General features: G+C 37.2%; 6 protein-coding genes, 2 long non-coding RNA genes and 1 other non-coding gene across 37 annotated transcripts; 5 read left to right on the top strand and 4 right to left on the bottom strand.

Annotated features, from left to right (window-relative positions):
• Nucleotides 1-62,856: 62,856 nt before the first annotated feature.
• On the bottom strand, nt 62,857-290,499 carry FTO (FTO alpha-ketoglutarate dependent dioxygenase). Of its 5 annotated transcripts, none has more exons than XM_085234651.1 (10): nt 290,346-290,499; nt 251,397-251,474; nt 245,812-246,472; nt 240,171-240,314; nt 233,095-233,174; nt 231,628-231,771; nt 225,709-225,828; nt 194,309-194,433; nt 70,344-70,485; nt 62,857-65,575 (listed from the first exon to the last, which is right to left on the bottom strand). In XM_085234651.1, exons 1-9 carry the CDS (start codon nt 290,382-290,384, stop codon nt 70,344-70,346), a joined length of 1,533 nt encoding a protein of 510 aa, XP_085090777.1. In that variant the 5' UTR covers nt 290,385-290,499; the 3' UTR covers nt 62,857-65,575. The 5 variants fall into 5 exon arrangements, with proteins under 5 accessions (XP_085090777.1, XP_085090776.1, XP_019475299.2 ...); XM_085234650.1 differs by having other exon boundaries at nt 62,857-67,594; XM_019619754.2 differs by having other exon boundaries at nt 62,857-70,485; nt 245,812-246,469.
• A 67-nt stretch (nt 290,500-290,566) lies between these two features.
• On the top strand, nt 290,567-384,945 carry RPGRIP1L (RPGRIP1 like). 6 transcript variants are annotated; one of them, XR_014886051.1, is made up of 32 exons: nt 290,567-291,034; nt 294,871-294,959; nt 295,732-295,870; nt 298,985-299,283; nt 300,732-300,831; nt 301,598-301,741; nt 307,146-307,251; nt 309,813-309,959; nt 310,587-310,660; nt 313,222-313,487; nt 316,135-316,241; nt 316,444-316,500; nt 317,552-317,731; nt 318,397-318,514; nt 319,417-319,869; nt 320,946-321,097; nt 323,100-323,466; nt 324,827-325,041; nt 325,548-325,631; nt 328,031-328,196; nt 329,292-329,389; nt 337,126-337,309; nt 342,175-342,259; nt 344,853-344,986; nt 362,663-362,782; nt 366,051-366,147; nt 366,665-367,029; nt 367,221-367,323; nt 373,662-373,898; nt 375,758-375,958; nt 381,322-381,638; nt 382,035-384,944. XR_014886051.1 is itself a non-coding variant. In XM_085234649.1 (26 exons), exons 2-25 carry the CDS (start codon nt 294,878-294,880, stop codon nt 345,536-345,538), a joined length of 3,768 nt encoding a protein of 1,255 aa, XP_085090775.1. In that variant the 5' UTR covers nt 290,567-291,034; nt 294,871-294,877; the 3' UTR covers nt 345,539-345,570; nt 348,189-348,449. The 6 variants fall into 6 exon arrangements, 2 of the variants coding, with proteins under 2 accessions (XP_085090775.1, XP_085090774.1); XR_014886052.1 differs by having other exon boundaries at nt 366,665-367,323; nt 382,035-382,236; nt 382,740-384,941; XR_014886050.1 differs by having other exon boundaries at nt 366,665-367,323; nt 382,035-384,945.
• A 1,710-nt stretch (nt 384,946-386,655) lies between these two features.
• AKTIP (AKT interacting protein) lies at nt 386,656-397,770 on the top strand. Of its 3 annotated transcripts, none has more exons than XM_085235024.1 (10): nt 386,656-386,809; nt 389,500-389,612; nt 390,776-390,981; nt 392,729-392,793; nt 392,876-392,976; nt 394,300-394,388; nt 394,460-394,558; nt 394,775-394,882; nt 395,248-395,308; nt 396,842-397,770. In XM_085235024.1, exons 2-10 carry the CDS (start codon nt 389,571-389,573, stop codon nt 396,950-396,952), a joined length of 882 nt encoding a protein of 293 aa, XP_085091150.1. In that variant the 5' UTR covers nt 386,656-386,809; nt 389,500-389,570; the 3' UTR covers nt 396,953-397,770. The 3 variants fall into 3 exon arrangements, with proteins under 3 accessions (XP_085091150.1, XP_085091151.1, XP_019475298.1); XM_085235025.1 differs by having other exon boundaries at nt 396,845-397,770; XM_019619753.2 differs by lacking the exon at nt 386,656-386,809 and adding an exon at nt 386,971-387,297.
• A 3,141-nt stretch (nt 397,771-400,911) lies between these two features.
• On the bottom strand, nt 400,912-421,539 carry RBL2 (RB transcriptional corepressor like 2). Of its 2 annotated transcripts, XM_085235013.1 has the most exons (23): nt 421,218-421,539; nt 420,419-420,549; nt 418,790-418,990; nt 416,829-416,893; nt 414,132-414,260; nt 413,176-413,336; nt 413,018-413,082; nt 412,172-412,358; nt 411,695-411,861; nt 410,951-411,060; nt 410,111-410,214; nt 409,629-409,766; nt 408,965-409,129; nt 408,323-408,434; nt 407,461-407,730; nt 406,941-406,984; nt 406,713-406,832; nt 405,990-406,166; nt 405,773-405,844; nt 405,282-405,399; nt 404,127-404,329; nt 403,535-403,699; nt 400,912-402,798 (listed from the first exon to the last, which is right to left on the bottom strand). In XM_085235013.1, the coding sequence occupies exons 1-23, from the start codon at nt 421,410-421,412 to the stop codon at nt 402,628-402,630; spliced, it is 3,270 nt and encodes a 1,089-aa protein (XP_085091139.1). In that variant the 5' UTR covers nt 421,413-421,539; the 3' UTR covers nt 400,912-402,627. The 2 variants fall into 2 exon arrangements, with proteins under 2 accessions (XP_085091139.1, XP_085091137.1); XM_085235011.1 differs by having other exon boundaries at nt 406,713-406,984; nt 421,218-421,538.
• LOC116217132 (uncharacterized) lies at nt 400,950-411,566 on the top strand. 2 transcript variants are annotated; one of them, XR_004161185.2, is made up of 4 exons: nt 400,950-401,063; nt 402,164-402,264; nt 403,093-403,195; nt 405,318-411,566. It is a non-coding gene; the product is annotated as an uncharacterized LOC116217132 (long non-coding RNA). The 2 variants fall into 2 exon arrangements; XR_014886140.1 differs by lacking the exon at nt 400,950-401,063 and having other exon boundaries at nt 402,152-402,264.
• Nucleotides 421,540-424,714: 3,175 nt separating the features above from the next.
• Nucleotides 424,715-506,523, bottom strand: CHD9 (chromodomain helicase DNA binding protein 9). 8 transcript variants are annotated; one of them, XM_085235008.1, is made up of 41 exons: nt 506,386-506,523; nt 499,591-499,668; nt 497,926-498,014; nt 491,823-493,426; nt 471,260-471,597; nt 463,302-463,413; nt 460,117-460,263; nt 459,393-459,461; nt 459,251-459,306; nt 457,928-458,045; nt 457,378-457,464; nt 455,841-455,978; nt 454,048-454,169; nt 452,928-453,171; nt 451,669-451,845; nt 450,685-450,828; nt 449,998-450,253; nt 449,027-449,237; nt 447,607-447,802; nt 446,941-447,108; nt 446,193-446,372; nt 445,341-445,451; nt 444,417-444,613; nt 443,615-443,814; nt 442,960-443,119; nt 442,133-442,222; nt 440,994-441,097; nt 440,761-440,878; nt 440,095-440,152; nt 439,733-439,775; nt 439,360-439,579; nt 439,061-439,263; nt 437,886-438,794; nt 435,821-435,981; nt 434,883-435,107; nt 433,870-434,038; nt 432,901-433,040; nt 432,200-432,421; nt 431,480-431,608; nt 429,709-429,813; nt 424,715-428,174 (listed from the first exon to the last, which is right to left on the bottom strand). In XM_085235008.1, the coding sequence occupies exons 4-41, from the start codon at nt 493,257-493,259 to the stop codon at nt 427,311-427,313; spliced, it is 8,628 nt and encodes a 2,875-aa protein (XP_085091134.1). In that variant the 5' UTR covers nt 493,260-493,426; nt 497,926-498,014; nt 499,591-499,668; nt 506,386-506,523; the 3' UTR covers nt 424,715-427,310. The 8 variants fall into 8 exon arrangements, with proteins under 8 accessions (XP_085091134.1, XP_085091131.1, XP_085091135.1 ...); XM_085235005.1 differs by having other exon boundaries at nt 434,835-435,107; XM_085235009.1 differs by having other exon boundaries at nt 433,870-434,011; nt 435,821-435,984.
• Nucleotides 506,524-510,144: 3,621 nt separating this feature from the next.
• Nucleotides 510,145-520,519, bottom strand: LOC146543471 (uncharacterized). Its single transcript, XR_014886141.1, has 3 exons — nt 520,400-520,519; nt 516,656-516,766; nt 510,145-511,980 (listed from the first exon to the last, which is right to left on the bottom strand). It is a non-coding gene; the product is annotated as an uncharacterized LOC146543471 (long non-coding RNA).
• Nucleotides 520,520-520,677: 158 nt separating this feature from the next.
• Nucleotides 520,678-748,699, top strand: TOX3 (TOX high mobility group box family member 3). 9 transcript variants are annotated; one of them, XM_085235016.1, is made up of 15 exons: nt 520,678-520,816; nt 529,077-529,143; nt 556,197-556,240; nt 594,431-594,560; nt 603,793-603,910; nt 633,837-633,934; nt 639,842-639,959; nt 664,591-664,843; nt 673,112-673,231; nt 723,579-723,644; nt 727,492-727,746; nt 741,262-741,531; nt 742,836-743,063; nt 744,251-744,331; nt 746,837-748,699. In XM_085235016.1, exons 10-15 carry the CDS (start codon nt 723,600-723,602, stop codon nt 747,575-747,577), a joined length of 1,620 nt encoding a protein of 539 aa, XP_085091142.1. In that variant the 5' UTR covers nt 520,678-520,816; nt 529,077-529,143; nt 556,197-556,240; nt 594,431-594,560; nt 603,793-603,910; nt 633,837-633,934; nt 639,842-639,959; nt 664,591-664,843; nt 673,112-673,231; nt 723,579-723,599; the 3' UTR covers nt 747,578-748,699. The 9 variants fall into 9 exon arrangements, with proteins under 9 accessions (XP_085091142.1, XP_085091144.1, XP_085091145.1 ...); XM_085235018.1 differs by having other exon boundaries at nt 673,112-673,188; XM_085235019.1 differs by lacking the exon at nt 664,591-664,843.
• LOC116217146 (U6 spliceosomal RNA) lies at nt 583,702-583,808 on the top strand. Its single transcript, XR_004161235.2, has one exon. It is a non-coding gene; the product is annotated as a U6 spliceosomal RNA (small nuclear RNA).
• Nucleotides 748,700-1,153,433: the final 404,734 nt, after the last annotated feature.

A 1,153,433-nucleotide genomic window follows, 5' to 3' on the forward strand; every position in this document is an offset into this window, starting at 1 on the left:
CAGCAGGGACAGAAAATGAGGCAAACCTTCCAGGCAGTGTCCTGCCTACCGCAATGCTTCCCTGCCTGTCCATGTTACTGCAGAACTACTGCTGCATCAACACCAGCAGTATTCTTGCAGCAACCAAAGCAGAGCATTGGCCAGAAATGCATGTGCTTTGCCATAGTTAGGATTAGGGAATTAATTTAGATTTTAGAAGGCACTTGTTAGAATACTCAAACAAGTTTTACTTAAATTGCTAGCATAGACAAATGAGGTGTTCCAGGTGACTTGGCACAGCATCAGCTCATGTTGTAAGCATAGGACAGATTCCCAAATGCTGTCAGGTGTCTGAAAGAGCACTAAAATGTCTGCATGCATTCAATAAACAAAATGACTATCTGAACCTTTAGACATTTATTCTGGCACAGAGGGTCTAAATCCCAGTGGCTCTCGATGAGACTCAGACTCTTAAGTGCCTTCATTGCCTCACTGAGAAGGAGTCTAAAGGGCAGATTTTAAAAGCCATCTGCAGCCTTAACTCTAATCTGGCCCTAAGCTACTGGGAAGCTTTGAGGCTTTTACCCACTGCCTCTTCTAACTTGGGTGGAGAAATGGAGAGGACGGTTGCATAGCTGATGATGAAGACCTGGACGGTACTCAGACGGCACAGGACTCTGGAGGAGCGCTTTGGTTATCCAGCACCATGTGGCTGTGCCATGCATGCTGGATGTCCCTGCACTGTCATTCATAAAAACAAATAGCCAAAGTCTTCTTTCATAACATCTCTATGGAAAATTGTTTCTTCAAAACATAAATAGTAAACTCTGCATCAAAACAGGCTCTGTTTATTAAACAACGTTTTTTGGCTTGAGTCACATACTTGATTTTTGCTGTGAATAAATGCTTATGCATAAATTATAATGCTCCAAAAACAGGTGGTTATAGGAAATCAAAGCTCACACAGACCATTAACTGCAGCGACAGAGCGGGGCAGTGCTGACACTCACACACATATCATGTTTATTGACAAGTTGCAGCATTTACCAATTTCTACAGTTCTGAAGTTGGAAAGTCTGTATCGTATATGGAGCCAAAGGCTAAGGGTAATATTTCATCACCGAGGTAACTTTCCTAAACCACGAATTTACCTGGCACTAGATCATCCTAAAATATATCATCTGACAAGCCTCCATCAATGTGCAGTTCTTTCAATCCCCCAGACTGCCATAAGTTACGTGCATTGCACTATGCTGGACGAGGCTGAAAACATTACTACACTGAAGCATCTCACCTTGCTAAAGTAAACACCTGCCTTGTTTTGACTGGGGCAAAGCAATCCACCTAGCTCAGAGCAAACCTTGGCCATTCTCCACTCTGCCCAACACTTAAAAAACTTCAGTGAGTCCATCCTTCCAACGTATTATGGAAATATTAGTATTTGCTGCAATGAAAAATACTTTTTTTGGCATCTTTATTTCCCATCCTTATTCTAAGATAAACACCAACAGCTGACGGTATTCAGGAACGTTGCCATATGTTCCCTTAGAAATGGGATGCTGAAATACGGCTGTTATCCACCAATTGGCATATTTGCTAATTAGCACAATATTGCTCAAATGCACTCATTTCTCCCCTGAGGGAGAACCCTTCTGAGGAATTCTTATCTACCAGATAAGAATCGGCATCAAGATCCCCTACTAACAGCTTATCCACTCTCACAGTTTCTGATTTAATGGTTAACACAAGGAATCAAACAACAATTTGAGGGAGCAAAGTCAAACTGTGTATCTTCCATTGTTATTTTTTCCAGATGAGCAATGCAAACAGCACTCATAGAGTTAATATTTGAATGCCTTTTCTAATAAAACCAGCTTCCAGTTTTTCAGTCTTTTGTGAAAGTTTAATAAAATAAATTTTGAATATCAATGGAGTACATTCTATTTTTCTTGGCATGTCTGTGCCTTGCTGTGTCCTTCTGTTGCAGGAGTCATGCCATAGGGAGAGCACTTTTCCACAGTCCATTGAAGTTGTGCCATAAGGGCTGGAGATGATTTGCTAAAATGCTCCAAAGGTATTCAGATTTCTTTAAAGAAGAAATTCAATTTATGTGCATTTATATTGCAGTGTCTGTCAGGAAGAAAGGTTATAATCACCAGCATATTTTAGATTTACATTTTCTTCTATACATGAGGTAATGGTATTAGAGGTAAACTATGAGGTTTAAAGTTGAATTCGATGTATGGTACTATTTTCACTGCTGCTAAAAGCATGTTTTTGAAGTTCTTGAGGAAAGCATATGTTAGCATATGTTACTGAAATATCAGGAACAGGATGCTGGGTGGCTTAGAGGATAAACTGTTTGTCTTTCTTCTCCACATTCTTACATAAAGTACGGCTGGGTTTCATGAGCAAAATGAATGGAGGATTCTCAGCTCACAAATTAGTTCACATCATAAAGCTGTGACACAGTTTTGTTGAGCAGAGTAGCAGTTAGGCGTGTTCCTGAATTAACATGTGAGCTAAACGTGCCTTTAGTCGTATTGCTGGGGAAGGGAAGAAGAGGGCTTCAGAATTTTGTGATAGTGCTTATGTAAGCTTCACAAGAACAAATAGTCATCAAAAATTAAAAGGAAAGCACGGCACTAGGGGAAGCTCTTCGTCTCATTTTACTCTGAAAATTTACTTCATTTACATTCTCTGTGACTGTATTAAATATTTAGATGTTGATATTTTCACTGAGTAGAAAACATTATCACGATTCTTATCAAGTTGGAATCCTAAGCATATGTTAACGTTATCTGATAATGAAATTGCCACTCTTATCTCATTCAGGATCCCAATAATTATAGTCAAAGTACTTCGGTAGAATATACTGCAGCTGATTTTGGGACTGTAGCTGAATGCCCTCTTTCAGATGAACACTGACAGTTGGTCGGGAGATTTATTTTATAATTTCATTGCTACCCCTGCAGTCTCTGTCAATAAGGAAGCACCAGAGCTATCACGATGGTTTTTGCAAGCTAGCTAATTGTATTTTAAGCCAGCTTCCAAATGAATTCCCTATAGCTGTTCAACTTTGCAAACAACCATTTAAGCAGTGCTCTTTGGGGAACAGCGCGTGCATGCGCACATGCATGCATGCTATTTGCTTCATAAATTCCAACAGATAAAAATCCTGTTTCATTTCTCACAGAGTGTTTATTTTTAATACATTATAACTAGATATTGGCCCAGATAAGGCAACAACAGATGTTTGCTGAGTGGCCCTAGATGAGATAGGACTTCAGTCCTGCAGTGAGCTTCACAGTCTCACACCCTCACACATGACTTTTCTGTGATCAGAAGTACTTGGGGTCAAGAAAGAAATCTCAAGAGAGGGGTTCTTTCATTTGTATAATTGTCCATGGTCTGTGTCTAAGCCTAATTCACTGAATATTCTGATCCTTCCCCTTCCCTCATAAACACCTTCTATCAAAACTGGTAAAATACGTTACTTTAGGATGCCCTTTCTGGATGTCTCTGTGGGAAGATTATGTGTTAATACCAAAGCTTTGTGAAGTGCAGAAATTCCACTTGGAAGCACAAAGACACAAGTCCAATATGGTGAATATCTACTGTTGGGGTCTTCCACTGACATGGCTGGACCATGAAGTTAGCTCACATTTTCACCTTAAAGCCCTTAACCAAGCCTTCATTATGATCATATTCCCACCATCTAAAAAATCCCAACAAACTCATTAACAGGAGAATACAAATAAGCAGGATGCGTTGAGGCTGGCCTGCAGGACAAGTATTGTGGAAAAACACACTAAGGGTACACATTGTGCACTGGACAAAGAATTGCCACAAATTAGCCACCAAGAGCAAGTGAAACCAGTAGAGCCCTATAAAACAGGGTAGAAAACACAGCCATGTTTCTTCCAGTACTTTGCGTGGTCTGAGCTTTGAATGTCTCAGCGTTGTCAGCTTTGGAGGGTTTGTTCTGAACATTTTTCATTTTTTCTAAATGGAAGCAAGAGTTCAGTAGTGCCTTATCACTTATTTAGGATCTGAGGACTTTTTTTCTCTTGTCCATTCCTACTTTCTAGTTATTTTCCAGAACAGCTCAAGTCTGTTTTTTTCCTTTTGTTTCTTCTCTATAGTGAAACCAGCCATCATTAAGCAGGCCAATAAACTGCACCTACCATAAAAGACTTTCATAAAAATAAAGGATAAATTTCCAAAAGAAATCAAAGTTAAAAATCAATCACCAAATTGTTACCAGATTGCTATTTACATTTCTATTCATTCATCTGAAGGCCATTTGTTTAATGTTAGGAAATTAAAATCTTGCACATGATTTACCTGCTCTAGACTAGCCTGGGAACTCTTCCAGCTTGCACTACATTTCAGTGCAAACAACAGTGGCAGGAGTATTAATTCACAGTAGGTAAAAGCATTCTTATGAGGTTGTATTATGAGGGTGATTTTGTGCACTTCCCCCTGTTGTTAACAGTCCCTGGAAGATACTCACCCAAGTAGAACTACTCAAAATGAATCCCTCCATTACAGCAAACTGGGCCTTTGGTGCATGATTCATTCTCCAGCCTGCTAAGTGCAATACCAGTAGTACTTAAAAACCAAAGCTCCTCATGTCTCAGCTGTCCACAGCAGTGCTTATTTCTATGTACAGTTTTCAGAGAACGCAATTGCAAAATAGATTTCCACCAGCAGCAAAGCCATCTTAAGGACTTCCCATCACAACTGAGGTGATTGCTCCCATCCTGAGCAGCAGCTCAATTACAGAATTCATCCACACTTGATGCTGAGACCAATGCTGCATCACTGAAAGGATTTAGGTTAAAAAAACAAGCAAGTATTTCACTATCACAGGAAACATATTGTGACCTAAATGTGAAACATGCTGACACTCTGAACATCTTTGTGACACCGGCAGTGGTGATATCACCAGCTGATCGTCAGCGATGACCAGATGTTCTGCTGAGATCCATGTGGAGGGGCAGAGTTGGCACATACCAGATGTATGATAAGATGGTAAGACGTATGAACACACTTCTGCATAAAGGGGATTCGAAGCAGGAGAGATGGGAAGCTTCAAAAGGCCATATAAAAGAAAAAGAGTACAAATGAAAAAGAAAGCTGAGCACAGATGGAAGGACAGCATATACAGTACAAAGTAATAAATGCCATTTACAAAAACTCCCCTGACCTTTGCTTTTGATTCAGTTTTGAGTAAAATCATACCTTTTTAATTCTCACACTGTATTCACCTGTAATAAAGTTACAGCCAGAACTGTTGTTTTACCAAGTGCTAAATAATGAGTACTAACAGCAGCAATCCCCTAGCAGGATTCTCCACATTCCTTCCAATATGGTGCCTATAACACTTTTAACACTGCAGAAGTTGGGGCTGATGTTCAGCTGGCAGCTCAGAGATGCTCCTGAAATGCCAGAATGGAAGCAGAGGAGCACGAGCCCCAGTATTACATCTGCCTGGGAATTGCCCAGTGAGATCGTTTTCATTAGAATACACCAGCTGGTAGAAAAAGAAACATTCTGTGGAAGCATATTGATTTTAAATTAGGAGACCAAACTTTTGAGATGCAGAGGAGGGAATGCGAAATGCTGGGCTCTTGCTCAGTGCCACGTGCAATGCTCAGGTCTGAAGGATAGCCCTCAGCTGCTTTGGATTCAGGAAGAACTCCCCAAGGGCAGCCAGGAGCTCAGCTTCCTGCAGACACAGGAAGAGATGGGGTGCCTGCAAGCCAAGAGAGCTGAGCAGTCCCATTCATTTTGGGAATGCTGTGTTGATCTTACTTTTTAAAATTTATTTCCAGCAGGAAATATCAGTATCTCTACATTTAATTTCAGCAAGAAATAAAATCCTTAGCATGTTCTTGTTTCCTCCAGCTGTAGCTACTGAAAAAGAAAACCAACAGGAGATGAGATGTACTATTGGGAACGGAAGTTATCAGAGGCTCAGCAGGCTTGTAAAGGCTGGCTCTGCGTTCAGAGTTCTGGGGATGGGAATTTTGTTCCATTTTTATAGTTTTTCCTATTATAGTGTCATTAAACTTTTTCCCTTTCTGATACTAGCATGTGCTCAGCTGAACAGGCATGGCGACGCCATGTGCAGTCACAGCTCACCTCAAAGCAGCCCCGGTGTGGTTTGTGCTCACTGGTGGCATTGTTCCCCTGCTGGTGCAGCTGATGTGCTAGGAGCTCCATGCCTCTCCTGCCTCCATCAGTGAATGCTGGCCTGAGTTCCTCATGCACCAGGAGCCCCCATGAGCCGCAGAATAGGTGGGGAGGGCTTAGAGCAAGAGGGAACCAGGGGACAAGTGAGACACTTTCTGCTGCTTGGTAACGGTACTCCCACCTGTGGGAGCCTGCTGCCATTGCAGAGCTCACAGCATGGCACAGCCCACTGGGTGCCCCAAATGGAGAAGAAAGAGCAAAATAAGTGACGGTAACAAATCTCCGTGTTCATCTGCTGCCCCAATCTGAAACACATTCCAGTTACTGACAGGCTACCTGAAATCAAAGCCGCAGGAAAAAAAAATTAGGAGCCCTGAAGAATTTTCCAAAGGCAAATCAATTAAAAGAAAGGCCCATCTGAAATTCAAAATACTCCTGCACATTTGGATTCATTGAAAAGATATTACACAAGAAATCACAGCCCCAGTCGGCTCAGCGAGTAACACCAACACTTGTCTGCACTGTATTTCACTGCATTCCCACAAATGGTACTTCAAAAAGCATGGTAATTTGCAAAAGCAATTTTGTAAAAGCTTCCATACATCTCCCGTTAAGAACAATTTGGCTAGTATCTGTTGCTAGTCGTGAGCATGCTTTTAGATAATAGATGGATGAGTGCAGACTAGCAGGAGAAAAAACAGTGGATAAATACTTGGCAGTTCTCTAACAACTTTCACTAGAGGATCGCAAAGTGATTTACAAATATCAATTAATTAAGCCTCAAAAAGCCCCAGTGAGATAGGTAAGTATCATTACTCTAATTTCACTAATGTGTAAACTGAGACACTGAGAGAATTAGTCTTTCACCCAAGGTCACGCAGCAAGCATCTGGCATAGCCTGAGACAGAAACCAAGAGCACTGTCTTACCTGGCTCTTCACCTACTGGGTCATTACATCTCTCTTGACACTGCTCTTTAAGATCTCTTATTGCCAAGAGCAAATGCAACGCCCTGCAAACCTGCTGAAGTTCCCTTCTACTTCCAGGAGCACAGGTCAGAGGGACTGCCAATGCAGGGCTGCGCTGCTGCTGGGAACACACGGGGCCTGCTTGCCTCTCAGCTTCTGGTGCTATGGCCCACTTGGGTGTCTTTTGTGCAGCCCCAGGCCAGTAATGGGGCAAGGACTGGAGACTCAATACAAACAAAACAGCCCTCAAGGCTGGAAACGGGATTGGTACCCATGGCTTCCACGTAGCTGCTCAGCCTTGATCAAAATACCACTTGCTGTTAACACAGCTCAGCTGAGGAAGAGAGCTGCTGGTCAGCTGCACAAAGAGCACTCCTCAGGCATGGCAGGCCTGCACACAGATACAGACCTCGCACCGTACAGAATAAAAGGCACAACATTGGTGTCGCTACCACTTGATAACAACATACACTTCAAAAGAGGCACGTGTTTCTATTTTAAATCAGCATTTCTTTTTTAAAAAAGAACTTTTGATGCGTAGGGATACTACTGAGTACATTACCAGGGATCAGTTTACAAGGATTTAGAGCATTATCAAAAAAATCAGAATGGTGTCTAGAAACATATATTTGTGATATATGATGCATGCTCAACATGCACCAGGACACAGATCTTACATATAAAATACTTCAGAAAGCTGAGATAAACTCCCAGCAAACAAACATCTCTGAATAGCTCTGCTTATATGCACACATATATTTATATATGTAGATAACCAACAATGACCCCTCATATGCAAGCAGATGAAGGACAGAAAAGTTGGGCATTACGGCCCAACAATCACCACATTTGTAGGGACCAGTGTGAGCAATGAACACCAAACCTCTGAACTACCCTCACTCAAACAGAAGTGCTAATGTGGCAGTACAGTTGGCTTTTTGGCAGCTGAACAAAGGGAATGCAAAAGCTACTGCTGGCTGAACCACTGGGCTGAGCGTTAACCACCTCTGCTCTGCCTGGCCTGAGGAGAGCACACTGCTCTCTACAGATATCCACGTGCATTTGTTCAGATGTACAAACCTATGTAATCTACATAGGCTTTACAACAGAGGAGATCTCGCCTTGCCCCAGGGTCCCAAATGGGTGACAGGATGTGGACGGAGCACAGCCGACGCTCCTGCTCCACCCACCATGCTCCTGTTTCTGCTCCTCGCTGCCAATGCCACGGTCTAGCTGCAAGCCCAAGTTGTTGGGCTCGCACAGATGGAAGAAGACAAACAGAAGAAAGAATTGAAATGCTGATGGACTGTGTAAGAATGCTTTACGTTTATCTGTTTGTGTGTCAAGCAATAGTAGTAAAGCTTTTTAAAAGCAATTGGCTATTGTACTAATGTGCAAAAAAAGGATATAGGCAGTACCCATAGCTATTGCTATTCTGGTTTGCTCCCAAGGAATTTCAATTTAAACTATTTATTCAAGGTTTCATATTAAATCATACAATAAAATACCATTCCTACACAGAAAATGGATTTATTGCACACAGATGTGCCAAAAGCAAAACATCTGCACATGAAAAATCATCAATGCCATGATATTTTATCTCCTGTGCAGATAAAGCAACTAATTGCTTTCTGAAAAAATTCAGGTCAGAAATTTAATGCCCCAAATTTTTAAGGGTTAAAAAGAAAAGTAGTAATTACAGAATCCTGTATCACTGCCATTTGTACACACCATATTGGATGTGCGCACATGCCATCAGACCTCAAGTAATGCTTTGTAGATTGATGAAGTCTGACTCAAACAATATGTCACAACAGGAGTCTGACAACCAAAAGCACGCTTAATGTAAACTTGTAAAGTTGTAGGAAGGAATGCCAGAGCTTTAGCCAGTTAATGATTTGAGCAGTAGGCTCTTTTTACTGCTACTGAAATTAAATACGTCGGTAAACCTCTCGTCAGTTACAGATGTCCTTCTGCATCAAAATCACGCACCACTGTTTTGCTTCTTTTACAGAATCAGATGAAACAGAGCTGAATCTTTACTTCTTCCCACCCAGCTGCAATGAGCAGACAGGCATTGCTGAAGAAGAACAGCAAATCCCATTCTTCCCTCTCTAACTCGTTTCGCAGTTTTCTGAGTCAAAACACAAGCCAATCACCTTATTGAACAACTCTGTTTACTTCTTTTCCTAGAAAGGCTCAAAACACCTTGTAATCCGTATGCATTCTTTCCTTGTCTGGCTACTAAACAATGAAGTCATTGAGGGCATTTATTAAAATGCATGCAGCTCTTTAGTTTGACGTTAATTTGGAATTTATGTTCCATAGAGCGCCATGTACAACACTGTGGCGACACTTGTTTGGTACTTTATCCACATCCCAAACTGTTGGCTGTAAAGAATTTGAGGAATATAAAGACTGGCTGAGTAGTTTCAAAACAAACAAAAAGAACAGATAAAGGTAAATAGACTGAAGTTTGGGGAAAAGTATTGCTGCTTATTTTTAAATAGACAAAGAGCAAGGACATAGGTGGAGGAATTTGATTATCAAATGTAGTTTTAAGTCTTCTTTTCTTTAGAAACGAAGAATCTAAGATGATTTTTTTTTTTCTGCTGCAAGAAGGAATTTTAAAATTAAAAATCATGCTATACTTTATCCTAAGATGTTGTCTTAAATATTTGATGGCAGGTGCCCAACCCTATAGCTTACATGACACATCTGATCTTCCCAGATAACAATACTGCCATGCTCATTTTTATTTAATAAATCCTCTGTCAAAAAGGAAAGAAAGAAAGAAAGAAAGAATCACAGAATCACAGAATCACAGAATTGTAGGGGTTGGAAGGGACCTCTAGAGATCATCGAGACCAACCCCCCAAGAAAGAAAGAACCGTCTCTGAGTGAGTATAATTTGAAGGAATAGGCAAATTGTGACACTTGGACAGCTGTTACCATATCTAAACAAAACACCATCCCAAAGCTGCAGCTGTCTGTAGGAAGGATGGATACAAAGGTACTAAAATTTGGTTTATGATCAACGTAGAGAAGAAAATGAATACGAGGTCAATACACCAGATGTATCTGGCCCATAGCACCAGCCTTGAAACCAGCCTCCCTGGACAAATTTCCCTCAGGAATAGTCCACACCGCCATCAAAGGCAGGGATTAGGAGAGTTGCTTCTTTCCCACTATTTTTATGAAAGGTATCGCATTTCAAGCCAGTTAAGGGAGGGGGCAGGGGATGGCCTTTCAAATTGGGTCTTGGAACTGTTATTGCAACAACTTGAATTATCATCTCTTTAAGTCTACTTTTCCCACATGTCGAAAATCCATGTGGCCAGACTTAGGTGAAAGGGAAAAAAAAAAAAAAAAGAAAAAAGGAAAGGAAAGCCTTCTAAAAGAGCCTCTCACCAGAAACTGCTAATTTGTCAGCTGTATTATCAGAGGCAGTTTCCACATGCCTCTCCAGGCCTTTGAAACTTCATGGTACATCTATCTCCCTGTAACAACATTTACAGATGCTCTTTTTCTGGCATATGTAAGGTGCCTGGACTTACAGCACCAGCACAGCAAGCTCTGCTTGAAATCCTGCCTGCCCTCTCTGTAAGAGCTCACTTATGGTGAAAAATGAATACTTTCCATCCCCTTTATTTTGCAAACCATTAAATATATTAAGAATCGAATGAATGTGTCAGTACATTTCATATTAAAAATGTATGGTGAAGGCTCTCATGTTAAGAAGCTGGTTAACAAGCAACATCAATATTATATTGTACATAATTCAATAAAACCAAAACCAATACCTAAAGAAATCCCGAATTTTGTTTCACTGCACGGAATCATGAACGCCTCGATGATTTCAAATAAGACACTTTGTCAGTGCTGCTGCTATCTAACAGTACATGTTAGGTTTGGGAAACAGCTTTTATCATAGCTGAAATGAGCTAAGAATCTGGAAGAGTAACAGGCAAAGGTCTTGTTTCTGGATTTGTACGGATGTGCAACGTTCCTGTCAGGATAGTGGGATAAGTGCAGTGCTGCAGGTGAGTAGAAGATGGCTCTAACTGGCAGCTTGCCCAGCACTCTATGATCCAGACTTTGAAATCACAGACCTAGGCAAATTACATGACTTAAACATACAAACTGCCAACACCAGGACTAACGGTGGTACACAGACTTCTCCTCTGATGTCCTCTGGAGCCTTGCTGTGTTCCAGCTTTACCCTCTTGAAAACTGAAGCCCTTTCCTCTGTGGAACTCTTCCAGCTGGAAGGGAGGGCACGTAAGGATGTACTGCCCATGCTCATGATCCACGTATCATTGTAGGGGTTTGTGGATGCACTCCTGAAAACAGTCAAGCAAGCTTTTCCTTTCCTTTCACCCACAATTAGTGCTGCTTATTACACACAAAGCTGGAACATAGCATCTCTGAGTAGGTGCATGCAATGTGGTGCAACAGGACTCTTATCCCAGCTGAGGTATTTGGGTGTTAACCATGAGTTGAGAACATCCCTTGATTAAGTAGCAGGTGAATGCTCTGTATAGTCACACAAGGACCACAACTGGAGTCGTGTAACTCCAGCCATAGCTCTGTGCTGTAAAAACTATTTAGCTGCAAACTATGAAAGCTTCTACTTGTTCTTGTTTTATAAACTGAAAAACATCAGCATTTCAGTCATAAATCATCATCTGTACATCTACACACATGCATATATATAAAGAAGAACAGATAAACCAGTCACTCAAGCATGTACGCACATAGGCAGTAAAGACAGATAGATGTCAGTGAGCCAAACTTGAACAGAAACTAACTGCCAAAATAAAACATTTAACAAAGGCCTGCAGACCAGCTCCTCATTTTTAGCCATGTTCCAGAGATCTTTCCCTAGCAGCCCATTACATGTCTTCCTGGCTTTTTTCTTTTTTTTTCTCCTGCCCGTGTTCTCAAATTTGCTAGATGAAATGTAATGACACTAATTTTATTTAATGTTGTCGATCAGCATTTAAAAAACATTATTCTTTCAAACTTCTCTAGCTCCTATTTCAAGCCTTCTTATGGTTATTACATTTCAATCATTTCAGGAAAATGGATGGAGGTAAAATGGTGAAAACATAAGAAATCGCTACGTTCAGCAGCAGAATTAATGCAGTCACCATTGGCAGCTTGGAAGAAGACAATCAACAATCAATGGCTGGAAGGTGACCTGATATCACAGTTTTCTGCCACAGCAATCGATATTGTTCTTACTGCAGACAGGCTACTCCAGATATGTGATGTTTCATCTCAGTGGCTTTTATTCTTGTCCAAATCCTCAATATCATCACACCCAAAGAACCCAGGACTACTTTAAATTACATTAACATCATGCAAAGGTGAACAAAGTTACTCTTGGAAGAATTTGTCTTTCTGTCCAAAACAAGTACTTTAAAAAGGGAAAAAAACCTTCAATCAAACAAAAAACCCAAATTGAATTTATTTACACACTGTGAGTTTGCATCATGCTGTTTTCACAATACCAGCCATTTTCAATTTGATAGAATCTGGGTTTAGCAAAAAAGCAAATTCCTATAGTTTCCTTTGTTCCTGACAGAAACTTCAGTTACTCACTTGTCATTTTTTTGTAGCAACAACAAAAGTAGTCCCAAATCAAGTACCATTTGTCTAGAACATTATTTTTTTTTTCCAGAAAATACCATAAAATTCTCTTAGAGTTAATATCTGATCTATCATCCTTTTTTTTTTTCTTTTTTTTTCTTTTTTTCTGTTAGGTAAATAGATTGGGAAATTATTGTGCAGTTGCGTGGAGGTAGAAAATAATACAAAATATAGACGAGCACTTGGTTTGGGATGTTGTTGACTGGTAATACAGCTCATCTTTGGACCAGTGAAACCAGGAATGCTTTAGGCAGATCCTTTACAAAGACTGTTATTCAATTTTCTCCATTTTGCAGCACTTGTAACATCTTTTTCATCTCTACACCCAGACCAGATTCTACAGAAGTCGGTGGGTGTCTTTCCATCAGCAAACAAATGCAGAACAATGAGTTCCTTCTAAGAGCTCTCTGTTAATTTGAGACAGGCTAAAAAATTCTCTTGCAACTCTGAAAAAAAGTTTCAGTAAACTAATAACCACATTCATGCCGGGCACAATATTATCCAGATACATCCTGAATAAAAGCATTAAGATAAAATTCTTAGGATAGAATGCATTTGTAAGGAACGGTAACACACTTTAATTAAATGAAATCAAATATTTGAACGGCAGTGCATGACCCCACAATTACTGCTTGAAAACATACTTTTAATTAACTGAACAAATGCATCTTAGTGGATCCTTATGTTATACAGATTGCGAGACAGTTAGGCACCTCTTCAAAGCTCTGAACACAGGGCGACCCTGCTCACGTGGAGATTTGTCCCCAAGGCTGAGCATATCGCGTTAGAGGGTCTGAGAGGAGCGCCTCATTTCTTCCCTATGCGCACAGTATGTGTGGAACTGCAGACATGTGGCATGAGTTGTGGAATTATTTTCAGATTTGTTTTGTGGTGACTGCGTTTGCAGCAAATACTGAAAATGTTATACTAAATGCTGAAAGCATGCCTATGGGCCCCAGGGATAGACAAGTACATTTTATAATCAAATTACCATATGCTTCTGGCCCTTAATTCAAGAAGTTACACCAGTACACATTTGGATGCTTACATAGGGTACATGCTATGCTTAAGGACAGGGCATAAACGCATACTTAAGGATAAGCACAAAATGGGCCTTTTTGTATCATCAGAATCTGGGCTACAAAGAGCAAAACAAAAAATTTGGATGAGGGATATCCTTCGAAGGAGGAAAGCAAATCTCATCCAAGCTAAAGAAAAATGAATAAAAGACATGAAACTTCCAATACTAACCAAATGCCTGTTTCAAATTATGCCGCAGTCCTGCACCAGTGCCTTCAATATCAAAAAGTTTTAGAAAAAAAAAAAAAACAACAGTTAAAACAGAACAGAATAGAAATATTTACTCTTCATAGTAACATTATTTGTCTTACAGTATTTAAAGTAACAAGTATTAAATGTTACATTCCTTTGGCTCAATAAAAAAAGCATTTAAATTGCCTTATGTTAGTGAATGATTATAAAGTATCTATTGAAAGTGCACAACATTCCTGCCTCTGATTAATATATATTTTTTAATTACAGAGGAGATTCATCAGCAAGCCTTCTTGTTGCTACAGTCTATTAAAGAGCCTCAAAGTTGCTGAGCAATGCACTTTTAACAGCCGATAAGCATATGCAAGACTAAGGCCTGGTTTTAAATGCACAGATGCAAGTTATCAAAGCAACCATTCATTTCATGTCAGTTTTAATATTCTCAACTCGATACACTTTTGATGACTAATGACTTGAATTATATTTTAAAAAAGATAGCCTTTGACTCGTGATGCTCAAAGTAAAGGACAGCAAGTAGAGGCCATCGTGTTTCAGTCCATCTCAGCCCATCAAGAGTCTTGCCATCTCTGATTACAGTCCTTACATGTTTAATGTTGGGCAGATGCTTTAGTAAGAAGCTGGGTCGGGCACCAAACCCAGCAAGTATTGTCAAATTTCCTCACATCCCATTATATAGAAATCAAGGCATAACAATTTTTAATGAACATCAGAGAACTGCGTCAGCATTGTTCTTAGGAGAACTACAGATTTGTTCAGTTTAGATATGTTCTAATTTAAAGATTTCCACAATAGGGAATTAAAAAGACCTGAATTATAATTCCTTTAATGGCAGATCACTCGATAACACTGCCATCTCCAGCAGTTCTATATTAAAATGCATGGTTGTGCAGACAAATACTTTTTGAAGGAAAAGTGTTTAACATTATCTTTTAACTTTGTCTAATTAGCTGAATACTGTGTTTTATTTCACCCTGAAGCTCTTAAAAAGCTGATCTAATTTCACAATGAACACTTAATGCCATTATATTTGGAAATATTTGCATTTGCCAACTCTTGTGCAATCACCATTCATCCCTCTGCACTCATCCCTTGCTTCTCTTTCCTTGGGAATGATTCTCTGCTTTCTGCTTAGATAAGCTCCTTCCATTAAAAAACCTGTTTTGCTGATTCAAAAAAAAAAAAAAAAAAAAAAAAAAGCCAAAAAGTTTCTCAGTGGATGTTTTTTTCAAAGGGGAGGACGTTTTGCCTCCTCAACCATGTTCTATCTCTTCTTTACTTAGTAGCTCTTTAGCAGCACTAAAATTCAGTTCAAGAGGAGATTCTGCACTCACCGCCATGTGCTGAACCACAGAATAATCCAGAGCGGGTGTGTTGGAAGGGACCTCTGAAAATCACCTACTCCAACCTCCCACAGGGTCAGCTGGAGCACAATGCCCAAGACTGTGTCCAGTTGAGTTTTGAATATCTCCAAGGACAGAGCGCTCCAAATCTTCTCTGAGCATCCTGTTCCTTTTCTTTCTTTTTTTTTTTTTTGATGATCCTTCTGGTAAAAATAGGTTTTTCTTATATTAAAAAAGAATTTGCTGTATTTCAGCCCCTGTTCCTTGTCTCTTTTTGTTTCATCAGAAACCTCCATGAAGAGTCTGGCCCTTCATTTCTCCCCGTGCCACTAGGTATTTATCCACACATATGAGGCTCCTCACAAGCCTACTTATCAAGACTAACCAATTTGAGCTCTCTCAGCCTCTCTTTGTGTGACGGATGCTCCAATCATATCATCTTCGGTATATTTTCCTAAATTTGTTCCTGTGTGTCCATGTCTCCTCTCCAGGGCAGCCCAGAACTGGACACAATACTCCACTCCCTACATCCTAGGCTGAGTTCAAGCATTTCCTCTCAAATCCAGCTCTATCAGCAGGCAAGTGACTAACACTAGACACCTGTAACTCCTACCTTAGCAGAGGGTACAGCCACTTGATGGAGCTCAGGCAAAAGAGCAGAAGCTGCTCAATGATGTGAGCAGCCTAACGCTACACCAGCCTATGCCAGCCAGCACTCAGCTGACAGAAGCCAAGTCCACAGGCAGCCCACTAAGATCTTCCAGAGGAGGTCTGTCCACAGCTTACCTTGCTAATGGTTCTGAGTAGACTGTCAGAGTAATGGCAAACTTCACCTGATGGTATGCCCTAATTGCTCCAAAACCAGGGGAGCTGATTTGGGCAGTACTGGCAATACTGCTCCACATCTCTGAAAACACAGATGTAATGATGTGCACAACTGGGAATGCCCAAGATCAAATACTAATCTAACTGATCGATCATGACGACTATCAAGCATTTCACAGCTTAGGAGGATAAAAATGTTACACAGAAATAGGAGACACTGCCTCAACCTTCCTTGGACTGTACTGCTGCACAGGGAAAGCAGCTCCTAAGCCTGAGAAAGGGGCCCTTTGGTACCTACCAACAGCTCGAGACATGTCAGCATACATTTTAGACAAACATTTCTTCGAAGCCAGGCAATTGTTGTTTCCTCCATTTTCATTTTCCATTTGCTTGCTCAACCTCTGCAGCCCCTTTGTTGCCTGGTAATAGGTGAGATAGGCAAATATGGGCTCTGGGCTCTGGAACGAAAGGGCCTTTCATGTTGTCGGCACTGCAGAATGAGCAAGTGGTGTAAGCCGCCTTTGCAGTTTACATACTGTAGTGGTCTGCTATAGAAACTATGTAATTTGGTTTGCTTTGTTATTTGATAAATGGCAAGGAAAGCTTTGTAGCATGTTGACTGACTCTACTTGTAAGGTCATAGGCCAGTGCTGGAGTGAGAGGACACAGCCTTCTGCGTGGTCCCAGAATGCCTCCAGATTGCCTAGGAGAAATCAGGCTTTATTAGAGCTACAAAGACCCTGCGATGAAGAGCAGCCGCTCCTAATCAGGAGAAAATATTGGAGGAGGCTTTGATAGAAAGGTACCAAGTAGTCTTAATGTGTAGCACAGCACATAATGCACTGTAAAGAACCGTAAGTCTTATAAATGATGCTGCTTGCTTAGAAATCTACAGTGTAGCCCACAGCGGATTGCCATTTTTTTATAATTCAATCCTATACACTTTTTCACCCTGGACAGCCCGTTTCAAAAGACCTGTAAAACTGAGTCTTTCAAATGCATTTTCTCAAATACAAATGAGTGAAAGACATGTCCACTTTACTAGACTGCTGCTTGTGACAACACCCATGTAGAAATGAATAAACAGTACTGAGAGGATGCAAGTCAGACTGTTCTCATCAGCTTTTACCTACAGGAGCCATCTGTGACACAACAGCACATGTTTGTTAACAGGAAACTATGCCCAGCAGTGGCTCTGAACAAGGAGGACTTCTGGACCCCAATTAGTGGAGACATGTGGAGACGGAAGAGAAAAGGAATTCAGTCAACAATTGCCATCCCTGCTACATCCTCCCCCTGCTCCTGCTCCTCTAACATGTGTGTGGCATCACATGCCAGGATCCTCCTCTTCGTGATGTTTCAGCTACCAAAGGAGAACTTGTATAAGCTATCTGCACTGCTAACAATAACAGTATGTGCTGCTGTACTTTATATATAGTAATTTTTTCCCTCTGGAAGTATCTGGCTTACTATATTTCAAGGCCCTATATTTCAAATGTGCAGGTACACTTGTCTTACCACTGAGAAATCGCTGACAGAAGCAAGGACCTGACCCTGAAGATTGTCTTTGGACATATCAAGTGAGTGGCAGCAGCATAAGAGAAATCTGGCTCTCCACCATGGAGTACACATGGCAAAAATTCATTACATTCAACACATTCTGATATACAATTAACACCCTGAAATGAGTACAGGTTATTGGCTTGCACCATCATCCCAAGCGGTGCAAACTAGGACTTGCTCCGTAAAGAAGGTGTGGGAAATTTCCAGAGACAGTGAAGGTACTGGAAGCCCCAGCCCTGCAGATCCAGCCAGCTGGGAGATGCTGGCTGCAGCTCCAGGAGTGGACTCAGCACTTGAGATGAATCTATTGCCAAATGACTGATGTGTTACAGAGGAATAAAATCAGTGTGTGGGAAGACTAGATGTTAAAGCTGGAATTTACACCTACCATTTTCACAGTAGACACAAAGCAGGTGACATTCAAACTGAAATAACTCCTCTGAATTATTCTGCTTGTTTGTTATTTATTTTACCTTATTCTGAAAGTTAGTTCCATTTTCTGACTCAGGGAGAAGCACTAAGAGGAAATACCTTGCTAGTCATTTGGTCAGAGCTCGACTACAGATGGTCTTGCAAAAAAACCTCTTCTGCATTACTTTTAAAACCAAAACAAGAACTGAGTAAGCCTAGGGAAACTCACCTGGAAGCAAGATGTTACAAAGGGGGCAATGAAGTTTGACAGGCAAGGGATGAGACTTAATTAAAGCTAGAGAGGGGAAGAAGGGAAGAAATTAAATGCTATTTGGGAACACACAAAACATAAATAACTCAAAATATGAAATATTCATTATTTGTAGCTGTGAGAGGTTGCTTGGGAATATTTTATTGCTATTCCTCTGTCCCCAGTGTTTTTTTCTGGGAAGGGAAAAAAAGTGAATACTTCAAAGGATGTGGAAAGCAGGATAACTGGGGGTTAATTCATGTACTTTCTGGTCTTTCTTTCATTCTCTAACTCATCCCATCTGAGCCTTGGATCTTACTCTAGTTGAAAAGCCAAAGCATGTACATTTGGAAGTAACGGGACTATTCTCACTCCAAGTGATGGCTAACTGTCATTATTAGGGCTCTGGATCTGGGCAATGCAGGGCTCTTATCTGGCCTTGAAAACTTCCCTGTTCTGGGCAGCAGGAGGTGAGGCATTACCATTAGGAGGTGAGGATGTACCCTTCTCCCCCTTCGGGGGCCAGGCTGCTCACATCAGAGTTGCAGCTGCAAGTGCTTTGAAAAGGTGCAGTATATATGCATATAAGTGCTCCTTTAGTTACTATGGAAGAGGGATTCAGCCTATTCCTAGCCTCTTTGAGGTGTCAAGCTTACTGAATTATTGAGCTTTTCTGCTCCTTTGAGCATGCTTTCAAAATAGGTACTATCTAGTCTTTAAGTATATGGATTCTATATATTGAGCAACAGTCCTTGCAATATCTGAGTTCTGCTGATTAAGACACCACTATCATCCCTTTAATCATTACCATAAAAATCACAAACTTTCTGAAAAAAAAAAAATTATTTCTAGATTTTATTCCTTTTTCTCTGATGATAACTTTGTCACATCTTTTGTATGTTTTTTTCTTTTTTTTTCCTCCACATCAAGAGAACCAGGCAAGCCTCACATTTCTGTTTGCATTTTTTAAACAAAATCTTTAAGCTGGGGTCCAGAAAAAGTACCAGTTATCACAACACACGGATGACTAGGCCTTTATCCTCAAAGTACATTACAAATGTTCTGTCTCCATTGCAATATCCACCTCAGCAAACAGTACTACTTTCATGCTGTGGGGAAGGGTTAAAGCCATGGAGAGACGTGGGTACTGCTGAGCAGTGCAGTGTCTGACTCCTCCTGACTGCAGTGAGCCCAATGATGCCCTGCAGAGCTGAAGCCAATGCAAATTCAAACCTCAAGTCATCATGCTGATGTGTAACATCACACATACATATTTGCTGAAGTGTTTAACATTTCTCTTATATTAAATACTGTAATTATTACTGCTAACCTGCTTATTCACTAAAAACAACCCTTCTTTAAAGCTCTCTTTCCCTTGAGAACACCAAACACACTTATATGACCAAAACTTCAAGTTAGATAAAGAACTGCAAAAGCCTGCTTTCCAAGGAAAATGCCACACAGACCTAGAGCAATGAGGGAGCTACATTAACAAAACAAGGACAAAAGAGATCAGCTTCAAGCAACACTGGTTTGACAAAACATATTCAAGAGACCCCATCCCTTCTTGAACTTCCTCAAGAACTCCAAAATTCATTTGAAAAAGACAGTTCTCCTTATTACACTCAAAGCAAGCTAATAGTTTTGGTAAGGGCCGCTGTGCCAGGAAGGTCTCCAGCCAAAGATCAGAGGAATTATGTGGTGCCGTAGGAGCTTCTGTAAGTACTCACAGGAAGAAGAAAAGCTACACCTAAAGATATTGAGAGAGAACAAATTTATGAATGTAGCCTGCCAGGAAAGTAAGAGCAGTGGCAATGTCAGGGCTGCAGAGCCAGAAAAGCACATTTAGGCACAGGGTGGGCCCAGCAGCAACGAGCATGGACAAACTGAGGCCTTCAGATATTCACCCAGGTCCCAAAACAAATCAACTCCAGTCCAAAGGGAAGAAAAGTACTCCTCACTCCACAAGGCTACTTACAGATCGCATCAGGGAAGCTCCTCCGCCAGCACCCTCGTGCAGTGTGGCTGCCTGCTGCCATGGCCAGGAGCAAGGGTCATCTTGGTGAGGGCTGCAGCCTCAGTGGCTGCCCTGGCCTTTTCTCCAACAACACACCCAAACCTTTCCTTCTGCAGCCCAAAGGAAGGGCAGTGAGTGGCATGTTCCTGCTGGGAGTGGTTTGTGCCATATGACGACAAGGTTTGTTGCACAGCAAGCATCTCTAAGCCAGGCAATGTGGGCCACGGCCTGGTGTTCAAACCAGAAAATAACTTGAGAAGATAAGTAAGGAATTAGTTCTGGATTAAGGTAGGATATGAATTCAATTTGCTATGATGCTGCAAAGCAACTGAAGTAAGCTCAGCCACACAAAAAGTGCATTTCCAGTGCCTGGGCCCTGGCTGAGGTGGTGTGAGGTGACAGGTGCCTGCACCCTGTGACGCTCACCTCTGCCTATGGCTGCTCCTCGTTGCTCTGTCAAAGCCATTGATGTAAGAAAATACTAAGTGATTAATTTAAACCAGATAATCCTGACAAAATACAACGGAGGAGCATGCACAGTTGTGCCAGGAGGCACGGCAGGCAGCAGCCTTCAGGAAGGTGAGGATCTATGCTGGGGCAGTCCCTGAAACTCCCATCCCCATTAGTGCAGGATAGGGCGATGTGGCTGACTGCTCCGCTGTGCCTGAGTATTGCAGCTTGGCTCCTCTTGTCCCTGGCCAGTTCTACACATGTTGGTATACCCATCAGTGAAGCTGGCCACGTAAGTACCCTTAAATGATTCTTTGAAACACAGATAAACAACCTTTGCAGGAAAAAAAATAGGGTAATATAAGACAGAACATGAATGCTGCTTGTGTTATTTTGTATGTAGAACACTAGGCTGGTATTGAACAATTATGCAAACTTTCTGAGAGAACTGGCCATAAACTAGTTCTTTTACCAGGTGTCAATACCACAGCCAAATAAAATCTTTACACATTATATTGATCTGTATCTATCACATCTTGATCAAAGCTTCCTGCCTTCTGTTAAGGTATTAATGATTTTCTAAGCAAAATCAAACATGGCTACTTCAGCTGTCTGAGCAAGTTAGATGAAGCCTCTTTAATTGCTGACTTTGATGCATCTTTTCTTGCATACCAATTTCAGCTAGGAAAGACGGCAAGCAAGCGTTAAATTATCAAAAAGGTGGTAGCAGAGCCATCTTGCTAAAAGCATCTCACCCATTGTTGCCTAAGCCTCAGTTTTAGGAACCTTCTTCTTGCTCTGTGTTCAGATATCCACAGAACAAGAAGGCTTGCCTCACAACTGATTCTTTGAGGTCCCAATAAATTATAAGATCCCACCGATAGCTGCAATATCGCTAACAAGAGATTGCCTGCTGTATCTGGCAATTTGTTAGACAAAGGTTTGAATAAACAGTGGAGAAACACCACTTGTAAAGTTAGGGGATACTCAAAGCAAGAGAACCATTCCCACAGCTGTCTTACTGGTGACTCTAGCTCATCAGCTTTAAGCGTCCACATCATATCTAAAAATACTAAAAACTCCAGTATTATCATTACAAAAGCTTCATGAGTGTTCAGTCATCAATCCCTGTTATGTATTCTGTAGCTAAATTATCCCTGGTCACTAAAAAGAAGAAGCATATGACAAACCTGCATGTCTAATGCTGATATGCTTCTGTCATCTGTGTCAGAGTTTTTAAAAGCTCAGAGGTGAAATACAAAAATTCACTTTCGCACAATCACACTATTATTAGCTGGTTTCACCTTGTCACCTTTTGTTCAGGTGTACAGGGAAAATACAGGAATGAAATCCAAGCTTGAAGATATAGGGGAAAAAAGTTTTGGAATTTACTGACATTCTGTATCTTCTCCAAAGAGCCACGGCACTTGCTTGCACCCAGATTTCCTAGTGCCTCAGCCCTCGGCAGGATCTCTCTGGCATGGCTTCATCTTTGTTTCTTTAAAATTCCTTATCAAGATGCTTGTGCTTTTTGCGTCTGTCCTTGCAACATGATAAAAAGGAAAAATTAAAGAGAATGGGATTCCCATAGTAATGTATTTGTATTGCTGTTGTTAAATTTGGGTCAAGAGCTTATAACTTGGCCATAGAAAAATCTGTACTTGGAGTAAATCTGGAATGAGAGGCTTTGTTCTTGGTGAAAATTTCAAAAAATAACAACTTAAGAAATATCAGCTGCGTTCTTAAATTACATGAAGTAAATAGTACACATCAGTAGCTTCAAGTATTCTTCTGTAATCAAACAATCTGTATTTAAAACCTGAAATTTGGCAAGGGATTAATTCCTTCTGCAGATCTGTTTTGTACACATTTTTTTTAATTTTTAATAAATGATAAATTGCTGCATAATGTAGTAGGACAGAATTATTTTACTGTAACACGAATGTTCTAGCTTGTGCCTAAACATGTTTTATTTCACTAAACATGTTTGTTGTTGTTCACTTTATAGAATACACCGTAAGTGCTCTTGGAAATTCCTTCTCCAATTTTACAATATGACTTGCAAATTTTATCTCTGACATGTTTGCTTAATTTCTGGACGACTGCCATTGTGTGCACAAATGTAAGCCTTGTATTTTGAAGTGCTGTGCCCCTTAACCATGAATATTTCCTATTGCTTTCAACAGTCATTCAGGCTAGGATATAAAAGTCCTGTGCACTGCGCAGGACAGGACCATTGGATCATATGTGCATCTCAAGGAGCCAAACACCTAAGCTATCACCTGATTCTCATAAATTCTGCTTGTGAACTTTGTATGCCAGTGTTTGCACACATGAAGTCTTTCCCCAGAAAGGAATAAACTCAAGAAGAATGACTTTCAACTCTGGTGGGAGAGCACAATGCTCAGAACATCCACTTCTTCATGTGGCAGATATTCTCAAGTTACTTTTCCTCTTTTCTAGTGCATTCCTGAGCACGACATTTCAAACCTGCATCACAAACTACATGAACTGCTCTCTGTGTGGATGACTAAGAGTTTGTTCATCTACAGACCGAAGTTTTTCTTTAGACCAATTTCTCAGAAAAGGGTGTGCATGGGTTATTGTTTCAGTAAACACGAGTACGTTTGGAGAAGTTCAAATGCACGTACAATTAAAACACTACCCTTCCTGTGCTGTTGTACGATGCTCGTAATGGTCTCAATGAGGTCAAGTTTCCTTCAGTTCTGCCTGACCCTGCTTCCATCTGTCAGGCTGCAGGACAGCATAGCTGTTTCCACAGTTTGAAAGTAACAGAGTGCACTTACCAGGTCAAGTAACACTGCCCACCTGAATGTCTGAGAGCACTCTAAACACATGCATCCTTATTTTCTTACCTTAAACTGCCCTGTGCCGTTGCTGGCACTGCAAGATGTTCTATGTGCCTCTATTTCCAAATCAATGACAGAGATACTGCTCACCAACACAGCCAGCCCACCCCTGTAAGGTGAAGGACTCCAGTAACGAGGTGGATAGTTGCTCAAACTGTGCTTTAGCCAGCCTCATGCAGAGATGCCTTTCTGGTCTTAGGCTCCTAGGGTTAGAGACAGAGACTACTGCCAAGACAGACGTGTTTATACAAAGAAAAGTAACAAATGCAAGCTGCAGGATGTTTCAGCCTCTTGCACAGAGAACTTACAGTGGTCTGTGGGGAATGGTGGAGGAAGGCCTGGTATGTTGATCATGCCTACTGCCTTGGGTTACTTCTCAGACAGGTGAAATCTGATTTAGTAAACTTGCTCATGTGATGGGAGACAGCTCTAATTCAAGCCAATTGTGCATTTGGCCTGCTCAGGGAACACCTGCACAGGGTCACTGAGAACCCCTTGTAGTTCTCCATGCACAGGGATGCACTGGCTGCAGGACAGAAAAACAAAACAAAATCATTTCCTAAGACTTTAAAATCTACTGTTTTCTTCAGCCACACTGTTGTACTCATTATAACCAGCATGTGAAAATGTTAGAATGAATCCTTATAATATTTATTACCAATTACAGAACACATTCTGCCTCAAGTACTGAACACAAGAGTTCTTTCAAAGAGAACTGAACAAGATACCTTTCTATATAGTATGGACCAAATTATGTCCCTCTCTGAAGGGTACACAAGTCTCTTTGGGAGGAATGAATACGTACTTTTCTATTTTAAAATGCTTTGCTATCCTGCTGTATAATCAGGAAGTTCAGAACCTTCATTGTCAGCGTGAATCAAGCTGCATTTTTTGTATGTACTGTAGCCATTGCTACTACCATGCAAGAGGTAAATATTTTGGATTTGTACTTCACTTTATGCTGTAACACTATTAGTTTTACCTTAACAACAAAAGTATTTACAATCTCCAGGTCTGAATGAATGCATTAATTGTTCTTTGAGTTGAGGAGAGGTGCTACATTTGAGGTTGGGAAATATTTCTACTGTAAACATCAGACTAAAGAGCACAAATTCAGCTTTCATTTTTCTCCATAGCAATCTTTGCATGCAACTGACACAAAAGCGAGTCAGTATATAATACAGCAGCAAAAAACATTTCAGTTAGAAGATATTTCATTTAGTGAATGTTTCAGTTGCTTCAACAAACAGAAGATTTGCTGCTATGCCCATGAATGGCTGCTTCAGTTGCAAGGTATAAGGTATGTGTAAGTCTCACAACATAAGTGTTGCCCTTGAACTGAACTGCCCTGAAATAGGAGGGTCATAATGCCTCATCCTGATAAACTGATTTATGTATGACTGAAAACCAGCAAGACTTCAGTTTCAAAGCTGTGAACTCTTACATGTATGTGGATGTATATGCTATGGAGTGGAACTAACAAAAATTAGTGCACCTCTGAAACAAAACCTAGTATGCCTTGCCTTCTTTCTTTTTTCCCTGTATAAAGGACTTAGGATATTCATTAGGCCCTTTAATTACATCTTGCTCTGTGCAATCATACATATACCTCTCTCCTAAAACATTACATGTACAAACAATTCATTCTCTTTTATATAGATATGTGTGTTAAAAACTCAGCAATAGCTAGATAGCAAATAATAGACTTGTTCTCAAGGTCTATTTTCCACTCCAATAAAGGTTCACACAATTCCCAGTTACACTCAGTCTAACCAGTGTGCCCATCTCAGGGCTGCGTGTAACCGAATTCCAACCTGAAGCCCTTAGTGTAGTTCTTCACCTGCCAGATAGTAAGGCACTTTTAAAAAAGGTGCTTTTTGGCTTAAAATCACATTCATGTTGGAGACTCAATGATTATATTTTATACTTTTTTTTTTTTGTTAAATTTGTTAAATTACTGTATTATGTAATTTAAACAATTTTTAAAAAGTCTGATTTGCCTTTATTAAGCTACAGGTCTAAGTCACAGTAAGATTTTTGCTATTAAAGAATCTCCCTAGGCACAGTGCTCTGTCACAGATCTTAACTCAAAATCATTTATTTAACATCTGTTCTGCAATCATTTCTTAAAGATTTACTTCCTTTAAACACAACTGGGACACTTGATCCTCCCTTGTTTCAATCTGCAATATCCTTAAAAATAACAGTAGAAGACGTTGTGAATACAAAACCAAAGCTGACACCAATAAATTTCAGTGACTCATTTCTCATGCATTATTCCTGCTTGGCTGGTTTCTAGGAGGAGATGAACTATAGAGACACTCAGAGGCAATTTAGTGGTATTACAGAAAGACCCATTCATTTTGGATTGCAAAGATCCTCTCAAAACTACAGGAAAACTACTTTTTTTTTTTTTTTTTTTTTTTTTTTTTTTTTTTTTTGCGCAGGGAGGGAAAAGAACAATTTCTTAGTTAAGAAGCCCAATATCACTGCTAGAGCACTATGGCCAGGCATACTGCTCCTTGAGAACAAGTAATATATAAATACAATTGCTCTACATGGTTATTTCTGGTTAAAAAGTTGTTTTTCTTCTAGATATGAAGTTATCATTGCAAAATTCACTTCACTCCCTCCGCCCCCCCTCCCTCCACACAGAAAACTAATTATGTCTGAAAGTATGAACAGATTTACCAGCTGCTAGAAGATCTAATGTCAGGTTATGAGGGCGTTGCCATAGACTTGTCCTCTTTTTTCCACCTGGAAATTTTGCTTGGGCTGAATTTAAGGATTCTGGATATTGTTCCAGGACTTCTGGCAATGCAGCCAGAGCAGAAACTACTGCCAAGCTGATGGTCACCCAGAACTGCAAACCAAAGCCCTCCCAAGCATGTACAGATCAACCATGCAGAACAAGCACCCACCAGCTCTGCAGGACACGTGCTGCAGGTCTCGTGCACCATAAGTTTGTTGCAAATGTATGGACCATCTGTGCTACTCTGGAGCATGTATGTCAGACCAGAAAAATCCTTGTTAAGAAAAAAGTTTTTCACATTAGTACTGTGCAGCTGAGAAAATGTAAATCTTCTAATGATCAGATGCCAAACTATACACTGCAGCAACATGTAGAATAAATAGCTTGCAAATATGACCTTAAGAGAACTGAAAAACATGGGTGTGAAAAAGGAATCCATAATCATTTGTTCCTTGTTAATTATTTTTGAGCCACTCATTACTCAACCCACCAACAGCTTTGAAAGTCCATATCCTGTTGATGAAGTTAAGTTTGATTTCAAGATTAGATTTAAAATGCAGTTTACGTGAGGCTGAAATGTTAATAATAATTGTGGTATAAAAGATTTTCTTTGACAGAGGCTGCAGCAGGCCATTGCAAGCCCTGGTGCTGGATACATTTGTCACAGCAAGTGCCTGGGGTCTGCCTGGGGTCTGCTCCCAAAGGGCTGACAGGGCCATTCCAGCCGCTGCCAGGTCGTTGCTGTGCCAGCCCATTACTGCACTTCAAATGGGGCTGCCTTGGATTGAACTGGTGTGGTCACAGAGCGCAGGTCCCTATAATTCGTGTCAAGTATCAAGAGAGGGGGAGGGAAATACAAATATCAGAAATGAAAGAAAGATCGTAGTACTTTTCTCAGTCCTATAATTTCGTTCAAAGAGTTGTAAGATGTGAAAACTGTATTAATTACCTTAGGATACACACATAACCTTTACTGAAGAGGTGTTTATGGCAGATGTATCGGCATTTAGATTTGTCCCTATTTTTGCCCAGCAGTACAAATGAATCACAGAATCATTCGCAGAATTGTAGAGGTTGGAAGGGTCCTCCACAGATCACTGAGTCCAACCCCCCAAATGAGAAGCAGCTCAGCGAAATTCATGGTGACACACTGCTATGAGAACAGTATGTGTGGGTGGAAAACCCACCATGACCAGAGTAAGAAATTAAGCCTGGTCCTTCCTCAACCACAGCACAGCCACACAGCTCCAACCAAGTTTAAGTGCTTGAGAAGGGAAATGAGACTCCTTGGATAATGAAAAAAGTCTTGTGGGATGCTGTGTATCTCACTGAAATACTCCTTCACTGGTGGTAGTGTGGATGCTGCAAGAGGGCTCTGCCTCCCCCAGCAGCACTCGCCTTGGCACCTACCCCAAGCCATGCTGCTGTGCCCAACAAGTTGCCTTACTAAGAAAAAGTTCCAGATCCTAACAATATGGTGCCTGTGTCTGCAACCGAAAACATCTCAACATCTCAGATGCTATCATGACCAGATGGAATCCTGCTTGCAGCAACTCCCAGCTTCCTGAGATTTCTGGCTGAGCGGGCTTTAATCCTCTGCTATCTCCTGGAGTCGCTGTTTGCCAGACACCAAAGAATAACAAAGCAGAGAGAGGCCAGCCTGGTGTCCTGCTCACAACTGGGAACCCACTGGCAGGATCCACGATGAGCTCCATCATGGAAAGATGGGTGGACTGCATCCCATGGGCTGTGCTTGGAATAAACTATAAACAATCCAGAGTTACTTTTGGTTGCTCAGGACCTAATGGGCAATCACTTTTCTGCTGGATCAGAAGCGAAGGTCTCTTTGAGGATATTTTTCTCCCACTTGTGAGTATCCTAAACTCACAATGAGAACATTTCTCAAAACAGTAAGTATGACAGCAGAGATTCCCTCACACATGGAAATTCACATTTTGACTTAACAGAGTCGACCTTTTTTGCTGGCAAAAGACTGTTTCAAATGTTTGTCAGTGCAAAGGGAATGGTCCCCAGCTCTGCTTTCACTGCCTCTCCCCAGGGTCTGTAACTTCTGTCTCCTATGGAGACTCAAGCACAAGCCCCCTGACATGCTGCTCACTCTCCTTTCCTTACACAAATGCATATACTGGCAGGAATACCACCCCAAGGTCTGTGCAATTCTGGGTACTTCCCCAGCTTCCATGGCAGACCAGATCCCACGTGGCTGATGGCAGAGTGAGGAGCGCTGCCAGAGTCAGCTGAATTTCCTTACATTTTATTTGAATGTTTCAAAGGTGCTGCTTCTGTTTCAGACCTAGTGTGTCCAAATAGGTATCTGTTGTTTCATAATTACGTTTAATGTAACTAACATCTATAACGCCTCTACCTAATAGGAGATACTGAATCTCCCTAAATAGCTTGCTTCACTTCTGTTCTCAGATTATCATGACTGCACCACCACTACGAATATGAGCACTTTACAATCATTAATGGATTAATCTTCACAGCACTATGGTAGAGATGGAAGACAAAAGCGTGGAGATAAAGCAAATAGCTATTAAAGTTGGAGACACAGCAAAAAAAAAAAAAAAAAAAAAAAAAAAAAAAAGGGTGGAGGGGGGGGAAAACAAACCGCCAGAATATCAAGTTCCTGTATGTCCTCATGATGGGATTGTAGTCCAAGGTTTTTGACTTGCTTTTTTAATCCTCCATGTTTTTTCATAGCTTTTTATACATAAGAAATGAAAATCTTGACTCTTATAAATTTTAAATTGCACAGAATACGAAACTTTCACAGAAAATCATGTCACAATCCAAACCAAACTGTTTCAGTCAGCAGTTTCCATGTAACAGTTTTGACTAGTTCTGCTTTTGACAACACTCCCGACAACATTCAACTATCAGAACTAAATATGATTTTGTGAAGACTTTGCTTTAAAAAAGAAGGGCCTCTTCAATAAAATAAACTTTTCAGAAAGCTAGTCACTTATAGACAACAAGTTATTTGCTATTTTATTGTCTTAAAGATAACAAAAATCTTGCAAGCTCTGGATCAGATAGGAGTTCAGGGTGTGGAATCACAGAATGTCCTGAGTTGGAAGAAACTCATAAATATCATAGAATCATAGAATCATAGAAGGGGCTGGGTTGAAAAGGACCTCAAAATTCACCTAGTTTCAACCCCCTTGCTATGTGCAGGGTTGCCAACCACCAGACCAGGCTGCCCAGAGCTGCATCCAGCCTGGATCATGGAATCCAACTCCTTGCTCCACACAAGACACTCGATTTCCTCAGAAATCCCAGCATTCAGTAGTTGAGCTTCTGTATGTTTTTGTTTGTGAATGGGGAAGAGAGTCTGGATTTTCAGAATAGCTCATTTCCACTGGTTACTGGGCTAAACTATTCATGCCTGACTGCCATGAGAGTATATCCACACATATACGCTTCTACTTGTGGGCATACAGCAAAGTTAATGCTGCCTACGTGCTGCTTTTTGTTCCCAGTCAGGCATAAGAAAAAAATGGAATTTATTTATCTTAAAGCTATTGAGAAAAATCACCTCTGCTGGATGTGCTCTAGATTTCCAGTTCCTTCACACTCCTCTATGCACTATTGTGTACAGATGCTTCATTCTTCAATGAGAAAGCCAGAAAATTAAAATCAATAACTTCATTACATTTACAGTGCTTTTCTGTGCACTTGAGTTTTCCCAGTCTTAATGTCTTACTATAACTTAAAAATCACTGCTAGGTTTTTCCAAAATAGTCCATTTCTATTCCTTTCATACAGAGGTTAGAAATATAGAAATGTATATTCTATTTTTTTTATAATGTACATTCTGAAAGGACTAAAGCAGATCTGTTTTCTTTCACAAAATGTCCAACTGAAGGAAATGTAAACAACTATTTTTATAGTATCTTCTGTAGATGGTATAAAATATTATTTTAAAAAATGGAGCAATTTCGGGAACCTTTTAAATTCATATTCTCATTTTCTGACAAGAATCCTTCCCTCACAGTTCTTCTTGTTTTGTGCATATACAAAAAATAAATAATTGACATTTTGTACTATATGAACTTCATGTATTATTAATTTGATGGAAATGAACACATGATGGAGCACCTTCTTTATCTTTGTGATTGTTTTCGCAGATATGTCAGTAACACTGATATTGCATTGTATGATGTGTCCTAGGGACTGTAACGTTTCAACAAAATACCTCTAGAAATGTATGTGCACCCACAATGTCATCTAACAAACTCACCTTTCATTACAGTCACCTGCAGTAAATCCAAACTTACATTTGAAAGGCAAATCTAGAAAGCTACTGAAGGGAAAAAAAGCATTAATGTAGCAATAGAGTCTCAGAGATTACTTTTCTTATAATTCTAATGAGACAATAAAAATAAAAACCCAGGGATTCAGACATGACGGTAATGCGGAACTTCCTTCACAAGAATATTTGGGGTCTTCATTAAATGATATGCTGTGTGCTATTTCTATCTCATCTAAAATTCTGGCATCTCCTGACAATGTGATCCTCCCAGTGATATGCACATGAGTAATCACTCATTTACATTAATGGGATTATGGGTGTTTTGTATCTAGGAGAGAATACTTTTTTTCCTTTCTTTTCCCTCTCTAAGACTGGTTGCTCACTATGCACTTGGCAACTGAGATGTATTAAGGTTTTTCCCTAAACAGGAATTAAGTCTCCCCTGTACAGCATGTCATACTTGCCTGAAAGCAAGAATGCTGCCTACTAAGCAACAGACACCCTAATTAAAGTTGCCCAGCATAATATCAGCCCATTAGTATAAACTAAAGACCAAAGAGAATAATGGAGGTGGTATTAGGATACCACAAAACATAACCTAAGGTCAAACAAAGATTAGTTTGCTTTGGGTAATTTCTTTAAATTTATACATTTTAAACCAATTTCCAAAGCCAAATATAGACAGAACAACGCATGTCAGTTTTCAAGCACCTGCCAAAACAAAAGTGATAACAAATAAAGAGCAATAAAATAATTGTCAATCAGATGCTCCTGCACGAATATTCCACAATAATGAGATGTAATAAATATTCATCAACGCATAATCCATAAAGGCACATAGGAGCATATTTTCTGCCTGCGTGTAACATATTGTGCTGAACAGTTACAGCTGATCACGGAATAGCAGCGGTCTTACAATGCTTTCTTGCACATTACAATTCCTTTATCCTTACACAGTCTGGAAAATTGGAACCCTTAGAAACTGTGGGAGAAGGAAGGGATAAAGATTGCGCGTGTTGCGAAGCGGCCCTTTTTGCCAGGCGTTCCCTCAAGAGGACAGGCCAGCTCTGAAATCAATTGACCTTGCAATTGCAGTGTTCAAAGTTTATGTTTAATCGATAATCAAATATTTAAAAGTGAAATTTTTTATAAATATATTCTTGGTTATCTGTTTCAGGCTGAACAGCATAAAAATAGTTCAGGAACAGAGAAATGCTAGCAGTAATACTGCTGAATGACTCCCTATTAAAATGAGCCTGCTTTCAAAATGATAACAATAATACTAATAAAACCTAGATCCTGACAGCTAGCCAAGCAAAACAAATTATCCAGACTTGTTAAAAACACTTGCATGGCACTCTAACAAACAGGAGTATGTGTCAAAACATAGGGAAGCCCTCCCTAACAGCTGATAAAGGAACCAGCTTGCAGAGCGTGGTTGGTTTCACCATATCCTCCATAGTCATTGAAGTGTTTTGTACACATCTATCATACAGTTCTGTGAGGTGTTTACCACTGGATTCAGGGAAACAAGCACTGGGTGACCTGTGCCTTGTTACTACAGAGCACAAATGCTGCTGTGCTCAGGGCCCTGGAGGACCTCACCACAGGCTCTACCATGGCCCACACCATCTGCAAGGAGGAGAAAGATGTTCGTGTTACAGACTTCTGGGCTAAATTTGTTCTGCATTTCTTCCATGACAATCACGCCCAAAGACCAAATGTAAGGAAACTCATCCACAAGGATGGATTCAAAACCTGAAAGGCAGCAGAGGGTCCCACTGCTTGCTGTGGGGTGTGCCCCGTGGGCATTGCTGTGCAGCTCAAGGTGGGCCAGCATATGGATGTCATACAGATACCAGTTCTCCAGCCCCCCTGTGCCGTGCAAGGCTTCCGTTATCACACTTGGCAGTGGGATTCAAAGGCAGGCTTTAAAGGCTTGAAATGGAGATGACAGAATATCTATAACGGCACCCATTACATGGATGAATCCCTTTGCTCCATGTGATTAAATGCACTCTGCTGGAGTGCATGGGAAGAATGACTTATCTGTACCACAGATGGGAACAGGATCTTGGAAAAGATGGGCTAGACCTCTTATTATGGATTATGATCTTCCTAATCTTACATCATTACAGGATGAGTAGGAGCTGCTAAAATAAGTATGCATCGGGCAATAAATGTAATGTTCAAGCTTGTTTGTAAGGAGAAACTGGAAAAGGTAAGATTAAATCAAAAAAGATGGCAAATAAGTATGAAAGGAATCTGTCTTCTTGCTGCCCCTTCTATGGATACCTCTTTCAGTGTTACTGCAGAGCACAGAGCCCACACTGTTGTCTGATGCTGTGGGGAGCATTCATGGGACACTTTTCTCAGAACAGAGCTGCACAAATGGCCAAGGGGACACCGGCACATCTGAGCCCCGGTCACCACAAGCCCTGCTTGGTCCCATGGGCTTTCAGCATGCTGTGTTTTGCAGCTGGGCCAGCCCCACCGCCTGCTGGATGTGATCATCTCTCGTGTCAGCCAGGTAGCCCTGGGCCACAGCCCAGTAATTGCCAGGGTTTCCCATGTGCCAGGATGGAAAAAAGCTCCCATCAAAACTGAGTGGCTCTGCCAAGTTCAAAAGGTGAAATAAATGAATCTTTACACATTATAAGAACAAAATCAACATTCTTCTGTGGCATAAAGTGCCTGAAAAACTAGCAAGTAAAAGCAGGTGTGATGTGCTCCCTGTCAGCTAACGACACTGATAAGCTTGCCATGGCTGGTTCTGCTTCATTTCAAATAGACTGCTGGAAAAAAGGGGGAAAAGCCAGAGCAGAAATAATTGCTGGAGCTTCGAGTTAGCTGAGAGAGCCTGCAGGCTAAGATCAACGCGACTGATTTCATCCTCTTCCTTTTATTTCTATAACCTTAAACGTTCTGCTATTATAAAAGTCATCATGTCAGCTTTCCCCCAAGCCTTAGCAGCGGCCTATTTTAAAATTGTATCAATTGGTAAAGCTCTTGGCTGGAGTATTTTCATCTTGATTTATGGTTTTTGAGCTTTAAAGATGAAGGAAAACTCCACTGACCCGATCCAAGCATGTATGCACATTGTCGCCTGCATATGTTTATAATCAGGTGCTACAGAACCAAGGCATGCTTAGAAAAGCTTTAAAATTGCAGAGAAAGAAGCAAATTGCATGTGAACACTGCTTATCCCATATTTGTCTCCAAGTAAAAAAAAAAAAAAACAACAACACAGAACGCCTATTTTGATTCTAAATGTTCTTTCTCTGCTTAATATCAGGGATTTAGGACTTCCTGAGGCCATTGATAAGGTAAGGTTTTTAGAATTAAGAAACTCGTAAATCAGTGTAACAAATGTGGACATGTAATGCTGTGGCCTTGTCCTTGCTTCTAGATCAATGTAACTGATAAAAGAAATCTGGGATAGTGAGCATGGGGGCAAAGGGACTCTTTTTTTTTTTTTTTTTTTTTTTTTTTTAAAAGCAGGGCCTGATCAAAAGCAAAGCTATAACTTGTACTATTGCAGCAAAGAAGCAGTCAGCCAGTGCTAACGCACATCACTGCCTTTTAAACACTTGCAGCACGGGCCCCAGAGAATGCATTATTAAAATGTTCAAGAGGATCATATTAGAGTTTCAGAATAAATACTAACTTGCCACAATAATCTTCACACATTTGTCCATGGGGAACGGAGGAATAATGACCCTTTGAATTTGTAATACAAAGGAGAGGCTTTTCTTCTCCCCTCTCCTTGCCAGCAGTGAGGTGGCATTGCACACCAAAGAGCCTGCCGCTAGCAGAAAGGTTAAACTGCTGCAGGAGGGAGGTGGGGAGAAGGAACTTCATCTAGAAAGATGGTGACTAAAGTGGGAACATCGAGGTGAGACTCACTCACATGACAGGGAAATGCATACAGCAGTGCGGATGAGCTGTGAGCCAGGGCACGGAGGGAGTTGCTGTGGGCCTTTGGGTACAGCCAGTGGTGATGCTCCCAGCACACCTGGGCGCCTCTGAAACACCACCCTGAGCCAAAAACCACAGGAAGTAGCAATGAGGTCCTCCAGCTGACGTGTTATTTTGGTGTGAGAGAGAGACCGAGTGACCCCTTCAATAATTTCAAATAAACTATCCATCAAACCCATCGCTCCTTCTGAGGCAGGCAGGAGAAAAGCTCAATCCAAGTCAGAGGAAATTCTCTTTGGATTAAGTGAAACTTGGATCGTCCCCTAAAAATGGCCTCTACCACCTCTAGCAGCAGGTCAGGAAATGCTGCTCTTCCTTCGAGGTGAGCGGGTAGCTGGGGCCCGAAACAACCCCTGCTGCCTGCCTCTGCTTCACTCTTTGAGGAACGGCTCAGCACAGCTCACCTTACCCACGGAGACGCTTGATAGATGGCATGTGGAAAAATCTGATCTCTCCCTTTTCCCAGGACAGACTTGTTCCTGACAATATGCTTCGTATCTGTTATCAAACGAATTAAAACATGCAAATTGGAGAAAGGTCTGCTGAGTTACCCCGGTGCTTTCAAAGAACCTAAAATCACAATTTATTGCAACTGGGAGCCTTTTAAAAACAACGACTGCTTTCGCAGAGCTGGGGGGAAGAAAGGTTGTGCGTGCAGTCAAAGCCATAAACGCAAGCCTTAGCCTGAAAAAAGGTAATTGTGCTGCGAATGCTGACAGATCTGACAGAAAGTATCTTCATTGAGAAATTGCATTTTGAAGTTCTTCCCATTCCTTCAGAAATAAATGGACTAAAGCACCGGGGCTGGCTCTGACAGGAAGCGGGGACTCGGGACTTCAAATACAAACATTATGAAAAACAAGCAACATCTGCAAACAGTAAGTACTTATTTATATTTTATGGAGTGTGTGCTTGGGATTTTGACAGGTTTTTAAACAGAGCCTATATTAGGCCCATACAAAGGCGAGAATGTCCCTTTTTAAAAATACATTATGCTGCTGAAAAGGAGTCTAAATCTGCAGCCCAAGCCTCAGGTGAGCTCTGACCCCTCCTAACCTGGTCTAACAAAACACACATGTGGTGTTTGCAATGGAACAGTTTACTGCTACTTTCTCAAGGTCAGGACAAGACAGACACTTGAGGGTTAGTATTCAGCAAGCTTTTCCCTCAGCTGCCAGAGTGGCTTTGAACTTTTCCCTTTTGAACAAATAGGAAACGAAACTGTGAGGAAACAAGTGCTTGGAATCATAGCGAGGAACACATACCAGAAAGAGAGGGGAAAAATAAACAAACTATAAACAAACCCTTTTCAAGCAAATAATAATAATAAAAAAAATCCAAAAACCAAAACCAGCCTGACATCTAATTTAAGGGTTTAAAATTATTCCGTGTGTAGTTTTGAAATTTGAACACACAGTCCTTTTCACATGCTACCCCTCCGTTTTTCTTCTATAACAAATAATAACCGGTTGGCAGGTATGGTGCACTGTGCACTATAAAATATTTAGTAAGGCAATAACGACTCCCTGGGCAGCATAAGAAAACCACGATTATATTCAGAGAGAAAGCCATGAACAAACAGAGGGGAAAAAAATACAAAGAAAGATAAAGGAAGGCCTTTCATCAGGTCTTCCTGTCCAATAACACACTCAGGCTTGATCCATATGTTTTGAGAAAAATCAAAGTGTCACGACTACCAAAAATGTCAATAGCTCCAGTAAGGAATATTGTCTAACATTTTCTATTACACTGTTGAAGAATTTGCCTCCCAGCGCAATTTGGAAGAAAAGTCTTTTATTTCTAAAACACTAAAAAAACCCGAACAAGGCACGCTTCTGTGCAATGTGTAATACAATAATGCTGTGGGCTTCCAAACTATCCTGGAAACTGATACTTTGATGAAAGTGAGTCCTTCTCCACACCTCTCATACTTTCTGTCCTTTGCACATAGACAGGGCTGCGAGGCACATCCTGGTCAGTTTGATCTAACAGTGCAAAGCACCATTCAGCCTGAAACTGGAGAAGGCCAACTTTCATCAGTCTTAATATTTTTATAATCCTGCATAATGATCCCCAGGATTGGCTGACCCTCCTCCCCAAGAAGGGGGAGTACAGGAAAGGGCATTAACTTTACTTTGCTCAAATATGTGCATCTGTCCGTGTGTTGTTTGCATCTGCGTGCATAGCTTGCTTTAAAGACATCCCATTTCTTCCTGTCATCTGTAAACAAGCAATTTATTGCTGTCTTGGCAAAATGCAAACAAAACTTAGCACCTTGCCCTGGGGAGAGCTGCAGCTAACATATGGTTTGTCTGTACCTTGGTGCACAATTTCTTTTGTGTTTGTCTTTTCCAGCACCCTTCAAGTTCCAGAGGGAAAAAACACATCAGGCTGCTGTGTCTTTATCCCGGGGAATCTAAACTAGAATTGAGCGCGTTGCAGGCAATCAATACTGCTGTGCAAATTAGCCTTTATGACTGAACCACTGTTTGCTCAGAGGAGGAAGAAAAAATCACTGCTCCAAGTACAGTGCTCCTGATGAGCCATGCCCAGAGTGTAGTGCTGCTCAGGCAGTTCAGGGCTCTGCTCACAGGGGTCCCACAGAGCTGCTCAGGAATGGGAAGGACACGATTAGTTCTGAACGTATTGCACGAGCCTGCTCCCTTCCTCTCTAGCAACAGATGAGCAGGAGATTAAGTGGGGGCTTTGGATGAGAGTTAGAAGAAACCTCCCCCCAGGGCCCCAAGTCCAGCCAGGCACGAGGTGTCCAGAGAGGATGTGCACTCATCATCCTTGAACATTTTCAAGAACTAAGGAGAAAAATCCCTCAACAATCTCTTTAGAGCTCACAGTGACCTGCCTTGAGCAGGACTAATGACCTCCAGTGGCTCTTTCCAACCTAAGCTATGCAACAAATCTCTCTTTAAAGCCAAACTATCAACAGTTGCTGAGTTGCTTCAGTAAGACACACCTTCAGTAAGATGCTCAGTAAAGTGTTTCAGAATCTGGTCTTTGGAGTACTATTTGTCACTAATTTTTGTCCCATCCCTGGTGGTGGTAAGGCCAGGCTGGATGGGGGCCTGGGCAGCCTGATCTGATGCTTGATGTAGTGGTTGGCAACCCTGCTCACAGCAGAGGCTTGGAGCTGGGTGATCTTTGAGATCTCTTCCAACACAAGCCATTCCATGTTTCACTGTATTTCCAGTACAGTATTTACACCATCTCCCATGAACATCCCTAATACACACTGCTGCATGCAGAAAATCCAGCAAGGCTGCCCTGTCAATATTTGGTCTCATTGTTCAGCTCAAAGTATATTGTTTTCCACCTCTGCGTTATTAAATGGGAGGGCTAACACAGTAATGGACATCAGTAGACAATAAACTAAGTCATACTCTTAATAGGAAGGTGTCCAAAAGTGAAAACAAACAGAATTGCCTGCCTAAACAAATCAAGACGAGGAAGACGTGTTCTAAGAATTTATTTGGTAGTGAATAAACAGCAGAAAATAACCAGAACTGAGATAGTTGCAATGAACAAGTTATTTAACACTTGTAACTCCTTTCTCTTGTTCACAAATTATCTGCAAACAGACAGCGAGCTTGTGCATCTATTTGCTATTTAGAATTACTCAGCAAATGAGTCATGTCAGCAAGCTGCTGCCAATGCTTTCTTGGTAGGGTGGTTTTTTCATTGTTTGTTTGTTCGTTTGCTTTCCCACCACCATTGCTTTGAGTCTATGCTCTTCATGCACAGCAAAAACTCAGCATTCGTACTGGGCAACCTCCTGACCTAAGCCATGCACTATTTCCCTCTCTCCCATCTGATCCCCACACTGGCATAGCGCACACAGGATGACCATCCACTTCTGGCACCAATAAGATATAGTCATGAGTTCTTTCCGCAGAGAAATGTTTTTTGTGCAAAGAGAAGAGCTCAGAACGTTCCCAGAAAGCAAACAAAGATACAGCAAATACTGTCCAATCAACTTGCATCTTCTGCTTACAATAATACTCGCAAATAATTTTTTCAAGTATTCACACACTGCTAAAAATAACCCCTCTTAACTTTCGTCTCTAACAGTGGGCTATATTCTAAATAATATATTTAAAAGGATCATGGAAAGCATGAAAGCTTCTTGCTTTGTGCACTGGATTGAGGGTGCTTGTGGCTCTCATTCCACCCAGACGCTGGATGAGGTGGGGCTGATAGTGCTGCACAGCCACCCCCCAAAGGCATTCCCAAGTGTGTCCTGTCCCCAGGGCTGGCTGCCACCAAGGGCCACGAGGGCTGGGTGTGTGTCAGCAGTGTTCCCCTTGATGTTGTTTGCTCTTGGCGAGTTGCATTTTGAAAAGAAGTGACTAAGATCTTGAGCATATTATTACCAGAGATATGACACTGTCTTATTCCTTCAGAGGAAATATGGTCCCCTGATGATGAAATTTTCCTCTAGTCGGTGTCAGTAAACAGCAACAGAAATCAAAAGTCACAAGGGTGCAATTGTCATTAGTATGTAAATTTCAAAAACCCAGTCAAAAATATCGATACTTTCCACTTAATTTATTACTTTATAAAGATGGATGATAGTAATGTGAAACATTGATTTTCAATGCCCTTTAAAAAATGGTGATGAAGAAAATACTCAAGGACAACTACTTCAAAATACACACTCAAAATTAATTATTATTCTTATTATTTTTTTATAACTGCTTGTACGGTTCAAGCCGATTTGATTGCTTTTTTTTAATGAAGAAGAGGAATAGACTGTTTATGTAAAGAGCCATTTCAACATTGATTAGATGTAAAGACAGGTTAGCATTTTTACAGTATTGACAGAAAACCATTAAGCAGGCAGCCTATAGACACGGTCACTGAAAGTTAATCGAAGTGCATAGTAATTTGGGAGAGCTCTGCGTGACAGTCATACAAGCCCAGTGCCTCTGCTCACAGGTTGGGGCTGTCGCCGATCTCTGAGGCGCATTGAATTGCCTCTTTTGAATGCAGTGTATAATTACTCTGGGATTATCGTCACTGAGTTTAAACGTTTTTGATAGTGTGTAACTATTGTCACATGCTTGTTTCTAAAATTAACTACAGCACCTTCAACATCGCACACAGACTTGGATTTAAGAGCACTGTAAGCAGTCTCGGGTAATAACTTCCCTTTGATTATTTACTTTTCAGATGACTCAAGTCTACATTGTAAGATAAGGCTAAAGCTAAGAAATTCTTTTAAAGGAAACACTGCTTGTGGGCATTTTAGGTCGATGGTTCTGCAACAATTCTGTGCCACCTGACAAATGCTACCTGCTTGCAGCAAACACGGCCTTAATAGCGCTAAGCTGCCACTAACCAGTTTTTCATGTGGTTCTTGGACACGGAACAACCAGTACAACATCTGAACTACAACGGGCAGCTGAGATAGAAGGCCTGAGAAAGAGGATGTCCAATTTAATAGTGTAGATACTAAATAGCCACATTTCCTTCCACATTTACAATCACACTGCATATTATAAAAGCAAGGCAATTAAAAAAACATATATATGTAGAGTAATCTTTACTTCCTGCAATTAAATCAATGTTACCTTTGTTTCCCATTCTTAGTGTGTTGCTTGAAGTATTGCAGGAACATTTTGATTTTCATTTCATTAAAAATATAGGCAACACCAGCAGCTTCCATCTGCACGTGTCATAGCTGTTCCATTTTGCAGGGAAACCATATCTGAAGCTTGAAGATTCTTTCCAGACTTGAAATACTTAATCAGCTAGCAACCTTGTTGACATCTTCCTGGAAAGCGTTCATTCTAGATAATTAAGTTTGTGATCAAGTTTTACTTCCTAGTATCTGTTATTCCATGAACTTAGCACAGGAAATATAAAAACAGCGTTGAATTTCATTTGCATTTCCCATGTCCTAGCTAGCATGCCCACCTACCTACAAGGTTTAACTAGTGACAGCACTGAGCTGGACAACAACATCCTTGTCAACCTAATTGGTTTCATCATTCATCATTATTCCAATATAAGACCAGAAAACCCAAAAGGATGGAGCATTTTGAAAGACAACCTCCAGAGTGATTACGAGGGAAATCTTGCTTTCCCCCAAGTCCTACAGCAGAAAACTACTGTGTGGATTACAAAGCGTACTGACCACAGCCACCCAGAGGGACCAGTGGCATCACCTTTATCTGGAGACAGATTTTTAGTACAGCAGAAGAAGGACACTTAGCTCTTGTTTTCCACTTGACTGGTAAAGCTGCAGAAAACTATGCAACAATGAGTTCCTGCAGCCACCCCAGAGCTGCCCTGCTAGTCCTCCGAAGAAAAAGATGGAGATCACTTCCCATCACCACTGCAAAGTGCTCCAAATACTCAAATGGGGTTATTTTTGCTGAAGGTCAGCATTTGGACCTTGAGCAGCGCAATATTTGGTAGAACAATGTCAGTAGGGAATTAATAATAACGTCCGCTCAGAGAGAGAAACCAGTAATTAGGACAACCCTTACCCAGCCAATTATGCAGCAGCAAGGGAGATGTAGCTGCCTCTGTGCACCAAAGCCAACAAAAAGAGTCATTTCTCCTGGCTGCCTTCCTTGCACAAAGTGAGAGCTCTGTGCCTCTCAAGGCATTGCAGCTGTAAGTGCATTTTAAAGAGAACAAAATGAGAAGCAGGAGCATGCACCTTGTCAGACTGCAAAGCGGTTCAACCTGAGGCTTGAATACACAGACCTTGCTAAAAGGCTCAGTGTGAAAAGGCTGAAATTGTTTCCTTATTTATCTTGAAAGGAAAACAGGAGAAAAATGCAAAGATGCCAAAAGCTGGAGGCTTGCAAACCTCAGAAACACAAACCAAAGGCTGTCCCAACCTGCAGCTGTTGTACAAAATACGCTCAAAGCCTTCCCCAAGTAAATATCTTCCTTGCCTGACTCTTTATTAGCAAATGCTATGAACCCTGACCCAGCTTAGAAAAATTTAATATTTTCCCCCTAAATACTTTAAAAAACATATTCAAGGGGCCTGGTGGAGTCAGGAAGTCTGGCGAGAGGTAATTTGACATCTGAATTATTTCAAGGCCAATATGGAAAGCTATTCAAAGGCTTATTTGGAGATACGTCAATCAAGAGACCAGTACCACAGAGATGCTGTTGGAAACCTAGATAGCTCTCAGAAAGCTGTGAGATAAAGCAAGGGAACCACGGTGGATGTCACATCTCAATCTAAGACATCTATGATTAAGAAAATTAACTTGGTAATATGCGTATTTCCACACCTGTAAAAGCATTTAAAATTTATTAAAAATGATGAGCGTAAACAAGGAACATGGTGTAACTGCTTCCCTCTGCTAATTTGTTTGCACTGATTAAGATTTTCCGTGATGCTTCTAAATCAGAACGTCAGCCCCACACCTCGCCATGAGGCTCTGCAGCTTGGGGTTCACACAGTGGGCTGGAACACGTGCCCTTCCTGCATGCCGTGCTCAAGGCAGCTGGGGGGAGACAGCCTTCCTTTCATTCTACCTGTGCCATGGGGTATTTAATTATTCACTGTTGCCCATACAACATGGCTTCAAGTGAAATGGCCACGCTTCTGCTATGCCTTCCCTTACGTTATTTCCCCGCATGCACACGCACACACACACACGAAACTAATTAACCGTTATTAAAATTTGAAAAAATTACAATTATGCAAATCTGGAGTCCTTTAGCCAAGAAATGCCCAAGCTGACTCTGAAGCATAATCAGCAGTGGAAAAAGGAAAATAAATAAATGCTCATTTTGGCAAAGTAGGAGTAGCATGTGGCTAACAGCTATTTAGCAGGAAAAAGGGAGGTGCAACAGGTTCTGGGATTGACTGCTTAAGATTTGTCATCCAAAAAAAAACAGAAAAAAAAACCAGAAGCCTTACTTCTGCCATTGGCATTTTCTTAGTACAAGTGCTGTTCTTACCTTCTGTAGATTTCTTTGTTTTCTGGCTCTGGGGCTCAGAATCCAATGTACAGAAACCTTAAGTAATATCAGAAACATCATCCCAATGCAGAGGTGCCCTGAGGGATAAGCCCGTCGTGCAGGAGCAGAGTGTGCTGATAACACCTCCCCACCTTTCTGTTGTCCTGCAGCTTTACTAAGGAGCCCAGTGAAGCAGAGTTGAGGCATGACACCAGTCTCTGCCATCTCCCAAGGACAGATGGACTACTGTTCAAAAGAAATCTGCATGGGCAGCTGTAGAAACAGACAGCTCCATTTGTCAGAGCCCCTCCATGTGCTACCTGTGCACCAAGAGTGGCCTCCCAGCTGCAAACATGGTGTTCCCCAGCTCCTTCTCCCATCCACATTTTATCCATAGCTACCAGACAATGTGAAATAAGAGTGCAGCTATGCCACCTGAGGGTGAGGCCAGATTCAGAATAGCAGAATTTGTCCCTATCCTTAGTGTGGCACTGACTCTCCAGTAATATGCATTTTCCTCTGGTTTTCTCACTTAATTCTTCCCCATAACAAAGGGAAATCAGGGTTTAATAGCCTTGAAAGGAAGTCTCAATCACAAAGAATGCTGGTGAAGGAAAATAACAACTTATCCTTGTTGGAACACACTGAAAAAGAGATGGCTGGGCAGGGTAGCTGGGGCAGCCAAAGCCTTGGAGAAGCCCCTTGCACAGACAGGATCCTACATCGAAGAAAGCAGAAGAGGTATTTGAGGCAAGACTGGCAAGACTTTGAGCATCCTTTCAGAAAAGACCACAAACCATGTCCCTGAAGCACCAAACTATCCAACTCCAAAGACCAAAACCAGTCATTTTCTGACATAAAGTTCCTCAGGCCCTGGTCCGGCAAGCAGTCATGCGACATTTGTGCATCCTCCTGTCACCTGATTGAGGACACTGCAGCCAACTAAAGGTGTGTTATATAGCAAGATAACAAAGGCTCATATTGCCAATGCTAAGAGTCCTTTGGGCTGACACACACTCTGTGCATGCTGCTTGCTGGCCAAGCACAGTGCTCAGTACATCCCTGCTGCTGGTGCTTTGCTGCAGAGCGGTTGGGTGGCACTACGAGCTGTTGAGAAGGCAGATGTCCCACAGGTTGAGGTCTCTGTTCTCCAGTGCAGCCCACTCTACCAATCTGCCTTTCTTCCCACCACTTGCTATCACTGACATTCAGCACAGCAAGAACACGCAGCCTCGGCCCTTCAGTTTCACCGGGCCTCCTATCGGCTGCTGTAGTTCAGCCATGCTGTTATGTCTCACCAACTTTTCATCCACCAGCAAACCTCTTCCTAAAGGCTTGCTAACACAGTGCTGATTGGAGAGATAGCTAATGCCTTGTTGCCAAGTGATTTCTCCTCTAATTGCATTTTAAGTCTCTTTTAATTGGTCCTCTAAAAGTCTCACAATCTCTAAGTGGAATAAAGTTATACTGTCTGTCTGATGAGATTTCTTGCAAAGTATGTTCTGTAGAGGATTTTGCTATGGCATTCTGGCCTTTTTGTTCATTAGTTTTAAGGATAGGATTAGCCCGTGTTTTGGATATTATTGCTTAAATGGTGGCTCTGGAATTGCAAATCTTTTCCTTCCATTAGAATTCTTTACAATTTACGAAGTATGAAATACGGAGGATGGCACCATGCTAATCCTCACTGACAGTTTTTGACCTTCAACTTCAGAAACGTATTTTCCACGTTTTCAGGAACGAACCCCAACACTGTGCTCCACTGCAAGCTGTTTCATCTCTCTGCACACTCTAAGCGAAAACTTTCTGCACAATCTCTTTGCTATTCACAAAGCCCACATATATTAAGGCCATACTTCCATCGACTTTGCCTTTAATATTAAACAGGCAGTACACGATACCCTCAGTATTGACTCTACTAAGTCTATTAATGACCCTTTTGTGGCTTCACTATAATTTACGCTTTGAAGGAAAACTGCTGTATTATGAGTCAGAGGTGAGAGAGAATATTGCTTATATTAAAGATCTGTATAAAAAGAATATCATCTCTGACCTACTGAGGCAAAGTTGAACACTCAAAATCATTCCTACTGTAAGGCACATGAAAAATATTATTATGGAATGCCCAGACTTTCATCTGACAAGGAAGATTTAAGGATTTCATTGTTTATGTACATAAGAGGCAAAGGTCTTTAATTTTTTGTTGCGGATGAGGTGCAATAGAGCCAGTGTTGTCCGAAGTCAGAATATATAGATCTATCTCAAATTCTATATAATTGCTACAGCTTTGAAGGGCCATCTTTTCCAGTTTCCCATTCTGCTAAACTGCTACAGAGTATTAAAAGCATCAGCTGCTGAGTGACATCTAACCCTTACAGGTCACATAAAGACAGAGTTTCAAAACTTCCCGAGCCTTGCTAGTTTAAGTGAAACCCTTAATAATTCAGTATAGCTCTGTATGTGTATACCAAACCCCGTGGTAGAGCTGAGCACGCTGTAATGAGATAGAAGCAGATCTGTCTTGCAGTGAAGGATGACATGGGCTAATGGCTTTGGCTACAGCATAAAGTGTGAGATTTAAATTGACTAAAGTGAAATGCAAGGGTGAGATTTGCTTGAATGCGGTCATCTGAGGCAAATTCCATCAGATTGCCCCAGGGAAGAAACAATTCAGAGAGGACATTCTGGAGTCTGTCAAGAAGACCGTGAGCTCCCCAGCCTGCTCTAAAGGGGCAGCTGCTGGGGATGAACAGAGGAAGTCCTGCGTGCCAGGACTGGGGTTCGCAGCACTATTACCTGCCTGCAGACAGGCATCTACAAGGGAAGGCTGAAGGCTCATGCTGCAAGCCTGAAGGGTGACTGAGACACTAAGCAGCTGCAGCAAAGCAGGTAAAAGACTCACAGCTTATTGCTGCATTAAAAAAAAAAATAATAATAAATAAAAAAAAAAAGAAAAAGGTGGAAAGAATATAAAGGCAGGCGACAGATTCAGAATGCGGTCGGAATCGATCCACTTGTAAGCACACAGACACTGAAGACACCCTGCAAAAAGCTGGCAAGTTGCACAGCGACTACGTGAGAATTTCTAATGCAGGTTTTGCAGTAATAAAGGCTTGTTACTCGGGAAATTGCAGCAAGCCATAAGAACACTGCAAAAGGCTGAGGAACACTGGGAAAACTTTATTTTAAAACCTTCCTCAAATTGCAGCTGGGAAGAAATGAAATGCTAACAGCTGCTGGGCCAGTGCAACTGAACTGTATTGGCTGAAAGCTGTAAGGAGTGCAATTATCTCACTTCTCCTGCAAGTCTGAACAAGTTTCTGTACTATCTCCACCAGCCTAGCTCTGGTTGTTCACTCCATCTTCGAACTGGAGGAAGAGAAGCAACCTTATCTGAAAATGAAGCTACTGGATGCAGTGTATTTGTCTGTAAAGACGAAGAGCTGAGAAAGATGCGTGTGTATTGCATCTGGTGCAGAGTTTCTTTTCATCTGGCCAGCACTCAGAATGGCAATTATATTTAGATAAAAACGTGAAACGTGTATCCTAACATTTTAGAGCAGAAAGAGAGTCCAGGCAGTAAATTCTCAGGCAGCAATCCTCTCCCCCACCCAAACACCCACAGTCATTCTCAAACTAACTTTTAATTTCCATTAACTGAGTCCTACCTGTCAGGAAACCAGACCAATGCTTTTTTAAGGTGAGCAAAGTCTGGAGTCTCTCAAACAGCAAGAACCCAGAAGTCTGCTATAGTTATCCTGACCTTTTTCCAGCTAGCAGCTTCCACAGCCAAAATAAAGCATGGCAAGATGCAGCTGGGCGAATGTTCACATAATATTCAAATTTTTTTTTTTCTTCACATTTGTGAATGCCTTGTAAAAATCTTCAGCTAAAAACCAGATGTGGGAGAAATGTCCCTGCAGCCTGGAAGGAACAAGGCTGCTCGTTAAGGGGCAACACAAGTTGCTGCGGTCTTCTCTGGGATCGCACTACTGACTTGGATGGTTTAGAGGAGAAACAGCTGGGATCAACCCAGCTAGCAAACAACTTGCCTTTCTAAGCCTGAGCTCAGGGGTCAGTGCTTTCTACAGCGAGTGGAGCCAATGGATTGCAGTGGACCAGTGCTTTGCTTGTAAATATTTTAACAGAGGGCTGCATACTTGTAACACCTCACAAAGGAAACTGTTAACTGAATTCCTCTCTGTTTATCTGTATTCTGTAGTCATGTCCTAGTGTGAGAACTACAGCACTGAGCAAGAACGAAGCTGCAGAACAGAGCTGGTACCCAAACCAGGCAGGGCTCCGTGTTTCCCAGGTGAACACCAGCCCTGTGCTCACACCAGCTGGTTCTGCTCGCCTCCAGTACACAACAACAGCAGCTCTGCAAGATTTGAGCATCCCAAGAGGTTCCCACGGAAAGGTGAAGCCCTTTGGCCTGGGGCCCCGGTGCTGTCACCGCACTCCTGGCTCCCCCAGACACCCACAGTGTGGACTTCAGATCATTAGCACTGCCTTTTGCATTGTGGAGCTACTCCAACCGGGCTGCAAGACTTGCTAAAAAAGGTCTTTGGAATGTTTTCTTGATAGATGCCACTGTTTAAAGCAGGGCACCAAGTTCTACAGCTCTTCTATGAATACACAACAACTGCAGTGGGAATTTTTGCTGAATGAAAGACTACAGACTTCAGCCCATTAATTTTACAAATGTCTTGTCTTCAAATGCTACAGTAATTAGCTTAACTCTTTCACACTTTAAGATGCTTTAAAGTGTGCTGCAGGAATGTCTTAGATTTTAGGGCAAAGCTAATTTAAACTTCACTAGCAGGGTGTTCTCTTGGGATACTGCAGGCAATATTGATTTTTATCTGCAAACTCTCTTCTTTTAACTGTTGCCAAGGTTTTAGATTTTATCATAATGTATTCACAAATATTTATGGAGACTATACTCAAATATGCATTGGTTAAAATTAAGCATATTTTATACAAGGTAACATCACTGCCAGTTTATATAAGCAAGAGATTTAGCTACTTCAGCAGGCTTATCTGTCACATTTAGGAAAAGCACCTTTAAATCCTGTCTGTGGCATCTCATGAAAAGAAAGCTAAATCCACAGTTACGGTGCACTTGCTAATGCACCTTTGCAGCATGCAGTGACTATTGCAGAGGTTGGTGTTACTCACTGCACAGCATTGGCATGCTCAAGGAATGACATTAGCAATGAGGTCTATGGCTTGCTCCAAAGGGAAACTGCTTTGCTGCTCAGAGGGCAGCTGGGCAGCTCACGGCCCCATGGTACCCTGCATCTCTGGACCCTGTAGGTTTCTGAGGAATGAAGGTTTTCCCATGATTGATCTGACTATGGGAACACACCAAAATAACACAGGTAAAATAATACTCATTGAAACTTTTTAGAGAAAATAAGGAAATGCAATATGAGAACTCATCAACTTCTGTGTGTTATAGATATGGAACTTGTTCAGTGTAATGAAAGAGTCATGGGAAAAGCAGAAGCAGAGGAAACTAATCAAAGAAGGTACTTAACATTTCCATGGCATATAAACCTAAATTCCGTATTTTAAGTGTGAATATTTACTGTTGGCCCTGCAACCTCAAAAATGCCTTCAACATATGCATGTCATTCATGATTTTCTACAGTTCTAATTCAGCATGCTGCTCAAGTTGTTGGGAGAAAAGTTGAGAGGAGAAAGGGCAACACTGAACAATGGCAAAACTAACCTTGCAGCAACTAAGGCTGGAATCTAACTTGGTTTCAGATAAGCAGAAATAAAAGGATTTATACATTCTTTGCACTGTGAAGCTTGTGTTTGACCCAAATTATGCTAGCTAAGAGTTTACCCCTGAAAGGACAGTCACAGGGAGGAAACCAGTTTTCTGTCCACCTTGACAAGGTAGAGAAGGCCATCCTGCCTGGATTAAAAATGTTGATATCAGAGAATCACAGAGTGGCCAAGGTTAGGAAGGACCTTTAGAAGCCAGTTGGTCCAACTCCTGTTTGGGCTGGGACACTTAGAGCCGGCTGCCCAGCACCGTGCACTGGTCCTTCAGAAGATACTCAGCCAAGGGAAGGATGGACCTACCTCAGCCTGGTTTGGAATGTTTTTCAGACAAGGCAGATACACAGAATACATAGGTTATAACAAGGGCACATCTTATGATGGGCACACACCTCATCTATACATCACAGTAACCACAGCATGTCTATTCTGCTGAAGTCACATGTATGCATGAAATCGATGCAGGCCTTCAGTGAAGAGCCTAATAAGGTGCAGGAGCAGAGCTACAGATCCATAGCTGGATCTGAACATTCAAGAGTGCTGAAGAAAACAGTTTTTACTGTTTTTATCCAACTGCTTTGGACTAGGTCACTGTTCAGTAGAGCTCTTGTGCTATCACAAACACCACTTTGTGTCTATCACCTTTAAAGCCATCACGTGCATTTCTTAATCCACTTGTTCTCTGCTTATTTTCCTGATTGCATTTTTTAAAATTTTCCTCTGAGTCCAGCAGAGAGGAGCATCTGCATGAGCTAAGCCAACAGCTTATATTTTTTTTCCCCATATATAGTATATGACTAACTGGACAGTCCAGTTTTGATCTGCAATTAAGGTCAAATGAAAAACAGGGAAGGAAAAAACTATCAGTATTTGAAACCCTTCCTCCTTTTATATGTTGTCTTCAGTTACATACTACGTTATACAACCCTCTATTATCCAGGCCTTCTTGGGATTCTTTCTCTATTTCCACTCAGTGTGTGATATGACCGCCGCTGGAATTATACTGCAGCCCACCAGGATTGAGAGCCAGGTACTTCTCATAATGGGAGGTCAAACTAAATGAAAGTCAGAGCCCCACCAGTTCTCACAGCTGAATTCCAACACTGGATATGACATGGCCAAGGGGAAAATATTGGATTTATTTTTATGAGTTAGTCATAACCCTAATGCCCTTAAGAGGTACTGCGAGAAGTGAATCCATTCATAAGGCCAACAAGGTCACTTTTAACTTGTAAAAATAAATCCAATATTTTTCACTATGTCTTATTAGGTTTGTACAATGCAGCAACCACAGTGGTTTGTTTTAAAAACGTCACTTCCCTGCTCATATTGCTTTTTAGCATGATTCTCATCTCCCTCGTCCCTCTGCCCCTCAGCTCCTGGGGCCTGCATTGGCTCTCTCTCTTAGTGCTTTGGGACACACCAATGGAACACAGCCCTCTCTGGTTTGTGTTCACCCCTCACAATAACACTACTTTACTGTCACCACTTCACAGCCTTGTATGTTTCACCATTTCTGCAGCCCTAGCCTTCGTTGTACTGTCCTAGTGTCTACTGCTAACTGTGTTGCAACCAACAGAAATTCTAAAGATCATATAATTTGTGGCTTAGCCTGCTCAGATATATAGTCTAATAATTACCCCAAATCTAATCACTTCACGAGCTTTTTCTTTTGCATTCCCCTCAAGGCTTCCACTGAGAGAAGAAAGGCAGGGCTGGGAGCGCTGCCTCAGCCACCACATCCGCCTCTTCAGGCCATGGGAAATCTTGCAGCCCTCAGGACTTTTCTGAGGTTTGGAAAAGCATTTCATTTCACAGACAGCAAGAAACCATTACATGTTTCCTTTACTTTTTCTCACAGATGGCGCCTTAATTTATAAACAAGTAGGAAAAGCAGAGGGTACAGAAAGGCAGCACCTCCAGGGCAGACTGCAACAGCCTTATAAGGGGGGAAGGTAGGCTTCAAGTGACTGTTAACACACGTGGGAGCGGGAAGGTTCGGGATGGCAGGGCTGGTCACACCTTCTTTGTTTGCAGGAGAAGGCAGAGCAGCACTGTGATCACCACAGACTGAAGAGCTGAGCCTCAGAAAGGCCAGGAGATGACAGTGCTATGGCAGAAAGCAAATCAGAGCTGCTGAGAAGCACAGTGAGGTGTTCAGCCTTCAGCACACATGGGGAAGGACACTCTTTCAGGGATGACATGAATATTTGCTGCTAAGAAGCTAAAGGAAAGCAGTGGATTAAAGAGCGCGGACAGAGCAGGAAACTTTGCTCTCCATGTCATTCAAATTTGTTTGCCACCTTCTGCTTTTACAGGCATTAACAAAAATCGAATTAGGAAATAAAATCTTTGTCATGAATCAATAGCTCTCCTCCTATTTGGTTGTAATATCCTAAATTAAAGTCACAAACCCAGCAAAATATACCAAATCAATTAAAAAGGAAGTTTTTATGTCAATCACATTCAATTGCTTCCTTTTAAAAGGCATGAAAGGAAAGGCTGCTCACCACCAAGAAGTCTCCCTAGCAAGTATTTGCTTTTTTCCTAAAGGAGAGTTCAAAAGTTTGACTGCAGTGAAAAACTTCTATTTTCTGTCCTCTTTAAGGCTGTGCAGAACACAAACCAAGCTGTGAACAGGAGTTAAAAAGCTGGCTCTCTTAGTGCTCTTCTCATGTCTCCACCTGAGCGTCCCCATTCACTTAAATGTGATGATCCCGTATTTTTGCTGGTGAGCAAAAATAGAACAGAATTGGGCTTTGACTGATACATAAATCAGACCTCTATCCAACTATGATTCGTTCACTCTTTATCCAAATTCTGAGCTATGTTCCTTTCCAATAATGATTTTCACTCACTTTGTACTAACATAAATGGTTTCATGAGGTGCAGAGAAGATCTTCAGCTGCGTATCTATCTCAGTGAGAAAAGGCTGTCCACGAGCAAACCAGTTCCAACAGCGCACACACATTTTTTTTCTGAAAATGGCAGGGCCACATCTTTATAATTTCCAAGCTCCTGCTCCCTGCTTGAGTAGCAGCTCCAGATCATATAGCGCAATTTAAAATCTTGGCACTTGGCTTTCAATAATTCCCTGTTAGATTACTGTCTGTGGAAGAGCATATAACACAACTGCTACAAATGCTGGGAGCAAAATCTTCAATAACAACTTAGCGCATATGATAACTTTCCCAATTTCCTGCATCTACACCACCTATCTCTTTACTCTGGTCTGTAGCAGCTTGTTTCTTTATTGAACATCTGCCTTGGGATCCCCTGTCATAAAAAGTAATAAACACATCAATCCGAAAGAAAGAGTATTGCATGGCCCAAAACTACTTAACCAATCAAACTGGCAGCTGGTAGTGTGAAACTAAAGGGATAAAACTCAGAGGTGCTTTTTATACTCAGTATTTCTAATGATATTACACACCTGCTGCCATTTTGCACACCTAACTGTCTGGGTGCTTCTAATAAGTTAATTACAGTTTCTAGCACCAATTATGGATTTCAACCTTTGTGGAAATACCAAGCAATGGGATTAATTTGTAAATCTGCTATCTCGCTGATATTTGACAGCTATTGCTTTGATTCTCTTTCCTACAAAATACAGATGGATTGTCTTGGGAAAAAGCATTCTTTAACTAAATAATAATAAAAAAGCTCAATAGAAATGCCTTGTAGCTTATTATCTACAGACCCCACAACTTGTAACTGTGACTGTAATTATAGTTGTTCTAGTTTCCCCTGCAGGTTTTGCTAAACAAACAAATGAAAAAGATCCCCAAAAGGAAAAACAAAAGCAATTTATGCTCTCCAGTTATCATAATATAAATATCCATAGATTACTTGCATAGAGAGCAGATCAGATCTAATCTTTCACTGGAGTTGCTTGTAAATTAGAAATTACATTTACTTCAGGTGTATATTGTTTGCCCTGTTCATAACCAGCTGTAAATTAGAGCAGTTTTGCCTTTTGGGAGAAAAAACTCTCTTTTGAAATGTGTCTTATTGACTGTGTATAAATTACCAGCAGCTGATCCATGAAGCAGATTCGAAGGCAGAAGTGCCTATAGGCAACTTTCTTTATTGATTGTAGATTGATATTCCGTTGATTTTAAAGAAAAGCAAAACAAAACAAGGCTGCAATGTAATTGCTAACTCTTTGTAGGAGTAACACAAACATCATCTCTCATAATACTGTGATTTGACAAGCTATTTGTTCCTCATCCTAGCACTCAGATTAGGATGTCTGTGTCAACTGTCCCTTCCTTGTTCCCCTTCTGTGAGTACAGAGAGGTGACCAGCTTGGGATCCTGCAGCTTAACAGCCCCACAGCAATGGAGACAGCTGGCTTTCCTTCTGGATAATGCTGATCCAGAACATCCACACATACCAGTGAGTAGCCTGCTGCATGTGTTACTTAGCAAGGGCAAAATCACCATTTGAGAATAAAAATTTGGAACAATTATTTTGGATATGGTGTTCATTTACTTTTTTTTTTTTAAGCTTTATCACAATAAAAGGACAAGAAGCTCTCTAGACCATACAATCCATGCATTCTCACTTGCTCTGTGAGAGCTCTCAAGAGCTCTGTCTTGTAACGTAATGCCTCTGTAAGGTACCTGATTTCTGCTAGGACAGAACTCTCAAAACAGCATGTCCTTTCTGGTTCTAATAATGCCTCCTTCCTGCCCTCACTCACAAAACCTGCAGAAACTTACCTCTTCCTTCAGTTAAATTTGGTTTAAGTAGGTCCTTGGATGATTAGGATACATATCTGTGTGTGCAGAGTGTAATTGCAAACATAGAAACATCATACTTGAATTGCAAACATCATACTTCATTAGGAAAGCAGGTTAAGTAATTTATTCTTCAGAAATAACCTTTGCTCTGACAGAAAGTTGAGATGCAAAGCACCAGAGCTGGTCGGTCAGATCAGCTTGGCTGACTTGGGGTGAAAAGCTCAGTACCTATCCCAAATCTGCTCCAAGTGTCACACTATTACATGCACACGTGAGTTGAGAACGTGTGTCCATTGTGCATAACCCTTGAAAGCTTGAAAAACATTAGCTTTTATGCACTTTAAATAATATTACCCTTGATTTATATCTGTAAAACAGAGTTGTTTTCATAGGTTACTAGAAAGAAGCTGTCTTGTGAGCAGCAGAACTAATGAAGCCCAGTTTCCCATGGACTGGAATTCTCCGTCCAAAACTCCTACCAATACCCATCAGCCCAGCTCTCCTCATGTTGGTTAATATTTCCTCTGGGCAAACCAAACTTGCTGTGATTGAACCATCTGCCTGCTGCAGAGGGACAGTGCTGCTCATGTCCTGCTGGCTGCTCCTCAGAGGAGACACTGCCATACATCTGTTTCTTTGCTGCTCTCTACACTCTCCATAGATATTTCTGAACGTTTATCTTTGAGACCTGAATTTCTCTTTCATATTTTATTAAAGTTGGCCATAAGTTCAAAATTCAGCACAATTCAGGGAAGGATAAATGCTGGAAACGCATTCCCAGGGGCTTCTCCACATTTAGCAGCCAGTTAAAGCATGTCAGAGTGAGCCTTCTCAAGCCAAGCTTTGTCTACAGTGGTACCAAAGCTTCATTCCTATAGATGGAACAGTCATCTAGAAAAACGTCCTTGCCTGAATTTGGTTACTCTATTCATCACAGAAAGTAAGTCTTAACTTTTCTTACCAAAAGCATTCCTTTCTGCAAGCACCACAGTAAATTCAGAAGTGTGGAGGAACATTCCCACCTACCTTCCTGCCTCCAAGCACATCCACCCAGTTCTTCCAGCTTTCAGGAGTTCCCTCCTGGCACACTTCCAGCTGCAGCTGAGAAAGTAAATGGAGTTTGTGCATATTAATTTCCTTTTCCTACTCACTCCTTCATTCCCTCTGCCATCTCAGTTACTATAGCTGTGGATGACCACATCCTTCACAGTTCAAGCCCAGAGGGAAGTGGCTTGTACATCAATCAGTTGCCAGTTTCTCCTGCCAAAGAAAGCCATTCTTGGGAATCTTCACTATTAATTTGATTCCCATATAAGCCCACACTTTCATGATAACCACCTTCATGACTTACATGGGTAAATTGAGGACACAAGGAGCCCACTAAAGCAAACACCTACTATTCCCACAAACACCACTATTCCCGTTCAGTGCACATAGCATTGAATTATAACATTTGTGAACTATCTATGGAAGGAAGTACTAAAGCATGCTCACCAGTGCATTACATTTGTAGAGTGCTTAATATGATGAACCACTCCCTACTTATTGGCACATCTCAGTTTTCCTGTAATACAAATATTCAAGTTACACTTTAGAAAACAAACTTCTACAACAGCCAGAGGTTATACACAGACTAACAGCACATGGTTTGTGACACAGTGCTACTCTCACTTTTATTACTGATCAGCTCACCTGATTTTCAGCTTCCACTTAAAAAAAAAAACAAAACAAAACCCAACCGTTGCTCATTAATCCTGATACTTTTTATATAGCTGCACAATGAAGACACCAAAACATACACATTTGGAGAATATGTTAAGGACTTTATATCCAATTTCTAATGAATTTCAGCAGGTAGATAACTTATAATTACATACAGCTGCTTGAATTATTTGGGGGAAATAAATTCTGATGTATGTGGTTGCCTGAATGTTTGAGGAGTTTTCTTCTCTCATTACATTCTCCCTAAAATTGCTGGTAAAGCCACTTGCTTGACAAGAGTGGAAATACAGTGCAGCACTTCATTTTGGGGCACGTTACACAGTGATGGGCAGGCCAAATTACTTCACTGAGTGTTTATCTGCCCTCCTAATGGAGGAAAGGTCTGAAAACCTTTCCCTGTATGACTTTCCTATGCTAAAAGTACATGAGTTCCCTGAGCTATTGAATTTGTCTGCTTTTTAGCACTGGGCATGGCATGAAGATTTATGTTGCTCTGTGTGACCATAGCAATCATCCATCACTATTAGTTACAATAAAATGTTCTCCTTGTTTTTAAAAGCCCTTTGAATTAGATTCCATTATGAAGTTAACGTACCACTGACGGTCAAGTGCTTGTGAATGTAGAGAAGGCAAACATTCTTCAAAAGCGTCGAAGGGAAAGTCAAAGGACTTAGATGACTACAGATGGACTTTCCTTGGCCGCATTTAGCTATCTGAAAGTTAGACACACAAGTTGCCTTAGCTCTCTTAGAGTCAAGGGGATTGGATGGGCTTCTTCAGAGGCAGCTCGTCTTATCCCGAAATAAATATCAAGAACAGCAGGAATGGTTAATCCTCTGGAGCTGCTCTTTGCTTTCTGTTGTTTATGGAAACCCTATTAGAATACGAATGTAACTGTCAGAAGATCTTAACTTAGATAAGACGTATTGAGGGTTTTCCCAGTGGTTCCAAAATTATAACCTTGTATATAAAAAGGAATCATAAAAACATTGGAGGTGAATTCAAAAACATCTGAACACAGTTATGCTATTATGATTCTATTTTAGAAATAAATGTATCATATTCTTCTAATGAAGTTGAAAATTACATGAAGAGCAAACATGGCAAATAGTTTTGTCTCTCACAAAGGACATAGCACAGACTCTCTTTTCTTCATCTGCAGAATTTCCTTTAAGGTATACATATCTATTTGAGAAGACAGCAGTTCATTTATACTCAGAATGAGAAACGCAGAAGGTATTTAAGCCATGCCAAATCCTTCCAATGAGGGGTGCACTTGCACACATGTCGCACTTTAACCACTAATTCCATGCTACTGCCCATTAGCTTCCATTAGATTCATTTTTTTTCAAGCTGCCATGATAAAGCTAGAACCCAGAACAAGTACTACTAAATGCTATTAACTGGGCAGGCCTGCAGCAACAAAGATTATAGCTTTGTTTCTATTATATGTTTTAAATAGGGATCTCTGTATTTGCCACCTAGTGTTTGAGTTTGTAGAGTTCCCTTCAATTCCATTCAGCCGTGAGAGGGAAATCCTGCTATTTACTTCTTACATGAAAGCTAAAGCAATGTTATTACAGAATCACTCATTTCCAGGACTTCAGACTTTAGGTAAAATAGCAAATACCGCATGCCTTTCAACTGACAGCGGAACACTGATGGGATTTGATCAGTGTTACTCCGCATTAAAAGCCCATCTTTTGATATTTTCCTTGTTCTTGGATGCAGAAAATCTGCACAGAAATTAGTCTCAACAGAGCCTCAATCCTCATGGTGGGGACAATAAGTACCACTAAAAAGCACACCACACAGCAAATAGGTTCTCCCATCCATCAGAGCAGACCTGTATTTTCTCCCTGTCTTTAAAGCAGTTTCACCAGTATGTGAATAAACAAGGACAGTGAGGAGCATTTGCTATAGCAGAGGTTTCCAAGGGCTGGGTTTCTGAATGGGCTGGCTCATGTGCAAGCAGGGTGCAGGCAGTTCATACTGACCCAAGGAGGGTGCAGACGGCATTGTCCCTGCTGCCACACATTTGCAGGAACAGGAGGCATTCAATCCACAGTACTTCAGCCACGTCTTAGGCAACAGAAAGACACCAAAATAAGAGTCTAAAGGTGTTATTTTCTTTTAAAAGAATTACTCAGCCCCCTCCCAGTTCCTCCAGTATACTGCCATCCCTTGCTGTCAGTGAGGCGAGAGAGTCAGCATTGCTCAAGGACAGAACCTGGGATGTGCTCGCACAGTGACTCTGTAGCACCAGATTTTTGCTGGGTTTTCTCAGTATTGTACGCCTGTTCTAAGAAGACTGCATTCCACCAGCAAAAAAACACTGCTCCGGCAGTGTGGAAGAGCCCTCCATTGATCTGGCAGTGGCTTAGCCACTGTGTGCCTTCAATTTACGTATGCTACTTAGATCTGCTATGTATTGTTAAGCCATTATCCCCTATGACTCATTTATTTATTTTTAAACCAAATATATGAGGTGTATTAATGTTTCATCAGCTATCTGTGAAGGAGTTAAAATCCTAATTTTTCTACTGTGTGGCACTTTAAAGAGAAACATTTTTATAACAGCCAAATGCTGGGCTTGCACCAACGTAGCTCGGCAGAGCATTTGGCTTTCTCTTCACATCATATTTTAGTGAATGTTGTGTTTTATAAGATAAAATGATAAATGGCCTGACTTAAATGACCGGAGGGTATCTACTTTCCTGCTAGTCTATTTAAAAGGTTTCTGTGAACATTTTACACACCTTATTGTGCGACTGTGGCTGTCTAATAGCAAAGGAAACAATACCCTCTGATGTCCACAAAGGCAGGGCATACCACACAGGTGCCATGTTTTACAACACCACTATATCTTGTCATTCAGAAGTGCTCCCTCAACAAATTGCCTGTCATATTTAAAGATAAAATCTGACAGTGCCAGAGCTGACAACCAGTCCTCAACCCTGACATACAACACGGAGCTGAATTTTGCTAGATTCACTGTAGATGGATTTGTCTTTAGAGATTCACAGCAAAGCCAACTGCTGGCAGAGCAGCAAAAATTATTTCAAAACATTGCTACTAAGTGTCAGACTTTATTAAATGGTTGCTTTAAAAAGGGAAGGAAAGGTTCGGCGGTAGACTTAGAGGAGAAATGTTCAGAAACGTTTTACACATATTTCACTTCTCTGTAAAATAATGATGTACGGTGTTTCTAAATAATAGAAAATCCTGCGCTGCATTTCAGGAAAGGTATTTTCATTACTCCTTGGCACTGTGATATACTTACACTGCAGGAGCCTGTATTCTTTTATCTTTTACCCAGTGAGGCTCTGAAAGGAATGTGCAGTAAATATGAATTAAGGAGGAATGACGCAGCCGGTTCAGTAATTACAGACTCGATGCTCCAGTGGTTACTGATGCAAGCATGGAGGGTTTGCCTTGGATACACCAACACTGGTACATCAGTGCTGTTCCCTGCGGGCAGCACCGAGGGGTGTTTGGTTCTGGCTGGTGAACAAGCACTGCAGTGGCAGGTGTGCAGAAGTAGGGCAGGCACTCAAGAGGTTTGTTACCACTCCATCCAATCACTGCCTCTAAGTCAACCCCCTTCCGAGTTTGGGGTTCTGAGGTTCCCCTGTTCCTGCAGCTCTCTGTAACCATTTTGTGTCTGCGTTAAATCGCTGCACACTTAACTCCTTCCTTGCCACAGAAAGCAAACTTTGGTATGTATAACAAGATTTTTCTCTTCCTGCTTATTATCCACTGAGCTCCTGTGTTCTGCACGTGCCAGGAAGAAACATCTGCTGTCACCAGCAGCAGCACTCAGCACAGGAAGACTTTACCCACACGGAGACACCCCTCACTTTCTCCAACAAAACAGACACCTACCCACGCTTCATTTTCTCTCTCAAATCTGTTCCATAGCACGGATCTCTCTACTAGTCGCCGGAAAAGTCCCTGAGTCATCCTCCTCTTCCTACACAGCATGGCTTTGCCTTTGCAACATTGTTAGCAAAAGCTGTAATTGTCATTCTCCTGGGCTGCATCAAATCTTATCTAAGGACGGATCTTCTCTCAATTTCTCTCAGAGGCACTTTGCCTGGGAGAGAACCAATCCATTACTGGAAGGAGACGCCCTGACCCCATTAGCTGGGCAGACATGTGTTTGAACTGGAGACCTCTGAGCAAACTCAATCCAGGATGAGCAGCTCAGGACACTGCGTCAGGCAGGGCGCATCCTCAGCCATCCTCCAGGTGCTGCTCTGAACCACAGGGCAATGTGCAGCTGAGAGGTTGGTGTGCCCACGATGTGATTAAAATGAGTGAGCACAAAGGTATGCAGATAAATAAAAAAGCCTGGGAAGTGTTATCTGTTTAAAAATCAGCATTGGAAAGGAATTCTGTATGGTCTGTGATTCTCATATTAGCATGTACTAAAAAATTAGCGCCCAACATGGAATTTTTAAAGAAGATTGCTCTGTTCCCAGCCTGTTTTATTTGTGTTTGATTCCAGCCCTCTGAGAATACTGAAGCTGCATAATATGAGAGTTTGTAACCTTTAAAAGTGGAAATGTCATAACTTAGTCTTAGGTAGTTAATTGTGGCCCTGACTGTAATGAAAGTGCTGTTGCCCAACAAGCTTTGCAGTGCATTGATTTTTCTTCTATCAGCTGGGAGTTCTGGTAAAAGAACAATAGATCTAATAACATCAGCAAAGCAAAAGAGAGTAAGAAACAGTCAGCTCTTCAAAATAAGTAGGTCAAGCCACAATCAATTTCCAGATTTGAAATTATGCTTCTAAAATGTATGTTTAATACAGGACCTCGTTCTATGTCTATCAAGTCAGAGCTTGTAAGGTTTAAAGTTCCCAAACAACTGCTTTATCAGGTAGCCCGGAGTTAGGCCCCAGAGGTTAAGCAATAAAAGAGAAACCAAAACACCTTAGCAGTTGGTGCAGGTAGTTGAACCCAGCAACAGCTCCTTATGCAGCTTCTGCATTCCCAGGGCTCGAAATGCCAAAAGGCTACAAATTCCATTGAGAAGCTATGATTTGCCAAGTAGGATTTCACTTCCTCTTCTTATTAGAAGTTATAAATTTATTAGATGTTAGTAAAATCCTTGTGAACAGAAAATATGAAGGCTTATAAAACAGTGCTCAATATTTGCACCCTAATAATTAAGATGTAACTAGGAATAGGATAAAAACAGAAGCCTGATTTACAAGTGCCATTAGTTTCAGAGTGGTAGTGATACTTAAGCAACAAATTTCATACTTACCTGTTGAAATAAAATATAATTGTGTAGAATAGAAGTATTTATGGAGGATATAATATAGATCAGATCAAAACTTGCACGCATGGTCTCTTTAGTTGGAAAGGCCTCAATTACAAACTCACCTGCTGGAAAAGCATGTATCCAGAGCGACATAAACTTTCTCTATTTTTTTTTTTCCTATTTACAAACTCAGTGAAGATTTCTTATTTTGAATTTGTTATTTTTAATTTGAATAATCCTGGAATAAAAAAGCCAACATTGTAAAAAATTTGTAGTAAAAACCACTTCTATTGTCACTGTGTGACAGCAAAGTAAAGACACTGATTGATAAACTGCAGACCTGCAATGCAATATAACTTGAAACTTCTTAGTTCAGGAACTCTTATAACTGAATGGATGGGAGAATATATTTTAGCTATAGGACAGTGTTTACGTGTACATTCTGTGGAACTCTTGTGTGCAGAGTCCTAACTGTATGTACAGGACACTAGAATCTTTACAATGAAAGATAAACAAGTCTCTCTCCCCAAAGAGGACTTAGGTTTGTATGATAGATTTGATACAGAAAGAATACAGGGGCTTCTCCTTGGGAACACCTCCTTCCCACTGAACCAACAAAAAACCATGATGCATTTCAAGTATTTGGAATTAAACTTTTCTATTTTCTTCCTGGCTTTAAATATGCTGAGCTATTTTTTTCACTTTAGGGTCTGGCTTGCATGAGAGGCTTTGTAAGCAAGTGCTTTCCAAAGGCAGGTTTTCACTTTTACTTTTTAGAGGACAGCTATCTCCCACAGTGCAGGAGATTAGCTGGTGCAGGAGCTATTGGGCTGTTTCAACCCGGTTCCAGCATGAGTACCTGGCCCTCGCCAGCCACAGGGCAGGGGAGGCATCCTGATTAGTCTCTGCCTCATTTAAGGCAAGCTGTTCTCAACTGCAGAGACTGAAAGAGTGCCTTACTCTTCCCAGAAGATGCCTATTTTTGAATGAAGAGGAGCAAAGTCTGCTTGTGTTTGCATACACCCCAGAAAGACCCCCTGAGGACCCTTTTTTTTGGCAAGGCCACTAATGCTATGCATTTTGCCCATTTTTATAAAAAGATAAAGAGAGTGAAAATCTAGGTAACCTTAAGCTCTGAGAGAACCAGGAAAAAAAAGGATCAGTTTAAGGAAATCTTGATGCAGGGAAATTCACCTTGGTCTTGCTAGGTAAATGTAACATATATAACAATGAACTGTTAGAAAATGTGTACAAAAAGTTCTGGTTTCCTGAAGTGCCCTTTCATCCAGTTACCCATATACTTACTTTTGGTTAAACGTCTGAAGCCAAGGAAAGAATGTTCTAGGCTAAGAAATCAGATTTCATAGCTCCTGGAATGGATGCTTTGCTGACTCTCAGCTGGAGAGTATGTGAATGGTCCTTTCTGTCAACTCTTTTTGGCTAGAAGACTCCATTCAGTCCTGGCAGGGAATGACCTGGCCATCATTGTTCACACTTGTGTCACCTCCTGGCTGGCACCCAGTAATGCAGAGTAACTAGGCACACAGCCTTTGGTGTTAAGGACACTCCAAGTATCACAGAACACTGCAGTGCATCTTAGCATCATGGGCACACGTACTTCAAATCAGCCTGCTGTGCTCTACAATGGCATTCTTCAGACTACCAAATGAAATCTGCAGGACTGGTCCTTGTCTTCCCCTGAAGCCTGTATCTGGCTTAGCATGGACTTCATGCTTCCATTGAGGTAGTAGAGCTCTGCACAAAGTCTAGAAACAACAGACATCACAAATCTCACCGTTTTTATCCTATGTGCAATACACACTTCTTTGATATTGTCTTATTTAATGTAACTACATGTGTTTTCCATTGCAACTTCTACTGCAAAAACCACTGCACATGCTTATATGCTCAAAAAATGTTGGTGCAGTGCTGGTAGGCACTGCATTACTAGTGCTCACTTAAGGTAAGAGTTTGTACTGAATACGGGAACCGTAAGGTTGCACAGTCAGAAGAACATCTAAATATAGTGGTAGAGCTACACTCTTGTACTGAGGGAAGCACTATTATGGGGTGTGCATGTGGGGAAGGTAGACATGTCCATTTATGGTATGAGTCTTACCAAAGTAAAAGAAATTAATCAGCCTTCCAGACTAGAGGATAAGTGCTATAGTCAGAATTTAATTCAATGAGTTTCAGTGATAATAAAAAAGTTCCCTATTACCTTTTATCCATTTCCAATCAATAAACTGTCAGCAGCATTAACAGATGAGAATACCTATGGCAGCTGACTTGGACTTGCAGAAGAGTTCAGGTAGAGGGAGATGCCCCACTGAAGAGCAGGCTCAGTGTACCTTTGAGTTTGCTGCTTTGAAGAAACTTACTTCCCACTTATCAGCATATAGGAATCTTACACAAAATTAATTTGCTCATGCATCTGAATATTGTGAAAAGTACACTTCTCTTAGTCCTTCTTCTTCCACTCATTGCAACAGTGAAGAACTGATGATAACAGCTAACACACTCTGGAGGACAAACAACAGACAGCAGATTCTTTAAGTAATTTATTTTACAAAAGTGAGTAAAGTAGCAAATATATAATACAAACTTAAATATCACTCTACATTTCTCAGTGTTACATAAATAGTCTTTAATACAAATCAGATGTAGCAATACCAAATAAGCAAAATGAGCAAAAACATCCAAATAAATTGGCTGGAAAATAAATGCATTTGAATGAATGCTATCTGATACTTACTTCAAATGCTTTCTTGCCTTAAAGCCATGTCAGGATAACAAAGAACAGAACTTGCTAATAACAGTACTGTTAATAATGAAACAAATGGGAAAAAAAGGGCATTGGTAGGCAGAAGGGAAAGAACAGCAATGAAACGATCGTGGAATGCTTTGATAATGTTTGAGTAATAAATTACTGGGATGTTCATCAAAATAACTAGGGAAGTAGTGCTCTCAGTAAAGTACTACCAGACTACAAAATAAGTACCAGACAAAAAGTGCTAACAGGTGCATAACAAGCATTCCAGCATGTTCCAGCAATGCATCTTCACCTTGATAAATAGCACCCAAATACCCACAGGGGATTTTCTTAAGAGTTTCCTAGTACAGCAGTTCTATCACCTTGGGGGCTACCCATTGAGCATATTTAAAACACAGCTAAAAGAGTGTGGGTTGTACTTTAATACTCTTGCATATTCTCCATGGAATAACTTAATAGTTCCAGTAAAATTCACTTTTTCCCATTGAGAGCTTGGGGACTTGGAATGTAACTAAAAGATTCACTCAAAAGTTTAATCAAGTATTAGGAAGCCTGAAAGATCTCTGTTACAAGAGATGGATTATCACATGCTATGCCATTAAATAATACGTTAAATGTTGTATGAGGGAGAAGGATTCCAGCTCCACTTTCAAATGTATCTTTGGAGAAAAATAGTTCTATGAGAGCATCCTTAAGCTGTAAGTGGAGCTGATTAACTGGAAGTAACTGAGACATGCCAGCAATGAGGTATTTTGCACACTCTGCTCCAGCACTAGAGCTCATAACATGGCCACACATTTGACTTCTACCTCAGTTTCTCTGTGCAAAGCATCCTGAGATACTAACATCAAAAGTCACTTAAATATATTACTGTAATTAGCTGTTATTTTTTCCAGTGAAACTTTTTGAGCAAAGGACTTTGGTAAATGTCTTCCCATTCCATTTGCATCCTTGATGGGTGCAAGGAAAGGAAACAATCACAGGCATTTCTGAGAACATAAAGGTCATTTCAGTGTGTTCACCTTTTCCTCTTTTACACAGATATTCATGTTCCACAAGAAACCAAGCTTCTCAGGACTTGCTGATAGTAAAAAGCCTTAGTTAACATGCTCAGTTTCAAAGTTGTTACTACTCAAAGAGAGAAATAAATGTATACCGTATTAAAAACAATCATCCCAGCCCTTTAATGATTGGGTAGTTTAGCTTTGAATGCAGTTCAGCCTAATAGAGGTTTTAATGGCTTTTGACAGATTGTTCCACTGATCAAGGGCCATGTATGAAAATAACTGCCTACCAAGCCCTGAGTTGATTTTAAGAAAAGAAAACTGAAGGTTAATGGTAAACAGAAGTTGATTGTTCACATTTTCAATGAAATAACTCTATCTGACCTGTTCTTAGAACCGGTGAAATAAAGGATAATGGGAATCCTATACACCTGACTTTTTACTTTAGCCTCTAATCAAGGAGACTAATCAGACCAAGATGTGTTGGCATGAAAGCAAATATTTGGTGATATAGAGGGGGAGGAGAGCAACTTTTTGTTGCAAATTCAGCACTGTAAAACCAATAGGGTATTAGAGGATGTAGACTGTAGACTAGTACGTCCTGTTCTATCTATCTATCATGTGAATTGAGCGCTATCACCAAAGCAATGAGGAGATGAAACATAATTTTCATGTCATATGTGAAGTACTCACTGCCAAACATCAGCATTTTAATGTGCTCATTTTATCAGTGATCTGATGCCTTCTATTTCACATATTGTTCAGTCAATTCTGTAGCTTAAGTACAGTCTTTTTGCAAATGGATACATTATTTTGTTCAATGAATACCCCAGGTTAAGGTGAATAGGAAAGATGAATGCAGTGACGCCTGGTAACATTAAAGGTGATGGGTTTGAATTTGTTCTAGAAAGACAAGTTGCTATTAAGGATTGCCTCTGTTCTGGTAGTAGAGTGAAGTGATCAGTATAGAGCTGATCTTTTTGGCCTGCTGTGGCCACCCTCAGCAAGTTTGCTGATGATACGAAGTTGGGAGGATTGGCTGACACGCCTGAAGGCTGTGCTGCCATTCAGCGAGACCTGGACAGGCTGGAGAGCTGGGCAGTAAGAAACCGGATGAGGTTCAACGAAAGCAAGTGTAGGGTCTTACACCTAGGGAGGAATAATTGCATGCACCAATACAGGCTGGGGGATGAGCTGCTGGAGAGGAGCTCTGCAGAGAGGGTCCTGGGCGTCCTGGTGGACGACAGGTTGGCCATGAGCCAGCAATGTGCCCTTGTGGCCAAAAAGGCCAATGGCATTCTGGGGTGCATTAAGAAGAGTGTGTCCAGCAGGTCGAGGGAGGTGATCCTCCCCCTCTACTCTGCCCTGGTAAGGCCTCATCTGGAGTACTGTGTCCAGTTCCGGGCTCCCCAGTACAAAAAAGACAGGGATCTCTTGGAAAGAGTCCAGCGGAGGGCCACAAAGATGGTGAAGGGCCTGGAGCATCTCCCCTGTGAAGAAAGGCTAAGTGAACTGGGTCTGTTTAGCCTTGAGAAAAGAAGACTGAGAGGGGACCTGATCCAGGTTTATAAATATCTGGGGTGTGGCGGCCATAGCGGTGAGGCCAGTCTCTTTTCAGTGGTACGTGGAGACAGGACGAGGGGAAACGGACAAAAGCTGCAGCACAGGAAGTTTCGCACGAATGTGCGTAAGAACTTCTTCACGGTGAGGTGACGGAGCACTGGAACAGGCTGCCCAGGGAGGTTGTGGAGTCTCCTTCTCTGGAGATATTCAAGTCTCGCCTGGACGCCTACCTGTGCGACCTGGTGTAGGGAACCTGCTTTGGCGGGGGGGTTGGTCTCAATGATCTCTAGAGGTCCCTTCCAACCCCTACAAATCTGTGATTCTGTGATTCTGTGAATGCAGTGGTCTTTAAGGGGAAAAGGAACTTTCCTGCAGACAGTGCCCTGTTTGTCTGGCCCTTCCCTATGGCAGCTCACCAGCCCAATGGGGCAACACAGATGATGAGTTCCAACAGCTCAAAGCTCAACAGAAATAGATTCGTGGAGGCACTCAATCCACAGAGGTATGGTAGGCCAGAGGTGTGCTAGGACAGGTATGGAGGCTAAGCTTGTTCCTGCAGTATACAAGTGCCCTTCCCAACTCTGTAACCTTGGCAGAAGAAAGCAGTGGTCAGCTCCTGTCGAAGAGATGTGGACCAGCTGCTGGGGGCATGAAGAGGGTTAAGGACTGAACATTAACTGTGCATCAGGTGGTAACAATCAAGGGAGAGGTCATGGCCTGCACTGTACAAGTTAAGGCTGGATGATTCCCATATGAGTTAAGTTAATAAAGTTTTGCTCTTGTGAATGCACATCCCTTGCATCTCATTTCTCTTCTCCTCCTCTCATCCCATCTTTACCATCAGCTAGTTTAATTTCTGATACTCCAACCCAAATTCCACTGTGTGTCACAGGACTAGTGGACCTGCACTGCACCAACCAATAAAGGAGCAGTGTCCTCTGTTAATACACTATAATATTTTAGTATCTTTTGCGTTAATTTTTTAACTAATTTCTCTTTTTTTTGCTGCAATATAGTACTGGAATTCCTTAGCCTGTCCCATAGCAATTAGAAGTCCAGCATGACTTCTAAGTACAACCTGCTAAGTAAATCTACTTCATTATCTGTGAAACTGAAGACTGCATCCGAATGATTGTGAGACAACTGATTTGAGTATTTATTATACTACGAGTTACCTATCCTTGGCAGTTTCTGTTTGGTGAGTACCCATGGCATTCTTATTTTCAATTTAGATAATCAGGATCTTCTGTAAAGTTCAAAGCATAAGCATAATGTCTTTAAAATTTAGTGCACTGGGATTCATATTATTTATTTACTTAACCTTTTAACAACAAGAAAGGACCTACAAGATAAAATATTTTCAGATGTAGAGATATGAATGAAGCATTATTAAAACATTTCTAATTTACATGGCATAACACAGCAGTTTTCTATCAAACACTTATAAATGGCCTTTACCTTTCATCCCCTATATTACAGAAACAATAGAAGTTTTTTATTTTCTGCCAACATTTTCTTTTTACAAGTGCAAACCAACTCTATCACGTTTGTAAAGAAGTCCTTTGCCTTGAGCATTTCATTTGTATTGGTTCCATGTTTAGTCAGTAGCTTTTGTAAAATTGATGAATATTGTTTAAAGGCAAGTGCAGACAGGCAAACTGATCTGTATCTTCTGTAACCTATTTTGCCTGACATGCGTGTGCAAGTGAACTATTTCACCTTAATTCTTTCATGGCTGATGAAAGCCATGAACTTTCCCGTTTTAAAAGAATAGCTGAATCTAACGTTAGAAGCTAATTTATGCTCTCACCTCTTCCCTGAAACAAACTGACCTTGGTCCTTGTGCATCTAGAGCATCCAGACTTGGTAACCAGTTGCTATACACAGAACATCCATTAGAGGCTGTGTGTTTCAGCTCATCCAAAACCGTAATGCATTACCTAATGCTGGAATACAAATGGACTGCTGAAGTATCACTGCAACATGAACTATATTACTATTATTTGTATAAAATAAAGAAAACTTCAAAGTATTTCTCTGCTTCTAGTATATATATATCAAGCATAGCAACAATTCATGCTTGGTCTTTCAGTTTTCTTTTACAGATATTTACCTTTAACCATGTTCTTCTCTTGGGACACCCTTTGGCATTCCTACGTGCTTCAAACAGTTCCATCAACCTTACCCATGTCTTTGCCATCAACTCTTGTGGGCTTTGGAGAGATGAAACCTCCTATACTTCTGCCTTTCAACTGAATTGATGTGAAATGACGTGAGACTTGAACACGGAGCTTTAATTCTCTTTAACCACTTAATTATTGGTATTTTGCCAGTGAATCTTAGGTCTCATCCATTCCAGAATTTTTCAGTTTTTGGTCATTGCCACCCTTGGCTTAAATGAGTGCTATTTGACTGGACTGAGGCTAGAACTAGTTTAGCTAATTCACTAGCTCTAATCCTCAGCATAGACAAAACCTAGACTCACGTAGTTTTAAACACTGTGTTATTGCTGCCAGCACTCTCCCAGTACAGGAAAATAAAACAGTGTTGTTTCACTGCTGCTGGAAATAATTATTTGCCAATGATTTTTTAATAGCTTCCACTTCAGCAACAACATTGCTGTGCCTTCTCTACCCTTTATAGCTGTCAGATTCATTTCAATACTGTGATCCCCATGGTTTCTAGCGGCGCTTAATTAAACACAAAAATAACAGCATAAACAAACAAACAATCCCCTCAAACCCTGTGTTAACAGTGTTACATCATTAGCTCACTTGATTTCATCTTTCTCATTTCCAAAGTAGTAGTTGTTTCTGTGAGAACTGCCTTTTCCATAAGCAGAATTCCCACATCCTCATCTTTTTCTCTAGCTTTTCTCTAGGTGATTTCCAAAGTAAACACTATTTAGTGTGGCATTCATCCAAATATATGCTATCTGCCCACTACTAAAGCCAGCTTTAGCTAGTGTAGGAAAGAAAAACTGTGCCCATAACAGAGTATTTCAAAATTTTAAATTTGTTGAGCGGGAGACAACAGATAAATGTGCAGATCAAGGTTACAATGCAATTAAATCTAATTTAAATAATTTATTCTTCAAAGAGTTTATTTCCTTCTACAGGATGGCTAATAGCTTTAGCAGAAGGCAGGGAACACAACGAAAATGCTTGATCCAGGTCTTCATACTTTCACTGGCACAGCTATGTTAGAGGTGCTAAGAGGTACAACCTCTAGTTGATATAATCGTCCTGGCAAAAGCTGGTAGGTGTGGACAGAGTTTTATACCACTAAAACTGAATTTTTGCTGGCACAGCTTCCTTAGCTGCAGGGAGGTCTGGCGTATGTTGTACTGTCAAATGTACAGTTTTCAGCAGTACAAGCCCCATCCACATGCAGAACACTTTGCCAATAGAGTATACTGGTATGCTTTGGGTAAGCCTGGCCCCAACAGTGATTTTAAGCAGAAGATTAACACAGGAGGCATATTCTGTTTCTTGGTGGTAATGTCAAGCCCTGAGTCTCACTGTTTGTTTGTTTGTTTTTTCTTCAGTAGTGCTAGTATAGTCTGAATGCTGTTTTACTGTAATATAATTTCTAGCTGTTTTTATACAAGGGAAAAGGCATACACAGCTCAAGTCAGAAGAGCAACTTATCCAAATGAAAAATCTCTCTCATTCAGGACATCATCCAACACAGAATTGTTCTTTTTATAGCATGTTATTACAAACTAGATCACAAACAGCTTCATTTCTCATAGGCTTCTGGTTTTGTTCTCATGGATAGATCAACACAGATGTTGCAATGCCTGGCGTCATACAAACTAAAACTATTTTGTCAGGGGATCTGACCCAAAATGGAAACCCTAGGTCCACTGGCTCTGGACAATGCACTGGGAAAGCTGGGCTCAGAAAAGAACTATCAATAGGCAGAAATAATGTAAAGGTTAGGAACTGAATTCTGAGTTCCAGGAAACTGAGGCCATGTAGATACAACATGGGAAATCTCTCCCTGACTTAAGCCCTTCGGTCAGGTGTAAAGGACAGATCATCCCATTCTTCTAAAAGAATGGTAGATGTAATTGTGCATCAGTTAGAGCATGACCGTAGCAATGGGATATTCCAATTTGCCTAAAAGACAACCTGCAAGCTGTCCTGCTGCAACAGTACTGTGCACCCCTTGGGCTGAACCTGAAAGCATTGTCCTTCAAAGGTAATATACCCATGAGGTTCCAGGTAGGAGGTTTCTAGTTTGGAAAGCTTTTTTAAAACTCACTTACCAGGACAAGTGCTGCCAGCTGTTCTCAGTAATATCATATTAGCATGTAAAAATGTGCAGTGCTGAGACTAGCAGGCAAGTCTAACTTGCCCCAATTCTAGACAGTTAAGATGCATGGCAGGGGAACCTGTGGAAACACAATTATCCATGGGCTACACTGTCAATGAAATTAGAGGGGAAGAGGAAAATCATGAAGTTGGTGTTCCAGACTTCAGATGTTAAAAGTTGCTTCTTTCTATAGACTTGGTACCTAGTCTGCTTTGTTGTGACTCAGGAACTAAGGTGGAAACCGATAAAATTTGCATTGAAGCACAAAACAACAAATGACCAAGGAACCATAAAGCAGAAAAGATGAAAGCTGAAAAAAAACTTCAAATGTTGAGTATTATTAATTCTAGGCTGGAAGGTATCCTGATATCCTACCTACTGAACAAGATTTTGTAGATGAACAATTATTTCTTCAAGATCAAATGGCAGAGGCATGTTGCTTTCTTCATTTGTCCAGAAGGGATGGCATTCTGGCTTCTGCTCTTCTGGCAAGCTCTCTGCTGGTTCTGACTGGCATCTGAAACAAAAGGTAAGCAGAAGAACGACTTAAGTAAAGCTAGAGCAAGAAACCGAATACTCAGCAAGGATATGTTTGTGCAGTAACTTAAAGAGAGTGATGAAAAGAAAAAAAGCACATCTTCTGACCAAATGGGTTGTTCATTTACAGTGAAGTTCTCTCCTGTTGTAGGCTTTGTATTTTCTACAGGGATTTCTCAAAAAGCCAATCACAGAGAAAACTCAGTTAGTACACCTTTATATGGTAAATTATTTTTTCATTATCTCGGCTGTTATTTAAAGCATGTGATTAAACCATTATCAGATTTAAATGTTTGCCGGTTTCCAATGTATTACTAGATTATTGAGAAAGATTAAACTGAATTTACTGCATTAAGGTCAGGGGGGATAGATTAAACAATATTAAAGAAGCCGGACTAGCTTTGTAGATTCTGGAGATTTACAAGTGTATCAACCTGCTTAGCTCTGAAAAAGGCAATATAAAAAGAGAAAATTCTATAAAGATAAATGGAAATGGAGGTTAATAACAACTTCCAATGATGAATAGGTGGGCAAAACTTCAATAAAATTAAATTAAGAGGTTAGTGTATGTTAGTCCCCTGAGAAAATGTTTAAATCACAGTGTTTTTTATTAAATGGATTATTCATCAATACTAGTGAAGTCTAATTATAATATTCAGCTGAACTGCAGCCTGCAGAAGAAAGTTTTCGAAGTGGCAACCAATACATCTCTTAAGACGAGGCTGTAATACAACATGCCACCACAAAAAATTGTCACATTTCAATAAGGATTTATCCTCCTCTGTTTTCCCATTCCCTCAAATGATCTACACGTTGATTATTCATTAGTTAACATTTATAGCAGGACAGGGCAAAGAAAAATGCTATGCATTGTTAGAATTTCTGTCTAGACTGCAGGTCGACAGAGTTCTTCAAATGTAAAGAAACAAATCGTAAACTTTTACCTTGTGCAAGACATTTAAAAAAATCATGTTTTATAAAATATTGTTGTGATGATTTAAAAGTTGTTTTAAACATACATATGCATCTTTCATCTCTGTACAATCAACTCTGAAAGTATTGACACATGCAACTTCCTTGTCTACACCGTCAGCCTTCTCGAAGTGACTGTTTCCAAATGGAAGATGTCTTCTTCTCTTGGGAATTATTAATGGCAGTGTAATGCCCATGAGAAAACATACTTCAGCTTTACACCCATGTTGGTGTGTGGTTAATTGCTGCACCAGCATCCTGGGCACTCAATCCATCGTACATTACACTACAAGGACAGTATTAACACATAACATTCCAATATATCTTCAGCTCTCCACATCAGCCCCTGATAATAGCATCTGTTAACATGCACTAAGTACTATTATGTAGCACATCACTTCATAAATAATAAGATTAGCCGACCTCGGGGCCCTGGGAAGAGTAATGTGTTTAAATGTTCTCATTATTTATTTAAAACAAGAATTAAAGGAACAGAAGCTACTTGTGACAATCCTCTTAGCATAAATATTAAACTGTTTGCATTGATAAGCTGCACTGTACAGAATAACAGAGGATTTGTTTTGCAGGCTGCTTTGTAATAGTTGTTAGAGCAAATGCAGTTTAGTGTACGAGTTTTGAGAGGTACTTAACTGATTGTGCCATCATGTTCTGAAGACATTTTCCAAATTATATAAAGGAAGAGGAGAAAATTAATATGCAGGGAAAGCTGAAACTAATTACAGCACAACTCTATGAAGCTTTTAAAATCTCGCTTTATTTTCTGTCTTGGCACACAATAATACGCTCAATTTGCTGGGTAGTATAAGATATTCGAGTCTAAGCGTTTCAATCTAAGAGTGGATAAATTAGCCATGTACAGATTACTGCAGATGACAAATCAAGAAGCTCAGCTGGTAAATACTGCAGGCATATTACGTGGTCTGCAAAACTCCATTTATAACAATAAACATTCTCTCACTCATCTGCTATTAACAAAAGGAATAGCAGATTCCTGCTATTTTCCTGAGAGGAAAAGCATACTGCCTCCTAGCTTCTTCACCATTTAGACCCCTTTTTCCTTTTTACCTTCAGCACTGTTTTTAATCCCTTGCCCTCTCTCACAAACTGCTTGTCCCTCACCTTTGGGTTTTGGACATTTGTGTCTCTGTAAATGTGCCAGAAGTCACCAATGATGCCGAGATGGGGCAGCCTGTGAGCAGCTGTTTCCTGCACAGGTCTGATGACAAACAAATCAGTGTACTGCAGAACTACGAGAAATGGGAACACTGCCTTCATACTCCAAGTTCTGCAAACCACAGCTCCTCTGAAGTATTTCTATTGCTTTGCTTTACATCACTAGCAAGAACAGCAGGGAATGTGATCTGTTTTTACCAAACTTGCAATCCCTGTGCACTTATGACCAGCTGGAGTTAATGCCACTGCAGGTTGCCTATGCTTTTGGGTGCAGGGCTGGCTCCTGATGACCTGGCATGGCACGATCAGCCCATCACAAGCCTGAGTGCACTCCTCCTGGTACATGCTGATCCTCTAGCTCAGAGTTATGATGCGGGAACTGTCCAGATTAATATATTACTATTGATTTTAATAAATTTCTCCTCGACTGTGGGAAAAATTGTTCCCATGATGCTCCTTAGTTTGTATCAGAGTTAAGGACTTTAAGAATCTGCAGAAGGATAACAAAATTTTCAACCAAAGCAAAGCAATCAAATGCACTTGAAATTTGAACACTGCAATTATCAAAGTAAGGTGGTAGTGGGAAAACAATAAGATTGAAAATGTTATACATTAATTCAAACATATATTAATTAAAAACAGGTTGAGTTGTTAATAAAGTCAAACCTCTAAAAGAGAGTAAATTTAATGTCTGAATATTGTCTGAACAAAATGTGTTAAGAGTGGAAATACCATATGCTCTGAAATATGGAAGAAAAGAACTGATGCCAAAATTAAGGGGCCTCATTCAAAGCTCACTTGCAGCAGCAGAAGGAAACAACTACCTGGATATACTTTAGAGCAATTTAGCTCCAACACCTTGATAACATAGGTTTACCAGCACAGAAAAGGATCACTCGTATGCCTAAAGATGTACAGAATGCACAAAGCTCCACGGTCCCTACTTTCTTGCTAAAGAAACAAAACTGGTGCCAGTTTCAAATTAAAAAGCCTGTATTGAAGGAGCAGTGGGCTACAATTGCCATGCACATTCTGACCACTCTGCCATGTAAACTGCTCACTCATATTTACCAATAGGAGAATGCAGATACAAGTCATGGCAAACTCTTGTGTGACAGTGCACAGGTCCTTCCCTTGGAAGGCGGTTGGTTTCACCACAGCAGGTGCACATCCACTGGAACACAGTTGCTTGGTTCTGGTCCCTTGGGCTGCACTGACATTTTGACGATCAGGGTGTCAGCTACATTAGAGGACACTGATCACAATGCTGAAATTAACCAAGCTAGCTAAAGTGTGTGTTAATTATGAGTATGCAAGCAGTCAATAAGAGGTTAATGCAAAAGTCAAAGGATAAATTTATTTCAGTATTGCATCACTCTACCGACTAAATGACTAACATTATGCTTTGTTTTTAATCAATAGATTTTACAGTAATGCGTGAGCCATTGATTTGAAAAACATTCTTTCTAACATCTAAGTTTTGCAACTATTTAGTATCAAGTATCAATATACTTAAAACACTCCTCTTTCAGAGCAGCTACTTTTTGGTTTCAGGGGCAGGAACAGGAAAGCATACAGCGAGAAAGAGGCCTTGGTTTCTGCTGGTGTGTGATTAATGCAAATAAGAATTATTACCTAGGAACTTTAAATAAAGTACTGTGAATTAGAGTCCTGGATTCCACTGCACTGTTTGCTCCGCAGGAGTGTAGTCAAATCAGATCAATAGGGGTCAATCTGTGGCTCAGATTGCAGAGGCATGTTAAGTAAGAGATGATCCGAACAGTCTCATTTCCTAGATGATACTAATTCAGTTACAAAGGAGACCACGTGGAACTACATAAGGTAAGTCAAAGAATGTAGGCCTGCTCATCTTTCCTATGTATGGGTATGGTCAGAAAGGGAGGAATATGTGCCCTGCATGTGCAAAAGCACACATTCTCCCATACAGGCTTACTCCATCGTTTCTGAAGCTGCTGTTGCTATGTTTTATATTTATTTCTCCCTCCATTCTTGCTAGAAATAGGCATTACTGAACTGTTATTCCAAATTCCAAAATATTAAAAAAACAAAGATGGCCCAGGTTAAAAACAGAATCACCCTACTAAGACGAGCATCAGTTGTACACTAACACTGTCTAAAATGGTACAACAATTATGCAAATGTGTTAACTTAGAATTATTATTTTTTTGTTTAATGGTGGATCTCATTCACCTGTATGGAAAATTCACTTGAGCCAAAGTTCAAACTGTAGCAAGAACAAGACCTCAATTGAATGGCATTGTATCAGCTAGTAAAATGTGCACCCAGCAGATGGGATGTCCTGTAACTTCAAAGTTGTCACAGAGGAAAAAGCAATATTCTGGTTTATCAAGCTGAACGTTTCAGTAAAGAATGGAGAAGGTCAAACTGATGCTGTATACACATATTCTCCTTCACCTTTGGACATGGACAGGATATTGAAGTAAAGTCTCTAAATAGGATTGAAAAAGTCACCCCTGTTATTTGAAGAACTGGATTTTCATTTATCTTCATGAAAAATTAAAAGGTGGAAGGACAAATGTCACCCATGGTGAATGGAATGGAGGGATAAATCCAAAAGACAGCTGCTTTCCAGGTGGATGGCCATTACAGCATTAGCAATTTCAGAAATCACAATACACCTTAGTATTTTGTTCTTTCCCAGGCACTGTCTAGTCACAGTAGCTGGTGACAAGTGAAAATTTCCAACTACTGATTTAGGTTTAAGGCCATCAGGTAGTCCGTTGAGAACAATTTTATACCTAGATCCATTTGTCAGCATGTCCCTTACATACCAGGGGTGAGGAATGGGGAATTTTGCTGGCTGACCAGCTAGGAGAGCTGACCTCTGACGTCAGAGGGGCAAGTGAAGCCTCTTTTCTCCTTCCTGCCTGCATGGAAGAATATGGCGGTCAAACATTGAGGGTGATTACATATGGGAGCAAAATGCATGGTAGCCTTTAGGGCAATGGTACCCTGATTCTGCACGGATCCAGTCTCCATCAACTGTATAACAAGGAGAGCACTGCTGGACTCCCTCGTGCATGAGATCTACGTAGGAAATTAAACCATAGTTTAAAAATGTTGATAACTTGACTTCCAGTTTGGCTTAGAGGAAATAGCTTGTACAAAATGAGTATTTCATTTGGAACATCACCAAAATTGAAGGCTGTGTGGAAAATGTGGGCCAGTTAATGCACTAGCATGACACAGGGTTGGCCTGGAATAATTTCTGATTTCTTTAAACCATAATCACACCAATAGCTTACAAATCTTCCCTTTGGTATTAAAATTAACTTCTCATAATTTATACCCTGAAAACTTTTTACTGAAAAAATGAAAGATGGAAAGCACATAAGTATTTTGAAATTCAACAGTATGAAAGATATTTTCTTCATATGGATGTAAATGCTCTCTCTTTATCACCAAGAAAGTTCTCTCTTTTCTTGCCAAAACTGGAATTTAACTGAAAGTTACTGAGTTCAATCTAAACTTTAAATCAAAGATTTTCTTTGCTTTTTTAATTAACCAATCAGAAAGCCATAAACCATGGCAGAGAGTATTTCTTTCTGTTGTTCCATGCTTGTTGTACTGTGACTGTGCACAACTAAAACCTTTTCAGGTTTAATTTGTCTTTTAAGAACAGAACAAATGACATCAATATTTGACTTTGCAAAGCAGATTTCAGAAGTACTGGTCCCAAACAGGCAGTGAAATGAAGTGGCCAGATGGAAAGAGCACAGTGCTTAACTCTTTTGAACATCAAATCCCCAGTGTGTTCCCAAATACTCTGTCCCATTCACATTAAGTCACTCCTGATTTTCTTTGACATGCTGTAACTACTCTCGAGCCCAATCATAAACAATTCCTGGCTGAGAATAGGAACTGCATTTATAGAACAGACAAAATTGATAAAATGACTTTTTTTTTTCCAGAAATGGAGACAAAAATGCCAGATTTAGGAAGGGATGGAGGCACTTCCCATTAAATTTTAGCCCATGGAAAAACTATATATATATATATATATAAAAAATATAAATAAAAAATATAAAATATTATATAAAATCTATAATCTTTCAAAAGCTGATAATGACATGTATAACTTGGCCTTTACTACAGAAACAAAATTTTACCATCATTGACTCAAGAGCTTTATTCCCCCAAAGTCACTAAACTCACTGGAATGAGGACTCTGCTGCAATATTCTAAAGCATCACTGGTGACCTAGTAGGACAGCCTGAAATCTGTCAACATTACCATTGTGTTTACTTCTACAAAGTGAATCCACAGAGGTAGGAGAGAAATAAACGAACCTGACACCACAGGAGTTTAAGTGACAGTAAAATGAACTTAAAAATCACAGTTTCTATCTTAAATTGTAATTCAGATGAATGTGAGAGAAACATAAACTGTAAACAGCCTCCAAATATTGCAATAACAGCAACCAAGGCACTGGTGGAATCCAACTGCATCTCTATTGTGGGTCAATGAATAAACAGAAATCTACCCAGAAGATACTGCTGATGAGATTATTAGTTGTCTTCCTTATCCTGTCCACCAACTCCACCCTACCAAAAGGGAACTCCTAGTACTGCAGGGACAGCAAGGCCACCAAGGACAGCACTGGCTGATGAGGGACGCTAACTTGACCTCCCTAGACAGAACCTCGCCTTTCCTTTGTGCCCTTGGTCCAACAGACCTAAAAACTGCCCATGAGAAAATCACTGTGCCTCCTATTCCCACAAGAGAATAGCTGTGTGAGGCAGTCTCCATTTCACGTTTGTTTGATTTTTTAATTAGGAATCATCACTACTCTCTATAAAGAGTAGGAGGTAGGGAAATACCCAAGAGATACACTGAATAAATAACACAGCATTTGCTGAAAGATGAAGTTTAATCCAATTTAACCTATAGGTCTACAAATTGTTCTCTTTCAGCCCTGCTTCTCAGATGCTTTTGTTTCCCATTTCTAGAATAATACATACAGAAGCAATGCATCCTGACTGAGAAGCATGTTTATGTATATTTATGTACACACCCCTTCATACCGATAGTTGGAAATAATCCCATCAGTCCAAAAGAGACAGCATTTAGGAGGAAATTTTCAGCATCACAGACATAGATTTAGTTATATACTTTCCATTATCAGCAATGGGATTTGAATTATTCCCTCTGCGCTGAGAATATTTGGCTTCAACTTCAAACAACATAGAAATATATAAGCTTCAATATAATTTATTTTTTCAAAAGGAACTTAGAATGCTGTAAGCCTTTGCTGAGGTATCTGATGCTCCAGTCCCCTCTGTTACACAGTACGATCTGCTGTTTTATTTCACCTGCAATCCTTGCTTTCCTGTAATTTTTTCAGACAAAGAAACAAAATGTCTGCTATATACTGAGTATAAACACAGCTGACTTGTTTTCCCCAAAGTATTGATTTTATGCACTTTTAAAATAACTGTTTTCATTCCGTTATGCATAATCACCTGGGACATTGTTCCTCTACATTTGCAGAAACACAGATGGAATTGCTGATTTGGAACCTTTGGAGAGATCTTACACTATTCTCTAGAATCTAAGCTTCTATTAAAATAAGGTTTCTAACTTCTGGTCGTGAAGATAGCCTGGACAATGTAAATTGATGCATGGTTATCTTGTTGAGTCCACAACCAGACAGACAGACACAATAGCACCAAGGGAGCTGTGAACTTCCCCCACTTATTTTATTGGGTGTTTATTTGTGGCCAGATGCTCCCCTCTGTTGTGCAGAATGGCATTAAATGACTGAAAAAGAGAGAGGAAAAGGAAATGGAAATAAAAAACAACAAAGAGGAGAAAATGAAATCTCAGCAGCCTTCTTCCCTGCGGGTTATAGATGCCCTCCTTTGCCAGTATTAGACTGTTGGAAGATTTGGGGCTGAGCCATGCATACAGCATGTTTTTCTAAAGACACCATATTTTCCAAAAGAATGCCACAGGAAAAGTTAATGATGCTTCCAGCATTGTTTACCTTCCCTTTTTGTCTTTTGCACTTTGTTCACGTGGAGGTCATACAGCCAAGGAAAAACATAAATGTAGTGTGGTTTCAGATGTCAGTGCAAGAATACGGGCTTCCACTCAGAGTTCTCTTGTTTAAAATAGGCAGCCCCACTTTTCCAAGATCTCCTGAGTTAGAATAATGCAAACAAACTAAAAACTTTTCCTTGTTGAGGGTGTGTTTCTCCATAAGACAACTTTTCATGTCGTAAGAAATCAACTGCTGTATGACCAATCCATATTTGTTGTATGTGGAAAGGAAAATAAAAAGCAGCATGTCGGAGCACAAGCAACAGTAACCGTAATGCCTGATACCCAAAACAGGCTGGACAGAAATGGTCCACACCTTTTCAGCATCAAAACCTTGCAATCCTTCCAGCCCTAAGTGCTTCCTGCATCACTCCTGCATGCACCTAACAAAATCCCTCTTCAAAATCTCACAGTTTCCATCAAGGTCAAAGCAAAGGTGGACACAGAAGGGGCAGTACTTGGGAGCAAACAGAACAGCAGGCTGTAGATATGTACAGAAAGACTCTGCATACAGAAGAACTCTGCATATGGCTGCACACCAAACAGTTCTTTGCTGATATAAATTTTTTAGGGAGAGTGACACCAAATGGACATCCTGCCCAGGAGCCTTGGTGTCTTAGTGCTCTTAGCCTCACATTAAGATGCAGTTCCCACTAGTTTTGCTTCATTTTTGGAAATTTGCATGTTTATTGACCAGAAGAAAATTATAATAGACAGACAGCAAATACCATATGGGAAAGCCTAACAACCACAGGAGTAGCTTCCCAGTTGCAGAGTGAAATCAAGATCTGTAATATGACATAAATATGCTTGTGTACATCTCTCTCTATATGCATACATACACACATATATGTAAGTACAGCATTTACCACATTTTCATGTCTTCTTTCTACCAAGTGACATGACTTTGAACTCCTATGTGGCTTAGGGAACAACATGAAAAAATGGTTAATTGTGCCAGGGATCTACACTGCCTTCCTCATGTTATGCACCACAGTTGTAGCCTGCAACTTGGATTTTTATAACAAATATTGGAACTGATATGATAAGAGCAATGAGATCCTATGGACTTAACCAGTTTCCTTCAAGTCAACATGATGCCAACCAGAAGCAAAAGGGAAAAAATAGGGAAACGAGGGAAGAGATATAAGAAAGGCAGTCTTGAAAACAGGAGTACAGTTTTAGAATAAAAGAAGCCTCAAGTAACTAATCACATTTGAAGCACTACAGAAATTCTCAATGGCTGCTGCTTTATGCAGTGATATCTTATCATAGAATCACAGCATCATAGAATGGCCTGGGTTGAAAAGGACCACAGTGATCATCTAATTTCACCTCCCTGTTATGTGCAGGGTCACCAACCACCAGACCAGGCTGCCCAGAGCCACATCCAGCCTGGCTTTGAATGCCTCCAGGGATGGGGCATCCACAACCTCTTTGGGCAACCTGTTCCTGTGATTATGGATAAATTACTATCAAATATACCATCAAGAAAATTCCAATCCTGGCAGAGATGACTCACAAAATGTTACAGTACATCCAGAGACAAATAAAAATCATATGGAAACAACAAAGGATAAAAGGAGTCTATTAGTAAAACCTTACCCAAACTTTGTAACTTCTACTGAAATCGATGCAAATGATTAGTAACTAGTGATCATGCAGAAAAATGAGAGCTGTTGCTAACGTGCAAATTATAATCAGTGAAATAACAAGATGCAGAAAAAATAATTAATTCCCAACTCAGCTGAGAGTCTCATTATCACCGAAGTTTGCTGATGGTTTCGTTCTAAGTGGAATGTCAAAGAACTTGGGCGCATTTAGGATGCTTCTCCTTGGAGTGTATTATGAAGTATGAGACAAGTCTATATATTCTTGGTATATGTCTCAGACCTACTTCAGTAGGTTTGTGAGTGTAATAGAAAACAGCAAGGAACTTTTAGGTTATAATCTTACCAATTTGTGAGATGAATTGTATATGGTATTTTACAAACAGTAAAATCTTACCTTTGAACTTTGTTCAGTAGTCATTATACTGACAATATGCACAGTAGTAACAACACCTCTGGATTTTTTCCTGCTTACCCTTTATAACTGAAAACATTATATAGAGGTGTCAAGTATCCTTTCCTACTTTAACTTATAAATGATTATCATTTTCAAAGTGCAAAGTAAATAACGCAATCCAACTGCACTAAAGGAAGACATTCTGTATGAAAGTTCAGCGTCAGAATCTACCTCAAAATTATGCAGTCTTTAGAATTCTGCAGTATTTTTAACACCAACTAAAGTTCCAGTATAGATTGAATGATGACTTAAAGATGTTAAGACTGGAACACACTTTCCTATGTAGTATATGACTGCAGTCAAACCATATGCATCTCATCCTGCCCCATTTTCACAAGCATTACTACCAGGAGTACTTACATAAAAAAGCATAGGATATTGATCCATAACATCCTTTCAGTGGAGCTCAATTCTCTCAGCATCATAAAGACTTCTTCACTCGAGTCCAAATTAGTACTGTGATTCTATGATTAGTATCAGAATGCTAATAGTAGGTAAAATCTAAAATGTCTATTACAACGAATGCATGCAGCTCTTTATACCATTTTTCTACGGTGTAAAGAATCTTTCTGATTGCAATATCAGTGACTTTAAAACACAGACTCAGACTTTAGGCCTTTTGGTGGTGCCAGCTCACTTGTTTTGTATGTTATGATAGTCCTGGCTATGAGCTCTCTCTCACTAACTGATGCTTTTGATGCTTTGTTCTCTTTTTACTTTAGGATAGAAAAAAACAAATAATGCTGAGTTCTCTTGAATTCTTCTGATGTCTGTCTTCAAAACTCTGCTAACATCCAATTTATGTCATTCTATTTCTTTCTTATGCTGTGAATTCAAAATGAAAGAAGGTAACATAATATCATAAGATCTATGGACGATTGAAATGGCCTTCGGAGTAAACTTCAGAGTTATTCTTAAAACTATCTTGCCTGAGTAGAAACTGAAAAATTGCTTTTCAATAGATAATGCAACTACTCTTCAAATTCTCCCTGGATGAATTTATTACCATAGGGAACACTGTAATGGTAATAAAGTGTATGGTGCCAGTGCCCTAAGAGAAGTTCAGATGGGTTTTGTGAGCATTTGCAAGGCACAATTCAAAACTGTCCTCAAACACTTATGTGCTTTCTCTTGATTAATCCTTTATTATAAAATGTTTACAAAAACTGAAGTTTGTTAATGAGCAAAGCTGACATCTGCTATGCCAACTGACCTGCAGGTTTTATTGTGTCACATAATTCCTCTTAAAATGTTGATGAGGATCCGAAGACTTGTTACATTAGTTAATTAAGGATCTGATTCGATCTTCTGAGCAAAATGCATAGAGGTATACTTAAATCTGATTTAGCTCTGTGTAAATTTCAAATTATTTTATTTCAAGTTCAGACCAATCTTGACAGCTTCACTGTGCGGGGTCCCTACAGGTGGTCAAAACATCACTGCTTGATGCACTACCTCATGTACACACATGATTAACTGCAACTTTCTTTAAGAACCTGAGGTAGCCATCCCATGCCTACCCAGCTCCTACGCTTGCATTTCATGTCTCATCTCTGTAATTCATGATGCAATGGGCATGATTTGTCCACATGTTATTTGAAGTGATGCAGGTGATGCAGGTCTACATTATTGTAGATAAAAATAATGTACTAACAGCATTTTTCACAGATTTCTGTCAAGTAACCAGCACAGTAGCCACATTGCCAGGTATGAATTCTGATGATAATTGTATTTTTTGAGCCTGAGTAAAGAGAAATCTTCTCTTGTTAGGTGCCATAAGCTGTCCATTTGCCTGTGCTTTGGGCAGATTCATGGGAAATAAAGACCTACTTAATGAAGAGTGTCCATTTCACTATTCTCATGAGAGACCTACTATTTGGTCTTCCTTCGTTCTGTGCCTGCTAGACAAGTTATTTGAACTTCATGAGAAGTGGATTGTCTTGTCCTTCCTCATGTTCTGTTTTGTCTATGAGCACTGTTTTTCAGACTCCATTTTCCTGGTTTATTGTTTGCCAACTGAACAACATTCATCATTCCCTTCAATGAACTGCTGATGAAATCTTCTCTTCCTGAGTTACACAAAACACTACTCTGAGCATGCAACAGACCTAATATACCTCCTATTTAGTTTGCTTTTTCAAATACTACTGTGATTGTATTAATCTAAAATGCAAAGTATATATTCACTTTTCTTCTTTACTGAAATGCTGTAATTCTATCTTCTCTTAATGCCAAAGAATTAATAATATAATCATTAAGTTTGGAAAAGACTGCTAAGATCATCTACCAATCATCAACCCATCACCACCTTGCCTACTAACTTAAACTTTTGGGGATTCGGCAAAGGTTACACCATCTCCCTTTTTGGTGCAAACCTATATCCTTTATTTCTGCTTCCTTTCTAAAGCACATCTGAGTTGTTATTAATTTGTAGTTTCTATTTCTCAGGTACATGCAGTTTTAGAGGGAAAATTCACACTGTCCTGTTGTAAAAGCATCTAGGGAAAAGCATTTAGCACTAGGAAGAGTCTATTTTCTTGGACCACCTGTTACAGAGTTTATGATTTCCACTTTCATTAGTTTGTCTAGCTTTTCACCAGCGTTGAGCCTCGAGAGCACTGCTGCTTTCCTTTAGTTTCTCCTTGGAAACATCTAAACATAATCTTTTCATACCTACTCTGCACAAACAGTGACAGGTTAGCTATTTTCTTTGCAAAAATATCAATTTGATCACCTTTTCTGAGCCTTAATGACTTTACCAGACTTGGTTTACTCATCTTGGCTTGTCTGACTAGCCAGAGTGAAACACTGGGGAAATCAAACAGTAACCACAAGCTCTTCTTCAGTGCTTGAGACCTGCTCTTGCACTTCTTCCCTCTACCCCTTCAGACGAGACGTTAGAAAATTACTGTTCATTTACATAACTTTAGCCAGGTACTAATCTTCTTAAGATACTTGTGATATAACTGGAAGGATAGAATACTTTGAAGAAGGCAACTCTGTATTATGGACATTTCAGAGGTCAAAATGTCTTGTTTTCCAGTTCTACTCTTCATATCTTTCATCCAGAAACAATAAATTTTTCCCTGCATCTTCAGATTTTAAGAATCAAATAATCTTCCATCAGTGTAAAAAAAAATCTGTTGGTAGAAGTCACCAGGGGTTGTGCTCTGATGCTTTTAGCACAGTTCAGGTCTTTTTTTTTTTCTCAACATGCTCCAAAGCAAAAATAAAGAATATTCATTTTTGCCTAAAGCCAGGCCTCTAAGAGATACTAATGCCCAGCACTGTGCTACATTATTAACTTACAAACAAACTGAAGAACTCTTTGGCCCAATGTTGGGGGCCAACAGAATCCTGGAAATCATGAAGCCTGGTGGAGAGCTACCATAATGACAAAGGTGTGAGCTACCCAGGTACCTACAGGACCTGCAGCAGATAACTGGGCAGTAGAAACATTGTTCTAGGGTTCCTTGGACAGAAAATATGAAGCATGCCAATCATCAGTGTGTTTGTTTTCTAGAAAACAATCTTGTTGCATAAACTATTTAAGACAACAAGTTCACTTACCAGGAGAAACTATGGAGAAATAGCATGAGTTGATTTATTTCAGCTTGTGAATGATCTTTTCATTTTTTCAAGTAGCACTGAACATAGACTACATGAAGTAAGTAATGGTTACCAATTAACTTGATGATAAACATCAACGGCAGATCATTATTGAGTTGTGTCCCTCATAAGGGATTCCTCCAGAGACTGACACAGTGGCCAGTTTTAGTCTCCTTTAATCAGTATTCTCAAAGTAAATGTGAATGATCCAATGCCTGATAATTTCTGCAGATAGCACAGAGACTGACAGAACGGTTATAAAATATGAAGAAAGGACTTAGTGCTGACAAGTTGCCCAGTGATCAGGACTGAAAGCCCTTCAGAACTACAGATACAGACTGAGAGAATATGACTGGAAAATGGATGAGACAATGCTAAAACCACTGCATCTCAAAACAATGCATGTATTCCAGAGTTCAAAATTAATTCCTAGCATCGTACCTAATCATTCTGCCTTTTGCTACATAGACAAAATGACAGTAAAAAGGAATAACCTTGTTTCCAGCTTTTCTGAAGTATGTTGAAGAGAGCACAGAAAAGTGATTGTGGAGATAGGTAGAAAATAGGTGATAGTGATTAACTCAATTTGCTTCACTTATCAGATTTAAAACTGATTGATGGAAGGAAAATACTGTGTGTGAAAAAGCTCTCTAGTCTGGAAGAGGAAGCTGGAATTTGATACAGAACCCAGAGAAATTAAAGTATGTCTGTTTTTTACAATGAGGTCAACCTCACAATGGGACAAGCTATTAAAGAAACAGAATATTCTTCATTTCTGACATCTCCAAATCAAGAAACCATGCAGATACACAGTTAACATAGGGATAAAAAGCTGAAATTTAGTAAGTTGTGATAGATGTCAAAACAGCTGACAGAAAAATCTTAAATACAACGATGCTCGAACTTTTATACATCCATTCTTTAATGCTTTGAAAACTCCTTGTAATTCATCTTGCTGTAAAATTACACACTCTAATTGGAATGGGTATTCCAGCAGAATGAGACATGACTTCTATTGTCAAAGTCCTAAATATCAGTTCAGTCTTTGAACACAATACCTCTACACTGAGACAAACTCTGATGTGGGGAATAGAAACACATACAAACATCCATATTCTCTATTCTCTTATCCCTTTTTCAGATTGATAGAAACTTAACTATTTAATAAAAGAACTATTTTGAAATGCGAATTGGCTGAAAGATACATATAACCATATATTTAACTGAAATTATCACTTGTCATGTAATTTCTCAAAATAATATTAATAAGAAAACATAATTATCATAATTCCACAGTATGTTTATCATTTCATTTACTTTGTTCATCCTACAGTTTCCTGGAATGAAATACAAGGTCAAATCAAATCAAAGGACATCATCTGTTTGTTCAAAATATCATTATGGAAGAATCAGGAAAAAGCAGCTGTATTGCAAGTCACCTTTCCAGATCTCACAAGCAAACTGTTAATGGAGAAAGTCACTCCTTTGCAGTGCATTACAGGACCAAGGTCATTTGGGATACCTTAAGGCCTCAACGGATGCCCTCAAGACAGAAGAACAGCTTGATTAGTCCCAATAACCTCCTGCCCTTGCTAAGGGACTGATGTAAAGACAAGTTTCCCAGCAGGCTGCTAACTTGCTGTTCACACTTTTTAGATGAACAGTTCTGCAGGTTAGAGTGCTTGAGATTGATCTGAAGCACCAACTGATGATTGGAATTATCACAAGCATCATTACAATTACATTGATAATCACAACTTTAAATGCAAAGACTGAGTTTTTGTCAAGAATCATGTCTGCTAAAGAATGTAATTAAAAGTTATTGTGCAAAATTTATCTTGTAGTCCTTGACAGCTGTAAAGAGGTAATAGGAATGTATTGGCAGGAAGTAAGCTGGCTCTCTCTTTAGAGTGCAAACAGACTAAAACCAAGCACACACATCCGTGAATTTTCTCTATACAGTGTCCTCCATGATGCTCCCAAAAGAGAAAGAGGTTTGACCTGTTAAAACATAACCAGCTGACTACAATAAACAAATTACATACATGATATAAAATGTGGGAAACCCAATGTGGCTTCCTTCTATATCTTTACACGTTTGAGAAGTAAGACATTAGAACCCTACAGAACCCTCCACTGTCTCAACTAGAGGTTACATTTATCTTCCAGAGTGAAGGCATCTAAAAAAATACAGTGAAATGGAGAAGGAAAAGAAAAAAATCTCTAGGTTGTGACCCTTTCTTCTACACTGAAGAAGGTTCTGTTTGGTTTCAACTCTTCCTTTCTATCAGGTAACTTTCCTCTATTTGTCAATAACAGATTCTGCACTTTCAAATCAGAATCTAACCCTACAATGGATGCCATAGGTAGATGGAAAGTTCTAGGAAATATAGATTACAGGTGTGCAGAGATGTAATTCTGTGATGAAATGGATTTAAAACATATGGTCCAAGTCTTATACCACTTCTACACTGTCTTAATCAAGTTGATTTAGCTTGAACCTTTCATATCAGTTTTACACTAGCGTAATTAGATTGATTCCAGTGGTAATTCTTATTGACACCTAAATAAGAAATCAAGTCTACAGATTATTTTTCATGACTCTAATACATTATGCAAGGATCCAGTAAGACTTCCAGTTCTGCGTGTTTTTATGTGTATACAGGACACATACAGACGATTTAAATGATTATAAAAGTGACAAGAAGTGATGCCATTTATTTTTTTCACCGTCTTGAAAGGACATTTGGACTGCTTAGTGCAGTCGCATCAGAGTAAAACACGATCTCTACTTGTGAGAAACTTCAATTAGTTATTCTTTTATTTCAGGTACTGTAGCCACTAAAGCAACTTAACTTTAATTCCATCTGACTTCAATTGTGTTCAAATTATAGTAAAAAGGAAGAAGACAACAAGCTGTAAATATGAAAAGAGACAGAAAATCATTGAGAATCATGCCTTTATGAATATTTGATGAAGAAAGGTTAGATCTACTGCTGGTAAATTACAAGAAATTATGTCCATCATGTGACTCTGTCAGCAAAGGTTAATACAAATGGGTTTGGATTTAGTTGAGATGACAACGAGGATTAAAAAAGATTTGTCCTGTCTTCACTGCAATTAGTTTTTCTCCTATTATTATTGTAACAGAGTTTATCGTTAGGATTATGGTAACAGAAATACTGCTCAATGAAATCATTTTGTTTTTCATAATACTGTGGCAGTTTTGCAATAAAATTTTCATCTCTACTAATCTAGCCCTTCATTGTGCATTTGCTGATGTAGAAATACAATCATTAACGCATTTCCTGCTGCAATGCCTCATTTTGTCTGACTGTCACAGAGCTCCCAGGCTGCCCAGCACTGCTCCCATGATGGCACAGGATGATGCTCAGGTGTGATGTCACACGAGGTCTTCTGGACACAATTAATGACATCTGAGCTCATGCATGGTAATGGAAAGTGGGAATATCTCAAAGTTACTGCACATATGTAATAAACACAGCTGTAAAAGGTAGATGTCCTGTAAAATCACACTGTCCCTCTCACATTGTCACTGCTTCAGTAGAAAGCTAAAGTAGATTTAAATCTTGAAAATATCTTCCATTGTAGGAATTTATATGTAAACTAATACCAACATGCCTATGCATAAGAAATAAGGTTATGTGAAGTCAGGTTTTCTTCAATGTGCATTTTAAATTTTAACTTCTAGGTTCAAATGGTACTTCTGCATTTGTGCTGACAAATTATAGATAAATTTGCTATCTTGGAATCCATGTTTTCTTTACCTGCTTTTGAGTTTGAATGCACAATTAAGAGCAGCAGAATTTTAATCCAGGCACTTTTTATTTTCATACCAAGCTGTGTAATCTCATCAGATAAATACACAAGTTAAAACTCCAGAAGCACACAGTGTATTAGCAGGGGTATCCAGATTTGATGAATCGCTAGGAAGTATTAAGAGTGACTGGCAGCTGACTAATTGGAATTGGCACGCGCAGCGCAAGCTGATGGCAAGCAGTCAGACTTTGGAGGTGTCCACTGAGAGTTACTTCTGCAGTTACATATACTTCTTCCACACTTAAAGCCATGTGAAAGAAGGAAATTTAACACATCAGGAAGCTTGCTAGATTATCAGAACATCTAATCAATACCATTGACAATAATTCTGTCTAAAAGCATTGGGGCGACCCTAAGTAATATACGGGAACAGGCGTTCAGGACCTTTGCCAATAGATTACCTTTGACCCAGCATTTCCACTGCATGCCCAAGAGGAAACTTGGTTTCCTTCCCTGCGCTTTTCCACCTAGAGGCTTTCCAGCTGCCTAGTTTAATAAAATGCACCCTTCACTGTAGCTTTGACCCAGCTTTAAAAAAAAAAAAAAAGAAGAAAAACATAAAAGGTAAAAGCCCACCCCCAGAACCCCACCAGTGCCACCGGCGCTGAGGCAAGAGAAGCTCTGCCCTGGGTCACGGCTGCTACCCTGCTGCAGCCATCTTATCAGTTGCAGAGATCGGACTTGTGTAAATCTCAGCACTCTGCTCAGCACCGCAGGACTCAGTGGGATACAAATGGCTTCTTCGTGTACCAGGCTTGCTCACAGAGACTTGAGTTACCTGCGGAGCAACTTTCCCGCTATCTGACATACACCTGGTGGTCCTGAAAGACATCACGACAAATTTCCACTCGCCAGATTTAACGCTCTAAAAAGCACCCAGATTTTATTGCTCAAGTTGAAGCTAACTCTGAAAGACAGAAGACAGGGATGCGTATGTCTCAAAATAACGCAGGTAGCATTAGGGAAATGAAGTGCAATGGAAAAAACATTAAACTCATAGTATATGCAACATATCAAGTGTGACTTTTGTTCCCATGTAACGGTAATGGCCATCTATCTTGAAAAAAATAATAAAAAATCAACCTGTTCTGAAAAGAAACATCCCAGAGCACGAATGCACTACACAGGAGTCACAGATCAGAATACAAACTTTTACACATGCGGCTGCTATAAAAACCATAAAGGAGAACAACAAGGAGAGTCAGAGCTATTAGCTAAAATATGCACATATCCCCTAGAAGAAGAATCACATCTCACAGGGCAAGGAAAATGATTTTGTCATGTTATCACCGACTTGATTGTGTGTTTAGCCACGGGACCAGCCTGCCCGTGAGAATCCTTCTTCTCTGTGCCACTGCAAGGCAATCCACAGAGCACAGGTTATCTTAGGGACGTGAACGTTATTCTACAACCAGTCACTGAATTCTGTGAGTTTAAAATAAAAATGTGAATATTGTTTCACGATCGCCAAAGTGCCTGCTTTTCAAAGACAACCAAATCAGCCCCCAGAGCCACAGCACTTTAAGTTAAAAAACACACTTTTCGCGGTGATATCAAAGTTGAAAAGAAAATTTGAGGCCTTCAGTTTTAAAGACAACATAAAGAGATCAGAGATTTTGCCTGCAAAGAAATTAATTAATGGCTGATCAGTGCAAGTAACCTTAAACAGTAGGCATACTGTCACAAACTATCACAGGTAGGAATCACAGACAGCTTTCATGAAGCTAGAGCACTGTGGCATGCAAGAGAAATCAGAGTTGGACACTGCTTGCAAATTTGATACCGCATTTTTGGAATGACCATGTAAGTAATTTCTGCTGTAAAATCATAGAATCATTACAGATGGAAAGACTACTAAGATCACATAGTCCAACCAGCAACCCACGCCGATGACTGCTCTAGAGCACATCCCTCAGTGTGACACCTGTCCTTCTCTTGGACAACTCCAGGGCGATAATCCCACCACCCCCTGGGCAGCCTCTGCTCCCTGCCTTATTTGAGATGAAACTGTTCCCAGAGTTTCTATGCAGACCCCTGTGCACCCTGTAATAACATCAACAGATTTAATTAAATGTTGGTGGAAAAAAGAACCATAAAGGTCTTTAGCTGCACTTATGATTCGCTCTGCTTTACGTCAGCAGTATCCTTTGCATATTATTGTAATTTGTATTATCTTAGGGGGCTCATTCAGTTATTACTGCTCCCTCTTCTTCGTTGGCATAGGATGAAGCCCTAAAAGAATGAGCTTCCAAAAGGCACTTAGCTGGACTCCCTGACCTTTTGGCTACCTCTTCTGGCCTCTGACCATGCTTGGTTCCATCTTCATTCACTTCCTTCTTTACCAACCTCCCGCAGTTCCTTATTACAGCTTTAGTACACCAGTCACTCTGCTTTGCCCAGAACATGAGCCTTAATATTGTATTCTACAGGATTGCCCAGATTCCTTTACTAAAAGTGCCGAGGCCTCACACACATCTGAAACAACAATTTTTGTGGTTTTGTTTTTCATTAGTTTTGTTTATATTCAGCTTGTTTTACCAAATTGAGACTATAAATTCTCAATTTGAGAGAAAAGTGAGAGGCAGACACTGCTGCTTGTGTTGGGACTTATTTTCTTCTCCTTATGGTGTTATTAGTAATTAATGCTTCTAGGTACAGAAAACACATAGCATGACAAGCATTACACATCAAATTGTTTGTTAGCTTTTCTGGGCACGTATGTTATCTTGTATGATTAAACCAGTTCAGTTGTTACTGATTTGGACAATACTTGCCATTTTTACCTACCTACCTCATCAGCCATCATTTGCCTACCTACAATATTAAGACCAGAACTTGTCCAAAATATGCGGAAGGCATTTATGCCTCCTTTCCCCAAGCTCCAAACTGATAGGAAATAACAAAAAGAATTTATGGTGGAATTTTAAATTTTCTTTTTTTAATAATAGGATTGCTGTTCTTTTCTGCTTAGTAAAAGAGTTTATTTTGAATCTGTTTCATTCAGCACTTTACTCTCACCAAGGAGTACGGATTGGGAACGTGACATACTTTGAGCTTATGCTGATCAGACACCCCGGCTAAATTGATGAAATGACTGAAGAAGTCTTACATGCAAACAGCAATGTCTTGCAAGACACAAAATAGCTGGCAAGCAGATCACTGTCTTGGTAAATCTACTCTCTTTTACAGAGGCTTGATGATAGTAAATGGTAAGTGACACTATGCACTCAGGAGTTAATAGCTTCATAATGATCAGTGAGTGAATTTGCTGTTTGGGAATAAAAGGAAAACATCACAGCACCAACTTCATCAAAATACATGTTGTGCTGAAGAATGGTGTAATTTTAATAAAGAAGTTAAACTGATACGTGAGAGTCTTCCAAAGCAGGATGGTCAAATTAACCCCCACGATGATATTGCTAATACAGAAAAAGAAACAATGTGAAATCACCTGCAGCAAGCTTATTTAAGTGACGTTGTCTAAAATAGCTTTAATAAGATATACAAGATATGCTTGTTTAGAATACTACATATACTCAGGTCGTGAATATTCAAGTGGGACTATGGAGGTGCAGAAAGGGGTTAATTTTGTTCAGATTAACCACACAGTTATTATTTGAAGACACAACTGTAAGCAGATTAACTGCAGTTCAGATGGCTATCATGCAGAAAGGTGGCAACGTGTAGATTTTCCTCAGAAGCTGTACAGAAAAGTTGCCTACACAATTCCTAAAAATGCGTTCAGACTCCTGGTCATGCAGTCTCTTAAAAGCTGTTACTTCTTTTCCTCTTTAAAAGTACTGAAAACACAACTGCAGAAACATTTTTTGATGGAAAGGTGGAGATCAAAATGAAATCAAGACATTTTACCTAGCCATATATTACTATCTTACGTACCGTGAACCTCAATAAGGCTGTTAACTCAACGCCCCCCCAAATTTTTATACTGTTTCTGGCTCAACAAAGTCAATAAATATGCATTCATCTTCAGACACGCCTCTCAACAGAACTACTGGTTCTCTTACAGAGAGATCCATACAGCCTGCATTAGTAGCAATCTGTGGAGTGAAACATATATGTAATATGGGGATGAATGTATACAAAGAATGATTCATGACTTCCCTAGAAAGATGCTAGGAGCTTTAAATCCTGCCTAAAATCAATAAATTTATTCACCACAACAGAAACAGCTAAGAATCTATGTAGGTTATTAGATATGGATTTTTCAGAAATAAAATTAACTCATTTCAATAAGACGAGGTGAGAACAGTGGTTTCAATTGTGTGAAGGAATAGACCAAGTGTTATTCTACAGATCAGCTGGCTTTATCTGTGGCTGTCAGAAGAACTCAAGAGTTTGATAGCATCTGGGGGTTACATTCATCTCTCGGAACTGGTCATGTGTGGCTTTGTATTTGATAAACAAGAAGAAACCAGGCAACCATACATTAGTATTAGTATTTCAAGCACTTCCTCTAAAACCCTCTAATGCCGGATGCATGAGTTTGATACAGCTTGCAATACCATGACATGCTGACAATGAGCTTTTTCTCAGCAATCTTCCATTAGCTTCAGTGCTTAATTTCCTGTGTAAATGTATACTGTGCACTTTGCTAAGAGTATATACTCTTCCCAAATATATATCCAAGTATATACTCTTTGGAAAGAGTATATGCAAGCCACATTATATGAAAATTAGTGAAGGTAATGTAAATAACATGGATAAGCCATATTATACCAGACTTCTTTCACATAACTAATGTTTGGGGAGAAAAAAAAACAACAATTTTTATGACTCATATTAAACAAATCTGTTCAGAACTGAACCTAGCAGATCTCCTATTCTAGGTCCACGGAGCATGGAATCTTGACTGACATAAAGTGTGAACTGGCTGGCTCTTAATAGTGATTATCACATTCATGCTGTAGTCTATGCAGATGTGATATAGAATTACTATTATTTTAATCTTTCAAATATGAAAACTTTAAAGTGCTACTTAAAAATTGGCATGAATATGGCTATACATCACTATTATGCTCCTGTAAGACTAATGATTTAATTGCATATACCTACATTCAACTTACTTAAGACAATGAACAACCAAACGTTCTGTGCAAGATTTGTCTTGGTTACATAGGCACTTACAAACAAGCACTGTAGGAAAAAAGATCATCCCAAGTAGAATGGACACTTAGAAAGATAAAAATCTGTCTGGATGACTGGGCGACCAGTGGGTAGTGGTTAGTGGCTAGTGCTTGCCCTGCATTCCTGCAAACAAGCAAAATACCACAAAATTCTATATTAGGAGTAACCTGGGACAGGCACACTTATCCTTCTTGCGGATGACACCAAACTGGAGGTGAAAAGAGGGAGCTAGTCAATATACTTAAGGGTAGGACAGCCATACAAGAAGGACTGGAGGAATGGGTCAACAGGAACCTCATGGGATTCAATATAGGAAAAGAAGAGCGGGAAGAAATAAAGATGTAGTTGAGGCTGTGGTGTAGTTCTGCTGAAAATGTAGCCAAGCACAGCAGGAGGACAACACAGAAGAGACTAACTGAAAAGAGAGATTCTGACCAGATATAAGAAAATACTCTCTTTCCATGAGGACAGCCAAGTGGAGGAACAGGTTGTTGAGAGAAATTGCGCAGTCTCCGTCCTTGGGGGTTTTTGAACTCTGCCCACTGAAAACCCTGCACGATCTGATCCAACCTCACTGATGACAATGCTTTAAGCAAGAATCTGGCACAGTAAACTCTTGAAGTCCATTCCAATCTCATTTATCCTATAAACCCAAGAAGTGAAGTTTATGAGTTCATATCATTAAATATATGCTTCCATAATAACAGACAACTGGAATTTTCTTATGTTGCACTAAATTTGCTGGCTTAATTCCAACTTCCCAAAGCAGGATGTGCAAGAAAGAAGAAAACCCAAAACCCAAACCTTTATTGACATAAACCAAGACAGAGTGGCTTCAGGTTTCCCAAGTATTAACATTATAATTAGGAAACAAGAGTTTTTGTTCCAGCTCTGGGTTTCTCACAACATCCTGCCTTAACAGGATCTCTTGGAATTTGTGACTACTTTAGGCACAAATTGTTCTTCCAAAGAGATGTTGACTTTTGTGGTCTATTAAGCAAGCAATACAAAATCGTACAGTGACGCAAGTGCTTCAGGCTAAGCTGTACATAAATCAGCTTCTTCACCCAAGGGATTTTGTAAAAGTATAGACGAGATTAAAAGTAAACTTCTGCATTTTAGCAATAAGTGGCCAGGAAACAAAGGAAATTCATACAAGTTTGCTCTTGCTGCATCTTCAGGTGAAAATATATCTGCCCAGCTATAAAGAGATGGCACAATTCTAAGGGGAAAAGTACAGTTAGTCCCATCTTTTGGATAGAATGAAAATCAACATGCATTCTCATGCCTTTGGATCCTTTTTCCAGAGTCTCGATCTGCCATTAATGAAAGGCTACAGGATTAGCTCTTAAAAAGTCGTAAGAAATGTATGCTTCTGGAAAGAAAAGGACAGAACCCCCATGTGTGCATCAGCAACCACAGCAAGGACCATTTTAGCTTGCTATAGCCTCCAAGAAATCCTAGTGGGAAGATACCTGGACTCAGATGGAGCGTAAACAAATGAAATTAAAAAGAATTTTCCACAAGACAATGCTTTACAGAAGAGAAATTCTACAGAGTCTTTTGTTTATTTACTTCTAAATTTACTATTGTGTATGTTTTTCCCTCACTGGTATGGAATGAACTACCACGTTATTTGCACCAAGTTCAGCAGTAATATAAGCAGATGCAAACAAAAGCCTATTCACATCAATAAAAATTCTGACTTAATCCAATTTGAAGAAAAGATTTCTATGTCATTTTTTAGCTAACACATTTGATACAAGGATAGTCAAAGTTGGAAATCAAGGAAACACTGGAAGTCAAGGAATGGGTGGACATGGAATGTTTATTTTAGGATAGTTCCACTCCACTCTGCAGCATTCCACCTGGAAATTAATCTGGAAATTGCTAGTACTGAGAGCAGCCAGGGGCCCAGCATAGGATTACTTCCCAAGTACTTACCCTGGTTCTTAAAATTACTGTGATCCCCATTTATTAAGTTATCTCGTATGTATTTACACTAAATATGCTTAAAAAAAAAGTTCCACGTAGCTTTGGTTTATTTTTTTTCAAACATACATAATGAGACAACTTTCAGCTTGTCCATGAAAGACCAGGACATCTTGCTTAGTGAAATCCTTTAGTATACTCCAGTCAGAAAAGCTGTAAACTGGCAAGATATTATACACAGAAACGTCAACTTCAAAAATAAGTCCTTTCCAGTGGGAGCTCACACTCAGTTTGACAATTTGGGAAATTTTATTTGTAGATTTTAATTGTTCAACTGATCTCTGCCTAAATTCAATAATCAAAATAGTCACCAAGCCTCTGACAACTGCAATGAGATATGAGTAATGTGTGTTGAAGTTAACTCTTGCAGGATTCAAAAGGGAAAGAAGGAATTTCTTTTTACAGTCTTTGACAACTAGAAGTTTTTCTATAGAACAAAAATAACTCTGCTTATAATGTAACTTCCATGTTCCAGCTCCTATTCCTCCCAGCTCAAAGCACTTTATAACACTGGTCCAAATAGTTCATGCTTTATGCTTGGAAGCACTTTCATTAACTATTTATGTAGGTACAGAAAACAAGATTTGGTCCATGATAAATAATAAATCTTCACTAGATTTAGCTGGGATCTTTTCAATGAAACATGTTTTCCCCAGAAAATCCTAATTTATTGAAGCCATAAAAGTTAGTGGAAAAGGTCAGTTTCAACTTATTAAACATTTCAAAGATTTTTTTGGAAAGACATTTCCAAATTTAAAAAAAAAAAAATCATTTTAATATATTCAGAAGAAGTAACATCCATTTGGAAATTTCATCTGAATATATACCAAAAACCCCACAGAACTCCAATATGTTTTGGGAACAGAAGACACATTCACAAGCCTGTGCTCAAGTGTCTTTAGAGCTGGAGATTGCTGTAAGTTTTCAGAGTTTGACTTTTTCTCCTTGATATTTTTCCTGAGACTCACACCTGCCCTTTACATTGACACTGACTACTTCTATTTACGTTTTGTTGCAGAGATATATATGAACTATTTCAGATGACAAAGTAATTGCATTTTAGAAGAGTGAGAAACGAAACCACTCTGTTTTCTGACAATATGCTGAAGCTGCCTTGTTCCTTACTTCCACAAATAAAAGCTAATAAAGTCTAACTCATAATTCAATGCTGCCATGCAGTTCCTATAAGCATCCCTGAGCAAGACACCGAACTGATGTATATAGAATAAGTGCGTGATCTTGCAAAACTGGATCAAAACAAGGTCCTCAGTAATATTCAGCTGCAGTTAATTTAAAGCCATAGAGGGTATGACTATGTAAAGTAAATTTACAGTACTGCATTGTAATTTACAAATATTGAGTTCAATCAGCTCATCTGTAGATGAAGAAAGATGGGCTTTTCTCTCAACATTTCAATTACTGCTAAAGGATTGGACAAAGCCCACTCTGGCTCAGTATTTACTCTGTTCTCTAATCACAGAAAGTGCTTAGAACCAAGAAAAAGGAGTAGACCAAAGCTAAGCAAAAAATCCAAGCTAGAAATGGAACAGAAAGAATACTTCCAGTTGCCAAGACTGCTAATTGAGAAAGTTCTATCAAGCAAAGGAACAACACCCCACCTTGATCTGATGCTAAAAACTTTAGCAGTCTGCTTTCCTAGTCATTCAATCTTCCATGGACCTGTCAGCAAGCATTTATGTTCTGCTATGCTTCCCCACAGAAGACAGAATTCATTCCCAGGCCTATGCTGAGACAAATCCTTCAGGATATTACCAGATTCCCAGACCCAAAGTGAAGAAGCTAATGGAGTTAAACAGATTCACCATTTTGGACCAGAAGGGAGAAAAATGAGATGATTCATGCAACTGTGTAGTCCTGTCTACTCTGTTCCGTACAATTCCAGAATTTGGCAAGTTCTTGAATACAATAAATAACATATTAATGTTAAAAACATTTCGATTACACACACTAACAAGCAGGAGAAGCTATTATTTGCAAATAAATGTAACCTACAAAAAAATAAAAATGCATGAATGCTCTCTGAGGTGGCTTTAAGAACAAGGCCCTAAAGAACTTTGTTATTTAATTTTAGCATTTATGAAGTTAGAAATAACATGAAGCATACAAAACTACCATGCTTAGGTACCTCAAAAGCTGAGTCAGCACTTACTGCTGCCATCAAAGATCCTGAAAAATGATCAGAACACAGCCATTTGTCCTTTAGATGCTGTTTTGGTACTAGCTCGTTTAACAGGGTACAAGGAACCCAACAAAATCAGTTTCTCTGCCAAGGTAAAGCTGAGGGTTTGGCTTAAATTAACAGTGCATGCCAGCAGATATATAAACTTAACTAAACACAAAAGTCTCAGTTGAACTAGAATTTTAAAACAGTCCAAGTGGATTTTTCATATATATATATATATATATATTTATATATAAAAGGGAGAAAAAAGTAGCTATTTTGTCACGGGGGGGGGGGTAGGAGGTGGGCTCTGAGACCTCCCTTCACAATGGCAACAAAGAACCTGCTGGCATTCACCAAGAGACCACCCACAGAACATACAGTACGTTGGAAATGTCAAGAAAGAGCTGTGTGTGAAAATAAAGACTATGCACCCTATTTCCTATGAAACACTTCAATATGGCATGCATAATGTTTTAAATTTTCCACTGACATACTGGCAGTTACTCTGGACCAATCTGGATTGTCACTCAAATGTCAAGACAGATGGAGAAAATACAGGGCTAGGATTTTTCCTTTGCTTTAGACTTACCCATATTTTTACTGTCAGTCCCCACCCTCCCTCTTGCTACTAATAGCAGCCCCTATGATTCTGAGAGGTGGCAGGAGCATTTCTAAGACCACTACTCAGCCTACTCAGATTCCCATTCCCAACATGGGAACTCATTTCTAGAATTCTAAAATAAGGTGCTCCATGCCTCGTTGCCATCACACTGTGTAGGGAAGGGATTCTGCCCTATAAAAAGACAGCAAACAGCTAATAAACAAGACATGCAGGCAGCTACACTTGTGTAGAAAGAGAGCCCAAGTCTTGAGTGGTCTGAATGGTGCCGACTGAATTATTTTCCTGAGAAAAGTCTTCAGAGAGGTCGTGGTGTGATGCTTTTATCAGATACACACATATATTAATACTAGGTCATGCAGCAAACTCCCCTAGGTGAGGCTGCAAGTTACAAATACAACATCATATCAGAGCAAAGTCCTACTCTGCACTATTTTTTCAGGATGGGAAAAACAAAATACAGAAGCGTGGCAATGAAATACACAAGTCACCAGTGTTAATTTTCTGCTCTGACTTCAAGCTTCTCGAAAGTAACATACAAATGCAAAACACCACTTTCTAACATTCCCTGGTAAGCAGCTGCTTTATGAATATCTAGAAGAAAACCTTTATGCTTGGTCACACCACCAGCAGGAGACAACTGGCTTTTCTCATGTAATACAGGGAATTGCAGCCAGTGCTTCATTAAAACACAAGACACTTTGGCAGACATGGATGCTGAACACTGCTTACCGTTCACATCTGTGGGTAAATGACAGCAGCCTGAAACTGTTGCCTTCCACTAAAGAGCAAGTACATGATCCAGTGCAGCTAATCAATAAGATAATGGAATGAATCAATAGCAAAGATTTTTAGGAGGTCTTAATTAAACAAACACTTGCAGATACAAATGATGTCTTCAATCTATTGATGGTAACAGGGTGAAGGGTTAAACACGAACAAAACCATCAAGTTTATTTTACCAGCATGTATTTCTCTAAAGTACCATATAGCTTCTTAGCCTTTGCACTGGTCCATCACTGCATCCCTATTCATTTTTACCACCATGTCGCACAGGCATATTAGCCTATAACAAAGCAAAAAATAAAAACAAAAACAATCCCTGAGGAATTCAAGATGTGATGACAAAGTAGATAAAAGTCACTGCTACCCAATGTTATTTCTTCTCTGTTAAGGGTGCGACTACCTAGACAGAAGTGCTAACAAAGTCACTTTCCAGCTGCAAGGTGTACAATTAGAATAATTAAAGAACACCTAAATTGATGGACCCATTAACGCAGGAGATCTCCAGCAGACCTTCTGCACAAACACAGCAAGTCAATATTTTTGATTCCCCCAATGGTTCTGTGCTAGGCACTGTTTTAAAGAGACATCAATCTATGATGTCAGCATTTATCTAATGAAGCTTCAAAAATCAATGTCAAGATGGCTTGCTACATGCATGCACCCAATTTGTCTGTTCTCCAAGGGACGCTAGATAAAACAAAAGCAGTGAAAACTGACTGTGACCACTCTACCTGACCTTGAAGATGTTAATGACAGGACAGAAACTTCACCTGGCTGATGGCACAACGAAAGGTTTCCAAAGACAACAGGCATTCCGATGCCTATTATGCACGATCATACAAAACAATAGGTACTACAAAAAGAACATTATTTAATGTAAGGCCCTCTGAAAGTGCCTTTGTCAGCCTTACAGTGCAATGACAAAATAAACAGGTGGTTGGTTTTTTAAAAATACAGTAATCAGGATTCTTAAGGATAACAAGATTACCTTAGCTATTAATATAATTCTTTCTCCCTCTGCCAATAGTGTTTGCCTTGGCAGCATTCTCATCTACACCCGACAGCCAGCATGCTCAATCCCTTCCCCAGCTATTAGCGAGAATAGCCACTTAGCTTTGCTGAAGCTGTACATTCTTTTAGCTATTTTCTTGTTAGCATTTAAGACTCAACTCATCCTCACTATTCTGTCCACGAGATTCCCTGGAAGTGATGTTTTGACACCATATCAGACAGAGAGCGGAGGGGCTAAGTTAGCTTCGTTCTCTCTCTCGTGTTTGAATAACAAACTGGTCTCTGGCTGCTCTGAGGTAGGGCTGCCTGGGTTTGTAACTGGAGGTGACAGGTACTCGCTAGCAGATGGGCTGTCTTGTAATCTTTTTCTTTATTCACAGCAACTCTGTCTCTTCCTTCTGTTCAGACTATTTACTCTTGTTGGTAGCATGTAAACAGTTAGGTATGCCTTAGACAGTTCAAAGATGTGTTACGTGGGTGAATTAGTTGATGCAGGATGCCTGTCTGCCTCCATTCAGATGTGTCTCACAGTTCCTAGTGCAGGTTTCTGCCCAATTAGCTGGCGATGCCGGCGCCCAGCCCGAGCTCCTAGCACAGGAGGAAACATCCTCAGAATTCAGGCCTTGTGTCCTTGTGGAGCAGGAAGCTGAGCATCGGTGGGAAGGTGCTGTGCCCCTCACTGCAAACCACAGCATCCCACGCACTGAGCAGACTTGTGAACACTGAGCCTCACTTATCAAAATACGAGGTAGCATAAAGCACGTAAGGTAGCTCCCCATGAGCTTTGTGTCTTAGTGCTACACCAGAGAAATCAATTTTTTTTCCCATATAAAAATTACACAGAAAAATTTCCTTAAATTCATGCATTCGGTAGGAACTAGGACAGCAGTGACATACAGGACAGCTTCTGACAAATAATGATATCTCCCACCAAGTACAGTAATATTTCATACAGGCATTTTTTCCCTGTCTGTTGTCAAAGCACTGCTGATTTGCCTTTACTGCCAGCTAACATTTTCTATCTGATGCAGTCACATGAGGACTGAATTTGATTGCTGATATTTTGGCAAACGTAGATGGGTTTTGTATTTTAATACTAACAACGCTCAATTTGGCTCCTTTTGGGAAAACTAGTTCCCTTTGGACCATAAATGTACGCTCTTGCATGTTTATGAAATATTTTATTATTATTATTATTATTATTTTATTCTCCTTAATGCAAAGTGGAATTTTCAAAATTGCCCAAGCGCTTTTGGAGCAAAGCCTCATTAACCTTCTTAGGGATTCTGTATTTTACTGTATTTTATCTACTGCTTTTTTTTTTTTTTTTAAATGCAACTCACCTTTCAAAAAGTAGCATAATATATAAATTTTAGAAACTATCATTCAGTTCATCCAGGAGATGTTAACCATAGGTATCTAATTCTATAACCATTATGCTAACACAGCATTTGCTGCAGAAAATGCACTAGCAGTCCAATCAATAATAATTCAGCAGCTCACATTTTGGTGGCAAAAGAAGAAATTTTCCTACTCTTTACACCAACTACTTTACTCTAATTTTTCCTAAGGTGATGTGAAATAGTTGCAGAAGGTATTTTGCATTATTCATCCATTTCTAGCAATTGTTCAAGATGAAATTTGCCCCTAAGGCCTCATTTAACAAAAGTATGCAGGCAGCAACATATCAGGATCCTAAACACTGATGTGAACTTCAGCCTGAGCAACTATATATCTTATTAAAAAATAGGTCACCGCTGACAACATAGCATCCCTAATATTGTGCTAGAATATTCATTAATAGCTCAGAACGCCTCCAAAAATAACTAACTAGTCTTTGGGAAGCATTAAGGTACCCCTTCATGATCTCCCAAGAGCTGTCTGGTCTCAGTCGTGCTTGGGACATCTTTGTAAAGCAAATCTGGACTTAAAATATTAAGCTGCTGCAATTTTAATAGGTGTGATTCATATTCTTGTTGTAAGGTTTGAATTGAAACTCCAGCCAGACTCACCATGTCTGCTATGGTCTTCGGAAGCACGTTATAAAGGCAATCTAAAATCAATACCAAGAAACAATTACAGCATCTGAATACCATTTGGGTGAAATAAGCTGATGGTGGTGATGCAACCAGCAGATGTATGTCAATACTTGCAACAAAGTACTGTACAGCACTTGCACAAAGAGGGGTTGAGTAAATATCAATAAAGCAACTCCTATTACAAAGAGCAAAAATGATAAAATCAATATCATAAAATAAAAAAGTTAGCACATGGATGAACTCTGGGGTCTGGACAGTGCTGTGTTTGGAGTGCTCCTACACTCCTGGTCCCTGGGTACCAGTAAGGAAACAGTGGTTGGGTTTGTCCAGTGCTCTGATTCAAAGAAACCAAATGCACAACGTTGCACCACACAACCAAAGCAAATGATACTACAGAAATTGATACAGGAAAAAAAAAAAAAAAAAAAGTGTTTATGCTGTTCAGCAGGGGAAAGCACATATCTACTGCACCTGCTGGTCCTGCACATTGTCAAGGAGACCTCTAATAGTCCAAAATGTGCTGTCTGCTGCCAGCACTGCCTGGTTAATTGGAAGACGCTAAAGGACTTCCCATTTGTCCGTGAAAAAGGATAAATTAAGAAGAAATAATCTTGCCAAAAATTCATATGAAAACATCAAATCTCAGCAAATTCTTAAAAAAACAAAACAAAACCAAACAGCAATTAAATGGGTAAAACTGTGAGTGACAGCCCATCTGCAAGATTCTGTCTGTGGTCCTGACCAGCATTTGAAAATAGGGCTGTTTAGCCTTTCGAGCACCTGAAGTTGGTTCTGCTGTTTGCATTTCATAGAAAATACTTTTGAAAGTAAACAAGAACCTTTAGTGAATTATTTAGCATACAAATAAACCAGCAAAGGAGGCTAAGTAGGCCAGTATGAACTAACTGGATTGAAATATTCATCTGTAAATAACTTTTCAATCTGCTGCTTTCACGTACAAATACTACATGGAACATTAGACACAACTAGCTTCTAGGGATATTTAGGCTCACTGGAGAGCAATTTTTATGTCTACTGGCATCTGTGGGTAGTGATATGGACTGACTGTTAATATAACCAACATAAAATTTATGTGAACACTCACTGCAATAGCAACACACTGTCAGACAGCTGGTGGTTGATGCGTAGCACATGCGGATTTTATATGCACTGTGTAAACTAACCTTTGCAATAAAGATTTAGCAGGTTTATTAGTTTAGGAAATCGCTATAATTAAGGATAATTCATAATGGCCGCTTATCCACACTCTAGCAATAGCTGCCTTAATTTAGACTCTGTTTCTCTGAGCCATAAATAAGTGTGCTGATATCTTCTGCACAGATGTGGCACTCAACCTGTTCAAGTTGGTTGAGTTTCGCTTGTGTTTTCATCAAAAGAATTAGTAGATAAGACCATAAAATGCACTTTCTTGAAATAAATTAGCAAGAAACACAGTTTGGAAGTTCTGAAACTCTGCTGAAAAGCTCATTTTGGGAAGAGAGAATAGAATATGGGAATTTTCCACAGAAAAGGAATGCACTGTATGGTCATAGATACGATCTGAGATAGAATACTGGATTTGCATAATTAACTATAGGAAAAATATACGTGCCTGTGATCTATGCGCGTTATTTACAATCTACTCAGTTTATAATTGACGGTTTGACCTCTGTGAGCCCTGCCGGTAACGCTGTCTTTGCTCCTTTTGTGCACAGCCCAAAGTTCCTTTGCAGAAGAAACTGTATGGTGTCCTGTTACTTCAGCTCCTATTAATAATTCCTGTGAAACAACTATTTATTTGTGCCTGCACAGCAGATTTAGGGGAAAGCTCTCTTCCCAAGCTTTCAGCCACAGGTTGGAAATGCACCCACAGAGTCAGTTTTCCTTCCACTCCCTTCCCCTGGACAGGTTATATAGTGCTGGTTTAGTCATTACATGGACATCCAATATCATCGCTCCTGAAGAACACAGGAATTTTGCCTCACAGAAGGCAAACCAAGAGCACACCAAGGATGAAGGAGATGTGAGGAAGCCAATAGCCAAGCAGACCACTCCTCACCAGGGCTTCACAGGAAAGAGCACAGATATACCATAGCACATTCTGTGTTTCTCATTGGTACAAAGAGTGAGGAGACTTGTCACGGCCTTCTGAGAGCAAACACTCAGCCCTTTGTGACTGAGTGGGAAGAGTCCATTTCCTTCCAGGAATTAATTTAATGAAAGATTATTTCAGGTTTAACCAGGTTTTTCAGCTGGGTGGCCGTCTCCACAGAGAGGAACAATAAAGGCTGTGGAAGACAGCAGTAAAAACACAGGGAAAAGGAGCATAGAAACTGTAAAGTGAGTTGTTGAAGAATGCTGTAGGCTTGAGAGGTGCATAACTGCACAGAAGACCAAGAGAGCCGAAGGCAAGAGGCACTAAAGCTGCACCTGGTTTCCACTACACACAGGATTAACAAAGTAAAACAGATGTTGTGAGAATGCCTTGATAACACGTCTAAGGGTAAGTAGCTCTGCCTACGTTATGCCACCTGCCTGTGATCAGGACCTGGGTAAAGCTGAGCTCTGCCTACATGCTGCCACCCCTCGTCCAGGATTCCCCATTCTTTCCCTCTCCTATGTTACACATTGCTGCCCAATGCTTCTCAAAAAAAATGCCACTTCACCGTCCCATGACAAGGATCAAGTCTCACCCTTCCCTCCCTCTTTCTACCCCAACTGCACCTACATGATTCCAAGAGCAGCAGCCACAACTTGGGTCACAGTCCAGGAAAGAGAACTGTTTATAGTGCATAAGACTGAAGACTTGAAAGAAGAATTTAACTATTAGAGAGGATATTTGAGGGACTAAGTATCATAAACAATATAATAACATAAATAATTGTCCTGCCTTATTTTTTCCTACCCATCTGTTTATGGTCACTTCTGGAGAGAGGTACTCAGCTAGATGGACTCTTACATATCTTCTGCATGTATGTGCATATAAAGATTTATGGAATAAATGTCCAACTAGTGTGAAATTTAATACAGAAACACTTTAACTTGCTGTCATACCAATGCTTAGCTTATTGGTTGAAGTGTCATACCGAAGTACAGTATCATGACAAGGTATGGGCTTTCTCAGTAAAAACTTTCCACAGGTGACTAATCACAAAGTGCTGCAATAGCTGACATGTCACATAAGCTATCATTTTGAATCTATTGATAGCAAATGACCACAGCATTCTGGTCATTTCCAGTCTAAACCGAAGAGGTATTCATTGTGAGATTCATACTCCTAGACTAAACAAAACAATCCAGTAGAAACTAAAACAGTGTTGGATTTCAGACTGCAGAAAGAAGTTTGGTCAGACTATGACTTGCAGTGTAGAACACAGTGTGAAAATATTAATCATTAATTAAGAATGTATTTAATAGCAAAATCTATAAGGTTAACTAAGATCAATTAAAGAGCAAAATGTCTTACTTTTTTTTTTTTCTATTACATCATTCTGCTTTAAGACAACATACAGCTAAAAACATAAATCGTTAATTACTAGCAATGTATTGACTGGGTATCCCATACCTGTTTTATACAGACATGTACTAGACACCTAGCCGGGACAGAACAACATAGCTTTTTTTTTCCAGTTGAAAGATATGGACATGTAAACAGAAAACATTCTGAACACAGACAAAATGAACAGTAATCTAAGTAAATGTGAGGTTTAAAACCAAAAATATCCCACTATCAGTTTTCTAAAATATATTATTACATGCTCCTAATATATTTCTGTAGCTAATATATAAAATAAATAAATGATCACACGATTTTTTTCATGAGTTTATAGAAGAGAGGATAAAAGTATAAAGTATCTTCCAATTCCCTTTGCAAATCCACAAAGCAGTAAAGCACAACTATTGCTTAAGCACCATTTAAGGCACAAGAATTGCAGTACCTTCTGAAAAGCACTATGAACAGAAAAGGGGAAACAAACATTTTCTTTTCTTCATATTGCTAAGAGGTGACAGGAAATAACCGCATTTCCCCTCCCAGACTCAGAGCCAAGATTAGGATAGAAATGGAAGAGATGAGCTCTAGAGCTGGAAGTTTTACTGTCAATGCAAGAGACCTTTTGGCAGTATCCTCTTGCTCTCTGGGTTTTAACTAATATGCTCTGAATGAGATAAAAGCTCCTCCATTAGCATTCAGTTCAACCAACAAGAGCAATTGAGTACAGAAGAGAATTGCTTTGCCAATGGCATATTGCACAGAGCTGAATGAAAACGCAAATCTCTATGCCAGAGGAAAACTTGAGATTTCCACTGCTTTTTTACATATTGCATTTTTTAATCAAATAATGCCCAAACAATTCCAAATTGCAATGTTCACTCTGATTTGTGGAATTGAGTACAAACCCTTGGTGTTCCGTCAGTGAAATACTGAACCACAGAACGGTGTTACTTATGGTGACACACGGCTTAATGGGAACCACGGCAGGTGAGCCTGATGCTCACATTCACACTGCAGTCGACATTCCTCACAGGAGACTGCATCTCCTCTGTTTTTTTCACAGTCATTTAACTCCTACGCGCCGCTGCATGGCTTTATCACACAAAGTCCAAAATGCATCAAAGGTACAGCGCTGCTGCTAAACAGTGCTGTTGCCAAAAAGTTGGACAAGTAGAACAAAACGGGAGACAATTTTTAATCACGTACAATGAAGTGTTTTTGAATAGTCAGAAACTTGAACTACCACATGTCAGATCAAATTCATATAAAATTAACAGATATTTCCCATGAAGAGTTTTAGCTTTGTAAAAAATGCATTTTTTGATGAAAAAAAATGTGACATATTGTGATTAGCTCAAATAACCGTTACTCTGCAAAAATATGATAAAATGGGAAAAGATTTAGACTGTTTTGTTAATTCTTAGAATTTATGTATGTTTCAATTATTTGCTGCACCTTAAGAAATTCCTGGGCTTGGAATAACATATAAATCTTCACCTCAGCCAAATGTGCCACCACCTTACGTAAATCATTCAGAAAATCTGTCTAAGTCAAAGAGGCAAAAAAGGAAACCAGAAGTGCCCAGCAAGGGAGCTGGAGTTGGCCCTTGGGGTTGCCAGAGTGTTGCACCCCAGGCGAGGTGCAGGTACTTGGTGGGGGATCAGTACCTGTTCCGAGCACTGCAGAAGTTGCCCAGATACTGGCAGTGTGAGGGGAATTCTGGGCTTGACAGTGAACTTCCACTTGGGAAGACAAAAATTAAAAACATGGAAAAAAATAACCTTGAGCACACTGGATGTGGGAAAGACTGAGGGCGGCAGTTCTTTTTGCTTGCCAGCCTGGGGATTGAATGAACTACAGAGATTGTCTCAAAAAGGACAGTTTCTTGTAAGCAAAAGCTAAGTTGAAAAAAAAGGGAGAAAGCTGAGTTTGTAAACTAAAAGCAGAACCCCAAACACAACTTCTGCCTGCTCACTTCTTCCCTGAGAAATAAACTTCAGATTATCTAATAAGAGTAACGAAAACAAGGTCACGAAGAGTGACTGAATTCAGAGGTGGCCTTCAAGGTTAGATTACATCTCTTTGTCTTAAACAAACAAAAAAAGCACCAGAACTATCATTTCAAAAGAATATTTTGAAAACGGCTGGTCAGCATTTTCTTCCAAAGGGAAAGGCAGTGCAGTAGGAATTAAAACACTCTTCAACATAATAAACAGGAAAAGGTTGGATACTGAATTTTAGGACTCATGGTTGACATCAACAGCTAAAGTACAATGCTTATAAAAAGCAGAATGTATTTGTGAACAGTCCCAATTTTCTCCATTTGATTTGCAGATGGGGACCTCTATTGGTATAAAACAATTACTAAAAAAAATGACACCTGGAAAAGGATTTATTGGCTCCCACTAAAATCACAGGGGCCAAATTCTTATTTTCATTACGTCAATGTTAACCTACGCTGATTTCAATTAAGATGGCAGGAATCAGCCTACAACCCAGTGTAATTAGTATAAGAATCTTGCCCGATTGTGAAAGACTTCAAATAAGTATTTAAATAAAGAGGCTACAAAGCAGAAGCAGGGCACTTTTTTAACCTCCAAGTTAACCTCATGTACGCCTGCAGCTCTTCTGTGTGTGTGCCCTGTGTGTATTTTTACCCCAGCCCTCGTGTAAGCACGCAGCACGCTGCCTTTGGACTGACATATCTCTGCGCCGGGCAGGATTTTCAATCCTTCATGACTATCTATTTGTCACTGCAGGTGAGTGGTGGCACTCCGGCTGATCCCCAGCCACTTTCACAGTTACTTATCTGTCTTTATGGATTCTTCCTGTGTGTCAAGTTGGTGCATAACGGCATTACTGTCAGGGTGACAAAATTGTCCCCAGAGTGTCACAAATGATTCCCTATCCTTATGGCTGCAAGCAGGTAGTAACACATCGACACTGCCTTTCCAAGCTCATCTTTCTCCAGCCCTGCCAGCTGCCCGTTGCTGTGAACGCACGCGGGCAGAACGCACTGCTGAGCACCGAGCCCCCTCTGATCCCTTCCTTCAGCAGGACCACAAAAAACAGGCACACTTTGTTTCCAGGGGAAATCTTTCTCTCGGGAACGTCTGTTCCTCTGCCCTATTTTTAAATAACAGTTTTTAGGGGAAGAGAACACTGCAAAATTCCTGTTTTCTCAATACAGAAACTGTGACTATAAATTCCGAGTGCTGAGTAAGATAGTGGTATGTACTGCATTTGTAGAATTCTCCATGCCATCAGAGCTCTTTGGTTTCTTGAATTATTCTATCGCACAAAGCCTATTTTTTACCTTCCTGCCTATCATTTTGTTGCACGTCTCTCCTAATTGTATTCTGCATGCGCTAACACCTTTTTTTACAGCAACATTTTCTCCAGTTCAGCGCTGGGTGTAAATCTTTGCTGAATTAAAATCCTCATCAGACAAGTGCTGCTTTAAATATTATTTTCCCATAATGCAAAATCATTCCAAAGAGAAAAAAAAAAAAATAATAGTCCATCAGGTTAAAACAATTTACACAATCGAAGAAGGCTGAGAAGCTTGACGAATATATAAAAAAGAATGCTTTAACAAGACACCCTTGCTTGGCAGCCTGAAAGCCATTCTGTGGTCATGTATAGCAGTGCAGGATTCTGATGGTTTATGTACGTTTTGCTTTAAGTGCACCGTTCTCCAATTACTCCAAACACCTCCAGGACTGACCCTAGGCAGTACCCACTGTGTTCCAGACCTTCTCGCATCTTGCTACAACACCTTGTGCCCCAGTTTCCCTAACTGGAAGCTACAGACTATTATTCCCATCTTGTATACAGATGCTGAGCAAACTGCAGCACAAGTTACCATGACATGCAGCCTGGGACAAGACTAGATGCCTTCAGCAGGGAAGATGAAGCTCCCCCAGATGACCAGAGCACACTGTGGGGTGAAGCCCAGCCTGCTGCCCCAAGCTCGCAGGTAGGGTCAGGAGTGCTCCGGCACTGGAGAAACAAAGCCAGAAGCAATTTAGAAATACCTGCCCACAGAGTCAAAAGGCAAAATATCTGAAGCATCTCCTGGAATCTTTGACCTCAGAGGCTGACATGGTTTGATGGGAAATTTAATGTAATAGTCTGAGAAAGCCAAAAGGCCTATTGTCAGCAATGAAGTCTGAAAGTTAGCAGAATTAATATAACTGTACAATGGAAGTGCCCTCGAGGGACAGGGCTGCAGAACCAGGGCAGAGGGAAAAATGACTTTTGAAGTCATTTCACTATGACATTCTGTCATCGCCGCTAAACGGAAATAAGAAAATCATCTGAATCACCACGCGCTGCCGCGTGTCCTCTCCTTATCTAATAGAAAGCAATAACACGGCAGCTCCGCGCCCCACCTCGCCGGGCAGGGCTCGGGGACAAGGGAGCTCCATTTTGCATTGCTAAAAGCAATAAGAATAAATGCAAGTGGGAGGCTGCTAGCAGAGAGCGATGGCTGGGCCGCAGCCCATCAAAGCCCAATAAATCTCAATGCTTCAACAAGAGATGAAAATGGTTAGCTCATCATTTCAGTGCTGGGGTGAAATTTTCTCAGAGCCGGAGTATTTTTATAGATGATTGATGCCTGTGCAGGGCAGCTGTTTAACAAAATGGCAGATAATGATAAATAGAAAGTAAATAGAAACAGCAGCAAGGGAGTGGTTCTTAGTTGCAGCAGTGGAATAAACAATATACTTACATAAAGTATATGTCACATATAAGTGCCATTATTCTAAATTCCATGAGTTATACGTTACTCGGAACATCATATAACAGATCTGGTAATGGGATTTACAGGATAGGGAATTTAGGATGCACACGAGGCAAATACGTATGAAAATTCTCCTTTCTGTTCCACCTGCGTTAATCCCACTTCACTGAAATTACTCTGGATTTACAGTTGTGTAAAAAGCAATAAGTGTCTCTGTACACTGTATTTTTATTACTGGGTTAAAATGGGAGGGATCCAGGAGATGGACTAATTTTGCTGTCCTTGAAAATTTATTTTTAACAACAGCCACATTCACGGGGTGTACTAAAATACAAAGACACTTACAGAACAGGAAAATACCGATATGTATATTCTCCAGGCATGTTTTTCATTATAACCATCTGAAAATAAAGTGTTTTTATTTATTTTTCAAAGATCTGAGTTCAGATGACATGATAAAACAAATATTCACGGAGTTAATGATGAGAAAAAAAAAACAGTAAAAAAGCAACACAAGGCACCTCTCGGAGTTTTCTGAATTCAAGACACTGTAAACAATGTCAAATTGGAGAGAGAGAGATTTGAGGTCAGGGTGCTCGGGTTGGGTTTCTTTTTCTTATTATGCATTTTTCCTGTGGCTGTACACAAAGGAAAAAAAATCTAATTACAGCTTTAAATGCCCAAAATGCCATGTCCACCAAAAGCCCGATGCTCATTAGTACTAGTAATTAACTTTACAACTGTCAACACAAACACCATGCAGGCTGACAGATAGATAGTAGCTCTGAGGGTGCTAATAAATCCGGAAATAACAACTTGACACGCAGATGCACAAAAGGATGCAGGTGATAAAGAAATGTTGACATCAAATCTAATTATCTTCGAAACGGCCAACTCCTGCCCAATGCACAGTAATGCACTGTTATTGCTAGTGATGAGCCCCACTGGAACGGCTCTTAACCACAGCATACATCCGAGCCTTTACAGCCCTTGTCATATCTAGTGAGGACAATATCAAAAAGGAAATTATGAGTGTCATGACCCCTCCAAGTCAAAAATCTAGTGATGAATATAGGCTCAGCAAGGCATAGCAGATTACCCCCTTACGAGTTTTAAAGCCAGGATGATATATGACATTTTTATCAGGCACTTTCTCAGGAATGTCACCAAGAGGGAAAATAAAGGCCCTGAAAAGAGACGACTAGGTGAATTATGCAACTGTAATTGCCGATCATAACCTGATATGAGCTGAAATTGCTCTGTTTTCATATTGAGATAGCATAAAATTGTCGGGAAATGCAATGGCTCCTTAATGTGGCCTAGATGAGTCTAATATTCTGATCATTTTTCACTCAGCTGCTAGGTAAATAGTGCTTCTTTAACACAACCACCGTGGCCCAGGGCAATCTAGGGGCCCAATTTTACACTTGAATTGAGAAAATATGTGTAAACTACAATTTTTCATATTTTCTGCATACATAAGAAGATGAAACATCTTTATCATGTGTATTGTCTGGCTGAGCTTATACAAAATATTAGTTTATCTCTCCTACTTTGGTTTATTCCATAAGCAAAACACATAGATCTAAAGGACAGGCAATATTCTATATACAAAATAGGTCCATCTTTTATGCGGCTTCATATGACGAATTCTACCATTTTCATTTTGAAAAGCTGGCAATTAGTAAGAGAAGATTTTCCAAAATAAATTAAAATTTTCTAAAATGCTCACACTTCTCTGCAAATCAGAGTGAAAATAACAGAAAAGGTCACAGGAATACTTATCTGTACAACCTGAGATATTACTTTAAGCAATAACCTCTAGAATGAAAGCAAAGTGAAGAGCAGTTCTTTATTACCGTGCTATAAGAGAAAATTATTTCATCAGAAATCTGTTGTACTAAAAGCTTCACAAACCATATTTGCTTAAAAAAAAACCAACAACACGAGTTAAAAACAAAAGAAAACAAAACCCACAAAAAACACCGAAACAAAAAGCATGCTACCACTCATTCTCAGATAATAATCAGCAATAATACCTGGGGCAGAAAGGTCATAAACCATACTTCGAAGAGAGGAATAATTCACTGTACTACTATGTGTTTAAGAATTAGTTTGATAGAGTCACTATCTAGCCCGTGAGATATTGTCTATCAATCTGACCTTCTAAAAATGAGCAGGCAGACTCCTGCTTGGATCAAACCCTCTCTGCTTTTATGATATGCACTGTTGTTTTTTAGAGCAATTTTTAGGAGTAGGCTTATGAGAATAACGCGGCATCATTTGCAAAATACATCAGTGTAAAAGGGAAGCAGTACAATTAGGCATTCCTTTCCAAATTTCTAAACGTATTTTTCCCCCCAAATAAAATCACACTGAAATGCAGCCTCTTTTTGCTCTTCTGCTAAGGTTCGGCTCAGAAATAAACAAGTACAAAGGAGGTCAAAAGGTTTAAATTTCTTTGTCTGCATTAATGTTATCTGTTTTTAATTCCTATATATCCGCCTTATCGGGGTGCTCCAACATTAATTGCAGAGCAGTGCTGCTGAGCAGCAATAACCAGGGCTTGGAAACACCAAGCATGTCGCTGGTTGCTGTAGATAAGAGCCCCTTCACAAAGTTGGTTATATTTACATCAACAGCTTCCTCCCTACTCCTTTTTGCATTTTGTGCTTTCTAAAGGCTCAGATGTTGCAATAAATGACACAGCAAACGGTGACACCTTGCTCATTGGAGAGGCTCAAACACAGAGCATTCCAAGGGATTCAGGGAGTGGGTGCAAGGTGCTGAAAGTACCACTTTGATACTTCAGCAGCCCCTGGAGCCTTTGTTGAAATACAGTGCCTAGCAATTAATACTGCGTGATCCTAAACAGAGTTCTTCAGATCTTGAAAGAATTTAAAATTGTAGACCCATCCATAATTATTCCTTTACCACTAACCCTACTACGAGCAGTCTTTATGGTAATTAACATACCAGCAGGGAATTTAAGAGGTACTTGGCATTAATTTTCAATCCCTATTCTCTGTGAATTTGGTACTCAACTGTAGTGATAAATAGAAGACACATGGCTATGATTATGCATTTTCTGTAACCATTATGTGCAGCAGCAGAAAATACCTCCTAATGTAACACAGGCTCGCAGTTAGCAAGAAAACAGTTTATTTGCATTCTGTTCCCGTAATTCACAAAGCCAAGTGACCACTTTCCGATCCTTCTCCATTTTTGCAAGGACCTTTGGCAGAAGACTATTCTCACAGTCACTGCCCTCAGCAGGAAGATCAGATTCTTGGCTCTGCCAAAGGCACAACACCTCCTGCCCCATTCCACCCTCCCATCTCTCCGTCCTCCTGTCTCTGCATTCCCATTACATCCCCCATTGCATCCTCCCATCTCTGCATCCCCACTCCATCCTCCCGTCTCTGCATCCCCCTTCTGGAGGGTCCGTGAAGAGGCAGTGGCTGTTGCTAAGCGACTGCTGCACAGCACCGCATCCCAGCTGCACGGCACTGCCTCCCTCCAGCCCCACAGATCTGGGGCCAGTGCGACAGCAGCAGGGAGTGGTACCCAGCAGCTGGAAAGTCAGCACAGGGATCGCAAGCATTAGAAAAGGGCTGCTGTAATAGTAGCACGTGTTGTTGCTGTTATTGCTTTTCACTGGTATTTTTAATCAGAACTTCGTGTATCCACTGTGTGTCAGTTTTCAATTTTTGTGATTTCTATAGGACTTTCTGTGCAAGAAAAAACACACAGTATCTGTGCTGCTGAAAGTTACCGTGAGATCTATTAGTAATCAAATTTCAGCCCAGATTTTATGGTTAGTCTAACCGAGTTAATTTCTCTAATGGTAGCAATTCAGGGAAGAGGTCTCTGGTGGCAGCCCAAACCTGGGATCCTCAGCAGCTGTCAGAGGGACTCTGAGGAATTCCTTATTAGCCAGAACGCAACCAGGCAGAAAACTCATTACACAGTGCTAAATATACTTAATCACATCTATTAGAGAAAAATGAACTTGATAATTACAACAAATAACCAAAGAGCAAAAAGTGTTCACAGAAAAACCCACATCAGGGTGGGTAAGGAAAGGGGCCATGCTGCCTGCAGAGCGCTGTGTTGGGCAGAGCAGGCATGCACCTCAACGTGCCAATGATTTAGGTTCCCCTTGAAAGAGAAGCATTTACATTTAACAGCTTACATTAAATTTAATGTTTTAAGTAAATTAATTACTCAAATTTTAAAAATTAATTTGGAAAGCTCTTCTGAGAGTTGAGACAACTGCATCTTCTAACATGCTTTTTGGAGAAAGGAGGTCTGCTGCAGACATTCGACACAATAAATAAAGGTAATTCTGCAATGGCTGCTGTTTTACAACAAAACATGATGCATGGGCTCAGAGCCCTTCCCGGTTGTGCAGCTGTTATTTTCCCTCAAATGGGATTGGGTTGCAGAGTGCCCTGTGGTCCAGATTTTGGGCCAACATGCTATCTGTATTTTAAAACATGGTTGGTGAAACTAAAGGTATCAGACATGGATTTCAGCAGTTATAGGCTAAAACCAAACACAAGCATAACACGCGTTTCCTGTCCTGACCGGCGTACAGACACGCAGGGAACACAGTAGAAGATCAGGCCTCTTACCTTTCAATAAGGCTTAATGCACCAGACTGCCCTCGCATCTTGGGAGAAGCAGTTCATCTTCAGGCAGACCCATGAACTTCGTTTCCAGACTTTTTGAACTCAAAATTTATTTTAAATTCCTACACAATTATATAGATTTTTAATACTAAACCATCTAAATACAGAAACAGAACATACTGAAATCATCAAATAAAACCTGAGATGGGATACTTTGAGGTTTTCATATAATCTTGACTTGGTTGGAAGAGGGCAGCTAAGTAATGTATGAAGCAAGCCATCTGGTTTTTCTTTTGTATCCAGAAGTAGGCCACTTTCACTCTAATTTCTAAGAAATATCATTAAAGGAATAGATGGCATCCAGCAAAAATAGAGGCAGATTACTCTCTGTTGTATCCAAATAAAGACGGTACACAATGGCTACAGAAAGTCCTTATCTACAGATTGTCAAAAATAGGAATGTCGGTGCTTCTGTAAGCCAACTTAGGGACATAGGTATGTCTCATGAAAGAGTTCTAAGCTGCCTCTTCCTCTCCTCACCTCATTGCTTTCTCTCAGCTGTCAGGAAGAGAATTCCATTTCCTACAACTATAACTTAGAGTGGTGGAAATTAGGAAACAGGATTTGATTCATTGTGTGGCCTAACAATAGTGAAAGATCCAACCTCTGCGTGAGGATAAATTAAGAGCAGATGGACACGGCTTTGAACTGATAGAAGAATGCTTCTTTTACTGTTTCCTTGCACTTGCTTTCCTTTGTTTCAGCTGATACATACCCTCTCTGGGTCACTTCTGCCATCTCTGTATCATGTCAGAAACAGTATTTTAAAAATACTAAAAGAATAATAAAAAAGATAGTAGACACAAAGCTCAGGGAGTAACCACTTCTAAGAAGTTCAGTATCACAGATACCATTTTCAAACGTTCCTTTCAATGAGTCACAGAACAAATGTTATTTTAAAGGAATTCATGTAAAAGACATTGTAAAGCAGTCTAAAATTCAAACAATTTTTCCAGTGGAAACCCATCATCCCATACACACAGCACTTTGCTTGGAGGGGCTGTGCTGCAACCTAATGTATTTTTGGGGTGTTAGTAATTCTGAAGATTATTTTTATTTTTTTATATTCCAATGTTTACAGGATGGACAAATGTCCTTATAAAAGGAAGCTATTGAACCTTGAAAAAGTTACTGACTTTATGAAATTCATTACTTATCCTATAAATCTAAACAAAGCATTCCTCTTGTGTGACCAAAGGTACCACAGTGCATACATAATTGACTACTCAGTTCTGAATGTCTATTAACTCATTTGTTTTTATTTGCAGAAACTGAAATTCTAATTCTAGGCTGTCAGTCAGGACTTAGCACGTATATCAGGCCATGCTGGAATCAGAATTAGTACAGGCACTTGTGAATTAAATTACGAGTACATAATTGCAAATGAATTTTTAAGTCATTTTTTACAGTATTCTATTGTATTCTAATAAATTTAACTTCCACTTAGACCAGATCTTCTTTGTACAAATACGCATAAAGGTTGAGATCTGGGAAAAAAGCTCTTGTTTTCCAGTGTCCGCTCTCCTCTTCCTCTAAGCTTTCTAAACTGGGCACTGCTCAGACTGGATTGCTGAATCAGTTTCTATATTTTTATCATAAGATGCTCTTCATTCTAGAAAGTTAGTTGCCAATATAAACGTGGCATTAACTGATAGGAATGTAAAGAAAGTTATGGTAGCAAAGATAAGATAGAAAAACGAAAGCAGCAAGTTTTAAAGGGCATAAAAGGCCGTGATCTTTCTTTGTATGTTCAAAAAAACGGCTACAATTGCATAGGAATTTTGTTCAAAGAGCAGAAGTTGGTATTGAATGCTCATTTTAAAATACCAGCCTTCAATTCTACATTTAAGGATCTGGAAAGAAGGGCAGGTAATACTTCTGTGTACTATAGGATGAACTCCAAGTGGAACAAAACATACATGCATAATTGTGCAGTGCTAGTGGTGACAATAAGGAGGTAGAACAATCACATTCACGAAAACTAAACATGATGAGAGTGTCATCAGAACATCAGAACTCTGGCATTAGTATTATGGGGAAGAAAAGGCACATTGCAATCTCTTCTTTCCTGATGTCAGATAAACAATAGTAACCCCTCTTCCTGTGTAGCAGGAAAATTAATAGAAAAGTTCATTAATTTTACTGAAAATTAAATTAATAGGAATGGAAGGGGTTTTGTAGAATGAGAGCGCTAATAGTACTGTAGATATTTTGCTACTTGATTTAGGCAATTCTCACATATTATTTCTCTATTGAGGAGGGAAGGGATTATAATTTTTTTAGGTAAGGCGTGCAAAAAAATGTACTTTAAATAGGAATTGTTTGTGGAGATGTCAACAGAGCAAGCTTATGTTTCAGAATGAAGAATGGTTTGGAGGTCATCACGGGGTGACGCACAGTGGCAAACAAGAATAGAGGAATCAATTCCTTCTGCGGCCTTCACTGATGGTTCAAGGATTACACGCACAGACTTCTCACAAAAAAGAAATGTCCTCTCTGATAGCAGAAATAATAGAAAAGGAGCTAAGGAAGAGCTTTGGTGGTAAAAAAAAAAATATGGGAAATCTGATAGCTCTACATGTTCCAGTTTGCGTAGTCTGTACCTAGAGCCTCTTCAGATAGAGTAAATTGGTTGTGATGCTTTTCTTAGTTTTCTCCTATTTTCCAACACAGCATTGCATCAATCAACCTTGAAAAATATGGAAGAGTTAGGGACAACAGTGACAAGCAGAGCAAGCAGACACAGCCCAGTGTGCCAGCAGCTGCAGCAGCATAGGGCTGGCAGTAGGACGAACACATGGTTGGCACTTATCAAACAATAGAGACAACCAGGATATACCTAGAACTGGGTATATAGCCATGGGGTTCCACCACAAGGAATGACAAGAAGAACGGTCTCTATGACTTTCTCTAACACTCATAACTCAAAAACTCTGACCTTGATCACTTCAGCAGATGGTTTTGCTCTGCTGAGTTGCAATTAAACAGAGTGTGCCAAAGCGAAGAGCAAATTACCCATGCTATCTATTGCAGCTAAAAAAATCTGCAGTCTTCCAGTATCTAGTGGGACAACATCCAAGATTCTCCAACCACAGCCCATGCTGGATTGCCATTATATTTTATGTCAGTCAGTGCTTCAGAGAGTCTAAGACCCTCGGCATATGTTCTTAGTTAACAAAATGGAAAATTAAACTTTGCAGCAACCCCCTGCCACTCCCAAAATAAAAGAAAAATTCTATCTACATCAATGAGCAGGAAGTCTGATCTTCCTGTGCCAGCCAAAAAGCCTGCAATATAAGGACATTTGGCTGAAGAACAGAATTTAAAACAAACAAACTAGCCCGGTTTCACAGCCCTGCATTTCAGGTACAGAGGTACTCATTCTGAACAAATTTTTTTAAATCACCCCTAATATTGACACACTTAAATTTATGACTTCAAGAACATTTTTATGCTTTTAAGAAGTGAGTTCATTGTTTGAAAACATTACCCTCATGGAAGAGCTGCTCCCGAGTTTCTTCAACATGCTAAAAATACTAACATAAACCCAGTATATATACAACAGAAGTAAAACTAATGATCCTGCAGAAGACTCCATAAACTCGCAGGGACAGAACAAGACAACTTCTAAATATAGAGAACTATCTTTGGTATCAGATCATACCTGTGTCTGGGTAAAAAAGAAACCCAAACAGAGTCTGGCATGCTGGTGCAGAACTGTTATGCAGTAGTTTTTCCAATTAAATGCACAAAAACTGCCATGACAACACTGACAAGACTTACAGAAATGATGATATTGAAGAGTAGCTGTGAATAGGAAGAAGATATGCAGATAAACTACCTTGCTGGCAAACTCATGTTAAGTTTTTACAGTCCAGATGGTAAGGGGTAAATGAAAAAGGGGCATTTTAGTCAGTGCTTGTACAATAGGAACAAGAATGCTGATATGGTTTCTTTTTTATATATAGAGCTGGGTAAAGAGATCAGAGAACACTGGAACGTTAGCCAAAACAAGTTATCCAGCTGCACTGTGTTTCATCACATATCAGTTTTTACTGAAAGAAAACCATACAAATTTAATCAGTTCTTCATATGGTAATATTTAACATTTTTTTCCAAGTTGTTTGATATTATTGTTTTAAAAAGTTCCTTTTCCCCTCCCTCAAATGTGATGTGTGATAGCGGTGAACACAGGAAAAATATCTCTCCCTGGCAAGACTGAAAGTCTAATTTACAGTAGACTCAGTAATAAGTGCACTGGCGTCTGTGTCAATTGACTGTCTCAATGAAGAACAGGTCACGATGGGGAACAGTACAAGCAGCGTCTGCATTTGAACTCCCACGTCCTCATCCCATGCATGTTTGTAGCATCAGTAGAAATTAAATTACCCCAATAAACCTTCCTGCCTCCTGCCCTCCCCAAGAAACAAGTTGGTTTTTTTTTTTTAATCCCAACATCTTAAGCCACATGGGTTTTCCCTCTTTTCTGTAAGGCTATCGTATGGCATTGTATAGCACTTTTAATTATTTGAAAATATATAATGGAGTGGAGACATGGATCCCACTTATATAAATGCCTACTAAAAGGCCATGTATTCTCTCAGTAACCATAAAACATAAAACACCTCTTAAAAGAACATAATTCCTTTGTTTCTAAGCCAAACACATATAATAAGACAGCTTGCTTCTTTTAAGTAAATAAAAATGATTTGTATTAAATAAAATGAAATATTGTATGCACTATATAATTTAACAATAAGACACATCAAAGTTAGGCATTACTGTGAGCTAACTCATGCCTCAGAGGTGTTGCTAGCCAAATACTTTAAATGATCCAAGAAACATGTTGTTACGGAACAGCAAAAACCACAGCGCATCATAAACTATTGGTCAGATGAGATGTAAAACCAAGTTCCTAACCATTTGTGGTCATTAAAATCCCCTGGCACTTACTGTACCATTAGAATGCTGGTTTTGCCCAACTGGAATGCCTTTAATACACAAGTTACATGCCACCTATCTTTTATTCATCAAGAATTTCTTTAGAGAGAACTTCTCCGCCGCCCACCCTATACTGCCAAGCCAACCTCCTGCAACCTTGAGATGCTCTCCCAGAGCAGTGGCTGCAGCTCAGATGGTTTCAAGAAGTGTCTTGTGGGTAAAGGCGTTCACATGGATCTCTGCATGCGCTCTCAGTTACAGCCCATTAAAATGAGTGAAACTAATGGGATTTCTTGGATGTACTTGATAGTGAAATGTGATCCGCAGTTTGTAACACTGTTCGAAATCCCACAACTATAATGCAAGTATCAATAACATGATTATCTTGTATATAACCCTAAATAAAATAATTCCAAAAATGTAATCACTGAAAATACACTACAGCCCTTAATAGAACTCGAAGTATGCTAAAAACACCAAATAAACCATTAGCACAGAAAAGCTTATAGATTGTTTATCCCAGCTTTATATGGATTTAAACTACCACACTGCAGCCAAATTCCTCATTTATGAACTGCTCTGTGGTCCACACTGTTCTATTTTAAAACTTTTTCAGTGGAAACACTGTATGGCCAATCAGATTGCTCACAAAGCTGTTGAGTCAGTACTTTTTATTGAAAAAGAGGAGGTTTCTCTCCAAGGGTGCTAACAAGTACACTGTAGGGTAACCTGTGGTTGTGCCAACCATCTAGGAGCAGGAGAAAAATAATCCCATCTCCAGCAAGAGCAGAAAAATTATTTTAAATGTATCATGCAGCAAGGAAATGTGAAGTAAGCTTATTGATTTATATCATTCATCAGGAGCAAGCAAACGGTAGCACAAAGTGAAACGTGCAGACTAAGGAATTTAAAGAACAGTTTACACAAACTAACACTATTTCATAAAGAAGTCTTCCAAAACCTGACAGAGCCACAAGCCTCTCATTGCACCCCATCTGACAGCACTACTTCTCAAAAACAGCTGTTTGAGTTACACTCTTACGTGCACACGCAGTACTACGGAGCTGCTGTTCCTTAGGTCAGCTGCTGGGACACGTGCCCTGCTCTTGGCTCTGTGCATGCAGCAGAACAGCAGGCAAGTCCACCTCCACCTGGTAGCTGTGCAGGGGGTAGAAACTCTCTGCTTGGCAAAATGGTTGCACAAGGCCCCATCACCACCAACAAAAATATATATTACGATGTTTGAAAAATTCATTTTAGGTAAGAAACCAATTCAAATTGATAAAATGTCAAGCACAGTGGAGTTTTTTCCTAAGTATTTCAAACCATTTTACTTTATTGATCTAAATACACTTGTTAGGCGGGGAGGAAAATCACTGACACTAGCATCACATCTGTTTTATTCCATTTTTATAGAGAGAGCAGAAAATATATTAACGTATTACTTCAACTGTTTTTCTAAAAACATTGATGTTAAATAATAATACTGAGGTGATTACACTTTTTTTTTAAAAAAACCCCACATAATTAATTAATAATATATGAACCTTCATTGCTGTCTTGCAAAAGAACCTGCACCTGCAGTTTCCTGTGACTACAGCCTCAGCCTCCAAAAGCTTTACGGCAGCACAGTAATATTTAATAAACACCTTTTATTAACCTGTCTTGCATCCACAGTGTTATTACAGTCCGTAAATGTTACAGCAGCACTCTTAGGTTGCCTAAAAATTGTTATTAATTTGCATTTGATCAATTCCATGTGTGCTATGAGCCTAATAGTGCTGCCGACTGTTTTTAGCTTGGAGCTGGAGCTCTTCTGAAGCAGATTCACACCTACTGAAAACCCAAAATGTATGTCCATAGAGCAAACAGCAGTCGACCCCCATTTCATTTAGCTGCTCTTGAGGTGCTGGTGAACAACTCACACTGATTGGCACCGTCCAATTTTGAACAAAAGATTTGCTGAAGTGACAGATACTTGTGGAAATAAAATGCCGACAGATTTGCTAAGTTATGTGAGTAATTAAGTACGTGAAGCTACAGATGTTGAACAATAGTGCCTTCCACCAAGATGTATGCCATCATATCGAAAAATAACCTGGCATCTGTTTTCTTTATTTAAGTACCTTTCTTAGGGTTTGAATCTTAATTTTTTACAGTTGACAGCAATGCTATTTGAGCCAGTCGGTGGCATCTGGTTGCTGGGGGGGTGAAAAAAAGCAAAGGAGGAGAAAAAAAAGCTCCATGCACTTTAATTAATTGTGGAGAGATTACATGGTCTTCCAACCGTGTAGTTTGTCATCAGAGCACATTACAGATTTATATTAGATGTTTCTCCACAGTGTCAAGAATAATTAAAAAGGGATAGGAAATGATGCCAGCTAGCAATGCTTTACATCAGCGATGAAAGTTTTATATTTATTACAGCCAAACAATTTTAAAAGAAGATGTCAATTTTGTAGTTATACTGTGCAAGGAATAAATATTAGGTGGGTAAAGCAGCCAATATATTTCAGCTGCTTGAATAACGAGAGGTTCATGTTTAATCTATCAGACCTACCAGAACTGGTGTGACATGTCAGAGTTATTAATGAAGCGGCATCCCCCTTTCTCATAAAAACATTCTCTCAATACAATAACATATGTTTTCCTTTTCTTCCTAAAAGGCTCTCTGCCCAGCTTTTCCTCTGACTGACACAAATACAGGCATGCCGACTGTACACAAACACTTTGGCTCAATTAATTTCAATACCGTTGGTGATGAGCTGTGCTCCCAATTCACTGACCACGAAGGGCCACATCTCTCTGCTCCGACTTCTTAGTGCCAGCCCACAGGAAGCGTGCAGAGCTCCAGGCAGCCTCTAGCCCAAGGAGCAATTGTACCCCAGCACCTCAGGCCTCCCTTCTGTCACAGACCCACTCAGTGCTGGGGCTCCCAGATCCCTTCCATCTATTTATGGCATTTTGCTTCATTTGGTTTCTCTTGTTCTAAACATCCCACAGTAAGAGAAGAGGACAGACAAGGCGTTTCCTTCAGCCGTGAAACACCTTTCAACTGCGGGGCACAGCTGGGTGTGCTCTTGCACGTGTCCATGTTACAAGAGAATTATTAAAGCAAGTGTAAGTAGTTCCCTCTTCCTAGTCCTTCCTGTGTCCAGAATGACAGAGGAACCAGCGTCAGACAGATTACCACATTAAGGCTGATAAAATCACGAGGCCCTTGCAGTTGTTTTTGCCAAGCACAAACCAGGACACAAGCACGATCAAAATGACCAGAAATTGCATTCAGCTCACACCTTTCAGCAAATCACATTCTACGAAAGTAGAAAGAATGCAACAGTGTGCTCTGCAGAGGTACATTACCCCGCACATGCCCAGAGCTGACAAACCCAGATCCGGGCCACAGCTTCCACGGTCCTTCCCGGACTGTCTGCACAGAAGAGACCGTTCACTTCACTTCAGGCACTCAGGCATCCGTGCATCACTATACATGATACCATCCCAATTACAGATGGAGTTCTGTATGTTATTATGGGCAAAGATTTCAAAAAATTTCAAAACAGACTTTTGGTCTTTGAACGCCCTGCTTTCATTTGATATGTTTAACCATGCAACACAACTTTACTGGGTTAAGACATCACAGAACTTTTCTGCTGACTGCTGTTGCTCTGGCACACATCCTATTTATTCCACAGTTTGCAGTGGCCACCACACCACCTGCTTTTGTATGGTTTTGTCTTCTGATGAGTGATTGCTTCATTTCCCATAGAAAACACGGCAATGACAATTCCATAGCGTTCTGTGTATCTAAAACATGTCTATTTGGAAATGGTAGCCAGCACATCATTCGTTTGCTAAATGGTGGTGCTCCAAACACTGCAAAGCTTCACAACATCCATTTGTACTTCTATTGTCTTCTAAGAACATTTTAAAATTCAATTTGTCCTGTAAAATTCCAAAACATTGTGAAAATTACCGAAGTGCCCTTTCTCTCTTCTCCACCTGTCCAGATTAGAAACTGCTCCACCTGGACACGGGAGAAATACCTAAGAGAGGGAACACTGGTTTGTGAGTCAGATCTCTACTTGGAACCAGATCTCTGCCATTTTTTTCTTCACAGGAATTCCCTTCTGTCTAGCAACTGAGGAAGCATTCTGGGCAAAGTCAGGCAAAGGCTGTGGGGAATTCTCCAGAGACTTTCCCCAATTACATTTAGGTTGATAAGGTATTTGATTTGATTAGAAGAGAGGAAAAGCAAAAAACCTATTAGTTTTCTTATCAAATAGGATTAGATTTATTTTAAGATTATATGGAGCACTGAAAGCAAGAAATATTAAATAAAATATGAACTCAAAAAAGGAGAAGCAAACTGTTCACAGCTACATACTGCATTATATACCGCATTTTACTTTGCTGATACCTTGCAGGTGCCATTCAAAACAACAACAAAAAAATCAGCTTTTCCCAGATTTCTACATCTTAGTACATGTGCCATTGACAAGTCAAAGTCCTTTCAGTCTTTGGGGAGCTAATTAACATATTCCAATGAATCTGAGAGGTGCTGAAGAAGCAAGAAGGCCACCTCTTCCCTTGTGTCCAAACTGAAATGCCTTCTGATTTTGAAATTTAAAATTACCCTACTAAGCTTGGTTTACTTTCTGGATCAAAAAAGATCTTTTGAAGAAAATCCACTGTTAGGAAGAAAAAGATCAGTTGTTCACAATGCCTGACAAAGCACTTAGCTCTAAATAACTTGTTGCTTACGCTGATGCACCAAACATGCCAGGTAGCACCTCCTGTAGAATTAAACCAGGACCTCTCCTAAGTTACAGCTTTTAGACAAATGAAAGTTGAACATCTAAAACTAGTGCATAATAGTCCAACCTATGGTGTAAAAAATGATCCAAAGAGTCAAATATCATGAATATGTCTGGGAAAATAATCTCTTAATTACGTTACTTTGTCCTCTGAACTGCTTTTCCACCTCTCTACAGTTCAGTGACAGGTAGGCAGTGAGAGCCATTAGCAGCAATATGGCTGGCACAGTACCTACTGCAGGCTTTGATGATCTGCTTTGATCGCTGTGCATCATATTCATTAGAGAACTTCTTACCCTTTCCATTCTGTAGGTAATCTCCTTTAAAAATACCCTTCTTTAATTACTATCAATCCCGCAGAATTCATAGCTTGCAAGAGAGTCTTCAGATCTGACATACCCAGAGATGACAATGTTAAAATTTAATGCTTCAGTTACATCAGTATACAACTGCTTTATGGCCAAATCAATCCACTGCTTAACAATATTTTATTATCGACTTGAAATTATGCTCATGCAGAACACAAGTTATTAATATTTGGTCTGATTTACTGTACCCTAATCAATGCTCAGCTATACTTTTTTTTTTTTTTTTTTTAATAAATCTATAGAATACTTAAGTACCATTGAAAAAATATGCAGCATTACCTAAGTTTTGGATATTTTCCATAGCATATTCATTTCTCGTGAAACTCATCCAGGCTTACTTTATTTGCATGAGAACAATGCAATAGATAAACCAGAACTATGGTAATTTCTCAAATGATATACCATAGCAATGTTGTCTTATTTTTTCTCCTCTGCTTTTGTAAGGGGGAGAGAAAAAGACTCACTGCTTTTCCAAGTCTGCTTCTTTATATATTACAGAATAACGTTACCTATCAGATATTTCATTTCTACCCCAACCAGCTAACACATCCAGGGAGCTGCAAAGGCAACTGAAAGACATTAAACCATAAAGACTAATCGTGGTTTAAAATATCTTTTGGAGAGGATTTTGCAAAATGAATGTTGGGTGTGGAAGCTGAAAGACATTCCCAAGCTGAACACTTTTATATAAAAAAAATCATATTAGAATGCATCAGTTTTCCAGACTTGAAGTCCCCAGATTCCTCAGTGATTCATGCTACAAAGTGAAGGTGAACATTGGCAAGACTATTAATGGCAAAATTGCAAAACAGCTCTGCTTCCTGTTACAGTTGTATCTTCACTTAACAACAGATGAATCCACTTACAAAAATATTTACCACATATTCTACACTAAAGAAGCTCTAAATTTTGTCAACATTGTTGCTGACATTTTTAGTTAAATTAAACAAATATATCAAAGCATTTTAATTACAAAAATTAAACTTACTCGCACAGCTGCCAGCAAATGTGATGTTTCTTAACCAAAGACTTTACATCAGAAATTAATAAGCTTTTTCACTGAGATGTTTGCCAGAAGCTGAAAATGTGCATGGGTTGGCTGCTGCTGCTGAGCACCACATTTCTAAAAACCAAAATAAATCCACTGGAATTTGAGAAAAGTATCATCGTGGTTAATCAGTGGCCCTCCAACACTTTGTTGACATTTTATCTTATTCTTGATAATCCTTTGCCAGCACTTTCCAGCAGAACTTTTTATGCCATGATGCCCACTGTAGAGGATCTGGGGGCTCTGAGGAAATGACTGCACTTTGAGAATGAAAGGGGCTGCTGATCTGGGTTACGTGGTGATCCAGTTGATCTGAGGCACAGAGCTGTCTGACATCGGACAAGATACAGAACACAGATCAGATCCTGGTCACACTCCAGAATGTTTTGGAATTTTGGAAATATTCATCTACGAGGTGCACAGTTGGGTTTGCAAAGGGGCTGCACACAGATACAGCAGTACAGATCTCTCATTACAGACCAGGAATCCTCTATTACAACCTAATTTAAAACATTGAAAAAGGCAAACACTAAGCTTAGGCAGATGGAGCCAACACCCTTGCAAGCGAGACACAGAAGAAGCATTAAACTAGGATAACATATTGGAAAAAAATGTTTTCATTGAAAGTCTAGTCATAATGAACTTGGGGGAAAAGCTATTTCTACCTTTGTAGGATCACAATTTCATCATTTGTATGCCTTACCCGGCATTGCAACATTTGGGAACAATCTATCACACTTATTGCATCTCATGGTTTTCTCACAGAGTATCAATAAAGCTGAAGCAGTTGCATTTTCAGATTAAAAGTTTCAAAAATCAAAAGTGATATTCTTTTATTCCAGGTTAAGTATTCCTGTAGCATCTAAACAAGCTGCTAAGGTAGCGTACAGCACTAGGAAGAAAGTGAACCTGTTGGTCTGACAGGCTCCTACCTGGAGCACAGCTGGTACAATTGGTACCGGAGGCTTTGCACCACAGCCAACAACTTTTCCATCCCTGGATAAGTGCAGTGCTGCTGTTTTTACACGGGAAGTGGCACAACTTGCAAATGACTGTCACTTTTCCCTGACTGCACTAACAACTTTAGGCACCTCTGCTTGCAGATGAAAACCAGCAGCTGCAAAGTCATACAGGTGAATTTTAGATTCCTACACCCTGCTACAGTTGTTTTCACATGCATTAGGGGATATAGCCTTGGGCATCTGTCTTTTTGAAAATTAGATCAATATAAAGATAGCAACAAAAGGAAAAAAAAAAAAAAGGATCACTAGGACTTGTCTAGGAAACTAAGCACAGAGAACTGAATTAAGAAAATTACTTAGGTTAATATGGAGAAGAAAAACTATTTCCACTTTATTTCTCTATTAAGGTCTTGAAAGCATTTCTTACACATACCACTGGGATATATATATTTCTTACATTCATACAGGGAAGGATAGACAGAGAAACTTAATGTATTTTAATGTACATTATTTCTTTTTTTGTTTTATTCAAAGCTTGCATCATTTCACTATCAAAAATCACCACTATCATCTCAATTTACAGCCACTGCAAGCAAGAATGGGTCTTAACATTGAAGTCTTATTTTTCTCCAAAGTAACAGCATCCATTCTACTCCTAATCAGTCTCCAGCTTCTTCACTATGACCCTGTTCGTTTAAATGGAAAATATTTTTCAGGTTAGGTATATGCAACCGGTGTGAAACTAGAATGGCTTGAGTAGTTCAGTGCCACTTTAGGATCTTAAATCGTAAGTAGTACACAAGTGATTTTGTAAAATTACAGATGTTTGGGGGGGAAAAATGCAAAGTGTTTTTTCTTTTTACATTTTCTTAAATCTACCAAAGACAGCAATGACATTTCAAGATTTTTCTTGTCTACCTCACATCTTGCCAACAGGAATGATTCAAAGACTTCAGCAGCAGCTGAACCAGATGCTTTCTGTATTTTACAGAAGAATTTTACTTCTTCAAAAGGGTACTGAGTTCTGCAATTACCTACTGGCATGCTAGATGCTTCAACATACGTAAGGAGTTTTCTAAAGTGCCTCAGGATCCTTTGGGATAAAAAGTGTTACATAAATGTAAGGATGTGTATTTTTAAACAACACAATTGTGTCTTCCATATACTCACGTGTATCTAGATGCTTGCAAACAGCACAAGGAGTCACGTTTCTGTTGTTATGAATACCTTACTGCTTTATCTCCTTGTGTAGCAACAAAATTTTAGTTAAAACAACTACAAAAACCTACATATCACAGGCTGAAGTTCAGGCTGAAAATGAAAAATTTGAGAGATCTTTTTGCTTTATTGAACTCACAGTAAATCCCAGGCAAGAAATTTTTGAAAAATACATAAAGTAAATGTTTACTATGCACTACAGTATTTAAAGAGGTTTCATATTGGATTCTAAAACAAGGTATGTGTAAGGAGTTCAGAAATAAACAGGTTTATATTTTATTCTTTAATTTCAAATAGCCTAAACATTTTAGAATTGGGGGTGCCCTTACACTCACAACCTTGGCAGTGCACTTTCTAACCTTTCAGCACTCAAAAATGGAGCTGAGATAACTAAAATCTGGGAAAGGTAGTAAAACATGGAGCACATAATAAATTAAAGACCTGGAAAATTGTGGTAATAAGTCCTTTGGGGTAAGACACTTTAAAAGCAGTAACACTGTTTAATGCTATAGAAGCAACTCTTGTTTTATTTAAGACTCGTGTTACGGAACTTCACCTACTGTCTAGAGATATTAAATGCTTCTCTTAACATGACACAAACCAGTTTCACTGATTTTCTGATTTGTTTCATATTTTTAGACCTTTTGTCTAAACAAAAAGACAAGAGTTGGATGAATTTTTTAGTCCCACATACAGAGAAAGACAAGACATTCCTTCCATCAAATTCCCATTCTCGAAGTGTGAAATAGGGAAAACTAGGCAAAGCAGTTGGCTCAATTGAAGACCAATATCTTTGGTGGGCAGTCTTCAAGGATCTTGTTTGTGCAGAGCTGTATAGGAGTGGCAACCATCTTTGCTATCAAGATCTCACAGAATATAAAGTGAGCTTGAGAGAAAGTTGCCCTCAAGAAAGGCAGAATGATCAATGGCTGGATTCAGGTGATGGAAATGTTAAGGGATGCCTCACACTATAAAGAGTATTTACTTAGTCCTTAAAGAATCTCAGTGAGTCATGACACAAGAAGACTGTTTTTTTTTGTGGAGAGCTAGGGATGTGCAGATAGGGTCATCTGCATGCATGAGCTCTGGGGAATTCTCTTCCAAGCTACAGAAGTTGAAAACATAAGGAACCAAGAGCCAGCACTGAGGCCTTTAGGGCAGGCACTTAATGTAGGCATTCCAGTTGCTGCTTACAAAACTGCAATGAGAAAAATGGATAAGCAATCAGCAATTCTGCAGCACATCAAAACCAGAAATTAATAACTGTTAAATAACTGTTAAAAACAGTCCCAGGTGACTGTTTAGTCTATCCTCTTGCAATGGGGCAGGACTGATGTAATTATCAGCATTCAGGTTCTCAAAACAACTGATGTGAAAACATGCTCAAGGTGTCATTTGCCAAATGACAGCAAACATAGATCAAAATGAAGCAAGCAAACTGGCAGGAAAAATGAGAAACTGAATTGCCTGAGGGATCACACAGGTGTTATATATATGACCATGTGAACAGAAATGCATACAAGTACTCACATGGAGCATCCTTTTATCAAGAACTTTTTTTTTTTTTTTTAAATCTCCTCAGCATTATAAAGCTGTCAACTCAAATGCATTTATTAGCAACCTAAAGAAAAAAACAACAAAATGACTCATTGCTACTTATTAGTCTGATACGTTAACTAGCAAAAGGGGAAAAATCCAGATGAACTGTGTGGAGGCTGTCTACTCTCAATATTTCTAGTAAATCTTTGATCTATGTTAATCTCATGTTATTGCAGTTTGCATGCAGGACCATCATTCATCTCACATACAAGCAAGGCATTCTTGCATGCCATGCTAGGTTTTATCAAGAAGAAAACGAAGTCAAAGCTGGCTGGCAAGACAGCAGGGTCTTGACTCAGTGGAAAATCTCAGGATGAGATTTTTGACTTGTAGAATTTGATGGAGGAAGCAAGGACATTTAATCAACTACTTTACATACATAATACTTTGTTGATCGTTAAAAAGCTTCCTTTGTCTAGATTTGTATAAAAAAAATAAATATCTTGCTAACTTTACTGGGTAGAGGGAACTTGTGAAGTAATCAACAGCAGTTCAGTGCACAAATGAAACAATGGAGTAGTTCAATATTGAAAAGGATGTCCTTTCACTGTGCCTTTTAAATGTTAGAGAGAGATGGGATTTGAGCACAGCAGTAAGCACAGGGCAAGAGACTGTTGACAGGATATTAGAAGGAATCCTATGGTGGCAAAGTCAATGTAATTTTCATCACTCCATAGAAACAGGTCTATGATGTTTACAAGCAGTAAGTACAAGTAATAATCACTTTGACTTTTAGCAGAATACTGACTAGCAAAAAGACAAAGGCTTTTTTTTAAATTGCCCAAATTTGCTGAAGAAGATAAAATTAGAGGTACATTTTTCTTTGCACTTGAGAATTGCACTTTGTTGTTTTGGTGTTGTTGTTTGTTTTTGACCAGTTAGTGTTGACAAGATAACACAGAAAAGTTCCCCTTGACTAGCAGCAGATACTGAAGGCACTTCACTTGCGATGAGCTAGGAAAACACACCATTGATCATTACTGAGAGATACTGTCCTTTCTGTCTGCAATAGATTCAGTATAAGTCAGACAAGCCTTAGACTCCAACTGAATTCACCAACTGATCTGCTCAAGAGCTTGGTCCTACCACCATTCTTACATCCTGCTGGAATGGTTTTACCCCTGTGTTAAGGGCATCAACAGAATTTCAATGGTGAATGCTTCTCAAAGCAGTTTGTTGCACAGGAACAAGCATCACCTACAATGATGCAGTTTGAACAGATGACATTCTACAATGGACTTCCCATCACATTAACATGCAAATGCTACCTGACCCCAAAATCACCAGTACCATAAAATTAGCACGATGGAAATCATATATGTTGAGTTGATCATGACACTTGGGGTCTGCACATAAATTGCATTCACATCACTCGTGCATTTTCTAAAAATAAATAATCGAATGGGAACAGGGTCAACATCTAGCCACTGATGCTTAAAGTTTTTTTCTTCTACAAGGAGACTAGACCCCACCTATATTAAAAAAATATGTCGATTCCCTCCTTCATTTTCCCACACTAATGCATTATTGACTACAATGTACCAAACTTGCACTTGCAGTCTAACCCACTATTACAGCACCATGTATCAGTACTTTAAACATTGCTTAACAAGAAAAATATGTCAATATACAATGAAAGCTTTCATTTATGCTTTCAAATTGAGCAAACTGCTGCAAGCTATGTTGTAAATTACCCCCAAGAATGTTTAACTGGGCAAAATAGAGAACAAATTTTAGTGACATCAGACGTGACTGGATTCATAATTAGTAACACTTAACAATATATTAACTTTATCTCCATTTTATTCCAGTGACCCTTTCAGTTCTGAGCAATGTTTGCATACACTACTATAAATTATGTATCAGATTTGCCAACAAGCTCTGAGTACTTTTGTTATTTGTGAGAATTAGGTGAATTCCTAGATCAGAATTTTTTTACTATCCATTACAAGATAGGTGAGAGCTTCCAGACCCGAGTTTCACTCCAGTCTCTCTTGAAGATGGAAAAGAACTGCAAGGAGTATCCACACAGCAGTCCATTGCTGCCATAAGTGATGCTACTGACTGGTGGGGCCATGCCAAACTGATCAAAAACAGGTACTAATGCCAAGTTAGCACTCTGCCTAAAGCAACTGTCAAGTAATGATAGATTAGACAAATCTGATTGCTCTATCAAAACATTCATCTCAAATCTTGATTAGTGAACCTATTGAATTATGATTAATTCACAAGAGTGCTGCTGACAGATAAGGTACTTTATCTGACAATATGTAGTAGTTGCTTTGCCTGAAGCAAAAAAGCTCTGAGTTGCTGGTAAAATAAACAGTATCAACTACAGCACACTGAAAAGTATAATGAGGCCTCATGAACCTTTTAATTTAATAAAAGCTGATCTATGAGAACCTAGCTTCAGCCACGAAAAAAAATAATAAGAATAGGAAATGGAGGATGAGGGCCAGGAAATCATTGAAGCAAATAGCTGAAAAGAATGTAAGACTGCCAAAGTACAGAGCTGAATGCTGCGTAGGATGGATTGTACTGTCCTTAGGACACCTAGAATAAATCAAGTCCCATCTACAATCATGGCACATGGTCTCTGCATATTGCATTTTCTGGGTTTTACTGTATTATGTAAGAGAAACACACTGCTTGTATGAGATCTACCTTGCAGTTCCAATGTTTGAAACAAATGGTTCAATACTGATATTTGTCTTGAGTACATTATTCCAGAAGAGGCATGCTTCAGTGTTATTAAAATATCTAAAGAAAATATGACATTGTTTATAATTTGTTGCAAAAATCAACTATAGATAAGACATCTATCCTATTTCTGCAACTTTAAAAAACTATCTACTATTGTATTTTTGCAATTAGCAAATTGAATTTTGCAAAATTATCCAACTTCTTCTAATGCACACTCCACTATGAGTTTGTCCAGCACAGCTTCCTTTACAGGGCAAAATGGCAATATAGTAGTTTCTGTTCAATTCTAACACTGATACCTGGATCAGGTGTGTAGACCACTAGAAAGCTCCCTATTATTTCCAGTAGAGTCAGTGAAAAATAGGTACTGTAATATTCAGCTCTGACTTAATGAAGAATTCACCTTCTCGAAGTCACTTGTTAGCTTATCCTGACCTAACAATTTTACAAAAAACCTAATGCACTGTAATGATGTTTCTCTCCAGTCTGTATTAACCTTTCTGTGACTCTTTTTTCTTTCTTCTCTCTCTCACACATATTTATTTATTTTACCAAGCCTCTGTTAATCAATGTGAACTGCAGATGGGGTCAAGGAAAGCTACTTCCTCCTTTGATAGCCTCCAATGCTTTCACTCCTGGGGATAAAAATGCTTTAAATGGAGTTATATTCTAGGAAAATCAATATATGATTACTGCAAAGATTTGTATCGATTGCCCTGTTGCATTGCAAAAAGGCTAAAGAAAAATTGCATGGCACATTCCCTTCATTTTCTACTTCACAGAACTTGCTGCAAATATTTTGAGCAACTAAGAAGTGCTGGAACTATATTTAATAACCTAAACTTTTCTTTGTTTAATTCTGTTACTTGTATGCCTGCTTTGAAAAAATCCCCCCAGACAGCTTCCTTATAAAGCCAGAGATCAGAGAGCTGCTTGAGATCCCAAAAACAAATGCTCTGCAGTAAATATTGAGCTCTGAGTAACTTCTTCAGCTTTACGCATTTGACAAAAAACTCATTTCCTATTTTCAGTGCTCACCAGACTTGTTTGTATTTCTTCCTAACACAGAAACGACACCAAATGTTCAGCCTGGATCCTGTTTTCACAAGCTCTGCTGGTGGAGGACCTGGCCTTCCTGGCCTGGTGCTGCTTGTGTGGATGTAGTCAGAGCTGGACTTGTTCACTCCTTGAGCAACTGCAAGTACAGATGCAGCTTCAACAAAACAGAACAAGATCTCCAAAGAAACAGATACTCCCTCTCCTCTCCCCATAAGAGATAGGCTCAAATTTGAAGCTTATTCTGATGCGTGTTGACTGCTGGACGCTCCGACCAGTAAACCAGATTCAGGAGATGTGCAGTGTCATGCTTGTGCTCATGAACCCATCTTATGTGCAAGTGCAATCATCTAACTTGCAATCATCTTTGTAACGTGAAAACAGAGAAGGACAATATTAGATAAGAAATTCTTTACGGGAATATCTTTTGGGGTTTTGTTGTTGCTTTTGTTAGAATGGTATAAATGTTTCCAGACAATGGTTTCTATATGAACTTCTTGCTTCAGGTATTACAATTGTTTTTTGGTTTTTAATTTAATGTTACATGACATGTTCTAAACATGAGACCATTGGTTTTACAATTTGAATGAATAATTTAATAACATTAAATAAAGTAACGTATGATGATACTTCCAAGTCACTTTGGATAAGTTACTGCATTTCTCTGTTCAATGGTTTCCTGAAGGATATTATTATTTAACTCTTTTGTAAATTATTCAGATCTACTGCCAGAATGTACCACGGAAGGCCTCACATAATGATGTTTATTACTGGTGAGCAGAAATTATAACAATGAAACTACATTTTCAGAAGGGACTAAATTTGTACCAAGATGTGTGCATTCAGGGAAATAACTGCACAATTCATTTGAAGTCTGTGAAGAAATAATACCAAGTTAGAATTTAAAACTATCCCAACTTGTTGCCATCATTTCCAAACAGCAGTTGAAAATCCCTTCAGCCAGTTCCAGTACCCTAACCGATCAAGGGTTGCTAGTCCGATCCCTCCTGACCACAAAACACGTCACTCAGATCTGATTATTTTTACATTTGAGTCATTCACATCTTGTCTCACCGTCAGGTTTTATTTTTACTCTCGTTCTACTTAAAAGAAGGAAAAAATGCAAAGAATGAAGGGATTTTTCAAAACATGTTGATGAATGTAAAATTCCTTAGATTCTTACTCCCCTCTCTGGTTTCATTCAGCAGTGGCTTTGTAGTCTCACTAACACTTCTGTACAAAGAACTTTTAAAAGCCTTTCTTTCTCTGCTCCTCTTGCCAGAAGTTGATCATCCTACATGTATGTTTTATGACCTTTGTCCTTTTCCTGCAAGTCTTCAATTTAACCTTTGCTATGTGCCTTCCGCTTTCCGCTCTGTTCCTCATCCCCAACATTCTCAGTGTTGAAGGAGTCCTGAGGACAGCACACTGGCTCCTTCTGTTAATCACATTTTTCTATTTCAGGAATGCTGTCAATTATTTCAATTTCAATTACATTAAAAGGTGTTCTGCAGCATATTTCATTACAGTAACTCCTAGAATTCTTTAGGCTTTTCTCATATGGCTGATTTTCGTTCTTAATAAATTCCTGACACTAAGTTTCCTTTGCTAATAATTTGCAACTCGTTCTCTGCAGTAGGTGCTAAACATACTGATTAAAAGACAAAGTGGTAAGTGGTGATATTTATGGAAAGAAAGGGCAGTACTATGCCACATTCAGTTCATGAAATTAATATTTAGTATTTTTTCTTGTGTAGGTATGTATGTGTAGAAAAAAATTAAAATTCCATTTGAGAAGAGTTTCTAACAGCTCAGTAATTGGGATGTCTGGCTATGTAAGTGTTCTGGAGGGAGATAATAAAAACTGGGAATAAGGTTTGTTGCCAGATTATGATTTATGCTAATTACCAGGTGAATGGAGGGTCCCAAGTAGTCTATTTGTATAATTGCACTTTTGACATTGCTCAAAGAGTGCCTGGAGCAAAAGATAGGCACATCTTTTTATGGAATGTATATATAAGCAGAGTAACTACATATATGGCACTTGAGCGCCTGTGAGAACTTGTCTCCTTTAATTAGATTTTGAAATGGAAAGGGTTAGCTGCTGAGCTTTTTAGAAATATGAATTTCTGCATTTTCCCATCCTTCCCCCACAGCCCAGCATTGCTCTGCACGCAGCATGGCGCTGCCAGCCATGCCCTGCTGCACATCCAGTGCTCCTGGCCTCCGCTCAGGGTTCCAGAACAAGCACTTACTGTTACAAGGCACACCTGCATGACAAACCACCACAAACACAGCATTGCACACACTGAGCACTTAACAAACCAGCTAAGAACATCTTTCATTCATCTGATGGACACTTGGTCTGAACCAAAGCCACTTCTCATACGTTTATCCCTAAATTGTCCAACACATCTAAGTGCAGATGGGCTGCCCCGTCTTCGACAGGTGTTGATGAACGTCCATGGGTGCCAGTTTTTTCCACATGGAAGAACTCAATGATACACCTTTGCTTCCTACGCACTCCCATGTGAGACATTTGACCAGACTGCCCCGCTGCTGCCATCTGTCACACACAGTAACAAAATGTAATAGGTACTGGTAGGAAGGTTCAACTCCTACTGCCATGCCACCAACATCTGCCTCTGACATCGTGGGACAACATAATAAAATAGGAGGCACTACTTTCAGAGCAGCCCTTATATCTACACATGCCTTGTTAAATGAATTTCACTAGTCAGTATGTTCACAGATGCAGAGACTTTTTCCTGATAAAAAGAAGTAACATATAAGGTAACTTTATACTTTAATAATCCTGCATTTACCTCTGCAAAAGCAAACAAAGTAAATATGATTTGAATTGAACACCGTGCGTCCAGAAAGACTGCCTGTCAAAACACCACTTAGATTTGTAAGACTTTCTAAGACAAATGCAAAACTTTACCCAACATTTCTAAATGGAGTTGCTCAAATTACTTCTCCTGCCAATTTATGTCAGATACCGTACACTTTTTTTTTTTAAAGGAGAAAATTCATTACCAGGATAGAGCAAAGGTATTTTTACCTTTTCTCTCTCATTTTGAAAACTGCAGACCAGTATTCGCCACCAAATACTGCCAGTTTACCTCCACTTTATAATAATAAATAATAATAACCTTAGAAAAAGATTATACTTCCTAACGCATCATTCCTGAAGCCAAGCCCCAAACGCTGGCTGAAGGACATGGCTTGCTGTCAGAGCTATGGAGCTCTGGACAACTCCACACCCCCTTACAGACAAAAAAAGGCTCTGCCATGTATCTCAGCAACTCTGTGGGTTCTCAAATGCACACTCCTACCTATCCAAAGATTCATAAAGATGAATTATAGCCTCAGTCCAACTTTCCAGGTATTCCCAAAATTCCTGGAACACTACACCTAGTGTGACATGTTTTTGTTCCTCTGAATCCAGCAGGGCTATCATAGTTCACACTAGGTGAGGATCTGACTGAAATTTATATGTCAACTAATGCTGCTTTCAGAAGGATGTTTACAAAAAAGCATGGCGGTACTAAAATGAAGACTGGTGCTCCTTCCTGTGTCAGATGAATCATCTGAACGGCTCTGAGATATGCAAGGAGATACAGAACTAAAACCTCCTCCTCCTCCTGTTCACAAAAAAACCAACAACCCACAATCTTTTCCCCACTCTAAACAGGCAGCCAACCAAGCTAGCACAACAGGCGGTGTTTGGCTCACAACTGGGCAGCTCAGGGAATTTCCTGCCATTTGATGAACACCAGTGACAGACCACAACACTGAGAAGACTGAGAAGACGGCAACACCTGCCCAAGTAAAGGTGAAGTGCTGGCTGAGGATAACCCACATGAATCAGACCTCAGCGGCATGAAGAACCTCCTGCAGACACTGGGGCACCATGAGGCAGTCAGTGGAGGTACAGTTATTATCTCCGTTAGAAGGGAGGTCAAGCTTTTACAAAATTAACTATCATATTAGGTATTGTTGTAATTAAACCAGATTAAAGATATCACTCGAAATCTAGAGTGATTACCAGCAACCCTGTGAAACACCCTGGGCACTAGTAAACAATTCAAGAACGAAGCTCTAGATTAAAAAAAAAATCATATGTATACATACATATAAGTATATAAACATTCACACACACTTATTTCAGCGGTTTCAGGAAAGCATTAAGTTAAAATTTAATATACACAAATTTCCAGACCTCTTTTACTCTGCATAAATAATTGCTATTCCTGTATAATCTATGGGTAGAAATCTGGTTTTGTTACATCCAGAAACACAATTTCTTCAATGTACGGAACTGTACAGCTTATTAAATAAACACAAACTGGGATATAATGGCATACATTTGTTTTCATTACAAGTAGTAATGCAATATTTCTCTAAGGCTTACTACATTAGCATTTCTTTCCACGTTCCAAATGCCTTTGAACTTTCTGAAAAGCTACATCTGTTAGCTCGCTTGTATACAGCCGAAACTTACCAAGCGAATTAACTTTTAATATAAATTGCTTTGTTCACTATTAAGATTGATGTTGGACACACTGTACTGTAAGTTGCAAACTGCAATTACAATTCGCTGCAATTATCTCTGGTTGTTAATAGCACAAGATAGCATGTCACTTTCTACCAAGTGTATAATTTATCATTTGTTTGGGTGTTTTTTTTTTCCCCCATGAACTCTTGTGGTATTCCAAATGTATAATCTTGTTGTATTTATTTCCCAGTGGTCCAACAAAATGCACAGCAAGTGCTGACTAGAACAAACTAAAAGGCAGTGCTATTGACAAGCCGTCACTTGAGCGGTAATGAACACCCTGCCTCTACTTTCACCTCACCAAACTAACAGCTTTAATTTATGATAAAGCAAACGAGAGACAACCTCCAGTTTTATTATACCCTCAGTGCTGTTTCAAATAAAGTAATTAGAAGGTCAAGAGGCAGGTCTAGAAAGCCAAATACAAATGCAAGCCCTCTGCACTGACATTTTTAAAAAATCTTGACTGTTCAAAGAGCATTTTATCCATTCCTCTTCTGCAGTGCAGCACAAGGCAGATTTTACCACCGTAACCAATCTGAAACAGCGCGGTTCAATTCTCTGCTCAGTAATTAAGCCCATATGTTAAGAGATACCTAGCAATGTCCCTTCCCATGCCTTTCACTTGAAAGAAAGGCACAGGTGAGTTTTAAAAACATTTTCTTAAAAGCTTTTCACACAAAGTGGTTTCAGTCTTTTTAGCCGTGCAAGAAACTTTGTGGGATTCCATAACTACATAAGAGAGAAGTATCTGAAGATAATAATTATGCCAGAAAAACAAGTTAAAAACCTCTAAAAGCTTATTTATAATTACGAGAATAAACTTCTCCTAGAACTGGTGAAGAACTAGTTTTTCTTGAGCTCTTGGAAGAGGCACAGAACTAAATCTGGTCTTTGTTGTATTGTTGTATAAATATTTACAACTAGAGATATATGATTATGCTAATACAGCACGTCTCCACTTTCATTATATGATATCATCTTGAATTTAAATTTCTTTCATTCAAAAGTATCTCATAACACCTTAGAAGCCAGTCAGAATTGTTCCTCAGCTAGATACGAATGAAATCTATACAATTAGACATTCTTATTAAGCAACCATATGTCTTAAATTACATCAAAGCATGCTCCAGTGTATTACTACAGTTCTGTTATATGTTGATTGGAGAATTACTTCCCATTAAGAACCTGTTTTTGTTGAGCCTTTGATGAGTTGTCTTACACTGGCTTCTCAACTTGAGATAAATCACTGAACTCCAGCCAGGTCTGAATAAAAGGCAGCAGCTGCTTACCACAGTTTAGCAGCAGTTTAGGAAAGACAAATCCAAGTCCAAAAGAAATAGGTGGAGAACTGAAATGGAAATTTGGACAACGACCCTGCTCTTCATCTATGTGCTTGTAGAATATGTGCTAGAGATTGCCACAATACTTAGCAGACAGAACTTTACCTCATTTAAGATACCGTCATTCCGCCAGTCCTAGAAATTCATGTGAGCCAAGAACAGAGAGTGCCACCTGCAGACTCACATCACACACCAGTTCAGAACCAACCTCTGTACTGCATTCCTGTTGGACCATCCAGTCAGCTTGTTCATATTGCCTTGGCTAAACTTCATGGGAGAATTCGCCGTCTAAAGTTTATCTGACTACCTCCAGAACTACAGGTCTTGGCTACTGGTAGTATTTCTGTGTAACAAAGGTATTAGATGACTGCTATAAAGCACACAAAAAATACACGCCCTGGGAAGTTAGGGCAAAAGTCTCACGAGTGTATGCATAAGGAAACACTGAACTTGCCCAAGTATTTGGTCATTAAGGATTTTCTTTGCTTTCAGTACTGACTAAGTTTTGGTAAGCTTGTCTTGCATAATGGTCTTTTAATTAAGATTCTGTTGCATTGCTTTTTCTCAAAGTAATTTTTACACTATTGTGGCACATTCATATAGCAAGTGCAATTATACTTAATGACATAAGTGGTATAAATGTGTAATTATATAATTAGAACATGCAGTTATGTTGTAAATGCCCCTGTGGGACTGAAGAAGACCCAGAACATACCGTACACATACATGGGAATTAACATAGCTCAGCTGCCACAACTGAAGTTTTTAGAGACTACACAAAGGGAATTGCCTCAGAGGCTTTCTTACAAGAGCCGTCCAAACAACAATCCTTTATAAAAACTACTATAAATGGCTTCCACTTTCCCTGTTCCATAGTTGCGAACAGCAATTTTAAAGTTTGTAGTGCTGCCAGGGATGGAGAAGCCTGAACTACTGCAGTGAAAGCAAAGATGGAGTTACATTCTGGTGAACAAGACTTCTTTCTGACTCCACATTTTAATTACTCGTCCTTCAGTTATGTGTTATTTGCTCAAAATTCAATTACGTAACATAAACGACCAAATAACCTGTTTTCTCACAGCCTTATTCTACGCATAAAAACAAGCAACATCACACAAACAAGTGTGTGGTACTCCGAACTGTGAAGTTTTATCTTGGTTCACCTGAAAAGCCTGAAGTTATCTGAATTCGGAATAAAGCCTTTCAGTGAAACTTCTGCAACCAGCTTTTCCCCAACGATCTTCAGGATCTATTTTTCCAAATTGGTGTTTACTCTACGAGGTTAAATTTCTTTTCTTAAGCGACATACTCCCAGGTAACATTCACCACCAGTGAGCACCCTTTTATCCTACTTTGCAGGTCAACAGCACTGCAAAGATCGCTTTCTTTGTCAGCTTTTCCCACAGAAACTCCAGCTCTGCAGCTTCCACTTTCACAGTACCCTCAGGGTCAGCGAATTCTTTACTAAGATGCAGGTGAAACCAGTGGCTGCCCCTTTGCTATCTCCTTGCCCCCCTCAGCCCTTCCATCTTATGTTTATTACTTCCCTTCTTGAAGTGGGCTGCGCGCTACGTGGTAAATGCAAGAGGTGTATAAACCTGGCATAGAAGTCTAAAAAAATACGCAAGAAATGGATCAAAAAGTTCAGAATACAGTACAGAAACATTGCATGCCTCTACTGCTCACGTTAAAATACTATAGCTGATGTCTATGCGTAGTAAGCAAAAGAGAAGTGAAACTGTGTGCTCTGACAGGCAGCAGCAGGTAAGGATGTGTGTGCATACAAGAAACTGAACCTTTGAGAGAAAGACAGTAGGCACTCTCCCTTACAGTGTGCGCTGCTTAAATGCAATCCAAATCATAAGATTCAGGCCAAATAACACTCAGTGTAAGGCATTTCTTTAAGCAAACCTCAGGTGGGTTCTCAAATATATCACCACTGCACAAGTGGAGTTTATGAGGATAATTAAGAGATTTTTTTAGAATCTCTCTATATATTTTAAAACATCAGCTTTTTGATTCAGGTATCACCAGTGCTACGCATAACAGCAGCTATCTTCAAACTGCTACATAAAGATTGCAAGCATCAGAGGAAGTAGTGAGGATATAAGGAAATCTGGGAATCAGTGAAAGATGTTGGTATGCAGGAGTGAAGATAGACCAGCTGGTCCTACTGCTTCAGCTGTTTTCCAGAGGGCCAGGAAGAAATTAGTCTCAGACTTCAGTTGAAAGAACACCTGGACATTAACCTGGGGCACCAATTCCCTTATGAACAAGGTAATCTTTGTTTCCTCACCAATACATCTAGAAACTAAAAAAATGACTATTAAAAAAAATCCTTGCTCCCCAGTGTCCTTAAATCACTTAAGTTCAATAAAGAAGAAAGAAGCATTTATGAAAAGGGAAAACACAACAACTAGGCATGCTCCAACATGGAGATAAATGTGAAAAAAAAATTGCAGTAACATCTCTGGTCTTCCTGACAGAAAATATATGGACAAATCTAGAGATATTGAAGTCTGCATCTAATTTACTTCCAGTAAAGAAAATGGTAAGTAGTTGCTGCTTTCCTCAAACATTTGGCTTCTAGGATCAAAATGGACCACCAGGTAAGGGAGGTCAGTTTTGGGGTAAACAGAGCTTCTACACTGAAAATGATGCTGGTCTCAAAATATAAACCATGCCACATTTTGTCTACTAGCCTGTATTTTCTCTTCCTTGGAGATTTTGCCTTTGGATGCTGAATGAAAACATTATTTGTGTTTGCATATTTAGGTCATCCAAAAAGGTGCACTGCAGAATTTTCATAGTCATTCACAAAAACTCACCTATGGTTAAGTGGAAACTTAGTGGTGTGTGAATCACGTTGCATTTAGCAGCAGTGCTATTCAGACTGCCAAATACCTTCCAGTCCAAAGCCAGGACTAAACCACTGTACTTCTCTGCTGCAGCACACGCTGCCCTTCAGAAATCTGCAGCAGGAAATATTAACGAACTAAAAGAAATTGTGACTTTTTTCCCTATAAACAATGTTTTGGGGAAAAAGTCAATATATTTTGCAGAGAAGAGATGATATTCTTAGAAGACACTTGATTGCTTTGCAAATCAAAAGGGAGATATATTGTTTAAAAAGAAGGAAAAAAGTATTAAAAGTTTGTCGTTAGTTTCTTTCATCTTATGAAGGAAAGATGAGGAAAATAAAATAGGAACATCTCTTCACCCACACAAATACAAATAAAGAAAAGTCTATTAGCCACTCGAATTGGAAATAAGTCTGATATAACTGATTGCCTTTAGTGATCAAATTAATATATCAATAGTTTTTATTAAACTATTTTTACATTTTTTAAAGCAAAAATCAAATTCCACTACAAAGTTGGACCAAATCTCCTTGCCACTTTATTTTTTCCGCTTCATTCCTGGTGCAGGGCACTTTTGTTGTATTTTCACTCTTCTCTAGGCAGCAACACCTTGCCATAACACTTGATGATGAATATTGGTCAATTCTTAGAAAAAAAAAATTACTGTAGAGCCAGATTTGCTGCTCCTCGAGGAGCAGGAAACCTAGGAATGTGTATACAGAAGGATCAAGAGAGGAATGGAAGGGAGAAGCAGATGGAAACCACTGCAGGCTGAAGAAGCTAGAGAAACCCACCATGAAGCACAAACTGTTAGCTAGGATGCAGCTACATGCTTCTTTTTTGTGTGTTGGATAGTGGTGCTTCTCCCGGGCTAAAGAACTTCCTGATCCTCCAGCAGAAAATACAAACTCCAGAACTAGTTCTACATTATCACTTATATTTTCAAATGACTATTTTTTTCTATTGCTGATTACTGCAATACAGCATCTTTTGCCTTCTTTTTCAGATAATATTTGGATGATGAGCCATTTCCTTGCTACCCTGTGTAAATAACTGCATATCAATAACAGAAGCACATGTCTGCCAAGTTTCCTAGGTAGTCACCATCTCACCCTGCACTTTAATTCAAGCCCCTGGCTTGAGCTGCTTCACTGTTTTGAATTAGTTCTAACCATCTTCCTTCAGATGTCATGGAACAGAAACAAAATACTCCTCCCCCCATGGCAGATTTCTTACTCTAGTAAAGCACTACAAATGTGATTCCAGCCAGATGGAGGAGTTTTCCATTTTTGGGTCAATCTTCATTTGCATCCTATACACACACTAAAGATGTATATTTTATCCTTCATTCAGTTCATAGAAGTACATGAAAGACACTTCCTAGAAATTCTTTGCTACAGCTTCTGATTCATGATGTATTTCATGGAAGACATATTTTAGGTTGTCCATCCTTTGATTTCCCACAGAAACTAATAAATAATCAACAAAAATATGATTAAAGACATTGCTTCAAGTCTCAGCCAAAATGAATACTAGCTAGTTGAAAATCTTTCTGATCCAATTCTGTTTAGAAACAGAATTCTAACTTAGGTTTTAAAAAGCCTGATGAAGGGCTCAGCTAAGTTTTGACATGATGTTTTCATATTCAAAATATCTCTTGAAATAAGAGGGAAAAGAAAATGAAACTTGAAATTATAGAAGGATGAAATAGAGCATCAACTAGAAAGGGAAATTACTCATCTATAATTGCAATTCTCTACCAAAAAATCCTCTCAAATAATACTGAACCACTAATTGATGTATATTTGGCGGTGAACTCTGCTTTAAGACTTTGTTTAGGTAACTGTAAGAGCACGGCCAACAATAGATAATGGATTAAAAATATTCTAACTCATGTCTCGCTTTTAGAATCAAGAGGTGAGGAAAAAATAAAATTAAAACTTCAAACTGAGAATTTCCTGTAATTCAATTCTCTGTGAGTCTATCTATTTATCTAAACCTCTGTTCCAAACTTCTCAAACATATTCAACAAATTGGGAAGTTGGTTTATATGATGTTTATTTGGAGAATATACGTGGGACTTATTCCTTGTCTAAACTTTCTTTTACAAGCACAGGAAAAATACAAAAGATCTAGTTAAAGAATATCATTTGTCAAAACATAAATGACCTCTAGCCCTGGTAAAGAAGTATTTATTTTTATATAGGCCAACCTGAGATACTTTTATGGATCAGTTATTGCTATCTGTAGCGCCCAAGGTCTGACATGTGAACCCTGCATTTTGTTAGAGCAGACCAGTTTTAGCTCTGAGGAACAGGATCACCTAAGTAAACACAAGAGGAAGCATCAAAGGAAGAGACCCTTTGTAAGAAGCTGAGAAGCACTAATTACAACTTCCAGCTATTTTCTTACAAAATTATTGCTCGTAATTGAGTACAACTATTGTTAAAAGTTAATCTATAATCAGTACAATACATGACGTATATTTGCCAACTCTTTTATATATACTTATTTGGGCCATTAATATACACTTTAACACTTTGTAAACTATTACTAATTGTTTAAATATTTATTTAATTGGTGTCATTTTCATCTGCATTTGAAAAAGAATTGAAAACGCACAAGATAATAATTTTTTGAATAGCTGTTTTTAATTAAAAACGCAATGCACTGGATAGATCAACTTGTTTTTTCATGTCCGGCAATCTTTAAAGCCTGTAGCTCAAGTCCTCTTAGATATCAATTTATTTAAAGGTTCGAAGAGGAAAATAAGCTTTCCCGCATTTTCAATTCTCAATTGGATTCTCAGCTTTGAATGAATTAGTCATTGAACTGAACCGTAATGGAGAAAAACTCTGCATGCTGCTACTGCTGCCAAAAGCCAGCTTAGCAGTTCAGCAGACTCGCTCCAGGTGTTTAACTCTTTCAGTCCTCAGACTTTCTTTAAACCTTCAGCTGTAAACAAGCGTGCTGCTAAGTCACTGGTTTACTTCCAAAGGTTTTCATCCATCATAAGAAGTCTGTTTGGTAGCACTGACTCATGTTTATTTTTACATGCTTGCTTTAAAACACAGCAACTTGAATATAAAATGTTTTTAATTCATTTCCTTCAAACTGTGGGCTTTTTGTTTGTTTTTGTGGCTCTAACCTCTATTTAAACTTATACTTCTTAAAAAAAAAAAAATAATAATCCCATGAACTGATTTCACTATGTAAATTCTCCTCTAACAGCTTTCCTTAAGGTCTTAGGAAAACAGGCAAAAAACCCATGGTTTCCTATAGCTTCCTCTGGTCTGGGGACTCAGCCTGTCCTGCTCAGCTCTGTTCCAGCAGGTACTTCACATAACTTTTACAGCTGGGGCACAGAAGTCTCCTTAACTTGAATGTTTCAGAAGCAAACTTTACTTCTTAAAAGCACCTGCTGTAACTATACAAACATGAGCCCAACCAGAGCAACGAAATACCTCCTTCCTGAACACCACAGAGATGCAGCATGGATGTAACGAGCCCAAAAGTCTACAAAACCCTTTTATTTTTTTAAATGAGTTTTACATGTTACTTAACTCTCCAGTTAGAAAACTTCCTGTTTATGTTAACAGTGACTGTCTGCAGCTTAGAACTCCTTAAGACATATAGACGTGCAGCTGTTTGAGAAACCTTCAGCTGGAAATGGCCAAGTGGTAAAGTTTGCCTGTAATCAGTAGGAGCTGCTCATCTTTCAACACATCCATTCTCATAGAAAAATCAAAATACTGGAAGTTCACAGACCAGGAAAATGCAGTGCTCCCAAGAACTGTATTTTACCAACATAACTATCTATCTAGTACCCTTTTCATCTGACTAGAAGCAACTGTATTCTCAGAAAAGTGAGTCTGTAAAACCAGTAGAGGCACAGAACCCAACAACACAAACATTAAATGAATCCTTGTGCAGGAAAACTCTGAAGACAGCAGTCAAATGTGACATACTGTTAATATACTCTACGTGGAAATAGCTGACTTTTTGTTGCTGTTGACAAAAAGAACATTTCCATTTATTACATAACTGAAATGTTCTTTCTTTATCTTCCCCAGTGCAAAGATGGTACCTTTTCCCCTTGTGCTCTACAGATGATAAACAAAATAATTTTACAGACTTTCAAATAAATTTTGCAAGGGAAATTTGAGGATTAAAGTAGCAAAGTTCGTACACCTCGACAGTAAACAGTAAAAGTGTTTTCATTCATTATATACCTTAAAGGAGGAAACAGCAGCATTGGAGCACTGTCACAACAGTATCTGCTCTAGCAAAAAAGATCTAGTTTTACTGAAAGATAACCTGACACTTGTTCTTAAATGAAGGAGGGAAGGATGTTCATCTGCTGCTGAAAGAACATTCCTAACAGAGCACCTTAATCCACTTCCGTGCACTAAAATAAGCCACTAAAAATCTGTGGATGTTTGCTGTTCCCAGCATCCTCTAAGCACAACATGCTAGTGTAGTGCAAACACATCCTTTAGCTTATGAATGAATGTAATTTTAAATGCACCTTATGCACGGAGGCTGGCAGTCTGCTCTCCTGTCTATACAAGCCAGCTAATGTTTTCTCACATTTCACAGACTCACCCATCCTCTTTGAGAGTGTTCCTGCAAGGACTCCAAGATTTCAGCCAGAGTCCCCAGAACAAACACAGAACACTGAAAAACTCAGCCTTCAATACTTCAAACAACTAGCTCATAAGCTAACTAAATGAAAAAAAGAGGCAATTAAAAATTACAGAAAGCCCAAATGGCTGTCCTTGTGTTCTCTATGCAATTTGCTTCGTCTGAAAACTGTTAACTAAAATTTAGAGAAATATTTCTCTATAGGAGTCCACTGTGCATACTCCATATCGCTTACGGTGTGTAAGAGCAAGGCATCAACCACATTAGGTGTCTCAGTACAGCCAGCAAATTGAGCATCAGTACAGAGGCACACCCAAGCACCAGGTAAATTCTAGTAATAGGAAAGCAAATGGATTTCTTAGCAGGGAACGCAAACACTTGAAAAAAGTTGATTAAAGATCCTCTGTGCTACTTATCAACTATGCAGACAGGAAAACATATTTTCAGTTGAAAGTACAGATTACTTACAAACCATTTTAACATGGGAACTGCAACAACTCAGCTTTACCCCAGATATTCTGTGCTTGCAGATATTCAAAACATCAAGCATCTCACCACATGCAACAGCTGTATATAGAGTTAGGAGTTGCAGTACAGTAGGGTGAAGAAAAAGCCAATGCAGATGTGCAAATCAGCAATCCTAACTGAACAGCTGTTGGACGTAAGAAGGGAGCTGGAGGCATGTGTTACTGTGCATGAGTGATGAGTGTGAATGGTGAGCCCTATAAATCAAATGCAATCAAAGCTTTGCTCACTTACTCTCTGTTTAGAAGGAATATAAAAAATGTCTGCTCAGAGATGTCTCCTGACATCTTGCAACAGTCCAACTGAAAGTGTAATAACTAAATCCAGTGCATGTACAAATAAAGTTACTGATTCCAAACTGTATCATTATTCCTCCCTATATTCTTCCAATTTGTTTTGTTTCACTTAAAAAATCTGGAATACTGTAATAAATACACATTGAGAACAGAATATACTCATACATGAAATAGAATATAAATAACAACAGAATTGCCAATTGCCATCATGGCAATAACAGATATTGCTGGCAAGCGCCATAAACTATCATTACCTGGTGCTAGCCAGTCATATACACTGAGAAACAATGAAAACAGACATTTAGAATTCAAATTCTAAACCAGAACTGTACCCTCCCCCAACTGTACATAGTTAATCCCCAGCTGTACCTAATTTTCCATATGATTTTTAGATCACTTCTCCAAAATGGATTACTTGTGCTCTCTGTGATCCCAGCTGCTATTTGTAGCACCACATCTGAAACAAGAAAGACTTCTACGAAGCTCCTGAATGAAACCCTGGGTCTTCTGAAGTTAACAGCAAAGTTCTCACAGACATCAACATGGCCTTGCATTTTTTCATATTAAGAAACATAAATAATGCAAAATATGAATAAAATTGGCAAGCTCCAGCAAAGACTAAAATACAGTACTACTGTCTGAACCATATTGCCTGTCTTGAAGATTAAAGGCTGAGCAGCAGCTAGGGTGAGTGAAGGAACTACACAGGGAAGTGCAGCAACACAAGTCTCCAGTGAAGGGCTTTGTGCACCTTACAGCTCAGTCTTACTCACTCTCAAGTAGTCAGACCTACTAATAAGACCCCAAAGCATGCATTTTGTTTAATACAACCCACAGTATTTTCAATGCGTGCTGGCTTTGAAGTCTGCAGTGTTTTAAAATCTAAAAGCTAAAAAAGGGCCAATTTTTGCATTTATAGAAACTGCTTAATTACTGTATTATAGTAAAGAAGGAAAAAAAACAGAAAAACTTTTCTGTGATGAGCAATAATCATACCCTGCCTTCAACCACAGCCACTCCCCTTCTCTGAAATAGGAACTACTTGTTTCTGACAATGCTTTTTAGCTGTAGGAACGTAGTTAACAGTTTGACTTGTTCTGCTGTTCTGACAGGTCGCTGTTAATTGCTTTTAATGTTTAAAAAAATGTCATAATTAAATCATTATGTAGCTCTCCCAACTCTGTTGACAGAACAGAAACATCATATTAAGAGTACACTTTCACAGCATAAACAATAAACTACCTCTCAGAAACTGGCCGTGTGGATATTAACAGTAAAAGCAGAATGAAAATATTGTTAATGCAAGATAAATTGCCATAGAAAAATGGCAGTAATTACTCATTTTGATTATTATTTTCAGAGCCATACGCTACACCGCTGTATGACAGACCAATTTTTCCTACAGAACTCTGGAGAGGAGGAAGATATTTCTGGAAGCTTACAGAACACCGTCCAGTCATTCATTCTGCATTTCATCTGTTTTCTGGAGGTGAGTATGTGCATTTGCACAGGTGGATGGCTGGATGTACCTCAGACCTTTTCCTCAGGCTATTTACCCTTCAGCCTGCTCAGATTTTCCACGGTACATTTCAGAGCTGCACGGGATGAACTCATAGCACAAATCCTATCATTTGTAAACAGCATCTGTGCACTAGACTCCTACACACACCTTCAAAACTTTTTGACTTTGCCTTTAATACTCTTCATTACCTTTCTGAAGTACGCTAAGCTGAGGAAATCCTGGCCGCTCCCACTCCAGCCTATGAATCAATGGATAAATCCACAGAACTTTGCTCAAAGACAGAGACTGATGTGCTTCTGATTGTAAATGAAGGCTGAATTCTGAGGTCTACAGACCAATACAGATTTCTATCAGGATTTACTTCATGTCCTGGAGACCAACCAATGCTGTTCAGCCAGGTCCCAGCAGCAGCAGGAGCTCAGGGTGACACTCCTGGCCCACACCACGAGCCAGCATGCTCCAAAAATATGGGGCTGTGTGGGCCAGGGAAGGTCTGATTACAGTGGACAGCAGGGGATCCCCCCCTCCAAGTACACAGTATATCTATATATGCTGAATTAATATCAATATATACTGTATATGAGCTCTGTATGTATATTTAGTTTAAGACAAGCTTAGCTAACATTATTTTGATTGCTTTTCCAAATGCCAACATTGGCCATGAATTTTAGCTCAGTTGTATCAGGATTTAGGCTTCCTAACTTACCCAGCCTAGGGGAATGCAAGCTCTGCCATTTCTGAAGCACATATTCTGTCCACCTTGATCCTGCACATGCTGAAGGCCAGCAGACTCTTTGTATGCAAAATAGCTACAGCCCTTCTCTTTATACTCTAATAGCTTTCCAAGATATCCACAAGCTCTGCTAGGGAAAAACAAGTTTGAAAGACACAATCAACTACCTTTATTCAAACTTTTCCTCACACATACTAGCACATTCTAATCTATTTCTTATTTGAAATATAAGGATACTGGTACAAAGTCTAGAGAACATGCTTCTAAATTTGTGCAGTCAAGATTGTGGAGACTCAAGATTTTGCAAGTCCCAGAAGAGGCATATTGAGATATAAATGGCAGATGTGGAATACTCCTCAGCTAACTGATTTGGCAGCAGAAACTCAAAAGATGGTTTCAGAATTCCTGAAAAACAGAGCTTCTAGAGGAGCTCAGCACCAGTATCACTGCAGTGCTTACAGCCTTGAGGACATGAGAAGAAACATCAGCATTTCACGAGCCTCTCACTCCCTGGTCCTCCTCTACTCATTTGTACTGAGGCCAAATCTGTATCTCTTGTTTGCAGTCACCGTACAACCCTCCAATAAAATCTGAACAGGAGAGAGTTTTCCTCAAAGTCTAAGTGTTTTGAAGAATGAACTTCAACCTCTCCAAGTGTAACAGTGCAGATTCATTTGTCAGCCATATTAAACACAGATCTTAAAGACTTCACATTATTAGAAGCTTAGTCTAATATTTGCATAGAAACTAGTATTATATTATTAGAGAAGGTTTTTAAGAACCTAAGAGTTAATGAGATGCTATGCTTTGTGTTCTTGACAATGCCCACTAGATTATGCCTCTGTCCTACAAATCCTGCCGTTATTATAATGGCACAAAGTACAAAGCACAGCATTTACATTTTATCACTCTCATAAAACATTCAACAAAATTTTCCTCTCAAAAATAACACTTTCGGGGGATATGAGTAATGGCAAAAGAAAAAAAAAAGAAAAAAAGACACCTTCTTAGCTGACATCACAGCACTACCTAAATAAAACAGATACCAAGGCTCATGTTAACATGATAAACATTTGAAACTCAGAATTTGATTATTTCAAGGGGTCTTAAAAGGTTTTCTGAAAAGTGAGATGTAAAATAAAAGAAATAAAAATGAAAATAACCCACTCTTCTGTTATAAATCATGGAACTCCTTTTCCCAAATCCATTAATAAAAACAGTGATTGTATTTCATGTTACAGTTATCTACAGAAGTCCATTCTTAATTGCTCTTAAGGCATCATGTTTTATTTTAGCCAGGTCCACATTTTATTATAAAAGACTAATGGGGCATAGACTCCCAGTAGAACTTATTTTAAACCTTGGACCAGTCAACTATAAAAAGGGTATAAAAACAGTTATAGAGGCAAAATAAAAATTAAAAACTATAGCAAAGCTTTCAGATTTACAGGTGTAATAAAATTTGTCATAAAGTTTTGCTTTCATTCCAAAGCTTTGTCGTAAGAACGCGCAGAACCTTTCTCCATTTCAAAAGCGTATGCTCAAATGTTAAATCTCACTTTTCAATTTTAATTTATAGTCCTGCATAAGTACATGTAATTTCTTAAAATTTATTGCTATTTCATTGACTATCCTTGCTGATCAGAATGCAGGAGTGATAAGAGAGAACCGCCACAGGACAGTAATAATAACTTAATGACATTTCTTGTTAACGAGGCAATAACAAGAGGCCTTCAGGCTTTCTGCTTCAAAGTTTATTTAACCGAACTACTTTTGTTATTATCCTATTAACCAGAACCCTCAAAGTGTCACTGCCCTAATAATAATTGTAAGACCTACTGGATTAACTTATCAAATTGGCCAAGAAATCAAAAAATAAGAGTTAAGAACTTGCAAAACCTCACCGTATTAGAAAGATGACCTCCTCTAGGAGAGTATATAATGCTAAGTCCAGATTCATAACGAGAGGGACTGTTATGCTTGTTTGCAGCAAGATATTTGAGAAAGAAAAGGCTGAAAAATCCTTTTCCTTTGAAAGGTAAGAACTTCCCAGGACTTGTGGAGGTTGACTTTGTTTAGATTTCATTGTTGAGGTCTGTAATTCAGAACAAAGATGAATTTTTTTTTAACGGTAACAAGAAGTCTATTCAAATATCTAGCATGATTTGCATGCAAAGAGCTGCAGAAATAACATTGTTGCTTTCCATGGCAGCAAGAACTAAGAGAGGCAGAGAGGTTCACTATACTAAGTTTCCCTCCAACCTCATTTTTACATGGGTATTATGGACTCACCTAGTTTTAAGACAGAACTGAAAGTCTACAGCTGCCAAGGTGCATGGTTGGTCACCCAGTTGTTTTTGCACAAATCTAACAAAGTACGGTTATAATCAATGGAAGCACCATCTGCTGTTCACAGAACGGGCTAGTTCTCTAGTACTGTGCTATAATGCTCCATTTTATCTATTATTTCAGCAGGTTGCATTTCACTAAAGATGCCATTTCTCAGACTAAAGCAGCTATGAAAATCAGTGTCAGGTGAGCAGACTGGAGTTTCTCTTAACTATTCTAATCATACCAGGATTAACAATGATACATTATTTGTGTGAAAATATTCTTATTTCCTAGGTGAATGATAACTCCTGCACAGACAACATGGCTTCGTTATTACGCACATGCACCAACTGACGTGTACGAAGATGTATATGCAACAGCTATCTCTTAGTGCAAGATATCAGCAGCTAACAGGTTTATTTCTATTTCCTGTCATACTTTCCTGCCACAAAGACTTAAACAGAAGAATCTTGAACTGGCTCAGGTTTGTTCCCAGCAGGCATGCTTGTAAAGATAAAAAGAGTAAGACTTTTTCCCCTGCATACTAGCTGTTTTGGTGGTTATTAACAAGGAGGGCTAAGGAAGGAATGGAATGTTTAGCCCAGCACCACAGTCTGATCCTGCAGAAAAAGAAAACATGAGCAGTCAAGCAAAGTAACTGTACTCTATTTCTAGGTCTACATTTCCACGCCAGCTTGTCTTTTATAGTCTGGTTCTCAAAGTTTTCCTACTCTTAATCCTTCTTGCAAAAATAAAAATATATAAATAAAATTGTTTTGTTTTCTCATCCTGCAGCTTCTGGCAGCAAGTGGTATGTAAATGTTCAGTAGCCCATCTGAACCCTGTTTCAGAATAAAACAATTTCAGTTTCTAAGTGTCTGAATTACTTTAACTAAATCTGAGGATTTACCTATTGAAGCTTGAGCAGCTCCCTTTCAACCTTGAATGAAGGAAGAATTATGAGACTGAAGTTATTCAATGAGAGCTATCTGTCCTGGCACTTAATCAAAGGGATTAGGATTTGGAAAGAAAAGCCTACAGGTGATCCTCCAGGAAGCATACCAAGCAGTTATCAAAAACATACAAGTTCAAAGCAGCTCAATTTTCATATGCTAAAAGTATTTGGATGAAGCCTCAGGCTTGTTTCTAGGTAAAGAATTGTGTTAAAGCTGTTTGTACTTGCATACTTAGTAGACAAGGGAATGAAATAGCATGTGGTGAAGCAGTACTAGGTCCACCTAACCCTCATGTAACACAATAAATCAATCTTGTTTTGTTAGCAAAACATGATCTGATCCTGAGTCCAGGTTTCAGTGTGGTTTCCTCACTCTGGCAGTCACAACAGACACTTGTTTACCTTGTCAGCGAAGAGCACTGCAGTATCATGGAATATGTCATACACTACCTCAAATGCTTTCATAATTGTTAATCATGAAGACGCATTCTTTGCTGCCACAGTCACGGTATTTCTAATTAGAAATACAAAACGTGCTCAGTATCTTTATTTTGCACTACAGCCATGCCAGGAGATGAAGGAACACCTGGGAGCAGGGCTGGCTCAGCGGCAGGTTCCAGACCAAGCACCTGAGCACCTTGGCCTCACCAGCACATCTCTGGGATGGCCTTCCTCACCAGTCAGAGCAGCCACATTCTGCTTGTAAGACAGGGCTGTCCAGGAGCAGGCACAGCACATAGCCCTCTACTGTCTAGAGCTGCCACAAGAAGCGAGCAGGGCATCCCTGTGCAGAGCTCACCTTCTCTGTCCACGCAAGGAAGAAATCCGAGAGCACTGTTATGCCTCAAACTGATCTGGGCCAGCTCAGTTAGCACAAAAACATAAATTCTATGAAACGATGACCCTGGAATAGAAGCATAGTGTATGTGAAAAGACCTTAAGATGTTTAAATTGCTCTGTGCGTTTATGCAAATTTTAGGAAATTGTTAATATTTACAAAAGTATTTAATAATACTGTTGTAGCCCAGACTGGACAGTGAATTTTCATGGATAAGCCATGGTCTTAGTTAAACAAATGTGAGAAAATAAAAACATTACAAAATTTGAGAAAATTCTTCTGGATGGATCATTAGGGCTCCTTCAGAGCAATCACGTTACACACTACTGAAATACAAGCCTTCTAACAAATGTAAACTGTAGCAAGGCTAGCAGGCCTGACCAAGCAATGCTGTAACACCAAATCTCTCTGGTTTCCTATCAATTTAGCAATAAGCGACCAGTTTGAATATTATTCTGAGACAATCTTTGGATCAAATTCACCCTTGAGAGCAGCAAAATGTAGCACCAAAGTATTTAATAATGAGGAACAGGGATAAATTTAAATTTATACTGACTCTGGCACTGTACAATGTCTCCATGCAGTCTTCATCTGCCTGCAGAATCAGGCTCCTAAACATCCATAGGAAAGAACTATGAAAAACATGGAAGACTTTTCTTAAGTTTAGAGAATAATTATTCTTTAAAAGGCAAACTCACTGATCTTAAATACATGATCAAACAATAATAGTCTACTAAAATACACCTTTCCCTAGGTAAAATGCATGAATTAGCTTGAACCTATGCTTGTAAAGATAATGCTAAATTAGTGAGCCTCACTAACACAGGTTTCAAATCATTTCTTACCATCAAAACAGTGCTACTCTACAGAATAAACATATTAATGACACAGTATTTTTAACCTACTGACAGAAAATTGGCTATTACCAAGAAACTCAAGGGCTTAAGAGACTCTAATCAGTAGGGTATTGCCAGGTACCCTAGCTTGTTTACCCTCCCAACTTGCCTTACACTAGTCTCACAATCCCAAAATTGTGCTAGGCAGCATGCAAGCACAGAGCAGAAGTCAGCCCACTTTCAGAAAAGCAAAGAGCAAACAAGGCAGGAAAAAGTCTGTGTTAAGAAGACACTACTACAGCACCTATACAAAGAGCAAAGGAGCTGGAATTGAATCCATAGCTTTTATCTCTTTCCAGGGCATAAAAAATTATCAAACTCAACGATAGCTGCAGGCACTCAGCACCTTGTGAGATCAGTGCTGCAGGAAGTTCATCTTTATAATAAAGCTACTGAAAGCCAAATATCACTTTCATTCATAATGGTGTAAACCTACAAAGATTATTTCTGTGGAGACCCTTAGAATGGAATTCGGCTCCGAAAAGACTGAGTTACTGAACTTGATGAGTTTGGTAACGATTTTAACGACAGAGTTCTGTTGGATTTACACCAGGATAGCAGTAAACTTGTCCTTGTACAACCAAAATACGTGGCTGTATCAGTTAGCTTCCTATGCTGCCTCTTGTAAAAATAGAAAGGGCTGTTGCCATCACAACATAAACACTGGAATACATCTTGTGTACACTATCAGGAAAAAAAAAAAAAAAGAAAAAAAAGATGTATTGCATGATTGCTACAATTTTGTTTTTATGTCTTTTTGCCAAAAAGAAAATGTGCCTTTAATATAAGTTTACATCTGCGTGGTATTACATGCATGTAAAACAGATGTAACCTAATTACATTTTCATTTAAATTGCTAAATAGCTACTTAAGTAAAAAGCTAAAATAACATACAAACAACAGTTACTATAATAACAAGTGTACTTAGAATTAAATGAAAAGGATCAAAGCTACAGCATACAAAATTTGAGCTGGTCTTTGAAAGAGATACAGTGACATAACGACGCTGTATTGATTTACTCAGTAATTTAATGTCTCTGCAAACTCAGCCAGAAGACACATCTCAGTTTAGCAGAGACACATGGGGGTAAATCCAGAGTTTATACAAAGCTTTTGGGTCTCAAAGATTAGACATAACCTACTGGAGATTATGTAGCAAAATTCCAAATTGAAAATTAGAATACCAGTGCAATACAATCAGCTTGATTATAGTTTTAGGCAGACCTGTCTGAACTGGCTGGGCTCAGAAATCATGTCATAACAGAGCAATCAGAGTCTGTGCTTTATTTTTAGCAGAGACTACAGTCTGCAGAAGAGATACAGTATTTATTTCTATCTTTCCCCATGCAAACGTGTTCACTAGAGCTACAATTAGGGGACTAATCAAAACAGTGAGTACAGTGGAAAGACTGGAATGAACTGTTTTGGGTCAGAAAGAAAGGAAAATTTATCTAATTTTCATTCAAACATATTTAACAGAAAGGGCTAAAATATCAAAACCCAAACAGAAATGCAAAACTGAATAGCACTGGTAAGAAATACTTAAGCATGTTCAGATAGTCAGGAAAAGGGTGTACTAACACAGGATTCTGTATTCCTAGTATCACTCTCAGGAACTTAATACACTGCTAACGTTTTGTATCAATCTATTTCCATTACAGGCACATCATATGCAAATATCTTCTATTAGTGTACCACTCGAAGAAAGAAGCAATTGTTCATTTTTATCTCCAACAAATCCTAACTTCTATTTACCTAATTTGTTCACACTGTGTTTGGCAGAGCTCATCTTACCACGTGTGGCTTCCCAAGCCAATTGTATGGACTTTTGTAACTGGATAGAAAACATTGAAATTGATATCTACCATCACGAGGCAGTTAATGCGTAGGTTTTACATGTACATTTCCACTTTGCTAAAGGCCATTTTTTGTATCCTGATTCATTTCTGTTTACTTGTTAGGTCAGAACTGATGGAGGCTCAACAACCGGATGAGCAAAGCTTTGTGCAGACATGCAGAAGCATGCCACTGTTTTGTATTAAACTGTTACGGATAATATTGAATATTTTTTGAGAATAATGCTGATGTAAACATTAATTTTAAATGGATGCCCCTGGCACCTGTAGGCCACGAATTATCACTGAACCTGAATTAAACGTTAAAAGAATAAAAAGCTAATTACATTAACACACATGCACAACGAAGACAACCTAAACAGGACAGAAATAGCAGCTTCTCAGTACCAAGGAAATTATTTAAATATTCAAATCCACATAATTTTGACTTCTCCTGAGGTCTTAACTTTTCTTGATTAGTCTCTTAGATAATTAGTATCAAAACATCTGAATTTATCATTCTGTTTTCCCCTCATCTGGCAGAATCTCAGCTCCCTTACAAGATTTTCAGAAGGAAATTCAGCCACCAATTTTTGCATCTCACACAGCTGACTTTGCATATGTACATACATATAACTATATAGTTACCATTTGCTTAAAAAGAATATTTAATTCCACAGCACCTAGGGATGACTTTTCCTGTGAGACTGTCTTGTTGACACCAGAAACAGCAGGAGTTTCAATCAGATTCCAGTTCAACTCAAGGAGGCCACTCCCTGATAAACCACACCTCTTGCATTCTCATTGTGAGCCTTGCAATTTAAATCTTGAATTACAGCAAATTCGGAGGGATAGCACAACTCTACATGTGTTTAATCTATCAGCAGCTCTGAAGGCAGAACAACTTGAGTGAAGAGTACAAACTATTTAACCTACCCATTTACACAAACCTATGTGTAATTTTAGGGCAGAAACCTGGGCGTTGGTTAAATGATAGGAGACACACTTGAAACCATGTCAGTTCCCAGCAAGGTCAACAGAAGTTCAGATCTCTCAACATTTAATTACAGGTACTCAGTATACAGCATCTGGACACAAGCGAAATTCTCATCCAGAGTCCTCAAAAATCTATATCCCTTCTTTTGTGCTTTGTTAATGACCTGCTCTTCTCTTTCTTTTATGCATCCAGACATCACAAACAGGGACTTAATATGTACAGAAAATTAATGCAAAGTACACACTTTGATTATGTATAAAAATCAATAATCTTCAAAAAAAAAAAAAAAAAGTCGAATCCAGAACATAACACTGCTCTTAAGGCACAAATCAATAGGGGGGACTATGCAAAGTCAGGAAGCAGGTCTGAGTTCTCGCTGTTGCCATTGTAAACAAGCAGGAAAGAGGACTAACAGAAAGTCCTATTATTCTTAATAGCCTGCCTTAAAATGATAGATCACGTAACATCTCTGATATAAGGTACATGAATACTGAAGCAAGGGTTTGGTATCTTTCAGCCTCCCTTATGCAACCTAGAACAACAGGAATCCTAGCTGATGACAGCAGGCTGCTGAGATTGTAGGAGCTCCTGTCCTCTACGTACATCATGTTGCACATCTCCTCTTTTTGTGCATTAAGGCTAAGTACATACAGATTGAAGTACACTCTTACATATTTTTATATTAGGCATGGTTCAACCAGAAAAAAGATACATTCATCTTGCAGAAGCACTGCTTTTTCTTGCTCATTTTAAAGAGATTGTCTCCATTAAAAGTAGTATGAATTAACTTGCCAGGCAGATGTTATTCTGGTGCCTTTTCCATGTGGTCTGGATAGAATAAATCATCTTTCTGAAAACTTTCATTTTCTCCTAATACTGAACTCTATATTACTATTTATAGAAATCTTAAGATCTTTTGAAATAAAATACCCTATGTGTTTTTTTATTATTATTATTGCAATAAAGTAACAGTAGCTACTTTGTCTGGAAAGGTTCAGTGCATGCAGTCCATATGCATTAGAACACAGATACTTCTAAAGGACGAACCAGCCTCTGACCTTATTTTGAAGTGTCAGTACAAATTTACCGCTCCCATTTTTAAATATTTATTTCCTTCATAGATATTTTATGTGTAGAACTCAGTCCCTATGCAGTAAATATTCTTATTTTCACATTAGCAGAAGCCCAAGACTGACAAGATGCTCTATTATGAAAGACCTTCCTTCTTGGAAATCAGATTGACTTCTGTCATAAGCTCAGACTCAAAGGCATAAAATCATGTGTGCATTTGGTGATGGACAGATGTAGAATCATAAACATGGAAATGCAAATAAAAACTTTAGCTGAAATGCTAAATAAAAACTTGTTTTATAAAACACTCTGTGTCTGTGGGGGAAATATCCTTTGTTTTGAATTCTTACAGTTTTTAAGCTTTGAGGTAATTTTCATCCCTTTCTAGCTTAGCTCAATTTCCTCTATGCATATTAATTCAAGCTCTGTAGCTTTGTTTACTATTTTTTTTTTCCTTTACATAGAAGACTGCTATCAGAAAGTAAAGAAATTGATCCATTGAAGATTTCCACATCCTCCTCCAATTACCAGGACACCACACTTCGCAATGAGTTTCTCTCACCCACAAACAATAACTCCAATTCTTCACACTGCCAGCACTGAAGCCAACAGCTGTACCCAGAAGTCTGTTAACCATGAGTTGGTAACCAGCATCACATTGAAGCTGTTTTTTTCTGTCACACCTTTTACACAATTAAAATCAATACTGTCTGACAGGATAAATCACTACCAAGAAAAACACTACATCTTCTGGCACAAGCTGCTTTTTGTACCACAAGTCAGGTTACCCCCCAGAAATGCATACACTTTTGTTCCTTAATGTTTAGTATATTCCAGTAGTGAGTCCTTTCCATCATACTTTGTGTCAACTGACTACTAGCCTCACCCCTCACACCCTTTCTTTTCCATTTTTTCCTTCTCTTTTCTCTCTCTCAGCTTTTCAATCCTTATTGGCAAAGCCCTCCCAAAACACTGATATTTACTATCATGAGGAAAAAAAACCAACACGAATTTTAGATCTCAACTTCCTCTTCAATGATTACTTCAGCTTTTATTTTTCCTACATCCACTGAATGCCTGGTTGTGATGTCCTTGAAATATCTTTCTGAATTTCTTATCAACTTAAAGATTTTAAAGGATTGATCCATTTTCTACAATCCCTTGAGTCTATAGTTTTGCATGTTGAGTTAAGGAATGCAGAAAATTACTTCACAGAACATGATGAACATATAGTAACATACAAAACTGATTTTTCTCCAGTGATCTATTTGGGAGCATACATATGCAGTGATGAACTGATCAGTTGTTTCTAAGAAAAGCAAGAAACTGTTCTCCTCTCTTAGTGAAATTTAATATTTTAAGACATATTCTTACTGTTGTTCATTATAGAGTCTGAGATGTTCCCTTCTCTTCCATCTTGCTTGTCCCTGTTTGATACTGTATTATACCTTAATATCACACAAGTCAGTTTTAACTTATCAGTTTGACTAAGTAACTTCATACTGAATTTTTAGAAATTTATCCTACATATTCATATGCTATGTATATATAAAGTAGCTACGCCTTAGATAATATACTTCCAGAGAAATACCAGACTGAGATAAAGGAGTACATAAGAACACAATCTGTCTGAATTTTCCTGTGGGGGATGAGATAAAATATCAAACTAATTTCACCTGTTTGCATTTGGGCTTCTGAAACTTGTGAGGATGGAACAGCATTCCCAGATATTGGTTCCTTGCTCGATTTGTCTGTTCCATCATTGGGCACTTACTTATTTTTTCAGTATGTGTATAATGGAGATGATGATCAATTCCCAAACTTGTAAAACAAATTTAGAATCTAGTCACACACACATCTCTAGATTTCACTTCATTATTTATATAAATCTGCTGGAACAAAACTGTGCCCAAAAGATTAAAATAAATGTTTTGTTAAGTACTATGTGGAAAAAAAGACCAGCAATTTTAAAGGCATAAATATGGAGAAAAAAGAAGGAGTAAAATGAACAGATTAAAAACTAGAGATCCTTCTGGGACCCTTAAAGTTTTATGAGAATAGCCTTAGTGAAAGATCTCAATGCATAAATGTAAATTAATTGAAGAAACTAAATCTTTACTTGCATAAATTTGTTACATTTCACAATTAAAACCTATTTAAATGTTAATGATCTAAAATTTAAAACGCGCCCTCTATTAACAGGGATGAAAACTTCAATAATCAGTATTAATGATTGGAAAACATTACGGTAACAAAGCTTAGTGCATTAGTAGCTGTTGAGGAACAGGAGGTTTTGATAAAGTTCTCTATAATTGGAGACAGCTTCCCTTTCTGTTATGCATCTTGTGCAAAGAAAAGACTGCGCAGGATGATTTGAAGAAGAACGGGACTAATAATTCTTTATGCACTATGGAATATCATCCATCATTAGGTACTGTTAATTACCATTACAACCTGGTATCAACAGAAGACCGAGCAGCTCTTATAAAGCTGAAGAAGGATATTTGAAGAAAGCCACTTGTAACTGCCTAAGACATGCCCCCTGTACACATCACATCAGTGGCAAACTCTCCGCACCCAAAGCGCCTAGTCAGCAGCACTCTTGGAAAATGAACCTCCAAAGCTATAATCAAGTGTGCTACTCTGTAACCGACAGTTGTATCCCCTATGTGAGCTAATGTTTTACACAGCTGCTAGAAATATCTTCTAAAATGCATGGGCATCATTTTATTCAATGATATTTTTCTTTTTAGACATATATAGATTCATATACATACTAATGGTTTTCTTTTTGCAGTGATTATTACTCTTTACACATGGCCTCTTTCTACTTTCCATACACAGTTGACTTATTTCACACCTGCACTTTTCGTATCTTGGAATGGAAATAACCTCAAAATTTTTAATTGCAGGTAAATCCACACAAACATTAAGACTTTAACTGGAAGCACTTTTCACTCTGACACCTTCTAAGAGTCATTATTACCTGTTGCTTTTTCATGCCTTTCCCACCCCAGCAGTAGACAGAAGAATGTGGCTAGAGAAGAAACCAAATTCAGGCAAAAAGAAATGCCGGTTCGTTACCGATTATTTTCCCAGGGAGGCAGCAGGTAAACTGCAAAATTGAAGAATATTCAAAATCTCAAACGTGGGGTCTAGAAACGCTTCTGAAGATGAGCACAGATATTACTGAACTGAAGGGTAGGTGGTTGAGATGGTTATACAAACAACCCTGAAGTAATTCAGCATCAGACACTTGTTTTTTCTCCTGTAATGTTCCATCGAGGGTACTATCAAGACTTAAAGAAAAACAGTGTCGGGGTACCATTGAGCAGCCCTCCAGCAGGACTGATAGCCGTGCTGTGCCACCAGAGGGCACACACAAACAAATGAGAGCCCTCACCTGGATGAATGAAACGGAGGTAAGCAGTTCTTTGTCCTTAACTTAGAGAAAGAATAATGAACTGATCAGCTCCAAAACAAAAACATTTCTGATAATAGTACTTGGGTTTAAAAAGCCATAGCAATCACAGAGTAGTTTTCAGTCACTCCTATTCAATGGCACAAATCAGACTAGCTCTAGACTCTGTATGTGGTTCCCCAAATGACCAAAGATCATCCTTTAAGCCTTAAAAAATCCTGTAGAACTTTTACAGACCCTGTGTTCTGCCCAATACCCAGCCTGAATTATATAGCCCCGTGTATGCACTAACTACCCTTGTAATGAGTGTGAGCGTTCTTCCTCCTTACCCCATGAACAAGGCACAGGCTGGCATATGTGGTACAGTGCATTCTTTGCCAAGTGGCACAGGGATAAAGGATTGTTAAGGACTCTTGTTAGCCCAGCTTCTGAAATTAACTTCTTCATAAAGGTTCTGTATCCAAGGTATTCCAGTCAGAATACCATCTCAATTTAGAGCAGACACTTGAAGTTCCTTTGCATGTACACTGATACTACAGCACCAGAATTCCGCCTAGCAACAAGATCATAAATATCCTCATTCTTTTCCCTGTGATGGGTAAATAAACTCTCGTCGGACTTCAGTTCCACCGAGTACATTTAATGGTACACACAGCTGAATGAAGACACTTTTATGTTTGAAGGCTAGACATCTACTTGATTGTGAAAATAATTAACAAAATCATTTAGGACAATTTCTACATTTCATTTAACAAAAAATTCAACCTAGGAAGAAAAACGAGCTCCTAAGTGCATACTGATGCTTGTCTGTAGTTAGAACTAGTTTGGGTTCCTCTTCTCAAGGCAGATACACTGCAATTAGAAGAAAGAGGAGCAAACACCACTACCAAAGACATGGAATGAGGTTTTCTGAAGAATTATTACATTACAGACTGCTCAGCACAGAAAAGTTACCACAGTACGAGGATGCAAAGGAGCTGTATAAAATCATAGCTGAATAAATAAACTTACTGAGGGAATTGCTTTTAGCTATTTACTCATATAAGAAAAATGAGTAAAAGGAGATAAGGAGATAGCTTTTTTTTTTTTTTAATATACAGAAGCTTTTGCAAATATTAAAAGTCTATGCATGTAAAAAACAATTGCATAGTTTCACTCAGAAAAATATCCGTGCAGAACCACTAAATGCAAAGATAACATCTTTGCAGCAGAAACTGTTATCCCCAAATCACTGAAGCTGGATCCGTATCCACAGAGAGAATCACTCTACGCTTCTCTTATAACCATTTTCTTCTTTTGGTACCTGCTGCTGTCCAGCACAGTACAAAACAGCTACAAAGATCCTTGGCCTGAGCTGGCAAGGCGCTGCTTACCATAGGAGGGGAGAGCAGCACAAGGGATTAGTAGAGCAACATCAACACCCTTGTTTTTCCTTCACTTTTATGACAGACACGTTCATCTTTACATCAGTGTATTAAAACCCCAAACAGACACAGTGCTGAAGACACGAACATGGATGCTCCTTACAAATTACCACTCTTGACTTGCAGAAATACGGTGTTCAGAACATGGGTACTTTGTATTCTGAACGCACGTGCACTATGATACTCACTGAACGGAGGGACCACTGGGAGCAACTATGGGCACTAATGAGCTACAGCTGAAGTGTAAAGATGCAGAATCGTTCCTGGGCAAATGTGTATTGGAAAGGAAGTTTGTGCAATGAAATAGGTCGCTTTCCTGACGGGAAAGGTGAAGTTTCTAACTTGGAATATTTATGGAGGAAATAATCCCCAAATAGGTGTTTGTCTCAAGATCTCCCATTCTCAACCCTCTGCCTTCTCTGTTCCCTACCAAAAGAAAGACTTGTCTCCAATAATAATTTATCTCTACTCTACAGGAATTGTTCAGCCTTCCTTAAAGCATACATGTACATGTTTAGATTATTACACTATTCAATGTATTTCCAATATTCATCAAAACTCTGGAATGAAAAAGAAACCTCAAAGTGACAAAGAGCCTAGAAATATGGGTTTAAATAACCTAAAATTACTCACATGCTTTGTAACTGCTCATAACAACAAATTTTTATTTAGAAGAAAGGACAAATGTTGTCCTTTTAATTATCAACATTTATCTCTGGGACAAGGCCATCAGGTATATAATATAGAAGATTCTTTTAATATAGAGGACAGATGGCAACTTCACTCCTGGGACTTACTTAGACTGCCCCAGAAAAAAAAAAAAAAAAAAAAAAGCCACCACCAAAACCCCCATAATTTTAAAAGGCTTTGAAAATTCCCAAAGGAATGCAAGTCTGGATACAAGAAAGCTGGACTGCCTTGTTTGCAAAGCAAATGATAAAGCATTCACGAATGTACAGAAACTCCTCAGGACGGCAATGCACAAAACTAGCTTAAAGAGTATGTTTGCTTACCGTCTATAGTGGTAGAATCATACACAAAATAATTTCTTCTTGAAAACAAAACTATGTTAGCAGAATTTATGACGATGTAACATGTAAATCCACTAAGGTAAAAAGGTGTGCTTAGGAAAGATGTAACTGAGTTGTTTTGCAAGATAAAAATATTTCAATACCTTAATAAAATCCATAAAGAATAACTCTTTATGAAGAACTTGAACTTGTCTTAAATCATACATGCATTCACCTAAACACATGTCATTTCACAGGCATGTTTCATACCTCACTTCCAGGCAGCTAATATCATAAGCTGTGCATCAGCACTTCTTTCTCGAGTGTTAATGCCACCAATGCTCTGCTGGTAAACAGCCACGGCCAAGATGGGGTTCTCAGCTACCTCTGAGAGCAGCCAGACTTCCTAGCCATGCCTTCGGTGCAGTAAAAACATTTATTTTAAGTATTAATTTTCTCATGGAAAGAGGAAGACTAAATAAGAGTTTAGCAGTGGTTTTAGAAAACTGGAAGACATGCAGCATGCAATAGCATTAATTGAATATTCTGCAATTGCTCAGTAATGTGATTATTACTGAGGGTTTACATGTGTGTAAAAAAAGACTGGAGTCTAGACAACTCGATGGTGTTTGTTTCCATTGCTGATGCTTTGGGCCACAAAGGGTAATTTCCATCTCTCCCAGTTTCTTTACATTGGCTTAAAAAGCACAAAACAATAAGATCGGTTACGTTTTTCTTTAGCCTGTAAATGTAAAGAATGAAGTAATGCAAATATTTTTCCTCCTTCGATTTAGACCAAAGTTTCAAAACCACAGTATTTTATATTGCATGATGCGCCCTTTAAATAATTAAACCATTCAGCTCCATCCCTAAGTTAAAAAATACATAGAACAAGCTCAGTCATCAATACCGGATTTGCCCCTCTCTGAATTAATCCAATTATTCAAATGTCAGTTATAACTGTCAGAGAGCAGTTCCTTGGGCTGGACCAAACTGTTAAAAATTAAAACTGTTTTACCTCGTTTAGTCTCTCTGCCTTTTTAATGTAAAATCCATGGTCTTGACAAAAAGTTGTGGGATTTGACACCCAATGCAACACAACCCTATTTCTGTCATACATGCATAATTCACTTTGGAAATTTGCACTTGCTTTAAAATATTACTAAAATATACATGTAACATATGCTAATTCAGCCGCATTGGCTTGTAAGCTTCAGCCACTAGGTTATATGTAAACTTTGCCAAGTGCACACACTGTACATAAAGGGATTATAAATGAAAGAAAAGATCACTGTCCCTAGCTCTCAGTTTCCAGCTTTGGCCAAACTGACAGCCCCAAATCCCAGCAACATCTAACATGCCCTTCCTGTGGAGAAGACAGCCTGTTCTCAGAGCCTTAATTACATCCCAGCTGACTGCCCAGCCTTGCCAAAACCAGGCAACAAACGATGCACCTTCACTTGCAATATGGTCTGCTAAACAGACTCCCAGTCACACAGAAAGAAACTTTCACAACAAGGAGAAATAAAGGGACAAGCTCGAGCGGGAGGCAGAGGGCAAGCAGCAATCAAGGCAGGGAAAAAGCCTTGGCGGCTCCTAGGGGAGCAGCGAGCAGCAGCACGGAGCAAACAGCCCTCGCTCCAAACAAGCTCACGGCCCAAGGTGCCTCGCGCCAAGGACTGCTGTTCTCCAAGATGGGCCGCGGGAACTGAGACTCGCTAGATTAATGATTGCTAAGGAAGGCTAACCAACCCCACACTGCTCCGGCCATTATAATTACAGGAGAACAGCACGCCGCATTCTGCAATCGCAAATGGTATCATATGTTTTCCTGGCTGGTTTGCAGGAGGAGTTTTATTTGCACAGATGAAATTGGGGAACCGCAGATTTAAAGCAACAGAATTATTTTAAAATGAGAATTAGCAGAATTGCACATGTTTACGGATACCCGCAGAATGAAGTCCTACTGAGAGCTGCTCCGGCTTGCAGACCTACCAGACCAGAGCATCTGCAAGGGAAGATATTCCCCCCACCCTATCTGAGGCTGGTGGCTACAGTATTTAAAGATGGAAAAAGTTGTAGTCTCTTAACAAAATGAATTCAATTTCGCAGAGCTGCTGATAAAGCACAACATTTTTTCTAAGGCTGCTTGGCTTCTGTAGAATCCCTGCAATAAAGCATCACTCTTACTACAAGGAAATGAAGAGTTTATTTTCCAACACTTCTAAGAATAGTAACATAAAAATTGTATCAATTAGCTTCCACTAGCGGACCTCATCCTTTCACACAAGTTAATGACATGCATTATTTTATTTAACACACTGTCAGAATAGCTTACAAGAAGTAAAAAAACATTTTGGGTTACTCCAAATGCCCGAGGTATCTTATTTCCTTGATAAAGCTGAGTTGTTCTACCTACTGGTCAAATTTAATTTTCAGATTTGCATACTTCTACAACCTACATTTGATGAACTAGCGTGGTATGACAATTATATAAAAAAGACACATCGCAATAGATATCCACCCCACCAGATTAATACTCTCTCAATCGTATTCTTTCCTTGCCATATTTAACTTTTACATGATGGATCATCTACTTCCCCAAAAACCAAAGAATTTTTGTTGCTGACTTCAGTGGGAACAGAATTAAGGCTGCAAAAACTGGCTGCATACCACTTCAACCAGCAAGGGTATGCCACAAACAATAAATCTTAATGTTTTATGAATAAGAGAAAAAGTATCTCTTGAAAATAGTTCCAGATTAGTCAGCTTTACTGATATAAGTTTACAGGATAGAACCCAAATATAATAACTTGCAGACAGCTCCGTTCTAATTTTCTTTCCTTTCCAGCACTTTGTATAAGAGTTATAAAAATCAATTCCTACAGTCAGAGAACATCGCATTTAAGCCAAGGATTACATTTACTACCTTTTAATATAAACCTGCGTAGGAAAATTCTTAAAAATAAAAGACAATTTTCACCAGCATCTCAAAGGCTGAATTCAGAAGACTGCACTTGATAGTTTGGCTGCACTGCATTGTGTTTTAGCATAGACATAAGCCTTATGCTTACATTTTAACCTTCAGCCCTGAAACCTATAAAATAGGATGCAATCTGCATACTAAGACACAGGTTAGCATCCCATTCTTCGTAGAGCTGTAAATCATAGCATGATTGTCATGTGCAAATACTACTAACGTTTATTAATTCTTACATACAGTTGTTGCTATGTGCTGGCATTTTCCACATGCAAAACCTATGGTAGTAACACAACCAAAGCCAAAATTGGAAGAAGGGTTGATCTGTGATTAATGTCACATCAAAATATTACCTATGCAGGCTGGGACAAAAATACTGCTATTTCTAACTTACAGTTTCTCTTACACTAGAAAAGGGACTATGCAACAAGAATCTCCAGGTCAATTCACGTGCACAAAATCCTCCTGGAGCTGCTGATTAAGGGCTTTAGGGCTTAAAGAAACCCCCAGAAGGCTCCCTCACCACATCAGCAATGACAGCACAGAACTGGTGCCCTGAAAATGCTTCTGTAGGACTCATCAGAAGAGTACTTCATGAGAAATTTAAATTCAAGCTAGTTTCATTACAAGAACATTTTGTGTTCAGGGTTGGGTGAAGATCAATGACTATGTTAGGGAAACAGAAAGTTATCATTGGATTGTTTTTTTTTTTCTAAAACGATACTGTTGGCATGAAATCACAGGCAAGAGAACCACCTCCCTTGGATTCTGGCGATATGTTGCTCCTGACTGACATTGCAAGGACAGGCATCCTTCTGAGCTAGGTGTCACCAATGGCCCCCTCAGCAGACCAAGCCGACTGAAGCGTGTGGCGTACTTAATGGAGAAAAGTGCTTCTTAGAAGGCAAGAGGGTCCTGCTCACCTTCAGGTTGCATCAACACTAGAAACTAGCATTAATAAAAATACATTAAAACATAAGTAAGAACATATAGTGTCCTTAGAACAGAGTAATGATCATCAGCTTAAGGTGCTTTACATCAATTGAGTTGCTCATATGAATGATGAATAAACTATATCATTATTATACTGCTAACACACGTTCATGTCCACTTCAGAGACATGAATCAACCATGTATCACTAATCATATCTGCAAAGTGAAGCAGCTTTCATAGAATTCTATCAGTCTTGTTAGTTTTATAAGAAAATATACATATTTTTAAATAACACACAAAATTGAGAATAGAACCATCTGTATTCCTACAAAAGCCCTACCTATATTAGTTAACTGCACTTCTGCTTTACTTCAGCAATGTCTACTTAAAACAGTAAATTCTACACAATACAGGGCATGCTTCACATAAGTAAATAAAACAAATGCTGAGTGTATTTCTTCAAATGAACAGTACAACTTTCTGACTACACTCAAGTAATCTTAGTGGGCTTATACTTTTGGAGCTCCATATCATGTTTTCATTCAGCTGCAATACCACTGCTCCACTGGAGACAATGACTACACGAAAGTTGCACTGGGATTGTAAATGCATAGACATTAGAAGATGTGAGCAATTAAGAGACTATTTTGACAAGAGACTGTTTTATAGATAGGTACATATCTTCTTGCTGAGTCAGTCTGAAGTTCAGTATTAATCTATTGTAAAAGTATAACAGCATAAAGAACCATATCCAAGCTCATTCTGGAATGAGCAGAAAGGTCACAAGTAATCCTATTTCAAGAAATCCAATCCCATCTGATCAAAATCTTATTTCAAGAAGAAATCGGAAAATACTTCTGTTGTCAACTATTAGTTGTAAAGGACAAATGCTAAAAGCAGAGGATTGATAACACCTGATGATCAGCAAAAGTTCCCTAGAATTCTATCTGTATGGTGTAGATTTAATATTTGTGAACAGAAAAATAATGAATAATTTTCTAAAATAATGTAACTGCACAGATACACAACGGAACTGAATAGATTATTACGATCCTGGCATACAGGCTTTTGCTCATCAGTGGCAAGAACACAGAGCTAAATGGTAGGGGTTATGTTGAAAAAGAGTGTTTTGGAGCTGAGAATCTACTCTATCAAATACTATTATTGTGCTCTTTGTATCTATTGCAGTTTCTGTGCAAATAAATAGGAGGCACTACCTTTGGAGCAAGCTATGTACTTCTGTTGAGAGAAAACACAGGACACAAATGTTGCTTTTCTTATCTAGCTGAAAACCTTATGGTTAGGACTGAAGTTTGAAAGATGGTTGAAAACAAAGATTTAAATTCTTGATCTTAGAGGTAATTTCCCACATAAATAATTCCATGACTAGACAGAAATTAGGACATCTAAACTGGAAGGATGATTAACAATTACATTCAAGAGAATTGGTAGATTTTCCACTCTCCACTGTCTGCATACCAATAGACACAATTTCAAAACATGCATTTAAAGCTAAAGACAAATCACTGGACTCAATGCAGGGACAGCCAAGTGAAAATGTAATGTCTTACGATATACAGGAGGTCAAACTAGATGATATAATGGTCCCTTCTGGCCTTAAACTCGTATGAATCAAAGAAAAAGAACTTAGAACAAATACAGGAGATAAGATAAAGCAAAATATATAAATAAAAATAAAAGATAAAAGTATTTTCTTTTTAATGCTTATTCCTTAAAAAGAGCTGCATTTTGCTCCGTAATTTTAACTGCTTTTACTATTGTCATACAATCATTTTAATATGTTATTTTAAAACGTCTTCATTTTTCACTCAAGTTATTTGTTTAAATTAACAGTGGATAAAATTACAAAGGTTAAATTTTCCTTCTTTAATAAAAAGCCTAGGGTTTAGAAATGCCGTTCCTCTACAACGAGGGAAATGCATCAATTTACCACAGTATTCTACTAGCACAATCCTTGAATCCAGCTCTGAACATCCACTGAAAGGTGCTTCTGAAGAATGCATGAGATGAATGCCATATTCACTCAGCATCCATAAATCAACTCAAATAATTTAACACCTGTTGAAATTTTCCTCCAATTTATTTTATGAAATAATAACACGAGAAGTAATTACAATAAAGAAAAAGTTCAGGTGCAACAGTGTTAGTTCAACATCTAGGATCAAGTGTCAGTGGAGATTAACAAATTTCATTCATTTTATCTCCAGCACTGGAGACATGCTGCTCCTAGCTTTAATAGTCAGGAATGTCTGTTAGTTAAATGACTTTGTAAAGGCAGTCAAGTGAGGGCAGACAGCGACAGTTTAATTAGGGAGCTTGCTATAACTCTATCTGGGAGCTGTAGGCACTGGACTAGAACAAGTGTAAAACAGCACTCAATGCTGACTAGCAACCCCCACATGCACTCCCACCAAATAGAAAAAAAAACAAAAACCAAACAACAAAACCACCACCAGAAAAAAAAAGCACCAACAAAAAACAAAGAACTGACCAAAAAAACAACCCACAAAAACCCTCCATACAAAGCCCCCAAGAAGATACTTTTCACAGCAGGTTCTCTCATTTATTCTGGCGTCAGGTTGGCTACAGGTGAACAGGAGCAACGTATCCGCGGCAGCAGAAGAAAGGTGAGGTTAAGAGAGCAATCATTTATCTTGTATTGATTTCTGGACACTATGTCCTAGATACATTCCAAGATAGAATGACAGCTTTCTGTTTTGTGTCAGTAAGGGAAGAAAATGACTAGCACCAGTACCCATTGTTTTCCTATCATATTTCCTTTTAGAAACATGCCACACTTAGATTTTTATTCAGACAAGGAAATCCAAACAAGTTTATCACAGAAAAGGAGAGTTAGGGGATGGTTAATCAGCCATTTGTCTTTGCTGCCGGGTAGCTGGGTGTCAAAGGGTCAAACCCGAGCACAATTGGACCATTTGGTTTTATCTCAGGTAACCCTACATCTCTGGTAATTGAACCCATTTCACTCGGTCAGAGTTCCTGTCACTCATATTCAATGTCTGTCATTACTGAGAAATGCTTCATGACATATTACGCTGACAGAACCACCACTGCAAGACTGCAAAGAATCCCCAGGCACCAGAAGTAGAAGACAATAGAAGCTTCTTTCAGACCAGCGATGTTTAACATTTTATGTGCTGACACTGGGACTATAGCCATGATATAATGAAAGTCTGGCAAATGGAAGATCAAAAAAAAAATCCATAGTTTATATTTGCTTCAGGAACTAGCAGGCAACATCAGAAGTAAAACAAACTGGCAGCTGCAAGGCTACTTGCACGTAACATTAAAACCTTAAAACCCTTACAACAAAGGTTATATGGAGCATTGCGTGCGTAAGCACACACACTTCGTAATGGACCCAAATATGACACTAATATTGTTTCTATATGTTTCACTTCCCTTACCTATAGCAATCCAAATCCTTTTCCCTCTCCAACAGTTCCTTTAGTTGTTGTAAGACATAAACAGAGAGCAGGAATCGTATTTTGCATAGCCTGTGCTAAAGACAAGGGAAAGCATCCCAGCTTTTTAAAATTTCTGAAATGCTCCTGCATGTAGAAATTTTAAAATCAAAGATGCTGAAGATATTTTCCCACTCTTCAGCTTTATCATCACAAGTGATCCCCTAATGCAGTTTTTTTCAGAGGCATTACTATGGTTTGTTAGGTCATTATTAGGTTTGTTAGGTATACAGGAGGCACATCGTTATTGCCACCATACTTGACTCCACCCAATATACTTCATTCTCAGACCACGCAAATTTTGGCCAGAATCTGTCCAGAGCCTTGAGGCTGGAAATTCTACAAATGTATGAATTGCACGTTAACTCTGTGTTAGCAGAGTCTTTAGAAGAAACAGCGGATGGAAGTCTGGGCACTTGGACCCAGAGATGGGGGAAAAAAGCAACAGAGGGTGTTAAAAATTTACCTGTGATCTTAATGGATCTAACCCCATTCTGCCTTCTTTTCTAAATAATATGGAAGCAAGGTATCTAACACACCCTTTAATTCTCTTCAAGTAAACACTGTGAAAATTGATTGGATTGCACTATATTTTTAATATAATTTTTAAGTTCCGGCTTAAAATAAAAAGAGTTACTAGATTCCCAATTCCCTTTGCTGAGTACTCAAGCCAAGTACTACTATTATACTTCATGCAGTCTCCTATTTGGAGCAGCTCCCTGTGCTGCTTTAGAGATGTCCAGACCAACAAGAGGAGTGAAATTATTCGTATCCTGACTGCCCTGACTGACCGATAGGCAGGATCTCTCCCAAGTCTGCTGAAGTCCTGTTAGCTGAGATTAATTATATCAAACACTACAGCTTCAAAGCTGAGGAAATTATCAAAGGTACACCAACAGTGTGGACTTCCATCCTACAGTCATTAAGAATTCCATTCAGAATAATGGAAAAATATCCTTAAACTAGACATCCCCCATTTTATGAAATCAGTCTAGATTCATCTATAGAATTGAACCCATTTTCTTCCACAGTTCTTGTGCAATATGTGAATGATTCATTTTAAATAAGGAGTTCCTAGGAACTACTGGATAAATAAGAAACTTTATCATTATTCACTCCCAGTAAAAAACAAAACAAACAAAAAAAACACCACACAACAGAACTGAAGGAGGAATAAAGCCATCATAAACTATGAAATTGCTCCACAATCTGAGAATACACTGCCTTAAGTCTCTAGGAGCTCTAATATCAAGTAAAATACATCATTTCTAAAGCAACCCTTACTTCTGTTCTGAGAATAATCTTTATTTTATTGTAAAGTACATTCACACACAAAACCTTAACTAGATTTAGAAACTAAGATTTGCAGCCATAAAAGCAGTTAAGACGTCCAACAAGAAATATATTACAAAGAATAGCACAATAATTCAGCCATTCATAAATCTGGCACAGTAGCCGTTATCTTGTCGTGAAGGAAGATAACACACCTCCAATCCTTCCGTGCTGGATTTTTATACTGTATTTATATGCTAAAAGGCTTCTTAGAACCAGATGCTTCAAATCCAAGCTCCAAAACCATTCTCACAAGCACCAGCTCTATTCAGCTGGCTGGTTTTGCCCATTTTCGTACAATGAATACTTCTATACTTCAAGCAGCGAGTAAAACTCCAGATTTGGAGTACTGTGGCCAAAGAATCAAAATGAATGATATTCAGGTCTACAGCCTAGCAGGGAAAAATGTGTTGCAACAATTTTTCTAATGCTGAAATACCGTATCACCAAATGTTCCTGTCAAGGCATGGTTTAATTACCTTGGCACCCACGCCACTTATAATCACCTGTCATTAGCAACAATGCCTGCATCTGTTTGCACGTCTGTCAGAAATGCCAGCCCAGATGAAGTCTAAGCATAAGACAACTTTTACTGGTGCTTGACCCCAGATGTGGAAAGGTTGTCTTAAGGTTATCTAGCCCCAAAGTAAGATGTGTGCAGTAACTGAAAAGTACCGTATTAATCCTTGAGTTTATAATCCATTGGATTCATTCTACGTAGAATTAGAACACTCTCAGCCAACAAAACAGCATCCATGCTCTTTTAAAACTATTTCTTCTCAATGTCTGGAGAGATTTGTGTGAACATTTACAAACTGAGCTATGCAGAATGCAGTTATTTGCTATAGTCCGTTAATCTGTTTATTAACTGTTTTTCTCAAAGGTAAGCTTAAAGTGGGAACAAAGAACAAAATTTTAACTCAATACTTTTATGGGTGATACTATCTTTAAGTACAGGAGTACAGCAAGCATCAGTGAACATTTTAAAAAGCTAAGTCTTTACATACGTGACATGAAAACTTCAGGCTTTGCTGGCCTACAAATCAAAATGTTATCTTTATCCTACTCCAGAAACATGTGTTTTATGCTGGATGCTTTAATAACTGGTATTAGTGGTCTTCTGCAAAAATTATGTGTTTTTAAGCTATTTCAAAGCCTATTTGAGAGTTCTTCCACACATAGTATATCTCAATCGAGGCAAAGACTTCCTACCAATTTGTCATTACTATGGATGATAAAGAATTTCTATGGGTATTTAAAATCCTGGATGTCAGTAATACTTGGGTCTTTGGACTGCATTCATCTACTGAGAACTGAAATTCATAGCAAACATTCTGAGACGCAGAAGAGAAAACTAGATACTAATCTACTGCGCAAAGAAATACGTACTACAGTCTGACAGATAAAAATGTGTACTTTTGTGACATGCATTTAAACTAGATGTTGCTGATTATTATTTCATCTGCTTTGATTCAGAGCTAATCACACGCCCAGAGGGTCCCATCTTCATATACACACCGTGGTGAGGGACACGTTCTCTATCTATTTATCTATTTGTATTTATCACGGCATTTTTCTATTCACTGCTATACCTCTACTTGAAAGGTAATCACCAACAGATAACAACGATCACTAAAGCTCCAACTCCCAGCTATACAGAACTCTATTACAATGCTTTTGCCATATTGCTTTCTCAATGTGCATTTTGCAAACATGAAGGTTCCTCCTTTTTAATTGTTAAATATATTACCTAGCATTTTATCCAGGAATTTCAAAGTGCTATCTAACATAGAATGAATAGCCTAAGATAAACTCTGCATTTCAAGTTATTTAATGTAAAATGACAGGGCTAGCAAGACAAATTCTAAATATTATTCTGACAAACTGCTCCCTGAAAGGACTCTGGTATCAATTCAGTACAAAGGTGTGTGCTTGCATGTGTAGCTTGAATAGGCTGGTCTAGAAAGAGCACACCAAAATGAAAGAAAGAGCAGAATTATGCCTTACTCCTGCAAATACTATCTGCTGCAGCACCTTAACAAGCACAGCAAGTTAGCTGTGCATTCAGGAGTATTTTAAGAGATCACAGCTCGTAACACACATCAGTCCTGTAAGGGCAATGCCCCACACAGAGCAGACAGGCACCTGAGCTTCCCTTTACACACTGATGGTATTGCTGTGTTCTAGCTCCTGCTAGGAAGGACTGGAAAAAGTGCATTGTATGCACTATGTCAGGAGAGTTTAAGGTCCTTCCACCAAGCTCTTTAGCTGGCAAATTAAGAGAATTTACTGCCTACTTATTTTCACATCTTCATAATGTTGAAAATAAAAGCTTGCAGATGTTATAGAAGCACGTAGCCACAGTGAATATTATGACTTAAATGCACGTCTGATCCTTGTAAGATGCATGAAACAAAGCCAAGGACTCTTTGGCTTTACATTCTCATGGAATCCAAACTGCTCTGAATGACTCTAAATGCTTTCTGTTTGTCTTGGCTCCTACCTATAGCAGATTCAGACTGAAGAATCTTAGTGAAGAAATTAGAAGGGATAAAATGGATATTTCTAAATTACAAGACTGCAATTCCAGTGGTTTAGCATATCAGTTTTCTGTTTCATCTAAGCCTGCTGTAGAGAAAATTGTGGGATCTGACAACAAACAATTGAAAACATTTATTTTTGTGAGCCAAAAGCTTCTTGCCTTGATTACACTGAAGATTAAAAAAAAAAAAAAAATGAAGATTGGTTACATTTTGTTAATGACTCAAAAGGATGTAGGTTACCAACAGCACGGTTACAAGCAGAATCCTGAAGTGCACTCAATTTAAAATGAATACAATTGCAATTAATCTAAAGCTGGATTTTAATCCTAGAAGTCATGCGTGCATTACTTGAGTGACTTTCACGGTTGTATCATTAAAAATTGAGAAGCAAGCACGGTGTATTCTATTTGATGGGGAAATAGTACTACAGACTGCTGGTAGACTACACTTAAAACCAGCACCCTTTGGCTACTCTGGATTTTGTCAGACCTTAAGGACACCTGCACGGCCTGGCTACCCAGCCACAAAGACACACCAGCCACCAGCATGGCCAGTCAAGGAGACCATCTCCATGGCTGTGTTAGCAAGTAGAAAGACACAGTCTATCACACGCATGATGGCAAACATGAACAAAAACTCTTTCCTCAAGATTTCACCAAAGCCACTCTAACAAGTGTTATCTTGCTAAGGAACACCCTAACCCTAACTTCAGTTGTAACGTAGGCTATGAACCCTCCACTATTCTAATGTTCCCACACCCAGCACATGACAAATAGCTAAAACATGTAATTACTCAATAATTCCAGATTATCACTTCCATTATGCCTTAACGTACATGACCGGAAGAGAGATACATGAATACAATGTAATCCTTAGAATCCAGAAACCAGAAAGGATTAAGATGGAGGACAGCAGGGCAAGGGGGAGGGTGGGAAATTGCAGGAAGAAATATATTCCCTTTTTAGGCCTTTACTGAAAGTATTGATATCTGTGGGGAAACATATGAAGAAAAGAAATAATTTTTCTTGAACTGAATGACAAACAGTTTGCAGGGTAACGTTTCAAGTATTACTACTTTGATGACATAAGTCAATCAAATCATACAGCAGTTAGCAATTACAGCTTCTATTTACAAAATGTACTTTCTAAACTAAGCTTCTCTATCTGTTATTACATAAAGTGACGGAATAGTGTTCTTATTTTCTAATAGAGATGACTGATTTCCTCAAATTTAAACATATACTAACATTCAAAGTCAACATGCATCACCAACTAAATTAGAGTGCAGTGCAGCCCCATGTGTAAAACTAAATGCATTCTGAAGTTTGAACAAGATTACAAGCTGTCAGTGCAGATAAGAGGCCACTTATCCCAATAGTGATATTTTTAAATATCACTAGCATACACAGTTTTTCCATTACAAAAGAGGTTTCTGTACTAAGAACGTAGCACTGTAACATACAATATGCCTAGCTTATGAAATCATTAATGAAAAGCGTTATTAATTGCTGAAGCTTTCCCATCATGTATCTGCAGCCAACAAAACTGAAGCCTAGAAGGCTGCCAGTCATGTTACAGAAGTCCTGATCTCTAAAACAAAGGTTTTAATCATTCAATCATTTTAATGAATACACAATATACGATCAAGAAGCTTCAAGAGCTGCAGCTTTCCAAGCTATTTTTGTAATAGAAAAGACAATGAAAGGACTCATGAAAGAGTAGTTAGTGTGCCTACAGTAAACATATTAGCACCATCCACCATAAGACAAAGCCTGCCATTTGTGCCATTAGGCTTTCTAAAACAAATGAGGCACTGTATGTGATGTATAGCACCGGAGAGCAACCCCAGCTGTTTGTTTCTGTAGTACATAGGTGCTCTGCACCTGAGTCTGCAAATATTTATTAAGCCTGTAACAGTGAGGTTGTGATGCTCAGAACAACTACTGCTGAAAACCATTATCTATGGATAATTAAGTACGTCAGGACACTGAGGTCCTAACATGAGGTCCTCATAATCCCCCACTAAGGGAAAAACCGTACAAGATTATTGCAATATATCAGAAATATTTAACAACATGATCGTAATATTTTTATTTTAATAATGAAGGCTGAATACCAAAGTAGGGTTTAAGTTGTTTAATTTCTGATGATACAACATCAGAAATGAGTGCTTAGCAAACCCTCTCAGTTTTTGTTATGATTAAGCAACGTGCTTCATCGAGAAGCAAGAACAACATGGAATGAGAAGAGGTTTTATTTGTAAGCAAATAAAAATAATTTGTATCTATGCACATTTCCTTGTTAATGCATTTTTTTCCTGTCATTCTTATCCAGAAGCCTAAACTTATTGGGAAGAAACAAGAAATTCACAAAACATTCTTATTTTTTACTTGACCAAAATAATTCAGATGAGCTTTGGAAGCACTTGCATTTTTTCCCAAGATTTTAAAAAACAGTTAATAAAAAATTATTAAAATAATATTTCATCATGCAATAAAAAGGCTTTTTGACACATGAAGACAAAAGCTTCAGGTCGTTTATTAAGACTACTTCCTACTGTGTTGGGCTTTGTTTTATCTCATAATTAAAATCACACCTGAGCAGGGCCATCTGCGAGAGCGTATTAAGTTTCTTACAAAACAAGAAAATCCTTTCATTTTTTCTTACAAACGCCAATAAATCTTGTAGGGGTACGTGTGCGTGTGTGTGTAAGGTAATATGCCTAAACAAAGCATAAAGCTTTAGGCAAAAAGTGAGTAGGCAAAATTCTTCTTCCATATTCATAACCAATTATACCTCTTAATTACTCCATTTTTAGAATTGCATACAAACAAAAATGAGATGTCTTCTCATCTTTGACAGTATTTTGATTTCCTACATTTTTTAAGATAAAAATTAGTGAAAGTAGAAAGAAAAAGGATTTGTTGCATTTGTATTTCCCACATCCCTTTGCAATTAGTGTGCAGAAAAAGTCCATTTGCACTTTTCAAAATTAGCAGTAGTGTGAGCATGCTAACCTACATACTCCTAAGCTTTAGTTAGACAAAAAGGTCTGTATTTCATAATGATACTATTGAGCAGAAGTCAGACACGGACCTACAGCAGTTTGCTTCCAACAGGTTCAAATTTAAAGAACAGTAATTCTGTTTACACTGTTGCAATCTAAATCCCTTTAAAGCAAACAACATACATTCTAGAAATCATCTTGTTCAATACTTTTGTTGAGCCAGGAGGCAAACATGCATCAAGACTTCGTTTCTTGATCTGGTGACTTTAATTGCACAATTAAAAGTGCATACTATTGTGGTACTCCAAGCAATCCTACTCTGAAAGGTTTCAGCTTCTCACCCAAGGCAAATTGTAAAAGGGCTCTAACACACAAACAGCAGGTAGATCACCAAAGGCCCAGCTGAGCAGTGAAGGACACTCGATTTTCCCACGTCAGAGTATCAAAGTGCAATGTATGAGAATATTGTGAAATAAAGGAAAAGTTTCACATCAAAACATGCTATAATGGAGTAAAACAGGAGAGGAGGACAGTGACCATGTCTTGCTTTCACGGGCAAACTGAATGAACAGGTTGATCAACTTCATTCAGAGCTTTACTGATTTCACAGGATTCAATGCATGCAGAGATCGCCCTGCATTACAGGGACTTCTAATTATTACCAAGCAGAAAAATCAATTTACTTTATTTTTTTTGCTAGTAGAAATATTAAAAATTATGATTTCTATAAAAATTTTGAAGCATTAAGCTTCGGTACTTATCTGTGCAGGCTATCAGTGATTCTAATCCTTTCAATATTTGCATATAATTTAGCAACAAAATGACTTTATTCCTACAAATTCATTTGGCTGATAGCTCACTTCAATTGGTTAATGTTTGAGTTTTTAAATGAATTTTAACAACAAAAAATGATTATGTCTTTCATATAAAAGCATCTGCAGTCATGAAAAGAAAAAAAATCAATCATGTTTTGGAGTCAAAGGACTATGAAATACTGAGGCTATTTTGAAAATCCTTTTTCTTCTTACCTTGAAAATGCATAAGATCACACTGAGACACGTTTAGCAAGAAAAAACATTTTTTAAAAACTTTTGTCTGTAACAATTGCATGGTCAATTCTTAAGCTACTCTGTCTCCTATTACTTCACAGCCACTGTGTTTTTTTCTGGAAAATAAAAATCACAATATTATGATGCTGCTCTGAAAGTAATGCCTCCTAATTATGTTGGCCCACGATGTCAGAGGTGGATGCTGGTGGTGCAGTAGTAGAGGTTGGACCTTCCCATCTGTATTGTAAAACATTTCCTTGCTGTGTGACAGATGGCAGCAGAGGGGCACTCTGACAGAGCGGTGTCTGAAATCGAAGTACAGATGAAATGAAGGTGTGTCACTGAATTCCTCCATGCAGAAAAAATGACACTCATTCACAATTACTGATGCTTGCTGAATGTTTAGGGAGACCAAAATGTGGATGTGAGCACAGTAAGGAGCTGGACTGTGCAGGCAACGACATTCTCATATTCACAGCAGCTATGAAACAGTGGGTCACTTCTCATGGTGCAAAACACAGGCTCCTGTTTATCACTGGTGAAAATGCACAGCTAATGGTGGGAACTGTGTTGAAAAAATAGTGTTTTTTAGTTGAGAATCTGTTCTATCATACAGCGTTATTTTGCTCTATTCACCTGTTGTAGTTTCCATGGAAAGAAATAGGAGGCATTACTTTTGGAGTTAGCTATGTACATTGTTCAGTTGGTTTCCAAACAGACTTTTTTTTCCCCAATTAAACTTGGCCAAAAACCAAGAAACAAAGGTTTTTCATTCTCAGAAAGGTTTTCTTCTTCAACTGCACAAGAGTTCTTATTTTTAAAAGAGAATTAATTTGTTAATGACTATTCTACATGCCAAAGTACCAGTCAGAAAGAACATATACTAGGACCTGTGTCCTGACTCTTTCTATTTGCACTTATATCAAAAGCAATTCTTAGACTTAGTGATGTTGCAATGATGTAAAATTAACCTGAGACTATGATGATGATAATTAAAACACTTTCATACAGTATTATGTAAAATAAAAATATTGCACTCTCAGATGTTCAACAGTCTCATCATCCCTTCAGAAAGCAAAAGGAGACATTAAATTCTCAGACTATTTCTCTGTCCCCTACCTCAGCAAATATATAAAAAAAATAGTGAGAACTGTATCATAGCAGGTACTTCCCAGCTGTGGTGCATAACTGCCCACAAAGGAGGGAGTGCTTTGGCAAACTGATGGATAACCTTTGTAAAGGAACTGGCATTATGCAGTGTAGGAGGTAATGACGTAGATGACCAGGTGCATCAATGCTACAGTTAAGGGTATATATTAGCAGCAGAGTTATCCTTTTTCTCCCCTACCTCTTCCATGGGAGGGGAGAATGAAGCCTAGAAGGAACCTGACCTCTGAGGAGCAATGCCTCTGGGTCTGCTCTTGAGGTGATCTGGACTTTACACTTCACTTTGCCCACGGCTGTGCCTAATGCACAGCTTTCCTCTGTGTAAGCTAAACAAACAAATACAGCATTCTGGTCAGCTGAAACTTCTGAGCTTCTTCTCTGCAGACTCTGAAATGCACAGAGATGCCTCAGGGAAAAGAATGTCTAAAAGACATTACAAGGCACATTTACAGTAAATTCCAAGGGGAAAGCAACAATGAACATGCTAGAAGTACACTAATATGCACTCTTTAATCAGCCTTTTTCTCCCACTTTGCAAATGTATAAAAGACCCAATTTACAAAGTCAGCACTATTTAAAAAAAATTATCACTGTAAAAAGAACAATAATTAAAATGAAGTACTAATAATTAAACTGAATGAAGACTGTCAACACAAATGAATAATATATATTTAGATGCATTATCCTCACTGGTTTTCATTATTGCGTTGGATCGTTTTCTCCTCAATTGAATTCCCAACATTTACCCATTCACAATGCTCTGTACATTCACATCTGCACAGCGGTTGCCTATGGAAATGTGCTCAGTGTCAGCTTTCAGTGTTCCTTCTCGTGTGCCCTCCCAGCTGTAAACGAGGTTAGGAAACAGCACTGTAAACACAGAAGTCCTTTTGAAAGGTAAAAGAGTGGAAGGGAAAAAGCTCCACAGGAAATTTGATTTGTACTGAGGTTTCATTATTAAAAAAAAAAAAAAAAACAACAAAACACACCCAAAACTTGACAGCATTTAGAACTATCGAAATTCTAAATACTAAAGGAAGAGATAGCAGGATGAGGGATTATATTTTATGGTAGCCTTATATAACTGCTATAAAGAGAAAAACAAGGCATTACAGAAATTAGATTAATATAAAAATGTAAGTAGTACTGAATGCTCAGTTCACTGTTATAAATATTCGGCTGCTTTTTTTTTTTTCCATAGAAAAGTCTGCAATTCCTTCAGCAAAACCAGGATACGCACACAGATGTCATAATTCCACTTCAGAACCATGCTAATTTACTTAATGTGAAGCTCTAACACAAATGGCTTCGCAGTGGAATTGCACCTCCTCACATGGTGAGCGCGAAATAAAAGCAAGCAGATGTGCTCTTCCAAAAGCAGGCGGCTGCTACAATTAAACCCGCAGTCATTTTACAAACCAGCGAGCTATTTCACGTGCGGCTCCGGCGCTAATCACCCCCACCCGGCTGCTGCAGCCCAGCAGAACAGTGAATTGTTCATAGAGTTATCTATCTTGCACTTTGCAGATGATGCCTAACGTTATGACAACGGTGGCAAGGTCTCCGTACCTGCCTACCTGAAGCAAGTTTCTGTAAAGTAATGAATAGAGACAGCTCGGGGACCATCCACCTGCCCTGCCTGCCTCTCGCTGCCTGCAGAGCACAGCCACCAGGGACTGGCAGAAGGCCCCTGTCTGACAGGCCAGGACAGCCTTCCCGTGCCGTGACAGCCCGGGCTGAGCCGCCAGGCCTGACCCACCGTAATTCCTTCACAACGCGGTGGCGAGGCAGCTGACAGTAGCAGCTGCACCTCCTAAGCGAGATGGATGGAATTTTCATAACTAGTTCCCCAAGTTACATTTTACCTTCAAGATAATTTATGAGCTGCCGCAGAGCCTTGAAGAGACAATATGCTTGCCATAAAATTAACTGTAACAGTCTTGTAGGTTATAATTAACACTGGGAGGGTAGCACCAACTGGATGAAACACACGGCATAATTGATGGTGAAACTGGAAATTAAGGAACCTAACAATATCATTACTGCGCACATCACTTCAGCAAAACCCGCGCTTTCCAGGGGTTAATTACAATCCCCTCCTAAGGTACACATTCTGACGGGGAGTGGACGAGTGTCACAGCTAGGAGGAGGCAGATTTCCTGGCAAGGCCACCTCGCACCTGGGCTGATGTATATATTGGTTTTTGCCTGGAAGAGATATACATGTCAAAGCAGCAGCAGCACCTGAACATCTGGCAGCAGACACACCGTAGCTCAGAGACAGAAGATTGCTCGAGCCTCACAGAATATTTCATCTTCTCCACAGCCAGCATACTTAATAGCAAAGAAGAAAAAAATCCTCTGTGAGATTTGGCTTAATGGCACACATTATTAATTTAAATGACTCGAGTAAAGAAAAACATTTTAACTTTATATTGCCATAACTTAGAAGCAAATTAAGATATTTTTCCCAGCAGCATATTATCATCCTGGTTTATTACATTAGTCTTCAGAAACGTGCAGAGCAATCCTTTTAGCAACTTGCCTGTCAAGGGGACACCGCGCTGAAGAAGCAACGCTAGTGAGCTAGTTAATCAGAAGTAATGTTATGAGCTGCTGCCATCTTTGGGAAAAAGAACATGCCATTAATCTAGCTGTATCTAGGACTCTGTGCTTTAACTAAGGCTTAAGGAATCATTAGTGTACTGTATTTATCTGATTTTCTCTCAAATTCTTTTAATGAAACTTTTTTTTTTGTCCCTGGACAAGATAAGTGAAAATGTACAGATAAATGATGCAACAGTGTCACCTACAGGCAAGCCAAACAGTTAAAAACCTTCTCCAGCATGACACCCTCACACCTCTCAAATCCTCTTCCGCTTTTCCTCCAACTTCCTGCCCACTACCAACCACAGATCTGGGTTTAGGATTGGTACACACCTCCAAAGATAAACAGAAGGTCAGATACCTAAGTATTTTCAGCATGGTCTAACGTAAGATAATTTGGCCATTTGTTGGTAAATTGTGTCTTAAAATAAACGTGCTATATAGCCAATGAGTGGATACATCAATTATGTCTCATTTCCCAAACACATTTGCAAATCCACCTTTACCAAAAGGTTGAAAGTAATTCTAATCAGATTTTTCAGAAGTCAGAAAGTCCAAATGTTGGCCTTCTTCAATACAGCACGCCCTATGGCACCATCACTGTTACTAGATGCCCTATTGCTAAAATTAAACTAAAATATTGTTTGGAGCTCAATAAACAGAAAAAAAGTAGAACTTCCTTTATTCAGCTTAGAGGAAGGTTGGTGATATTACTGGGAAAGCAAACTGAGCACATACTGCAAACTAATGACTAACTGCATCAAATTTCTAGGAAAAGATTTCAAATATTGTACAGGATTTACCAACTTATTTACTCAACAGTGCACTGACAGTAAGATTTGCAGAAATGGCCAATTTTAAAATCTAATATTTGAAAATTTCTGATTGTAAATTGTAATATCTATTGCAATGAACGATATCTGGCTGATCAAAGTAACTCTCACATGTTATGGGTTTGTGTAGACTCAATTAAGATAGATACTGCTTCCACAGTTACCACTGTCTTAGCTTTAGCTGGGATTGGAATTGTTTTCTTCAGAGTGTCTGGTATGATGCTATGTTTCTGTTCCAGGAGATAGAACCACATGTTCATATCAATACCAATGTTTCTAGTCACCTGCTAAGCAGTGTTGCATAGCACCAAGACCATTCATAGCAAAGGGCCCAAGGAGCTGGGAGAGAACAGAATTAGGACAGCTGACTTAAATCAGCCAAATGAATATTCCATAAGATATGACATCAAGCAGGAGGAGTTCTGAAGGATGTGAGTTCATCTTGCTCTCTTCTCCTGCTTGGGGGGCTAGCACGGCATCAGTCACAGAGTAGAAAGCAATTACTTGTGCATCTCTTGTTATATAAGTTTTTATATATATATAGTCATAACAATTTTCCTTTTCTCTATCTTAGTAAATAGTTTTTATCTCAACCCATGAGTTCTACTTTGTTGTTTTTCTTTTACTCTCTCCCCCATTTCACTGGGAAGGACGGGGCAGTGAATGAACACTGTGTGGTGCTGAGCCACCTGCTGGGTTAATCCACAACACCAACAAATTACTCGGTAGGACAGGGAATCTTGTCAGAAATTATCTGACTGATAATTTTGAACAGAAAATAAAAATGAGAAATGCTGACTTGCTCAAATGCAACTGGCAAGAAGTGAAAGACCAATAAAGTTGTACAAACACCCTCTCCAGCATAATTTGGAGCTGAATCTAATTTCAGTAGATCCACAGGCATATCTGATGGAACCATTCAGCTTAACTTTGTAGAAAGAATGGAACAAGCTCTTATTTGCAGATCTTAGTTTTCTGAACTCTCTCTTTCCTCCTGGTATTACTGCTTTCACTTCAATACTTGACAGCCTTTTCCAGTCTCCCTCACAAACTCTGCATTTGGAAAGTCTGCTTCTCAGTTAATCCTCTGGATACAACTCAAGCTTTCTTTTTGGTTCATTATCTCAATTCTGGATTATATTTCTGATGTTTAGCCGTGTTACTTCAACCTGCTTCTTACCTATGAGTCCCACCTCCTGCATCGCCCACCCAGGTTGAGTAATCTCTAAGTATATGATGATATGGAAATATAATTAAGGGTTATAAATTACAATCTGGGGTGTAACATACCTCTATACGTCTTCTTAGTTGGCTAAACTACTCATATTTTTCAGTAATCTACAGTAGGATTTTCTTCTACTACTGTTGCTTACACATCCCATTTGGGGCTGCTGTCATTTACAAAAATAAGACAGAATATGAAAACAACACATGCTGTGTAACAGGTCCCTAAGATCTCTGATTCTACAGAACATCTCAAGAGGAAGAAATGCCAACTTCCTTTGTTAGCTATTTTAAACATCATCATAGTTTATATTTTAGGAATTTCCCAACAATTATACATATAGAATTGAAAAAATCAAACATAATAAATAGTAAAACATTATAGCCAAAACAAACTGTTAGAACATCAGAAAGAGCTCACTAGAAGTCAAAATAAGCAATAATTCTATTTTCCAGCTATTCTTAATTTCTGATGAGTTACACCTCCATCCCACCCCTGGATTCCACTTCCCTCTGACCCATGCTGTTACCATTGCCCAGTGGTTTACCCCAGTGCTCCCTCACCAGTATGAGATTATGTGTGTATGTGTATCTATGTTGCCATAACTTTCAGTGCAAGTCAAAATACAGAGCAATGCAACAGACCAACGCCCTCCTGCTTTCATTCAGCCTTGATATCCATTGGCTTCTTGCTACCTCACAGCCATGCTCTAGGCAGCTTAGAGCACTGACAGCATCTTGCTCAGTTTCTACATCCATTTAATTTTTGGCTGCTCTCAGAATGCCGGCAAGAGTACCAATTAGTGTCAGCTGTAACAGTTGCTTTATGTGATATACACACCTGCCTACAAGGATTGGAGAACCAATGCATTTTACATAGGCCATCAAACACAGATATCCAATGGGAATAATCTTTGGCACTATCTACCTGAACCACATTGGAACCATTGACCTGAAAACAAAAGGCTTTGTATTTCATTACCAATCCCCGGAGCCATCAAGTTCTATATGTCTGGAAAAACTTTAATAACAGGGTTGACAGCATTTAGGACTGAAGTCATGAACTTATGTAAGCATCTGCTCACACATCTCATGCAAAGACAAAAGCATGTCATTTCGCTAGGTCTAGTCTTTGTCATCCTCTGTTGTTTTTTGTTTTTTTTTTTTCATTGATAATCTATACAGGTTATTTCACCAAATTCATTTAGCTTTATCCATCATAAAACTGAATTAAATGGTGACAATTTATTAAAAAATGAAGTCCCAATTGAATAAGATATCCTTTTTTTTTTTTTTTTTAAGTAAGGGAGAATTCCATCTTTAGATCCATTTAAATGAGTATTTTTAGACAGAGTTTTGATTTTTACAAAGTTTGCAAACTGTGTTTGGGGCATACTACATACCACGACCACAGTGCAGGAGAAATGTCAGTGGATAAAGCAAAATACACCTATGAGAACTCTTCATTCTCTTTGCAACACCATGCCTTTGGCTAGAACAGGCAGCCATGGAGCACTGCATGATGCTCAGGATTCTCCCTGCCCCTCTCTTTTCCCTTGCCTCTGGCACACACTGTTCTCTCTTACAGGAATGATGACAGCTGATGCTAACACTGGTTTGTGGTTCAACTGTCTGATGATGTGGCTAACACTTTGTCTCCACAGATTATAAATTTGTCACCTCTGTGATCTATTCGCTCCCCAGTATCCTGCAGTCTGGAAATGCAATAATCTCCATCTCCAGCATTCAGCTCTCCCACTGGTAGTCAGCAAATCATTGTCAAACTGCTGGAAAAACAACACTAACTGTCTTTCTTGTACCATGAGCACAAAAACTTAAATAAATAAGGAAATGTCACCCATGCTGACTTAAAAGGCCTGTCCAGGTGAAATAAATCCAAACCTTCCAAAAAGTTAGCCCAACTATTAAAACATAAAAATAACCAAGTGCACTTTGGTAGAGTGGGAAAATTATTTATCACCTTTAAGTTGTGGAAACTTTAATTGCACTATAAACAAAGACTAAATTTATGCCATCTGCCAGTTTTGGAAGCATCACTTGAAAAATCCTTCCAACATATCAAAAAGAAAAGCATGAAATCCAAAGAGCGATATGTCAAAAATTACCTGTATTCATCTATGGGATGATGCATTTCTTCAGGGTTTTCAGAAATGGAGCATTAAAACTAAAGTGGTAACAATCCTCAGTGTAAACAATCCTTCACAATGTGGCATAATAGAAGAGCCCAGCACACACACAGAGCTGAACTTCTGTGAGTTTCTTACTGGACCATCCTATAATTCCACTTGCTTCAAGTCCTTGTATCAAAGAGCATTTTTACACTCTTATTTGCTGCGTCTATAATGACATCACAAGTTAAGATGTAGAATTCTCTGTAAATAAAGCTTTTTTTAAAGGTAAAGGGTCAAAAAAGTTTTAAAGAAAATAAGAGTGGTTGTTCAAGAGCAGCATTTAATCAAGCAGTATTTCCACTACTCGGTGAAGCACTCATGCCTACTGATGCCAAGCTGGGTTGCTTCAAAGACCTCTAGTACAAAACAGGTGAAAATGAGCAGAGAGCAGAGAGTGGCACATGAAGCAAAGCAACCTGGTAATGGGCAACTGGAGGAAAGACAGAGGGCAGCCAGGGCAGCTGATGTCTGAGCACAGCTACAGCAAGAGACCTGACCACTTCACTGAACACTTTGTGTTTCCTACACTCATTTAAAAGCTCCAAGACTGTTTTTCAGTCTGCCTCAAAGCATCTTCTTGAGTAACACACAGTACTCAGCAGCAAAATCACGTGTGCAGCAAAAATGTGTGCTGAATAGTTTTTCTTCTTTTAACGAACACACACACAAACAAAATATCAAGCAAATCTAAATCTTCTGTTGTGGTTTCACCCCGTCCCCCCTCGTAATTTCATAAAGGAGAACTCAAAATTTGTCTTAGTTTGCTGCTAATTGTTATTCTTGTTGCTAACTCGCTGAGTATCCATTCCAGCTGGCACACATGCTGTCTGGAGAGGACAGCTATGACAGAAATCCCACTGGAGTTCACAGAGCTGTGTGTGTGGAGATCCCTACTGATGTCAGAAAAACAGACACTGGATTTCCCCAATAGGAAAAAAAAATCTGTTGTTCTAAGATTACACACAACAATCACAGGAGATGTAAACAACCTGAAGCAGTTGTAAGTAATCCAACACTTTCTCCTGCTGGAGCAGAGAGTGAGATTCACCTCATTTACCTTTCTAAGCATGAAATAGATAAGGCACAAGAAAAATAATGTTTTCCTCAAAACAGAAAACAACAAAATATATCAAAATCTTCCTGTTTGTGTCTTGCTTAACGTGCACACTATTTCATTAGGATTCTACATTCTTTTTTGTTCACTGAATCCAATAAGCCTACTGCAGGCTGGGACTCAGTTCTCACACTATGCACAGACAAATATGAATAGAGTTGTAATAAATTCACAAACAAAATATCCATGTAGTAATCCAACTTTCACTGCTGAGAGGTAAGACTATCTCAGCAGTAGGACAAGCACTTACTCTACCTAGAAAAAATATGCACCTTTATAGCGTTATGTAAAAGATTGGTGTGGCCCACATATTTCTAGAGAGGTTGGAGAAGTGCAAGTATGGTGACCAAGAAACAGTGAGGAATTACAGTTGAGGTTTGACTGGAAACCAGAAGTTCATACTATTTGTCGTGAGTAAGAAGTTCTTTTTTGAAGAGCTATGAAAAGATGGAAGAATGTAACAACTCAAAATACACAGTGATCTGATCTAGCATACGTTGTAGCAAAGACCTCATAAAATAGATTTTGTTCACCATGCCATTTCAACGAGCCAAGGACTTAAGCTATTGATCCTTACAGGAAATAATCAATTAACACTTCTCTGTCCACCTCATGAACGAGGAGAATTTTGTGTTTACTTTGGTCCAAATATTTACTGAATATTTATTATGTTTTCACTATATCAACTTGTTATTGCGATGGCTTAGAGAGAACTCTACTAAGATTCCAGAATCTAACCAGCACAACTATGAAAATGTTACTATCATAAATACTTCTATTTTTCCTTTCAAACTTTTTCCCTCATTAGATCTTTATCCAAAGATTTACACTTTCCCTTAGCTGACTGAATCTCCTTTTAGAAACATGACGCGAATTTCACTCAATGAAACAGCATAATGGACAGCAGTCTGCCTCATAATAAAACCATTTCAGACTAATATATATATTTTTTTTGCATGAAGACGACTTATTTTTAAAAGTGGTTCCACTGAGTTAATACTTCCATAGTAGTTAAACATTATCCTCTAATTTAATCTATCATTGATTGTTTGATGACAAACTAGTTTCATTGTAAATGTATTTATTCAAAAAAAAAAAATACAGCAAAAAAACCCTAATAATTAAGCAGAGTATGACGCCCAAGCATTTAGGGCAATATTATTATAACTCGATACAAGTTTCTTTAAAAGGAGAATTGAGAGAATTTTTATGAAACCATACTGCCCAGTTCTGCTGGGCCTTTGCTGACATGGAAAAGTGAAACATCCTCTCCAGAAATTCAAGTACTCTTTTTAAAAAAATTATTTTCTGGCCAAACTGCTTCTTAAGGATAACAGATTTTCTGATTCCAGTTAAAAAGTAAAATAGAAAAAAATCATCAATAGCATCATTAGAAGACTAAAAATATTAAGACCTTTTCTGAAAATGAATCAGGTGCAGATATTGAACTGTACTTTTTCATCCTTTGTCTCACTTTTCAAATGATAATTTCTTCCACAGTCACCATTAAATCTTGATCTATTCCAGCTCTCTGTATGGGTCATTGATTCTAGATGTACCATGGTTATTTTTAAATGTTTCCTTTTCGTGGAGTAAAAGAGGGCTGTCTAGAGCCAGATGGGTAACTTCACACTTCATTTATCAAACCCAATGCATCAGACTCCACCCTCTCTTTCCCACTATTGCTGTTAAACTTCCATATAATTTGGTAACAATTTTCATTATCATACAGTGAAAAAAAAGCCTAGGCAGGTTTGCATGGTTCGCACCAAACCCACAGCTGCTCCCTGACCCCCCGTTCGTTACAGTAGAGCTGGGCTCCCCAAACTCGGTGTGCTGAGGGGGGACCTCTTCCAGCCGAGGTCGGGAAGGGGTCAGTTCAAAGGGCTGAGCAGCTCTTTACAGCTATAACAACCTGTCCATCAGACACTATCACGCAGCACAAACAAATCCGAGGCTTTAGGAACTCTGGACCATTTCTGTTAACACTTAGAGAACATCCACTGCGTCCTACCTGAAGTATTTGGGATCACTGCCACTCAGCACTGCTCGAATCCTTGGAAGACCTGCACAGTTATGTAAGGTACCAACAGCATCTTCGAGTAAATAGTGTATGAAAGGTACATTGGTGTACTAATGGGCAGATGGGGCTGCGTGCTGAAATAGGAGCTCAGAATATTTGCAATTGGCTAACACGCAGAAACACTGGTATGACTTAAAAACAAATGATGCAAGGATGTGCTTCATCTCAGTAGACACTGACACACCAAAACAGTTAAGATGACGTTTTTCCTTTGAAAAATATAAATATCAAGATTCGTTCGGTTTGAATTAACAATTTCCAGAATTCTTTTTTTCTTTTTTAAATATTGAGGCGTCAGTGACAAATAAAACACATGACAGAACAGAATGCTTACCTAGCTACTAAGTCCAAGTGTGGGTAAAGATTTTGCTTCCCTTCATTGACCTAAATTTCTTGGAGTTGTACTGTTCATAATGTGCTCTCTAATGCACAATGTAAAGTAATTAGAGTCATCTGTATTTAACTTCCAGAGGAAAAAAAAAATTCTATTATCTAATCTAGCTGATCCCCTGATAGCCTGTTGAAAGTAAAATACTGTAACCTATTGCCTGCCCTTTGACAAGTGCTAATTATTTCCTGTCCAAGCACATTTTTCTCATGTAATTCCAAAGTACACAATAGGCTGATCTCTAAAACATGGGCAGCCTTGCCAGCACCACGGCGGACGTTTTATAACTTTCACCACTGCTGCTTGATGGCTACCACAGCCAGTGCCTCATTCCAGACATCTCGCTGGAGCTTTGATGAAGCCAAGGGAGGTGTATTGTAACAGCCTGTTCATGCAGATCATATGGATGAGACTCAGATAGGTCACTGGGATGGGAAACATCAAATGGAAAGAAAAAGGATTATGGATATTTAATACTCAAAGGACACTTTCAGAACTTTCAAGGCACCGTGCTCTTGAAATTTTCTTTCAGGTGTTTAGTCTCAAGGAGGCCTGCACTTTGTCTGCTTCTAAGCCTTTTCCTGCCCCCACACAAGAGCTTTGGCATTTCTGTGTCAGACAAGGCTGCGGATACAACTGCACCGCTGGCTCCAGCCGCTGATTAAATTGGGAACTGTAAAAGCAGAGGCCAGAAACACTGTAACCACATTGCTTTTAAATGACTCTAGATTGCTATGCCTCCTGATGACTTAGTATATTAGGAAATTATTGTTCAACTAAACAAACCTAAGAAGATATTCCACTCATTACAACTGCTCAGGCTTTTGCTATCTCTAGAAAGCTTTTACTTTGGTTCACAAGAAGGATGCATGAATCCTGTAGAAAAGTCTTAGGCGATTTTCTCAATTTCCAATGTAGTCAAAACTATTTGCACTATTTAGTATGGTGGCAGTAGGCAAAAAACAAATGAACAAAAAAACAACAACCCAAACAGAAAACACCAACAAGCCAAATCCAATGAACCCACAGACAATAAAACTCCCTTGAATTCCTTTAAAAGGAAACAGATCCATTGTAATATGAACAATATTAAAGAGACTCACCTTACTCTTTTTGACTCTGAGATCTTAACTGATTAGTATACAAATAAAAATCATATACCCATAAGAAAACAAATCTATAACTTACAGCATCTAATTTCTGCTACTATGTAGTAATCTTTAATGTTTTTAACTAAATCTCTTAATCTTTAAGGTCCCTTCCTATTCAAAGGGACCTTTCTATGATTCTATGATTCTAGGAAGTCCATACAACACGATTACTGGGAATAGAAAATCCAGCCAAGTGCCAGAACAATACCTAAACTGACATTTTAAAGTCAATCTCAAATTTCAGGACCTTTTCTAAATTAGATACTAGAAGAAAATATACAACTCTTTTAATTGCTAAATCTAGCATAGGTAAAAAAAATCATACCAAATAAAGTTGATTTGGATTAAGCAAGTCTGAAAGAGAAGTTTGACTAAAAGCTGTATTTCACTGCAAGCACAGGACATCTCCTGGTTTTATAGGAGGCTGTGCATTTGGAAGAAAATATTTACTACTTCATCATTTTTACGTAATTATTTATCATAAATAAGAAAAAGTATGAAATTATTACATGAGTAAAAATCTACAGCTTTTAGAAATATGAAAAAGGCACTTCAACTTGGTAGCTAAAAAGATGACAGATGCTGGAAAGATACAAAGTGGCATATAACAGAAATTCTTCTTTGAATTCACTTATTTACAAAAAGACTAAAGGTACAAATGCATATTTCCAAATGCATTCAACTGACTACACTAAAATAGCATAAACTTTCAAATACATACACAAACAGCTTTTAAAAATTGTTAGCGTAAACACCTGCTTTATTGCCATGGCAATATGTTCAATTTAAGAACTTGAGTATAACAAAACAGTTGCACAATGTGAACTCTAGGAATACAGATACTCCAATTTACTGAACACCATCTGGTTAACTCAAGAAGGACACATGAGAAACGTGAGCATCATGAAGAAAACAGACAAGATGGACATGTCTTTGCCTGCCATGCCCACTGGGAGTACTGCTCATATTGTTATTAGCATAAGGACAGCCTTAGAGTAATCCTCAAGTATTTATACCACCTACTTCGTGCTACTTAAGCGTAGTAAAGGAGCATTCCACCTCACAAAGGAACTCTGAATTCAGAAGCAGACACATTAATTATTCTATTAAGGGAAAAAACTCTAGTTAATAATTTAAACTTCTGACTTGCTTTAAATGCCAGTTTGTTGGGGTACTTTTTTCCTCCCCCAGAGCAGTTCTATAGGCTTGTTTCTAACTTCAATATCTCACTATTTTTCTCACCTTGCTGTCCATTCATTACGCAGTCTTTGTCGCTCAGTAAGTAACAGCAGTAAGCAGCTGATGGTTTCATTCCTTTGTTCTTCAGTTTGTTCCTTTTTTCTAACTTCTTGGAGGACCAGGCTCGTCTTAAAAGGAAAAAAACACATTAAAATTATAATCTGGAAATAGGAAACAATGTGTAAAATTAATAAAAAGCCCATAAGCAAATAAGGACAGTAAATCAATACTTTTTTTATTACAGTTCCACTGCTGACAAATCAATACAGTAAATGATGGTTAGAAATGGCCACCATATATTTGGTATTTAATCAATGTACGTGGCACATAAGGTAAACCTTAACATCTCATTGCCTTAAGTAACACAGTAAGAGATTGTGCATTCTAGCTCATTTTCCTAAGATAAAATTCCATTCTCTTTTAAACATTTTCTTATATCACATCATATCAGAAGTGTTTGCCTTACTACAGCATTTGGGGAGAGCCCCTCCTACCCTTTTAACCTTGAAGGCAATTCCTGTCTGTATTGTGTCTAATGAAATAAATTTCTTGCCATGTACCCGTGCTCTATTTTCATCTTATTATGAAATATCTGAAGTAAAGAGGGAGCAAAACTCTTTTTTTTTTTTTTTCTATTTATGGAATACATTACAAATTGCTGGAAAAAAAATATATGCAGTAGATCTAGCTATAGAGCAGAATTACATTCAGCCTCTGAAGAACACAAGATACTGGCCTTTCCAAACGTTGCATTAACAGCCGGGCCTACAAAAGTGCACATCTGTCCTTCATCATCCAGTCAGAAACCTTGAACTCCCTCACGACAAAACGGCATGCGTTGATGCCCATCTCTACCAACACGTGTGCTGTTGTGCTATGGACCTCTGCTGGCTGGATGTCCAACCACAACAGAAACAGAGTCCAAGCTGCAATCTTTTCACCCATTTGGAATAATGTATTTGCCTTTCTCACCTTAATCAGCCACTGATTTTCATTTATTTTTGATGCTGTAATCTTCATTAGCATGTTTTACAAACAGACCAAAGTATCTAAATGCTTTTGGGAAGGATGGGACTAAACAGGCAGAATGTTTATGCAAGTCTCGTTTTTTTTTCACAGAAAAGTAAGCTAAAAATGTGTTTTGAAACTGCTCAGGTTTGAAACGTAACTCCAATATCACTGATATCAACTGCTACCTCCAGCATGGCCTCTCTCAAGGGAACAACATGACCAACACGCATGGCACACAGTTCCCTTCAGAGCCTGCCTGGCCCAAATGTACACACACACACAGACTCCTCCAGGGATTCTGTAAAATAAATCATCATTATCTTCAGGTTGTAAAAAAAAAAAAAGGAAAATGCTTTTTTTTTTTTTTTCCCAAAAGTTGGAATATGCATATTATGCTATGTAAAGTAGCAGTGACATTGAAACCACAGTAATGATTCTAAACAACAAGCATACCAGGATTCACATAGACAGAAAAACATTTCACCAACATCAGATGACAAAGACTACAAAGCATCCATCTTGTCCTTCTCCTTCCATTTCTATTAGTTGGCTTTCCAGAAGGCAAAGAAAACCACACACAAAAAAATCATCCAAACAAAAGCAAACACCATTACACGTGCATTAAAAAAAAGAAAAAAGTACCCAATGTCCATAACTTCGTACTGATCACATTCTTGACCCTGCTATGACATTGCAAAGCAAACAAGAAGACAGAGTATTTTCAGATAAGATTCTCTGACCTGGATTTCCCTTGCACTGACTTACAATATCTTTTAAGCTCTAGTACCTGCCAACTTCAACAGCCCTGATCCTCCGCTCATCCGCAGCAACTGCACAGGTCTTCAAAACGTACTCATATGAGATGAAGATGTGTACATTCTTCAAGAGATGAACATGAACTCTCCTTATCATTCAAAATAAATATGGCTATTAAGGCTTTATCTTCTGTATTCTAAGATTTTTGACACAGCACTATAGTTAAGCTTATCTCTGTGTAATAGCACCATCGGACTCGCCATACTACCAGAGCACAGCATAGTAGGATTTCCCTTTCAGAATTTTTGGGTGGCTGTATTAATCACAGCAGAATAGGGAAATTCCCAGGAGATGGGAAAGCTGGCAATAGCGTAAGTCTATTTCTCTCCAAGACTGAAGAAAAGCCACAAAAACTACTCACGTTCTGCCTGACAAATCTGGTAGTACAGTTATTTGCAGACAGCAAACATCAAGATCCCCTAAATAAGTCTGCAAAGCACAGACCATAGGGAATTGGTGGTTCCTAAGGAAAAGAGGATGCCATTGGAGTCTGCAAAAATGGGTGACTGCTTCCCAAAGGTTCAGTCACAATGATTTTGTAAAAATGCTGGCAGCCTGGCAAAACTGCCACTTTGGTATGGAAGTCCCCCACATCTACAGTTACATCAGGGAACAAAACACACTTCAATTTTTATGGAGAGAACAATTATATTGCACCAGACTTCTACTAACACCTTTCTGTCCTGTGGTGATGTACGCAGACCAAGTCAAACCCAGTTTGACACAGACATCATAAACGCTTCTTTACTGAGCCCTGCAAGCACGTTGTGGCTACCTCGAGGGTGAAATAGTGCTATTAAGCAACATACAACAACGATTCATAGCAATTTAACTGATTTACTTGTTTCCTACAAGTGCTAAGGGCAGCAAGGTTGCCTGGAATGCGAGGGCAGGGTTTGATATGTAGCTTTTACAGAGACATTTCTTAATAACTTGCCATTCTTATTGTCTCAGTAAAAATCCCAAATTGTATAAGATGAAGCAGCATTCTGGGTAAAATTATATTATAAAACACCCTCCTTTGAAAGATTTTTTTTTCCATATAACTTGTTTCGGGATTTATTTTTAACGAGGGGATTCAATATATACCTTGACTGATAAAGGTCAAGGGTTCAAGAAACTCGGTCAAAGATCTTATCAGCTGGGAAAGCCATTTCCTCACATCAACACTGATAAAAATCCAACAGAAACCCAGCCAATACCACCCTGCTCTAAAGGGCAGGAATGACCTTCTTTTGAACATCCCTATAGTTGCACATCTCATCAAAGAAAATCTGACCCCGTGTCTCGATTCTTTTAATGCTCTTTAATGACAGATAATTGTCTGCAGAGGCCCCCTGTGCACGATGCTGAGTGAAGCCTTCACACTGCTGCTCTGGACTCCGCACCGGCTCAATGCTGCTCAGCACACTTGGGACCACAGGACAGCAGAATAAACAAATAGCACAACCAGCCCTACAGCCTGTCTTATCTCATCTTTGGGCTCACTGAGATTCTTGAGGGTGGTAATGTTTACAGATTGTTGAAACTTTCTTTCTTCTGCTTCCTGAGCTAGCAAAAACATATCCTGGACAACCTAAGAAATGTGATTAAACAAATTGCTTATCACTAGAGAGAAGCAACTGCTCGCCCCATTGGTCAGCACGTCTCCTCAATAAGCACTACCACGAACATTTTCAAACACATCTTGCCCTTTTTTCCTTATAGATCTATTAATGCAGTAAGGGCATTTCCTTTGTAATTCCAAAATGGCAAAACCTTAAAAATAAAAACCCACTTCTCAAGAAAACCAAACCCATATAAGCACGTTACATATATAAGTAGATAAATAGATATACATATATATCAGCTGGCAATAGTCTCATACGTTACAGATTGCTTAGCAAATTATGTCCTTTATCTTCTTCCTGGCACAGTGGCAATAAATCTAGTGCTCTACTGACACCCCTGGCAGCAACCATCAGGGCATATTTTTTATTGAGTTAGAAAGGCAATAGACAAGACTTTAATAGACCACTTTCATATTCATCTCATTCCCACTGACAAAACATGTCAGTGACATGGGACTGAACAGAAACTCTTATGATCATGTCTTACTACTCATCGTAGGATGCCTTTTATTAATGTTATAGCTATTTTAACAGGATTACAAGTATACTTACCTTCATGAATAGCAGAAGAAACTTGGTCTGAACGTAAATAAGCCACTACCAATGAAAAAAATGAAGAGGAACCTCTAAACACTCCAAGAACCATGCTGGTACCTTATTAGTCTTTTAAAGTTTCATTTTCCTCCCTTCAACACAGACCTCTCAAGGTTAGAAACATGTAGCTTGAGACATGAAGCCTAATATCCTGTCAAACAAACTAGCCCTCAGTCTAAACTAAAGTTAAAGAGGCACTTGGGACAGTTCATCTTTTGGACCCACTTTATTAGGTCAATAAACAAATTTTTTTTCACTTAGAGTTAAGATGGAAATTACTCATCATGAGTTTAATTAGGATAGGGCTTCTGAATCTTTATTAATCAATTCCACTTCAACATCGCAGTCATCTCTCAGTAGCCAATAATTAATACAGGAAGGAAAAGCATTAAGTTTGAGATGTGTAAACAGGACTGAATTTTTTTTTTTTCCAAGTCTTTTGGTTTCTCATTATTTTTGTGACTTTATGTTACTGTTAGTGCAAAAAAAATTTCCTGATGGAAGTCTGCAAAACCAGAACACCATGCCTTTTAGAGAAAAATAGAACCTGAAATCTATTAAGCCATGTTAATTTAACATGTCATAACTTCCGTGCCATAAAAAAGCTAGTAATTGCTTACAAACCGCTGCTCATTTCTTCTTCACTGTTAATTTATTATTATTATTATTTTTTACTTAAAATATGAGTAAATGCACCCATTTTCCCATAATATGTGGAAGTACCCAGTATGGTTTAAGTTATCACCCAGAAATTTGGACACTTTAAACCCAAGTCTTTGCCCTTTGTTTATTAATCCGCTATGCCAGATATCATAGTTTCACTCAGCAACCTCATGTTTTGGATGATATTGAAAAATGGCTCATGTTTGTCAAAGAAAAAAAAAGAAAAAAGGTAAAAAGGAAAAAAGTGTTGTTTATAGAAGCCAGCTGCTCTGGCTTCGGCGCCAGCAGCTCCTCATGCTGCTATTTTACGCTTGCAACCCCCACTGCCCCCACTGGCACAGGTACAACTAAATGTTGACTTCAATGCTTCAGAGAGCACTCAACTGATTCTGTACATGATTAATTGCCAAAGACATGGCTGACCATATGGAACAGAGAAAGCATCAAGTAATTCATACTTCTGTATATGATCATTTGGCCCCTGTTGTTTTAATGTACAGGAAAGAGCTAGTATAGCACAGACCTGGTGTCTTGCCCTTGACAGCCCATTAAGAAATCTCAAAGCACCTAGTTGAAGTTATGCTGTTGGCTTTTCAATAGCAGCCTAATAAAACAGAAGCAAAGCTTTCCAACTAGTCTTAAATCTTTCACATACAGTACATTAACCACTGCTGCTAAAACAACTGGTTTCTTATGATAGGAAATGGGATTTGATTTCTAGCCTCTGCATACTTACTGAAAGCCTTTTTCTGACCTTTGGAGGGTTTACAAAATCATTGTTCGTTTTTTCCTGCCATTTTCCCAGTTTCTTGCCATCGTGATCCTAATAGATTTGTTTAAGATTCAGTACATTCTACTCTTACTAGCTGTTATACGCAAACTGTACAATGAAGGTAGGCTCCTGGGAGCTGAAAGGGAAGAAATTATTATTAACTGTTTTCTTCCTGAGAGTCAAAGAAGTCAGTGCAACATCTAAAACATAATTTACCTTTAAAGAGCCAATAAAACAAAAAAAAATTCCTGAAAGAAGGCAATACACTAGCGTGTGCTTTCTTTTATCAGACTGGAGACAAATCATCAAATTTCATTTGAGAAGGAAGGCCAATTTATTTTAAAGCTGTAATATTCTCGGGGATGTCTGACAGAGCTCAATGAAAGGAAAAATCTGCAGACTTGGAATACGTGTCACTATCATTAACTGCTTTCTATTAGTTTTATCTACCGTTAACATCTTTTCAGTCATATTCAGTCAAGAAAAACGTTTAAATAATGTTTCCCTGTCAAGGCTTTTAAGATGACAGTGCTAAAAAGTTAATCCCTATCCTCACAGATCTTTTGGCAGTTTTGACATATGCTGGCAAGGATGCATTTGCTGGCACCTTCCATTAGAAAATATTTACATAGAATTTTCTTGGCAGTGGATTTTCCAGTTGTCTAAGTTATCCTCTTGCTCTGAAGGACCTTATGTGGGAAACCCTAATCATTGGACACTCATTAGTGGTAATTTCCCAGGCCACTGAATTCAGCTAACACTATTAGTACTCCAGCACAATACATGAATAATCCACAAGTTGGTATAACACTTCATAACTTTTTTCTTTATTTCTACATGAAACATTGACATATTCTAAGACAAGAAATTCATACAAGAATAAGTTATTAAAGAGTCAGAAAGGATGCTAAAGTAGATAGAATGCATCCAATATTAAAATAATTTGGTATTTGTTACTTGATATTTGTGTCAAATACTATGACTGTATTTGAATAAAATATAAAACAATAGGGAATCTTATGGGAGTTGTTTTTTTTAATATATTTTTTGTAGGATAAAAGGAAAAAAAGTCTCAGGTTTCTAGTTGGAAACCACCGCCAAAGTGCAGATTCTGCTCTACCCTTATACTCAGTAGCACACAATTGGTGAAAGCACTTAAGCACATCAGAACTAAGCAAGTACATAACCCAATTATAGAGTAGAATGCTTGAAGTTCGACATATGCTTAAGCTCTAAATACAACAAACCTACACGCATTAAAATGTAGGAAGCTCTGTCTCTCTTTGAGGTATTCACTGCTGACAACAAAGGATGAATACCTGACTTGATAGATGAGTAGTTTGACCTAGAAAAACCTAGAGAGAGTAGATCACTTAGACATTTCCATAAAAACTTTAGGTCTTGTCTGCACTGGAAAGTTGTACCATTTAACTATACCTGTGGAGCTAAAGCAGTACATTTTGGACTTATATGAGTTTAAAGGTCATAAATTAAACTAGGCAGAGCTTATTCCTACACAAGAAAGGAAATAACCATTACTTTTATCCCTATATGCTTCTATCTATATTGTAGTCTTGAATTACATACTTGGAAAAATACAAAAAAAAAAGCATTGAAACAATATTATGACGAAGCAGTTTTAGGTAATTTTGGCATAACAAAATTGAATGAGTTTCCAGCAGAGAGAGAACTTCATGGGATGACTCAATGCAGTTACGAAGATAATCTGAAAGTCTGGAGAAAAAAAAAAGTATAAAGAACAGCACTTTAAAAATCTTTTTGCTGCACTAACCAGTTTGGCAGCGCACTAAAAGTGAAGTGTAACTCATCTCATCAAGAAAGAGCAACTGACCCACTCACAGTGTTTGGAATAAGAGTGGCTTTGCACCTTCAGATGTATGGGTGAGTGAAAGGTTACCCTTTAGCCACATTCTCCCAGAGCACGGCCCCTCCACCTCTGTCTGAATCATCAATAGCACAAAGACAGAAGCAGGCCTACCATGCATAGTGGATTATATGAAGTGTAAAACATTGTGGGGGAAAAAGCTTTTGAAAGAAGTCAGGAAAAAGAAATCAGGCTTGCAAGAAGATCCAGCTGACAGGCTAGTCCTTAACAAGTGAATATGTTTGAAAACATTGTGAATGCAAGAAAAGAACATGCCTTTTGTTTCCAAACCTACAGTGTGTCTTTACCCCAACTGTTGCCTGCATGGCTGAACATATGTTTTCTGAACAAGAACTGAAGCAGAAAGTGTTCTTTGTAATAATTCACTCCTTTGTATACACCTCCCTTCTCCCATTTTGGTCACATGCAAACAGTAGTTACACTGAACACTTAAGTTCTGAAGATCAGCACAGTAGTATATGCTTCAGTGATTATTCACTATCGCTGAAATCAGTTGTGCTAAGATGCAGTACAAGACTCACTCCACTGATGAGCTCCTGGGACAGCTTACATTCTGCAGTACCAAATCGCACTGGGTACAGCCTGCACGAGTTTGCTCAGCAAGTGAACAGTTTTCACCAACAATTATGTACAGTTCCAAGCATGGAAGAACTGTAATATAAATGATCTTGCTGAAAAGAAAAAAATCAAAAGAACTCAAAAGTTTAATTTTCTTAGCATGTCAAAATTAACATCACCAGATGCTTAGGGACAAAAATGAATGGAAAAAGGCTTCAAAGCCTCAAGTGGGTAATGCCATCTCACTAAAACCCAAATGAAGTCTAGTTGAAACGAATACTAGTTTGAATCGAACCCTCATGTAATTTCATCAATTCCTATGAAATAATTCTAAAGGTAAGCAAGACTTTGTTTGGACTCATACTGAAGCCTTAGTACGGTAAGCCACACAGAACTCACGATCACATTTTTGCTTGCAACTCTCAGTGCTAGTGCTAAAAGTGCAACTTAGCATATCACTGATTTCCTTGAACTGAAATAGAAAAAGTCTTGAACACTACTGTTCACTGAACATGACTGAAGTCACCACCTGTTGCCATTAAACCACCTGCCGCCTTACCACAATACTTTTTAGCACAATTGTTTGTAAAAAAAAAAACTGTGCAAATATTTGGGACGTTCCTGGTGCCATCAGTTCTATTGAGATAATTTCACGTACAGAGATTTAAGTTACGGAATGAGTTAAATACTGCAAAATGAAGAAGCTGCTAGCTACGACCAAATGAAATGGCAAGCCACTTACGTCCAGAAGTGCCTGTGGGCATGCTTTATCTAGGACACATGGCATAGCTGAGTAGCAATTCAGTACACATGTAAGATATCCACATATCTTCTAGTGACATATGCATTCATATTCACGTAAGGGCAGCAGTACATACTTGCTTTCAAGGCAAAAGGGACAGAAAAAGAAATCTGCAAACTGAATTCAGTAGTCCAGATACACGTAAGATGCTAACTAAGGTAACACTTGATAATAAGGTAATGCCTCTTTATCGTGTCTGACCAAATTTATGGATTTGTTGACTCAGAAGAAGCCTACACTTTTTACAACAAGAACCTTCTACTAAAACAAATTAAATGCAAAGTACACTCAGCCTTGCTCTGAGTGTGAATGCCTGTAGGTTCCCAGTGCAGGCATGCACAGAAGACAGCACACCTGCAGGCTCAGTTCTGCTGTGCTCGTCCTACAGCCTTGCTGAGCTCCTCCAAGGAGGGACTGCGCACAGACTGACTTCCAGCAGGCCGTGATGGGAGCTCTTCTCACTACCTACCCCTCTCCTGAACATGATACAACTCTATAAAACTGGTTGATGAAAACCATGGCCAGTTATTGATTATGCTGCTTTGACAGAGTTGTTTGGATTTTGCCCGTGTTTCCCTTCCATCAGAGAGATACAGATTGGAGCAAATGACAAGTACCAGTGTGTCAATAGTCTCTGCTATTAAAACACCACTTTTCTTCCATTGATATTCCCTCGTCTCCTTCCCACATGGATTTGTTTTCACTTCATTGTGAATTTGGGGAAGGATTTTTGCTCTCTTCTGCACTCTGAGGAAGGGAGCAATAAAGCTCTCCGTAATTAATTTATCTCCTCAGGAGAAAGGAAATAAAAGGTTCATTTTTCATCCTTAAAAGGCAGATTATCAACTAATTAACCCAACAATTATAAGGATACACACAAGGATAGAATGAGGGAGTAGCTCAAGGGAAAAATAAATCAATTTAGAAAATTTTAACATTTACTTCGTCCCCTTCTAGTGTACAACAAAAACACAACCACTAAAACAAAAAACTTTTCTTAAATATTTTCAGTTAATTAGGCTCTAAATGTGATTTTGTTATATTCATTTTCCATGAACATTCACTTTTTATAGATAAACACTTTAGAGAGATTTAACAGTTTAAATGGCCAAGCATTTGAACATTTCACTACTTATCAAAAATCATTACTCAAATAATTTTGATTAGTGAAAAATCAGTCAATCAGGGAAGATAAACTTTACCATGAGATTCGTATGCCTAGCAAAGAAATCAAACAGTACGATCAGTAGATCACCGTGCCCATATACTCGCCAACTACTCTCTGAACCAAAAGTCATTCCCTGTAGAGTCTGATAATTCAGCACCTAGCATAAATTACACCATCATGGAATCATAGAATGCCTAGGTTGAAAAGGACCAAGAAAAGGATCACAGCAATCATCTAGTTTCAACCCTGCTACATGCAGGATTACCAACCATTAAACCAGGCCGCCCAGAACCACATCCAGCCTGAGCTTGATGTCTGCTCTCTCATAGCAGAAGTTCTGCCTTAGAGAGACACCCTGACCAGTTTTACTACAGCTCCACGTCTCCAGCCCAATTATTCCCTACGTACTTCACATTCTGCTTTTGCACAACAACACATTTCACAGTACTTGGAGCTCACAAAAAAGAGAGCGAGCCTACATGAGCAATAACCCAAACTGCTCATATAGTACATAGAGATATTTCTCTTTTTTAAAGGGGAAAACATTTAATTTGATCAAAAAATGTGTCTTTCTTCAATATTTGGTCTGTGGAATTTGTGGATTAGCATAAATTCATGTCTTTGCAAAGTAGATATGAATGGCATTAAATTAATGGCCGGAAATAATTAATGAAAGTAAACAACCTAGATTTTTGACACAAAGCATATTTAAAAGCACAACTTAAGCTTTTCTGACCTACTACGCCAACTACAGATGTCAATCACATTCTAATGGTAATTCAAATTGATATCTCCAAACATCTTGGGATTCAGGGCCAATTCCAAATAATCAAAACTAAAATAATCCAGAAGATTTCAACTGCATCTTTTCTCCATACCTGTAGCTAGAGATAGGCACAAAACTTACTGAAATCTCTTGAGATCATTTTAGAAGGATATGCTTTATTCACTTCCCAACTGGTGAAAAAAACATCGAGAATTTACTTTTTTTTTTTTTTTTTTTAATAAAGTCAACCTAACCCCTCTACAGCAATGCATTAACAGTGACTGATAAACTGTCATATAAAGGAAAAAAACAAACCAGTTCAAGCTTTGTTTACTACTTCTAGGACATTAGAAAGGAGGAAAACCTTTGGTTTTTATTATTTGAGGTGAATTCAAAGAAAGTATCACAGGTCAAAAGAACAAAATGACACAAAATCCATTACCAAACTGGCTGCCGGTTGGATGCACAAGAGTAATGCTAAACAACTGTGGTATGGAGACAAAATATGCTTTCTTTAAGACACTTTTACAATAAGCTATTTCAGCCCTGTGAACAGCCTTGCCTTGCATCCACCCCTCATACATTAATGAAAACAAAAGGCTCCCATTTACATTGTGACCATGCAGTAGGGTTAAGCGTGTGACCTTAAAGTATGGTGCGCTTGTACTTGGTAGAAAGGTTCTTGACAGCATAAACAAGAATTACTGCTGTTAGAGAAAGGGAAGACAATTAAAAACAATCTAGGATGCATGTTGTACAGCTGTTCAAGTTCCAGCTACATCTGACCTCTGTAGATGCTACGTGTTTTACTTCAGAAACCTAAGTCATTTCAGTTTTATTGAAATAATCCTTCACCAAAACCTAAATTTGTATGAAAAACATGAGGTTTTGCATGAGCAACACAGTGAAATCTGTGTATTGCTAACAAAACATGCCATTACTGCAGTTAAAAAGATGTGGTCTGCATATCTCATTCCAATACTTACGTTCACTAACAGCTAAGCAAAATGGAAATCTTTAAGAGGAAAGCTGGAAAAAAAATGGAAAAAAAAACTATTCTTGAAACAAAAGAGACTTCAATAGGTCAGCTCCTATAATCAAATATGTTTGACAGACCTTTGTGCCCCGGCAAAACCTGAGTGATTTCAGCAAAATTCTGTGGGCGCACGGTCCCAGTATAGATGCAATTGCAGGACCAAGAAGCCACAACATTTTTTTCATGCTTAATTTTGGATGTCATTGATTCCAGATGCAATAAAGAAGGACTGCAATTATGGTTAGCATTTTCATAATATACACTGACAAATTTTCTAATAACTAAGAAAGTACTTAAAAGTTAAACAGAAAACGATTCATCAAGCTCCTTTTCCATCCATCACTACAACAAATTGTCCTTATACTGTCCTTAAAAAACAGGGTTAGAGAAGAAAAACTTCTGAGAAAATAACAAAGATCTTGGCTAAGTTTCTCGAAACCACAATTTTCCTGCCTGTTTGATCTTTGTACAGTCAGCATAAGCTAGTGAAACTCCTCCACAAATGAAAGGCATTCATGGGAAGCCATCAGAAAGCTTTGCTCTTCCTCTGGGACCCAGGACAATAAAAGAAAAGTTTGTGCTGCCACGTGGGCCTACGACTCAGCTTAAATGAACAAACCGTTGCAATATCCTTCGGCTTTGTGAAAGCGATACTTCCTACTTTTTTGGAAGAGAGGAAGTCATATATAAACAGAACAAAGGGAAGAGGCAACACAAGTTGAGCCTCTCATAATAAATATTATGGCGAAAGTTTTGCTCATGAAACCAAGATTAAAAACATATTTTAATCTCTCAAGTTTTATGCCTTTGATGTATGTCAGAGAGAGGAAAACTTATATATTTTCTAAGATTTACAATGTTTCTAGTGGGAATAGTTTCATCTTTCATTTTTTTCCCCTGTATCTGAAATTGAGATTGTATTGGGCGGATTCTATCCCCTAATGCTTTGCATGTCATTTTGAGCACTTCTTTACAGAGCAGAACTTAGAATGTCCTTTGGATGGTTTTTCCCATGATGCGTTCCACTGAGGAAAGTGCTGCAAAATCATTATACTAGCATAACAGCGATCTTCTCAGCTACAAAATGCTTCTTAAAATGCCATGTTTCCCAGACTATGGGAAAGTTCAAGTATTTGCACTAAGCCCTGTAATGAAGAAATGCAAAAAATTGCAATTCTTTGTGATGCTAAAAACAGGAAAAGTGGATAAAGGGGGTCATTTAGTATTTGTGATAACACCAGTACGACCAGTATGCAGACTGGTAAGCTGTGATTGACAAATAAGCATTAATTTTCAGAATCAGAATTACAACATACAAAGTTTGTGCTTCAAGGACTCCCTTTATAACATATATTTTGTTAAATTCCGTGCAATTTTTTGGCCTCCTATACACCCTTTCAATGCAGCTTTTCTTGTTCTTTCTTGATATAGCAATCATTGCTATGACAGAAGAACCTCCACTTAATCTTATTCGAATAAGATAACCTCAGCTAAGAGCAAAACCAAATACAGAAACGTCCTCTTTGGCTTTTGGGGTAAGTAACAGTAGAAGAGAGCAGCTAAGCATGTTTTCTCCAGTTTTGCATGTTATACAACTTGTTTCGGGGGGTAAAAACAAACCTTTAACTTCGGAATGTCATCAGAAGAGGAAATTTTCAAGAATACTTCAGCAAACAGAACTCAAAATAGCAAAGCAAAGGAGCTAGAATTTAGACTATTAAAACTAAGATAATTGTATTGACTATTGGAAGATTCATAGCTTAATGATTTAAGGATAATTTTTTTTCTTTCCAGAGAAATACAAAATTAACACAAAATAGTTATAAGTTACAAAAACTCTGGCCAGTGGATGTGTGTGTAATTTAGGAGGTGGGAAGGGGGAAGTTGCTGAGAACATGACATTTCTGCAGCTACTGAAGTTCATATAGAGCTGATATGGGCTACCTTCTCAGATGCATCCTTCCAAAGACATCCAAGAGCACACAGCTGTCTTTCCAGAAACCTGATCCTTTAAACATCATGTGTTAAAGTACCATCAGTCAGTCCCTCTAGTTCCAAAGATACACAAGGCAGCTACAGAAGGAGGTCCAGAGACAGAGTAAGAAAAAAAGAGCAGGCCAAGAAGTTTCAGGAATAGCAATACCACAATCATGGCAGATGGCCTTTTTAAGGAAAACAAAGAAAAAACTGAAAGGCTGTAAGAGAAGGAAGAATTATAGCCCTTGAAAATGAATATAGATTTCAATCTAAGAATAGTTACAAAAAACCCACAAACACCCTGATTATAGAACTACCACAAAAAGAAATTATAATCAGAAGTGCCAAAGCTGGAATGGCACTAAAGAAACTCCAGAGAGCCTGACAGGTGCCTTGTCCGCAAACACTGTGCCACAGGAAGGTGCAAACAGTAAGCAAATGGAAGTGTGAGGAATAATAGGATTGTCTCCTACTCCACATTCCCCTTAATGCTGCCATATGGCACCCATATCTGCAAGGAGAAGCAGTACTTTGTACACTGGTGTTTCAGATTTCAGGACGCTTTACAAGTCTCGTTGCTCATTTCACTGCTTTCCATTAGCTACTTCTTAATGACACCCAGCCATTGCTTCCTTTACTTTCCCATAAAATCTACATACTCAGGAAATAATGAATGTATGTTTGTCTCTTTCATGTAACTGCAGCACAGTTTTAACCATTTACTTTGCAATAAACTTTTTTTTTTAAGAGAGCTTTTCCACAAAAAAATGTCTATAGATCCTAAAGGTCACAATACACTGATTTTTAAAATACAGAAATAATATCCCACAGCCCAAATTTCTGAGCTACATAAATTCCCCCATTTTGTCAAAAAAAAAAAAAAAAAAGCAAGAAATGAAACAGTGATGTACTCCATTACTCTCTTTAAATCTTCAGCTCAAATAGAAACAGCCAGTGACTGGTATAGGTCACAAGAAAGACTATTAAAGTACTTCTAACAGTGAACTGCTACAGAGAATACTTTGCTAGATGGAGTTACTTAAGAAGTTGCTGTGGAAACGAGAAAGAATTGGGCTAGAGAGGAGCAGGGGGACTCACTGAGAGCAGCACGCTCCAGTACCCCAAGCCCTGGCTGAAGGAGCCACCTGAACAGGCAGAGTCCTTTGGTCTCCTCTGAAGTGTGTAGCACAGGCTCGAACCAGGTGCCAGGAGTGAGCAGATGTGCTGAAGCAAGTGTCAGAACTGGTGCTTTAAAACCACAATTCCTATATAAGACTCAACATCTTGAGGTATTTTAAAGCAGGGTAAGGTAATACTTATGTTCATAATAAATTATAAGAGAGATTTCAAGGAAAAGACCAATCTTTCTCCTCACAGATTTTCAGAGAATTTTGAAGCTCCTTCCAATTCTCAATCATTGCAACTGTTCTGGAAGCTATCCCAAAGAGAAAATTTTCCCTGTGTTTAGAGAAAGTTTAGCCATGTGTTCTACAACGTGGCCGAGAAGCCATATTCCAAGTCATTAAACGATAAATGTGCATAACAGAAAGAAACCAAAGCTATTCTTATTTATTGGAGAATGCAATAAAATAAATACAGCAAAAAGGAAAAGATTCTCCACTCTTCATTAGAACTAATTTTCCCAGGGAATTTTTTCACCTGTTCTTTCCTCTGCTTGGCCAGACAGAAAAAAGATTTTGCTGGCTACGTTTAATTTTCACAGCCGTCAATGTGATCTAAAACATTTATAATGGAGCCATCACTTATATCCTCCTTGGGAAACCAGAAACTGGAGAACCAGTTCAAACACTGTAGATATAGAATCCTGTCTTCTGACCACAGCAGCATAGTCTGACTGTGCAGTAGCTTAACTGTATGAATTTTACTTATGAAAAGTGTCATCAGAAGAAGAGCATCACAAATTCACAGTACCAGATTCCTAGCCCTAATGATGAGAACCATGTTAATAGCTGATGTCCATTATATCAACCATTCAAACAGTTGTTCTGAGAAGAGATTACAGCACTTTAGCAAATAATTCTGGTTCAATCCAAGTAAAGAAATAGTTGTTCGTGACATTCAAAAAGAAGTAGATCTCAGCAGACTTTGAAACAGGACCAAAGTTACAATATAATACGTATTTAGACACAATATAACCTTCAATAAAAAAGCCACTAAATACGTTTCTCTAGGTATATGAGCAATGTCAGCAAACAACTTTCTTCATCCTTCCCGAAGCAGATCTTAGTTACCAAGCTGGATCTTATCGTTCACATTCGAAGTGCTGACATTTATAATGTTAGAACTTCAATTCTATGTTCCTTGTTTTGCTAGTTCCTTTCCCTCCTCACCTGGAATAGTAAAAAGTTGATTTACATAAAAAAAGGAACAACTTTTACAAAGTTATTGTGATTTCATCACTTAAAATTTCATAAAGGCACACCATTGCAATTGTTCTATCTGCAGATTTAAGGCTGGACTTTCTGCTCAAGTAAAGTCACAGCAGAACAACTTCTCAAGAAAGGTGATTCAGAAGTTTATCAACAGACGAAACCATTTCTGATATATAAAGAGAAAAAAGGACATTCACACAAGGCACATTTTTAAGTGGCTATTTGTTATTGTAGTTTACGTATCTTCCTAGAGCAATACTAAAAACTGCAGCCCAACAGGTGAATTTCAACAGGAAAAAAAAAACAGATTTTCATATGAATTCCTTACAGTTCTTACAGACAAAGCACCAACCACAGTATTTGGCCCAAGATTCCCAAAAATATGGACTAAAATTAGCCTGGCAATTTGAGAATTTTTTGATCCCTAAGAACAAGTATTCTCCTTTCTGTTCTACCACTGACTGCTGCTCTTCTCACCTCAGGGAGCAAAGCGAAGGAATAACGACTCGGAAGGATGAGACAGTTTCATTAGCCTCATTATGCTGACTACAAAAAGAAGTTTTAGAAGTACACCGCCAGATTTTAAGCCATCACTCTTCCTGTTAAAATATCTGTTGCACTTCCAAGATTCTTTATACTTCTATTTCTCTTCTCTCTGCACTTTTTACTCTTATTATACTCTTCCTTTTCAGTCTTTTCCCTTCCCTGTTCTTCCCTCTTTCCTGCTACTCTGCATTTCTCTGCTCAGCTCACAAACCACTTTGCCTTGAATACTGTCTGCTACTGAACCCTCCTCCAAACCTTTATGCTTTCCACACATTTTGTAGTACCACACTACTCACTCTCTGCAGAACTAGAACAAACACAGCTAAACTCAGATGGAACTATTAAAATGTGAGCAAAACTCTGAGGAACAGAAAGAAAAAAAAGGGAATGAAATGAAGCCAGTGCAGCGTGTTGTATTAGTGCAAGAGAAACAAAGCTAACCACAGGCCCAGCAATTGAACAGCAGACAGAAGTTAAATAATCTTAAAAAGAAAAGTCATGTAGGAAGCCACAGTGCTACATGCAAAGATCCCCCCCCAAGGAGCACATACAGGAAAAAAGTCCCCGTACAACTTTAGCATGTCTGCTTTTTATCCCACAACATAGGACTAATTGTCCTCAGTGTCTGTGCTGGATTCCTTACATGCTGGAGCAGAACAAATACTACTTTTTCACCTATCTGTCACCGCAAACATGAAAGATTTTGACAAAAGCAAAACAGCACTAATCTTAGCACCTCACAAAGCTCGGAGCAAAACACCAGAGAACAGCAGAGAGAAAGATGGCACACAGGCAGTAAAACAAAATCATCGTATGAAGAGCTGGAGCATCCCTAACAGATATTCTTTTCATCACTGAACACCCACAATTTTTAGTGCACAGATTAAACATATATTGTTATAATATGTTCCAACTTCCTGACAGACTGAATGACTTCATCCAGCAGCTCGGGCATTAAGGCCACAGTTGGCGACTGAGTTAAAACAGAGCTTTTAGATGCCAGTGAACCCAGGTTCCAGCTCTGCAAGATATTCATTGCTAATCAACCTAATCTGATGCTGAATTCTCTTCAAGAAACAAGTCAGGATTGGTTATGCTTCTTGGAAAATACGGAGGCATACCCTTAGATTTCCAAGACCAGCATAATTGGAACTGTAAACATACTACAGCCTGACACTCCAATACAGATCCCACCAGGCAAGCCGCTCTCCTTTCATTTTTGGCTTCCTAATAGTAATGCTTCCTTCCTTAACTACCTTCTTTGTTTATATACAAGGCTTAATCACTTCAGAGGGCTAGCAGCTACCAACATAATGCTCCTATAACTGGCTTCTAACAGCTTCACACATCAGCACAAAGGTTTTAGTGTGGAAAAACACCAGTGAAGGAACTCATTCAGGTCTTCCTAAATCCCTATGCTTTCCCATATTTGCAGTAGATAGAATTCCCACATCGTGAAGGTGAAAACATCTGCTTCAGCCTCTCCAGTCAAAACCACGTGTTACAGTCATATTCATAACAGTGTGTAAAGCCAGAGTCACACTTTGGTCAACTGATGTAGACTACTAGAAAGTCTTTGAAGTTGGAAACAACTCGGAAAATCTGCAGCAAAGTGAATTATCCCAGAGGTGCCTCCATGCTTACACAAGCTCAGGGTTGAATACAACAAAACAAAACTAGCAAAAAGCCCTCACTGCTTCCCTCTCATCAGCTTCAGCCCTGTAAGTAGACCAGCTCAGCAAAACAAAGATGACTGCAGTTTTAACAAGGCTAGAAATACTTGGATAAGGTTAACTTCCACTCCATCATAAGCTTTGAAAGACTTCAAGGCCCATAAAATACCTTCTCAATTCTGTAAAACACAGCAACTGTGCGACTAGCTGACAGTTGGCCAGCAATCTCTACAGCATCTCCAAACCACTTGAAATGACGGTGGTAAATATTTACACGTAATAAAGAATATGTGTGTATTCACTGACATATAAGCATGCAGTTGCATACATACACACAGGGGTATGTACATATCACCATCCAAGTATGTGTGGGTGTGTATTAAAAACAGTCTTAATAAATTTGCTCTCCAAAACTGTTAAGGAAACTTCTGGAGGATTTATTTCTTGCAAAGGAAATTTACTTTCTCATGACTTCAGCTTGAACAACTTTGGGTCCCAAAGGAAGGAGGATGCTTCTCTGTTTGCTGCCCACTGCCCTGACTTATCTCAAAGTAATTTTCAGATTAAAAAAAAAAGAAAAAAGAATGAACAAAACCTGCAGTAGAAAAAATATCATTGGAAGAAAGCCTGCAAAAAGCCCAAATAAAAAACTGTACCTTTGACCTCTGGTAATTCAAATAGAGTGTTAATCACCAAAGGATTAACACCTTCTGCATTATAAATAACATAATCGGTCATCAGGAAATTATAACACCCCATATAATCAAGAAACACACCAAAGTCTATCAGAGAATTATACACAGCCAGTGGGAGGCACTAAGATGAGAAACTAAGACATTCTATCAGTTCAGTAAGATTCTGCATCTTCAAGCATTGTGGAGGAAGGCACACTGCTTAAAAAGAAATCTCCTTTTCCCTTTATGTGTAGAAACGCGTGTGTCTCTCTACATGTGTTTAAGCATATGAAACAATTCACACATTTTGAACATTATATAATCCCTTAAATTTTTAAAAATCAACACTCATTACCTTCCTGAATTCTTTTCCTAGGTTATTTTACACATTTATTAGATGAAAATCAAATCACTCTTAACATGCTTTAAGTATCTTTCTGTATTTCACCTAACTATTACTTGCTGAAAGAAGGACCATTTCTCTTTTGCTTGGCTTTCCAGTAGCATATTAAATCTAGCATTACATTTATTACATAAAAGGCATCAAGAAGGAAATTTCCATCAACATATACACTTTTAAAACTGGATGAAAAAACACCAAAGACATTGCTACCCACAACATCCTGCTTTGAAGGAGGCACAGCTACCTAACCCTCTGTGAAAGGATTCGCCAGATCTTTTTCAAGTCCCTCCATATCTGAAATTGTCCAGGTTCCCTCCAACTCCATAAACACTTCCCATACTGCAAAGCTACCACTATCCTATTTTTCCTAAGCCACATCACTCCATTGTGCCTCAGAGCCACTCCCATTCATTTCCTTTTTCTTCCCACTTCTGCAAACACCGAAGATCTTCCTGTCAAGTCTCTCTCTTCTGTTCCCTCTGCATCCAGAAGCCCATTCCACATATGCCTTCAGCTTCAAGTTTCCCATCTCCACAGCTTTTCAATACTCCTGTCCTGGGAGTCCTCTCTCTCAGATCACCTTTGATGCCAACAGAACTGCTTCCATCCTCTTTCCCACATTTCCTCTGGATATTGCTGGCAGCCTGCTGTCTGTTCTCCTGCTTACTTCCCCAAATCAGACCTCTTCTTTAACATAGAGCACGTCAAGAAGAACACAAAGAACAACTCAGCTCAAGGAAGAACAACTCAGCTCAAATCACTTTAAGCTTGTAATTCTATTTTCTGCTGAGACACAGAGATCACAGGAGAGAAGATCACATTCTCACAATGACACCAAATCAGTTAATATTCTTCCAAGGAATGGTGAAGAAAGTAGTATGCAAAGCCTGGTGACACATCTGCACACAGGCAGGGTAAGTTGGGATTAACAGACAGCTCTTCCCATGTAAAAAAAGTGTTAAAATTAGATGGGAGAGGGGAATAAACATTTTCAGTATGAGAAGCCTTTGCATTCTGAACTGCATTAGCATTTCTCTTTTAAATCTTCAGCAAAAGAAGCACTCTCCTTTTATTCGCTGCTTCATATTACAGAATAACTTAGCAAATTTCACCTTTTTCAAGCCCACTATAAAACCTCACCAGATTTCTCCAAATTTGTGTCATTCCACAACTATGAAATACACTTGTTAACTGAAACATACTTTAGGGCTGTACCATAAGAAAAAGTACAGCTTAATTAAGTTCACTAAGCTGATTAAACCATGCTCTTCCACGTATTACAGGAAGTATTTAGCCCCGGAGCCATCCTAAAGGCACCTCACAGGGCCTATGACATGTTTTCCAGAGATACTCTGTACATTTAGGCACTGTAGAGGGGGAAGAAAGCAAACACCCCATATGTCAGCATGCCAACAAAAGAAGTATCAGCTGATAAAGCAGCTGTTTACGCCCCATTCTGGTCTGGAAAGTAGGTATTAATTACAAGGGAATAAAAGAAGTTAAGAGAACATTTGCATTAAGAGCAATCTCTGAAGTCCTCAGTCTCTTATATTAGTATTGCGACCTTTGTATGTTTACAAAGAACTCTGACAAATGGATTTTAAATTGAACAGATTAGAGCAGCCTTGTTTTTAAACAATTAAGATTAATCTTTTCCTTCATTGTATCTAAATGAGTTTATATCATGAAAAGAATTCTTTAAAATTTTCAATCCTTTCAAAACGTCTAAAAGCAATTTCTAAAATAAAGACGTAGCTAAGCAGCATTATGCTTATCTTGGCTGTTACTGGTACAAGGGTGCTGCCCTGTGTCTCAGAAAGATTTCTGGCAGAGTGTGAAAACCTGGTCCATTTCAGAGTCTTTCCTGGGACCTGTCTGAAGTGTCGACAAGCAGCAAAGCTGAATATTAATACACTTTCCATCATCAAAAGCTGTTGCATACCCAAAGGATGAGAAATATTTTAATCAGCTTTCAGCTTGTCTAGTACAAGTCAGTTTATTCCTTTGGGATTATATATCTGTGTGCTCAATTTTTGTCTTTGTACGCTCTCTCTCTATATATTACTTTTGAAACTAGCAGTTAAGCCCCTAAATCTGCTGTTTTGTTGGAAAAAGCTAGCCAATGCAGTGATTCAATTACAGTATTTTGTATTCAACCAGAAAAACTAGAAAATGAAAAGCGAAGAAAAAGGAAAAGAGAAAATAGAGGATCAGTCCTCTGTTCTGTTTCTTAACAGAAAGATTTCTCAGAGAAACCAGTGGGACTTTTTTTTTGTTTTGTTCAATGTTTTTGTCAATCTCATGAGTTTTCAAGACCAATTCAGCTGTCATTTCCATCATTATCCCTGCCCTCAAGCTTCAATGCTGCAAACTCAAAATTCCTTAGGGAAATGACCACTACTGAAACTGACCATAACCATAAACATGTTTTATAAACAGGAGCATCAAGTATGCCCTACATGAAAGCCAATAAAAGATCAGTAATTAAATAATGGTCTGAAAAAACTTTACTGTAAAGCTACCATTGCCATAATAACCTCTCTGCTATGAATCAGAGACAACATCAGCTACCTTAAGGTCATGTTAATGAAGATACCAGTTACACGAGAAGACTTTAAAAAGTGAGAAACATTAATCATTCCAGTTTTTTTTTTTATTCCTTCCAGAAGTATCATATCATTTCAAACTAGCACACAGCCAGGACTACCAGCATTGAGCATCTGCATAGACAGAATATCATGTTGCTTCATCATTGCTTCCCTGGGAATAGATGCATCTCCTGTACAAGTAACACCACGGTACTCTCTCATCTTTCCCATAAGAGAGAAAACGACAAAAATAAAGTATACAAAAATATAGTCGCTGAAAGATTTTCAGCTGCTCATGAGCATCAAGGAATTCTGGGAAGCACAGCCTTTGTGTACTTCAGCACTGCCCAGCAATTGGTTCACAGAGGCTAATCTTAACTTCCATTCAAATCCTCCACCAGAAATGTAAATAATCACTAGTGTAGAACAAAGGGGTGAACATTGAAGTCATACTACTGCAAATAATTTCTTGAAATGGAAGCAGGAAATTGGGCAGAAAATGAGAAGGAACAGCAGAAGACAATGAGTAAACTTACTCTGTTTTGTGTCTGAATGAAATATGCCTGGAAGAAAACATCTTCCAATTTACCTATCCATGCTGAGTCTTACCAAATCCTTGTGAAACCATTGGCCTTCTTGCCAGCTAACAAATCCTGTGAAATTTTAATCTTCTAGTGGGTAGCAAACAGCTTGAAGATCGACAAAAATATAATTAGGAGAGTACATATGCATTGATACATACACATGTATATAAAATAATCAACTTCAGTTTATTACTGAACAATATCGATCCCCAGGCAGCTCGACAATATGAACTGATGCAGTATTTCCAGTTATTAACAGCACACTTCCCAAAATACTGCATGCTAGGCATCAAAGTAGATTCATCTTGAACAACACTCCACTGATGCAAGCTTACTCACAAGCACAGATATGGCCTATTCTTACCATTCCCCCAAGTCAGTCTATATTACAAAAATTCTTAATGAGAAGACATATCATTAGTCTAATTGTGATATTAAATTCCATTATGTCACAGGAACAATTCAGAATTTTTACTACACTTAAACTTTATATTCAAGCCTCTGCTGTAAGAATTATACAGTGTTCAGATTCCCTACCAGTCCAAAAATATCTGTTGAAATCTGGTATTAACTAGACATTTGATAAAAAACAATAATTATTCTCCTGCTTCAGAAAAGAAAATATTATATTATCTCTAGATCTTCAGAATGATCAAGTAGAAGGATGTATTGTAAGAAAAGTGCAAAAAGGATTGTATTAAAAAACAGCTAAGGGCCAGAACTGGAGGGAACCATGGTAAGGCAGAACACAGCAAGCTCCTGCTATCATACTTCAATGGACAGAACTTGCCCATCTGAAAATAAAAACAAAACATCTGAAATGTGGCTCCAGTTAGACAATTTCCAGTCACAGCAGGGGGGAGGCAGAAATTTGTTGTGTCCTTTCAACTGCAAAACATTCTCTCCATAGGACACAGCCAATAAATAATTCTTTTAGTTATAGCAAAAATCACAACCTTTTTCCATTGATGAGGAACCTATGATCAGAACCAAGTCTGCAATCTAAAACCAAACTAAGACTTCAGAATTTTAATCTCCAGATTGATTTTGAAAAGTACACTTCAGTTACTTGCAGAAGTTAAACAGAGTCAGGGACAGAATCACCACCTAATCCAACAGACCATAATGCTTCCCATGGCAAATTTTATTTCTTTTTATAAAATAAGAGCTGTAATTTTGATCGAAGATGAAGCAACTGTTAAAAACCAGATTGCAAAAACATAACTGCCCCACGATCTTATTAGGAATTAGGACTAACAATCAAATAAGAAAGAAAAGGTATCAATGCAGCAATGGCAACTTCTTGGAAAATGTCACCTTTGCTTACAAAAGTCATTTGAAAAGTAGAAAGTGGACACAGCCACTAATATACAACAGAAATAAAACTGTTTAAAAATGCTTGTACTAGTCAAAAAAATATTCTAACCACAGCAGCATAGATGATGACATTTTAGCAGTACTGCTATTCACGTTCAGCTTCATTAGGAATAGTAACTTCCCCTAGCTTATAGAGATCACATTAACATTGACTCCCACCAAACAACTGGTGGGATAATTTAGCTTCAACAAGCCAGATTTTTCTTGTTCCAATGTAGTATCTTCATAAACATGTAAAACATATACATAAACAAAAAAATCTTTATCTTATCACTTTTATGATGGCATAAATAAGAACTAGAAATCACTTTCTACATAGCTGATAATTTCACATAACTTGTAGATACAGACATTTTAAAAACACAGGAAATTTAATTTGAAAAAAGTTATCCATGTCCAGATAGCGTTCTTTATTCAGTTTTTATACTAGGAGAAAGCTTTTGAAAAACATAAAAGGATTTGCAATGAATAATTGGACAAGAGAAACAATAGCTCAGTACTACAATGCTGCTCTGGAAGTAACACCTTCTATTTTATTATGTTGGCCTATGACAGCAGAGGCAGATGTTGGTGGTATGGCAGTAGAAGTTAAATTCCCCCCCCCAGTATTCCATTCCATTCTGTTGCTGTGTGACAGATGGCAGCAGAGAGGCACTCGGACCAAACAGCATCTGACATGGAAGTGTGTAGGAAGCAAGAATATGGAACTGAATTCCTCCATGAGGAAAAAATGGAACCCACTGACATTCATTGACGCTTGCTGAATGCTTATGGAGACCAAGCAGTGGCTGTGAGCACAGTGATGTGGTGGGTGGAGTGCTTCAGCAGTGGTGACAGCACAAGTGCTCACCTCTCTTGATGCAGATTTTTACAAGTGCAGCACGCAGGCTTTTGTTCATTGCTGGTGAAAATGCAGAGCTAATGGTGCTATGTTCAACAACAGTGTTTGTCACTGATAATTTGCTCCATCCAAAAGTGTTATTGTGCTCTCTGTATACCTTACAGTTTCCATGGAAATAGGAGGCATTACTTTAAGAGCAACCTACATACTGCTTCACCATTTCCACAGAAAATCATAAGCCTTACAAATCAAGCAGCACACTGTTAACAAAATGCTCCTGTGTTATTGCAGTGCATTACAAGATTCTGGGAGAAAATGGTGCAAGCAGCACCGAGTTCTATGCAATCTACTGCGGCCCAATTACACCAACTTCACTTTCACTGAAATCATCACAGCTCCCACAGACAATAAAAGAGCAATATCAGGGTATATCAAGATCTTCCCAGCACTGACACTGACTCACAGGAGTGCAGCAGGGACTCTGACCTGGTCTTCCTCTCTCTGGCACACACCAGGTGTTCGTGGTGCTACCAAGAGCACCACCCTCTCTAACCCCTATTTGCTGTTCCTGCTGCTGAGAACTGCAAGCAATTTCCCCCAGTGTTGTTTTTCTATAAAGCACTTTTCACCTAAGTAAAATTCTGTAGGATTCTATATCTACACAAATTTACAAAGTTAATACTAGAAAATCAATTAAAACGGACATCTGTGTATGCATTTGTGTGTGCATACATATGCATGATCTGGCAAGCCATCCAGTCTGAGAACACTTGTGTGGGATGGAGCATCCAGCCTAAGTCACTGTGCTCAGCTCAGAGATGGATCAATTTATACAACAATTTGGGTACAAAACTTGGGCATAGCCTACATGCGTGACTCCTGATTTCTGCCGACTGTGTAGCACATATTTGTTTTAAATCATGGCATGATTTGGAAGGGACCGTTAAGATCATCTAGTTCCAACCCCCTGCAATGGGCAGGGACAGCTCCCTCTAGACCAGGCAGCTCACAGCCCCATCCAGCCTGGCCTTGAGTGCACCCAGGGAGAAGAATAATACTAACACAGAGCTCATTTTATAGCAAGTATATGTATATATCACCCACAACATACATCTGACTGTATACAAACACAGTGAAAAAGAAGCCCTATTACAGTAAGAGTTTAGCACAAGAGAAAGCACTCCAGTTGTTCTGAACCGAGGCTCTTTGAGGCACAGCATCTCACTCCCCTGGAGGACATAAGGTGAGGTCACTTGTCCTAAACTCTTCCTCCTGGCTCATGCCACTTTGCATCACAATCTCAGATGTTTTCAGAGCAATTTTCACAGTGTGCTACGTGAGTTGGAAGAGTGCCCTTTGAGCAGTTCCAGTGTATAATAGAAATGTTAGAGAGCTTCACATCAACCCAGCTTAGATATCAACCAGCTCACAGAAGGGTTAAAAATAGAAAGTGCTATCCACTGGTTTGCTGTGATGTTCCTGTAGATATTGTCACTGGATGTATCCTCAGTAGAATTCTATTCAACACCTCTGTCTTTAAGTACAAAGCTGTAGGCTGTAGCAGCTTTAGGAAACATAAGTATCCTTTTTTCTGCTGCACAGTATCTGTGTGTGAAATTCTCTAAAGGGGTTTAAGTATTTACCCTGAACACTATCAGACAGTTTCTAAAATTTTCCTTATCCTGTTGCAAAAACACTTCAAAGAGAATCATAAACACAGCCCTTTGTGCTTTCAGCACACACTTTGTTTTGGAAGCTTAAGACTGAATTCCCTCAGAATTGTAAATATTTTTTTTTTCCTGAAAGATGTGCAAGACTTCTTTTTTTTTTTTTTTTTTTTTTTAAGAAAAAGACATTCTACTGAACACAATGCTGAATTCTTTCTCCTATTTCTAATGGCTAAAAATATTGAGGTCAAGGAAAATAATGTCAAAAATATTTTAAAAAAAGAAAAACAAGTCTTTGGGATCAGGTTGTCTTGCTGTTGTTTGAAATCAAAGATAAATTTCCAGGAATATCTGACTCTTGGTGTACATAAAGTAAAACCTGCCAAAAATACATTTATTTAAAGGGTCTGGTCTAAACAGATAAGAACAGCCCCAAAAGACAAGAGATATGGCTAAAATTTGGGTCTTTTAGCTCCCATGTTGTGCCTACATTTTACATCTCATTAGGCAAACACTATCACCCATCACCACGTGCTCCTCCAATAAAGCAGTGTGACGCTGCAGTATCTAAGCACAAGGGGAAAGCTAAAAGAAATTAAAATCATAGCTCAGAATTCTTGAAATTTGGCTGCCAAGGTCAGAGCAATTCAAACATCAGTTAAATTGCTTTGCGTTTTCTGAAAATGCTAAACAAACAACCAGCCTGTTTGTGATCCCATTATCTTTCTGTGTGTTTTTCCCCCCTCCTTCGCCCCCCAGTATAATTGGTTAGCTGTTTCAAGTGCTGAAGTCTAGAAAAGCTAAGAGAATTCCTTCTAAAATTCCTTTTAAAAGCACGTTTTATCTTATAGCTTATGGTGGTTATTCTGGAACTGAAATGTCTTGATTTAAACATATATTTAAGCCCTTGTTTTAATTTGGGGCGGAGGGACAAAATAAGAAAGAAATATATTACAGCCCTGGGCTGAGATTCTGGTGCTCAAGTTTCAGCCCATCAAGGCTATAAGCCCATGACAACAGTGGCTTACAGCAGAAACTACAGCATACTTCATACATAGCATTAGTACCAAAGAACAAAACAGATCCCAGAAACGAAAGAAAAACAATTTTAAATGAAAATCTCTTTCTGATTTCTATTCAGTTGCATAAGCAGATAAAATACAGTATTGAGAATAACAGTAAAAATATTAAGATGAGTTAATGTGCTGTTTCCTGTTGTTTTTTTTTTTTCCAAGAACTTAAAAATTAAGGTGAACCAGTGGTGCACAGAGCTATCAGCTGGCTCGAATGCCAGTTTGCTCATTACAGCTACACAGAACGTGCACACTACTGTTTGCACACAACATTTGTAAATCAAAAGGTATGTGGCACAACAGTATCAATACTTATATTTTGGGATGCCGAAAAGTGAAACAAATGGTGTAGCAATTACTTGTGTTTCAGTTATACCATTAAGAATTAATTCGTTAGGATCTATGTTACATTCCTTTAAGTAAATCCTTAAGAACAGGAAAACAGCTACGCTGCTAAATAAGCTAAGTTGCTCATTCTTTTTTTTTTTTTCCCCCCCCCCTCTGTATTTTAGAACTACAGTTTTTTCAACTTGCCAAATTCCTGCGTAAATAGGTGGGATTAAATGGAGCCTAACCTACCTAACATAATTATGTATGTTGTGCTTTTATACTGCAGGGAAACTGATACATTTTAATAATCCCAGTCTTGGCTCTTACCCACCAAAGTCAATAAAGGTTATTAAGGCCAACTGCCATATAAATACATTGCTACGTTGCTAAATGGACTGTCAAAGCAGGAAATACAATTCATGCCATACAGCACTACCAGGGTCATCGTAAGAAAGAGAAAAAAAGAAAGGAAAGAAAAAAGGAACACTGGATATATAAAAAGGAGTCGTTAAAGATTTGGTATTTTGAGTATAATCATACTCATGTTTACTTTTCATTCCACTGATTTACTTTTTCAAATGTGAACCAGTCTGAAACAAAACAAAAAAATAAGACTGAGACTTGTACAGTGCTTACTGATTCGGCACAGCATTGAAACATTTCCATAGCTAAAATAAATGTCAGATTGCAAGGTTTGCATGATATCAGACCCTGAGAGACAAATTGTCTCTCCACTGAATCTCAGAACAGCTACAGCAAGACTTCCTCACATCACATGAGATTTCAGCTTTTCAGACTTCTCTTTGCTCAGAAAGCAAAGCTTGTACAGTCTTTTTTTCAAATGGTAACTCTCCCTTTGAATTCAGCAAGCATTTATCCTGATGTTGCACATGATAACGTGTTAATCTTGGATGACTTTTTAAGAAAAAACCCACCTCAAACACTTGAATAGCCTTCATATTTTCAAGGGAGGGGGAAAAGAAGAAGATTGGTTAAACTGCTTTAGATTTAATGGTTCATAAATTCATGAGGTAATATTGCAGGAAATGTGATGTTTTATCAGAATGTCATTCAAATGAAAGGTTTAACATTTACATCACAAGAGCGAGCTCTAAGTAAAACTATCCTCAGGGAAAGAAATGCCAGGACTAAACATTATGATAAAATGGTGTGCTTGCTATAATGTACAGAAACATTAAATAGAGCCCAAAGGTTTGAAGATACTGGGTTTGAATTCCTGAGGCTCTGCACTTTGCTGTGATACTGGAGCAATTACAATTAGCAGAATTGGAAATTTTGGAAAACTTTTTTTTCCTTCTTTACAATTGCATTACCAAACAAGGGAAAGAAAGGCACACAGGGACCCAGGACTGTATTACTCCAGACACATTCAAAAAATTCCAGTCAAGAGCTGTTAAGCTCACACAAAGAAAAATACATCGATTCAGAATTTTCTTTTAAGAAATAGTTCCTCTTAAGATTAATACTCTACCAAGACAAGATCCACAACTGCAAGACATGCATACTTCCAGCATTTTTTTCACATTATGCAAGGGAATTTTTTATTTTCTTGTTTTTACCTTTAAAAGAATCATTCAGTTAAAATAAATTTCGGGAAAAAGCATTGCCTGCAGACTACCGGGTACCTTCAGAAATACCTTTTTGATTTAACTTAATGCTGTGGAAGTTAAGCATGCACCAAAACACTGCACTTTTTTATGTTAAATTGCTGTTGAATTTGTTAACCCACAATTGATTTCCTGTGTTATGGAATCTTAGAGATTACAGCTAACTTGAAGCAACAGGGATAATTCTGGATGTTAATGCTCCATTTCTATGCATTTTTATAAAGTCAGTGCTTCCTGTTGCATTAAAACTGCGGCTCAACATTGCCCCCTGCTGTCAGTTCGTGAAACACAAAGGACAAAATGTAGGTTAAAAACAAAAAAAAAACCCACCCCACCTCCAAGTCCAAAATACAGTAAGCATCAGATTTACTTACAGACCCAACAAAACAGACATTCCCAATTAACATTCTCTTCTGTCTCCGTCAATAGTTGAAATTAATTGTGATTAGTGTATTATAAGCCATAAAACATTAAAGCAATTTCTAAAATTTAAATTGGAAGCAGCTTCTGTCTTGGCCCAAGCATCAGCTCACTGATAAATATCATCCCGAGGCCTGTTGAAAGGAGATACACTGACGCCACCATGTTTCTAATTAGAGACACATGGCAGTGTCACACCAATTGCAGAAAACCTAACCCTAGAGAATTCTCTGCTTTGCTGTTTTTCCATGTTCTCAACACACAATGGATATGAAATAACAATCAAACATTCTTGTCTCTACTCCATCTAAGCCTCTGTTACAAGAGGGTAACTTGTCATTTGAAAGAAAAACAAACCAAAGGGTGTTTTTTTTTTAATGATAAAGGTCACTCCAGATTAGCTGATTTTGAGAACAGAAAGATGAGGAAAAATACAAAGATAAACAAGTCAAATTTTTTTTTCCCTCTTTTTTTTTTGTACAACAGTCCAAAGTTCAGCAATTCCTCACAGCAACTGATTTCACATACAAACATCCCACTTCTCCACACTTACTTTCCAGAGTCAAAATCAGCTGCTGCCATGAAAAGCTTCCAGATATTTGTGAACGTTAGAGAGTAATAACATTTCTCTCAAAACTCAATTAGCAGCCTCTATTTGCATGATGCCTCCAGAGATTTAAAAAAAATTTCAACTACAAGTGATAATCAGTATCCTCAACCACAGGACAAACTCCTCCAAGACAACCAGGGACAAGCTGAGGCTTACACAGCGACCAGCAGAAACGATGGAAAAGAAGCTTCTCGTGGAGATGTAAAGATATCAGCAAGACATGATTGCCTATGTAGTTCCTTCTACTTACAGACCTAGAAGCAGGTATATTGGCAAATGTGTTGAACTCTTGCAAAGTTCCCCACTTAAGTCTCTACTTAGACATCAACAGCAAGCGAGCTAAGGGTGATCACTCAGACAGTTTTGAAGGAAGGCAAAGATGCACTTTCGAAAACACAGCAGCTATCCATCCTCTAGTTACTGAAGAAACTAATCACCTCTAGCTGGTCCTAGCCAAGGTGTCATTGTGCACACGAACTACTAACAGATAGGTGCACCTCCACATCATCAGATTTTACCCTAAACTTCCCCCAGATAATTCACCGCTGTTGTGATTGGCAGAGTTGTGTTGTCTATCTTGGTGCTGAATGGAAAAGTGGCACTGCACACTTTCTGGTGCCAGTTGGTGTGATGCAGTTCTGCCCACCAACTTCTGACACCGTCAAACTTCAAAAACAAGCCAAGTCAGGAAACAATTAAAATACCCTCTTAGTTATTGGAACTTGTTTTGCTCATATTTGTTTTGGCTACTGGAGGAGAGAAACAAGAGGAAGCAGTGGAAGGCTGACACTTATTCTACTTTTCATATGTTCTGAATAAAGCAGAAATCCTGTTACTACAGTATAATTAAAAACGTAACTGTTAGTGCTCTCAGAATTAAACTCCAAAAAGCTTCAGTCTCTAAAACCAGTACTTACCATAATCTCCATTTTTCTCCAAAATTCTTCCAGTTTAGCCATAGGCTTAAGCCACCAGTCAGTGCATTTCAAATACCGCTTGCCTTGAAACCAAAACTGCCTAAGCCACTCAAATTCAACCTGCAAGACAAAAACACATGGTTGTGTAAATCATTTATTTGTCACTAACTGGGGCAGGACTGGGGTAGTACATGAGTACAGATATACCTGAACAATCCTTTGGAAAATGACAAGACTACTAAAGCATTCATCTCTAAGCACGTCCTTATGCACAGTTGTTATTTTTATTTAGTAATACAAAGTATAGAATAAAATTGCAGCAATAAATTGTGCTAGAACACAGCCTAGTCAATTGCTAGGTATAACGAGCACAGCTTTATAATGAAAAATAGTTTCCCCAAGTTTACCAACCTGTCTGGTTACCAGACAAGCTGCCAGTAGCCTCAGGATGAGCTGCAGTGCTGCAGCCAGGCTCGTGCTCCCTCTACTGAACCTCCTGTACAGCCAACCTGCCTGTGCAAACTGAGAGTGGAAGGCGGCTGTCTGCTGCTCGGCACATTGGAAAGAACAGCCAGACTGCTTTTCTGTTTATGTGGGGAACTGTGCTTTACAAAGAAAACATTATCCCAACAAAGCAATAAAGCTTTATCATAAGGAAAGCAATTCTTTTACTCAGAATATGAAATATAAATCATACAGTACGTTGCTAGTTTGTTGTTGGTTTTTAATTTCATATGAGCAGCTCTTCAGCTTTAAGGCACGATAGTTACATATAGCTCATCAAATATTCTTCAAGCAAAATAATTCTATTTACCCTAATTCCTGCTGAGTCTGATTGCTATCTTTAATAGCAATCCATAGTGCCGGCCTTTAGAATTACGTACTTATTTTTGTTGTGGTAGTTACATTTCACACCAAGTACAAAGTTGCTTTAGTCATTACTTGCTTCCACCAAAGATTTTATTTATCCCTGCTTGACTCCACAGCAACCAAAGCAAGCTGACAAGGTGAAGGAGTCAAGAAAACTGCCCAAAGCTGTCACCAAACTCTTTGCAGCAGGCTACAGAAGTCTCAGAGTTCTTCTGCTAATGTCAACTCAATGCTTGGTCAATACATGTTGATGACCGCAATAAAAGAAACTTAAATTTGAAATGCTTAGAATGAACATTAACTTTGTAAGTAAAATATAACATGATTAGTTGACAGACGCAAAGCTTAGAATATTTTCAAAAATTGACTGTAGCCACAGTGGCTTATAGTACAGAAGTCTGGGGACATGCATCCTTCATAAAAATAGCTGAAGTAGTATTTACTGCCTATGAAGTACCAAGCTATGCTTCATTAAAATCAGTACACAATGTTTCAGGATGGCTGAGCACACCAACAGTTCAACAAGAGCTTTGAGTACTCACTACTCCTTTTTTCTTCTCTATTTTTGCTGGCTGCTTTCACGGAGAGGGCAATAACACAAGATACCTGGCAAATATGATTCAGGAAATGAATCACATTAAGCCATTAATCAAAGAAAAACTATTTAAAAAAAATGAAAGCCAATGCTACAAAATATGGCTCATCATGATAAAAATCTATTTCAGTCAATCTGATTTTTAACTATAATCATATTGATTTGTTACATTATGTAATTTCAGCCTAAGTCATGTCTGACATCTTGGCCAAATCTTTAATGCATCTTGATCCCTTACAGCATACACAAGAGCAATAGGCTAGTTAATTTTCTGCAGGATACCTGATCTCATCAGATGTCAGTGCACCAACATGCGGCTGTTAAATGATGTGGACTGACACATACTGGGGCTCTTACGCTCAGGTCAATATTCATCTCATGGTGCCTCAATTCAGCTCTCAACTGAGTTAAAAGAAGGGGGAAGACCAACATTTCACCCACCAACTGAGCCACCAAGCGGACTGACAGCTGAGCTGCTGCCTCTGACCAGGTGACTGCTGATTTTGAAAAAGTCATCTTGATGAGGCACAGGGACAAATTCCTCTATCACTTATACTTTAGAAATTAGTAAGCATATATACTTTTGCTAAAAAATCTGCAGAGAGACCAGTTATGCTAAGTTTGTTTGGTATTTCAAAATTAACACTAGCTCTAAATTAGCATAACTCTTCAATCGAATTCTAGTCACTAATCTCTTCCTGCAGGAAGAAGGCATTTGTAAAGGCTCACTTCCTTCCACCTCTTTATATAAAGATGAGGAACTATACCAAGAAAAAACAAAATATGCTGGAGAGATAAAAACTCAATTCTAGTCGTAGTGGAACTAAGGATAAAGGTACTAACATTCATCTGCAACAAAACATGCAGGTTAACTGTTCTTGCCAAGTGTTTTCTTTCCTGAGTTTAATTTAGAGAATCCTACATAATAGAGCTAGCTTTAGTTCAGATAAGAAAGCAGTCTACACAACAGCAACAGAACAAAACTTAAACATATTAACATGGAAAGAAAACACATATGCTGCACATTCTAGGAAGATCTCTGTCTTCTAATTAATTTTTGACTTATGACTTACATCTGTGCAAGAAAGCCCAGAATCAGGCCTCATACGTTCAACCTCAGCAGATTTTCAGATTGTCCTTTAGTGATGATTAAATGCCAGATTTAGGTTATAGTCAATACTGGGTAGTAAAAGGCCAGCAGTGGCATTTGACATTTTGTGAGGCGGTGCTCCTCAGTCACTTATTTGAAGGTATTGGTTATTAAACACCACAGATGTAAGTGATCTATATTTTGCTCTCCTGTACTATCCAGCCACCAACCATGCTCTAGGCTCAGCATGGCATGCTAAAACCTTTTAACCTTCCTTGCTGCAAACACTGCTACCCTTCCTTAGCGTGACCCAGCAGCTAACACCACACACCCTTGACTGAGCTAGCCCACCCAGGCTTCTCCACAACCTTGCAGGTGTACAAATGACAAACCATGATAGATGTACCTACTGCTGCTATGAAACTACTGCTGTAGTCAAGAGTCACTCAGGAGCGACACAGCAACCAATTCAGTCTCAATTCTTCATCACAATAATCAGGGCTGAGCCAAAACCCCACTGAGGACAACACCTCACTTCTTCAAACTTAAGCACTTACTTAAAAGCCTGACACATTTTAAACACAACAGATCCTAAAAAAAGTTCTTCAGGTGTTTTATTTCATAGAGAACTTGTGGTTATTAGGTTGGCATTGCTGAATAAGGAGCCTTGAGGCTTCTGCACACAACAAATTTTGGACTGCTCTCAGCAAGATAAACAATGGGTCTTTGTCACCCCAAAAAAAGGTTACTGTCCAAACAGCAATCTGATAGCTTTAAAGAATAACTGCACTTCATCCCTAACATTCCCTGTATCCAAGACAGGTCTCTAACAAGTGAACTCTGGGAAAACAAGCAAACAGAAAAGAGATTCCCCAGATGCTCAACTCTGCCTCTTTTTGAGGTCTCTCTACCCACCACAAAAATAGAAATACTAAAACTACACCTCTGCTCCAGATATCTTCAGTTCTAACTCCCTTTTTTCAGCACAGCAAGTCTATTTTCCTGTTCAGAAACACAGAAGTGAAGGCACAGAATCACATTTTACTCTTACAGATGTGCTGTTAGGCTCCTTCTCTCTAAATTAAAACACGTGAGGAGCTTCAGTTATGACATTTGTAGGTAGAATACAACTGTATCACCTACTCTAGGGAAATAAACACTACTCAATTTCAGGCCCATGATCTCTGGACCAAAGGTAGATAAGCTGCATACCAAAACAGAAATTCAGAGGCAAAACTGGGTGACAGTTCTTCATCAATTCTTTACGTGGCTTTAGCTACTTCAGTTTCTTTTTTTTTTTATTTATTTTATTTAAAATAACAGAATTAAGAGGGCAAAGAAAAAAGTGACCAAATCACTTGGTCATCATCACAATTATCAGATGAAAGACCACTTTCATCAGTAGTTAAGCAGTTTAATTCTTTAAAGGAAGAAAATACGCTCTTGTTCCTCATATGCCTTCATACACAACACGAGCCTAAAACCTCAATAATGCGCCTAAAAATACAAAGATTTAACATACAGTAAGAAACGAATGAAGTTTTCACATGCAAAAACCTGCATTAGCCTCACAGATCTGTATGTTTTCCCCTCAGTGATGTTTGAAGAAGAAAGATGCATTTAACACAACGGTGAGCAACAGCTAACTTTGTCTATTTGCTCAGCTAATAAATGAAATTTAAATTGTATTTCAACATATAAAATTGTACTTCAAGTGAAGAAGTGACCTTAGGAAAATTAAAAAAAAAAAGGCAAGTGGGTTTTCTTTCCAAAGGCAATATAGATCATATGTGTCCACTAAGATTAACTGCAATATGTACAAGTCAAACAATGATTTCTGTTACAGTATATCCCATATGCGTAACAGGAAACATCCCTGTATGTCACACAGCAAAATTATTCAGGTGACTGCAAACACCAGGGGCTAGTCTCTCACCTGATGTAAACGGCACAGAGCTTTGATGTTAAAGGACCCATGCAAATTTACACCAGCTGTGCTTGTGGCCCTAGCTGTGCAAACCACATATGCGTATAGTTTTATGGACTGAGCCTGAATAATGTTTTGTAAAGCCCTGCACGCATAAGACTTCTTTAAATAGCTCTAGGAGCTGTTCTGCTAAAAGTCAAGGGTGCAAATCTTTTGCTATCACTATACCCATTTTGACCAGCTTTGAAGAAATAAAAATATGTTCTACCAAGTTTCAGTAGCATCACACAGTATTACATTCCTCAGCAGATAACAATTTAAACCCTTTACAAAAACATCTCATTCCAGTCAAAATTATTTCAGTACTACAGATGTTTAAATACAATGCTGATCATACTTATTTTAGTAGTAGTACAGATTAACTCCTTCAAAATGTTTGATTATAGGAATGCTGTAATTGATGCTTCAGAAAAACTGACTCAGAGATTTGTGTTTTGCTTTCTATTGCTGCTTTTGAAGAGATTATCAGTGCTTTAGTTAAGAAAACCTCAAAGTTTTGTTTCAGGTAGAAGTAGAACTCTCCAGAGCAACTGAACAACATCACTTCAAACTCCTAATACATAGCCTTGACTATGTTTTCTTTAAACAAAACAAAGCAAAAAAAAGAAATTAACTAACCAGCTTTGGCAATGTCACCACCATGAGAAGACCCATCTATTGTGTCATGTTGCTGTCATTAACATAGGAAAAGCAAAGTTGCACTCCTCATGATACTGCCTACTTTCACATCAGAAAAAAGTACCACCTCCACAGCTTCCCCAAACAGAGGTTTTAAAGTGAATGTGCTTGCTAAGACTCCAAACCATGAAGCACTACCAGGTTCAAACTTCTACAGAAGTGCAGTTACTCTTGTACGTTTTATAGCACAGAACGACTTGAAGTATGTTACAATTATTTCCACTACATTTTCTTCAAAACATAAAGCAGACATTCACAATCATCTCACAGCTGCCATTCAGTAAAAAAAACAAAACAAAACAAAAACAACCAACTGGCAACCAACCTTAATATCTGATAAGCAATTAAAAACATCTTACATGCTTTTTTTTTTTTTCCATTCCCACTGCCCCCCACTCCTTTCCCAGCAGCTTGATTTGTCTACCACACAATGATTTGGTAGCATTGGCACAATGAAACCAACCCTACCAACTGCTCCTTTCCTCTACCAGCAGAAGGATCTTAAGAAGTCAAAAATGAAAACTTCATGGCAATGAAAGTATCAGGTCTGAGTTAATCTCGATGGCTGTAAACAATTAATAAATCGTAAAAAGCACATTATGAACTTATGCAGCACCATGCTTTGTGAGCTGTCGAACACAGCACCAGACTGCACCTCTCAGAACCCAGCTGCAGCATTTCTAATGCACGTCTTCTCACCTCATTATGTATTTCTTCCACTTGCTTTACAACTGCAGTTTCCACTGATTTCAGAGATAAAGCCATTGAATTAGAATCAGTTTGTAAATTCTGGAGTGCCAGTTCACATTGTCCAAATATGTATTCCAGTGTTCCTCTTGAACACTAAACAGAGAATAAGAACAGATATTGAATTGTGTCAGAACACAGATGTTACTGAAGTAATACTGAACCATTTAGTGCTGAAATAAAGTGAAGGAGCAGAAGGGTTGCATTTCTGTAACTGTATTTTATGATCTTTTAAACTGAAGCTTAATGCCCACTGGTTTGTTTACATCGTTGTTAGAATAAACTGCACAAAAGACTGTTCAACCAAACATAACCAACCAGTGACCACAGATTGGAGAAAGAATAGGACTAATTTTCAATTTACCTTATAATTATGGCAGATAAAAATACGGTCACATTTTCCATCAGTTGCACGTGTGTAGTTGTACAGGCTCACAGTAAGAGTTAAACAGAATTTCATATTCAGTCTGAGAGTGCTGTCTGTTTAGAAGATGTAGGTAACATGAATAGAACAGATCTGCAATTATGCTGCTTTGGTTTTTACTTAATTTCTTTCAATAAACTAGAAGAAAATACTTAAAATTCCTTTCGAAAAAAATTCCACACTCTACAGAGGTTGAGACCACAATAGCTTACAAAAAACAGAGCACAATCACTTAATAGGGAAGTTCTTAATTGAAAATATGCATTTTCTTGCAAAATAAGAGACAGAAGCAGTAGGTCAGAATACTCTTAAAATAAGGTAATATTCACAACTATTGATTTTTAAACTGTACAGTGCACTACTGCTTTACGTCAAAGTCCATTTCAAGTAAGCAGAGCATAGTTTGGGAAATAAAGGCTTTCTTTTATTACACTTTTATCATATTTGTCCATGTCTGATGATACAGCTTTTCTGTTATTATACAAATAGGAAGAAAAAATGTATATGGATACATGTACCACTCTTGCTTCAATAGTGTCACCTTTTGGCTTGCTCAAAAAATAAAGTGGTAATTTTTTAATACACTTGAATTTCAATATCTTTTTACAATGCAGACTATTGTTTTATTTCTGTATGCATTCCCATTTAAATACCACAGAAAGAAAACTTTTGCTAGAACTACAGACAGGAGGAGAAATGGGGAAGTCCAGTAATCAAAGGCATCTTTACACTTGAGTGTACACCAATGAGGTGGGGTGCAGCACATTCCTAATTCACACCTTACATGAATGACTGTAAACTTAGGTAAATTACTGATACAGAAACCACCACACCTCAATCCAACTATAAACAAATAACGGTGGTTCAAGGAAACAGTCTGATCAAATGTAATCTAATGCAGTTCTGGATAATGCAAATGCAACACGATGCTGCATTTACAGTACTGGAGTATTAATTTGATAAATGACCAAGTAGAAAACCATACTTATACTCACATCTGCCACTCTGTGAGTTGAGCTGAACCGAGGCGAAAAGCCAGCCAGAACACAGTGCTGATGTGTCATGTTGAGATCATCTGGGGAAAGATTAGGAAACCTTGAGTACAGGGAAAAAAAAAAATATATATATATATATATATATATATACACGCAGAGAAACTAACTGATAAGCAGTCAGAATAAAAGACACTACACTAAGCATTTACAGATAGAAATGAAGAATTCAGTTAGTAATATCTTCATAGAGCTCTGCTGCTTAGTAGAGCACAGCTATTCACTGTTCTAGTGTTACAAACAACTCTGCTATAGTTGCTTTCTCCCAGTTTCTCTAGTTTAGAAGTGGTGTTTTTCCCACCTCTTATAGGTATGAAAAATGAAAGACCACTTGGAAACTGCAACTCTCTTCTCAAATCATTGAGCAATAAAACATTTCATGTGGGAAAAGAAAGGGAAAAATAGAAAAGAAAAAGGATGGACAAAAAGAGGGAACACAAGACAAAAGACTTTTTTTTTTTTTTTTTCCCCTGAGATTCACAGCTCAGAACCAAAAAATTGGGAATGCCAGAAAGTACAACCTGCTGTAAGACATCTCCCTGACATTTTATTGAGGCTTTTTGTAGCTGGCCAGGGGTTGCCATAGACTACAGTGGGCAATCTGGCCACAAAGCAGCCCCATCACCCTGCTCTGAAAACCACTGCAGACAGAATCTACTTGGTTTGACTTTCATTGAAATTATTCTAGCTACAGAAAGCTCAAATTCTGAGAAATTAGCGCATTTTAGAGGAAATGCATTGCGCTGAAGAATTTCAGTCCACATCTAGAAGCAACATTCAATGTTATGCTGAGCATCATTCATGAAGTGCTTTAAATTCAGTTTCAGTTTTAAAATTATGTGGCCCTCTAAACTCAACAAGATACTCAGGAGAATACATGAACAAATGCTGTAAATTAAGTCCTGAGTTACACTTACATAAGTTAGTACAGATTAATAAATCCATAAACAAGTTAACTTGGAGTCAGTACCACACTGCATCCCTCCTGCTCTGAAAACTGCATGCAGGCAGATTACTTATCATCAGTTCTCCCACATTTGTGGTTAGATAAGAGCCTGTATGGCATCTCTTCTGCCTTCAGACATTAGGTCCTTTATCTCGCTACAAATTCCAGTAGATTCTGGCATGGAGATCTCATTTCAATGTTTATCAAAACTCTTAGAATATACATGAATTCTATTATGTGAATGCTAACTTTAGATCAGTTTCTGTTCTAACAATATTCTTAAAGTTTTGGTTGTGTTAAAGTAACAAAACTCAGTAACAGATACCCAATGTTCAAGTGCCAGAACAATAAATTCAATTTTCTATCTGAATTGGAGTGCCCAGGAATCAAAGAAACCACCACTATTTACTGCAGAAGTGCATATGGCAAAATCTGTATTTCTTGTAAATGAATTTTTTTGTTCTTTTACTTCCAGCACCTTCTGCCCCACACTTCCCAATGAATCATCTGCTACCTTATGGCCAGATCCCATTATAGGGCTACTAACTGAGACAAATCTGGGTGAGATTTATTAAAAGAAATTAATCACAAGTGTGATTGTATACAGGTGGCCAAAGCCACTTTGGAAAAGTTATCTTTGGCTTTGGAAAGTTATCAACCCAAAACCTGTTCAAATAATTTAGAGGTCAGGTGCAAAAGGATTTTGACTTTTCAGATGTAATACCAAGAAGACACAAGACTGTTTAGTAGATTATCTGATTACTTGCAAATGCATACAACTCTACAACATACCAACTACAGAAACTTCAGATAATATAACTTGTATAAAACGTAGGCCCACAAAGGATTTTTTATTATAAAACCTTATTCCTCATATCTGCAGACAAAAAGGTTTAAGGTACATGCTGCTTTAATACACTGATCCATGCAAGACACGTGTAGTTGTAACTGGCACGGGAAAAAAAACACAAAGGAAAAGAAACTTCCTAGAGTTTGCACGGAAAAGTGCAGAAGGAGTTCAGACTTTTCCAAATAAAGCATCACAAGCATGAAGACATTATCCCTGTTCCTGTACAGCCTCTTTCAAAAGAGCAAACTAAAAAGAATATGCATGATGTATGTATGCACATATATGCATGAATATTTAAATTCTGCTACTTAATTGGCTGAGCATCAGTAGAATGATGAGTCAAATAACTAAAAAAAAATAATGACTGCATACTGTACATCAGTGTCTTAAGTAATAAAATGCAAAATAAAAAGAAATAAATTTGAAGCCGATCCTTACTGAAAGGAGCATGGAATAAAGGCTAAAAATGCAGCTCCTACAGCAGAAGAACTTCTCAGGAAGGCACAAACCACAGTTCATAAAATGCTCTGAAGAGCAACAGCAATTTACATTATCTTTATTAACTTCATAAAAAGTTCAGGAAGAATACTTGTATTTGGACATTCCTCTTAATTTCACCAAGCAGGTAAAATGTACGGTGGGGTTTAAAGCACAGGCCAAAGCCTGGATATTCCACTCCTGAATACCTACAAATACAGGTGAAATTAACTCATGCTATTCATTTCTGCAACTACATTACATAAGTGAATTTTTAATTGCCTTTTTTTGTTTGATTTACAATGCTATAGTCCAACTTCCAAACAAGATCATTTTCCCATTATTTACCATACTTATCAATTCAATTTCTATGCAACTACACACATAACAGCACTCAGGTTGGCTGATGACTTGCAAATCCATACTAAAAAACAAAGATGACTGCCAGGAAGAAGTTACACATGTACCATTTTATCAAACTCTTCAAACTGTAGGAACGCTAATTAAATGATTTTAATACACCTATGACTACTTAGGCTCACAAATCAGGTGGTACTCTTGGACATAAGGGGCTGGTTACAGCGACTGACAAGAGTTGATAGAAACCAGCTCTTCTTTCACCCATCTCCTAGTAATGCTTCAACAACAGAAAACCAAGTCAAGCTAATTTTACTGTATATCAGCAGAAAGTACCAGGAAGGCTATGTCTCCTCCCCCAAAAAATTACAGGTCAATCCAGTCTGTCTTGCAGCACTCGTCTTTCATATCAGAAAGTTAGAAGGATGATCTGGCCCTAATTAAGAAATATTTTTAGTTTTTAAACAAGAAAGCGTGCACAAACAAAACACCAAATGAATTGAGAGGCTGAACTAAATAAAGATGTCTGGAATTTGCCAAACTTCATGATCAAAGTTCAGTAACAACAAGTTTCTGGGGTTCTAAGTCTTAATAATCAAGGAATATAGCATTTGGATTAAATGTGGAGTCGAGAAAAAACCATGGGGTTAAAAAAAACTCCAACACATTCAAGATGCTAGGGAGCAAAAAGGGTTCAAGTTAGTTTGTGGAACTAGAAGCAGATTAAATACCTAGAAATGGTTTAATGAGCTATTATATACACGTGGAAGTGTTTCCATTAAATACTTATCTCTAACCACAAGCCAACCTCTGCAATGTGTGCACCCAACTTCTAGATGGTTATGAAAATAATTTTTTGATGCTCCTTCGACTCTAATCTGCTAGTGGGTGGGGAGGGATATAAGATTCCAAATTCATCTTCATGCTGTTTTAAAACCCTAACCTTCAACCAAGAGCTTGATCTATGAGAAACAGCTGCTGAAAAGTAAATCTTCTCCCTTTGAAAAAGTCCAGAGTGTATTTTTGTTAAGTATGTTTTGAAGTCATGGTAGGAAAATTAGTGAAAATTGTAAATCTGCTTGCCAATCTGGTTGTGTCTAAGTCAAAGATTAGGGGAAAGATTCCAATTTAATACTAAGACCATGACAACCCTACTTAAGCATGCTCTAGGGCAGAGCAGATGGGGCCCTTTGCTCACCTCCACACGTTTTGGATTTATTGCATGCACCCAACACGTTTCATATTAGACACCCCTTGACTGTGTACTTGAGACAGCAGGGTTCAGTATGCACTTCCTCTGCAGACCAATATATTATTCTAAATTGGGCTAAAGTGTTTCCGTTTTGTGAGTGATATAAAGTTCAGATTTGGGGTTTTTTAGGCAGTAGACTTGCAGACCTTCAGCAAATATTTTCGTATCAAGAAAGGCTAACCTCAAAAAAAGCCTGTGTTACTGAATAATTATGCATTTTGTTTCATTAAGTAAAATACATTAATACTATTGCAGTATCTTCAAATGCATGGATTTGATCACCTCATGGTTAGTACCAACATGTATTATGGCTTATTATTTAAATGGAAGAGGAATGCTGAGAACGAAGGTGTAAATTTTAAGACTGCATTTTATTTAAATCCCTCCCAGAATAGAGGAGGTATTGAAGAGGGGAACAGGCTAAAGTCTTAAATGTCTACCAGAAATGCAAAAACAAATTTAAATATCCTTTGTAGTACTATGAAATACCCATAGATTAGGATTCACTAATTTCTATATTTGCACTCTTCTCAAAGAAACATTACGTTACCATGTTTCCATACACTAGATTAACACAAAATTAGGAAACAGTTGAATTATTATGGGTACAGGAATTATTAGAACCTGACTTGAATTACAAGCAGCATACTGAATTTGACACATCAGTATTTTACAATTCTTACATAAAGAAGCAAGCATTACACCATTTCAGAAATTGAAATAACAGACTGCAGTGCTTGCAAGTTAGTCACTCCAGTTGGATGAATCAAAGCTCATAAGAAAGAGCACAGTCTTACCGGTTGGTCTCTTCTACATCAACAGATGCTACCAGCTGATACCCTGAGGTGCAACACTCATCATAATACTACATTTTCTACATACTTTGCATGCTGCTTCCACTGCTTTTAATAAAATGCCAGCAAGATGATTACACTTACTGAAATGATGTTTTGGAAGACACAATGCTTAAAGGGACTAGATAAATTAAGCTAGACTTGTGTTATCTACTGTCAAGCTACCTCTTAGAAAAAAATCATATTTTATCCTTTAGACATATTCTCAAGATGTCTCCCCTGAGAAGTCAGTTAGCAAAACTGGTATGGTAAAAAAAAACTAAAACTTTATACACCCACCAATATTGTCCGTCTCTCACTTCAAGCAACAGAACATAATAAAGTCAGTTACAATGTACACTGAAACTAAATAAAAGTTTGAGAATACTGGTAGATGACTGCCAATTAGAAACACTCAAATACATCTACCTATATGTATCATTTAAGTAATTGAGAAAGAATGCGAAGGCAGATTATTTAATACCTGGTCTACAAAGCTAACTGTAGTTCTCTGTGAAGCATTAATAAGAAAGTGATTTACACATTATCTTCTGAAGAATGTTTAACACAACCTTTGTTTCCATCTAAACACGATAATCATGTTTTCTGTTACATAAACTAATTTTCTGAGCCAACTTTCATGCAGCATTCCCAAGACTGTAGTTACAGTACATGCATTCCGTTGAGAATGAGAAATATCCTTATGGTCTGGTAACTCAGTCAACTATAATTTACAATACAGTGCAATAAAAATAGTGGTCATAGCCCTTGCTTTATTACTTTCCTTCTGAATCTGCTGTCCAGCAAAGCTGATTAAGCGCAAACTTTCCAGTCAGTTAAGACGAGATGAAAGGTTTACTCGATGCCTGAACCAGAACTGAACAAACAGATTAATAACTGTCTTTCTAGTAATGTTTAGCTGCATCTAAACTTCACTTTCATATAAGAAATGTCTGTCTTCTTCCATGCTACTGCCCCATATCTTTCCAAATATAAAAGGGGAGGTACACCTGCACATCTACACCACTGTATCAAAGAAGCTCACATCATAACACTTTTCCTGTTCGTGTATGAATGCACTTACGAACACAGGCATCCCAGTTTTTACAGATTCTTCATTGATGATGATGCACATGATTTGATGAGGAAACTATAAAAAACAGTACTGTTTAAGATGACAAAAAGCATATTGCATATATTAAACTTTGTTCATAGTTGTTGAGAGGCCACAAGGTAAAATGAAGAGAACTGCTGAGCCCAATAAGTTGGCTATGTGATACACCATCTTAAGGGAGTTCCGTATTATCTACCTCCCAAGACACAAAAAGCTTTCTCCTTCTTCTAAGGTGCCTGTTAAGTGGGTTGGTTTTGCAGGCAAACACAACCATGTCAGAGTTGGTTCATATTTTTGATTCTGTGATTTATGATTCAATTTGTTCAAACAAAAACACAAGAAAAACACAAGCCAAAAGAGAAAATAATAGTTTTGTGCCAACAAGTCTTAACCAAACGCCTCGTCTTCGGTTAAGAAAAGCTGTGTTTGAGCTCAGCTTCAAGAAAATGAGCTCAGTTTAATTGTATTTTTTTTTCCAATCCTCTGAACATGAGACATTGAGTCTCACTCTTAAAGTATGTCAGCTTTGTTCATTATGATCTTAGTTTAATCCCACTACTGGGAAATGGATATGTTCAAATATACACATTGAAAAGTGCAGCTGAACAAAGGGAATGTCATGTCTTCATGTCTAAATGTGACCAATAAAACATCCACAGACAAGTACAATGGATACACGAGGAATCATGGAACCAAACTATAACTGCTGCAGTCATTGTTTGTGTAGTATGTAGCCAAAATCATAACCCAAACCTCACGAACAGGAATTTTTTTTGTGTTAAACAAGGCAGACAAATTCTTAAGAGTTACTTAGTAAAACTGCATTAAGAACAACAAAAACTGGCATCTACAAATATAAGAATTGAACAGGGATAGTTCAAGTTGTCACAAAATCTGAAGAAATCCTACTTATGTTTTACAGTCTGACTTGAACTATCAACTCCAACTATACAACAGACAGGAAAAAAGCACTCAATTTTTTGTTTTTGTTTTTCACTGAAGCAAAAGAGACACTGAAGAGAAAGTTCCTCAAAATCGACTGGAATTGGTCAGAATAGGAGGAATTTGCCTTATATTCAAGGCAGATCTTCTGCTAAATTAGTAGACTACTAACTGAAAGAAAGGAGTGAAAGTTTATCAGCTTCTGCATTTTCAACAGAACATTCAACTTCCCAGCCCTTGAAAATTACCAAGCATCAAGTAGAAGTCGCCTTGGTAAAGTGGTATTGCTAATCCAGGTGTCTCTATGTCCCATGCTACCTTCAAGCCTACGTGCCAAACAGCTGGGTCTCTTCCCTTCAGGTTCCAATCAGTAGTTTCTTCAGCTGATGAATCTTTAAAGAGAGATGAGGGGAAAAAATGAACATAAAGATAATAAGACAAGATGACAACCATAAAATACAATACCTGGTCTAACAATAGACACTTAATGATAACCCACATGGGTACAGACTGAACAGGCTTAAATTTTCCACAATCTCCATCTGGTGTAAGCAACTTATCCAAGGTTAAAAAAAAAAAAAAAAAGCAATGTGTACAAAAATATTGTAAGAGATTAAGAATTTCTTGCAAGTAATTTTACTACGATGAAAAATTCATGTTAACTACAAAGTAAAGGCAAACCAAAGTCCATAACGGACTCAAGTTTTTCTGACATTGTCAATTCACATGAGAGTTTTACAAATACCAGCTTTTCTCATTGATTACTAGAAATACAATCAAAGAAAAAGATGAAAGAGGTGCATCACTGATGTAAGAACAGCTAACTTCTAAAAATTATTTCAAGTCAAATTGAAGGTTTGTTAATATATTTGTAATTTCACTAAATAACACACTGAAGCAAAGTGAAATAATGTGCACATATAATGCTGTAATGCAATAGGAAGTGCAGCAATGACAGCATGGCAGCAAGGTCCAAGGCTACAGCAAGTGAAGATCTGCTCAAATGCAACAGCCAAGGACACAGAAACAAAGGAAAGAAGCTGATTACCTTTGGAAGGCCTCAAGTACACAGGAATCTCCTGCAAGATCTGTTATCTCCACTGCCAACACTTAAATGAGGTTTGGGAAGAGGTGGATCCTGGCTCCACCCCTTCCAATCAGCTCCATTGCATGTACCTGAGCTCCCCTCGGTTGGCCCTGCTTTCTCACCAGGTGCTCAATTACTGCTTCAAGCCTGACTTAGCACCTCCACTACATGCACAAAACACTGTATCTAGACCAACCAGGTTCAGGAAATAATCTAGGAATCTTATCTATCATACTTTTTTCAAATTTATTAGTCAAACATGACAGATAATGTGGAAGAGCCATGAAATTTCAATGCATTAGTCACAACACTTTTCTTACCATTGAGTAACACGAACATGTGGAGCTTGGGGAAAAAATAATCCACTACATAAAAATAGTATTTGGAGCTTAATCCCTCAGAACTATTTTCAGAAGCTTACTTCACCACAGTATAAATTGAAAGATACAGCCAGCATTCATAACAAGGTATTTGGGAGCCATGGTGTAACACTTTTATGGCTAATGTAACAGAGCATTTTGACGGAGGACAAAGTTTTAATAAGCAGCTGGCACAGAATGGCAGTCAACTGTTAGAAGTCATCAACAATGCAGAATGCATAATTATTGCTTGTTAGTTAGCAACAGTTCATGTGTCTCTTTCACTGCCCATTGCAAATCCACTTTTGTGTAAGATTTTCTACAACTTAAGTATTCATTTAATTCTAGAAAAATACCATAACACAGATTTATAATCTTACTATATCACGTGCAGATAAGTGACCTTGAACTCTCACTTCCAAAACATTCAAGTCATTCATCTCACATTGTTACTGCAATGTTTGTTTAGCTGGAGATAACCTTTAATAATTAATAAATTCTCCTGTGTCAATTCAGTATTGCTTAGAAGCAGGAAGCACAGAGCCAAAACATCTCAAAAAGCTGATCTTCAGACCTCAGCTGAAACTCCTACTGTAAAACCCATTCCCCATATCTCCTCTTGACTGCTGCTGCTCTCCTCTGGCTGCAGCTCTGGCTCAGGAGCAGCTCTAGGCCTTTCTACCAGGGAACACACAAATGAGAAAACAAGAGTGAGCAAACACTCAGAAAAATCAATACTAAAGTCTTCGAGGGGCTTTCATATTTTCTGACCCATTCAGATAAATCGTAACAATTTAAAAAAAAAATGTTTTCTGAAAACTGCAAATAAGATGGCTTTCAAGGCATTTTTAATGCAATACATCATGGATATTATAAAAAGAGGTAACCTTTCTGGGTTAACTCTCTGTTATGCTGCTTTCCCATTCACTTTGGCAGCGGCACTGTTCACAATATGGCACCAATAAAATATAGAACTACAATCAGAGACAGCAATTTCAATGAAAGTTTCCTGGGGTCTCCTCATAAATCCAGCACCTTTGGAATGTGCTCGTTAAAATGACTTATTTTTTGCAGTTTGATAAATTTTTTATTGCTTAAGTACAGAGTTCAAATGTAGCTCACAGGCTCCTTTTCTCTGTATTCTCAATTACTGCACCTTATAATTACCAGCAGCAATTGAAACTGATTGCTCCTACCATGTTATTTTGGTAACAAATGGAAGCAAGCTGCTACTAGCTTTCAAATGCAAACTATTCGAGAAGTGAAAAAAAAAAAACCCATCTTAACACTTGTAGTACATCTCCAGGTATCACTGACAAACTTTTACATAACATGAAATTTTTATAAAATTCTGTGTCATCCCTCAGGCATGACTGAATGCTGTATATAAGTTAACAGTTCATATTTAAGTGAAAACATTTGAATGCATCTAAACCTTAGGTACATGAGAATAAATCATGTGGACCTTACATCCACATAGCACATTAGAACATCCATTTATTCTGGAGTAAACTGTACAGAAATGGTCCAACACAGCAGCAATTAATGGAAATAACATAAAAATATCTGCAGATCTGAACTCTGTTAACGGTTATAGAATTTGGCCTGCAAGAAACCTTTATACTTGTAACCCAAAATGGTGCAACTGGGTAACAAGGTTGCTACAACATAATAGCTCAAACCTGTCACTAAGGATAGAACCATGAAAGGGAATGTAGCTGAAAAAAATTGGCCACATCACTAGGCTTTAGGCAGACAGCTCCAATTTTGGAGATGCTGCAGCTCTAAGACCTGATCTTGTCAGTTTTGGTCCTGGCTAGGTCCAGAGCAAAAAGAAATTTGTGTTTTCCTGGATCTTGTTTGGTTATGGTTCGTCAGCAGAAGAAAGTAAAAGTAGCCCTGAAAGTTTCTTTGCTATTTAGTACCAAAATCTTTAAGAGGTCTTTGGCAGTCTGAAACCTAAATGTTCTCTCTCAGACCATATTCTAAATATAACTTTAAATCAAACAGTATTTCTGAGAGGATGGAATCACTGCCAACATATTACTAAAAACAAGGAGTGTAAACATCCAGTATAGTCATTAAATCCAACTGACCATTATTAAATAAATATAGAAAAAATAACCATCCTTTACAGATTTTTTTTCCTCCTGAATCTAGAAGTATTTGGGCATGTTTTCAAGGTTTAATGAAATACACATCAGAATTATTAGTCTTCCACAGCAGTTTTCACATGCATGTACAAGCTAAGTAAAAAAAGCAGACCATACTCTGTTTCTCAGTAGCTGGCAGGAAAAAATGAGTTTCTACCCAGAGATATTTCATCTGTCTTACTACTGAAATGCCACGACATAAGAGGTTAGTTAGGCACTAGTAATCTATATATCTATATCCTAACATTAGCCTTCTCTTGCAACTGACATTCACAAGAAAACAAGAATTGGAATATTTATTGACATTGCTCTTATTGGTTTTCATCTGGAACGTTGTGTCTAAATATACCAGGGTAATATTTATTTCTCTATGCATCATTTCTATTCTTTCAACAAGCAATGTCTACTATACTGCTGACATTAGAAGCCATTTAATATCGTTGTTCTCATCCTGTACAAAACACTACTCCATGACTTTTATCCATTAAGCAAAGCATAGCTAAGATTATTTGTCAACTACAAAAATAGATTTATTCAGATTCAAAACAACTTCCACAAGTTCAGAATATCTTATTTTTCAAACCTAGTGAGGGAGTGACATCAGTAGTAAATATGAATTACTTTTATTCCCAATTCCTGCAGCAATGAAATAGTCATTAGGTTCAGTGATAGGAATAAACCTGAGAGCTCCTTCTGGATCACTCATCAACAGAACTAACTTCAGCTCTGCTAAGCTTTTCAACATTGCCTTGCCAGCTAACAGAGTTGTTTTATTTATTTATTTTACTTCTTATAGAAAGAAATCAAACAAGATACAACGAAGCATCCAGAGAAAATTACAACTCTAACCTCAAACTTAGTTCATGGGAAATTCGGGTGAGAAAATGTTGGACGTTAGCAGTGACTTGGTTACTCTCCATCTCTGTTATGTTGGTATCTGAAACATCTCTACTTCAAAAGACATTTTCAGCACCAGCTAATGCTCTGCTAAGCAATAAAACTCTACAACTGGAGCAAGAGATATTCATTGGAATATGCCCATGGATAAAATTCAGTTTTTGAAAATACTCTTTTTCTACCAGTATTTGGATAGCAATTCACTTTTATAAATAGAGAAGGAAACACAAATCAGTTATTAGCTTTATTATCTTAAAATCCTGAACATGTTTTTAACCTCAACATTCCCATGTGATGTCTGTAAATTAATGTACTACTATAAATCCTAAATGGATCAAAATTTGGAACTACTATTTAGATGAGCATTTAGTAAAACATTTATCTTATTTTGCTGCTCTAAAACATACTTCATGCAAAGTTGCTATGACAGTTTGACACTAGAAACAATAAAAGAAACAGTGATGCTAATTACAATATCAGTTTGTTCCATCATTTTTGTGTTGGCTCTCAGATTTCTTCACTGGCAAATTAAAAACAGTTTCTACTTTAAATAACACTGAACAAAGTTTCCAACATCACGTTTTCACTATGGCATCAAAATGTGAACAAATGAACAAGCAAGTAAAGTTATTTCATCTATAGCATTACATGCTTTAATAGCACTTCATGAAATAACTACACAACAAATAATGCCAAAATGCAAAGGGAAGTAAAAAGAAAACCACACAAACTGACTTGTGAGTCTCTGAACAGTCAAAGAGCTACCTGGATGCCGTAAGATCACTCAGCTCCCAGGACTCCTGCTGTTTCAACTCTGAACAGGTTGGGGATTCTGCCTCCGTGCAAAGGAAATCTGTACCAGCTGTAAAGCTCTGAAAGGTCCAGCTTCCTCATACTAGGGGATTCTCCAGATCCTCATTGTCTCAAGCGCCACAGTGGTTTATTAAAAGACAGTTTATTCATGCTCAGAAAATCAAGTAGACTTATTACATTACTTGAATGTGATAGGTAGAATCTGACATTGACTGGTCAGGGAATCTTTTTTTTTTTTTTACTGAGTTTGCTAGGTGAAATGATGTTTTATGTCTAGGAAAACATAGACATGGTGATCTCAGCTGAATGTTAAGTTAAAAAAGCAACCCATCACATTTCAAGACTAAAAAAGAAATTAGCAACGGACCGCACATGAAAAATATAAGCTATTATTTTTGTATAATAGTCTTTAGCCAAAGCCTCTAAAAATCAATGTGAATTCTCCTCATGTTTTGAAGGAAACAAAGGATTCTTGTAAGTACTGGAAGTCAACTGAAAATGATACCCAAAATAACATTTACAAATTCAAATCAAGTGTCTGAATTCTAGTGTTATGTTTGCAAAGCTGAGAAGCACTCACCTTCACAGCTGTAGCTGTACACAGCAACCGTTGACCTCTCAACCAGATTCTCATCATGATGCCAACTCACTGCCATATTCCCCATTCCAAAATAAGGCTCTTGTTTCAAGTACGGCATTTGTAGTGGATCCATATAATTTAATAAAGTCAAGTTATAAGATGTTCTGTTATTTAGACTTGTGTAGTCATCCTCTGGTACGTAGCAACTGCTTTGATCTTTTGAAAAAGACCCTTTCTCTATAAGCGAAGTAGCAAAATTTTGCTCCCTATCTATTACAGCAGTATCTTTGATATCTTTGGTGTCTAACAGATTTTGTCCTTGTAATGCCTTGACTGCTTCAATATGCAAGTAGTCATTAAGTTTGATTAATGCTTTACAAGCATCATGTATTTGAGGACTGCAATATTTTATTTCACAGCCCTCAGTAGGCCAAGGAACTGTAAATAATCTTGTGTTCAAGTACTTGTAAGTGCATCCTGGATTTCCAATTAATATACGAGACACTGGCGTAAAAAAATCTTTTCCTTTGATCCTTACAAGATCTTGAAAAAAACAATTGTGTTTCCTCAAGGTCAAAAAGCCCTCTTGAACCATCTGATGGAGCTCTTCAGGTACTGTATCCGACTTTCTGAAAATAAGCTTGGAATATCTTGTCTTCTGCTAAAGGAGAAAGCAAGAACAACAAAAAATTACTTTTTTTTTTTTTTTCCTTTAAACAAGTACTTGGCATATTCAAGAATGTGTGGGGAGAAATGGATGAATTATCAAGCATGAGTTTAGAATATGGTAAGGAAATAAATGTCAGATGCCAGACTTTGTTACTTTATCATAGGATTACCAAGGTTGGAAAAGACTTCAAAGATCATCCAGTTTAACTTTCCAGCTACCACCAATATTTCCCCACTAAATTATTTCCTAAACTATCCATGTAGTAAAAATAATAGAAATTGAAATACAATGTATCAAAAAACAAAACAAAACAAAAAAACCCTACAACATTCTGCTGCACTGTACCTCTTCCAAAGTCTTCCTTGGCAGTCCATTCCATCCTTGGCAACCTTTCTACTGTCACTTCATCAAGATGCCAGCTAGCTGCTCTTTTTTGATTATAAAAATTTCCAAACTTATTTTACTCTCATCCCCCCACCAGCAACATCCTTTAATCTCACATCTCCATCTGACCACACCAGCTGGAGATCAGAATTCAGCAGGCTTTGTATGTAGCAACTCCCAGCAAAGCATGACACTGCTAATCAGCAGCATCTTTTCTTTGCATGTAAAACGTTGCTTCCCACTCCAGGGAGGAATTTTATTTCATTAATATGACTTTCTAAGGAAGCATTATATAACTGCAGCTTTTATTGGCTGCCTGTAAATCATCTTTAACTACTGTTGAGATTGTTTTGCAAAACACACACACTAGAGAATAAATTCTTAAGTAGACAATATTAACTGTATTTTTCATTAAAATTTATGATAATAAAACAGATGCAAACTAATGCTCTCTAGTAAGGGAAAAGTTGCAATGTGACTCTATTGGGTGTCAATGAATACTTTGGAAGCTCAGAACTGTTCACTAAGTTCATTTCCTCTTCTCACTAAGTCACTGCTGTGGGAGAAAAGTAGATACTGATGATGCTATGGGAAAAGAAATAAAGAAAGGTGAAACCTGAAGGCACTGGGAACAGGGCTAGAGCACACAGATGCATAAAGCTGATCTAAACATTTTTCCAATGTAATAGTTTACATTCAAAGCACTTTTAAACAAAACAAAACCACAAACACAAAAGCGTTATATTGGACTACAATACACCTGTGGGCTCCTAATCAAGCTCAAAACCATTTCACTAATACTTCCTTCTTTTAAGTGGGATCTAAACCTGACTTTCAGGAAAGAAACTTCAAAAGGTACATTTAAAAATACAAACCAGTCATTCCGTATGCACATTTTACTGCATGCAAACAGTTATACATCAGCAACACAACACGTTGAGTCACAACATTTAACAGAAGACTTCATATGACCATGGATCTAGCAAAAACGTGAATGCAAAAGGAAGTCTGCTTTAGCAGTAATGATTAAAATACAACTCTCTGCCCATCTGTAGAACTTGACACCATTGCTTGTCAATTCTTAGAGAGAAGCTAACTCCCTTTCTTCACACATTTTTATAGTTTCTTAAAAGTAGTTTCCTAGAAAGAGGGGAATAGTTAATTTGATATAACAGTTTCAATAGATAACAATAATTTCTGACAAGAGTATTTATATGCTTAACTCTAAATACCAAAGCTTGAAAATACTTCCAGATATTTATTTGAAGCTCCTTCTACAATGTGCAGCACAGAACACTGGATCCCAGCTTTCATTAAAAGAACTGAAAATAAACTGGAGAAAGAATTGCCAAGAGCCTGGAACAATTCCTCTAGAGGTCATGAACCATTCAACTTGTTTCAGTCGATGCTTTTTGTTTGTAGCCTTTGAACAGGACAAGGAAAAAATCCTTAATGACAAAGTACTGAAGGTAGTAACTGCAGATTTCATGTATTTACAGCAACAGGCTACAGTCAGATGTGTGGGTACAGGTTGATGGGAATTACAGTTTTTGTTATGAAGTATGATTATGAAATATTACATGTTGTGACATAAAATTATTGCATCAATTGTTTCATTAATAATTCTACACATACCATATACTCAGTTCAGATTAATCAACAATCACATTATATTGACTATTTTGACATACAGAAATCATTTTTACTATCTTTTATCATATCACTAAACACACTGCACTGCTGGTATGAATAACACATACAATTCCAAACTATTAGAGAAGCAGGGAAATAACAATTTGATGAAAAGCAATTAAATGCTTGAAATCACGTACTAGAAAGGAAGCACACCACTTATTTTTTATTTTTTAACCAAAGTAACAATATTGTACTCTGCCCCTCAAAACTGCAGAGGTAATGTCTCCCATGCCCTTTTGTTGATCAAGTCAGAGGCACGTTACCTTTGGATTATGTTTTAAGATTACATGCTGAAGAACTGCCTTATTATTAAATTTTACGTGTTGCACTGAAGATTCTACCTTAAAGAAACACTACACTGCTATCTCAGAAGTCAGGAAATGGAAACACGTTTCCGACACATGACAAGAAAACAGTTTGGTCTTCTTTAAATCTCCAACGAGTCGTTGTGCTATGTCTAACATAAGGAAGGCATTAAGGGATCAGAGCACAGGGTGAACGTTAGGTTCATACCGGACACCTCGCTGTTTTGGGGGGGGATGGGAAAGGGGGAGGAATCATGTACTGCATGTTGTAACTCTGACAGCAAGTATTAAAGGTCAACTCTGTGCTCACTGGGAGAAAAAAAAAAAAAAAAAGAAGTGGTTGTGTGACTGGCAACCATAGGACAAAAAAAGGCACATGTGATGCTTGATTCTCCATCCAACTGTCACGCACTATTTCAAGTATATCTATGTACCTATGTTCTGACTTACATATCAGTCACCTTACGGAGGAAACCAAAGTGACAACAGAGCTGGAAATCAGCAACAAGGATCCCTTAATAAATAAAATCTTACCCCATGAAATAAGTTTGTATTTCACATATTCATAAATTGCCTTTTTTTTTTTTTAATATAGACTTATTTGCTCACGAGCACCCTTAAATATTACACTGCTCTAGCCAATTCTTTGGGGGCCATTTCTGAAATACTTCATCAGCCATGAAACCTATTGGAAGAGGACGCCAGTGAAGTTTTGCTAGTGATAAAACTGCTTAGCTCTGTTCAGACTGTACACTTCCGTATCTGTCAGTAGACAGTAGCTTTTGAATTACAATTCAGCTAACCCTTCCAACACATTCAAAGCATTCTGCTTTAGAAAGGGCAGATTCCTACATCAGCAAGGCTGGTCTCTCCTGAAAAAACAGGCTCCAAAACTGAACTTTATCACATGTGATAGTCTGTTTTGCCAATATGCTGACTTCATTCATAATTCTGTATACTGCAACGAATCTGAACTCCACTAAGGCTTGAGTAAGTCAGATTTCTTTGATTTTAAGTAGAAGAAAATGAGATGAAGATAAATTCCTAATACCAGGCAAGATGGACAGCCTCAGCAATAGCTTCTCTTTTCGTGTCAGCTCTTTAAGACTATGTATTTAAAAGATGGGGGGGAAAAAACGATGGGCAAGAGCAGACATAAAAAGCCATCAGGAGGAAATATATTACAGGAGAAGCAAGGAGAGAACACCAAGCTGCTTGAGTCCCTAAAGTAGGAAGGCCCTCCTGAACACTGGCTTAAGACTGGAAAGAACTTTTCAGAAAAAAGAAGGAAAGACTTTCTAACAAGAGCTTGTTCACCTTCCCTTTCCTACTCCCACAAAAGTGCACCACAACAGAAAGTCTGCAAGTCTTTTTACAGCTGGTAATGATCCCAACCAAGAGCTTACTTCCACTATGGTCAGCACTCAAAGATTATAGAAAACCATGCTTTTCCTAAGCACCTTACAACTCAAATCAAGTAGAAATGTAAGGGAAATAAACAAACTGCTCAATATCACAACTGCCCTCCTATGATAAAAGTGTTTGATTTTATGCTTCTGACTTGTAATCCAGAGTCCAACAGAAGAATTGCTGAATGTGCTAAACTTTTCTTGGCATTGACATCCTGCAAAAGAGAAATTCATCCTTGCAAGTGAGGAGTTTGTTACCATATACAGCCATATGTCAATGCAAGGCAGGTGACATTCCTGCAATGCCATAGCTGTTCAACTTAAGAGATTCCTTCTTATGCTTTTTATCTTACTGTGTTTGGATTTGATCTGATTTAACTTACAATTTCTGCCATATGGATTCCAGCTGATCTAAAAAGATCCAAGGCAGATACAGTTATTCTTCTATAAGATTATTCTTCTACTCATTTCATGGTAATCCTCAAAACTTTCAATTGAAAAGGCCTGTTTTCACTTCTGTTTGGTTTCATTTGAAGCATGAATTTTAGTTTTCACCATTCGTTTTCTCTGGCAAATTAAGGGTTACTTATTGCTTAAAAGTAGAACTAAGCCAAGAAATATTTTTCCTGTTTTGCCAAATCTTGTCAAATCATAAATATAACAAATTGCAAAAACATTAAAAGAAAGACAAAGTTAGCTTTATTTCCATGAAGCATAAGAAACAATGATTCATTGTTACACGAATTGCATGGCTACATACCTTGGGAAAATAAATAAGACATTTAGTTACTCATACAACACAGATTTTTATTTCAGTAATTATTAATACAAATTCCCATAGCTTCCAATATGGAAGTAAACAAAATTGAGCTTGAAAAACTGCTCACGTCAAAATCCTAGAAACAAATGAAGTTTGAATTTTTCATCCATGACTATTTTGATTCTAGAGGTGTTATTTCACACCATCTGAAAGTATGTTATTTTTATCTGTCATCATGAAGAAGCAGAACAGTTGAGACTTTTATCATATAAAGTATTTACAGTGTGTCTTACACTACAGCTTTGTTCAATGCAAACAGCCACTTCAGTTTAAAACAAGTACAGTTGAAAGAACTACATTACCAAATGATGGAAATCAGCATCAGCTGGTGTCAGGTATGGAAGTTTGCCCTCTCCAAGTTCTTCAAGAAGCTTCTTTTTCTGTTTTGGGCAGTAAAATTGAAGCAGCAAGTTAGACTAAGAATATTGGAACACAAAGTCAGACTAAGAAGTAAGATAAAAGGAAGTAGAAAACTAGTTGTATTAAAAAGGCAGATGTGCCATTATTTCTCAACAGTTCTAGAAAAATAATAAAGAATAAATAAATAGATGCAAAAATCAGTGGAGCTTTTCCACTTAACAGCAATTCACCTTAAGTAATTTCAGAGAAACCATTTATTCTCTCAAATGCTTCTTTATATAATCAAACCTTATTACACAGATGAAAATCCATGTTGGTCCAACGTTCTTCAAACCTATGCTTAATTTGGACCTTGATACTCATTTCTTATTTTGCTTTTTACTTTGTTTTGTGGATCTAATAGATATGAGACTATTCCATTGAACGGCTTAATAATTTTTTATTAAAATAATGAGCCTAAAATGTTGGTCACATTCTAAAGTGATTGTTAAAATAGGCAAATGAAAAACACTAAAAAAAAAACAACACAACAATCAGAAAACACAACCATCTACTGAAAACCATCACTGACAATAATTAAAATGCCATACTCAATTTGTGCAATTCCAGCAGAAACTCTGGTTTGATGCTGGAAGTGACCTCAGAACCAGCTGACTGCATGGAGGTTTTCTCTGCTCCTCTGTCTCTCAACTCTCTCTTCACCTCTGCTTCAGGAATGTTTAGTCAACACTATCACTGATGAATTGTTAAGAAAAAAAAAGCTTAGTTTTCCAAGATCTGTTTGTTTTGTTTGTTTTTGTTTCTTAAACTAATAAAACTGGCCAAGAAAGCTTCCATTTTTTCCTTAGTTTCTTTTTTCTTCTATCCTGCAAAGATGGTTTCTATAAAAGCTTTGTTTATTAACGAAAACTTACTAATAGGAATACAACTCAAAGATCATAAAGCCATTTTTGTTATCTGGAGTATTCCAAATAACAAAAGCATTCAATTCTCATTTTTATTGCAATATTTTCAGCTACATGAGCACTACCAGTAAAATAACTGAAACTGCAGCTCGCTCTCAACTTGTTGCAAGAGGAAGAACAGATGACAATGGAACACAGTTTTTAAAGGAATAGGGTTGTGACACAAAGGAAAAAATCATAACCAAAACATAAATGGAGGGACAGATAACTAACAGTTTTCTAAAACATATTTATACAGAAAGAACTGCATATTTCATCACTTAGATGTCACTGTAAATTGCTTATTCCATAGAGAGCTCATTGTTATAAAGCAACAATTCTTATTCTTCTCATAAATTTCCCTTTTCATAGTCTTTCCAGGTTGCAACTGTTTAATATGTTCCATATACACCAAAAACAGATTTTTTACATTCTGGCAATCCTATTATAAAAAGGGAGGGGGAAGTATTATACGCAATAACTCCTGGCTCATAACAAACACCTAAACAAGGATAGGTGATCTACGAAAAACGCTACACATTTTATTCAGTGGTGGCAAACAACTGAAATTTAGGAACCAAGACAGAAGATGGGCAGACTTAAATTATGAAAGCAGGGTAGGAGATTTTAGGGTTTATAACTACCAGCGCAGCCAAATAGAAATTTGAGCAGACAGTTCTCACATACTCATCTCCTCATTCACAATCTGCTGTTCTTCTTACAAGACCGACAACATAGCAGCACTGGAATTTGGAAAGTAGAACTGTAATTTTTCTAGGTCTCTAGTTTCCATTGGGGACACATTATATATTGACATCAAGTGAAGCAGAGCATAATGCAGCTTCAGATTATGTTGGCAGAAAATGACACGCTAATATGCTGTATATTCCAAAACAATAACTCTTTTCTATTATGAAAAGCTTGCTACAATTTTATTACATGAAATCACTGAAAACATTAGATTGCTTTTGTCAGCTGTAAAATAAAACCCATTAAACAGCAGAAAAAAAAAAATCCTGCATTTCAAACATGGGCTCGACTGTGGGAAAAAGAGGTGGGAAGAAGAGAGATTCTGACAATTTCTTTGTCAAGTCTCAGCCTCCTGGCAAAAACACACACAACATTGAAATGCACTCTTGTGTATAGGTAGTACTTGCTCACATGTGATTGTCAGATCTGGCTAAGTGCCGCACCTCAGCTGATGTACAGACTAATACACACAGCTGGGTGGTGGAACGCACTGCTCATCTCCTATGCGAGAAGCTGTCACACGGATGTCAGAAGCATCAAGCCACTCTCTAGTACCTCCAAAAAGTCAAAAAAAGGAAGTCTGAGGATCTAGCTGCGCCAGCTGGTTGATGCCAAGTGTAAGCACTGCTACATAAGCACTGCACAGAGCGCGTCTAATCCTTAAGTAAACCCTCGCATACAAAAAATTGCCTTTCCTTGAAGGTATCTTAAAGATAGACTGCTAAATTGGGTTTTTTACATTTTAAAAACTACTGATGCCAAAACAGTTTATTCACACATCCACATCGTTTCTTATGTTTTAAACAACAGATTTTTTTTACACATGTGAGCCCCTCTGAAAGTAATGCCTCCTATTTATTTCCATGGAAAAACCACAACAGATACAAAGAGCACTATTTGATCCAGCAAACTCTCAGCTACAACACGCTATTTTGCAACGCAGTCATCACTATTAACCATGCATTGCGGCCAGCCATGAACAAGAGCCCGCATGCCGTGTTCATAACAACCTGCATCAGCAGAGGTGACTACTGACACTGCCGCTGAAATGCACCACCCACCACCTCACTGTGCTCACATCCACTTGTTGGCCTCCGTAAACATTCAGCAAGCGTTGATGAATGCCAATGGGTGCCATTTTTTCCACACGGAGTAATTCACTGACACACCTTTTCTTCCTACGCGCTTCCATGTCAGACGCCATCCTGTCAGACCGCCCCTCTGTTGCCACACAGCAACAAAACGTAATACAATACTGGTGGGAAAGTTCAACCTCTACTGCCGTAACGCCAGCATCAACCTCTGCTGTTATAGGCCATGTAATAAAATAGGATGCATTACTTTCTGAACAGCCTCATAGACTACCACCCAATGCCATCTGCACCATCCCTATAACATCAGCACACGTTGTGCTTTGTCCAGGGAACTTTCCTGAATGCTGCACTTGGGCTTGCAGAGACCGGAATGAATATCAAAACACTAATACTCAATTACAGAGCATTCAATGAATGTCCTGAAATACTAATAGTACCTGATCATGTATTAGTAATAAATGGATATACTGATAAGAGGTTGGGTATAAAATTCAGCACATGGAATAGCAATAAGCAGAATCTCTTAACTAAAATGTGTACAAGTTATTTCATGGCACCAGATGTAATGCACTGAACATTACAGAGCAGGAGAAGGAAACACAACAAAGCCAATCCACACCGAAGTCACATATCAAAATACAGTATGATGTACACAGTTTGTTTTTGCACAGTTTTTGCAGCTGACATTTTCCTGCAGGTTGTCAATGCCTTCAATTCTTAAAAGGTTTCACTTCCCTCTTCATTGTAAAAGAGAACTTCAATAACTATGCTACACAGGTTTGTCTCAAACGTAGAATTTCTATTGAGTTTTCATCAAATCTTCTCCTTCCAACTGATTGATCATTATTTTGGCTGAAACAGTGTTTTGAAAAGTAACTGCACTCAACTATTACTGAAATTACTGCTGAAAACAAATTTAAGGCCATAACATCTCAACAATTTCTAACACACAAAAAATCTGAAAGCATTAAGCAGAAAAGTTGTTTTTCCAGTACTTAGTATAAAATGCACTCAAGAAATTATTATAGAAGTTGCAATTATGCACAGAAGCCAACTTAAGACAATGCCAGGAGGATTTGCCTCCGAGATAACCCCCAAGGCTGTCTGCTGCCCTGCATTTCCCATGAACACAAGGGAAAACATCAGTTTGGCTACACCAAGTAATCTCTCCGGGCCTGGAGCAGCATCCCATACAGATGTAAAAAGTCAAACACAGATCCAAGACATGGACAGACAATAATGCCTATCAAATATTTAGACATGTTGGCTTTCAGTTCTACAATAAGCACTCCCTCTTATGAGCAGTTAAAATATTTTATTCTAATTAGCCTGCTACCCAAAAACACGGCTGTTACTCATTGCTCTGGAAAGGTACATCTCATAATTCCTCCCCAAAAGAGGTATTTCAGCAAAGAGGGCAATTTTTAAACTTCAGACAAGTGCTTTTGCAGCATATGAGGGAATGCAAGCAATTTGCATTCAGCTGTTGGGTATGTACCTTCACCTTACAATCAGCATTACACAGAACAAAGCAGGAGATGAATCCCACAATGGAGAACATGCATGGAAAGATAATTCAGGCAAACCTAAATCTCACTGTTGCATTTATCTTCCTGTTGTCTTCCTGTTTTTACAATTATTGATTTTCACTCAGTCATATTTTCATTATTGGCAAGGATATCATACACTCAATAACCTGAGGACCAACCATCTGTTATATTCTGCAAAAGGCTGAGAACAGGCTGAATACTTGGATCACCTCCTCAGGCAAGTACCAGTGTGCCAGGTATGCTGAAAATAGCACCATCAACAAATTCCCAGGGGCAGCTGTTTTGGTCTGAGTTTTTTTTGTTTGTTTTTTGAAGACATCTAATCAAAGATGAAGGAAGTATCATCTCCACCTCCATATTGTTTTCATTAGTAGCTTTTTGTTTCACAGGAGATTATCAGAATTAGAAAGGAGCCCTTACTTCCCCCACACAAAACACATACTCTCACAACAGAACCTAACCTCAAGCTCAGACACAAACATTTGGCTTTCCATAAGCCCCTCCCTTCTATTAACTTTTCCCTTCCATAAGGATGCACAGTAGGGTCTGTGTGGTTTTGTTGTTTTTAAGCTAACTGTTACAGAATGTGGATTTACTTCAGGTTGCTGATGAAGAAAAGGGTTAGCGCTCTCAAGTGAGAGAAAAAGGAAGATTAAATAATTTATACGGTCAAAATTTTGTGATACCATAATAAGATCCCATTTACAAAAAAAGCCATTGCTTCACAGGAACTTCCACAGCCTTATCCCCCAACATTTTTTCACGTGATTATTAAAAAAAAAAAAACAACTTTGGGACATCTATTAAGGCAGGAATGTGATTTTTGAATTTGACATTTCTTTAAAGTATGAAGCTTTCCAAGTGTTACCTATTAAAACTTCAGAGCAACCAAGATCCTTCAAGTGGCTCACTAAAAACAGTTATGTCAGAAGCAAACCTAGAGTAATAAAAAATACATTCTAAGTGCACTATTACAGCTTTTATTTCTCCATTATCACATATATTAGATTTCAGATTTTTTTTTTTCTTCCAATTATTTGTGTAAATGCCACTCATTAAAAGATCTTAAGGGACTGGCCAATTTTACAGCACCATTTATTCACATGAAAATGTTATGTTTCCAGATTACCCTTCATTATAGTCAAGATTTACCAACAGCCTTGTCTGTGCTACATTCCTTCTGTCAGAAATACTGGCAGGCATCTGACCATGCTATTCTGTGCTTTGCATCCTACAGCTCCTCCACCCTCTCCATGATACTATATGCCAAAACCATTTTCATCTCAATGACAAGAATTTATATTATCGTATATAAACAAATGTTCAGATTATCTATGACTAGTGATATTTAACAGCCCATAACTCCATTTCTGAACAACACTGTACTTCAGCCCGCTGGTTATTTAATACAACACCATGCACCTGGCTCTCCCACTGAGATGCAAGCAGACCTCAGCTCTACCACCAACCTCTGTAACTGAGCAGCTGGCTAAAGGACTGCTCGATGCTCTCTCCTGTGAAGGTACTGCTTGGCTTTACTTACTCATTTCAGCCTCTTTTCGCCTCCCTCATAAATCAGCAGGCCCAGGTTCTGGCACACACACACAGACCAGTCATGCATACATACAACATACTTGACTAATGTAACTGAACCAAGAGTTAATTTATGCACTGAGGCAGCTTAGCAATGTGTGAAAAGTGTCTTTGCTATCCCCTCTCTGACCGCCTCGAGATGTTAAGTGCCCCTTAATTGTTGTTTTAACCTACAGGAACATTACTCTTTCGGCCAGTGGCTGCTAATGGAACAAGACTGGCCATTTTCTCATCCAGTTGAGCATAGATATGTCACACATGGTTTAGTACTTTATGTAACTATAATAGAAGTTTTAAATGATAAATCATTCAAATGCAACTTCTTTTTGCTGACAAAATGTCCCTGAGCCTCCTCAGCATACCTCTCAAACCTCTACCATCCCTGCAATCATCCTGATACCAACATGCATTCCTTGTTCCCTGTATCATTTGTGTATCCTCTTCCAATGGGCATCACTCAGCAAACAGATCAGCTGTATCTGACGAAAAGAACTTTCCAACTCCAGGTGAAAACAACCAAGTTTCAATCAGGTATCCCATTTTTTTAATTCACAATTATATGTGGGCAAGAGCACACAAGCATCAAAGAAAATACTTAAAAGGGTGGATATTTTTAGGATCAATATCTTGTTTGTGGATCACAAGGAACTAATTAAGGATACTATGGCATTTCTGCTTGCCATACTTTGCATACTTTTGTAGAAAAATACTTAATATATGTTGAGAAACCACATTTCCTAACCAAGTAATCAGATCACCTCCACTGAACTGGAAGGCAGAGACCTTTCTTAGTGACTGTTACCAATAACTGACTCTACACAATGCAGCAAAAATACCTCAATCCACCCAGTCCCAAGGAATCAAGTACAATGGTTTGATCAGGTGTGAAATCCTGAGCAATCCTTTAGCATAGAAAAGGATTCAATAAACTTTAAAACAAGATAAAATAAAAATAAATTATAAGGAATATTAACAGTGAAAAGAGGATACATTTGGCAGTGCTGCCTGCACACTGAACAACCTGTTAAGATGAGGTCTTTTTTCCCTCCAATATATTTGTACCTCACTTAAGATGGAACCTTTGGTTTCTACAAAAATAGTTCAAAGCACTAAGCTTACATAATAAAAGAAGATGTATGCATGAAGGCATGCCCCATAATAAGCAGACATCTGGATTTGTGTCGTGAAAGAACAATTGCTTTGAAGTCACTACAAGGAATGCGATCAGCTATGACTTTTGACAACTTCTCTTTGGAGATGCCCTCTACCAACCAGCGTGAGAAAGAAAACTGGCTGCAGGAAAGAAAATACCATATTCCTGTGGGAAATTTAGACCTGTTGATCAAGGTGATACCTTTTGAAATTGAGATATAAACCAAGACTGAACTTGCAATTTCTGTTGTGGGTACAGCTGATTATAGCCTTTTATCCTATCGCATATTTTCCATTCAAATTATTAAAGCTGATTCTTAAGCTGATCCTTGTGTGATCTAGGCAAACACCACTGCTTACAGATGAACTATCAGAACCACCTGCAAGATCAAAGATGCAATGAACTTTCTTGCAGCTTTTCATCATTTCCTGGAAATACTGGGCTTCACAAGAATCCCAGTCTATAACCATATCTATATTTTATGTGTTAAATATAGAAGAAGAAACAGAAATCAAAAGTAAACTGAAAATAAAATGGATGCTTGGAAAAAAAATTTCTTAAGGACCTAAGTTTAGCATCAAGTTTGGTTTCCAAAGTTCCCTTGATAACAATTCTGAAGATAGCGTTAATGCAGAAAGAACAGGTGCTAAGTGCAAATGCTTGTGCCGTGCAGTCATCTACAGGAAAGATCAATAAGGAGCTAGAGCATTAAATTTCACAAACTGTAACTGTCATGTCTATTACATAGTACTTGAACATCTTCGTAGGACTTTTTTTTTTTTTTTTAAACAGAATTTTATTTTCCACAGATTTTATTACTAGAATAGGCACCATAAAAAGTATAAGAGCACTCACAAATCTGGTAAAATTTGAAGACTTCTACAACCAGCTTAGACATTATATTTAATTATTTAAGAGGCTTCTTCACTCCGTAATAAAAAGATGGTAAGGCCATCAAAGCCTTAAGGGTAAAAAGAAATGTGTTCCAGGAACACTTCCCTCATGTATTAGTCACATTTCACCAAATACAGAGCTTTTTAATGTTACTTCTGAGATTATTTTTGAGACTATATTCCATACTTCACAAAATCACTGCAGACAACAGAAGGGAACATAAGGTCACCCAGAATTCAGCTGCAGAAGCAGCACCCTGATACCTATTCCCTGCAATCCTGGTGCTTTGTCCTTTCCAAGGACACAAACACCTTCCTGTAGATGTTTCTCATGCTAGAAAAGCCTTCGAGCAGAAGATCTGTGCAAGTCCCCTGTCCAGTCCTCAAAACCATTTAAAGGCAGCAATGATTTGTGATCACAGTTCAACAAATGTGGTATGTTACAGATTGTCAACATTCTTCTGAAAAAGCACAGTCAACGAATAACATCTTTAAAGCTACGCAGGAGTACAAAGTTAATATGGTGTTGTCATCCTTTACAACCAGTTTTAAAGGGAAAACATAAGGTAGATAAATTTAATGCAATAATAATAATCTAATAACCAATACCACTGGTCAAATGATGACAATAACACTCACTTAAACTATAAACCGCAGTTCTTGCCTTGACATAAAAGACAGCTATTAATAGAACTCCACTAATTTTGGGCATCCAAATTGAAGAAGGATATTTCTGTATTGGATTTATTGAAAGAAGAGCAAGAATGAGTTAAAGAAAAAAAAAACCCTCAAACTGAACAATTCAGATGTAGTACAAAATTCAACCGTAGTTAATTTTGTTTAGTTTGACGGCTTTGTTTTGCTCACAGCCTCCATAATAAGCCACATGGGGAACAGAAAGCTAACATTTAACATTAAGTTGGCAGACGATTAGCAAAACCCAGAGTCTGAAAGAACACTAGGCAAGTTCAGACCAAAAACAGGGAGTTCAATTTAAAAGCAAGGATAATTAGCACTGGAGAAGAGTACCACTGCATGAGATGAATTTGCCATCAAGAGAATTCTTTTTATATCAAGTTTGGATGTTTTTTCTAAATGATACGTTTTAGTTCAGTGGTTCCCAACAGACTGCAATGAATCATCCATTTTTCCTTCATTTCTGCTCATACAGCCTAACCAAATAAACTGTAAGCAGTAGAGATGCTGATTGTAAGTTTGATCCATCTTATTCCTCCATTTGGTTTTGTTTAATCATTTTGCCAGGTACCTGTGGTCAGTGAATCAGAAGGCACTGGTCTGCTTCTGTAAGAACATAGTTCATTGGAGTCCTAACGCTGGTATTAAGAACTCTTCTGCATCACAGCTCAAATGAGCTTGGACAAGAGCTGTCGGGATCTGTATTCCATTCTACTTGGTACCTTGACAGCACAATCATAAAGTCAATGTACTACAGTGAAAGAAAGGATTCTTCAGTTTTCTTTCACTCGCATTTTATCCTTAAATTGTCTTTGCACAATTTAAAGAATGAGCATAGGGTGTGCTAGCAGGTAAAATACAAGAGAGCACTGATCTACTCCAAAAGAAGTAGAACCGTTCAGCCTTTTGCTTCGTGCCAAACCAAGGAACACTTCATAATGTAAGTCAACATTTTGCTTAAGAATACATTTGTTGAGCAGAATTGAGAACTGTTTGCGGTGTTTTTTTCTCCCAACTGAAACTTTTAAGAAAATATCCTAGTTCCTGTGAAGACTGTTATCATTTTTATCTCTTGCATATACAGACTTCATTCTTACTAACTTTCTCTAATGCTCGCAGTGATCAGCTCTAATTGTGCAGAGAAAAAGCGCTATTCAACTAAACCAGCCATGTGCAAAAATTGTTTCTTAAGCCTTCTGTGTACATTTGTTCAGGAGAGACATTTGGCTTCCCTTTTTCCACGTGTATTTATATTCACAACGGGCCTAAAAGTCAAGATAGTCCTGTTGCTGTCACCGCCTGTACCTTACAAATGAGAAGGAGCATGGCAATGACAAGTCTTCTTTCTCTTCAAAAATTACTTCTTCCCTCTCCATACTGTATTTTCAAATAGAGATTTCTGAAGGTGAGAAAGACAGGTGAGCAGACAAAGGACCATTCCAATTTTCCTCAGCTCTTTGTTCCATTCGGTCTCTTCAGATAAACAAGAAGATAAACTAGATTTATACTACCGCATATCCCAACATCCCAACTGTCAAATTCAACAAGTGAACAATTCCTACAAAGCGTGCCAACTTCATCAAGCTTTGTTTTGTTCTCAAATGAAGAGAGGCAGCCACACTGATCTGCAACAGATACTCGAGCTGCATCAGATTGATAGGAAATTGTGCACATGATCAGTCAACTCTGTGGAAATACTAAAAACTGAACCCATGTATTTATCCAGTAAGTGAAATGTACAAAAAAAATTGGGCACTTTTAAAATATATGTAGAGTAAATTATTACATATAAGAACATCAAAAGCACACAGTAAATTAGAACAAGTGAAGGAATTGGGATGATAAAGAAAAAAATACTTTATAACAAACCCATAAAAGAAACAGAAATCAAACATGACTGTAAAACAGAGAAGGATTGTTCTGAGCTATTAAAGTGTTTTTAAGGGCATACAGGCAGGTCTCTATCTAAGTGAATAGATGAGCACTTTAAATTCAACTCTCTTGCTTCCTTGGAGGATATTCTCAATATGAAAATAAATTTCATTTCCCTCAGAATGTCTACAGTAACTTAAGTCAACCATTTCATAATTTGATGCAGTGGTTTTGTATGTTGGGGTACTCTCAACCTGAAATTCTAAAATCTAGGCCACCCTTTTTGACACATAGTATGCATGTGTTAAAACTATCTGAGTGACAGCAGTGCAGATGCATTAATAACAGAGGCTGAGGGCAAGGAACTGACGTTAAGAGAAAGCTGCCAGAGTCACCTTTGTTCTTATTTGCTGGATTCACTGCAGGATTACTTAGCTTTTTAAAGGAGAATCACTTCACTGGTAACTAGAACTCACAAGAGGTGGGAAAAAAAAAAAAGATCAACATAGAATAAATAAATATATTTATTGAGAGGATTTTAAAATTCAATGCTATCAGACAAAAGCAACAGTTAATGGCCAACGTTTAATACTACACATGTTGGAAATCCCACCTTAACTAGAAATGAGAAAGCTTTTACAGTCTGAAAACTGTTTGAGGCCCTGTGTGAAATGCCTTGGTTGTCTCAGTACAGAGCTACGCTTCTATATGACAAATGCCTCAAATCACTGTAACTTGAATTAATTAATTGCTTAGCAATTTCATTAGATTTTTACTTAGGAGTTGAACTAAAAACATCTACCTTTGCCTACTAATCTTGGGGAACTTTTAGCTTCCATTTGTTCTTGCCACCATATCTGCAAAAAAATAACACAAGGTGAGAGGAATCCCTACCACAGTATTTCCACCAGAATAATTTTCTACAAGTCATTCATTTCCAGCTAATATAGACCAAAAAAGTCCTTTTTCTTTTTTGCAAATGCTAGAATAAATGTTTGAACATCAGTAGCAAAAAGGTCACCCTTAATGCGCATGAGAGAACTGTTCCACCAAAACAAAGCACAGCAATCTGTACAAACCTTGGCAATGCATTACAACAGGCTCTTAAAGCATGCCACTGTTAAAAGTCAGCGTACTCTACCTTCCGCAGCTGCTCATTCACTTGCTTTTATTCCAAAAGTTGACAAGTTAACTGTTCTACGCTTACAAGTTTTCAATAGTCCATTACAAAAAGACTCGCATTTGTTTGTGTTACACACAGCGGGGATTAAAAAGAAGTTAATGTATATCTATTCAGTATGATCGTGCAGAAAACAGCTGTGTTGTACAGGGCTCAGGCTATGACCCGCTTAACTTCATTCACAGAATGCATGATCCATCACGCACAAAAGCACTGGGGAAAATGTGAGGTGTTAGTAAGTACCACCGTTAGCGAGAAATTCTGCTAATTATTACACCAAATAAGCACAGTCAACAGGCCAGAGCAGTAAGAGGGCATGTTTTGGGGCACTAAATGGCTGCCTTGAATGGAGACGAATACATTACAGTGCCCCCTCACAATAAAACAATTTCCCTGACACTTACAAATCCAGGCAGCACTAGCAGCTCAGATGAAGAGCTCACGACTGTACGTGGCGTACGGCGATGTTTCAGTGCCACCTAGTGACGTGCACTTCAACTTGATTGTCTCTCAGGATTTATGGGACACCACGAGTTCAAAAGCTAACGCAATTCAGCACAGCCCGCAGAGCAGCGGGGAGCAGCCACGCTGCAGAGGGAAGGCACGTGGGGTCACATGCGACAACCTCCTCCACGTCCTTTAACATTCAAATACTTCAATGGCTGATAAGGCGTTCTAAACATTTTTATTACAAGCTGCTCTTCTAGATAAAAGAGAAACATCTTCCAGAAACAGAAAATAGTACATACCAAAGCTTGCACTATGCGCAAGAGAGCCTGGATATTTTATGACGCTGATTTCTCTATCTAAAGCTTCACCTGAGATCATTTTCAAAAAGGTTTCTTTTCCTTAATTGAATAGACTTATTATCTGGAGTGGTTTCATAGCTTAAGTAAGTGTTTAGAGACTGCAAACTAAGCACATTGATTCCCTGTTTGCATTTTGACACTTTGCATGCTTCTGCCCCTGCACTTATTACTGCAACGGAGACTGCAGCCGTTTCACATTTCCATTGTCCTGTTGTGCTTCTGGCCAGTATTACTACAGGTGAATTCTTAGCTTAATGCAAACTAAATGAACTTCATGGTGCAACCTAGCCCAGGAAGATGCTGAAATATTTTATGTTGACTACAGATTGATGCAGGTTGAACTCCAGCACAAATTCCTACTGGTAACAAAACCCACAAATTCACGGGCTCAGGTCAAATAAATGGCACAGACTGCGAAAGAAATGCTAAAATAATCCAGTATAATCATAAATGAAATTGAAAGCGAAAGCTTGGATTGAGAAAGCTTACTGAGGTCATTTGGAATGGAATTCTTATTTTCCAGTTGATCAAAACTAGGTACTGAGGGACAAGGTTTAGTGGGCATGGTAGTGATGGGCTGATGGTTGGACTAGATCAGCTTAGGGTCGTTTCAACTGTAATGATATGATTTTATGATGCAAACAGCCTTGACACTGCAGGACTAAAAGTCCCTTAGAAAGAAAACTGAGAAAGCTTCACTCAGTAGTAGACAGTAGTCTACAGTAGTAGACAAACTAAGTTCAGAAACCTGTAGAGCAAATAAACGTATGATATTTAATCCATACCACACTTCAGGACTGAACTGCTACCACAAGAATCAAAACTGTCCCTACTTCATATGGCAAATGAAAGAACAAAATAATCTTATTCCTTACACGTTAGAGAATTCTACTCATGGTTTCTCAAATTACACCTCCAGGATTAAGGTTTCTTTCCATAAAGATTTATATCTGCTCTTGTATCTAAGATGACTAATCAATGCTCAAACAAACAAGGCCTTAGACTTTCCATGTTCATCATTGTAGTCTCAGAGACACTGATTTACTTACAAACATGGCTGATTTCAGCACAGATAGCCACGTATTAAGAAATGAATTGCTTTCATACAACAAAATCATCAAGCTGGGAAACAATTCTAAGAAAAACATAAAACACATTTGCAGGGAATTCTCTTTCTCTTTAATAGATGATACTTTAAAAAGATCAAACAATCTTAGTGATCACTTAAATCTATCTTATTTTGCTATCACAAATACATTGATATAATACAAAGTGGCTTCTTGTTGCTCCATTTTACTTTGTTTTCAGCATTGTTTTTATTAGAAATTGCAGACCATTAACTGTTACTAGCTTAATCATAATAATACAAGCTTCTGAGTTTTAAAAAAATAATCAATTTACAGTCATCTTTCTTTTTTATAGCCAATAGCAATTTAGAATGCATTAAAGAGCATAGGAAACTTCCCCACAATTCATCTGCTCTCACTTTAATATAAGCACTGAGTTGTTGTACCATGTTTCTGATTCAGTAATTTCCTTTCTAAATCACGTGACAAGCAAGTGGGACCTAGTTTGGCAAACACAGCACAATACCAACTGTTCTACAACTGTAGTTTGTAGTTCCCAGAAATATGAAATGAGGGCATGCTGGACACCAGTAAAACAGGTTTACTTCCATCAAAGTGCTCAGCAGTGGAGAGGGAAGGAGAGAAAAGCATATTGCTTCCTGCTTGCTTGCAGGAATTCTTTTGAGTACAGCCACAGAGGAGCTTTTTTTGGACATGAACAGCTGATTCACATGACAGCTCCTGTTACCGACTGCAGTGTAAAACTGCAGTAATTGCAACTAAAGCAGAGCAATGCTGAGTTTTAGTAATACACAGGTCAAAAAGTACTTCTGTTTAGTATTAAACATTATTATTATGCAGTTATTAATTCTTATTCAAATATCAAACATAGTAGATTATACTGATGCCTTGTATAACAGAAATTACTTACAGGCTCCTGAAGGGCAACATAAAATAGCTAGACTGAAATACAACCATAAGTCCCAAGCAATTACTTTAATATGCATCTCATGGAAAAATACTGGTTGTTATTAACGGATGGTTGTCATATAGAAAGGCTACTATATAGCACTGGGTTTTATTCACCCTATTGCTGAAACTGTCTCTTTTCTGCTGTCAGGAGGCTTTTGCTATATGTAAATATTTAATGTTATTACCATCATTCACTCAGTGCTCGTATTGTCTGATCAAGCATCTATTACTGACTGCAAGATACATTTGAGGACAGCATTTTTTCATGTCTTCTGCTCCGTCACATGCAGACCCTACTTCTCAAAGGTTCTTTGAAGTTCAATAATTCATTAAACACTGTGCAAAGGTCTGTATCTTTTGTAAGAATGTCTAACTGTAGAGTATGAAAAACTATTAAGTATCTCTCTAATAAAAAGTTGTGTGTGTTTTTTTTTAAAGTAAAGACACTGCATATTGTTCACAAGTATTTGCCTCCAGTGCATGTATACACTGAATTCATGCAATAGGCCATAGCACTTGATACTTTCAATCGAAGTCAGAGTATACTGGGTGCATTTTAATTTATGTAATTCTATGAAAACAAAAGGTCAGCGTGTCCCCTATGTGCAGTTGCATGCATTGCAACATTTTTCTATTTAACCATGTTCATAGTATTGTATGTAATAGATCTATCACTTACTAACATACAAATAGAATATTATTCTATAAACACTGTCCCATAATGCATTTTCCATGAAAATTCCTTAGACACCAAATTTCCAAGAGTCCTACTAGGGACCAAAGACAAGGACAAGACAAGTTGCCACGTTTGTAAAAAGACCTACCAAGAATTAACAGATCTCTTCAAATCAGCCTCTAAGTTTGTATGAGAGTGTGAAATCTACATATAAAATATATAAACTCAAGAATTACATATCTACAGTCTTAATTTTGCCTACATACAAAACAATAGATGAGGGCAATACAGGAGTGATTGGGCTTTCAAGGCCACTAAAGTTGTTTGTTTGCTTGTATAACTTCTGCGGAAGCAACCAAGCAAGCAAAGCTTATAAAAATCTCATTCAGAAGAACAAAAGAATAATCTTTTAGCATTTTAAATATATTGCTGTCATAGTTTTTAAGAGAATGAAAAAAGAATGATTAACTATATGAGACTTAGAGAAGTGTTTAAATGATCCAAAACAAAATTTTGTTTGAAATCTTTGCTTTAGTTTGGACCAAAAAAAAAAAAAACAAAAAACAAAAAAACCACCACTTTTTTTTTTTTTAATTAGGAAACAGAAGTATCACAGACAGTCATAGGAAGTGCAGGCCAGCACAATTATTCCTTCTATCCCAGTGGACAATCACTCTTTATGAACATATGACAAGATCCAGCTATTCATCAACAAGACTAGCAGGAAATGAAAACGTTGAATTCATAAGATCTGCCTTTCAGTTAACATTCTTAATGTAAATTAGGGTTAAATGTGAATAAAATTAATATTTAATCACTTGAAAAACTTCCACTCCTTTCTTCTCTTTAAAAACTACAACTTAATTATAAAATAATGTAAAACAAGTGTAAATTTAAAAGAAGCGTTTTGAAGATTTGCATTAATAGTTCAAGAACTGCTGACACTGAAGAAAAGAAGGGGAGTCCCAACACTATGTTGCTTTAAAGTAACTGTGTGATTCTATTCCTTGCTAACAGACAGCAGAGCAGGAAGCCCAGGGGAGAGCAGTGCAGAGGAGGAGTGTGACAGAGGGAGGCTGACCCCTCAACAAAGACGGGCAGAAGTGGCTGCAGATGGAGCAGAAGCCCAGTGTCCCACCTACTAGAAGAGGGTCTCCACATTTTACCATGAAATAAGAAGTTCTTGTCATAAAGGTGCACAAACCAATATTTCATGTTGATGCAGCACGATAAAGTGTCAAGTGTGAAATCAGAAAGAAAAGCTCCAGCACAGCAGCTCTCCGAAGTCTTGCAGTGTTTATGCAGACTGAACTGCTGCTCTCTCAAACTTCTGTACTGAAATCCCACACAAATCCTACACCCCTCATGGTTTAGCACACAGTTGTTACCATTACATAGTCCACAACTATCAACAGCTACTATGCTAAGGAAAAGCTAACCATCATTTTCTATTCTAGCATGGAAGTCATTAAATGGTAGAAAACAACATACAAAAGCTCAGTTTTTCATAAAATTATCTTCCAGAGAGACAAAGTTGTCCACAAGTAACTAATGGGGACAACTCAGACATTCTTCCCTATGCGTATGTTGCATAGAGGTGATGTAAAGGTTAGAAGTTGTTTCCTTAAACACTAGTGAAACTCATACATGCAGAAATGTTTCCTGTTCCCTTTCAAAACATAACTGAAGCAATTTGTCACTTGCAAGAAGATCTGCACAAATGAAAGGTGAGATGGAGTTTTCATGGGAAGCAGCACTCACACAGGGTGGGTACCTCAGTGATGAAAACCCAAATCCAACAAGTTATTTCAAATCAGCTTTTGACTACACAGAGTAGAAATCTCTCTTCTTCTCATATCCCACAAACATAATATAACTTTCCCTTCCAAAAGGAAAGTTCCCAAAGTTCTGCCGTTAACCTTTCCCAACAGGGACAAGCTCAGAGAGACTGTGCAGCATATCTACTCTGGGGACAAGCACAAGATGATCTTCACTAAGATGATCAGAGGGCTGGAGCATCTCTCCTGAGAGTAAAGCTTGAGGGAACTGGGCTTGTTTAGCTTGGAGAAGAGAAGACTACAAGGCCACCTCATTGTGGCCTTCCAGTACTTGATGGGAGCAGATAACCAGGAGGGGGAACAGCTGACTACAAGCATGGATGGTGATAGGACAAAGGGGAAAGGTCTTAAACTGAGACAGGGGAGGTTTAGGTTGGATATTAGGAGGAAGTTTTTCACCCAGAGGGTGGGGAAGCACTGGAACGGGTTGCCCAAGGAGGCTGTGGATGCCCCATCCCTGGAGGCATTCAAGGTCAGGCTGGATGTGGCTCTGGGCAGCCTGGGCTGCTGGTTGGCGACGCTGCACATAGCAGGGGGTTGAGTCTAGATGAGCATTGTGGTCCTTTTCAACCCAGGCCATTCCATGATTCTATGACTCTATGACAAGTGGTCATTTTGTTTGTTCCCTGCAGAAATCAAATATATACACATATCTTTATTTATTTGGATGCTTGTGGCTTTTTTTCTTTGGATTTTAGCAAAGTGAATCAAAGTGAGTAAGAAAATTGATTGTACTAAAAAAAACACCCTATTTTTGCAGACAAAAAAGCCAACACTACACTGAAGCTAAAAATGTTTACTGGACTTGAAAACCACTAGCACTATGATAGTCAAGTCCCTTTTCCTTGTTATTTAACTTCTGCTAATTGAGCTTTGCTAATGCCCAGTAAGAAAACAAGGTCCTATTTCCTGTCAGATAAGTTACTTGCTCCTTTCTACAACCACATTGTTTATATGAATTTTGTTGACTGTAATCCACCACACAACATTTCTAAACCTGAATCCCAATCAGGGCTATCCTCATTAAAAATATGGCCTTTCACCTTCTACAAAGCACTGCTAACATAAATTACATTCTGTTGTAGCCCAAAGGTGATAGAGATGAGTGCAGGATAAACAAGGAGTAATACAAAAGCCAGTTGGGTCAGCCTTTCATTACAGCCCTTTCAGAAGCTATTCATCTTGCTTGTAGTCAGTGGGCTGAGAATAATTACTTCTTCTAACTTATGTTGTACTCAAAAGTAGCAATAAGGACAGGTCATGCAAGGCACAAATAATTCTTGGTCCTCATAAAACCACTTCAAATGGTATTAGGGGAACATCAGGACATATTACTTCAAACTTCACTGACAGAAGAAATCCCAGCAATACCAGCTATGTTACTCCACCCAGATAGGCTGCATCTTGCCATAACACGTCCCCAAAAGTTGCTAAGAACTAATCACAGCAAACAGTTTTTTAGCTTTCAAGAAGCGAACAGTGAACTCTTTTAATCAAGTCCAGCTTAACTTGCTTTTCAAATCAGAGTTTGCACTTGGAACTGTATACAGCTATCTTCACTTACATTTAATCTGCTTAGTGCATCTTGGCTGCTGATTTACAAGAATTAGCACAGACCTGTAGCACATTAAGACATTCTCATGTTGAAAGCAAACGTGAGAATCCTGGGAGCTGTGCATCACTACAGAGCAGTACAGTAAAGAACTAAACTCAGTAACTCAGTGATTGTTTTAAGTATTGTCTGGAGAATAAATAGTTACTTCTAAGTAAGAAATTATAGAAGCTTGCTGCCAACTACCAGACTACTAAAGACTGTGATGAACTGGATATGCAAGATGTCCTATCTCCCCAAATAAAATGCTTGCTTAAATATTTATTTGGTTCTAGAATAAAGAGAAGTCAAATACTGAGATTTCTGCCAACATACAACAGCCTGGTGCTTATTCATCTGAACTAAATACTAAAAGATAACAAGAAGAGGGGAAAAAAGACAACAGAAGTTTTGGGTTGTGTAACACTAACAAAACTATTCCATGCATCACGACACCAGCATTTAACACATACCTGGGAAAGATCATTTGTGTAGTACCTAGAACAGAGATTCGTATCCCATTTTGGGCCACAAAGAGCTACTGTATGATGAAAACTGGGACACTAACCAAAGCCTCAGCAGAGTTTTTAACCTACTCATCAACTAACAAACAAAGCACAATTTATAGCTAATGCCAGAGTCCACTCCAGAATTTTTGCTGGCAAAAAGACAAATAAACACTTAAAGTAACAAATGGCCCAGCAAAGGAAAAACAACACATTCTTTTGTATTTTTGTAGTTCTAGCCAAAGGTTTACTTTTTTTTTTTTTTTCCTCCCCATCGCTGCTATTATTATTAGCAAGTTCTTAAAGGACCTCCTTTTGGTCAGTACAGATTAGGAGTCAGAAGAATCTGTTATTCAATTCCAATTTCCTGTTTGAACATGATCAATCAGTTTTACTAAAGCTTACTTGTCCAGTCCTCTTTCTTCAAGATTGCTTCAAAACTTAAAAAAAAAAAAAAAAAAAAAAAAGAAGAAATTTCCATATGAATGATTTCAATCAAAAATCCATTCTGCCTAAACTAGCATATAAATGCAGCCTGTTGTGTAACAACAACCTTCACAGATATAAGGAGGAGCAATCACATCTGGTTCAACCTAGAGCCAACCTAAGGGAGCACAGTGCCAGTACTTGGCACAGATCTACCTCTTATGATCATGAAAATCAAGATGATAAAAAAAAAAAGATGCCTAAAGACAAAAGGTAGCCAAAAAAAGACATAACTGCAAAACAGGTAGTAACAAACGCTTCAGAAAGCAGAAGTAATTATAAATGAGATTATTGTTAATTACAAGCAATATAGAAATTTAGCCCCACTAAGGTAGTGTAGGGGGATACATTGCAAGGTCCAGTGTTTGGGAACTCTCTCCTTTCTCTCTTCCAAAAAGTAGGCTTTCCTGTATTTCAAAGAACCTGGTGCAAACCCAGATACAAGCCAGTCCTTATGAAATACAATGACAGATTTTAGTAGTAGGCAACAATGATTTTGTCTACCTGCATCTTTCTTTTGGTACTTCATGGCCAATTACAGTAAAAGTTGCTCAACAGGATGCATACATAAGAAAATTCCTGTCACAGAGCAAATGCAAATTTAATTACTTTAAGTTAAACCTTCCATCTTGTCTAGAGGTCCTTCAAAAATGCAACTGTAAACAAGCACTACATTGCAATCAGGTGTCAAGGGCTTATTTGATCTCCTGCAAAATATGTCACAAATCACTGGCAGAAAGTGGGTCGAGAGGGAGAACAAAGGAAAAAACTGTCAATGGACTAGGTAGCTCATGTGAGCATGCCTATTAGTGCACTGGATCTTTCTGTTCCTGTCTAATGCTGTCCATATAAAACCTCCTTCATTTGACAGTGTTCTGTTATCCTGCATTTGATGTAATTTTTCTGTAGTAAGCAAAAAAAAAAAAAAATCCGTGAAAAGAGCTGATAGAGTAACCAAAAAACACTGAAGTTAAAAAAAAAAAAAATTCTGCTCAAGTATCAGATGTGTTGTGATTTTTTTTTTTTTTTTTAATTATTACATAATGGCCACATACCTTTACTTTGCACAGGATTGTTGATAGTTTCAAACAAGCAATAGGTGATACTGCCCAACTGGCTGGAAACAAAGCATGTGCATGTGGAGCACACATTTCAGCTCTTATTGAAACATGAGGTACTTTTGGGGGCTATGAGCAACATCCCACATTGCTCTCTGCAATCTGCTGGCCAGTCCAAAATTCTACTAGATAACTGCTATATATAAATCCCTGGTAGCTCAGAAAGCACAGATTAATCTGCTACGAGTACTTCCAAGAAGTTCAACTCTGAAGATGTCCTTATGACCTTATGGCAAGAAGATTGTGTACACAGTTAAAAAAAATGATTATTTAGTAGATATGAGAGTATGCTTTCCTTCTCAAACTTTCAGTGAAACCAAATGACTGCAGTTGAAGTATAATGTAAACTGCATTAAAAAAAAAAAAAAAAATCGAGTTCTGAGATGCATTTGGCATCTACACAGTTAAACAATAGATGAATCATGCTATTCCAGCAAGAAAGATTACTTGCTTGCCTGTTGGGCAGTACATACTGATGTCTATGTATTTAACTTGTAACAAGGGGACACGGAGATCCAAGTAACCCAAAATACATTGGGCTGCTGCATGGCCATGCTGGCTACAGGCTGTGTCTTCTGTAAGATCAACCAAAATCACTGGAGAAAGTCAAACTAGATTTTTGGATACAACAGCCCTTCTTCAGCCTAGTATAACACTTTTATAATCTTATAAGTTAGTCTAATACTTATTACCTCCACCTATCAAGCTTGTGTTAACCAAGCAAAGAAGATAACAGAACTGCTACTCTAACATCATACTTCAACACGTCAAAAGCCTGATCTTTACATTCTCAGATTCAAACAACATAGCTTTTACATAAGAGTCAATGGAGATTTTATTTAAACGCCTTTGTATGCTAGGAAAAAAAACCCAACACTTCTGGTTATTAAGTGTTGTTCTTAATGTATGACTTAATTCAGTGCACTTACACAAAACCAGGGCACAGCCTTACTACCTGTAAGACATTTTCACAAAGGCATCTTAAAGATGAAGAAGCTCCACAGAATCAGGTGGAATAGACTAAGGAGCTTCTGCTGACTGCCAAAAAGTCATTTCTACTTAGCTAAAATTTGATTGGTGCCTGTCTTCCAGTGCAAGAGATTCACAAAAAGCAAAAGCAATTTCTGCTTAAGGACACAATTAGTTTAAATTCTTAGAAAACAAAAGGAAAAAGTGAACCAGAGATGGGTGATAAATAGACAAGTCTTGTAGGCAAACAGGAGCACCAAAACTGCAGAATTGTACAATCTGATACATTTTCCTACAGAAATCTTCAATTACTGCTTTAGAGGGGCAGTCCAGTCTCTTTTACCCTGAAATACAAACCACTACCATGAATTAGGTGAGGAAAAGAAGCACAACCAACTGACTGAAGAAAGGATACTGCTGTTCAGAGTCTATATATTTGGGAAACGAAAATTGAGAGAAGATAAATTTTTGAAATCCCCAAATGAAGGATTCCAAATGATGGAACATTGGTTGAGGCCTTACTTTGCCTCCTCCGCAGCCTGCTGTTGGTGCTCATTTAACTGGAGCTGTGTGTAATTCTCAGCAGGATGTTAAGTTTAGCTTAACTACGCTTAATATGCACCTCCTGCACTACTGGGCAAAGAAGCCAAACTGCTGAAGTTCTCCCACCTAGTTCACTTATTTAGCAGAATATATCTTTAATAAATAAGTAAAACAGATGCTCTTATTTCCTTCTTTTAAAAAGGAAAATTTTTTCCCAACCTAAAAAGATATAGTTTTGAGCATATATCATTTTCCTCACGAATTAGATAACAGCAGTTGCAATCACTTAGACTTTTTCTACATTTTTTTTTTAAACCCTCTGAATTTTAAGAGTGCGTTTACCAATAAAAATGCACTAGATCTATTTATTCATGCCAACTAAATTTGAACAGTGCATCACATTATTCTTCTACCCATATTATAAACTGCTGTGTACATTAAGTGGATAATATTATTAACACTGATGTTTCTGTGGGCTATTCATAAAATAAATGGTGGACAAAGTAATTCCATCTATTACACATGGAGCTCAATAACAATAATAATGAGAAAATTGCAATAGACATAGTGAGTAATAATCAGAACTAAACCGACAACTGTAACAATATATCCTTTGTGTAAATGTTCTGATCATATAAGCAGACTAATCTGCAATTTTTCATCACTGATAAACACTGGAAACCAGCCAGAATTCAGATTGTATTTTATCCCTGTCAGTTCGTATCTAAAACAACAGCAAAAACTACTTGATTTACTAACTTAATGAGAAATAGATAAATAAGTTGTTCACCAGGATGCAGTTATGTGCAGCATGACATCGTATCACCATACCTGCCTAAACACTGCAGTTAGCAAAACGTACTGTACCTTCCCACATGTGTAGCTACAAATGCGACATACAGTTTTGCCAGCATAATGTCATAAAGCTGTACTGGGTTGTCAGTAGAAGTTATCTAAGGCTTCTTGTTAACATTTACAGGCACCATGTGATCCCAGTTTAGAGGCTGCAACAGTGACTGCTCATGTCAGAACAGAGATTGATGTAATTTTCTAGTTTGAGAGCTTCAGCGGTCTTAGCTAAATTTTTTATTACCTCCACTATTTTAACATCCTTCCTACTGCACATATAGTAATGCCTAGAAATCATTTGTAGAAGCATAGACAACTATACGGCCTGCTATAAACACAATTGAGTAATGCTCAAAGATTAACCAAGAAGAGTCCGGCACATTTTGAAGAACAGTCACAACAGAAGCCCTAACATTTAGCACTGAGTCAACTGACCCAACATTTCTGCAGCATTTTGACTGCAGACAAAATCTTCTGTAATCAGTGTGCTACTTTTTTTTTTTTTTTTTTCCTATACAGGAAAACACTAAGAATGGCAAATACCAAGGACCCGTTACAGAAAGGTGCCTAAAGGAAATGCCATCTCTTCTGCGTTTCCTATCTCTTGGTAGACTTGCAAAACTCTCCAGTTAGAGACTAAAAAGGTTGAGGTGAGCTCCAGCTTCACAATACAGACCAGATGGGGAGGATGCTGCTGTTGGCATAGAGCCCAAGGAGAAAGATCTACAGGGAGTTCAGAGAGGCAAATGTTTGACAGCGAGACAGGAACTCTCTCCCAGACATCATCCATAGGGACCCTTCATTCCCCTTTGCTTGTTTTGTCACTGCATATGCACAGTATGACTGAATGTATTATGCATGGGAAATAATCACAGCACTGGCAAGAAGTCATTGAGCTTTTATTATGCATGCAAAGGTCTGCAATTCTGCACATACAGATAGAATCTGGAAATCCCAGAGACTTCCAAAAGTAAATAGGAAAGGAGAGAAAACTAGGCCTAGGTCACAGGGGGAAGAGATGATTCCATATGCAAAAGAAGTTTTCAAGAAATAAATGAAGAGGCTCTGAGCCATTCAGACTTCCAGCCAGGTGCCTCTCAGAAGGACTCCGTGGCCAAGTCCCTGCAGGGGCTCACACACGGGTAGGCCATGAGAATTCTCAAGCAAAATGTTTGAAACATTATTTTTCGTTAACTATGGTAACAGTTCACCCCTGAATAACCCTTCCACTCCTCCCCCCCCAAGAAGTACTTACTTCTCCTGCTCATTATCTTTCACAAACAAGTACTAACAGATGCCCAGATGAAAAAAAGAGTTGCCTTTAAACACGTTCATCTACTTACATGCTAAATAGCCTCATCTGAATTCATGCAAATATAAAACACAGCATAACCACAATCTTTTTTCTAAAAGCCATCTCCAGTAAGACTTCAGATGAGGAAAATGAAAAGGAGAGGAGCAGAAGTGCTCTCCTGCTCTGCGTTTGGAAGAGCTGTTTCTCCTGCTCTCTTCAGCACAGCAGTCACTCTTTCCAGACAGATTAGAACTGAAATTGGAGCATCTGAGCCCTTCACTCATCATTTCAGCAATAGCTCCTTCTCAGAGTGACAGCAAGCCATATAAAAAGCAAGACACATGCAAATACATTTATGATATAGTTTACACAACGCTGCTTACATTCCAGTCAAATAAGTGCTACAATATTACACCGGAACCCAGTAGGTGCTTTGCATTTTAATTCACATATTATTGATTCTTCACCGTTCAGTTGTGTCAGTTTTCCACTTATTTAATCATCTCCCAAAATAAATATTACCTCATATGAACATTCTGGCATCTTCCAGCAAGTCCCTATCTGGTAGTTTTTGTTTTACTCATTCACTGCTCATTGCCCAGCTCCACTACTGACTCGAATCTCCAGATTACTCTTAGGAATTGGATTATCTCCAGTTCTTAACGTAACTTCCGCACACAAATATTAAAATAATAAAAAAAAAAAACAGCAAAAACACTGATTATGAAAAAATGATGATAAATACCCGAACTTGGCAACGTAAATGGCTCCTTCAATACAGTTACATAAAACAAGGACCAGTCAGATGTAAACTCAGTGTACTACCTAGTTCCATATACATCTAGAAATTTAAAGATGAAAGTTCTGCAAAGCCATCTCTAGTTATTACCTTTCTATGATACCTTTAGAAACACTCCTAACACACGATAAATCCAGTTTCTTACATCTCCTCTGTTCTTTCTCATTTTAATTCATGAATTTTAATTCATGCTTGTAATGAAAGGTGAAAGGATTAAATTGTTGTTTTCATGTTTGGAAAAATGACAGTTATATCGTTCTGGCTACAAAAAAAGGAATAAAATGCCAGAACTTTCAGGATTAAACACAACACTCCACTGATCTGCTTTAAATAAGAATTAATATGAACTTCCTAGTTTAATTATATTGTACTGCAGTTCAAAGCAGCAGCAACAGAAGTATTGCTATGTCAGTAGTCAACGTGCTGTGCAGTGGAGTCTCACTCCTATAACATTAGTTCATCAGCAAGAACCACATTAGCTCACTGAAGGGGACAGATCTTAATAACTTATTTTTCAATTTTCCCAGTAACTTTACACTTTTCATTACTTTGTTAAAGTACTCATTTAAGAAACATGAACATCTGAGACAATAAATTGAAAAGTAAGAAATGACAAAAGTGACCAATTCAAGAATACGGCCCATAAAGCTCCTAAGCAATGGGAAGACATTGTATTCATAAGAGAATGCTGTAAATACATTTCATTTGGGTCTGTTTCATGACTTCAGGAAAAACAAAACAGAACTTTGAGTTCCCAACAAGAGACAAAATTATTATGCAAGAAGTCACACAGAAAGGACTTTCTGCATTACATCACCATCTTGCAAAGGTGTTAACCATTTCTAAAACATATTCCATTTTAAATATTAATAAAAAGAATAACAGAATTCTTCAGTCTGGAATTAGCATGAAGATCACCTTCACTTAATTTACAGAACACTGCAGACCTTCTACTTACAGGTTGAAGTCATTTAGTGCTTTGAGATGTTTCAAGTCTAGAGTTTAAACCAGCTAAATTATTTATACATCCTGTTATTCACAGCTACAAGCAATGATTCATAGTTACTGCTAAATTAATTGTTACAAAACTGTGTTACAGAAGAAATAATCCAGGACCAACAACTGTCCCCACCACATCACAATTATGAAGCTGCTGGTACTAGCCACATCCACGAGTAAGCTCTGTCTGTTGCACAGTACACAGTTACATCACAAGTTCAAGACAACTCGAGAGATGTCAGCTTTTTGTGTACAAAAAGGCCACGGACAAGCAAAAAGCAGGGTTAAATGCACAACTTGAACCTTGAGTGTTTGAAGTTGTAAGAAGGAATCTCTTGATACGTATCATGTGTCCTGCGATTCCAAGGGCTCACACAATAAGAAAAGCTCTGCATTTCTTTGCAGCCTCGTTTAGTTGCATAAACCTGTTCCTTCTTTCTATCCTTGAGTGTGTTTTATCAGTAGCTAGAAATGTCAAATACTTCTATGGTAAACAGAAATATCCCAGCCTTTCTTTATTTTCCTACATGCCAATACTAGAGAAGGTGACAATATAATCTGCCTTGGGCAAGTCTATCACCGACCACAGCAGACAGGTCATTTTCCTTTTATCAAAGAGGGGAGTAGGTCATCACATTTTAGTGCACGTTGACACCACTGCTAGTAAAAAGAGATAAGAATTCAGTGCCCTAAAGGTGTCTTAACCTCTATTTTACCTAATACAGATATTTCACAGCTATTGCATTAAAGCCAGAAGAGAGACAGATTTGTATCCTGAAAGAATGGACTACAAAGGTCTCAACCTTTGAGACAAGCTGATATTTGTACTGCAGAGATTGTAGGTGACAACAAAGCACTTCCCTTAAGGTATCCAGCCCTCCTTTATTTTGCATTAGAGGATTTATTTTACTCCTATAACACCAAAGAGGATCACAGATGTCTAACCTCTCACGTACATGCACGCAGTTTCCAAACATTTTGGGAAGTAGGAATAAAAAGCCCACGTAGACCTCTTGCCCTGCCAAAGCTAACTTCAGGAGCTTCTTTGCTTGATTAAAACATTTTGCTTTCAGTCCAGATACTGTAACCACAAACAAAACAAAACAATGCCATTTATCTGTACTCACTATCCCTTTGCTTTTAAACATTCAATTCCAATATCTAAAAGTTGGAAGATGCCTTTATGGCAGGGTTCTTCATATGTGGACAATGCTAACAAAATGACTTCTCTTTCAAAACCTATAAAGATGCAATAAACTGAATAACGATGGTTTCCCTCTACACAGGAGAAGGAAATGTTATTTCAAAAATGGCAAAAGAACAACCCTGGATTAGGAGAAATAGTGTATTAGTACTTAAAGATTCTAAGAACGTGTTTGCTTTTTCTTTCCCCCAGGAACACAGCTACAAGAAGTATAATTAACTCCCACAAGAAATGCAAGCGTGACTTGGACAGTGAAACAACAAAAAACTTATTCCTGAAATAGGAAATTTGAGAAAAGGTCCAGGCAATCTTTCTATTAGTTTTGTTAGCATATTTCTAGTTATGTAGGCCATCAAAGAATTCTGTGTTTAGAGACAGCATCAAATACAGTGGTTCATCATTTAAACATTCACTATTTATGTGCTTATTTGCATATATAGCCTAAATTTAATTATCCCTCACCAGGAAGTAATCCATAGGTAAAGATCTCTTAAGAGAGAAACATCAACTAAAACTTAATAACAGCAATTATTATTATTATTTTTTTAAAGTTATTTAGAGGAATGTTATTTCCATGCCTACTAACCAAGCACTCTGCTTGTCAAAGAGCTTTGTACACTTATTTTATGCATATATACATGCGTACATTTATGCAGGCATACACATTTTATACTTTAGACAAGGCACATTAATGCATCAGCAAAGACTGAAATCAAAGAGTTGGACTGTTATTAAAGAACAATGCTATTTCAACTAAGACTAATACTTCAGATTAGTGCATGTGAGGTTTCTTGCAAGTGATGTTGTAAGCACAGAAACCACAAACTTGGTTTTTAAAATATATGGAGGGCAAAATATAATGAAAGGAAAACTTAGGGCTATTAACCACTCTAACCACTTCCTATGATTTTGTTGATTTTGCTTAGTAAGCATGAAAACATTTCAAAATGCCAAAAGAATGCATCTTATAGGCAGTTAGCAAAATAATGCAATCATTGCACTTTGGATATGTTGTCCATTATGACAAAGCTCTAGTGAGTTGTGACTGACCATGATATTTACAGTCCGTGATGTCATTTTGATAAAACATTTCAGATGAGAAGAAATTGGGATATTTAGAGAAGATAAACAGATGTGCCTGAAGAAATTGAACAAATAAACTGCAGCTAGCTTGTTCTGCCCAAGTGACTAGTAAATATTATGCTAAAGCAGGATGTGACTCTTCCATACAACAGCTAGTTAAAAGGATTCACTTGCAGACCAATCTTATGTTCCTAACTAGTGCAGTGCTACAATTCTATGTCATTTAATTAAGAGTGAGTGAGGTTCAGCCCCAAAGCCTTTAGCATTCGTTATTAGAAAATACAAATATATCAGCTCATTAAATACTATCAACATCAAGCATTTATTACTTAGTGAAGTCCATCCTTCCTATCTCTTTGCAATTAATTCTGATGCTCTTTTACTCACTGTATTCTGTACTTGAGGGGAAAAAGAAAAAAATGACATTTTTTACATTGCCTTGGGTTTCTTAATTTATTATGATAAATTCTATCTTCTCTCACACTGCTGGGGAGAAAGTGAGGGGGGGGCACCTGAAATAAATTTCAGCCATTTTAACTTCTCACAACCACTTTACAAATCACGTAGCCTGAGCTCCTTCTATACTATTACATTACAGCAAGATCCCAAATAACAGTGCCGTCTGACAGCTAACCTCAGGCACCACTGGTCGAGCACCGTGCTGCTTACACTGCTGGCTGCAGAGCTGATAGGATACGCAAGACAAGCTGAGGGTTTAACTGGCAGAGCTGTTCAAATCTAAATTGTGCTATTTGAAACAGACCACAGGAGACAACAGTTCACTTCTTACCATGGCAGCAGATTCAACCTCTTGGCCCCGTGAAAGCCGCATGAATACATTTAGCACGCACAAAAAATATCTTCCTATATTATGATCAAAGACATATTCAGTACGCATTTTTTATGCACATTTGAGCGTTCTGTTGACAGTCCTGGAAGTTAAGCACTATGGACTGCTGCACATGGGTTTCAAGCCGTGATGGAGCCCAATGGCAGGCTACTCCTGACAGCCCGATAATGACAGGCACGTTGCAGGCCGATGCCCGTCATTCACCAGCAGCCTGGCCTGCTCCAGCCGCTGCACAGCCACTAAGTGGGCGGTCAGAGGTTAAGTTCTGCGCAGACAGCAATGAAGGGCAACTGTCATGCACCACTGAGTGCTGCGAGGCAGCAAGGAGTGGCTGTCTTCTGCAGAACATGCAAAGCGCTCTCATTCTGTCCAGGCAGACACGTATTTCAAGGTCCTAAATGAGACCGCTGCCAATTCGTGAAGAGCCAAACTGACAGCATGCCATTCAAACTGTCTGTCATAAATTTCTCTTTTTCTTATTTCAAATCACAAATGCATGCAAAGTACAACGCTAAACAGAACTCTCAGCAGCTGTTTTAAACAAGCCAGATTTGGCAGAGTAGGAGGGAGGAGGAGAAAGACATCCAAACTTTTTTACTTCTTTCTTTTAGTATTTAAAAATGTTCGAATATTTCACAATAATTTCTCCAGTTCTCCTGCAATGGCGTGTCTTTATGATGGATATAATTTTGGAAATATTTTGTTCTATTAAATAATGGTGATTCCTCTACAATAAAAAAAAGGAACGCCTTATTAATTAGGGTTAATACAATCACTTGAATTTGTAATTCTACATTTGTATATTAACTTTGCCACACAGGAATACTTTAAAGCATGCAAATAAACACTTTGCATCAGTCTCTAAATATCCCAAGCCTTTCTGTTATAAATGGTCCAGTAAGAGTATTTTCTATTTGCTTAAAAGCACTGTTTGGTGTGGAGTTATGGTTTGAACAATGTGATTAACAATGAAATTGCAGTATTTTGCATAAAACATACGTCTTACTTTTAACTCATTGGCAGTAAAGGCGTATATTTTTTACTTACACATTTAAATTATGTGCCCATATTCACATTCGCCTCTATTAACATATAAAAGACTCCAGGAAAAATAGGAACACTTTTTATTATTAGATAAACAGTGATGCCTCTCATCTTTCATACAAACCCATGCTTGACACCAAATTTAATCACGCTGACAAAGGATCATACAGGTTAGCTCCTTGTGCCCTCTTCATGAGCAGTCCATCTCTCCTGCACTTCCAGGGCCAAGCACTGCCCTTGAACAACAGACCGACATGCAAAAGGCTTGTTCCTCTTCACCGGGTTGCTGGCATCACCCCGTTTGTGACATTACTGCTCTGTACCAATTGCTGTCATGGCACCAGTGCATTAGAGAACGTATTCACAAGCTCTGAATCACAAACCGAAGAGAAAGGGAAGCTTCATTATTTAGGACGAGCACATTTAGATCGTGAAGCATTAAAGCCATTCTTCTGTCATATAGGCAGAAGCACACCTCTCAAACCGTAAGGCAGGGATGACGTTCCTACATTCCACGCACAAACCATCCAGACAACACTTAACTGAAAGGTGACGACAAACTTCCTTTCTTGATCACAATGAATGGCTTTCAGGAAACCACAAGCATAAAATCGTAATCCAATGGATTTCAGACAGAAGGACAGATTCCAAGGCTTTTCTACATAGACAGACTAGCAGGTCTTATCTATAGCAGAAATAAATGTGGGCAAATCTCATCAAGACATTCTATACTCCAAAAGGGCAGGAGAGGACTTGCATGGTTATTGTTATCATATCTCTATTTTTCCCACTCACTTCCTCTATTTGATTTCTCAGTAGGGTTCAAATCAACCCTGAAATATTTCTGCATTTTTCTGAAGTTACCAGATCCTGATTCTGGACATCCTGACTTAACTCTTCATTAATGAAAAGCATAACGTTACTGCACATCTACATCACTTCCTGACTCTTCTCTCACATGGACACTTCAGCAGTTAGAGAACCACAGAATCATTAAGGTTGGAAAGATCACTAAGATCACCTGGTCCAACCATCAACTCATGCCCATGATGGCTCTAGACCACATCACCCAGAATGACATCTATCCTGTTCTTGAACAGCTCCAGAGACACTGCCTCCATCACCTCCCTGGGCAGCTTGTTCCAATACTTCACCACAAAAAGAAGTTTTTCCAACATGCAGGAACTTCAGGTAGTCCAATCCTGTCCTGCATACATACAACTGTGTCATAAAGAATGCAAGCAATGTATCCACTGCTTATCATACATCATCCATTCAGTTGTGATAACAGTATCTTCCTAAACTTCCTTTTGTACTTTAACTTGCAGTTGTAGAGGAAGAAGCTGATTCCCTACCACAGAGATGATTTATGAGGACAGTGTCAATGTGACTGTATCACAGGGCTATTTTTCACACAACAGTAGCTTTAAGTTTAGGAAATGAAAGAATATATACCAAAAGGTTGCCAAGCTTAATAGATTCAGCTGTAAGGAATGGGAGAAGTTAGTGCTAACTTAACATTTCTCCAGGTCCTCTTCCTGCCCAAATGTTTCACTATCACCATTGTTACAAAGAAACTAAGATCTAAACAAAAGAACCAATATCACCAATATGGTATACTTTTCATATGCCAGAGGCAAAAAAAAAGCAGTGAGCATACATAAAAGGTACATGTCCACTGAACTAGTCATCATAGTACCAAAAAGAAAAAAGCACACTCCAATTGTATGACACTACACAGCAATATGAGCAGTGTTGCAGAGCTGCTTAGACTTACTACTGTTCACTTTCAGGCAACAAAAACCTTATCTGATCTTTACTTCAGCTTTTCCCCCTCAAAGCACAGCACAGCGTACTACCACTCATGATCTTTGACTGCTAAGATCCAGTGCATTAAGTTTTTGCACTCATCTCAGCACGTATCAGAAGCAGTGGTTTAGCTTGAAGTAAAATCTTACGCCATTGTAGACTGGAGTCTCTCCAGTGAATTACAGGCAGAAGCTTCAGTAGTTTCAGTATCTGTAAGGAAATATGCAAACCAGATCCTGAACTTATTACTATGGGTTGTTTGATTTCAACACAATTTTAAACCTTTGAACAGAATCAGCAACATCTCTTAATCAGATATCTTCTCAAGTATTCACCACATGAAGTACCAGTTGCCTGGGGCTTATGAAATAATACTAAAAACTTTATAATCATTCATTGATTTAGTTTTGAGAATAGTATATCATTTGAATCCAATGGGAACATAAAGAGCTATTTGTGAGGTCAACCACAGTACAGACAGAGGCTGACATGATATCGATGGCAAGGTGGAAAGAAATTGCCAAATACAGCAGATCAATACCTCGTTTCACTGTTACAGCCTTCTGCAGACATAAAATATATATCTTTACAGCTACGAAAATAATAATAATGAAAGTGGGAGATAAATGTTTCCCTCAAGGTAAACTATTTGATTAGCTGAGGGCAAAGGTGACAACAGCAGTTACACCAAAGTAACTTTACAGTCTTAAATAAAAGTGGTGGGATGAGCAGCAGACAAAAGGGCGAAATGAAACTGAGCAAGTTCTAGGAGGCATACATGTCATTCTTTTATAAAAAGTGCTCTATGTGTATGAAGGCAAAGTAAGTTAATACTAAATAGGGTAGAACAATTTCCTCCCATAGTAACACTCCAATAACTTCAAAAACACTTGTTTTAATTACAGTACTATCATTTTCTATCCAGAAGACTTGAACAGTAAATTTAAGAAACTGCTCCAAACCACTGTGTCATCACACAAGAAGCTCTGCTGTACTCTAGAAAATTATAGGGAAGATGCTGTTTGACACATGAACTGAAACTAGGCAAACAGCTACTGCTCAGTTCACACATTAATTGAAGGGGAAAAAATTCAGTGTTCTGAGGCACATAAAGAATTCAAGTAATCAAAACATCTAATCTTTCAGGAATTGCGTCCGCCCTTCCCTTGAAATCACTATCAGATATAGCTGATGGACTGCATGAAACCTAGGAAAGGGTTTTGCTTTTCCTGGATTTACTTCTGTTGCATTGCCATGATTGGCACTTCCATTTGGGGCCTGGGAGAGACTTTGAATACCACCAGTCATTATGACCAACCCCACAGCTGCTTCCAGGCAGGTAACAGGAAATCCCCTTCACATCCAGAAAATGCAATAAATATTCAGAATGCGCTGCCTATCTTCTTACTATAGAATACCAAAGCTTGAATTTACATTGGATTTTAAACATCTACTAAGGCCCTATTTGGCCTTTTTTTTTATTATGTGATAGGAAGCAGAGCTCACCAGTGTCTGTAAAGTTGCAAAAGAAAAGTTTACTTTTCATAGAGAGAAAACTACCACAATATCTTTTCAGAAAACATGAAGTCTCCCCAGTTGATGGAAGTTAGATCAGTTAAATGAAGGCAGAAATAGAAAGGAGAGGGAATAAGCAGATAAGTGCTTGGGCAAAACCAACATGTTTTTTTTATCTAATTGATGCTACAAAACAAAAACTCCTAAAATGCATGTAGCAGTACCTATTTCTTCAAACTCATCATCCAGTTCTGCATATCACCCTGCTTCTAGAACCTCCAGCATGGACTCCCTAACCTACCATTGCTGAGATGTGGCAGGAGTCCATTTCACCAAGTCTGATGAAAGGTCAGGATTAATGGAACCATGCCCTGTGAGGTTCACCTGTTCAGCTGTTACACAGTGCACCTGTAACTGTGATTTGTGACTTGTGGCACACAACTAAGCCAAAAATCCAAAGTTCACTTGGTTAAAGGCTATACAAGTATCAGACGTGCTTATAATCTTAGCACACAAGTCTATGAATGAGCAGAGGAAAAAGATGATTTAGGTGAAAAATTAAAAAAAAAAAAAATTGAATAACCAGGCCATATCTAAATACAGCAGATGTTAAGAAAAGCTCCCATTCACTACCACTAGGATCAAAGTAAACTGAAGCCTCTTAGACCTCTGGCATTTGATTACTCTGATGTTCCTCTTACATGCAATGGCCTTACAGGCTACAGTCAACAAAACACAAATTCCTGTTTTCTGTATCCACTCTTCTCGCATCCTCAGCTCCAAGATCTTACAAGACGTAAAACATAGATCTGTTCTTATTTACAGCCAAAAAACAAGAGACTGAATGTAAAACAACATGTTTAATAAATCTGGGGAGTTTAAGTACCAACATAATTCAGAGAAGCAAGATAGACACGCACTCCTTAATTAAGTGGGTGATGTTCTAGTTAAAACAAAAAGACAACCCTGGGCCATTGCTAAGATTAAGCACTCACTCTTGCAAAGGAAGCTCCTACTATCATCAGTATAAAGGCCTTAAATCACAAAAAATAAACCATCTACCACTCTGGATTCCAGAGTAAGTAGAAAGTCAGGACACAGACTGATTTGGATTTACACATTTTCAGTTATAACAAGTAATTTTACAGAGGATTAGTATCTTGATGGTCCGATCAATACTAGGCACTGCTGCTATTACAGATGAAGAGAAAATTACCCCTCCAGTAATAAAGTGTGTATGTCTTGGTTCTCCTTCATTTGCCAAGTCCATTACTGTAATGGTTCCAGCATTAGCAGCTGAGGCAATTTAAGCAGCAGGAATGTGATGAATTTAAAAGCGAGGAACATTTGCCACTCATTCTTTCTTATATTTTATTCTGCATATGCAAGGTTTCTACCTGACCATTTCCAATACACAAACCGTGTGTTATTTTACTAACAACACTATTTCTTAATTATTGTCCCATTAATAACGAGATGGACCAATAATGTGATTACTGCCAAAATTGCTGCTGGCATATTGGCTGCTGATTCTGCAAAAAAACCTGCACACCATCTACCTAAGCAGAAATATGACATGACAACAAGCTTATTTAACTGTATCTAAGCTGTTTCATTAACTTTAATTTGCCCAAATACAACTCCTAAAGGAATCTATTTAGTATGTCAATTGGAAAATTTAATGTTTTTATGTCTTAAAAGGCAGAATAGGAAAAAAAAACAAGAAAACAATGAAATATTTGAACAAACTCCGAACAGATGAAGTTGATGCACTTCATGGTCTGGTTAATATTTTTCATCACTGATCCTAAAATCTCTTAAGTATTCTGAGAATACTTTTTTTTGCCCCTTGGTATTAATATGTTGAAGCAACATATTTCATCTCAAATAAATAATCTTTTCCAGCCAGTAAAAATGAAGATGATGCAAGAAACACAACTTTTCATCAAAATCTAGCCAAGCTACTGTGTTCCCTGCTACTCCTTGTAAATAAAACACATGCAAAGCTTTGGGTTATTTAAAGCTTTATATTGCCTTGTCACTTCGTCTAACATCTCGCAAATGTGAAATCACACATGAATATCTTTGTAAAAGCCTTGTGAATATTCAGATATGTGCATATTGATGCATTTATTATTTGTATAGCAATAACTTTATTGGATTGGGGTCCCAGCTGCACTGGGAGCTGTACAAATATTACAGCAATGTCTGCAGAATAAATTCTCTGAAGCTGGTTTTGGTTTCTCAGCAATGTGAATTAGCATAAACAGCTACACAAGGTAATTGTGAACTGGGCCATCAATGTAATCCTTTTCAAGTAAAGGAAAATAATGCTCCAGACTAACTGAGCATCCCATTTTTCTTATGGCAATGTCTTAAGGCCTTAATATGCAAACAGTGGCAAGAGGAGGTATATAGATGTAGTTCCTAGAACTTGGCATACATCATACTGAACTTACTTCAAGCATTTTTGACAACGTAAGTCTTGAAACCAGCCATGTGTTACAGATGAACTAATCAAGATAACAGTCCACCAGCACTGCAGCTTTCTTGCCAAGTTTAAGAAGAAAAAATTAGACTCTCCACCAACACACATTTGCTTTTGTTTAACATGGGAACCAGAAGCTTACTGGAAGCTGAACTCTGACCAACAACGCAAAGAGAATAAAAATAACTATAAAGTGATTAATAAAAACTGAACTTTAAAGTATCTCCTCTTAATGAGTAACATCTCCTCTAACAGCTCAGTTTCTATACGTAATATTTGCTGTGGGAAAGACTAGAGAATTTGATGGTATCCAACATCCCCAAAGGTGGCATGTACTCTATGACCCATCCCCAACACAAAATCATAGAATAAATAAGAAAGTCATAAAATCCTTGGAAGTGACCTCTAAGCTCACCAAGTCCGTCAACCATCAACCCACCAACACACGGAGCTTAACACAGCTGCATAGATCACTTCCAGCTATGATTCTCCAGCTTGTTTTCAGATCCTCTTCCCAGTAATGACTTTGCATCCTTCTACAGGAAGGAGCCCTCCTTGGCTTGGATCACCACATATAGTCTCATTTCAACTGGACATTCCATTTTACACAGTCCAATGGGGTGAGTTACAAAGTGGAAAATGCTGTATAATGGCACTGCGCTCTGAAGAAATCCCTACCACACATTCTTGGAACTGAAATGCTCCTTTACAGCAGCATAAATCAAAACTGGTTATACCCGTGAAAATTTAAGAGAAAGAACAGCTTACCATATAAGAAGCATATCACGTAATTACAAAGCTAAAGCCAGTTACCAGGCTTTGGAAAGACAGCATTTAGCAGCACACAAATATTACAAAACACAAACTTTTATTCAAGATTTAATTCTCCAGACAAGAGTCACTGCCAGGAGAAGCACAAACCCAACCGGCCCCTTGGTCCAACTACTTCCCTCGCATTTCAATCCTGCTCTCCAGGAGAGGTTGGGTTAACCTCACTCGTATTTGGGGTGAACGAAGAACATTTTTTGATTAGGACCTCTCGATGGAACCCCTGGCGGTGCTAATGCATTAAGAACACACTTCCTCTACCTTCAGTGTGCATTTCCCACCCTTGGAAGTGATTGAGGCCAGGTCGGATGGGACCCTGGGCAGCAGTTGGCAACCAGCCCACAGTGGGGAATTATAACCAGGTGGGCTTTAAGGTTCCTTCCAACCCAAAACATTTTGTAGTTCTATGACTTTTTGGTGGACAACAACTCAGGGACTAAAGGGAGAACCCAGCTTAGTGCCAAGGAGCCCAGAGATAACATCAGTAGTTAAGGAGCATAAAAAAATACCAGTCTGTATTACTGCAGGAGGACAACGATCCCTTAAGAGAAAGGGTTCATTTATTTCTATATAACCCCTCCTGCTTCCACACCCTTTGTTCTCAGGCGTTCTGAGGGCTCCTTTTGTTTCCCTTTCAGAATACCCAAAACCTATCAACAATAAGGACTTATCCTAATTCCCAAATGTGTTTGGGATAAACTGTGAAATAATCGCTGAATTCAGGCCTTGGATGGACAACATTAATGTACAAACAAAAAAAAAAGTCTATTTTTCTTTTAATTTAGTTTAATTGGCTTGGACGAGATGGGACAGTTTACGTGTGTGTGCTTTTACACATATATAAAGATTACAAAAGGATTGAAACACTTCTCAGCAGAGAGGGAAAGCTGAGGACTGTGAAGGAAGAAAGCAACCTTGGTCCTGTAGAGTTGAGAAGCAAATTAGAGAACGGGCCCTTTAGCTTTCATTTATTATTAAAGCATTTAGATGCAAACTGCGAGACCGAACCCTTGTAGAGAAATAACTAACAGCAAGAATTTAATAGCAACACCAACACCAGCGTGCATCCCACGCAAGCAAGCCGAAGCGTTACCTTAGAAACCTCTCAGTAACTCTGCAGCAGCCCGAGCCTCCCGCTCAGCACCGCCCTGCGATCAGTTTGCGAACTCGCACCTCCCGCACGCGCCGCTCCGTGCGCACACAGCAGCGCGGCGCCCGGGGATCGCAGCGCATTGCAGCGCGCGAAACAGCGCTGCTCCGGGCGCGCGATCACGGCGCTACGTGAACACGCAGGGGGAACAGGGGAGATCTGGAAGCGTTTATTTAGGACTGGCTTAGCAAAGAGAAGCAGTGCTTTAAATTGGTTGATAGAAGTGTAGCTACGCAACACGTCGTCGACAGGATTTTACACTTACCGCAATGATTCCCACACGCGGCACCTGGCGCTCCTTTTTAATGGAAACACCCAAAGCCCCATGAGCAAAATCCCTTATGGTTAGCGAGGTGCGAGGCTGCTCACCCTCCTTAAACGTGGCGGAACCCTCAGCCCCGGCAGCTCGCTGACCCCGAGCGCTCCGCTCAGCGCGTTCCCTCTGCCCCGCTCCGCACAGCCCGCCTCAGTGCCGGGGAGCAAAGCCGCGTGCGGGACGAGCGCGTGCAGCATAAGCTGTGCTCCCCTCAGCTCCCACCCAAACCGCTGCTGCTGCTACAGGGACTCGGAAGCGAGCGAACCCCAATCTGCTCATCCGCCTGCAGCAGCGCCAGGGCAGGGGCTCGCCCTGACTGCCTTTCTAAGAGTGGGAGGAGAGCAGGAAGTAAGGCGCAGGTACCTTCAGTTCCTTCTCCCGCTCCCCCGCTCTCCTCTTCATGCTGCCGCTTCCACGCGCAGCAGTCACGCGCACAACCCGCCCACGCGCCGCTCCGCCATCTCCCGCCTTTCAGAGCACTACAACTCCCGGCAAGCACCGCGGCACGGACACAGGAAGTGCCGCTTTACCACCGATCCTAATGACGCCGCGCCGTTCGGCCCCGCCCAGAACTACAATTCCCATCAGGCAGCGCGCAGCCGCGCTCTCCGGAACTGGAAAGGACCGGTTGGGAACCGCTGTAGTTGCTAGTGGAGCGCTACGACGCGGCGCGGTCTGGCGGGAGCTGTGAGTACGGAGCAGGCTGCTCCCGCGCGAGAACGGCGGCTCTGAGGACACGCCGTGCCGCCTGCGCAGAAAGCCGAGGAGCGGGGCTGCGCCCGCCGCCCTCGAGGAGACGCTGAGCATCGCGCTGTGCTTTGCTGTTGAAGTAGCTCTGAGGCTCTTCTCAGCTGTGGTGTCTGGCACACGTGTATCCAGTAAAGCCAACACTGTAGGACTCGAAGAGGGGTTCATTTCTGCGCCTGAGGGTAAAAATAAGCCCAGAGCGCTGTATGCCTTCGTAAGGGAATAAGACCGCGTCCCTCCGCCCCTCAGAATGTATCGGAGGCAGGGCTGAAAAGCCCGAGGAGCGCCTGTATGGTGCGAGGAAGGTGAGACGTGTGCTTTGGTGTTTGTTGGCGTTTCTGTAGGACTGGCAGGGCTGTGAGGTCCCTTTCCTCAGCCTGCAGCAGGGCGTGGCGTTCTGCCCCTTAGCAGCCATAGCAACCTTCTGTCCTCAGAACAGCCCACTGTAAGGATGCCCAAAAGCTGAAAGTATGTGCTCTGAACAAGCAGAAAGTGCGGCTGTTTAGGTTGAGAAGGCTAATAAAGTGCAGTCATTTATCTTTTAGGAGTGGGCTGGGAGCATGCTGTGATAGGCTGGGGCACCAGGCTGGGCTGCTCTTTTTTTTCCTCTTCAGCAGAGGCACAGTGGTGGTTTTGTGAGAAAAGCATCATCCCATCTGTGGTCAAGGCATGCAGAGATCTAAATTTTGTTGAAAGAATTAAGTTTATGTCTTAGTCTTTAAGATATCACTAGAAAGTGCCCCTTATTGCACCCCTAGCTGAGAACTTATGGAAATTTCCACATTCCCCCCTCACTCTTGCCCCATTGGAATGATAGTAGAGGAGCAGTATGCTTTGTGGGTTGTGTGAGAACATGGGCCTATAGCATGAGCTTTGGTACTTCAAGCACTCATGCTTAATGCTATCTGCTCTTCTATACCTCTGCAAATTTGCATGCAGTTTTTTGCAGTAATTTGTCAGATAGCAATGGCTTATAGCCACCGTAGTGTGTAAGTTGGTGTTTCTGTAACTTGAATCCCTCTTTTATTCTTGCTTATGCCCTTCAATCTCTTTACTTTAGATTCTCATAGTTTCATTCCAGACATATGGAGCAAATTCCTCTCTTTATGTGTGAAGTTAATTTTGTGTGGGTTTTTTGGGGGAACAAGAGGGCTGAATAGGGAAATCTCTCTTGGAAATAAGGAGTGTTAAGCTATTGAGGTTGAGTATGGCACATGGCTCCATCCAGTTGCAGATGGTATTTTTATAATCTCTATTGCTTTATTATGCTTTAAGAAACACTGTGCTCTTCAATACAGTTGCTTGTCATGTTGCTGTATACTTCCATCAGGTTTAATCACTGAGGAAGTGCTTTCCGAAGAAGTCATTTGGAATTCAAGCTTTTAGAAATATTGCTGGGACCACTGGCTGCAAGGAAGATAATTTATTTCAGTATTTGTGACTGAGATTGTGCTAATATTAACAAAGTAACTGTAGGGCAGGTTTGCTGTTCAATGTATTCCCCAAAGAAGAAAATAAACAATGACTTTTAGTGATTATTAGAGACATAAGTTATTTTATGTTAGTAACAGAATGAATTTTAATGTCAGGTGCTATGTCTGTAGTTCTGTTTTGCCTAAAACCAGGTTACAGGTTTAAACTGTGTATCTAAAATACGCTTTTCTTAAAAAGGTTGAAAATTTTCACTTACCTTTGGACACAGAAGAAAGCTGAATGTTTTGTTTCTGTCACTTCATAATGAAACAACTAATTTTTCATGAGGGTATTGAGAATATCACCTGCGTTTACTGGAATTTAGATTTATAACAGCTCTATTTTGCTATTTGTTTGCTGGTCATGTTGTCTTGCTAATAAAACTGGCTTCCATGCAGAGCCCTGCTATCTTTGTTTGTTTGCAATTTGATTGTTTCTGTTTTTGTTGCATGTGGTAATGGATTGCTGCTTACACAGTTTTGTCTATTTATGTAAAGAACAAGTGTGTGTTTGGTTCTTGGTTAATTGTTGCTATTGTTTGCTCAGTTGGTTTCTTTGTTTTCAGTGAGTGGATTTCATTCATACTGAAAATGGCAGGACCTGTAGTCTTACTGTAGCAAAGTTGGGTGTTTTTTGTTTGGTTGGTTTTTTTTGCAAGAGACAAATAGTGCAAAATCAGCATTTTTCCCCATGGCTGTTGCTGTGCTGAAGTTTTTGAAGCTTGATTTGATAGACCACAAACATTGTGGAGTGGTGGTTGTAAAGTGTTTTAGTTCTTGACCTCTGTGAAACTGCTAAAAATGGAAAAAAAATAAAAAATAAAAAAAATTGCTGTGATGAAGGCAATCACATCATGGAGAGAGGTGTAAGGACAGCATCCTCTCCTTGGTACCATCATGAGGCAAATTTGGACTGATCGTCTGGAGTTGAAGGTTTCTGTAATAATGTTGACAGTGACACCTAAAAATGTCCTCAATAGGAAACTTAGATTGAGAAAAGTCGATGACTGCAGACAGCACTGAGTTGACGCACAACAAAAATGTTTGGTGGGAGCTAAGATTATTGAGGAGCTACTTGACAGTTTATGTCATTAGAATTGTTCTGCTGGTTCAAATGTCAGCGTGATGTGGGCTTCAATATCATGAAGCGTTATTTCTGTGACCAGCAGCAATGAAATTGCACATAAAAAATTGTTCATTTGCAATCACAGATCACTTTGGGCTTTTACACTACTACGAGATGGGAACGTTTGATCCAAACATAAGACAAATGTGATCAGTATGTTGTAAGTAATGAAAGCTGGAAATAATCCTTTGTCCAAAATTTTAACAAATAAAATAATCAGAAGATTGGAAGCCAAGTTGAGTTAATCAAAGGTTATATTGACTGTGGTGTAAGGAGTTGAATGTTTGTTAAGAACAGGATAATATGGCTTCTTGTCAGGAGGAAATAATGTAGGAGCTTATCAGGAATGCTTACATGATATTAGATAATATTATTTATTTGCAGTGGTATTTGAAGTCTTTACTGACTTCGGTCAATGTAACTTGTGCTTTATAGTTTTGTTGGAAACTGCATTTAGGTTAATCCTTTTCTTTCCGTGTGGACAAGTCACAAGGAGAGTTTGGCTGAAGAGAAACGTATCTCTAGCATCAGTTTTGATTGTGACAGAATTAGCAGACACTCCCTGGAATGTCTGTGGACTGTACTGTGTCACTTTGGTCCTCTGATGCTGATCTTTCCTAGCATCGCTGTTAGTTTCCCAGTGCTTTTTAAATTTAATATGGATTTATATTGGCTATTTATATTGGTGTGTGACAGTAGGGGGGGTAGGGGGGAGATTGTCCAAAGGACAGTGTATTTTTTTTCTTCCTTTTTAATGCAGTTTCTGCCTTAATTGACTTCATGGCCATCATCTAGTTGCATGTACTGGAAAAGAAGAAGCAGTAGTTGTTAACATCTATCTTCATGCATTACTCTGAAACTAATGTAGTGCTTTCTCACATTAATACTTCACTAATCTCACTTTGTCGTGTAGCTAAGTTTTCTGTTGCCTGAAGAAAGAAATGTGTTCAGATTTATGAGAATTGTTCATAGGAGAGTCTCTGTCTTAGAAAGTAATTTCTGCTATGACAATGATTGAAAGAAGACTAAGAGAACAGTGGGCAATGCTGAAATGACTTCATAACCCCCAGCACCTTTTTTCTTTTTTAAAGAGTTCGATTCAAAGCATGGCAGATGGCATCGTGGTCTACTGGTTAATGCCTTAAGCCTTCACCTGTCTTAAAACAAGTGAACAATTAAATAAGCAAATGCCCTCAGGTCACTCTTCTATGTGGTCTTAGCCCAAAGATTAATGAGGAAAGTTAAGAAAATGAAGTTAAGAAATCTAATTCTAAAAACATAGGAAAGAACATAAACATAAAAAGTAGGAGTTATTAGAATAGAAAGGAGGCCACAATGTAAGGAATTGCACAGATTAATGTGATATGATGTTTAGCTTGTTTAGATTGTCCCGAGCCAAACAACTGAAGAAGTATTTACGGTTGTGTATAATGTATAATACATATTTCAGGGTATCTGTCATTACTTTTAGATAAAGTAATTGTAGTTGCACAGCTTAAGTTACGTATGGAAAAGAATTTGATTTGAATTTTGTTATTCACAGATAAAGCATGTCTGCTGTAGCTGAAACCATGGGAGACTTGCCTGTGAGAGACGTGGGTTCAACTCCATCTAGAATTGGAAGATTAGTAGGTTTGTACCAGCTGCTATGTATTACTGTTACAGACTTTGATCTATAGCTTCTTTAGGTTCTTTCTGAAAATGTTTTTGACATTCACGCTCAGAAAATTAAGTTCAAATAACATTGCAAATCTGGATTAAATTCTGAAAGGTAAAAGATACCATGACCCATTCTTTGTTCATGTTACTTGTTATAAGAGAGGCACTGCTGCAAGATGTTACGAACTGCATATTCTTCATCTTTCCTGGGAAAAAAGAGGGCGCTTTTGCTGAATTGAGAACAAGGCCAGACCCATTAAACAAAATGGGAACCAAAAGTAGGAAGTAATTCTGACATGCTACTAGGTTGCTATTAGAATGGAATTACTGGATTCAGTCTTTTATCTGAGTGAATTTACAGAATTATGAGTTAATCTTTTCATGTTTTGAAACAATATGTTTACTTTGAAACATATTGCAAAGGGGTGGGAAGGGTCATCTTACATTTTACTGTCTTTGACAGTACCATGTTATTTGCTAGACTACTTCCTTTTTGTTGTTCAATAGATAACTAGTTTGCTGTGTCATTTTAATTACTTTTTTTTATCTGTAAGAGGTGAGAAAAAAGTAATTAATATACCAATAAATGTGAAAAAAATAATCAACTCATACAAATGCAAAACATCGAATTACTTGGGAACTTCCAATCTTCAATATTTCAAAATGAGAGACTGGATTATGTGTTGTTGAAGTACATGACACATATTGAAAGTAATCTTAATTTATGTTGGTTTGATTGAATCAGCATCTGCACGAAATGTTAAAGCTCGGCGAGCTGTGTCACAATTCAGTCGGAAGGAGCTGGAAGATAAATATCTTTGTTTACGTGATGAGAACATCTTACTTAAACAGCATGCAAATAAGCAAGAGGAAACAATTAAAAGGTATGAGCTTTATTTTTTTTAATTTTGGTTTTATTTCAGTTCAGAGTAACTATTTTGCTACTTAAGATATTAATTGTCAACAAAATTACAATTGTGCTGATTTTTTTCTCAGAATGCTCTTTAAAGTGATCTCTCAAAGCTTCATATTCCCTTCTGCCCAATGGAATCTTCATGTAGTGCATTCTACAATCTTTATTCTGTGAACTTATTTTTTCCTAATTAATGGAAATTGTACAAGGTATAGATGAAACATATGGAAGTAATGTTATTGTGCCAACGTATCAGGTCTTATAGACATGCTTGAGGATTGAAGAGGGTTTAGTCAAAAGAAGAGTTCACCTTTAGCACTGTCAAGAAGTACTGAAGAAAGACAGGATGGGCATGAATGATGGTAAAGGTCAATCAATTTAGGAGGATGAGAGATTTCTATTAGAAGAAGAAAAGTGAAGTAGATCTCATGTTTCAAAAGGAGACGTGAACTTACAAAAAAAAAGCAGATGTTCTTGTGTATTGTTTGTATTGCTTCACTATTGTTAATTTGTGTTATGACAGTTAAAGAAATAAATGTAGATGTAAAGTTTGGATGTTTTGATGATGTACTTTTCAATTAAATAAATATGGAAATTGGTTTCACTGCTGCCTTAGTATTGTTAGCTGTAGTCTGTTGGGAATGTGAGCACTAATATAAATACAAAACTGTCTCCTTCACTTTTGACTGATATCTCAGTAACATTTTTGTCGTTAGAACTGTAAAGGGTTTTTCTATACGTCTTCAACAGAGACTTTGAACAAGTAATATAGAAGCATCAATGTTTTCTCTCCATATATTGGTCTTCTTAGCAAAGTTGCTTAATCTTGTTCACAAGTGAGATGTTCACAGAGAAATTAGTATATGAATTACTACTACCTTGTCTTTATGGTCTGAGAAGAAAATCCTGGGCTGTTTTTTGGAGAGATGAGAACTGAGATGCATTCTGAAATGAGATCTATGTCATTCAGTTCTCAATGAAGAAATTACTTGACTAGGATGATATGGAACAAAAGACTTCATTTTTAACTTTTAATTCTGCTTAGCAAATGGAAAGAAGGAGAGCTGTATATTATGATCAGTGAGCTATCCAGAAATTACAATTGGAGCCTCCAGTTATACACCAATCATAGCGTAAAAAATTTTATACTGATTCATAATATCGGTACCTTTAACCTTTTATCATTTTGTTAACCTCAAAGTGCCTTTACAAATATGGTTGGCAATTCTTTCTTCAGGATAAGAGAGACCTTTGCTGAAGCCCTAGGTAGCATCGCATGTGTGATACCATTGTACACAAACTTATATAAACATCTTCCAGTTGATTTGCTAAGATTTAATGCTGTACAAGCTATCTCAGTCTAGGTTCAGCAGAACTCTGTGTTGTGTTCATGTGTGCCATTCTTGAGATAATTAACATTTAGTAAACCTAAGATATCTTCTGGTCTGAAGCTAATGAATTCCTGAAAGGGCATCTGGAGATACTGCCACTTCCTTTAATCATTGTTTTATACTATTTTATTATTTTGTACCTTTTTAATGTCTGAAAGGTTCCTTCCTGTTGATTTCAGTAGTCTCTGAGTCAAGATCAAATAGACTAGCTTAACTTCCATCTTTTTCATCAGCCTAGTATAAAATACAACATGGTGGAGCGATGGTGGAATGATTTGTTTGCTCATTCCAAATAGCATGTCCAGTGTTTCTGTTAAATGATTTACCAACAGCACTCATCTACTTAGGTAAAATTACACAGAATGTCCAGATTGGAATGTCTGAACAAATAATTTAAGGCACAAAGAGTCCAGAATTCTCAATATTGTTTTTGTATCGATCACCAGAGAGGAATCAATTCCTTAAGCTGAATTTCTCTCCCAGCATCTCTCATGCCCCAGAACCCTTTTGTATCTAGAAGCTTGTAATGAATTTGCAGTAGAAATACACTGGGGAAAAAAAAATAACAGAACAAACAAACAAACAAACAAACAAAAAACACAAACCAAAAAAACCTGTTTACAGGCAGGTAATGTTCTGCGACATCCTAAAGTTATTACAGGATTTTTGTTTCACTTTTGTTCTTTTAAATAGAAGCTCCTGTCCACAAGTATACTATTCTTTAAATAAATGAAGTGTGTCCTTATTTTCAGTTTTCTTTCTGAGCCTGCAGAAATAAATTCTCTGTAAACTAGAGACTAGTTGAAGATGTGTGACCAATTTTGTAATGTCTTGAACTTGTCTTTCTCATCAAAGCCACCTTTTCTTTCTTTATATGCCAAGTTTTTTCCATTCAGTGTTGGGTATGTTTTCTGTTTTTGTATATTACATCACCTCCACGTGCCCTCTCTCCCTTTTGTTCTAGCTTACCAGTGTTTGTCAAAACTAAAGGAAATCAAAGGTACAACTCTTGAGATGCCAAAAGCAAAATTTGTATTCTTTTAAAGACAAATAAAATCCATACCCTCTGTATCTACTTATATTCTTCAGCAAACCGTTCCTTCTCTGAAGCACAGTGGTAATATTTACTGAATTGAGTATGGTAATATCAAATATTTAGTCTTTTTTTTGAGTACTTTCTTAAATATTTCCACCTATGCTTTTTAATAGTTTAAGAACTGACATATGTATTTAAATCCTAAAATACTATAAATGATCGATCTTTGGAATGTTGCATATTACTAGCATTCTTTCAATATTTGAATGTTTTGTGGAATTGCAGCTTTTATAGTTTGGCCCACCACATCCAAAATCTGTAACTTTACTTAACAGCATGCAGAGGTTCCTATATAAGGTCATGCGTTAAAAATTACATTTAAGGAGCATATGGAGTAAATATGTGTCCTCCCTTTACTAACCTTAAATGATAAGCCTTAGGAAACTGTTATTTGTCAGTGCTATAAAGCAGATTGCTGCACAGTGGTTTCAATTATCTTCAAAGAGTTCTTCACAGGCAGTAATAGTTATATCAAAACCTGAAATTTATTATTCAGGTTCTATGCTGAAATCTTCACAGTGATTATGTTCTTTTCAACAGAATGCTTTTTATGCTGACTTTTCACATTCTTTTTCATCTTTTTTATTATTTTCCCCAGAATGGCCACCAGGTTAATACGGCTTGTTAAAGAGAAAAAAAGGAATGAGCAGGTTGGTGGCAGCCCCAAGCGGCTGGGTCGTACTGTGGAGCTGGAAGGGATGACTGAGCGTTTGCAGGGGAGAGTTCATGATCTTGAGAAACAAAATGAGATCCTCCGCAGCAAACTCGTTTCAAACAAACAGCAGCCCCATATTCAAAGCCGTAGGCCTGTTCAGTACAAATACGCTCAGTCTCATAATAGCCCTGGACTCAAAAATGCAAGTGGTGCTGCTGGCACACCGGAACACACAAAGAAAGGTAAAATTCATGTGTACTGAGCATAGTGTTTTATATACGTAACACCAATTATTGCTGAACTGAAGCAAGAGTATGTCTTTTTCTGTATATCAGTGTACATTAGTACTTGCAGACAGAAATATCACTGTTTTTTCCTTTTTCATGTATTTATAGCAATCATGATAACTTGTTTGTGTTTTAAGTCTTTATTTTGAGAATCCACAGTAGTAGGGGTGAAACAAAAGTACAAATTTGAAAATAAAGTAGTTATCAAACACGTTTCCTAATAGTTAAAATTGAGAGACATTCCTATAATATCTCTAAATGTCTTATAAAAGTATTATATGAAAATGTTTAGCATTCTCGTAACAAAGTTTTACGCCTGTAGTTTGTTTGCACATTATTTGCCTCTTAATTTCAAGGTTTGTTCTCATCTTTTTATACGTGTGCACAGCTCTGTGGACTTTGGGGGGAAAAAAAATCTACTACATGTGTGGACTTCCGAAAGCAAATACCACAGTGCAGCCATCATTGATGATGCTTTTTAATTTCAAGACTTACTGGCTATGGTTGCCTCATTCTCAGTTATTTACTTCTGATAACTATGGTTGGAAATTTCACTTCACAACTTTTCTGTTTCTATAAGAATATTTGCAGAAGGAGTTGTACTGAGAGTTGTTTTGTTTTGTTTTTAATATTAATAAAAGGTCAATTTATTGGCCCAGATTTGGAATTTCCAAGTTAGCAGAATTGGCTCCTGAACTTCCCCAGACTATGAATTCGGCTGATGGCCACTTATGTGCTTTTTTCCATCTATCCTTGCCACTGGTCTTTATTTTGGTTATCTTGATTATTCAAGAAGCCCAAACTGCAAACACTCATCATGTTTTTATAAAGTTATTGAAAAGCAATGAGCTCTACCACTGTGAATTTGAATATAAGGGAATATATAATAATAATATAGTTGACAAATTTTACACTTAATATTCTCTCTTTTTTTCCTCAAAATAAGATAGTTGAAATATGATAAATTTACTCAGGCCCAACGCTAGCAGGGAAAGATGGGTTACTTGCTTTGAGGATTGAAGAGCAAGTGTTGATTGATTATGTTGTGAGGATTTCTCTTGGCATAAGAACAGATCCAACTCAAGTGATTTCAAGTACATTTTCAATTGCTGTTCTTTGAAAATACCATCTCAGTTCTCTGTCTTTCAAACCTCCAAAGAAAAGTATTTCAAGACCTTTTTTAACATCTCTCTTTACCAGTGTATACTGTGTTGCCTGCGGTTGAAATGTTACAGCAGCTATGATTGCCGGTACTCTAATTATCTCTCTATGTGAATTTCACAAGAAAATGCTTTTTATGGCATCTATAGAGATGTTTTAAGTGTTCCTACTCTAGGCATTATATTTTTCTGCAAGATACTTTTTCATTTGACATCACAGAAATTTCTTTTCTTTCTTATTAGGAAAGAGTGTGCAGTATTTAGAAGTGAAACCACCCCAGTCTCCTCCCCGAGGATGCGGCCAGGTTATGCTCGAGGGTGCAAGAGCCAAAATAAGAAATTTGTATGATATTCATATTTTTTCATTTCTGTTATTACAACTCTTAGAAATTGTGGTTTTCTTGAGGAAAAAATTACACTCTTCTGAAGTTACCACTTCGCAAAAGAAAATGAAATTGTTCAACTTCAGTGCTAACAAAAATTCTTTTTATCATCATGACATTCTTTCCCTAAAACTTATGGAGCTACATGTCATTGATAGAATGGAATTTACTGTTGTTTGAGTTGCACTGATGTTAACATAGTCTCTGTGTTTAGCCCGAATTGAGCAGCTAGATTTTATTTTTAAAATATTTTTATATATACTAGTATGTTGTATGAAAAAATCTTTAGTAATTTTATAGAAGGGCCTAGAAGTGACTCCTTATCCTATACTAATCACTTTGAGTACTAGGAAAGCAAGAGCTGTTTAAGACTGCCAGGAATCTAGGTGTTCACAGCAGTTTTTCTCTAATTGTTTAAACTCTAATGGGGAAAAAAATAAGTGTTACAATGCCAAAAACATTCAGATAGCATTTCTTTCTGATATTTCAATTCACACAGTTGGGGGGGGAAAAAAAAAAACCATAGTTGCTCTAACTTTAGGGTGGAGCAGCCAAATGCAAGAGTGTGACCAAAAAACTATATGATACTTTTTGTGTCTACAATTGGCGTATGAGGTAAAGAAGAACTGTAGCTTATGCTTCAAAAGCTTTAGAGTACAGAAAAATATTTATTTATTTATTTATATGCTTACCTGATTTTGGAACACAGTATACTTGTTCTGGCAGGGAAACTGTGATTGATTCCCAAAGGGAGCGCATTGAGGAACTGGAGCATCTTAGAGAGTTACTTGGGACTCAGCTGAGAAAGAAAGAACAAGAAATTGAAGAATCTGCCCTACATCTTAAAGAGCAACAGGCAGCAAGCCAAAGGTACTGTGAAAAATGAAAGTCTCCATGATTAGAGTATGTGCTTTATTCATTTCTTTTTTTTTTTTTTAATGGAACTAAGTTACATAATATTTTACCAAATGACTGTGTATAGTTCTAAGCTAGGAGAAAGTTATGATAATGCTTTGTGATGATTGTTTTTTGCTTGATTTTTTTCTTTTAAACAAATGATCAAATAATTTAATACTTAACATTTTAGAGAATCAATTTCCAGCTGAGTCAGATTAAATTGAAATTGAGATCATTAAACTTTGTTCATCTGTCAGTTCTTCAACACAAGCCTGAGAAACTTCTCAATATAATTTCATAGTAATTTAATGTTCATTAATACTCTTTTGTAACAGTAAAAAAAGTAATGGCCTTGTTAGCTTAGGTTAGTGAATTGTTTGGCATAGGTTAGTGAATTTTTGATGGAATGTGCTATACCTGTATTGTGAAACGAACTCAGATAAATGTTCTTGTCTCACAGTAAAGTGTCTGAATTTAATCTCTTCTCTCACTCTTTCTTCTTCCAGTTTTATAACAATTTGTGCAGAATTGTGTAACTTTAGATATATTTGCTTTCCTCCTACTGTTCTAAATTCAACCTGCTACTTTTGTGTTAAGAATCAAATAGGGTCCAGTTCTGTTCCTTCTTCATTAGATGTCAATGAAAGTTTTACTTGGATATGAGGGAGACATATAATAACGTGATCCCCTAGGAAGGCAAAAGTAACTATATGTGAGCATTCTTTTGTGCATCAGTAATGTCACATAAACCAAACTTGATAACAGATATGTTAAGTTCTTAAGAGTTGCTTTGTCTGGCTGAAGACACTAAGAAAGCTGAAAAATGTCTATTAGCATCCAGAAGGGTGTGTCCCTCATAATTTCACTGCTAGAATAGTTAATGTAAAGCTATTAATTCCCATGTTTTTAAAGTCTTATTGTTTACACTGAGTGAATCATAGCTGTTACACTGTTCTCAACGGGTTTATGTGTAATTATAGTTACCTGTAGAAATTATCTTTAGGTTTTCATTAGCTTTCATTCTTGAAAATCCCGTGTTATTAAGAACAGGCTGCATTAGTGGTTTCACTCAAATAAACACAAGAATGACAAAAAAAAAAAGTCTAATCTTTGCATCAACACACAAGTTTTTGAATAGTGCTATGAAGAAAAACTGGAAATTCAGGTAACTGGTAAGGTCCTCTTATTTTGCTTTTATAGAATGTCTTTCAGTTTTTCTACAGTTGGCAACTTTTCCTTGTATCTTCTTAGAATACACTTGGCTGTCATCTAGTTAACTCCTCAGAGACAGTGTTAATTTGTTATAATTATTTAGAAACTGTCAGATGCTAACAGAAAGATGCTTTCTCCAGTTTTCCTGTATGTAACTTCCAAACTTTAGGAAAACATTCTTTATTCTGCTAGCTGATTATGAAATGGTTGTGATTTAAATAACTGAATGATTTTTTTATGTAGTAAAGCAGCTACAGTTGATACTCGTGGATTTATCAGCAATAAGGGATTATTTTGAGTCCTGTAAGTGAAAGAAGTCCATTAATATTTTGAAGTTATCTTTGCTCATCCAGGTTTCTTGACTACAATTTCTATATAACACAAGAATGACATAACAATACATTGCAATACTTGCAACCTACTGTAGGGAACCTGCTTTAGCAAGGGCATTGGTCTTTATGATTCCCAGAGGTCTCTTCCAATCCCTACAATTCTGTATGATTGTGTGAATTTAGCTGTTACACAACATACACCTTGAGTTGATTATTGTAACACATCTGCAGCCAGTATTTATTTCAGTATTTCATTAGTGACTCTTTGGACTTTGTTTCAGAAAAATGAATTCTGGCTTAATTCTAAATCAAGGAACTTGAGTTAGAACACTAACTCTAACTTGTGGATTGTTAGACTAAACATTTTCTTAAGTACAGACTTCAACTGCATTTAGCATTTAGTTTCCAAATTAAAAGTGACCAGAAACCATTATGATCTCATGATTTGTTGTCTGTGATATACAGTGTGTTAGTTAAAACTTTCAGTCTCAATAATCACAGTTTACCAGCAGTGAGCTTCAGTACTTTAGATTCTCGTGCTAATTTCCACAAATCATTTTCAGAACCTGAAATGCATTAGTAAAACAGGTATTTGGCATTTACATGTGTTTGTGTTTTTTAGGTTTTTGACTACTTTTGCTGCTTCTTCTGTAAAAATAAGAAAGCTTTGTCAGGTTTTTTATTCCTTTGACTTTTTTTTTTTTTTTGGCTACAAGGTTGTTCTGGAGTTGCACTTGCTACACTTTAGGATTTCTAGGCAGGAGTATCATATTTGATGTATGCTGACTTCAGTGTCTGAATTATAACATTGCAATCCTAGGCTAAAATGTGGGACATGTTAGCCTCATTGTATTTATATTGTTTTGAGAGACTGCAGCATGTATATGGCACTTCTAAATTGTATCAGTTATCAAAACAGCTTTAATTTGTGTTTCCATATTTTCTCATACTGAACCTATTTTCCTAAAGATCATGATGTTTTTTCATTTGGGATTAGCTCTATTAGCTAGACAAACAAATACAGACTTTTATATTGGCATTTAAATAATCTCAGTAACGTATGTATGCTTACAGCTCTTGATACCATTGTTTTTGTTTTCTACAAATATGCTTTCAGTAAATATAAGGTGTTTCTAAAAGGTAATTGTTTTTTCTCTCTTTATCTTTCACTTCCTTTAAGGGACAAGAGGTAAGGGAAAGAACAATAATGTATGTCAGTGTATGAGCTTGTTACTTCCCAAGTGTTGTAAAACAAAAGGATACTGCATATTGGTGTTCTATTCTTTACTTCTCTTCTTGGGAGTCCTGTCTTGCTCTTTGGTGTAGTTGTGGTTAAACACTATTAGCCTAGAAGCCTTTTGCTTACTTTGCCAGATGGAGTGTATGTGAGCCTGAAAAGTATATCTGTGGTATTCTTTATGTTTGTTTTTCTTGTTCTGAATGTGATTAGGAGAATGTTTGAGATTTGCTAGTCCCATTTGAAAGAACTGTCAGGACTCTCTAAGAGCAATCTTGGTTTTGTATCAATGTCCTGCTCATATGGAAGTAAAGACTAGATGCAAGAGATGTGGTTTAATTAGACCTCGATTTTATTAGCTTAGCCATCTGGGAATTACTGGCATAAATTTGTACAGTGCTGGTCAAGATTCTTTAATTAATCATTTCCTTCTGTTGAAGGTTGCTATTGGACCCCTATTTCCACACAGCTGGTCCCCAGTCTATTGTTGGGATCCTACTCTATTGTTTTAATCCAAAGGATATGAGGCCTGGAAAAGATTGTCTTCATTGTTCTGCAAATATCAACCCCAAACTTAAGACCTAGTATTTTAAAGTTACTTTCTCGTAACTGCATTTCAATTTCAGTCTTTTAATCTAGTTTTTAAATGAAGTTTAGAGTGGAAAGACAAAGTTTATATTCCTTATTTCTGTGCTTGTGGCAGAAAGTATGTTAGAGCTAAATCAGCATGCTCATTAATCAAGGGTATTGCTACAAAAGGGCACCAGTTTGTTTTCATTTTCTGACTTCATCTGCAGATATGTCTTTGTGTCTCCTGGATCTGCAGCAGAACTTTTGTCTTTTAGGGCAGTAGAGAAAATATTGAATGAGTGATCATGGTGCAGCTTTATTCTTGTAGGTTATTTTTTAAATTTTGAGGAAAATATTACCTGTATTAGAGAAAGGTAACATTGTCTTTTAAATCCTTATTTATCTCCTATTTTAAACCACTCTAGAAAATGTGGGAAGATGTTATGGGAGCAAATTAAGTCAGCTACCTGGGAGGGACTTAGCCATGTGGATAATCAGTTCGTCTTCTGTTCTGTTTTGTGACTTAATTTATGGAAAACCAAAATAATCTTCCTCAATTAACTTCCTTAACTAACTAAATCTGGAATGATTTTGTTCTTAAACAGCGTGCTCCTTGTCATGTAGCTTCCTGCGATAAATATTATTACAATTCTAAGAATGGAACTGATCCCAATAAAAAGTAATTTTTCTCTTCTGAGTTTAAATAAGTTACTGATAATATCAGTACCCAAAACCTATTTAAATCAAGTAGTGCTTCATTCATTGTTGAAAAAATAGTTAATGTTGATTGTCAGGAGCCATGGGGTTTACATCTGTACATCATAAATTTCTCTATCATCTGCTCCTTTTTTTACTTAAAAGAGGAAAAAAAAAAAAAAAAGCCCTCAGCTTAAAAAAAAGAAGGGGGAAAAAAGGAAAAGAAAAAGCCTTTGAAGGCATCGGAGCCTTTTGTTTGATGTGTGGAACAAGATTAATAAAAATGTGCCACTACATTAGCTTTTAAATAGCTAGCATGAGACAATACTGCTGTCTATACTCACCATAACTTTAATTTATGTAGATAACATGTTTTAGGCACATGATTGTCTTAGTATTGTGTTAGTGTTTCTTGGGGATTTCTGAGTATGTTTATCTCCTGTGTAAGGACAATTAACTTGGCAATGCCAAAACACAATAAACTTTGATATTTTAAAGCAAAAGAGGAAAGTATTTTGCATTCTCAGCTGGTTTACAGATGTATAAATTTTTTGTCTGTTTTCTTGCTCCCATGTGGCATTATGACAATTCCTCCAATATACCTAAAACAAATAAATATTGGACGAGAAAGTACCTTTCAAATGATCAAGATTTGTTCTGATTTTCTATTTGTAAAAATAAGAATTGATTTTTCTTCCTGTACTTGAAGAAACTGCAAAAGAGTCTGCTTTCACTGTTTGAAGTAAAGGATAACTTTAGAAATAAGTATTTATTTAAATTGAATGTAATTTTAAAGTTTTATTATTAAGTGGATTCTCAAGTTAATCTTAGAATTGCGATGATATAGAACATCTATGTGGATATTAAATGATTCTCATATAGTTAAAGTCACCTGCAACGTGTTTAGAGTGCTGTTCTTTAGGTGTTAGCAGTGTGAATTGCTAAGTCAGTTTTCTTAACAGTATTTCATAGGTGTAAACTGTAAGAGAAAATTCCATAAAATGGTAACAAATGCTTTGAAGGGTGGGAAAGAATTGATTGGAAAACAATCTCTAGGTTATGGATTGTTTTCTTTTTCTGTAATACGTAGTGTATGATAAAATCAACATCTCTGTATATTGATTGCTCCTATGATATCCTGAATTACTTAAATTCTTTAACATAAATCATAGAAGACAAAGTTAAGTTGGCTCCCACATGCTAGATCTTCTCTCAAATGTATTTTAGAAAGTTGATTTCCACGATATCAACTTAACAAGACAAAAATAATGGGACGTCATTTTGTCATCTTCAAGCTCATGATGTGTTTCTTTTTAATACAATTTTGAAGGTCGAACATTCGGGACAATATGGAAATGATTAAGGTCCGTAGACAGCTGTTTGAGAAAAGCAATGCTCTTTCAACTATGGAAAGAAAATTTCTCCAGCTTCAAGAGGTAATTATGATTTGAACAGTGACATTGCATTACTCTCATATGATCATGGTTTAATGGAAGATAAGTATACACATTTCTCGATTCCAAGTTATTGCTGAATACACAAAATTTATGAAAACATCATCAGAAAATGCAAGATCCTAGTGATATGATATTTTTCTGCTTCTTCATAAATGTATTAACAGAATTGTGTATGCTTGCAGGGAGTACATTTTTGATGTATGCACATTTCAATTGGTAAAGCTGAATAATATGTTTGCCTTTAATCAGCCAAAAAGTTGTGAAACTGTGGGATGTTAAGAGCCTAAAATTGTTTTCCATGTAGTGATATTTAAGTTCAGGTTGCTACCGAACATTTTTGTAGTTTTGTTGTTAAAGAATTTTAATGTAACCAGTTGAATGAAGGAAATTTAGTAATCTTCATACAAGAACAAAGGACTCTGAAACTATCTGGCTTAAATATTTGATTATCATAGAATCAGAATTGCTCAGGTTGGAAAAGACCTTCAAAATCATCAAGTCCAACCACAACCTAACCATATTACCCTAACTTTAACACTGCTGAATTATGTCCCTGAGCACCACCATCCATGTAACTAATTGCAGACTGAACATTTGGGATTTTATGATTTGTAATGTGGAATATGCTAATCAATGCAACTAAAATTTAAATGCTATAAAGAGTTAATTCTCTGGGACAATCAATACAACTGTTTCTTTTGTGCAGTATTTCTAGGAGGTATATATTCATTTTCTGTAAAGGATTTATTTCATATTGAAGTATGTTTCCCTAAGGAATGCAATTTTAGACTAGAAACATTAAACTAAAATTATCATCCCAGTTGTTACCATGACTGGAATCATGGGATATTTTCAGGGAGAACTAAATAGAAAACAGCTTTGGCGTCATCAAAGTGAAATGCTGACAGCACTGTCAGGTACAGAAGAATACCCAAGAAAATAATGCATCGAGGGGGAGGAGTAGGGAAGTTAGAGTTTATGAAGGAAGTTAATGCAGAACCATGAGTAGAGGCACAGATGCAGAAGAATGAAGTTGAAGCAAGGAGATTTTACTGGAGGATGTTTTCAAAGGTTTTAATGAGAAGTTTCAAAAAAATAAGTAGATCGAGAACTGCTAACTGAGGGAGATTCAGAATCAGCTGGAAGTTGAAATCAAGACCTTGACTGCTGGATTTGTTTTCAACAGTTTTGGAAATTAAGGGAAGCGATGAGAGTGAAGTGGTCTGGGAAAGGCAGTATTTTTTTGTTTGCTTGTTTTTTTCTTCCTGTACATGTAGTGAGTTGAGTTATTGAAATGGTAAAGATAAAAATATGAAAAAATTGAATGAGATATGGGAAAGACAAGTTCACCTAGACACTTGGAAACATAGTGATTTCAAGGACCAAAAAAAAAAAAAAGGAGAGAAGTGAGAAAAGCTGTAGAAGACTGATTTTTAAGCTGCCATTTTTTAAAGTTATTGAAAGACAGTTCACAGATATAGGACAGAGCAGGAGAAGCACTAAAGAAGGACTATTAAAAATTGATGAGTGATATGCTTTATCTCTCTCTGGAATATGACAGTCTGCTACTATTGTTTGTTCTCCTTCTGATTGTTCTTATGTAGAAATGAGATGTGAGAGGCCAAAGATATGGTCATTGATTGGGTTTTCTGTGGTCTTGTTTCTTTCTAGCTATTTGTATTTCATATGAAGCTAAACAATTTGCATTGGATTTGCATTCAACTTCTTCATTTAATTACTTTCTAGGAATATTTTAAGGAAAACATGAAGGTTACAGTTTTTTGTATATAACCATTGAACATTATCTATTCCTATACATGTATTTGTCATATAGTCATTTTATTAAACAGGAGATTGGCTTTTAGGCTTTTTTTCCCCAAGTCATAATTCGAATGTGTTTTACATGAAAATATTTTATGAGGTATTATTAAAGCATTATGAAATGCAGACATTGTAACATTAACTAATATTCTGGAAGTAGAGTTTCTATCAGTATCCTTCATTTAATATAAAAATTGGTTAAATGTGCCCTAATATTAACAAATAGACTAAACTAAAATGTAAAAGACATCACAAGTCCTTTATTAAATTACTGCTAGTGAAGAAATACAGCCTAGTATATTGGGATTATGAAACACTTATGTATCTACAGCTAAGGGTTAACAGATCTGTGGCAAGTTCTGTGATTAACATAACTGTGGTCAGCATTCATTTTTGCTTGCTACTGCAGTGTTTTTGGTCAGCATGTCTAACCACTGTAACCACAGCAAAATCTTTTAATTGTTTAACAGATGTATATCTTGGTTCTTTTCATTATGACTAAACAGGGGGGTTAACGTTCATGAAAGCAACAAGAATGCTACCTTCTCTTGGCCATGCGTAATTGAATTTTTTTCCAGTTTCTTGGTTCAAGAGTGTCTCCTATTGACCATGTTGAGAATGCTGCCATGAGAGAACACTGATAGAATATGCAGTATTGTAACACTGAGTGATTTTCTTTGACTCCACCTCCCCATGATTTTCTTCTTTTTTTTTCGTAGAACCATAGGAATTTGAAGACTAGCCATGATTTGTTAGTAGCAAAAAGTGATGAGCTGAATCTCCAGCTTAAAGAGGAGCGGTTAGAGTGCCTTCGTCTTAAAAAAGAATTGCAGTCAGTGACTATTACCAAGCAAAGGACAGAGGAGGTGAGATTGTGTCCAAGAGAGCTAGAATCTGCTTTGGCTGATATACATAGATAAGAGACACTACCTTTTCATTGCTGAAGGGTAAATAGACTTTCCGAACATATGACCTGATTATACACACAACTTAACACATTGGAGAGAAAATCCCATGGTTGCTGCTTGCGTTTCATAAAAGTTGCAAACCATACTTGTCAGCCAAGCTACGTAATCACTGCACCAGTGTTTGGACATTGAAGAAAAGCACAGAATTTCATTATCAATTCTAATACTAAATAAGTGGAGAAACAATCATAATACTTAACTTGTTGATCATATTTTGCTATTTATTTACTGAATTAAAGATTTCTACTGCAAAAAAAAAAAACAACTAGATACTGTTGTTCTTCAGCTCATGCATGCGGAGTCTCAACCTCATATGAGGATTATGAGAGAGCCTGTGATGTGGTGGGAAAAAAAGTTTTTGAAGTATTTTGAAGCTTATTAGGCGGGGTTGTATGAAAAAGACTAGTAGGACTTCCTGACAGTACTTATGAAGTTTTAAGTAATCATCTTTTTAAATTCTTACAGTTTACTGTTTGCTATTTCTTTACTATCTTTTTGTATTTGAAATTTTCTTCTTCATTTTAGTTACAGGAAAGAATAAATGATCTAGAGCAAGAGAAGGAACTCTTGAAGGAAAGCTATGACAAGCTATCAAACAGGTAAATCATTTCACTAAATCTGCTGTTTAATGGACAACTTTTTCTGATACCAGTTAGAACAATGCAAACATATTAGAGCATACCTGTTGCCTGCTGTGGGTAGGCCAGTGTCCACAGGTGCCAGGTTATTAATGTTTTCTTGTGTTTTTTTTTTATAATGTTGTTTTTTGTTTGTTTGTTTTTTTACAAGGGCAGTGAAAGACCAAGCCCTTTTCTTGGAAATGTCATTCTATTGGGAGTTCCCTTCAAAGTTGATGGGAATTTTGCCAAGGCCAAGACTGAAAATTAGATCTGAAAAGTTTACAAAGAACAAGTATGAATTTGTCAGTTGACTCTTATTATGTAGTCACTATCCAAGAAAACAATTCATTTGGATTAAAGATTGGGAGGAATTGTTTTCATATGACCTTGTAATGCAAATCTAGAAATGCTTAAACCCTCTCCAAAGGAAGCGGTGCCAGATGTGGTTGACCATTTATAGTTACCCAGATGGCTCTGTCTCCAGTGAAATACAGTAACTGTGAAAAGAAATTGCACATGAATTCAAGTAACAGTAATCCTAAAATTCAAAGGGAGAAAACAGCAGAAGTGGGCTCTGTTCAAAGGGATATGAATATTAGCATTATATAGGCTTCTTGCCAAAACTGATGTTCATTTAAATATCTAAATGCTGAACTACTATCAGAAAATAACGTTACTGTGTTACTTATTTTTCTGACAACATAATCTTTTGAAAAACTGAAGTATTTTGAAAAACTGCATATTTATGTGAAATAATAGTACATAAAGATATTGAATGCATGTATAACTAGACACAGTGGTCACTAAAACTCAAAAATTTTAAAAGTTTGAAATCTAAAGGTAATTTGTATCTTGTCTTGCTAAGTTTTATTCTTTCCTTATCAAAGCCAGTCACACTTAGAAGAGTGGTAAGTCTAAGTAATTGTATACCATGCTGTCTTTTCTGTAGCTGTGTAATATTAGCTACCAAAGTGATTGTGGGTTCTGTGCATTGTATTTACTGCATACTGTGTTCAAAACTATGGCACAGCAAAGTTAAGTATGCGTTACTGTAGGACCTGGCATCATTGGTTAAGTTCACACATGCTGTGAAAGGCACTATCAACCTGTAAGATAGTACGTATTTAGAGAACTGTGTCAAAAAATAGGTGAGATTAGATACGGGTTGAGAAAAAGAATTTAGGGAATGATGAAAGTATTTTTATGAAGACTGGGAGTCGAGAATGTAAACTCTTGCTAAAGGTGTTGGAGCTGAGAATTCATGCTATATTTTTTCTTTAATCTTCAAGTCATTCTTCAAATATACTGTAGGTATAAATTCATTTTTATGTACTCACAACCACTTTGTGTAGTCATTGCCCTCAAAACTGGCAGTTGCTATTCAGTCAGCATGTACAGTCTTCCAAACTATGTGGACTGTCCCTTCTGCCCTATTTCTTTCTTCTCTTTCTTTGTTTCTTTTTTTCCAGTTGTGGCTTTTGTTATATGAAATTCTGGAATAGATAGATCAATAGATAGATTGGTGGATAGCTAAATGTCAAAAGTACAAAAAGAAGAGTTACTTTTTTAACCAGACAGCTTCACCAAAGTGCATAGTGGAGAGAACTCATTTATTCATGAATACCATTCCTGATTTTTCACAGAACACAAGTCAGTAAACTGCTTTATGACTGTTTTTAAGATGAAGGGCATTTTTCTGGTCAATAATGCAACTACTGGATAATAATAACATGAAGACCATAGTACTCAATGTATAAATTACAAGAAAACACAGTGCATTACTATGTCTTCTTACCCACTGGGAGTTGTACTGTAAATTAGGTCTTTACTTATATTTCAGTCTTAACTGCACATTTTGTTGTGGTTTCAGCAGTTCTGATTCTGTGTCTGTGCAATCCTTACTATGCCCAGATTGGTAGTTTACAAGTAAATAATGTGTTACAGGAAAAATAATTATTCAAATATCTGCCCATCTCAGTTTTTTATTTCTTTAAGTGGAAGAAAGATTACTTATTATTTCTTAATCGGTATCAGAATTGTTGTTCTACATTATGAGAAAGCTGTTGTCACTTTGTGGTCAACGTTTCTTTGAACAGGCAACTGACGTTAGGCTCTGCATCTTTCACAGATTTAAAAGAAATCAGGTGGGTGATCCTAGTTCTCTGCATTAAGAGGTTTTGTATGCGGAAAGAATGGTTTTGTTAGTTGTCAGTTGCTGAGGTTTGAAGCTGTGGATTACTCTGGAATACGCATCTGAATTCCTTCTCTAGTCCCACAAATGCTGCGTGTTGCCAACTTTTCTGACTTTGGAGCTCTAAATTAAGGCCAGTTCCTTTGCTCATCCCACAAACTCTTTCATGTTTTTTAACCACAGCCTGAGAAAGGCGCCTTGGTTTCAACAGCAGCAGACCAGCATATGTTTACTTAATTCCTAAGACATGATGACAGCGGTCTCTGTGCCACAAAAAGCTTTCTTCTTTATTATTTTCTGTTGAAGTTGATTTTGAAAAGTTCTTCATATGCCACATGTTTTATTGCAGTGTCTTCAGTGTGACCCGTGAACAGGAGTGGAAATTAAAGGAAGAGCAACTGAAACTGCGAATTGCTGAACTAGAGACTGCTATCAAGTCTAGTTTAGCAGAGAAAGACGAACTAGAGACTGCTATCAAGTCTAGTTTAGCAGAGAAAGACAAACTAGAGACTGCTATCAAGTCTAGTTTAGCAGAGAAAGACAAACTAGAGACTGCTATCAAGTCTAGTTTAGCAGAGAAAGATGAAATCCTTGACAAACTCAAAGTAGAAACAGGTACATTTCTGAAATAACTGTTTTTTCGTGATGTGAATTTCTCTGGTGTTGGAGTATGGATATATTCTGCAGAAAAATGTAGTTTCTTAGTAGTGGTGATTTCAAAGCTGACTTTTACAAGTACATGGAAAAGCGTGCTTAAGTTATGACTGTCCTTAGTACAGAAATTGACTCGATACAGGTTATGTGTTGAATGAAGATTCTTAAACTCCTGTTGCATGAATTCTTCAGTGGGTCAATATTTCCCCCTTATTCACCTCTAAATGAAAAAAATCTTATAGGCAAGAAAACAGTATTTCTCCAATTTTAAGCCACTAGTCTAAATTCATTTATTTTGCAAAGGTACATGAAATCTATATAGACCTTTCAATTTAGTGAATTTAGGTTTTTTTGTATTTTGAGTGTACACACATTTTTATTCACAGTTGTGTACATTTACAGTAAAACAGGCTTGTTCTTCTCAAAATATGATTTCATATGTGCTTTTCCTGTGATGTAGAACAACTCAGTGAATCTTTAGGACCTAGCAATCTTTTATCTCAGTGTTGTGATATACTGTGCCAACAAGAAATTTAGAGAAAGAGAATGGACAGGAAGTAAACCAAATACTCTACAGATTTTTTCCTTAAGTGTGTATTTTTAAGAGGTAGCACACTTGTGATCAATCTAATAGAATGAAGTGGGACAACTTGTAAGTAGTTTGTATGATTATCTTTACAAGCCCTTCCCAAAATTGGCACTTCAGGGCTTATAGATAACAGTATACAATGTTTTCAGTTTCTGTTGCATTGAATTTGCTACAGCTTAAGAAGATTTTCTAACACCATTCAGGGTCTACATGTCTAGGATTTTTGTCTTTGGAAAAACTTAAGCAGTGTTAATATTTCTGAGTATCTGTCTTCGCTGCACATCATTTTTAAAAGCAGAAGAATTGAATTACTTTTTGTCCTACCTGGATGCCTAGAACTAGTGCAGAACTTCTCTCATGCTTACCCTTAATAGTTTGCCATATTAAAAATGTCTACAAAACCTTAACTGGGGCTATTGTTAGAAAAACAGTGAACTAAGATTGCTGCTGTGGACAGAAAATTGGTGACAATTTGATAAGAGTGCTTGAAGAGGGATATCTTGCCTCCTCATTCCTGGAAAAAGCTCCAGCTCAGATCTCAGTTTATAATGTAGGAAAAAGAAAGAACATCAGCATGAGAGACTCTTTTCTTCCTGTGAGAGACCCCCCCACCCAACAGCCATTGAATATATTACTTCTGAGAGTCCACAAGTTACTACCCTCACCCCTGTCTCACTGCTGTATTTATCAAAAAACTTAATTGTTTTCTTATATATTTGATTATTTTTAGCTTTTTGTTTTTAGAGCTTAGTGTAGTTTCTTCTCAGATGTACAAATACATTGCTTTTTTCTCGGGACTGCAGAGAATTAAGGCTTTACTGGTTAGTTTGTATTTGAATTGAAAATGGCTCCTGTGGACTCCCAGCATACGTGGGTGAGAAGGCTACTGTGTAAAGGATCAATGAATGGTTCTACAAATGATTTATTTTTAGTGAAGATGTCATTTGATATATAAACTCTGCAAAATTAAAACTAACCTGATGTCAATTTTTGAAACATGTCCAACCCCTTGAGACTAGTATTTCAGCCACCTGTTTCCTGCTGAGTTCAATACTCAAAACTGAATAGCTATTCTGTGAAAATAGTGAAGTTGTGCTTCGTGCCCTGAAGGTCAACGGGAAAAGATTCCAGCATTAAAATGATATTGTGGAATATCTGTTGAAAGCTATAGTATATATTCTCAACTAAGTGTGTAATATTATACCCATCAACTCCCACCAGTGCAGAAGGGAATTACAACAGCTAATGCTTGCCTGTCAAGCTGACGGTTAATGTTTCTATCATTCTGATCTGGAATATGAATCCACAGTATTTCAATACATTGTATAAAAAATGCAGCAGGAAAAAAAAAGGTGAAAATACATTGTTCTCGAGAGAATAAGGAGCTTAACTAGGGAGGAGAGTGTACAGGAAAGTACTTTTTGTTCCTTAGAAACTTCAGTGCTTTTAAAACTTTTCTGTGTGAAAGAAAGCATGCTGTTGTAGTTAAATTATTTGTTCTAATCCTGAAGTTTTTTTTATCATGAGACAAATTTCTTCTTGTAGCTCCTGATAAGTCAATATGGAAATAGCTCTGCATTAGTGGGTATTTGTAGAAAATCTCTTCAATCTTTGACTGAGGAGTGAAATTGAGTTTAGTTATTCAGACTGAGAACTCAGACTCTCTCTTCTCTTCCCCAACCTTCCCCAAAAGCAAAAACCCAGTGAAGTCATACTATATAGCCTTGCTTATTGGTCTGTCTGGAATTATACGAAATGTAGATTTTTGATGCTGTCAGTTCAATCTTCATGAAAGTAAGAATGTTTTGTTTTTTTTAATCTGTACACATCTACCAGATCTAAGCAGGTTCCTACCCAGCTCCCTCCTAGTTTGCTAGTACAAGATTTCGCTGTACCAAATAAATTAGTTTCTACATCTTTCAGTGACTTTTTATGCATATATTAATATGAAAAGCAAGCTTATTTTGTTATTGTAGTTATTTTGAGTTAAGCAATGTTTTGTTATTTCCCAATGTTCAGACCAAAAGGAAAGGCTGATGCAAGAGAACAAAGACCTGCAGTCACGCTACCTGGAAAATAAGCAAGAGCTAGATGAACTGAAAAATCGCATGAATTGTTTGACCAAGGTAAAATCTTCTTTATAGAAAACGGCTAAGAAAAACATTCTGTGCTTTATTTGTAGTGCAAATACTTCTTAAAAGTAAAAGAATAATATTCAAAATGTCATGTCTAGTGGTCTTGTGAGAATGCATCTTGTTATCTTGAATATGTCTCTTCAGTGTTCATTCACATCTGATACCACCTCTTCATTGAGTATTTCTCTTTCAGGAATGTGATGTTGATGTTGATGCGTCAGAAGTCAATGAAGCTCTCTCGCTCATAAAGGTAACTTGCAAAGAATTCTTTTTTTTTTTTCTTCATTTTTAAAAATGTTTCAGTTCTTGGTATACCATTTCCTATTACCTGTTTTGGACACAATGCCTTGGGTTCTTAAGGGCTGGATTGTTTCTGCAGTAGTTTACGCTTCTCGCATATATGTGTGCACGGGTCATTTTTCAGTTACAGTGAAGTAAAAGGAAAGATGAGAATTGTGAGGGTGAAATTTAAAGTTTCACTGGGATTTCATACCTAGAATTGTGTAGAATTTGCAATAACACGGAAGGGGAATTTAAACCAGATTCTGAAGCGTTTTCTGAACAGCTTGCTCTTTCTCATTTAAATGAGCAATCACACCATCTTGTTCTTCCTGTAATGTTGATTAAAAACATTTTTTAATTCTTTAATTTGTTTTGAGCATATTCTAAATTCTGAAAAAGTGCTAGAGCAACCTCATAGCTAACTAGTTACCCTCTCTATGTTTACTAACAGAGAAATACATAGAAAAAGCTGTTTTTTTTTCTCTTGCTCATAAGTTGTATTTTTATTTTTTGTCAGAACTGAATTGAAAGTGAGCAGGAAAGAAATGAGTGCTTTAAGTTTCCACTGTTCTTGAAGACTTGCATTTAATTTAAACCATGTTTACTGAAGTTTATAAAGTTTACAATAAGTAGAATCTTACTGCTACTTGAAAGCTAATAATAATTCTGTAATGATGACAAAAGAAGTAGAGCAAGGAAAAGATCAAAAATAAAACATCAGCATTAGTAATAGCAGTAATGTAGGCTTGGGCATTCACTGGAGCATAGTTATCAAGTACATAAAAGGTAAATGTATTAGATTGAGAAGAGTGATAGCTTCTGAATATTACATACATTTGAAATGTACAACAATTGGAAGTTTACATTACTAAATAAAATTGTGATGGGTGCAGGTCCATGGCATTTTTATTTTTTGGGTTACCATGTGTCCTTCTTTCAGTGTTACATTAAACTAGGCACAAAAACATCTAGATATTTTGCAAGAGTAATTCTCTAGTAATTTTTAAAATTTGCTCTAGGTTCGAAAGCAGCAGCAGAATGGGGACCTTTTATGTTTGGAAAAAGAAGGTGATGATAGCCCTGAAGCTTTGGAACATTCCATGGAGAAGCTGCAATTAATACATGTGGAAGCAGTGCACGAACTTGAAAAGACAAGGAATATGTTAATTGTACAGCATAAGATTAACAAAGGTTACCAGGTACTGAACTCCACTCATAGTGGTAGATAGCATGATGATAACATTTTAATATTTGTAGCACTGGAACTTGTTTCCTTGGGAAAAAATGAAGTCATAATTAAGGCTTCCAAATTCATTGTCCAAGCCAGTCTGTTTTCCAAAGTAACCTAACACAAAATTTGTTCATGTTGAAAGAAGTGTTAAAAAACCACAAGATCCAAATGACTGTAACTTCAGTCTTTTGACTCACCCTGATTAGATCCCTTAAGCATTTGGCTTCATGGCATTATCTCAGAGCTCTTATCAGGCCCACACAGGAAAAACAGTACGCACACTTATCTATGAAGCTTCCTTTTCCACAACGCTCTGCTTTCAGCTTCTTGTGCTGGATTATTGCAGATGATATTTTGGTTTTCATGTGATCCATTCGAGTTTAAATAATACAATCTTTACAGAAACTATTAGGAATATTATTGTGAATGAATCACTAGTCAGTTTTCCTCAATAATGATTTTAGATTTTGCCAAAATTAGAACTGATTGCTGTGGTGTTGAATTAAAATTTGCTATTTTTCTTTACCGTAAATTCTTAAACTTAACTGTATTTTCTCTTTTGTAGCCAAAAGCATGTACAATATCAGTGTAGATATGCTTCAGTGGTCCTTTTCACATGTAATTTTTTTTCAGACTGAATTTGAGGCAATGTCACAGAAGATGGAAAATCTAAAGAAAGGCTATGAGTTAAAAATAGAAAAGTATGTTCATCTTCTTGATATTAGGGCTGAATGCATCAGAAAACTTGAAGGTATTTTTGAATCATATTTTCCTTCAATTTTTTTATTGTTAGATTGCAAATTTATTCATCAGGTGAAACCACCTTGTAATTGTTAAAACTAACAGAAAGAAAGATCAGGTTCTCCCTAGCCCGCTATCTATAGGGTGTTTTATTGACTTGTTACTTATTAAATAAAAGTTAAGAGGGTGCTTTATGCTGCAACTGTTGCAGCACAAGTGGCCAAAGGTAGATTGCTAAATTACCTATGTGTGGTCAAATTTTTAATTTTGCTATTCAGTAATTATGTAACTTTTTGTATGTTGCACAAATTCTCAAAGTTATGGCATAATAGGCCTACAGAATATTTTAACATCATGAATTTGAAATTATGTTTTAATGACCTTATTGTATAGTATAAATAGTAAATGGAAGCCCGAAATGGGATAACTTACAAAGCTTAATGTAACAACATTCATCGTATTTTGTCTCCAAGTTGCATGTTCTGTGCTAAAGGACTGCGTGATGATTTATGTCTTAATTCCGTAAGCATTTATTTGTTCTTTCCTCAGCACGTAATATCATTTGTAGTTCAACCTTTCAAAAATACACATCTTAAGTCTCTGCTAAATTTTAGCATAAAAATACTTACTTTGATCATCATATAAGGCTTCTGCATTTTGGCTTTTTTACTGTTATTAATTTCTAGCAATCTGTGTTATACTGATGCAACTGCATTGTGTAAGTTTTGAGCATGCTAAGCTAACCATGGATGTCTGATTTGAAGTGTGCAATGTGTGTTGGTTGTTTGTTGTTTTGTTTTTATTTAAGAATTTAATATTGCTAATGTAATTGAATTATACTTCTCTGAGCAAGCATGAATTATATCTGATTTTTAAACAGTCATATTGTAACTCCCATTTTATTTATTGCAGCCCAACTGAGAGATGTTGTCTATGATACTAAACAGTACAAATCCAGACCAGAAATACTGCCAGGCAATCCAGTCAATAAATTTGATGCAACTCTACATTTAGAAAGAGGAGAGGGCCTTTTTGAAATTCACATCAGCAGAGTGATCTTCTCTTCCGCAGCTGTGCATGCTTTTGGTGACCATGAACCTGCAACTTTTTGTTCTTTTGCGTTTTATGACTTCGAACTTCAAACAACTCCTGTTTTGCATGGAAATACCCAGTCATATGACTTTACTTCTCAGTATCTTGTAGAGATTGATGACTGCTTCTTGCACTACATAAAGAGTAACAGTGTCACTCTTGAGGTTCATCATGCATATGGCACAGATCATGAAGTAGTTGCAGCATGCCAGGTGGCACTCCATGAAACTCTGGAACAGAATGGGAGGATCTACAGCACGGAAGATTTAGTTGGTAATTAACATATGAAAAAGTATTTTGTTTGGTGTGATAATGTGACCAGTAATCTATATTTGACCAACAATTAATTTATGTATTGCTATTAAAAAAGAAAAAGGAATGGATTAAAAAAAAATTTTACATTGGATGTGCAGCATTTCTTGTTGATTCTAGCTCTTAGAACAGGTACAATTTTCCCAATAATCAATGAGTACAAAGATGACATTAATAAAATGATCTAATGTGACATATTAGAAGTTTACTACATGCTGAAAATAGCGTTAGAGAATCTTGTCTTGAAATAGCAGGAGATTCTTTGTCTTGTATAGAAGTTACTTACCAAGTGTAATTACGTAAGTAAAGGTGGTTTTATTAAGACAGTATTACCTTTCTCAATATAATTATATGATAACAGCATGGAGAAAAGTAGTTAGAGCAAAGTTCTTGTTTGCACTGTTTTACTATTAATATTTCACAGTTTTTCTATGAACACTGCAGAGAAGATTTCCAAAATCTGACATTCTTTTTCATTTTTCATTATTGTTTTATATATTATTTGTGGTTTAGTTGTTTAATGCAGGCTTCCTTCATTCTCTAAGACCATTATTTATACAAGGTGGCCCTACTTACTTAACTATGAAAAAATACTTTCAATCAGGTCTTGTAATGAACTTAAATGAAACTAAATTGTTTTACTCTCACATATATAATTTTTCTGATTAGTGTAATATACATGAAAAACTAAAATGTTTCTGCTTCATAAGACTATCAAATATCAGTGCTTGATACGTGGCCCAAATGTCATAGTTATCTACCCTCATCCTTCATCTATAAGTAACAGAAGAAATTATGGTTGTTGTAGTTACAACTGTTAAGTCTGAAGAGGTAAGAGGTCTGCTTATAATTAATACTCAGAAAGCATCGAAAGGGCAGAAATGGTCTGGTTACACTAGAAGATACTTCAAATAATAGCATCTACAATGGGGTATTGGTTTGGCTTTGGGATGTGTTGTTGTTGTTTCTTTTAATTTAAATCATTGTTTTGAAGTCCTTTTAAGATGAAGTGAAAGTGTGATCCCATCTTTCCTTAGGAGTGAATGGAAACATCGAAGATTTTGGTACTTTGGAATACTGGATCCGGTTACGAGCTCCTATGGATCGATCCATTGGTCTTTACAAAGAGAAGTCTAAAGCTCGAGGGTATATAACACCCAATTTGAGGGAACACGAATCATCATTCCAGGTATGCTTGGTTTTGTATTACATTATGTAATACAATTTGTATTACATAATAAACTCTTTGATTATTTTTTTCCCCGTTGCATTTCCTTTTTTCCACATTGGCACAGCTGAATTGGAGTTTTGCTTAAACTTCAGTTGCTTACTTTTATAGATTCTGTCACTAGAATATTCGAAATTATTATGTAAATATTGTATCTATTTTTCGTAACCTGTAAAAGCCAGATTTCATTTACATTGTATCATAGTGGATTATGAGATGTTAAACCAGCCAGGTCTCAGTGAGCTATTATAGATGAAGCAATTGTTCAGAAAGTTTTAAAAGTTCATAATGTTTGCATACATTGGCATTGAGATAACTTCACTATTTATTTGTATTTCATTTATTACTCGATGAAGAGAATTATCATGATATAAAGCTTTATGTGGCAGTGATTTATTTGCTAAACTGATTGATAAAAACAACTCTGTCTAGCATGACTTCAATGTTTTTTACTATACAACCGTGTGAGTTTATATTAAACCAAAATCTGTGCCAAGTCCGTAATGTATGCTGGGAACTATGATGTACAAATTCTGTAAAGGGTCAGTGTAGATATTTTTAGAGTATCTTTGGGCTTGACAACAATGTAACATTTGCTTTAAATCAGTTTTTACTCAAAGGTATTTTTAACTCCTATAATCTGGCCATTGTTAAATGCTCAAATCTGTAGTTTTCTCTATTTTTTTATTGTTATTTTTAGCTATGTTACAAATCTAAACACGGATGGAAGATAAGGCACATGGAACAGAGCGTTTTGTTGTAATTATTCTAAAACTGGAAATTCAAGCAATGGAAATATACTGGTTGTTAAAGAGAAAATAGAACAGGAGAAATTGCAGAAATGAACAACTTTTAAAGTAGATGTTTGAAACACTGCAGTTCTCAGAGATGCTTCATAGCAGAAACTGAAAGTCATGTAGAAATGGCACAGCTGGTTACATTATGTTACAGATTCTATTAGTCTGGATCTGCAGAAATACCTTCAGTTGTGTGTTCCAAAATTTAGGCTTTCACTTGTTAAACATATCAATATAAAACTTTGTCCCTCATGAGTGGCAGAAATCATGGAAACATGAACTGTACATAAACTGCTATAAAGACTCTTTTTTTCCCAATTCTGTTTGTAGCTAGAAATAATAGTCCTAATGTTACATATTCAGGAGTATCTGAAACTGTCATGATTGACTGTCTCTACCAATTTCATTGTGGATTATTTAATAAAAATATTTACCATTTTATCATGCAAAATCAAATTGATTCGTGTTCCCCCAAATACCACAAGACAGAACTCTGAGTTCCATAAGCAAGATAATCACATACAGTGAATGAAATTAGCTGTGACACATTACCATAAAAGAAAGCAGAGCCTTATGAGGTGAATGTAGTTGAGGATTGCTTCTTTAAAGACAGTTGTATTATTTGGGCTTTTATGCTGTTCTTTAATTTTTATTAATTTTCTTATTCCAATTTAAACATGTATTTTTGCTCTTTGTGTGCTGATTTCTGTTTTTGTCATTTCTTTGTTAACATAAAGGTTTTGGAGAAAGAAAAAGGGAAAGCAAATCTGCTGTGCTATTTTAATTATTGAACAGTACATATATAAAGAACTACAGTTCTTTTTGTCTTGACACAGAGTAGCTTTCAAAATCAGAATCCATAGTTTTAAAGTGGCACTGGTTGTGAATCATCCTTAATACTTTGCTACTATGATAATCAAATGGCAAATAGGTCACAGTATTTTAGAAGAATTAGGCAAATAATCACATTCTTGAAAGGATTAATCCTTACACCTTCAATCGAAGAGGGTTGTAGTTGAATTTATGGAACTAATTAGATTTTGGCATAGAAAGTTAAACAGTAGTTGGGTTGTCATCTAGATAAATTATTTATTCTATGTATGTATTTCTTAGTATGCCAACATAAGAATTCTAATTTTTAAATTGAACTTCTTTTTCATATAAAGCAGCCAATTCCCAGAACTGCCCAAGTCAGCACTTCAACAGATGGCGATTTAAATGAACTCCTTGTTACAATAAAATGTTGTAACCGTCTGCAGTCCCAAAAGAAACATCTTCAGCCAAATTCGTATGTTGTTTACAAGTTTTTCGATTTTGCATACCATGATACTCGCATCATTCCTAGCAGCAGCAACCCAGAAATAGATGACTGTATGTGTTTCCAAATGCCGATGACTGCAGAGTTAGACCAATACTTGAAATGGGAATCCTTAACATTTTACGTATTTGATGATACTGAAATGGAAGAAGATGGCTATTTAGGGAAAGCCAACGTGCCTCTTATTCCCTTAGCATCTAACAGATCTATCTCAGGTAAGAATTTGATCTCTTCAAACCTAACAAAATCTTCACGTGTTGTTTAATATATCTTTTAAATATCTTTAGAACTTTGCCTAGTTAAATTTGGAGTATCTCAAAGAATAGAGATCTATTTTGAGGTTGACACTTGTTTCAATGTTTGACTTCCTCTGTGATTGGGGAAAAAAAAAAAAAGCACATTTTCCTTCTGATATTTCAACTTATCTGTTGGCTCTCCTCTTCCTGCTGTGCACCCATGGTTCCATCTTTTCTGCATTCTACAAGTAGTGGCTGTAGACAGAGCTGCCTTTTCTGAAGGCCAAGCAAATCCACTTCTTTGAGACTCTTCTATGTCATGTGCTCCAACTCCCTGAATTTCATGGAAGTCCTCCAATTGATTTGCTCAAATGTGTCAATGTCTGTTCTTGTGCAGGAGAGGCCACAGTATTCCAGATGCCATCTCATAGATGTTAAATAGAGTAAGAAACTCCTCTGGACCTGCTGGCTGCATTCTGGCTGATAGAATCTAGAGTGCAGTTGGCCTTCATTGTTGCAAAAACACAGCTTTACTGGCTCCTATTAAGTTTCTCAAAACAGGACCAGTTGTTTTTTTTTTTTTTCCTGCAAGGAAGGCTGCTTGTTGCTTATCAACCCCCAGCCTCTAATGCTTCTTGAAGATATTCTGGGGCAGATGCAGGACTTTGCATTTGCTATCGTTGAACTTCATGACTGTCAGGCCTATTTTTCCATTCTGTGTGAAAGCAGCTCTGTCTTCACCCACAAATTAATATCATTTACAAATTTGCTGTGGTATATATCATACAAAACCTACTTAATGATTTTTTTTATTTCCAACTATTAGATGCATATGGAGTTGTTTATTGAAAATTTTACGATATGATTACTGTAAAATGTAATTTATAATTACCTTCACAGAAAGGGAAAATAGGTGAAAAATTCCAAGAGAATTTAATGTTTCTTCTTTGGTAAATATTTAGCAATGGATAGATTTTAAAAATCAATTTATTTATTTAACAAAAATAAGTATTAGTAGAAAATGAGAATGTTTAAGTTAGAAATTTTGAACCATGTTAGTAAGAATTACTTATCTTGTATTAGGTTACCTGAGAACCTACAAGACATTCTAAAAGGATACAATAGTCCTGTTCATTCTAAATCCTGTCTTTCCGAATATCTTCAATATTGCATTGGGTATACTTGACTCTAAAAAACACAATATTTTGGCTTTATTCCAATAATGAAATACTTTCTAAAATGAGGACTGCAAAAACTGTTGTGCTTGAATAATGTTTTGCTTTGCACTGCAATTCACTGTATGCAACCTATTCAGATGAAATTTACTACTTGTTGTCAGGTACATTTGAAATAACAGATTCTGAAAGAAGAGTTACAGGTGCTATCAGAGTTGTGTTAAAGTGGAAGTTTGCCTACCTACCACCAAGTGGAGCCGCAGCGGCTTTAGACTCGGAGAATTACATTCAAAATAAGAAATCAGTGGCACCTAAATTACTTTCAGAACAGGAAACGCAACCTCCAACCTTCTCTCCTTCTTTAACTTCATTAGTGACAGTAAGTAATTTAACAAACTTCAAGAAGCTAAGAGATACAAAAGACCTACTACAGCAGATCACTTAGATCTTCTCTGATGACCAGGGTTTGTCCTTACTGTAAAACAATGCATAGTACAAATGCTTCATGTAACTTCTGTCTTGGACTTCCATTGGGAAGTAAAATCCTTCTTGTATTCAGTACTTTCTGAAGATAAGCAGTAATAACTCATTCTGTCAGATATATGATACTGCTTAGTATAGTCCTACAATAATTTCTCACATGGAACTCATTTTGCATTCCATAGATGTTCTGTAGAGTGTTACGCTCATTTGTGGCTTAATTCTGAAAGAGATCTCAATTTTTGGGGAAGTTATTCGAAGAAAGACTACATCATCTCTCCTATTTAGAATTGAAGTTAGGACCATTTCATTTGTATAAAATGAAAAATTAGAGTCCCTCAGAATTTACTCAAGATGATTCAAATATGCCAATAAATGAACTTCACCTTTATTTTTGTATGATAGGTCCCCATACCGAAACCAAGACGCCGTACAGCTCCAACAGACAAGAAAGTGTCATTTGTGAATGCCAGTTCAGTACAGGTGACAGTAAGTTTAATGTATTGTCTTTGTGCATATTGAAGCAAGGAGACCTTCTTAGGTCACAGTGTGCGCAAACTGCAGAGCTTGTAATTGAGAACAGTCAGCTAAAAAAAGTGGTATGTCCAAGGCAGTAAATGATAATGTAGTACTGCATAGATGGAAAACAATACAGGCTCCCTCAAAATTGTTTGCTGTCTTCCACAGCTTTTGAGCTTCCATTTTCATGGGTTTAGAACAGATTCCCACAGGACTGATGAACAGTCTCTGCACTGTTTCTTAGCTCTCCAGGTTATTAAAGTGACTTTAATTAATTAAGCACTCACACAAACATATAAGTGACTGTAGAAATTAAGTTGATTGAAACCAATTTGTAGTGTTGTACCAATGGGATACAAAATTTGACACCATTCATAGTCACTCCTGCACAAGTTTTATCAGCTGCAGCTACACATGCTATGGAAACAATTATATTTCAAGACATGGAATAAAGTGTCTTTTGCACATCCTTCTGTACTCTAAAAGGATCTGCATGGAAGTAACTGAAACGTGGTTTAAATTTTTATTTGATTTTTAGCTAGACACTGTATTAATCAAATCCTGTAATTCATGGTTGGTTCTCTAACAGCTAATGATAAAATGTTATGATATTTTTGTTAGTATTACGTTGCAAATAACTTATGCATTCTTAAAAACTAGCTGTGAAGATTTTTTTCTATTTGCAAATACTTTGATTGGATTTATTTTTCAGTTGTAACATACATTTTCAATTCACAGCTCTTTCTGCTATTGCTTAGTTTACTATGACTAGAGCTTTGTTCTGAGCTTTATATCACAGACTAGAAATATGAATGAAGTACAATATGAGAGAAATCAACTGAGATGTCAGATGTATAGTTACAGGCACAACACCTTCAGCTGTCTGAACAGCAGCCTCTTAAAATTGGATAATTTTTCACAAAGCATAGTTGTCTAAGGCAGAAATTTAGCTATTTGATCTTTAGCAAGAGTTGTTCATTAATGGGTGGGCAACTGTCCTGGCTTTAAAAATGCGAATCTCAATGGCTGGTTACAGACAAGAGTTCTGTTAATACTAAGTCATGAAATACTTGGACTTTCTCTGAAGTCTGAATCTTGTGGTGACTGCAAGAATGTATTCATGCAAGACAAATGGAACAGATCAGTATCTAAAGGGGAACCATGTGAGAAAGAAGGGAACAGATTCTTTAGCAGGGTCTATTGCGATGGGACGAGAGGAAAAAGTTTCAAACTAAAACAGAGGACATTTACACTGGACATAAGGGAAAGGTTTTGTATCATAAGGATGGAGAGATGCTGGAACAGATTGTCCAGAGAAGTGCTGAATGCCCTATCCTTGGAGACATTCAAGATCAGGCTAAGCAACCTGTATCTGTAGATGTCCCTGATCATTGCAGGGGAGTTGGACTTAAATGACCTTGAAAGGATTCCTTCCAACTCAAATAATTCTATGATCTTAAGCAAGTAATTATGGGGAAAGAGGGTTTACTAAAAATTGGATAAATGATTTGTCTCACATTGAAGTCCCAAACCATTTGTAAGAAGTCTCCAGTGTCTTAGGTGGAAGCTGTAGCAGAAAGTAGAAACAGTAATACTAATGCAGAGAAGCAAAGGAGAATGTAATTTCCTGTCTAAATATTTCTCCACCAGTAAATTCATACCTATATTTTTTTTTAATTATGTAGTATCCAACAGGTCCAAATGCATTGGAGGTATGAAATTATTCCATTTTTGCAGTTCTTTCTAATATGTTGCCTTTGAATTCCATATCTACGTTATGTCATCAGTCATACATTAAAAACTGTGCTATCATTATGGAATATCTCTTAAGTCAGACGTGAAATATGAAGGGAAAAAAGTGATCCCTTCTTGTGACTTTTCTTTTTGGTCATTAGAAAGGCAGGCATATCTACTCATTTCATTCTATGTCTGGATAAAGCTTTTGTCTTTGATTTAAAAAATTATCATCACTTAATGGGGTGGGAAATGAAGCAGAAATGTAGTGACTTTGGAATATTGCTGAACACATAGCATTCTAAGAGCAAAGTGTCAAATACTGCATTAATCCAATTGATTGTGAAAGTAAATTCTTGTGGGAAATTGGCAAGCTTTTGGTTCCAGTGGTATAGCAAAATAGTTTTTTTTACTGCCTCTCTTTTGTTTGAGAATTGTCTGTCTTCTGCACCATTTATTTGTTACTGCACATAAAAACTTTTCGTTGCTTCTTATACTGAAAACAATATTGTTGTTTATAAGGCATATACATATATAATGAATGTGAGTGACAACTCTTCACGTTTTAAACCTTCATAACTTGCAAGATATGTTTTATGATATTATTTACTCTTATTTTGCATGTAATATGTAAGGTTAAACAAGAAAGTCTAGCAGATGTTAAGGTGAAGGAGACTGATGAAGAACTTCAACAGGAGAAAGAAGACGACCACTCATGTTTGCCAGAAGAGCAGCTATCTGGCCAAGGCTCAGTTACCTCTGGAAATGAGATAGAAATAACTGAAGAACTGGAATCAGAAGGTAGGAATAAGTGGCTATATATTTCTTTAATAAATCTGTCTCTTACATTTTCTTTTTTTCCTCTCATTTCTTACTAGCAGTGGGAGCTGCCTCATTATGAGAAGGTTCATGACAGAAATGATATTCTGGTGTACTTTTTAGCTGTAGATGGGTGGTGGATATGGTGGTGTTATTTTCATCCCAAATGGAAACTGTATTGTAATTGAATGCAAAAATATGGTATCTGACCCAGATTCATAAAAAATTAAGAGAAAGCTGGCTTCTATTTTGAATGTCTTCATATTCTCTCTTAGAACTACATTGTTATAAAGACTGTTTTAATGAATATGCTCCTCTTGTCTGCAGCTAATAGCCGGTGCTGATATTGGAAACCCTTTCAGACTGTGAAAGGATAGTGTGCCTTATCACAACTGTGACAAAGTTGTTAAGAAGCAGATTTATTTCAAGATTATAACAGCTGGATCACTCTGTTCCACCTTTGAGCTAACCTGTGTGTTAGTAAAATAAGCCATATATAAAATAGGGAAACAAACAGGATGTTAAAATTTTACATTGTTCTTTACAGCTTCTGCATAAGAATTCATTAGTAAAATTAGAAATCAAGATGTTGAATCCCTGTTGCATTTTTAAGCAATTTATTTTAGAAAGGAGGGGCCTGAAAGGAGGGGCTCTAGAAAGTAATCTACCTGTGTTACAGAATTACTTGATTTAAGAAAAAAAGGAGTAATTCTTTGGCTGTGTATGGTATTAAAGCTAATCATAGGAAAGCTACAAATTCAGGCCATATCCTTTATTAAACTAACTGATATTTATACATAAGTTCCTCACAGGACTTCTATCATTGTACTTAACAACTTTAATTTGGAAATGTTCATATTTTTTTAGAAAATAAGAACAACAACAACAATGTAGTCCACTTAATAGGTTGTCAGCTTGCCACTCCTGCCTTCCACAAGGAAGTGCTTTAATGGACACTATTGTACAGTGTTTATTAGGAGTAGCTAATATATCACTATCATGTTTTCCAGCAAATCTCAGGTTCACTGCAGACAGTGTTTTTTTTTTTTAAACAATTTTTTTTTTTTTTTTTTTTAGTAGATGAAGATGATAGATACACAGATGATTCCGTTGAATCAGAAACTGACAGCGACGACTGTATTGTTACAAGTCCAATATCCAAGAATATTATACAGGTCAGTTGGAGTGTTTTATGGCAATCTGCTAAGTCTAAGAAAAAAAGATGTCAAGCCTGACTATATGTTTAGCACTGGTATGGCCTCACCTTGAATACTGTGTACAGTTCTGGATTCCATAATATATAAATATATATATATAAATGAAGTTAAGTTACTTGAAAGCATCCAGAGGGCAACAAAGTTCATAAAAGGGCTGGAAGGCACTTCCTGTGAGGAGTGGCCCACTTGAGTTTTCTGGACGAAACATTGCTTGCAGGTTATCTCATTGCTCTCTGCATCCTCCTGAGGATGGAAAGTGGAGAGAAAGGCGCCGGTATTTTTAACTTCTGATTAGCCCTGATGTGCGCAGGCAGTTTAACTTAGATGGCCTTTGAAGGTCTCATCCAGCTTAACTGTTCTATTTTATGACATGATTTGTTTTTGTATGTTTCTGAACATTTTGGTTCCTTTAACTCTATTTGTTGTTCTTTAGCAACCTGGTTTGTTGTCATTGTTACCAGTGTTGTAACTTGATTTTTCTGCCAGAAAAACCTTGGTTCCCATGGCTGGGATTTCCATATATTATCCTTCCCTGTGTTGAATCAACCAAAAACAAACTGTAGAAAATTAGGAGATTTATTAATAATTACTGGTATCTTTCTGTGCTGCATTTGTTATGACCAACAAAATCTTGGAACTACAGATTTCTAATTAGTGTAAATCTGAGATCAAATTTTAGTAAGGACAAAATCTCCCTAAGCATATTCTAATATGAATGTCTGAAGACCTTTTTTTCATTGTTCAGTCCTCCTTCAGTCTTGTCTTTGCCACACTTAAGAAAATGTGTCTTTTTTTACTTCTGATGCTTTGAGAAAAGAGGAAAAAAAAAAATAATTGGTCAAGGTCTTTAGTAAATCTACTGATTCATCCCAGTACATTCGTTTGATTAAATGTTGTTAAAATTGCATAAGCTTGAGGCTGCTAATAGTATCGAAACCTTACATATGTTCCAATGCAGCCAAATAGATTTCTTTGACTTCACAATAATTTAAGAACTAAAGAATTGTTTTCAGAAAAGTTTGTGCAGGTAAAGTATCATTTCAGAGTACATTTTTTGTGCTTCCATTTGTGTGCATATAAAGTAGTAGAATTCTTTTGGCTTGTCCTAAAAACCTGCAATTAATGAGCATAGAGTATATGAAATGTATATGAAATATAACAACATAGTACCACTGTGGAAAATTTACTTTGAACAGTATTTCAGTAGTATAGTTCTTTATAAATATGGGACCACTTAGTACTTTTATAATATAATTTATGTAATGTTCACCAAACAATATTGAAAAGCAGACATCTAGCACTTGAAATTGATTGCAATACTTCTAATAGTTAAGACTTCTGGTCTGTCTTAGTCTCCTTTTAAAGGAGTAAGGATATACCATACTGTTATATCCTGTCAACCTAGATGTAATTTGATTTTTCTGTTTGTTATTTAAGTAAAGGCTGCTTGAAATCTAGCCAAGTAAATAGCAATTTAAGGCAATGCTTCCCAGGAGAAATATTGCATTATTTTTTTTTAAGCTGTAGAAGGGTTTTAGAAATGCTAAATGCCACCAGTTACATAAACTAAAGGGAGATAAAGAAGGTATTTTTGAAAACGAAACATTTTGAAAACATACATTATGTATAAACATTGCATTTCCATCTGGAACTTTGAGAACTTAAATGACTGCTACTCATCTCTACCAACTCAAACAATAATAATAGGGTTTATCTGTGCATTCCTTGTCATCCTCTATTTCATCTTATCAAAACCATGTAAAAACATTTCTGAGTAGAATGAGTTCAAGTTTCCCTCTTTGTAGATCTATTCATCAGGTAACGAAGGGCAAGGAGAGTAGACAGTAAAATTAAATCTATAGGCTATGAAGGCAGCACGTGATACAAATTTAATTTGAAAATTAGGCACCGATGTATTTGAAATTTCTAGTTTACCAAATACAGCATGTGAAAGTTGGTACTGAATTGATACTTTTTAAAAGATTAAAAACCAATGCCTTTTATCTTGTGAGATAAGTATCCTGCTGGTAATCAAACAGTGTAAATAAGTCTTGTGATTTTAAGTGATTGTTATGCTAATTATCCTATGAATCTAAGTTGTATGCCAAACTGTTTAAGCTACTTAAGATCATAGTGTTTCTTTTTTGCATGTTGCAAATTAGACAGTTCATGGTTATTTCTCAGATATGTTGATCATAAAGGGAATCTAACAGATTTTCCACTACTTAGCTGTACCACTTGCTTCTTTCTCTTTTCTTCTTGTCTATGATGTATAATTAATCATAGATTACTTCATTTTGTTTCATTTCATTTACAACATTTATGAGCTTCACTTTGTCGGTATGAAATGCTTGTCCCCTTCTTTCCTTTCCAAAGTGGTGTAATTAGTGTTAGCATCTTTTTTAACAGGCTACATAAAGTTTAGTGGCTGGATTAAATCAAGTCATTAGCATAATGTGCTATACAATTTGCCCCTATCTCTTTTCGTTTCCAGCACATCAAAGTGCCAGAGAGTGCCAGTGTAATTGGGCCTTGCTAGCTTGTCAGGTTCAGTCAGGCTGATGGCTGCTGCTTTTACTGAAAAGCTTCCAGGCATGATAATTAATAGAGAAAAGAAGTCTGAGAAATGTAAAAGTTTGGACAGTTCTCTATGAATATTTCATACATTTGAATAATCAGAAGTTAACATTATCAATTTGATGTATAATACGTTGATTAAAAGCCTTGTTTCAGATCCTCAAAATAGACATCAAATCTGGAAATTTACATTTTCTTTGGCATGGTCTTTATATTAAAAAAACCTCTTTTCTCATTCACTCCTCTTCCCTTTCACCCCTATGTCTGCACTTAATCTGTAGAGGAGGTAATATGGCATTCAGTAACCACAATATAATTTACTGCTGTCAGCTTCCAACTTAAAATATGCCCATAAGGCAATTACTGGCAAAACCAATTCATTTGGTGGTGGTCCCACTTTTTTTTTCTTTAGGTGTGTTTACATCTCTGTATTTCACTGCAGATACTGAGAGTGCATTATCTTGCACTCGTAGAGGTTTATTGAAAATTGTTATTGTCGGTTCATTTTACATCTCCAGGTTTCATTTAGATGCTGGAGTCTCTTAAAAACTATTAACAAGCATCAGCAATTGATTGTGATTCATCTGTGCGATGCAATGATTGTGAGAAGTTGGGAATATATAAATAAAGTTTATGTATAGGAAAGCTATAAATACTTTTCCTTTTATTGTGCCTTTTTTGTACAGTTCGTTAAATATTGCACTTCCTCCTGTGAAATATCTGCATTCCTTGAAGAAAAAGTGATTTGGGCATCATTTGCTATTTTAAACTTTGTCTTCCTCTACTCCTCTTTTAAACTTACTTTCTGCAGGAGTTCAGCACCGTCGGTGTACCTTTAGGGAGATTCCTGAGTACTCGGTGCTTTTCTTAAACTGACCCAGGCTGAATTTTATGGACCTAAAATGTTAAGGTTTTAGAATTTTGCAGTGTAAATGAGTTGGTATGATTGTATCTGCTTTATCAAAAATACTAATTCTTCAGTATTTTGTTAGTCTTGTCTAGATCTAACCTTAGCTGCTTAGTGCTTTTGTTTTGAAGAAACTGGAAAAGTAAGATAACTACCACAGTTAGTTTATCGAAACAAGAATGAGAACTCATGAAACAGAACTGTTTATTGAGGTAAAGTGTGAGTTATTTATTAAGATGTTGTAGTCACTATTTTCAAAGTGAACTGCTGGGTCTAAAATGAAAAATCAGCATTAGCTGTTCTCCATTTTTAAGATCACTGTGGGCTGTATTATGGTCCTACTGTAGTATGGTCACTGTTAGGCAGGAACTATAATAAAAAAGAGAAAGAATCCAGGACAAAATTCGGTGGTTTTTGCTGATAAAGCTTGAGCATAGCATGGGATTAGAAACTAAATGTGGGTTTTCATTAGCTGGAATACTTTACCAGGAACTTTTTTCATGTTGTGGGTAGTATAAGGGAGAGTCGTGTTCCATTAATTTTTATATTCTCTTCGAACAAAGCATAACGGGAGATTGGGAATCCTTCACAAATATAATGGGTTAAGCATCTAAATAAAAGAATAACTTTATTAAAAATATGCCACTTGTTGTATTTTGTCACTCTAACTTCCCTCTTAGCAAATGGAAATGCTGTACTGATACTTTGTTCCTATCCAAGCTTTTTTCCTAAATGGCTTTTATTTCAAGTAGAATTTTTTTTTAAATATATTATTGAAATCAAATCAATGTCTATGATCCACATAAAGAGAAAGAGCATCTAAAAGCCAGAATCCTGTCACGCTTGTTTTTCTGTAGGCTTTTTTTACATATTACTGTTACTTTTTGTTTAATCTTATTTCTGTAGTTTAAATGTTGATGAGTATGAACATAGCTGAACAGAATAAGTGCTCCTTTTTATTAAGCATTTTTGTCTTTTATGCTTAGTTAGCTAGGGATCATGCTTCAGAAATTGAAGATGTGTTAAAGCTTTTACAGAGCATTTGAATTACGGAGTTTTGTGACCAGTTGCTACTAATGTGTATCTAACTGGCTTTGAGTTTTGATCCTATTGGTATTTGATACTCAGTTATCTGGTACCATAACGTTGAGTGTTTAACCACTGAAGGAAAAACAAAAAAAGGAAGTGTCTTGGAGGGAGTGCAGTAGATAGGTGGGTATAGGTTGGTACAGGACTGCAACAGTACTGCTTTCATAGAGGTTGGTTGGGTTGCACTGAACCTTGCTGCTGTGCTTTGTAGTGCTGTGTTCTACTCCTAGCACGTGGCAAAGGCCAGAGATCCTATGAGGGCTGTGTGTGCCTTTCCCTTCTTCACAGCAAGTCTGACTCTAAAACAGCTATTAAACAGGGTGACAAAGAGGTCACTCCTTGTTTAAGAGAGCCCTTCTGTAATCCTATCCATTAGAAGAATGAAAAGGGAGTATTGCTGTACCCTTCTTTCTTTCCTCACATCTACACGATTATGAGAAAAATAAGAACATAGAAGATGTTCATCTTGACATGAAAAATGGTACAGAAAGAAGGAATATTGCCATAGACTAAGAATCTTGCCCATATTTCTTTTCCCTCACACTGAACCAGTTTCTCAGAAGTAATCACTGAAAGGTTTTGTTTTGGAATTCTTCTTATTTTTATAGGTATATCCAATTTCTCTGTTAGAGGAAATTTCTTACTAGACTTCTGTTTAAAATATTTGAAGAAGAATTTTACTCCTTTCAAAATATAATTGTGCAAAATATTGATTAAGACAAGCTGTCCATTTTTTACTTGAATAGTAACTAATAAATAAGACCAAGGCAAAAGAAAAAGCAAAACAAAGCAGAAAACCTTAAAGATTTAAATGAAATACTTCAGCCTACATCGTATAAGTGTAACTAGTTGTTTAAAAATTAATTCCTATCATATATTGCATGCTATGTATATTTTCACCATAGGCCATGTAATATGACTGACTTGTATTAGTAGTGAAATATGACATAGTAGCTATGCTGTTCTTTATCAGTCCTGCATTTTTATTTGCAATTTTTTTTTTAAGTCAGCTTCTGTTCTCCTTTCTGTATGCTGTACTCATGCTTAATATTAATAAAATGAGGGCTTTGTTTTTTGTGTGTTTAGCACAGAAGTAATAATAATTGCAACTTTGTAATAGTTACAAGTTTGTAATAGTATGACTGAGTTATTTGTTCTCTTCTGAGTTAACAGTACTGTCAATACCTGGATTTATCCTGCTCTTCTTAAAAAACTATAACATTCTTTACTTACAGTGTGCAATTACAAGGGTTAATTGTGTCAAAGAAGTTTAAGTGATGTAAAAGAACCACTTTATAATACAGGCTATGGTATTTGGAGTTGATTCCTAAACTATAGCCTGTACAACCTAGCTTGACATAGCTGCTAAATAGTTTGGGGCAAACAAACCTCAGCATATCACTTAAAACACAGATGCTAATACATCTGTTCAGTGCAAGAGGAAAAGAGTTGTTTCTGAAGTAAGATTAGACAATGGAGCCAATTTCATTTTTTATGCATGTGAATGTAGAGTGCTTGAGGTTATTAGTTGAAACTGAGTAACCTTTCCAGGCTTTCATCTCTTTCTCTTCAAATTTGAATATGAAAAGCATACTCAAGTCAAAGACCATCACTTTAATGACATTTGGCAGTCATTTGATTTATTAGATTTTAGAAAAAAAAATTCCTTTAAATATTTCATCATTCTATGCTAATCCTAGTAATATTGCCAGCTGAAGCCATGTACCTGTATTAGTGGAGACAGAATGGTGTGGAATTTTCTCTGTCATCCTAGTAAAATTTCCATGAATCTACTGAATAATAAAACAACCTTATTGAAATATTCAGATTTGGGTTTTTAGTTAAAGTGTCTTAGGATACATAATAAAAGGAAATGTCTTTTGAAAGGAGGGGGTAAAATTACTTCATCAAATATTGAAAGGGCTTGACAGCAATGGAAATTGTTCTATATGATGGATATTTTTACAATAGAATACACCTGCTTTTCAGTTTGATTAATAATATAATTTGCTTGGAAAAACATAGGCTATCTACATAATAAATTAGTGTATTGATTTGTGGTTCTAACACTGAATCTAGAATGCTGATCTTCTGAATGAAATTCATTGCTTCAAATGACCTACATTTACCATAAGGTCTCATTGAAATATTTACTAGGGGAAATATTTTTAATATAGTTGTGAACATGAAAAGAAAAAAGTAAGAAAATATAAATATATTTTTTAAATGTTTCTGTACTGCAAGGAGTTTTGTTTATTGTTTGCTGACTCTCATCTTCGAATGCTCATCTATGTACTTCAGTATTGAAATTGTAATGGCTTTTCTTTTTTTAAAATCACAGTTACCTATTGAAATATTTGTGACTCTACCTGTCAGATCTGACATGTCTACTTAAAGACAATAAAACTTATTAAAATATACTTATAATACAGACATTGCTAGGTGATACAAAACAATTTCATATAAGCAATAGAAAAAATGTCATTTTAGCTAAAGGTTCTGATGGAGACCAATTGGGATACTTAATTATCATATTGTTAATTTTACCATTTAACGGTATTTGATTTTACTGGACAAGTTCAGTGTATGAAATTGAATTCCATATGTACAGTGTTACTTAATATGCCCAAGTACTTTGTGATTTGACTTGGTGATTTTATTGAACTAATTGTAGAACAGTCTGCAGTAGGCATCTAAGTCTAAACGTTCTCCTTCATTGGCAAATGTCTGATACCTTGTATTACTGAGCCTATTTCAGGTGGCTGTGGGAACAACATACAGATGACTTTGTTTACAGTTAGAAATAATGGCAACTGAAATCTGTAGTTCAGATATCATTAATGTATGAAGCTAGCCCCAGCTTATCCTTCTCTAGCAGAGTATGACTATTTAAAAAAAAAAAAAAAAAGTGTTTTCAACACCACTTGTAAATCAGTATCTGTTCCAGCAATACTCTCAACTTCAAACCCTGGGGCTTTAGAATCTCATTGTGTCTATGTCAAAATCAATCAGTAAATGTTTATACAAAACACCCAATGTTTTACACGTGCATGTTTATGTGTTTTAGGTAACACTTCAAGAAATGAAAAAGAATTCTTATTTGTATTTTATCTTTAAATAGGCAACTGAAAAAATCCGGATTGAAATTATATCGCTTGGTCTTTTTGAGTCACGAATTGTAGAAGATGAAACAATACAACAACTGTTTGTAGAATGCAGGTTTTACAATTTCACTGCACACGAGACCCCAGTGTCACTTCCAAAACCACCAAGTGGACAGAGGGTTCACTATAACTATAGCAGTGGTAAGTATAACGAATTTCTAATCAGATTTATTTTCTTCTTTAAATTTTCTTCTAAATCAAAACCTATCAGTAAAGTCTATGTCCTTTATATGATAGTTGGATTTATTTGTGTTCAGTTGTATTTGTTTGGTTCCCAAATATTTTCAGAACTGTTACAAATTTTCTCAAGAAATGCTAGGGTTGCAACTAGCTAGTAAATAATAAACCACTGAATTATGCTTCTGTAAGAAATGATGATAGTACAGCGTGTTTAAGCATACTGCTAGTCTGGAATTTTGAAAAATAGATTTCATATAACTCAAAGTAGGTATGGTATCTGATGACACAGCAGGTGAGCATTCCCTATAACTATGTACAACTAAAACAGTTCAAAAGAGAAATTGGACTTGACCATCGCTTGGGATTATTCAGTAGTCCCTTAGTATGAACTTTTTGAAGTGGTTTATTCAGCAGTGTTTAATACTAATACCTTGTTGTATTCTTCGAATTACTTAATCTTGCATCCTCCATGCTGTTTTCTGAAAAGCACCTGAAAATGGTTTGTCAATACGTAATGTAATTTACACTAATAGCATCTAAAGAAGTGTTGTAATGATTGAGGAACAGCTCCTATTAACTAATTATTTTTCCAGCAATTCCATGGTATTTCAATTTACTTATTCATTAACTTTTTTTTTTTTTTTTTTTTTTTTTGCTATTAAATTCTACTACATTTAAGAGTCGGTCTGGATGCCTCATGTTGTCTGGAGCATTAATTAAGTAATGTATTTTTAACTGAGAATATCTTGGAGAAGATGAATCATTTTGCTATTTGGAAACACCACTAATAGAGACATTCATTTTTAAGTGGCTTTGTAAGTCATATCGCAGTCAGATCTTTAAAACTGTAATTCTGATTTTTAGAAGGAGACTGCAAAGATTTTTTTCCATTAACTTATATCCTTCTGATATTCACAAATTATTGAATTACCCCTAAGTTGAAGACTGTAACGCCCTGTAAATGTTGCATTGAGAATTTTCTTCGCTATTGTGCAAATACCCATATGAGGGAAAATATAGGATAGGTTAAAATGCTTTAGTTAATTTCTGTATCTTTGAGGAAGACACTAATCTTTGTATGGCTTTAGGAAAAACAAAGAACAAAAAGTAGAGAACACTACAAACTGCATTTCATTTGCTGAGGCTTACCTCCATTTAAACAAATGGGAGTCCTGTCATCGCATGAGACATATGAATAAGGCATCAGATAAATAAGAACTTTTAGCTTAACAGTATTCTTCTTGCTAGCTGCTGTAAACAATTATCCAAATATGCTAGACAGAAAGCAATTATTGAAATGAAATTTATAAAACCACATTGAAATAACACCATAAGCCAACAAAAGCAGTCTAGCACTTGATTTCTCTTCCTTTTAGAGTTGTCGTTGTTTAGCATGTAAGAAACATTCAGGCAGCATTAAAAAAAAGTTCTTACCCAGTCTTGTGATCGTGTTTTGGATATGATCTAAGTGTAATATTAGATTTTTTTAATTATTAACTCCACAAAGTACAACTTGCAAAACATAGTAAAGTTAGAACAGATAAGTTAAAAGTGGGAAAGAAGAACCAGTAATGAATAAGGAATGAAATTACAGCCCCTTCAGACAATTATGAAATTTAAATATATTTCAAGCTGTGATATTGGAAGACACTATCATGCTTTGCAGAGTCTGTAATTCCTAATGAATCTTGAACTGGTAGTGCTATATTGTACTATTTCTGCTATCAAAATTTGGCTTCATAACTGCTTTTTTGTTTGCTCTCTATTTGCAATTGTAGAACTGCTTAAACTTTAAAATTTTCTAGCAAATAAATATCAGAAAGTGGTTTTGGTCTTAGTTTCTCCAGGATTATATTCCACAGTATTGTAGTAATATTGTTATTATTTGTGGAGTTTTGTTTACATGTTGGTTGCCAATTTCTGCTTAAAATTAGCTTTGCACGTGGTGGGGGGAGGGGGGAGATGAGTCTCCTGTTTGATATTGTCAGTTGGAAAGCCTGCAAGATAACAGTAATGAAATCTGCATGTGTGTTTACTATAGCTTTATGGCATCTTTTGTTTAATACTGTCTTATCATGTCTAGTTAGAACTCAACATGTTGAATATTTGAGATTAATTGAATATTTTCTTTAATAAAAATGAGATTTGCATCAGGAGAAAGAAATGTGCTTTGCACTTAGAAGGAAAGCTAGTGTTCTAGGTTTTGCATAGAAAAAATATGTACATCCATAAGTATTCCAAAATCATTAATTATAAATATTTTTATTTTTTATTTGAGCAGCTCAAGTTTTAGACGTGCCTCAGCTGATACAGAAGACTCAGGTTTTTTTGTTTAAAAAAAACCAACAGATTGTTTCTATATCTGTTCAACATCTTTTGCTTTCTTTGGTTCATGTGTAACAATATGTACAAGAAGGCTTATCAAAAATCAAATCACTAATCAAAAAGCTTTCTCAATTAACATGTGATTATGTGGACAACCTTGAAGTACGAGTATAAGAAGACCAAAGGAGTGGTAAAATTTCATAACAGAAATGTAGACGTGCTTCACAGTGATTATTCCTTTTTTCCATTAGTGCTCAACACAATATGAGGCATTCTTTTATCGTTGTGATAAACTTCTATCTGCTTCATCACATGCACATTTAGCTCTGTTAGAAATTGCATTATGGAAGTAGTGTTCTGTAACACAACCAACTATGTTGTTATTTAGAATTGCAGTGATTTTTAGTAAGATTCAGGGATGCTGTAGCTTTTCAGATTGTGGTGCTGCTTTAGGATGAACTTGGAAATTATAATTTTAGATGCAAACGGTCACAAGTTAATGTTGAATGATTTTTGCAATTAACTGGATAGAAACATGAGATGTTCTGTGCCTTGGAGCAATCTTATAATTCTAAGTTCAAGCAGTACTAAGGGGTGATATGAAAGCAAGTTATTCATCACTGCGTAAAAATGTAAGTTCCTTTTTGCTATGGTTAATCATTTTTTTCCCCAGATGTGGAAGAAGTTCTTGTGTTGAATGTTTTACTTGCTAGCCTGAGTTCCACTGAGTTCAAACTCTTTAGATTTGTAAATAGATTTCCATTTTAAAATTATTTTAGATACAGGATTAGCAAACTTAGGAAATTCCAGTTTGAATTCTTCTGGGGAAAGGAAGAATCTGTTGATGTGGCTGCTCCTTTGAAGTTCCTTGGCTGTCCATCTGTCTCCCTGCTGCCTCCCATCGTTTCCTGTGATGGCCCCAAGTGTACTTGGCCATGAGAGTTGCTAGCACATGTGGAAAGTCATGCACTTACCCAAAAGAATAGCAGATGGCAGTAACAGCTTCTTTTAGCCTGTCCAAGAAATTAACCATGTTGTGGGGAGAATCTTAGGAATCCAAGCACCAATGCTTTGCTCCCTGCTAGTAGGGGAAAAGGTGCTGAATTGCAGATTGCTTTCATTGTATGGTTCAAGTGCTGGCTATTTTCTCTAAGTAACTACTTTCTAGTAATGATTACCTAAGAGTTGAGAAGCAGCTTTGGAGAAAACTGGAAAACTGGGAAAACTGGTGGCTCTACAAGATGTGCTTCCTAGAAGAATTCTTTGATAGAGATACGATCCTCTAAATTCCTTTGCAAGGAATAAATATGAGCCTTCTTATCTCTACTTTGTATATCTATATTCCATTACTCTGCATCTTGGTAAAATTATTAACTTTTGTTAAACAAATAAATTGGATAACATATGAGAGCATGAGATAATTTAAAGCTTTATACCAACATGTAGAGAAATAAACCTTAATTTATGTGGAGAAGGAAAGAGAGGTGGGTTGTTTCTTTCTTGGTTTGCTTTTTTACTACAGTTAAAGAGTTACTAGAGGCTCTTGAATAATAATAAAGATTATGGAATTTAAAAAGAGACAAATTTCTAACTCCTGCTGCCTTCAAAAACAAGGAAAAAAAAGTTCCTAGGAGCTATGTTTATTACTCAGAGCTATATTCATGCTACTTCTGTCCTCAAACATTTTTGCAACTGCTTTACTAGTTCTTGTAATACTGATTTTCAGTTTTCCCATACAGGCTTTTAATAATCTTTTGGAGTAGTTTAAGCTCTTGTAATACTTGTTGGTTGATAGCATGTGCAAGAAATAAGCAGCTTTCTTAATACAAGATGCCCAAAAAACCTCCTAAAAAATTTCTTAAAACTCTGTTTTTTATTATTTTGTTGTTTTTCCAAAGCAAGACTATTTATTTGCTGTAGGTCATATTAATGGTAAAAATAAAAAAATAAAAAATAAAAAAGAATAAATGCTGGTTCATAAAGGAAAACATTAGATGGCTTTCAGAGCGTTCACACATACTCCTCAGGCTGTGGATTTTCTTCAGTCCATTGGTCTAGTTGTTCCTCTTATTGAAATATTGTGGCAGGAAAGGAGGATTAAATTACTGAGGCTGTCAAAAAGGACAAGCATTCTGCCATAAGTTATCATTATCACTAGGTTCCACAGTGGAAGAAAATACAGTAAATCCCTTCAAATACAAAGCAGTAAAGACCACTGGCTTTTAAAATCATGACTGCTATTGCCATTAACAGAAAATGACAGCTATGTGGCATGCTTAGATGCTGCTTGTATCTTTTTTGACAGTATGCACATAAACCTGCCAGTGACATGCCATTAGATCACATGACCTTTCAAATTTGATTCTAGCATTATTACTTTTCCTTAGGAAAGACAAGGGAATTAGATGTTTATTTTTCTTTGTTCTTTTCTTCATGATCTTTCTTGTAGAAGATGAAAAATAGTCTGTAAGTAATTATATTAATTCCAATTTGCTTTGCAGTGATACGTGTGGATAAGGCAAATAATCTCGCAAGAAGAGAGTATCTCAAGTCTATACTTCAAAAGCCAGATCTAGAAACTGACAGGTACATATTAGCACAGAAAAACTCCATAAAAGGTCTTTATAAAGAATGCTTAAGGTTTGCCTTTTGGCTTGTCTTGTTCCTTGACTACACTGACATATCTAATGAACTAGAGAGAATTTTATTTCAGCTGGGAACATTACCTACATCTTGCAGTGGTGATTGATATGCGTTTCTTCCCTGGAGTAGGGTTGTGTGGCGTGGGATATCACTGTCTCTTTTATTGTTATGTTATGTGTTTAGTGCTATGTTTTGAGATTTTTGTTAACAATCTTGATTTGCAAGAGCGTGAGTCTATCATCAGCATTTTGTCAGAAATGAATTTTAAAACCGCATATAGCAGAGTAGTGCACCTTTTGCTTTCTGAATTTAAAGAATTAAGGGTGTGAAAGCTTTGAAAAGTATTCTTTAGCCCTAGAATTTCCAAAAACCTATTTATAATTTGATTCCACAGTTGGCTATTATATATATATACGTATCATAAAGTGTAAATTAGTCTTGTCTGAGCTAATAATAAAAGAATTTTTTTTCATTTTTTGAGTTAGCGTGCACATTACTTTGAGTAAATGAATAACAAATATTGATTCTATTTACTCTTGAAGGTAAATCTTAAAAAAAATAATTGAGCCATTATTAATTAAAATATAAACTTAATTTGCAGAAGAGAAAGTTTGTTGATTCTATTTGAAACGTAGGTTAGTTGTCCATCTCTAAAATACTTTTTATTCAATTTTATAGTAGGATAGGGTGATCCCTCTTCATTCTTTTTCCCTTCTAAAGCGAAGTTTGATGACTTCAGAAAATAGATTTTATTGAAATGGAGCAGGGAACTCCATGAAATGATCCTTGTGGGAATGGAAAATATCACAAAAAGAATTCTGAAGTTTGGAAATGCAAATGACATAAGCAAGCAGAAGGCTTGTTTTATCATATAGAATAGGAAAGTAGATAACGTGCTCTATTAAGAATTTAATGAAACAGAGGACAAAATATTCTTTTTTTTTCCTTTGGAGATAACTCAGTGAGGGAAACTAACTAGTCTTTTAGGCTGCGATTTCACCTACAAATACTGCAATGTCTGTACTAAATATTTACCAAATCTAATGTAGATGGATTGAGTTGAAAAGTTCAGACTTGTTTTGTTTAAGAAATAAGGTACAACAACAGCAGAAAGCTCTTTTTCCGGAAAAGAAGCATTCATCTTTTATTGTCACTATCATAGTAATGTTACTACATAGGTTGTTTTATTTGTTCTCACTGTGTGAAGTTTTGGTTCTGTGTTGACTAAACAGCAAGGCAGGAAGTCCATCAGTAGACAGTTCCCCACTTCAGCCTAGCAAGAGTACCACCAAGAAACAAAATTTATGGAAGGATTGTTATACACCAAATCTTTTCAGTTCTGTGCATTTTTAAACCTGACCAAATTATATCTTCAACATGTTTTCTATCATAGGCCCTACAAAACTAATATCAGAGCTTTTTTAGCTGAGGCAGGAACTGAACTTAACATTAAGCTTTATAGTTCAGGAAACCCAATTATCAAGGATGTAAATATCATTGAAAACTGCCCCAATGTGCTTTAGTCTGACACTTTATTGATGTTTGTACTGTGCCATCTTACAGGAGCAGTGATAGTATATTAAGTGTATTGAACTGTGTAGTATGTTTTCAGGTGAACTCACTGTCACAAATGTTGTTAGAAATGATGCCCATAATGATTAATTCCATATTAGAACATAAATAGATACATTACATGTGATCATGCAATCTCATGCCTCACACCACTTATAAAATCAAAAATTGCATGGATTAGAATTTACTAAGGCTATGTCTGTGTTATCAAGCAGTGGGAGAGAATCTTTAGAGCAAAGTGTTTGTTGCTAATGCTCTGATATTCACTATACACAGATTTTGGGATGATTTTCACAATTCATAGTACTCCTAGCTGATCCTATTGACTGAGTGTCTTTTTGCAGCAGAATGCTGCAGGGCTACTTCTGGAGCACGTCTGGTTTTGACTGTTTCAGAAAGAATCCAGTTAACACGTTCCAAGACTACTTTGCAAACAAAAGAACTGTAACTGGGGACAGCTGAAAAGTTTTACTTCATAACAAGCAATACATACATCCAAGCCCGGACACTTTCATGCACTGTGGCCTGGCTGAACTGAAGTATTGGAACTTCTCTTACAAGCTTTGCTATCAAAGATTTTAGCCAATGCAACATAGATGATATTTAGTCTAAACAAAAATACCCATTATTGCTTTTAAATGTTTTGTAAATTAATTTTCTGAAAAACCTGAAAGTACATAGGTATAAACTTGGTTTTATGAATGGGAAAAAGTGTAAAGAAACTAAGTGACTTCTGTTCTTCTGCTACTGCTAAATAATGGTAAAGAGGGAGGGATAATATGACAGAAGGGGTCTCTCGAACTATTGTTTTTATTGAAAACATTGCACATCATTAATAGAGAGATCTGGTTTATGCTTAACTGGTAAAATAGAGCCTTTTGCCTTCTTTATAAGTTTTTGAGTTGATTTTAAACCCTTTTGAAGGTAAAAATCTTTTTTTTTTTTTTTTTCTTTTTTTGCTTAGCCTACTATTTACAGTGGTTAGTGATCCCCCAGAAGATAAACAGGATCTTGAATGTGAAGATATTGGTTTTGCTTATGTCAGTTTGAGAGAGATATTTCAGAAAGGAAGGGATGTCATTGAGGAAGATATTTCTGGTAAGTTTTAGACTTTATTGTTACCTTACTGAAACCAGTAGTTACTTGAATTTCTTCTTTGCACAAGAAATTCAAGCAGTATTGTCTAAGTAGTTGTTTGACATTGTCTGAATAAGAAATTTCTTAATATCAACCAGATATCTCCCCATTAGTTTACAAACTTTTCAAAACTGTCATTTCGTTATTAGTTAGAGCGTAAATTGAAAGAAAAAAGAAAAGAAAGTAAAAAATAGCATACTCAGCTCAGAATAATCAGTTGATAAAACCTAAGAACTTTAAGGACATGCCTGCTTACTATGACTCTCTATTTTGTACAGTATGCTTCATCCAAAAAGACTGTAAATATATTATTACTTGTTATTAAAACTTGTGTTAACAAATACTGTATTGCTAATTTCTGTATTGTGCTTAAAGTAATTCTGTAATCCACAGATTACCTTAAATTTGCATTCTCTGTATAAAACATGTCGCTGGTCAAAATGAAATACTAGTAGCTTTGGTTTAGGTCTAACAGTTTAAAGTAAGGTTTCTTCTGTAACAGACTGTGACTGAACTTTCACTGTGACTTATTAAAGCAAGATGAGGTGAGTAGGTATGGAGCCTTCTGTTTCCTGTGTCTTATGATAACATTTTTATGAAGCAGAGAAGGTTAATTGGTCTTTTTATAGTGAGGTGTTTGGTTTAGCCCTTTCTGATCTCCAAGGCAGCAGGAACAGGACTATCCATCGTTCTTGTCATTACTTGCTCCACTCCATTCTCATTCTCCATTATGTAAAGCTAAGTAAAGAATAAGCTGGGAGTATATCTGTTAACAGTTAATCTCCTATAAAGGTAAGTGAGCAGCATGATTACCAGAAGCAGTGTGCCTGTGCTTGCAAATCACTCTTAACAACAGCAACAAGAATTGCTAGTCCTGGTCAAAAGCTGCACTGATACTTCTACACGCGTATGTCTGATTACCATACCTTGAGTGATAGGCTGAATAGTGAGGGAAGAAAGAAATAGTTTCTTATCCATTCCTATTATCATGCATGATTTGCATCTGTGCCATTACTAAAATACAAAAGTATTTATCAAAGTTCAAGGAACACAATAAGAATTCTACGAAGAATTAAATTGACGTATCCTGGAAAAATAATATACAGGTTTGATGCAGTTCTTTCTGTGACTGAACCTGTTAATTCTTTTTCCACTGGTCGTTTTTCTCCAAGTAGTTATACAGGCATTGCATCTCTTCCAAAAAGGCATTTCATAGTCTCTCATTGGAAATTTGTTTTTGTCATCATTCCTATTCAATAAGATTTAATAGTGACATAAATGTTGTTGTGTTGAAAATCATCTTTCACAAAACTGTTAAAACTCTCAATTACCATCTGATTATTAGGATAAGAAGAACACTAGTATTAGTTGTCTTAGGTAATCATTATTATGTAATGGCAGCTGCTTCACTGTTGAGAGGAACATTTCTTCCTAGAGTCATAAGGTATACAAACTATTTTGTTTTATGTATATCATATCTGTGAAAGCAATAATACTGTATATAAATACATTTGTTCTTGTTCTTATCTCCCCATCCCTGCAGATACTAATTTTGTTTCGTAGTAAAACATTACTGAAGCTTATAAAGTTTATCTAATCGACTGGATTTTCTAAAAAATCAAACTAAAAAAATATTGGCTTCTTTTTCACCATAAAAAGTTTGGATTATTCTAAGAGGGAGATTTCTAGTGTCTCTTGATAGTTAAAACACACACCCTTGACAGTTGGTATCTTTTTCATATGGACTTACGGTAATGTTGCCAGTGGCAATGTGACCCAGCCATTCCAATCCTTCTTAAAAGTTAGATGCTTAGATGCTCTAAACTTCTTTTATACTTTCTGAGGACTGGATGAAAATGAGCATATACAAAGGCATGTGATAGTATGTCTTGGGGATAACTTGATAATATTAAAACTGAGGGAAATTAATTAATATTATTTTCTATTTTCAATCATAGTTACCCTACTATTCTTATAAGTAAAAAGAATGATCTCCACTGAAATTTCCACTTCAGATTGGCATTTCACTAAATGATTTGTATAAAATTTGTTTGCATCTCTAAGAATAGCATCCAGTCTGTTCTCTAATAGCTGTGTCAGCAAAGTAAATGATGGAATGTTTAGCCTTTGTTTTTTTCCCCTGAACTTAACTCTGGCTGCCCCAGCAGCCTGGGCATTGTAGCACACAGTATCATTGCATGTTCCCAGAGTATTTATCACAATCTATTTAGTAAATACATAACCTTGCTGTTTCTTTGCTGTACACATAGCTTTGAGGAGATGTGCTGTCAAGATTATTTGGTTTAAGTCAAATTCCTCCTAGAGTCATGTTAGACAGCCTCATTACTTTTTATGCAGGAATGGGAAGTAACCTCATTCTTGACTGTTAGCATGTTTTTAATCAAAGCAGCAGAGAATGTGGCCCTCAGGGCTTATGTAGATACTGTAGAAGAGTGCAATTGTAAATCACGTTAGCTAATTTCTGTAAAATAAAAATTTTAAATACTACTTTAAAATACACACGCAGGAAGGTGAAGGTAGTTAAATGATTTAGTCTTGGGTAAATACTATCTTTGTCTACTCTTTGCTATTTTCCAGCACACGGAAGCCTACATTGCACCAGATGGAAAGAAGCAGTTTACCATTTAAGTACTGATAGCTCTCCAACCTGGTTTGGCCTGGTCATATAGGCACTGTATAGTATAAATACTCACTGTACAAAATACATCCATCTGTATGTTTTTTACTTAGGGTATTTGCATACATGAGTATGTCTCTAATAGCTTGGATTCTGATATCTGAATATCTGTATTTGTGAATTATGAAAAATAAACAATTTGCATAGGCAGTTTTCATACAGAAAGTTCTCTTTACTTGAAAATTAATTCCAATGCAAATGCTTTTGTTTGAAGCACTTTGTAGTTCTTAGAGTGCCCAGGTTCCAGTAGGCTGAGTACTAGCTACTACTTTTAATGAGAAAGTTGGCTGATAGCTTTCTTTATAAACCTTGTAGGGCTGAGTGCCAGAACTGTAAGCTATTTTTTGTTCTTTCAGCATGTGCTAGGTGCCATTTAATCTATCCAAATCCTAAGCAGAATTATCAGAACAAAACCAAAGCCTTAAATTAAATTACTAATGCTGTTTTCTGATGTTTCCTTTCTAGTTTTTGATTCGCAAGATGATAGTGCAATAATTGGTAAGCTTAGAGTAACAGTGGAAGCCCTCCATGCACTGCGTTCAGTCTACGAGGAATGCAAAGATGACTAGGAGGCATGAAAGGGAAGTTTGCCTACAGAAGTTTCTTCTGTAAATACATACTTGATAGTGCTTCAAAGATGAGATCTTCATAATTCTTAGAATATATTTAATGTATAATTTATATAAAAAGGACTCTTAATTTATAATAATAAAGTTTTGTAAACTTTTCGGTCTGTTTGTTTTTATATTTCCCCCCTAAGGCTGAGTATCTCCCCACAGTGGACAGCGCCTTGTGAATAATTAATACCTACATGATTGAATGATGTGCTTTATTTGCATTTTCAACATTTTTTCCTACATAAAACAGTAATAAAAATGCAAGTCAAATTTTTAATTTTTAATAAAAAAAAACCATAAGCCTTAGAAAACTGATTAAAAATACTTTTATGTTATCCCTAATCACCCCACTAAATGGAATGCCTGTGATTAGCCTCATTAAGAATTTTATACTGTGAAGATTTTATTAAAAGCAATATATGAAAATTACTTGGATTAATGTGTTAATCTGCCTCTTTAAAATGCTAATATCCATTTTATGCACATTAAATCTCAGTATGTGTTTTCTTTGATGCATACAGTTCCTATCAATTAAATATAAAAAATGAAGCTAGTTGGAAGACTTATTAAATTACAGCAACCTTTTTTTCGCTAACTTTTGCCCTTCCGCTAACATTATAATCAGCTGTTTATAATTACCATGATTTGAAGTAGGGGGAGGGCAGGCACAATAATTTTTCTATACAGTATAAGATTTACTTTCAGCCAACATCTGTCAAAGCACAAAAAGAAGCCATAAAGTATCAGATTTTGCTTCACCTAGTTTGAGCTGTAGGGACAAGCAACTGTGATTTCATTTGTTTTCTATCACTTTTCGAACTTCTATCAGACATGGAATGAATTGTTGTATCTGAATAACCAGTGTCTATCTTGGAAAGTTAATTTTCTAGCTTTTAACCAATCTCATTGAAGGATTTAATTGATATTTTTAATGGAGCTGTGAACCAGTGCTGCAAAAGGATTGTCTCTTGAGAACGAGGATATAACACATTTCATTTTTTAATTTACTTTTTTATTTGTCATTTTCTTCAAAGGATTTTATGTGCTGTGGATTTCCACTGTTTGCAAACAGGCTATGTTTCTTCATAAGCATATGTAAAGTATTCAAAGAGATAAGTAATTTATTAAAATCTACCTAATTTGCCGTGATATATTAAATCTCTGCTTCAGTGATCACAGACCATTTCATTTAGAGAATTAGGCATTCCCTCTTTGTGTGATTAAAGCTCTGGAAAATGAGTTCTTTGCTCCTATTTGTGAACATTCAAAGCCTGCTAATGGCAAGAAGATGGAATAGATTATGAGACAATTCATTACAGTTCAACAGGAGGGGAAAAAAAAAGCAGCTATAATGCAGAAATGCAAGTATGAATATCTGCATATAGTTTGAACCATCTGTGCTCTAATGGCTTCAGTAATGGCTCTTCATCTTCAGTAGGCTTTGAAATGACATCCATACAATATTAATTTGTTGATGTACGTTATGAGGCCATTGGAATGAATATACTCTGACCACAGAAATCTCTAAATTCCACCGTGAACTGATGGTTGACTCCATTTTAGGACCTACTATCTTCAGGAGTAGTACTTCTCATCTAGACTTTGCCAATCCTTGCAGTATTTCATTCCTCTGGAGCTTTCAGGAGACCACAGACAGCTGCATTCCTAAACTCCTCCATTCTTTGGTTAATGGCCATATGTTTGTTGTCATTTGGGCTGGCTGTTAGTTCATCATTTTTGGCCACTATTTCTAGCTTTTTTTGGCTCTGTACATCTATATTGTCAATAAGACTGTTACTATACATCACAATAATTCGAAACAGCTAGATTCAACACCGAGATTAACTGAGTGGCTTTTTAGAAATTTAGTTGTGGTATTCTGCCAGGAGGTTCTTATTATTCTTCTCATACTTTGCAAACCAAACTAAATATCCTGCACATAAACAAAGAAGCAAATTGTCTCGAGTTTTTTTTGTGTGCGCCTGTTTACTGACTTGCAGGAGAGCTATGTAAGTGGTGCTTGTTTTCTTCTGAAACAAACCATGTGGTAAAATTAGAAAATCAGTGATGTTCATTTCACTTAAACGTTTACAGTAACACCCTTAGCACTTAATCTTCACCAGCTGAAGCTGAAAACTTAGAAATCAAGCATTCGTATATTCATTAAACACAGACCTCTTTGGTAAGTTACTGCAGAGTACTCCAGTTGACATTTGGTGACATTGTGTTAACTGTTCTCAGTGACTCCAACATTAACAAGTATAATTTGCCTCAGATTTCTAAGCGAGTTTCTTTGTAAAGCTCACTAATATCTGGGGTTTTAGGGTTTTTTTGTTTTGTTTTGTTTTGTTTAAATTTATTTCTATTCACATTTATTACTAAGCAAGATATAATATTCAGTGAGCGTTTATCCAACAGGTGGATTGTATCATGTGACATAAACACATGAGCTTACAAGAAAGTTTTGTTTTTGTGTTAAGTAGTCTGTATTTCCAACATGCTCTTGCACCTTAAGACCAAATTATGTGCTGTACAGGGAAAGATGATATAATCAAGTACTGCTCAGATTTTAGCTATAAATGGCTTGCAGAAAAAATATATCCAAATATATGTCTAATGCAAAAAAAAAAATCTTTTTTTTTTTAAAGTGTGCAGTATTTTAATGAACACATTCCTTTTTGTATTTTAAGAAACCTGATTGATGCTGGGTACTGCTATATTTTAAAATGCTATTTAATTAAAATAGTTTTGTACCATATGTTTATTTAGTTATTGATTTTGAAGCGTAAGTTGGAGTAAAGATGCCAACAGTGTTCCTTTATAAACTGATATGGGCAGGGTTAGATAGTCTCTGTTTTGTATCATTTGCCTTTACTTGTTACATCTTTTAGCTTTGCTAGCATCTTCCCATTCCTCTATTCTCATGATGTCCAAGGTATGTGGGATGTAAACTTAAATTTAGCTCAAAGTTTCTCTTTTTAATGTTGCTTTTAACCTGTTACAACCTATAACCTAGGGGTAAACGTTATAAAAGCAAGTACATCACGAAAAAAGGTAACATCTGTGCATCAATTTTGCTGTACAGTAAGTCTCAGTTTATCAAATTATATGCTTATAAGAGTAGATATAACCTAACGACAACAAAATGACAATAATAACTTGCTTATGATAGAACCTCTACAACTGAAGATCAGTATTTATGTTAATAATATTGTTTTAAAATGTTCTTTATTGTTTCAAGGCATTATAATACAGTATTGTAATCCAGGAGGTCACAAAAAATATCAAGACTAAGTATGAGCTATTGAATTTCATTTTCTTGTTTTCTATCAGAACTGAGAAATAATTTAAATTAAGACTTAACAATAATGCAATAAGCTTCGTGTTGCATCTTTTGAAGCCGGAGAAATATATTGCATATGGGTAAGATTTAATGTAGGTGATGGTAATGAATCATCCATCAGTTTTTCCCAACGTATTTTACAACATGATCCATTTTTTAATAAGAGTTTCTTAATACTACTGTGTGTGATGCAGTTTTTGTTAGTTGGACTGAGTACAGGTCCTTTAGCTAATATTAAATTGGATGTATATATATGCAAGTATGAAATTAACTGAGAATATAAATCCACATTGATGTTTCTGCTTGTGACAAAAATTGCTTTCAACATATTATGCTGTGTTTGTTTTTTTCCACTATTTTTGGCAAATTTTTAAATTCTCTTTGCATCTTTTCATTTGGGTTGGGGTAACTTTGCAGAATGTGATTTAAAGTAATTATACAAGTGAATAATTTGATTTTTTTATTTTTAGGGTTGTTTTTTTTTTTGTATTGCAATATAATCTTGACACTCACAGGACAAAATTGTGAAAGTCGCATATAAAGTAAAGACCTGGGTCTTAATTTTTGAGCACCAAACTCATTGTAAATCTTAAATCCGTAGGCTTTAGGGATATTAAAACTTCCTTATTTCTAAAGATGTTGCTCAGTTACTCAGCAACTGACCGGAACTAGCTGGTTTTGCAGACATTTTGGTTCGCTTGGATATTTTTCTTTAGATTTGTAGTTGTAACATATTTTCCGGTTTTACTGTGGTTTATTCCTGGTTTTGTTGTGTTAGATTATTTGAAGAGTAAGATAAATGAGATAAAATGAACAAGACCATACTTGCATTGAAATTATACTCTTCTCGCCAATCTTTCATTAATGCTTAACAAATGGAATTTAGATTTACAGAGAAACTTTCTTCCACCAGCTGTAAGAAACAAGGATCTAAGCCCGGAAACTCTGCCCATACCCATGCCTTTATCAAAATATGTATTGCTCCAGTAATCCAACATCAATAACCGCAACAGTGCAAGACAGGTCTTGCATGCAATCTAACTATGAGTTATTTAATGGGTTTTTTTGGATTTGGAAAATAATATCTTTTCTGTTTAGACAAACCAGCATTCTTGTTCAATGCCAAATGATTTCTGCACTAAAGCTGCAAGAACTGTGCTTTCCTTGAAAAACAATTGGAAAACTGTTTACTGTGCTTCTATTACAAAAGAGAAAGAGAAAAAAAAAAAGGAAAAAACGGGAAAAAACAACAGCAACAAATGAACAAGCATTAACAAACAAAAACAACACCCAAAATACTGCAGATGTGAAGTTTGTCTAGTTCTGAAGAACTATCATGCAACTCACATGCAGTGAGTATTCTGGCTACTTACATGTAAGCTTATATTGCTGCAGTAATGAATGGCCTTTGACTTTAATGATAACGAATAACTGAGAATGCATTACTATGTATAGGGTAATTTTCCCAGAGAGATGAAAGGATACACCACTTATTATCCTGCTTCAAAAATGAATAGTGATTGCAGTAGTTTTGTAGTTTCTTCCTCAGGATCTGTTATCAGCAGTTACCATAGAATACCAAACCTAGACCCGTTTGGAAACTTTCCAGTGAATTGATAACGTCAGTGGTATAACTCGTATAATTTATTGATGAAATGTACAATATTAGAAATATTTATAAAGCACTATCTGTCAGGTATATATTAGCTTATATTATTATAATCTGAGCAAGAACATATGGTTGGTTTTTTTTCTGTAGCCAACTCATAGTTAAGCTAAAAAAGTTAAGGTAGTGGTTTATTTCAGAAAGCAATTTGCAGTTATCTGTGTCAAGTTTTTAGTGACCATGCTTTTCATATAAAAGTAATGAGAGATTACATTTGCATTCACAGGATCTGACAAATAGGACAGAATCCTGTAACATAACCTCTGTATAGCTATTGATGGATCCCACATGTTGTGGAAAGCAATGATCTTTTAAGCTAATTCACATCAGTGCCCATCATCTGGAAGAAAACAGAAAGGACTGGCAAGCTTTCATAACTTCCCTTGATTCAGCTCAAACTGGGGCTTTCCCCCACTGAGGAGTGGCCATTGCTGAGCAGAGGTATCTTGAGCATTGCCAGCAAGGCTGCTGCCTTCTCTCACAAGTTGAGGTCAGAACACACAAGTAAGTGGCCTGGCTGCTGCTGGGGCAAATGGAGAGGAGGGAAGTGAAAAGAGGACCTCAAAGATCTTGGAGCTGAGTATGCCTAGAGTAAGTGAAGTGGCTGGTGCCACAGTGTTCAGTGCCTGAGGAAAATGGATCATTGTGCGTGCAAGGAAACTGGGGGATGAGCATGCGGCAGAGAAAATCACTGCAATCATGCTGGGTAATGAAATATAAAAAATAACATAAATGAAAAGGCAAATTGAAAAGCAAACATCGTAAAGAAAACAGTTTTCTTGATGAAGTGAGCTTTAATTCTGAGCTCTGTATGTGAGTCCATTTTTGTTTCTCCATTCATCTGTTTGAAGTGTTTACATTAGGAAAATGTTTTCAAAAACCTCTGCTGTCGCCTTACTTAAGGGCCATATTTAACCAGGGTTATAGCAGAAGCAAGTGTGTCATGGATGTGTGCTTTCTCTTCCCTCATTTCAGAATAACCTAGCACAATCTGGATGACATGTTCTCAGCCAGAGGAATTGTACCTCCTCATTTCCTAATGAAAAAGGAATGGAAATCAGTGGTTTGGTTTCACCTGGCATTCAGTCTCGTCAGACAGTAAAATAGCAAGATGTTTGTTTCTCAGCCATGGGTTTAAAAAAAAAAAAAAAAAAAAAAAGCCCCGAACAGTAAGTTGTAAAAAGGCACAAATTATAGGATCATGAAGTAGTAATGTCTGGTGGTAAAATGTCTGCTTGGTGGTTGTGGTTGTTTTCTTTTGTTGTTGTTGTTTCTGTGTTTTTAATGATTAGTTTTCTTTCTAAAGTAGTATGGTGGGTACCAGTTACACATGTGCTTTTTGAGTATTAACATGAAATGTAAGTTCATGTCAGGAAATGCTGGAGGGTGGATGTTTTTCACATCTTGTAATCCTTGTTTGTGCTATGCTCTGTCTATTAGGAAAAATACAGCTAAGGCGCACTAACCGAAACAGAAGTTTTATGTTTTAAGGTGGGGTTGTGTTCAGAGAAGTAATTGCTAGCTGCATTGCTGAAAAAAGCAGATCTGTAGTGTGTTATTGAAGGGTCTCAGGGCGCTTCAAAAGAAAGGTCTGCAATCAGTTTCTTACTTTGTTATTGTAGCTTGTCATCCAGTGTACTTTACCCTCATGTTTGAAGCTTAAATGGAGCATGAAGTTCTGTATGAGTTGCTTTCCAGTGTTTGACATCCTTTACTTGAAATCATGATTTTGCCCCAAATTTGCTAAATCTCACTCTAGGCCTAACCACTTTGTTTTGTGAGCCTTCTATCAAGACTAGCTCTGGGTTGTAGGGTTTTTAGATGTTCCAGTTGGCTGGATTTGATGTGAAAATACTTTCACTCTACTCCCTACTTCTTAACTTTCACCAATCTGATAATTTTAACAGTTAATGTTAAAAGAAAATCAATTAATTGCATATTAAATTCCCTAACTGTTTTACTCTTCTAAATCACAAGTCATAGTTATGCAATGAAAAAATACTGTGTTGACTGCTTATACCCTCTGATGTCATGCCTATGTAGTTAGCATTTGCTGTCCAGGAAAATTAAGAACAAAACTTATTTTTCAGGTGATACAAAACATGACACGTAATAAGAAACTTCAGTTTATCCTTAAAGATTTATTTTTAAACTCAGTTAATTTTTCATGTTAACAGCATTAATTAATATTTTGCTGGTTTTAATGGCTTTTATGTTACTATCTGCTCTATTTTTTTGTTAAATTACTTCTTTTATAAACTGCTTCACTAAGAAAGCATTGCTTATCACATTGCAAGTGTGGAAAAATATTCTGCGATTGGTTTCTCACGATCCCTGTGACAGTAAGCCAGATGAATATAGTTGTCCTTCAATTTCTCAACAGCTTTGAGTGTGTAGTTTCTTATTTTATCTTGCACTATTTTTTCTGCTAGTTATTTCCTCAGCATACTGCCTAGAGAACAGAGCAGGGTTTAAAAAACAAAACCTTATGCTTTACAAAATTGATAGAGACCACACAACAAACTTAGGTAAATACTGAAAGCACCCACTTCATGTCCTTATATAGCGGAACGCATGAAGTATGACTTGTGGGTTAAAGTTGCCCCCTACTGTCTGATATGATATTTGCATACTGAATAGGAATTTCCCAATTAAATTTGAGAATATTTTTCCTGCTGCTTCTTTAAAGAACATACCTTAATTCTAAATTTTACAGTTTCTTATGGAGTTATGGTGCATACAAGAGGAGATGATATTAAGGGGAGAAAATGAATTCAAAGATTTTTGAGTAACTTAGATCTTCTATATAGCAGTGTGCATGTCCTTGCAGCATCTGGACTAGAGTAAATTCTGAAATGCACTGCGGTCCTTTCTCCGTTCGAAGACCAGTGAAAACCAGCAGGCAGCACAAAGCTGATTAGTACTAAGGGAGCAGTTCAGTTCTCTTTAGGGACATACCTGAGTGTGAAGCAGTTCTGATGTTCATGTGATTGCATAAAAAATTGGAGGCATTAGAATTGAAATTATCTTATTCTTTTTTCCTACTTGTTTACTGCAATACAAATTTTGTGAGATTTCACGCAGTAGGAGTTTATATATAATTTTGAAGGAATCTATATCGATTTTGGGTGTTACAAACCTTTTAAAGGGTTTTAGTTTCTAGTTAGTTCTTTTAGACTTCTCCTTTCTGACCTCTGATTTTTTTTACATAATAACCACAGTGTGTTCTATGATTTTCTGACTTCCCATAATTTTTGTATGTTCAAATCCTTGTGGACATAAAAGCTTTTATATTTATTTATTTGTTTTTAAAACATGCCTTTTCAGAAAACTCTAAACGACATTTTGTTTATTCTTTAAATAGCAGTAGAAAGTTCATCTTAATAATCTGTGGGTGCTTACTAAGAATTTGTCAGCATTACAAGTGAGCTAACAGTTCAAAACCATTACACGCATAAATGCTTTAAAGAAAGAAGAGAAATGAATCACAAATGCCAAACCACTGGGAATTTTGTTGAGAGCATTGTCCTAGTCACAATATATGCTTTTATTTATACTGCAGGAATTGTACTTGAAAACAACAGCAGTGGTAACAAAACAAATGCCAATGTTTGTTTTCAAATTATGTCTGTTAGAATAATTTGCATGTTAGGATCTTAAATTATTCAGTAATAAATGCCAAACACTCTAGCACATGACAACTGATGCCACATTCTTAGTATTAAGATTTAAATACCATTTTTGTTGAATATAGTATTCTCAAATCTAGTCTTTGATTTACACCTTCTGTAAGGAATCTTTATCACATTTTAGAAATGGTAGCACAGAACATTATTTTGAAAGGAAAAAAAGTAGGAGAAAATGCATAGCTGCAGTTGGTGAGAGCTGAGGACATATTAATAGCATAGTGCAACGTGACTGTGCAAGGACAGAAATTGCAGGGACAGAGGTGTATTAGTGAAAGTAACGTATTGTCTTTCTCCAAGCCCTCGTACCCCTTGCTGCTCTGCTCTGTGCTTCTTAATTGCAGTGTAAGACCCGTTTCTAATTCTGAATGTTCATTGTTGAGGAGATGGCAGCTTCTTCTTCAGTGTTGCTGTCAAGGCTAAACGTTTTGCATGCCTATGTGGGACAACTGAACAAGGAAGACAAATCCTAAAGTATTTACTAAACACTTCAAAGCCACTTCTGGCTCAGAAATGTGAAAATAGGTAGAAGGTGCAAAAATGTTGAGGGGATGTGCCATATATTCTTGCTCTGTTGTGATTTTTTAGGTGTACTTAGACACTGCAGAGTTCAGGATAATCAGAGAGATGGACATGGAGCTTTTCCTGTAAGCCCCTGCATCATCAGGCTTTCTACTTTGTTGCCCAGAGGAACTCTGCAGTAGTATACCACGTTCAGCAGTATAGCAGATGCTTTTAAACTGGAAAATGAAATGACATTATGAAAGCTGAAGCACAGTACAGGTCATGAGTTCTAATTACTGAGGTTTGTTTTTCTTGACTTCCTTGAATGCCAGACACCATGAACTGTACATAATTTTAAGTTTGGGGTAACAGTGGTATTTAACTATTCTGTAATGTAGTCATGACATTATCACTCTGTGGTTTGCTGATTTGCCCCTATTTCTGTTGTTCCAGCCACTATCATCATTTCAAGAATGTATGGCTTAGCACATATGCTTTGAAGTCATTAGTAGATATGAAAATACATACTTGAACAAGCAACTGCTGTGTTGCACAAGTATGAACTTCCTCTCATCTGAACTGTGGTGTGGCTCCAAAATGTTCGGTTTAACAAGATTTCACTTTAAACAGAACATACACTGTAAATTTATCTGTATTAAATTAAAAAACATGACAAATATATTTGTAAGCATTCATAGAGACAGACCAAGCAACGGATCTGATTGAGTATATCTGAAAAGACGTTGGATGATCAATCTCAAAAGCAGGTATCTGACAGTATTTCTGAGGAAAGAAAGAGAAAAAATGAGTAGAGAATAAAATAAAGTATTTTACACCCCCCTAAATGTATGGCAAGGAAGAAATCCATCTGTCAAATTAATAGGTATGTGCTGGTTAAAAAGAAACAAATTCCTTCCCCTGTCAATACATCTACTGCAGTTTCCCATTAAACATTTTAATAATTTCTTTTTTTCTTCACTAAATGCAACATAGTTGAATGAAAAGTAGTTGCAGTAATGTGAAGTTTTCTGGAAAGCCATGAATACCTTATGTGAGTGGGAATGTGTTCAGTTGCCTGTTGCTCCACAGCCATTAATCTGATGAATAAAGAGTTTGCACATGGGTTCACTCAGAGAGTTAACATCTGATTTTACATGGAAATATTTGAAAGAAAAAGTACAGCATTGCCTGAAGCCTGTTAGAGAGACTTTGGAGATTTATTTAATGCAGTTTCTTGCTTTCATTCCCGTTGTCTACTAAGAAAAGTATGCTGTTTTGAAATATAGAATGAAATAAGAGGAAACAAGTCAAACAATGTTTCTAGCAGAGGAAAAAATACCCCTTGCATCAAACACATATAAAACCTGTTTTCAGTGTTCACCTTTTGCTCTACTGCTTCATTGCCATCAATACTAAACTAGATGATTTCTAACCCCTACACTGATTCATTTAAGATAAAATAAAGGGATGGGAATTACCATCATTTATCAATATGAAACATCTTTCTTTACTAGGATAATTACGTCAATCATTCAGTTAAAAATAATAAAAATATTTAGTAATTATATTTTCTCCGTGGAGATAAATGTTTGATGGAGGAGCTACCAGTAAGTTGAATGTCTGAAGTTACTAGGTGATACTGAGTAACGGCCTGAACAGGGACTTAAAATGGTTTTGGTTTCCCGGTGAGTTCAGGAGGGCTTCAGTCATAAACTGTGTCCCTCTTTGCTGCTTCTCTCACTCCTTCTGAATTTATTGACTATTGGATGTTCAGGGAATAGGAGAAGAGAAGAAAAAGAAATAGGTGGGACAGCTGTATTAGCTGGCTGAATATGTTGGATAATCTATCATGAGCGAGATTGTAGGTACACAGCTTCTACTCCACCTTTTTCTTATTGCAGTGTACTGGATGTGGATGATTAGAATAATACTTAATTGGGATTGTCCTTGCTTCTTCCTGTACTGTTTTTAAGGACATTAAGGAGACCGTTGGTTTATGCACACTCTCGTGAAACCAGAAGTTGCATTGTTTGGGCAAAGTATATTACATGTTGGGTTCATGTTGCTTACTTGGTTTGAAGAACAAAATTAGTTCCTGCTTTCAAACAATTGTGTTCAGCAAATTGCTCTCTCCCTCAAATATTTTGCAATTAATTTTAGTTGTTTTTTTTTTTCTGACTTGAATTAGTAAATCATCTCAAACTTGTTTTGAAAGAAAAAAGCTGCGTGCAGTCATTTGTTCTGTCTTCTGTCTTTGGTCTGAGGTCTGACACTTGCTCACTTCTGAGTGAATTCAGTTCCTTAGTTGTTGTACGTAGAGTTTTGTGTATGTATTCTTTGTTGCTGGTTTGGTGGTGGGTTTTCTGAGTGAAATTTGCTGACTCGTACAGATTTGTCTAATCACAGGTGGTTGTTGGCTATATTTAAATAGCAGCTGGGCATCCTTAGAATATAAATATGCAACATTCATATTCTGAACTGTGTTCAGTTGCTTATGTGGCGTTGCCTATAGAGACCAGCTGTCCCACGTGCCTGCAGATCAAATCAGGACTCTTTAGATGGTTCATAACCCAATAGAGAGAGCCAAAGCAAGATAGTGGGAAAGTTTTCTTTGCTTTTAGCTGCTCCTATAGACAGCAAATACTGACTCAGCACAAAAGCCTCAGCTGCTTCTGAAACCTCTTGGAATGTTTGGCTGTGACTTGTCAGCTAAGCAGCTTCCATAAGAAGGCTTCCTTTTTTTGCCAAGCCTTCATGTATTGGAACAAAGCTTGTTTCAGAGCAGGCTTTGTCTTCATTTAGCTTGGTTATTAACTTAGGGAGATTAAGAAAAGATACAGAGGCAGGCTCTTCAAAAAAGGGGCTTTGTTGGCCTCCTGAAGGCTGAGAAATAAGGCCTCAATGAAAAAAAAATGGAGAGTAAAATAAAACTGCAAAACAAAATGTTGGTAGGGGAAAGATCTTTAGCTCCGAGCTGCAGTCACATGCTACAGTGCATATTTTATAGCATAATGTTTCCAGAAGCTGGCTTTTCCAAAAGGGTTACTGTTGCATTGAGATGAAATGATCATTTAGTGTCATACCCTAGTATCTGAGAGAGATACAATAAGAAGGAATATTCAGATTGTGGTTTTCAAAAGAGATGTTGACACCCATCAGTTGCTTGTGCAAACTTTCATTTGCATTTCCTTGATTTATACTAGAGAACATTCTGTTCACAGATTGCATCCTGTTCTGTTATTAAATTGAATTGATTTAAATTTGGCCTTGCAGAATTTGAATGCTCCTGAATGGCTACAAATCATGTATTTAAAGAGCACTCTGAGTAAGTAAATTCCTTAATGTTCTAAATATCTATTGTCTAGTACAATAGAGGCATCTTGGAGTTAATACATATATGTGTGTGGCAGATGCAAGGCCTGCATGAGGATGTTCAAATCCACATCAAGGCTTGTATCAGCTCAGCATGATACAGCACTTGAGACTGGCTGTTTGCAGAGCTTTGGCCAGCATTAACAAAAAAAAATGGAAAAAAAAAAAAAAAAAAAAAAAGCTGGGTTTGCATTCCATAGTGCTGTTGTAAGTCTGCCTCTATAAACCTTCCTTCATGTGGGTGCACATCATTCTTCAAGCACATCCTTGTTTTAGACTAACTGTGACTCACATGGATAATGTGTTAATCTGACAGCTAATCTTGCTAAAAGATGGATTAACTACTCTGTGCACATGACAGAATATCTAGCAAGAGGCATGATTTTCCTTTTCAAATACTTTGTTTTCTTCCAGTAGAGTCTTTTTACTCACGGGGACCAATTGCTGATCGAGAATGGCTATACTTACTATTGCTTCTTGAAAAAAAGATTATTCCTTACGCCCATACAACCTCAAAAATCTTCCTGAGTTTTTTCTCTCTGATAATTCTTTTTGACATTTTCGTATCATCAAAGTTAACTATCTTGCCCATAAAACCATTGAGGATGCAGAAACATCTGTGTGCCATGCCCTGTAGTTAAAGACTTCCCAAATCAGCATTATTGGTCAAAGTTTTGTTTTGTTTGTTTTATGTTTTTATTTTTTAAGTCTTTAAGCACAGAGTGGATTTCTGATTAACTGAAATGATACCTTCTAATTACTAGCTTTGTCTGAAACAAAATATGAGACAAACAAAATATTAAATCTCATTTTTAGAAGAGACAAATTTCTGTGATATATTGCTATTATAGGCTCAGAAATTACAAAAGAAACTTGTAAAACAGGAATGAGGTAAACGTCATTCCATCTGCTGTGCAGGTACTAAAACTAGTCTTGCTGGCCTAAGTGAAATCTGAAAAAGAGTAGATTGGGCAGAAAGCTGTACACAGTACTGAGCATACTAAGTAGCTTTTATTCTTGGAAGCAGCAATATGGACAACTGCAAACTGACACCCAGTAATGGAATTAGAAGTATGTAATTGATAACTGGAGATTCTCTTTCATGACTAACATTATAAACTGCTGCATTCTCCACTTAGTGAGAAGAAGGAAAAGCTCCCAAATTGCTTTTGTATGCATAAATTGTAAAACTCAAAGGCTATTGCATGAAGTATTGGAAATATACAATATTTACAATAGTTTTAGTTTGTTGTTGCAATGTCTGTTTCACTTGTAGTAGTTTCTGAAATGAAATCTCAATTTAAATTTTCCCATTACCTTTTACAGTAAATGCTGCAGTGTAATGTTTTGTACTTTCACTGTCAGAGACTTGCTTGCACAAGGCTGCATACATCCACGTGTTTGGAAATTTGCTTATGTATTCACTGCCAAGAAGGGTTTCGCTTCTTCAATAGTAATCAGATATTAGTTTGACTCTGCGTGGAAACGTGCAGTAAATCAGTGATGAATTTTTCCATGTGTCTTGCATAAAATAAAAAAATGATTATCTAATGGAAGCCAGAACATCAGAAAACGAGTTCTACTGCCATATATTAAAGAAAGAGCGCAGATATTAAATAAATAAATGCTTTGAAGTGTTGACCTTAATAAAATGAATTGCTAAAGCTGTTTTATTTTGGAAGATTCTTTTATTTGGCTAATGAATGACTTCAAATATGAAATTAACTAATTATATAACGTCTTTTCTTCAGGGTGTAGGACCTGCAGATATGCGATTCAGTCTGTGAGCCACCAGGCACCCAAAGATATGCTGCCCAGTTAAATCAGATTTCTTTACAGCTGTGATCCAAACTATGAAGTGAAAACTCAAAGTAAGTGCCTTCAAACACCGGAGTTGTAAGGAAAAGTTTCTGAACTACGTTGTGCTGCTTTAAATATATTGACTTCGTCACCATTGTAAATGGTACCAAAACTCCTGTTCATCTAAGAAAGTTGGCCCTAGTATTGATCTATTTGGATATTTTTACAGACATATGAGTTAGACTATGCATTCCCATATGAAACATATGTATGTGATCATATACATATATATATATTTAGGATAGGCACTTATGGAGGACATTAGCAACTACCCCTGCAGCTAGTTACAGTACAGAACTGACATGTTTTCTGTTTTTTTCTCTCTCTTCTTTATTTGTCTTTATACAGAATGAGAGAGAAATACATCTCTCAACATTGTACAATATCTAGATCTATTAGATTGTATTGTGCATGTGATTACAGATTAAAATAATAGCTCACAGATGAGTTTTTTGGGCATCTTTTGGATTGGTTAGCCTTTAAAAGCAATTTAATCTTACTTTATTTAGGCAGAGTATGATTTTTTTTATTTAATTAGAGCACACAGATTTCTGTGATATTTCATACAGTGTATCTTGGAGCACATCTCAGCATCTGGATAGGCTAAATTTAATATCATTCATCTGCACGGAGAGCTTTCCCTTGCATAGAAAAAGTCATATGTATTAATTACCAGCTACCTCTGTCTTATGACTTTAATTTCTTTAAAGTAGCTGGTGAGGGTTATTATCAATCATTTAGGATAATTTTCTGAGTGATAAGGAAGTAACTGCTAGCTCATTGGCTTTAAAAAAAAATAATAATCTCCCTGTAGACAATTTTGCATTTCATAAATGACTATGAAACAACTGATTTCAAAATGAGAGAAATTAATAAAATGATACAATGCAATTCAGTACAATATGTTCTTAAACTTACGTGCCTATATAGCTCAATTCCACCTGAAGAAAATAGTTTGTAATAAATAGTATAGGTAAATAAATAGTATTTTTAATCTCAGAATCCACTACCTTGCAATAAACCTGGATACTCCCAAGTGCTTTTGTTATTGACACAACATGTTAACTGAATCAGCAAATAGGCTTCAATTGGATAATCACCTTCACAGCTATTACTGGCATTAAACGTGAAATTTATATGAAATGTATGGGGTGTGTAACTGACCTGCCTAATCAGTAGTTCAAATTTGATTCAAATTCTGAGTCTATAATCTATTTAAATATGTTGAACTTGGAAGTACTGGCTAGTTCAAGTGCTGATTGTCCCGTCACTGAGCGACGTAACATGAACTGACAATTGTACAAATTTATGGTACAATCTGAAAATAACTTTCATAAGCATAAACTAAAAAATCATAATTTTGGAATAGTCATGGCTTGTAAAACCAGAAGTTTCACAAACGTTTACCAGAAATTACCCTCAGTCTGAAAATAAACTCCAGTACCTGTTTGTTTGTTTCACATAAATTTAGGGATATAAAGTTTTGTGGTCACTTGATAGCTTTTGAATCATCTGCAGTTCCCATGCATTTGAGCGTGGCTTAAGAAACAGTCTTGTGACTACAGAAGGCAACACGTGGGCCTGCACTTTCCTTGAACTGCGGAATCGTAAAGGGAGTGAAATGCACCAATTCAATCCCACAGTGCAGTACAGGGTCCTTATTTCTACTTTTTATGTATCTGGTTTCATCCTTTTGATCTCTCTGGCTCTTTTGAGAGTGACTTTTGGCCATGCAAACTTTTCGGTATGCAGTGTTTAGAACCAGGCAGATTTGCAAAGTGTGATCTAATGTGATCTGAAGAGTATCCCTAAACTTTGTAAAATAATAGTAATGATTTTTAAAGTGTTTCTGGTAATTGCAGCTTTCCACGCCCATACCCTGATTCCAAGCAGCGATTCATTACCAATAATGTTCATACATTCTGACTCCCTGAACATTAGTGAAACTAATTGCTTCATGCGTGCAGCAGAAAATAAACAAAAAATAGTTGGGAAGTAGTTATTCTGCATTTCTTGGTTTTATGGAGGTTTTTTGCTGCTTTGCTGCACGGAATCAATACTTTGTTTTTTGCATAAGTGAGGCATAGGAAGGAAAGGATTAATTATAGTCATGAACCATGTATTGTTAGTCACAGTGGTAACTATAGACATACTTCACTCCTATAAATAGCTACTCTTTTATCTAACATCTTTCAGTCAGATGGTGCTATGTTCCCTCTCTCCTCAGTAAGACTCCTACAGTCTGTATTTCAGCAGTATGTTTTATATGTAATACAATAAAATCCACAAAATGTGCTATTGCCTTTCCTTTTAGTACGGTAGCACCAAATGATAAAAGGAACAATTGGTGTAGAGGATGAATAAGAATAGTCAGGTTTGGATTTAATTTTCTAAATGAATTCAGCTGGACTGGCAGCCCTGGAGATGCCCTAAAGCAGAGAAATTGTTAGAGAAGTTTAAATTAGGTGATAATTGCTGGACAGAATAAAAGTTGAACAACAGTTTTTCTTTCCTTCCGGACTTTTGAGGAGAAATGAATTGGCTCAGCAGATTGAGAAACCAGGAAAACAGCGGGCTTCACACATTGTTTGTACTGAAAATTAAAACCTCAATAATGTAAAAATGCTGAAAAGCCTCCAAGTACATTCTGCAAAATTCCAAACTTGCATTGCCAAGAGGGTATTTACTTAGGTTATGGCTCCACCTACAGACACGAGAAGGAAAATCTTATTGATGGCAGCTGTCTGCTTCTGGGCCTCCACTAATTTGCCATGTTTAACATCATAAACTCTCTCCTTTAATTTAGGTTGGCATACTTCAAACTGAGTTTCAGTCCAAGTTGAAATATCTAATCTCTGATTATTTCTAGAAAAGCAGCAAATAAGTTTGTGTGTGTTGGTATCCTAGTATGGTTAGCTTAAATATCAGGTAGTTTTTATCAGCAAAAGGCTAAAAGGCCCAAGAAATCTTATTGTATCACCTCATATATTTCTCGAGTTCCTTTAAAAAATAATAATAATTTAGATTTTTACTCCCAATCTCTTGTTTGAGAGGCCCTTTAAAGATATTATTCCTCAGATGATGAGCACCATTGTAGTATTTAAATGTACAAATGAGCTTCTTGTATCTTGATTTAATGCTGCTATTGACCTTAATTTTAAACAGATAGTATGTAGTCCTTACTCTAGTATTAAGATGAAGTTTAGAAAGAGTTACACTATTTATGTAACTAGACATCTGATGCAGTGCTATTTCATTTGACATTCTTTTGCCATTCAGATGTGAGTTGGAATTTGACACAGGTTTTCCATGTTTTGGAATAGTCATTCAGAAGAGTAAACACCCACTTGTGAGGAAAATGGAAATTGAGTGACAAGTAAGTGCAAGTTCTACTGCTGCCTGAATGCTACTCTCTCAAATAATGGATCTTATGTGGGTTAAAAAAAAAATTATTGTTTGCTTACAGAACAGGAAAAGTAGGAAATAAGACAAAAAGCAGGGGAAAGACTTAAATATGAAAAATGGTAATAAAAAGTTGTTAGTTCTTAGTTCTTGCGTATGAACAGTTTATGAGAGTTTAGCTACTGACTGCAAAATAGTGGTTAAGAATAGTGGATGATTGTTTTAAAAAGAAATTTAAAATTTATAAGAATCTAAAAAGAATCTTGTCAGAGCAGGGCAACTGTTTAGTAACTAATGTTGGGCACTGGAGATTCTAAATAGAGAAGGAAGACTGGATAATTAAAGTAATGGGTAAACAGATAGTGTTGTGGATTTTTTTCTTTAATAGCTGGGAAATGTTTAGTAACTGGCACACAAAAATCCCAGTTCTCAATTTTCTTCTAAAATAAAGGTCTTTACATTGTGAATGCTTTCTCTTCATCCATTTGCAGTGTTGCAGCTGTTGTCCACACAACTGCAAAAGTCTGAGTAATGGTTGTCTACTGAGAGCTAACTTAAGATGCTTCCAATACCTCAAGAGCTGTTAACTCCAGTAAACAGGGTAATGTGCCATAAGAGAACTAACACAGGTGATTACTGTGGAACAGATGATGGTACCCTCTGGTAACCTCTACGTCAAAGCTGTTGTCTGGTAACGTTCCCGTGGATCTGAAGTTGGAATGGATCCCTGCTTGTTTCCTAAACGTCTGTAAAAAGGAAGAAATATTAACAAAAGAAACAACAGTTGCAAAAGGAGAACAAGCAGTCCTAGCAGTTAGTCCCATAGGAAAACACTGTCAAGAAAAGGAAGTTGGAGGTGAGCACAAACGTTATGCCTCTGAACTAATTTCATTAGATGAACAGAAGAACTATAAATAAACTATTCAGATAAAAGGAATGGTGCTCCAAATCAACAAGACTGGTCTAACAAAAGACTGAAAATAGGGGGAAAATGAATGCTAATATGCTTATCAGTTACCAGTAAGCTGAAGGGAAATTTCTTTACAGTTCCTACAGAAGGTAAAGCAGAGAGACATAAAAATTCCTCAGCCTGGCCAGCAGCTCGACTAAAGAAAATAGATGCAGTACTAGATACTTGGAAATTTTCAAGGTACGGTGTTTCTCTTGTTTTTCTTTTTATATCTCTCATGAATACATAATACCTTTAATGCTGTGACAGGTTTGTGCTTTCTCATGTAGCAGAGATAGGGGCAAACTGAAGAAAAAAAAAAACAACACATAAGGAAGCCTAGTTAAAGAGAAGGACAAGGTCTGTGATCATCTAAGGTGATGGTTTTGTCTTTCTTGGCGTGTCACCATGTTTTACAGGCTGACACACCACTTTTGCTCTCATTTTCAGCCTAGCTTAATTATATTTTGATTTAGGTAAGATCTTGATGAGCAGGAACTGGTATATTTATAAACACAGTAACTCTACAGCATGAATTTAAAACTTAATCCAAAGTAACACTTTTTAAAACAAGTGAATTATTTTCAGTATACAATGAGTGAGGATAAACTTTTGCAATGAAAAGAAAGCTGAGGCTGTCCAAAATCTTGCCAGCTCTTTGGATGCACACATATGTTTAGAGTTTTTAGGCCTCCTATTACAAAAGGTTCATTTGTAGATTGGCCAAAATAGCAAAACCACTACATAAGTTGGGTAAGGAAAGGAAACCATTTCAGTGATCAGCAGTGCGTGATTTAATATTTTGAGAGTCAAAGAGGCTCTTGTGATTGCTCCTACTTTACTCTCTCTGTATTTCAAAAACCTTTTCATATTGAGCACAGCTGCTAACACTTACAGTTTGGGGATAGTGTTGACATAGGAACACAAAGGGTTTGAGATATTGCTAGCTTATTGCCAGGGTGGGAGGTCAGGGGGAGGGCATGGAGGGGTAAGAGTTTTCCAAAGACAAATAATTGCAAAAGTAACTCATGGTTAAAGTTAAAGACTGTATTCGTAGTTGGAAATTTATGATCAGGACAGAACGTGCATCTCATTCAGTGATCCGGTAGTTTCAGGTATCTTGAGGGAAACTTGGCAGGCAGTTACAGATCTACCGCAGCATGCCACAGACTTGAATGCAATGATGGCAAAATACTGATGCATTCATATGGCATTTTGATTGCTACTTGCAAGTATTTCCATAAACATGACGGCAGGGAATTGGTTGTTCAAAGGGATGAGTGAACTTGGGGATAACAGCTTTTATTTATATTCTGGTCCCATGAGTTGCTGAAAGTAGAATCTTGAAACCTGTGCCAAAGATGAACAGGCAGATGATAAAGTGTTTTTTTGCTGCTGGTATTCTGCACTTTGTGCTTGGCCTGAGGTTCTCACAATTCAGCAACTCCAAGCATTTTCATGAAGTGGGTGGTAAGAAACCAAGAGGTTGGCTAGAAGGAGAGGCTAGTAGCACTTGGGCTAAGGTTGAAGATCTAAATTCATTTACTAAGTTTTTCAAGTTGTCTGATTTGTAGAGAAAGACAAATTCCTTTGCAAAGTAACTCAGACCAGGAATTTAACCAAACCTTCATGGGGTACACTTGGGATGGATTCATTTCTCTCCATTGAAAGAAAACAAGAGCTTAGACTTCTAGGTTAACCATAACCTTTGAAAATGGCCTCAAGTGATTTCATTTTGTGTTTGTTATGAATTGAGCGTAATACTAATTCTTTTGCATGAAGTTCCTAAAAATTAAATAATAATTAAAGAAAAAAACCTGGATGAAATAGAAAATACGTAGAAAAAATCATTTCTGCGAATGTTTAATAACTCTAGAAGGTAAGGACACCTACGTGTCCTTTTCACAGGGTGTCCAATCCTAAGAGATAAGAAAGCAGGATTCTTTTCAGGGATCCAATAAAAAAAATAATACAGATATAAGGAATAATGAATGGAATGTATTGGGTCCAAAGACTTAGAGTTGTTCGCAGCATATGATATAATATGATGAATATGAATATGATGTAATAACAAGGACTTCAGCATAATTGCCTCAATATAATGATTATGGCTAATGAAGACTTTGAAGAAAGAAGCAAAGAAACAATTTCCATCTGTTCAGATATTTTTTATGTTCTTTATAGGTACACAGGATTAATGGAAACACCTGATTTCCACATGTGTTTCTTTTCAAATGGAAATGAAGTGAAGCTTCATAAGCTTTTGAATGCAGTGGTGTTGTTTGTTTGTTTGTTTGTTTCAAAGCTCAGGCAAAAAAACCTGGGGGAAATAATCCAACAGTTAAAATGCTGTGTTGCATTCAAGGAGAAGGAGTTTAGATTCCTCTCCAAAATGTATGTTTTTCTTTAAAAAAAAAACAAAAACAAAAACAAAAAACCTCCAAAGATTGAGAAACTTTGCGCAAAGTGATGGTGTTGGTACGTTTCAGTGGGTTGCCTGTAACCTCCAGGCTGTTTGTACACCGTGTCAGTCACTGCACAGAGCTGCAGTTTCACCTGATCACAACAATGCAGGTGAGATGTTCACAACTACCTTCTCAAGGTGAAGGCACCACATACCCTGTGCTATTGTTACTATTCTGCTGTGGTAACTGATTTTTTTTTAATGCCAAACCATGCTACCAAATTAGTTACTGATCTGTGAAAGTCAAGAGATTGGATACGAAAAATTGGGAAAACTACTGTTTCTTGGGGTGTCTTGCTGATTTTAATTACCATCAAGATTCACTCTTTAACCAGTGTGATCCAATTCATTCTACCTTGTATCTGTTAGAGTGCAAAACATCTATCTGAAGAAGGTCTTGACATGTAAAGCTCTGGGCTGGATCTTCTCTTCACTCTGTCATTCATCCAGAACTGCTGCTGTACAAATGCATTTAAAGTTCTTATTTACAAGGGTCAGTCATAGACTTTCTCTTCTCTTTTGTGACCTGAAAGTACTCAAACACCAGATTCAATTAAAGTTGCTTGCATGTTTCTAGATACTTACTAGATGAATTATATTTGTCCCCATGTCTTTTGTTCTCTATGAGGGACCAAAGCACTGAGAAACTGGTTGAGATAGAAGAAACATGTAGCTGTAAAACATTACATTAGGGAGGAAAAAAGTCAGGATGTACAGAATGCAGACAGAATTAGAGCTGTTGAATATTTGGGCTTGATATTTTTACTTGGAATTTATATTGATAATGAAAGCAAAATGATAGCATTCACATGTGTTCATTTCCCAGTGAAAGGTATTGCAGAAATAAGTTAATTGTAATATATTTTTTTCTGCATGAAGATATGTACAGAAAACAAAGAGAACAAAATATGAGTTTGTTATGACTGAAATTGTGAGACATTTCTGTCCGTGGCAGACAGAGATCCATGTAAAACATGAACAGTTTCAACCTCACTTAGCAGCAGCTCTGCTTTTAGCAATACTTGTGTCTGTTTTGTGTTTGGCTCTTGGTTGACTTGAATATGTTAGCCATCATAACTTGCCTAAATGATAGCTGTATGTGGTAGAATAGAAGTGAGCTAACATTTGGCTTGTGTGAGCATCAGAGATGATCACTATAAAGTGATGGGAATGAGGGAAAGTAGTCAGGAAAGATAATAAACTTTGCAATTGTGAGATATGTAAAGTTGTAGATAGACTTCACATATGAAGTTAGAGAATCCTCATTACTGAACAATTTTAAAATGATTCCTTGGAAAAAAGATCCAGAGGAGATATTCTCTCCATAAATTAGGAGATTAGGGAGACTGCAGTGCCCTACTGGAACCTGAGTGAGATGTGATACGTTAACTACTGTATGTTCACATCCAAGTTTACTGAGGAGCAATTTTCTTGGCAATGCATTTAAGGTTCCTTGTTGTGGTCCACCTAAGTCGATGATTAATTGTGGTGAGTATTTTTGATAATTGTTAATTTTTAACTTGTAATAACTTGATGTTTTAAAAGTACAAATATTTTGCTTTATAGTATAATCTTACACTTGCACTTCTAAGTTATTTTCTGATAGTGGTGTAGGTTTTAAAAATTACATTACATGCTATTCAAGCACTTTTATTGTTGTTGAGTAGATTGATTGATAATTACTTGGCATTTTCTGCACTTGAATGTTTAAGAAGGTCTGACAATGTCTACCTTAAATGTTGCATCTTCATTCTGAAGACGGTAGTACACTTAATAAGGTCCCATGATAAATCCAATGAAGTTGTACAGAAGTGTGCTAAGCTGCCATTTTACACTTGAGAAAGCTTAGCTATAAAATACAATGCGACTTGCCTGAAGCCACGCAGCAAGTCTTGGAGAAAGCCAGAGCGAGTTTGGATTTATTCTTTCTATCTTTTCTTTTGAAAATAAAAGATATTTCTTCTTCCAAATTAGGTAAAGCATTTAGGGAGAAATTATCACGGTTGTATATACCAGAAAAGAAAGAGATGATGCAGTAGTGCACATTAGTGTGTGTGTTTGCATTTGCAAGTTAAGATCAGTCATGAAAAATTTGATCTTAAATGAAAATTTTAATAAGCATGTGCATTTGAACAACTATACAGCTTTATTATTTGAACTGTGGCTTTCTCTAAAAATGCATAACTATGCATCTACTTGAAAGATTTCTAATGTTGCTATATTAAAATTCTTGTTATCAATAAAAAAAAAACCCTCTGGAATAACAAACGATTTTTCCATATGCAAAAATCTTTAGAACTGTGTGGTCTAAAAATGAGACATTTCCAAATAAAATTGTGCTATGCACAAGAAATTGAGGGAAAAGTCCTTAAGGTGACTTTTAAATGAAAATGAAATGTCTTTTAGTAAGTTTCAGAGGTACAATATTACAGACTGGTAGAATTGTATCTCATTAATTTCAAACATAGATTTTATGTGAGGCTATTTGATTATAATTTGATTATCTGACCCTGTAATTAAAGTTTATTGCCAATTTCAAAGCTTATGTGTAAAATGAACTGGTTTTCTTCAAAGCAATATACAATCCATTGGACTCATTGACTTCTAGTTTTGCATTTAAATCGAAAAGTCTGTTATAACATGACAAACAGGTTCAGTTTTTGATCATTAATCCTGCTAAGCAATATTCATAAATTCAATTTTGAATCAGTTGGAATACTTTTCTTTTATTAGTTTCTGTGTTATTAAATGAGATTGTTTCTGACTAATATATTTCTGGACTCAAACTGTAGCTCCAAGCTGTTATTCAAATCAAATAACATGCCCCTTACTTGTGCCTAGCACTAATAAATGCCAACTTGTGATACATTTGTGGGAGACTGTCACGAATATTAAAGGAGGCAATAATGCCACTAATGTCTCATAACTAAGCTTATTTTTCTAAAGGGCTGAAATCAGTCATCCTACTGAGGAGGGCAACGGGGGAAGAACCTTTAAGACTTAAAGCCTAAAGCATTATTTTACTCTGCTAAACATTATTATTGAGGAGGTAAATGACCAAGAAATTACCACTGAAGAGAATGAAAAATATAGCATGTAACTTCTGGTGCCACCCTGAGCAACAGAAATGCATCCACTGGCTAAGCATATGCTCGTTCTCATAAAATTGCATGTTCATTGGTCTGGAGACATGCTTTTCTTCCTCTGAGTGTCTGAATTAAAGAAAGGAGAGAAAAAAAAAAAAAAATCCCCTTCTACTGTTATTGTCAACCTCCTACTTCAGTCCTTTTGAGATATTCCTGGTAACAGTTCGGGGGTTTGGTGTAGAACACAAGTTTAACATGCTGACATGAAATCATCTGACAGATAAATAGGATTAACTTGTCTGAGATGTCATCCAGCAGCCTGGTGACTGGGGAGGCTGGGGTGGGGATGTGACTGGGATGCTGGGCATGGAACAGACCCTATTTGTGTACCAGTGTGGGGCACAAGGTCAGTGCTGACACTCAGATGTGACCATTCTGCTTTCTTCCCTCTCAAAATCCCCCCCTTTTTTGCTAGTAACAGAATATCGATAACGAATATCTGGTTTGTGTACTTTTTTATGCCACTTTGAGCCGCATCTTCTTCCACTTGTTTTTCTGGGCTATTCCAAGTGTTTATAAGCTTGATTTGTTTACTAAAGAGCAATTGTGATTTCTATTTTGTGCAGTTCTTAGCTTTCCTCCTTTCTCACAAGTTCTGTGCATTAACCTGGCACTTTTCTAAAATTAAAAAAAAAAAATCTCCTATCTTTGTTATAGTTTATTAGTCTCAGTATCATAGAAAGTACCGAAACAACTGACAAATTCTAGCAGGGCAACTAATCTAATTGGGCTTAGTTGGCTTTTGTTTTCTCAATGCTGATTCCCACATCAAAGATGTATTTAACTGGAAAGCATGAAAGGGTTGAGATGAAAACTGATTGTGTTTTGTGATTGCCTTCAGTTTTTACAAATCGTTCTGCTGTTGCACAGGTTTTACGCCAATGCGATTGAATTAGCTAATTCAGTGACCTCCACATGATCTGTTTCAGAAAGGTACCCTTTCCTCTGGACGCACTGACTGCACAGTGGCTGAATGCCTGTCATACTGCTGCCTTATCTTGCTCTTGTGCCGGAGTTCAGGTGGCACCAGCTCGATGCTGAGTGTACCTCTGGGAGCTGACACTCAGCCCTAGCGCTTCGCTTACTGATTTTCAGTTTCTCACATGAAACAGAAACTAATCATGATTTCTCATCATCAGAGTTATTTCTCACTGGACTGCTCAGAGGTGAGTTGGAGCTCTCAGAGTAGAGACTTGCCTAAAGTTTCCTGTAATTCAGCCAATTTTTTATTTTTTAATTCTGAAATGTTTCCTAATTTAACAAATGTTACCAACCTTCCCAAAGAGAGATTCATGTCAGTGCCTTCTCCATATGTAATTTCTTATTTTTTTCTGAAGTGCAGTTGAATCTTTTGGTTTAAAAAGTTCTAGATGATTTCTAAAGTGATAAGTTGTTATTTGAACTTGTCATTATGCACGCAATACTTAGTTCTTACAAGCAACACTGAAAGATGACAAGGGTTGTCATATGTAGTGACTGCATGTTATGACTGATGCTAACTTGGATAGCATGATGCTTAAGTGGCTTGAAGTATGCTGCTATTTCCATCTTCTTATGACCTATGTAAGTATTTTTAAGTCCTTAATTATTATAGATACTTAAACATATCAATTGAACTTTTTTAGAAAACTGAAGCATTTGAAAATGCTTTTATTTGACATTTAATCTAAAAAAAAATCAGTTTGGCATGATTGTTTACATGTTGCTTAGGTTGCAGTACTGATTTGAAGTATTATTTTGGGTAAACATCAGGAACATCAGAAATTTGGTTACCTCCCTCAAAGCATCTCTCGAAATAATTTTAAATAATTTAAAAAACAGTATTTAAGGAAATAAGTATAAAATGTTTCTCTTAATATTCCAATAATGGGCTATTTGCAAATTTTTGTAGCCTTTAAATGTTGTGTTAAAGTGGTAAGATGGATAAGATTTTAATGATAAGTAAGTCAACATTTCAATCTGCCCAGTAATGTAATGTCTGGTTTTGCTCAGCTTACACTCTTGCTTATCCATATTTATTTTGCATGGAATGTACAGAGGTGATTTTTTAATAAAAGGGAGTCATAATAATTTTTCAAATAGGAGTTGTATAGTGTTCATTTTTCCAATGTCCTCTTCCAAACAACTTTGGGAGGTTTTCTCTCCTAAAGTTTTGGAAGAGGAGTAATTTTGTGGATGTGCATTACTTAGAACTTAAACTGAGGATGCATTCATCTGTCATTGCACTGACACTGCTAAGGGAATCTGAAGGTTGAGAGTGGAGAAGTTCTAGTCAGATGCTAGGAGTGGAAGGTAGTGCTTCAGCACTCTCAACACATTCAGTTCACAGAAACAGAAGAATTTATTTTCATTTGTATATTAAGCATGACAGAAGTGTCAATAACTTTAGTAAGAGATGTTTGAATATTTTCTTTTTCCTTTTTATAAATTTTTATTTATTTATTTGTTCATACCACTTGGACTGTTAATCAGAGGGCTCACATCATGGAAATGTATCTGAGATATCTTTTGCATAAGTCTGTTGTAGAAGGATTAAATGCTGTTGTTTTTACTTTTAATCAAGCCTCTCTTATTCTGAATATGTCAGCTCTTGAATGCCTCTGCTGAATTTTACCTGCATAGTTAAAATACAGCATAAGATTTGTAGGAACCAGTTCAGATTACAGAACCTTGCAAATCGGTCTTTTCAGAATACATTCAAATAGTTACTCAGAATATGATAATGATAACTAATAATAAATAGCATTAAAACAAGAATCAGAAATGCTTTCTACATTTTTGCAGTGTGCTTTACAATGACAAGAATATTTCCTCTCAGACACAATTCTCAAAGACTGAAAATGTTCATCTTGATGGCAAAAGGATGCTAACCAAAGTGGAGCATAATGCTGTCCTAACTAAAAAATGGTGTAAAGAACAACCAACTATTTATCATATTTTATCCAGTAGCACAGTTTAAACCTGTAAGCCCGAATTTATTCATCATGTTAGTACTGTCATTTATTCCTACTGCTTTTTTCCACAGCTGTTGCTGTCAAAGCATCCCAGTCAGCTTGGTTAATCCTTTTCAAGTGCCAGCAGTTATCCTGAGCTCCGTCCTGGCTGCTATGACGTGAGACTTCAGGATCTGTGCACCTCTCATGTCATCAGGAGCCACTGATGTCAGAGCAGCTTCTGTGGAGCACGAAGGTCCATGTCCATTTGTCACATTACCTCTGCATGAAAGGTATTGATTTAATCCATGTGATGGTAGGCCCGTTAGAAATGTAATTGTCCACTGAAAGTGCAAATGGACATCCCAGCAAAAGGCAGCAGTCTTTCAAAGTAACGTTTTACATTATTCAGATCGTTCCTGCTTGTTTTCTTCTTCCACTTGCCCTCAGCCTGAGCCTGTTATTGATATAAAGGTTGAAGCTCAGGCAGCTTAACTGTTATGTGGAATGACCTTTACTTTTAATATTAATATATTATTGTAAAGTCTGTGAGACTCATAAATGCAATTTTAGAATTCATATGAAATGCCATGTGCTGAACCTATTGCAACTTTTCCTCTAGTCCTGTGGCAGGTTGCAAACTATGTGAATTAATATGCATCATATTCTTTCCCCTTTATTTACTTAGAGAGGTTTGCCGAGCAACTTTATCAAGAGTAACATTATCAAGAGCTTTCCTGCAAGCTTCTTTATCATATTCACATCCGTGTCTGCTCGACACTTGTCACTGTCAATCAAATCGCAATAATACGCAGATGATTTGCTCATTTGGTTTAATAAAATCTCTCTGCTTATTTGCACTGCAGTCATTATGCCACATAATTGCTCTGCCGCTGAGGTGAAAGGCAGCCAGTTGCCTGGGGGATAAGAAGAGACTATTGCTATATGAAGGATTTGTTTCTTTTCCTCTGTCTCTCCCTAGTCACTCATATCCCTAAAATTAATATTGTATTTGAATCCAGTCCTGCTATTCTTATGCAGGCTAACATTGTTATTACTTATTATTTGGATGTGAAGTCATTTATTTTTAGTTTTGATGTCCAAGCTGTCAAGCTAAATTTCATTGTGTACTGCCACATACAATTTTTAACTGCCATTTAAACTAGATTCAAAACCCAAATTATGAAGAGAACATGTTCAAAGGAATGGGCTGACAGGAAGTATAGCTACAATTTTTATTTCCTAGGAAATCAAAGTATAGATCTTGTTATTGTTCTGTGGTGGAAATATGTGCAGTTTTCATACTTCGTAATGGTTTTTGTATTGGCTGGACACTGTGCTTCAGAAGCAGAAGAAAGGCAGCTATGTATGCAGATGAGCAGCCCTGGAGGTGCAAAACAAAGGCATCCACTTCTGGAAATGATAGAGCACAGAACCAGCTCAACTTACTGTTGTAAATTTCGGGGTGATTTGTAATCCATTTTCCAGTAGATTCTGCTATGATGGATGGTTGGAGTGAAAATTAGGAGTCCGTGTGTGTAACACAAGCCTTCACTCCTTCACTGCACACTTAATATAGCAGTAACTGCCATATGATGACAATCATGAGCCCATGGTTTGGGGATGATTCCGTCTCAGTGGCTTAAAATAGGAGACTTAAATACTTTTCTCTGTAAATGTATTCCAAACAGTGAGTACTTAATGTTGAAAATTAAACACCAGACTGAAACTGCCTGTGAAAGAATACAGCCATATTTATTTGGAGCTCTGCTGGCATGTCAGAAGTAGTACTGATATTTTAAGGCAGTTGAACCTGAGAATATCATTTCTATTTGTGTGAATTCAATCTAACAGTTTTCAGATACAGAAAGAGACAGTGATTTGTTGTAGTATTAACATGGGGATAATTTCTTTATCTGCCTGAACTAAGAAAGTCCTTATTTAAACAGAAAAGCCTGTTATCAACAAGAAGTCGCAAAAGAACCGTAAAGTCACCCTCAAACTTTGTGTTAGGCCATTACATTTCATCCAGTCAATGTTACCAGAAGCTAAGTAAAATAGCTCTAAGTCTTTCAAACTCATTTTGAAATATTTAAAATACTTATATCATTACTTTTTGCAATTGATTTGAAATTAGTTATGGCTTTCTATGCTAGACAAAAAAGTTGTTTATCTCTCAGTGTTTTCTCTCAGTTTTCTTTTCGTCTCTAATGGGGTTCTTTCTCTGTAGTTTTTGGCAAAATTAACAAGACATTTCACCAGATTTTTATGTGTACCTGGCTCTTTGTCTGTTTTTGATACAAGTAATGACAAGAGATATCTGAGCCATGTTTGGTATTAACATTTATCTTCACTTTTGGAGAGGTAGGGAGGCATGGCAGTTGTAACGGGCAGCTGATTCTGAGCTTCATTAATTTAATTCATTTCCTCAGATATAATATAGGACTGCTTTTCCACTTGCCTTTGCTAGAGCACTTGGTATATAGCTTGCATTTCGTTTGAATGAGCATACCCGTGAAGGGGATCATCCTTTGATGAAGTCTCTTGGTCAATCTATACCACTGTGGAATGGATTGAAATTGTATTATCCAAGTATGCTATGGCTTGAAACTTCAATCTCCTAGGGAAAACTGTATCAGATCTGTTATCAGCCCACCATTGGTATCCATGGTGGTTATGGCAGGGTAATATGAAGATATTCAAACACAAACTTAGGTGTCAGAAGCACATTCCAGCCAAATGCTAAATAGTGTTATTTGACTAGGCTGTTTGTATTTCATGAATGATCTTGAATACTCCTTTTCCACATAATATATGGCAATGCAGATTTATTCTAACTCTCATTCTCTTTTTTTTTTTTTTTTTTGAGTAACAGAATGTTCATCAAAGGAGATTGGTAAAGGCATATCAGTTTCCTAGGTAGTTATACTTCCATAATGTACCTTTCATATTGTGTACTAAGCCCAAAAGTTAACTGTTGACATGGGTGAGCAAGCACTGGAACACGGTGTCCAGAAAGTATGTTTCTTAGAGATATCCAAAACCCATCAGGATGTGCTCCTTGGCAGTCTGCTCCAGCCAGTCCTGCCCTGAGCAGGAGGTTGGGCTCAGTGAACGTGAGAGGACCCTTTCCACTTGATCTTTTCTGTGAGTCTGTAATGCAAGGATGCAGAAGTGCCATACAATCATCATCTTAACCTGCATTACCACCTGTAAGAAATCTTGTTTTGCTTGATTCCTTGGTTATTGTTGATTATTTGTTTGTTGCTTGCAACATACAGATCTACTTAATTAATTCTAGGTCCGATTGATTCTGTGCAATTTTATTCAATGGAAAAAAAGTAAAATATTTTCTGCTAGTAAATATTAGGTTTTAAATCAGATTTAAATCAGACTGATTTAAATCAGTCACAGAAAACTTGAACACCAATCCCCTGAGACTGCTTTGAAATAAAATCTTTCCTTTGGATTAATCACAAGTGTCACTAAGAGGAAAGAAGGAGTTTCATTTTCTTGTCCTTACGTGGCTGTTGATCCTTTCTAATCTCTAATATTAAGAAGATCTTAATTCTAAAAGAGCTTATTTTGTCGTGCTGTCTGATTTGGCTTTATGAAATGTGATGAGCATTTGGAAGAGATGTTAACTATTATATGCATAATGGTTTTCTCAGATGGAAGTGTAGCTGCTGTGCTACTATTGTTTTAATGTTGGCTCACTTTCTTTTTATACATAGTCTCGATATTATTGTTATGTTCTTGTATCATTTCCTTGGTGACAAGTTGGGGGCAGGGCAAACAAAACAAACCTTGTAAAAGTATTAGTGCATGTTTCCTAAAAAATCGTATCATCATAGAATGGCCTGGGTTGAAAAGGACCACAATGTTCATACGGTTCCAACCCCCTGCTATGTGCAGGGTCACCAACCAGCAGACCAGGCTGCCCAGAGCCACATCCAGCCTGGCTTTGAATGCCTCCAGGGATGGGGCATCCACAGCCTCCTTGGGCAACCTGTTCCAGTGCCTCACCACCCTCTGGGTGAAAAACTTCTTCCTAATATCCAACCTAAATCTCCCCTGTCTCAGTTTAGAACCACTCCCCTTGTCCTATCACTATCCACCCTCGTAAACAGCCATTCCCCCTCCTGTTTATATGCTCCCCTCAAGCACTGGAAGGCCACAATGAGTTCTCCATGGAGCCTTCTCCTCTCCAAACTAAACAAGCCCAGTTCCCTCAACCTTTCCTCAGAGGAGAGGTGCTCCAGCCCTCTGATCATTGTGAATCATTCTGAACTGTGGAAGAAACTAAAGCCAGGTCATGTACACCAGAAAATACAAAGCTTAACAAACAAATTCCTCCGTGTTACACAGGCAGAACTGTATGAAAATGTGATACATTCCTATATATTAACGATTTGTGTGAATACAAGAAAAGTAATTAATAAAATAGAGGAGGTAAATAGTGAATAGAGGAAAAGTCTTAATAAAATAGAGGAAAAGTCTTTAATAAAGGTATTAGTGTTAAGACATCTTACTAATAATTTCTAACCAAATATTCAGCACAGAATGCCAATTCAACATCCTTTTTCATTTCTAACTCAAGACCCCTTGATGTTTTGTATCAGAGTTCAAATAAATATATTTAATGGTATTATATGGTTTAATATCAGTTTATACTCGTAAACAAAATCAATCTCTTTTTATAATTTGGACCAAAGACTGAAAAATAACTGGTTTTAAACAAAACCACTTGCAAATTAAGTCATACTAAAAAGGTAAGGCAGTGCAATTTTAACTGCATGTTCCTTACTAAAAGCACACTTATACGATTTATGATGGGAAGTAACAACAGATTTAAAAAGAAATTTTTGCCTGTATTTCTGTAGAGATTACTTAATTTTAGACAAATATTTTTACAAGTTATTAGGCTAGTTAAACAAATCACAGGAAATACTATTCATGAGTTTCTCCAAAACACAGTGCTCAGCTTGGTGTGCAGCTGCCATTATGACTTTGATAAGGTATTGCTCTGCTTTGCAGACAAAGACCTGTGCAAGCACACACACACAGACAGATACTGTCATAAACTAACAGAAAATGGGGAACTTCCCTCTAGCCTAAGCTCCTGGAGCACTTTTCTGAGTTCAAAACTTTGGACAGGACTTTCAGAGGCCCTGAAAGGAAAAATCAATTTGGAATTATATATTTTGTAGTGAAATATTGAAAATTAATTCAATTATGACAGTAGCTCTTTGTTTGGCTATTTAATGCTTGGCTCCGTGACAAATTTTAGCAGTTTGTTTTGCTATAAATTGGAATTAATATATAAAACAACATAGAGGATACTACATCGGGGAACATTCGATCCAGGATTTTCATAAGACAGAGATGAATCTAATATTATACCCTGCTATTAATTAACATTAGATTTACTATGTGGAAGAAGGTGTTTAAAATTATGCAAAATGAGACATAATTATTTTCATATAGTCTCTTTCTCGTGATCTTCATTTTCCAAAGGTATTAAGGGACCTTAGATTTGCAAAGTGGAAATTATTAAGGATAATTAAGGTGAAAGTTTTATTTGATAGAGGAATTCTCATGATGTTTGGAAATACTTGGTTTAAATCTAATCTCAGTTCACACTCTTGCTTTTTAGAATGAAATATGTAATAAGAGGAAACCACAAACAGCCAAGCCATGCTTCAAAACTGAAAAGATTCTACTTGTTCCTTTAAAAGAGAAAAAAAATGTAACTTTCTAACAGTGATTTTGGTAACTATCGAAGAAACAGAAGATAGGACTGAATGAAATACGAATCACAGTACCTCGAGGAAATAAAAAGAACAAGATGAGCAGTAAAAACTTCAACTAACCTATGAAAAAAAAAGGCTGCAGCTGGCATGGAAATAAAAGTTAAAAGTAAAGTACATAAAACAGACACAGAGATGTTCCATTGAGAATTTCTTGGCCAAAGTAAGTTCTTCGTAGATGAAGAATCTCCTTTTTTTCCATCTTCAAATCCTTTTGGAGTTAGCCATACACTGCCAATACCTTTAACTGATCTGTAATATCCATCCCCAAAAACATGAATTTGTGGCTGTTCAAAGCTGGTTGTAAATAGTCAGAATTGGGCAAGCAGACTGAAGTTTCTGTACCTTGGTCATTCTGTAGCAGAAGCTAAGAAAAACCTTATTTGACTCTAAATTGCTTCCTATCAAGCAGATATTTGGTTTTCCATCTGTTAATGTTTATTTTCTTTTCTGAGGATCTTCATCAGTACCTGAAGACAGATTCAGAATCCAATTGCATTTCTAAGATAACCACTCATCTGAGTTTGTGTTCTCCTTGCTTCTCTCTTGCTCATTGCAGGGGATCTATCTGCAGTGGAACCAAAATGCTTCTGTACTTCCCCACCCCATCCTCATCAGGTCAGCTTATGTTGGCTAAAAAGAGGAAATAGAGAGGAAATAGAAGACATAACAGAGTTCCTACATGCCTCTTTCCAGTGGAAGTATGACTGTAATCACATTTACTTCTACCCAAACATCAGGATGTGCAGGAAGATGCTACGGTGGGTGTGAGTCTTTTATTTCCTTTCACATAAGTGTTTAGATCAAGTCCTAGTTCAGCTTTAGAAAGTGCTCAATGTAGTAATTGTTTTCTTTGTATATTCTCTATGGTATTTCTGTTTAGTTTAAGCCATGAATTTGAATACAGAAAGTAAAAAAAGTAATAGAGAAGTGATAGCTTCTTTATCCCCGGTTCCAAGCTCTGAGCAAGGTAGTGTTGGCTGTAGTTTTTATTTGGAGGAAAGACAAGCAACCTTTCTCATAAACCTTTCATTTGTTGAACACAGAGGTGACCAAGCTTCCACAGCAGAGTGCATGATGAGGGTAAGCTAAGCTCATGAAAGGGTGGGGTGAGCCCTGAAGAGACAGGATTTTATGGTGTGGGTTGAGAGCATGGGATATGAGGTGCTGCTAAGTGGCATGCTGTTTAATTAAGCACATCTCTTTCTGCATGGAGGTTTACTAGGTGACATTCATATCCTGCCTTTTCTTATTCCCTTTGAAGCAAGCAGCCCAGTACTGCTTCATGTGGCTGAGATGTTGTTTTTCTACCTGAAGAGAAAGATGGAATAAACTTCTGAATTCTCATACTTGAGCTGTGATAGATACTTGTCAGTGATAGATATTCTCTCTTGCATGCAGAGGGCATTTTGCATTATGTCTCTAAAAACTGGATCTTGCGAAGTTTAACAGATTTGTTCTGGACCAAAAAGCTGTAAACCATCTCAGTTTGGACTCGCATTAGTTGGGATAGGTGCAATCTTTGGGTAGCTGTTCATAGCTGTTTCTCATTGAATATGAAAGGTTCCTTTGCATATTCACGCTCACTCTTCAGCTTACTCTTCATACTCAGTTCTTTGATCAGTTATATGCTAAGTTTTTAAAATATGCATCTTTTTAAAATAACCAACCACTTACATACCTGCTTAATATGTCACTTTATTCAGAAAGTAATAAGAAGATGAAAGGAGGAAAGTGACTTTTGTGTAAAAATCTCGCTCCAGGTGTGAGTGGAGGAAAAAAAAAAATAGTCCTACTTTATTATGTCTTATCTTTGAAATTATGTAGGAAATTTTCAGTCAACAAATTAATTTTCAGCTGGAAAATCACAGCTATGAGTTGGTTGGGTTTTCACTCATCGTATCATACCATTACAGCAAAAACTGGAGTTCTTAATGATATTGTGGAAACTGCTGATCAAAGGTTGTTTACATGGACTGTGTTCACTGATTTGCCATGTTGTCTCATACAGATGCGCTCTAATGACTATTCTCTGCAAAACTGAGTTTTCAAAAAGATTCTTTAATCTGATTACTCTGTAATCGTTGGTTATTCTTCAGTGTGAGTTTACGTGCATATTTGCTTGAATGCATGTTTCACATGATTGTGATGCAAATACGCCACATAAAGAAAGTATTTCAAGAACAAAATTACTTTATCCAAAAGGAAATAGCAGCTACTGCTGTAACTAATTAGCACCTTTTTAAAAATAATTTTAAAAAAATAGTTTTCAAAATCTAAAATGAGGAATTGTAATTCATCCGTAGATATACATAGGTATGAATTTCCACAATCAGACGTAGCCTTCAAGCAATGCTTTCTTAGTGTGATGTGGTCTTTAATTAGTCATTGATAGCTAATGCTATTCAGGAACAGCCAGTCTCACCAGCAGTCAAATCAACAGCCATTCAAATACCAAAGAGTCTGAATATTACATACGTATATATGTTTTTATATGAAGTGAATCTAGGAAGATAAAAGGCTTCCCATGGGGAAATATATGGAATACATTTCATATTTCTGACCCTCTGTTAAAGTAGTGAGTTTGCAGCTGAAGTTTTACACTGTTGCTGCTGACAGCACAGAGATTCTTCAATTCTACCCTAAAAACTAAATAACAGATTTTGAAGATGCAGTTAGGACTGTTTCCTCTTATCTCTTCCTCAAGGAAAATACACTATCAAAGGCATTTTTATGTAGGTGCATCCACAGCTACATCTATTCTAACAACTTCGTTGTAAAAAAAAAAAAAATTGTTGGGGAAAAGTGAAAAATGCCTTTAACTGACATTACTATATTTAAAAAATAAAGTGTATACTTGTCTTCCAGTGTATACTTGTCTTCCAGAAAATGTCAGTGCCTAGTCTTTTTGGCAGAAACATTTTCTTAACGAATCTGATATGTAAAGGAAGTATTTCTGTTATGCCACTCTGCAGTTCCTTTGTATTCTGGCCAGTCACGCTGCCTAATTGCCTAAAACTGCCAACTGCAAAAGTCCTCAGTTGGGTATTCAGACTTCACTCCTTCTTCTCTGCAGCACTTTGCCTTGGTAGTGCTTGGGGTACTGCGTTTCTGCAATGAAAATATATTGATTCAGGGAACTGAGAATTTGTGTATAGATCACCATTACTCTCTTCTCTTTATTTATTCTGGGTAACAAGCTTTCAGGAGGCATTAACAGACTGAATACCTTTCTGGCATATACCTAGCAAAGAAGGGCAGAGGCATTCAGTGGCTCTAGCCTTACCGGAAAATACTGATTGCAGACAGTTTACCCAGATCTCGTTTGTCCTTCAGAATGATGAGAGAACTGTGACACAATCTATTTTTTCCTGTGGACAGCTGCCACTGAGCACTATGAAATAAGCTCTGATCTACTGATTTCTTTGTAGAAGTATTTAAAATGGAAATGCCTGTTTTAGAATACTCTTGTATGTTTAATAAACATATCTTAGGAGCCTGAGTTTCTCTCTCTTGTTTTACAGGAAGATGTGCCCTTTCCACATTCACCACTCAGTAATTAAACAAACACAGAGCAGTATGGGGAAATTTTAAAATAACCAAGAAATCTCCAATGTGTGCTATTTTCAAAACAAAACCAAAGACAATCCAAACTGTTTGTATTTCTAGTTTTCTATAGTGTGGATAGTGCTTCTTGTAGTTTTCACATCACAGAGGAATTGCACTTGTAAGTACAAGAGAAATGTTTGGGGCTACACGTTTTTAACTGTGGTTGTAATTCCACTTGTTGGCTTTGAGAAAGAGAAAATGCCATCTTTCATCTTTGCATTTTTAGAGGGGAAAAAACTGTTGTGTTAATACTGATAGTTGTCAAATAAGGTGATGTTTTGTGTAACTACATTCGGGATATTTTTTCAAAATTCGTTTGTCGGTCTCCCTATAGAATTCCTGAGGATGTTAGGGGGAGCGAAGCGTACATATTTTTCCGCAGCTGGCAGCCCTGACCTCTACTTCGGTAGTCGAGTATTTCCATCACTCAGCTGCCCCATGCCTCGCCATACGCGACTACAGCAGCCGCAGCACACCACCTAGTGGTGCCGAGCGTTCCCTCCAGCTAATTAAATACACAACTTTCCTCGTGGCTCTTTCAGTTCAGATTATTTCCCAAAACTGCTCCACCACGAGGTGAAATTCCGCCCCGGAGTCGATCAGAACTCCCCTAAAGATGACAGCGAATATCCCTCAAACGATGTGGCCATCATTGCCTTCTTTCCTCAGCAGACACAGGCAGGAGCTTGGCAATTTTAGCTTTTGGGCTATGAGGATATGTGGTTTTGGGGTATATGAGTTATGTAGTGTGGAAAATCGTGGCCAGTGCCTTTTTCCTATGCTAATTTGAAGGTTTATTATTTATTTATTTCTTATTTATAAACGAAAATTCCTTTAGCTTTCTGTGTGAAACAGGCAGATATGCCCAGATAGCCTTGAGCAGGTAATCAGATATGGAAATTGGTGGAGAGAGAGAAAAACAAGCATTCCTGAAGCACCACGTGCACCGAGGACAGCTGTTCGGCTGCACTCTGTGTTTCAGAACAAAGTTTTGTCACGCTGCGGCTGTCAGCGCCGCTCAGCAAGGTTGGTACACGTGAACACTTGCTGTTGCATTCTAAGGCAATTCTTGGCCTTTGTTTTCCTTCCTTGAACCGTGCAGGGGAGAACTCAGTGTTACAGCTACAGGAACCGGAACCCAACGCCGCAGAGCCGGAAATCGCTGAGCAGCAGTTGGGCCGGAATGGCGACACGGCCGAGGAGGGGGCGGAGGGAGGGCCTGAGCCCCGTGAGCCCTGCTGTGAGATGGCACCGGCCCCGCCCCAGCCCGCGGCCCGGCCAATCGCTCGCCTCCCCGCTCCGAGCAGTCAGCCAATGAGCGAGAGCCGCTTTTCTCATTTCTCACCCCCAGCGCTTTCTTCCTGCCGAGGGAGTGACAGGTGCGTCGGCCCGTCCCATTGGCCCGCCTCCCGGAGACTGACGTGTCCTCGGACCAATCTCCAGCACGGGGACGGAAGGCCGTGCTGCCGCCAGCCGCGCGCCTTGACAGCGGAGGGGCGTGCCTTAACGCATCACGACACGAACGACGGCCGTGATCGGTCAGCTCCTGTCTCACCGCCCCGCCCCGCCGAGCCCTAGCGGAAAAACGATTGGTCGCGGGGAAGGCCGAGCCCGGATGTGCGAGTCCGGGGGGCGGGCTTTAAATGGGGGCAGCGGCGGGGGGAGAGGAGCGGCGGCGGTTACGGCGGCTGGCGGGGCCTGGGCCGCGCGTGCAGCGGGAACGCGGTGAGAGAACGGCGAGGGGGGCGGCGGGCGGGGCCGGGCAAGGCCGTGGCACGCGCGCGACTGGAGTCACGTGCCCGCCCGTTAACAGCCGCGCCGCGATGGCAGGTGCCGGGGGCCGGGCGGGCCGGGCTGGGATCGGAGCCGTGGTCGGCGTCCCGTGCCGTGGGGCGGCAAGGCTGAGCGGAGACGGCTGGGAGCGATTCTGCGGCTGGGGGCCGCGTCACCTAGCGCTGTGAATGTCGCGCTGTGAATGTCGCGTTTCGTGCCTCGTGAGGAATCGCTGGTGGAGAAGTTGTCAGTTCTGCGAGTTGATTCGGGGCGCCGCCTGGTTACCCGGTGGCGAGGAGGGGCAGGGGCTGTGTGGGTGCGGTGCCGTAGAGCCTCGCGGTGGCCGCAGGCTCGGCTGGTTGAACTGTGCGGGAGCTCCGCCTGCTGTTGCTGTTTCTTCCGGGGTCGTCGGTTCTCCGTCGAACGTAACGTTGTCACAGGTGAGGCTGGGGGCGGCCGGATACGTTAAGGAGAGCGCCTCGTGGGATCTCAGTGCAGAATAATGTCTAGAAGCTTTCCTGTTGTTTAACGAGGACTAAAATATGCTTTGCTTGGTGACGAAACCGGTTCTTAATAGCTTGTAAATAGGTGTCTCTGTGATGACGAGCTTTTCAGCAGAGCTGGGAGTGTGCTGAGGTGCACAGCTGCCTTCTGAGCTGGAGCCGGCAGCTGAGCTCCATCTGCAGCAGCGATCAGCTCCTGGAGCAGCTCCCTTCCCTCTGACAGGCTGGGCTGTTCTGTGCATTCGTACCTCGTTCTCTGTCCTCTTCAGCTCCTGTATCTCCTCTCTCTTATTCTGTAGTAGTGCAGTTTATATTGCCTGTGTTTTCCAACCAGGAAACGTTTCATCCCAAACTCATCAAGTAATCACCCCGGGGTCCAGCTAATCATTTCCAAGTCTTCAGCTTCCTGAAGCTTTCTCTTGTCAGAGCCGTAGCACTTGGATGCTGTTTGTACGTCAGTTCCTCTGTCCTCTGGTTACCCTAAAATTCCCTGAGGAAATGCCTTGTGTTTTTCTAGGCAAGCATCTTGCTCTTTGAGCCTGGCCAGGTTTCACGTAAGAGGAAGGGCCTGTGGCATACCCCTCTGGCAGGGCTCTGATTTGTAGACAGGACACGGGAAAAGCAGGAACAGATGGGCTGTTTCTGCTGTCCCACACGTGCCCCAGCGCTGCCCTGCCGGGCTGTTTGCACTGCCTCGGCTGATGGGACTCTGGCTGCTGAGGAGGGAAAATATCTGGAAGGGCCGTGTGCTGGAATGTTTGCCCGAGATGATCTCGGGCTGGGAGAATGAATTAGTTTTCATCACTTTTCTGAAGGGTGCTTGCGTTTGTGTTGTGTTTTTTTTTTTTTAATGCTGGATTGTTCTATAGTCTGGATGGCTGCTAGTTAGACAGTTTGATATCAGGGTTTCTTTTAAACCATTACCACTGCTGGGTAAATAATCTGGCTTTTTTTTTTTTTTTTTTTCTCCTTTTAACAAGATAAGCGTTTATTGTCTATTTAGGAAGAGTTCTGTTCCTCGTGTTATCGTTTTCTCTAGGAACTAGTCAAAGCAATGTGTGAACAGGTGGCAGCTTGTTTACTGTAGGAAAAAAGCAGTAGTGTTGACCACAATAGGACCTGTACTATTTTCTCTTATTTTGCCACATCCTCTGAACTGCCTTGGCCAGTACAATTTCCTATTAAAGAAATTGAGCAAAGTGAATTGTCAGAAAACTTAATGTAACCGCCAAAGGATGGGGGGAGGGGTGGAATGTTGGAGGCTGGGAGGACTGGAGGGGGGGGAGGAGTGGAGGAAGGGGACAGTGCCAGACATGAGCTTGTATAGATGAGAGAGTTCTTGTGCTATTGATAACAAGACTTTTTTTAAAACAAATGAACAGAAATGCTGCTGGAGGGCTTTACCTAAAGAGGAGCAGTGTGAGTTACTTAAACAGTAGATTAAACAGTGGAGCTCTGAATACTGCTGAAGTCTTTGTTGTTGAATTGCTGATCTAATGGGTGCTAAGCCTTAGTGCTCCTAATGAACCCATTAAATAGCTACAGAAAATCACTCGTGTTCTGTGGCTTTGTCTCTTCCTGGCGGGGTTCCAGCGTAGTTGAAAGCAAGATGACATGTATGTGATGTAGACTCAATGGGAGGATCATCCCTTTCACTGGGAATGGCAGAGATTATTTGGAACTGGAGTGCTTCAGAAGCACACTAAGTCTGGAATGTATGCAAGGGACAGCACTTAACAAGAGTGCGAGAGTAAGCCTTGTAGTGCTGTCTGGTGCTGGGTATGAATATGAAGTGGTAACTTTTAGTATGGTGCTCACAGAAGATGTTCATTGACTGAGCTCAGCCAATTGATGGTCTTTTCTCCACTTGGCAAGATGAAGAACAGTTTGCAGAATCTTTCTCATCTTTTTAACGGAATGCAGGAGATTAAGTGCAAAAATATTTTGTAGACAGCTGTGGTATTGTACTGGAGTCTAATAAATAATAGAGGTTTGGCAGTTTTAGCTGTTAGTCTTAACTACAAGTTCTCATTTATATATATCATTTATATATTCATATGAAGCTGGTTATGGAATTTTATCTGAAAAATTGAGTCCTGTTTATCTGTGAGAATGCATACTCATTCTATGTATTTTCAGGCTATAAACCAGAAGGTGTGAAGAAACAGAAGATATTGAACAATTGTGGATTTTGATTTGAAATACTCGTTATGAACCCTTTCTGGAGCATGTCTGCAGCTTCTGGGCGCAAGGTAGAGATCTAGTGAACAGCCACTGCAATTTACATCGGGAGGGCTGGCTCATGTTCATATAAGGGTCGGCTGCATTAATTAGAGTGTGCATGTGGATGAGATCTATTACAGAATTGGCTGTGATGACTTATCTGAAGTATTTTCAAGAATGGAAGATAAACTTGTTCACATAGTTGAAAGACTTAATAAACAAGTGTCGTAAGAACCATCTTACATAAACCTTAGCTGGATGTTGTGTATGCAGTGAAGTGTTGGCAAAACTGCATGGATAACATTGTTAGTTTCTACATTTTATTGTATCTAAAAGCATGATTGTTCTAGGGTTAGTCGCTTCTCAGATTTTCAGTGCTATATATAACTTTGTTGATGGTGCTTGTGACCAGAGTATTGCTACCAGAGCAGGTCTCAAGCTCTTTGCAGTGCCGTACTGTAAATCACCACTGCCCAGTCCCAATTCTGTAACCGGCAGGTTTGTCTTGGCAACTCGTGGAAAGATTTTGAGATCTGTGTGTAATGCAGTGTTGTGTAGGGTGACAAATGAAATACAAAGTTTCTTGTTAGTGAAAGACGTGGGCTTGGAAAGATTGTTATAACAAAACTATTTGAACTAGTCTTCGTGTCAAACAGTGACTCTCCCACAGTGGGAATGGGCTGAATGATCAGTGTGCAGGGGGTGTTTGTCCTAGCACAGGCAGTAAGTGAGATATATGAAGTTTTCTGTAGCAAGCTCCCATCTCAGCTTTACTACATTACTTTTCAGGGACTTTTTGAAGTCCAGAGTGGGAGGATGCTTGTCAGTGGAGAAATGATTTATCTTGATACGCTGCGTGCTGGCAATAGTCTGACTTCTAAGCTGATGGTTTATATTACCTGCTTCCAGTTTCTTAAAAAAATACAATCCTGACCTGCAGATTTCCTATCCACCATTGGTTACTTTTGTGCTTGTAGTCTAGGTTTAAAACAAAAGCTATAAAGATGCACACATCTCAATGTCCCCACATCCCCCCCTAAAAAAAGAAAAAAACAAAACAACCCAACATAAATGTTGTTGGCCACACTTGTAAATAATGCAATAGGATTTAAGCCTATGTTAAAACACGTTCTTATGTTAAATATTTTTAATTTCAACATCTTATGTCATAGTTTTATTTTAAATCTAACAGAGACCTGAAGCTGATGAGAAAACTTTGAGTGGGGAACTGAGAACCAGTCCTCCAAGAGCTTCTGCAAAGAAACAGTTGCCTTCTGTTCCAAAGAATGCTGTGCCAGTTACCAAGCCTGCCTCTCCTGCCATGTCATCCCAGTCAACAAATGGAACACATGCTTCTTATGGGCCTTTTTATTTGGAGTATTCCCTCCTTGCAGAGTTGTAAGTTTTCACATTTGAAAAAAAAAAAAAGCTTCTCTTAGGTTACTGAACTTATGCTTCAGCAGGGGAAAAAAGCAACATGCAGGGGTCAACTTCTGCCTGGTGTCTCTGCCCTGAAGAACAACACAGTAAATGTCTCTGTTTTATCAAAATGTTTTTCTTGAGCAGCAACCTCACTCTCTGGAGATAGCTGAGGAGAAGAAGGGATGTGTTTAGATGTGATTTTCTGAATTCTTATTTCTCATTCTAAGTAAATACATGTTAAGTTTGTGCCTTTGGACCAGTTATCATATAGCTTGGTGGTTGTTTTTTTTTTTTTTTTTTTTTTCAGAAATAGCTACTTCTTAGAACTATTATTAAATTAGAAGCAAGCAGATTCTAGTAGGAAGTTGGTTATGATTGTAGGGTACCAGATAGTAGAGTTCAAATGTGGAACACTTGAATGCTTCCTGATGATACAGCTTATTAAGTGGATATTAGAGAGACAATTCTTTCCTGTCTCTCAGTGATATTTAAAATGAATCATAAGAGGGAGGAGTTACTGCAGTTTAAAGAGCCTTTGTTGGGTCAGTTGCTTTGATCCAGTCTAGTGCTTTGCAGAGCATGGATCATACAAATCTATATGTGTGCAAAGCATTTTAATTTTATGAAGTTACTGAAGTTGTTTTGTGCTATGAAGCTGGAAAGACTTCCTCTGCAATAGATGTACTGGATTCTCAAGTATTTAGTGCCTGTTGGAATGAAATCCCTTGAGTGCTGATGCAATGCTAAGTTTCAGTGCTTGCATTAACCCTTGCATTGAAAGCGAGTAGTCAAAACATCAAATCTTCTTGTTCACGCTGACTTCTTAATTCAGAAAAGATTTATTACTGCAGGCATGCTGAATTCAGTTTAATTGGCCTGTACAACAACTAACTGGGAAGCGTATGAAATGAATATTTCAGTTTGTGATGTATAGTTTTCAATAGAATCTGCATACCTTACAACTATAGCTGGTTAAACTTCCTGGGAATTCTTGTGTTTGTGAATTTGAAAATAGTAGAAGTAGCACATTTTACCTGTGCAGGAGGACAGCTGATTATGAAGTGGAGTTTCCTAAAAGGTTAAGGAAGAAAAAGCAACTCCTTACGTAATTCACTGCTCTCTGGTGACTGAAGGTTGTGATTTGATCATCGGCACAAAAAGTGAAATAGCAAATAAATGCTAGTATGGGAAAATGTGTTGGTCCATCCTGGCAATGAGATGCTAAAAGTACTTGATGTAGATGTCCACCATGCTCTGTTTTTCATCTGTCCTTTTTATTCTCTGTTAATTTGTTTTGTTCTGTGCCGACATGATTCTTGTTTATCATGCAGCATAGTCTTAGCTTAAACTGAGAAGCTACTTGTTCAAAACTTTAAGTTAAAGCTATGATAAAAGTTTGGAATTAAGTGCAAACCTAAAACTGCATTCAAAATCTCTTAATTGCATTCCTTCTTTCCATCTTTACTTGGAAACTGGGAATTCAGCAGAGAAGTAGAAAGGCAGTAGAAAAAAAAAAAAGATTTCTACTTCTCTGCTGACAGTTTTCTCAGGAGAAATGATGTTTCCTCCTTGCAGGAGAGTGGAGAGCTAGGAAAAGCAGAATGTAAGTTCATGGATAGTCTCCTGTATGGCTACTGGCAGTACATTCTGGCCTTACTGTTGTCACCTTGCTGTAGGTGTAGTGTGGTTGTGGAGCTATCCTAAATGCTGATTCTAATTGCAGTACGTTGGTTGTGAAGCAGAAGCTGCCAGGTGTCTACGTGCAGCCATCTTACAGATCAGCATTGAGTAAGTTTAAATTTAACTTTGAAAACTTGAATAATTACATGTTTTGAAATTCTTCTGCTCAAGGAAACTTTCTCACTTGCAGTGTGGTTCGGAGTGATATTCATAAGACATGGGCTGTACCAGGATGGTGTATTCAAATTTACAGTCTATATTCCTGATAATTACCCTGATGGAGACTGCCCGGTAAGTGGCTGTAGTTGTGTGTCTTGGGTTTTTCTTCTGCTCTGGTGCTTCGAGTTTGGCTCTTTGTTAAAGCAACTGTACCAGCTAGCTTCTCACTTCTTTGAACTAGTTTTGTTTAGTTGGCTGGGCATGTTTGTGACACATCTTGTACGTATCTCCTAACATCAATGGAGGGAACGTGCTGCTTTTATTATTGAGGCTGGTGCAGAGTTTGATACATTGGAGCATTAAGCAGTCAAGCAGTTCTTTACCTCAACTCTTGAGTTGTTGCTTTCTTGATGAAGAAGTTCAAGTTTAAGCATTTACATATCCAAATTCTGAGCTGCCTGTGATGGAACGTGAAATCCAGATGCTTGTGCTATACCCAGTGTTGTACTGCAGGATTTCTTGCCTGTATCTTTTCTAAATACATTGAAACAAAGAACTAAGAGAATTTGAGGACAAAGTTGATGAAGTAGCACGAAATGGAGATGGATAGTATGGTGTTACCTTTGATCCTTGCTTTTTCTTATTCCTTTTAGGGAAAGGTATCCAACTTACTACTTTCCTTTCCTGCCATTTGTGGCAGTGTGACTCTATCCAGAGCTGAGCATCCGGTCCTCTTGGCCAGATTTATTTAAGAGGAAGGTTGGGAGTGGGTGTACATAGCTGCTGTAGCTGAGATTGAGCTGCTGTGTCAGGAAGCTGCCTGTTTGGCACCAAGCTTTGTGTAAAGCTTTACAGGGACAGAATTAGTATAAAACAGTTTATTTCAAAGACTAGTCTTAAATGTCTCTGACATATCCATCATTCTTGTGCTAGCATGGGACTTTATAAACCTTCCTGTTGAAAGTGATTTTACTATTATTATTTTTAGAGGAATACACAAATGCCAGAGGAAACAACCTACAGAGCTGAAGGCATCTCACAGTTTACTTAGAAAATGTGTAGGATAAAGGAAATCAGGGATTGTAGCTCAAGAATGTAAAGAACTTTCAGCTGAAGGTTTTTTGTGATTTTTATTTATTTATTTATTTGTTTGTTTGTTTTTTCCCCTCCCCTGACTTAATCTGATCTTATCTGGTATTGTTACCTGTGCTGGCACTGGTACTTGTGCTGTTAGCTGGATTAGTCTCTTGATTCAGTGCTAAGAATGTCAGAGAGGACAGGACCCTGCATGTAACGTGGGTATGCTGGGTTACAGTTTCACACTTGCTTTCTTGTTATATAGTAGGAATTGATTGATATTTGGAAGCAGCATCTCATTAACCAATAAAACACAAAAGACCTGAAACACCCTCACCCAGGGCTCTAACATCGGGATTTTTCCTGTTTCTAATGCAGCGCTTGGTTTTTGATCTGCCCGTCTTCCATCCACTAGTAGATCCCTTGTCTGGGGAGCTGGACGTGAAACGAGCATTTGCAAAATGGAGGTTAGTGGTAGCATATTGAAGTGCAGTTTGGAAGGTTCTTTCCTTTTTTCACCTTGTTTTGTTCTTTTTAGGCGAAATCATAATCACATATGGCAAGTACTAATGTATGCTCGCAGAGTCTTTTACAAGATTGATACAACTAGTCCTCTGAACCCCGAGGCTGCAGTGCTGTAAGTATCTTCCAGGTGTTTAAGATGTGATTTCTTAAGAGACTTATGCATAGAAGTACAGAATCAAGAGATCTGTGTAATTGTTTGTGATCTCTATGTCTGCAGCTCATTGTGCTAGAAACTAATGCTGAGGCTTTGCCCGGTCTGTCTGTGCTTCCAGGGCAAACCTGTACCTCCTTTTGCAGGTACTTGACATGGCTTATTTCTTTGTTGTAGGTATGAAAAAGATATTCAACTGTTCAAAAGTAAAGTGGTAGACAGTGTCAAACTATGCAGCAGTCACTTATTTGATCAGCCCAAAATAGAGGATCCCTATGCAATCGTGTGAGTACTGTGGGCAAATTGACAACATCTTCGTGCTTTGACAACAAGTTCCGGTATCATTTTTTTATTTGAAACCTTTCCCTTCCAAGACATTCAAGTTGGATGACCAACATCTTTTGTATGTATGTAAGAGTACCTTGGATAAAATACTGAGTAAATCTAAGATTATCCAACACTGTGTTTTTCTGTTGGAAGAAGTCCGTGTCAATGTGTAGCAAGTTCTTTTTACCAAAAACTCCAGATCTGTAACTGACTTGAAATGAAGCAAACTAAACCAAGTAAAAGTGCTTTTGCAAAATGTGTTTGCAAAAATGCAAAGTGTGTTTGCAAAAATGTGGAGTTACAGAACTGTATTTTTTCCACAGTTTTTCTCCTTGGAATCCAGCTATACATGATGAAGCTAGAGAGAAGATGTTGACTCAGAAGGTATGAACGAAGTCCAGATTTTCCCTATAGAAAGGATTTATTGCCTGATAAAGGAAGGAAATATTCTGTGTATATTGTGATGAGCATGTACCAGGCAGACTTTATTCTGCTTCTCTTCTGAATCTGGAGATGTGCTGAAACTGAATTAGTGTCCTAAGTGGTTATGTGGCTATTCTAACTTCAGTGTGTTAAGTAATTAATCATTCAGCCAGCTAGAATGCTTTGTTAGGCTGAGTATAATTGTTGGTAAATTTGGCAGATTTTTTTTATTTAGAGATGGAAAAAGAAAGGAGAGATTTGCTGGCTGTTCTGTTAGCTTGTCCTGTTGTGGTCAGTACTGCTGCATAACCTCATAACTTCCAACTTTGTTCTTCTGTTCTCGTGAAAGATATTTAATGAGTAAATCAAAACTTCAGGGCTTTCTTTTAATTTGAAAACTTTTTGGAGACTGTTACTTCTGCCTCAGAGCACTCAGATACAGCAAGAGTGTGTTTGCTCATACAGTTTTCAACAGGGCAATACCTTCAATATTTGCACAAAGTGCAGTGATGCTGAGTGTCCCTTTACCTGCTCTAGAACTGAAGTAGTGCAGATAACTTTCTCATGGCTTCTGAGCTTAGCAATTTATACAAAAACTGGAAGAGGCTTTCTTCTCTTTCTTGGAGAGATTCAAGAGAAATGAGCCTTCATTCTGAAGAGTTTAAGTCTTTTTAAATATCTGAAAACACACTTTCCCTCTCATTCAGTTTATTATTTTTATATTTTAAATGATTCCTAGTACTTGGCAGGAATTGACATGCAGCAATTCTGAGTCTGCATTGTGTGGCATGACAAGTGACCAACTTGCAGTATCTCAGGATTCTGAAATGGTGGCTGGTATCTGTGTTGAACTGGCAAAAAAAAATGCACTGTCAGTGTTTTCATTTCAACTTACTGCACATGTGGTGCTTTATTTGCTGGAGTTGTTTGATGATAGCAAGAATGCTCAGGCTTCTGTGCCTTAGGAGACTTGTTCCAAAATGCCAGTTCAGTTGTTTGCCCTCCCTGTAAAAGTAAGTTCCCCAGTCCTGTCTTCTTTCCCTTCTGCTGCAACCCTGTTTATTACCCACATAATTTCAGTGCACTGAGAAACAACTGGCTGTGCTGGAGCTGTTAACAGCAAGTGAATGACATATGTGCTTTGATTTGGATTGGCTCTTCTTTGTATACAACCAAGAAATTTGGCAAACAGCAGTGCAGTGCTGCTGTGCCCTGTTCTCCAAACAGAATGCTGTATCCAAGGAGTGTCTGTTTAGTCTTTATAGTATAACTGGGTGACAGTACCTGAACTAAGTCATTAAAACTCTCCTGTAGTGTCAGTGTAGATCTACGCATGCCGTGCATACTCACAGAAATTAAAGTAGTAGCTGTTTCTCTTTGAGGAGAGGAGATGATACTGACCTCTTTTCTGCTTGTAGTTGTCAATCTGAAAATGTGTGGGAAGGTATGCGAGAGGGTTTCTAATAATTCTGACTTCAATTTTCTTCTACCTAGAAGAAACCAGAAGATCAGCACTGCAAAAGCATGCATGTTTCTGGCCTGTCATGGGTAAAGCCTGGCTCAGTTCAGCCTTTCAGCAAAGAGGAGAAGACAATGCCTACCTAGCTCTTCTGGACTGTGGTGCACAGAACACTTTCTATGGGTGGAGGGAATGTAACGGAGGGAGAAGCAGCAAAGCAGCAGTTTACGGATTAGTAAGAACTGAACGGTAGCAGTGACTCCAGTGAACTTGCTTGGATTACTGTCTCAGTGTTTTACACATATGCATTAGGTTTTAAAGGCTTGCCTGGAGTTTGGAAGTATCTCTGAACACTGCAGTACTTCAGTCTGAAGACTGTCTAGAGTGGGTAATTCCTCAGGGCTCTGACATGCCTGGAGGTTTGGGGTTGCTTTTAAGCTTTTATTTTTTCCCTCCAGGAAATGGCTTTTTTTCTTTTCTTTTAAATTTTAAATTGCTGGCAGAAACACTAGCAGGAAATACGATGCCAGAGGTAAGCTGTGTTCATGTAAACTAATATAGCAGAGTTAAACACTATATTTAATGGTTTTAAATACTTTGGTTTCTATTGTAAATAGGATAGGATTTGAAATTGTAAATAGATGGTTCAGTGACTCCATTTAGCACTTTCCAGAGATAAAGCTGAGGATGATACTCAGTGGATGACGTACTATTGATTTGTAAATGGATGCTGTCACTAAAGCACACATTAGTCTGACAGGGTGAAAGAAGAATGTCAGGCTTAATAGACTTTTATTACATAAACACTAAAATCAAAGCTTTTAATGGTGGTCTCTTAAGCTAATAAAATCGTAGAGGATTTTAGATTCCCTAGGTGTCTACACTGTAGGGATTAAATAGAATAGCTTGACTAATGTGTGTTAATGGTGACATCTTAAGAAAATAAAATGGAATCATCACTTTGCATCTGTCCAACTGTTTGTGTTTTAGACACTTAGTAAAGCCTGGAACTGGGCTGGAAGTGCCTGGCAACAGAAGTCTTTATAGGTGTCCTGTTGTGTGCTGAAGAGACTGCATGAACAGTTTTGTTTCACATCTAGGAGAACCTTTCTAAAGCTGGTGTGAGTTCAGGGCAAAGTTTTCTACTTTGCATGAGAGTCCTCCTGATATCATAATCTAGCATAATGTCTTATTGCTGCAAAACGGGATTTCTCTATAAATCCAGAACTTGTGGTGCTAGTCTGTTACTAATGGGCTTTTTTTCTTTAAGTCATGCCCATACCTGTACGTTTGGTATTAATGCAAACCCTGCTGACCAGAAGCTCTGGTGACTTTGTATGTAGTCATGGTAAGAGTTTTTGGGTTTGTTTGTAGCTTTTGTATTACAGAAGCTAAATCTACTTGTCCTAGAACAACCTTTCTATCTTAGACAACAGAGTCTTAGCTTTTAAGGAAACGTACAATGACTGCACAGGTAATATACTGTCATATCCCAAGTGATTAAGTTAACATAGTGCTAAAGGTGATGTGTGTGGTTTCTGCACAGCACTTACAGATGTATGAGTTAAGACACAGAAGCCTTAATGTGTGTTGCTTTGAGCCTTTTGAAGGTTCTGCCTTGGAGATGCAGTGGTTTCCTGGAGCTGGCTGGGATGGCACTTGTACTTCTGGAATTCCTGTTTTGGTGAAGAAGTCTGTGGTCATGTAAATCAGTACAGCTGCCTTAAATATCCTTAATGGCTTCAAATGCATGGTGGGTTTTTTATTGGGAACTCTATTGATGGTGATGTTTCAGCTGTACTGAAAATCCTGTGGTCTGGGAGGCTGAGCACCTGCCCCAGCTGCAGCACCGGCTGTGTATCCTGGTGGCAGCTGTGGTGTCCCCTGTGCCAGGGGCTTTGTGCAGCTCCTGGGTCACCTCAACATGGCTGTGGTCACTGCTCCCCAGGATTTTCATTGAGCAGGAGCTCAGCTGTCCTCTAGTCTTGATCTCTCCAGTGCTTTTAGGTATCTTAGTATCTCTTAATTACTGCTGTGCTTTGTAATTTGTATTGTTAGGAAGGGAGTAAGAGGTAGCTCGTGTCCATCTAGTGCCTTTGCAGCACTTTAGTGTGCAGAGACATGGGTGTTCTCTCTCAGCCTGTGTGTATGGCACAGTGTGTGGGGCAGTGCTCACAGCAGCTACAGTTTAAATCCAGGATTATTTCTGGGACTGGGGGTTGAACTGACCGACAACTGGCTTAATGCTTGGAAAATGTTTTGTTGCTGTATAACCTGTCTCTTTAATTGCAGTGCAGCTGATTTTCTTGCTGGGTGGGGAAAACTTCTCTGGCTGTTGTTATTTGCATTACAGGGAGGAAATGCCTGATAATACTAAAGATACGTTTGTTCAGTTTCACTCTGTGGTCTATTGCATATGTCCCGTTGTAACAAGTATGCGTGTGCCCCTTTCTAACAAATAAGGTCAGGCAGTGAAGCACGTCTGCTGTCCTGCAGCTTTTCTGCTAGGGAAGTCTTCTAGAATGGCGTACTGTGTACTTGAAGAGGAGTTTAAAGCAGCGCTGGACTTGTGAAAGGAATGGCTAAATTCCTTCTAACTCAGTGCAGAAAGAAAAGCCATCCTGGTGTCACTCACCATGGTTAGACTTCTCCTCCAACAGCCCTGCTGGCCTGTGTCTGACGGGGCAGGGAAGCACCAGGCATGTTGGAACTGTCAGAAGACTGTTCGGAACTTCCACTGGAAGTCAGGACTGGAGTAACGGATCTGAAAGGTGAGCTGTATTACGTGTTAAGTGGTGGTTCTGTTTCAAGGAGCTGCTGTACGGGCCTGTGGTGTAGCTACTCAAATACTGCGAACGTTCATTCTCCTGCTGCTCTTAGTTCTCTTTTCTTGGGAAGGCTGAAAGTCGCATGCTTCACATTCAGTGTTGGTGATATTTAGCGAAGCAGGGACTCGTGGAACAGAAAATTGGCCTAGAATTTGGACTGAGCACAATGGAGCAGTGAGGCAGGGAGCCAGAAGCAGAGCACAGAACTGTAGCGTTCCTTTTTAGTTACCTTGATCATTATTCAGGTACAGATTTCCTAAGCTGCTTAACTGAAGGGCTTGCATGGAAATTCAATCCCTTCTAATCGTGGGATGCTCTGTCATTTCAGCATGGAAAGCTTAATTCCTGATGGCGTATAAACCCCAAGTTACCGTGAGGTTGGACAGGGAACACAAGAAGTAAATTGATGGCCATATGGAACAGTTGTAACCATCTCACATCAATTCAGAGATGTGGTTACAATTGTTTGGCTGATTGTTGCTGGGGTTTAGAAAAGACCACGATTACAGGAAAAGCAGTAACAAGAAAGGAGCTGAAATAACGGTTATTTGAGCAAGTTTTGTTTCTTTGAGGGCAGTCTGGATTTCTTAGTGAAACCCATGTTAATAGCAGTTTACTTACGAGAAAATAATTGTATATATTTAAAGAATGCTGAATTGATTTCTAGTTCAAAATTAATAAATGGCATCATCTCTTTTTTTTTTTTTAGATTGAAAAAGGGAAGAGAAGAATAACAGATCACCTGTAAGCAGTTCATGCACAAAAAGGAGCTGTTCCAGGAGCAAGGTAGGAAGACAGAACCAAACTGCACTTTGGTACCAAATCCTTTTCTCCAGCACTTAGCTGTTACCTTTCCTATTACAGCTGTAAGTCACTTCATGAAAAATGGACTGAAAGTGGTTGAGTCTCTGTCAGTACTTGGCTAAAGTAGCATTTTAAAAACACTTAGAAATGTAATGCTTATAATTCTGATTTCTGTAAAGAGTATTTCAGAAAGAGAAATGGAAGTTATGCTAGCAGGAAACATTTTAAAACTATGACTTAAACTGAGGCAAGAATAATTTTTCTTTCGAGCGAGTAGTTAATGAAACATTGCCCTGTTACCTGACACCCTTAATGCTAATATGTGACTGAGGTTCTTGTGATTAAGTACATCATGTGCCTGGTAGCACCCAGCTATGTGCTATTTTGGTATTTGTGCCATTGGGGCAGCCTGAGCCTTTGACAGATGCACACTGGGGTAGCTTTGCCCATATGAAGCTTCTTTCACACAAGCCTTATTATGAGTTCTTTATTGAAAAATACACTTGCAGTATTTTCATACAAATTAATGTAAATGGTACAGAATAACAAGAATTGTCTGACAAGTTCATAAATATTTTTACAGAAACATCTACACCACTGCTTGACTTCAGGCCTTCTTACACAGGTAAGAACAAAAGATGCTTTTATTTTACTTTAACTGATTTTACTGTGGAATTAAGTCCTAAATCTTCCCATTATTCAAAGGAGCAGGGATGAATGAGAACACTGAGCTTTTAAGTTCTGCTTCCTTATAAAACCTTCTAGCATCTGTGTGTGCTAGATTTTACAAGAACAACAACATTGTCCCCAGTTGTCATTAAAGATGAGTAAGCTGGCATAGGGCACTAATTATTAGGAAAGGTCTGAGCATACCAACAAGGTTGGTATTTTAGAATTAATTTAAACGAAAACAATTAGTAGGTCTAATTAATATATGCATTACTCTAATATACCATTAGCAGGAGAGAGATTTCTCCCAGGCAGCCTGATTCTGTCCATTAAAAAAAGCCAAAAACCTCTCCCTCTGTCCTTTAAAACCATTCCAAAAGCACAGTGTGCATCTTTAAGAGATTGAGGCCACCTTCCTTCTACTGAGGAGGTGAGGGCCGATTCCTGACTCAAGCAGAGCAATCTGAAGAAACAACAAAAGCATATAAAATTTCTTGACCAAAGCCCACATCCTTGACCTCCTGCATTTGTTACTGCATGCACGTAATGTTAAAATGAATTCTTAATGCCAATTGCTGAAGGAGAGCTGTGGGATGTCAATTTGAAAATAAATACAAAAATTGGATTGCTTCCATTAAGAAAAATGGCTGAAGTCAGCCTTGAAAAAGATATTCACATTTAGAAAGTGCCATTGCAAATATACAGCAAAACTAATCCGCCTTAAAACCGATGCTTCACAGCCCTATCAAAAGTGCCACCTTTTGAACACGAGTTCACTTTAAAACATTGCACAGCTAAAGACAATGTGTAAATGGAGTTAGCTACTTCTGTACAAAAAAGTGCCCAAAGCAAAACAGTGTGGTGGATTTGGGGGCACACAAAGCATCCTGAATACATACAGAATCCATTCAGATAGCTTCCTTCAGCTCTCAAAAAGCTTATTCCTATCTTCCCTTTCCAAGCAGAAAAGGCTGGACATTGCTAGACTATTACTTATAAATGATTATTTTTATGGCAGTCATTAATGTTTATTTTTTCCTTTTTTTTTCTTCCCAGGACACGTTTGACTATGAGTGCCTTGGTACAATGCTCCCATGTTTGATACATATGCAACTTCCTATTAAAAGCTGAAAATGGTCAAGCTTGATGAAAACACTGTAAGTAGACTGGTTGAGCAAATAGATTTAAATATCTGTTGCAAGGTAGAAAGCTGTATTAGGGATGCGTTCTCCAAGCAATAAAAAGCTCTGAACTGCCTTCTGAAGCCAAAGGCTGCAGGTAGGTCACTTGCCTTCCGATCAGCTTTACGACAGGCAAAGCAGAGCTGCAGAGTTCAGAACACATCTCCCCATTCCTGGCACTGGGGAAGCAGAGGCTCGGCACAGCCCAGCAGGGACTGGTCACCATGGGCTGGCAGGAGGAGCCCAGCACCTGCACAGCCTTGGTGATTCCGTGGGATGCTCTGAGCTGCCAGCCTGGCGCAGCAGCAGAGAAGCCCTACCTGTGCTGAGCCCCTGCACTCAGTGGGACCCTCGGTCGTTGGCTACGTCTTGCAGACGGCGTAACAGAGCAGTGTGGTTTTCCTGACAGATTCTCTTAGCTGGTGCTTCACTGTCGTCTTCTAAGAGAATGCCTCTCTTCTTTGTTGGAGTTTCTCCTGTTCTAATCATGCTGTTAATTTCCTTTAGCCTCTGGGGAGAGGTGGAAAGAAAAAATTCTCATTATTGAGGCAACAAAAAAAAGCAATGTTTTTGCTAGTCCTGCAAAAACTGCAGGCTTACAAACGCCTTCGTTTTGGAGCTGTGTACCATACAGAGTGCTTTCTATAACAAACTAACCCTTTTAACCATTGTGCTGGTCCCATTACCGTATTCCAGAGTCTTTCTCAAGCAAGCCTTTTGTGTAAGTTTTTTGATGCTCTGAAGGTGCACGTGGAGCTGAAAGGCCTTCTAGCTGTAGTTATGGCATGTTATCTTACACCATAGGTGCACAGTTCCTACTCTGTGTGAAGATGCTGCTTGGAGAAGGCTTCTGCTTCATTGTGGGTGACTGGAGATGACAGGATTCAGCCTGTTCCATGTTCACTTGGTAAGTCTTTCTGTGCTAAGAGACATTTTTCCTCACTAAGTAGGTAAGAGGGAATGACTGTAGTTCATGTTTGACTCTTTGAGTCTTCATGCCAAACACCCCATCCTGTGGTGTCACTGATGTACGTGCACCATTACCATTACTTTTAAAAGTACACAAGTACCTTGGATACCTCATTGCTCTCCAGCTTCTTAGATCTGTGAACTGACAATCTGGTGACAGAGAACATCTTTAACAATGTACGCTAGGAGTGTTGTGCAGTGTTCTCTAATGTCACATCCCAACAGAAATGACAGAATTCAGGATTTATAAAACCAAATTAAACCCCTTTAGTCTTACCTTAGATGGGCTGCTGCTGAAATAATAGAATATTTTCTCTCGATGAGAGAGAGCAGACACATTTTTGTGAGGTGAGATGTACACCGGGTGGTTCTGAGTCAGCTGTACTCTGCGAGGAGAGCTGATTCTCACAAAGGGGTAGGGTGAGAGCGGAGGGGAGTCCGTCTGCTCAAGAGGAAAAGAAAAAAAAACTCGGTTGCTACGTGATCTCAGTAAGGTATCTACAGTAAGGCTGCTGTAAGCTTGTCATTTTAAACACAGTTCAGATTTTTTTTTCTCCACTAGTCATAGTCTTCCTTAGAACACGGCAGGATTTGTTGTACATCTAGGAAATACCAGTATTTTACTTTTTAACTCTGTCTTAAGCTGGTAGATGACATTCATTGGTGCCGTGTATTTCAGTGAGAGGAAATAGCAACTAGGCAGCAAAAGGGTTTAATCTTTCAGCACCAGATTATATCCTTAAACTGGAATTTTTGTCATAAATACTCTTGAATTTACTTTCCTTAAGATGAGGTTAGCTCAGGGTATTTTACTGCATGCACAGTAAAATAAGATCTACTTAGTAACAAAAAGCACAGTGCTATCTTACCCCATTTGAAGTATATTTCAGGGCAAATTCTTTGATCTGCTCTATGTAGATGCTGTTGTAGAACTGTATGAGGTCTCCTCGCTCTTCCTCCTCGGTATCGCTGTTTGCACCGGTCAGGCGGGTGGGAGTAGGAGGAGCACTGCTGGGGTGTGGGACAGGCAGGGTGCTGCTGGAACGCATCACAGGGCTGGAGTCTCTGCTCGCTGAGGAGGGAAGCGCACACTCCTCAATCCCCAGCGGGGCACAGGCGTCTGCCATCAGTGTTGGTGATCCTGCTCAGCACCCTCCCTTACAGTAGACCAGCAAAATGCTGAGTATTGTTACAGAAACACTTCATTTCTAACAGCTTATTGCTGAAAGTGATTTTTTTCTGTAGAAGCTGAGCTAAAATTCCATTTCTCAGGCATTTCCCCTATAATTTGCCTTGTTGCCAGCTGGCCCAATTTCAATTGAGGAATGTCAGTCTTTCTTTCAGCAAATGGTAGAAATGTTTGCCTTGGTGGTACTTTTGCTCGTTTAATGTGGAAAGTTGTGAAATATGTTATGTTTGTTCCTCCCCTCCTTGCCACCTTTCTGTGACTGCAAACATTAAAATGTACAGTTATACTGTCAGGTATTTGAAAGCTGGTTGTAAGAATACACATGCTCACTTACTTGCTTTTCTATGCAAAATTCATTCAAGGAAAAATGTGTTAATTCATGTATAGAGGCTAGAATCTTTGTCCACACTCCAGAGACATGAGATGTGCCAAACCAGATGTTGGGAGGGGCTGCTGGTGGTTTTTATCTATGAAGCCAGCCAGCTACTGCCTCTCTGCTAAACTTTTAGAAGAAACTGCTGTGGACGTGTTACTTTCACACTACATCATGTTCTCTGGTGTCCAAACTTACCTGAGGAGTTCAGGCTGCCTTGGTAGTACGCTCTTAAGGTAAACACACACAGTGACAGATTCAAAACCGCTCTGTCAAAGCAGGTGCAATGCTAAGCTTCACTTTGCAAAGCAACTCTCGTACGTTGTTAGTACATTCTTAATTGTAGCTAAGTTTATCTAAGAAGGAACTGTTTAGTGTTTGGGTGACACAAAATCCAACTTGTACCCTACCTGTTCTGAAAATAGGATTAAAAATGAACATCTGGAATTTGGAAACACTCACGTCTTTCTTTACTTCTCTCCTTACTTCTGTCTGTAGGTGAGTTCTGCTGGCTGCTGCTATCACTGCTGCCAGACTGGCGGCGGCGTCTCCTGCCTTTTATCAGGACACTCCGGTACACCTGCAGGGAGACACAAGCATCACAGTACGTGTGAGTGGATGTGCAGTTACACAGTCTGGAAGCAACAGTCTGCACTGTACATCTGCTTTTCAGAACACTGTTTGACATCACATTGTTTTCTATAGGGGAAAATGCAGGCAGCTTCCTAACTGTTATCCAATAGGCACTGCTGTTGAAGGTTGTAAGTGAAGATAATTTAAATTACAGGTACAGTTGAACAGAAAAAGCTTTCAGTAGTGCAAAATTAGGGTGCAACTGCTATTTTTAAGGACAGTGGCTCAGAGAATGCATCATTTAATATGTATTAGATGATGTCATTTATTAAATGCCCTAGTTCTGCTTTGGGAACAGGGAGATTTCCAACTGTACTTACGTGACTCTTGGCTTGTGGTTGTGTCCGGTAGCAGCGCATAATGTTCTGGAACGACCTGTCTTCCTTTGTAACCTACGAATAGCGAGTATTAGACCTTCTGTGGTGGCTTTTGGTTGTTTTTTTCCCCACCATTTAGTTTGCTGAGGTTTTTGGGGGTTGCTAGAGCAATCTCTGGACTACCAAGCCTTAAAAAACATGCTGTTTTTATTCAGCTTACCTTAGCCATTACGTAGATAGCACACATCAGCAGCTGATCCAGATGCCTGTCCATCATGATTTCAGGGCAGTGCATCAAGGAATACTCAAAACACGTCCAGACTTTTTTCCGCAGCTCATCAGATATATCCAGTTTGACAGACAGATCCCGCAGACGAACACTTGCTAAATGATACACCTGATGGAAAAGACACAGTGCAGGGACCACATCAACAGTGTTTCTCTTATCCAAGTTACAGCACAGTTTGGACATGTGTGCCCTGTAAACTTGTGCAAATGATAAGCTAATGACAAATACTGAAATTATCTTCTTCTGCTTACAAGATTAAGACACTTATACCGGTACTGATGCTAAAAAAGCATTTGTTTTTGAATTCCTCAATTGTCTGAAGTACAAAATCAGCACCCATAGAAACCTCTGTACTGAATGAATAAGAATATTTCAAAAGTGAATTTCTTTCTTTAAGAGCCTTAAAGAAGATGGACACGTTTAAGTAGCTGCTAGCCACAGATGTAAATCTACTTCTCAACTAGTGACAGCTGTACTGTTCATCTACTCTGACAGTGAGAAATAACTGCGCAGGAAACCAACTCTTCAGGGATGCATCTGAACAGACAAAACATGTTATCTTGGAAACTAAACATTCTCTTATTAGAAATAAGGAAATATTTTAGCATCACAGAAGAGCAACCAAAATACAAACTAATCTGAATTCAGAAGTACCTTTCTAAAGAAGAGAGAAAGTGAGCCCATCTTCCGTGACCGAGTGGCTGTGGCAGTGAGGTGCTGGGCTGGTCTCGACTCTCCGGAGGTGATGTGCTGAACAGTGACCTGTCCTGGGAGCTGCAGCGTTGCCCCCGACACCTGAGTGCTCAGAGTGCCTGTGAGAGCCTGGGTGCTGAGGGGCTGAATGGAGCCAGAGACAGCTTGAGGCTGGCCCCCTACATTTACCTGCACTGGGAAGAAAGTTATTCCTCCATTTTCATTGGCGATGCCTGTAATTTAAGGAAGAGTCTGACGTAAGAGCAAGTTGTGGTGGTTTGTTTAGTGTGGATGGTGTTATCAGTTAGAGCTTTTTCTTAATAGTTCAGTAAATCTTAAATTAGTTGCTCATAGCTTGTAGTATATTATAGATACAAAATGTTTCATGAAAGTACTTGGAACTTCTTACCATAAGGAGACAAGAAAATAATGGAATTGAACTGATCTTAAATTATAATGTCACTTTCTTCCAGTTGAGGAAGCAAAGGTCACTGAAATAACCAAGTTGCTAATACGCAGTCAGTGAACATCTTTGTGCTGTCTGTGTCTTGTCTCTAAATTCCACTAATCTATTCATTACAGTTCTTTCCCACTATCCATTCTTAAGCCTGCTTTCCTGCTCTGGATGTGCTGTTTCCTCCCCACCCCCTTACTGTATACTAACACTTGGATAGAAATTGGCCTAATCTGACAGCAGCTCTTCTCTTACCTTGTACAGGTATGGTCACAGTTTGCCCATTATTGGCTGTTACGGTGGCGGTTGCTACTGTAACCAATGTCTGGCCAGGCACTGGAGTTACTGACACTGCTTCAGGATTCACATTCTGCACAGGCACCGTATTTACCACGGGCTGCTGGGAAACTCTGACTGGAGTTCCGTTGTCAGAGGTATTATCATTATCAACGAACAGCCTTCTCCTTGTAGGATGGGCTGTAGGAGAGCTGTATCTGTCATACAGGGTAGTAGGAGATGAAATGCCTGTGGATTTAAAAAAAAAAAAAAATATTAAGAATATTGTTGTAAAATCTCTTATTATACAAATAGATTAAAAAAAAATGCGATGAGACCCCAAACGTGACAACTGGAAGCATTTAAAATTAATGTCTACATCTGTGGCTTACAGATTATGAGATGACTTGATCTCAAATAACACGGTGCTGAAATCTTTTCCTCAGAGACTGTATTATGCTTCAGTTCTCTAGAAAAAACCTGAAGCCTCGCAGAACTAAACATACATTGGAGCTTCTAATCTGGTGTAACCAAAACAAGCTGCTCAGGTGCTGCTGATCAGAACAGATGTATTTATACACATACATGTGTGTACACAGGTGTTGTTTATAGACAAACTCCTGAAACCAGTGATACAGGACTGTTTACGAATAACGAAAATAACAAATGTTTCTGTCTTAGACAACTATGCAAGTTACAACAGAAATACCATTTACAAGTGCCTAATTCATGCACAACTGTACATAAACCATAAGGGCAGCTTCCTCTATGCCCTTTAGATTTGTAAATTTAGGGCATGGTGTAAGAGTGATAAATACGTTGGGCTTAAAAAATAGCTCACCTTTTCCCAGGCCTCCAGTTTCAGCTCGGACCTCATTTAGTCGTCTTGGTGTCAATGGAGAACCCACAACACTGTTGGCAGCAGATCTCTCAAAATACTGAGGTGGCATAACCTGAAATAGTTGTACTTTTATTAGTGTATCTGTAGCACAAATTCAATGCACAACTGATTTTTAGAACTACTGGTCTATAAATGTTGAACAGTGAAACTATATGGAGGAGAAGAAAAAACGAACATTGAAAAATTACTTACGTTAAAAACTTTGTAACGATTGTACTAACCTAGAAAATACAATCCTGTATTAATCTTTCTGTGAGTATAATTAAGAGTCTGTACTTAACCACACTCCTGTAAGCAGTCTTCTCAAGTGTGACTGTCTCATTCCTCCTGTGTGTTCATTATTCACTGTGCTGCTACTCTAAGCAAATACGGGGTAAGAATTGTATCAGCTGGATGTCTGCGTTTGGACGACTCTACTGTGCTAACAGGTCACACACAAACACAGGTAGCTCTTTCTCTGCCCTGCTTAGCTTGTAGGGAGAAACTGAACTCTGGGCACATGACGCTGATGTCCGCTCTCCACTATTCTGTTTGAACAGGTGCCCATATGAGATGTGTTACAGAATACAGAGAAGTGCTCACCTCTTCACAGCTAGGAACTTTGTTGTCGTTATCTCTGATTCTGTCCCACAGTATGGACTCCTGTTTCCAGGCCATGCTTTCCAAGATCTGTTCTTCAATATGATTAAGGTGTTTTACAACTTCCCGACAAAGGCCATCTTCTGCTCTAATGAAAACCTCAATTACCTGTAATGCAGAGAACAATGAAGGTCCATGTAGTACTGAATAAATCAGTGACTGAGTACAATATACTTGTATTCATATATTTCTTCTTACAATGAAATTAGATCCTAAATTTTCAAGGAAGAGACTAGTACAATTAATAGACTGTGTCAGTATGGCTCAGTTGTCTGGTGGGCTGCAAGTTTATCAGAAGACAGGTACATGTATCTTCCCACAGTAGCAGTGAATGCAGAACAGCTACAGCAGCAGCTCAGGATCCCTGGTCACTAGCTCAAGATAAATGACAATTCTTAGTCACTTGGACACTGCTCCTGTGTTAAACTGATTAACAGTAACTCTGATTTTTAAATGCCCAAAACAGCTGTAAAATACTTCCAAGACAAAAAAGGGGCAATGCTAAGAATGAAGAGTTAATACACAATTTAGCATTTAGGTAAAGAGATTATTTAATATAAGCCAAGAGTACGCAGGACTTGATCAACATTTCTAGCTGTTACTTTACCTTATAAAAGTGATAAACTGGAATGTCAAATATTTCAGTGATGAAGGGAAAGCTTCCAGGTAGCTTGTATGTGAAGGTGACAATCTCAAGGCAGCACGCCAGCAGAGAGCGATGAAACACATCTTGCTCCAGAACTGCCTGCAAGAGAGTTGCCCATTTTAATGCTTAATTTACAGTGTAACAATAGAACTGTATAATGCTTTCTGTTCTGCCTCAACAGCAAGATTACCAAGATTAACTAGAGATTTGCTTTTGTACATGATGGAACAGAATCCAAATTAAGACATCTTTATAGATTTTATAAATCCTTTTTGTTTGTAAATGTGAATAATTCCTTGGACAGCTTTTCTTCCATTCAGGAATGCCTTCCAACTACTCAAGAGATTTACTCATCTAAAATAGCATTATCCTGTCCTATAAATATTTTCTTTTTTGTAGATCCAACTTTAAAAACAAGGTGCAATTGGAGTAGTTGTCCTTACAGATAAGTCTGCGTCTCCCAGTCTCCTCCTCTCTTGCTCAATGACTGACTCCAAAACCTTGTAGTAGAGTACCTCAGCACGACGAAAATGCTTGCTGGCCACATCTGCAGGAATTTTAAACAGAAATAATATTGTGAATTGTGATAAAAGAACCATTATTTATCTTAAACTACAAAGATAAAACAGCAGCTTATTTGCTTGTGTGGATTTCTGTGCAGCTGTTTCTGTGCATACTGCTTTCAGGACTAAACAGGACTCGTGTTCAGGGGTTAATGTTAGCCATGGAATCTCTTTATTGCACTGAAACGTGATTGCAGAGCAGAGCAGCTTAGTACTGAACTCAGAACTTGATAACAAAAACACCATATATAAGAACAACCCTTAATATTGCTAAAATAAAAAATATTTCAAGATCAGAAAATATAGTGTTTGGAATGCGTGGGGATCCAAGCACACTGTGCAAGACAAAGTGAAACAACTGTGTTAATGAGCACAGATACAAAGCATATAGCACCTATTTTAAAAAAATTTTTAACTACTTTTTTTGACCAAATTGCACACTTAGATTTGAGAGAAGAAAAATAGTTCTTCTGAGTGCTTTTGTTTCCTCCCTTCTGTAGAACATAAGAATACCATCAAATTCCAATGATTTATGCCAAGTATGATTATGAAAGTTTATACAGGGTTGAAAGTTGCCCTATGTTACGACCAGCGGGAAAAGACAAGAAATAGAAAAGATTCTTGTGCTCAAGCACAGCCTCTATGTAAGACAAAGTTTACTTAGATCAATATTTTTAAATGCACATGAATTCCTATTTATGTAAGTAAAATGTTTCCCACCTTTGGACAAATTACTGAATTCTTCTTCAGACTGCATGCTCTGACAGTATATATCACACATTTCTTTTACTCTGCTTGCAATAGACTGTGAAGGATCTCTGGAACATGCCCTGAAAATACAAGCTATTTCAGTGTCCTACTTCTGCTAAGACAAAACAAACAAACACACACACACACACAAAACCAACAATACAATTAAAGCATGAAGCTGTGAAATATCTTTGATAGCAATGCAAACACACCCACACACACCCTTTGCTGCATATGTACTACAAGACAGCCACAGCATATTATTACTTTACTAAGTGTCAACTCTTCATAAGAGTTTAATACTAAACAACATATTCCATGTGATACAACAAGTGCTTTATTATATATTGTACCTGAGGCAAAGACTTACGTACACAGAGAAATTGTTTTTGATTTCCTACAGCATAGAGTGAGGTGCCAGGTAGTGAAGCTGGCTAATTAATAAGAAAAATCTTGAAAACATTGCATTTGCGGTTTGCTGTTAGGGAAGCTCAGAATGTTGGGTTGAGAACCTTGTGTGTTCTTACAGCTGTCAATCTCTCAAGGATTGTGTAGAAATAAAGACAAAAGTCCTTCTGAAGTTAAATGTCCCTCTGGCTCCTATTTCACTTCAGACTTCCAGAACTTTTAAAAATCACACTATTTAACAATAACATTTGTTATTATAATTTCACCTTTAAATGAATTTATTTGTTAGCTACGCATCAAGCTTACTTGAAGATTTGCTCCAGATTTTCACTGGGGGCATTTTTCAGCCCTGCCAGCATGGTGTGAAGGCGGCTCAAGCTGTAGGTCGCTATGGAAACAGGTGTCACATAGGGGTTGCTCTCCTTCATGTACCTGCGGCCAGTGAGGGGGGTCGTCATCCGAAGTGATTTAGACTAAAAAGAAAACAAAGCATCTATCTGTACATTATTACAAAATGTAGAGCTTCTAAGAGACTTAGAGGTGGCAGTTGCTAGAATTGTTTCTTAACTGGTTATATCTGGGAAAAGGGAGCAGGAATCAAACAACCCAAACCAGTTCACTCTCAGTAACAGCCAGCAGTGACAGGTCTATCTGTCACCTGGATGTTGGTGTCAAATACTAATGTAGAAATGTCTGAGCAGTGACAAAACGACCTCACACTGAAACACCAGAATTGGACAACTCCTTCTCCACAAAAGCAGCAAGGGACCGTGCCAGACTCACTCTGTCAAAGTGCTGCTGTAAATTATGCTTCACTTGTACTCGCTCAGCTGTTTCCATTCCTGAGGGTGTATTTAAGCACCGTGTGAGAGTTCCAATTTCTTCATCTGCATCTTCCCCGAGAAATATTCGCTCATCGAGATTTCCTACTGACAAAACATACTCCTCATAGGCCTTGTTGATGGCTTTGCTATGGGGGAAAAGGAGAGAGAAAACCCCATTAATTAGACAGTGCTTTCTTTACCTGCTTTCTGACTGAACACACTTCTGGCCTGTCAGAAGGCGACCTCAGAACTTACTTTAGCCTCAGTTAAAACCTATGAAACCTTAAACATGACAGTGGCATTATTTTTCCTTCGTAACTGATGGCCTGTCATTTCATATGGCCACAGGAGGAATGCAATACAATGCAGAGAACTGGTGGTATTTGGCTGGAAACTCCTCAAAACTTACGCAGCATCACATCATCACCATAAACTGCACTTACCGTTTCTGTACCATTTAAATGCACATCACAGTATCTCTAGGTTTAAAAAGCATGAAACATTACCACACTTGATTTTTCCCTCCTCCCTGCCCCCCGCTCTGTGTGCCCCACAGCCTTTTCTTCCAAACACTTTACATTATATAGAAAATTCCATATAAATGTTTATATGGAAACATATAAACAGAAGCAGACATCAAGCAATGCTATATTGAAAATGCCTCAGCCACCAAATAGCTGAAACACCTTTTAGTATAATATATAAACAGTAATACGTATATAAATTAACCAGCTAGTGTTAGTGTTAAGACACAGGTAATAACCCAAAGGGATACAAATGCAGACCAAAGCACAAGCTGACTCACAAGCTATCTCCAAAGTTTCCAGGATCTAGAAATCCAGTCAGATTTTCATCTTTTCCTTTTAAAAGCTGTAAGAGCAAAGAGTGGACATTTCATTTGTTAAAGTTCTGAAGATAATAAGGAGGGAAACATTCTTCTGCATCCTGAATGCACTGACCAACCTTCTTGTCAAAAAGTTTCCGAATGTATGGCTTCCAAAAATGCTCCTTTATGCCTTTTGCTTCTAAAACCAATCCATAATGTAACGAACACAGCTTCTCAATGATGCAGGGAGGATCAGATGATACTTTATAGTCCTTACTATGAAAGTCTTCAGGCAGACCTATAATTACAAATAGAGCAATGTTTACTTTCTTATATTCATACCTCACTAAACTCAAATTCTTTGCAATGTGGCCTGGGTAGTCTGAACTTAAAACATTAAGCTAGTTTGTTTCCTTGAAAGAAACGCAATGCACCCTCAATTGGATCATCTTATCAAAACTGCCTTTCAAGTGACAAACCTAAAAAGCTTAGATATTCAGTGATAAAAAATATCACTTCTAGTAGAAAAATGATGAAGCACTTATGAGTGGCAATATTTATTCAAATAAGTTGGAGCTAATGGTCCCTGTTCGCATCCAAGCCACTACAAGATAGTAAATACTATACAATACTGAAAATGAGGCATAAGCATTGAAAGAGTTACATCCCAGGTTCAGAGGAAGCTTCTCACCATTCACTCATGCCTTCAGTTACCAAGTCAGCCTACGCTTCCATTCTTTTCATAAGGAAAAACCCAAAAGGGAGAAGAAACAATTAGGGTGCCTGCTTGGTATCTGAGCACAGGATCTTCCCAGACTGCCGCCTGGGATCTCTACAATGTGACCCATCCCACAATGACTTAACAAAACGTCTCCTCTGAAAGTCCTTCAGTGGTATTTCCATAGTCCACTGAGTTCCTGACTTAGTATTCTAGTTACAGAATTCAATAATGTGTTCCTATGCCACACTGGTAGAAATAAAACTGCGTAGCTAAACAGAGAAAATAATTCCCTCTATTACATATCTCCATATCAACTGCTTTAGAAGTTCGTGCAGATTTTAGATAAAGGCTTTTTTTTTTTTTCCAACATACCTTTAAAATTGGGATTCAGAAGTTCTTTATGGTTAGGGCACTGAAGAGCATTTCCATACACTAGATCCAAAGCACATAACAAGAGATGATAGGAATTGACCAAGTCATCACTGATCATAGGAAAATTACCTTTGGTACAAGAAAGATAAATGAGATTAATAAAAATCAGCATAGACTTGAAATTATTTTACAAAACAAAACTATCAAGACTTGTATTTCCAATCAACAGTGGAGTACTTTAAGCACAGATTTTGGTGACTAGATTGTCAATATCTGGATAGAAACACCGGAAGTAAAATGGACGCACAGTTAAAATAAAGCACGTATAATTGCTTTGGTTCACACTTATGTTCACTTTTCTGATTCCATGTCTTTGAAACAATAATTTCAATGTGGATAATTGAAACTATTTAAAATAATGAAGCTGAAATGTAATTTGTATTAACCATACACTTTCATCAGTTCTTTCCACACCATTAAAACTTCATGACAGAAATCGAAATCCCAAACAAATATAACAGCAAAATGTCAATCAATTAACACCTTAACGAAGTGATGCCATAACAGGATCTCATAAGCATGAAGTCTGGCATGGCAGTAGCTATTGACAGCCAAGTCAAAATACATCTCATTGTACACAACCAGTAGTTTCATAAACAATCTGTACATAAACTGTACAGTCAGTGACATTCCAAACATCAGTTCAGTGCTCCCTTTCACAGCCAAGCATGAAATAATACAAACCAGTTATATCGACGTAAAAGAGATCTTTTTTTTTTAAATTTCTATTTTAAAGAAAGTAAAATGTTACAGAGTCTATAAATAAATTCATGAAAGCAGCACACAAGAGCAGTTCTATGGCTATAAAGGTCACTACCTTACTTTGCAGCATGTACCAAACGTATGAACAAGATTTGTGCTTTCTGCACTTGTGAAAGCAAACACAAGATGCTGAGGTTTGCAGAAAGATCATGGTGACAAGCCTCAACTTGCTGCTGATGTGTGGTTGCCACGATAAGGATTACTGCCAGCCCTCAAAACACAGCAAACAAATGGGGAATATTTAATTCCTCCAGTGGTATACATTTAGTTTACATTTTTGTACTGCTACACTTAAGACATTAACCACTAGTCACCTATTAATTTTGCAGACCGAAAGTACTGCAATTTTTTGTCTTGTAAAACTTTATGGGCTGTTATCAACACTATGTTCTACTCCACAAAGCTAATTTGTATATCTGAAACTGCTTGCCAATCAACATGTAGTTAATGGTGACCTACTTAAACATACTAAGCAATAACTCAGCAGGAACAAGACCCGCTCAGATCCTCTGTGCCTGCTCAGGAGCAGCGTGCAGCCTATGTAGAAGCAGCAGCTTCTATACAGGACACAGTTGTTTGGTACAGCACCCTTCTTTACACTCCTACAAAGATCCAGGGGTACTGCCAGTAACTTTTCCAAAATGAAGCCTGCTGGCAACCCTCTGCTTTGTGGTGAAAAGAAAGACTAAGCTGTACAGGACAAAGCTACTGCCAGAAATTTCATTCTGAGACAACCTACTGCATCCCATCCTCAGGAACAACCAATGAGACACATCACAGCACACTGCAGGAAACCTGCACTGATCAACCTTGCAATCCCAAACAATCCCACAAGCTCTCCTTTCTCATATAAGAACTCTCTGGAAATTATAGATGGGCCAGAATACTATCCAACTTATGTTCAAAGAATTCCCAGTGAACTCATCCTACTGTGCCCAAATCAATTCCTACTGACAAAAGACTGTAGATTATGCTGAATGATTGAACAACTTAAGCCCAAAATTTTGGGGGCTTCACTGTCCCTCATGCAGAAGGATTTACTTCTGTTCCCTTCTGTCTTTTTCTCCACTCAGTCGTTAAGAAGAAAAGTGACTGAAATCCTCTGCTATTCGTATTAACTTTAAGGGTGCTTTTACAATAAAGGCAATAGATGCATGGCAATATATTGGCTCCTCCCTGCTTTGTTTCATGGAAGCCTGTTAACACAGCATTTCCACATGTATGTTCCAAGGGAATCTGAGCCTTCAAGACAGCCAGCCACTTATATACATATTGCCATGTCCAAAAAGCAAGAGATAATAACCCTTGTGAAAAAGATGCAGACCTACTTAGTAATGTATATGATTATTCAATACAATTACTATATGCACATTTTTAAAGGATGTGTATGAGCAGAGGTAGATTGAAAAATCCAAATGCTACCTGTGACAATGCCATGAAAGCACCCTCAGCTACAGTTCCATGACACACCTTTGCTATGTTACAGAAAAATATCCATTACATATTATCACCACTGTTGGAAACATACAAGGAATTTAAAGTCATCATCGTTCATAAAACAATACTTTATATTAATTACAGCTGTCTAAATACGAATTCACTAAAACTGTGAGCTAATTTTCCCTTGGTATTACAGCCTAAATCACCAAAACATAGGGAACACTGGAGCAGTATTTCAGCTAAAGCTACCGAAGTGTTGGGACACACTGCTTACCTCAGACATGTGGTAAAACACACAGCTGCAGAAATTTAAGTGCATTTCAAGCTGCTCCAAGAAGGCCCTTTCTACTAAGGGCCTGCAGCTATCTAATGTTTACAGATTGATACAGACCAACAAGAACAGGTTTGTAGTATTCAGCCTTTCAAATCTCTTACCTTTTGCATGAACAAACAGCACCCAACAAAACTGGAAAACTTCAGACACTGTGCATGGCTGTCGCCTTTTGGGAAAAACACAGCGAGAAGACACAAGAAGCTCAGTGAATTACAACAGACACACATTCCAGCATTCTGAAAGAAAGTCCAGCTTTGCCATAGAGCAGCTAAAACCACGGCCCTCCCCTCAAAAAACAAAACCAAAAGCCTGACTGAAGTAACACCGTGGCTGCTCAGAGCTTTACAGCAGACACAGCGGAAACCCCAGCCACAGCCAGCACGTGATTCAAACATCACTACACCAACAGAGACCACACTTGGAATGCCTTCTTCAGTATTCTGAGCAATGTAAGCACGTGTGTATGTTCTGCAAGGCATATATTACACAGCATGCTGGGATTAATATGCTGTTTGCTCACAGACTACACCTACATACTTTAGTAAAGCGTTTTTTCCCGCAGAATTTTACATACTATGGAGAATTTTGAAATACAGGTGTTTATCAACATTAAGTTCTTCTGCTAGTTTTGACTAGTCATTCATGAGGCCCTTCCCCCTGTCCATCAGGAGTTCTGTACCAAGCAGGGGCTATTTACTTCTTAGTGCTGCTCAGCATCCATCCTAAACATTTACATTCATAATTCTGGCTAGTAAGTTCAGCCACTGCGCTTGGAAACAGGAAATCCTGGCACAATAATCAACTCATCTAAATTATTATTATTTTTCCAAAAAATGAGAAACCATAATTATGAATGTACTACAAGGAACATTTAAGAACAAGCAAAAGCCCCCACCCTTCTCTAGCACCCCTTTTTGTTCAACATCCTTGCTTATTTCCATATAGCATATCACCTGAAGTGCTACTTCACATACCACATCCCAGCCTCCAGATAGTACATACGAACAAGAAGGTGGCACACAGATATGTTTTATCCAATATGATCAAATCCTTCTAGATTTAGTTCTATTTTAATTCTCACTACCAGTTTAGACCATAAGACAGGTGCGAGCCTCAAAGCTAAAAGTTTGCATGATGTAAACAGTCTTTATTGGGTTTCCTCTGTTTCTAGAAGCATCATTTGCTCCATAATTCTGTTTTTAGAATTATTTATTTTATTTAGCACTATATACGCAAGCTGGAAATTCTTCTTTCATTCAGGCCAAATTCACTCACAGTCATGTTCTCAATTTCTGCAGTAGTTTTGTCAGCCTGAACTCATTTCTTTGGTCACTCCATTAGGTTACGTAAGGAATAGTGTTAAATGCTACAAGCATGTACATTTCACACAAAAACTTGGAATTATCCTCTGACTTAATCTTCAAAACGAGTTCACACTTTGCTATCCAAACAAACTTGCAGGGCTTACTCTTCTAGCTGCAGAACTATATGTGTTCTATAATTTCAACGTGTGCTCATATCAATATATCTGTAACTCAATATTAGTTACAGCTGTCACCATGTTATGCTCACAAAAACAATCAAGGCAAAAAGAAAACATGATAAGAAATTGAGAAACAGAGAGATAAAGCTTCCACTACAAAGTAAAATATGCATAAGATCTGTCTCTATAAAGAAAAGTACAGGAATTAATAGGCAGGTCATCAGGCAAAGCCATTCTACGAGCTACTGAGGCTGTACAGATCATAAAGTAATCTGATTCTTTCAGCCTTTTCCATCCTATAATAGCGTTTCTTTCACCTAAGAGCTGATTTTCATTTCTCTCTTTTATCTTTCTCCCTGGATCACAGAAACGTATCAGCTTCAGGGCTTCGTGCACCCTGTCAGATCTGACGGACCAGAAACAAGATTCCAAAATCACTGTAAGCAAGGCCCAACCTCTGGTATCATAAAGAACTATTATCAAAATAAGTTAAAATACAATTAAAACAACCAAACAACTTCATCATGTTTTTGTAACTGCAATGGTCTAACATCAGTCTGGCAATAACAAAAACCGTACCTCTGTTTTCTTCCTCTCTGTTGACGGGGTTGGTCTTCCTGAGGGTATCTGAAAATGTCCTGAAAAATGGGCTCATACTTCTTAAAAATTACTGCAGAAACTGTAAAGTTTCTCTCCAGTCTTTCAGTCCTTTCTCGGAACTGGGAGGGTAGGTTTGCCATGTCTTCCCATTTCTTCATCTTGTTAAAAAACTCAATCAAGCTGAAGATATTGAACAGGTTAGATGTCAGAGGGTTGGCTTTCTGTTTGCTTCTGTTTTCACTTTGTTTTGCAGAAACGTGTCTAACTATATATTTATTTACAGCAAAAGTACAACTTATACTTTCCAAATTACTGATAAAAGCAACATTGCAAACATGACAATAATAAGTTTTAAGTGCTCAGAGCCAGCTCATTTACAAACAAGGAAGAGCTGAGACAACTCAGAACGCTGCCAGCCCCTACTGATGACTGTGTTAACTCTTTCCTCACAAAGACACAACCAGCTCTCCAGCAGCCCGGTTACCATAAAGTCAGATTTCTGACTAAGTAACTTAAATGAAACAAAATCTGAACTCTGACGAACACTAAAGACTCTACAAAGTGTGAAAAAATAAAGGAAGTGTACCAACGACATGTTTCTGTTCATAAAGTTGGCTTACACTGGTTTTCACTGCTTTTCTACCCACGTTTTTTTTTTCAACTTTATCAGTCTTTCATAACCCAAACTGTGGAAACTATTCCACTATACTCAGTTCCTTGAACCTCCAATTAGCAAAGAAATGTTTTAAAAGTAACTCTTTGGATTGTTTCAACAAACAGCAGCGCTCCAACAGTAAGGGGAAGAGAACTTCACATTCATATGAACATTCCAGTTTTTGACAATCTGGTGAATTGCTACCACACAACCATACTGCTGTCATCAGTTTCAGGAAGTTTTTCTTCATCATTCAATGGACAAAATCATAGAATCATAGAATGGCCTGGGTTGAAAAGGACCACAATGATCATCTAGTTTCAACCCCCCTGCTATATGGAGGGCTGCCAACCACCAGACCAGGCTGCCCAAAGCAATCAATCACTTGATAAAAGTTAATCAGAATCCAGCATTACTTTTGTTTCATAAAAGACTAACAGATGAAAAGTGAAATTTTCTCACCAAAATGAGAAAAGTTTTATTTTCAGAGTCAATTAAAACTGTCTATCCACATGAGAAGCCCACACTTCGCATGCTCTTCAGGAGCAGACTGTTCTTCATAGGTCGCTTTCTCCCACTTTTGAGCATAGGAACTCTCCAATTTTTCTCTGAGAGTGGTAAAACACTGGAATGGCTGCCCAGGGAGGTGGTGAAGTCGCCGTCCCTGTTCAAGGGGTGTCTGGACGAGGAGCTACAAGATTCGGTTTAGAGGCCTGTGGTAGCAACGGTGATTGGAGAATGGTTGGACTAGAGGATCTTGTAGGTCCTTTGTAACTATTCTATGATTCTACCAATTTTAGAACTCACGAATGAAAAACCACCCTACCTGTGTAGCAATGAGCTACAGCACACAGATCCCTACAATATAAATTTTACCTCTAACAAAGACATCCAGACTTTGTTCTTAATTTCTACATTCCTCAACGTGCTTTAAATTGACTGAACTGAGTTACCTTTGTTCGGAGCAGCGCAAAATGCGGGTCAGGGATACGTAATTACTCTCAACCGTCCCCCTGCTGACGGTCGGGATGGCTTTCCTGCAGGCCACATAGAGGGCACACGCCAACCAGTGCAGCTCGTTGCCCTGTGAAGCAGAACGCAATGCATGTCAAGCCGTCTGTGAGCCGTCAGGCACCTGCAGCTCTTCACCAAGACATGGAGACAGTGCCACAAATGGGCTGCATTGCACCAGCAGCACCATTTTTGTTCTGACATCTCTATAGCTGTGCTGTGCTTTCAGCTACCAAAGGTCGGCACAGCGCCAAGGCAACAGTGAGAGCAGTGAGGTAGGGCAGGAAATGACCTTCCTGCCCCACGGATCGGCCGTGAGGTGACGGGGCTCTAGACCAGTTCGGCGTATAGAGAAGACGTAAATAACGACAGCCACCGCTCCATTTCATCTAAACATCCTTCTGCCCTCGTTTGCGGGACGGCACAAACACGGTTCCCACGTTTCTCTCTCACACAACAGTCGCTCAGATCGGCGGCTGACGAGTCGATTCCAACCAAGCCGTACCCGACCCGACCCTCGCACTGACGAACATCGCCGTCCCGGCGCTCCCCTGTCGGCCGCCTCACGCTCCCGCCCCGCCCGCCGCCCCGCCCTGCTGCCCCTCAGCGGCCGCGCGTGGCGGCACGAGGCCGTTACCCCAACTCCCCCATTTCCCGCCCCCCCCACACACGGCGGGCCGCGCTCCCTCAGCGCTGTGAGGAGATGCCGCCTTTTGCCCCGCCGCCCGCTCCCGCGCGCACCTCCAGCGTGTAGTTGCGCTTCATGCTCTGGTAGCTGAGCCAGGCCTCGGAGCGGGCGCGCTCGTCCATGTTGAGGCTGCTGCAGAGTTCCTCGTAGCGCTGCCGCGTGTCCCCTTCCTCTGCCGGCGGGGACGGGGCGGAGGGGATCGCCCCTCCGGCCCCCGGCTCGGCCTCGGCCTCCTCCCCGCCCGACATCCCGCGCCCCGGCGCTAGGGGGCAGCGCGCCCACCGCTCACTGCGCCTGCGCCGCCGCCCCTGGGGCTCGCGACGCGCTTTCGAATCCAAACACCCCGGCGCCGAGCCACGCCCCCGCCCTTCGCCGAGCCACCGCCTCTGATTGGACGACGGGAATAAGCCCGACCCGTCCGCTTTGCGGCCCTGCGCAGGCGCAGCGCGCTCCCGTGACGGCACGACTCCGCGACGGCCCATGACCCCGATCCCAGGGTGCACCGCGGCCTGCAGCGTCAGCACGGTGGTGTCAGCGGCGCGGGACGCGGAATGGTGGAGGGCCGGGGAAGCCAGCGGGCAGCAGGAGCCGGGGCCTCACCGAGGGCACAGGCGTGTGCCTAGATACGGGCAGAATTACCGCACGAAACCAGTGAATGTAACAGAACAGCGCTAGTGAACACACGACGCACTACATTTGAAATAAAAGCAAGCGACAATATATTTGAGTTGTGCAAGAAGTTTAGACCACCAAATAAGAACAGCAGTTTGAAAAACGTCCGAGTAGTGCAAAAGCAAACAGCTGCACGGGAAGATGCGTGTGTAGGGCCACAGCAAGGGCAGTTCCCAAAGAACACAGCACAGCTCCTACAGCAGGCACCCAGCAGCAAGGTGAGGGCTGTCCCCAACAGCAGCACCTGAAGGACTGGGTCAGCCCTCAGCGGGTACTTGGAATACAGACACCCCTCAGATACCCTCCCGACAGTTACTGACAATGCCCGTTGGTCTTTCTACTACCACCATTCCAAAACTAACAAGAAAGTTTTCAAAGAAGGGGAAAAAGAAAGAAAAAGGCTCTAGCTTAAGACTGTTCCCAGGACTTGACACATTGTCACACAGGTGGGAGCACCAATGGCAACAAGAACTGTGAACACCACTGGTGTCTTGAGTACACAATGTGAATGATGAAATCAAGAGGTATCTTTTTTTTGTTGTTGTTGTTATTGTTAATTGCTTGAATCATTTTCACGACAGGATTCCATTTTATTTCTATCCTGGTAAATTGGATAAGAAGCTACAGTTTTGTATCAAAAAGTAAGAAAAGCGTAGCAAAATATTGAGGCAAAACAGCTGTAGTAACAGCACAGGCCTTAAGTATGCTGCTCCCAAATAAGAAGTTTCAGTCACTTTCACTAGGAGTGGCTAATGTTTACCTCCTGAGAAATAAGGTGGACTCCCAGATAAGGCTAGATACCAAAGCCTGCCGCCTAGTAAGATAGATCTAAGATTATACAATCTCAGAAATTTTTGTGTAGGAAAAAATGATATGCATCAAAGAAACCTTCCTTCCAGTATTCTCCCTGGGATCTTCCCAGTGCAGTCTCCTGATACTTCTGATGTCTTTTTGCCAACGTGCAAAACTTTACCAGGAATATTCCAACACTTGCTATTTCACTGTCAGCCTCAGTGGATGAAGACCAGTGATAATGTGAAGTTTTCAGCTTCAATCTGAAAAGGAAAAAACATCTTCCCCTCATGACTCAGAAACAACACTGAAAAGACAAGATTTCTATTTATTCAGGTCACAATTATTGCCTATGTTAAAAAAAAATAAAAAAATAGCAGCATATATAGACAATTTTTTCCTGGGATTAGGAGTTAGAAACCCTCCCTTACAGGAGCAGAAAGCTAAATTCAGACCACCTGCTTTACTTCAGCAGCATAACAGATGAACTAGGATAAAAGCGGAGGAGATAACAATAGTTACCAGGTCCGAAGTTGCTTTGAGAATTGAAATGAGCTTGAGGACATGCTGTGAGGTTTTCAATCTTTTTCACCAGTACTAAACACTGTAATCTGACATTAAGATCCCAAATATTTCCCAAATCAGCCTCCCTCACACACAGAAACAGCCTAAGAGTCCTTACCTGAACAGCAATGAGAATTCTGAACTTACTTTCCTTCTTGTGGTGTCTACTGAGAGAGCTTGAAAAGAGGGAGGGTTAAGAAAAAGTAAACAGCTTTCATTTGCCTTATGTAAAAGTGCTCTTGCTCCTTTGTGAACAGAAATATGTTGCAGTTAATGTTAAGCAGAGGGTTGTTTTTAAAGATATGTGAATATTAGCTAACTTATCCCTTACATGAGAATACTTAATGTGTTTACGAGACAAAATTCCAAATCGAGATATTCACTTTTACATACTTCTCAGTTTTAAGGCTTCACTCTACTTTATAGAAAAATTTCCCTAACCCTTTGTACTTATTTCAATTAGGTGTTCTTAAAATACTGGGTTAAAAAATCAAAATATCATTCATTTCTTCCAGCAGGCTAGAATTTCAGCAGTAATAAATATAATAATAATAAGCAACAGAAATTTAACAGGCTAGATTATCTCTTCCTTCTCAGAGGCTTACGCAGAAACTTCCTACTTGTACCACAGGAGAAAAAGCTGCACAAGCCCTAAGAAGCTATCAAAGCAAACATACATATCTGTTAGGGTGGCTGCTTCTGCACTAATACTTACAGATATATACACACAGGTAAATAAATATTTATATACATATATATTTAAATCTGTGACAGTTCTCTAATAGACCTACTAAAAACAAATGAAAAAACAATTTTGTTAGGGGTTCTGCAGGGCTTGTAAGGAGAACATAAATAAGGAAGAACGTAAGAACAGGGCACATATACATACGTGCATTTTTATCACCTGCATACAAATTTGAGAAAGGAAGAACTTATAAAGAAACACATAAGAAGGATACCACAACTGAAGCGCAATGATGTACTGAAAACAAGAAAGCACCTGACAACCAGGAGATAATCTGCATTCGGGAGAAGCATCCGCACCCTGTATGAAATAAATGACAAACAGTAAGTGCTGTGCCCAAACTTAAGAGATTCAATAAACACGTAAAAAAGTAAAGCAGAGTTTTGAAAATAAAAACACAAAAAGGCAGCCCACTTCCAGAATGCTTATCCTGGAACATTAAATGCATCATTATTTCATATCAAGTCAACATTCTACCAGAGCCTTGACTGTATACTACTCCCTCGCCACAACTACCCAAGAGCTGCAGCATCAGCTCCTTTTGCTTCTAAGACAACAGAATTACAGGAAATTGATTAAAACTGATTCCCAGAAAAGATACTCGAAGTAAGACATTTGGTTTTGCAGAAAAGTAGACATCCTAGGCTTGATTTTTCTAAGGTCTTGAGAGTAATTTCAGTTCTAGACCTTAACAGTGAAGCTTAACTTTGGCTGCTCAAAGATGCATATCTAATCCTTACACAGCATTACTTTTTACATATTGAGGCTGACATCATGGGTAGTCAAAGAATATGTTTAATAAAAAATAATTAAACTTCCATTTGCTCTATAGAACATCATAGAAAGTAATTCAATAAATTACAAATGACTTTTTAAGACGCTTGTTCAACTACAGAAAGCAAATTCAGACTACACAGAACACAACTGGCAAATATTGCAAATGTCCAAAAGAAAAACTGGACTAAGACTTGGATCATGAAGCTTGAAACAAGGGATAGAAATACAAGGCAATAACAGCTAAGGTTCTTTTAGTAACTACCAACACACACTTTATCATCACCTTGGATATCCTTTTAATCTTAACTTCAGTATTAGTGTAATTCTACTGAGGTTTCCTTATAACCCTTAACTTTATACAACCGCTTTTGCATATAGTCTAGCTGACAGTGGGACATTTTTCCCCTTCTGGTTCAAACTGATGAAAAATAAACCCAATATATTATGTTCAAGTCTACACCAGCCTTCATTACTTGGAACTATAATTGCCTTATTACATAGAAAGAATCACTAGAATGGTAACCAAACTCACTTGAGCATAATTAGGAAAATACTTTATTTCATAAATCTGATATAAATTAGGTTTTAGCCACAAGATTTAAGATTTCTTTTGTGGGGTAAGGGTGGGAAGTGATGGTATTGTTGATGTGCTCCATCAGCAAACTAAGTTAACAACTGTAAAACTTTGGCTATTTCATAGATCATCCTAGTTAAATAAAAGTGCTATATTACAAAGGGCAAAGTATTAAATATGCAATACTTTTTTTTTTTTTTTTCCCACAATGAAGAATTGCTACCCCCTTCTTTTGGCAGTTTTGAATTTTCACTATTGCTAAGACACTGCATGAAGGGCCAAAAATCAGAATACTATTTGGGAAAATACGTAACCAGCACAATCCAAATGGTACTTGTAAAATTGTGTATTACATGTAACACTGCTTCTAATCATGGGGTTATTTCGCACGTACAAACTTATATTTCATTGGTAAACTTCTTGGTAAAAAAAAAAACAAAAACAACACAGTTGTTTTACTGTACAAGCAAGCAACAGAACTATATCAAAATATACAGTTTTGCCTTTATTTTTAAATTTATCCCTTTGTAAAGCTTTTTCAATGACTCCTACTAGTACCTGTATCTGTTTTCTCTTAACACTTGCCTTTTCTTGGATCGCAAATGCTGTAACAAGGGTCAATTGAAATCTCAGTCAGTTCAGAACTTCTGTAAATGTGAATCTGGGCCTCTACTGTGTCACAGTAATAGCAGCTTAAAAAGAAGGAGGAATCAGATCACACATCAAATATTAGACAGATTTTATATAGTAAAGGGTTCTAAGGTTTTGGACTTAAACAGATGCCTTATGCCCTGTTACTGTGGTTTCTAGGAATAATTTGTCTTCCTTACTATTCAAAGTGCTTTTTTTTTAGTGGGTAACTCAGCATAACATATGAAGTGATATCCCAATAATGATTTGGGGTAATATTTAATATTTAGTCAGATTTAAATCTGCAGAGAAGTTTAAACTCAAAAGGAGTTCAAAACTATCTATACTTAATTTACCATTATTAACTGGTAACTCCAGGAGGTTTTATGACATAAAACACAAATAGAAATCTACACAAACAAAGCAAACAAACAATTTTTACATGAAGTATGCAGTGTTGAAAGGTCTTTTCAGTGGCACTTATGACAGTTTGTCTCTTCTGAGTCTTGGGGCAACTACTCCTCATTTTGGGACTTCTAATTCTGCAGAGGGAGCCCAAAACTTTGCAAGGTGTAAACTAAATAGATCTACATGGTGCCAAGTAGCATGAGATAAGACCATTTTTGGTTTGATTTTCCCTTACTGCTGTCAAAGAGAACAGGTCACAGTGAGAGGAAAAAAAACCCACTACCAGTCCTATCTCAACTCAGATTTTAACATGATATACAAGATGTCTTTAGAAAACAAAACAAAACCTGAAAACAAGTAATAGAAACCAATGTAAACTTCCTAAACTAACTCAGCTGAGGTAACAGGTAGCCAGTTTAATTGGCTGATTGGGAAAAATTTATCTTCTTTTAAACACACTTGTACCTGAATTGGAAACAGCAGTGCATCACAACACTAGAGCATTTTCATGTAATTAAAGCAATGGATGGTGATGTAGATTCTACAGCTTTCATGACATTCATTAGCTGCCCAAATTATTGCTGAGTTTTGATCTGTAAATTATAAGTGTCAAGGAGGCTGTAAAACTATATTCAAATTAAATCAATAATATGCATAAAGTATTCTGTGTTCACTGCAAATATATTAAATATACAGCTCTTTCTTGAGCATTATTTTCATAAAATTAACCCCCCAACAAAATTATAATGCCTTTTGTTGTAATTTTACACCATTGTGTATTTGATAGTACATACAAGTTCAGAAACTTATGAACTTCAGGAAATATTACATGCAAAACGTCTCTGAAAGCAGTTTGCACTTCTAAACAAATACTGAAATGTTCGGTCAGTAAATCATCGATGCACTCAACACTGGGTTATTTACAATGAAATAATTAAAGAATAAATTCAAAATCAGTTCATAATTTAAGTGCAGAGTCTGGGGTCAGTCTTCATCACTAGAATCTGAATCCTCAGATGAAGACGATGTACTATCAGATCCAGATGAAGCATCTGCTTTCTCTGAACCTTCATCTGTGCTGTTTTCATTGTGAGAGCTTGGCTCTGTTCCCCCTTTGTCTTCCTGATCTCTAACCCGAGAATTTTCCTCCTTTTCTTCCGTAGGCTTGGCTGAGCCTGTGTCATTACTTTCACTGTTCTGTACATCAAAAATATTAGACTGAGACAAAGCTGGGATATGAAGATTAAGGCCTGGAGTGAGAAGCATCCCTGGATAAAGTATGTTGGACAAAAGTAATGGGTTAAGAGAGAGAGGATTGGCAGCTGCAGCAGCAGAGGATGTTGAAGGAGAGCTTGAAACAGAGTTTTCACCACCAGTATCTGCATTTTGGTCTTCTGTCCTTTCTTTCTTTATATCCGCCTCTTTCAAATCACTTCCCTTTTTATCCTCTGAAATAGATTCTGTAGACTTTGTCAGAAGTCCTCCCATGCCCAGCAAGTTTGGTAATCCAGCCATCCCTGACAGCAGCATGGGGAACATGGCAGCCATGTTCTTAGCTTCTCCTCCAGTAGTTAAGCCAGCTGGCATTCCCATCAATCCTGCCGTTACTTGCAGTGACTGCAGGTTTTGCAGGTTTTGTTGTAAGGCCTGAAGACTAGACAGATCCACTCCCGGAAGCAATCCGTTGGTGAGCAGAGGGTTAACTGATACACTTGCAGCAGTGGCAGCAGCTGCAGCTGCTGTTGCCTTAGCAATCTCACTTTTGGGGCGCCTTCCCCTCCGGCTTACTTCTTCCCGCACAACAGGCCCGGTGAGAATACGGTCAAACATACCTTCTGGAAGAAATCCCTGCAAGAGATGCAGTGTGAATTTGTAATTTGAAAGTGTAAGGTCGTAGAAGTTAAAGAAAAACAGCCAACAGAAACAAACACAAAAGCCAAGCATACGCTAACAGTGTCAGAACACTAACATTTCACAAGAATTTTCTTGTGCGTTAGCAAAGCAGCTTCATCTCTAGACTGGGATTGGAGGTGGCTCTGTGCTGTCACCAACATTTAAAGTCCCAGTTCAACAGTGAGGAGTAAGAAGGTACCTTTTCAGACACACTGCTTACTCATCACCTGAGGATTATGTCCAGATCAAATCACAAATAGCTAATCAGAGGAGCAATCTTAGGTTAAGATCTAAAGCGTGGCATTGCTTTGCAGTACGATCACGTTCCAATCATCTCTTTTGGCACTGTTTCGTTAAAAAAGTGCTTGTTTCTGCTTAATGTCTTCATACTTCACCTTATCCATTAACTTAAGAACGAACAATAGAGACTCAAGTGCAATTCTATTAAAATGAAATTCAGACAGCTTCTTTTTAGGATTGCATAGTATTTACCTCACCTCTGTATGCCCCCCTTATGTAAGCACTGCATAAACATGTATTATTTCCTCTGTAGCAGTTTTCCATATTTGTCCCTAACAATTGATTGAAAATGAAAAATGAATACAGTAACAGATTTGTTTATATGTCTATGGGTGCATGGCTTAAGACTTAACATTCAGGTGCACGGATATTTGATCTAGCCAAACATGCAGAAATTCTGTCCGTAAATGCACACATTTCTGTAAGCTCTATGTTAACCATGGTCTGAATGTAACACTGTGCATGTACAAATATGCGTAGGAGCTCACATCTGCCTACGAACGTGAGACACTTAGATGCACTTTTTTCAAGCATCCGGGAAAAAGCCATTCACTGAATACATCTTGATTCTAGCAAGAAACTTAGGTAGAACAACCAAGCAGTGTGCTGCTCTTACCACTAACCATTGATAATCCATACAGAAGGAATGCATGGGCAAAACTGAAGTTGTTGTACAGACCTACTCCTAACAACATATTCACATATTAATCTTGGTCCCTCCCACTGGAATCCCAGCATTAGTTTCTAGCTAGTAATACAATCTCTAGGAAGAGTGAAATGCTAAGAAGGAAATAGCTGTATGGCGATATTAATTTCTTAATAGTAAATCAGCTAAAAAGTGAAAGTACGTATTTAAAATCATATTTATCTTCTTGTCTCTAAGAATAAGAAACTATTCTGCGAGCCAAATACCTTTCTCAAAACTTTCAAAGTAACCTTTAAGAGATTAAAATGTCACAGCATTATAGCACCTTCAACTAAACCTCTGATCTCTAATTTAGGGTTAACAGTTACTGTCCCTTCTCTTCCTCCTACTCACAGCTGTGCAAGCACACTATTTTCGGGAGCCAAGGTGGCTGAAAAAATCTAACACTGACTCATACTCCACATTTAACAGAATTTAATATCAGAAGTGAAAGCCTTGCCTTCCCCCACCATGTCACAGATATCTCGTTCTGCAAATACTCACAGACTGTTTTACAATTTCTCCCCATTCAGGAGCCACTCCATACTCCGGATTTTCTTTCAAGAACCTGCACAAATCCTTCAGAGGAGGAGCAAATGCACCCCCCACCTGAGAAACAGAAGACAGAAGTCAATAAATACTTCTCTTTTGAAAAGGAAGAAAGGCAAGAATCCTAACTGACACTGTTTCGTTTTTTTTCTTTTTACATAAAATAGAATACACAGTCTTAATTAAAATTATCAATGTAGCATTTAATTGATTTCTGTTGGTTTATGCAAAGTAGAGTATTGAAGATTTTGGTGATGCAGACAAGTTGGAGGCAGCTTATAACTGAGGAAACTGAGAATAAAAACGTAACAGAGAGGAAGTGTTTCGCCTAAGGTGTGGAAATCTATTAGAACAAAAAGCCAGCATGAAAACAGACTCTTACAGCAAGCTAAGATCAAATCCTTCATTTATTCACCATCAACTCTGAAGATTCCTCAGGGCACAGCTTACTATAGAAAAGTCAAGTGTCTATTTTTCAAGAGACTAGCTCCTGTACAGGTTCCTTTTCAGAGCAACTATCTCAATGCACTGAAGAGATTAAAGACTCAAATTCTGCCTCGCTTTCCTCTACAGGTGCCAAAGCTTCTGACCTTAACAGCAGCATAAAAAACAATCTGCTTTTCTTGCAACTACTCTCTGAGAGAAAAACAAGCTAGCTGCATAACAGGAGAAAATGCTCCAGATGTCAATGCAACACCTCAGACTCTCACTGGACTGCTCCTCTAGGATTACCATTGACATTCAAAGATACCATCCCACATGTTTCTCTACATTTCTTCCATAAACAGCAATGTTCTATATGCTTTTCTTGAATATGGCCTTTCAGCCTCTCTGAAATCCTATTTTCAAATGAATTATGCCATTCCCAAACTTTAATCACCTATTTGAAAACTTGTATTAAGCACCTGACTTTCTATTTTCCACTGTTAAGATTTTAGACAAAAATCCTCATCCTGCTTTTGTTCCCTGTTAAGCTACTATTTAGCCTGGCAGTCTGATTTACAGGGAATATATATATACTGGTCACCCATAAAGGCTGAATGGCAGAGAGAACTAAAAAAGAAAAATACAAAATAATCCAATGCACAGGATTTAGGTAATTTGAAGGGACAGGTTTCTATGAAGGATGGACTACTAATATATTAATCATATCAAGTAGTAGTAATGTCAAAATAAGATAATGTGCCCAAAATTAAGAATGTGTGAAACTCCTTATTAGAACATACACAAACTATAATAATTTCTTTCAAATTTAAAATAGGGTCCTTTTTAAAAGCATGCTAATTTCTGCTCATCTTGAAGCAAATTAAGATTATGCAGAAAATAAGAATTCTCTCTGAAAAAGTTGCTGTAACAAGTCCAATAGTTAAATTGGATCAGTAAAGTACAGAAGAGTCATTTTTAACACTGAAGAATGAATTTCAGGGCCATATCAATAAGTGGGCATGCCTCTGTATTAATCAATGGCACAAACACTGCAATGTATGATGTGCTCAACTTGTGCTGAATGTAAATCACAAAGTAAGTCCCTAACAGTATCACATATGTTTTGAGTTATAAAATGCTTGCTAGAAGATTGTAATTGACTTCCTTGTTTCGCAAGAAAGCCGTACCCAAAACCTTGCAGTCGTACGCATTATTACACTTGCTAAAATATTAAGAGTTTGTCATTTCAGGTAACTTTTCATTTGGAAAACATATGACTGGGAACAGTTAATATGAATACCTTTCTTGCATTTCTTCTATTTATGAGCTGGACACGTTCTTCACCAGTCAAACTATTAACATCTAGTTTATTAGGGTTTCGACAACGGTGTCGTTTTTGTTTGGGCCTCCCTTCATGCAGCTGCATCCTCTGTTATAAAGGAATAAAAAAGGCAATTATTTTTCTGATATAGTTGCTTTTAAAACAGTAAAGTGGCTTTCAGAAATATTTTTGTTTCAGAGCTTTGTCCAACAGAGAATGTAATAAATAATACTTCCTTGTGTTCTGTGCCACATTAACCAAGTTTTAATTAAGAAATAACATGGGAAAGTCATACTCACGACACCACTATTGTACCACTGTAATGTAGGTAATGAGATTCTTCAAACAAATTCTCTTTTGTATCACTATGTTGTAATGTTATTTTCAGCTCCTATATTTTCTAATTAATTAATCATTTTCACTATAACAGGAGACTTTTTAGATATTTTTGAAATCCTATGTAAAACTAGACAAGGATCAAATGTTTTTGCTTAGTATTACTTTTCTTAGCAATTATATTTGTTATGTATTTGGCAAAAATCAAATTGTTCAAGAAAAAAAAAAACCCTTCTCCTTCCTAATCAATAAAGAAGAGCAAAGAAATAAAGAATAATTCCATGCAAAATGCATTATCAACTTAAAGACATTTTATGAGATACATTTTGCTATTAGTTGAAGTTGATCTGAAAGTATACTCACAGGAATACAAGCTCCTAAATCTTCAACATAGCCAGGATGTTCCTTCAGCCACCTTTCTAAATCTTTCTTTTTGGGAGCATCATCACCTGCCAGCCTCGTTCCGTCTTTTAGGTTAATAACAGGAACTGGACTCTCTGCATCAAGCATGCCTTGAGACTGCGTGTAATTGAGTGCTGGGTTTATCCCAGCAGCAACTTGACACGAGTTAATACCTGGATTTACCTGGGGAAATTCAAAACAAGGCTCTAAACGTTCCATAGAAAACAATCACAATTACTTCATGTATGATACAATGAAGGCCAGAGTCCTGCAGATCATTAAACAACCTGAAGGACTCAAAGACTAATCATGTGCATGAAGATAGCTCCCTTTAAGTCCCTCTAAGACCAGATCCTGCCACAGGAAAGGATATAGAAAGTGTTGCTATGCCATACACTGAGTTTCTAATAATATGCTGCTAATTACAGCTTAACAATACTATTTTTAAAAAGATTCTCATTATGTGCTATTTCTTTTACATTTATTACATTTAGCAAAACTCTACCAATTCTTACTTGTGTAGCAATAGACAAAATTCACAACTATTTCAGAAAAAAACAGCTGAGTAATGACCTCTTTGTTGAATGTTGACAGTTACGTGCAGTTAAGGAATTAACAGTTATCTGGATCTTGTTTTTGGATAAAGATTTAACTTTACTTACATGATTGGGCTGCTTATTTCTGTTTACAAAGAGGACATCAACTCCTTCCACGTTCTTCCTTCTCCCTCTTCTCTTTTTGAGTACAGGTTGACTATCAACTATCACTCCATTGGCGCTGGCGGTTAAGTGACTGGAAGTACCTAACCAAATTACACAGCAAAATTTATGTCAGATGCTTAAGTTATTTCTAATGATAAGCATATTAGAATAATAAAAGAAAATGAAATTGATACAGTACTGGGGCAGATAATTTCTGCATGTAATATATAAAAAACTGCAAATAGCAGGATGATATTTTTAGAGACGTTTTCATATGCATATGTATGCTAACTCAATGAATTACAGCCATTTGATCAGAATCTGACCTAGAGGAAAAAACCAGCACAAATGCTACAGATATTTTAATCCAAATTTTAACTGCTCGATTCAAGCTCATTTTATACTGATAATGTAAATTTACTGTTGCTTATTACGAAAATAACTTCTGTAAGCCAAATAATTTGTTCCAGACTACTGCCTTCAACTTTTTCATTACATGAGACACAAGAAACCATATGAAGAGTGCAAAACAAATAACAGAGGCATAAGCCTGGAACTTTACAGCTTCACTTCCAAACTAGACACAGTATGTTCTGACTGTAACTGATTACTTACAGCATACAGTGATGTGCTTTGCAATAATTAAGGTCTTCTTACAGGAGGACTTATACATAATGGCATCTTTCAAATAAATGAATGTCACAAAAACTGACTGTGAAAGTACTCATGGTCCAATTCCAAGCTCCAACTTAGGTGCCTAGACTCCTTAACATATTGCACAGAATTGCTCTAAACTGTAGTTTAAATACATTTCACAGCCAGCATCTCTCTCCACTGCCTATACATGCAGATCAACAGAAGAGCAGAGAACTGAAGATTTACTACTGATCCTTATACCCTTCTGACATTCTGGGAATTCACAGTACATACCTGATTCAGGAAGCGATTTTGGGAAGTTGACAAGGCTGATTTCTGAAGCATTCTGGAGATCACGTAGCCGAGCCAGGTATTGCTGCTGTCCCAGTGCACCCTCCTCGCTTTCAAATGGCCTTTTCTGAGACAGTCCCTGCTTCTGAAAAGTCAATTTCAAACCACCTTCCTGTTAAATAAATCCCAGGGTTAGAAGTGTCTCTTCTGAAGCAGAAATGACTACTTCATAATCAGGATTCTCACAAACAAATGGTTACTCCAGAGGAGTTGAGGAAGAAGAAAAGCCATATACCAGGCCTTAAAACTAGTCCTACTTCTCCTCCACACGATGGAAGCTGACCAGAAACTTCATGGAATTGTCTATAAACTTTAGATTACCTGCCCACTTAACTGAAAAAAATACAGACGCTGAACTCTCTAAATAAGCATCAAATTCAATTACAAGGGGAAGTTTCTTGTATTATGTGCTATCAACAGGTCACAAAATATAGGTTTAAAAAAAAAAAAAATGTTTGAAGCATCTAGCCTGCATTTTAAAGTGCAAAATCTACTTGTAAACTTCCATGAAAAAGAGAAAGTGCTTGCTGAATAGGATATTCATGTTAAAATGAAATGTTAAAAAAAAAAAAAAAGCCAAAAAGCAGAAATACTGTTCATATGTTTTTTTTTTTTTTTTTTTTTTTTTTTTTAAAAGGCATAAAACAGGCTGGCCAAGGAAGCAGAATTTCAATTCAGAGAGGAGAATAATGAAAATTTCCCTCCAGAGGTTTATGAAAACTGAAAAAAAAAAAAAAAAAAAACAACCGAAAAAACCCCAAATACTCAATGCCCAGAAAAAGCAGACCCAAATACCCACAAACAAGTGTGTGAAGGAAGTGAGAATAAGAGCAGGCAGCCACTTGCAGGTAAAGCATGCCGCACACCGCAATCGCAATCAGGTCCTAGGGCAATAAAAATAAACATACGTCATTGATTTTCACTGTAAACTCCTTTTCTCGTACATGCTTCTTCACCTTTGACATCTGTGGTGACTGATCATATTCTTCTTTAACACCTGCAAGAGGGGGTGTTGGTGCACCGGGCTCACTGTAATCTGTAGCTGCGCCTGGGCTATCCAGAAGTTTGGTTGTGTAGAAAGATGCCACTGTATTGCTGTCATAGTTCCTTCTTGCTGAAGGCCATTTACCCTTCAACACTGTTTGACAAATACTATCAAGCCGGTTAATCATAACCCGATCCTAAAAAACAGAGAAAGCATTTTTACAAGAGTAATGCAAGCTAGAGATCACAGATTTTGACTATTCAAAAACAGCTCGAAAGGCATAATGCTCAAATGCAAAAGATTACTATGAAAGAATGAAAAGCCAACAATTAACAATAGAAGCGAATTTGGCTACTCAGCCACAGTAATTCAGAATGACTATAAAGCTTAGAAATATTCAGTATTCAGTTCTTATTTCAAAGATGAGTTTACAGTCAATTAATACAATTACCTTTCCATGTACATTGTAATATTTCAACATAAGGAATCACGTAATACAAATTCTAACATTGAAGTTGTTACATCAGTGCTTCACTCAGCCTATACCAAGCATGACTTGAGAATTTCACAATGTAACTGAAAGCATCTAATTATCTCAAAGCAAGTTGTTTTTTATATGTTGCGTAAGTGAATACTCACTCTACTTAGCTTCCTACTTTGAGACTGCTCTAAAGAATACCCTTTATGACTTAAGATGATACAAATATGCTTCCTTTAAAGCTTTGCTTCCTATATGAACATTCTCTCATATATGGATAGTTTCACTATAAATTGAACTTGAATAAATTCGCCCCCCACCCAATTATCTTCCCACAGCTTCTGTGATATGGTTTTATCATATTTAACTGAATACTGGTGTGACAGCCCATCTTCCCCTATATGCCTCATTTTCAAATATGATAAACTTGCCTTTGGCCAGTAAGATGCAGCCAACATGTATCCACCTTGTAGGAGATAAGTGGAATTTGGTGTCCCGTTATTCATCTGGAAACTGTCTTGCGTCTCGTCGTGTGTTGTACTCAGAGAAGCTACACTCTCTTCATCATATGCTTTTATATGAGGGGCTCCTTCTGCTAAATAAAACCACCAGTATAACTTCATGTTGGAAGTTAAAAAAAACATTCATAGTAAGAAGCTCAGGTGAACAACATGTGAAACAATGTTCAGAGAAAGACCGAACAAAAATATACCCAGCAATTGGTGATTTGAGTAGGACTGCTGATACTTTTCCAAGTATATGCATTTCCTACATATTTCTGTTAACTTTTTGAGAACATAAAAATGAAAATGGGCACACTACAGAATAAGCTGAAAGGCAGTCATTACTTACTTTAACATATTTCAATTGCAAGCAAGAATCAGATTAACAGAAAGATGTCTACTACAAGAATGTGGCAAATCTGTTGGGATACTAGTTATAAAAGTGCCCTCATTTTTGTTATAGGATGTAACACTGGATGCTCTATTTTACACATCCTGAAAACGTGCCTCTGCAGAATTGAGTCACTTTAATCACAGAGATTTTTTTCCCTTAGTAATTCTGCAGTATGCCCACAGACTTCATTTAAATTCTCATCATTATTTTTCTTTTTCCTCCATCCAGACAATACAAGCTTCACTTGACATGGGAAAACAGTTGAGCTGAATGAGGGTGTTTCCAGAAAAGGTAAATACCAAGTCAGCAAAAAGAGCAGGACTGCTGAGGGACAATTCTACAGAACTCAAATTTGTCCTTTGGAATGGCTACGTATCAAATTATCTGTTTTTGTTTTTAAACCCCCTCTTAAAGTATGTTTCCAATATAGAAAATAAGCCAAAGGTTCCATGACCATCACAGAATATTATGCCACAAAACCTGGCTTAAAACAAGTTCAGATGAAACTGAGAAAAGTTTTCCCACATTTTCCATCTCTTCAATTCCAATTTACAATAAAATAACCAAAATAAAAGGAAAGCTGATTTACAAGATTTTGCAATCTGAAGATTGCATGATTACTTGCATAAACAGACTGAGTTGGCAGAAAGTGAGACTAATATTTTGACTTGCAGCACATGTTTTAGCATTCACCATTTAGAAATAGCTATGTCATTTACTCCTTCCTTTTCTCTCACTGTTTTTAAATTTCATACAACTGTTTCCTCTGAATACAGCCTTCCACTGCTACAGGCAGCAGCTTCATCATTTTGTCTAAATGTCACTTGCCTAAGAATCATTTTCCCAATAAGTTAACTCTAAGGTTTCCATCTGTGATTTCTTCAAACACAAGGATCCATCTAACCATAAAATACCACTTTGCCTGAGCTATCAGGAAAAAATCAGCTTATTTTCTCATACTGTAATGCCACTGCCTAATTTTGTTCTCTTCATTTTTCTATTACCATTTGTTATCACAGGGTAGAGAAACCTTTTCACATTCTAATTTTGAACATGGCAAGAGTACAGCTTATAGCATCTCTAAAAGTAATGTGCTAAATTGTAAATTTTAAGCATAAGTACATTGCTTTGCCACATCCAACTTACAAAAAACATAGCTTATATCACTCTAACTTGTACAGAATTATTGCACATTTCCTAGAAATACAATAGGGGAGTTACACAGACGAGTAAGCAAGAGTGAAAAAACAACAACAGGGAAACCAAAAGAATCTCCGCATTAAGAAAGAGAAATAGTAGTAGGGAACATGCACAAATTACACTTCCAGAGAACACTGGCCATTCAACTCTCCTCCCATACGTGAGCCACATGCACTATATGCTGGCTTAGTTAACTGGTCAACAAAGCCAAACTACCTCAATACAAGGCACTGAATAAGAAATAAAATACTGCATCTGAAATTCTTCAGCTCACTTGAATAATCAAGTGTTTACATTTACTTCCTCGGGATTTAATGTCCTTTTTTTGGACATTGTTTTCCATAACAAGTCAACCTGTTCAGTTTGAAAATTGTACTTCAGAAATAAGACTACACATACCACGTTTTTGTGCCTCCTCTTCATCACTATCACTCTCTTCAGACGATGATGATGATGATGACGACGATGATGAGGATGAAGATGATGAAGATGAAGATGCTGAAGAACAAGATGAAGATGATGAAGAACTAGAGCCTGATTGAGAGTGTGAACAAGATGAGGAAGATGAAGAGGATGAAGAAGATGACCTGGAAGAACAGGATGATCTATCTGAGTCAGAGTCTGAGTCAGAGCTAGAGTCTGATCCTCTTTTGCTGACTCTCTGTTTTTTGGAAGCTGGGTTTGGAGTTAGAGGCTCTGTCCTTGCTGCAACCATGCGCCTGTCTGTTTCAATCTTCACGCTAGGTTTGTGTTCTGTATTTTGTACTGGTGGACCATTTTTTGGACTCAGAGGCTCAGATTTCATTACTGTCTGCGTCTCCTCTGTAGACATAGATTCCTCTTCAGATGACTGAGCATCCTCTTTCAGATTTTCATTTTTAACTTTCATGTCCTCAAGAGTATTCATTTTAGCATCCGGCAATCTTGACTGAGGTGTAAGAGGAGAAGCAGATAATGCCATCTGATACTGATGTAAGAGTGGAGTAGAAGTCCTTGAGAGAGCCACTTTGTTCTGACTATAGTTCCTCTGCGCAGACATAAATGAGAGTTCAGGATCACGAAGAATATGATAATCTGTCCTGCTAACCCCATGTTTAGCAGCTCCAATAAGTAAATCCCTGTCATGAGTCCCACATTCCCACCAGACAGGTAAGTCTGGGTTTGGCTGACATAGCTTTAGTCGTTCAAACAACTGTGGATGTCTAAGAGCCTGTTCTCGCACCTTCCTTAGAAGCTCAATGCGATACAAAGTCCGAGAGGCACGCTCCTCTGTAATTGGCTGGATAAAAATGTTTGGGTCTACCAGTTCTGTAATAAAGCAAAACAAAGATGAGAATCTGGCAAAAAAAAAAAAAAAAACAAAACAAATATAACCACCACAAATCAACACCAGAAGTACATGGCTTAAGTAATTTGGTATGTTGCCCTTGATACAAAGCCCTAAGCTTCCAATTTTACAGTTTACTTAAGATCTTTCCTTATTTTCTTTTCCTCCATTTTTATTCTGGAACATGTGATTTCAAGATAAACACTAACAACAGAAATTGAAGAGAAAACTAAAGACACACACCCACCTTCTTTTGAGGGAAGACGACAGACTCTCCTGCACATTGACATAAATGCATACAGGTATTTCTCTAAGCTCTCATCAGTTTTCTTATGCAGCCTAGCCATAGCTCTGAATTTGGTCCAATCAAATCGTCCCCGTTCAGGATCGAATACCACTCCAAATGTGGACACAACTCTGTAGAAGTCAGCTTCTTCCCTTCTTGTCCACCTTTACCAGCAAGGAAAAAAAGTAAATACTGTAATTTTCTTCACCGTATCATTCAGCTAGCAGCTATTATTTCTTCTAATTGTATAACACATATACCTTTGCTGTCTTTCTATTTTAGCAGCCATCTTTGGATTTAGAGTAACTTCTTCATATGGAGGCTGCATCATACTAGTTTGTACTGGGAATGCTGGCTGGATCTGCTGGGCCTGCCTATTTTTACTTGTTCTTTGATAAGCTGTTATCAGGCGGCGAAGACGCGTTGTTAAGGCAGACTGAGTTGGCCAATAGATTTTGTCACCTTCCATCATTTGCCCATCTATATTATAACAGAGTGACAGGAAAAAGAAAAAAATTAATTGTTGCTGTTGCCTATGGTTTTACAGTAGGCAATCTAAATACATTTCAGCTAAAAGCCAAGGGAATTAAGCAATTGAAAATTAAGTGCAGATTTCAAGTTGTGTCTATTTACCTCCATCTGCTATTACTAGATCACCTGGGGATGAAACATCATCCTGTAGAAAAACAAAAGCAAAATAAAAGTAAAAAACATACCCATCCCCGAGGATTTAGATAATTGTCTACAAAAGGTTCATTCTAACAAATATGATAAAGAACAACAGTAACGTGCATTATGGATAAATGGCTAACAAGGCACACAACACGATTCTACAATCATTTTCTCCTGTTCTCCATGCCCAAATATAGAGAAACAGGAAGTAAGGCTTGTGAATTCAGACAAATAAAGAAAAATGTACTGATTTGCTCAAAAAAAGGTGGAAATGTTGCATTCTAAGTGAGTTAAAAGGAGCTACTAATAGATGCCTACTATACCTCTATGTCATCTTTAAACATTGCTGGTGCTGGTTTATACTCTGGATCTTCGACGTCCCTGTTATAATTTCAAGAGAAAAGAAACTATTTTAATATTTTGAAAAGCTTACACTCTTTCAGTCACAAACAAAATTCATTTAAATTTAGCTACATACACTGCGTTAAATCTTATATTTGAAGCAAGGAAAACATTCCACATTTGACTTGAAACCTGACTGCTCTCTCAAAGTTATTCCTTATGAGTACAGTTGCTAGTATCACTGATTAAGCAAGGAATAAAGGAAGTTCTCCCTTTCTGCACTTATCAGTAGTACTCAAATTGATCTACTGGGGTCACTGGTTAACAGCACAAAGCTGATCAACCTGAAATAGATCTGTAATACTCTGAAAGCTTTCGAACTTCACAACCTAATGAATATTTCTCTTTCAGCAGCACAAAGCACAGTCTTTTTAACACCAGGTTGCTATATTTTTCCTTAACTGTGAAATTCCGGATTTAAATACTTCTGTTACACTTTTCTTAAGTCTGCTTAACGTAGTATTCTTCAGAACAATGACACCAAAGTAACATAAAGCCAGTTAAGAAGAGAATGACGACACACACAAATTCAGACTCTTTTACATTATGGACTCAAAGCATTCATGCCCAGTTTGAAGTACCCCTACCCATCAATATAATCATTTGCTCTCTGCTCAGCAGCAACTGCTTTATCATCTGGCTTGCCAACCCTTTCCAAGAAGCACAGTGCGGGGTCTGCTCTGATCGTGTTGTATTTTTCATAACCTACAAATGAAAAAAAGGCAAAAATTCAACTTCTAAAGTGAACTATAAAAAAAAGTAATAGCCATTTGTATTGGGGAGAGGGGGAAGTACACATGCAGTCATTCGTGTTACTGACCATGTTTAAAAACTCCAATTAGAAGGGATTTGTCTGCCTCTGCATCCCACCACTCAGCAGGAACTTCAGAGTGATCTGGCTCAGGGACCCAAACATCAATTTCACTATGGAGATTCACCAACAGCACCAACATCAGTAATATTCAGAGGGAGCAACACATTTCTTTCTTTTTCTTCTTTGGAATTTGTATGCTAAATAGGGTTTTCAAACTACTTTCTTGAAATACAGATAACACACTCCATGTCCAAACTAATTCAAAGGTTTTGAAGACTGTAAAGATTCTCAGGATTGAAAAATTAAATTTTTAATTTCACTTTGGTATTTAAAAGCAACTAACAGTTAACAAATGTAAGGCCATGCTACTACGAGGTACATATATTACCGCTATACTGTGTAGCTCATCTTTAAAAATCGTTTTGGTAACCTAAAGAAACTGAGGAATGCATTTCTTCACTTCTATAATCAATAAAAACAGTAACACAAGACACACAGCTTGGTACTTTATATTTGACGGAGACCAGTAAGAGAGAAAGAGTATGGAAACAGAAACAGCATATCATAATCTCTCTCTGAATATTCTGCCAACTTTGGGTTGGCAATTTAAGTTTACAAAACTTAAAAAGCCAAAAATTATCTGCTTCTGTGTTTAATGGGATGGGATGGACTTCTTTGTGAATATTTGTAACAGCTTTCTGAATCAAATTAAAACTTTATATCCACCACAAATTCTTGAAGTTATGAGTGCAAGAATTCCCAGGCAGAAGTACTTCCACAGATGAGTAAAAAATAATAATGGAATACGCAGCACTTAACCAGAAGTGCGCAGAAAGATGCAAAGAAAAACCTACCAGTTAGCATGTAAGGTATATAATTTCATCTTTCACTTACTTTTTCAGTCTATTTCATTTTAATAGTACTATATATTGATAGGTTTCCTATTCCATAGTAGTCAAGACTTCTTCACATTGAGTAGATACAAAGTGTTTTGTGGACAGAGCAAATGAAAACACTTCTCTCACAGCCTAAATACACAAATATTTCCTCGCAACTGCTCTTATTTAGATCTGGGAAGACTTCATTTTCATTTGATAAGTTTACATTTAGAATGAACAAGCAAGAAAAGCCTCCATATAGCTCACCTGGCATCAGTTCCATCAAACACTTTTTGAAATTCATTACCAATAACTTCTTGTTTTAAGTAATACAGCATTCTTACTCGAAGCAAGACCCTAAAGGGAAAAAAAGAAACATGTATTTGTACTCTAAAAGATTTTTTTTTTTGTGGTTGTTTTTTGTCTTTTTTTTAACACCACAAAACTTTCAAATATACTTCCTTCAGTTAGGAGAGGAGACAAGCTCCAGTTCCTCCACCTTGCACTTCTTCATTGCTAGTGTTTCATCACAAAAAAAAAAAAAAAAAAAAAAAAAAAACTTTCATCCAGAGCCTGCAGAACACCCCTCACCTGCTTCATAAAATACTGTTAAGAACAACCAAATATTTCCCTTTTCCTATTCAGAAGATTCCCTTAGAAATATTTCAGTGAGTTGACAATAAACATCTTTTATATTCCTTTTCATTCCTCCTCACTTAGAAATTTAATTAATGTGGCTTCTCCTTGTTTTATCTCAGTTCTTGACTACAGCTGCATGAAGTTTGCAAGTAGAGTATGACAAGTTTTCTTATAGAGTATTCCTTTATCTAAAATAAGCTCATTCATTGTTACTAGTAAAGCAAGCCAGCTCACATTCTCAGCAGCCTAGACCCTCTCCATTTAAATATATATACTTTTTTTGTAAAGGAAAACAAAATTATTTAAGCATGAACACCTAATCTAATAAACACCATAAAAACTTGTTTCTTCATAGCAAAACAAAGAGCATCTTGAAGTTGAAGACAATGACAAACAAGAAAAAAAAATCTGCATATAAAGAACAAAAAAACATTCACACTCCAACTGCTACTTACTTGTTGCAGTGGTGTTTTATGTGCTTTTTGTATCCTTCATCTTGCAACAGATGTTCTGGATTGTACTTTCGAAGCCATTCTGCTTTGTGTATATCAAAAGTGCTGGCCTGGGTCTTCACTTTTTTTCCTTTTCTTCCTCTAGGCACAGGTGCTGACAGGCCTATATAATTTAAAACATGATACAGTAACAGCAACAGGTGGGCACAGATCCCCTGTGACAGTTACTGTTACTAAATCCTACCGCAATACTATGACCTGCAACACAGGAAATACACCATCTACACAGCTTCTCAATAGGAGGCATTTTTTCTTTGTTTTGTCTCTTAGAGCATCTCTCAAATACATTTCACAAACCAAAGACAAAGAAGGAGTGGGGGAAAGAACCTGCTGTCAACTACAGTGACAAAGAGCAGGTTCTTATGAATTGCAATGAAAAGAAAGCTTACACACAATATATCAATCCATTTGGCATTTTGATTTGCCATCAAAACCAAAGCAAAGAAGTGAAACTTCTTTTTCCATCAATTGATGGAAATCTGGACTAAGTTCTGTATATTTCAAGCAGCACACTTTCAGGGAGAATTTTTAGCTTTGATTATAGCAATATTCAGAGGTAAGTGTATGTGAAGCTATTTAACTGCAAAAAATACCTTACCAAGATGATTCTGCAACTCTCGTGTTTGCCCATCTTCTGTTGGAGTAATCAGATCCCATATAAAACTTTTTATTTTCTCATCCCCTCTGTAGTGAACAAGACAATAGGCTAAGAGAGCTCGGCAAATTATCTCCACGTCCTGTTCATTTAGCTGTCTCTTGAAGCGACCATGTGATAAAATCTCTCTCCATCGACCCCATCTAGTCCAAAGAAAAACACACAGCAGCACTTAAAATTCACACACTACAAAAGCCTGCAGGCTTATTTTTTGAAAAGGAAAGCTAAAAATCCTAGAGGAATTCCACTTTTTCCTTCTGTTTAACTTACTGAGTGGAAATATGAAAGTAGTGTCCCCAACAAACTGTTTAAAATTGCTCTAAACAAAATTTGCCTGCTTAGAAGAAAAGACAGAGTTTTAGGCTCCTAAGACACAAAACTCATGAGAACTCATAATGACCAACACAGTCATTTATCTTTCTGGGGGAGTGAGGGGGGGGTGAGAGAAGACCTAAGATTTTATTTACAAAATTAACACATGACTTAAGTATGCTAGAAATGACTGGTTAGATTTTCAGTTCCTATTCAAACTTCATTGAAATACAAGACTTAGAACTTTTGCAAAAAGCCGTAAATCTTAAAATGCTTAGGATCACATCAAACAGCAAGGAGGCTACATATAAAGTGAATAGCACACACACTTATTAACCCGCCAAGATCTACGCTAGCGTAAGTCACTCCATAAATATAAACGCCTTCTAAAATCATTATTGTTTCCTAGAACAAAGAATGCTGTATGCCATACCCATAGACCAGTAAGTTTTTCTCCACCCGAAAGCACTCCGTTCTTCCATATCCATTGGAACGATCACAAGGCCTGCGGAGTTTGGGCTTATCCTCCCCCTCGCTCTCCACTTCAGACAATTCAGCCAGTTCATCTTTTGTAGCACTGAAGGGCCTTGTTTGTTTTCTAATTCGTGGGGTATCAATAACCAGGCTGTTCTGTAAAATTTCAAGCAAACCTCATTAGAGAAACAGTTGGTAAGTTTTGCTTAAGTAGGTGAATTTACTTTAAAAATGACCAGCCTCTAAAGTTACTAATAGGTCTTTTGCAAAGATATCATTGAAGATACCTGTGTATAGCATGTATAATATTTTGTGGTATTTAAGATAACAACAACAAAAAGTTTAGAACCATGATGTAAGCATGCTGCTTACAAACCATACTCAATACCTCCTCTGAGCTGAATACTTACACTACGTTAGCCTCTATCAGTAAAAAAGGTCAATGAAACCTTTATGGAACTGACTGCATGGCAATGTCTTCAAGCATTAGTCACAGCTTCCAGCATCATAAACTGACATGACGCTTTTCATTTAGCTATTTTGCAGATTCCAGCATGGGGTTCACAGTCAGAGAAAGAAAGTAATCAGAATAATTACATGCTTCTAATTGTTTTCAGAACTTAAAAATAAATAAATAAATATATGTATATATGTATATAAAAATATAATAGATCAGAAATGCCCAAACTCTTTTGGGACAACAGGGAGCTAGGAAATTACTCAAGTTATTGGTGGTTGATTTCCTATGCAGAAACTAACCACCACAAAAACTAATTCACATCAAAGTATTAAAAAAAGATGCACACCAAAAATTCTGCATTGCTAACTAAAAATTAAACAGCAAGGATATTCTTGAAAAAAACTGCAATATGACAGTACTTACTCGGCCACTGATAGCATCTATATCTATTTCTGCTTTTTTGGCCCATTTCTGCCAGAAGTTGGGATCATCTAGAGAAATATCAGTCCTGTTTCCAGAAGCAACAAAGCTAGCCTGCAAAACATAAAACAAAATCTTACTAGTAGCATACATGAGCATACATGAGAAGTCTGTAGGGTTTGAATGCCCCAGTGTTGGGAAGACTGCATAACTTTATTCCTACAAAATCTCCTGAGTTGCTGCTAAGCCTTTAGAAGTTACTTAACAGTGCAAAGTAACTCAAAAGTTCTCCTCCCCCTTAATTTTTTCAATTCTGACCTATAATGAATGAGAAAAATCTAATGAACTTTTAGGTACCACCAGGAGAGAAGAACATTAAGCAGCAAGATTATTCTGCTTCTAAGTCTGAATCTAAATTACTCAAATGGAAAAAAGTAGAATCTTTTGAAGAGGCTTATCAGCATTTGGGGATTTAATCTCATGCAAAATTACTCGCTTGAGGGAAATTTCAAATGGTTATTTAAACTACCAACAATCAAAGCTTGAGAGCATGGAATATGTTACGTTTCAGAAGGTCTTTAAAAAACTAACACACTGCTTTTAGGAAAAAAGAGAAGATGTTTCTTTCCAACTCTTGTGATGAAAAGATAGAGATGATCACATTCTCCTAATTGATTCTTTAGATTTTTACTTAATCTATGATTAGCAAGATACAAGAGATCCTAAATATATTTATAAATAACACATTTTTATGTATGAATTACATACATTTTTGAAATTGTTTTCTGTCTGCCCTTTTTTTTTCCTAACACGTACAGAACTACACTGTCAAAGACCAATTTGCTGCTTCCATACCTTGGCAAATGTGGAGCCCCTTCCTTCTGATTCAATTGTGATAGTTTTGGTACGCCGCTGCAAAATTTGGTCGATGTCTTCCTCACAGAATTTGGAGCCCTCATCTTCTTCATCCATAATGGCACCATACGCACCTCTTCGAAGCAAGTCTTCTATTTCTTTTTTAGAGAGTTGTTGGATCTGCATAAATAAAACACGTGTAAAAAAGCCTAGAAAATCCCCTCAAAGTGATATTTATTTCTTCTTCATTTCAATGCTTCTGCAACCTAGCTACAGCTTTTAAATTCTAAGTTAAATATCTAAATTATTACTCATTAAGAGATAAGTCTAGTTAACAGCTGAAATACTTTGCTATGTACTTATTTTTACATGCATCTGTCTCTGGTTGTAGCTATACTCAATACTTTGATGAACAGAAGGGTTCAAACCTATCCTTTAATACTAGATGCAAATTTCATCTTATTGGAGATCCACTATTAATGCAGGAAGACAAAGGGATACAAATGGAAACTTTTGTCATTGTTTTAACTTAGTCATTGTTTACCTCATCTCTTAAGAGGCAAGAAATAGGGGAAGACTTTTCAGAATAACTGCTACTACACTTATAAGTCATATCAACTATTTTTAGTCACATTAAAAAGGATGGCAGAGATGCAAGCAATAGAAAAATGCCTTCTATGATTTACAGTAGGTCCCACATGACTACAAAAATACTTATTTTTTATTTTTAGAAAATAAGTCTACATACACCACCAACACTGTTTTCTCTTCCACTCATACTCTGTAAGACAGCCTTATCCAGTCCCAACTTCAGACTTGCTCTGTCAAACATCTCTCTTTCATATGAGTTACGAGTTATCAATCTGTAGACCTTCACTGCTTTGTTCTGACCAATCCTGTGACAACGGGCTTGAGCCTTATGAAGGAAGGGTAAAGAGCAGTAAGAAATTAGACTCACTTAAGAATAGCATAAGATTCAAGAAGTTTATCCTGTTCAAGCACAATCTTAAAAATAACAGTACAAGCTTAGAAAGAAATCAAGTGACCATTTACTTAAACTCCTAAATTTGATTTGCTGTTTTACTGTACACCATAATTAATTTCTATATACTGCATTACTCAGTATATGCAGAATCCAACTCTAGTGCTATCTTGGTTTTCATGTCAACAAAATCTTTATGAACTCAGACATCGTTGTGCTGTGCATGTAAAAGAGTAATCAGATTAAAAGGGAAAGTTAGGATCAGATGAAGTCATCTGGGTTTCATCTGTGTAGGTAGAAAGCACTCATAGGCAAACATTAAACACATGCCTTAAGAAAACTTCAATGTTTAAAAATGATGCAGGTTCAAAATAAAGACTGAATACCTCAAGTGATCAAATTCGCATCAACCAAGTTTGACTCCTCATTTACCTGCAGATCATTTTGAGGATTCCAATCTGAATCAAAAATTATGCACGTATCTGCTGCAGTCAAATTAATCCCCAAACCACCAGCTCTGGTGCACAGAAGGAACACAAAGCGATCGGAATCTGGTTTGCTGAACCGGTCAATTGCAGCTTGCCTGAGGTTGCCTCGTACTCGTCCATCGATTCGTTCATATAAGTATCTGGAAATTGTCACACAAGTGGAAAATTGCAAAAATTTTTGTAATTTAAAGAGAAAGTAGAACAGATCTCCTGCCTGCATATTTATTTCTACAGTGAATAAAAGTCATGAGCTAACTTTTATTATCAGAAGTCAGAATGGAGCTTACCTATTTGTACTACTAACACACATCAGGAAGCCCTAACATCAAATATTTAAGACAAGTTCTTTGTCCAGCAGAACAGTTATCCGACAATACATATTTAGACACGTATTACCATGGCATTTAGTTTGCAGTACAAACTGGAGGCCAACACGTATATTCAGAAGTTTTTCATGTGCTATTTCTGAATCACTGCCTACAGAAGCAGGCAGTGTACTTCTGTATTATCTACCAAATTGTCTAATCGTGATGGGGTAACCGAGTAACCTTTATAGAGAAGTACTTGGTGAGCTGTCATTCAACAAAACCACACATGGATTTTGTCAAGGGCAGGAGAAATAGAACAAGAAGAACTTCACAGTACCTCTCGCTGCCTTTTATCAAGGCATCAATGAATTTATGACTTCCTCAACTAAAACTGGCAAAATTAGAAGCCCAAGGTAAAAATACCACTTCTCTTATCTTTGATAATTATGAAGACTCCAACAAAACTTCAGATATCAAATAAAACGCCTCTGTCTTGCTTAAAAAACGGAGTAAGTACTTCCACAAATTGTAAAGGGAGGCTGAACGTATATCAACTAGTCAAAAAGCTTCATTCTGCTAATCGGGCATAAAATGGGACAGCAGATAATCTACAGGACCACAGGCCATTTGGCAGGCAGCCATCTCCTACAGTCATTTTATTCTGCTAAATACGAAGCCTTGCCATACGAAGTATGCCCACTAACACTTCTAATCAAATAGTAGCATAAAGCAAGTTTCAGCTTCTGTGGATTTCAGAAGATTGTACTTGTAGATATGATACACTAGTCTAGATCTAGTTATATTAGTAAAGGAAAGGGAATCATTTCACCTGGATTGTTAAATATTACTATTAAAAGTAGTAAATTAAACACAAATATAAAATACAAAATAGCAAATGTTAGCTCAGTTCAAGTAAATAGCTTTATGAAACAAAACCACAGAATCACAGATTACCTACAGTTAACAAAAAAATACTACTTTTGCTATGTTGTTTCCTATAACATCCAAAAATATGCCTACTGAGACCAATAAATTACACAGTATGCACAGTATTACCTTTTATGTATAAGGTAATCCTCCAAAATATCAAGGCAGCGCACCATTTGAGAGAAGATAAGGACCTTGTGGCCTCCTGCTTTCATTTTTGGAAGAAGTTTATCAATAAGAACCAATTTACCAGCAGACTGGATCATTGCTTGTAGATGGAAGTCTGGTGCAGTTGGGCTGTAAGTTTCTTTAAACTCTCCAAGGATTTTCTCTTCAGCACCTATCAAAGAGTCTCTCTTAGTACCTACAGGCATAAGCTACATAAATCTGTTCACATAGGTATAAAGAATAAGCTACTAAAAAACCCACAACAATGCCTCTATACAAGCCTGGTTAGCCACTGCTGGAGACAAAAGAGGTCTGGATGGATCTGATGTCTACTAAGAACATCTATTTCTACGCTTTGTGAAGTCTTACATTACTAAGTAGAACAACACTGGAAAAAAGAACCATCTAAAACTGAGTATCTCTAAATTGCAAAGTGAAAAATCCAACTTGTTCAGTGTTGGGTAAGAAAATCATTTAAAAAGTTCTTTTTACAGCTGAAATATTTGAAATAAGACATGAGTCTTGAGTGGTATTTTGAAGACCTTTTCTGAAGTCCCAGTCTGATTGAAAACACAGTAAAATTTCTAAGAACTTCAGATGCATTTTCTAGCAAGTAGGAAAGTGAGAAAAGCACCAAAAACACAGACAATATAATCTGTAAGAAGAATTTTTTTTACAAGTTCACTCTAGATGCTGTTCTTAACACTGCTTTCAAAGAGGTATAACATTTCCATATCATAATCAATTATAAATATCTTGGGAAACCGTACAAAAAAAGTTCACATTTCAGGTCTCAAACACACAACTGCCTTACACTTTGCCTAATGTCTGTCAAAAATGTTTCTACCTCATCTGATAGTTCTTAAGCAGTTTAAATAAAGTACAGAAATCGTTTAAAAACTGAATTAGATTTTGATTTCTCATGTACTTACCTTTGATGAGATAAGGATGATTACAACATTTTCTGAGTTCCATCATAGTGTTAACTAAATTTGGTACGTTTGCTTGCCCAGCTCCTTTAGATAAGAAAGCAAAATTTTTCTCCAAGATTGCTCGATAGTATTTCTTCTGAATATTAGTTAGTTCTACTTCAATTATAGTCTCTTCCTTAGGAGCCAGCTTTTTTTCTACATCTTCTTTTAATCGCCTGAGCATCATGGGTTTCAGGATAGCTTGTAATTTCTGAACCTGAATGAAACAAAGGTTTTTTGGAACACACGACTTGTAGTTAAATACAAAAAATTTTTTTTAACTTACACTGCTTTTTATTTCTATCCCTACATAAAATCTTTTCCAGGTAGGATATCATCTTATTTTTAACCTCAGATTATTAAAGAAATGTTTGACGCACTCCAAACATCATGCCTACAAACTGCCTATGAAGCCAGAAAATCTCAGGTTTTATTCTTCTCCCTATTGACTTGCTATATTTACCAAGTCTATCCAAAAAAGGTGAAAACAACTAAAATTCTGCTTTAAAATTTATCAGAGTATTATTCCAAGTAATGTCAGTTTCTAACTATGCAGTAATGGTTACTATACAAACCAACAGTTTCTCCTACAAGTCACATGCTCAAATACTCAAACTCAAGATGTGTGCAATACTCAATGTGCAATACCTGTTCCTCTGTTTTAAGGTCTCCAAATTCTTGCATGAATGTTGATTCAGCAGGAAAACGCAATGGTTCAAGAAAATGAAGAAGACTAAATAACTCTTCTACTGTGTTCTGCAGTGGTGTACCAGTTAACAGCACTTTATGTTCCTATAAAAGGAAACAAAAATTAAATGACTTGTGTGCAAATGCTTGCTAAGAAATTTTTATCATGTCTGAATGTCATAACCTGAAATTACCAGCTCTGTATTTTACTAAGTACAGAGATAGATGGATTAGTAGTAGATGAATAGTAAGCATTTTCAACTAGCTTTTCTTTAAATCTTGTCTTCCTTCAGCCATAATGAATAAATGAAAACTTCAAATTGACCTGCAATTTCCACACAAATATAATCGCCCTCTCTTCACACTGAGAAAAATAAACATTAAACATATATCAGAAAGCAAAGACAACTTCTGACAACACGTAGCGATGAGTGAATCAAAATAAGACAAGTCTGGAGAAAAGAACAATCCAAACCCAGTCATGGAGCACCTTGTAGTAATGCTCCAAAAATCCTAAGACTCACAGTAGTAGTTGCTTTTTGTAAAGCTCCCAGAATATCAAGCAAAACCCAAACTGCAAGATTAGATAAGAAGTCTGCCTTAGCAAATTCCAGGAGTTGCGTAGCACTATTTTAGGATTAAGTAGACCATATTAAAGGAAGCCTTCGTGGTAATCAAAACAGGCTTTAGAACAGTATCATCACAAATAGATTCTGCTTACAGTTAAAGCTTAGCATTCTTTTTTTTACCCATCAAAACCACACAACCATCAGGTCTCAATAACACATATATTTGAAGAGACTTTCAGGATCCTGCCTCTTCACAGAAAGACTGCTTAAAACATCTTTTCTGACAGGTAAACAAGCTTGTGATTTATCATATTCTACATCATTATTTTCACAGAAAACAAGTGGAATTAAACAACAGAAGAAAAGCAGTACTCACGAGGTTCATTAATTTTAGTCCTTCTAACAGTTTGCAGTTTCTGTTTTTCAGCCTGTGCGCTTCATCAATAATAACACATCGCCACTCAATTGCATTTAGCTCTGGACAGCCACCAAGAATCATTTCAAAAGTTGTGATAATGGCTTGGAATCTGTAGGTACCTCGAACAATACGTCCCTAGAGATTCATCAGTGCAAAATTTGTTATGTTACATTGAATCATGTCAATTTAAAGATTTTATTGACATTTTACCCTAAGCTGGATACCAGATTTCATATTATAACTTAGCTTGTCAGCCTAGGCACATTCATTAACTGTGCACATCTTGTATCTATACAACATCAATAGGAATTCAGTATTATCTAACCAACAGTATATTCTAACCACTTATGAATTACTAATAGTTTCAGAGGATGCATGCAGATAATATTACATTTTTAATCCTGTAAAAATCTGAAAGGCTGACAGAAAAAATGAGTCAACCCATCAAAATGTGACAGCAATATGACAGTTAGCACTCACACAGTTATGTATGAAAAAATATCAGTTGACAGCTAAACAAACACTTCTAACCTAGCTTCATCTACTACAGTGGTCTGATAAAGAATACAGAAGGCATTCAATATGACAGATAGTACACAGCAATTCACAGGGAAAAGAAAACATTCTTTTATTAATTTTAGCTACCTAAATAAGTTTCTGCTTTACCAGTAATATAGAAACGTGATGATTTTTTTTTAAATGTTTGCCTACATAAAATACATAAAAGAGGCACAAGAAGACTGAAAAAAAAAACCCATGAAATCTGATTAGACAGTGTTAACGTGAAGTAATAAGAGAAAAGCAGACTGTACACAAGCAAGGCTATTTTACAGTTCAAAAATGAACATAATAGCTATATAAAGGAAACAGTTTAATCAGCTCTATTTTTGTTCTTACTGCACTTCTCATTCAGTCTCCAACTGCTACTATCTGCATACACATTAATCTCCACATGTGTTATCTGTATCACTTCTTTGATTGCAGAACTCCTCTCAGCATACCAAAGCATCATACATCTTGCTACAACCACTTCCACAAAATTTACTCACTAAGAATATGGTAAAGTTTTAGAGAAAAAAAAGCTTAAAGAAACACAATAAGAATGTAAAATGGCTTTCTGTAAGAGATATGTACAGCTAACATAAAGTGTACTTTTCAACCCTACTACCTGAGATGAGCCTTGGGTAAGACAGTGCATGTAAGTGATGTTACGATACCTGGGAGTCCCTGAAGTACATCTCATATTGCTGAATCATCTGCCTGCTGATCATACTTCCATGGTACACTACAACGTTAAGGTCAGTCCACGTGCGAAATTCTCTTTCCCAATTTGTTATAGTGGAAAGTGGAGCTATGATCAGAAAAGGCCCTCTTATACCAGACAGGAGGATTTCATAGAGGAATGTAATTGACTGAATGGTTTTGCCAAGACCCATTTCATCTGCTAAAATGCAATTTCGTCTGAAAGTAAAATACATTTATTTGTTAGTCAGGTCAAAGAAAGTACAGTGCTCAAGCTGTTACTCAAAAGGACAATTTATAAAACAAAGCTCAAATATACCAGTTCAAAACAATACTCAGAATTGAGGTACTGCAAGAGACGCTCATATGTTCACTGGTTTTGCTGAAAGAATAAATTGATGCACAAAACCACAGTTTTCTATCAGGTTTAGCACTGGCAAAACCTTGGAACAGAAGGTACCACAAGGTTGTCCTAGAGAAATATCATGAGGTTAATTTTTTGGGACTACATCTGCCCCAGTTTAAAGAAATTCAAATTAATCAGTTTTCCTGTAAGCATGCCTATCATAATGAATCTTCTAGAGATCAATAAAGTCTCCATACAAGTCACAAATACAAAGCATCCCAGCTACCCTTACACAAACAGGATGAAACAAAGCATCAGTGCCAAACTTTTCCTGCATTTCCAAAACCAAAACTGAGGCATATAATCAGACAACTACGTAAAGTACCACTAGGTGCTCACGCTCAGCCACATATTCCAGCTCTTCACTCTGTTAGCATACATGCTCATAGAGCTAAGGAGAGCATGATTGAGAATTCAAAACATTTTTTTTGTTGATCATGCAACTATGCAGTAAGATGTTATGACTGAAAATATATCTTCAGTGAATTTGACTCTTTTTTGTTTTATTCCTGTTGATAAAAAACATAGTTTTCGAAGTTTCAAAGGAAGAGCAATTCCTTTTTTCCATTGTATCTTTTCAGCTCTAAGCACAGAAACAAAGATAAATTTAGTTAAAACAGTATTAATTCCTCATAACACTCACTCCCTGTGTGAAAACATTTATGTTAACAAAAAATCCATGCGTTTACCTATTGTACCAGTTGAACAGAAGCCAGTTAAGTCCTTCCAGTTGATATTCCCTGAGCTGATTGCCATTTTTATATTCCCTTGAGTGTTCTATCTTCTTCCATGAGTTTGGAGGTGGTCGTTCCTTTAAAAGAAGAACAAGTATGAAAGTTAGCACATGCTTTTTTATTTCCTCCAAAACAGTTCTACTCACTTTTTCTCAAGCCTAGCAACCTAAATTTAGAAGGAAATTTCTTAGCCTTTAAACTGGGATGCTGTCACCGTTGACATTACTTACTAATGGTCAGTCTGTGGAAAATTGAACTTTGTATTTGCCTACTGAAATTAATACATTTAAAATTAGAGATTATACTATAAAAATATTAAGGACACGAAACAGTAGACTAACAGTATCAAAATATGTTATCTTAATCTCTCTGGCTCCAAGCTTGGGCACTCAGACTGGCAATTAAATTATAGCAGGCAACCTAACAAAGAAACCATGACATTGTTTTACTGCAACTAAGTAGGATTCTGCAGAAGACACTCTCTTCAAGTAGCTCTACATTACAGCTTGAACAAATTCACAGATTCAATCAAAACGGTTTTAGTAAGATCTTTTCTGATCAGCTGTACTTTTTTACATTTCCCATGATTTATGAAAGCTTGCATTTACTCTTGACTCATGTAGCCTTAGATGGCAACTTGGAACTGAATTCTGTGTGTCTGTATTTCCAGTGTCAGCATCCTCTGGCACCCCCTCCCCAAGCAGGGGTTGCTTTCCCCTGCTGTGGCCTCCTCCTCTCCACCACCAGCAAGCATCTGCCCACATCCCCACACCAGGAGGAGCCACGCTCCCACTGGCAGGGTTGCACTCAGCAAATACTCCCTTGTACGTGCTGGAGCCTGGAACAAAAAATACTTGTTGCTGATGCTGTCATGGCTATCAGTAGTACAGTTGCACTTCAATAATTCTTTTCTCTCCAAGCCAAATACAGTAACAGAGATGTATATTATCAAGGCCTTCTCAAATGCCAAAATAGCAGGGTTTTAAATAAATACCATAAAAACGAAAAATATAATCTTAAGAGGTTAGCCATGACTCCTGTCATTATTTGTAGACAAAAGAAGATTAAAATAAAATCCTACAAATTAAAATACTGTGCATATTCAGTTACATAAATTCAGTTACAAAAAAATAATTAGAGCAAGTGCGGTGCACCACTCCTGTGTCTTAAGTCAGGGTAAGCAACGACAGTGACATATACAGGACTTTAAATAGAAGTAGTATTTTTTTCCCCTCCTACTCTGAGACAGAAGATTGATAACTTAAAGACAACACACATTTCCTTGTTACATGTATTTTTCTTCCTTTCAGCTATCTCGTTATTAAAAGAAGAAAAATGAAAGCAGGAAGTAATTATGGAATCTGTTTGACAGGCCTGCTTGTCAACTTCCTTTAGTGCTAAAGCACAAGACTTCACTTGGGTTTCTGCAAGAGGATGAATATATTTTATTCTGTTTTCTCCTCATCTTAATGGTGCTTATACCGTATAATAGCCGTTTTCAGTGTGTTGCTCATCACTTAGTTAAAAGCTTAGAAAGTTGTAATGCTTCATATTTCCTCCAAATGTTTATTTTTCTTTTTAACAGAGTTACAATTTAGATGAAAATATTATCCTTAGGTAACTTAGGTAAGCTCACAAATCCTTCACATAGAAAGTTAGTAAGTCTTACATTTTAACACAGAAGTTTACAGTGGAGAAGATAAAATCTAATTTGCCAAGACAGACAAGTAAAATAGGTATAATTTTACCAATCTCCTTGAGTCAGGCCTGGAAGCTTGCAATTGTTCAAATTCTTCTATTTTTGCTTGATCTACATCTTCTTTCAGCTCCCACGTACTGTCTTCATATGGCAACGAACACCATTTTACTAAATAGTAAACAACAGGCTGCAGAAGAAAATTCTGAATGTTATCAGCTTTCAATTTAATATACAGATTGTTAATATATCTTACTACATGAGCAGCTAACTTATAGGATATACCTGGAAAGAAAAATACATTTCTAATACTTTCTGAGTAATCTGTGTACTTATCCTTGGCTTCTCATATATATTTTTTTTTTACTTCTTGTACAACTCTGGAATACTTTTTAATCCTGCTTACCCACACGTAAGTGTCAGTCTTAGGGAAGATGAATTGCTATGTTTCTGATAATTGTGGAAATGACCAAAAAAACCCCAAAAGAATTTAATAGATGTGTTGCCTAGAACATATCCTTCATTCTCAAATCAGGCTACTTCAGCCATTTTTTTAATCTCACTTTCTTGTGAGGTTGGTCCAAATGTAATGCCTCCTACCTGTTTCCATGAAAACTACAGATACAAAGAGCACAGCAACACTGACAGAGTAAGTTCTCAGCTACAACTCACTATTTTTCAACACAGTCACCACTATTAGCTCTGCATTTTTGCAAGCAATGAACAAGAGACTGACTATATGCTGAGATTGTAAAACTGCACACCTGTCTGCAATGTGATTGGCTTTCATGTTGCTATCACCACTGCCAAAACACACCACCCATTACCCCACAGTGCTGGGGTGCATCCACTGTTTGGTCCCCATAAACGTTAAGCATCAATTAATGTCAGTGGGTGCCATTTTTTCTGCACTGGAATTCAATGACACACTTTTGCTTCACCTGACACCGTCTGGTCAGACTGCCCCTCTGCTGCCATGTGTCACATGGCAACAAAATTTAATGGACTACTGATGGGAAGGTTCAGCAACTACTGCCACACCATCAACATCCATTTTAGACATCTTGGGCCAAAACTATAAAATATGAGGCATTACTTTTGGAGCAGACAACACATATTGGGTGCAGAAAGAGCTTAGTTGAATACTGAAGGAGGAGCCCACTGGCAGCTTCTCAACTGCTGATTGTCAAAAGCCTGAGGGTAGAGTGAGAAAGGAAGAAGGAACCACCATTGGAGATATTTATTGCTTGCCTTCTTGTGCCTTTTCCATAGTGACTCCTTGTCACTACTTGACAGACAGGATCAGTCTTTTGTCTCAACTCACATGGTAAGTACCACAACTCACCTTTGCATCAGTAACCACGCAAGCATCTTCTACTTTTACATATTAGTAAAAAGAAAAGCTGTTGAGCTGCGATTTCAAAAAAAACATGGTAATGCAAGGTAATGGCAAGACTGATGTGGATCAATGAAAATACTATTGAGGATTAAAATCATGATGAAATCATGAATATGTTAACTCTGAAATCTGCTAGAAATACTATTACCAGTCAGGTACATCATCTTGACATGTTTTAAGATACACTTACCTCACCAGTGTCTTTATCTTCACAAAGAGAGACTTCTAATACCCGATCTACTTCGACATAGTCAGGATTAAAAGGTTCTTCTTCCATCTATGATGTAAGAATAATACATAAGTTGAAAGGGAAAAAAAAAAAAAAAAAGCTGGCATATGCTGGAACTTGGTCTCATCACAGATAAAATCTGATCAAGAATGAATAAATTTGATAATTGGAAACTACTGATGCTTTGCAAACCACAACCCCTCCCTAAACGAATTTACTTAGCCATCATGTTTTGTCTTGGGAAGTTTATATACTGGAGAACCTAGCCACACAAAAATAATCTTTCCCTCATTATCACATGAAAGTAGTTATCCCAATAATCCTATATTTACCAAGCCATACAAGCCAGGTTAGGTCAGTGACTCCAGAAGGCCTGCTCTTACAATTATGTTAAACAAACAACCCCCAACTGCAATGCAAACCCAGTCTTAATGGCTAAATTTTCTCAGCATTCAGCTATTGCATTTTAATAACAAATATTCATCATAACTTTTGAGTATTTCATACTCACATCTGCAAAAAAGTGAGCTCTTTGTGCTTGCCTTAGTTTGAACCGTTTTATTTTCTGCTGGATTCTTTTATCCTTTAAAAGCTGCTGTTCTGTGGCCCACTCACAGTGGAGATAAGAGCTGAAATTACAGAGATTAACATTAATATATTAATGTAAGCCATGGCTTACTATCTATTTTTAACATACAGTTAAAATAATTCAGTTTATAAACCAAAATTTCACTCCAACGAGAAAATATTTTATCATTTAAGACAGAATTCACTGCAATAATTAAAGATTTATTCTTCCAAATAACTGTATTATCTATTATCTTCCAAACATGCATCTAGTTAAGGCAGTATTTTTTTTTTTTTGTCTAGCATCCATAGAACTCTCTGGACTCACAGATTTCTTTCAAGTGGCCTGAGAGGAAAAGCAAGCACATTTAAAAGTGAGCTTAAGTTCAAATTCTGACATTTTATCAGAAAATATCTGTAAATCCACAGATGCAAGCAACAACAAAAGAAGAATTAAGAATATCCTTCAGGGGTTGAAGTACTTAACTGGACCTAGCTTTTTCACATACTTAACGTGAGCATCTCTTCAAGGGTAGTCTTCTACTACAGCAGAGCTAAACTAATCTAAAGAATCAGTGAATGGCATAAGCAGCAGCAGCAGCAGAGCTCACATCAGAAAGGAGAATGCAATCAGATCCTTTAAGAGGAGAGACATGAAGAAGATGGGTCAAGGAAGAAAGAAGAATGAGCACCATTTTCAATGGCAGTTTTATCAACTAACTGTACCTCAAGTGAATCTTTCTGAAGTCAGATTTAGGAGCTGGACAGAAGACAGGTATGAAATGGGGAAAAACAAAATATGGAAAAAGCCATTTCTTCATTCCTTATCTCCTGCTTCTGATGTAAATTCATTTCTATAACTAGAAGAGTCTTTTTCTTTTCAAAACAGAAAGTGACACCTACGCCAGCCTCTCCTAAACGCTCGACACTGTAAATCTAAAAACAGCTCATTTAAATTCATGAAATTAAACTTAGCCTCAGGCAACGTAGCCCCTGCTGAATTTAATAAATAAACATTCTCAAAAAACTCTTTTGGAAACCACAGCTGGCAGTTTACTGGTCAAAGAAGGTTTCAGAACAGCGTTAACTTGCCAATTATTATTCATAACATAACAAAGATTTTTAGCAATTTTAAGTTTGCAAAGAGAAATCTGAAAAATGACAAAAACTGGTCATAAATCATCCTTGAGTAGCACAAAACTTTGGTGTATGAATATGGTCCACACTTCAGTCGACAGCTTCAACTGAACAATGTGGTAATACTTACTAGTTCTTGTATTTTACAAAAAACTCTTCTGTTTCTACTGTCATCCCAGCAGATACCTAAGAAGGAAATTTAGGGGAAATGTAAAATGCCAAAGTGAAACCTATTTTAAAATATATAATTTCATCCAATGACAATCACTTACTTCTTTCTTTATTATCCTAGAAGATAAAATTTTGTCTACAATTGCTGCATCTTCCTCGCTTGGATTCTCCTATAAACATAGGAAAACAATGCCATCATTACAAATAGCAGTAAATGCTCTTTCTTCAACCATATCAGGCTTAAAAGCTTCATCAACAAGAGTGGCTTGTTAAAAGATCAACAATACAGGTTACTTCAACTTTCAAAGGTAGCAGTCTATCATGCCAGTAGAGAAATTTTAAACACAGTGAATATGCCTACTCTTCCTTGAACATACACACGTCTGCTTTAAGGAAAAAAAAAGTACCCGAATACAATTGTCTTTTTCATTCAACTGATATTTGATTATTACTGTTCAGGCTGCAAAATAGATTCCCGTACTAAACCAAAATCTTCCAGATGTTTAACCTTAAAATGAAGGCTTTATAGATTTATAGAGAGAACTATATGCAAAAGTACAGGTAAAAGAGCATCAGACTCCATACACACTTGTCATATAAATTTCCTTCACAAGCAGTGGTGATTCCAATGCTTTCCAAAAACAGACTTAATTGTTTTTACGTTGTTAAATTATTCTGATGCAGTAAACACGCTCTGACCTTCATTACACAAAGATGGAGAAGCAACAACTCTGGCAGACATGTTAAACACATAAATAAAATGAAAACAGTGCAGCATGTGTCAAGAGTAGATTTATACTGAACACCAAAGCAGATTTTACTCACCACAAATAATTGTAAAGGCTGCTCAGCAGGTAAAGGAGCAGAATTCTTTTTGATTTTTGCAGAAGCTTTCGCTTCTTCTTCCGATTGTTTTCCTTCTCCTTCTTCAGCATACTTTTTCCTTTTAACTTGACGATTTGATCTTCTCTTCTGCATGGAGTAGAAGTAAGCCAAGAAGCTTTACCAAATATTTCCTCTAACCATGGATTGCAAATTTCAGAATACTTAAGTTAAACCAAAAATCAAAGGTCAACATTTGATGGAACAAATGAAGCATGTGAATCACAGAAAAATAGCCACTAAATATTATTTTCAAACTATTAAACTTTACTTTTTTCCCTTTTTTCCCTAATGTTTTTCGTAGGAATGTTTGATACTTCTATTTTTAGAGTTCAAAAGGAATCACAGAACATGAGAATATATAGCAGATCTTCAATGAGACAGCATCAGTATTTCAATAGCTTTAGAGAACTGATCTTCACCAAAATAAAATCAGCGAAGTAAACAAGTTTCTTTTAATTAATTTCATTATAGTGAGCTACACAGCAAAGTATTTTTTTTATTTATTTAGGAAAAGCCATTGGTGATTTCAGTACAGTGCAGTAGTCAGTTGAAGAAGAAAAAGTTGTGAACAGACCAAAACCCAACATCCGTGTCATTATACTGGCTTCTGCAGAGCAGATATTAAGTAACAACATGATTGCAGAACCAGAACTTTCTTCCTGGCTGTTAAGTTCAACCCTTGGTCTGGCTGGTTGATTGTAAAGGCCTTGCTATACTTCAATGACAACTTCTGAAGTGTTTTGGTAAGGTAGAGAAGTAGTAAAGCATGCACAACACAGCATCCATCAAAGAATGAGCATCAGATCACTCTTCTGGAGATGCTAGGACAGTGAAGCAATCAGCTTTCACCAATAAAGCAGCTAAAATAACTATTCATCAATAAAAAGTGTGTGTGTGTGGAGGTTGAGGGGAGGGAGGTGTGGTGGGGGAATTTAACGCAAAAAGGAACTTCAGGCATAAATTGTCACGTTACAGTTTAAAACAATGATAGGAACATTCTTATTAAAAAATGCTACTCAATAGGACCTACGCAAAATGAGGTAGGAATTAGGAACAAAAGGTTGAAGAGCTACATTCAAGTTTTATTCATTAAGTAGTTGTTGAAGTTTTCAAAACCTACTGAGGTGTTAAAAAGCATTTTCAGGCTCTCAGTATGTCTTTATTTGATGTATGAAATGATTAATAAAACATCAGCAAACGTACGCTCTCCAATGTTAATATATAATCTCTCTTGTTTGAGAAATGCTGTATTACTTCCCTGAACTGAGAAATATGGTCACAAGTAAATAAATATAAACATCTGATGCACAAAATAAATCAGCATACTTAAAGAATACACTTACTGCGAAACTAAGCATACCAAATGAAGAAGGGAGAATAACCTAAAATTACTGCTCCCATGGGTTTAGAAATAGAAAGCTACTTGCAATAGGAAAAGAAAATTATGACCATGTTTGAAAAATTAAACAGAGAATGAATTAGAGCAGAAATGAAGGAAAGTAATGGATGTTCTTCTTGTTATGCTTCTCCCCAACTCCTCTGCAGTTAGACAGAGCAGTGTTACGTGGCATTCAGCAGCACAATTCTTCTCTTTCCACGATACCACTCAATATCACCACTCTTTTCCCTTCATGCAAGAATTATTTAATACTAAAATTAAATAGCAGAAAACCCAAATCAATAACCAAAAAGGAAAGATCTCCAGTCTTCTGAATTACAGCTGTTGACCCACAAGTTTATATTTATGCGATGACAGGATTTTAATTGTTAACCTATAGTTCTTCAGAACATCAAACCACTTTTTACTTCCTTTTACATCTAACTAAACAGGCCATCCACACTAAGACAAACACCCTGAGGAATAAAGCATTCCATGCTCCCTTCCAGGTAACATTTACCTAAGGCACTTTATCACCTAAATTAATAGAAAGCCGTTCCTGTAAATGGCTTCTGATCCCTTTTTCCCCCCCATCATTATCATCTGCAAAATACTAAAGGTCAGCTCTGCACGTGATGATTATTTTCTGACATTATCATCAGATCATACAATTAATTTTTACTCAACAATTTATTATAAATATTGATTACATCTCCTTCAATGAAACTGCCACAGAATAAAAACCTGCACATTTTCAGAATGAAATCTTACATTTTAATGGAATCTGCCCAAAGGAAGAGAGTTACAGTTCTGTTACTAATATGCATATGAATAAGATACAATCACTTACATAGTTCATACTTCCTTGTGCATGAATTTTGCAAATGATTATACCAGGGCTATCTATTAAAACAGTGAATACAGTTAAAAGGGAGAGATTCTGGAACAGAATGACTACCACTTTAACTCTCAATCCTGCACTTCCTTCAGCTGCGTTCTACATTGGTTGCTCTGAAATTAATGCCTCCTCTATTTTTTCCATGGAAACTACAACAGATGCAAAGAGCACAATAACACTAGTTGATAGAGTAAATTCCCACCTACAAAACACTATTTTTCCACACAAGCACCACCATCAGGTGATCTGTTCAGATGAGCTGATTGTGACACTCTTCACTTTGTGGTGTGACAGGTTTCCATTCCCATCCAGAGCGCATCTTGTATTTCACATCACTGTCACCACTGCTGAAACACACCACCCATCACCCCAGTGTGCTCACATCCACTGTTTGGTCTCCATAAACATTCAGCAAGTGTCAATGAATGTCATGAGTGCCATTTTTTCCATATAGAGGAATTCAGTGACATCTTTGCTGCATAAATACTTCCATGTCAGACATCATTTTCTCAGACTGCCCCTCTGTCACAAGGCAACAAAATGTAACAGGATATTGATGGGAAGGTTGAACCTCTACTGCCATACCACCAACACTTGCCTCTGATGTTGTGGGCCAACATCATAAAATAGGCTGCATTACTTTCGGAACAGTCCTCATAGATTCAACTAGAGCCTACTGGCATGCTGAAATGGTAACATAAGGATTGTCATCTATAAGAGACAGACATGAGTGACAGAAAGAGGCAGCCAACTGCCACTGTATGAAAAGAAATAATTCACTGGAGAGATGGGAAAAAGAAAACCTGTAGACAAATACAAATTTAAGAGGGAACAATTCTGATCACTTACTTGTGAATCTTCATCTTTCAATGACTTCTGCGGAGTCTGCTTAGCATCAGACAATTCATCTGAAGATTCATTTTTTCTTTTCTGTTTCTTACCCAGCGTGATGATTAGCTTCCTGTTAGGGGAAAAAAATAAAATCATCTAATTGACTGCTATATACCAGTTTACTTCGAGCTTAAGAACAATGCCAAATCCATAAGCAATACCCTCAATTCTTGTTACTATAGAAATCAAGAAGCCCCACACCCTTAAGAATGCAAAACACGTCATAAAACACTTCGCAAAACACTTTACAGAACAGAATGGTACAACTTGACAGTATATGTTTTATACTCCTATTAGTGAGTTTCTCTATAGGTAAGCAATTAGCTTCATCTCAAACTTCTCTGTATCAAAAACTATAAATCTTTAAACAAATATTTGAGATGTAAAATCTAGAATTTAGACTGAAATAAGAAACTATACAGATAAAATTAGTATAATTATCATCTGCAGATGATGACAGTAAATAACTTGCTTCAAATAGCTTCTCATTGTAAAATTTCTTCTCATCTATATTTTAAAAATTACCTGGACAACGATCTAAAATGATTCAAAGCTGCCTGACACGTGTAGCTTGTATGTATAAGTCTGTCAGTGAACAGATAAGAGGAAATTGTGCCAATCTGTTTGTCTTAAAAAACACCACAATAAGCTGTATTCAAAACACAGACTTCTCTCTAAGAACACTGTACTGAAGAAATCAGTTCAATTCTAATGAACAAGCACTGATGATTTCTCAATACAGATTGAAAGTTTACGCTAGAAATTATGACAAAGTAATCTGTTTTATCTAACAAGAGTTGAAATATTTCCTTTTTCATACTGAAGATGTGCCAACCACTGCTCTTTAAAAATATATTTTACGTGGCATCTAATTATCACTTCTGTGTAACAGAAATAAGAGAACTGATACAACACACAAATGGTCTCTGCCATTTTACAGAACCAGTTAAGCACAAGACACTTTTATACAGATTACTTATGTATTTGATCCCAAAACAGTACCAAATATTGTCCACCTGGAAAGCCATCAAAGAGAAGGTGGTGGCTGAAACACTTTCCTCATTTGTTCCTCTTTGGCAGAGTCTAGCTAGGAGAATTATCAGATGTTTATGACAATCAAACTAGGAGTCCACAAACAAAATGAAGTTACCAAAACATTAGGGATAGATAAGATAACATGGCAGACCCAAAAGATTACAGACCTTCATAAAAACGAATGTTTTCACAATGTTTTCAGTTGTTAGCCATTAGGTTACATTCAGTGGAACAGTTAAAAAAAAACAACATTATCTACTTCCATCTTTTTTGACTCAGTATGAACTGAACTTCAGTGGCAAACACATGATGAATGTGCGATAAGTATGATGATAGGTCTGTTTGTTTCCAGAGCTGCTTGTTCAAAGCTAACTTCTGGTCCCTGTGTGTTCACCTCTTCATCTGTCTCTCTCTCTTCATCTTCCCCTTCCTACCCCCAGTACTTATCTTCAAGTGCATCTTCCTGATATTTTCTTAATATCTTCCCTGCACGTCACTGCTCTGAATGCTTCTTCTTTTCTGTGGGTATGATGCCAAGAAGAGGAATACATGCATAGATTCGATTCCTTCTGATCCAGAGCCCAGAACCACAACGCTCTTCGATATCAGAAGTTGCTGAATGACAGCATGGTGCTAAAGTCATGCATTTCTATTAGTAAAAATGCAATCTGCCCATATTTTGGCCAAAAACTTATTAGAAAATGTGCTACGTGAAAACAATGGTTTTTGGAAGCCTGAAAACTGGATCAATTCTGAGATTTATTTTTTTTTTTTTGACTGAGAGCAAGTTGCTTTGCCAGTTTGTAAATCTCTGCAGGAAAGGATAAAGATACTTGGCTACCATCCCTTCTGCAAAGCTGAAACAAACTGTTCTGAACAGCAACTCTCTTTCTGTTTCTGTGAAAAGGAAACAGCACACTGCAGACTCAGAATAAATCATATCACTGGACTCCATTCCAATTTCACTTTCACTTGCGTTTTTAAAGTGTCGTATTATGTAATAGAGAAATAAAATGATTAGGCAAGGTAGATTAATTCAACACTTTTTTTTTTTTTCCTTCTTCTTTATCAACAAAGTAAAATAAAAATGATGAGAAACTTACAACAGTGGAAGAGACCAGAAAGAAGCCACCTCAGGAGTGGCTACTTTTCATCCTTAGCACATAACTCCTGAAGTGTTCTATGTCTACAAAACCACGACTCAAAGTACCACCATTTGAGGAGCAGATCTCTGCACGCTGCAACTTCTTCCTTACAAAACTAACAGCCAGTTAGAACCTGGTTCATTCCCCTTCCTTCTGATAGGGGAACAACGCCACTGCAAAGTTGTCAGCACTTTTAAGAGCTTTAAAATTATGAAGAAGCCTTCAAAACACTGAACGTGAAGAGGTATTAGAAAAGAAAGAAAACAGCAAACATATTAGGCATGTAAGAAACAGCAGGATATTGCTGACTTTCAAAGCATACCATTAATGCATCATTTTTAATTCTTAAAACAGAGAAACAGTAAATAACTGGATATTCGTATGTGAAAAGCCACCTTTCAAGTACTTTAACCTGTAGTCAAAGCATTTTATTTAATTACTAGTAAAGAACTACAGCATTAGTGTTTTTTATCACTAAAACCTTTGCTAAAAATTCTATTGGCAAAATACAAAGCAGATATCTCCTTGATAAGATTGCGTATCTTCTTCAAATGGGAGATGTACTGGTAGTATAAAAACAGCTGCTCTCATCATTTCAGCATATGTTTAATAAATAATACTAACACCCAATGTTACCCACTGTCTCCTCCTCCAAATATATCTCTAATTAATAACTTTTGGATTGCAGACAGATTTTTTTTAAGCACTCATCTAGTCTTACTTGGAACAAGCAGCCATTTCAAGCTCATACAGAATGGAAATCGTAATGCAAGAAAAAAAAATGTTTAGTTATTTTCCTGACAAGACCATAGTATTGTGCATTCAAATATTTTGCAGTAATTAGCAGACTTAAGAATACATCACTTAAACACAAGTGATGCATCAAAACTTGAGTTTGGGAACAGAGGAAACTATGACAAGGAGTCATGGCTCAGTATGTGCAAACATCCCAGGAGGATGACAAAATTTTACATTTGTGCCCTTTGAAGGCATGAAAAAACAGGGTTACTATCGAATGGAATAAAAAGATCCAACGAGATCTCTTACACTTGTGCACAGACCTATTAAACAGCATTTGTCTGACTTATACAAATCATACAATAAGAGAATTCACAATGCCTGATTTCTAGGAAATTCCCTAGGATTTCTTGTACTTAGCCCTAAATAATGCAAGATCAGCATAACAGGTGAATGGTTTCCTTTTCCCTCCCCCTTCACAGTAGCAGGAGTCTGTGAACTGGTGTTAGGAAGGAGTCAGACCACCTTAACAGCACCACATCAACAAGAGAGGATATAAAGACTTTCTACCAGAGTCCACAACTATTCCTTTAGCACATTAAATTATGAAACTATTTCTGATAACTGGCAATAGTCTGGAATTTAAGGGATACCACTCCAGATTTAATTCTGTACATCTAATTCCTAAGGCCTGAGGGGGATTTATTTCGTTATTTATTTTTAAAAACTAGGTACTCTAATGATATCACCCTTTATATCACTAATGCAGAGCTGCTGCTTTTCATCAGGGCCGTGATATTTAATTTTGTGTTTGAGTAGGTGGGAATACTTGAGAGCGATATAATCTAAATGCCAATCTACTTTTCTGAACAACAGAATGTTCACAAATTTGTAACTCTTCAATCCCTTACATAAAGTGGTAAAAGACATATTTAAACAAAAAAAAAATATATCTATCACCTTAAATGGATGAACCAAAATCATAAACAATTCAAAAAGCTTGTAAATCATTAGAAGCTCTATGCAAAACATTAAGTGTTTAGATTCCTACATAGACTGATAAATGACTAAACAGACAGCATATGAAGGGTGGCTTGGAAGTCCTCACAAAAATTGTAAAGTAACTTAATTGTAAAGAGTTAAGTTGATCAATAATCAACATCTGAAGGTGACACATTTGGTAACCCTAAATACATGATACACGCATTCTTACACTGCTAATAGTTTGTCATATGCTTGGTTAAAAAAAAACAAAAAACAACTTATTCATTTATCTTTACCAATCTTTATGGCACAGAACTTTACTAATTCTTGAATCCAGTTTTAAACCAGTGGGCTGAAACCAAAGGCCTTGCTACTTCGACTTAAACAGGTCAGAGGATTAACAATTTTAAGTGGAGACTTCAGAAAGAAAACACAGGCTGCCTAGCAAATAATTGCTACTAATTCATAACTAACTGTGATCCACCAGAAAGAATTACGCTATAAATTTTCTCTATATGCAGATCTCAAAGGAATCATGACAGAAAATGTGAACAGTTAACATGAAGTCCCCAAAGACAAACCAATTTAATTAGTGAGAAAAGGTCTGTTTGAAATCATGCCATCTCCCCTGTGCCCAAGCACACAGTAGCCAAAACGTGACCTTAGATGAGGGCTGCTCAGTGCCAGCAAAGCTGTGTCGCATTACATCTAAACACAGACTTTTTCTTTTTAAATAGAAACCGTTGGCTCACAAGCAATGTTATAAAAGTCTGTTCAGCAACTAGCGTGCCAGTTCCACTCTGCCAGTTCAGCAAGCAGAGCGTATCCTTTTCACAGCTGGATCACTAACTCTAAATCCTGCTCAAGAGCAGCACAGGCCACATTGCACACCAGCAATGCCTGCGAGCATAATCCAGGTAACAACCTGCTGTTTGAGTACGGACTAGAGAAAGTACACTCAGACTCCTGTTGGATAGGCCCCGTTTGATAACAGAGGGGATGTGAAAGATCAGGTTAAAAGCAAGCAGGGGTCACCTGAACAACGAGCCTGACTTCAGCCCCTCTGAGAGGCACAGCTCCTTGTCCCAGCCTGGCTCTCAGCATCCCAACGGAGCTGACCTGTAACCGTTACTGCCAGTTCCAAGCGCCTCCAGAGAGATGGCGACGGCCCAGTGGGCAGCAGGGTACTCTGCTGGGATGGACGTGTCACAGCCCAACTCCCTTTTAAAAGGAAAGCCCAATGCATTCACCCAAGTTCTTCACTGCAGCTAAATGTGTGCTTCATCTGTTTCTTTCGTGTACACCTTCACTGTCTGTAAAGCTGATGGTTTCATTGCTCATTAAAGAACTGTAGCTGATAAACAACTTTCAACTGCTGTAAACTTATTTCTTATTACTTTTTTAATGACTTTTTTTTTTACTGTCTTCAGGTTTTATGCTTGCATTTAAGCAAGAAGAGTTGCATATAAAATTTAGTTGCGTCTTCCTCTTTAATATCTTTTCCTTCCAGGTTCCCACAGCTTACAAAAGTTTTATTTCCCAAAGAAAGCCCAAGGTTTTCATGAAATTCAAGTTCTCCCTTCTCCTTCTCACCCAGTAAAGTAGTTCTGTCCTCTAAAGTATTACTTCAACACGATAAAACTTTCTCTCAAGGTTCAGTGGGAGTTTTATTTTAAGATAACAGCGAAAATGAATGTAGCAACCCACACACTCAAAATCCTAATCCTATTTCGTTACTGCAATTTGCAGCATGTGCTTCAATTAGTTAAAAAATATTTTTCCAACAACGTAAGATAACAAGATATCCTTATGAGAAAGTGTTCAGCCTTCTAAAACCTTTATTAATTATTGGATTTCAGGTAAACAAGTTATATGAAAAACTTCTAGGCATACAATTGCTAAACCACCTCTGAATAGGCATCCTACAGTAAGTGTTCTACTTACATAAGATCAATAGTTACGTTGGCATAGTAAACACTCATAGGATTATTTTTAAACAAACATCAGGGTCTTCTTGCAATTAATGCACTTCAAAATCACTGCAGTACACATTCTTGCTAAGCAGTTGATATGTTATTTGTAAAAATACATGCATTACAGAAGATATAAAATAGTGCTAACACAACGTAACACCACATGAAAGTACTCACATAAAAAAATGCATGTGGGTGTCCAGAAACAATATACTTTATTGGACAGCTGTGCATCTATGTAAATTCTGTACAGTCTGTAATAAGTGGCTCCAGAAGACTCACTTCACAGTTCTCAGCTTCTGAGTATTGACTCCTCATCTACCTGTCCCACACTGTTTACTTGATCACACTGCCCAACAGCATACTACTGGGGCTTTAGGCAGTGGGGGTGGTAAATAACGGGGATGCAAACCTTCACAGCTTGCTGCCAAGTTACCTAAAGTTGACCGTACTTAATTAAATGGGAGGCTGCCTACCAGCTTCAGATCAAGCACAAGCATCACTGTTAAAAACAGTTTGACAAATGTCTACCTGTCATTTGATACTACTGTGTGACAACTAGAAAACGGATGCAAATTGATGTGCACACCTAAGCATTTCAAGACGACAAAACTGAATGCTGAACTGTTACTCACAGAAAACAGTTGATTTGACTATTCTGATTAAAAAGCAGCAAAAATATTACTGGAATTATGTAGCATATCAAAAGGATTATTTTTCAGCAGCTTCTGTTAATTATTTGGATGAACAGCTACAAAGCATCCTTAGGGCAACACACGCAAAGGTTCCAAAAAACGACACTAGCCAACAGTAGTGTGTAAGCTTCCTGATTAGAATGACCCACAAAATGTCTGCTATACAACATGAATAAATATGAAAGCAACTTTGGGAGTATATATCCCAAACTCAACTTTAAAAGAGATGGGGGGTGGGGATCGAGGAGGAATTGTGATGAAATGCTCAGGAGCATAAGCAGCACTCGTTTGCAAATCCATAAGCAATGAGAAAAATTAAGACCAGTAAAGTTCTGGTTAGAATCACGTAACATTTAGAACAGTAACCTTTATAATATTGGACTAATTCTCAAGGAAGTAGTTTATTTGGAGCATACAAGAATAGTATCACACTAGGAATAAAAGCAGAAATGCAGAGAAACAGGCTGATTAAAAGAGCATTCATTTATGCTGTCTAAACATGAAATATGCATACGAGGCATTTAAATCTAGACAGATATGCCAGTTCCTATTTCTGTTATCACAAGAAGGGCAAAGGATTTCAAACAAGAATTGAACCATAGCTGAGGTTTCTGTTTCAAGTCCTGACTGACAAGCTTCACTCAGAAATAACATTATTTCCTTTAAAAGTATCCTGGAGAACTAGGTTAGCTCTGCAGTCAGAAGTGTGCCAGGTATGGAATTCCTTGCAGCTCTCTGACATCTAACACGTTTCTTGGAGGCTTCTTACCCCCGGGGTATGAACCCAGCTTGATCCAGCTGAGTCTGCACAATCTTTAAGAGGGCAGTCTAAATTATTACAACTAAAGAACACAAAATACTTAAAATAAAAATATGCATTGTACTTTTGATACAGTACATTATATCTGCAAGAATATTCATCTGCTAGCAAGTTCATTAAACTTCCAGTTTGGTCCTATGCAGTTTACCATACATTGAAAATATAAGCCAGAATTGACAAACACAGCATTTATATTATCAGATAAACTTAATTTGGAGTCAGAACAGATGACAACACTAGATGAAAGATAATTTGGTGCTGTCTATGCTTCTAAGTAAGTATAAAGTAATGCTGGCATGAATTTAAAATACAGAAGCCGTTCCTTTCAATGGACAGTTTTAAAATGATTTCAGCTGAAGAGAAAACAAAGCACTCTTGTTCTTGAACAAGAAAGTCCACACATGGACTTCATTAGGAAGAATTCTGTGTAGGCAGTAAATGAGAACATTATCAGTAAGCAGTTTTCATTTTTATCACAGATTTGAGAAATCTGAAGAGAAGTAAGAAGACATTTAGATCTACTTACCCAATTTTTGTTTTCTCTTTAGTTTTGGATGAGGAACCAGTTTTTGGCTTTTTGCTTTCCTTGTCCTTGGGTTTCGATTTAACTTTTCTACCTTTCTTTTCCTCTTTTCCTTCAGCTGAAACACTGGGGAAGTTTTCTGGACTCATTACTCGTGGGATGTTTCTCTCTCCTCTCTCTTTTGCTTTTGCAATCGCTTCAGATATTATGCGATTTGCCTTCTCTTGTTTACTTTCAGAGTCTGCTTTTTTCCTCTGCTTCTTTTCAGACATTGCCCTCACCTGGGTATTCTGTGACTTAGTATGTGATCCTGAACCATCAGTCTTCTTGGAGGAAGGAGGCTGCGGCAAGAGACAAAAAGTAAACAAAAAACCCTTATTTTAAGATACCAAATATTTCTTAGAAGAAAAAGTGCAAGCTTTTTAAATCTGGAATTAAACTTGCAGAGACACATACAGACACAACAAAGAAGGAATTCTGCTTTTACCACAGAATGGCGTGGGTTTCAGAATAAGTACATCAATTGTTGACTTTAAACAACCAGTCTATGTCCTAAAATTAGTTTTAAAAAAACCTTCCCCTAATTCTGCGAGCATTCTTTCCTTCTCCGTAGTTCCTCACACCAATCCGTCGCCTTTCAAACATTCCCATACGTTTAACGCACATCTCCAACATCCCCAGAAAATATTCTCCTTATAAAATCAGAACAAACCAAGACCTCCCCAAGGTAACGGCATCAGCATCTCTTCTTCGGTAAGATACGGGGGCGCAAATACCTTAGAGCAAGCATCATATCCACAGGGTTAAAGCAGTGCTAAACAGAATCGTTGTTAGAACAAAATCAAGATTAAAAAAGCAATCCAAAACCAAGCCTACACTGCTCTCCCTGATAAAAGGATCAGAAAGCAGTATTTTTATTACGACCAACATAGTGCCAGTATCTGAGTTGGAAAATGTACGTCCTGTTTTGATTTTCAGGCTTTTCAGTGCTATTTCTCCGATGCGGGGTTGTTTACACGCGAGTGCAATGCCCCAACCACCAGGCTCTTCACAGACCAGAAGACATGTTTTTGCTTTCTTCCCCTCCCCCTCCAAGGAATGGAAAGAATTTCCTATTCAAACAGACAAAAACCGGCAGATAACACTTATGTTACATTCTCACCCGTAAAGGCGCCTCTGACTACAGCACGAAGAAAAGCCACCAGGAATTTCCAAACACATTTCCAGGCTGAATCCAGTGCACTTCACTGGATCCATTTTCTACCCGCGCCTCATTAAAGGCAGAGAGCGGTGCTGCGGCAGGGAGGGAGGCCGGCGCGGGATCACTGAAATGCCACCTCAAGGCCTACAAGCTCTAACAAATAACCATGGCTCGAGCAAACAGCAACAAGCTCAAGATGGCGATGCAGCACGGCTCCCGCCGCAGCAGCCAGTAATAAGGAAGGTTATTCAATCCCATTAGCCTTTTAGCCCAAAGAACCCCTCCTCCTCCCACTCATTCAGGCTTTCACTTACCCTTCCTCTTGGCCTCTTCACTGAAGACATTTTTGGCGTCAGACAAAGGCTTGCCCTCTGCTTTTTCAGCACCCCAGGCAGTGCTCAAGAGAAAAGCATTGAAAGAAGATTGCTAAATGGCCTATTTAGCAAGCTGCAGCCAAGATATGCACAACCCTCCACAAATGCACATTGTGATTTATCAACATATTCCTCCCTTGGTGAGCGCACAGCCGCTGATCGCCCAGCGCAGGTAGGGCAGAGCCTGCCCGCCGCCCCTCCAGAGCAGGATTTCCAACACAGCTGTAAGCAGATAGCCAGATTCCAACAAAGCACAGAAAGAAATGAATGCACAAAGCATCAAAATGCATCAGCATGAATATTAGAGATGTCGTTAAAAATACTGACTCCTTCTGCGGAAGTAGGCCAGCAGATGGTGCTACCAGTTATTATTCCATTAGACTCTGCAATTTAACCCCCAAAGGACTGCTCTTCCCTACATGTGGTATCGGGATTAACTCTTCCTCTTCCACCTCCTGCTGTAAAACTGCAAATACTATTTTCTCTTAGGCTGAAAACTGTGGGAACTGTGTATTCCTGTAGCCAAGGCTTCCCTGCAACATGACGAGTCTCGCATCGAGATGGGGAGGCTGCAACACAGACATTAAAACCTTGGGCTGTGGCCTCAAACATGTTTTGTCCTGCAATATATCTTTTACTTTTTTCTTTTTGCAATTGAATTCTGTACTCCAAACAAGCAACAGCGATTACATAAGTGTCCTTTTGCAGAATTCACAGCTTCTTTCAGAACAAGGAGGAAACCCATACCCTGCTTTTCCCCCTCCCCCCTCTGCCGAGACCATCACACACCTTATGATGAAGGTCTCCTCGATCACACAGGACATGGCCAGCTGATAATCTCTGCCTACTAAAGGGGCTTGAAGGTACCATTTTAATAGACTAGATAAGTTTTCATTGTGTTCTTGTCAACGTATCACAGAAAAGCAAGCAGCTGGTACAGTTTTCTAATTTTTTTTAAAAGTCATTAGAAAAATAAGAAGCTTTGACATCATTGCTATTCCCTACCAACATCCTTGCTTCTCTTGGAAGCCCATTAAAGAAGAATCAGAAAATAGATTGGGATATGACTTCTCTGAGGATTTTGGGACTGTTTAAGAACGTGTCTTGATAGGGATTTTACTTCTTCAGCCTTATTTCAAGATGAACTTCATTGTTCAGTGGAACAGATACATGGGATGAATTTTTTTAGTTATCAGTGTCGTTACATTCAAGTATATTTCTGCAAACATGTAGCTTAACTACAAGGACAACTAACTAAATTTTCATTTTAGTTTTTAGAACAGTAGCAAAGACGCTTTGATGTTATGGTTATCCAACCCATAACAGAAATTGCAATCGTTTATCTTTCAGAGTTATAACTTCATAGCTTAGCAAAATGCTAAATAATGTACTATGTTAGCGTTCCGAGATCAGCTAAATAAAATTAAGGAAGTTGCCTAATGCACTCTCAGTATAATTTCATCTTTCAGCCAAATGCTACTGAAGCTGGTAACGTCAGAGGATTTTAAACATACACTGATACCTTCCTGAACCATTCTGGGGCTGAGAAAAAAAAAAAAGTGCCAAATTAATTAGTGGGCAATAATGGCAATGGTAGCTTTTTGGCAATTTTCTGAAGTAATCTTCCTAAACATTTAGTTGCTTTAAAAAGAAGTTTCTTATGACATATCTACTCAAAGCTGCCCCCCACATTACTCCTCACCAACTTCTATTACCTCCCTCATGTAGAACTGGGAGCATGCTGGTTGAAGTGACTGGCTGTTTTAACCTGGAGGCTGACCCACTACTTCTTGGGCCATACTATAGCTTCTATATTAAGTTACATCCTGCACACGAGCAACACTAAGCTGTTTATTAGAAAACTGAGAACGTATTCTTTCAGTTTTGCTATGAACGTTTCTACCATATGAAAATAACATCCATGAAGACACAAGATGACACCAGCCAGCTATCACAAGCTAAATAAAGCTGTAATGAAACCTGCATCAGGGAAGTCACCGCTGTCACACACACAAACAAAATCACAAAGCAACACAATTGTTTTGAGATTAGAAGAACCAGAAATACCCTTGCTTTACAAAGAACAGTATCTGCATGTACTTGGCAATCAAAGCAACGTAAGGATCTAATTCAGCAGGGGTCTTTTATTCTGAGTACTGATTAAATCTTTAAAAAAAAGTACAGTCATAACCAAACAGTTATAAATTATCACGTACACTGGAAACAAATCCCAAAAAGCTACACAGCATCTACAACAAAAAGGGCAAAGTCTTCTGCCAAGCCAAAAAACCCTCCCGTCATTGAGAAGGGACACAGATCAGGCACCTCCCAGATGCACATCTTTTTGCCAGCAGCTTACAAACCTATTCCATCCATCAGCACTGAGAGGAATTCTTAACTGAAGATGATGTAGGAGAAAGTGGAAAGGAAAGCCTCAAGGCAGCCACGTATTTACAAAATGAGCATTTTATTTGGAAAAACAAGCTTCTAGTTTTCATGGTTGCGAAGATGGTCATCCAAATATAACCAAACACAAAACAATGCAATGATTCAGAACAGCTCCAGGTATCTTCTGCTGCTAACAGCTTTGGCAAGCAGCAGGCAGTGGCACTACTGGGGCTTAGTCAGCTGCCCGCTGCCACGCTGAGTCCTGTGGACAGCAAGGAAATGCCAAGAACCACAACTCTGTATCAGGTTCATGCTACTGCCACCACAAAAGCCATTAGGAGCAGCACGTATGGGCTGTGCTGCTGTTCACACTGAAGGGCTATCCTTAAGGGATCTTAAGGGTGGAACAAGTAAGACGACTGTAGAAGCTGTAGACTTCACCACACGTGCCCCACATTCACAGGAGATGGTGAGAACCAATATTCAAAATACTTGAGCAGCATTCAAGAGACTCAAACACTGTTTTGAGAGGTAGAAGGTACATTACACATCAGATTGGTATCTTAATTAAACTAACGTCAAACAATCAGGTTACTGAACAACATCCAGAGAGGAAGTCATTGATCATCCCATTTCCTACCAATACTCTGCTAGTGTTCTGCAGAAAGGTATTTCTGCAACACCTGCATGGCATTTGCAAGACAGGCACTTTGCTGGCCTAACAGTACTTCCCACAGCAAGGAGAAACCACTGCCATGAATACTTACAATCAGTTTTTTTCTTTTCCTTTGAAAATCTAAACGCACTTCAAATTTGCCCTACAACAATAAGTAGTTTTTCCACATCCCCTGTGTATCAACTTCAAAGGAAGCCCTAGGAAGAAAATGTTTTTAACATACAAGAAGTTTTCATCTCCTAGGAAATCCACCCAGATCCTGCCTTACCTGCTCCATGAACAAAACATCACTTCTGCTATTGCCAGAACCCGTGGCCATTCATGCTAGAGCAGAACTGCTTTCAACTCTGTGCACACAGTCCTTATGGTCAAGTCTCTTTATCGAGTTGCATCCATTCTCGATATCCTCTGAGGACTTGTAATGCCTTTCCCTAGTATTTTAGTGAATCATGCATTCCTGACTTAATTATATTCTACATATTTATATATTTTTAAAAGGCTCTCACTTGTGCATATGCTCATTGAAATACTAGCTAAGAATTAAATTATGATCCTACCTATTATAGAAAACAAAAAAGCTAAGCTTTACACTTGCAGTGCCTCTGAAGATTCTTTTATTTCTACTAACAGCAGGCATCAGCAGGAAGATGCGACCACTAGGTACTTTGTGTCCTGAGAGCACAGCTCTTGCTCATCTACCAGGTCCTGAGGCAGAACAACATGACCTTGACATCAACCACGTTGAAAGCAGCTAAAATTAGCCACCTGGAAACCTGATCCTCTTGCACTGCCACTCCGTCATCTTTGTTCATGTTTATTAATAAACAAGGAATCCCTTTGTGCATGTCAAGTTGCTTGGATAGTATCAATACCTCAGCTACACCACAAATATAGGAATCACCTAAATGATGATCAGTATTGTGTCTCTGCCCAAATCAGATTGTCATTTATTTTCGCACTGTGGTCACATCAGAATTTGAAAACTGCAAATGCTTTAAGCTGTCACATTCCCCTTCAGAATTTTTATTCAAGCTTTTCACAGAATGGCCAGGGTTGGAAGGGACTTCAAGGATCATAAATCTCCACCCCCCCCCCCACCACATGCAAGACTACCAACCTTCCCATTTAATACTAGACCAGGCTGCCCAGGGCCCCATCCAACCTGGCCTTGAACGTCTCTAGGGATGGGGCATACACAACCTCCCTGGGCAGCTGTTCCAGCACCTCACCACTCTCACGGTAAAGAACTTCCCCCTGATATCCAACCTAAATCTTCCCTCCCTCAACTTAAAACCATTTCCCCTTGTTCTACACTTTCAAAGAGTTGACTTTTAAGTCTCTCTCTTCTTCAGCAGTTGCCCCATACCCCCTCCCAAGCAAAGAGCACTGTCCATGGGGTTCTATCATTTTCCTTTCTTTTGGGTGGTATATATGGAACAATTAAGAGATGAACCATTCTAAGCTGCAGTTCTTGCAATATACTGATAATATTATTCATTCTTCTCCTTATTATTATCATCATGAATAAACATCTATTTCAGGGACACAGAATTAAGAAATAGACACTGGAAACCTAATTGAAATTAATATTGAAGCGTTACAAATAGATAAAAGAACAGGAAAAAAATTACCTTGGTTGTCTCCTTTATTTGTTACACTGATAAACGAGTGGCTGACAACTCCAGTAAAGTGTCAGTGCAGCTGTTTAAGCTGTGTAACAGTCACCTCAGAACGTAAATTTCGTTACTGTAGTCCATAAGTTAAAGCACGTTTACCTCAAGGCTTCAACCAAATATTACATCTATGTGGATGATAGCACAGAATATAAAAAGACAACTAGCTGTCCCAGTGCCATGCGATGATCACATCCAAGTCAGTTGGATTTGTGGATGCACAACAGATTTGAATTACCAGGATTCAGATCAGTTGTAGAGTCATTCCATACCGCTGTAGATCTTGCAAAGCCTCTACTGCCTATCCTATGGATCCAAAAGTTTCAGTTTTATTTCCAAAAACATAAAAACAGATCCAGCAAAAAAGCACCACTACCTGTGTTACTTTTCTATACTCCTGAGTGATCTTACCTGCCAACTTTTAGGTAACTTCAAAGCCAAACAAACAAGAAATCAAACCCTACCACCTAACAAACCAACATTTGACTTAATACTCTACAAAACAAGTCAGGTAAACACACAGGATGTTTCACAAAGTACTTATGGACAAGAACACAGATCTTTCTGATTTGAAGTGACTGGTCATCAGAGTTCAAAAACCCCAAACGAAGCCCTACAAATATATCGATCCACTGAAATCTCAGAACAACAAAGGCGGTCTTAGAACGTACATGTAGAAGTTATCCTCTACTGGTACGCCTGTTTTTACAATAGGAAAACTTCTGTTTAACAGGTCAAGAAGTTCAGATAGCTTCCATAACCGTCCCAAGTGGAATGCTGCAAAGCTTCTTTTCTGAAGGCCTCTTGAATTCCAAAGAAATACAACACTAACTGAAACGGCACTAATTTTCAGTCTTTCACTGCTGAACAGACATCAGTTCAAGCAGTCTCTCACAGTGCTAGAAGTTGATCAATAACAATATTGGAGCCAAGTGGAATAAGCTGTTTATTTTGCTTTATTCTGTAGGAAACTTGGTATTCTCTCATTTGGCTTATTTTTGCTTTATGTTTTAAGTACAAAGTAAAGGGACTCTCTGAAGGGATACTAAATGTAAATGTAAAGTACAACTAGGGATGTAATTAATAATTTGTTCTGTACTTTAGGACATATGCTTTTCTGAAGACAAAAATACTAAGATGTGTCTTTCCTGAACTCCTCAGATCTCAAAAGCAAGAAAACTTACCAAGCCTGTTCTCCCTTAGAAAAATATCAAAATAAGACTAATATGGCACTACTTCCTAACTTTTCTAATACTGAAAACAAAACCACAACATAAAATAGAAGCAAACAACAGGAAATCTCAATATGACTTAGCTGAAGATTAAGTGATAAATATTCAAATATTTATTATAAAAGTACATGAACAATCACTACCAAAACAGAAACACAGGCAAAACAAGTTGTCCTATTGCAAAATGATTTGGTATTCCATCTTTCTGCAGTGTGAGCACAGGGTCTCTGGAAAATCTAACACATAGTAACAAAACGTAGCAAGTAAAGCTTACTGTGGGCAACATTTTCTATTCCTGCTACTATGTGCTGAATTTTAAAAGAGCAACATAGATAAGAAGAGCAGAAAAATGCCAGTTTCACTACTGCGGACCACATCCATTCACAGCAGCTTTGCAGTCATCAGCAAGCTCGCTTCTACAGCTCCTCAATCTGAAGCATCCCTACAGCAACCAGAACCCGTGCCGCAGAGGCACAGTGTGAAACTTAAGATGGCAGTGCAGAGTAGCAGCCCATTCCTCCACTACCATCACCCAATGGGATGCTTCACAACTGGACACGTAAGACATCTTCATTGTACTTATAGTCAAGAATAACTTAGCTAAGTATAACATGACACGTAGCTAAGTTTGTCCACTACAACTTCATCATATCCCACTGGCTATCCCAAGGCAATACATTATTAATACCTTCACCTGGCTGGCCTGTTTGCCATGTTGCTCAGTCTAGACCAACAGGGAGATACACTGAACACCCTCCACAACTGACAGAATAAGGAATGCTTTTGCCCCTTATTAAGGCAGCTTTGATAATCACACCATCCTTTGACTACAGACTTAAAAGAAATATTTAGCTTTAAAACACGCAGCTCTCAGGTTACAGTTATGCACGCACATTAAACTTCAAGTGACAGCTGCTCAATTTTTATCTGGCTTGCTGCAAAAAAAGCAAGGCTGTACAACTACGTCAGACAAGTTGGTACATTTATGCCTCCAGCTTCCCTGCAATTTCTAAGCCATTGATTTACTTCAGATAAATTAGAAGAACAGACATCTCAGAAATGCCCCTTCCACTGCCATGAAGTAGACAGGTAGAGAAGATCTCAGTGGGGGAAATGAAACAAACTCCTTCTTTCTTAGGCCTCCAAGAATCCAAGACTGCTACAACCACTGTTGTAGCAACCAGCTGCAAAATCAAGCACTTGGACACCAAATCATCAAATACTCATTCTTTCATTTTATCCTCTGACAAAAGAAACCCTAAACTTCTCCAGCTAAAGCAGGAGCCTCCCCAGCTCCCTCTATTGCCTCAAAGCATCCCTGCACAACCAAGCCCAAGAACCACAGAAACCCCACTGGAATCCATGTTTCTTCAGAAGGTATTTGGTATGAGTGGCCAAAATACCCATCCTTCACACCTATTTTTATTCTAGCTTTAAATCCAAGTGTTGCAGTGCTCAACACGGCATTCAATTTTCTATTTTCCCTGTACTACAGGATTATTTTAAGCACAATACTCTCTAGTACTTAACTGTGATTGAAAGGGAAATTTTTGATGTACAAATTAAAATGCATTCATTTTGAAGGTTTAAGGAAATTGTATATTCACAGAAACTCAGGGTTTATCATCTTCCCTTTTTCAAAGAAGTTTAATATAGCACATTTATAATTTAGAGTAACATATCCTGAAAAGCCTCTAATTACTGTACTTCTGATTTCTCAAACCTGTTTCAATTCTATGTCTAACAAAAACAAAAGACTGCTGTAGTTAGCTTTCTAACCATCAACTTCACAAACTACTGCTTTCTACTTTTTTTTTTCTTTTGATGTGCTCAAACTCCCATCCTAAAAGAAAGATAAATCTGCAAGTTCAGTTGTCTGAAGTCAAGAAGAATTCACACGCTCAGATTTAAGTACAGAAACAAATCCAATATGATGGTCTAAAACATCAGCTTTTCACTGACATGAAGCAAGGCAGCCTCTAATGGGAAAGATTCTTTCAGAAACTGCCTGTCTGGAAGGGAACAAGCTCTGCAGTAATACAGCAGCTTACTTGAAGGCCTTATGAGTCACAAGAGGAAGCTAGCTAAGCATTTGCATTTTTCCAAAACTGCAAGAATGATCAAAAGCAAAGTGAAGGACTGAACAAAAACCTTAGCTTGTTTTTGCTTGGATACCCAGAGAACCAGTGGTCTTCTGTGATCAGAAACCAGTTATAAATTCCATCCATAATCAGAAACAGGGAAAAATTAATACTTGAAATTAAATATGCTCCATTCATAATACAGGACATGAGAAAGAGATGCTGCACACAGAACATACTGAACGCCTTAAGTTCTACTCTCTACCAAAAATTTTATCCCTTTTTAAGCATAATTTTTACAACAGCTCAGAAAAGCTATCACTAACCTACTGGAACTGTTCCCATCTTCAGCTCAGTATACAAATGCTATGCAGTGAGACTGTATCCAGCAGATGCAGGCTGGTTATTCAACAGCCTAACTTACAGGTGCACCAGATACGAGAACAGCATCCCCAGCCCATCCATCCAACAGAACAGCAGTACTGGCTCATCATATCTGAGTGCCCTCATCCTCCAGACAGCACAGTAATAGTATCCATGCCAATGACCTGATACTCAAACAGACACCAGCCACGATGCACACTGTGAAACAAACACCATGAAAACTCAAGACAATATTGCTCGATCATTACAGCTACCTGCACTTGACTATATACATTATAGATCACCCCCCATTGGCACGTATAAAACTTCCTCACATAAAAAACTGCAAAGAGAAGCAGGTAGAAAGCTGCATAGACTCAAAAGGGTTGAACGTGTGAGACAGCTGTTATGCAACCGATTCACTGCACACCCAGCCTTTTACACAACACAGGTACTACTCAGATTTACAGCCTTGAGTTTCTATACTACTTCAGAAGTATTCAGATTTTGGCCACTGTTTACTTATCCAAAGTATTAAATCAAGATATTTTGTTTACTTTTACATTACTATTTTTTAAAATACAAGAGACAGAACCCTTAAAAAAAAGTTGAGTTTAATGTAAAATTACCAAGATTTTGCTGCAAAATCCTGCAGAAGAATGTTAGCTCACATCATAAACTGCCATCATGTTTCTGCACTTTTTATCCGCATGAAGCTCACTACTGTCACAATTTCCTCATACTCTCCACCAAACTCTCAAGCTTCTCTTCTGCCCCACAGACTGAAGCCTGCAAGCCCTTCAGCCACAGCAGCCAGGATGGGCTGCAAGATGCTGAGCCATCTGTGAGCCGGCTTGGTGCACCCTGCTCCTTCCAGGCAGCTGCTTCATCACAGGGGAGGAAAGCTATGGGCAAACAGGCAAGAACAGTGCACAACTAGCACCGACCTGCCCACCTCTGGGCTCTGCACCTCCCTGCAATTACCCACAGAAAGCAAAAAGGCAAGCTGGGCCAGGTCAGAGAAACGACAACAGATTCAACCGAACACAGACACAGGTTGTCTTCTATAACTTCTTTTGGCAGCATGATTTATCAACTTCCATTCCAATTTTGGTCACAGAGCACAACTGTAAATTTCACTTGTGAAATTGTGAAGTGAAGCAGCTTATTCAAAGTATGAATGCTGCTGGAACAGAGCGCTGTGACTGGCTGCAGCCTTGGGCAATGCCAGCCAATGATTCTATGATATAAGCACTCTTCATAAAAAAAATAAAAACTAAAAAGTTAAAAACCAGCACATATTTTCACTGTTGATGGCAAAACAATGAAGTGCTACAAAAAGAAGACAACAGATGTGAAAGAGCTATGATTCCATATTAATAGGAAGATATTAACTATCTTTAAATCAAAATGAGCTATGTATTCAGAAAGACTTGCAAGCAAGATCTTCTTATTTACTTTTGTTCACTAAAAGCAAATAAGTGTAGAAGTTCAATCAACCTGTGAACACAGCAGTTTTTTTTTTTTATAAGTCTTCAATGTCACTAACTGCAGCATAACAAATATCAGCACACAGTGCACATTAAAAGATACCAACATAAAAATAAATCACTTTTCCCAATTTAACAGCTAGGATGTCAAGTATTATCATTAAAACCAGTGTTGACTGCACAGCATATTTCCATTTAAATCAGAGGGGGGCAGACATCTGCCACTGCAATTCAAACAAACCTACATATCTGCCCCATCAGCTCCAAGGAATTGCTTTGACGGCTTCCTATGCCAGGGTGCAACCTCCAGTGCCAAAGTGGGCTCCCCAGCATAAATTAAGCCTAAAGAAACACTTCTATTGAACAGTTTTCAGAATTACCCCGATCAACACCCACTCCCTCGATAGAGGAGGGAAACCACATGCCCACACAAAAAGCTTTTATTAAAAAGGCACTGGTTTGAAAACAGAGCTCACAAGTCACAGGATACTACTGGGGACCAGCAGGATTCAATTTCAGGCAAAGGAAAAAACCCACAAGGGAAAAACCAAACTGTCTTTTTTCCCAGAAACCTACTGAAAAAGCTCTAGGCTAAGAACGCTGCATCCAAGAACTTCACTGGGATAGCCACAGAAAACAGCAGGGAGCATGAGCTTCTGGTAGGGATCAATAGATAAAAGCAAGATTTAAGACAGCTCACCAGAAGCAAGCATAGCAGTAATTTTCTATCTCAGCAGAACCTGGCTTTCAGCACAAAAGACAGGACTAAAGCAAGATCAAGACAAATGATTTTCATACCAAAGGCAGCAGGAACCACTACCACCAGACAGCAATCTGGCACCCTGGCCACTGACAGCACTGCACGGCAGGAGCACATCTCTGGGCCTCTTGCCCCACCTGAGCATGGGTCACTCACCTGTTCTGAGAACCTCTCAGTCAGTCAAAGCCTACTCACACATGCAGTTAAGGTGTGCTAAGCCAAAAAAAAAGAGCAGCCTGGCCCCATTAAACATCTCTTGTAGAGGACCAGGACACGATCACATTTCCTAATGCAATATGACTATAGGTGAAAGAATGCTCCATAGGATGATATAAGTTAAGAGCCACACACAGAAAACTCAAAATAAATTTGGCTTATCTTTTTTTTTCAATTGCTCTTTCAATGAAAAGTTCTGACTTCAGCACTGCTTCAAGTAAAACAAACTTTAAGAAACATTTTTGCTAAGCTCATACATTTAAAACTTCTCTCTACTGAATTCCACCAACAAAGATGAGATGCCAAGGTGCCTTTCCCTGTCCTTGTATGCATATCCGTGCCATAAGATGATGTTGCAGCCACGCCACTTAGATTTGTGGGCAGATGTTCTTTGCAATGGCTGCCACTGGCATGATATGAAAAACCACATCAAAAGCCATTTAAAACAGGGAAGGTGGGGGAAAGAATAAGAGAGCACACTCATGTATGTCTAGAAATCACCTTCTAATTCCAACATGCTTTTCATCACAAACCAAAATCCCCAAAGGAAGAGATGATGTAACACCTGACTGAACATGACCAGGGCTGTCAGGCATCAACAACCCCTTCCTCAACGACAGCTTCAACAGAACAGGTATTTCTCCAGTCTGAACACATAGAAGTTACTATTAGAAATGCACCATCACAGATGTAATAGAATCAGGACGGCATAACTTAAAATCAGTGGTCCCAAAGTCTAACTATTTCAGAATAATTACAACAATACATTGAGGCCACAGAAAAGTTGGCACTTTCACGGTGTTTTTCTCACTTGCAATGTAGCTCGTAACAGACCAGATGTTAAAATCACGCTTCAATTTCACAGCTCTAAGTATTATTAAAATATTCAGCACTGTAATGCCTTAGGACTCCAGAAGCAGCTTTAATAACTTAAATTTTGGAGAGCTTCCCCGGATCTGTGTGCACAGGGCTCCACTCAGTGTTTAAGCAATCCCTGATGCTGCTCCTGCAAGTACACTTGTACTGCAACCACAGCATGCCAACCTACAGCTTGCTGCTGCTACAACCTGGGAGCAAGGCCTTTCCAATCCCTATTTTAAGAAAACAAGGAGATTAAAGACTTTGTTTTCTCTTTCTGAAACAATGTTTCATACTGTAATAAAAGCAAACAAATGTTCAGAACAAAAATATTTGAGATGTTTTCTTTAACAGAAAAACCAGCTCCTCTTTTCTTTCTAACACACAAACTACAATTATGCCATGATTATTTCCTAAAGTAGGACTTCCTATCAACCTATAAAGCTAGTTCTGGTTTGTTATTCAGCGTGCTACTGAGTAGCATCACGTGCACACATACAATATGCTACCAACACTGAAATTACCTTCAACTACAGACCGACTCCTGAACAGCAGTGCGCCCAAGTGGGAACACTTTCCTAAGATACAAATGGAAGTGCCTTCACACTAAGACACAGAGGGCAAAAAAAGACATGGTAAGTGCAAGCACGAGCTAAATAACCCACGCAAAAGAAAGCCTGCCACACTCACAAAATAAAAATAAATACAAATTATACTGTGTTCAAAAATATAAGGCTTGTCAAGTGCTCCTAGTCTGAAGCTACACTCCTAGATTCATTTATCAAAATTATTCAAATCAACAGATAACTTCTCAGCTCCTTCACCCAAGAAATCGACTCACTTGTATTTATCATCCTTAAGAGCTGCCAAATTCAATCCACTCTCGAGAGTCTTTGAAATCCATGCAGCCAGAGGCTCGTGCAAATTTTGTACCTTGAGGATCTAGCGAGACAACAACACCCCTCAGCCATAGAAGGCATCTGGGTGGACAAAGCACTGGAAACTGTTCTGATCTATGTGTTTGGCATTAACATTACAGCCTATTACAGCCATTACATTTACAAAAAGAAATTGTAAAACATGAGCGCACAAAACACACTGACATCTGAAGGAAAGCCACATCAATTCCAAATGTACTTGAGATTCTTTGCCTTCAAAACCACAGTACTCATAAACTCACTTAAAAGTTCTGCTTCCATTTCCCAAACACTCAATGGAACATTACTTTTCTACAAACTGTCTCAAGACGAAATGCAATTCTGGAAGTTGTGGAGGCAATGGTGTGTCTGAAGCCATTAAAAAAACAACTCAGATTTGAGATAACAGCACTGGACAGATCAGTACTCCCCACTGGTACCAATGGAAAGTCCCACCATGAGCCCACTTACACCCACTTGGCATTTGTGACTACAGCATACAATGACTTTGCCTGTACTGCCAAAAAACATGCTTCCCATTTCAGCACTCCTTCCCTCCCTACCACTGCTTCCATAATACACAATCTTGTACACGAAGCACTAAAATGAATCAGGAACTTTTACCCCTTAGGCCTGGCTAAAATAAAGGCAAAAAATTCCCCAGCACCTCAATCAGTATTGCAGTTCAGTTATATCATAGGAGATGCATTAACACATGGCAGAAGAACAGGAGCTTTTTCTCCTTTATACTTTCTCCTTTATACTTTCACCATATACTGAACAGCCTCTTCAACAGTTCCTCATACAGATTGCTGTCTTCTGGAAACAACTGAAGACAAGTTTTTCCATTCTTGCTCTGTAATTAGGTACAACTTCCAGACTCTGAGTTTGCATCGTTACTCTGCTTCACAGTCTTCAATGTTAACAAGACATCTATTTGTAAACAGTAAGTATTCAGATATTCATACTTATTCTACGTTATCAATTTAAGTAACTTTCTTTTACCTATTTTTGTCAGCCAGTCTCACCTCAAGATCTGCAGGGTTACTGTTGTACGTTGATCCATCTGTTAACTGCCTTTTACAGAAAGCTTTCTCTTTTGGCACATTTTGAAGACAATTACTGCAGTCATCTGATGAGCATGCAATTAGCACAGGAAAAAATGATATTCTTAAATTGTAACAATCATTACAACAGCAAGAATTTCTTTTTCAAGAGGAAGTACACAGAAAGAATCAGACAGCCTGTGTATCTGACAACTGCAGAAGGTTCAGAGAGACTTAAGCGAAGCGCTACTAATAACTAAAAGGATCCCAAGCCAAGAAGAATGATTAAACACTCATAACTGACAAACTCATAAGGTCTTCAAAATAGTAATGTGAATACCCTGGTGATTTTCCCTATTTTTAAAATTCCATCAATTTCCTTATTATAGAGCCACAATTCCTAAGGCAGGTGAAAAACGTCTAAATTACAAATAGTAACAAATATTCATCAGCAAACGTGTTACAAACTAATCTCATGATTACATATTTCCTTTCCTCCATCCCATGCAATTTCTCATTTTAAGATGAGAAAATGTAAGAAACGCTCCTCTAGAACTTGGATAAAATATATACAAAATAAAATGATTCATACATGCTCATTTATAAAGCTAGCAAAAAAATCACCAACTTCAGTGATGAATACACCATTGGCAAAAAGCCACAGATTGGTAATGAAAGCATACATTGGTAATGAATTCCATACAGTTCCAGTTGGAAAGACTGCTTGCCTTGCACTGCTCAGCTCAGAGGTAACTGCAGACACTTGACACAGCTTTGCCACTTTCACTTCCTCCTATGTGTGTGGGCATCGTGGAAAAGAGTAAGAGCAAAAAGCAGAAAAAGATGGCAAAAACAAAGTCAGGGATTACTTGGGTTACTTTTCCAGGCATGATAAACTTCTGTTAGGTGCTGGGAGATGACAACTGAATTCTGCTGCCTCACTGTGGCAGAGACAACTCATTAAGCTACTCCAGCTGCAAGGAAGGTCAAAACTGCAGACAGATATGAACTCATAGGATATGACTCCTAGAAATGTTTGAAAGGCAAGTTCAAACAGAGATTTAAATTTGTTAACATGACAAAGCCCTCCATAAAACTAACCATAATTAAGGAACAAGTATAGTACAGATCCAATGATACGAGATAGGCTCAATAGCATTTCAGAAAGAGATGAGGGTCAGGGCTCTTTTTTAGAGGAGGAAAGGACTTTATTTAACATTTTTGAAAACATTTCAAGATTAAAAGACACCCCACCAAATACAAATGCTGTCACTGCAACAGATGTCTGGATTTCAGTTTCCAAATAATGCAAAGTAGGAAAGATTTTGAGACACAGATTTTATTATGCTTAGTCCAACTGAAAACTGTCATCCACTGCTTCACAAGCAGTGAAAATAACAGTGTCATAATTTTACCATCTTGTTTTGCAGAACGCTTAGAAACCATGCACAGAAAAGCTATTCCTTCTGCAAAGAAAAGCAATATGGTCCAATCACTAAGTATTTGAAAATGTTTCCCATTACTAAATAGAATATAAGACATACACTCTGAAAAATACTGTATCCTTAATTTCTGTGTAACCTCTATCACAGCACCTATCAACTAACTGCAGTGCTGGGCCTACCATAACTGCCTGAGAAACACATCACTGCCTTCCACGTATGTTTTCCATAAAAAAAGACACAGTCTGAGATTTTGCATACAAGTACAACAGCAACGAACAGCAGAACAAGAGGCCCATAAATGAAATGATCTAAGGGATACCTGTATAAAGTTCAGAGGTGACATAAAAAGGAGGCACTCGCCAACAGCCAGAGGTGCCAGGCTGAGATGTGCTGCAGGACACAAACTTGGCCATGACAGGAAGCTGCTGCCAGAGCTCCCTGATGGATAAGGTGAGGCTTACCTTCCACTTCCATACACTCATATATGCTCTGAAGTACAGAGATGCCAATGTTTCTTTCTAAGTTTTCAACAAGGGCAACACAAGTTCTCTTCTAAAACAGTGTCATCTGTTGCTCTGAAACACGCAGCAGGAAAGCATGAAGTTGCAAGTGAAAAAACACTTTCAGGTTTCAAATCAATGTTAAAAGAAACGAGAAGTCAGATGCGGGATGCTGGAGGTCATGAACACACTGAAATATCAAGTTAGGTGTCAAACATTTAATCACAATTAAAAGGAAAAAAAGATTCTCTAATAAAAAAGTTGAGACTACCACCTTGTGCTATAGCACTTAAAGTTATCAATGGAATATTATTTGCTAGCTCAATCTCAACTATTCTGCTTTCGTTTATGTAACTAGAGCAGATTAAAAAGCTTATTACAAAATAACAGTCAGTGAGATGGTTGCAGAGTTTTCTCAGGTCAATTTGTGCCCTGTTCCAACTTCCTTTCACTTCTAAACTGAACACTGAGGCCTGTAGTTCTGCCACCTTCTTTAAACTTATGAAAAACAAATAGACTATTTGCAAAACAGTTTCAAGTGGAGGTAAAAAGAACAGAAGCTTTATATTAGCCGAGGGTAGGACTACATGAATCTCCTGTGTATTTCTCCACTTCACTTTGTTCTCATAATCAAACTATGATGAAAAATGCATGATGTAAAATTAAGAGCAACAATATATTTACAATTATAATCTAATTACAGCAGGCATAGAAAGTGTAGCAGCAGCATAAGATATTCTAGATTGCTTCTAATTGTGCACCATTACACTGAGCTATTAGTTTTGAAATTAATTTGTATTGAAAGAATAGCTTTATAAGTTGAACTGTGATAAACGTGCTTCCTTTCAAATAGCAGAACAGAAAATACTCAATTTTGTCTCAATTTTTAATAATCTCAGTCTAACTGCATTTGAAGTTCTTTGGTTGAATAACATTGGGTCCATTCTGGTTGTTACAGTTAATTAACTATTTCATACAGTAAAGGTTTTTGTCCAAAAAAGCTCCATCATTACCAAAGTAAAACTGATGAAAACAAATCTCCTAGTAATTGTTTCCTCTATGGGTAGAAGATCCAGTACAAAGCATTGCTAAATGCTAAATATTTCTGTACTTTTACCTACAAATACTAAAAAAAAAAAAAAAAAAAAAAAAAAAAAAAAAAAAATCAAAATTGCATCCTGCCTAACTCCTGACCTAAACACAACCAGCTTCACTAAGATCCATGTTCCCCCATACACCACTTTTTCCCCTCTCTAGTTTAACTATGCACATTTGTAAGAAAAAAAAAAAAAAAAAGCTGAAAGAAAATGATCTCGAACTTAAAATTCTACAAAGTTATCAAAGAAGCAACAGAAGACAAAAGACACCTGAAACATATAGCATCAGTAGCTGTTACACTTCTCTATTACTAATTCACATGATGCAGACTGCAGGTTTAAAGAGGCTTCTATATTGTTTACTTCTCTCCTCCCTACACTGATGCACGCCTAGAGATTGTCTGACAGCTACTGCTGCATGACCAGTTCCTGAAGGAAACGTTGAACATATGTTCTATTAGATAAACTTAAGGTCAGAATCCAATTCATACAACTTAGTGCATAACAAACAGTAATAAAGAACAACTGAGCAACTTTTATAACTGTTTTCTGTTGGTTTCATTTCAAAGTTCCAGGAAAAAGTAAAAGGGAAAGTGAAGGGACAAAGTCAAGTCTTTAAATTCTGTCGAATTGCTTTGTTCTCCTAATGCTACAAGAAACAAAGCAACATCCCCAGAATACCTAAACACTCTTTACAGGCCTCAGAGCTCTATTCCTAGTTACCAAACAATGCACTGAACCCATATCAGTGAGGCTGATGCAGGCTTGAAACTGTTCTGCTGCGTGCAACAAAAGAGCTGTAGCACCAAAAGGTTTAACTGGACTCATTTTTCACCACCTGCCTTGTATCCTGCATGCTGCTCACAAACAGCCCCAATGCATTTCTCACCACCCTCACTTCTCCAGGACTCCACATCCCACCCACCCCACACTCCCACGTGCCACAGCACCACGGCTGATGAGCCCAGCTCCGTGGCAGGGATGTTGGGCACTGCCATCCTTGCAGCATCATCTAGATCCCATCACACTGCTCTCTGCCAGATACCACTGGCACGAGGACACCCTACTACATCATTCAGTGTATGCATATTTTATTAATAACATGCTAGCATAACACTAACAAAAGCTTCACTAGTAGAAACTGAAAGTTACCTGCTCCCTGAACATCAGCAGGAACTGTGCTGAAGCAGCAGCCTACTGAATCAGAGATAAATGCATTGAGCCCTCTTCTTTCCAACAGAGCAAAACAACCCAAAAACACCAGCCTACATTTCTATTTATTACTGTGTACACAATTCCAAAACACGAGGTGACAAAGATGGAGATGAGAGTCAGTACATTAAAAGAAATGATTGTAATGTTTGTATTTCAACCAATTGGAACTACTTGAAAATTCACTTCTTTCTCATGACAGAAAGCTTTCAAAAAATAAATCAATAAAACTGTGAATTAAATACTCAAGTCACTGAAGCACTGCTTTTCTAAACTCTTCAATGCTCATACAATCTTAATTTCCTTCAGATAACATGCAAAGCATCAGCTCCACAGTTCATTTCTTTTGTACCCTATTAAAACAAAACACGGCAAGTTTTAAGCATTCATGTCCTCCATGCAGTAGATGTGGATGCTATGGAAGAACTGGAGATTTTTTTAGTCAGAAGTAAAAACAAACAAACAAACAAAAAACCCAAAAAACAAAAAACAAACAAACAAACAAACAAACAAAAAAACCCCACACAAAATAGGCATAGCTTTTTCTATTACTACTAATCACATGAAAGCAAACAAAAAGCTTTTTTAGTTAATGAGCATGAGCACCAAGTTACCAAGCAAAGGACCAACAGAACAGTATAACTGTACAACCCTTGCAGGAAATCAGCCACACCAGTACATCTTAGTAAAGCTATTAAAAATGTTTTGCTATGAGTACTTTAAAATACAGTAAATCATAGTATTTGCACCAGAAGTATAAAACATTTTTCCCTGCTGTACTTCAGAAAAGTAAGTAGGACTGGCTTCATCTTCTCTGAATAAGTATCTCAGGTCACACAAATCTTGTTTTCTACAACAGCAGGAAAACAACAGAAGAGAAAGCAGGTTTGCAACAGCTTTCTCCTAGACTAGCAGTTCCTCGGAGCCGATTAGCACCAGAAGCTCTGAGATTTCATTACTCCGCTTTGGTACAAGCTCCAATATGAGATCAGTCAAACCAGACAGGTCAAACTCCCATGCTCCAAACCCCTACATACCTGTCCTTGGAAAGTTACACGACTTCTGTCTTGCAGATGCTGACTTGAAACTGAAGAATGCCAGGGATGGATCTGAGTTTGAGACTGTGCCCGACCAATATCAGATGACTGTGTTGCTGGATGCGGGGTTATGTGGTCTTCTAGGTCATGCTCTAAAACATGGCTTGTGCTATCCTGAACAAACGCAGAATCATCAAACTGTGGTAGAAGATCTTCCTGAAGGAGGTCATCTGGGTCAAGTCCTGTAAATGGTTCATTTGGAGCGTCAACTTGATGAAGTAAGTTATCATCCAAAGATGTAAAACCGTTGCTCTCAATAGGGTCAGTGAAATGGCTTATCTGAGAAGCAGACCCAGCAGAAGCTGGAAAACTAATACTCACAGGAGAGAGTTTTGAACTACTAAAGTTGCCCTGAGGATGCGAAGAATGCAACATTTGAAAACTATTTGAATTCAAAGGTGTATTAGCACTTAACATGTGCTCAGATGCGTCTTGCTTGGTCCCCGTTTGAGATGTAAAGGCATCGCTTCCAGTGAAATCAGAGATTGGATGTGTCTGCTGGCTACTAGAAAGAGCTGTGGTAGACTGAAGAAGGCTGGTAGGAGAAATGTGGTTATTAGAGTAAGAATAAGGAGATGAAAATTGTTGGCTATTATTGACAGAACATGGAGTAATCGTTGGGGACTGTCCACCAAAAGTTCCTTCTTGATTCCCACAAAAATGTAACGAAGCACTTGCAGTTTGAGAAAACGGCTGAACAGACAGAGGCTGCTGTGAAGTTGAAGGATTAGAAACTGAAGGTGGGTGATTAACACTGACTCTGTGAGAAGTAGATACGTTAACTTCCAAGAAGTCTTTTGGCTGACTCAGAGCATCTTGCCCCGTGTTGCTCCTGCTTTGTTGCGATCGTAGCGAGGCACACTGATGCTGTGGTTCATTAGCCTGAAATAAGGCAAAGTCATGGTGTGCTACAAAGCTTTTGTTTTGCTGCATAGACTGAGAATGTCCTTGGTGAAAGGGGGACCCATTTTGATTTGAAACAGTTGTGGCAGTTTGATGACCCCACATAGGACTACCATCGGCCACATCTGGAAACATCCCATTGGTCTGGTTTTGCGGATGAATTGGTGAACAATTGAACTGAGAGTGTGGTGATAAGACGTTGTCTGTTGAGCTATTAAAAGACTGATTCACTTGGTGAAGTTTCAGGGAATCGTACTGATTCAGCTGTTCAAAGTCACTCAACTTTTGTTGATTCGGAGCATCCTGCACATGATTCAATGAGTCTATGTGCAAAGGTTCAAATTCTGCACCTAAATTTAATTCATCAACAAGTGAAACAGGTCCAGGTTGAACAAAGGCATCATCTGACAAACCTTCTAAGGTCTCGCTAAAAAGATTGGCATCATCAAAAAAATCCATCATAGGATCAGTCATCTTGATAGGTCTGTACTGCTATTTCTCTCAACTCCAAATGGAGTCAGTTTTGGCTCTCTGCAGTAAACAGAAACAAATTACATCCAGCAGTCACCACCTTATCCAAGGCATGCCAGCAACCATTAGTGCTTCTGATGAAACGCTCGTCTTGAAGTGTTTAAAACATCCTATGGGAGAGTAAAAAAAAAGAAAAAGAAAAGAAAAAGGGCAATTACACATAATTGCTTTGCATTTGAACACTCTCCTCATGTTGCCTCTCCTTAAAATACCAAATGGATTTTCGATATTTCATTTATAATAATTTGGTAATTTAGTTAAAGCAAATCTATTATGAGTTATCCTTACTGTTAGTTGATGCCCTCTACTGCTCTTTCAGTTTTTATTCATTACATATTGAGTGTAACTTGTGATGTTTTAAATACACTAGTTCCATTTTTATCTCCCAGTTTGCTCTGTTATCTTCACACAATTTCAGACTCTCCTTTGCCACTTTCACTAAAGCTACCAAATTGCAACAGGCTCGTGTTTTTCAGTAAACACTAAATAAAATTCATTTTTCACTCACATATCATTCTTAAGCAGCTGTAGAAACAAATCATAGTATACAAAATGTACATAATTTTCTATGCTCCAACAAGAAACCTGAGAGGAAGTAAAATACGCTTCCTAATAGTTACCCCAGCTTCAGCAGAAAAGCTGAGATACTCCATTTCTTCCAGTTCTTACATTAAATATTATTCTGAAACTGAACAGTATTTCATCTCACTTAAATAGGATTTTTTTCTGTATCTTATTTCAAGGAAAAGCAAGACGATGAGTACTGCAATTCAAAGATAAACATAGTTATAGAACTAATTTCAGCTCAGCAACACTTATTACTTAATTTTAAAGCATCAGTTGTTTTGTCTTTTCATTTATAATATCACTGATCACCAACCAATTAGAGTTTCCAATCAAGGATTTCAGAAAAAGAGAGCACAGAAGGAAGGTTATTTCCACTTTTCTTTTAAAACCCTGCACATTTATATTGTGATCAAAGCGAACAGGGAACAACTCTTATAATTTACCTCCCCAAATAAAAAGAAAACATCTAGAATAAACAAGCAGTCATTTTAAATGAGCATCTTCAAAGAATAATCATTTCTTTACCCTGTCCATACACTTATCTAATTACCATAAGAAAAAAAGAAATTAAAAAAAAGAAAGCCACACCTTTTAATTCCTAATGCAACTGCTAAAATTCACCTCTAATTCAACTGCAATTCCTTACTAATTAATACTCCAAGGAAAAAAAGTGAGCAAAATCCTCCAGAAATGGACGCCTCGGAAATCTGAAGTATTCTCCCTATGTATAAGATTCCTGTTGAACCTATTAAGTATAAAATAGTCTTTGACAAAGTGATGAAAATCCATCCAGCTTCTATTTTCAGCCCACTGAATGTGTTGCAACCATGGTCAAAATAAAACCTAACTTATGCTAATAAGTTAGGATGAGGTATATAAAACTTCTGGTCCGTGCAGAAAGAGAACAGATGGATCCTGTATCACACTGAACGACACCAAAATTAGGCACACCTATCAAAGTATGAATTAGTATGAGCATTAGGTACCAGATAATGTTTTATTACAAAGTTAAAAAAATAAATCACGCTACCAGCATGCTTTTTTTCCCCAATAAGAGAAGTACTTTTACCCCAGCTTTTTACTTCCACATCTCTAAAACGCATTGTATTTCTTCAGCCCAAAGAAAAGCATGCCTGGGAACTTCAACACTTTGGAGAAACTAGCCCTCCAAATTTACTTAGCAACTGCAATTTTTGTTTCTCTTTGCCGTACTTGAATTTGCAAACATTAAACACTTAGCTTGCAAACTGTAAAGGCAGATGAAAGCAAACTGTGGCACACTTCTGAACTAAACTAGCACATGAACATTATTTTTCTGACCCTAACTTAAAAATAATTCTACCTTCTCATATTCAAATTAATGTAAGAGAAATGTTCTGACATGGAAACATTTCTCACATGTTTCCTGCAAGCGCTTTTCTTCCCCCATCTTCAATCTCACTTAGAAAACGATGGTAGCTACAGCTATGCTTCAGCACTCTTCCACCCAGCCTTTCCCCTTCCCAAATAGATCTGTCACACTGATCTGATGTCTGGACACTCTTTTTTACCTTCTGCTGGCAGAAGAGCATTCTAGGAAATAGCTATTCTGAAAACTTTCATCTGTTGGGCTTAACAATTACAAGTATTATTGCCATTATAGACAGTATTTCAAAGTACCAGTCCCCAAACACCTCTCACTCAAGGTAAGCTCCTCTTGCAGTCACATTTTAATCAGAACAGGGAAACTAGTTTTGAACACTTACTTAACCAATGAAACTATGGTAAAAGAGGCAGAATGTAACAAAGCAAAACCTACCAACATTCCTAAAACTTGATTTGCCAGAACTAATTATTTCACATCAAAAAAACATCGTTATGGAAAATAACTTAAATCTCAAGCTTGATTTCTTTCTGTAAACTACCATTTAGATCTTAGTGCCCCACATAATCAGAGTTTGTTTTAGAACCTAAATGAACTGTACATTTAAGTTCTCTACAACTACTTTATACTGATTTAACATTAATCTTGATCCAGCTTAAAGTTGGTAAGATCCCTCTACAACATTTCTGTCTAAGAATTATTTCCTATTACTGGTCCAAACAAAACAGAAAATAATAGAGAACAAAATGAACATCACAATAGAGGTATGAAATGACAAAGCAATTAGAAGTCTATGGTCTTTCTGCATCAATTTAAGAAGTTACTGCCCCATCAGCATGAAGTTCTTCAACAATAATTACCAACTACAGGACATTTTCAGTTTTCCATGATGTTACACATGTTATTTCATTATTTTAAACATTGTGGAACCCAGAGACATCTAGCAATGTTTGCTACTGGTATTTAAGCATCTTTTGTATTTAGCTTCTCAATGCTGTATCAATCGTGATGATTTGGGGCAAAAACTGAACAACAGCTAATGGGAAACATCAACAGTATTACTCACACAAGCTGAAACATTTCAAGGTTCTTCATCTTCACATATTGTAAAGCATCTCTAGTTCAAACAGAAGTTTTTTCAAACTGCCAACTCTACAATTCAGTGTCTCAACCAAAGCGTGCTTTTTCACTTAAAAAGCTGAAATAACCAGCCATCTCAGAATGAAGCTAGGGACTAGTTAGTAGTAGAGACTAAAACTGAAGCCATAAAAGCACATCATAACAGAAAGCCAGATCACACGCAGAAGAAATAGAAGAGGTAAATACAGAGAGTCATCACTGGGCAAGAGTTTTACACTATATATATATATATACGTATATATATGTACAGACAGTGGTTTGGGTTTTTGGTTTTTTTTTTTTTTTTTTCAGAAAGCAATGCAACAAGGTACAGCAGATTTGCTTCCAAATGAGATCTGCCAAAGACTGAGTAAGCACTGTTTGCTAAATTCTATGTGGTATATAAGAGCATGACATGCTTGCGCCTTTTACCATTTGCCTATCTATTAGCAGGTGGAACACAGCATGAAGAGGTAGTCACTATAAAGTGTTAAAAAAATACTCAAAAATCCGATCACTTCTGAATAATATTCATAAATGATAGAAACATTACCTCCCCAACAATAAAAATAAATGGCATTCACACTATCATTATCTGTCAGATTTAATTATAACTAAAGCTTTTGCTGTGTTCAAAAGCAGAAGTAAATTAAATACAAGAGTTATTTCCCACTACTGCTCCAATATAAGTGATAGTCTCTTACAGTTCTAAAGATCAATGTGCAAAGTTAAAATTAAAATGCACAAAGGAAGTGCACAGTTGCCTCAAAATTCAAGCAATGTAGAAGATAAAAAAGAACATTTGGACATTCATTAGAGATGAACTGGTTTATTATCTAACTCAAAGTACTAAGCATTTGTGCCATAGTGCTGTGGCATCTATAGCTAAATAAGGATTGAAGAAATGTATTTCATCTCACTGCTATCACTAAAATTAAGAGAAAGCTTGATTAGGTAGACTGTTTGACTGAGAACACACCTAGTTATTATTATTATTTTTTAAGACATACGCACAACTCCCTTCTAATATCTCTCCTCCTTCCTTCTGAAGCAAGTAGCCCCTGGGAACAAATACTAAATGTTTAGAAGAAAAAAATGGTAATTGTGAAGGTCATTCATAGAAGTTCAAGTCAGCCAACATAAACAATATTTCACATGTAAATGAAATATATCTTTCAGTGCAATTAATACCAAACTTCTATCAGCACCAAAGACATCGACAGGCACTGTGTATGGGACAGCTTCTTTCTAGAAGAAGCTTTGCTGAAGAACAACAAAGCAAAACCACACCAAAGAGAAAGTGTATCACTGAATTTTCTATATACATTTGTAAGATATCTGAAAGTCACACAGCAAGTTCTGTGCCACAACCAGTTGTGCTTAAATAAAGGAAGTCTTGTGATTAGCTTGGGTCAAAAATAAAGAGTTAACACATGTATCTAACAATCCGTACTAAGTGTGCAATGAACCCGCAGGATCTAAGTGGATAACATTTCCTAAGCTAACATTTTACAAGAAATTTAAGAAAAAGGTTCAAGTAAAGATCAAAATAATCCTTACCCATGAATACAGAACACATCCCTTTAATGAAGAATTAAGAAGTTCAGAGATGCGCTTTAACTCCAGATGGGTACCTCATTATTAGAGACCTGAAAATGAGACATGATAAACCAATCACACAAATGCCATTCTTGAAATTACAATATTATGCAAATGTGCTACTCAGAACTCAATTATGTAATAGATACCATAAAAAAAAGAGCAGCAGAAATGATTTACAACCGGTAGTAGCCATGATGTTATAAATGTCTTATAAATAAAGAAGTGAAGTGCCTGTATTTTAGGGACAGTCCTGGGGAGAGAAACAAGCCCATGTGGCTCTGCAAGATTGAGAAGCATAGTCTCTCCAGATCACTGGAAGTTTAGAACAACTTTAGGACACAACAGAAAGACCAAACAAAAAGAATAAATCTAGGCTTTGTGCTAAGTTTTAAAGTTGTGTGTGCAGAAATCTCCACACATTTTGCTTTTTTGAAAAGCAAAAGCATAGTTTCTGCTATTACAGTGACAGATGTACTTCCTAATAGTAACTGACACCAGTTTCTAGGGGAGCATACTTGTTCAATAATTTTACCCCACTCCTCCCCTTGTCCATATGTAGATCTCACTGTTGCAAGATTCTCTTTTAATCCAAAATAGGCTTGAAAACATTGGATACTTTAATAGAAAAGGTTTGGTTAGAGGAAGGGGGATATGTAAATGCTCTTCAAACATGCATTTTCCTCTCCCCAAATAATAGTATCTTTGTGACAAACTCTTAAGCACCTTAGCTAGAATATTAATAGTTCAATCTTTAAACTTTATAAAAGATGATATATGTATCACTTCATCAGGAAACAGATTTTGATACATAGATTATTTAATCACATCTTTAAGACAGCATGGTAACATATGTCAAAGACACAAACTGCCTATGACAGCTATCAAAAACCTGCAATGTCCCAGTAGAAATTCTTGTTGAGTGTTATTTAGTACACTGATTACTACACTGAGCCTTCTTCTATTTTTCTATAACTTAAAGACTTATTCTAGGGTTGCAGAACTACATGGCCTCCTCTCTCTGTTAAAAGGAACACTTAAGAAGCAGGCTTTTTTCTTCCCCAAATTCATACACAATATGCACACACCCAGTAGGTGAAATTTTTGACAAAAATATTTTGATCTACATTTATCGTCTACACAATACAACAGCAATGGTATCAGAACAGGAAGAAAAATTGCTTCTTGTGGTTCTCTTACACTTCAACTTCATGTAACGTCACGCAGAGCTCTCATTACACAGAAGTCCTCTTCACATCGAGACATTAGCTATTTTGAACTTCATTCCAGTATGAATTACGCAGCATTTCAGTATCTATTTTTGATCCCTAAACTTCTGTTTAAAAATTTGTAGTTCAAATCTATAATAAGGGCCTTAGAATGTGTCAATCAATTGAATAGAAGCAACAAAATACATATTTTAAAAAAAAAAGAAAATTGAAAACTCACAAAGCAGGTAATTTCTCCTAGCTGTAAGAGTTCAGCAGGAAAAAACAGAAACCTAACTCAACTGAAATTACCATATAATACAAGCACTAGCTTACGATCTTTTCTATCTAAAACGTATTTGTCCTCTCTTAAGCAGATTCTCCAGAAAGCCTTAAAACAAAGATAGACATTTCTTACTCTTCAGGCCAGAGTTCATTTGCTTGAATAGCTCCCAGTATGGTGTCTGCTGCGGAGTTCTTTCAAGTTTGAAAAACCCTATGTTGGAAAGAAGAAAAAACGTAAATATACCATTCAGCAGAACTGCAATACATTACTCTAACAGTAATACATAATAAATATTTCAGACAGAGGAACAATCATTAATATTACAGTGAGCGCCAAGAAAAAAGCACACAGAAGGAACTTCAAGCTTTCATAAGATGCAAAGTAGGATCTATTTCCAAAGATTCTCAGCTAGGCTGCGCTGTATGCAAGCTTCTAATTACACAGATATACGTGTGTATGTATCTGTTACATGTCATATAGTAGAAAAAAAGAAAAAAAGTTCTGTAAAGTCTCCTCTGGAGCACAGTCTTAATTCTGCTCTAATTGGGAAAATTCACTGATACATGAGGAAGCTTACATTTTATTAAACAGAACCAAAAATAAAGTAACCCAGAACTAGACACATATATATCAAGCTATCTTAGAAGCTTTAAAAAAATTTATCTTCCACTGACCAACAATGTAGCTTTGCCATAAAATAATCAGAGGACAGCAGGTATTTTCCTATGTGCAGGTGGGTTTTCTTATGCTCCTGAAGGAACCCTAAAGCACTGCTATTACTCATGAAAAGTTTTGAACAAGAGTGATCTTTTTTCATTTTGGACACCAAAGTGCAGTCTCCTATACGCTTTAACAGAACAGGAAATAAACTATGCATTTTGATTCAAAACAACTATTTTAACTGCCATTTCTCTTTCTTAAAACACCATCTCAAGTTTAATAAAATGAGTTATCAAGTTTCACACAAAGTCCTTGTGTGCTTTTATATCTTCGGACTTTGGAAAATACTCTTAGTAAAACTTAAAAGCAAGAGTTTAATAAATTATTATTTTCAACTATCACCTTCACCTGTCTGACAAAGATTCTGGTGTGCAGAGCAGAACACATACGTGTTCCCGAGCTGCTTCAGTAGATCACGTCTCCACTCAGTTTTAACCCATCCTCCTGGCATTAGATGTTGCACAAAGGTGGCTGAGGTGTAGACACACATTTTCTCTTTTACGTTTTGTGGGCATTAATTCCGACAGTGATGCAATACTGAAGAAGGCAAGGAGAATAACTACAACAGCTTGTGAGCTAGGAAGAGAACTAAAATTCCAAGAATTTTCTTGTAAAAAGCACAAGGTTTATCCTTGAGACATTCTATTTTACTGAAAATAAATGTCAGGAAGTTCAAAGGTTCTGCCATAAGACTACCGAAGGAAACTATTTTAATAACTTATTCTGCTCTTTAAACATTATTACCATTTTGTTTCTCCAAAGCGTACTTGTGAAGACTCATCAATTCCGGAACTTAAGAGTTTCTGCTTATTTTTCTAACACAGATCACAACATTTCCCAGCGTTCTGTTACACATTTGTAACTCACACTTCTGGTCACTGCAAAGGCAGTTGAGTTGCACAAACCTCCTTCCAAGTTTAAAAACAATCCTCATGGTGCCCTTCAGATTCCTGATGCGTGCATTATAGAGTTTCTAATTAATTGTCAGTTACTTTTGTCATAAGCTCCAACATTAGACACCAGTATCTCACTTGAGGAACGGCAGTGCAGTTTTAAGATGTGGAGAAATGAACACACTGAAAACCAGAAAAGAAAGCCTTCTTGTTTCATGTGGCCTAAACCAAGACTTCATTAGAAACTTTCAGAGACAAAGGACTTCACAGCACAACCCTCCTCCAGCTCATGACCTGTTAGCACACTCTCTTCCAACCATTCCCACGTTCTAGTCTGATAAGCACCTTTACTAACTACTGCAATTTTACGACCTAGAAGTACCAACTAGAACAACTCAGAGGTTCATGCCTCTTTTACAAATAACTCCAGGCAACAATCTGAAAGTACAGACCAACAGCAGCCAAGACTGACACAAACACAGAAACCTCAGTGAACATTTGCAAAAACAAAACAAAACAAAAAACCAACAAACACCAAACAACACAATTTCAAGTCTCTATCCCAGATGAGGACATGACAGTACTATGGACACGAGCACCATGAGACCACACTGCTCAACAGAACAAGTGTCCCAACATGCCACTGCATACTTCATTAGCTGCCATCAAGTGAATCATCTGCTGCACAACTCCATATCCTTTGGGAAGAAGGCTGCATACAATTTTCCCTTCATACAAATCTAAGCAGAAATGAAAATATCCATCCAATTTAATCCTCAGATTCCCTCTAGGATACGGAACACCTTTTCGTGCCTCTATACAGACATCACCTCTATGAAACTTAAAACTTTATTTACTGAGGTAAGCATCAAATAAAGTAAAGAGCTCTACAAATGCCATTTGCAGAATGAATTGTGGGAGCCTTCCTCAATTTCAGCAACGGAAGATAAAACTTTCTGATACTGCTCATGCAATACAAGGAAAAACTCCCCAGAACACATTGCAGAAGGAAATCTTTTGGCAGTCAGTTATATTTTCTAATATGACTCAGATAAAGAACAGAGGCAAAATTATTGTCTTCAGAAAAGCAATGCAAATGTTTTTCCATCTGGTTGCAAACTAACTGCTGTTTTAAGACAACAAGAAATATAAGTATCATTAAAAAGCCAAAAGAAAAAGTAAAATGCTCGTACACTGATGGCCTAAACACATTAATTCTTGACATCTCTTTGATAACCTGTATGAATGAAGCCGAAGATCAATGCTTTGCCTCACTGAGGGATGCCACGCTACACCCATATATTTCTGCTGACTTCCTAGATAAAAAAAGCAGCCTTTCTTGTAGCTTATCTCTTACAGCTTAACAACTGAGGACAGAGCAAAGGCAGCACTGAAAGAATTACAAACCATTTCCAGGGGTTGGTGTATAAGCAACAGAAATACATCCAAGCACAACAGACCACTTTGCTAAATGGAAAAGAGGATATTATTACTTTAATAATACCCTAAAATATTTCCAACAACTTTAACTATTAATTCTTGAAAGTTGGGCTTACTAGGCAACTGGTTTCTCCATCACCAGTTTGTACATCTGCAGATACGCTACATTCCTCAGACTATTTCTAACTACAGGAAAAGCACTAAAAGATGGAATAAGAGCACATAACGTTAGACAGAGCGTGAGATTTCTAAATGTTCATTAATCACACTGTCCCCTAGTTTGACAAAATGGAGACCATAAAAGGAAGAAATACAAACAGGTCACTGGAAGAAGACTAAAGTATCCATCAACTAGTTTGGTCAGGAAAGAAACTGAGTGAGAAAAGTTACTGGATTCCAGTCAAACCAAGAAAAAAATCTTCAAATGAAAAACTTATGAACTGAAGTACCAAAATTTACTAAGAACTTAGTTTACATAGAGTGATGGAAACAAATATAATGCTGCAATCCAAAGATTAATAATGTCATGCCACTTCACTCCTCCAGATGCAACTTCTTTCCTCATCCTAAATCACATGAACAGTTTCCAAGAAAGACAGTGGTCCAACATTTGGACAATTACATCTTCAAGATTGATAAAAAGGGAAAAAGTCCCCATTGCAAGGAATCCTAACCCATAAATACATCCAGAATTGTCCGGCTTACCTTTACTTTCAAAGTGTTCGAAGGATGCAGACACATTTTTGGGAAAATTTAAATTGTGAAGTTCTAAGACAGACAAAAACATCTTAGAATAAAAGAACATCTTTTTTTCTTTTATGGGTTTCACAAAAAAGGTCATTTTAAAGCATCACATCAACATTTTCGTTTTAATCTACCCACATCACTAAATTATTTCTCTCAAAAAAGGAAACAAATGAACAACGTCTGTTTCACACAGAATCACATCACAGAATGATAAGGGTTGGAAAGGACCTCTGGGTTGAGTAGCCTCTCAAAAGGGGTTCACGTCACATCTTTCAGATAACACCACTGACAAGTTTTTTAAAAACACACTGTACTTTCAGCAACATTTCTCCATACTGAATTCTTGGAGTAATCTTCAGGAGCATTTAGCAGCCACGGCTCATGTGAAATGAGTAGGTGCTGAGATTCCTCAAAATTCTTGAAAACATATAAGGCTTAAAAATCACAGCTCTTTTTCCAGTAAAAAGAACAGCTTCCATCTGAGGGATATGAGTTAATAGAGCTTGATCATCACAAAGTGCAGCATAAATTGTTATAAATCCAACTATTGTGTTGCACAAAGTAAACCAGCAGATGCACTGTAACTATGTATGTGCCTGTCCTCATCACGCTATAAATGCAAAGCAAACTCATGTAGCTCACAATGCGCCGTCATTTCAGAGCAGCTGATACCTGAAGTTCTTACCCTACTCGATTTCCCACTTTCCTCCTTGCACGCTGTAGCAGTTAGACAGATCAATAAGAGGGAAAGCCATCAACAAAGGTGTGATGACAGAAAGACCATCATGATAGAAAGGTTCTTCTCTTCCTTTAAAGTACATTGCTCACCCGTATCAGAAGATGCTAGTTTTGCAGGGGAAAGCCGCACCAAGGAAGGATCTCCAACTAGAGACCCTTCCCCAATAGCAGTCAGCCCTTAAATGAGGTCTAAGAGAGGTGCAGCCAGGCTCCACCCCTGCCGGTCACACAGCCGAACTGCCTTCACCTGTGCTCCCAGGGCTGACCGAGTCCTTTCCCCAGGCGCTCCATCGGTGGTTCAGGCTGTGACTCAACAGTTCCCATACATGTGCCTTGACTGATGCATAGGGCCTGGCACACAGCTCCCTGCATTGGTTAACTTTCAAGAATAGGTATAATAGCTTTTGCTCTTTGGTTGACAAGAACTGCATAAGTCAGTCCACGGTGCATTGGAAGTCCCATCAGCCCCATGCAGGAACAATAACAAGTCATTATTTAGCCTGAAAGAAAAAGATGTACACGGGAGGGAGAAAAAACTATGAGTAGATAAAACCCAATGATTGCTATTCATTTTTTTTTAACAGTTAAATTATAAAATAGGAATAATTATTAATTTTGAAATGCTTATCCAGTGAAAGACACCGTCAAAAAGTTGATCTGTGTACCAATATATCGAAACCCAGAGCCAGGCATAAATCCATCAGAGGACTGACCGTTAAAATCCTGCCTTGAATCCTAAGCACATTTATATCTGCATACAAATGATAATAAGCATAACGATTATAAATAGGAACTTGATGGTGTCAAACAACACAGGTGTAAAGACAGATGCTAAAAGATCTTACGCCTGATGGGCCTAACTTTCCTGAGAGGAGGATTACTTTTTATGGCTGCTCATCTAGGTCTCAAAAAAGACTCAAAAACTCCTCTCTTCATGCAGACTGTTATTCTGTCCCCTGTAAGTACACATAATACCGCTGAAGGGCTCAGATTTCTTCTACAGAAGTAGACAGAGCTGCATTTCCTCACACTGCTGAAGTTAAACAACTTTCATGAACTGAAGTTTGTAGATGCTAAAGATTCGTGGCACTTACACAAAGCAAGGAGTGCAAAACGTTTCTTAAGAACTGAAACTGCATGCATCAACCTTCATGTCAAAGCCACGCAGCCAAGTGACAGAATTCTGCTTACTTTTTAACCCTGCCCACAAAAACGTGTGCCAAGGGGGAATTAGGAGGTTTTCACATTTCACCGCTTTGCGCCTCAAAAGGAAACAGGATCATTGCTCCACTCGGGTAAAATCGAGATGCCCCCTATCCGCCCTACGCCAAGCACACAGCGCACCGAGCTGCCCCCGGGATCCCGTCACGCCGGGAGGAGGCCGGCCCGCAGTCCCCACCTGCAACCCGGCAGCTGCGAGCCCCGGCCTCGCGCTCCCACAGCTGAGCCCCTTCCGAACCCCCACCCCCGCGGCCACGTGCCCCCGCTCCTCTCCCTCACGGACCCGCCGCCCGCCCAGCCCCGGCCTTCCCAGCCGCCTCACCCAGTGCCAGCCCTGCCTTCCCGGCTCCCGCACCTCCCGCCGTCACGGCTCCAAGCCGGCGGGCCGCCACACGCAGCTCCTCTCCTTCACACCGCCTCGCTTCGCCTCGGGAAACGATTCCAGTTCCTGCCCACCTCTATCACCTCGCGGTGCGGCGGCCGGGCCTGACCTTCCGCCGGCCCGCCCGGGCGGCTGCCACATCCCTCCTGCCACGCAGCCCCGGGAGCATCCTCGCCCGCCTCCCCCCCCTCTCCGGGCCGGCCGCCCCCTCCCCTCGAGGACCCCCCAGAAGCTGGCCGTCTCCTGCCGCCTCCTCCCGCCTCCCCGCCCGGCCGGCATCCCGCGGCCCCGCTACCCGTGCCGGGCCCGCTCCCTCCCCTCGGGACTCGGCTCCCCCGGCGCCCTCCCGGCCGCCGCTCTCCCCGCGGCGGGGCACGCAGCCCGAGGCCCGCACTCCGCTCCGGGCCGCCGCCCCCGCCGCCGAGGTGCGAAGGGCGGAAACGGGTCGCGGCGGGGCCGCGAGGAGAGCAGGCCGCGGCGCGCCGTGCCCCGGCGGGAGGAGGGGAGGAGGAGGCCGCCGACGGGGCGCGGGGGTCGGGAGGGGTTCGGGCACCGGGAGCGCGGCCTGCTCGGAGGCGGCGGGGAGCGGCCCGGCCCCTCGCACGTACTCACCGCCGGGTTCGCCATTACGCGGCGGCGCTGCCCGGCAGAAGGCACGCGCGCGGGGAGGAGGCGGAGGCGATGCCCCGCGCCTGACAGCTCCCCGCCGGGGCGGCCCGGGGGCGGCGGCGGCGACGGCTTCCCCCACCCCCAGGGGGATTCCCGCGGGCCGAGGGCGGCACTTACCGAGCGGCCGGCGCAGGCCGGGAGAGGCGGGCGGCGGCGGCGGAGCGGGCGAGGGCGGCGCGGCGTGACTGGCTCGGCTCGGCTCTCCTCCCCCCGCCGCCCGCCCGCCGCGCAGAGCGGCGCAGCGCAGCGAGGCCGGGAGGGGCGGCCGGGCCGGGGGCGAAGTTTCACTCGCTCCGCGCCGCGACCCCACCGGCCCCAGCGAAGCCGCGGGGACGGGCCGGGGGGTGCATTTGCATATTTCTCACCCCCGCGCTGATTGGCCGCCCGGCGCGGGGGCCGCCGCGCGCTGACACGGCGCCGCAGGAGGGAGGGAATGGGGGGGAAGCGAGAGGGGCGTGAGCGGCGGCGGCGCGGGGCCGCAGGCTGGGGGAAGGAAGAGGAGGGAGCGCGGCAGCGGGGACGGGGCGGGCGCGGGGGGCGGGCAGGGAGCGACGGGCGGATTTCCTCCCCGGGACACCTTCACCTCACCCCGCGGCCCCCGTGGGAGGGGGCGGCCCCCAAAAGCAGGGGGGCGGCGCGGGGCGGGCGGCGGCGGAGCCGATAAAATGGTGCGCGGGCGGCGGGGCTAGCCCATCCAATATGGCCCCCTTCTCCGGCAGAAGCCAATCCCGGGCGCGTTTATTCTAGAGGCGCCGGCGGAGGTCAGAGCCGGGCCGCGCTCCTCGGTGGGCTGCAACCCCAGCACCGAGCGAAGCGGCGCCCGCCCGCAGCGCCACCGCGGGCGGCGGGGGATTCCCGGGCGGCGCGGCCCTTCGGCAGCAGCGCGGCGCGCGGGCGGTCTCGCGCCGCAGCACAGCGCCGCCGCCGGGAGCCGCCTCACAGCGCGTCACGGCGGGAGCCCGAACCGGCGTGCTTGGGGTCGTTGTACGGCAACCCAGGGTTAGGCAGCGTCTAACAGACCAGCTGCTGCCCTAGGAGAGGCGGTGTGGCGAGCTGTCGGTGACGTGCCTCACCGTTCTTCTAGCACCGTTCTTGTTCTGAGCAGAGCTGGGAGCACGCGGGGTGCCAGAGGTAAATACATGCGGGCACAGCACTGCGCCGTATAAAACCATTTTTGAAGTGGGTTGTTGAAGGCCCAGAGCACCTAGAGCTTTACAGCTAAACTATTCTCCTTCCCTTTGCCTTCACGTTTGTTTCAGTCATACAAAATACAGTTCCCCACATACCAACTATTGATTGAAAGATCAAACTGTAGAAGTAGCAGCTGAGGAAACACTCAGACTATCTCAAGTAACTTGTCACAAGTGGAGCTACAGGTTCCTGCTGCAGGACCTGTTTCCAACAGAGCATTCCCCGCAGCAGAGAGCTGGAAGAAGACCTCCCTCGTCACTTAGAAGCCCTGAGGGGCTGCTTGCTGCTGTCTCTGGTGGCACAGAGAGCTCTCACTGAGAAGGCTTCAGCAAGAAGGATGAGTTGGGTGAAGGACTCAATTGAGTCGTACAGGAATGCAAGAGCATTTTGCTCTTACCCACACCTCAGTGCTGAGCCTGCTGGGACTGTGTGGTGTATATGTACAGAGAGGAGAAATCTCACCCTCAGGCCTTTCCTGCCACAAGACAACAAGGTATGCACATCAGTTCTCTACACCCTGTTGCTTACACATCTAGGATGTATTTTGAGTGATTTCTCACCGTAGCAACAACAGATCCCGTGTGTAGGCATTTGACCGTGTGTTGCCATAAATATGTTCTGAGTTGCTAAACAGCTCACCTATGCTTGCCTAGATAGAAATGTAAGATGGGGTTTTGTTTTCTGTTTGTTCAGAAAACAAGCACTTAAGCAAGCATTTAAATGGATGGTTTAGCTTTCCAACACAATATCTTCTCCCCACTCCCCCATTTCTTCTTGGCTAAAGCTCAATCTTCTCCCACATTGTTCGCTAGCACTCTTAGTAACAGTTACACTGAAATTGTCATCCAAGCTTTCTTTTATTTAGCCCTGTCGGTTTTTTTTTTTTTGCTGCAATTTTTTTCCCCCTCTCACAAATAGAAACTCCAACAAACGAACATACATTTTTTTAGTGATTTCTGGAAGTAAACACGTTTGTCTATCCTCCACAGAGAAAAAGGCCAGTCATTAACCAGAAGACACTCTTTGTTTTTTTAGTGTAATTAGCAGCTAGTTTTAGTACTTCCTTAGCAAATATACTTTTAGCAGTGTAAAGAGCTTTCAGCTGTTGATAGTTTCAATGGTAATACCATAAGTTAAAAGCACAGATTTAGAACAATAAAACTCATGAATAACTAGAAACAGGATTATGGGACTGGTTCTGCTGCTGAAAAGGCACTGAATACTACGAAGACTTTAGACTTCAAGCAAAAACCCTAGTTAATTAAATGAAAGAACTAAATGCAGACTGATGTTGTAGGCTTTTTTTTAACTGTGTATCAAGTTCAGAATTATGACAAAGCTTTTATGTAGTGCTAGATTTTCTTTCAATTCCAGCTTTTGTCTCTTCATATCACCATCCAGAAATGACACTGTTGTTTCAAGCTACCATAATTTTAGCATGTTGTATATTTTATCAGAAACTATTTTTTTTTCCAGTACCACTGTTTTCACAAGGTAAGTATAATGCTGTAGTAATTGGACAGATCAATACAATGGGAAAGAAATTATAACAAAGGTGTGATAACAAAAAGACTAGGAACAACAGAGAAATACCATAAAGGAAGGGAAAAAGATTGCTCACTTGTGTTAGAAGATTCCATGTTCACAAGAGAAAGTTACACCAAAGAAAGAACTCCAGCAAGAGATCCTTCCCTAGCGGGGGTCAGCCCTTTAATGAGATCTAAGAGAGTTACAGCCAGGTTCCACCCCTTCCTGTCACACAGCTGAATTGCCTTCACCTGTGCTCCCAGGGCTGACCAGGTTCTTTCCCCAGCTGCTCAATCAGTGGTTCTGGCTGGGACTCAGCAGTTCCCATACAAATGCTTTGACTGATGAAAACATGCAGATGATGCCTTTTAAGTTTGGTAAAGGTGGAAGATTACTGTGTCTCTCCCCTCTTGTATTTTCTTCAGATGTTTCACCTATGCATGCATTTTTACATTCTTGACTCCATTGGTGCTATAAAAATTCGTTCTGCCTTGGGACTTACTGCTTGTGTGCTTTGTGGTCTACAGAGGAAGAAGACCTGTACTCTGCAAAGCAAGGACACACTCCTTTTATCCTGCTCTGGGTGTGGGATAAAATTTTCCAAGAAAAAAAAAAACTACAGAGCAAATTGATTGGTGCACTTGCCTGGTTTCCTGGGCTTTGATTGCACGTGAAAGTTGCTGCAGGGGTATTGAGGTCGGGACTGGAATGAAGTTCACATGCACTGAATCAGCTGCTGGGATTCTGTTGTTGCTACAGTGACTGCTTTGATCCTTCTCAGTAGCCACTCTGTGTGACTTAGGAGAGCAAAGAGTGTCTGTACAGGCTGCAGCTATGACAGCAACTCTAAGTAGGTCTTTGTCATCAGTGTAGAAGCCTGTGGGAATCTGTGATGCAGGTGAAGACTTGAAGAGCCATGCAAACTGGGCCTTTGTTGATATGTTTTGGCTGTTTGGTGCACTGCCTTCACAACAACAAACCACTTTTAGGTTACTTCTGGAGCCATTAACAAATCTGTGAAGTGAGGATAAGCTCCTGTCATTTTTTCTCTGAATAGATTTACAGCTCTATGGGAACTATTGAATCATTGCCACTGATGGAGCACCTGGGGAAAGGACCCGGTCAGTCCTGGGAGCACAGGTGAAGGCAATTCAGCTGTGTGATAGGAAGGGGTGGAGCCTGGCTGCACCTCTCAGACCTCATTTAAGGGCTGACTGCCACTGAGGTAGGATCTCTGGTTGCAGATTTTGTTTTTGGAGTTTTCCCTGTGAGTTTAGATTTTCAGAGATGGGTGAGCACTTTTCCATTTTTGCTAGTCCTGTTGTTATTATATTCTCTGTATTGCTATTCTACTATATTGATCTTTTTTATTGTTGTGATAGTTATAGGTTCCTGTTCAAACTGGGGAGGTCTCTGTCTTCTTTGTTTTGTTGTGTTGTTGGCTAGCAGTTTTTGTGAACTTCTGCAAGAAGCAGCTATGCTCTACACCTGCAGATGTGAAACGCTGCAGATGCAAAGTATGTGGAAGCAGATAACTTGTTTCATGGCCTTGAAAATATAGCTGTAAAGTAGGCTATGGTTATGAGTACCCTTTTAGATTAGGGAAAGCTTAATTGTTTAGAGTGTATGTTGGGAGGGAGAGAATAACTGTATCCAAGGGTCTCAATTAAAAAGAAGAAACAAAATATTCTGGTATTAATCATAAATCAAAATCAGATTGCAATTATACTTGTAAGCAACCTACTTAGAACCCAGGAATCTCTTGCTAGCTGAAATGTTTTATCTGGATAGTATCTCCTAGATGTTTGGCTGGCAGTTAGAGACCACCATAGAGTAAACCTGCAGTGAAAATATCAAAGTGCTGCTTTCATTAGTGTTTCCTTAAACTCCTATATCTGCGGTTTGGTTATTTACTTGTCATAATGTCAGCTAGAAATATATGTAGCTGACAAAATGACCATAGTACTGAAGTGAAATCTGCTGTGAGGTAGGCATTGCATGAGGGAAGCTTTTTAAAATCTGAATTTACTTGGATAGTATTCTAGATTAAATCCTGTTTTTGTTAAGAAATAAAGAAAAGCCCTTTTTTTTTAGAGGATTGGTGGACTTTTTAAAGTTCATTTTTGTCAAAGGTTTGCTGTGTTGTATTTTGAGAGAGCAGAAGTTTTTCTCTTGACAGGATGACAATAACTTATGAATCTCTGTGCTGATGTGAGAATCTTGAATTGGGTTTTAAAATGTATTCTGCAAAGATCGTGCCTTAAAGATTAAGAATGACTGAAGACTGCTTCTAAGCATTTGTGATAGGAAGAGAGGAACCCCTCTAAGATCAGAGCTGGAAGCTCTGATGAGCATGTGGAGCCCAAGAGTGAAGGTTTCATTCTCTATTTCTGTGATAGCTGAACAGGGAGGGTTATTGTGAGAGAATGGAGATAGTAATAGTTATAGAAATATGTTGTAAATACATGGTGAAATCTAGAGGAAGCCTGAAAGTGACTTGAATCTTCTGCAAACAGACATTGGATGATTCTAATAGACTAGATGTTGAGAATGAATGTGGCAGTTAAGGCTGGTTATATTGCATCTTTCCTGATTTTGTTTTCAATTCTTTTGTGCTTCTTTCTGTTAGTAGAAATAGAATGGATATGTTACCTGCTCTTTGAATGTAGAGCTTCATGTAGTATTTCTGTTTTAAATCTCATACTCCTTACTATGATTTACTCACAGTAAGTCTAATTACTAAGACTTGTTGTGCATGGGCTCTTTCTAATGGTAGGGGACGAAAAAGGAGAACAGCCTGTGGGGGGAGTTTGATGTAGAGGTGGGGGTTATTGTGGCATTTCTGTTTTTAATAAGATGCTTTTCTGGGTCATTTTCTTACTATGAGATGACAGTGAATCTCCTGCTCAAACAGTTTGACGCTTTGCTTCTGTTTTCTTGCTTCTGGAAGTTGTGCCAAATACATCTTGTACAGAAGGAATATCATCATCAGTCCTGAGCAGCGCAGGAAACAAAGTAAAATGTGAAGTTTTAATATGGGTCCCTGGTGTAAAATGCTATCTGTTTCTTGACTGTATCTGAAAGCTACTGTAACAACACAAATGACAAACTGTTAATAACAGAGGAACTCTGTTCCTCTTCACTCTTAATGTCCTTTTACTCTCTGTAATACCAAGCCAGTTAAATAAACTCAGGAAATGCCTAGAATTGCATTGTACAGTGCTGTGTTGTGGTGCAGTGTGCCTCAGGAGAGTTGTACCGTCGGAAGTGTCTGGAGTAAGGGGATCTGCTCTGCTGTGTGCGTGACGGAGCGGTGCGGATGGGAGGGAGCTCCGAGCGGCCGTGCGGGACTGCGCGGAATGTAGAAGTCTGCTGCTGCCCTCCTGTGGAGTTTCTCTAGATAGCTGTATAGCTGTTGTGATAGCAGCGCTGCTTTAGAGATGTGATTTTTGGCTGTCTATGAAGTTCAAGTGTATTTTTTCTTTTTTTTCCTGATAAGCATCAGTCTCCGATGTTGTAGCATATGCAGTAGTTTTTTTTTTGTGGTAAACCTCTACCTTTGTGGATAACAGGTGGGCAGAATATGCCATTATCTTAATTTTAACATGGCTTTTCATAGGACTTTTCCAAGGATTTCATGCTCTGTGTGGGCAGACAGCTAGATAAACTTAAAAACATACTAAATCCCACAGTACAAACCATCAAAAAGTTTGTCTGTGTGACCAGGAGCAATGCCTAATGCTCTACACAAACATTGATCATAGGATACCACAGGGATGCATGCTGGGACTAGTTCTGTTAGTCACTATTAGTGGGACACCCCAAATCAGAAGGAGCTGCAGTATGCTCAGTGATAGGGCTGCCATTCAGAGACTTGGCAGGATGGAGGAATACCAGGTGCTTGCTTTCTATCATTAGACCCCCTAGAATGTCTTCAAAAATATCTTGTGATCCTCAACTTGCCAGCGTTGATGTTAAGTCCCATTCCAACTTGCACCAGAGTGACTTCAGTAATCTTGAAACCGTGAGAATGTGTTTGTAATCCTGGTCTTTAACAGTTGTGTGTATGCACTGTGTATGCATTGAATCTTTATGGTGATCTCATCTTGGTATGTGTAGAAGCAAGATCTTCAGTTCAAGACATCTGGAATAAATCTAGTGCTGTGTGTATTTCATGTGCAAATCATTGTCTTTCAAGTTCTTAAGATATCATGAGTTAACTGATAATATTACAGAGATGAGTAAGCCATGTAGTTGAGCACTTAAAGTACATGCACTGCAGAAATCAATTTGGGTCATCTAGTCTAGACCAGAAATCGTGCTGGTTTGTGTAGTACACATCACTGGTGGCTTTGTTTGCTGAGCCTGTCCTACAATTTTCAGTATGGAACAAGTAACAGGCTGTCTGACTTCTAGACTAAACTTTTTATGTATCTTAAGAACTGATGTAGGCTAAGTTGTGTGGCATTCCACATTCACGTAGGCTAAGTGATGCAGGGAATCTAGAGAACCCAGAGTACCATAAGAGCAGTAGCAAGTAGTAGCAGCTCTCCCCATCTGCTGTACTGACCTCCTCCAAGAGGGAGCTGAAGGTAGAAAGGAGACACCTCTTGCAGAGGTTTTAATTGGGATTATGCAGCAATCTGGACCCATGTACCTAAATTCAGTTGAAATAATTATGTCTGGATCTGTGCCTGAACAAATGAAGCTCCTTTGGACCTTGACTCTCTGGGCTGAAGGCAAATATTTAACATCAGCTTTGAAGTGATAAGTTAATGTGATAAAATGAACTTGTATGAATTTGTGCTTTCATTCCTGTGAACCTTCTTTACTGGTCATGAAGTGCAAGAATACGGCAAAAACTAAACTTAAGAGCCTTTTAAAATATTACCTGTGGAAACTATTGAGATGTATAGGCTAGCATAGTGGCAATTGTCCTTATTGCATTGTTGGCTATTACTGCATACAGTAGACCAGGTCTATACAAAGGAAACAAGTCGGCGTATTCTAGCAAGATTTTGATTGGCCAAAGGACAGACTTCTCAGAAAGTTAGTTCCAATGTGCTCAGCCTAGAAAGTTGCTGATCCTTCTGTCACTTGACTGGTTTGCTATTGGTGCCACAGGAAGTAAATGAATTTTCAGGTATTTATACCTATCTTGTATTTCATGAAGTGTGTAATGACAACTTGATCTTGTGATGACAAAGGGCCCACTTCTAGATAACTACTAGGTTACTAAAGATGAGGTCTTAAGTATTGGCTGTATTTGACCTTATCTTGCTGGCACAGACTTTTAATACCTATTTTCTAATGCATTCTCCATAGCCACTGAGGAATTAGGATTCATTTGTCTTTGTTTTAAAGAAAAAAAACAAACAATAACCCCCCTTTCTGCAATAGTTGTTGTTTCCTCATTGGTTGTCTAATGTTAGAGTTGTAGGGAAAAGCTGTGCTTATCCCCCCCCAACCCCAGTAGTACTTAATACAACAAGACTGGTAAGGAATAATGGCTCCAAGAAGTTCATAGTGGTTTCTCATATTTAGAAGTTCAACGAATTTTAAATGTTTCACTTGGTAAGAGCATCATTATTGGCTATGGGCAGGTTGTGTATATGTTAGTGTTTATGTATATATATTTACACATACATGCAGCTTCTTAGCAAGTGTCATGCTTCTACTTATGAAAAGGCTGTGTCTGCAGCATCAATGCTGCAATACTGTCACCTCCCAAGACCACTGCTAGAGCTTCTCTAAAATTGGGACTAGTCTGCTCACAAGAGGGCACTGCAACTCTACTTTTGTGAGCTATAATCAATGATGAAGTCTAACAACAAAAGACAAATATTGCCACTGTCTAGCCCTTTTTCATTTTTAAACAAGCTTGTACCACTCAAGATTGCCTTCTTTTTTTGTATGAACTGAAATTTGACTTATTTGAAGTAATGAAGAAAATTGAATGTAGGACTTGGAAATGGAATATATGTTTGCTTTTTGTTCAGAGTGTAACTTTTGTAAGTGGTGATGACTGAGTAAAGTGAATGGCATAATAAAGTATATTATCTCATTAAAAAAAAAAGGAAGACTGGCTGTGGCTGTAATGAACTAGTTTAGTTACTTATCAAAGCCTTAAGTGTTATTAGACAGCTCAGTAGACAAGTCATCATAAAAGGAGTGTTCACTTAGTAAAGATTAATTATAGCCTCCAGCATATCCAGTTTATTATGTCCAATAAGTATGACAAACAGCTGGAGGAACGTGTCTGTCTTTACACTTGATAGCATTCCTCTTGCCTCGAGGTCTGACTTCTGGAAGAATAATTAGCTGTTGTGGGTGACTTGTTCCTAATTCTGCCAACTTTTTTTTTGTTGAGTGTGTTTAATCCTGTCCTTTAAAATAAAATGAAGGTATAATGTCAATATCAGACCTTACATAATACATGACTTTTTAAGTAGTCTGAACGCTAAAGCAGAGTAGCCCTTGCATTTGTTGGGTTAGAAGTTTCTCTAAACTCCTAGTCTAGAATGATTTCTCAGTGGAGTTGTTAGACTGGCAGCCCAAAGTGGCTGGGTTTTTAGGGACTGCCTGCTGAAGAGATTTGTTATGCCGAGCTGGTTTTATTTTCTCATAATGACTTTCGGTTGAAAATTTCTTCCCATTAATTAATACAGAAACTCATCTGTGTGTTATGGAAAAGCATGTGTTATGGAGTAGGTAAGGCATGTTTGGAGCCAAATTATGTGAATAACTTACGGACTCATAAAAATTTGCTGGGGGAAAAAATTGTTCTGTGTATATTATTCCCTTTTGAAAAGCACATGCGCCATAGGGTTGTGGTGAAAAATGGGAAGCAGAGCAAGTGTATGAGCTAATGAAGACATCCAAATATTAAATAAGAAAAAGTTACTGAGGAAGTGAAGAAGAAAGTGTAGAGTCTCAGTACTATAAGGAAAGCCTTCTGACAACTAAGATTTGTAGGATAAATTTAGAATTTCAAGAACAGTTCTCAACTGAAGAATATAGATTTGCATTTATTCAGTGTTCTGATGGAAATATCAAAAAAGGGAGATTGTTAAAACACTGAGAACTTGATACTACAATTAGTGACAATTGTTTTTGTCAGTTAAGCCTGAGTGGCAGTGATGTTATAGTGAGGTTTTGAAACAAATTTGTCTTAAATGATGCCAAGGTAACTGGCATCAAAACCAGATACCACACAGCCTGGGTGACAGGCTGAGTCCTTTTTAATAGTTGTGAAACTGTTTTCTAGGGGAAACAAGTGTGATCCACGAAGTTAAATGTGATTCTGTGTGTAAGGAATTATGGACATCAGTGTGTCACAGTGAGTGTGCAAATGTAGGTGTCATGCTGGAATGCTGTAACTGGGTAATTTGGGGTGGAGGGGAATGTCAGTACCTAAGGGATAGAGGGGTCTCTCTTTCGTTGGGATACAGACAAACTCATTTTATAATCGCCATGTTTTATGTTTCAGTGCAAGTACTTCTGAAATACTACTTATGTCTGTTTCCAGGCACTGACTTGACTTTATTTGTGTATTCAACACTTTACTATAGGTACTGAGGTGGTACTTTAGCAATTCTGGGTAGGTAATGAGACCTGTGATGAAACAGCAAATGAGATATGAAAGAATAATTTAATGTAGGAAACTTACTTGCTTGTTTGTGCAGAGTTAACTCTGTAGTGTGGTGAGACAGGAGAAAGCTTGACTCTTGGTCCTTGCTCTGTCATGTCCTACGGTAGGCTTGCTGTTTCTTTCCTTCACCTAACAAATTGCAAGAAGTTCTCGTTTATCAATATAATGAGATAAATCACTGTTCATAAAATATACAATAAAAGCACATGACATAGCTAACATTGGAAATTCTAAAAGCTCTTAAAATTTCTTGAAATTGCTTCTGTAAAATTCTCAAATACTCCAACATTCATTATTTAGGTTGCTCTGAAAGTAATGCCTCCTATTTATTTCTGTGGAAACTCAAACAGCTATAAAAAGCACAACAATATTTCATAGAGCAAATTCTCAGTGATAAAACACTTTTTCACCGTGGTCTCCACAATTAGCCAATTTGTATGACTGAGCTGATCAAGACACTCTTCATGGTGTGGTAGCTGTGCATGTCTGGAATATGTCTTGCCTTTCACATAGCTGCCACTGCAGCTGAAATGCACCACCCACCACCTCACTGTGCTCACATCCACTCTTCAGCACACATCAGTGAATGCCAATGACAGCATCTGTGTCCACATGGAGGAATTCAATGGCGCAGCTTTGCTTCATACACATTTCCATGTCAGACTGCCCCTTTGCTGCTGTCTGTCACGCGGCAATGAAGTAATGGAATATTGGTGGGAATGTTCAGCCTCTACTCCCATACCACCAACTTAAGACAGGAGATATCACCTTCTGTGCAGCCCTCACAGTTCAACAGACTTTTTTTTTTTAGCCAGCTGAACACACCTTGTTTCTAAAGAGAACAGCTTGCCTTCTTTCTGCATAGAGTACAGAAACATAGGCATATTTGACAGCAACAGAAACAGTAAACTAGGACTGAGGTGCAAAGAAATGTGTATGTATGGGTTCATTTCCTCTTGAGCTACTTAACATCTCTTTAGGTTAGTAGCAAGTAGGCATTCCTTTGGTATCTTATTGCAACTTAATCCTGGGTGTCTACTAATTTAAACTAATTGGTCTCTTTTATATAGCTATTTCAATCTTCTGATAAAGAACTGTTGTGGGGAAGGAATTAATTTTTTGTTAACCACAAAACTGAAATATTTTAATGGTCTACCTGCAGAATAACTATATTCCTTGCTTGAAAGGACTGACCAGGTGAATCTTGCTGCTGATGAATCAGTAGGAGGGGAGTCATAGAAGTATTAGTTAAATGCATGACAGAAGACAATTCTGAACACAACAAGCCTTGTTGTCAGTATCGAGTGCTGAGTAAATACCATCACTGAAGCAGTGTATAGTTGTTGCATATTATGCAAACACTTCTCAGGTGTGCTGAGAAAATGATGTGTACAGTCTGCTGGGGCAGGATTGGGAACATGTCCACGCTGAGATTCAAACTGTGTTTGAAGTTTGCTGGCTTTCTTTCAAGAACTTACAGGGTATCTGCCCCAGAATGGTTGTAGGTATTTTAATACAAGATTGTTTTCCAGTGGATCTATATTTCTAGGATTCACATCAGTAAAAACTTGTAAACTAATGAACAAGTACTCTTCCACTTTCTTGGTTTGAGGTGGTGCAGAAACTTGCCTTGTACAAAAGAGAATTCATTTGTAAACAGCTACTGTTTTTCTGTTCCATCACTGTAATTGTCAAAACAACTCAATATTTGAGCTAAGAACAACACTAAATACTAGATTGAGGATGCTGTTATGTCAGAAAGCTCCCTGTTTCTTTGGGGGATACTGTTAAGCTACTCAAGTGTGTACTTAATGATGGACTATGGAAAAAATCCTGAATCCACGATCTGTCAGTGATCAAACTGTTAAAATGCACTGGTCCCAAGAATGGAGCAGAATGGTTGGTATATTGCTGCTAAATGTAAAGCCTGAATAGGAAAGATTCTTACCAGGTATGGAACACCAGTTCTGAAAGATCGCTGGAAGGTGTATGCATTCACATCAGAAAGGCTACAGTGCAATGTTACCTGTCTTATCAGGATCTCTTAACCAAATTGAGGTCTGGACCAAAACTTCTACTCCTGTATAGTACAACAGTGTTGACTTAATGTGTGAAGTAGAAAATGTAATGCTCTCCTACTGAATGGAGCTTTTGGGGTCCATTAATTCTTGCTGCTAACTTGAGAATGGAAGGATTTGAGAAACTCGAACATCTTCAATTGTTTGAATATTGTCATGAGTCTTCATGCCCAAGTCCACCTGAACAGACTTTTTCTTACCTCCTGTGATACTCTTTCTCTTATTTTCAGAAACATGAGTAGTTACAATATCTCTGGCAGGAACATAAAGGCTTATTTATACCAGGATCTAAAGAAGCCAGATTTCATATGAGACTTGCTGGTGCCAAAGGTATTGTGCTATTGGCTTTCATTTCTTGGTTCAAAATGTAGGTGAAGTGCAAGTCAGTCAATATTTAAGACAGTATCATCTCTGATAATGTTTTTTTCTTAAAGGTAGTCTTTGTATGTAGCTCTTGTGGCTTCTAAAGGCTGTATAATATTGCACAATCAACGTAGGATTCAGCTGCCATCTAGTGGGAAATTTCAGACAGTGTTCTGAAAATGAGCTGTAAACACTGAAGTTGCTAAAGCTTACACAGTTAGGCTTAAGGACAGCTGGGGACTGCTGAATTCTTTGTCCGATTCTTTCGAGTCTTCACATGGAAGACAACTCTCTCTTCACACATCTGAATTAAAAGGAGGAAGTCTACAGATGTGGACTAATGTAGAAGTGTAGAACTGAATTGGTGCATGTTTTAATGTTCTAAATCAGGTATGTCTAATGTTCCACAGGTATTCTGTGAATGAACTTTCTCCTACTCTGCAACATGGCTTATCAATGCTTGTGGAGTTAAGTGGATGCTTCTAATACTACTTGAATAAAGTAGAGGGTCGTACATGATGTAAGAAAAAAAAAAAAACCCTGCTTGCTTAACAGCTGTTTCTAAAACAAAGCAAACAGACATCAGCCTGAAAGCAGTAATTAGTCTCAAATAAATGGGCAGAGGTAGTAACCTGAAAACATCTTAAGTTATGCGGGTGAACTGTGTTGTGCTGCTTGATTTACTCCAGATGCATAAATCTGTGATTGTCTCTAATCTGGGATAAGTGTGCTTTCTTGATAGAATCTTAAATATTGTGCTTCATGTTCAGTAGTCTACTTCAAAAGAACTCAGTTTCCCTCTATTTTCACTGACTATTTGAGGTGCTTGTGACTTTGTTCCCCAATTTGAACATCTTTAACACAAAGATAGCTCACCTTAAGGTGTTTTTATTAAAGTTCTGAGGTGAATGCAGGAAAAACATGCAGTTCAACATCCAGGAGCTTATCTTATGGCTGTATGGCCTACTTAGTCCCACAGTGCTAATCTTTCAGCTGTGGTCCTGATGCTTGTCCCTTTCCAGCTACTTGACATTTCAGGCTCTGAATGCTATTCCACCAATAAGAGCAAAACTATGGAGTTTTTACTGGTTAAAAAAAACCTGCTAATATTGAACTATTGAACTAGTAATATAAAAATAACATAGTAATACAAATTACAAAACAAAGGATTAAAAGAATATTCAGGCTGTGACAACACAGATCGTTCCTGTAGCAAGGCAATGTTTTCTAGTAAGTGAGCTGTAGGATGTTTAAAAGTTAAAATCAAGTCAATTAAGAGAAAAATACTAATAGAGAACAGTTTCATAGTCAGAAAACTCACCTTCTGCTGGTTGCAGTCAACTATAGCTCTTCATTGGTCAATGCTTGATTAGCAAGATTGGCGTGTTGTCACAGATACCAAACACACCCTTAGCAATACAACAGGGAAAGCTATTTAGCTTTAGTTCCTTTCCTTGTTCTTCAATCCTGCAGTGTAATGAGCCTTCTATCAAAAAAATCCACAAAACCTTCTTGGACTGCATGAGACCAAAATGGGCTGCAATACCAGTAAAAGCACAGCAGTTGTGGAATCTATCCCAAAACCTGGAAGACAGCCTGAGAATGAAAATAAGAATGAAGACCTTTGTACAGAAACAACTGCTGAAGCTGCCCAGAATTTCTGTTATGGACAATGCTTGTGGCAGAGCAAGTTGCAATTGGATATTGATGTACTTCAAATACAGACTGCAACTACGAAGTAAGCAGCTTAATTACTGGTATTCTGCTCTTGATGGAATTGATCTTTGTTACTGACAGACTGTGGAGATGAAAGCAAGTTTTGTTTAGGATCTCAGCCTAATCTGCATTTACAGTTGCTAGTGTGCGATTGCCATCTGAAATGATTAATTTCCTGTGTGAATACTCAGAAAAGTACCTGTGTTGCACAAGAAGCAAGCCATCAGTGTTGTCTCCTGGAAACCTGAATTGACTCTGGAGTAACCTCAAAAATCAATGAAACCCTGAATCTAAGGAACTAACTAACTTTAAAAAATGTGTATGTATCTATTATTTGTCTGGCACAATTTCTCTTGTAATGGCAATTACAAATAGCAATTGTGTTGAAGAATCTGAAAGTCTTGTCCAATAAACACAAATCAACTTCAGTACATAAAAATTGAACTACATATTGAGTTACAGTCTCAAAAATATGTATGTTGGTCAGTTTTACATGTGCATTTACTACAATTACAATGCCTCACATCATAATGACCTGGCAGTTTAAATTCTCAATTACTTTGCATATTTTTGCATCAATATGAATCACCAATTTCTGTTCTTGAAGACCCAGTAAATAAATGTTGTAGCTTATTTGGTTCCTTTAGTTCTTATCATTTGCAGTAGATGTGCATTCAATCCTACATGTAGGTTTCTCTTGCCCTACTTAACTTTTGGCTGTTACTTATTAAAGGTCTGGCATTTCTTAAAGCTTACTTATCAAATAGGCATTGTGAAGGCTGTTTCTGTATATTGATTCTGAGAAGATGAAAACCTGAGTTGTGTTTTTTTTTGCCCACTGAGACTCTTAAGTGTTGTGTATCTTTGAGGGTAAAAGCTCATTCTCATAAGCAATGTTTGTAACTCTAGGTAACTGATGCATTTACAGAACTGAATGACTGTTCTGTAATATCAAGCAAAAAATATTCAGTGCTATATATATGTATATATACACAATACCTGAATGATGTATTTTTGGAATTGTTTTTCATAAATAAAGTAGATTTAAAAGTTATTTGGGTATCGTGTTAATCTGATCTCAGCGTGTGGTTGAAAAGTCTGAATGAGGTAGAGCTCTAAGGGCATTTTATTGGTAGGAGTTAACAGTCCTCCCAATATGTCAACAGCTCTGTTTATGTCCAAATGAAATGCTCAGCAGGCTGAACTCGATGAAGTGCTGCCTTATCTGCATATCCTTCAGCTCCTTTTCCTCCTGTAGGACTTTTAATGCGTACCGAAATACTTCTGAGGACATGAAATTTTCTCCAGAATTTTCCAGTTTCTGAAGTAGGGCACCTGAGCTACTTTTGGAAATCAGAAGGTACAAATACCACATAAATACCACAGGAGGGCAATGTTGTAAAAGGAATTGAGGCCGAGACTGCAAGAGAATGAGTACCCAAGTTTTTTGCTAGTGACAAGTAAGGAAGAGTGCAAGAATCGTGTCTTAAATAGCTTTGTGTTTTGTAATTGGAAAGGCTATAGATTTAAATCTATCGAGGCTTTGATTTGATTCTTTTTTTTTTTTTTGGCAGCCTGTACTTGTTGGTCACAATGGGCTATCTGTAACACTAAGCTATGGAGGCTCTGTTTAGTAGCAAACTACTTTCTGTGAATCTCCACCCCGTTGAACTCTTAAGTAAAATTCTACAGTTGCTTTTGTGCTGCAAATTACTCCAAACGGGTGCAGATTAGCTCTTAAAAAGAGGAGCTCAGCGGTGAAAGGTGGGGCCAGTGATGTGGTGGAGGATCCTGCTTGGAGGCCTGTCAGGAAATACTTGCTGCCTCTGCTTACTTTACACTTCAAAATTCATTTTTTTTCCTGAAAAACGTACTTATTCTTTGCTTAAGAGAAATACGATAATTCAGAATAATGCTGGACGTACAATATTTTTTTTAACGAATGCATTCCTCTTCAAATGCGAGAACGAAGTATTTCTAGAAGATGATTAAAAATGATGCATTTAGACTTGCTGTCTTACTCCTGTAGGTGATGATTCTTAACTTCAGAACTTCTATTGAAAACGTAGATTTAAAATCGATTTTAATTTAAATGTGCTCCACTCTTAAAGTGGAGTAAGAAAATTACTTTGCAAAGCACTGTTACATGGTACAGCCAGATGTTGCTATTAAGAAACGAAATTATTTAAATGAAATACTTATACCAGAGCTCTGATATTTCATTCATGAGTTTATGCATGAAGCTCTAGAAAACTCGTGAAGTCACAGTTCCTTGTGAGTAGACTTGACTGAAAGCTATTTTCTTGTCTGTTAAGTAGGGGGATCTCAGATTCTAAAGATGTCATCTCTAAGGAAAAATTCTACTTGGATACAGTCATAATAAAAACAACTTAATACTTTCCTTGGTTCATTGATCCATTAAGTGTCTGTAGCTTCTATCAAACCAAAATTTCCTCTTGCAGATGAATTTATTCTGTTAGAGTACAGATAAACAGCAAGTATTTGTAGTAATTACTTTGTTAAATTCCTTGACCTTTCTGTAATGGAAAAATGTTGTTCTCAACAGATCCTTTAAGATAAACTTGTAAAAGACTTGGAGTGCTGTGTCTCAGCTGCTCTTTTGGTCTTCACTAAGATTATGCTTTACAGTCTTGGTTCCTGTGTCCTGGAATCGTTTTTATACCTGTGGCTCTCTACTGCTGACTCCTGATTGTGCTTGCTTTGTCCTAGAGTCTGCTTTCTAGCCCTGGCTCACTTTATTTAAACCATCTGCAGCTTGTGATGACCCTCTCTGTCAGACTCCACGTATGCATTTGAGACCAATGACATCTTTTGGCTTATGTTTGAATGGATGATTGCTATCTGAACCACTGACATCAGATCCAGTCTGATAGGCCTACATCTCTGATAAAACAAATGTTAAATCTGAGCATTGTTTGCCTGAAATCCCTGTACTCAAGCAGGTCATGTCTTATGAACTATGTATTTTGATGAAAAATTGCTTTTGGGATGGCAGTAACTTTCAAGTATGTGGTTTATCTAGCCTGCTTCTGGTGTCTAAAGTGTAGGGATTACTGGGTAATTCTTTAAATAGTTTTTTACTGCTCTGATAAATTCTGAGAGATGGCAGTGGTGTTCATGGTCACTTCCAGTATCAGTAGTAGCTGTTTGCATGGTTATTAGATGATGATCCTGTTTGCACTTTTCAGTTAGCGGAGAGAACTCAACTGCTTGTTTCAGGCCAATTTATTTATAATTAACACCATGTTATATTCTAAATACTAAGATATAAAATATTCATCCTTTTAAATCAAGTATTCTTTCTGTGTATGCTGTGAGTTGCAGCTTGGTGAGTGTCTGTGCTCCAGAGCTCAGTTATTGAGGCCAGGCTTTTGTTCTCTGTTTCTCCAAGTGTACCACTCTGTCTGTATATTACTCTGTACCCCGTATTTTCATTCTTCTTGTAGTCTCTTGGTACTGAACAAACAATCTGCACCCAATTTTCCTGGTCCCTGTGCTGATGCTGGTATTTGAACATGTGTTCAGAATACAGCATTATTTTCATTGTTCCTTAATTATTATCACTTGAAAGACAATAATTTTGAAGTGAAATCTAATTGCTCTGTTAATTCAAACATCTGCTAGAAGATTTCAGTGGATAATGGTACTTTGAATTGTTGCAAGCTGGAGTTCGTTAGTGGTGGCTGGCAAAAGTCTTTCATTTATTAGCTTTGCAATGGCACTAACTAATAACAACAGTAAACAGTTTGTACAAATGGATAAGTAAGAAATGCTTAAATGATTCTGACACTCTTTGAAGCAGATTAATTCCGACTGGAAAACTTTGAGTTTATTACAAATTAGAAATTTGTGTGAAGGTTTTTAAATTCTATCGAGGTGTGTTATAGCAAATCATAATGGGAGTAAAAAATACTGGAAAATCATTTTTGTGAAAATGGAAACTTATAATTTAAAAAAAGTGCCAATGAAAAGATACTTTTTTTGAGAAGGAGATCAATGAGAACCACTTTATTAGAAAACATAAATCACTTTTTAATTTCAGATGCAGTAAGGAAAAATACTTCAGTTTCATTGAAATTGATTGGTACACCTGCAGAGAAGCAGCTTTATCATCTCATTATCAGTCAATTAATATTCAGGTCCAAATGTGAATACTGTTGCGGTTAACTGTAAATGAATGATTTTATTGAAGTCTTAATAGACCAGGAAAAGCAGGCTTCTACTAAGCTAAATGAGGGCAGCTGAGGAAAAAAAGAGTAATTCTACCATGGATTTAAACATCTCAGTGCTTCGGAAACTTTAAATGGGCACTTTCTGAAGTGAGCACCTCTTTTGGTCACGTTGAAGTTTCATTATGAGGGATGTTACTGCTTGAGCTGGGAAACCTCCACATTTAGGCCTGCTGGTACAGAAAGGTACAAATGCTTTTTTTAAAGATTGGAATGATAGGTTTGTGTACAAAAAGTGCACTACCTAAACACTGAGCGGACTCAGATCCCTGACATTCATCTTGGGCAGTATGGTTATCTCCTTTGACATGCCCTGTTAGCAGTGTTCTGGAATAGTTATAGACTTTTGAAAAGGGGAAGGGAGAGTGAGAATGATAATCTTTCCTACCTCTGTAGGAGAAAACTTTCTGCTTAATTCTTAACTGAAGGCCATAATAAGCTTGTTTCAGTTACCCATTGAAAACTTCTAGGGTATAAAAAGACAAAATGATCTGATTACAGATATCTCATTCAATTAGTTTTTGCATTTCCCTGTAACACAGTTATCTTCCTGGGTTTGGACATGAATCAGAATGTAAGTGCTTTAAATTGATTTGAAGAGTGGTAAGACCCCCTTTCTGCACACAAAAAACCAGGTAAAGAGCAGATTGTGTAAAACTTTAAAATTGAATTGACTGCACAAGAAGCAGCTATTAGAAATCAGGTGAGGTTGAAATTTACAGTGGTCAGCTCTTGATCCTGAGTTTTGTTTTATACATTATAGTGCATCGGGGATACTAGGCACAGAATGTATATAGGGTTGGGGTCACTTTGAGTTTCTTTTGTTTTGGGATAACAATCTATTCTGATGTACCAACTATTTTTATTCCCTTAGGAAATCTAGAACCATTGTAAGCCTTTAATTTCAAAAGTTATCCTACATAAATTAAAGATAATATTTAGAAATCTGTTTTTTTCCTCACTTCTGGTTTTATGTTTGGATGATGAACCTACATTGTTCTTACAGCAACAATATTTCTGAAGAACACTTTCCCTGGTGCAATTAGAATCATTGTATTTGTAAACATTTTTGTAGTGATTGTCATAATGTATAATCAGAAGGGAACCTAATGTTAAGATAGGTCAGTATCAACTTCCTAAACCTTTTCTCTTCACATGACTTTCATGTGATTGATTTGGAAAGCCTGTTATGACAACATTACTGTTGTCTCTCAGGTTCATACATTCTTCCCAGATGAAGAAGCATCCTGATGACACACTCAAATCTCATGGTTTTCAATTTTGTCTAGAAGAAACTCATCAGAACTTTCAGTTACAAAAAAAAAAAATTCAAGAGAAGACTTGCCGTCATATCAGCACCTTACTGTATTAAGGTTGGAATGCTTTTATGGATGATGCACTTGAGACTTCACAATTTATAGGACTGCACGTCAGTATGACTACCTGTTTGCTTCTCCAGAGTGCTCTCATCTTTAAGAAATGTGATCTACTGCTGAAACAGGTTTTGCTGTCCATTATTGGAGCAGATACCTGGTATCTGTCAAGCAGTATATAGTGGCATTAGTTATGTTTCTTGTGTATGAAGAATGTAGAAATTGAAAAGAAGGCAAATTGCTCTTTGATATATGATAAGCCACAAACATGCAACTGCAGATTTAAATCAGGTAGAATTGAACTGTATGGAAGACAAATGCATTGAAAGCTGGTTCAATGTCTGTTTTAATCATTAGCAAGCTTGTCCCTGTGATTTTTCAATTATCCATTTATCTACCCTAGTGAGCCATAAGACACTAACTGTTGCAGGAGAACCAAGCAGTTGTTAGAAGCTTACTCCTATGGGTAGGATAGAGTAAGAGTACTTTTTAGACAGATCATCTGCTTAGTATTCTATCACCTCAGATAAGTTTTCCTAGTTTCTTTATTTTAAAATGCTATAGCAAATCCAGTTATTGATCTTAATTTACCTATCCTCCTTAGCTCTGCTAAGTATTCATCATTAGGGAGAACTAAATCTGCAAAAGATTTGTCATCCTCTTCACTGAAAGCTAAGGCTTCATTGTCACTGTACTACGTTTGATCTGGTTTTTGTATTTGAACTTTTTTTTACATTTAAGTGTCCTGTAGCGGACTGAGTCTCACATAGAATATGCATGCCTGCTTCTTCCATTTTTGTTTTTAATGCTAATATGACAATGTCATATGGCCAGGTTGGCTGGCAGTCCCATAATAGCTCAATACCTTTAATTTACAGTTAAATACTACAAATTAGTCCACAACTGTGAAAGAAAGCTGAGTAGAATATCCTGCACAAGGTAATTAGTCTTCTAGTTAATAATGTGACATCTTCATTGTCTTTTTAGGAAATATTAGTATTAAATGCTAGTATCTTTACTGGATTCTGAACATTTGAGTATATAGTTGTGTAGCTGTGAAATTTGACAAAAAGGGGAGGAAGGGAAGACAGTTATTATTGTGTGCTAAATATTGTAAATGAGGCAGCAGTGAATGTGATCTTTGCATTTGCCTTGATCGCAGAATTCATGGCTAGCTTTTTTGTTTTAGAAAAGTAAAGGGACTGTCATTTTTTGCTATGCTAGTGAACTTGTAATTCATAGATAGTGGTGTTACAATTTCAAAACTGTTACCCATAGAATTAAGTAAATAGTGAGGAGAAACTTTTGATGGCATGAGTATGTTACCACCATGACCCTTCAGCGCACTAAATGCTTGGCAATTAGGCAAAACCAAGTTTTCTTGGTTTTCTGTTTTGAGTGTTTCTGGTGTGTATACATACATGTTACCTGTGTAAACAAAGGAACTTTTGAATGTGAGCCTAATTCTGCAGAATTCTGCAGAATTCTCACAGAAACTGCAGCACTATCTCCCTTTTCTCTCTCTAAAAGTCTTTCAATTTTATTCTTGGTGAGAGGGGGAGTAGAAGTATTTACCAATATTCAAATGTTGAGCAACATGAAATGCTGGGCAGCTACTGTGAGTAGGTGGTGCAGGCAGCTGTATTAACAGGCCACTGCATCAGTTCAGTGTTTATCTGTGCCTTCTGTAACAAGCTGTGAGCTAGTCAGCCACCTGGTGCCTCTTTCATCAGCATTGTCAGAAACACCTTTGATCTAATTAGTTGTATATAGATTAAAGCTGTGAACATGTAGCTTTCAGAATACTTGAAGGGCTAATAAATATGTTACTTTCTCCTGTGCTATTCTATTCTGATCCTTCCTGCTGATTTTGGGTCAGAATCTTCCTTCAAAGTAGTTTTTCAGATATGCTGGCAGATAGTTTTTGTTGTGATGTGTGTTGAGGTCATCATGATATTTTGTGCACTGTACCATGGTATGGGTGTGTTAAGCAATTTTTTGAGGAGGAGCTAAACAGAGAAGAGATCTATTTTATGGAATAACTACTTTCTTGTTTCTAACCAATGTGTTGTTTTTTTTTTTTTTTAAACAAATCCTGGAGAAACCTCCTCCTGCATATTCTTCTTAGCTTTGCATTAAATGATGAGTATGTGAAGTGCTTCACAATCAGATCCTAGTGAACATTGCAGCCAACTGTTTATCCATTGTAACTCCAAGATTTTCCTAGTCTGGACAAACTGGTTAAAATGCATTTTTTCAGTGCATTTTTTTAAATGATAGCTAAAAATCTCTTGTGATTGATAGTTAAGTTAGGCAAATTATTTCCTACAATGTTTGCCACTATTATCAATCAGATTTTGAGAGGGAGTGTGAAACTGAGCAGAAATGAAGTCTAAATTCTGTGAATCACCAGCTGCAGTTGGTTTTCTTTAGTCCACCTTGATTGAAATAAAAAACTGATATAGGGTTAGGTTTCAAGTATGGGAATAGTGATGACAAAAGTATTTACACTAGCTAAGACTTGACTTGTTTAACTGTACTAATGTAAGTTAACAGAGCTGTGGGACCTGTTGATCTTCATAAAAAGGAATAAGGTATAAATAAGCACACTTTAATTTTTTTGTCAGTACTTGAGCTGTGTGTTCTCTTGATTTTTCAGGTGGACTGACAATAAGTACTGAACTAAGAAGACTTCAGGGGAGAAGACAAGATTTACTACTCAGCAGGTGAGAGCTGACTAGTTTGAATAACTAGTTTGGACAGAACCTTAGAAAGATGACAACTTTAAGTTGTGATAGTGTAGTAGAAATGCTACCTCATGGCTTGAACAAGTGATTGAACACAGGTGGGAAGGCTGACAAGGGGAGCTCAGGTGCATGCAATGGACCTGAGTGACTGGAAGGGGTGGAGCCAGGATTCACCCCTTCCCAGACCTCATTTAAGGGTTGGCAGTGGAGGCAAGGAGATCTTGATGGAGATCCCTGCCTACCTGAGGCCTTCCAGAGTTAAGTAGCTTTTTTTTCCCTTCATTTTTGTGTTCATGGCTGCTGCATTTGGCCTTGTTCTCATTTGCTGCCTCTAAAGTCTTCGCTGATCTGCTATCATTGCTGTACTTTCCATCACATTACAGTGTTGTGGATAGTCAATATCTTAATCTCTTAATTTCTTAATCTTAAGATAAAAGTTGTTGACCTATTTGATATATCTCCTATATACAACTGATGTTCTTTGTTCTCTTCCTCCTTTTGTCCACTTCAGTTTCTGATATCCTTTCAGCTCTCATTTTACATGAAAGTTTGTTCTCAACATCTATATTCTTATGCTGAGCTCTCAAGCAACTGAAGAGGCAACTGGACTAGTTGATACTTTGTGTTATGGAAGAAACAGAGTTAGGGAGCTACACTGGAAGGTGGAAGGAAGCATCAGAACTTTATTCTTTTAATCTTCATTTTTTTCTATGCGTATGTTATTTGTAAATGTTTTCTGTTTTTCCCCTTCTACAAAGCCCATGCGAAGTAACTGATTATGTTCCTCTGAGCTAAAACAAAATGCTAAAAATGTTGTTTCCTTGTTTTTGTCCTTTCTCAGTGGTTTTGATATTGCAGATGTATGCCTTTCCTATGCAAAAGATCTAAATAGTAATTAGGTATTGGAAACTTAAAGTTCTGTGGTTGTCTGCTAACAGTGCTTTTAAGCAGGTGGAAATTTGCAGGTTACTCTCCCGGTAGCTCCATTAATGTTTCTGACAAGATCAGACCTCAGCATTCTTTCTTTTTTTTTTTTTTAAAGCAGAATAGATCAGAACACAATTTAGCTTTTTTAAAAAAAAGTGACAGATGAATCTGAGGGTGTTTAGTTAGCTCTGTTAGTTGATAACTCACTGGAGGCTTTTTTATATTTAAAATGCTCTTTATTTTTTGCTCTTAAAGACTGTATGTGTGGAGATCATGAGCACTGCTGTAGCTCAAGAAATGTAAATAAGTATGAAGCATAATGTAGCAAATCTTGTGTTGTTACTTCTGATTTCATGCAAACTCTAGTCAAAAAATGTGATAGTATCTGTATGTTACAGTCCAACAAAATTGCTGTTTGTGCCACTATGATGTAAAGAAATTGAACTAACCCAGTGTTTTTTGGTACATGTGCACATATTTGCATATGCATGTATGTTTGTTCTAAAATACAAGTCAAATACACAATTTATGCCCTGCTTGAAAAGAAGAACTGGTAAATCTTGCCAACTGCCAAGGAATAAACTGTCAAAATAGATACCAACTTGTATCCTCTGATTGTGTAGCAATATCTGTATCTGCAGCAACAAAGAAACCGATCAGCTGTCTGCTGCTATATTTGACACTAGGATATGACAGGGATCCTAAACAAGGTTTGTTGTATTGATTTTGCTGTTAGGTGTTGGATTTGCAATGTATTTGAACATAAGGAATGTGAAATTGCTTCTTCCTATCCAATAACATCTAATCAGACTATTACTTCTCAAGGAACACGTCTGTGTTACCCAACCACAAAGGAGCCCTGATGATAATATAGGAACATGAGCTATATGAAATCTGTTGTCGTGCCATCACTGTTCCTGTTGTCTTGATGTTTTTTCTTTTGTAAAAGAAAATCCCAATTTTTTTGTTATCAGGTGATCATGTGCATGACTCTTGAATCTGAGCAGTCTTGGTTACATTGCTTGTAGGTGGGTTATAGCACTTAAGCTAGGCTGTTTTTGTGGGTTATGTTCATTCAGTTAAGCACAAGGAACAAATGTTTGTTTTTTGTTGTTGCTGTTTCCCTTTAAACAACAACAAAACAACAACAAAAAACCAAACCCACGAAGACCAAACAACAACCTCAACTTGTATTAGAAACAGTAAGCACAGGTTTCCTAGAATATTCAGATATGTAATAAAATCTGTGTGATGACTTGGTATTTTAAAAATATTTATGTTCATACAACTATAAATTGATTTTAAATGCTAGTAAGAGAACTGCATTGATATCAAACTGATGGATGCAAAGTCTACTTGAAGATTGGGGTAGATTTGGATAGCAATATATATTTCCTTCACCTCTCATGGTCTTGGTCTTTCTGATATCTCATAAATCTGGATTGGAAAATATTTAAATCCTAAAGATCTAAAATATATTTTTTTGTCCCTGTTTTTGGATGTGTTAATGTAATGCTTTTACACTTAAAGGCAAACAGTGTGCTGTTGCTATTTCAAATGAAATGTTAGTGAACACAGTACTTTGAATTCTTGTGAAAACAGGATAGGAATTTACTGAATTGCTCTGTATAGTACAGATAGTGTTGGTCATAAGTCACTAAATGTGAGAAGGCAACATCTTCAGACTTGAAATTTGTTTTGTGTATGTATGATAAAAGTGCTTGAATCTGGTTGTTGGTCTACCAAGTTGGTAAAAAACTGGTGTTAAACAATTGGACCAGCCCACACTTAAACCTTCAACTTTGGTGTTGATCTTTCTTCATATGAGTTTAAGTTGAAAGTGCATAGAACCTCACAGCATCAGGCTTTTGTAAAACAAAATAGTTATTGACATGTTTCATCCTGAGTATTGTGATTCAGTTAAGTGGCTTGCTTTGGAAGAGAAAGTTCTTCTCTGGTGATATACTGTTATTCACAGCTGTCTCAGACAAAAGAAGTTGCATTTGTCTTAAGGGATGAGAGGCAGAGTGAGTGCATAACAGGCAGTCTGTCCCTAGCAGTGAATTTTATCTGAAATAAATATATTAGCAGTGTCTTTAAAATGTTTTGTTCTACTAAAAAGGAGCATTTGGTTTAGGGAAATTGACAAGTTAATAGATTTCATGTATTTCACAGCTGAGTTCAAGTTATATTCAAGTTCATAAGTAAGGGGTGAAAGAATTGTTTTCCTTTTGTCTTTAAATTGTTGGTTTCAGATACTGTTTTTACTCTCTCTCGCTCCTATGACAGTTGATGTGGCAGTAGGAATGTGTTTTTAAAGAATATATTACTTCCAGACACTCATGATTAATAGTAATGGTCATTTTTTTCCCCCCCAGAAGTAAGATATCTTTTTTTAAATCTTGCCTCAGTTTGCTTTTCTTTGGTAGATCTCATTCTAGTATCAAGTAACAAGAAGGTGGGAGTTGGAAAACCTGATACTTCTGGAGTTTCATCACAGACCAGTGCTAATGCAATGTTATAGTATGAATGTTTTGCTGATTTCTTTTTAACTAGTTAAAGTGTCCACCTATTATTTTTATACCTAGAAAGCAAGATGTGAATGAAACCATTAGGCCACTCTAAGTGGCTTTGTATTACATTCCATTTAAACAGTCTAGGAAACATTTTTTTATAGCACTGTTAGCTACTGTTGTATGGACACAGCAGATCTTTATTCATGCTGTGGATGTCATAGCTTTCAATGCTGGATGATGTGGTGTGAATCTTGGCTCTGATCTTTGCTTTTGCTAGTTATATAAAATTAATCTTAACAGCTGAGTTAATTGGAAGGAAAAATGACATCAAAACCAGAAGTAAGCCTAATGAAGTCCATTAAGAATTTAATTATTACATAATACTAATTTAAATTCAGAAGTTCTTCAATTCAAAATTAATTTTTGCTGTCTTTGTACTCTTTAAACACATTTATTGTTGAGGTGAGGAATAGTTCTCATTTCTGGTTGTCGTTCTGCCTTTTGTTATTATGGAGAGAATGTTACATTTGAGTAAATGTATATGGCCGTTATTAACCTTTTAACTGTAAATGTTCAATGTTGAGATTACCGCAGCTTAATGGATTTAACAATAGCAATCTAACCAAGAGGAAAAATTGAATCAAAATCTTTGAATAAAAGATCTGAAGTGTCCATTTAAATAATCAAGGCCAGACTTTTGGATGACCTCTAGTAGCTGGTACCTTGAGGGTGCAGTTTTTTTTCCTATGTATGTAGCATCATGAACAATACTGTGACTCACATTGTCCCGCTGTCAATCTGTTTCTATTCTGTAGTTCTGTAGCTTTAGTGCTATTTTCTACAGATTTTCTGAACTGAGATTGGGGAAAACTATAGCAAAGTTTCTGTAACTTCTGTGTTTTTGTAATGTTCCAGCACTAGGTGTAAGATCATGACCACGATGGTATTTTTCAAGGCAGCATCATTGTTGAGCACCATGATATTAGCTGATTGGCTAAACATCTGTAGCAGTAAATTTTGCATTCTGAAACAGATTCCCCATGGATCTTGGATATCCCAAATGGGTAAGTACTTGTTTCTCATTCAAGCTATCAGTTGTCCTTTTTCACAAATTCTGCTTGAGATATTTTGCTTTAGAACATCAGCAGAAAGTTGAGCTGAAATACTTAAAAGCAAGATTTTGATCCAGGAAGACGTGGTTGAAAGAGAAATTGAGTCAAGGTTCTTTGAACAGTTTTTCCCTGTGTTCTTCCTTCTTCCAGATAAGCAGGAGTAAAATACTATCCTTACCTTTTTAGCTCTGCAGATTCTTTTTTTTCAGAAGAGTGCAGTGTAGAAATGACAGATGCATTAAACAAGATGAAATTGCTTTTTCACTGTCATATTGGATTCTGTGGCAGAAATGGAGAGGAAAACAAATGAATCTTGTCATTCAATTGCATCTGATGTGTGAACATAATAGTAAATGTGTAATAGTAAATACTAAGAAGAACCAAATTATCAAGATAAGTAAATAAAAAATTTCTACCCTTATCCAGCAGTGAAGAATGCTGAAAACAGGAATATTGATTTTACAGTACTGAGAGAATCATTTGCATGGATAATGCTCTTGAAAAATTTTAAAACAGTAAAAAACTTCAAAACAAACCAACATGTAGTTAAAAACTACAATGCAAAGAAATGTTTTGGAAATGCAGCAGTTTGACAAGGATGTAAAGCAATGTGAATATGTTGTGTTAGTGCAGCATGAGGAGCAGAATTTTTACTTAATTCAGCAGCAGAAAAAATATTTGTGTGAGAAATTCATCCCCAGAATTGAGGCCAGGGGTAATTTTATATTCTGTGCAGTGTTAGATTTCCATATGGATGATTTTGGTGTGTTTAATCCCTGTGCGCTGCTCGTTAAGAAGCTGTGGTGGAAAAATCTCTTCAGTTAAGGATTCTAAAGTTTTGCTGAAGAGTAGTATGGTGGAATGCTCTTTAAGGTACCCAAAGTTAGCTGAAATCTCACCTTGCCCCTATATTTGTTACAGTTTTTCCAAGCATAGTAACTTAAATATTGTGTTACTTTCTATAGTAGACATACAGGGGGGGAAAATCTGTCCAATTATATACCATGTTTCATACCTTGGAGTATCACATTTGTATTGAAGCAGATGAGATAAAATTTTGAGGTCACTCATGCAAGATAAAACATGATGATATTTAAAATACACTTAAGTTCTATGTTCCATATATTTATAAAGCCGAAATTGGGTTACTTATTTTCGCCTCCTTTATTGGTTACACGTACAATTAACACTTAATGCCATGTGCTGTTAGGTGGTAACTTGTTTGTACAAATGAATAGCCACATCTTAAAAGATGGTGCTTATCTCAGTTTAAATTTTCTCTACTTCTAACATGAACATCAGTAGAACAGTATTTCTCTAAAATATCCCCAGTTCAGGATAACAAATCTGAATCTACGTAGCTATTAATAACTATTAATTCAGAGAAACTGGCTCTCTTCTTTGTAACTTACAAAACCAAAGAGTCATAATTTAGTATGTAGATATTAAGAATAAAAAAAATAGAATAGATAAAAAAGTAGCTTTAAATTTTCATTTTTATTAAAATGTTTTTGTTGCCTCTCCTATTTATGTCCCTGCATGGAAGAGTAAAACATGGCTGGGGATGGAAAGAAAATAAGCTAGGAGGTAGCTTTTTGATCACTACTTAAATGCTGTTAAATAATGTTTATTCAATTACTGGTAAGACTTTTTATTAAGCTAAGTGTTAGAGAAGTTTTTGAGTTTTAATATCAATGTTCTAAATAGGACTTAAAAATGTAATTTCTTATTCAAGTCATTTTTTTTAAAGATTTTTTTGGAGGAACTCTAACCATAACTTGAAGGCAGGAGTACAGAGGTAGCAAAACCTCTATCCTTGGTTTGCTAGTGGAGACAAGATGGTAAACTTTGCATGTTTCTCCAAGTATTTATCCTAAGAAGAGCATTTCAGTGGAAATTGCACCAGATAACTGTACAACTTTTCTATGCATAATTTAACTATTTATTTTTAATTAAAAATCAAACATTTAAGGGACTAAGTTGCATGTGATTGCTTTCTTCAGAAAGAGTAAGCTTCTCAGGAATACTCGAGCTGTCTCTTTTTCAGGTATGTGCTGTGGAACTTTCTGAATTTTCAATATATGCTGTATTATACAGGTCTATGCAAGGAACATTGCACTACATAATCTTTTATTTCCTTGTTTCTTGCCAAAATCTTTTCTTACTATTTCATAAAGACAATAAAAAATTGCAAGTTACAGCATGGTCCCTTTGTTTAACAACCTGTGTTGATCATTAAGCTTTCTGTATATTTGAAAAGAAATGAATCAAAATCAAATCTGTGGGTTTTACTGAGGATAAAGATGATTCTGTTGTACTGCCTCATTGCTTTTTGGTTCAGTTTTGGGTAATATGTATTCTGATGTTGGTAATATTAGTTTAGACCCTACTTGGTTACATGAAATTAGCATATTTGGATTTCTATTGGCCTTTCATACTGGAGCTCATAACGGTTCTGCAGGGTAAGTTTTGACTGAGTTTTCTGTGATGTCATTGATTTGTACCAGTCAGTAATGCTCAGCAATATTTCAGGATTACCACCACTTTATGAACACATGCAAGATCAATAGAGAAAACAATGTGTTACTTTACCTGTGTAGTTTCCAGTATGCTGACTCTTACCTAAATTTCAAAAAAGGTGATTAGCTTTGTGCTTAAAAGTTGCAGCTCCCTTGCAGTGTTTAATAAAGTGAGTTGTATTTTTTTTAGTACGTGATTTTTATGTATTCCATTTAAAAAAAACCAAAGCCCTCCAAACTAAATCAAAAAGCCCTTCGTGCTCTGTGTTAGACCTGAGTAATACCCTCTGGTACCTGTTGAAGGGATTTGCATGCGTAAGTCAGGAAGGAAGACGAAGAAAAATGTATGAGAAGTAATATGAATATGAGTTCTGGAAGAACATATTTAGCATCTGTCCTCTCTAGTGCTTCCAGCTAATTCGTGTTCACTAATGAGAAACTTGTGGTCTCCATAGCAACCATTCCATTTTGCCCATCATTTCCTAATATGGAGAATTTTAACAGAAAAATAAAATACCTCTTACTTGCTCTTTCCCTTCTCCTTGACTATGGCCCTTACTTTAGAAATCTGTACAGGATGGTTTGGCTAATGGTGCTGCTCTTCTCAGGATACTTCATAGGAGTCAGAGTTTGCTGCCTGTAAGTGTGCAGGGAACTTTTAGAGGTTCTGATCACTGCTTTGCCTGGGCATTCAAAGTCAGATGGGGTAGCTACTGTGCATCTCATCCAGGTGAACTTAAGGTTTTAGGGAGAAGTTGTAGTTAATAAGCAAACCCTATTCACCTACCTGATGTCATGTGTCTACAATATCCTATTTTCACAACAGACTGGCTGTCTTTTACTGGTCTTGTCATCAGTTTTCTCCCTGAGTAATAACAATTTTGATCCACATTGTCTGTAAACCTTAATTGCACAAAGCCAGAGACTGATCACATGTTCTGAGTTCTCCTGAATTGTTTTGGTTCAGTTTACACTTGGTTTTTGTATTGTGGTAATGTGATGAATATTCTTAGCCTCACTTGTGCTAATGAGTATTTTTACTGAATACTTGTATACATGTTCTCAGGAAAACAGTTACATAAGTATGAGAGGGTGGTAAGCTAGTATGTATTTTCATGTATCGTTTCCTTCACAGGACATCTAATTACACAAGTTTTTGCTTAAATAAGCAAGTAACTTCATTTGGGTTTGTGCCTGACATGCTCCAAATGTTGTTAAAGTAGCATAACTTCCAAGCCTTGCTAAGGAAGGGCAGCATCTCTCTGTTTTGGAAGCACAGGCCATCTGCTGGAGCCCAAGTTTTTTGCAGCATCCCTCGAGTTCCCTCAAATTCTGCCTGTGACCAAAAGAGAAAAGATAACATTTGATTGAATTTGTTTGTGCAGCCTTATTTTACCCCTTCTGACTTTTTTTGTGTGGAAAGTTACATTATGAAAACCCAAACCTGAAGTTTGAGGTCTGCTGCTCTACCCTGATATCCCTGGATTGTACAAGTAATACTTGTTTTCCAGAAGCATTCAAGTTGGGAAACTTGCTTGTCTCACTAGTAATTCATGCAGACCCAAATAGTAACCATACAGGAGACTGAAAGATGTTTATTTGCAGAGTATTCTTAAAAAATCTTGCAGACTTTTTGGCATAGTCTGTCAGAGGTACTTCATCTATTGTACATCTCATCAGATGCCCTGCCTTAGGAAGATCCCCAGGCATTAGTTACCATAGCTAGCTGCACTTTTTTCCATGAAGATTTTTGCATGTTTAAATGCATATCTCCTTATCCTCTGATTTGTCAGCTAGATGGAGCCTCCTAATCTAGCAGTCCTGCTTTGAGTGGAACATTGGACTATGCAGTGTGGACTGGAACATTGGACTGTTTTTTTTCCAACCAGCGCTTCTAAACCAAATGCTCCTATTTTTGTGTTGCTGTGCACTATCATCTCCCAATGCTCCTGAGGCATTTTTCTGTAAGAACTGTGGTACCTGGAGTTGTACCTGTGAGAGTGCTGGAAACAGGTGTTCAGAAAGGTGATCAAGGACACTTAAAATGTAATCAGAGACTCAAGGAAAGAAACAACTGGTGAAATAATGGGGTTGCAAAACAGGTCAGCCTCAGTGCTTAGAATGAAATACTTTGGAGAAGTTGCAAGAAACCTCTCAGTGAGCCCCTCTGGAGCAGCCGGTCACATCAGCTCAATTGATGATGTCTCTGTCTGTATTCGATAGTTTTACTTTGCTGTCTCCTTACAGGGGGTGCTGGAAGCTTAATACAGTAGGTATTAATTCTGTACTGTGTGCTTGCTTTGCAATTTTTTTTGGAAGCCTCAAGTTTTTACTTACTTTTCTCCTGCCTTTGAAGCCAAGTTAACTGATTTCAAACCTCACTTAAAAGCTGAGCATACCGCTGCTAGTTCTTGTTTCAGTTTTCTGGGAGTGCTCTGTTTGCACTTGCTAGACCCTGATTGTTAAACTTTCCTAGCACACTGTCAGCATAGCTTTGTTTCTTGATGGCTGCAAACTTGGTTGCATTCAAGGAGAAATATTTCCCTGAAGTCCTAAGAAAGAGTTCTCAAACTTGCTCCCATGTTACAGATGGCTTTTTTCTATGTAGATAGTTCAAATTTGTTGTTACTCCTTTATTAGTGTTTCATGCTTCTCTTGTCACTGAATTTGTTTATTTTCACTTTTTCCTTGTGTCCTTCTGACCTGGCAGTCAGTATCTCTACTAAATTCTCATATTATCAGATGTATTTGCTTCAGGCAATGTGAATTTTATTGCACATCCCCTTCTGTTTAATTGTTGCATAGGTGCTGGTGAAGCTGAGTGAGTGCTGCTGTGAGCATGATGAGCAGGTGATACAGGGTGAGCAGGATGTCTGCAAGATGCCCTGGTCCTAAAACTACTGCTGCTGGAATGAGTGCTGTTGCTTATTGCCAGCCCAGCTGCAGAAAACACGTGGTGAAAATGGAAATATTTTTTTCATGGCTCTTGTTGGAATATTTTAAGACACAGAGCTGTGTGCATGTGTGTTTAGCTATGTCACTTAAATCCCAAGAATACCCAGCAGATGGCAGTTTGATCAAATATGTAGTTATTGGATTTTACATGGGACTCTGAAAAGCTTTAAATATTTATCCAAATTCAATGAAACTCTGCTTATCAAATCATATGCTTACAATTCTTTCAATTTATTGAAACAACATTAAACTGGTAGTCTAGCTTCCTGTGGTGTTTGAGTATATAAAAATGAATATTTTGAGTTTTGACTTAAAGCCATAGACTGAAGCTGAAACTTCCTTTTCTACTCCTTGCAGAAAATTGAGGCTAAAATCACTTAGTTCTATAGCCCAAGTAGTGTAGTTCTGTTATGTCTCCTCTGTAGCAGGAGTGCTAAGTCAGGGCTTGAAGTACTGATTGAGCACCTGGTGGGAAGGCAGGGCCAACCCAGGGGAGCTCAGGTGAGTGCAGTGTACCTGAGTGACTGAAAGACCAGTCCCAGACCTCATTTAAGGGTTGGCAGTGGAGGTGAGGGGATCTTACTGGAGATCCATGCCTACCTGATGCCTTTCAAAGGTAGGCAGCTTTTTTCCTTTATTTATGTCCACAGTTGCTGCACTGATCATATTTCCACTTGCTGCAGCCTAGGACTTTATTATTCCACTGTCATTGCTGTGCACTATAGCATTACATTCCTCATCTCTGTATTTATGAACAATATCCCATCTATGTCTGGGATAGCTAGGAAGCTGTATGTATAAATGAGGTGTTTATTCTTGCTTGTATGTAGTTGGCACCAAAAATAATGCCTCCTATTTATTTCCACAGAAACAGTAAATTCACAGCTACAAAACACTATTTTTCAATATAATCTCCACCATTAGCACTATGCATTTTTGACAGCAAAGAACAAAAGCATGCATACATGCTGTGCTTGTAACAATCTGCACCAGCAGAAATGACCAGTAGTTACTGCTGAAATGCACCACTGCCTCGCTGTGCTCACAGTCACTGTTTGATCTCCACAAACATTTAGGAAGTGTTGATGAATGTCAGTGGGTGCTATTTTTCTGCATTGAGGAATTCAGTGACACACCTTTGCTTCATCCACACTTGCTTGTTAGAAACCATTCCATCAGACTGCCCCTCTGCTGCCATCTGTCACATGGCAACAAAATGTAATGGGATATTGGTGGGAAGGTTCAACCTGTGTCATCCCACCAACATCTGTCTCTGATCTCATGGGCTGGCATAATACAATAGGAGGCATTACTTTCAGAGCAACCCTCGTATACCAGCAGGTTTGTACATATAAATGATACTATTTAAAAACAATGAACTAACCATTGCCTGTACATCTCTAATATACACACAGTAATTTCTTTATCATTTTATAGTTGAACAGAGTTGAGATATGAGTGTTAAAATTTTTATATATGGAAAAGTTTTCACCACAACATGTAGTTGAATGCAGAAAAAATTGTTCTGTATGGGAGCTTCCAAAAAACTATAGCTCTAGAATAACACGGTATTTTAAAGCAGTAAACGTGTATCAAGTCTAATTAACTAAGGCCTTTAAGATGCAAATCTACTTTCTTGAATTGTTTCTTACTAATGTGCACTTATTTAAATATTTGTTTAAAATTCCTTTGATGTTTGTGTATTTAAAATATTTCAGTTATTTAAATATGATGGTGAATGAGTGGAAAATCTGAAGCAGAAATGTAGCTTAAAATTTATCAGAAGGGGAAGTGGCATACATAGTGTTTATCATCAACTTGTGCAACCATCCCTTCACCTGTGAGTTCAGTCATCTAAGTACCATTTTCAGGAACAGAGTTTTAATATTTTTCACCAAAGAAAACAAAGACATGAACTGATTGAATTTTGTTGTTCTTGTTTTCTTTGCTGTTACTTAAGTATGATCACTAGCCAGGCCAATGTTGTTTGGCGTTTTTGTAGTTTGGGTTTTCTAGGGCTTGACTTGGAACACCTCTGTAGGATTCTATTATGTGGTTGACTTCATGCTAGATGCTAGGTCACTAGAATAAAAATATATTCAGAAAACTGCAATATTTTATCTATTAACAAAACTAGGAGTTCCTGTCTAAATGTAAATAAGACTCTAACATCTATGCAGTGCTTTTGTTTTTCTTTATTGGGTTTTCTGTATCATGAGAACACTTCCAAATGCTGCTACTTTGCTGGTAATTTTTCAGCTTCTACAGAGAGACTTTAAATCCTTTTAAAGTGAAAAGAAATACCTTATTTGTACTAACAAAGCCTAAACTGCATCAACATTGTCATTTTTCCTATGCTTGGGTCCTTGCTTTTGGCACAAGAGATGTTAATATCTATCATGCAAGTCTTAGGCTGCTGCACAGCCTGTGCCTTATGTTTTTTGTTAGTCCTGCAGAATTTCAGGGGGTGGGAGGGAAGGGTTTCATCACTGAAATACACACAGCAAAGTAATATGATCAGACTCAAACCTGACACACTGAGTAATCTGTAATATGCTAACATTTCAGTATCATGTTAGTATTGCATTAGATTAATATGACATTAATACAAAATGACAGGAAAAATGACTAATACAATAAGACTTTCATATATTACTTTAGCGCTGCCATATCTGTCCTTTTTAATTCACCTGAAACTGTGCTTAAATGCTAAGTGAGAGCTGCATCTAGAACAGAGCTGTGGAAAAAGACCATTTTAGGAAGGAGGACATGTCAAGTATTGTGTAATGAGTAACATGGAAATAATTTCACAACACGTGAGTTTTACATGCTAAGAATGCTGACAGCTTTCCTAAAAGGATATGATGCAGTGGTAGGTTGCAATTTATTTGAGCTATTGGAATCTGCAGTGATGACTGAATGGCATTTGTTTTCAATTTGAAATTGATGACAAGACAGAATTTCAACAGATGGATTGACAATGCTGCCCTATTTGTCTAGAAACTCAGACACGGTGGATTGATTTTTGATAGAAGTGTTGGTGTATTTTGACCAGTCCTGTTAACTTCCTAATTCCTAAATAGAAAGTTCATGTGAGGAGGACTATACTTCAAAGAATATATATAAACTTGATTTTTTTTTGTCAGTGCATGCAGTTCTTAATTGCATACAAAAGATGGTACTTTTTCTAGATCACTATGATCTGTTAACTGCAGTTTTGTATGATTTTGTGTATGATAGATTAATTTAAGAGACGCATTTGCTGAAGAATATTACTATCTTTATCAATTTCCTTTTGTTTTTATTTGAAAGTAACAGTGACAGTACTGTTACTGTTCCAGTAACAGCTTAAATTCCAGGCCTTTCAGTCATGTTCAGCTGGTAATGCACACGTATGCACATTGGTGCATTTCTGTAATGAGCTGGTATGGAGTTTTGATAACATTAACTTATACATATCCTTCTTGGAAATGCCTAATTAAAGAACTGTAGGGTTTCTGGATGCTGTTTCAGGTTAAAGCAACAGTAATCTCAGTCAAGGTGACAAAACAGATGTGTTCAGAACCTCACACGTAGGTTTTATCCTTGGGTATTATTTCTTTTGTCAGTAGATAGGTGAAAAAAAATCTCTTGAAAGTCAACCATCTTAGTAAATTACACCCCAATCCATGATATTTCTCTGGTACCAAGTGCATGATGATGCTACCAGATGTCCCTGTATGTAGTGTCTTTTTTCTTTTTATCCTCAAATTAAACCAATCTGGAGGAAAATGAAGTGATCAAATGGAACAACACAACATCTTACAGTTAGCAAGTCTTGCACCAAGTCTACCTGAACACAAGCATTTGCTTTGTGCTCTTCAGAATTCCATTTGTGGGTGTATATTTCTGAACAACTGCTGCGTTCAGCTCCAGAGAGTAAAGTAGAAAGCACCTTGGCAGAAGCAGTGTCCTGGTTTCCATGTGCAGGGTTCTACCCATGTACTCAGACTGAAAACTTTTAGCCCTTTGGCCTCTATTAGTAAGTAGGTAAATAATTGTAATGTATTAAACATTGAATTTTGGTTTGTCTTTGTCACTGTGCTCTAGACCTGTCATCTAATAATATTTATAAATAAATTGCTAAATATCTGACTCCAAAAAATTTTCGTGCTGATATTCAGTGGGGTGATTGGGATGTGAAATGAAAATCCACTGGGAAAGGCCTGTGTTCTATTTCAGTTAGGTAGCTTCTGATTTATGCTACTGCCATAGGCTATGGAGAGAAACAATAGCATTCTAAATATTCAAGTCATTAAGTTAGGTTTTAAATCTTCCTTTAAAGTTGTCTTCCTTTACTTTCTTACTTATGTACAAAGTACATTTCTTAGTCAAATTCTCAACATTAACTTAAAATAAAGAGTAGTGAATTTATCTTGTTTCGTCTAAAACATTCAATAAATGTTTAATATAATGGTCACATTTATGGCGCTGTTATAGGTCAAACTCAGGTTCTTTAAACTGATAGCAAAATACACTTAACAGTATGGAGTTTGTAGGTACAATACATAGGTACTGAACTCACAGGTAGAATTCTGGAAGTTAAATAGATCTTAGCTTGTTAATAATCAAACTCATGACACCGTGTTACTGTATCTCTCATTCCTTTCGGATCCTTTAGGAGTGAGATTAAAATAAAATGCAGATTTTAATATTGTACCTGCTGCTAAGTAGTTCTTAATGTAGCTTGAAATGTATTGTATATGTAAATTGTAGGACAGCTCATCCACTTCGAGAGCTTATTTGGAACCTTGCCATGCTTAATGTATTGGACAGTTCAAAGCTCAAGATTTAGGACAGATGTTTCTCTAAGCTGCTAGTAGAGATTAGAAATGATAGAGCCTCTGCCATCTCCCTGGGCAATCTCTTCTGGTCTTCACTAATACAAGGGTTTTTGTTCATGTTGAAGCTGAAGCTTTCTCATTGTAATTTAAACCCATTACTACGACCTGTTCAGGACGGGCATGGGGAACAGATTATTTTCTGCTTCTTTGTAGCGGTAGGGGGTTATAAATGTGTTGCTTTTTGTACGGAAACTTCAGGTGAGAGTTTGGGAACCCTGCAGTCCTATTCTTGTATACAGCCAGTGTGAAACTACAGGGAAGTATCTTTATGCTGTTCTCATCAATATGTAAACTATGATTCACTGCTCAGCATGGAGACACTCATGAGACAGTGGTGAAAATTAATGTGTATTATCACTGCTAGCATTTTAACAGGGGGCTGTCCATAGTTATTTCTTAGCCTGACAACTCTTCTCAAGAATGCAAAGACTGGAGAATGAAGTGTTTCTCTCATCTTCCTAGGTAAATAATTTGTTAGCAGTGAATAAAGTGGCAAAAGAACGTACTTAGAGTCAGATCTATTAGAATATCTTTGAGACTTGATTCAAAACCAGCTAGGGTAGGAAATATCTTTCACAAATTACACATTGCATGCTATGATAGCATAGACTTGTTGCCACTTCACGTAGTATGCAAAAGGATAAAGCTGTAAACCTTTATGAAGAAAGCTAGTTGTTTTCAAAGCAGCAAATTGATGGTTTTTAATGCGGTATTGAGGTCTTCCTGAGGTTCTCTAGCAGTCATTCTGCAATTGTTGGCTAGCTAGAGAATCCTGCAAGATGCTGCTTTGTTACATTTACAAAAAATAGAAAAGGTATATAAATATTGTGAGAGTGTTCTTCAGAGATTGTAGATTCCAAATCCCAGGCAGATTCTCTGCTGTGTTACAAGAATGTTGGAGCTGCTGTAGGAAAGCCAGCAGTAGAGTTGAGATCAGAAATGAGCCAAATAGGAATTAACAATCCAGAGACAGCAACCATTAAGCTAGAAGTTGGTAAGCAATGGCAAGAGAAAAGGAAAAAGGTTTGGTACATTACTACAGAACAACATGTGAGTTCAAGTTTTAATGCTTGCTGTGCAGGATGTGACCTAAGTAACATTTTTGTTAGACCTACATCATATGGAGTAATGGCTTTACACAAACTTCCCATTGCTGAAATCAGAGGAACAGGGCTCCTTGAAGTAAATGTGAGAGAGAGAGAGGGGTCTGTCTCTGCATGGAGGTACATCCTTCTCAAAGAAACATGTCCTTACAGAGAATAGAACCACATTTAAATTTTAATAAAATCCAGTGTAGTATTCTCATGACTTCTGAATTTCTGTATCACTTTTCATATACCTTTTCCTGAATATGTTTAACTTTCAGTTATTTAAACATCAGTATAAAACATGAAGTTCAGAGATCACAAGATCCAAAAAACAAATCTGTATTTAAAGGACAATTTTTTCATGTGTATGCAGGTAGGATCATGCAGCAGATAGCTGTTGACTAGAAAGGTATGGTTCATAAATTCTTCTACTCTAAGTGTAAACATCTTCTCAGTGGTTAAAATTGTTAGTGAATTCTATTATTTGAAAGCCAAAGGTTAATAAGGGTGGACAGGTCAGGGTTTGGATTGACTGGTTGATATCTACCAGGACCCTCAAGTATCTACACTGCTGAAAAAGTAGGACTCTAAGCAGTAGCAAGATCTCTATTAAAACAGACAAATCACAAAAACAGCAAAAGTGAAGTTAGTATCACTGAAAATAAACTAATAAAGTATTCAACGCAAAATAAAATGATGTTGTATTGATTATTAAAAGCTAAATTGATCAAATTATTGGGATAATAAGTTGTACAGTAGACTGAATGCATCTGCAGAGGTATGTACATTTAGTAAAAAGTTCTAAAATCATCAAGAAAATAGTGACCTAGCTCACTGACTTAATGTTTTAATGCAAAAATCAAAATAACTCATGTCAGAACAACAAACCCTTTTGGAATTAATATTAAAATCATTTTCAGATATAGGCTTCTGAACAGTGATTCATAGTTTCTTCTCAATATTCTACTTCCAGCTGTAAATATAGAAAACAGCAATGTAAAGACTGAGTTCTGGAATTGCATATGGTAACCTCAAGTATTTGATTTTTTTTATGTGAAGTTTGAAATGTGTGGGAATATAGGAGTTGTTCTTTCATGTCTTTTTGTCACAACAGACTTTTAAAACATCTACACAGCTGCAGTTCCTCACCTGCTAAAATAGTTGTGTGTTTGAGTCCTTGCTCTGTTTTACTTCTGCCCAACATCAGAAAGTAATTGGATGATTTCTCATCTTTTTTTTTTTACTTTAAACAAAACTGTCTTTAAAAAAAAAAAACCCAACCCAACCTGTTCTTGTGCATTTAGATGGTTGTCCTTCCAATTATTTATTCTGATTTAGTACTGAGTTAGTTTAATTTGGCTTCAAAATGACAAGCTTTTGAGGACTACCACAGAGGAAGAGAAGATGATCTTAAAATTGTTTGCTATTGCATGCTGTTAGAAATACTGGATCTCAGTAGTTTTCTCTTGTCATTTCTTTTTGTTCCTTTATTACTTTCTCAGAAATATCTTGCTACTTTTCATCCAGATATTCTAGCCTTTGATATCTTTGAAAACTCAATTTTTATGTGAAAAGATATTGCAGTTTAAGGTATTTTTCTGTACAGTCGTCTTGTATTTTATGCCCAGAAGAGATTAGTGTCTGCTGGTACAAAACATGTGCTTGATTGACAGTAGATTTCAGTAACTGTCACAAATCAAAATTATTAGAACTAAGTGTTGGCCGGTGACCATTATTACTACTTCAATATTTTAGTTAGCTGTTTATGTCAAAAGCAATATTTTCATGGAAATTAATTCCCATTTATATCTTTGTAAACTCTTGTGACATGTATGTTTGTTTACATTTGATAAGTGTAACACTTACGTTGACAGTGAGTGATTTAAGATGTCTCTAACTACTTTGCTTTTAACTAGATGATTTGTAAACGATGTGATAATTTCCTACGTGGCAACTCAGCAACCTCAAATAGTTTGAAATGCTTCCTTCTTGAATTTTGTCTGCATGAAATATGCACAACAACTTCTTAGGAAGTGAAAGATGTTGGAAATCTCATTCATTTTTTTTTTTCATGAGTAAGTAGTTTACTTTCCCATGAGCCAAACTGTTTTTCTTGCAAATGCAGTTGTTTTCTAGTGTCTCACTAATGTTAGTTTGTAATGATAGCAGACCGTTGTGCTCAATTAGTTGAATTAAATCCCATAATTCCAACAGAAACCTCACATTATCTCTAATTCTAATATGCAGGGTCCTCATAAAGAGGCTTCCTCCTTTTTTTCCTACCTTTATGTCCTCTGGTTGGAAGAGCAGGTCACAATTTGTATTTTCAGGGGGCTGTCTATAACGTGATTGATTGAACAGCCAAGAAGCTTTTAATATGTTCAGTGATTTTTCTTTTTTTCTTGCATGTCAGTAGATCTAGAAATACCTGGAATTTTGAACTTTGTCAGCATTTATTATTGCATTCAGAGATTTACATGTGTTATAATTACTTTAGAATAACTTTATTATCTTAAGTTGTTATGCTGGGGGTGTGCTGTTTTCTGGACACTGTGCTAGTTAGCATTGTTAGCCCATAGAATTAACGTTGATCTGATAGTAAAGTATTTTGTCTTTTAACTACAGTGGTCTATGCATAAAAACAGTAAGCTTGAAAAGGCATGGAGTATTATTAAGCTATCTGGTATGAATAGAAAAACTGCTTTCTGATATGCAAAGCTTCCGCTAGGGCCTTAGGAAGGCTTTTTGTTCAGAAAATCTATCTGCTTTTGCTAACTGTGCGAGTTGACAGAAACAACTATCACTTCTCATAGTGAAAGAAAAAATAACTGAATTAGTTCGCAGCTCTATAAGACTTCAAAGAAAATTTGAGTCTACTATCGTGCTACAAGTTAAGTGGCTGTATCTTTTTCAAGATTAAAGCATATGATTCTGCCATGCTGATGATTTACAAAGAATCAGACATGTCCAACCTGCAGCCTGGTACAGCTTTATGGAATCAGAAGGAAAATTTAAGCCAGAATATGAAGTTTAAATATGGCTCATGAATTTAGCTTTTTTTTGTGGATTTGACTGCTCATTTAAATGAGTTAAACGCATGTCTTCAAGGTGAGAATCATCTGTGCTATGTTTCAGACAATAACAGCAGTTGAAATGAAACCTAAATTATAGCAATCTCAAGTTATGGTGAATATTCTCATTCATTGTTGGCTAAACACAGTCCTGTGAACAGCGTAAAATATGCAGCCATGTTTTCTGTTTTGATAAAGGAATTTGGGAATATGTTTCAAGATTTGAAAAAAATTATAATATTTTAGGTATATTTATGACTATTTTCTGTTGACATAATACCTTATCTGCAAATTTTCAAATGGAACGTATAGAGTTGCAATCAGACATTCAACTCAAATAAATGTAATCAAATTTTTCTTTTCAGACTTGTAGGTCCTGTGTTATTAGAGAAGAATATACCTTGCTTTGCTGTCTTGCTTTATTCATGTCATCACTTTTTGGCAGTATGTACACTTGTTCACAATTATTGTCAAGGATGAAGCACAAGAAGTAATATTTCATTGAAAATCTGACTAACACCTTGAGAACTCACATGGAATGGGAAGCACTGCCATCAAATCAGCCTGATGCATTAGTTTCACTAAAACAAGGTGAAATATCCCACTAGTTTTGTTTTTGTTGCTGTCTTTTGTTTTAATGAGAAATATATATATATTTTAACTTACATGCATTGACTATATTACACATTTTATTTGTTACCCAATTCCCGCTCACTTGATGTCACCCATGCAACCCATGGGTTACTTAATGACTACTTTTTATTAATAAACAGGGAAGTAAAAAATGTTGTCTGAAAAAGAAGAAACTGCCATAAATTTTAAAATCTTGCTTTGCTGAGATGCTCAGTGTTTGCTATCTTGAAAAGAATCACGTAGCTGGAAGAATGAATAGCAAGCGGTAAGTGTTTAAATGTTACCATAAATCACGTTTTAGAAGAACTGCCAATACGTTTTATGAAACAGACATTTATGGACAAATGGAGAAAAATATAAAATAACACTGAAGATGGCTGTAATAGGACTGCATCTTTAGAGTATTATGTGGTGTAATTTAATTTTGTGAGAATTATAAAATGAAGTTCTGGTAAATGCAGCTCTGTTTGCTTTTCCTGCAGTTTTAGGTGTCTTCTAGTCAAAATACATCTTCCTTTGATGAAGGCATTTGCCTTGGCAAAACAAAGCTCTTCATTTGCAACTTGTTCTTTGCAAATAAATATAGTTACATTTGTAAAATATGGGCTATTGTTGGAGGAGAGGCACGGTTTTGAAGCACATGCTATTTTATTTCATTTCACTCTTGAACTTTACAGCTGGGAAGTAATGCTTAATCAGGAGGTAGTTAGGGCTCCCATGCTCTACTCCCAGGATAATCATTGGTGTATCATTTCTTTGACATATTGAATTTTTATGTCGTTTGACTTCCCCATAAGCAATCACAAATGGTAGTGCCTAACATACAGACTTCTGGAGAGTATTATCTTTTTCAGATGTCTATGCAGAAGTATGGAATAACCAAATAGTATCATCAGACTCCTTTTGTATCTGTGCTTTGGTAGATCCATCAACTGATAACAACCAATGAACCAGATGACCAGAGCTTTACCTGATGTGCTAGGTTCTTGTGACTGTTGAGCTGAATAGCAGTGTGTAACTTTTCACTGCATCTCTTTTTTGGCATTTCATTTATCTGACTTAAACATGAATGCTATGTAATCATCATCAATCTTCATGATATCAGAATGTTTTTTTGACAGCAGTGCTTCAACTTAAAATAAATATCCCTGATTTAATTCTTTTGAATTTCATTCCTGTTGTCATGTATTGGACCTGGGAGGGAGAAGTTCCAGAAGAGTAGTTTTTTCAAATGTGATTAAACGTTTCTCTAAATCATGTCATATCTAGTGATGGGAATAGAAACAAAAAAGCCTATTCTATCAGGACAGTCAGTTGTCAAGTATGTATTAACTCCGGCTGATAGAGATGAAATCATGTGCTTCTTTTAGAGTTATTTTCTTTGCACAACAGTTATAAAGGTCATATGGTGAAAATGACTTAACCATGTGTAAAACTACTTGTTTTTAATTAATATGTGATGTTTCTGAACTTTTTAATTATTTTTTTGTTTTTCTCAGTTTAACTTCAGAAGAGTCTTTGCAAGTAAATGGTTTGTTTAAATGTTACTTATGAAAGCTAATGTATTTAAGGAATGTGAAAGTAACGTATATACCAAATCACAAGGAATGGTTATGTGGAGGTACATAATCTGTGTCCTGTGTAGTCATTTCTTCTATAACTGTAATGAACAGGGAGAAAATAGTAAAGAACTATTATGTCTCTTATTTTACTATTAAATCTCTTCTCTCATTGATTTAAAAGAAAATGCTTGCAAGCAGTTTTTTGATTTTTCTCTATCATGCAAAGTTTCTAAATTATACAGACTGTAGCCTTTGTTACAAAAAGAATCCTAAAATTTTCCTGAAATTTGTTTAAACTTGCATTATTGCAAGTGTGCTCACGTGTTTTCTAAAAGTGCTATTGTAAAGAACAGCAGTAGAATTGGAGTTCACCTGTAATGGTTAAAAATGGAATAATATTTTGATAGGACCAGACTTGAGTAGCACGGTATTCTAGTGGGGGAAAAAAAACCCATCCTGGTTAGAAATCAGAGCTAAGCAAAATCCTCTTGTACCCTCAAAACAGTGATCATGGTATTTAGCTGGCTTCCTACATGTAAATTAAGAATATTTTGGCAAAAATGCTGGTAGGTTGTTGGGGTTGTTTTAAAGTTCTCTTTTGTCCATTACAAAATTTTGAAGTTAGTTGGAAATAGAGCACTGTTGTTTATTATGGTTTAATTTCTGTAGTGATCTGATTGGTCTTGAGCACATGCCACAGTAAATTGTCAAATGTCTTGTTTATTTCTTCTCTAGATGAGTAATTGTATTCAGGTCAACAAGTGATGGTTGGACTAGATAATCTTGTAGGTCCTTTCCAACCTTGTGATTCTATGATTGTGATTCTATAAAGTTTACTTAAAAGAGAGTCAGTCAATTCCTCTGCAGAGCCAAAGCTGTTCTGAGAAATGAACCAAGTTCCTGAGATTCCACATGGGATGTGAAATTCAGGATCTAACCCATTCTAAAATGCATCTGCTTCTGCTCCTAAGCAGGGGGATCCAAACTTGCCCCAAGGTTTAATAAATGCTTAGGTGTTGTTGATTATAGGTAGAGCTGTTTTAGTGTATAATTTTACTAATTTTCAAACTTGGTTAAGCCAGAACTGTTCCTGAATTTGGTCATATCTCAAATGGAACTATTCACAAAGGAAAGAGTAAGAATTAATGCCTCTAGCTATCATGTGAAATCGGGCAAAGAGATTGGTATTTGTAGGTTTTTTTGATTGTGTAATTTGCAGAAGAATACTACTTTCATTTAAAGGCTCTATTTCCAGCCATCTTACAGAAAAAACACCCCTATCTTACTGCTTATTACTTGCCATATGAATGTGTTCACTACAAAATACTCCTCAAACTTTTGCCTGTGGCTTATTTAAATGTGAAAGAACACACGTTGGTAGCTGGGAAACACATTTTTGCAAGCTATTATCTTTCTCTTCCCAATTCAGTAATCCTAAATAAAAGTATGCTTGCCTGCCCCTAGGTAGCATGCATTGATATGTAATTGCCTTTGATGGTTAGTTGTATTTAGCATTGTCATGAAAAACAAATCTATGAATTCTGTATATTAATTATAATATTGTAAGGATCATTTTTCAAGATCAATATAAAGAGGTTTAGCTACAGTGTCTTTGTGTGTGTGTATAATCATCTACATCAGAATCCTTGAGGAATCACAATAACAGTGATTCATTCATAATTCACAATTTCCATTATCTTTCTACATTTAGTATGTGGTAAAATTTATAGCTTCATTTACATTGTGTTCCATGAATAATAGAAGAAATACAGTGAAGACCATGGGAAATGATCCTGTTGCTGCAGATGCACTCCTAAGCAAATCTGCATTATAATACAGCATACTGCCTCTTGCACTTGGATTTCTACAGAGCCTGCAGCTGCAATGGGGACACTTCAGATGGTCTTCATTAAATGTAAACTCAAAGCAGCATGATGAAACCTTGAATAAATTGCTGTAGGTAAATGACATAGTTGCAGGCGTTAGTATAATATCTTCATTTGAGGCACACTCAAAGACAACAAGTAGAAAAGAGTACTTAAATAAGCAGCTACAGTTTATAAGAATAGTCTCTTTAGTTTCCTAACAAGGTAATGCTCATCAGAATATATATAAAAGCTTGTTTAGGGACCAAGAAAAGTTTGTCTGATAAATCTAGCTTCTGTAGTAATACTGGCTTGGACCAAAACTGATCATCAAAAGAAATAGTACTAACTGCAGTGGGAGAAATACTTAGAGACATGACATAATAGATGACATAGTGAAACCCTTTTCTTCTTGCTTTTCTAACACAATGTTTAATTTGTTTTTGTATATTCTGGTAAACTGTTGCCAACATTCAGCTACTTTACTCTGCTTTTTTTTGTAATGATACATGCTGTCATAAGTAGAAATTACCTTACTAAGGCTTGTTGGATGTGATAGTATGCTTGTGATGAATTCTGCAAGGTTTCACCTACAGTGCTTTAGCTACAGCATGCTAGTTAGCTCAGTTAAATTTCAATTTTGTCTTTAATTGTTAAAAGCTCAACCTGTTTTCACTATGCTGGCACAAATAACTTTAATCTACTGAAGTTGTTAACAATCTTTCACATCTTATACAAAATCCCACGAGAATGCATTACTATATGTGAAGGTTTTTTTTAAGTAGCGAAAAGTCCGTCATACTCTTTTTGGGATTATAAAGATGCCTAATATATTTAAAGCAAAGCACAAATCCAGCAAGTTATTGAAAAATTAATTTTTCAATGTTTTCAATTTTTGAAGGTTGCTTTTCTTTTTTTTTTTTTACAGGAAGCAATCTTAGAAAGATGTCAAATGCACTGTTTTGAATGAATTGCAGTCTTTGATTCAGTTGACTTAATTTTTATCTTTTTCTTCTTTTGCCAGTACTCAGCCAGGCATACTTTAATGAGAAACACTTTGAGAAGAGTGTATAATTTCCTATAAGTAACTGACACATTGTCATTCAAACAAAAATATAATGACAGTTAAAAGGAATGGGATATGTTTCAGAGAATTTGATGTTTTCTATACGTAACTACATAGCATGGCTTAATTCTCTGAAACATTATCCAGCACAGTACTCAAATGTCTGAGATAATATCAGTACACTTCTTTCCTTCCCAGTAGCAGGTTTCCTATCTAAGCTGATCTTTCCTGTGCCACTTTTTTCTCTCCTTTAGAAGTCTGACCTAAAGACTGACAAAACTGTTTATGTACTTCAGTATTTCTTTTAATTGCTTCTTTCCTGGAAATGTTGATAGTCAAATTATGCTCTTAACTCTGTGGTATTTTTTTGCTCGGTTCTGCTGGTTTTGGTTCCCAGAATGCCAGGTATTGCCTAGTTTTGTGGATGTCAGATCCATCCATGCTGCGCCTTTAACATGGCTTTATCCAGGCAACTTTAATTGTTTTTGATAATTCTTTCAATAAAGTTCTTCAAGACAAATTGGGCCTAATTTGACTCTCTGGGTAAAATCCATGCTCTGCATAGATCAATAGGTACTTTTCTTCTGATGTCACTGAAGCTAGGATATTGACCACTTATTTCATCCTAAAGGGGTAGTAGAATCAATCCCAGAGCAATATTTCCCTACTTTGACCTTTTGGAAATCACCATTACTGTTCAGTTTTAAGTGCTAGAAACATCTGGGAATTTGCATTGTTTTTTCTTGTATCTTTTGAAAATACGTTCTACCTGTTCAGTATTACTCCATTTCTACTGGCCAGAAAGGACACAATTCTTTTTCACATTGCAAAATCTTTTTTTCTGGAGCTTTATAGGATGAACATGACTGGATCTGCAAATACAGTGTGTGTGATCCAACAGATTGGCTTGAGTCATCTTGAGAGGACTTGCCAAAGAACTAGGAGAAATGACATCCATTTTACAGATATATGGAAAATGTTTCTTCTTAACTTTGCCAAGAGCTTTTATGAACAATTTTTTTGTCTTCAAGTGTAAAAGCTAGTAATAACATCTTCAAATAATTAGTGATGTATGGTAGAGCAGTATATTTCCTTCTTTGCAGTGATAATCAGCCAAAAATTGTGCTCCACATTTCTTAAAATGTTTCTATAAACCTACACCTATCTACCTGTCTATTTATTGAGGTATAACAATGTCTGTTTTGAATATATAAATACTGAGTGGCAAGAACAGTGTACAAGAAAATACTGAAAAAGCTTTTGATGTCGCAGTAAACTCAGCTGCTCTATAGAAATGTGTATGTAATACTTGTCCATGTAATATTATGTGAATTAGATACCAAGCTGAGAGGCAAAAATATAGGGATAGAACTATGCTAGAGATTCCATTGTGAAATCTCAAATAGCCTCATAAAACCTGAAAGTTGGGCTTTTTTTGGAACAGAATCATTCTAAGATTATTACTAATGATGGAATTTGAAATATGAGAGATCATTCTATTTTTATAGCTAAATGTTTGAAAAATTACTCTCCCAGCTAGATTTTGCTCTGGTCTGTCAGAGATGAGTTTCCATGTTTTATAACTGAAAATGGAACTGGGATCCTTAACATTCATTTTTCAGTTGCTACCTGATGTGTTGAATAAGTCTGTTTTTTAAGTTGTATGGTGAATGAACAAAAAATGATTTATTTCAGTCACTTTTTATTAAAAAAAGTTAGGCAATTAATAAGAACATAGTTGTCTATTGTGAAATTGCAGTCTGTGAGAATACTAGATCTGTCACTTGTTGAAGGAGTGCTGAATAACCTGTTTAGTAGGGTATAATCTAGCTACAACTTGCAATCTAATTCTGGCATCCAGTTGCATAGTCTTTTATTAGCACTATAAAGAAATTAGGTTTGCCCTTAGATCTGCATATGTAATTTTCATTGACTTCAAGAGAAAAATTACATGTGTCTAAGTGCAAAGTTCTAGTAATGTTTGATGAAAGAACTCTGTCAGTATAATTAAATTTCAGTCATTATCTGAAAGCTGAAACTCCTAATTGCTTTTGTTTTGCCTGTTTTTAAAGTTTCTCCTCTTTAAATCTCTCTTTACTTGGAGCAGTGTGTACCTTTTAATTCCTGTTTTAGTCCACAGCTTGTGTTGTTCAGTGTTTAGCAATTTGCAAGATTCCAATAGTAGAGAACAGTTTGTTTCTCTGTTCAGTTAACTTGGCTCCTCACCATTTGGGAGGAATATGAAAACATTGAAGCACATTCTATGTTGTAATAATCTATTTGCACAGTGATTTATGGAATGAATTTACTCATGTGTGAAAACATAATTCAATCTTAATAAAGTTCGGGAGAGGCTACAGGAACTGCAGCCATCATCACCTGTGGTTTTTCTATTAATAAGAAAAATACTATTTGGTCCTATCAGATCTATTTGTTATTAAGATTAGATAATGAGATTTAAAAAAAAAGACAATTAGTAGTTGTTGAAGACAAACTACTAATTAGAACCACAAAAAAGGTGACATAGGTAACTATTATGAGGAAGAAAAGAGAAAGCCATGAGAGGGGGGAACAGAAACAAGCTTAGCAAGACTGTGAGGATTGGATGAACAATCCAGTGCTGATCTGAACTGTAAGGCGGATATGAGAAAGCAGTAGAATAGGAAACAGGAATGATTGGATGAGATAAAGGGATTATACAGGAACTGGGATATAAGTGTGAATTTTGAGGTGATTAGTAATAGAAAATTGGTGAAAGAATTTAAAAAAAGATAAAATTCATGCTGTCCTCTGAAGGGCATTTGAACTGATGTCTCTGCTTTTGCTGTTTTTTAGGTTGTCAAGCTACAGTCAGAATTCCAGCTGTACTGATATCTCTGGTAAGTGTTTGTGTGACTCTATCAAGGACTATTTCAGTTATACAGATATAAAATCAGAAGTATATCTCCTTTGGGGCTGTGTAGTTAGTTTTTAGGTGAGATTTTAAAGACAAGTATTTCTATAATGAATTGTTCAGGTGGCAACAAACGGTATTCTTATGTCAAAGACCAGATCATGGGAATAATGACCCTCATGAAATATTATGAGAATTCAGTACTGTTCCATGCTTGGGAAATTGTAGGAGATAATACTGATGAATGCTGAAAAAGAAATATGTGGAAAAATTAACTGACTCCAGAGTACTATTTTTAAACAGTGTGCAATAAATAAAATCAGTCATTTTTGGTCCAATGATAAAGAAACAAAGTACTGAAGAGCTGTTCATTAAGCAAACTGCCATTCTCTGGACTGAATGAAGCAGGATATTCATTAACTCCGTTGTTTCCTAATTTACAGGTTTGACTTGCAAGCTATCTATCTTTTTTTTTTTTTTAATGCATTCTTAATTTTTTTTGTATTTCTGCTATTCTAAATGTTAGGATGTTTTTTCTCTAATTCCTTTACTATTCCTTTTATTGAAAGAAATTCTGTTACTGGAGGAGTAACTTGGTTAGGATTTTTTTTTTACCTCTGATAGCTACATAGAAAGCTCAGTGGGAGAGTAAGTACAAAGCTCTATTAATCATAAAATAGTTGAGATTTCCAAAACTCATTACCTGCAGAATTATTTATTTGGTTTCATTGTGATGGCATTTTACATTTTGATTTTTTTTTTGCAATGATCAGAATCTCTTCAGTGATTTACTGTCATTACAGATCATAAGAGCATAAAAAAGAATGCCTAAGATCAGCATACTATTATTTGGGTATCGTACAGTGGCTTAGTTGAGCGGGTCCTTAAAGCTCACCCAGTTCCAATCCTGTGCCATAGGCAGGGTTAGCAGCCACTAGATGAGGCTACCCACTGCCCCATCCAACTTGACCTTGAGCACCTCCATGGATGGAGCATCCCCACTTCTCTGAGCAGCCAGAGCCTCCGCACACCCTGAGCAAAACATTTCTTACAAATATCTGGACTCAATCTCCTTATCTTTTAATTTAAAACCATTTCCTCGTGTCCTGTATCAGAATATGCAAAAGGTCAGTCCCACTCCTGTTTATAAGATCCTTTTAAGTACTGGAAGGCTGCAGCTAAATACATGTTAATGATACTCACTGGTGAACAGAGGATGTAAAGCTTGAGTTGCCTTTCCTCCTCCCATATGCAGGCTGAGTAGCTTTTCTAGGATTATGCAGCTAGAACTGCAGGAGCAAACAAAACAATTTCAAACTCAGATTTAGAACTTTGTAACAGCATGTGAAGTGTCTGTCCACAATAAAAGACTTTTCCTCCAGCTTTTTGTTCAGTTTTATAAAAATTCAAGTTTAAGACTAAGACTCTTTAAGCAGTATACAGTCAATCCAGAGAAGATCTGCCTGGGTCATTGATCAGTGGTTAAATCCTGTGTTTACTTCTCTCCAGTGTATGTTGAGGGGAAAAAAGTAGATCAAAAACCTTGTCAATCTCAATGTTTAACTACAAAACCCAATAAATGCTGTAGGCAGTAAGTTGTTGGCATAGAAGAACTCTCAAATCTGCCTTCTGCAACTCAATATGAGGAAGAATGGGCCAACAAAAAAGCAGAAATACAGAAGGACAAATCATATGAGAAGTGCCTAGGAGTCCTTGTGCTGGAGTTCTTACTCTGTGTAATGGGGAAAGTTACTCCCTACAGCTCTTCATTGTTCTGGTGTAATGCGGGTTGTTGCTCAGAAAGTGAGCAGGCTTAAGCAATGAGAGGTGTGGCTCTATGCTTTTGCAAGTGTTTGGAATTGAGTTTTAGCAATCTCCTCTAAGCATATACGCCAAGTGATTTAGAAATCCGGGCAGAAATGTTTAAAACAACAACAACAAAAAAAAAAGAAACAAACAAAAAAAAACAAACAAAACAAGAAGCACCTGAGAAGCTGCATGCACTTCCATGTTGTTGATGGTACTTTTCTTGGGTCATTGTAAAGATGTATTTACCCACTTATCTTTGACAAAAAAACATGGTAACCCAACTCCAATTGTGCTACAGTCTTGTTACCCATGCATGCTGAGATGGGACACCTTAAAGAAAAAATTCTCACTGTTCATAATGATATTGTCCTAAGATGTCCTGCTCTTTTCTTCAAATTGGTCATAAATTTGAGTCTTGTCATAGTGCTAGAAGACAGTATGCTAAAAGCATTAAAGAGCACCTGTCATTTCGTAAGATGAAAGGTATTAGCACCTTTCTTAGCTGGAGTGTTTCCAACTCTGCAATTAAGTTCCATAATTGTCTACAGCAATTTGAAATGAATAACAATTTTTAATGTCCTGTTCTAGAAACTGATGTGCTGCTGAATTGCTGCTCTGTGGCAATCCAGGATGGGCTCCATTTCTCTGTGTAGAATTGCATTCTACCTAACTCTTTTGCGGTTGAGTGTATTTTGAATTTGATGTAAAAATGTTAAGATGTCAAAACATATGAAACATTGTTTTCATATTGTCTTGAGTGATCTGATAACCTTTACTTATTTCTCGTAAATCGTATGCATGTGTGATAAGGCTAAAGAAATGTTACCTATAAATCTATTTGTTCCTTGCCCCTCACCCTCAGTTTTACAGAAATATTTAATGGCTTATGAAGGAACTGTTTCCTGTCATTCATAATTTTGGTAATTTGAAGACTACAGAATATGATTTGAACTAATCCAGATTACTGGTGTATTGCAGAACCTGAGCCAATAATGAGAAATAGGTAGCTGTTTGTTTTCAGCAGCACACAGCCCATGTACTCTTAACACTGAGGCTGTAACTCCCCTCTGAACTCTTCTGCTTCAGTTTTCCAGATCTATTTTCTCCAAGTGCTGCTAGTTGCTTTATGGCTTGAAGAAATGTATTGGTTTATTTACCTGTTAGAACTACAATAATATTGCCTTTGGAGTGCTTCTTGACAATAAATCTGACTACTCTTTTCCCAAGAATAAAATAATTAAAATAAAAATTGAATGTGCCAGAAACTCTGTACTACAAACAGAATGGAACTGTGGGCTATAATTCTCAACATTTGAATTGGCAGTATTCTGGGAACAAGAAGGATTTCATTATATGGCTGTATTTCACAAGGAACTTTTAAATAAAAAGCAATTTTCAAAAGATTTTCCCCCCTCCAAATTAACTTACACTTAGTCCTCCTAATAAGATTTACAGTATAATTATAATTATTCTAACTTTAAGAGATGAGCTATGTGAAATGACTGGAATTAAGTAGGTGCATTTGAATGAGATATGGCAAAACAGTAGGTTTGGGAAAACTACAAGTACTGCTGCTACCCAGTAAGAGACTGCATTTAGTGTTACTGCAATTGTCAGTAGTTTTGAGCCAAGATACTCTATTTAAACTTCATTGTGGTTTTTAGTGTTTTTGTTGTTGTTACTGGAAATGCACATCCCACCCCGCTTCCTTATGCTGTTTCTGAGCTTCTACTCCTTTGCCATCAGTGATCTGTTGCTTTGGCCCTGTGTTGTACCTCTCTGTTGAAGGATGGATGTAAAAGCTGCTCGCAGAAGGACTATCTTTTATGCATGTTTAAATGTTTTCATACTGTATTCCATTGGCATTATTGCTATATGCCAATTATGGGACTGCAAATAGCTTTCCCTTCAGAGAACACTGTGGAAAATAAAATTCTTATCAAACTTGAGAGGCTCTTCCTGCTGAGTCCCTTTGGATTCTATGTTAAGTTTGTAGTGAGTTGAAGTTGTATATCATAAATTAGTAGTTAAGTTCTGTGCTGATGAACCAGTAGCACCTTTGGCAGCACAGTTATGGTAGGGAGCGAGACTTCTGTCTCAGTGTCTTGTAATTGATCAAACCAGAGATGCATTAAACTAAAACGTTATTCAGTGAGCAGTGGCAACTGCTAGCTTACAGAAGGAGACACAAGAAGACAGCAGAGTAGTAAGTGCAGGCTGAACATCACAGTCTGTGCCTCTAACAGGTGTTGAGTGCATTTTGTCAAGGTAGGTAGGTAGGGCTACATTTCAGTCTACTGGGAATGGAAATCATATCTAATTCAAATATGGCACAAATATAGCATATTTGAAGAATTCATATAGTAAATCAGTTTTCAAGAAGATACAGCCAAAAGATATTTACAACTGATGCATTTTCTTTTATGCTTTGAATTGGTATTGGTAAATCATCTGTTAAAAAGTAGTATTTTCTTGCTAACAAACTGCATAGATTTAGGCATTCATGTCTAAAAACCTCAGAGGGGAGCAAGTGTTCCAGAGATGTTGATTTGGCAAACAAACCAGACTTGATCTCCGTGACAAGTTAAAATACATCTGCACTGTCAGAGGCAGAAGATCCCTGTTTTGCAATAGTTGTCATATTTGCATCAAGTTTTCTGGCAATGAGATAGTTTTAAGAAGTTGGGGATGTTACCCTTACCAGCCAGACTTTAACAAGTGAAATCTACAAATCAACATGCAGATAATTCATGAGAGAAAGCCATCAATTCCTCACAGAATTATTTCCTGATATATTACTGAGTATCACTTCCTATATGTGGCTGCTTTTGTTATTTTTCAGAATTTGCAAGATGAGCTCTTCATGGAAAAGGAGTTTTATTTATGGATTTAAATGTGACAATGGTTTTTATACTATTTTTTATAACACTTTTTTTTTAATTGCTCATGGCACCATTAGCAGTGCTGGATATCACCACTTGCAATTGCTCCTTATGTTCCAGTAAAGTTTTCAGCCCTTTTATTAAGTCCTTTAAGTTCTTGAGGAGAATTTTTCTCAAAGATGCCACACTTTACAGGAGGGCAAAATAGCAAAGAGCACAGATCTTTCAAGATTTGCAGATAAATAATGCAAAAGAGGTGGTTTCGGATTCTTAGTGCTTGAGTATTTATTTTTTTATTGGTAGGCGTATTGTTATAGCTGTAAAATTGTTCCATCCATTCTTGCTCATGGAGCATTGAAATATGCAGGTTGAAACGATATCTCTTCATTTTTGTGAATTGGACTGAAACATTTTCTTCCAGCTCAATTTGCTATTGAAATACCTTCCTGAGATGCCCTTTGCCTTATATGAATTGTAGATTATGCAATTCATGCTTCTGCTGTATTCTGATGAAGGCAAGGCATACTTCAAATGAAACGCCTATAGAAAAATATGGGTGCATACTATATCTAAACTGCAGTTTCCATGCAGCAAATAAGTAGGACAACATTTGAAGATGAATTGATAAATAGATACAGCTCTGTTATTTCACAGTAATTTGAAATTGTGGTATCTGTTGTATAATTGCTGCAAGTAATTCTGGCACTTTCTTATGATAGTAAGTGAATTTAAGGCAAATATTGTGCTAGTGTTTCTAGTGATGTATGTATTTTAGCTAAATTGTGATTTTAGATCAATACCGCTTTCTTGGCACAGGTTTTCTATAAAAGATATAGATGAAATTACAGCTATTTGAACAGTGGTATTAAATGTGAGAGCCATTTTCAACCTTTGTAGCAAAGAGTTCTGTTAAATGCTTTTCCCTAAACTCCCTCAAATGTTCCTGATTTTCAAGTACTCCCCTGATTGTTCATTCAAAATTATTTCTGTCCCCTTTTCATCTGTGGTGTCTCATTAAAAACTGAGACTTGATCAGGATATAAAAGTTTCAAACACATTTAAAAGTACTTAAATATACCACTTTCTGAGCCTTTATTCTTCCGTTTCAAAAGGTATCTCTAATTGTGGCTCTTTATTCCATGATTTTTTCACCTTTTTCATTACCATTATTCGCTCCACACACTAAACCCCTGAGCAGTGCCCTCATATTGCTATTACAGATTCTCTCATGCTGGTATTATGTATGATCTCATGCTGCAATATGATACGTATAATGATCAATCATGAAATGATTTTTCTGTTATTAAAATAACCTCTGTTAGTTACCTTTGTTACCTTTGTCCCTTTTTCACACATCCAATTTGAGCTAAAAGTAAGATGGACGGAAAATAATTGCTACCAATTCTTCTATAGGAGTAGAATCAGTGCACTTTTAAATATTGTTTTTAATGGAAGTCCAAATAATAAGTATAAAATACTAATAAATGTTTTGTAGATGCAGTATTCAGGTTCTACCTGAAATCAGGCAAATGTGAGCAAGCATTGGGAACACTTCAACATAAGTAAAACTGAAAAAAAAACAAACCCACAACATATACAGGATTCCTGGTTTGGGTAGAATTGGATATTCTAATATATCTAATTTTCTTTGACGTATTCAAGTGTAAGCTAAATAACTTCTTGATCATTCCAAGAACACTTCTATCAAGCAATTGGTAGCTCTGTGTACTTCACAACCTCAGGTGATCTTCTATGGCCACAGCCAAAGGGTTGTTGTTGATGGCTAAATGTCCAGGTGGAGGCTGGTCATGAGTGGCTTCCCCCAGGGGGAGGTTGAGGGAGGTGACTCTCTTCCTATGTTTTCATGTCTTTTTTTTTCTGACTTGCTAGATCCTTAATTAGGAAAGCATACTTCGGAATAACAGCTTTGTGTATGCCTGGTCTGCAGGTTCCCTGTTAAGAAATCAGAAGAACGTTACACTTTGCTGTTTCTGAATGCAGTGGGATTCATACCTGCTTAACTTATACAGCTTTTTGGTCCTTCAGTAGTTTTCTGGCAGCACTAGTCTGTGTGCGATGAACTAACTGAAGTAGCAGATGCCTTCTTTGTGCTCAGTCAAGACTGAGCAAGTCTTCAGTGACTGTGTGATTTACCCAGAAGGACAGGGCCTTTGGTGTTTGCTCCCTTGATGCACTTGTGTGCCCTGAGTACACTGAGGTCTCTGCAAGATTAAGTTTAGTTAAGTTTACACTAACATGATTGTTCTAACTTTGGAGTAGTAGAGAGTTCAAATGCTCAGCAAAAGTTCTCCCTCTGGCTCTGGAAACAAATGTGTTGCTGATGATGTAATACTTGAATGGAGTTTTTAAATAATTTAAAAGTAAAAAAATATTTGTTTCTTGGGAATAAGTAATGTGGCCAAGTGTGTTGCTACTTACTTTTCTACTGTTTATAGAATTGTGAAACTTGTTTTAGTTTTCTTTTTTTCCTCATTATGATGTTTATACAGGTGATATCTGTGTGGCATTGTAATTTTCATGGCTTGTGAACTATTCACATGGCCGTTAAAAGATGCATCCTTCATAGAAAACTATGTAACAAAGGGCAGCTCCTGCTACATCACTGCTGTTAGCTCAGGTTAATGAAATATATTGATTTGGAGTTTTTATTAGTTGAAAAGATACCCTGCATATACAGTACACATTCAAATCAGCTTACCAACTTGTGGCAAACACACTTCCATGTTTAATGTTTTTAATGCATAATTATCATGGCTGATATAAATAAATATCACTTTTAAGATGCGTGATGTGATGTAATATGTTATACTTAGTACTGCTACATTAATGCATAACTCAGTTTTTACTGGCAGTTATGAGCTACGCTTCAGTAAGCAATAGCTAACATGATCTAAAGACAAGAACCTAAGAGGTCCAGACCAGAAACAGTTATTTTTGACAGATACAAAGGCTGTGGCTCCCTTGTCAAAGATGCTTCTGTCTTTTAAAATGTTGACTTGTTAGGCTGTTTTGTCACATCTGGTATGAAGACCTTTAGACAGCTTTCATTCTTCTGCCTTCCAGAGAATTCAACTGTTTCTGTTTTATCCAGTTCTGCAGAACGAGTCAGAAAACGTTTCTTCTATGGGTTACAGTAGAAGGAGGAGATGGGTAGCTGTGTAGGGGATAACTCTGGTCTATGGACATCCCAGAGCATTCAGTCAAGTTGGCAATACTGTGGAATCATGCACTTTTTCAACTTTGTGCACACTGCACAAGAGCTCTGGAAAAAAAGTAGCTTCTTCCACTCATGACAACTATGCAAGGAAGGGTGTGAAGAGGTATAGAATTGCTGCCTTGTTCTTGGGTTCTCCTGGATCTTATGTTCAAGTACTGCTAAGATGGTGGCTTGCCTATCAGCAGAATTTTATGAAGTTGGAGGATGGTTTCAGCCCGTATAAATGTGTTATAAAAACATGTTGATGCAGGAATAACCCTTCTATAAATAAATGGGCAGAAATGTAATGGATTTCTGATCAGTCTTAAAGTAAAGCAAGTTTTATGAGAGGTCCAAATGGAAGATGAATGTTTGCAAAACAATGTCAGAAAAGAAACTCAGTCAATATTTATGTACTACTTATTCAGCTGTTATCACCTTTCGAAAATTTAAACGTATTTATGTATACATTTCCATTCTTTACTTACTGAAAGAGTTAACTAAAGCAATCTCTTGCTGCTTTTTTTTTCCTTTTTTTCCTGAGTTCTGGTCACTCTGCGCAAGGAATAAATTGAAGCTGTGATGAATAAAAGTCATGAAGCAATCAAGGACTGATGGGAGGCAGTAAACTGAGCAGCAGCAATTGTACCTATCAGAAAGTCCTAGCTCTGTAATTTAGAGATGAAATTGAAGACATGCTGATAAATATAAGATGAAAGCTAACAATAGTACAGTGAAAACCTTACCATTTTTTTCACATAAGAGTACTCCAGTGCCTAGACTGAATAAAAGGAGTTTGTTCTGGACATTTAGACATCTGAAAACACTCCTCAAATACCTGGGTATTTGATAAGAAAGTCTTTATAAGCAAAAAGCTTTGTAAATTGAGTGATATGAACAACTTTAGATGGTGAGCAACTGTGTACAAAATCATAGTCTCCAGTGACTGGTGGAGAAACTCAGTACAATGAAAAATAGGAAACATCTTGTTGCAGACTAGAGATGCTAGAGAAATTACCTTCAGCTGTGGTATGTAGGCTACTGGGAGTCTGAACTCCAGACCCACCTATTTCACTGTACAGGAATATGAATTTTATGGCTAAAATACTCTTAATTCTTTTCAGCAAAAGCCCCTTAATTTTGTGGGCTGGACTAATACTATGGCTGTGTCCTCTTTCCATTCTAAAATAGAAAATCTAGGGTTGTTAACTTGTCCCATACTACTTTTGAGCGTTTCTCAGTAATGGATCTCATTATTATTCTATGCTTCCAGATCAAAAAAGTTAGCTAAAATCTTAGCAATTTGTTGCTCTAAGATGTATTTTATGATAAAGTGAAATGCCACGTTGTTTTCCTTGCATCACAATGACAGACTTGTGAAGAAGGCAGATGAGGTGGGTGGAACTGAAAACTTTCATGGTGGTAGCAGATCTAGTACAGGTCTCTCAGTGGATCAATCTACTTCAATAGCATCAGATATGAAATTAATATTTAAAGTTGCAATGTGAGTTAATTGACAGGTTTAGGTTTATTATTCTGAATAATGTGAAAAGAAGTCCAGGTTCTTTCTTTTTAAGTATGGTATAAATTCACAATCTAAGACTTGCAGTCTTGCTGCCTGATCTCCAAGCAGAAATTGGATCTTTCAAGTTTCCTCACTTTCGTGTATGGTTCCTAACATCTTTGCTTAAGAAGTGGTGATGTTTGCAGGAAATAGACTTATTCTCCAGAATTAATTTTTGACTTGCAGCCCAAGGAACTCTATGTAGGTAGTGTAGTTAATACTTCTGAACTTCTGACTTGGTGGATGCAGCTGTTGTATTTAGCTCCACCACTGTAGACTGAGTTTGGTGGTTCTTATTGCACCACATAGCAAATAGCAAATATGTAATGTGTTTTAGAAGTAACTTACACTTACACAATTGTTCTAACAATTTCAGAGCTTCCATGTTTCACTGTAATATCTTCTGTAAAATGTACTTCACTAAAATCTGTTCCTTTCTAATTACATGCTACTGTTTAGATCTATGTTGGTCAGATATGTGGATAGCTATTCTTAGTAGAGTTGAAACAAGTTGTCTTTCACTGCTTCTGAAGATCTAAACGGAGAATAGCATCTTGTCAGGAATCAGCAGATGGAGATCTAGCTACAGGGTGCAATGAAGGAAGCATATGTCTGTTTTGCCTTTTGTTCAAGTTATGAACTGGACTAGTGCATGCTAATTCAGGTATATGCATGTATTATGCACCATATATAATAACCTGATGAATTTTAGGTACACAATGAATTTTTAAAACTTGCCAGTCAACTTTCTGAGACTGAGAAAAATCTGTGCTAGACACTGCAAATGTGGAAGAGCTGCACAAAGCAGAGAACAAGATGATTATAAATTTGAGTAATCTCCTTGCTTAGCTGCACTTCAGAAATGGAAAACTAGTCTGAATTTCTCAGTCTAAGCTCAAAAACTATAAAGCACGTTTGTTTACCATCTGCACCATCCTTTCAGTCCCCTGAGGCAAATGAAAAGAGAGGCTATAACAATGGAGTACTGGCTTGCTGAAAGCAGCATCAGCAGAGCTCTAAAGACAAAGCAGCAACTTTCTAAACAACAGATGAAGGGGAGAAGCAGCTTGTTTTTCTCCCATAGGTTTGAACAATTGACACATGTTTATGTGGTTGAAAATGGATAGAAACATTTCTTGTGAGGACATTTTCATGGCTGCTTTGCAGCAGCCAAGATGGTGCTTTCTGCATATCTTGAGAAGTCTCTTAATCCTTTCTGACCTTTTATGACCTAGATCAGAAATAGTGAGATGAAATCCTGGCATCTTGACACTCACTGCTTTTTTGGTGTATACTAAAACTGAATTCTAATCCACATCAGCAATCCTTGAGTCAGCAGAAAACACTTTTAAGTAGATTTATTAGAAGCTTGAAGAGCAAGTGCCCCATTTTTCAGTGTTTTCTTTTGTATTCACTGTCTAAGTTCATCATAGTCACCCATTGAAACTGAATACTCAAGAATGCAAATTTATTTTCCACATGACACTTGAATTCCTAATGCTGAGCCAGCATGCATGCACAACCTGCTATCAAGAGCAGTTTTCAAACTGATGTTAAGTGTGCGTAGTTCCTTTTTCAAAGTGTTCTGCTATATATTAAGATCTAAAATACTGTTCTGAGGAAACTTGTAAAAATCTTCAAGCACAGTTATTATAACACATGGTGACTATATGAAAACCCTGATTGTAATACCTGTGTTTTCTTATCAAAGAAATGGTTTTCTTGTAGATGAAACCACTATCTTCATAGAAGCGTAGATGTGGATATTGCTAATCTAAGATTCTTGACCTAGCTTGATCTTTGAATATGTTCAAGAGGAAATCTCATGCTGTGGCTTTACTTCCCTATCAATAGGAGGGTATGGTTGATGCAAAGGCTGCTGAAGAATGTGAGCTGTCAGGAGCAGCTGGCAGGGTCCTAGTCTGCATGTCCAGCTCAACATTACTCTGGCTGTAAGATAAACACAGGACAGGTGCCCCTTTACACAAATACACTCATTGTAAATAAACTTCTCTGCTGCTCTCTAGTGTACACTGTATCTTGATAGTACTTGAAGGCTTTATTTATTACTTAAAAGACAAACTCAGCTGTTCAGGGAAATTCAGTTTGTTGTTATTTGACTGTACTATCATATGAGAGATGGAATTCTTGTTAATGTAGTACAGGATTACAATGGCTTGCATTCAGTTTCCAGTACAATCTTACCAGCCCTAAGTTATCTCCATTTTTGCCTCAGACACTATGAGAACTGTTCAAGAAGTACGTAATCTTCCCAACCTATCCCAATAACTTGTAAGAAAGATCATGGAATGCTTGTGCATGCAGTTCTGTATCTACCCAAATAGATTTCCTTAGTATTAAAAGGAATCCCTGGATATGTAACTCTTCATCGTCTAATTTTCTTTGTATCTGAATAATTATGAAGTGAAAGTTTTTTCTATGATTATTCCAATCGTGAATTCAGTTTAATTGTAATGTCAGTTATCTAGAGAGTAATTAACAGCTTAGTGAGTAGGCAGACTGAGTCAGGAAAATAATCAGATTTAAATACCAACTTCTTCCTGTGTTTTTGACTCTACTGTGTTTTACATGAGCTTCTCTTGTGGAGTTTTTACCTATTTTTCATGGATATGTTTATATCCCTGCAAAGAGGGGGAGAGGCAACGCAGCTGAAACCATTTCAGTATACATGTATGATTTTCTTGTTGAGATGGAAAAAGAATCCTAGTAGAGCCAGGTTGGTCATTGCTCCTCCCATTGTGGGGAGGTGAAGGGTAACTGAGATCTAGTGTATTAATTTTAATTACAAAGAAAAAATGTATTGTTAATGGTGGTGACCCTAATAAATAGGAGGCATTACTTTCAGGGCTGCCTACGTATTTAATATTCTGAGTGTAGAATATAGAAGGAAAACTGTGCAGTTATGAGTATGCATATACTCAGCAGCCTTGTGCTCAATTCTATGTTCCTTCTTCCAATCACAGTGTCCTTCCTAAGCTACTGCATGATAGCTGTGTTTCGTGCTTCAGATATCTCTGTAGAAGGCTTTGATACTGGAGACAGATAAATGTTCCAGCAGGATTATCTCTCGTACAAAACACATAATTCTTCCAACTTCACTAAGTTTAGCTTAAAAATATGGTCAAACTCACCATCATGTTTACTTTTTGGCATCTGAAGTACCATTATCACCCAGGGAGTGGTGTTCACAAATGCAGTGGCGCAATGTGTACCTTGTTGGGTTGGGGTTTTGATTGCTGGAAAATTCTTGAAAATGATTTTTCTGTATTTATCCAGCTGGAACTGCTATGCTCTTTTAAGGAAACATGTAAGGTAATCGGTGTCTCCTGCAGTTTCCAATGAATAATCAAGGTATCAAGTTAAATTAAAGAGAACTGCATCTACCCATAACAGCAGGTGCAAAATTGTCACTAATTAAGAATTTGCTAGGTTCAGTAGTGACTGTGCATGAATTATGTCACATTCATTAAAAGAAATATTCCAAGCCCAATCGATGACAAGAGAGGGAAAAAATATCATTAGTGTTTCTCCAGAATGAATTAGTACTACTGAGATTTGCAAGTGAAGACAGCTACAGGCAGATGAAGTATTACTCTGCTTTTGTGCTCACCAAATGCTTCTGCTAGAAAAAACAGTTGTTTCACTGGTAGCTTGAAAACATTAAATTCCAGCACAAAAATTCTGTCCTTCATTCGAGAGAAAGAGGATTTGCATTTTTTTTGTCTGAAATATGTAACAAGCTTCTATGCAATATTCTGACTAAAAGTGGAAAAATCTTGGACTGTTTTCAATGTTCTTCCATTTTTTTCTTGTTTATTCTCTTAACAAAAAGAGATGAGTGAATGATTTTGTATGCATGTTTCTTAGTGTTTTTAATTGACTTTGATTCATCATACAGGAATATAATAATTAAGGCTAAGATAGGAGGTAACCCATTATGTATGATCTCTAGATTATTGGGATTTTAAAAACTGAACACTTTGAGCTCCCAGTGTACTGAACCTGATGATCTCAGAGGAACTCCAGCAAAAGATTCCATTCATTCTGGAGTGAGTAATGTAGCAACTGCTGAAGAACTTGAACTTTGCTCCTATTCTGTCCTCCTGAGTCTCTAAGTTGTTCCTCTAACAGAAATGCACCCTAGGCATTGGTTAGAACTAGGCAGTGAAGCTGTATCTGAAGAACCTGGTCATTGCCCATTGCTCCTGCTCCCTTCTGCCTTCCCTAGCTCCTTCCCCTGTGAGGGTAGCACCTTCACCAAGTCTCTGTGATCTCAAACCTGGACAGATGCCAATTCAGAGGAATTCCCTCTGGGCAGAGCTTTCTGATATGCAGGAGCAATCACTGTGGTTGGGGCTCCTGTCCTGGTGCATGTCACCACTGTTGTGACAGCTGAAGTGGCAGCTCTTAGTCTGAATCCCTCACTCGCATGCTAACACTGTTAAGCAGATGCTTTATCTTAAAGCTCATGAAGGGCTTCATGGTCTCCTGTACAGCTACTCATCCTTAATGTTAAACGGATGTAAAATATTTTCCTTGCTTAGGAATGGGGGAATGTGGCGATCAGCACTTGGGAGAGTTGAATGCTTAAAGCAGAGGAAATAGAATAAGCACTAATAGTGGTCATAATATTTTTCCATTTGGAGTTTGCATTTAGAATGAAGACCAAATCTCATTGCCTTATTAGTGATTACTTTTTCATTGATCCACAATTTGAAAGTAAAATGGTATTTCAAGGAAGCAGCAGACTACCTACCGGAAAGGGGATCTGAAGAGAAGGAGCTAATTGTCTCCTTGTGGACAGTGAGCCATCGTGTGCCCTCATGGTTCAAGAAGGCTAATGATATCCTGAGGCACATTAAAAAAACAAAAACATGGCCAGCAGGTAGAGGGAAGTGATTCTATTCTTCCTCTGGTGAGGCCATCTCTGGAGCATTGGGTCCACTGCTGGGCTCCTCAGTTCAAGAAATGCAGGAAACTGCTGGAGAGAGTCCAGAGTAGGGCTGCAGAGATGGTTAGGGCCTGGAGCGTTTCCCTTAAGAAGAAAGGCTTAGGGGATTTGGGGCTCTTCAGCCTGGAGAAAAAAAGACAAAGGGGGAGATTTGATCAATGCTTATTAATATCTAATGGACAGCAGTCAAATGGATGGGGCTGGGTTTTTTTTTTTGGTGGTGCTCAATGCCAGGACAAGGGGCAATGGACACAAACTGGAAATGAGAACCAACTTTACTTTGAGGATGACAGAGTACTGGGTCAGGCTGTCCAGAGAGGTTGTGGAGCCTCCTTCTCTAGAGATATTCAAAATCCATCTGGGCACTTGCAACCTACTGTAGGGAACCTGCTTTAGCAGTGAAGTTAGACTAGATGACCTCCGTAAGTCATTTTCAACCTCTATGATTCTGTATTTGTGTGATTCAGTTTCTGCTGGGAAGAACTGAACCAGTGGCCCAATAGGCCTGTTTTTTGTATATCTATTAATACAGTAGCTTTTTTATTGTTTGTCAAAGCTGCCCTCCATTTTAGACTACTGAGGTACTTTTTTTTTTTTTTTTTTTTTGCATTTGTAGCTATTTGCTAAAGGGTCTTAAAGCTTTCTGAATTTCTAGTTAATTTTTCAAGTGCAAGAGCTCTTTTGTAGGTGGTACTAAACTTGCTAGAATCAGCTTGCTCTCTTTCTACAGGAATAGTGAAGCAGTATTTTTTCCTGCTGGTCTATCCCGCAAGTTCACTAAGGTTCTGAATGGATTTATGTTTTAAATTAATTGCTTGCTTTTGCTTCAGATAAGAGCTAGTAAAATAACTGCATGTAATTATGATATCTTCTTAATAAGCCTTCCATTTGTTTAAACTTAAAAAAAAAAAAAAAAAAAGGCAGCTGAAAATATACTGTACATTATCATATGAAAGAACTGCAGAAAGCGCTTCTCTCTTCAAAATGCAGAGTGGACTTGTGTCAAAATGATTTCAAGAGAAGAGGAGGTTTGAAACAAGAAAAAAGCCTTTTTGACCATGGGCACATTCGTAGATTATTTTGATTAATACAAACACATTTCATCATTTGTACTTGAAAGCATCTTAAATTACATTGCAACCACAACCAATGCACTTTATTAGTTTTGTATTCACTTTCATTAACTCAGCATCTATAACAGCATAGATTCATTTAGTTTAAATTGCTGGGGTTTTTGTTTTTAGCTGGTGGCACAGAGAGGACTTCTCACATGAAGCTTACAGGCACTTACTACAGCCCTAATTCAGTGTTTCTACTTTCTCAGCCCTCCATCTGCCTGTAATTATACTTCATGGATATAAATCAGCCTTCCTTGTGCTTCAAAATTAAATAATGAAAGGTGACAATGCTAACTGGAGGGAATGATAAGAAATGCTGTCAAAACTGCAAGTGTGTACCTCAGTTTCATCCATGAAAAATGGCCTGCTTCAGAAAACAAAAGGCTTGGACAAAAGACCGTGCATTCTGTTCATTTTACATGAAAAATAAATGGCCAGAAATTTGTCTGATATGGAAAATGCAGACAGACGTGAAAAATATGTGGAGAAAACATCCCATGAATTTTAATTGAAATGCAAGGAAGAACAAAGTGCTTGTGAATTTAACAGCATTAAAACAAGATATTTACTACAGAGCTCTGTAACTAGAATACTGTTAACAGTTCTCAGTCTGCAATCTCATTAGTTCTCATACTTGTGAGTTTTCCATGCTTATGCAAAATACTTTAAACTTTTCAAAATTAACATCTCTAAAAGAAACCTTTTTCACTGTGAATTGGTGCTGCTTCTATAAAAACTGAGCTCTGGTGCCATTCAATATTTCTAGTTTGGTTTTCAGTTGAAGCAAAAAGACTTGTTGCAGAATTTACTTTGTCTTAGCTGTTCTGTAAATGCCTATGCATTTGAGCTCAGCACAGGTACCTTGTTGGCATTCTTTTTATTCACAGGGTAGTCATTAAGATGGTTTATGTATTAATAGCTTTGATTACTTCTAAGCAGAAGTTGCCTGAAAATGCAGATGGGGAAAAACATAGAAATTTCTATGAACTCCAAAACCAATTTGTTGCATATGTGAAGACGTACAGTCCAGGGAAAGTGCACACAGGGCTGAACCTTAAGTGAGGGGCTCTCAAATGGAAGCATGCCTGAAGTTTCTTCACGTGGGAAGCCAGTAAAAGCTTAATCCAGGCATTTGAGATCCTCCTGCATGTTTCAGCTGGTTGATGGCTACCAAATGGTTAAAAAATGGGGAGTAAGAACAATTTTTTTTAGAAATGTACATGTGCCAACAGATACAAATAGACATTTTTTAATCTTCATGTGAAATAGGTATAAAGGTAAATATTTTTGAAAAAGGCAATTATATACTTCAAAAAACATATTGGGGGAATTTAATTTTTGATGTTTTCTCGGTGCTTATTTATTTTTCAATCCTATACTGTTATATCCTTCATGGCTTATGCAATATTATGCGTTAATCTAAGGGCTGCGAATCTGATGGATTCCCTATAAAACCAAGGCACATCTTGTCTTGTGTGCATTTGACATCAGGGAGGCCATCTATATCTTCAAGGCCCTGAAGAACTCTGATTATCTGAGTTGAGATAATGAGGAGCCCACTGGCTTTCTGCTGAGCAGTATTTGGAAGGTGAGATGCTTTTACAAGTGTTGTTATGGAAGTGCAACAAGAGCTATTGTCATTGGTTTGTCTGAAGTCTGTTGTCACGAGTTTGTATGACAATCTCATAGGCAACCCTCTAATAACAGTCACAACATGAATACGCTGCACTATCAGTGAGATTTTCTTTGTCAGTCTTGCATTCATACAAACATGCACAATGACTCGTTGCTTCAATATGTGCCTGGAGCCAACTCCTGTATTACTGGGAATTAGTTTAAATTGTATGAAAATGATGCTGCTGTAAGGAATACTCAGAAAGAAGTTAATACGTGTGTTTACATTAAAACATGTATTTTGTATTGGGGAAACACACAGCTATTAAACACTGAATTCTGCAATCTGGAGAAGAGGAGGGGATTAAGAAGCAGTGGAATGCTGTTCTGAAGTGCAGAGTTGCAAGTTCACATTATAGTGGCAGTATCCAATCAGTATTTTTAATTCTTTTAATTACTAAAATCTCTGGAGTACATAATGGTGTGGAATATACACATGTATCTGTAATAAACAACATGTATCTTGAAGAAATGGATTTAGTTTTGGCAACAACGTGATAGGGAGATCAAAGAGCTAGCTGGCATTAAAATGATTTAGATACATTTGTCATAGGCAGCTGTTATGCTAATCTCATTTATGCAGTTGTCAGCTGATAGGTTCTGATGAGCCAGCTTAGTGGGAAAATCATTAGTAGATCCCTATTGTGATAAATGTTATTTATTACTGTCAAATGGTATTAATGTTTGATTCAAAGATGGGAAATGGGCATCATCTACATGAAGTTCATCCATTCATGGTCAACGATGACAAAGGGAGCTGCTGAATTCCAGCCAAAGGAACTTCATTTCTGTAAGAAAAAAGAATAATGGATTTAATTTGCATATGCTTTAAAAGGGTAATGAAGTAATATGATGTTTATCTTGGTTGAAGAGTGGTAATTTTTGCTGGCATAGTTCCAGCAACATTCGAGTCATTGTGCAGCATTTGCTGTTCAGTTGTTGGTTGTGGAAGGGGCTTTTCAAAGCAGCAGGTGCATAAGGGGGGAGGAAACAAAAATGATTTATTCATTAAGCCAAAAAATGAGCAATCTCAATGTCTTTCCCCTTACCCTCTGGAAATACATTTGCAACCATCTTCATTTTTCTTCTGCTACATCACTCTCTCTTTCTGTCTGTGGCTCTGTCTCTTGAATTACACAGAACCACACTGATTTCCACTCTGTCTTTGTTGTGATTTGACTTTTTTTCCACTTCATCTAAATAAAATGCAGAGAGAAGGTAGCATCCCATTCCAGGCTATCAAGCAGATAGAAGTTGGGATGTGTTCACATATGGCTGTAAAACGAAGTGTTATTTATTTATTTTTTTAGGAGGAAAAAGCCTCTGATGTTTTGGCAAATTAGCTGTGCAGCTGGGTTTTAAGTTGTAGAAAAGTGTTCCCTGTGCTTGTGAATTTGTATGGGGACATTCCTCTTTCCAATACAGCTGCAGTACTCTAATCTTGTCTTATTTTTTTTTTAAGTAAAAAAAAAAAAAAATCTCACAACCAACCAAAATTATGGTATAGCCAATCAAACAATGGCTCATTACCAAAATGGCCCAATAATATTTAAAGAGTGCAACAGTCAATATTCTGCCACTAGTTTATTATTTATACACTTAAAAATGAATGAAATTTTCTAGAGTGAGTGAACGGGAAAATAACAATGGTAATTTAAGGAGAAAAAATGCCCAGAAAGCACTGAAGTCAACACTAAGAAAATCTTTCTGGCTGGCTGTGTGCTGGTTCTGTCCTAAGCCCTGTATTAGTACTCTTTTATATTTTAATGAAAAAAGATGCCTGATAATCAAGATGACCTTGATCCTTTTAAAGGCAGATAAATGCCAAATGCTCATTGGTTTTAGTAAGAACTGAATGCATGCCTGCGTTTTAAGTGGTTTCTTTTATCTAGATGTACTTAAATTCCTATGGAAAATAATCAGAATATTCTCAGTTGCCAGTAATGGCACTGGAGCATGGATGGATATAGGCACTATCTGCAATTCTCTGAAATAAAACTAGTAATTTATATCTTGCAAATGAAATAGCACCAGTTAATGCTCTGTAAAACATAGACAAAACTCTAAAGGGGATTTTGCGTGTCTTGATTTTAAAGAATTTTGTTCACATTGTGATGATACATATGCTCTGCAACAGCAAAGTTTCTGGACAGTTTTCAAGATTACTTTTATTAGGCATCTACAGCTTTAATTCACTAGGTTAAGAACGTGCCGCAGTTCCAAAAAAGCTTGCAATGCACTGCTGCAAACAGTCCTCCTGTAACTGCCACTGCTTAAAGGCTTTCTGACCAGACTCAGTTTAGTATCTCTATTTAAAAGCTTTTTGAGTCTGCTTTCAAGATCATATCCATCTGAGGCAGAAATCTTGTACAATGGCAACTGGTGCCTCCTGCCAGAGGCATGATCTATGAGATCCTGCTACCCAGTGGGTCACCGTGCCACCTGGCATGACCCAGTGAGCTGGTTCTGGGCATTCTCTGGGTTGGTGCATGAGTGGATGCTTGCAACCTCTCAAAAATCTGTTTTTTCACAGTAGCATAGACATAATTGCCAACTATTTCAGACTACTTGTCTAAGTGTTGTCAAGACTTTCAATCCTCGTAAACAAGACTTATCAAAGATACAAGAGTTACTACAACATGGATGTTGACAGTGTGAATTACTGCAACACCACTGTCTCATGACCCATGGCTGCCATTCTATTTTCAGTACTGTATGAGAATCTGCTCTGTCTTCTCTGTGTTTTTTAGACCAAAAAAAGTTTCAATAAATATGTATAAGCTTTCTCCAAACAGCTGCATCTTTTGGAGGCTTGCTGCAGCTAGCTCTCCAAGTTTTTTCTGAATTTGGATGAGAGTCCATTTCCTTTTCTATCTCCCCCTGTGTATGCACTCAGCTAAGTGGTTTCCTTGGTTACTTCTGGCAAAAATTACAGTTCACTGTATCTTTCTATTAGAATGCTATTTAGTACAATACATGGAATGCAAGACCTTGGATCTTATGTTTCCTAATTAGATCCTGGCACATTAGATGGTTTGTTTTTGTTTTTTTTTTTTGCTTAGCATTGAATGTACTAGTTTGAGTTAAGATGGATTTTAAAATCTTGCGTTGAGAGAGCACATATATCTTTAGCTTACTTTGATAGTCCTCTGAGGTTTTGTAATGTAGATAGATTTGTCTCAATCTGTCTTTATGTTGAGATGTGCTGGGCTTGCTCCATTTGTTGTGATAAGAGTTGCTTTGTAGGTCATAGGAAATAAACGTTGATCTTGTTGAGAGATTTGCTTGTCAAACTGTGTGATATATTCCATGACTACTAACTTCTGGAGAGAGTGGGATTGTTATGACATCTATAATATACTGTAGGATTCATTCTGAAACCACTGAAATCCATCACTTCCAACTCAGGATATTCTATGATTACTCTCAAACTGGCATATTGAGTCACTAGTTTATCATACACTGAAAATAGCTAAAATTGCTTTCCGTTTGCTAATAGCTAGCTGACCAGTCAACTTTGACATCAGGATTATCTTTGGAAATAGTACAACAGAGAAAACAAACATCTTTGTGTTCTTTTCTGTTTTCTCACCTCCAAAATGCCATTTGATTTTTCTCTGGAGCCACTTTCAGCTGATGTTGTCAATATTGTCTTTTTTGGAGGGTAAGTTATTAGTTTTATAGCATTGTGGACTGTATTTGTAAGGCAAATCAATATTCAGTTGGTAGATTCTTTAATAGTGTATTCTAGGTATAACATGAATTTCTGTTCCACTTTCTACACCTTTTCTGGAATGTTCTGTAGAACCAGAAGAAGGTGGGTTACTAAAAGATTATTAATACTTAAGAAAAATAAGAGCAGCTAAAGGCAGCTTTCTTTATCTTTTTTTAGACATGTGTGAAGTTATGATTCACTTCTAATGTAAGGAAAGTTATAATGAATACTTCAAATTTGATATCAGTGATGTATTGGCATTAAAAATATATGATGTAGAGGCTAAGGGCCAGAGAAAAGGCTTATCCAATTCAGGATCTGTTGCAGGAGAGTGAGTAGGTTTTTTTTTTTTTTTTTTTTTTTTGCTAATTCATGGAAATTATAGGTAAGGAAGATGAAAAGTACTTAAAAATAAATATTTGTCAAAACTGAGGGTTTTGAGGGCATGCACTGTATTTTTTGAAACATTCCTTTTATGCTTTATTTAGCGTCTCATGATGAATTTCAGGACAGCTTGCATAAAGTCATCAGTTGTTATCTTTCTGATCAAAAACTGTTAAATTAGATTCTGACAAGTCTGATCTGTATCACTTTCATTCTAGTCTCTTAGGCTTACTTGCCTGTAAGCAAACATCTGTATAAAATTATTTGCAACGAATAGTGATACTTTCTCACTGCAGAATACAGTAGGCAGCACTCTTATGCTAACGTGTAGACAAAACCCACTAAAATGCTGAGTCTCCAGTGCTTTACACCTTGTGAAGTCGTTTACATCAGTACAAAGAATGCAATCACTCTGGCCTCTAAGCAGGCATTATTTTAATTGCTGGTTTAGGTGCATGTGTACTTCAGTTACAGTCATGCTGACTACCAGGAATGCACAGGGAATATGTTCTTTGAAAGAAAGACCTCATCTGTTCCACTGACCAGAACCCTGAAATAGTACTGCCATATGTAAAAATAATTTCAGTGTAGAAATTAAGCAATAGTTTATCGCATGCTTCTGTTCATTAGAAAAACTGCAATATAAGAGTAAATGGTAGCCAAATGTTTGTTTCTTCTGAGTACCAAGAAGTTGCTTGTTTTAGAGGATATCATCTTCCAAAGTGACCAATATTTGGAAAGTTCAGCTTAACATTGCTGTTGGCTTTTTTGCATACAGCTACTTCCAGATAATCATATATAATAAGGGCATTGATTTGAGTTTTTTTTGTGATAATGATTTAAACTGTGACAATCCTGTTCCAGTAAGAATCACTCTGAGCAGGTGTCAAACACAGGTAGACTGAAAACCTGTTCTGTTTTCCAGTGACAACTATGATCGGTCAACTACGTAGGTTGCTCTGAAAGTAATTGCTCTTATTTGTTGCCATGGAAACTACAGTGGATGCAAAGAGCACAGTAACACTATTTGATAGATCAAATTCTCAGCAGCATAGTCATCACAATTAGTTACACACTTTTGCCAGCAAGGAGTAAGAGCTTGCATACTGCATTTGTGAAAATCTGCACTACTGGAGGTGACCATTGCTGTGATAGCAGTTGTGAAACATCTTTGCTGAAATGTACCACCTGATGCCTTACTGTGCTAAAATCTGCTGTCTGGTCTCCATAAACATTCAGCAAGTGGATGTGATGGATGTGAATGAACATGGAAGAATTCAGTAACACTCCTTTGCTTCATCCACACTTCAGTGTCAGACACTGTTATGTCAGACTCTGCTTCCATCTGTCACACTGTAATAAAAGGTAATGAAATATTAGTGGGAGGGTTCAACCTCTACTGCTATACCACCAGTATCTATTCACCTCTGATGTCATGGGCTAATGTAATAAAATTAGAGACATTACTTTCAGAGCAGCCTTCATAACTGTGAAAAGTTTCTACGTGTGTTTCAGTGTACACTGATAATCATGGCACAAACACAGTTACGCTTCTGCTTTTGTTTCTCTTCCCTTCCTCTCTCCTCACAACCTGAGGCATTGCTGTTGAACTCCTTTGAAACTGTGAGAGCTAATGGGAGCCATTCGTGTTTGGATAATTAGTGCAGATGACAAGAAAGCAACCTCTGTATTTTGCAAGTGTCTATCAAATCAACTGAACTCATTTCTGCCAATTGACTTGATCTGTTTGGTAGCAAGGTATTTAACATTGTTTCACTGCAGTTTTTTTTTTTTTGTTGTTGTTGAGATTTCAATCTGTCACTTCAGAAGGACTGAAATTACATTACAGTGGGCCCTTCTAGGATTAGCTCTGCGGTGTACGGTTTTAATTTTGGTGGAAATGGATTTAAAATTCTCTTGTCAGATTCCTAAATTAAACATAATGAAAATTTTTAGCAGACTAACGGTATTAAGCTAGTTCTTATTAGTTTTGGTGTGAAGAGACCACGCTGGCTAGGAAAATAACAGATTTTAAAAAATAAATTAACAGCATGGCAACAAAAACCATTCAGTGATCTGTAAATCTGATCACCTTACATCGTCATGCATCTGTTGCATCTGTTCACAAGCAGTTGGTTTCCTGATCAGCATGTTTACAAATAGTAAGAATCTATCTATTGATTTCAGGAAGAGTTGGATTAGACCTGGATGAGAGGAACTGAGGATTTTCTGGAAAGGAAGCTAACAGGCTGAGGGAAGCAGTGGTGGACTGGCATTTTGAGTAGTCCTTGTGGAATAATGTATATGTAACTCATTAATGGGGTTATGTTAGTGCAGTACTGGTGTTGTTAATGTGGGGTAGGGCAGTAGGATTAGGTGAATTAGAGATTCTGACCAGTCAATTTTATAACTTTTTCCTCTGGGGAACTGGTGTTTACCATCATCTGCCACATGGTAAGATGTGAAATTCCTTTTGATAGAGCAGAATAGCTCTATGACATCCAGAGATCTACGCCTTTCTTGAGATAGCTGTTCAGATAATGCTGGTCATCACTGTGCTTGCGTGTTCTCTCTCTCCACTTTATGTAATCTTTAAATATATTTATTGAAGCAAAAACTTTCCCAATTCTCTTCAGTTCACTACAGTTTTTTCAATTTAGGTGTATTCTTTCTTTTATGCTCCTGACAATATTTTGTATATTTCAAAAAGGCTTCCATCTCCTAGGATCTCTTTTTTGAAGCATAACAAGCTGCTCTCTCCTTTGGAGAGTGAAATAAATTTTTAGATTCTGTAATGTTCACATTGCCCTTTTAGCATCTTCACTTTCATAATATTCTTCTTATACTAAAGGGACGAGGACCATGGCTGCATTCCAAATGTGGCTTCAAGTCCCTAATGTAGTATTATGATGATTTATTCCAAGTACTACTTTTGTTTACTGTATCTATCCTAGAATCTCTTGCCTTATTAATTTAAATACTGTTAATCCTTGTGCAGATGGTTATAAAGTTCTCTCCAGTACCAAGACTGAATTCAACTCCTGTTAAATGTTTTGTGGCATATGGCTATTGAGAGAGCACTACCTTTTATTATTATTTTTTTGTAATCTCATAACCTTATCTTTCTTTACAATGAATTGCAGATGCCAGTGAAGCCACTAACAGTATCAGCTTGTGTCTATTTGTCATTCAGAATTTTATTGCCATTCTGTTTTTGTCTTTACTGGCTCTATTCTCTGGTTTTGTTTCATCAGCAATTTTCTTCACCTTCATACATATTTCATGTCTTAGGTCAGTGATATATAAAACGAACAAAAATGGTCCTAATACTGATTCTTGTGGCATTCTACTAATCCTTCTGTCCCAAACTGCTCTGTCTCATAAACAGCTTCTGTCTGTGACATTTAAGCCAGTTCCCTATCCACATATGTGGCTCACCCCAATACCATACTTAATGACTTTGGACCAAATGCTCTTTTCAGTTGTGTGGTGCAGAGGGAAATAAAAGACTGAAAGAAGGGCAGAAAGGGAATGCAGGAGGAAGGAGAGACTTAGTGACCTTTCTAAAATCCATGCAACCTAAATTCCTTCTGCAGTCTCTCCTCAATTAAAATTTAGTTTTTCAGGTGGTCTTCAACTTCTCTTTTGCTGCTTGAAGGTAAGCAGTTTGGCTAAGGCCAAAATTCAGCTTAAACACCATTTTGATTTCATGATTTTGGTGTTACTATTTCACTTGTACGTTTTAATACACCATAAAAGCATCCAAATTACCAATAGTTAGTAAGACAAAGAAATGTCAAGTCTGTGGAGCTTTAGTTGAAAAGGGGGACAAGGTAGAGTAAAAATGTTTCTCTTGTTACAACCAGCTTTAAGGTGAATGGGCAACCTGAGACCTGCGTCAAAGAGAAGATGATGGCTCTCTATGACAGCTATGAACATATTAGGTGGCATACTGCCTAGGAATACAGCATATCTTCCTGCTGTGTTACTTCCTAAACAAGCATAGTGAATGACTAAGACCAGGAGGAAGTCCCAGCTGATGGGAATTGCGCTCAGGGTTTGCAGAGATTCTTGCCCTTTGTGCTCCCTGGTTCACTGCAAAGCTTCTGAACAAATAATTTGTTTTTACAAATTTATAACCTATCCTATCTCATGTAAATTGCATTTTGTCTTTTGTTGACATTTAAGTTCCATTTTCTTTTTATTGCATATAATATTCTAGTCTGTAGTTGAGTTCTAACAAAGATTAGAAAAGGTTACTGAGTAGGCTTAAGTGTCCAGAAGGAGGAAATCCCCAGTTCCTTAGCTTGTCATCAGTTTTTCTGGAGCTGTCATTCTGCACTTTGAGAATAAAAGAAAAATCTCTCTCATGTTGAAATCAGAACATCGAATGCATTGTACCTTCAGAAACCACCTTCAAATTGTATTGAGGGGAATAATGGTGTCACCTCAAGTTGCTTAACATCTTTGAAAGACAAAACCCTTCTGGATTGCATAGCACAGTTTAGTACTAGGAGAGAGGCAATACTGTTTTCCTTCCTAATTTTCTTGTAGCTATACCAAAATGTCCTCCTTTTCTCTCTCTTCCCCATATTTAAATTAAAGGCCCCTGGGAAAGCTAGCCTCAGAAATGTCTTTGCCTACACTTCCTTCTTTATTTCTAAGACTATTAAATGAAATGGAACATTTATCTGGGATTAAAAGTCCCATCTGTAGTTGGATGAAAATTTCTCAAAGTAATAGTTGATAAAGCTTCACCCTTTCTTTTGGAGATTTCTATCATCACCAATTTTAATTTTAGTGCTTGCTTTTTTTTTTTCTCAGTCTTCAAACTCTGGAGCAACTCAACCACTCTTGTCGTAGAGAAGATAACATTTTACCTACTGAAAGAATCTTAGTCCAATTCAGGTTTTACTGCCAATGAAAGATACTCAATATGCTTATTGTCTTACAGTGATCATCTTGAATTATGCAGATTTAAATGAGAGATTCATGATATGATCTCATCAAACTAATTAGAATGGTTTTGATGTTGTAGCATATTAGTTTTGCCTTGTGTGATTGCCTTTCTAGATAGCCATGAAAAAAATCCAAGCTTTTAAGAAAATGAGTCTTATGATATGCGTAGGTATTTTTGGTGCAGATATAACTTCGGGTTTCAGCATGGGCGGAAGCCCATCAACTTTTCCAGGACTTTCTGTGCACTTGGGTTAGCTGGTGCTAGTTGAAATATGTTGCTGTAGTCTTGCATGCATGTGCAGGGTGCTGCCATCAACTCAACTAATTTCAGGGTTGCCTTGATAACAGGTAACACTGAAGTAAGGCTGCGCACTTCTGGGAAAAGCTTGCTGGCAGCTTGCTGACCTTGGCTCTCTCAATATGCTGAGTCTGAAGCTAGATGCTGTCAGGACGGAGTATGGCATCAAAAGGGGCTCTCAGAGGTGTTGAGCTCTGCATACTCTAAGTATCAAGTGTCCAGCTCAAGAGAGTTGTAAGGGTACAAAATTCTCACGGTAATTTTTCCTTCACTGAGAGCCGTGTTGCTGGTGTAGAGGCTTTGCTGACTTAGAGCCTCACTGTTTTCATTTTTCAGAGCTCCAGTAGACTTCAGTTCTCTGATTATGAGACAATTCAAATTGTTAGACAATTAAAGGTAGGTCTTTCTTGACCAACCTGATCTCCTTCTGTGATTGAGTGATCAGCCTCGTGGATGAGGGAAAGGCTGTTGATGTAGTCTACCTAGACTTCAGCAAAGCCTCTGACACTGTCTCCCCCATTTTATTCTCCTAGAGAAGCTAGCAGCCCATGGCTTGCACAGATACACTATTTGTTATGTAAAGAACTGGCTGCATGTGCAGATCCAGAGAGTGACGGTGAATGGATTTAAAGCCAGCTGGCAACTTGTCATGAGTCTTGTTTTCCAGGGGTTGGTGTTGGGGCCTGTCCTGTTCAATATTTTTGCTGATAACCTGGATGATGGGATTGAGTGCACCCTCAGTAAGTTTGCAGATGACAGCAAGTTAGGAAAAAATGACGATCTGCCTGGGATTAGGAAGGCCCTACAGAGGGATCTGGACAAGCTGGATAGCTGGACTGAGGCCAGTGGGATGAAGTGCTCACTTTGGCAGTGCATATACAAAAATTGGAACAATAGAGAGAAGATTAGCATGGCCCCTGCACAAGAAAGGCATGCAAATTTGTGAAGCATTCCATGTTTTTTGAGGACTTTTTTCACCCAGAGGGTGGTGAGGCATTGGAACAGGTTGCCCAAGGAGGCTGTGGATGTCCCATCTCTGGAGGCATTCAAGGCCAGGCTGGATGTGGCTCTGGGCAGCCTGGTCTGATGGTTGGCAACCCTGTACATAGCAGGGGGGTTGAAACTAGATGAGCATTGTGGTCCTTTTCAACCCAGGCCATTCTATGATTCTTCTTATGATTCTCTTCAACAGGGAAAGACTGAAGCTTAACACATGAACTGAAAAGGTATTACTTGTGGGAATAATCAACTTCTTAATATACAATTATATGAATCATTTTTCTGAGTAATAAACTCCCATGAGAAGGTAGTTGTGATTAAATATCACGCATATGCGGTTGCTATTCTTCAACTCTTTTCCAAACAAAGAACCAAATTAAATGTACAGTACATGTACAGTACTGGTAATTGAGAAAACAGAGTTTAAAGTCATGAGTTTATCAACTCGTAAAAATAACCCATTTGCTTTCCACCAAATATTCCCTGAGGGGAATTAATAGCCACCTTTCAAGAAAGTGGTTGCAAATATGTGAGCTGTGCTTGAGAAGTTATTATTTCAGTTTTCTGTGGTGGTAGTTTAACTGTAAATCAGTGTGCAAAAGTGCATGCAGGCAACAGACAACATGGCTTATTTTGTTGTATGTGGGAAAGATATTGACTCTGTATTCTACGGCTTGAATATATCCATCTTTCTATATGTATCACATAAAAATTACAACTAAAATTGTTGGAAGTTTTTGAATATGAAATATAGACAAGGAATGTTTTCTTGTCTTTTCACCAATTTTTTGTGAGGTAGAAGTGTTCTGTCAATCAGTTTATTATGATGAGGTTTTGCTGCAATTGCAAGTGAAATCTCTTGGTATTGCAAAAATGTGATTTATATATGACAGTGGAGTGTGTGAGCTGTAGGTCAAACAGTAAATATTCTTCTGCATTTAGGATAGTTCTGTGTCTAAGGTGTTATCTGTTTGTCTGCTTTCCCCTGTGGTCCCCATAGCTATGTTTTCTGATAATTGGGTTTAATTTCTGATGTTGTAGATTTTTCAGGATGATCTTAGCTAAAATCTTGCTGCGTTGGTTTCCAGTTTTTACAAATTAGTTATTTCCATATGCTAGAGAGGAGCATGAAGTTTGTATTTCTTGTTGTTGGAGAAGGTAGGTGAAATAAATGACAGAGGGAATGCCAACGTTACCGAGAGCACGCTTAGAGAAGACTAAAAGAGTGGAAAGCAGTGACAGCAGTTGATACTCTCATTTAAATTTAATTTTTATAACAAAAGTAGAAGTTAAAAAGAAACTGGAATGCAGAAATAAACATAATTTCCCTGTTAGTTGGTGCTTCTATGAACGCTTATGGAATTTGAATTCTCCTGCTACTGCTGAGAAGTTCTTAATAAGAATCTACAAATAAGGAGAGCTTTATAAATGTAGGGTTACTGTTTTAAGTTTCAGTAGTGCTTTTGTACTCAAACCTGTAGGGCTGTTGCCTATGGTTTACCCCACGAAAGCATGCACTAAAGCACTGTATTTTGGTATAGAGTCATTTCTTTCATCCAAAGCAAACCAAAGAAGGAATCACTTTGCAGCACAAACTGCTCAACAAACTCGTTCACTGTAGTAGCAAGCATTTTAAAGATTTTAGAAGTGAAGAAGAAAACACGGCAGATAGTCATAAGCTTAAGAGTAGGGTGTTATGCAATGTTTTTAGAGTGCATTAAGCACATTTGAGTATTTTGGCAGAAACAATCATAATGGGAAAGGAAGCCTCAAGCAAGATGCTTAAGTACCGTTAGAAGGCTAAGTTTGTGTAGTTGTGATTCTTACTGTTGTGTTGTTCTTTCACTCAAGATCCACAGTGACTACTTTTCTATTTATCGCATACAAGGTAAAAAATTTTATGCTTTATTATAGTGTGGAGAGGTATATTTTTGAGAATTCAGAAGAAATAATCAGATGTAACAATTCTTTATCTTTGTTATCTGTTGATTTTATAGAATCTTCATTGCCAATAAACATTGAACACTAAGAATTGAACATGAGCTCCAACACCTACAGATGTTTGTAGGGACTGCATACAGACTGAACTTAGTTCTTGACAGTCTCTAATGGAATAGCCATGAACTTTTCTGATCAAGGACTTAAATTTTAATTTGCAAAAGCATAATATGACTATATATCTGAGACTATGTAAAATTGATGCTAGCTTTTTGTATGAAATTTTATTAATCTTCTGTTTCTGAGAACAAAACAGGAATGAGAATCAAAAGCCACTTCATGCACTTATTTATATCCTCCTATCATTTTTTTTTCAGTGTCATAGGAGGAGCAGGTGCTAGTATAAAAAGTCTTTAAAGACTTTTTCCTTCTCACTGTAAATGATAAATACTGTCTGTCATGTACCCAGAAATTAAGAAAGCAAATGACCTGCGAGGTGTTTCTAACAGGAGATTTTATTACCTTGACATAGTGCCAGTGTGCCCTTACCTGCTGTAAAATAAAAGATAGGGCAAGCATTTGAATACATCCCAGGCCAGGTATAAATGCAGCTGTAAAGTTCAGATTTGCATATTTTTTTTTTTACATGTGTTTGCGAGATAGATGATCAGCAGGGACAGAGTGGAAGTCAGAAATGTCAGAAGCTTTTCTCTGTCATTTTATACTTGTCACCATGATTGTCACCAAGAAATCAGTGCTGGGAAACAGGCTGTAGTTTTGGTTGCTCAAGTAAAAAGGGAGGGAAAAGGTGCAAAAGTGAAGTGAGCTATTTGGTTAGGAGGCAAGTAGAAGTAGACAGGCACAGCAGAGCCAGTGAGGGATGCCAGGTAAACAGGTTTGGCAAGAATCACCTGCCTTGATTCAGTGAATGGCAGCCAGTACTTAGCATAGAAGTGCCAAGAGTCAGACTAAGGAGCTATTCCTTGGCAATTTCTGATCCTCAGAGTCCGGAAGAAAATGTGATGTTGGACTGTGTTGTAGAATATACCCACCGGATGGAAATTTGGCATGGTCAGAACTTTCCAATTCTTACTCTTTTCCCCTGTTCCCAAAACAGTTGTTATTCTGAGTACAAATATATGTTCCTTTTTGTAAAATTTAAAAGCATACTTTTAATAAATCTGTGATTTAATGTTTGACTGCACTTACAGTTAAACACCTCAATTCTCCTGAGAGGTGTTTGCTGTGACATAATGTGGTACATCCTATATGCTACCATTCTACCCTATTATATCCTGAAAAACCACGGCCCTTTCGTCACTCCAGAGATGATAATGTGCATCAGAGTAATCTTTCTAACCTGTTAGCTTGACCATCAGTGGGACATACTGGAGGGTAACTGATAGTTGTGTAACTGGTGCAGTTCCAAACTGAGAAACTGTTGTGACAGCTGGCTGGATTGGTTAGAATAGTCTATAGGGCCAAAAAGGGAGGAAGAGCTCCTTTCACTCCTTAGAGAAGTAAGATTTCACATATGAATAAGATTATATTACAGTGGTTTGAACAACTCCTAGATTTGTACTCATAGAGCAAGTTGTACAAATATTCAGACTGATTCATTATCCTTTTCATACTCTCAAATTGTATTTAAAGTTAAATTACTGAAATAGCTGTACTTCCTGCTTGTAATCTAAGCATAGCAGAAATGCAATGCTAGTGCAGGAAACTGGTCGAAAGCACAGCCTACTGTTCTCAATGTTTTAATTTAAATACACAGTTTTGAAAATTATTGGAAACTCTTTGCAGATCAAAACAGTTCCTTGAGCTAAAACTACCATCATAATTTGCCTTATCTGTCTCTACTTTCAACAGAAATATCTGCTGCCATTTTTTGACCTTTGATTAGCATCTCTTATTATGTAAATGAAGAAAGGCCATGTAAAAAGCTGGCTCTGTGTATTTACATAATGATTTACTTTCCTAAGATGGAGCAGTTAAAACTAAATAGTTCTTAAATTTATTTTGTGTAATTGCTGGCCCTTTATTTAGCATTTAAAGTAAGAGGAGCTGAGCATTTTACCCTATAAAAATTCTTTAATCACTATTTCCATAATGTTCAGAGAAATAAAACTAGGTATTAAAAAAAAATTCTGAAGACAAAAAAATTAAGAAAACTGGAAGGATTCAAATTATGTGTGACATGAGAACAGACAGCAGACACACAATATCTACTTCAGTAGTTACTACAGCTATTTACAGGCCAAGGTAAATTTTTTGAGTTGATAGAAACAAATGCTCAATGAATGAATGCCTGCAGCAAACATGTCAGCAAAGGAAAATGCTATAAGCTTTTTTTGGGGGGGCTGAAGAAAAAATCCAAAATGTCATCTCTATGAAATTTCTTAGGGAATTCTTTATAGAACGTTTTGTATGCAGAGAGATTACATGTCAGAAATGCAAAATTAGGTACAAAATAAGCCAAATAATGGTGAACGTCTTAAATGTAGAAAGTAATATATAATGTATGAAATTTTAAATCTCATTAAAAACACAAGCATATGTAATTTTGTGGCAGCCAACCCCCCAGAGTATCAATGGAAAGATGTTACTTCTCTGAGGGCTCCCTTGTATAAGTGCTGTAATAAATGAAGCACATACCCAAAGAATATCAGTGTTCCCTGCATGCCCAATATTTCTGTATTCTCAGAAGCCTCATATATGATTGTGTAATTTCATAATCTGATATAATCAACAGAAAATCTCCACATTAAATTAATGTTCAAGATCTAATTTTAGCCAGCAAGAACCGTGACAACTATGTGTGAAGCTGATACTCCATCAGACTTCCCTTTTGCTCTTCACTAAAAGCAGCATCCCAGTGTAGTGGCAGAGAGCTCTGCAGTGATTGAGATGCCATCTCCTGGCTGAGCTATAAAACCAAGCCACAGACTTATTGTGGTTATTCAAGATACTATAGTGACTGTTTCTTGGCCTAAATCCAACCCTGGTAATTATAGTTAGGTTTTGTAATTTCTCTTTCCACTTTCCTCTCAATAGGGTATTCTTCCTTGCTGCCTGTCCTAGACTGCTGTGTAGTGTTAATGTGGGCTGTTAAACAGCTGCTGTGTATCTCACTGCAAGTGGCTGCATTTCAGTGGTAGGTAAATGACTGTATCGTACAGTGCCTTGAGAATTCATGGGATAAAGGACACTTACTGTTTTTATTTTACCACTTGGTGCCTAAGTTTTATTGGAGTCTTGCCTGGTAGGTATTTCTGTATGAAATATGTAGGTGCTTCAAGGTCTGAGAACAACAAGGATAGCCCAAGAAATAACTGCCTAGATTCTTGCAGTCTTAAATGCTGAGAATTCTTTTTAAGACTATATATGTTGGGCTGTCCATTTTTTTAATGGCATCTGCAGTCTAATAAATAGAAGATAATGTAACCATGCATATAATATTTACTTTGGAAGTCATGGATTTCTGTTAATGATTGTACCCATCTTTACATACAAGCTCCATAAATAGCACGTTCAGAACAGCATACATTAGTTTTTAAGGCAAGCACGGTTTATAAGTGTTTGTTTAAAAAAAAATAATAATTACGCCATAGAAAAATGAAACAAAACTCTTAAAGCAACACAATCTGAAATGGAATAGGCAAGTAATACAATTTTTAATATTTAAATTTTTCTGTAATTATGAGTTCTATATCAGCAGACTATGAATAAACACAAATATATGTATCAGTTTTCCTGTACCTCTGATGGTTGTATCATTGGGATGGAGAAAGCCGTTGCACTGACAAAGCTATGAGACTTCACTGGAATTCCGTTTGTTCCCTGAGACATCACACCATGAGAGGCCTCCTGTGTTAGATGCTTCTGTTGACATTCTACCAGGCTCATGGGACCTTTAAATGTGAAACGAGGGCTATATGGAACTATTTAGAACTCAGAACACATTATCATTTTTGCAGAAATTGGTAATAGTTGTTTGAAAACTTCATATTCTGGGCACGGAGAATGTTTTTCGAGAGTAAATGATTCAAATTTTTGTTATAACAGCAATTTGTTATAACCTAGACTATTAGAAATTGGCATTAAAATTGTCAGATCCAGATTCTTCTGATTATAAACATGAAATCTTATTTTATCTGTTGATGCCAATTGAAAGGAGCAGTTTAGCTAACAAAAGCATTTTTCTTTAAGGTAAATAATTTACTAACAGCAAAAATCACATTATCTTTTAGTCTGATATTAATTAAAAAGGCCAAACTATCAGCTCCTAGAAATACAGCTCATATTAGGAGGATGACTAACCTTTAGCATTGCAGTCCATTAACGCCATAGCTTGATGTTCATTTCATCTTCAAACCTTCCAGCTTGCTACAGGCAGCTATCCTTTAACAACACAGCCTGCAGCTGTTTTTCTATCAGAAACTACAATTGTCACATTAGTACGGACAATGGATTTTTTGCTTCATTGTTCCTATCCTTAGCCTGCGTTTTGGCAGTCTTTGTAAGTGTGTGTATCACATTTATCTCACTCTTTAACTAAATGCACTTAGGATTCTGACCTGGTGTATGGATGCCTGCTCTTGGTGCTAGCGTGATGTCCATACATCTAATTGATAAGTTATAATGCAGCTTTAACCAGTCATTTAAAATAAATAAGATCATAATTATCAGTTTCCATTCACCCATTTATTAAATAACAATGTTCACACCGAGCAGTTTGATTTTGTGTTACAATAAGGCAGTCTCTACATGATGACAGATGGTGTTTCATTTTGCCGATGCTGTGCTAAAGTGCTGTGAGTTGTGATGTGTTTGATTTTATTAGAGATCAGATTTAACACATGCATGCTACATAACTGCAATAGCATTCCCATTTCTCATCTGTAGGAGAAAATGAAACTGTGATGAAATGTAATATACTCACCCTCAGGCAGAACTAGTGGGATTGGGAATTGCAACATAATAAATCTAATGGATATTGCACTACAGGACACTAGAAATTTACTGTTATTATGTTCAGGGAAGGAACTTGATTTTGTAAAACTCACTTTTATTTCACTGGCGTCAGTGCAATTTCACATTATTTAACCATTATATCCCAACGTTTTGCTGCATTGAAAAAGTAACCTAAGCTCAGAGGAACAGAGCAGTCAAAGAGCCCAAAAGGGAAAATACAAATTCTGAATAATGAAATGACTGAAATTATTAAATGCAAATTACTGCCTGACAAAAGTTACAGTATAGTTAATAATGTCTTATTGCTATGCATGTTTAAAGTCATTTGTCACTTATAACAATAGAACATTACCTATCAATATTACAGATTCATACAAATTACAATACCCAGTTTGGTTAATCAGAGACATTTTGTACTTGAACTCTGAGATAATATTTATTCGTATGTAACTCTGGAAAATGTGCTGCTTTAAATGTTTGAATTTCCACCAATTCAGAAGGAATTCTGTTTGATCAAGTCTAACATATCTGTCAAAAAGTGTTTCCTAGAGCACACCATTTTAGGCGTAACTAATCCACTTTAAGGAACCATTCTGAAATACATAATGGTAATTTCGTCATGATAACGGAAGAAGTACTGCAGTTTAATCCTAAACTAACAGTTAACAGGCTTGTTATGTTAGAGTCACAGAAGACCCCAGGTTGGAAGGGACCTACACAGATCACTGAGACCAACTGCTGGCTCTGCACAGGACCACCCAACCCTGATGTCTGGGAGCACTGTCCCAATGCTCCTTGAGCTCTGGCAGCATGGTGCTGAGCCACTGCTCTCTGGAGCCTTAGAGCCTTTCCCTAACCCAAAACCTGACCCTTCCCCAAGGCAGCTCCATGCCATTTCCTCATGTTCTGCCACTGTCACCAGTGAGCAGAGCTCAGCGCTGCCCCTCCATTCTCCTCTGGTTTTTATAGTCTGTGTATGGAATAAATATGTTTCTCTGAGTCCCAATCACATGCTCAGAGCAGCCCTGGGCGTTTCTGTTAGCTCACACAAAACAACAAACCTTTCTATGCATGAGGTATTCCATCTGAAGACTGTATTTTCAGTCTGGTCAGGCTGCAATTACTCAGTGAGGTAGTGGTACTTGGTTTCCCAAGGTAGCATCGCTCCAGTGAAATGGGATTGGTTTAAGTGAATTCAATCAAGAACACCAAGTCGGTCCTGTCTGTGTTAACTTTACCTCTTAATTTCTGTTGAAATGCAGTACTCTCATTTGCTTCATGCATTTATATTGGAAGTAGAGCAAGGTGCCAAAATACTGAGTTTTGACCAAAATTTTATGATGTCTCAAATATAATACCGGATACCGAAGCTTCTGTTTGTTGGTGTTTTTGTTTGTGGTGTTGGTTGTTTTTTTTCTTTTGGGAAGCTTTTTTTTTTTTTTTTTTTAAACTTAAGGGAAGAAAAGTGCTTTTAAACCTCAAGACTCCTAGAGCCTGTGTCCTGATTAAAATATCAATTTTTGTCATAATAGAGCTCCTTGTTTGGAGAGTAGATTTTGCAGTCCTATCTGTTGTAAAACAGCAGAATGTATCTGCTGTAGAAAGAAACACCTTTCAAGAGTGACTGTTAAATGCTATTTAATATAAAATAGAGTTATCTCAAATTAACCTTTTTGTTAATTTCAGCTTTTGTTTGTAAGCACTTAGCACTCTTGCTATAATCAATCAAGTTACCGTGACACAAGAAGTTTTTGGGCCTCATCACTGAGACTTTTTAATAGTGAGGAACACTGATCAGCACTTTTGCAGAAAAGGTAATAAATCACATTAAAGAAAAGAGAAAAGAAAACGAAGCAAATTATTGTTGGGAGCTACAAATGCTAATAGCTCTGCTTGTGCTAATTAAAAGGTGTGGTGCACAGAAGGAGCTGTGCTGCTGTTGGGTCGCAAAATGATGCTCCGTGTTGCTCCAGTGCTGTGTGTATACTTAATGTAATGCACAGTAATGAACTTCTTGTACACTTTGGTAGAAGAGCTTCTCTGGAGAACAGAACCAAACTTCTTCAAAGGAAGAAATAAGCAGGATGTGCCACTTAACCTTGTCACTGCAGCAGGGCTGCCAACCACTAGATCAGCTTGCACGGGGCCCAGTACTTGATGCCTTCTAGGTTTTGTAGTACTGAATACTTTAATTTCTTCAGGTTAATTATTTTTATGACCTTTATAGTTTGCTAGGCTTTTATAATTCTGTAATTTTGCAATATTCTTTTTTAAAGAAAAAATGCTTAGCATAAGCAAACTTCATAATTTGAAAATTTAAGACAGAAGCTGTTTTCACTGTTAGTGCTATTTATCATTATTATAAAACAGCCTGCTAGGGTATTATTGGAAAGATGTTTATATGTCTGCTGTACATACATATAAAAAGACTTTCCCAGGTCTGAACTATACAAGGCAATATGCTACATTTCAACTGTTTGCAAATAATATGTGCAGGTAATGTGCTCCCAAAGGTTGCTCTATAAGTGGTTTTTTAATGCTTTTTCTCTAAATAAAAGTAATGAAAGCAGTTGTTATTAAAAATAGTACAAATTAACTATTGATTTAAATTTTCAACCTTTGTCTGGCACTCATTGTTAGTGGAGCTGCTTTGGTTGCATGAATGAAAGAGTAGTGAGACACATATATTTACATATCTATCTATCTATCTATATATATCTACGAATTAAACGTAGTCCTAAAAAACACTCATTTTCTCTGTCAAGTGCACTGTAAATATAGTGCAGTAGGAGATAAGGCTTAATTAGGAAATTAATTTTTTTTTTTTATATGACCAGGTCAGTATGTTAAGTGCTGGCACTTGAATTTCAATATCTTTAGCTGCTGTGGAAATGAAAATGACACAAATTTTGCCTATGTTAAGAAAATAAAGCAAGACCAGACCTTAATCTTATAATCAGTTTGGATTTCCATCCTCATTTATAACTGTTGATCTTAGTGCATACATTGATTTAGAGATGGAAATTAATATATTTGAAAAGCATTCACTTGAGTAAGTTTTTCAAAACCAAATAGCATCTCAAGTGGCTTGTCTTCCAGCTCTGTTAGTGACAGCCAGGCAGAACCCATGCAGCTCCCCAGGGCAGTAGGCACAGCTGGTAGATGTCATCATTTCCTTCTGCTTCTTAGTCCTGGGCACCAAGTCTGATTTGTACCTGTTTTTCTTCTACAGCCTCAGGTGTGCTGAATGAGCACTGTCGTTGTGGGTGGCTAATTCACAGTGCAGAGTGTGTTCTGTGGGCCTTTATTGTTCTATCTGTGGGATTGCTGCTAATTTACGTGCACGTATTCTCATGGCGATCTCCAGTCCCTCCATCATCAGGAGGAGATAAGGGAGGGAACTTTCATGCCCCAGGCAGCACCTGTTAGAAGGCTAACAGTCAAAGCCTGATGAGAATCAGCCTTCCCCTGAGCCAGCACACTGAGAGAGAACTAAGGACAAAATCCTCTTGCTATTAACTGCGGCTTATGTTTTAAGAACATTTGGGAAGCTAACGCATTGGGAACATTTTTAGTAGGTGTTGCATTTCTATTGTAGAAAACAACTACAGAGAAAGATTTCCTTTGGTTCTGCTGAGTGTTTAACTCCTTTCTCCTTGCTCTCCTTTAGGTCTTCATGAAATTAAGGGTGTGTCAGAACGAGATCACTGCCTGCTGATGTGGTAGTGGCTGGAATGGCTTCTGATACCAGAAGGGTCTTCTTTTGATTGCCTATTATACCACAGCTGTCACTCATAAGGGTGTGTTCTTATTATTTTGGCATCATTTGTCTTCTGTAACCTGTGATAAATTATTTCCCTGTCTGAGGATGTTATTTAAGATCTGCTAGGTATTGCAATTCTGGTTTCTTCAACAACGTTACACAAAGAGATTTGTTGAAAACTATGAGGAGCATTCAGTAGAACCCAGCTGTTGAGTGTAAGGTCAATACATGATCCAATGGTTATACTTTCAATAACCTACACTGATTTTTTCCTATCTGCATTTAGGAAGGAAAAAAAAAAATCCAGCATATACTTCACTCCTGGAACTTGTTCTTTAATTTAATTTAACTTTATTGTTGTGTTTTCTTTCCTCCATCCTCTTTCTCATTCAACATACTGCTAATTATCCCTTTCAGTGAAATTACTTCTTTCTTTTGTCAGAAACTCTCCCAACACTTCTTGAAAGAGGGAAAAATAATAGGTTTTTATCAGTAATTTTAAATGTTTTCTGTTATAGAATCATAGAATCATTTGTGTTGGAAGGGACCCTTAAAGGCTATCTAGTCCAACTCCCCTGAAATGAGCAGGGACACCTACAGCTCCATCAGGTCACTCAGAGCCCTTTGTACTGAGAGTCGCAGTAGTGACTGAAAACCGAAAAGCCCAATAATGGTTATTATTGCCTGTATGGATCTGAAACTTGATGGGAAATCTGGATAACGCCCTCGCAGTACCAAGTGCTGATACCTTATTGCTTTTGTGTTTTGTACAGATCTTAACCCTACAAATGCATAGTAAAGAGTTTCTGAAAAGGTGTTTTGTTTACTTTTCTTCCTGTTTTTTTTTTTTTTTTTTCCCAACTTTTAATTGCAGGTGAAGTAAAAGCACTGTACATTGAATTTGGTTTGCATAAAATTGCACAGGCATGCTGGCCATGGTAGCAATTTAGAAAACTCTAATGAAAACATTTACAGTGTTGATTCTTCACCAAGATGCCCATTGAAAAAATACAGTCCTCCAGCAGCCAAAATAATGCCATAAAACTTGGTTGATCTTAAGCAACAACTGAATAAGCTCTCGATTAGCTTGCAGTGCTGAAACAGGCTGTGTGCTGTGACCTAAGCTTATCATGATGCTTCTCAGATCTTCTTTTATCCTCTGCTTCCTTATTTTAACTGCTCTTCTTTCATTTAGGCTGATGTTTTTTTCAAGTATAAACATTGTTTTCCTTAAAAGTGTATTGTCCTTGCTTCTGGAGTGCTTCAGTTTCTGTACGGAGACTATCACTGTTCCTATGGCACAAGTGCCATGGTTATGTCGTATCTTGTTTTAACAGCATTGGAACTGTACTTAACATGGATTGTATTGTAATGCCTGCCTTTCAGTTCTGAATCAGAGCAGTAATTCTCCACTTTCAAAGAGGAGGTGCTGACTGTGGAACGAATACAGCTCATTGAAATAGCATTGCCAGGTTAATGTACCTGGGTTTTGGCCTTTGATTTCTTAAAGACCAGAAATGAACCTCTCAGTTGTTTGGTTGTTTTTTTTTTTGTTATTTTTTTAAAATAAAAATAAATATTCAATGCAGTGTATTTTTCCTTATTGTTCTTAGAGATCTACATGCTGGATAGTTGTGTCTGGCTTAGGTTTCTTTGTATTAATATCTGGAGCCTTATTTGTAAGTGTTTCATGATTCTGTCATCCCAAATGTGTTTAAAAATATTACTCCTGCATTTCACATAACTTTTGTGTCTGTGCATAAAGTGAAAGTCAGGACAAAGCAGACAATTCCCTTGGCTCTCTAACTGCATTTGAATTTAATTTGCCCTTTTCATCTCCTCTTTGTTTTCTCTATTTAAATTGCAAGATTTTTTCAATGGATTCTCCAGTGTATTTTGTTTGTACTGTGCCTAACGCCATTGTCAAATGACCCTTAGTCTTTCAGTAATAAGCAACATTTATAATAACATCAGTTTAAAGACAATTTGGAGACACAAAAGACCTAATTATGCAATGGTGGGGAGTGGGGGGCAGCTGGAAGCCTGTTTTATTTCAAATATATTTAGTTTGTGCTAAAGATAGTATTACTTTCAAATATTAATCATCAGTTTTCTGTGTGTTTCTGGATTTCCAGTAAGAAAGAGGTACAGATATTATGAAATTTAATTGTTTGCCTGATAGCTCTTGGCAATGTTGCAAATATTCAGTTCAGATGAAAATGTCCCTAAGAGCCTAAAGAAAGGTGATGCATTTTGTGGGACAGCTGCAGAAATGGGTCTTCATGATCATGGGAGATGGTTGTTGTTGTGGAACTTATTCTGATCAATTGCTGAAATTTAGTAACCTGTGAAAATCTAGCCAGCTTTTGTGTCTTCTGAGAAGCTTACCAAAGAAGTGTTATGTTGTGCGGGTGGTAGTGCTACAGAATTTTGATCAAATCCACATCTCTTGCTGGCTTTCTTAACATATGTTACATTTTATGTAATGCAGACCAAGACAGCTTTAAGAAACTGATCTGTCCAGTCCATCTTCATAGATGGATGCCTTCAGTAGTGTTTGAATTCATCACCTATTTCCTTTTTATTTATTTTTGTTTTTTTTTTCAGGTCAGATTTGAGTATTACTGGTGTTAATTCTGAATTCCTAATACCAGTGATTAGCTGGTGCTGTTCCACAATGTCTACATTGCCTCTCTTTGCTTAGAATTTTGTATCTGGTATTTTTAATGTTAAGGTCAATGTTATTGATCCTGTGGATCTGTTCTTCTGCTGCATTTTTTTTTCAAGGCTCACACAGAGAGGGTAACTAATCTTAATATCTTGTGTTTGCAACTCTGTTTAGCATGAAATCAGTAACTGACATATTAATTATAATAATCTGTTAAATATACTTTACCTACATGTTAATTATAGCAGACCATTCTCATTTATTTCTCTGGGTAGGCTATTAATTCAACCCAGATGGTACAGCTTTTTGAGACTGCAACACTCAGTGTGAACAGAATAAATCATGTTGCCAAGATACAGGAGCAAAAAATGTTATCACATCTGAATGGGCTTTAAAATTATATAACCATGAAAAAACCTTACCTTTTAATTAGGGAAGAGGTTTAGTTAGAGCAAGGTCAGTAGTCCAGGTCTGTTCTGTAAGGCAGGAAGAACAACCTGGAAGGAAGTACAAGAATTTCTGTTATGTGCCAGATTATCAGCCATTTTGGGATACCTTTCTTTCCAGCCGTAAGTATGTAACCTGAAAGACACAATGCAGAAAACCTCTGCCACTCTTTTAAAACATAAGATCAGTTCCTCCTGATTCTACCTTTCCCCTGTTAGTGTGCTGAGTAGGCAGTTCTCTGCTGGCTGTAATGAGAAGGATTTTTGCTTTGTGAAATACATTTTAGGTGAAACATTACTGCTTGAATATCTCATTTATTCTAAGCCTGCCCTCCTACATACTCAGGCAGTTTCGCCAGGTTTACTTGTAGTTTATCTGTTGACTTTTTTCATTTCTTAAATTCTAACTGGATGTATTAGTGAGGCGTAAGATGGATCACATTTGTGTATTTCAAAATCCCCTATTTCATCTAGATGAATGAATCAAGACAAATTAAAAAAAAAAAAAAAAAAAAGATGGTCACCTTTATCTTCTTTTTTACCATCTAGAATAAAGTTTCTAAATAACAGACATGGAGCTTTCCATTACAAAAGCCTAGGCTATTTAGACTGAACATCCACTCATTTTAATTATAGAGAAACATTCTTCTCATTCTCTTACTCTACTGTAGAAACTTGAATGGAATAATAATTCTTTTAAGTGTGTCATCTGTTCATGTACAGAGAGAAAATAACGAGCTTATGTCAGAATGAAAGTCTTCCTGATGTATAGATGTTTCCAAAACACTCAGCCAGCATGGTGGAATAAATTAGAATGTTTTTTTTTTCAGGTTTTTAGATGCATTCACTTTAAAAGGTTATACTTTGGGGTAATATAGGGCGGTTATATGCTAGCAGTTGTCGCTTGAGCCTTTCTAGGCAGTAACAGTTTAATGGTTCTTCAGGAAACAAACCTGAGATAATAATTCAATAGGCAAGCATAAGTCAGACAAAAAAAAAACAAAAAAAAAACCTGAAGTTTTACCAGTCCTTTGATAATTTCAAATAATCTAAGTAATTTTGTACTTTGGAAGTGAAAGGATAATCCTTGTTTATGACATTAGAGCTCTGTACGAGTTATACCTATCTACTATCATGAAAAAGGGATCAGTAGTTGGTGTTTCTATTCAACATAAACTCCTATACCAGACTTAATCAGCTACTCTATTGCTTTGCTCCACTTCCCTTTTTTTTTTTTTTCTTCTGGTATTACAAAGTGTATGTTTTAAAATTTGAACTATAATTACAAGCCATATAAAACGAGACTGCTTTCTAATTGCTGTTAAACATGCTGTTAATTGCTTTGCTTGTTGGGAGTCTGACAGTTCATCTCTTGGAATTAATTTGTTTCATTAAGGGCAGGTAAAACAGCACACTTGAGTGCCAATCTGATTTGAATTTGGATTTGAAGGTATAGATAAATTAGTCCTAAATTCTTCTATAGACATGAGAGAATCATAAGAGTTGTTTTCATGATCTTTTTACTGGCTGGACAAAATAGGGTGAAATTATCAGAACGTATGAGTAATATTCATCAAGGACAACTGAATTCTATATTTAAGCCTTACAGAGAAATGATTGAAATGTTTCCTAAGTGCAGGCTTTGTAGAGCTACCAAAGGCATGCTATAAACCCACAGCAGGAATTAGCATAATATACAATCCTCTTGATACCAGCATTAAGTTTATTGGGCCAAATACTACTTGTTTTCCTCTTATACAACAGCTGTGGGAAAGACCTATGGGCTAAAATTGTTCCACTGAGTACAGTGCTAGCCCCCAGTTTGAAGGAAATGTGCCCGAGCAGAGAATAAAAATCCAACAACAAAGCTAAAGTATGACCTAAACCATGAGAATTACAACTAGGAAATGTTTCTAAACTAACTATCAATAAGAACTGCAAAAACACTGCATGGTTATGAGTAGCTTTCAGCTAGGGAATGTAAAATCTTAAATGGCACAGATAACGTCAATCTGAATTACCGTTTTCAGAATGACACAGATGTTAGGATAAGGAAGCATAAATGGAAATTTAAGAGAAACAAATTTGGAACAGATGTCAGGAAGCATTTTTTTCATGCCGAGAATCACAAACGTGTGGAATGGCCTACCAGGCAAGATTGTTAAGGCAAAAGCACAGGGGACATTCAAGAAGTGATCAGATGGCATCATAGGGGAATTGAGTAGTAAAAAAGGAAATGAGCATGCATAAGGCAAATGGTTTTAATTTAATCCCAAACAATGTCCGTGTTCTTATGTTATTAATGCTTACATACTTACTTGGATAAACACACAGAATTCCTGCCTTAAAAAAATGGCTAGAATAACCACTTTGGAATTAAAAAATAAATGAAGGCAAATGAGCCTATATTTTTTTCCATTATGCCTTTAAATATACCTTTTTTTTCTTGTACAATTTATCTCTCTGTTCTATGTTGGTAATCTTCAGCTGTTAGACATGTTGTTGTACAGGAACTTATGAATAACTCCAGGAGAGTTATTGTCACTTTGTCACTTATCTTTTTAGGATGCTTCTCTCCCAAGTTCTATTTTTCACACAGTGCACAGGTGGAAAACAAGATTTACTTCATCTTATCTTTTGAGAAGAAGCAGATGTATAATGCCCAAAGCACCAGTCCCACACCGCTTATCTGCGTAACGTTGTGGTTTGCCTGCTCTGTTGATTTCAGTGGGACTCTTTGTATGCCTTAAGTTCTACACAGTTATTTGTAGAATAGGTTTCAAACTGGCTCTGTAAAACTAAAGTAGGACAGGTAGGTATCCCTCAAAATAAGGAGTCACTTTCTCTTCTACAGACTATATATCAGTGTAAAGAACTTTGAACTCTCAAATGTGGGAAAATGGAAACTAGAGATCCCAAAAGCCAGATCCAGACTCTGAATGTGAGAATCTGTATTTTACATCATCACTCTTTTCTGGCTTGAGTCCAGTGGCAAATAAAGGAAAGATGAAAATGGCTTAGAGCCAAGTTTATGGACCCCCTTTTATTTGTTACCGGAGCACTGAAAGTAGCTCTAGAAGTTCCCGTAATCACACTGTTTGTAGCCTAGAGCACAGGAAGAATAGGCAAAATGCTTACTTTTCATTGCTCTGCCCATTTCCCTTCTGCTTCTCTGATGCTCTTGTTGTCCCACTTGGCATACAATCTCTGCATCAGGTGGATTACTGAGTAGAGGGCTATTTAGGGCACTAATAGGGGCATTGGGCATCTCCAGGAGTTTGGTGCTAAAAACCCATGAGGTTCAGTTCCTTTTCCGCTTACTGCAAATTTGGCTTAAAAGTTTTTCTTGGATACAGAGCAGTTTGTCTCATCTGCATAATAATATCATTAAAATTCAATGTAAGTGGGTTGCTTTTTTCCCCTTCCACCAGTGTTACTACAATAAACTAAAAAAAAAACGAAAAACCAAAACCAACCTGAACCTCATAAATGATGATTGAAAAGAGGGAGAAATTTTTTAGATTCCAGAGAACCACATCATCTCTGTGTGTTAATCAACACAGAGCTGTTGAAAACAATGGCAATTTAAGTAAATAACATTCTGCTGCTTTCCTACTGGCTAGGTAGTGTTATACCGTCTGTTGCAACATTATTGTTTGAGTTGTCAGGATTTTAGGTTTGCAGACATAGGTATGTAATGGAATCCACCTGGTGGATAATTTAGTTCATGCCTTCCACTTTATATTAGCATCTAGTCTCATAAGCCCCTGACTTACAATTAAACATCAGTTTTGTTTCATTTCCCTTTAAGCTGTTCTTACGTAATATTTGATCAGTATATATTTAGACCCCCTAAAGCTTAAACAAATCATCACTTAGTCATTTAGGAGCAGAGACAGAAAACTAAACAATACAGTGCTAACTTATTTATTGTGGGCTGAAAATGTGTCTATGCTTATCTTTCTTATGTGCTTCTGACATAAAACCAGTTCACTAAGTCACGTACTGAGAAATACAATTGCAAACTGAGCTTAGTGATTCGCTAGAATCATATGTAAATTTTAGCCATGTACTGTGTATAGATTAGGAACTTCATAGTAAGAGAGTCATAAGAAACTAAAGCAAGAGAGCCAAGAGTTACTTTTCAAGGTTCTGGAGTTTAATCATAATCCCATGTTGATATTCTTATTTCCCTTGTGTTTGACAGTGGGTTGCAATTTTAAAATTGTATTTCAATTTTGGTCGTCAGTGTCTGAAACCAAATTACTGAGATCCATGGCCACAATTTCTTAGTTATATTACTGTCAGTTAATTAACTCTTGCACAGTGCATGCCAGACGTAGGCGTTGCATAGAAAGACAATGAAGACGTGCCTCATGTCAAGGAAGATAGACTGGAATTTTAAAAATAAGGAGCTCTAGTGGAGCTTAGGATCCCTGTGGCTTTCAATGAGAACTCTATACTTATTCTCTAGCCTTCTGTGGAAATCCCAGCTGTGCAGTAAAGAAACCAAGTCTACAGCACTTTGTGGGATCCTGAGGGCAGCATGTTATCTCCTTGTACTGAAAGACCATGCTGAACATGCTTGGTAGTGATTTTACCAAACTAAACTATAGAAGACTAGCTTACATCACAGATTAGACATTTAATAAAAATAAATGTTTAATTTAAATTTAAATAAATTATTTAAAATGTTGAATGCAATTATTGGTATGCACCAAATATTTTGGTTTTGTTGTATCATTGCTGCAACACACTAGATCTTTATAAAGTCTTCTCAAGAATTTGTCAGTAGTTGCTCAAAACAAGACTTTTATGTGATAGCTACGCCTCTGTTGACTACAAATGCTTTGCCTGAATTCTATGAATACTGCAGTTAAGACTCAGCAGCAACCTTAAATGAGTAGATAACACCTTTTTCAAGGAAGAAGTGTATTATTCCTGAGACAATAGGAACAATGGCCTAGACTTGCTGAGCTACATCTTGCTAAAGACACAATCCCAGGATGAATCTGAAGTACATCAAAAAAGCAGTAGGTCTTAAATAAATGTATTCATTAACTTCTAGCTGACACATTAGAGGCAACCTCATTTTATTTGTTTGAAAGTACCTTCAATTTTAAACCAGTTCTATTTCAATGATTTTGAACACAAAGGAATATTCTTATGAGTAGCAAGATATTTTGAATAATGGAATATAATTCCATCAGCACTGTGTTCTCTTGTTATTTATTACTGTACTAAATTATCTACAACTGAAGACAACCTGTTTATAATGAGATATCTGATGATTTATTTTTCGCAAAAAATATTAGCTTTATTATTTATTAATTCTAGCAGTATTCCTCAGTGTATACTCCATAAATATTAACATATCTGATGTCTTGTAAAGATCCAATGAAAGTAATAGCATTGTGCCAGATGTATAGGGAAGATTTGACATCTCATTTTATGTAGTTGATCTGCTATAGCTTACAGTATCAAAGAGTTCAATTAATTAAGAACTTGTCAAAAAACAGTGCTAATGTAAGGATATTTGGAGCCTTGCATTTGGACTAAAAATAATGTTCAGCTATGAGCATTATTATGGACATATTATGTGGGAAGAATGCATTTTGTTTGCCTATAGATGCTAAATAAATTATAAAATTGCCTTTAAACGCTTGTATTACTGAACAAATGCCTGCTAAAAATATTCTGAGAACGGTGTGAGCATGTTGAGATATCCAGTGAAGTCATATCATAAGTTCTTCTCTTTAAAATATTTGTGCTGGATATTATTTTAAGTAATATGAAAATAACAGCACTATCTACTTGTACTGTTAAAAAACAGGTCAGATAGCTGTGCGTGAGGCTTTAAAAATACAGCTGTTGTCTGGAACTCAAAAAGATCATCTGGAATTTTAAGTTATCAGAAGATTATTATTCAAGGCTGGTTTATCTCAGACCCCCCAAATCCTTTACGTTTGTGCTGACAGCCTCTTTGTAGAGTCTGAGTCTGATGTAGAGTTATTTCTTTTAAGCTTGTTATATATTTGATCTTACTAAGAGCACGACAATCACTTTTGTTTTGATACGTATGATTAAATACTGTGCTGCTTTTATAAGTATTTTCACAATAGATTTAAAGATTGTTTCATTGTCATTTGTCCTAGGTTTTCTCTTCAGATGGATTAATTTATCTGTTACATTAACATTTGGAAGTATGCTGCGTAAATGCTGAGATCATGAAGATTTAGAGAAACCTCATGTTTAGCCATGTTTTGCAAACAGGTAAGCTTGAAGCTCTCAAAGAGGCACATTGTAATGACCTGATAAATGCAATTTAAAGATTATGCTAATAGTTTGAGGACTGTTCTGGAAGTAATGCTTCCTATTTCATTACGTTGGCCCACAATGTCAGAGGTGAATGTTAATGGTACGATGCTAGAAGTTGAACCTTCCAACCAATATTTTGTTACATTTTCTTACAACAAATGAGACAAATGGCAGCAGAGGTGCAATCTGTCCAAATGGCACCTGACGTGGAAGTGCAAATTAAGCAGAGGTGTGTCACTGAATTCCTCCAAGAGGAAAAAATGACTTTAATTGAAGCTTGCTGGATGTTCGTGGAGACCAAACAGTGGGTGTGAGCACAGTGAGGTGGTGTGTTTCAGCAGTGGTGACAGTGATGTGAAAGACAAGCCATGTTGTAGACATCTATGCACAGCTATCACACCATGAAATGAAGAGAGTCTCAATCAGCTCATCTGCTCAAACTGGCAGGTTACTACCAGGGAACTGTGTATGGCGCTGAATATTTAATTCAGTGCATTGGAAAAGATGGTGGTAATGTTGGAATATCACAGAGTTTGTGCCAGGTGGATCCCACAAGTTCTCATACAAGAAGAGAAAAAACACCTTATCAAGTTTGTCAGAACCTGTTGAGTATGAGACAGAAGGGGACAGTTTCCTGGGTCACATTATTAATGGTGATGTGACATGTTGTCACTACTACAAGCTGAAGTCAAAACAGTAGTCGATGGAGTGACCACATCTGAATTCCTCATTGAAGAAAAAGTTCAAGACAAAAGCCTCAGCAGGTAAAATGTGCGCTGTCTTTTGGAATAGGAAAGATGAAAATCCTTCTGGATTTCCTGGAACTCAGACAGACCATCAATTCTGGCTGCTACTTCATGATGCTGATTAAGCTTGAAGTCTCAGAATTCCAGTCAGGCCAGAGTATAAGACAATTTTCTCTTTTGATGTAGTAACACCAGGCCCCATATCAGTTTGAAGATTGTAGACCACATGGCCAGTGTTGGTGGGGCTGTCCTACCACACCTACCATATGATCTGGGTTTGGTGCCTTCTGTCTTCTTTCTGTTCAGGCCAATGAAAGATGGACTACATGGGCAACATTTTCCTAGCAATGATACCACCATAGTGATTGTGAAACTGTGGGCCACCTCTGCTGGTGCAGATTTTTATATGAGCAAGGCCTGCAGGCTCTTCATCATTGGCAAAAAATGCATAGCTGATAGTAGTGACTATGTTGAAAAATAATATTTTGCAGCTGAGAATTTCCTCTATCAAACAGTGTTATAGTGCTTTTTGTATCTGCTTTATGTTCCCTGGAAATAAATAGGAGGCGTTATTTTTTGAGTATATTCCTATGTATAATATATTTTGAGTATTATCCTATGTATAATAGGATTTGATATTTGCTTTATATCTTGTGTTTGTTTACTGTTTTGGAACTGCTTGAGGTATGTAAGCCAGCTAAATGGTCATAGTCGGTGTGTGGCAGGGAGTGAAGACTTCTGTTTATGTCCTAGTTATGCTTGGTTGACTGCAGGTTTCCTGGTAGGTAACTTGATATCAAAAGAACAATAGGAAAAAAAGAGAAAGATCATCCTCAAGGATCTGGCTATAACTAAAGACCGTCATGGCATGTATTCTGGAAGGTGTCACATTTCATTTCTTTACCGAGTTTTCCAGGAAACATAAAGACTCCAGTCATATTTTGGTAAGGTACGCTCTTATTTGTTTCTCTTTATTTTGTAATTTAGAGTACTTCCAGATGTGTTTGAAGCCAGCGTAAAATTGGTGAATCCAAGAAGGCTTACTTAAAGACTTTAAAAGTAAACAGAATGTACAAATATATGGCATTACATTTGTGAAGATTTATGCCTGTATGTTTTGTGTTGATTGTGGCTTCTCTTATCATCTCTTCTGTTTTCATTAGAGAACAGGCTGTGACTTTGGCTCCTAGCCACTATCTTTTGGAAAGGCTGATACTTTAGAGATAGTATGGCCATCCCATATATCTTCATGTGGGTAGCATAGAGAGGGACGCGGATGACGTTTGTATCCTGTATTGGAAAAATTATGCTGAATTTGCTTGCTACAGTTGATACTAACTCATCAACAAAGCAGAATTTCAGCATAATACAACATCAGGATCACACTATTTCTGTACTGTTACCTAAAGAGCATTACATAAGTTAATTATTACTCATCTTTGACATAATACAGCAGAAACATTTAGCAATTCTTTAAAACTCTTGAATTTCAGATAGTTCAGATCTGCTGTGTATTTATTAGAACAAAAGTGGAAAGAAACAATGTAGCATATACACATACGGTACACAGGAATATATTTATATACAGACCATATAAATATCTAAATTAGATAACAGCTGCAAACTATTTATATTTTAAAGCATGAAGCTCAAATTGAGACACAGTGATCATTGAAAGCAGGCAATGCAACCTGGAAATGCACTGGCTGGAATGGAACAGCTCATTACTAATATGAGACAGAATCTATGCATAAAAATCTAGTAAAGAAACTTCAATGTTTCTTAGGCATTATTGAGATGCCAATCAGTGTTGCACGTGTGTCTGGAATTCTAAATAATTTCCTGTATGTATTTATTCCATATTGTTGATATAAAATATCAGCTGATAAATTCTAGTGCTCTCCAAAAGCATGTGTCTATCTGCTACTGAGCCATTGTCAGTCCTTTGACAAAGGTTTCATGTTAAATAACAGCCAGTTGACTGAGTTCCAGATGGTCACCTGCTTTCTTGGGAGAAAAAACATTCTTGCAGACTTGTTCTGGAGAGAGCAGATTATAAAATCTTTTTTCTGCTGAGCAGTAATTTCCTCAAGGCCTGTGCATAGTGTTCAGACTGTTGTGTTAACCCTACTCAGGGAGTTTGACTCTGTTTTTGGTGAAGTAAAATTAAACATTAAGAACTACTTCTATCAGGATGCAGCTCCCAATTGCCGTTGTTATTTGCCTGTACACCTTCACTTCAGAGCAGCCTACTCCAGCCTGGTGCAAAGCTGCTTAGTCCTTTAATTTATTTGTCTACATTTTGTAATTTTTTTCTGTAAATTCTACGTCCAGTGGATAGAATTTACCTCAGGAAAAATAACCCAAGGACAAAAGTGTTTTGTGTATGTTTGACATGAAACATAGAAATCAGGGCAAAGATGAATTACATTAGAGGGAGTTATATATTTTTCCCTAGATCAAAATGAAGAGGGGATTGGTTTAATCTGTTTTAAAAATAAGAAATCTGTAACAAAGTATAATATGAAACCAGAAGTCTACTGTATTATGATAGTTTAGAGACTAGAAGAATTCTACTATACCTATCTTTTTTAGTTGCGTATATGTACATACATCTTTTGTATACCTTATGAAAGATTTATTTTTTTTAAATATTGTTTTAGGAAGTCTCTGTATTTTTGACCTTGATTCTTGCATTCCATGCTGTTAGAACAATATCCAATCTGAGCAGGATAGTGGTGAACCTGAGAATCGAATGTATAGGTACTCTTTGCCTGTACTCTGTCCAACCTGAAGGTTAAACTTGATGTGTTGTTTTAAGAGTGACAAACTGGGGATCTTGTACCAACAGAGCAATGTTAATATATGAAATGCATGAGTTATTTTAGAATGCATTTTAATTGCTCTTCATATAGAATTACAGCCCTGCAATGACAAACAGTATCAGTAAAATTTATTTTATTTTATTTTATAAAACTTTTGTTTGTTTGTTTGCTTTTTTTTTTTGTTTAGGCAAAAGAGAGACCATTATGATTCTTTGGGCATCTGAGAGAATTGTGGCAGGAAACATAAGTATAATATTAATATCCAGTAGATATTTGTTAACTGATATTGTTGAGTACAAAATAAGCTTGATTAACATGCATCTATTTAGCCTTCTTAAGAATTATGTATCAAAGGGATAAAACATTCATATTTGGTACAAAGAATGAGGCTGTAGCTGTATCAATATCACTATAATTACATTTTTAATCTTTTCTCTTGAGTATCTTAACTTTCTTTGGTGTCTGGGATTAAACTTTTTAAAAGGAAATAATTAATATCCACATTTGAGTTTGTGAAAACTTTCACCTGAATTTGTGTATGTAATAGAAGAAATAGTCTGAAAAAAGGATGTTAGCTCTTTTCATATTTAAAGAGTTGAATAGGATGCAAAAAATAGCCATATACTGAGTTTATTTTGTGATCACTTAATATACAAATTAGAGCAGAGTTATTGGGGTCTATTTGGCAGAAATTGGTAACATTACGCAAGGCAGATAAATATGGGTAGAGATAAAGCTAGCCAAAAAAAAAAAAACAAAAAAAAAACCAGTCATGGATGCAGATGTCCCTGCTGAAGTTTTTGCACCTGGGCCATTTGGTTTCCAAACTGACCTCATGACTGGCCACAATGGCTGACTTATCTTCCAGAGCCAAAAGAAGAAGAGGTTTAAGTGGGTCCATATGGCGCACAACAATCGACAGCAAAGATGCATTGCCAACTTGGTATTGCAACTACAGTTTGTATTTCAATGTGCTGTGGAATTGGTTCACTATTCACAGAAGAGCAAGTACTGCCAGTAGCTTAATCTATGAATTTATCTAATTATGTCCTAAAAGCACTGGAGAACTGCAGTATGATTTCAGATGTTGTGTGATGAAGCCAAAGTCAATTTAACCTGAACTGTCCACATTCCTCTTTGTATCTAGAATCAAGAAGTTCAGCTTCCCTTATCTATAGTGACAGAAAATGTTGTATTTTACTGTATTGTAGGATCAGTTGACTTTTAGGATTTAGAAGATGATAAAGTTTACAAATAAGGTATCAAACATGATTATCTGTGACCTTGAAAGACTTCTTGTTGTTCTTTTCCACTATGGACTTCATAATAGAATTTATTTTAAAAATGATGCACGTTTGAAATGAGTAAAAGACCTTTGATATAATTGCTGTGAAGCTAGAAAATCAAATAATATTACTGTAAAATCCTTGTAACAGCCCAGGCAATAACTTGACTCTGTTTGAGCGCTACAGCTCTGTTTGTTCAGTAGTTGTTCATTATGTAGTTTTATTGGTTATTTTTCCCTTTTATCCCTTGTTGATAGAGGGTACTTAACTATTTATGAGTCTCTCCAACGGTGAAGTTTCTATTTCCTGGCTGGAATCCTAAGTGAGAGGAACGTAATGGTACGGGGTAGTGACATCTGCATGTATTTATTCCATTGTGATAACTAGAAAAAGATTTATATATGTGAGTCATTCTTTCTACCTGAAAGCAGGGTAAACATAGTTTGGATAGTACATTGCCTTGTGACTGTGGTATTCTTGTTGACTAATGGCAGATATGAATCAAACACATATTTGCATTTGATAACCCATACAGACACCTGTCCCTAAGATTATACTTAAACCAGTTGTACGTAGGGTTAAGGGAATTTCTTTAAATGGTGCCTTTTTGGAGATACTGATTCTGCTTAGACGTACTGCGGTAGTATTTGAAGTACCAGTGGAAAATACAAGGCTGTATCATATTGCCAAAAATACTCAGCAGATATAGTTTTCCATCAGCTTACTAGAATAAAAAAATTCTAGCTACTTTTGATAATTAAGTAGTATTTATTCTGAAATTTTCTAACATAGAAAAGTATTCCCACCTCCCCTATTTCCAGAAGATATCTCTACCAATTTTTTTTTTAATGAAATTTCACTTTTTTTACCTGTATGTTACTGACATAAGCTCACATTTAAGTTTTTCAAGTTGTCCCAGAGATAGTTTTTCATTAAACCCTTTCATCTTTACATAGAAAACCATTGCTTCCAAAAATCTACACTTCTGATCTGTAAGTGCATAAACCTGCATAGTCGAACTTTTACTGAGCTGCTGTAAAAAACAGATTTTAAATAATTTTATATACAAATCGTACGCAGTCATGCTGATTACATGTTTATCTGGAATGTAAAATTTGGACTCACTGTTTTTTTATAACAACTTTAATTGCCTTCATGCTGCCATCAAATTTTCTCTGAAATACTTCTGTACCTATAGTTCTCTCTGAAGTACTCTTTGAAATCTAAAAAATAATACCATAGCCTTCAAGTTACAGTACATAGAAGCAACTGCTGTAAAAAACAGCAGTCAATCCAAACACATGGAAATGTTTGTAATAAAGATCCAAGTCATTAGACATCACTATGTGTGCCTCAATAGAATTTATACCTATCTTAATATTAATTCAGCAAAGCTATTCTCCTTGGAAAGTCAAGTATAATTTTGAAAGAAACTGTTTTAATCCAGAAAGAATCTTTACTGGTTATATACAACTCACTGTAACATCAAGTATAGGAATCGACATGGAAAATCATTAAGCAATTAAAATTTGTATGAACAAGACTTGGCCTTGAAAGAAGCTTTCCCATAAGATCCTCATCTATGCTTTAATCATGCCCAATCTTGATCAAGTCATAATAAGAAATAAATTCCCTGCAGTATAAAATTCACCAACTGAATTGTGCTAAAACCAGAGCTAGGGAAAATAACACAGATGGTGGTCTCACTATGACCACAGTAAGTGCACTCTGCCAGCAAGAGAAGACCATGGAAACTCCTGGAATACTATGTACTTTTTTGTGCTAAATTCCGTGATGGTATCACTGCACACCACACACTTGAATGATCTAATGCAGATAATCAGCTGTAGATAAAAGCAAGGAATATCCACTTTATAGGTAATGTTCCTCACCAACTAGTCACTCCTCAGATCTTTAAGTTTTCTAAAGATGATACTAAACTTGGAAGTTCTTAATTTGAGTTGCTAACAGCACTCAAATTCATTTTAGTAACCTTCTCTTCATTTGCAGACAGCAAACTTGTCCACAAAGTACTCTTCATCCTCCTTAAAAGTAAATGACTCCTGCCCAAATAACACTCTCTGTGCTGTGAGCACCTTCCACTTTTATTCTCTGTTATATTAATATCTGAAAAACATTTAGCAATTCTATAAAACTAAAGTACTTTCTTTCCTATGGCCTCTAGTACTGTGGAAAGTTGACTGTCCTCAATGGCAGCTCTGGAAAGAGTTGATGTTGCTGTACCTCATCCAGAGTCCTCTTTTGTCTGACATAAAGGATGCAATTTCTGGAAGCAGATTTAGGCTGCAGGAAGCGAGATAATGCATGAAATTGAATGCTTTGTACACAGGGGTAAATAGAGGTATCCCTTGAAGAGAATCTGTTCCATTCAGCAATGTACAGCCAGCGCAGAAGGAGCTCTGTTGGTTCAGGGCCTGAAGCAGAGCAGATGAGCAAAATTTGGGCTACTGGAGTTTGACTATGTTTGATATCGCTGAGAAGTGTGCGTATTCTGGTCTCCTCTGAGAAACAAATTTAAGGAAGTTCTTTGACTTTGATAGCAGTCTGTCTTAGCTTTTGCTTCCCAGCAACCTGCACCTCTTGTAAAGGGAATCACTATGCAGCTGGAAATGGTAATTGTGATGAGCAGTGCAGGATTCACAATGGAATTTCACAGAAGTATGGTAGCAATCTGAGAACCAGCCCTTGTTTGAATAGATATAAGAATGTTTTGTTGGGTTATGTTCATTGCTTTATCAGCTTGCAGAGAAAAGTTCTCCATTTTCTTTTGTGTGTGTGTGTGTGTGTGATTTCAGTACCATGCGATGTGGGCGATATTTTTTTTGTCTAACATGTAAAAGCGTGGGCTGATGGAAAGAGTTTGTCCATCTGTAAAAACTGTAGGGAGGGTCTAAGTGCTTTCTACTTTTAAGTGGTGGTTGAGGGAGCTTTGTTTATTCAGCTAGCAGTATTAGCCAACAATTGTAATCTTTAGTAAGTAGAGCATGGCTCATTTATGATCATCCTTGGAGAGAGTTCAGTGTCCCAAGAAACTGTTTTCTTGAATTGTGTTTTAAGATACTTGCCACATTTTTCAGCCTGAGACTGGTTCAGATGCTAAGCAGCTCTTCAAAGACTGTGAAAAATACAGTGGTTGAAGAAACAATTAAGTGTGCAATAGTTCTTAATTTAAAGGCACCCATACCAAAGTCAATGTATGCTTATTTATAGTTCAGAAGTTTCAGTAGCTTTATGTACCTTTTACTCTTTGTGGACTGCGGTTAGACAAAGAACAGCTATAAAATAGTTTGATAAAATATTTCTTTAGCATAAATTTAAAAGAAAAAAAGAAGATTAAACAGTCTCACAGAATGTTCTGCAAAGTGACTGGAATCTCAGTCCAAGTATTTCTACCAGCAGTTCATGAGCGTTGTCCATTGTCACTGTGGTAGTACCATCCTGACCTTTCCTCAGACCATCTGGTATGCTTTTCGGATGGATGTTGCTGCTAACAATGCCCTGGTTCAAGCTGATCCTGGAGTGCAATTTAAGCATTGTTCACCAATGATTAATCAAGAAGAGGTTACATAATGAAGCCAGCATTAAAATGTATGGGCATGTGGCAAATCAGATTGAATGGCAATATCTCAGAATATATAGCATCATATTGTTGGGTTTCTTTTGTGGTTTTCACTCTCCTGGGGATCTGAGTATAGACTGTGACATGCTGAAAGCTCTGTTTATTTTACATTTTAAATGATTAGTGGAAGATTAAACTTTCATGCTAACTGAAAAATATAATGAAAATGCTAAATTCTGGGCTCCCTATCTAAATATTATTAGCTTTTACATGATGTATTTGGTTCTTTTGTTCTTGCTGACTCACAGTCCGTAGCCTTTCTTGTGTTAATGCATTTTAATCCGCTGTATAGAATCTCTCAACAAAAAGACATTTTGATATAGTAGTGGAAAGGAGAAGAAGAAATATCCTAAACAGAGAAAATGATGCAGGGTTATTATTTTTAGCTACTTTCATCAAATATAAATGCTATCAAGAGCAGTGAAGAAATGAATTAGAAAAAATGGCTGTAATTTTTCAATTGCGAATGGGAAGTTAAAGCTAGAATACATTAGGTAAGACTGATGCTGTATATGTGTGCATTGTATGCTTACTCGTATTTGCTTCTGTCCTGCATTAAGGTCAAGCCCAGTTACTGCAAATTTCCAGACAAACCTCTGAATTCCAGGGTGGAGGGAACAAAGTAAACCTCTAGGTATGTGGATAGTGTCTATATCCTTGCTCTCAAAATGTCTAAAGGTTCTCAGGCATTAAAAAATTTTAAAAAGCACTATTGTCCAAACAAGTAGTGATGCAGATTTTCCAGACTACTAGTACCCCCCAAAAAATATCAATAGATACTTGCAAAAGACTCTCCATTTCTAATCTTCAAAGGATTTGAATTGACCAAATACTTGTCTTTACAGCAGAAACCCTCTATCTTTGTAGCTACTTAAAAATAATGAAAATGCTAGTCATTGCAAATGCAAATTCTGGTGAGTCAATGGATCTTTATTTGGGGAGGGGAAAAAAAAAAAAAGGAAAGAAAGAGAGGAAATGAAATTTACTACTTTTGATTCTGTTGTAGACTAGATTGTTAGTGCTGAGGGACACCTGATTCTCTTTTAGTTTTTCAGTTATCTAGTTGGATGCATAACTAGAATTGGAGAGGAAAAAAAAAAGCAATATCCTTTGCTGGTGTAATTTCAAGAAGTGGAGCAATTGGAAAGTATGGTTCTTCCCTTAAAACAGCACATCTGATGTTTTTACTCAAGGAGAGCCAAGAGATTGAACTATGTCACAGAAAGTCTGAGATACAATAAATAATATGCTTTTAGATGTCTGCTATTTTTTTTATAATATAGCCTTCCACTGACTTTCACTAAAATTTTCCTATGCTTTCCACTCTGAGACATCTGCAAAACATTCTAATCGTTAAAAGATAAAATCTCCAGGGTATATATATCCCAAATCCAAAGCAATGTGAATTTTAGTTAATATATCTTATTCCAAGAATTGTTTTTCATGTAATCCTTCATGAAAGACTTAGTTGTTGGATGTGAGATTCCATCTTCTTTAATATGCAGCAAACACCCAGCATGTTTTATTCAACGAGTCAGATCAGTAGTGTATTCAGACTATAAATTTGTACATTATGTACAGATAAAAAAAATACAATGCTAAGAAACTGGAGAAGAAATTTCCAGTTGAATTTTTTTTTGTTTGGGTTTATAAAAATAACTGTGGTGCATCAATTACTCCCTATTGCCATGGATACAAGCAATACCTTATTATATAACTGTACAGCTGTGCTTGGCTCTAATATGAAAAACAGACTTTTTTCATCATTCCATTTCATAGTTACTGAACTGAGATAATAACGTCTCCTTTTACCTATGAATGTATTCCATTCCTTTACCATTCTCTGAAGTATTATTGATTAGAATTTCATTAAGGCATTTATAATAAAATCTATAGTAAATGTTCCTGTTCTCCTTCAAAGACACTGCTGTTGAAGGTCGTTCTGTTACATACAAGGGCTGCTCTGAAAGTAATGCCTTCTATTTTATTATGTTGACCTGCAATGTCAGAGGCAGATGATGGTGGTATGGCAGTAGAGATTGAACCTTCCCAACCAGTATTCTGTTATATTTTGCTGCTATGTGACAAATGGCAGCAGAAGGGCAGTCTGCCAAAATGTGTGACTTGGGAGTGCATATGAAGCGAAGTTGCGTCATTGAATTCCTCCATGTGGGAAAAATGACACCTGTTGACATGAATTGAGCTTGCTGAATGTTCTGGAGACCAAACAGTGGATGTGAACACAGTGAGGGCAATGGGTGATGTGTTCTAGCAGTGTCAACATCAGTGCAAAAGACAAGCCACATTCATGACAGTAATGCAGATGTTTACAAGTATGGCATACAGAATCTTGCTCCTCGGTCATTAAAATCCATAGCTTATGGTGGTGACCACGTTGAAAAAGTGTTTTGTAGTTGAGAATCTGATCTATCAAATACTGTTATTGTGCTCTTTGTATCTGTTGTAGTTTCTATGGAAATGAGTGGTAGGCATTACTTTCAGAGCAACGTACGTATTACACAAACAGCACAGTTATGGACCAGGTGAGTAAAATGAAGGTTAAAAGGTCAAGCATTCAACAATTGTAGAACATCCAAATTGTTCAGCTGTGCTATGTTGCCATCTTAAATCAGATAAGTGCATTTTCTATATAGTATTTATTTCAAGTTGTTTAAGAAACAATTCTGTAAAAAAAAATATAAATCTGGTCTAATTTTGAGAAGTGTATATAATTCTGGTTGGCTTTTTTTTTTTCTTTTTTTTTTTTGCTTGTAGAAATTGTCACTGCAGCTTAGAAACTAGATTAAACTAGATTTCTTCACAAGCCTGGTTGGTGATGTGTCCATTCTACAGCTATGGATCTGAGATCTTTGCTGTAAGATTTACACACTTGTAATTTGTTCAATTAAGGCTCTCTATGATCTGATTTCTCACAATACATGACTGAATGTGAGAATGTTAATAGCATTGTTCCTGCAGACCTGTCTCAGATCTTGAGCTCATGCTGAAACTGAGCTTCTGAGGTGGTGGAGCGTGCAGCTAGCAATGTACTCTAGAAAATTAGGCTTAAAAAACAGAACAAATCTTGCTAATCAAGATGCAACATACAGGCCTGTTGTGCAAAAGCAGGGCAGCATAGTTCTTGAGCAACTACCCTGTAGCTTTAGTTCGTGCATCCTCGGTACTGTACCATCTTCTCAATTTCCACTGCTGTTGAAATTCCCTTTATTTTCTAATATGTGACTGTTCATACTTGATCTACACCTCTCATCTGTATGATAGATTTCAGCTATGGTAGCATATGTGTTGGTTATTATCTCTTGGCTATGTTAGCTATAATGTTTGAGTGATCCTCACTGAATTAAATTACTGTAATAAACGATATTTTGATATCATTGGTGATAAATGGAGTCCTTGTAGAATAAGTGCTTATAAAGTAGAGTTCAGAGAAAATCTGAAGGCATTACAACCAAGAATGTATATTGAAACAATAACGAACTTCTACATCTATTTATTTCTTTAGTTATGACAAGTTACATGACTGGTTAGGATTTTTGTCAACGTCAATTTATGCCTTCATCCACTGGAAGAAATAATTACATATACCTGATAGCTTTATGCCAATGTAGCTGTGTTACAATAGAGGTCAGTAGAGACTTTAATTGAAGAATCTTGCTTTCAGTTACTAGTCCTTTTCGGTAAGTTACTGGCCTTGTATGGGGAAGGTCTGTTCTGAAGTGCCTGTTCTGGCCCATCCTGGTCTGATGATTAGGGTTGCTGCAATACCATTACATTTTATGCTGAGCAAGGCAGGAGATCTCTTCTCCTGGTGCTGTTGTTAAGGAGGGACTGGACTGCTTTGGGTTATCATTTATTTCTTTCCTCTTATACGTTTTGTTTCAATTTCAAGTGCCCAGATCCCTAAACTATGTTAACTAAAGGTAAACCTTAGTTTTTTTGAGATCTTTTAGGTTTTAGAGGCTCTTGTTTTTTTTTTTCTTTCCTGTGAAGCTTAACAGTTGCAAACATCTCACCCTACTGTAGTTGAAGGGATAAAATGTATGGAAGATCTGTCCTTCCAATGTCACCTTATTAGAAAGAACTAAACACAAAGCAGGTGTTAGTTTGAAGCCACGTTTTAAAGCGCACGTTGTGGATCTGAGAATTGTTTTAAGCATATAACAGTTTGCTGCAATTAGACACCAGCATTATCGCTTCAATTAGCCTTGGGCATAATCTTTCCTCTCCTATTTAGATCACACATCGGCACCAGTAGTTCATGCTGCACTTGTAAGTAATATACACTAAATTTATTCCACTGTTTCATTTGTTCCATTTTAATGCCTATTTGACGCACTATTTAAAATGTTTCATTTTACATAGAATAATTATTCATATATTAATTGTGCACTCGTCTTTACTTTAGTGCCTTATCTGATTTTGTAGAATGCAAGTCTGTATGTTACCTACTTCCAATTCTGTTACACACTAAACAGCCATTATGAATCCTGTTTATAATGGTGCCATTAAAAATGATGTGCTGTCAAGAATATCTCGTAATGATGGTAGAGAATGTGTATTTTCAAAGATATTTAATGACTATATGGTTTTAAAACTGCAATGGAATACTTTTAATGGATTCCAATATAATAAATCAATCATGACTTACTTGACTTAGCTGCGTTATATTTGTTCAAACTGTGTGTTATGAAAAACTGCACAGCTGACTCTGGAATATTTCCCCCCCTCCCAGCCTCTGCACATTTTTCAGGTTTAGATCGTATATATGTATTTATTTGAAAGATCATTTACTAGATGATTTTTTTTTTTTTCTACCAGATTTGTTATGTGGTTAAATAGGAGCAATACACAGCACAATGTGCAATTTTAATTCGAAGTGATAAATGTTATTAGAAAACCTGTGAGCTCTCTTAAGGGAGAACTTAAAGTATTCCTAACGGGTGAAATACTGCGAATAGTTATTAGATACTTCAGATGATTCCCAGTGCAGCTGAAGTGCTGCAATTGCATGGAACACATATTGAGAATAAGAGGGAACCTATGCCTACTGCTGCAGCAGCAAGGAAAACGAGTGACCCCAGAAGGTATTCTGGAAGCAGAATCCTTGCTAGGTCCACGACTGTGGAATTTAAGACATTGGAGACAAGATTTAAAGACGCTGTTCCATCTCAAAAATATTTTTGCAAGTTCTGATCTTCCTGATTACTTTCCACAAAAATTATACTTCTTGGACTGAATAGTAGACATATCTGTGTTGTTACCTTATTCTCTATTGTCTAATGATGGATTGAAATGATGGACAAATGGTTCAGGTTAGCTGAAGATGAAAATCTTTTTTTCCCTTGTTGTAGGTGTGTAAAAACAAAATTGAATTTAGGTCTGGGGACATTTGTAGAAATGAGTTACAGCAGCGTATTGCTAAAAAGCACATGACAGGAGCTGGAAGAGTATGAAAAGATGAGTACACAAACATGATCAGCAGAAGAAATAGAGCAATGACCAGAGGACAGGATTTGCATAGTGAGGCAGAATTGGATGGAAGTTTCCCTTCTCTTTCCAACCACTGATAAATGAGTGTGAGTGTGGCCTTCAGACAAGAGGATGTGTAAGAGAATGTCATGGTTTTCATTATATGAATGGCCTGTGGAATATGTAGTTTTCGAAGTCTCGCATTAGAATTAGTTTTTATACTATCAGTAATGTTTGTTCTTTGACTATCTGACTGCAAACGTTCAACAGCACTGGGATTCTACTTCAATCTGATGTAACATTAATCCTACGGGTATAGATTGTTTCTTTTCCTATGCTCTTGGTAGTCTCCTGACACAAAAGCCATTCATTTGGGTTTTATGATGTATGGAGAACATAGGATTCTAATGAAAATTATATCAAGATACATTAGATTTCTTCTGGCTTTACTTCTCCCTGAGAAAAAAATGAGTTGCCGCATAATCATTCATTTTATTTTCAGGCATTTATATGGAACTTATTTTTTATGAAATTGTCTCAGCTTTTGACAATTACAGATGAGTTTTGATAGGATGGCAATGGTATCAATGCCTCTCATAAGCGATTTAACTCAATAAAACTTAGTTTACTACACTTCCAATTCACTAGACCTTGAGATAAAGGATGTTAATTTCTAACCATGTTTCAGTCACGTTAAATAATTTGCAGAGAGAATCAATACAAATATATGTCATAAATACCATTTAGCATGTTTTGTGATCTTTAGCCAAAAACCAAGAAATTGAGAGGCTACCTATGTATTTAGACACAAGATCTAACTCTTAGGTATCTAGGTATGATATAAATGAGCTATGAGATGTGCACTTGCTGATGTGCTGGTGCCATAGCCATGCCCCATATTTTCATCGTCACTAGGGTACTGTAGGGGAAGGGAGGTGAAGAAATGAATGTCCCTTATCTATTTCACCAACACCAGCAAGGGGAGAATTATTTGAGAAATGAATCAGAGAATGATACGGGCTCCTTATCAACAGCTGTCTGCTTCATGATGCATTGATAGAAAAGCTTTCTCAAATATATCACTGGTTGCAAATAGTGTATATGTATGATATTCTGGATCTCAATTTTCTAACTCAAAACTCTGTACCATACCATCAGTATTTTCAGTTTCTGAATGACAGCAACAATGTTCCCTTCCCAGATATGCTCAGACTGCCAGCATAACGTTGGTGTCATACATTTTTCAGATGTCTAGTGTCTTCCTCAAGGCAGAAAATAAACAGAGCCCCAAGCAAGTAGTAAGAAAACGAAGAACCCTAAACCAACTCTGAATATTCAGTACTTTAAAATGAAGAAAGCAGAAGTAGATTCTCCTGGTATCTACTGTTGCCTTGGGTTCTCATACATTTTGCCAGAAAATATTTACCAGACTAGTTTCCTCAAGAAATTTGATCATATTTTCTAGTGGAAACAGTGTCGTGAGCGTTAAAGAGAATGATTACATCTCTGATGAAAACCACTTTTAGAGCCTCACGCCTGTAACTTCAGACAGCTTGCAGGGTTGTTTTTTTTTCTTATTAAAGCAAAACCTGCTTTTGGAGCTTGTTGAATTTTTTATTTTCTGTACTGTTAGCTCCATAAATTGTTGAGGTATATCAGATTAGGCTGTGACATCCCAAGGAGTCTAACTGAAAGGCTCAATACTCATGTTCTTTTTGTAGGACAGCTCACTGATGGTAATCTGTTTTAAAATTCATTAAAATATTCCGGCCAGTATGAGATTTGGCCATATAGCTGAACAGGTGAGATAAAAATTGAGTGATGTGTACATGTGCACCATTTAGTTAAGAGCAAACCAATAATGCTTTAAATCATGGTTTTAAGTTTATTTCATTTTTATGTAAGGATACTGTTTCCATCTGAATTAATGAGTTAGAGTATAAACTTTTCTTTCTACTTCATAGTATTTTAGCATATTGAAAATCAGTTTAAAGCTAAAAGAGTTTGAGAAAATAAAGAATGTTATTCTAGATCACCGATTTAAGGTTACTGTCGTTTTGTTGGAAATTTTTATGGAAGTTCAAGAAAGGAGTTGCATTTGTTTATTAAGCCCCTCTTTCTGTCCATACGTGCTCTGTTCGCCTATATTTTATTGGATATACTTGTGCCCTCTTTCCTGCATAGTTATTGTATCATCACTTCCTCCAGAACAGTTAATCATGTAATTGTTCTCAAACTATTTAATTTGGAGTGATCTGAGTTTATCAGAGACATATTAATGTCTAACTAATTTTTGACTGAACCAGAGTTAGAGATGGAATATGTAAATTATTATTCTGGACCAGCTAAGAGGGTGGGAACCTTTTAAATTGGAACAGTATGTGTGAACAGCTGCAGGTATTTATCACTTGATTGTCATGTATTTTTTTCCATTTACAGAATGAAACACAGGTTGTTGACTAGGGTATAATCTGCACTTTCATTGTAGAAGTTGTGTTATGGTTATACATGTACCAGAAATGCACTGTAGTTAATGACAGTCATGCACTCTGACCCATATGTTTTTTTTTCTTGCTTTGTCTGGAAAAAAAAAATCTAATTACAAAACCACATTAAATATCAAGTGATTAGAATCCAAATTAACATTAGGCTATTAGCCAAAAGCTTCTAATGCAGTGGCTGAACTTTGCAAAAAGATTTTAATAGAGGTTTGACTGCCTTTATCATGGATCTTTTGCATTAAATTTACATTAAACACATTATTAAGCAAAGCAGTAATTCTGTGACATAATTCTGATTAATAATGTAAGTACTGCACAGTGAACTCAGGAAAAGTTCATTCTTTTTGTTTTGGTTATCATTTAAGGAGACAAATCAGGTTCATGTGTTTGTGGCATTCTGCATTCAACTACAGCTATGACTCAGACTTAAGATGCACAAATATTTTTGGCTGGTTAAAAAACAAACAAACAAATAAATATACATTTTAAATGATCTCGTTAAGAATCTTACATTCACTGGTGTTTGCCAGAATACTACATCAAGAGTACCACTTTCTCATACTGTTTCATAATGGTGCCACTGATTTGAAAGAAGATTTTCAAAGATGTCAAGAACCTTATAGCTTCCCTCAATGAGCTCTGAAAAGAATTTTAGCACAACTCACAAATATGTGGCAGACCTTTTCCATCTGTGAGAGGAACACTGTTCATTAGTTTCATGGCAGGAACAATGTGTCAGTGTTTTCCAGTATACTAGATTAAGATAGGAGGTTTCTTCAGTAATAATAAATGAATATTGAAAATTATTATGGTTTTATGCATTTCTATGTAAAAAGCTATTGGGGGCCAAGAATTCTTCTTCAAAAAGCATAGAGATTAATGGATTTTAAATGGTTGAGAAACATTGACCTGTATAATAACAGTAGGGTCATTTGTTTCCTCCTAATTAGATTCACAAACAGCCAGCAGAATTGGCAGGAAACCATCTGCTAAAAGGAAGATTCATACATTTCATCCTTCTAGGATTAAAATGACTCCCTGCAACTCAGATACAATCATCTATAGACAGATCTGTGGCCCTAAACACTTGTTTGTTAGCAGGTACGTCAGTGTGTGAAAGATAAAACAAAGCTGAGGTGGTCAGTATGTAGGCGTGTGTTAGAAAGTGGAGAAGCCACTTCCAGGGGTTCTTCCTTCTCCTGAAGGAGAAGACAAGATGGATTTGCAAGACAGCAAGCCAAGATGGCAGCAGTTCTGCCTGTGCACAGTGCACGCTTCGTGCTGGGAACTTGGTGGGCAGAAATAGAGCATCTTTAAGCTGAGGGCTTAAACAGTGTATTTTTAGAATTACTGACTTAGGTTTGAATGCCTAAATTGCACTTTAAATCTTGTCCAGATCTAGGGCTGATGCACTGATGGACTAGGTCGCATACATATCCAAGGTACATATCACCAGAGGGCAGTACTAAACTGGGAACTAAAATTTTATTTTCACATGTAATTCATGTGTGTGTGGAAAAAAGCTGCTTTTGTTCTGCTTCAGTTATTACTATTTTAAAAACAGCTTTTTTATTTAATTAAGAGTTGTGTATTCCTAGTTTTAAAAGTCATGAGGAGCATGGTGCTTTTAATTAGGGCAAGGAAAATAACTGTAGAACATTACTTTTTGGAGTCCAGGAAAAAGTATTTGCTGTCTATTTCTCAGGCACCAAAAGATCTTTTGTTAATATTTCTCATGAACACTTCAAGATTCAAAAACAAATTACTTGACAAGTTCTTCCAGTCTGTGGTTAGCCTTCCCAGCAGCCCAGGGACTGAGAAGGCAAGCTGCGAGCGTGGCCTGTGCTGCTCAACCAGGGAATTAGCAACCTTGCTTTGGAAGCATGGCCTGTGTCACGTAGAGAGGCAGACCTGGCACACAAAGAGTTACTGTAATTTGCATCAAAATGCCGGTAAAGTGCAAACGCTGCTTCATTAATATGAATGAAGTTCACAGGATATTTACAAATTACACAAAGCCCCCCATTTAAAAATATATATATTTGATGCAAGTCACACACTGTGTGTATGTGAAGCTGTTTCTGATACTGGCATAACATGGCGTGACAATAAGTAAATATAATGGTTGTCTTCATCTTCATTGACACAGGAACTTAGATTGGGCACTGACAGTAACAGATGTAGCTCTGGATATTAGTTGAAATGAACTCCAGTATAGTATATCATGGTAATAGGCTTTGTCAATATGAAGCATGCTGTAAAAGCAGGAGCTTAAATCTGCATGAAGAAGGGAAAAAAGGGTCAGATTGAAAAGGACATGTCTTTAGTGGTGATATGAGGCTTGTGCATTTCTAGGAAGCATCATGCACATACATGTAAAATAACAAGATGCTGAAGCATTGAAAGTATTTTATTAACAAGAGACTGTTTTCTCGTTAGTCTGTGATAATGAGGAAGATTTGTCTGTGGGAAAAAATAGGATACAGAACTGTGGTCTAGTATGTGGTAAAATCACGTAAAGTAGTCTCAGACATTAAGACTTGTTCATAGCATAACAAATGCAAATAGAGGCTTATGCCCGAAAAATGATGCTTATCTTTCATTCACACTTGTGAATCACCCACATGAGAGTGTGTTTTGTTATGAGATCAATGAAATAAAAAATCTCTCTCTGGACAAGATTATACAAAAATCATTAATATTTATGTTATGAAAAATACAGTATCTAAGCTAGGTTTGAAATAGAATTACATCAACTTCACTCAGCTTAAAGGCATTTTTTTTTTAAATACTACCATCTAATTCAAGAACACTATGCTCTGGTATCGTAACTATTTAGTTTCACAGCAATGAGCTCATATTTTCAGGAAGAATTAAATTCCTAACCAATGCCAGAGATTAAAACAATATCGTAGGACTGAGCCATTTCTTACACATTCATTACTATCATAAACCTAAATATCAAACTATAATTGTGTAACTATTCAGATTGTTCAGTTGATACTTTGTGAAGAATGAGGATTTGGAGAGTTGGGTGGTCTGTGTTTTATTTTAATAAGAAGCAAAGCTATATTTTTCCATGGATTAAGTCCAACACAGAGAGAACTGTCAGTGTGAAAACAATAGAATTTATCTCCACTGATGTAGCTTGACATATGAACAAGAGCCTGAATTGTTGCCATGGCAATAAATGTGTAGGACTTATGCATGCATTTTCTGCTATAGGATTTTGATTAATGGCATTGACTAAATAGTCTGAAATAGAAGAAAACACTGCATCAGGCCTGAGAATAGAAATGGCCTGGAATGGGTCTGCACACCCTTCTGCACAGTTTTACTGGTAAAATAGAACTGTGGTTGAAATTGTAGTTGTCAAGTCTCCAGTAAAGTACCAATGGTGGATTTAGCACTTAAAATTTAAAATGAAACAACAGTCTCCTGAACTGTATTGGAACACTTTTTATATTTTCATAGATTATATTTCTACATTTGGGTGAATTATTTGAATGATACAAGTAGGATTTTTCCTTTATTAGTTGCTGTAGACTCAATAAATGTCTTGATTCAGAAGACAAGTAAGCATCTAACATTGATTCATTCATTAAGTTCCTGCAATGGTGGAAGAGGAACGTGTCAGTAACTTTCTGAGCCAAGATCTTCACTGGGAATAGGGAAAAGTAGACAACTTAGGCAAGATGCAGAGCAGCTCATTGGGAATGGCTTCATGAAGAGGTTGATCAGAACTTACCAGAAATGACTCTAAACGAGGTGTCCTTTGAATTCAAGTTGATCTAGTTGAAAATATTAAAAGCTTATGATTTATCTGTATTTGTGCACACATAATGCAGATGTGTATACTCATCAGTGAGTGAACTGAGATAGCTATAGTAAATTTTTAATGCTAAGTATATTGTGAGAGAAACTGAAGATTCTATATAGTATTGTACAATACCAATTTTTTTTTTCAATGATTCTAGAGCACGTCTTTACCAATTATATATGTTTATGGGATTTAAAAAATAAATTAGGGAGCCTTGAAAACAAACTCAATTCTCCAATGCAAAAAATATCTACATGCAAGAACATGCTCATTCTTGACATGATTTTAAATATATTTTTTCCCCATATTTGTTCATCATAAGAGCTATTTGTGCTTAATCAAGGGTTCAGCTTTTCTACAGCTCATCATCTGTTCCTAATCAACCCTGTCGAGAAATCAGGCTGCAGAATTTATGACATTGCCATCATTTCTATGGTAATAGGATAGTTGATGAGCAGTGTTATTACTTCTTTGTAGGATCAGAGAAAAGAAAGACTGGACTGTGGGAGGCGTAATTAACAGGGACGCAACCATCTCTAGTTGGAGAAAATGCCAGCATGGGAAATGATGGGCAATTAAAGGTGTTTTGCATAAGGGTTCCATTCCAATTTGCCTCAGTGCAAAGTTTGCAATTATTTTATAAACTCTCTGGTACTTTAAGTAATACTCTTAGAAATACTAATTATTGGTGGATGTTTCAGTATCTTGCCATTATATATTAAGCTATGCTCTCTTGATTCTTGCTATGGTAACTACTAATTGCTAACTTTTAAGACAAGAGGACACTTGTTACTTTAAAATCTCCAAAACCTATGTTTGTCATCCTCATGCTTCCAGTCTCCTACTGACATTATCTCTGTTGCATTGGCACATGTGTCTCCCCGGTGGAGTGTGGTGGTGGTGGTGGAACTGGTTCCTTGTGATTCAGACATTTTCTAAGACTTAAACAGCATTGAAGGGACTTCGGGTTGATCTTCATGCTTGAAAACTTGGAAGCAAAGGGAAAAGCATTTCCATATGAGACTACTGTGCTTGTGTCTCAACCCGTTAGTTGATTAATGCTGGTTGTTTGGGCCTCCTTACTACCTGCTAGTGAGCAGTGTGCTTTACATCTGTAACTGTGACTTTCTGCCTTCTTTCCACACCTTTTCCAAAGCAAGCAAGAAAGAAAGGCAGATGCATAGGACTTACTTTAAGGACAAAAATATTTAATATCGTTGGCTTATGCTTGTGGAGTGTTGTTACAGTGTCTGGTGCATTTCTGTATAAGTTTTGTGCTTCTGGCACTTTTAATGACTTTCAAAGCTCTGCCTTGTCTCAAGACATACAGGGCCCAGGTCTTCCATTGATATGGCATGATAGGCATGATACCTGCCTGTGCTGTGCTTACTGTAGAAGGACTGTCCTTGGAAAGAAAAGATTTTGTCCTAAGTAGACAAATAATCTGAGATAGCAACTAGCTGTGGGATGAACCAGCAGCAGGGAAGATAAGGCAACAGACCTGGTGCTGATGATGTTCAACATATTGAAGATCTAACCAGGACAGATCCTGGAGGTACTGCTCTATTTTCATCTGATTAACCCAGTCTGTCTTAAGTGAGAAAAACTTGCACAAATCTGTTTGCCCTAACATGTGAAAAACAAAAGCCTTTTGTAGTCATTCATAGGCTTCCTGCAATTAAAGTGTTTTAATGGTTCTCACCAGTATCTGTATATGAGTAATGGGTCATGTATAGAAAAGCACCAAACTCATTTCCTTGCACTTTCAAGAGGTAACTCTGAAACTATCTCCCACTGTAGGCCAAAGGGGACTGTCTGTCAAAACAGAATATTACAACACATTCATGTGGTTGACAGGTGATCACCTTAATAAGCTGATGATCAGAGATCTTGTGGTTCTCAGACAAGAAGACAGACAGACCAATTATCCTGATTCAGCCTCAAAACCTTAATGGACTCGAACAGAATCCCAGAGTCTCCTGGAGGACATTGGAAGTGAGTGAGAAGCTGAAGACTTAGTGAACCATCATCATGATATGTTGGCTTTTGTATATGCTAGCCAGCAGTGAGTAATATGATCAACACTCTGGTTCTGAAATGAATATCCTCGCCTTATCACGCAGATGCTCTCAATTTTCTGACTGCTGTTGCCTGATGAAAAGCAAAGTAGGAATTCAAATGACAGCAATAATCTCACACTCCCATGTTTGTTTGTTTCAAAAAAGATTTCTTCCTCCAGAGGCTATACTGAAGTTGCATTGCTCATTTACTGCCATCCAGTTTTGAATGTTATTTCGAACCAACCTAGAGAGAAGCTAGTTAATCTGATGTAACTGAAGCAAGTACCCAAGCCTGGCCCGTGATGCTATTTTGGACTGGATTGTGGAACTGAAGCCAAGCATGGAGGATACTGTCAAGTAAGACATAAGGCTCTGCACTTTGTGTGAGGCAAACTTTTCTTTTGAACTTTAAAACATCTGGTCACAACTTCCCCTAGGTTTCTTAACTCTGGAGTCCTCAAGAATTCCTTTATTTGGTCCTTTTCAGCACCTTTTGACACCAAATTTTGTATCTGCACTGCCTTAAGCAGTCCATCAACAAAGCAGTCAAACTGACATGCAACTGTCAACTTTTTCTCTGTTTACATCTGTGCAGTCCAGACAGTCCAGTGTTTCAAAGGGATCAGATCATGTGTAAATGTGTCTGAATCTGAAGTTGAGTACAATAGAGGCAGTGGTCTTTAGCCAGAGAGAACTGCTGAGGGAGTCCACAGTTGTTCATGAGAGCAAACAAGCTCAATCTATAGTTTAGTCTTGACGCTAAGCTTCCTCAAATGGCATCTCGTGAAACATTTTCTGTTGTTGCTGAAATTCCAGCTGTATTCCAGTCTATCCTGCAGTGTAAATATATTGCTTTGGCTATTAACATTTTTGTCACCTTTCAGCTGCATTGCAGAAATATCATTTAGGTGAAATCTGCAGTGCTATATTTCTTACAGTTGAACTTTAACACAATCCAGATTAAAGAACACAGTTGGAAAGGAGTATTTTCTCAATAGCTGTCTAGATTATGCAGTGAACCATCTACAAGCAAAAAAGCAGCCCAGACTGGCTCCAGACAACAACACAGACTGCAAGATATTTTTATTTATTTTTTCAACCTTAACTTCATTAAGTGACTTAAAGCACAAAAAGAAATTCTAAATGATAATTATTTTCCAAAATATGTTTAATTATGCTTCAATATATCACTGGAATACATCTCTGCTACTATAGCAAAGAAATCTACAGACATACATGGTTTATCTTCATAAGCAGATTTTAGTATTTGTCCATTTTGATGCAACTTTGTTCTTCTCCCCTCTAAATCATTTTGGGTTTGGTTGCAATTCAAAGTGATGGTTAATAAGAACTCAGAAGTTTTTGCAGGTCAGATATATCCATGCAGTTTCAGTCAGGAATTTATTTTTTGTCAGAAGGTAAATCTGTTCACAGTTACAGCTGATAATTTCTACTATTATCACATGAAAAGTTCCCTATGAAAGTGAGATATTCACTTCCTTGGCACCATTTGCAAATCACAGAATGACAGAATTGTGGTGGCTGGAAGGGACCTCTGGAGACCCTGCAGCTGGTTACACAGGAAAGCATCCAGGCAGGTTTTGGATATCCCCAGAGAAGGAGACTCCCAAACTTCTCTCAACAGTCAGTTCCAGTGCCCTATCACCCTCACAGAAAAGAAGTTTTTCCTCATGTTTGTATGAAGTGTTCCAGTTTGTTAGCATGCGAGCACAAGCATTACTTTTTCCAACATAAATGGACTGAATTAGCAGAGAAGCTAGCAGCAAATTTATGTCATAGTGAAAGAAGGGTTTGAGAGTTTTGTTGTATCCACAATTCATTCATTCCTAGCTGTACTTTTGTTATAGTCTGCCTCTTCGTGATGGTCGGTTGACTCACTCAAATACATGTGGGCTGAAGGACGTTATGTCACTGCAAAACATTTTATGCAGAGACATCAGCTCTGATATTGGTTGTACTTGAAGTCATGCTGCAAGCAATAACTAAGTACTGAATCTACACATACATGTGGATACTTGTTTGTTTATGGAAGTTGTTGCCTACGGAGAGGCTTTGAATTAGGATTTGTTCAGCAAGACTTGGGTAGGGGAGAGAGGGCAGAAAAACATTTGTTATGGGCCATGCAGTATTTTCTCGTGTGACTTGGATGTTGTAGAAGCCAAATATGTCTGTAGAGTTCACAAAGGGTGCTGACATATGAAATCCAAGAGAGAACTGAATCAAAATAAGTCTTTTCAGTGTCAGTCGGACTTCTGTAAAATTCATGTTCACTTCAGGAAGAAACTTTCAGGACTCCGTCACATTTAAATCCACTTTCTGTTGGTTCTGACACACTTTTTCTAAAGCAGACGCTCTAGAATTCAATTTCTGTCACTTTTATATGGGTTTATATAAATGCACAGTTTGTGGAAGGCAAGAGTAACAGAAACATGAGTAAAAGACAGTGAAGAGCAAAATGGGAAATATTTTAAAAAAATCTAATACTGTATCATTTGGTATCAATATCCTATCTGTATAATGAACGCTGCACAAAAAAATGCAAATGTGTGATAATTGCTAGAGCAAAGGACTATTTTTTCAATATTTCATCAATAGGATAGATTGCTAATATTAAATGAATTTTACTGGGTGAAATATCCATTTGCAAATATTTATTTTCAGAAGCTAAGAAAACGCATGCTGGAAAATAAGTCTGCAATTTAAAGTTTATCTCCATTGATATTTTGCTTAGCTAAAATATTTTTAATTGCATTTGCCTTCTGGATAGGCTGTTCTTATCATATCAAATTATCATGTAATCTTCCAGGGTCTGTAACACAACATATGTGTTTATTAGCCAGTGATATCTGATGTGACAGTTTTAACTATACACGGAGTTAGTCAGCTACCTTTAGGATCCGCATAGATGATCGATTTGAGAGCTGATGTTCCTCTCCCTTTTGTTTTTAAATACACACAGATGTCCTCAGCAGCGTTCACACTTTGGTGCAGTTTTTTTTTCGTAACTCTCAATCAAATTAAATGTTAAATTACATATTGTAATCACATAGTGATCACATTTTATACCACGACAAGTTTTAATAATAGATTTTTCTTTTTAAGGAAGTACCTTTGATGCAGTCTCATCAAACAAAAGAGTCTGCCTTAAAAGAAAAAAAAAAAAAAAAGGAAAAAAAAAGCTGTTTCATTTTATATTGGAAAAATACAATGTGACATCTGGAGAATAAATTGTTCAGTCAGCCAGAAATACGCCTTGTAAAAATTGCTTAGGTTTCTGTAACAAGATTATTTACTGCGACTGTTCACCTATAATACAGCACACTTCTGAAATGGACCTTTTATGAAACACATCAAGCACTGTGGAAATGTATTCAGTGCATTAATCTACAACACTATACACTTTACAATACTTCTAGAACAGATTTTGAAACTCACACCATCTAATGAGACAGAAAGCTTTTTCTTTATATTCATTCTAGTCACATTTTATGCTAAACCTTCATGTTATTTAACATATAATGCAATAGGGTTTTGTTTTGTTTGTTTTTATAAAATGCAAACAAACACAAGGTATTACTCTTCAGTTGACTAGTGAGCTCAGGCTGTTCTCTGCTTGTTTCCATTGCCTGTACATAAGACAGAAGCTGTGTGTACCTTGTGCTCTAGAGCTTTATAAATGTTGAGGCACCTCAAAATGTGTCAGTTTCTAATAATAGATATGTGCAACTAGTGGCAAGAACCAATTATGACCATTTAAAGCCAAAGTATGGGCCTAATTTGGTAGAATTGCTGAGAGTCTAGGTGTCTTGAATGAAGAATCACAGGAAAAGTTGAAGCAGTGAAAAGGATACAATTTTGCCTTGTTCTTAGCACTGGATTTGCAAAGAGCTAAATGTTTTCTATAACAAAACGGTTTCTGGGTCCGAGTGAAGCCATAACTAGAGACAGGATGAAAGCTGATTCAGGAAATATGCAATTCTAATATGTGTGAATACTTAATGTCTAAATCCCAAGCAAGACAGCCATGAGAAAATGTTTATTTTTTTTTCTTGTAATGTTTGTCATAACGAAGTAGCAAGGGTGATTCTTGGTATGGGATTCATAATCACTGCATTCAAACTGTTGGAGGGTTAGTGAGTTAGGCTGCTAATGCAACAGAAATGGTGATAGTCACAAAAGAGGTATTTTACAGTTTCTAAACACAGAAGGCAGTCTTTAATTGCTTTCTTGCCTGAAAATAGAAAGAATATTCACGACAGGCAATAAAATTGCATGAATCACATGTTGGAATACTTGATTCAAATATTGGGTCTGGCATATTTTGGCAAGTCAGAGTGTCCCAAAACAACTTATTTTCTCAAGAAGTCCATTACAAAAATGAGAATCAAGATCATAAAATTCCTGAACTGTCAATTCTCATTAGGGATGTAGGCTGTAAGAGAAACCAGATGGAGCATAGGAATGCAGCACACAACTGAAAAATATATAAAAATGCACTTAATTCTCAGTTTAGCTTTCCTTTTGTTCCAGCAGCATGGTTTATAAGAGGATCTCTGCACAGGTAAGTTAAGGCCTACCTCTAGCTTTTGGGGTATGCATTCAAACCTGCCCAGATCTCCTGCTTGTGTAGATTATATCATTATGGATAATAATCCAAAATGCTTGTGAGTTTGTGGCATAGGATCTCAACCGAGAGATTGCAACTGTGTTGATGGTTAAGTTAAAAGAAGGTATTACCTTGCTGTTATTTGAAGATGATATGAGGGATGGTGAGGCAATGGAGCATGTTGCCCAGAGAGGCTGTGGTCCCTGGAAGTGCTCAAGACCGGGCTGGATTGGCTCTGGGAAATGTGGTCTAGTGGATTGGAACTAGATGCCACAGGTTGAAACTACCCTGTAGTCATAAGAGAGAAGCAGCATTATATTTATTGATATAAAATAGTCATTTAACAAATTGTTTCAGGTGGCTGGATACTTTTGATTATTGACTGCATAGTGGATAAGGTTAAACACACGTGTCCAGGAGACCCTCCCATTGAGTCATGAGGTTCAGAATGGACACTTCGCTTTCTGAACTCCTTGAACCACAGAGAGAAAGAGCCCAGGTACAGATGAATCCCACTTCTGTCCCAGGCTTGGTAAACAGTTTATGTCTAAGTGATTGTATAGGAAATGTATAATCTTAGAAGCTAACAAAGCTTAAAGATACTGTTAGTCACTGGGAATAGCATCTTGATATCAAGATGTGAGGGACTTCTGCATAGAGGTAACCTTGAGAGCTGTCCCTAATGAAGGGGTGATGTTGTCAGCACACTGCCTCAAAGGGACTCTTGGGCTGTTCACTGTTTATGAGAGAGTTGGTTTTTTTTTGGGGTTTTTTTTTGATGCATGCTCAATTGCCCCTCAGTTTTTGTACCAGATGTCTGCTGTTAGTTCTTTCAGCATTCAGTTTGAGACAGATCTGTGATTGTTATCCATCTGCAAGACAACCCAAACCATTCTATGATGTTATCCTTTGGAGAAAGCTAAAACTCATCAACTGGAAGAAATAGACTATCATTTCTTGAACTTTTAGCTTCTGTTACAGACTCAGTTGGTAACTCTCCCATATCAGTTATTGATAACTTCCATATCATCTTGCTATTTTAACACTTGTTATTTGTAGATTGAATTGTGTTTTGAATATATCAACTATTATTAAGTGGATTTTTTTCTATTATTTATATTTTAAAAACCCTTTATTAGAAAATGAAAGTAATTTATGGCAGCCTATAGTAATAGATGATATTTTCAGCCAGAAATTGTCACCTGTCTTCTTTCTCTCAAAGATCTTGCTAATATTTCTTCTGTGTCTTCCCAGTTAAAATTAAATCATCCAAAGATTGTGAGTATTTTTCTGTAGATGCCTTCTGATGTTGTCATTTTCGTCAGTCTTCAGATGTTCAATTCTTGCTGGACTCCTGATTTCCTGCAGATTTTATTCTTTCTTCTTAGAATGATTCATGTTGTTTTCTAGAAGCAGCGTCTACTGTATGTTTACTACTGTTGTCATCAGAATACCCATGCCACTAGAAGTAATACTTCTTCCTGTAATTACTTCTAGTTTCTTGTGGACTTAAAGATGTCATAATTTATTTCAACTATTGTTACAACATTCCTTTTATTTTCCATCTTTATTTGCGTGATTGCTATTGTACTACACCCTATTTTGTAGTGTTGGTGCTTTATCTGTCTCATATGATTTATTTTGGTTATGATTTTGTTTGATATCCTTGATTGCCCATATACACAGTGACTTAGAGACTGTTAGCCAAGAAAATTAAGCACATTCTATCATATATTAATACAAAATATGTAATTTTAAGAGGAAATGAGCAATGTTATATTTTATATAATTCATATCCTAAAAAAAAATAATAGGATTAAAGATTAAATAAAACAATTACTTTACTCACTATGTACTTATTTGTATAGCAAACAGGGAACTGAATCAAATCTAACTTCAGATATTATTGATGCTTCCTTAAAAACTAAATTAAAACTAAAACACCTTGCTGTGTGTGTGTGGCAATCAGAAATAAGAATCAAAAGGAAGTTGAGCTAACTCCTCACACCACTGGAATTGTCAAGGCTTTTTGTATGAAAGAGCTGCTGCAAGAACATTTTCCCTGTTCGTGTTCTGCAGATGAAGTGCAGCAAGATGAATTTGCTTGTAGATTCATGGTTACAGTGTCTGACAGCCTTTAAAACTTCCAGAGATTTTTCCCGTTCAATTTTGATCCTGCACTGAACTTACAATATTCTTCTCGGTGCTCAGTAAGCCTTGGTCAGCTACTTTGACTTACAAGGCCTTTTTTTTTTTTAAAAAAAAAAAAAGACAAATTCCAGTATTAGAATAAAAACCCACAATAAAAGGACATGAAATAAATAAGCTTCTTCTCTGAGAACTTCATATGAAACACATACAGTAAGGTAGAGCATGCAATAGTAACAGTAAATCAGTCACTATGCAGCCAAATGAAAAGGCTGCAGAAATGGAAAAATGCAAAGTATAACACTTGAAATAGGAAAATATGTACATTCTGGAATTAGAACTAGAATCCAAACTGCACGTAATCTCCATTCCTCAAGACAGCACAACTGCTCTGCATGGCACTTGCAGGAAGCCAGTCCTCAGTTCTGGAGGAATTTGCTCTTTAGCTCCAGTAACAGCCATCAAATGATTAAATGATTTGTAGCCACTGTGGCCATTGGCCATTTTTTGTATCCCCTTCGATAGATTTGCCAAATAATTGTAGTTGCAAATTGTCAAGGAAAGATGCAGATCATGCTAATCTCATGTTCCCATGCTGTAACACTGCTATCTAACCCAGTCCTTTGGCCCTTCTCTCTTGACGAGGCATGAGTCAGCTCTTCTGCTGCATTCAGTATTTGAAAAGGGAGAAGATATGCTGCTGTGCAGTAACTACATTGTGTGTTTTCCCTGTTACAGACTTGAGCTGACACCTTGACTTCACTGCGTGGGTGGACACAGACGAGTCGTGCAATATTACCTTCAGCCTTCTCTCAAAGCCATCCTCCCTTGGATTGGTGAGTGGAGTTTGTGTGAAAGGAGTTGAGGTAGAGGCTGGAACAGCAGAATGGAGTTTCCTTACTTAACTCAAAACATTTGGTGCAGCTTCATGGGCTGTGTGGCAGATCCATGGAGCATCTCACGGAGTCTCCGAACCAACTCAAACTGTGTGCTGGAGTAAACCATTCCAGGACATGAGTGAGGGAGGAATAACCCAGCTGATTGTTCCATTAAAGAATGTAGCTGGAGATATCACCCTTACACTGACAAAAGAAGGAAAAATGTATAATGTTTCTAAAAAAAGCTTACTCCAAGTACTAATTATCAGTTCAGACACGCAAAAATGCATCTAGGTCATTATGAAGAAGCAAGTTTTTGTACCAGATTCAAAACCTAAAGGACTTAGGGAAACTGTATTGGCTGAAAAACTTAAACAGAAATGTATATAATTTTCTCTGCTTAAATTTCCATCTCCTTAAAAATTTGCAGTAAATGTACTGAAAAGGATTTCCTTCTATAAAGTGATCCTAAAAATGATCTTCAAAATAATCTCTGGATATTCAAACACATGAAAATATTCTGTCACTGTGTGGAAAACAGTTTTGCTCTTATAGAAGAAATGCTCATTAAATTTTCTCAGCTGGTATGGAAGCTAAACACCTGGGTAGATGATATCCATTTCCCTGATAAATGTGGGGCAAATGTTCTAGTTTTTACAGCTTGAAGCATGGTGTTTGACTGTGTAAGGCTTATTAGCTTGATCTGTATTAGATTACTTATTGCTGATGAAACAAATGCAAAATAATATGGTGAGAAAAACAGGAAAAATACAAGAATTAGTTCTACAGCTTGCTTTGCACTCCTACACGAGGAGATCCAGGCAGGAATTCTGCCTATGCCATACAAAAAAATAGCAAAATGGACTACGTTTTGAAATAATATATTTCATATAATTGTGAAACAAATTAAATTGTTTCCCTACTCATAGCAAGGTCTGCTGGCAGGAGTAAAAGTTGGAGAGGGATCTGAAAATCTGCAAATACTTCCAATTTTTGAAGTTAACTCCCACTGAAGTCATTATGAAAATCTTAATCTTATTTCAGAATTCCATGAGATCTGTCTTTCAACAGTACAGCCTTTGCAGATATGTATCATACACTTAACCTGATATAAAATCAAAAATCTCTTTCTCCTAACCTGCTCTCCTCCTCTTTGAGACAGTTGAAATGAATTGAGTTGTTCAGCTCTATTTTCGTACATATCATCTATAGCATAATTTGCAGCATTATGTTACGTTTTAATATTCATTTGAAATAAAAAACACCACTCCAATCATCATTTGATTGACTAGTACTGCAATACTATAGATCTCTGGCACAACGTAAATTACAGTTTTATATATGATGCCACATTGCAAAGTATTAGCATTCAGATTAAAAACAAATGCACTCTGCCAAGAAAAGCTAGATTTAGGGCCAAAGCAATTGCATTTTGAAATACATTTATGCTTATTTTTTAAAGCATTTCAATTTGTGGAAAATGAAATTGAGGGTAAGCTTTTTGCCTAGTATGGTATACGTCAGGAGCTTACCCTAGGGGATAGAAAACAAGGCATGAAGTTAATTTAGCTTCAGAACTAGACAAAAACCTCTTGGCTCATACAGACAGTGCTCAAGGTTGAGAACAGCTGCAGATCTCTTAAAATCATGCTTTTTCTGCAAAATCAGTTTTTGTATTTCTGTATGTACCATCTATTTATAAACATTTCTCTGGCTATATAGAATCCTCTTTATAAATGGGTTATTTTAGAAACTATTTGATCCACTTAGAGTTTATTCAGGTTTTTTTTTTTTTTTCAAGGTCAGAATTAAATTTAAAGAGAAAAATGCCTCTTGTAAGATTTTTCTCACACAATATTTGAAAAGGTGATTTTTTTTTTCTGTAGAAAAGCCCGTGTCTTTTGATTTGAATAACTGTGTATACATAACTCACTGTATTGAAAATACTTTTTGTTAAATAGTTTGAGTTTTGATCTGAAACGAAAGCTCTCAGTGCTGATTTCTCACTTGTTTTTTAAGGAAAAGCATCAGCCTTGACTAAAGCAGTTCCTTCAGGATGCATTTTGTGAGCCCTACCCAGCAAAACCTACTTCTGTTTTACAGGGTTGTAACAGTATTTTTAAAAGCAGAAAAGTAATATAGAGACCAAAAAGTTGCAAGCTCCCTTGTCTACTTTTTCTTCTACTAAATGTGACTAAAACTGATGTTCATTTTGTAAAAAGAATTTTTGCATAATAGTTCTTTCTGATTAGAAATCTGAAACTTCTTTAAAATAGCACTATTATTATTTGAAAATGATATCATGTATTGATTCTCCAGGAAGATATAATTTAGCAACTGATGTTTGTGTGCTGTACTATTTGAATTAGTAGTTGTTTTTGTATTCCTTAAGAAAATGTCATCAGGTATATACACAATGTCATGCAGGTGCTCAGGTTGTTTTTGTTGTTGTGTACAAATCTCCTCTATGCACTGCACAATTTTCTCAAGTATACTTGGAGGGAAAAAATGTCAATTTATTTTAAGAGTATTTTTGTTATGAGGTCTTAGGTCAATAGATATCCAATGTGGTATGACTTGAGAATTATTGTACATCAACTTCTCTTTAGCAGATAGTTAATAAACAACTTTTGATACAATTTTTGAGAAATCAAATAGAAATTTATTGGTGAAAACCTTCACAAAACATGTTTTGCTCTAAATGCCAAATGTTTGCTATAAGGCACCATATTTTTCCACCCCAGTGCTTTCCATTGTCAAGGCTTAATTCTCTGAGCATTTCTTAGACTCGCTGTGTCACATTCTTTGAGAACCTGAGTTACCAATTTTGTCCAAATATTACAATGTGTATTTTAATTAAATGGTGTTTTAATTGACAGAACTTAAGTCAAGCATATTAACTTTGTCCAGTTGTCCAGAAATCCCTCTGTATTATATAATTACAATTAAGAGCTGGCTTGCAGCGTTAATATCAGCCATGACATGCCAGTCTGTGAACATGCATCTGTTCCTGCTTTTTTTTTTTTTTAAATTCTTGCATTATTTATCAATTCTAACATTTACTGATGTTAGGTTTTGACAGTCTTCTCTGTAAACACCATGAAGATAAAGGAGTATATGGGTCAAAAAAATGGAGTCCCAGCAGGTCCATGATCTGGTATAGTTAACTAGGATCACCAGCAGGTTATTTAAGAGACATATTCAATCCAACACAAAGGGCACACTTACACTGACATTTTCCTGGGATCATTAGAGAGGTTTTGTGACCTACTGATAATTAATTCAATGTTGTATTGAAAAATAATATATATGTTTTTTTAAGCTGAGTGATCTTATAATGATCCATGATATTTTGAGGTCAGAGAAGCAGATAATATTAAAACCAGTAAAAATACATGTAAAGCCTCCTTTTAGAAAGTTGTAGTTTTACTTCAGAATTCCCATTTTGCAATTGATACTGTGTGGCAGATAATTTTGAAATGCTGCAGGAAGGGACAGGTTTTGAAAGTATCCTAATAATGCTGAAGCAACGAGTGGAAAAGATATTTTCCAAACTGTGCCCATTTTTTTAGAATCCACAAAGAGCATCACTCTTAGAATGGAAAATGAGTATTTACTTTGGAAAATTGCTTGCTTTTTGAATAAGTCGTTGCTCAAGCTAGAGTGGAATAACACAGATCATAAATTAATGCTGTTAAAACGAATACTTGATATGAACCCTGGGAAATATTCTTTGCCATCAGGGTTTGAAAAAAGTAGGAGCTGTGCAGAAGCCAAACCAATTTGCGTTGCTTGAAATCACGTAGGTTTCCCACCACTGATGAATTAGCAAATGCTTTGGATCAGCTCCATCTTGTAGTGTTGTTAGTGTTTACCTAAAAAGCAATAGTGCAAGAAGGTACAGTATGTGATTTGGAAGCAAGTCAATACTGAAGTTCAATAAGGAATTGCAAGTTAGAAGAGCAAAAAAAAATGCAATTCTGTTGACCCGAGCAGCTGATATCCATCTGATAACAGTGCATAGGCCAAAAAGGGCTGTCTGACACACTGCTTCTGCACACCTGTGAAGAGGCATTTATTCTTTTGTGTAAAACTGCTGAAACCTCATAGGCCAAACTGTCAAAGCCTGGAACTCCTCTCCAGTTCTGGTTCTGTTTTTGCAATTGTTAACCTTTTTCTTCACCTGGTTCTCTCATACTTATTTCTTGAGCTGTGCTAATGCTACTGCTCCCAGAAATGGATGACTTCTTCTCTGTTCCTGAAATATTGTGCTCTAAACATTTGTGTTTGTGATGCATTCCTCAGTTGGCTACCTTCTGTCTTTTCTGCACGAATTAGTTTTATTTTTCTACTCAGAAAAGAGATGGTATTAAGGTTAACCAATGTAAATCATGCATATTGTTGGGTTAGGATGGCCAAACACCGTTCCTGATGCTATATTGTAATACTTCATGGTCAGCATTAAAAAAAAACTGATCTGGTGGCAGGAAGTTTAGTTGGTAAAGATGGAGACAAAGTCTGCACGCATCTTCCATGTGGAATCTCTCCTCAGCTGTGGTGTCTGTGACCATGAACCTTGGACAGGAGCCATCCTCTGCCACTTAGTTCCCTGACCTCAAACTTGGTTTTAACTCTGGCTGGCACTGTAAAGCTGCACATAGAGCCATGCTTCTCTATAGCCAAGAAGAGTAATGTTTGAGACGTAAGTATCTGGGCATTACTCTTCTGAGGCTTGGTCCAGCATTTTGACTAATTGGGGTCATCTGTGAAGCACTCGTTAAGTTGGTCTTAATATCTGAAACATTAAGATTTAAATCACTTGAAGTAATTCTTTGTCAACATTAAGTAAATTTCCTAGTTTCAACCAGTGTGTATCTCAAGAATTTATCTACAAGGAATCTAATTCCTCTGTGAATCTTGTTAAATTTATGGCCTTTGCAAAATGCCATGACAAGGAGTTCCAAAATCTAATTATGTGTTGTGTGAGAAAAATTATTTTCCTTTAATCAGTTCCTAATTTGCCCCATTTCAATTTAATAACTACCTCATTTTATTGTGTTATGGAAGAGGAGAAGAAAAGCTCCCAGTTGACCTTCTTTATAGCTTTCATTACTTCTTAATACACTTTTTGTCATGCCTGTTCCTATTTGTCTTCTTTTCAAGAAAATAAACAAAATATGAGTTTAAAAAGCAATTTATCCTTATCTAAGAGCTATTCTTTGCTTTCATCATATTTATCTGCTTCTGTGAACCTCATTTCTTCAATATCCCCTTTGAGATGCAGAAAATCTATAGTATTTTTATTCGCATTATTTCATTATTTTCCTTCTATATTAAAGTGCATATTTTTTTTCTTTTCTTTTTATGAGCGCTCATTCCTGCTATAGGCTGTCCTTCAGCTCTCTTCACAACATTGGTTAGGTGCCTTTTCTGTGATATATCTGCTTAGAACTTGCTAAGATGAATGACTAATTTCCATTATCTCCACAATGTACATTCATTTTCATTTATCAATATTGAATTTTTTTTTGCAGTGGCTTTGACCTAGATTATTAAGCTGTTTGATAGATCCTTATTGTTATCTCAGGACTAAAGAAACCTTAATAACTGTAATTCTCTGTAAATTTAAGTATCTTATTTTATTTGAAGCATACCAAGCATGAAATTTTGTCATCTTTGGACCCCATCACTGTTTTGGCAGAATAGTAAAAAAAATCCAAACAAATTTGAAGATAATAGAATTGTAAGAAAAATCTCTGTTCTTTCATATATATTTTACCAAAGCATAGAGTAAAATCTACTGTGATGTTTGGACATGTGCATTTGGGGACTAAATGAATGGTCTTTTCCTGGCATTATACTTAGGAGATCCTAAGATGGACTTTCCAGTCTGGCTTGGCTAATTTAGAGTGGTCGCCTCAGCAGTCATCCACTGCCATGATTTTCAATGAAGTGATCTTAGAGTGGGTCTCACCTCTGAACTGTAAGTAACATAAACGAGTCATGATAACAGAGATTTATTCCATGTTCTCTCATATCATTTTTTTTTTTTCCAGACTGACAGACAAATAATATTCAGAAGCCCTAGGAAGCAGAGCTGGACATTTTTTTTGTTGAGCTTTGAGTGGGTGCTGATTAAGGGCTCTGCTTGAGCCTCACATTCTTTGCAGTTGCTTTTGAAATGCCAGGAAAAGGATGCCAGGGTGTCTTTGTCATCATGATGGTAGAAATTTGCTGTAGCTCAGCAAGAAAGTACTAAACTGCATCCAAGGAGTCCAAGAGAGCCTTTTTTTTGCTCATATTTCATGTGACACGTAGACTACTGTCCTGACTTCTTACATTTCCTAACTCTAATGCTGTGCTATTTGTCTGATGTACATTTTAGTCAGGATTCAGCATAATTCTTATGAATTGATTTAGCAATTTTTTCCTCTGTTTATTGGACTTTAAGGGATCTAAATCTGTCTGTCATTGAGCTATGCTTTTTCTTATCATTTAATGCTGCTTTGTCTTCACCTTCCTCATCTCTCTAGTGTGACTGGTGCATTTTTGGCACTAAATCTGGCCCTGCTGCTCCCTCGACAGCCTCATTAACTTTATCCTGAGGTGTGGAATTTTGTCAGTAGCCTTTTCTGAACCCAATCTTGTCAGTGGATCAATTGCAATTGTGCTCTGAAATGGTCTTTGTTGCAATTATTAAAGCTAGTGTATTTATCCATTTGGTTTTCGAGACTTGGGTGCAAGTGGTACTTGTTCCTCCTGCTTTACAACCCCCGACACGAGCGGTTATTTTAGGTGTGCAGCTTTGATTGTGAACCTCTGATGTACAAGAATTGCTTACAGAGCAGTCGTCTGTCATTGCAGAGTGCGTACCCACAACGTTTCTGTGCTCCCACAAATTCCTCATTTCATTCCTCACTGACACTCCACCTCCTTAGCTTCAAGGGCATTTTGGGGGCTCGGTGGGGATGGGATCTAGAAGGCAGCTTGCTGCTTACAACTCTGGCATAAGCATTTTTTGTAACATACGTAATTTGGATACCAGGCTGAATTTTTGACAGTAATTAACAGGTTGAGTAACCTCAGCAGTTGTTTATAAAATACCTGCAGAAGTTGTTCTCTACAGAGTGGGCATTTCAGTATTGAGCAATTTATACTCTGGCAGATGCTCTGTAAGCTATGTTTTACCCAGAACCAAATTCACATCAAGTTAAATTTGAATTTGATTTGACTATGTTACCCATTCAAAAAAAAAAAAAAAAAATTATTACAAAAGAATGCTTTGTGTTGAGCTTGGAATAAAATGGGAAACCTATGAAATGAGTTTTTCTATTTCACATATGCACTTTTCTGGGAGGAAATATTGATGAAAGTATTTTGAATGCTTTTTTTTTTTTTTTCTTTTTTTTTTTGTTAAATTTAGAATGCTTTTATATCTCAGCTAAAAATGAACCTATTGCAGACAACATGTAAATAACATTTTGAATATTTCATCCATTGTGCTTTAGAAGTTGTCAGTATTTGGTATCTTTCTAAGGGCATTATGTGAACACTTGTGTATGCGTCATGTAAAATCACTAATACAATACATTTTTTTAGTCTTGTTGTTTGTTTCCCCCCCCCCCCTCCCCAGAAATTCTAAAAGTAGATTTGGGCGACAAATATAATGTGCTTGCACACAAAATGACCATTAGTGTTTTCAGGCCAGAGACTAAAATACAGTCCTAGTCAGTTTGTAAATTCTTCTATCTTTAGATGAAATACTTGGTGATCAGAGTCATCTCCTAACAAAGAGACCCGGGACTGACAAAATATATGTGATACCCTATTCCAACAAGGTAGATAGGTGTGAGGATCATAAGATCTGGCTCCTGTCTTGGGCTTGGAGGGGAACTCCATTGGAGTTCTTTGGAGTAACTTAATGCAACTTAATTGTAAGTTCCTTCTCTGCTTCAGGTAACTGTTTGAAAGACTGTGAGCAGCAGGAATGTCTTGCTGAAATAAAAAAGCAGAAACAAAACATAACAATGACTGCATGCATTCCTGTTGGCACCTATCTCTGGCCTCTGTGGATAGTTTGCTTCAAATTAGAAGCTACAAGAGCTAAGCCAGCTGATCAATACTGACAAGAGAGAAGCCAGTTTGGTACAACCGTATTTTGAAATGATCATGGCAACCTTTAATAAGTTTCAGCTAAAAAATGGTATAATTTAGATACAGGGCTGCTGCGGAGGTAACACCTGACCAAATCAGGTTCTGTGATATGTTTCAAAGCATTTCCATCAAGACATCTATGTTCAAGTAGATATCACTATTGATTATCATTTATTCTACTGTGAGTACTAAAGAAGATAGCAAAATGCTATATACATACCAAAAAGATCAAAGATTTTTCTCTTTCAGGTTTTTGTGAGTAGGAATAGAATGAGCTTCAATGTATTTGTGTGGGAACATGCATAAAAGAAAGGAAACGGATCAGGCTGGATTCTATTGTCAGGGGAAAAAAGCTGGGGAGGTGAAGCTTGATGATGTCTTTTAAGATATCTCAAGGTATAATAAAAGGGGTTTGAAAAAAAGTCAGAGGCGTTAAAACAAAGAGTTTTTGTATGCCTATGTTCAGCAGCACAAAAGCAGTAAAACGAGTATACTGTGAGTCTTTAAATCCAATGGCATTACTGGAGAAAACACTACGCTAGATTAAAAACCCAAAGTTTACATTTTCAATGTGATTTATTGTGTTGCAATATCCTACAATGATGCTCTATTGACAAAGCAATGTGCTTTTTCTAAAAATAAGCAATTATCACTGTGTTAAATATTTGTGCTGCGTGAGCATGTTGAAGTTTTACTGATATAAAATAGAAGCATGCAGATTTAAGAAGCAGTTTTCTGTTTCTTATTCTTGGAAATAAAGGCGATCATTGCTATGTCCTTCCTTAGCTGTCTGGGGTTACACCTGTCGGAAGTATTAAAATTGAGTATGGAAGCAGATTATGATCACATCCTTGCCTATGGCTGCCAATAAGGTAAAAAAAAAAAAAAAAAAAAGGCTCTGGTTAAGAGAGTATATAGCAATGGGAGTATCAATGGATACTTCTGTGTAGTTTTGTTGGCGTGTAATGGACAGGCAGGAATGAAGGTTGTCTCTGTCTTCGGCTGAGATATATACTTTCTCAGGACTTGTTTAACTCCTATTATTTCCCTGATCCTGTATTATATTCCACTACAACTTTTATGGGCTTCATTCAGTACGTGTGCCATAGGGGACTAAAGAATGTGGTTTTATACTGAAGTACAACATGACATTAATTGATGTGATCTGTGTTCTCCTGTGATTCAAACCCAGTTAAAGATGATGCGCAATATTGCCAAGTCTGAATTGACTGGAATCACTCATGAATATTTATCATGCCAGTGATTCAACTTCCTGCATTATATTCCATGTAATGTTGCAGCTGGCCAGACTAGCTGTGGCTGTGGTGGTTTTGGGAGTACAAAAATAAACTAAGACCAAATTCTAGCCAAGAGGAGATGTCAGAGCAAATCTTAAAAATGTCATATGCTTTCTGACTTATTGGGAAATCTGAAAAAAGCAAATATTTCTAACAACATAGGAACTGTGCTGGTATGCAGTGGCACTGATTAAGTGACATATTTAACAGAAATCAAGAGAAGTGCTCGCTCATTTGATGCTGAATAATTCACTTGCAGTACTCATTAATATAAGATATTGTGGAGGTCAAAAGTATTGATGGAGTCACAAAGATGCAACACAAATTTATAGATTTAAGTCCAGCTGTTATTAAATTTGATGCTTCACATGGAAATGCCATCTCAGAAGGGCATTGTCACTGAGTACATGTGTGTCCTGGAGTGGCCCCTTAGTACAGCTCCTGGTTCCTGCTCGTCTGCTATCCCCTCTTTTTCTGCCATGAGCAAGAATTTTGATCTGATTCAGTGTAGCATTTCTCATCTTCCTACAGTATGATCTACTGTAAACAGTGTCCCAGCTTGCAGATACGAAGATACTGACTTTGGGTTTCACATAGCCTTTTTCCTTACACAAACCTTCTGCAGTCCTCCTGCAGTCACTGAATTGCTGTGCTTGCAGATCCCTTCCTATTGCTGCAATGTTACCCATGCAACTATTGTGAAGGTATAGTGTGTACATTATCTCTCTTAAACATAGGTGCAGGAGCTTATAAAGTGCCACTGCAATGTTCCTGACTGGGAAACTTGCCCTCCAATACACACATTTGGTACTCATACATTATCTTTTGGCTTCCTCTCCACATGCCCATCTGTTCTGATGGCATTGTGCCTGCTCACAAGATGGTGTGCCAGCTTCACTAGACAATGATGCCAATCAAAGAAGAGTCACTGCAAGTGCTTTCTGTTCTGAAAGTAGCCTCTCTCAAGTGAAAGCGGTGCTGTAATGGTGCCACTTGTCTCCTTTTTCCTGTTTACACCTGCTGACACTTATCCTGCAAGATAGTGTTGGGATAGTAGGCAAGAGCATGAGCTGCAACATGGTGTGGCTGGGTTGTCAGAAAATACAGGCACAATCCCAAGATCAACTTGTTTTAACCATAGAGTGTGCTGAACATGTTGGTCAGGATACAGATCCAAAAGAAAGCAGAAAAAGGATATCTACCTGGAAAGAAATGTTTGAGAATAAGGGTATTGCTGGCAAAAAAAAGTTTTGTATATACATCACATATATATTATGCAAATACATTTGTACAATGTTGGAAAAGTAACCTTTAAAGCTGAAAGATCCAAGTGCAGGTGAGCCTCTTTATTCCTCTTTATGCCAGTGAAAGGGTACCTGTTCAACTCAGGAGAAATTGAGACCTGTATGAGAGCAAAACGCAACACGTAGGTCAAGCGGTTCGACAGTTTGTTGTAAGATGTATAACCAGTTGAGATTGGAAAGAATGTGTGTTTTTCATTTTCATCTGTTATATAAGAAAGAACACAAGTTCAGTATTTCATATCTGAATGCTTTATGCCACTTTCCATGTTTTCTGCTTTCTTTTGAAAGGAAACCAGCACTGTGAGCATAAGCTTGGACAGAATGCAGAGCATTTCTGTTTAGTCTGCAAAGCTCTCAAAGATGTTAGTATCCAGAAATTCATCTAAGAACAAGGAAGTAATAAAACAAGGGCTGAGGTTACAAATCTCTTGTGCATTTTTGCCCACTTAAAAATGTTTATGGGTACAACAAAATATGCTTTAAGATAATTCTGATAACTGATCAAAGAAAATCCCTCTCAAGAATGTCATTAATTGTTTCTTTCAGAAGGTTTGCTCACCTTGGTATTTCCCCCCATCCATAAATGGAGTTAGTAGTATCTTATTTTTGAATTCTGAAGTCAAGAGCTAATTATTGAATTTGCATAGCATATGGTAAGAAGCCATGAAGCAGTTCCTGAGGTGCACAAACCTTGCATTATTAATCCGTGGAATTACTGGGGAAAAAAAAATTAATCTTACAGAGAAATAAAGAATGGCTCTCGTTTCTTACTTATGATGATCATCTTGCTACTTGAAAGCCCCTTAATAGCCCATTAGCAACCCATTACAGTAATCTTTCTGCTGAGGTGACCATCTCCTGTAATGACAGATGTGATTAAGAAGAATACAGCTTCATAGCTTTCAGATTGGTTAGCTTTTGATACAAGATGTAGGCATTCAAATGGCAGGAGGAGAAAAAATTAGAAGAAATTTGGATTATCATTTCTCAGAATGAGCTGGGGAGAAAGAAAATAAAAGCTGACCAATAAGGAATTAACTTTTCACTATTGGTATATAGTGCAGTACATAGGGAAGTTATACAAGTGAAATACTACAACAGAACAATTATCATTACCAGTAAGCAATAACTGATAATATCAGGCTTGCACAGAGTTTCTGTAACTTTTCAGATGAACTTTATTACTAATTCTTTGCTGTTGATGCAAAACAAAGCAAGAGAGATACCAATGCAGAAAATGTGTTTCAAATCTTACAGTCAACAGTAGGGAAAGTTTAAAGATAAATGATTGTGGAAAGTGAAATAAGCTGCCTCAAGTGCCCAGCAAATTCAATATCAGATCTAGAAATATAATCTGGCTTCTGAGTTCCAGTCTTGTGTCCAATCTGGGCCAAACCATTACCTCTCAGGGTCAATAGGTCAGATGATATCTAGTTAGCTAATATTTTGAAGGAATAGGACATGGGTAAGAAGTGAAAAATTGCCTAGCACCTATAAAGAGATTTAAAAAAAAAAAAAAGTAATAGTCCATGAGCTCTCACTTGCTCTGCAAAGAGAAATGCAAAGTTTTACCTTTGTATATGACACTGATCTAAGGGAGAATCTGATATTATATAAACACAGTCTTTTCATGAGTAAGGTTATTTCACGATGTGAGAGTACTTTTTAGTCATAAAAAAATGCATAAAATCTCTCTTATGTGAAAAAACTGAAAGCCAACTTTTAAATTTCTCTCTAGTGAGAACAATAAAAGTCAATCATTGACCTAGAAAAGCTCAAATAAAGATTTACATATAATTTACATCCAGCATTTTCTGAAGAAGGGAGCATTTTTTGAAGACTGTAATCTAGAATAACCCTTGACCTTCTGCTCTCTCATTCAGGCTGCTGCTACCATGGCTGTTCATTTTATGCACAAGCAGCTCCATTCTTCTAAGGCTTGACTCCATTGCTTACTGGCATTATTTGGGACATGGGATTAGCACACTGTAAACAAGATTTATCTTATCGCAACTCGGAGCAAGAGACTGCTATGTAGAACCGTAAATTGTCACAGAGCTGTCTCCTTAATCCTTTCTGCATTCATTTTTATTAGATTTCTTACTGCTTCCTTCAATCATGTTTGCTGATTATTAAAAAGAAAGAGTTTGGGAAAGTGTCATCTTTTCAGCTGTCAGCTCTGACACTGCTGCATAGACAGAATACATATAAGTAAAAACCTTCCTAATATTTGCTTTACTACTTCCTGTTGTGGATTCACGTGTAATTGTGCTGTTAGCTGCAAGTCTCCAAGTGAGTCTAGAAGTGATTTTGTTTCCCTTCTAATACTAAAGCTTATACTAAAGGATCGCTCATTTATTAGAATGACAGAATAGGAAAACAACCAGGCTGACACAGAAATAATCTGAATTCTTTGAATTCATATCTTCATTTCCATTTAAACACTCTGAACTTACTGAGTTTATCAGTCATAAAGCATCTTATGGTACTAAACACGAATAAATGGAAAGAATAAGGGAATTGTGTTCAAAGTGAGAGAGGAACAAGAGGTTTGGTTGATTCATGTAGAGTAAGGAAGAGATGCAGGGGATACTGAGCAGGTTTTGTAACTTCAAAGGAGTTTTGGGAAATAGGGAAGTGGACCAAAAATAGAAGCTGCCTGGCCACACCTGTACAGGTTTCCCACTCCTGATTCACAGCCATCCTGCCTGCCCCAGGGCAAAGGCTGCCCCTGGAAGCACCCCTCCTGCCTGGCTATGCCTCTGTCACAGGGTGGGATTGCTCTGAGTCCCATCAAGAGCTTTGTGTAAACCTCATTATACTGTTGTGTCAGTAGTTAGCAAATCATTTATAGTAAGCTTCCAGGAATTGTACACTGCTGCTTCAAAACAATCTAATTAATCACAGACATGAGTACAAGTGAGTAATTAAATGGAGATAAAAAGTATAATTCACACTAATGCATAATTATTGTCAGATTATTACAGTTTTTCAAAATCTCTTATGTATTTCAGTCGTTTTTGAAAGTAGGAATGCAGCTTCTACGTCACTTTGATAGTTTGGGGAACATTATACACCAGTTCTCACTTTTTTCATTTGAACCTATTGTATGCATTCACATTTTTTAAATGACAGAATCTTCGTCATGCTTCACAAGTTTTACCATAGTTAGAAAAGTGCTGAAGAAGGACCTAAAAAGAGCAGTCTGAAGGGTTCAGGTATTTGAGGAACATAATTACACAAAGCTCAGGAAAGCTGCATCCACATTAAAAGGAAATAAATTGTGACTGTTGGAATACTAAAAATCCCAGAGAAACAAACAGAATTGATGTTTCAAGACACTTTGTACTTGTGCTTAATATAACTGATGTGAACCACTGCTGGAAAAAGGTTAGTTTGAAAGAGATAGGGACTAATTTATTTACATATGGAACACAGTGCAAAAAAGAACAAATAGAGGAATCTGACAATGCCAGAAGATGGACAGTACACGGAAGAGGAGTTGGGAACATGTATAGGGGAAGAGCTGCTGTGAGACAAGGCTGTTAGATTGGGAACCAGCTGAAGCTACTCTAGGTAAGGTGTTCTTGTTTCTTATAGTTTTATTTGTGACTCTGCTGCAGCCCTTCAGGATGGTTTGTGTTAGCATATTTCCCATACTTAAATGCTTTGCAAACTAGGCTGAAAGTTTTGGGTGTAAAGTACTAGAGGCCAATCATATGTTGTGTTATCCAGATCTGTCCCAAATTCCTGGTGGGCACATTTTTTGTTCTCTCATGTACGCCAAGGAACAAAGAAAGAAACACTGGGTAGTTTCTCCTAATCCTTAGCATCATTCCCATGTACCTACTGGTAACACCATGTTGTACATTTACCTCTCTTATGTTTGTTATCTTGGCTTTCAGTAGAAATGTATATGAGTGCTCAGCTTGTTTGGAAATAGTCATCTTCATTTCAAATAATTTTGAAAATGAAGCCCATATTTTCTGGTCACTCCCTTTCGCATTCCACACTTGCCCTTCCAGTGGACAATATATTTGTATTTTCCTTTCTGCATTTTGGAAGGAAGTCAAAACAGCATCTATTGGTTCAAGTATTTTCTATAAAGTGTTTGCTCACAGTTGGTCTTTTCTTAGCTTTTCTTAAATGTAAAAATGAACACTTGCAAGAAAATATGCCAAAGAATACCAGCTGTGATACAGTAATACTAACTTTATTTTCCATTCTTTGCCTTTATGAAAGAGTAGAGCTTCAATAGTTTGTTTTTATTAATAACTGAAAGTGTTTTTTTGAAAATAAAACTTTTGAACCTGCTTGTTTAAATCACTGATGCTGTTGTAATGAGGGCTTTGCTTCCAAAAAGCCTTTGTTCTCACTATGAGAGAAATTGTTGATAGCATTTCAAATGTGAACTGCAAACTAACAGTTTTTCCTTAGCAACTGCTGTCTCTGCCAGTGCAAGAGCTGTGTTCTGAGATTTGAATATGCAAAAGATGGGGTCAGACTGTCTTGAGGATATAAAAAAAATATTGGATGAAGTAAAATTTTGTCTGAAATTGAATTTGGGGAAAATCAAGTATCTGTTGGTTACTTCTCAGCAGATGTTTAAAGGGTTTTTCCTGGATTCCATCCTTATTGATAGTATGCCTTTTGATCTGAAGCCAAATAAGAAATCTGGATGTTAGTCTGGATTTGGAAATTTTCTTTAACTAAACATATTAGTTAAGTATGTAAATCTGCTTATCATCGCTTAAGGAACCTTGCCAGAGTAAGAAACATCTGGAGCTCAAAATCAGTTAAGTTATTAATGAACATTTTTTAGTATGTTTCATCTGGAATATTGTAGAATTGTTATCTTAATTGCTTAAGTCAGCTTTATCTAAGAGACAATTAACTGTAAGTTCTGTTGTTTACATTTGGAATCCTATGAAATCCACGGAGTACAGTTTTGTAGGCCCAGCTACTTACTTTTCCAGACTTATTCAGAAATAGGCTAATACATGTTGTGGGACAAGTAAATCAGATGAAATGATCATGGTTTTGAAACAGCAGTGCTTTTTTTCACAGGAGGCAGATTCTGAAAATCAGTTGTTTCCATTTAGGATTATGAATTACATGGTCTAGTTTGTTTATTTGAATTAATCACTGTGTAATTCCAAGAAAGGATTATTTGACCTTTCTTTGATAAGGATGTTAAGTACAGATATCGATATAGCTTTTGGCCATAAAGCCACTCAGCTTACCTCCCTAGGGTTAGAAAGAGTTCTCAGTCTAGTTCAGCTTTTAAATGTACAGCAAACTGTTGTGTAAGTTGGGATTTTCAAAGGTGATGGATGCTGAATGTATTATGGAGTACTTTCTAACTCAAGTAATTGGTTTTATCAGCAGATGACATGTATCTTGCTAACTGTTGAAGTGAGAACAGCTAATAGCTGAGCCTGTATACATGAAAAGCCTAGTACAATAAGGGAATATATTGTTGAAGGAGATTTTAGTTATTGGTTACAAAAATTTGAGTAGTTCTCCGCACAAAAAGAAAGAATGCTGAAGCTTGGTAAAGGTTTGTGTACCTTACACTTAAAGGCTGTTTTAATACTTTCTGTAGATAATATTTATGATTTGCCTTTGCTCCAAAAGAAGAGTTGGGCTCATTCTCTGAATTCCCTTTTCTCAAGTGCTATAAGTCAGTCCATCATTATGGATCAGAAGTGTTGATCTTGTGTCCTTGAACAGATTATGTAACAATTTGTGATCATGTGGTGCTTGATATGGTATCTGCTGATTAATTTCAATGCAGTCTTACAGACCATAATAGCCGGTATCACTATTTTTAATAAATAGATTACATGTGATGTGTTTGGAGCAAAGACTGCTTAGCCTCTGTTGGTAGAAGTCGCTGTGTGAGTGCTGATTCAGTGCTTGATTTCCGTGGTGGGTGCTGCCATAAAATATAAGCTAAAAAACAATATTTATACTAATTTGAAAACATATATCAATTAGATGATTGTTTTATTTTCTACAGACGATTTTCTATCTTGTTCTCATTGCTGTTCTGAACATGGAAAGTTACAGTAAGGAAAAAAGATTAACCAGTTTTCAGTGCATAAAAAGGAGAATCTGAAATATGGTGAATATGTGAAAGAATTCTAATATTAACAGAAAATAAAGCTCATGGGAGAGTGCTTCTGCTATTGTAGAAATGGTAATTATCTTTCTGTCTTTAAATAAGTGCAAGTTGCTCCACAATGCACCTACTGTATGAGGTAAGCTGTTCCAAATCTTCCAGACTCTAATCAATTAAGAATATGGTGTCAGTGAGAATCACTATTTGTGCACTTATAAATGCAGTTGCAGTCTCTCTCTAGAGAGCGTCTACGCTCAAAGAGAAATCTGCTCATAAGAATGGGAAAAAATAGAACTAGAGGTCTGGAAATTGCTAGCAGTGTTGAAAAATTGTTTCCCACAGTAAACACAAGAAGTATTAATTTGTATCTTATCCAGTAATTATGCATTGCATTACTGAGAATGACATGTACCTTCTTGCTTTATTTTTTTCTAATGGATTGTGCTTCTATATAATAGATAATAATTTTCCAGCAGTCAAGGTGAAAAAGAGGAAGTGTGATAATAATCTAGAACAAAAGTAATTTTTACTCATACTGAAACATAATCATTTATTTCTCAAAGGAATTCACACTGTTGGAGTGAAAGAAGCCTATCCATGTTGTTTTAAAACCTTGCACGTGCATCTCAACATCAGAGAGATCAGTGGGGTCAAAACAATCTTCATACTGGCTTTCTTACATACAGACACAGTATATTTAACAGGGAGCACTACTGTTATTTTCTGTCGTGATTTCCTTTCATTAATGCTATTTCATCTGTGCGTAGATGACATTAGTTGGGTTCATAGTAGGTGTCAATTATTGTGAGTCCATTAACTTCAGGTGAGATAAAGCAGTATGCATGAGTGGAAACCTGTTCTTTAATCCAAGGACACCCATGCATAAGCTAATTTGTACTCACCTTAGCTTGGTCCCTCTCCTCTTTCGCCTATTTTCTATTTCTTAAAAAACAGAGATACTCAAATTGTGTATAAACAAACTTAGCTAAAAAGAAATCTGTGATATAGTTATTAGTTTTTCATCCACATTGGGTGAAACACAAACTGACTGTTCTTCTGGAAGGAGCATGATAGGAGAACGTGAGTCATTACTGTTACAGGAAAAAAGAAACTCAGCAGTGTGCTCTCTTTTAGAAGCAGACTTACTGAAAAATGTACTGCTAGCAAAATACCAGCACACAGGCAATGAAAGATCTGAGAATACTTCTCCAGCTCCTAAATGATCAATTGTGTGTGTGTTTAATTGGTCGGCGAGGTAGGGCTTTTAGCCTGAAAAGTTTTGACAGAGGTGTTCTAACAACTTCCACGGAGCACTGTAAAGACGAACATTCTTTCTAATGCCTTTGTGGGCTGCAGATTGCTACTTGCTGAATGAAAATGAAAACATTTTCACTCGCACAGAACAGAGAATTTCATCACATTCATATATCTTGAATAAGCTGTTGAAAAGGAAGTTATTTACTGGAATTCAGAAAGAATTTTCTTGAGTTCTTATGGCGATAATAGGCCCTCTCTCTTTGATGCATCACTCAGCAGGTGTCAGCGCTGTAAATGAGGGCCTAAAATTTTATCACGGAGGTCTTACTGCTAAATTATTATTTTTTTTTAAGAGTAATAAGTAGTCATTTGTATTGAATCAAAGAAAGAAATTTGTTGAGAGAGTAGAATGTGATTCTATAGAGGAAAAAAGTGAAGTAGTAAATAGCCACTACATCATACTTCCCAAACAAAAAACAGCATATAAAAAAGATCAAGGTTTATTATGCCTCACTTACTATCAAAGAAAAATGTACTGGCAGATGCAGTGTTAGCAAATTCATGGTGCACTGTTCACTGTTCCACAGCAGATGAATGACTGTCATTGACAGGCTGATCAGATGGACTAGAACAGAATAGCATTTATCTTTTGCAGATCAAGGATTCTCCTGCTTGTGTTTCCAAGAAAAGCTTGAATGCTGGAATAAAGTTTTATGGGAAATGACACACCTTTATTGTCAATAGCAGGCAGATGAGTAGTGGAGTGGCAGAAGGCAAGCTGAAGTTTTCATACTTAATATTTTAGAGAAAAAAAAGGCATGGAATTTTTATGAGTCACTCATACTTTTAAGAGCAAGATTGAACAAGTCTCATTGTTCTCTACCAAGTGATGAGGCCAAATGATTTTTCAAAACGTATTTAATGGAACAAAATCATTTAACTACTCAGTGTGTCTTGGGATGTGTTCCATGGATTCAGCAATAGGACTGGAAAATTACCACAAATTCCTTCTTCTCTACTATTTTTCATTTTCTTGCTGGATTAGTATGAGGTATTTTTCTTTTTAGTACAGCTAGTGACTCTTTATGTTCCTTTGGAGGACATTTCTCAGCTTGATGAAAATGTTCTTGAAACCCACCACTTGTCTTTCTATGTTAGAGAAGAACCTACCTGCATTGGTAGAAAATATGTTGTATTATTTTTCCTTCTCAGATGAAATTATACATTTTTAGTAGAGTAGGAATACCATAGTAAATTGTTAATGTAAGGGTGGGGTTTATGGACTTTCTCTTCCAATCTCTCAATTTTTCTTATGTTAAAAATTACTGCATAGATAGTGTACGACTTCTGAAAAATTCAGACACAAGACGATTTCTGAAAAAAATAAAATCTGAGGGCTGGTCCTTGGTATGAATTGATTTCAGAGAAAGACCCTTATAAAATCTTTAAATTTCTACTGTGCAGACTGATTCATCTCTTTGTTCGCATTTATGTTTTTGTTTTTCAAAAGTAAACACAAATTAAGGTTGGAGAACTGAATCCAGTGGTAGCTTCAATGGGTGCTAATTATATTTATGGAAGAGGGAGTTAATAACTGAAGCCTGTGTCAAACAAACAGAAAACAAGATTGATAGCTTTATCGAACTATAAATAGGACTATTTTATTTACTATTTTATAGAATAGAATTATTATTTTACCCAAAGATTTCTAACTCAAATAACAACTTGCAGAAAAAGAACTTTTTAAGTGAATGTCCAGTATTTTTACAATAAATAAGTGAATAAAGGGAGACATAAACTATTTAGATAAAGGATTTTGTTTTCTGCTGTATTATTTAAAGTGCATATTTTTGGCAGTGAAAAAGTCCAGTATAGCAAACAACTTTTTCCAGTGAGATCTGAATAAACAATAAGCTAATTGTGTTTCATTTGCAAATTATTAAATTACTGATAATCCTGTTCAAACACTGATTCTAATTTGTACTTATCACATATAGTTCTCTTTGGTACAGCCATGTCTTTTTAACGTATGTTGTCACGTCTCTGATAAAATGGAGTTAAGAGTAATGACAGAACCAGAAACATCTGGGAAATGGAAGCAGGAAAGCTAGGTGTCAGATAGCAATCAGTGGCTCACTTATGGCAATTATGCTTCGGAAATGCAAGTAGTTCCTGTGATATAATTTGCAGATGATCAGGCTGGTGATGGGAGTCTGCTGCTTCCCTTAGGCAGCAGGGAGATGTCTGTGCAGATGTATGTCCCAGAAATGCCACACTTCCAGGAGAAGCTGTCAGCTCCCTGAGGTCCCACCCACTAGGGATGAGATAGAGGAGGGCACGTGCCCCGTGGCAATGCCATCCATTAGCGCGATCCGTGCTGCAGAGAAATGAGCAAGCTGGGACAGGATGCAGCAGGAATTGTGCATCATGGAGAAGTTCTCCTTCCAGTCAGTATGAGCTCCCTGGCTCAGACTTCAACATCTCTCCAATGATTTACTCTGTTTTGCCAGCTCTGTCCTTTCTCATTTGTACAAATTTACTTTTTTGTCATTTCAGCTTAGCCCATTTTCCTTCTATATGTTTTCTAGTATAATCAATTTAGTGATTTTGCTCTCCTCCTTTCCAGATCATGTCAGCTAATTACAGTCCTGTGTTTCTCCTGCCAGTGTTGGGCTAACACTGCATCTGTGCAGTATGTCTTTACCCGCCCCCTCCTCACCACTCCTCTGTTATTATTTATTAATGGACTGCACAAATCTTCACCAAGAACCTTGACTTATCTTAAAGGCATTCAATAATTAAGCCTTGCAATGAGCCTATGAAGGATGCAATTATATTGTCTATTTACCAGATGGCTAACCAGGAACAGACAGAAGTTAGGTAAATTGCCCTGGGTTAAAAGTTGGGGAAAGGCAGCACTGGGAATAGAATCCAGAGTCAGTTGAGTTTCTTTGCCAAAAGCTTGTAATACTACAAAGTACATCTACCAGCTGCTGGCAAATTACTGTGCTGGCTCAGGATTGTCCTATTCTAGCTTAGAGTTTAAGATCTATTATTGAATAGGTTTTCAAACTCCGGCCTTGCCCTTTTCTTTCCTAAAGGGACCTTGGAAACAACTGAACTTGTAAACAGAAAGTAAATATCTGCCTATACTTTCAGGTTATTCCTATGCTAGTTTTCTAGATTATTAAGGTCTGTGCATACCTGCGTGTTTTATTCTGATGTGTGTATTAAGAGGAAAACCATATCAAGAAGAGAAGGTCATTGTCTGTCTGTCTGTCAGCCTATCAATCTATCTGCCTATTTCAGTGTGAACCAGACAGCCTGTCCATTGCATCAAAAAGCCAGGCTAGATTTGTTAGCTGTGCTACCATCTGGACTACGTACTGAATTCTCTGTCACCATTAAGCAGATGAATCACACTTTGTAAAGAGTGACTTTAAGGGTTTTGTACTGGAGCTCCTTGCTTTGTGAGGCTGGCATGCTCCTGAGCAGTCCTTGTAAGACTAGGTCTCCATGTCCGTGTTTCATCTTGTTATCACATCTGAACCAGTTCTGTATACAGTATATCAAAGAAAATATCACCTGTAGAATATTCTAGAATAAGGTTTGCCAGCAGGTTTATGGGAGCACTGACACAGCTCCTTAACTATTTTTATGAAACATTTTAGAATTGTCTTTAGCCTTGTATGAGTGACGGTTGCATTGTAGACTCATGTTTTCATAGTCAGTTAATCCGCTGTGATCTTTAAATCTCATTTTACCATAGAAATTATTTGTACATTAATTCACAGCATCATTGTTAAGGATAATTCTTACGGTGGACAGAAGTACTCTGCTTCCAGAGCTGCAGGCCAAGGCGTGTTGTCCTCTGCAAGACTGGTCCTGTCACCAGCCATCACATGCCTGCTCTTGTCCTAAGCTGAACCGTGCCTGGGAGGGAGAGCTGGCAAACTTTTTTTCCATTATTCAGTTATAATAATGAAGAAATGCCCTTTGGTTGTTGTGCCTTCTTGTTTCTTGTGCCTGCCCCAAAATGTTTCTGAGTTGCTTTCAGATACCTGAACACCAAGGGCAGTAGTCAGCAGGTGTCTGGCAGCCTTAGCACATCTCCCAGTATTCAGGAATTACTGCTTTCCAGCCCTCTTTCAGTGGCAATGGCTGTATTAGTTTGCATAAATTCAGTGGAGTTGTAGAAGACCTTTTGGGGCCATTTGAGGTTTTGGCTTGAGCAAGATTGAATGCTGCAATGTAGATTTCTATTTTGTGAAGAAAAAAAAGCCCATCCATGTGAAATTGTGCTCATTACAGAGGAAAATAAATTCCTGTCTGTCAAGCAAATGGCCAGCCTTTAGAACTGTTCAGGCATCCACATCAATTACCAGAGAAAAACAACACCTGTGTACACTAATTATTTCTTTAATTGAAGGTTTTCAGATACAGAGTCTGCTTTTATCAATAGAACGCCCGAAAAATTCCATTGTCATCAGTGGAATAACTCCTGATTTACACTGCTGTGTGATAGAGTAAATTAGGTGAACAGTATGTTATGGAGCACAACAGCAGTGTTGTGACAGCTCTAACTTGTAAATATATACTTTATATACTTACATGATCAATGCCCCTTTAAACAGTGTTTGATTTAAATTGAGTGGTTTTGTTTCATGTCTTTGTCTCATGTTTGTTGACTTTTTACTATCCTTACATCTGTCAAAAGCATTTTGATGCTATAAATAAGAGCGGGGATTAAATACATTCTTTGTGACAAGCAATGTGCAGTGTATTCACTTCTTTCTTCTCAAAGATATATTATTCTTTTTATTATTTTGACTCTGCACTGCTCCATTATTCTGAAGATCAGTAGAAGTACATCTGAAACAGTTATGAAAAAATGGTTTGTCTGCGAACACATACATATATTCTACTTGTGACATATATAGTTGGATCTAAAAATATCCACAGTCATACGGACTGCAACTTCAAGGAAGTTGCAGACTTGTTTTTTTTTTTTTTGGATTTTATTTTATTGTTATTTTCTAGGTGGTCTCCGTACAATGCTGTGATAAAAAAATCCCATGTTGTGATCAGACTGACTCAATCAGACTTGAGGTATTCCTTCTGGCAGAAGTGCTAGGTGTAGGCTATTGGCAGGTCATCATGTGTTGGTTGTACCTCCTGTGCCCAAACACTTGAGGGATTGTGTCCTAATTCCCACCGCAGCTACGCATTCTGCAGCAGATCTGATGCTCTGGCAGGGTGCGCTTGAGTTATGCAGATAATGACCAAATCTTGCAGGTTTAAGGTAACTTCAATGAAACTGTGTCTGTTTGCATTAAAGGAAAGCTTCACCCATGATGTGCATTATACCCATCGATGCTTTCTGAAAATCTGACCTTGTCACTCTGTGGTGCACGGTACAGTAGGAATTCACTTTAAATAAACTCAAGATCACACAGGAGGAAAAATCATGGACAGTTAGGTATATATTTTAGTCGCATATAGCAGACATTATTATCTATTTTAAAATTGTATATTTTCATGGGATACCATGTTAGGCCAGTGATTTGCAGGCAGGAGAAAGATTCCTTCCCTGCTGCTTTCTGGCTTGCAGAAGCCCAGTGGCTGTAAGGTCTAGTCCAGCCTCAGCCAATTTTATTTTCTATTTGTTTTCATTACTGAGCATGCTTCACGTTCTCTTCTTCAGCTCAGCTTCATTTTTTTCTCCTTCTGTATCAGGAAACTGGACAAAGTCAGCTCAGCTGGCAGCGGGATTCAGACTTTTATTAAGCCAGAAATCATCTCAGTCAGTAATCTGGAAAGATGGTGAGAATTTGTGCATTTGGCAGGATAGTAGTTTTTAATTATTGTGGATTTCTCATCTTCTATATTTCCCTACAGTTCAGTATCTAGTTGTGAACTTGCAACACGAGTGTCAAACTCCCCTCTAGTGGTTGCTCTACAAAGAGGATAAACATTAATTTAGCTTGATGACAAGTACTTAACTCTGGACTGAATAAGATGACAATTTGTGTGAGATTCTGATGATTGTACATGGCAGATTTTTTATTTTTCCTTTTGCTTTCTCCCTCTTTTTAATGATTTAGTTACTTCACATGTTGAAATACTGTAATTAAAACATGAATCATTGTAAAAGCAAACAAATAAACAAAAACAAACAAGCAAAAAGAACTGTAGCACTTATGCTCTGCAAAATGCAAATGTGCCACCTATTGGCGATGGCTTTGCACTTCTTGATGCTCTTCCCAACAGGTCAGAGGCAATGTCACGACGAGCAATGCCATTTGTACTGCCCGACAGAGGGGCTCTGCACGCGGCTCTGCGCAGAGCTCTATTAATGCAGTACAAGTCCTGTGATAATATAAAAGCAAGAACTGAGCAATAAGTGTGAAATACAGAACTGAGTGTTAAAAATGTGCAAAGAATAGAGTGATTCATTAAGTGTCATTAAGATTAAAGAGTTCCATTTCTTGCTAACAGAGTTCTCTGCAGCAGATTGTGAAACCAGAAATATACTCTACAAGGCAGAAGTTTTTTGCTATGTGTGAAGAAGAAAGATATGGTGAACTTGTATGTTTCTCAGCCATCTGAGCTGTAAATTTGCACCTTTACAATCCTCTCAGAGAATCTGTTAATAACTTTTTGGAAGCTATTCTGCTAGTCTTATAAGACAGGAAGATTGGACCCTGCCTGCACTGGGTCTGCAGAGGAAAGGAAAGAGCCTCAGGACATTTGACAAACTCTTTGTCAGGGTTTTGTTTCCCAGTTTTCAGAAGGAGCCTTCATCCAGTCTTTGTGTGCATTCAGAGCAGTATTTCTGGTCGTTGTTTTGCACAAGTACCTCTGGTCATCTCTAAGTGCAGTAATTACACTTGTGCATGCAGAAGTGAAGGCTATATTTTAAAACTATAGTTCTTCTAATATAATTTTCTTATGGTTTATGTAGCACTTAATTTTGCCTATTCGCCAGGATAACATTAGGTATTAGTATCACCACTACTTCTCTTATTTAGCTGAGAAAATTTTAATGGCAATGTTATTAATTTCCTCACTCTTAAAAAAAAAAAATTATTTGGTAACGATTTTTGCAGTGTACTTTTGCTCATAATCTTCTGTTTCCCCTGTGCTTAGCTTTGGTTGATGCTTTGTTGTTTGTTTTTCTTTTGCATGGCTTAGCTTAGTGAAAGGACAGAGTCAACCCTGCCTGGCTGCAATAAGCTATGCACTGGTGTATGACATTAAATGTACACACCAGAATGTAAGATGCCAATGAAAACAAACCCAGTTTTGTACAGATTAGGTAATGATGATAGCTACCATACAGCAGGCGTGGTTAATCCATAAACCAATATTTGGCTAATAGCCTAAAAATACTGTTTTTCTTTAAACTTCAGATTTGTCGGAATAACAAAACCTCCAAGAAACTTAGATAGAACTTGGAAGGAAAACACATTTGAAAATATGGGGTATGTTGTTAAAACCGTAGATCGTAAAGAGATAGCTGTGTCAGGTCCTTTCAAAAATAATATGCCTTCGTCTTATGTCTTAATGTAAGGCTGACTTTTGTAGCAGATGTTCTGGGAGCGCTCCCTCCCTTACTCAATGACAGAAGCCGTACCAGTGCTCCTAGAGAGGTTTACCTTTCAGAATTGACAAGTGTTAAAAGAAAAGAGGGGTGAGAACAGGTTTATAATCTACATCGCAGATATGTGGGAAAGGGTTTTAAAATATACTGTGTAAGGGAGAGGAGAAAAATCAGACACATTAAATAAAATCTTTAGAAATAGTAACAGTGAAGTCATACAATGATCTTCAGCAAAATAAACCCCACCAAAGCAGGCCGTGAGCACTGAGAGCCTATTTCTTATGGGATGCAGTGATAAAGAAATTACATACTTATTTGAGAGGAACATAAATAAAGATTAATAGGTTAATGAGTTATTTTCCTTTCATTACTATACTATTGTACTTTATTATAATTGCTTTGCACTCATTTAATTAAATTTGAACTAGGGCCAACACAAGATAATTTGTTTTCCCTGTACTAAACAATGAGTATGCAGATTGGAAGTACTGAAGCAGTAATCAGCCCTCTGTTTGCAACACTTTCCTACTCTGAGTAGACATTATAATTGATAATTTGATTGTTGCAGCACTCTGTGCAATATATTTTAAAGCAACATTAACATAATGGAAATTATGTTGTGTGCCTAATCCGAGCTTTTTACTGTGTAAGTATACGAATCCCATTCTGTAATGAATTAGGGCACTATCCACTAAACATTGATACAACCTTTACGTGCAGCGTTTTGGAATAGAGCTATCTGCTTCTAGTCTCCATTCAGTGCTTTCCCTATCAAGTTATATGGCTTAAATTATACACAAAAAGAGGATGTTACAAGCTAAAACAGCTAAGCATTTCAGTAAAACTAGATTTATTTTGATGTGTTTCTTTCATTACAATAAAATAGTTTTTGTATAGTTCCTCTACAATCCTTGCATTATTTTAAGGGAAGGTTTTTGTCCAGTTCATTAGAATTTTCCATTCTCCCTTTTCAGTTGCTGAAACTTGGTAGCAATTGATATTAAAATAGTGAAAAATGATATGACTCAGCTATCAAGGCAGGACTTTTCAATGCCGGTAATATAAACAAAATTTCTGCAGGCTCTTAGGTTTTCTTTTTTGATATTTTAAAACACATTGGAGTCATTTAAGAAACAGCGACTATCATCTGTGCATGTTCCACGTAGAAAAAAAGGGAAGGCTGGGATTTAGTTTGGCCTTCCCTTTGCTTCCTAGGCACATGCACTGCCTCCTGTTGCCACCAGCACTTGTAGCGGAGTTAGCTTCCGTGTGTCCTGGTCAAAGGAAGTCGTGGGAGCTGCGGGACAGTCCGGAGCAGTTGTGTGTGCCTTTGGCAGCCACCGAGGTTACATCGCCCTTCAAGTTTGGGCTGTGAAAAAAGAAGTGGAAAAACAAAGTGAAGTGAGATGGCTTATAAAACTCTGTCAATACTGAACTTTGTTTTCTGACAAAATTAGAGTGATTTCTGCTTGCGGAAATGTTTGAGTCACCTCACTTAATATTTGCCTATTTGCTTTTATGGCCCAAAGTATCCCTGCACTAAAAAGGTGAGCTGTGGTTTTGCAAAATAAACTCAACTTGTTTGAGAAAAGCATTGTAGAGGAGAGCATTTTACTGTCCTTTAGGACTGAGCTTGCGAAGCCTGCTCTGATCTTTCTTTTGCAAGGAATTTTACTTTGAAAGTACCACTATTAGTGTTAGAGAGAAGTTGTGCTGAGATTAAATGTGTGCATTGGTCTGATTGGAGAATGCTTCCAGTGGCCCAGGCTGCCTGCATGGGCAGGGAACGTGGCCGACAGGCTTGGCTTTTCACATTTGTTTTGGTTCACTGGTGGCATTTTTTTCATTTTGCTGAGGATTAACATTATTAGACAGCCCATTGGGTGAGGAGAGATTCCAGTAGTCTCCCAGAACTGAGAGGAAATTAGAAGCAGGGCAGAAGTCACCTGTGAGTTTCTCAGAGATGGAGTGAGAGGCTGTGGGATAGTTGGAAGATGGGCCATCCATCATTCAGCCTGCAGCCTGGGGAGTGGCAGGGTTTTCCTTACCACCTAAGAATTTGCTGCTGTGCGTTATGCCTTCAGAAAAACTAGTTTCTATGTCTCAACTAGAAAGTTGTTCATAAGTGCTCTTTCTTTTTATCTAAAGCCACTGCTATCAGCCCACAAGGAAAATCCAGGGAGTTTTCTGTTTTCCATTTATCGTACTTTTCAATTGATTGGTCAGTGGTGTGTATCTTTTTTCAGTTTCTTTATTCCCTCTCTTTCAGACTTGGAATATCACTGCCTGAAATCCCGAGGGTAACATTATAGATTTCTTTTTCTTTCACATAGAGGCCTTTAAACACACAACGTATCTGAATTGTCATTCCATCTAGTTTTAATTCAGTCTGGGTGTGTAGCCTAAATCATAGACTGAATACTGCAATATTGCTTCTTTACACAATTTAAAAGAATAGACTAAAAGGAACAATCCTCTTCAGAGGTGTGCATAATAAATACAGCATGACTGGAGATGTAAGAACGGAAGACTATCTTGATATGAGGTGTTATAACCAAGTTAGATTTATACTTACATCAAAAATTGCACAAAGAAAGAAAAGTACAGGGATCATGGAAGGGTATATATGAAAAAATAAAATTGGAGGTATTCAAAGCTAAAGTTTTGTAGCTAGAGAATTACACCTGCCATCCAGCAAAGACATTTATTTGGGAGAAATAAAAGAGCAGTTGAGACTGTTGAAGTCCATGTGTCAATCATCCCTAAGATAAAACTGGTAGGGAAGATTGAAAGATTAGAGAACAAAGTGAAGAATGTAAGCAAAAGGTACAAAATAAGTTTGTGCAAAGGGCTAAGATAAAAGACTTTCTGAATACAAAAGAAATGAGGTTTCCGGATAAAGCAGTAGAGTTTTAAACATAGCAAAGGTAACCTACTCACAGAAATGTATTTTTCAGGTGTTAAACATTCTGACTCAGTTTTCACAATGAAGATAAGGATAATACAAATAAAGGAGATGCAGAAAAAGAAAAAGGAATTAATATAGTTTCAGTATACTGACAAAATCCAGGACTTTAAAGATCAACAGAGATTTCTGGGGGAAGTTATAACATGTAGGGGGAAACAGAGATGCTGAACAGGTCATGCGAAATCGTGACTGGCTGGAAAAGCCTGATGATTTGAAGTATGGTTGAAGACTTTTAATTCCTGGCAGATTTTAAGTCACTGCAGATGTTTCAGATAGTCTGTAGTTACAAGAAAATAGTTACGCCTCCTCAGTTTTGTACATGGCAGTTTCCATTACCCTCATGTACGATGTGCTTTTTCCTACTTTGCTGTGGAGAGAGAGGGGCACCACGTGGCGACTGAGTTGAGGTAGGTGCACAGGAGTATTGATAGAGAGGGCACACTCAGTCCATCCCAGTGGAATACCTAGTGGCAAGTTTAACATGTAGAACAGTCTGAAAGGAGAAATAATCTGTCAAAGCAAGACCTTCCAGTGCTTTGCTAGTGCTTGCATTCATAATATGATATGCAATCCAGCCCAAATTCTTCTATTGTAAATGCAGAAAGATAAATCAGACATACAGAGTTCCTGTACAACCAATTTTGGATTGTATAAACTGCTGACTAATATGCATGTGGTCTTCCATATAGTAGGTACGTGTAAATCCACAGTGACTTTTTTTAGATGAGTGATTTTCAGAAGCTGACTTCAAAATCTGAAAAAATGCATGAACAGTACTTAGAACAGAAAAGACCATAAGCTCACAACCAAGTGAAGGAAGTACCAAATATGTTCTCAGAGACCAGACAAACCACTGGGCAGAAGGCTGAATGTTCTCAACCACAGTGAAATCAAGGAATGTAGAATCAGGGCAAATTGTGAAATGCAAATACAGAGGCTTCGCATAGGTTGGTATCAGTGAGAGAAGACAGCGTTTCAGTAATGCTCAAGAGACCAGTCTGCAATTTAAAAGAAAAATAAATAAATTAATAAACAAGGTTTTGTATGAACAGACAAGGTTCCAAACTGAAACTAGTGTGGTACAAGGGCAGAGAGACCTTAGTTATTTGTTAGAGTTAGAGGAAGCTGGTCTGTAGAAGAGGGAGATGAAAGGTCGTCTCATAGAGTCAGAGATAATTGTGAAAGGAATAGGCAGGATAAATGCTACTAGGCTAGTTGAATTCTTCTGAGATGCAAGAACAAGGGAGCATGAACCAGGAAACCCAGCTGTTATCTTTGCAAATAATTATGAACATTATTTTTAAAATTTATTTTGCTGCAGTGCTATATTTAAAGAATTAAAAAAAAAAAAGGGAAAAACTTTGGAATAGAGATTTTAATTCAAAGGCATTCGTATGTCCAGTGACAATGTCCAGAATTTTCCTGCAACAAATTTCCCAGCATCACAAATGTGTTGTGTGGGTAGAGAATAAAAATTATTTCACTGAATATATTTATGTGTCTATCATTTACCCTGTTTGAAAACATCTGTAGCAAAAGGGATTATACGATGTCTGGGTCATTAGAATATTTATGTACTCTTTTTAAATTTTAAGTTACACATCTGTGCAGATGTACAGTACGCAAATGCACACGTCCACTGAAACACAGCATAGGAATTTGTGCCTGAAAAATTGTGAAAGCACTTCAGAGCTGGGTGCTCCCTGAGAGCTCCCTGCTGAAACAGCAGATCCTCTTCCTTGCAGCCCTTGTTCTGTTTGGCAGCACAGAGTGCTAACTGAGATGGGAAGCAGAAAGGGAGAAATGTTAATTTTATAAGACAGGCAAACTCCAGTTTAAATGATAAAATGGAGGATTCTATCTGTAGGTGCCACAGGCTGACATGAGTTGTGCTTGTAATGCTTAGGAGATGCTCAGAAGCTCAGCTGTGACTGCAGTGCTATGGGATTACCCAGTGGTAATGGGAGCCTTCCCACCAGAGTGGTCATGGAACATCAAATCCAGCTTTATAAATCATGGACTTGAATGACTGAAGCTGAAGTCTGCTCACTCAAAGATGACTGTCTGCATAGAAGCTGTCAGCAGAGGTCCCTATGGTCTGCCAGAACCTGGATCTTCCATTTTTCTTATGTTTGAGGATATGAAGACGGGCAAAAAATGTAAGTTGATACCAAATGATGAGGCACACTGAAGAGAGAGAGTTGCATATTTTTGTAAAGGTGATTGACTTCTGAATTGCAGAGAACTGAAACATGGGAAGTTCCATATGAACATGAGGGAGAACTTTACTTTGAGGGTGATAGAGCACTGGAATAGGCTGTCGAGATAAGTTGTGGAGTCTCCTTGTCTGGAGACATCCAAAACCTGCCTGGATACTTTCCTGTGTAATCTGCTGCAGGGATCTGCTTTAGCAAAATGGTTGGACTAGATGATCTCCAGAGGTCCCTTCCAACCCTTCTAGTTCTGTGATTCTGTGAATCCAGCCTGATGAACTAACTAAATAACTCTAAAGAAAGGATGCACTGCTTGCAGCTCTAACCCAGGCTGTGGCTCTTAGAGGCACATCCAGGCCCACTTTAAATTGGGTTGCTCAGCCAGCGATGCAGCCACGGTAGCACAGAGCCGACACAGGGCAAGCTGTTTACCCAGTTTTTCAGCCATGGAACAACATTCACATCAGTGAATGCAGTGAAGACATACTTGGAATAAGAATGTGATTTATTCTTTCAATGTGAGAAGCAGCTATATGTTCAACAAAGGCTTTCCTTAGACTAATGGCCAAAGTAGGCCCCAGTGCAGCTCCTCTATAGAATGAGAAGAAAGGATTGTTTGTTGAAGCCCAACTGTCCCCCAGAATAGACTGCTTAGTGGATTCTGTCATGTATGAGTTCTCTGCTCACTTCATTGGCAGGGGTGTTTCTGCAAGCCTGCCATGCACAGCAGAACTGGGGAATTTACTACAGCTGATAGAGCAAATAATTCAAAGTCCTGTCACATCTTGAAAAGAATAGATGACTACTATAAACCAGTTTATTATATATAAGATACTGTTTACCAATGGAATACTTGACAATGTGATTTTCTATAAAACCTCTCGTTCTCAGGGAGTGGCAGAACATTTAGTGAAGGAGCTGTGGGTGCTCAGGTTAGAGCATTGCATTTCAGTGCAGTCTGTATGTGCTTGCAGTGGCTCATGGGGCTGTGGCCAGTGTGGGTTGTCCTGCTGAGCAATGGGGGGGCAGTGGCTCTGACACCCTTTTGTTCTCTTGAACCATTTGTGTTATTGCTTACCCTCTCCTCAGATGGGAACCGGAGGAGGAAAGAAGGAAACTGTTAATTCTTAGCTTTTCCCTAATGCAAGCGATAAGTAAGCGTAAGTTTGACACCTTCAATATGCAAGACCAGCAACTGATTGAGCCTCAATTTGTTGCAGGAACTTTGTTCTCCAGTACTGTTTTCTGCGCCAGTGTGTGCCTGCTGTGTGCTTGTACAAGAAATGTATGCTTTGCTGTTCCACTGCAGGATGCTGCCTTTCTGAGAGCTGGAGAAACCAAGTATTAAAGTACACAATTTGTTCTGCTATACCTGACTTCAGGTGAATTTGAAAGGCACTGATGCATCTAATTTGGATAAATAATGCTCCTGAAAATTGTTTCTTTTTAAACCAAGTTTGTAATATCATTCATTTTGGACACTAATCATCTCCAACCATTTGGAATACTGTTTTTATTTGCGTATCTCTGAGTGCATGCTGATCGTGACTAGCATTGATTCTTGGATGTAACACCACTGTGTCTTTTGCCTGCTTTAATATCCTGGTTGGGTTACTGTTACAGAAAGGGCAGATCATTTTGGTGTGTCACCAGTGTCCCACCAGTGCAGTGCAAGGGCATTCAAGTGTGTGGCGCAGAGCTAAAGGCTGAGCTTGCACAACCAGCTTGCACGTCTACACTGCACATTTTAACACGGTTGTGATGTCTGCACGATTTGCAGTAAGCTTGTCAGAGGGCTTAAAATGTCAGTAATTGCTCTGAATGCAGGTGATCAGCTGAAGGAGGCAGCATGAGTCTGGGAAGCTTGCAAAAAATGCCCGTATTCAGCTGTCTCAGGTGAAGCTTGGCTCTAAAGCACACGCTGGAGCACAGCCCAGTCCAGAAGGGGCCAGAATTGCTGAGCCAGATCACGCTGCTCATTTGTGGCACTGAAAAGGATTCTGTTCTTTTCTACTGTCTGCCATCTCTAAAGAGGCTGTGCAAGTTTTCCTTTACATGCAGAAATTTATTTTGCAGGACCAATATTGGTATTATTCTACCCGTAAATAATACTAAGGTGGGACTGAAGTTATTGGATTTAACTTTGGAGATCTACCTGGCATGATGAAAATAGCTTCTTATAGCTGCTGTGGTCTGGAGAATTATTAATTAGTGCAGTATCAGTTTTCTGGTAATTGCTTAAAATGCAAATTAAAACAAAGTGGAATTGACAGTTTTCCTTCTTTGTTGGTTTGATTTGGTTGTTTTTCTAATTTTTCTACTCATTGATTGTTCAGGCAGCTCACAGCTATCAGGGAGGTCTTTCTTGAATAAATACATAACAATGTAGTATTTACAATATTATTTTTTCTCATTTAAGCCATCATATATTGAAATTGAAATAAAGAAAATGTGGGGGAGCTAACTTTTCCTGAAAGCCCTGAGTTTGTTCTGCCTAGAACAAAATGTTTTTTAAGCTGAATTTCCCCATTTCCTTCAACGAGTAAGTTTCAGGACAGATATTAAATGTGTACATTTTTAGTTGCTTGTTGGAGAATGTTCATCTAGAGTTTATTCTGAATGGATGTACATGAGATTTTGTAAGAGATGATCAATTGTTTCTACTTAGCCCTCACAAAGGTGACTGCTGATGTCATTAGGAACCAACAAAAGAAACTCAGTCTAGGCTTTTCTCAATAGATACTCACATAAATACAATTTATAGGCAGGCATGGTCTCCTACTATGGGGACTCTGTGCCACAGAATTGGAATTTACTGGCCAGCCAGCCACAGTTTCCCTTCTCACTTGGGATGTTCTTTGACTTCACAAACATAATGGGGAGGAGTGTTCAGCAACTATTTTTTCTGCTGGAAATTACTTGCTCAGGTCTACCTTTTGCTGGAAAAGCAGGGGAGCAGGTGAGTCACACTGAACCTGTCATGGAGTGAAGTTGCTCCGTGGCATGTAGACCGCCTGCTTTGTTACTCAGGGGAATGATGAGAGGGCTGGGAGGAGATGAGAAGCCCCTCACCCTATGGGTGCTGCAGTAGGAACTGCCCTGCTCATCCCTTGCCCCACCCAGAAGGCAGCCTGCAGAGCTCGGTCCCTGGATGGCACCAAGGCCTTGCAGCCTGCTGGGTGGGTCTCCTGGAAAGCAAGAGAAGGCAAAAGAAGGAAAACAAGTTTTGGAAAAAACCCTGTCAAACAATACCTGCTGCGGGCTCTGCCTTCAGTGAGATGCAAATGTGTTATCCTTTCATTTCTGCAGCAGTTCCGAGTTGCATCATTAATAAGGGACTTGTTTTAGAGAGTGACAGGATGGGAACGAGCACTGTAATTACACATTGTTCTTTTTGCCACAAAAACAACTGTATGTTCTCATTACCTCCAAAGACAAGCAGTGAAACAAATTTCTAACACCTTGCCCTCCATTACAGCTGGACACTGTTCCACAATGACATGAATCATTCAAAAGTGAAAATGTACCCCGTAGAAACGTTATTCAGTAGACTTTGTACAAAAGGAGATATTTCTGCTCACCTAATCAAAGGATAATGAAAAAAAAATTGTGGCTTTTCTGTAGTAGCTATGGAAGTGCGTTGCTTTTTTCTTACAGATCAGATCATCATTGCACAAAGAATTTACAAAAGAAAAATGTTTCCTTGTCTTGGAGTTGGGTAATTAAAAACTTTCTTCCTGCTCAGTTCACCGAATTCCGATGGAGACATTTTCCATCTCTCTTTAGTACCTAGAATTCCATATTTTTTTTTCCATTGGAAAAAAAAAAAACAAACCTGTAATATAGGGAACTAACACTCACAACTTACCTGTGCTCTTTGAAAAAAACAGTGATAAGCATTGCTCTTTTGACTTTGTTTCATCATGCTTTTTAATGCAAATTTCCTAATCTAACTTGTAAAACATTTAATATTCAGAATATACTCCTTTAAGATCCATCAAAAGAAGCAAAGCTGCATAACAATGCTTGGTGCTGGCGCATTGTGAGCCTGCTACAAAGGAATGAGGTGATTCTTTCTTTCAGGTCACAAGGTCAGGCTTCACTGCATTAATTTTGCTGAGTCTCTTTGTTATTTATAACAAACAAGGTCATTTATTTTCATTTCCTTGTTTCTAATTGCATGCATCTCCTTTGGAGTATGAACTCAGTAAACAGGTGGCTGAAATGCTGGGGAAAATGCTTGAAGCTGTTCCAGAAAAAAGGGCATGTCCCACACTGGTAAAGCAATTTGATGAGTTAGAGATTTAGTCATAGCAGGATGTGCACCTGCTTGAAAGCAAACACGCTTCTCTTTGGCACACACAGATACATGCAAATTAAAAGAGATTATTTCACTCTGAATGGTGGGCTGATATTTGATCAAATTTAACATTTTCTATTTTAAATAAAGCCTCGGTGTATATTAGTGAAACACAATCTCTTTTCATCTGCTTTTGATTTTTTTCCACTTCTCTTTGATGAGTATTACAAATGGATGATATTTCTTCACTAGCTGAGCCTACAAAAAGAGTGTGTCTCCAGAGGAGAACTTTATCAGAGAATCTTTATGATGAGAACCAACTCCATGCACTGAAAAATGGAATAATGAAAGCTGGGATGTCTGACTGACAAGGAATGAACCGGATCTTAAATTTTTACTTCTGAAATGAATTCCCACAAATTAAAGAGCATTCTACTGGTGTCTTTCTTTTTAACACAGTAACACTCGTGTTTCCATGCAGCTCAAACAGAAGCCCTAAATATACACATGGGCAGCTTTTGCATAGGAAGTTTTTGAATTTACATTAGAAAATACAGGCACGGTAGGGATAAATTTATGGCTGCTTTGTCCTGAAAGATGAGCTATATTATGGACTACCTTGATTTCAGTGGCAGCTGAGAATATAGCAGGAAGCAGTAATTGTCTGGCATGACCGAGCTTTTGTTGTTGGTAGTTGAAAATGGAACTGGAGCTGAATCTGCAAGGGAAACGGGGAGTTTTTTAAGCAAGATCAATTTCCCCAAAGACGGGGGGAGGGGTGGGACACCATGCCAGTGTCCATAGGCTCGGGCTTACAAAACCCTCTGAGCAAGGGGAGAATGTGGGAGCAAAGCCAGAGAGGTGGACGTGCCATTCCATGGGACAATTGTTTTGTCCATTTTGCAGGACTGGGCATATGGGTGTGTTTGGAGAAGGCTGTGCAGGGTCACGGATCCCCCTGCTTTCCCTGTCATTTGTCTGCAGATTATTTCCGAAGAGTGGGGCAGGGAAGGCAAATTGGTTGTAAGGATTATGCTACAGCTTTCATTGTTTAGGATGCATACTGTAGCCTTTCTATGAGAAGATTACTGTCCCAGGCTTCTCTTTCCATGCATATGAAAATACACTTTGTAATTTCAGGAAGAAAATATCTTTAGCTGGCATGTTGGGGGAAGAAAAGTATTTTGTATCGCTAAAGAAGATAAAAATCCAAAACCTCTCTTTGAGCAAAATATTTGTTTTTTGAATGTAATTATAAATGTCATTGTACATTCTTCCTGACTTCGATGCTTATCTTGAAGAGTTCAGTGAAAATAAATTGTTTTCATGAAAGCAGAGAAGCCATTTGATAAACACACTGTCTCAGAAAATTGTTCCTGAAGGAGAGGTCGTTCTCTCACTTTAAAAGAAAGAGAATATGTTTTAGAAAACGAGCGAGGCAGCAGAAATAAACATTTTTGGTTTCAGTCAATTCATTTTAAAAGGCAATGTGTAAATCGCATGGAAAATTCCGCATTGATTATTCTGACTGCTGTAGAACCCTGAAATAAATGGAGTTGAAATGGACTTATATCAAAACACATTGTATTTAGCAGCAACTTGGAGTGTTATTTTACTACTGCTTTTTAGATTTCGTTTTGTGATGAGATGTTTTATTAAATATTAGCCATTCGTGGGAACAAGGGCTGATTCTGTAAGAATAAGCTTGGTACATACTATTTATAAGCTTGGGGAAATAGTCTAGAGAACTGGGTGAAATCTGTCTTTAGCTTTTGAATGCTGAAAACTCAGTCCATTGAAGCATCAGAAAAAGAGCTCAACTCTGTAAACTGAGCTTAAGTCTCCTGAATGAAAGCATAGTAGTTCTGTTTGGAGAAGTTGCAGTCCCTAGATCATACTTCTAGAAATCTGTTTGTTAATTTTTAATCTTATTAAAAATTATTAATTATTACTAAATCCCGAAGTCTTTCATACCAGAACTTACCAAAAAATGGCTTGTTTTCTGATTCTCAGCTAAAATCTTCCTGCTGTTAATACCAGACTTAATAATAGGCTTGCAGAGGATTGCCTTAATTAGACACAAGGAATAACCAACAAGTCCTTTGAAAGATCATTTTCAATTATTGCATGGATCTGATCTATCCCAGTAAGGTTGTATGTTAACAGCCCTATCAAAGGTGGATAGATAAATTTTTGTTTATCTTCATATGTTCTCTAGCATTGATCACTAATTACCTTATAGAATCATAGAATCATTAAGGCTGGAAGAGACCTCCAAGATCATTTAGTCCAACTGTCCACCTACCAGCAATATTTCCCCACTAAACCACGTCCTGTACCTGTGCTGGTAGCAGGTGACATTTGTACCATGGTGGAGCACTGCCTCATTAGCAAGGAACATGAGAACAGCAGTTTGCATGTCTTGCTTCCCACCGCACAACTGTGGGGTGGGAAGTGGTAATTGGGAGGAAACGATGAGAGCAGATGGCCATCCCTGCTAACAAAAGTCAGGCAGATATCCTACACAGGTCATCTCTTTCTTTCCCAGCAGTGTTGAGGCTCAGCATCTCCTTGCACCTCATTTTCATGAGGATGGCAGCCCCCTTATAGTACGTTACTGTATTTTTCAACTAATTGCCTGATAGAACATTGGGTGAAATGAAAACTGAAAAACATGTCTGAGTGAATCTGGTGCAGTGATGAGGATTAAATGTAACCTTTCTCATCAGGAAATACTTTTCACCATATCTCACTAAGACCTTTCAGATAAGTTTCATTAAAATAATTCTTTTAGTAATTAGATTTGATTCTATTGCAAAATGAAAGTTTCTTCCTGACAAGTTCCATAAGACTAACGCAGAAATGTAGAGAAGAATTTGGGTTGCTTTTGATAAGCATTTTTCTGCTGAAAGTTTGCAGGCATTTTTTAAGCAGTAGATGCCCCTCTTTTAATTAATTTATTTGTTTAAATTCTGTAAGTATATGAATGTGAAGAGGGCCAGAGGGGAAAATAAACCAAACCAACCAACCAAAAGAACATCCAAAAACAGCGATGGCTTTATATCAACAGGTGACATGAAACAAAATATACCTACAGTCGTCTCTAACCAGGCCTTTCCATCTTGCTTTAAAATGGCAGCTGCAGAGGAAAGGAATACCTTGCACCGTTCTCTTAGTTTCAGCTCAAGCTTTTATTCTTTAATGCTTCTTCTAGAAATGACACTCTTCCAGTCATTGTTCTCTTAAAGAATTTAATTTTTATATTACCGGAGAGTTCCTTTTCTGATTTCAGTACTGTAGTCAGTCTGTTTTTCAACGCGGTCTTTATCTCACAATAGCTGTATACTACTGTGTCAGGATACTGTAGCACTGCAGTCAATAGCAACAGGATATTCACGCTGTCAAAAAGTAATCCTATATTATCCATTACACACAGGTTATTTTGGAGTGCGGTGGAATACTTTCTTTAAAGCGACACAAACCTTTTTGCTCTAAGACAGAAATAATGCTTCAACTTCGTGGCTGTCTGTGCTTTGTAAACAGCCAATAAATCTGAATGATTTTTTTTGTTGTTGTTTTGTTTTGTTTTGTTAGAATAAGGTTAAAATTGCCAAACGCGGGTTGAGGTTGTGAAACACTTAAGGTAAAATGAGATTTCAGTAATCCACAGAAGCATCAAATCAGGTGCATGTAAATGTTTGAAAAGCTTCAGCATTTTGTTTTTCCTTTTGTCATAAAATCCCACATTTCTCAACTTGAGCCAGGAGAAATAGAATTTTAACAAACCAATAACTTATATATTTCCTTATTTTTTTGTCTCAAATCACTCTACATTTGCATATATTTAATTAATGATTAGTACTTTTAAGGAATGACTAAAAAAATAATTTTTTAATATATAATTTGATTTGTAGTTTTCTACACAAAGCAATGGAGACAGAGGAGGTGAAGGACCAGCTCGCAGACCGGGCACCAAACTCCAGGTCTCCAGGTGACGTGGCTGCTCCCATCTCTCCTTTACTACAGGAAACGTGGTCAGTGACTAATAAGTATTTATTAATCTCTGCTCGAGACACTTGCTGAGAAACAGAGGTATCAATGAATATTTGAGCTGAATTAATGCAAACAAAACAAGTTGTTGCTCTGTTGCCCTGTTTATGTAGTGTACTCCTGCCTATAAGATCACTTGTGAATGCCAGCTGACCCTACATGCTGAGGAGAAGGGGACATTGGTGGGATGAATTAATTAATTCATATGCTGTTTATTGTGCTTTTTCTTAGACAAAAGTTACCACTGCACTTGTTGCTTTGAGGAACAAGTCAAAATATCATTGATTCTCTGCAGCTGTACTTGATAAGTAGAATATAGGTCTAATTCACAACCCATTGCAATCAATTCAAGGGATTTCCTATTGATTCTAAAAGGGTATAGATTGTTTTCTAACCTAACCTGGTTGGTACTCTATCTTCCCTCCACCTGTTTTCCTTTCATTATGTTTTATGCCCCTTCATTCTCCATGGCTGCTCTGCTGGGAAGGGCCAGGCGCTGCTCCTCAGCAGATGACATGAGGATGCTGTGTTCTTCCCCCTCCTCTTGCTCTGCCCAGGCCGTACAGGAGACACCAGATGTGGACCAGGTGCTTTTGGCTTCAAAAGAATGAGCCTGAACCTGTGGCACGGGGTTTGTGTTACAGACTGGGAGCCTGAGGCAGGGCTTACAATAATGCAGTTTGGGGAGGTCCATAAAGGTAGCAGCGAGGATCACTGGACAAAGCAGATAAGCCATAACCATGGAATGTGTTGTGCTGCCTTGCTGTGTCCTAGCATAGAGAAAAGGGCTTGCCAGGCTGGTGTGGAAATCAGCAGCACCTGGAACATTGGTATTTACCTATGCAAGCAGGCAAGTGCTGCACTGGACAGCAGTGAGAATTTGTGCACACGCACTTTCAACTCTATATGTGACTGATTCACTCCAGTCCAATTTCTGCTCTTCCATCAGAAAAGCAGTCTGAGCATCCTTAATGGCTTTTAAAATTGAGTTGTGATGATGACTCAGAAGAAAGTATAGCTGAAGATGGAACAAAGTCACAGTTGTGTTTGTTGTGTGACTGCCTGAATCATCATTGTTGGCATTAGTAGGCATATGGTCCAGTTTTATTCAAGTTCACTCCAGTTCTATTCAAGTCCTCAGAAAGTTTCTTTGAAACTGAGGCTGCCCAGTACCAGAGAAACTGGAGTGCTCTGCTTAGAGTAAATAGATGCTTACTGTCATTCAATCAGCAGAAAAGATGGGCAATGCTTCAAGTTGCAAATACTCGATACTTCCAACTGCTCTGAAAGAAAATGTAGAATTCTAAAACTGGAGTTTTACTGAGGGATCTCAAATTGAATGATTTCAGAGAATTTGTTGGACTCCTTTCAAGTGATATGTACAGAAAGATAAACGTTCTTTGGCTCCTATTCTATCTTTAATGTACTCCAGAGATAAACACTTTGTTCCTAACAGCCAGCTCCGACTTCATGTATGTGGATTTAAAGCCTAGCAGAGATTACTCAAGTTTACTTATTTAATAAACTACTTGAAGAGGTGTCAAGAAAGGAAAACACACACTTGTTAATTTTTTAGATTGTAAAATTCCCTCTGGTGCATTATCACATAAAACATAATATTTTGTTTAAAGAGAAAAAACAAATTAGCACATCTATCCCAGTTTCTCTTCTGTTCTTCAAATCACCCATTAATTTCTCTGCAGTCTTACCAGTTCTACAAAATGCTGAATTTTGGCATTGGCAGAGATCCCAGTTTATCATGGTCAGGAACTGGATTTCTTTTTTCTTCCAAAAACCACTGGATTTCTGTGTTTTAGTTTCTTAAGTGTAAAAATATGCACTATCTCAAAGCCTTTGTCCAAGTAATATTTTGGGGATAAGCATCTTACCTTGCTGGAATTAAAGACAAACTAATATCTGACTATTTTTTTTCCATTTCAATTTCATACTGACTCCCTTCCACATCGAGGACAAGATGGAGTATGCTGGGATTTTCCAATTGTGCTTGTTCTTTCCAGAAGAAACAGGGTTGGAAGGAGCATGCTCCATTGCAACACTGTCCCATCACTTGCTTCCAAGGTAGCTGCCCTGTATCGTGCCCCGTATCCTGCCCTGCAGGCCCTGCCCTGTTCTTGGAGCCAGGCTGGCCTGGGGGGAGAGCTGCCAGGACACTGCTCCAGGCCTGCCTGCCTGCCCAGCAGCACTGCTCTGCAGGTTGTGCGTAGCCCAGAGCCATATGCTGCATGGATCCTGCCACACTTGGGGTATCCTTCGAATACAACCACAGGATTAAATCCTAAACTCATAATCATTTGCCTGTTATTCCTTGCTCAAGCACTTTCCCTCTGCATTCCATGGGAGCATGCTTTCAGACTGCATTAAGAGTTTAGAGAGCCAGAGCAAGGGGGTCTGGAAATGCCCTTGCATTTATATAGCAAGGCACTCTGCCCTTGCTGCCTCAGAGTTGCTTATCCAGCACGTCCACTTGTTCTGCAGAAACGTTTGCCACCTAATGACTAAAGCAAAGCAGGGATTGCTTTATTAGCCCAAGCTCAATGCTGAGAAGAGTTTGTTGTGCCCATGAGTGACCACTTTTCTGCTACTGGAGCACTGCTCTAATGCAGTGGTGCATTCTGAAGCAGATTCAGTACTTGGCTGTCTTTATTTCTAAACAATTGCTTTCTCTAAGGAGCATAAATAATTTTTGCCACAGGTATGGGGTTTGCCTGTGAGAACACTCAACTGTGCATTCCTCAACCATTCTCCTTGTAGCAACAGAGCAGATTTTTGCAGTTTTTCCCTTTGGTTAGGAATGGTTGATGCTGAATGAATATGCAATTGGATTAAGTATTTGGCTGCATGTGTCTGCTTTCTTTTCTGCTTAGGCACTTACCAGTTCACGCACATTTTTCTATAAAGCTAGATTATAAATACTCCATGTAAATACAGATGTATATCCATGCTATGTTTAATTTTGCTTGTGGAGCAAAACATCACTTTAGAGATCTTTCTTGGCTTCAGATTATGACATTTCCAAATCCACACCCCAAAATAAGCATTCCTGATTCTTTGATCTGGCATTCCCAATGCTAGCAGGAGCTTGCCACGTTTGTGTTGCAATAAATCTTGCAAGTAACATTTCACAGAATTGAATTAGGAAGATGTTCCCTTTCCCATGTTGTCCTTGTTGCCTGCTTTGCCATTTGTTCCCATGTACCTGCACAGTGCAGACCTGGTTGTGGTCAGCGTTGGGACAGCAGTGCTGCCCAGGACAGCCATCCTCTGCTGGAGCTGCAGCAGTGCAACAGCGTGGTCTTTAGGGGAGGCGTTGGGATGCTGTGCAGCTGAACCTCGTGTGGTGGTGGTGGCATATGGCCATTTTGGAGTAAACCGAAACACAGCTGTGGGTACATTTTCAGCTGAGTTACAACTGCATAGGACCTGCCCTGGAGCCAAAGGGCCATTCTTTCCCCATCACAGAACTTTTGAAGCCGTTTCCATCCTTTTCTTCCTTGCACCTGGCTTGCAGGGCACAAGTTACTGCTACATGGCCTTTCCTACTGCTTCCACGTTTCCTTCAAGAGTTCTGGAGCAAGATGCTGGGACTTGAAAACCCCACACACTGCGGTGGGTACAGCTTCAGTGCGCAGCATCTCCACTTGAACAAACGTGGATTATTAGAGGATGTTTTTGGATAGACCTCCCCCGACTTCGGGAGGTCAGGAAGATTTCTGCAGGGCAGCAGCGTTAAAGTCCCGCTCCCGGCAGCCTCCCCCTGCGACCGCCCCCTCCTCGCGAGGCAGCGGTACCGATCGATAAAGTGCACCGCACGGAGACCAAACGAGGGCAGCGGCGGGGAAAGTTCCTCACCTGCGCCCTCCGAGGAGCGGGGGCAGCCATGGGCCGCCCGAGCCCGGCGAGCAGCGGCGCGGCCCCGCACCGGCCGCCGGGGGCGGCAGCGGGCGGGCGGCGGGAGGGGCGGCGGCGGGGAGGGGCGCGGGCCCGGCCGCTCCTCCCGGGGAGCGCTGCCAGCGCGGCGCCGGCTCCTTCGGCACTTCGCGCCCGGCCCGCGCAGCCCTGTTGCACCCACCGCCGCCCCCTCCCGCCCGGCGGGACCGCTGCCGCCCCGCGCTGCGTGCCCCCGCCCCGCGCCCGCCGGGGAGGCTGCGGCGCTCCGTCCGTCCGCGCCGGGCGCGTGGCTCCTTTGTGTACGGCAGCTGCTCCTGAATGCGGAGGCGAAGCCCGTGGCTTGGCACCGAGCTTTTAAAAACCGGCAGCCCTCCTCCCGCCCTGCCTCCCCTCCTGCCGCCGGGCGGACGGCTCCCACCTGGGCTCCGCCGCTCCCCCCGTCCCGCGTACCTGCGCCCGCCGCATCCCCGCGCTGCCCCGGCCCCGGGGAAGGCACCTGAAGGTGGATCTATCACAGCTCCCGGCCGGCTCTCCAAGTGCACTTCTGGGACCAAAGCACCGGCATGGATGTAAGATTTTACCCGTCCGCGGCGGGCGGCTCGCTTCCCGGAGACCCCTCCAACCTGGACTTTGCCCAGTGCTTGGGCTACTATAACTACAACAAGGTGATTACCCCAGCGCTCGGTCGTTCCTCGGGCTGGGGCGGGGGGGGCTCGGGGCTCCGTGGAAGCTCCGGAGCCGCGCTCTCGGCTCCCCGGCGGGCGCAGCGCCCGGCCCGGCCCGGCGCCGAACAATGGGCGCTCGGCTGCGCCGCTCCGGGACGCGCTCAACTTTTCGTTCTGCGGCTCCGCGGGTCGGGGAGAGCTCCGCGGGGCGGGAAGGAACGATACCGGTTCTGTGCCTGTGGGACGGGAGCGAGCGGGGAGTAGCTAAAAGTGCATCAGCGCCGAAGGTAACGGACGCCTGAATGTGACGGGGTTGTCAAAGAAGTTGCGGTACCACTTCTATTTATTCACACCTTCTTTGCGGCGCGTGCAGTTTGTTACGGTCGGAAGCAGTAGTGGTTCCCCAGCGGCTTACCTTCCTTTAGAAATACGCTTTAATAATACGGAGATGATTTGTTTAACAAATTACCCACATGTGGGAAAGGCGAAGTTAAGAACGGCGCTGTGACTCACGCTATTTTGCCAAAGACTTCGCTGTTTGCGCTGCGATGTGTCAATAGCACATTGAGCTATTAGCAGCGGGCCCTCACACATGCACATAAAGATCCCTTTCACGCTGTGTTTTCCTGGTGCTGTGTTTGTCCAACCTCTGGGGCCTTTTGTGAGGCGCCGGGCGAGATGCTGGGCGAAAGGGTGCCGCACTAAGTCTGAACTCGCATGAAAAGCTGCTCGCCGCTTTAGAGCCCTCTCCCAATAGCTAGGCGAAGTTTGGTGGAACGCAAAGATCGCTTTCAGAGGGAGAAATAACTCGGGTTCAAGTGAAGAGGATTAGTAGCCGAATAAAACTTTCTCCTAGAGGAATTCCTTCTAACTAGGTGTCGCGAGTGCCATTCGCTGTTGCTTTTTATGACCCGGCTCTCGGCTGTTGCCCCGTTGGAGCCCGTCGGTGCCGCTCTCAGGCTGCTCCCCCCCGCGAGGTGCGCGCACGTACGGTGCGGGGATGCAGAGCGGTGTTCGCGCAGCGTGCAGCAGCACTGCGCATGCGCGGCGCCGGCCTCATTAGCATGCTGCTTTGTTAGTAGTTAATACAGAGAGACACGGGAGCATGAATTAAAGATGAAACGTCAACCTTAACCTCGAACGCTGCTAAGGACTTCAAGAGCTCTAAAACAGAGTGTAAATATTCACTGTTGTCAGAGGTGCCGACTAATTTTGGAAACTTACAGCGCTTTCTGACAGACAGCATTGCTTATTGTAAATCTCGCTTGTTCAGGAGCTAGGTTGTTACGCACGAGGTGTGCTTATCTCAGGAGCTGTTACAGTTTGCTGCAAGGGTCCTTCTATTATTTTTGTAGTCCAAAATGTTGAATGCTTTCAAAACCAGAAGTTAATTGCATCTGTTACCTTGCAGCAAATGTAGAATTATTTATAACTCTTTCTGCTGTGTTTCCCTTCCTTGTACAATGAGAACAGAGCACACATTCAGGATAAGTCAGAAGTAACCAACTTTTGACCTATCCAAAAATACAATTTGGTTTCTGTGCTCCTGAATGAAATCTTGGCAAGTCTTTTGCAGCCCAGGCTTCCAGTCCGTGGCAGAATGTACGTCAGTGAGTGGAGCACAGCTCCTACTGCCTATGTCCTGTGATGGTTATCTTGGCACGTGGCAGGCCTGGCGTGGGCAGACACACGGAGCAGGGCTGTTTTGCTGTGCTCTGGGTGCAGGTGCTCCGAAGACGAGCAAGGAATCTGAGTGAGTTCCTAGAAAGGAGGGCTTTAGCTGCACTGAGCTAATCTCATCGTCTCTGTCCTTTATAATCTGCAACAGGAGCAGATATGGTAAGGTTGGTTTGTTTGTTTTTTTTAAACCAGCGAATAAAAGGAGAGCATTTATTTTGCAGCTTTCTCTGCCGCTTTGCTTTCCATCCATTCTTCCCTTTCTTTTCCCTGCTTTTCTAAGGAAAATAAATGATTCCTCTGGCTGGCACTGAGATGATCAGAAGGCACAGAAGTTAGCTGAGAGATGTACCCTGCTGAATTAAATGGGAGAACTGTTACTGATTTCACTGGGGACAGTATTTCACCTCAAATCTTTCTAGAACTCATTTGAGCATCCTGCCTGCTTGTCTGTGCTGCCTGGTTGTGCTCTTCCCTGATGCTGCCTGTGACAAGCAGGCAGGGGTGAGCGTGTTGTGTGGTTGGATGTATCTGCAAAAGCCCAACTCTTTATGTGAAAGCACTCTCAGGATCACTAAGACACAGCACTGATGGCATATGGCGTACCTGTGGCAAACTGTACCTTGTAGCACAGTGTCTGCAAACACTGAACGTGAGGCCTCTTACTGTAACCACGATGGAGGAGCAGGGCTGCTGCACAGGCTGCTGTACCTCGGGCTGCACCTTGGTCCCTCAGTGGGAGCAGCAGTGTGACAGCCGGGCCCTACACCAGGCTTGGCCTCTGGGCAGCAATGTGAGGGGTCCAGGCCTTGTGCAGGTGCCCTGGGGCTGGGTCCTGCCCCACTGCTCCCTTTTAAGCTTAGTGTTGTTCTTTTGAAACCCGCTGCCCATACTGGATGGACATTCTGAAGGTTAGGGGTTGTCGTATTGCTTTTTTTGGGGGGGAGAACATTACTTTTGAGCACAAGATATCCCCTTTCTGAGTGCCTAAAGTGAGTGTGGTAGGGACCACAAGTTGTGGTGCAACTTCTGCAAGTGTCCAGGCTGGGGTTATTTCTGTCTGGATAGTGGGCAAGGTGGTAAACACGCAGAAGGGGTGAAAGAGGAAACAGGGAGATGGAAAGACAGCGATTTCTCCAAGGTTACACCGTCGGTCACTGACATAATCAGGGCCACAACCAAGGTATTCTGAGACTCAGCCCAGTGGTTTATGCTGAATCTCATTTACTCTAATAGGATTACTTACATGTTTAAAGTAAAGCATGTGCTTAAGTGCTTTGCTGGATCAGGGCCATATTTGATAAGTTTTCAGTGCTGGTGTGAGAGTCCATAACTTGACCCCACATGTGTCTGGCTGCTGGTGGTTTGGGATAGCAGCGATGCACCTCTGTGCCATGGAGTTGCACGAGCACAGTCTGTTTCTAGAAGGCTCCTGCTGCTTTGTGTACAAAAAAATCACTGAAAAGTAGCTATAAAAACTACAGAAAGTTGAAGGATGCCAGCTGTTGTAAAACATGCTGCTCCTGTTTTGAGCCCTTTTATGGCTCTGCTGACGGAGAGTAATACTGGACATTCGGTATAGTTCTGTAGTTTTTTTTTTTTTTTTTTTTTTTCTAAACAAACTTTTGCACTTATTGAGTAAATAATGTGTCTCGTACTAGAAATATTTCGGGAGCTACCATTCATCACAGCAAATATATATATGTATTTTAGAGGGACCATAATTCTCATGATGTAATTTGAAAAGGAAAAAGAAAACTCCAAACCCTAGATGCGTACTGCTCAGCCCATGAGTTATCGTTGTATGAAATTCCAGAATCCTTACTTCATTATTTAGCTGTCTACATTTTATAATGTTTATCTCTCCTGTACAGATTGTCCTAAAAGGATACAAATTTCAAACATCCGTACCTTAATTTAGGCACCAGCATACATGTGTGAATGTCAGAGCTTGATGTTTTTGGCTGAAATATTTTGCATTTTACAAAAGAAGCTCAGGAAGGTTATCTTGTTCTTCCAGAGGTAAAGAACAGATAGCAGTAGGTTAGTAGCATGCTCAGCTGGGCTATAAGCCATTCCTATTAGCACACATTCGTAGCAAAAATGGATTACAGTTATGCAAACGATTGAAAATTACTCTCCTTGCAGATTTAGTGTGCCTATACATGCATAGGTTTTTCTTTCATACAGCAGATGGTGAGAGACAATGAGTGCATGTACGCTGTTAAGACAGAAAGCTCAGTGCTCACTCATCATCTGCTCTGCATGTATGCTGGTTCACATCTGGGCTGTGCTGCGCTGCGGGCACGGCGGTTCCTTTCCTGGTGAGAGCTCCCAAATGAGCTGGGAGCTGCTGTGTGCCGTGGGTGTGTGAGCAGCCCTGCTCTGCCCGTGCCGAGGCTGGCCATGGGAGATACGTACCCAGCTTTGGCTCAGGGCTTGGGAACTTTCTGTTGTTTTGACTAGCAGCTCCGTAAATGCCATTTTATCTTTGGTGTTTCCCATTGATCTTCCGACACATGTGGCGAGTGTGCTGAATGGGTTCTTTCCCAGAACAGCCTTCCACTGTCTCTCATATCTCAAAACCTCCAGACTATGCAGACAACTACTGCTGGGAAAGAAAAAAGATCCCCAAATATTTGGCTGCTCATGAGGGATGTGTGATTCCCTGTGCTTGCAAGCAGAAGTGTGAGGATCCCATGAGTGTGTCCTCAAGGAGACAAGCTGCCCTTTGTAACACCACCCCCACTTGCACTGCACTGTCCTACGGGTGCAGTCACCTCCAGATTTGGTGATGTGACTCTCAAAGAGCTTTGCAAGGAAACCCATGGATGCCAAGGGCAGCAACTCTGCGAGACCCTGCGTTGCTTGGAATGAGTTCATATAGTGGGGGCACTAACTGTATTGAGAACTGCAACTTTTCTGCTCTAATGCTGCAAATCCTGTACCGAATGCACCCTTGGTTATCAAGACCTGAGGAGGAGCTGGTTGTATAAAAGTTTACTTAGGAGAAACGGTTTCTTCCTGGTAATTAAAAAAACAACAACCCAACACCTGTTAGTTGTTTTCATTACAGTGGATTACAATTGTATCAGCAATAATGCACAGCAATATACCAAGTGCTTGAGTAATCAGGAGTACTTTCACTGTGTGCAGAAAGGATAAGCAGGTGTGTTTTTAAAGTACCGATAGTTTAAAGTAGCAATGGCAGCTCTGCTGTGTGTGTCAGGGACCCGCTCACCCCTCTGCTTCTGTGGTGAGGGATCACTGAGTGCTGTGGGTGAGCAGAGCCTGCAGCACTGCTTGCATCAAGCATGGCACCTCAGACAGAGGTAATGAATTGCCATGAATTCATAATAAAAGCAAAGCAGAAAGATGGGAAATAACAGCTTATGTTCTTTGGAAGATGCTTGAAGTGGGGGTATCTCAAGTAGACTGCATTTTACTGGCTCAGTGGTCCCAGTTCTGTCTGGTCCCAGCAAAGCGAGGTCCACCACGCTGTGCCCTTTGGGATGTGCTGCAGGCTTCTATCACGTGCACAGTTAACAAATATGTACGCATGTGTTGAGCTCCGACACCCCTGAAGAACCCAACTCATGCTATTGAGTGATGATAATCTAATTTAGGAGGAAAAGAATTTGCGCAGTGCTAATCCTACCTTTTTAATCTGTAATCACATTTCTTCTGCTATAAAATTGCACCGCTACGTGGACCTAATGGCAGGGCTGCATTTTCACATTCTTCAAACTCTTATCTGGTAGCCGTCTCCATACTGTTACTTGTCTGTATGATGTATTTATAGAGTGCCAGTCACCATAGTGTCTTTGCGATGATTGCTACCAAAATTGAGAACTCTGAGGTGAAAATCTAATCAGGACTTCAGATAACAATGTCACACAAGAGCCTTCTGGTCTTTGCCTCTGTGCTGCGCTCAGATGAAGACTTTGATGAGATCACGCTCGCTGCCGCCTTATTCATTGTTTGTTTCTGTAACAAGGTTACCATTTCATATCTTCTCCACTGTGTGTTAGCACCTGTCAGACCAATCCAAATCTCGTTTTGCGTGTATTCCCTGTTTCACAGTATTGGAAGATGTGTTTGTGGGACTGCTGAACTGTCAACAACCAACAGGAGGGCTGCTGCTGCCCAATGGCTTCTGCAGCACACACCTGAACACAGGTCTGCACCAACTTTCTCAGATGTGTGGTGGTAATGGGCAGGCAGGCTGACGATACGGACTGCTTTCAGCTCATTGAAAACACTGAGTTTTCTGAGCGGGGTGCTGCAGCTCCATCTGACAGGACTGCAGACTGTGTTCCATCTGTTAAGATCTGGTAGCACACCTTAGTTTGTTACTGAAAATGAAGAATGTTTTAAACAAACAGTTCTTCTTGTTTTTTGGTTTGTTTGTGTAGCTCACGTGCCAGCTGCTGGCATCAATATTCTGCATGTCTTCCTGCCCAGCAACCTGTGTTTTGTTGAAAATCCCTACGTAAATATCAAGAGGGGAAAGAAAAAATCTTTAGGAAGATGAAGAAGCTTCCAAATTCTAATCCATACTTGAGGATATGCTGTCAAAACTAAATGTGTTTGCTGAAACAGTCTGTACTGAAAAAACAGACACTTGATCCCTTAATATTCCTTTAAGCTTGATTAAAAAAAAAAAATCTTAAATAGAAAAATGTATCTCTTTTTTTTTTTTTTCTTCTTCCTTTTCTTTCTTTTTTCTTCTATTTTGTTTTCTTTTTTTCTTTCTGGCAATTGTTTCTCAGTTTTGTTTATGCACTTTGTAGACTGTGACTCAGTGTGGACATCTTAGATTTACTTACATGGACATTAGATTAGACCTGCCCTTGGCATTTCTTGGGAGAAATGTTTGCAATTCAATGCTTTATTTTTTCCTATTGTAAAGCTGCCATTTTTTTTACTGTCTGGGTCACTATGACTATACATCATCACTCCTGGCCACAGGCTTGTGCAAACTGAGACTAAATCTTATGCAGATGAGTGGGTTGTGATATAGTGAAGGTAAAAATGGAGGGGAAGTTTGGATGAAAGGTCAGAATTGGGACTGGCAATCTCTGAAATAAGGCATCTGTTTGCTTTCTGATTCTACTTTTCATTTCTACTTCTTTGGGCATGACTTTATTTGTTACTGGTAGAGGTGGCAGCTGCAGAGGCATGGATATCTCCTCATTTGCCTGTTCCATTTCACGAAGGATGTCATTGGTGATGATGTAAAATCATTATGCTAAACAGAATATTGCTTTTACACGCACATTTGGAACATAATTTTCTCTTCTGTAGATTTAGTATTCTAAGAGTGTGGATCAGCCAGGGAATTGAATAAGAGATTGCAAATATGCAGAATTACTGGTAGGTAGGATATGTGCAAGATGAAGTTCTGCATTCAGACAGTTTTGGTCACTGGAAGCTATTTGCCTTCATCTATATGTAAAGGACCAACCCTCAATTTTTGGAATGACTACCTTCTAATTTTTCAAGAGTCCTCTGGCACTGAACCTTACTGGGCTTATTACTGCTCTTCAGTGCAGTTCCACAAAATCTATAGCAATCAAAGTAGGGCTCAGTTCTCAGTCTGAAAAAATCTTTTCCATAGTTTCATTATGACACTGCCTTTTGAGAAGGTGACATCTCCCCACTTGGCTTTCTAAAGAAAACTCACCAAGAGAAACTTTTCTGAGCTTAGCATTGAAAATGACATACAATCTGCACTATAATTCTGTAAACAGAAAATTCTAGAGAAATTAGATGGGGATTACAAAGAATTTAATAGCTTCTTAGATGGGTAAATTAATGCAGAACTGAATTATTTTCATCTTGCCAGGAATCCATGCATAGAAACAACTTGAACTATGAGAACCATCCCTACTATCCCAATGGGGCAGCTTCTATATTTAAAGTCAGTGAATTACTTAAAGGTTTGTAGGTTCAGGACATATTTAAACACCTCAATATTGATTAACTGTCTAATTTTGATATGAAAAAAATGTGTTAAAACCATGCAAAAAATCAATTGCTGCTTGGTGGAGTAGCTTATTTTCAGAACAGATCATATTTATCTCCTGTTCTGCTTTTTGTATTACTCTCTTTAATGTCATAAGGCTTATACAAATAGTTGAATGGTTTAGGGGGCTGTATTTCAGTATTACTGTGTTATTCATAAAAGCATATTTTTTAAAAACTGCTTTTATCAGTAAACAGTTTTACTGATAGAGGATTAGAAGGCCTCTGCTTTTTGAAGAATTTGTTTTATTAAATAAATATGAATTGTAATAGGCATGGGAAAATAGTCATTGTGTTTGCTTTAGTAGGGTACTGCAGTTACTTTTGTGATTCCTAGCAAACATGTGGATGAAGTGATGATGATTATGGGTGCCCATGTAAATATGAGGATATCATACTATTGGTTTGTTCTTGTGAAAAACTTGATAGCTGCAGTTTCTTGTCACAATCCATCTTGGCTCTTTTTTCTGCTATTGTTTTGTTTGCTATAGTTAGAACTACACTGACCTTACAGCTAAAAGGAAAAAAGTTGTTTCCTGCTCTATACATGAGGCAAAATAAGTAGAATTTTACAATGAATTTTGTGCATGTTTTTCATGGCAGAACTGTAGGTAAAATGAGACTGATTTCAAGGCTGTGCATGGGGCATACCACAAAGCTTAACATTTGAGGAGGTGCAATTTTGAACAAGAGTTCAATTTAGATACATGGGTGAAAGCGTTTGCACTACAGAGTAATACTTGAACTAAATAACATGTTTGTATGTACGTGACTCCCTGTTCCTGGTTTTCTAAGAGTGTGCAATGACAAGTCGATGCAAGCTCCTTCATTTTATATTGTTCTACCAAGCAGTTCACAAGTACAAGATATTTTTATGGAAATGGATTGAACAGGTGTTTCTACTCGGTCCTTCTAACATCTTAAAAGCCTTCATTCTTTCTAACAATTTAAAACCCTACCTGAAGTTGTCTTTATGCTCACCTGGTTGTGAGGTTGAGCCCAAGGAGCACAATGGGAACTAAGTCAGGTGTTATGTCATGCCAGGCAGTCTGGCTTTATAGGTGGTGACTTGCACCATTGCTTTCTTGATACCTACTGGTTATTTTGGAAGCAGCAGAAATACTGGTAAGGAAAAGCCTCCTTTGATTTCTTCTCGTACCTCTGTGTTTTAGGGTTTAGTACTTGATACACCTTCTTTAACCAGACAGTTTTGTGCTGAGCTCTTCGTTGATGCCTGTAAGGTGTGTAAATGTAGTGCAGCTTGTTGAAAATACAAAATTGTTGTCTCAAGGATTTGATGAGCCGTATGGACATACATTATCTGTGCTCTGCTTTGATTTTTATTTTTTTTTTTTACCTTGGTCTTTTAAAAATAATGTTTGACACAACTGTTTGCATCAGCAACTTCAGGGAAATGTGCTACTTCATGCTTTCCCAGTAGCTGCAACTTGAGATGGGGACTTGCAGCTGAGATTTTGCCTTTGTGGAGTCAGCTTGGTGAGTGCCTCTTCGTTCAGAGCATCCCTGGAGCTTACTCAGAAGCAGCAGCTTGCTGGGGCTGCTCTCTGGTGTCCCCTTGGCTCTGTTTTGGCCTGGGCTGGCTGGTGTCTCTGGGGGCACTGCTGCTGGGACAGCCATTTTGTTGACATACAGCTCTGACTTAGGAAGGCAAAAGGCAGGCAAAAGGTAGGCAGTACAATCTAGGGCTAAGCACAACCTAGCAAAATGTCGCAAAATTAAAACATTAGTTCTATTCATTGAGTAGGCAAAGTGATAGCTCTTCAGAATTTTGCATGTACAGACTTGTGGTATGTCCAGCATAGAGTTCAGCAACAAATCTTGCTCTTTTTATCTGTAATTCTGCTAAAAAACTAAATAAAGTACAAAATCTGTGATTCTATGATTTATTTTGTCTCAATCTGCAGCTACAGTTTACACAGTTTAAGTAGAAAATTGTTTTTCTAAGTGTAGTCAGCAAGCAATTTGTAGTAGATTAGCAGCCTTTCTTGTCTTCTCTGTTAGAAAGCACTTCAAAAAGGATGGCAAAGATTAGCTTGAATTCTGTCAGCACAAATATATTACTGGTGATAACACACTGTACAAGTTGTAGCAATGTGCCACTGCTGGGAAAGGCGGGGAGAGGCTATTTGTTGTTGTATAGGTTGCATATATTAGTATATGTGCACCTTCTTTTGAGATCACAGGTCTCCTTGTCATTTCTTGCACTCCCACTCATTAACTGAGTTTCACCATGGCTATCTATGCATGGCATTCCATGTTGTTTAACTGTGTATTTATGCAAAACTGTTTCTAAATGGAAGTTCTTAGTCTTAGTTCTCCTATCATGAGAAGTGAGTGACAGTGATCAAGAGCTTGATTTGTATTATGACAAACTGAAGATGAACATTATGCTGTTCTTCCTAACTCTTTCTGTGTCTCAGAAAAGGATAACAAACTCCATTAAAATGTCATGACATCAATAGTGAATATTTAAAATGCATAAGAAAGGATAAAGTCTTGATATCATAAGAATGAAAATGCTTTCTATATGATTTTAGACTCTATATTTGTAGATCTTCTGAGTTTCATTTATTCTCTGCATGCGTAAGAACTGTTAACAAGCATACAGCTTGCTCTCTGCCCCCTGGATGTAACCTTTTTTCTTTCAAAATAAATGTGAATGTAAAAAAAAAAAAAAAAAAAAAAGGAACAATCTCCATGGAGGAAAATCAATCTTGTTCCTTCAGAATCATGAACTCAGGTTGATACATCACAGCTGTGGTGAGTACAAGCAATGCACAACACTGTCCTAACGCAGAATTTTAACAGTGAGAAATCTTCTATCTCCTTTTCTAACTATTGTTTTTCAGTTTCTTCTTATTTTGTTGAATATTAGTGCTTTTACTTAGTCTTTCATTCTGCTGTAGTAGGAAGCAGTCTTTATATTCTCGGGTGCCACTTGTTAATTTGAGAAAAGAATGGAAAAAGGGCTGTGAAAATACCTTGATGAGAAAGACAGTGGCAGATAGGGAACACTGTGAAGCATTTAAAATTTGTTGTAGTTGTTTAATTGTTTTCAGTCTGCCTGAGTTCATAACTTTCTGTAGTTTTGATGCTGTAGGTTTGGAGAGAGGAAGGCAGTGAAGAAGGAGGAAATGCATGCTCTTTGCATTTTGAGATTTCACATTAACTTTGGGTTAGAGTGAGGTTCATAAGTTCATCTTTTACTTCTCCATTCCATGGACATGTATTATCCAAGCAAAGGAACTCCTCTCTGCAGCCTTCACCTGTAACTCCCTTTGCCTGGGATCTTTGCATGCAGAAATAAGAAATAACAAGATTTCAGATGATGAATCTCAGTATGAATGCTAGGAAAAAGGCAGTTGCTTTATTGATCCCAACTGCTGAAGTTTTCCCTGTGAAGATGACTTATGTTTATAAAAAAAAGAAAAAAAATCAATGAGACAAACAAACAAACTGAACTTCTGATAAGAACTGGTTTGAAACACGTTCAACTTCTTCTTTCTCATCTTTACTTTCCAAAATCTTCTAAAGAAGCGAGTACAGTTCTGCTCTTGTGCATAGGAATATACTTTTCTTTGAAGAAGAGAGATGTTTCTACTTCTTAGTTGAGCTTCATAAATGTGCTGGAAAAAATTCAGCTTGGCGGATGTGTTTTGAAGCGGTCGTTTCTTGGGCACTGAACCGTTCATTTTGTAAAAGCATAAAGCCACTTCTTCGTACCTGCTGACAAAACAAAAGAAACAGTTCTAATCATACGTTATGTGTGGACAGGCTGTGATGTTGGTAAGCATTGCTCGGGCTGCTAAAAAGCACCAGCTCTATCCAGCCTTTCATCCACATATTTGCCTCAATAGAAAGCATGAAAATAGCCCCAAGTTGGTTTTGTCTGTGTTTTTACTAAACAAGTGAATCACCACAATGTTTTCTCCAGCTTAGATTCCAAACAGAAATGAAGCTACGTTCAGCTGCTTCGAGTTGGGAAGGTGTAGGTAATCTTCATTTCTGAAGTGTGAAAGAACTGACACATAAAATTGCAGGTCTGGCAGCAATTTTTTTTTTTTTTTAAATAAGTACCTCACAGTTGAAGAATCGATTTTTCTTAAGAAAAGAAGACATAAGAAACCTGAAGTATCAATGCTTTAACAGTAATATGAGAAATGTGGCAAGGTGAGATAGAAGGCGATGCTGATACAGACATGGCTGCACAAATGCTGGCTCTGGGTTTATGCTGGGAATGAGAAACCTATGATCACACTTGATATTGGTGTGTTTCCTTTTGACCATGAATACAGAGTATGTCATCATGTCTGTTGAAGAAGTTCCATCTGCCAGCACTGTTGTAAATGTTCCAGCCTTGCGAGAGCTGCTTACTGAACCAAGCAATTCTTTGCAACTTCCTTCCACCCCACCCAAAAAGTTTGGACACTTAATTTCTCACAGCCAGACCTCACTGTTGTATACAACAAGGGCTGGGAAAACTCAGATTCCCTAATCTAGGCACTGTTTTCTACCATTGTACAATATAGCTTCTTTGGCTTTTGAATTTAAGCAAAACTGTTGACAGTACCAGATGTTGCTATAGATGTGATAAAAGTGGAATTACATATAGTAGAGTAAATTAAGGATTAGAGCTGAACTATGGATTATTGGTTAATATCCAAAGTACAGAGGAGCAGCTTAATTCCATTCTTTCAATCTTTCCTTGAATAGTCCAGTTTATAATCTTGTTTAGGTAGGAAATTGGTGCATTTTGCACGACTCTTTTTATATCATTGTATAGAGTATTTGTGCTTGCAACCATAGTGAAGCAATATATATATATATATTTGGCAGGAATTGCGAGGAATTTAGTCCTATAAGAGCTCTTGTCTTGATTTTCTCTAAGCAAATCAGAAGTTTTTCAGAGGGCGGCATTCCCAGGAAATATACTTTTATCTCACGATGTTCATTTGCATCTGTCTTTAGACCAGTGTACAAAAATAACAAGATAATTTTTTACTTAACCATATAGGGAAATTCCTGCTGTTCTCTTTGATTATTATTTTGTCTTTCTAATCATTCTTATGATTTTTTTTTAGGTACATTTCTATTTCCTGGCCTATCATATAATAGGAAACTGTAGGTTGTGTGTTTGTTCATTTTAAGCAGAGATGTCTGCCAGTTGAAGAGAACCTGTGGGTAGCAGTAGATAGTTGGCTAAATTGACTCTGGAGCAAGTTTGTGGATGGCCAGCACATTGGTGGATCGCCTACAGGAGTGAAACAGCTCCTGATTCACATTTGGGATAGCTGTCTTGGGTCTGTTAAAATAACAGTTCAAAATAAAGAACGGGGATGAGAATTCCAGTCTGCAGGGTGTGTTTGTATTGGTGACAGCGAGTTGATGATTGTGACCTGTCTAAAGCATGTGGATTTAATGCAGCCACCTGGAGACCTCTGTCTTTGTACTTATGTGTTAACTCATGGCATCCTAAAAGCAATGATTTTTTGTTTAGCTCCATGTAATCTTGCAGCGAGGGACTGATATTTAGAGCCCATCAGTCTGAGCTGGCAGATGTAACAGGGTAGGAAATGACACTACATAAAGCCTGAATCTGTCAGAAACTCCAGTCCGCAATGTGTGCCTCTGGTACCAGCTAACTGTTTGTATATCTGATTGTTGCTTCTGTAATTAAGGCTTAGAGTTCCTTCTTTCTTTTTCAGGATGAGCCTCATGTGGTAATTCAGTTTTTATTCTCTTAAAAATAAATTAATTCAGAGGAATATAGTTCAAGCACCCTGTTACTTCTGACATGCTAAAAAAGAAATCACAGTGGTTGAGCACAGATTTGGAGATGCAAAGTGGCTTTCCTAGAAAATACAACTGTTGTGCATGTTTGTGGAAGAAAATCTGTTTAAGGAAGCTATAAACTTAGGTGGGCACTAATTAATTACTGCAATCTTCATTTCCTCTTCCTCTCTAGTTTGATGTCTGCTTAGGTTGTACTGAGGCTCAAGTGCCCATGGGTGAGAGGGATGGGGAATATGGTGACCTTTAAAACTGTAGTCCTAAATCCTTGTGGTACACAATACTACCGAGATGTGGTACCCAAAGAGTTTAACATGTGGTAGAGTATTTTGGATTGTGTGTTCATACACTGGAAATGAATCTGATTTTTCAGAGGATGGATACTGCAGTTATGAAGTTGAAACACTTTAAAAAGTCACACTGTCCATGCCCAGTCCCCTATCCACAGTTGCCCCCTGCACAGTAACAAATTAAGTATCTACTACTTAGTGCAGCCTGTGAAAAGGAAGGAGAAGTGGTTCTGAATGCTTACCATGAGGGTTGTTCTGAAAGTAACGCCTTCTATTTTATTCTGTCGGCCCACAATGTCAGAGGTGGATGTTGGTGGTATAGCAGTAGAGGTTGAACCTTCCCGCCAGTATGCTGTTAATTTTTGTTGCTGTGCAACAAATGGCAGCAGAGTTTGACAGGACCTGTTGAACTAACACAAGGCTGAAGGTGACAGTTTCCCAGATCACGTCATTACCAGTGATGGGAGGTGGTGTCATCACTGCAAGGTGGAATAAAACAGCAGTCCACGGAGGGGCCACCTGTGAATTCCCCACTGAAGAAAAAGTTGAAGATGCAGCCCTCAGTGGGTAAAGTGATGTGCGCTGTTTTTTTGGGATGGAAAAGGGGTGATACTTCTGTATTTCCTGGAATCTGGACAAACTATCAACTCTGATGGCTACTTTGTGACGCTGACTAAGCTGAAGTCTTGAATGTCCAGAATAAGGCCAGAGAAGAAGACAACCATTGTATAGTCTAAATTTGGTACCTTCTGACTTCTGTCTGTTTGAGCTGATGAAAGATGGACTGTGTGGGCAAAATCTTCTTAGCAATTGTGCCTCCGTAGCAGCTGTGAAACAGTGATCACCTCCACTGGTGCAGATTTTCAGGTGTGGCACACATGCTCTTGTTCATCGTTGGCAACTAATGGGTGGTGACTGCTGAAAAATAATGTTTTGTATCTGAGAATTTACGCTATCAAATAGTGTTATTGTGGCCCTTATTACAATTGTCATGGAAATAAATAGGAGGCATTGCTTTGGGAGCAATGAACATACAAAAGAGGAGCGTAATCGTGCCGCTTTGTTTGGGCTGCAGCAGACCTGGACACCACAACTGAAAAGAAATTGTGATTTGTCTTTCAATACCAAAGATTTCACTGTCACTGAAATTTACTTCTAATGTTTAAAGGAATGGTAGGTTCAATAGTAACTATTATCACTTCTGTTTGTTAGAACATTTCAAAGCAGCTTCTTTATTCTTATTAAAGTATTTTACAGTCACGTCCATTTATTAATGAGAAGTAATGACCGTTTCCAGACTTGCAGACTTCAGTTGCAGAGGTCCAAGAGTATGTGTGCCAGGATTTCTTACATCTGGCAGAAACATGCCACTGCCTTGCTGGAAATTGAGCTTTCCTTATACTCTTTTGTATTAGTTAATAGAAACCCTCATTGAGGTACTCATCAAAGAATGCTTTATGAAACAGAAAAGCAGTACTTGTAAACCCCATTGGATTCCTAGAGTTATTACATTTTACATCATATACAGTTTATTTTTCCAGATGCCATGGTTCAAAATAATGAATTTTTAATACTACTTGCAGAATTCTACAGATTTCATAATAGCATATGACATGTTAATATCTTCTGTGACATCCTACTGGTCATATCCAACTGTGATAAACACTTGTGTGCGCTATAAAAATGACATCTATTATAAAAATAAAGATAATGCAAAAGGATACAAACAATCCCTTAAATTTATAAAGACTGTTACAAATCTTGAATGTTAATTTGAAGGAAAAAAGTGCATGCTAATGCTAAGTTTATGCCTTCAGTTAATAGTCCTTTATTCCTTCAGGAAAAAAAAAATCAAGCAGCTATGCTTTAAATGAATTTAATGAACTGCAAAGACTGACATTTTCACTATAAAAGTCACACTTCATTTAATGAAGTAGTTAAATATTGATGCTATATTAAAATACAGGCTGACTAAAAATGGCAATATGGTTTTCAAAATAGGGATTTGAACTGTTTTTTTTTTCTTGTTATATTGAAAATTTCATGAACTGAGAAAAGGGAAATACAGCAGAATATCTCCATAATAAACAAAGTACTGTTGAAATAGCATTAAAGTTGAAAGACAAAACCCCATAAAAGTGAAGAAATTAAGGCGCTGTACTCTTACCTCAGTGCTCTTTGTGCTTAAGAACGGAATTTCTGAATGGAACCCACGTTATCATCATTTGAATTGCAATGTTTTCTAAAGTTCTTGAAAGCAAAGACAGATTGTACACCCTGCACTTCAGGTGGCACATGAAAGAGCAAGCCATGTGTTTACCCAGGGTGATTATTTAAATATGGTATTTTCAATATGAATTTGAGTAATTGTGTTTTAAGTGCTATGATTGCACTGGCAATACTCTGGCAAGGCCATATTGACTGTTTGTGGTTTCCGTTGATATCATTTGAATTTTTAACTTTGTTTTTATCTGCATTTTCACCATAACAATGTAATGTTGGCAACGAGTGAGGAAATATCCGTGACAAATATGCCTCAGATTTTTCTTGACTCCCAACTTCTATGATAATTAAGTGAAAAGAAAGCAAGAATCTTATAGATGTGAGTTGGAGCAGTGACTGACTGATGTTATGATCAGCTTCACTGTGATGGACTGAATTACACTGGATTGTATTTGTAACACTGTACTAGATCTAACATCAGGCCTCTACGTACAGTAAAATACTGAGGATGACATCTTTGTCCCGTTGAAGTCAGTGGCAAAACTCCCATTAATTTCAGCAGTCTGTGATTTCATCCTCAGTGACTGACTTGTAAAACAACGATAAATTGATTTAGCACTTTTTTTTTTCTTTTTTTTTTTTTTTCCCTTGAGGAACATCTCTACTCCATGTAAAATGACTATCTTTTAACTTTTATTCTCTTACTCTGAGAATGAGAATTTTAATTCAGGATAAATAGTCTTTTTTCTTTTTTTTTTTTTTCTTTTTCCCATTTTCGTATACCTATCATTTAACCATCAAAGATGATGGGAGAAAATGGATCTGTTTTGAAAGCAGTAGGCTGTATGCACAGTTACATAAACAGTTGCTAACCGAAACCAACAACAGGGAGTGCAGACTTCCTAACGAAGACTGATGAATCACTTCTGTAACTAGCAGCTGTCAGGTATGGTCTCTACATGTACTGGTTGAAATGTATTTTCCCTATATGCAAAGAACATTTATTTGAAACAACAACAGAAGAAAACACTGGAAACTGAAGAAATAACTGTATAAGTGCATATGTATGTATTTAGAAGGTATGCACTGTGTTTATGATCATGGTCTTCATAATTCTTCATAAGATAGGTAGATCACCATCTTTTTGCACAGTCATGACTTTGCCACAGCAAGCATGAAAATGTTCTCCTTAATAGAACATAAAATTTTGTGGGGTATTTTGGAGACTCACCAGCATTTATCTCGAATTAATAGAGCGTTGAATATTTTCTACCTTTCCTAGATGTCAGAAGAAAATGGATGCCAAATGTCCGTTCATGCTGCTGGTGGTCCTGAGTTCTGGTTGTGCAATGCTCTTAGTTGCTGATCTAGTTTGTGCTTAGGGCAGAGATCCTGCTGAACGTGACAGAACAGGCATAACCCAAGAACCATTTGTAGCACGCTTAGCAGCTTGTGCCCTTGAGTGAGTGTATTTTTAAAGAAAGAATTACAAAATTGAAAAGGTATTTGTATACTGCTGACATTCAGAATGCTTACATTGAAGACGGCAGCACTGCTATAGTTTCAACAGTAGTATAAGGAAAAATGTTTTATTAAACACTAATTTTTCTTGTTATTTAAGAAGTAGCTAGCTTTGCACACATTAATCTCTTTTTCTTTTTAATTCAAGGTTGATGGTCTAGGTCTTACACATTGTATTTATGAATAGGGCACTCAATAACTATGCAAAATATCTATTTCTCCCATGGGAATTTGTGCTTTGATATATTCTGATCCTTATTAAATTTAAACAGGATCAAATTTATACAGCTTTGGCAGAGATTTATTAAAATACACTGAGTGGACAGCTTGTGGGAGTGCAGTGTGCTATAATAACATATGCCTCTTACCAGAGAATAGTAATTATTGAGAATCAAATAAATCTGTAGGAGGTTAAGTATATATGGAAAAGATATCAATTGTAGTTTTCTGCAGTCAGACAGCAGTACTGTCTGAAGATTTGTTGCTGTATAAAGAAATGAGGCACATCCTTTTAAAGCCCTAAATATTCAAAATGTCCTTTACCAACAAAGCTAATATTCATCCAGACTTAAATAAAAAAAAAAAAAATGACATTTGCTCAGTAGCGTTTAATTAATTGTTTAGTGCTATTTGTCTGCATAAGCACTTATTTACATTTATACCAAAGATTTATTAAAAGTAGACGTATTTATTAAATGTAAATGAAAATTTTGCTTTAAAATTCTGTAAATTTCTTTTCTCAGTCTAAAACATCCTATCATTGGAAAGGAAAACCCAAATAATGGCTGCAGATGAACAAAAACTCTTTTCTAAAATTAAAAATAGATTGCATAATGGCCATCATTCATCCAAATTTCAGCAGTGATCTGTTTAAGATTAGGTGCTTTAACCTTTTAGTTGACTGTAGGTGATAATTTCACTAGCAAAAGAATTGAAAAATAAATAGGTGAGTCAGCGACAGCCATACCTTCTGGAATAGTTGTGGTCTGGATGGAACCTCTGTGTTTTGCGATAAAATTATTTGGAATATCAAAGCTTGGGGTGTGTAAGAATGGTAATTTTATTACTAAATGTGGAAAAAGAACAAACAAAACAATGATGAGTGGGTGTGGGGAACAACATATATTTATATGGAGAGCAGCATATATTCTATCCCTTTCTTCATCGCTCCTGGCAAAATGATTCATCTACATTTTAAGACAAGGGGACGTGGAGGAAAGCATTCAAGTCTGTGAGTCTTGAGGAGGTTGTCCTGTGTCTTTGGAGGATGTATCAGACAGCTGAGTGGTTCTGGGCCTTTCATGGTCTGGATCTTGCACACACATTTTCTCTGGAAGGCCAAACAAGATACACCATGTCTTTGGTTATGTATGAGTTTCATCACTTTGTTTTTCATCTATCTTCTGCGAATTAAATCAAGAACAGATTTCTTTTTGAAGTTGTAGTTGTAAACCTGTAATTTTGATACTGCATTAATGTGTAATAATCCTTTATTATGCTTTTTATGGGCTAGGAATAGTTGAAAGTTAGGACTAACCAAAAAGGGTGCCTGTTATGTATGAGCCTGAGTGTGATAACATGACCTTGCGACTATGGTCTTTGCTAGGGGCTTCAGAAAGAGGAGGATTTCATTCTGACTATGCAGCGTATGTTTATCCTTGTTTTATGAAAGAAGTGAAATAATTTCAGCAGCAAATACATGTCTCTGGGCTTATAATACTCAGAAAATTTGATACATGTTTGTATTTATTATATATAAAAATATGTATGTATTTAAAGAAAATGCATTTAGATGACAATTATAGTGGCTTAAAGCTAGTATTATCAGAATATTTCTGCATTTTATTATGAACATCTAATGAAAGCTGCCTATTTTTGGTAAGAAAAGTGAAAGGTATTTATTTTGATTAAAGTTTATTCTTAAGCAGTTGCTTCCTTCGGGGGGGAGGGGGAAGCAAAAACCCACTGGTTAACATTGATATGGATTCAAATCCAGTTCTGTGTTTATCAGTTTGGTGTTGGTTCTCTTATTAGTAACTTCAACTTTCTTTTAACTTACAGTTCCAAAATAGTTACAGATTTTTCAAAATAAACTAATGTAACTTGATTACTTTAAGATAGCAAGACTGTTCTCTTAAAAAAATAACCAGATGCTCTGTTTCTGTCTTTTATTCTAGCAGAAGAAACACTTAGTTAAAACAGAAGTCAGGGTGTTTGGGCTGCAATTCCATTTCAGTTATTACACTGCTATATGACCTTGGGCAAGGCATTTATTGCGCCTGTCCCTCGTTGACTTTTTCTATGAAAGCAGAGATGATAATGTATAGAATCCCTTTGGTAATGCTCTGAACCTTAATTCATTGCTGTTTGTGGAGGGCTGTGGGTGGCCTGTCTGAGGCACTACTGCAGACCTTTCTGTACATACATGTATAATATGTTGTTAGATATGAAGTATGTACAAATATCTAACGTGTATCAGCGTGTTCAACTACTCTCCTGTATACCTGCAGTTTATATTAGTGAGTCACACTGTGACATTACTGGTGATTTCATTCTCATTCATCATTATAGTTGGATCCAGATGTAAGAAGTAGGAGCAAATTTTAAGTTCATGTGTGTTTTAACTCAGAATGCCTATTTCTGGGTAGTTTCAGAATCTCTTTTGAAAAGGGGTACGTTGTAACAATGTACATGGATCTTAATTTATACACAGTTGGTAGAAACTCAGTAATTTTTTAAAAAAGAGGAATTGCAAAGTGAAATCATTAGAATAGTGGTCTGCTTATTGCACAATATTATGTAGAAAGCAAAACAGTATGGTAGGTAGGTGTCCAGTTGTCCTACATTTTTGGATTTAGGGATCAGCAGAATCAAGTAACTGTGGAATGAAATTTGGAGTATGATGTGCTGCAATTCTAAGAAAATCTTCATCTCATCTGCTAAATACTTCTAGGTCCTACTTTCTATTTTCTAAGGCAATTCACAAAAATTTAGTGTTTTGCAATTGATTCCTATTGCTGCATTTTCTTAGAAATAAATTAATTTCCTTTGGTGTGATATAGATTAAGGAGTCCTTTGCTTATAAAACGAAGTAAAAGAGATCCTAGGTATAGCACAGGAAATTCGTCGTTAAAAAGATAGCTTTATTTGTTGATGGACATGACACACTAAGCTGCTTTGTGCTTACCTTTATTAACTCTGGTGTGTAATAGCAAAACTGTATATCTTTTCAAAAGCATTCCATAAGGACAATTATCTTTTGAAGTTATTTTCTCTTTTAACTTCTCATATCAAGTATTGTGACAAGCTGTTAGGCTGTGATTTTATTCATCCATCACAGCATGTCAGGTTGGCACAACGGCTTCTAAAAGATCATCATTTATATTGTTATCTTTAGGGTCAAACAATCTCATCACTTCTTACTTTGAACTGGTGCTACTGGCTATATGCTTTGCTACAGACCCTAATACAGATATATTCTTGACTGTTTTGAGGGTTTTTTTTAAGCATTTAAATATATTATTTATATATATTTACTGAAAAAAAAAATGGCCATTTTGTGTAGGGAAAAAAAAGATTTGTTTATAGATGCAAAAGAATGTAATAATTCCCAAGTTTTTTTTGTGCAGGGACACTGCAAGCTGAAGGTAATAGCCATGTATTATCTAAAGACAGCTAAATAACTGCTCTGAAATATCAGTGGCTGTGACATTCTAAAAACACTCACTCGTGAATGATGTCTGCTCCCTCTTAGAGCTGCATTGATTAATTAATATGGCTCAGACAGTAAAAGTTTTAATTTGAAGATAACATACGAGGTACAAGATATTAATTGCACTGAAGATAACATGCTAATTAAAAGGTTCATATGATGTTGTCTAAAGTTAACTGCATACATTGAGATACTTGGAATAGATACCTAATTATAACGTAGTATCTGAATGTTGTATTTTTGCAAAGGTAACATCTTTTGTACATTCTAATTCTATTTTCCTGGGAAGAGTTCATTGTGTGATGTTCCTTTTGTAGAGAAACCAGGTCAATACAAAAACAGACATTGCAAACCAATGATCTAGAGCAATGTAAAGAGTTTTATGTTGAGTGTTATTTCAGCAAAGACTGTGGGTTAATACAAATGTATTAAATTTTAGAGGAGAAACAAAATGCAAGCTTCTCACTTCTTTAAAATAAGGAAGTTGATTTTACTTATTAGATCCTTCATTCTTAAATAGGGGGATAGTGCATGGTGTCAGCAAGGTAATTGATAAGAGCCTTAGACAGTAGTGCTTACAGTTTATGTGGCAATCTGGAATTGGTCTCCTGGGCCAGGCTCTATTGCATTCTCTTAGCAAAAATGGAAAGGGGAAAAATGCAGCTCCTGTGACTCTCCTGTGATTTATTCTGTTGCAGTGCAATTTTCCAGCACAGCAGTTTCTACAATTCCTTCCTCTGTCATCAGCAACCTTTTGGAAGTTTCAGTGTCACCTTATCTAGTTTGCAGGAGTGAAGCAAAAGCTTCTTGCTCTGGAGAGCATTGGCTTGCATCTTCAGGGAGGCTGCACATCACTGCTGGCTTCACTGAGATCTATCTGCCAGTTGTGCCATGTGCAATTTAAACAAATAGCATATGTAATGCAAATGTCATGGTTTAAGATACAAAGATTATCTTCCATTGAACATTCATGACTTTTTCTGTGTTGTCCACTTCAGGGTAATGCAATGAAATTACACCTTCATGTAATCTTTAGGGAGGAATAAAATAAAAAACTTCACACAATGATGGAACTTGATTAAATGGCGGTGAAGTGGCTTTTGGATCTTATCTACATGGAGGAATGGCTGTGAACATTGACAAAGATCTCACACCAGTGTTAGCATTGATTGTTTGTTGGCTCTGAGGGAACAGCCATTCTTTAGCTCCATAAACCATTTGAAAAATTCATTGTCTCAAAATGTAGAGTTGCTGTCACTTATATTTTAAATCAAGAAGGTGAATAACAGGAAAAAAATTCCTGTGCAAGGTAATTAAGCAAATACTTAAGAACATTGAACATAAGTCTTAGCTTTTTTTGGTGCCACCATTGAAAGCAAAGCAGTTGCTGCTCTGTGCAGTTATGTGCATGCGTAGGGTGAGGGATTGAGTTGCACATAAATAGTAGGAGTACAGTTGCAATAGCTTCATATCACTAATATCCTGCATTGCACAGTCATCCCTGTGCTAGGAAAAAAAAAACACCAAACGCTTAGCTTATTTGTCTCAGCCATCTGAGGTACCAGAATAAAACCCATTAGTCACATTTTAGGAGTGATTGTTTCATTCTGTGGCTCTGCAGTACAAAGAGGTAATTCACCAAATAATATATCTGTCCTTTGGAAACCAAAGTAGTTCAGGAGCCTATACCTTAGTGCATAGAATAAAGATCTAGGTAGAAAATGTCTAAATCCAGAAGTACAAGCTTTAGGAATGTCTGCTTTTGTGTTCTTTTACCTCTAGCCCTAATGAACCTGACATTTTCTCAGAAGTGCTAAATATCTAGAAAAAAAACCCACCTTTGATTCTACAGATAGACGACAGTGTCAACATATTGCAGAGAATGTGGAAAAAAAAAGCAACACAACTTGATAAGACCTCTAAGACTGTGAATCCTGGCTTCGTTCAGGGCTGTAGTCTCTGTTCTGAAACTTGAATGTCTAAAAGTTGTGTGCAGGCAAGATTCAAGCACAGGTCTTGCTGATCTAGCCCTATGCCAATAAAAAGGGACTTGGTATTTTGAATTTGGTATTGTTACACTTAAAGAGCTAACAAATGCCAGAGTATCTCCAAAGAAAGACTACTATTTCTTAACTTAGTCTATTGAGACAGTATGAATACTATCGCTTTTTCTCTTCCTTAATTTGATACCCAACTGGATGTTAGCACATGGCGATTAAATTCTGATGCCTGATACAGCCTTTATCTCTGTAGACTTCACAGTTTTTGGCTTATTCTCTTTGCTTTTGGAGCAATAATTCTTTTTCTTATTCCCTTATTAGTTAAAAATCTATGCCCTGTGATGTAGCAAGTTTTTTGCTGTCATTAGATACTCAGGACTAAGAACTACAGAGAGGCTGAGAAGCTTGACAAAGGCCACATAAACTGCAGTGGCAGAATTAAATCTTCTACTTGTTAACTTTTCAGTGTAATTCCATCATTCCTTTCCCAGTGATTCCTAACATGATGCAGAAACCTGTATGTAACTGCCTTGAGGCTGTTCCATGTGCTTCAGTGGCTCCCAGGGAGAAGCCAAAAAGCTATAGTGGACTGGAATCAGCAGCCCCCCATCTCCTGTCTGGTTTCAGTTCTCTTGTCTTGTGGGATGGCATCAAAACTATTCCTCCGCCCGCCCCCTGGCACAGGCTGAATGGGTTACCCCATTTGTGTGACTGAGGCCTCTTCGGGGAATTATGCTTAAATAAATAAGAGAATCTGTCTTCTAAGAGTTGTGATTCCAAATCAACTCTAACAGATGTGAAGATAACTTCTTGTGCCAGGAAAATAAAACATTCTCAGTAATGTGTTCCTGTTGGTTATTGCTCAGGGATAGGCAGTTTCAGATTTGATCTCTACTTAATTGACACATACCGTTGTTCAAAAAACGCTCAAAATGAAGATTTGTCTGTGCTTTTAATTTTCTTTTTTTTTTTTCTACTTTCAAGAACAGACTTTGTCATCCAATAAGATGCAAATCAATTTCCTCCAAAATAAAAACATTCATAAACTACTAGTTATTTACTGAAGTAGTAGAAAACAATCTTTTGAAACCTGATTTTCTGCTTGCATTTTCTTATGTTGATTCCAAAATATATTAAGCCCTGTTAAGAAAGACGATGGTTTTGAATATTTTCCTAAAAAGTACTAAAGTATGTATTCTTCAGCACATTAAATTAAATCATTTTCTTAGCATGCCAAATACTGCTTTTTTCAAGATAATTCACATGTAGGGCTGGGATTTTTGAAAGAATCTATACTTCATAGCCAGCCACACCTTGTGCCTAACTCACAGCCTGTGGATGATGGGGTAACAAAAACCTGGGGAGGCCCAGGCTTCACTTCTGCAGCTTTCAGAGTTCTTTGCTGCTCGTGGTTTATTTATTTTTTAACATTTTGTCATTTCTTGTGGGAAAATGCTCTTCTGTAGACAGCACTTATCATCTTCTCTGCAAAAATGTGTTTAATGGTCTTCAAAAGAAAATCCTGAAAGAGCTTATTTGAGCAGAAGAGGCTGAATTGTCCTCTCATGTCTAGCAAGTGTTGGTCAGTATATTGCCTAATGGTGTGACAACATTAAGGCTCAGAAAATGCAGCCTTCAGGGCAGTTTGTGTAACTATGGTAACAGCAGCAGTTAGGATGGTTATCTAAAAGCTCCATCTTCCGAGATTTCACAGAAGTTATTATTTTGGTGTCGTTACTATTATTCCAGAGATTATTATTTCATTATAACAGAGGACAGAGGTTCCAAAAAAAAAAAAAAAAATCTGAAAGAAGGTGCTTCCATCAGTGATGGTCCTGACAGGTCATCAAGTGGGTATTTCAGTTCAAAGCTGGTGAGTGAGCAGTGTGAACACTAGTCAAATTCCATATTTTAAGAGACTACTCAAGGTACCACAGAAAAAGGGCTGTTTGTAACACCTTTTCATCAGCCACCTCTAAAGAGAGTCATTTTACAAGCACTGCTAACAACAATATGACCTGGAAATGATCATCAGCAACTCCTAGGCAGTGAGCTATGTCAAGGTGGCACAGCCAGTGTAACAGATATTAGGTATAAAAACTGTCTGTCTACCTGAGAACAGGTTAAACAAGCTGTAACAACAACTTGAGGCAGATAGAGGCACTACACTGAGTGGCAAAGAGGTGCTGAGTGAAATTACATCCTTTGTCAGGCACAAATAGATTACCATTGGAAGATCAGAAGTAGTCACTTTTTCACAGTTGTTCAAGCAGGCTGAATGTAACTTGGAAAGAATTCTTTCTTCTGCAGCAACTGGAAACACAACCCACTGCTAGGTAGAGCTCTCGGGGGCAGTGGCTTTCTAGGCACAGTGCTGTGAAGCATGGAACTTTTGAATCTCTACGCTGAAGTCTTCACTTGCATGCTTTCTTTATTGATGCATATTTTGTAACTGAATGGTTTCAGTATTACAACTCAGAATCATTGTACTTGGTAAAAGAATCAATCTGTAAAAGTCCAATTTCAAACAAGGTAGGGCTGTGGCTGTGCATACGTAACGGTTTGAAGTCCAAGCCTACATTGGATGAGCTATTATTGCTCACAAGCTTATTAGCTGGCATTCTACCTTGAATGTACTGCTTACTCTTTTTAATGTCATAGTTACTATTAAATGCACTTCTAATCAGTATTTCTGACGCCCTGCTAGTATGACAGCAGTATATTCAACTTAAAATATAAATATGTTTTACTTATTTTTTTCTGTTATACCAGTAAGTCTATCATAATAGGGAAAGAAGGAAGAGAAGTGCCATGACAATTTAAGTTTTCTACTATCTTGTGTTATACAATTAAAATTTTTACAGTTAAATTTTTATACAATTAAAAATTTTACAGAAGGGACAAAAAATTTGCAAGTCTCCATGAAAACACATTTCTTTATATTTGTTTGTGTTTAATTTTCTGCTGCAATAGCTGCTGCAGGAGAGGAGAACAAGGTTTTAATTTTTAATATCTTTTCCAACAGTAAAAATATGTATATTTTCTTACTTTGTGAAGTTACTGTAATAACTTCAGGCTTTCCACTACATTTCAGATTTTTCCCGTTGTTATAACCTCTGCTAATGAAAATGTCCATTAAAGTGCCACAAATATTTAAATACATATTCATGCTGAGTTTGAAATCTTGCACATAATTTTCTCAACTAAGCCATTAGCATCGGGGTAGATACTGTTATTTTGCAAGTCTTCACTTCTGCAATTTGTATGTGTCAAATTTAACCAATGCACAATACCTATATAGAGTAATAAAAGCATTAGTGCTTAGATTTTAGTGCTGTCTACAACCTCAGCTCTCGCTATCTCTTTTGATGGTTGATAACAATCATGCTGCTAGATGTTTTCCAGTGTATAATGCAGAACACAGGTCACTCTTGGTAAACCTATTCTAATCGTGGCTTCTCAGAACACAAATCCATTAACCTGTGGTGATAACCCCTGCTGCAAAGATTTGACGCAGAAAATGCTGCACTATCAGTGATAGAGCTCATGGCTGTACTGCATTTGAAAGAGTATTCTGAGTAAAGTTAAGAAAATAATGGTTACTGAAGCTTAAGGTGAGTCATCTTCTGTCAGGGTAGAACTGCTCACTGAAGTTTCTGCTCAGAAGAAGACTAATTCATATAGAATCTTGTACTCATGCATACGTAGCCTAATTCAAGCAATGCAGCTGTTTGTTTTTTTTGTTGTTGTTGTTTGTTCTTTCTTTAATTTTTTGAAATTGTTTAGCAAATACTTTTACAGGCTTATTCAGAGTCACTTAATCTTGAGGAGGTGAAGAGCTACTTTATCATCAAGAACCGTAGAATAATTCTGGCATGACAGATGATGGTGGTAGTAAAGCTGACATTATCAGAACACATCATCATCACTTTTGATGAAACATTCTACAGCAAGCATCAGCTAGCTGAGGTGAAAATCTGTATCTCTTCTTTGACTATATTTCTTCTTGAAATATCTGTTGTTTGCTTGTTTGTTTCCTCTAGCATAGGATTTCTCCATATATGCATAAAAATATGGTTTCTTTGGAAGCAGAAGAAATGATTGCTTCTTTCCTTTAATCAGATCTCCTGAGACCCGAGGGTACATTCTCTGACACACTTCCCTGGACTTGTATCATTACATCTCTTACTATGCATAGGATCATTTCTGGAGCTGTGCTGAGATCTGTCACTTTATTTATTTATTTATAGCAAGTTTCTCAAAAACAGCCTCAGGCTTCTCTTTCTCATTGTTTGGCGTTTTGATTTTTCTAGCTTTCAGCTTTGGCAAAATTCTTGTTTTAATCTTATTGGAATCACATTTTGTTCAGGAACTGAGTTTGGTACAATATTTTAAAGTCTTTGACCTCTTGTAACTGGAGATGCTCTTTAGAGTAGTTTGTTTCATTGAAAACTTGGATGGTGATTGTACGGAAGAAGTTATCTCAGACAGACAAATGGTAGATGATGGACTTGTGGCTGGTTTTGAGAACTACTGGATCTCAAAGCTGACCTTTCCAACTCCATGTTGAGAATCATCTGCTGCAGCTGTAGACTACCCGCACCTGAAAACCACTTGTGAGGTTTTTAATCTTTCTATCATCACAGAGGCATCCACTCACTCTTGAGAAGAATCCATTCATACAAAGAAAATGGCCAAGGTCTGTGCTGTCATCGGGGAACTAAATATGACAAAATTTGAACTTGGAGTCAGTGTAGAGGGCCTGAAATCTTCAGCATCCCAGACAAGCAAATAAGAGAGAACGATTTTGTTCACTTTGAAAGACAGTTTCTATTGGTAAAGGCATTTGCAGTCACAGATATTAATGCAGATAATACTATTCCAGTTTAATACCAGATTGGCTCAGGTGAAAACTAATGCCACTAATGGCTTTTTGTGAATTGTTCATTGTCTTGTAAAAACCTGATGAAAATGTTGCCAGGGGTTATTGTGTGATTGCTTTAATGTAGATATGAGAACGTGCAATTATGATTAAAAAGAAGCTTGGGTCAACATCCAGGCTCAAGCTCATAGACAGGCGTTTTTTCTGTTGTGCAGGAAAGCGTGGCATGTTATCAGTTATTACTTCCTTATTACCTACAACACTTGTGTAGTAAAGAAATTTAGTACGTACTATAAATGCACTTACAACAGATCTTAAGTTTTACATCACGTTAATAAATTTTCTTGTCCACACTTTTGGAAATGTACTCAGTATTTCAGTGTAGTCTCTGATACCTGTAGAAGTCTGTGAAAAAATGGCAGAAAAGAAGACGCGTTTAAAAAGAAATGTAAAAATGTTGGTGTAATAAATCCAACTTAGAATGACTGAAATCTCTATGCATGAAAGAACTGGTTGGTTTGCATAGAAGTCACCTCGGGTCATTTTCTGGTGATCACAGTGAAATCCATTTTGCCTCTCTCTATCATAATTTCATATTTTCTTTTTCACTGTGATCTTTACTTACAGTCAGCAATTTCTTCCTGGATGACTAAGTCCCTGGTGCGCTTAGCAGCTGTACAGAGCCATTTGTGTAAGACCCAATCAACCTGAAAAAGGGCTGAAGAACTTAAAGCCTAAAAGAAATCTATGTGGGTGTATTTTAATTGCTGCATTACCATGACAGTCTGCACTATTTATGATTCTAAAGACCTCTTGAAAAAAAGAAAGAGAAGAGGCTTGTGCATTGTAGAAGAAACGTAGTTAATACTTCAGGTGTTTTTTGGATAAACATTGTAGATACCATAACCAAGATTTTGCAGTTGCATGAATGTTTGAGATAGTTTCAGTGTCATAAGTTTAATGCCTCTTGGTGCCTATACTTTTTCTGATTTCCCTAAGTGATCATAAAGTCATAAACTGTCTTTCTAGGAGGTCTATAAGAATCCTGTTAGGAGCTTTTTATTATACTGGCAAATTTATATTGAACTGATGTTCCTTTTCACTATTACAGAATAATCAAATCAGTGCTGTTATTATTGTACTGTTGGAAAAGAAAATAATGGGAATGTAATGTAAAACTGCTAATATAATGAAACGCTCTTATTTTGCTAGGTTAAGGATGCTATGGCTGCTCCTTCCAGCTTCCTTCCAGCAGTGACTGTGTGATGAAATAGGTGTTCCATTTGTGGCAAGGGGTTACCTTTATTATCATTTGAACATGTAGTTGTCCTTCAGAGGCCAAAAGGGAGGGTTACTTTTGCCTATTTGTGCTTTCTGTCAGGCTGTGTGTTGGTGTTGGACTTAGAATGCTACTGTGCACAGTGTCACGTGTGCAGTACTGTGATTTCCTTTTATAATCTTGACTAACATCTGATGGTTCTCTTTCCAGAAGAAATCCCTCTTGTGTTCTTTCATGCCCATCTGAGCCTTTTTTCCCTTTTTTTTTTTTTTTTTTTTTTTCCAAAGGGGAATGGAGTGCATTGTTAGAAAGTACAGCCAGCCCCCTGAAGGTTCAAATTTGACAGGGATGTTAGGAGGCAGGTCAAGTGACTGCCTAATGAAGATGAATGGAGAAAATTGCTGGTACAATAATCACGTGGTGGGCGCTTAGCCCAGGTTGCTGAAAGTGTGATGGAATCTCTCGGCTTCATTTATCAGTGTCATATTTGGGCTAAAAGTGAGCAGTATTGTTCTCATTTCTTCCAGATGGATAGGTCAACTTTAATATTTATTGCTCTTGTAGAACATTTGTTTGATGTATTTCCATTAGCCAGACAATAATAGAAAAGCAGTGGAGAGAAACATAAAACAGCTCCCTTCCTCTTCAACTGAAGTATGGCATACACCAACGTGTAAATACTTCTAAGACCGTCACAGATTTTTTATATTTTTACTTGATGACTCGATCATATATATTAAAGAGCTTTATAAATACAATGGAAAAAAACATCATCAAGGAGGTATAAAACTCTTGAATTTTGATGTGTAATTTTTAATCTCTTCAGGAGCTTTTTGTGTCTTTCAGGAGCAGCTTTTGCCTGAGAATGTCAACTTTTTGTGTAATATAATGAGAAAACCATATATGAATGGTTGTGAGAAGAGAAGCACATTTTAGCAAAATCAACATATCATTCTGGATTGCCTAATTGGAATATAAAGATGGTTGCTGTTTCTGTCCTCTTTTTTCGTTTAGTCCTGTTTTCACTAATTACTTTGACTATAATGAGAAAAGGCCACTTAATGTGGATGAATGTTAAAATTTTAAATAAAGAAAGAACCTAGCCATTATAAAATGGTAGCTTTTAGCTAATAGTGGTCACCCCTGGTTACTGTTTATTAACTGATTTTTTTCTCATTTATGGGAATCAGGTTCAAGGTGTTTGACATGTATTATTTTATAACTGTGGAAGGAAACGTAGCTGTTTGTGAAGCAGGTGTTGTGTTAAGTGCAGTGCAAACATCCTAGCCATATGTTTCTATAATTTAAATTAATTTGGTACAGTCATACTGTTAATCTTTAGTGACTTGTTGATTGGCATTTTGCAGACATATTTCTGGAAGGCACCCAATACCATTTTCTGTAGCCTTTCTGGCAGTAGCAGAGAGTAACATTTCCACAAATTGGAATCTTGTACAGCTCTGGGAAGTGAGCCAAGATTTAAATTAGACAATAACCTCTGCTCTGTATATAGCTTCTATTCTTCAGCTGTAGGGAAAGTGATTTGTTTAATACAGTCAGCTCTGTAGCATATAATAGACTGATATATGAGTCACTCCTTGGCAATGCGTGTTTCTTAAATTTATATAGATTGAACAACTAGTTGGTAATGTACTTAGTTACAGTTGTGCAAACAATAACTATTAGCAGAGCCAAACAGACCTAGAAAAGCTGCGTTTGGTTGGGGCTTATTACAAATTCTGCAGTTTCAGAACAGTTTTTCTTTTCAGGCACAGAAGAAAATATAAAAAATATGAGTATTCTTTGAGCTTTAGCAAATCAATAATAACACTTTCGTATCATAGCTTAATATTTCTTAAGCTTTGGCCATGGGTGTACATATGCAGTGTTGCTCAAAATTTAACCTTAGTGGCAATCTGTGTTGTAGCTACATAATTAGGTAGCAGCTCTTTTTGTTTTGCCCTTGTATATTTTTTTTCTCTCTTCATGTTAAAATGTGTTGCTGTCAATTGATATCTGTGAATGCAAAGAATTCTTTTCTTTCCAAACAGCAAGGATCTTTTCTTAAAAGGAGAGCTCTTTACACCATTTGGTTCATGTTTATTTAAAAGCTTAAAATCATTAGACCAAATCTCACTTATTGTCCAACAGAAAATTGATTTTGCTAGCAAAAATGGAGTGGGCCTGAAAGAGAATATTCAGAAATATGCAAATTAGCAGAGATAGAAATCTGTTTGAGCAGCTGAACAAAGCAATCAAAATTTTCCCATTGAAAGTTTATTTAGCTCCACTGTGAACATTTTCGAACAGAATTATCAACTGCTGTTAGTGAAATACTTCTTTTTATAGGGAAAATGGCATTCGTTTTAAACAGAACTATTTTAATAGTCAACATTTTTTTTGCCACGTCTTATATTTACAAAATAAAGCATACTGTAAATATTGAACAATACACAGATATATTTCCTAACAGTTTATAGTATGCTGAATATTCTGGATGGATTCCAAGCAGTAGTTAGTACGTATAAATGAAATGCCAATCAAAATTATTTTTGCAACTATAACCTGCTATAAGGCAATCTCTTATCTGAAGCGTCAACTTGATGGAAGCCAGATCTCTTTTCTCAGGCTTTAACTCTTACATGTATAATTTCCCTTGTCTTGAACTAATCCTGCTTCTGTCCTATAAGCCTCTCAGAAGTGCCTGATAGCAAAGCAAACTTTATCTACTGGCTACATAAAATTTAATCAACATTGCTTTCAATAGACCATATACATTTCATTCCCTAGTAGGAATTAACTGTGTATAGAATGTCTGATAAATTTTAATGAGTGAGTAAGATTTTCAAGTGCCCAGCATCTTCTATCCAGGCAAGTTTTCTCATAATTCAACTTCTGTGTAAAAGCTGACTTTTCCAAACAGCTTCCTGTAGCCAAGCAAGTTGTTGCTAAAAATTTGATAATTTGTATGGGTGAATAAATATGTGGTTTCATAACATGCCAGGTTTGTCTTTGTAGCTAGTTTAAGGAATTCCTTTCTTAGCTCTTTATCCCCATCCTATTTTAAATTGCATTTGCCCCCAAATCCCAATGAGTTCAGTGTGTCATTTTTGCACTGTGACCTCAACAGAAGTTGTAAGGGCATGAGCGATGGATAGTGAATTGTAGAGTGAATACCAAAAGCACAAGTGGATGAAGGTTTGAAGCATGATGCAATGTAAAAACTTCTTGGAACCTGATGTCACCTAACAACACTGCTGCAGGTGCCAGTGCTGATGCTGACCAGTAGTCACTGTAATGTCCTCTACTTTGGTCCCCACTGCTGCTGGTAGCTGACATTGAACCCTGCATGTAACTGTTTTATGGAAGCTGGAGATAGGTTGTAAATCTCCTTCATAGTTGTTGATATTGATGACTCTTTAGATGACTTGGGAACTTCTGCTGGTATGAAAGGACTGTGTGAAATTGTCATTTTTCAGATCCTCATAATAAAAATATTCATGTATGAGGTTGAAGCGCTGTGAGATTAACAAGCTAAATGCCATTCTGTGTCTCTGAAGGAGTCAGAGGTTCTGGAACCAGCAGCATGGATTATGCTTCAGAGAGGATGAAGAGAAAAGAAAGGGACTTGTCTTCCCCAAATCTGTATTTATGGAACAGAGCATAGGAAGATTGAGCACAGTAGAAAGAGAATGAGCATTTGAAAATGCTGGAAGATTTATATAGGGAATGTCAGACTTGCTACATTACAGAGACTAAGTAGTATTTCAATTTAGCATTCTGTATATAAAGCAATTACTGATATGTCTCTATAAGGAATGTAATAGAGGCATACTCACTCCTCCCCCTTTCACACATGCATGGTTAAATATTGCAACATGGCAGAAATTTTTCCTTTTCCCAGAAGATGATATATGTTAACATAAAAATCAATAGACCTTGACTGAGATTACAACTAACTTCATAGATATAGTTAGAATTCAAAGTAAATCTAAATCTGATGCTTTTAAGTTCAACTAAGAAGTATCCAACTTCTTTCACATCTTTAGTGTGAATAGCATAAGACACAGAAATGTCTCAGTCCGCTAAACTAGGAGAATATTTTTGGAGCATGAGTTGTGAGCTGTGGAAGAACTCAGAGGAAGAATTGCCACTGGGTTCTGGTGTCTCTTACACTTCAAGAAAAGAAACTCAGAAATTGCATGTGTCAAAATTCAGGCTTGCTTATATCAAGATACGACGGAGAGCATCTAAATATTCAGGAGAGCTTTTATTACCATTTTTAGTTTTATGTTAAAAAACCGTTTTTTCTCTGGCATCTGAAAACGATGAGGAAAAATTACATTATACTGATGCCTTGTGTGATTTTTAATGTGTGCTTTAATTCTCATGCTAATTAGTGGTTAGCACATTGTAATACTGGTGCTGAACATCACCTGAAGCATGGCAAGGCTTAGTTTGTGGGGTGCATTTGTGAAGAGATTGGGCTGGCTGCAGCTGGAGTTTTCAGAACTGACAGTAGTCTCCTTACTATATATTTTTAATATTTCAACTTTGGGATTTTCATGTTTGTGTTTTTTGATTTGTCTGTTTTTCTTGTTACCTGGAGTGGAGGCTTTGAGTGAACCTTCCATCAGTTTGCTACTCGTGAATGGAGTTTGCAGCACGTTCTATGTCCTCATCTCTGCAGAACCTTGGGGGCTGCAATCAATATTCAAAGTAATTTATGTGCCCACTTGAAAGAAGAAATACAGTGACCCAATTAAGAGAGGAAAATGCTAGACTTCAGTAATGGATGAAAATGCAATTAAAGTAGGTTACTCACCTACAAAATAAGTTTCTGCTGCCCAAAACATTGCCTTTAGGATGGAACGGTGCAATGGGAAGCTAAAAATAGATAAATTAAGCCTGATTAGTCTCAGCGGCATAAATAGGAATACAGGCTAGCATGAGGGATTATTCCACTCTTAAATTTAATTCTCCTCTACTGCTATTGCAGAATATTGCATCCAATTCAATCTTGCCTGTTTAAATAAAGTTAGTTGTTGCTGAAGACTCTCCAGGGGCCTTCCTGCTGTGGGATTTGTAATCCAACCCCAGCTGAAAGCAGCAGAGAAATCCACCAGGTTTGATGTTGATGGAAGATAAAGAAAGAGGAGAAAGCGATACTATGTGCCTGTTTCAAACAACTGTTTACTTCTATATTATATTGACATTTATTCAAAACTGGAAAACCTCTTCTCCTGAGCAGAATTCCTAAACCTTTTGCCTGCCACTCAGTCTCTCATACAACTGCTTTGTGCCTGCTCTTATGGGATTATCATAGGAAATCCCTGGGCCTCATCTGTGCTTTCCTGTTGAAGGGCATTTCTTTCTGCGTGCTGCAGCTCAGAGCAGGAGCAGCCCCACCAGCTTTAGCAGAGCTTGGTCTGGGGGTGCAAGCAGCTGAGTTATCGCTGAGCAAAGCTCCATGAGAGAACAATTTGGTATCTTGCTGGTCTGCCTGGTGAATGGAGAAGGCTTTATGTAATTATTATTTTATTATGTGTTTTTTGCTGTTGTTGCTTCTCCTTTTTCCTGTGCCTACTTGTGAGATGATTCTTAATTTATGAGGTTTACAAAACAAGAATCATCACTTTTTTGGTGTTTGGGAAATGTCTGCTGTGTAAAGAATGCTTTGGAAATCAGCATTAAGTAATCAAGTGAGAAACTTCCCATAGAAAGCATATGAGGGGACAAAGAAACCAAGTGTATAACTCCTATGCTGCCCACAAGCCCATCTTGATTGGGAGTGACAATCATTGACTGCAGCCTTGGAGCTGGTGTGTTTCTGGGTGGCTTTTCTCCAGTTCTTATTCAGATGTGTGTAATCAGAGCAGAGTCCTTGAACTAGATGGTATTGCTCTGTACAGATTTCCATATAATGAAGCAGAATTAATTCAGTCTTTTAAAAATGTCAGTTTTTAATTTGATTATGGTTATATTTTCTAAAATGGAGAGTGTTTAATCTCAGAAAAAATCACTTGAATCAGTGGTATCAACATGGCTGCGAGCTGAGATATTTAAGAATTCATGCATGCATTGACTTTAGCCTGAAAGTGTCTCAACTAATCCTCCATTATGATTATAATAAAATGTCTACATCTGCTTCACCCTTTCTCTATCAATTTTATATTTAAAACCTGATATAATTTGCTAGTGTAGTAGAGCTGAATCACAGTCTAGAATGGAATTTACGATTTTCGCTAGAGTGAGTGAAATTTGATATAAGATTCTAAGAAAAGCTACTTATGGCCCAATTGCAGTATAATCACATCTCTTTAAATTCGTGTGAGAAAATGTTACAGTAATCTTGAATATAGTGATATAAAACTATTTCTTGGGATTCTAAGAATAAAATGCTGTCATTATGTTAAGAAATACTCAAATTCAATGCTTAGACAGCTTATATGAAATAAATATGGGAGTAGACGTGATTATCACCTTGACTGCATGAACTTAATATCTGAAAGAAGAAGGTGAAAAAGAAATATATTTTGACAAAAAGTAGGTCTGTGTTTGTGCATTTTCTCCCATCTCAAAGTACAAAAATATCCCCTACAGCAGTTAAAAACAAACTTTTGGGTGCAAAAGGAGACTCAAATGACGTAGGGTTGTCTCATCCCTGCTGGGAGGACTCAAAAAACCCCTGATGCTGACCCTGGTGTATGGAACCGTGGTGGATTTTGGGCCCATGTGTACTGGTGGGCTGCTGTTGCTGAGCAGGACTTGAGATAGACCGTAGGGGCAGTCCCAAAATCATGTCCACAGATTTGGTCCTGGCAAGCTGTTTTATCCATGTGTACATGGTGACGCCATTTTGAGAAGCTGTTGATCTCCTTCTGTTTGGTAAATGTCATGGAGAATAGAGACATTTCCAGCCTCTCACAGGGCTATGGAAAGGGATCATTTGTGCTTTATCCTTCCAGTGGTTTTTTAAAGCAGTTGTGGAAAAAATGTAATTCAACTGCTGTCTGTTCTCTGATGCTATCAGAAATAAGATCTTATGTATAATGTGAGCTGTTTAGATAATGATTGTGACTCATAAAATACATATATTAAATAGATGCTATGAAACTGCTTATTTGATGAGGCCTTTTCAATGTAGAATCTAAATTGCTACAAAGTTGTTTAAAAAAAAAAAAGAATAAGCAAGAGTGAAATCCCTATGAGTAAGTTCTTTATGCATGTTAGCAAAATATGCTTTCCGCGGCATTTACGTCTAATCTGGTTTATTCCAGCAACACCTCTGTGTCTCATCAAAGTGAAATCATGAAATCATTTCATAATTTATAACCGCAAGCAACTCTAGATTAAAAAAAACAAAGAAAGGAAACGTTCTTTAAATATTTAAATAATTTTTAACAAATACTTAAAATTGTAGAGTCCTCTCCTTGGCTTTCTAACTAATTGTATGTATCTTAACATTTGATATCTCATATTTTAACCTTCAGGTAGCAAGAGAGCATGGTGATAGAGACTGCACATCAGAATTCCTTGAAGTAACATCTTGTGGAGTAGATCTTGTGGAGCTCTTTCATTTTTTTTGTGGGAAACTTAGTGTATTGGTCTGAATTTAATAATTTTATTCACCTTCTATAGAGGAAAAATATGTAGGTGGATGAAGAAAGATGCCTAGAACACATGCTTGATTCTCAGTTTTAGTACCTTTGAAGCCAAGGGGGTAGAATGGGCAACATCCTTGTCTACAATTTGCTAACATGATAAATTGAAACTCTTTGTACATATGGCAACAAAGCATTTGGTAGTTTGGCCTTGCAGAGAAATTTCATGATTCATACTAATTTTAAAACACCTTATTTTTGTATGAATGTTAGGACCAGTACTGCATCTTAGACCACCTATTAATATTTATACATTTAAATACAGAATAAGTAGCATTAGGAATCTGGCATACATGGAATTGCTTTGACTGTCAGTCAGCAGAATAATAATACCGTGTATATTCATATAAAGTTACTTCTTGCATATAAAAACGTTTATGGCCTGTATCTTTCTTAAGAGATCTGAAAATGTCTAGCATGAGACCATTAAATATTCCTTTCATTACTGTTCCTTAGATTGCTCAGTATCACACTTGGCAAAATATCATTCACTTACTGCTTTTGGCCATGGAATTCACTGAAGGAGTTCATATTAAAGAGTTTAGCTGGAATTGGAGAGATTAAGACAGTGCTTTTTACTGTTATTGTTGAAGTTTTTATTTGTTGGCTGAAAGCTTTTAAAGTAATTTCAAATATTTTCCTTCTAATTGCTTTCTGAAAACTTTTAAATCTGTGCTATTTGCAAACAATGTGTCTGAGGGAGATTTGAGGATATATGAATAAAATATCAATGTCTGTTTTCTTTAGGATCTTACTCGAGTATTTTATTTGCTGAGATTCTTTTTTTTTGGCTATAAGCAATCAGTAAAAGCATGTGTATACATACATATGTATATACATACGCACATCTACATGAAAATTAGTGTGGCAGATGTTTAACACTCAGCAGTAAGAATTCGAATGGTTGCCTGAATTAAAGGCATTTAAGATTTTAAATATCAGAAGGCTGCCAAATATATGATTGTACAATAATTAATGAACCCTAATTATTCCTATTAATTTGCATAAAATGAACAACTAATTTGCTTAAAATTCAGAGATGTGATTGCAAAACTGGATATTTAAATACATTTATTTTAATATTTTATGCTTGCTGGCCAGTTACTCAACAGTGATGTGGTTTTAAGCAAATAAATCTTCTGGAGCCACCGTAGGAACTCGTTTTGTTTTCAGTGGGGCCTGCATTTCCTTCTCATTACGGAACCTTGATCAAAGGTGAGGATCCTAATACAGTGCTGTAGAGAATCTTTACAAGGTTTTTCTAAATTCTGAAAGAAAATAGTAAAAAATAACCATGGTGCAGTAAGTTGTGGTGGGCGAAGCCAGCAAAACTAACACATTCCAAGTAGTTTTTTGCACATGTACTAAGAGATTTCCTAGAAAATGAATACTAGAACCTAGCAGAAAATGAATCTACTTCCAGAAGATATCTTCCCCTAAAAACATGCAGAATGTTGTAATCTGCCTCAGGAAGCTGGTTTCTATTGTGCTATCCTATAAAAATGACTAATCATAAATTTGTTGTAGGAATTGAAGTGGAAAGGTTCAGTTATGAATCTTGCATATTAAGCAATACTCTCAACATGAAATTAATCAAAAATGGTATCTTTTGATGACAAATGTGTTGTGTCTGTGCTTATATAAATACCCTTCACATATGCAAGTATAGTGGTTTGAACTTCAGTGGAGATGGATTCCAACATCTGCTTGATGACATTTGGACAAAAGCCATCCCAAATGGAGAGCACTTTGTCTGCATCTGGTCAAACTGTCCATCTCTTCTGAACTCAGTGAATCAGTGCCTAAACCCCGAAAGCTACTTGTTGTTGGTGGTAAACAATACTTTTTGCAATTGGCAAAGAACGGTGTTTCTTCAAAACTGGTAGGACCATGCCAGGGAAGCACAAATACTTCTAAGGGTAGCTCTGTAGCGTCAAAATTGAGGACATCATTTTGCATTCCTTTTGAGATAAAATTTGTCCTTTATCTATTTACAAGGCTTACATTTCAAGTTTTGAAATATGCTTTTATGAGTATAAATCCCTAACAAATGTAGTGATATTACATCTGTGAACCAGCTACTAAAATCAGTAGCGAAAATAAAATAGATACTTGTATTTTATAAAATAATATGAATGCCACCTACTGCTTCTGAAGTATTGAAACTGTCAAGAAGTAGTTGCTCTTTCAGAGAAGAACACACTGCTCCTGTTATGAACACATCTTACTTAAAAGTAGAGCCTCTACAGAGATTAGCTGGATATCCATCTTGAATAGAAATGTAATTTTTACTTTCACTAAGAAAATAAATTGTGTTTCCTGATGAGAAGAAACATTTAATGTAATATATCTGATGATACACTGGTGTTTCTAGGTACTAGTGAAATAATAATAAACCTCTCCCAATCCTATTCCCACCCCATCTACTTCTGTTACCAAAGTAATTTTAGTGTGTACTGTTTTGTTTGGAGTAATCAGGCTGAAGTAGCTTTAGTCCAGCTTCTCATCTTTTAATTACAGACAGTTTATTGTCTATGCTGTCCCACTTTCTGCATGGTTCCCCACCAGTCAGCTAGACTTAGCAATCTCCATTAATTTAATTTGGCATTTCATTCAATCAGACAGGCTGTGAACATGATTTTTTTTTTTTTAAATAACACAATGCTCATTCTTAATTGATGTCCTTATCAGGCATTGTATTTGCTGGAGCTGTAATTATTGGTTGGGCAGCAAAATCAAATCTGCCCAAATGCAGTGAAGATGTTCTCCAGTGAAATTATTAAGATACAGTACTTAGACCTGCAAAGTAATTTAGTTTTGGTCTGTAATTACATCTTTTGGGATCGTTATCTTTCTTTTTACTCATAAGGATAGTGCAACCTCAGAGGAATTATTTTGCCAGATATGAAGATAAAACTGAGATCTTTGCCATAATGTATGTTTGTGCAAGTGGATATTATTCTATATAAAACATATGAGCATGTTCACACTATAGAAGAATGATTTTATTAATGTCCTTATTTAAAAAAAGATATGGTTTCTAATCTTGTTACAGAACTACTGGAACTGTGATCAGCTGAGGATGCTGTTTTCCATAAGTAGTAAATTGACATTAGAAATGATAGAATTTGGTGGTTATGCAACTACCTGAAGCACGTACACAAGTGCACTTGTAATTCTCTGACACAACTAACTTAGCACTACTTTGCAGGCAGTAGTTCAGCATCAAGCCAGTCAGAATTCTTGTCTGAAGATACTATTGAGTATCTGAGCTGAGAAACTTAAAATGTATGCTTTGATGAAACATTAACCAATAATTGTGAAAGGAATCTTAGAGTCATGAGGACGGAGAGAATTCTGTAGTCATTTCCAATAAATCTTTTATTTATTCTCAGATTAATGATATGTAATCTTTGAGTACAGAACTGCAATCATTCTGTTTAAGCCAAATGTCAGTTCCTTAGTATGTTCTGAGAAGACGACAAAACGTGTCTCATTTTTTTATATACGTTTTGTTTGATATTTTTAATTTGGAACATTTATTCACATTCCATGGTTTTACTTTTATTCTGTGCTGGAACAATAATTTATCCAATCCTATCCTCTCTTTTTTTCTTGCATTGCTAAATTAACCAGCATTATTATTAAAGGACTTATTTAAAAAACCTAATGTGGTTTGCCTGATGAATCTCATTTTACTCTTTAGCATAAAATACCAGTTTTATAAAAATTCTTGTTTGTTCCACTGAGATGCTCAGAGAAAAATCTGGGTAGCTGTATGCCTAATTTTATGTTCCTTAAATATGTGTCCAATTACCCTTGTTTTGCCAATGAATAGTGGTATATGAGCTGTAATGCTTTTCAGATTAGAGCTGCATCACAATTAGGTTGACTTAAAGATAGAAATGTCCAGAGTTCTAATAAAGGACTTCAATTAAAATCAGTAGCAAAGTTCCCATTAAATTTGTATGTTCAAAATTATATTGTGTCCAGAACAACTTCATAACTAATAACAATTAATTTCAGTCTTTGTACTTCTGTATATTATGTTTTCATGGTGTAAACTTTCATTCTGCTTATTTCTTGCTGTGGCTTTTGACTCATCAGGGTTGCAAAAGTACTCAAGGAGTGGCTCATATTTAATCTTTTGGGATTTTTCTGAAGTTTTAATGTTTTTGTTGTTGTTGTTGTTTTAGGAATTCAAACTCCGTGGCTATTTAGTGACTGATTTGTATCCCCAGCTGTCAAGATTTATTTAATGAAGCCAACCATGTCATACTTCTTTCTTAAAACATCAGTTCCTTGATTCATGTGTATTTGTTTTGGTGCTTTCAGAACCCAACAATTTTTAATCTCTGGTAGCTACAGAGGGTGGTTTGGAAACCCAATCACGTTTTGATCACAGGTGGTTAATCCTTTGATTCACAGTTACTGTAATATCTGGCCTAGGTTTGGTCTTTGAAAATATGTAGTTTGCAGAAGTGGTGCAATGATGCGGTTTTTAAACTCTAGGCAGGAGCTGATTTGGTCTTCCTTAGCGCATGCACTGGGGAAAGATAGAGGGTATGAGTTATCTTGGCATTACATATACACACCCATCCTACAAAAGAGCATTAAGCCTACATGTTGGGCTTTGGGTTGAGTAGTCATGGCTAAGAGAAGAGCATCAATGAACTATTTTAGAAACAATCAGTTTTCTTGACATTCTTTATACGAGGTGTTAGTAAGCAAACGCCCAGCCTCCTAACAGCATTCTTCTCAGTGCTTGTGGAGTTCAGCAGGGCCACTGCAAGGGCCCTTGTAGCAGAAGAGTAGTGAACTGAACTGTCATACTTTCCATGCAATAATTTGCATGAAGAATGAAAGCCGTGTTTCACAGCAAGTTCAGAAGAGGTTTTGTTTGTTTGCAGTCCGTTCTGTAAAATCAACATATGTGTATGGATGGTTTCCATTGATCTGCTGTGGCAATAAGATATGACACTCGGGCTTAATGTTTCTTGAACCTTAAGATGGAGTTTGTTGAGTTCCTAGAATCAAAGGAAACAAGTAGTGTCTGCTTTGCCTCTGCTTTGATTGACATTGCAGATGCTGCATGAAAGGCCACAACTATTTTTGTAAAAAAAAAAACAACACACTGGTGTTGACAAAGGAAGCTGGAAAGTTCCTATTCCTTTGTGGTTACAGAACTGAGTGCTCTGAGATATTTAGATGCTAAAAGTTCATGCCAAACCTTGCTCGTGGCTATGGCTAACTCATTTGTAAAGCATCACAAAGCCAGCATGAAACAAAAAGAGAGCTGAACTAGGTGCTGCACCTCAGTCTTGCTCTGACCCAGGGAAATACAGGAGGTGGTGGTGGGACCGCACAGGGCTGTACCTGGCCAGACACAACTGCCAGATCTGACCCTTTAATTTGAATGCCTGCTGTCAAGTGGAGGGATGCTCTGTCATGTTTATGAGGGGTCTGGGCAAGTGATCCGTCGGAAACTAAAGGAGAAAAGCATTGATTGTAACAAGAGTCATTTTGCAGAAAACATCTTTCCCAAATTATTTTACTAAAATAGACAAGAACCCCTTGTTCTATTTAGAATGATTTATAACTGTTCCCCACTGATCACAAAGCATTTCTAAATTAAAAGCCATTAATTATAGCCTTATATAGATACAAAGATATGCAAGAAGTGCTTTGTAATTCCAGCTCTGCACTTCAGGTGAGAGCTTTTTAAATTACTTGGACCATTGGAGCCACCTGCTTGACTAAACGCTGAGGGCCCTGTGTTTCTGTACTCATCAGTGCATTGCAGTGTTAACATTGTTACTGATTTTTCTCATTTCTCCAGGGCAAATACTAATTAATGGATACAATTCACAGCTGATTAGCTGTAGTTTCTTCAGTAATTACATTCGCAGACTAACTGTTCAGAAGAGGATTTCTAACCCAGTTCTTATTTCACTCTAAGCTTAATTTGTTTTTTGAATTGTTTAGGTCCTTAAGATAATAACCATTTTATTTTCTTTTGTTGTTATAGGTACCATTAGATAATAAGGAATGTTAATCTTAGAAATACTCACTGATAATTGTTGTGTGCCTTAAATGGATTTCTAATTCAGAGAGAAAAAAATAAATTTCAGTGTTTTTTTTTTAATCCATATTAACAAAAGCTTAAATGTGTCAGGTTCTGACATCAGTGCCTGAGCCATGTATCACAGAGTCCTAAATATTGCATCCTTATAAGGGCCACAGGGCCACGCAGCGGCAACTTCTAGCTTTGACAGTCCTCATTATATCATTTACTGTCTCAGTCTTAATAAAATGGATGCATTATTTTTATAAATAATGCTTGGCATTCCAACCGGCAGTAGCTGTGATGTGAGGAATGCATGTTGGTCAAAATAATGTAGAGTTGTATTACTCAAGATAAAATTCAGCTTCATTCTCATTGGAGGCCCTAGGACTCTAAGCTAATGGAAATAGGATTGGGTTTGTTCCCATTTATTTATCCAGTGTTGCAGTTATATAAGTCTTATATAAGTTTTATCTGTGCATTTAGGTACAGTTTGAAAAACTGATATGTATATTATTGTTGTTATTATTATTATTATTTTGCTGTCAAAACAACAGTTCTATTGGGACCATTTGAGGTTTTTTTTTTCATGCAAAACCTTCTTAGTTTGTCTCTAACTGACATGAAAAAAACCTATCTATCTTGTAGATCCTGGTGTTGAGCTGTAGTATTATGTCTTGGTGCCCCATATCCATGCATGCATCTTTCTGTGCCAAAACAGTAACTTGAATGTGCAATTTAATTTCATGTTATTTTTTTAAATTCCCTCCCCAGTGACATCTGAGATTTAAAAGTGGATAACATTGTTTGAGTTCCTGTGTAGCTAAGGAAAGCAGAGTTTAAATAGCTGTGAAGCAGCTTACATAATGTGTAAACATTTCTGTTTCTTAATGTGATACAAGTTGAAAGAGTCAGCACTTTAAGTAATATGAAGTAAGGAATATCTTATATCTCAATCTGTTTTGTTGACCAGAACTCAATAGTTTCACCAGGTCCATTAGGCTCCAGTTCTTTGTCTCCATCTCCCTTTTTCTGAGCACCTTTTTCATCCTCTGCATTTATAGTTTCCTCATTTTTTTTCTTTTTCTTGTTTTTTTGTTCATTTGACTTTTGGTTTTATCCTGAGAAATGAATTTGGATTTTCATGGGAGAGAAACACGCTTGGAAGAGTTGCTCTGTGGTCCCCCTCTGTTCCTGAATGCTGCAAGAGCTGCAGGGAGTCAGAACTGGAAGGATTTCCCCACTAACAAGTGCAGTAGTGAATTGAGCTGGAGTAAAGTTGTTACCTTTCAGGACAGGTTCTTCTGCTGTGGGGTCACAATGTGGCTTGCTACTTGGAAGGAAAAACAATCTCTGCAGGTTAATGGCTACCCTCTGTCATGCACCTGAAGAGCTTGTGCTGGTGGCTAGAATAGATTGTTGTTGTTTGGTTTTGGCTGGGGAAAGATGTGATTTTTGCTTTGTTTTGTTTTCTCTGGTAAGGTCTGGCAAGATAAAACAAAAGCCTGGTGGAAAGAGTTGCTTTGCAGAAGTCACAAACATGAGAATAAGCAGGTGCTGTGCGCTGACCCAGGGGCTGGGCATCGTGGTGGTGATGCTTTGCTTTCACTGGGACCTCTGCAATGTGTGCTGTGCCCAAGACTAGAAACTTGAAGATGTGAAAGCTTATGATTTAGTGTTTTGCATGGTAGCTGTGTGGCATGCATACTGTATATTCTTCAAAACAAATACCTGCCTGCCTTTTTGAAATGCCTTTTATGAGAATAAGGCATGCTCAGTGCCTATTAACCAAATGCTGGGAGTCTCCTCCTTTCTGTGCTCAGTCTATAGAAGAACAAGTACTTACGTTTACCCACAAATGTTCATACTTCAACATTGGGTTGAAATGGCTTGATGGCATCTGTTGAGTCCTTCCTGCTCACCCCCATGGGAGCTGCGCTGCATGAGTGAGGCACTCAGCACCTCTGCCTTGGGCACATCTCGGGGTATCAGCACAAAGCAGTTCCTCTGATGGGTGAAGTCTCCTGGCCTTCAAGGTTCTTTGAGAGTGGGAGCTCAACTGGAATGAGTGATGGACAAAGGAGGATTGTTTGGCTTTTTAGTTTTGTAGATAGAATGGTATTTTAAAAGCAACATTACAGATGCTCTTTCTTCCCTTTCTTACCTTCATCTCTTTTAATACAGCAGTTACTTCTAGCTACAGCTGTCTGCAAGATCAGGATCATCTGCAAAGTACAATTATGTTCACCAGGAGAAGCGTAGCAGTTTATTTATTTATTTATTTATTTATTTATTTATTTATTATGGGGGATAGTCCATTAGTAATGAGCTCTTGATTTCTAAAGGCATCTGTAGGTCTTTGGGGTGGCCTTGGTACACAGGAAGTCAAAGAAATGCGCTTGGAGATCTTTCGTGTACCGGTCTGGGGATGCAGAGAATGTAATAATCACAACACTGTCACATGGAATCTGATTCTGACTTCAGAGGACATCTGCAAAATTACATCTTATCTGTTTGTCTTTTGTTTTTGTATTTTAAAACTTTTTTCATGCTGGAAAATGAAAATGGTGGCATGCATTAAAATCCAAATATTTATTTTTCTTTCAGTTTGGAAACAATAACAACTACATGAATATGGCAGAGGCAAATAATGCATTTCTTGCTGCAAATGAGGTAGATGTTTTTCTTTTCTTTGTTTTATCTATGCTTACATTCTACTGTGCTTAGATAATTTAACAGACTGTGAATGGGTGAAGAGTGAAGGGCTGAATTTCAGTGTGTTTTATGGAGCACAAAATAAAGACTTTAATGAGAAAGAAAATAACCTGACAGCTCTCCATTACTAGTCAATTTAGCTGTCCATAAGGCTGTTACTTACATAGCATGTCAATAGAAACAAATCTGCTTTATAAATCATAAACAGAAGGAAACAAATAAACAAGCTTAGGAACAGGCAATCCTAGCTAATGCGTAATTTCTGCTATAGATACAAATGTTTTAATTTGGGTTCTTAATAGTCAGCTAAGTTAGAAGAACAAACATAACTTTGTTCCTGAAGGTTGCATGCTGCATGAGGGAACAGGGCTGGGAACAAACCTGGGCTGGGTGGGGGGGCTGCCTGGGCTGGGAGCTGAGAGGTGTGCTCAGTGGTTTTGGGTGGGAGATGGGAGGAAGGCATGGCAGCTATGGCCTCGTGCATTTGTTGTTACCGGGGGCCCCTTCAAGTCAGCTGATAGTCCATCAACATGCTAATATTGACCCCAGCTCCATACAGAAACACCTTTTGCTCATTGCTAAAAATCAACATCTTTTATTCCAAAGAGCGAAAGGATGGAAAGTGCAGGCGGCATTGCCTCGTAGTCTGTGTCACAATGTAAAGAACTCTGTTTTTATATAGCGTGTACTCCATAAATGATCTTCCAGACATAAGAAGAGGTTAAAACCTGGGCAGCTATGACTTCACAAGTTGTAAGTGATAATTCAGTTGCAGGTATTCTCAGAATATTAAAAAAAATAAAAGTGATCTCGGAGAAAATAAGTAGAAGAGTGTAACAATAAATACGAAGGTTGGAATTAAGAGTCTTATTTTATGAATCACTTATACAATGGTCACCATCTCTTTTTACCCAGCAAGACTGCTTAGATAAGGGAATATTGTTTGGCACTAGCTCCAGTGTTATTTGTGATAATGAACACAAACCCCATCTGTAATGACAACATGATGTTTCTTTCTGTAGAATTTCTTTCCTACATTTGAATCAAACATTGATGAAAGCTCTGCTGCCAGCAGCTGTTCAGAGACAATTTAATTCCAGCTGTGATAATTCACCGTGTCAGACATTGGCTGTTATATGTTGATACAACAGTTCTCCAGATTTGCATTTTTATCAAAAGGAACAAATGTTTTGAACATTTCAGTACAGATGGCATTTAAGCATGCACACAGTTTTTGTGTCTGTGTGTTTTTATAAATATTTGAAAAGTTAATAACTTAAAAAAGAAAAAAAAAATGATTGGTAAGATGAATCTCACAAATGTTAGATCTTTTGGGCATAACAGCACCTTTCTGAAATCCTGGATTGCATGCTATGCAGAGCCCTTCTGCGGTCTGCATGGCCAATTGATTTGAATTTAAGACTTCTTCACTAAGGGGCTTTCTTTCTTCTTAGAATACATCTATTTCATCTTCATTCTTAGGTCCTTGATATGTTTTTTAGAAGGGTACACATGCACTTGGAAAAGTTACACTGTGAGAATTAAATTTACAATTAAAAAATTGTTATGGCATTCATCAATTCACTTTCCCATTTATACTAAGCTGTGACTATTAAGATCAATGTTGTTTCTCTAAGTAAAATAGAGTATTATTGTCTGGCTGTGTTACATATTTACACAGATGTCCTAGATTTATTCTACTAGATGAAGAAAGAAGAGCCAATTCTTATAATTATTACTATCTCATAAATACAACGGGTAAAAGGAGGTTCAAATGCACTATGATACTGATTTCATCAAACCCTTTTGCTTGAACAAGGAATGAAAATATCATTAAGTGTTAACACTTGCATTAAAGCACAAGCCTAAATTTGCAATTACTGTATTACAATGGGTTTAATTATAGTGTTTTTACATTAGCACGACTGTAGATTTCTCGCTAGCATTTTGGGCATGAGCACTGCAAAGCTAGAAGCCCATTTTATTCCTTAATAATGCCTTAAGAGTGTAATCCTAGAGCACATTCAGGCTAAGAAGCTTCACATTTGCTTTATGTTTTCTGTCTCTATGTCATGATTACCACGACCCATTTTAAAGCACCTTAAATATTTATTGAAATAATATTTCAAGTGTTAATTACAGTGGTAATGAAAACAGCCAAATGCCACATATCAAGAATGAGTGTTTATCCGTATTGTTAATGTGATATGTTAGATTTCATTAAGCAGTAATGGGGTAGCAAATGAGTCACAAATTACAGTTGCATCTGTTACTAGACCACATTAGTGCCAAAATAACTGCAAATGCAGCCATAGGGTTATGTTCATTAGCCAACCACTTCTCGTGGCCAATCCATCCTTTGTGTTTGTGGACTAAGGGATCTACAGGGAGAAAAAATCACACCTTTTGTGATACAGCGGAGTCAAACATCCAGGCCCAGCCTTCACGTCCAGAATTAAGTTACAGCCTTGCGCTCGCATCTCAGCAGGCTGACGGTACTGCAGACCGCAGCAGTCTGGGACCTCATCATTTCTGGTGCGAGACCAATAATGACAGCTGACAGGTTCTATATGCAAGCAAAGGTTTTTCTTGTGTTTCGGTTTCCATCTTCTCTCAAGCGGTTATTAATTTATATCATCATTAACAGTTTGAAGGCTGACAATTTGCGGCAGTTAATGAGATCTTTCACTGAACATATCATTTTTAAATTAACTGGCATTAAGTCACTCTTTCAAACAATGTAAATAATACATAAAACAATTTCCCCCCCTCTCATCTAGAATCCTGAACTAATACAAACAAACAAGTCCCAGAGCAGCGTTGCATGTCCAGAACAAGACAGAGTGCCTATTTTAGGATTGCCAACTGCCCAGTTTGATCAAGACGGTCCTGATTTGGGTCCATTTAAAATGGCCTAATTTCAAGCACTGGATTTCTATTATTAAGTAGCAGTGGACCTGAAATAATATATGAAAGTTCATTTAACTCACAAGAAATTTGAATAAGCATAGCTCATTTGTTTGCCAAATAAATGTCAGCAATGTTGAAGCCAGATAGGGGCTCTGCTTGAATAAAGATCGTCTACAACGTACACATGCACATGTACGAACATGCACAGACACTGTAGATAACTGGCAGTAAATGTTTTGCTAAAGGCATCTTAACAGGTGTTTGGTTTGCAACAAACCTACTGTTTAAACAAAGCTGGCTGCCTTTACAAAGCTGCGGTATTCACCCGCGCTGTTTTGTACATTGCTCTCTTCAAAATTACAAAACTGGTGTGTGGAAGGATGCATTGCACTTATGGGATGGAGAAGAAATAAGGACCAGAATTGTTATATTTCATGTTTATGAAGAAGGTAAAAAGGAGACAAAAGATGTGGCATGGTCGGTTCTGAATTAATGTTGTGTGTGTGCTACAAAATTGTTGATATTTTATGAAGCATGAGAGCAATATAAGCTGTTTGTGCTATTTCTCTAACATATCAATAAAGTGGCAATTTGTTATACAGCCAAATCCAGTGTAGCTGATACTCAGACTAACAACAAAGACAGATGTTGCTAATTAAGCACGCATTAAAAAACTGTTAATACTGATACTCTATTAAAGCCATATGATAATTAGACTTAAATCCTTAATCAGAATGATCCACAAACCCCGTTAGTATATGAAACTTTTTTTTTTTTTCTTAATTATGTATAGAGTTTGCATTTGAGTACAAAACAAGACTTGAATGACTGGTCAAATGAGGCTGCTGAGAACAACGTGCTCTAATGTGGCTTGCCTTGTCCTGTCCTTTTTTAGCAGACTTTCCACACGCCGAGCCTGGGGGATGAGGAGTTTGAAATCCCACCTATCACACCCCCACCTGAGTCAGACCCTGCACTGGGGATGGCAGACATCCTGCTGCCCTTTCAGGGCCTTGGCGACCAGCTGACAGCGCAAGGAAATGAATTTACACCCCAGTTTCCCCCTCAGAGCTTGGATCTGCCCTCCATTACTATATCCCGAAATCTCATGGAGCAAGATGGCGTCATCCACAGCAATGGATTGCACATGGTAGGTTCAGTTCTGCATTTCAGTTGCAAAATCTTGTCTGTCAAAGCATAATAATATAGCTTTGTGTGTTGTGTATCAGTTTTAATTGACCTTTCTGAAGATATGTGTGATTTCTTGGTATTGTGGTTCAACCAAGCGTTTGCCGATGTTCTGCATTATGTGCAGCCGTATTCTGTATGAATGATGACACATGTTGTCAGTGTAGCACAGTGAACAATGATATGCTATTATTCAGTTCCCTGAGGCAGTTGGCAAATGTTTAAAGGTTTACTATTGGTGGATTCAGGAAGATAAACATGGTTGTTAATGTACAGCACAATGCTATACCATGTGTAAACAGATTTCTTATAAAAAAGCACTCAGGCTTTATAAACATAGAATTTTAATTTTGGGAACAGACTTGGAAGCATTGGATCCATTGGCATCATGTACCTCTCTGCTGTTACTTTTCAAGAATTTGTTATACAGTTGATAATTGGCATAATGTGTTGAAAGAGCATTGCTTTGGCCAGAAGGTACTACAGCATGAGTAGGAATTGCTTCTCTACATTTTGGGGTAGGACCCACACTTGACAGCCTGCAGGATATTCTAAAAGCACACTGTTGAGAGTAGCTTAGAAAGGGAGCCAGACACAGTATGCCACCAATAATATCTATGTATATTTCCCTATTTTCTATACTCCATGGGCTAAATAGTTATAAATGGAAATTTATTTTTTTACAACTTCTGTAGGGATGCATTGCCTGAATCACACTCAGAAATACAGAGCCATGAAAAGACTTTCTTCTGCCCAGTGCTCCTGTTGATCAAAAACTGTGGGCAGGCTGAGCTGATTTCTGTGTTCCTGGACTGTTCTGAAGCCCTCCAGAAAGGGGTGGAATGATCTTGCCAAGGGTAGGGCTGAGAGATGGGTCTGCTCGGCCAGTTCTGGTGTTCAGTTCTGGTCACTAGAAAAATAAAAAGTGAAGATGTATCAAGATTTCTCCAGAATCTATCCATACTCTAAAGCTGTGATCATGGAGGGAGGTTCCATTGGTACATTCCCCTTTTGGCTTTTGAGGGTCTCCCTGCCTGGGTTTCTTAAGCTTTGAGCAGTGACACTCTTACTCACTGGGATGAGACATAGCTGTGAGTCAGTTTATCATATTTAGCATTTTAAACTCAGTGGTTACAGTTAGAATGAGATTCTGTATTGGATATTAAAGCCAGGGTGAATGATTAGTTTGAACAGATATTTTACATCAACCATAGTTATTCAGATTAGCTGTTTCATAGACCTTTTCCTAAACCTGGTGAAGTGAAAATACAGATTTGCTGCTGGACTATAATAAGGGTCATTGTGTTGTCATGTTATAATTTCATGTAAATCTTTTTTTCTTTGTATTATTCTGATGAGTGACAATTAATTAGTTACAAATTCTCACAGCAAATTTATCTGGAATTCTTCAGGCTTCTAACTTCATTGCTAATTTTAATGTTTCCTTTGAGGTAATGAAGAGTAGCTAGCACTAATACAGAAAGGAGCTCAAGCTGCTCGCTATTTAGGAAATATAGAGTTGAGTCCAGTAAGTCTGCAGACATAAAGCAGGGACTGCCTGAAACAGGTCATGAAGGATATGGTGCACTTTTCAGATCTCTATGTGCATGGGATTTTGCATGCCCTGGACCTTCTGGGTGATTCGTTGAGTGCCAAAGACAGCAAAAAATAATAAAAGCTTAGAGTCAAGCATGTTACAACTGGAAACTGAAGCAATGGAGTGTATATAGACTGGATCCAAAGAAATTTGTTCAGGAATATGTAATAAATGTCGTAAGCTCCATCAGTCTTGTGTTACATGTCCCTTCAGTGTTATCAAGAGGTTTGCAACCTGACCTAGAGTGGTCTTTTTGTTTTGCATGCTTCCACTGAGTAAAGGTTTACATTGCCTCCAATGGTAAGGACTTGTTCCCACACTGGTCAAAGAGAAGACCTAGGGGAACTGCTGCCTTCATGTACCATAATCTGGTGATATTTTCTAGGGTGACTGCTATTTCAAATCTGTGTTCTGGGATCTGTGTGTAGTTTTGTCACAGAGAGCTGATGAAGAATTGTGGGATTTGATACAGAGGAGCAATGTGGGGAGGGTCGTGTGTCAGGCACTTCCTGACAACTGCTTGATTTGTGTGATACTGTGAGATGGAGCGACCCCCACCACCGTGTTGTAGTCAGTAATCTTTTTTCTCCGCTGCTCGTAAATGCTGGGTAACATCAGGAAATATAAAAACACTGACAGAGTCCTTGTGTAGTTTTCCTCTGAACTCACATAACGCTTCTCAGTACTCAGATTTTCCAGCCATTGATCTATATTTCAAAAATAGAAAATGAAAACTGTGTATCATATTAAATGTGAAAAATGTGCACTTTATTAAACTGGTAAATATTTATTAATAATATTAGAATTCATCTTTAAATTAGACATTTCATGAATTACCTTGCCTTGGAGCTATAAAAACTTTATTACAGCAATAAAAAAAAAATGTAAAGGAGGCATTCTGACTATGAAATTTCATTTCATGGTCAATTGAATTTACTATATCTGAAAGAACTAAAGATGGGGTTGTAAAATAATTATGATGTTCGTATACACTTGCAGAACAATGTTCTTATCCAGCGATACTAGGATAGTCTTATTTAAAGGCTGTATTAATAATGTATTGCTAATCACTAAAGCTTCTTTAGCTGAATACAAATTTGAATTATTTTAATGCGAACTGCACCGAGTTTATTGGTTATCTTGTGAAGCATTAGAGAGCTTTACTGTAAGCAATATTTAATTTAGATAAATGTAGTCCTACTCTGTTGAGAAGTCCGGTGGAAGAATTTCACCTTCAAGAAATGTCATGAGATTTTAAATCACAAATGTTGAAAAAATAAAATGGGCTCGGACAGAATTATGATTAATACTGTGTGTCTTCGGCTTTTTGCTATGTACTACCTGACATGTTCACCTATAAACTTGAATGCAGAATCACCAGAGGCATGGTTAAAAATAGGTTATGTCAAGGTTTTCCTATGTCTCCCTTAGGGTATGGAGTTGGCTAGCTACTTCATAATACTTCTGCAAGTATCTCACATATTTCCCACAGGAAAGCAGACTAAAGGAAAAAAAAACATAAAGAAATAATTCTCTTTATCATATTCTTTGTGCACTATTATATTGAAAGATTCATTCACAGTGCAAGACAGATATTTGTTCACAGAAAAAATGTGGCTTAGCAATTATTAAAAGCTTGCATTGATGAGTTACCGATGGCTCATATTATTAAGAACAAGGAAGTTCTGATACACAGGAGCTGATTTATACTAAGGAAAGAGTGACATTTTGTCATAATGCTGATTAACTTTATTATTATTGGCAGCAAACACAACACATTTATCTTAGTGGCATTTTTCTACATTTAAAAACAGAAAAAAAACAACAAAAAAGGGAGGTAAAATGAAGGCACTGCGGATTAAGTTTTGCATTTTAAAAGTATACAAATAAAATCCCTATACTCCAAAATAAATCACTGAAAAGTGCTGAAGTACATCTGACTCCAAAGAACACATGGATTTACGTGATGCAAATATTATCCCTATAAATACTTGAATAGAAAGTAGAAATCAAAAGCAATATCCTCATCAAAAATCAACCCCTGGTATTTTATATTAATGCTCTGTTTTCTCTTGAGCTGACCATGGGAAAAAAAAAAAACAACTTTAATCTGCAAACTGTGGCAATTCTATAAAACTACAACTTGTGCTCCTGAGGGTTCCTTTTTTTAACACCTCTCTATAATCTGCCCAGCCTGCTGAGTAGCATTGACATCAGTAGTACATCAATTTCAGAAAGTGGATTATTTTTACTAGACAGCTATTGTGACATATTGGGTCAGTCATAAATGAAAGATATTCATGCAAGCATGCAATACTTGTAATGAAGTCTCACTCTGACCTTCTGTATGATTGATTCTGTAATTTAGTTTTCTCAGGCAGTGCCTGAAATGAAATGAAATCATGTTGAACAAGTTTTGAATACCCACAGTGCACCAGGAGAAGAAAAATCTGCAGCCCCAGAGGCTTGAGAGAGAGCAGCTGAACGATTTATCTCCATGCTATTATAGCCTTTGCCAGCATTCAACATTTCTTTTTTTTTTTCTTTTTCTTTTTTTTTTTTTTCTTATTTGGCTTAAGTACTTAATTCTGCAGGTAGCTGTAAATGGGAAAATAAAATGCTGTTCAGATTTAAAATGACAGGACAGGAGTATGTGCAGGGGACTGATAAAATATCTTGAATAGAACTGACCTTTCATGTAGCTGAAAGTTACTGGGGGATTCATCCTCATAATTACCATATAGATTATTTTTATTTCTTTCCTGCAATGAAACATTTCAGAGAGCAGTAGTGCTGATTGAATGAAAATTGAACTTGTTAACATTCTTTTCAGCTTAGCCTGTTGTACATAACAGAAGGTTAGCTTTGATGAATTTCAAAATTCTCTTTCTGATATCTAAGAAACAGACAGTAAAATAATTGTCTCTTTTCAGTCTGATTTTTCTCTTTTATTCATAAAAGTACAGATGTTAAAAAAACGGGCTGATAACTTTACTTATTTTACTCCCTCCATTGCTTATGCTGATAGATAAAATGTTTCCTATTTGATGAAGATTTGAGCCTGTTTATATTTTATAATTGTTGCAATGCTTTAAGAGCATTCAGGATTCTGCACAGATAAAGGTAATTCATGGTGGAATAAGCTCATCGTTAATTACATTACTACCGAGGAGTGGCACTGTGCTAAGCTGAGGACCTGATGGTGGCTATTGTTCTTATTTTAAGTAGTCTTTTTAAATAAACAGCTCAATGATGTGGCTGTAAAGACTGGAATTGCAAATGTTAGCTCACCGAGGGCTGCATACAGCAGAAATGCTATCAATGTTTCAAAATAGTGGTGCTTTTTATGTCAAGGTCCAAATCTGAATTTATTCCCTAATTACTAATTTAACTTTTCAATGAACAGTTTAACAGAATATGGTGAGAATAAAAGCTAAAGGAGATACTTTAGAATTGGCACAAGACAGCTATTTCTCTGCTCACCTGCATACCTCTAATTTATGTTTAATTTCCCTTTACAGAGAAACTACTTTGTAAATCTCTCTTTTAATATTCCATCTGTAATCTTATATTTAGAGAGTATGGAGTAGGTTTGCAATTAATGCAGTGTTATAACAACATTGTTTAATGTGTTGCTGATGAAGCAGTTGTTTCATGGGTCATTAGTGTGTTTAACGCCTGGAACAGTCTATTAAAACAAGCCCTTGTTATTGCTATGAACATGTTTATTGTCATCTTTAGTGCAAAACATACAACTAATTTTGAAATGTTGAAATTATTCATAGGAATAGCAGCTATTCTTACTACAAAGAGGGATTATCTTCAGAGTATTCTCATCTGTAATTTTCCTTTGAAAAAGGATGGACTACTAAACTCAGGTTTCATATCAACAGTGTTAATCTGGTTCGTGTTGGACGTTTCCATCGTAAATGGCAGCTGTTACCATTGCTGTTGTTAATAATTTGTGGTAACAGGAAAAAAATAATCTCAAAACTAAGTAAACACAAATGAAGTAATGTTCTTATGGTTCTAATTGGTGACATTTGGTCAAATACAGAACCTTTCAAGTGGTGGCTGATGCTTTGTGAAATTGGACCTTTAGAACTCATTTAGGATTTTGCAGCTTGGTGCCTGTTGTCAGGCAGGCACTGGGACAGGCTTGTTTCTGCTGCAGATCTGAGCTGTGGGCATTGCTGATGGGCTTTCAAGTCTTTATTTATTTATTTATTTGGTGCATGGTTAAGTATTTTGTATCTAATAGTGTAGTTGTACGTTTTTAGTTTCAGAGAGTGTGTGTGTCCACTTCATACGGTCCCAGGGGAGAATGGGCAGCGGGCTGGCAACCCTAGAGGCCACAGACAGCAGTGGCTTCTGTACAGAAACTATTACTTCAATGAGATATGAAGACAGCGTAGCCTGATGGTATACTGAATAATAGAGTTTTTAATAGTGTGTAGATTCTTATGTCCTCAATGACATTGTAATGCTCAGAGCGGATAATATAGTCACTGCTCTGTGAGACGTGCTCTTCTCTCCTTTCTCATTGATAGGGAGACAATAGGCCATCTGTTAATGAGCTGTTATGGTTGGAGAAGGAAACGTATTCTGGCACTCTTTTTAGAAGTTGGTAATTCAGAGCAGAACAGAATCTTTAACTGAATCTTTATTCATAGTCTATTGGTCAGCATGAACTATTTCCATGTCCTGGTAACCACAAGAGAGGACCTGCCTGTAGGAAACAGTGGCAGCTGTTGATGAAGACACCTATCTGAATAGCTTGTATTGCTGGTGCTAGGAGAAAACAACAATCTTGCAAATAGATTATTATCTACTCAGATGCACAAAGGACTTCCACATGAAGAAAGAAAAAAAACGTGACTACAGGGAAAGAAAGACTGTGACTGTTATATATTAATAAGGCCTACATCAAGATCCATCAACTGCAGAAGGTATTGGGAGGTACCATATGAGTACATGGAAGATGCTGCACTCCCCAGGATGCTGTTAGGAACTGGAACAGAAGCTGAGCTTATAAGAAGTGGATTCAGAAGGTCTGCAGACACAAATGACTGTGGACATCAGCTGAATGTTAAGCCTAGACCATGGCTTTGATCTATTCTGCCTGCTGCATTTAAAATCCAGTGTGAGCAAACACTTATCTCTGCATTGTGATGTCAGCCAGATGAGGCAGATAATGAAGCTGGTATGCATGTGTTTTACATGGACAGCAGCTTGGTTGGGTCCAGCCACTCTCATGCTTGGGTCAGATGAAAACTTCCTTTGAAATTCCTCCTATTCTCAGCCCTTACCACCTGTGTTTTCTCTTGGGCAGCTGAACCAATGTTCAGCTTCCGCCTCAAATTCTCAAGCTATAGGGAAATACAAAGTATCTGTTTAGTTTTAAATTATTCTGTGTTACCAGGTAGCTGAAAAAAAAGTTCGGTTCTGGTAATATGAAAGATAATGAGATCTACTTTTATGATATGCTTTAAAGGAAAAACAAAAACCAGCAAACTAAACAGATATCAAGAAAATTCACAAAGACAAAAGCAAAACACCCCTGTGCATAGCTACCACTGCTTGCAGCAATTGTTTGACAAACAAATGCCATGTTATACCCAATTCTGTTTCCCCCCTGCCTAGTTCCCCACACAATTTGTGTTACCTCTGGTAATATCTGTTGGTTGTCATGCTTTCTTGCAGTCTCTCTCCATGTTGCATGCTGCATAATAAGGACCTTTGAAGTCTGCCTTTGATTTGGAAGCTGAAGCACCTGGAGTTGCAGAGGTTGTAACAAAACTGCTAACAGCACTTATCTGACACTGTGCAGCTTCATTTGAACTATCTGGTGTTTGTTTGCAATTGCCTTCTCTGTTTGCAAACAGAGCAGATCTAAGCTTGTACTGCTAATTTGGATAGAAGCTTCTCGTGCCAACATACTGATCAGATCAGAGCTCAGATCTGTGATCTGAGTTACACGTATTGAGAGCATGCTGTTGGATTCCTTGTCCAAAAGAAGTGTATTCCAGTATGGTTTAAAGCATGGTAGGTATTTAGGGGAAAAATAAGTGGCGTATCTGTTTTTAAAAGCATCTGCAAGATGGTGTAAAACTTAAATGGCAAACAAGTTGTGAATTAGAAGATGCTAAAAGCATCAGTAGTGGACACTGTGGACAGTTCTGGGCTACAGGAAGCCCATGATGGTGTCCATTTGTATGAGCAGAGGCAGTTACAGAGCAGAAGACTTAGAGTGCAGCTGAGGCCAACAGGAAGTCTGCCACCTTCACCTACCTTGGGGATGGCAAGAGGAATGTGCCGAGCCTTTCAGACAGGTGCAGTTTAACAGGAAAGTAAATTGTTAAGAACAAGGTTCCCAAGCCATAAAGGCTCCATGCTAGGCTGGTTGGATGACTTGCTGGAGCATTTCAGAGAAAGCTCTTCTATCACTTGGTCTGGCTGCTGGTGCCTGTAGAGGCCCAGAGGCAGGGTTAGCATGATAGATCCCTGGGCATCCACCACATCTCTATGGTGCTGGCCAAAGTGTGCTCCTACTGCTGCTCCCCAGGTGTTGTCCATGGAAGAAATAACTTGAACTTGTGATTCAGATCTCTCTCACAGCTGGAACAAATTGTGGCCATGAGGTGGGTCTCTGCAAACCTGCTCACAGGTCAGACCTGAAAGAGAAGCTTGGGAGGGGTGCAAAATTAGGGGATGGTAGATCAGAAGTATTCAGAGAACACATGATAAGTTAATTTGGAGGTGGTAGCTGATTCTGTCCTGTAGCGAGAAATGAATTTCCAGAAAGATGAATTTCTACAGACATCTGAGACTGTCAAAAGAAAAGGAGATAGTTGCTCAGTTTTGAGGAATAAATCAGTGGACCTTTGTGTTATTCCTTTTTCTTTCTTCATATCCCTGCTCTTGGCTTTGTGCTTTTTCTGTGTAAATGGAAAACGGAAATTTCTGATGTATTGGGACTAAGGAAACACACAGGCTGGGAGATTGCTTACTCTTCATGTCTTTCAGGCAGCAGAATGTGCATAAGCCTTCTGTCACCAACCAATCTTTTAGATCCATCTGCAGACAATTTTTTTCTGAACTGACATGTCCTGATTGTTGTTGTAGCCTTTATTTGGGAATTAAATTAGGTAAGGTTTACTTTACTACAGAGGCATGGAGAAAAACATGGGGGTTTGTCAGTGCTAGAGAAAAGAAGCTGCTGCTTGTAGGGGATCTCCTGCTAACTGTGGCTTGACAGATCATTACCGATTGCAGCAGCTGAAGAGAGGAGAGGTAGGATGCTTCTTCAGCAGTGGCAGTACCAAGTGCAACTGTTTTATATTCTATTAAGTAAGGATTTAATCTCTGACAGAGAAAAGCATCCTGTTAGTTTGATTTGTTTTGATTGGCAGTGAATTCCAATCTTCTAAAAATTTAGATTAATGGATTCTTTTATCTCTATTTTACTTGTGGAGGAAAAGAGTATTGAGGATTTCTTATAGAGATATGCTTACTTGCCCATAAGTAACAGGAGTAATTTACAGACAGGACAACTGAGGATTCCACTCTTCATATTGCAGTGCATTTGCTTCAACTTGAATTTATCCTTTAAAATATTACATCAGCTTATGTTACACTGACAGTGACAAATTCCTGAGGCAAAAGAATACATAATGTTGTAAGTCAACATCCAAAACCAGGGCACGGTGAGCATAAACATAAATGTTAGCTTTTGCACAGTTCTTTTTGTTGGCAGATTTACCACAGTTTTAACCATGTCCCTTAAAAAAATGGTTCAAGCAATAGTATAGGGTCAGATCCTAGGCTTATGTCTTCTTGTAGGCACTTCCATGGACTCAATCCTGATGCAGATAGAAAGAATCTTAGTGGAGGTGTTGCTTGTTTACATGATTGAATATTATAGGCTTTGATTTTAATCTTCAGTATTACTCAAAATGTTCTAATATTGTCTGCAAATGATGCTCAAATTGCCAGGTGGAAGTTAGGATATCTCTAGAGGTCATGGCTGGCTACTGTTTGTTTATCAAAATAAGGACTAGCTGTATTACCTACTGAGTGCCTAATGACTTCATATCAGAAGAATAATCTTTTATTGCCATAATTTACCCTAGTACTCAATGGTATGCATCTCTTTGGCTGGATTGTTGCAAAACACCTTTAATAGTATACACAGTATAAATTAGAGTGTTGGAGTTTATACTTTTTTTTTTTTAAATCCCATTATTCTGTTTGCTTTCCATTGGCTGCTGAGTACTGATTTCTATCAAACTTTGAAAACTTAGTACTTCTACCAATCAAAATAAAATAGGCTATGTACTTGGCATGTGCCATGTGACATATACTTTGGTATGACTTCTAAAAATGACTAAATAGGACTTGTTTTGGAGTGACTATCTAAATAAATGAGAGAAGTTGACAGTAGGGTAGATGGATATCCTCATGCCTTTGATGATGTTTTCTACACATCAAATGCTACAAGTCTTTACAGTGGCGGCTATTGGACTCTGCGGGTGTGATAGAAAAGATTGATATACCTATGTATAGTCTCACTCATGTGATTTACATGCAGGTTTACAGCAGAAATCTGAAATTGTCATTGGAATCACAAAAGTAATTTCTCTTTTGTGTTCCTTTTCACCCATTATGTCCTTGTTTTGTTGTTAAGCTGGGTAAAAGAGAGGTTGAGTATTGTCTGGCTTTATGTGAAAACCAACAAGTTTTGCCTAACTTCAGTTTAAAACAATAAAGCAGATCAAGCTCACTCAACACTTGATTCTGTTCACTGAAGAAGCTCATGAATTTTTTTAAGCACTGATCTGTCATTTCTGCATTATACTATGAAAATCCTAAATGCATATAATACTTACATATCCCTTCAACTTCTAGTTAAGCTTATGTAAGAAATGAGCACGCGATATTCTCTAAAATGTTCACAACATTTGTGGTGGATTATTTTGAATGCACAAGCTTTGCCTTTTCAGTTTTCAATTTTCACGTGGTAATGTAATTAGGGTGTCTCGCAGATGCTTTAGTACAATTGCACTTCTGTTTGTACCCTTGATATGTTTTTGCTGTTAAACATTTATTTGCTAAACATTTCATGAATAATGAAATGCTGATCTTTTTGGTTCAATACTGGTCGTTGTAATAGAAGAAAAAAACAAGGCTTGAGAAAATTGATGGAAAACTTGTTTACTTGATTATAGATTCCTCTTTAGATAGATTTTGCTTACTCAGAGTTTATATACAAATGCTATGAACCTCAGTGTTACTATTGACTATCTCCCTTGGCTTCTTACTAGGCACCAGAACTCTGTACAAACATGAATGACTTGTGCTTCCTTGTCTGAAAGCTCTTCTGTAAGTTCCAAGGGGCTATAGATGCCCAGACCACCAAGCCACAAAATAAAAACGAAATTCCTATTCTTTTCATTGTGATTTTTTTAAAAAATGTGATTAACCAAAGAACTTCAATTCAAAATGCAGAAAATAGATTGTTAATATTTATATTATGCACATAGATGTAAATGAGAAGAGATTGGAAGTGATATTATTATTTTTTTCATATATATTTATCTGTGTTAGGTAGTCATTTACAAAATATTATTGTTTCTATTTCTAACCTTTAGTGAAGTTTTTAGAGATTTAAGAAGTAGCTTACAAATTAGGAAAAGAGATAGAAAAACAGGAATTAAACAAAACAAACACAGAAGCATCGAATTGTCTCAGAAGGGGCATTTAAGAATTCATGGGCTTGTGTATAAAATTAGATTCTGGGTCAGTACAAGTCAAGAGAATTTAGTCTCAGTAAAATCATAGATGCAACCAAAATGACAAGACTTGGAGTAAATCGCTTGTAACCCGTGTCGTCATATTTTGTTGCCTTGGTGTAAAGGCCAAAAAGGCCTGTCTTGTGTAACAATAGAGAGCAAAGGCCTTTTAGGCATAGAACACCACTATGAAAGAGCTGCATGCAAAATGTTGAAGTTGATTTTTATGAGAGAAAGTAATTGTGATGATCTCGACCTTTGCTTTAACAACACTTTTTTCTTAATGCAATAAAGCAATGTCTGTAAACTAGAAAGGAATGGGCTAATATGCAGAAAGTGATATCCTTTTAAAAAGACTTTGAATGACTTCCAGATGCCGCTGTCAATACAATTTTGAATCAAAATGACCCTCTAGTTAGCGGTAGTAAATTTTCACAGAAAGGTGCCCTGAAGCAAGTGGGTATTTCAGCCAGTAAGTCTGATGTTTTGATCTTTCTATATCAGTGCTCCACTTTTGACACAGGCATTCGTCTCTGAGAAACTATGCTCCTTTGCTGAAAATATTAAAAGCCTCTGAAGTAGGAATAGTGATGTGGTACAGTACGGATGATGAACTATGCTGGCAACGTCTTGGTAGGCAGGGGAAAATGAGGATGAAACCCAGTATAGCACCTGCAGCATGAACATGCACAGTTAACTTCATCTGTACAGGACCCAGGGACGACAATACGTGGATGAGGCAGGGCATGCATCTTCCTTTACAAGTGCATTGCATCTCTGTGTGCTGCACGGGGCTGGGCCAGGAGGTGTTCAGGAGCACTGAGCCCACTGCCTCTGCTGGGACAGGAGCAAGAAGAAAGTCACTCAGGACAAACCTCAATGCTGATGCAGGTTTTTGAGCACTCCAAATAAAATCTGAGTGCACTGGAAAAGTCACAATACCTTATGGAGCTCAGGTGGGCCCGTATGCTGGACCTCCAGTATTGCAATTCTCTTCTGCGGTATTTCACTAAGGATTATTGTACATGATGCTGATTGCAATGTGGATTATTAATAACAACAGTTTTCAAAGTCTATTGCATTTCCTATGCTTCTGACTGTTTGAACAACGGGTATAGATTGGCCAAGTTGCTCAATCAATTTGTGAGCTAATTATTCTCCCCACTTTCTGGCTGGTTTAAAAATCTTCTTTTCTGTTTAAATGTTCTTTAAGTGTCTATTGATCTGTGTGTGGTTAAAAATAACAAAACCGAGTTGTTTGTAGTCAGATTCCAGTTGACTTCTACCTTTGGGGTCTGACTTTGTTTTGTTTACAACTGTGATAAGTGTTGTGTAGATGGAGAAGATGACTTAGTTTTAGCCCTCAAGAAACAGCAGAGACAAAAACGTGCAAGCACTTGAGTTTCTGAGGGATGAAGTACAAGAAAATAAAGTGGGTGATCAGTGCATAGCGTGCTACTTCCACATGTGTTTGATTGTTGGATTAAAGATAAAAATGTATACTTTTGTGTGGTGCTGGCAAAAAGGGGTTTTTAGGAGTGATTAGGATTACTTGAACGGTTCTCCAGAGTGCTGCTGTGTCTGCACTTGAGATGTGGCAGGGCAACGTTCTTTGTCTGAAGGGGATTTAGAAGTTATTTTAAAGAGAGTTGTTTTATACCTACTACTGTTACTGGTAACAGCTATGAATAATTGAATGTCAGAAGAAGATGCTTTTTCTCTCTCTGCTTCCTCCCCATTTTGTTTGTTTTCTGCATTTGACAGCAGTTTGTCTCTACTCTATTGCAGTGTTTTCCCTGTGTCATCAGTCAGCCGGTTGCTTATGTGGGTATTTGCACAGCATCAAGAGAAAAAAAAAATTACTTTAAAATAGGGAAATAAAAATTTTTATTACCCAAGAAAATCTAGCAAAGGGAGAAGCAAAGTCTGAGGCAAGTACTGTAACTGTTGCTGCATTCAGTTTATTGATCTGTTGAAAAGAAACCAAACAAAATGAAAGTTGACAATGTCAGTTCTGTGAGTCAGTGAAAATGATTTGCTAATGCTGTATGATCACTGCTAATAACTGCATAATGTTTCACTCTTTCAGGATCAGAGTCACACCCAAGTTTCGCAGTACCGCCAAGACCACTCTTTGATTATGAGATCCATTGTCCACATGACAGATGCTGCTCACTCGGGAATTATGACTCCCTCTCAGCTCACCACCATTAACCAGTCCCAGCTAAGTGCACAGCTGGGGCTAAATTTGGGAGGCACCAACTTGCCACACACTTCTCCCTCCCCTCCTGCCAGTAAATCAGCCACTCCTTCCCCCTCCAGCTCGATAAATGAAGAAGATGCAGATGAATCAAATAGAGTAAGTTAGTCCATGTGTTGCAGTGAGTAAGCTTTACATGGCTATATGCTGTATTTTCATTAATGTGGCAGTACTGTCTCAGCTGCCAAGTGATCATACAAAATATGTATGCTTTAACATACGATGAGCTATGTCATTTATTTACTGTTTAGCTTCTGATTTAGGAGGCTTTCATTATACCTCCATAATAGATGTTAGAATATACATATCCGTTCGTATATTTTCAGTTGAATACATTCATGGTTCATTTTAGATTTTATACATCTGGTGAATCTCTTTACTCTTCAACTTTGGGATTTTTTTCATTTTGATATTCTCTGGAGTCATTTAAAATATAGATGCATTTAGACAGAAATAAAATGAACTTTCTTCTATTTGAATGCTTACTTAATTTACAGTTTGCTTTAAATTAACCTGTAACAAAAGGAAAATGTTATAGCACTACATATACAGGGCTAATTCAAACTGCTCGATGAAAGATTTTCTCATTAGCTTGATGGAAATTGTGTATATGGAAAGAAGATTCCATTCAGGATTCTTAAAATATCAAAGTTAAACAATGAGAATAGAGATGTAGTTAGAGCCACACAATGTGGCAACCCTTGCTGCCACAATCTGTGTGTAGTCCAGAAGAAGGTATGGGGCATGAGGAGCATATGAGGATTGGAGATACTGGCAGTCCTTGAAGTGCTGCTCTAAAGGTTTCCCCTTTAAGGTGGGAGGAGATGCAGGTATGGGGATGCTGCTGTGTGGGGACCTGACCCCATGTGAGAAGCCTTGGAAGAGGGTGTTGGGCACAGGGGTGGTCCACTGTGCTTGAATAGATACTGCAGAACTGCTGCTGCCCTGACCCATGTCTAAGCTGACAGCCTAAGTCTGGGAATCAGGGAATGCCTCCAAGCTCTTCTCTTTTGAGTCTCTACTGCCGAAATTGCATTTTAATGGAAAAACATAGATCACCTGCTCAAAGTACACTATAGATTGAATACATATATATGTATATATTGAATTAAAATTAGTTATGGTGTAGTTTTTGAGGTCAGGCTTCTGGGAACAATTCTGAGCCATGCTTACAGCGAGTGGTAATAATTTTGGCACTTAGTTCCAGTGGTTCTGATGAGAAAGACTGAGAATAAGTGCAGTTTGGTGGGAGAAAGGCCCACATAACATGAGTGTCCAAAATGCTGCCTACACAGGAATTTTTATCCATTTATTGATAAGCCTGACTGACAATAATTATTCAGAATTCCTCTGACTTCCATTTCATGCGTATGTGGACTGTTCCTGTTACTACCGTTTCTTAGGCTACTGGAGAAAAAAGAGCTGCCCCAGATTCTGGCAAGAAGCCGAAAACTCCAAAGAAGAAGAAAAAGAAAGATCCCAACGAGCCACAAAAGCCAGTGTCAGCATATGCCCTTTTCTTCAGGGATACTCAAGCTGCAATTAAAGGGCAGAACCCCAATGCTACGTTTGGAGAGGTTTCAAAAATAGTGGCATCTATGTGGGACAGTTTAGGAGAAGAACAAAAGCAGGTAAAAAATGGATGAGGGGGATGTCTGACATGAAGTACAATAGTTATTGCTTGTAAAAAATCCTCCTATCTCAGAGCTGAGCACACTGCTTGCTGATGTAGACCTCTTGGTCTGCAGAGCTGCATTGATTTTTGAACTTGCTGAAAATCTGGCATCTAAAAAGCATTTTGTTATAAGAGTCAGTTGATCGTATTCAGTGACTGTCTTTAAATTTTAAAGGGCACTTTGTAAAAAGCTCAAGTGATACTGTCCTGGAGTCTTGTTTAAGACCACCTTTTGATGATTCCCATTTCAAAGTTCTTATTTCCTATTAATCGAAGTTAGAATAGAAAAGGGGAAGGTACAACACATTTACCATTTCCTTTGATCTGCCTTATGAATTTGTTATAAAGCGTGTTGATTTTAAACCTTTGAAGCCAATCCTCTGTGCCTCATTACAATGTTGTGTGTGAAATGTTATCTCCAACTCAAAATTGGTACAGAATGATGAGTTTTGTTCTTCCTTGAGGGTTATTATTCTTGCTAAACACATGTAACTCCTACACATAGATTGGAAAAAAATCCTTTGGGGCTCTTTGCCTGTTGATGCTCCGTGCAGCTCCCAGTCATACTTAGCAGTCTGACAGATGATGATATCTCGCAGACGATGATCATGATTTAAGGATGATCTTTAAATGTAGTGCTGATTAGAGATACAGATTGATTCACTTTTTGTTTAACTGTTCTACTGAAGCTCTGTGGGATTCTCTAATACTGACTTTGGGGAAAGTGAATTGTCAAAACTCTGTGAACCACATTTTCCTTTTTTCTTTTTTTTTTTTTTGGCTGCTTTATACTACTTTGGGTACTTTTCAGCACGTGAAATACTCAGTGTCAGTAAAATATCATTTCCTAGGAAGATGAAGTGTGCATAACTGGTCTTGTCAAACAGTTGGCTGCTCTAGCAGGTTTTTTTCTATATGACAAATGGTCTTACGTTGTGGTGACATTCCAGCAAGTGGACCTGAAAGTCTGCGGCCACTTGCAGGAATATTTAAAACTTCCAGGGAAGAAAAAGCCCTCATGAAGTAAAAGTGTTTTTGGATTTTTGATCTGAGCTTTTGGTTTCGTTGCAAGGGATTCTGAGAGCATTCTGGCAAAAACTTCTTAATAATTGAAGTTGGTGAAATTGTGGTCTCTTTTAATAGGTATATAAAAGAAAAACAGAAGCTGCCAAAAAAGAATACCTAAAGGCACTTGCAGCCTATAGAGCAAGCCTTGTTTCCAAGGTAAGCCTGATAATGCTGTCTGCATAATGCAAGTTAGTTTTTGGCAATGTTTTTCTTAAATATGGGGGTAGGAGTGTGGTATAATGCAAAGCAAAAGTAGAATCCTAAGATTTCTGCAATGCAATTCTAAAAGATGTGCTGCTGCTTGAACCCTGTATAGCCTCTGCAAAGAAATTTCATCTCTTTAATGGCACTGTAATGATTACCAAACAAGAACTTTGTAAGCGCGTACATCTTCCATTATCTTGGGAAGCAAAATAATGCACTTCACTACAGAAGTAAAATTCAGTCATGAAAAATATGCCGACCTTTTGACATTAATATTTACAAGCTATTTGCAGAATTGTTTTTTGTTTTTTGCTGTTGGGTTTTTGTTTTTTTTTTCCTTTTCCTCAAGTGATTCTTCCCAAAAGACAGACTTGTTTTGCATGGGCTTGAAGAGCTGTTATTGTGTGGCAAAGCTTAAGTATTTCTTGCAGGTGAGGGGGAAAAAATTTGTGTGGTGGCTCTGAATTTGGAGAGTACTTACAAATGGACTAGCTGGCAGTGAGCCATGCTGAGTATTAGAGCAGATCCCTACTTAGTATGAAACTCACGTGAAGAAAACAAAGCTTTGGTCTCAGATTTGAGAATTTACTTTTTTAACTGATAGCATGAGGCTGGTTGTATATCTGCTGCCTCTGGACACTACAAATGGAAACATGATTGTAATACATGCGTGAAAATCAAGGCAGTCATTTCTCTAATAACATTTCTTAAAGACCAAATACAAAAATACCCTTGATCACAGGAAAGCAACAGACTAAAGTGATAATATCTAGTTCCTGAGAATGCTTATTTAAATGTACAACTACAGAGCATTAGGAGGTAGCGCAGAAAGTTGCTGCATATTTTAATTAGTGCTTAGAAATACAACAACAGAAATTAGACACATGCATTCTTGAAAGCTGGAAGATTTCCTTGTGTTGTGAAGCTGTGTTTTTCTGTTGTCTCTAGGACTTAGATAATGTTCTCAGTCTTTAATATCATGATGCTAAGTTCAATGGCAGCAGCAATTCTGAATTGCTGCTTTGAGGGAACGTGTCTTGTCAGTCCTAACTGCCCTTTTCAAAAACAACAGAGATCATATTTTCTGTCCCTTCTGTGGGATTTGTGCTGCTGAGTGACTTCTTAGAAGACTGTGAGTAGAAATTACACTCCATGTCCAGAATTCATCTCCCCTACCTTAAGACATCCTTGCTGTAGCTTTTCTGTCAAAGGTTGTTGTTGAGAGTAGATACAGAATAAGCACTTCTGAGGCAAGAGTTGATGCATTCTACGCTAAGTGTCTAAAACATATCTATTTATTGTACTGGATGAGAATTTTTCTCTCCATCACCTACACAGAATTCTAGGCAACTGTATTACATGTCTTATGCAATGCAGATGTGTAAAACTATGCAAGATGATCCTACTTCTGATGCTTAATCATATCTAGTTTAAACATACTCAATATATTTAAACATACCTAATAAAACTATGTCTTTAAAGGCACCAGAAAGCCTCAGAATGAAGTTTTCCTGCAGGTGTCTCTCATCAGAAAGCTCATGACAGTGGAATTAGGCAGGATGTTCTAAGCAGGGCACCTGCTGATGTAGCCATGCTGCTTCCAGTGATTCTGGGCTTCTGCCTTCACAATGCTCCCTTAGACTTCTTTCTGCTGAGAATACATTGGACTTAATGCCTTAGAAGTGAAGAACTACAGTCAGCTAATTTAAAAAAAATTGTTTGATAAGTTTTGGTGCTTGTACAATACTTCTATGACATCAGAACTGGTGTAGTGGGATATTGGTGTTCTCCTCAGAACAGGTTCTTTTGTTGTTTGTTGGTTTGTTTTTTTAATATATAAATAGAGACCGTTTTAGCTCTTTCAGCCAGATGAAGTACTACAAATTTCTGATGTTGAACCAGGGCACAAGTTAATTTGTTGTCTAAGAATTGGAATCTAAGTAGAAGCTGGAGGTACTTTGTACAGAGACAGAAAAAGGTGTAATGTAATGGACCAGTGACCTTTCTCAGACTGCTGATTGATGTTTCCCCATGGAAAACAGAAGATGAAAAAGTCTCTCTGAGTATTTGTTACTTTTCTTTCTATATAAACAGTAACAAAGTTTTTTTTTATGAACAACACAAGATAATTTCAATTGATCAGGTCAAACTGAGCCAGGGTTCATAACCTTTCTAAATATATATCAAACAGCTAGATTTAGGTATGGAGAGAGGATAAATAAGAACTGAGATAGTGAAAGTTCAGATTGGATGAAGAAAATAGGCAACTCAAGTGAGATTTTGAACTGCATTTCCTGAATAGACTATTATAATAATTGGACAAATTCTCTAGGGCAGTCTTTCCACTGAGCAGCTCATGAGATTTGAAGGGGAAGGAACAGGTTTGATGATTTTTTAAGCTCAATATAGGATTGTGTCTACTTTTGCCAATACCTGTTCTTCAATTTCTCCTCATAGGCTGCTGCAGAGTCTGCTGAGGCCCAGACAATTCGTTCTGTGCAGCAAACATTGGCATCCACAAATTTGTCTTCCTCCCTTATTCTGAATACTTCTCTCTCTCAACACGCCACAGTCTCGGCATCTCCTCAAACTCTTCAACAGTCCCTTCCCAGAGCAATTGCTCCCAAACCTCTGACCATGAGACTGCCAATGAATCAGATTGTAGCTTCTGTTACCATTGCATCAAACATGCCGACAAACATTGCAGCTCCATTGATAAGCTCTATGGGAACAAACATGGTGGCAACGCAGTCTTCATCTCAAGTGAGTCCCTCCATGCAAAGCCAGCAGCACCAGATACAGCAGCTGCAGCAGCAACAGATGCAGCAGATGCAACAACAGCAGCTACATCAGCATCAAATGCATCAGCAGATACAACAACAAATGCAACAACAGCATTTTCAGCACCACATGCAACAACATTTGCAGCAGCAGCAGCAGCATCTTCAGCAGCAAATTAATCAACAGCAAATGCAGCAGCAGCTTCAGCACATACAGCTTCAGCAGATGCAGCAGCAGCAGATGCAGCACATGCAACACCAGTCACAGCCTTCTCCTCAGCAGCACTCGCCAGTAGCCTCTCAGATCACTTCTCCCATCCCTGCCATTGGGAGCCCTCAGCCAGCACCTCAGCAGCACCAGTCACAAATACAATCTCAGACACAGACTCAAGTATTATCACAGGTCAGTATTTTCTGAAGATAAATGATCTCACAGCATCGCTTTGTGTTGATGGAGGGGGTAGGGGTAAACCATATTTGGCTGAAAACTGTAAATTGTTGATGGTAGTTATGCAGGGATGCATAACAGATCAAACGATCCTCTAAAGTGTCTATTAGATAGGCAATAAAGAACTACAATGTAGCTGTGTATCATCTTTTAGCTGACTATAAATCATTTTGTTTAAAAAAAAAAAAAAAAAAAAGCTGTGCTCTCTTTCATGTGATGCCTTTTTAATTTATTTAAGCTTTACCTACAATATGTGAATCAAATGGCCTAATAAATACCTGGACCTTATGACTGCAACATGGCCTTTCAGAGTTACAGATTTCTCTAAAAGTGAATAATGCACTTCAAGGCAGTATGAACTCATGAAGCCCTTAAAGCACAGTTGTAACTACCTGTAAAATGACGATTGGATTTCATACAGTCATACTTGTATGACATGAGTTCGTTGATGGCATTTTTTGTCATGAAAAAAAAAATAGAGTAAGTCACAGATATTTGCCAAAGCTCTTAAATTTCTGTCCTAAATATCTTCAGAAAAACAAATGCAAGTAACTGAACTTCAATGTTTGATCCATCCTTTCACTCCATTCCTCCCGATAAACTTACCATAGTTTGTAACAAAATATATATTGACAGTTACCCTATTACATTAATTCCAGTTACAGAACAAATGTGAATATTATATTCTGTGTGGAAGTGATGAGTTTCAGATTTAATACACTGTATTTTTAAAAGGGAAATGCACTTAACTAAGGCTGTTATTACAAAAAGCTAAGATGAAAAATGCAAGAGTTTTTAATACGCTGTAAAACCAGTAGAATATTTAAAAGGAACTCCACGACCGAATAATCAATGTAAATATTTTCTTTAAAAGTTGTAACTTTTCATATCATGTGTTGTAAAGTTTTCATAAATGAGGCTTTAATGTAAACACTGGTAACATGAATTATTAATTGCTACATTGCTTATTGTGTTTTTATGCTGTTTTATACTTTTTTATGAGTTACGATAGCAGCAATTAAGTTGTTTGTATTTTGCTTATCTAAAATAAATGCTTTTATCTTGCTATAGAATAAACACATTTCAGTAAAACCGATGGGCCACAAGTCTTTGATAAGAAAAATAACCGAGAGAAATGTTTCCTTGCAGAACTGCTTTCTCTGGCACTTTATTCCACTTTCTGGATTTGATATTCTCTCAGCCATGCTGTGTAAGTAGGTACTGATCTGTGCAGGCAGCTCTGGTGTCCATAAGTGCATGGCTGGAGGGTGGCATGCAGCTCCTCTGAGCAGGCTGTGGCTTCGAGGTGCGGGAGCGATGAGGTGGTGGAGCAATGATGGCACAGAGCACTCATCCACCCCGTGTTACGTCTATCGGTGGGAACGGGGTAAGGAACCTGTCTTAGCCACTCAGGGATGAAAATAAGTACAGTTTGGGATTTTCCTTGTGTCCTTGTGTTTTTGCTGTAAGCCCAACCGCTATCCTGAGCCCATGAGCCCCCGGCTCGTCCCAGACTCTGGCTGGTGCTGAATGGTGCAAGCAGGGAGCAGTGGGTGTAGAGGAAGCTGTTTCACTGGAAATATTTGGAAACATTTGCATCCAACATGTTGGCAAGATATTAATGCTCTTTCTACATCTCTACTCTTGATGGACGAGAAAAACCCTTCCTTTCTTCTTTCCCATCCCTGCCTGCTATTGCTGTGTGCTGGGTGCAGCCTGACCACTATCCCCAGTTGTCTTGCATGATTAATTACAGCATCTGTCCTGTCAGGAGCTATAATGAAGAGGTCTTGATAAAAATTGCAAATTACCACTGGCAACAATCTTAAACTGCTTATGATAAAATGAAAATTAAAAACAGCAAGTGTCAAACCCGAGCAGAATCCTAATCCTGTTTCAGGCCGTGTCCATGGCTACCGACCAGGCCCCAAACAAAAATAATGGGATATAGATCCCCCAAAAGTTGCAGCCAGACTTGAGGGAAAAGGTACTGTGCTGTGTGAGTTTATTAATAATGAATTCAGCTTTCAATATTTCACAGTCCTCAGGTACTCTGTTTATTATCTACAAATATTGAACAGCAAGAGATTCCAATTAGAAATTTATAGATTTCTTGAAGCAGAAAAAATCATGTATAAATTGAAGCTTTTTGTAATAGGTGTTAGTTGACGGCTACCCATGCTCGTAATAGCCTTCGTGTGATATCTAATCGTGTCTGGGAGGGAGGGGGCTTATTTCAGGCACAAGGAAGCCTGTGTGCATTGGAAATGGCACAGCAGAGGCTGGTTGTGAAAGATGGTTTTGTGTCAGTTTTAACCAATGTTACATAACAAAGAGGACCATTTTATAGTCTTTTTGAAACCTTTAGACAACTGTCTTCAGAAATAATTGCTAAACTGCATGTGACAGTAATTGTGTATTAGTTCTGTAATTGTCATTTTGAAGACCTATGAAGTATCGTTGGGAAAAATGTCACTAATGATAAAAGTTAATTACAACTGAAGTCTGTTTTCAACTATTTGTGGTAAAAAGCAGGTGTTATTATACTCATTAAATGATTTCATAAATCCTGGGTTTTATCACATTTGATTAAGAGCTGCTGAACTACTGATAGTCAATTCCAGGAAAAAAAAGAGAAAAAAGTTTTAATTGCCGCAGCTAAAAAAATTAATCATCAAGCAGCACTGAACAGTTTAAATATCAAAATTTCAATCATGGAAAACTGGAGCATCCCCCTGCTTGCTACAAAATTATATTTTCCATTACCCGCAATAGCATATTGCAGAACATCTTGTGTTTCAAACTGTGCAAGTTGGAGTTCATATTCTCTACGTCTAAGTGAATAACTTCACTATCATAGGTCACAAATAAAACTGTTAATTTAAATCACTTACTATGAAATTTATACAGGAAAAAATGCCTTAGCCATGATTTCAGTGTCATACATGCTTTAAGGACTGTTTTCTTCGTATCGTTTACAAGTACTTAACTGCTCCCTTCTTTTCCCAAGGTTTCAGATGCTTTATCACCCCAGTTAACCACATTCTACTTTCACATTAACCCAGGTTGACACATGATGAAAGAACATAAGGAGGTTTAATTTTTAGCTGACACAGGGTCATTGGTTTCTAACTTGAAGAACAAAGGCTTTAAATACCTCTATGCAACATAATCTCAATTTTATTTTATCACCTGACCATTGTGGTTTGCGGGACAGATGGATTAAATATCTCAAGTTTAACCAGTAGTCTTGCACTGTCTCTTTTCAATGGGGATTGGACTTTTGAATGGCTCCTTTTCCATTTCTCACTTCATGGAGTATTTTTCAACACTGGACTTCATTCTAACCTTTCCCTCCCCCCTTTGTTTGGCTTTTGTTTTGCAACAGCTGTTATTATCGTTTTTGGTCAGCTGTGATTGCTGGAGGCAAAATAGGACCAGATGGTGTTTTGCTATGCATGAATGGAGAGTTAGAGGAGTTTAGATTGAATAGGCCAAGTTTGAATGGTGTCTATGCACCACCTGCCCTCTTCAGCAGCAGCACACACATCATAGGAGCATGATCTGTCTCAGACCTACTAGAATTGGATGGGAATGGAGAGAGCCTTGTTGGATTTTCTCCATATTTATTGATCTTCCATGCACTAACAGCATAATGCAGTACACAGTCAATTTGAGTTAATTGGATATGACACAGCATGTACATGTAATCTATCACTGTAGTCTCTTGGTACGCTTTAGGTTTTGCTGCCACAGAACATGCAGTATTAGCCTGCATTAGTAGGCTAAGTGGGTGGAGGTAAAGCAGGATCGTCGTGCAGCTTGATTTAACAAAACAGGCCAGAGTTCTAAAGCAATGCCCTTAAAACTGCCAGCGATAGAGTGAAATACTAACGTTTCTGATATGATAGGGCGGACTGGGTATTTTGGCACAGAAAAAGCAAACAACAAACAAAACACCTCATTCCCATACTTTTCTCAGAGGTTTGCCAGTGAAATGTAAGTGAGCAGTTCCCTAAGAAATTGAGCCTCGTTAGAGATGAGTCAGTGCCGCTCTGAAAGGACTGTGTGTGTGTGCAGGAATCTATTCCAGAGCAGGAGGGATATTAGATTAAGCAAATTCTGATTACCAACCCCTAAAACATAGACATTAAAATGAGGCATTCCAATTTGTTTTGGAGCAGCAAAGGGCTTCTTCAGTGCCCAAAATCAGCCATCAAAGTGGAGCTTAAATGCCGCAGAAATTTAGGGTGTGTTTTATCCTCCATGAGGGCGGACTAAAAGGCGTCCAGTGTGCGAGAGCTGTAGCTGAATGCTAGGGAATAAAATACATATGTGCTTGTACAAATAACTCGCTGAAACTGTCACAGCCATTGGGTGTTTCAGGCCGACCTCTGCCCACGTTGGCAGGAGCCGCTCGCGCGCTGCCTTTGTCTGCGGTGTCAGGTAGCCAAGTGAGCTACTTTATTATGAAAATTGCATTCAGCTGAAAAAATGCTAAATATTTTCAAGTGCCTGTGGGAAAAGCTAGGTTTGTATTAAAGGATTTGGTTCTTAAAGTCACCAAGAAGCTAATGCTTCTCAGGTGCATCTGAGGGAGAGTATTTTCGATTATAATACTAAAATCTTTCAGAAGAGAATGTGTGGCTTTGAATGAGCTGTTCTGACACTTCAATAGGCTACGCTGGAGATTTATAATGTGCTGTTTGCCTCTGCTAAAAAGTAGAAGTAATATTTTAAATCTCATTTTTGTCCAAGTTCTCTCAGCGTTAACATCTTCCACTCCTACACAAACTGAAGTAGTGCAGAGTTTTGTTATGAGGTTTGAAATGAAATGCATTTTAATCTTTTAGATAAAAGAAACATTGAACTGAAGAGTATTTGATGTTATGTGGTACTAAGATGGGCAGTTCCTACAGATAACTTTTATTTTCTTTCCCTTCTCTAATATCTGCACTGATACAGATATCTTTGGTCTGTTATTTTTTCCAAAGTGAAGTTGTTACATTAATTTAGCTCTGCTGCTCTAATTGAAAAAAAAAAAGGCTTTGATCCAGCAAATCACTTAAAATGAGTGGATAATTCTAGTATATAGGTAGTAATTTCATTAAAGCTTACAGTTGTACAGTTTCTCAAGTGCTTTCATAGATCAGGGGTCTAATTACAAAAATATTGCATTTGTTTTCCAAACAATTTCAAGTAGCAATTATTTGAATCTAAAAGTAAATAGTTGGGCTTACTTTTTTTTCACATTTTGTTTTATTAAATTTTACTTGGAACAAGTTACAGGGCTGATTTTCAAATACAGGTATCTAACCTTTGTGCTGGTTCAGCAACCCTGCATCATTATAGATGTGTAAGGAATTAACCATCTGATTGGGATATTTGCATACTCAGTCTTTTAGAGGTGTTTCTACTGTGCACAAGTCTAAAAATCTACGTCTGTATCAGCAAGCACAGTTCTTAAGTGGATACCTTGACCAAATGTTTGCATTTACAAAACAGAATTAAATACAGGCAAACAGAGCATTATTAAACCTACTGGCAATATTTGTGAAACCTAAAGACTATAGTTACTTGAGACTGCTTCATTTTTAATGCTAGGTCCCACAGTGTACTGATGACCAACATACACATTGCATTAACACAAAGTAAAGAAATAATAAATCCCTTGTGTTGTGTTTCTCTTGCTGGTGTTTATAAGTGTTTAATTTTGGAATTGCTTTTCTATGAATCATGAGACTTGACCACAAGGCATGGATGTTTAAAAATTGATAAGTAGTTGTTTCACTGCTTAATTTCTTTCTTGCTCCTCCTGAATATTCAATGTCTGAAAATCAAAGGTTACTTTTGAAAATTCTGCCTTGCCAGCTGTTCATCGGGGATTCTCTGCTGCACCATTTTATGAATGTGTGCATATATGTGTAAATTGATCGAAGCAGTTCATGAATGTGTTCCAGACTCAGGTTCACCACTGTGGGGTACTCTCAGACATTCTCAGAGCAATCTCCCCTGTTGGCTATTCCTTGTCCCTCTGCTCTTCCAATCTCAGGAGCAGCCTGTGCTTGCTGCCCACCCTAGCTCCTGCTCCTGCACCCACCTCTCGCCGGCCATGGGCAGCTCCTCCTGAGGGGCTGCTCCTCTTCCTCAGCCCTTCTCCTCCCTCCTATTCCTCACGGTCATGGGAAAAGGAATAAAAAATAGGCAGCCCAAACATGTGATAGGTGTTTAAATTAAGAGATGTCCAGATGTGTACACATAATTTTATATGGATAATGTATATGTGTAAAAATGAGGTATGGATTTTGGGACTAATATTCCAGGTGTTTGGTAGAGAGGGCTGTCAGGTTCGGTTACTGCTTTCCATGCTGTGGCATTGACAGAATATAAGTGATGCTAATAATAAGTATCATCCTTTTATAAACACTCTTTATCCCTTACAACATTGCGTCAGATAAATCTAAAAGTGTTTTGGCCACTTACTGTGGGTAGCGTATTGAGGCAGACCATAGGCCCCTGGTGGAATATGTACAATTCTGAATATAAACCTACAGACACTTGTGTTTCTATAAGGAATCACCAGCTGGGATTTGTTTTGTTTTGTTTTGTTTTATCCTAATGCAAATAGAATCTTTATTCTCTTCAGGAAAATAGCCAAGCTTTTCTAGCAGGTTGGAGAAATTAAACATCTTTGAACTAAAACAATAATAAAAATGTAGTATTTTCATGTTCAGTTCTGTTGAAGTCTGCTGGAGCTGTCCTTGGCTGCAAACCCAGGCTGAATTGGTTCTGATACTGTCTTTCCATCTTCAAAGCTGCTGATCGGCAAAGCTGAGTGGATCAGTGCCCGTCCAGCTGTGCCTGCTGATAGGGTCAGATGCACAGAGGAGTGCTGGCGCCATGCCATCAGCATGGGCTCTTCTCTGCTCACCTCCTTCAAGTGTCAAAAATCCAACCAAGGCAATGATTTTGAGGAAGGCGGCATCAGCCCACCTCATACTGCTGCATCTCCTCAGCCCCATCACTGTTGGCCACAGTCACTTCAACAGGGCAAGATTCACTTCTATGCCATTGGGCCAAAATCTCTGCACAAGCAAGTCCACTGAGCACTGGGCCTACTAAAAATTAAAACCAGCTTTGTAGCATACTGAGGGCTAAATAAGAGGTCAGAAGAAATAATCCCAGTGATTTGAGGGGATGTTGGGTCACAGCTGAGCTGAAGACAAGCACAGCAATGCAGCCATTGGAAGCAGGCTTGTCATTTCCTCAAACGATGTTGCAATGAGTCTTGTACAAAAAAGAGCTAATTCTAAGGAGAGGGAGGGACTGCAATTTTCCTCTTGAATTGAGAAAATGAAAACTGTTGGGTATATGTTGCTATCACAGCAAAGTTTTTCTGTCCAGGCTCAGTGCTCCAGCATGCAAACAGCTTCCCCTAAATCTGCAGTGAGGCTATGCTGAGCATCTGGGGAAACAGTCATGATTTAAATGCATTAAGGAAAATGATAATGTTATTTGACTTTGGTTAATCAATAACAGAGGAGAAATGTAACACTTTAGTTTGATTAACCTTCTGCCATACAACACAAAGTCAGTGAAACCAGAGATACCTTGTTCTTTTTTTAAATTTGCATAAATTATAGTGGGATTTAATTGCTGGGAGGGTCTGTATATTTTTTTCTGTGTTATCTGTGTGTTTTATCTGAGGTTTGTTTGCTGCTTTAGAACAACGCATTCGTCCAGTGTAGACAAAATATGCACTTTGTTCAATGCCTTACTCGAGGTCAAATTCTCTTGAGGAGAACAAGTGTGGGTTGTGTAGCTGTCAAAAGAGGTTTTAGTGCTTGACCCTAAGAAGCATTCAAAGCCCAGATCTCTCTTTTTTATTGCTTTTCATTTTCATTGTTTGTACTTTATACTTAAGAAGGGGCCTCTGCACAGGGAAAAGCCCCTGCTTTGGTATTCACTGCCAGCAGCCTTCTGCTGGAACACCTCAAAAGCTTTTCATTGTGAGACTTTGGAAACCTCTGCTCAGACCAGACCTGGGGTGTAAGATCCCAACAGAGGGGGCAGAGCCAATCGGATCAGGTTTGGGGGGTCAGGGACATGAGATGTGTGCATGGGGTTGTGGGCAAGCTGGGGCTGAGCTGGGTGCAGAAAAGCACGTCTGCAAATACAGAAGGGTCAGGTTGAACTAAAAGAGTTTAGAGGAAGATGCAGCTAGTAACTCGAACTGGATGCTCACTGGTAGCTGCTGAGGTAGTTCTGTATATCTGTGTGAACACAGTAGCTGTGCCTTATATTTTCTGCAGATTATGTTTATATAGTGCGCAAAAACTCAGTGTTAGAAATAGCCATAAAAAAGCCTGAGATTTTGCTTAATTATTCACAGTTGCTGTCATGTAATTGGAAAATGTGAGCACTGTATTATGTTTTATTTTATAGGACTACGATGCAGTTATCCTTGGTAACTATAGAAGGTGCCCTATTTGCAAAATGTGCAAAATACATGGAGTATTTCCAACTGAACGTGAGTTTCATCTAGCATGCAACAATAGAAAAGGTGAATTATGAGTCCTTTTTACCCCGCTGGCATGACACTGGCCTTGTCTAGTTTATCTCTGTGGTAGCTCCAGCTCTCCAGGAATGTTCCAGGGAGCACAAGGGGATGGCACAAGCAAAGGCTGCAGCAGCATGTAGCTGACAGCAAGGAAAGTTACCTTCCCCAGTTGGCATATGGTCTGCAGGTGGCCTTTGCTGCTGGACAGGGGGAGACAAGGGGAGAGCACACATTCTCATCTAGATGCCTTGGGATAGACTACATGCACTATCTGGGGATAATTTGCACTGTTAACAAACCCTAAAAAGGAACACTTTGTGCCCAATGTGGAGCAGAGACTTTGCATTTGTATGGGGAAGCATGATTTTACCCACACAAATCTCCAGCTAGGATTTGGTAGCAGAAGAAATGTAAGGTTACCAGAGCACTTTGCATCAGTGTCATATGGTTTGGCAAACCAGACACATTTCATGTGGTAGTGTGTTTATTGAGAACATAGGCAAAGAAAAGCTGAATGGGCCAAGAAGCCATACGAAGAAGAAATAGCTTTCAGGATCTTTGGAAGTACCAGGGAAAAAAAAAAAAAAAAAAAAAAAAGAAAGAGATTTCTTTCCTCTCAAATTATGGACTGGAGGAGCTTTTATGTACAATTTCTCCAGAACTGTATTTGTTGCTCATAAAATTCAACTCAGAATGAACACGACAGCCTTGTGAAGTCCCTGCAGGATGCAACATGCATGCAGAAACCAGGCTATATTCTTGGGGGCAGATGTTACTTTCTGGTTATTCTCATTGGTTCAGCACTCTCATTTTCATCCAGACTTGAGGCCAGACCATCATTTTTCAGTGCCTGCTCTCAAATAGTCCCACCAGGCACTGTCAGTGGTAAAGTGTCTTGCAAACCTAACCTAGGATGTCCCTAAGATGACAGCATCTCCTTACTTGGAGCTAATTTAGAGGTTTCCCAGGTTGTGAGCTCAGCCCAAAACTACAGAGCACTGAAAGCTGTGAGCAATATATCCATGGCAGAAAGCAGAAAGAACAGGAGGTAACAGTTTTTTGCCTCTCACCTGAAGATCCAGATCTCCAGCCTATAAGAATTTCTTAGAGAGGACCAGTTTAGTGCATGTGCAAGAGAGCTACGTGTTCTCTGTAGGTTTAAAAGCTGTGGGAGAGGAAGGGATGTCAGAAGAGTGGTGATTTGTAGCTGTACTCCTACAGTCTTGAAAATTTGGTTTGTTTGATTTTTTTTTCTCTGTTGCAGAGAATTACATGTTTTAATTAGGATGTCACAGAATTACAGAATGGCCAGGGTTGGAATGGACCTCAAGGATTATGAATCTCCAACACCCCTGCCACATGCAGGGCCACCAACCTCCGCATTTAATACTAGACCAGGCTGCCCAGGGCCCCATCCAGCCTGGCCTTGAACACCTCCAGGGATGGGGCATCCACAACCTGGGCAGCCTGTTCCAGCCACTCTATCTGTAAAGAATTTCCTCGACATCCAATCTAAATCTTCCCTCTTAAAACCAAACTTAAAACCATTTCCCCTTGTCCTGCCATTATCAACCCTTTTAAAGAGTTGATTCCCCTCCTGTTTGTAGGCTCCCTTTAGGTACTGAAAGATGTCTGAGGGTTAAGGATAGCTGTTTGAGGGTGATAGATGCTGTGATGCTCTGTCCTAGGCCCTCTGTGCACTACTGAGAAAGAAGAGGCAAGAAAGACGTAGAAAAAAGTAGGTACTGAGTGTAATTGATTGAAAATTGATTAGAAAAAGGCAGCAGTCCCAGGTGGATCTCTACCACCCTGCCCACCAGTGTACTGGGACTGGTGAGAAGAGCATAACTAAAACGCATGTTCTGTCAGATGATGTGATGATGGACATTGGGATTGGGAGCAAGGATGGGATGCCAATCTCTTGTGTGATTTTATTTGAGCCCTTAGAGTTAAAAATCTGCTTGAGTTACATAGTTTTAAAGAAAAATTATAGACATTAATAAATGCCCAGACCTAATCAAAGCTATATAAGTATCCTGCAGGCACCGATGGCCTTGGTGCCTTTTCAGCCTGGGGAAAAGCAATGATTTTTGTAGCTTCTCAGAGCAGCATTCTGACGCTGCCTTCCTCTTCCTGGCTTCAATGACTTTCAAGTGCTTAAAAGAAAGATCCTCTTGAAGTATGTTCCTGAGTAGGAAAAATAATTAAGATTTAGGAACAGTAGAGAAGCCTGTGATGAATTATGAGCAGTTACATCTTCCTTCAGGACTTGGAAAAAGAAATAATGAGAATTCTCAAAGGATTTATGTCTTATTTAGATTTTTGATTCTATAGAGATTTCCCTCCATAGTAAAGTGAGAAGGCAAATTTGTTAAGGAGGATTTTGTTAAAATGAGCAGCAGGATAAATAAGTGACTTTGTGGAAAGCTGAACACAGTAATTATTGTTCTTGGTAATTAATTAAGGTCCAGGATATTCATGTGCTGTTGACAGTGCTTGTTCCTTAAAGCACCCTCCTGGGTCTTACTAGGGTAAAGCCATTGTGAAGATCTCAGTGGCTCTGGTGGACAACATCTTGATAGAGCAGGTCTGATATTTTTATTCAGTAAAAGAATGATCCTAACTTGGAGCCCTGTACTGGCTGGGAATGTGCTCAAAGGACGCGGGGATGTGGTTGATGACAAAGAGCTGGTGCCTTAACATTGTTTCCCTTGGAGCACAGTTTGAGCACACTTCCCTAAGAGCCGCTGGAGTCACCATCCTTGGAGGTTTTCAAGAAACATGTAGATGTGGTTTAGTGGGCACGGTGGTGATAGTCTGGAGTTGGACTTCATGATCTTGTTGATCTTTCCCAACTTTAATGATTCTATGGATTCAGATCCTGTCCATGCTGTGTATCACTTTCTGAGGCAGTTAGGTAGCTTCTCACTACAAAAAGGATACTTTCTTCTGCCTTGGCACTTGATCACAAAACCAATCTGACTGTACTGGCTTTTGACCAGTGGATCCCATTCCTTTACTCCTGGTGACACTACCCTGCACACCCAGTGATGTCAGACTCTTCCTGCACCTCTGCCCGTTGTGGGGTTCACATCTGCCCTACTCCTCACCTCACTTTTGGTACATATACAGCTCTCTAAAGCAGTACAGATTTGCTTTAAAAAAAAAAAAATACAAGAAAAAACAACCCAGCAGCAGCAGCATAGAACAAAAACAAGTGTGTTCGCTGAAGTGTTTTGTACATCATAGCTGCTACTTACCATTTTTATTCATCTTGCATTTATAGAGAAAGCCTGTCTTGATATCTTGAAGGCACTTTTAATGAGTACACATCATGAATTTCCCAACTGCTTTTAGACTGAAAATGATTTCCCTTCTATTCGTCACAGAATCCTGTTATTTTACATTTTAAAAGGTTCTTGCACACCTCCCCAGCACCTGGATTGTAGATGATTATTGGCCATTGTCGTTTGGAGATGGAAGCTGGCAGAATTTACCTCAAGCCTGTTCAACTAGATAAAAAGGTTAACTTCTACTGAAAAGGAAAAGAAAGAACAAAATCACCAAATAGCTGCTGTACTCTCAGCTAAAGACGTGCTTCAATTTGCTTATAACAAAGATCAGATCCTGCACTACTGGTCTATAGAGCCCCATTGCCTGCCATTCTGGTGCCTTTGCTGTCTACACACAGTGCTGGACTCCTGCTCCTTTCTTCTCTTTTCCCTTTCCTTTTTCCTCCCCCCTCCCCTTCCCCTTTCCTTTTCCCTCCCCCTTCCTTTCCGCTTCCCTTCCCTTCCCTCCCCTCCCTTCCCTTCCCCTTTCCTTTTCCTTCCCCTTCCCCTTCCCCTTTCCCTTTCCCTTCCCTTTCCCTCCCTTCCCTTCCCTTCCCCTTTCCTTTTCCCTTCCCCTTTCCTTTTCCCTTCCCTTTCCCTCCCTTCCCTTCCCTCTCCCCCTTCCCTTCCCCTCCCCTCCCCTCCCCTCCCTCCCCTCCTCCTCCCCTCCCCTCCTTTCCTTTCCTTTCCCTTCCCTTCCCTTCCCTTCCCTTCCCTTCCCTTCCCTTCCCTTCCCTTCCTTCCTTCCCTTCCCTTCCCTTCCCTTCCCTTCCCTTCCTTCCCTTCCCTTCCCTTCCCTTCCCTTCCCTTCCTTCCTTCCCTTCCCTTCCCTTCCCTTCCCTTCCCTTCCCTTTCCTTTCCTTTCCTTTCCTTTCCTTTCCTTTCCTTTCCTTTCCTTTCCTTTCCTTTCCTTTCCTTTCCTTTCCTTTCCTTTCCTTTCCTTTCCTTTCCTTTCCTTTCCTTTCCTTTCCTTTCCTTTCCTTTCCTTTCCTTTCCTTTCCTTTCCTTTCCTTTCCTTTTTTCTCTGTAAATAAATTGGAATTAATTTCTTATTTTATTAAAAAAAAATACACACTTGTAGGAGTGTGACTGCTGGTTGATCACCTCAGCTCAAATGGTTTTAGAGCCCTTCACAACTCAGTGTACAACCATTTGGTCATAACCTTGTAAATATCACTTTATATTTTAAAATATTTGAAGTGAAGAAGGAGAATAATTAACTTACTTCTGCTATCCACATTAAATAGATAATTAAGAATATGAATATTAAAAAGCCCAGTTTAATGTGCTACTGATCGATTTGCTGCAAGTTACTGTGAGTAAGCTCTGCAAGGAGCAAAACAAGATTACAATTTAATCACTGTAATTAAATAGGTCAGAATTTGTACTGTTTCCCATTCTCGTTACATCAGCACAAATAAAGGAGTTGTATCACACATCTCATAACAATTACTGGGGTAAAACATGTTTATCTTCTCAGTTGATGGTATTTTGACAAGCACACAGTCAGTGCCAGAGAGCAACCAAAACATCTGTTTTTCAGTGCAGTTTGAAGGCAGGATTTATTCTTCGGATGAACATAGCAGAGTGGTAAGAGCCACATCCCATGGATGGTATGAAATTAAAACCTTGATGAAATGATGTAACAAAATTAAGGAAGAAATCTGCTAAATGCTTCCCAGTGCAACCCAGGAGAAGGCAATGCTAGCAGCGTGGCAGGGCTGATGTAGTCAATGGCTTTTGCATTTCTGTGGTGTGGTTCCCCACACCTGGAGTACTCAAGTGTTCTCACTCTGAACCAATTTGGGTGGGTTTGTGGTTGGACCACTAACTGCAGCCTTTGAAAGGGTTCCTTGAAGCTGGGAGCTCAGCAAGCTGCTGGCTGTTCTCCTCTGTTAAGCAATGCAAGCCTGATGCCCAGTCTGCCCTCTGTTCAGGTTTAAGGACAAATACGCTGACGGGGAGCATAGAAATGGCTTGTTTTTTAGCTAGCTATCACATACGGCTGTTCAGTTTTTTGTAAGGTCTTTGCACAGAAATCTAAGCTTTGTTTTCCAAAACTGATGGACTGAGGATATGGTAGCAGCTCTTATTAGAAAACAAACACAGCTCTATTTATGCAGAAAAGCTGTCACTTTGTTAGTGATCTTATGTAGGTAATAGCTAACGATAGTAATGGTAATTTTTTGCTTGGAACACATTTACCCAACATACTTGTATTTATTTTCAGAGAAGATGACATATACTGACTTGTTCAATACAGATATAAAGAAATCTCTGTTGTGTTTTACAGAACAACTGTCTTTATTCTCTCTTTCCCTTTGTCCCTGGAGCTGTAGAGTATGACTATTTAATTAAAGATTGAATGAGAGACCAAGTTTAATTTTTTCTAAACAATAAACTCCAACATATTCAACAATGTCTCATGCCTTCCTGGCATTTTGACGTACGCCTGCAGCAGAGAGTCTATTGAATTTGGTATGTGACTAAAATCTAACAAAGAACACTGTCTACTGAACTCTAAATCTGCTTGGTTAAATCATTCAATGTGCTGTACAACTTGTACAGCTGAAGCTGAAAATAAGCAGAGCCCTTACAAAACACAGCCAAGATGAAGTTTGGCTAAAATTTTCTAGACATAAGTTAGAAGCTTTGGGGTAGCTTTGACAGTACAGAAACAATCCAAAATTGTTACTTGATATGAGTTCATTTTCTTTCTTTTTCTTATTACTTTCTACTACTTAAATTAAAACTGAGAGAATTGTGTTTTCTGGATGCTTGCAACCAATTGTCACAACAGTTGTAATCTTGGTAAGTACATTACTGAAGTAAGAACTCTGTCTGAGTGAAATGTGGAATTGGCCCACTACTGACATCTCTACAGTTACACAATAAATTCTTGTTGTGTATGATGTTAATAAAGAAAGAAAGGAAGAAAGAAAATAAATCCTTTTACTGAAAAATAAAAGTCTTCTTTTACACCTCCAGTCAGTCACATCCATCTGTCAGATAGTACTCCCCAGGGGAGACACTTCCATACAGTGGGCACAGTGTAGAAAATGCATAACACTGAAAATACGATGGGATAGTATCCCATTTAAATAATAAATAAAGAAAATAGAAGGAAATATCCACTGAACTTTGAGAGATCTGTAAAAATTACATTTCATGCTAGACAGGGCCTAGAGGAATTGGAAGCAATGAAACAAATACAAAAGCAGATGAGAACACTCTCAGTAATCTGGTGAAACATTGTTATATATACTGGGCTAAGGATTCATCTTTGGTCAAACTCCGTTGAAAGCAGTCATTGGAAATAAAAGGTGAGGGCATTTATGAGCTGTTTAATACAATAATCTGATGCCATGTTAAACCTAAATGACCTGTTCCACATGAAGACTGTACCCTAAATTATTTCAGAGCTGTTATAATGAAAATAGCAGGTGTCCTATTGCTTTCTGGTCAATTACCATAGTTAATGAATGAAGCAATTTTTTAATTACATTTAATTACACAAGATTGCTCAACTCACTTTCAGCATCTGTTTTTCTGCATGGATCTACTTTTGAACCCAGTTTTTTTGCATGTAGGTCATCTAGAGTTTGATCCAGCACAGCATCTGAGCTTGCATCCTCAGAAGGATGGGACATGGGCCCTGAGGTCAGTGACAATATTCCCTTACGTTTCAGACTGGAACAATTGCACCCCCTTAAGAGCTGTAGTCATGACCATGATGGGACACGGGATTAATAGAAGTACCGTCTCTGGTTTCTGGCTGTGACTTCTCCCCATGTGTAAAGTCAGTTACCTTGACAAGAACAGAAAGAGTTCCTCTTAACAGCTGTTTACCTGGTTGACTGACCTCACTGCTCTCACTGTGGCTGTACCCAAACAAAATGCTAAAGCTGAGCTTTGAGTCTGTGGGCTCCCAGCTCAAACATAAAGAACCCAACTCTTACAACAGGAGACCTGAATATCACAAGAACTTCCTGGCATCAGACACCTCAATGTATTTATTGTGAAGCATTCATCTGGCTCGCTGTGCAGTAAATACCTCTAGTACTGAGATGCACTCTTGCTACCAGAAGGCATCAACTTGATAAATGAATTATAGAGTAAAACTCTATGGTCAGACTAGATAATCACAGTGATCCCTTCTGGCCTTAAAATCTATTATCTTAATTCTCTTTTGCCCTAAGGCCATTTTACCCCCCTCTAGCTATATAAATGGACTTTAAGGTTTGAATATTTATATCCCCTTGGAGGTATTTTCACATTGCCAGAATGATGCCTTAGTAACCTTTGTGTGAATGAGAGCAAGGAGCTCCAAGTGCCTGGAATGCCCTGTTGGAAGCTGGCTCATGGGCTGGGGTTTTGCTCATTTCTGTGGTTTTCCTCACCTGATCAATAGGTGTAGACTGTTTGGGAGGCCTAGTTTGAATATTTTATTAGCATTGAATCTCTTTGCTTATGCCTTTTGTGCTGGGGATTGACTAACTAGTGACATAACCCGATCCACCTGCCTTTGGCATTGTGTTAAACCAAGGTGTATGCATTTCCCAGATGTTATATGAAATAATATCAGCCTGAAAAGAAATGAAAAGAAGTCAAACAGTAAACCTAAAATGGTCTGTGCTATGAGCTTGGAAATGAGTCCTAATGGCCTGCAGCTGGACTTCATCCATGATCAGATGAAATGTGCAGGTTCCTATTCGGAACTTTTGTTCCCAGTGCCTAGAAATATCTGCTCAGTCCAATAAAGGCTGTAGTATTTAGTGAGTCTTGTGTGATAGTAGCACTTCATAGTGACTATGGTGACATAGATGATCCCATAGTGTTGGAAACTCTCAGCTGGTGCGCCAGGAGCTTACTATGAAAGTAGAACATCTTGAGCCGATGACCACCTATTAATGTTATTGTGGCTGTGCCTTCAGTGTTGGGTTTTTTGCATTAAATCCTGCAGCAGGATGGCTCTGATGAAGAGCACACATGTGCACACTCTAGTCACAGCCTCATTATTCTTGTGGTGTAAACAAGGTCTAATAATAAACAAAAATTCATAGTGGATGCTTGGATTAGAGGAACATCTGCTCAGTAATCTCTTTTTAAACTGCACAGTGGCTCTTCCCCTGAAGCTTTTCACTTGGGTGAAAAGATAGTGAAGGTAAAGAAAAGGAGAACTTCAAATGTTCCAGATTCCTACTGGATAAACACTGCCATTCATCACTTCCTACAGGACAGCACACCATTCCCTGCATGGAGCCCTTCACAGTTAAAGTCAGCCCTAATGCCTCCTACAGAGAAGGGCTCTTTTTGTTTCCTTAGGTACCAAATGCAGCATTACAAGCCATGACTTATGTCAAGAGAAAATCAGGCACCCGAGGACAGATTCCTCTGTTGCATAATTCCAAGGCTGAGAAATGTGCCAGGGAATGCAGAATTATGATTAAGACTTTTCCTTCTTTCCCTCTTGTTGTCTTCATGGCCCAGTAGAAAATTGTGACAGCTGGAAGTGAGGAGAAAAAATTGAGTTTTATTGCTTTTCAGATCAGTCAGATGGCCTTCTGCAATTGTTATAAGAAAAGAGAAGTGTTCTTCTTACTGGCTTTGTCTCAAATCTATGGACTTGGTCTGCCTATTCATTGTGATTATCCTCCTAGTCACAGAGTGCTCCCAGGGCTCTCTGAATGGCAGATGCCTCCAGCATCTTCCCACTTGCAAATCAACAACTCCTTCCTGCAAACATCCAGGCCATCTTTATGCTTTGTCAGTGCAAGTGAAAATAAATGGGACAAGCTAACCTAAAACTATGCATCTGGTAGAGTGCCTTTTCTTGCCTTTTCAAGCCAAGAGGCAGAAGTAAAGAGCAGGAAATAATTTTGTTGCTTTTATTGTGTCATTGCTTTTTTAAAAATACTATTATTATTATCAATATTATTTTGAAATACAGAATCTGCCCATGGTGCTTACATGGGTCCTTCTGCCCATCTGGAGTATTGCATCCAGGTCTGGGGCCCCTAACTCAGGAAAGATGTGGACCTTTTGGAGAGGACCATGAAGATGATCAGAGGGCTGGAGCATCTCTCTATGAAGACAGGCTGAAGGACCTGGGCTTGTTCAGTCTGGAGAAGAGAAGGCTGCGGGGAGACCTCATTGGGACCTTCTAATATTTAAAAGGAGATTATAAGCTGATGGAAAATCAACCTTTTACATGGGAAAATAATGATAGAACTAAGGAAAACATTCTTAAATTAAAAGAAGGTAGATTTAGATTAGATGTCAGGAAGAAGTTTTTCACTGAGCGGGTGGTGAGGCATTAGCACAAGTATCCCAGAGAGGTTGTGGATGCCCTGTCCCTAGAGGTATTCAAGGCCAAATTTAATGGTGCTTTGGGCAACCTGATCTGGTGGGTGGCAACCTTGTCCACGACAGCGGTATGGAACTGGATGATCTTTGATGTCCCTTGCAACTCAAGCAACACCATTCTATGATTCCATGATGACTTCTTGACAGGTGATTGCTGTGCACTCTGAAGATCCAGCTTTCAAGAGTGAAGCCAAGCCCCATGCTGGCTCTGTCTGAAGCAGACTGGGAGCATCAATCATGGTAGCACCCAGCCCTGCTTTACAAGAGCCTTAATGAGGCGGTGGGCTCCTTAGAGCCTGTTGTTTTGGATTACACCATGTCACTTTCTGTTATACTGCACGGAGCCCTAAGCTGGCCTGACATGGTGTAACTCAGGGGACCCTGATGTGGAATGGCATTGCATGATGCAGTGTGTGAGAAAATCAGGCTCAGTCTCTCCTGGCATTGGCTGCTCACTGTCTTGCAGAGGGCCAGCTGTTGGTTGGCGAGCTGCTGTGTAGAGCTTGAGAGAACAAGCGAATCTTCATTCAGCAAAATCTCATTGGCAAATTCTCATAAAGTCATAACACAGGGCAATACTAGTCTTATTAATCCAACACAAGAGTCACTCTCATTACAGATAAAAGCAATGATAAATGTTCTTAATTTTGTGCAGGCCAGCAGCATATGCACTAGTGTTTCCTCAGTGACACAGCGCAAAATTTCAGTCTTCCAGGTTAAAACTGATGCAATATCTTTTTATTTTTATTTTTAATCCAACCAAAGCATATACTAATTCCAGGAATAGGTACTGCTGTGGAGAAAGAGTAATGAATGCCCAGAAAATGTAATTAGGTACTACTTCCTCTTTACTCTTTCATCAATTAGCACAAAACTAATCAATAGGGTGGGGCCTTAACCACTTGAGAATATTATTTAAATTTCCTATCTGACAGTCAGTCAGGTGGTTTCTGTTGGCAAAAAGGAGTTGGAAATGGTGTTGGTGGTTAGCTGTGTGCTATGTAAGTAATGCTGCTCATATGAGGATGTGTTCCACAGTTTTGTCAAGAGATGTAGATAAATTCCTTCTAGAACTAATCAGTTTCCTTAATTTTGTACTGCATAAAGAGCTGCCAACTTTAAAGACTCTTTTTGTGAATGGAAAAATAGGAAATCAATCCCATTTATCTGAATGAATCTTTCAGCGAGCTCAGGATTTAGTGTGGGGTACTGAAGGGAAAATGTAAAAGATGCAGTAGCAGAAAAATGATTAAAACATCTTGAGTGAGGTTATAGAGATAAAAAATGAGATGGAAGGAGCTGGAAAAGTGAAAACTGTTTGATATGAAAGGTTTTTGTCTGTTTCTTATATTTACTTCTTCTCTGTTCATAATTTCTTCTTCATAATCAATCATTGTCAATTTGAAAAAGTACTATACTTAGGGTCATTTATCCAGGGCTATTGGAGGCTAAAATTATGCAGTTTCAGTCAAATATACATGAATAAAGACTGTCATTTCTGATTAATGACATGTGACTTCAGTGTCTTACAGAATCATCTTGCCATCCAAGCTTTACAAAAAGGTTATTATGTAAAGGCCTTTCCCATAATATTTCTCCTTTTCCTCTAAGAACACTGCAAAAGACATTTTGTTCACATTAAAATTAGTGCTGATATCCCTTATTCTTCTGGAAGTAATTGTTCCTCTGACTTTGAGATTTAGGCCAGTGTTAGTGCATTTCTGTGGGACTTAGAATTGCACTTCTGAGGATGGTCACTGAGCTTGCGTTTTTATGCTGCTGCAGTTGTAAGAAAGATCTCGGTGCTTGTTTGAAAACAACAATCTTTACAAAACACTGATCTCATGCAATGCATTGGAGAAAAGCAACAACGAAAGAGGTGCATATGGCATTTTAGCATTAATTGCTGTTTCTCATGCTCCACCTTTTCCCTTTTCTCTTCTTGCACTCTGCGGCTCTGGAATACTTTCATCTAAGGTATATCTGTTCAGTTTATTTAACTTTTTTGGAAAGTCCTTCAAACCAAATGTAAGCATACTTTTCCCTATAAGTGCTGGAAATCGGTATGGCACTGGTGTGGTAAGGCCCCTCATAACAACTTGCCTCTGCTTCATGGCAAAAGAAACAGTGGAGGAAGTGAGGGGGTAAGATGAATCTGAAGCCCGAAGCGTCTCCAGGTGACTCTAATTGCTAAACCCTACCTGCTCTTTTGTTCTTCTGTTTCTAGAAGCTTCTTCTGTTGCTTTGCCTCTGCAGTGTATTAGAAGCTGCTGAGGGGTTGCTCTTTGTGGCTTTTTTTTTTTCCTTCATTTTCCTCAACTGCAAGTTCAAACAGTATCTCAGTGTTGTAAAATTCTCCAAATGGTCAAACAGAATATGTTTTAAAGAAAACTCCCACTCATCTGAAGTCAAATGTTATTTTCTTCCCTTACTTCTTGTAGCAGAAATGCTGAGTCACAGCTTGAAGCAGTGATTGAGCACCAGGTGGGAAGGCAGGGCCAACCCAGGGGAACTCAGGTGCATGCAATGGACCTGAGAGACTAGAAGGGGCAGTCAGAATCCACCACTTCCTAGACCTCGTTTAAGGGTTGGTAGTGGAGGTGAGAGTATCTTGCTGGAGATCCCTGCTTATGTGAGGCCTTCTGAAGGTAAGAAATTTCTTTCCGTTGTTTCTGTGCCCAGAGCTGTTGTGCTTGAACATATCCTCACTTGCCGCCCTGCTGTCATTGCTGTACTTTCCATTGCATTACACTTCTGTATTTGGTTTTCATTGTGTTTTTAATTGAAAAAGACCTGCCTATTTGGCTGTGATAATTTGTGTAATGGCTGGCGCTTGTGAGTTGATTTGGTAATCTGAGTAAGATGCTATAGGAAGGTGTCCATGTGTGTCAGTACCTCATCACCCTTGCTGTAGAAAACTTCTTTGTTATATCCAAGAACGTGGAAGTCTTGGTAGATTACCTGAAGTAGGAGAAAATGAAAACGAGAGATAAGGGCAAAAAAAAAAAAAAAAGTAAACAGATTACAAGCCAAGGGAAAAAGGTCTTGGTGATCAATAGCAACAACAGTAGAACTAAGAAATGTGCAAAACCTCTTATTTGCATTGCATAGTGTAATACTGTCCTATTTTATGCTATCTTTTTCTCTGCAAATCAAATGACATTCAGAATCATGTCATGATATAGTTGAATCAGCTCTCATCCATTATGTTTAAAGACCTCAACACAGGGCATCTGTAATATAAGACTGTATATATTTCATGTGGTTCTGATACTATTAAAGCTACTTAAGTGTCATGACATGTTTATTTATGATATCATCAGAGCCACTTAATAACTTTTTCTTGGTTACTTGTTTACATCTGTGTAATATGGAGCCAGATTGTGCAGCCCACAGCCACACCAGTGAGCAGTTAGTCATGCAACTTCTGCCACTGTCATAAGGGTTTCACAATCTGGCCTGTAATGTATCAAAATACATAAGGCCAAGATCTTATCACTTGCAATCATGTAAATCTGGCTTTAATCTATTTAAGCTCAGAGTTAGGTACCTAGACATAAATCAGTGAAATTCCATTGGCTTCAGTATTTGATTCAGTAGAGCTATTCTGATTTACCCTGAGAGGATCAGGCCCATTAGATTTGCAATTTAGAAAAGCATTTGCTTCACTGCATGTATAAATGTTAGGATAGCTGAAATTAACATCACCACGAAAAAGATTATTTTCAACGCTGACTGTTTAAAATATCTCTTTTCATAATATAAACAAAGAGAATTGTGTTAAAGTCAGAAGCTGGAAGGTTTAAGTGTCATATATGTCTTAACCTTTACATTGGCTATGAGTACATCGGTTCCTACAAGATGAACTGCATTATAAAGTAAATAGATCTGCTTTAAAGAAAGGTCAGGACACATGTTCTGCTAAAATCTAATTTCAGTCTATTGCCCTATAACCTGCTGCTCTCTCGAATACAACAGATATAATAGTAAAGAGACTGCATTTAATTATCTGTGATATAAAGCCTCCTTGTCCCCTGAGAATATTCACAAGAATAATAGAAGGTATTCTCAAAATACTGTATTTACTTCTGTATAATGATTGCTTTCTGTTCTGTCTCTCCTGCTTTCTAGTAATATTATTCTAGCACCTCTTGCATCCTTAATCCAATATTATGTTATATTTATGCCCTGAAAGAGTGGATTGTTTTACAGAGCCATGCAAACACATTGCATGCTGTTAGCTGCTGGTACGTTCCTGGGAGCTTAAGAACAAGCGTTGCTCATCATCCCTATGCATTAATGGTTTGCTGCTGCCTCTCTTTAGGATCAGCTGTATTAGTATCAACTCAGTAATATCATTATTTTTGCCAGAAAATAATGTCAGAATAATTTGTAAGTGAAGGGTGCTTGCCACAATCTCAATGTTAGACTGGGTCTGGCAGAGAAACACCTAATGATAATGTGTAGACTCTTAAATAAAAGAATAATTAAGGCAGGCTCAGTCATGTTATAACAGTACTAAATCAACATGTCACTTAGAAAGGAGGTAGATGGTAAATTAGCTTTTAATGGCAGTCATTCAAACACCTGCCAGAAATATTTAAACAATTTTGGGGATACAAAAGAAACAAACACCTGTCTGGGTTTCACATCCAAATGTATAAATTTGTCTCACTTCTGAAAGTGTCTATCATTGCAAACAGATGTGTGCAATCTATATTCTAAACTGATATCAACCGGCCTGATTACTGCAGAAATTAGTGCAACTTCACCTAAACACAATGCCAGATCATCAGGCCTGAAGAGGCCTTAGCAATCTTCACCTGGGCTCCATGCAGGGTTGTCCTGGGGGATGCACAGAAAGTAAACTTGACCTAAGACTTAAAGTGTTAGCAGTTTAAAGAACTTTTAACTTGTTGTTCATATATAAGGAGGGATTGATTCCAGGTTTGACTCCTGAAATTGACCAAGCTGATTGTGTTCCTAACACAGCCTTTCTTCCTTCATTTGTTACTGACTCCTTTATCTAATATGTAGATGAAATAAAACTTTATATACTGACATGGAATCTTGTCTTTGGAAGACAGTCTAAGATAGTACTCTGTTGTCATTTGAAACATATCCTTCTCACTGAAGTCTAAGGTGTTCTGTGAAAAGAAAGAAATGATGAGAGAGTAAAAAAGGAGAAGGAAAAAAAGAAAACAGGATGGTTCCTCAAGATGTCCCAGGAAAATGAATAGCCTGAATTTGTATATCTGTAGGAAACTTGGGAATAGGATTGGGAATGTCTATAAAATTGTCACATGATAAGATGTGGAATTCTCTTTTTCTATGAAGGGAAGCTGTCATATGGCTGGAACATACTGCTTTGTTGTAGGTCATGGAAGAAGATGGGAATAGTGCAGCTTAAGTCCTCCTTGCCAGCAGCTGGGGCATACGGAAAGTCTTGTAGGAGCCAAAATGATTACATTATATTTGTCAGGCTCTAGATGGTGATGTGCTTAATAGCTCTCTTGGAATCTTTCAAGGGGGGAAAAAAAAAAAAAAAAAAAACAACCAAGAAACTACAAAATAATAGATGCTTACCTTGTCAGCCTTTTAATATCTGATTGATGTTCTGATCACATATATATAGGACTCTACGCTGAGAGAAAAGCTACACAACAGTGTGTTACTGGGCTTCTAGTAAGACTACTTTTTTTTTTTTCCTCTAAGTTTCTTTCAGAGATCACCACAGAGTACCCTTCCAGTCTGATGTGGCTGTAGCACAGCTCCTTTGTGGAGCCAAAGGGCTGAGACTGCCCAGGGCTGTCTGAGGGACCTCTATTATGGGCTTCCTCTTCTTTTAAGTCCATAAAGCTGTGGCAATCTGATGCGTTTTAGACACACAAAATCTGTAGACATATGACTGTACTGGTGAAGATGATTTAATCATGCCCAAAGGAGTACAGACAATTCCACCTAGAAGTGAGGAAACCTCTTCTAATTCTCCATTAGGGAGCATCTCTATAACTAACTTTGCTCTCTCAGTGCAAGGAAGAACCAGCAGTCTCTGTGGAGACACTTGGTTTTACAGTTCCAAGATTTTTAGAAACCTTAATGCTTCTACTCAAGAGAGTTCCTTCTGGGGCATGGAAATACAGATCCCTAGGACCTGTCTTGCATTTCTTGCAAAATTAATGGTAATTACCAAGAATGATTAGCAGGTTCATTGCTTATTAGTCTTACTTTTTAAAATTCTGAAGCATTTGGGTTTTTTCTTCCACTGTAAGAGATCATTTTAATTTCACTTCTTTGTCTGTAATAAAAATTGACGTTAAAGGATGCCTGAGGCAGCGTAATGAGAAAATGAAATTAGTTTTTCAGTTGGCTGGTCAAAAGCATTTTATACATGATAATAAACAGTTTATTTTACTCTTTTGCTTATGACATAATAAATGATAAAAACATTTTCCTGAAATAGATATTGCCCACTTTGCTACAGAGAGCTTAAGTTGCGATCTTTTCCATTTGTAGGATCAGATAACTTTGAGGAATACTTCTTCTTATCTGCTTTTCTTAGCCTTTTTTGGGGGGGAGGGGGGGGGGGGGGGGAGAAGGGAAGGGGGTTGTATGCAACTGTGGAGTTCTACTCTGGATCAAAACTTAGGGTTTTTTTCTTCCTCCTTTAAGACCTTTACTGGAAATGCAGACTCAGTCTGAATAAACTAGGAACAAATCTGTGTCAAGACACCTTTCAGAAATTCATTCTTTTCAAACTATTCACTGCTTTCTGGGACTGTGTTGGAAATTTTTTGGATGAAGGGAAAAAGAGTGGTTATTCTGAAGAGCCATTCAAGATAGATCTATAACCACTTAGAGATTGGCCTGGTTTCAGCTGCCTATCCTTGCATTCACGTTTTGTGGAATTTTAAAAACAATTTCTTCACAGAAACTCCTTCTGAAGGGAGCGTATGAGATTCTCTGACATTTTTAGATTGGCTTAGATTATGGAGGCTTCTTCAAGGAAAGAAATCGGAATAGGCTTGTGGTGAGATGAACACATAACATACTGATAAATGTAGTTACATATATGAACTGGGTAAGAAAGAGAGGATAGCAGAGATTCTTGCATATGATTCTTACAGTTCTTGACAGCTTGAACTCCCACATGCTTGACTAGTTCAATACTGGATTAGTGTGATGCCTGTTTGGCGGATCCTGTGGGGCATAGACTCGGCAAGAAGCACATCACTCAGGATTTTGGGGACAGCTTGTAAACTATCCAGCATCACTGGCAATCCCACTCCAATCAAATTCAAGCTTGAAAATGGAACGAGGGGGGAAAAGCGAAGCTTTTGTATTTATGCTCCTATAATTTATGTTCTAAATTGAGACTTACCCATTTCTGCAGAATAGCACCACTGAAAGACTGCTTTGTGAAACAATGGGAACTTTACTGAGCAAGCTATGAGATGCTTAATTACAAAAGTAAGAAGGAAAATCAGAATGCATATGAAAAGACTGCACTGAAATTATGATTATTTTTATTAGTAAAACAGCAGCTGTCATTAATAAAGTCAAACAAAGTCATGGTGTTAGCTATTAACATCCAAGCCACCTTTTTTTTTTTTTCTGTGCTTAGGGAAGAGGAACGTTCCCACTGAAGCACATGAACAACTTGTTTGCAAATTTCAGGCTATTGCATTGAATTAATAGAATGATCACTCAAGTGGTCATCTGGCCTAGTTTCTGAGGGCAGGCCTGCAAGGAGGGAGGTGTATGGTTTTGTTTTTCTGTTTATTTTACAGATGTTTTTGAGTCTGACCATAAAGCCTTGATGGCAGTGAGAGCCACTGCATTTCCCTTCCCTCCAGACTCATTTTTCTTTGTGGAGTGGAATCCAAACCCAGCTCAGGTGCCACTTCTCAGTACTGTAAGGATAATTAAAGAATAGAAATGATTAGCAAGGTGCTATAACCTGCCTGTTCTTTAATGTCCTAAAAGCATGGTGTATCTCCAGGTTTAGGTACAAACTGTGTTTTACTGAGTGGGATTTGGTGGCCTCTGCTCTGTTCACAACTGCAAGACCAGTTTGGAAACATTATCTACAGCTGTATTACAGATTTTAAGAAGCAGTTTGCTTGCTGTAGAGATAACTGTATATAACTTGCACTCTTCATGTGTATGTGAGAGAGCCCCAGGGACATGAAGGAATGCGATCCTTATGCCCAAGGTCCCTTTCCATGTTAATAATAGATATTCTGGTTTTCAGTGCATCCATGCTGGGGTAGGGTGTGCAGTGTGACTGGGGTGTAATTCCTCTGCTCTAAATCCAGACCTGAACCTGACTTCCTCATCTTGGCCTCAGCACAGAGCCAGAAAGGATGGAAGATGTCAGGAATTGAAATACCAAATCAAACTAGTGCCGTAAAGAAGACAGATTACCTAACTTATACCTTTAAATTTATCCCATTAAGATACAGATTAATTATCTTTTGTCATTCCAGATGTATTTCCTGAGAACAATCTAATTTTAATGGCTGAGACTTCTTCCTCTTAAATTCTTTGTAGCATAGATTACATAATTATCCAGGGATTTCCTTCATACACGCCAACAAATCACCCCACAATATTTGAGCAAACACAGATATTGCGGCAACAATAGAAATCTTGAACCCATACCGAGCTATAATTTAAATAGGAATTGTTTCAAACATACTCCAGTTCTTTTTTTCTCCAGTGAAGAGAAATTGAGTACATTTCAGAGGAAAATATTCAGTGTGTGTATCTTGCTTTTGTAAGATTTCAAGTAAGCTCCAAATTATTGAAGTGTTTTTTTCCTATGCGAAGAAATGCTGCTAATGTTTCTAAAAATGAGTAAATGGGCTTAGTTGGTAAAATAACACCTACTTCTGCTTAGCATTTGATATCAAAATTTCATTACAGAAGTTGTTTGTCATAAGGGTTGAAAAGCTGAGTAAAGAGTTGCACCTGCCCCTTCATAGGATGTCTGAAAGAGATCACTTATCTCCAACTTTCAGCAATTTGTCAGGATGCCTAAGGACAAGCAGAGTGACCTCCCTTTCACTTTAAAACCCAGTTATAGGAAATAGAAACATGGGAAAAAAAAAAAAATCAAACCTTTTTCAGAGAGGGAGCAGCAACTTTTAATCTCTCTCTCTGACCCCCATTGTGTGTGGTGTCCATATGGATGAGTTTCTATGGATGTATATTGCTCTTCTAACATATCAAAATATTTACCTTGTGCATTGCAGTACAACATCATTAATTTTCCTAACCTCCCATTCTCAGTAAGTGCCAGCTGTCTTTGGGTTTCCAAGGCACTTGGATCTGATAAGCGAGCTCTTGTGTTAGCGCTGTGACGGTCAAAGGTCCATGTCAGGTCAGGACCTCTGCTCTGTGGGAGAGATAAACTGATTTAAAACTACCAGAGGAAACAGCTAAAGGGAAAAATGGAATTTATAAAGCTTATGAAATGTCATGAGACACGATGCAGCCTTTCGGACAAGTCAACCTGGAGGAAAAAGGGCAAGATCAAAAGACTGCTACTAGAATAAGAGCTGGTGCTAGAGGCATAATGAGATCTTTTTTAGCCAGATCAGCAATGATGCTTCGATTTCCTTCTAGGAGACTGGAAATGTATAATTAAGAAGGTTCTTTTTTCTCTGCAAATTCAGCTTGTGAGCTTTATTTAGTACAATAAAAAAAATTCAGAGAAATAAATGCATCTTATTTAATTGGACTTTATGAAATATGCTAATGTGTCATCTTTTGGTCAAATGGATAAACCACACAACTATTAAAATATGCAATATATAAACCACAGCCAATTAGATGATAGCTAAAGTAGTGTGGCAGACCAGATTAAATCAGTGTTATTGAGATGATATACACAACACCTGTGGAACAACAGGGGTATCTGCTGTGAAGGAGAAGAGGGATTTTGCTGGGATTCCAGCTGCCCAGATGTGGGTCCTGAGCTGTGAATAGGGATTCTGCACTCACAGACAGATCTGAAGGAGGCCTGTAAGTTTTCCCACCTAGCAAAGGCAATCAGCATCTTGTATTTATTTGTACCAGCTGCCACCAAGGGAAAGGGCAGGAGAACCAAGTGGAAGCAGATTTGGTGCAATTATTCCCCTCTCCTCATTAAAAGCAACCAGCTGTGCCCTTATGGAAACGCTGAACTCAGGGAAAAGGCAGCAACCTTTGAAAAACTCACTGTTGCTGTATTTAAGCAGGAGTTAGCCCTGAATATTCAGGGACTGAGAGTAGCACTTCTCTATTTTCCCTTCTCTGTTTTCCCAAATAGGAAGGTCTCACCACTGAAGTTCAAGAGTAACTTTATAAATCCTTAATCAAGTTCAGTACTTATGATGCAATGGAAAGACTCATGCTGGAAATCATGGTTCATTTTTTTCCAAACTGTCAAATCTGGAGCAATATTAAATGTGTCACAGCAGGATTAGGATCATCTTATATTCTCCTAAGGTTCTCTTGATGTGAACAAATGAAGGAAAAATGTACTAGCTAAGAAAATATAACTAGATTGTGGTTCTATCAGAAATCAGAAATATATTTTACATATTGCAATAATAAATATGTACAACCTGGTTTCAGTCTTACGTTTGGAGATTTCTGTTAACAGTGGCAGAAATTTATAATTCAGTGCAATTAATTGTTCTTGTGGGGCTTTCCATCTGCTTATAAAAAAAGAAGGATTAAAATGATATTTTTTTCTCATCTTTTCCCAATAAAATTTTGCATATTTGGATTAGTAGGAGTCCAATTCAGCAAAACCCAAGCTAAATCAAATTGAAGGAGAGAGGTTTTGTTAGAAATTTTAACTAGACTGAGTGAAATCAATAGCTGCTTAGTCCTCAAGTATTTTCTGAGATTTTTGAAGTTGGTATTGTAACCTATACAGAATATTTTTGGGAATTAACTCAGAAGATTTTAATTCTTTTGCCTCTTCCTGCTACATTTGCACAGGAATAGAATTGCTGGAATACAGGGAAGTACAGCCCAAGATTTTTGTAATTCACCGTTTCTAACACAGAAACAAGAGCCTCAGACTTACAGCGTCTCCCCAGGTACACCATGCATGGATGGCTTTCTTTCTGCTCTGCCAGCCTTCCTAGCATATACAGAGTAAAATTGCATTATCTTGGCACTTCCTATCTTAATTTCTGCATGGCTAGATTGCTTTTCTCCTCTGTTTTTGTTAAGAGGGGTTGGAGTGGTGCAGAGTTTCACTAAGCTTTTCCAGGAGATGTTTCCTGCCTATCAGGAAAATTGGGCAAAATAATGATCAGACAAGAGTGTACATTTGCCATCTTGCTCTGCTCTTGCAGTGCTGACTCCTTTGTTGGTGTTGATAACATCAGGGAGATGACCTTGCAAGGTGTGCCACACATTTATTTCATATCCAGGCTCTGCCAGCATGTTGGTTGAAGTATGATTGTTGTCAAGCCCAGGGATGTAATTACCCTGAGAGTAAATGTTAATTGGTTTATTGAGTTTAATTGGGTATCATTAAAAATACTGCTTTATTCAGGAGCTAAGACAGTATACTTTTAAAGGAAGAATGATCATTCTGATTTAATCACTTGCGTACAACCTTAATTTTCCATGTTTTTTCCACAATGAATCCTGAATGAACGATGTCCACCACCAAGGCTTGTTGGTTTATTTACTTTTTACTTATTGTTTGGACAATCTCTTCTTTTAGTTCTGTTTACTGTTCTTGACCTTTTCCCAAAATTTTGGGTGAAGAACTTGATAGAACATTTGATGCTATTGTTAAGCTTAATTACAACTTCAGCTTTGGCAAGAGATGTACTGTAAGTGATATAAAAAATAATAAAACTGTAGAGGTCAAAAGAGCTGAAAAGGAGGTTTCAGTAGTCATAACGAATAATGAGTTGGAATAATTAGACAGTTTTAGTGATGATTATCAGAAATTAACAGGTGATGTCACTAAAGGGTTTCAGCTGCTCTTAGAATTACTGATAAGAATTTAAAAACAGGCAGGCTACAAGTAATACAGGTGGTTTTTGACATTTGTGGGCCTTCAGTTCATAAATACACAGAAATTTAGGATGTCCTAGATAAAGAGAAACAGATTTCAAGAGAGCTTCAGCGCTTTTGTGAGTAGAATTTTGCAGTATTGTGTCCTTCTATGGTAAGCAGGGAAGATGGGGCACATTGAGTTTCCTGTATTTTCAGAATATATGATGCTACGGCATCATATAGATAAGGATCACAGAGTAGAAATCCATTATAAAACTTAATTTAAGCTTTCAATTTAATATTAAAAATTTATTAGTCCTTCATTCCTCTCTAAGGCCTGTGCATTTGGTTCCCTTTAGTGCCACTGACTCACGGTTACTAAGGCAACTCTGGCATTGGAGCAGATAGCACAATAAAAGTATTTGTTATTTATTTAAATTTAAAGGCATTTATTGTCAAGAATAGCTATTGACATTAAAGGTACTTATTGCACTGGAATTACAAAATGTATAAAGTAAAACTTTAATTATGCAAAACGCAGTGAAGATATTAATACTCTTTTAGTATTTAAACCAGATAGAATTAAACAAATTTTCTCCCAGATGTGTGGGACAAAGAAAATCTATGTAAGTGTGAGTATTTCATAGCAGAATTTAATATAAATTTTTGAAGCAGGTATGTGGGAATGCCTCTGTGGCTCCTCTACATCTCTATCCTTATGCAAAGCTCAGCACCACCAGGCTGGATAAAGCCCTCACTGCTGAGTGTGGGGCTGTCCCCTCAGAACAACATTAGGACTTGCAGGTGGGCCCCAAGGCAATATTGCTCAAAGCAGCAGAGTCAGCTTTTCTTACTTTGGCTTCAGCTGGCTTTGGCTGATGGGAAATTATAAAGAGGCTTATTGCAAAGCAGCAGTAAGGAGTTCAATGTGAAGTTTGTTTTCTTATTTTCTGTCTTGAAGTTGGAGGGATCTGAAAATCATCCAGGAATTTGAAACTTCAGCAGCTTCTTTTCTGGTATGCTTCAACCAGGCAAAGGAATTTTCAGGCTGTTTTATGCCTTAATTCTTCCATGCAGCCCATTATCTGCTCGTTATTGAGCTATAATAAACATAGAGTCCTTCAAGTACTTTTTTCTTCCCAAATCGCTTTAAGAATGAAAGCTTGTGACATCAAATTGAGGATGTATTGTCAAATGGAATAATTTCAAGGTAAGCAGAGAGTTTTCTTTGCAAAATGGCTGACATCTTGGGTAGATGTGTGCAATTTGAATAAAGGGAGGTTGGAGTTTATATGTGAGAGTGAGCTGAGAGGGGTTTTCTCATCAGTCATTGCTTAGTTTCTTGCATGTATCTTGTAGCAAAATTAGCCCAAACAATGCTGTCTGATTCCTGGATAAGGTGTAATGTGATAAATTAGCCTGCACAACTAACTACATATGACTGGTAGCAGCAAAGAGGTAACATAAATGAAACAAAGTTAATTAAAATGTTAGCAAATATAAATAATCCAAGGTTAGTGAACATTGTTTCATTTTAAATTAATAAATATGCAAAGGTAATGTTTATAATTAAAGCTATAATTTATCTTCATGCTCTGCTTGTTTAATAACAGTGGTAACATAATGTTACATGCAGAAATGTAGTAATAGATTTGTTTAGCATTGACATTATAAACAAATGTCTCAGTCTATTTATTCTAAGTTATGATACAGATTCTTTTCACATGCATCTGATGGCCTTTAAACCATTTAAAATGAACTACATTAATGTAATCTAATCTTGATACTGAACATAACATTTCAGTTTGAATTATCCAGAATCCATGATCCATTTTATTACTCACAAAGCACTTTATACATTTATGATAATGGCAAACCTTACTCTGGTATTTAAATCCCATTTCAGATGGGATTTTTTTCTTATAATTTTATTTTTTAAAGCATTTTGGTAGTAAAATACAAATAAAGAAAAGTCAATGCTCAGTAAGCCCTTTAACAAAGCAAACAATTCGACTTTTTATGACATTAGCAAATAATAAAGAAAAGATCTGACATTTACACTTGATGAAATTTTATGATATAACAGAGATGAAGAAAATGGAATGGAAATCACACATGATAAAACCTGTCACTGAAATTCAGATAGGTCTTAAGAATAACTGCTGCTAAATATTTTGGGAGGTCTCTTACTTTTCCACCCTTTGCTGGGAAAATCTGTCCAAAGAGTCAGCTCTCCAAATATTTTATTTGGTTTGAGTCATTCTAGTAAAATAATAATGAGGGTCTTCAGGGGATTTATTCATGGAGGGAAGAAGGCAAAGTAATGTGGTATAGAAACAGTCAAATAAAGGTTTGTAGGTATTAGAATCAATTTGATATAATGGTCATAGGAAATGGATTTAATTTTCTTGAAAATTCTGGTAAACGTTCTTGGAATTTGCACTTAATCAAATGGATTTTGAAGTAGAAATATTTTATATTTATAGTTGGTCTGGAGTTTCAGCTTATGCACCTGTGGCTGTATTTCTGGTGTGGGAATATTACCTGTGTTGCTAAGAGCAGTTTTGCTCATTATCTTATTTCAGTGAAAAGAATCTACAGATAATTCACACACAAGACCTAAATTTGAGGTGAGAAGCTGCAAAAACCTTCTTTTAAACAATAAATGATGAGATATGAAGTTGATTTGACTAGCCTTTTGAGAACAGGTCGAGCTGGCTGTCCTCACCCCCAGTGCTACAGAGCTGGATATCCAGCTTAGACACAAAACAGTGGTGAGCATAATCAAGGAGGATGACTGCTGACCCAGTATTGGGAATCGGAGCTTATCTGATCGCTCACTGGTCTAAAATAAATTAAAAAAAGACAATGAAACATATTCTGAGTCTGAATGCTGAAGAATAAATTAAATGAGCATTCTGGATAATCTGATTTTATTGGCTTGTTTGACTTCAGATACTTCTCAGAAGAGAGTGGTAATTGTGTGTGTGTAAGGCTGTTATTAACAAACTGCTGCTGTAAGAAAGCAATTTGAGAATTATGTCATTCTCTACTTTGAGGAAGTTTGTCTTTTGAAAACTTCACCTTCAATGACATCCCCAGCAGAACTTAGTCCTTAAGAGGAACAGTGCACGAATATTCTTTCTGTATCTGCATATTGCCAAGGGGACAATAGGGGCGTAAAAGGCTGAAATATTGCTGAAGTGTTTATTAAAAACAACAACAACAACAACAAAAAAAAGCACAAAAACCTTACCACAAAGCTAGCTAAATTTACTCTAACAGCATTCCCTTATAGCACAAAGACTCCATTGCACTATATACATAATAGATATATGTTTTCACAGGGCTGTCATCAGTAAGTAAATAGGTTATAGACAGATAAATGTGATGTTTTAAAAAACTAATGTGCAAGAAAATGATGGGGTAATAGAAGAGTCAGAGATGATGTGATTCACACTGTGGAGCTCGCTGAGATGTTGAAGATGTTGGTGCACTTCTGCCAGGATCTCAAGGAAAAAGTGTTACCTTGAAGCATGGAGAACTGGGTCCAGGAGCTCCTGGTTCTTCATTTCCAGTCCTTGGACCAGCACCTTCCATTGTGCTGGACAACTCATAACTGCTCGGGTGCATTCCTCCTTATTATGTGCAGTAGGTAATAGGGAACTTAATAGCCTTTACAGAGGTTGGGAGGTGTCTTTTAAATGCCAAAGTCTAGCATCTTAAAAAAGAAGCTTGCATTTGGTTCACTTGGTATTGATTCACTTAGGACAAGTGGAGAATATTTAGACATTTAGTTTTCAGTAGGTTCATTATGAAAAGAAGAAAAGCTTTCTAAAATGCTATTTTTAATACTGTATTTAAGAACAAAAAAAATGGAGAGAACATTTCTGAGAAGTTAAACAGCAGGTTTCATCTTTAAATGATCTTTTATAGTAGGAGACAAAAAGAGAAAAGGTATCTTCAGAAGTGGTATCGTGCTATTTTCATGTTGATTGCAGCAGGTGCCGAGAGTAGAGCGCATTCTGTGTAAAATCAATGTCTGTTGGGGGGGGGGGGAGGTGGAAATAAAAGGAAAGAGCAGCACAAAAACTTCAGGATTTATCTTTTCAGTGCCTCTCTGGGAACAAAGTGGTGCCCAGGGAGGGCAGGAGCAGGGCTGGAGGAGGCAGAGGACAATAGTGGGGCTATGCAGGGTGAGAGCGGAGAGCTCCAGGAAGAGCACTGAGAGGGAACATCTTCATTAATTTTATCATGTATTTACTTTCTAAATCTTCTTGTCTGTTCACTCAGCCTCGATCCCCTTCTGTGATACCTGTGCAGATTTATAGTAAACATCTCCCCTCAGGGTAGCACAGAAGAGATAAGTCTGGACTGTACAAGGGGAAAAAAAACAAAACAAAAAAACAAAACCAAAAACCAAAGGCAAAGCTTGTTCAGAGCTATAGTCAGTGGTACAGCCTGACAGCAGCTGAAACTGATAGTCACAAAACGCTGGATATAATATAGCCAAATTACTCCTGTGTTCTCTCACTGGAGAAATCTTTTTCCTTTTCTTCAGAAAAACCTTTCCTTGGTATAATTATTAAGGCAGGGCTAGGGAACCGTGTTCGTTTCAGAGCTTTCATTTTTAGAAAGGCTGTTTAATATTTATATAAGCTCATGTTAAGTTTATGCACCTGTCAAAATACTAAATTATATGATAGTGATTGCAAAATGAGCTATTTATCAGACAGATGTCTCTGCTGAACCTGCAATGTGTAGAGTCCTGGATCTGCAGCCTGGGGGGGGATGCTGTTAACCCTGTTGGCTCTGAGGGATTATAAGGAGATATTGTGGAATCATAGAATCATGAAGGTTGGAAAAGACCTCTAAGGTCATCTAGTTCAACTGTCCATCTGCCGCCAATACTGCTCAGTAAACCATGTCCCTCTTTCACACTCAGAGTTTCCTGTAGTGTTTTTGAAAAGTTTGGTAAAGTGTGGCTTCTTTCTCTAGCTATGGTCTTAGGAGAGGAAAAAAAATGTCATAGTATGTGTTAAGTGGAAGACAGATATTCTCAGAAAATAAATCTGTAATTAACAGCATAGTAGGACAGTGCTTTGAGTTGTTGAGGTCTGATCTCATCCAGCAGTAAATCACAGCAGAAATGGCTGTTTGGCACTGCTGGTGTGGGTTATCAAGAGCCTGTGCAAAGGGGCAGAGATGGAGATAAAGGTCAGAGCAGGACAGTATGGAGATTGACGTGTTGGTAACCCAGGGCAGTCATAGCACCACTCCCATGTGAAGCTTAAGCAGTTTGCTGTAACTTCTCCCAGATGTCTGTGGCCTTGCGTTTGCAGGGATTTTGCATGATCTCTATTTGCCTTTGAGGCATCTGCCTAAGGACTGTGGCTGCCAGGCTGGGCTATCAAGACACGTACAGCACAGTGCCTTGTTCTAATTTTCAGTGAGCAGTTCCTGTGCACCAGAAACCCCTGCCTGTAGAAATCTGGTTATACACCAAAAAAATTCCTCCAACTAAACATACTCTGATCCCAGACTTTAGATGTTTGGCACTACCATCTAGAGACGTAACTACTGGTCTAAAGCAAGCTGAGCTTCTCTCATAGTAGCTTAAAAAATGAAGTGTCTCTACATCCAAAGGAATGTTGTGCTGCTTTCTGAAAAAGGTATTTATTTTGGAGGAATAAATTGCATAGGCTTCACTCTGCTTTGGAGGGGAGTTCTTGCAAAGACAGCTCAGCCAATCTAATCACTGTTATAATAAACTCCACTGATCTAACAGGTGTATGGCACAGTTGCAACACAGCACTTCCTGCACCATCAGTGGAAAAGAAACGCTCATATAAAGGAGAAAAAATAAGAAAAAAGGGGATAACTGGATTCTTTCCTCAAATGCAAAGCAGTATCTGCTGGTAAGCTCCCCTGAACACTTGTGCATTCAGAAACCAAGAAGGAAACTAGCAGTCGTTATCTGTCTGGAAAGTCATGGCCCACATTAGCAGGAAAAGCAGGGAGAATTTTGTTAAATGTGTGCTTGGGACAAAGTAGATTTTTATTTTTTCTTTGAGTTCTTCAATGCAAAAACCATTAGTGAATTATGCACAAAGAATTAAAGTATCAGTACAATCAATAAAACATCCTGCATTTCACTTATGCTCCATTCTTGCCCTGGTTACTTAAAACATAAATACACTGGGGAGAGAAATAGCTTCTTACTCAGTTTGCACTTGTTTTGATTTTGTGTGATAGATTATGAATTACCATTATACTGATATACCTATGCAAAAATATAATGCAATAGATGTCTAATTATGACCTGAAGTGAAAATGAGTTATAACTCCTCATGATACTTCTTATGATTTGCTGCATTATAAATAACAGTGATTTATTGTTGTTTCACCTACTGCTCTGCTAGTGATGGATCATAATAGTACATCATCATAATTTTGAAATCAGAACAGAGCTGTTTTTTCTCCCATATAATTCAATTTTAACTCCACTGCTAAGGTTGTTGAGTATCACAATCCATCTACTTTATGTTAAGTTTTATTAGAATGAAGATATTTTAATATATTTGGTAGCTGTTCATTACTGCCATCTGTTTATTAGACCTCTCTATTAAACTGTCCAACATACCTTTTGATACATTTAGTGTTTTCAACATGACCCACGTGGCAACTACTGAGAAAAAGAGATGACTGGGAGGTTGTGTAGTCCCCTCTGGAGATATCCAAGACTCACCTAGACAGTTTTCTGTGCCACCTACTATTGGGAATCTGCTTTAGCAGCAGGGTTGGACAAGACAACATCTAGAAGTCCCTTCCAGCTGCCATGATTCTATGAGAATCAGTGATGAAAAGGAAAGCTTCTCTTTTCACATTTGATTTGTACTTTGAGCAAGACTGCTGTGATGCTATTGTAGGTTTTCAAGGCACTGGGGTTTAGCTCCATGGTATTCTGTGATTTAGCCAGAACCTGGGTCTCAGATTCTGATTTACTCTCAGCTGTTCCATGCATCATCCCCTTGGATGTGGCTGGGGTAGGCATGACAGACCCAACAGGGCTCTTGCATCTCCGTGAGAGAGTTTCCATGGGATGTTATCCTTTGCAGTAGGATGTCTTGTCCAAAGCAGAGCATCCCTGCTGTTATCAAGCCAGGCTTCTGTAGGAGATGAATGAAGATGAGCCGGCCTCCTTGACTGGGCCTTGGGGGGAGCATTTGGGATCCCAGCCCTAAGAGTGAAAGGGGTTGACCAGGCAGAGGGAGTATTGTTATCAACTGTCCCACTGGCTTAATCTTGACATTTAAAAGCAAGGAGTGATGGAAGTACACATCGAAGCTCAGACAAGTTATTTTAGTAGTTAATAATTAACTTTTCATTAAAAAAAGAAGTTCAGGTCAATCTCAGAGCTTAACAATTAAGAATTTGATAGAATGATTTTCTTTCCCTGTGTTTGTCTGTGAGCACAAAATAGCATGTTTTGGTTTTTTTTTTTCAGTTGTTTGTTTGAAATCATTTTTGTGCTCATATGGCTGTTCATGAAATGTTTTCCAATTCTTTCCTTGTTACGTGCATCCTCTAAACTGGAGGTTTTCTGCCTGGACTTAACACACCTACAATTTCTCTGCCTGGAGTAGTTACTTCTTAAATACAAGAGCATGAATATTTATGATGTGAAGTGCATTTTCTCTGAATATTCTACAACATCACTTAAAAATATTTGTTATGACTGTTTCTACCATTAACTTGTAAATGTATGGAAAGCAGGCACAAACAGAGTAATAGTTTGGCTGCTCTGAGCCCCTTCTTGTAACTGTGAGTTTCTGCTAACTAAATAGCTGGTGGGGGACTGCAAAGAGATGAGTGAAGCTGTGGGTTGGAATGGAGAGAGAGAGGGAGAGAGAGAGAGACGGATTGGAATGAAGCCCCCAAGGTCCACTGCGAAGTCCCAGTGAGAACAAGCCACGGATTGTATCTCTGGGAGAACATAACCAAAGGGTGGGAGTGGGGTGGAATGGAGTGGTCACAAGGTGACCCCTTTTCATCACACCTCCATAAGACATTGGGCAGAACAGCACAGTCTGTACTGTGGTTATTCTGTTTGTGTGCTCAGTTGAGAATTAGCTGTTTGGCTCCGCTGCTAGCTTTGACATAGCCTACAGCTTCTAATTTTCTTAAATGGCCCTGAGAAGGGAATGTATTAGCTGGTCGATGTAGTTTTACTTTTTCTTTATTTTTTGACTGCATATCCTTCATATAGAAAAGGGAGTGCATATAAAGTTTATCCAGTGCTTGGTTGTTGAAGAGCAAACAATTCCAAGCGTCTGAAAACTTTCACAAAAGACCAGTGGACCTTAGAATCTGGGAAGAAATGAATAAGTAAAATGTATGTGTTAAGATGAATAAGTAAAATATAAATGGGGGGAAATAACAAATGCCAAAACAACAACAAAGCAAACCAGAAAACCCTGGAAGCATGATTAAAATGCGTATGTATGCAGTCTTAAAGTCCCTACTTTACAACTGATTAAATAACTGCTTGAGCAATAATTTATTTGCATGCTGTTAATTAGAAGCATAATTAATTTTTGTAGATTATAAATAATGGTGTGCAAAATGTCATTCCCAGCAGATCAAATGGAAATAATATAAACATTCTTAAAAACCCAAGAATAGCTTGCAATGAAACAGATTTAAATTAGTTATGATTTTTTTTTTTTATGTCTTGTGCTAATGAAAACTATAAATTTGTGTCTGAAGTTAGTAATTTATCGGCAAAATGCAAGGGTTCATTAATCATTCTGCTTTCTCTTATACTTGGCACATATGGAAGGAAAATCTCTATGTTTATCACTGCTTCAAATAAACAGTAGCATAAGTAGATTATTCCCAACAGAAAGATATTTCCCACACCCTAATCTCAGAGCAATCATTCACTGATCTAAATGAGCAGTTACTTAAACCGCTAAGAAAGGATGCTAATTAGCTAAGAAAACTAGGCAAGAGTGTTTAATTTAAAAAAAAAAAATCCATTTTTTTTCTGCTATCTTGTTTCTAATGTATTATTTACTTTCAGTTTGCTTGGATGCTGTGTCCATGACAATATCATAATTAAATGTGTCTTCTCAGGAGAATGGGATGGGTTTTTACCAACTTCTACACTCTGAAGCTTGGGTTTTGGAGCCCCCAGTCTGCCATGGTTACGCCTCTCATTTGCCAGTTAAATTAGGCATGTACTGGTGCAAAACTTGGAGCAAATGTGAGCCTGCTTTGCTCTGTGGATCTGGGTCTGCCTGGACTCTAAATGCTTTAAAAAGTACGTAGTTCAGTTTTTCTTTAGAAGTCTCATGCCTCAAGGTTCAAATAATAGGAAATAAATAACAAGCTCTGTGCCTTAGAGCAAAATATTTTTTAGCTTTTGTTGCAAAGCAAAATCTGTGGTGTGTGATGCATAAACAATATCAGCACTTTGCTGGGCTTGTAGATAAAGTTGGATTTCTGGCTAAGGAAAATGTCTGAAATAAAGTCAGATCATTCAAATGTAGTAGATCTTCTCTAATGAGGAGTCTCAGCATCCTGTAAGGAATGTCTCACAGACATGCCCAGGTAGGACGTTTGGTTGTTCACTATCAGACCATACTAGCCTCTTCTGCTGGTCTGCCCAGTGGTAAGGATAAGGCACTGCAGAGAGATATGAAAGGAGGACTTTGTCACTCAGCTGTGTTTCCTTCTTCCTACAATCTGTCCTGGGTGTTGGGGCCACTCTTCCAGTCTTCCTGCAATGCTCTGGAGGGAAGGGTTGGGATTTTGATTGCTGATGACCTTGCGTGGGTGCTTATGTATTAACTACTGGTGAAGAATATCTGAGTTTAAGCGTAGCAGCTCTAGAATGGCTTCTGCCATCAGATTTCAGAATCATCATTTGTTAAAGTTGGAAAAGATCACTAAGGTCATCATGTCCAGCCATCATCATCATGTCCACTACCTCAATGCCACATCTACACTTTTCTTGGACATCTCCAGAGACAGTGACTCCACCACCTCCCTGGTGAGCCTGTTCTGACATTGCTGCTCAGACATAATGGCACATCTTGATGCTTGAGGTGTTGCTGCACCACAACAGCTTCACCCTGCTGGCTACTTTCACAATGTGCATGGCTGGAGCTGCATTCTACAGGGGCAGATCATCTTCTTGTTAGCTGTTGTCTTCAGTATATGAGGCTCTGGCAGTTGACACTGTGAAAGGGGACGATAATCAGCACAAAGTAAGAGTAACACATTTTCCATGGATTAGGGATTTAGTTTTCAACTTTTGGTTACATTTTGCTCATTTTATTTTGCCCTCTGACTTTCTAGTGTTAAGGGATATAAAGAAAGATATTTCATGGAAAATTGTCAATAGTCAGCTAAAGGCTGCAGGCAAGCTTTCAGATTTTAAATTTATGTATTTATTCCATTAAAAATGAAATGATTTTACAGAGGGGAGAGAGAGACTGAGCAACAGTGCCACTATGGCATGGATGGAACATATTGGATGTGGATGAAATTCTTGAACTGTCTTACATGCCATCTCAATCTTTCATCCTTGCCTCCAATTCTGGCAGATAAACAATACTTTATAGAGCTGATGCCATTATAGATATAATTTATTTCTTCTTAATAAATCATTTTCCCTTTTGAAAGCACAAGAATCCAAGTTTCCCATACACTGTTCTACTAAATAGCTTCTACCTCTTTTTTTTTTTTATTTTGCACTAGTTCTTCAGCTAGAATTTTAATATGTTATAAAGGACATGTTCAGCATGGCTAGCAGAGACCAGGTTCTAACAGATCTAGGAATCGGGGATTTTGCTGATATTTCTAGAATGCGGCAAAACCTGTGAGTGAAGAGTGGAAGCAGAGCTGAATGCTGTTGAGCCTAGAAAAATACATCAAGTATATTCCTGTATACAGAGATTAAAAATCGAGCATACATGAAGTGCTTAGACTGGTCTTTGTTTTGTCTGTGAGATGTGATTCACCAGTTTGGCATTCTGTTGAGTAGTCAGGCATCATTGTGGACCTTTGATGTATTCCCCATTAAAATGCATGTGCTGTACTTCTGGAGGATTGATGAGAGGTGGAAAAATTGAAGACATAGTAGAAAGAAAACAGAATAAGAAAGAATTCTCATAGGCTACATAGACACAACTCATGTCAACATGTGAATAAATACTTCATGTACCTATGGCTAGACAAAAAACACTGAGACTTCAATGCTCTGCTGCATTTTGTCTATAAAATTGCTAGCTTAGAAAATTGTTCCAAACAAGACAAGACACACTCTGAAATAATGCTTTGTGTTCAAAGGACAGTGTTTGAATACCTGTGATTATGGGTTATGTTCTTAATTCTGCCACAGGCTTATTGCCAGATTTCAAAAAAATCTTGCAAAAAACCTACCCATGTTCCTGATTCTTTATTAATTTATTTACCAAATAGATTGAAAAGAAAAATATGATTAGGATGTTGTTAATTATCATTTATGAAATGCTTTGAGATCCGCAGAGAAAAGCTCCGTAGGCATGAAAACAAGTTTTATTTAATAAATCTTTATTAAATAAATAGCCATGGGATGTAGATACACTGACACTAGGGATAAATTGTTTTCTGATGGATACCTTCACCTGTGTAATATAGCTACTATGAAAACTAGAAGAAAAGTTAAACTGCAATTGAGAAAGCATCCAAACAACTTGCATTTTACTGTAAGCATTACTTTAAATCTCCAGATTAGATCTGTCATTAGATAGATGCAGAATTTTATATAGTGTTATACAGAAATAATTGAGAAAAGGAGGATTCAGAGCCATATGACTGAAAGCATAAAAGGCCCCCAAAGCCTTTCATGTTATCATCTTTGAAAAGAGCTTTGGTCTTTTGTTCCTCTTATGATAGATGATGCTTTAGTATTGCGATGACAGTGAAGCTGTTACTCTAAATTGCAGGGAAAAAATGTTAACAGAGATTAAATATATGTTCACTTACCCACAAAATCTTTTTATAATGCTAGATACCACCGATAGTCTCTTTATCTGCTCCTGATGATGTATTGCTCATATATGACTACTTTCCTTCACACTACGTTGAATATTATGAGCTGCATAGGGATGAAAACAAAAAATTAAACTTTATTAAAGAAAATAATTAGATTTTTAAAACCACAAAGTAGCACTATAATTAACTGTTTTATTAAAATGCTGGACAATATCTTCCTGTAGAGATATGTTTTAACTCTGATTTTCTTTATTCTAAATTACACTTCCTTTTTCCTATTCTGTACCTGTCTCTACAACTTTTTATTTTGTGTTCAGGAAGATTTAGTGAATCCAAATTCATCCAGTAAGTTAAGAATTACAGAATCTCCTATTTGTGAAACAAACAAAAAAACAACACCCAAACACATGAAAGTACAGGCCTTTTCCTCCAGCATCTCCTTTTCTATGTGTCAACTAGATGAAAGGAATTTTTTTTGTTAAAGTAAGTTGAATCTGAGGTGTGATTACTGAATGGCTAATTGATATGTCATTCCATAGAGCTACTTACCCAGCTTATGCAGCTGCTCAGAAAAGCAGAATAGTCTCTTTTCCTTATGGTGTTTGGTGCAGTCACAGGGCTGCCACAGCATCAAGCAATTCTTTTTGCAGGGTACTCTGGATAATCTGAACCAAAATGTAAATATAAAAATAAAATGGATTCCTTTTGACACGTGTTTCACAGCGTATAGGCTGCTCCTGTAAGACTTCTAGTTTTATAATGCAGACCCATCCTAATCCAGCTATTGGACTAAAGCTTTGTTTATTTGTTTTCTCGAAGTATTAGGCCGTTAAATGTGTTCTGCCCCTCACCTAAGAAAAATTCCATGGGAGAGTTTGTGGAGAAGACTCAACCTCAGGTCCTTCAGAGACTGAACTCCACATAACCAGTCTTATGCAAACACTACAGGCCTACACTTTGTTAAGCTGTGCTGGCTATGTTTCAGTGAGGTAACCACTGTGGCTGCTCAGATGCTACAGCAAGACTTCTATCAAAGTTAAATGCCAGGTGTCAACAATATGATTTTGTACGGTATCTTTTTTGCACTGATTTGTCAGGCTTTCTATTCCTCCTGTTAGATCCGTTAGAGTTCTGTGTTCTCTGTGTCCAATCTAGATCCTTTGAAGTGCATCCTTCAAGGATAAAATGAGCCAGGAGGGATATTTCTAATAGCAGTCAGCTGTTATGGGAGGACTGTGTGCCCTAATCTTAAAGAATCACAAAATGAAAGTCTTTTGAAATAGGGAGGTTAGTTGCAGTCTATTCCCTGATGGCAAACTGGTATGTTTCTGTTGAGTGTGGTCACCTTTTGACCAGGTGTCGGAAAATTAGAGAGAAATAGAAGAAAACAGGGTTGAACAGGCTTGGATTGAAGAAATGTTTTATAAGAATGATGAGCTTGTTTGATTTGTACATAATAAGCACCAGGTGCCGCACCATATGTATAGGCTGTGTTACTCTTGTTTCAGAGTTTCAGGAAAATTGTTATGCCTGTCTCTTGCCTTCCTGAATCACTTTAGACTAAACTTCAGATGGATGACAAAACCTCCAAGATTCTTCAGGTTCATCCATTACCACTGTCCGGGAGAAAATAATATGCATACAAGTAACAATGCATTTGAAGGAAAATTCCTGGAGCCTATGGATCTGTTTAAATGTCAGGATGTATATTTTGTTTGGTTTAGAGGCATTGCATGAATGATATAATCCAGTACATGAATAGAAAATTATGTTTATGGAAATATTTGTATTTTATATAAGAGCATCTTACTTGGCATCTAAATGCAAAATAACTTCATTTTTACTGAGATGACATGATCATGAATAGGAGATATTGAGCAATAGAATATATAATGACCCATATGTAACAGTTGCCTTTAGATATATGTCTGTGTTTACAGAGATTATGGGAAGACTTCATGCACTTCAGTGCAATTTACTAAATACAATGTGGGATGAAATTGCTGTTGTTGGAGCACAGGACAGCTTTAGAAATGAGTAGCTCAGGGGGGAAAAAAGGCCTTATGTATTCACATGGAGCAGAAAGCATTAGTATATTTAGATGATTATTCTCTTGAAATAATTTACAAAATTGCTATATCTTCTACAGTGAATTTGAGTTAATTGCTTTACCATAAAAGAACACTTGTTTTTCCAGGAACAAGTTCTCTATGAACCTTCCCTTTCTTACAGACTCTTGTCCAGTTTCCTCACATCTTCTGTCCTCTCAGTGACTTTTTCCTCTCATTCTGTCTTTTCCGTGGTGGTACCTCAGTGATAGAATCATAGAATCATTGAAGTTGGAAGAGACTTCCAAGATCATCCAGACCAACTGTTCATCTACCACTAGATGTGGTTCATCTATAACATATTTCCCCACTAAACCATGTCCCTTAGTACAACAGTTAAGTGTTTCTTGAGCACCTCCAGGGACAGTGACTCAACCACTTCCCTCAGCAGCCTGTTCCAGCTCCTGATCATTATTTCAGAGAAATTTTCCCTCATATCCAACCTGAACCTTCCCTGGCTCAACTTGAGGCCATTCCCTGTTGTCCTATTGATAGTTATGCAGGAGAAGAGGCTGACACTCAGCTCACCACAACCTCCTTTCAGGGAGTTGTAGAGGACAATAAGCACTCTCCTGAGTGCTCTCTTCTCCAATCTTTTCTGTTTTTTTATTATCGTACCTGTATTCAAGCCTAGCATTCTAATGAAGGTGTTTAATTGCTTATTTCCTATTTTTCCTTCAATAGCTCTTGTTATGTATATAAATGGACAAAAGAAAGGTCAGTGCCTGTCCTCACCACATGCAGCCAGCACTAATACTGAAAGAACATGGACAAAGTCTTCTGTGCATCCCCTTAATGGGGAGGACAGTACTTGACTCTGGCCCTGACTTTAAGGAAATCTTTAACAGTCTTTCTGGTAGCTCTGCTTGCCTGTTGAGAGTAATTGGACAACAGATTCAAAGAGACTGAAAGAGGTACAATCACCGGAGACTCATTTCTTTAGAAGAGTGTGCTAAAAGTAATTTAGATAGTTGCAGTATATTCTACATATGCAGTACATCATCACACAATTCCACAGAATCATAGAATCTTTTGAGTGGAAAAATACCTTTAAAAGTCACCTGCAATGACCTACAGCTAGATCAGGAGCTCAGGGACCCATCCAGCCTGACCCTGGATGTCTCCAAGACAGAGCATCCACTACCTCTCTGGGCAACCTCTTCCAATGCCCTTACTGCCCTTATTGTAAAAAAACTTCTTCCTTATGTCCAATCTAAATCTTCCCTCTTTTACTTTGAAACCATTTCCCCTAGTCCTATTACAACAGACCATGATGAAGTGTCTGTCCTCTTTCTTTTTATAGTCCTCCTTTAGGTATTGAAAGATTGCAATCAGATCTCCCTTCTTCAGGCTGAACAGCCCAGATCTCCCTTCTTCAGGCTGAACAGCCCCAGTCCTCAGAGGGAAAGAGTTCTATGCTTCGGTTATTTTTGAGGTACTCCTCTGGATGTGCTCCAGCAGGTCCACATCTCTCCTATGGAGGACTCCACATCTGGATGCAGTATTCCAGGTGAGGGCTCATCAGTGCAGAGCAAAGGGGACAGGATTACCTTCCTTGACCTGATGGCCACATTTCTCTTGATGCAGCCCAGAGTACTGGGCTGCATGGGAACAGTGCTAGCTCATGTCTACCTTGATGTCTACTGGTACCCTCTAGTCCTTTTTGGCAGGGCTATGCTCCATCTTTACATCCTCCAGCTTGTATTGACAGTGGCAGTTGCCGCAACCCAGGTGCAAGACCATGCGGTTGGATTTGTTGAACATTGGGAGATTGAATTTGGGCCCAGAGCTCAGCCTGTTCAGCTCTCTGAGTGGCAGCCTGCCCCTTGGGCATGTCAATTGCACCACACTGCTTGGTGTCACCTGCAAACTTGCTGAGAGTGCACTCGATTACACTGTTGATGTCACAGATGAAGATATGAAAAGGTACCAGCTCCAGCTCTAGTACTGATCCCTGAGGGACACTATCAACTAGATCCGTTAAACTTTCCTTCTCTATTATTCCTGAAAATATTTATGATTTTTTTTTTTTTTAGCATTTTGTTCTTCTTACTGCAAAGTATTTAAGGGTTTCCGTATAATATCAAAAGCAGAAATGAGTGCTGAATTAAGCAAGTGAAAACTACAGCCCCCAAAACTGAATGCAAGTCTACTGCAAAAAAACTGTAATTAATTTATGAAACTTGTCTGAAATGGAAGAACACATAATTCAGCGAAATTGTGAACTCTTACTTAATGGAAATGCCTAATAGGATTGGCCCAGTAAATTTGCAACTAATAGTTTGCAGTGGGATTTTCAAAAGCACCAAATGAGAAAACACTTTAATAAAGCCTCTCTAGAACTTCTAGAAATTAGCTAATTGTTAAGCTTCCATGACATGAACTTCTCTTGTAACTCAGATTAGGAAAGGACTCTCATTGTTAGGCATTTGCTTTTGGATTGCAATATTGAAAATTCACATTTGTAAAGCATTCTCGTGTTTGTTGATAGGCTCTGTGAATTGTACTGTCCTATAGATCACCATAAGCCTAGTTTAGGTAGAAATATATATACCCGAGACCAGAGTAGCTCTTCATTACACCGATCAATTAAGACATTTCTCAAAACTTAATGTATTAAACAATAAATGAAGGAAATAGGAAACCTGGATGAATTCTGTCTACAGTGGCAGTTTGTACAGTATAGATGCTTGGTAAGTAGCAGGCTAAATTTTATGTAAGTGTTCTATTTCATGACAATTTAGTCAGTTTCCATGGAGATAATTATGTTGTCACAAACTAAGGGTAAAGACTTCATGTGCAAAACAAATAGGAGGAGCACGTGGACTTCCAAGCAACAAAGATGTTCTTCTTTTACTTGGTAGTAACAAAAGGCAACAGTAATCACAGAGCTGAAAGAGTGAGCTGTCTGCTATAAACATTGTTAGTGCTCTGTAAATCAACACCCTCTATTTCATACTATGCCTCTGAATACATCTTTCTTTATGATAGTGCTTTCAGTAGATAATAGTTTTCACCAGTTACAGTAGAATTAGGCCAACTCCTTAGCTGGTATAAATCAGCTCAGCTGGACGAAAGTCAATGAAACTGTGCTAAATTAAAACTGAATTAAGCTGTGCTGAGATAAACCATTTGAGAATTTGACTTCACATTGTTCCTCTACCCTGTCAAACAATTGGGTCAATAACATAAACAACAGGAGAAAGGCACCTAATAGATTTTTTTTTCCCCCCCCTCTATAACTAGATGGTCCTGTCAGCCTCCCAAGTTATTCAAGACACTTGTTGGGTCAAACTTGTGCCTTACCAATTTCCCAACCTCTTACTTGCTGGGTCTGCTGAGAGCTCCTCCAGACTTTTTGCTAAGGTCATTTCAGGCACCATTCTGAACTATTTTTTCTTCTGTGATGAAGAACAGTTTTATTCAAGAGATGAGCCTGTTATATTTCTTAGATTTTTTGCATTTCTCATCCATGAATCTCTTGCTTGAAGTTGCTCTCAATTTTTTTTTTAAATTATTGGTCTATGACAACACTGGAAAAGAGTCTGACTATTGCGTGAATGGAAGCATTTAGGTATGCTAAAAGTGAACTGCAGGTGAATTGAAGCACATTTGCTATTAGTAAGACCACTTGTAATGGATTGGTTAACTCTTGGTTGTGCTGTCTATTTGTTGGCCTTGTATATCACATCAAACATCAGAATAAGAAGGAATATCTCCTTTCAGTGCAAAATTTGCTCTGCTTTTTAAATTTAAAATCTACTCAACACCACAACACACACAGAAAAGATACATTTTTGTTCTAAACAGAGAAAATTTGGTTGCCTGAATACAGGCACTGAGTGCCAGCTCTTCTCACAGCTGGCAGAACTGGGTTTAGGGAGACCCATGTGCTCCAAACCATCATGCAGAGGCTCACAGTTTGCAAAATGACAATGAACACTGATGCTTAGACGACCAAATCTCACCCTTCAGACCAAATCCACTTCCCCTCCTTGTGCTGTGTGTTTTTTCTTCCGTATTGTTTTGTGAAATAAACAGACTCTATTTAAAGGGAAGAAGAACAAACCCACTAGAAACTGTTATTTGGGTGTGTGGGAAAGACTGCAGAAAGCTGTATTGTAAAGAAGCTCTTCATAGGACTTTTTTTTTACGTATATGTTCAATATTGTGTGCATGTGATTTATATTTTCTGTGTAATACTTAGGCACACTTTATTTAAGTCATAGATAATACAGTCATAGGTAATATTAGAGGGTGTGTTGCATTTTTTTGTAAGCAGTGTTATATGCATAGTGTATGTAGGAAGCTTTATATGCTCATAAATGTGTTGAATTTTTCTTAATTCAGTGGCATTACTTCAGTTATGTGCTTTGTTCAGTGCTGACAAAAACTTTTGTAACTTAAACCATCTAAAAGAATTCTTGCTGTGGTTTCACATTATTTAAGTGAGAAGGATGCCCTGGGCAATACTGCTGTTAGATTGCTGGCTCTGGCCTTGGTGGAGAGCAAGCTGTGGCCATTCTTGCTTCCTCCTGCAGATCAGGAGTCCTCTCCCAGTCAGGTTATTTACTAACTCTGCCACCTGCTTTTAATCTGTGAGTGCATCATTCTGCTCTTGTTCATCTCTCATCTGGTTATTTTGTCTTACTGGCTTCTACTGTATAAGACAAGGGAATAGCAAAGTAACAAGCAGAAAATGATTTCACATTACAGACAAGACATTTGACAGTTTTTAGTTATTTTTCTTATAACTCTTTTACACTGAAGATATCTTTTGTTTTGTTTTCTTTCTTCATTACTATATCTTGGTTTTAACCTTTGGGTCAGGGCTTGCTGTTTCTGTTGAAGAAACTTTTCAATTTACTCTTTTTACTCTTCAAACTAGACTCAAACAGTGGCTCAGATCTAAGCACTGAGCTGTCTGAATTATATTTGTACACTGGTATAGCAGTGAAATTTCATATCATTTAAAGTACTTCAGATTTTCTGTGCAATAGTTAATGTTACGTTGTGAAACTGAACTTGGAAATATTCAAGAATAAAAGATCTATGTGAATTTCTGAATAGTATGTTCCTAAAGAAATTGCATTCTTACTGTGGTGAGATTCTGATATACACATTTGCCAAGTTATCAGCTCATCTGCATGTGGGGTTATTGAAACCTGATCTTCCATAAACCATGGCTGCTAGACCTTAAGACCCACCCTTACAGAAACCCGCAAATGAACATAACCTTCTTAATTTCCAGTGGGGTTTTCAGTGCCTACCATGCAAGGAAAAAAAAAAACAACAAAGGTCTCATTTGAATTTCTTTGTCCTTGAATTTTAATTTGAAGTCAGGAATGACCCATAGAGACGCTTGCTTGCTTTAAGGCTACATGTATTGTTTCATCCATTAATGAACAAGCATGGCAGCTCTGGATGGCATGTTCAAGTCATCATTATATGTTGAAGCACAAGGATATGAAAAGCAGATGAATGGATTTCGCGGGGTGCAGAATGTTGTTGTATATGACGTAATGCAACTCAAGCACAGGTAGTAATGCCTTGTTAAAGAGGGCAAGATCTTGTAAATTGTACTGAGGTTCATAGGCGGAGCTTGAGGGAAAAGTGGTACACCAGCTCTTACCAGGTTTTGCATTTCAAACCATTATTTTCACTCTATCTGCATGTAGTGCAACCAAGATGATGCATATAAAACTTCTATATCCTAAAGTCAAAGTAATTCTCAGGTTGTAAGCACCTCAATTTTTTATTTTTTTTTACAAATTATCATAAAAGGAGCCCAGAGAAGCTGATCATTGATATTACAATGAAGGTGGGCAGAAAACCCTGTTCCTTCTTCACCCTGCTCTTCTCCCCACAAACTACAAGCAGAAGTTAAAGTTGTAGCCTCATTTGTTTTTTCCAGAGTGAGAAAGATGGATTTGGTCATTTGCTTCTGTGGCTTAGTGTCTCAACTCTTTGGCATTTAGAGAAGCAATTACTCTTTTCCAAGATTTGATGCAATCCTATTGCATTAGTTTAAATTCTCCAACGACAGTCTGTTGATGACTGTTGGTGACTGTTGCAACTGCCATGGATAGATTGGGATTGCTAACAGACGTTCAGGATATTTAATCCTATTGAACCACACCATGAGATGTAACAACTGATTTATTCAAAGATCTCTGCTGGCTTGCATTTACACAGTCTACCAAAAGGCTCCTACTTCTTAACACTTGTACTGAGAGAATTTCCAAAGGCTCATAGGGGATGGCGATAATTCAGATGGTATCAAAAGACAATTTCTGTGCCTGGGAGTCTGGGTAGTTAGAAAAGTGCGTCAGTGTCCTCAGAGGTCAAATTAACTGCAACGTGTTGTATAGCTGCTGTTAGTTTGGTTGCAAATCAAATGCCCTTCATTTAGTAGATTGTCCAAATGAAACATTTTGTGACACCGTTCTTTGGAGCTTCCCCATGAAGGCAATGATTTAAAAAATAAATCTTTTTGATAGGGTTTAACCTTTCATGGAGAGAATGTGTTAAAGGGAAGAACTTCCATTAACAACTTAGTATGGAAAGCCAGGCTTCGAAGCTCTTCCTCTCCTTTGCCGCAGCTGTTTTACTTATCAGTAAAAGTTCAGTGGGCTACGCTAGGTTTGCGGTGGGAGTGTGAAGGAAAGGATCAGCTTCAACATCTAGTACTTTTATCATGAGGATTATATTTTTCCTTGGCCATTGTTTTTCTGTAAGAAATCCAATAAACATATGACAAACAAAGTAAATATGAAGCAACGTCAAGGCTTGTCACTCTTTTCAGCTTTAGTTGGGTTAGGCTTTCAGCTCTTGTTGCCATTTTTTCTCAGCACCATGCTTTCTCTCCTAGCATACTCTTATCACCAGAGACAAAATGATTTTTTTTTTTTTTTTTAAAGTTTTGGATGCTTAGGAATTGTGCCAGGTTGAGCTGGCAAAGAGATAAGTGCCACAGCAGGGAGGAAGATTCATAAAGGATGAAGACACAATCTCTTAAACTCCCTGGCTCACAGGTGTTTTTTTATTAATGAAGCTGAAAAAGATGCTCCAAATTATGTCTCCTCCTTGACATGAGAGCTTTGGCAGCCCTTTTTTACTGAAAGCTCCTGCTTTTGCAGGTGTGAGGGATAAACTTGCAAGCCAGAGTGGAGAAACAGGAGAAAAAGAAAAATAGTCACAGATCTGAGAGATTCTAGGGATAGAAGGGGGAGGAAGCAGGGAGAGTGAGAAAAAATGCTCAGTCAATGCTTTCTGAAATGTATTCTATCAATATATAGGAAGAGAGATAACTATGAACTTAATCTCCATACATATTATTTATTCCTCCAGCCCACATACACCTGGCAACAAGGAGAATTGTAATCTGGTCTATAACCTTACACAGACATCCTGTTTAAATTCCTAAGCAGAGAAACCTAAAGGCTGAAAAGGATTTATGAAGTTAAGCAAGCTCCTTTCCGAGAAGTATTGGAACAAAAGAAAAAGAGTTATTTTGCTGTTTTTCTTTTTTCCTTCATCCTTTTTTCCCCAACATGTTAAGACCTGACTTAACAACAAATGGAAAATAATTATATTACGCAGGGTTTTATTGCCTTGTTATGGAAGAATGAAGTTCATTTTTGCCTTTTATAGGCACCATCTGTTTCTTTTCTGGCAAGCATCTAAGACAGCATCAAATAGTAGTGTCATACGTATAAGTGGGCTTGTCCTGAAGTATTCAGTTGTACTGACTATCAGATGCTCCAGACTTTTATTTTTCATTAGTCTTCTTTCTAATGCATAGCCTGACACAACAAAATTAGAAACAACAAAAAAGAACTTAATGTGCATTTCCTGTATGTAGTAAATAGTTATCTGTTAGAGATGATGAAATAACTGGGTAATGTGTTCAGGAAGAATTTGACTAAATTTTTCCACATTCATCCTTCTAGAACACTGGAAATGCAGGAGATCAATGCTCTCCCCTCTTCAGTACATGGAGTGGTGTGCATTGCATTGGATCTGGTGTAGTTCTGAGGCTAACTGGAATTTTTTCAGTGACCTTATTGCCACAAGACACCTGACTTTTAGATAGATGTTTTGGGTATGTGAGTTGACTAATTATACGGCAGTACCTATAGTACCTATTGGTTTCTGCTGACTGTAAAGGGAGCTTAAAATATGACTGAAGTTGAGTTGTGGCACTAAGGGACATGGCTTAGTGTAGGGTCTTGATAGGTCAGACTGATGGTTGGATTTGATCTTGAAGATCTTTCCCAACCTAGGCAATTCTGAGATCAAGTATATGATTATATGAGACGTTTCCCACTTATCACATAAACAAACAACTCCAGATATAATCTACATATAAAACTGCAACATTTCCTAAAGCCTTTTGTAGAACTTTTTATTTGAGAAGGAATCTAACTTGGTGACAAAGTTGAACATAAAGATCTCTTTATGTATTGATTAAAGGTCTCAACATGAGAGCAGCAGCAGAGCAGTTGACAGGAGCTTGAACTTCAGAATCCATTTTGAAGTGTAAAAGGGATTCACAGTGTTTTCTTTGGTTTGTGAGTCAGTGCCATGTGTCAACAACTCACAGTAATGACCTAATGCACTGTTCAGGTGCTACACAGTTATACCTCAACATAAATTATCACTGCTGCATCTGCCCTGGTGCTAAACAACTGAAAAGTTTACTTGGCCCTAATGTAATGATTGATTTATTTTTGATTGGTTGGAGGTGGAAAAATGTATTGTTTTAATAAATTTATACTAAAATTGTTCATAGACTTATATGAAATTTGCCAGCAGTGACAGTTTGTGCAGTACACGTATTTACTGGTTTTCTGTAAACAAGGTCCAAATATTGTGCAAATGTTCTATTTTGTGAGAACTCAATTCGTTTCTATGGAGACAATTATGTTGTCACAAACTGAATATTATGACTTCAACTGTGAGATAAATAAGAGCTTGGGAACTGCTAATCAGCAGAAAATATCTACTTTTTCTTTATAATAACAAAAAAAGCAACAACAATCTGCAACAAGGAAGCTGAAGCCATTGCTTTCTTTAATTTTGTCAGAGAGTAACATATTACTATTCTAAATTCATCTTCTGACTGTGGATACCTGTCTTCTCAAGGACTACGTGTAGTTATTCTGCTCAAAATTAGCATCACTTTTTCAACTAACTGTCCTGTGGTAGTGGAAAACGAAACTGGTAAAGCACACATCAGGGCTGGTATTCCTTCAGAGACCCATGTGATGGGTCAGATGGCAGATGCATGCACATTCACTGCCTCATGTGTGATGTAGCAGGGTTAGAAAAATTTACTGGCATTTTTAAAATCTCTTTTACTTATGCATTAGAAAATGAAATACAGCCTGTTTGCTGGATGGCATACTTAACTTTTACAGTGCTCCCTGCTTGTCAGTGTACACTGCATAACTAAGAGAGCAAAAGGTGAAGATTTGGTACTTATCATTGCTGTAGATTTAAACGTATTATCTTTATGCTCTGGAGAAGGCCCTGGGTTCACAGGAAGCCTGCGTGGTTATTTTACATGGTCCATAGTCATAAGATTCTTTTCTCATAGAGCTGTAGGTGTTAATGTACTAAGGTCTGCTCTGTCAAAGGCGCATTAACGGGTCATTCACTCCAAACAGGGAAGTTATCCCTTGCTCTGTAGGTACAGTATTATGGAGTTTGGGGATGCTATTCAAGAAACATATACTGAGCATGAATAACACATGAGAGACTGGTAATTAGAAAGATTTTTTTTTTGTTGTGAGTAATGAAGCACAGAGGACAGAAATATGCATTGGGGACAAATCTTATAAATTTATGGTAGATCAGCATATACCTATGTGTGTGTGCATGTAAATATGTATTCACACAATTTATAGTTTATCATGTAGTGTAACTGTAAAAATATAGTAAATTCAGTACATTTTCTCTTTTAGTACATGCATATATTGACACTCACATTATATATTTATATTGAGGCTCCCTCTTTCTCTTTTATTTTGTAATTCAGTAGCACTGTCTGGGCAACCGAAACGGCTGGTTTTCTTTGTTCAGCACTGACAAGAGCTTTTACAACTTAAAAAATCTGACACAGTTTCAGCTTTTTTTTTTTTTTCCTCCCTTTTCTTTCTTTCTTCCTCTATTTTTTTCTTTTCCAGGGTTTCATGTTACTTGAATGAGAAGGATATATACTGGTTGAACCTTCTGTGTTCAGCTGTTAAACTGACAGCTTTTTCTTCTGCCATGAGAAGGCTTTCAGTAATTTGGATGTGGTGCCTTTTTCCTGTCACTGCCAAGAACAATGCTTCTGTTCAGGCTGACATCAGAGGTATAGAATTGCTCTGTGTTTGACCTCTGATAGCTGTGCATAATAGATCTGTGCATCACAAATACTCCACAAATAGTCTATTTGGGTGCATAGCTCAAGTCAAAACAGCAGTATATATTACAAGGATGTGTAAGTCAGAGGGGAGAGAGTTTAGGGGGGAAAAAGTCATTGCTAGACTTGCCATTCTGTATCAATGTTTACAAAGGAGCTATCTTCCTTATGCAAATGCGATATATCTCATCCCTGCTCCTGCCTCAGATCTACTTCAAGTTCTGAACAATAGCTTTCGGGAGACAGGTTTCTCAGAAGTTTAGTTTAATTTACCTGCAGATGCAAAGAGCTTTGTGAGGCAATTTAGCTTACATTTTCTATTACAGTTGGTTGAAATTGGAATACAAACTTTTTTTGAATGCTCTTTTAATATTCAATATGCAGTGTAAATAAGGCCAGATGGCACTAGCCAATAGTTTGCAAAGAGAAATGAGAATTACATGGAAGTGAGGGACAGCATGAATCCATTTTCCTGCTAGTACTACTTAATTATTATTTTTTTTTAATAGAGAAGGTAGATTTCTTCAGGCTCCTCTGAAAATTCCTCTTAGAGACAGTTGTTCTACTTAATTAGAATTTTGTGGGTGTTGTTTTATCCTTCTTTTGATCAAAATACATCTGAGAAGACTTCCTAGTATACTGAAATATCATTCTGTCTATAGATAGTTTTATTTTGAGTAATCTTTCTTATAGACTTAAGAGAGTAATTTTGGCTGAAATCTTTTTACTGCCCTGAAATAAACAGTTAAGTCAGAAAAAGAATGAAATTGGACCCATCTTTCTTTTTACAAGTGATGAAATGAGGTGCAGGGGCATTATTTAAGCTGTCACTGGAAAGTCTGTAGCAAGAGCAGCTGGTGTATCCCTGTGCAGTGTCCTAAGCACAGTATCTATGCTCTATGAACTTCCTCTTTGTCTGCTCTATATTGTTGTTTTTGTTTTGGGTTGATTTGTTTGTTTTTCTCCCCAAGAACTAGAGTTTCAAACTGAAATTGCTATGGAGAATCTGTTTTTACGTGTCTGTGCATGAGTAAATACTGAGTTGTGTCGTACTGCATCTTTTCATCATTATGCTTCTTTGTGTACTTTGCTAATGATTTGCTTAGTCTTATTCATAGTTCCTGTCTTTGTATGCATTCCCTTGTTGTACTTATATGTTTTTATACATGTATAGTTAGTAGTAGCAACGGAAGATTAATTCTTATTGAAACTGCCCCTTCTTTCCAGAAGGCCTTCAAATACCTTTAAATCAGAAAAAAAGTTGCTAATTTTATCAGGAGCGTTGCATAAAAAGTTGGATACAATTCAGAGCAAGACATGAATAGGGCTAAGTAAAACACTGCTGTGAGCCATTGTGTTTTCAGTAAGTCCATGTTTCTGGACTGACATCAGAAAGCAATTTGGCCCAGTAGCTCTACTGAATGTTCTGCTACTTTTAATTCTGATTTTTTAATAAAAAATATATATCAAAGTTTTTATGAACTGTTGGAAGTAATTCTTAATGTAAATGTTCTTAGCAGGAGAAAAATGTATTTATCCATTAAAAGAAAAATTGCAAATTGAGATTAAATGCTGTAAATCTTCATTGTATCCCTTGGTGCAATATAAACTAAAACATAAACCAAAGGATGTGACTTTCGGAAGTATCTGCCTATCTAGCAACCTGACACATAATTTGATCGATTATTTGCCCCACCTTTTAGAGAATCTAGATCAAATACTGATGAAAGCAGCTATACTGTAAGTGAAGTTCTAATTTTTTATTTTTTTTTTTCATGAGATGAACTGTTATTTTTGGTAAAGTAAAGGTAAAAGAAAGTTCATATCTACACATTAAACAGTTGGCAGCTTAAGTAATTTTTTTTCTGTCTCACAGAGCAATTTTATTTGGCATGTAGCATTAGTAACAATTTGCTCCTTGTTTCCTGAATATTTTAAATACTTCATCATCTGACAAGCAACTTGTACCATTTTATGCTGATGGTAAGAAATGGCCAGAGATGCTACTTATCTTGATTCCTGGAATATGTGTATGATGTATGTGCCTAATCAATTTACAGAATATCAGACATGAGATGTTGAACATTAAGAGTTTCACCACTTATGCTTGTATTTCAGGGGAAAAAAATGCTGTTCCTATCTTAAATGGATTGAAATTTTATATTAGTAATCCACCTACGGAAAGAAAATACGTACAAAGTCTAGCTGTCTACCATGTATTCAGTATCTAATGCTGATATTCTTAAGTAATAGGTAAATGGTATAATTCAGTGTTGTTCCACTGAAGTTTTTAAATTTTGAGCTAGCTCAAATTACCAGTGCTGGGGATAAAAGTAGTTCATAGAAGAAGATGAAGGAACTGTAGCTTGGAGGAGAGCCACTAAGGTGATCAGAGGGCTGGAGCATCTCTCTTATGATAACAAGCTGAGAGAGCTGGGCTTGTTCAGTCTGTAGAAGAGAAGACTCTGGGGAGAACCTCATTCTGTAGCCTTTCAGTGCATAAAGGGAGTTTATAAGGTGGAGGAAAATCAATTTAGTAAATGGGTAGATAGTGATATAACAGAGGGAAATGTTTTTAAACTAAAGTAAGGGAGATTTAGATTAGATGTTGGGTAAAATTTTCACTGAGAGAGTGGTGAAGTTCTGGAACATGTTGCCAGAGATGCTGTGGATGTCCTGTCCCTGGAGGTGTTCAAGACCAGGTTGACTGGGGCCCTGGGCAGCCTGATCTAGCACCTTATTTAGTGTCTGGCAACCCTGCCCACAGCAGAGGGTTTCACATTGGATGATCTTTGAGGACCCTTTCAGCCCAAGCCTTTCTAGATTCTATGGTCATGAGAAAATTTTTGACCACGCTTGCTCCAATGCATTCCAGCTCAAAACTAAGCACTAAGGATACCGCAAACTCGCAAGCATGTGAAGTATAAGAGTGAAGATATTTGAAAAAGAATAGATTTTCCTTAACACTGCTCTGCTTTATTCTTTGCAAAACTAATAAGAGAAAAAATCGGGCAAGCTGTATAAAAATAATGCTCCCTATCGTAACCTTTGTTCCTGTAGTATAAGAAGAAGAAAAGGTAGGTAGGCTTAGAAATATTGAATAGCTTTGTAAAGATAGGTTAGTCAAGAGCTGCTGTGGTAAGAAGTAAGATAGTACACTTTCTTTCCTTCACCATCTCACACCAAGAGCTATGCAGGGAGAAAACTATGGTGTAGATTTTTGCGGTTAAGAGCAGCGGTTATTTGTCAGTATGGAACTGGCCCAGCCCTCAAAATGTAGGTTAAATCCATAGTGAGGCCACTGATGATACAACAGTGATCCTACTGTAGATTTATGAAAGAGGAGGGGGAAAAAAGCAATATTTTACCTCAGCATAAAAAAAGATGACTTTCTTCCATTCTTTTTCTAGAAAATACTGCACGCTTTCAATGTTGAACCCTGACTTTTTTTTTTAACTGAAGACAGAATTTCATTTGGTTTTGTTGAGTACAGGTGCTATAAGAGTTTTTCTGTCATGTTGATGTCTACCATTTTATTCCCATCACTGTAGTAGTGGAAAAAATTGAAGAGAATTTCTCTTATTAGATGGCAATATTTAAATGAATTCCAAAGCCTCCTGGTTCTCTCTCCTCAAATTTCTTTTGGTTTTTGTTTTCTGCTACAAATCAACGTATGTAATATCTGATCCAGCTAATTACTGACCCAAATAATCTCCAAATGCAATGTAGAGTTTGTGTGTATGAAAGAGTTTTCCAACTCACTGCTTTCAAAATAATACAGAGGGCATATGCTCAAGCAGAAATGATATGGTGGAAAATTCATCAAAAGTAATGCTCAAAAGTTTAAGTTTAAGATGGAGCCTGGTTTTCAGTTAGTTGAACTCTCACTTAGAGCTACCATATGTGCCAGAAAGTGAACTTTTGATACTTGAAAGCCTAGCCCTGAGCTTCTGAGTATTTAGAGATCAGTGCATATAATGTAAAATATATCTAGTAAAGACTATTTTATGAATTAAATAATTTTTCAATCTCTTAATTGCCTAAGACAATAAAGAAACGCGAAAACATTTGCAAAAGGAAAGTTATTAAGAGAGTAAGTCCAAGCTCTTCTCTTATACTTAGTTTATGTTATTATGGTTTATTCTTGGTTTATTATGTTATTATGTTATTTATTGAAATATCTTAATATCTTGTGCATGTGGTCATGCAGTTATACAAAATAATAACAGCTAGAAAATTACATGCAATGTCAATGAAAAAATTTTGCACTTGTTTAAAGTGTAATTTTATATTGCTTTATTCAATTTTTATTCCTAGAAATATTTATGTATGGTAATATCATAAAATACCAATATAAATGGTACTTTTACTAGGGATTGTGTATTATTTATATCTTATGGAATTTTCACTGTATTTCCTCAGAGTGAGAGCTCATACAACGTACATTATGACAGTATATGGCTTTAATGGATATCTGCTTATCTGTGAATCTTCTAGCAAGGCAGATTTCCTCTATTGTTATATCTAGTATAAATAAATAAATAAATTTTTGTTGCTTTGATGATACTTGTTCAGATGAATTTATTAAAAATTAAGCTGATTTAACTTTTAGTATTTTTTTTCTGATGATCCATAAGAAAACAAATAATCATTTTCAATTCCTTTTGAGAAATCTGTTAAAATCACCCTCACGTTTATAAGAGAGAATTGCTAGTCCTTTAGCCTTGATAACTATTGATTATGACAGGGTAGTTAAGTATATACTAGGGTTCAGAATCCCACAGGCACTTAGGCCCATAGCTCCCATTGATTTCAGTTGGAATTAAACATCTCCATGAGTTCTGAAAACTAGGTCTTATTGAACTCATGTAGTTTATCAAATTATCAGTTTTTGACTAGAAGACAAAGACAAGTAATAGCAACTGAACAAACATACTGTTAGAAAAATTAAAGTTACTACCATGTATTTCCAAATACAACCATTTATTTCAGTTGTATAGGTGTGGATTTTGAATTTGTTCTCTAACATGATAGATGAAAGCCAAAAAGATGTAAAATCTTCTTGACCTTAGTGCTCCTGCTGTTTTTATCCTATGTCTTGGGGAAGGATCAATGGTCTTGGTATGTGACTGTTAGGTTAAAGGAAGCCCTGCCTTGCAGCGTCTGTTTTACTCCAAATGTTTTTAGTCCTTGGTAGAGAAAGCAATAAAGTTCTGTGCTTCAGGTCACGTACCTGAGTACTGGCAGTTCTTTTCAATATCTTAGATTAAATGAACTGTGAAATATTTGTTTTATTATAAGAGCTTTAGTTTACTTGTGAGTACTTTTCTAAATCATTTCTGTCCAGAGATTTGAAAATCAAGTAGTGTGCACTGAACACAGTGTTCAGAAACATTTTTAACACTTTGATGCACAATGCTTCATTATTTTGATATTTGTTTAAATACTGTATTGTTTAAATACTTGTAGAGAGCTATTCTCCTCCTTAGATGTGTGAATAAATTTCAGGGAGGCTATTGGGAAATTGTGTACATGCAAGGAAGGGAGAGCATGGCTCCTATAGCAATGGTGGTAAAGCTATACATATGACATGGAATTTCTTGACCAAAAGCAGGTAACAGCAATAAAAGTTTCTGTTTAAGAGTCTGGATTAGGATTAACAAAGGCCACATAAACCTTTGGTTCTGCTATGTGTTTTCACATTCTTTTCCCTGTGATGCAGATTGTACTAGGTGTCTATGTGTAGGGGTACAGGAACCAATGCTGACTATGCTCATAGTGACCTCATTGGAGACATCCTGCTCTGGGTGAGAGGGAGTCAGAGGGACACCAGGAACCTGCTCACATCTGCACTTGAGGTAATGAATCCATTACAGGAGGAGCTTGGAGATCGACTCCGTCAAAGAGCTTCACACTGCATTTCATCTGTACTCTTGCAGACACCTCCAACAACACTAGCATGAATGAAAATGTTGCTGCCTGAATATTTTTGATGCAGTAGAGTTTTGCATATGTGCATTCACGTCTGGAACCATAATGTGTTGTATCTGTTCCTCTGGAAGTGCAATAAACCATTTTTTCTTGTGTAGTTTCTTGGGTGCTTTTCAAATAAGATCATCCTGAAAGAAGCAATATTCTTGTAGAGAGTTGCACCTGGAGGGAATGAACGTCCAGGCTTTTCTAGAATTTCAGCTATTGCTGAGAAGTTCTGTATCTGATTAGCTGTGAACTTAGGGTGTGAATTTCTTACCTGCTTAAGGCCAGCCTGGAAGTATGATGCTTTTGCTGGTGTGATGCTTTTGCTCCTTAGCACAGAAAGCAGGTTGACCTTCCTTCTAAAATACTCATGCATTGACTTTGGTGTAGTCCTGAGTACTTGTTTTTCTGTTATAGGTTTTGAGGCTAGCCTACACAGTTGTTTGTAACAGTTCTGTTCATCAGTGATTAGAGTTCTTTGCGGATGAACTTTTGGGAAAGTTTTCCTAAGAGAAGGATTTTAGTGAGGTGCTAAGTTAGAGACATGCTGTACCTAGACTTCTATCTTCACCTTACCTAATGTTTAATGGGTGTTCAGTTTGAAATAGAATGGGAATTTGAGAAAAGGTTGAAATAATATTTACAGAACAGCCAACATAATTAGAGAAGTCAGCAGAGAGTGTGTCTGTCCACTTAAGAAAGATTAACTGTCTATCTTTGTCTATCACTTTCAGAGAACTATCAGAAGAATACAATTAAACGGTCACCTCTCTCCACCTCCTCATAAAATTGCAGGGGGCAAAGGAACTAAAATGCATAGGGACTGGCCAAATAATTGACATTGTCACAGTTCTACTGCATGCTTCTAATAAATGGGTTTAAAGAACATGGTCTGTGGAAGAATTGGAATGGAGTGAATAATGGAAAAATATCCAGAAATATGCTATTCAGAACATTTCATGTATTCGTAAATTATTCACCCCACAGAATTGCAGGTGCCTTGGGACTTTTATGGGTAATGTCACATCCTCAGCTGGCATAAGCTAGTGCTGCTGAATTTGTTTCCATGGAGCAATGCCAGTTTACAAGGATCTGGCCATGTTATCCTTTTGTTTTGAATGCTTATTTTCCCAAATGCTCAGACATGTACAGTAATCTATGCTGAGTCTGGAGATGAACCTCAGAGTTCTATGATAGTACAATCAGTTTAAGCTTTACTTTCACAGTTTCCATGATAATATCAGTTCTTTTGGGAATGTTCTGATAACACTGCTGCTCACAGTTATTTGCATGTGCTTTTTCTCACTCTCCTGTAACTGTTTGGTGAGGGTATGTTAAATGATTGTTTCCATTATCCACCTATCTCCAGTTGTTATCAAGTTAATTTATGGGTGAATGTATTTAGTTTTGTACTAAAACTAAAAAAAAAAACAAAAACAAAACAACAACAACAACAAAAAAGATAGTAAACAGAATTGTTTTTCCTTATTTAAAATCCCGTTATAGCACCTGCACAATAAAAGCGTATTTTTTTTCTACCGTTAAATATTTTATCTTGACCACAGTTTGCTGATACGCAAACTTGTAGCAGTGTGTTGACTGTTATCTTACGTGTAGCAAAGCACAAGATAGTTTGGAATAATTAAATAACATTGCTTCTCCATTATCCCCAGAGGGCTGGTATTCTTTTCTTCCAGGAAGATAAAAGGTAGACATAAATTACAGCAAATCAAACTGTAGGATGATAAATACTGTTGGAAGCCAGGATAATAATGTAACAAAAATAAGATGAAATTCACCCTTTCTCACTTGCATTCATCTTCTGTATTTATTTTTGCTGAAACAGCTATTGTAAAGGAAGACAATGGCTGTGGCAGTGCTTTTGCAAGTCCATTATACATTTCTGAATGACACAATCATCATTACTCTGAGCCTTATTTGCTCAAGGTTTTATAAATATAGATTGGTGTATGGTTTAGGTAGGAAACGTATCAAATCTAAGACACATACATAACTCAAGTCAGCACTATTTCAATTCTTTTTTGAGATTCAGTAGCCTTTTCTTTATGAGATTTCCAGGATAATTTCTGTGGCAGAGTTGTGACCATGTGTTATCTGTGTATGCCCATGTTTTCATTAGCATGACTGACAGTTACAGTGTTTGTAATTCTTCAAGTGAAAAGAAAGCATTCCCCTGGACTACCAAAATAGAGATTTCATAGAATCAAAGAAAATATTTTTCATGATGGATTTGTATCTAGTGTTATGTCTATGACATAGATGTTTACACAAGAACAGGATTTCATTAACTACTGGTCATTCATCAAATGAACTACTCAGAGGAAAAACACTTTTAATTTGGGAAATATTTTGAATATTATTTTAATAAAGATACAGATATGAAATAGTTTTAGTTATATAGGGTGAAGTAGTTGTAACAGATGGGAAGTCTTGAGGGATTTAGGACCAGGAGAGAAAAGTCCTTATGGCACAGATTCAGGGAAAAAATAGAATAAATTGAGCATAAGAAAAGGGTGTGATGAGGATCAGGAGGTACCAGAGGATGAAATTATAATTCAATCTGCTAATCTTTGCTGTAGAACTTCACGACAGTAATAATTAATAAGACGTTGCTACAACTTAATTTAGCAGAGAGAAGCATAGAATATCTACGAACAATTTATAGAAATATATATATTTTTCCAACTGAAATTCTTGAAAATTCACATTGGCCAGCTGCCATGGAATTCAGGAATATATGTTTTTAAACACAGACTACACATTATATTGATTGTTTGGAGTATGAATTACAGGATTCTTCTAAAAGAAAAAAAAAATGTTTACAATTTACTGTCCACTGGTGAAACTGTTATTAATACAAAGCCTTCCATTCCAGTGCTGCTACTCTTGACTATAGGTGAATTCCATTTAAAAAGGATAAATAACTTCATAATTTTCAGAAGAAAAGGAAGAGTTACATCACTTAAAGGTGTTGTTACATATCTGTAAATACTCCGTTTCCTATAGAACATAGATCTCAAAAAATGAAGATGCCATGAATTATTTTGTTTACTGCCTTTTGTGATTATAATTGTCATTACTCTACTATGTTCTAAAGGTGACTTTTCCCATTTTTGTTTACATAAAGCTATTATTGGAGTTGTACTAGAAAGTATATAATTTACATAATCATAAAATAAAGAATGCACATAAAGATGTGAAGTAAAACAGTAAATATTTTTATCCATGAAATGTTACTGCCTGACTGAAAGTAAATTAAAGCCACTTGAATAGTAATTATTTGTTACTTTCAAATGCTGATACTGAAAAAATGAGGATTTTTTTCTGACATCCTCTATGTTGGAACAGTAATCTTTTATTCCATTTATTTTAAGTCTTTCGATTTTATAGAACTATATTGGTCATTTAATTGTGGCAGAGATGAACAATAGGTACTTGTATTCATTTTGGCAGTTACAAACATGTAAACAGAATGGCCAGCACATATTTTCAAGTGCTACAGTCATAGGGAAAACTTTGTGAAACATTTAGTTGTTCAACAGAGTAGCAATGCTTAGAGGTTGACCTTGAAGTTTTTGAAATGCGAATTGATCCACTGGAACAAGTACAAAGCCAGCTTTGGTGCTAAATGTAAATTGTTAAAAATGGTGCTGCATAACATCTGCCTTGTAGTATGCCTTAATCAGCACTGTGAAAAATGAAAGTTTAACGATCTACTATAGTGGCTTCTAAGTGAAGGATAAACAAAGGATGAAAGAGTTTCCTTGCATGGTTTGTAACTGATGGCATGAAAAATGTCAAGAACCATCTGCCTCAAACTTATCCAAACTGTCATCAACTATTCTAATCCAGTCAAAGGAGATACAACTAGAACAACCTATGTAACTTGCTGAAGGCTTATCAAAAGAGTTGTAAATAAGAAGGAAAGAAAAAAACACACACAAAAAAACCCCTATCAACTGCATAACCACAGATTTCTGCCAGCTTGCCTGTGGCTTTGAAATTCAATCCCATTTCTCTAGTCTGACAAACTGTACTAAATGGTAAAATGGATTTTTATTGCTTTCAGCCATTTTCATTCCAGCTGCTATCACAAGGTAAGTACTCAGTTTTCTAATAAGAGAATTATATTTTTTTTCTATTTCACTTTTCTCTTTTGTGTGTGTATATTGACTGCAATATGCACGAAAATCTATTTTTGCAGAGCTAGGCTGTAAATGGGGACATTTACACATCTGAGCTTAAAAAGCTGCTACTCCTAACCTAGCACACAAAAGAACCCCAGACATAGCTATGTCACTGCAGGAAGCTACAATCTAGCAAACACACATCTCTCTCCCTGTTTTTTTGTTTTTTTGTTTTGTTTTGTTTTGTTTTTTCCCTTTTTGTTTGCACTGCTTTTCACAACTGATAGGAAAACATTTTAATTTTCTTTCCCCAAGAAAGAAACAAGCCCATTTAAAGATGTTACTTATCCACACTAAGACATAATCGAACAACTGTACATTTGCTAGTTTGATTTGCAGTAATTTAGGGCATTCTGCATTCTGGGCTCCGATTTATCTTTTTTGAAATGTCCCGTAGTCCTGTCAGTGCAAATCTCAGTGAAAGGCAATGAAAAGTCAGTTGCTAACTCAGAGAGGTACTGAAGTGCATTGTTTCATCTAATAGCATGCAATACTGAACAGAGCCCAAGACTGTTTTTCTATTTTTGTTTTTGTTTTTCCCCACTGCAAGCCACCCTGATCCTTGTGCTTAAGTTATTTCAAGGATGGGGAGAGAAGCACCAAGGCTACTCTTGCACATGGCTTTCTATACTCCTCAGGAGTTCCTCTGGTTTTGAATATTTTCCAAAATGAGTGAGTTGTGGTCTTCTTGTTTGTACTACTGCTATGAAATCTGGGCCTAATCTTGGCTAAGTCATATAAGATCCTTTTGTTAAAAACTCATCCAAAGGCATTTGTTGAGAACTGATGATTTGGGGATATTTTGGATAATCACAAGGAACAGAGAAGGAAAAGCGAAAGCATGATAAATACTGTACTTAATTTGTGATGTTGTTTCTATTTAAGTTTTTTTTTTTTAATTTTTTTGTGTGTGCTCAATATGTTGCAGAACTGAAGTTAGCTTATAATAGGAAAATTATGAATTTTGAAGATTCAGTGGGAGATGTGTTTTCATATGGTTCTGTTTAAGCTCCATATTGGCAATCTGTATTGATGTATTGAATTTTCACATAAAATTCAGAACTCTTAGGATACATACAAACACACATATATTCTGTTGTTTGAAGCTGTAAGTTTTTATTTACTACCAAGCTATGATATCTTATAATAGCTACATAGTACTAAAGGAAAAAAGAAATCTTTCTGTTAAATGTGTCCATACTTTTCATTGGTTCTTGGGTGAATTTATACAACTAATGTGGATACATTAGTCATGGAATATTCTTAACGTACAGGTGGAAACAGATGATACAGTATTACTTTTTTTGGTTACAAAATGGTATGCAATGCACTGAAAGATTATTTATCCATAGCAGTTATATGAAATGCAAATGTCATAACACAGATTACATTTCCATAAAACCAAAATAACACTTCAATGTATGTGATTTAGTTTTACTGTGCACATTTTTATTTAGCAGAACTGACACATTGCTTCATATTTGCATCAATTTTTTTGCATTTCACATTGAACAAAAAGGTGAAAAATTATTTCAGAGTAAAGTAACTATTTCAGTGCTGGCAAATTCTCTCAAAAGGCATTACCATTTTACAAAAAATAATCTTCCCCATCCCCACACACGTCTTTATTAGTTTTTTGTTTTTATTTGTTTTTTTTTTTTTTTTTTTTTTTAAATTTCTGTGCTAAAAGTAAATGGGAGTATGTAGGCCAAATAGTTAATCTTCTTCCTGCAGTTCTACATAGAAAATTTTGCCTTGCCTATTGGAAACCTCTCTTTGAGGCACTTTTTTTTATTGAAAAAGAACTAAGGAGAGACAATACACAGTTATTGGCATTGTCTATTCAGTGTTATCCAACCAAATCAGTTGATTACAGCAATTCAGTATTTATTAAGATAAGCAGTTTCTTGTTTGATTTCTGGGACTGGCTTTGTGAAGCAATTCTTAGCACATTTTTGTTTTGAGAATATAGAAAGGAGCTGGAGAAAGTGTTTTGCATAGGTAGGTTGTCTTCCATCAGAGCCCAAACATCCATCCTTCTCTGTACTATTTAGTCATCTGCTTATTAAAAAAAACAAACCAAACCAAACCAAACAACAAAAAACAACAACAACAAAACTTAAGTGCAACCATTCATACTCCACAGACCTCTGGTAATCTGCTTATTTGATTTGGCATATTTTGTTCATTAATTATCATATGCTCACGTATGTGGATAATGAACTCCTTAAGCTAGGATTTCAAGGTACAAAAAGGCAGATCTTTTAACAAAGAATTACAATAAACTAAGTGTATGATGAGAGGCAGCAGTTAAGCACAGACAGAAGTTGTGCCAGGACTGAGAAAATCCCCAGTTTGGTAGGCAGAGATCTCAGCATGCTGTAGACCTCACTGTACTTGCCATAGGATGGGACGTCTCGTCCTGGAAGGACCATGTATAGCTGTGGGGATCACTTATACACTGTTGCTATATTCTTGTTCATCTGTCAGATAAGCAACTGCCAGGAATTATTATTTAATTTCTCTCCACAATCAATATTGAGGTATAAATACCTCTGTGCACTCCTATCTTCAGACACTCCTGGAGGGGGTTGTATTTTCACTGATGAGTGGGACAAGGAGTTATGTTTAGCCAGCTAAAATGGGAAGGGACAAGTCCTATCCTCTGTGTGCTTTGTCACAGAGCTGGCATTCATTTCCTGGTTTTTATTTTATTTTTTATTTCTACACCTGCATAACTTCTCCTTGTTAGTATTCATATCCCAAACACTTGGCATGCACTGGCATTTAAAACTAAATTACTGTTAATAGTCTGTAACACATCACTAGTAGCATGAAGTGCTACTTTGTGAGATAACAATGGCTGCTGTAAATGGAACTTGATTTTTCACAAAATCTAAGTGTGGCATGAAAAAAGTGGAATCTAAATGATCATGATACAATAAAGCATCTGCGGACTAGCTGAGACACTAAATTAGCTCCTTTTTTTTTTTTTTTTTTTTTTTTTTGCTAAAGAATAGTGTGGTGCATAGCCTGTAAACCATGCTTAATAGCTGTATCTTTGTTGTTCACAAAGCATATACAGCAGATGCAGGTGGTTCTTATTTTTTGTACGGCAGAATTGTTTGAGTCTTGTACTCAGGTATGTATCCCATGAACTTTTGGCTTCCTCATGAACCAAATCATTTGTTTACTGTTACTTTTTAATTGCTTTTACTGATTGATCATGTCTGCTGTGTTTTGCTGTAAACATGTGATATAATGAGAAAAAAACACCCAGATGTCATTGCAAATTATTGCTGCTATTACTTCGTAGATCTGTTCAACAAAACTTGCATGATGTTAGAATTCATGGAGAATTCATTTCCATTAGTCAAGAATAAGTCAATGATGGTAAGACATATAAGTGCACTATAATAAGCCACTAGATGCATATCTGTATATTTGTTGTGGGTTAAGCAGTCCAGAGTGACTACAAAAACAAAAACTCTCCTAATGGTGATTTTAGATGGTTAAACTGTATAAAGAAGGTTATTGCAAGAAGTTATAAATGACAGGAGAAAAAACACCTTCTCAGTTCTCTGTGGCTTGCTGAAAGAGATCCTCTGAGGTGTGCTGGTCGTGCAGACGTTTCCATTGAGATACATGTGAATTTTAATAAAAACAGACAAGCCTCTCAAATGGGGTTTGCAGTTAACTGCATAAAAGCATTGGATGGAAATCAGCAAAAGAGCTGGACACTTGTGCTCAGCAAGCCTGGAAATATGTTAATGTACTCTTATGTAAATGGACTTAATGGAGAGAATGGAAAGTGTCCAGCTACAATAGCTAACTTGATAAATCTCAGCACACTGCTTAGCCTGCCTGACCTGAAAGAAGATGAATTCAGTGAGTAATCAGGATGAACAATGTTACATATAGTTTTCCAGAGCAATGCTCCAGCACACCAGCATTTGGCTATGTGTGCCACACTGTGTGCAGCCTGCCCTGAGACAAGATGGCGATTTCCTTCACGGGATTGGCTTCGTGCCCGCTCTGATTTTATGTTATTTTCTGATGTTGCATAGTGGGAGAACGGGGGACGGGTCTGCAAGAGGTGTGTGTTGGTGAGCACAGGAAGCAGCCCCTCAGCTTTCCCACCGCCTCAGCTTTGTCCTGCTTGAAGACTGCAGGGTGGGAAATGTCCCTGAGGCACCACTGCAGCGTGAGCAGGCCTTGCAGGGCTGGGCTGCTGCCATGGTGCACGTGAGCCAGCGTGCAAAACCGGCATGAGCACACAGATGGGTACACTGCCTGTATCTTCAGCTGGTCACTTTTCACAAGTAATAATTCTTCCTTTACTGTGTTGGTGTTTTCTGCACCAATGTGAAAAGTGGCTGCAAGAGATGAAGAAGAGAGGCACAGGACAAGGTTGCCCTGAGAAGCTCTGAATTCCCCTTCCCCAGAAGTATTTAAGGCTTCCTTCAGCCAAACTGTTTATTTGCGGAAAATATGAGGGAGTTTTCTTTGGGCCCTGAGGATAATATACTCTACACCCTGAAGGAAGAGGGACAGCAGCCATGACTGCTGCATGCTGCTTCAGCTACATGCATACACTCAATTTCCTGTCAGAAAGATCTGGAAATGTTTGTCCTGTGTTAGGTAAGCCACTGAATTAGCATGGAGGGAGGAGTTACTGCAGCCAGAAATTAAGCATATGAAGTACGTATTTCTAAGTAAATGCTCACTACTTTCTTTGGTTTTATGGATTTCTGATAGTAGTTGCACAGGGCAGGGAAGAAAACCATGAATATTTATTGCCCTCTTAGGAGAAATGGGTCATTTGTTAAATGTAACCTAAAATTTGATTGTGGGGGAATAGGTTAATTTCAGGGAGTGATTTTCAACACTTTGTATATTGAATATATTAAAAAAGAGGAAAACTATTGACCGTGTTTCATTAAATCTTTCTCACAACCCTCAATATTAGTGCTTAATTGATAAGGACTTGGATAAAAACAAGCACTAAGAGGTTGCAAAGCTTTTAAATCGTGTCTTAGGCACATTTGCTGTAAGTGATAGTGTGAGTTTGGAAACTTAGCTTGTTTTGCAGAGAAGTGAAGTTGTTACTGCTGTGAGGAATATTCCACCATAATCTAACTTCTTTGTTTCCCAGTTAGCTAGGGTTTGAGGTAATATTTAGTTGTATCTTAGAAAGAAATTAGAAATTTAGTTTCATAGTCATTGTTAGTGACTTTGCTGTTGACTCATCTTGCAGTGCATGTTTCATCTTGCACTGAGGTGCTCATCGCAGCTTTATGTCTTCATGCTTCAGACTAGAGCTAATTCAGCACAAAGCTAGAACAATGTCAGTGGCTGATCTTAAATAAGGATCTACTGGAATAGGGACTTGGAAATGAAAATTCCTGGCTGGGAGATCTTAAACCACTTCAGAAGTATGAATTGTGACATTTCTAATCGAACGCAAAGTGCCCTAGAACTCTGTTGATTATTGCCTGCAACCACCAGCTGAAGAGTTGATCACAGCTGCATCAAATCTTTACTCCCTGCTCTCCTTCCCCCTTGAAAGTGTATGCTGTAAGGGTGGGATAGGTAACCGTGTCTCTGTCAGGCTGCTTAAGCTGGCTGATATAATATTGCAGCTTATTGGAAACACATGCAGATATTTTTATTTTTATAATTTTTTTCCCCCAATAGATTAAAGAGGTAGTGATTTCTCTGTAGAAGCTGTGATGTGTTTTTACCATGTGGACCCATGTAAGGGCTTTCTAAGTGTAGCATCAGCATAATTATACCTGCTGAAGAGTGTCATCTGTGCAAATTATTGTAGTAACAAAGCCTTTCATCAAGACTATATTTTCTGTTCTTCTAGCTCTTCAACATTTATGAAGTGGACATGCGGAATAAAGATACAGGTAAGTTTTCTTGATTTTTTTTTTTTTTTTCATGGAATAATCCAATATATGAAATACTGAAATTCAATATTATTTATTTCCTTTTTAGTTTTTATTTTCTCTTAATTATATGTAATTGTCTGTCTTTACCAAAAAGTAACTCTGCTTACATATGCAATAGCATTTGTGGGTTTGTTACGCCTTACCCAAGAAGATGCACCTCTATATACAATAGATACTTTTTTTTTAATAACTTGCTGAAGGAAAAAGAATGATGTTGTAACTTAAATGTTATAAAATTACTGGAGTCTTGAATTTTCTGTCTTCTGGAGTATATGTGGATAGTTTTATCACTGTCTGGGAAACTTCTGTTGAATGTTCTGTAGACTGTTATGAGGTAATACCTTAAGGATGAAATAACACTTACTGTTACTTTCTTAACCATCTGACTACCTCAATTTGATCTTTGGTTTCAACTTGAATTTTTTCTTTCATCTCAAGCATGGGGAAACAGGAAGGACAATGTTTGTTTTTCCTTATGTTTCCATTAGTTTTTATGGTCTTCAAGTTACTAATAGGATTTCTAAAAATTAAGGTTAGAGTAATAAGGCCTTTGATATAGGAAGTGGGTAAATTTCTCAAGTTTATTCTAATTGCAAAGCTCTTGGATTTCTGTTTCCAAAGTTAGTAACAAGTTAACATTTAATATTCATATAATCTGTCTTTATCTACCTGATATTTAAAGTGAACTATTAATAGTTCATTTAAAAGCTAGGAACAGCTATCTTTTTCTTCTATATTTTTGCTGTGTTTTTTTTTTTGTTTGTTTGTTTGTTTTTTTTTTGTGCTTTTTATTGTGTGTGTGTGTGTGCTTTTTAAAAGTCAGTTTTGGAGGTGGTAAATAAAGAGAACCCTGATCCTTAAATTTTGTGTGATACTTGAGATTTACTGTCTAGCAAATATCTCTTCTCAATGGGATCTTACACCTGGCATGAAATAATGTGTGAGAGAATGCTGCTGATGAGCTTGTGGGTGCTGTGATGTGTGACTCCCTTGTTTTTGTAGTTGATGTCTGCGTACAAAATTCTTCTTTAGCAGAACTTCTTTCTCATTAAAAACTTTGTTAGCCCTCCTCCTTTGTACAAATGATAATATTTGGAAATGACTCTTTGTTTGTAGCCGTAGGAACTGAACACCAACCCTATGACTCAAAAGTAAATAAATAGGAACGTAAAGTAAAAAACTTTGAGCCTGTAGTAACTGTGGAACTGTGGTGCAAGAAAAAACACATAAAATGGTGTTGATGTGCAACAGTTAATGTACACAGCTGAACTCTTCTGTTGGGTAAGGTATTTTCTTTTCAGTTTCTGTTTTTAGGACTTATCCAAAACTTTAAATGTGTTCTGAGGGATGATATGCATTCTTCTAAGGTTCTGTACTATATTTCTAAGTTCTCAACTTCAGAATTCAGTTTTTCATTTTTTGCTATTACACTATTACACGTCAACACTGCTCACTGATGTGAAAGATTATTATGGCCTCTTATCATAAATCTGTATTCCTCAAACTTTCAGGTTTGTCTATTTCTTCATGAGTTTAGATAAACTTCTTTAATGATATGACACATTTGGCAGAAGCTTCAGCAGTAAAGTGTGAATTGAGTGCTTTTTTAGAGTGTGTGATGAAATCTGCTGTGTGATGAATCTGTCCTCTGATATGTGTGGTATTCTTAAGAGTACCTGTGGACTCTTCTAGACACCATTCCATATTTTTTATTTTTCTGTATGTCTGTTGAAGTATTTTTTTTTTTATCTGAGCTGTATGTGGTGAGAAGGTTATTTTGGTGGTGGTGGTATGGTATGTGGGGTTTTTTTTTTGTTTGTTTTTGTTTCTTTAATAATTGTGGGGTTTGTTGCTTTTTGTGAGGATTGGTTGTACGTGAAAGTGTTACAGGCACAGTCACTTCCAGGAGTTGTGCTTCTTTTTATTTTCTGTTGTCAGTCCAGACTGTGAAGGAACACAATATATCTCAAAGCTGTTTAAAATAGGCCTAGATAAGCTGGTTCAGCTAGATGTGGAAGCACAGTGGGGTGGCAGCACTTGCATATTATTATTTATTTTAATGCTTATCTCTGTGGAGCTGTAGCTATAGATCTACAGATCTTTTGTGGTTCATTCTTCATTGATGTTAAAGACACTGTAATTGCTGAAGTTCAAGAAGTCTATGATTTAAAGAATCTTAATTTTAAGTCACTGTCTGAAATGCATCTACAGAGATTAGAATTCTACTCAGTATATTCCTCAATCTGTTTAACATATCGCTGGTTGGTAAAATATGAGCGACTCGTCTATTTGTCACACAGACTTTTTCTGTTGTCAAAAGAATTTGACTGTGGAAATGATGCTTGGAATTATGTACGTGCTTCATACAATTCTCCCAAGGAAGGCAGAGGGTAGGGAGCTTAGGAGATCTTGAAATATTTCTGTATTGCTACTTTAAATTTTAAAAAGAAATAACATCAATTTATACTCCCTATTTCTTGCCAAATAATGGAGTGGTAGTAGGTTTTATTCCTTGTATATGTACAAAGCACACAGAACTCCTGGGCTGTTTAGATGGTTTGTAGTGTCGATATATCTATGCAGTACTTATCACAATGGAATCTTATATTCTTTTATTGCTAGAAGAATGAGAACAAATGAACAGATGATACAAGACCTTATTCCAATTTTGTGTAGCTTCTGTCGTTAGTGAATATGTTTGGAAAGCTGTTGTTAAGTAGTGTTTTTTGAGATTATGTCTTAAAATCAGTTTGTACAATACTGGATTTGTGTTTCCTAAGAACAGGTATGGTAATTTTTCTTCTTTCTCACATATATTATAGATTTTATGTTCCAACTATTCAGAATTTTCACAGTATGTTAAATAGACAGGATAATGTATATGTATGCACAAGTTTATAATACTTGCAAAATGTATTCTATATTTGGGGAAATGTCAAAAGAAAAAAAACCCACAAAACTATTTGGTTCAGAAACTCTAGGATTTTCTACTTAGCTGTGCAGTCCTTGGAACATTCATCATGTTAGCTTATCAGATAGTGTATTTTCTTTCAGCTGAAATAGAAAAGTCTGGATGATACACCCTTGGCACAATACTATAAACTAACCTATACAGTATCTATTGGCAAAGGTGAGATGTGCTGTTGTGGTTTTGTGAAGTCATTTTTGACTCAGAGCTTCTGAAGTTCCTATCAGTTGGAGTGCAATAGGTATCCTGGAATCTCAGTATCCATTTAGATAAGTGCCATGTCAATCTCTCTCTGTCTGTATTAACTGTTCTGCAATACATATATATCTGGAATACTTGTCTTGGGGTAAGGAAGGTTGAAAGAGAAAGTGAAATTGGAATGCATCTTCATCTGCTGAAATATTCTCAGATTCTTTTTAACGCTTTGGGTTGCATGTTGATCTCATCTACAAAGGCCTGTGTTGATGCATAGCACAAAAAATGCATATGCTACTTGTGTACAGTGGTGACAGCAGTTTTCTAGGAGGCACAGTGATATTTGAACTGATTTTGTATTGATTCTGGGAATATTCTATGAATTTAATGGGGATCTAAACTCTACTGGCAACAACAGAGTTCCAGACTCTTTGTTGTTATTTGAAATAATAAAATTTTGTGGCATAAATGTATTTAGCTATAACACCACAACTGAATTGATCTACGTTTCTGCGTATTTTGATCTTCATTTCACTCAGTAAAATAAGATAGTCTTCATTTTTTCCAGTGAATTGTTGAGTGAACAGTTATGTCTTCTGGAAAAAACAATTACTTTGCAAGTCTATAGCATACACCGGTATCAAATGAATTTTGTGGGACTAATTTTGCTTTATTCTAGCATAAAAGGCAGGAGAATTAGGCTGATGGGTGTATTAGTTGTAGCCTCATTATATTCAAATGCTACATTTAATTTTCTAAGGAAACATGAATTTTACAAGTCTTCCTTTCAGCCTTCATGCCCAAACTCATGGAAGGAATTGTAGAAGTCTATCAGAAAACAAGGCAGTCCTTTATTGCACAGCTTCAGCTTTCTTGGTGGGTGGTTCTTGATGCATAATTCTCTAACCAGGGTATACTTCATAACGGTATGAAGCAGGGGCAAGTAGAGAGCAGGATGAGTAGCAATGGAAAACGGTCAGAGCAAGACTGCCCTGACTTTCAGGGCACTGAAAGATGCTCTCTGGTTGAGAACCAGCCCCTTCAGAAAGTGCTATTTTGAGTTTTTGTTTCTACCATGTAATGATTTTCTGTGGTCTGGGGTGTAGATTTTGTACACAGGTGAACTGATAAGGGCTCTTTTAGAATTTAATACTGATATTTCTTGATTATGAAGTAAATGTACTCCTCACTGTAAGGTTCTTGTGATGCTAAAGGGCATATACATGTACATGAACCTGTCTTAATTCTAATTCCTGGGATGTTAAGAGGGCTATAATCTTCATTCTTTGGAGACTAGTACTTCATTCTGTAGTCTGAAAATCACAAAGGTAGAGGGGAAAAAAAAAAAGCATACCAAAGATGACTATAACATTTCCTGCAGAGGCCTGTAGAAATTACAAACTACATTTGTCTACTGAAAAATGTTTGCCTAGTGAATAATGAAAAATGCCTTCTGGGATTATTTCAAGCAATTTTGACAGACCCTGAGAAGAGCTGGAAAAAATAAGTGGGGGTTTCTTCTTCATTGTGTCTGTAGTAACGTCTTATGGAAGTTACGTTATACTAAGAACTACTCTTCTGCTTTTACATAGGAGCTAGGGAAATATCTGCCTATGTGTTCGGTGTGGTTTGCTTGGGGGTGTGAGGAGGGCTTTTGTTTGGTTTTGTTTTGTGTTGAGTTGTGGTTTTATTATTACTTTTTTTCATGTGTGATTTTTTTGCATTGAGATGAAGCCATGAAGGGAATGTTTTCAAAAATAATAAAACTCGTTGGCATTTTAACAGTTGGTATTCACAAATTTTGGAATTTTTAATGAATGTTGAATAAGCCACTTCTCCATTATATAGCTAAGTGAAACGGGCCCTACTTAATGAATTGGGAAACTGAGGCTGGGAATGGTTAAGGGACTTGTCAAATGTTGTTCAGAAAGTCAGTGTCAGAGCCAGATGTGCCTGACTGCACTCAAGCCAGCATATACTGCTACTTTTCTCTGGCATCTAATTAAAAATCATAATTGAAATGTAGGTTTAGTAGATAACGATGATATGCAATTATCTTTTTTTCTGTGTTGGCATAATAATTCCAGATGATGTGAACCATTTTTCAGATATTTTCAGATGTCTGAAGACTCAAAAGTCTCCTTATACTGTGTAAGTCTGCTTTTTTTCTGCTGCCAGAGAGAGGTGAATGTAGAGGTCAGGTTATGTTTCTGAATCATATTTGTCTTATTCTAAGCATGTTTTTGCTTCTCCACTTCCTCCCCTCCCCTCCAGTTTTCACAGTTGGTTGTTGTTTTTTTTCTGGTGTGTGTGTCATTTTTTTTAACAGCTAAGTGAAGACATAAAATGACTCAATCTACAATGACACATCTAGATTTCAGATGTTATACTGGCCAATATGTTCATAGTTAAGATGTATTTATAAAAAGTACTTTTTTATCACTGGTGAGAGTGGTTTCAGGCTTTTTATGAGGAGCTGTGATAATATCCAGTTAGATTTATCATAGGCCTATTCCCTACAGACATATAAAATGATACAGTATCCTAGGACTTTTTTTTCTGTTTTGAAATGATTCTTAATATTTGCTGTAGAGCATGCAGTATGAAATATCAGTCTAACATACCACACCTCTAACTTTCCTTCACTGTTTTTTTGTTTTAACAAGGAATAGACAGCTAGCTTCTCAGAAAACTATGCTGAATAGTTTCTGATGGATCTTTAAAACAAATTAGGATGTTTTTTAAGGACGTTTTCATAGAAAATACAAAAAAACACTGAGTGAAAAAAATTCTGTTCAAACTGTATGTTTAAGGCACCAAAATTAAGAGTTTATGGAGGGGGTTTCATCTGAAGTCTGTGCTTTTGTTTCCTATTTGTGGACCAAGATTTCTTTTCTGATATGTTTTCTGCAATAAGCTCTTTGGGGTACTGATTCCTTTGTTCTACTCTATGTAGCCCAGTAGATCTTTGTCATTATTTGTGGCCGTCTGAAAAAAGTATCAATAGTGAGTAAGCAGACCTTTCTTTGGAGTTCTTAAGGTTTTGCTGCACTGCTGTGTGGAAAATGCTTCTCTAGTAGAAATGCTGCCAGACAGATCATTGCACCATAAACAGGAGAATGCTTTTACTTTTGTAGCAGCAGTGAGCCAATGTTTTTGTGTTGATCTCAGTTTGTTAGAAAGGCTTAGATCTTTCTGACACCAGGTTCTTGGCATGCTAGGACATCTGAAAAGGCTCACCAATGTTTTCATTCATTTATCCCCAGGAAAAAAAGTAGTAAGGCAATGGATGCTTTAAAAGATAGGTTAGTACTGCTTTTATTACAAACTCTGCACTGGTGCCCTGGGGCTAGCTCCAGGTGCAGGCATAAGGAGGAGGTACCCAGGTGACACATGTTACAACTGTGTAAAAGTTATGGCAGTTTGTTAGAGAAACCTATCTGGAGTCTCTGATCCAGATGCTGACATGGAGCAACATCGCAGTACCCTTCAGGAGCAGTAGTGACTTGGAGAAGACCTTGGTAAGAGCTGGCAAAAGGGCTGTTGTGACCTTGGTTTTAAGTGGTTCATTTAGCAAACAGATGTTGTACTGTCCTGAGTGAATCAGTGGGAGTTAATATTCACTCAGATTAATCTGTCAGATAACATAAATGTAATCAGATGGATTATAGACTGGCTGTCTGAACAGGAATCAGACAACATGAAGGAGATGGAATATCATCAGCGAAATACCTTGTAGTCTTCCCTCCTGGTCTAAACAGGTGGAAAGGCAGAAACTTTTCTTTACCAGATGGGAATGGGTCCTTAGGTAGAAAAATCAAGCCTAGAGTTATCTTTTGGGATAGCGTTGAGGGGAACAGAAAGCTACCATGTCCAGCTTGTCCTGATTGATCTCAGAGCAAAAAGTTCAGCACTAGTAGTATAAAATTCTCTTGGAAAGTGAAATGTTTCAGTAATATTAGCAGCTAACTGAAGGTTTCAAAAACACTGTTTTCAGACGTGGCTAAAAACTTAAAAGCAGAATGGATATTTTACTGCTTCATCTTTATTTTTCATACATATATATTTGGTTGTTACGGGGTTCCAGATAGACTTAATTTCACAGATTTCCTACATCTGTTTACAGTTTGGTATAGGAGGAATTAAAGAGTGTAGAAAGAAAACATGCTTTTTGGAGAGCTAGTCAAGACTTCAGAAATGCGGATATTCATTCCCTTAGTCATAAGTTACTTCTGTCCTGGTAGAAGTCCATTTCTGCATATCAGATATGCTAAGTGGGAAGTGTAGAACACCCCTACTTCTAGTGACAATGGTTGAAAAGTTTCTACCAAGCAGTGCAGAGCAGCATTTTGACAATGAAAGCTTTGGGGTCCCTTTGACATGGCAATAACTGCTGCTGTCTCAAGAAGCATTAACAGCTGTGTATTTGGGTAGGGCTGACAGGTATTGGAATGTACTTTCCACAGTTTTAGTAAACTTAGGCTTTACTCGCATGATGCCAAGTAAGCCACTGGGCAGCTTGCAACTCAAGTTGTGCTCTAACCAGCCTCGAAAAGAGGGGCATAGTAAGTGAACTTTTATGTCTTCTTTGAGATGGCCTGTCTCAGCTTGGAGAGATTCCTCTTTGTTTCAGGGGATCTCTTTCCTGAGTGATAGTTTTCATTTCTTCCCAGCAGTCACTAAGCTGCTGGAGTACCACCTGGAGCTCTGAATCCTTAGTCTCCAATCTTGCTTCCATAATCTTTTCTTGCTCTTTTATAATTGTTCCATTTCATTTAGCTTCAGATGAGCCTACGCAAGCTCTTATTTTACATGAAGATGATTGTGCTCTGCTGTCTTTTCTTCCAATTCTTTCATTTTACTAGAGAGCTCTAATTTCGCATTATCCAAAGCTGGATTAGACTCTTCTGTGTCTCTAGACATACTTACTTTTCTGGTACAGCTACATATTTTTTTCTAGTTCTTCATGGAGTTGTTTGAGCGCTCCATATTCCTCATCAGAGTTTACATATTTAAGCTGCACATCTAGCTCTTTTTTCTTTCTTTTTTTTTTTTTTTTTTCAATTTCCTCAGTCATATAGTTAAGTTTAACTTCATTATCAGCTGCTGCAGAGAGCAGCTTTTCTCATTCCAATTTCAGTAAGTATAACTCCTCATGTTTTTCAAGAATCTTTCTCTGCTGCATTTCAACAGTGTTTGGTAGAGAGTGTAGTTCTAATAGCTCTTTTTTTTTTTTTTTTTCCTAGGTGTACATTCTCTTCCAATGCTTTTTCTAGTTCTGCTTTTAAGTCAGATGCCTTTTTTTCGAGGTTCGAAGAAACAAAAAGAGAAACGAAAAAGAGAGAAACAAAATCTTTTGGAACTTTACCCTCCATCAGTGAATTTAGCCTCGTGTTTTCTTGAACTATAAACTGCAACTCTTTCTGCAAGGCAGCTTGCATTTTTTTTTTTGTTTGTGGTTTTCCTGCTTCTATTTGGCTTTGATAAAGTTGCACATCATTTTGCTTTTACTTGTGATTATTTAAGAGTTCATTCATCCTCTCCTTCAACTCCAGATTTTCTGTTCTGAGAAAAGCAGGTTCTTTACTGGCATCCAAAGCTACAGTTTCCCTATCTAAGATGGATTTACTCAGCTGTTGAATGTCCTCAATTACTTTATCAAAATCTTCCGTTGAAAGAGAGGTGTCTATTTTTTCCACTTTGGATTTCTGTAGTTCTTCCACACTATTTTGTAATATCTTTATTTTGATCCCTTTCTCTTTTACTTGTTCCAGTTTGGACTTCATTTCTGCCTCAAGTTCTTCATTGTACGCTTCAGTATTTGAAACAATATTCTTTAGGCTGGTAATTTCACGCATTAGTTGTATTTCATGATCTCTTTGTGTTTGTTTTTCCAGTGCTTCACATTCATCCATTTCTATCTTCAATTTCTCCTTCATCTCATTTATTTCTGATTTCAACTGTTCAATTTCTAATACTAACTACACTAATTTATTAAAGTTAGCTTGCACGACATTGGTCTCACGGCAATACCCTTTTCTATGGCTAAAGCTTCACAGAGTTGCACAGGCTCTTCGAAGTCTCTCTGAGTCCAGTTTATGTTATCCATTCTGAATCTTGAATTTGATCAGGAACAGTAAAATACTAGTAGTCATGTTCAGAATTCTCTATTAACATAGAGTTCTCTGCTTCTAGTAGCAATCACGGATACATTTTCTTTTTTTTTTTTTTTTTTTTTTTTCTCTTGTTGTCATTAATGTTGCTTTTTCGAAGTCTTTAAAATAGTTCACATTTTCCTGGTTTATTTTACCAGGAACCCCCGTAACAATCGCTCTTCTCTTGGCTGATGTGTATGATGCAGAAGTTCTGTTCTGATGTGAATGAGGCAGAAGTTTTCAGCATCTCAGTTAAATTTCGTATCCTATCCTCCTGCACTTTTTGAAGAGTTTTTTTTTCTTCCAACATATGGGCCAACTGATCTTTTTCCATTGCATGAATTTGAGTCTTCAAAGACTCTTCCTCCAATTGCTTTTTCAAATCCAGAATTTTTTTGCAATATCTCTTCAGGAGGTCATGAAGTACTTCATCGACTCTTGGTGTATTCTTCATTCTTTTAGCTGTGCTGACAAACTGAAGAGCACTGAGTGTTTCATCAAAAGAAAAAGGAATGATTGTACAAATAATAACAGCATTGTAGACAACAGTGACGGAATTGGTGGACAAAGGGAAGGCGATTGATGTCACTTACCTGGACTTGAGCAGGGCCTTTGACATGGTCCCCCACCACATTCTTAACTCCAAATTGGAGGGATGTGGATTTGATGGGTGGACCGCCTGATGGATAAGGAATTGGTTAAAAGGCCGCAGACAGAGGTTGGAGATTAATGGTTATGCCAGGCAGAGGCTGGTAATGAGTGATGTCCCTCAGGGTTCTGTCTTGGAAAAAGTGCTCTTTAACATCTTTATCAATTCCATATGATGGAATTGAGTGCACCCTCAGCAAGCTTGCTGATGACACCAAGTTGAGTGATGTGGTTGTCACAGTGGAAGGAAGGGATGACATTCAGAGGAACCTCAACAGACTTGAAAGCCGGGCCTGGATGAATCTAGTGAGGTTCAACACAGTGAAGTGCAAGGTTTTGCACTTGGCCCAGAGGAATCCCAGGCATATATATGGGGAGTGGAAGGAGCAGTACTTGAGAGCAGTCCTGGAGAGAAGTACCTGGGAGTCGTCTGAATGAAAAACATAAGGTGAGCTAACAGTGTGCTTTTGCAGCACAGAAAGCAAATGGTATCCTGAGCTCCATCAGAAGAGAGAGGCAGGGAGGTGACTGTCTCTCTCTACTCTGCCTTTATGAGAAAATGATGAAATTTTAAATGTTTAAATCCAAACACTTCCCTCATCCCAGTCCTGTCTTTTTCCCACTTCCTGTGGGAAGTCCTGCTTGTGTTTTTTTAGATGGCAATCTATCTCATATGAAGTTAGAGCTTGTTGAAGATCTGGTTCTGTGGGGTCTGGAGTGTTTCCATGTGGTTTAAATAAGGAATACGTTTGAGAAAATACAATCTGCTTGTGGACATGCTGGAAGCAGAAAAAGAGGCTAATTTTGCTTAGTTAATTATTCACTGATAATTATTTACTCAGCTCTACAAATTGATGGAAACTTGTAATCATGTTGCTATGGCACCTGCTGTCATTTATAAATGCTGCCGAGTGGAGCAGCTCTATTTAATTGTAAAGCTGGACCCAACTATTGAACAAATGAAATCTGTCAGACCAAATTTTGTGAGGGAAATCTTACCAACAGTTTGCAAGTTAAGCATCTAGCCGTAAATAAATTCTTCCCTGTGAACCCGAGAAAGAGTTGCACAGTTTTCTGACTCAAGCCTGCATATTATTAGCTTGTTAGAGTTAAGCAGCATCTGAATAACAAAGTCTGCTATCTGAAACTGCTGAAGGCCTTTCTGAACCCTTCCTTCACTTGAAACTATAGCTATTTTCTGTAAATCTGTCTTGCAAAGCAGCCTTCCAGAAAAGACCACTATCAAGGCTTTGATGCAAATACGCTCAAAATCTAATTTCTCAAACAATTTAGAGAATAGTTGATGATCCTCCAAGCATTAAAATGTGAATATTATCAGGCCTGCAATATTTAAATGTTTAATCCGTGAGCTGCAAATAAAGCTTTAATTCTGAAATGTAAGTGGACCTTCATTATTAATTCTCTTGCCTATATGTTTGAGATGAATGAATATGGCGCTATATTAATTTACGTATTTCCATATGCCTTTCTTTGTAATCTAGCCATGTATAATGCATCACTATTTTAACAGCAGTGCCAGCAAATTATTCTGTGTGTACTTCTTTTCTAAGTTCTTTAAACACTTTTTCTGTATTGTGTGATTTCAATTGTTTCTGCTGCTTTCTTGGTAAATAGTTGAGGAGTAAGCACATTTTCAAGAGCTGTAGGGAGGCTAAGATGCCAGTTGCATTTTAACGATATGGTGCATTATCATTCTTACTGTAGCCAATTCTCTTTTAAATCATTGCAGTTTCTGCTTTAGCCTCCAGCTATAGAATTCTTTTCAAACCGACAGTGAATTTGGCAGATTGCCAAGAGAAAAATAAAGGTGTTTTGGTCCACCAAAGTATTTTGAGTCATTCTTAGTGATACAGTTTTCTTCTCTACATCTGCAAAACATTTTTTTTCCTGAAGTGAATTTTCATGTGAAAAGCCTCCTTAATAATCACCAGTATTGTTTGTTTCAATGCAGTTATTTGACTGCACCCCTGGGTGCTTGCAAAATAAACAAGAGAGTCTTCTAAAGAGTTTTAAAAGTGGCAGGTGCTTAGTCTGTGCCCTATTCACTTAGTTTGCAGTGACATTTTTGTGCTAATCTATAGACAAACAAGAGACAGGTGACACACAGCATCAAGTACAATGTGCTAAGTCGACAAACTTTGGTCTAGATAAGATGTTTGTGCTGCATATGCCCACAGTGGCAACACAGATTTATAGTGCTTATTTTGAAGTTGTGCTCTCAGCACTGGCAATATCACAAATTTTAAATGCTTATAAAGTGACTGAGAATGAAGTATTTTGGGGGGTTAGAGAATTCGAAGAATCTCACTCGAATAAAAATCTGCCAATTCCTGCAAGCAAAGCATGAATTTCATTTTATTTTTTATTTTCAGTATTGTTGAAAATGCGAGCATTAACTAAACCAGATGGTTACATGTAACTGAAATAGAAAAATGGTGTCTCTGAGAGTGTAGCTATGAATAGAATGTATTCATTATAAAGTAGCATGTCCATGGCACTCTCAGTCTAACAGTATTGTACAGTTTATTGCATTTAGTAATATCTGTACTGCTTTAATGTAAAAGTGTGGCTGACTGAGAGAAGTGCTAACAGATCTTAGCAACACATGGAAGCAGGGTATGCATCATCCCTTTCTTATTTTACAGTCAAACTCATCAGGATATAAGCTGAGCAACCAGCTCGAAGTATTTTAATGATCTTCTTTATAAGGAGAGGGGATGAGATGGGAGGACAGGTAGACAGAAGATAGACTTCTTTTTTTTTTTTTTTTTTAATTAAAACAGCGAAAAGGTTAGGAAAAGCAGTGTGTGTGTGTGTGTGTGTGTGTGTGTGTGTGTGTGTGTGTTGAGGTATCAGACTGGCTACATGAAAGTTCCACTTTATTTAAAAATGCCATTAATCCAGATGGATTCCTTGCTTTAGTTGCGGGAGAAACAGGCCTTAGTAGTTGCAGGAGAACATGTATATTCACTTCCATTTGTACCCTACTTGTCCCTGATATCAGAAGATACAGAGTAACCTATTACACTATCAGTGTCGCTGCCTTTACATGTGAGGCCAAGTATCAAATTGCTTTCCATAACAAAATAAGAGGGGAGCAGTAGTGTGCACACACAGCTGTGTAGCTTTTGTTGTGCCTCACATTCCTCCTTATCATTCTCAGTGGGAGCTGTAGTTGATGGCAGAAAGGAATGGGCAGGGGGGTTTGTTGCTGTAATAGAAGAGAATGGCAGAGTTTTTTTTCCCACTGATTCATCTAGTCCCAGCAAATGGGGCCGGTCTGGGGAACCAGAAGCTGAGTCTATGTAGATATAACACAGAAAGTTTGTGAAACTTGGTGCATGGTATGAGCAAAAAGTGTCATCGGACCCATCCCTTTACATCAGAATACTGTATCTATCCCAAGGACAATTCGTCCTTGGAACTTAGGCATGCTTTCTCAGCCATCCTTTGCAACTCTTGTCAACTTAGAATCCATTAGTTTCTGAGTGATTTTCAAATATACGTTACAAAAAATAGAATAAGATTAAAAATGATTCTGTTCCAATAATTGAATGTTCTGTGGGATGTGTTTCCCCAACTCCACTGCTGGGGCTGGAATTTACCCTTAATTCTGGGAAACATGGGGTAAAATGTTACTATTTTTTAAAATCAAAACACAGCTCAGAATCTGATGTGTTTGAATTGTAGATGAGCAGATGCTTAATTATCATCCATGTGCTTTGAAGTATGTTGGTTTTCAGTATGGAGGGGAATAACACAGATGTAAAATCTTGCTTTCCATGTAAGCACAGATAAAATCATATTCCCTAAATGAAATGTAAGAGAGGCTGCTCTTGAAGATATGTGATAATCTAGACAATAGAGAGGCAGTAGATCTAATTTTCTGGACTTCAGCAGAGCATTTGATAAGCTACCACTTGGGAAACAGTTAGTTAACCTGCAAAAGATGGGGATTAGTAGGAAAAATGGATGATGATTTGGGAAGGGACAATGGCATGGAGGTTTTATGTAAGAATTGCTAGTGCAGTAGCCAAGGTGTTGGCTGCTTAGAAACTAATGTATGTTGTAGGTTTTTTTTTTTTTTTTTTTTTTTTTTTTTTTTTGTGATTTTTGAGTGGAAATAAAAAGAGAGAATATGATATTGGCTCTTGAGGCGTATTTGGGAAAGCAGCATTAGCACTAAAAATGATCTTAAGCAGACAGAATGTGACTGTGCACTTCAGTAGAAATAACTGAGTAGAGCATGTGACTTCCAAGCCCCTATAGGTAAGGGGCTCCAGTTGCACGGAAGACAGTAATGGTGAAGGACCATATGTGCTAGGTGATCATGAGGTTATTCCAAGATACAGAACGGAGGCAAAGAAGTATTAGTTTGAACTGAACCAAGTGTTAATCTGCAAAAGATACTATATTGACTACTGCTGCATGGAACAGTCATTTGAGGTGGTAGATATAGCAGTGGAATCAAGAAATTTGGTGTAAATTTTAAAGCTTAAAGCCATCCCACGTTGTACAGCTGTATTGTGCAGGTGGTGATGCCTGGTTGGCTGTGACGTTAAACATATTGACAGGACTATTGACATTGGCTTTCTTGTGTATAGCAGGAGTGCAGAGGTAAAACATGAAGTTCTTAGCTGAGAACCAAGTGGAGGCAAAGCAGATTAATGACAGAACCTGGGAACTGAAGTATTAATCTCCTGCAAATCTAAGTCAGCTCTTTTAGATTTGTTCCGCCTCCTTCCAGCCTCCTGTTGTCTCTCCTCAGGAAGGCTACTGATGTTACTTATGTGTGAAAGCAGTTAAAATAATTTTTGCAATTCTGACAACTATGACATTAGTGTCTGTTTGTTTTGCTTTACAAACAAGTGATCTACATTATATATAGTACTGACCATCCTTCTGATTATCCTATCACATGAGTAATTTGTATAAATAATTAAAAGCTGGGGTTCACAATGGTGTCTGCAACAATGGGCTTGTTTTCTGCAACTTGATAGGAAAGATTTGATTTACATCTGCTCTGGGTATTTTATTCCCCATCTTATTAAAGCTTGCAACTTAGATATACCATAGCTTTTATGGGGAACCTTGCCAAATATTTTCAGATGAAGAGAAATTTTCTCCAATTAAGAGATAGTATCTGTGGAATAGAGCGTTGTCACAGGATAATGGTCTCCTGCTGCTTTGTTAAATGCCAAGGTAAACCTGAGGCATTTATCAGAAATTAATGTCAAAGCAAAGTCGAGAGGTTTATCTTGAAAGGTGGAAAGACTGAGCCTGTGGAAAGTATTCTATTAGTCCATGTTTCCCTGTATTTGTTGTGTTATTTCTCTCCTCCCAGCCCAGTTATACTTGGAAGCAAATATTTGGTCTGCCTCTCAAAACAGATACCAGCTTTCTTTTAGAGATGTGAAGTCCTTAGTCACGTTTGACTCAAAGTTAGCTGCATTAGTTTTATTATTTTGCAAATATATATGAGTTTTAGCACTGCATCCTGTTGCCAAGGTGGCCAAGAGGGCCAACAGCATCCTGGCCTGCATTAGAAGTAGTGTGGCCAGCAGGAACAGGGAGGTAATCATCCCTCTATTCTCAGCTCTGGTGAGGCTGCACCTTGAGTGCTGTGTTCGGTTTTGGGCCCCTCACTACAAAAAAGACCTTGAGGCCCTGAAACATTTCCAGAGAAGGGCAATGAAACTGGTGAGAGGTCTGGAGCACAAGTCTTATGAGGAGTGGCTGAGGGAGCTGGGATTGTTTAGTCTGGAGAAAGGAGGCTCAGGGGAGACCTGATTGCACTCTACAACTTCCTGAAGGGAGGAAGTGGTGAGGAGGGGTTTGCCCTCTTCTCCCAGGCAATAAACAGGACTCAAGGAAATGGCCACAAGTTGTACCAGAGGAGGTTTAGTTTAGACATAAGAAAGAACTTCTCCCAGACAGTGGTCAGGTACTGGAATGGCTGCCCAGGGAGGTGGTGAGTCACCATCCCTGGCAGTGTTCAAGAGGCATCTGGATGAGGAGCTGCAAGATGGTTTAGTGGCTTATGGTAGCAATGGTAATGGGAGGATAGTTGGACTAGGTGGTTTTGCAGGTCATTTCCAACCTTGCGTTCTATGATTCTATGATACAATGAGCTAAACTGGGCCTTCGCTTTTGTTGGACTTCACATAGCCCTGATTCAATGAACACTGAAGTCAAGTGAAGGAAAAGAAAAATTTTAACTTGTGGATCCTGCAGAGCAAGTAGGTAAATCTATTGGCCTTGCACTGCTAGAGGTTGAAGAAAGAGCTGAAGGGATGGAAGACAAAAGTAAAGCCCCATCACCTAGAAGACTGCAACAAATATTTTATGGCACAGAAATCAAGTTTAGTACTTTGTAGCTGTTGATGCTCCTCAGACACTGAAGTTTGTCAGCTTGTTATTTATGAAGATCTTACTTGCTAGATCAAAGGTAACCCTTTTTAGATTATTAGATTCCTTTAAATATTTTTGCTCTTCTGCTGCAGAGCTTGCGTCACAAGGTGTCCTCTATTTGTCAAGCTTTAAATTAACTATGTCAAATCAACCTTAATAGCTACCTAATCATGTATTAATTAGTCCAGAAATATGCATGAATTTTGATAATTGTCCTCAAATTTTTCCCTTCCATAAAATCTGAAATATGAATACCTGGGGGACCTGAATTTTCTCCCTCTTTTTTGTGGTAGTAATTGGTCTTCTGCTCCTCCTTTACCTTCTGCTGATATGAGAAAAGGGCGTTGACATATTTCTTTGTCATTTAATGTTAACTTAATCATACTGTTAAGAACAACAAACGCAAAACCCTCATGAAATGTGTGTGGTCAAATTTGGGCATACTCTAGAAGTTAGTAGGAAAGGCATTAGTCTTGCAATCAACAGAATTATCTTCTTGATTTTTTTTAGAAGTAGAAACTTTTCATAATGGATCACATTACTTGGTATTACTTGCAGGTTGTGTATTACTTCACTAGGAATCTAAAGGTGAAAGTGACTGTACAGAGAAGTTGATTGCTTTCTATTGTCCTAGTCTTGGAGACTAGAAAAGTATACACATGCTGACAACCCTAAGAAGAAATCAATTCAATCTTTAAAAGTGCTTTTTCTTTGCCTGATTTATTCAGGGTAAATATTTTTCATCTGGAATGTTCTGTCCCTTTAAAAATTAAGGTGACCCTATACTTCACTCTAAATGGTCTCAAAACATGAGGCACAGTCCTTGTGCTGCAGGTTTGTCCTGTCTGTGAAAAAAAAATAAACTAAAACAAACAAACAAAACAAACATACAAAAATTTTCCTGTCCTCATTGGCAACATATTCTGCTTCAGCTTCATTTTATATAACAGTTCACCACTTTAGTGTCCTGGTAGTTATACAATTTACTAAGAAGATGAAAGGAGAAGCAAGTGTATTTATTTTTTCCCCTCTTCCAGCATAGAGAGATTAATTTCAGAGCTGTTTCCAGAGGACTAGATATAGGGCAGTACTGCAGCATACTGCATTTCATCAGTCATGCTGCATTATGTCACATTAGATTTTTCTATGAATTCATTTTTAGTTTCTGAGATTTACTGAGGTATGAGACAGAAATCTGTTCCAAGAACATCTATCAAGGCAGCAACAGGCAGTTCTCTGTCACCAAAAATGGTGGATCCTTTTTTAGGACTGAGAGAGGTTGGGAGGAAAAGCAGTAATTACAATAATGGTCTCAACAGCATAGCATGTAATATTAAGGCCTTTTTGGAAAAGATGATCATGATGCTGTTTTGTTTCCAGACGTGGCAGGTTTCTCAGCTTAGTGGTTAGTTCAGCTCCCCAGTATATTCTCTAGCATCAGTGATCTAATGGGCATTTGGTGAGGTAGGCATGTAATTTGTGTGGTTTAGCTGTGCAATGTGGTGCAGGAGTATTTGTAATGTCAGGTGACGTGTTAGCATAAACTGAAGGCCCCATAGCAGCCCTTCCTGGAAAGGAGAAGAATATGAATCTGTGTGGCTATGTTTATAGTGAAACCTGCACTGGTCCATTTTTGTCAAAAGTTACCTTTAGGAACAGAAGTGCTGTAGTAAAATATGCCTTAGGAGTCACAGAAACAAACTCTTCTTTATCTTACTTTGTTCTTAAATACGCCTGACTCGTGTGAAAGAATCAACGAGATGTTTCCAGAACCTGAGGAGGTAGAAAGTGGGATATGCTTCTTTACCAGTTTTAGCTCTAGAAACAGGATGGAGTACTGGAAGCTTTTATCTCTGTGGAAAGTTATGAAACAAGTTCTGAGATGAGAAAACAGCTTTTTACCATTTTATTCACCAGTTGGTGTGTACTCAAATTATATATTCAGATAGATGCTTAACAAAGCTACGAACTGAACCAAGGAAGTATTTTGCTGGGCAAAAGCCAGAAATATTAGCTGCTGCCAAATCAGTCTCAACAAACTGGATCTAACTCTTTTTCTCAATGTAGGACAATTTTTTTAACAACAAAATTCATTTAAGCATCGTTGAGAGGAATTTCTAGGCAATGTGTAACTATAATCCTGTAAGCAAAAGCAGATGGAAGCTGTGCTGATTTCAGTAATTGATCTGCAATATTTTGCACTTCAAAAATAAAATAGTTTTACAAATATTTTTCTGAGAGTATATTAGTGAACAACTTAAGAAATTGGATCTTTTTTTACTAATCATTGGTAAAACAATGTTACTATTTTTAAACAAGCTAAGATCTTCTAGGAAGTTATTTTTCTGTTCTACCTCTTTCAATATATCCGTTCAACAGCACAAACTGAAATTTTGACAGAAAATGAGATGTTCTCATAAAACATACATCTCAATACCAACTTCTGTCAAGGGGATGAGGGTGAAAGGGCGAAAACATCCACAGCAAATTTTTGTATTGAAAAAGCAGGAGTGAGAGAAAACTCTACTCCTAAGTCTTCTGTATCTTAATGAAAGCTACTTCAGGTTATAGAAATGAATCTAGGTTTTCTGAACCTGAATGTTTTTTAGCCTTCATAGAGCAATGTGGAGCTTTTAGGATACCCAGGAAATTGTGTGGAATGGAAGACCATTTACTTCATAGCTCTGGGATCTTTTTGTTAGTTTATCATAACAACAATGCATTGAAATGGATGCATTTCTGGAAATGGATCCTTGTAGCAGTATCAGGGATCTGAAGAATAATATTTAGGTCTGATAATGGGTTCCAGTTGTAATGCCATTCATCTCCTCTAACTGTAAAGACTGTTATAGCATTAGTATGTTAATTTTCTCATGTCTTTACTGGTAGCCCTGCAGAGTAAGCTGCGGTTTTCCTGTTTGTGTACATTTTGACTGTTGCATACCTGAGAAAGGTAAAATGGCTTGGATTGGAAAAGGACCTCAAAGATAACCCAGTTCCAACCTCCCTGCCGTGGGAAGGAACGCCTCTCTCTAGGTGATGTTCCTCAAAGCCCCATCCAACATGGATTTGAACACTTCCAGGGATGGGACATCTACAGCTTCTCTGGGCAAACAGTTCCAACACCCTCTAAGTGGAGAACTTAAATATACTCTCTTCAGTTCACAGCCACTACTCCTTGTCCAATTGCTACCGTTGCTGATGAGGAGTCCTTCCTTATCTTTCCTGCAGTATCTCTTTGTGTACTGTAAGGCCCCTATATGGTCTTCTCCATGTTGAACAACCACAGTGCCCTCTCTTTTCATGAGAGGTGATCTATCCCACTCAGCATTCCTGTGCCTTCCTCTGGACTTGCTCCAACTGGTCCACATAAAGAGCTACAGGGCAAGTTTGAATTTGAACTATCCTTTTACTGAACTGTGTAAGTACATAATTGATGTACAACAGAGGTGATAGAAATTCATCTGAACCTCTCCACTTGAAACTGGTGGGAGTTTTGCTACTGATTCTAACAGTCCATGATCTTTGCTATTAGGCCCAGAAGTTTAGTGGGCTTGAGTTGGAATGTGTAGTCCAGTAGATTTCAAGGTAAAAAATAGAAAGTAGATAGACACAGTAATTCTAGGTTACTTGGCTAAATCAGGGACAACTCTGTAACCACTGTGTCTATGAGCTGAAGTTATTGTGGACATAATAGTGTGAACACTGTCATTCACAGACTGCTAGAAGTAAGAATGTATAAGAATAGTATGGCAGTAAAAATATACTGTGAAATAGTTACACTGTCAAATCTATTATAACGACATATCAGAAGGAAAAGAATTGCAGCCTATTACACTACTGCACATCCCCAAGGATGATATCAAAGCAAGACTGAATACTGACTACTTACAGCAATTTCTAGTGGCTTCAGTAGTTCATGGCAAAGAGATGAAAGCCAGCAGTCCCAGTAAATAGACTTTCTAGGCTAGGTTTCTATTTATGATAAAATTTTGTTCTGGTTAGCAGGAAAAAACAATATCCGAAAGTGAAAGAATAAAAACTAAATAGAATTCTCACGGGGTTTATTTTTTGCTATAAGTAGTAGATTATTATTATTATTAAAAACATATGTTTGTTTGCTATTTGAAACTGATAAAAGCATAAACTACTATTTTGATTTAATAGCTTAATTATAGCTAAGGTTGGGTAGAGTTATGTCAGGTCACTTTTTTGCCTGGAGTTGCCTATCAGTTTTCAGCAGAAGAAAAAGAATAAGAATGAAGCACTGACAGATCCCATCTGGGCTCCCTGAGACAGCTGGTTTCAATACAGTCTGGCTAATGCTGGAATTGTGTGTGCAGTTGCTTTTGTTGGCATATCACAATAGTTTAATGTTTTGAGATAACACCTACAGAATGGATTGAGTCAATACTGTGTTAGAAGCAATGTTTCTCAAGAACTGGAGAGATATTAGGATATTTGTATATCAGCTGTGCAGATTTAGGGTGTAAGTAAAAATATATGCATGCAAACATCCACTTAAAGTGCTGTGAATACACAAATTAAGTCAAAACTAGGACTAATCTGAAAGTTTCTTTTGGTTTATCTGTGTCTGCAGCTAGCAGGAGATCAAATGGGCAGCATGTGTTCTGAATTCAGACATTTAAGTATTGTATATTAATGTTTATTTCAGCTTGGTTTATAAACATACTGCATGGTTCACACTGTTATTTAATACTGGCTTTAGATGGATATCCTGTGTGTCAGAAGTGCAGCAGAAATGTGAAAAAAGATATGGGAATTATGAAACATTTTTTGCTGTGGTTATTATTATTATTTTTTTTCATTATCTCATCTTTGCAGTTGATTTGGCTTTGTGTGAAGTGTTACTGATGACTCCTAATATTGTCTTTAGCCTTTTAGTAATAGGTATAGCTGTCTTTCAAGAACATTAAATTCTGCCTGCCTGAAGGATACAGGAAGTGGGATGCCCAATGTACAGGGTGTACAACGAGAATAAATTATAGCAAGCAACAGCAACTGTACAGGAGTTAGAACTCATTCTGGGAGAAGTTAAATTGGAGTCTAATGTGGAGAGAAAATAGCAGACTGGGAAAATGGCCATATTCCCTGAGGAACTTCAATGCAGCTATTCAGAAAAAAAACATTACGAGATTTCTAATGTACATGCAAATGCACACATCAGTATTGGTCCCTGAATTCTCTTCAGCTGAAATCTTATTTTGCAAAAATTAAGTTGCCTTCTGCCAGGAAAAATGATTGTTTGTCATACATTCTAAGAGGTTGTCTTATGTTGTGTGATCAGTTCACTACGTTTGCAGTATGGAAACATACTGCCATTAATGCAGGTATTTAGTTCCATCTCCATAAGACTGAAGCACACTACTCTAAATTTAGAAATGTTTTCCCTTCCCTCCCGCCCCCTCCCTTCTTCAATTTCGTTCTTAAATGATGTAGTTAGATAGCTAAGATTGATTTTATAATCAAACGCAGCCCATAAGATGACACTCACTTTGAACAGATAGCTTATCCACCTTCTACCCCAGTGTTCAGATGTGCAGCTGAGGACAGTTATTCTTTTAGTCTTTTCTTTGCTCCCACATTTTTATTTTTTTTTTAAAGCTGCTTATCCCCAAAGTGATAGAGAGGGCACAAATTATTTGGAGGAAAGCATATTTCTCCTATTTCTTTTTTTTTTTTTTTTTTTCTGTTTAAAATGAGCTATTGTGCACTGCAAACTGGAAATAAAATCACAGTGGCAAAATAAAGGACACTTATTGGGAACACCAAGTTTAATGCTTGCAACAGATGCAGGATACTTTCCAGGGTATTGAACAATATGAGAAAAATGTTAGGTTTTTTTTATTTATTTATTTATCTTTTTGTTTTTATCTCTGATTCATCAGAATTTTTTTTTATTCTGTTCTTGGCATGCTTGCAGGCCATGAACTTGTACTCTTGTTCTTTAAATGTAATGCAATTCAGGGAAATGGCGTTTGAAAGATGGTAATCTTTGTATGGTGAATGCAAAGATAGAAAAAAGTAGAAATGCCAACATGCTTGAATAAGAGTTCTGGCAACAGTGGGAGAAGCCTAAAATCACTACTGAAAGGAATGGTAAGAACAGGAAAGGTTAGGACAGTTCTTCTGCCTGGAGATATTTCACTAAAGAGTTAACAGAATAACTTCTGTAATCGTGCCTTTATGTTGGTTATATTATGATTATTCTTATTATTTAAGTGGTGTTAAATGGAAATGTTTCAGCTGATAGCAGGCAGGCCAAAAAAGAGTTTTTCAGATAAAATATGCATCATACATCCTTTTATGTTTGTGACATAGTGTTTTGTTATGGGCATTTTATGGTATGTTCTAGAGCCTGTCGGAGTGGAAAATGATGCCCCTTGTAACTAACTCCCATGTCTTTGTGTTAAATCACCCTTCTCTTTCCCAGGTCTCCAAGCAACAGTATCTTAAAGATGAAATATTCATTTCTGAAACCTAATTTAATTTCAGTGTTGCCTGAGCTGCAGAGCTTATCAGTTCATGGAACCCACAAAATTCAATGAATTAGCAACTCTTTTCCATAGATGGAAGGTTATTTTTATTTTTATTTATTTATTTCCAGGATCTTGTTAAAATGCATCTTCTTGAATTTAACCTTGATTTGACTGGCTGTGATTTACTCATTTGTGGTATAGAGAATAATAAGAAAAACTGGTAGTAATAAACCCCACATCAATAAATGCAAGGCATTGTTGCTTTGTAATACTAATAGTAGCCCTGAGCAGTACTGAGCCAAATAAAAGAGGGTTAAAACATCTCAAAGCTGTTATTTACACCCCCCACTTTTTTTTTTTTTTTTTTTTCAGATTTTTTAAACTGTATTTTGTTCAGAGCCTTTAGGTAAGTGTCATTTCAATCAGTTAAGCCAGTAACAAATTGAGTATAAAAACATTAAAAATAATCAATGTGCAGGAGCTCAGAAAGGCAGGCTATCCTTGTAAATGATGCCATAAAATGAGCTAAGTTGAGCTTTCCAAAAGATCTGAAGTGACTGAGGAAGTTTTCTTTACTCATATGAACATTCGTTGACTGGCAGCTGAATGCTTGTTCTTCCAGTGTTTATGGAATTTCACAAGTTAGATGCTTCTGACAATTCGTGAATTAATGGATATATATTATCATCTCATTTTCTTCAGAGTACTTGGGTATGTTTTATAGATTCTTATCTGAAACTAGCGTTAATAATTAGATACACGAATCATTTGTTAAACATTGCTACGTTCTTAAAAAAACTGCAATTGTGCATTGTAGGTGTTGTGTCTTCCTGGAAACACAGAATAGCTGTGCTGGCAATAGGACACAAAAGCTATTCCCTTCTGTTCACCTGAGTTTGTTCCTTGTGCTTCTACCAAGCTGGCCTCGCACTGTGTGTGAGTGCAATGTGCTGTGATCTCTCTTGGAGTCACAGTAGGTGGAACAGCTATTGCCTTTCTAGGTATGTACTGATGATATGTCTCACGAAGGAAATGCAGTAAAATCTGTCACTGATGATTATTATTTTTGGGAACAGGTGAAAATCTTGGACTCAATAAAATGAGTAATACAGTCTTTCCATTGCTTTGCTCTGCAGCAGAGCTTCCACTGAGGCTATTTGGATTTACGTGAACCATATGGATAGAAATACTTTCTCCAAGGAAAGAATACTCTGGAGAGCTGCATTATTCTATTAGAGGTGTTTTACAGAGTATGTGAACGCAGAAGCTGCACATTTCTAATGTCACCCAAATATAAATAACATTTGCTGCTGCATATGAAATGATGAATATCAGAATTGTTGACTAAAACCAGAATCTTGTACCTGATACAATACCTAATAACATGACTGTGTAAAATTGGTGCTCTTATGTTCCAAGGACACCGAATGATTGCTTAATCAATTCTATCCTACTATATAAAGTAAAAAGGAGTGTTCTTTGTTGGTTTTTGTTGTTTGTTGTTTTTTGGTTTGTTTGTTTTTGTTTTGTTTTTTAGCGAAAAGTCATCGTAATTGTGAGAATTTGCAGGTACTTCAAAATACTTTCCCAAGAGTGTTAGTGGGAGCTCTTACAATGAATTTGCATGTCAGGGCAAATTTTCAGTCTTTACCGTGGTTCATAGATGTCAGTGACACAATCATGTCTTTCAGCAAGAGAAATAGGAAGGCCTAATTCAAGCATGTTTCATCATTTAATGGCTTTGCTTCTTGTAAACAAGTAGGTGGAACAAACTGGTATGTGTAAGAAAGTAAGGAGAGATTGCTACTAATGACAGGTATTTTCTGCATGGTTTGTATAAAACTCTCATAGTTTCTGGTTTTTCTCATATTATTATATAAGTACATAATTTTTAGTATAAGTTTAAAAAGATGCTTGGATCATTTATGAAAACTTTTAGTGCCAGAAAAATGAACACAGTTTTTAAGACCGTTGACTGTGCTCAAGAAAGTAGATAAGAACAACAATTGTCCATGAAGAGTAGCAAACAGTTCTTCCCCTTTGGGAAGTGGAGAGTTTTAGCACTTTGAGCAAGGCTGTGCTGAAGTACCACCCCATTTATTTCATTATTTTGTTATTCCTTGTGCTGTTATTTTACAAAGTTCGTAGCCTAAAGTTCTGAACAGCTCTGAGAAGTACACTTAACAACTAATGAGAATCCATCTAGAATAAAGTCTTCCTTACTGCTGTGTAGGACACCTCATTACAGTTGTCTTTTCTCCAAAGAAACAAAGAAAACTAACCGTGGTAAAGTATGATCCCAAAGGAAAAAGTCATTCCTGGAGGGCATCAGTTGTTTGGGATTATTTAAGGTACTGTTAAATTCTTAATTCTTCAATTCAAGCAAACAACCCTCCTTCCCCTTCTGTTTGAACTTTTCACATCTATTTGAATACAGATATGATAAAAAATCCTGTTGGCATTAGAGTACTAATGAAAATGTTAGGTCCAAGTATTTCTCAGATTCTTATGATTTTCTTGTTTAAATTTCACAAGGGGAGGAAATGGGAGATTATCTGGATTAAAGACAGTTCGAGTCCAGAAGGTGAATGTGAACTTATTTTGGAGAAAAGCAATTGTTATTCCTTAGGGAATGACAAAAATTAATCTCATCTGGTGCAGTTGCTCACGAGCTCACAAACATTTATAGTGGTCAGGACTGAACTCAAGCTACTACTCTGAACGTAATGCCTCCTATTTTATTATGTTGGCCCACAGTGTGAGAGGCAGATGTTGGTGGTATGGCAGTAGAGGCAGAACCTTCCCACCAATATTCTGTTATATTTTGTTGCTGTGTGACAGATGGCAGCAGAGGCGTAGTCAGACTGAGTGGCGTCTGACATGGAAGTGCGTGGGAAGCAAAGGTGTGTCATTGAATGCCCAGTGTACAAGCATAAATCTAGATTTTTCCTCACTGCTCCATAGCTGGGAGTCATTTCTAAGCGCAGCACAACCTGAATCTGTAAGCCCTCTGGTAATAGGAGATAGTGCTGACAGTGAGAAAGTTTAAATGATGCATACTCTGCTTTACAACAAAAAATACGCAGCACATAAAAAGTAACTGTCTACAGAATCATTTTTGCTGGCATGTGAGGCTTAAATAAACTAAGACTCTTATAACAAATCATAGAGAAAGCAGAAATAACTAGCGTTATAGCTACTCTCTTTCTTACTGGCTCACCTTCAACTTAGCAGTATGTTTGCCTATCATACATAAAACCAACATTGCTATGAGAAGATGAGAGGTATGAGAAACATTTAGGAACATTTTCCCTTTCACATCAATAATGAAAAGTAATGTTTGATTCCCTGGGCACTTTTTCAGCACTGGCTCTGAAACTGAGCTTAATTACCAATTCTACATTACAAAGTGGAACCTTTTCTGCTTAGGGAACTGTACCAACATTAATGAGAGCTGGGTTTTGTTTGTTTGTTTTTAATGTATATATTCTATATATTAAGTTTATTTTATTCAGTGTGCCACCCTTATTTTACAGTAGCCAACAAAATAAATAACGAAATTCTGTTTCTGTTTTTGCCCTTTAGTTTCTAACAGTTTTCATTTCTTTTTTTTTTTTTAAGAAAATAAAGCATTTTAATTTGACTTCACTGTCATATGGTTAGTTAGCAACCTGAGATTTCAGTGAAATGTCCTTTGTTGAAGATTTAGAAAAACAATCAGTGTGCAGCAAATACTGATATGACTCTTAATGGCAATTTAGCTGATTAATATCCTTTCATGCTGCTTTGCTGTGTGAAACACAGTGTTTTAATGAGCGCCAACAACAAAGAGCGTACCAGGTGTGTTACTAAGAAACAATCTCTAGCGTGATTTAATTAATCAAAGCATTGCATGGAGCAATTATGAGCAACCCTGTGTAAGTGGCAGTGCTACGTGATCTTTGATTTAAAATTGGTTTTAAAGAAAGACATCATAGCTTAATAACTGTGATTTGCTAGTCAGGGAATGAACCTTTGTTTCACTGGGAGTTCTGTTTTTTAAATTAAAAAGAAAAAATAAGTGTGGAGAGAAAGGAAACACTATTGGTTTTGAGTGTTGGTAACTGACTGGATGAAAAATCACTAGTCTATTGAGTACGTTACTGAATTGTATTCCTTCAGTGCTTTTCATCATGCACTTTTTCCTGAGTGTGTTGTGTGTGAGTAGAGTTCTCTTAGAGCTGAGCTGAATTCTTTTATGAAAAAAATTTTGTGGCACTAAAGTTGCCTGATCAGCTTTAGGTAACAGCTTAGTATGTATATGCAGTATTAAGGCCAAACTTGGTCTGACCTGTACTCTGCCAGGTTAGCAGAGCTGCTTTGTGGCAACGTTTTGGTGGGGAGGAATGGGGTTCACTTCAGCCACGTAATGTAGGAGCAAGAATGGAATATTTCTAAAACTTCTCTCTGGCAACTTTTGACTCCAAATACTTTCCTGTGCTATTCAAAGACAACTAAAATCAGAACAGTCTGCAGGGTCTAGCTGGAAACTTGAGGGTTTTCCATGAAACATGACCACAGCACAAACCTACTTGGAGAATAGGAAGATTTCACCTCTGCTTGTTGGAGGACAAAATACTATTAACGTATGATCTTTCAGCACTCTCAACAGAACCTAGAAAGAATATTTTTGCCCTGTATTTTAGCTTGGTGATATTGCAGTTAAGGATGTTACTATAATGTTGCTAATTGCTTTACTATAACTTGTTTTTGTTTTTTCAAACAATGAGGTAGTACGGGAGAAAAATGCATGTGCCATTCTTGTGCACAGACTTTCTAAAAAGTTTAATATTTACTTAAATGGAGACTGCTCCTTGGCCTTCAACCATGCCTTAACAAAGCTGCAGCTCTTAACTGAGCTGCAGAGTTTTGCTATGCAGAAAATTACTTCAAGTTGATTTTTGATCCTTGTTCATCTTCTAATTTGTACACCCGATAGTTTCTGGAAAGAAGCTTATCTCAAAATGTTGAACTTTACTTATATACTAAGAATTATTTCTCTTATTGTAAAAAAAAAAAAAAAAAAAAAAAAAAAAAAAAGCTGAAAAATATTTTCTGCTTGAGGTGCCACATAAGGAGTAAGAACAAAAAACTTCCCTGTCTTCTTAACTGGAATGTAATATAATATTACCCAGATAAGAGAAATGTTACTATTTGCAAAATATGTAGTAATTTACAAATGCCATGAAAGTTATGAAGCATTCTTGCTATTAAATGTATTGATATGGAAGAGAAAGCACCATTTCTTTCCAGGATCTGCACTGCACTTCTGCCAGGCCAGAAGCATCTGTTTTGATGTAGATAGTTTTGATCTGCTTGACTTTGTACACTGAATTGTTTGGGTGGAAATGCACCCCACAAAGGCTGAGCAGTAAGCAGAGTACTGGCCTCATTGGAACAGAGCAAAGCAGCAGGGGTTGCACAGTGTTCCTACTAGGTAAGAATGGAGGGAGGTCTAATTAGGGAATGTTGAGCAAGGCTGACCTGATGGGATGGAAGCAGATACATTGTTGGGTTGCAAACCATGAGCTGCAGTGGATCAACTTGGAATGTCATAGACATACTTGGACCATGGCCCAAGTTGATTCATATAAATTATTTTTTATATTTGCATCTTTATTTTTTCATACTACCTATGAAAGACTTTTTAAAATTTTATTACAATTTGGAAAGTCTGATTTCTGTCAGAGAAGGTTTTTTTTTTAAGCTATGAGGCTGCATTTATACTCTTATTTTTGTTATATTGTTGTTTGCATCTTCCTTTTAAGAGCCATGGCATTACAGATTTTGCACAAATGAGTTAAAACATTGAAAACACATGGTTACATTTTTTTATGCATTGTTTCTCTTTATATACTTTGTGTGCTGAGTAAAAAGCAACAGCAGAGAATGTTCTAAGCTACATTATCTTACATTATATTATATTCTGTCTGAAGCCACCCTAAAAGAAACAGATCTTGAATTTTAGTCTGAAAGTTCACTTACGTCTTTTAATTTTACTTCTTAATACTTGTGGTTTTTAAGATCAATCATACAGAGGCCCAGAGGAACAGAGTAGGAATAAAACATCACTCATGGTTCTTAATTTTCTTGGTAAGGCAGACCTTTTTTTAACGCTGCAAATCAGACCGCTGTCATACCTTAAAGTAAGTAGAACATCAACAAATGTTGCAATTTAATATTTTGTACAAGTTTAAATCCTTCTGTTTTTTGTAGTGTCTTAAGGAGGCACTAAAATATTGGTTGAGATTTTCTCGACTCCAAAAATTGAAACTTCAAAATAAACAGAGTTGCAAATATCATGAGAATCCTCTAAAATTCGCAGTGAGGAGAAAGAGCTCAAAGATTTTTTGTCATGTGCTCTCCCACCTCCACGGTTCATCGTCTTTAGGGAGAAGAGTTCATATTTCCTTTCACAACTGTTCTTTAAACCTCCTAGTCTTAGAGGCAGCAGTTACTGCTTCTGCTTTTTCTCAGTTGATTGCCTTTGCTTTCTCTTTATCCTATTTCTTTTCAAGAGCTTGAAGCTGACATGGCTTAAAAATACCATTGTCACCAAAGTATGCCAACCTAAGCCCTCAATTTCCTACTATAAGGAAACTGAGTCCACAAAGCACAGAAGATCCCAGAAGGCAGATTTCATTCTAAAAGGAATGTGTAGATCTCTATGTGAGAGGTTAACTGATGTTTGACTAATGGATTCTGGGACAAAAGGATTAGAAATTTTTGGGAATAAGGCATGTCTGAAAGATGGACAGAAATTCCATTTTGTTTTGCAGAGGAAGGACAGATTCTTTTTTTTTTTTTTTTCCCCACTGCTTTATGTTGATGGTATTTTGGATAAACCTGATTGCTTGCTGATTTTCAAGGAAAAGGCTAAACAAGAAAACAGTAACCACTTAAATACTACAAAAGTCTGAAAATGATCACTACTGCAGTATTTTGGAACTCTAGAATTACCTATAGATTTGAGGATTATAGGCAACATACGCTGCAACTTCTGAGATCATACCACTGCCAGATGGTGACTCATTCTCCAGTCCCACAGTCCTGCAGGGAACTAAGCTGTGCCAGGCCTTTTCATGGTTTATCTCTATCTCTGTGCTGGATCAGCTGTGCTGGCTGACAAGCTTTATCACAATCAAATCTAGGAATTCATGAGTCAGATTTCAATGCTGCAAAATTAACTTTCAAATCATAAGGGTTTATATGCATACAGACATACACACACTCCCATCCACTCAAATTATAAAATGTGTAGCTCCATGTCTGTTGATTACTGTATTCTTATTTGCCACTTTGTGTCTTTCAGATTTACATCTCATAGTGCTTATTCTATATGCCTGAAAATTAGAAACCTTTATTTTATCTTTAAAAGAAACAAAGATAAAAAATGTTCTTTTACTTATTTTACCACAGAGTGGAAACAAGGTTTCTTAAAAAAAAAAAAAAAAAAAAAAAAAGAAAAAGAAAAAAGAAAAAATACGAAGTAGTTGAGCAGTTTGTTTGTTTTGTAGATCAGAGTCAGGGCTGAAATAAAAACTTATTTTATGACTATTGGTAACAGTTTCGTTCCTCCTCCATTCTGTGTTATGACCCTACTCAGAATAGTAGATCTTGCTTTAGCATTTATGTCAAGGAATGGCTATAGCTTTTCCTTTTACAAGATCCTAAATTTCCATCGTGTGTTATGGAGGTAGGAACATATATTAGCATACAACATGGAGTTGAAATGGGCTATGATGTGAAAACATAACATGATGTACTGGTAACTCAAGAGTATAAAAGCATATTTCTGACTGGGATTGCAGGAACACTGATTGTAGATTAAGGCTTCTGAACTGTCAGTGATTTCTGAATTTTTGCATAGAAGTAGTCAGTGTGTAATTATTGACTTTTTCATCCAGTCTTTCCTCTATTCTTTTATCTGCACTCTAACAACAGATGTGGTAGGGATGGTGTCTGTGCTCTGCAGAGTCTGCAAGACTACAGGTGTCTGCTATTGCTCTTCAGGTATTCCAGGGGTCCTGTCAGCCCTTTCTATTGTTTCTTGTATGGGTCCTTATGCAGTCCTAAGAGAACTTAAAATTAAATAAATAATTAAAGTGCTAAATTTAAGAAAAAAAGAAAAAAAAGTAAAACAAAGTGGAGATTCAGAATCATGAGATTTGCTTGGTGGGGGATGCTCTCTGCTCTCCTGATTGCAGTCTTGGCTTGAGTGAGAAATCTGATTTGGTTACTGTGTGGCAGCTGATCTGATTGGCTGCTGTGCTCCCAATGAAACTGCCACTGAAATGTTTCCACTGGGAATGAAAGAAATGGTAATGATGGCTTTCAAGTGGAGCCAGGAAGGTTCAGGTTAGGTGTTAGGAAAACCCTTCTGATAGGAAAAAAAATAATGGGAAAGTACATACATAGGTTGGCCAAGGTTTTATGGAATCCCTAAAGGAGCAACCTGAACACTACAGTCTAGCATTGGTAGAACACGTGACAGAGTGGACCCAGCATGCAATAACTCACTTCTGAGGCATTATGTATTACTGGGTAAATTAGCTGTAACTTAACATGCGGTCTAATAAGTTTATGAAAAGGAAGCTTTCTATACTCATACCTCAGGTTTAAAGAACCATCTGCGAGGAATTAACGATTCCTACAGCCAGTTCATTACAGTTTATTATGTTTTTAAAAGCAACACCTTGAGAAATGTATGAATACTGCTACTTATGTTATGAGCTACTTTCTACTTCCCCCTTTTTCTGTGTTCTTTCTTTTAAAGGGGGAGCAAAATATCCCTGGATGTATTATAGAATATTAAAGTAGAATAAAACCTTCCCTGTACAAAATAATTATTAAAAATCGCTTTGCAAACTACTGTTAACTGACTATGCTTTTGCAACATGATTTCTCTTGACTTTTTGAAGGAGCGTGCTACTTCATTTGTTAGCCAGAGGATATCTCACTCCAGGGCCAAGGTTAGAAGTCCTGTTCACCTCACAAGAAGTGACTCAAGTATGGACTATGTGAAGTTCTTTTATTTGGTACTCAAAGTAATAATAGAACTGAAGAGGTTTTCTTACAAAAACACAAAATTTCTGTATCAGGTGAAGGGTTAGGACCCTTCTGGAAACTGCAACAATGGAAAGTGTCCCAGTCGTGCACAAACTCTCAAACTGTGGATGCCCATCTATTTCTGTGTTACAGATTTGCTGTCATGGTACATCTCCACAGCTTAACAAGAATTAGGGAGTACATGATTGTTTTAGTTTCTTTTACAAAAGGAGAGCAGACAAAGAACATGCTGACTATAGGCATGCCCAAATTTTGGAAATAATTCAGTATTCCAAAAATGCGTAAATTAATACAACTCTTATTCTATTTGAGTGATGATTACTGTAGCAGAGAATGCTACTTGGTATGGCCAAAATATGCACTTTCTTCAAGAATTAATAAACTAAACTATTTTGTTTGTTTAAAAACTTCTTTCTAATAAGAACTATCAGTGAACATTTTAACTATTCTAAAAAGTGAGTGCAGCATCACCAGCACAGCACTACAGTTTTTCCACTGTGGTGGACAAAAGAATCCTAGTTTTCTCCAAAAAGTATGTGAAAAATGCAAAACCAGTGGAAGAAACTTCCACCTCATTTTTTCTTGTTTAGTATGTTGTGAAGGATCAAGGGCTTTTTTTTTTTTTTTTTTTTTTTTTTTTTAGTAGGGCAGTTTGTTTGCTGGTGTGCTGTATAAGAGAGTTTGTTTCATCAAACATTCCTAAACAATCTGACAACGAGAGGATAAAAAATCAATACTACTCAGAAGGGTAAAAAAACCCCTCTATTTAAAGCAGTACCCTTTCAGAATATTCACTCAAGGTGAATATGTTTCGGAGAATGTGGGCCCAAAACAGCCCGAGGGCAAAATCAGCACGGTGCTGTTGAAATAACTTCAATGCACGTGTGCCTTACTGACCCCTATCAAAGCATCTGAAAATTGGACTAGCAAAGGTGCCTCTACTTCTGGCCTCATATCCTGAAGATTCTGGAATAGCTCTTTTCATAGACCTTGCTTCAGATACTAAAGTGAGAAATAGCTGAAGTTCAATGATCTTGAAGGCTCAAGATAGAGCCAGGAATGTTAGTGTTGGTGGTTCTGTTTTTATCTTATAAGTGTTGTTGTTGTTTGTTTTCTTTTGTTTAGTGTTTAAAATGTACTTCCTCCCTCATGCACCTCAAGAGGAGAGCATGAAAAATGTGAGAGTGATCATAGACTGCATTTCTGCACAAGGGCAAGAAGAGTTTGCAATGAACTATTAGGTGCCAGTTATCATACAGGTGTAGTGGGCCTGCCATTACATTAGTCTGCTGCTGTTTCACTTGCATTCCTCCATGGAAATCAGACCATACATGGGAGATGATGCTTACATAAATGATGTGTTTCTCCCTAAGTTTTAAAGGTTGAACACATGCTATATCCTTCTGTAGTGGCCATCCCTTCCAGCACGTATACATGCCATCATAGTGACTCCTATATCGCATGCATGGAAGTACTGTACTTAGAACTTATTTTGTACTGAATAAGAAAGCTGAAATATTACAGACACTTGGGATACAGAAACACATTTCTCTGGGGTTCTGGATTCTTTTGTTTGATAATATGATAAGCATATCAAAATAAAACCTAATTAACATTGTGGAATAAAATGTAAAGTAAATGGTGTTTATATATCTCACTGATAAACAGGATATTTTATGTCATAATGTGTGAACAGTGTGTGCTAAATGTTGCTTTTAATTAAACAATAAAGAATGTAACAACCTTCATTGTATTGTAAATTTTGATGTTGTACAACAGTTTGATTCCTTAAGAATTAATTGCCTAGGAGTGTGTTTAAGTAATATTGATTATGTTGGTGCTTCGTGTTGATCTGTGATACTTAACCCAATATTTAAAATATCTTTTTTCCATTATACATTTGTGATGCAAGAATAAAAGCAAAGTACAAAACAAATAGGCACTTGAATTCTAATAGCAATAAGCAATAAATGTCAGGCATCTGGAAATTATGGTTGCAATTTCATCAGAGTACACTTTGTTCTTCTATTATGCCTGCATGAATTTTGCTACAGGCAAAATCTATTATAGATAACAGTTAAGAACCTTTCTAATCTACACAGATAGCAGTGGAAAAATGTTAGAAAACTAAATGTTAGAAAATGTAATATTGTCAAGAAAAACTGACACTCATGGAAAGTAACATGATCATATTTAGAGCTGCAGAGATCATGTTGAAATAGAAATTTCTGAGGTATTCATTTCTGTTGAAGGACACAAAAGTAATAATATGCAGTATATCATACTATGTATTTCTGAACTGTATATAGATAGATATTTATCTCTCCACTGCAGGCTAGTTATTTTGCTTGTTTAATGATTGCTACCTGAAATAGTAATTACCAAGTCAGATTACATGTTAGAAGTCAGTACTTTTCCATTGCTAATGATTATATTTGACTAGTGACTACTTCTCTTCCCAATCATCGGTGTTTCCTATGAAAATATTCATTTTATACTTTTATCATACATCATGATAAAAGTCTTCAATCAACCCTTAGAAGACTTACAACTTGTTGATCGATTAATTCTATCATGCTCTAAAAGTAGATTATTTTACGCAGCATTTTGGTGCTGAAATACCATGCTCTAGGCAGTCTAAATTCATCTTAGGGTTATAATGTAAAATAGTACTTATACTATTGCTCTTGGGATATAACACAAAATGGAAAGGAAAACTTGATTTGTGCTCTTTAAAGTATTTCTTCACCAGTGGGAAAGTGGGTGTATGTATTTACAGTCGTCTGTAGGTTTATAGTAAGGAAATCCAAATTTCTCCTTTTCTGCAATATTAGTCCTAGATTTTTTTCCACATCTTTTGCAATAATACATTGTTCTAGTATATGAATTACATCTTCCATTTTTCTTCACCAACTAGGTATTTCTTTTGAATTACTACAAAAAGGATAAATCTCAGTTCATATTCATACAATAAGCATCATGTTAATGGAAGTCGTGTTAAAATTTAATTGTACAGTGTTTGCAGTTGTTTTTACGAAGGTCTTGTTACAATCAATAAATAATGGTTTTTAAATTCACCTGATAAACTTTTATATCCCCATTAAAAGACATGGGTGAAGTATTTATTAGCAGATGGCCAGTCCTAGTTGGGTTTCACAGGGATCTATTTTAAGTCAGACATACGATTTTAAATTTGAGTGATACTGTGTGGAGCCAGGATTTGAACTTGGTGATCCTTGTGTATGTGTGTATGTATGCATGCCTTCCAACAACAGGATGTTCTGTGATTTTCTGGCATAGTTTCTGTTCTGTTAAGTGTGATAGTCATCTTTGTTATCAGAATGTTTAGTGGAAGTAGGGGTGGAAGAGTTTTTGAGGAATAAATTTGTAACAAGAATTACTTCAACCTTTCGATGCCTTGCTCAATGTCAATTAAATTGAAGAATTGTGTATCTCTAACATTTTAGTCCTACTTCTCTTAGTTAGGAAAAATTCAAAATAGGAGTTGTTTACTTGTGAAGCAAAAAACTTATTTCAGAATGAAAATTAAGTTATTTCTTTCAATCACTAGTGTTTTGGCATCTGGAAAAGTTTTTCATTACTTTATATTTATTTATATATATTTTTTGCTGGAACTAACTACAGATTGACCAATAAGAGATAGTTAATGATTAGAATCTGGTTCCAATTTTGTGTGTTTCAGAGATAAGGAAAATCTTCATAAATTTTCCTTATTATTATTATTATTATTACTATTATTTTGGAAGAGAATAGCTCTCTTCTGCTGTGAGAATATTTCTTAATGTTCTCTATGAGTAGAATCTCGTCTCTCCACCTCTCTCTCTTCGTGTCTCTCTCTCTTTCAAATATCTTTAACTGATATTTTTGGAATCCTCAAGTGCTAGCTTGAGATTTTTGTGTTTAGAAATGTTTTTCTTGAACAGAGACAGAGAATTTGACTTCAGAAAGGGGAAGCACATCAATCAGAAATGCTAAAAGTGATGTGGCTGGCTGGAGATAAATGCAAGTTCTTGATTAAGAATCTGTTCCAGTAGTCCATCTAATCTGTCTAAAGATGAGACTCTCTTATCCTTCAAATGGCTGTGATTGAATCACATTTAATTTTTGAAACCACTGGTTTGTAAATATATATAATTAGTCAGTTCATGGCAAGTTAAGATTCTTAGTTTCTTTAGTAATTCTTTGTCTCACTCTTGCTGGTGAATGCTTTAATATTTGGACAAACTTGATAAAGATAGCAGCTGTGCTTACCAAGATTTCAACAGCCCAGATCCATCCTCCAAATGTGAGCTAAACAAAAACAGACCAGTCTTGAAGGTGAAAACGAACCTTTACATTAAGTATAATCTTTCACAATACCTATGATGCCTTCTCATGAGGTTCTTCTGAAGTTGCATGATCAATCCAAAAGAAATATAAAAACACTTTCATTTTTAATATTCAGATGAACAAAGTGTGGTAATTCCTTTGATGTCACTAGGGTTGTGAAGAATTTGTCATGATTGTGCTTATCTATGAATTTTTAAAGAAAAGAGAATGGATTCTGACTTAAATGGGACTGTATGTGTGAGGCTGGATCATATTTCATTTTTGTTGTTGTTGTTGTAAGATCAAAATCTGACCTCTTTGGCATTACTTTTACAAGCAGATAGAATATACATCAATAGGAACAAACAGAACTCTCTTTACAGGCATACACTCTACTAAGTTCTAAGTTAATATTCCGTTTGTGGCTGGTTATATGTAGTAACTTTTATATTCAGATCAAATACTTATTTGAATAGAATTTATTCAGAATGGCGTACTAAGATCATCTCTCTGTGTACTTAATAGAATGTCATTTTGAATGAAAATGGATTATCTGAATAAATTTACTCCATTTTGTTGATTATGGAAAGACTTTTATTTTCATGTAAAATTTGAGTAATTTTTTTGTGATGCTACTTTCTCTGTTTATTCAAGTTTATATTTGGATCATTTCAAAATTCTAGACACTATAGTAAAATTCACAAAACTTCTAAGACAACATTTTTTATCAACATGAGATTTTTCTTTCAATTCTTTGATATGTGCCAAGAATGTTTGAAATACAAGTAGTTTATTCGTTTTAAAGCCCTTTAGTTCTATTAACGTTCAGCATGCTTTATTTCAGTATTGTAGGATTCCCTCCAGATTTATTCTGTGCATCTGTGTATGAGTCAGTTGCCCTATTCTGAATTCAGTGACCCTTATTAGTGTCTTATAATTTTCTTTAGATGCTATTAATTCATTGGTGTTTCCTCAGTTTTACTCTTTAAGTGTGCTTGAGCAAGTTGCAGATATACTTCTCTCACAAAATTCTTATCAACCCAGAGTGTATTTGTTGCATTTTGTGCAGTGCAAGAATTATCTAAAAGCCCACAACATCCTCCTCACGGTTTACTCATTGTTTTTCTTTCTTTCTGTCTTTGTGGTATTTTGGGGCTCAGGTGACTGTATGCTCCTACAACTTGCAAACTCTGGGACAGTTTTCTGTCTCATTATGTCTTTATGCTGTACTGTTTGGCTCTCTGTTGATTCTGCCTTCTCCATCACAGATATATATGTCATCTTCTTGAAGGCACTTTTTAAAACCAGTTTAAGTCCTTTGCTAAGATTTTTTTTTTTTTTCCTTAACCACTTGTCCTGACCTCTTCATTTTGCCAAAAAATAGTAAATGTTTGTCTGCATCTCCCATGTTATTTTACTATGCTGTTTTTTTCCAGTCCTCCCTCAAATTATTCACAAGGCTATGGTTATTTTAAGATCTCAGCTGTCAAGTATCTTATGAGGAATTAACATTCTCATCTTGGCACACTGTCATGACACTTCTTAAAGGATGAATCAGATGGAAGTTGTATTACTTCTGCCTTGTCTTTCATACATTTGTTCTCTTTTGGGTAGCAGAGAAAACAGATCCTGCAAGGTGGGCCTGGCATCAGAACTAACTTAGTTTGGGCTTTCCCTGTAAGTCTCTGGACATACTTTCGTAGTGCTGGTGTAAATGTCACTTGTTATATAAAGAAAATCAAGTGTTTGTGTCCTAGCTTAAGGCAGCACAATGACAATTGTGGACAGTTCTGGCTCTCAGAAGCTTTTTAAAAAATAAAATAAGAAAGTATTTTGTTTCTTGAAAATAAAAACAGTGAAAACAATAAACATAATTTTCCCTTTTTTTTCTCTGAAAGATCTTCTTAAGCATTTCAGTACTTTGGGGCTATTTAGATAAAACTTTCTAGTTAGGTCTTTGTGAGTGCAAACATTTAGTTATCCTTATGTTATATAAATCTTACCTGCAAAATATATTTTACCCTGTGAAAGGAATTGAAAATACAGCATGAGCTTCAGATGTTTTTGGTTACCATAAAACATTGATTTGAGCATAAACCTAAGTCCTTGTTTGTACCTTGTAAAAGGCAAGGACATTCTGGGAGATATGCTGTCTAGGATGTTCACCTATGCCTTATGTTGATTGTACCATGAAAAAATGCTATTCGCTTCTGCAATCTGATGTGGTCTTGATGTGAGTTGAAAATCTCACAGCTTGTATGATAAAGGAGAGAAGGACAAGATGGAAGAAAAATTCAGAGAAGAATGGGAATGTGATGAGTGCAGACATACCATGAGATTTCAATCCATTTTGGAACTTGTGCTCACATAATTGTGTTCAGGGCCTCCTTCCTAACCACCTTTAAAACAAGCCAACAAACAAAACAGACAGGAAGACGAAGGAAATGTAACAGAGCTTTATTTAACAAAGCTCTGCTGCTCTGGCAGCATAGATATCAAATCCATTACAACCTTATCATCTGAGAGACATTGCTTCTAGGTTAGTTCTTTTGCATCCTTTCTGATCAGGCTTGTTCTTTTTCTTTTTTTCCATGGTCTTTTCAGAGTGGGAAGTAATCACAGACTAACTACTGGAGTGTAGGCACATTGATTTTCATTTGTAGCCATTGGAAAAAAGGAAGAAACAATCTATGCTTACTAGGTATTCTATTCTGTTTACTTTTCTGAGTAGTGACAGGAATTTGGTATGTTTAGAAAGATGTGCAATCAGTCAGTGTACCACAGTTTAAAAAAATAGTTTTAGCTGGGGAATGATTCAAATTATCCATTTTCTCTTTTTTTTTTTCTTTTTTTTTCTCCCCACTACAGATTCCCAGTTCTCAGCAGTGGAAAGTGTGACCTACATAACACTAGTGAGATTGGTCGTCAGTGTTTTCTTTAAATATACACATCCATCATCAGCTGCTTTATAATAATAAATGTCTCCTGTGTTATCCCATTTGTCTGTTTAAAATCACAAAGTAATGTCATACTAGAAAAGGCAAGCGTGTTCAAGATAAGTTTGCTTCATCCTGATATTGAGTAGTGTAGTTACACTGCATGACATACAAGCTGTCAGCCAATTAGGTATTAACATATTTGTTATGTAATTGAATTCCAGAAATCATTTCTTTGAACTGAATAGTCCTCTAAAGTGCTAGGAAGAGCTACCAGAAATGTCAGTGCACACAGATTCTGCAGAAGAGCATTTTCTCTGACTCATGTAGATCTGTTTGCTAAAGTAGAGACAGAAACAACAGAGGCTGTCTTACTGCTGTTACAAACATCGCAATACCCACATGGGCTCAGCCCAACCAGCTAGTCACTTCTGTCTACATTTTGCTTCATGGAATGTTTACATTTTTAGTATGAATTAATTCTCAAAAATTTTTGCCTTGGAAATTCTTGTGTTTGAAATCTTGCAAATAAGCAAACTGCAATTATGGAGATATATCTCTAGCCAATTAAAATATGCAGGTGCAATAACTTCACTACCAAAAGCTTCAGTGTTTATCTAGGAAGTTTCATACAAAAAAAATTTTGAAATAGTTTGGGAAAATATGCCCTTTAGAAAAACTCTCTTGCTATTTCATACTGAAAATGTAACTCAAGAATATTGGAGTCAGTACCGACTTTGACCAAGTCGGTAGGAATTAATCCCACTAGTCCTGTTAACCCCACTAGGCCAGAGAATCACTCAGGATGAAGAGCAGAAAGAAGGATTAGGAGGAAAACCAAATGTACATTTAATCAGTTAAAGAGGTTAATAAGACTGATTACAAAAGAGGGCTATCCTTGAAGATAACTGCTATTGCACAGGGGGCAATTCTGCTTCAGAGGCCCAGCTATTGTTTTCAGTAATTTTTTTTTTTTTACCCTGATCCATGAAGCACTGTAATGACACTGACAATACAGTAGGCAATTTTATTTAAATAAAAATGGAACTCAATAAGCTGCAAAGGATTTGGAGTGAAATATGTACTGCTGCCTCCATTCTGATAAATCTCGTTCAAGGAATGCATAGGGACTGCCTCTTAAAGATTGGGGCTAAACCCGGAATCTGAAGGAATCCAAGAATCTGTGTGAGTGAAATTAACAGAATGTGTCGAAACAGATAATAATTATGTCGGATGAGGTATTAGATTGATAGAGTCATGCTACACAGTGCTCCACAAGTGCTGTGCAATTTTGTCTGTTTCTATAAGGAACTCTGACAGTTTTTCCATCTCTTCTATTTACCTTGATCATTAGTTTTCCTTGTTCAAGTTCTGGTAAGATATTCAGAGGCTTCTCTTACAGGTGCAGTTCCTGAAAAGTAAGCTATGATTCATCCTTGCTCAAAGCTCTGAGATAAGATATGGAAACCAAAAAACAAGGTCTTAGATTATCCTTGAAACCATGGAAAACGTAAAAGTACAATCTCTTGGAAGTAGTTTGCAGGTGTTTCTTTTTGTTGTTGTTTGTTTTTTTCTCTGTCAGAATCCCTGGTTACCCATCCATAGCAAAAAAACTATATCAATCAAGTGGTGGGGGCCTGTCTAAGTCAAAACTGGGACAAGGGTACTGGGAGTAGTTTGGTGGGGTAAGAGACCTAAAGGAGCTCTGTCTTTTCTTCCTAATTATAGTCTTGTAGATTGATCTGAGTCTGTGTTCTGGCTTAGAATTTCACCACAGATTGTGCTTTCCTTGACTCTGTGATCTCATTCTTAAAAGTTTTCTCTCTGAAATTTTGGCTATGCAACATCTAGCTAGAGTCGTGCCCTATTTTTTGACTGTGGTGTGACTGTGGTTTCTCCTGGGCCAGATGTATTTATTTTAATCTTTGTGCTTTTCCTTTCAATGTTAACTTCAGACGGATCACTGGTATCTTGCTATTGTCACTAGCCACCTTCACATTTCTGAAGAAAGACAGATTATAAGGAAGAAATTAATCCATATCATTTTTCCTGAAGTATTCACTTGTGCAGATCTAGGGTTTATATGACAAAACATTGCCATTAGTGACCTTGGGTGTTATGTATGCTGATATGTTATGGGATATATGTCCATGCGGGTGTTTGTTGATAGACTCAGACAAACCAGAGTGAAACTTGGCTAGCAGGATGCAGGATGATCAGAGCATCTTATAAACTCATACAAGAACTGAAAACTCACAAGTCAACTTCATGAAGATTATCATGTGACTGCTTAACTACAATAAAGGAGAAACAAGAATTTGCTTGTCTTCCTTTTTCTAGGTAGTTAAATGTTGTTGGGTTAAGCTTATAACTTTGGGTGATTCTTCCCTCTGCATGGAAGGGGAAGATAATCAGTCGAGTAACATTTAACTATCCACCTCTGACTTGCTAGTTGGCCTTTACAAGACAGCTCCTTCAGATGATGGTGTGAAATTTCTTCACTTGGATGGATAAGGTGACTTGACTTGCTCTAGATAATGAAGTTTACATACTGGTACTTGCTTGAGATACACCAGAAGCACAAGGTAGCTCTCTTCCTTATTGAATACAGAACCAAAGCTTAAATGAAAAACAGCTCTAAAACCTTTCTTTCAAGGTGAAAAGAATGGATATTGTAATCAGTGCTATATATAAATGAAAGGTAAGGGAGGGGAAAAAAAAAAAAAAAACAACCCAAAAGCCAACTCAATATATGTGTTCCACTCATATATTTAGCTCGATGGACACTTAGTTTGTTTTGGACTAAATACAGCATCTTAATAATGATTTCATGTTATCAACTGCAGTGGTATTTGATGTACCTCCAGTTTCTTCCATGGAACTGCTATTAAAAAAAAAAAACCTGTCTGCAGTAAAGAGATTGGTTAATGGCACACAGGGAGAATAATTGACAACTCAGCCAAAACATCTGGGGATGAAATATATTTTGACAAAGAGCTAAGACCCTTGTGTTGAGAAAATGCATTTTTTCACTCTGATCCATTCTGTCAACAAAATACTTTTCATCAGAAACATCAAAGCCGTTCCATCTGCAAATTTCATTTTTTGAATCCCTTAATCTATTCTGTTGACAAAAATTTCTGTCAACTGCCTCAAACCATTGTATTAACAAATTTCACTTTGTCAATCATGATTTATTCTTTTGCCAAATGCATTCTATAATACTCTGCTTCCTTCTGTGGAGAGAATACTTAAGCAGTCTCCATCTTAATTTTTTAGGAGGTGAAAGGTGAAAGCAAAAGTAGCATCGCAGCTGCTAATCTACTTGAATCTATCTGCTGACTTTTTATATATCCAGTTGGATTAAATTTTCTGCTGAATAATGCAAAAGTTGAAGTAAGGAAATAAAATAACCAAAAGGAAATATTAAGTGAAAAATGCATCTGTTTGTTAATCATAGCTTTCAGGCTCGCAGCACAAAGGTGATCTCTGAGCTTTAACTTGTTTGTAGGTGCTGGTGTACTGAGGCTTATTGTAACCTCATTGCTTATAACGAACTACTGAAAATGAACAAGATACTGTGGCTACCCCTAATGTATGCCATGCTGATTTAATATTAACCTACATAGTATAAAAATGAATTGCTACCAAATTCATTCATTGAAGACTGTGCCAGTTTAAAAGAAGAATCACAAGATAATAGAGATAGGATAATAGCTTTGCACTGAAAATGCTGGCAAACATCATTAAAGTATTATTGTGATAGTACAGGTACTGCTTCTTGGAAAGACAGAAAAAAAAAAACACAGAGCTTATGAACACAGAGTTTAAGACAAGATGATGGATGGTCAATTACTTTATTCTGAATCTTCCATCTATTTTGGGTATATCTTGGCCTTCTCTGATTTTGATCATTTTGAGGTGTTTCTTTTTCACCTTAATTTTGAAATCAAATATAGCAAATGTATTTTGGATTATAAAGGAAGATGCAGGCAACTTAACTACAATGTAATTTTTGGTATATGCTGTATAATTCCATATTTTCCATTTGGTTATAGGTTCAAATATAAAATTATGCTATTAGTTTTGATGTTGAAAGTCTCTGTGTATGGTGCTAAGGAAATTCTCCAAAAATTTCAGCAACTTTTTCTCTCAGTAAAATAGGAATAACCAGGTGTCAAAGCAATCCAACATTTTTTTCTGAGTTACAGGGAGAATTAAGCAGTAACCTCGAGCCAGTGGCAGTGCATCAGAATGGATTTAAATTGAAGTTTCAGTACAGCTTCTCCTGGCTAGAAAAAGAGCAGTGTGCTATTTTCTCATACCTGCTCAAATGCTTTCATTAAAAAATAAAAATAAAAATCTGGATTGTGCCACTGTGTAGTTTGATGTGCTAGTATATGCCAAGAATTATTTAGCAGTTGGCATGTGCCTGAAAAATAGGTGTGCTATGAATATATGACTGAGGCTATATACATACATACATACAGTGTATTTATACACAAACATGTATTTTACTGGCAATAGTTACATCAATGGAAACTGAAGCTCTAAGAGAAGGAAATAACTGCAAGATGTAAAAGGGTGATACCGGCCATTGTTGTGTTTGAACTTTTTATATGTAGGCAGAAATGCTACAGCTGTGCCTTCTCTAGTGGGTTATATTTGTCCCAGCAGGCTCCAATTCAAGGTTGGGACAACCACATAACTATAAATCATAAATTTTCAGGAATTTAATACAAATATTAAGAATGAACAGAGATATCTTGGACAGGGATAACCTGCTAGACTTGTGTCTAGGTGCTAGTTGAACAAACAATTTGGTATGTCTTTAACTTGTTTTGTTATTGATTGCCACAATGCCTCTAGTATTTTCACACTTAGACTATTGTGGTACTATTTAGCTGTGGATTACAGATCAATCTTCTCCTCTAGCCGTTTGTTTAAAAGCCATGTACCAAATTCAAGCTGCCTTTTGGATAAACATTAGGCAATTTCTTCATGCACTGATTCAGGGTTCCTACAATAGTGTGTTCTGAGACAGTTCTCAAATGATGGATGGAGACTGGTGTCTCCAGTCTGATGGTGTCTGGAGTAGACTTTTCCTGCTAAGATTGATCACCACAGGATGTGCAGATGGTCTGACCAGCCCAAAATCGAACATGCCCCCAAAGTAGGCCTTATATGGATGTTTATCATTCAATTTGCACAAATGTATATGTCAAAGTGTTTAAAAATGGATCAATTACCTTTTTCTCTGAAATTAATTATAATGCATGGATTTTTTCCTAATCCTAACTCTGTGCATTCTTTTTGTCAAAGGAGTAGCCTGTCCTCAGCGTAACTTCTTCTGACTCAAATACTCTTCTCAATTATGCATTTTAGGGGGACTCTGTCTTGTTATTTCATTTCTTTTTCTTGCTGTGCTTCCTGCATTCTGTGTCTCTTTACACAACTTTAATTTCACACTCAAATGTCAATTTCCTCTCTGAAGTTTTTGCCCTTTATCTACAGAAGGGCAACAAAGCAGTCACTTTGTATAAGGGCTGCAGTAAGCAATTGAGTTGACAGATTCTAATGACAGATGCTAATAAATTATAAAGTTATGAATTTAGCATGTCATTCTATTGGAAATATGATTGACATTAATCAAAATTTGTTTCTTCATCCAGTATCATAACAACTACAGAGAATAATGAGTTGTATGCAGGGTCCACAATTCTCAGAGAAAATATGGAATAACTGATTAAAGGAGTATTTTGTTCAATGCTATCTTACTACTTTAAGACAGAAGTTCCTAAACTCTACAAGAATAAGATTTGCTCAGGTTGTCTTACTTCCAAAACTGTTTTGTACTTTCTTGTTGTGGTTTAACCTGGCAGCAACTCAGTACAGCACTGCTGCTGGCTCACTACCCCCAAGTGGGACAAGGGGAGAACAGGTAGCAGCTCTCCACTGCTTTATAGCCTTCCCCAACCCTCCATATATGTCATTTTTTTTCTCATTGTAAATGGACATCATTTCTGCAATAAGATCCAGTGCTGTTTCCTTTAAAAGTCAGTACATCTTTATAGAAAACAAAATATTTCTCTTTGTAACAGATGAGAGAAACACAATACAGCAGTGTAATAAAACTGACTTAGTGTTTGAATAGCAATAAGCATAATGTAAAAGTAAGGGAAATTTTTCTCTTATAATTTCACTTACTTGTGTAGGGCTAATTAAAATAGAAGGTTGTTCTAATTTGTACTTTGATCCTGAGGACAACTGTATATCTGATAATTTTAGATTTAAGACAAATATAAGCAAAGTGTAAATACTGTACACATCTACACATCCAGAGGCCAGTAGAGGAAAGTTGTGGCTCTGTGAGTAGATTTGATTCTGGAATAACAGCCTTTACTCGGGGAATGCATTCATCTTCAGTGGAAGTGTATCTTGTTGGAGTTCTAGAAAAACTCAGCACCAGGTCTGTGTGCACGTAGGGAAGGGAAGCAGAGTAATTAGAGCTGTTCAACTGGCTGTGCAGGCACTAATCTAACACTCAGCATACAAGTAACCTCAGAAGTCAAGGGAGTAAAAACTACAGAGCAGTGTTTACTTCTTCTCTACAGTGGGGCACAGTTAATAAAGAGGAATGAAAGGAATAAATCTGTTCTAAGGATTTTTCCAGTGGTTGTTCAGTGGAGGCTAGGTATTCTGGGAGCTGATTATTTAATGTGTTACTACAAAGGAGGGACAGTGCTGTGTAGAAATCGTTTCTGCAGAGAAAGTAAAAGAATACAATTTGACATTTTATTGCTTTTACTAAAGGTCACCGATATTTTACTGTTTTGCTTAATGGAGACAATAATCACACATGTTCCCTTCAGCATTTTGTGTGTGTGTATGTGTGTGTGTGTGTGTGTGGGTTGGATTATGTTGTTTTTGACTTTGTGGTTTTTTTTTTTTTTTTGTCTGTTTGTTTTGCACTGACATTAAATAAAAGAGAAAAATGTGAAGTGAGTGCAGGAAAAAGGCTATGCTATGGCACTTCTTACTGCTTTACTAAGATCCAAGCCTCTCACTGATATTGGATGGATTCGTTCATTGCTCCAATGTGCCTTGGAGCTAGAATGCACTCCAGGAATATCTGTAGATTAGAAGTGGCTGTATGACTGGCTAAGTTTTCATATCAACCCTAAGAGTTGAAGCGTAATGCAAAGTTAGTTTTAGATTGTTTAAATTTCTTTTAGCTTCTTTTCCTGGTATTTATTTTACAAAAAACAATCGAACAAAAAACCCCAAGCTGAAGACAGAGTGAACTTCTGTTACACATTCCCCACATGTTAATTTATTTTGTTTTGATTCCATTTAATCACCTTGCAGGTGCAGAAGGGCTGGCATAGTTTGTTCTTACTATACTTTGTAAACTGCATGGTTTTTTTCTGAAACCTTTGGCTTTTTTGTTGCAGCAATAACTGCAGGATAAAGGAGTACCAGAATGTCTTTGTAATATTTTTATCACTGGTCCTGTGGATGATCCTGATTTCATTACAGCACTTGAAAATCCTCTGAGAACATAACTCTACAGCATTCTAGTGATTCTGTAAAATCTATCTGCTGCTTAGCTAGATAAAAAAATACAGCCTGAAATACATGCATCGTCTTGTTTTTGGTGTCTTAGTGTCTAGTGCAGATGCATAGATGATGATACAGAATGATGACTTCGTGTGTCAAAGCATTTTTAAATTTATCTTTTCCAGAATTTTCTCAACTGGATGTGACTCCCATCTTATCACTTGCATAAAATCAGGAACTTCTCTACTGAAGGTGCATCACATGTTGCGTAGAAGAAATGAAGGTAGGAAAATTACTGGTTATTGTTGTTTGTTCAAGGCAAGTTATGTATGGAAGACAGTGGAATTATATCTGTCTAAAAATGGTCAGATAAGGAGCAATTCTACGTTAATCATTTAAAAACAAATCCACGATGCTCTGCACTAACTTAAGACACTGTATATGATATGAAAACCCTGCTTTCCCTCTTGATAAGATCACCAGCTATTATGGATAAAAGCAGTATTTACTTCTGTTCTTTAGTTCAGTTGATTTTTGGTTGTCAACAGTTGAGAAATATACTGAATTTTGGATGTATGCATAACCCAGTGGATGTGCCTCTGACCAATTTGCGTGTAGACTGTTGGCACAAGTAGTTATTTCTTCATTATAGGAAATATTAAACTTTGAAGTCAGATAACTAAGAATTGATTGCTGCTAGAATTTCACAGATGAGTACACCACTTTTTGTTGTTTAATGCATGTTTGTATACAGTCTATTTGACTCCCGTGTAGTTCAACTGGAGAATTCTTTTTCCTTTTATTGTGATATAGGGGTGAAAAATTTTGGTGGAAATTATCTAAAAGTTTGAAAACCACTCCATATCATCAATCTGTCCTACTTTATATTGTCTTATTACATGTTGCATTGTAGCTTTCATTTTGGTTTTGCTGTTTGAATTCCCTTGATCATCAGTACGTTAAAATGTGTTTTTCACTGTTTGTTCTTGTCGTCTATATTCTGTTTCTCCAAACACATGGCATATGCATAAACATGCTCCCAAAGAGAAATTATCATTTATCTTTCTCCTTAGCATGACTATTGTTTAATTATGTAAAGACAGTCAGAAATGACATTCCGAGGCTTTTCAGATTTTGGATGAAAACTGATATCTGTATCATCGGAGCTAAGGATGTGCAATGCACTAAGCTAGTTTAAGTCTTAACCTGTTTTGAAGTGTAGACATCTGACCAAGAAAGCAAGATCTGCTGGTTGAATTCAATGTGAAATAATGGTGTAAAGTGGTTTAGTCAAACAGGACTTATGTCTCTACATTTGTTGCCATATTGGGTACTCTACTATTGAGATTATTAGTTTACTTCCTGCATTCCAGGCAGTCATAGAAGAAGATTTGTATGAGGAAAAAAATACATCTGAGAAAACAATGTATTGCGTGATACTGTGGTTTTTGTTACTTTATTCGCCTTGTAAACATTGGTGATTCGATATTGCTACTGTCTATATAGTCATATTTAATGTCTGTATTGTCTGTAGACCATCAGATCTTTCTAATCTGTGGAGAAGTTTACATTGACTTGGGCCAAGCTCCCTAGTCAGGGACAGGCAAGTTTTTTTCAGATGGTGTAATACTCAACTTAATCTAAACTAATAATCTGTACTAAAATAAGTAAAGCATGTATCCCCTCCGTTATTCCTCTAATCACTTTGGAGAAATCTTGAGTATGTCAACAACTAAACGTGCAGAACTTATTGAATTTGACCTTTGTTCCATATGTGCCCCTCAAAAATAAGAAAGTTACTTCAAACTTTGCTAATTCTTCTGGTTTTCAGTTAGCTTTATGCTCTCCTTTTATATATTTAAACACATGCTGATGACCCTTTCACTGGACTATTTATGTTGGTTTATTTAAGCTCTATACTTAAGGGTCTGATTTTATGACTTGGCGTCTCAAAATTCCTTTCATAAAAACTGTTACAAAAGTACACATTGATTTCCTACAAATACTAACTTTCCTGTTCTTGACTCATCAACAGTTTAGAAGTGTTTCATAATGTTGGGCAGGGAATGCGTCCACTGATAGAGGTAACAGTGTGTAAGATGGTTAAATCAATGGAATACTTTCTATTGACTATGAGAACTAGATCAAGATCCCAAGAATTTGAAGGAAGGAGAATGTTCCACAGAAGGCAATCTAGAGGAAATGAGGTAATAATACTGCGTTAACAGTTGTATTATTGCAGTATATCTCCCTTAAGGATGTTTATATTTTAGTTTAAGCTACCCCTAAGCTGCTATTAGCTAAATGAGAATAAGGCCCTTTAGTGCTGAACAGAGGTCATCACAAATGAAGAATTGGTTTTATTTCTTTACAGGATATGTGTGGTTTGTACATAGGACACGTGAACAAGCCATTAGCAAAATATATCATATCCTGGATATTTCCAAAACAATGAGTACTCATAAGTCATCTCCAAATGAATATACATATTTTTTAATGAAGTAACAATACCTGACTTTTGCAACTGAATTTCAACATTTCATTGGCATTGGTCTGTCTTCACCTACCATTATCTTTAATTTATGTATGTTGATCTGAAAGTAACGCCTCCTATTTATTTCCATGGAAATTAAAAAATACAAAGAGATGATAGTGCTACTTGATAGAAAACATTCTCAGGTACAAAGTACTGTTTTTCAACATACTGCTGCACTTTTATTAGTGTTGAAGTAGAGCATGAATGCGTAAAAGTGACAGCATGGGTGTCCAGAACATGGCTTGTCTTTCACATTGCTGTCACGACTGCTGAAACACAATTCCCACCACATCACTATGCTAACCTCCACTGTTTAGTCTCCACAAATATTTAGCAAGTGTCGATGAATGTCAGTGGGTGCCATTTTCTCTGCATGGAAGAATTCAGTGACACACTTTTACTTCAGAAACCGAGTTGTCAGACTACCCCTCTGCTGCCATCTGTCGCATGGCAACAAAATGTAATGGAATATCAGTGGGAAGATTCAGTCTCTACTGCCATACTGCTAACATCTGCCTCTGATGTAGTGGGCAAGCATAATAAAATGTGAGATTTCACTTTTGGAGCCCATAAAACTGAAAAATAAAATAAAGCTTTGCTCCACTGGAGATTTCAAGAGGTGATGTAACTCAGAGATTAGATTGAGAGTTGCATTTTGCTTGGGTAAAGTGGTATGTGATAAGAAGGGATGGTTATCTATGGGGACGTGAATTAAACAAAATGTCTAAATGGAAGTATTTATTTTGCACAATCATCCGTTCTGTCCGTGTCTTCCAGTTCTGCAATAAAATAGTTGACATTGAGTTTCTTAGGATCTGTGAGAACTCATATGTATCACCAAAACAATCATGGAATAAATACAATATTTATAATGTATTATCTCACTAGCTAGGTCTGTCTAGCAGTTTAAAATACGCCTTGGCAAATTCGTTCTGAATTTTCTATCATCGGTTTCATTGGCGTTCCAGTATAGCTGGAGAAGTAGCATATGAACATGTAGTTGTAGTTCAGTCTTTTAGAAACAAGACTTAAAAAGCTTTCTTAAAAACAAACAACAACCTCCATTTTTATTCTCTATCAGAGCAGGTTTCTTCTTTCCTCTTTTCCAGAGGTTATGAGGCTGTTCACTTACACTTTTAAAGAGAAAGCTAAACAAAAACTGTTTAGCTGTTCATATGTACATACCTATATATCCTTGTAATTAGGGAGTTTGCTATCAGTACAAGATGAGACGATTAAGTAAACTTGAATCATAAATGGAGCACCCTACTGTAAGTAGACATACTATGTATGATAACAGTACTTGTAGCAATAACATTATAAGCAATAAATATGATTAATGACAGCTTTCAGAAAAATCTGTCATAGGTCAGTAAAACAAAAATGACCGCAAGCTTTCTATTGAGTATAGATATGGCAGAAATCAAATGTTACACAAATCCATCAGTAGATGAGTACATTTGACTGGTATTTTCTACAGAAAGTAGTAGCTGCTCCAATATTCTGGAAAGATTTATTCACTTCTGAATTCCATCGTATCCTCAGGTATCCATATTGCCTTACAATGATGTGTAAAAATGTGTACAGAGTATACTTTCTTTAACCAGGCACTTAGTTACACTGAAATTTAATTACACTGGAATTGGAATTAATCTGTTCCAGATTCTCCTGATTTCTGTGATTTTTTGAAATAGTGTTTTAACTCTATTGCCCTATTTTATTTATTTTTTTTGTTTTTCTTAGTGATGTAGAAGTGATTGTCAGAACTTCATGTAAAATATTATTTTAATCATCATTGTAATCACTGCCCTCTTACAACTGCATGTGCAGGCAATATGTTGATGAAATTGTCAATGGTTTAAGATGTTTTAAGACCTCAAAAATGCTCATCATTGTCTCATATTTGATCTGGTTTTGAGCATTCTGAACAAAGAGACATTGTTTCCTATGAACTTTTCTAATTTGGCTGACTTGAAGGTACAGTAAATCTTTTTCAGAAGTGTTAATTCTGTGTCATTACTTTCAATTTATACACATTTGATCCTCACCCCTCAGATAAAATCAGAAATGAATGTTTATGAGACTGGTTCACCATAAATCCGGCAAACCTGTTCCTCCCATTCTCTTCAAAATCCATTATGATTTATTTTTATTCCGCAGTTCATTCCAATTTCATATGGATCTTGAAATATGTACATCTATTCACACTCGCTATTTCTTAGAGGATTCTTCTTTGTTTTATGAACATCTTCAACATAGTCTAAGATCTGCTAATACATAAGGAAACAGCCTTACTCAGTTCAGTAGTTACTGTATGCTCTCAATCAAAGCAACAAATGCGATTTTGCAGTTAAGCAAATGATGTTGAGTGATGGTGGTCAGTGGGATGTTCAGAGTGTACAACTGGCATCATAAAACAAGGTAGTTGTTTTTGTTGTGTGTGTAGAGTAACATCTTTTAGTTCACTTTCTGTATATCAAGGGAAGTGAAACTTTCCAAGAGGCACAACACTCTTGACTGTCCCTTGTTGTACAAAATGGTGTACAAATCTGGTCCTCCTCCTTTTTTACATCTTATCATGATTTTCTGAGAATGCAATGCTAATAAAAGTATCTCTCAGGACTTACCTTCATATCTACTAGAAATAGCCTTCTAGTAACTCCTTGGTCACAGGGGGGAGTACCTGTTCATTGTTTAAAGGAAACAGAGCAGGTTACGTATGCCAAACAATCCAGTCCAGCCAATTACTTTAGTACTAATTGTTCTTCAGTAAAATGTGGGAACACTTCCCACCTTCTGCACCTTAGGTAATGATCTGCATTTAGAAGGGCCTGATCCAAATTCATGCAGTGTATTTTTTTTAAGCTGTCATATTTTAAAATCATTTAGTTGTCTATTTCAGTAAAGCACTGCATTTCCATTGAACTTGATTTGTGAGATCACTTTGCTGGCTGTTGCTAGGACAACAAAAGCAGATTTTGTACTCCAGTACATTGAAGCTAGTACATACTGTATCCATTAACCTTCAGAAATACTGCTAAAATAATCAATATCAAACGTATTGAATATGTTAGGTTTTGAAAGTACAATTACAGTGAAAACAATTTTATTCTCAGTGTACTTTAGGATCTGTATGACTCAGTATTGATTTTTATTTCAACTATCATGTTCTGGTATCTGGATTAGCCATTATATTGGTATTCCCTCTGGAAATCTAGCATTTCTGTATAAGAGGTGTCATGGTAAATGGAAATGACTAATGACTAAGGAGAATAGTTTGTTTGCTTTTTTATTTAACTGAATTTAGAAATTCAGGGGATTATGTTGGAGGTTTTCTGCTGTAGCTATTTAAACCTCCTCTGAGATGTCTGTGCTTTAAATGAAATCGTTCTAGTACTGCAAAAATGGCTGGAAATGAGTCTGCAAATGACCAACAGCTATCAATGATGTTTCATGCAAGCTGAGTTTTGTTGACTTCACTTGGAGTTTGAGGTCTTCTGGTACCCAGATGGATGGCAGAGAATTAGAGAGTTTCACCTGTGAGCTTGAACCAGTTTAAGTACTGTAAATAACTAATTGTCTTAAAAACATACTGCCAGTTTCTATGCACAGGTACTTCAAAATAGGTTTAAATTTGGGTGCTGCTTATATTATAGCCTGGCGGTAATACTGTTTTTCTCAGAGTTGTTATATCTCAACCAAAATGTTGTCATGGTTGAGCTAACAACTAACTGAGAGGCAGGTGGTAGATTTATTTCCCTTAATTTTATCTTTCTTCTTGGATTTAAAGGGATTTGACAATCACATTGTACAAAATTCTGGCCCATGTGAAAATTATATATCTATGAACCCTTATTCTTTTGGATGGCTAATAAGCATGCTACTTCTACACTGTTGGGAAATAGAATTCTACTGTATCATAGGCAATATTATACTGCTCTCATACTCAAATACAGTATATAGATTACTGGCTCAGATGCAGAGAAAATGTGAAACGTATGCTTAGCACTGTAACATATGCTCAGCACTGAAATGAACGCGCACAAAACATAAAAATCAAACATCTCCTCATTGCTAGAGGCCCAACCAACTCACAAGCCCTCCAAGAAAGTTTCCAGCCCCAAAGTTTTTCAGTTAAATGGTAGATCATTATTTACTCTCCTTTAAAATGCACGTGGTTAGTAGAATCAAAATATGGTATGAAACGAGTTTCATGTGCTTCCCAGCATCAACACATGATTCAGCCCTCCACATATCAGATAAACAGTTAGTGAAAGCGTGTTAGTTTTTGATTTGTATTATTTGATCTTGTCACCATATGTGATGGTAGCAATAAAAACAACTGAATTCTGAGCAGAAGTATCATTTTCGTAGAAAGACAATTCTTCTTCCTGAAGCAAGAACTGTGTCTCATTTAGTCTAAGTGTGAATGTCTTAATGGGAAAGCTACTGTGCGCAGTGTCTGGGGAAGGTTCATTCCTGATACCTGATACTTGGAAAGTTCAGCCAGGGAAATATTTCCATTGATTTTCTTTAACCTTCTTATAGAATTAGTCCAATTGCCTTCTAGTGTGTTGGTAGTTTTCTTTTTGTTTTGGTTTCGTTTTTTTGGTGGATTTTTTTTTTTATTTTTATTTTTATTTTTTTTGGGGGGGGGAAGTGGGGATTCAAGGTATGTAACTGAATTCCTATGGTTTGAATTTCTCGGTCAGGTGCTTAAAGATGCTGATTACTTAAAACTTCCACGGAACATATTGGGAATTGTCTCAGTATATATCAGAATAAAACCATGAAATTATTATGCAAAACAGTTCAATTGAAAGTGTTGGCTTGGCTTCTCGAAGGAACATAAATGCTATTAAAATTCAGGGGGACTTGGGCATCTATCTGCTTTTCATTCAGTTGAAAATCTCAGCCAATATTCTCTAAATAAATTAGAATTTTACTTGCTTCTGACCAAAATAATAATTTTTTCATTTCTTGATGGTTGTATAATAGTAATTTCTCTGCTTTTGTGTACTAGTGTGCCCAGGCCAATAATAGATTCTTTGATGCAGCTGTCTTGAATTGCATTTTCTATGCTTTTGGCAGTGACTTCAGCTCTTTTGCAGGAGCAGTGTAGGGAACCTATTTTAACATTTTATTCTGATGTTCTACAGTATTTTGACAGAGAAGAGACATCTTCCTGTTTCATGATTTTGTTCTACTCTTTCATTTTCTAGTTAGCCTGAAGCAGCCAAAGTAATATGATTTCATCCAATTGCTGTGCTAGTGTTGTATTGTCACCTACGAGAAGAGCTACTGAGAACACTCTGTTCTATTTTTTTAATTAAAAACAAACAAAAAACCTCCCAAACCTCTCAGTTTCATAGCAGCTCATAATGACTCATAAGAAACCTTGTGGAAAAAAACGAGGTATCTTTCATAAAGATATCCAATGGGATTTTATGTTTCTGGAGGCTTCAGATCTGCAGTGTGTGCGTGAAATGTGTTTAAAATAGACTCATAACTGCGTTTGCTTCATGATTGGTGAAACCTAGACATTTTTCATGATGTGTTTACACTGGTTGAAATAAAAACTCTGCGTGAATAAATGAATCTTTGTGTTACAGTGCTGGTTAATTTAAATATAAATCTAAGTGTGAATTGTTCTGTCTTTGTCTTGAATGTAATTTCTTCCATACTATTGTGATTTACTGTTATTTTAATCTTCTGGAACCTTTTGAGCTATTTTCAAGTTTTGAAGCTAGGTGAAATTCATGAACACATTTTCTTTGCATAGGTATTATTTTATGTTTTACTTGTACAGTCAGTACACTTTTTCTCTGTTGTTAAGGAAAGACAAGTAAGTGTCTTCTCTTTATAAAAGCTGGAATGATACAAGAGAAGAAATCAGATTCTCCCATTAATCTATTTTTCATGTATTCTCCTTGTTTCAGTTTTACTTGCTCTCTAATGCATTTTGCTTCCTGTTTCCTCATTTTAATTTTTCTCATCTCTTTTTGCTTTTTCCCTTTTCTGTTGAAAACTATTTGAATTCAAGAGCAGCTTATGAATTAACAGTTTGACTCGTTTGAAATCATTCTTCTCTAGTGCATTCTATGGGAATGCAGAAACATTGTGTGAAACACAGATGCTTCTGGACAGCTTCTAAATACATAACCCACTGATGTTGGTTTCTAGTGATAGCTAGTGAAAATTAGACATGAAAATGGTTCTCATTTGTTTCATTCCTATGGTCTGAATGGTTTGAAGAGGTAAAGCCGTTTCAAATTCTTTGGGAGCAATGAATTCAGACATTGAAAATGTAGTATTGTCCTAAATTAAACTTCCGTACTGCTCTTACAGAGCTACAGAAAAGCTAGGTGTAATGATGACTTTTAATTCTGCACTGTGTTGGATGCAAAAAGTTAAGTCTTCAACTACAATAAAACAGGCTTAATATTCAGTGTTTTGACCAGTCATAGGAAAGGAATCAAAACTAAATGAAGATTGTCAACATTCCTCTTGTCAGGGAGGTGGTTTAAATCAATATGGTTGTGAAGCTGGTTCCAGTTTGCATTGTTTTCATGGAAGCAGATCTAAAGAAAGACAATACTGGAAGCTGTCTTATCAAGTCTGATTATTATTGTCTGATTATGGATGTTAAGAAAGGTTGGGCTTCCTAGCTAAGTATTACATTATTTAGCTTTACAGGTGTGAGGAGTTTTGGGTTTTCTTGTGTTGTGTTGTGTTGTTTGTTTGTTTGTTTGTTTTCTCTCAGAGTGTTTGGACAGCTCTTGAGGTTTGTGTTTAAGAACAGGAAATGGAATTTCAAATCTGCTTATTTCCTGGAACTAGATGACGTTTTATAGTTATTCTTGAACTGGGAGTTTCCGCAGCTGCTAAAGACTTGTAAGAAGACTACAGTGAGAAAAGTATCCAAAGATTTCAGTTCCTGTCCTGTTTTCTGTGTATGTGTGTGTGGTGGGCTATATTAGCTGTGTGTACTTGCTTTTAGTTACTAGATAACTGAGCAGGTTGTAACATTTGCAACCAGACTTGTTTCATAACTTTGCTTGTGTTTCTGTGGGGTCTTTATCAAACTATTTTCTGCTTCTATTTTGACTAAATATAAAATGAAAATGAAATGCTTTTAGTGATCAAGTACTCTGAAATTCACTAATGATTCACTAATCCTTATTAGGACAATATACATATGAATTCTAATTTCAGCTGATATGAGTTGTTTTTCTACGGGACATCTGAGAATTAGTTCATTTCTGGTAGGCATTTACATGCTAAAACTTTGGTCTTAAGATCACAGAGTCTTCTACCCACAGTAGCAGGAAAACTAATGTGCATGAGCTTGTAAAGAGGTAAGCAACCACGAGATCATGAGGATTGTATTTCAGACAGGAAAGTTGAAACAAAGGAAAAGAAGAAAATCTTTATAGCACAATGTACTAAAGGGCTTTAGTGTGCTTTTGTGGAGATCTATGGCTTGGAAGACTTAAGTTGTAAAATGGCTGAAATGTAAGTAACAATATATGCTTAGTAACTATAGACTGTAAAATATTACAGTAGATGTTAGTACAATGGTAGCTATACCTTAATTTTTACAGTCAAAACATGTCTTCTTGCTCTGCATTTATGGAGCATAAAAAGATTTGTAACAATGACTTGCGTTACTTGGGCATTTCTTAAGAAATCATTTGAGCTGGTCTTCCATTGATAGAGTCAAATCTGGCATGAAATTAAATCCAATTCAGAAACCTCATGAATAGCAAGAGAAGGTCTAGCCACTAAAGACCTGGCAATTACTTTGTGGTCTTTACAGGATGGGTGTCCTGAAAACCAAAGTGACAAGTCTGTCTGTGTTTGAGTGGTCATCTATGCCTCAGTAAGCAGACTTTAAAGACAGGTTCCAAAAGCCAGAGGCAGTCAGATATACTCCATTAGAAAACCATTCCATTTCCCTTCATGCTCTGAAGATTTAGTATCTCAGGGGCTTTTTCTCCCCAGCCAATACTAGCTTTTGATAAGGGGGGTTGGTGGAGTGAGGGACTTGGTTTCATAGTACAAAGATTCTGTGTGTGATATATTTAACTGTCAAGTACCTTTTCTTGTGAGTACTGTGCAAGCTCTCAGATAAGAGAATTGAAGATGTAGAACATTTTTTTGCTGAGTGTCTCAAGAGATGCTCAGGAAGTACTGGCAGGGCACCCAAAGTGTGTTAGGTTTAAATATAAATAATCCAATACTCATGGATATTTAATTTGCATGCTATTTTTTATTTTTACTATGAATTTCTGAAATACAAGAACAGGAGAACCTTTTCTCAGATCTGGAGATAAATGTAATACCTTCTGGACAGATACTTTGTCCTCCCAAAATTTTGAGGACTACCAGCTGAAAGATTAGCGCCATTCCAAATAGCTGCAAGACGAAGGAAAGGATCCCCACTGTACATCACAAAACCCCCCAGTACCCAAAAAGACAACAGTTAGACTAGTGGCCAGATGTAATCATCTCCCTATCACCACTCTCTCATTTTTTCCTAAAATGGAGAACATAACCCTCCCAAAGTCTTCTGACCATTCACTGGCAAATAGGAATGTGGCAGGCTACTATGTTTTATCATGGCCATTTTCTTTAAAAACAGAGCTAGGTCCACAGTAATCCTTTTCTATATGGAGAGTTTCTTCCTTAGGAATCTACATAATCACATCTCTTTCCAGAAACGTGAGTGTAAATGTAAGACTGAAGGCTGCTTCTTAGGTCTGCTTTGGTATTGAAGAAATACAAGTGCTTCTAATACTTGAGATAAATGCATCACTTAAATTTAAATATCTCAAAAAGAGACTTGTACTCTGCATATGGATACTTGCTGGTGAGCTCTGACTTTCTGTCTTGCATTCTGCACTGTGAATAATGCAGATAAAATACTCTCCAGGTGTTTTGCCTGGCTGTTGCCCAGATTTAGTCTCTGGAACCATGTTTTGAGTTTGATGCGAACTGCATTACAAACATGCTTTGCTTCTCCTGACAGCAGAGAAACCACTCTGGGATAAACACTGGCATTAGCTTACAATGTCTCTAAAGAATTGCAGGTATTTCATCAAAAGATTTATCTTTTGGTTTCTGTGTTTGTATAAGGCAGTGCAGTGACCCATAGGCAGAAACTACATGATGGATAGTCCATCAGAATTTCATATCACCCCAGCAGCCACCCTCTAGAAAACAGACTGGAATTAAAAGGTTAATAACTGTTAAAAGCTGACATTTTTGTAGTCTCAAGCTTTCATTTCCTGAGGGAAAAGACAAAATCTAATTTACAGGATATATTTCAGAGTTATGAATAGGAAAGTGTATTTTGTTTACTTCGTTTTCTTTCTGAAAAATTTTGTTCTAGGAGAGAGTCAGCATTACTCTAAGCCAACCCAGTTTTATTTAAATCAGGGAATTATTTTAGCTTTTCAGCTGTGTCTCTCCCCTCCACTCTTATCAAGTTAATCACTAGAAGGAACAGGCTGGTAAACAGTTATTAGGGAAAGAGAAACAAAATCTACGTTACTATTTTGGTCAAAGTCTGTATTAATGTGTTAGGCTGGTAATTGCTGCTGGCCTTGCAGTTATGCCTTCAAATGCCCTTATAAAGGCATAAAATGAAGTTGTCTGAGAGAAACTGATACCATAAAAGCGATCTACAAGGCAAAAATTCCATCTTTGCACTTGAAGTTCTCATGAAGATCTGAGCCCCCATGGTTCCCAACCAAGTAAATAGTGACTTTGTGCAACATAGAACAAATTCCCTGTTGGCTTAGTTCTGCTTAAAGCAATACTGTAGTAATCAGCAGAATAATTTGTTTTATTTTAATATTAAATCTTATATTTCAGACCCCCTTTTTCATTTGTTATCGTAGCAAAGGCAAGCTAATTCCTTCAGTTGACTTGAGTATGTGTCTTCTATTTCTTTTGCTGGTTAATACCCTGGCAGCTTTTGTTCAGCCTAATCCAATTCATTTTTTTCACATCACTGATATTTCATATTTAAAATTACATTTTAAAATACAGTCATGAATCTTGATCCTATTTGTAAATCATAACCCGTTAAAGACAATATAATTATAGCTGTATCAAGATTAGAATCACACTCTGTGTGTGTGTGTGTCAGTAATGTTTCATTAGTGACCAGAAGATTATCAAGTAGTATTTTTCACTGTTAACTGGTGTGACCTAATAGGATTACACTTTCTGGATTCCTTATTGTGGGCTTCAGATAGAGTGATACCTAGTATACGGATGGTTTATTATTGTGTTTAAGACAGATGGAAATGTTTTAAAATTCCTAAATCAACATTTAGAGGTTTTAATATTGGTAACTTTCTTGCAGTAATACATTGGTTTTTATATTTTTCAGCTATGTGAAGCATAAATTTAATCATGCTTTACTAATTAAATATAACTGTTTCAAATAGCTATGGGATAGTTACCTAAAAATATAAATACTGATAAGATGAAAGAAAAGGAAGAAAAATATATGTTATAGACATTGGTAAATCAAAGGATTTAGCAATGATGGGCTGGGTTTTGCACTCCTTTTTGAAATATTTTTTTTTTCTTGCTCCTTGAGTAATCCTACTTATTTCAATAAAGATCGGTCAGTAATTTAAAGATGGTAGTGTGAAAGAGAATCCTAGAATCTTTCTCAGTCAAAGATGGCAACTACTCTTGAAAGAAAAAGATTCTACATTTTCTGAGGATCACTACATATTATTCTTTCTTCTCTCTATTCATGTACTCTTTTTTTCCCAGGAGAGAGGTCATTGCCCCTCATTTTGATTTGATCTCAGTGTGGCTGAAAAGATTGTCAGTCATATGTTATGGTAAAGAAACGCAACATTTCTAGGGTACTACTCAAGTGCATCAAAACAAAATACACAATCACATCTATCACACAAGCTGCAGGTGGCATCATGAAAACATCACCAATATTATTATCACAGTACATTGATAGCATCTAAAACTCACCTTAAAATCACAACTGCTTTTCATCTCCACTCTGTCGTTACTCTCTTAAAATGTATTTTTCTTTTAGATTACTTCTTTTTGACAGGGAAGATCAATGTAGAAAGAAAATGAAAAGAATTTGGCAAAAAATATTGGGACTGAACTGTTACTGAAGCTAGACTGTAAGGTCTCATAGTTTTTCAGGATTTCTGGAGGCACGGGGATGAACAGACTAGAGCTGGTGTCTCCAAAGGGGCCAGGTCCCCAGGGATGTAAAGCTTCATGTTAATCTTGCTCAGTAGAATCTGAGCTCAAGCTGACAGTAGACTGCATCAGTTCTTGTAATTTTGGACTTTCTTTAGATGATCATTTTGTTGCTCTATTACTTTAAGTAGATGAAGGGGAAGGGGAAAAAAATATTTTAAAAGCTAGTCCAGCCATTGTCCTTCCTTTCCTAGAAAAATAAGTACAAAGAAAACAATTTTAGAAAGAGGCTCCAAAGATGCTTATGACTATTTTCTTTTCCCATCGCACATCCTAATTTCTTTAAGAGCATTTCTATACTACTATCTACTCTGTAAAATAAGAACAAAAACTTTCAGCTGAGGTTCAGGAACATAGGTGAAGAGAAGATCCAAGTGTCCATAAAGAGTTGGTCTGAAACCCACGGATAGTGAAGCCACCCAGGTGAGTGGTTAATGGCTGTCTGTTACATGATAATGATTTTAAGTGGACAATATTTCTCTCTTTTTGGCTAAGAAAAGCAAAGGAAAAGAAAGTGGGATGCAAATAAATAAACTTCCTACTCTTCCTGGAGGGTTTGTTTTCTCCAGCTATTATGGAGTTTTCTACCTCTTTAATGATTTATTTCCTAAGAAAAGTAAATAAAAAGGATCTAGGCTGCTTTCTGGGAACTCATAAGGCTTTGGACAATACCAGAGTGTAAACCATGTTGGAGTGATACAGCAACAGTAATGAGATGGTCCCCAGAAAATACCATAAAGAAACAGAAAATCTTTTGGAATGTAGAAGGCTTAAGAGTAAAGATGCCAGAGTGGAAGATTTTCTCCAGGAGAGAGGAGAGAAATGCAATTTTCACTTTAATGTACTTTGTGAATGTAAATGTAAACATAAAGTTCCGTGAGATCTGATGGAGGTAATTTGGTTCTTTGCACTTTGCATCTTTTTCTTTCACAGTTGTTTTAAATTTCATTTTGAGAACTGACTCATGTCTCTGTACAACTGTAACATTGATTTGCATACTTAATGAATTATAGGGATTTCTAGTTGATTTACTCCTTTCCTACCATTGTCCCTAGGTTTCATTTTGAAATTACGCAAGGAAAAACCACAATCTACAACTTGAATGCAACTGGGGTTAATGCTAAAGCTGTATCAAATGTATTTTAATTAGCAGCAAACACAAATTAAATTCCAGGATAAAATACTGTCATATTTTAATGCAGGTCTTTAGAGGGTCAATAGTTTCATTCGTTGCCAGAGATGAGCATTGTTAATGCTAACACTGATTAAAGCAATGAGGGTAACACTTTTCAGATTATAGTTTGTCATAGTTCTTCTGGCAAGATGACGCACTTAGTTCCTGGCTGCAGAACATAGTGAGATAATTATTTTATTGGCCATTATGGAGAAATACTGATTTCTACCCTAGGCGTTTATATCTGTATTATACAGAGCACTATGCATAATCTTGCTTGTGCAGAGGAAGAAACAACCAGAATAATTGTGTGTGCCCACATACATATGTGAAAAGAGGAATAGATTGGTTCTTGCATCCAAGAAAACCTTTAGCTATTGACAGAAAGTGTTGCTTTTTCACCAGTTGACCTACATGAAAGAATCCAGTACTTAGGAGTATAAAATAAAGAGTATGAAGGTGAAAATCAAGATGTCTAATTGTGAAGATATGTATCAGAGAATATTGTACTGTGAAATGTTGAGAGTTATATTAAGAAATCTGCTGATCTCAAAATGTACTGATAGCTTACATATTTCCTGCAAACTGTTATGGTGTGAGAATATATGTTTTAACATGTGACAAGCCTAGGTATCCTTTTAAATCTTTGAAAGATATTTTTTTCATTCAAATCTGTGTTTAACTTAAATTAAGAGTTATTGATTTTAATGCCAGTTTTAGCTTGAAATTTGTGCTTTTTCTTTCATAATCCAGTTAAGGGACTCTGTGCCAAACATTTGTTCATTTTATTGTTTATATCATATCAAAGATGTTTTCTCTCCCTGTGTCTTTTATTTGGTTCTCTTAAAATACTGTTTCTGTCAAGAAAAAAAGAAGCAATGGCAAGACATATTTAATAATAGGTTCCAGGCAAGACACATTTTTTTTGGTAGTTCTCCTAGAACAAGTTATCCATCTTTCTATTCTTAGCCCAAGATTGGTTCCCATGATGAAGAGGTTCTGCTTTGTACGAACTCCAGTGATCTCTTTTTCATTGGCCTCACACCTAAGCTCCTGTATGATCCTTGAGATATGGCCAGCTGAAAAGGATAGCATGTGACTTCATCCTCTAAATAGACAAAACCCTTGCCTGGGCACAGGAACAAAAGGAAATGCTTCCTGAGGGGCACAGACCTTTAAAACACAGCATATGTGAAGAAGGATAGGGAGCACAGTGATAATTCCTCCAGGAAATTTAATGCTGGGTTTGTCCAGGGTGAAATTTGTATATTGAGCCCTTATTTGAAGGGTTTAGGGAACTGGTGGATAATTACAGACCTTCAGTGTCAGGGAACCTCCAAAGCAATTAGTATAAAGCACAGCTGTCTCAATTATCACCTGAGATCATGTGTTATCACACAGGCATATGGGAGAGAAATTATTTTATTTCAGAGTTTTTATTAAATGTAAGTAGTACTTAATAAAGGACTTTGGACTTAAGGATGAAATTCATCTGCAGGTGATGTTAAAGGGTATGCTCTCACATATTGCTTGCAACCTGGCAATTACAGATTCTCAGGAGCTAGTTTGTTGAAAATAATAGGAAAGGGGTCACTTCATTCATTTCATCATGAAAAATCTTCCAAGAACTAGTGAAGATATTGGTCACGTTTAGATATTTTGACATTTTCAAAAATTGCATTTTTGAGACTGTCAGGGTGCAGTGAGGGACAGGGAGCTGTGGGGGATCTTTGGGCCCAGCATTTCCTGCCCTGCTGCCCCCAGTGTAGGAGCAGGACGGGTTTTTTGGAGGAGTTCAGTCATTGGTCCCCTTCATGGGGCAGAGATGAAGCCAGACAGGGATGCTTGCTTACAAACTGAGGATGATCAGGATCAGGCCTAGGGAGGGTCATCAGGGTCAGATACAGACCCAGGTGGTGCTTGTCAGGGTCAGGTAAACCAGAAAATCACCTCACGAATGTGCTCATGGTGATTTTTTTGGCCTCTCAAAAATGTACTCAAGTAGGTTAATAATATCCCATCGACCTATATGGTATGCATCTTTCTTTTACTATGTTTTCCTGCTAGCAGGTTTCCTTCTAGTAATCTGTGTAATCTGTGTTTGATATTGTCTTACTTATGCTACTTGTATTTCACTGACTACTCTTTTCTTTTTACTAAAATTTGATTTTATTGTCTCTCTTCTGCTCATGTGTAAGAGGAGTAAAAGAAGGTTCATTATAGTTCTACAAGTTTATGAAGGTGAGACAGTATATAGCAAAGTATATAGAGCGCTCACAGTTTCAGATGTTATTGTCTCAGTGATCAATAGTGAAAGAGATTGTGTGGAGGCAGAAATCACTGTGCATTTAAACCAAGCATACTTGGCTAGGCTTTCGGGTCTCCAGCAAGAGTCTAAAAAGAGATCTGCATTAGAGTTATTGCTGAAATGTTCACAACAATACAAAGGAAAACCTGGCAATATCAGGGCTAAACAGTTGTCAGAGACATTTTTCAAATGGAGATAAAAGGCTCAGAAGGAATTCAGGTTTCAGTGATATGCTTAGTTTAATATCAATATATTGTCAGATTTTTTTTTTTTTTTCTTAATAGCTCTTTGGGTGAAAGAATTTGAAAGCAAATTCACCTTTCCTTAAGCAGGATTTGTTGTTAAGTGCTTATATCAAGTATTTCATTCCATTGAGTGATACTTTATCATATGCATGCATGCAAGACTTTGAAACAACCACTGTATAGTAATTGTGAAAACTGTTGATTCCTGTGCAGAAAGGGGAGAAAATTTGTATTTCAGTGTTACGTTACTCCGAGTGATTCATCTGCTCACTGTCAGACTGGTAGAGATAATGCTGTATTGGAGCCACTGTTCTACTGTAGTATTTACAACAGCCCTTTGTTAGGAGACTTTTCCATGGTAGATCACAGCATCATCTTCAAGTAGAAATAATGATATGCAATAAGACCCTGTTATTTTCTATTTTCTATATTCAGTAGTCATAGAACACAGGGTGGTGGTACTAAGAAATCTTCAAATTAAGTGTGGGAGAATTGTCCATTCTCCTCCCACTGAGACATTAATAAGCTTTCTGCAAACAACTGGACTATGGTTGAAAGTAAAGACTAAGTTGGCAGTTTGGTGAAATATGAGTCTATGTAATATTTTTTCTTACAAGGAATGATTGATTTTTTTGCCTCTGATATAACTGTTATCTGCTGCTGTTATCTGTTCATTAGTGCAGGCTCATGTTTTGTGTTTACCATGGATATCAGATGGAAAAACACATCTAAGTTCTATTTTTTCTAAGTATGGCTGATTACTGTAGGACTGATGAGCACAATTGTTCAGAGACTAACAAATGCACCGGTGTTTGTGAAATTTTGTTTAATGATTGTGTTAAGTAGCTTACCTTAAAACTTATGGGATGACAACAGTGATTTTAATTCTATATTCAATTAACAAATTATTATGAAACTGCAGATTATGTTTTCATTTATCACTGAGACTAAATTTTGGAAATATTTTTTAGGTAAATTGGTACATACTGTAATTTATTCATAACCATGAGACATAAACATGTCTAAATGATCCTGAATCCATAATCCAAAGTATATTGCAGTAGATGATTGTCAGTTTTCAACTGCTGACTTGATTACGTAGGACTTTGACAAGCAGATGTTACTAGGGAGACATTAGCATGTAACGTGTTTTTTATAAACCTTATTTGTGGATAAATATCCTTCCCTTACTATGTCTCAAAAATAGAAGCTTATTAAAGAATTTCAAGTTATTTTTCCCCTTATGTTCCCATTATCTGTTTTTTTTTTTGTTTTTTTTTTTGCATGAAAGTGGGTTGTGTTTATGCAAGATTTGAAGCAAATCTCCACATGATGGTAATATATTCTTTAATCAGATAAACTCTTTTTAGGCTTTATCAAAACATTTCCATAGTGAACTCAGGTTCTCTTGCAAATTAAAATAGTATGAAAAGGATTTGACAGTTATAGAAGTGAATGCTATCTACACTTAGTAACTAGGACAGACAAACCTTTTGCTGTCCAGATAACGTTACAGTATCACTTCATTACAAAATGTCACATCAGAAATACCATTTTAGTATTTTGCATGCTTATTATGCCCTTTGTAGGGCAGAAATCTTTGCATTTTTTCAACTTTCCTCATAATGAGAGATTTGGCATAAAGAACACATTGTATTTCTGCTGGAGTCTGATTCTATTATCAAGCACTTGCTCTGTTCCAGATAATTTTAACAAATGTGCTACTGTGTAACAGTTAGAGCTCTGGCTGTACAATTCCTTCAATTCGTTTGCTAGGTCCCACTGATAATATAGGATCTATGTATGGAATGAAAGCTGTATTGCAATTTGCACCTGCTGTTAGAGTGTCTGCTAATTCACAGTTTCCTAAGATGAATGAGAAATGGAAGTCCATTTTTAGTGGCTTTGCTACAGAGTTTATGTTGGGACAAGTTTACTGTGTTAATAATACAAATTTTAATTTTACTTATTGATTTCTATAGTATTCTCATTGAAGTTATTACTTCAGTCTCAATACATCTAAGGCATTCTGAAATCTATATGGGTTACATACATCCTGAAATCTCAGTTTCAGAACTATAGTGCACATATTTCCTTAGTGGTTATATAATCTGTTCAGGCACTTCTATATTGAAGCTCTGAACAGGTTCCTGAAATTGAGCCTGTGCATGTACTGTTGAATTTCTCTGTGTCCAAAGGTTTCTGAAAATTGTGGTAGTTGAATGCAGACCTGAACAGAAAGGGCTAGAAACTGAATGAGATACTAAAGGTGAACTTTGAAATGAGAAAAATGGGTAATGGGAAAAAGAAGATCCTCTGCATGTTGAGAAAGCGGAGGGAGGTGTACTTGGATATTTTCTTGCGTGGGCATGATTATACTCACTTGTGTCTATAAATGCTAAAAACCTACATAGGTGTAGCCTTAGGAGCAGGAGAAGGTGTGTAGGGGACAACCTTCCATGTGGAACTGCAGAGCCATGCTGTGACTTGGAGGAGATGAAGCTGACACTGATCATAGTGAGAAGAATTATAAGGGGACTCTTATGTTCTAGTAACTGTCAAATGTTGTCCCTCCTGTCAAATTCCATTGCATGAAACTTGGACCTGTCCTTTTTTGGCTCACTGACATGTTTTGCTCTGTGGCCCCAGCTGTGAAGTGAAAACACAGAGTTGCTCTTGCTTATAAACAGGTATAATCCTAAGTAAATAAATAATCCTCATTCTTTCTGCTAGCATGGTCAGATCCAAGCAGTATAACACAACTTGTGCCATCCCCCTTGCCTTGAACTTCTAGGCAGTCATACTACAATCTGGGGTTCAGAGTCCGACTGCAAGATCTGCCCATGCTGTCTTATTTGCGCTTGTCTCCTGCAGTTAGTTGACATTTCAGAGTCTTGTTTAGTTTCACTGATGATGGCTTTTGCTGAGAGACACACATCATGTCAGAGTGGGTAAACTAGAAGCATGCCAAAAGCTGGTTGATTCATCTTTACCTAGTCTTCCCAGTGTTTCCAAAATTGTGAGTGTATGATCTAATTGTGCTATTCTCTTAACTTTCAGTATTTCAGAAAGCAAGGTTAGAATGTAGAAAGAATCGAAACGACCCTGTATGACTGGAGTATGTCAGAGACCTCTGAGTTATTTCACCTGGAGTCCATACTTTTCTGAATTTGTATTCTTTTCTTCAGAAGTCAAAGTGGAAAGAAGAGTTTTCTTTCCCAGAATGGGAAAGGCTTCTTTTTACAAGTTCTAATTTGTAAATGCAGAGTAGCTGTCTTTGCTGTGGTGTTAGCATAAGCAAATTTAGACCTCATGTTGAATTTGGGGTTCTCAATGTTCACAATACTTGGAGAAGTGCCCAGTTCCCAAACCTTCCAGTTGCCAGTAGTAGTGGAAAGAATAGTTGTACTTTAAAATATTATCAAACCTAGAATCCTTCTTTTTTCTTTTTTTTTCTTTTTTTTTTTTGAGCCTTTTCACTTACAGTCATCAAACAAAAGCTACATTCTCAAAGCTATTGGAAAGAATAATGTCAAACCAAAGTAATTATTGTTCAAGTATTTTCATATTCCATACTGTATCTTTTTCATATTCATACAAAGTTTGTTTTCAGTGGACAAGGTACAATGAGTTTAACACTATTTTTTATTACATTCCTTTTCTAATAACTGGAAAGAATTCTGTTCTCCTGCTCTCTGCAGTACATGCTTTAGCATACTGCTCAACTTTCTCTGGTTTGCAGGGTGAATAGTTCCTGCTCAAATGAACAGGAAATAAAAGGTCCTTTTTAAATTCAGCATATGACGTGATGTCATGAATGAGGAGACTCTGAAGAAACAAGTGGCATCTTGAGTCATCTTACGACTGCCGAGTCAATCAGTAACTTGTCTGTGAGACTTTATCACAGTGGCATACAATAGGAAACCCTAAATGTAATGTCCTGTGGTAATTGGAAAGGGATCTGTTACAAATGTGGGTTTTTCGTAGATAGATACTGTATTTCAGATTCTAAAACGTGATGGTAAATGATTTCCTGTCTACAACTGCAGTCATTCCTGAATCTGTTCTGAGGAATCTTGCATGGATACATGATCACCATATACTGATTATAGTGCTCAGTACGGTGGGTACAAACACTAATGTGAAGTGTAATTACCTTAGAAACATCGCATCAGTGAGGGTCACTGTGATTTCAAAGCAGAGCAGAGAATGTTTTTTCACAATAGAAAATGATTCCTGAAATGGATATTATCCCTAAATCCCTTATTATGTACAAGTCCTAGTAATCAACGAGAAAGCATTTATAGCAACAAGCTATAAGAGTTCATGAATTAGAAGATATCACCTGCAGAGACACTGTATATATGTGTAGTTAATGAATTTCACTTTCCTTTTACCAATGTATCATGCTATTTCAAGAAGCCAGCTGGGAAAGAAGTTAACCTAAAGGTTCTTTCTTATTTCAGAGGAAATTGTACTTTTCTCTTTGAGTGATCTGTACCTAAGTATTTGGTTTCTGTGGGAGACAGACATGAAGTTGTAACAGAATGAGGTGAAAAGTCAGTTAATTTAAACATCTAAATGATTTGTGAATTGCTAATTGTTAAAATTTAAGAAATATGTCCGTTTCTTTCAGATCCTAGTGCTGATGCAGGAAATAACTAATTTAGACATGTCTCTTTTGAAATATTATTGCAAGTATATGCGAAATATGTTTTCTCCTACTGCCTGAAATATCAGAATATCTAGTCTTGAGGAAAATTTCCCAGCTGTATTGAAATTCCTTTTTCAAAGTCACCATTCTTGGAATTTCTCACTTTTTTTAGAAAGCACCACTTACACAACATGAAGATGTATGAGCACAGAGATAGCATCTATATCTCCAAAATGTTTAGACAGCTAGTGGGCAAATTTTACATATGAAGGAATTAAGACAAAGGAACAGCATGCAATTTACAGTCAATATCAGAGCCAAAGACTGAAGAAGCCTATACTTCTTTTAATCCTCATACACACCTTATAGGCATAGCATAATTTAAAGTTTCTTTTGAAAACGATTTTAGTGGCGATAATTTAAAGGAAAATAATATGTACTAGATATGATGAGGATTACTGTGTTTTTGTGGAGAAGGTTTTTCTGTTTTGCCAGCATTTCTTTTTGAAGCAAAACTTTGTTATCTAGACTAGAGGAAATAACATTATACTGAAGCAGTAATTGCACAGCCCAGGGTGAAATTGTGGCTCAGCTAGTCAGTGGAAAACTCTTGCAGATGTTGGAGATCTAAATTCCACTCACTGGTTGGTTATCATTGAAAAATCTACACTAAGCACATGGCAGGTCTCACACGTGCTGCTTAGCTTCTCTAGCAGCAGTTGAGGAGTTTCAAAATGAGAGTGAATGGGCTTTATCTGTATCCCAAGGATTGATTTCCAAGTATGTTGGGTCAGAATTGTAAACAGATTCATAATTTATAGGCTAACATTAGTAGAAAGCATTTTCAGTTAACTGCTCAAGAATTTGTCTTATAAAAGACGTAAGAAGCTTATAAAGCTCACATGGCCTAAGAAACTGCTTAGTCACCAATTATGCTTATTCATTCTTTTCAGGTGCATATATTTTCTTTAAAATAATATTTGGATTTCTTTTTTAATATTAAATTCTGTTGAAATTAACCTAAGTAGAAGATCTGGCAAGAAATATTTAAAGAGAATGTTTCGTCACTGATTTAAGTATGTGACATACCTAGAAATAGCAATGACCTAACCTAAGCTCTTATGAATGCACTATTTAATACAGTTTTGTGTGCTGCAGTACATCTGAAACATTTTCCTCCTATCTAAAATATGCCTTTTCATAGCTAGATAGGAAAAATTAAATTGGACAGAGCACTTCAAATCAACTGCAGGGAATTTCTTCTTCCACGCATGTTTGAGAAACAGTATTAGCTGTTATGGAGTAAAATAATCTTCTAATGAATGCATGATTTGTTACAAGTTAAAAAACAAAATAAAGCTTTGCACTTGGTGGTGCAATTCCAGATTATTTGAAAAGTGACATTTTCTCAGCTTAACTTGGAGTTAAAATTTACTCGGTGAAGAAGTATCGTGCTGATCAAGTTGCAAGAGCCTCACTGACATCAAAAGGCAAATTTAGGCAAGATACAAATCCAGCTTGTCAACTCTGGAAGTCTGAAATAAATCATCGCCAGACTGAATCATTTCAAAAATGAGAAGAAAGGACTGCTCAAAGTAATGTCAACCATCTGGAAGAACAACTGTGTAGAAAGAAAAAATGTCTCTGTCCAAATTATCAAATTTTCCAAAGCTTGTAACAAAAACATGAACCAGTTATTTTGGCAGTAGTTCAAACAACAAAGCTGTGAAATGAACTGATAATGAGTCAAGGCCACGCACACCATGGCAATGAAATACAGTAAGATACTGCTTCTGATCATAAATTGAAGAAGAGTTCAAGGCAGATGATCAAGACAATGGGAAGAAAAGAGACAGACAAAGAAATCTAGTAGTATAAGCAAACTAAATTTTTCAGAGTAGTCCCTCTTGACTTTTATTTGCTTGTGTGGTAATTTCAGCTGAGAAACTATTCTTGAATGTAGAAATTGGTGGGGGGGAGGGTGGGAAGCAGCTTGATTCTTGACTTCTTCACTTCTTTCAGCTTGTGTACACTTAAAATATCAGATGTGATCTCACGCTCCAGGAGATTGTTCATAATCAGATTAAGTGTCACATTAGGAATCAGATTTTTGCCCCATTCATCCTTCTGCTGGGCTCTGTGTTGTGCTGTTTGGAAGGGCTATGACTTAAGGTAGGGTGGAATAAAAGTACTAGTAAGTAGCCTATAAATTAGCAGGTAAGAATAATGGTTAAGTGGCTATCTAACCCTTGTCCTTGGAGTAGTCATTGAATGGAAATTTTGCCAAACATAATTTTAATCATATTGAGCTTTTTAACGCATAAAAACATGCTTAAAATATAGATGGGTTACTGTCAGTAGCACTTTCCTGAAATACAGCTTGATTTGTCATGCTTGCTCTTTTCCTATACTACTATGTATGGGCAGAAATGAAGGCAGTCTTGCTTTTTCATTTTCTTGTGCATGCAGAGTCCACAGGACTACATGTTCCTGCAAGATGCAAACATCTGCATGTTGCTGTATGCCCACTTTCTGTTTCTGTGCTTCTTCCTGTTACTGAAGGAAACAATTTTCAAGCATGCCTTAATTTTGATGTCAGCATGTGTTTGTGAAACTGCTGTTGAAAGTTATCTGCTCCATTTTGAAACAAACATGGCTACAGAGTGGGTTTTAGCAGTTTGCATTGCTTTAGTAGAGCTTGTTTTACCACAGCCTACACAAAATAATTTCCACCTGTAGTGCTCTGAAAAGCTGCTCATGCAGTCAGTGACAAATCCTACGTATAACTACTTTGCTGAAACACACATAAGCCATTCAGTGTTACTTCTGCTGTACTCATAGTTATGACTTAGCCTTTGTTAATTGAAAAGCTTTAATTTGGCTTAGCTGCGTGGTGTCTTTCACAGAATATTTGCAATATTTCTTCAAGAGATATTTCTGAAACTGGAGGAAACTCAACATTGATAGAAAAAATGCAATGCGTAAGTCATGACGGTTACTCATAAATGATGTGATCTATATCTAAAGTAAAACTGTATAATTTTTTGTCTGAAATAGTTCTAGAAGTGACATTTGCCCTTTAGATATAGAGATAAAAATAAAGGGTAAATTAATCATAGCAAATGAGTCATTTTTAAGATTACAAGCTTCCATGGTATTGTTATTATGAAAGTTTTGTTCCCTGAAGATGCTCTACACCTGATAAGATTTTAGAAATTTAATTGAAAAACTTTACTAAAGAATTAAAATTATCATGTGCCCTTTTTCTGAAATACAAATGAATTGAGAGATTCTTTGTAAGAGCAACTAAGGTGAATAGCATGTTAGTGTTCCTTTGAATACCATATCAACTTCTTGCTTTTGTTAATAAAATTATAGTTGGTTTGCTCTGTGAAATGATTTTAAAATAAATAGCTTTTGTGCAGATATTACAAAGATTTCAGTGTTGCTATTTCACAGTATTGAGATAATGGGGAAGAAGATATACTTAAAGGTCATTGCTTATGCTGTAGTTGTATCTCTCACAATGCCTGAATGATGTTTTTAAAAGAGTAACTGAATACTCATAACTCACAGGATTGATATACTTTCCGATGCTGACAAACATATATTTATCTAGATAATGGAAATGATTCTTTTTGTGTGTGTGTTTGTTCATATAAATACAACATACAGTGCATTCAGCTGTGACTCATGAATAAATCTTGAAGGTGCAGAAGGAATCAGAGCATTCAAATCTGATTTTCAACCAAAGGGAAAAAAAGTTTGAATTCGATTTCCTTAGGCCATTGGCTGATGGGATTTCATTTAACCCTTCTTTGGTTAAAAAAAACAAACAATAAAAAATCACTTCCCAAAATATAAGTCTAAAAAATTATGGTAGAGGTTTTCAAAGGCACCCAAGAGATTTAGTATATAAATTCCAATTTTATAAGGCAGAAAAGCCTATTGAATTGTTAAGAGAGTATTACAAAGTACTAAGTATTACAAAGAGAAGGATTCTTGAAATATTGTAATATGATAAAAGGGAAGAATAATAGGAGTGTAAGAAGATGACCAAAAAATTATGACTTCACATCGAAATTATGATTTTGTTACAAAATGCTAATTTTGGAAGATTATGATCTATTCTCTAAAAGAGAAAGCTGATATACGATTTCTTGAAACAAACAAACAAACAAACAAACAAAACCTACAAGCATGAATGTAAATTGAAGTAAAGCACCTGCAGTGCGTAAGTGTGAATTTCTGTAGGTCTAGACTTATACATGTGATTAATGGGGACAAATGGGTTAAAAATAAAGAGAACAAAAGGAATATTTACCGGGTGAAATTTTGCTAACTTTCATATACTTTCTGGTGGGGAAATCATAAGAAACCAGAAAATGTAATCATCTAAATCTGCAAACTGAAAACAGTTACGAATTTTCTTTCAGGCACTGCTTTTGAGCATTTTGTATGCTTAGCTACTAAACATGAGAAGGAAGACATCAAGGGATTATGTGTGAGCAATATATGTGAAAATTATAGAAGTATACATCCAAATGTGCTATTTATATGCCCAGATATGGCTCAGATGTCTGCCTACTCATTTACAATGAATACATGTTCAAGCAATAAAGATTAAAAACTAATTATATGCACATTGTCGGTACTAATATTTGTACTTAATTTGATTTACCGTACACCAAATAATAAACCTGACTAAAATTATTAGAAGTTATATGAACAGCCATTAATATGCTCTTTTTATAGTGCCTTATTCATTTTTAAAATCATATTAAATGAGTTTTAATGTTTGTAAAGCAGATGAAAGGCATGTGAAGCTAAGATAAAAACCAGTGAATATGATTATTTAGCAGTAATATAGATTGCCTTTACAGTGTTCTGTTTGAGTCCATTGTGATATTATGTATTTCAAGAGATGAAAAGAAATCTAGCTACAATTAATTACTATGAATTGAAAGCACCAACTAGGAACTCTACAGTCCCTGGTTATGGGAAACAGTGATGGAAAAGGAGTGGAAAAAGTTTTGAGTATTAGTTATCCTTTGGTTGCTGCCTCTCATCATGGATGCAGAGAGGTGTGTGCTGTAACATGTCATAAATAGATTCAGGTCTGCAGTTGAACTGATATTGCATGTTGCTGTGGGAGCCTCCTTGGAGTGAGTCTACACACAGCCCCACCTAACATACATTTCCCTCAGGATAGATTTGCTGTCCTGACACTGTGCTGTCGTGGCTGGTCTTTTACTAACAGTAGCAGCAAGGTATCCAGGTTAGGCATGCTCATTTCTTGTGAAGCAAGCTAACTTACCCATCTTCTTCAAAGTGAGGCACTTTCTCTGCTAAAATCAATGGATGTCTGACAAGCCACCAAGTGTAAAGGTAATAGTCTAGGAACAAGACTTACCCAACTAATATCAAGTTATTGTGTCTGAAAAGCCAAATAAGGATTATCCTGATCTTATGTAGAGTGCAGAATGGTACTTGAGATGCAGTACCTGAGATGCAATGTGGAAGGAATTGTCTCTGTGAGCTAGCAACATTTTCCTCTATCAGAAGAGTGACATCTCAAAATACAGCCACTCTTTTGGAGTTTAAACTGCATAGAAAAAGCACCTTAGAGATCCTGACAGAAGCCAAACTCCCAGTAGTGGTAAATTTGCTAGAGGGCAGAATGCTCAACAAAGAGAATGAGAAAACAAATTTATCATTTCATATCCATTAGTGGCTATCTATGGTCCTGTATGCACATTAATAATAAAAATTTTACATTTACAAAATAAGGCATCTATGCATTTCTGAGAAATATTCTTTCTGTTATCAGCATGTAAACTTTGATAGACCATCATGTAATTTCCTGAGTGTGCTGTTCTTTAGCTGAAGCACATATAATGTATCTGGCACTAACAGGAAATAAATATATGCCATTTTGGCATTAAGATTCATGTCCTGACATGGTATCAGATCTCTTTAAATTTTTTAACCAATACCTTATACCAGAGTGCCTAAGCATGTGGGTGATCTGATAACATTAGAAGCACATGGAACAAAAATGCTTTTCCTTTCAGTGTCTTGCCACCATCTGCTACATTCTTCAGTGAGTGGTATTATTTTTACAAACTATTAATAGGATCTACGTGGCAGCTTGAGCTGTTTCTAAATAATTAACTCCTAAAGTCATATTCTTCGCCATATATTGATTTATTTATTTATTATCTCCTCAAACTGAAACTGTTCTTTATTTTTTTTCTGATCTTTCTTTATCTACATTGTGGTTCTTCAAGCTGCTGTATGGAATTTGGTTAAAACAAACAAAATCCCTCACTGCAGTGTAATATAAAAATAATACATATTTTAAGGGGTGATGCTTCCTCCTGTTTTCTACTCAGTTTATGTGATTATCATATACTCATATTTTTATGGACTTGCTTAGGAAATTCTGACAGTACTTCTCCAAAATTCCAACTTTGAATTTATATATTGGGATATCTTGCAAAATACATTGTTCTTCAGTGCTTTGAACAAGAGTTTTTTGTTTACTTTTTAGAACTGTGTATATGTGTTAATAGCAACACAAAACAAAAAAAGCCTCTCTAATTCTATTAATTAATTTGCTTTCCTAAGTTTCCAACTCTTCAAAGATGAATTTTGAGCTAGACAATAATCTCATAACTCATAAGCATTTTATAAATATTTTTGTTTTTCTCCAGCGAAATGTGAGTAGATTGAAAAGTGTGAAGTACTTTGTGAAGTAAGTCCTAAATATGTATCTTTCTTTATTTTAAAGACAGTAGTGTGCACACAATCTTAGTTCTTCAGTGCGTCTTTGAAGTGTCTCTAATTTCTAATAATTCTTTCATAGTTTTTACTACCCTTGTCTAATAAATACACGTTATTACTATCATTAAATATGTATATATTAGAAATTCAGAACAACATCAAAACAAATGTGAAAATTAACCGAAGACGACCACGTTCTCCTCTTACAGGAATATTATTTTTTAAGCAGCTTTATAGATTATAGTTAGGATTCCCACTGATGTCAAGAGTATTACACTCCATAGTAATAATCTTAGTCCTCAATTACTCATACAAGAAGAAATCGGTATCCAAGCTGTTGAAACAATTATCCCACTACAGAATGCTTCCTATATTCTCAGAGAATTTTTCAAGAGATGGTTGTTAGGAAAGCAAACAAAGACAGTTTCACATGCTTGTGGAAAGCCATAGAACTGGCAGGGATATTAACAGCTCAGCATGATTCATTCGTCCTTCTTGAGTGCTCCAAATCCATCACTCCATATGACAAAATTCACATTTTTATTGGATTTTCACTTCTTAGAGAAAAGCTGCATTTTCTTTTTTAATAGATCTCCAGAATAATACTTTTTTTTTTCTTATTGCCCATCTCTTAGCAGTTCTGCACAGATAATGTAAATCTTAGTTTACTTTTGTAACTGTCTGTATACGCACATGAATGCAGGTTGCTGAGCAAATGGAAAGAGGTCTAATTAATCAGACAATTAATTACTAGGACAATACCAGTCTTTTGCTTTGAGCAATAACATTTACATAACACAGTAGTTCTAAATTTTAGTCTGAAAGGAATAGTGGTAGAGGAGCTCATCCTGAAAACATTTGCATCAAGGTAAATAGGGGTTATATAAACAGTTGACTAAAATCTGATTCAGTATGAAGTGTTACTGGAACATATTTACCAGGTAGACAGACTATTATTGGCAAAGCTGTCAAAAGCAGTCAGTGTAAATAAATATGCAATTTTGCTAGTATAATTAAATTTTCTATTTCTCTTTCCAAACATCTGCTAGTCTTTTAAACCCTGCAAATTCAACACAGTAAAAAAATATTACTTAGACCTTTTCTAGTCCAGTGGAACTCAAATGTAAAGATTAATACCTTTACCACTTTCATTTGCTTCAACAGATTATTGACACTGTGTTTGGCTTCTCTTTTGCTACCTGTTGGGTTGTTATAGGTTGTTATAACTGTCCAACTACCTAGGTGACAGAGCTATGATTTCTCCAATTGTCTGCCCCTTGCTCTATGTTGATAATGATAGGGTGAAACAGCTGATGGAGTAGTCTGCAGTGGCTTTCTCTGTCCAGTCAGGTAAGAACCATAGAATGGCTTGGATTGGAAGGGACCTTAAAGATAACCTAGCTCCAAATGCAGTGAGGATGAGGACAGTAGTGAGAACATAAGGATGAGGAAGATCTTGTATTTAGTAACTTAACTATAATTTAGTGTGATAACTGTGCTCCTAAGTAGTGTATTAACTTACATTTTAAATTCAAAGAAATAATTACCTCTTTTCTTTCTCACACTCTGTTTCTGTCCATGTTCTAGTGTTCCCTACAGATTCGCTTGTAATCTGTGGTCTTCGCTCCCTCATTTTTTGTTTTTGGTTTTCTCAGTGCCAACTAGTTCTCAGCCTGTACGTGACATTTTGGTTCCAATCTGAGATTCATTCTGCAGGCTCCAAAAATATATATATTTTTTAAGATGTTCTGGTTGGCATGCTTTTCTAGTAGGAATTGCATTATAATTCCATGAGAATATGATTTCTATTCATATATTGCTTCTCAAAGAGTTAGGTAGTCTTTATACAAATTCTAGTGGGCATACCAGTCAGCTGAAGCTGCTCATGCTAAACACGCTGTTGTCCCTGTTTTACAAGACACTCCTGACTTTAAGCAGGTTTGATTCCATATATTTCTAACCTCATTTACATCTCAATAGGATCACACCCTGTGTGTTTGCACATTTCTTTTGTTGAGGCTTGTCATGTGAATACTACCTTTTATCCCACCTCTAGCTTTTACATAGGAATAGTTGTTGTCATCTTGTGATCTACTGAGCATTAATATTCTGCAAGGCACTATGGGGGTTGTGCTTCACTGAGCACATTTTTATCTGAAAGAAGTTTCTTAATATAAACATTTGCTTAATATTCTGTACATTTAAAGCATTTTATCTGCATCAGTACTTTACTGCAAGTAATTTAAATTCAGTGGAAACTGATTATGCATAAGGAACCAACCTTTTTCATAGTAGTTTTAATAATATACATACAGATTATAAAACTTACATGCTTCATTGGAAGAGCACTTTATGATGTGGACAAATCCACATCTAAGCATTTCATCTGTTTCTACATGGACACTAGATTTTATATTTAAGAGATTCTTCTGTCATTATCATGTTGAGCATCTTTTAAAAGTTTAATTATGAGGCATCTTTTGCACAATAATTCTTTCTATTATAAAAGTAAGCGATTAAAATAGTGTTTCACAAAGGAACTGTTCTGGCTCTTTTCAGATTTGTTTGGTTGTGATGGCTATCTGACCTCTCAGAATATACCAGTCCTTGCTGATTTTGAGCTTATACTGTGTGCAGAGGAGGTTGTACATGAGTTGTATTTTTGGGCTCCATTTGTCTTGTGTACTTCATAGACAGCCACACTGATCTATGTATTTTTCCTCTATCCTAGTAGATCAGATGCTGCCCTTAGGACAGAATGACCTAAGCTTTGAAAACATCCCTTAATTTCTGTAGACTATAGTTGTGTCTTATATAGTTAAAGTATTTAAATGTCTAGAGGGCTAAAACTAAGTGAGTTGAATTCTGTCCCTTGAACAGTGTTCTGTATTAATTCAGCCACAAATTGATACTTGTCCTGTCTTGTGTGGTTCTGGGCTGAAGTCCTTAAGCTAAACTGTGATCCAGGATTCCTAAACAAATAATCAGATTTTCAGCAAGAAGAGTCCTCCTAAGCCTTTTAATTTCAAGTCAGATTTTTGGTTCTCAGGGCTTTTGAATATATTATAGAAGTAATAGATGTATTGATACCTAAATTTAAATATGTGAAGTTTGAAACTTGAGGTTGTCTTTGTTTCCACATGTGTGAAGTAGAGTTAATAAATACTTAAATACTTTAGACAGAGGTGTATTATTAATGTTCATTTATAATTAACGTTCATAGAGAGTTTTTGAAGATTGAAAGCGACATACAACTGTTAAGTATCACAATCATGGTAGCTTTTCTAATGAAAAAGGATTACTTGAGCATTAGGTCTCATTTGCATTTAGTTTGGTTTAATGCATTAGATTGGTTTAGTGTGATAAATTAGTCATTGATTTCATAGCATGTTGAGCCCATTTTTAACTTTTTAAATAGACAGATGTCCTATTCATAACAGATAAAAACTTTTAAAATATGGGTATAATTCTGAGATACATATCCTGGTACTGAAATCTTTGTGACAAAATATGGCTCTGGGTGATAAATCACAGAGTCATTGCAAAACCTAATTTTACAATTCACATTAGCTATCACTGTATCTTTTGCTCTAGATCTGATGCTTCATCTCCAAGCAGCTTCTAAAAATGTTCAGCTTGATGGTTCTTCCTTAGAACATTGAATATTCTTCTTTCAGCTAGTGGTACAGGGAAGCAATCATTTTAATGATGACAACAGTGTAAAAGAGATTCCACCCCATGCATTTCACTTTTTTTTTTTCTGTTACACTATGTATAGCAGATCAATAATGGGCCTCTGCAGAGTTAATAAAATAGCTGTACACTGAAGTTGAATTTTTTTTATTTTCAAATTTTACTCGTATCCTGTACAGAATGTTATTAGTCAACAATGCATTACATCTAGCACATTCTTGATGTTGGTACAATATACTAATTTTATTCTATCCACATAATTATTTTATAATTGTAGTAGAAGCATATTCTGCTTCTAGGTAGTTCAGGAGGTCTAAGTCAGTAGAAAATTAGGAAATTCTTAATTTTTTTTTTCTGTGAGAATGAAGGAACCTTTGAAAATACCCTATTATTCCTTAGATTTTTAGACTATGCTTCGCTATGGTTTCAAGCAACCCAAGGAGTATTGATTCAGTATCTCAAAAAGGGAAACTTTATAAAAAATTAATAAAATCTAGGTTTTGGAAATTTCGTATTAAGTAAGTAACAAAGTCATATCATACATACCTCAACGAAGTTGAACAGAACTTTTTCAATAAAACATGAAGAAACAACTATCACTTTATTCTGTCATTGCCTTTTGGTCAGTAACTGCCTTATTATTCAGTTTAGCACTCCCTTGTTTTGATTTTTATTTCAATTTAATAGACTGCAAATCAAATTAATGTATTCAGCTTTAAAGAACAGTGTTATTCATTGAAGAGAATATTATAAATCTTTATATCTTAACTCCAAGAAATTGTACATCCTAATTTTTCTTTCTTTTTATTCCCCCCTTTCCCCCATCCCTTTGTAAAGGAATAAAATAGTGAACTGAATAATATGTTTTGATTTGTTAATACTGTGTTGCTTTAAAATACATTCCTAGTTTGCTTTTGGCATTCTTTTTTCTTTGGCATATTGTTATTCTGTCACATGTAGTTACCTTATTGTCTTATTTAGGTGGAAACCGTTCCATTTTGTGCATCATAGAAGAGATATGTTTTCTGTCCAAATGAACACTGAAGGTGCAAATCTGTACAAAGTTACCAAAGAAATCGTGTTAAGGATGCAAGTGGATAGTTTCTCTTGCAGCACTGATAACTATCGATGAGGTGATTAAACCAGAAAAATTATTTTAGTTTTGCATTTACTTTTTAGGCTCTGTGTGTAGGAGCTTTCAGCTGAAAAGAACTGGACTTTCTACAGATCTATTTGCCTGTATTTTTCTAATGCTGAGTTAAAGACACTTCCTTTTCCTCTGAACAAGTCAGAGGATGAAATGAAAACATACCTTTTGAGTCTAATCCAGAGTCATATAAAAATCTGGAGATTTCTCTCACTTTCTGAAACTCTTTTTCTTTATGCTCTTAGCATATCAAAAGAGATCTTGGTTAGCTGTCTAAGCAAGTTCTGACAAAGAGCACCAACAGGACTTAAAACTGTAGTCAGTCACTTTCTATTGCTCTCTATTAACATTTCTACTATGTCTATTAGGTGGTTTTGTTCTAAATGACATTACTGGTTAAGAAAAATTATTAGTCTTCATTGCACTGGAAACAAATTGTGTAGTTTATCAATATGCAAGGAGATTTAAATAAGAGAAACATGTAGACTTCAGCAGCAGAAGATGAGAATGTACATAAAATGATTTTCCAATCAAAAAAGAACATCAAGCCAAGATTAATGCAGTCATGAGTGTGAATCCATAGGTTCAGACTGGGTTGGAGAGTTTTAACACAAATCTTTCTTTAATTAGGACTGCACATCTTTCCTGCTATCTGGTAGAAACGATTGTAGCTTCTGGATTTGCTGCTGGGCTGTTTGCACAGTCAATGTTTATGGTTCTGCTCCCTTATCCGTATTTCGTTAATCATAAATTGCAGTATGTACTAGGTTTGACACATCTACATATATCACCGTATTGATTACAAAATCTAATGCAGTTCACCGTTGTGCAGGAGAATGAAATTTATTGAGATTATTGGTCTTTTAGCACTACTTGTTTTGCTAATTAATTTGCATACTTTTCTTCAATATTTCCATGACAATTGCAAAACTAATTACTGCATTTCACCAAGAGTAAATGTAGGGTCTGTTTCTTTAAAGTGCCATGACTAATTTCAAGGGAGGAATTCTGTTCAATATAGTCTAATTGTCTTCTTAAAATGATGGCTTATGTAATTTTGATTGTCTATATTTATATATATACATGCTGTCTAACTTAATGCAGATGAGCTATAATTTGATGACCTAAATGAGTACTTGGGAAGCATTGTTGACTAATTGCTTTGAACTGAACACTGCGGCTTGGTGGACTGGTCTTGCTATTTGTTATAAATATATCGTTTCCTGCAGAGAAACGATCATCCTGAGAGAAGTTTTTTTTTTTTTTTTTTTATTCTGAAAGTAATGAAACTAAGCTCCATTCTCAAAGCTTGCATGTGCTTTATATGACAAGAAAAAAAAAGAATCTTTTCTCTATAGGAAACTGGAAAAGCATTACTGAAGACAGAAACTAATGATCAAAAGGGTTGTTCTAGGAATGTTTCTAAACTGATGATGAGAAATGAAATCCAGGCATTAGGTAACATGCAGGTGCATACCTATATTTGGTGCATACAGTTTCCACATACAGGGAGAGAATCCAAGGATGTACTATGCTGAATAGCTCAGTTTATGTGTATACACACATGAACATTTATCTTGACCTCTAAAAACAGTTGTTTGCACAAACCTAATGGATGTTCACAGATGCTTGTGACCTGATTTCTAAGAGCTAAGCCCATGAACATGATGCACTTATGGACTATCATGACTTCAGAGAAAACTGTATTATCACTCAAATAGTCAAAACTGCTTTATTTTTTTTTCTCTTTGCCTCAGGGAAGTGACAGTGATTTAATTCAGTTTCAGCTTTGTTTACAATATAAGCCTCTCATAAACAACTGGATGATTTGGGCTTGTTTTCATCATGTTTGAGTTGCTCATTAATTTAATGGCTTTGGGTTTGTCTGGAGAATTAGTTTAAATTTCCTTCAAACCCCCTACATACACCAAAACTGAGAATTCTGATACCATCAGTAATATTATAAGAGAAAATAAAATGGAAAGGTAAAATCCTATACAGAACTATGAAGAAGGTCCAGTGTAGCAAGGGAATATTGCAATATATACTCAGAAACATACTGTTTTTGAAAATGATATAGAACACGACCAAGAAATGGATTAATTTTCTTAAGTCAGAAATGGAAAACATTGTGGGATTTTTTTATTTTTTAGGCTTTTTTTTTTTTTTTAAACTTCAAGTACTGTGTTTGCTTAAGAATTTGAGAATGTGAAATATTAAACTATAAAAATATCTTCACTGCTGTCATACCGTAAATAATTTGAAGGATGAAAATCTTTCACCTTAAGTATCAATCCTATATTTTTTGTCAATCTTCCAATGATCAGTTTGTGTACATTGTTTTAGTATTTTAGGGGGGATTTTTAAAAATCATTTTGTTTTGATATCAAAAGAGATAGAGATTGGAAGAAAGATGCTGGCCTTCAAGAAGATTCCACAGAGGAACCATCTGGTGAACCCTGAAAAGATAAACCACACAAGATGTTCCAAAACAAAACAGGGAAGGCAGGCTTTTACAAGAGTGAGGGAAATGAGATGCAAGATTAAATAAAATTTTTGGAGCCGATTGTCTATTTGTCAGAAACATCATCCTTGAGTTAGAGGGGGATTGCTGTTTGAGTCAGCATGCTCATACCATCAACTGGAAAGGCTTTTTTCACTGCCACTCTTTGCTAAGACAAAACAAAGGAGTCGGGATCTACAAAACTTATTCCATGATTGTTAGGGAGCTGGGTTTAGCAACCAGGCTCTTTTTGAAACGGTTAGGATATTGTTCCACTTCCCAAATCACATCTTGTGGAAAATGGTACCCACTGACCTGCTTAAATGATATTGCCTTAAAAATAAGAATAGACAAATAATAATATTAGTGATGTCTGTAAGTGTGAAAAAGAGAATGATTTAAAATTTAATTGAAAAAAATACTTTTGACCAAATGCTGGCATATTTTTTCCTTTTTATTTTTCATTCTGTTTTCCAGTGGAATTCGTACATTCATTCATCTGAGCAGAAAGTAGCTATCTGAATTTGAGTTTAAAATAATTTGGACCGCAGCAAGCTAGTGACTCAGAGGCAGATTGAAAACAGAAAAATAGTTTTTTCTGTAGTTAGCTTGGTAAAAGGATACTACTTAAAATCAATTGGAGAAAAACCTAAATGCAATTTTACTGGAGGAACTCGGAGAACTGGCTGCATGGGTTTAATGTATTCCAAAAACAATAGCTCAGTGAGAGTTTGTGGGAATTAAACTTGCCATCAACTTCTTGCTAGAAATGGATCAATATCCTATTCTTAAACCACAAAGTTTGTTTGTAAAGCTGGTAGGGGGAGGGGGCTTCTCCACGTTGGCTGATCCAGCACTGCCAACAGGATCCCTGGAGCAGCAGCAGAAAAAGTTCTCCAACAGGGAAATCAAATGAGGGGCTATTTAGGTACAAGATTTCCTTATGGGTTGACCAGTGCACCTGGTGCATTTCAGAGAAAAACAGATCAGGTACTGCAGGAGGTAAACGCTGTTGTCTGCTACTTGGATGATATTCAAGCAATTGGAGGAATTCTGAGGAACTTTTACAAAACGTGGAGGAAGTTCTAAAGGTACAGTTAAAGTTATTGAAAAAATTGTCACTTTTCAAAACGTGACTTCTTGCGGCTCTGCGTAACCCAGCAAAAGAGCTGATGAACACCATTAAGCATGAGATAATATTGCTGAGAGGCTGAGCTTCAGTTTCAAATAACCAAAATAGGCGCACCAATGGTTAATGTGTATTCTTAGCGGCCATAACAAAGGATCCCTGTGCTGAATACATAGCATATGTGATTTAGAGCATACCTGTCCCTTACCTGGTGCTAGATTGTTCGTTGCAAGTAACAGATGTGACAGTCCATGACTAATTTTCGTTTGTAGAATACAAATCAATCCAATGCTGCTTGGCATCAGGTGACCTAAGAATAGCTGTGTGCTACAAGACCCAAGGCCATTGCAGCCTGGATTCCCTGATGTTATGGGAACCATTAAGAGAGTATAAGAACTGCTGAACCCCAACTCCTCTTTGCCAGAGCCCTTCTTCAGCTTCTAGTGACTTGAGACTGGGGACTTCCTGAGTCCTCTCAAGAAGAGAGGTGACACCTCTCTCTTTCTCTCTCTCTTTCTCCCTCTCTCTCTTTCACTCACTCACTCACTCACTCATTGTTTGCATCACATCCGAATGGATTTTTCTTACTTAAATATTCCAACAGCTTACTGAACCTAGGTAGACTTCTATTCTCTATGGCATAACATTGTAAAGGCTTCCACAGCTGAACTGTGGACAATGTGAAGAAATACCTTCTTTTGCTGTTTTTGAGTATAAACTCTGCTTATTTTTTTCCTAAGTCTGTCTGGTTGTTGGATAGAAAGTGAGAGAAGAACAGTAGTTTTCTGGTCATCTTTCCTTGCCAAACAATTATATAGACTTTATCCATACCTATACAAACAGTTTCAGTTATCTATGTTGCCTTTCTCTGCTTTCTCTGTAGTACTTCTAAATAAGTTTTTGTTTTGTTTTGTTTTGTTTTTAATTTTACACATTTTAAGCTGTAAAGAGAATCTCTAATTACACAACAGTCTCATAATGCTATTTTCTGTGTGGTTTCCTATCCATTTCCTAATTTTAAATAAGATGTTTTCTTTTTAACTGCTCTTGACTGTTAAGATGAATTTTCTGCTGGTCTGTTTGGTATAATGTCAAAATACTGTTTCTGAGCATTAATGGTCATCAGATATGTACAGTTTGGGTTGCTGTCTCTCCATAACCATTGCTTTCCATTTATCTACATTGGACGAGTGGTTTTTTTGCGTACACTAAGATGAGACATACAACAAAAATGCTTAAAGAACATCACTGCACCGTACTACATTTTTCATTTTAGCTGCAGGTTCATTCTATGCAGAGTCTTGAATAATTTCAGAAAGCATACTCTCAAATGAGAGTCCAGTGTACTCCACTTACTGGTGATGTTAGACTTGATGGAAATGCTGAAGATTTCAAACCTTATAAAATCCATATCAACGAATTGCAAGTAGTTTTTCAGTGTGCACCAAAGGCATTGTTAAGTAATAAAAGCAAGAATCTTAAATGGCAGAATCAAGTGTTGAGTCAGGTTTTGGGACTTCCACTTATTTAGTGGAGATATGTGGATGAAATAATGCAATACGTATGCCAAATCTTAGGGGATTTCTACTCCTGACAGTCAACGTTATATCTGATGTTAAAAGTATTGTTTCTGTTGATGAAAAGAGAATGTAATGCACGTACATCAGTATGATGTTTGTGCTTTAAGTAAATCCTCACAGTACAGTGATGGAGAAAAGAATGCAAGTACCCATTTGTCCCATTCCTTAACAAAGTCGATGTCCCCTTCATGTGGCTTACTTCTCTTTTGTTCTGCAAATAACAGAAATTTTGATGGATAAACAGGATATGTGAAGAACAGCCTCCTTTCTTTATTTTTGTTAGACTGGTCTGGGGGGTGGGGAGAGGGGGAAAGTCGTGAGCACTTGTTTTTTTTTAATCATAAATGGAAATTAAAACAATTTAAGTGGCTTTAAAATTAGTACAATTATTTTTAGTTATTGTACTGTGTTCTAAATGAGCATGGATTTTTTTTTTTCTGCATTTTCTGAGTGGTGGAGCTTATTTTTAAATTTAATATAAAGTGAAAGCAAGACTTGCATTTATTTACTGTGCTGTTATTCTACCTGTACTTTGAATAACACAGATTAATTTATTTCACATGAAATCCCAAATTGTTCAGTTAGCTGTCTAAGACTTAGAAAGAGTTTATGTATGCAGCATCTGCCCATACAAAATCTCTCCAGTTTTGCCTCTTGAGGTTTTTTTCCCACTGAAATTACCTGTCGTGATCTCCAGAAGACCACTACAGAAGTCCTTAATGGCATTTCTAAGAATTTGAATGATCTGAAATCTCTCTAAAAATCAGTCACTTCTTGAATTTTACAGCCTAAGACTTTGACATCACACCTAAGTCACTCTTTTAAAAAGGATTTTAATAAGATAAGTTTCTATTTGGTCTTTGCTTTCCAATTTCCTGTTATAGAATGGTAGTGATGGTATTTGTGTGGGATTTTTTTAGGACTAGAAGCATCTGTATCATTTCAGAACTAATATTTCTAATAGCTGAAATGCCATTTATCTTCCATTGCAAATGTCAATTTCTCTATAAACTGTGGTTTAATTGGAAATATTTTTGCAAAGTTGCATTCCGGCTGGCCCACAGGTTTGTTGCTATAAAATTCAATGAGCTGGATAAGATATGCATATACCTTGCACAGGCATGTACCTTGCATTTCATAGCCATTGTAGTAGCACAGTAAGTGGGTATGAATTATTATTTGATTTGAATAATGATTTGTGTCCGTCTTGCACTTGTATAAATGACTAAGTGAAATGAGGCTCAGAGCAACAGGGAACCAGGGTGGGATTAAAATGTTCAGTGGTATTACTGTTGCAAGTGACCCTTCCCAACTCCTGTTGTTCCATTTCAGTATTTCGAGGCATCTTTTCTATTCATCTTGTCATGCTTTGTGCAGCTTTTCCCAAACTTTTGACTATCTGCCAAATGGTTTCTTATCCACTTCAAGAGATGAGAATATTTCACTCTCCTGTTGAAATTCTTGCAGTACAGAATCTAGTTTGACTTTCAAAGTCTTTAAAAGGAATAAAAGAAGTTTAAATGAAAGGTTTTCTAGAATTTAAATGCATTCACTGATTTTTACATTCTTCACTTGCGAAGTCTGAAAATCGGTATGTAATGCAGCATGATTATCAATTTTATCTGTTACTTGCTTGCACTTTCAGAAGATTGAATTCAAGGGGGTTTTAATTTGAGGATTTTCCCATAAATTATACCTATTTCTGTTCTTCCACAGTAATGTAAGCTACAGTTTCCAGCAAAAGGCATTTGTTTAATGTACTACAGGTATATTTGGAATAAGTGATTTCTGTCTGTTTAAACACCCTCTGCCCTGAAACTCTGCACTGACACTACTAACAAGCATTCTTTGAGATCCTGACATGTTTTCCACTCTCACTGTTGTCAGTGATATATATGTGAATATATATATTGGGCCCTTCTGAAAGGGTTATAGATGTTCTATAGGGGACTCTATAGTTTGATATCCAGAGCTAATCACTGACACATCTTATATCAAAATGCTAATGTCTATACAGAGCTGTAATTCAGCAATGTTATTTTTAAGAACTCATTTCTCCCTTTTGTCCTCTCTGTCTGGAAATTGTAGCTATGGCATTTGTGTTCTGTAGATAATTCCATTTCTTGCTCTTATTCATCTCTATTTCCTGAATTACCTTGGTATCTTTTCAAAGGCTAGCAAAAGCTGTTTAGATCCATAATAACGTGCATTTGAGTCTTCATAATTCAAGAAATGTTTCCCCAACCCCCTTCACTTGTTACGGCCCTTCCATCCTCCCTTTTTTGCATTTCTTCTAGCAAGCTACGTAGTGATTCTAGGAGAGATGAAGAAATTTTGTCGTTTTTTAAAATTATATACATATATATGTTTATTTGTGTATTTATTCCTTTCTTTTCTGGAGACTTAATTTGCATATGTTCAAAGTCTTGTGGGATTGAAAACTAGATAAAATGATGAAGATAAGGATGAAATTTAATAATGTTGTCAATCTTCCTTGAAAGCTTGAGACTTCTGCCATCATTTTAGTCTGACTTTATCCTTCCCTTTTAGGTTTATTTTTCAAATAGTTGATCCATTTCTGCTAGACTAGTAACAATGAACTGAAATATTTTAATATGCCAGGAAAATCAAGACTTAAACATTCCTTCAAATATCTGACTTTATGTTTAATATACTAATAACAGGAAAAGAAAACAAAACAAAACAAAAAAAAATAAAAACCTGTTCTTCAGATCTACATGGGTAATATAAGCAGTCTTGACCAAGTTTTAAATTCTAATCTCTCTGCTTGGCTAAAGCATCTTGTATTTTATTTACTTTGAAAGATGTTTCACCTGCTGAAATCTTGTGATTTTTTTTGACAGAAAATAGCAGTGTGATCCACCTCTCAGTGTAGACTGTGAAGCAGGTGACCTGAGTCACTTGTGTCCTGTAGGGGCTGGCACACTTTGAGTTGCAGTATGTCCAGTCTCGTCTCTTGAGCATGAGCTTAGCAACTTTCTGAAAAAGAATAGTCATAAGGAAATTTAGTTCTACTTCAATAGTAACTTTTTTAAAAAATAAAATCCCATTAACAAATAATCTCTTTGAAATGAATAACTTCAATGTAACCACACTTTCTACCTCTTAATAGAATTTCCCCATCACATAATGAGACATTAGACATTAGTCTTTTCAAAAATTGTATGCAAAAAGTCTTTGTGCAGAAGTTTCTGAATTTGGCTTAGAAGAATAACGAGCAAACAGCTCTAGTTGGCTCAAAACATCAGGTGTTAGGTCTCAGTTGACTCAGCCTCTGCAGCAGCACTTGGTATCAATATGCCAGTCACTCTTTCCCTATATAACCTTATTTTCTAGAGAACATGAGAGTTTGATGTGCTCAGAAAATTGCAAGCCTGATGGCAAGTGCAAATACGAAAGAAAATTTCTGAATCTGAGTGCATCTAACCATCAAGTAATAAGGCACAAAGTCTGCCTTTTTATCCACTGTTATTTGTGGATAGAAAACTGCTCACAAAAGTACAGGTTAGGTTGTAACCTTTCGAAAATTTCTGTCTGTGTAGCTTCTGATATCTTTAGTTAATATATTTAGTCTAAAATTTGGCAAATAGATTGTCTTATTTAATTTTCTATAACTTTTCTTTACTATTTAAGCCCTTACTATGTTTAGAGGATAATACACAATACATTGGGTAAAACTGAGTCAACTTCATAGCAATTAAAATGCAGATTTTGCTCATCTAGAGTATGATATCTTTGTAGTATACCAAGGCCTACTTAAGGAATCTTTTTGTTTGTGTATCCTAATAGAGCATAATGACTGCTTTCAAGCCATTATAGTCCATCATGTTAGTGATTCTGTATGCTGGATATTTTTATCAATGATGTTTTCTCAGGGAAAATGCACTGTAGTTATGAGGCTGTTAAAATGTGTATGTGTATAAATACACAACACTTTTAACTAAAAAAACACTTCACTTTCCAAATAGTAGTTACCTCTCTACACTTTTGAAATTAGTACTATGAAGAAGAAAGGGTTTTCTTTGTTTTAATTTTCACTAAAATTTCCTTCTTAATGAAGACAAGGTGTTTTACTTATTTATGAAACAGATCTACCAGATCACATGGTAATGTTGGGTAAGCTTCCCCATGGTCAATCAGATCTGTACATCCAACCCCAGACTGTCAGCAGAAATATGCTGTGCTCTGTGCTGTGCTTGGAATTACCACCAGCCAATCATACAGCACCTACAGGGCTCAAAAACATGAAAGTTCAGTTTGGTGCCTTTTTATCTCCCTTTTGTGCCCTAAAAAAAGCACAATGGCTGCCATCCTGAGCCAAGCCCTCTACTCTCTGACTTTACTCTTCATTGTGAGTAGTGATGTGAAGAGCTGTAGGATGAAGGCAGGCAAAAGATGAAGAGTGTGATTTAGTGTCAAAGTGGAGTTTTTAAAATATCTGGGTTTATTGTGTTTGCTCTTTGTTTACTGCTCTCTACAATCTCATTTAAAGTAAAATCATTCGACAGGTTTTCTGGTATGTATGACTCATGTTACTTTGCACCAAGGTTGAGGGGGTAGAAAGATCATGCCTGAATTATGAATAACTGTTTCATGTGGCGTTTTCTCCCTGTGAGCCTAATGTAGTGAAAACCTCTGCTGCCTGACTGCAACAGGAGATAGGGGTGGGCAGGTGGGCAGAAGCCTTGTGCTGACAGCAATAGACCTTGGGCACTCTGTGTGCAGTCTCAGTGGTGAAAGCAATCTGGGCTGCATTTTTAGCTGTTTGTAGCTCTCAGTCTTCTACGGATGATATCTTATCTATCATTATACTACGGGGGAATTATCTCCAGCCACAGCAACTGCTTTATGTTGTCCTATTGAAGACAGTATTTTGGGAATGCCAGCCTTGGGCTGTCCCTGTGCAGCTGTGATAAGGATCATAGCACCAGTGGTATGTTACAGGCTTGAAAACAACTGTAGGTGAACATTGTACCTGATGGTGTGTAAGGTGATTCCAGGTTTCATATTACCACCAAGCTAATGACATCAATGTCCTTGATGAGGGGAAGAAATCCCAGAGTAGCTTTTCCTAGGAACATCAACATTCTAGATAAAAAGCACCTATTATGACAGTAAGACCATGTCTGAACTGTGAGACAGGAAAGGTTTGCTCTGCTCCTCTTTCTGTCTGGACTGGGGACTAGATAAAAGCTTTTCCTTTATGTCTCACTTGTCCATTACGTTTTCATTGGAAGTGCTGAGTGGAAGAAGTAAGGATTTTCCAGTCAGGGCATTGCCCAAACCTTAGGTCACATCCCAGGTCCCTATTGTGTGATATTTTAAATAGTTAAAATGGAGTGAGAATATCTTTATTGCTGGTAAAAGAAGTGGGCATCAGTTTGGGTTGTTCCTGGCATGGGAATCTCCCTGCCAAATTCAATCTTATGTCTGACTTCAAAGCTGAGTTGCAATGTCTTGGAAATAGTCTGGGATTATGATGAAAATGCTGACAGATCCTTTAACTTCAGCTGTGGGAGTGGGGCTGCTGTAATATACAGCTCCTGTACATTAGAGATATAAAGTATGTTTAAGTAGAACCAATATATGTCTAGATATTCTATTGCTATTATGCCCTTTCTGTCCTGTTAATTTTGCTTTACAGAGTGACAGTGATGAATTGATATATACTATTTCCAACTGCCAGGTAGACTGTGTACACATTTATTAAGATTAATTAAAAAGTAACAAATTGTAAAGTAATAACATTAACAACTAGTGGAAAAAGTGTAGACATTTTGACAGTCTCTTTGAATTTCATTAAAAGATGGTAGTGACAAAAACCCAAGAGACTATTTCTACTTTACTAAAGAAATAGGTCACAGATTCAATTACAGTCACTGAAGCATGGACTCAATCTATCATGGCAAATTAAGTACATTTTAGCAACCTACTTTCCTTTAAAAATTTTATAGACACTTTCACTGGAAGAAGAAAGAGTATAGAAAAAGAAATTGCAAACTGAAGCCTGTTTTTTTTTTTTTTTTAATCCTATTGCTACTGAATGCCTGGCTTATTTACCATAGGTGTATAACAGAGAAAAAATCATTATGGAATGCCAAGATATGTAATCATCATGTATCTTTCCATTTTTCTTTTTTAATTAATGATATCATTTGGTCTTTGACTAGGAAGCATGGTTTGTATTGAATCCACAGTACATCAGTTAGGGGGCTTTGTTCTCTCATTGAAATCAAAGGACCATTTACTTAGAAAAATTCACTGCACAACCTTTATGCAATTTTGCTACAGATCCATAGTGCTGGGCTGAAAATGTGTTGCACTCCCAGTTCCAAATAAATAAATAAATGAAGACACATACAGCCTGTGGATATGGTTTAGCTGAGTGCAAATATTGGAATGATGAAATACTCTTTTGCCCATAGCAGAATTGATTTCATGTTGACAACTGGAATTTATAAAGATCCTCTTTCAACAGAGTAGCAGTGGCCATATTTGCTGCATTACCACAGCTGCAACAAAATAGGAGCAAATAGAAGAACTGATAAGAGAGATGTAATCTATTTCCTCTCTACATATAGCCCCCAGATTTGCTGTAGTACCCCTAGGAGATTTTTGCACTTTCATATATTAGGGTATTCAGTGACCTTTAGATTAATATTTATTTATTTATTTTTAATATATAACATTTGAACATGCTAAGGAATTCACGTCTGTCATGCAAATGAAACCACAGTGATATTGGTTAAAAGCAACGCAATGTTTTCTGAGACAGTGTTGATTAAACGTGTGATCTTCTCAAAGTACACTGGGGACAAGATGCTGTCCATTTCCAGATAGGCCTCTTTCCAACAGCGCTTTTTACTGCTCAACGGTTTTTGCTGGTTAAATATTCAGGGCCACTGTAACAACAGAAAAGTAAACAGCCCAGTAAGAGTAGCACAAAGCCAGACTCGTGAAACAAGCTTTCATTATAGTGAATTGCACAATCCTCATGTCTCACATCTGTTAATAGTTAACAGTCTAGCCATGATCACAAGCTCAGGGAGGATTTTTCCAACAAGCCTACCTACACCAGTACAAATTGTGCAAGATTGAAAAACACCCACCACTCTTACTAGCCATCAAATTCTGCTGTACTGCAGGTACCTCAGCATTCACGGGAATATTAGATGACAAGAAGCAGACCAGATTTACTCTGTCAAACTTAATATACTTATTTTCTTGTCAAAATTACATTTCCCTTTCAAATGATTCCACTTGGTTTCTATGTTAAGGGCAAAAAATTTAAATAACTCCTGCCCTGAGTTTTCACATGCACTTGCTACAATGCAAGGAGAGCTGATCGTGAAGCCATCTGAAGCAAATATAAATACTTTACAGAAGATCCAAACCTACATGAAATTGTCCTCCTTTTGGTTATGTTCTATACTTGTTATTCAGCCCCATTTTCTAGAAAACCTCTAGCTTTCTTATTAATTAATAACCATAATATTTGCCTGTTAGCAGCTCTAGAAGAAAAAAACAAAACAGTCATTGAGCACCTCTGCTTTTTCTGTATTCCTCATGACCAGGTCTCCAGTTTCCTTCTGGAGAAAACCCACATCCTCCCTGACCTTCTTTTTGTCACTGATATACCTGTATATTCTTCTTGTTCCCCTTTATGACTCAGGCTAGATTTAATTCTGACTGGGTTTTAGCTTTCTGTCTGGATTTTAGATTGCAGATTAAGTGAGGGAGTCAACTGAAGAAAGAGAAAACATAATTTTTACTCCCTGTGTCTGTGTGTCTGTCTGTTATCATCAGGGTTTGCAGTTGGTACCATGTCCAAAGTCCTCTAGAGACCATAACAGTACAACATTTTTATCTCTTGATATCCTCTTTGGAGACTTGGTGCTTGCTGTCACCCTCTTTGAAACAGGACAAAACATCCTGCAGGTGGTACCCTTGGGGGGTGAAGCTGTTTATAGGGTCTCTGTGAGCAGATGATATTTCTGTCCTGGGACATAAAGTGTTTTGCCTTTGGATTTTATAATTATTTAACTTAATTTTGTGAAGTCTTAAATGACTGTATCTGCATGTAAAAAACATTTCCTTATTTATCCAGTTCTGGGTGTTATCAGAATGCTTTGGCTCGTATTTGGAACTGGCAGGAGAGTAACACTGCTAGGATGGAGCACACCAAACTCTGACGTCAGAACTAGGGCTGAGATGGGGATCTTTTTTTCTCATGGTGTTGCTATAAAGTCCCAGTTTTCAAGCAATAGATCTTCAGTGGCCTAACTGGTGAACTGGGAAGGAGCCAGCTTTATTGGAAGTTTGAGTAAAATCACTTTTTTTAAGTCTCTCTACTTTTATTATTGTTAAAAGATACCTGAAAATGGGAATAGAGGGGCTGTTACACTTTTGTTTTAAGCGGGAATGATGAATAGATTTATTCATGGATTATGCAGAACACCTCTAAAAATACTCTCTTCTAAACTGTCTTCTATCCCTGTTTTGCATCTCATTTAAATATCTACCTTTCACTGGAGTATAAAAGCCAGTGAATGTGGTGCTTTAAGTTTTTTCTAATATAATAAGTTATGTTAGTTTTAGTTAGTTTTAACACGTAATTGTAAAGAATGTGTAAGGTTTAGAAAAACAGCTTGGCAAAAACCAAAGCTGTAATCTTGACTTACAGCAAATAAGTCGTGCACAGTTGTAGTCGTAGTTAATAGTCCTGAGGCTATTTGTGCTCTTCTATTTTGTCTGAGTCTTGGGAACTGAAAGAGCTCTGTCATTGCCACTTCTGAGGAATTACTGAAAATGTTGGGAAGGAGAGAGAAAAACCCTGGCCTTCAGAAAACTAGTGAGTGCTGAGGGGTGCTGGGACACATGACAACAAAAGTGTTTTTTAGAATATATCACATATCAGAAAATCTATGGGCACTGCTTTTTATTCTAATGCTTCCATATGGGTTGCAATTTCACATTGGTATGCTGGGTTAAATTGCTAACATCTAAAATGCCATCTGGTTAGAGGCTCACTGACGTTGAAACTTGTATCAAGAGTACTTTGTTTTTTCTATGTTCACAGTTGGAACAACTGAAGGAGAGGAATATATTTGATATTAAATGAATAGAACAACCACGATTAACTTGCATGTAGCAATGACTAGTGCACTGAGAGACCTGATGAAGACCTACAGAACAAGAAAATGCTATTTAACAATGAAAAATCCATTTCATTTGTTTTACACCAGATTTGGGAATAACAAAAGAGCAAACGTGCTGTAGTCAGACTTCCCTTCAAACTTAGATTGTAGTAACTGACAACCTGGATGCAGGGGAAGAAATACTCTCTGAATGGTAACCCTTTGGAGTGTGCTTTTAGTGCACTGGAAGTAGCACCGTCCTTTGGTGTGACTTCCATGCCTGCTGTGCCTCAGCCTTAAGGGCCTTAAGGGCGTTCTGCACAAAGAATCATGCTGGCGAAATAGGAGACCATGAGAAGGGCTGCTCGACATGTATGTACTAGTATGCACTAGTATTTTGGGGCTGTTATCTCTCTAGAATGTGGAATGTTCTTTGGAGGAATTGAATAGACGCCCTTCTCCAAAAGCTTTTTTTCTTCAGTCTTATATCTTACTCTGTATATCATGTGGGATTTTACTAGCGGGTGAGCAAATTCTGCTGAGTGACTTTTGTTAGTATTGACTGCTTCTCCACATGAAAATCTCGTGCACAGGAAGAAAGTATGTGGCTTACCCTAGGGAACAGAGAGGCTTTAGTCCTGGTACAAGTGTGTATCCAATGCTGTTATTAGGGCAGGGAATAAACACCTTTTACTCTCTGAAGTGAATTGAGGACAGTCTTCTAAATATGACTATTCAATTCCTGACTTCTTTTTAATGCTAGACTTGGGAAATGTTATTCCAAAGAGGAAATAAAGTTTAATGGATTACAAAGGCATATATGTATTCAAGAAAAGTGAGCCAGTATCCAAAGTAAATAATACATGGATATTCTTAGTCAGTGAAAGCATAAATAAAGTTTTCATGTCACACTGGAATAATTGACTGTTTTCTCACTTCTAAAAGTCTAAGAATGAATTGTGTTCCAATAGCATCAGTTTGCTGTCTCAGTTAAGTTAGCTCTCTGAGCCATAAATAACTGCGTGGTTCAGCATAGATATATTTATTTTACAATTCATAATGTGCACTCATCACTAGGATTCTTGGCATGTATACAAAGATAATAACAAAATAAAAACATATTGACTAGTTTCTACTAAGTGAACTTCTTCAACATGTCCTCAGTGAATGCATATAAATCACTACTAGCATCTCCAAGCAAAGGTATCAATAAAAACATCAGCCCTGAACATTGTCCTGAAAGTCAATGAACTAGGAAGAACACGTGATCACTAGGGAGCAATTTCCAGAGTTAACAATGCTATAACAAAAGCTTTCTGACTTAGACACAGAATTTAAATCTATCATGTGATATATTTAAATCAGCTATTAGTGTTACTGCTGATGGACTTGATGACTGTGATGATAGATGGGGAGAATGTCTCACTGTAGCACAACTCTGTCACAATGCTGTGGTGATACATAGCTCAGTCTACATCACACCTGCAGCAAAGTGGGATAAAACACTGCAGCGGCTGTGAGAGGATGTGCTGCTCTCCATGCTGTTGAACTTGAAGGAAATCCTAAGTGAAATGAAGACAGTGATCATATTTGGGACTTGGTTGGAGAAGTGAATGCAACTTGATTTTTCCCTCCGAATGGCTCAGGGAATTTTTTCATTTTAGTGTGAATGTGGTTGTTTCCTGATGGGAAGTAGAACTGAAGGCCTGGTGCTGTGGTGAGGACAGAGCTGAGAGTGTGGCTGTGGGCCTCCTGCCTCCCGTAACAGGTCATCACAGAAAAGCTAAGCTGTGCCAGCATGCTCCTGCACAATTCCCAGTGTTGGTGTAAAAAAAAATTGTAAAATTATTAGATGCCTTAATTATCCATAGTCTATCTCCAAACTTAGGAGAAATTACTGCACAAGTTCATTTTTTACCAACAGTGACTTTGCAGTGACATTTGTTAGTGATTTTATTTAGTTACAAAAGCTGAGAATAATACTGAAACATGGCAGAATTGCAAATCATCAGCACAGAACAATCCAGGCTAGTGCTATCTCTCCTTGGCAGCCCTCGTCTGCATGCTCTGGGCCATTTCAGTATTCTCAAAGGAGGAAGAGCCGGAGTTTAACTAGAAAAAAACTGTTGCATTTGGTTCTTCTGGACTACCTGCTGCCAAGGAACTGACTAATCCACCTTAATTCCAATTACTTTAATTCACAAAGCATATGGAAAATTCACGGCAGGATAGAAGTAGTCCAGGAGACAGGAGAAGAGGCAGACTAAAATTACCAACCTGTTCACCTGTTAGGATTTCACAGATGCTACTAAAGGAAAGGAATAACATGTAATTTGTGCTGTAATGCAGGAATTTAAAACTCTCCAAGGGACCAATTACAGAGATTTGGGCACTTAGACTCCTAGCAACCTTCCAAGCCCCATGTGAAGTACTCCTTTTTTCAGAATTCCTTATGTACATTTCCAGCTTCTTTCCATACGAAAATTGATATTGTTTCTTTGCCTCATTCTGGCAGTCAATGTATTCCTCTAACGATGGCCCGAAGTTTAGCACTGTATCATGCTTAAGAAATATACCTGAAGCCTTAGGATTGCATTTTCCATGTTTAATCTGCTGATTTGATAACTCTTCAAAGCCCTTTGTTAATTCAATTCACAATCTCTGCAAAAATAGACACCAGATTTCTGCTGAGGTCAGTTGTATTTATGGCCTATTTAATGGCTTTTAAAATTATTTTTTAAAGAACTTTGTTTGTATAGGTCCTACCAAGACTTGGGCACCTTGCAGCTAAAATATGTTATGTGTATGCAGTTAATTCTTACCACAGGCTGACTTCTGTGAAAGCTGGATCTGAGTATTTCTTAGACAACTACCCACTTGGAGAACACTTTTTAACAGAGACACTTGCCTAAGTATGCAAACTGTATTCAACTCCAAGAAAAATTATTTCCCTGGAAGAAGAATTCTTAATAGCTTAAAATACTGGACACTAAGTTTAGAGAGAGTAAGTCCTAAAGTCTTGCCTTTCTTTACAGCTTAGTTTCATCAAATATAAAGGGAAATGTAAATCTTAATTGAATTTCTTCTGTATTTAGAGGTAGGGTTGAGAAATGGTTACTTTTATTTCTATCAAGTCTCTCAAGACAAGTCTACTTACTTGATCCCAGGATGATGTTTGTGTGTACAGGAGAGAAATATAATTAGGCTTTCAGTTCTGTACAACATAATCTGTGGCAAGTACGAATGACATGAAAGAGAGCAGAAATTGCCAGGGAGAAGGCTGTTTTTGTTTATTTGGGGAAAAAAAAAAAAAAGGTTGAAAAGATTTTTTCTGTGGCTGACGCAATTTGGCCATTTGCTCTGAGCTAGACACACTTGTGCATCGCAGTGAAGGCAATGGAAGGGGTGGGAAGAAAGGAGAGTCAAGGGGTAAATTCCACTTGCTGTAATACCTGCTTTTGATCTAAGCTTTAATTGGATGTGATTTAGAAAACTGCTGGCATCACAGGGGATATTAATACTCTCCTCTTATTCTCTGTGCTGCCTGTCCCTGAGGGAGCTGTTATATTTCTGTCTGTGTTCAGACTTCTCATGCCCCTTCCTTTTTTCCTGAAAAAGCATTGGATGGCAGGAGAGAAAGTGTTGAAAATGCTTCATTTTCCTTCCCAAGTGGCAGAGTAAGTCCTAGAGGTATTTGTCACACATTGGCTTCATGTAGAGCTCACACTGTGCTCATCCCCATGCCCTACAATGATTACAACATGTTACATAAGAAAGATTGTAGGTCCTCTTTTTTTTTTTTTTCCTTACTTTACCTAACATTGAACAACAAGTATCTTAATTCTCCTTTTCTTGTTGAGTCACCTGTCAGCCACCCTTGGGTTAGAAGAGTTTCCATATGCCACTATTCTTTTCAGTCATTAAATCTGGATATAGCTTTTAAATGAAGTGCATGATGCTTCTGTTGACAATGCAGTCCCCATGGTCAGTGTCTTCCTCACCGTTTGTCACTACAGTGCATAATATCTAGTTGCATAAGGAAGTTCAAAGACAGTTCTGTTACATCAGTTTATACTTCTGAATCACATCTAATAGTACAGAAACAAATTTAGTTTCTAAATAAAAGAGCAGTGCTGGCAGCTCAAATCTTATTACTCCATCTTGTGGAAGAAGCCAAAAACAACAGCGATACTAATGCAGCAAATGTCATGCTGCCTATAATAATCTGAAACTTACAAGGCCTTTTGTTGTTGTTGTTGTTGTTATTTTTTGTTTGGGTTGTTTTGTGTTTTTTTTTCGAAGGATCATGCTGTCTATTCTTTTTTATTCCAAAACTTTCTAAGATCTTAATTTAAAAAAAAAAAATCAGCTTTTGTTTAACGTTAATGTTTGTTTCAGTGTTCAGTTACATTGAATTGAATTTCTGAACTACTAGGAAAGTCTGTTTTTTCTTTTCTTTTCTTTTGTGAAAATAATGTGGTTGGTAGAAGAAGACTGGGCTCTCGTATAAAAAACTGGTTGTTAAATATTTCTGTCGGGCTACAAAATGAAAACCCATACGGTATGGCTCATGACATGCTATTTCCATTTTTTGTCTGACAGGGTTCTGTGGTTTCAACAAGCAGGGACTGAGATATCACCTGTTCAGTGTATGGACACGGTTTTGTTTAACTTCTGATCTTTTTGTAGTTCCACTGAGAATTTTGCTCACAACAGAGACCTCTACTGAGAGCCACAGAGCATCTCTGTGAGGCTGGAGGAGTTCAGTGCTGCAAAGCTGCTCAGAGGAGGCCAATTGTTAGTGTATCACACAGGAGAATAATGACTATCAGAATAATCCACTGCTTACCTTCCCTGCTCATGGAAATAGATGAAAATAAGTATGAATTACTTAACATACTTTAGTGCCTTCAAAGTGGAGTAATTGTTGGATGCGTAATATTTCACAGCCTGATGCTTCTGCTAAAATCAATGTGCGAATGGTTACACCTGAACTAGCCCTTTTTGAAAGATGAAATCGTGAAAAATCCTATGTGACACAGCAGCGCTGCAAGATTTGAAAATCTTTTGTTTTAGTCTTACAATTTTAGCAGAAGAAAAGGCATCTTCCAGGCCGAGATGTGTAACTTAAGCACAACACTGACACCTGGTGTTTAAGTCAGGTTTAGTCCTGGGCAAGCTGAAGGTAACAAGGGCTAGTATCTGGGGCTGTCAGGTGTTAAGGTCAGACACTTTATAGTATGTATTATATATTGGTATATAGTATATTCCTTATATTCTGGAAATCTGGCCTGCAAAGCACGTGCTGAGCTGCCAGAAAAATTTGTGGTAAAATTTGAAGATGCCCAAACTGATTCTGGTGAGTACTTGGGGTTGAGGGGGTCAGAAAGAGTTATTTCCAAAAGCAGAGCCTTCAAGCAAGCAACTAAAATTTAGGAATTTGCTTTAAAATATAGGTAAGAATATTTTTCCAAAAGAATTGTTCAGCTAGGTGCCTGATGACTACAGGCTGGGAGAGAATGTTCATCTTTCTGGGGGTAAGAAGGTCCTATGGAGGGTTTTGGACAGGCTGGATCAATGGGCTGAGGCCAGTGGGATGAAGTTCAACAAGACAACTGCTGGGTCCTGTACTTTGGCCACAATAGCCCCGGGCAACACTACTGGCTTGGGCCAGAGTGGCTAAAAGACTATGGAAGAAATGGACCTGGGGATGCTGGTTGATGTTTGGCTAAACGTGAGCCAGCAGTGTGTCCAGGTAGCCAAGAAGGCTGATAGCATCCTGGCTTGTATCAGAAATAGCATAGCCAAAAGGAGCCAGGAGGTGATCATCTGCTCTGTAGTCAGCTCTGATGAGGCTCAGTTTTGGGCCACTCACTACAAGAAAGACATTAAGGCTCTGGAGCATGTCTAGAGGAGAGCATGAGTTTTATCAGGAGTGGCTGAGGGAACTGGCATTGTTTAATCTGGAGAAGAGGAAGCCCAGGAGAGACCTTATTTCCCTCTATAACTGCCAGAAAGGAGATTGTGGTGAGGTTGGAGTCAGCCTCTTCTCTAGCATTATTTGCAATAGAACTGGAGGAAACAGCCTCAAGTTGAGCTAGGAGAGTTTCAGGTTGGATGTGAGGAAAAAATTCTTATCTGAGAGTGATCCAGGCTCTGGAATGGGCTTCCCAGGAAGGTGTTTGAATCACCATCCCTGGAGGCATTCAAGAAGAGTTTAGATGTTGTACTAAGGAAGATGGTTTAGAGGGGAATATTGTTGGCATGTGGATGGTTAGACTGGATGTTCTTGGAGTTGTTTTCCAACTTTGGCGATTCTATTATTCTGTTCTAGGCAATTGTTTTTCCATGTGCCAATTAGTTATCATTATGTTCTTTGGTAATGTTTATTCAGTGCTTTTTAATGTTCTTATTAAAGTATTAGTTCAACAAACACAATGATGGTTGCTGTTCACATCTTAATTAACTTCTTTCATATATTTGCTATAAATTTTAAACCAATAAGTGGGTGTGATTGATTATCAGTATTTACATTCTGTGGCATGTTATTCGTTCTGAGGAAGCCAAAACTGTTTCCTCTTTGCTGTGACTAAGCCTGATTCTTGGTATGATTTGAAGTTTTCCTTTTCCTGCCATAAAATTAAAAAACAGTGGAAAATACAGTAGAGAAGTGGTGCTGTAGCATCAGACATGCTCTGCTAGCTTAAGGGGGGGCAATCAGTTTTGTGCTTTAAACACCTCCTTAGGTCTCAGGTGCAGATAAATTTTCATTCATAAACTTGCCATTTACAAGGACCTGAGAGAAGGAACCAATGCTGCTTCTCTGTGTCGTGGCTTCAGTGGCTGGTGTGAATACAGATAAGATTCCTAGCCATTTCTGAAAAGGGGCCTCACTCCAAGAGGCAGCTGAGATTCAGGAGGTATCTCTTTTGGTCTGTGATGAAAATGAACTAGAATTAGGAAATATCTGAAGAGCTGCTGTTTATTTTGTTTTCTCCACAAGTTTGACTTTAAGACTGCTTAAAGAAGTGATACAAGTGATTAATCCCTCTTGGCTGAAGTTTCCATAATTGGTAATAATAGGGCGAATCTCAGCAAAAGAGGCTACTGTATGCCTGAGTTGAGTAATGACATTAAGCATCTGCCCACGAGTAAAGGGAAAATATGCCAGAAACTTGCATTGGTGAGCAGCACGTCTTTAATGATGAAACTTGTCTAATTCTATTTTCACCCTGTAAAGTGACACATGTATTGTCCATGGTGTCATTGGGTCATTCAGCTCATGGGAGTGATAAAATCTTAGGTCATTAATCTATCACAGGCTCCTAAAAAGTAGAGATTTTAATTTGAGTTTTCAGTTTTATTCTGTCTTCAGCCACAGACTTGTTTTTCATAGCAAAGGCATCATGGGCTCACCTCCTCCACACCATGCCGTGGTATGCATGACTGCACACTATAGAAAAGAGCTAAAAATAAGAGAAGCAACAGCACTGAAAAAAGCACTGTCTTCACAACTCACCTTCAAACTACGTAACTATTGTTATGTTTCTGAAAATTAATAAATGTGTGAGGAACAAAAAGTAAACCATACATCTCTCTGAAGGGAGTGATGAGGCAATGGTGTGTATAGGTAGTTCTGATATACTGGGGTTTGTTGTTCTGAATCTTCTTTAATTTGGTGATAACAGTCAGAAGTCAAATATCCTTACTTCTCTTATGTTCTTAATAGCCACCGACGTACTAATTTTTTTACCTTATCTGCTATAACCAGAACTAGTTTCTTTCTTCTCCTTGATCCTTTTTCCTTGACCATTTAGTTTGAGGGTTGGTATTTTCTTGAGTCTTAATTTTGTGATGGAAACTCACCTAAAAATTATGCTTTTAATTTCAAAATATATTTCTAAGAGCAGAAGTCGGTGGGAATGGTGATACTTCTCAGTAGAACAGATAGTGTCATTGTACCTACCTGTGTTTTCAAAGAAGAGTCTATATGCAATTTATTTCATGTAAATCCTAATTCTTGCAAGACAAAGCCTTTTGAAGTTTCTCCATAAATATCTGTGGAAAAAAAGTTCCAGTTCCTGATCTGACACAAAATGAAAAACAAAAAGAATTAGAAGGAAAAGGAAGGAAGTCCCTCTTGGTTTATTTTACCAAAATAAATCCTGGACTGGACATAAAAAGTAAAACATACTATCTCTGTAAGGGACTTGTAATAAATCTATACAAAGATGGCATACAAAATGGTATCATCTTTTTATTTGGCTCAAATCTGGAGGTTTTTTTTATATCTTTGATCAATAGAGAGGCTAAAGTTCATATACTGAAACTTAAGAAAAGGCTTCTCACCTAAAACAAAGCCAGATGCTTTTTGTAAAAGATACTTCATGAGTAAGAGATGCAAATTCACATGCTGCCACCAAAACATTACAATTGAATTGCAGGAATCGCAGTAGAATACATTTGCATCAAATGACTCCTCTGCTGCACAGCTACTGAGGCTGGGAAACACCTTGTCTTTATGTTCTTTGTGCTCTGAAAAAGTATAGTAGTTGAAGCATCAAGCACAGTTATCAAATCACACAAGATGTAGCAACTATGTTGGTGGTACTTGTGTGTGGGAATATGTAGTAAGAAAGGATGTTTGTAATTACCAGGGTGTATCTACTGGTTACATTTATAGGAATTCTGTTTCAAACTCTATAAGCCACTCTGTATCATGAGCCGGAGTATAAATTTTTCTTACAAATCAATATCCTATTTTATTACTTCCAAAGAAGTCATAAGATTTCCATAATAAGCACTCAAGGAAATTAAATCTCTGAATTTCTTTCCATGTGCATAATTTAAATCTATTTGCCAAATCCTTACGGGTACCTGGGTTCTCCTGGGAGGGTTTGCACCTGTGTCCAAACCTTCAGAGATTTGCCTGCTGTTAATATCCAGGTCAGCAGAGAGGCTCATGCTGCAGAGCTTCTGCTATGAGATACTTTCTTCCAGTCCAGAAGGTTTCTAAATTTAATCCACTGATGTATCAATATCTTTAAGCATCCAAATTCCCCTGGTAAAGCAGGACACTGTCATCATTTAACACACAAATGCTAGGGGGGAAGTAGGAGATGTTGTTCATTTGCTTTTGTTTTTAATCTACTAGAATCTTCTCCCTTGATTGCAACTAAATGTTCTGGGATCTGAACTGAAACCATCATGATACACAGTTTTAAACAATCAAGAAAAATATTTTTCACCCATTCTTACAGTAGGAATATGAAGCACCATTTAAAGTAATGGATCACGGTTTCAGTGTTACATAGATGCATTACAAAAAGCATCACTTTCTTTGTTTCTCATCAATGTGGCAAGTAAAAGGTGATAACAATAGGGTTTTGTTTCTGTATAATTCAAAGGCAACAAGTGCAGTCCCTTTTCCCATCTGTGTACTCTAGAGTTGCAAATTAGATGTTCTGGGACCAAAGATGATGTCAAAGGTAATGAGAGCTCTGCAGGCAAACACAGAGTTTGTGTTAAAAGATGAGTCAGTAACCTGCATAGGAATAGCAGGAGGAGGGAGCAGACTCCTTATCTTTTTGAAAAGCAACTTCCAGTCTACTTTTAATGTTTGAAAAGGAACATTGTATAAAAACACATGCAAAAACATTCAAAAATTCTACAGATTCTTTTGTTCAGACTAGATGACTGTGTATCTAATAGCCTGAGCCAAAGAGCATGGCATTGCTTGGGTATATTACATCCCTTACCATGTACCAACCTCTGGAAAAATTGAATGATATGATGGACTGCTACAGAGCACTGAGAGCAATGGGTGCTGAGATATTCAGACATTGGGATGCACATTTAGCTGAAGCCTCCTTGCTGATCAACGCTCAGGGGTCTGCCAGTAGACTGGCCCTGCCCTGTCAAACCTCTTAGATACCATAGAAAGCAATAAAGTCCCTGCAGTGCACATGAAGAACATGCTGGGCAAGGCAGTCTGGATTATCCCTGCCTTAGGCGAAGGCAAGCCTATTTGTGGGATTGCTTTTGCTCAGGGACCTGGATGCATTACCTTGGTGGGTATTGTGGAATCCTAAAAGTCTGACAGAATGTTTTAAAAAGGTATGCCCTGATCCTGGCAATTCCAAAGAGCTGTTTTAGTTAGTTAGTTAGTTAGCTCCATCTTTCCTTCCTTTCTTCCATCCTTCCTGTCTATAGAGGGGCAGGAGACTTTGCTACATTTTTATTTTTCCTCTTTCAGTTTAGAAATACAAAAGCCATGGACTTAGTTCTTAATTCACTACGTAGGCAAGATAATGCTAAAAAATTCAGGGTTCATCTGGAAGAACCTCTGAGATTTGAGAAAGTGAATGTTTATTCAGTATTTTAAAAGACTTAGTTTGTTGAACAACAGCTTCTAAATGTTTTAGAAAGCTAACTTAGTGTCAGAAACTTTTGAGTTTACCACCACAAGCCTTAAGCAACCATTAAAACATGCCTGTGGAAAGGTAGATTACAAATTTACGATCTTAATTATGCTAGAAATGTAACTTGAGGATTTATGTTCATCCAACTGGGAAAAGAGTATGTTTAATCTAAATAGCTCAAGTATTGAGCACTCATCATTCATAGGCCCAAATAAAATTTAGAAGTGCCATTTTTGCAGATCCCTGTCATCTCACTGTATGGTGGGGAAGAAGAGGGATCAAAAAGTACTAAGTTGCATATATGACAGCTTTTTATATATGCATATCATCTATTTTATATGCAGAAATTCAGAAGGTGTCTATGTGCATTGCAGAGCATTTAGATTGCATAATGGTATATTCAATAGTAAAAGCAGTCCTGTATACTCCCATCAGATTGATAATAACCAATGATTTATGTTAATATTGCTCAACTATGCTTGATGAATTTTTGAGGTTTTTGAGGTGGGGAATTGAAAAGAATCAGTGAACCAGAGGAACAGATTCCTGTGCCTTATAGAGTGTTAGATCTCTCAATAATATCTATCCTCCTCCCTTTGAGGTGAAAAGCCTATTTCATCTTAAATACTTCCCAGCTTATTGTTTATATATCCTTCCCTTATTTATCAACCTAGCAGTTCATTCATTCTGATATAATCCCGTTCTATTTATTGCTATTCCTTTGTTTCTATTTTTTCTCAAACTACATATTACTTGTGTTACTTGTGTTCTGGCAAACAATCATCCTGCAGGATGGAACTGATACAAGGCAGTCTGAGGTTCTGTGCACTGACTTAAATCAGTCTTCCAGCTCCGATTAGGGATAGTGCCTGTAGGAACTATGAAAGGCAACAGTCATTGCAAGATTTCCATTGGTGTTCATGGCAAAACATGAGAAACTACCAGAGACAGTATCAGGGTTGTGGTGCCAAACAGTTTAATATGGAATTGGTGATTTTCTTTTCTGATGAAGTTGATTTTCCTTAAACTCTTTCAGAGTTCATATGCAACTCTGGAAGCACTGCTCACAAGGATTTTGAGACTCATGTAATTAAACTACCCTGAAACTGGTTTCTTCTGTAACCTACATCCTGTGTTCTCTATTTTTCTCTTACAAATGCTCACTTCTCTTCCACTGTATGTAAATGATTTCTAGCTGCAGTTTCTTTATTTTTGATTGTTGCATTTTTAGTTTCTTTATAGTTTACTCAAGTCAGTGACTATTAAATGTTGATGCACTTCTTTATTTCATGGATTTTAATATTTTATAATAAACGTAGGAGTCTTTTTTTGGTTAAGTACATAAGGTACCTTTCCATAAAGTAGAAGATCAATAAAAAGTAATCTGCAGACTATTTTCAGCTTATATTTCACAAATAAAACATTGATGCTTCCTTTTAAGTTGGCCATCACTCATCCAGCAGGTTTCACAGACAGTAACAGTTAGTTAGTAATTTCAGAAGGTGAAGATGTATGATGTTGTAAATATTTAAAATCAAATTTGAAAAAAACGACAGAGATGAATGTGATCAGAGTAACACAATGCTGAAGGCAACATTTTCAAAGCAACTCGGTACATACTGTTTTCCCTTGTAGGTGGCAGTATTGAAAAGGAAGTAATATGGGGATTAGTGAAGGGAATCTTAAATCCCTGTGCCTGAGACTCAAATCTGTGCTAAGACAAGTACTTGCTAATTTTAGCCAAAGGTGGATTTAAAAAAAATAAAAGAATTGATTAAGAAATTGGATATAATGCCTCAATGCTGCTATATCAATATTACAGGATAGTAGTTTTACAGGATGGCTGTATCGGTAGGGATAGAAATCAGTTTTATTTTCACTTCATGTTTATGAAAGGTAGAATATTTATAAAAAAAAATTCTTAGATAAAGAAAGTATTTAGTATCGTTAGTCATAGGTTTCTGTGATTCATGACACGGAGAATCTCATTTACAACACACTTGCTAGGCTTTTATTCTATGTTCTGATGTAATTGCCCTGTGGCCAACCTGGGCTGTTACCCAACTTACTGCTGAACCCCAGGCAATGCTCTCAGGAACCGAGGGTTTTTAAAAGTCAAACAAATTGCTGATAGGGTTATGGATTTGTTTTAGTCTTAGTAGGGAAGTATAGACAGTGAGAACAAATGTCACAGAGTAAATAGCAAATTCATGGCTTTTAGCTAGCAAGTTGCTTTGAATCACTTCCCAGCATTCAGTAGCTCTTCATTTATTGCCAGGAAATGCCATACCTAGAGGTCTTTACAGCTATTTCAAATTGATGTTAAATAAATAAATGAAGAAGCACAAACTTTAAGTCAATATATCAGTTCAGAAAGTGTTTTTAGTCATTTAATTTGAAACTGTAGGTTGTAATGGTGTCTGAAACTTGTTTAGTGACACTTTGTAGTAATTCATTACAAAAGTTGGCATGGCGATAGCTTATTTTAATGTTTTCCTTTTGCAGTATGCCAAACACAGAAAAAAAATCCAGATCATCTGTGATGCATCTTGACTTCAGAAATATTCTAAGAAATACAAAGCAGTAGCTAACACTGAAATTTAAATGAAACGAATAGTGCATTCAACTTATGGTGCATTATTGGATCGGTCATGTAATTGCAGACCATACGTAGCTTTCTAACTACAAAATTAAAAGTAACTTGTATGCAGCACATCCTTTATGGTATTGTTTGTCAAAGGTGCAAACATGAAAGTTTTGGGGGATTTTTTTAGAGTTTGTTGTTGTTTTTTTTTTCCAGAAATGGTAGCTGAAACCATGCAGGGCTTGCTTCTTGCTTTTCATTTGCTGCATTTCTGTGCTATAGAAACAGGACTATGGGATAATCCAGGTTGGAAAGAGCTTCAGGAGGTCTCTAGTCTAGACTCTGTAGGGTCAGCTGCAGGCTTAGAGCTGGTTCCTCAGGGCTCTATTTAGGTGGGTCTTGAAAACCTCCAAGGATGAGGAGTGCACAGCTCCTCTGGGCAACCTTCCCTCTGCTTGGCTGTGCTCACCTCCCTCACCTGGCTGGGCTCTGCTGATGGAGGCTGTAGTGCTTTGGCTGTGCTGCCAGTTCATGGTGCCTTGTGCTCAGCCAGGTGCCCCTTCAGCACAACTTCTCCTGGTTGGGAGGAGCCTGAATCACTCTTAATAATGTTCTGGAACTTCGTGTGTCAAAATTGTTCAAGTGCTAAATAGATATTTCCAAGTACTAATATAGATTTATATTTCATTTTCTATTTTTCAAAAAAAAAAAAAAAGAAAAAAACAAAAAAAACCCTCCATTTGTAAAAATGCTGCAGATTTTTTTTTTTTTTAAGTCTTGACTTCATATTAGTCAGAATACAACCTAATCAAAATATTTTTTAGACTAACTCATCCTTTATGGTTGCATTTAAAATAAATGAAGAAATCCAAATAAGGTGTGTTCATCACTGCTTTTTTGCTTTATTATTTATCATATATTTTTAATACAAATGTGACATCTGATGTATTACTTAATCAAGAGAAAAAGAATTATACCTTGCACATAATCAGTTATTTTTGCCATATCAAAAAAAAAAAAAAAAAAAATTAGACTAACAAATGAGGAAAATAAATAAGATGAACTTTAAAAATGAAAATGCTTAGCCTTTGGAATTTTAGTTGACAGCTTTTGAAAATTAAATTATAAGTCAAGTACTGATAGGTTTGATATCTTCTTTGCAGCTTTGCAGATGATATATTGCAGCTTTAATGGAACATCATTTATCATCTGATAATAACAAATGTAGTATTTCTGAGCTTGTCATCTCTTCTGTGATGACAAATAGTCCAACTTGTAGCAGTGATAATGGGATTTTATAATGATCTCTCCAAACTGACTCTGCTGTGGTGCTAGGTACCTTACTTTAAATCTCAATATAACTTTGAATACTTTAAATCTCAAAATATCTTGGGATTCTCAGGCTTTTGAGACCTATTTGTGTATGTGAGTCTGTGCTACTAAAGTTCCATTTACCTCAGTGGTTTAAAGGCTTGGTCCATTGCATTTTGTTGTTCTGTATTAACAGTTGTCTAGATTTAGAAAGCACTATGTTTATCACAGGTTCTATTGTAGCAAGACCCGTGTAGTTGTCCAATAGCAAATCATTATACCATAGTAACTTGCTTTATACCAGCCTATCACTGCAGTACTATGTTATTCTGATAAAAACAAACAAAAAACTTAGTAAATAATTGTAATGCTATTATCTTAAAATGTAAGCGATTTTCATTAGTCATGTTGACTTCTGCAGTACAATTTGATGTGTCTGTGCAAAACACTGGCCTTTTTGAAAGCTCTCTGGTTTTCTCAGGAAGTTATAGATGGAGCTCAAGTTTACCTGAGCTCAGACAGTTAGAGCATTTGAGCTGTTCTTCTGGAGAAAAGAAGAACAACTTCTCTTTAAAAGGAGAAATGCTGAAGGAGAATGTTCTGTAGTTGTATAAAATGCACATACAAAAGATGCACACTTCTTGCCAGACATCTGTCTCTTGTAGAAAAGCTTACAGGAAAGTACTAAAATAATTTAAAGTACTTTAATATTCATGTATTAAATAAATATTTGATGCAATTAATTTTTATGGGGTTTGAGCACGTTGTCCAGGTGTTTTGCCATTACATACGTAAAATGTTATGACACTTTTGATAGTATGTGATTTTAAATTGAAAAAATGATCCTCCCAATCTAAAAATACAAAAAGCTCAATCTGAATTTCTCAATTATAGTTCTGTTCATTCTCATCTTTCATAAGATTTCTCATACAAAACTTGGTTCAAATGAAATTGTAATTGTTGTTTAGGAATGGATTTGAAGTTAATGGAAAAAATCTGTATTTGACCTCTTTCTTCAATCTAGTTCACTGAAATATGGCACCTGTTTCCAAGATTACATTTATTTTCTTGTCTCTGCTTTCATTAAAGAGGCTGCTTATCTCAAGCAAGTGCTACTTTCTTACCACTTATCCTGCGTTTTCTGTGAGCGTCCCATTAGGTCCCTAAAACCTTTGTTCTGGGAACAGGAGAGATCTGTTGAAGAGCTCTACTGGACCCAAGCCCTGACCACATTTGTGCATTGATGAGTAGAGCCAAGCAAGAAGCTTATCCACATTTTTGCTTAAGAGAGGACTAAGCTGATAAATTCAAGAACTGTGCTGTGTAGACAGGTGAGAAATTACTTCGGAGACCTCCAGAGCATCGCGCGATCTCTGCACACCCCAACTGCTGACTGGAGCCCTGTTGAGGATTTGGAGTTCAGGACCTTTCTGCATGGTAGATACTGTAATATTAATGGCTGTAATGCTACTATTGAAGCCTTTAAACCAAATGCTATTTAATGTGCAGAAGCTTGGATTTTGCATCCATGTACTGCTCACAATAACCATGAAACTGTGTGCATTTTATGCAAGCTTAATTCAAATCCTAACGTAGCCTACAGCCACATCAGAAGATAGCCATATTGTGCTTTGTACCCTACAGTCTTTACTGTCCATGTTTCCAGACAATATTACATCTCAAATAAAATTAATCCATGTTACTCCTTTTTATTATTACTTGAAAAGTTGTTGAAGTTTCCAGAGGGTTGCTGTGTAATCAAGAATTCCCAGAGGAACCAGCAGAAATATGACCGCAGACTCTAAATTTTCATTCTCCGATTATAATAAGTCAAGATATTTAAGCTTCTTTAGCGATTTCTGTCAAGTCTCTTGCACCCCTGTCTTGTTAAAATGAAGATTATATCATTCACCATTCTATTCTAGGGGACCAAGCATGTAGAAAAGAGATGTAATAACAAATATGCAATAGTTTCAACAAACATAATTCATGCCCATAAACTTTCACTATGTTTTGATGTAAACTGAAACAATTTAAAATTATAAACCAAGCTATAAACCAAAATATATATCTGCTTATGAACAATTTCATGAAAAGAGAAAATGTCACAAGTACAGTATGAATGTTTTACCCTGACTTCACAGTGGCAAAACAAAAGTATTCCTAAAAATGAAGTGGAAAGTTAAGCAAAAAAATTCTCCTCCACCTTTTCTTCCAGTATGCCAAAATATAGCATGTTGGATTTTTCCTTCAGTATCTAAGAAGCAATGTAAAGTCTGAAGACCAGAGATATTTCTTGAAGTCAGTGGATTAAAAAGTAAATTAAAAAAAGCAGAAAGTCTAGAACTTGCCGAAGCAGTGATAAAGTGAGAGTATGATAACCATCTACAACTGTATTCGAGGAAGGAGAGGAATTGGAGGAATTACATAGTAAGCAAAGGTATAGGTGGAATTTACAGGAAGATATCAAAAAGTGTAAAGTTTTAGTTGATTATTAGCAAGAAGTTTCTGTCAGTGTTATATATCAGCTGTGGGAAAGTGGCTGAAGTGATGTCCCTTGGGATATACTGTAAACTAGGAAAATGTGTAAAATGACTAGACAATAATCCCGCACTTGTAGTCAGGCACCAAAAACCAAAATAGGGATTTTTTTGATAGTTTTGATTTTTTTCAAACTTTTTCTAAATGTAATTCTTGGTGTAAAAAAAAATAACAATCACGTGATCTTATATCAACATAAACACTTACCTACAAACAGATATAATGACCAGTGTGACTTCCTGCAGATGAATACCAGTGCCCAGAATTTCCTACTATTTTACTGCCTTGAAACAAATGACTGATGTCCAGTGCTAATCATTTGCCTTCTGTCAGTTCAATTGCGCATTCCTCTTTTAATGTGATCTAACCCCTGCAGCAACTGAGATAGCGTACATCACTGCTGTAGTCAGACTTCCATTCATCACTGGAGAAAGAAGGCACCACCTCCTTTTTCTCTCCTTGTCTCTGCACTCCACTTTTGCAGATACCTCTGCCATCCTAAAAGGACAAGATAGACATTGATAAAAGCAATTTGAAGTTTACTGTTGGTTGGTTTGTTTTTCTATTTTTATAATTCTTGAGATTTTGCTTCAAGTGCAGCTCATGGAAACAGGTAGTCTTTGGTACTGAGACTTTGGAGTTTTCTATGTTAAATCAAAAAACATTGACTGTAATATGAAAGCACAGATTCTCAGCTAGTGTAAATATGCTTAGAATTCCATTGACTTTAGAGGCATTCAGATGCACACCAGCTAGGATCTTTGCTAAAAACCTGCTAAGAACTTTAAGAGCCGGAATACCGAGCTCCTAAAAATTTGCACCAGCACAGATGACCCACTGTTTCACAGCTGCTCTGGTGGTGTCATTGCTAGGAAGATGTCCATCTGTCCATCTTTCATTGACCTGAAGAAATGGAAGACAAAAGCTACCAAAAGCCAGGTCATATGGTGGGTGTGGCAGGGTAGCCCAGCCAAGGTTGGCTACGTGCTCCACAGTATTCACATTGGTATGGAGTGTGGTGTTATCATGTTGCAGGAGAATGTTTTTCCTTTTCCCTGACTTGACTCTGGAATTTTGAACCTTCAATTTAGTCGGTGTTGTGATATAGCAGTCAGAGTTGATGGTTCATCCGAGTTCTGGGAAATCCACAAGGATCAACTGTTTCCTACCCCAAAAGACAGTGCAGTTCACTTTACACACTGAGGGTTGTATCTTGAACATTTTCTTTGATGAAGAATTCATGTCATTACTTCACATGCTGCAGTTTTGATACCATGTGTCATCACCAATAATGAAGTGATGATGAATCTTTCAGTCTCATACTGGTTCCATAGGTCTAGACAAATTCGAATACAGTACTCTCTGCTCCTGTGTGAACATTCAGGGAACCCACTTAGTGCAAACTTTATGATATCCCAATGCTGTCACCATAGTTTCCAATGCACTGGAGCTGGTATTCAACTCTGTATGCAGTTCCCAGGTTACAATCTGCTGATTCATATGGATAAACTGATAGAGACACTCTTCATTTAACTGTGTGACAATTGTGTGCAAGGCCACCCAGAGTATGGCTTGTTCTTCATGTTGCTGTTACCACTGCTGAAACTCAACACACCACCTAACATCCGCTGTTTGGTCTCGATAGATGTCCAGCAAGCATTGATAAATGTCAGGGGGTGCAATTTCTTCCTCATGGAGGAATTCAGTGACATGCCTTTGCTTCATTTGCACTTCCATGCTAGACACCATTTGGTCAGACTGATCCTCTGCTGTCATCTGTCACACAGTTGCAAAATGTAATCAAATACTGGTGGGATGGTTCAGCTTCTACTGCCACACCACCACCAACAGCCTGTGCTGTTATGGGCCAGTGTAATAAAACAGGAGGCATTACTTATGGGACAGTCTTATAGTCACTACAGCATCCTGATTTTTCAGACTATTTTCTGAGAATATTTGACAAAATCTCTTGACCTTAAAATCTAAACGAGTCCCGCTTTCAAGTAAATTCAGCTGAGTGCTGCAAGAAAATGTAATTGAAATCTTTGTTATTTTCCACGTGTTTTTCTTGTAACATCAGAAAAGCTTAGGTAGGAAGTAGCTGCTGAACTTCAAGTTATACGCTCGTGCACACATCATCTCTCTTATGTGCTATGTTTTATTTGATTCCATCACAGCTCCAGCTGTCAGAACCTCTACAATGGGTCATTTTGAAATACTGTAAGCTGTATTTTGTTATAATATTCTATTCCTAATAATGCTTGGGGCTGATGGAAAAAAATCATTAAAAATTTTGAAGTTTCGAAGCAGAAGTTGATTTAAGAGCAAATTATGTTTTAACACCTATGGGAGTAAATATTTCTACAGCTTAATGATCACAGTGGCGAAGTCATGGTGTTCTATGTGATAGATTCGTTTGATTTTTTCCCTGTTAAAGCAAGCTCCTCGAAATGCAGACTGACCAATGCCAGTTTCACTTATCTTGAGTAATTTTGTGAGATCTTTTCAAGAGTGTAACTGACTGTTAAGAAATTACTGGATAACTTAATAAAAATGAAATGGCAAATTTGTGTATGTGACAGGCCCTATGAGGGATTATGTCTTGAACTGCAATTTTCAATTTGACAAGCTCTATTAAACATAAAATTGAATGTCATATCTAATGGACATATGATTACATTTTACTATTAAAATTATCTTTGTGAGAGAAAATGAGATTTCTTTTAACTGAAATGTATACAAAATTTAAGACCAGCATGGCTTGATTAAAATAAGTATATGTGATAGCCTTTTCTTACTTTATCAAAAAGGTAAATTTCTTTGCATATGGATGCTTAGAGCTGGTGAATAATGACATCAATCATTAATAAATTATAGGAGGACTTAAAACACAGTCACAATTCTACTGTGTTAATGCCCATTTTATCAGCTTATTCATAAAAGCATTTCAGTATACTTTTACTCATGACCTGATTAGAAATACAACTTTGCTCCTTCTAGATCTGAATTTCTCAGGCTGCTTCCACACAAAAAAATATTTATCTGGTGTGGAAGCAAATGGAATTTACAGTATCAGTTAATCCAACCAGGAAACAAATTACACTGCATGATTGCATACACACTTTAAAAATCAAATATAAGGAACAGGAAGATGTTTTTCTCTGCTGACAGTTCATAAGCCATCCATAGGTAGGAAGTAATTTTCCCTATAAGTGAGGCAACGTTTATTAGAGAATAATTCATTAAAACATTAAAGCCCATATGGGTTAGATGATTACTGAGTAGCTGGTGCCAGAGTCTATGTTTAGACTCTGTTTAGCTTTTACCATGCAAAGGATGCGCAATAAGGCCATTTCTGTGTCTGTCTATACTGTTAACTTTCAAAAGCAGTTAAAATCTAAAAGCAGTTCCTGCCTGTTACCCTATCTGAGCTAATTCCTGCTTGGGGTTTCAGTAGTACTGTGAGAGTAAGACGGGTGAAAGTCATCTAAGATATTTCTGACACTTTTTTTTTTTTTTTTGCACTTCAAAATTGCATTGAGAATTTGCCTTGCTCATGTATAGATCTCTTCACATACATGTGGACTATTAGTCTGTATGTGAAAATGCTATAATTCTTTGCATTAATATTAGATAATGTGGTCAGGTGGCAATGATTCTTTAGTAGTTGGCTCGTTTGTTTGTTTGTTTATTGAAGGAATCCTTTTGTGGGACATAAGGGAAGAACTTTACCATTCATTAAAAAATTAATAATGAATAGGGAATTAGCTGTGCATTCGTTTCATGGATTCATACTGTTCACTCATTTCACTATAAACAGCTGTACCGTAGACTCTATTTTAAATACGAATAAGTATCTGATTTATATTCATGTAGATCTACAGTAAGGTCACAAGGATCAAAAGTCCTGTTTATATATGCTCAAGAGCAGAACTTCCCAGGCAGATGATGCTGGTACTACAGAAACATACAATACTTTTATTATTTGCATGAATCATACCTATGACTCTTTGTTACCTCTGGGCTATATATTCCTTGCAGATCTATGCATTCAAAGGATTCATAAAGTACATTTGAGCAAACAAGCTACCTACTGTTCATGTTCATCATGTCTCTTATCTTAATAAATAATGAAGGTGCCATGGGCTGACAATGAAATATTTTGAAAATAGTTTTAATGTATAGCTGGCAGAGGACCTGTTGGGCATTGATAAATTACACAAACAGAGAGGATGAGAAATTCGTAAAATATTAATGGTCTGCTTCTGTAGGCAGTGAGGGAGAATATACCTGTGTCTTTTGCTGCCCATGTCAGGCTAAAGGGAATGTTTCCTATTGACCCATAGGATTTCTATAATGCAAGCAGAGCTCATTGCCTTTGATACTGCTAAAAACTCTGGTGAAGTGCATGGTCCAAGGGACATGGAGTGCAGTGCCTGAAGATTCATCCACAAATTCTGCAGCACGTGGTCATGACATAAGGCAGCCCCTGCAGTGCAGAGGGTAGAAATGGCTCTTGGCTTGTAAGGAAAGAAGTGAACTTATTAGAAATTCTATCTGCCTTGGTGCTCAGAGTCTCTGCAATGCCCTGGGCTCTCTCATTGCTCTCCCCTAATGGCTCTTAGATTGCAATTCATGGAGATGTGCACAGTGTGGGCTGTGAAGGCCTATAAGGGGCAAGATGTTGCCAGAGGGAGCGGAGTCTCACTGTGGTAATGCCATGAAGAAAGTGAGGAAGGATGGCAACGCAGCCCTTCTCCTTCTCCGTCTCTCTCCGAGGCCAGGAACTCTGTTACGTGCCTTTACCCAAGAACACAGCATATTTCTACTGGATGAAGACAGCTTCTCTCATACTCATGTAGTTACTTGGCTCAGTGGCTAAATACAGTGATTTTACCACAGGTGACACTTTTTGATAAAGCTGTTAATTGATGATACTGTAAAAATTTTAGACATCCAATAAGGCACTGCCAGGAAGCTATCTTCTATGCAGGGATCTGGCAACATTATTGCACTTTTAGAGGGTTTCTTTCCCTGGTGTTTTGATTCAGGGTTTTATTATACCTCAAACATGACTGTCTGCAAGGAAGTTCTATTTGAATTTAGCAGATTCAGGCATTCTTATATGTCAGTTCTTCTACAAAATCTAGAAAATCTGAAGATTATTGTAAAATCATAGTATGGCTTGGGTTAGAAGGGACTCCAAGGATCCTCAAGTTCTAATCTCCCTCAAGCAGAACGTGCTTTGATTGATTCTATGCTTTGACTAGTATGTGGGCAGTAGGGCAATGAATTGCAGCAGCCATATAGAGGCATGATTTCAGCTCTCTAGTGATATTAATTTTATTTCAACTCCAGGTAATTTTGTTTGAATCAAAACTACACATTTCAGTTTCAGTGAGAAAGATAAGTCCATGTACAAATAGGAAAAGCAGTTTAATTTCTGAATGAAGAATACCATAAAGCATAACCCTGTGCCTTGGCTGGGATGCTGCGAGCCTGCTGTCACAATGCCACTTTCCCAGCCAGACATAGAAGCTGCCACTTGTCTCACTTTTGCATGTACTTTATCAAGTGTAACACTTTAACAGTGTTGTATGGTGTGGCAGAACCCAAAATGCAATTTCTGTATAGAGGACAATGTTGCATGTAGGCAGAGGCTGTGGGTAACTGAGTCCAAGTACAGTTTTTTTGTGTGTTTTTTTTTTTTTTAAATGTACATTCTATATCCCAAATCTCTTTAAATTACTTACTATACTGAAACATTTATTAAAAGTATCTGTGTAAAAATAAAATCGGTTATCTTAACTCCAGATATTGGTTAATAGTTCAATTAACTTCCAACTATTCTCATTACGCAGCATAAATTTTATATTAACAAGAAACACAAAGCTGTGTAATCCATAACATAATCTACAGATACTCTTTATTTTACTCTACCCTGCATTGATTCTGATACAGAATTCTTTCACTATGGAGCATAATTATCTGTGCAGGCGAATTCTTATTTAATTTCATAGAAAATTGTATAAAGATTTTTTATATACTGTGCACTAACCTCGCAGCTGGATTAACATCATGACTATCGAAGCTTCTTTAGGGACATAATGCACTGTTGGGTCAATAGTCCACGAACAAAGAGGGATTTACACAATAATCTATAATGGCTCTTTAGGAGCTGTTATGGTCCATCAGGATAAAAATCAGGTAGGTCATACATATAAAATGCATACCAGCTTGTGGAAAGCAAGCATTTGACTGCTTAAATTCTAGCACTTAAAATGTCAGATGAGATTATTTTCACATTTTGTACCTGAGTTTACCTGTGAAAAGATTTTCCCGTATCTGCTTAATTGCATGCTATGTAAAGAAAATGACGCATGGGAATGTCATAAGCTAGGAATACATCTAGGATATCACACATTTTGTCATGCTGCTCCCCAGAATCAGTGTGTTTGAATGTAGATATGCTAGAGTGAATGAAATAAACTGAATTATCATGAAATTCTGCTGCGGTTCAAGAAAGATTATTGATTTTTTGAAGTTCTCTGCTGGATTCCTCTGTTGGAATGAGCTTTGTGCAATTTGCAAGAGTTTTCAATTTCTTTAAATGGAATTCTGAAATCAGGTAAAATGCACAGTGTTTATGAAGATAATTTATTCAAGATAACAAAGCTTCCCTGTTAAAATAATTCACAAAGGTTAATTTCTGCCATCACCCCTCCCTTGGTGGTGGCCAGTGGGGGTCTGAAGAGCGGGTTGCAGTGTTGCAGTTCCACAGGTGTTGGAACTTACCTGGCTGCATTGCCACCACATCCCTGGCCTTGTATTGGGTGCAGGTGTCCCTGGGAACCAATTTGTATCCCTGGAGACAGTATGATTAATCAGAAAAACACTCCTTTCAACTTCTCTCAATGAATTTTTTATTATCTACTATTACATTGTGTAAGAAAGAAAACTGTTTCTTAGCAGTTCTGTTTCTTCAAGTGCTTACACTGTGGGATGACACTGCAGTATTTGGATTCCAATTACGATAAATGAAAGGGAGGATTTTGCTTCAATTTAAGTATATTCCTACTTTAAGAATAGCATTATCTTCTTGCTCTTGCATATAATCCTACCTGATGGTAACCAGGCTTAACTTTACCTTTCCAGATATACACATTAACTTAAGCTGGCACCAGATATCTAACATCTTGTCACTCGGAAGGAAGAGGTGCAGAGCATCATCTGCTTGTATTCCATAAAGCAATAAAATCCCATCAGGTTTTGCAGCAGAGGGCAGCAGAGCTGCAAGCATCCTCTCTGCACCAGGGGTGTTGACATGGGACCTGGCAATCGGGTAATTTTTGATATTGTCCTGACACATAAACACCTAGAGTCAGGTTTTCAAAGGTTATTTGCACACTAAAAGAGGAATTAACCAAATGAACTTACATGCCAAAAGTAATTTTGAATATTCTAAAAAGGCTATAGACCTATGAAAAAATTGGTTTTAGGCAGAAAAAAAGCCCTCACTGGCACATGGATAGAAATAAAAACATGGTCAAAATAAATGACTCGAAATTGCTTCACAGAAGTGCAGATAAAAAATATATAAAACTACATAATTGTAAGAAAGTCCAGCATTATGTGTGCTTCAGACTGTATCACCTCAGCAACAATAATAAAAAATAAAAAGGCATTTTTACTTTAAATATATGCATGCAGCGTACTACCTAAAATACTGATGTTAATACGAAGAGCAACTGTGGTGGATAATATATTCCTGGGTTTGTTAGTGTGCAATTTACTTTTAAGTCATTACTCTACCCTGTACATAAAAAGTCAGCAAATTATCAGAGTTTATTCCATTGACTTTCTCACACCTTGAGAAATAGCCCATTTGTATTATCACAGTTTGATATATTTCCCATTTACTGAGCTTCTTTGGCAAGCTGGCATTTTAATTTAATTATACTTTTTTGCTAATGGTCTTTATTTTTCAGTGTCTCTGTGGTAAAATGCCTTTAAGGTCTGGGATTTTTTTTTTTTATTTCTTTTTTTTTTTTTTTTTCTGTTGGCATGCTCTGGTGTAAGTTTATAAACTGACAAAATTCTGTGTGAAATTCAAAGAGCTGAAATTAAGGAATCTGTTAAGAAATCCTGCACTTTAACAGGTAAGCATTTCTTCACTTTGAGAATGCGATTCCCAATTATATTTAGTATCAGACACCCCTAATTAGGATTTGCAAAACAAAGAAAATATTGCATGTAGAACAAGACATTTAGAAGGATTCATGAAGTCTCATATGTTTTGTCTAAAAAAAATTGTAATGGTTCTCAGCCTCAGACCACTGAATGCAATAGGAACTTTGCCATATATTTTTGCACTGGATAAAATTCTTAATGTCTATTGTGGAACCTTATTGTAAATTAAAACTACTGTTAGGAATAAAATACATGTATTTTTAGTGTAAGTATATCTGCAAATTATTGGTAGCAATGTAAAATTCCATTTCTATACATGAATGCAGTTTTTCACTCTGTAGTCCTTTCTCAACTTCTGTTAGCTCCTTACCTCCAGAAAGGTGGTGCATACACATCCTGCTAATCCTTTTAGCATCCTCATGTTTGCACCATCACCTTCCTAATAACCTGCAGGAACTGCTGGATCTCTTTTCCTGGAACATTAACAGAAGTTTGTGGTGTGATTGCTAACTGTTTGCTTTGGCACCTCTTAGGAGCCAGAGAGAAGAGGACAGGAATTTTTCAGTGGCGGGGACACTGCATGCTGGGGTGTGAATTAGGAGATCAAAACACAGCTAAACAAATGGGACCCATGCTGCAGGGACTATGGAAAACCAGGAATGGGCATAGCACACCTCACCTCACCGCAATTACAGCTTGACTAAAGCACTAAAAACATTCCAGAGAGGGGAAAGCTGTGGCACGCAGAAATCATACCGAGAATGGGAGAGTTTTTTATGTAGTACCCTGTGTACATAGAAGTTAGTGACGCTAGGCCTACCTCTGTCTTCTGTGCACCAGAGAAATCAGCGTGACTGATGAAAATTTCATTTTTGGTATAAAAAGACAAAATAAGAAATCTCACTTTCAGCCCTGGCAGCAGAGCTGTCCAGTTGTTCACTCACGACAGGCTGCCTTGCGAAAATGTGCTGGGCCAAGGCTTTGCTCAACCTTGCTTTAATTGCAGTGCAAGTTTGGAGGAAATTTTCTGCTCTTTCTCTGTGAAATTTCCATTAAAATCTTCCTGGTTCTCCTCCTATTATACCTCTCTCCTAAATGCTTGTGCTTCTTAATTACTCTCACTCTTTGTCTTTTCTTGAAGTTGACATTTTCTTTCCTTCGGCATTGCTCGTAGATATTCCTGTGCTTTTCATGAGTAGTTGTTATAACACATCTGTAATCATACCAGCGTGTACCCAGGCACATCTTGGACGACCGTGGTCCTGCTAACAACACTCATGCAGATTGTTCTGTTTTTGCTCACTGAAGCAAGAATTGGTTTTATCACTCAAACACTGCGAACTGCCTACCTGTACTGAGTCTTGGTACAGGTTGATTCCTCTTCCTATGCCTAGAGTTTCTGCATTTACTGCAGCTGATCTCAACCAGACAGATTATGCATCAAACACAGTACATGTCTTAACAACAGCAAATGAGAACAAAATTATTTACACTAACTGCAAGTTGGAGCTCTGGACAAGCTGAGCTGTGTACAAGAGTCAGAGCTGTTCTAGCTAGCGGCTGCAAGAGCTGCTCTTTGTCCTCTGTTCACATCAGCCCTGAACAGCTCAGCATCACACGTGTACCTTCCTAATTGCAGAAATCAAATAATTAAATTTAGCCCTTGATGGGCTATTTATTTTCTGTTCTGAGTGTTTTTGAACTAAATGGATCAAACATATCCAAAAGAGCCTGAAAATGAAACACATTCTTGGTGTAAAAGGAGTAAGTACTTTTATCCATATGTGAAAAAGTAATGAAGCATGGATTTCATTTTCAGTTGCTTTTACTATTGGAAAAAAATAGTTCAAAATTAGGAAAAATCTATAGAAAATAGTTCAAGACCATGAAAACAAATTCATTGCAAGACTTACGGAATTCAACGTATTTATGTCCTCTAAAAGAGTGCTAACTGCAGAAAATTTAATCAAATCACATGAGGGAAAAGGGAACATTAACAAAAACCAAAAACCCTTTGCCAAGTGACAGTGTATAAAGAAGCTTGAAAGTTAAAGAAACTCAGATCAAAAATAGTATACAACCCTAGCATTAAGATTGATTAACCACTAGACAATTTAAAGTGGTGTTTTCAGATGAGGATTCTCTATCACTTAAAACAGAGTGGATATCTTTCCAGCCAGATGAAGGCTGTGGATCCTCTGTTGTGCTCACCCATTCTTTCTCAGACTTGCTCTTTAATTTGTTTGTACTTGCCACCCTCCCCAAAGATGCACGAAGCCTTTAATAGCAAACTATTCTTGTGGCCTTTTTTTATCCTCAGAACAAGGATACTAGATAATAACATCTCATTTTACAACTTCCTCTGTAAATGTTGGCTTGACAATTAGCATTTTCAAAGACTAAGAGCAACCATCAAAGACAACCATCACTAAACAGAAGAGTGATAGTGGAACCAAGCTTCAGGATTAATGGCAGAGCATTAACAACGTGACAAAGTCCACCTCTTGTGTTTATTTGGTGCCATTTTTTTGTCCTCACTAATACCAATGCAATAAGATGTCAGTTCAAATACTCCTGGAGTTTGCTTTGAAGAATATATTTACAAATTCCACATTTGTGTAATATTGACCTAAAGCTCTGGGAACCTGCTGCCCTCCTGCTGGGGAGGGTTGACACGGAGGTGCTGCCCACTCACTGCCTGGGGCTGGGCGCAGCTGCCCGCCTCGGCCGGAGTGCAGCCCTGACGTGGTCTGATAGCTCTGGGCTCTGGTGAGTTCTGCCAGGCTGCACTAGGGCCTCATACTGACAGCTGTCTATGTTTGTGAGCCATCAAAAAAAAAAAAAAAAAGAAAAAAAAAAAAAAAAAAAGAATGGTTTTGTCACTCTTTTTATTTTTCCCCAAAATTTTCAGCATTCTTCTTTTGTCCATGTTCAGCGCACACAGTTGGTTGAAAGTTGGAATTTTGACCAGACCACATCTTGTGCTGCTGATCTAAGCAGCTATGGTGACTTGGTGGCTGAGCCTGGAGCTTAGAGCTTTCAGATGATGCCTGCTCTGGGGGCTCTGGAGATGACTGTAGCAAAGGTGTGTTTAAATGTGAGCAGCATAAACCGCGTTAACAAATCCCGTTATGGTAGTGGTTCACAAAGATAGGAATCAAGCAATCAATTAAATGGATGTTTTAGAACACGCAGAGTGTGAGCACCTTATAGTGCTTATAGTGCTCTTCTCTTATTCCTTAAACTCTGATGGCAAGAATTGAGGACAACTGTAAAGGATTACCCAGAACTAGTGGTATATAATATAGATTTTAAACTATTATTTTCCTCATACAAAGCAGAGAAATGGAAGTTATATATAATAGAAGGAGAACAATGGGAGAGAAGTCTTGACTGCATATTTCAGAGTAAAGTTGGAGGAGAACAAAACCAGAAGACATCAGCCTTTGCTCACACTGTGCCCTAAAGGCCTGGCAAATGGTCTAAGCTTTACAAGAAAAAATCCATTTTAGTCTTCCATAGAAAATGAAACAACATTATTTGTTTTTAATTCCCAAGTATCTTTCCCTTTTATTTCTTGTTCCATAGTGTTCTGCATCCATTTTTTTATTTATTTATTTTTTTTTGCTTGGAAATTAATATTGTACTGGATATTAAATAGTTTGGTATACAAATGTTACTATTCCCAGTTCTTTACAATGAGCGTGGACAGATGCAACTGTTGCCAGATGGAATCCTTTCTGAATATAATTCTTTCACTCAATTCAGATTCCCTGCAGCATCTCACATGAATGTGGTATAGTTTAGAGAGCTGTTAACCATTAATTAAATTCTGCTTTATTATATATCTCCATATAATAAGTTATCAAAAATGATGCTAAAGAAATGACTTGAAAAAAAAGTTTCAATCAATTTTACATATGAAAGTAAACAGCCATAGTCACGTGTAGTATTGACAGAATTAAAACTTGTGAGTGAAGTTTGTCCAGTTGCAGATCCAAAGCAGGACTGTTCCATAATGCAGCAGCATGAAGGCAGGAACTCCTGACACAATGAGTAGTGTAGTTTTGGGAAAACTCTCTTGGTAGCAGGAAGTTCTTCCACGTGCACTAAAGCAGACTGATGGCTTTCAATTTCAGTTTCTTGAGCATTGTGGTAGAATAGCTGAACTCCCGAGTGTAGTTGTTTTGTGTTTCTGTTATTGTTTATTTGCTTTTTAAACCAGTGCAAATGAGGGATTCTTTGAAATCATGTAAGAAGGACTTAAAAACCTTTCTTTACAGCTGTATAAATTTTGAGCAGCTGTAACTTTTAAGAGTTGAAAGCAAGGACAAAATGACTGCAGCACCTGAACTGCACTGCTTCAAAGCTGACAAAAAGATATTTCAGATTTCTCTGAGAAGAATAGAGGAAAATTGAAAAAGCTGAGGAAAAAGCATGATTCAGGATCTGGGAAACCAATGCTACCTGAGAAACTAAATCTATTCTGCTTATTGATGAAAAGGTTAACTAGTGACTTGATCAGAGTGTATAATTATCTTCCTAGGGAGATTTCATGTTCAGAAGGGCTCCTTTAATAAAAAGAAGAGTAACAAGACAAAACAGCTGGAAGCTGAAGCTTGCTAAAATCAGAGCAAAAATTGGACACACGTTTTTAATATGAATGTTAATTAATCATTGGAGTAACACAGTATGAGGCAATTTTCCATTGTCATTAAATCAAGATAAAACAAAGCAGAACATGGTTCTAGAGAGTTGCAAGCTTTCGTAGTAAAAAAAATACTGAATTCCAGGAGTTGAGATAATTAATCATAAGGGATTTAAAATTTTAGAAACTATCTATTTTGCAAATTTTTCAAGTTGTAAACAAGAACAACTGGCACTGTGTTTATTTTTAGCCTCCTTTAGGTGCAAGCATACCCTAAGTAAACCAGTGCATGATGATGGTATGTTATGTCTAAGGAAATTCCTGGAGAATAAGATTTTTGACTTCTAAATCTCAGAGAAACCAAAGCTGACTTGCTGCCAGGACTATGGATTTTGAGGCTGCCATAGATTTTGGTTGATCCTCTTGGTGTCTCTATCTGTTTGAAAATGCATATCTGTCCCTTCTCTGTCTTTTCCAAGCATAAAAATTTTGTATGTGAACGGGCTGTAAAAGAATGATAGCTACATGTGTGGATAGGACAGGTGGCTGCTGCTGGCTTTGACCTCAATCCATTCCATTCTCTCAGTACTATAATTCCTTGTCTGCGTTGTACAAACTCTGCCAGCTTTGCTGAGCTGTCTCAAGACTCCCTGGGCAGGAATATAATCTTGTTTTTTGTTTTTGTTTTTTTTTTTCATTTGTTTGTGTCTTCTGTACAACTTAGTTTAGCAAGTAGATCAATATTATCTGTTCAGAAGGGGCAGGTGAATGGCAGAGACCATCTCATAGCACGGACCCACAAATCAGCTCAGAAATTTCCTGTGGTTGTGCCACAGCTGGAGGTACACAAAATGTGCTCTCTGCTTCATGATAGATTATGTTTTCAGTGCTTATGAACATCAAGCTACCCATACATACATATATATATGTATGTATGGTAGCTATATATATATATATAGCTACTGCTGCAGCTTTATATAACTGTGGCCATTACTGTTCCTTTTGTCTTTGTTCTTTGGAATGTTTAAGAGAGTTGTGCACATGCTGTTTAATGAGATTTATTTGGCCTGCAAGCAGCAGATGGGCAGAAATCAAAGGAGGTGGAAGTGGACATTGACATGACCTCCAGCATGTTGTTTATGGAGAACATCCTTCTAGTGATGTATGACAAGTCTGAGGTCAATGATTAGTATCTATTAGCTCTGTGAAAAATGGAGAAAGCAATAGTTCCTGGTGGTGCATGTTTTTAGATCTGGATTAAATGGAAAAGCCTGATGTGAGAATAAAAAATGTCACAGTGTCTATGTATGCAATTACCACACAAAACCAGGGCATCTTAACACTTAAAATGCTTACATACAAAGTTGTATTAGTATGAAGAACTGTGGTCTAGATTCCTTCTCCCCCATCTCCCCCCGTGACAGCTGGATTTGATTATTGTTATTCACTTCTTCCTCTTTCTCCTCTAAATTCTCTTCATTTCTTTTTGTTTTTGTTGGAAAGCTAAATCAAAGAGTAGCTTTACGTTCAGTTCTGAACACAGCCAACGAAGCAGTAACTAGCTCTTCTGCAAAAAGGACTGAGAGGGTTTGTGTGAACCACCTTGTGCCACCTCTCTCCTGCAGTTCAGCCCACCCGGTCCAGAAAAGGGCAGGCTTTCCAAAAGTGGGCTTAACTTCCAATTTTATGATTGCAGGAAAAAATCTCTGCTGTTGTTTAGAGTAACTGGTAAAGTGATTTCTATCTAACCACTAATGTTAACTGGCATTTCAGCAATATTCACAGGGTTTCCTGTGAAGTTCAGCAGTCTTCACAGAGACTCTTTTTCACCTAATTGCGCATGAAAATGAAATGAAACAGTTTGGTCAAATGCAGCTAAGAAACTGCGAGCAAATCCATGCATATCTGAAAAGAGAACAGTTAGAACTGTCAAAAAATATTTTTAATCATTGCATTGGTAGGAAAAAAAAGGTCTTTTTCACCTAAAAGTATTCTTCAGAAATAAAGTTGGAAAAAAGATTAATGTAGAAGAAATCTACCACAAAACATTGCTTTGCTTTCATTATTTATAGCAACAATGAGCACTTGTACAAAAAAAGAGTTGTTATGGACCTCTTTAGAATGAGACATGAAACTCTTCATAGCAGCAGGGTAACTTCCAGTTTTTTCCTTCAGGAGAAGCTCATCTACCCACCACGCTGTACATGTTTGAGGAGTTCAGTCCCCGCTGACAGCTACTCTTCATCTTTGCAGTGTTGAGGCAAAAAACTTTTAGGAAAAGTGACGATTTGTACTCAGCACAAACGTGCCTAGGGGCTGCGTGGTGCCGCTGCGCCTCTCCGACAGGCTGTGCTAGAGGACGTGCTCTCACTGAGCAGCTCTCCTAAATGCTTTTGCAATTATTTGAACGCACTTTCAGGAGCTGGGGAGGTCGAGCTCTATTGTCTGCGAATCTGTGGCTCGCATGGAGCAAACCGTGTTTGTTTATGGGTCATTTGAGACGTAAAACTATCAAAAGGGCTGCAAAGCACCTCATTGCCAATATTTCCTCCTGTTGCTTTGGACTTGTGGCTCAATGAACAGAGTGCTCCGAGTTTCATGCAACTCAGGGTGAATTGTTTTCCTGTTACAGATGGGATTTCAGTTGTTCCCGAGCAGCTCCGCTGCAGCAGAGCAGTGACATTTACTCTGGGGAATACTGTGGGCGGATGACCCTGTGGGAACATGTGTGTGCGTGCAGATGACGATGACAATATTTGTATGTGTGTGGAGAGATGACCACATCTGTGCGTGCTGTCGGACAGGTGCTGGTGTCCCCCCTGCTGGCTTGCAGAGTTCACATTCTCTAGGAAGAACCCCTAAATCCTAACCAGGGCTTTGGAAAAGCCTCTTCTACTGTTTTCAGTGCTTCAGACAGGTACATAACTTTCCTCTTCCATTCATAACTCAGAGTATTATCTTTTTTTTTCTTTTTTTTTTCTTTTTTTTTAACTCTTCTTTCACAGAAATTAAATGGCAGTGGCTGGCTCCAATCACCGCATTCTCTCCCTGCTTAATTTCTGCTACACAGTTCTCCAGTTCTTTTATCTGCACAGCTGTTTTTAATGGGCTGTTCAGAGAAGGAACTGATAATGGGCACTTTGTGCTGTTTGGATTATCACTAGTTCTAAGGTTGGCAGGCAGCACTGGCAATATGTTTTTCTTTAGGCAGCGTTTCTTTTAGCTGGACAGCAACCCAGTGACACTAGACAAAGCTGCAGCAGCAGGCTGGCTAGCAGCAGTGTGCTATCTACTTGCTCTGCTTTAGCTGTCTCTGTCAACTTGGGAACTGTTTTCCCTTCTCTTTCTGTTTCTTTTTTCACCTTTATCCTTGGACTACTCTTTATGGAAGTTAAGAGTAACCTGCAATTCATCAAAATATGTAATATACACAGAAGAGAAGCATGACACAGGGAGAAAAGACATTTTGTGATGAGGCAGGCAAATAGAAGTGCAAAGTAGGGGAATTTCTGAGGGTGCTTTTGAAAACACCCTGGATTTTCCTCAAGTTATTTCTAAACTTTGCAATTTGTGGTAAAATAACTGTGAAAATGGAAAGAGGCAGGAAATGTGTGAGCAGGGAGTGTGAAGTGGAAGGAGGGCAGGCATCCCTTTGCCATTTTATGCAGCCCTTGTGCTTAGAGTTGCAGGTAATGAGCAGTTGGGGGTGGCCTGTCCACTTCTTACAGCCTCTTTGACCTCTAGGCAGTTTTCTGCTCTTAGTGTGGTTGTGTCTGTGGGGAGAAAATGATGGGAATCCATGAAGGAAAGAACATGACACAGAACCTACCTAAGTAAGAGCATTCTTCTCCTGTTGCTAGTGCTGGTCACCAGCATAAAGCAAAGACACGTGATGAAGAGTTCAGGATTATTACTACACTCCTGCGTGGATACTTCATCATTTTTAAAGTCGCTATGCTCTTAAGATCTTCCCAGATGTGAGTTCTTTGTGACAACACATAACAGCTTATTCTTCTCACTGAGTAGTTTGAAATATAAAATCCATTAATTTACTTAACTTTTTTTTCAAGTTTGGAGCTGTTTCACGGAGTCAGCCACTACATACTATGTCTTCAGTTGCCAGGGTTTTCTAAGAGCTGTTTCTTCTCTGTACTGTGTATTTTAGCTCAAGTACCATGGAATTTTATCCATACTAACAAGACTAATATCTTGTTAGTTTCTGAAAATCCATCATCTGAGATGGCAACATTTTTTCTGATTTTTGTAGGTGTGTATGTATGTATCTTGATTTCTTTATTTCTTACTAATTATATTCTGATTTTTATTACTTTGGAAATAGTATATATACATAAATGCAAAAAATCAGTGTAGTTAATTATTTATTTGAAGCTGCAGATGTGAAAAATATTCTCTGGTAGTACTCCTTGGTACAAAATACAGAGTTGCAAATTCCTGTGAGGAAAAATATCTTCCTAAGATACACCACTACCTTTCCCCCCCCCCCAAAAAAAAACCAACAGAAAAAGCAGCTTTAAAACGTTACTCAAATTCATTTTCAAAAGTCATTAACACCCTCAAATAATTGATATTATTGCTGGAGAATGGGTTGTGCTCTTCTTGAATTACTAAGAATTGCTAGAAATTATCAGTATTAACTCTTCCTGAGGAGCTACCTTTTCTGTGGTGGAGAAATAAAGAAAAGTGGAAGTACCTAAAGGAGATTTGGAGATTTTAAAACAACCCTGAAATGACACAGAAGATGTTGGAGAACTAGAGAGAAGAATTACAGTGAAACTGTTGTGATACAGCCAGCCAACCTGTACAGAGCCAACGTTTGAGATAACCTTGATATTTATATAACCACCATATAGCTTTAACTTAAATCCACAGCAAGGTGTGCCCAACGCATGAATCAGAGGTACTCAAGAGTATCTAACTTTACTTGAAGAACTATGAAAACGTGACCTATGCTCTTGCCGGTTATAGTAAGAGAAAGTGATTATGATTACTGTATTTTATAATATGCTTAGGCATCTTTTTCCAATTTAATTTAAAAAATGGACACTGACAAAACTTCAGGTGTTTATAACCCATGTTTTATAGTCTGAAGGAAAGTTTTCCACATCAACTCAAATAAAAAGTGCATTTATATTAATTGCAATACATTGTATTGTCAGTTTCAGTAAACCAATGTTATTGTAGACCTAGTGTATGGAAAGTGTCATGAATGAGGCTGCACAAGGGCACACGCTATCCAAGACTTCTGAGAAAAAAAAGGTTATTTAACTTTTAGGAACACTAAAAACACAAACTGTGTCACATAAAATTAGAAATCAGTTCATAAAATAGTAATAACTGACCTGCACAATGTAAATTTCCTGAAATGTGCACTCATGTTGGCAGCAAGTAACAGCTAATGAAGGGAGTTTACAGAGCTGATTAACAAGACCCTATGCTTTTTATTAGACTCATTTTGTTAATCCTTAAAATTAAGGAATTCCAGGTGTATGGAGCCAAGTATGCAAATGATTTCCTTCCGTCTAGCTGCTGATTTCATAAAAGGTCCTCCAAACAGTGAAATAAAACACAACATGCATAATGTGGAAAGCTTTATTACATACGAGAGAACAGTCTGGCTTTACAGAGTTAAGCACAGCGAGCTGTAAACTCACCACAGATACAAATTTGAACAAAGCTGTAAAATAAGCATAAATAAGTAAATTAAAGGAATGAATAAAACAGAAGGAAAAAGAAAACAAAAGAAAAAGCATGCTTTCAGTTTACTGGTTGTCAGCTCAGCTGTTGGTACAGCTGAAAACAATATACCTAAAATTAAGCTTATCAGACTACTATAAAGCATACAGATCTCTGCTGAAGCAGAAACAGATGTAAATTGATAAAGGAAACCATCATAATCTGCTAAAGATGTACCAATTAGTCTGGTGGTGCTATGTTGCTGTCTGTGCTTCTTAAGTACAATTAAACTTCTAGTATTAGCCTATAATGTATGCAAATACCAAACTCAGTTTAATTTTGGTACACAGGCCTGGCACCATTAAAGTCAGTGATAAAACTCCTCTGACTAAAACAAATATACACCCTTGAGCTGCTCATTACTTTCACCTCCTTTCATCTTGTCACAGTTCAGCAAAGTACTTTAACATGTGAGGAGTCCCAGTGACTCTTAAAATTAACCCTCCCTTTTGAAATTCAACAGGCTATAAAATGCTACCTTTTGGGCAGACTTCACTGCTTCTGTGTGACGGAAAGGACAATTCATTTCCACTTTGAGGTTTTAGAGTTTATTTCTCCAAGTACAACATTGTATGTTTCAGGATGCTTTCTTCCGTATAACCACGGATAGGCATTGCCCATCAGTCCATATTTTCACTGTGGGATGAGTGGGGCTACTAAATTTGCAGGAAAGGGAGGAATTTCCAGACAAGGAAACTGTGACTCACTTGGAGTCAATGAAAAGCCATGAGGCCGAAACCTGGAAGCACAAGGCTAAACAAGGAGTGAGTTCAGGGGAAGGTAACATGCTGCTCTATAGGAAGTAATGAGCCCTGCATAAGAGAGAGAAACTCTGGAATCTGAGATTGACTGTAGTTCTGATGATGAGATGAGAAAGGTACTTATTCCACATAAATAACTTAGCTGTCAGTCTCTGGTTTCTGGGTTCCATGGCAGTAGAAAGAAATAACCTATACTGCTTTGTTACGTATATTACTTACAATGAACTTGATCCTGAGAAGGTATTTTTACTAAGATATATAGATGAAGATAGTAGAAGCATTGTTATAACCTGAGCTCACTCACAAGTCTGTAGTACTGGGTGTTTAGGTAGATGCTATCTGGTAAAATGTGCTGTGATGGCACTGGATGCAGTCAAATCAACCTTCCCAGGTGAATCCTGCTTGCTGCTGGAGTGTCTCAGCAATCATCTAGCTTCGGTGTTGTGCTGCACACTAGACTGGATGCAGATTTTTTTGCAGAACTGTGCATGGAGAGCTGCCTGTGGGGACAAACTATCTGATGTTCCAACTTCATGGCCCTGATTAAATGACAGAGATTTCCTTCCCTATGTCCTATTAACTTGAATTATGCTCACGATGCTCCTAGATTGTTCATTTCACATAAAAGAGACTTCTTTCAAACAGTTTCTTTCAAAATTAGTTTCAGGGTCCTGTTTTATGTACTTGGTTGAAGGAAAAGAAGCAAAAATTGCCTTTGTCCCTTGTACAGCATGCATGATTTCAGTTTCTTTGGTCCTAATATTTATAACAAAATGATGTTTCTCCGGTGATACACTGAAAAAAGAAATCATTTCAATTCCAGCCAGTCTCACTCGACTTTTTAAAAGATGCTTAAAAGAAGGAAATAATTATACTTATGGCAGCTTTACCAGAACTGAGCAAAATGGCAATGATGTAAATGAAAACACAGCCATGCATGCTTTTAACACATTTGCACTATTCACATAATTTTATACGAGATGCTGATGTTTGCACCCTCATGAACTCGCTATGTTTACAGTGCATTTACTCACGACAAGAAAAAATTGATTAAGGTAAATATTAAAATGCTGTTATGGTTACTTTTTTCAGTCCTTCAGTAGGGCTTGTTTGTTTTGTGCTATGGATGAAGGGCTCTGGAGCAGAGTTTGAATTAAAGTTGGAAGAGTGGCATGTGGTTTTTATTATAAATTTTGTCAGGGAAGAGTAGGACTGACAGTGAGTGATCACACCATGTTAGTACGCAGGGCATCAGTTTGCAGGCAGCCTTACTCAGAACATGCCAGTGCTTTTTTGGTCCCCTAGGAAAGATGTTGGAGGATGTGATGTTGTCAATGAACATTCTCTGACAAAGGTCAAATGCAATTGTTTGCCATCTGCTCTTTGCCACGTGGGTTGTGTTTAATCTCAGCCATCATCTTTAGCAAGCTATACAGGTGAACTATATGACATACTGTGAAAAAAGCTCTTCAGATACATCTAATATAATAGGCTATCCTTCCAGGTTGAATAAAAAGCAGAAGTAGGAAAAACCTTCCATCAGGTAATTTGTTATTTGGTCTATCTACAAAAGTAACAACAGATTTCAGCATCCACTATAAAATCATTACGAAACTAGTATAAATAAGACATTGTACAGCTGTAAAAAATATGTCACTATAACCCAATGGTAAGAAAAGAAAAGAAGTTCAGAATTGTATTATCCAATGTACAAAACAAAGAATTATTTCATAAATTCATCTAATAATTCCAACTAATGAACTCGCTCAAAGTCTAAGCATTAACCAGATATACCTGTACTATTATACTTTAAGAATTTTGCACTAGAATTGTCAGCAGTTTGTTTTTTGTTTTTGTTGTGTTTTTTTTTTTTAAGAGGAAACTAAACCCGAGACTTGGATATTTCAATTATATTTTATAAAGTCTGCAAACAAAAGCTCAATCCTTTTATCACATACTTTATTAATGTGGATTGTAGATGGAACTAAGGGGCTTTGCCTTAAGAGTAAATATCCAAAGTTGGTTACTGTTCTGTCAATTAATGTAAGTTTTGCAAATGCAATGAATTGTGGAGTTCAAACAGAAAACTACATTATGAATGTGACACTGAAACATTACACCAATATCTAATTAGAAGGCTATGAATAGCACTTCCATTAATGTGCTCTCAGCAACTCTGCAGATGGGTGCTTTTCTACTGCCCTTTGAAGCTAAACAAGCATCTTCTGTTGCAGATACTCCTGGAACTCACCTTTATCCTTGATAATGATGTTTAGCTCTTATCTTATCCAAAAGCCACAATCATTTGAAAGCTCAGAAGCAGGTTGTTAGCAGGTTGTGACCTGGATCTAGATTTTGGAATGGTTTCAAAAGATATACTTATCTGAAAGCAATCAGTTCTTTTCATGCTTCTATGCTGGTTTCATGACTGTCATCGTGGTTTTTTTGGAAGAGTTGATGTGTTCTAGCTGTCCTCATAAAGTACTGGGGTGAGAAGGCTATTTGTGATCAAAGCTGACTTTTCAGATTTCAAGAATTGAATTTCACCTAAAAATTATTAGATTAGATTATTAGAAAAATTAAATTAAATGATTTTTTCTTTATAATGATGTTTAGAAGGAGCTAGCTGGCATTCTTCTGGGCCTTCATCTTTCTGCATGCATTTCTGAGTAGATTAAGGCACTGCAGCTTTGTTTTGGGGAAAATACATCCCCAAGGAATCTCAAACTGCGTTGTATTTGTGTCACTCTAAGGCAGAATTCCAGGCAATGTCACAGTGACCTGTTCTGTTACTAGTTTTGTGGACTTCCCTATATCCTATAAAATCCAGACGGTTAACTGACTTTGGTCAGCTCTCCCTGCACCCTGCAACACAATGCCTAAATGCTGTTCCAGAACTCTATGCCTGACTTTGCCCATTTTCAATTTTGCCAGCTTCATTGCCTTGAGTCAATGAAGATCAGGAAGATTCTGTAAATTCACGTTGTTTCTTTAAGAACATGCTTATGGATTTAACATCTTACTCTTGAAGACCTGGAAGAAAATTATTAGTCCCTATGGCACTGCTCTTCCAGTCATCCTCTGGGCATCTTGATGCTTTATTGTGATTAATTTAATATATGAAATTATTGTAGACCTTAGACTTGAGATTGTTAGTGAAACTTAAAGCTATAGCATTTCTCATTCCAAGTAAGTTTATAGTCAGAGTTCATGGGGATGCACAGAGGATAAATAATTTTAACAAAGTGCAGTTTTACATACAGAGAACTATATTTGGAATAAAGTACCAGAAGCAGCAATAGCGATAGCTATCATTTCAGGAAAATTACACAAATATATGGAAGAACAAAGTAAATCTAGTGGCTCTAAAAATGTTGCAGGAGTGAACTAAGCACAGACTTTGGTCTCCTTTCATGTTATAATTTTCTATTTTTGCTTTCTCTTAGAGACTAAAGCATATATTCAATCAAACTCACTGCACTAAATCTCCTATGTGGTTTATCTTGAGCTTTAACTTCAAAGTGTTTGTACCTATTAAGAAATGGATTGTTTCTCTGTAAGTGAAAGAGGAAGAAATTGTTTCCAGGGTTTAAAGATAACACAACTGTTTTACTATAACATGACATACATGTTTTAATTTATATTCATTGGCTAAAGTTCTCCTTTTGCTTACCTGGTCTGGTACACTTTTCTTATATGCATGTGACCTTTAGATGGTGAAAAAATCCTTTTTAGAAGGAGGACAAACTGCATTATTACTGAAAGAAAAGAATCCACAGATATGATGGTGTGACTCAGAGGTTAAATTCAGTTTCTGCCTTTCATGTGTTATGGACACTGGTCCATAACTCTTGCAGTTCATGAGGATGCTGGAAGTTATCTCAAATGGGAAGCTGAGAAGAGAAGAAAGGCAAGGTGAAATGAAGCAATTGGCTTATTTCCTCTAACTAAAATTTTAACCTACACTCTATTTCACTTTTTTGAGGCTTTCCTGTAGTGGCTGAATAGATAGAAAATCATATTTTAAATAACTTTAGATCACTTGATTACCTGTGTTCCTTTAAATTTTGAATCAGGTTGTTGCATTGCAACTCACTTTAAGCAAAGCATTGCAATGACAAAACACAACCACACAACTAGGTGTTAGAGAACCTTTGGTTTGTAAAATGGAGTTCCTGTTTTAAGAACGAGGAGCAGGTTGCTTTTTGGACCTAAAAGATCTTTATGCCTACAAAACAGCTCTCACTAGAATAGCCTTGATTGACTGTGTGCCTTTTTTGTTTTTTTGTTGTTTTTTTTTTGTCTTTTTCTCCTATAGGCAAAGATCAATTGATGTCACACCTACCTGTTTAAAAGTCATGAGAAAATCTTTCCTGATTGCAGCCAGAATTACAGCCTGCCACAAGCTGCCTCGTATTCAAAATGTAATGGTTAGTCAGAACCATGGTGTTAATTCTAGCATAGGCAGAGCTCAAGATTATCAAAACATTTTGTAGAGTTGCTAAGAAAGCAACTTGAAAATCATGGAACTAGCAAAAATAGCCTGATCAGCCTAGAGTTACCAGTGTCTGCAGTGCAGTATGAATAAAAAAATGTATTGAAAATGATCTTGGTGTACTAATATTTAAAATATATGACACTATTTCTCTTTAATAAAGAGGAATTCTTTTCCAGGTATTATTCTGGTAGGTGTTAGCTGCTTAGTAATGGTAAATTGCAGCATTTTGTGTCAGAAAACAAAACAGTCCCAGAGTGATCATGAATTGCCGGTGATGTTTAGGTGACCCAAAGTTTAACACCTTTAGCATTAGCTCTATAAATGAAGAAAAAACAAAACAAAAAATACCTCAGACCACGTGTTGGCTGCTAGATCAGCAGAACTGTGGTTACTACAGCACGTCTTTTAAAGTCAAAGCATTAATTCTCATGTGAATGAATAACACAAGCCATTCCATGTAGAAAGAAAACGAAGTTGATGTAAAAACTGTTCCCATGGTGCAGTTCCTATCACTGAGTGCTACTGATAAAATAATTAAAACTAAGCTGATTTTGTGTTAAATGATAGCAGGCATTGCAATGTAAATATGGAGTTATTGTCTGCCTTTCTCAGACACAATAGATTTTAAAAATGGGTTGAGCAGCTCAGAGATTTCTTCCACACTGAAACTCATTGTGGTGTCAAATGGTAGGAGGCCATCCAGAAAGTTCTGTAGCATAATTGGTATAATATTAACTAATGAGAAATAGGAAGTTTAGAAAAATAGAGTACTCAAGAACAGTAAGAAAATACGCCATTATCCAGCCACATAGCAACAGGGGGTTGCATCCTGTGGCACTGTGTGTCTGCTTTGCAGGTCAGAGCCCAGGGCTGCTCTGCTCCCAGCTGCACCGCCTGTTATTGCTCTGTTGTTGCACCACAGTGAAGGATTAAATCAAAACTGCTCAATTGCTGTTGTTGCTCAGCAGAAATGCCCTTCAGAGTGTTTGGGTTACTTGATGGCCAAGGCGAGCTGTGTGAGGTAGGACTTTACAGACTGTTAAAAAGTCAGAACCACATCTCTCCAGCACAGAATTCGTTCCACTGCATGTCCAGTACCACATAGAAACTGCTCTCTCTCTCTGTCCGGGAGACACTGAGAGCAAACCAAGTGTGTAAAGAGGCAGCTACACATTACAGCAAGTATCTGAGGAAAAAAGAATCTTTTTTAAAATTAGGTACGACCTCAAGGGTTTTATCTTGTTCTTTCTCTCGTCAGCAGTCTGGTTGACTTATGTGCCTTGAGTTATTGAGTTATTGAGTTGTGAGTTATTGGCAATTTATTGGCATGTCTTCCAGGCTACAGAAAGTCTCTGCTGATGTTATGAGAAATTATTTTAGCATCTACTGTATAAGTGTATGTGACTATTCTAATTAGATAGATGTTAAATTATATTTCAAATTTAGCTGGTTAATACGAAAACTATTATTAAGGAACATTTCTTCATGTTCTAAATGAATGATTGAGTGTGTCATTAATTTATTTTATGGCAAGAACGTGACTAGGGGAAGAAATTCTAGGTGACTGTTTGGATAGTAAGTATGGAGATTTAACATTTGATTGACAATCAAAATTTCTGTTAACCAGAAGGAACTGAAGAGTCTACTCACTGACAGAGAAAATGCTTCAACATTTTAAACAAACGTTTCTTTGTTACAAAAAAGGAACATTTTGTTGATTTTTTAAGTATTCAAAATAACAGTTTTAGAGAATCTAATGGTTTTTATATTTAGGCACCATTAAATTGATTGTTCTGAATGCCTTGAAAATTTAATCATATGAGTAACTATACACACTGTTCTATTAATTTTGAAGAATTGCTTACATGCACGCAGTTATAATTTTCGCCTATTATGAAAAGCTATCCTGTTTCATGCAGCTGGAGACTGTCAGGCACTCCCTGCTCATGCAAAGACCATGCAAGACAGTAAGGGAATTTGGCCTGCAGCACAGGAAGGCTTTGCTCAAAACTCACTTGCCTGAGTTTTGCTGTTGAGTCACTTTTCATTGCAGTTGAAAGCCACCAAGTGCCCTGCTTCTCTCTCACCTCTACTAACTAAAGGCTGAATCCTTTCTTTGGGAGCAAGCTCTGCTGTTAATTGCCTCCCCATCTCCAGCAGGCAGCAGGACTGGGATGTCTCACCCCAAGACACTCGTGCTTGCTCTGCCACTCAGAAGGATCTGGAAAGGCTTTCCAGTGCTTGCTAGTTTCTTGGTTACTCACTTCCTATCTGAAGTAAGGTGTGTTGTAGGTCTTCCTAATATCTTCACTAACCTTAGTAGATTTTCTCTTCTTACCTAATTCACAAAAAACTGTTTTCAATTATTGTGAATTCATACTGTATTATTGACTGAAGTGTTAGGATATTTCATCATCATTATAAAACAAATGGCATTGAAACATGAAAATATTGTCATAACTGTAACTTCAAGTCAAAGGAAAATATTTAAGGCTGAAATATTAAGTGTATTTTCCTCTGAAAATGTAATGAATTCCAACAAATACTGCCAGGAAAAACCAAGACCATTTAAGAAACCAAAAATCTGATTACCAAATCAAACTCTTTGTTTTTATTGTCTGACTATTTCGGGATTATAGACAAGGAACTAAATAGATTCATAGTCTGTCAAAATTTTCACTGCAGTTCACTGCTCTCAGAAAACTTTTGTTTAGTTTCTCATGTGTCCAGCAGAAATTTTAATTTCCTTTTCTCCACTGCAGGACTGTTCCAGCTCAGGAATAGCAACGTCCTGGCAGTTAATGTGAGGCCCACAAACAACAGAGGGGAAAAAAAAAGCTTTAGTATTTAGGATTTGAACTCTTTGAGACAAACTCTGTTCTGAAGCTTCAATTTAGAAATGACTCTTCTGCAAACCATGAAGTATTTCCAATTCAAACTTGTATCAGTGAAAACAGAATTTCATTTTTTCAGTTTGGTGAAACTCAAGCATAAAAGTTTTTATATTGTAATAATAGGTGAGAGGATAGTAAAGTTGAAGATAAAGGTTTTAAAGGCCATCTTTTAGCTGAGGTTTCTTTAATATGTCAGAAAACCAAGAACTGAAATTAATGTAAATGTCTAGGTAAGGATCCAAGTATATTTATTAATAAAGATTATTCAGATGTGCAGTTCCACTGCCCACAGAAGCTGTGAGTTAGGAGCAATATCTTTGTTCCAGAAATGTAACTGTGTTGTACTCTTTCAGCAGTATAATGCACAATTGCACTGAGTGAAATCTACTGTGTGCCAGAGGTCAACATGACTTAGTCACCCCTTAATTCCCTCTTTCAGTACTGCTTTGAGAGATTCCCAGTCCTTGCGCTCATGTCTTGCCCCTGGGAAACCCCCCTGTTCATAGCAGTAGCTCTGGGGGCTTGTTACAGCAGGACTTGCTCCATCAAGAGAGTCTAAAACCTGTCCCATTGCCTAGCAGTCAGCTTCCTTCTCAGCTGCAGAGAGAAAATGGTCCAACGTAGTGTAAGCTGTGTTGCTGCACAGGATGGCTTAAAAGTGCTGACTATCTGAGATTGGAAAGGTCTTATATATAGTAGTGTTTTGAAGAGGTCATCTCTTATGAAATTCTTATAATAAAGTACTCCAGAGAAAATTCATTAGAATGCTGTTCAGTTGCTGTTAATGATATTCCAGCAAGTATAATTATATTTCTCTAGGACTGTTACTACATAATTATGCATCTGGCATAAACTACATTATATCTCCATAGTACTGAGAAATACATTGTTAACAAAAATCCCAAGCATAAAGTAAACTTCAGGTCAGATATGAAACTCACAAATGCAAATATTTGGTCAAGGTAAGTATTGCTGCTTACAAGAGGATACAGTATCAACATATTCAGTGTAGAGCGTAGAGATGTTGATAGATGGTAGTCTGACCTTACAAAATCTATATATGAGACCATAGCTGAAAAACTATTGCTAGCGTCACTGGAAGTCTTGAGAGTCCATTGATTTTGTAGATACAAAATTAAACGATGAGAAGAATAACAGACTGCAAAAGAGGATGCTTTGCAGGCTGACAATTTTCGAATTTTTTTGCAGCAGTGGGTTTGAAATAACAACACTCTCATGACCACTGTCAAAATTTTACTGGCACAAGGGTAGTACCACTGAGAAAAAAACTAAAGTGCAGGAAACAGAACGTAAAACTCCCCTGAACTATATCAAATTATAGTTTGAAGTTATAAGTAAATTTCTCAAATAAACTGTAGGAAGATGTTAATTAAAAATACAATAGAAACACATCCCTAACTGTGCATCTAAGACTCTATTATTTAATTTCTACCACATTACCAAGATAGTTCCTCCTACGGTAAAGGAAAAGGAGCACATTTCATTCAAATCTGTAGTTATATGAGTTCAGATTAATGTAACAAAGCTCACATCACAATGTAATCAGTAAAAATGCCCTGTATTTTCAGAGGGACATACCCTAATTGCTTTGAGATCTTTTACAGTGAATAATCAAATAAGTTTCATTTGCCTAAAACATATAGCTTTCCAGGGACTAAAGTGTTGTTATTGCCATAGCTGCCTTTAACATACAAAAAATATTCTAAACTAGTTTCTGCTGGTTCTGAAAGGTACCTGAACCAGCTCACAATATTTGCTTGTCACCATTGATCTGAAGTTGCTTTTTCTCAACTTTCATTTCACCTTGATCCTGAAGGCAATTGCTAAATTCATCCAAAACCTTCATCAGTCAGTGGCAGTTTGCCTCATCAGAGAGTGAAATATGTGCCCTGTTCAAAATCCATAATTCTTGCTTGAAACACATTGGAATACAGTGTTGAAAAAAACAACCTGATATCTAAAATCAAATCACAACAACACCTAGTTAAACTGGTAGTAAATAAAACCCAGGTTCAATATCAACTGCAGCCATCAGATTATCTAACCACTTTAGCAGATGAATGGATTAATTAAACATTACATAAGACACCGAAAATTGTCTTCTGTTAATTATTCACTGATTCATCTTGAGGGTAGGATAAGTGGTGGACCAACTGAAACTGAATTTTTTCCTTTTTAGGCCCCTTGCTCGGAAAGAGCCTTACTGTATTCCCTCACTGGTTTGCTCACAGCTGCACTGACTGACAGCTTCTCCTTTCAAAGCTCTGATAGCTTTTCTGAACTTATAAAAACATCTGCTGAGTTGTAAAAGCCTCTAGATGCTGCAGGTGATAATAAGGCTAATTATTGTGTGATAGTAAACTCACTTTATAGTTTGCTCTTGATATCAGTCTTCTTAAAACTAACAAAACTACATAATACTAGTTGAAGTTTGAAACTAAATATTTGAAAAATCATTCTACTTACATTGTCATCCATATCTTTAAAGGTAGTGTCAATGAACATTCCCCATTTTGCATTTCAAGACAGTGGGAGATTGCCACAGCTGGCCATCGTGTTTTGCAAAGCAGTGACTTTGTCATTTGCTATAGTAGCCAAAGCAAATTAATACTTGTCATGCTGCGAAACATTCTTTTAAACTCACTGCAATGCATTACAGAAGATACCAGCCCATTTACATGGACTATATACACAGTCAAGTATAAAGCTGTGAGGGTTTTAATCTCTGGAGATCTGTGACATGTATTTAATGTGCAGGAATCCTCATGTCTGTTTCATGAGGTTTCATGAGTGCCTTTGGGTAAACAAAGTGTTTAAAATGACATCTCTGTATCTTATCTGATATACATCTGAAGTAATCATTTGAAATTATCATTTCAAGGAGCTATGCCTTCGTTATCAAAGACTAGTCAATAAATAAAACCACTGTGTATTCTCTAAGAATGTATGATCAGATATCTAGTGATTTTGCTGGAAATCGCAGTTGATCACTTATTTTATGAAGAAAAAAATCGGTGTATGAACCCTTTTTCTTTTAAATGCTATAAATTAAAATCAGTGGAGCCTGTTAAGTGCAGCTTCACAAATTAATATGAAATATAGTGCTTTTTCATAGGGTTTGAAAACCAGATTTAAAAGCATATTGGTGTTTGTGCACAGCAGGCAATAATGATCCATTATCCTGCAAGCAGAGGAGCTAGCAGCAACACATAAATAAGAAGCAATTGGACCATCTGCTTTGATTTCTGTAGCATCCCCAGAGGATGTGAGCAGGAGCTGACACTTCTCTCCATCTGCCCTTACATTATCAATTACAGTTAAATTATGCTGCATGCTACAAGGCTGGCAGATATGGATTGTAGATTGTGGCACCTGAAAAATATAGAAGAAAATACATATGTTGCCAGCCAGCTGTTTATTTACAAGTTCTTGACATTCTTCCTCACTTTCTCTGCTATGCCTTTTTCTAAAGCTTCTAAGGGGCATCTCAGCTTAGAGTGAACTAGAGAAGAAATTCTGTGTACCAGTATAGTATGGTGCACAAAATATTCCAGTTCCCTATTTTGTGATTGAATTCTGAGTGCAACACAGGGGCATCAGGTGGAGCAGATTTTAAATTATCAAAAAATAAGTCCTGAGTACATCTGTATTATCTGCTCTAGCCTGTGTTTATAAAGAGCAGGAGGCAATGCAACTTGTATATTTTTTTGTAGCTTAGAAATATTGTGTAAAACTGTAACTGTTATGAAATGTTAAGTGTTTACGAAGGCTCTGAGAGTGGTAGAAGCTGGAGCTCAGGGCCATGGTTGCTGCGTGCTGCAAGCAGGCACTCTGCTGAAGTGTCTTACTGCAACACATAGGAATGCTACTCCCTTTCGACCAGGGATAATTTTGTTCTAAGTTCATTCAATTTTCGATCTGTTTGATGGATTGTTGCCAGTCGTGCTGAATTGCATTTTGGTTTTGTGGTATGGTATTCTGGCCATCGAAGCTGACATATGAACACTACTTAACAACTTTCCTTTTGCCCTGACTGCAATTGGAAGCCTGGCACATTCATCAATTGCACTAGCCAGTTAGCCAAGGGATGCTCTAAGGCAAATGCACTCCAAACTTTGAACGTTCTGCCTTTCTTGTAGTTTCTACTACTACTCCTTGTATTTCCAATATCATTATCACTCTCATTAAACAAAGCCTTTAGCAAGCGCTACAAAATAATAAAACTGGTTACATGTATTATGTTTTAGATAGCCTCTTGCCAAAGCAGTCTGATCAGTGCAGACAATTAGAATACTGCACAAGACAGAAGTTACTGGGGGTGGAGGGCTAAGGAAGACACTCAGAAAGAAAAAGTTGAACCTTTTTCCAGTAGCAGTAGTGCTATTTGAGGAGACTGCACTCTGGGTTGTGTCCAGTGCCTCACCCTATAGGACTTTTTGGATACTATTCCATCCTCTTTGAAACCAAGCCTTTTTGTTATTCTCACTCTAGGAAATAAGATTTTTCCTTAATGGGTTCTCTTCCATGAGTTCTTCAAGGCCTTTTCCCCTTCTCCTCTCATTTTTCTCCTTTCCTTTCTCCCTTGCAGTTGTCTTTATACCTGCCTCGTTACACCATTGCCTCTTCCTGAATTTGCCTTCTCCATGTTACATTGATAAGCCCACATTTTCAGGGTGAAAAAACATCGTTCTTATTGACTTCACACCTGCTCATTTCCGTATGTTAAGATGATAACACTACTCTCTATTTTAAAGCCATTTATCATGTGAGGGATATGAGTTGTCCTTGGATAACAAAAGGCAGAGCTTTACTCAGAGTTCCAAGACACAGGCAAGTTATCTTATTTTCTCATTGAAGTAGAATTTATCAATATATTTGGAATGGGATTTGTTGGTATCTGTCCTGAGCCAGCTGGCTCTATCAATGTTGTTATCCTTGGCACAGGCTTGTAGGAAATTCTCTCTTTATCAAGCCACTGTTACCGAATATGTCCTTGGATGAATGGACCCTCCTTCCACTACTGGTCACAAAGCCCAGACTAGAGGAGCAAACTGAGTCCGTCAGTATAATTTTTCTTGAAACTTTAACACACTTGTGAAATGAGACTGCCCATTCACTCCCAGTCTTCAGGACTTTGTTCTGTCTGTTTGTACTAGCTTTAAGGTAAGCTGTAAGTTTTTGCACGCTTGCCTGTATCTGGCCACTTGTTTATGCAGGCCTACTTAGAAGATCAAATTGTATTATCCGCGTGTGACTGACATAGTAGGCTATAAGTCTGTTAAAGATGCAAGTACAAATATCAGCCTACAAGACGAACCATATGCAAAGATTGTGTTGGAAAATTTTTTATTTTAAATGAGAATATCTCAAGTTTCAGGCATACAATGTTGATATGATTATTGAATAAATCTTTTTTTTTTTTTTTTGCTCGTTCGTTGCTATAAAAGCTGTCTCAGTTTTTTTTCTTTTTCCTTGTGAGGAGAAAAAATAATAGGAACATCTTTGTTGTACCATGTACTGTCTGAATTCTGTAACTCTCTGGTGTCTTGCAGCACCCTTCTAACAAAGTTATGGTAGACTTTAAACAGCCAGATTTTTCCAGTGGAGCAATAAGAGTGAAAAACCTATAAAATAGAAAAGACCAGTCAAAAAGTCTAAAGTAAACACATTTCACATTCTGGATATAGCTTACAATAAGCCATCAGTAAGAATGTTCATATCTCTGAGAAAAAACTTTGTTTTTTTTGTCTTTGCTTTTTTAAAGTCCTTTTTTTTTTTTTTTTTTACCAGTTCTATGAATTAGACCTTTAATTTGCATGTTTATATATAGCATGTAACTATGTGAAGAACATTAGTCTTTTAGTTTACATACATGGTCCATAAAACTAGAGTTATTAGCTCAGTGGGTAATTATTTCTATGAAATTATTATAATAGCTTTGAACAAGGATTTACATTACTACAGTAAAATAAGTAACAGTTATGTATATTATATTTCATTTTTCCATAGCAACATTTGTGTTTTGAAAGATTGTCTCTCAGAAATTGTATATCTTTTGGGCAGGGAGAGGCAATAAACCAATGTGCATATTGTTAACAGATGCATTTTAAGGAGCAATGCACTTTATGAATCTGTAACTGAGAAAAATACTCACTGAAGTCAAGGGATGGAGCACCTCCCTTACGAGAACAGGATTAGAGAGCTGGGGCTGTTCAGCCCGGAGAAGAGGAAGCTCTGTGGGAACCTCACTGCAGCCTTTCAATATCCAAAGGGGAGCAATAAGAAGGAGGGGGCCAGACTTTTTAGCAGGGTCTGTAGTGATAGGACAAGGGGAAATGATTTCAAACTAAAAGAGGAGAGATTTAGATTAGACATAAGGAAGAAGTTATTTACAGTGGTGGTGAGGCACTGGAACAGGTTGCCCAGAGAGGTGGTGGCTGCCCCATCCCTGGAAACATTCAGGGTCAGGCTGGATGGGGCTCTGAGCACCTGATGGAGATGGGGGACACCCCTGTGCATTGCAGGGAGTTGTACTAGAAGGCCCTTAATGATATCTTCCAATCCAAATGATTCTATGAATATTCTGTCTTTTTATAGTTTTTAATGGGATTTTTTTTTTTTTTCAGATTAATCTGATAAACAAAACACCTATTTTAAAATCAATTTAAGGTTGTGAGATATTTTGTAAACTATAGAAGATGAGTTCTGTCTACGTCTAATCCTGGAATGGAGGTTCGTATGCCATGAATGCTGTGTAATATCTGTGCCTCTGATGCCACTGTGCAACGCTTTAAGTAGAATAAGAAATTGCCTATGAAAGGATTCCAAACTGTTTTATTAAAGCTCAATAAAAAGTAAGGCTCTTTCACGCTTCTAACTCTCTACGGTAGGAGGTCACCTAAATCCATACTCTCTAGATTTGCTTCTGGCATCAGGCTTGAAATCTCTGACTGCAGAAATCAGGCTCCTGCTTTTTGCCAGAACTGGCCCCCTTGAGCCCAGTGCTGAATTAGAAGCAAAACAGGAAGGGGAATGGCTGTAAATTCTTAAAGTTGAAATGTTAAAAAGTCCAGACTGGCAAATGCCAGTACTCTGTGACTGATTGCAATTAAATAATTCAATTCCTACCACCTCATGGACAATTCTGACTAGCAAGGAGAGGGCTGGGCTGCCCACAAAGCCTAGGCCCACAGCAGGTCTTGAAAGTCAGGCCCTTGGCTACAGGCAGTTGGCACTTGGGGGGCACAGGCATTCTTGGCATCACCTGGTGCTTGGCAGAGCTCTAAATCCCTTCACCAGGCAATTCTGAAATGTTTTTGGTTTGAACTGGAATGTAAGAAAGTGTCCCTAAAACGGAAATAATTTTGTCCACCTATCCTAGCTCAAGGAGTGAAATGTCCTCACTTAGGCTTATCATCTCCCTTTCTCATGCAGACAGCAATTAATTCTAAGACCACATTTGTTTCTAATAGCTTTTGACAGAGCAAATGGCAGATATAGTACACATTATCAGTTCAACTCCATCCAAACTTGCTTATATAGAAGAGACAATATGTACGGCTGTTTTTAAATCTAAAAATGCTAATAAATCATTTTCTTCTAGTTCAACAAGTGTTTAGTGTCTTTTCAGAGGAAGAAAGTGAAAGGTACAGCTTCTAAATCTGTGCTAACCAGTGCCTTTTGTATTTCAATGGCTCTGAACTCTGAATTCTCTCTCATGCCAATGGAATATCTTTTTAAAAGCCAGCTGATTAAGTAAATAACTGCAGCATGTGAAAGTCCTTGTATTAAATTTGATGAGATGGAAGCTGCATCTCCCCCTTAAAGTCTAATTAACATGGAGACTATCTTCTCTGATGAGTTCATAAGCTGTTCGCAGACAGTTGGGATGTAGCAACTTTGCAAGACACTGTTTAAAGATCTCTGACATCTGAGAAAGCCACAAAATCCAATAATCCTACTTTCAGAACTCCAGGGTGTCCTCTGAGATCAATCTCATATCTAAACATCACATAAAGGGAGTGCATTGCGTTATAGACTGGTTTCTATTGAACACCAAGTAAGAAGCAGCATTAGACATTCCTGAAGAAGAGCTTTTATCAGAGGAATACAGAAGATTGTTGGATTCTGAAAATTTTATCCATGATTAAAGCAGCACTATGAAAATTATTTCATTTTTAGCAAATGCCAGCCTATCCTCCATATAGGATATAGCTCTCCTGAGAGTATTCAGCAAATTATATATTAGGAATAAAGTTGAGCAGCTATTATGTTTATCTGTGTGCACGCACAGAGTGGCCATTAATTCTCTTCTCTTTAAGCACCAGGCTATCACCCCAAATATCCTTTCAAGTAGTCCTGGGCTCTGTTTTCAGTTATGCTTTTTGTCTACATAAATTTAAATACAATTTTACAATAACTTCAAATATGATGAAACTGTCTGTAAAAGAAGGTCATGTAGGATCAAAGCTGTATTGGAATTTTCATTCTTCCTTTGCATGTATTTTCATATTCAGGAATTCAGGAAATTTTCTCACCTGCTACAGTGATATTTCCCAGCCTTATTTTTCATAATTTCATTAATGAATCTGAGCATTAAAGATCTTTATATCTACGCCACAACAAAAACAAAACTAAAAAGGAGCTGGTGCTATATGCTTAAATAGGGCTGTTTAACCCAATATAGCAGTCAAGGTGTGGAGTTATTCCAGAATACCTCAGGGGAATGCACTTCAGGAGCGTGTTTTACTTTGCTCCCAACAGGAAAAATTCTCACGCTGTCGGCTGCAGCTTAATGGGGCATAGTAACTCTGTTGGAGACAAGAATTCTTATCCCAGTGTAGCTCTTTGAAGGAAAACTCAAATTCAGTTTTCATAATTTGTTAACTAATTGAAAATTTCAAGGGCATAATTGTCATGTGTTGATTCAAGGCAACTTTCCAGTGGCTAGCCTTATTTCACTTTTAGTTGGAGATAATTTGGTGCTTTTTATTTTGTAAATGATACAGTTAATACAATTTTTGTTGTTTTTCTTTTTTTCTTTTGTTTGCTAAATATGTGTTTCTCAGCCATAACTCTACATAATCATTTTGACAAAATTTCTATTTGATTTTGAGCTGTTGCATTCACTTGAAAAAATATTACAAGATTGCAACAAATAATTTACATATACCCAAAGAAGGACTATAAGAGCCAGTTCTCAATACTGACTTTTCAGATAGCATAACAGTATTTGGTATTAAGATCTAAATTCTTAAATGGACAGTCCAGATTCAGATGTAGCCTGAGCCTGTGTCAAGCTGGATAATTGTTCATACAAGCTAATATTCCTATGTGCATTGGTAATGAATGCAGCACTGTTCAAATAGCACAATGCAGATACATTGCTGTGATTATTAAAACAGTTGTGGTATTCAAATATGTATAGCAAAAGTCTCTTTGGATTATAACCTCTGGATTTCTAATATTTACCTCCAAGAAATTAGAGCAGTTTTTTCTGGAAATTACAGTTAAGATTTTGGATTCCGCCTCAAGCCTTTAATGTTTGTAATTATTCTCATGTTGGACTCCTCCCTCCTTTCCAGAGCCCCTCTGTCCTCACCGAGAAATATCAGTGTTGAGAGACGCAGCATTTATGAGCAAAAGGAAAGTGGTAGTAATGAATGCAGTAAATTAAGCAGAAATATTTTGTGCAGGACTAAGAATGAGTAGTATTGTGTACTAACTGTGCCAGACCTCAAAAAAAATACCTGTTTAACATGTCCTCTGGGAAAAGTGATAAGTTGATGTAAATAATGACTACAGAATAATCAGAGTAAATAAGATTTATTCTTTTAGATTTGCAGTTAGTAGGTGATAGCTGTTTAATACTAGCATAATTCTACCAGAATACAGACAAGGGCGCAGGAGTACACTCTGCATTCAAACCTGCCCAGAAACAATGTGCCAGTAACACAAAAACTGACAAGGGTCCACGTAGTCATTTATTTCATCAATACTGTACTTAGAGGACAATTCCCTATTTCCTAGAGCTGCTACAAACTCTCAGCACATCTCTTTACCCTGAAGCTGTTTCCTAGTTAATTTTCTAGTAGTTGGGGTGTTCCACTGAAGCATGTATCCCATTTTAATGTCTTTAATATTAACGATGAACACGTATTTACATTCCCAAACCTGCTGCTGGGACTTAGAGATCTAGAATGAAAATACAATATTTGTGCTGCAATTTTAGAATGCTTCCTAAGTAAAACTACAGCTACTGTGGTACTGGAGACATTTTTTGGTGTTTGCTGGAAAACTTAACTGTGACATCCATTTCCACTTGTGGAGGAGTTAATCAAATCGTGGTTTAAGACAATTTAAAATTCTTTTAATACTTTTTAATGGCATACATGTTAATTACATTTTCTACTTTATTCTTTGACTTGAGTCAATATGTACCCAATGTAAAAGCAGTTCATTTATACATAAATTGATATTCTGTCCCTCATTACCTATATTTCTAATGCATTCTGATACATTAGTAAATAGACTTGTCTGATTAATCATTAGCACATGAAAAGAATTAGCTGCCTGCTGCCAAATGGAACTATTGACAATGATAATAAGACCAGCTACTGTATCATCTAGAAGCTGGTGTTTTGCAGGAAGGCTGAAAATGGGTGGCATTCCATTCGTACGCTAAAACTGAGTGACAGAAGTCATTTGTCTGTGTAAAAGAAAAATAATAATTTCTCCATATGCCTTCATGTATTCAAACCACTATGATATCATAATACCTTTATGCTAAGGGTATTGACTGGATTGCTTTCATGCCATCTTCAGTTTGTTATTCAGTCTGAGGAAAAAAGATCAAATGTGTTTTCCTACAAAGCAGTATGTCTAAGCTTCTAGGATAATTATGCAGAGAAAAAAATTAAAGCAAAAACTCTGTCCTGAATAGTGTGTCACCTTGCTAATGTAAGTCAGCCTAACCTGCCTAGATGGGTCACCATGCAATGTATGATCCAGAATTATCAGCTGCATTTGCTGCTGAGTTAGAAATGCTGGTTAGCAAGGAGACCAGCACAACACAACCAGCGTTGTCTGATACTATTCAGAAAGTAAGCGTTTTGGCCTGGTTTGGCTTTGCATTTAGTTTTCTTGCACTTAGAATCTTGGAAGTAGTGAGATCAACTGTAATTTCTACAGATGCATTTGCATTTTTAGAAAGTGTATGGGAACTGTTGAGTCACAGCCTGAACCACTGATTGAGCACTGGGGAAAGGCCTCGGTCAACCCTGGGAGCACAGGTGAAGGCAATTCAGTTGTGTGACCAGCAGGGGTGGAGCCTGGCTGCACTTCCCTTAGACCTCACTTAAGGGCTGGTAGCGACTGGGGAAGGTTCTTTGGTCCTTTCTTCTTCTGTGAGCCTAGGTCTTCGGAGACAGGTGAGCGCCTTTCCTTTTCTTAATGCCATCTCATCTGTGCCAATCTTTCCAATTGTAGCACCGTCCTATTCATGTCAATCTTTCTAACACAAAGGTTTTTTGAAACTTTAGAAACTTTAGAAAACTTTAGAAAGTAGTAATCTTCATATTTTTAAACTAAAACCAGGTATTTCATTTTAAGTTCTTTTCCACATGGTGCATGAGGGAGATGTGAGCAGTGTACTGAAAAGCAGATTGAAATACCTTCATAGATAAGGTGAAATGCCATTTGTTCATCTGTGATATCTTAAAACTGATGCTACTAGGGAAGTAAATGTTATAAAATGCAGAATGTAAAGTAATCCCTGCATCTTTCATGGAGGCCTTAGGTATGATAGGGATTTTTGGTCCTTTCATTCTGAAATCCAGGTAGATATTTCCCTGGAATTCAGATTTCTGACTCTTGTGATGGTTCGGGATAAGAAATATGGAAGTGTAAAATGCTGCTTTAAGCATATTTAGTAAAAGTAGTGCAAGGGTTATAAGGTATTGTGAATGTAGAAATGGTGTGGGCAATTGTATTTTGTAAGAGTGAAATACTTAATATTCAGAGAATTAAAGTACAGCTATAGTAAGCAGAATATTATCAAACACAAAATTCAAACAAAGGAAAAGAAACAACCAAAAACCCTACCTGTGTGTGATGTTGGGAATGACGGTGTGTGTATGTACATCAGTTTGTCTGTAGCAGGAAGCTGCAGACCGGTATCTATAGTCAAATATAAATGGCAGAGGGGCTATTTTTCAGATCCTTTTAAAATTTAGTTGAGAAGACTATGTTCACATGTTCCATTTTGGAAAATTCAAAAGATTAAATTTGTTCAGAATAAAGACCTAATCTGTAATCTCTTTAACCGTTCCCATATTTAACTCAGAGTATGAGTAAGGTCATTTATGTTAATACAGATTCACAGGATGGGGCTGTGAACTTTGCTGTATTCAGCTTTGTTACTGCCTTATTTATAGTGTTTAGATTGCACAGTATCAGTGCTTCCCAGGTTCACTTACCAGTGCTTTTGAGACTCTGTCCAGGGACCTAATTAGTGCTTGAATTTGCAGTTCTCTTGTAAGAAAAGTGCTACATTTAACATAAGTCAATGGGACTTTTACTTTTGCAAAGACTGTTGGATCAGACTCTTGCTGTATACAAGAAATATTTCAGCTCAGTGACCTTCTCTTTGCCATATTTAAAACTGAAGCAAAAAGAAGGTCATTGTTTCATGAAAAATATTAAAAATTCATGATATGTTTTGGTTTCTGCACTTGGATTCCTGGAGTAAATAATACTAATGGTATATTTTCAACATGTCTCTTAGCAATTACTGTATATTATGTAAATACTAGCAGGTAGCATACAGTAAATCTGTAACTGAAGAAATATTGACTTGAAACAAACTCATTTTAATTGAGAAACAGTGAACTTTTTGTGCCTTTTTACTAGTCTCAGATTCACAGAGTAACAAATCCTTAATTTCCTAAGACGGTACGCAGAGAAACTGTAAAATGCCATTCTCAGAGTTCAGTGAATAAAGCAAGCAGAGATGACATCTTAACTGAAATAAACAACTGGACTAAAACCGGTATTGTAAAGTGCAAGTGTGAAAATCCCAGTTTAATTGTGAGAAAGAGAAAGTGTATCCTCATTATGAATGAAGACACATTGTCAGCAGCATGTACAGAGGGGAAGAGATTAGATAAACACCAACTTAGTGCAGTGATGTACCTTCATAGGAAGTAATAGATCCAAAGTTCCATAGTCCGTGACTACGTACTGCTTTGTTCTTACTCAATGCAGTAATGTTGCTAAATGTTTCAATGAAATTATTTTTCTAGTAAATTTAACAATACTAAATGAAATGGTGTGGAAAAATGGAGATTGTGTGTCTGAATATGGAAATAGGAAATATCACTGCATGTTTCAAACTCTGAGTCCCTGATGCTGCTAAACATGTAGGGCTGTGCTTACACACCAAAGAATATGGCATGACAATAAGCGAAGACTTTCTGCTTTACTTTTCTATGTGAAATTTTAATCCAGTGTGTGAAAGAAGTACTACCCAGTGTTGTGGTATGACATTGTGTTTATATTTTTCATATGAGAGATGACAGCCAAAATTCACAAAAACTGATGTGGAGGAGAGTTTCTTTAGGCAAAGTATCTGGGAGGGCTTCTTTCTCCACTCGTGGGTTTGAAAGCAGCCAGTCATTTTGTCTGGGGCTCTTTATACTGCAGGGGAATAAGCAATTCTAAATATTTATCCTCTGGATATTCTCTATCCAAAATGTATTATGAATGGTGCTGTGCTAAAGATAGTTTTTTTTTTAAGTGGAATAATTGGTTTGGGGAGATTTTGATTTTTGTCTTGTATTGTCATCCACATGTTTATAGCAAATAAATAGTTTTTATTCTTTAATAGCCATTATTCTTTGTCAAAACTACTACAAATGTGTTTTTTATTTTAAAGGTTACTCATTTCATTCTAAATGGATTAGTATTTTATTTTATAAGCCCTAGCAAATGTTTTATAATGAAAGGTTAACCCTTGAAATAAACTAAATGCATGTTTGATGATTAAGTGACTTATTTCCATTGAAGAAACTATATAAATTACTTAAGAGGCACATGGCCTTTATTTATGAAAGCTATAGATTGCTTTCAAAGTTCACTGACAGGGGTCCTTAAAAGTTTACTTACACCAGATTATATTGAAATATTTTAAATTATTTTTACCATGATTTCTGAGTTACAGGTATAAAATGGTTCAAAATGGTTGGCAAACCATGTTATGCTTGTTCTATTTCAGTTAGTACTAATTTGATTATACCATTGAAAAAGGTTTTTTAAAGCCCTCATGTTCTTCTATGGTATTTTCTGGAATTTTTACAGCATAAGTAAATACACTTAACAAGTGTGGAGTAAAAATGTTAATAGTAAAAGTAACATGAGATTTAAACATGTTAACACAAATTTATTAAAATATTTGACATTTATCAGTAAGTATTAAATAGTATGAAATATCTGCAATACTGGATAGGAAGATGGCACATTTATAGCTACTTAGGATTTGTATCATGAAAAAGGTGCGGAAAAATGCATCCTAGAGTCAGAGAATCACAGAATAAATTGGGTTGGAAGAGGCCTCAAAGATCATCTTGTTCCAACCCCCAGCTGTGGCAGGGTTGCCAGCTGCTGAATCAAGGTAGATCAGGCTGCCAGGACCCCACTGAACACCTCCAGGAATGGGGAATCCACAGCTTCTTTTGGGCAGCCTGTTCCAGAGCCTCATCACCCTCTCAGAGAAAAAATTCCTCCTGGTATCTAATATAAATCTTTTCTCCTTTAGTTTAAAATCATTCCCCTTTATCCTATCACTGTCTACCTGTGTAAAGAATTGATTTCCCTCCTGCTTTTAATCTCCCTTTAAAATTTGGAAGGCTGTAATGAGTTATTTCTGCAGCCTTCTCCAGGGACAAGCCCAGCTCCTTCAGCCTATCTTCATGGGAGAGGTGCTGCAGCCCTCTGACCATTTTTGTGATCCTCTTCTGGACCCTCTTCAAAATCTCCACATCTTTCCTGTGCTGGGGACCCCAGATCTGGAGGCAGTGCCCTGGCCGAGAACTCACAAGAGCTCCTGATTAGGTGGCCTGTAGTAGATCCCAACCTCCTGATACTGCTTATTGATCCTGTCCCTAATTTTTCACCCACAAGCTCTCAACAGGGTTTTTGTCATCTTGGCCAGCCCTGAGATGGCCGCTGTCAAATTCACTGTCCTCCATATGTTGCTATATCTGCAGCAGACCTCCCTCGCTTTCCACTGTGTCGGAGCTGTGCCTGATGCTGGCTTCACTGCTGGGGCTGGTGGTGCAACATGGCCGTGCTGGGACAAGAGGTGGTGGAAGAACCTCAGGAGCTGTGAGTTGACACTAAAGCGGAAGACCATCAGAACCAGTCAAAAGAAAAGAGCCAAATAATAATAACCATTAGTTTTGTGCACAAATGGAAGCTAAAGGGACTAAAGAGCCAAACTGACCATGAAGGCTATTCATCATAAGCTATATTCATGCTGTAATGTAAAGATAAAAATAAGTGTTCTGCCTCGGGTAAAGTTATGTGCTGTGGGACACTATCACTTTCTCTCTTAATGCCAGTGGCAAAATGGACAGGAAGAAGTAAGAATACTTCAAGTGACTGAAGGGATGAAATTCTCCTACAGAAAGGAAGATACACATAGGATGGCTTTGAGAGATCGTAGGCTGATGCATGTAAACTACATGTACATTGCAATCGTTCAGCATACTCACTGAAGTATATTATACCAGTTTAATTTCCATTTCTGACCAGCTTAACTTTCATTTCTGCATGAATACTAGGGGAAAAAATGGTACGGGATAAACAGACAGTTTTAAAAAAAGCATCACATTGCAGTTCAGCTACTCAATGGGGAGCATTGAGCATTGAAGCTCACGTTGGTGACCTTCACATGATTAGATATTGCATGAATAAAATATCTATTGAACTATCGTTTTCTCTTTGCACATTGAAATTCTGGGCAGCTTTGTTCTTTTTGTGCCAGTTGTTAAAGGTGATTAGCAGTTACAGTTGTGGAGTAACACAACACTGACATTTGTGTTTCCTACTGTGGCTTTATATACGCTCACCCTGTAACACAAAGGTAGAGAGTCAGATCTCCCTACCATATTCTGTAATGCACTACAGGAGTATGCTCATCTTTCAGATTTTATTTTATTTTTTCTAATTCACATTTATTCTAAGTAATTTAGACAAAGGGTAAATCTCTTCTCAGTCAAGCCTTGGGAATAACAAATCAGTAGCATGGTTTGCCTTCTCTCTTCTTGTCACCAAGGGCTGACTATAGCTTCTTCAAAATCTGTTTCTGACTTTGCATGTTTGTTTGATTTCTGACTATGCTGACATAGCTCAAGTGCATGAATGAATATTTGAACAAAATGGATATTAAATATGATTCCTATAGATTTCTAGGTTAATCATAATTGCAGAATAGCCCTAATTGTTTTCTGAGGAATACTGTTTCTATAATGATCTCAATCCAGCAGACCATTTATAATTAAAACTGAATCACCACTATGATTTATATTCTCAATTTATAATCAAAGTGAGCGAGCAGAGGAAGAGTTAGGATTGCACTTTTGGATGATTATAGGTATTGTTTAGTGAAGGGTTTAAGCATTAAGAGAACTGGTCAAATCACAAATGACTAGTTTTACTATGTTGTCCTACTAAGAATTTGTTTTTTCCTTAATATATCCTGTTATTCTGGTGTCACTCTTTAAGTTGTGGTTTTGTTGTATTTTTTTTCAGTTGTTGTAAAAAATAAATAAATAAATAAAAAAATCCAACCCAGTACATATTACTTTCCAAAACATTTTAAAGGTATTTTTGTTTATTGTTTTAACGTAAAATCTCTTGAAGTACATCTTTCTTTTGATTCATTATGGTAGAATTTGTCTTTCCATCAGAATTTTTTTTTGTCTCTGTTAGTTACTTTCCATCTTAAAGAAGAAAATGGAACAAAAATATTCCCATGACTTCTTGAAAATTCATACCAAGACACTGGAAGACCAGATGCTAAAGTCTCATAAATTAAAAATGCATTATATACAGCCAGCTGTACCATATAAACTCAGACTTTTATACCACATTGTGGTGTTCTGTGAATCCTCATTTGTTTTCCACATCTGCTTGGACCTGTCCATGCCTCCCATTTAAAAATTAGAAGTAATCATATGCTAGAACATATCTGTAAGTTTGTGGTTTGACCTAATGAAAAAGCTATTATAGTATGAATATTGTGCGTTTAAAAAAATATTCTGCTTTTACTTTTGCTGATTGTAGGGTAGCTTATACAAAAGCATTATAGGGAATATGTTCCATATAAATAAAAAGATTTTTTTTTTTACAGTTCCAGTGGATTATTCACTTCTACATGAAAAATGTTATGCTATCTGTCACTTTGATGTATATCCCTTCTTACTGGTATTTCAACATTTATATACTACTCAGATTTTTTATGATTTGTTACTAAATCCTGCTCTAGACACATCTCTTAATGAGTATTTTAATAATGCCTTTGCATGATCTCCAGAACCAATTTCAACTTTCTGTGTGCAGAGGTGACAAAATGAATTAAAAATAGATTACTTGAAATTCACAATTAAGGTGAAGTCTGCATTTTCCTGTGTAGTTTCCCAGTTCAAATTAGAATATCCGAGAGTAAATCCAAACCAAGAATTCTGAATAAAGCAAAGCCAGACTGACATGTTTATAAGACACTGCAAATGCCACAAAACATGTGGCTATTCTCTAGGGGGTGCTCAGATCTGTGCAGTCAGGAAGGCAAATTCCTCACTTCTTTCCAGGCAGTTTAGGTTTTCATGTTATTGCTGAGAGACTGGTAGCATCTTGCTTAGACTATCTTGTACCCAGACCTGCTCACCAAGCACCAAGAGTGATTTGTAGGGGAACAGCCCAGAGAAGGGCCACAGATATTTGTGGGAGGGCAGGGAGTTTTCTTACAGGACATGACTAGCTGGATTTGGTGCGGCTAGCCTAGCAAAACAGAGACTGACAGGCAACACAGAGCCAGCATTGTGGATCTCAGCAATGAACAGCTAGCTATAAACTGACCTGGAATAAATGTAAGTTAGAAATACAAGAGATTTGTCACGTAGCGTGGAGCAGTTCACTCCCTGGACTGTGACCCCCAGCTTTCTTTAGGAAAAGCCATCCCTGACAGTGTTGGGGGGTTATTAGTCCATGGGGCTGGATTTCCTGTTTCCCGGAGTTCACAAGAAGGACGTGGTCCCCAGGAGTAGTGCTGCATCAGCAGTGGGCTGCGAATTTAAATACTTTCCTCTCTGAGGGTATGCTATCTTATTTCTCTGACGGCCAAGTAAGGTAGTAGGGAATAATTCTTCCCTGTATTTGGCTACAGCTGATATATAAATAGTGGATAAAAGAAGTGATGTGGCAAGAAGTAATTTTTAAGAATTGAATGTGCATTAAGTGTGTAGGTTTTTCCATCCTTCATTCACTTCATTAAATGCAAAGCAAGCAAAGTTTTAAAATAACTTTAATAAGTGTTTAATAGTTCCTAACACATTTGAATGGAAACAGTTATAGTATCTTTTCCAAGTAAGAGATACTATTAGGCCATGATTTTAAAATGTGTGCTTGAAGAATTATATCTATTTAGGTTGCTTCAAAAGTAATGCCTCTTATTTATTTCCATGGAAACTACAACAGATACAGAGAGCAAAGAAGGCTATTGAATAGAGAAAATTCTCAGCTACAAAACAATACTTCTTAATACAGGACCCCACCTCTAGCTATGCAATTTTACCAGAAATGAACAAGAACAGGTAAGCTGTGCTTGTAACAGTGCTTTGCACCAGCAGAAATGACATACAGCTGCTGTCATCTCTGCTGAAACACGCCATCCACTGCCTCACTGTGTTCACATCCACTGTTTGGTCTTCATCAATGTTCAGCAAGCATCTAAGGATGTCAGTAGGTGCTATTTTTCTGCATGGAGGAGGTCCTCACCTTTGTTTCATATGCACTTCCATGTCAGATACCTTTCTGTCGGACTGCCCCTCTACTGCCATCTGTCACACAGCAACAATTGGAATATTGGTGGGAAAGTTCAGCCTCTACTGCTATATCACCAGCATCTGCCTCTGACATTGGTGGCCAACATAATAATATAGGAGCCATTACTTACAGAACAGCCATCATACCATATAAATACTTAAACTTTTAAAATTTGAACGTGTTCGTGTATTCTTAGAGCCTGACTTTTTTTTTTTAATACGCATTTTTAATTTGTAAAGGTTTTCCAGTGCACTTTGAAACATATATACATTAGGCTTAAAGGCAAAAGGAAGAAATGAGTGGTAAATTACTGGTGGCTGAAATAAAACAGTGTTTCAGGATCAAAGTGTGGGACAGTATTAACACAAGCTTGCCTAAATTTTTGAATGTTTTCAATTCTAGGACTAAAATTGATGCCAGGAGAGTTAGATTATATTTATTTAATTTCCCCCTTTGTGTCACCACAAATGCACTAAAATGCACAGCGTGTAACACACTCTGCTTGTATTTCTATGGGATGTATGGAGTCTTCTGGCAGTGAAAGCATGAGTCAGAGTAAAATATTGTCTTCAAAAGTGTGAACCAAACATACCTGGTGACCATGAGAATCTTGAAACAGATTATATTCAACTGTCCAATATGGTGTCATTGATTAATAATGATTAAGTCTGTAATAACCATGCTAATGTAAACTATTCATTTATTCCAAATACATACGAACTGGGAGAATGATATCTCATATAATCTGATGTTAGTCTATTTCACTGCATCATAAAAATTAATTTGTCTAATTAATGACATTAGTCCTTTTATACGTGCATAATTCATATTAATTGATAGGTCTGCCTAAAAAGAGTACCTTTTGGAAGAAAAATGATCCTATTAGTGCAAGTTTAATCCAAATCAGGCCTGACAAAGCATGGTGCTTTCAAGTCTTATCTCCAGCTTTGTTAATTGTCATAAGCATTCTAAATTGATTATTCTTACATTAACGTGGGACATTCCATTCATCAATGCTCTGCTGTAAAGAAAATTTGTCTAATGGATTTGGGTAGCAGCACTAAATAAGTGTGTTGGTCCATTTTTCCACTGTAGCTACAGGGGTATTCTAAGCATATTAATTCACTAATACTGAAAAAATTAACTGCTGAAATATATAGAAATATCATACAAAATTAGATTTCTGACACTGAATAATTTTTGTGATATTTCAATAGTAATTGAGTGTATGCACTACCACTTTTATTGCTTTTTTGTTTCACAGATGCCTTGATAAACAGCCAATGTTAATATTTCTTATGAGTGATGTTGCTTCACCTTCTAGGGCCACAGGGGCACAAAGTGTAGGATAAATTAGTTAAATATGCATTTTAAGGAGCTGCTTGGAGGAACAAATATTATAACGTAGCTGGGTTATATAATGTACAACCTTATAGTCAGCATTTTAATAATTTATTTGCAGAAGATCAGGTTTACTGTTGGTCAATGAAAGATGTCAGAAATAGCCTGAGACTTTAGTGAAACAAGTGAATTTTAAAGTGTTTGTTGCACTCTCTGCCAGCCGAATTACAGTTGTGAATTAAAAAAAAAAAAAAAGTATTAAGAGGGAAAATACGTTCTTTAGAAATTCATCTGGCTTCTGCTCAGAAAGTGAGGGATTGGCTTTCAAAAACTGTACTCCTTTTATAAGCATTTGCTCTGTTGGCAAACGGAATGCACTTTATGTGCACTTTTTATGATGCCCTAGTTTCTTTTCCCTATTCACCTGATCTTTGTTTGTCTTGCACTTTCTAGCATTCTGTTAATCACTGGAAGCCACTGCGGAATCAAATTTGTGGCTGTGCCAAGAATTTCAGGAAGCTTTTTATAGTACTTTGCAATTGGAGGCATGCATCATAAAATGAATGGGGAGGAAGGGAAGATGCTGTTCAATAGAAGTTAAAGGTCTGTTCTTTCCAACTCTCTAATCAATGCATATTTTTCCACTTTGTTGAGCTTATCATTGAAAAGCAATCCATAAAATGGGGTGGTGTTTGACCTCTGTTGCTTCAGTTGTAGTTTAAATGGATCCATGAAAGTAACAAAAACATGTTTCCTTATTTCTACTCATTTCATTGATGGTCAGCAGGAGTAGGAAAATGGCTCAGTTTAGACTGGGAATTCTGAGGTTTCTTCTGTATTTATGTGGGGCTTTAGATTCCCAACATTGGAACTATTTCCATGACTACATTGTTTTATTTTGGCTTTCTATTTCTACTGTGTAGATTGGAGATCTCTTTGTTTTCGTTATTTGAACACTACGAGAAAGTAGATTGAGGTTTTGATCAGGTTATTCACTCAGCGAGAGCCACATATATAAAGAAAATGCAACTGAACAGCTGGCTACGCTATTTTCCATTCTTTAGACACAAAACTTAGATAAAAGAAAGCATTGTTCATTTGAATTTAGCCCTTTGGGAAGGGATTTTACTCTTGCTGATGATTTTATGTGGGAAGCACTCTATTCCTCTGTAATAAATTCTTGACAGTTATACTGTAATTGTACAGAATAGGGTGGGTCTTATGTTAGCACCAAGCCAGGAATCAACATATCCTTAAGCCTGATGTTGCTTGCATTAAAATACAGGTGCTTAGCATGCTCACAGTCTATGCAGAAACACAGTGGCATGGGCCACCTTTTTTCTTGCCTTTTCTGTAATCCTTACTGGTTTTAGAAGTGGAAAATAGTAAAACTTCAGTTTCGTTTTGAATCTTAACACTGTAAATTTGATTCCTGTATAAAAATGCACTTAGAACTCAGGAAAAAATAAACCACAAACAGCACATTAGCTTCTCCTTCCTGAATACCATTACATGTATATATACGTATGCTGTCTTCCTTCATCACCTTTGACTTAGATCCATTCCTAATTTCTAAATTATATATGCTGATAACTGAAGCTAGGATAGATTGTGCCTTCATGTTTATATCCATTACTGTGATCTAAAAAAAATCCCTTTGTTCCAATGATGACTTTTTTTCACATCCATTTTTAATCCATATGCCAAGCATTCTCCATAGGGTTCAAATTTCAGTGAAAAAGGAACACTTCCGAAAGTTGTTCAGTTTGGTTTACAGTAGACAATGTTTGGGAAAGACAGAGATATTCCATATCCCAAAACTAAAATATACCAGATGTTCAGCTTTATTCTGGTTAAAAACAGATCAGAAAAAAAACATATAATATTCTTTGTTTCCTAAAAGTAATTTAATATTGCTTTCAACAGCGAATATGATACTCCAATTTTATATAGTAAAAATGGAAAAGCTATATATTTATGATAAAGAAGGAAATGAAAACAAATGACTTACGTTTAAAATCCAATAAAATTCAACAAATACCTTTATGTCTGATATTAGTTGAATACCAATTTCCAAGTCATATAAGAATTAATTACTATTTGAATGCTGTCATTTACCACTGCTGGCATTTAGCAGTTTGCTCAGGTTGACATGGGAGTCTGGTAATTTTTATTATTTTTAAATGAATTGAACTAACAGGTTTTTACTGGTCATTCAAGGAAGTATTATTGGGTTCCAGTATGCCTCTCATGTGCTCTGAGTTTGAAGGATAAAAAGCAAAGGGCTAGTTTTTCTCATTAAAACACAACAGTGAAATGAGATACCCACGTTTTCTTCCCCTACACCACAAGAAGCAGAACACAATATTTCCTCCAAATGCTTTTGTTTGTTAGGGGTTTCCTGAAAGTTTGACTGTTTTAAGAGACAGGAGAAAGAAGGAGGATTTGAACTTGTTGGAAGAGGTTTGATGATCTTATAGTTGTTAGAATGGAAGTGTCTGCAAGACCTTGTTTTCCCAGGCTGATTAAAAGAGGTTTATAAGATTCCATCACCTCGAGAAGTTAGACATCATGGAAATGATTGAAGCATAGGACCCCCACAGAGCAAAAATATATAATTTACTAAATTGCTTTTCCTTGTTTATATTGTTTCTTTTTTTATGAGTTCAGACTGTCTGAGTTATCCTATATATTCTTTACAGTCCTGATTTTTTTTAATATATATCATATATCTAAATATATATGTATTTCTATACTTAGATTTTCAATGTGGTGAGGATTTTGGAAACCACTATGTTCTGAATTTCTGGACTTGGAGTTCTGGGTCATCTAGAGGCAGCTTTAAAATCTTAGCCATTAAATTGACATCCAGTTACAATTCTACTGCAGTGTTTAGAGATGTTCAGATTTGGGTTTTATTTTAGACTCTGATTGTTGGTAGCACAATGACAGGAAAAAATAAGATTAAGAAACCAAAATTATTTAGATGTCTGGTTCTCCACTGAATAAAAAACCCACCTCACAAGATTTGTGTTGCAGGTGGACAAGAGAAAGAATGAATTTACTGCAGAAAAGATCTCTTACTGAAAAATATATGCTCTAAATGACACTTCTGTATGATAGATGTCTGGCAGTGTGTGTGCTCAAGGTGCCCAAGGTCCTCTCGTGTAAGTAACTTTAGAAATATTCCTTGTAGGAACATAACTAATATTGGCAAAATGAAAAAAAATCAAATGAATGTGTACTTTCCAGCAACACATGACTTTGATATGCAGCCTTGTAGATGGTAGATTTATCTACCAAAGTATGGGAGGTAAATCCAAGTGTGGTGCTGTTCAGACCATCCCATTCTTGTGCATATCAAAAGGCACAGGAAGAAACGGATGAAAGGATCATGATAGATAACATGCTTAGGGAGGAAAACACCAATACTTTTTTTTTTTTTTATGCTTAGAAAGCCTTTGTTTCCAAAACTGCATGACTTCTCATTTTAACTGGAATTAGGAGAGAAAAGGAACAAGAATAGTTAATATTTTAAAAATTAATCCTGAAAGGAAAATCTCAAAAGATCATGTTTACATCACCCCAAGTGAGAAAGTCTTTCTTCTCACAGTACGGTTCTCTATGAGGTCCTGATTTAATAAGACATGGCTCAGATTCCCAATGGGACAGTCCATTGCATAAGGCCCAGCCACTTCTTGCTTGGGTCACATTCTTCCTCAAAAAATATATATATATTGCATATACCATGCAATTTCACCACAGTTTTAATTTTGACCCACCACAGAGCAATGAGAACAGCTTGTCAAAAGTACAGCATGGTTTGGCAAAGCAATTCAGTAGCTCTCATGCACGTCAAGTTATTGCTTTTGAATATGACATACCTATTACACCATGCTCAGTTATGCCATGTCTCACTCAGTGAGAAATTTCAGGAAACATCAGAGCAGATAAAGGGCATTATATGGCCAAATGTTTATGATAATGCAGAAGGAGATGAAAGGTTTGCACTGCCCAGTACACAGCTGGATTATCTATATCCAGCCCTCAAAAAAAATTCTAACTTCTAACACGTTGATAAAAGATTGTCATTACCACGTTTTCTCTGCTCTCCCGTTCCTTTGTAAAGCAATTTCAAAGTAAACAATGGCCTACCACCAAATAAGAGTTTACTAAGAATAAAAATTGAATTTAGTCTGCCTGTTGACAAGCTGATTGATTTGTGAGCTCTTATGACTGAATCCTCTCCTAAATGTGCTCTCATTTATCATGTGTAAGATTGTTTCAGAATCAATAACAGCTAAACACAGAAGCATTTCTGCTATGGACATTTTGAAAGCAACTTGCCTTCTCAATATTGCTGCTAATTTTTTTTTCAGGCAGAATTATCGGAACAGTTTAATTGCACTTCACAAGTTAGCACATACTTATGCTTGGCTCTGCTTTGAAAGGATGATTTGCAAAGTAACTTCTATATATCATCTTTTTAAGAGAACAAAAATAGATTAAAATTGGATTTTCCTTCCTCTTCTAATGGAGAAATCAGATCGAACTTTCTCTAGTTGTTAAATGTGCCCTTTGAAAACCCATTTTCCAAAAATTGGATTTCTTAAATTAGCTTTTTAACATAATTATTAGCATTCTATTGGAATAAATAGCAGAAAGCAGTCTGGGAGAAAGCCTGCTTGTGTATATTCTCCTCCTCTTCCCAGGGATTAGAAGAGTTTAAAGTTATGTTGGTTTTTTGTTTTTTTTTATTAAACACTCATAAACTAAAAGGTTGAGTATGATGCCTGTGAAAGTCAAATATGGTACAAGGAATGGAGGAATAAAGAGAGAAAGGAACACGAACATTCAGAGCTTTTCAAGTGTGCTGTCGTTAGAGTGGGACTCTGCCTGTGCAGAAGGATGGAGAGCAGCAAGGTTCAGCTCCACTCCATCCCTCCTGTTACAAGACAAGGTGCATCAGCAGTGAAAGCACTCTCAAGCAGTCTGGATACGGCCGGATTGATTTGGAAAATTCTTGAAAGGTTTGTTTGCACTCCAATTAAACTCTGAACCCTAAACGAGAGATTTCTGTTGAGCACATTTCAATGTGGTGTTTGAAGGACTTTGGCTCCAGAAGCTCTCAGCTGTGGTCTCAGCTGGTCCCAATTCCTATCTGTTGATCTCAGCGTTTAGTCTGCTTAGGGTGAGTCAGAAGCACTTGCTTTGTTCGGCCTGCAAGCCACAGCTCCAGGACACAGCCATGTTGTCATTTAGGAGTGCTGACTGCAATTTTATAAGGGACCTCTGCTGTCATCCAGCCCACAGGCATTTCACAGGCTCCCACGTCACACCCACGTGTGCCACACTCAGACATCAGGCCTTTAGATCTAAAGACATGAACTTTATAAGGCAAAAGCATCCTTAACAAACTCAACTTCATTACAAAGAAAACTATATTCTATGTAAAAATATTTAACACATATATTCATCTTAACTATTACTATAAATCGTTCTTAGATAGTTATTATATAATCTTCTATGTTTATATTTAGCTATATTTAAATCTCATTTATTCCACCAAGAAAGAAAAAGGTGTGCATTTTACTACTTCAGGGCGAGCTTAGCCTCCAAACAGTTGGTTATTCAATCTTACGGGTTGTGTTTTTCAGTTTGTAAAATATTGATTACGCTGCTTTATGCTCTTCCACTGTGTTATCTTGCTCAGACAGAACAATGAAAGATATTATTTTGAATGGTTTGTTTGCTCACTAATACTTTCAGGTTTCCCCTTGATTTTTATTTTTCCGCTGAGGTGGTGGCAAACACTAAATCATGAATGTAATGGCTATGTGCATCTGTCTCCACTTAGACCCAAGCAAGTTTTTCTGTAACTGCTATGAGACTGAGACACTGTCCTATGATTGATTGAAATGGCTGATCGCTAGAAATAAAGACTGAAAAAATAAGATAGTTGAAGTTCTAAAACTGGTGCTTCTTGCGGGTGATTAATATTAAACAAAATGATTATAAATGAAAAAAAAAAAAAAAAGGAGAGAGTAAGAACTTTAAGCACTGTGAATTTTACTGTACTATGCAGTGTATGTTTGAATCAGGTCCAGGACTCAGCTCTGCTTTAATTGGTGTGGATAAAAACTCATTCTGACATAGAATCAAAATCATGCAATTTAAAAAAAATGTTTGCACCTTATACTAAATCTGTATGTGTTCAGCCATCACTCTCCAAAGAAAGCAATGGTATTTTTTATGAAATATCTGCAACAACCTATTTTTGTGCCATAAAGTGCTATTAGGGCTTACCTCAGAGTGGGAGATGATGATAATGTATACATGCAGACAGATAAATGATTCAATTCTTACTTACAAGAACAGCTGACAGTGATTGCTTATGCTCATTTCCTTTATGCACACTGTGTAGACCAGGAAACTCCAGGTTTCGTGGCCTTTCGTGTTCTGCAAAGTAAATCAGTCACTCACATAATAATTATTAATTATTTCACCTTAGTAGATTGCTGTACTGGTTTATGACAGTGGAAAGTACCATACAAAATGCGAGAAAATGCAGCAACTGATAAAATAGATTATGGCTTTGGTGATAGCACAATTATCAACTGTTTGTAAATAACTCACCAGGTGAATGGAGATATCTGCTGTTGGAGTTAGCTGCCTGCAGCCCAAACCTTCAGCTTTGTAGATTACGCAGCTGAAGGTACACAACAAAGATTTTGGTTCATATTACGGTGGATTTTACCCAGGTCATATCTGAGTCTTTACCCTGAATATTAAGAACATATGTGGTTAAACTTTTATTATGCAAGATATACACGAATTGGTTGTGAATTTCTTGCATTGTGCTGACTCCAATATTTAATTTCAACTTTAGCCCTCTCGGAGCTGTGGTGTTTGGAATATTTCTGATTTTAATCTGAGCTTTTTATCCTGCTGTGCTTTCAAACTGGACTCCTAATCACCTAGCTGAGTTGAACCTTTCATCTGGGGAAGGCTGTGAGGTATCTGAACCAAAGATCAAATACACTCAACTGCTGTGCAGCATGGAAGTGAGCCAAACTGATCACCAAGTGCATGGGCAAAAAGGAAAGGAAGCTGTGATGTTCTCAATGTTTTTTTGCATTAGGAAGCTCCTCTGTAGCTGCAGAGCTGGGATATCTGCTGGCAAGGCATGGCCTTCCTGAATAAAAACTTGGTCTGGAGAAGATAATTGCTGTCTGTGACAGGTTTTGCTGTCTGTGCAGCAGCAGCTAGAGAGTAGCTCATGCAGGCATGGGGCTTGCTGCCAGCTCTGAGCTCATAGAGCTGACCGCTCTCCTCAGCCTGCTCAGCTGCTGCCAGCCCCATGCTTAGTTCTCTTTCAGAACGGTTACGATGGAGCAGAGAGGCAATTTGGTGTTTGCTTTAAGAGCTGAGATTAGCTTCCCCAGTTCGTACCTTGTCTAGTGGGCTAGAAGATCCTACTCGGAGGAGCTGCTCATGCAACTGAACATCACGTGAAATGACAAATGTATGTTTGATCTTGGCTTGATCACACGTGTCATTGCCCATTTCTTTCCTTTTATGAACTCTTTTAAAACATGGTGCCATGTCTTCAAGCTCAAGAGGATAGATTTGGGTTACAGGGTAGATTTAGGTTAGACATAAGAAAAAAAAACCAAACCATTACAGTGAGGGTGGTGAGGCACTGGAATAGTTTGCCCAGTGATGTGATTGATGTCCCATCCCTCAAGGTGAGGCTGGGCAAGGCTCTGGGCAACCTGGTCTAGCTGTGATGTTCCTTGCAGAGGAGTTGGACTAGATGGACTCCAGAGGTCCCTTCCAACTCTAAGGATTCAATAATTCTATGAAGATCTCTGTAGCAGTGCTCCGTGATAACTGTGGAGTTGTACTTGCAGGCAGAGAGCTCTTACCTGCACTGCAAAGCATTGTGCTTTTGAGTGGCTCAGCTGTTAGCCTCAAGCCACTGGTGCTTTTCTGCCTTAAGAAGGTCTACAAAGAATAAAGAAATTGTGCCATGAATCACATGGACACCGCATATCGGTACTCTTCCAGCATTTTTGCCAAATGAAAGCTTGCTACACAAAATAAAAATCCCTCTTCTTTTCTTCCCCTCATTTTACCATAATATATCACCATAATCAGGAAGTTTATTCATTTATAAACATATTTTATCTTTTGCATCTTAGTCATGTGCAGTGGAGTTATCATTGTTTGTACTATGTCAATGACTCATTTCCCTTTTGAGGATGTGCAAATCATATGTCATATACAATATCTGACCTTCTCCCAGGCCAGTATTTGATTATTCAAAGCAATGCTTACAGTAACGATAACAATGTCAAGAAAAATAGAGGAGAAGAAGAAAATTGTCCCTTAAGGATGGCTGATATAAAATCCTTGAAATATTTAGGTATTACTACAAAAGCACTAGTGAGAAAAATTTAAAACAGTAGTAGTGGAGACCACTTGGAAATGAGGGACAGCATGGGGAAAAAGAGCAGTGTGGAACCAGCTGTCCAAGAACACCAAGTTTTTACTAGATGGACTTTGAAAGGTGAAAGTCGAGGAGGATGTAACCTAAAAGCAGACTTTTCCTGCAATACGAATCTGCAGCTTCATACTGCAAATCAGACAATGTGTCCTCATCATTTCTCCCCTTGAAACAAACTTCTAGCTGTTAACCACTGAGTGTCAGGGGCTGTTCCTGTTAATGTTTTTTGAAAGGACAGAGATAAAGCCAGCAGTTACCCCTGAAAATTGGTAGAATTTATGATTTTTCCATTTATCTGTAACTGCAGTTGCTTGCAAAGTCTTAAAGCTACCAGAAAAGGTCCTTTTGAGGCGTTACCCCAAATGTAACGTTGCATCCTTTGAGGTGGCAATTGTTGCCAAAGTGTAAGGTGCAATACACACAATTCTACAATCCCCTGTAGAAACTTTTAGCATTTGTAAGGAATTGCTGTGACCTCCTGATCAGCAGCTAGTTGGGTACAAAAAGAACCTGGATGCAAAGACAACCTTCAGCCCTGCTGAGCGAGCTCTGCTCTGAGTGCCACAGGCTGCACGAGTCGCAGCGTGCCTCCAGCCACGAGGCAGCCTGCTCAGGTCAGGAGCTCCAGGCACAGCACTGTGAGGTCCTGCAGAGCTCGTCAGTCTGGTGATCTGCATCATCCATGCAGCTGCTCTGCTTCCAAGCGCAGTCCTGCCCTGCGGGCAGCATAGCTGTGTTTGTTTGAGGTGGCAGTGGGTGAATTTGGGTGAATTTGGTCTGCTGAACTCATGCTGGCCCTGCAGAGAGCGGCGGTGAGTGCCCATACCCCCACGGCACGGTCTGCAGGATGACCTCCCTGCGGAGCCCTGGCTATAAGCTCTCAGAGGGTCCCTGCTTCCTTCGCTTCCTTACAAGCATTGTTTTCCAAAGGGCTTTTTTTCATTTCCCTCTTCTCCCCCTCTCCCCCTCCCCTTTTTTTTTTTTCTTTTAACCTCATTTCCATTACTCTGACTCATTCTGTTTTGGTGGAAAATCTGTATTCTTTTTTGTATAAAATCTCTGTTTATGACATGTGTCAGGACAGCATATAAACTACTGCTGAGTCCCACCTGTACTTTTAATCTTCTTGGAATGAGAGGGTTTTACTAGCGATAGATGTTATTGCAGTGATTTTAGTGTGTGGTTTCCTAATTTGCTAACCTTACTATTAAAATTAATATTTAGGTTTTATATCTTTCAAATGGGAATAATGATGTTAGTTATCTGATGTTTATGTCTTTTAGTCACGAAAATGTTCCTATTTAGGCTGTAACAGGCCACACACATGTAATCACAATAAATAGCATTTAATATGTTTACAGTAGTGGAAGGATGAGGTTAACTTCTGTTTTTATATTGATGGACTCAGCTGGACTTGGAATACTACTGTTTACAATTAACTACATTTTTGTTGTTGTGCTTTACCCTCAAATTAAATCTTTATTTCATCAACTAACCCTAGGGATTCCCTGTTATAATCAATGTAATAAACAGCATTAGTTGATAGCCTATAGCTGATGTTCATTTGTAATTAGGCTTGTGTTTAAAGAAGAATAATTTTCTAAATTTTACTGCAATAATTTTCCTTCAGATTTATTTATGAAAGGCAGGATTACAAGTTGCCTATGGTTTGTCTTGTCTCCACATGTCTTTAAAGGAAGGTCACTTGAAAAAGACAGGAATTTTCAATGTCTTTTTGTAAGCATAATTTCAGAAGGGAAATGGCTAACAGTCAATATGGACTAGCACCTAACTACCAATTACCCATTCAAAAATCTTCTGCTCTCCTACCTTGTCAAATGCTTGTTAAAGACATGGCTAACATATTGGCTACACACATATGACCGGAGCATATGGCAAGTATCAATGACACCCTAGGAAACAGAAAAAAAGAAGTAGGAGGCAATGGACCAGAGCACAGATATCAGCCTCCATGTGAGGTTTTACTCGCTGAAAAAATGGCCAGAGGCAGAAGTCAGCAGGACTGAAATATAAACCTTTAACAACTGTTCTCAGAGTACAGGCGACCCCCAAAGCCTCTGAATGCAGGCAGCAAAGTGGCATCTAGTGAAAGCTGTCTTGTGGTGGAGTTAGTGCTGCCCATTATTGTTATTGATATTGTCCACTGATTACTTCTTGGAAATTTGGAAATGTCTGCCTATGCAGAATTAATTTAAATCTGATGAGATATTCTGTACAGTTCTGGTCTTGCTCTGATGAAAGTAGCCTTGTAATAAGTTAGTCTAAAGCAAGACATGAACAAAACTACTTCAGCCATCTGAAAGAAAATCAATAGAAAGAATGCTTTATAAAGAATGTTCTTGAGCAACCCAGAGGAACATCAAGCTGAAAGAGGTTCCTTGCTGTGGGTATATCATTTTAGACATGCTGTCAGACTAAATATATGTAAGCATATTTTTGATTAAAAAAATAAAAAAGAATGTAGGAAGTAAGATTTGCATCTCAGCTGTCTACAAAAGGAATAGAAGAAACCCAGTGATCTGGTAAAAATAAGTTGGTAACTTATTTGGATGAGGGTAGTTTAAAGCATGTACCTGTGTAAAGCTGTAGACATCCTGAGCAGACTGCTCTAGCAGTACAACCTATCCAGTTTGTATAGCTAGTGCAGTGCTGTATTTCAATCTCACTTGGTGCCATGTAGATTTACTCTTTGAAATAAGATTAATTCCCCATAAAACCACTGCTAATACTCTCAAACCTCCTGCTTATGTGACTGGTTTCCTGCATTTAACTTTGGGAGGAAGTGTCGATCCACCCATTCTGGGTCTCTGGTTAACACCCCTTACTGCCAGCTAGTGCTAGGCTGAACAAGCTGAGCTCAATAAGCCTTAGACAAAATGAACTTTGATTAATAAGGCAGAGAAAGACAGGACTGGAAAAGTGGAGCTATGAATGCAGAATTCATTTCACGTGAGAGTCTTGAGAAATGTTTCCTCTGAGCTAGCAGCTCTAGGTACCTATCTGGTTCCAGTGATATCTAATCCTCGATAAAATTACTTACAGTATGCTGTTACCTAAGATGTTTTTATCAGTATTTCAGAAAATGTTATTAATATTTCTGGAGGTAACATCATCTTATATATCACGAGGTTATGTAACAACTGTTGTATGTGCTGTGCTATGTATGAATTACTTATGGGTAGGTGAAGAAAGCTCTGGAAATCTCATCAGTTATGTTAAGGAAGCACATGGAAGCATCTAATGCTCTTTTTTTTTTTTTTTCTTTAATATAGTTAAAATATTTGGAAAGCACCTAGTCAAGGCAAAAAATCATAGACAAGAAAATTTTCCCTCCGTGCTTTTATCAGGATTTGTATCATATTCAGCTACAAAACCCTGTGCTTGTAGCCTGCATACAAGCCTGCATTTTGGATTCCAGTACCTCAATAGTAGTTCTTCTGTTGCAGAAAAAGAAAAGAGGGTAGCTGAAAAGACCAGTATGCAAAATCTACTCTGATTTGCATCTATTCTCTAGAGGCATATCCTTTCTCTTGTCACATTCAATGGCAAAAGTCTTAATTTATACCTGGCCAAGTGCTCAAACTAAAGAAAAACACATTCAGCAGCTCTTCTGTTCCTCAGGTAACCATGGATTTCTCCCCTAGGTTTGCTCTCAGATCCATAGCTCCTTTTTAGTGAAGCTTAAATATAGGAAAAGGTAGCACATTTAAAAATATGTGCTTCAGCTGTGATGATTAAAGCCTTATGGATCAGGCTCTCCACCAGTCCTTCCTAGTTTTGTTTTGAGATGTGTATATTGAGTGTGTTTTATACCCAAATGCCCAGTGGGAGAAGTGGAAGTAGTTACAGAAGATGTGAAAAAGCATGCAAGTATTCATCTGCAAGCCATAGGTTCAAATACCATGGATACTGATCTGATGTGGGGACCATTTTGCTATTCTGGATCATATCCTTAAGCCAGAAGGTACAGGTCCTTCTGTGCCTAAGGGCACTTAACTGAATTGAATGGGAATTAATGGCCTTTAGAACCTGGATTTAATTGGTTGAGCATATATGTCTAAATTCAGTTGTCTTGGAACTATATGTGGGTATTGTGTTAAAGCTGGTTTTCACATTTGTAGTCCTGAATTTTTCTAAGAAAACCACTACAGTTGTTCAACAGATGGAAAAGCAGGAAGGATTAGTTCTTCTGTGAAAAAAGATCTTCTATGCCCGAAAAGAAATGACCCTTTTATAGGAAGTTGTATTTTGAAGTTCACACCATGCATAGAAACACCTTTATTATTTCAAATTATTAGTCTGTCATTCAACTGAAAAATATGCTATATAATTGAGTTTATGACCGGAGTGTGAAACTCTTATGCATGCTGAATATCTTCTCTCTGCTGTGACTGGTCAGTAAAGGATGGACTGTGACTTGGTGTGTGGGCTGTCACCCCAAATTCCTGGGAAACCGGTGGAACTTGACAGGTGAGCTGCTGCTCACCAGTGTAATGAAGGGGATCACAGTCTGACCGTCAGTGACAAAGTGCATTAAAATTTGGGCTAGACATTTTGGGAAACTTTTAAGTGAGAATAAATTAACCACTTTATGCCAGACATCACAGCAGGCCTTGGAGATCACATAATTGTGTGAGGAAATGTGCCTCTCAATATGGGAGGTTTAACTAAAAATAATTTCATTTGTATTCAGGTAACATTTTTATAGCATCAATTTTATGATAAACACAACAGCTGCAGCAAGATTGTTTTTCTTGCTGTAAGGCATAGTAGAGAGTGTTTGCCAATTTTCTGTCTCAAAGAAGGTGTCTTCACATCTTGATTTAGCCCTGAATAATTCAGCAGAATCTTTAATAACAGACTTGCATGTTATAAGATCCTAAAACGCATTATAGCTTAAAGAGCCAGGAAGAAATGGGATATCATCATAGGACTGTGATGTATAAAGAGTAGTTTTAAGTATATATTGCATATTATTTGGTTTATCGTGTCTGACCTTTGACCCAGATCAGAATCTGTGACCTTGAACCAAACTATATTCCCTTGCTGAACCTTGGAAAAGGAATGCAGAAAAGTTCATGCTTGTCTTTTGAATTTCATTCATTCTCTGCTCAATATTTTTTCCTGTCTGGCTTCTTTCATGGATGTAAAGGAAAGCATTAACACAGGGGAGCAGATCTCCTGTATTGCAGTTTCATATAAAAATAAGGAAAAGAGTTCTTTTTCAATGGCATGTAGCAGCTATAAGAGAATTAGGCTGCGTTTTGCATAAGGATTATTTAAATTAATGGAATATTGTTTGAAATAAAAGTGTAAGGGCTAACATACAGAACGGAAACATCTTTGGTACTGAAATAGTACATATTTCTCTATTTTTCAAAAGCTCCTTTACTTTCAATTACACCCTATTTACATTAGAGTTTCCTGCCTTAATAAGGCACAATCATCTGCAGCAGTGATGGCAAGTTTTTGTGTCACATAACCAAATCCTTAGATAGCTGGGAAACATGAGACATACCAAATACCTAGGAGGAGAAAGAATCCTGGAAGTAGTTTATTCCTAGAGGCTCTCAGCTGAGCCTGCTGCTCCAGTGAAGGATGGTTTGGGCATGAAGGTGTCCAAGCTTGCTATGTGTTATAGCTGAAGATGTGCAGCTGCATTATAATGCCACTGTCAGCCATAAAGATACCTGGGAGTTGCCATGAAGTTTAAAAGCCACTACTTGGCCATCAGTGATTCAGGATACACAAAATCATGTGAATTCTCTTCAAAACATAAAAAAAATATTCTTGCAGTGTCCTTACATTTGATCAAGCAACTCAGGACAGTGAATTAAGGTATGAGTAATATATCTTTGTTGATAAACACTAACACAGGAAGAACAGAATAAACAGTCCTACGGATTTGTCTTGGAATTGCATGTTGAATGGTAGTCAGCACAGTGTGGTATTTCCCTCAAACAAAATGGCTGCACAGTCATTAAACTAATGGAAAGTCTTTACAACAAGAACTTTCACAAAAGGATACGTTACATGTTAATCAAACTTATGGCAGCTGCTAGAAGGCTTTGTCAGGTTCTTTTATGACGAAAATCCACATGGGGCCAATTCACCATGCTGGCCAAGTTACAGGTGTCACATGTATAAAACATGTCGTTGCTTTAAGATTTAATTAGGACTTTCTTCTCTGATCATAACACTTTAAAGAAAAAATACACTTAGGATTCAATTTTCTTTGAGAGTGGTTATTAATTTGATGTGATTGATGTTAAATGGGAATTAAATCATAAACGTGATTATGCTTGTGGTTGGATGTTGTCTCAGCAGATTGTTTCTGCTTGTCACTTTTGAATGAGTGGTGACATGATATGGCATGTTGATTTTTATTATTGCTTAAAGATTTCACTTTATCATCATTTGTCAGGAAACTGATTTTCCTCTTAGTCCCATTAATATTAAATCTGTCATAACTAGATTAGGATAGAGTTGTCTTCTATGGAACCTGTGAGCCCTAGGCTAAATTTTACTCCCAGGAAAAGTTCAGCATAATAATGCAGAGGGGAAAACCAGCCAACTAACGAAAGTAAAGCTGGAATACTAACAAATGAGAGTAATTTTTTCTTCTGTAATTACGATGTATGTTTCTGTACCCTTGCCTAAAACAGATTTCAGAAGTATTTACACCTGAAACTGGAAACTCGCTCTTCACCACTAAAACAGATAATAAAAACTACTCGGATAAGGCATGCAAAGATGGATGAAGAATGCTGTATCTTTTAAACATAGTAACAAGATTGGAGAGAGAGTCACACTGATATTCCTGGCAAGGAAACTGCTGTTGTCAAAAAGAATGGAGAACTTCCATGGGCACTCTGTGTCCCCTTTGGGTTCTAAATGCAGAGTTGGATGTTGGAGTTGTTGGATTTATGCTGATGTGTAGCATAAACCTGGTGTCGCTAACACATTTGCTATCTTCTTTCATCCTAACAATTGGTGATGATTGGTTGGTGAAGTATAGCCTTTTACAGTCGGAGCCTAGGCTGAAGGCTGCTAGGTCAATTAAATGGACTTCTGTGGTCTCACATCAACTCTTACATTTGTTGCTCATTTGCACTAACCAGTGCTCTTCTCTGGTACTTATTTGATGCTTATTACTGTGATATCTGAGAACAAAGATCATTGAGAACAGATACTTATTTCTACCAGAAAACAGAATTCTGTATTGCTGCAGGAGCAGAAGAATCCTATTAATCCACAGAGCACATCAGAGTATGTTCCACACGATGCAAGCCATGTGCGTTCTGTACACAAGCTACAGCATACTAGCTGCTGCAGATCCCTCAGTCTGAAGGTGGGGGTGGGGGAAAGGAAAATGAAAAAGGGAAAAGCAACGTTTTGACTTTTTTCCTTAGTATTTGGGGGGGGGGAGAGGGAGGGGAAGAAAAAAAACCAAAAAACCAAAACCAAACCAAACCAAAAAGCAAGTTATACGTAGCCAAAGATTTGATTTTTACTATAAATTTGCATCTAGGAATAAGTATAACCTTGAAAAATGATCTCTGCTTTTGTATTAGTCTTAAATTTGTTAGAACCATCTTTATAATGAAAAAAAATTACAGAATGTAGATACCTCCATTCTTGATTGATCTGCCATCCACTATCAATCTTTGAGCCATGCTGTGCAAGGATGCCATCAATTGCAAATGACACCCAGCAGGGCAGATGTCTCTGAATGCTTCAGTTTCTGGATTATATCAGAATTAGTGTCTGATAGAATATTGTTAAAAGACAAAACTGAGGGTGGGGTGACAGCTGAAATTTTTGTTTTGAGAGTACCAACAATGTACAGGGACTTTAAAATGATTTTAGATCTGAGAAAATAGTCAAAATTAAAGGTTTCTTGCAAGTGCTTCCATTTTGGTAATAATATCTTTATTAAGAACAGAATTTCTCTGTGAAAGTTACTCTTCAGTGTTAATGAATAGTAAAATAAATACAAAATATATAAAATAAATTTAGAAAGTAAGAAACAGGCAGCAAGCAAAGAAAAGCAGCACCCCAAGAATATTATCTGAAATACTGAGTATGACATGTTGTTCCAGGACATTTTCCACGAGAGAACCCATTTTCAAGCATCTTTTAATACAGTACAGTGTGACTCTGAAATTAAGCATTGCTGCAATTCTGCTTTGGGTAGAGGATCTGACTTCAAATGCACTGCATTGGCTTTTGCTAGCAATTGCCTGTATCACAGAACCAAGGAGGGGAGCGGTTAGATTCTGCCCTGCTGATAGGGAAAACAGGAGAAAACACAACAGAAATAAGTGCAGTTACAGAAGAGTAAAGCAAGTCAGAAATCAGAATCACATCTTTGTTGAAAAAGCTTATGATGTTGAATATTAAATTAATCTAATTTGCACTGCCTGATGATGGCCATTAGTGCCTGAAGTAGAGGCAATGAAATGCTAATGTGATTAGTAAGAAATACAAAAAACAAGCAGTACATTTTTCCTTTGATTGTCTGTGTGTTTAAGAATATTTCATTACTCTGCTTCCTTTGAAATAAGGGTAAGATATAAATCATAGGCACAGATATAACTAGCAGTTGTGACATTTTGTTACAGAGTTTAATTACATGAATCATAAAATATTGCTACAATTTTCCAAACTGTTAAACCTTAATTAATATGAACCCACAGGGACCACCTTGATGGTTCATAATATTCTGGAATCTTTCCTACAGTAGTAGTTCATGCATTTGAGGAGTGCTTTATAATTTACAGAGAGTGATCAATTATTAGAAATGAAGCCAGACAAATTAATTTAGTATAAATGGGGTTGTATGGAGTTTGACTAATTCTTTTTAATTACCTATATGTTATTTTTTCAATAGTCTAACAAAGGGAACTATTATTCTTTCCCATGTTCAAATTCATTAATCTCATTACTGTGCAGTATTAATATAATTTTATCACACATTCCAGAAGTGGAACACATTGACAAACCATAATGAATCACAGCATTAGTGTACTATCACTACATTAATTTCAGGACATGTCTAGCTCATCTGCAATTTACGTTGAGACTGAGTATAAAATGAGCTGAATAAGCATGTAATTATGACATCTGCTTCTTTTCAGGTACGTCTTTGTAAATCAGTGACAAAGGAATAACAGGTTTAAGTATGTGTTAACACTCTGATAGCATGTATAATTGCAATATGGCAATGTGTAATGAAGATTAAATTAGACTGTAGTGTACCTGACATATGCAGGAGCATAATTGAACCGCAGTAATTGTGGAACGAAAAGGACTATGAAGTACTAATATTTTAATTTAGGAAGGAAAAAGCACTGTAAAGAAGGAAAATTATTAAAATGATGGAAATTAACATTATTTTTTATAGAGGCATTATTTATGCTCATGGGTTTTATCTTTAGTATGCTTTACACATCGTTCTTGGTGCTGTTCAAGTTGTCACAGGCTCTATGGTTTTGGTCCTTTTTGGATTTCAGGTGTGTAGGTCCTGATTCTATGCCTTCTCTCTACAAGAGGAGAGAATACCCATTACTCACAAGCACTACTGTTGCATCGCCTTGTAATATATAGAAATTAACCTTCAAAGTAGAACTGTAAAAAGTACTCATTCATTGACGCTGAGTCCTTCAATCAGGGGAATGGTTATGTGCCAGGTGCAATGTGTGAGACAGAACCTGAAACATGTGGGAGATCCAACTGTAAGCCAGAGGGCACTGCAAATTATTAACTACATTTTAACCAAAGTCATTATCACGTAACTGATAAAATATTTATTTGAGATTTGTATCATACTATATTTCAATGTCAAAACACTTGTGGGAGACAATTAATTCTAAAGGCTAGTAAAATAATAGGTTTTGCATGAAATATTGTTCTTGGGACCAAAATATACAAGATCTGTGAATTTGATTTCTGTGAAGTTAGTAAATCTGAAGTTATACAGATGTTTGTTTTATACATGTATAAGCAAAAATGTCTTCAATTATAATGAACAGAAGTTGAGATTTAATGTACACCAGGCCATTGTGCAGAGATCATTTTGTCGTGAGAACAATTGGTTGCTTCTCTTTAAAAACAAGGAAATCTTTTCCTGCTTATCTCTACACGTGTTTATGCAGATACCCATGTGTGTACATTCTCAGTGAATTCAGTGACCGTCCACATAACGTGTTTTCCCGGAGGAAGGATACCTTAAGGAATTCTGCAGCTTCTTTTTGCTTTTTGCAGTACTTCTGTTCTGCGCTACCGAGTTGGAAGGAACACTTTCTCAAAGTGGGAATAATGCAGAAATATGTTAAAATAAATTTCAATCTACGTAGAAGGATTTTCAGTGAAGCCATCAGAAGCTGAACAACAAGTTAAACAACTTGTGACCTTTAAAGAAAGCTGTGACTTTTTTTTAGCTCCTGCTGGATTCCCCTCTTTTGGAACACTCCATGGCTGTCTTACAGCTGGCTGAACGAATTCCCCAGGACATTCCGGTAGCGGCATGGGGAGCAGCCAGCACCACAGAGCAGGTTTCAGCTGGAGCGCGAACTCCAGTTTGCTTGGAATTTCTTGCACAGGAAGTTTACTGAGCTTCACATGGCCAGCAGCCACTGAGACTCGTTTGAGTTGGACAAGGCCCTAAGAAAGCACGCTCTGGCAAATATTTTCAGAAATTTCTCTTTGCAAGTCTTTCTAGTTTTCAGCGTGTCTAATCTGTGACTACACGTGCACACACATATGCACACGTATTCCCACCCTCCATTACTAGCTGTTCTATCAAATTGACTTTGAGTAGCCTGGCCCTTATAGAAAAATAAATACTATTTTTGTTCTGATATGGATAGGCTGAAATTGCAGAACTTAATAACTTTTTCTGTAGTTCTACTGCTCGTGCTTGTTAATAATTGTACCTCCTCTTTGGCTGGTTAACTGGGATCCTAGGTTTTAGCTAATTAACTTTCCATCTGACAAACAATTAAAACATTAATAGAAATGTATGAAATTAGATACACAAACTCTCCATTTAATGGAATGATGGACTTATTATTATCTTTTACCAGTGATCCTAATAAATGGTAGAAAATATCATATTTTAACTACCACTGATTTTGAACAGATGAGGTGGTTTAAGATCAGAGGAATTATTAGCAAGTTTAGATTTTCTTATCATTTAAAGTATCGTTTAAGTAACAGTTGCTATCAACACTGGTTTAACCAGAAATAAATGTGGAAATGGATTTTAGTTGAAGTAATACAAACTTATTGTTATCATTATCATATAAAAATCCTGGGAAACAGAAACCCTAAAGATTTTTCAAATTATAAATTTCCTATTGTAAGCAGATATTAGTATTTTTATGAAGGAAACTGAATACCAGTATAAATATAAGGTTTGTTTAAGTTGTATAGCCATAATGAGTAAAATACAGACAAATCACAGGAGCTGTAATTTAATCTGCAGTTATGGAGCATGGGCTGAATAATGCTGTAAATTTTTCTGTGGTGCTGGAATATAAATACCAAAAAACTTAAGAGCTCTTCTAACAGTTTGTATCATAGAATCATAAAATCCCCTGAGTTGGAAGGGACTTACAAGAATCATCGAGCCCAACCCCTGGCTCCAGATGAGACCACCCAAAATTGAAACCATTTTTCTGAGAGCATTTTCCAAACTCTTCTTGAACTCCAGCAACATGTGGCCATAACCACAGCTCTGGGGAGCCTGTTCCAGTGAAGAACCACTTTTACAGCCTTCCTTTGGATGTTCTCTCATAGCTCTATGTCCTTCTTATAGTACGGTGCCCAAATCTGCACACAGTGCTCAAGGTGAGGCCACACCAGCACAGAGCAGAGCAGGACAATCACTTCCCTCAATTGGCTGTAAATTATAATTTCAAAAATTGGCCAAATGAAGATGAAAGTACCAGCTTGTGTGCAAAATCTATTTACAGTAATGAGAATTGGTAGAAACTTTTAAACGCTTCTTCTATTATCTGAATATTACTAACGTGTAGAAATATTTTTGCCATTCAATGATAATGTGGCCTGTGTGGAGAAAACATATAAGACTGCTTGCTTTTTATCTGAATTAACACTGAAGATATTTAAGATTGTTTTACTGATGCTAATGGAATCACGGTTCAAACAAGCATTTTATTTCTAATTTAATTACATTATTTTATTTGGTTTCAAATTTTACTAAATTATACAAGGGATCTACTTATCATTTCCATTCTTCCATCAGTTTAATGCATCTTACTTTCAAGAAGTTTTCCTTATATGTACCCTAGGTTTTTTCCTTTCTACGTTAATCTTCTAACTCCTAGTTATATCTCATGAACATTACTAGATAATTCATTTCTCTTATTTGTGTTTATATTCTTGAAATATTTATAGACTGCTACCATGCCTCACGTTCTCTACCCAGTCATCATTTGGCCAGTCTATGTTACCTCTTTTAAATCTTTCCTCATAAATCTCACTCCCTTCCCTAACCACTTTTGTTACTCTTTTCTGAATTCCCCTCATTTTTCCTGGGACTCACACAGAGAGGTGGCCAGTGCTGGACAGAGTGCTCCATATGTGAGCATTTCAAGCCATGTCAACAGTGGCCATGGCCATTACCTCACTACCTCATACTGCAATGTTTCTGCAGAGACCAAATTGTTTTGGCTTTTTTTTTTTTTCTTGTGTGCGTGTACATACTTCTCATTGCAAACTCATGTCCAAAGTATTATTAGCCAACAGCATTAAGAATTGTGTTATTGTTTCTCAGGTTTCTCTCTTCAAATTGGATTATACATGTTTATTTCCCTTGGATGTATGAGCAAATGAGCCTGCCCTAAATACTGTTCTATTTCCATTGCCTGACACACACAAAGCCGAGTTAAAGTTCCGTCTTCTCTCACATTTGCTGGCAAGTACACACCTGAATTATGAGGCCGTCAGGAAGATATTGATATTGAGGTAACTCAACAGGCATTTAGGACAATATACTTCAGATTATCACAGCCCTGCCCTCCTACATTCAAAGGCAGTAACATGGCTTGGGAAACTAAGATAGGCAAAAAGTAATAATATATTTATTTGATATTCTTAGATTTTGTTCCAATTGGATCCAAGAATTGTTTCTCTGTGGAGCTCAGAAATACAAGTGCTGATGTAAGGGAGAGGGAGGAGAAGCTTGGCAAAGACAGGGGTGAGCTAGACCCCTGGCAGCTTTGGCTTAGGTTCCTTTGAAATAGCAGGGAAGCAGTTAGCTTTAACGCTAACTAGTAACAGTGGATATGCAATATCACATTCCAGTGAAGGAATAGCACTCTTGATAAATGGCCAATTTAGTCAAATATCGTTTTATATTCAAGTATCTGTATTAAAATCTAGTTTTATCCTCACCTTCAATAATCATACTGTATATTTATTGGATAAAATTACTCCAGTACCATACTCTGAGATATGTTTTTGTTCTCTGTTATATACATACATTACTACTTCATGCATGTATATTTCATGGGTTTCATGAAAAGTTGTGGGTTTGTTTTTCTTTAGAGCTTTTTAAAAACAATTTTCATATATTTCATAGCTTTGGTAATTTAAAGCTATTTGAATTGATGGATTATCATGATTTAAAGTAGTGTCCAAATTCTTAATTATTGCAGCTGTAATAATATTGAAATAAAGAACTTTTGAAATCGCCTATATTAATTTTAATGTTCTCCTTAGAAAACTCTACTATTCAGTTGAACAATAAGCCAGTGAAAGAGCTTAGCGTTTTCTTCTAATGGATTCAAGTTTTGCCTTTTTTAGCTCATAAGTTAGCACAGTAATATTCAAAGTATTTAAAGATGTCATGATGAATCTGAGTTGTTGCAGAAAGAAATAAAGATGGAATCCATATGTTTTTCTTTTGATGGATTAAGGGCCATGTTTACAACAACATAAGTTTACACTGTAGCTGGCCTCAAGTATTCTGCAGACCTTCATGGGTCAGCTCCTGCAGAGGCTCATTCTTACTCAAGAGTACAATTACAGTAACTCTTTCCATGGCTAGGGAAACAGCCATGGAATAGAACATCCAGCATGCTGTATTTTATTATTATTTTTTTAAGAATGTTTTTTGATACTTGAAAACAGTTATTTTTTCAATAATAGCAGTTTTCAGTATTTACAGATTCAGTGTAGATGTAGGTTAACATTCTTCAATTACTATATTTTCTTTATTAAAATGTTCACATGATATGTGTTCATTTTATTTTAAAAGGAGGCAGTTTGTTCTTATGTCACAGGTAATGCACAGGCATATTTTTTAAGGAATGTGGAGTCTCATATTGTAGCTGTTATCCTTCATTTCTCTATTTCTGTATTTCAAAAATCTCCACTGCAGTGTCATGAGTCTTGTAAAGACCACACAATGAAGTTGCAAACAAATAATTCTCAACAGCAATTCAGAAAATCTACTTAGGAGTCACATCTTCACTGGCTTCATCTTGTTGATCTTGATTTTGTCTGGAATTAGCTACAGATTAATCTGGGTAATATTTTTACAATGTTCATGATATATTGAGATAAATGCGTAGCTCTTGCACATGTTTATAAGGTCAAGTTTTAAAATGTATTTATTTATTTCTGCTGGTGTCATAAGGCCACAATTTGAAGAGTACTTAGTCTTGATGAACAATTCTTGGTATTGGTGTTTACAGACTGCAGTCCATAACAGGAAAGAATATAAGCTATCAATTACTGCCAACTAACAGTCTGTTGTTGGCCAGACTTACCCCAGTGAGTACTGCTTTATTCCGATAGCCTTACTGAGTCAAATGGATGAGACTATGTCTAGCACGTAATGCGAGTGTATAGACCACTGTGACAAACAAAGACTGGCCCAGTTTCATAGCCTCTAGAGTAAAAACCTGCCCTGATGAGGTTCTTTTATGGATAGAAAGCCTAGAGATGTTTTCATTCCACATTCATTAAGGCCTAATAAGGCAGAAAAGAGAGAGAGGAGAGAAAGCACTAAGAAATAAAATGAACTGTAAGAGTACATTTCCACTAAAATTCAAGATCCTTCAGGAAGGTTGTGGTGGTAGATTTATTTGTGAGCTTCCAGACAGAATAGCAGTTTTGTGTCCATTTGGTTCAAGAAATTAGAAGTGTTCAAGTGTACAGTAGCTCTCTTAGTCTGCGTGTGCTATCCTCACTGCAGTGCCTTCCAAGTGTTAAGGGCTGTCAGTACGATTACTTCCATAAGACGTGAGCAGACACTATCAGATCCCAAGTAATCGTCTATAATGATCAGGTGCTCTTTTCTAGCGTTTCATGTAAGTTATGTACATCTTTCTAGCCGTTTTTGTCTCACTTGTGACTGATGCAGCAGTTGATTTTCTATAGCCATGTGGGCCAGTTAGCATTTTCACAGTGACCTCTCCCTCTCGGTCCTTTTTGTTCCCAAGGGCTTTCATAATTTGGATTCTGTTTTGTGCTGTTACACTGCAGATATCTCCTTCAGTTATTCTTTAGTTTTACATACTGGAGTCATTTATTTTGTCATTTGAAAAGGAAGGAACAGCATAATATGAGAAATGAATTTTGGCCATGAAGCTGTGAATTGTACTAGCCAAGATAGTCATAACAAGAAATGTGGAGCACTAATTACTTAGACACATACTGAACAAAGAATGCAGTAAACACTCCCCCTTAATTATTTATTTTCCAATAAAATTATTTTTCTTAGTCTAAATGCCAGACGTGTTTTGCAGTACTTGTCACATAAATTATGGTGATACGTTTTCGAATCCATTCATAATACATTTTCAAAATATGCCTACCTATCCCAATTTGGAAGATAACCTGTTTGTACATCTTTTATTTTTTAACCAATACATTTGCATTTTGCATACAATGACTTTGGTCTGAGCATATATTATACGATCATAATTCACTTAGTGAATTTGTATGGGTGATCTTAGACTTATACTTTTTTGTTTGCTTTCATTGCTATTGTTTATTGTTTTCTATAGAAATATCTCTTAATGGCTTTGACTACTCAGATAAATTTAGGGACACTATTGCTCTTCTTGCAAAACTATTTACAGTTTAAAAAAAGAAGGTATTTTGTTACTTAGAAATAAATGTATAATGGAGTTATAAGTACCTGTTTGGAGAATTAGAAGTTGCCTGAATGTACTCTAAATGCTAAGTCATGGCCTGAAGCAGGGATGGAGCACCTGATGGAAAGGCAGGGCCAATGCAGGGGAGCTCAGCTGCATGCAATGTACCTGAGACTGGAAGGGGTGGAGCTAGGATCCATCCCTTTCTAGACTCATGTAAGGGTTGGCAGTGGAGTTGAGGGCATCTTGGAGATCTCTGTGTACCTGAGGCCTTCTAAGGGTAAGTGGATTTGTTTTCCTTTGTTTTTGTGTTTAAGGCTCCTCATATCCTCACTTGCTGAAGCCTAAGGCTTTGCTACTCCACTATCATTGCTGTTACAGCGTTATGCTGGAAGTGGTCAAATATGTGATCAAGCTGTTGTATTCAAATGTGACTTCCCCAAAGTAGCTGCGTTATGCAATATTTCCTGGGTTGTTATCTACAAAATGTGTGGTCACTTATGTGTCAGTCATTGCTTGGAGAAAATAGTGGGAATGTTATTAATGGCCTTCAGCATTTTATTGTCTACATGGTGGGCTTATTTCAGTGCAGGAAAGCTGTCAGTGACCGCAAAACGTGCTGTTTGATGTAACAGTGGGAAAAGGTTAGGTGGTTCCCACATTAGAGCAGTCATTTCTGTTAGCGCACCAGTACTCAGTTTTATGGTGTATTGAAAGAAGCCACTTGGGAGGCAGACTTTGTCTTTAGAGAAATGACTGATATTAACAGGTTGGAATATGGAAAGCAAAAAGTCTTTGTTATATTATTTAAAAGTAGAAATGTGCATGAAAATTTGTCTAACACTCAGCTGCCAAAATTTGGCAAAGTAAGTTAACTACAGAGGAGGCCGTAGATACTGAAATATTAAGGAAAATGGATTAAAATCTTTTCCTTGGTGGCTTATCTCTAATATTTAAAAATAACCTCTTCAGTGTTCAATTTGTCTCATTTCTTTGTAAGTGACACTTATCAGAGCAGCAGTGGTAGATAGGTCAATACTAAGACCAGAATATTGTTTCCTGAGAATTACACAAACCTGATCCTTTTCTGTTGGTCATATTTTTGAACAATATTCTCAACTTTTTCGAGATCTTTTGCAAGAATTTTGGAAGAAAGGAAATACAGTCAGTATGAAATACAGTTAAGCATGCTGAGAGCTTAACAAAAATAAACTGCAGTTTTTGCATATCTGGCAAACAAGTACTCTAAATAGCATCCCAGCAAACTGTGAGAGGACAACTCCATAGATGAACATGCTGAAGTAGAAAATGAGTTTGTCAGCCTAAGGATTCAACCCAGTGTTTGAGTGTTTGACAGCCATAAGGTATAGTAAATGAGTACCTGAATGGCTTTTTTTCTTTCTTGTTTTTGTGGACCATGGGATCTGTTTTGAACTGTAGAATTGAGGTACAAATATTTTGTGGGTTAGATGTGGAATACAATCTGAAGAGAGATTTTCACGTAGGATTTCTGGCAAATTTTTTTAGAAAATTTTGATTTTACGTCTTTATAAATTTCACCAATCAACAGTTTTAAAATTTCTAATCTCCAAGAGTGTAGATAGAGAAGAGACTGGTGTCTGTCAGTTTGTGTGCTGCTGTATCAATTTAATACTTACTCCGTCTCCAAATGGTTTCTGTTATTGCCCCCATCATACCTAATTTCTGAACATGGCTTAGTACCTATTGCAAATAGCCTCTTTTAGCTCCTGCTCAGATGGCTGGGAAAGCTAGAAAGATAGGATAAGAAACTAGGTCAGTACTGGAATATGAATGATCTCTTTGCTTCTGTGCAATGGCTATAAATTGCATGGAAATAGATTATATTAGACTAAATAAAAGTGAGAATAACGTAGAAAAATCAGAAGATTAAACCGCTTTCCTTACTATGAAATTATTTACATGTGTTCAGAGACAAACTATTTTCCAATTCTTTTGCATGCCTACTAGAAATTGTGTGGGTAGAAGTGCAAAGGTGAGATCCCATACAGAGATGAGTTTGTTCAGAGCTGCAAGGAACTTCTAAACTCTCTTCTGAAGATAGCCACCTTTGAGCACCTGTTCTGCCTGTGGAATGGCTGGATACATGTATACACACTTAAGATGTTTGTGCATTCTGGTGTAAACACCTGATTGCCAGGCCCCAGCAGCCATGCTAGTTTTAGGTACCTCCACTGAATTTATACAAATAAAAATCCTTTAAAATCCAACTTAAACTATGAGGTGTTTTTGTTTTTATTTGGTTTGTTTTTTCTCTAAATATTCCAGATCTCTGCTTTTGTTTATTATTTCTGGAAAGAATATAACTGTGTATTATTTTACAATTTATATATATATATATATGACTATATATATGTATATGTATATATGTATATATGTTTTTTTATAAATATATGATATGTATTTGTATATATGAATATAATGTATGTATATATATATATTTATATATATATATATATGCCTTATAAATGCAATTCAAAAAAATTCAAGTAAATAACAAGTATCTCTAGCAGTGAGATCTGAAATATGATCACCTTTGGAGCTAAAGTAATTTGCTGCTTCTTTTATAGTACCAAAGAGACAGCGCAAGCAAATTAGAGACAGCAAATTCCCACTCTGTGTACCTCTCTTTTGGTAAAAGTAGGCTATAAGTGACTTGAGAAAAGTTGTGTAATATATCCATAACTGAAGATGTGATTTTTTTCCTTGTAAAACATACAGTAAACTCCTGCATAGGAAAATAGCTGAGCATATCATCACCTAATCTGGCAATACAGCAATAATTTAGATTAGAAAGATCTAATCTTAAAAAAACCTGTAGTTTTGCATGTCCTTGAACAGCACAACTTCAGAGTGAGGGTTTATATCTCTCATGGTAAACTTGAGCTGTGCTGCAGGTGTTTTAGTTTATCACTGAAAGGAAATGACTTTTTTTACACCTAATTTAATCTGAAGCTATTCACAGTTTAAAATGTTCGGTAACAGTGACCTCTGTAATGACTAACACATTGCAGGTGGTCTGATAGCAGGCTGGTGGTTAATGTTTGCTATTGAGAGAGACAGAATTAAATGTCCACCCGAGTTGTTTTCTTCCATTTATAGTATGAAAACAACAGCTGGCACAAAAGCAAACCACAATTAAAGACCTTCTGAAAAGTTGCGATCTGTTTAGTTCCTGCAATAGGAGAGCTTTCCTGTGGCATCTATTAAAAAAGTGCCATTAAATTTGAAAGTAGAAATCCTGGTAAATATTTGTAACTTAAATCTCTGTATTAGACTTCTAATACTTTGGTTCCAGCCTGGCAATCCTTGCTCAGTCCTTCTGGCAAAACTTCTTCTTGTTCCGCAGTTGTGTGGTTAGGATCAATGAATGTTTTGCATCCACTTGGACTTGAAGCACTACAACAGATTTAAGAAAGCTTCGCCAAGGCTCTTAGAAGCTCTCATTAGGCAGTTCAGTGCTCCTATAGCAGCATATAAAGCAAACCTAGTGAGCCTGAAGTTTTCACTTTAGTTCATTTCCATTTTGACAAGAACTGAGCATCTTTGCATGCAGCTGCCCACACAGACCTGGGCAGAATCTAGGCCAGTCATAACTGCTGTCAAATGGCATTGAATTAAAATTCTGTTTCTTTATAATGCTTGCTAGCTTCTAGCATTGCATAAACAAAGCTTTAGTTCCTTTAGTACAGTATGATTATAGAGTCAATTCAAACCTGGGAATGCAAGAGTCCTCGGTTAAAATGGGTGAGAAATTTAGGTACTGTCAAAGGACAGCTTTTCACCCAGAAAGCATAATGTTGTTTCTACTATTTGTCTTGGGGTGACATGAATTGTTACAGGAAGAAAGGACCTCTGAAAGTAATAGTGAGTCTCGTTCACAAGGCAGTATAGATATCAGTTCTCAGAAAATGTTTCTTCAGAGGATTTCTTCAGCAAAAACTTAAATCAGCCATGTTTTCAGGACAGGAAATCTGACCACAGCAATTGAGGAAATGTGATGTATAAGCAGGAGTTGTTCTGAAAAGTATGTTTCAGATTATCTGATGTGCCAGTTCCTATCAGCGAGCCTTTTATGGAATGCCCAGGATTATTATTTAGCAGTGCTTTGTGTACCAGACTTTAAGGAAGAATAGTTACCTTACTAATGGGATGCCTGGATAGGACCCACTTCACTGCTTTGTTAACTATGTGCAGATGGGAGACAAAGGCACTCTGTGGTGTCAGCTGGTGTATTTCACATAACGTTGCTCTTTGCTGCATGAATGAATGTAGACCAAAAAAGAAAAAAAAAAAAAAAAAAAAAAAGCACAACACTTGACAGTATGAACAGTAGGTAAAGTAAACTGAATGCTAATTGGAAAATGGTTTGGAATCCAGATCATTTATACATAGAGCTTTATACAGAAGCATAATCTATTTTGGTCAGACTGAAAAATTAAAAGGGGAAATTGGCTTTTTCAACCACTCCGTTTTCAATGTCCCTTTAATTATTGTATTCAAACAATCCCACTTTGGAATGACATGTAACCTGTTTTTCAGGCTTCTGTTCTGGATAGAAGAAAATGTGTGTTTGAATCCTGTCAGAGGGTAGAATGCAAGTTGGCTTTCCTGTTTCGTAATAGTACTATGCTCTGCTGTATTGTCTTCTGTTAGATGTTACCCTGTGTGTTGTGCTAGGCTTTGTAACAGTTTTCAGAGTAAATGCTGTAATCTCAGTTTGTGTAGCAGGTTTTCATGGGAACTAAAACAGACTCCTGTACAGCTGCCTGACCAGTTTCTCTTCTACTTCATCTAATGCTTCCCCTTATACACAATCAAGGCTTAAAAAGAAAGTATTAGGAAGAGACATGCATTTGAGGATGTGTCCAAAGACTAATGAGATTATTAGAAGGACTTGCATTGATAGCAGCCCTATAATCATAGGTTTTCATTGTCAAACTTTTGTTCGTTAATACAAAATAGAATTTGCCAAGCTCCTCTGATCTCTCTGCTTGTTCAAAACTCTTTCAAGTTGATATTGTTTTTGGCAAGGAATGACTGTGCAGCTCGGTCAACTTCTTCGTATGTGTAGATTTATGTATTTTATGTCAACTGTGTTGCTCATACATACAACTTCAAGATTGTCATGCTTAAAATTATTTATAGTAGACAGAAACCACACAAAAATGTGAAGAAATATAAGTAAATTGTCGGTTAAAAAAAAAAAAATTATTCTTTTCATAAGCTATGCCTTATATAGTACTCATGTAAGTAATGTTTTCTTGTCTCTTTTTCACCTGTGTTATGTAACACACAAGATGAATATTTACTCCTAACCCACCTACATTTATAACTTCAACACTAAAATTTTCCATTTGCCGTGTAAGTCTATATATATATTAGCAAGGTCCTTTATTGTCATGAAATTAAACCTTTTGATGTTTCTTCCTCCCTTAGACAGAAAAGAAAGTATATAGTTGACATCAAAGTGGAGACATACCGCTGACTAGTAATTATAGCAGCTTAATGTTGCGCAGTACCCACCCATTTACAAGCCTGCCTTTACTTTCTTCAGCATGTACTTATTTTGGTCAACACCTCTAGGAATAACTGGACAGCCCAGCTACTTATACAGGTTCTGCAAAATGTCATTGAAAAAAAAAAAAAGCCAATGTTTTGATAACTTATTCTTTATGTGTTATTGGGGCTTTTTCAAAACTTCATTTAATTACTCTAAGTGAATTGTAGCTGTTAGCTGGGTGTTGCCAGATGTGAAACCAGACACAAGGGTGAGATTTTACAATTTAAGCACAGCTGCTTAAGACAAAATCTGGTTTAGGACGCAAGAGATGGATTTAAAATACTACATTTATATTAAAAATAGCAGGGAATCAGATGCAGGACAGCTAAAGGTCTACTTGGCAAACCTCTTTACCTTCACGTGAATTCATCCAACTAAGCCCACGAAAAGGTTTCAAAACCCTGCTAATGACATTTGCCATCAGTCTTTTCCCCTCACCCACAGAAGCAAACGCAGGTATGCAGGACACTATGTTTTTAAATTCAGTCTTAATTCTTCCTAATGTATGTATTAGTAAGGTGAGCATTGGAACCAAGGACAAAATGCTTCTGCATGTTGGAGCAGTCTTGAATGTCTCTAAGTGTTGGAATGATGAACTGAAAAGAATTTTATTTATCTTGGGCATTTGAGTCTTGCCGCTTAAGAGAGAATAACTATAGAATACTCTAAGGCAAGGTATGGAGGTCCTACCCATTCTTACATATTCTACTGCACTGGCAAAATTGTTGATATGCTTAGCAGAGCATGTAAGGTACTGCAGAGCAGCTGAAATAACTCTGCACGTCTTCAGTATATTAACCTCTGTCAATGAGGAGAAAGGAGGAACAGCACCAAATTTATATCAGTTTTCTAACAAGAGATGTGAGGGAGTGGAAAAGCCTATTCAGTGAGTAAGCCTTATTTTTTCATGTCAAGACAAAAACAAAACAAACAAGAAACAAATAAGAGGTTTGAGGTACTTTCATTATAAAGTGTATTAATGTATGTTTTGAAGTGATATATCTTCAGTAATTGTTTTGCTAGCCTACTCCAGACCTTGTTGTACTAAATTTGCCCCCACTGTATTCCGTATTATGTTTAGGTGATAGAAATGCAACTCTCTGAAGAGGCATGTTTTCCATCTGAGCCCACTCTAAACCTAAACAGTGACTCCTAGTAGAAGAAAATTTACCTATAACAAAAGCCATGGCAATTTAGCCACGATAAAAAAAAGACAGAACAAAAAACCAAGAATCTTCCACCTAGTTTGATTGTTCATTTTGACTCACTTTACAAAAATGATAGATTAAAAGAAAATAGACTTTTCCTGCTGTTTCTTTCAAGTCCCTGTCTGTATCTGCCACTTGGCTGTGGTCTCAGTTATTGCTTCAGTGCAACAACCATTGGCAACAGCTAATTATAACCAGCAGACTCTGCTTTCCACCCCCCACTCTTCTGACCAGGTCATTGCAACACTCATTTTTAAAGTGTTTTTTTCTAAACAGGAAAACATTTCTCCAAGAAAACTTTGTAAATATTTTTCTCAGTAGTAATAGCAAGCAATATTTAACCTGGTTCTGAGGTCACTGGGAAGAGATCAAATGTGATAACGCTGAGCTTTTAGCTGTCAAACATAAATTTCTGGCATTTCCATAGCTTTTAAACCTATAAGAATAGGGGGTCTGTTATTTTCTTGTCAAGGCACATTCCTAATTTCCATCCCTGTTAATGGGTGTTATATATTCTTATTAGAGAATATATACATATACATATATATACATACATATGCTACAGACCTCCATGCATTCTATAGTAAGTTAATCCTTTCATATTTTGTCATCTGAGCCTGATAACAATACACAAAAATCTGTGAGTTGATTAAGAGATTCTGTTGATGCTCATAAATTTCCAAAATAAATAAGAACAGAAAACTAAGGGCTTTATTAATACGTTCCAAACCCAGAGATGAATCTGCAGAGTAACGTTCAGCAATGAGTTAGTTTATCACGGTGTAAAAGAATGGCTAGTTCTTTCTCTCTTCCAGTAATTTTTTTTTTTTTTCCTTTCATTATGACATTAGTTTACTGTAAGACCTTCTTGCTGGTAACAATAGTTATTCTGAAGTGTCATTTGTAGTTTATAAAAGTCAAATACCCAGCAAAATAAATTTATAAACTTCTCCCAAAGCATTTTTAATAAACATCTCCTATCGTCCTTACACAACATTTAGCAGGATGTCATCCATTCTAATTATTTATTGCTCTACATGTTATTGTCATTATCTAGATTTTAAGAAAATAAAAAAGCACCTTTTATTCCTTTTTTTTTTTTTTTTAAGGAGTAAGGAATTACTGGTGAAATGCAAATATAAATGTTCTGCTTTGATTAAGAGACCTAGACTGATATGCATTCTAAAGAACAACTCTGAAATTCTCAACTGAGAGAGGAGGAGCATCTTTTCAACTCTGCCTCTATTCAAAAATACGAGTGTTCAGTTTCATTAAATAACAGCATTCTATTCTGTGGTTTCCTTGCCAAGTGTCACCAATATTTAGGCTGGAAAACTTGTGTTATTGCCTGTACGCAATTCTTCTTAGAACCATCTAATTTTATTCTCATCGTAAGCTGTTAATTAAATATGTAATGTTTCATCCTTCCCTCGATAGTGTTACTAGGCTCCAACATTTGCATACCAAAACTCGAACTTAACATGAGAAGTCATGTTGATGTGATATAGAACATTATCTGACTTCATAACACAGCTGTCAAAATTACTTGGTTTTCCATTCATATAAATATTTAGACTTTTCAAGTCTCTTTGGTTGTCTACCTATGTATTGTTTATTGGTTTGGAAGACAAATCCTTTAAAAACAACTCTACATAACTACTCTGACTATCTGGTAATAGCCAAAGGGAGCAGGAACCTGACAGTAGTTAGTGACTTTTCCTCTCAACACATTTGAAGATATTACATGCTATTTTCAAACGATGCTGTGAAAGTGGACTGACAATTAATTATGGCTTATTTCTTAAAAAATAATTCTACTGCCAACTTTGATTGTCTGAACAAAGTTCTTCTCCGATCTTTGAATATGAAATATCCATTGACATCTAAGCTATACCACACTACATAGAACTTCTGTTCACTCTGTTTATTAGGATGTGAAATTCTTCTCACGTAACTGCCTCAAAATAACAGACAGATGATGTGGGAAGTCACTGTGTAGCAGAAATGAGTTTTCTGACGTGATATGAACACATAATTTCCAACCAGTTGAGGAGAGTAGAATCCTAGTGTTTTCACTTCCATTTAGGATAGTAAGTTACCACGCAGAGCACCCTGGTAATTAAAAATACAACCAGTGTTAGCACTGAAGACTGACTAAGTGATTTATCTTTGTAGCAATTTACCCAAAACAGAAGCAAGAAGAAGGAAAAAATTAAAAATGAATTACTTAAGATTGCACACTTCATTCTTATGATAAATAGTTGGTACTGAATTCCATGAAATAATTTAGTACAGAAGAGTCTATTAGCTAGTTAGAAACCATGACCCCATTTAACAGTTATGGACCATGGTAGCATCTAATCTATATTATTTGATTTGTATACCCTTTATGATCTGAGTTAGATCTCATAATGTCAAAAATCATAGCTGTCACTTGAATTATAACCCATTCAAAATGCAGGGTTGTCAAAATCAGATATGTTTGTCTCGAGTGAGCTGTGCTAATAGTTTGCTATATAGCCAAGCATATACTGCTTATTGCTTTTTTAAAAAAGTCACCAATCCACTCTCAAGTGCTTTTAAGATGCAATATGGCATGGGATAATCTGTTTAAATTAATTTTCCTTATATTTTCTCTGCAGTCCTCATAAGAATATTAATCACATAATCAGGGTTTATATTTTAAGAGCCAAAAATCAGTAGATATTTCCTATTGCTCTGTGCGTTTTTGCTTGCCCTCAAAATCTAGATAAGGAGATCATTCAAAAAATCTCCAAACTGTATTTATCGGTGCTAGAAGAAAGAAAACAGTGCTCCTACGTAAAAATGTAGTAGGAAAAAAAAAAAAATACACCTCTGTACTTGATTGTTTTATTTACGAGAAAAAATAAATGGCTCTTCAGTTCAAAGTACAGTGCAAACTGACAGATTTATAGATGTTAATCGCATAGTATTAATTTAGAGAAGCATTTCTTAAAGATCTTATAATTATAATTATATAATTATAATTTTTACAGTAATATTTCATGCTTATATTAATATATCTCTGAACTCAGATTTTTGGAGATATAAACTGATATATATATTGGTAGAGCTTATTTTGGTGTTGTAATGAATGGTATGATCCCTTCAGATAAGGTGCAGCTCTAACACCTAAAGACATCTGGGTAAATCTCAGCTCTGAACAGTTTTACTACCTTCTGTTTTCTCTGGAACTTTTAGTAGTGGACTCCTTTTTTCCAATGGCTTCTAATGCTTGCGTAGAATGGGAATATAATATCACAACAAGCAATGACTTTTTTTCTTTACAATCAATGCTACGACTCCTGGTGTATGTTCCAATCCAGAGGAAGAGTGCAACATTTTATTCATTCCCATATGAAGTTCAATGTATGATACGTTTTCTCAGCTGTTTCAAATCTATGAATTTAAAAATAACAGTGAATTTAAGCTGCTTAAAAAAAATTGCAGCGTCTTTTAAAAATCATGGGGCTTTACCAAATCTTCATCCTCATAGTATATGTGAAATAGCCTAAAAGTTGAAGCTGCCTTTTTTTTTTTTTTTTTTTTTTTTGGTTCAGGACTCTAGTTCAATAGAGTGAGACTAGATTTGCAATTCTTTAATTAGTACTTTTATGTTATAAGTATAAATCTTTACGTTACTATCTTTGTGATAATGAGTTGATTCACTAGAGTGTCCTGTAGGCAGATCTGGAAAATACAGACAGAGCAAAGCATGTATGTACAGGTAAGAAGGTGTGTATAGGGGTGATGCTTCTCCTAGGGCATATCCACACAATAAAAATTTAACAAATGGTGCAGGTGTTTTTGCCTCAACAATAGGTAAGTTCAAGTCCCCAATGCAAAAAAAACCTTTCAAATAATTCTGTAAGTGATCAAGAGTGCAGTGAATTGAAAATACTACCAAAGCTTAATTGTTTAGTCCCAAGTTTAATGAAGTATTTAGGCCCAAATTTCCCATTAATTTAAATGGGAAATCAATGGGAAGTTAGGCTCCTAAATGCTATGTTGAATCAGGGCCTCGGGGCTCAATTGAGATTCCCATAGTGATCACTGGAAAGACTTCCATTAAAGCTCTGGATTGAGTTAATCACTTCCATATCTATCTGTTGGTACCTACCTGGCTCATTTACAACACTCACTTTGTAGGTTTTATTAAGGGCTAAAAGTGATACTTTCAAATTATTTGGGATACAGTTATACACATATTAGAACTTTGAGTAGAATCTAAAATACTTTTCTGAAACCCTTCTGATGATTGCCTGTATTTCCATGTACATATCTACACCCATAATGTCAAAAATCACATATCTACACCAAAAACTAGCTCTATTCACCTGTAAAAATTCTCCTTTTTACTTCAAAATCGCTATCTTAGAATTTCTATCTTACATGCAATAAAAAATTTGAAGAATTATTGCATTTTTTTTTTCCTACGACTGTAACTGCTCCAATCAGAGAACTTTGGGAAATTCTTTCTGATAATTTTTTAAGATGTTGAGAAATCTGGGCAAAAAACACAAATCTCAAAATATCTCACTAAGTACAAAATCTGATCAATAGAGAATAATGAATAAGTAATTCTAAATAATATTTCCTGATTTGTTGTTTTAATCCCACTAAGTAATTATTCACTTTTATCTTACAGTTGGTAAGATAACTGGTATCATTTAAATAATTCCCATTTTTTCCAGTGACAGCAGCATTTAACCCTGAGGAACTAACCTTAAGGTTAATTAAATGTTTGAGCAAACCAGAGGTGATTTATAGTTTCATGCTGAAAGCAAGAAAAGTTCACAGTTTTGTTAGGTTCTGATGTAAAATAAGATAAAATCTAGTGCTCCCAAGCTGAGTTTCACTTTCAGTTTTTATTTTCTTTAAAAATCTGAAGCACAAAGAAACTCAGGTTGTGTGTAATGCACCGTGGATCACATTTAGAGTTTCAACTTCTCCACAAGCATCAGTACATCTCTGTTGCTACAAGCTACTTGGTGCATCCTTAATAATAATCAATCTTTGTACTACAAGTTTGTTTTCATGGTACTTTTCTTAGTGGAATCACTGCTGGCAATGTTGGATACATTTCTTTGATATGCATGTTAACAGTTATGAAAGAAGAAAAAAAGAAAGACTTCTGTATATGCACTTCATGGAATGACAGCATTAGTTAAGGAATGTTACATGCTTGCCTTGATTAATGAGTATTGGGAGATTATTTCTCAGCTTGATTCATGTGCTTAAGCAGTGTAAAGTAATTTAGTATCTAATTGCAATGTTTTCCAGAAGGTTACATTGCTGACGTTATGCTTATGGAATACAGAACTCAAACCCACTCTCTGCATAGCGTTCTCATACACAGTAGCATGATTCATTTTACTAGAAGGTAATCAAATTCTATATGCAAGTATGTTGTTCATTTAAAGGTATTAAACATCTGTATGTTAAAATATCCAATACAAATATGTTAATATACAAATTTCTCAAGGGCTGCTGTACAGTTCTACAGCACAGAGGAACACTGTAGTTGCATTTAAAATATTTAAGATTAGACTTTTCATATAAAAATAAATGTAATTTTTCATTTAGAATTCCTCAGCTCAACTCAGACAGAAGTTGATTGCGGATCAAATGTTTCCACGTTTGAGAATGGAAAAGGTGAAGGTATTGCTATATACAGCCTATAGGGGAAAAGGAGAATGAAGGGAAGTGTTTATCATCAGCCATACAAAGGAACAGTAGTGCTGAAATAGACAGAAGCTGTGTAAGGAAATAGATCAAGTTCTGGACTTGATAGTTTCCCTGATCCCATAAATAGGCTTTTCCACAATGAAAAGAAGGAGAAAGAAAAAAACAAATGAATGCCAAGTCACCCAAAAGAGCCTTGTTGCATGATTCAACTGCTCTAATAAGTTCTTTGTCAGCAAACTGAACTAGCAGCAGTGCTGTCTTCCCATTTTGTAGTAGGGTCCAGAATTATTTGCCTCTGTTTCCCTGACCAGGAGTTAAACAAATGTACTGATGATCACACAGCCAAAAACAGATAAAGGAAAGGCCTAAGCCATGAGCTAGATGTAGACATTCAGAATAAGAGAATAGGTAATGAGCTCTCACCTTCCAGTGCATTGCTTTGCCTTGTGTACTGGGTATCTATATCTGCCTGGTACTCAATATTAATTTCCTCTTACCTGTTGCAATATATTTTCCATATCTTTTGTTTTCAATCTGCCTTGAAATAATGACCATTAATAGGAGGAAAATATATTAAAAATTTCAAGACAATGTCTTTTGAAAATTGGTACATTTAGAAGTCTTCTGCTGTCAATGACGCAGAACTGAGACCCAGATTATTAGAGTAAAACCTGCTTCCTATAGAGAAAACTGACTTCTCTAGTTGCTAATCAAATGAGATTCTCTTTCAAGTATTTATGGAGCAAGGACTAGATACGGGTGTAGTTATTTAAACTTGAATTAGGCTAAGTTAGGGTTGACAGTGACTTCTGTCAATGTTATGAGTTCCTCTTTGTATCACTTCCTACCTGGGGCAAGCATGGGATGCTTTGCCTGCTGTTAATTTCATGTCAGTTTTCAGAAATTCCATCTGACCTTCAGTTTTCTGGACATTTTAGTGTGCGATAATATCCAATTGTCTTTGTTTATTTTCTGCTAATTATCATGTACCTGCTAGCTTTGAGTGGCTTGAGAGGAAGTGCAAAGAACGAAATTCTAAAGAGAATGTGCAGCATGACAGCGGTATCAAAATGATTTCCCTCATTGATAATCTATTTAAAGCTGGAACTTCTTTCCCTTTCAAAATTGTTGTCAGTGGATTGCTTTTCTCTCTAGTTTTCTCTCTGCTGAAAGAATAGGTATGGCAGATCATCTAGAACAGTTGTGAGGAGGTGAGAGATCATACTGCACTGAATGCAAACCATTGTTGGTATTTTGCGATATCCTCTATGGAAAAGAGGATGCCTCAGTAAGACAGCACGCTCATCACAACTAATCTCATAATCAGGAACTACCACAAAGACAATGTAGTAGAGTGAGCACTTCTGCTTAGATTCTTGATGAGTGAAGTTTCATTACTGAGCCTGTTAAAAGTTACTCTCCCTTGGGAGCTGCAATTATCTGAAAGTTTTCTTCTCCCTCCCTTCCTTTATCTTTTTTTTTCCTTTTTTTTTTTTTTCCCCCAGTCATTAGAGATTGAAATCCACGCATTTATAAGAACCATGAATCTTATCTATCCATGGCAGGCATTTATTACTAGCAAGAAACATTTTATATGTATTTGGGGATTCTGAGGTTCCCCAGGTTCCATCTAGTTCTAATCTGTATATTAAAGGCTATGTTTGATACACAAAACGTTTCATTAGATGTATCTGAAATTATAATTGGACAACATATATCACATTATTTTATACTCCTTCCACCAGGAGAGTGAAGAAATATACTGAACTCTCTATAGAAAAGACTACAGGACCATTTTGGGATTTACTGATAAAGAGTCCTCTGCTAAAGACTTCAGTGACGTGAGAAACAAACTGTACTTTTTCAGTTTATGCAGTGTTGAAAATGACTATTTCTTAGCTATGTCAAAAGAAGTAATAAAAAGAGAAGCATTTTAAAAGATGATTCAATAGCATGAATCTCTAATCTACTTTGTACCCACTGATGGTATTAGAAGGAAAATAGAATTGGACATGAGATTTTTAGCTCTGGATAACTTAGTAGCTACCTGAAAATCTAATTTGGTTTAAGTCATCACTGTTCAACAGAACAGTGTTTAATACTTATTTCTTAAGAGTTTGCAGAATGTTCCAGCTTCTGTTCATTGCATGGAGTTTGTCGTTCAGATGATTATTTTTGGTAAATATTTTTGCAGCATATGTGAAAGTGCGTATATCAGAAGTTTGTTGTTACTTTTCCTGCCATTTTTCTTTGAGGAGCACAACTGTGGGTTTGAAATCATTGGCTTTCAGGGCTACTGAAAACTTTCCCGCATAATTCATCGTTGAACTGCAAGCAGTGCTGCACTTGTTGCTGTTGTACGATCTGAGAGACGATTGGATCATAGCTAACCAGGCAACTAAACCTTTGGGTTGAGCATATAACAGTGATGGTGCTAATCCAGGAAAACCAGACTTTGCTTTCTGATTTGCGTGGTGAAACTCAAGTAGAAATTTGGTGCGTGGTTAAAACTTGCGCAGATTTAAACCCTCAGTGTTAAATGGTGAGATAAAACTCTGCCAGTTTTGCTGGCAGATAGGGAACCCCTCCCCATTTGGGGGTACTGTGGCCAAGTGGCTTTTAACTGGTGCAGCACATCTTTATTTACAACTGTTACCTACTCAGCACAACTTGTAAAGCGTGTTTTTTCTAAAACTTTCCATGTGATACAGCTCTATATATTATATTACACTTATAAAATCCCACCAAACCCTTATGAATTAAAAGATAATTAGTGGTTCAAAACACATAAGACATTAGGCCAGAAGTGTCAAAAATGTCATGAAAGGCCATAAATCATAGTATACTTGCATTGATCCCTTATATAGTTAGTTTTTAAATCATCTCTTTAACACCTTGTAAATGTACAAACAACTATGAACCCAAGGGAAACTTTAATATGTTTTTCATACATATTTTAATTTCATCTCAAAGTACTGGCTGCATAAAAATTAAGTCAGACTCACAAAAACTCATTGATTTCCTCTGGATAAAACCCATCTGTCCAAACTAATTTAGAAGCTTTTTGAAGCCATAAAGTTAGTCATGCAACACTGAGGTCATTATGGACATCCTGTACTGTAGGAACTCTAGTGTAATTTTAAGAAGGTAATTTTGTTATATTTACTGTATTTAAATACAGTGCTACTTTTAAGGAACAAAAGCCTTACTGTGTAACTGTATTGAAAGTAAACCAGAAGCTGTGAAAAGTGAGATCTGTTCTTTTCCTTGTGATTAATGCACCTTTCTGCCAAAATTGAAACTTCTTAACTGAGCTCATTTAATACAAAGTAAACGAATTCTGCTCTTTGGATTTGATCCGCTGGCTAAGCTCTATAGATAAGGGTCTAACAGTGAATAGCTTTCATTCTAAACAAAGGATGTTTTGATAGAAAGGTCAGAGCTAAGGTCTTTTATATTGTGATAACAGGAAAGGGAAATGACATATTAATGGCAATTCATGGCATGGTGGTCTCCTGAACATGGTGGATCCAAAAGTGGAAAAAAAGTCTGTAATGCTATTCTTTTTTTTTTTTTTTTTTAAGGACATCAGTTTTTAATTGGTCTTATTTTGAATGACAATTTCTTTCATTGCAGTTGGCAAGACATAGATGCCAAAATGTATAACACTGCTACCACAGGGAAGATTGAAAAAAAAAAATAAAAAAATTGTGTGTATTGATCTGGATTCTGCCCTTGAACATTTCATTGCCAGACAGAATATTAAACAGGCTTAGCCCCTGTGAGTCACACTTGTAACAAATGGTGATCTGTGGCTAATTTTTATAATGTGATAGACTTTAATTACATGCTGAATCACTTGAATAGGATAAACAAGTTTAAATGAAGAGGTTCTCACTGCAGCTCTGGACACGTGCAACATGTTGCATGGTTTTTGCACAGTGCTTGAGAATTTGGGATCTGAATTTGTCATAACAGAGTTTCGTCTCACCTACAATACGATGCATGGAGTTTTTATTATTATTAAAAATTATTAATAATGAATAGCTACTGTGCAATTGCAGGAGTAATTCTATCACAGAAATCTTTATTTTGACATAAACAAAATGTGATTAGACTAGGTGGTCATTGCAGCAAAGATACTTAAATCACTTATTCCACTCCCCTTTCCAGCCACCCCCTCCCCTTGGGGCAGGCTGATTTATCTAAAGCCAGCTGATGTTATCTGTAGCTCCAGCAACTTCTTATATATCCACATCAAGTCCAACAATTTCATGACATGGTATGATAGTGTAGATGCCTACATTACCTAATGAAGAATGGATTAAACAGCATTTCATTTGTGCTCAGTAGAGTGTCAACGCAGAAAACAGCAGGATCAAGTATTCAAGGAGCAGTGTAGGATGACAGCAGAGTGGTACATTTTTCCAGTTCATGTCTCACATCTCTAAAGAGAAAGCTTCCCCTTGCCTGCTTCCCTTGCTACTCCCTTGAGATGCATTCTGTGGTAAACAGTCACTTCACACATTGGGCAGCACCTGCTGAATTGGTAATGTTAGCAAAAGACGTTATTCCTTGCTAGTACATACAAGCCCTGTAAACTGCACTCTCCATTTCTACCACAGCACAAATAATGGCATTATACTTGCATGTAATTCCTGTCAATCATTTAGATGACACCAGATAACTCTTAAGAGCATTGCGTAGAAAAGTTATCAGAAACCAAACAACCCCTGCCTTACTCACAGTTGCTATATCAACAACCTTTGATCCCTAGACAGAAGATTAGAACAAACCTCATCCTTGCAAAGCGGGTCATTGCATGCCATCTCTCTAGAAAACCTCTGAGAATACAGAAGCCCATGTTAGAAATGCTTTGTCATGTCATCTGGGAGCAGCTTTGGGAAAGAGCTCTTAAAAAATTATAATGATAATCAGCTGTACGCAGCTGATTTATGCTCCAGTGAAGAGAAATGCAGGGGCTCTAAGAATACTGCTTATTTAGGAGACAAGCTTTGTACCTCTCAGCCATGTACTTTAAAAGTAGTCTGGTGCACACTAGATTGATAAATGCTAGCTATTAGGCAAGCAGCACTAGAAAACCAAATAAATCCTATTTTCAGTACTTAGTATGTTCCTTTTTCAAGTGTCTATTCCCTTGGATTAGTGTAACAGTACTTGGATGGCTGTACCGTTCCTGCAGAGAAAAAATATGACATCTAGAGCTGGTAGTTTTTTGTGAATCTTGGAATCCCAACTCATATTTGAGTCATGTGGATCCCCCTCTCCATGTCTCCTGGCTTCCCAGTTAATAATCCTCTAAGATTTCAAACACTGGACACTGCTCACACGATCTCTAAGCTATCATACTTGGGAATATCATCTTTAAGGTTTTTTCTTTCCGTAGTATCATCTTACTATACTTCCTGCTTTTTGCACAAAATATCTGGTGTTTCCCTCAGTCTTTACTGATACGCTATGCAATGGTGTGGAAAACTTATTTCAAATGATTTTTACTTGGGTAGACAAACATTATTTTCTCAAATATATGATCGTAGCATAAATGTTTGTCTCAGTGGCACTAAGTAATAGCTGAAAAAAAACTTCAAATATCAGCTGTCATAGAAAGCTTTTAAATGAAGAAAAATCTGAATACTTGAGAAGTATACAGTAAGTGAATAGACGTGATAGCGCTGAATAAATATTTTCTTTTACAAAACAATGAACAGCTCGTTATGAGACATTTAAGTTTTGTCACATTTCAATCTAGTCATGGAACAAAAGCAGTTTAAGATTTTGCAGTCCGATACCAAGCTGTAGTAATTTCTTTCAAAATCAGATTTCTCAATCTTAATAGGCAGCTATTTAAGTGATCCAGGAACAAGGCAGTAGTGTTTTCTAAAATGTTTTAGGACTACTCTGAATTTTTTTCAGTTCTCGTTACAGATATGTAACTTAGCCCCTGAATTTGACCAGTCATGCTACAAAAAATAAACCTGATATGCCAAGTTTTTATCAGAACTAAATAAGTTCACAATAGTAATTGAAATTGCATTGGTTCATTTAGTGCATAAAATCATTAAGAGAAATATATTTTCATGAAATGTGATTTGAGACGTAAGTTGATTGTGAAAAACGCTCTAAGGACACCTGAGAGCACAAGAACTATCCATCCCCTAGCATAAGAGATCAAGCAGTGGAGGCAGGAAACCAGTATGAGTGTTCAAGAACCTGCTGATCAAACTGAGGGAAAAGAAAGAAAAGTACAGGCAGTGGAAGCAGGGATGTGTGGCCTGGGAAGAATACAGGAATGCCATCTGGGCATGCAGAGGTGGGATCAGGAAAGCTAAAGCATAGATGGAACTGAACTTGAGAAGGGATATTCAAAACAAGCAGAGATTCTGTAGTTACATTTGTCAGAAGAGACAGGCAAAGGAGAGTGCACCCCTCTGATAAATAAGAAGGGAGAACTGGCTTCAACAGACATGGAGAAGGGTGAGGTACTCAACAGTTTCTTGCCTTGGTCTTCACTACAGCCAGGCTTCCCATGCCTCTCACATCCCTCAATCTCTAAGTGGGTGTCCAGGGAGCAAAATCCCTTCCAGAGTAAGAGCAGAGCAAGTCCGAAAGTGCCTCGTGAGAATCAGTATGTACAAGGGCCAATGACATGCATCCCAGGGTCCTGAAGGAACTGTCTGATGTGGTTTCCAATCCACTCTTTTCATATTTGGAAAGTTGTGGATTTTTAGGGTTCTTTCTAATGTAAGCCATTTTATGAATTCCACAATTAACTGAACAATAAAAAATGATTGCTGTTGGTGACATCAAAGACAAGTTGTTGTGAAAGCCAGTGTGTATGTGCATGTTGCAGTTTCACATCTGTATTCTAGAAGCAGTGTGAAACTATACTGCTCTTGACTGAGCTACTAATCATACGAGACTGATTTGGATCAATATGCTTAAACGATGAATAATTTTTCCTCCCATGATCACCAGTTCACTTTGCAAACTGGAAAGAGAGCAAGCAGAGCCAAAGGGATATTTAAGTAATATTCTTCCATACAACAGGGTGAATTTCACCTTAGAGCTGATCCTGTCACCTGAAGATAGCTTTGTAGTCTTTGCTTATCAAATCACCTTCTAAATATGAACATAGGATTTTTTTCTCAGGCTTTTGCACTAGCCATGATTCTACTCGTAATCTTTGTAATTTAGGAAATATAAATCCTGGGGTTTTAAAAAATAATAATAAAAATCAAATAGTAAAATGAGTAATGAAGGAGTGATGTGCCTGTAGCAAATGTATCAATGATGTCAACATTTGGACTGAATGCAAAAATGGCGAATTCATTTCTCTCATCTTGTTTTTCCTGCTATTATAGTTCTGATAGCACTTTATTTTGGGGGATAGTTCATCATAAAATGGAGGAATGCATTGGAAGGATACAGCTTCTCCTTGCATAGTCCAAAAAGTTGTCTTTGGCACGTTCTTCTTTTTTAAAAGAAAAGAAAAAAAAAAAGATCAGTTGCATCACATGAAACGTTTTATGATCTGTGTTTTCTTATCTCATAGTTCTAAGTTTTCCTAATACATAAATGTGGTGTATAAGAAGACACTGTCTCTGCTATAGTGAGAGCAAATCAAAGTACAGAGTGGCTGTGTGAATTGGCAAAATCACAAAAGAGGCCTATGGGGGAGAAAAGAATTTAATACCATCCATGTAGCTTAACCAGTGTGTCAGCCTTCTTTTATAAAAGGAATAAATGCTACTGAAGCTACTGAATGGTTATTGAAATCAATAAGAAAGGAATAAAATATTTTTCCAGTGTTTTTGCCCCTCCGCAAATGCTTACATGTTAAATTTTGAAACTTATATTCTTTCAAATAAGAGAAATATGTAATTTTCTAATAAATTTTCTTTATTCTACTTGAACTATAGTAATCTGAAGAAATTAGTGTAAATCGTAGTCATCTCACATATTACTTCCACATATTTACATAATTTATAGTGTTTTGTATATATGTGTTACATTACATTAGAGGTGTCCTCCCCCACATCTCTTCAGACTTCATTTTAAAGCCATTTTCTATAAAAGGAAGATATCTTATTTAAAATAGACTTCATGTTTGACTTAGACTTAGCGACAAAATGAACCTTCTTGTTTTATGGTACTCAGTACTTTGCGCGTATCTTGCATAACATTATTTATTAGTATTCATCACATTATTAATTTCTATTTTTGATTGATAGGATTATAGCAATTGAAAAGTACCCGGGGCTTTAAGAACAGATTCAGTAACAGATATCTTCCCTGTTATAAATTACAAATGTACACACTTCCTAATATAGCATGTTCTTCAGAGTCTTAATTTAACAACCTTATTTTAGTACATCACGGTTCTGAAATGCCAAGACTGAAACAAAAATCAAGAGGCCAGAACACGACATATTTCTGTATGACATTCAGCGCTAATTATTAGCTACATCTAGGAGGTCTATAGCTGTTATAATACTGAAGTCATTAGCCTGACTGTTTATAACCTATTATTTAACTACAGCATAGCATTAAAGAGTCAGCTAGCTACATTTTCTACTCAGGGAGAGACATTTATCACCAAACTGAAATTCTATACACTGTGGTTTTCCTGACATTTTGCTCAGCTGCTCACTATACTTTTGGAAATTGTGATTACTAGAATGTTTGTTAAATTCAACATAACGTTGAATGAATGAGAAAAATATGCTTTACTAAGAATTGTATTTAATACTGATGAGCTTATGTCCTATCATTAATATTTATGCTCAAAAGGAAAGAGAATTTATTAGTGAATGGCTTCCTACTCAGAAATGGAATGGCTTAAAACAAAACAAAATTCACTGTTCCTTGGCCTGACTAGAACTAGTTATAAAGTTAACCTTACAGATAAAATGAGAAGTACAGGCAGATGAAATTGTGTTTTCTTTGTAATGAAGGTGTATTGAGACTTCATTCAAATTTCATTTTCCTCTGTTTTTTGGGGCCAGTTCATTTGACATTTAAATAACTTTTTCTTGTTGCCTTACCATGCTGTTCAATCCTTGCATTTTTATGTCTCCTAGGATTTCTTTATGGAAATCTAACAGTTTTAAGGTTCTTCAAAAGATTTTAGTGTGAATCAATTTTCAGAAAAACATTTTTCTGATTTAATTTATTCTATTCTGACAGTTCTTTAGTTTTCAAATTTTAATTTATCAGAAAAGTTTACGATGTGAGCTAATACTGGAAATTGAGGATGAAATTCCCACTCGTATGTGTCTTTTGAGCGCTGCAAAATATCAGTAATTCATTTGACATCAAGAAAAAGGAAGAACGATTGCAAGTTGGAGTAATTAGTATTGGAGGTTAATCTTCACATTGAACTCTAATAGAAATGAATGGATGAATGTTCAAGAAAAACTTTTAATTGCCACTTTTAGAAATAGGAAGCTTCTTATTACTGCCTCTTAAATTCTTTTTTTTTTTTTCCCAGACTTTTCTTCAACCAGTCTCACTGGTTCTTCTAGTCGTAACACTGGATAGAGATTGAGATCTTCAAGTCATACAAACTTGTTTGATATTTCTTCAAAGTTCATGCTCCTGCACCCCAGAGGCAAGTTGGTATTATTCAGATATTCCATTAAATTATAATTTATCTTTAAAAGGTAACACATCATGCCACAAACTTGACAGCCTCACCATTATTATGTTGATCTACACAGTGAGAATTTAACACAAAAGATTTAACACCTTTAACACAAAAATTTAACACAAAAATTAGAAAGTATCAGAGTTTCTAAAAATGTATGTAAATTTTATGCTAGTCATTCACATTATAAAGTATTCAATTTTTAACCTTTCCAAACATATCAGCCAACAGGAATACTTGGGTCCTTCTATTATGAACCTTCTTAGAGTAATGGGTACTTTTTTTCTTTAGTGCCATTTATCTCACTGTAATAAAATAGTACTTCCTCCCCTACTGATCAACATTGATATCATATCACTGGTAATAGAAGCTACTTCTGAAGCGTGTGGAAGATCAGTATAATCGAAAATCAATGATCTAAACGGAGGCTGGTTGTTCTATAATGTGGTTTATGTAATTTGATAATGCCAATTCTAATGGAGTTAAATATAATCCATTGAAATTTCAGGATCCAAGGGTCAATAGGGAGTGCAATGCCTCACTTCCCAGCAATTACCACTTATTACTGGGGCAGTGCTTTTGCTTTGCTGTTCTGCTTGCCTCAATAAATAATATTTGGAGACCCTGCAGCTGCAGTCAATAGAGTACAGTTTTATTGTCACAGCTTCATAGTCAGATCAATACCAACCATTCTGAGATACAGGAGAGAACTACCACACGCCAATCTAATGAAACCATGTGTTTTTAGGATTCTGAAAGTATGCATTTTATTCATTGCTCGTGCTTAATGTCATTGTTGCTTTTAATAGGGGTCCTCTCACTAAACTTTTATATGTCCTTCACATGACATTTATGCACAAAGAAAGGAAATTTGTGCTCTGAAAATGAGTTATAGTGAACAAAATTTGCAAACATTACCCTACTTTTTTTTTTTTTCTGAGGTTGGTTTCAGTTGCAAGATTATTGTTGCAAAGTTTGAGAATAAATTAGAAAACAAAACAAAAAAATGCCCAAGTGAGCCTCATGCTGAAAGCTAAAGTCCATTAAAAACACTGTAAGCTTCACTTTCTCAGCACTGAGTCACAGCCTCAGTATGAAAACTGGTTAAAACAATTATGGATTTGTAACTATGTCCAAAATGATACCTGCATCATCTGTGTGATATTTTATATGTGACACCTTGCTCTGAAAACCCTGATTCAGAGGCTGGCTATGCAACTCTAAAACAAGCTTAAATGGCTTAGAGGAACAAGTTCCATCACAAAGAACTGGACTTAATTCAAGAAGTGTATTTATGATGGAAATTAAATTTTCTTAGTGATGTGAATAAGTGTTATGGAGTGTGAGCTGGTGGAAAGTGTTCTGATCAAAGTCAAGATGGTATCATGAACTCGTTCAGGAGTATGTGAATTTTTCTGTTGTTTTTAAGTGGAACACAGATTATCCTACTCTGCTGTCTAAATAGATGCAAGAAATCATTACACACAAGATTTATATTCTGAGATTTGCACAAGCAGGACAAGTTCTCTTTTTACCAGCCTCTTTTTAGTCTGCTCTTTGTCACAACCATATATAAGGTGCAAAAGAAATGCATCGACAGCTCAAAATTAAGAAATCAAAGAGCTTCTGAAAGTATCATAAGAAAGTTACAGCCCTTTCAGGTTAATGACATAAATATCACGTACAGAAACAGTACAAAAGGAAATATATTGAAAACATCTTTATATTGCAGGTCTTTTCACTAGCTCTTGCCTTTAAATAACATGACCGCTGAGTCACATTTTCCACAATGTACAGTATATCACGGAAGCTGTTTTCTTTACAATTATTTTTTCAACTATTACTTGTATTTTTCAAACCACATGCCAGTGATGATTTGTCACAGGATTACAGAAATAAGGTGATCAGTCATTTCCATTGAGTTAACATAGACACGCTTTTAATGAATGTTTTGGGAACACCGAAAGCTCAACTTTTGCTGCTGGTAAAAATCCCACAAGATGCATAGACACTGAAAGTCTGTTCGATGATTTAAAGTCAGGTAGAAAAGGTGAGGAAGGATTTCAGCATTTTTTAAAAACAGAGACCCTCTTTCCTACACCTTCAGGAGGGAGTTTTCCTTTGCAGTAGCATAAATATTTATAACGCTCACTGCCACCTGCACAATCTTCCCCATAAACTGATATGCTCTCATAACTACTGGCAAAGAAATGTGTTTTACACTACAAGTCCTTGGCAACGTGTCCATACAGTGCAGACATTATCAAAACAAGAGAACTAGCAAGCTCAGTACTGTGGCACAGCCATTGGCTATTTTAAGGTGTTTTCTTTCCCAGACAGACAGACATCTCACATGCACATGTGTATGTATACACACCTATAGGAAGCAGTGTTGCCTAGAAGGTAGGGCAGAGACTTGGGATTCAGGAGGCTAGGTATGATTCTCAATTTTTTCCACTGATTTACTGGCAAATTTTTTGGAACTTACTTTATCTTTTTGTAATACAAGTTGCTACCTCTAAAAAGGAATACTGATACTTCATCACTTTGAGTGCTTTGAAATGAATGAATGAAAAATGACACGTATGAAATAAGCACTATATAAATAATGTATTTATTATTTGTGTGTATCTGGACTCTGAAATAACAAGTTCAGAGTAGGCAATATACAGAGTTACTTCGTTGTAGAATAACCATGGTCAGTTTCTTTGGGTAACACAGAATATCACAGGTACTGATGTGAAGTTACTTAACTTCCTCAGCTCCTGTTTGGGACAGCTAACAATTTTAAGATGTGAAACAAATCTGAATAAAAATGCCACAGCAGAAAACTGTAAATGATTAAATTTCTTAACTGCTAATCTTTTTTCTAGAATATACCATTATTTAAAATTGTGTCTAAGATCCAAAATTATAACGCATGAATGGCCGTTGTGGATTTATCAGTCATCATCCAGCTTTATATAGTTTCAGCATTTTTGGAATGAGATAAGTAGAATAAAATTCCAGGTTTGCAATAAATTTTTGGCAGAACAGACATTCACCTTTATGTTCAACTGTAAAAGTCTTCCAATAGAACATAACAAATAAAAAGCATCTAGTTATGTACAGTGAGAAAAGGGTGAAGGTAAAGAACATGAAATAATAAAAGTTGATCCAGAGCTCACTGAAGACAATGAATTCTACTGATTACAATGGTTATTGGATAGGATTGTTAATAGGAAAATTAAGGCATTCATCCAGTGAAGCACTTAAACATGAGAGTAGACTCACTTAAATCTCATTGAAAACATCTCAGTTTTGATTTCAGCTGGATTATTTGCAGGGTGAGAAATGACTCAGTACAAGGAGGGCTAACAGCTTATAGCCTCTAGAGTGATATACCTAGAGCAGATCTTTGCGTCAAGGAATGCAGAGCCTGTATCCACATCTTTAAATAGTCGTAGAGGCTACTTTAGCCTAACTGAAATGCAGCTGATTAAACACTGCCAATCTGAAAAATGGGGTAAGTCTCATAGCACAGCATCTCTGCTGTCACAGAAGGAGCCTGATCATTATGCTTCATCATGCAGGAGGCATAGCTGTTCCAAGCCTTTCACTAGGATGTTAGCTTTTGCTGCTGAATTTGCTGGATCACTTGGACAGATGGCATTATGTTTGTTTCATAATGAAGGGCAACAAAGAAATTTGAAGAAGGAGCTTTTCCCATGAGTAAACCTTTTGACCAGCTTTGTACTTTATTTCTTATCTAAGAATATGATATGGAAGTTTTGTGTGGTAGAACGAGTTGTATTTTAGCATAATTACACGTGACAACAGTGGGGAGGCAGTTATGCAGATCTGTATTAGTAAAGGAGAACAAGAAAATAATTCATACTATTAAAAAAAAAAAAAAGCCAAGATTAGGTTATTGCTTTAAACATAAAATCCTCCACTTTTCGAAATGTATAGCAGTGCAAGTCTACTCCTAGGTTATCAGCTGAAGTATACACTGTATATAGAGATAGTAGAATGTAGAACTGTGCAGTATTTTTTTTTAAACTATCATATAAATGTATTGATTACTCAGTAAAAGCAGAACAGCTAGAAAAACTCCATCAATCCTTTTATCCCTGCAAAACTTCAAGGTGGGAGAAACATGAAAAGAACAGCCTTATACATTAATTCTTCAGAAAAATAGAATCCAAAGGCAAAAGAGATCTATTTCAATGATTTTTCATGAATCACAGGGCAAATGAAATTACTTTCGCATATGGAAGTGTTCTGTTGTGCCAATATTTATACTAACACAAATATTTTTAGGTGAAGAAATGCTGATATATTTTGCAATTAAATGTTATTGAAAATGGCTATGTCTTGAGAAATGAATGTGATCCTGTATTGTCACTGAACGTATTGAAAGGGACTAAAGACATTAAGGTAACTCCTTATGGTTCTCATTTGAAATGTGTCAAAGCATCACTAGAACTAGATAATTCATTACAATCCGGTGCAGTTAAGCACCTCATAAAGTTAATATTCAACACTTGTATTTACAGCACTTTTGCTTAAGTAGGTTTTTAGGCATGTTGTTTAAACCAAACTAGTGTTGACACAATTATTTCATTTTGCCTTGTGTCAGTATCAGATAATCATATTTTTATTTATTGAATGCTTTCCCAAAGTCAATACAATTACTTCTGTTATAGCACAATAGAACAAGAACTGAAACACACCATTCCCAGTGGGAAGAACATGGCATGAATGAAATGACCAGAACTCTCAGTAGTTCCTTAGTTTTCCAAGAAATGCTTCCCTTTTATTTTATTAAAAAAAATAAAATAAAATAGTAGAACTTGTGCAGAATTCCTTTAGCAAAATCTATACAAATTCTCTTTTGATGAACAAGGGGATCTATGGAATTTTCCATGCATTTCATAATAAATACTAGAAAATTGATTGCAGTTTTCCTTATCCTTACTCTTCCATTTTTGAAAAGAAAATGTAGTCATATAATTGCATGCATAAATTCTTTAGCATCGTGTTCCTTTTTTTTCTCTCAAATTGAAAATATTTTAATGATGAAATGGTATTTGAGTTGCTTAGATCCATTTCCTACTGAATTTCACTTCATCATCTTCCCTCTAAAATTAATAAGTAAATAAATAAACCTTGTAAAAACAAGCAATAGTTTTGATCTTCATATCTTCATAATGTAAACATAAGAGAAAAAAATGTATCTTGTGATATTTGTAAAGAGTACAGAAGTTTAGTTTGTATACAACAGTACTAATACTGTACAGTGTTTGTATTGTGGTAAACATGGTGGCAGTAAAAAAAAATAAATATATATATATATATATGTAGCAAAGTTTGTACTAAAGAGGACTCTTTATTTTTATAAAATGCTTACATTTTTAAAAATTACTCTGTTGTTTTCGATAGTTGGCCTAACCAAAGATATTGCTACTCATTAAAAATCCTGTTATAAGAAATGAATAATAATAATAGTGACGATAAAGTCTATTTGATATAATTCTATCTAGGATTGAGTAAAATTATAACAGCAGGAAGGAAATAGAATGAAAATAGCACCCATAACCCATTGCAATTACTGCTCAAAAACAGACAATTGCATATTATTTGAGGGTGTACATTTATACTAGTTCTGGAATTAATTCACGCATTGGTTGTTTTATGTATACTTTCTGATTCTGTTCAGTGTCACAAAATATATTGAAAACTCTTAACACCTTTTAAAACTCTATTCGCTTCTGATGCAATAACAGAGATTGGTCCAATAAAGTAGAATGAAAATCCATTTGTGAACCTTTTTGCTGAAGTATATTAAAAAAAATCTCTGGTTATTTGAGCTTACCTTATAAAATGTTTACATGCCATTAAATACTACTAACATCTCCTGTGTAAATTAAATGGGCTGTGATGTTCCCTGTGTCCTAAAGAGCAGTAGTACTTGTGGCTATAAAAATACCTTCATGTAATAAATCAAATGCTCTGCTCCTAAAACTGGAATTATAAAAATAAAGGGACACAATCCCTTCCTAATTAGCTTGTCTGTACATGCTATGCAAGAGCTATAAACAAAGGTATATTTTAGCTTCAGGAGTTTCTATATTTCAGCACAGTTTAACGGCTAGTATCTGGTGCAGGAGGGAGAATTTAATTTTCAGAATAAAGTGAAGTAATTTGTTAATGTGTTTGTGTTAGTTTGTTACAGATATTCCCATCTCTATAAAAGATGGCAGGCAAAGATCTTTGTCAGTAAGAAAGTCTGACACAAGTCTGAATTCAGAGGAAACGTAGGCAGTGAATAAGCTGATCCTTTTCATACTCACTTAAAATACTTGATTTCATCCATTTATTTGACTTGTAAGTGGGAGACAGCCTAGCCTGGCATGAGGGCAGATACACACCTAGAGCTGAATTAGAAATCTCTTTTTTCTCAGTTAACATGTTTGTGCATGCTCCTTAACATTCTCTCCCTGTTACATTCCTCTCACTAAACCTTTTGCAAATAATCTTTGCTAAAATGAGAATCTGCCAAATCTCCCTGCTTCCATCAAATTTTTTTGCTTCCATTGCCAGCAGTATCTTTAGATAAGCCTATTCTGCAATGGATGTTGTCATGGCTGTGAGGAGCTCCTCTGAGCCACTCTATCTTCTGGAGCCGCTTTCTATCTACTACAGATCTGAATGTTACTGAAACTTAGTGAACAGCTGGAAGAATTAAATTAGCGAGGAAAAGGTTTTGTATCATTCATAATTTTGACATTATAATTTCATTTGAAATTAAGTGGATCAATACACAGTAGTTACCATTAATAAATGGCAGATAATCTTATGTAGACTGATCCTTGAAAGAGTATTTACTACTTCCCCACTGGTTGTATTGTCCGAGGTGAAACTGTTGCCATGTGTGCAAAAATGGTTGCAGGCTGAGCGCTCTCCAGTTTTCCTGAAGATGAGCATACAGGACGAGTGCCGAGCTACAAAGCTGGTTTATATTCAAATACAAGAAAAAGTTTCATTTTAAAGATACAAAAAGGTTGAAAATGGTTCTCCCCTCAGCTCAGGAAGGCTTTGCAGAAACGTGGCATGGGAGCAGAGCCCTTTCTGCTCTGGCAGGTGCAGGGCTTTCTCCCCACAGAAGTTTCTGCTTTAAGGGGCTCCGAGGCTGCTAGTGTGGGGATGATGTGGGGAGGGGCTCATCCTCATGGAAAAGCTGAAGGAAATGCTGTGCTGAGGCTCGCAGCTTTTGGAGGACAGCTGGTCTCCTTGTTCCCCGGCTGCTGCCAGGAGCAGCTTGGCGCCTCCCACAGGGTCAGCCTGAGGAAATGTGGGAGAACCTTCCGGAACTGGAAGGTTCCTCAAGCAAAGCTGCACTCGTCTGCAGTTATTCCTTCACACTGTGGCAAGAGAGAGCAGCCACAGCTACCTGCTGTTCTTATACTGCCATCCTGCTGTATTTTGTCCATGTTGAACCCGTTGTTGGTGAAGTGCATGGACATGACCTGAAGGTCTCTGTGATGGTGTCTCAGAGGCGGTGAGGGCTGCATTGCAGCTCCATGTCAGGACCTGGCACCGTGAGGAACCGCCGGCCCTGCGCTGCTCCAGCTGCCATGTGTGGGGATTCCTGTGGGCCTTCAGGGTAAGGACTCAACAGGGGAAGCAATGAACAGTAGGTTTTGGCAAGTGTGTAGTGAAAAGAGCTGTCTTGTTGCTGTTTGCAATGCACCGTTTTGCTTTTTGTGTGGTAGGTAAGTGTGGTGCGTGCCGCTGTTCGGGAGGCCCCGCCAGGAGCGGCTGTGTCTGGCAGCAGCTCAAGTCTGACTGGATTAATTGTATCGTGAAACTTTAACACGTTATTTAATTGCCCCTTTCTAAGGGAGCAGGAGATCTGGTGTGGTTATGTTGCAAGTAGTTCTCTCAGTGTGGCGGAACCTTGAATTCAGAGATGTTTTCACACAAACGTGTGAGGAGCATTGCTCTCTTCACTAGGTTAGTACGGCTCCGAAGTCATTAGCATGGAAAGGAGAGATGAGATCAGCATTGCTGAGGTCTGTTTTCTCCTTCTGTCTGTTCTGCTTAGCCTGATGCATGTGTGTGATAAGTTCAGTTGGTGGAAGGCATTAATTACTGACTTCTACACGTGAAATCTTCATCTTGCACCTTTATTGTGGAAAATAGAGGAACTAGCATGTAAAGTAAGCACAGGAAGCATTCAGCTGGCCTTTAAGCATGGAAGAGGTGGAGTTGAGGCCCTGGGATAGCACACCCTGCTGCTGTGCTCCCAGGGGCAGCCACGGTCTCTGTACGTCTGGAAACGCGTGCTTAATAATTTTAATGACTTGCTACATGATGCTTCAAATGTGATTCGCAGTTAATTTATGTGGCCCAATGCAGAGCACTAACTGCAGTCTTCAGTTTTCCATTGGAGCGAGGCTGAGTAGTTGGGTTGAATCATAAATGAAATGTTCTCAGCCAGTTCATTCCTAGTTCACTGTAGGAAACCTGAGATGCCATCAAAATTATATTTCTTATTGGGAAGCCACAGACTATTTTTGATCAGATTTAATTTTAATGTTACTGAAAATTTTGACCTATGCATTATAGAAAATTATAATATTGTATCATCGGATGGATTGTGGGACTGTGTGTTGATGCATGGATCTTAATTATTTTAATTCCTTAGCATTATCAGCAACAGACATATGATTATAGTAATGCAATTCTCTTTAACACAGTCTGTATAAATACATTGATTTTATAGCTCCCCAAACTGATTACATTAATATCTGTGCATAATTAGTTTACACATTACTAAATTACTGACAGATTAAAAGTGAAATAGTGCAGTTCATACATGGCCGCATAACTGCCAGAAAGGAAATTAATATGGATTCAAATAGTCCTTGGAGACCTGAGCTGAAATAGCAGAAATCTATAAAGACTGCTTGCATTAGGAAATTTCTATCACCAACATGTTTGTGGTTGATGCTTTGCTAAGTCTGTTAATATGGGTAAAATTTAGCACAGGAAATGATGTTTGAATGATGCTTTTGCTGTTACCAGCTCAAGAATGTGTTTATTAAAAAGTAAATTCCTAACTTAAATGGCAATTACATTGAATGTGAATATGAATTTTTAAATACTTTTCTAAGTGTTCCTAATGAAGTGGCAGTAGCATGAAGTAGCTTCTACTTAAGATTTCATTTGAAAATGATGATGATTTTAGATACCACAGAAATTGAGAACTTGCCCTCAGTCCTTCTCTCTTGGGACAAACACATATTAGAGATAATCCTGTATCAAAACTTGATCTGTTTGTAGAATCTTATATGCTTCCCTATTTCTGTCTTTAGGAGCATTTCAGTATAAACTATATAAAAAACTTCACATACAATCTATCAGCTGTTTACAGGTTTTTATCCACTGAATGAGTCTTGATGAAGACTGGGCTATTGCTATGGAAAGGCTTAATAGGAACAAGCCTTCTAGAGGGTAAGAAAGAATCAGAGTAGGGAAGCAAGAGCAATCCTTTCCAAAATAAAAGATTCACTCTGCTTCTGTAATATGATTTTTAGTGCTTTCATGCGCTCACATCCACGGCTTCTGCTAAAGTTGGAGTAACAACCACTAAGATATCAACAGATTTCATTCCGGGTTTGTTAATTTCTTTCTCTTAAATATGTGGTTGTTCTAAATGGGGATGATGTGTAGGTTTTGAGATTTCACATGTAATTGCCTTAACTTCACGCTCTGGGTGGAAACAGGTTTCATGTTTAAGCTAATACCAATTTTAACTTTGTGATCCAAGTAGTCACTTGGACTCATGAGAACTATATTTATGATTGCAGGGTAAATACTTCAGATTCACCAGTGTGCACTGGAATTAATCGTATGTACATGCCAATTTACTTTCTGGATTTGGAACTGAGATAGATCTGTGTGAAACGTGATGATTTTGTTTGTAAGTTTGTTTTTTTTTTTTTTTTTGTAAACATTTCCATCAATTATGCAGTGAGATGCCGTATGGGAGGTCTACCAGAATTCATGTAGACCATATGAAATACATTTGGCAGACCTGTTGCCACTGGATTGTTGTGTGTCTAGCTGGATTGTCATGAAGTGTCACTTCATGCAAGGCAGTGGAAGCTACTGTTGGTCACATTGGGATTGCAGAGAAAGCAGTAGCCAAAATTTCTGGGAGGAAGAAAGGACTGAACATAAATTTAAGAAGATCAAAGATCTGGAGCTAGATTTTTAGAATTGGGCAGCTATAAAGAGGCAGAATTGGGATGAACTGTTCCTTAAGTGCATGTATTATGGTGTTAGTTTTGTTTTTTAAAGAAGAATCTCTTCTGCTTTCTTGGGTGGGAAATTTGTATGAGGTAGATCAGTAACCCTCTGCTGTATTAACAAATATATTATTTACTGGCACCATCAGCATTGCATTTATAGCTCTTTATAATAAAATTGCCAAATATTGATACTAATCAAATATATTTGTGTGGTATTTCAAGTGGGATGGATAAAGCAGTTTTACAGCTGTTACAGCGTCCTTGTTTTAGGCCAAATTTTGAAACATCTATAATGCCTAATATGGTCTACATAGAGTTTGAATGGTAGCATCAAGTAAATAAAGGGCTTTGCTCATGGAGATCCATTTAATACATAAGACAGTTAATGCAACCAATTGCCTTGCTTAAAACTCCTTTGTGGGTTTTGAATGGACAGTGGTATAACCTGATAGTGTAGCAAGACATTATTAAGAATTGATTAACTCTTACTTCATGATTGTGTCCATTAAATCACTATAAATGTTACGTTTGGTAAGTTTTTCAAAAGTCGCTTTGATGGTAGTGACAAGAGTCTCCTGGAATTGCTGTTTTTGATAATGAAAAGAAATCTATTTACATATGTTACGTGTTTTAGTATTAGGTGTAGTGAAATGGGAAGCAAGATCAAATTAGTAGATTATTTTGCTTATTAAATTGTCTAAGGATATGTAGGTCTGGGAGTTATAGCTTTTGTACTAATAATACTGTTCTAAGAAGAACCTATGTAAAATAAAATAAATACACTGCTTTGCACTTTTTAATAGGAGTTAAAACTCTGCTAAAGCAGAGTTAGGATTGCTTATGAGGTGGTCACAAAGACTGTTTCTGTTTAATGAGGTATGTGAGTGTTGGAAGAATTGTGAAATATTAGACTGCAGTTTCCATAGATGTTAATTTGACGTTTTTACTGGAGTGTTCTCTTCACTTGTCTGTATCAAACAGGGCTGTAACTAAGTAATTATTTTGCTTTAGAACTTCATTTGCTTCAGCACATCCCAATTTTTCAGACAGGTTCTTTCTGTTCTCTGTGCAAAAGCTCCCTGTGTTCAGGGAGTTTGAGCAATGTCATTTTGCCAGTTCTACTGGTTTCTTCACTAGCCATATAACGCTTGCTGGTTTTTTGTTTTTTTTTTTTTGTTTGTTTGTTTGTGTTTTTTTTGGTTTTGTTTTTTTGTTGTTGTTGTTGTTTTTCCTCTTTGTACCAACTGCGGGAAACTGAAGGTTACAAATACTGAGTTTTTCACAATAAGAGCGCAAATTGACTTAGCAAATCAGTATGTCTTACTAAGATTGCAAAGCTTTCCCACATGAGATAAAATTGTTGAATGTTTTCCTGGGTATTTCAGACTTCTGATTTTCTAAGTTGCATGATCCTGGAAAGTATGTAGTCATTAGCAATTTGATCAGTAGTGGAACAGTTCATAGACTTAAGAAGTATGCAGGGTTGAAATAGATATGTGGATTGCACATTGCATGGAGGATGGACATGCAGTGGTATAAAACGTTGCTTATCTCTTCAGGAGAGAAGCTTTCCTCCTTTGGAGATGAATTGCTCAGATGATTATGCAAGAGAAATCAACACTGCTTTCTTATATCTAACTGTTCCAATCATACAGCTATGTCAAATTCTCATCATGGATAATTGATTCTTATATCTAGTTACTCTGAAGACTAAAAGCTTAGTTATGGAGAAATACGATTTTTATATCTGAAGATGGATTTTATCTTGTTTACCTATGTTAAACAGCCCACTAATCTACTCAGAAATTCAGTGGCAGCTTATACTTGTTAACATAATTGCAAAGAAAAGATGAGATATAATACATTTGGATGAAGATACTGGTGGAATTTATTACTGTTTCATGAGAGCTACCTTAATAAAGCATATGAGATCTTGATTCTTGTTAAAATGTCACTCAAAATTGATCTCAACTTGACATAGTCAGTTTAAAATTTTTCTTTATTTCTGCCAGCATGATTATTTTCTCTTACATGTTTGTTAGTTTGTTCTTTTTCTTTCCTTTTTTCTTTTTTCTTTTTTTTTTTGACAAAACGATTATGCTTCTTAATTAGAAAAACCTCTACTACTGGCAATTTGGAATGTAGTTATTGCTGTGAATCTACTTGAGTAAGAGAAAACTTGCAGTCTTCTAATAGTTGTGTCTTCATTGCAGATATCTTCCTTAGGCCCTGAACTTACAAGTTTTCACTTACATCACCACCTGCAAGATTACTGAGTGTGTTTTTAGTTTTAGGTGTGTTCTCTTCGTTGTGTGAATTCAAAGAGCTAGAATGAAGCATTAAAATTTTGCTTAACTTTCTTGGGTGTTAAAAAAGAATTTGAAAGATGCTTCTTGAAATGTGAGTGCCTCATGTCTTCAGTAGTGTTTTCATCACAGATTCAACATTAAAAAGTGCAAGAAGTTTACTAAAAATAAGAACACTTCTTCATTTTGGAGTAAGTACAGAAGAGCTTTAAAATGAAGGTGTTAAATAGATGCCTCATTATTGTAATGCATTGAGAAGTATTTAAGGTTTTGTTTCCTGTATTGAAACAGGGAGTACCATCACAGCATTCAAGGCTCTCTGACTGGACACCCACTGAATAACCTGAGTGTGTGAACAGTTTGTTAAACATGTTAACTAGGGGTTATTTTGATAGTGAAAGGACATCGGAGTAATGGTTGGTGGAGTGACTGAGGTGTTTTTTTTTGTTTCTAAGTGGATTATTAAATTAAATAATTAATAATCTAGTGCTAGGGAACTACTACTTAGAGAGTACTTTCCTAACCTGGTAAGGAAATGAATTATTTCCATTTGTCCTTGTATAGCAGACAACAAATGTGCGGTATTTACAGATTTCTTTTCTCTTTTACTTGAAAAGAAGTACATTGGTGATTTCACGGTTTCTTTGAAAGTCAGTCCTCTAAGACAAGGAACAGAACAGCTCTTAAATAAAATAAAAAAAATTGTTGAAAGTGCTTTCTATAAGTTTCTATTAGTTCTGCTGTTCCTTAAGAATGATGAGAGTGGTTTTCTGACTTCTGAGAAGTAAATTTAGATTTTCCCTGTCTTATCAAAAGGAGTTTAATTTTCATGAGTGTTTCCTCAATTTGTGTATATACGTGGAAGAGTGTTTCTAATTAGAGAACTATTACAGATTTATACAGTGGCATAAATCAGGATAAGTTAGGATAGAATTTTAAAATTTGAGGTGTAAATTGATTCTTATTTTAAAACAATTTATGAAAAGGTTGACTTTTCACAAAGGAGAAGGGGCAGGTTCATTTAGTATAATATATGGGGCTCAAGGGTTTGCTGTTGGAAAAGCTTTAACTTTAATGAGAAAGTTTCCTGACTTTTTGTATGAATGGATTAATGAGTTGATTACAAATATTCATATGAGTATATTCAGCAATACATAATAAGTCTGGTAATTCATACCATTGCCTCCTTCATGATCAATAGCTTATGGCATTTATTTCAAAATACCTTCTTTTTTTGGTTATGTGCACGATGGTGAGATGAAGGGAAGGAACAGGAGGTCATTTTTCTTCCCTCAGATTAATATATGGGTGCTTCTGTTTATCCAAATATTGAAATTGAATGATATGACCTGCGTAGGGCTATATTTACAGCTCTTTGGCAAACAAATGAAGCAAGTCTGCAGCCTGCAGAGATGTAGCCCTACACTAATAGTTGCTTGTGTCAGCATATCAGATTTTCTACAATGTGAACCACATTAACATATATATATATGTGTGTGTATTTTATTTCCTGTAAATCTCATTAAACCACTGAAATTAACTCAGATTTTTTTTTATATCAACTTCTACTTAGCTACACTTGTAGCACTTCCAAATACATATCTGATATCCATGCATTTCTGTATGGCAGTGAGCAAACGTGACTACTTGTTATTGTCCCTTTTTTTCTTGCAACAACATAGTTAAAGGTTGTTGTGCAGTTCAGACCAGTTCTCCCAACTATGCTGTATATACATCAGTAAACAACATGGACTTACAAAGCCTAATTTTAAGGAGAACTAATTAAATTTTGAATTCAAAGCACATAAATATATATATATATATATTGAATGTTTTCAAGAATGAAATTCCTACAAGCTACTCTAGTTCTACTAAATCCCTAGCCCCGTGAAACCAAGAAAATGAATATTCAATATTTTTCCATTTGAGTCTCTTGACATGCTATTGATTCACTTTATTTTCCCAACTATTTTCTGACAGATTTCCCAATGTGGATTACTTATGTGCTTTGATACTCATTTTGTGACTGCCTTTGAATAGCTCATCAGATTTCTAGCTGCAGCAAACTCTTCACTACAGCTAGAAAGTAGTGAGCAAGGCCCTTGGAATTCATGCATTTGCCACTGCTGGCATATTCAATATACTATGATCAGTACCCAAAATATTGAGTGTTATCTGAATGGAAAGAATATTGAAGATGTAGGAATTCAATTCTGCTTCGTTGACTCACTGTTTCAGCACTGATGAAAGAAGCTGAGCATTCTGACAGGCAGTTTTCCATCTTTCTTCCATATTTTATCTCTACTTGGTATATTTCAGTATATATTCAATCTATTTAGTCTAGGTAATAGCAGGGGTATTAAAATGAAGTAAAAATGCAAAAATAGCATAAATTCACAAGATCTAATGCTGTATGAATTGCTTGTAGAATTTATGTGTTCAGGAGATGTCCTTCTCAACTGTAGTTCTTGTTCTCAGCAGCTGGTCTGAACAACCTATAAAAGTGATGGTGCATTTTTGTTTCACTGTGTGCATACATGTGAGACAACAATAATAAAACAAGAGGTTTGGAAATGCAGTCCTTCTTACCCTAGGTTTAAGAGGGAGAAAACATGGTCTGGACAGAATTTGATTCATTCTTCCTTTCTCACCTTTTTTTCTGCTGCGAACTGGCCCTGGTCCCTTATTTAAGTCCTCATTTTGCTAAGGTATTTTTTTCATGCAGAAGTAAGCTTTTAAATGGTTCACTTTTCACCTTGAAAAGTGAATTCTTAAAAATTTTCAACTTAGCCTGTTTGTGTTTTGCTACAGAGAGAAGGAGAGTGGATTTACCTCAGCAAGTACAACATCCTTGTAGATGTCCTGATTTTGCTGCTGGTCCTGGAGATCATTAGGTTTCTTATAAAAGAGACCCCTACTAGCTGCATGGTGTTTTCTGCTCTGGTTTCAAATAAGATGATTTCGTGGTGTGAGAAATGTCTCTTGTGCCCAAATTTATTGGTTTCTAGACCCACTTCTTACCCTTCTGGAAAAGGGTGATGCAGTCAAACAGTTAAGTTTTTCACCTTTCAATGGGGCCTGGTCAAATTCAGCAAATCCCTAGCAAATGGTAGTGCTTGAGTTGGTTAGTTTTTTCCCATCTGCATAACTTGATTAACGTATAACAGTTTCCTTAAGATGAGATTGGCCTGGTATGTTGCACAGTGATTTTGTTTGATTGGATAAAAAAGTGCAAACAGTTGTGATAAGAATAAGAACTGAGATTTGAGATACTATTTTCTGCTTATATACCTTTTTATTTGTTTTTCAAATTCATATTTTTGTAGTTGTATAATAGAAACTAGATGATAGTCCCTTCTTAACCAATCCATTCTATGATCCTCTGTTTCTATGAAATAAGCTATACTGCATCATTCCATTTTTCAGCTTCTCAAGTAGATTAAGAAATTAAGAGATTATTTTCCTGGAGATCATCAAAACATTTAGTTAAAAGTTATTTAAATAGTCCAACGTGCTTGTTCCTGTGATAAGAGCAAGCAGTTCTGGCAAGCAGTCCTTTGAGGTCATTACAATTTTATAAGCATCTTGATTAACTGATATCAACTAATAGCAGCTATTACTCAGAAATGGAAATTATTAAAAAGTCAGAGAGAAATTCTGTCTTAAATGACAGTCTTACATTCTCTACTTTGTTGACATAGAGATGACTTCTTTAAGCAGTTATGTTGACTAGGGGTGAGAATGTCATCGTGTCCATGGAGAGCTAGAAATCTTAAAGATATTTCAGTTCTGTAAATCACAGGAAAATGTGACGTTTAGAATAAAAATTCTTTATTCCACTGAAGGGAAGAGTGTAATGTAACCTCAGCCTTTGTGGGAAATCAAGGAAGCCATGTGAGCCATCAAACTTAGGACGCAGCCCTGCAGGATAGGAGGCTTCATTAGTTTTACTCCCCCAGAAACTGATTGGCTTGGTCTCGAGTCACGTTTACCTAAAACAAAACTTCCTATTACTGTGGAAAAAGCCCACACAAGTGGCACAAAAACTGACCAGCTAATTTAGAAAACCTCACTATAAATAATGCTGTCAAATGTGCATGCTAATATGGAAGGAAAGAAGGAAAATATTTTCTCTCTCCCTGCTGTGTATGTTCACAACTGGTTATTCACAAACAAGCCACAGATTTGAGAGTAAGTAATTTACAGTGAATAAATTCCTGATCAATGGTGCTAAAAGGCATTCATTGCCACAAATCCTGTGCTGATGTTAGAGATTTTAACAAAATTTTTAATATAATCTTAGGGAAAAAATGGGTTGAAGAAGAGCTAGCTGTCAGCTGGAAAAGAAAGGTTGTTTCCAGTCCAACCTTCTCAGAGCAGGAGTGACTTCCTAGTTAAGTGAAGTTGCTCATGGCTTATTCAATTTAATTCAAAAGATCTCAGAAGTTGGAGGTAAGTTTCTTTAGGTATCTACTGTAGGGATTAAACCCTTATTTCTTCTCCAGGGCATTTTTTTGCAGACTTTTTTGCAGAACTGCTACCTACTCACTCAGTCCTTAGCCTGTACTCCTCTGTGGAGCTGCTGTAGCCTTTCCACCTGCATTTTAATTCTCAGATTTCTTCTGTTTTTCTGGCTTATGAGATCTCTTTGGATATACATAAAATGTTTCCATCCACAATCAATTTGGCATCATATACAAAAACTGCAAGTAATTTATGTGTCACCATGCTGGTAATGGATTACACTGTTAGTTTTTGAACCAGTTCGTTTTGCTCACTGATTTCAACCCCAGTCAAACTCTGGGCTTTGAATGGAGATAGGCTGTAGGAGTAAAAAATGAAATATTTCCTGAAATCTTCCTAGTTCCTATCTTTTGTTACTCATGCTTATTTTAAAACTGGTCACTTTGTAAGACATAACATGGTACAACTGTCTGGGGACTTCACAAAATGTTTTTCCTTCACCCTTTTATCCAATAACAGCATTGTATGTCATTTCAAAGCTTGTGTTCATAATCACAGAATCACAGAATCACAGAATTGTAGGGGTTGGAAGGGACCTCTAGAGATCATTGAGACCAACCCCCCTGCCAAAGCAGGTTCCCTACACCAGGTCGCACAGGTAGGTGTCCAGGCAAGACTTGAATATCTCCAGAGAAGGAGACTCCACAACCCCCCTGGGCAGCCTGTCCCAGTGCTCCGTCACCTTCACCGTAAAGAAGTTCTTACGCACATTCGTGCGAAACTTCCTGTGCTGCAGCTTTTGTCCGTTTCCCCTCGTCCTGTCTCCACGTACCACTGAAAAGAGACTGGCCTCACCGCTATGGCCGCCACACCTCAGATATTTATAAACCTGGATCAGATCCCCTCTCAGTCGTCTTATCTCTAGGCTAAACAGACCCAGTTCACTTAGCCTTTCTTCATTCATCTTTCTGGGAGATGCTCCAGGCCCTTCACCATCTTTGTGGCCCTCCGCTGGACTCTTTCCAAGAGATCCCTGTCTTTTTTGTACTGGGGAGCCCGGAACTGCACACAGTACTCCAGATGAAGCCTTACCAAGGCAGAGTAGAGGGGGAGGATCACCTCCCTCGACCTGCTGGACACGCTCTTTTTAATGCACCCCAGAATGCTATTGGCGTTTTTGGCCATGAGGACACATTGCTGGCTCATGGCCAACCTGTCGTCCACCAGGACACCCAGGTCCCTCTCTGCAGAGCTCCTCTCCAGCAGCTCATCCCCCAGCCTGTATTGGTGCATGCAATTATTCCTCCCTAGGTGTAAGACCCTACACTTGCTTTCGTTGAACCTCATCCGGTTTCTTACTGCCCAGCTCTCCAGCCTGTCCAGGTCTCGCTGAATGGCAGCACAGCCTTCAGGCGTGTCAGCCAATCCTCCCAACTTCGTATCATCAGCAAACTTGCTGAGGGTGGCCACTACCCCCTCATCAAGGTCATTGATGAAGATGTTGAACAAAACATAATGATAATGCAGACGTACTGTATGAAAATTAAGACATCCTCAAAACTTTTCAAGCTGAAGGCACAATATACATGTATTACTTGAGATTGTTCTTGCTAATTCTTTAATTGGTTGCTGAGTTAGTATTTATGATACTGTGTTAGTGGAAAAAATTGCATGTCAGTATTCTGGAACAACAGTGATGTGTTTGTTAATGCTAGGCATTTACAGCTGTAGCCGTCCATAAATAAGCAACCATTCAGACTTGTTCAGTGTCAGGATGTAGTGGTCTCAAGTATTCAAGGAGTCCGTGGGCAATCATATATTCAGCAAGTAATATCCACAAACCACAATTTTCATTTTATTTATGTATTTACTTTGTTTGCTAGCTTCAGTTTTAATTTTAGTTTCTTGGGACTGTGGGCAGTGGCTATTGGAGAATGTTGGTCTTAGATAACTGTCATGGATAAATACTTCTACATTAGTTCAAAGCATATGTACCTAATTTCTATGCTATTAAATGACATTTGCATCCTAATTAGCCATATCTAGCTGATTTTTTTTTTTTATCTTTTATAATTCACATTTCAGTTTCCAGTGAAGCTTTTAACTAACTGGGATTTCTTACTGATTTAGTTTGAACAGTGTTTAATTAAAATGCAGTTTGTGACAAGTCTTATCTTGGCTAATTGAAGTGGGTTGTTTTGGTTTGTTGTTTTTTGTTTTGGTGTTGTTTTCTCATTGTTTTGTTTTTAAGAGCTTGGTTTATTGGGGTACTTGGCAAAATTTTGGAGGAAAAAAACCCAAACATTTCCTTTCCCAGATAGTCTGTAATACAAATGCATTAAATCTCTTGGAATTAGTGAAAAAGAATCTCTTTTGTGGTTAGTTACTTGTATGAGAAGTTTTATGTATTTTCAGATGCTGTTCTAAAAGTTTAAAAGAAAGAAAAAATGAACTTTTATTTAAAGATTATTGGAAGTGAAGTCATCTTATTTCTGCAACACTGTGCATTATGTGAACTCTACTGTTACTTATGAGCCTAGAGATTTCATCTGAGCTATTGGATTCTGGGCACAAATTGACATTGAATGCATATGCAGGATGGTACGCATAAAGAAGGATCAATTTACAAATTCTAAACCAGTTTGTTTTGTGTCATTTAAAACATCTGTAAGAATAGTAGACATTCTTGTTAATGTAGATAGTTTTTACAAGAACACAAGTCAAATGTTTATAAATGATGTTTGAAATAGTTCATTGGGCAGCTGTTGGTATTGGTGACTTGCTATATTTTGTAGTTTCTTTTATACTAAAATTGTATCTTTCCAGTGATAAGAAGGAATTGAAATAAAAAGTTATGCTACATGTTAATGTGGTAAAGATACTGCTACAAGAATTCGGTTGTAAGTAGTGCCAAATAGGTAATATAGTTCAGCTGGAGATACTACTATGGATCACTTTGTCATGTTGTCTTTCTTTGGCAGCGATGGTTGTTTTACCAACTGCTGTTTTCTTAAAACTGGTGCACCAAACTTTGACGTGATATCACACTGAGAAATTCATGTGGTACTACAGGGACTAATAAAATGATACGTACTAAATACTAGTTGCTGAGTCACTGAAGTTCAGCAAGAATTCCATTAGAATTTGAAGTAGAACTATATCGTGATATGAGCATTACCACATCAAACATTATAGAACTACACACGGGGTAGAGAGCTTTCTAAACTAACAGCCATTTGTATTTTTGAAATTTGGCTGTTATGATACGTGGCATTGCTGACAGAGGAGTGTGTGATAATGCCTCGTAGACACTTCTCAAGGTTTTTCTTCTGCTACCCAACTACCTTACTCTTTTCCTACTAATGCCAGTGCTAGCCAAAATTCCTGTATTTTCAGTTTTGTGGTATGGATAGACAGGCAATGATGCATTGCCCTATAGATATGTGTAGCTTTGTAGAAAATCATGCTAGCTGTAGGAAGTGATGGGCAGACAGGTTCGATTCTTAGTTTACTAAATGGAAAACAGAGGATTTTGGATATTTATCTTCTTTTTATTTATTTTTTTTTTTCTCAAATGTTGCACTGGCTTAAATGTGAAATGCTCAATGTGCTTAAAACTGTTGGAGCTGTTTCAGTTTTGTCAGTGCAAAACATCATTTGACTGATTTATGGAAAACAAGAGAGGGTAGAGGAAGAAGAAGGGTTCTTCAGATTCTTTATTTTTGCCTTTAAGATGTGAGTCAGCTCATGTTGAAACTGGTAGGAGTAGGTTTGCTTTACCAGGCACTGAACTGAGTTTTAACCACGCTTGGTTAACTCAGCAATAGGATTTTCCAGGAGGTCGTCCTGTTATTCTGCAAAGGGAGTTCAGCTAATGCCAGTTACCTGTTTCTTGCTCATGTTGCCCAGTGTGCTCTATAAATCCCACAAGCAGGCCAGCTGTTTATCATCAAGCTGTCACAGGGAGCGCTATGGCCAGGACCCCACAGTGGGTACTAAACGTGTGATATTTTTGGTATGTACCAGCTAAGGCCTCTACGCACCTCATGAAACAGGCATCAAGTAAACAAATTAATTTATGGGGAGCAGTCAGAGGTGTGAGCAGAACTTGGGTTTCCCATCTGTAGAATTCCGCTGCCACGGCTTGGGAGGTGTCACTGAGGAAGGAGTTTCAGACCCAGTCCTATCATTTGTACTCTTACAGTGTGAGGGTGGTGCTTACACTAACTGCTCCACTAGTGCTGCAGGATTTTTGACTTTCATTTCTTGTGTCACATCTACAGCTACTGCTGATATGTAGTCTGCACAGAAAAAAGGGTTAGCAATTCAGAGGTCTGGATAGTCTCATTTTTGGTGGGAATTTTTTTTTTGTGTGTGTGTGTGTGTGTTGATGTGGAAAAGAATTCCTATTAAAGCAAGGTTGGTTGTATTTTCCTTTTAAAGAACAATGAAAGAATAAAAATGAAAATTGAAACAATTTCCCAACCTGTTCACCAGTCATTTCTCGTAAAATATTCCTGAAGCTGTTTTAGCTTTCGCAGTCATGTAATGATAGCATTCTTATAGCCACTCCTTTTTAATTTTTGCACAAATGAAGCCTGGACAAAATGAAAATAAATTCTTCACTTGTTTTGTTTGTGCATTTTTTACTTCTTTATTCTAAAGTAAAAATAAAACAACTGTTTCTGAATGTAGCATTTATTAAGTAGTGATTAATGTAGGATAGAAGCCATTATGACATTCTTGCTTAAGAAAACAAAAAAAAAATCAGTATTCAGAAGATTCCTAAATGCCTTCTAAATTTCCTTCCAAGAGAAATCTAGATTAAGGCAAAATTATGTTTATTAGACAGTTTAAAAGGAGCTATTCCCAGGGCTTGGAGAAAGGAAATTCAGCTTTCTCTCTTCTTTGAATGAAGCCCTCCTGCTCAAATTTCATCTCTGTATGATTTTCAGATGTCTTCACACGCTCATGGTATGACACTCTTTCTCTCTGTCATTCTCTTTCAGTTTGTCCTGTGAATCTATGCAGAATCCTACAAATCCTGTGAAACTAAGGTGAGTGGAATGTCATCTTTTTAGACTTCAGATAGCGCTAATAATTGGACCGTTTTCCAAAGGCCATTGTTCAAACCAGCAGATGGTGCTATGCAGCATCTTATGAGTCCACATAATCAATTTGAGTATTTTTTGAACCAGAAAACTACTTAAAGTTTCTAGTGCCACTCCTGAGTTGAAACAAATGTTTGTGAAATTAAGCAGTGATTTCCTTTAGTCTGGGGGACTATTTTACTGGCTATGTTTTCAGTCTTTAGATGTTAGCATAGACCATACATTGTTTTCTTTTTTTCCTGATGGAATCGGGATGCCCAACTACACAGAAAGCAACTGTAACTGTTCATATGACTTAGTAAAGGTTTGAATTTTCTTAGAGAGTAACAATAAAACTTTCATATAAGAGCTAAAATGGTTTAGAAGAGAGAGAAATTCTGGGAACTGTAAGTAAAACCAACAGCTAAGCCTTTTATTTATGGATTACAGATGAAGGGAGGTTTTTATTTTTTGATTTTCTTTCAACAGTGACCCTCGCTGTATGCATAGTATAAAACAGCTGAAATGTTCAGTTACGTACTGCATAAAAACTGAGGTTCAAAAAAAGTGTTCAGCAAGGTAATACACTCCGGACATACATTTTAGTGATTCCATACCAGAAGAAGTTGCCCTGTATTCAGTTATAAATTGCAATGTAGCTGTACATTCAGCCGTGACATTCAGTTATTTAGCAAAAGGGTTAAGTGAAAATTCTGATGCAAGAATCAAATATTGAGCACTTGAATTGTAAATAAGATTGTTCCAAGGTTTCAATTTGCTGTATTAGTCAGTGACAAGTACAACATTTTTAATGCATGCCATAAGATTAGTCTACCCAAAGAAAACAAGCAACAGTCTGTGTGCATCTCTAGCAATTGGTTAGGGTTATATGTATGCAGCTTTGTTTCTGATAATGGATTCAAGTTCAACATAAATAAAAACAGTGTACATTAAGGAGGATAAATATCTAATTGCCATAATCTGCAACGGGAATTGAATGGCCGTAAACATGCTAACTATGGAAAGCAATTCTTTAGAACAAGAAGTAGCTAGTTGGATGATTATTAGGAAAGTATATGTACTTCTTTTCTCTATTAAGCCTTCAAAGATGCAATCTATGACTCTTAATATGCTTTTTTTGAAATTGGACAGTTTGAGCCTTTTATATATGAGATGGGATTGCATTAAGTGAGCTACACGGAATTTGTTGTGCTGTACAAAAGTAGATTCTTTGTAGAATCTGAGATCAGTAGAGAGCAGATCTATACAGCTAAAAGTTTTGATACAATTTGAAATAGCTTTAATATGAGAGTTCAGTTTTAGTTGAGAAATGATAGCGATTTTTTCTTAACATTTTAAAGTGGGAAATAATATATTTAATATCAGTGTGCATGAACAAGGTATAAATAGTATCTTATATATCTCGGTTTTAAGTAATGTTTAAAAGTATAGTTATCTAAGTATCTATCTAAGTAGTTGCTTAGATAGAAAAAGAATGCAGAGTCTGGGTATTTGCTTTCAAAGCATGTGATACAGGCCCAGGCAGAATTATGTTTCTGCAGAGCACTGTGATTACTGATACTTATATCTAACAGAATTTAAATCTATCAGTATAGGATGAATTTTTTTGTAGCTGAACATATTGCTTTAGAAAACTACTAGGAAAATATGACTTCGATTTGTATAACAGATTGCTTTCCCAAAAAGGTTTTGTTTTATTTTTATTTTTTTAGATATCTGGATAATATGCTTATGTAGCTTCATTCACCTGTTTACTTATATAAGAAACAAACAAAAAAAACCCTCAATGACAGGTAGTCTTTCACTAACTATGTATTTTTTAAAGTTAGCTTGTCTTGAATTATATGGCTTTCAATAAATATGCTAAGATATTGCTCTTCCTTCTAAATGTGTGTCTCCCTTAGATATAACTCAAAACATGTAATACTTTGAAATTGACTGTCTTGTGTATTCAAAAGGATTACAAGAATGTACTATTGATAAATTACAGAATACAAGTATGGATTTGAATAAAACAGATGCTGTCAATGCTCAGATTTAGCATCTTCATGTCAGCTGGTAGTGTTACAGTTTTAATGCATCTTTAAGGAAGTCTGCCGTTTAAACAGGCATTAGGATTTGAAGCTTCTTGAACTTAAAGTGAACTTACGTTATTCATCACAGGATTTAACAGTTAAAAACTGCTAAAAATACTAACAACTGTGTTTAAGTTACTTCTGTCAACTGAGTTACGTTTCTGAATAACTAAGCACTGGATTAAAAAGGTAATGATGGGTATGCCATGTTTGTGCTGTGAGATTAGTGGATTAAAAGTTGTAGTTAGGAGCTAAGAATCGGTATCATATCTTCAAGATTATAGTACTGCAGATAAAAATCTATTTCTGATGTCCTAATTCAGGCCGATTTATAGGGCTTACTGTCCACACAACATTAAAATTGTTCACAGTGAGTATGAATTCTTGTAGAGATTTCACTGTATTTATATGCAAGAAAAATGTTTTAGTATTTTCAGAGAAACAAGGCACTTTTTTAGTATAACCTTTAAAACAGGAATATTTCAGAAATATGTGCGTTTAATGTGTAAATGTAAATGATTATTTTCTGTGATTAAACTACGATCTAATTTCTTCATTTATTACCTATCTAATATCCTGAAACTGAAATGACTAAATCCCTTATCCTTGAACTCACTGCATTACTACACTTCATCTCACTTTGTCATTTAATTTGTATGGTTTCCAAATCGTGGTGATTATCATCTATTAGTACCCTTGGTGACAGAGGGCAGGACACTGTTGTATCAGAGTTAATAAAGCAGAAACACAAGCCTAATTACTATGGAGGTAAGCCATGCTGGCAAGGTTTACCTTTCACATAAGGTTTACATGTGGTTAATACTTACAAATAAAACTTAGCTAAACAAGGAAGATTTAATCCGAGTTAAATTATTATGTAAATGTGGTACAAATGCTCTGAGAAGTAGCTTCTAGCTCTGCAAATTTAGATTAAAAATTGTACACAGTGTGTACATGTAAGCTTAAGATTTATTCAGATTTTTTCTGTATGTAAGAATCTAAAAATACTTTTCATTATATTAAGTATAATATTTTTTATTTTGCTTCCACTAACTTATATATGGTGTTGGCCCAGGTTTCTTACAGATCATAGTGATTTTAAAGATGAAATGCTTTAATCAGATAATTCAAGTCTTGATGAATAACACACATTTCAAAAGAGAAATAAATCTGACATCTGCAAATATAGGTGTATTTAATTTACAGGATATTATATGTGCCTGGAAAGTTTTAAGTCATTGTCCGGGTGGTATTTATGATGACTCGTTCTGAAGTGATGAAGTCTTTATTAAATAAAAAGAAATACACATAACTTTTTATGCTATGAAATTGAAAAACATTACGGTAGTTTACATAAGACTTTATATGAAATGTTTTATTGATTGACTGTATGTCAATTTTAATTTAGGCTTTATGATTCAATCTGTGTCTATTTTTAATTTAAGTGGATTACATTCCGTAAAGATCCTTTTACTGTATTGACTTGGATGTACCATATTATTAGGTACTATGAGTTCAGCTTCTACAAATCTGTTAATACATAAAACCATAAGAAGCCTCTTATGTTCAAACCAGGTTAGAGTGAAGACATCAGATTAATATTTGATCATGTAGAAGTGCCCTTAATCAGATTTACTTATTTCTCAGAGTGTTTCTGCAATTATCATAATTGTTGTGCTAAATATGTTTGTCTTTATATCTGGCTTTGGGCATAATCTTCCCTCTTGAAACCCTTTCATTGTGGGACTCAGATTCCTGCACAAAACCCAATTAATATTAAGATGACAGTCCCTGATGAGTTTCCCGAGGAGCCAGCAGCTGAACAGACTCTGCAACGTTCTTAAGTACAGACTACTTGAATGATCAAGAGCATCTGAGGGAGACATACAATTCAATAATCCCTTTCTCAGGAAAGTCAAGAGTCCTGTGAGATAAGAGTGAAATCAAAGGAACACATCAGAAAGAAAATGACTGGTATAGTCTTGTAGTGTCTCTATTAAAATGCAAAAGTTATGGATTTTTTTAGGGGTGATGGGAACCTTTTCTGTTTTATTGATTTCTTTTTATAGTTTGATGATTTCTCTAAGATTATCTTAAAAGCTTAAAGAAAAAAGGCTTCATCAAAAGGTATTTCATGTGACAGGAGCATACATACTTCTTATTTCCATTATATTAACTAATACAGCACATTTCAGTGGTTCCTAATTTGTGAAACTTAAACTTGAGCACTTTATATATGATGTTTGTTGTGTTTTTTATGCTTATGGTCACCCAAAAATGATAAATAGGCCACATGTTACCTAATACTGTAAGAATGATTACCGAAAATATGAAGCTGAAAAAAAAGTGATACTGTATTTGGGGGGCTTTCTTGCAAGGTTAAGGGATTGAAATGGAAGCTCCTGCACTTTTCTGATATCCTCTTCTGTGGTTTAATATCAACAACTAAATTTAGTGTCTGATGGCAACATGCTAACCCATTGATTTGTAGTCAGAAATGGGTTTCCTGTCACTTTAAAAGGGAAGCACTAAGGGGCAGTAAAAACAAGCCTGTCTGTTCTAAATGGAGCTCTGATTCAGGCTCAATGAATACTTTTTGATTTAGAAAGTTCACTTTTTTTAAAAAAGATTCTACTGTTAGAATGAAACAGTTTCAAATTTTCCTTTACAGTATTGTACAGGTTTTGTGTGTTTAAATTACTTTTGAAGCCCTTCTTAACAAATATCTGTAATTAAGAATTTTGCTGTTATATATGGCTAAAGCTGATATTTCTAGAGGTAAAAACACAAAACCAAGCAACTAAATGCTACTAAGTGTTCTTTCGTGATAACTTTAAAGCATCAAGAAAGTTTCAATGTCTGAAACTTTTTAGACAGTATGAATTATGAAGTGATTAAAAAAAATCTTTCTTTAGGTTTTGAGGTTTTTCTGTTTTGTTGGGTTTTTTATTCTTTTTTGGCTTTTTTTTTTTTCCTCTGCAATGTCCCTCAGATTTAACTTTTTTGCATTTAAATGGACAGACTTGTTCAAACAGCTACATAATGATATCTTTCAAAATTAGTAAGCTGTAATGGAAAGCAGCACAGGCACTTTCTAAAAGCAGATTTCTGTCTTACTCATCCTCAGTTTTCAGTTCAGTTTATTACATGTTGTGATCAACATTGCTGCTAAAGCCATTATCCTAAGAATTTCTAATATTACATTATGAGCATGACCTGCCAACATAAGTATTTTTGTGCATTTCCTCATGCCAAACTAGAGTAAATTATGAAGGATGTAGAATAAAATGTTCCTTCTAATTTTCTTCTTCCTAATTAATATTCAAAAGAATCAAAGATGGAAAAAATGAATACTGAAATCATACATATGTATATGCCTTTTGAGCTTTAAAATAAAGGCAAAATACCCTCTTACTTGGTTAAAATCCAACTTAAGAGTCAACATACAAAGGTGACTGCTGTATAATATTAGACATATCTGTATTATGTGGGCATGTTACAGCTCCACCAGAATCTCTCGATAGTAATTATTATGCCAAGCACCCTGTTGGCACAATTACACTAAAGCTCTAATTAGTAGCAGTAAGATTAGAACCCCTACGTGTTAAATCTGTAGAAGCAAAGCTGAGTGAAGGATTTAAAACAGTTTCAAAACATTGTATTGTCTTTATTACAGTCTTTATATTTCAGAAAAGAAAGGTTTTCTGTAAAATGCACTTAAAATAATCTGGTCCTGTCACTAAAAATAGGAAAGATAAGGTAATTGTAGTCAAACCTCAGTGCTTGGCTTCTGTATAGGTGCTCTGTATCTGAAGTGACAAATCTGGTGAACTCTAATGGAAGTTATATTCTTCCTTTTACCTTTGATGAAATGATATATGTTTTAGATGGAGTAAGCTTTTCTGGATATCTTCAGTTATTTCTTAGGGACCACTGAGTATTTTGTGCAGTAGTTTTCTGGCATGCAGTAATTCTCACGTCAGATCTTAGTCAGCAACTGAAGATGGTTCTTGTTAATTCACACCTCTCAATTTCACACATCACTATTTTTCTTTTGGTAAAATAATGAAAACACAAAGTCCATCTGTAGCTTTACAGATAGTGCTGGGCAACGCCAGTCTGAACCTGAGTCCTTAACAGGGAAGAAACAGTGAGAAGCCAATGTAAACATTGTCAAAGGACTGATTTTGACTATTTTAAATATTGTAGTCTTTATCACTTGTCCAACAGAAAGCATTTTAGCAGTATTCAGATGACTGATGACTCATCTTCATCCAGATTTAAGAATTCTACCAGACAAGGGTTAAAATATCTACCTCTACACAACGTTTGGCATATATCGTGAGGTGAATTCCTCCTCCATCAACTGTTGAATCTTACATATAGCATGTACAGCTAACGCATCAACTGTTCACCCTTAGAGAGGACAATATCAGTATGTCTGAAATATTTTCCTCCACCTCTTGTTCTTATTACAGTTTGTGCTTGGGAGCAAAGAAGCTGCTATTTGTTTTAGAAACAACTATCTTACCAGCACTGAACTGGGATAATTCCTCTCATAGTAATGTAATTATTCTTATTTATAATATGCATCAATTTGTCACTGTGGGGGAATGATTTTATGATGATTTTATTTTAATGTTTATTGGTGGAATACTGTTGCACCTGTTAATGAGGAAAGCTGGATGCAAAGCTCTCTGAACCCAACCAAGGATATTCCACTGGCTTCAGTCAGATTTGCATTCTGCAGTAGAAACAGACTTCATGGAGCTTTCCTCAGGCTCCTTCTCCTGAGGGGATGAGTACAACTTCAGCAAGTTTCTCTAGGTGCTTACTTTGGAGGCAGAGTTTAAAGCGAGGAGTGGAGAAAAAGAAAATAAATAAATAAATAAAAAGGCAGGACCTGGGAATTAATTTTATGATGAATTTTGTGCTTTGTCAGTCATGTATTAGGATGATCTGTATTATTACACCATTGCACATCTTGGTAACTTGGGCTGGCAAAAAGAGCATAAATATGAGGTAGGGATAGAAGATGTTGACTACATGTAAAGGCTTCTCCTACTGTGTTCACCCACCCCTGGACAAGTAGTGTTACATGACAGTAACATTGTGTTTTGTAGCTGAGAAAGAGGCATTAAGGTATTTTTTGGTATAGCTTTAGGCTGCTTCAGTGTCTGGTGCAGCTATAGAGAGCAGCATAGTCTCTGTTACAGTGCACTGACTCTACTCAGGCAGCCTCATGTAATCAATCTAGTTAAATACTTTTCTTCATAAATGCATAGATGTTCAGGGCACAGGTGAAAATCATCAGTGCTCCATAGGTATAGAATTTATATGCATCATTCAGACTTAATTTATATGCACCCATTGTTCTCGGTAGTATGTGGCAGACTTGCGTGTGCTGTCATAGCTTCCATATTTACCCTGGTTTTTTAATTATTATTTTTCTGTCAACTTCAACGAAGAAAGCATGCAGTGAAAGACAATGGCTACTTATGTATAACAAAATGGCTCTTATTAGATAGAGATCTAGAATTTTTAAGAATTATAAATTGTCTAAGTTCATGTTTCTCTCATTGTTAGTACTATTAAATGCATATTAGCATGGTCATTTTTGTTTAATGGAAACAAATAACAGTTAATCTTATTGGGAGGTTAAGTGGGTTTACTCCGTAAAGGGCAAATCCCAGATGAATGTTTTCTTTTTTAAAGAATAGCTTTAGTCACTGACAGATGGTCTCTGTCTGAGACTCTCTGTAGACAGATACAGTTTCTTTTTACACATTTATGAAAGTTGTAGATACAGATATTCAGTAATAATGCTGTTGTGTAGGACAAAGAGCAAGCCTGGTGGATTGATAGGATTAGATTTCAGAGCAGTGACATATGGTTGGTTTATCAAAGTGGGCACAATATGAAAGAAAAAAAATAGCATGTACCAAGTTACAGCTATTCACATAATGGAAGAATTTTATGTTTGGCCAATTGCCCCTTACAAAAGGCAGTACGGCAGTTCTTATTTAACTCTGCTTAGAGCTGGGTATATCATTATTATGCCCTGACTACACGCATTTCTGGCTTTCAGCTAACTCTTCAAACAAATTGCCATGAGATCTTAAGTACAGAAAAACAGTAATGCTCTGATTTAGAATATTGATAATTTGCTCACTGATCTACCCAATCAGGTATCAATATCACTTACATTTGTATTGCAAATTTGTTCTATAAATACAGCATCCATAATCCCGCATATTAAACCTACATTTTACTTACCCTGTATGCTACGTGTAAAGTTATAACGTCATTATAACCCTGGCCAAATAACTATACAACATATTTTGCGGTAATTTGTCACACTAAAATTATTCATAGGTGTCTTGAGTAAGCCCTGCTATATTTATGTGCTGTGCCATACCATGTTTTTTGGCAATGGAATTTGCTAGATTTCATAGATTTACTGTGTCTGCTTTTTTTATGACTGACATAGCAATAACCAGATTGCAAGGATATTTATGTTGTTTGTGGCTTAGCAAGATAATTAAAGGATATAAATTAATCAAGTGCAATTAATTAGAAACTTTATGTTCACAGCAGTCCTTCTTTGCATGTATAATTTATATGTATTGATTTCCTGGCTTTCATTAGCCTATGAGATAACAGCAAAAATGCATTAGAGAAGAAAATGTACAATTAGCGTGAGAGTGAACCCCGGCATAATTGATAGATCAGCACATGTTTGGGGCAAATATAAAGCTTTGTTAACTGTCATAAGCAGTTAGAATTGATAAGTGGTATTTCACTACATATCTCTCAGCTGATTAATGGTGTTTTTAAAGAGTCCTCTTAATGGGAAGCTGATAGGCTGGTTGAATTTACATTTTAATCAGAGTATTTATGATGGAGGCAGCCATAAGAAATTCATTGGCACAGTGGTAAGGGCCTTTCCCTGAGGGATTTAGAGGAGAGAAAGCATTTTAACACAGCTACTCACCTTTCCCTTCTTTGCGTGACTTGGTCAGCACACAGGAAGTGGAAGCTCATTTGCTGGCAAATATTGGAATAACTTTGTTGTTAAGGAGAATTTCAGTTTCTACTATGTGAAAAGTAGCCATGTGAAATACGAATGACAACCTACAGAATACTTGCAGACTTAGGAAAGCGTTAGCTGTGCTATCAACAGATACAAATCATAGTGGTGACATGTGGATCTTCATGGTGCAAACTGTTATGTTTTACTTATAGTTCTGGAAAGCAGCACTCGATGCTCTTCTATACCTGTAGACAAGATACTTAAAAGCATTACTCCATCTTTACGTGTTCGCTCTGTTGCTCTATCTTAGAGTTAAAGAAGGGGAAAAGGTAAATTGGAACTTATTGGCTACATTTTCCTTTTAAAATATTTTTCTCATCATACAAAAAAAAAAAAACCCAAAAACCAAAACAAACAAACAAAACCACCAATGTGAGTGATTTAAACAAAAGGAAAAAAGAAAGAAAAAAAAAAAAAAGAGGGGAAGAGGGACTAAAATTGGATCAGAAAAAAAAAAAAAACCCACACAGACATTTGGAGATTTAGGGAAAACTGAACAAATTTCTAACTGCACAAACACATACTAAAAATATATATATCTTTTCCACAGGGAAAGGAAAGTCAGAAGTGAAGCAAGTAGAGGTATAAATTCCAGAAGAACATACTATTGTTTCAAGTTTTGTTCCAAAATTCCTACCATAGTCTCACTTTTTTTTCTGGAGACATGTTTCTGGAAGAAAGTTCTTGATCAGAAACTGTTCAGAACTATGAATCTCAGTTTGATGGTATTTGGGGAGAACGCTGGGTTTAAGACATCCTTTAGTGTTTCCTACTGATTGTCCTTTGAGAAAGTCTGTATTTAGCCAGATAGCTGTGTTTCAGATTCAGAAAGGAATCCACATAGGAACATTGGAATATCATTTAGATGTGTTTTTTCGTAGGTTCAGTTACATATGGAGTTAAGATTTTTGATAACTAAACTCTTCTGTGAATTTAGGCTTAAGTGATATAACAGAGGACTGAAATCTTCTCAGCCAAAATAACTGGAGATAAGGATATTCATAAGCTTGGTATTATGTTTTCCTTGCTAGTCTGTTAGCACAGGAAATGTTTAACTTAGGTTTATGAATTACTGAATGAAGCCACTGTCCATTTTTCCTGTTATGTGAATTGGGCCCTCTCTGAAGATTTTGGGAGAAGGAGCAGATTGGTGTGGATCTCAGTCTGAAATCACTATGCACTGGTTTTCCTACATTAAAAGTTACTCCTTTTACCCATATCAGATTTTGTGAAAAGTACAATAACTTCTTTTTTCTTAGCCTTCTCTTCTTTTAGCCTCTTCCCTTCCTGTTCTCTACTGGAACTGTTAGCACAGTTTTAATCTTACATGAATCAAACAAAACCTAAGTAACAAAAAATTGCGGTAAATATGCTGCGTATTTGCAGGCACCTGCTTTGATAATCATGTTTTTTGTTCCTGGTAAGATTGGAATTACATTAAAGTTCATACTAATGCTTGATAAGTTTCTAGTAGAATATTCTGGATAAAACTTATTCTGATTGTCTGTTGAACAAAAATGTCAAATAGGTAAGTATGCCAGTATAGTCTGAGCCAGTTTGTAATTTGGGTTTATGATTAAGGATTGTCCAGCACTCCTTTGTAAGAAGAACTGCCTACGTGTTGTTTAAAAAAATCCATCAAACTAACATTTTAGTTATTTGTAGGTACATCATTCCTTGAAAATAGAAGCTTTCATATACAAAAAAGTTTTGAACTTATATTTTTTATTTTCTATTATTTTCAGATTTCTATATATAAACATATGCTGCTTTAATAAAAATATCTAATCAATGCACTTACTATTCCCATTAGCGCAAGCATCTAACGATTAAGATTATACATCTTACCTACTTTAAGCAGTAGTTCAATATGACAGGACTACAGTCTTCACTGTTTTTATTGAGTTGTCTCAAATAAATAGGCTCATGCACCACATTGTCTTGATAAATTCTGTTGGTACCCTTTCATATATTCGTTTCATAAAGTAAGCAGTATCTATGTGTTTTGCCCAAAGTATATTAAGAAAGACTTTAACCTTTAGCTTTTTTAACTGTGCTAAATGGGTGATAAGTTACAAGTAAATCATAGAATATTAAATATGCATACAGTATAAGAAAGGAATGGACATCTTTTAAGTCTGTGGACTAGCGCGCCTGCATACCTTGTGATATTTGTATGCTTGGTGCTGAGAATTCACTTCCAAGTGAACGAAGTGCATGTGTAAAAATTACTATGGATGTTAAACTTGAAAATAACAAATATTTTAATGTCTACATGCAATTCTAAAATGAGCAAAATGAAAAACTACTTTTAGATGTGGTGTCTTATGGGAATAATAAATAAATGTTTCCTTGATTCTCAGTTTATACTGAAAGTCAGATGTAAAATAGATGGTTGTTGCATAGCAGGTGTTGAATCTTGTTTCATATGATGTAATTTACATACTCCTAAGAATAAAAATAAAATGTACTCAGTAAAAATTATTATAGGATTCTGTGCCAAACTGTGAAGACATCTTTTGAAAAATGTTCACACGACTGAATGTTTTTTCCATCTTCGTATATCTATTTTATTTAAATACTGCAAAGATAGGCTATGAGTAGATGACTCCAGAAATTCAACTGTCTGTAAATGTCCTGTTGTAAATGAATTGAATAAGCACAGCTGGGGATAGTGTCACAGTAGCAAAATTTAGAATGTATCTATAATTCCTACTAAATTGCTTCACGTCTACTTTAGGACTGTTGTGTAATAGTGTTTGTTTGTTTTTCTTTAACTTCAAGATCAGGTTCTTACATTTTCTAATACTTTGGGTTCTCTCCAGTTTAATGCCAAGAACTCTCCAGGAGTGAAAATCTGTCAATATTCCAATAGAAAAGATGGAGCGGCAGTCGTGTGATAAAGATCTTCTATGTAAGTTGTTGATGTGAATGTATTAATTTAGTTTATATGCACCAGGAGAAGAGCTACTTGAGCAAGGTATTGCTGTCTACTAACCACTATAAATTACCCTGTCAGGGGGAGCATGTCCAGGATTTTACATGAGGTTGTTTTTTTTTAAGTTATAGGATCCCCATTGCTGTCTAACTCAAGAGCCCATTGCTTTAAAGGCAGTTAGGGAATGTTGCACTAGGCATTTTTTTAATGTATGGGGTATTGCAAGCAGAAATATCTACCTGAATGTGATGTTGTTTTACAAATTTAAGTGGGTTGTTTGTTTTACAGACCAAAATTTTCCAAAAGCTGTCTCCTACATTGTAAGCAGGTACCTGATACTCCTTTCTGAGAGGCAGGACATTGTTCTAAAGGTTTGAATGGAATATCAGTGTAGAAATGTGCTGTGCTCTCTGCAATTTAACGCGTTTTTGCTTAATGTCCAGTTTAATAACTTGCATAAAAACTGTGGGGAAGCTGGCATCTATCTAAAATCTATCTTCTTTCTAAAACAAAAGATAATGAAAGCTTTTTTTGTGACCATAGCTGCTTCCTGTACTTTTTATTTTATCGATAGCCGATCTAAATTCACAGGTGAATAGGAGTAATGAGGACAGAACTCTATTGCTCAGGAAAACAGGCCATTTATTCTGAAAGAAAGAGGGACACTGTGTTCTAAAGACCTAAAGTTTTTGTGTGTCAGAATTTCATGGCTGACAAAGCATGCGTTGGCCTGACTGATCCACGCTATCTGAGCCTCTGAAATAGAGGAAAAAAAATGGAAAGGAGAAAAGTATATACTTACATACCATAAGAAGAATTGTGGATTTCAGGAAAAGAGAAGTATTAAGTTGAACACTTGAAAAAGGTGTGTCATCAGCTGTTTGCAAACAACCTTTTTTTAGTGCAGTCTATAGTGAGAGTGTTGGTGAGATTACTGGCAGTGGGCTCATGCTTTTGTTTTGGCGTAGTAAGTAACCATTGTAATGACACCTGGCCACTTTCATCACTTATGACAAAAATGAAACATTTTGTATGCAAACTATAGAATGAAAGACAGATTTTCTGTTCTTCAGTTTGGATGTGTTTGAAATATGTTTTCATGAGACAAAAAATATTGAAGTTTTCACACACACACACACACACACACACACACACGCTTACACTTACGTCTCTATTTAGAGCCAGTTTACAATGAGATGTAAGATGTGTATAGTACTTGAATTTCTAAAGTGTGAATGTAATCCCATTAAATAATTTTCTTAATTCTCCAGGGATTCTGTAAATGCTTCAATATGTGATGTTGATTATGTTTTAAGAAATTATGGGATTTTTGGCTTTAGTGAACATTATAGCTTTGGAATTCAAATGTTAATGCTTTTTTGTAAAAGTGTGATACTTCAAAGAAAATGGTCAAATTTTCTATAAAATGTATGATACTCTTTAAAGTGAATATGTTTAAGTTTTTAAATTTTGTAGAATATGTTGAACAAGACTGCAAGTGGAGAATATCTAAATCTGCTTGCACAAAGGTGAAATCGATTCGCTTTCGAATGATGAACTCAAAATTTGAAGAACTATTTGAAAGATCCTTGACTATCCTTAAAAGTGTGTTAATTGCATCTTAATTTCTTTTTTGTGCGTTGTCTTGGTTCTTTAATACGGATGGAATTTATTTAGCAACAGCTTTGGCTTCCCTTATTATGCTTCCATCTATTTTTATTCCTGGATTGCATCTGCTCAGTAGTTATCTAATCTTTCTTAGAAGTTTACACTCTCAAGTAAAAGCTTTGAAGTTTACACTGATTAGTGTTTTATGACATAAGAGATATGTATAGATCCTTCTTTTGCAGTGCTAAAGCTATTATGCACCTGGTGGAAAGATAGATATTAAAGCATAGATGACAAACCTTTAAAATATTTAGTAGATTAAAGTACTGAATTACTCCCCACTCCTCCTTCAAGGTCCTCAATATTATAAAAAATTCTGCTAGTTTGGTTTCTGAAGAGAAGGACTTTGCATTTGTAGTAACATACTGTCAGACATCAGAGCTTTTACAAAAAAATAGCAGATGGTTAATAATGTCCTCTTTAATTAGAAGTACATAAAAATATCACCTATTCTAGTCCCCTGTCATAGTACTATCTGGCATTTTTAACAATATTCTCAGATATTCTTTTTGTTGCTATGGTTGGTAGAAAGCATTGTGTTCCACAAACGTCTCAAGGTAGATCTAGTGTAGTTTGCAATATTAAAAAGTCAGTGGTATGGAAGATGCAGTCTTAAGCAGTTATTTGCAGACCTAGAAATAGTGTAATCTACCTCAAAGCAAATATTTTTTCTTAATATATATATAAATATATATATATATATATGTGTAGACAAAAATATGCAACTTCCTAGTGAACAAGTTTGATGTTTATTTTGAAGCCTCTGAAATCAAAGGACGAGGAAGTACTTCTAGGGATAATTGAAGGTATGAAGTATGAAAAATAAATGAACATGCATAAAAATGTAAAAACCATTAGGAAATTTAAATGTTTGTTGTCATCTGAATTAACATACACCAAAGTATGATAAATGTGCCATTTCAGGGGCATTGATGCAGACTTTTGTAACTCACATCTGTATTACTAGAAGAATATAAGGGGAAAAAAATAAATGCTTTTTGCACCTGAAGTTATCTTGAATATATGTGAAATTAAAGATATAGAAGATATCTGAGAAATTAGGAGTCAATAATCAGTAGAATCCACTGAAGAAAGATTCATAACTTGCATATCAAAATATTCAATTCCATTTTATTTATATTTGAGGATAACACATAAATTGTATCCAAAGGGCAATGACAAAAAAGGCTATAAAAATTCCACAGTTAGTTCAGAATTGTATACCCTTAGAAAATCCTGAATGTGAAAATCCTTGAATTTAAAAAGAGGCGAGGTCTATATATGCTTAAATGATTGTTCAATTGCTGTTTACCGAAGATCATTAAAAAGAGATATAATGAAGTTAAATTTGAAAGAAATGCATATGTTAGAATGCCCCTTCTAAGAAACAGAAAAGCAGCTCTGACAGAACACTTGGAAACCTCTTATATTTTTTACCTTAATCTAAATACATTCTTCTATATTATTCATAAAAATATTTCCCTTTACTGTTCAGGAATATTAAAGAAAGTTAACTTTAATATGTCTACTCTTTTTCCTGACAGTTAATACTTCAGTTTTCTGACTTCTAGCTCACTAAATCTGCTGATGCACAAATAGACAAGTTTCTGTATCCTGATCTTACTGAGTCTTGTGTAAAATGAGCTTATAAGCATTCTAAGCATGGTAAGGAAAAAAACAGTCTTTTGTTTTCAGGTGTTGCAATAAGTACAGAAGCTTGATGAAGTATGGCTGAAAACTGGTGGTATTTTTTTACTTCAAATACTTGTATAACTTGTACTCTGTCACTGATACAATCTAAGACAATGCCACTACTGCCACCATGATACTTTATATTCAGTAACACAGTCACTTCCATTTGTTCTCAGGAGTTATGTTAACTTTAGAGATAGGGAAAATTTCACCAAAAGTGCTCCAAAGAACACTGTGGTTAGCGCTTTTGGTGGAAGCAATCTGGACACCAGCTGAGGTTCCTTTCTAAATCACACTTTCTTCATTATGTTTCTTTTTCTTTTCTGCTAGAGAGATCATTATAAACTTTCTTAGGCATCTTCTGAATTAAGAAGAGGTGACTTGAAAACTGAGCATTGTGTAGTATTATAGAAGTGTCTGGAAATAACAAGAACCTTCTTGTTATTCGGCATAACAATTCTAAATGTACCATTTAAAATGTGTATCTTATGTGTCAATATGTGCTTTGTTCTATAGCTAAAAATGGATTGATTTATATATTTTTTCTTGCACAAGCATTTTTTTCTGTTTTCCTACACCGTTTGAAATGTCTTGTTCAGATTACATCATTCAGTGCTTTTCTTATTTAATCTTGAATTTGAATGTACCTTGCCATGCCTTGGAACTATCAGCTGCACACAGTGATTGTACAGGTATTGGTTTATTTTTCTGTGAATCATGTAGCATCTTATGCAAAATACTGATAATATATGAAGGAAAGAATAAAATCACAGAACCTGGCAGTCTGTGAAGGTTTTGGGGGGAAACATCAACAAATGGAAAAGTAGAACAATAAAATCTATTCACTGACAGACTATTTGTATTAACTACATGGCAAAGTAAATGAAAGTAAATTCAGGATATCCACAAGATGAGATTTTAGACTAAGGCATTTGGTTGGCCAAGATGGATGAGAAAGGAATAGTCTAGGGATATTTCATCAGCTTGGGACGCTTATTAAGATATTTTTAGTGGAAAAGGAGGCTGAGTGACTCAGAGTTTAGTTGACCCAGTGAGAATCTTACTTTAAAAAGCTAAGAATTAAACAAGCCTAGGAAAGTAACACAAGTGAAGTGAAAACTAAGATCTTGTTCTAGGAATGCCGGATAGTATAAGGTTGAGAAAATATGAAGCAAGTGAAAATCTGCATGTTGCTAAGCCAATACATGGGAAAAAGGGAAACATCCAGGTTGTTCTCCAAGCAATGGTAATGGGAAAGAACTGGGAAGATGGGTTATCTGTTCTGTGAAAAGAGAAACTCTGGGGGGCACTTAAATAAGTGACATGATGTATGTGACTTCTGAAATATTTTTGTAGAATGAGTTTACTAGTAAAGATACTTTTTAAATTAAAAGGGGACCTTGCACTTCTCTAGCTGGACTGAAGGCCTTGAATTTCTGTGGAGTCCTGTAAGCCAGCATGGCGAGTTGTAGGTGTGCAGATACATTAGTCACCTGTGGGATTTGGGTTGTATCCCATGTACTTAGTCTTCTTCATTTCTTAAACAGTGTGATAAGAACTCTTGCTGCCTCCAAGTCTCCCGTGCTTTGCTTTAAAAATTGAACACCCAACTCAGTATTTCCACTAAGGAATATCCTTCTGGAATAAGTAAAGCAGGACTCTTTGGAAACAGTTGGATAACATTAATCTCAATAATTAATGGACTATAAACTGATGTAGAATTGCTTCCTGTTTCCTGTAAGTCCTAGAATTTACAGAAGTAAGTAAATTTGCTTGCTGAGAATATTACTGATGGTATTGCTATGAATATTTTTTGGGAAAATCACATAAGAGTATATTTTGAGATTAAAAAAAAATCTGAAAAAATACTGTTGTATGTAACATTAAAAAAAGAATAATAGTACATCAGTATGTTTTCCTTTGAAGGATATTACTCTTAGTAATTCATTTAAATAGAAAATAATCTATTGTTGGCTTATTGTTTCTAATAATGAAGCTCACGTTTACATTCTGTATAGTAGGGACAGCTTGACAGAGTGATCACTTTTCCATATATTTCAATGGAGAGATTATTTGTATAAAGAATAAATAAATAAATATTTATTATATTAATTATTCATATAAAATTATTTATTTTAAATAAAGAATGTTTACGATTAAAATCACAGTACTGTTGGAACCGGAAGAGACTCTAAAGATGATCCATTTCCAATCCATGGGCAAGAATATCTTCTGCTAGACCAGGTTGCCCAAAGCCCCATCCAACCTGGACTTGAGCTTTTCCAGGGATGGGGCAGCTACAGTTTCTCTGGGCAACATGTAGTATTCACTTTTCTGTTTCCATAGTAAAGAACTTCATCCTCATATTTAATGTAAATCTACTCTTTTCAATTTCAAATTTATTACTGGTTTTCCTTGAAACAGAAGGCTATCACAGTTGTCAGCTATACAGTGTAACTTCTTATGATGGCTTTCCTGGTCTTGATTGTCATCTCCACTGTGTTGCTATGATAATTCTGAAAGTGGCATTGTATCTTCTATCATGTGCTGAAAGTGCTTGAAATAATTATGTTCAATTGAACAGTGTTTTGAAAGCTGTCTTGAGCAGCTTTGACCCTTACATGTGTATCATGAGCAAGTATTTATATTAGTTTATTTCTGATGGCCTAACAATGATAGAAACTTAATATTGATGTTAGTTGAAGAGTTCATATGTTCAAAACAGAAAAACTCCATGTATATTGCTGAATTGAAGTAGGGTGTTGCCAGACATCACATCTGTGATGTCCAAAAAAGTAATTTGCACAGATTTGCATGAAGAAATATTTTGATGCACAAAATCGTGCAGGTTTTTTTTAAAGATCACATTTAGGTTTTTATGTAGATTGTTTTTTTTTAAGGTGATCTATATTTGAAAAAACATAGCTGACATTAACTGAAATGTGCAGTCTTTTTGGATGCAAATCATATAAGCACAGATGAAAACAGATATGTGAATCTTATATTAGGAGAGTGGGTTAAATTAGGATTCAAGTTAGAAATTTCGCTGTAAATTTTCTCTAATTTTTAATCGATGCATGTCAATGAAAATATTTAGTAAGCAAATTAAAATCTAAATTGAATTTCTATTTTAAGACCCGTTAAACAATATTTTCTTGACAAAGCAATTAAAATTCCAGTGTGAAATGATCCAAAATGTCTGGGATGAATGGAGGAAACATAGCCAGTTCAATGAAATAACCCGAAATCGAGGTCAGGAATATTGTTAATTGTCCTTTTATATCTCAATTCCATTTATCCTGTCATTAGTAGAGTGTGTTTTCCACTTCAGAGTTTGACCAGAGGCCAGAATTCCTTCAAATCCTCCTATTTTAGGTAGTATTGTCTAGGAAAAAATCTTATATGTAACCACTCTTAAGTTACGCATTTGCTTTTGAAGTAGAACAGCTTACCCTTAATATTGGAAAAAGAGGAGGGAAACATGTAATGAAAATAATTTTTGTAATTGAGAAATTTTCCTGGGGGTTTCATTTTTATACCCACATAATCACTCTGAGAGTAATGCTTCTTGTTTATTTCCATGGAGACTACAACAGATACAAAGAGCACAGTGACATTACTTCATAAACCAAATTCTCAGCTACAACAGTAATGAGTGCTTTGGCTGAAGCATTTGAGGGGTGCTCAGTCATCACAGTTTCCGCCGCTGGTTGTGCATTTTTGCCAGCAATGAACAAGAGCCTGCATGCCACGCTTGTAAAAATCGCTGTGGAAGCGAGTGAGAGAGTGCTGAAACGCACCACCCACTGTCACACTGTGCTCGCATCCACTGGTTAGTCTCCATTAACATTCTCCAAGTGTCAGTGAATGATGTCATTCTGTATGGAGGAATTCAGTGACAAACCTTTGCTTACTGCACACTTGCATGTCAGACACCATTCTGTTGCTGTCTGTTGCACAGCAAGAAAATGTAGTAGAATGTTGGTTAGAAGGTTCAACCTCTGCTGCCATACCACCAACGTCCACCTCTGCCATCATAATGAAATAGGATACATTACTTTCTGTGCAGCCCTTTCGTATAATGTGTGTGTAGCTGATAATGTTTACTGGAAACTGAAGCAATGTATATGCAGCATGCTGAGAAAGCCTGCAATTTGATCTAATCAGGACTTGTACTAAGAATGTAATAAATTGTCAATGCTGGACTTTTGCATTCATTTACACTAATACAGAGTATCTCATTTCTGAGAAGTAAATCACAGTGGCTTCAGTACTTTATTTTCCATCTTGTATGTAAGTAAACTGCAGGATCAACTGGGAGGTTGAATCAATCTGCTATTTATTACCTCGAAATGTGACACCCTATTTTAAGTGCTTTATTCCCTTATGATTTAGACAGAGTAGTGCATTATGTTTAAACAGTATAGAAACCAGCTTTACTGTGACTGGATTTTTCACTTTAGACCTGATGGATTTATATCTGTAGAAAACTTTCTGTGCATTAGCATGTTATTTCATAAAATAGAATTTCAAACACTGAGAAGAAAATTATTTGAAATTATTTCTTCCTGTCATTTAATAAGTACTACAAGTTCTATAGTTTTTTTTCTCTGCTATGATTTTACTTAAATACCCTTGAAATGCATACTATTGACCAACTGTTTCTTTTTTTAAAATTATTTTTATCTAGAATGGTTTGACACTTCTTATGAAATTATTTTCCTATAAAGCTACTTTCTTGCAGGACATAGAGACTTCAATCACTTTTCCCAAATTGGCTCATGTGCTTTAATGCAACTTTTCTCCTTTATTTGAAGTCAGTTCAGAGATGAGTTTTTAAAGTTATTATTATTGTTTTCATCAAAGTATGTAGTGAGAACCAACACTTTTTTGGTCTTTTTGAGACATGTTCTGAGGACATACATGTCTATTAATGTCATTATCTTTTCACAGTAATTTTTTGTGTATTGATCTACTCTTTAAAGTACTGATAAGGATCTTATCACTCAAAGTCATATAGATTTAATTGAATAAAAAGATAGTAATATAATGTTTGAAGAATTTTGACTACTTGGTCACATCACACTTGACTTATTTGGGATTAAAAATCTTGATTCATGTTGTTAGTTTTTCTACTAACAAAAAAAAGTTTCAGCAGAGTCCTCTCTTGCTTACACGGCCAGTATAATATTTTGTGGATTTTTCTTTTATGGTTGAATTGAGGAAAGATGCCAAGATTTTCTAATGTGAATGGAGATCTATCTCAAGTTTCCAAAATTAAGTCTTTGGACCTGAAGTCAGAAAAGCAGTTGAACGTGTACTTCTTTTTTCAGCACAGATATATGAATTTTAGTGAAGTTTTGTCATGTCATAATGAGTTTTTTACTCTGTACTATATAAGTGAAAATCATAAAAACAAAAAATACTTTTTAAAACTTTTTAAAAGTTCTCATGCATACATTGCAGCTGTGATATTTGATAGCCTTTTGTCTTGGAAGTTTATTCAGAGTAGAAAATTTGAAGTAGGGATATATAAAATAACTGCTACGTAGGAATAGTAGCAAAGGGCTAACAATTTCATGTTTATTTCATAAATCTATTTGATGGCTGATATTGACATAGAGGTGAAATGACTAGATAAACTATATGCAGGCTCACGAAGATATCTTGAACAGTTACCTGGTAAATGAATCAGTTTGCTTTGGCGTCCCTGTTTTACTACAGCCGTACTGTATGCTCAACAGTAAAGACAAGGGAAAGCATATGGCCTCCTGTTTGAACTTCTGTAATTAATCCTTCCAAATACTATTTCCTTGGAAAGTTATTTTTAATTTTATTACAGTCTGTTCTTGTATTCTCCCACACAATCACTTGGGCAGCATTTGTATCGATGAAAACAACATAAAGCAGCTCTTAACTAAAAGGAGACTGCTGTTTTACACAACATGTAAATGATTAAGTGATAGATTTTTATTACTGCTTGTATGTGGAGTGCACTACAGCATTTGAGCATTAAGCCCCTCACACCTCGTCCCAAATTTGTTCCTACAGAGTGTGCTTAGGATTTTTTGCTGTTTAAATTTTCACATCTTATAGTTTAGCAAGCTTTAATAATACTAGTTATTACCTTAGATGTATATTGATTTATTTTTTTTTAATATGTTGTGAGGATTCTTGTGCTCACGCAAAACAAATTTCAGCATTGTCAATGTGGTAAGAATCTAAATGAAGATTACAGATAAAATGGATGGAAAAATGTCAGAAAATGTCATAATAAAAGCTAATCAGATTGGTCCCTTGTATTAAAAAACAAAAGCAACACATAAATAAATAAATAAAATCTGCCCATTATTAAAGCTCCTTTTGTTGTTTGCCTGCGTAGGGAGTTCCAGATGTAAACAGTAAGCATGGCTCTATTTATTGGCAGGATACTGGATTCTGCTATTCTTTAAGGCAACAGAGAGGAGTAACAACGCACATGAGATGATGTCATGATAAACACAGTAACAGGAATTGTGCTTCTCAGTATCTGAAAATATTTTCCAAAGTCTGTGCAGTGTAATTAAGTTGAGTTCTTGATTCCAGTTGTTTAGAAATCATGACATGGTGAAAAATTAAGAATTTACCTAAATACTAAAATACTAAATACTAAATTTCTATATGCTGTTAAACTGCAGGCTGGGGGAAACCTTTTTGTTTAGTCCTGAAAAGAAGTAGGTAATTCTAAATGCCATGCTCCAAAACTTGTAATAAGGTCTGCCCTGTAAAGTCCCACTATGTGTGGCTTTTTTGTCCCTCCCCTCTTCATACCTGTCCATTTCTTTATGTCACTATATATGATGTTGTCATGGTCCATACTCTCACCAAAAACAGGTATCAGGGTAGCTTCTGGAATTGTCAGGCAATGTAACTTTTTGTTAACGTTCTAAGCTATGTACCGTGTGTTCATTTTTGTTGTGCTTTATTAACATTCCTTTAAAATGGGATTCATTATAGCTATAAGAGTTGTAGATCTATGGTAAATTTACTTGTCTGTCAGTAAGCTGGATCTTATTTCCCGAAGTGAAGTGATCAGAAGAGCATAGGGGAGAAGTGTTCGAAATCTAAAAGTAATCAACTACTTGCTGTCTTACAAGAAAGAATCATGTTTATTCTCTGCATGATTACATAAGTGGGTGTCTCAAACCTTTGAATACTGCAGTGTTTAACCATGGACTAGAATGCCTCTGGAAGATAAAAACTTGACAAAAATTAAAAAGCCAATATGAAAATTCACAGAATGAGAAGTGCTCCCTCATCAAGTAGTGCAGGTGGATTGAAATTGCTTTTGAACTTGAGTTTAGGAAAACATATGACTGTTTGCTTTCCAAGAGAGAGTCTTCATTGCACGTTTTCTGCTTATTGCTGTTGGAGAAAGTTTCATTTTGTGGCTGGCTGCTTGTATGTAATAGCTGATTTGCTTGCAGAAAAACGACAGCAAAAAGTTGTGACCTCAGCTTTTATAGGATCAGGGTTTTAGGTTTTCTTCTTGTCTTTCAATTAAACAAAAAGATACATAAAACTAGAAAAGTGTTCCTCATGGATAAATAAGGGGAAATGTTCCTCAGCTCTGAAGTTTGACCTCATAACTGTGGTTTAATAACTAATTTTAGCTTTAGTAAATTCCGTCCCAGAGATCTCTGTAGCCTCTTCTGTCACTATGTCACTGAAGAAAATCTAGTGTTTCTTTAATGTCAGTTTTTCAGGATAACATTCATTGCTCTCTAAGATACTTCTGTGTCTTGAAAAGTTAGGTGATTTTTACTTTGTTTTGGGGTGGGGAGTTCACACTTTATTATCATGCTGATGGGGTAAGAAAGATATCTTCATGCATTAATTACAATCTGTGGCTTGTGATTTGCTACAGAAATTAGATGAAAGAAAAAAAGTCTTTAGATTCAGATCTTGAGAAACTATGTGCCCCATTCTTAACATTCACCAAGAAGATTTTTATCTAACAGCAGGAATGGAAGACAAGAACTATATGACTTCACACACAATCATGTTTCACTTGTGCTCTCAAGTTTAGTATGCCTGCAAAATAGATGATGAGTCTGGCTCTAGTTACAAGAAGTGGGAGGCTTTACCTTTAGCAGGTGAGTCATTATAACATAACATTCCATTTTAATGTGGCTATGCAAATTCCTTTTTGATGTTTTCTTATGATGTATGGATTGTGCAGACTTTATGAAAGAAGCAATTAAGTGGGTGGTGTATGTGAATTAGGGTGAAGCTTAAAAGTATGATCATTTACTCAAGTAGTACCATAATTATTCTGTGCACTCCCGCCTCTAAGACTTTAACATGTAGATTGATGATGTTCATCAATCATGCTTCACCCTTTTTTTCCCCCCATAGCAAAATCCTTCTTTCCATTGTAAACTAACATTAGTAAACACTGAATTCAACAGATTCCTGCAGCCTGAGACAATAGTACAAGATAACATTTTGCCTCCTAGATTAAAGCAAACTAATAATAGGAAGATGATGGGTGCTTACTGGTGAGATATTTTAATAGCAAAAGAGTTCTAGTGGCTTGTGAATTAACAGACTTTCAGGAGACCAGACTTCAGGTATTCTCTGAATGTGAAAGGTAGTATTGTATTAAAACTCTTTGGAGAGAGAACTCTTCTGTGTGGGTTGTTTTTTAATTGGGTGGTGATTTTTCAGTTTTGTTTGTTTTTAAATGCTATTCCCAGCCTGCCTAGTACAGATTGAGTTGTTCTGTATTGGAAGATTGCTTTCTATGTGTTGCGGTTGTTCTATTTCATCTTGAAATTTGCTGTGAGTTGTATGATATAGAAAATTGTTTTCACTGAAGTTATAGCACATAACCATTCTTGTTTGAAGAGCACAATGTGTTTTTTAATAATTTATCCTAAAATGTTTATTTATAATTTGTAGTTCTAGTCTGTATTGCAGTTGGTAGTTTTGCATTATAAAATAAAGCATTCCAGTTAAAATAAGATTTTTGTCATAAATGATTCATTTGGCAGTTATTAAATCACCTAATTCCTATCTGCCATAAGGAGTTTATCAGAGTCCTTTAATGGCATGGCAAACAGCTGGTTGGCTATTAGCCATTTAGTGTTGGAAAACCACTGGACAGTTTACTGTGTTAAATTTGTTCTTTATAGGGAGTTATTTTACAAGCTGGGTAGTGTTGGAAGGCTTTTTTTTTTTTTTAATTTATGAATACTTTATTTCTTTGTTAAAGGAAGGATAAATGAGATTTGCATATTTTGCATACCAGGAAGTGTTTTAGTACCACATAACTAGATGAAGTGGCAGCTAGATGGCCAAAGGCCACTTCAGAATTAGTGTACCATTCACTTTTGCTGTAAACAAAACCCAAATCTTCTTGTCCTTGCAAACCTAAGAAAATGAGCTCAGTACCTTGGCATTCAGCATAGAAAAAAAGATGACTATGAAGCAATTCCGTCACAGATATGCTCCCTTAGCCTGGTGCATAGTCATGCTTTTCTTTCACGTGTCTGAGTTCAAACTGAATATCAACAAAATGGTTTTTAGAAGTGTGTGGAGTGTGTATGCTAGCGTCCCTATCTAGTCCACATAAATGAACTGTCGACTTCGCACAGGACTCCTGCCACTGAAGTGTAGGGGAAAGTAACTCTAGGAGAAAAGGGAGGTATATTTTGGTTTCGGAACTGTCTGTTTCATCCAGCCAGGGAACATTAGTACATAATTTTAACCCAGGTTCCAATCAGTACCAGGAGCCATCATATGGTTAAACTCATTAAAGGTGAAGAACGTTTCATAAGACTTCAGCTCATAGTCAGTTTGTTTGTAACTGGATGCCTTTTCTCTTCATGACTAATGTCTGTTGTGGGAATGCCAGAAAATTCTTAAGTGTATTTGCCACTAAGTCTGTCCACAGTGCCCAGGAATTGTAACATAAGTGATATAGGTGATTTAATTTCATAAGTGTTGAAGAAGTGGAATTTACATTGGTTTCATTTGAAGGTAATTTGTATTGATGTAGAGTTCAGATTATCCCATAAATTAGAAATCCAATTTATATATTAACTCTTCAGATAATATCTGTGCACTCAATTTGCTTTGTTGGTCCCCTGGACTCGGCAGAACATCTAATGAAACTGCTAGAGTCTGCAGGGACACAATGTTCTATTTGTAGAGATCTAGACTGAAAAGTAGATTCCAAACTGAATCTACTGAAGAAAACAGGTGCTTGATAGCTTTGAAATAGTTCACAGGTAATAAAGAAGTTCAAGTGTTACAGATCTACAGATATTTATGTTTGCATTCTTGAGACAATTCTTTAGTATCGTTCTGAGCTGAGAATTTTTCAGAGCACAAAAAGTCTGTGCATGACCAGCCCTTTAATTCTTTAATGCAATTATTTGATATCAGGGAGAACATATTCCTGCTTATCTCTGTTCTTCTGTAAAGGTACTGTGCTTCATTCCATTCTGGATTGTTATGATTTTTGTGTGTGTGTTTTTTTTCTACTCAGTGAAGCATTTTTTTTAATATATTTCTATCTTTTGGAATCACTGGCTTACTTTTTGTTCTGCTCTCAAGGGGAACATCAGTTTGAAATTTAAGTACTGTTTACATAAGTGTGCAGTCAAAACTGCATACCTGTATTGCAGAGTGTATCTTTCACACATATGCTAGTTAATAAATAGCGTAAATAAAATAAACAGTTGAAGATAGATTATGATAGTGTCTTTTTAATCATGATCCTTTTCAGACGTAATCCTTAGATGAGATTCACACGTCCATGTGTGCCTGATAAGACAATAAGGAGAATTACACTAGCATTTCTTAAATCAGTCACTTGTTTTTAGCATATGCTCTGTGGAAACAGAAGGGCTCTTATGTAAGACTCAAAATGCTAAATGTGGTATTTAGTTATAAATGATGTCTCATGTTCTGGGAAAATCTCAGGTGATTGGGAAAGATGCTTCAGAGCATTAATCCCAATATAGTAACACGCTATGTACTGACAAATATATCCAAGCTTAAGTAATTAAATCTCTTTTTGAAGACACTATGATAAGTAGTAAGTGTCCTGAGCAGATTAATTTTTTTTTTTTCCTCTTGCATACAATAGTTCAGCAGTGATCATTTGAAAGCCCATCTCTTCTTTACACCTTCTGCTTCTTGTAAGACCTTCCGGGATTTCTTGGGCATTTACAGTGCCATGGGTATAAAAAATAAGCACGACATTCTCTGGTCTCTGAAATACGAATTTAGTGTCTCCCTTTATATTTATTCCGTATTATCACCATTATTTAATCTAATTATCTTATTTTCCTTTCAGCACATCCAGCTTCTCCCAAATGACAGTCTAAATATAACTTCATTTAAAACAACATTATCCTGTGCCCTATATCCAAAACTAATTTCAAAGAAATGATCACTGAAAGTTTTGAATCCTTCTGTCAAACCAGTGGGATAATTTCATGTTCTTTCTAAAAGGGTACCGTTTGGAACTCAAAAAATTTTGTTCCATTCCATGAAATTCAATTTGGTTTACTGTGGTATAAGTCAAAAAGATCAAGCCCAGATCATTGCCAGTGCAGTTCTGACGTTTTGAGCTGTGTTCTTGCATGTATTACAGGACAGATTTTCAGCTGTGCTGTGAAGCCTCTGGAGGATTCTTGTTGCATTGATTGTGTAAGAAGGAGAGTTAACAATGAGATTGTGTTGCTTCTTTGTGTTTTTTTTTTTCTTTCTTTCTTTCCTGCTTCTTCCCCTCTGGCTGAAAAAGTAGTCACTTTCATTTTTGAGAGATGCCAAAAGCCAAAGTTCTGCATCTGACTGCAGATAGGTAATTGTGCTTCATTTAGCTAGTGTTCCTTGCTTTCTACATCCTATATCAGAGAAATGCAGTGATATTAAAAGGCATTGATTCTGTATTGCTAGATGAACTCTGATTTTTAAGACATTGGGTCTGAATGGAAAAAGGATCAAAAATTAAATTAACCTTCCTTTTTTAAAGATTGTGAGACAATTGCTGGAAGCATTGATGTTTAAATACTTTAAAATGTATTCTTTTTCCATTCCTTGTAAGTAAATTGTTAAAGACAAACTTTTACTATAAACAGCCACCTAATCTCTAAGCTGAAATGTGCATTTAATGAAGAGCTGAAAATGGGCATGTGGTTTCCCTTTCAAGTGATATAGCATATCTTTCAAACTGCACCTGCTAAAGTTGCTTCTTTCTAAGAATATGAACGGACACCAACTGAGATGGAGTAGAGTTAAATTTTGTGGAGTTTAATAAAGTTTTTGAGTTTTCTTTATTTCCTAACATAACATTTGTTGTTATTTCCAATTGCTCAGCTAGGTTAGTTCTAATGCAAAACTAAGAAAAAAAAAAAAGTCTTGAATTTATGAACTGAAGACCATGTTTTTTCTAGACCCTGAATGTAAGATGCTGTTTAAGTTGCTAACATTACCTTAGTGTTACCTAATATGATTTCTACTTAAGTATTGGTTGTTGGTTGGCTTTTAGCTTGTTGGGTAGAAATTTTTTAGTCATAGTGGTAACATTAACCTGGTGCTTCTATAGCTTCCCCAGAAAGAAAAATGGCAGTTCTGGAGTTTCCCCACCCTGGAGATATTAAAAAATAAATGAGACAAGCTTGGACCAAATAACCTCCAAAGGTCTGATCTTAACTGTTCTGTGATTTACTTTAAAACTTAGATAGTGCTAGAGTATACAACTGTAAGTAGTTTATAGAGGTACACAGCTGTTTACAAAATAGCTTAATTGTTTCCTTGCTGGGGAGTGAGGGGAACGTGTAGCAGTGTGATTGCAAATGAAAAATAGCCCTGGATGAAGATTACTACGTGGTGTGTGAAACTGTTTTTCTTCAGTTTTAATAGCATGGAACCTAGCTCTTGAATGAAGCTGAAAGTAGTTGTCAGGTTTTGAGATGTGAAGTTACATAGGGTCAATTTTAAAAGCAATTCCACAACAATTCTGGTAAGTGTAATGGTATTGGTAAAGGCATCCTTTCATCTTTTTTTTTTTTTTTTTTTATTCTCCTGATGAAGATCTCATTCTCCTAATAATTTCCCATGTTGTAGTCAAACAATAGTCTTGACCCATAATTGTAACTAGCGAAAACAATTTTTCAATTTGAAACTAGTAAATGACTGGTGTGGAACATCATCTAATTGAGTTTATTTAGGGACTGCATCAGTGATACAGCTGTTGTAATTAATGAAGATTAATTTCTTTCAGAATGAATATTCTACATAAGGTCTCGCTCTTATCAAAGGTGAAAAATGTCAATGAATGTCAATTTAGTGGAGTTGTAAACAGTCTGAGTGAAATATTCAGAAGTGCAAATTACCATTTATTATTTGTGTTTTTGTTACTTGGGTTATGTTGTAGCTTTAAACTCTCTTCATGATCTGCTGTGTGATTTTAGGCATACAAAACTGAGTCAAGCTACTACTCAAGTTATTCCATTGTAATTGAGAGAAATGACTGATGAAATGGGAGGGACTTCTACCTTCACCTTTCTTGTTTGTGAATACAAATGTTAGAAAGCTGCTTGCTTTTGGGAAGGCAGCCAGATGTGAGTTCCTCTGCTCAAAAGAAGCTATTCTACCTTTATGGATTGATTTCATAGTCTGTTATCAGTTAGGCTGACATGATATTGAGAAAGGAGTGTGACGTAAGTGATAAGAAATGAACTAAAGTTATTTCTATCGGTATGTTGAGCTATGAAGATACCTGCAAAAATGTTACGTTTTACCTGTGCCGAGTGAAAAGCAATAAACGTTTATAGGGAAAGCTTTCCATACCTCATTTAACAAACAAATCTCCCTTTTCAGTTTATCACACAGTAACAAGAAGTTTTCTATAGAGGTTTTACAAACTTCTGGAATCAGGTTGTTTTTTTTTTTCTTTTTAAGATTAAATTAAGAAAACTCAACAGACTGTTAGTTGTGGTAAAGTATACTAAAATTTGATTGTATATAATCTGTTTTATAAGGGTTTTGAGGGGTTTGCGGTTATCTTGAACATCCAGTCATGCTCTTAAAGAAGATACTTGCTGGATGAATATAAAAGGTATAATTTAGCATTATTAACAGAGCAAAAGGAAGTTTATGTCTAATAAGATGACCCACTTCCCATTCATGTACAACAGTATTCTATAGAATTTCACAACAAAAATCAATGAATATATTACTGAGTTCATCTTACTACATTAAAGAAATGATGAGTGTGTTAAGAAGCTTAAAGATTTAGAACCTGAATCTTGAAATCCTTCATTCACCATCTAAGATTTCTTACTCAAATATGAAACTGCTATCTATAATGAATGATTTAAATTGATAGCTTCTGAAGAGACTTTAAAAGAAAACAATTTCTGGATCAGTTTTAATTTCCTGGTTTTGTGAAACGTGAAGATACTCGCTCTTTCTACTTTTTTCAGCAAGAATAAGCAAGCAAGAATATCCTGTTCTGCATTAAGAATATTATTAAATCCATTGATCCTCTTAGCAAATAATTAATCTGGATAATCATTTTAAATTTAATCTTTAATTTCAGAAAGAGGTGTATTTCCCAGTAATGTCAGTATACCAAATTTTCTTTGATTTATTGATGCAATATGCAAGGAGAAATTGATGTTGATTTTAGAAATCCAAAGGATTATTTTTGAAAGAAAAACAACAACAATAACAACAACAACAAAAACCTTGGAAAACAATTAAAACTTGCTACTGCTACTGTGTATTTGCAGAATTCTTTTCCTTTCGCCTCACTCACTACGCTCTTGTCAACAGCCTTCTGAAACTTAAAAAAAAAAAAAAAAGCAAAAAACTCAATTATTAGAATCCATAATAAAAGAGATGATACATTATGAATGCTAATTACTGTTTTATTGCTTGTTAACTGTAAGATTAGGATCTTCCTTGAAGATTCAGTGGTGAAGAAGCTATCTTATTTATAGTACCTTAGGTATTAATCTCCCACTTCTGTTAGGAATAGGCCTATGAGTACAACAAAGACGGTATTGTGAGAGAAAGTATTGGGAAAATTGTGCAAGCCTGAAATTTACACCCATAAATATAACATAGGAAAGTTGCACACACTGGACCAGATTCAAACTATAAGTGCAGATATCCTGTGCTACTCTCGAATATGAAGGAGCTGCATTACCATGGGGATAAGAGCAAGAGAAGAACAGAAATGTTTATTCTCTCCAGAAGTCCAAGAGCACAGGGTGTGCTCAGAGTAGACTGTTCCAAGAAGAGGCATAGGGGCAAAGTCATTGGTAGTGAGGAAGGCTCATTGTGTTCAGTGAAACAGGAACTTAGAATTAAGCACAACTGTATACATTGTTGTTGATTTATAATTTAAAAAAAAAATCATTTATAAAGTTCATCAATAAAATCATCACTGAATTAAGTAACAAGTCGAGTAGTGAAAGCTGCTTGGTTCTTTTATCTGTTTTTGAACTGTGGGCATGACAGGATAATCCACTGTTCTGTGCTTTGCTCAGAACATCAAAATACTCATCAACTGTCTGATGGCATAGATTGCGTTATGAAAATCTCACTTTAAACCATTTCTTTGGCTCCTCAAGCTGTACATGTTTTTTCTAAAAGTACCTCTTTTTTTATCAAAAAGTTAAAAAGCTCAGATGAGATGGTGGTTATTTCATATGTAATTAGAGGAGGGATGAAATACCTATGCCTTTATCTTGAAATAAGTGGGCAGATAGGTTTTGATTTCTTTGTAGATGCAACAAAATCCAGTGTTCAGTGAAGAGCTTGTGTTACTTTATGGAGAAAAGATCCTGCCTTCCTTCTTCGATGGTTTAAGTGGAAGTAGACTATATTGTGCAAACAACACTCAAAGCATTTCTTTGTTTTTAATCTAAAGCTGGGAAAATTTTGTTGATATTGAAAACATTATCCCTATTACAAAATACGGATCCCAAAATTTCAGTTTCCTCTATTTCTAATCAAATTATCTGTGAAGTAGAAGGCAGTAGCATGAAAATGTTTGGAAGGCTAGAAAATAATGTTCACAGTTTTAGAAGTAGGGGGAAAAAAAAGAATCAAGAAGTGAAAATAAGTGAAGTTACCTCAAAAAAGGCAAATGTCCTTTCTGTACTAATTGTGTTTGGGTATTGAGAAGGAGATGGAGTTTTGTGACTGTTGACTTCCACTATTAGGCGAAAGGGAGCCAGGGATTTTTTATTTTTTTTTAAATAGAGGCTCTCCTGTAAAGAAAGAGGGAAACAATAGCTAGCTGTCACAACAAGCTGATATATACCTTTGATCAGCCAAATGAATGTTGCAGGCATTTCTTATAGAAAGGAGATTGCTTATCGATCTATATCAAAATATGCATGCTAATCCCAGGCAGCAGAGAGTATTTTCAAGTGGAGTTAATAATCTGATTGCTGTCCTGTCTGGTGCAATTCACTGAACTCGGAGCTCTAATCAGTCTGGGGTCTTGCAGTCAAATGTATTTTGCTGTTTAAATTTGGATTTGTGACATTGATTGAGGAGTCCTTGTAAAGGTGTTGACAAATCAAATTGTTTGTTCCAGTAGTGTTTTGCCAGAGATCAAGTCCAAAGTAATAAGCAGTGAATTTGTTCATTACTAGTAGGGTGAAGGGAATGATAAAATTCACCTGCATCATTATCACAGACACAGTATCAATAAAAGATATGTTTTGAGTGAATAAAATGTAGTAGTATTTGTAGGTAAATGTGATGAGTGATGAAAACTAGAATACAGTACTGTAATTCAAGTATGATTTAATAATAACATGAAGATTAAATGATACTTTTTAAACAGCTTTACAAAACAGGGAGAAGAGATAAAGAAAAAACAATTTTAAAACCTCATTTTGGGGAAGATTTAAATGCTTACTTGTGGGATTGTTTTTGTGTTGTTTTTATTTTTCAATTAAGAAATGTTAGTGAAAATACAAGTGTCTTCCTTATGTGCTGTACCTGCGGATATTCTCCATGCATATTAATTTTCATTTAAGTGAAAAACGGAGAAGTTTACACTGAGATATGTGTGGTGTTCATTGAAAATGTAAGATTTTACATTTCATTCATTCAAGAATATTCATTAAAGGGAATGCTGAAGCAGTTGACAATGGTCTTGTCCTTTCTGCTGTCTTCTAATGGGATTCTCAAATGGTATCTTGATCACTTAATGAATATAGAATTAATTGTGTGTTGTTATTTGATGATTTTCTTCTTTTCTGTAAAATGTCTTCCTCAACAAAATTCCCACATCTATTAGTTTTTCCTATATCTTCTAAATCTGGAATTCCCTTGAAAGATGAGAATGTTTAAATGTTTCACACTTTCCATGTGTATGTGGCAAATACCTGAACAGTTTGGTTACTGTGATTCTTATTTCTGGATAATTTGAAGTAAGCTTGCATTTGATGCTTATTTCCATAATGTTTTGTGCTAAGAAACAGATGAATCTGGTCAGCAGAATAAAATTATTGTTCCTGAGCTTAATCATCAGAATTCATAAGGCTGAGAATAGCTTCACATTTTCTTTATTTGTCCCAGTCAATTGTAATACCGCATGCATGGAAACTGAATTTGGGTCTTGCTACTTAGGTCTTAGCAAAAATAGCATTGACCAATGTTTTTCTTTTGGCCAGTGGTAAAGCCCTTCTCACTTCCAAACACGTCCTTTTTATCTCCACTAGAACTTCTATCCAAGCAGAATTTAAGATGTTTGATCAAGTTATTGACTTAGAGCAATCCAAAAGCAGACAGAATGAATAGTTTTCAGTGCATTGAATTGTGTGGCCTCTGTCTGAAAATCCTGACATGTATGTTCTTAATCCTTGGATGCCCTAGTCTTGCTACGTTTTTGTGGTTGACTTGTGTGAATGGTGTTTCTGTCTTAATATCTTACAACTAAAATGCAAACATTTACAGGAATTATGCTTTTCTGCATAATGCAATAAAGTAATATTTTTTTCACTGTAAAATTAAATGCATAAATGTTAGTGAAATTGTACATTTGACAAAAGGGAGAGGAAAAGATGCAGATCTGAGTAGGAAAATGTTAGAAATTGGTTTTCTTTTTAAATCTTTAATATAACAATGAAATTGTTATATTAAAGCTTTTTTTTTTTTAACCAGAAAGATATCAAAATGTGTTTGTTTGTTTGTTTTTTGTTAGATTTTACTTATGATTACATAAAAGCTAATCTTTCTAAAAGTGCCGAATTTGCCATTTAGAGATTGTAGAAACCAAGCTCAAGGTTTTATTTTTCTAGAGCAAAAATCTGTGTTACAGAACCAGATTTAATTTCTGTTCTTATACTTGTACATATATACTTAATTGCCTCTTGTTATTCCGCCATGTGCCCTTGTTGAGAATGTGGCTTTGTAATGTCAGCAAGCTCTGGCATCAGCTTTAGCATCAGTATATCCTGGAATGGTTGCCCTAGGGAGCACTGTCTTTCTAAGTGAGGAAACAGTAAGGTACTGGCTCTACAGCTCGACTTCTTTGCTTCTTGAGATCTGTGTTACAACTCTGTGACATGAAGATACAGGAATTAAAGTAGTGGTCAGGAAGATTGACCATCCCAGTCCCAGAGGCTATCCAGGCTCTATATAAAAGTGGTTTGGTTTTTTTCTGTTGCTGTTGGGATTTGTGTGTGTGTGTGTGCTAGGAATGAAGGCAGTGACCAATAAATACACATATATTTAAAAATGTGTGGGATTATTTTGCTCAAAAAACAAGAGGTCATAATAGAAAACACTGTGGCAAACAACAGGAATATGAAGCACCAGACGAAGTCATGGATTCTTTGTTTTTCTAATCCTTCACTAAATTGGGCTTTGAGTCCTCTTTAAATTTCGGCTCTCCTCCTGCTGTGTGTTGATTTAATAGCTAGCCAAATGTTATGAAACATTTTCCTTTTGGAATATGATTATGTTCACAGTTTGATAGTGACCTTTTTCTTTTTTTTCCTCTCGACATGCATGTAATTCATCTCATCAAACATATTTTTTCTGATGTTTCACCATTCTTTCTGTTCCCCTATTTAATTTCAGTGTCTAGGACTCCCTTCTGTTTCAGAGAAAGGCAGCAAAATGCCTGAGACTGTGCAGTTTGAAAGCATTTTTTTCCTTTTTTTCCTTTGTAGTTGAAATACTTCTCTTTTCTTACAGGAAGGTCTCCTAGATTAAGTGACATGGATAATTTTGCTTTCTTTTTGTATCCTCAAGTAGTCCTTCTCTCCCACCCACATACCCCTTGGGTTATTTTGCAGGAGTTTTGTGTCTGAGAACCATGCTGCATCCCACGCAATCCTTTATGAAAAAGAAAAAATGTAAACTATATAACCCTTCCAGAACATGTTTCGAAACCACAGCAGCCATCTGGTTTTCCAGAAGGCCTGCTGTTCTTTTCATGTTTGGAGGAATAGTTTGATAACAAACTTGTCTAATAAATATAGAGCTGAAAGACAACAAATAAGTGTTCATTGTCTCCTGACATTTTTGATGTTTTCCTAATTTATAACGTTAAAAATGGTTAAAACAGATGGGATTTAATATATTCGCCTGTACAGACACATGGCTCAAGTTGTGTACAATATCAGCGTGTTGGATTATGCATACTCTATCAGATTTTACTTCACCAGTTTATTCTAAATTTCTCTACGAGAACAGTATTTAACTACTAACAAACAGTTTTTGTAAAGGTAATCTGTTAGCAGTCACAAACCAAGTTAAATTTGCACATAATAAAGAATAACCTTTAATCATCTGTATAAACATTGTTTTGTTTTATGATTGAATTAATCATAGAAGACTACTTTGCTGGTCAAGCTACAAATATTTATTCAACCATCTTTTCTACTAAATGAACTGTGGGAACTTCTTAAACCTAACATTGCCTGATTAAATGCTTAACTGAAACTTGTCTTGAAATGAAGCATCTATCCATCACTGGTGACTAGGAATATGGTGAAGGATGAGACAAATTCACTAAACTAAGTTGGAGCAAATTCCGGGTGTTGCCTGTGCATCTTGCCATTCTCCTCACTTCATCTTACTGAATGCAGAGTTTTCCTTCAAATTCACAAAATGTTGCAATGAGGAGAGTGATCATTTATCTGGCTGAACGAAGCTCGCTATCAGAGATAAAAGGAAAAGAGCAGTTCTTAAGAAACCTAATTCAAACAAATAATCCATCCAGTCATTTAAGCTAATAGCACACATCTATACTTACAGAAAGTTCCACCTATATTATAAAGTAACTCAAAATAATGTTGAAGAGCTATAGATATTTAATAAGTCTAGCAAATTTTGAGGTCAGCAGTGGAACACAAGAAAAAGGCTCTCCCTACTGCATTTTGAGCTGAAACATGGAGCAGATGCTCCCCCAGTTTGGAAATATCAGTCATAATGTAGTTTACTTGTGTTATGCACAGGAAAAAATCACCTGCTCAAATTTACCCTATTTTTGAGTTTCTTCAACCTTGATAAGTGTTTTCAATAACTGCTACTTTCTGCAACGAGATCTGTTAAATTCTATGATTTATGAATGTGTATACGTTTGCCTACATTTTGGCAAACTGCAAGAACAATTTTATGCAAGGTGTAGCTAATATCACTTATTCCTGTTCTTATGTAGTTAGCGCACAACTCAGTACGTTCTGGGTATGCTTATGCATCTCTCAAAAAGGCTTGTCACTTCTAAGAACTTTTTCCTCAGCCTGTGCCCATGCAAAATTCTGGGATGTATCAAAAGGAAGCTTCTCAGAAACTGCTAATCTTCTAATCTCAATTTCTGATACTTGATTTCTGGGGACTGGTAATGCTTTATTGGGATTTTCATGTAGTGAGGGAACTTTTAATTTTGTGGATTTTTCTTTCCTGTTTTGTTCTGAAATATTGTCAGTTGCACGCCCTTAAAGATGCCTCAAGTTATGATGTGGAATAAGTATTTTGGAGGGTTTATATTTGCTCCATTTGTACTTAATGTTCTCGTATCTTTTGTGTGTAACTTTTATCTGTTCTTTGTGTCCATTCCACATTTTTTTGTTTTTTTTTTTCTGTGTTAAAGTATGCAACTGTCCACCCATAACTAGCATAATGAATATATTTTTTTTCTGAGCATTTTTGCTTTTTTCTAAATCACTCTTCAAGTTTTCATTTGTTACATTGAAATAAATTATGAATATTTTTCTCAAATCTTACCCTTTAGTTTGAGTACAAATATGAAACTGTTCTTATATGTGAATCTATAAGCTATAGGCCTATAGTCCAGCTCAACTGGGGTTTACATTATAGACCACCAGCAAAAGTAATTGTATTCTGTGCACTTGATGAAAAGTGCAAAATATATCCCCTCAGTAAGGGTTCTTTATTATAAAAGGGCTAGGCATTGCTTGGGTATTAACTATACTGTACTAAAACCTATAAACACCTTTTTACACATAGAGTGCACACTTCAATGCAACAATCAAATGCTTTTCTATAAATAACAGATTTATGGAAAAAAAAGTCCTTTGATTGCTTTCCAAGAATGCATTGAAACCTTAAAGGAACGTTATCTGATTCTGGGAGTTGAGTGCCAGTTGGTGTGTATCGATATCAGATTTCTCATAATTATTATATAATAAACTTTTATTTTAACATCATAATCTGCATCAGTTGCAAATGTGAGTTATCAATAATAAATTTATCTTCAAGTAATGCTATGAATATTTTAACACTGTTATATGCTTAACAGGCAAGATTTTTTTCTGGAAGAGTAAATAACTACTAAATATGCAACTAAAAGCAGTGCCTCAGATGAGGGGTTGAGGGGTAAAGGGTCAGCCTTCCTCTGGTGCTTCCTTGAAGTTGCATCTGAGTCAAACTTCTCCACAAATAACTATTGAGAAAAATGCCCATTTTCTTTTATGCCTGGAACAGGTGAAGCCTAAATGCTAAATGCACATTTGGTTGAATGTTAGATGGTAGCTGCCCGTGACATCAATCATTTAATTTCATAGTCAGTCTGAGCAAACAGCAGTTGTTTTGTCTAAAGGTGGGACTGAGTTATGTGTGGCCTAACTGCAGAGCAGATGGAATGTGGCTGCCTCTATGTATGAATACCATCATCTAGCTATTAACATACATGGTGCAGATGGTAATTTGTAACCGAGTACATAAAGCTGAAAACTACAAGGAAGTATAGTAATTCACAAAGAGCAGTTTGCTTGCTTTGCAATGCCATATAAATGCTCTTCATAGTTGCATGAATGGATGCAAGGTGGCTAGCAATGATAAGTTTCCTTATAGGAATTCTTATTTACCCCCAGATTCTCAAACTAAACCCAAATAGTGTAATTATTTCTTTAAAAGATATATGGGAATCTTTGGTGTAGTAAAATCTAAAGTTTATTTATCCTGGAAAGCTCACCTTTTTTGAAATAGCATATGTTTTTCATTGAAAATGTATTTTTGCCAAACTGAACATCTGGGAAGCTTGAGACACAAGAAGTTAGCAACTTGCACAAAACGACGGCTTGACTTGGATTAAGAATCTTGATTTCATAGTCCTGGTGGTTTGCTCTGCTTACTCAGTCACACTGCTTGCCTCTGGTTTTGTAAAACATACAATTAAGAAATAGATCATGTTTTTGTGTCTCCGTTCTTACTAACGTTGAGTACCACTGGCTGGAAGATCTTGTCTCAGTGACTGTTTTGTATCTTATGGAAGCCAGCGTGTTCCACATACTTCAGATTGGAAACAGAAATACCATTGTGATTCTCCAGCAGCTGATCTGAAGTGTGGCAGGAGCATCAGCTTTTCTGCCTTTCTCAGGAGCTCCTGGAGCATGGAAGCTCAAGATCTCAAGATTTCTTGGGTCCTTGTTTTAGTGTGTTCTTGGAGATAGACTTGTAGGGATGAATAGGTGTATCACTACTTGGGAACGTGCAGACATCAAAGTTGATTCAATGTAAAAATTAGCTTTTTTCAAGCCCCTATAAGCAGTCATTTTAAAGAGCAAACCTCCCAGGGGTACCAGATTGTTGTTGTTAAAAATAGAATCAAATTGTTTTGTTGTGACTTTGGTGATTTTACTGTAATTTGTTTTTGTTGTTAGTGACTTCATTTGCAAAGAACTGATCGTGTTTTTGTCTTCTTTTGCTTACCAATATTTATTTTAGTACGGTAATCCATTCCTGAGAAAGTTGATGTGTTAGGCTTTATGTTTGTTTTAGGTTTTTTGTTTGGTTTTGCATTTGTTTTTTTCTTCTTAAGGATTTTGTCGTTTCAGTAACTTTGCTAAAACTTCTATGCAGGTGTTTGAGTAGATGTTCCATGTACAAAGGACACTGCTCTGCAGTATGACTTTGCCCAGATCACCTTCTCTGTCATAGTTTTGTATTTTTAAAATGATGAACTTTCTTTCACTGATTTCTGTCTGATATACCAGGGTTATGAACTTTTTCAATCAAAATAGACTCACAATAATAATTTCAGTCATAATATGAACACAGTTTTGCTCTCACATCTATGAAATTCCACAGAAAATTTTTTTTCGTAAGCCATGCTGATGTGGTTTGAGCACCAGAATGCTTGTCTAGGGTCTGTACTGAAGTAATTTGAAAGCTGTCTCTGTACTGTATGGGCAGGGAGGGGGCAACTGAGAAAAACAAGCTTTCTATCAAAGAGTCTTATGTTCATTACACTTAAGGACAGTAAAAGAAATCTGAAAACCCAAATCAAAAGTGAAAATTGCTGACTTGATAAAGATCCAGAATAATCCTTCAGAATGTAAGGAAGGGGTGTGTATGTGCAGAGGTTAAATAAGTATTTCCTCTCAGAAGTCTCATAGTCTTTTAAATGAAAAGTATTTTTTAGTAAGTACATCCGTACTGTTCCTTCTTTGAAAAGTGAGTGAAATCATGTGTTTCTAGTCAAAGACACACTGGCATATGACAAAGATGACACAGAGATTTTGCCTATGTAAATTAAGCTTTTTGTATTTGTTTCTAAAAATGATTACAATTGTCAGTTTTGATAAGCTGTGATAAATATAATTTGATACGCTCTAGTCAAGGAGGAGCTTACTGATTTTCAGTTTTATGCTACTGTAAATATTTAATCAAGTTTTAAACATTAAAGGAGCACTTCGGCTTTTCTTGTGCTGTTTTCCCAGTAGAGTTGTAGATCTTATTAAAAACATTTGTTATGTTGCAAGAGCACTTTGAAATGAATCAAGCTTAATACCTTAGTTCTTCACCTCTGATAGAATGGGTTCAAAAGTCTAGCTCAGGTCACAAGTTAAATTAGCTTGCTAACCTTAGCTTAGCCCCTTGTGGATGGACATCCTGTTCCTTTCAATTCCCCCCCATTTCCAAAAAAATGTCAGTGTTTTCATCTCTACTTACCACTTAAAGATGTTAGCTTTGTAATAAACAGGCATGTTCTGGCATTAAAGATTGTTTTTTATATTGGTATTACTGCCTTAAGTGGTGCTGAGGTTCTAATTTTTATACAGTGAAAAATAGAAACAGGCTTTAATTTTTCAATAGTTCCTATAAATAGCCATCCATGTTCTGCTTATAGCCTTATTTATTTTTATAAAATCCAGTGTCTTTTATAGCATTTCTATTAGATTTTCACTTTCAGTTAGGTTTCTAATGTTTCTGGGTAGGTAAGCGTCAATTATTTAAAACTAAATGAACATAAAACACTTAATATGCAGAAAGCTATAACATTGTGTTGTTTTTACTTTTTGGGATTATTGTGGATGTATTTTTGAATGGTCAAAACTCATTTGGAATAGTAAATGTAGTAATTCATGTACTTTAGGACTCAGTGAAGAATTTTTTCCATATTAGCAGATGATTCTAAATGCCTTCTTTTGATTTTTAATCTTCCAGTCCTTTTACTTTCTTTCCTTCTGTTTGAAGGCTCTGAAGAAATTTGAAGCCTTCTTCTTATAATTATTTCAAGGATAATACATTTTTCTTTAGCACATTTGAATATAACCAGGTGTAGTTAAATAATTTTTTTAAAGATTTGTTTTCAAAAATACTTATAAATGCAGGTACATACCTATGAGTATAATACCTTCATATGTGTGGTAATAGTAACAAATGCTGGCTAGCCAACCCCTTCCCATCTGTCCTTGGTAAATCAGTCTGCCTTGCCTATTGTCATTCCAAACACTGTTAGAAGCATCATTTTTCTGGTTCATAGCCTGAAAGATATGCTTGTCTACAGTTCTAATTAACTGTACTCACACACTGATAAGTGTTTTTTTCAACAGAAATTGTTTTCCTTTTGAAGGACCCCTTTAAGTTTTTTCTGCTTGACCAGTGGTTTTTGTACATTTGTCATTCCAGTCTTTATTAGGAAATAGTGATGTCTAATTCTGATGCTGCAAAATTGATGTTAATACCTCTTTTGTCCTGTTGCTTAATTCCTCTTTTCATGCTTTGTTTTTCTCACAAAAATCTCCAAGTATTGGCTGATGTGCTTTTTTGAATGTATAGAAAAACCTTTTCCTGTCATTATGAGGATCTGTCAAAAGATAATTCCTAGTTGAAAATTAATGTAGGCATTAGGAAAAGACTATTCTAAAGCACCGGATGAAAAAATATTTCTGTCCTTGGCCCACTAAATAAGAGCTACCTCTGACAATGATATTAATAGATAAATTTTAATGATTTCCAGCCTCATTCTCTTACTTTTGCTCTGTTATCCATAGTACCCACCTGTGACCCTGAAGTTTAATAGTTATCTAATGAGGGGGAACTTCTCTTTGCTTGTTCATACTACACCAAGTGCTTGTGATGTTGTGCTTGTAGATTCTTCTGTAATGCTTCATGCTAAATATTTTATTTATTTGAAGTTTTTTATTGTAAAATGGCTGAAAAATTATCATAATTGTGAATTATTTGGATGGTTTCTTGGCTTTAGCATCTAGCCATGATGTCAAGAGGAAATTCCTTTGGAAAAAAACTATGTGTATTGTGAAAATTGTATCAATATCAGAAGTTAAAATAGTAAGTCTATTCATTTGTTGTTTGTTTTTAGCTTTATTTGAAGATTTCAATTTTATTTAATTGGCATAAAGATATAAATTTGAAAAGGAAAAAGTTAAACTTTTGAAAGAATGCACCTTGAATACTGTGTTCAGTTTTGGGACTCTCCCTACAAGAAAGATTTTGAGGCCTGGGAACATGTCCAGAGAAGGACAACAGAGCTGGTGAGAGGAACAGCTGAGGGAACTGAAACAGTTCGGTCTGGAGAAGAGAGGCTCAGGGGAGACCTTGTCACTCTCTATTACTCCCTGAAAAGAGGCTGTGGTGGGGGTGCTGCTGGCCTCTTCTCTTGTGCAACTAGAGATTCAGCAAGATGGATGTTCAAGTTGGATATTAGGGAAAATTTATTCTCCAGAAGAGTGGTCAGGTGCTGAAACGGGCTGCCCGGGGAGGTGGAGTTGAATCGCTGTCCCTGGAGGTGTTCAAGAAATGTTTAGATGTTGTACTAAGGGGTTTAGTGTGAAAATATTGGTGGCAGGTGGACTGTTGGACTAGGTGATGTTGGAGGTCTTTTCCAACTTTGGTGATTCTATGATCCTAAGAAAGAATTTGCTTGTATTTCGTCTGTACTGTATGCTGCAACAGGATCTTTTGTCCGTAGTATCAGACTAGTTTTTTTTAAATATATTTTAAATTGTGTCCACTTTTCACATATTCACAGCATTGATATATAGTTTTTGTTTAAGATATAAGTCCTATTTTCAGAACAGAATTAGTTACTTTTAAGAGTAACTTACGGAATCTAGGGAAAATTAAGCATATCGTTCTTTCATTCACTGTTATTGATGTTTCTAGTTGGCACACTTCATTTCTCTTGAATAACCTTACTGAGATCAGGATGGATAATTTCTTTTGAAACCTTTGGAAGGGAACCCACTTTATGGAGGCTTTCTGCAGTGAGTTCTTCCTGTGTGAAAGAGAACTCTCTATGTAGCTACGTGTTCTTCTCACTGTAGGGTTGATTATCATACCTAGAGTGCTGTTGCTAATGATACAGATCACTTAAAGAATACTGTAAGTACCTTAATGTCTTTGAGATCTTTCAGTGTATGATACGTAAATGGAAAGTGTACAGCAGAGTCAGACCAATATTCCCTAACTGGTACTGGGATTTCTTGTTAGGTTCTCTTTCACTAAAACTAAACAGGAAATATGTGAAAGTTGTTTCATTCACTTCCTGCTCATCACATGAGAGATTTAGCAGGTCTCAAAACTGGAAAATTCTGTCTATTCTAGGGAAAAATATTTCTTTTTAGCTTTTAGTGAACACCATTTCACTACTCTGTAGTACTACAGAGTTTCACAGTTCTGCAGTATTTACATACTCATTTTTCAATCTGAATAAAACTCTTGGTTTTGTTTTGTGGTAGTTTTTTGTTTTTTGTTTTTTTTTTTTTTTTTTGTATTACACTATATTAAAAAACAATCTTTATGTAAAAGAACTAGATAAATTAAGAGCCCTCAAAATTACCTGTAAAGGCAGTTTCTGTGCATGAATTATGTGTTTGTGTGCATGTAAATATTACTTTTTTTTGTTTATAATGTGTGAAGTACTTTTGGTATTGGAAAAAGTTTCCAGATGATTTTCAGGATTTTAGGAAATATCTGTGAAGCCAGCTATAGACCAATAAAAACTGTGGACGCATTTCCCAACATGAGAATGCTTTCATAAAGATCTTTCAAATACACTTTGAAATGAAATAATTAAAATGCATCTCTCCTCATTCTGTTGCCATTTTATTTTATATCAAAGAATGTCATATTGACACTTCATGATTTTTTTTTTAATAAACTACCGTTTATAATGACCACGTTTAATTGCTCTAATTTAAAAAGGCGCTATCTGATTGCCTGCATGAATGTAACAAAAAACGTAATTGTCTTGTGCAAACCACTGAATAGATTTAGGAATCTTCAATAACAAAATTACATTAATAGCATATGCTATTAAAGATGATTGATGGCAAAATTGGAAGCATACTGGTTTTACACCACACAAAAGCACACGGTGCTTTGAAGATGTTTCTGAGAGTGTCAACAACAGAACAGAGAAGAGAAATACTGTAATGCTGGAAGTCCCACTTTACTCAAAGAAACAAGTCATGGCAGTGAAGTAGATCAAGTTTTATTTTACTTGAGATGACAATATTTGTCTACTTTTTCTGAATTTCTTGTATATGTGATTATATTTTTCAGTATATATATTGTTTAAACCTGTTCAAACACCTGCTTTATCGCATGGAAGAGTAAGAAACAATTTATAGCCAGTTCTTCAGTCTGGTGATCAGCAGTCCCGAAATCTTATGTGTAAAGTGACCTCTGATACACACTGACCATTTAAAAAAAAAAAAAAAAATCAAAGCCAGAAGTTCAAGAAAATTATTCGGGGACAGAGGTTATCTCATCCCCGTGGTGGTGGTCATTTTCAGGAAGTCCATCTTGACCTCTCTATTTCTCTCTATTTGAACAGGCTAATAGCTGTTTAGTGGTACTCCTAACACATGCAGACTTTAGCTATTAAAGGTATCTAGTTCTTATTTTATACTGGCCATATGTCATCATATATTGTTAAAGCATACATGTCATTTTTTCCTTTTACTATAACTCGCCTGATTGAACACAAATTATGCTTGCTAAATTTGATCACTTTTTCTACAATAATTTATACAACATATTTGAAATAAGTTAAACCTAGAACAAATTCAAAGTAGTCTTTTTTTTTTTTTTTTAATTTCCAGTGCTTCATATTGACGATTTCAAGTTGATAAAGTTGTAACAAACATCTAATTCATAATTCTGCTGTTTATTTAAAAACCTGTGTCATTCTGATATGTAAACAGATTCTTACACTGTGGAAAATAGTAAGAATTAGTAATTAGCTTTGTGGTGGTGAGTATTTCCAGAAGCACATATCTAAAGTACACGTGCACATTGACACTTTTGTATTGTATGTAAATGATTTTGGTCATTTTACTACTTTATTTTGTTTCTCAGACAATAGTTGGTGTGGGAATTGGGTATTTTACATTTAACTGTATGTTTATGAATGTGATGGTCTTGTATGAGAGTTCAGACTTCTGTTTTTCTGTATTACAATAAGAACATCTTTTGCCCAATCATGAGCAAAGTGAGTTGGTCTTCTTACTCAGTCCACGTGAACAGAATTCTTCATTTTAGTTCAGTTGTGCTTTTTTTCCCCCCTCTTTTAACATACATACACGCTAGTTTGCTAAAAATGATTTGGGAGGATTCAGTTGATTTTGTAATATCACTCACTGTGATTATTATTAATATACCTTCACGAGAATTTACCATATGTGGTAATTACAACTGACAAATATTAATTTAGATTTAATCAAAAAACCATTCTCTTGTAAACAGCTGCTGTTGGTAACGTCAAAGACACACAGAATCCCTGCACTTTGCCTATACAGTTGAAGCTGTATTTTAGTACCTCATTAAAAGATTTTAAAATATTTTGAAATAGATGATTTTTCCTTTTCTGGGAGGCAGGTGGAGGGGTACTGCCTGCAGGACCCGTTTTGTCAGCATGAAACCAGCCTCATAAAATTTTATTGAAATGAGCTCATTACTTTTAATTTTTACCATCTCTTTAGTAATTCAGTGAATAGTTTTCAACATTTAAAAAACAAACCAAACATTTAAATTTATGCCTTATTATTTGATGTTTTTGTTGACACTTCCAAGAACAAAAATGTATTGTCAATATCAAGATTATTGTTGTAGCACTTAATTATTCAATTCATTAGAATCAAGAACATTGAGGCACATATTTTATCTGCTGATTGGCTAGCTGTTCCTTTGTGCACCCTTCTTCCTCTATCAATATATAAACTTTGTTCAGGACATTCTGAGCATCTACTACATCAGCTATAATTAGTATTTATCTGAATGTAACAGATTCAGTTATCAACTTCGAGGAAATATACCTTCAGGTGGTAGAGTTCATTAAATGTGTAACTTTTCTCATAGCTACACAATATGCAGAATTTTTTTTAGTGATATGGTGAGAAAAGTACTTTTATAATAGTAGCTTGCTGACAACATTTGAAGTGAAAATTGCCAGTGTTCTCGAATCTTTACACGTTTCTGTGACTGATCATCATTTCCTTAGAATTCCAGAGGCTTGTGTGAATCATGCCTACAGGGTACATATGTTAGACGTTAACGAGAAAATACTTCCCAGAAATCAAATGTAAGATTCTTAAAGGAAGCTTTTGAAGTGCACCTACAAAGTTGAATGATTAGAGCCTTGTAGAATATTCATTTGAGAACAAAAAAGTCGGAATGACATGAAGGTATTTTTTATTTAGCAAGCAAAACAATTGTTAGTGCACAAATATAATGTATTTTGAGTGGTGTGTACTCTAGGAATGCTTAGTCACTAATGTACAGAACTAATCTCTGGCGATAGGTCTTTTCAGTAATTGCTACAAATATCATACTCTATGAAACACTTTAGCTTAGAATAATATGTATATATGCAAATGCTACAAAATTCAAAGAATCACTGTATCAGACATTCATCTAATGCATCAATGAAAAGAAGGTCTGATGTTATACTGAATGCATATAATTCCTACTGTGTGTATCACAGTTTCTCCCAGCTACAGGCAATCTCATAAACTTCTCAGCTGTAAGCACTTTTACGAATTTATTTGGAACCATATTCCATTCTCCTATTAGTCACGTGGTCCAATCATTTTTCCCATGTTGAAATTTGTTATCTTGCATTAGGACTTGGTATATATATTCAGAGTATTCTTTCAAATTTTCTAGTAGTCCTCTGAAATTAAAATTAAAAATTCCCCTAGTACGTTCATATGTGTACGTAAAATTAGATTTTATGATACTGATAATTTGTGTATTACGTTATACTTTAAAGTATTTCTGGTCCTTACCCAAGGCTATACTGCTGCCCTTAATTATGCTACATAAGACTTTTTTCCACAAGTGAATTAATTAAAATCAATACACAAAAGAATTCACCTCGTTAGTAAGAGTGGTGGAATAGGATGTTGCCTTGTTATTTCAACATTTACGTGTATTTAACACTCTCGCAAGATTTGACTCAGTGCTGCATTTCTTCTGTTGTCACCCAAAGCATTGCTACTCTATGCACCTATGCTACACTGAACTGTGTTTTATCACTCTTTACAACAAAGGAAGAAAATATTATGTTGGGAATACTACTGTCACTCAAAAGTATGCGTGCGTGTGTAGTGGAAATGATAGGTCACAGCTCAAACCAGTGATTGAGCACCTGGTGGGAAGGCAGGGCCAACCCAGGGGAGCTCAGGTGCATGCAATGGACCTGAGTGACTGGAAGGGGTGGAGCCATTCCCATTTAAGGGTTGGAAGTGGAGGCTAGGGGGTCATGCTGGAGATCTTTGCCTACCTGAGGCCTTCCAAGGGTAAGCAGCTTCTTCCCTTTGTTTCTATGCCTATGGCTGCTGCGTTTGAGCATATCCTCACTTACTGCAGCCTAGGGCTTCTTTGCTACTAAGCTGTCATTGCTGTGCTTTCCGTTGTGTTACAGTGTATTTTCTGGTTCCTGCAAAAGTCTTTAAAAGCAATATCATAATTGCTTGTTTGAATGTTCTTGTGTAAGTTTTGTGAACGCTTAAGGATGAAGACAAGCTGTCAAGTGATAAGAGATTTAAGTAAAGATGTAGTTGAAAAATAAAAAGTTGTGCACTTGCCAAAATGATAATTGATTAAGATTTTCTGAACTTCTTGGTCACTTTAACTCAGCCACTTTCTGTGTGAGTAAACTTTTTAGAGACAGCTAATTGTTACCACTTGAAAATATAAAATGGGTTTGTTACCTTCAATTAAAAACTCAAGGGGAGCATTTTAGAAGTTTTGTCTCTATCAGTGATTTTCTGATTAGCTATGGAAGAACTAGTTGTATGAGTAGATGTATAATAGCCATGTGTTCTTTATGTTCAAACAACCAGTTTTGAATCATTGTAATTCATTGTTGGGCTGTCTGCTTATAAGAATGATCTTTTCTTCTGTTTTTAATATCCTCATGACAAGAAGCATCTGTAGCTTGCTTGCTACTAAGAATTGTTAAACTTAGTTAAGCGTCATGGGAATTGCTACTAAAAGTTGGAGCAAATTTTTAGTTCAGTGGTTCATGTGGATTTTTTTTTTTTTTTTTTCTGGCCCTCCACAGCAGACTGTTGAACTATATTGTGAACAGGAAATCAAATACGTGTATATATAGAAAAGATAAGAATGTAAACGTGAAATAACTTTCATTTTAATATTTTACATACAAATGATGAGTGCCTTGGGATGTTCATGTTTTATAGGATTATGTTACAACATACAAAGTCATTTCTCTTTCTTAAGTGACCAACAGTTTGATAAAATGCTTTGTGAAAATTGTCCCACCTGCTTTCTCTTTCCCAGTTGCTCCAAAACTTCTGATGCAATTAAAAAATTTTATCTGATAACTTTTTGGAATGTGGTGCATAGGTACATGCTCTGTACTAATTTGAAATAATAGTTCCTCCTGCCAGAACTCAAAAAATATTTCCACTGCAGATGAATAGAATCAACTTGGTTTGAGGGGGGAAAAAAAAAAAAAAAGAGTGAAGTGTTTGTAGGTCACTCCAAAGGTGTAATGCCTTCTATTTATTGCCATGGAAACTACAGTAGATACAAAGAGCACAAGAGTAAATAGAGTAAATTTTCAACTGCAAAACACTATTTTTTTCAACATAGTTCCCACCATGAATTCTGTAATTTTGCTATTGATGAAGATCAACTGCGTGCCAAGTATTGTATGGAGTAAGATAAAAACTTTGAATCTTTATGAAAAACTATGGGACACTTCTCTAATATGAGACAATATACTATTAATTAGATACAGTACAATTAGTTTTACATTGTGTTACCTGCCCATTGCTATATTAGTGTTTATTTGAGAAATAATTGTGCTCTCACTGTGCATTCATAAAGATTGGCAGCATAGAATCTTCTGGGTAAAGGTGCAGATGTTACTCATTTGGTGCATAGTCTGCATGAGGAAGGTGTGCATGCGCATGGATAGGATTTCTTAAGACCATGTATCCTGTTTCATGTTTCTCTGAGTATAAATGTTCCTTTAATGTTATCTACCTGTGCAAGAGGTAGTTAAAGATCTACTTCAGAAATTTAGGAAGTTCTTTCAGAACTTTTATTTTCTTATTTCTTCAAAGTATGGTTTTCTCACTCCAGAACTCATAAATGAAATTCACACTGAATTTATTGTCTTTAAAAACACCAGTGAAAGGCTTATAACATGTTTCTTCTGACTTGAAATAAACCCAAATGTCCTGTGCTTACTCTTATTTTTTCCTTATGTAATTATCGTAAAAGTCCCTGACCATGTACGTCCACTAGTTATAAGATACCTGTAATGTTTATAAAGAGGAACAGGTAACTAACATCTTTCTTAGAATTTAGGAGTCCTACAAATGTAATTGCCCTTTGAATAGAACCTGTGAATTGCTTTTTGGAAGTGAGTAGAGTGGGCTAGGCTCATCTGGAGTAAAGGCTGACCTCTGTATTAATGCTCCAAATCACATAGATCTCTGCGCAGTACAGAGATGAATCTAAGTCATCTTGGTCTCTGGACCAGTACAGTTTACCTCTTGCAGAGTATGTGTATGATGGGAAAGAAAGGTTAGTGCACTTTAATCTTGCTCTTTTAAGGAAAATTTTCAAAGATCAACTTAGAATCTGCCTTCAGTTTCAGTAGGTGCCACTGCCTTCAAGGAACTTCTTAACCACTCAGAAGTACTAGGCTTATTTAGGTGTAAAAATGTGAACATCTTAGTGACTGAATAGCTATAGAACACTCGACTGTGGAAGAAGCTCTCTAAGCAGGGCTCATTTCACACCTTCTGTTAAGGATGCGCATGAGAAAGTCATGTGAGATTTGTGGGCATGATCTATATTATTTAAAACTCAGAAGAAAATAGGAAAATTTTTAATGTCTGCATACCCAAATATTTAAGATTTCCAAATAATACTTGTTTCAAAGGTCAATTTCAAAAGTTAAAATATATTGCAACTGTTGTTCTCTGATCAAAACAGATGCAAAACCTACAAGAAATGCATGTGCTTAAGGAGTCTGCGAAGTTGTTTAACTGAATAAATCCGGCAGAGTTTCATTACATTTAGGAGCAGCTGTTAGCCACGGTCAGGATGCCAGTATAAAATCAATGTATGTAAGCTTGGCCAAGCTGGCTTTTTTCCCCACAAAGAGGGTGTTTGTACCAACAGCTTCTGCTGCGAAAGGTCTAGGGAAGGGTCCTATTACCACTGCAGGGTACATAAATACATGAGTTTACCTAAATATGGAAAAATTGTAACAAATAAGGGAGGCCTGGCAGATAGTTTGGTTTCATATTTGGAATAATAAAGTGTTCTGCTTAATTCCCGTTGCTGCTACTTGGTGTTTCCTTGACTTGTGGAGCATGTGGTAGTTCTTTTTCTATTTAATTTTCTTATACCCAGTCTCACATTTTGGCTATAAATATGTTATGTGTAAAAGCACATATGTGTAGATTATACTGTACTACAACCTGAGGGAACAGCATATAAAAATAGCCATTTCTGATGCATAAAACTTCACTGTCTGTTATACAAGCATGTTAATCGGTATTTTAGAAAATAACAAGACTATTCCTATGTATGTACATACTGAGAATAGGTTTAGTGCCTCAGATTAGTAGAGGGGAAGGAAAGAGGAGTGGGAAGATGCTTCATAAGCTAGGGAACCTTCAGTCTGGTTGGCATCCTTTTGGATCTGCAGTCTAGGGACTAACACTGCTTGCTTTTTTTTTTTTTTTTTTTTTTTAGCAAATCCCTAATTCCTGTTCTATACTGCAAATGACTTCTGATCATTTAGAATACTAAGGAGAAGTGACATTGATGTTAGGGTCAGAGATCTGTTATGTATTTAAAGCAGAAAAATAAATATGTACATCAGTGCTATGTTGGATTTAAACCATATGCATTGTTACAAACTGAGACGCTTTTTTTTGCTTGCTAGTTTTTGTTTTAAAGAGTTTCTACATAGGTATACATTCTGTGTTACACCCAGCATGTTTTTTGTTTTTTCTCGAAGTTTGCGGAGCCGTGTCATAAACTCTATCACAACTTTCCCGTCTTATTCCAGCTGGATGCCATTCTTTCTTCTCTCAACTGCATGTGTATGTTCCAGGAAATTCTTGTGAGTTGTGCAATAGTATTTGATTATCATCGCTTACAGGGAATAACATGGAAGTCTTTACTCTCAGCTGTAGGGTTCTGTGGGCTATCCACAGTGTTACTATCATAGTGTGCTTAGTAGCACAGATCTGTTGTAATAGCACATAAAACTGTTAGGAAGGATTTTTTTGACGTTTAGATTCCCTGGTAAGGTTTTCCAGAGTGATTTTTCACCTTATGTGGATGGTGCTTTCAGCCTTTAAGCAACTCACTGAGTTTGATTGTAATGTTCTAAACATACCGTATTGAAAGCCTTCATATTCTTTTTAACTTGGGGGCTGGGGGAAAAATTGTTATGTTTGAGTCAGTGAAGGTCACACATCTACAAAGTAACAGAAAGCAACAGAATGTAAAATGTGTCCCTAAACTTCCCCTGTTCAGAGATGTTTGCAATGGTCTCGTGTGTTAGACTTTTTTTACTTGCACACGAGGTCTGTAGTGGTATAAGACTGCACTGCTCCTGAAGTTGACATCTAATGGGCCCATCCTATACAAAGCCTTGAAACAGTAAATGTGAAATATGCATAAAAATTGAATAATTATGGCATCTGTTACTCCAGCACCTCTTAATGGGAAATTAACTGAAGAAATAGCAGGTTCAAAGATGTGTTAACACTCCAGTAGCATTTTAAATATGAGGTATGGGGTGGAGGAAGGATAATGGGGATGAAATTGAGCTCTTAGATAATCATTTGACATGCAGGTAATTGAATAGCTATCCAGTGCACTGATGAACACTTGTAAGGAAATGCATTCATTGCCGTGTGAGATGTTTTATGCTGTAAGGAAAGCAGAATTTTTGTGTGTTTTTTGGTAGCTACTCAAGATCTGCATCTCAAATTAATATGATTAATTGAAAAATGAACAGATTGTTAAAAAAGAGAAAAAGAAAATGAGAAATAATTCTCACATATAACACCATTCTTACTAATAAATGAGGAAAAAAAATCTCATGTAGATTTAACTCTGTAAATGGTCTGAATGAGCTGTTAACATGTATGAATAATCACATTCACTGGGAGATGGCCTGTCAGTTTGAAGATCTTTAGCATGTTAAAAAAAATTATCAGTCAAGTTCTGTATATACCAATTGCAACTTGATCACTTTGGCTATTATGGATTACTTTCTTCATTACTTTTCTGTAAATAATTTGTAATCATATTTGCTGAGTGTAGCCGGAGAATGTCTGCATGCGTATCTTTTCAGACTTTAAGAGTGGCTGTCAACAAATATGAAGTAATATGTAATGTATGGAAAAAAAAAAAACAATAAACTTCATTTAAAAAGTGTATTGCTCCTATAACTTCTCTCAGTGCTCATTGATTAGAGATTAAACATTATCCTTTGTGCTATTCAGATTGGGATTTTTAATTAGGATGTCATTATTACACAGATATACTAAAATGCTAAATTGATTTTTGAGACCTTCTGAAATAATGGCATTACTTCTGCAAAATGAAAATCATAATAGATTATTGACTAATGCTTGGCTTTTGGTCCAAGGGCATATCACCAATGTCAACATTTTCAATATCTTTCGTTTCATGCAAAGAGATGCTCATAATTAGGTTTATATTAAAAGTTTGTGCCTATTGACTCATTTTTTATTAATGACAGTAGTATAGCATTGATTATTCTTGAAATATAAAAGCAAGCAATAATGCCCATTGCTGACACTTATATACAACCTAAAATTTCTACTTATTTAAGAAATTGTACTTATGCAACTAACATTATAATACCTGCTGAAGTTTCTGAACAGATGCTTATTTAGCTGGGAACTGCTCTTAGATTATTATTTACACAATCCCTGCACATTCTGTAAAATAATGGGTGCCTAATGATACTTTCAGTGTAGACTTCATGGTGTAGCATTCATGGTATCTTTTTTAGGCAAATATGGAGAGGGCAGTTAGTTAATGATTGAGACAGTTAATTTCTTCCTGCTAATTTGATGTGTATCAATGCTTCCTGGATAAGTATTTCACTTGAATCCTGAAGTATTGGTCACGGTCCGCAACCATTATTCCATATAGCCTTTGTGCCTAAACCTACAAGGAAATCAGATGAAAGAGGACAGATTTTGTTTGTATTTAGTAGTGAGAGACTCTCCCTCTCAATGTGCAGTTGCTTAGGGAATGCCAGAATGGATTGAGGCATTTTGGATGGTTGGAGTTATCAATAATAAAAAATCACTATCAAGTAAACCCTTAAGGAAACCCTTAAGAATGTGAATTTTAATTAAAATTTCTAAAGGGCTTTTTTCTTGAAGTGAAATTTGTTTGAACTCGGAGATGTACAAATCAAGTTTGAGGGGAAAAGGTCATTTTTGTCAGCGTTACTAGAGGTTGTACTGTTGCCTTTGACTATGGCTAATAGGAAGTATAATATATGTTAAGGGATAACTTGTTGCCCTAAGAACTCTTCTTTGAAGGTGGTGTTTTCCCACTTAAAACCAGGATGCTTGCTACCTCTGCTGTGTAAGTTGAATTTCATATCAAATCTGTTGCTTCTGTAATCCTTCATTGATGCTTATGTGGAGTTCCCTCTATACTGTCAACATCTGACCCACTCAGAAACCAGGAGGCATCCCTTCTACAACTAAAAAACACAATCCATTTAAAATATACAGAAGTGCTTTCCTTCGCACTGAACAAGTTCTTTTCTGGCCCAATGGAATCTCTCCTATCTACATTGCTTCTCTGGGAGTGTGTCTGGAGAGAGACTCTGGGCTTGGAAAACATTTGCTTTTCTCACTGTACACTGGTCTTCTGCACAAACCAGAACAGAAATGGAATTTGATTTGGAAACAAAACCTCAGTGAACATTTTCATTTTGCATGTCTTCTATATTGGCTTTCTTTGTTCAGATAGACACAGTATTAAAATTCATTTTTAACATGCACTTCAAGTTTTGAACTTACAAGCAAGTGGTTTGTTTTGTGTAGTGCTCTAAAATATGAATTCAGATCTACAGGCCACTGACCTCAGATATGGCTGTATGAATGTAAGAAACGTTTAGTAATATGAAAGGACTCTACAGTCCTTAATTACTGTGCATTAAAGTAAAAGTATAGTCTGGAGAGTTTTCAGTTTTCCTACTGTTATTTTTTTATTATTTGCAAATAAGCATAGTTTTTATTTCTGTTAATTTACCTACTATAAAGTCTTCCCTGTGATTCAAATGGCAACAAACCATTGACATTAGAAAGATTTATGATAACTGAGTGATGTGGTGAATAATTTAAGAAAACTTTTTGAATCAAGTTGTTTCCTTTGCCAGGGAATGAATTAACTTGGGCTAAACTTTTAGAGAAGTTTCCTATTTATTCCTTTAAAAACCATTTCCTAAGGCAATTTGATCATATTTTGTATATTATTCATGCTGAAGTAACTCTGAAAACAGGAGACAGTTGTTTGTAAGCCTGTCAATGTGTCTCCCTACTTTGTGATGGGAGTTAATATGATTACATGAGGCAGAAACAGAGAAGATCCTTAAATACAAACCCCAGGATCGTAAACTGAAATTAGGGCATATTTACAGTTCTGTGGCTCTCATCTTCTATAACTAATAGTCATCAGGGAGAAAACTGGCATGATCATTGATTGTCACTTTCATTATACAAGCAACATAATTATGATAATTATGTCTAAACTCCTTCACAGAGGATGCTAACATAATTGGAAGTATCCCATACTTCTCTGAAATTAGGGCACATGAAATAATGAAGGTATACATTACCTTTATTCAGATTAAACCAGTCCCTTTTCAGTTGCATAACTGAAAACATTTGGGGGAACATTTCATATTTTTCATATTTCTAGTAGAAATTGATTCCTTGAACATTTTATGTACTTGTGATTTAAAATATTCAGATTTCTCACTGCCTCTGTTAATAGTTTATTAGCTTATATTGATATATAATTACACAAAATATGCCAATTTCAGTATTGTTAGCTATTTTTATTAAAAAATACAGGAGATTTTTTAATGTATATGTTTTTAATAACCACAATTTTGAAGAATCTAACTGTGATCCAGTGTGCATTCATAGCTATTATTTATGTCCCTTAGGCACATATAATTTTGTAGAATGGGAGAATATTGATAACACAAATGGTGTATATTTACACTTTGTATTCAGAGACCTCAGACTGAGAAACTGACTCTTTAAAAAAGTTTCTGAAGAGGAAACTTCTCTAATATCGTACTGGATAATAGATATATATATTTTTTTTTCGCGTGTGTGTATGTATATATATAAAGGCTCTATCATGATTCAAGTAATACTTGAGGAGGCCCCACTAGCAGTAGAAATCAAGGGATACAATAATTCTTCACATTATAAAACCAATCATAGAATAGCTTGGATTGGAAGAGACCCCAAGGATCATCAAGTTCTGCTACAGACAGGGCTACCACCTGGACTTGAACACCTCCAGAGACGGAGTATTCACAACCTCTTTGGGCAGCCTGTTCCAGCACCTCACCACTCTTACAGTAAAGAACTTCCCCTCACATCTAATCATGGCTAAGTAGAATAAAAACTTGCCAAATAACATGTCATTTTTATTCAAAGTTATTTTATATTACAGCACTTCATAAATGTGCCTTAACAGAGCTGATCAGCTGATGGGAATGCTTCAACTGCCCTAAAGATGCAAAAGCGGTTGAAAGAGAGAATGTGATTCTTCCTGCCTATAGAGGTTTAGAATTCTCTGAACGTGGCAAATCTTTCGGTTATATTGATAAACGTTTTCAAGTATTTCCCAGTTTTGTATGTTAAGCAGTATTACAGTCTCTGAGGAAGCTGTCAAGAACAAGTGTTTGTGTATGTGGCTATAACGTTTTCATATACAATACTGACTGTCAATGAAAAGGGACACTTTCTTGCTCTTACATACTAGAGCGTAGGCCAGTCTGTTGATAAAAATATTAGAGGCTGTGATTAAGAACAGTGTGGCATCAACCAAGTATTTAGTGAACAAAGTGTTTGGTGAAGAATGTTTGCAAGTGTTTATCTGATTTTAAAATAACAGAAAATATTTCCTTGGTGAGTGTTCATTTATGTAACTATTGAGCTTTGAAGATGGAAATGCAATTTCTTAAAGAACTGAGACATTTTTGTATGAAAAGATTTTGTGGAAATGTTTCATTAATTCTGTAGAGAAACCCTTTGCCTTAATTTTTCCATTAACTTCAGCATTTACTTGCATTTACAGTTGTTCAATGCGTACAATGGCAGAAATCATTAATTAATCACTTCTGTGAAAGAACATTTAAAAAAGGGAAACTTATCAAATATAGGCTTAAATATGCTATCTTTATTTGAACAATTATAGAAGTATAAATAGTGAGGTCTGTTTATTTTACTACTTACAGACTTATTTTACTTAGTATCCTATATGAGTTCTATATACATGGATGCAAAATCCAGAACTGAGGGCATTGTCCGACAGTAGGTTCATATGAGCATAAGAAAGCAAACTTCACATTCAGATATTTTTAGAAAAGGTGCATGAAATGTTCTATTAAAAATCATTTGGTAGAAAGCTGGTGCAGATTATCTTATAAATGTGAGGAGGACTGAGTTTTTAGAACGCTACAAGGAAATGACACTTTTAAAGGTACGTAACTTTGTATCCTGATTACTGAGATCTAGCTTGGTATATTTTCATAGACAAATAAACCTAAGTATGTGAGAGATAGGATTATAATATAGCAAACTATGACACGTCAGATTTTGAAATATAAAGAAGAATCCACCAAACAAAAAAGCAGTCTAAGCATGCAATTCATATTGGTAAGTTTGGGCAAACTGCACATGCAGAACAGGATAAAAGTAACGCTTGGACTAATATGTGTGTTTAGACATCTAAGTAACGTCTGCCTATGGGTGTTACTTGCAATTAAATGTCTGCCTCTTCACCAATTTTATGCAAATCTACATGGTATATTTTTCTCTTTATCTGTCTTAATTTGTAGGAGCAGAGTGGCAGTCAAGTATCAAAATATTTTTATGCTGGCCACGCAAAGCCTTGCAACCTCAAACAGATTTTGAAAAGCAGGATGATGGACCAGATTTTCCCAAGTGACTTGTTGTTTTGCCAGTCTTAAGTCTAAATAGTAGACACGTAGTTACTTGAAGAAAAACAATGTGTGTATAGAGTTAGATTCTCTGAGTTCTCAACCAAGCTTGTTCTATATTTTGCTATACTTCATCATTCAGAAGTCAACTCACCACGAACTATAGCTGAGTTTCACATTATTGTCACTGATTAAGCTAAAAGTTCAAATCTAATTCATAGACAAGTCTGTACACCAATTTGACCAACTTCAAAATCTTATTTACAAATGCAATTTTAGTTTACCTTTGTGACTTGAAATCATGAATGAAGCTGGAGAAGACAAAGATTAATTTATATCAGTTCTTTTCTAGAGAAAATGAATGAGTGTATGTTACTCATTCTTTGGTAATGTGTATCTCAATTGTGCATTTTGATCAAATGGGATTTGGATCAGCATAAAAATATGCTAATATAGACAGCTACCTGTAGAATTGGGCTCTTCATTTATTTGAATTAAAGATATCCATTTGGTGGTCTGTCTGTGAAGAACCTATCTTTTGGAAGTGTGTACAATTCAAATTCATATATTGGTGAAAATAGAAGAAAATATTCAGGAAGTCAATTTTACTAAAACTGGTTTTAAGTACTCAGAACAGGAAACCATTTACCATGTACGTTAGATCTTTCTAATGACTGTCTAACTAGAAACAGGCTATCTTAATTCTCAGCCTCGAGCAAGTACAAATGGCCTTGCTTCCAGACTTCATTACAATATTTATTGCGATTTGGATGGAAGACTTTTGACACCACAGTCATAAAAATTACAGGGGACCACTTATTCGTGTTTGATAAGAGACAGAACATAGTCTCCAGCAGGCTTCAGCATTAATCTGTAATGGTTTTGATGGCCAAGGACCTCTCCAAATGAAAAGCTAATGGTCGTCCAGTAAACTCCTTTCAAATATATAATGTTTCCTTTCTTCTGAAGAAAGCTAAATGTATATTGCTCCTATTGATGGCAGGAAAGATATAGCTGAACATAATCATAACTAAGTAAGTGGTGAGTACAACTTGTAATTTCAATTTAAATACATTTTTATAATGTTTCTTATATTTTGATGTTCAGTCCTACAAAACATTGCTGAGTATTATAACTTCTAAAAATTAGAATTACTCTTTTGTTAGCTTTTGGGATTCCTAAATGTCTGTTATCTTCTAAGCATGACCATAACACCTCTTGAAAGACATATACAAGTAGACTGGGTAGAAAAAAAAGAAAGTGTTTACCTAAAATATGGTAATTTTAAGCCTGTCTTATTTGGAGATTGTTACTAGGACAGTTTTTGACACTTTGCTCTCAGATTTGAAACTGAGATCTGGCCAGCAATGAATGGAAGCTGCTTCATCCAGTGTTTGTTTTTGTTTGTTGTTGTTGTTGTTGTTTTTTTAAGATTGAACTTCTAGTCTCTTCCTTAGTTTCAGCAGACAAAAATCATCATCGTATTTCAACTAACTTTCCTACTGACAGGCAAACATTGAACACATTTGAACAGAAATGCAGGGATCTATCCTTTGCATCATGGATGGGGCAGGTTTTCAGGATGCTTGAGGGTGGCTGCCTGGAATCCCCTTTTGTGGCTGATTGTTGCATGTTGTGACCCTTTCTCTAAATTCAGTGCTATGAAGAGACAATGTTTTTAAAGTTGGGTTGTTGTTTTTGTTTTTTTTTTGAGTAAACTTATGCTAGAAATATATGACTAATACTATTGCATTTGTTTTCCTAGAAATCATGTGGATGTATGGTAAGAAACTTATACATCGTAAACAATGCAAAGAAAATAACTAATGTTTCTGTTCTACATGTAATACATGCAGAAACAGTATTAATGCTTATTACTAATTACCTGCCAGAATAAAATTTTCTGAGTGGCAATTACTTTATAGTTTTCAGGCAAAAGTAATCTTTTTCAGTAAATTTAATAATTGAAGAAACTGAATAGGCAATGATTAATCACTTATTTCATCATTACATATTGAAACTTGCTTTAATCTGTGTGTTTTTTACATATATATGAATTAGTTTTATCCAGTAAGATATCTATATATTGAATGTAGATGGATTTTTTTTATATATTTAATATCTCTATTAGTTTCTGATGGGCACATTGACCTAAATGTTCATGTTTCTAAATATATATCAGAATTTGCAGAAAAAAAATATTCATTGGTGTCCAACTCTTTGGCTTGCCTGGGCTGCTCTGAACGAAACGGAGTTGTTTAGGGCAGAATCTACAATTGCTTCTCCAGAAGTAATGCCTACTAACTATTTCCATGCAAACTACAACTGATATAAAGAGCACAACTATAGTCTTTAATGAAACGAATTGTCAGCTACAAAACACTACTTTTTCAGCATAGTTACCAGCATTAGCTCTGAATTTTCACTGGTGATGAACCAAAGCCTGCATGCTGTACTTGTAACAATCTGCACCAGCAGAGGTGACCACTGTCTGAAACGCACTGCCTACTACCTCACTGTGCTCACATCCACTCTTTGATCTCCATAAATGTTCAGGAAACATCGCTGAATGTTGATGGATGCCATTTTTTCCATATGGAGGAATTCAGTGACACGCATTTACTTCATCCCCATGTGTTAGATATGAGTCTATCAGACTGCCTCTCTGCTATGAGACAGATTGCAGCAAGAGAATGTAATGGGATTTTGATGGGAAGATTCAACCTCTACTGCCGTACCACCACCATCAACCTCTGAGATCATATATTCCATTTGAAAATTTGTAGATACTGTATTTGTGTTGACTGAAAATGGAGTCACAAAGCAATCAAAAAATTGATGATTTTTTTTTTTTTTTTCAATCTTGAAACCTGTTCTCAAATTCCTTTTTCAAAGTAGGAAGCACAACTTTGTATTTTTTGCTGTTCACAGGACCACATTTAGCCAACGTATTGCTATCTGTGAATTTATTTCTTATTGCTTGATTTAGTACTGCACTGTGCCCTCCCCATACTCCTGTTTCAGCCCAGATGGGGTTCATAGCACACTGATGTTTGGTCAGTGCTGAGTACCATTATGGGGCTGAGCTGCTGTTGTGATGGCACATGGGATATGGAGTGGCTGCGGAGTGAACTGGGCTGGGCCATGGGTTGGATGTGCCTGTATTACGTATTCTAAAGATATTCTCACAACTCAGCTGATCATTAGTTCGGAGCGTATGTGTGTGCATATATGTATGTGTATATATAGTTAAAATTCATTAAGTAGAATTATGGCCGCCATGTGTCATTTAAATTATAAAAAGTTAAGTTATTTGTGGTGGGGGGTGGGGGAGGGTAGGGTAGAGCTAGATGACTAGATGACCTTCAAGATGCTTTTCAACCCAATCTCTGTTTTTGCAATTTTGCTTATTTATATTTATATTTTGGCTAGTTTCTACTAGCAAATAATAGTGTCTGCTCAATATTTTACAGTCATCAGTGTTTAAATACTATTTTAAAAAAAGAGGCTGCTCTAAGCAGTCTGCATTTATCCTACTTTAGGCTATTCTTTTGGGCTACCATCCTGGGGAAAAAAAATCCTGTCAAAATAGCTCAAAAATTGGGAAACCTTTAATGAACTATGTAGTAAGTAGAGGAAATCATAAACTAATATAACAACAAAAAGACTTTTCTTTTTGTTTTCCCTTTGTTTTTGTTTTGGTTGGTTTTCTTGTTTCTCATATCTTCACAAATCTCTTTTTTTACTCTGTGTCTTTTAGATAAATAGTTTAAGACGTTCCTAATACTTGAATATTAATCCAATGACAGTTCCTGATTAACTCATTTTAAACTATTCAGTCAGTTTTACCCAGACCCTAAAAGTGATGTGCTGATGTACAATATGTACATGTACAAATACATGTTAATTAGTTATGTTATTAAGATGACCTTTACTAACAACTGCAAGCTCAGTTAAGAGCATGTTTGATCAGTTTTTAGTTGAAGGCTGGAAGTCACCACTATGTTTTTTATATATGTAGGAAAAAAATATTTATTCACATCAAATAGCAGAGCCAATACACTATGTCCACTGGTGTGCTAAAGTTAAAAGCTTAAAGTTGATTATTTTGCCTGTATCAGATCATTGTCAAACATTGGTAGCATTGGTGTTTGACGTTGACCTACAGTTTGTCCCAACATACCTCATTCTAATCAATCGCACAGTTACTTTCAGGTTATTGAACAATGGAAATAAAATTATTTCATGGTACATCTCACTGTTCTAGTAAAATTCCTGCTTTATTTCTCATTTTAAAAACAAACTAGCCAGGCAGTTGATACTACATAAACAAAGCTTAGTCATAATTCCATAAGCATCTCTGGAAGATTGTTATGCTTCATTTATACTCTGAATCAGATCTTTACATATCCCCAATGTGCTGTCTTGCTGTTTCTGAGTTTTAAAGCTACCACTAATGTCTTTACCTTACTTACCAAGCATTTTATTTAATCACCATAGCTGACTTTTAATTTCCAAATTTAAGGAGTGCCTATGTAGTATTTTCCTTTAATGGATCTCAGACTGCTCTATAAAGAAAAGTACATATTGTTTCTTCTTGCACATTGAGCAACTGAAGCAGAGGGGTGGAAGTGGTACTAGTGGAATTTGGGAGTAGAGCTGTGATCTAATTGATTCACATAGTTAATTTAGAAACTTAAAAATACTGTAGGAAGATTAAAGAGCATTTCTTGTCCCTAATTAACATGGATGTAAACAAGGCAGGTAGTTCAAAAAAGTTTAAACTAGCTTACTATGATCTTGATTGATCCAGTGTGTAGCATCAATTGTAGGTAAGTTTGGAAATTTCTGGTATTTAATTCCAGTCTATGTTAGTGTAATTTATAGTTTTAGTAGAAAACAGGCTTGCATAGTATTCAAAGTAGAGCATCCTTTTGTATATAAATAGGCAGTAAATTTAGCCTAGTTTTTGTGACAGAAGTCTAGTACTGTTTAGGATTTTAAAACTTATTCAGATTGTTCTGCTTTGGACTGGTCTGCTCATTCTGCTTCCTTCCTCTGATATTATTTGGAGAGGTATTCAAGAATTTGTCACATGAGAAATGTTTTCATCATGTTAATTAACAACTAATGTTCACATTTTATAGCATTGGCCATATCTATTATTACAGTCAGCAACAGGACTGTTATATTTACTTGCTCCAAGATGCATTTTACTTAATTGCTTAGTTGGATTAGAAACATTCTGATGCAGTGAATGCGTTTAATGGCCTCACACCTCACTTCCCATAAAGCTGCATTTCTATTCCTGTTCTGCATCCTTTTAAAGCACTCACTCAGAAATTTACTGATGTAACCAATTAGACTACAAAAGAGGTGAGATTTCAGGAGCTGTTTGGGAATTACTGGACTTTTTCAGCTCTACAGCAAAGGAAGCTTGTTTACAATGCTAACTGTTATTATCTTTATATGTTGTTTAAAAGTTTGGTTAAAATTAATTTCGTTTGCAGTATTTTTTTTAAGATGAGAGTTTAAGTGGAGCTCAGGGTGTGTGAACATAAATTTTGCCTAGACTTCTGGAATAGAACTGTGTTTCACCCATGCTGATTTGTCTTAATGTTAATCAGAGAGTAACTTTGCAGGTTTGCTCACTGGATACATAGTAAGAAGACTTAATTTATTTCAGTGAAATAAACAGCTGAATGATGTATCTGATTTAGGATTATTTAATTCCCATGATCCTTTTCAGGTTTTTCCTTTATCTAATTGATTACTAAATTATCAACTTTTGGAAGTAAGTGGGCATATGCTGACATATCTTAAAATCTTCCAACGTATTACAGCTTTACCAAGTTTTAAAAAGTATAAAGGTACCAAAGTGTGGGTAACACACGTATCACTGTCACCACTGATGAATGTACAAGGGAAACTTTTAGGCAAGTGAGTTTTTTTTTTTTCCCTAGGCTTTGATTTTTAAGAGAGATTTTACCTTTGACTAGAGTAGTTCCTTTTTTCAATTTTAATGATAAGTACTGCGATGTCCCTATTCTTTTAGAGCATAAGGACTGAAACTGTGCTTAGAATAACTAAGTGGCTAGATAAGTGAACTAGCATCTTCAGGGTGTTTTGGTATCACTGCTGAGATACAGTTGCTGCACTCATTTATTGTTAAATTCGGTAATCTTCCATAAAAATTAGGTTTCTTCAGATATTTGAGTTGCATTTTTAGTTATGCATTTCCCTTTGTTTTGCTATGAACACTCCTCATGTATGTATTAATTTTGAAAAAAACTGTCACACTGACTTCACTAAAACATAGAATTAATTAGTGACAAAATACTTGATATTACAGGAAACTAGAAGAAATGGGTTTAAGTGTTTGTTGTTTTTTTTTTTCTACTGTTGTTTGTGTTAAACATGAAATCTTCATATTAATTACACTTAAGCTGACTTTAGGATTAAATTCTAGAAGATTTCAAGGACTAACAGGAAAAAAAAAAAGGTCCTTTCTAATATCCTGGGAAAACGAAGTCAATGCAGGTGACTGAGTGATTGTATTTCACCAATTCTCAGAAAACTACTGAATATTAATGCAGTGGAGAAAATTTGTTTTCTCTGAAGATAATTTTCCATGAAATATGAACATCCAATTTTATGCACAAACAAATGAACCTGAGCTGCTCAAAGTTCTGTAATCTACACCTTCTTACCTTTCTGCTTATTCATTAAAGGTCACTGATTCACGAGTGGGATAAAATCGGGTGGTTTCACGCTGCAATAAGCTGTTTATTTGTTTAATTTTAACTGACAAATCCAATAAAAAATTTATAAAGTTTCATTAATAAGAGTAGGCAATAAAGTGTACCTAGTTATGTTCAGATGTTCAAAAAGTTTCCGATTACTAAGCACCCAGCTGTCTACCCTACTGTGCCTGCAGCATTTCACGTTATTGCCCATATACCACTTTGGCAATATGTACAATTTCAAAGGCATCTTAGTTAAACTATGCATAACAGGCTTTCTATTAACCATCAATCTTGTTTTTAGCAAGAGAAAAAACTGGGATTTAAGTAGTGACTTTCAGAATATGCTACTGGGAGAATTACATTAATTGGTAATATATTTTGTTTCTGGTTAATGGAACATTTGTGTTATATTCAGATACTATGCTTCATTTTGGACTTGTTTCTCTTGCTCTATATGTTTATATCATATGTAATTCTTTTAAATCATGTGAAATGCATGGTGAAATGTTAATTGTTTAGGGTGAAAGCAAGTGCTAATTCTTAACAGGAATTTAAGGGTGTATGTTTTTAAAAGGTGTGGTTTTGGTTGGACACAAGATGTGCAATATTTTGCTAGTGACTAAGACTCTTAACTATCTCCTGTCTGTAGAATTGTCACCTAGGTAGCTAGGTGGTTTTAGACACAGCTGTGTTTTTAATGCTGTTGCTTATATCTGGGACTTAAATTGGCTCAGGCTATTCTCCAGATCTGCCTTTCTTCGAACGTGCCTTTTATTGAATACAATTCTGAGCAGTCCAGTAATATTTGATTTAGTTTAAGTCAAGTAAGATCTGTATAGTCCACATTGTCATTTCATGGGCTAACATGTAGATACTCTGCTTTCTTGGCCCCGTGTCTTGAAAAGTTATGTTGACAGGTTCCAAGTTGTTTCTAAAGTCAATCAAAGCTCTGACTTATTTTAAATTGGATAAGGACCTATTTGTGAAATTATTAAAACATTTTCAATGTTTTCTTAATTCAGTAGTCTTACCATGCACTGGGTATTCTGGAGGGGAAAAAAGTGAATGTTTTGTGATACGTATTATCTTCCTCTACTGAGTAGAAAACATCACTTTGTGATTGTTCTCTACAGGTTTTTGTTGTTCATACCTATTATTTGCTACAGGTGAATGCTGACGTGGCATGTGGTGCCTCAATGATTTGGGCTGTGATCTGTGTTGGGATCTGCATTAATTATGACGGTTTCCTTATTGACAATATTAAGAATTTTTTTTTCCTTCTACTTAGCTTGAAACACATTCAGTGTCAACCTTCTGTATGCCATGTATTTCTCCCATCAAGTCTGTTTTATATCGTTTCGGATTGCCACGTCAATTTTAAGCTTCTCTAGTCCCGTTTGGCAAGTGTTGATCAAATTATTCATGTGGGAACCTAAGTAGATGTTTTATTGCATTTTATTACTTCTATTACCACTCAAGATCATAGTAATAAACCAGCCTCTTCATTAACACCCTGTGGAAAAAGGTCTCATTTTGTAAACACTACGTAGTGTAAATGAATCAATAGTTTTAAACTTGTGAATAATTTCATATAATCTTAAGCCCTATGGACATTCCTGTATACTGTATCTGTGCAATAAATGGCTCTGGTAAGCAGCCAGGTCTTCAAGAGAATTTTTCCTCCAGTTAGGTCACAAGTCAGCAGCCTGGCTTTTGAAAGTGTGCCAAATTCAAAGAATAAATGTCATCTCTGATGTGATAGTTAAGATCTGTCATGAAGCAGAAACCTGTAAGTAGTGATTCAGTTCTGTGTTTTCTTTTCATTCTCCAAACAGCCTCTGTTTCTAGTGGCAGATTTAATGGCATGATTTACAGCTCTAAAAGACCTTTATCAGGGCCAGAAAAATGACAAACAATAAATATATGGAGCATTATGTTAACAGCCACCACACAATACCTTGTCAGTTACAGCTTGATAGTGATACATTTTAATTTTGTCTTTCATAAAAAATCTTGGCATGTATGCCTCATTTGAACACAGACTTGGAAGTCAAGTGTGTCATCCAACCATGCAGTTTATCACCCTCTATATTTTTTGTCCTTTTCACTTAATGTCATCTCTATGGCAACAGGCATCGCCCTGGAAATCATTTTCAAAACAGCTTATTTGTTTGAGGGGGTCTGTCTGAAGTTCAAAAACGTTTGGTTTAGAAGAGCAGGTTCAGTTTACATTTAATAATTCTGAAAAATTTCATGTAAGCAGTACCAAACTAGAAAAAGAGGGAGATTAGAGATTATCTGATAATATGGTCAATGTTTTTGTGTGCTGCAGTGAGTTATAACAACACCAACAATTTGACCATTTTACTTTTGTTTGCGCTGAGATAGATATCCTTCTGAACAGAGTATTACGTGCGTCCTTCGTGGGCAGAACCAGGAATTACTGCACTTGTGCTGGTGGTGGCTTCTTACTACTGCTGCTTATAGAAAGCTTTAATCCTTCTGGGATTCTGTGTATGGTCTGTAATTAGTAGTTTTTAGCTCTTGGCAAATAGAGGAAGAATGTACAGTTCGGACCATTATGCTTATGAATGTGGTCAGGATTTGATTTTGTTGGTGTTATGTATTTTGATTGGTATGGATCTATTTCAGTGAAAATTACCTTTCATCGAAATTGAATCTTTCATGGACAGCAACCATTTGAATCTGCTAGTGGCCAAGTTTAGATATCATAAGTAAGATTCTAGATAGATGACTACAAATATTACCATGTTATTGGTGTTATAAATGCCTTTATATTTACCTGCTGAATCCTGCATGAAACATAGTCAACTGGTAATGGAGTGAAGACTTCGTGCTCTTATATATTCTTCTACTGAAAACCTTTCTGCTTTAAATAGGAGTCTAAAATAATTTTTGGGAGAGGTAAATAAGTTCTGTCCTATGATGTCTGCTTTCTTTCTCATCTTCTTTACTATATTCCTGTGAAGCAAATTGATCAGGAATATAAAGCTATTTTTCTTATAGAAGAAAAGATTTTGCTAATATAAAACTCTTGGTTTGGATTATATCCCAGCTGTGAATAAAAAAAATACACGTGATTTTAGTCAAACTTTATATAAGAGCAAATGATTAATTATACTGCTGCTTGTTTCTGGTTTATTGAATATTTTCTTCCATTTAAGTTAAATTGCAGACTTCTGTAAACTGCACAATCAGTTTAGCTGCACATACAATTTACAATTTTAAGAGCCTGGCTAATTTATTTGTAAAATCCTCTTTAAATAAGGAAATTCAATTTTAAGCACATGGTGGCTTTCTGTTTTCTTTAAGTAAAAAGTTGGTGAGTTTATGACACGCATTATGTTTAGTAGTTATGGAAAAACCTGAAGTTCCTGGTAGTCTTTTTTCTTTCTCTGTTTCTTTGCACACATACATAGCTCACGAGGCAGTCCAATGTGAGCAATGTTTACCATCTTCAATTTTACACTGAAGACTTGTTTCAGATGTGCATAGTCATGGTTATGGGCACCTGAAGTAATCATTCTATCAGCTCCCAAAAATCAAAATGTTATGTTACAATAAAAATCCAGTATAATCCAATTCTTTTATCAATAGATAGTCTCAGACTTAATAATTAAATAAAATTTTAAAAATCTAGGAGAACTTCATACATACAGTTTTCATTGATGTAGCACAGGAAAAGCTACAGAAGAAGGCAGTCTTCAAAACTCATTTTCAGTGATGCTGCCGAAAGATTTAGAGCGAGTCTGTAGTTCTCCTTCCATTATTGAGCAGGTTGATGCTCACAGATGTGCGCACACACATTTCCATTTCTTAGCACCTGGAGAAAGAAAACTTGCCTTCAGAGCACGCAGTGCATGAATTGAGGAAAAGAGCAGGTGAAAGAAATTATAGCAACTTTCTACATTATCTGGATTGATGACCATCATCACTAGCAACTTGCTGTGGAGAACTGGTTCAAGAAAAGGCTTATATGAAAAATGGGCTACAGAAAGATATGGGATAAGAAGCAACCCCAAGGGAGGTTGTCCTTTTTTGGGTTTTGCCATTATTTTAACTAATGGATTTTAGTGGTTTCCTTCCATCACTGTTAATAGGCGCACACATGAACACACATATTTGAACTTCTAAAAGAGGGGGAAGAGCAGTAACAGTTTTCTTTGCTATAATTTACAGCATATGGTTAGAAATTATACATATATTGTTCGTTATAGCTCATGGACTTATGATGTTTAAATTAAAATAGATTTTCCTAAATAAAAATAGTCATTATGACACACGGCTATTAAAAAGGTACCACTTTTTTTTTTCTCAGCATTGTTAAAAAGTAATGTTTTTTAAATGTTTCATACCACCTTACTTTTCTGGCTGGCATTCAACAGAACTGAAACTTGCCAATTGGAAATAATTTAAGAAAGCTTAGATGGTAAGATATCTGTATATCTCAGTTACAGATTTTTAGTCTTCCCATTCCTCTCTTAGCAATTCCAGGGATTTTTCTACTTCCTTTATTATATCTTAGAAACTTTTCTTTTTAATTTCTCTTCGTATAAAGTTCTAACTCAATACTCAATTAAAAAAAAAAAAAAAAAAAAGCCCAATACATCAGTGAAAAACAGCTAGTTGTGAAATGATGGCAGGGACTGTTCTTGCTGATGTCAACTCTCGTTAAAATTGAGCAGATTGTTTCCACAGCAAACATGTAACAAAGCAGAAATCCAGGTGCTTTCCTACTTTCCGTTCACCTCCTTTTTTTACTTCAAAGTCTTCAAAGTTTGATTTGAAGCATTAATTCTTCCTTCATTAATCTGGGGAATATAACAGAGTTTGATAGGTGCTCTATCTTGCTGCATTCTTGGGTAGACTACAGTAAATAATTATATAAGATTTTGTTTCCTTGTTGACAGCAGTATATGCCATAAATAATGACTATAACCCCTTTCAGTGCTCTCAGAGCCAGAATTTCACGTAGGCTGAATATGTCAATTTCCCACTGATAGGAATGCAAAGCATTTCTGTTAAACACATACAGCTTTTAAATTATTTTATATTTTTTCTACTTAACTTACTTTTCTTTGTAAGAAGATAATTAAACCATTAAAATTAATTTCATAGGTTTATTTTAATAATGGGCACATAGAGGATATTTTAATTCTTTGCAGTTTTAGCTTTGCAAAAAGTAAAATGAAACTATGGGGGGAGGGGTAGGGAGAGGGGAGAAAAAAGCTGGCATACTTCTAATAAGTCTGGAAGTTTGAATTTATGATGCTGGAACATGGTTAAGGACTCCAGCTAAACCTGTAATGCTTGTAAAATGTTTTCATATTAGAATAAAATAGGGGGGAAAAAATGGATCATAAAATATTTAAGTTGTAATTAATTTCATTCAGTTACAGAAATTGGAAGGTGAAACCAATTATTTGCATCTTCCTTTCAAATAGAAATCCACAAATGATACCTGGCTCCAATTTTCTATCATTATTTATTTACTAGTGTCATGTTTTAAGTCATCCACCTGAAAGAAAAAAAAAAAAAAATCATTCCTATGAATTACAACAAGCCCAGGTAAAGAGGCAAACTGAGATCCTGGCCAAATGGATCTTTGAGAAAATTCTGTCCTGCTCTGTCTGCCAAGCCAGGTAGTAGAGTTTGTGCAGCACAGACTTGGCAGGTAAATTGGGCTCCATAAAATCTAATGATCATTCAGAAGTATTTAGTGTAAATTTTTACTCTGCATCTGCTTTTCTAGTTTTTCAGTGTGGGAAAGCATTTTAAGAGTTTAAGGCAAGCTGATCTTTGAATCTAATTATTAGCATGGTGCCCTAAGCACTGTAATTAGTTTTCTACAGACAGGTGATTCTTTTTTTTTTTTTTTTAAAGACTCATCCCAAAAGCTGGTTCTGGCAAATTTTCATTGAGTCTTTGATATCTTCTAGAAGGTTGAGTGCAGACAGATCTCACTTTTGCAACTTCAGAACCTGATGACTTCAGTTTGTCTAAATACAGTGATGCAACAAATTGTACCAGTAAGTGGGAAGCTGGAAAGGTACAATGAAGAGTTCGCTCAGTGGTGAGAGCTGCGGAGGTAAAACCCCATTGTGTCATCTCACCTTTCTTCTCTCCAGAGAAGTCACAGTCAAAAGGTCCTAAAATATGCAGCAGCAGCTTCTGCTGTTCTCCAGAGGGAGCGATCTTGTTGGAACCTCAGCAATTCTGTCCCTGTGAGACAGCTCTCAACCAAGAACAAATGATCTGACACAGACTGCTTTGAGCACTGTGCAAACACATGTAGATTGTTTGCTAGGTTTTAACACTGCTAGAGAGGAGAGAAAATGGGAAGAAATAAATTGAAGAGGCTTCAGAATTCATTCTCCCTTTTTCCAGGGGGCAGCATGATCTATTGGAGAGAAATTTAAAAAAAAAAAAATTGAAATGTATTATATGGTTGTAAAATGAGAGAACTACAAAATGACTACTATCTTTAATCATCTCTTCCTTTTTAAAGCCACCTGAGACATAATCATTTAAATTTTATTTCCAACTTTGAAACATTTTGAAATTAATTTACTTTTTATGTACTGTGTTTTCCATCACTTTAAAAAATTGCTTAGGTTCACGGGGATGATGGGTACCAAGTGAGATGCATGTGTGATAGAGAAAAGATGAATGGAGAGATGCATGGTTTTTTTTGGTATTTTTTTCTTGTTGTTGCCAGGGGAGGGGGAAGCAGAGCAGGCTATAAACATACCTTAACCTAAAAATAGTTACATTTTAGATTCTGAAGTTATGAGTCATATAAGGAAGCACCATTTTGTGGTAAGATTTTTACTTGAAAGCAAACTGTATTCTTAAGATTACCATGCCTTACCACAGAGAAGCCTCTACACAGCATACATTGTATTTCACAGCTCCTAATTGTAGAATATTTTTATTTCATCCTCATTTGATATCGTGGCTGTTTTAATGAACTAATAGTTAGCTGGAAGTAAGCACAACTCTAAAAAGTATGAATCTGGGATCAAAATATTCAAGTAGTTAACTGTGGTTTTAATTACAGTGAGCTTGAATCATCTTTTATTATGGTTCTATGGTAATAATTTCCTTCTCTTTGGAAGGAGCTTGTCTTTCAATTAAGTGCTGAACAGTTACTGTTCTTCCTTCACTGGAAAATGATGGCTTATTTGAAACTGTTACTTTGACTCTTTGTTTACAGAAATACACTGGAAATATTCAAGAACATTGGTCTGTTTTGATGTTTTAAAAAAAAAAATACTATTTTTGAAGTCTTCTAATTAATTTATTCTCAGGTTTAGTTTTAAGTTCATTCCTAATACTGGACACATACAGCCCAATTTCTGCTATATAAATTTCTTTTACTTTTTGCATGCCATATATTATAGCAGCACTGCCTACTGATGAAAATGACATTGTTAACAGAAATAACAATAACAAATTGTTCTATTAATCTCTTAAACCTCCAAAAGTATTAGGATTAAAAATTTAGTCAGGTGAAAAGGCTAATCAAACATTCCTATAGAAGGGACTAGACCCTGTTTTAGCAGATACTTGGGGTGTTTAACCAGATGTATGCATATTTTGCTTGTAACTCCAAACTTAAAATGCTGTAAAATAATTTTTCAGGTATTTTTGGATGCTAGGGCTGGTGTGAACCTTAATCTGTAACAGCCGTATATTAATGTTTCCATCTGTCTTTTACAGCCAAGAACACGGTTGTGCTCATACAATTGAGGACACCACTATGCCTTAGGTGGAAGTTGGGTTTCTAACAACTACCTGTACTTTTGCACATCTGCTTTCACATAAAAATTAGCATGTTGAGAGAGATTATAACTTTATGAATGCATAGCCTGAAAGAGCTGTTTCACAGAATGTTCTTTATTTGCCTCTTGCATATGATTTGTGCGTACTCCTGCTCTGTTTGCAGACATAGAAGTCATCTTGGTATAATAAAGCACAGATTTTTTATTTATTTATATATATTTTTTTAGAACAAACTGCAAAGACTTGATGAACAAGTCTCCTTTCTGAAGTTGAAAGAAAAACATAAACTTGTGTAAATATAAATCATAGGAATAGATTTACACTCATGTCTTAATTCTCCTCTGAGTCAAAGCTGCTTTGCACAGCTTTATTTCCAGCTATTGCTGTAACTGAATGATCAGAACAATTTACCTCCTGCTGCACACACCGAGGATCACTCCCACCCTCAGTGTACACAGGGATGGCACAAGCAGCACAGCCAGTGAGAAGGGGACGTGGCTGGATGCTTCCTGCATCTCCATCATGGTAGCCTGCTGTAATGATTCTGTGATTGATGATTATCTGTTATACTCTGGGAATCAGCCCAAATCTGTGAACGAAGGGAATATTTGTGATTTTTTTTTTTTCCTTTCTTGTAGAGTCTTTTTTTTTTTTTTCTTGTGCAGTGGGTGGGCCTTCTGTTTTGCAAAACTCAGAATTCAGATTAGAGGGTGAAATTATTCTCCAAAGAAGAGGCAGAATAATTTCAAACCATGGTTTGAAATCTGTTGTGTAAGATTAACTACAGCATTTCATTGGAAGGAGTACTTTTTCTAGTAAAAAAGTTGGATGAGATGCATATAAGAACTTATGGGTGTTAAATAAGCCTTCACAATGAATTAAAATTACACCTTGAGATAAAGTATTCATTGCTTTTTAATTATGATTTCAATTTACATAAATTGTTGTCTCTTCAATCAGAAAACATTGTCATTTTCAAATTGCTGCCTGTGCCTTCTGAGTATTACATGCTGAGTGAGCTACACATAAGTTCCATGAGCTGTAGTTCACTTTGAAATATCTGTAATTATCATATTCAAATATTAGCACTCATAATTATTAATGGAGTCAAAGAAACAGGTTTATATTTTGGGGTTATTTTATCTTTCTCTATGCTTCCAACTACAATATAATAATGAGATTTGTCACGTTGATCTCAAAACACTACTGATGTCTCTATGATTAGGTTATGTTCTGGGGCTTGGATGTATTCAGTATCCCCAGCAAACATCTGCAACTGCTGCATTTGTTCAAGCCTGTTTTGTGTGCTCAAACATTAAAAAGAATTCTGTTTTGGGTTTAAAATCCAACGTGTTGGTGTGGACTGAAATTCAATAAATATATATTTCTTTTGCAAATTAACTTCTGACTAATTAATATTTATGAATGACAGATTGACAGTAGGAAAATTCTTTTTCTTCATAGTAGTATTTTGTAATTTGAAGAGTAATTTTTGTTTTAATACATGAATTGTGTTAAATTAGAATTTTTCTTTGTGTCTGTCAGATTGTAAACTCTTTTTCAGAAAGAGCATTTCTTGGGAATTACTTTGTCTTTTTTCTTGTCGAAACAAGGACTTGAGGAGCTTACTGCAGAGACTTTCACACCCGGCAGAAGGAATTATTGACAATCATCCATTTCTATGTTTGGACAAAGGGATGTTGCTGCTCATCACAAAATGATGAGCAAAAAACATTTTGGAAGGCAGTACTTCCATGATTGCTTTGTCCCTCAGTAGCTGAAAGAAAGAATAAATGATGAAGTTAGAAGAAAGACTAAGTCTCTTTCTTCCAGAGCAGGAGGATGTCGAGAAGGGACTAGGCCTCCTCACTTATTCTGATTGAGGGAAATGTGGAATACTGCAGACTGCTGATGGAAAAGTTGAGTCAGAGAACTTCTAGTTTCAAACATTTGTTCAGGTTCTGTGCTGTGTTGGAAAGAGTAGTTGTCTTGAAACCTTTATCTTGCCAAGCTGGAGGGATGTTGATCTGCCTGAGGGGAGGAAGGCACTACAGATAGACCTGGACAGACTGGATCGACGGGCCGAGGTTAACTGTATGAGTTTCAATAGGGCCAGGTGTCGGGTCCTGCATTTTGGATGCAACCCCAGGCAACTCTACAGTCTTGGGGAAGAGCGGCTGGAAAGCTGCCTGGTGGAAAGGGACCTTGGTGTACTGATGGATAGTTGGCCGTATATGAGCCAGCAGTGTGCCTAGGTGGCCAAGAAGGCCAATGGCATCCTGGTTTGTGTCAGGAATGGTGTGGTGAGCAGGACTACGGAAGTCATCCTGCCCCTGCACTCAGCACTGGTGAGGCCTCACTTCAAGTATTGTGTTCAGTTTTGAGCACCTCAGTACAGAAAGGACGTTAAGGTGCTGGAGCAGGTCCAAAGAAGGGCAACAAGGCATGTGAAGGGCTTGGAGAATATGCCCTGTGGTGAGAGACTGAAGGAACTGAGGATGTTTAGTCAGGGAAAAAGGAGGCTGAGGGAAGACCTTATTGCTCTCTTCCAGTACCAGAAAGGTGCTTACAGCAGGAGCGGGGTTTGTCTCTTCTCACTGGTGGTAGGTGACAGGACGAGGGGAAATGGCCTCAAGTTGCCCAGGGGAAGTTTAGGTTGGATATCAGGAAAAACTTCTTTACAGAAAGGGTTGTTGAGCACTGGAATAGGCTCCCTGGGGAGGTGGTTGAGTCACCATCCCTGGGTGTGTTTAAAAACCATTTGGATGTGGTGCTCAGGGGTGTGATTTAGTGGAGGGTTGTTAGAGTTAGGATAATATGGTCAGGCCATGGTTGGACTCAATGATCTTTAAGGTCTTTTCCAACCTGAGCAGTTCTATGATTGCTTCCAACATGCAATGGCAATAATGAGAGAGACTTTACAATCAGGATATAAACCAGTGACACCAGTGACAGGAATAAAAAAATAAATTATGAACTCTGATCTTTAGAAAATGCTGCCCTAAAATGGTCTTCTGCTTGATTTTTCTCAAACGTCAAGGTAGGAAGGAAATGAAAAGTATGAATGAAGAAAGCAAACTTATACAGATGTAAACTACCACCACTTTCACTTTGGATAAATGCACGTTGCTTGCTGGGAAACACAAAATTTCTTTCTATGGACTGTAGTGTAGGTCAGAGGCAGGCTGTGTAGCTGGCCTTGTAAATTCAAGATTCATCCGGCATAGCTTAGTAGAAGTCACACGACAATGCTGTTTGAGAAATCAGTTTCCATAACATCTGCTATTGCAGCTGGTGGCATATTTCTTTTATCACATGATGCAGCTGGGTATAGAAGGTTCTTGCTGGCTCAAAACAGTAATTTAAGTTTGTTCATTGTTATTCTATATTCCTATATGGGTATATCCTGAATTACACAGTGTGAACTTCCTGGTTGATATAGCCAGTACCTCTTGGCATCTGTATTATGCAGATAGTTTCATGTGAAGATGGACTGGAGATTTAATTGTTGATAGAAGTAGAGAAGCAGTGGCCCTTCTTAGGTGCTTGCAGAAGGAAACATAAAAGATTTTTATGGCCCATCTCATCCCCACTATACTAGGCTCTTAATAAACATTTGCAAATATTACTTACTGAAGTAATGTTTAATTCCATTTTCATTTAAGCTGCTTATCACCTCATCTCTGCTATTTCGCTATTATTTAGTTTGTACTCCTTTAGATTTCAGTACAACTCTAGAATATTTGATGTAACAGCCTATAAATGTTGCTCACGTGATCGTAAAACAGCATTTTGGCTGTTAGCATATAGTTTAGCAGCACAGTATATTGTTATTCATAGCAGCTTATAGATGCATGTTGTAAATTTCAGCTCTACTTGTTGGCTGCAGTTTGATTCTTAAAGATAAGGACATTTGGTACTGAGTGCCTGAAGGCAATACCTTTTTAAGCTGGCTGACCCCTGAGAAGATGAGCAAGTGTGATCATTGTGAATTCCTTTTATCATTGTCAGCTTAATGAATGTAGATGAAACCTTCATCGTTGATGCTGACATTGAGTCTCAAGAGAGATGAATCTAAGGCCATTTCAGATGACTACTCACAACTGTGCTTTGTCAGTGCTTTCTGCATCTGAAAATCGTTGATCTGATCCACCAGTCTTGCTTCTTTAAGAGAAATGATTCTCAAATTTGTGATAATGCGGAGACCATAGAGATCAATTTAAAAAGGGTGTAGATTTTGTGTGTAATTTTCCTTAATATCATATTAGTCTGAATCAATATAGCAGATAAAATCATTACTTATGTGGTTTGACATATTCAATAGAGTGAAAATATCAAAATAAAAGGATGAAAGAATGTCGAAAGGAGCATAAGGGAGAGTAAGTGTGAGAGCAATAAACTTTAGTTACAGTAGTGCTTTAAAACGCCTGTATAAAGCAGTAGTAGCAACGGTAATTTAATTGAAATAAGGGTAATTCAGCAAGGAGACCTAATACTTATCTTGACCTGGTTTTGGAGCCTGATTTACTTGTAAAAATATTTGTCTAAATTCATATAAATCCAAAGACAAATTCAACTTGTGTGTTTAAAAAAAATGAATGTATTGCACGTGATTTGCTGGTACCTAGTGAGACAAAATTGTGCAAGAATTACAGGGGTTGAAAGAGACCTCAGGAGATCATTAAGTCCAACCCTCCAGCTAAAGCAGGTACAATAGATTGATTGCACAGTTAGATCCAAAATGTTTGTGCTTTTAAACAATGATTTTTACTAATAGCCAGTAGTGATGATGTGCAATTGTTCTTGACAAAGAAGAGAATATAGATATACTGTAATTGCAAGGAAGCTCAAGCAAGGGAGACAGTTTGGTGGCTGGTAGATCCCACCCTGGCAGTTCCTGCAGCTTTTTGTTGTTTCTTCTGTCCTAATATAAGATCTGGCCTTGGTTCTGTTCTCCATACAGAGGGAAGAATTTCTTAATTCTGTAGAATTATGACTAAATTCTGCTGTATGTCTTAAAACATACTTCACTGGAGGTTTCTGTGGGTAGGTGAAAATGTATTTGCAGCTGCCCAAGAATGTCTTGGTATAGATATATAAAATGTATGTTTATAGGCAACTTTCTTTACCTTAATCTGCTGTATAGCTTTCTATGTTGCTTATCTTTAAACACAGTGATGACATCTGTGAGTCCTATTTCCTGCCTTTACTTCAAAAGCTTAGAAAAAGAGACATTGAGAACAGTCTAAAATGTGAATAGTTTTACATGCAGAGAGTTAGCAAAGGATTTCAAACAGCAAAAGGAAATTCACTGATGCATCAGGAGTTACGATGACATCAGTTATAGTCTCTGTCCAGGGCTGTTTCGGTTTTGCGTTTTTGTGTGTGTGATTTGTTTTGTCTTCTTTGTAAATGACATTCTGAAGCTATGTTAACTCGGTAGAGAAGGTCCTATGTGTGAGTCACTATCCAGACTGAGAACTGGGTAAATCCATTGTACTAAATCTGACCTTTATTTGCATAAATGCAATTTGACTGAAAGCAATATTACTGTGCCTTGTGTTAGCAGATGTTCCTCCTAAATTCTAGTTTAGTAAGATAAGTAATCATGGGATCCCGAGAATTTTCATTTAAAGAGAAACACACAGTAATCTTTTCTATGCAATTAGAGTGAAGGAGTTGTGACCTGAAATATAATTCAAATACTCAAATTCCAAAAGCAAAATAATATACCAAAGTAACACAGTTCTTATAATTCTGGAGGTCTGATTAATGACTGTCTCGAGTTGACTGTAGCTTTCTCATAGCTGGTGAACGGAATTCCTGTGTATCAATGCAACTCAAGTTTGATAGGAGATGATGCAGGCTGTAAACAAAGAGGAATTTTAAACACATTTGCTTTTGTGTTGAAATATCTCACAAAGAGACCTTTTCTACAGAAGGATTTGGGGATTTCTTTTATATGTATGTTGTTCTGACTGATTTCCATGGAAGCTACAACAGATTCAAGGAGCACAGTAGCGCTATTTAATAAATCAGTTTCTTAGCTACAAAACAGCACTTTTCAACATAGTCACCACTACTAGTAATGCATTTTTAGCATCAGTGAACAAGAGCCTGCATGCCATGCTCTTAAAAGTCTGCATCAGCAGGGGTGAACCTCTGTCACTGCTGCCACTGCTGAATTGCATCACCTACCGCCTCGCTGTGCTCACATCCACTGGTTGGTCCCCATTGACTTCTCCATTCCAGCATTCACCAAGGGTCAATGAATGTCATTGGGTGCTATATTTTCTGCAGGGAGGAATTCAATGACACGTGTTTGTGTCCTGTGCACGTGTCAGACACCATTTGGTCAGACTGCCCCTCTGATGCTGTCTGTCATACAGCAACAACAATCAATGGAATATTGGTGGGAAGGTTCAGCCTCTACTGCCTTACCATCAACACCCACCTCTGATGTTGTGGGCCAGTGCAATAAAATAGGACACATAAATTTCCAAGCAGTCTAGATTTTCCAGTATTTTGTTTTGAACTAAGCTACTAGAAATTCTTCAGTGAGATATAATGTGCTTGTAGTTTAACTGGTTAACTGTTCACTGAATTAGACAGCATTTTAGGGCATGCCAGTTTAGGCCCAAGAGGTCTTCTTCATTTGTGTTGGCTAGTTTTGTGCATGTCGTGGGCATCTGTGGATGCATTGCTGGACGCAGTTCTGTGCACAGCGATACATTCAGATTTTGGTTGGGCAGCTAGAATGAACTTGAAAGAATGTGAGATCTAGGGCAGCACAAAGTAGCATTTCTATTTTGGTGTTGTTTTTTTTTTTTTAATATAGTTCTGAAAAAATAATCTATTGAAATTAACAAAAGCTGAAAGTGAAAGCTGAGTGATTTGTAATCTGATTAAGAAGTCAGTAGCAGGTTTTGGCTGTTTTATGTTATTCTGGTCAGGACAGATGAACTCTAATATATCTGAGAACAGTGCGAAGATAGAGAATGTCATAAATATTTATTTGGAAATATTTCTCGGGAGAAAAAAAAAAAAGATGAAACAGGATGAGAGGGGTGGAGGAAGGAGTGTGAAGGTGGAGAAATTGGAGATTGGAGGATGCAGGAGATGCACCTGCAAGTAGGCTGTAATTACTCTGACTGGCTTTGACTGTTCTGGATGCTTTTCAAATTTGAATCTTGGTTCCAATCTGAGGTATGCCCCTTCTGAGTTACTATTGCTACAATGAAAACAAGTAGCTGCTGAGCAGTTAGGCTGTTTTCTGAAATGTTAGATAGAAGCATATCCTCTGCTCCTTACAAAGATTTTTTTTTTTTTTTTGGTATTGTACTCTTAAAAATAATTGTAAAACACTTAATCTGATGAGTTTCTGTATCTTATTCTACATAAGTAACCTTTGTAGCCTAGATAGCTTTTCATATGCCATCCTTAACTACTTTTGAGCTCAAACAGTCAAATATTAGACATATCTTATCCAGCAGCTGTCTTTAGTTTTTCTCAAATGCAGTGTCACATTTATTTCTTTAAATTGATTTCATACAGGCTGAGGAACTGTTTCCTCTGAGGGTTGATGTTACACTGCTAATCATGAGAGAGAATAAGTGACCTTTGTAATCTTGCTTCTAATAGTGCATCTACTTTAAGTGCTCAAGTAATTTCAATAGCTTTATGTTATTTACTGACTTTAAGCACATGAATGGTTGCTTTTTTCCTGAGATGTAGAAGTCAAAAGGAATTGTACTGTAAAGAATTATGTCTCTTGTATTTTTTTTTTTTTTCTTGTACCTTATTCACATTTCCCGTTTTAGAGATGGGATGAGAGCACTGCATCTGCTGAGAGTTTGGCTAGAATGGCTTTTTATCTGAAAAGGATTGCCCATGATCCTGTTAGGATTCACTGACTCTTGTTTACTAAAATGAGTTTGACTAAGTATTATTTGACAACTAATGCTTTTGCAAAGCCCAGTGTATGTATAAGCAATGTTTTGGATATTTTAAGAATTAAAAATTTTTTTTAATCTTCTCTCCAATAACACGAGACTAATTCTGTACTGTTTTTATACTGTTAGGTCATGTGTAGCTGGAAGAAACAATGGCTCAACTTCAAAAGATTCAAATTGAAAATATATTTTTTAGACAAAAATATAACAAATCAAAGTAACTAGAGTGTACAATAGAAAAGTATGGTTGTTCAGTGATACATATTAGCTAGAACAAGAATAATGACACTTTTTCTGAACCGTACTGGCAAAAAACAACTGCACTCATGTTTTATTAAAAGCCACTTTCATTGCACTGCCTATTTTTTCAGAAAAGTAATTTACATTTCCATCTGCTAGTACTTATTTATAAAATTCTACAGATAACTTCCAGTTGTCGGTACTTTTATAGTATAAAACTTTTTGCTGGTATATGCTGAAAATTTGTATGTTGATTAAACGTGCTTTAAATATCTTAGTTAACTTACAACATAGTAGCACAAGGTTTTTATGAGATCTGCTAAATCATTTTCTGCCAACTTACTTTATTTTGGCACTCTCTCAATGCTCTTTTACAACTAGATTTCTTCATATTTTTTTTTCTGTTTTTGTTATTTATAGTTGTAGCTAAAGCATAGATTCCAATTAATGGATGAAGTATGTAAACACAACTTCTAAACCAGAAATACAAAACAGCAAAGCTGATCTACACCATATTTCAGCACAGTTCAGCTGCTTGAAACCAACTGTTTAACAAGCAGCTATCGAAGACAAATGGTTAAGTGCCGTTTGGGAGAATGACCCAAAGAAGCTGTGGACTACCCAACTCTGTAGACTTTGTCAAAAAGGTTTTTGTTCTTTATCTCGGATCATAAATAAGTGACTTGAGTAAGACCTTTTGAACTCATGCAGGATGAGGTTTTGGCGGAGATTAATTTTCTGTTACCTCTGATGTCTTAACAGTTTGGGAAGTCCCTGTATCCCCGAATGTGACGTTATTGTATCTAATTCCAGCTCAAGACTGTAAGCCACATGTTTGCAGGAAGTTTATTCCATTCCAGTGATGTTTGTAGTTAGGCAAACTGACTGTTACACGCAGTCCTTACCCAGCACAAGTATTAGTGATCTGTCTGAAGTCTATTACAAGTAGATCAGTATGTTTGCCTCTATTGGCATCTGTCTTGCCTAGTTTCTCTATTTCTTCTGAGTAGCTGGAGAAAAAGAAGACTTATTTTTCAGAGTTCATATCTAGTAGATGTTACTGCCTTTGTTTCCAAAAAATATTTTCCTCAGGTAAAGCTCAACAGACTGAAAACAAGATCAATAACTGGAAATACTTCCAGATACTTTGTCTCCAAGGTGGGATTTTAATTCATTTAGAAACAAAACTTATGAGGTAGGCTTACTGAAGCATGAATATTAGCATTAAAATGCTTGCAAATAATGTCATTACTAGGGGTATTAGATCATAATCAATACTTATTTAGACAGCAAGATTGATTGGGTGAAATGATAAAGATCCTTTGCTACTGTTTTCTGCAGAAATAATGCACGCAAGAGTTATTTTGACCCAGAGTATGCTGCAGAAACAAATGCATGAAGCTAACATGGTCAGACATGATCTCCTATGAATAGGGAAGAGATTGGGCTAATAAAGTAATTTGAGCATGAAAAACAAGGCACTGATAGTTCTTTTTTTACTTAAACAGTGTATGATGATGATATCACTATAAAACTTGAGATGTCTTTCTACATGGACTCTAGATGACCAACAGTACTCACATAGCATTAAATAAATTCTTAATACAATCTATTGTCCAGTACAAAAATTTAATACTGTAATGTATTCTTTAAATGAGCAATTCCCTGATTGAAGAGGTCCCAGTAGTTTAAATTACCTGTATTGTGAAACAGATGACTGAAAATGTTTCAGACTTACCATTGAAATGTTCTGCAGGGCAAAAGAAAAGAAAAATAACTTGAGCCTGGTTTTTGGTCACCAGTATCAGTTGTTACCCAGAAATGGAGTACCTTGTGTTGTGCTGTTTATAAGAGAGATTTCAGGTAAAGATCAGCACGTAAACATCAGTAGATGTTTCCAAAAAATAGTAGATTAAAATCTTTGGCATCTTGAGAAGCTTTCTAGATCAATGTTTACTGTTCAAGAGCATCTCTGAAAGCAGTTGTGATCTAATAATTAACCTGGTACACTTTGTAGTGAAGTGTTGAGGAGAAATATTTGTGAGTCACACAGAATGATCCACTGAACGTGACCCTAAAGTGAGATTTCTTTTCAGACATTTCTGCAAAAACAAACAAATAAGCAACAATGATTCCAAAATTCAAAATATAATAATAGATTTTCAAGTAGCCCGTTTGCCACTAGAGATTGAAGATGAAAAACGATCTTCTTGTTTAAGTGGTTAGAAAATCTTAGCTTGAAACAGAAGGTATAACCATGAAATCTCCATGGACGTGTATTTGGTTTGATTACATTGAAGTTCTCCAGATTAACAGTTGCTGCTTTCTGCTCCTCTTTTACTGCCTCGAGCCTCTGAAGAGCTCCATCATTTCTTGTTAGAAATTTTAAATCATAAAAGTTCTGAGTTATATATACATACATAGCAGTAAGATCTTCAACTTGGATGTAATTTTTCTGTGTTTTGATAACATAGATATTTGCTTCTAGTACTACAATAGCAGAAGAAGATAAACTATTTGTTCTACACGTTGCTTTGTTGTTAGCTAAGGCATAAAGTTTCATGTTTACTTAAACAGAAAAACATTTGCACTGAGTAACATTCTTATGGATTTGGGTTGTGCAGATATTATGTCATGTGGGGAAAATGAATGTTTAGAAAAATACTTTTTTTTTCTGTGGAAGCAATCTTGTATGATTTTACTGGTGACATTTATATTTGTATAACTGATGATAAATATTTAGTCAGTTCAGTCTGCCTCTATTTTACTCCTACATTTGTCAGCTATGAAGATTGCAGGCATACTAGTTTATTGAAAATAGGCAGGTTGGTGGATTAACAGCTCCATGTAGACAAGGGTGGGCAAGATGAACGTGTTGCCATTTCTGATAGTGTAAACATGTTGGTCATTCATCATGTGTTTACTGCCCTACTTGTGAGTGTATGGACAGTGGATGAATGCAGCATGCACTGCCACTTCCCCAGACAGATAAGTAATGGATAGGTGAGAGGATGCAGGATGGGGATGAGTACTGCTGAAATGAATGGAGTGAAAATCAATCTGTGGATTTTGGCTGGAAGCACCACAGATACAGGAGGGATGAATCAGAAAAAAAGAGTTCAAATTCAACCTGTATCCATGTTTAAATAAAGTTCCAAGTAACTCTCTGTGTAACTATAAGGATAACATATTACAGACTATAAATTTGGTTGTGTTCATAGGCCACGGCAAGAATAAGGTTGCTTTACCCTCACCAGACTGGATTCAATGTTCTCTTAATTTCTTTAACATAGTGTGATCTTTGGCTGGTAGGGCAGATTTCCATTCCTTGTGTTTGTTTCAGCTTGAGTGTATCTCAACACTTTCTAAGGGAAATAATAGCATGTCAGAGCATGCTACAGGTTGATTCTTTTGAGTTGCTTCTTTGTATATAGTTACATTCTTTAAGCCTTCTTATGCAATTGTATTGTTGATTAGTTGCAGAAAAAATATTACTTTGAGAAAACACCATATATCTCTGGGTAACCCTTCTTCCTTTGGATAAAAGGTCACCCATTCTGTAAGTAGACACATTCTTGACTGAAGTGACCATGCTTGCTTATCATTTTGCCTATCAGGACATAAGTTCTCAATGGATGTAGTCTAATTTTACCTAATCAGAAAACACAACCTTTAGTGACCTGAGAAAGGTATTCTGTGTTTACTTTCATCACTCTATCTAACTACATCTTTAGTAGTTTTGTCTCCATTTTAAGCTTAGGGCTTACTGGTGGACTGTTCATTCATAGTGTGGAACTGCTTATGAACTAGGTTTTCATTTTACTGCCTAAAATGAGCTGTGTTTCAGACACTATAGTTAATTAGATAATAATTAGAAAAATGTTTCTTTTTGAATTTTTTTTTGGTCACTTTTAAGTGTATTGTATTCAGAAGTAAACGCATATTGAGATACAAGAAGCACAGCTGCACTTTATAGGCATCATATAATAAAATAAAATCTTTAGGTGGCTTTAAGCCAGTATCCCTGTTCATTTTACTTCAGTCTGTCGTGGGACCAGTATTTCTTCCCTAGAAATAAGATAATTTTAGAACTAATTTTCACAATGGGAAAGCAGAAGTTGTATAGCTTCTATGATTTTGATGAAAGGGATGAATACATAGCCTTGAAAAATGGTACTGCCATCTGCTTATGATGTAGCTTTTGGATATGATATAAAATAGTAAAGTTAGAGTTGGTTGGCTGGAGCTGTTCTTGAGCTTTTTGTTATTGGCTATTGATTTTGTGTATTTGCAATCAATTATGTAGAATGGATTTATTTTCCTATCAACCTGCATCTAAAGATACATGGCAGATTATTATAGATTTTTCTGTAGAAGCAACTCTGGTAGTCAGATCTGGTGCACATGTATTTCATTTCTTATTTGAGAGAAAAATTTTCAAGGTATTAAGCATGCAACTTTATGTGAGCTGTGATTTTACTTTTTTTTTTTTTTTCAGAAGTTAGTGATTTGCTCCTACCAACTGTGGACTTTCAATAGGCATTTTCCTGGATTCCTGCAGGAACAAGGAAATTGAAGTGTTATCAGTAGTGGAAAATGCAATATGATAGTAATGACAATTATACATACCTACCAAAAGTCTAAGCTTAACTTTTAAAATCATTTTTAAAGTATAGTTTTATTTCAGTTGTTAATGTCATGCAGTGGTTTTGTGTGTATCTCATTGTGCCTCTCAGCACACCTCCATCCTGAGCATATCAGACAGGCAGGATTTGTGATGAATATCACTCCAAGCTGACAGTTCTGCAAACATGCTTGCCTGGCCTGTTGCAGTAGAAGTAAATCCTGGTTACAGCTCAGCTCCGGTGTATTGCCAACTTGTGAAAAGAGGATTTCCTGATATCAGCTAGATTGTGTGCTTTGTGCTGCAGCAGGATTACACATGTGCTGCTGTGAAATGTGAAATCAGAGCAGAGCTGGACCTCCCCTGAGAAACACAGGCTATAAATTGTAAAACCTTTAAATGAAGGGCTAGAAGAAAAAGGCTTGCCTTAGGTTAGGGTTAATTGGTTTTGGTACAAAGAGTTTTATGTCCATAACTTACTGTCTGTCTATCTATCCTCTTCCTGATTTCTCTAATGTTGTTTTGCTCTGGGGCAAGTTTGTATTTGTTTTTCCTGACAATGATACGGTTGAAGTTGAACTGTTCTTCAGCTGCTATGAACTTGAACTTATTTACTCAATATTTATCAGATCCTTGCCCTGAATGCAGATTCAGATGGATTTTTTTTCCTAAAAAGTTTATTTTCTGAATTAAATATCTTTCCCTTTTCTAACATTGTATTTCAAAGAATAGCACTTCTTCCTTTCACATTGACAAGTTGCGTTGTTTAGTGGATTTGTTACAAAGTTCAAGTACTGCAAGCCTTGTGTTCCTGACACAAACCTTAATGACAGAAGGAGCCTGAAAAATAACAGTTCATTCAAATATTGGTTAATCATAAATAACTTTTTGGGACAGATATGCTGGTTGTATAAATCAGGACAGTTCTTTTACTGCAGTGTAGTAATACTTGACAATTGACTTGTACGGTTGAGTTAATTCTTTCCACAAACCCAAAGAACACAGAAATGTTTTTCAAACCAAAGCATTCAACCTGTTTGAAATAAAGAAATTAACAAATAGCCTTTTCCTTTAAGATGTTAGTTGCCTTGGAAAAATCCTTGCCAGGTCCTCTTAAAAGTAAATCAAGCTTGAGAAGTCTGCAGTCTTCCATATAAATTAGCAGCCTATCCCACAATATTGAAATGAATTGATGCCAAAAGAGGTCAGAAGATGTCTCTCTGTATTGTAGTGACAGTCCAATAATTTCTTAGAAAAGCACCAAAGTGCAACGTCTTTCAACTGTTAAGGATAGGGCAGAAATCAAGAAAGTCACAGTTGCTTTGTGCAGAGAGCCAGAATTATCCCTTTTATCATTTCTCAAAGGCTGTTTAATCTACACTGACTGAAATTGGCCCAACATATTAAAAGTGCAACATATTAAAAATGTAAAATATTCCTGAAAGCAGCACCGTACAAAATGTATTTATTTATTTATTTATTTATTTTAACTACCCTGGATCTGATACCTTACTTTTATTGCTCTTCTGGATGGTTTCTGATTGCACTTATGCTGAACTAGTCACTGGAGTTGTCTTTGGTTAGTTAGTACAGATTATACTGAGATCAGAAACAGTGTCTTGTCAGGAAAGTGGAGAGAAAATGCAGTGGGCTAGATACACTGGATAAGGAAGTTGCAGAGTGGGTGCATTGCTTGTAGAAAGAAGGTTTATATTATCCTCAAGACTTAAATTTCTGCATCTGCCATACAGGCTATGTGGCCATGCTCATGTTATCCTGTGATATTGTAATCAAGACCATAAGCAAAACCAAGCTTCTTGATTGTTCGCTGAGCTTATGTGCTTGTTTTCTCTCTTGTGACGATAATGGTTTGCCAAATTAGACTTGGGTTTGGAGACCTTCTTAAGCTTAAATACTTGATCATATGGCAAACTGAGCCTGGACTAAGTGAAGTGGCAGTCTATATCGTTTTCAGTATAAATGTACGTACTGTGCATCAGCACTCTGTAGTCATTTCTAGTGGATGCATCCTTCCCCTCACTTCCATCTTTGTCAGGATCAAACATAGCTGTACCTGGGGTGCTCCCAAGCTCAGGAGAGATGCGTAGCTGTGTCTATAGTAATTCCCTGCTTGTTTGTGTGAAAGGCTTTGAGAATGCTTGGACATTTACCTTCCTGGCCCCACCTGCCCTATGCCAGAGCACTGTCTGTAGCTGTGCAAGGAGCAGGCTGCTGCCCAGTCTCTTGCCCAAGAACTGATCTGCTTCTCTGCAATAAATCAGGTACCCTTAGAAGTACTGTTCTGCTGTTAGTACTACTGTGGCCAGAGGAGATGAGATGCACAGTACATCTGGGCAGGAAATAAGCCCCAACATGTGGTCTTCCCTTGCCATGGGCAGAAAGTACATGGCCTGCTTCTCCTGCATAATTGTTAGCTCGATTGGAGAAGTGTATTGGAAATATGCAGTTCCTAATTTTCTTGACTTTGCTAATTTAGTTTAAATCTTATATGCAATATGCTTTTAAAGATAATGTGGCTGTTTGCCCATAAGAAAAGTGCAAACAAAATTATAAAAGGAATAGAAAAATGTTTCAAAAACAGCGGATACTCTGATTCTCTCTAGGTTGTTATTACTAGGTACTGCTTTTCTCTGTATTTCATATTTGCTGCGGTAGATTAGATTTATAAATACTCCCACTGTCTTTGATTGTAGCTAGATTGTTGTGTTGATTAGATGAATTTGGCAGGCTCACAGCAGTAAGCAAAGTACAAACTGAGCAATAAAATGGATAGCAACGTTTAATTTAAAAGATGTTTTTGACTAAAATCAGTAAATTAAACTTATGAAACATGTGGATTTTGTGTTATTTGAACCATATTGGCAATAGGCAAATTAAAAATAATGATTTATTTTACATAACTAATAGCAGTACACAGATGACAGTAGTTTGGGGCTATTTGTAGGAAGAAATTTTTATTAATTTCACGTAACTTGTAAGGAAATTGAAACATACATAGAAGTATGAAATTTGTCTGTTGGTCACTTGATGAATCCAGTGTTAGAGAAATACCATGAGTCCTAAGAAGTTGTTTTTTCCCTTTTGTTTTTAGCCCTATGTTCAGTGCCCAATGAAGATGGTGGAAAAATGCTAAAGTATCTTTGTCGTGTTCTATTGCTATGAATAGTTCTCAATTCTGAAGTTTATTTTATTTTAAGGGCTTTTTGATATAGATTTATGTCTTTTATCAGAGTTAGGAGGTCAAATTATGCCCTCAGTGTTATACTGATTACAATCCAGTGAACTTCCTTTGAATCAGCTCTTCCATTTTCAAAGTTAGAACACTGTTTGTACCACAAGAATGAAGTTCTCCTGTGGTTAGTTCCTTTGACATTAAAAGCACGAGATGTTAAACACCAACTGGCATGAGAATTAGGTTGTGTGCATATATTAAAAGATATAGGTTGCTCATCTGTTCATCCTGATGGTTTTGGAAAGGTTTGGGGAATTGCTGATGTTCTTGAACACATCTGCCCATTCTACAGTTTGCACACAAGTCTTTTGATCTTGGAAGGGATGTGTTGATACTCCTCAAGTCTATGATTCATCTCCAATAGCACTCTTTCACAGGAAAAGGCTTTGGCTAGGACAATGCTTAGAAACTCTTAAATATTCAGAACCAATTATTTTAATGTGGTACTGGCTTTTTTTTCTGACAAACTCTTATTGACAAGTTGATAAAAGCAAATGTAAGACAAATGCCATAACATGAATAAAGTTCTGAGAAAGCAAAAATGGCTTGCATTTGACATCAAAACCAATTGCACACACTAGTAAGTCTTGCTGAGCCATTATCAGATAATATTCTAAAGTTTGCTTCATTTTCTTCTACATGTTGATTCTGTGTACATTTTGTGACCCCAAAACTTAGGAAGTGAAAGGATAGTTGATATTTCTGTTACACCTTGCCTCCCATTTAAGGTTTAGTATTTGAAAAGTCTATAAGTGCTTCTGATGGCTGAATAAAATTTTGAATATAGGTAACGTTGCCTCAAAAGCAACAATTTTGTCAAGTTTGAAATATCTTATAAACAATTGTTGAAAATACTGAAGAAAACGACTGTTAAACAGAAGTTGTAAAATTGTATAAAACTTCAAACATTTGTGCAGCGGCTTCCATCTGGTCTGTATATTAACTGATGTGAGTGAAGTGGAAGCTTCCAGATATGTAAATCTCTATATCTGTCAATGGAGACTCAGCTTTTATCAGATTCACATCATTGATGTATAACATGCATCAGCTGATTGGTTGCATTTATCTCAGAACATCTTCCGCTTTGACAATAGGCTTGCACAGTGCAAGTTTCAGTAGACTGAAAAGCCTGAAGATCTAAGGTTATGGTAAAGTCGAATACTCTTTGTCCTGCCATTGTCTTAAGCAGAAATTCAGCCATCAGCTCCAACAGGGCCAAAGACAAGCCTCCAACATCAAAACATAGAATTTCAAGCTATTGGTACCACATCTGTTAGGAGCATTAATTTCACATAGGAAAAACAGCCCACATAAGTATTTTCTGATCAGTAACTGGAACTTTTATTCTATAGGAATGTCCAGTTAGTTCTCAGATGTTTAATGATTAAGTGGACTTGTGGTAACCTGGAATGTAAGTGAAAGGTGCACTTCTTGGAGTGTGAGCCAAAGCCTGTTAAAATAAATGGAAATGCTCCTGTTTATATAAGTGAACTTTGGATCAGAGCCTGAACAATCACTTGAGAAGCAATTTACTACCTGGATTTTTCTCTGTATACTGACAAGACTGTTAAGAATGCAGAGCATAACGTGCTCAGCTGGCTACCTGACTATATTGAGAGGATGCTTACAAGTATTGCAGTTTTGAGTTTACAGCCCATTATTTTAAGTATAAAAGAATACAGAATAACTTTGTTTTGGGGGCAACTGAGAATACTTTCATTGTTTAAAATACCATCTGATTGAATTAATGATCACCATAAGTTAGCGCTGTTTTCTGAGCTGGTTCTTAATTACAAAGTCATTAATTTTTTTTTATTACAAAGGCACATTTTTGAATCACTGTTAAATGCTGTACTTTATGAATCATGAGTGCTTAGATAAAAATGTTGTAACTAGCACTCCAGAAGAGTATCATTTAGCTTATTTTCTGTGATACCTTAACTCTTACACTCACGGAGTAGCACATCTTTCATGAGTATATGCAAAATTTTACTATACTCCAGCCAACCTGAGTTTTTAAGATTCCTTTAAGAATTTCTCTTAAATGTAAAGAAAGATTCTTTCCATTTACACATGCAGAATCTGAAGACTGAGGTCTTAGTTTTATTATATCATTGGCTCAGTTATCAGAACAATTCCATCTAGATCAGTGGGGAAGTCAACTCTAGGAAAGGGACTCACAGTTTGATCCTCAGAAGTCACCTACTTCATCCCAATCAAAAATTGGTAGACAAAGCTTTTGACCTGGGCAGTTTGAAAATGCTTGATGTGTTGTGTTTTCTGCTTTTCTAGTCTTTCAGTAAAGCTTATTGTGATTGAAATATGATGGAGATCAAGCTGATTCCATGCTTGGGATTGTCGGGACACCTTATTCAAAGAGCTGGAGTCCCATCAGACATTTTGAACTTTTACAGACAAAGATAACTCTGAAGCTTTTCTCAGTGCTTTATTTAGCTATTATGGGACCAAAAATCTTAATCGTATATAAGGGGATTCTCAAGATAATTTGAAAGACTGTATTGATGTTCAATTCAAAGAACTCAACAAAACACTTCTCAGCTATATTGAGGGGAAAGTTGCCATTGGCTTCAGTGGGGAAACTTTGAGAACTGTACTGAAAACTTCACAGGAAACTCAACGGAGTTTCATGCTCTCTTTAAGATGTCAAAGTGGGTTTGGAAGTTTGAAAATCCTTCTCTCTGGAAAGAGAGAAAAAACATATTCATGACTTTTTTTTTTTTTTCAACAAGGGGGAGGCAGATAAGGAACAAAATGGTTAGTGAGTAGTACTAGGTAAGACCAGAACAAGTATAGTGCATCCGAAAGTGTTTGGTGCTGGGGGAATAATATTTAATATTTAGGATTATGCAAACAAAACAAACCACTTTTGGCCTTTCCTTGAAATCATCTGACTGATTTGCATTGATGTCACGACAGCATACTTCAAAGGTTGATGCCTGTGAAAAATCCCAAGGACACATACCTTGTGACTACTACATATTGCTAGGGGCCATTTCAATTGTTCCCATTGTGATGTGGGGAGTCTTCTACTTAGTTTCTTTTTTAACTGTTGATCTCCAAAGACTGTTGTTTGCATCTGTTTATTAAATTGCAAACTCAGCTGTGAAAATGGTTTTTATGGTGTTGTTTTATTACGATCCTGCTTAGAATTGGAGCAGAGCACAAACATGATAAATATTTTTCTTTGTGGAGGCACACATTGTTGGAGGGCCATTGAAATAACATGAAACTGGAATTGTTTGTTTACAGGATCAGATTCATTCATTACTTTGGTGAGGAGCTGTGAAATGTAAATCTCACATTCCACTGGACAATAACAGCACCAGCTTGAACTCATTTAGAGGTGTGATATTCCATTCAAAAGACGGCTGTTAATTTTATTGACCAAATTTTGCAATTGGGGTAGCATTGATATTCAGGAATGCTCCTGAACTGCTTTGCTTCTATAATCATTTTGATAAGCTTTAGGAAGGAGAAGGGGTCCAAATTCTATTTAAGAATATTTCTATTTTGAAAGAAAAAAAAAAAAGGGAAAAAAAGGTAGTTATATTGTTATTCTCTGTTAGCATTGCTTCACGTTTTCCCATCTTTCTCATAAATTGTGAGAGTATGTGCAGGGAAATAACATCTGGGTATAAACATATTCTTTAGAGCCATTGATCATGTTCTTACTTTAGTTTTCAGTTGTGCATGTTTTAAGTTAGTGCATTCTAATTGTTTTATCAAAGTTTTGATGAATTAGAGCTGGGATTCAGTAGTGGTGTCTGGACTTCGTAAATTAACAGTTTAAACCATTTGAATATTTAAGAAAGATTTTTAATTTGGTGACTGAAAGCTCAAGTGTACTTCTGCTTTAAGGAATATTAAGAAATTAAGTAAATTATTCAGGCAAGAACATTTAAAACCTAACCTGGTTTATAAAATGCATGAGTAAGATTAACAGCAACCAAAAACTAGAGACTGACCTTATTAAAAATTGTTACAGTTTTCAGCTCAGTGAGAGTAAAGGCTCAATATGAAACATTATGAGGGTATTGGATATTTAGCAAGTGACCGTTCAACACTGTTATAAAATGGCCGGAGTTATTTCTGTTGTTTTTTAATTTGGCCCAAAAAATGGTGTCCCAAGTTTCACATTAGATAGTAACAAGGGCTTTTGTGTTGCCTGCATTATATGTTGCCACTTCAAAATATTGTACTTCATGAAGAAAGAAAATCAGCTATGTTATATCCCCAAACCTGCTGTCAGGTCTTGGATTCATTTTGTGAACGCTGAATTTTCTTTCCTCTGTTTTGTTACTAGGTGTGATATGCTGCTGTTTTGATGTGATATTAATACAAGCAAAGTAAAATCAAAGAAAAGCTATCAAATGCTACTGCCCAAGTAGCCAAACAGCCTGAGCTCGTCAAGGAATTTGACACAGGGCTGGCCTTGATGTATTCCAGATAATGTCTTAAAGAGAAACATTAATAAGCTGGATACTTTATTATTTGTAGGGAATGACTTCAACTGGATCTACCTTGTATGTGGATCCTTATAGTTAACTTTCTTATTTCTTGAGGAAGAAATAATATTTGCTAAGGTATTCTCAGGGAAAAAAACTGCATGTTTTTTTGTTACCGAACAGTGTCATAAAAATATCAGTGATGTCACAAAAGCTCTGTCATGAGGACATTTTATTGTGGATGAATTGTAAGAACCATCTGGATACTATTCTAATGATTCACAGGCCTCTGCGTGGATGGTACAGATGCTTCTTTTGTTGTTGGTGTGATCTTGTAAATAGTTAAAATATTTACCAAGGCACCTCTGAGCTGAAGCTATACCATTTTATTATTTATACCTTTTCAGAGGGACAAAAATGGAGGTGTCCACTAAATGTGATGGATTAGGCTTATAAACAGCCATTATTGCCATCAAACCTCACATGTCAGCTCCCCCTTTTGTGTCTGTGCATTTCTAAGCTAACCAGTGATCCATGCATAAGATAGAAGGTTAAGAATGTGCGGAGAGAAAGGGGGTTGACTCCAAGCAAGATGTATCTTCTGCTGATTAGAAATACAGCTGTAGAAAGGGGAGAGAAAAGAGTTTTTGCAACATGACACTCCCCTTTTTCATTTCACACAACTCACTGTTTAGAACCTGCAAATCACTAACTAGCAGAGTCACTTTGCTGTTTCATGTAACTTAGTGCAGCTGCCTTTTGTTTTCCCAAGATAAAAATCAGGAAATGCAAAAAATTAAACAGGACCAGGGAAGAGGAATAGCAGAGGGAATGAGAGGAAAAAGGTTGAGCAAGTGACTTCACAACTTGTTGACAGAGCAAAGTGCCTTTTCGTTATAATTAAGTACGCTTTAAAAGCTAGACAGTAGGGAAAGCTAACAGAGCTTATTCAGTATAATCCTTGTCAGTACCTTAAACTGGAAGTTATTCTTCCTCCTCATCTCTGTGCAAAGAGAATTTTTGTTCTAAAAGTAATGAAACATCTTTTTAAAAATATTTCCCTTCTCAGTGAAAATGTTGTGATCCTCATAGAAGCTTTTCCACTTTATCGCTTGATATTTTCACTCCTTTTAAAAAAAATGCAGTTAAAAGCCTAACAAATATGAATCCCTTTAAACTTCAAATAAACGTTGAAGACAAATTGTTTCTTGATTTTTAGTGTGACGCTGAAAAGTAATGTGCTACAGCCCAATTGTTTGTGTTTTATTTCATGTTATTGTTTCAACTAAGAACAAAATGAACTTGTTTAAGATTAATATGGCAGTGTGTGACTGCTGAAAAAGGAAGGCTGATTAAAAAAACCACTTTTGACGTTTCGCAGGATTTACCTAAGTGGAATGGTGATTTATTTAGGTTTGTTTTTATATTACTGCATAGCTAATTTCTTTCTTGTCTTAACCAGAAACTGATTGTTGCAAAGGATTAGACTAACTTTATGCACAACTGAAAACCATCGACTTGCGTACTCGTGGGCTGCAGGGGAGGAAAAAAAAAATGCCTAGAAAATGTTTGTCTTTTTACTAATACCTTGTTTGAGAACTCCAAAGTCAACACCACTGTTAGAGCAGCTAAAAACTTGAACTGTGAGTTAACCAAACTATCATTTAGAAGTAAGTGGTGAAGTTATGCTTTAATCATAAAATCACATGGACTGGTATTTTCCGACACTAAATCGTGGGTTTGCTTTAATTTATAAAATGCTAACAATGGCCAGTCTAGTAATCGGATGCATTAGTATGCTGGTGCACTGACCATCCCGTCTCTATAAGTACTGTGATCTGAATTGCACAACCAGTGTGGCAAAGGTCCAGGATTCACTTGCCACTCCCACTGGGAAAGCAAAAAACAGACCTCTGTGCAATTTATGTCTGCAGTTGGTTCAGTGTATACACTGAAAAAATCTCATCAAGAGAATGGTATTCAGGCTCATTTTGATCAAATGTCATCTGTATCAGTGGCATAAAGAATGCTTTAAAAAAGAAAAAAAAAAAAAAAGGGAAAGAAAAGATTTTTCTAAAACTTGCCTCCACATTGGTGTAGATGTAAAAAGACAGATACTTTGTGTGAAATAATCCAGGTCTACTTTCCTGTATTGCTGTTACCTAGCAATGCAAAAAAAAAAAAAAAAAAAAAAAAAAAAAAACTCTCTTCCACAAGAGAAAAATAACAGTAAAATGACAAATGCCCATTAAACTCACATCTAAAGTAAAGGAATATTCCCATCTGTGACCTTGCATCTCATGCTAAATTCTGTGTAATTTAACTGTCTGAAATTAGCACTTGGGAACATAAAATTTCTCAGAGCAGTGAGTGTGAGGAGAAATTCATGTCCCAGTTAGTCTTAATTCATATTTTTATTTTTCTGGGAGTTCCTTCATAGCCTGATAGCCAAACAGGCAAGGAAGGCAAATGATTTGTCCTTTGATTCAGATTTTACTTTAGGATACAGTCAAATTGCAAGAATCACAACTATGTTGTTTAATACTGTATTACTAGTAAAGCTTTAACTTTCCTCTGAACTCATTCCTGTTCTGCAAAACATTGAAAGATGTTCTTGAATACCCTTCAGAAGGCCCCAGCCTTGTGACGGAATACCTGCAGTAGCTCTATGTGGATTGACTCCTGCTCAAATCGGTGGTGGGATGTGGAAATTCTTTCTGCACTTAACTACATAGTGTCCTGAAGGGTTACTGGATTATTTTTTTATCCTTTTTTGTTTCAAAGGGTTAAGAGAGATGTTTCTGTTCCTTGTGTGATAAGTGTTTTTATTAACATCTCCTGAGGTCCAGACTGTTCAGTTACAAGTAGAAAGCAAAGTACAAGGCAAAAAAATGTAGGCATGTGCATTGTTGTAGTATTTTCATATTTGATTGTGTTTTGCAAATAGTTTCTTTTTGTCAGGCGAAAGGCACACATCACTGCTTTGATCTGTAGCTCAACTCTTTGCTTGGAAAAAGTTAAAACATCCTTCACCATTGTCTTTTTACAGCCTACAGAGCAAATGTTGGGTTATTCAGTTCTTAGACCTCCGGTTAGCTGGGCAGAATCTGGAATTCTTGTTGGTTATGATTCAGTGATCATACAGGCCGAGTGTATGTTTATCTGAAAAGAGACTTTTCATATATTTCTCAGCCCTGATGCTGCTACTGCTGCATTGCAAATGTATCAAGGCGAAGAGGAAAGGGGCTTTTAAAAAAGAAGCCCAGATTGCAGACTTTCCTGTAAACTTGTAGGTACCAGTAACTAATATCTCATGCAGACAAAAGCTAGTTAAAACTGACTTGAGATAAGCATTCTTCTGCAGTGACTCATCTTCCCTAACAATAATGGAAATGTAGCCCCTGTTTATGAGATAGCTGAAGTGCAAATAGTAGTGTCCATGAAGCTGAGGTTAATTACAGGAAGGACTTTCATGGTAATTGCTAATAAACAACACTTCTCCTCCTTTGAATCTGTATTATTCTCTGCGAGATTAAGCTGGCTTCAGCAATTTGAATAGAATTTTTGAACATTTGCTCAGGAGGTAGGCAGTCAGAGGCAGGAGTGAGTAGTAAAAGTCAGCCATAAAAGAGCAGGGAGCTGACCACAGCTGACATTTTCTCCCATATAAAATGTAGAATTCTGAGCGGGTTCCTGAATTCCCACAGATCATCACTATCTCAGCATGTAATGTGCTGTGACCAAAAAGAAGCAACCGCCTGCATGCATTCAGAGATTACAGCTGGAAAGTAGTCAGGCTGGCAGTGAGCATGTCAGCAAAGGGGCACAAAAATATTCTTTGTAAGGGCTTCTGCTTCTCAGGAATTTCTAGAAAGCTGATCTCAGCTTTAAAGTGTGTTGCATGAGGGACTAAGATGCAGAATGCATGTGCATTCTGAAGTGAGATCTTAACAATTAAGCTTGGAAGCATACTGTTAGTATGCTGCAAAGAAAGTGACTATGGAATTATTTTCAAAGTAATATGATTGTGATGCTCATTTCATATAAGAACTTAAAATGAAACTCTCCCACCGTGTGTATCAATACTTCCTAAATTCCTGGATATCTGCTCTACTGTCTGCTGCTTTTGCAAGAAATGCCCCCAAAGATCTGCTCAGGGAAGGTGCAGAAGGTGACAAGGTCTTAGTCTGTGCTCTTTACAATACCACATAAGTATCTTTATCTTATCTATATTTGTTAAATCAATTAAAAGAACATATGGAAGTTAATCCCTGGCTGACTTACTTTTGTAGTGGGACACAGAATGAGCACATGGGATTTCTTATCAGTGCAGAAAACACAAAGTAGCTTTTTTGTAAGTGGCAGCAGATCAGATTTGTGGCTGTGTGGAAAACAAGTCTCTGTTCTCTTTGATAAAATTATTCAACATTTATTTTAGGTAATTAATGGTTTGAATTCCTTTTTACCACATGTACTGCAACAGTAAAAGAAAAATAGTACGTAGCCTTTTTGGGGAAGAAGCTCATTGGCAGAGCTGCTGGAACTGATTTGAGTGTTACAGTCAGCAAAAAAATGTAGATTCAGTGATCCCAAAATCCATCTGACAGTTCTTATTTCTAATCAGTCTGTGTGTTAGCAGTATTTTATTCAAAGTTTTGAAAATTCAGATCACTTTTGTTTAGGGGGATTTAAATCTGCATCTTCTACCTCCAAGGGGTTCTCTTGAGCTGGAGATAAAGGAATCTGGGGATAGAAACATGGGAGCCTCTTCTACTTCATCAAAATAAGCATTTTCTTGAGCAGGCATACAAATCTGCAAGAACAGGAGCTATTTACCACAACCAGATAATTGGGGCATTCTCAGGAAGTGGGAGACTTGAGCATGTGTTCTCCCAGGGAGAAGGGGAAAAAATGTGAAGAAAGATAATGACTGTCCTTCACATCATTGTCAATGTAGTTTGACATGTCCCTGGATTTCCTTAGAAGTATCTTAAAACGTTTTGCTTGGTCTCAAATAATATATCATTTGTACCAATATTTCAAGTTGAGTTTACTATATCCTCTGGGCGTTTTTTATGGCCTGCCTGTTTGTAGTGATGATCAAGTAATAAGAAGGATGTTTTAAGAAAGTATCAGGCTATTCAGGGCACCTCTGTCAGAAGGTAATGGGGTCAGTGTGCTTGAAGTCTAGCTTATTCCTAAAATACATTTGTGGACAAAAGTTTAATATGTAAATGTGTGTATGATGGGTTGTGGTAATTGGTGGTGAAAACTGGGGCTGTATTCGCGACCAAGCAGGCACAGTGAAGTATTATGGAGTATTAAGTGGATGGATGCACAGTGGAATGGAGAAAAAAAGAACCTAACTTTACCTACACTAGCTTTAAAAAATGGTTGAGGTGTTGGTGTTGCCTTCCTAAGGAGTTCAGGATGGCCATAGAGGTGCTCAACAAGGAGAGCAGATATAGAGTGGGAGGCAGAGAGAGAGGGCCTCCTTCCTGCCCTTGCCCTGCCTGCCCCTCCTGGGTCTGCTGTATGGGCATCCCTTGCCATGGGACTTGCAGCTCCCAGCACATCCATGCAGGGCTGTACTCTTATCAAGGTGTGGAGTTTAATTACTCCTCTAATTACAAATTACTTTCCATTGGTCATTTCATTTCCAAATGTTCATTTCTTTAAAATTGTTTGGACAAGCAGCTGTAGGTATATCTGTGAACTTAGGAAAGGTATCCCTCACACTGAACAGTAGGAACATATTGTACCCTTGATTACATCAGATTTTGTTGTTTAGGAATGATCTAAGCAATAAATTTAGTTGTTTAGGAGTGACCATAGATTTGGCCAGTAATATGTGAAATTTTGGCTTCCTATATTTCAAGATGTTTTGCCTAAACACACAGTTGTGCAGAGCTGCAGGATTTTATAAAAAGCAAAGAAACAAGGTCATGAATAATGTGCAAATATTTGTTTTTACTGTAGCCTTCTTAATGGTGCTGTATTTCTAATATGTTCTTAGCTTTTTAAAATGAAAACTAGATTTTCATTACATTCGTCTTAAATAGATATTCTTATAAACTAATCCCTCCTCCATAGAAATAACGTGGACTGCACAGAATCCTGGAAAGCCATCCATCTTTCTACAGAGATTTGTCTTACTGAAGTCTGATAGGGAAGCAGGTGCTCACAGGTTGTCTTGTATCTTTGTGATGTCCAGGTCCCGTGCAGGAAGTGTCAATGGAGTTTGATTTCCTGAAATAGGTATATAATCATCTTGTTAATAGGATTTGAGAAAAATGGAGAGTGGGCAGAAGAGAAGTCTAATTAATAGCAACCTGGGAGGAGAAGCTTCAATTTGCCTTAGCCTCCACCACATACCAGACTTGATTCTCACGGTCAAGCTGGAACTCCAGGAGGCAGAGAACATGGTACATAGGAATGATACAACTGAAAGTTTTCAGAAGTTTTTGTTTTGTTGTTTCTTTTTTTTCTCTCTCCTTCTAAATTGCATTTGAAAAATCAGACTTTCTCATATCTAAAATCTGAACAGAATCTGAATGTAAAAATTCAGACATTTTTACAGTGTAAATACAGAATTGTTCACTCCAATAATACAAACCCCTGTTTGTAGTCTCTTTTCAGTTGAATAAATTATTTGGCGCTTGAATAAAGCAATGGCAGAGCCAAAATTAACTTCTCTTTCAACAGAAAACTTGTTGCTAAAAATTAGGATATCATGTTTTGTAATAGGTTGCCAGAGTAACTGTGGATGCCCCATCCCTGGAGGCATTCAAGGCCATGTTGGATGAGATCCTGTGCAGCCTGAGCCTAGTGGTTGGTAACCCTGCCGTAGAAGGGGACTTGGAGATAATTGGTCCTTATTGTTCCCTCCAACCTAAGCCAGTCTATGATTCTATGATTTGGTTGTCAAATAAACTGATTGAGGAACTGCTATTCTAGAGAATTTTCTACGTTACTCTGAACCTAAAGACTATATTTTGCTGTATATATGGTCTCAAGTAATTGTAAATGGTGATGCAGAATGGACAGGAAAATATGGCAAAAAATCAAAATATATGGAAAAGTCTTGGGAATACCCTGATCCCACCAGTTCCATAGTTGGGAGCTGTCTGGAAAATAGATTAGAACTCGGTATGAATTGGAACCATTCAGTAAATGATGAAATTTGTAATTTAAATAGGTAAATTGGGTAAGCTAGAACAAAATACCTTTAATTCCAGAGTTATCAATTTTACTCGGTAAAAGTCTGTGGTTTTATTGAAATTATTATTTTTATGAAATCTTTTATCCATTATACATTTTAATAAAAAGACGTTCTAATGTCAGAGAAAACTACTGACCATTCTTTGGGAACCTTTCTAAATTTTAAGATGACTGTGAAAGCTGGATAAATTACCAGTGCTTTAGTTTCCCTTTCTGACGTTGCGTTCTTGTGGTCTTTAAGCCAAGAGAGTATTTGTTTGTTCAGACAGTGCCAAACTTATGAGATGTTCCTAGTTCTATGTAGTGTAAATTGCAAACAACAAAAAGATGAAACTACTGCTTAGTTTCACATGCTCAAAAAAAGTTTTTAGGACAGCAGAATTGGAGGTGGAATGGGAATTTCCTGAATTTCAGTCCTGAGCTTTGTTGCTTTGGCTGATAGCCCTAATGCAAATGACATCAAAAAACAAACCTTGATATTATGAGAGTGCTAGGCAAGTGTTTTGTAACTGGGTGGAGTTTGAGTAAAGGGCAACCAGGCACTCTTTGTTCTGTGGTTTTCACATATGCATGGTTGATTTCTAATCAAATTATTTTTTCCTTATTTTTCCCCAGAACTTTGAGAGCTTTGTTTCTCTTTTTTTAAAAAAGAAAAGTGAAATTTTGCTCAATTAATCAAAATCTTCATTTGTGTTGTGTGATACATGAATTCATATATTTAAAACTAAAAATGCGATTTTCATTTACAACCTGAAGTTAGCATTAGCCTTTCAGTAATTCCTTAAAAACATTTGTCTTTCATTATTTGGAGGCACATGGGGTTTTTTTGAGGTCTCTGAGAGATACAAGGTCACTTGTAAGCTATTTCTCATGAGTTTCTGTACACTTTGATTTTAAGATCACTCTGCTATTCTATGCAATAACATTTGCTTAGTCTAAGACAGACTTGTTCTTCAGGTGCAGCTTTTCTGTGCTTTACAAAAGAGAAACAGCTCCATCCACATTTGGTTTCTTTGGCCTCTTTTTGAGCGGTTTAATGGACAACTGGTTTGTTTTATTTATCTGACAGGGTTTCTTCATATTGTTTCAGGTTATCAGCACTCTTGTAGATCATATTACAGCTTGTGCTAGGATTTGACCCTCACTAAGGTTCACGTTAAATCAGATCCTTATCATTAACGCAGTGATAAATAGAAATGCTTTGGAAACTGTATACAGATTATTTATTTAGTGCCTCTCTGTATCATGTTTTATACAACCAAGGATCAGTGTCAGACCTTTATGGATATAGCTTAGGTTGCATTCAATAACTACAACCTTAAGCCCTTTAAATAATGTTAACTTAATAGCTGACATTTTTATGAATTAAGTCTGCAAGGGGAGGAGTGTAATACTGCTCTACAGTGAGGAAGATTTTTATTTTCAGTTTCATCCCAAGCCTAGAGGGATGTTTTTAGTTTAACAACTGCCTCTGAAGTTTCCACTTTAAAAAATAAATAAAAAGGTAGACAAAAGCTTTTAAGAAAGAAATGGAGTGCTCTACCACGGGGTGACCCTGGGTTATTGCTTTTGTAATGATACTTTTGGGGAGCTTCTAAAGAACTTTGTGTTACAAGATCTCTCATTTCTCATTATTTCCCCTTGTAAGAGTGGCTAGTCTTCTTATGACATAAGAAAATGTCTGTATTTTTTTTAGATAAATTTAGGCTGGACTGCATCGTTCTGCAAGGTGGCAGATTTGTAGACTGTGTATTTCCCTTATCTTGTGTATTTGCATTAGGATCTGAAATCTTCTAAGTGGATAGTAAATCTGAAAATTCAGAAGTCAAGTTTTTCGATTAGAATTATCAAAAGTCTGTTCGCTATATAGCATGTAAATTTTACCATGCTAGCTAAATGAAGTAATTCACTTAAGCTTTTATAGTGTTACAGATCATTTTCTTAGAAGATTTGCTTAGGTAACAGGCCATTCAAAATAAATAATACAAACATCTATCCAACTTTTCAATGAAATGAAAAATTGATTTTTGTATACGTACATAGCCTTCTTATGATCAGCATACTGTACTGAAGACCACCATAACACAAATCTCTTACACTGCTCTACCTAACCTAATGCCTGTCACACTTCCTGAGGACAGCTGTTTCCTGGATGCCTCAGGCAGCTTTGAGTCTGCTCTTGTAGGCAGTCACCATCTCTCTGCACATTAGCTGTAACGTACCAGGCAGAACATTCCATAGCTGCTACAGAAACAAGCTGTTAGAGAGGCTACAAGGTTTCAGATGAACTTCTAGCTAGCTATGGTTGATAATGATGGAAGGCTTTTGTATGTAGGTTACTCTGAAAGTAATGCCTCCTATTTATTTCCATGGAATGTATAACACATTTGAAGAGCACAATAACACTAATTCTCAGCTACAAAATACTATTTTTCAGCATAGTCATCACCATTAGCTATGCATTTTTATCAGTGATGATTGAGAGCTTGCATGCCATCCTCGTAACAATCTGCATGGCAGTCTGGAAAGTGGCTTGTCTTTGACATTGCTTTCACCAGTGCTGAAGCACACCACCCACAGCCTCACTGCGCTCACATCCACTGTTTCGTCTCCATAAATGTTCAGCAAGCGTCAGTGAATGTCAGTGGGTGCTGTTTTTTCCATACGGACAAATACAATGACACACCTTTACTTCATCTGTATTTCCATGTCAGATGCCATTTGGTCAGACTGTCCTTCTGCTGCCATCTGTCACACAGCAACATAACGTAATGGAATGTTGGTAGGATGGTTTCATCTTCTACCGCTATACCACCGACATCCACTTCTGACATTGTGGGCCAGCATAGTAAAATAGGACGTATTACTTTTGGTATTACTACAATACAATTTGGTGTTACTACAATAACCTTCTAGGTTAATGTAGTCTCTGGAGGGCTCACGTTTTGTTTCAGTATTGTTTCCATCATCATCATAGCCATTCAGATACTCAGGGTTTAGTTGATATGCTTTAATACTCCTAGATAAGAAAACTGGAGGTACATGATTGATTTGAAGTACTTCTCTTTAAACAGAATGGAATCCTATTCAGCAAAGTGTTAATTACACCATGTTTTCAAGTTATTATTCCTGATCTTGTTATTTGTCTGTAAGTCATCTGAAAGAAACAGGTATCATGATGATTGTTTGTTTTCATACTATAAACTGCCTTTGCTTGTTTGTGAACTGGCTTATTAGCTGTATAAAAATCTTTTGAAATTACTACTTTATTCATTCCCCTACGATTTGAGCTTTTATAAACAATTAACTATTTATTTGCTACAGTAGAAGTATTTTTTTTATTAGACTGAGGGGTTTTTTGGGCAGGGGAAGAGAGACATGTTTTTCTAGCAGGAAAGCTTTTCTTTAGAACTTCTGTGCTCAAAAGTACTCATTGTCTCTTCCCATCTATATTAGCTCTTGTAATAAAAGGTATTATTTCTCTGTATTTCACTTTGCTTGTATTCTCGAATATTATGATTTTAAAAAAATACTGCTGAACTTACTTTTAGTCATAAGTGGATTTATGTTATTTATCTTCATAAGTCTCCACATAATGCTGAAAATTACTCTGGTGCTTGATAATCCAAGTTTCCATCTTGTAAATATGTCATTTCCAGTGAACATCTTGCTCACTGTCAGTAAAGCATACAGCTGTGTGGAAGTGCACATGCCTGTCTCTGCTGCCCACTCACTAATGCCAGGTACGAAAGGGCTTTAGATGGATATTTAACTGTATTAACTGTAGTTGTTAATATGTCAGCTGGACTTAATGGATCTTGACAAATACTAAGTTAAAGATAACTGAGTGCAACAGATGGATAATAAAGCAGTCCAAAAACCTAACCCCAGATTTTCACAGCAAAGACTGAACTTGCTATAACGTATGGTTTTTCTGTTATATCTCATTATTAGATAAAATGCTATTGTTTGCACAAGTACCTCAGAGGTGAGAAGGATCAAATATATAACATACAGACTATTTTAAAATGAAATACAAGGTATAAAATCGGACAAGGACCTTCTGAACCTCTTGGTTTTAAGTATATTCATTGTGAATATTTGAGAAAGATGACTTTGCACAAAAAGTTCAATCCTTACAGAGTGAAATGAGAGAGCATCCTCAAATTTTCTTTTTGTCACTCAACATGAACTGCTACGTGAAACTGCTAAAATATTATGAAGTGGAAGATGTAATCCCAATTTAGAGTATAGATCGGTCAGTAATTTAAGGTGAAAGATGTATAGGTGAGTTTTAATTCCCATTTTAACGTAGATGATGTTATTTAAATCTGGATACAAGGGAAAGTGTAAGAACTTCCCTAGAATGATGCACTGATATTCTCTCAGTGCAATAAGTGATAACTCAAACTTGCACCCCCTGTGAGAATATCACTATTGCTTTGTTGACCTGGAACTGAAATGCCCTACAATCTCCATTTAAAGGAAAACTTGTAAAAAGTAAATGAGAGAAAAACAAAAGTTTAAGTTCATGTAAAACACGCCACATAGCATGTTATTTACATTGCAGCGTTAAATGTTGAGTTGCTTCACAAAGCCATCTTATGGCCATTTATGATTTAGGAACTGGGGTGAGGTGCCAGAAAACCACATTTAAACAGAATTAGGTATGTGACAGTGGCTGCCAACAGCAAGGTAATTGCGCGGTATCCTGAGTGCTGCCCATGCCATCAAAACTGTTGATGAGAGCCAAGAAGATCGTGTCTGCCTAAAATCCAGCCTGTCAGTCCCTCTTGGACTGAGATTTTCACAGGACTGAGCACCCAGTTGGTGTTTTTGACAAGCTTTAACTGTGTTCTCCATTTGTGTAAGGAACTATGATGTAGTGGTCTGGGAGGCTATAAAGCACTTTGTCACCTTTCCAGATGTCAGAATACAGATAACTACTTCATCCAGAGTCAGGAGATGAAATGGGCACCGCAAGCCCTGAACATAGCTGGGAAATGGAGATGCACTGAGTACTGGAAGCTCTGCTCAAGACAGGCCAATTGATTGTGGTTTGCAACTGCTGAGCAGCACCAGCCTGAATAAAACCTTTGAATCTGCCCTTCTTTCTGCTGACATTGTTACTTACTTGGAATGTCAGTATAAAAGGATGATGCAGATTAAAGGTAATACGATATAGCGTGTATCGAGGGTGTTTGTTGATGAGCCTGTAGAAATTTTAGAGTGCTTATCCAGTGTGCTGAATTAAACTCAGTATATTTCTGATCCTTTATCTTCTGTCTGACCATAGGCTTCAGAAGTAGGTGAATGGAATGCACAAACCCTCTTGCATCATGACAGTGACATAATCTCCATATGGAAAAAGGGAAAATCTTTCCTAAACCCTAAAAGCCAGTTAGATTCTGCCTTGATGATAATCTGATGACCCAGATTTTAGATTCTCAGTTTACACCATCTGAATTCCAAGCAGGTCTTTGGGCTTTATGTCACGCTTGGACATACTTATAGCATTGTGTCTGGGTTTCTAAAGATGCTAAAGATAGCATCTCTGGTATGTGTTCTGTTTCCTAGTCTTTAATGTAATCTCTTCTATAAGAGGGCTCTGTAAATCCAGCTTCCCAAAGTAGCCAGAACTGGATCCTATGTGTGACATTCCCGTACAATTCACATATGTGCAGTATCTTTCTCCAAAGCATTGACTGTGAGCATACAAGTTTCTGGTTTTGTGGTTTTGGGTTGAGTTTTTTTCATAGCTTTTTTTTTTTTTAAATTTACTTTTACTACTTTCACTCTAAAAGTGGTTCCAGTATAGACTCCCTCACCTGATCACTAGCCTGCAAAACTGATCATTAGGGTGAAAACTTCAGCAGGGTTCTGTTCAGAATGATAGCAATTTTTAACCTGGTGGCCTTACCTAATTTTAGACTGAGCCTAAGAAAAAATGATAGCGGATAAGACAACATCAGAATTTAATTTTACAGCTCTTTGAGTAGACACAGAGAATCTTTATAAAACTGTAAGTGGATTTCTTTCTCATAATCCTATCAGTGCCTTTCTTTGTGTTTAATTTAGGAAAAAAAAAAGGAATCTCGCCTCTTTTCTGTAAACATTTCCAAATATGTGACCATATTTCCTTTTTCTACCTTTATTGCTTTAAAAATATCAACAACAAAAAAGCTGCTAATAAACCCCAGCCTTTTTTGCTTGTAGAGATTCATTAATTTCTATTCTCATAAGAAAAAGTATGGATGTAGGTTTGGTTGTTTATTTTAATAAAAACATATTAAAATTGAAACTTAAAATGTAACAGGATTTTCTGCCTGTTTCGTGAAAGTAAAAAAATATTCAAATATTCTGCTAATTTCTTCAAAATGAAATGAGACCTGTCAGAATCTCATGTACGTACACATGTATTCCTCTGCTCTACCCTGGATTTGCAGGGTAAACATATTTGGGTCCCTGTTCCAAATCAAGCAGAGTAATTATTCAAAGGCAGATCTTCAAAAATATGTGATTATCCTGTATGGTTGTAGATATTTCCAAGATTGTTCCCATCTGTCTAGACTCCAGTGCATGCTGAGCAGTTTTTTCTGGGTGACAATTTTTGTTTGGCCTGAGCAGACAACTAATTTCCATTCTTCATTTTTTCTTGGAAAAAAAAAATATATATTTAAAAGGTTTCCCAAAGAAATTATCAGGAAATGAAATAAGGGGGTCTACTTCAAAGTGGTTGATACTGAGTCTCTTGTTCTACCAGGTTACAGTGTTGCAAAATGGGTGAGGTGCATTTTTGGGGAGTTAGTTACTTGAGCCTTTCTCAGAAGAGTAGTATATGGAACTAATACCAAACCAATCATTTTGACAATGAAGAAATCATCATTTTGATAAGAACAATTGTACTTTGTTGAGTATTTTCTAGGTTTTATATTCACCTTGTCCTGATAAGTTGGGGTTAGAACTGTATATACCTTTCAACAGACTTAACAAATACATAATAAGTGTTAATGTATTTTTTTGAAGAAAAATATTGCACAGATTACTTTAATAGTTTGATAACATTACTTCAGTCTCCAAGGTTATAATCATGATTTGTGAATACCAACCTTTTTTTTTTATTTTTTTTTTTTACAATTCTTTATCTTCTAAGATTTCACGTTCTCTGTTTCTTTTAATGTGGCCACTTATGAAATGCCTGGCAGTGTGAAAATAAGTGCTTAATGAGTGAAGAAACCATTATAGTTATCAGGAAAGGAAATTACAGCATATGCAATAGGACAATCATTACTTTTATAAATTTCAGCATGAAATTATTAGTGTCTCTTGACAGTTTTTTAGTAATTATCATCTAGATTGTCTTTCTGTTAGCATGAAATGATATGATGGCTAATATTGCTTAAATCACAATGTTAAATGAATGAAAAATTAGTCTCTAATCCTCCGAGTAGTATTTGTTTCAGGTATAATCTCACACTCAACCCAAT

This window comes from Meleagris gallopavo, chromosome 13, assembly GCF_905368555.1.
Source record: "Meleagris gallopavo chromosome 13, MGAL_WU_HG_1.1, whole genome shotgun sequence".
Classification (NCBI taxonomy): Eukaryota; Metazoa; Chordata; class Aves; order Galliformes; family Phasianidae; genus Meleagris; species Meleagris gallopavo.

Excerpts from the sequence above, each read along its gene's own strand:
- FTO (XM_085234651.1), bottom strand. The coding sequence starts at position 290,384 with ATGAAGAGGAGAGCGGGGGAGCGGGAGAAGGAACTGAAG. Across the intron at positions 251,475-290,345 it reads AGCGGGAGAAGGAACTGAAG|AAAAAGAAGCTTCTTGAAGA; the intron begins GTACCTGCGCCT and ends TGCCCAAAACAG. Across the intron at positions 225,829-231,627 it reads TGGAAGAAATACATAATGAG|GTTGAATTTGAGTGGCTTAG; the intron begins GTGAGAAGACGT and ends TTTGTCTTGCAG.
- RPGRIP1L (XM_085234648.1), top strand. The coding sequence starts at position 294,878 with ATGTCTGCTGTAGCTGAAACCATGGGAGACTTGCCTGTGAGAGACGTG. Across the intron at positions 317,732-318,396 it reads AGATTAACAAAGGTTACCAG|ACTGAATTTGAGGCAATGTC; the intron begins GTACTGAACTCC and ends ATTTTTTTTCAG. Across the intron at positions 328,197-329,291 it reads TGAAGAACTGGAATCAGAAG|TAGATGAAGATGATAGATAC; the intron begins GTAGGAATAAGT and ends TTTTTTTTTTAG.
- AKTIP (XM_085235024.1), top strand. The coding sequence starts at position 389,571 with ATGAACCCTTTCTGGAGCATGTCTGCAGCTTCTGGGCGCAAG. Across the intron at positions 389,613-390,775 it reads CTGCAGCTTCTGGGCGCAAG|AGACCTGAAGCTGATGAGAA; the intron begins GTAGAGATCTAG and ends TAAATCTAACAG. Across the intron at positions 394,559-394,774 it reads AACCCCGAGGCTGCAGTGCT|GTATGAAAAAGATATTCAAC; the intron begins GTAAGTATCTTC and ends TCTTTGTTGTAG.
- RBL2 (XM_085235011.1), bottom strand. The coding sequence starts at position 421,412 with ATGTCGGGCGGGGAGGAGGCCGAGGCCGAGCCGGGGGCCGGAGGGGCG. Across the intron at positions 416,894-418,789 it reads CAGAGAGGAAGAAAACAGAG|GCGACAGCCATGCACAGTGT; the intron begins GTACGGTTTTTG and ends TTTTCCCAAAAG. Across the intron at positions 403,700-404,126 it reads TGAAATATACTTCAAATGGG|ACGGACTCCCCTCCGCTCTC; the intron begins GTAAGATAGCAC and ends CCTCTTGAGCAG.
- CHD9 (XM_085235003.1), bottom strand. The coding sequence starts at position 493,259 with ATGACTGATCCTATGATGGATTTTTTTGATGATGCCAATCTTTTTAGC. Across the intron at positions 447,803-449,026 it reads GATTACCTTATACATAAAAG|ATACTTATATGAACGAATCG; the intron begins GTAATACTGTGC and ends GACAATTTCCAG. Across the intron at positions 433,041-433,869 it reads AAAATCGCTTCCTGAATCAG|GTACTTCCAGTCACTTAACC; the intron begins GTATGTACTGTG and ends TAATTTGGTTAG.
- TOX3 (XM_085235014.1), top strand. The coding sequence starts at position 677,720 with ATGGATGTAAGATTTTACCCGTCCGCGGCGGGCGGCTCGCTTCCCGGA. Across the intron at positions 723,645-727,491 it reads CATTTCTTGCTGCAAATGAG|CAGACTTTCCACACGCCGAG; the intron begins GTAGATGTTTTT and ends GTCCTTTTTTAG. Across the intron at positions 743,064-744,250 it reads TAGGAGAAGAACAAAAGCAG|GTATATAAAAGAAAAACAGA; the intron begins GTAAAAAATGGA and ends CTCTTTTAATAG.